The sequence below is a fragment of the Tachypleus tridentatus genome, chromosome 7 (genome assembly GCF_004210375.1).
Source record: "Tachypleus tridentatus isolate NWPU-2018 chromosome 7, ASM421037v1, whole genome shotgun sequence".
NCBI classification, from domain to species: domain Eukaryota; kingdom Metazoa; phylum Arthropoda; class Merostomata; order Xiphosura; family Limulidae; genus Tachypleus; species Tachypleus tridentatus.
Genome location: NC_134831.1, coordinates 5000330 through 6059771, shown reverse-complemented (window position 1 = coordinate 6059771; position 1059442 = coordinate 5000330). Strand labels below are relative to the sequence as shown.

The following is a 1059442-nucleotide window of genomic DNA, read 5'->3' as shown; positions in this document are numbered from 1 at the left end:
CTTCTTATACCAATTCACAATGACTGTAAGTACTTTAGTAGCTTTGACTTCAACTTCTAAATACACTACAATGACTGTATGTTAAAATAGTAGTTTTAGTAGCTTGATCTTCAACTTCTAATACACTACAATGACTGTATGTTAAAAATACAGTAGTTTAAGTAGCTTGACTTCAACTTCTTAATACACTACAATGACTGTATGTTAAAAATACAGTAGTTTTAGTAGCTTGACTTCAACTTCTAATACACTACAATGACTGTTAGTACTTTTAGTAGCTTGACTTCAACTTCTAATACACTACAATGACTGTATGTTAAAAATACAGTAGTTTTAGTAGCTTGACTTCAACTTCTATACACTACAATGACTGTATGTTAAAATACAGTAGTTTTAGTAGCTTGACTTCAACTTCTAATACACTACAATGACTGAAAGTAGTTAAAATAGTAGTTTTAGTAGCTTGACTTCAACTTCTAATATGAACTACAATGACTGTATGTTAAAAATACAGTACTTTCAGTAGCTTGACTTCAACTTCTAATACACTACAATGACTGTATGTTAAAATACAGTAGTTTAGTAACTTGACTTCAACTTCTAATACACAACAATGACTGTAAGTACTTTTAGTAGCTTGACTTCAACTTCTAATACACTACAATGACTGTATGTTAAAAAATACAGTAGTTGTAGTAGCTTGACTTCAACTTCTAATACACTACAATGACTGTATGTTAAAAATACAGTAGTTTAAGTAGCTTGACTTCAACTTCTAATACACTACAATGACTGTATGTTAAAAAATACAGTAGTTTTAGTAGCTTGACTACAACTTCTAATACACTACAATGACTGTATTTTAAAAATGACTGTAGTTTTAGTAGCTTGACTTCAACTTCTAATACACTATAATGACTGTATGTTAAAAATTACAGTAGTTATAGTAGCTTGACTTCAACTTCTAATACACTACAATGACTGTATGTTAAAAATACAGTAGTTTTAGCTGTTTGACTTCAACTTCTAATACACTACAATGACTGTAAGTTACTTTTAGTAGCTTTGACTTCAACTTCTAATACACTACAATGACTGTATGTAAAAATACGGTATTTTTTAGTAGCTTGATCAAACTTCTAATACACTACAATGACTGTATGTTAAAAATACAGTGGTTTAGTAGCTTGACTTCAACTTCTAATACACTACAATGACTGTATGTTAAAAATACAGTAGTTTTAGTAGCTTGACTTCAACTTCTAATACACTACAATGACTGTATGTTAAAAATACAGTAGTTTTAGTAGCTTGACTTCAACTTCTAATACACTACAATGACTGTATGCTTAGTACTTTTAGTAGCTTGACTTCAACTTCTAATACACTACAATGACTGTATGTTAAAAATACAGTAGTTTGTAGTAGCTTGACTTCAACTTCTAATACACTACAATGACTGTATGTTAAAAATACAGTAGTTTTAGTAGCTTGACTTCAACTTCTAATACACTACAATGACTGTATGTTAAAAATACAGTAGTTGTAGTAGCTTGACTTCAACTTCTAATACACTACAATGACTGTATGTTAAAAATACAGTAGTTTTAGTAGCTTGACTTCAACTTCTAATACACTACAATGACTGTATGTTAAAATTACAGTAGTTTTAGTAGCTTGACTTCAACTTCTAATACACTTAGAATGACTGTATGTTAAAAAATACAGTAGTTTTAGTAGTAGCTTGACTTCAACTTCTAATACACTACAATGACTGTATGTTAAAAATACAGTAGTTTAGTAGCTTGACTTCAACTTCTAATACACTACAATGACTGTATGTTAAAATACAGTAGTTTTGTAGCTTGACTTCAACTTCTAATACACTACAATGACTGTAAGTACTTTTTAGTAGCTTGACTTCAACTTCTAATACACTACAATGACTGTATGTTAAAATACAGTAGTTTTAGTAGCTTGACTTCAACTTCTAATACACTACAATGACTGTATGTTAAAAATACAGTAGTTTAGTAGCTTGACTTCAACTTCTAATACACTACAATGACTGTATGTTAAAAATACAGTAGTTTTAGTAGCTTGACTTCAACTTCTAATACACTACAATGACTGTTAGTACTTTTAGTAGCTTGACTTCAACTTCTAATACACTACAATGACTGTATGTTAAAAATACAGTAGTTGTAGTAGCTTGACTTCAACTTCTAATACACTACAATGACTGTATGTTAAAATACAGTAGTTTTCGTAGCTTGACTTCAACTTCTACTATAATGACTGTAAGTTTACTACAATGACTGTATGTTCTAAACATACAGTGACTGTAGTTTAGTAGCTTGACTTCAACTTCTAATACACTACAATGACTGTATGTTAAAAATACAGTAGTTTTAATAGCTTGACTTCAACTTCTAATACACTACAATGACTGTATGTTAAAATACAGTAGTTTCAGTAGCTTGACTTCAACTTCTAATACACTACAATGACTGTAAGTACTTTTACAGTAGTTTGACTTCAACTTCTAATACACTACAATGACTGTATGTTAAAATTACAGTAGTAAGTAGTACCTTGACTTCAACTTCTAATACACTACAATGACTGTATGTTAAAAATACAGTAGTTTTAGTAGCTTGACTTCAACTTCTAATACACTACAATGACTGTATGTTAAAATACAGTGGTTTTAGTAGCTTGACTTCAACTTCTAATACACTACAATGACTGTATTTTAAAAATACAGTAGTTTTAGTAGCTTGACTTCAACTTCTAATACACTACAATGACTGTATGTTAAAAATACAGTAGTTATAGTAGCTTGACTTCAACTTCTAATACACTACAATGACTGTATGTTAAAATACAGTAGTTTTAGTAGTTTGACTTCAACTTCTAATACACTACAATGACTGTAAGTACTTTTAGTAGCTTGACTTCAACTTCTAATACACTACAATGACTGTATGTTAAAATACAGTAGTTTTAGTAGCTTGACTTCAACTTCTAATACACTACAATGACTGTATGTTAAAATATAGTAGTTTTAGTAGCTTGACTTCAACTTCTAATACACTACAATGACTGTATGTTAAAAATACAGTAGTTTTAGTAGCTTGACTTCAACTTCTAATACACTACAATGACTGTATGTTAAAATTACAGTAGTTTTAGTAGCTTGACTTCAACTTCTAATACACTACAATGACTGTATGTTAAAAAATACAGTAGTTTAGTAGCTTGACTTCAACTTCTAATACACTACAATGACTGTAAAATACAGTAGTTAAAAGTAGCTTGACTTCAACTTCTAATACACTACAATGACTGTATGTTAAAATACAGTAGTTTAGTAGCTTGACTTCAACTTCTAATACACTACAATGACTGTATGTTAAAATACAGTAGTTGTAATAGACTAATGAGTACTTGTAGTTTGACTTCAACTTCTAATACACTACAATGACTGTATGTTAAAATTACAGTACTTTTTAGTAGCTTGACTTAACTTCTAATACACTACAATGACTGTATGTTAAAAAATACAGTAGTTGTAATAGCTTGACTTCAACTTCTAATACACTACAATGACTGTAAGTAAAAATACAGTTTAGTAGCTTGACTTCAACTTCTAATACACTACAATGACTGTATGTTAAAAATACAGTAGTTTTAGTAGCTTGACTTCAACTTCTAATACACTACAATGACTGTATGTTAAAATACAGTAGTTATAGTACCTTGACTTCAACTTCTAATACACTACAATGACTGTATGTTAAAATACAGTAGTTTTAGTAGTTTGACTTCAACTTCTAATACACTACAATGACTGTAAGTACTTTTAGTAGCTTGACTTCAACTTCTAATACACTACAATGACTGTATGTTAAAATACAGTAGTTTTAGTAGCTTGATTTAAACTTCTAATACACTACAATGACTGTATGTTAAAATATAGTAGTTTAAGTAGCTTGACTTCAACTTCTAATTCAATACAATGACTGTATGTTAAAAAATACAGTAGTTTTAGTAGCTTGACTTCAACTTCTAATACACTACAATGACTGTTAGTACTTATAGTAGCTTGACTTCAACTTCTAATACACTACAATGACTGTATGTTAAAATACAGTAGTTTTAGTAGCTTGACTTCAACTTCTAATACACTACAATGACTGTATGTTAAAAATACAGTAGTTGTAAGTAGCTTGACTTCAACTTCTAATACACTACAATGACTGTATGTTAAAATACAGTAGTTGTAATAGCTTGACTTCAACTTCTAATACACTACAATGACTGTATGTTAAAATACAGTAGTTTTAGTAGCTTGACTTCAACTTCTAATACACTACAATGACTGTATGTTAAACTTCTAATACAGTAGTTTTAGTAGTTTTAGTAGCTTGACTTCAACTCTAATACACTACAATAACTGTATGTTAAAAAATACAGACTGTAGCTTGACTTCAACTTCTAATACACTACAATGACTGTATGTTAAAATACAGTAGTTTTTCAGTAAGCTTTTAGTAGCTTGACAACTTCTAATACACTACAATGACTGTATGTTAAAAAATACAGTAGTTTTAGTAGCTTGACTTCAACTTCTAATACACTACAATGACTGTATGTTAAAAATACAGTAGTTGTAATAGCTTGACTTCAACTTCTAATACACTACAATGACTGTATGTTAAAATACAGTAGTTTTAGTAGCTTGACTACATCTTCTATACCTACAATGACTGTATGTTAAAATACAGTAGTTTTAGTAGCTTGACTTCAACTTCTAATACACTACAATGACTGTATGTTAAAAAATACAGTAGTTTTAATAGCTTGACTTCAACTTCTAATACACTACAATGACTGTATGTTAAAATACAGTAGTTTCAGTAGCTTGACTTCAACTTCTAATACACTACAATGACTGTAAGTACTTTTAGTAGTTTGACTTCAACTTCTAATACATACAATGACTGTATGTTAAAATTACAGTAGTATTAGTACCTTGACTTCAACTTCTAATACACTAGAATGACTGTATGTTAAAAATACAGTAGTTGTAACAGCTTGACTTCAACTTCTAATACACTACAATGACTGTATGTTAAAATACAGTAGTTTTAGTAGCTTGACTACAACTTCTAATACACTACAATGACTGTATTTTAAAATACAGTAGTTTTAGTAGCTTGACTTCAACTTCTAATACACTATAATGACTGTATGTTAAAATTACAGTAGTTATAGTACCTTGACTTCAACTTCTAATACACTACAATGACTGTATGTTAAAATACAGTAGTTTTAGTAGTTTGAATTCATCTTCTAATACACTACAATGACTGTAAGTACTTTTAGTAGCTTGACTTCAACTTCTAATACACTACAATGACTGTATGTTAAAATACAGTAGTTTTAGTAGCTTGACTTAAACTTCTAATACACTACAATGACTGTATGTTAAAATATAGTAGTTTAAGTAGCTTGACTTCAACTTCTAATTCAGTACAATGACTGTATGTTAAAAATACAGTAGTTTTAGTAGCTTGACTTCAACTTCTAATACACTACAATGACTGTAAGTACTTATAGTAGCTTGACTTCATCTTCTAATACACTACAATGACTGTATGTTAAAATTACAGTAGTTTTAGTACCTTGACTTCAACTTCTAATACACTAGAATGACTGTATGTTAAAAATACAGTAGTTGTAATAGCTTGACTTCAACTTCTAATACACTACAATGACTGTATGTTAAAAATACAGTAGTTGTAGTAGCTTGACTTCAACTTCTAATACACTACAATGACTGTATGTTAAAATACAGTAGTTTTCGTAGCTTGACTTCATCTTCTATACCCTACAATGGCTGTATGTTAAAAATACAGTAGTTTTAGTAGCTTGACTTCAACTTCTAATACACTACAATTACTGTATGTTAAAAATACAGTAGTTTTAATAGCTTGACTTAAACTTCTAATACACTACAATGACTGTATGTTAAAATACAGTAGTTTCAGTAGCTTGACTTCAACTTCTAATACACTACAATGACTGTAAGTACTTTTAGTAGTTTGACTTCAACTTCTAATACGATACAATGACTGTATGTTAAAATTACAGTAGTATTAGTACCTTGACTTCAACTTCTAATACACTAGAATGACTGTATGTTAAAAATACAGTAGTTGTAACAGCTTGACTTCAACTTCTAATACACTACAATGACTGTATGTTAAAATACAGTAGTTTTAGTAGCTTGACTACAACTTCTAATACACTACAATGACTGTATTTTAAAAATACAGTAGTTTTAGTAGCTTGACTTCAACTTCTAATACACTATAATGACTGTATGTTAAAATTACAGTAGTTATAGTACCTTGACTTCAACTTCTAATACACTACACTAACTGTATGTTAAAAATACAGTAGTTTTAGTAGTTTGAATTCATCTTCTTATACACTACAATGACTGTAAGTACTTTTAGTAGCTTGACTTCAACTTCTAATACACTACAATGACTGTATGTTAAAATACGGTAGTTTTAGTAGCTTGATTTAAACTTCTAATACACTACAATGACTGTATGTTAAAAATATAGTAGTTTAAGTAGCTTGACTTCAACTTCTAATACACTACAATGACTGTATGTTAAAAATACAGTAGTTTTAGTAGCTTGACTTCAACTTCTAATACACTACAATGACTGTTAGTACTTATAGTAGCTTGACTTCATCTTCTAATACACTACAATGACTGTATGCTAAAAATACAGTAGTTTTAGTAGCTTGACTTCAACTTCTAATACACTACAATGACTCTAAGTACTTTTAGTAGCTAGACTTCAACTTCTAATACACTACAATGACTGTATGTTAAAATTACAGTAGTTTTAGTACCTTGACTTCAACTTCTAATACACTAGAATGACTGTATGTTAAAATACAGTAGTTGTAATAGCTTGACTTCAACTTCTAATACACTACAATGACTGTATGTTAAAAATACAGTAGTTGTAATAGCTTGACTTCAACTTCTAATACACTACAATGACTGTATGTTAAAATACAGTAGTTTTCGTAGCTTGACTACATCTTCTATACCCTACAATGGCTGTATGTTAAAAATACAGTAGTTTTAGTAGCTTGACTTCAACTTCTAATACACTACAATTACTGTATGTTAAAAATACAGTAGTTTTAATAGCTTGACTTAAACTTCTAATACACTACAATGACTGTATGTTAAAATACAGTAGTTTCAGTAGCTTGACTTCAACTTCTAATACACTACAATGACTGTAAGTACTTTTAGTAGTTTGACTTCAACTTCTAATACGATACAATGACTGTATGTTAAAATTACAGTAGTATTAGTACCTTGACTTCAACTTCTAATACACTAGAATGACTGTATGTTAAAAATACAGTAGTTGTAACAGCTTGACTTCAACTTCTAATACACTACAATGACTGTATGTTAAAATACAGTAGTTTTAGTAGCTTGACTACAACTTCTAATACACTACAATGACTGTATTTTAAAAATACAGTAGTTTTAGTAGCTTGACTTCAACTTCTAATACACTATAATGACTGTATGTTAAAATTACAGTAGTTATAGTACCTTGACTTCAACTTCTAATACACTACAATGACTGTATGTTAAAAATACAGTAGTTTTAGTAGTTTGAATTCATCTTCTTATACACTACAATGACTGTAAGTACTTTTAGTAGCTTGACTTCAACTTCTAATACACTACAATGACTGTATGTTAAAATACGGTAGTTTTAGTAGCTTGATTTAAACTTCTAATACACTACAATGACTGTATGTTAAAAATATAGTAGTTTAAGTAGCTTGACTTGAACTTCTAATTCAGTACAATGACTGTATGTTAAAAATACAGTAGTTTTAGTAGCTTGACTTCAACTTCTAATACACTACAATGACTGTTAGTACTTATAGTAGCTTGACTTCATCTTCTAATACACTACAATGACTGTATGTTAAAAATACAGTAGTTGTAATAGCTTGACTTCAACTTCTAATACACTACAATGACTGTATGTTAAAATACAGTAGTTTTCGTAGCTTGACTACATCTTCTATACCCTACAATGGCTGTATGTTAAAAATACAGTAGTTTTAGTAGCTTGACTTCAACTTCTAATACACTACAATTACTGTATGTTAAAATACAGTAGTTTTAATAGCTTGACTTAAACTTCTAATACACTACAATGACTGTATGTTAAAATACAGTAGTTTCAGTAGCTTGACTTCAACTTCTAATACACTACAATGACTGTAAGTACTTTTAGTAGTTTGACTTCAACTTCTAATACGATACAATGACTGTATGTTAAAATTACAGTAGTATTAGTACCTTGACTTCAACTTCTAATACACTAGAATGACTGTATGTTAAAAATACAGTAGTTGTAACAGCTTGACTTCAACTTCTAATACACTACAATGACTGTATGTTAAAATACAGTAGTTTTAGTAGCTTGACTACAACTTCTAATACACTACAATGACTGTATTTTAAAAATACAGTAGTTTTAGTAGCTTGACTTCAACTTCTAATACACTATAATGACTGTATGTTAAAATTACAGTAGTTATAGTACCTTGACTTCAACTTCTAATACACTACACTAACTGTATGTTAAAAATACAGTAGTTTTAGTAGTTTGACTTCAAATACACTACAATGACTGTAAGTACTTTAGTAGCTTGACTTCAACTTCTAATACACTACAATGACTGTATGTTAAAATACGGTAGTTTTAGTAGCTTGATTTAAACTTCTAATACACTACAATGACTGTATGTTAAAAATATAGTAGTTTAAGTAGCTTGACTTGAACTTCTAATTCAGTACAATGACTGTATGTTAAAAATACAGTAGTTTTAGTAGCTTGACTTCAACTTCTAATACACTACAATGACTGTTAGTACTTATAGTAGCTTGACTTCATCTTCTAATACACTACAATGACTGTATGCTAAAAATACAGTAGTTTTAGTAGCTTGACTTCAACTTCTAATACACTACAATGACTCTAAGTACTTTTAGTAGCTAGACTTCAACTTCTAATACACTACAATGACTGTATGTTAAAATTACAGTAGTTTTAGTACCTTGACTTCAACTTCTAATACACTAGAATGACTGTATGTTAAAAATACAGTAGTTGTAATAGCTTGACTTCAACTTCTAATACACTACAATGACTGTATGTTAAAAATACAGTAGTTGTAATAGCTTGACTTCAACTTCTAATACACTACAATGACTGTATGTTAAAATACAGTAGTTTTCGTAGCTTGACTACATCTTCTATACCCTACAATGGCTGTATAATAAAAATACAGTAGTTTTAGTAGCTTGACTTCAACTTCTAATACACTACAATTACTGTATGTTAAAAATACAGTAGTTTTAATAGCTTGACTTAAACTTCTAATACACTACAATGACTGTATGTTAAAATACAGTAGTTTCAGTAGCTTGACTTCAACTTCTAATACACTACAATGACTGTAAGTACTTTTAGTAGTTTGACTTCAACTTCTAATACGATACAATGACTGTATGTTAAAATTACAGTAGTATTAGTACCTTGACTTCAACTTCTAATACACTACAATGACTGTATGTTAAAAATACAGTAGTTGTAGTAGCTTGACTTCAACTTCTAATACACTACAATGACTGTATGTTAAAATACAGTAGTTTTAGTAGCTTGACTACAACTTCTAATACACTACAATGACTGTATTTTAAAAATACAGTAGTTGTAATAGCATGACACTAACTTCTAATACACTGCAATGACTGTAAGCACTTTTAGTAGCTTGACTTCAACTTCTAATACACTACAATGACTGTATGTTAAAATACAGTAGTTTAAGTAGCTTCACTATAACTTCTATACACTACAATGACTGTATGTTAAAAATACAGTAGTTTTAGTAGCTTGACTACAACTTCTAATACACTACAATGACTGTATGTTAAAATACAGTAGTTTTGTAGCTTGACTTCAACTTCTAATACACTACAATGACTGTATGTTAAAAATACAGTAGTTGTAGTAGCTTGACTTAAACTTCTAATACACTACAATGACTGTATGTTAAAATACAGTAGTTTCAGTAGCTTGACTTCAACTTCTAATACACTACAATGACTGTAAGTACTTTTAGTAGTTTGACTTCAACTTCTAATACGATACAATGACTGTATGTTAAAAATACAGTAGTTTTAGTAGTTTGACTTCAAATCTAATACACTACAATAACTGTATGTTAAAAATACAGACTGTAGCTTGACTCCAACTTCTAATTCACTACAATGACTGTATGTTAAAATACAGTAGCTTCAGTAGCTTTACTTTAACTTCTAATACACTACAATGACTGTAAGTAGTTTTAGTAGCTTGACTTCAACTTCTAATACACTACAATGACTGTATGTTAAAAATACAGTAGTTTTAGTAGCTTGACTTCAACTTCTAATACACTAGAATAACTGTATGTTAAAAATACAGTAGTTGTAATAGCTTGACTTCAACTTCTAATACACTACAATGACTGTATGTTAAAATACAGTAGTTTTCGTAGCTTGACTACATCTTCTATACCCTACAATGGCTGTATGTTAAAAATACAGTAGTTTTAGTAGCTTGACTTCAACTTCTAATACACTACAATTACTGTATGTTAAAAATACAGTAGTTTTAATAGCTTGACCTCAACTTCTAATACACTACAATGACTGTAAGTACTATTAGTAGCTTCACTTCAAGTTCTAATGCACTACAATGACTGTATGTTAAAAATACAGATTGTAGCTTGACTTCAACTTCTAATACACTACAATGACTGTAAGTACTTTTTTTAGTAGCTTGACTTCAACTTCTAATACACTACAATGACTGTATGTTAAAAATAAAGTACTTTTAGTCGCTTGACTTCAACTTCTAATACAATACAATGACTGCATGCTAAAAATACAGTAGTTTTAGAAGCTTGACTTCAACTTCTAATACACTACAATGACTGTAAGTAGTTTTAGAAGCTTGACTTCAACTCTAATACACTACAATGACTGTATGTTAAAAATACAGATTGTAGCTTGACTTCAACTTCTAATACACTACAATGACTGTAAGTACTTTTAGTAGCTTGACTTCAACTTCTAATACACTACAATGACTGTATGTTAAAAATAAAGTACTTTTAGTCGCTTGACTTCAACTTCTAATACAATACAATGACTGCATGCTAAAAATACAGTAGTTTTAGAAGCTTGACTTCAACTTCTAATACACTACAATGACTGTATGTTAAAAATACAGTAGTTTTAGTAGCTTGACTTCAACTTCTAATACACTACAATGACTGTATGTTAAAATACAGTAGTTTTAGTAGCTTGACTTCAACTTCTAATACACTACAATGACTGTATGTACTTTTAGTAGCTTGACTTCAACTTCTAATACACTACAATGACTGTATGTTAAAATACAGTAGTTTTAGTAGCTTGACTTCAACTTCTAATACACTACAATGACTGTAAGTACTTTTAGTAGCTTGACTTCAACTTCTAATACACTACAATGACTGTATGTTAAAAATACAGTAGTTTTATAGCTTGACTTCAACTTCTAATACACTACAATGACTGTATGTTAAAATACAGTAGTTTTAGTACTTGACTTCAACTTCTAATACACTACAATGACTGTAAGAACTTTTAGTAGTTTGACCTCAACTTCTAATACACTACAATGACTGTAAGTACTTTTAGTAGCTTGACTTCAAGTTCTAATGCACTACAATGACTGTATGTTAAAAATACAGTAGTTGTAGTAGCTTGACTTCAACTTCTAATACACTACAATGACTGTATGTTAAAAATACAGTAGTTTTAGTAGCTTGACTTCAACTTCTAATACACTACAATGACTGTAAGTACTTTTAGTAGCTTGACTTCAACTTCTAATACACTACAATGACTGTATGTTAAAATACAGTAGTTTTAATAGCTTGACTTCAACTTCTAATACACTACAATGACTGTATGTTAAAAATACAGTAGTTTTAGTAGCTTGACTTCAACTTCTAATACACTACAATGACTGTAAGTACTTTTAGTAGTTTGACTTCAACTTCTAATACACTACAATGACTGTATGTTAAAATTACAGTAGTATTAGTACTTGACTTCAACTTCTAATACACTACAATGACTGTATGTTAAAAATACAGTAGTTTTAGTAGCTTGACTTCAACTTCTAATACACTACAATGACTGTAAGTACTTTTAGTAGCTTGACTTCAACTTCTAATACACTACAATGACTGTATGTTAAAATACAGTAGTTTTAGTAGCTTGACTTCAACTTCTAATACACTACAATGACTGTATGTTAAAAATACAGTAGTTTAAGTAGCTTGACTTCAACTTCTAATACACTACAATGACTGTATGTTAAAAATACAGTAGTTTTAGTAGCTTGACTTCAACTTCTAATACACTACAATGACTGTTAGTACTTATAGTAGCTTGACTTCAACTTCTAATACACTACAATGACTGTATGTTAAAATACAGTAGTTTTAGTAGCTTGACTTCAACTTCTAATACACTACAATGACTGTAAGTAAAAATACTTTTAGTAGCTTGACTTCAACTTCTAATACACTACAATGACTGTATGTTAAAATTACAGTAGTTTTAGTAGCTTGACTTCAACTTCTAATACACTACAATGACTGTATGTTAAAAATACAGTAGTTGTAGTAGCTTGACTTCAACTTCTAATACACTACAATGACTGTATGTTAAAAATACAGTAGTTTTAGTAGCTTGACTTCAACTTCTAATACACTACAATGACTGTATGTTAAAATACAGTAGTTTTAGTAGCTTGACTTCAACTTCTAATACACTACAATGACTGTATGTTAAAATACAGTAGTTTTAGTAGCTTGACTTCAACTTCTAATACACTACAATGACTGTATGTTAAAAATACAGTAGTTTTAGTAGCTTGACTTCAACTTCTAATACACTACAATGACTGTATGTTAAAATACAGTAGTTTTAGTAGCTTGACTTCAACTTCTAATACACTACAATGACTGTAAGTACTTTTTTAGTAGTTTGACTTCAACTTCTAATACATACAATGACTGTATGTTAAAATTACAGTAGTTTTAGTAGCTTGACTTCAACTTCTAATACACTACAATGACTGTATGTTAAAAAATACAGTAGTTGTAGTAGCTTGACTTCAACTTCTAATACACTACAATGACTGTATGTTAAAATACAGTAGTTTTAGTAGCTTGACTTCAACTTCTAATACACTACAATGACTGTATGTTAAAAATACAGTAGTTTTAGTAGCTTGACTTCAACTTCTAATACACTACAATGACTGTAAGTACTTTTAGTAGCTTGACTTCAACTTCTAATACACTACAATGACTGTATGTTAAAAATACAGTAGTTTAAGTAGCTTGACTTCAACTTCTAATACACTACAATGACTGTATGTTAAAAATACAGTAGTTTTAGTAGCTTGACTACAACTTCTATACACTACAATGACTGTATGTTAAAAATACAGTAGTTTTAGTAGCTTGACTTCAACTTCTAATACACTACAATGACTGTATGTTAAAAATACAGTAGTTGTAGTAGCTTGACTTCAACTTCTAATACACTACAATGACTGTATGTTAAAATACAGTAGTTTCAGTAGCTTGACTTCAACTTCTAATACACTACAATGACTGTAAGTACTTTTAGTAGTTTGACTTCAACTTCTAATACACTACAATGACTGTATGTTAAAAATACAGTAGTTTTAGTAGCTTGACTTCAACTTCTAATACACTACAATGACTGTATGTTAAAAATACAGTAGTTTTAGTAGCTTGACTTCAACTTCTAATACACTACAATGACTGTATGTTAAAATACAGTAGTTTTAGTAGCTTGACTTCAACTTCTAATACACTACAATGACTGTAAGTAAAATACAGTTTTAGTAGCTTGACTTCAACTTCTAATACACTACAATGACTGTATGTTAAAATACAGTAGTTTTAGTAGCTTGACTTCAACTTCTAATACACTACAATGACTGTATGTTAAAAATACAGTAGTTGTAGTAGCTTGACTTCAACTTCTAATACACTACAATGACTGTATGTTAAAATACAGTAGTTTTAGTAGCTTGACTTCAACTTCTAATACACTACAATGACTGTATGTTAAAAATACAGTAGTTTTAGTAGCTTGACTTCAACTTCTAATACACTACAATGACTGTATGTTAAAATACAGTAGTTTTAGTAGCTTGACTTCAACTTCTAATACACTACAATGACTGTAAGTACTATTAGTAGCTTGACTTCAACTTCTAATACACTACAATGACTGTATGTTAAAATACAGTAGTTTTAGCTTGACTTCAACTTCTAATACACTACAATGACTGTATGTAAAATACTTTTTAGTAGCTTGACTTCAACTTCTAATACACTACAATGACTGTATGTTAAAAATACAGTAGTTTTAGTAGCTTGACTTCAACTTCTAATACACTACAATGACTGTATGTTAAAAATACAGTAGTTTTAGTAGCTTGACTTCAACTTCTAATACACTACAATGACTGTAAGTAGTTTTAGTAGCTTGACTTCAACTTCTAATACACTACAATGACTGTATGTTAAAATACAGTAGTTTTAGTAGCTTGACTTCAACTTCTAATACACTACAATGACTGTAAGTACTTTTAGTAGCTTGACTTCAACTTCTAATACACTACAATGACTGTATGTTAAAAATACAGTAGTTTTAGTAGCTTGACTTCAACTTCTAATACACTACAATGACTGTATGTTAAAAATACAGTAGTTTTAGTACTTGACTTCAACTTCTAATACACTACAATGACTGTATGTTAAAAATACAGTAGTTTTAGTAGCTTGACTTCAACTTCTAATACACTACAATGACTGTATGTTAAAAATACAGTAGTTTTAGTAGCTTGACTTCAACTTCTAATACACTACAATGACTGTAAGTACTTTTAGTAGCTTGACTTCAACTTCTAATACACTACAATGACTGTATGTTAAAATACAGTAGTTTTAGTAGCTTGACTTCAACTTCTAATACACTACAATGACTGTATGTAAAATACTTTTAGTAGCTTGACTTCAACTTCTAATACACTACAATGACTGTATGTTAAAAATACAGTAGTTTTAGTAGCTTGACTTCAACTTCTAATACACTACAATGACTGTATGTTAAAAATACAGTAGTTTTAGTAGCTTGACTTCAACTTCTAATACACTACAATGACTGTAAGTTACTTTTTTAGTAGCTTGACTTCAACTTCTAATACACTACAATGACTGTAAGTACTTTTAGTAGCTTGACTTCAACTTCTAATACACTACAATGACTGTATGTTAAAAATACAGTAGTTTAGTAGTAGCTTGACTTCAACTTCTAATACACTACAATGACTGTATGTTAAAAATACAGTAGTTTTAGTAGCTTGACTTCAACTTCTAATACACTACAATGACTGTAAGTACTTTTAGTAGTTTGACTTCAACTTCTAATACACTACAATGACTGTATGTTAAAATACAGTAGTTTTAGTAGCTTGACTTCAACTTCTAATACACTACAATGACTGTATGTTAAAAATACAGTAGTTTTAGTAGCTTGACTTCAACTTCTAATACACTACAATGACTGTAAGTAAAATTTAGTTTTAGTTTGACTTCAACTTCTAATACACTACAATGACTGTCTTGTAGTAGCTTGACTTCAACTTCTAATACACTACAATGACTGTAAGTAGTTTTAGTAGCTTGACTTCAACTTCTAATACACTACAATGACTGTATGTTAAAATACAGTAGTTTTAGTAGCTTGACTTCAACTTCTAATACACTACAATGACTGTATGTTAAAAATACAGTAGTTTTAGTAGCTTGACTTCAACTTCTAATACACTACAATGACTGTAAGTACTATTAGTAGCTTCACTTCAAGTTCTAATGCACTACAATGACTGTATGTTAAAAATACAGATTGTAGCTTGACTTCAACTTCTAATACACTACAATGACTGTAAGTACTTTTAGTAGCTTGACTTCAACTTCTAATACACTACAATGACTGTATGTTAAAAATAAAGTACTTTTAGTCGCTTGACTTCAACTTCTAATACAATACAATGACTGTATGTTAAAATACAGTAGTTTTAGTAGCTTGACTTCAACTTCTAATACACTACAATGACTGTAAGTAGTTTTAGTAGCTTGACTTCAACTTCTAATACACTACAATGACTGTATGTTAAAAATACAGATTGTAGCTTGACTTCAACTTCTAATACACTACAATGACTGTAAGTACTTTTAGTAGCTTGACTTCAACTTCTAATACACTACAATGACTGTATGTTAAAAATACAGTAGTTTTAGTAGCTTGACTTAACTTCTAATACACTAGATTGACTGTATGTTAAAATTACAGTAGTTTTAGTACTTTGTATTCAACTTCTAATACACTACAATGACTGTATGTTAAAAATACAGTAGTTGTAATAGCTTGACTTCAACTTCTAATACACTACAATGACTGTATGTTAAAAATGCAGTAGTTTCAGTTGCTTGACTTCAATTTCTAATACACTACAATGACTGTAAGTACTTTTAGTAGCTTGACATCAACTTCTAATACACTAGAATGACTGTATGTTAAAATACAGTAGCTTCAGTAGTTTGACTTCAACTTCTAATACACTACAAAGACTGTAAGTACTTTTAGTAGCTTGACCTCAACTTCTAATACACTAGAATGACTGTATGTTAAAAATACAGTAGTTGTGATAGCTTGACTACAACTTCTAATACACTACAATGACTGTATGTTAAAAATGCAGTAGTTTCAGTTACTTGACTTCAACTTCTAATACACTACAATGACTCTAAGAACTTTTAGTAGTTTGACCTCAACTTCTAATACACTACAATGACTGTAAGTACTTTTAGTAGCTTGACTTCAAGTTCTAATGCACTACAATGACTGTATGTTAAAAATACAGTAGTTGTAATAGCATGACTTCAACTTCTAATACACTACAATGACTGTATGTTAAAAATACAGTAGTTTTAGTAGCTTGACCACAACTTCTAATACACTACAATGACTATAAGTACTTTTAGTAGATTGACTTCAACTTCTAATACACTACAATGACTGTATGTTAAAATACAGTAGTTTTAATAGCTTGACTTCAACTTCTAATACACTACAATGACTGTATGTTAAAAATACAGTAGTTTTAGTAGCTTGACTTCAACTTCTAATACACTACAATGACTGTAAGTACTTTTAGTAGTTTGACTTCAACTTCTAATACACTAGAATGACTGTCTTGTAGTAGCTTGACTTCAACTTCTAATACACTACAATGACTGTAAGTACTTTTAGTAGCTTGACTTCAACTTCTAATACACTACAATGACTGTATGTTAAAATACAGTAGTTTTAGTAGCTTGACTTCAACTTCTAATACACTACAATGACTGTATGTTAAAAATACAGTAGTTTTAGTAGCTTGACTTCAACTTCTAATACACTACAATGACTGTATGTTAAAAATACAGTAGTTTTAGTAGCTTGACTTCAACTTCTAATACACTACAATGACTGTAAGTACTTTTAGTAGCTTGACTTCAACTTCTAATACACTACAATGACTGTATGTTAAAATACAGTAGTTTTAGTAGCTTGACTTCAACTTCTAATACACTACAATGACTGTAAGTACTTTTAGTAGCTTGACTTCAACTTCTAATACACTACAATGACTGTATGTTAAAAATACAGTAGTTTTAGTAGCTTGACTTCAACTTCTAATACACTACAATGACTCTAAGTACTTTTAGTAGCTTGACTTCAACTTCTAATACACTACAATGACTGTATGTTAAAATTACAGTAGTTTTAGTACCTTGACTTCAACTTCTAATACACTACAATGACTGTATGTTAAAAATACAGTAGTTGTAATAGCTTGACTTCAACTTCTAATACACTACAATGACTGTATGTTAAAATACAGTAGTTTTAGTAGCTTGACTACAACTTCTAATACACTACAATGACTGTATTTTAAAAATACAGTAGTTTTAGTAGCTTGACTTCAACTTCTAATACACTATAATGACTGTATGTTAAAATTACAGTAGTTATAGTACCTTGACTTCAACTTCTAATACACTACACTAACTGTATGTTAAAAATACAGTAGTTTTAGTAGTTTGACTTCATCTTCTTATACACTACAATGACTGTAAGTACTTTTAGTAGCTTGACTTCAACTTCTAATACACTACAATGACTGTATGTTAAAATACGGTAGTTTTAGTAGCTTGACTTAAACTTCTAATACACTACAATGACTGTATGTTAAAAATATAGTAGTTTAAGTAGCTTGACTTCAACTTCTAATTCAGTACAATGACTGTATGTTAAAAATACAGTAGTTTTAGTAGCTTGACTTCAACTTCTAATACACTACAATGACTGTTAGTACTTATAGTAGCTTGACTTCAACTTCTAATACACTACAATGACTGTATGTTAAAAATACAGTAGTTTTAGTAGCTTGACTTCAACTTCTAATACACTACAATGACTGTAAGTACTTTTAGTAGCTTGACTTCAACTTCTAATACACTACAATGACTGTATGTTAAAATTACAGTAGTTTTAGTAGCTTGACTTCAACTTCTAATACACTACAATGACTGTATGTTAAAAATACAGTAGTTGTAGTAGCTTGACTTCAACTTCTAATACACTACAATGACTGTATGTTAAAATACAGTAGTTTTAGTAGCTTGACTTCAACTTCTAATACACTACAATGACTGTATTTTAAAAATACAGTAGTTTTAGTAGCTTGACTTCAACTTCTAATACACTACAATGACTGTATGTTAAAATTACAGTAGTTATAGTAGCTTGACTTCAACTTCTAATACACTACAATGACTGTATGTTAAAAATACAGTAGTTTTAGTAGCTTGACTTCAACTTCTAATACACTACAATGACTGTAAGTACTTTAGTAGCTTGACTTCAACTTCTAATACACTACAATGACTGTTAGTACTTATAGTAGCTTGACTTCAACTTCTAATACACTACAATGACTGTATGTTAAAAATACAGTAGTTTTAGTAGCTTGACTTCAACTCTAATACACTACAATGACTGCATGCTAAAAATACAGTAGTTTTAGTAGCTTGACTTCAACTTCTAATACACTTCAATGACTGTATGTTAAAAATACAGTAGTTTTAGTAGCTTGAGTCTAACTTCTAATACACTACAATGACTGTATGTTAAAAATACAGCAGTTTTAGTAGCTTCACTTCAACTTCTAAAACACTACAATGACTGTAAGTAGTTTTACTAGCTTCACTTCAACTCTAATACACTACAATGACTGTATGTTAAAAATACAGACTGTAGCTTGACTTCAACTTCTAATAAACTACAATGACTGTATGTTAAAATACAGTAGTTTTAATAACTTGACCTCAACTTCTAATACAAAACAATGACTATAAGTACTTTTAGTAGCTTGACTTCAACTTCTAATACACTACAATGACTGTATGTTAAAAATACAGTAGTTGTAGTAGCTTGACTTCAACTTCTAATAAACTACAATGACAGTATGTTAAAAATACAGTAGTTTAAGTAGCTTGACTTAACTTCTATACACTACAATGACTGTATGTTAAAAATACAGTTGCTTTAGTAGATTGACTACAACTTCTAATGCACTACAATGACTGTATGTTAAAAATACAGACTGTAGCATGACTTCAACTTCTAATACACTACAATGACTGTATGTTAAAAATACAGTAGTTTTAGTAGCTTGACTTCAACTTCTAATACACTACAATGACTGTATGTTAAAAATACAGTACTTTTAGTAGCTTGACTTCAACTTCTAATACACTACAATGACTGTAAGTACTTTTAGTAGCTTGACTTAACTTCTAATACACTACAATGACTGTATGTTAAAAATACAGTAGTTTTAGTAGCTTGACTTCAACTTCTAATACACTACAATGACTGTATGTTAAAAATACAGTAGTTTTAGTAGCTTGACTTCAACTTCTAATACACTACAATGACTGTAAGTAGTTTTAGTAGCTTGACTTCAACTTTAATACACTACAATGACTGTATGTTAAAATACAGACTGTAGCTTGACTTCAACTTCTAATACACTACAATGACTGTATGTTAAAATACAGTAGTTTTAGTAGCTTGACTTCAACTTCTAATACACAACAATGACTGTAAGTACTTTTAGTAGCTTGACTTCAACTTCTAATACACTACAATGACTGTATGTTAAAAATACAGAAGTTGTAGTAGCTTGACTTCAACTTCTAATACACTACAATGACTGTATGTTAAAATACAGTAGTTTTAGTAGCTTGACTATAACTTCTATACACTACAATGACTGTATGTTAAAAATACAGTGCTTTAGTAGCTTGACTTCAACTTCTAATACACTACAATGACTGTATGTTAAAAATACAGTAGTTTTAGTAGCTTGACTTCAACTTCTAATACACAACAATGACTGTAAGTAGTTTTAGTAGCTTGACTTCAACTCTAATACACTACAATGACTGTATGTTAAAATACAGTAGCTTTAGTAGCTTCACTTTAACTTCTAATACACTACAATGACTGTAAGTACTTTTAGTAGCTTGACCTTAACTTCTAATACACTACAATGACTGTATGTTAAAAATACAGTAGTTGTAATAGCATGACACTAACTTCTAATACACTGCAATGACTGTAAGTACTTTTAGTAGCTTGACTTCAACTTCTAATAAACAACAATGACAGTATGTTAAAAATACAGTAGTTTAAGTAGCTTCACTATAACTTCTATACACTACAATGACTGTATGTTAAAAATACAGTAGTTTTAGTAGCTTGAATACAACATCCATACACTACAATGACTGTATGTTAAAAATACAGTAGTTTTGTAGCTTGACTACAACTTCTAATACACTACAATGACTGTATGTTAAAAATACAGTAGTTGTAGTAGCTTGACTTAAACTTCTAATACACTACAATGACTGTATGTTAAAATACAGTAGTTTCAGTAGCTTGACTTCAACTTCTAATACACTACAATGACTGTAAGTACTTTTAGTAGCTTGACTTCAACTTCTAATACACTACAATGACTGTATGTTAAAATACGGTAGTTTTAGTAGCTTGACTTCAACTTCTAATACACTACAATGACTGTATGTTAAAAATACAGTAGTTGTAGCTTGACTTCAACTTCTAATACACTACAATGACTGTATGTTAAAATACAGTAGCTTCAGTAGCTTTACTTTAACTTCTAATACACTACAATGACTGTAAGTAGTTTTAGTAGCTTGACTTCAACTTCTAATACACTACAATGACTGTATGTTAAAAATACAGTAGTTTTAGTAGCTTGACTTCAACTTCTAATACACTAGAATAACTGTATGTTAAAAATACAGTAGTTTAGTAGCTTGACTTCAACTTCTAATACACTACAATGACTGTATGTTAAAATACAGTAGTTTTAGTAGCTTGACTTCAACTTCTAATACACTACAATGACTGTATGTTAAAAATACAGTAGTTTTAGTAGCTTGACTTCAACTTCTAATACACTACAATTACTGTATGTTAAAAATACAGTAGTTTTAATAGCTTGACCTCAACTTCTAATACACTACAATGACTGTAAGTACTTTTAGTAGCTTCACTTCAAGTTCTAATGCACTACAATGACTGTATGTTAAAAATACAGATTGTAGCTTGACTTCAACTTCTAATACACTACAATGACTGTAAGTACTTTTAGTAGCTTGACCTCAACTTCTAATACACTACAATGACTGTATGTTAAAAATAAAGTACTTTTAGTCGCTTGACTTCAACTTCTAATACAATACAATGACTGCATGCTAAAAATACAGTAGTTTTAGAAGCTTGACTTCAACTTCTAATACACTACAATGACTGTAAGTAGTTTTAGAAGCTTGACTTCAACTTCTAATACACTACAATGACTGTATGTTAAAAAATACAGTATTGTAGCTTGACTTCAACTTCTAATACACTACAATGACTGTAAGTACTTTTAGTAGCTTGACTTCAACTTCTAATACACTAGAATGACTGTATGTTAAAAATACAGTAGTTTTAGTAGCTTGACTTAACTTCTAATACACTAGATTGACTGTATGTTAAAATTACAGTAGTTTTAGTACTTTGTATTCAACTTCTAATACACTACAATGACTGTATGTTAAAAATACAGTAGTTTTAGTAGCTTGACTTCAACTTCTAATACACTACAATGACTGTATGTTAAAAATGCAGTAGTTTCAGTTGCTTGACTTCAATTTCTAATACACTACAATGACTGTAAGTACTTTTAGTAGCTTGACATCAACTTCTAATACACTAGAATGACTGTATGTTAAAATACAGTAGTTTTAGTAGCTTGACTTCAACTTCTAATACACTACAATGACTGTAAGTACTTTTAGTAGCTTGACTTCAACTTCTAATACACTACAATGACTGTATGTTAAAAATACAGTAGTTTGATAGCTTGACTTCAACTTCTAATACACTACAATGACTGTATGTTAAAATACAGTAGTTTAGTACTTGACTTCAACTTCTAATACACTACAATGACTCTAAGAACTTTTAGTAGTTTGACCTCAACTTCTAATACACTACAATGACTGTAAGTACTTTTAGTAGCTTGACTTCAAGTTCTAATGCACTACAATGACTGTATGTTAAAAATACAGTAGTTGTAGTAGCTTGACTTCAACTTCTACTACACTACAATGACTGTATGTTAAAAATACAGTAGTTTTAGTAGCTTGACCACAACTTCTAATACACTACAATGACTATAAGTACTTTTAGTAGCTTGACTTCAACTTCTAATACACTACAATGACTGTATGTTAAAATACAGTAGTTTTAGTAGCTTGACTTCAACTTCTAATACACTACAATGACTGTATGTTAAAATACAGTAGTTTTAGTAGCTTGACTTCAACTTCTAATACACTACAATGACTGTAAGTACTTTTAGTAGTTTGACTTCAACTTCTAATACACTATAATGACTGTATGTTAAAATTACAGTAGTTATAGTACCTTGACTTCAACTTCTAATACACTACAATGACTGTATGTTAAAAATACAGTAGTTTTAGTAGTTTGACTTCAACTTCTAATACACTACAATGACTGTAAGTACTTTTAGTAGCTTGACTTCAACTTCTAATACACTACAATGACTGTATGTTAAAATACAGTAGTTTTAGTAGCTTGACTTCAACTTCTAATACACTACAATGACTGTATGTTAAAAATACAGTAGTTTAAGTAGCTTGACTTCAACTTCTAATACACTACAATGACTGTATGTTAAAAATACAGTAGTTTTAGTAGCTTGACTTCAACTTCTAATACACTACAATGACTGTTAGTACTTATAGTAGCTTGACTTCAACTTCTAATACACTACAATGACTGTATGTTAAAAATACAGTAGTTTTAGTAGCTTGACTTCAACTTCTAATACACTACAATGACTGTAAGTACTTTTAGTAGCTTGACTTCAACTTCTAATACACTACAATGACTGTATGTTAAAATTACAGTAGTTTTAGTAGCTTGACTTCAACTTCTAATACACTACAATGACTGTATGTTAAAAATACAGTAGTTGTAGTAGCTTGACTTCAACTTCTAATACACTACAATGACTGTATGTTAAAATACAGTAGTTTTAGTAGCTTGACTTCAACTTCTAATACACTACAATGACTGTATGTTAAAAATACAGTAGTTTTAGTAGCTTGACTTCAACTTCTAATACACTACAATGACTGTATGTTAAAATACAGTAGTTATAGTAGCTTGACTTCAACTTCTAATACACTACAATGACTGTATGTTAAAAATACAGTAGTTTTAGTAGTTTGACTTCAACTTCTTATACACTACAATGACTGTAAGTACTTTTAGTAGCTTGACTTCAACTTCTAATACACTACAATGACTGTTAGTACTTATAGTAGCTTGACTTCAACTTCTAATACACTACAATGACTGTATGTTAAAAATACAGTAGTTTTAGTAGCTTGACTTCAACTTCTAATACACTACAATGACTGTATGTTAAAATACAGTAGTTTTAGTAGCTTGACTTCAACTTCTAATACACTACAATGACTGTATGTTAAAAATACAGTAGTTTTAGTAGCTTGACTTCAACTTCTAATACACTACAATGACTGTATGTTAAAAATACAGTAGTTTTAGTAGCTTGACTTCAACTTCTAATACACTACAATGACTGTAAGTAGTTTTAGTAGCTTGACTTCAACTCTAATACACTACAATGACTGTATGTTAAAAATACAGAGTTGTAGCTTGACTTCAACTTCTAATACACTACAATGACTGTATGTTAAAATACAGTAGTTTTAGTAGCTTGACTTCAACTTCTAATACACTACAATGACTATAAGTACTTTTAGTAGCTTGACTTCAACTTCTAATACACTACAATGACTGTATGTTAAAAATACAGTAGTTGTAGTAGCTTGACTTCAACTTCTAATAAACTACAATGACAGTATATTAAAAATACAGTAGTTTAAGTAGCTTGACTTAACTTCTAATACACTACAATGACTGTATGTTAAAAATACAGTAGTTTTAGTAGCTTGACTTCAACTTCTAATACACTACAATGACTGTATGTTAAAAATACAGACTGTAGCATGACTTCAACTTCTAATACACTACAATGACTGTATGTTAAAAATACAGTAGTTTTAGTAGCTTGACTTCAACTTCTAATACACTACAATGACTGTATGTTAAAAATACAGTAGTTTTAGTAGCTTGACTTCAACTTCTAATACACTACAATGACTGTAAGTACTTTTAGTAGCTTGACTTAACTTCTAATACACTACAATGACTGTATGTTAAAAATACAGTAGTTTTAGTAGCTTGACTTCAACTTCTAATACACTACAATGACTGTATGTTAAAAATACAGTAGTTTTAGTAGCTTGACTTCAACTTCTAATACACTACAATGACTATAAGTAGTTTTAGTAGCTTGACTTCAACTTCTAATACACTACAATGACTGTATGTTAAAAATACAGACTGTAGCTTGACTTCAACTTCTAATACACTACAATGACTGTATGTTAAAATACAGTAGTTTTAGTAGCTTGACTTCAACTTCTAATACACTACAATGACTGTAAGTACTTTTAGTAGCTTGACTTCAACTTCTAATACACTACAATGACTGTATGTTAAAAATACAGTAGTTTTAGTAGCTTGACTTCAACTTCTAATACACTACAATGACTGTATGTTAAAATACAGTAGTTTTAGTAGCTTGACTTAACTTCTAATACACTACAATGACTGTATGTTAAAAATACAGTGTTTTAGTAGCTTGACTTCAACTTCTAATACACTACAATGACTGTATGTTAAAAATACAGTAGTTTTAGTAGCTTGACTTCAACTTCTAATACACTACAATGACTGTAAGTAGTTTTAGTAGCTTGACTTCAACTTCTAATACACTACAATGACTGTATGTTAAAATACAGTAGTTTAGTAGCTTGACTTCAACTTCTAATACACTACAATGACTGTAAGTTCTTTTAGTAGCTTGACTTAACTTCTAATACACTACAATGACTGTATGTTAAAAATACAGTAGTTGTAGTAGCTTGACACTAACTTCTAATACACTACAATGACTGTAAGTACTTTTAGTAGCTTGACTTCAACTTCTAATACACAACAATGACTGTATGTTAAAAATACAGTAGTTTAAGTAGCTTGACTTAACTTCTAATACACTACAATGACTGTATGTTAAAAATACAGTAGTTTTAGTAGCTTGACTACAACTTCTATACACTACAATGACTGTATGTTAAAAATACAGTAGTTTTAGTAGCTTGACTTCAACTTCTAATACACTACAATGACTGTATGTTAAAAATACAGTAGTTGTAGTAGCTTGACTTCAACTTCTAATACACTACAATGACTGTATGTTAAAATACAGTAGTTTCAGTAGCTTGACTTCAACTTCTAATACACTACAATGACTGTAAGTACTTTTAGTAGCTTGACTTCAACTTCTAATACACTACAATGACTGTATGTTAAAATTACAGTAGTTATAGTAGCTTGACTTCAACTTCTAATACACTACAATGACTGTATGTTAAAAATACAGTAGTTTTAGTAGCTTGACTTCAACTTCTAATACACTACAATGACTGTAAGTACTTTTAGTAGCTTGACTTCAACTTCTAATACACTACAATGACTGTATGTTAAAATACAGTAGTTTTAGTAGCTTGACTTCAACTTCTAATACACTACAATGACTGTATGTTAAAAATACAGTAGTTTAAGTAGCTTGACTTCAACTTCTAATACACTACAATGACTGTATGTTAAAAATACAGTAGTTTTAGTAGCTTGACTTCAACTTCTAATACACTACAATGACTGTAAGTATTTATAGTAGCTTGACTTCAACTTCTAATACACTACAATGACTGTATGCTAAAAATACAGTAGTTTTAGAAGCTTGACTTCAACTTCTAATACACTACAATGACTGTAAGTAGTTTTAGTAGCTTGACTTCAACTCTAATACACTACAATGACTGTATGTTAAAAATACAGACTGTAGCTTGACTTCAACTTCTAATACACTACAATGACTGTATGTTAAAATACAGTAGTTTTAGTAGCTTGACTTCAACTTCTAATACACTACAATGACTGTAAGTACTTTTAGTAGCTTGACTTCAACTTCTAATACACTACAATGACTGTATGTTAAAAATACAGACTGTAGCTTGACTTCAACTTCTAATACACTACAATGACTGTATGTTAAAAATACAGTAGTTTTAGTAGCTTGACTTCAACTTCTAATACACTACAATGACTGTAAGTACTTTTAGTAGCTTGACTTCAACTTCTAATACACTACAATGACTGTAAGTACATTTTAGTAGCTTGACTTCAACTTCTAATACACTACAATGACTGTATGTTAAAAATACAGTAGTTTTAGTAGCTTGACTTCAACTTCTAATACACTACAATGACTGTATGTTAAAATTACAGTAGTTTTAGTAGCTTGACTTCAACTTCTAATACACTACAATGACTGTATGTTAAAAATACAGTAGTTTTAATAGCTTGACTTCAACTTCTAATACACTACAATGACTGTATGTTAAAAATACAGTAGTTTTAGTAGCTTGACTACAACTTCTAATACACTACAATGACTGTATTTTAAAAATACAGTAGTTTTAGTAGCTTGACTTCAACTTCTAATACACTACAATGACTGTATGTTAAAATTACAGTAGTTATAGTACTTGACTTCAACTTCTAATACACTACAATGACTGTATGTTAAAAATACAGTAGTTTTAGTAGTTTGACTTCAACTTCTAATACACTACAATGACTGTAAGTACTTTTAGTAGCTTGACTTCAACTTCTAATACACTACAATGACTGTATGTTAAAATACAGTAGTTTTAGTAGCTTGACTTCAACTTCTAATACACTACAATGACTGCATGCTAAAAATACAGTAGTTTTAGTAGCTTGACTTCAACTTCTAATACACTACAATGACTGTATGTTAAAAATACAGTAGTTTTAGTAGCTTGACTTCAACTTCTAAAACACTACAATGACTGTAAGTAGTTTTAGTAGCTTGACTTCAACTTCTAATACACTACAATGACTGTATGTTAAAATACAGTAGTTTTAGTAGCTTGACTTCAACTTCTAATACACTACAATGACTGTAAGTTACTTTTAGTAGCTTGACTTCAACTTCTAATACACTACAATGACTGTATGTTAAAAATACAGTAGTTTTAGTAGCTTGACTTCAACTTCTAATACACTACAATGACTGTAAGTACTTTTAGTAGCTTGACTTCAACTTCTAATACACTACAATGACTGTATGTTAAAAATACAGTAGTTTAAGTAGCTTGACTTAACTTCTAATACACTACAATGACTGTATGTTAAAAATACAGTAGTTTTAGTAGCTTGACTTCAACTTCTAATACACTACAATGACTGTATGTTAAAATACAGTAGTTTTTTAGCTTGACTTCAACTTCTAATACACTACAATGACTGTATGTTAAAAATACAGTAGTTGTAGTAGCTTGACTTCAACTTCTAATACACTACAATGACTGTATGTTAAAATACAGTAGTTTTAGTAGCTTGACTTCAACTTCTAATACACTACAATGACTGTAAGTACTTTTAGTAGCTTGACTTCAACTTCTAATACACTACAATGACTGTATGTTAAAATTACAGTAGTTTTAGTAGCTTGACTTCAACTTCTAATACACTACAATGACTGTATGTTAAAAATACAGTAGTTTTAGTAGTTTGACTTCAACTTCTAATACACTACAATGACTGTAAGTACTTTTAGTAGCTTGACTTCAACTTCTAATACACTACAATGACTGTATGTTAAAATACAGTAGTTTTAGTAGCTTGACTTCAACTTCTAATACACTACAATGACTGTATGTTAAAAATACAGTAGTTTAAGTAGCTTGACTTCAACTTCTAATACACTACAATGACTGTATGTTAAAAATACAGTAGTTTTAGTAGCTTGACTTCAACTTCTAATACACTACAATGACTGTAAGTATTTTAGTAGCTTGACTTCAACTTCTAATACACTACAATGACTGTATGTTAAAAATACAGTAGTTTTAGTAGCTTGACTTCAACTTCTAATACACTACAATGACTGTAAGTAGTTTTAGTAGCTTGACTTCAACTTCTAATACACTACAATGACTGTATGTTAAAAATACAGACTGTAGCTTGACTTCAACTTCTAATACACTACAATGACTGTATGTTAAAATACAGTAGTTTTAGTAGCTTGACTTCAACTTCTAATACACTACAATGACTGTAAGTACTTTTAGTAGCTTGACTTCAACTTCTAATACACTACAATGACTGTATGTTAAAAATACAGTACTGTAGCTTGACTTCAACTTCTAATACACTACAATGACTGTATGTTAAAAATACAGTAGTTTTAGTAGCTTGACTTCAACTTCTAATACACTACAATGACTGTAAGTACTTTTAGTAGCTTGACTTCAACTTCTAATACACTACAATGACTGTAAGTACATTTAGTAGCTTGACTTCAACTTCTAATACACTACAATGACTGTATGTTAAAATTACAGTAGTTTTAGTACTTGACTTCAACTTCTAATACACTACAATGACTGTATGTTAAAAATACAGTAGTTTTAGTAGCTTGACTTCAACTTCTAATACACTACAATGACTGTAAGTACTTTTAGTAGCTTGACTTCAACTTCTAATACACTACAATGACTGTATGTTAAAATACAGTAGTTTTAGTAGCTTGACTTAACTTCTAATACACTACAATGACTGTATGTTAAAAATACAGTAGTTTTAGTAGCTTGACTTCAACTTCTAATACACTACAATGACTGTATGTTAAAAATACAGTAGTTTTAGTAGCTTGACTTCAACTTCTAATACACTACAATGACTGTAAGTAGTTTTAGTAGCTTGACTTCAACTTCTAATACACTACAATGACTGTATGTTAAAATACAGTAGTTTTAGTAGCTTGACTTCAACTTCTAATACACTACAATGACTGTAAGTTACTTTTAGTAGCTTGACTTCAACTTCTAATACACTACAATGACTGTATGTTAAAAATACAGTAGTTGTAATAGCTTGACACTAACTTCTAATACACTACAATGACTGTAAGTACTTTTAGTAGCTTGACTTCAACTTCTAATACACAACAATGACTGTATGTTAAAAATACAGTAGTTTAAGTAGCTTGACTATAACTTCTATACACTACAATGACTGTATGTTAAAAATACAGTAGTTTTAGTAGCTTGAATACAACATCCATACACTACAATGACTGTATGTTAAAAATACAGTAGTTTTTTAGCTTGACTACAACTTCTTATACACTACAATGACTGTATGTTAAAAATACAGTAGTTGTAGTAGCTTGACTTCAACTTCTAATACACTACAATGACTGTATGTTAAAATACAGTAGTTTCAGTAGCTTGACTTCAACTTCTAATACACTACAATGACTGTAAGTACTTTTAGTAGCTTGACTTCAACTTCTAATACACTATAATGACTGTATGTTAAAATTACAGTAGTTATAGTACCTTGACTTCAACGTCTAATACACTACAATGACTGTATGTTAAAAATACAGTAGTTTCAGTAGCTTGACTTCAACTTCTAATACACTACAATGACTGTAAGTACTTTTAGTAGCTTGACTTCAACTTCTAATACACTACAATGACTGTATGTTAAAATACGGTAGTTTTAGTAGCTTGACTTAAACTTCTAATACACTACAATGACTGTATGTTAAAAATACAGTAGTTTAAGTAGCTTGACTTCAACTTCTAATACACTACAATGACTGTATGTTAAAAATACAGTAGTTTTAGAAGCTTGACTTCAACTTCTAATACACTACAATGACTGTAAGTATTTATAGTAGCTTGACTTCAACTTCTAATACACTACAATGACTGTATGCTAAAAATACAGTAGTTTTAGTAGCTTGACTTCAACTTCTATTAGACTACAATGACTGTAAGTAGTTTTAGTAGCTTGATTTCAACTCTAATACACAACAATGACTGTATGTTAAGAATACAGACTGTAGCTTGACTTCAACTTGTAATACACTACAATGAGTGTATGCTAAAACACAGTAGTTGTAGTAGCTTGACTTCAATTTCTAATACACTACAATGACTGTAAGTACTTTTAGAAGAATGACTTCAACTTCTAACAGACTACAATGACTGTATGTTAAAAATACAGACTGTAGCTTGACTTCAACTTCTAATACACTACAATGACTGTATGTTAAAAATACAGTAGTTTTAGTAGCTTGACTTCAACTTCTAATACACTACAATGACTCTAAGTACTTTTAGTAGCTTGACTTCAACTTCTAATACACTACAACGACTGTAAGTACATTTAGTAGCTTGACTTCAACTTCTAATACACTAGAATGACTGTATGTTAAAAATACAGTAGTTTTAGTAGCTTGACTTCAACTTCTAATACACTACAATGACTGTATGTTAAAATTACAGTGGTTTTAGTACCTTGACTTCAACTTCTAATACACTACAATGACTGTTTGTTAAAAATACAGTAGTTATAATAGCTTGACGTCAACTTTTAATACACTACAATGGCTGTATGTTAAAAATACAGTAGTTTTAGTAGCTTGACTACATCTTCTAATACACTTCAATAACTTAATTTTAAAAATACAGTTGTTTTAGTAGCTTGACTTCAACTTCTAATACACTCTAATGACTGTATGTTAAAATTACAATAGTTATAGTACATTGACTTCAACTTCTAATACACTACACTAACTGTATGTTAAAAATACAGTAGTTTTAGTAGTTTGACTTCATCTTCTTATACACTACAATGACTGTAAGTACTTTTAGTAGCTTGACCCTTAACTTCTAATACACTACAATGACTGTATGTTAAAATACGGTAGTTTTAGTAGCTTGACTTCAACTTCTAATACACTACAATGACTGTAAGTACTTATAGTAGCTTGACTTCATCTTCTAATACACTACAATGACTGTATGCTAAAAATACAGTAGTTTTAGTAGCTTGACTTCAACTTCTACTAGACTACAATGACTGTAAGTAGTTTTAGTAGCTTGATTTCAACTCTAATACACAACAATGACTGTATGTTAAAAATACAGACTGTAGCTTGACTTGAACTTCTAATACACTACAATGACTGTTTGTTAAAACACAGTAGTTTCAGTAGCTTGTCTTCAACTTCTAATACACTACAATGACTGTATTTTAAAAATACAGTAGTTTTAGTAGCTTCACTTCAACTTCTAATACACTACAATGACTAAGTACTTTTGGTAGCTTGACTTCAACTTCTAATACACTACAATGACTGTATGTTAAAAATACAGTAGTTTTATTACCTTGACCTTAACTTCTAATACACTACAATGACTGTATGTTAAAAATACAGTAGTTGTAATAGCTTGACTTCAACTTCTAATACACTACAATTACTGTATGTTAAAAATGCAGTAGTTTCAGTTGCTTGACTTCAACTTCTAATACACTACAATGAGTGTAATTACTTTTAGTAGCTTGACTTCAACTTCTAATACACTACAATGACTGTAAGTAGTTTTAGTAGCTTGACTTCAACTCTAATACACTACAATGACTGTATGTTAAAATACAGTAGTTTTAGTAGCTTGACTTCAACTTCTAATACACTACAATGACTGTAAGTACTTTTAGTAGCTTGACTTCAACTTCTAATACACTACAATGACTGTATGTTAAAAATACAGTAGTTTTAGTAGCTTGACTTCAACTTCTAATACACTACAATGACTGTAAGTACTTTTAGTAGCTTGACTTCAACTTCTAATACACTACAATGACTGTATGTTAAAAATACAGTAGTTTAAGTAGCTTGACTTCAACTTCTAATACACTACAATGACTGTATGTTAAAAATACAGTAGTTTTAGTAGCTTGACTTCAACTTCTAATACACTACAATGACTGTATGTTAAAAATACAGTAGTTTTGTAGCTTGACTTCAACTTCTAATACACTACAATGACTGTATGTTAAAAATACAGTAGTTTTAGTAGCTTGACTTCAACTTCTAATACACTACAATGACTGTATGTTAAAATACAGTAGTTTTAGTAGCTTGACTTCAACTTCTAATACACTACAATGACTGTAGGTACTTTTAGTAGCTTGACTTCAAGTTCTAAGACACTACAATGACTTTATGTTAATATACGGTAGTTTTAGTAGCTTGACTTCAACTTCTAATACACTACAATGACTGTATGTTAAAAATACAGTAGTTTTAGTAGCTTGACTTCAACTTCTAATACACTACAATGACTGTAAAATACTTTTAGTAGCTTGACTTCAACTTCTAATACACTACAATGACTGTATGTTAAAAATACAGTAGTTTTAGTAGCTTGACTTCAACTTCTAATACACTACAATGACTGTATGTTAAAAATACAGTAGTTTTAGTAGCTTGACTTCAACTTCTAATACACTACAATGACTGTAAGTACTTTTAGTAGCTTGACTTCATCTTCTAATACACTACAATGACTGTATGCTAAAAATACAGTAGTTTTAGTAGCTTGACTTCAACTTCTATTACACTACAATGACTGTAAGTGGTTTTAGTAGCTTGATTTCAACTCTAATACACAACAATGACTGTATGTTAAAAATACAGACTGTAGCTTGACTTGAACTTCTAATACACTACAATGACTGTATGTTAAAAATACAGTAGTTTCAGTAGCTTGACTTCAACTTCTAATACACTACAATGACTGTATTTTAAAAATACAGTAGTTTTAGTAGCTTCACTTCAACTTCTAATACACTACAATGACTAAGTACTTTTGGTAGCTTGACTTCAACTTCTAATACACTACAATGACTGTATGTTAAAAATACAGTAGTTTTAGTAGCTTGACTTAACTTCTAATACACTACAATGACTGTATGTTAAAAATACAGTAGTTGTAATAGCTTGACTTCAACTTCTAATACACTACAATGACTGTATGTTAAAATGCAGTAGTTTCAGTTGCTTGACTTCAACTTCTAATACACTACAATGAGTGTAATTACTTTTAGTAGCTTGACTTCAACTTCTAATACACTACAATGACTGTAAGTAGTTTTAGTAGCTTGACTTCAACTTCTAATACACTACAATGACTGTATGTTAAAATACAGTAGTTTTAGTAGCTTGACTTCAACTTCTAATACACTACAATGACTGTAAGTACTTTTAGTAGCTTGACTTAACTTCTAATACACTACAATGACTGTATGTTAAAAATACAGTAGTTTTAGTAGCTTGACTTCAACTTCTAATACACTACAATGACTGTAAGTACTTTTAGTAGCTTGACTTCAACTTCTAATACACTACAATGACTGTATGTTAAAAATACAGTAGTTTAAGTAGCTTGACTTCAACTTCTATACACTACAATGACTGTATGTTAAAAATACAGTAGTTTTAGTAGCTTGACTTCAACTTCTAATACACTACAATGACTGTATGTTAAAAATACAGTAGTTTTAGTAGCTTGACTTCAACTTCTAATACACTACAATGACTGTATGTTAAAAATACAGTAGTTTTAGTAGCTTGACTTCAACTTCTAATACACTACAATGACTGTATGTTAAAATACAGTAGTTTTAGTAGCTTGACTTCAACTTCTAATACACTACAATGACTGTAAGTACTTTTAGTAGCTTGACTTCAACTTCTAATACACTACAATGACTGTATGTTAAAATACAGTAGTTTTAGTAGCTTGACTTCAACTTCTAATACACTACAATGACTGTATGTTAAAAATACAGTAGTTTTAGTAGCTTGACTTCAACTTCTAATACACTACAATGACTGTAAGTACTTTTAGTAGCTTGACTTCAACTTCTAATACACTACAATGACTGTATGTTAAAATACAGTAGTTTTAGTAGCTTGACTTCAACTTCTAATACACTACAATGACTGTATGTTAAAAATACAGTAGTTTAAGTAGCTTGACTTCAACTTCTAATACACTACAATGACTGTATGTTAAAAATACAGTAGTTTTAGTAGCTTGACTTCAACTTCTAATACACTACAATGACTGTAAGTATTTATAGTAGCTTGACTTCAACTTCTAATACACTACAATGACTGTATGTTAAAAATACAGTAGTTTTAGTAGCTTGACTTCAACTTCTAATACACTACAATGACTGTAAGTAGTTTTAGTAGCTTGACTTCAACTTCTAATACACTACAATGACTGTATGTTAAAAATACAGACTGTAGCTTGACTTCAACTTCTAATACACTACAATGACTGTATGTTAAAAATACAGTAGTTGTAGTAGCTTGACTTCAACTTCTAATACACTACAATGACTGTAAGTACTTTTAGTAGCTTGACTTCAACTTCTAATACACAACAATGACTGTATGTTAAAAATACAGTAGTTTAAGTAGCTTGACTTCAACTTCTAATACACTACAATGACTGTATGTTAAAAATACAGTAGTTTTAGTAGCTTGACTTCAACTTCTAATACACTACAATGACTGTATGTTAAAAATACAGTAGTTTTAGTAGCTTGACTTCAACTTCTATACACTACAATGACTGTATGTTAAAAATACAGTAGTTGTAGTAGCTTGACTTCAACTTCTAATACACTACAATGACTGTATGTTAAAATACAGTAGTTTTAGTAGCTTGACTTCAACTTCTAATACACTACAATGACTGTAAGTACTTTTAGTAGCTTGACTTCAACTTCTAATACACTACAATGACTGTATGTTAAAATTACAGTAGTTATAGTAGCTTGACTTCAACTTCTAATACACTACAATGACTGTATGTTAAAAATACAGTAGTTTTAGTAGCTTGACTTCAACTTCTAATACACTACAATGACTGTAAGTACTTTTAGTAGCTTGACTTCAACTTCTAATACACTACAATGACTGTATGTTAAAATACAGTAGTTTTAGTAGCTTGACTTAAACTTCTAATACACTACAATGACTGTATGTTAAAAATACAGTAGTTTAAGTAGCTTGACTTCAACTTCTAATACACTACAATGACTGTATGTTAAAAATACAGTAGTTTTAGTAGCTTGACTTCAACTTCTAATACACTACAATGACTGTAAGTATTTATAGTAGCTTGACTTCAACTTCTAATACACTACAATGACTGTATGTTAAAAATACAGTAGTTTTAGTAGCTTGACTTCAACTTCTAATACACTACAATGACTGTAAGTAGTTTTAGTAGCTTGACTTCAACTTCTAATACACAACAATGACTGTATGTTAAAATACAGACTGTAGCTTGACTTCAACTTCTAATACACTACAATGACTGTATGTTAAAATACAGTAGTTTTAGTAGCTTGACTTCAACTTCTAATACACTACAATGACTGTAAGTACTTTTAGAAGTAGCTTGACTTCAACTTCTAATACACTACAATGACTGTATGTTAAAAATACAGACTGTAGCTTGACTTCAACTTCTAATACACTACAATGACTGTATGTTAAAAATACAGTAGTTTTAGTAGCTTGACTTCAACTTCTAATACACTACAATGACTGTAAGTACTTTTAGTAGCTTGACTTCAACTTCTAATACACTACAATGACTGTAAGTACATTTAGTAGCTTGACTTCAACTTCTAATACACTACAATGACTGTATGTTAAAAATACAGTAGTTTTAGTAGCTTGACTTCAAATCTAATACACTACAATGACTGTATGTTAAAATTACAGTAGTTTTAGTACCTTGACTTCAACTTCTAATACACTACAATGACTGTATGTTAAAAATACAGTAGTTATAGTAGCTTGACTTCAACTTCTAATACACTACAATGACTGTATGTTAAAAATACAGTAGTTTTAGTAGCTTGACTTCAACTTCTAATACACTACAATGACTGTATTTTAAAAATACAGTTGTTTTAGTAGCTTGACTTCAACTTCTAATACACTACAATGACTGTATGTTAAAATTACAGTAGTTATAGTACTTGACTTCAACTTCTAATACACTACAATGACTGTATGTTAAAAATACAGTAGTTTTAGTAGCTTGACTTCAACTTCTAATACACTACAATGACTGTAAGTACTTTTAGTAGCTTGACTTAACTTCTAATACACTACAATGACTGTATGTTAAAATACAGTAGTTTTAGTAGCTTGACTTCAACTTCTAATACACTACAATGACTAAGTACTTTTGGTAGCTTGACTTCAACTTCTAATACACTACAATGACTGTATGTTAAAAATACAGTAGTTTTATTACCTTGACCTTAACTTCTAATACACTACAATGACTGTATGTTAAAAATACAGTAATTGTAATAGCTTGACTTCAACTTCTAATACACTACAATTACTGTATGTTAAAAATGCAGTAGTTTCAGTTGCTTGACTTCAACTTCTAATACACTACAATGAGTGTAATTACTTTTAGTAGCTTGACTTCAACTTCTAATACACTACAATGACTGTAAGTACTTTTAGTAGCTTGACTTCATCTTCTAATACGCTACAGTAACTGCATGTTAAAAATACAGTACTTTTAGTAGTTTGACATCAAATCTAATACACTACAATAACTGTATGTTAAAAATACAGACTGTAGCTTGACTCATACTTTTAATACACTACAATGACTGTATGTTAAAATACAGTAGCTTCAGTAGCTTGACTCCAACTTCTAATACACTACAATGACTGTATGTTAAAATACAGTAGCTTCAGTAGCTTGACTTCAACTTCTAATACACTACAATGAATGTAAATACTTTTAGTAGCTTGACATCAACTTCTATTACACTAGAATGACTGTATGTTAAAAATACAGTAATTTTAGTAGCTTGACTACAACTTTTAATACACAACAATGACTGTATTTTAAAAATACAGTAGTTTTAGTAGCTTCACTTCAACTTCTAATACACAAAAATGACTGTATTTTAAAAATACAGTAGTTTTAGTATCTTGACTTCAACTTCTAATACACTAGAATGACTGTATGTTAAAATTACAGTAGTTTTAGTACTTTGACTTCAACTTCTAATACACTACAATGACTGTATGTTAAAAATACCGTAGTTGTAATAGCTTGACTTCAACTTATAATACACTACAATGACTGTATGTTAAAAATGAAGTAGTTTCAGTTGCTTGACTTCAATTTCTAATACACTACAATAACTGTATGTTAAAAATACAGTAGTTTAAGTAGCTTGACTTGAACTTCTAATACACTACAATGACTGTAGGTACTTTTAGTAGCTTGACTTCAAGTTCTAAGACACTACAATGACTTTATGTTAATATACGGTAGTTTTAGTAGCTTGACTTCAACTTCTAATACACTACAATGACTGTATGTTAAAAATACCATAGTTTTAGTAGCTTGACTTCTGCTTCTAATACACTACAATGACTGTATGTTAAAAATACAGTAGTTTTAGTAGCTTGACTTCAACTTCTAATACACTACAATGACTGTAAGTACTTTTAGTAGCTTGACTTCAACTTCTAATACACTACACTGACAGTAAGTACTTTTAGTAGCTTGACTTCATCTTCTAATACGATACAATGACTGTATGTTAAAAATACAGTAGTTTTAGTAGTTTGACTTCAAATCTAATACACTACAATAACTGTATGTTAAAAATACAGTAGTTTTAGTAGTTTGATTTCATCTTCTTATACACTACAAAGACTGTAAGTACTTTTAGTAGCTTGACTTCATCTTCTAATACACTACAATGACTGTATGTTAAAATACGGTAGTTTTAGTAGCTTGACTTCAACTTCTAATACACTACAATGACTGTATGTTAAAAATACAGTAGTTTTAGTAGCTTGAATTCAACTTCTAATACACTACAATGACTGTAAGTACTTTTAGTAGCTTGACTTCAACTTCTAATACACTACAACGACTGTAAGTACTTTTAGTAGCTTGACTTCAACTTCTAATACACTAGAATGACTGTATGTTAAAAATACAGTAGTTTTAGTAGCTTGACTACAACTTCTAATACACAACAATGACTGTATTTTAAAAATACAATAGTTTTAGTAGCTTGACTTCAACTTCTAATACACTAGAATGACTGTATGTTAAAATTACAGTGGTTTTAGTACCTTGACTTCAACTCTAACACACTACAATGACTGTTTGTTAAAAATACAGTAGTTGTAATAGCTTGACGTCAACTTCTAATACACTATAATGACTGCATGTTAAAATTACAGTAGTTATAGTACCTTGACTTCAACTTCTAATACACTACACTAACTGTATGTTAAAAATACAGTAGTTTTAGTAGTTTGACTTCATCTTCTTATACACTACAATGACTGTAAGTACTTTTAGTAGCTTGACCTTAACTTCTAATACACTACAATGACTGTATGTTAAAATACGGTAGTTTTAGTAGCTTGACTTCAACTTCTAATACACTACAATGAACGTATGATAAAAAAACAGTAGTTTAAGTAGCTTGACTTGAACTTCTAATTCAGTGCAATGACTGTATGTTAAAAATACAGTAGTTTTAGTAGCTTGACTTCAACTTCTAATACACTACAATGACTGTATGCTAAAAATACAGTAGTTTTAGTAGCTTGACTTCAACTTCTAATACACTACAATGACTGTAAGTGGTTTTAGTAGCTTGATTTCAACTCTAATACACAACAATGACTGTATGTTAAAAATACAGACTGTAGCTTGACTTCAACTTCTAATACACTACAATGACTGTATGTTAAAACACAGTAGTTTCAGTAGCTTGACTTCAACTTCTAATACACTACAATGACTGTAAGTTCTTTTAGTAGCTTGACCATAACTTCTAATACACTACAATGACTGTATGTTAAAAATACAGTAGTTTTAGTAGCTTGACTTCAACTTCTAATACACTACAATGACTGTAAGTACTTTTAGTAGCTTGACTTCAACTTCTAATACACTACAATGACTGTATGTTAAAAATACAGTAGTTGTAATAGCTTGACTTCAACTTCTAATACACTACAATGACTGTATGTTAAAAATGCAGTAGTTTCAGTTGCTTGACTTCAACTTCTAATACACTACAATGAGTGTAAGTACTTTTAGTAGCTTGACTTCAACTTCTAATACACTACAATGACTGTAAGTACTTTTAGTAGCTTGACTTCATCTTCTAATACGCTACAGTAACTGCATGTTAAAAATACAGTAGTTTTAGTAGTTTGACATCAAATCTAATACACTACAATAACTGTATGTTAAAAATACAGAGTGTAGCTTGACACTTTTTCTAATACACTACAATGACTGTATGTTAAAATACAGTAGCTTCAGTAGCTTGACTCCAACTTCTAATACACTACAATGACTGTATGTTAAAATACAGTAGCTTCAGTAGCTTCACTTCAAATTCTAATACACAAAAATGACTGTATTTTAAAAATACAGTAGTTTTAGTAGCTTGACTTCAACTTCTAATACACTACAATGACTGTATGTTAAAAATACAGTAGTTTTAGTAGCTTGACTTCAACTTCTAATACACTACAATGACTGTAAGTACTTTTAGTAGCTTGACATCAACTTCTAATACACTATAATGACTGTATGTTAAAAATACAGTAGTTTTAGTAGCTTGACCACAACTTCTAATACAGTACAATGACTGTAAGTACTTTTAGTAGATTGACTTCAAGTTCTAAGACACTACAATGACTGTATGTTAATATACGGTAGTTTTAGTAGCCTGACTTCAACTTCTAATACACTACAATGACTGTATGTTAAAAATACAGTAGTTTTAGTAGCTTGACTTCAAATTCTAATACACTACAATGACTCTAAGTACTTTTAGTAGCTTGACTTCAACTTCTAATACACTACACTGACTGTAAGTACTTTTAGTAGCTTGATTTCAACTTCTAATACACTACAATGACTGTATGTTAAAAATACAGTAGTTTTAGTAGTTTGACTTCAAATCTAATACACTACAATGACTGTATGTTAAAAATACAGACTGTAGCTTGACTCCAACTTTTAATTCACTACAATGACTGTATGTTAAAATACAGTAGCTTCAGTAGCTTGACTTTAACTTCTAATACACTACAATGACTGTAAGTTCTTTTAGTAGCTTAACTTCAACTTCTAATACACTACAATGACTGTAACTACTTGTAGTAGCTGAACTTCAACTTCTAATACACTACAATGACTGTAATTATTTTTAGTAGCTTGACTTCAACTTCTAATACACTACAATGACTGTAACTACTTTTAGTAGCTTGACTTCAACTTCTAATACACTACAATGACTGTAAGTACGTTTAGTAGCTTGACTTCAACTTCTAATACACAACAATGACTTTATGTTAAAATACAGTAGTTTTCGTAACTTGACTTCAACTTCTAATACACTACAATGGCTGTATGTTAAAAATACAGTAGTTTTAGTAGCTTGACTACAACTTCTAATATACTACAATGACTGTATATTAAAATACGGTTGTTTTAGTAGCTTGACTTCAACTTCTAATACACTACAATGACTGTATGTTAAAAACACAGTAGTTGTAATAGCTTGACTTCAACTTCTAATACACTACAATGACTGTAAGTACTTTTTGTAGCTTGACTTCAACTTCTAATACACTACAATGACTGTAACTACTTGTTGTAGCTGGACTTCAACTTCTAATACACTACAATGACTGTAAGTATTTTTAGTAGCTTGACTTCAACTTCTAATACACTACAATGACTGTAACTACTTGTAGTAGCTGGACTTCAACTTCTAATACACAACAATGACTTTATGTTAAAATACAGTAGTTTTAGTAGCTTGACTTCAACTTCTAATACACTACAATGACTGTATGTTAAAAATACAGTAGTTTAAGTAGCTTGACTTCAACTTCTAATTCACTACAATGACTGTATGTTAAAAATACAGTAGTTTTAGTAGCTTGACTTCAACTACTAATACACTATAATGACTGTATGTTAAAATTACAGTAGTTATAGTACTTGACTTCAACTTCTAATACACTACAATGACTGTATGTTAAAAATACAGTAGTTTTAGTAGTTTGACTTCAACTTCTAATACACTACAATGACTGTAAGTACTTTAGTAGCTTGACTTCAACTTCTAATATACTACAATGACTGTATGTTAAAATACGGTAGTTTTAGTAGCTTGACTTCAACTTCTAATACACTACAATGACTGTATGTTAAAAATACAGTAGTTTAAGTAGCTTGACTTGAACTTCTAATTCAGTACAATGACTGTATGTTAAAAATACAGTAGTTTTAGTAGCTTGACTTCAACTTCTAATACACTACAATGACTGTAAATACTTGTTGTAGCTTGACTTCAACTTCTAATACACTACAATGACTGTAAGTAGTTTTAGTAGCTTGACTTCAACTTCTAATACACTACAATGACTGTATGTTAAAAATACAGATTGTAGCTTGACTACAACTTCTAATACACTACAATGACTGTATGTTAAAACACAGTAGTTTCAGTAGCTTGACTTCAACTTCTAATACACTACAATGACTGTAAGTTTTTTTGAGTAGCTTGACTTCAACTTCTAATACACTACAATGACTGTATGTTAAAATACAGTAGTTTTAGTAGCTTGACTTCAACTTCTAATACACTACAATGACTGTAAATACTTTTAGTAGATTGACTTCAACTTCTAATACACTAGAATGACTGTATGTTAAAATCACAGTAGTTTTTGTACCTTGACTTCAACTTCTAATACACTACAATGACTGTATGTTAAAAATACAGTAGTTTTAGTAGCTTGACTTCAACTTCTAATACACTACAATGACTGTATGTTAAAAATACAGTAGTTTTAGTAGCTTGACTTCAACTTCTAATACACTACAATGACTGTAAGTACTTTTAGTAGCTTGACTTCAACTTCTAATACACTACAATGACTGTATGTTAATATACGGTAGTTTTAGTAGCCTGACTTCAACTTCTAATACACTACAATGACTGTATGTTAAAAATACAGTAGTTTTAGTAGCTTGACTTCAACTTCTAATACACTACAATGACTGTATGTTAAAAATACAGTAGTGTAAGTAGCTTGACTTGAACTTCTAATTCAGTACAATGACTGTATGTTAAAAATACAGTAGTTTTAGTAGCTTGACTTCAACTTCTAATACACTACAATGACTGTAAGTACTTTTAGTAGCTTGACTTCAACTTCTAATACACTACACTGACTGTAAGTACTTTTAGTAGCTTGACTTCATCTTCTAATACACTACAATGACTGTATGTTAAAAATACAGTAGTTTTAGTAGTTTGACTTCAACTTCTAATACACTACAATGACTGTATGTTAAAATACAGACTTTTAGTAGCTTGACTTCAACTTCTAATACACTACAATGACTGTATGTTAAAATACAGTAGTTTCAGTAGCTTGACTTCAACTTCTAATACACTACAATGACTGTAATTAATTTTAGTAGCTTCACTTCAACTTCTAATACACTACAATGACTGTATGTTAAAAATACAGTAGTTTTAATAGCTTGACTTAAACTTCTAATACACTACAATGACTCTAAGTACTATTAGTAGCTTGACTTCAACTTCTAATACACTACAATGACTGTAAGTACTTTTAGTAGCTTGACTTCAACTTCTAATATACTACAATGACTGTATATTAAAATACGGTTGTTTTAGTAGCTTGACTTCAACTTCTAATACACTACAATGACTGTATGTTAAAAATACAGTAGTTGTAATAGCTTGACTTCAACTTCTAATACACTACAATGACTGTAACTACTTGTTGTAGCTTGACTTCAACTTCTAATACACTACAATGACTGTAAGTATTTTTAGTAGCTTGACTTCAACTTCTAATACACTACAATGACTGTAACTACTTGTAGTAGCTTGACTTCAACTTCTAATACACAACAATGACTTTATGTTAAAATACAGTAGTTTTCGTAGCTTGACTACATCTTCTATACACTACAATGGCTGTATGTTAAAAATACAGTAGTTTTAGTAGCTTGACTACAACTTCTAATACACTACAATGACTGTATTTTAAAAATACAGTAGTTTTAGTAGCTTGACTTCAACTACTAATACACTATAATGACTGTATGTTAAAATTACAGTAGTTATAGTACGTTGACTTCAACTTCTAATACACTACAATGACTGTATGTTAAAAATACAGTAGTTTTAGTAGCTTGACTTCAACTTCTATTACACTACAATGACTGTAAGTTCTTTTAGTAGCTTGACTTCAACTTCTAATACACTACAATGACTGTATGTTAAAATACGGTAGTTTTAGTAGCTTGACTTCAACTTCTAATACACTACAATGACTGTATGTTAAAAATACAGTAGTTTAAGTAGCTTGACTTCAACTTCTAATTCACTACAATGACTGTATGTTAAAAATACAGTAGTTTTAGTAGCTTGACTTCAACTTCTAATACACTACAATGACTGTAACTACTTGTTGTAGCTGGACTTCAACTTCTAATACACTACAATGACTGTAAGTATTTTTAGTAGCTTGACTTCAACTTCTAATACACTACAATGACTGTAACTACTTGTAGTAGCTGGACTTCAACTTCTAATACACAACAATGACTTTATGTTAAAATACAGTAGTTTTCGTAGCTTGACTTCAACTTCTAATACACTACAATGACTGTATGTTAAAATACAGTAGTTTTAGTAGCTTGACTTCAACTTCTAATACACTACAATGACTGTATACTTTAAAATAATACAGTAGTTTTAGTAGCTTGACTTCAACTTCTAATACACTACAATGACTGTATGTTAAAATACAGTAGTTATAGTACTTGACTTCAACTTCTAATACACAACAATGACTTTATGTTAAAATACAGTAGTTTTCGTAGCTTGACTACATCTTCTATACACTACAATGGTTGTATGTTAAAAATACAGTAGTTTTAGTAGCTTGACTACAACTTCTAATACACTACAATGACTGTATTTTAAAAATACAATAGTTTTAGTAGCTTGACTTCAACTACTAATACACTATAATGACTGTATGTTAAAATTACAGTAGTTATAGTACGTTGACTTCAACTTCTAATACACTACAATGACTGTATGTTAAAAATACAGTAGTTTTAGTAGTTTGACTTCATCTTCTTAAACACTACAATGACTGTAAGTACTTTAGTAGCTTGACTTCAACATCTAATATACTACAATGACTGTATGTTAAAATACGGTAGTTTTAGTAGCTTGACTTCAATTTCTAATACACTACAATAACTGTATGTTAAAAATACAGTTGTTTAAGTAGCTTGACTTGAACTTCTAATTCAGTACAATGACTGTATGTTAAAAATATAGTAGTTTTAGTAGCTTGACTTCAACTTCTAATACACTACAATGACTGTAACTACTTGTTGTAGCTTGACTTCAACTTCTATTACACTACAATGACTGTAAGTAGTTTTAGTAGCTTGATTTCAACTATAATACACAAAAATAACTGTATGTTAAGAACACAGATTGTAGCTTCACTACAACTTCTAATACACTACAATGACTGTATGTTAAAACACAGTAGTTTTAGTAGCTTGACTTCAACTTCTAATACACTACAATGACTGTAAGTTTTTTTAGTAGCTTGACTTCAACTTTTAATACACTACAATGACTGTATGTTAAAAATACAGTAGTTTTAGTAGCTTGACCACAACTTCTAATACACTACAATGACTGTAAATACTTTTAGTAGATTGACTTCAACTTCTAATACACTAGAATGACTGTATGTTAAAATCACAGTAGTTTTTGTACCTTGACTTCAACTTCTAATACACTACAATGACTGTATGTTAAAAATACAGTAGTTTTAGTACCTTGACTTCAACTTCTAATACACAACAATGACTTTATGTTAAATACAGTAGTTTTCGTAGCTTGACTACATCTTCTATACACTACAATGGCTGTATGTTAAAAATACAGTAGTTTTAGTAGCTTGACTTCAACTTCTAATATACTACAATGACTGTATGTTAAAATACGGTAGTTTTAGTAGATTGACCTCAACTTCTAATACACTGCAATGACTGTATGTTAATATACGGTAGTTTTAGTAGCTTGACTTCAACTTCTAATACACTACAATGACTGTATGTTAAAACACAGTAGTTTTAGTAGCTTGACTTCACCTTCTAATACACTACAATGACTGTAAGTTCTTTTAGTAGCTTGACTTCAACTTCAAATACAGTACAATGACTGTAAGTAATTTTAGAAGATTGACTTCAACTTCTAATTCACTACAATGACTGTATGTTAATATACGGTAGTTTTAGTAGCTTGACTTCAAATTCTAATACACTACAATGACTGTATGTTAAAAATACAGTAGTTTTAGTAGCTTGATTTCAACTTCTAATACACTACATTGACTCTAAGTACTTTTAGTAGCTTGACTTCAACTTCTAATACACTACAATGACTGTAAGTACTTTTAGTAGCTTGACTTCATCTTCTAATACGCTACAATGAATGTATGTTAAAAATACAGTAGCTTCAGTAGCTTGACTTTAACTTCTAATACACTTCAATGACTGTAAGTATAGCTTGACTTCAACTTCTAATACACTACAATGACTGTATGTTAAAAATACAGTAGTTTTAGTAGCTTGACTACAACTTCTAATATACAACAATGACTGTATTTTAAAAATACAGTAGTTTTAGTAGCTTAAATTCAACTTCTAATACACTAGAATGACTGTATGTTTAAATTACAGAAGTTTTAGTACCTTGACTTCAACTTCTAATACACTACAATGACTGTATGTTAAAAATACAGTAGTTTTAGTAACATGACTTCAACTTCTAATACACTACAATGACTGTATGTAAAAAATACAGTAGTTGTAATAGCTTGACCTCAACTTCTAATACACTACAATGACTGTATGTTAAAAATGCAGTATTTTCAGTTGCTTGACTTCAACTTCTAATACACTAAAATGACTGGAAGTACTTTTAGTAGCTTGACTTCAGCTTCTCATACACTACAATGACTGTAACTACTTGTAGTAGCTGGACTTCAACTTCTAATACACTACTATGACTGTAATACTTTTAGTAGCTTGGCTTCAACTTCTAATACACAAAAATGACTTTATGTTAAAATACAGTAGTTTTCGTAGCTTGACTACATCTTTTATACACTACAATGGCTGTATATTAAAAATACAGTAGTTTTAGTAGCTTGACTACAACTTCTAATACACTACAATGACTGTATTTTTAAAATACAATAGTTATAGTAGCTTGACTTCAACTTCTAATACACTATAATGACTGTATGTTAAAAATACAGTAGTTGTAATAGCATGACTTCAACTTCTAATACACTGCAATGACTGTAAGTACTTTTAGTAGCTTGACTTCATCTTCTAATTCACTACAATGACTGTATGTTAAAAATACAGCAGTTTTAGTAGCTTGACTGCAACTCTAATACACAACAATGACTGTATGTTAAGAATACATATTGTAGCTTGACTTCAACTTCTAATACACTACAATGACTGTAAGTACTTTTAGTAGATTGACCTCAACTTCTAATACACTGCAATGACTGTATGTTAATATACGGTAGTTTTAGTAGCTTGACTTCAACTTCTAATACACTACAATGACTGTATGTTAATATACGGTAGTTTTAGTAGCTTGACTTCATTTTTTAATACGCTACAATGACTGTATGTTAAAAATACAGTAGTTTTAGTCGCTTGACTTTAACATCTAATACACTACAATTACTGTATGTTAAAAATACAGTAGTTTTAGTAGCTTGACCTCAACTTCTAATACACTACAATGACTGTAAGTACTTTTAGTAGCTTCACTTCAAGTTCTAATGCACTACAATGACTGTATGTTAAAAATACAGTAGTTGTAATAGCATGACTTCAACTTCTAATACACTGCAATGAATGTAAGAACTTTTAGTAGCTTGACTTCAACTTCTAATACACTTCAATGACTGTAATTACTTTTAGTAGCTTGACTCCAGCTTCTAATACACAACAATGACTGTATGTTTAAAATACAGTAGTTTTAGTAGCTTGAATACAACATCTATACACTACAATGACTGTATGTTAAAAATGCAGTAGTTTTTGTAGCTTGACTACAACTTCTTATTCACTACAATGACTGTATGTTAAAATTAAAGTAGTTATAGTACCTTGACTTCAACTTCTAATACACTACAATGACTGTATGTTAAAAATACAGTAGTTTAGTAGTTTGACTTCATCTTCTTATACACTACAATGACTGGTAAGTACTTTTAGTAGCTTGACTTCAACTTCTAATACACTACAATGACTGTATGTTAAAATACGGTAGTTTTAGTAGCTTGACTTAACTTCTAATACACTACAATGACTGTATGTTAAAAATACAGTAGTTTAAGTAGCTTTACTTGAACTTCTAATTCAGTACAATGACTGTATGTTAAAAATACAGTAGTTTTAGTAGCTTGACTTCAACTTCTAATACACTACAATGATTGTAAGTACTTTTAGTAGTTTGACTTCATCTTCTAATACACTACAATGACTGTATGTTAAAAATACAGTAGTTTTAGTAGCTTGACTTCAACTTCTATTACTTTATAATGACTCTAAGTAGTTTTAGTAGCTTGATTTCAACTCTAATACACAACAATGACTGTATGTTAAGAATACAGATTGTAGCTTGACTTCAACTTCTAATACACTACAATGACTGTATGTTAAAAATACAGTAGTTTTAGTAGCTTGACTTCAACTTCTAATACACTACAATGACTCTAAGTACTTTTAGTAGCTTGACTTCATCTTCTAATATGCTACAATGACTGTATGTTAAAAATACAGTAGTTTTTGTAGTTTGTCTTTAAATCTAATACACTACAATAACTGTATGTTAAAAATACAGACTGTAGCTTGACTCCAACTTCTAATACACTACAATGACTGTATGTTAAAATACAGTAGCTTCAGTAGCTTGACTTTAACTTCTATTACACTTGAATGACTGTAATTACTTTTGGTAGCTTCACTTCAACTTCTAATACACTACAATGACTCTGTTAAAAATACAGTAGTTTTAGTCGCTTGACTTCAATTTCTAATACACTACAATTACTGTATGTTAAAAATACAGTAGTTTTAGTAGCTTGACCTCAACTTCTAATACACTAAAATGACTGTAAGTACTTTTAATAGCTTGACTTCAACTTCTAATACAGAACAATGACTGTATGTTAAAAATACAGTAGTTTTAGTAGCTTGACTACATCATCTATACACTACAATGACTGTATGTTAAAAATGCAATAGTTTTTGTAGCTTGACTACATTTTCTTATTCACTACAATGACTGTATGTTAAAAATACAGTAGTTGTTGTAGCTTGACTTCAACTTCTGATACACTACAATGACTGTATGTTAAAATACAGTAGTTTCAGTAGCTTGACTTCAACTTCTAATACACTACAATGACTGTATGTTAAAAATACAGTAATTGTTGTAGCTTGACTTCAACTTCTAATACACTACAATGACTGTATGTTAAAATACAGTAGTTTCAGTAGCTTGACTTCAACTTCTAATACACTACAATGACTGTATGTTAAAAATACAGTAATTGTAGTTGCTTGACTTCAACTTCTAATACACAACAATGACTGTATGTTAAAAATACAGTAGTTTTAATAGCTTGACTACAACTTTTAATACACTACAATGACTGTATGTTAAAAATACAGTGGTTTTACTTGCTTGAGTTTAACTTCTAATACACTACAATGACTGTGTGTTAAAAATACAGTACTTTTAGTAGCTTCACTTCATCTTCTAATACGCTACAATGATTGTATGTTAAAAATACAGTAGTTTTTGTAGTTTGACTTCAAATCTAATACACTACAATAACTGTATGTTAAAAATACAGACTGTAGCTTGACTCCAACTTGTAATACACTACATTGACTGTATGTTAAAATACAGTAGCTTCAGTAGCTTGACTTTAACTTCTATTACACTTGAATGACTGTAAGTACTTTTAGTAGCTTCACTTCAACTTCTAATACACTACAATGACTCTATGTTAAAAATACAGTAGTTTTAGTCGCTTGACTTCAATTTCTAATACACTACAATTACTGTATGTTAAAAATACAGTAGTTTTAGTAGCTTGACCTCAACTTCTAATACACTAAAATGACTGTAAGTACTTTTAATAGCTTCACTTCAAGTTCTAATGCACTACAATGACTGTATGTTAAAAATACAGTAGTTGTTGTAGCTTGACTTCAACTTCTGATACACTACAATGACTGTATGTTAAAATACAGTAGTTTCAGTAGCTTGACTTCAACTTCTAATACACTACAATGACTGTATGTTAAAAATACAGTAATTGTAGTTGCTTGACTTCAACTTCTAATACACAACAATGACTGTATGTTAAAAATACAGTAGTTTAAGTAGCTTTACTTGAACTTCTAATAAACTACAATGACTGTATGTTAAAAATACAGTAGTTTTAGTAGTTTGACTTCATCTTCTTATACACTACAATGACTGGTAATTACTTTTAGTAGCTTGACTTCAACTTCTAATACACTACAATGACTGTATGTTAAAATACGGTAGTTTTAGTAGCTTGACTTCACTTCTAATACACTACAATGACTGTATGTTAAAAATACAGTAGTTTAAGTAGCTTTACTTGAACTTCTAATTCAGTACAATGACTGTATGTTAAAAATACAGTAGTTTTAGTAGCTTGACTTCAACTTCTAATACACTACAATGATTGTAAGTACTTTTAGTAGTTTGACTTCATCTTCTAATACACTACAATCACTGTATGTTAAAAATACAGTAGTTTTAGTAGCTTGACTTCAACTTCTATTACTTTATAATGACTCTAAGTAGTTTTAGTAGCTTGATTTCAACTCTAATACACAACAATGACTGTATGTTAAGAATACAGATTGTAGCTGGACTTCAACTTCTAATACACTACAATGACTGTATGTTAAAAATACAGTAGTTTTAGTAGCTTGACTTCAACTTCTAATACACTACAATGACTCTAAGTACTTTTAGTAGCTTGACTTCATCTTCTAATATGCTACAATGACTGTATGTTAAAAATAAAGTAGTTTTTGTAGTTTGACTTCAAATCTAATACACTACAATAACTGTATGTTAAAAATACAGACTGTAGCTTGACTCCAACTTCTAATACACTACAATGACTGTATGTTAAAATACAGTAGCTTCAGTAGCTTGACTTTAACTTCTATTACACTTGAATGACTGTAAGTACTTTTAGTAGCTTCACTTCAACTTCTAATACACTACAATGACTCTATGTTGAAAATACAGTAGTTTTAGTCGCTTGACTTCAATTTCTAATACACTACAATTACTGTATGTTAAAAATACAGTAGTTTTAGTAGCTTGACTACAACATCTATACACTACAATGACTGTATGTTAAAAATGCAGTAGTTTTTGTAGCTTGACTACATTTTCTTATTCACTACAATGACTGTATGTTAAAAATACAGTAGTTGTTGTAGCTTGACTTCAACTTCTAATACACTACAATGACTGTATGTTAAAATACAGTAGTTTCAGTAGCTTGACTTCAACTTCTAATACACTACAATGACTGTATGTTAAAAATACAGTAATTGTAGTTGCTTGACTTCAACTTCTAATACACAACAATGACTGTGTGTTAAAAATACAGTACTTTTAGTAGCTTCACTTCATCTTCTAATACGCTACAATGATTGTATGTTAAAAATACAGTAGTTTTTGTAGTTTGACTTCAAATCTAATACACTACAATAACTGTATGTTAAAAATACAGACTGTAGCTTGACTCCAACTTGTAATACACTACAATGACTGTATGTTAAAATACAGTAGCTTCAGTAGCTTGACTTTAACTTCTATTACACTTCAATGACTGTAAGTACTTTTAGTAGCTTCACTTCAACTTCTAATACACTACAATGACTGTATGTTAAAAAGACAGTAGTTTTAGTCGCTTTACTTCAATTTCTAATACACTACAATGACTGTGTGTTAAAAATACAGTAGTTTTAGTAGCTTGACTACATTTTCTTATTCACTACAATGACTGTATGTTAAAAATACAGTAGTTGTTGTAGCTTGACTTCAACTTCTAATACACTACAATGAGTGTATGTTAAAAATACAGTAGTTTTAATAGCTTGACTACAACTTTTAATACACTACAATGACTGTATGTTAAAAATACAGTAATTGTAGTTGCTTGACTTCAACTTCTAATACACAACAATGACTGTATGTTAAAAATACAGTAGTTTTAATAGCTTGACTACAACTTTTAATACACTACAATGACTGTATGTTAAAAATACAGTGGTTTTAGTTGCTTGAGTTTAACTTCTAATACACTACAATGACTGTGTGTTAAAAATACAGTACTTTTAGTAGCTTCACTTCATCTTCTAATACGCTACAATGATTGTATGTTAAAAATACGGTAGTTTTTGTAGTTTGACTTCAAATCTAATACACTACAATAACTGTATGTTAAAAATACACACTGTAGCTTGACTCCAACTTGTAATACACTACAATGACTGTATGTTAAAATACAGTAGCTTCAGTAGCTTGACTTTAACTTCTATTACACTTCAATGACTGTAAGTACTTTTAGTAGCTTCACTTCAACTTCTAATACACTACAATGACTGTATGTTAAAAAGACAGTAGTTTTAGTCGCTTGACTTCAATTTCTAATACACTACAATTACTGTATGTTAATAATACAGTAGTTTTAGTAGCTTGATCTCAACTTCTAATACACTACAATGACTGTAAGTACTTTTAGTAGCTTCACTTCAAGTTCTAATGCACTACAATGACTGTATGTTAAAAATACAGTAGTTGTAATAGCATGACTTCAACTTCTAATACACTGCAATGACTGTAAGTACTTTTAGTAGCTTGACTTCAACTTCTAATACACTACAATGACTGTAAGTACTTTTAGTAGCTTGACTCCAGCTTCTAATACACAACAATGACTGTATGTTAAAAATACAGTAGTTTTAGTAGCTTGACTACAGCATCTATACACTACAATGACTGTATGTTAAAAATGCACTAGTTTTTGTAGCTTGACTACAACTTCTTATTCACTACAATGACTGTATGTTAAAAATACAGTAGTTGTAGTAGCTCAACTTCAACTTCTAATACACTACAATGACTGTATGTTAAAATACAGTAGTTTCAGTAGCTTGACTTCAACTTCTAATACACTACAATGACTGTATGTTAAAAATACAGTAATTGTAGTTGCTTGACTTCAACTTCTAATACACAACAATGACTGTATGTTAAAAATACAGTAGTTTTAATAGCTTGACTACAACTTTTAATACACTACAATGACTGTATGTTAAAAATACAGTGGTTTTAGTTGCTTGAGTTCAACTTCTAATACACTACAATGACTGTGTGTTAAAAATACAGTAGTTTTAGTAGCTTGACTTTAACTTCTAATACACTACAATGACTGTATGTTAAAAATACAGTAGTTTTAGTAGCTTGACTTCAACTTCTAATACACTACAATGAGTGTATGTTAAAAATGCAGTAGTTTTAGTATAATTTATTATCTTCTTTAGATTGACTATAAGTTAAAAATAAGCTAATTTCATTATAATTATAAAAAATACACTACACGGACATTAGGTTAAAGAACACTAGATTTATCTCATGTTTAAAATTTATAGATAGAATAACTGAGTGCTATAGAAGTTAAAGATGTCTCTGCACTGACCAAATAAATATTAACACAAATATCTACAATACCAAAACAGATTTAGTAAATACTAAGTTGACGAATACATTAAACCGACTAAATACTTATTAACTAAGTGAATGTAATGTAAGCCATCAAGGAATAATTCAATATTATTACACTGGCCCAGCCCGGTATGGCTAGGTGGTTAAGCCATTTGATTCGTAATCCGAGGGTCGCGGTTTCGAATCCTCGTCACACCAAACATGCTCGCCCTTTTACCCGTGGAGTCGTTATAAAGTGACTGTCAATTTCACTATTCGTCGGTAAATAGTATCCCAAGTGCTGGCGGTTGGTGGTAATGACTAGCCGCCTTGCCTCTAGTCTTAAAGTAGAAACTGCTAGCGGAGATAGCCCTTCTGTACCTTTGCGCGAAATTCCCCATGGTATAAAGGTAAAAATGCAACTAGAATGAAAGAAGCAACATACAACAAATACATTTATCAAACTAAAACCAGAATGAATATAAAATAAAATATTTATTTATCAAACTTCAACTATAATGAATACAATTTAAAATATTTATTATCAAACTACAATGAACACAAGTCATCCCTTAAGTAATATCTGATTTTAGGTTTAGGAAAAGAGAAAGGATTTCAATCGTTTTTAATGTTATTTAATCAATAATGTTTGTCCCATTATTATTAATTACTTCCTGCTAACGATTCACAAGCTTCTGAATACCACTTCTATAAAATTCTTGGGGTTTGGAGGAAAAGAATGTGGAGAGGGCAGTGTTGACATCTTCATGTGTTCCTTCAAGATAGTTCTGCAAACTTCAGAATAGATGATAATCAGATGGATCAAGGTCTGGAGAATAAGGAGGATGTAGAAGTTTTTCCCAGTCTAGCTCTTCAATCTTTACAGATGTGATCCTTGCAGTATAGGGCCGTGCATTATCCTGGTGTAACACAACCTTTACGATTGATCAAAGCAGGTCTCTTTTCTTTCAGTGCAACATTCAAGCACTCTAACTGCTGAAAATAGAAGTCTGATGTAATCGCGACATTGTGTGTCAGCAACCAAAAGTGGATCACGCCAACAATATCCCACCAAACGTTTAACAAGACTTTCCCAGAATGAAGTTCCATTCTGGGTTGTGTTTTAGCCAGTTTACCTACACTAAGCCATTGTCTGCACACTTGACATTTTTATAAAATATCCATTTTTCATCTCCAGTCACTATCCTGTTCAAAAAAAGGTGAGTTAGTTCAGTGCAGAGAAGTGCAAATGTCCACTCTTGCTCTAAGGTTGGTTTCGATCAGATCATGGGAGACACATTTTCCAAGTTTTGACATCTTTCCAAGCTGTTGCAGATGGTGATGAACTGTTGAATGGGTTGAATTAAGTTTCTGTGCTAGTTCCTCAACTGTTACAGCACAATCTTCATCAAGTCCAGCCAGCAGCAAGTTATCATTAAACTCAAAAGGACGACCTGTACGTGGCACATCGCTTAAGCTGTAGTCACCTGATGTGAACTTCTGAAACCACCTTCGACATTTTCTTTCATTGAGAGACTCCGCACCATAAACATCTTGAATGTTTCGTATAGTTTCTGCTACACTATTGTCTTTTTTTAAATTCATAAAGCATTATATACCTAATGTGCCCCTCAGACACATCCATCTTCATAAGGGTTTAATTGATTAATGGTTTAAAAAAGTGGAGTTGGGTTAGTTTATTTTATTTGTCTGAACATTTTTGTACCCGTTTTACTACATATTTTAGTCATTAAGACCTTCAACAGAGACAGAAATGATGATGCACTTTATGTATTAAATTTTCGGACATTACTTATGGGATGAACTGATACATAATCCAACTAATAAAATATGTACGTGTCTTCTAATAACTGGAGGTCTCTTATAAGACTCCGTGATTTTAAATGATTTCCCGTGAAACTTTATCGAGGGGGGAGCCACAAATGGGCAATGCTCAATTGTTTTTAATTCTGAATAAACATTAGCTTACAAAACTTATCTTGCATTTAATAAAAAAATAGAATATATGGAAAGAAAATGTTGATTAGTTTTACTAGGGCAATATTTTTTAATCACTATACTAAAGTTATAGGTTGGTGGACCTCAGACTAAGAGAGTTTGCTCTAAAGCATGACCAACCTTTTTTACCTTATACACTAAAGACATTAGTTCGCTACTTAGACAACTCGTACACATGGCTTTTGTTTAACAATCTTGTCGATTCCTAAAACAATGACTGGTTATGTCTTCACATACATCATGGAGTGTTTCAGCTAATAAAATATTAATTTGAATACGCTTATTGGGTGTTAGATATGACTTATTTGAGTACTTAAGCATTTAATTATTAAGGAAATTAAGTTGAATGTCTGGGATTCTTTAAGGCTTTATCAAAAAAACTCAAGAATCGTTTTGTAATGGAACTCTTGCTTATATGATACTGGAAAAAAGTTTATATTACACAATATGCAACTCCCAGCGTCGCGAATTTTTTATCCTGTGTGCATATAAATTTACAATAGTGGTCACGTTTTTTACCCGTTTCGCCTTGTTACTTGTCACGGAAAACTGTATTTTTCTCCTTTTTCAAGATGCAGATATGAGTTCATGAATACGTCACACGCACTGGTGTCACGGGCAATTGGCTAGTATCTATAATATGAATAAAGATATCATATAACATAAATTTGTGTTACCTACTGCTTTAATAAATTAACGTATACAAAGTACAATGAGACACTTGTTGGATTAATTTTCTAAGCCAATATTTTTATATTAATTAATATACTTTGTCTCAAAATTCAAGATAACGTGTAATGCAAGATATATATATATTAAACGATGAAATATTAAAAGAAGAGTTCATTGTTTTAGGGAAAGGAATGTACTCAAACTGTGAAACAAAATAAACAATTATTACAGCTGTTCTTGTGATTTTTTAAACAACACGCAACTGTTTAAACAAGCACCAACATATGTGAAGTCCGAGGTTGATGTTTCTCAACGGATCTCGTATCTGTTACAACTTATTATTGGAGTATTTCGTGACCTGTTTCAACTTATGATTAAAGTAATCCATGATCAAGTATCTGTTGCAGCTTATGATTAAAGTAATTCATGATCCAGTATCTGTTACAAATCATGATTAAAGTAATCCATGATCCAGTATCTGTTAAAACTTATGATTAAAGTAGTCCATGATCCCGTATCTGTTACAATTCATGATTAAAGTAAACCATTATCCAGTATCAGTTACAAGTTATGATTAAAGTAATCCATGATCCAGTATCTGTTACAATTCATAACTAAAGTAATCCAGTATCCAGTACCTATTACAACTTATGATTAAAGTAGTCAATGATCCAGTATTTGTTACAATTCATGATTAAAGTAATCCATTATCCAGTATCTGTTACAACTTATGATTAAAGTAATCCATTATCCGGCAACTGTTACAACTTATGATAAAAGTAATCCATGACCGAGTATCTGTTACAATTCATGATTAAAGTAATCCGTGATCCAGTATCTGTTACAATTCATGATTAAAGTAATCCATGATCCAGTATCTGTTACAATTCATGATTAAAGTAATCCATGATCCAGTATCTGTTACAATTCATGATTAAAGTAATCCATTATCCGGCAACTGTTACAACTTATGATAAAAGTAATCCATGACCGAGTATCAGTTATAATTCATGATTAAAGTAATCCGTGATCCAGTATCTGTTACAATTCATGATTAAAGTAATCCATGATCCAGTATCTGTTACAATTCATGATTAAAGTAATCCATGATCCAGTATCTGTTACAATTCATGATTAAAGTAATCCATTATCCAGTATATGTTACAATTCATGATTAAAGTAAACCATTATCCAGTATCTGTTACAAGTTATGATTAAACTAATCCATGATCCAGTATCTGTTACAATTCATAATTAAAGTAATCCATGATCCGGTATCTGTTACAACTTATGATAAAAGTAATCCATGACCGAGTATCTGTTATAATTCATGATTAAAGTAATCCGTTATCCAGTATCTGTTACAAGTTATGATTAAAGTAATCCATGATCCAGTATCTGTTACAATTCATAATTAAAGTAATCCAGTATCCAGTATCTATTACAACTTATGATTAAAGTAGTCCATGATCCAATATCTGTTGCAGCTTATGATTAAAGTAATTCATGATCCAGTATCTGTTACAAATCATGATTAAAGTAATCCATGATCCAGTATCTGTTACAATTCATGATTAAAGTAATCCATGATCCAGTATATGTTACAATTCATGATTAAAGTAATCCATTATCCGGCAACTGTTACAACTTATGATAAAAGTAATCCATGACCGAGTATCTGTTACAATTCATGATGAAAGTAATCCGTGATCCAGTATCTGTTACAATTCATGATTAAAGTAATCCATGATCCAGTATCTGTTACAATTCATGATTAAAGTAAACCATTATCCAGTATCTGTTACAACTTATGATAAAAGTAATCCATTATCCTGTATCTGTTACAATTCATGATTAAAGTAATCCGTGATCCAGTATCTGTTACAATTCATGATTAAAGTAATCCATGATCCAGTATCTGTCACAACGTATGGTTAAAGTAATTCAGGATGTAGTGGTTATGATTGCCCCACAAAAAAACGAAAGGAAAATAAAAAGTGTGTGTATGTGTATCTTCTTACAGCAAAACAACAATGGGCTATCTGCTGAATTCATTGAAGGGATTCGAACCCCCGATTTGAGCGTTGTAACTCCTTAGAATTATTGTTGTACCAGCGGGAGACAATAAAAACGGCTAGAACCTGCAAGTAAAACAAATACTGGAGTTACTGTTTCAACCTCAACTGAGAAAGTAAAATAATATACTTATGTGACGACAATGATTGTCAACCATGTTTTTATTTGCTATATACAGTGCCGGTCAAGTGTTTCGGACTCAACGGGCCAGCTGAGATATACGATGCATAATTGCGGTTGAAAGGTTATTTATATTATCAAATTTTAAGAATAACAGCTGTTAATGGTGCAAACTAGATTAAGCTGGGAAAGTGTAATTTTTTATTACTTTTAGTAAATGCATTTACAAGTCAGAATTATAGAAGAACAAATAACATATTATTATTTATTCATTTTAACACCAATTACACAGGCCTGTAACAGTAACCACAAAACTCCCCAAAAAACTGATTGATGAATTAATTACTTATTAACACAGATCTGAGATAGTTTTATTGTTTGGATTTCTACAGGTATTCCTGTACTCTGAATCCGAAAATAATATCCATTTTTTTTTCTCATCACGTATAGATTTTTCACTAAACATTATATCTAGTTTTACATAGTGAATCGTTTTCATTAAGATCAGGTCACATTTTGTTATGTGTAAAATGTTGACGACCACTGGCTATAGACGTGTCTTATCGATCGGTTCTAGAACCCACGAGAAACACATCGCTAGTAGTTAAACGTTTAGCAGACTTCATGATATGTCATTTCTGGACTGTATTTGTTTGTGTTGCACTCTGAAATAATTTTCTTTTGAATATCATTCATTCAACGCCATGGTAACAAGATGTTGTGTAAATGAACCAACCATATTCTATTATACATTGCAGTGCAAAAGTATTAGGACAAAGTTAAAAATTATATTTCAGGCTACTTTCAAATGACAATGGAAGATAAATCACAGATGAAACATTAAATGTTATTAATCTTCATATTTAGTACAAGAGAAACTCGGTGGAAGTGATTTAGTTCATAAAATAGTTAATATTTTGTGTGGCCGTTTTGCTTTAATAACTTTAGCCACTCTTTCAGGCATTGTTACAACATGTTTAATCAATGTGTTCTTTGGTATTTTACTTCAGATGTCTCTTATGTACTCCCACAAAGTTTCTGTAGAAGTAACTTTTGATCTGTCAAGTTTTTAATCTATAGAATCTCACATCTCTTCAATTGAGTTGAGATCATATTTCTGTTGGTAACCATTGTATCATTTAAATGACTCCAGCAACTTCTTTCTTAGTTAAGTAATTTTTGCATAGGTTGGATGAATGTTTCGGGTCATCATCTGCTTGGTAGTGGAATCCTTTGCCAATAATACACAAACCACTGAGTATACCATGATACCACTGGATATACCATGATGGATCAGTAGCTGATGGTATTTGAGCTGGTCCACTATTTCATCTATTTTGCAAATATCTCTTGCCAGCTCAGGAAAAAAACAACAACCCAAATTTCAGTCTCTTGACAATATTTGGAGGTCGAAGTAAAGGTGTTATTTTCAACTGCTACACAACAAAATATTCTATTCTTGTTGAGTCTTTTTGATAATGTAGATCTGGACACTTTTCTGTCATTTGGTTCATGGTTGTTTATCTCATGCTTGAGATCAGTGGCTGTCTTCCTTATGTTCTGGGGGCTACATAAACAAAAATACTTAACATAAGTATCATTAAGTTCAAGTGTTCTATCTCTTCCTTTTCTATTTTAAAATTTACGTGTCTTGGTCTCACGATCAAGGGTGTACTTGACAGTGTTTGAGGAGCAATTGAGGTCTGCAGCAGTTTGTCAGAGTCCAACCAGCATCATGTAAAGCTTTTATGTGAACTCTCTACCCTACTAACAATTCTCTACGTTTTCTGGACCATAGCATGACAACAAAACTTATTGTTTAGTGTTAAACACTGTTTTTATCAAGATTTATTTGTTGCGCGCTTTTAAATTGATTTATTATAGCACAACTAGATACAATATGCTAGCTTCTTTTTATATAGGTAAAAACACTGTATGGGTTACCATGATAGTTATTTCAGACCCTATCTTTGATAAATGTGTTATTTTTGCAGAACCCTTATGACATGAACTCGGTATAAATACGAGAATATAAGAATTCTAAAGAATGATAAGTATTCTCACCCCGGTTCATTCAGTTGACAACACGAACCAATGATAAACTACCATAGTGTTGGAATTTACATTCTGTATTGGTATGGAAGAATTAGCCACATAAAATGGAAAGAATGACAAATTTTTCTTTTGTCCTAACATATTTTCACAGTTGTGGTAAATTTGTTTTAAAGAAACAAAGGCAAAACATTATAGAATTCATAAAAAAACGTATCTCGAGTATTTTAGAATAAATCTTGAGGACCAAGACAAATCATTGATTCTGCACACAATTTGTACCGTTTGTGTCAAAGAGTTGACACAATAGACTAAAGAAAAGAAAAAGTATTTGCCTTTTGGAATTCCAGTGGCCTACGTGATCCTAGAAACCACAGATATAACTAAAATTCTTGCTCATGTAACATGCAAGGCTACGACACTGAAAATAAAAAGTAAATGTCTCATCCGAACCTTCAATCTGCTATAAGACCTGTAGCTCATGGACCTGATGTACCTGTAATTCTCCACCAGAGACTTGTCAGCTTCATCTTGTTCTGAATCTGATGTAAATAGAAATGGTGATGAGGATTGTTGTCAACATCAAACATCTGGTAAACCATAACTTTTCACACAAGGTAAGCTTAATTATTTGTTGAGATATTTGGTTCTACCAAAGGATTCTTCAGAGATTTAAAGATCTTGACTTCTGGCTAAGGATTTATTTTCTCCAGGAAGATCCATATCTTTTTACTTGTACAAAAATCGTCAGAAAGAGCTTGTTTCATACTTTTCGCAAGAAGGTCTACTGATTTATTGCAAAAATATTGCTGAATTAATGTCAATGTTAGGATCTTCAGCCTATGAGCCAAGCGAGTGGTAATTAATTGTTGATTGCCTCCTTCAAAAGAACTCTAAAAGGTGCTCTTGTTCATAACGCTAACATCTGTGCATCTTTTCCAATTGCTCATTCGATTCCCTTGAAGGAAACGTACGAAATTCTCGAACTTTTTAATAAGATCAAATGCAAAAAACATGGTTGGCTACTTTGTAAAGACATAAAAGTCTTTTGTATGTTGCTGGGTCAACAATCCAGTTATACTAAGTTTCCATGATTTTTGTGTTGGTGGGACAACAAAGCACGGCATCAACACTAAATAAAAAAACAATAGAACGGAGTCAACCTGATATCAGAATCGAAAAAGTCTTGAAAGTTTGGTTAACACAAAGAAAGTCCTATTACATCCACTTCACATAAAACTTAGTTTCATGAAGTAATTTGTTAAGGCCTTAGACAAAGATGGCAACTGTTTCAAGTATCTATGTTGGAAATCCCCAGTTATTTAAGAAGTGAAACTTAAAGAAGGGATTTTTGTTGAGCCTCAGTTCAGGATATCGACATTAGATGAACAGTTCAAAAGTTTGAGTTATTATTTATTAATCGCCATGGTATCAAAAGGTTATGTAAATGAGATAACCATATTCTGTTATACATCACGGTGATTAACAGTTCAAAAGTATGGATTACCTTTAAAGATGTTATTAAGAGATGCTTAGGAAACAGCAAAGACCCAAATTACGAAAATATTGACAATAACATATTCGACAAATTCAAATACTTGGTTTGTAATATAATTTTGAAAGTTTATTTCTTACACCCACATATCGACTATTTTCCTGAAAACCTTGGTGCCGTCAGCGAAGAACAAGGGAAAAGGTTTCATCAAAACATCAAGGAAATAGAGAGGAGACACCAGGGAAAGTGAATATTATTACGATGGTTGATTACTGCTGGTCATTAAAACGAGATGCTCCAGACACAATACATAAGATCACAACGAGATGCTCCAGACACATAAGATCACAAAAAGATGCTCAGACACAATACATAAGATCACAACAAGATGCTCCAGACACAATACATAAGATCACAACATACACTTCATTCTTAGAAGATGTAGATGAATGAGGATACAGATTTGTTTGACATCAACGTTCTTCACTTTTTTTCAATCTGTTTGTATTTTTGTTAACAAGCATAACAATAAAAATTGTTCATTGTGGTAAATGTAATAATAATTTAGTCTAAGCAGGATTTTTTTGGGTGGGAGTTCCCGATTTGTAAAAACATTTCTTACGTGATAGAAAAAGAATATTTTCGAAATCTGTGTATCTGAATTAAGTAGGATCCATTAATTAAACCAAAAGAACTTTTATTAATTTTAATTTAACCAGTTTTGTTTATCATTATTATTAATTTTTGGTTTTTAATGAGCTTTAGTTATCATTCAATAGAACTGGTGAACTAACAAGCTAGTCCTCTTCTGCTTGGGGAGAGTCAAGCAGCCCCAGCGTCACGGGTTGAGATTATATTAGTAATTCCATGAACTTATCATTGAAACTAAAGAACAGTCCATAAGAATATGCTAACTGTGATTTATCTGGTCTCAAGTTCAAATGAGTTTGAAGTAGAACTTCGTACATAACGACATAATGGGACGTCCTCTTAGAAAGGCTCGGCATGGCCAGGTGGTTAAGGTACTCGACTTGTAATCTGATGATCGCGGGTTCGAATCCCTGTCACACAAAACATGCTTGCCCTTTCAGCCGTAGAGGTAAATCCCACTGTTCGTTGGTAAAAGAATAGCCCAAGAGTTAGCGGTGGGTGGTGATAACTAGCTGCCTTTCCTCTAGTCTTACACTGCTAAATTAGGGACGGCTAGCGCAGATAACCCTCGTGTAGTTTGCGCGAAATGCAAAACCAAACCAAAACAAACAAACCTCTAAAGCAGTTGTGCACAAAGTCCGGCCCCTCACAAGTCGTCGAGTGGATGGCGATGTCCAACGGGAAAGTCAAACATAGAGAATTGGCGCGCTTAGAGTTTGCGCTTGCGCGAAGATTAAGCGCTATAGAAGAATATGCATTAGATTAGATACTGGATGGTTCCATATTTGTGTCAAGCAATAAAGAAAATTTAATAAGCAAATCTCGTTAATGCATAGGCATTTAATTATTGGCGCAATGACGTAATATTTCTGTAATTACGAAATCTCACGCGTTCCAATTGTTCTTCGAGATTTACTTACGAGCCCTATTTTGATATTATTTCGTAACAAAAATGGAAGCTAATCTTAAAAGAAAAGTTGACGACGAAAACCAACAGTTTCATGATGATTGGACTGCATAATACTGTTTTGTTCAACAACAGAAGAACGTGATTTGTCTGCTGTGTCATTCGACAGTAACAGTGGCGAAGGTATCCAATAAAAAGCGTCATTATGAGTTGAAGCATAAAGATTTCCACAACGTTGTTGGTGATGAACGAACAGCTCGAATTGAATCTTTGCGGCGGTCGCTGAATCACCAGCAGAACGTTTTCTCAAAGCAGTTAACAGATTTAGGTGCAGCATGTGAGGTCAGTTACCACATTTCATTGATGATAACGAAATCTGGCCGACCGTTCACTGATGGTGATTTTGTCAAACAATGTATGATTACTGCATCGGAAAAGTTGTGTCCGGAAGCAGTTTGCAAGCTACAGACGGTGGCTTCAACGATTAATTTCACACCTCTCAGCAGATGTGACAAGGCAGCTTACAAATAAAGCAGCCAACTTTGTCTACTTCTCTTTGGCAGCAGACGAGTCGACTCACATCAGTTCAACAGCACAGCTACTAGTTTTTGTTCGTGGTGTGTCGTCATTGTTTGATATCACAGAAGAACTAATCGGCATGGGTTCCATCAAGGGTCAGACAACTGGGTCTGCTCTATTCGAGGAGACAGTATTGGATTTCACGAAACTGGTAAGTGTGACAACTGATGGAGCACCAGCCATGACCAGAGAAAGTAGCGGGCTGGCAGCACTGTTGATGAAGCATCGAGGAAAGCAGAACAGACAGTTGGTGATGTTGCACTGTATTATTCACCAACAGAACTTGTGCAGTAAAAAACTTGGTTTTCAGGCACTGATGGCATTAGTGACGCAAACCATTTATTTTATCAAATCACGAGGCTCAATCACCGTCAGTTTTGAAGTCTTCTTGAAGTGTAGTCGTTATTTGTGTCTTCTTGAATGCGATGTCCATCTTGTGTGAAACAACTGTGGGACGATTTTAATCTTCACTTTTTTGTGGCCCCCAACGGTTACGAGAAGTCTGTTTGTGGCCCCTGACTCAAAACGTTTGTACACCACTGCTCTAAAGAAATGACTCGTTCAATACCAAAGCAAAAATTGTAATAAGAGCCCTTAAACAAGGATAATTTAAATGTCTAATCTTGCATTTTTATAATTTAATATTGTTTGTTTGCTTTAAAGTAAGCGCAAAGCTACACAACTAACTAACACGGTTTCTAGCGTTCTAAGTCCTCAGACGTGCCACTGTGCCTCTGGAGGGCAACTTAATACTGATAGTTCTAACTTTAAAAAGGTGTAAAGTGAATAGCTATTGTACCGGGATCGTAAATCCGATAATTTATGGTTCGCATCCCGTTGATACAAAAATGCCTTCTGCACTTTAGGATCGTGAGTGTACATTAAGACTTAGGGTTAAGTTCTGTTTTCGGTTACATAATAGTGACTCAAGAATTGACTACTGTTGACCAGCTGTCTTCCCTTTTTATTATAAACAAGGGACAGTCATAAGCAGATTTTAACTAGTTATCCTCCCTCATCCTATGAATTAGATAGCCCTCATAAATCTTAGCGCGGAATATCTAGAAAACCTAATTTTCAAGAAATCTCGCTGAAGCTCCGCCAGACCCACACCGTCTACCTTTATTTAGCCATGCGCTTTATGGTAAGTTTCCAGTCACTGACTGTCAGCGAGGTTCCGCAACACAGTATTTAGTCACACTCCTATGTGCTCACGAGCCTGACGTTGGTTCGTGTAAATTAATTTACTTACATTTTCCACCTTCTCATACCAGTTAATGTAATTTATTAGTGTGTGCACATGAAGGTTGAAAAGTGTGTTCACATGAAACATGTGTGGAAATGTCTTTTATGCTGTCCGGGTTTATTAACCATATCGTTTTTCGAGCATCGAAGATGCTACCGGAATATGTTTACAAGTTGTTCATAGTTTGTATGAAACAAATTCTACCTCATTTATGTTCTGTGTTTATAACGTAGTAACAAGAAATAGGGATTTTGCTATTGTTATTTTATTAACAAAATTAGATTCGATTCCTCTCGGTGGACACAGCTGATAGCCCGATGTGGCTTTGTTAAAAGAAAAAAAACACACAAAACTAGAAAACATAAAAAAACACTGTTTGTTAACTTAGTCAGTTGTAACTTAGTCATTGTTAAATCTAATTATTTTATAAAGTTTTACAAATTAGTCATACAGAAACGTGAACACTTATTATGGTGAATTTTAGAAAAGAAAACAAGTAATGACAAGCTATATAAATCAACTTCCGGAATTACAGGAAATGCGTTTTATGACATCATTTTATTACAATTTTTTTCTTTATTCAAGTATACGAATTAAAATGGGGATTCTATTAGATCATAATTACCGGATAACGTTCATAAAACGTGGGAAGTTATGTTCGCTTAAAAATATCACCCAGAATTAATAATAATTAGATTATTAAATGTGATGCAAAAGTGATATTAATTGTTGGGCATTTTCTACCCTGTTTAGGACTTCTTTTTGGTATGGTATGCATATTTTTTCTTTATGTTCATCGGCCTTAAGATTTTGGCCATCAGTGTATACATGTATAATTCAAAACTATTAATATTAAGTTAGAGTGCAAGGAAGAATACAGATTTTATATAGATCAGAATGATATATATATATATACAACAGAGAAAATATAAAATTATTATGTTAATATTACATATAATATTAGGCCCGGCATGGCCAGGTGGTTAGGGCACTCGACTCGTAATCTGATGGTCGCGTATTCGCATCCCCGTCGCGCCAAACATGTTCGCCCTTTCAGCTGTGGGGGCGTTATAATGTTACGATCAATCCCACTATTCGTTGGTAAAAGAATAGCCCAAGAGTTGGCGGTGGGTGGTGATGACTAGCTGCCTTCCCTCTAGTCTTACACTGCTAAGTTAGGGACGGCTAGCACAGATAGCCCTCGAATAACTTTGTGCGAAATTCAAAAACAAACAAACAATATAATATTAATAATAAATTAATGTTAAAACTTAAACAGAGTTAAAACTAAATTGAAATGCTAGATATGATACGTAGCTAATATTAAATTAGAATGGTATATATGACACAGAGTTATTATTGTTTTAGATATCATAAATAAAAACTATAGTTATAAATTCCGAAACAGCGTCAATAATTTCATTGTTATAAAGAACAAAAATGAATTATGGGATATCTGTGCTATGCTCACCGTGAATATGGAAACCTCAGTGTTAGCGTTATAAGCTCTAATTCTTACCTCTGACTCCCTTGAGGGGGAGTACACCAAGAGTAACTCTGGAGTTCAAATAATAAACGAAGGTACATATTTATACACCACTGGATATTAAAGCAGAATGTCCAAATAAGATACGGATGTGCAGATACCAGAGTAGTTGAATGTTGTTTATCTGTTTGTTTTACACACATTATGTTTGTTTGTCTGTTTTGAATTTTGCGCAAAGCTACTCGAGGGCTATCTGGGCCAGGCGTTCTTAATTTGGCAGTGTAAGACTAGAAAGGCCAAAAGGGCGAGCATGTTTGGTGCGACCGGGATTCGAACACGCGACCCTCGGATTACGAGTCAAACGCCTTAACACGCTTGGCCATGCCAGGCCTGTATACATTATGTTCTTTTATACGGCACGAGGTGAAAAGAATCTACAAGGTGTCACTCGGGTCCAACTAAATGAAACTAGACTGAAATGAACCAGCAGCTGTTCCTTCACTCAGTGTTAGGCTAGGCATAGTCAGGTGGGTTAAGACGTTCGACTCATAATCTCAAGGTCGCGAGTTCGAATTCCTGTCACATCAAACATGCTTGCTTCCGTACGGACATTCTAATGTTACGGTCAATCTCAATATTCGTTGGTAAAAGATTAGCCCAAGAGTTTGTGGTTGGTGGTGACGACTAGCTGCCTCCCCTCTACTCTTACACTGCAAAATTAGCGACAGATAGCTCTCGTGTAGCTTTGCGCGAAATTAAAAATCAAACAAACAACATCCTTCAGTGCTGCATGTTTATTTAAAGTAGAAAAACTCCAAAGAGTTAGTTTCCAAGCAGGGCGGCCCGGCATGGCCAGGTGGTTGAGACACTCGACTCGTAATCCGAGGGTCACGATTCTAATCTAATCCCTGCCACACCAAAACATGCTCGCCCTTTCAGCCGTGGGGGGTAATAATGTGACAGTCAATCCCACTATTCGTTTGTAAAAGAGTAGCCCAAGAGTTGGCGGTGGGTGGTGATGACTAGCTGCCTTCCCTCTCGTCTTACACTGCTAAATTAGGGACGGCTAGCACAGATAGCCCTTGTGTATCTTTGCGCGAAATTTAAAGCAAACGATCCAATTACCAGGCAGATCTACTAGTTGCCAGGAAACCAAGCTTAACATGAATGTCAGAAATTGTTCAGGATCGAAAATCAATACCAGAAGAACAACAAAATGACTTTTAACACATCAAATACGCTTGCGCGAATCACTCAAATTAATCAATAGTTAGATACAAATCTGTATTTAGTTGTAACTAAAAATGCCTTCGGTAAGTAATGTTATCGTAAGCCTAAAAATTAGCGTTGCGTTTAATTTTATATCAAAGTTTCTTTTAATGTATTTTTGTTGGTTTTTTTTTTTGGAAAGTCAGTGATATAAGTCATTCATCACACGTCTCTTTAGCATTGAAATAACCATAAACTGTACACGAAACATTTCATTTTTGGCAATTTATTACTATAGAAATACGTAACGAGAACGTGCCATCTCATGTCTAAAACTTTGCATTTTTAAAACCTGTTAAAGTATAGAAAAAAAAGGTTGTTATGAACAATAACAACCAAAAAAGCGATTTTGTGTTATCATCCTGTCAAAAGTCTAAACCTGGAAATGGCGACTTTGGACAGAAACTCTCTTGAAGAAAGTATGAGTAATTTATGTGCAGAAAAAATGTCTATTACTTCTAATCCGCTTTAATAATTCTTCATTAATTTAAAATGAGTAACAACACACACGAGGTGCTACTTAGAAGTTTCCGTTTCTAGCAGATTGGACATAGAAGGAAGTCTAGAGTAAAGGCATACAAAGATAGATCGATTGTTTCCTAAAAAAAACTGTTATAAGGGAATAAAAGGAAGATTCGTGATTTGTTGGAGTGCTGGCAGGAAAAAATACCGAACAGAATATGAAAAGAAAACAAAAATTGAACTTTTTCTTAATCCCAACAAATTGAATGTCAGATTGACGGACAAAAATCTTGAAAGATATATATAAAAAAACAAATGTTTCCCATTAAATTTTGATACATAAGAGTACCTTTATGAATGAATTTTTTACTTAACGAGTTCTTATAGTATTTCAGTTCAGTAACTGGTTATTCTGCAGGTACCATATATGTAAAATTAATGTTGGATTCATAATCTATCCTTTTTATTTTTATTGAATTTCACGAAGAACAACCCGAGATCTACCGGCCCTAGATGGTTTGGTTTATTTTCAATTTCGCGCAAAGCTACACGAGGGCTATCTGCGCCAGCCGTCCCTAATTTATACAGTGTAAGACTAGAGAGAGGACAGATAGTTATCACCACTCACCGCCAACTCTTGAACTACTCTTTTCCCAACGAATAGTGGGATTGACCGTCACATTATAACGCCCCCACGGCTGAAAGGGCAAGCATGTTTTGGTGTGACAGGGATTAGATTAAAATCGTGACCCTCGGATTACGATTCGAGTGCCTCAACCATCTGGCTATGCCGGGGTGCCCTGCTTGGAAACTAACTCTTTGGAGTTTTTCTACTTTGAATGAACATGCAGCACTGAAGGATGTTGTTTGTTTGTTTTTATTTCGCGCAAACCTACACGAAGGCTATTTGTCGCTAATTTTGCAGTGTAAGAGTAGAGGGGAGGCAGCTAGTCGTCACCACCAACCACAAACTCTTAGGCTACTCTTTTACCAACGAATAGTGAGATTGATCGTAACGTTAGAACGCCCTCACGGCTGAAAGGGCGAACATGTTTGGTGTGACGGGGGCTCAAACCCGTGATCCTCGGATTATAAGTCGAGTGCCTTAACCACCTGGCCTTGCCGGGCCTTGTTTCAGTGACAAAGTTACCGAAATACAAGACAGGTGAACCTTTTCTACCCTCCAAAAATATAGATCAGAAAATCACAATAACTGTGTAATTTTGTTTTTCACATTTAAAAAGACTTAATACGCTGTGGTGAATGATTAAACCTAAAAGTTTCTGAAATTTTGTGGTTTTATAAATATTGTCAATGTACGCCCTTAAAAAAGGTACACTAACCATAAGTCTACGAACTTACAATGTTAAAATCTGTGGTTTGATTGACGCAGTAGACAGAGAGCAGATGGTTCAATGTGTTGCAATGCGCTGGAACGTGCCAACAGTTTAAGACTCTATTTTTGTGTTTATTACATTCTCTGCACATCTTTCTACAATTCAAATGGATTATACGTCCTTGGAACCTTCTTACTACTGGCTATGCCCTTAGTGGAATGAGCTATTCCTCCTAAGTGTTGGTAATTTCAGGTAAAAGCAATATAAAAAGTTACTTTGTTATTCTCTTGCTTATATTATTCAACTTGAAGTTTCCATTTTTAAGCCAGTTGGATAAAATTTAGTTATTATTGATGCTTATATATTCAACAACTTTATGACGCCTTCAATTATTTAATATTAATGTTGCAAAAGCCATAAATACCCTATTACAGATACTATGGCTTAAGCTAAGCTTACTGATGTATTTTTACTTGTTTACTCTAAGTTGATCGTTCAAGATGGTTCATTTGGGAATTACTCAGAATTTGTGGTCTGAGCAGGCAATAACAAATTATCCCGAAACTAAGCCCACGAGGCGTTTTATTCTGTACAAGCTTAAATAACTAAGTTGTCATTATACCATCAATTACAATATAAAACAAATGCATAATGTCTCAATGGTAACTTGAAACGTGTTTAAATATGTGGAAATGGTTATGATTGTACTTAAAAAAATTTTTATTTAAGTAATTATCACGCAGTTTTCAAATTAATGGATACAAGTCTTACTACTGAGAACAATGATTTTTAACTTCACGTACGCTTGAAAAACATTGCTGAGCTAAAAGATATTATATATATCTTTAAACAGCCATTACCTTCATGGCCTTTGAAGGCCTTTTATGCTCCATTTAACTAATATCATGATAAATAGCGAGTTAAGAAGAGAAGCTGCTTTAAAAATGTTAGGAATTATGGAAATGAAAATTTCAATAAAAACCAATGGAAACTTCGATGTCCCTTTAACAGTTCTTATATATGATTTATTTGCAATTTAAGGTGAGGAAGGGAGATTATTCAGATAGGAGCTTCTTCTCTGAGCTAAGATGACTTAAGAAAATTTTCATTTTACTATTAACATATGAAAGTAAATCACAACCTCACCATCTTAGCTCTCATTTTGGCTTTATTTGCTGTTAAATAAACTAGGAATATGTAGAAACCAATTCCGCGAATTAACATAATAAGCTCTGACCTATATCGTTAAATTGTTTAAGTCAAGACACTTCTCGTCAAAGTCACATTGTAATAGTTTGTTTGTTTTGAATTTTGCGCAAAACTACTCGAGGGCTATCTGCTCTAGCCGTCCTAATTTAGCAGTGTAAGAGTAAAGTGAAGGCAGCTAGTCATCAGCACCCACCGCCAACTCTTGGACTACTCTTTTACCAACGAATAGTGGGATTGACCGTAACATTATAACGCTCCCACGGCTGGGAGGGCGAGCATGTGTGGTGCGACCGGGATTCGAACCTGCGATCCCTCGGATTACGAGTTGAACGCCTTAACACACTTGGCCATGCCGGGCCACAAATTGTAATAGACGCTGCTACTTTTCTTGTTTGATAAAGAAAGTGAAACCGCCTGGTAGATGTTTTTATATTACATTTTTTATATTTTTTAAATACACATTAGAAGTTTTTTTTTAAACACTTAACGAAAATGTCGCACCTGAAATGGTGCCATGACTTCCAGTTTAAATTAGCTGAACGATATTTGCAGTTGAACTGGTGACAAAAAGAAGGTCAACCAATCACAAATACGGATTCTCTGATTGGCTGTCACAATTATAGCGTTGTTATAGTTTAAGGTCCAGAGCAATCTTCAGAGACATATTTTGGTTTTGAGCTTTGGATCTTCCTGTCTAGAGCCCTGCACGCGCTCATCACTGTTCCAAGACCGCAATATTTCCACTAACTATTAAATATTTAACGCATTTGATAGAAACTTACTTTCTTCGCAACGAATCCGTCCTCATGGTGGGTCAATAATAAGTTTACTGGCTTGCAACAGTGCGATCCGAGGTTCGATTTCTCATGGTGAACAAAGAGCAGACAGCCCACTACGCAGCTTTGTGATAAAACAAAGAGTCAGATATATCCAATGATAATAAACATTTTGATTCTTTTTTCACCAAAGGTAAAATTGAAAATACAATCTGTGGCAGATGGTTAAGGCACTCGACTCGTAATCCGAGGGTCACAGGTTTGGACCTCCGCCACATCGAACACGTTCGGTCTTTCAGCTGTGAGGGCGTTAATAATGTGACGGTCAATCCCACTATTCGTTGGTAAAAGAGTAGCCCAGGAGTTGGTGGTGGATAGGGGTAACTAGCTGCCTTTCCTCTTGTCTTACACTGCTAAATTAGGGGCGACTAGCACAGATAACCCTCATGTAGCTTTGCGCGAAATACAAACCAAAAAAAACTATAGTATTTCTATAGAAAACGAACTGCGGTTTCCCACAGTTAAACTGAAGCGTGATGGTGGGTAAATCAAAATGCAAGGCTCAGCTAACTAATGAATGGATACTGGATGTAAACTACTTATCAATACTGTAAGTGTAGCTAGTAGTTTAGCCGCCAATTTTTATTTCATTTCTTTAAATTGCACGCTCAATCCTTTCTAAGTTATACCTATCCTTTCACACGTAAGTCGTTTCTGATTGGGTTTGTAATTAAGCGGAAGATACACAAAGGAATACCCGCTTTTCCTCCCACTCACCCACTCCCCCGGTTGTTAAATTCTGAATGTTAGCATTGAAAACCCGACCGCAGTAATTAAAAGGATTAACCTGTTGACTGCCAAGTATTTCAGCTGCTACAATACAACTCTAATGCTTCTTCATTTTGTAACTTTTTTCGTGACATCATTTTGGATCGAAAGTGAAATAATTTGTAAATAGGTCAAATGTATGGATTTTGCTGACGTCTAGCGTTGAAGTTAGGTGTTATTGAGAACAAATTAACTTGTCCGTGGCACTGTGTTTCCGATCGGCTTGGACGTGTTATCTCCTCTACGGCACTGAACAGGTTAAACAAAATCAGTGAACTAAAAAGTGAAATCCACCGAAATTAATTAGAAATTAAATCAATTTTCTTTATTTATTTGTTATTAATTTTTAACGCTATAAGTCTCAGTCTTACAAGGAAAAAACAAGTTTAGCACTCGGATCATTCACACAATAAATCACAATAAGATTTGAAAAGGAAAAGTTTGATTACAGAGAAGGAATTATTTACTGAGAGAAACGATGTTGTTGTTTTGGAATTTCGCACAAAGCTACTCGAGGGCTATCTGTGCTAGCCGTCCCTAATTTAGCAGTGTAAGACTAGAAGGAAGGCAGCTAGTCATCATCACCCACCGCCAACTCTTGGGCTACTCTTTTACCAACGAATAGGTAAATTGGTGGGAATAGGTGGGATTGACCGTCACAATTATACGCCCCCACGGCTGGGAGGGTGAGCATGTTTAGCGCGACGCGGGCGCGAACCCGCGGATTACGAGTCGCACGCCTTACGCGCTTGGCCATGCCAGGCCTTGAGAGAAACGAACCAGAAAATATTAATTAATTGTTTCATTTTCTGTGAATAATCTCTTATCTTTTTTGCAACCCGGCATGGCCTGGTGGTTAAGGCACTCGACTCGTAATCTGAGGGTCACGGGTTCAAATCCCCGTCGCACCAAACATGCTCGCCCTTTCAGCCGTGGGGGCGTTATAACGTGCGGTCAATCCCATTATTCGTTGGTAAAATAGTAGCCCAAGAATTGGCGATGGGTAACAATGATTAGCTGCTTTCCCTCTAGTCTTACACTGCTAAATTAGGTACGGCCAGCGCAGATAGCCTTTGTGTAGGTTTGCGCTAAATTCCAAAACAAATAAAAATCATTGTTGTTTCTCAAGTTTATTATACAATACGTTTCACATTTTGGTTATTCTAGTCTGAGGTTTTTATGCTCTTCGATAGTTCTTGTTTACGTAAAACGTGGAAGAGAACCAAAAAAAAAAGTTACACTTTTGTTTGACTTCAGTGATCATTAAAATAGAAGATAAATGTTATGTTTTTGTTTTCGGTTTCTCCCACTACAGATTGGTCCTCGATCTCGACAGACGTGGTTCCGATGTTCCACTTTGAATGCCATTGATTCGTTCGAATAATAAAGGAAAACAATAACAAAAGATCTGTATGCGTGTCTTCATGGGTCGACAAGGGTGCCTTGACTGGGGCTCACAAGTCGAGTTCCTATACTTATCAGATAAGGTAGGAAAGGTAAAACAAACAAAACCAATGACGTCTCGCTTTTCAAAAGCGCGAGTGCTTATTAAGTGAGAGTAGCTGACAAGAGCCGCACTCTACAGTATTGCAACGAGTTATTCTTTCTATTGTATCTCAGGACGGTTGGTATGAGTATTAACAATTTTACTGTTAAAGCAGAGAACAATGTTTCGACCTCTTAGGTCATATTCAGGTTAATAGAGAATGTTGTTCTCTGGTTTATTAGTAAAAGTTTTAATACCCATACCAGCTGTCCTGGAATACATTTTCACTTCAAATGGGTTTCTCGTCATCACGAATTATTCATTCTATTATTCAGTAATTAACATTACCACAATGACGCTAGGGGCGTTACAATTAGATCTACATTATACAGTATTGTAATGAGTAGAACTAAATACTGCCTGGGAACTGGTATTTGGAAGTCTCAATTCCAAAAGACTTGTTCCTGCCTGGAACTTGTAAAAAACTTACAGAAACGAGAATCTCAGCTGAATTTGATATTCGAGATGTCAAGAGATGCAAATTGTTGGACATAATAGAAATGTAAAGAAAATCAAAACAGTCGCTTATAAATAACCATCTTTTAATAGAAACAAATTAACAGGTGTTTATGTTATAATCATTGTTTCTGTTAATAGTCGGATGATATTGGTAAACAATGAATGAAACATGTACAATTAATTTTGAAGATAATTGAATACATGTATCTAAACAAGTACTTTCCATTTCCGTCGAACGTTCTACTTGGACACAAAATTAAAACAAACACACTTATAGATATATATATAGGATACATCTGTATGTTACTGGAAGTTGAATTACAGAAGTAACTATCTCGATAGCCGTTGTCATGCTAACCGTGTCTTTTCATTGTTAGTACAGTTAAGTGAAACTACAAATCAATTAGAATTTCAAATTTACATCTGCCTTTGGAATATTGTAAATTGGAATTAATAAATCGAACAGTTCGTTAGCTATGGTCCAGGTGTCTTAATCTTGAATGAAACGTTGCTGTTAAAAACTTAAATAAACATGGATACCAGTTTACCAGATATAAAGTTCAATACAAGCTCTTGAAAACCGTCCTGTTCTTGTGATAATGAGATGAAGTAATGCGTAACGGATTACAAAAGAAAACAAAACGACAGAGAATATAGCTCACTTGCTTTTCTGCCAACAAGACGGCATCGCCAATTTTACGTTAATATATTAGGCTCACAGATTCGTTGTCACATAACAGAGTCGATGTCACATAACTAGTAACATTTACCTTATTGTCAATTCCGTCATTAAAATATTTATGGTTGCTATTCTACGTTGTTAGTTTTTTAATATGCTCTTGATAGTTGGTTTATGACTTTTATGTTGATCTATTCAGAGCATTATAAATGCTTTTAATTTTAGTTCAAACCTTTACGATTAGTTTATTTAACTCCAATGAATTAAAAATAATAATAACAACATTTGTATAGATGTTTTGCTATTTTACAGCTCTGTGTCCACAAGTTTCACAATAATTCCGCCACCTAGCCTTTCGGAAATTGACTGGTATCTCATTTGCCTTATTGGCACCGTACAAAGTGTTGTCTTATTGGCACCGTACAAAGTGATGTATGTGGAGAATCTTTCTTACTCTCTGAGCCACCAAAAGGCGCTAACTCACAAGCTTTTTTTTTGTTTTTTTAATTTCGCGCAAAGCTACACGAGGGATATCTGCGCTAGGCGTCTCAAATTTTGCAGTATAAGACTAGAGGAGAAAGTAGTTGGTCATCACCGCCCTCTGTCAAATGTTGGGCCACTCTTTTAGTAAAGATAATGGAATTGACCGTAACATTAAAACGCACCTCAGATTACGAGTTGAGTGCCCTCTCCATCTGGCCATAATAAACTCTCAAGACAAAGACAGTTTAAGTTTATGAAATCAACTAATATAAGAAGGACAATATCTTAAATTAAAGCAATGAATCCTCTATTATAATGGGATATATAGGTAATAGCTTTAATTATGGAGAATATAAAATAGGAAACTGTGAGCTTGTTAGTTTTTAAACGCACACACACACATACAAACTTATGTAACTTTCTTCATTCCCAAAGGCTATTCGATTTTTCTGTTAAATTTACCACTAGAAGTTTTCCTTAGCTCTGGGAGCTTCTAGCTGTAAAGTTTGTTTGTCTGTTTGTTTTTAAATCTTGCCATCCATATAAGAGGAAAATTCGAACGACTGAATGCAAGGAATTATAATAGCTTGCCTACGGCTACCCAACCATATTATCTTCTTTAATATTCGAAACCTTGCTAGTTTGAACTCGCGTGGGAAGCTACATCATCTCTGCTATTAACAAACATGGACAGTTTGTTTACTTGTTTTTGAATTTCGCGCACACCTACACGAGGGTTATCTGTGCTAGTCGTCCCTAATTTAGCAGTGTAAGACTAGAGAGTAGGCAGCTAGTCATCATCACCCACCACCAGCTCTTGGGCTACTCTTTTACCAACGAATAGTGGGATTGATCGTAACATTATAATACCCCCATGACTGAAAGTGCGAGCATGTTTGGTGTGGCGAGGATTCGAACCCGCGACTCTCAGATTAAGAATCAAGTGTCTTAACCACCTGGCCATGCTGGGCCTGTCAGAAATAATAATGTTACCATGTCAAGGTTAGTGATAGTATGTATCTGAGATGAAACACTTCGATCAAATCACTAGGCTAATAACGGCTTTAACCAATGCGCTTATAAACCAGGGCTAATAACAGATTTAACCAGTGCGCTTATAAACCAGGGCTAATAACGCGCTTATAAACCAGGGCTAATAACGGCTTTAACCAGTGCGCTTATAAAGCAGGGCTAATAACGGCTTTAACCAGTGCGCTTATAAACCAGGGCTAATAACAGCTTTAACCAGTGCGCTTATAAACTATGGCTAATAACGGCTTTAACCAGTGCGTTTATAAACCAGGGCTAATAACGGCTTTAACCAGTGCGCTTATAAACCAGTAACAGAAATGGAAAATCTGTACAGAATACAAAAAAAAAAAAAAAATACTTGCACGTGAGAATATCCAAAATATAAATACATTTCCTGAGATTTGATGGATTTATTTTTGGTTTGACTTGTTTAAGATATAATACTTTAAACTGACACAGTGTATTTTTCACCCACGTGCTGTGGGAAATAAAATATTACATTACATTGCTAAATAAATCTTTAAACTACATGCAGTATGAATATGAAACATTTATAGTCAGAGTACACTGGAACTGACTTGTGGAACATATTCAAATATTTGTTTAGCGTGCTAATTACAACGTATTATCGTTCTTGGTCTGATTAGAGAGATGTTTAGGTGAACAAACAACGTACTTTTATCTTTTCAGTCTGACTCAGAAAGTTGAATGCAGTTTACTGTATCATGTACAGTACAGCATTACCCTTGTCTCATCCTGTTCTAGTGTATTTGATAAAGATGGATTAACACAGATGTTTGGTTTTTAAATTTTTAACATGTGTAAATTCACTACAATAAAAAAGTTCCAGATAAATCTACCTTTTAGAATACATGAAAACACATCATTTCTTTACAATAAATATGGGTCGTAATGAAAATACGCACAGGTTTTTAAAAATAAATTTGGTTCGTAATGAAAACATACACTGTTTTACCATACATTTACCCTATTATGAAATCACGTTTTGTGTTTTTTTTTACAGTACATTTAGCTGCTAATGAAAACACGCACCGTTTTCTAACAACGCATTTAGTCCATAATGAAAACACGCCGTCTTTTTACAATAGATTTGGCCCCGAATGAAAATATGCACAGGTTTTATTAAAATAAATTTGGTTCTTGATAAAAACACGCACTGTTTTAATAATACCTGTCTCCTAATGAAAGCACGCACCATTTTTACACTACTATTAGTTCAAAATTAAAACACACAGGATAGTTACGTTGAAAAATAAAATCGGTTTTTGTTACAAAGAATAATAAAAGTTTTGCTATTTTTCACATTGTTCTGTTGAAACAGATAAGTGTTTTGTTAAATGTAGTATTAAATATGATACTTCAGTCTGAGTTGTAAATACATATATATATATATATAAGGACCCCAGAGGCACAGTGGAATGTCTGCGGACTAACACCACTAAAAATGCCTGGTTTCGATGCCCGTGGGGGGCAAAGCACCTTTAGCACGTCATGTAGCTTTGGACTGAATTGTAAACAAACTTGTATTTAAATGTGATTTCAGAAAGATACGCGAACGTTGTTTGTAAACTAAAGTTTGTAATTTAGAGAAAATCTTCTTGTGTTATTTTTTTATGTTGGTATTGTCGCAAAGCACAAAGAAAAGGTTAATATAAAAACCCATTTTACAGAATTTTTGATTTGCTGTTAAGCCACTAGGTAGGGGCCAACAGTACACGAATTAATAACGTCACTGAACACTTCTCATAAGTTTGTTTGTTTGTTTTTTGAATTTCGCGCAAAGCTACACGAGGGATATCTTCGCTAGCCGTCCCTAATTTGGTAGCTTAAGACTAGAGGGAAGACAGCTAGTCATCATCACCCACCGCCAACTCTTGGGCTACTCTTTTATCAGCGAATAGTGGGATTGACCGCTATGTTATAACGCCCCTACGGCTGAAAGGGCGAGCATGTTCGGTGCGACGAAGATTCGAACCCTCGACCATCGAATTACGAGTCGAACGCTTTAATACATCTCATATGTACTAAGACAAATGAAAACTTTAACTTTACAATTCTCAGTTTAATAGGAATACAATCAGAGAAAAACAATTGTTATTAGGAGGAAATGTTTATTTTTGTCTAAAGGAAAATATTGATGGTCAAGTGTCTGAAAGGAATTTGAACTATTTAACCAGTAGTAGTCCCCTGAACATGACAAGATAAATAACCTTCGTAGTTTCTCTGTAATTAATATGTATCTTTTGAGGCACTCATGTGCACCCTTTCAGCCGTAGGAGCGTAATAATGTGCGGTCAATCTGACTATTCGTTGATACAAGAGTAGCCCAAGAGATGGCGGTGGGTGGCGATGACTAACAGCCTTCCCTCTAGTCTTACACTGCGAAATTAGGGACGGCTAGCGCAGATAGCCCTCAAGTAGCTTTGCGCGAAATTCAAAACCAAACAACAAACAATGTATCTTTCGAGTCTTTAAAAACAAGTATTCAAAAATATTAGTAGAATATATTATTCGAAAAAAGACAAACGAATATTTATTCTACGTCCACAAATGACGATATTGCGAGTGATATGAACAAAACAAAAAACATTGAACCACGTAGGATGAAACGTCATCATTGCCAAGTAAAATACGATATCAGATATTTTTAGCACGCGTAAGTCCGTAATTTTAAGATTAGAATATGAAAAATTTAGAAATGTAATAAAGAGTTGTTTTTTTTTTAATTACAATTTGCAATGAAGTAACCTAACAAACAGGTGTTTATGTAAAAGATTAATCCATTGTGAAATCGTCTGTGAGTCTAATATGATCTAGTTGCTAGAGCGCTGGACTCGACCTCTGATGGTCACGGGATCGAAATCTGTCGTCGAGTACGATTACCTTTTTTAGACATGAGATGTTATTATGTGGCGGTCAAATACACTATTTGATACTAAAGAATGGCCGAAGAGTTGGTGGTGAATTGTGTCGATTATCTGTCTTTCATCTAGTTTATTGTTTTCAAATGTTTGTATTAGTCTTTCTTTACATTCAGTTAATAATGTATTGAAATGTTGTTCCAAATCAAATTCTGAGGATCACAGCGCTGATGAATCTGAAGGCACATAACGCTGTAAATCATGTTTAGATGGTGAACACAACACAGATACCAACCACATTGTGTAGTTTAGTGATCAACTAAAACAAATAAATCATTGAAAAATATATTTAATTTATCCAACACTGCTGTGTGCACAAACATCAGTCTACAGGGGTTAGTCTACTGATTTATAACGCTAAAATCAGAAGTTCGATTCCCCTTGGTGAACTCAGAGGATAGCCCAATGTGGTTTTACCATATGAGAACACACAGAGACACGTAAGCCTGCCAGTAATAATTAAATAAGTGCTAGACGATGGTAGTTGTAGCAATGTAACTATTGTAGCAATAATAGTACATGTTATATGTGGTGATTAGAGCTCTAGGCTTACAATATAGAGTTCGGGAGCTCGAATCTCCGTCAAAGAACATACTCGGTCTTTTACCCGTGGAAGATGTTATAACGTAATGGTCAATCACATCATTTATTGGTGAAAAAGTAGTGTAAAATTGGAGGTGGATAATGCTAACTAGCTGCGTTCCCTCTAATCTATCACTACAAAATCAGGGACGGCCAGTGCAGTCAGCCCTTGAGTAGCTTTGCAGTAAATTCAAACCTCACACAAGTTAATATACATATATATATATATATAAATCATAATTTCTTATGCAAAAGAGTATTTCTGACATATTGAGGCAGAAAGAAATTACGATAGAATTTTAAAAGCCGAATCATAAAAAAACAACAGATTAAGAAATAATTAATTAAGCTTAGAGTGTCAAAATAAAGACGCAGAAGAAAGCTTAGATCACCGAAATTAAAATAAGGAAAAACATTTTAGAATGTTAAAATTGAAGGAAAAGTCAATTTTATATTCACACTATACAAGTCACAGAGTAATACTGATATTTCTGCTTTTTACCACGGAAAGACAGCAGAAACAAATCTGTTGCTGTTGACATCTCGTTCTCTGCTTTTTATCGATACTAGTTTAAAACTACGAACAAGTCACTTATGACGCTGAAGAGTAAACATTTTGTGGACCAGAAAAGAATATGTCTTCTTAAAGGTTGTTCTAAACTAAGTGAACCAACCTGTGTGGATTTTGACAAAAGGCAGACGATTATTGGAAGTTCGGGATACAACTGTGGTAATTCACGTGACAACATAAGTGAATTATACGCATATTTGATTGCGATGAAATTACAGAAAAATAGTTCGGCTTGCTATAAGGTCATGTTACATTGATATAATGTTTACTGTTTGCTTGATATTTGCCTTGTCTGTTTCAGACGCTGCCATCACGACCCTCTATTCTTTGATAACTGGCACTCTGTAGAAGGTTTTTGTTGGTATTTATATTTTCCAATTAGTTGTTGATGCTGTTCATGTGTTTCAGCTTTTACCCTTCTCGCCTCACGAGATCTATCAGTTCAATATTTTCTTTTACCAATATATCATAAAAATTGAAGTTGTTAAACTCTGGGCTGAGCAGATAGCCCTTTGTGGCTTTGCTATAAGAAACACACACACACATGTTAAACTCTAAAGATTAGCGAAAACTATATTTAGAAAGTAACAAAAAGTGGCAACCGTTCTTTGACAAAAAAAGAAGAGAGATTTGGACATGCACAAAAGAAAACTTTTTAAATGTTACGAATATCTAGATTGTATTAAAGACACAAAAGTAGAATGTTACAGCTGACATGTTACGGCCCCAGTAAAACAAACAAAAAATAGAATTTTGTTTAAACAATGTTTTTATCAGATATAAAATACTATTTGTTTTTTATTTGTAATTCATTGATGCCAAGGATATGGACATTTCTAGAAGGCTTAAATGACAGACGTATAAATAGCTACGACCAGGCAAGCGGAAAGAGACTAAAAGTAAAATCATGTGAAAAAAGAAGTTTGGTCATGAAAAAGTTACAAAACGTAAAGTTAACCGTCGTGGGAGTGAATGGCCAAACGGTTGAGATGTTAGAGTGAGATTAATAGTTTGAAAGAGATAAGGAGAATAATTTGTCTTGTCAAAGGTCGTTCTAAACTAATTGAACCCATCTGTGTGGACTTTGACAAAAGGCAGACGATTATTGGAAGTTCGGGATACAACTGTGGTAATTTACGTGACAACATAAGTGAATTATACATGAATGTTATTGCGATAAAATTAGAGAAAATAGCTCATAGTGTATCAACTGAATTCTAAAGCAGTTGAATTGGTTTAAGTGAGCTTTTGAGAAAAGGCAGCTGTATAGTGTTTAAGTTACAGCTGTGATTTCAATAGAACTTTTTACATACATTTAACTTGTTTCAAATATATATATATTATTTTTTTAAAAATGTGGAGTGCGTACCGTTCGTTTATTTTTGAATTTATCGCCAACAAATCACAAAACCTACTCCAGAAGAATTCTTAATCCAATATAACAATATATTTTCATTACAAGTAGTTTCTGAGAGTTTCCATTGACGATAACTTTGTTAAAAAGGATTTTGTAACAACTAGTAAACTGCTGTTACGAACTACTTACTGCTGGTACTTAGAACACTTATCAAAAATGTTTGTAGTGTAGAATTAAGATATACCACGCATTTCATACCTTATTATTGTAATGTAGGAATTTCCAAAGTGTTCTGTTTATATTGAATTTATGCATCTCTTCCATAACAGGTCTGCTAGAGAACTGTTATCGAGACTTTGGTTTCAAGCTGTTTTGTTTCTTTGTTATTTTATAAAGATAATAACTGCCTCACCCGAGAGTGTATTAATGTAACGCTGTTTGTTGTGCAAGAATAAACAACAGCAGTATTCTTCAGTGGTAAGGCAGATGAAAGATAGAGGCTATAACCTTGTTAAATGTAAATTTATACTATACTGTAGAGGTTCTAAAGGGAGTTAGTTGATGGGGAACATCTTGAGAGAAAGAGGCATTAGATCAGTTCAAGGGTACAGAATACGGCTATTCATTGTCGTAACCCTAATACTCACGCTGTATTTATCCACTGATTTAAATGAAGTTGACTTTAATTTTGCATAATACGTCTTGCCTAGTGCGCTTTACTTTCCCCTCGAATTCAGTCAGTTTCGATAAATTCAATATCACTTTTTAACATATCCTGCCGAACCTCCTGTTATAGAGTGAACCTAATTAACACTCTTTGAGGAAATTAGTTTAACTTAAGAAAACCACAATGGTTGTACTTATTAATTGTAATAAGAAACATGCTCAAAATATATCAATGCTAATGTCAACGTAACTTATTATATTGTTGTTGTTGTTTTCTTAAGTACACAGTTAGATAGGTATGTACGTTACGTAAACAGTAACAGTAAAAAATAGGTGTGTGGTAGATCCCTAGATTTTAGACCAAGCGAGCCGGGTTCGAATCTGTATGCAATATCAAAATATTCTCTAGTTGTTTTTTTTTTTTTTTTTACTTAACACATAAAATAGACAGTATGCTATGTGTTGTAGTGAAACAAGACCCATATTTTAGTGTTATAAAGTTACGGCTGAGAAGCCGGAGGACTCACTTTAAACCTTGGATGTGTTATAAGAGTGACAGCTAATCCTATAACGTGGCAGTGTAAACTGATGGATTCAATATGTTTATCACAAATAAGGATATATCTCATTAATATGACAAACATGTATGATAAATAGCCGAGTTGTGTGTTAGTAATGAATTCATCAAAAGATAATTTATATTTAATTTGCTATAGATGTAACAAATAAACAATTGTGAAGAAAATTCTATTGTTACCAAGTTATTTCAATTATCTAAGAAATGTTAAATAATCAATGAGGTTATGGTAGTCAGGTTTTTAACACGGCCATTCCCCTCAAGGAGAATTTTTCAGAAAAGATAAACTATTTAAAGCGTTGTTTGTTTAAGAAATAACATCGGGGGTACTTAAACTGATTAAATATTAAAAAATTTCATCACGTTGTGAATTGGTCACAATGTCTTCACACATCTGTTTATTCCGCAGAGATAGCTAGACACTTTCTTTAACACAGTTTTAAACGTTTGTTTGTTTTTTGAATTTCGCGCAAAGCTACACGAGGGATATCTTCGCTAGCCGTCCCTAATTTGGTAGCTTAAGACTAGAGGGAAGACAGCTAGTCATCACTACCCACCGCCAACTCTTGGGCTACTCTTTTATCAGCGAATAGTGGGATTGACCGCTATATTATAACGCCCCTACGGCTGAAAGGGCAAGAATGTTTGGTATGACGGGAATTCGAACCCGCGATCCTCAGATTACGAATCGAACGCCTTAGCCCATCTGGCCATGCCGGGCAGCGTTTGTAAGTAGACACGAGATTAAACAATAGGATATCTGTGCTCTGCTTGCCACGGTATCGAAACCCAGTTTCTGGCGTTGTGATTCCACAAATACACCAGTGCCACTGAAGGGGTGGAGACAAACAAGGCCTCAGTTGTGTTTACTTCAGGTAAGAATGAAATCATTATAGACTCGCATATTAAAATACAAGTTTTGAAAAAAAAACATACGAACATCCTCACTTCTTTCCTCTGGTACAATATTTTGGTGGATCGGTGGGCTAGTGATAAGCTGAAGAACTTAAAATAAGAAATCCAGGGTTCGATTCTCCACGGAAGACAATGCGCAGTACAGCCCATCACGAGCCCTGCGCTAATACTAAAACAACAATTGTTATTTCTTCATATGTTCTAGCCCCAAATCACTCAATGGACTATCTGCGCTCCGTCATTCACAGGGAATAAAATCCCGGATTTTAGTGTTGTAAAGTCCTTAAAGTCCATGGAACTGGACAATATGAAATTGTGTATAAATATGATGTTTTGAAACGTTTCTTTTTAAATCTTTTAAAACTTATTTCAAGATCGTCCTTCATCCCTGCTCTAGAAAGTTAAACCCATAAACTTAATTTCTTCTTGAAAATGTTTATAAACAGCTGTTTCGTAACGTGATTTAGTTCATCAGGAAAAGAACTTGAAAAAAATTCTAGCAGTAAAATTCCAATTACAGTAGCAGTTAAGAATAACTCGTGACTTGAGGCCTGAGCGCCATGTCTTATTTACTTGTCACTGTTCAACCTCGTGACACGCGGTCGAGTAGGAAAGCATTTGGCACCACCGAATTTCCAAACAAATTCGTCACTCCAGTAATTTGTAGGCGGCGGATCTCAGTTTTTCGGTAAAATTGGAACTTGTGTTTGAACTTTTTCTTTTTTTTTTTGACAAATAGGCGTAAGCGAAATTAAATGTTTTCAGCGAACCAGAATCACGGCTAATTTAAGGCCATCTTCTTTTTCTGTGAGCGCGATCTACTGTTTAGCTACCATTCCACACGTTTCAAGATATTGAAAATAAAGTATATTTAATGTCTGGAACTTGATAAGAAAGTTAAATTATAATTATAGATATTTTATAGTGAAGGTAATTTAAAAGCCGTGGTAATGGTAAATAAATACATACTGTACCATCATATATAAATGTTTGGAGCGGTAATAACAGGAACTGATTGTCTGTACAATTAAAATGAATAAAACAACAGAGGTTTTTCACTTAGGATTTGTTTTGTTATTTTATTTTAAATGCATCTCCAGGTTACACTTGTCTAAATACGTGTTATGATCTGTGTCATATGAAAGGAAAACGGTGTTTTTCTATGTGCCCCATAAAATTTATGGTTTGCTTCTCTGGTTGTAGATAGGGTAAAATCCGGAGCTAGTTTCTTAGGTTATGGTAAAATTTGTGGCTCGTTTCTCCGGTTGTAGATAAGGAAAAATTCGGAGCTAGTTTCTCCGGCTGTAAATATGGTAAAACTTATAGCTTCTTTCTCCGGTTGTAGATAGGGTAAAATCCGGAGCTAATTTGGTAAAATTTATAACTTCTTTCTCCGGTTGTAGATAGGGTAAAATCCGGAGCTAATTTGGTAATATTTATAACTTCTTTCTCCGGTTGTAGATAGGGTAAAATCCGGAGGTAATTTGGTAAAATGTATAGCTTCTTTCTCCGGTTGTAAATAGGGTACAATTTGTGACTTGTTTCTCCGGTTTTAGATAGCTCATTGTGTTGCTTGCATTAAGAAACCACGGACAACTTTTGTATGTATATTCATTAGTCTCCAACACAAAAAGAAATTAAAGTTTGCTTTTCAAAGATTCCAATCCGCATCAAGTACAAGGTGTATTGCGTATTACAAAAAAAAAAAGGAGATTAATTTCCGTTTACAGTTTTGCGGAGTTAAGATGTCTTATCGTTCAAAACAAATCAATCAAACAAATTCGCTTGTGTATTCCGTTTCATGTTTATTTCATTTATATATTTGAGAGCAAGATGAAATTCTAGCCCCAAGATGAACCATCTTAACCTCGAAGATATAAACAGATCAAGTCTTACGTGCATCAAGTGATTCAACGATGAACCTTAAGTACAACCACATGAATTTAGGTAAATTTTACAGAACCACTAATCTCAAGATATTTCGGTTTAGGTAATGGCGCAAAATTTTTTTTATTAGAAACTGTTAGATGAGAAGTCAGATATTTCAAGAATTTCTATGGCTTTTCATATAGAAAATCCTTACAAACTACTCTTAGATATTCTTAAAAACTATCCTTATACCATATCTTTACATAATATCTTTATAGCATACTCTCAAAAAATGGAAATTGACTTCAGTATTCAATAATTAAAAAAAATCATCGCTTTGTGTGAATATTGAATAAATTCAAGTAGAAGGCAGACCAGCTTCTGAAAAACCTTTTTTTCTTACTACGAACAATTTCGCATCCAGGGTTTAAAAAATATCAGATCAAAGTAGCAAAATTTCAGCAGATTTTAAAAAATTTATTTTACTGGAATTCTTTGTGCATAAAAAAAGAAGAATTATCTGTAGTTTAAACCTGATGTAAGGAACATCCAGCGTCTTTGTGATAAGTAAAATAATATAATATTAACTTTCTTAGAAAGGAAGAAGAAACTCTCTGCTATTCAAGTTCTTTGATCTTGGAACAGTCACATACTATATTAGTTGATTAAGTATCCCATATATTCGCCTTTCTAATCTTTCTAGCGTTGAATACATGTCTAAAAAAAATAATATATATATATTTTTTTTTAATCAGCAGACGGACCAGTTTCATATGTTCCCAACGTTTCTTTACTGACAGCAGGGGGTGACAATTAGTGGAGACCTCTGATGGATGATAAATGTTTAATTCAAGAAAATGGATCTATAGAACGCACATGGGTATATTGGCTGATTAGGGTGAGACTAAGCTCCTCATAACTACGTTGTTCAACTATTTTATACTTTCCATGCATATAAAAGATAGCGAACAGTGGAAGAGTGATCAATCAATGGCTGGACCGTTATGAATAAGAGCAGTAATTAAAAGGCCTACCCTAGGGGTGAACTGAATCGTTACGTCATAGCTCAAAAATACCATTAAGAATGCGTGTAGTCTAGTTGGAATCGCTCGTGCTGAATTTTTCATTAATATTCCGGTGCATTTGAACTCAAATATGCCCGGCATGGTCAGGTGGTTTCGGCGCTCGACTTGTAAGACGAGGGTCGCAGGTTCGAATCTCCGTCACAGCAAAACATGATTGCCTGGGGGCATTATAATGTTACGATCAATCCCATTACTCATTGGTAAAAAAGTAATTCAAGAGTTGGCGGTGGGTAATGATGATTAGCTGCCTTTCCCTCTGGTCTTACACTTTTAAATGATGGATGGCAAGTTATAAATAGTGTTTGTAACCTTATATTAGTTCATACTGATCATTCAGTACTTTGTTAGGCCTCCTAGTATTCTAATAACTTCCGAAAAGCGATGTGACATGTTGTCAATAAGGTTATTGATGTAATAAATATGTTTGTTTGTTTGTTTTGAATTTCGCGCAAAGCTACTCGTGGGCTATCTGTGCTAGCCGTCCCTAATTTAACAGTGTAAGACTAGAGAGAAGGCAGCTAGTCATCACCACCCATCACCAACTCTTGGGCTACTATTTTCCCAACAAATATTGGGATTGACCGTAACATTATAACGGCCCCACGGCTGAAAGAGCAAGCATGTTTGGTGCGACCGGAATTCGAACCCGCGACCCTCGGATGACGAGTCGAATGCCTTAACACGCTTGATATAAGATTAAATATAGAATTATGTTCTGAAAGTGTGCAATAGTGTCATTCCATTTGACGAGGCTCTCAGTGACATAGCGGTATGTCTGCGTACTTGCATAGCTAGAAATAAGGTTTCGATACCCGTTGTAGGCAGAGCACAGAGAGCACATTGTGAAGCTTTGTGCTCAATTACAAAGAATTCTTTCAACAGCCGTGTCTCTTCAAATTTATTGAAACTTGGCTTGGATTGTGTCAAAAATGATTATATATCAAATAGATAAGTGATACGTTTACTTAAATTACAAATGTCAGTCGACTCGTTTTGCACAGAGTTTGAACTACTGACAAGAGCTCAAGCACCTGACTAGAGATACCTGTCTCCAAAGGGTGTTGGTTATCTAAATGGAACAGCGAAATTTACTGTCACTTTCATATCGTGCTCATTGTTAAAAGTGCACAATGTGATAACTTATTGTCACTTTATATCGTGCTCATGGTTGAGAGCACATAGCGTGATCACTGGGATTACATGTCGAATTCAGGGTCTGTGACTTCGCAGCGGAAAATGCTATAAGACCGCGTTGGTCGCTTAAACTTTATGAAAATACTGTTGAATAATATAACGTTTACCTTTAAGAATACAAAGTCCAGAACAACAAGTTCCAATAATATGAAGTGCTTTTTTCTACACGTGATGACTTTCACGTTAGAGTTTACTTTTGTTGCAATAAAATATTTGACAAACGAAATGTTTTGCACGCGTATTTCTATAGGCTGATTTAACGTATCGTTTCGTGCCTTTTGACAACAAAAAAGTTTAAGAAAAAGGCTTAAACAATATAGATTTTCCAAACAACTCTACCACACTATTAATTCAAACACATCTGAAAGCTATTAGGATGAAAGAAGTTACAGCTAAGAGTTAAACGACCTTTTTGTTTGATGAATGATGTTTTTAGACGCTCTTTTGTCAACAGATATTTGTGCTTTCATCGAATTACTGTGTTATACGGTACACTTACAAAATACATCTGTACTAAAGTGTCTTTACTCAGTGAAGCGTTCAAAAGATGTTCGAAAACAGGGTTAATTTGTTTCATACACTCACCAGTATCAGACAAGTCTATACGAGGACACTGATGTACCTTGCACGAACTGTCAGAAAAGTAGAAGGTACGTGCTTAATGGGCCATTAGGGCGAGTCCGTTTCGCATGAATAGTTAGTTGCATGAGCTAAAATAAGGTGTGTGTTTGTGTGTAAGACACACTGGTGCTTTGGAAAATGGGAACAATTGTTTTTAATATTTCAACGTTTCTCCTGCTTCACATAATTCCGTTCTCAATTTCTTTAAACTTTGTTTGTTTCTGGTTTATATTTCAGCGTTGACAAAGGCAATATTAAAGAAAGAAAGTGTCGTTGTGGCAGGTGTTAAAAAGAGTTCGTTAAGATAGACCAAAACTTATTTTGTTTGTTTTATTTTAATTTCGCACAAAGCTACGCGAGGGCTATTTGTGTTAGCCGTCCCTAATTTAGCAGTGTAAGACTAGAGGGAAGGCAGCTAGTTATCACCACCCACCACTAACTTTTAGGGCTACTTTTTTACCAACGAATAATGGGATTAACCGTCGCATTATAACACACCCACGGCTGAAAGGGCGAGCATGTTTGATACGACCGGGCTTCGAACCCGCGACCCTCAGATTACAAGTAGAACGCCTTAATTCACCAGGCCATGCTGGGCCAACGTATTTTAATGTTGTTGTTGTTTTGAATTAAGCACAAAGCTGTACAATGGGCTATCTGTGCTCTGCCCACTACGGGTATCGAAACCCGGTTTTTAGCGTTGCAAGTCCGCAGACATACCGCTGAGCCACTGGGGGCAACTTATTCTGAACTAACATAATCTCATACCAAAATCTTTCGTTAAGAGAGGATGAAACTTATTTTGAATTAAAAGCACAAATCAGTTATTAAAAACATTCGTGAAGACAGACGATAACGTATTTTCAACTACAAATATACGTCAGACAAGAAAAACAATTTCTGACGGACGCGATTACAACGACCGATGTACGTTTTATTTGCTACCGAGATTTTGCAAAGTCATAATTTGTTTATTCCAAAACGCTCTAAAATTATTTTAGAATTTTTGTAAGGAATCTAATATGTGATACAATCTCAAATTTATGTACAAACATCTATTCATCTTTTAAAACAACGTACAAACAATACTTGTTCTTATTGTGTTGTAACCCTAGAGGCTCGGCGTAATGTCTGCGAACTAACAAAGTTAGAAACTTGGTTTCGATACCCGTGGTGGGCAGAGTACAGATAGCCCATCGTGTAATTTTGTGCCTAACTCCAAATACATAAACAAACAAACTTATTTTGTTTATTCGATACAGAAACAAAGACATACCGTAGTGGGTATTTTTGAAGGTATAACAAGTGTTAGATACCCACTCGGTTGCTGAAGAAAATGTAACGAACCGGCATGGCCAGGTGGTTAAGGCACTCGACTCGTAATCCTAGGGTCGCGGGTTCGAATCCCCGTTCCCTTATACATGCTCGCCCTTTCAGCCGTGAGGGCATTATAAGTTTACGGTCATTTCCACTATTCGTTGGTAAAAGAGTATCTAAAGAGTTGGCGGTGGGTGGCGATGACTAGCTGCCTCCCCTTTAGTCTTACACTGCAAAATTAGGGTCAGTTAGCGCAGATAGCTCTGTGTAGCTCTGCGAAATATTCAAAAAACAAATTAAAAACCACCAATAAAAGTAAAACTAATTTTACAGGAAATGGGTTATAGAACCTTGGCAAATGAAAATATTCGCCTCAAACATCTCTGGATGAAGCAAATATTTATATAATTATGTTGGCTTGCTCTTTGTTTTTTTGTTTTTTTTGCCTCCCAGTGGTTCGGCGATAATTTAAAGGGACTCGATTCCATACGGTGACCAGATCGGAGGTACCTCCCATTGTGAATGCAATGACTTTGGTTGTAAGTTTACTATTTTTACTTTTCAGATGAGACTACAATGTTTATCTATTAAAAATATTCATAAATAGGCCTTAAGATTGATTCTGTATAATTAATTGTTGCTGCCTATAACCGACATATAGCAGATTAATAATAACATAATTAATATTAATATCAAACTTATAACAACAAAATGTTATCTTGAAGGTTTCCTCATAGATATTCTGTAGTTTGTTTTAAATGTCTCCTTACCTCCAGAGGGTGAAAATTTATAAAGCATGCATTTAAAGACATATTTGTTTCCTGAATTTGGTTTTAATACACAACTCATTTCACAGGGATTATATTTGTCTGTTCTATTTCTAAAGATTTTTTAAAAACTTATTTGTGCTAAATCTATGAAGCCCAAAATTTAAACAACTGACCAGAGAGAAGCAACCAGTTATCAACTCTCTACTACTTAGAATCATCCACTCTAAAAGATTGACTATCACTCTTATAACGCATCCACAGCCTAAAGTGTGGGGAATATTTTGTATCACATAGATTCAAGCTTGACTCGCCAGCTCCAAATTCCAGAGCGTCACTTCAGGGTCAACCTAAGCACGCATTTCGAAACATTTAACAATCCAAACTTATGTGGCCTAAAGAATAATCACCTCTTTTAGCGATTATAAATTGTCATTCATTTTGTTTTCACTTTTTATTGACAAATTATAAAAGAAAGTTGTAATTTATGTCGTTTTTTTTGCCTCTTTGTAATTGTTGAATACAACATACACACAAATGAAATACTTGGAGTGGAAAGAGTAGGGTAAATCAGATTACAAGGAACTCATCAATTCGTTTAATCAAGTGTGAACGAAAATAGAGATAGTTAGGCTTAGTCGACGATAAAATCAAAAGTATGCTTAGTTGTCTTCTTAAAACCATTTGGTTTGTAATTATACCGGGATAAATTTAAACGAAAATAAAAGTTGGTGAAAGTGAAACGACACGAAAATAAATGGAAAAATATAAATTACCGTGATTAGGAGTGACAGAGCTGATAACAGTTTTAAAAAAATTGATACAAGTTTTACAGTAGAAATGGTGATTTTCGCAATTTTTATTTGAATGAATTTTCACTACGCGAGTATTTAAGCTTTAGGTGGAAGGACTTTTCTTTTAAAGGAAAGGCAGTGTGGTCTGTTAACAGTACTATGTTATGTGAAAGTTTTACATTTATAGCAGTATGGTCAGTCAACAATACTGTAATGTGTGAAAGTTTTACGTTTAAGGTGGTATAAGCAGTCAATAATACTATGTTGTGTAAAAGTGTCACATTTGGAGCAGTGTGGGCAGACAACAATAATGTGTTGTGTTTCACTTGGATAGTGTGGGCAGTCAACAGTACAGTTTTGTGTGAAAGTTTTACATTTAAAGCAGTGTGATCAGTCAACAATACTGAGTTGTGTGAAAGTTTTACACTTAAGGTAGTGTGGTCAGTCAATAATACTGTGTCGTGTGAAAGTTTTACGTTAAAATCAATGTGGTCAGTCAACAATACTGGGTTGTGTGAAAGTTGTACACTTAAGATAGTGTGGTCAGTCAATAGTACTGTGCTATGTGAACGTTTTACACTTAATGGTATAGTGAGTCAACAATACTGTGTTTAACAAGTTTTAACTTCTGTAAATGAAACGTTATTAATCGTGTGGAAAGTCTTCTCTTCTGATAAATTTTAAGAGAATAACATTTTTTTTATTGAGGTCTTCCGTAAAACCATTAAACATTCATATATGTATATATTTATGTAAATTTAGAAGCTATAATTCTTTCACTATTATGCTTTACACTATGAGTTACAGAAAACAAAACACACAAAAATATTTGCATTCATTTCCATTTTAATAGTTATTTCTCTGTTTTTGTTTATTCGCATTTTTGTACTGTTTTCATCTCATTGAGAAATAAGTTCTCTGTTCGCTGCTGACAATTCTTTTTTAGACATAATTTTCCTTTCAAAGATTCGTCTTGTTAATATATTTGCTGCTAACAATTTATTTTGTACACATAGTTGCAAATAATTGTTATTAAACCAACACTTGCTGTTAAAGATTCACATTGTTCATATATTTGCTGCTAATAGTTCATCTTTATACTGATATAAAATATGATTCCGTTACAAATGGTTTGTTTGTTTGTTTTGGAATTTCGCACAAAGCTACTCGAGGGCTATCTGTGCTAGCCGTCCCTAATTTAGCAATGTAAGACTAGAGGGAAGGCAGCTAGTCATCACCACCCACCGCCAACTCTTGGGCTACTCTTTTACCAACGAAAAGTGGGATTAACCGTCACATTATAACGCGTCCACGGCTGAAAGGGCGAGCATGTTTGGTGTGACAGGGATTCGAACCCGGGACTCTCAGATTACAAATCGAATGCCATAATCACCTGGCCATGCCGGTGCTCGCTGCGATATATTGATTGTTTTTAATAGTTACATGCAATCGAGCATTGATTTTCGTTTTATCGATCAATTTCAATATTCACGCAAAGATTCGAGCCGTGATGTTTTTTACTTTCTCCCGTTTAGATGCACTATTTACGTATATCCGAACAACGAATTATTTTTAGGGATTGGTTATAATAATTGACAATTATTAGTTTTATGTTTCTATGTTTATTATTATTTTTTTATGTTTCGTGCCCTAAGGTTGTACAGTCTGAAGAGTTCTGTTCATTTCTTAGTGTCTGTCTTACCAATTGACTTAATCGTCTGTAAGCTGTGTGCATAATGTAAAATAATCGTTAGTAATGTGGGTGAGTATTGTAAAATAATAACCTATAAGGTGGGTGCATAATGTAAAATAAACGTCTATAAAATGGGTGCATTATTTCAAATAATCGTCTGTAACGTGGGTAAGTATTGTAAAATAATAATCTGTAAGGTGGGTGCATAATGCAAAATAATCATCTGTAAGGTTGATGTATAAACTAAAATAATAATCATTAAAGATGGTGCATAGTGTAGATTATTCGTCTGTAAGCTGGGTACATAATGTAAAATAATCGTTTTAAGGTGATACATAATGTGAGATAATCATCTGTATGGGGGCGCTTAAGGTAAAATAATAGTCTGTAAGGTGTGGGCATAATGCAAAATTATAATATTTAAGGTGGGTACATAGTGTAGAATATTGATCTATAAGGTGGGTGCATAATGAAAAATAATCGTTTTAAGGTGAGTTCATGATGTAAAATAATCGTCTGTAAGGTGGGTGTACAATGTAAAGTAATAATGAGTAAAGTGGGCGCATAATGTAAAATATTCGTCTGTATGCTGGGTACAATATGTAAAATAATAATCTTTAAGTAGGGTGCATAGTGTAGAGTATTCGTTTGTAAGCTGAGTTCATAATCTAAAATAATGGTCTGTAAGGTGGGTGCATAATGTAAAATAATCATCTGTAAGGGGGGTTACTGGGTGTATGATGTAAAATATTCGTTTGTAAGCTGGGTACATAATGTTAAATAATTGTCTGTAAGGTGATGCGTAGTGTAAAATAAACGTCTGTTGGCTATATTTTTCTGGGGAGACCATTTTAGGAAAGAAAAATATCGATCTGTAACAATCGTCACGGAAGGAATTATGTTATTTGTAATAATATAACGATAAGAGAGTAAATACGATTTATCACAAGAAGCAAAAAGAAAACAAAAGTAAAAACAACCGTGATTCTCTCGAGGTTCGAAACCACCTTTTGTTTTTCGGGTACTTCATTGTACCTATCTATCTCTTTCATTCTTTCTAAGTACTTCTGTTGGCATTCAAAGGAAAGTTTGCACCCAGAAGCAAAACTCTTTGTGTTGACAACCGTACATGGAATCTGAACTCATGTGTCACGTTTGATTTCTATGTCTTCTAAGTGGGGGTGTGAACATGGTGTTAGACTTGACGCTCAGAGGGGGTCCAGGAGCATAAACTCTAAAATTAGTGGTTCTGATAATCCATTTCTAAACATCCGTTTATTTAGACCACATTGATAAGAAGGAGGAAACGTCACTGAGATAAAGTCACCTCTAGGCTGGTTCTCTTATCGAATTCACAAACATACAAATAAACTGATATAACCTTATTCTAATGTAACGAAACTCGAATTTGGAAAAGTTACTATCCTGGACATGTATTTATTTTCATTTAAGCACAAAGGTACAAATCGAGCTATCTGTGTTCTGCCAATCACGGGTATCGAATCCGATTTCTAGCGTTGTAAATGCGGAGGCACAATACTGTGCTATTGCTGGGGCGTTTTTGTGATAATTAACCAGAAATTGATACTTCACTATCAAAAAGTACTTTAAATGTTAAATAACCATGTTAACTAACGTTAAACAACATTTGAAAATATTTGTGTTCTTTGCTAACCTACATAAACTAAAGTTATTTAAACAGGCGCTACTTACGGTGAAGTGTGTAAAAAATAATTAAATTATTCTAAAAATATACGCAATGAAATCAACGCAGAAAGTCAAATAATTGTTCAAATCACCACCACTAGGGGAATTTCTAAATTGTTTTAAAATAAACACAAAGTTTAGGTCGTTTACCGTGCCAAATTTTTCGTATTACGCAAGATTCTATTAACTGACATGTCCAAGAAAAGAGTAAAAATGGCTTCCGTTAGCAGTTCTCTATTCAGCACCTATTTATCCAGATCTTAGAAAACGAAACAAATATGTATATATACTGAAAAATAACGTTACAATCACATAACGTACAGTAGGCAAAAATATGTCTTTATGTAAACATTATATACTAACTAGATATAATTCTTTAATAAGTATCGACCAAAGCAATTGGGTAGTTGTTGTTTTGAATTAAACACAAAGTTAGACAATGGGCTATCTGTGCTCTGCCCACCACGGGTATCGAAATCAGGTTTTTAGCGTTATAAGTCCGCAGACACACCGCTGAGCCACTGGGGGGCCCGAAGCAATTGGATAATATCAAATTGTTTAGATATTTTTTTATAGATATATAAGTGTGTTTGAAATGAAAGTAAAAAAGATTATGGTGTCATTACAATCGTAGAATTTTTTGTTGTTGTCTGTGCGTGTTTTTCAATTTTCGCGGAAGGATATGCAAAGGGTTATCTGTATAACCTTTCCTTATTTTAAACTGTCACCAGCACCCACCGTCACCACTTCGGTTACTGTTGTGGAAAGGAATAGTTGGATTTCAATGGCTACAAAGGGCGAAGTGCATTTTTGTGGCAACGGGCAGCGAAACACGAACTATCATATACGCAGTATAACCGAACTAACCTCTAGGCCACACCCTTCAAGTATTCAATCAAATATTCCTTTTTTCTTCCTAACAGTAATGGTGCATTATAGTAATTTTGGGTAGAAGTCTTTGTTATTACTGCTTAATATTAAACAAATACATTTCAGATTATGCCTTTCATAGAGTGGACTATAGTGAGAGGATAAATATATAAATGTCCCCTAATGGGACAGCACTGAGTTTTCGGATTTAGAATGTTAAAATCCATGGTTCGATTCCCCTCTGTAGATACAGCAGATAGCCCGAAGTGGCTTTGCTAGAAGAAAATACACACACACAGATATAAATATATCAAGAAAACATACACAAAAATGATATAAATATATCAAGAAAACATACATAAACAAAGAAATAAATATATCAAGAAAACACACAAAGACAAAGATATATATATATCAAGAAAGCATACACAGACAGAGACATAAATATATCGAGTAAACACATAAAGATATAAATATATCAAGAAAACATACACAAACAAAGATATAAGTATATCAAGAGAGCAAAGACAAACAAAGATATAAATATATCAAGAAAACACGCAGAGACAGATATATATATCAAGAAAGCATACACAAACAGAGATATAAATATATCGAGAAAACACATAATGATATAAATATATCGAGAAAACATACACAAACAAAGATATAAGTGTATCAAGAGAACAAATACAAATAAAGATATAAATATATCAAAAAACATACAGGGACAGAGATATAAATATATCAAGAAAACATATAAATATATATATATTAAGAAACATATAAAGATATAAATATATTAAGAAAACATATAAAATATAAATATATGAAGAAAACATGCACAAACAAAGATATAAATATATGAAGAACACATAAGCAGACAAAGATATAAATATATCAAGAAAACATACAGAGACAAAGATATTCCAAGCCCCACAGTAGAACAACGGAACGGTATGTCTGTGGAATTATACTGCTAAAAACCAGGTTTCGATACCTGTGGTGGAAAGAGCACATATAGCCCTTTGTGTAACTCTGTGCTTAATGACAAACAACAACAGATATTCCAGAAAATTACTTCGTTTGCTATAAAGAACAAAACTAAACAATGGCTATCTCTGTTTTGCTAACAACGGGTATCGAAGCCTAGTTCTTAGCGTCGTTGCAGAAAGAGTGAAGAAACTTAATGGTTGGCCCAAAGGTATGAGGAATATGTAATGTTTAATATCAAGTCATGTACTACATAACACCGAGGAAGCTTTCGTTCTTTATTTTTGTTTCACTTGTCTTGTTATTGACTTTATTTAAGTTCTCAGACCATTCGTCTTGCGGATCGTGTCACGCTAGACCTCTTCAGTAAAGACATTGCGTGGAAATACTGTCAGTTTTGATATTTGGTTTCGAATTACTTCTCACTTGATCGCCTTCTATTAGTACGGTAAAAACCTAACAGTAATCATTTACCTTATTATGAATCTCCTTATAATAATAATAATAAAAGTCTCAACTTAACGGAAGACTCTTCTTTGGACAGCTGTGAAAGATGCTTAATGCAGTCACTTGCTTTCAATAGGTCGTATTGTGATCACTATGGCAAAGTTCAGTGTTTTCTCATCTCTATATGTTGTTAGCTAAACAGCCAAAGTTGCATAGCCTGATGGGTAAGGACGCTTGACTTGCACCTTGCTCATGTCGAGTTCGAATCCTCTCACGTCGTAACATTCCCTCGACTGTATTTAGGTATCTGCCTTCCGATTTAGTTTACCACAAATACTGAACGATATCTAGTTAAGAAAATATGACGAGTTACCTATAGTACATTTTTTTATTTAGTTTTCTGTAAAAAAGATTAATTAGAACATTTTTTTTGTTTTGATTTATCTGGAAACAATCAGTAAGAGAAAACTTGAAACTGTCACAAAGTTAAGGGGTTTTCTAATAATTGAAATAATAAATAAATAAAGTAAAATAATTAAAAATATGGGTAATGATGTATTTCAGTACAACTAAAGCATAATGCAAAAATTATCATAATTTGTACAAATACAACAGTACGGTCCGCTGTATGTCCATGTAACCACCTCGAAGATTTTAGTTCTAACGACATCAGCTTCAAATGAACTCAGAATAAATATAATGGTATTGTTTCTTGTATGTCCAAGTAACCACTTCGCAGGATGTAGATGGATCTTTATCAAAATCGGTGTGTGGGTTTATTAAGTCTTTGGGGAGATGTATACAAAATTTTAGTTTCAAATTTTGTGTTTTGCAGTTTTTATGATCGTTTTTGCGACTTTTTACGAGTACATATAAGGATTTGGTTTGGTTTGAATTTTGCGCAAAGCTACACGAGGGCTATTTGCGCTAGCTGTCCCTAATTAGTAATGTAAAACTAGAGGGAAGGCAGGTAGTCATCACCACCCATCGCTAACTCTTGGGCTGCTATCTTACCAACGAATAGTGGGATTAACCGTCACATTATAACGCCCCCACAGCTGAAAGAGCGAGCACGTTTAGTGTGATGGTAAATCGAACCCGCGACCTTCAAATAACGAGTCGAGTACCTTAACCACCTGGCCATGCCAGGCCCACATATCAGGGAAACAACTCTTAAGGTCCGTAGATAGCCTTTCTTTAATTATGAATTTACATAGCTTCCGTACACAGGAAAGATACTCCATCTACACTCAATAATTAAATACATTATCTGGTAAGAATACATGCCATAAGAGTAGCTATTTTTTAAATAATGTTACGAATATTATATTGTGATCACGTTAAAAGTATTATCAGAAGAGATGTTATAAATTCAACAGTGATTACAATTAACAATAAAAGTTTTTTTTTCACGAGTAAACTACAAATAAACCTTTGACCTCGGTTATCGGCTGGATACCCTCGCTTATAACGGTGTAATTAGCACTTGAGATAAGACTCCATTTCAGTATGTATGTTTGTATGCTTGCTTGTTTTGTTGGATTTAGAACAAAGGCACACCTAATTTGGAAGTGAAAGACAAGAGGTAAGAGAGTAAACACTACTGACCGTCAACTATTGGGCTGCTCCTTTACTAACTAAACGTGAAACTGACTGTCACATTGTAACGGTTGGAAAAGAAAGCATTTCTGTTTATGGGAGTCGAACCAGGCTTCAAATATGAAATCCCATCTAACATAACATGATTTCATTGAGGGTAGTAAAACGGAAAGAGAAACCTAACAACCTTGCTTCATCCAGAAACTTCCTGAGAAAATTCTAGAAAAGTGATCACGTGGTCATTAATATAAAATGTTTATTTACTGCACTTATTAGCGAATAACACTGAATATATGCCATAGTAAAGATAACCGTAAACTCGACTTAATAAACCTAAAGGCTTAAAACACATTTGCAATATGTTATTAACAATGTATTCGTCGAATAGCTTAAGGCCCGGCATGGCCAGACGGTTAAGGTGCTCGACTTGTAATATGAAGGTTGCAAATTCGAATACCTGTCACACCAAACATCCTCGCCCTTTCAGCCGTGGAAACGTTATAATGTGACGGTCAATCCTACTATTTATTTGTAAAAGAGTAGCTCAAGAGTTGGCGGTGGGTGTAACTGACTTGCTGCCTTCCCTCTAGTCTGACATTGCTAAATTAAGGATGACTAGTACAGATAGCTCTCGTGTAGCCTTGCACGAAATTCAAAAACAAACAAACAAATAATTCTTATCGCTCATAGTATTTATATATTGGCTGAAATTCCTCAAGGTTCTTTACCATGATAACAATCATAATAGAAAATTTGCAATAACACATAGCACATTATGAAATCCATTAGTTTTTAACCACAAAATCCTTCAAATGTCAAGGTTTAGCATGATCATATAATTATGAGGGAATTTCCAGTGTCACTATATTGATCTGGGGGATCCAGAGATAATTTCTCTAGCAGTCAGCTCGTTGTGTCTAGTGGTAAGTAGTATTATAACACATTGTTAACCAAAATTCAGACTTTTTATGGTTAACTTAGATGGCGTGTCAGCAAATGAGTTGCGTACCTCTGTATCTGACCACTGTTTATAAACACAGTAACGTAACTGATTTTGTTGGCCGTGTACATGACAACTGTGGATTAAAGTTAAATTATTTTAAGCTCTTTTGTAGTTGAAAATTTACAAATTGTTTTCACTTGTCCAACCAAAGTTGGTTAAGTAGTGGTAAAAATTTATTAGAGATCACAAAATGTCCACGTTTAGAAAATTTTGTCTCCGCAGATGAAGCTGCGAGGTGAAATTAGATTTTGCAGATTCTAATTGGTTGTTAACATGTTGTTTGTACGCAGCAAATACGACTACAAAATTTAATGCCGAAAAATTTAAATTGATTAGTTGTTTAGGTATGACTTTACGGTTATTAAGAAAAAAATAATGGGTGGTGATTAAAATTTTATGTCAGCACGTCGTGAGGGGGAATGCAGTATTGTAATATTGAACAACAAAAACAAACGTAATACCACATTTGGACATAATGGGCATGTTTAGGTTTGGTTTGGTTTGAATTTCGCGCAAAGCTACTCTAGAGCTAACTGCGCTAGCCGTCCCTAATTTAGCAGTGTAAGACCAGAGGGAAGGCAGCAAGTCATCGCCACCCACCGCCTACTCTTGGGCTACTCTTTTACCAACGAATAGTGGGATTGACCGTCACATTACAAACCTTCGCGGCTGAAAGGGCGAGCATATTTGGTGTAATAGGGATTCGAACCCGCGACTTTCAAATTACGAGTAGAGTGCTTAATCACCTGGCCATGCGGGGCCTTTGAAAGATGGACGTTTGTTCATCAGAGACAAACTGGAAATATTCCTGATGAAGAAAGGTTCCCCTTCTGAGAATACTCTGTTTGTTATTTATTAAGATAATGGGGTGCACCCCCAGTGGTTCAGGGATAAGTTTACGGATTCACAAAGTTAAATCTAGGGTACTATTTCCTCGCTATGGACAGAGCAGATAGCCCAACGTGGCTTTCTGCTAAAAGAATGAAACGGTGTTAATAAGGTACGCAGAAAATTAAATATTGAAGTGTGTTATTATTATTATATGAAAGAAAAGGAAGAACAAGAAATAGAAAATTAAGTTATTATTATAGAACAAAAAATACAACACAACAAAAACAACAACTGATATTTATAGATTATTTTATTAAATTGATCTCCGAATTATCTGGTAAATTTTATTTTTTTTCTTCTCACTAGGGTGCGCTTCTTATCCCGAATCTCCTGCGGATCTTCACTAGTGTCCACCGTAACGTTGGAGTCAATGACACCGACATGTGACGTTTACATTGAACCAAACCTAGCAATAAATGATGGCGAAGCCTGCTATTTGAGAAAGAAAACTGTCAGCAGATGCGCTGTATTTCTCCTGCAGCTCTCCGCAACTTTTAGCATCAAACTCCCCCTTTCTTTCAGCTTTGGTCTCGTGGAGTGAGGAAAACAACCAGTCCTAATCTCTTTAAGGTAAGCACATACTATTTTTTTTGTGTTCTTTTTCGTATCTCGATGCGACGGCAACGTATCAGTAAATATCACGCTCAGATTATGAGAAGAAAATCTCATTTATACATAATACGGGTATTCACGTCATTATAGGATGTGACGACATTGAGGTGACCGGAAGGCAAAAGCAGAGTGCATTGCTGTTCATTGAATCACAGCAAACATCGCGTGTTAAGGGTATAAAATGAAAGCTTGGCTCAAAATGTGATATAAGCTGGTTTAGGGGTAGGATATTTATTAATTTATAAATTATGAGAATATAATGCCGCATTTTAAATAATAATACAGAAACAACTTCACAGACGCGCCCACACTGTTCTATATTTCTCATTTTATAGAGTGCAGTTAACTCAGTATGTTAAATACTCCTTCAGTAAAAGGCACGAGTGAAATCAAATATATCTCTTTGTATTTTCAAAAATACCTCTTACGTTATGTAGGTTCATTCAAAGAGACAGGTCACCCCCTGCTGGTACAGCGGTAAGTCTGCGGATTTATAATGCTAAAATCAGGAGTTCAATTCCTCTCGGTGGCCTCAGCAGACAGCCCCATTAGGCTTTGCTATAAGAAAACATACACACATACTCAAAGGGACAGCTTACTGAGGACTTTTTTTTTGTAAAAATAAATAAAAAAAATAAATCATAGTAATACACTCTATATATTTTCAAGAATATAATTGGGACAAAACAATGTTACAATGAAAGTATTTATAACAATACATCGTTTCTCTCAAAAATGTCTAGTGCATATGGACGTTTTGTTGGTAAAGTTATAATAAAATACGAGTTTCGCTGATAATAATAAAACACTTTCCATATCAATCAACGTTTTGAAACTGTGACATCATTGGGGATAAAGGTAAAAGAAATATTAACCCTGACTGAGTCTCATTAGCGTGATGTTGACCGAAATAAAAACTTTTGTGTTATGTAAATAGTAAATAAAATTATTTCGTGTTTTTTTTAAAATCGTAACAGTGTAATCATTCTAAAGGCAAACAATGTTATACGTTTGTGCACTATTTAAGAGGATATCTTATATCTCGCATTTTCCTAGATTAATAGGTTAGTGAAAATGGGGAAACTCGTAAAAATGGATAATATGGGTAAAGTCGTGACTTTTGCTTACAACACTAAAACTACTTTATTGGCTTTAATAGCCGGAAAGTGGTATTTTTAGAATAAACTTTTTAAATAGCTGTGATATTTTGTTGTTATCTGTTGTGTGGTAATGCGTTGTATCTACACTTGGGCCAAGCGTCAAGCAGTTATAGAGAAAAATGTTCTTACGTACATGGTACACATATATCTGTGTTATACACTCCATATACACGAAAACATAGGGTATTCAATTAAGGTTCTCGTTATATCGTGTAATTAATGTTAACCTGCGATTTGTAACGGAATTCTGGGCATGGCATGGTTTGATTTTTAGGATTTTTTATTCGCAATCTGCAGGTCGCGGGTTCGAATCTCTTCTCCGAACATGTTCACCCTTTACGCTGTGGGAACGCTCTAATGAGACGGTCAATTACATTTTTTGTTGGTAAAAGAGTAGCCCAAGACCTGGCTATATGTGGTATTGGCTAGCTCTCTTTTCTCTAAATTAAGGACACTAATGTAGAAAGACTTTCTAGTAGTTTTTCGCGAAATTTAACAAACAAACAAAGGTCATATTAATTAAGTCACAATGGGTGCTGACATACTTAATATGCACAGTATAAGTGTGAAGGCGAATGGAATCCACTAGGCCTAAACACTAGTTGTATTAATTATCGTGTTTATTAGCACACAAGGCATGAAACTAACATCAGATATGAAAGCGTTATAACGTTATGGTCAGACCCACGGCGGGGGGTGCTCTTCACTAGCTGTTTTCCTTCTGGTCTATCACTGCTAAATTATAGATGACTAGTGCAAATAGCTCTGGTGCAGCTTTGCGTGAAATTCATGACAAGCAAACGGACAGTCAGTGCGATGCTTCATTAGTTAGTATACAAAACAACAATTGTGTTAAACAATTTCTTTTGTGTATAACTGTTTTTTGAGACTTGAAATATTTTTGTCCAGGAAAAGTAATTCATTGTCACACAGTTACATGACGTCAGGATATATATAAATACGATTAATCTAACCATGTCCTAATATGAGCCTATTTCCAACAATAGTACCCAGCATGGCCACTGGTTAAGGCACTCGGCTCGTAACTTGAGGATCGCGGGCTTGAATTGCCGTCGCACCAAACATGCTCGCCTTTTCAGCCGTGGGGGCTTTATAATGTGACGGTCAATCCTTCTCTTCGTTGGTAAAAGAGTAACCCAAGAATTGGCGGTGGATGGCAATGACTATCTGCGCTAGCCCTCGTGTAGCCTTGCGCGAAATTCAAAACGAACCAAACAAACTAAGAATAGTATCATTATTATAATTAATTTTTGACAAGTAGAGATAAATTAATCTTTTATGACTTGATGTATTATGTAAACGTTTATACGGTAAGGTTGCGGCTACCGAGTGGTCAGTTGTTGTTAGGTTAGTGGCCTGCACGACCATCTAAGCCTAATTATTAATTAGTAATTATTTTTTAGTCGCGACATAGCGGCTTTATAGAATGACTCTGAGGTTTTGTTTGTTTCTTTAAGTTCAAGCTTTTAGTTCGCTCAACATCTTATAATTTAAGTTAATATAATCATGTCAAAAAGAATTTGAATTTGAGGGTAGAATGGTAGAATTCGAGATGAGTAATAAAATGGAATCGGGTATTCGTGCGCTCCACGTTCGGTACTGTTGGTGTAGATCAATTCATTCGAGATGAAAAGAATTTCAAGTATGGAGGATGTATAGGATTCACTCTTGATTTATATTTAGACACTAAATTATTAGTTATTCTAGTTTTTATTTTCTGGCCTGTTGTCGTTTCCAGGAAAGTCCTGAAATGGAATATTTCTAAACAACATATTTGTCGAGATTCGATCCTTGGCCTTCTTGAATCATTTAACTACTTAAATGTTCTCAATAGAGGTATCCAATTTTTCTGACTTCTTTATTACGTTCACTAAATGGATTTAAAAGGTCTCTATTACGTTTATATTCCTCGCGTATGATTTATGTCCTCATGGTTAGATTTATTAGTATTGTTTTATCTTCTCTGGAATTATGAGCTGTTACAAATAATTATTACCGAGTCTTGTATGTGTTGTTATACTGCTGAAACAAGTCTTTCTTAGTTTTGTTGTAGTTGTATCTCCAAAGTGTTGGAATCCACATTCTTGATGGATGCTATAAATGGTAATTCCTTCTCTCCATTGGGTATTTAGGTGGTCTGGTATATACCAACTTTATGTTGTTTTCAGTGCATTCTTCTTGTCTTCGGAGAAGCCTCTGACCAATGGGAATATAGCTGTATGTCTGTAATTTTTTTCATGTTTATTCCCGTGTGTATCTTTTTGTCAGTTGCCCTTGGTAACCGTTGTTAAAGCGTGTTGTAGTGATGCGTTTTTCTTACGTATAACAAAACCTTCATTTATTTTGTAAGCTAGACAGTCTACGATTCCTGACTGTCGGTGTGGTTTGTCTTACGGTTCAGACATGTATGTATACCCATATACGTGGGTGTCGTATAAACTTTTGTAGTACATAAGCTGCAGTCTTGTTAAATATCAACATAAAGCAATTAGTTTATGTTGCCCTAGTTCCACTGTGAATGGTATTGTGGGGCGTTATCTGTTCACGAGTTTTAGCACTACTTACTCTGTGTATATATATTCACACAGAATACAGTCTAGTTGAACATGCTTTGGGAAATTAACAAAATAACAATATATAAGATATGCATAAGATATATTCATATATTTCTAGCGCTATCTAGTGGCAATACAGTAGTTATGATGATCTATTGGATGTAAGGATATATCTGACATTTCTAAATAGTTTTTCTTGATAAATTTCGTTTCATGTATCTAACTGTGTTGAACGTTTACAAATTTTATTCAATTTTGAACATATGTTTTCTGTTACTATTGATATTCAATGGTAGTAAACACAATGAATGTATTACATCTGCGTTAATTAAGCTCAGTTATTAAAACGTTGAACTATAAAAGAGGAATAACGATAACTTATATTGCTGAAAAAGTACACGCCCTTTCAGCCGTGGGGGCGTTATAATGTGACAATCAATCCCACTATTCGTTGGTAAAATATTAGCCCAAGAGTTGGGGGTTGGTGGTGATGACTAGCTGCCTTCCTTCTCGTCTGCAAAATCAAGGCCGGCTAGAGCAGGTAGCCTTCGTGTAGCTTTGCGCGAAGTTCAAACCAAACAAACAAAGCAAACATTCTGAGTATGAGAGGTACAGAATTGGAACACCGAGTAAAATGTCTTTGAATATAATAAATACTTAGGAATGAAGGAAAAACCTTAAAACAAGTCATTCTTTCTCCAATATCGTTTTCCATTGTCATGAATACTTTTACTGTCTGGGAGTAAACACAATATCACTTATTTGTTCCAAAATTAATCGATCGATAACGTGATCTGTAACAAACAGAGCACTTCGTGAGAGTTACACACAGTAAAAGATTAAAGAACAGACAAAAATGTCCAACAACTATTAAGATGTTGGACCAATCTAAACTTACACGCTCAAGTTGGACGTCCACACTTGGAATGAAATACGTGACACGTTAACAACATTTGTATTGGTATAAAAGGCGTTTGAATATTTTTTGTGAAGAAGAGCATATTTCTTTTGCTAGTTTTGAACTCTGTAAATGCAAATGTTTCATTGATATGCAGAGAAAACACGCATCTGTTATTGTTTTAACGCATCTTCAACAACACAATAGAATATAACGCTTCTTAAACTAACATTTCGTTGGAAAGTGTTATAAAACTTTCCACATTATGCATGCTTTAAATATTAGTATTTAATTAACGAGGTTTCGACTCCATAGAAATGGCTTAGTTGGGCTATCATGAAGTTATACAGGTTTAGAATTGGACAATGAATACACGAATTAAATAAGAACGGTAAGCACGTGAAAACTTAAACTCGAAATGGAATCAGTTTATTTTTGGGTTAAACAGTTCAATTATAATAATAATAATAATAATAAATTTATTAAGCAATAAATTAGACACAAATGGAGATTATTTCTTCTTTGGAGTTGATAAAGCTAAGGATCATTCATGAATACCTCTTTAGATGCGGTATTTTTCAGAGCTTCTACGGTTTACCATTTGTTTAAGTCAGTTTTTCTATGTATATAATTTTTAAAGTTGTTTACATATATATTACATTTTCAACTTTCATGAGATATTTGAGACGTGCGTTCAGAGTGATGTTTTGTCTTTTTTCTCTCTGGTATGACAATGTAATAAAGTTTACTTTAAAATAATTTAAGTTCTTAACTCCATTGTTGTACCTTCAGGTGAGAAACAGTTTTGTAAATAATATAATTGAATTTTTAAGATCTGGGTATAATTAAAACTTAATGCCCTAGTGACTCAACTTATAACGCTTAAAAACTAGTTAAGAAACTTATTGCAGGAACAGCAGCGGTAGTACACTTGGTCGAACTGCAAAAAAACAATTTTATATGAATATCGTGTTTTTATCAATAGTAGTTCTAAATGTTAATGTGTCTATTTTTCAATGGTGGTTTCTAAATGTGTATGTGTCTTTTACTGATTGTTTCGCAATGATAGTTTCTAAAGGTTAATTTGTCTGCTACTAATTCTTTGTCAATGGTAGGTTCTAAAGGTTTATGTGTCTCTTACTGGTCGTTTTTCAGTCGTAGGTTCTAAAGCTTTATATGTCTTTTACTGATTGTTTTTCAATGGTGGTTTCTAAAGGTTGATATCTCTTTTACTGATTGTTTGTCAATGGTAGTTCCTAAAGAGTTATGAGTTTTTACCGATTGTTTTCAATGGTAGTTTCTAAAGGTTTATGTGTCTTTTACTGGTTGTTTTTCAATGTTAGTTTCTAAAGAGTTATGAGTTTTTTACTGATTGTTTTTCAACTGTAGTTGCTAAAGATTTATGTATTTTATTGATTATGTTTTCAATGGTAGTTTCTAAAGGTTTATGTCTGTTTTACTGATTTTTTCAATGATAATTTTTAAAGGTTTTGTGTCTTGTACTGATTGTTTTTCAGTTGAAGTTTCTAAAGGTTAATGTGTCTGCTACTGATTGTTTGTCAGTGGTATTTTCTAAAGAGTTATGAGATTTTTTCCGATTGTTTTTCAATGGTATTTGCTAAATATTTATATATTTTATTGATTGTGTTTTCAATGGTAGTTTCTAAAGGTTTTTGTGTCTTTTAATGATTGTTTTTGAACGATAGTTTTTAAAAGTTTATGTGTTTTTTACTTATTATTTTATAATGGTAGTTTGAAAGGTTTATGTGACTTTTACTGATTGTTTTTCAACGGTAGATAATAAAGATTTACGTGTCTTTTATTGATTGTCTTTTCAGTGGTAGTTTCTAAAGATTTATTTGTCGTTTAGTGATTGCGTTTCAAAGGAAGTTTCTGAAGGTTTATGTGTCTCTTTCTGATTGTTTTTGAAGGGTACTTTTTTTAAGGTTTAAGTGTCTTTTATTGAATTTTAATGATAATTTCTAAAGGTTTTGTGTCTTTTACTGATTGTGTTTCAGTTGAAGTTTCTAAAGGTTAATGTGTCTGCTACTGATTGTTTGTCAATGGTAGTTTCTAAAGGTTTGAGTGTCTTTTTCTGGTCGTTTTCAAGTCTTAGGCTCTAAAGCTTTATGTGTATTTTACTGAATGATTTTAATGGTAGTGTCTTTTACTGATTGCTTTTCAATGGTAGTTTCTGAAATTTTATATGTCTTTTACTGATTGTTTGTCAATGGTAGTTTCTAAAGGGTTATGCGTTTTTACTGATTTTTTTCTGTAGTAGTTTCTAAAGATTTTGCGTCTTTTATTGATTGTTTTTGAATGGCAGTTTTTAAAGGTTTATATCTCTTTTACTGATTGTTTTTCAATGGTATTTTCTAAAGAGTTATAAGATTTTTACAGATTGTTTTCAATAGTAGTTACTAAAGATTTATGTGTTTTTATTAGTTGTTTGCCAATGGTAGTTTTCAAAGGTTTTTTGTGTCTTTTACTGATTGTTTTTCAATTGTAGTTTCTAAAGAGTTATGAGTTTTTTACTGATTGATTTTCAATGGTAGTTTCTAAAGGTTAATGTGTATTTTAGTGATTGTTTCTGAATGGCAGTTGCTAAAGGTTAATGTGTCTTTTGCTGATATTTTTTCAATAGTAATTTTTGAAGGATTTTTTTGGTTTTACTTATTGTGTTTTGAACATTAAATTTTAATAAAATAGATATGTCAAACATTCTGACAAAACTGTTAATGAAAGTAACATAAGCGAAATACAAGGCCTCTCTCGTGCTCTGCACGTGTATTATCATAAAGTTAATTTTCCCTGAAGAACTGGACAGCACTACAAGGAGAACTCCCATGACATTATGAAATGACCAATGAAATCACATTAAACTGTCGAGACAATATAATTTAAAGTATAGACTGACATCTGAGATAAATTATAAAGATACACATTTCAGTGTTCCAGAAATGTGTGGTACAATCTTTTAGATAATAGAGGAAAAAACAATGTTTATGGCAGCAGAAAATAATAAACATAAACTTATTATATATCAGGATCATACAATATGTAGAAAGGACACTGGTATTCTATTTAAAATATAATGAAGTTTGATATATTAACAAGAAGAAATATATGACATATCTTGTTGTTCAGGGACAAGCGGCCTGTTGGTCCATCTCGGATGTTCCATCCTCAAAGCGTAGCTAAAACTATTAAATATATTTAAAGCCATCTATTATCATTTATACATCTATCAAGCTTTCTTTTAAACTCGCTTGAACATACTGCACCTCAAACCTCGGAAAGTAACTCTTTCCGTTAGGCTTACCAGTTTATTAGAAATACAAAATTATCTTTGCAGAAGACAGCTTCTACCCTGCCTAAATCTGAATTTGTGTCTCCTACACAATCCTCTGTACTGTAAGTTGATGTCTAACAGAACGATTCTGACTCTTAACTATCTCCGTCACTTTAGAAGACAGGAAGCACACAAAAGGAAGTAATAAATAAAGTTGAATTGTAAGTAGACATTACGAAATTAAGGACATTTCGAGTAAGAATCCTTACATAAGCAAAACGTGAAAAGATACGAGCATCAAACGTAAAGAACACAACAAATTTTTCTGTACGTTTTTAACACCTCAAGGAAACGAAATGTGTATGAAAACGACATTGGTATTATAAAACCGATCTAAGCAGGCTGAATAATTAAACAACGAATAAACCTATGTCAAAGGTTTCATTAAGGCGAGAAAAGAGTGGCTATGTGTTTGTTAAGAGACGGTTACTACTTCTCGTGGTGAGAAGTTTAACAGTTTTCAGTTTTCAATAATAAACCTATGTCAAAGGTTTCATTAAGGCGAGAAAAGAGTGGCTATGTGTTTGTTAAGAGACGGTTACTACTTCTCGTGGTGATAAGTTTAACAGTTTTCAGTTTTCAATAAGGCTTGGCATGGCTAGGTGGCTTAAGGCGTTCAACTCGTAATCTGAGAGTCGCGGGTTCGAATCCCCGTCGCACCAAACATGCTCGCCCTTTCAGCCTTGGGGGCGTTATAATATGACGGTAAGTCCCACTATTCGTTGGCAAAAGAGTAGCCCAAGAGTTGGCGGTAGGTGGTTATGACAAGCTGCCTTCCCTCTAGTCTTACACTACTAAATTAGGGACGGCTAGCGCAGATAGCCCTTGAGTAGCTTTGCGCGAAATAAAAAGAAACAAACAGTAACAATAAAAATCGATCCGTAGCCCCTATAATAGCTGTTTGTAAATATTCAGGTGTTAATGTACTGTTGTAATTTAACTCATGTAAACATTATTTAAATTCTGTTGCTACGTACATGAAACATTAAGACTAGAAATACACGCCCACGGATAAGCAGGGACAAATGATATCACTTATAATTATAATGATTTTATTTTTTATCTTTTGTTATTTCAATGTGTAACTTAGAACGTTTAATACTAGAAATAAACGACCTAAAAAACCAAGATATTTTAATCAAAATCTAACGGATATTCATTTCAGGGTTCTATGTTCCCTTGAACGTGGAGGTTCTCTAGGATGGATAGTTTTAGTATCTGATGTAATTCTAGAAAACGTACGTTACGGAGATAAATTCTGCCTATTTCTTACCCACTATTCGTTGGTAAAGAGTAGCCCAAGAGTTGGCGGTGGGTGGTGATGACTAGCTGCCTTCCCTCTAGTCTTACACTGCTAAATTAGGGACGGCTAGCACAGATAGCCCTCGAGTAGCTTTGTGCGAAATTCCCAAAACAAACAAACAAACAAACAAACAATCTTACGTAAACTATTGGTTATTCTGTGGTCAAACGAGGATGCACTAGAACTAATAATTGGTTTTATCCTGTCAAAAATAAAAATGAGGTTACTTAATTTATTATAGGAACCAGGGGCGTAGATATTTTACACCCGATGGGGGGGATGATTTTTGCAACCACTTATGTGGACTGTTCAATTTGCAAATTGGTAATCTCTGATTACGTGAACCTGAAAGCTGTAAACATGCAGTCACAGAGTAATCTTGTTGCCACGATACTTGCATGTATACTTAGGCCTACTGACTGATACTTACGAACTATCGCTTAGATCGAAAAGCTTAGAAGCACGCCTATATTAAAGATGTACATTTCGGCTACTAAAAAAAGCCTACATCTAGGCCTAATTATGTAATTCGATTGAACAAGAACAAACACACAATTTGTAGGCCTGTGATGCAAAAAACAATTCAACAGACCAAACTGTAAGGGGGATGATTGTATGCACCATACCCCCACCTAAAATGAAGGGTGGATGTATCCCCCACTCCCAGAATCTACGCCCCTGATAGGAACTGTAGGGTAGTACTCTCATTATCTGAAACACGCAGGTTCAAGTCTCATCCCCGAACGTGCTCGCACTTTCAGCCATAGGAGCGTTGTAATATGACAGCTAATCCCACTCATCGTTGGACATAGAGTAGCGCAAGAATTGGTGATAGGTGGTGATGACTAGTCTCTTTAAGTTTCGCGCGAAGCTACACGAGGGCTATCTGCGCTATCCGTCCCTAATTTAGCAGTGTAAGACTAGAGGAAAGGCAGCTAGTCATCACCACCCACCTTCAACTCTTGGGCTACTCTTTTATCAACGAATAGTAGGACTGACCGTCACATTATAACGACCACACGGCTGAAATGGCAAACATGTTTGGTGTGATGGAGATTCAAACCCGCGACCCTCAGATCACGAGTCGAGCACCTTAACAAGGTTACCATGCCAAGCTACGCTATTGATTAGTTATGCTCTCTCTATCTCCCGTGTTGACTAGTTACGCTCTCTCTATCTCCCGTGTTAACCATTTACGCTCTCTCTGTCTCCCGATGTAACAACGCTAGATCAACGAGTCACGAGTCGAGCATTTTAACAAGGTTACCATGCCAAGCTACGCTATTGACTAGTTATGCTCTTTCTATCTCCCGTGTTGACTAGTTACGCTCTAATAATTATGCTTTAATACAGGTAGTACATCATCATTTCTGTCTTTGCTGAAGGTTTTAATGACTAATATATAAAAATGTTCAGACAGATAAAAGAAACTAACCCTAACCCAACTCCACTTTTTCAGATCATTAACCAAATAAACCCTTATGAAGATGGATGTGTCTGAGGAGCACATTAGGCATATAATGTTTTATGAGTTTAAAAAAGGCATTAGTGTAGCAGAAACTATACGAAACATTCAAGTTGTTTATGGTGCGGAGTCTCTTAATGAAAAAAAATGTCGAAGGTGGTTTCTGAAGTTCAGATGAGGTGACTAGAGTTTAAGCGATGTGCCACCTTCAGGTCATCTTGTTGAATTTAATGATTACTTGCTGTTGGCTGCATTTGATGAAGATTGTGCTGTAACAGTTGAAGAACTAGCACAGAAACTTAATTCAACCCATTCAACAGTTCATCACCATCTGCAACAGCTTGGAAAAGTGTCAAACCTTGAAAAATGGGTCCCCCATGGTTTGATCGAAGCCAACCTCAGAGCAAGAGTGGACATTTGCACTTCTTTGCACTCTCATGAACGTAACTCACCTTTTTTGGACAGGATGGTGACTGGAGATGAAAAATTGATATTTTATAAAAATGTCAAGTGCCGTAGAAAATGGCTTAGTGCAGGTAAACTGGCTAAAACACAGCCCAAAATGGACCTCCAACCTAGGAAGGTCTTGTTAAGCGTTTGGTGGGATATTGTTGGTGTAATCCACTTTGGGTTGCTGACACTCAGTGTAATGATTACATCAGACTTCTACTGTCAACAGTTAGAGTGCTTGAATGTTGCACTGAAAGAAAAGAGACCTGCTTTGATCAGTCATAAAGGTGTTGTGTTACACCAGGATAATGAGCGACCCTATACAGCAAGGATCACATCTGTAAAGATTGAAGAGCTAGACTGGGAAAAACTTTCACATCCTCCTTATTCTCCAGACCTTGCACCATATGATTATCATCTATTCCGAAGTTTGCAGAAATATTTTAATGGAAAAGAGCTTGGAACACATGAAGATGTCACCACTGCCCTCTCAACATTCTTTTCCTCCTAACTACAAAATTTTATAGAAGTGACATTCAGAAACATGTGAACTGTTGGCAGGAAGTAATTAATAATAATGGAACATACATTATTGATTAAATAACATTAAAAGCGATTGAAATCCTTTTTTTTTTAAACCTAAAATCGGACAATACTTAAGGGATGACCTTAAATTTCGGTGACTAAGAAGTGTAGTGGTTAGACGGACAGGAACGATGGTTTGTTGATCTATCTATTTAATTTGTCAATTAAAGAGGTTTTTCTTTCCTTTATTAAAATAATTGGTGATATCAAATAGATTAATTCGAAAACGATTTTAGTTTGAAATCAAGCGTGAGACGTAACGTGACACAGGGTTTCTATACAGGTTAAAATAAACGTAACGTATGATGCCGTATATAATTATCTATAACATGGTCATCATCTCGAATATATTCACGTAATAACTCAAACGAAGCCGGGTGCGTTCGCTAGTGATAAATGTTAAACACTAATGCACAATCCATGCTTAAAATCTAACCCGAGTTTTGAACACTGAATCGAGAAGCGCACTCTGACTTCTAGCGTTATCGATTCAGCGTTGTACCAGCAGTGAGACGGTGTGCCAAGTGGACGACGTAAAAAAAAACAACAAACCCAACAACAACAATCCTCTATATCCACATATTTGCATAATTGTGGTTTGTTCTGCATAATATTATTAGTTGTTTCATTAAACATTATGCGCGACGTGAAGCCATTATTTTAACAGTAGCGCTTTACTTTAGAAAAAAGAAAAAAATTGGCACAAGATGACGTCATTAATTTTCACACGGATGAGAGACAGGAAGTCTAAAGTAATTTTGGAATGAAGAGGGTGGACGCTAAATGATGTCTTCCATGGCAGCGTGAGGAAATCTTTTCTCTTGTCCTTAGGCCATTGACACTTAAAATTGATGACTATCGTTGATTCTAATGGAACAGACGTCTACCACGTGGTCGCTAGAGGGGGTTCTCCTATGATGTGTGGAAAAGATGACTTGAATATTTTTAATAATAAAATCGTCTTTAGATTCCCTAATTATTGTTGATAAAACGAATGCTTAATGCATTTTTTCGACTTCTGTATATTTCTCTGTTTATACATGCTTACAGATTCAGTTTATTAGACCGTATAAATAGGAGGTGACGTCATCTTTCCTACAATACATGCCGTATTGGACAATCTGTAACAGAGAGGAGGCTAGAATACGTTCTGCAATACATATCGGAAGAAATATCTTGAAACAATTAGTTCGATATTGATTTAACACGTCAAAGGTACAATTAAACTGTCAGCAACTCAAAGAAGAATCGTATTAAGGATATTTTAACTCGGCCACTAGCTGGAAACGTGTTAAAACAGTGTTTAAGGGAGAAGCAACAAAGCGAAATCCTTGTTTGTTAAGTAGAAGAATCTATTGTAACAAAGACTCTCTTTCTTAAGCACCAGTATCTAACGTAACAAAACACTTCTTTGTTAAGCACCAGTATCTAACGTAACAAAACACTTCTTTGTTAAGCACCAGAATCTATTGTAACAAAGCCTCTCTTTCTTAAGCACCAGTATCTAACGTAACAAAACACTTCTTTGTTAAGCACCAGAATCTATTGTAATAAAGCCTCTCTTTCTTAAGCACCAGTATCTAACGTAACAAAACACTTCTTTGTTAAGCACCAGAAGCTATTGTAACAAAGCCCTTCTATCGTAACCACACACTTCCAGAATCTATAGCAACAAACCAAAATCAATCGAGTGTGTGTGTTTTCTTATATCAAAACCACCTCGGGTTATCTGCTGAGCCCACCGAAGGGAATCAAACCCCTGCTTTTAGCGTTGTAAATCCGTAGACTTGCCGCTGTACTAGAGAGGAGCAAATAAAAAAATAAGACAGAACTGATTCTAAGTTTATCAAATATTACGAGTTATATAGTCGCTTTGACTCATCGAATTGTATGTACTGTACTGCTTTTGTTTGTTTACTGCTAAGCGCAATGCTACACAAAGTGCTATCTGTGTCGTGGTCGCCGCGGGTATCGAGACCCCGTGTTTAGCATTATAAACCTTGAGATTTACCACTGAGCTACTGATGGCAGGTGTAGTATTCCTTTGGGCTAAAATAGGAAACGTACGTATTTAGATAATGCAGATGTCGCTGTGTCTACGAATTAACAATTTTAATAGAAACAGTACGTTTAACCTTTATTAGTACACGTTAAAATATCCAACGTTCAGTACACCTGGGGTCTATACGGATCACGCATATATTTAATGATCATAATGTTAAAGCTATGATTAAGATGTTGAAAAGTTAGCATACTGGCTTCTCATAGCATTGTGTAGATAAACTGTAAGAAAGACTGTGTATCATAAGAATATAATATGTGATTTATTATTATAAATTATGAAACTTATGTCCATTTTCTCATATTTATACAAAAAAGCTGTCATAATTAGCGTATATTTTAATAGCATAGGGCCACTTCTCTAACTGTCATCTTACAATTACAACTAATAAAATACTGAATTAAGAAACAGATTTCTCGAATATGTAAAAAAACACACCAAATTGTATTAAAATGTGCTTGGGGTCCGAACGAACCCAAGAGGATCGAACTACATCAAACTTTGTTTCAGAGCTAAACTAATGCCAAATTTTGGACAACATATAAGCAAAACGTATTGTGAGTGATATTTGTCATATCTTTTACCAGTCATTTTACAAACACTCATCACACCGTACACTGGGTGTGGAGTGATCAACGCAGACATGGATGGTTTCCACATGTTGTACAGGTTTGACGGACGTTCCTGTCCGCGATTCATGGGCAAAGATAACATCGTTTTTTTTTTGTTACTGGAACACCTTGACCAGCATGCTGTCTTGTGTCAAACAATCCTAGATCTACAAAGGCAGATTTGACGCCTTTCTGCACTGCACTGGGATTCTGGAGACGTCTCTGAAGTACGTTGTGCGCATTACTTCACTTCAGGAAAGATCTAAATACATAATCACCGTTTATCACAATGGATAACCTTTGTGGGTCCATACACACAATGCCTGATGAAGACACAGAGCTCCAAATCTGTATACTGCTTGAGGTCCAAAAGGACCACAGCAACCTTTTATTCACAAATATTATTCGACAACAAAACATCTAAAGTTTTATTATTTTTGTGTCAGAGGAAGATAAAAGATAATGTGACAAGTACATAAAAATAGATAAATAACAATGATAAAATATGGACCCGGGTCCATGAAGGGTAACATGAACGAAAACATACGTAGAGACTACTGGTCATTATTGTAAAAAAAACTGTATGTACATGTACACTATACCGCTGACCAAACTCCTCTTACCCCATAAAACAACTTGGACGTTGGATGAGATACAAGAGAGAGATATAAAACGACCTTTAATTATTTAAACAGATCAAGTTAAAATAACTTTGCTTGTTTCTCTAATATACGGACCCCATAAGAGTGAATGGTACTAGAACAGGTTTCGTTCCAAGATGTAGAAATAATGATCCGAATTTATCCAACTTTCAAATACTAAACTACAGAATTAAATGTAATAATCATAGTAAAACTTGAACACAGAATATACATCAACTAGCTGAAATACTGATTGTTTTGATGTAAATTCCTGATTAATGATAGGTTATCTCAGGACGTGGAAAGTTGCTTCCTTTGTATATAATTGTAAGAAAACAACAAGAAGAAAAAGCAAAATACAAAATACGAAGCCGCAAATTTGCACGTGTCTCATCGTGGATCCAACAAAACTCCGTGTCAAGTTCTGGTGAAGATCCGTTAACAGGGGGCGAAGCAGTGTTGAAAAACACACTCAAAACGCCCATAAAAACTTCCAAACGCAAAACTGAAAACTTGTATGTACCTCGCATGAACCTATGAACCAACCTCCATATCAATTCTAGTGAAGACCCTTCCACACTCTTCGAAGCATTTACATGGACATGTGACAGATATGAGACAATACTATTATAGATATAAGTTTATTCCAGGGTATCATGTACAAACTATGGTCTGTTACAGGCGACACATATATATATCTGTGTGTATCTGATATAGAAACAAGTTACAGCAAAGACAACTTCATTGTGTACTTATTTACCATTTGTGAGAGAGCTAGAATATTTTTAGTCATCAGATAAGTTAAAATTAACTCTTTGTTTAAATGTCAGGCGACAACAAATAATAATAATAAAACTTGGTAGTCGATTGGGTTTTGAAGACCTATGAGGGGGAAAACCCCAAAGGCAAACACGGGGCACTCAGAAACTGCTGTTTCTCTTCAGCCCGACACGCGTTAAAGAGTGAGACGTGTCATGAGAAGAGAGGTAGAGAACCAAACTGAATTGTATATGTCGGAGTATAACGATAAAGTAGGGAAGTTGAGGAGTGGGAACACTGAGCTGGTATGGTGAGGACGGATTTCATCACCACCACGAGCAGGGAGACCAAAGCTGTAGCAGGTCACACATTCTTAAAGAAACCAGTAACATAGAGAGAGAAGAGAGAGAAAGAGAGAGAGAGGAGTGAAGAATGACAAGAAACGAGGGAGAGCGAAAGACAGAAGGTCCTTTCAGGCCCAGGGTGCCGGGGATCTGTAAATCCAATGGCAAGAAATTAGATGTGGGGAAGAGTACCCGGCGTAAACCCTTTTCACCGGGTGGGCGCCGAAAAATCTACCTACACAGTGCCCAACCTGAAAAGTAGGACATTAATGGCATATAAATGGGTAACACTATAAGGTCTGTCTCACCGATAATAGTTAATACGGATCAGTGTGGTTAGTAATCCACTTTAATGGTGAAGTATACTTTGCTCAGACTTGAGGTATGTCTGCCAGTCGAAATAATTGGCGAGTTTGGAGGTTACGGACTGTAGCTTAAGAGTAGTATCGTTTGGCAAGTTTGATGAATCTATTCTGAATTGATAGTAGTTGAGTTAAGGAATTAAAGTATGCTACGGGAGTGTGGTTAGGAAGGCGATAAGCGATTTTAATGGTGCGGTTTTGCAGATTTTGTAATATTTAGTATTGTCTTTCAGCCATGTTACATATTACTGCATTACCGTATTCGGAAAGAGGTCTAATGAACGCTTTGTATAAGGAAAGAATGATTTTGGGAGAGCAGCCTGTGTTAGGGCCACTAATTCGTTTGAGGAAGAAAATTCTATTGCTTGCTTGGGCAGAAATTTTCCGAAAGTGTGATGTCCAGGATAAGTTTTGGGTCATGATAAGGCCTAGAAAGGTGATAGATTTAGTGAAGATGACATCAGTGTTATTAAGGTTGAGTTTTATGCTTTGGAATTTTTTCCTGTACTTAATAACTTTCCTATGGAAAGCAATAGCTTGTGATTTCGAGGGGTTTAAGACGACACGCCATTTATTACACCATTAATCGGGCGACAACGATTTAACTTCTGAATTTAATATTGTTGTTTCAGTTTACAACGTAATCTCCATAACTTAATATAACGAACGTTTGGACTTTGAAATTGACGCTTTGATGATACTGTTGTGTAAACATTATCCTGCAAAAGTATTGGTAATATTGTATTATACATATGTATATATGTATACATAGAACAGGCTATTTCTTAAAAGAAATATATATATATATATATAAACAACTTAAAGACTTGTCAACTAGCGAGGAATGTTTAAAAAATTAAAGCAATGTAATTTTGTCAGCAATCATATATTTGGTTGAGATTAGCTCAATAGGTTTGGAGGAGTTTGGACGCAAACAAACACAAATTTCTTCTCTATAGATAGTTATAGCTTTGGGTTCCGTCTCTTCCTTAAATGTGGGTTATATAGTTACTGTTATTGAAATTTCTTTAAATACAGCTAATAATTGACTGTATTTTTAAGACAATATGTGCAAACTAATAGCTGTATTGGATATCTTCTAATATTAAATTAAATTCCCTCACATTAAAAAAACCGAAAATAATAATTCATCAATCTTCTTGGAAGCTAATATAATAAACGCCAGTTTTTCTCATTTCTCGCTTAAAACCGGCGATTTCTCAAAGTCCCTAAAGGTACACGATCAGTAAAACGTACGTCAAACACGCTTGTGTTTTCCATTAGCTACATCAAGAACTTTACCAATGTTCACGTAACGTACTAATCTAAGTGATATACTTAGTGACTTGGATCACAAAGGTGAGAGAGAAAGAGGATTACTATAGCTTCTGTCAAAACAAAAAGAAAGAATTGGGAGAGTTTAGTATCATTCCCATCACGTGAGGCCAAGTGATTCGAGCGCCCGTCTCTCAGCCGTGAGGGCGTTACATGTTACGGTCAATCCCACTAGTCGTTTCTAAAAGAGTAACTCAACAGTTGGCGGTGGGTGGTGATGAGTAGCTTCCTTCCCTCTAGTTTTATACTACTAAATTAGACGGCTATGGCAAATAGCCCTCGTGCAACTTTGCGCGAAATTTAAAACAAACGAACAAACAAATCCACCCTGCGAATTACATCTTAAAATCTCGATTCACGTGGAAAATAATCAACGTCTGTCCTTCAGAAATAACAACAAAATCACGAGATTAAATTTATGTAATTGGAATTACAAAATGTAAGCTGGCAGTTGCATATACAAAATGTTGCTATCGCGATTTTACTTTTCCAGTACATAAATATTTGAAATCCTGCTACTGTAGTTAGACAATCTTCATATCTGTTACTGTAGATAGATAATAGTTTATTGTAGTAACGTTGGTTGATTTATCCATTTTTCTTCTGTTTATGTGTACAAGTTCGAAACGTGTTATTCACGAGTACAATTAAACACCGTTAAATCGAACAGATAACTTCCTGGAATTCTCAATACTCTTGTAACATTATGGTTTAAACACGACCATTAAAGAACTCTGGAACAGAACCATCGAATATATAAGAGAAAAATCACTGGTTTAATGGTTAATAAGTGACAGAAATATTGCTGGTTTGACGGTAACTAAGTGTGCTTTTGTGGTTAGCATTAGAGTATACATTGGAGTAAAGATGGCAGATACAACACGATCGTATGTAGTAATAAAATACACTAAATAACTCTTCTCAGAAAATTAAATACATCTGTTTTATCTACTTTGATGCATCGGTTATTACAAAAATGTCATAGATATCTCTATAAAGATAAATAAATTGAATAATATACGGTTTTAGAATGAAATATTCCTGCAAGTGGATGATTTACATGCGATATCTAAAGGAAGTTGTCATAAAACTAACTGTAGAAATGAAACATATCACGCTCTGTGTTTGAAGTACCTTTCTGAAACTATTCTCTGAATGTATGAACATTTATTCTAAATAAAGTGCAAAAGCAGTTACAACCTTTTTGAGAAAGATTTGAAACAATGTGCGATTTAGATGAAACAGTTAAGGAAAATTTAAACTAAATTACGTGTGCTATAATTTTGTTGAGTGGAAATAATCATAGATAGGAAATTTCTTTTATGATTGAGTTGATTTAGTATTTATATGTATGTATTAAATCATTCGTTATAAACCAAATTAACGATGGCAAGTTGAAAGGCTGGCTATTTGAAAGTACTTGGATTTATATTAGATTTGGTTGTATAAGTTACACTGCTTTCATATGTTCATAAGATCAATGTGTATAGGTCTTATATAATACTACAACTAACTTGAGTTTGAACACATTAGAGAACCAACTGCTCGACCAAAAAGGCCATCACGATTAGGCTTAGAATACTTGCTTCATTATTAGAACAAGATGGTAAACAAGACAATATGAACAAGAATTTGTTTACAGTCAGCAATGTTTGTTTTGTTTGTTTGTTTTTGAATTTCGCGCACAGCTACTCAAGGGCTATCTGCGCTAGCCGTCCCTAATTTAGCAATGTAAGACTAAAGGAGAGTCAGCTAGACATCACCACCTACCGCCAATTCTTGAGCTACTCTTTTACCAACGAATAGTGGGATTGACCGTACCATTATAACGTCTTCATGGCTAAAAGAGCGAGCGTGTTTGGTGCGACAAGGATTTGAAACCACGACCCTCAGATTTCGAGTCGAACGCCTTTACCCATCTGGCCATGTCGGGCCTCAGTCAGGAATGAACGACTGCTTTTGTGTGAAAGACGACCAAATAAATTGGATTCACAGCAGTTCTATTCATTCACATACATGCGATACAAATCCAATGAATCTAAGGATCTGTGGAACGTTTTTCATGATACAGAGCCTAAGACTGATCTCCGGTATACTCCTGCATTGTAGAACAGTAACGTGCCATCAGAGTAAATATGATGAAAAAAACGAAACAAGGAATTCCATGATATGAAACATCTTTCTTAAAAGAGTGATTAACTCTTCGAATTTCAACCATACACGCGCCATGAAGATGACACTCATTCCAAATATTTCGTTGAAAGAGCCATAAGGATAAAATAGCGACTGCTAACCAACTGTCTTTCTTATTACCATTAGTTAAAATTAGGAAAGGCTATATGTCAACCCCAGCTTCTATAGCCTGGTCGCTTAACCCGTGTGTGCATAAGGTGTTGCTCAGGTTGAAATAAAAACAAACAAACAAAATATTATGTTATTCTTCGAGTCTATATACTGATTGGGAAGAAATTAGATTATTGCACTCGAAGGTTAAAATTGTGTGTTATACATCTGGGTGTCTGAAGAATATCTGGAAAGTTCTTAAACGATTTAAATTAGAGAATTTCCCTCCAGTGGTACAGCTGTATGTCTGAGGACTTACAACAGTTGAATTTGAGCTTCCATAACCGTGGTGGACAGAGCGCAGTGGCCTATTATGTAGCTATATGCTTAAATGCAAACAAACAAAATTAGAGAATTTCAGTTTAATTGTTGTTTTATCTTTAAAATTAAAACACTAATCAATCATTTAAACACTAAAATTTAAAACGTTTCATTAGTTGCTGTTTCTTTTAGAACAAAGCCATATTGGCTATCTTCTGTGTCCACCGCGGGGGAACGAACCTTGGATTTTAACATTGTAAATCCGTAGATTTACTGTTCTTCCGCTGGGGGTCCTTTAATTTATTCAAACAGTTCAAAGTCAGTTCAAAGCCTTACCAACGTAATACCTTGTTTTACCCTAAAGATTCTGTAAATATTAAATATTGAGTGATATATAGCAGAAAGAAAGGTTATTGTTTCTATTGTTCAGGAGTCCTCCAATGGCACAGCGGTACTCGTGGTGGGCAGAGCACAATAGCTCATGGTGTAGTTTTGTCTTAATTCCAAACAACAAACGTGACTTAGGAATCTTAACATGTTAATTGCAATGGATCCAGAATATTATTTTTTTATGTACAGGATTAAACGTATGGCCAGTTGTGAATAATTAGAAACGATATTTAAAAATTGTCCATCATAATTTATTGGAGTAGTTAGGTTTCTTTTGAATTTCGCGCATAACTACACGAGGGCTATCTGCGCTACTGGAATAAAAAATACGTAAATTTAAAACTTACAGTGAAAACTTGAAATTCCTCAAGTGCTTAGTAACAAAAACTTCTTAATGAAAGCGAGAAAAAGTATAAAATAATTTATAAACCACACTGTATCTACTATATCCAGTACCGACAAGGCCTTTCGTCAATACCGGATGGGGTTTTACAAACATAATAGTGGTTATGTACGAATTCAGTTAAGTTAGTGACACGAAATTTTTCACAAAACACGTTATTAATGCCACAACACGTTGGAATTAAAGTAAGAAGGATTCGACACAATATTCAAAGGTCATATATTAAAGATTATTAACATTTCCTTTAATCAATCTGCACGTTATTCATAAGAAGTCACGAGCCAATAAACAAGTCTTCTCAACCCAGGTGTGGATCAAGAAACAGTAGTGCCAACAGGATAAGACATATTACTAATAGACAATATACCAAGGTATTACATAATGACGTCACTAAATCTAGTAACAGTAGTGCTAACAGGATAAGACATATTACTAACAGAAAATATACCAAGGTATTACATAGTGACGTCACTAAATCTAGTACTTGAAACAGTAGTGCCAACAGGATAAGACATATTACTAACAGAAAATATACCAAGGTCACTAAATCTAATAAACAGTAGTGCCAACAGGATAAGACATATTACTAATAGAAAATATACCAAGGTATTACACAGTGACGTCACTAAATCTAGTAAACAGTAGTGCCAACAGGATAAGACATATTACTAACAGAAAATATACCAAGGTATTACATAGTGACGTCACTAAATCTAGTAAACAGTAGTGCCAACAGGATATGACATATTACTAAGAGAAAATATACCAAGGTATTACATAGTGACGTCACTAAATCTAGTAAACAGTAGTGCCAACAGGATAAGACATATTACTAACAGAAAATATACCAAGGTATTACATAGTGACGTCACTAAATCTAGTAAACAGTAGTGCCAACAGGATATGACATATTACTAACAGAAAATATACCAAGGTATTACATAGTGACGTCACTAAATCTAGTAAACAGTAGTGCCAACAGGATAAGACATATTACTAACAGAAAATATACCAATGTATTACATAGTGACGTCACTAAATCTAGTAAACAGTCGTGCCAACAGGATAAGACATATTACTAACAGAAAATAAATCAAGGTATTACATAGTGACGTCACTAAATCTGCTAAACAGTAGTGCTAACAGGATAAGACATATTACTAACAGAAAATATACCAAGGTATTACATAGTGACGTCACTAAATCTAGTACTTGAAACAGTAGTGCCAACAGGATAAGACATATTACTAACAGAAAATATACCAAGGTATTACATAGTGACGTCACTAAATCTGCTAAACAGTAGTGCTAACAGGATAAGACATATCACTAACAGAAAATATACCAAGGTATTACATAGTGACGTCACTAAATCTAGTACTTGAAACAGTAGTGCCAACAGGATAAGACATATTACTAACAGAAAATATACCAAGGTATTACATAGTGACGTCACTAAATCTGGTAAACAGTAATGCTAACAGGATATGACATATTACTAACAGAAAATATACCAAGGTATTACATAGTGACGTCACTAAATCTAGTAAACAGTAGTGCCAACAGGATAAGACATATTACTAACAGAAAATATACCAATGTATTACATAGTGACGTCACTAAATCTACTAAACAGTAGTGCCAACAGGATAAGACATATTAGTAACAGAAAATAAATCAAGGTATTACATAGTGACGTCACTAAATCTAGTAAACAGTAGTGCCAACAGGATAAGACATATTACTAACAGAAAATATACCAAGGTATTACATAGTGACGTCACTAAATCTAGTAAACAGTAGTGCCAACAGGATAAGACATATTACTAACAGAAAATATACCAAGGTATTACATAGTGACGTCACTAAATCTGGTAAACAGTAGTGCTAACAGGATAAGACATATTACTAACAGAAAATATACCAAGGTATTACATAGTGACGTCACTAAATCTGGTAAACAGTAGTGCTAACAGGATAAGACATATTACTAACAGAAAATATACCAAGGTATTACATAGTGACGTCACTAAATCTAGTACTTGAAACAGTAGTGCCAACAGGATAAGACATATTACTAATAGAAAATATACCAAGGTATTACATAGTGACGTCACTAAATCTTGTACTTAATGATTCATTTCGCGGTTATTTGTCGTATGGCGAGAAGCTATACAGAAAATAAACCAAGGTATTGCACGGTGACGTCACTAAATCTTGTACTTAATGACTCATTTCCCGGTTGTTTGTCATATGGCGAGGTTATTCAGACCTAAGCCACATGCTTCACTTTTCGAAACAAAGGTTCTCGTCAATAGAGAACAGATAGAATGGAGGAAACAAAATCTATACCAAAGATGTGTACAGTTGAATCGAGCGATTTATGCGTTTGTGATAGTAAAAAAAATTATGAGCTGACCATTAAAGGAAGCCCAACCACTCGAGAAGCTGTCATTAAAGCAATAGAAATGTTCCTAAAATCAACAACAACAAACAAATAGAGGTTGACGTAATTCATAACTTTTATGGCCTCAGTAAGAGACATAAAGCACGTGTTCAGCAGCTACTACAACGTCTGTCAAAGACAGAAGTCCATCTGCAGGAATCTCTATAAATGCAAAACTGGTAGATGACAGGTGGAAAATCATTGTTGCACCAAATCATCCACGAGTTTACTTGACAAGGAGCCATGTAGTCACCTCTGCACTCGTGTTGCCTTGCGCGAAATTGAGAATAAACAAACATACAAAGTATGTGTGTATTAGCAAAAGCACAAATAGCCAACAGTGTGGCTGTGTTTTTAACAATAAACATACTTAATAGAACTTATGTGTTTTTATTTTTATCTGATTTATCAGGGTTTTTTAATTGAATATGCCAACAGTACATTTTTATTAAATCACGTATAGTATACAAACGACCTTTAAAGAAAACTATACTAATCTGGAAAAATAAAAACACGTGAAATTAGTGAAACTATGGGAGTTCAATACAGGTGCGTTGAAAACAATGAAAAAATGAACAGTGTGGAATTCTTTCAATTTATAGAGACTAGAGGGAAGGCAGCTAGTGTGTGTGTTTTCTTATAGCAAAGCCACATCGAGGTATTTGCTGAACTTACCGAGGGGAATCGAACCCCTGATTTTAGCTTTATAAATCCATAGACTTACCGCTGTACTAGCGAGGAGCGGCAGCTAGTCATCACCACCCACCGTGAGCTCTTGGGCGCTACTCTCTAACCAACAAATAGCGGGATTGATGGCCACATTATAAAGCCCTCCATGGCTGAAAGTGCGAGCATGCTTGGAGTTCAAATTTTGTTCAAAATTTGTACTTGAAGTACAAATTACTCTTGCACTCGACTTGAGTAGCCCATGAATTGGCAGAAGTTGATGAAGATTTAACGTCGACATAAAGGCCCTGAGAACATCTTAGTTTGCGACTCGTAATCTGTGGGTCGCGGGTTCACATCCCCGTCGCGCCTAACATGCTCGCCCTTTTAGCCGTGAGGGCGTTATAATGTTACGGTCAATCCCACTATTCGTTGGTAAAAGAGTAGCCCAAGAGTTGGCGGTGGGAGATGATGACTAGCTGCCTTCCCTCTAATCTTACACTACTAAATTAGGGACGGCTAGCACAGATAGCCCTCGAGTAGCTTTGTGCGAAATTCCAAAACAAACAAACATCTTAGTACGACTTTAACAAGGAAATATTATAACAAAAAAAATTCTCGAGGTGGATAATACTCTCTCTTTCAACTGTGGGGGTCATTATAAAGTTACGGTCAATTCTACTTATCTTTGGAAAAATAGTAGCTGAAGAGCTGCCGGTTGTTGGCTAATTGCATTCCATCTAGTCTGTCTCTGCTAAATTGGAGGCCACTATTCCTCGAATAAGAAAACCATTTATTTTTTCATTTATTAGTTGGCTTATATCAAAAGTATTTATTGTACAAAATAAAAAAAAAATGTTTGGTCAACGAATGACACTAAATTTTAAAATTGGGAATGAAGTTTCTTTAAAGTTTTGAAAGTTTAGCTCTCTGGACGTATACTATAGACTATTTCCGGTTTATTAGAGAACGCGCCCAATTGCAATAATTTTTACGAAGCTGGCATAAATAGATTTTATGAATCCATCTCTAACTTACCTAAAATAGAACTTAGATAGAGATATTTTACGTGAAGCAGTTTGTCATGTAACTTTAAAAAATGTGAAACAGTGTAATGTACATAACGATAATAAAGTTACTTAATTCTAGATGAAACACTGTAAGAATGAAGACATACAATAACAAAAAAATAATAAATTCTAAAAATGCTTGTGCGTTTACCGCCAGAATACGTTTAATTTCCCGTTTGTTGAATTTCGCGCAAAGCAACATGAGGAATATCGTTTCTAGCGGTTTCTAATTTTTAATGGGTAAACCAAAGAAATATAGCTAATCAACGCCACCTGTCCGGCATGGCCAGGTGGGTTAAGGCGTAATCTGAGGGTCGCGGGTTCGAATCCCTGTCGCGCCAAACATGCTCGTCCTCTCAACCATGGCGGCGTTATAAAGTGACGATCAATCCAACTATTCGTTGGTAATAGAGTAGCCCAAGAGTTGGAGGTGGGTGGTGATGACTAGCTGCCTTCGTACACTGCTAAACTAGTGACGGCTAGCGCAGATAGCCCTCGTGTAGCTTTGCGCCAAATTCAAACAGGCAGTGTATAATTAAAAATTATAGTTTTTAAAAATTGAAAAATCTGAAAAAGATCATTTCTGCTCCATAACCTCTATTTTGAAACAGTGTTCAATATAAGCACATTCATTCGGATAATATTACTAATAAGAATAGTTCGCAGTTTATTCTTCTTTCTGTATTTTACCAGAAAATAAAATGTTTTTATTAATAAAACATGTTAGTTTCCCCGTAAGCTACCAATCAACTTCAAACACGTAATCCTGATAACTGGGTTTGCTTTTCCGTAAAATTTCCCTTAGAAACTCTCACGCGATAAAAGCCCAAAATGAAAATTCAATTTGATAATGCAGATTACAAAGCTGTAGTTCGTTTACTTCATAAATCACTTTCATAGAAAGTTCGCTGGACTGTGATTAATCAGTCCTGAAGATGGGGTGATCCATGAAAAATAATCTGTTTATAGAATTACTATATTGTTTAAACTCTCAATATAAATTAGCCCAGAAGCTAGATGCCCATGTGATGACCAATTTCTACAATTAAAAATCATACATGAAATTAGTATTTTTAAAAGAGCACATGTCATTGTCGAATAGGTTCCACAACTATTCGAACCTAATCTAAACTTTCCCGTATGTATATTTTCAGTCACGTGGCTTACTTTCTTGAAAATATAATTTTTTTTCTTATAGCAAACATTGAAAAAATCAAACAACTCTACTTAGACCTGGTGAAAACGTGTTTAATTTTCTAACTTGTACTCTAGGAACTGCATATTTGTTTGTTTTTAATTTCGCGCAAAGCTACACGAGGGCTATCTGTGCTGGCCGTCCCTAATTTAGCAGTGTAAGGCTAAAGGGAAGCCAGCTAGTCATCACCACCCCCAGCCAACACTTGGGCTACTTTTTACCAACGAATAGTGGGATTAACCGCCACATTATAACACCCCCACGGCTCAAAGGGGCGACCAAATTTTTTTTTTTTGCATGACTGGAATAGCCAGGCGGTTACAGCGCTCGACCCGCAATCTCCCATCACGCTAAATATGCTCGTCCTTTCAGCCGTGGGGGCGTTATATTGTGACGGTCAATCCTACTATTCGTTAATAAAAGAGTAGCCCAAGAGTTGGATGGTGATGACTAGCTGCTTTCTTTCTAGTCTTAAATTGCTAGCCCCCCGCTAGTACAGCAGTATGTCTACTGATTTAAAACACTAAAATCAGGGGTTCGATTCCTCTCGGTTGGCTCAGCAGATAGCCTACAAACACGTACATTGCTAAATTAGGACCGACTAACGCAGGCAGCTCTCGTGTAGCTTTGCGCGAAATTAAAAACAAACCAAATCCGTAAATTGCGGAGTATTTTTTTTTTGTTGTTGCAAGAAATTGAAACTTTGGACTCAGAAACCACTGAACCATCCCAATGAGATCCAACTTACGTATTCACAGTTTGTGTTTTGAGGGTACCTACAAGTTCCGCTTTAAAATTATGTTGTTGTCTTTCTCCTTCAGCTCTAGCAATCATAATTATTTAAAATTAAGGTTTCCTGTTTGCAAACAAATCCCTTTAGACCTATGTGAATGATCTTCAGGACGTACATAGGAAGCACATAAAAGTTATTTAATATAATCAAACTCAGGAAACAGCAAGAGCTAATTGATATTTATTGCTAAAAAACCCACCTGCGTTTGAATAATTTATTATCTCTGTTTTATAATTTATCGAGAGGCATTTTTAACATGTCAACCATCTTTTAAAGTTGTGTATATGGTTGTACTTCCTTTTTTTGGAAGGTTGATACGGTATAATATGTTGATATTGTGTCTCAGAACTGCTGGTATGGGTATTAACACTTTTATAGATAAGCAGAGAACAACGTTTCGACCTGAAGATGACCTAGGAAGGTCGAAACGTTTCTCTGCTTATTATTAAAAGTGTTAACACCCATAGCAGCCGTTCTGAGATAAGTTATATTTAAAGTGGGTTTCTCGTCATCAAGAACTGTATTTGTTTAGTAATAGCACGAAGCGTGTGCTAATTTGTAAGGCTTAACCAATTCTAATATACAAAAATATTGCATCAAAAATCGTGAAATCGTATTCACTAACTGTTAAAGACGCACACCCTTTGTCACTATGGCGAGTACGCTTCCACTCTCCTTTTTTGGTAATGCTCAATAATATAACTTGTCGCTTAACAACAAAAGTATTCTGTGATTTTTTTAAGGCTAACTATGGCGTTTATTCATGTTGATTTGTTAGAAAGTTTAAATTTTTTATTATTTATTTTTTGATAACTTTGGTGATATAAAAGCAAAATAGTTTACTTCAATAGTTTTATGACACTGAGTTAAAGCCAAAAGCCAAATAAAATTCACCAGTTATTGTTTCAGTTAAGCCTTACCTTACATTTTTGTATTAACTTAGATTACAAATAGGTCTATTATGATTAACGTTATACAAATGAAATAAAACCCCTATAACCCGGGCGCTTTCGAAAGGTGGGCTTTTCTTCTTCAGAGGCAAACTGTGAGTGTTGGTGTAATAGAAGGTGTGATATATATAGAGGACCTTTAGTAATATCATGAAGACCATCAAGTTTTCCCGGAAATATTTATTTCTCTTTGTACTATTGTACGCGTCTCACGCCAACGGACAGTGTATATGTAAAGGTGTTAGGAGTATTTTAATCTAAATATATGTAAATTTGCCCCCCAGTGGCTCAGCTGTATGTCTGCGGACTTATAACGCTAAAAACCGGGTTTCGATACCCGTGGTGGGCAGAGCACAGATAGCCCATTGTGCAGTTTTGTGCTTAATTTAAAAACAACAATAACAATATATGTAAATTTAAAGCTATACATAAGTGTTCAAGTAAACTAAAAGTGACACTTGGAAACCGATTGAAAAAGCTACGTTATTCTAATCAATTTATAAAAAGAACAGCTATGAAAAATTACCTTAAACAAATAGTAAGTTTTAGGACATTCAGGTTTCATATTACATAAAAAAATAAGTAAAGAATAAAAATTATTTTTCTGACAGAGATGAAACCAAGGAAAGTAACGTTATGGAGTTATTGTTTAAAAGTTTCAACTCCTGAATAAATGTTAATTAATAACTATTTGTATTTGGTATTTTACCAAATATACTATCTACTTCACTTTCAGAAATAAATAAAAATAAATATATTTTTTATCCCTTGTACAGACGAAAGCGTTGAAAATCTGTACTGGAATGCCCACACTATGATTTCTACTTCCTGACCAGGAATACAATATAAAGACCCAAGAGTTTTATTTAAGATTCTTTCAGAGTACACGCGTACTTTAATTCACAATAATATCATTTACTTTTTGTGCAGTTTTTACTAAAAATGTAGTGATTAAATAATTACTTCGAAATAAATGAAGATTAGGTGCATTTTGAAGGGACAGACAAAATCGTTATAGTTAAATCATTTTCTGTTAATTTGATGGACTTTTACACAAGTTTGAAACAATCACGATTCCCAGAGCTTAGGAGATTAAAACACATTTTCCGAAATAATTACTTAGAATTAAACAAGAAGGTTATTTGGAAACAAAACCCGAAATATGTTACTCATTTTGAAACTTGACCAGCTTTTTCGGCCAAATTAAAAAGTGTCCAGCGGTAGCCACGGTAAATCTCCACCCTTTTATACTGTATCTCATTAGTAATATAACTAAATATAAACTCAAAGCTATTCAGTTTAAGCTAGATCTCAGGCGCACGGGTAATTGACGTAGAATCGGAGTTGCAAGTTTCCGAAACGTGATTGGGTAGGAAGAGATTGGGTGGAGTTTTCTATGTCGCTCATATTTATTGTTCCTGTTACAATGAGCTGAAGGATTATGCCTTCAGCTAAAGTAAAATTGATTATTTTGAGTTCCCTTGGTGGCATGTTAATCAGATCAGTTGTGTGTTTCCAACAGGGGTTGCCAAGTGTGTTCGGAACGTTTTGTTTAGAAAAGCTAACACCTCGAATTTATTTATACCATAAACATTGAAGTACAGGTTCCTTTAACATAATTTAGAAAAGTTGTATTTCTGATTTGTTTTTTTTTCTTTAACTTATAACACCTAGCAGCTTGTACAAGGGATTGATCGAAGTGGATATATTTTGTGGAATGGTTGACAAAACTTGTCAGTTTGAAGTAAAAATGTCATGTACACAGATCTTTAACAAAACTAAAGTTATACCACTGTTCAAAGACACTCGCAACATGCTGTTTCTTTGTTTGTTTTTTAATTTCGCGCGCAGTTACATGGTGGATATCTGCGCTAGCCGTCCCTAATTTAAGTGTAAGACTAGGGGAAAGACAGCTAGTCATTACCATCAGCCACTGCCAACTCTTGGTCAACTCTTTTACCAACGAATAGTAGGATTGTCACATTATAACACCCCTACGGTTGAAAGGGCGAGCATGTTTGGTACGATGAGGATTCGAACCCGTGACCCGCATGTTACGAGTCGAGCACTCTAACCACTTGAGCATGCCGGGCCTGAAACTAACGATATTTAACTAATTTATGAATGTCACTCATACGTTATCTAACCTCATTTCTAATATATTGACCAATTTGAAAACTTGTTTTTTTCGTGTACTGAAACACTACCTTTATTGGTTCACCAAGCAACAGGAGGCTAACTGATATGTTCAACATGGTTTGTCGAAAAGCAGAACCAAACGCGTTCTAATTTAAAATCCTAAATCGACTTCAATTTCTGTAGAGATCCATGTTTCATCTTGTACTCGAATTTTCAAATTGGTTAAATCAAAATATAATAGCGATTCCGAGCTGAATTTCCGCATAACTGATATTGTATCTTTGAAATAAAAATATGAAACACCCACCTGACGTTGCTATGGCGACTTCTTCAATGCTCTTCTAAGACCGACAAAGGAACAGTTGATTTTACATGGCAGCTGGAAAAATATGATGAAAGAAACGGTATGAGTCTCTAAGTGTAAGTCAGTCAACAATGACGTCGTAAGTGGTAGTGATTTCTGTTCGGTAATGGCGGATGTTTGTCGAGTACAACATAACATTATTCTTTAATATGGAAGTTATACATAGTTTTTTTCAGATTTTATTTTTTATAATGCATATTGTAGTACAGACATCATTCGGATGAATTTAAATACATGATGTGTTGGTTGATTTTGTTTTCGGCTCAACGTTTTGGTTTTCATCTTCACAAAGAACATCTAACTGTGTACGTAGCTAGATTATTATAACACGTAGCTCAACTAATAAACCTGACGCGTAACCAATAAGTTCCTGCTTTCCTAAACGTCTGGTAGATAGTTTCAGATATTGGCGTTATAAGAATCCTTGCGCAAAACCGTTCCTAATTTTGGGTGGTAACACTATGTAAGTACTGAAATGTCTTATGGAATTATAGGAAAGTTCGTAAATTATTTACTCATCACATATTATCCAAATATTCTAAAACTAAGAACATTTCAATATTTCCAACAGCCCATTTTAACAAGGGTTAGTAAGAAATGCAAAAAAGTGAAGGATTGATCTGCTGCTTACATTTGACTCCGAGAAGTTGACATATGACATCAAAATTTACATTATGCAAACATCAAAATGACTTACACCTATACTTAACTTAGTATTTGAGGTGACGGCTACCTGGAATGTGAGTGTCGATGGGAGCCTGGTATCTGATTTGTTATGAACCTAATGTACTTTACTACTCACACGTTACGAGCAAATTAAACAGAAAGATGATAACCAGGTTCAGATGTTACCTCTAGTCTTGTAATCTCAGCGAATATTTATCCATTTTTCATCTTGAAGTGTTCACCATGTCATCTGAAATTTTCATTAACTGAACTAGTCTGTAGGTTTGAGAAATTCAGCATGTAGGACCATTTCTAACCAGTTAGTTGTTTACCACTTTCATTCAAACCCGAAGTTGTAATCTACTTACCTAGTTCAACATTCTAACTTTCACTGGTTTTAAACGTTTGTTTTTCTCTATTTGTTTTTATTAAATGTTGGTTACCATTGCTTCAGGCCTGGCATAACCAGGTGGTTAAGGCGCTCGACTCGTTATCTGAGGGTCGCGGGTTCGATTCTCCATCACACTAAATATGCTCGCCCTTTCAGCTTTGGGGGCGTTATAATGTGACGGTCAATCCCACTATTCGTTGGTAAAATAGCAGCCAAAGAGTTGGTGGTGAGTGGTGATGATTAGCTGCCTTCCCTCTAGTCTTACACTGCTAAATTAGGGACGACTAGCTCGGATTGACCTCGTCTAACTTTTTACGAAATTCAAACCAGACCATCGCTTTAACTGTATTATTAAGTTAGTCATTACATGAATTTTGTTACTTATTCGAATCATGAAATGGTTTCTGTTAGAAATTATAATATATATTTTTTGTCAAATAGAGATTTGATGTACAGAAAAGAAAAAAAAAACGTAACTAAGAATTCGAGGAGTTTTAATTCAGATGACTTTTACACCTTAAAACAACAAATACAAAAGTTGGATGCTTTATTGAAAGATACTGGAATGACTTTTCACTTCTCCCAGAATGTTGAAAGCACATAATTCAATGTGACATTATGATTCTAACCTAGGTTTACTACAGTAACGAAAACATAAACACGCAGAGAAAAGTTCAATTCTTTTATCTCCCTGACAGTTTTCCAACAAGAAAAATAAAATTCTTTACGGGGAGCTCTTGGGGCGTCTCTCTACCTCCTTAAAACGATTCGCTGAGCTCCAATCTCTATTAACGGGAGCATATTCTTTGATCTGCTTTCCAATATCTTTGCAGGCTAAGTTCACAGCGCACATTTCTGAGTCTACTTCGCTGGAGAAAGTTTAAATTATACTTGTAATTCACTTACTTTTTTAAGCCAAGTAAAATTCCATATGCAGTACGACTTAGACACTAATAAAAATAGGATAACATTAGCAAATATATTCAAAATTTTGGTTTGTTTTGAATTTCGCGCAAAGCAACACGAGGGCTATCTGCGCTAGCCGTCTCTAATTTAGCAGTGTAAGACTAGAGGAAAGACAGCTGGTCAACTCTTGAACTTGGTACATATTATTAGTTTTGAGGGTAGGCTGGTAGACATCCTGATGAGTAATAAAATCGAATCGGGTATATGTTTGTTTGCTCAACTCAATCTAGTTAATACGGAGTACTCCACTCTCATGGCTCAATGGTAAGAACGAGTTCTACTAACGTTAAAGTTCGGAGTTCGATCCAGGAACTATTTTCAGAGGTACCTACGACTCTGACTGGTAACTTCAAACATGAACTTTAACAACTTTTTGAAATTAATGACTGAGAAAATCAACACAACAGATATAACTCTATTATTTCGGTGATATGAAAGAGAAACTTTCGTTAATCCAGAGAGCTTAGAATACCTCCATTTCACGCTAATAAAACTCAGGTGTTTGTAACGTTCCAATAATAAATTTGTTTAAATGTACTGGAAATTTTTATTTAATTACCGTCCGAAGTCTTCACTGACATATGGGAAAGATCTCAGATCTCGCAGTGACGAGACGAATAGTTGTATTAGTATTTAAAATGAATTTCTATCAAATTTATCAACAAAACTGGTTTAATAATCCTTTCGTGAAATCGTTGTTTCAACTTAGTAAGAGAAAATCATGTAGGCTTAACGTCACGCAAGGTATGTATCCTTCGTAAACTTAAAGCGAGAATCTTTGAGAAAATTAACATCTGATCAAAACAAGCCGTCTACGTAGATTATAATTGCTAAGTTCGTAGATGATCGCGCTTTTATAATTATTTTTGGCAGTGAACTTGTAAGAATTTCGTTCATGTATATTGTAATAATCAAATGTTATGTTCCACACAATCAAACCGAAATGGAATTGGAAAGATGACACCTTGTAATATCTATGTAACTATATGGATTGCAATTATTAAGTTCAGAGACAAACACGTAGCTAAAAATTTCCCTTAACGGTAAAACCTGGCAATAAAACTGATAAAGTGGCCACGCACGCTCACAAAAGCAGTTTTATACATTTTGTTCAACAAATTTTGTGAACAGAATATTGAAATAATTCCATATATCAAAACAGAAATCCAAGTACATCAGATCAAGATTTTGGGATATGTTCATATATGTTTTTTAGAGCATGTCACAGCAGTGGGCTATCAGCGATGTTCAATCAACTCGGAGAAGGCACGACATGGTCAGGTGGTTAGGACGCTCTATTCTGATGGTCGTGGGTTCGAACCCGCGTCACACCAAAGGCGCTCGCCATTGCAATTGTCCGGACATTATAAAGTGAGATTAATCCCACTATTCATTGGTAAAAGAGTAGCCCAAGAGTTGACGGGGGGTGGTGATGATTAGCTGCCCTCCCTCTAGTCTTACGCTGCTAAATTAGAGGCAGCTAGCGCAGATAGCCCTCATATAACTCTGCTCGAAGTTATAACCGAAATTCAATCAAACAAACAAAACTCGGAGAATTAAACTCCGGACCTCAGTGTTGTAAGTGCATATATTTACCACTGTCCTGTCAGGGGGTTCGCAAGTGAATTACACAGGTGGGAAAAGTTTATTTTAAACATATTTGAACTTCAGGTTTCATTATGAGGCGAAAGTATACGGTTGTTAAATATAATAGAATGATGCACTAGTCACTATCCAGTAGACAGTAGAGTTAAAAACTCTGAAGAGTTTATTTATTTTGAATTTCGCGCAAAGCTAAACGAGGGATATCTGCGCTAGCCGTCACTAATTTAGCATTGCAAGAAAAGAGAGAAGGTATCTAGTTATCACCACCCATCGCCAACTCTTGAGCTACTTTTTTACTGAAGAATAATGGGATTGATCGTAACATAATAATGTTCCCAAGGCTGAAAAGACGAGCATGCTTAGTGTGACGGAGAGGCAATCATATGACCCTCAGATTAGGAGTCGAGTGCCCTAACCATCTGACCATGCCGACCAAATTGTGAAGAGTCGTTTATACGCTTTTTTTTGCACAATTTTTTATTCGATGTCCGTCGAGAGGTCAACGGTAAGTTAAAATCCGTGGTGGGCGTAGCAGATAGTTCAATATAACATTATTATAAAACACATTAACATAGCAAACACAATAATGTAGGTACAGAATTTTATTTTCACTGAAAACACACCGATGGGTCAGCGGTAAGTCTAAGAATGCCCAACGCTCAAATCTTGGGTTGAATTCTCCGAGGTGGGCAAAGAAGATAGTCCACTGTGGCTTTGTTTTAAAACCGACAGACAAATCTTTAGTGGAGAGCTTGTTTGTTTATTTTTAAGTTAAGCACAAAGCTACATAATGGTCTATCTTTGCTCTGCCCACCACGAGTAACGAAACCCGGATTCTCGCGTTGTTAGCCCACGTATTTACTGCTGTGCCACTAGAGGAGGAGTATTTATTGAAGAAGAAGAGCGTATTTTTAAAGTTGCATTGAAAAATGTACGGATGACGTATAGACGGACTTGTATTGAAGAAATATTAAATTATCGCAATATTCTATTTTTCGAAATATAGAAGAGTATATGTTATATGTGTATATGTTACAAGAGAAAGCACAGCTGTAAATGGCCATCAATTATCACACTACCTTCGAGGTGTGATCGGCTAAGTTTGTGATCAAATTCTACCAGAGTGATAAATCTTCCAGGTCAATATCCTGGTTAGTTTAATAACAAAAAATTGTTAAATTTACTATCATTCATCAGTTTTAATATCAATGTATGTTTAAGTTAAATTTTATGGTTAAATCTGTATCGCGAAATTCTCACATATTTACTAAAATTATAGAAGATTCTCGAGAGTAAGAATCAACAATATATGTGTTTAAGTAAACACTTGTGTATCGTCATGTATTGTTGCCAGAACTGAGGTATATACAAGCTCTCCTCACGCCAATAAATGCAACTAACGTGACCGGCCAAAAGACAGTATATATTATTGGTGTGCTACAAGTCTGGGAATCTACTACAACTGTGATTAACGCTTGTTAATCGGGAAACTTCAGATTATTTTACCAGGAACGTTGATAGATTTCGTATAATATAAACCATTTAACTTCAGTAGATTCACGTTGGATATTAGTATTTTTATTATATAACTTCAGCCTGCCCGGCATGGCCTAGCGCGTAAGGCGTGCGACTCGTAAACATGCTCGCCCTCCCAGCCGTGGGGGTGTATAATGTGACGGTCAATCCCACTATTCGTTGGTAAAGAGTAGCCCAAGAGTTGGCGGTGGGTGGTGATGACTAGCTGCCTTCCCTCTAGTCTTACACTGCTAAATTAGGGACGGCTAGCACAGATAGCCCTCGAGTAGCTTTGTGCGAAATTTCCAAAACAAACAAACAAACAATAACTTCAGCCATATATAAGTTGACCTGTAACTGTTGTGTGACCAGCAAAGAATATAGAGCTAGCTAAGTGAATTGCACCTGAGTAAACTTAAAATTAATTCGCTTATCGTGAGCCCTCGATAAGATATCAAGCAAAAGACTCCATATTGCTTGTAAGTTTGGAAAACTTTTGTACAAATATTATTATTTGTAATAACTGTTATTGTAAATTATGTTATCGTTTCTATGTTAGAATATATACTCTTCAAAACAAGAAACGCAAAAGAGATATTTTTTTTATTTTAAAGAGAAATATATGTAATAACGTTACAAGCTCAGAGTATGTGATGTTATACGTGTTAAGGCACTGATTGTCAGACCAAAATGACAATAAAAGTTGTGCACGTTGAAAACGGAGGAAAACATCGGATATTTCGCCAAAAAGCATGCGTGTCCAATTAATTTGTTTGAGAGATATGCATGTTCTGCAAGTGCAACATGTGCAAAATCCGTATAAAAGTGACGGGTTCTCGGTTTCCGTAGCTCAGTGTTAAGCCACCGATACGCAATACAGTTACGCCAAGACTGATTGAACCACAACGCAACAACGCCATTGGTCGCTTGGAAGCAGGCGAATCTCGATCAGATGTTGCCAGAGCTGTGAATGTCCACCCAAGCATCATCACAAGGCTATGGAATCATCACCAACAACATGGATCAACCCGTGACCGTCCAGGATTCTCGATCAGACCGTACGCAACCGTCTACGAGATGCAGGAATCCGACCTCGACGTCCAGTCAGAGGCGTCATCCTCACCCAGCAACATCATCAAGCACGGCTGCAGTGGACTCGGGCACATCGGGTATGGCCTCATCGACGATGGAGGCATGTTTGGTTCAGCGATGAATCACGTTTTATGCTTCGTAGGCAGGATGGAAGGACCCGTGTTTACCGTCGCCGAGGTTAACGTTTTGCAGCAAACTGTGTGCAGGATGTTGACAGATATGGTGGTGGCAGCGTCATGATGTGGGCTGCCATCGCCTACAATGCCAGAACAGACCTTTTGCACATTCGAGGGAATCTTACGGCTCAACGATACGTCGACGAGATTCGTAGGCCCCATGTGCACACCATCATGGTGAACGTCAACGACGTTTTTCAACATGACAACGCCCGTCATCACACAGCCCGACTCACCACTGTCTTCTTGAGACACCACAACATCAACGTTCTTCCCTGGCTCTCCAAACCACCAGATTTAAACCCCATCGAACATCTTTGGGACGAGTTGGACCGACGTTTGCGACGGCGACAACCTCGACCGCAGACTCTACCTCAGCTTGCAGCAGCTTTGCAGCAAGCAAAGTAAAAGCATCAAGTGAAAGCCATTCCACAGGATGTGATTCGTCATCTCATCGCTTCCATGGGCAGGAGATGCCAAGCAGTTATTGATGCTCAGGGGGGGGGGCATACAGTTATTGACGTTGAGTGACATTAAACTTCACCTAGTGAGCGTGGACTTCGCCTTTGCAGACTTTGGATGTTCAGCAGTGAATGTGCAAAGTTTCACACATGTCATACAGAACTACCCGGAATAAACTTGTTGACAATTTGTCTCATATTTTGCCTTTTGCGTTTCCTTTTCTTGAAGAGTATATTTGTATCAAGAAAAGAAAGTACGGGCATCAATCTTGTTTGCTAGAATCGGGAATTAAATACGTATCGATATTTGAATAAATACATATCGATATTTGAATTAAATACGTATCGATATTTGAATTGAATAGTATCGATATTTGAATAAATACATATCGATATTTGAATTGAATACGTATCGATATTTGAATAAATACATATCGATATTTGAATTGAATACGTATCGATATTTGAATTGAATACATGTCGATATTTGAATTAAATACGTATCGATATTTGATTTGAATACGTATCTATATTTGAATTGAATACATATCGATATTTGTTTTGAATACGTATCGATATTTGAATAAATACATATCGATATTTGAATTGAATACATATCGATATTTAAATGAAATAGGTATCGATATTTGAATTGAATACGTATCGATATTTGAATTAAATACGTATCGATATTTGAATTAAATACATATCGATATTTGAATTGAATACATATCGATATTTGAATTGAATACATATCGATATTTGAAATAATACGTATCGATATTTTATTTGAATACGTATCGATATTTGATTTGAATACGCATTGATATTTAAATTGAATACATATCGATATTTGAATTGAATACGTATCGATATTTGAATTGAATACGTATCGATATTTATATAAATTATAATTTAACCCAGTTTCAGGATATTCGAAACTGTGACACCTACAATATATAAGTTACTAAGTACATAAACATGGTCTCTATCGATATTCATAGACGATATGTACACATATTTGAACGATTTTGGAGTCTCACAGAGTCGCTACAGTCCATGTTGTCACGGTCAGTGTGTCCTTATAATACCGCTGCAATGTAGTGTTTCTATTGCAAACAAGCTCCGTCATGTCAGGAGCACGTGCACGTTTTGCATAATTCATTTTAGTTACGAGGACGACAATTTTTAATACCAGTTTTAACACTCCAATCTCACGGAAATTCAAACACGCTCTGCCCAGCGACTTGACCGGCATTCTTCGTACGGAATAGCATGAATATTCGTTTAATTCTCTACCTGTCATACTCCTCACTGACGCCTGGTACATGTAGACGGCTATTGATTCTGACAGTTCCCACCTATTACAAGACAACGCATTTTCATTACCACTAATTGTTATATCTCTCTGTGTGGCCGTTTCTGTTTCCAAAAGATGACAATCTTCTTTTCCAATGTCATGAAATACAAAGAGTTTCACTGTCTTGGAAATTCTAAGTTCCCAGTCTTTATGACTTGAGTGGATTAACATTTCACGTAAAGAAATGTTGTACATCACACTATTTACAGAAAGCCAAAATAGTCCTAAAATATAGTTCTGATACATACTGCTCCACTATAACTTTACATCAGCTGTGGTTGTCGCCTGGCATGCTTTTGCTACAGTGCACTTAATTGTAAATGAATAATTTTAAGGTGATACATGAAGGGAATAATAACTCAACTTCCATATTAGGTATCTTTATTTCTCTTGTATGTAATTGCAAAAAACAAAAGTAACATGGACCATAAAAGTAGCATAACACAAAATGAAGATATTTATTTAAATATTTTATCGTGGTTTTGACATAGATTTGAAACAAAGTCGTTCAATCAGTCCGCTTGGTCGATATTAACAGATATGAAAATTTAGTTTTTGTTTTTTTTGTTAACTACAAAGCTACACATTGGGTTATCTTGAACCCACCGCGGGTATAGAAGTCAAATGCTTAGCATTATGAGTTCTCACATTTACTGCTGAGTCACGGGAGACGCCAGGAATACAAAACAAAATATTTACAGAAGCAGGCTAAAACCGAAACGACAGTCATTTCATTTACATAAACACCAAAGGAAAAAGTCAATTTTCGTAACAAAATTGTAACATAACAGTCCACTAAATAAGAATGAACGTCATTAATATTTTAAATAAACAATAGCGCCTGTCTCACAGCAGAACGGACGCACTTTGGTAATCTAAAGAAGGCAATTACCGTCGTTAAACACATGCTAACTATCGTTTATGAAAACTCTAACACGGCGATGATCACGAAATTAGTGTTAGAGTTTCGTTAGAAATTACGATAACATAATCTTTTCTTGGTTACAGTTTATAGCTGTTGAGGACTGTAAAACTTTCCTCGCTGTACACATACGTCACCGGAACTATGCACGAGCTCCAATTTACCTGACACTGCCTTAATGTTGACATATTTCCTTTAATAAAGGCTCGCTTGATTAGCAGACCAAAGTGTACATCAAATGTATTTTGTTCTGGTCTGCTTTGGAGCGTCCATATAATGACATGTAGTGTCAGTAAAGTTTATTTGATAAGGTATCAAATTTTAAGAACAAATTAATTTGTGTAGTTTGTGCATCCTGAACCAAATCAGCGTACGAAAGATTGGATGAAGCCCAAATTGACCCTTTTCGCGAAATCTCGATTCATTACGTTTTTTAGAACAACGATTAAACTAAAGGTTGCCAGGCAACACAAAAACCAGCGTTCAGCGAGCATGATATGTATAGTCTTGAAGACTTTACACAGATAAATTAATTCCATGAAGAATGTCTAGATTATAATAATAACACATTTAAACTGAGTTTGTTCTCATTTACAATACATGCATGGAACATTAAACAAAGTTCTTGAAGGTCCAAACTATCATTAGACATCGTCGCTAAGCCTATAATGAATAACTTATGATGGTAATTATTTATTATCAGATTTCATACAACGTACGTTGAATTGTAAAATAATCACCTTTTTTATATTATAAGAATAAATAATATTTTTAACGTTTTAAAGGCTTCAAGGTGGACCTAGAGAAATATCAATAAATTCTTAAGCCTTTTTTGTTGAACTATTTTAGCAAATAAACAAATGTTTGAAACTTTTAGCTTCATTTTTAGCGCCCTCCCCGTTAGTACAGAGGTAAGTCTACGGATTTACAACGCTCAAATCAGGGGTTCAATTCCCCTCGGTGGGCTCAGCAGATAGCCCGATGTGGCTTTGTTATAAAAAAAAACACATTTTCTTAGTTTAATTTTACTGTTCAAATCAGAATGTAAACTAACTTCAAGAAACAAGAGTATTGTACATTTTTGAAAGTCAACGTTCTTATTAAATAAATTATTAACATTGAATAGTATAAAATAGTAAAAAAACTAAGTTTTTTCCTGGTCTTAAAATAAACTTGAAATTTCCAGGAGTTAAAGATGTTGCTATTTCTTACATTAGATAAATTTACCAACCATTATTTAAGTGACCGTAAATAATTATTTGTTTTGAATTAAGCACAAAGCTACACAATGGGCTATCTGTGCTCTGCCCACAAGATATAGCGCTGTGCCACTGGGAGGGGGGGCAAATAATTTTGTCTCATTCTTCCTTCTATAGATCATGGTGTTATAGTAAACCTAATCTTGTAATTTTTCCCATGAAATACATGTATTTAACATTCATTTATTTGAGGTTCAATTCATATTAAAATGGAAGATTATTTACTAGTTTCTTGGGTCAGCATTAACATATTTCCTTATTTCTTAACGAGTGCACCTCTTAGTATCTTATATTACCCCTTTCTCTTTCCAAAACGATTAAAAGTTAGAAGTACTTTTAGTACGGATACTGGTTGTCTGAATAATAACAATTATTTTATTTTCATTCTAGTTTTACCCTTAAGAAAATTGGGTTATATATCTGTTACCTAGTCGTACTTTGTACGGAGGATGTGTGTCTTTTCTTATAGCAAAGCCACAGCGTACATTCTGCTGTGTCCACCAAAGGGAATCGAACCTCCGATTTTAGTGTTGTAGGGGATGAGATGAATATCGGGAAAGCAAGGAACACGTAAGGAATGGTTAGATATTTAGTGGAAAACAAGCTTTGATATCCTCTATTTTAATATTTTATTTAAGCTATTTTCCAGTTATTAATACAAGTATTTCATAATTTTTCTTTGTTAAAACTGAATAATTAATGAATAATAAGCGAATTTAAATCCAACGGCGTCATTATTTCATTTACCATAATTTTTAATTGCATTTAATTAAAAGGTTGAGAAAACTTGAACTTTATATAATTAACTCTTAAACTATTTCAATATGTATCGCTCCGGGCAAACAAATTCACGTTTACTCGAAACGTCCTAAATGACATACGTTTTCAATTCACTCTAACATTTCTCTCTGCGAAAATTTAAAATATAAAAAGCTGTAACGATTTTGATATTTTTAACCACTCCAATTATAAAATTATAATTGTACTTTTCCTTGCTCTAAATTAACAACTTGCGTCTATGACCGTTCACCCCTTCCATACTAAATTACTGGGACTCCAAAAGGTACAGTGCTTTGTCAGTTTTCTCGTTAATCGATGTTCCTTGAAGACTGTTTATATTTCCCTAAATGTAGTGAATGACACACTTAGGACTAAAATATTTCTTCTCACTGCTTCAGGTGCAATATTTACGTCTTCGTTTCTCATTTGTGGTGTTATTAATAATTTTATGTTTAGACAACTGTTAAGTTTTGAACGCATATTTGGACTACTTGGTTTGAATTTCGCGCAAAGCTACACGAGGGCTATCTGCGCTAGCCATCCCTAATTTAGCATTGTTAGAATAAAGGGAAGGCACCCACTGCCGACTCTTGGAGTACTCTTTTGCCAACGAATAGTGGGATTGACCGTACCTTTATAACGCCCCCACGGCTGAAAGTGCAAGCATCTTTGGTGATTCGAATCTACGACCCTCGGATTACGAGTCGAGTGCCTTATCCACCTGGCCATGAAGGGCTGAACGCATATTAAAAGAGAGCGTTGCTTTCACAAATATCTATTGATATGAATTCAAAGCCTCTATCAGGACCATGTCCATTTTTGTTCGACCGTTCAACATTTACAATGGGACAATCTCACTATATAAATAGTCCATATATACCAATGTTTTTCATGTTCTTAGCTTATTCTAAGTGTTGTATTTACATGAATACCTTTTTTAATCCACAGAATGATAAATATCATAATTATGTCTAGCAACAGGTGGCTTATTAAAGATGAATTTTACAGAAAAAAGAAAACTTTGCAGTCAAAAGAACTACTCATACTGATTAATTTTGCAGGTTCATATTTTTTATAAAACGTATGTGCTAATAAATGAAACATAGAACTTGGTGCAGAAAGAGCCCTTTCCGAGCGGCAATCCTAACGTTTAGTTTTTACGTTTGCCGCTAGGAAAAGTACTGTGACGTAATATTTGCCAAACAAACCGCCAATGCTAGCGCGTTGAATGTAAATAAACATGGCCAGTGCATATAGAGAAACAGAGGCGGAGTCTGTTTTGACTTTGTGTTCTGAACAGTGTCGAGTAGCGCCATATCAATTCGAACCTACTCTGAACGAACCTAGAACAGTTACTTTTGACACAGATCTGACAAGTTCTGGTGATGAGGACAGTTCCACGAGCGAGAGTAGCGGAACTGTGAGTGATACTGAAAAAATAAGATTATATATTAAAACAACATGCTTTATGAGGTTTATGAGATTTACTTTTAATATGACAATGTCAAAGTACTGTGTTAAGATTAATTTTATTATGATGAGTTATGGAAATATGTTATAGAGTTTACATTTGATTGTTTACAAGTCTACAATGTTTTTTTTTAATACATAACATGTACATGATTACTTCAACATGTTTAAGACATAGTCTTATTTCAATTTATCTTGAAATGTTAAATTTGAAAAATGGTATTCTTCAAACTTTTTCATATGTAAAAATGATACAAAAACATCTACAGAATGATCTACCAGTTTTTAAACTTTGAATATACTCTATTTGGGATAGATTTGTCCACTGTCTAAACTAGGAAATCAAGGTTTCACTAACTTTCAGGTGCCACAAGTGCAAAATACGCTCATGAATGTGAAATGAGTATGTTTAGCTACATTCTTCAAAAACTTGTACTTTTTAAATTATTATATTATGCTAGTTATTGTTTATCACTTTATACTACACACATACCTTTAAGTTTGTTCTTTACGTGATGGCAAGGGATGACTTCAGAGGGGTGGAACCTGTACGCTGCAGGCTGAGATCAGTCCTCAGCTCTTCACGAGGAAAGATGGTGGGGACGATCCTGTCTGCTGCCGATGGTTTTTTCAGTCTCAATCTACGTGGCTTGAAACTCACGGAATCCAAAACAGTGGGATCCGACACAAAACATGAGCGTTCAAAGTGATCTTGCAAAGGTTTGCATGGTGTGAAGGAGACCAGTTCTTCCTATTGACCATCCGCACCCACTGTCGCCACCTTGCCGGTTCCTTCTCCATGCACGGAAACAAAAAGAAGCTTTTGCCCGATGCCGAACCGTTTTTACAAACATAAGCAACACTGTAAACCATATTATCATAAAACAAACACAAAGTAGCAATATCAAGACAAAAATAGTCGCACAAATTATGTAATGCGAAAAACGCACCGATAGTTTTACATAAAACACCAGCACTGAAAGGAACAAAATGGTCGGCGCACAACAAAGCGTTTTTGGCAACTATTACGTCATAGTTGTAAAATGTCACGGAAACAGCCGAACGACCGAGAGGAATTTGAGTTCGAGGACTCGCATATTTTGTTTCATTTTTTACTCAAAAACTAAAGTGTTTAAAAATATGGCAACCACACAGGAATTATACCTAACCAAAGTACAGTTTCTAAGGCAATTATTAAATTTGTTGAAAATTCACCTTTAAAAAACTTATGGTACACATTTAAGGGTGAGAGGTTCTTAGAATCATTTTCATTATGTATGACATAGCGATCTAATATAGGTAACGTTTCGTTTTAATGTAAGTTATTATTAATGTACTTGAATGATGCACTTAGAAATCTGTTATGAAGTAGTTGTATATTTGTGTATTTATTTAGGAATTTGAGAATTTTCTTTTTTCTCACCAATCTGAAAAAAGTTTGGTTTGAATTTCGCGCAAAGCTACACAAGGGATGTCTGTGCTATCCGTCCCTAATTTAGCAGTGTAAGACTTGAAGAAAGACAGCTAGTCATCGCCACCCACCGCCAACTATTGAGCCACTATTTTACTAACGAATAGTGGGATTGACCACCACATTATAACGCCCACACGGCTGAATAGGTGAGTATGTTTTGTGTGACGGGAATTCGAACCCGTGACCCTCAGATTACGAGTCCCTCGCAGTTAAGATAGGAATGTGGCTTTGCGTTGAAGCAAACAAACAAAGATATTCGTGATGACAAGAAACCCACTTGAAGTAACAATGTATTTCAAGACGGTCGGTATGGGTATCAAAACTTTAATTAAAATAAAGTAGAGAACAACGTTTCGACCTTCTGAGGTCATCTTCAGGTTAACAAAGGTGTTCTGTACTTTATTTTAATTAAAGTTTCAATGCCCATACCAGCCGTCTTGAGAAAATAAACAAACATATGGAATCATACAAGCATAAGCTTTACCCTACCTTTTTAGTTTCGTGTTCGATAGTTATCATCCCACAGGCTGTTTTGTGAATAGGCTTCAGAGAAGTTTGTTCTACAAGCTGTTTTATGCTGTAGTCACTGAAAGTGATCCATAGATGCAGGTGTTAGTAGGTGGCAAGACCACCCACCTTCCAGCCATAACACATGGACAAAGTAGGATCTTTGACAAAAGATGACAAATTACGTAAGAATACGGGAAACCATAAACACGACTGAGAAATATTCGAAAGTCAATTAGTTTCTCTCACCAAATGATATCTACACGTGTAACTTTCAAGAGACAAAACTTATGATTTGATTGACCGCTTGATGTTGGAACACAAAGCAACCAAAGTAAGAGCTTAGCATGGAAGCCCCAAAAGAGTCATTGCTTAATTTATAGGATGGAAAACAGAATAGAAATAATGGGAACCCCATTCTTGGTGAAACATAAAACGCACTTTGGGTTCTTCTGTTTACGTTAGATATCATATGATGAGAGAAACTAATTTACCTTCGAAGACTTCCCAGTTCTGTTTTTGGAAAATAATTATATATATAATTAACATTAAATCTTGTCTAATGTTAGGCTGTCTTCATTATCTTTTCCATTACACGCGACAAAATAATCGAAGTAAATAGCACCGAAACTATGAAGTTTTTAAATTACCAGTTTAAAGTTTTTGAAATTTCGTGATTAGTGAAGATATAAGTATCTATAATTTTTCATAATTAAAATGAAAACACAAAAAGTGCACAAAAAGAATAGACGTTTAAAAAAGTTAAATATGTCAGTCGTACGTCAAGACAAAAATAAAAAAATATTGAAGAAAGACGATAAGCAATAGAACTATTCAAAGACAAAGATATTCAAAAATGTTTAAAACTGTCACTAAATTTAAAAGAATGAAAACATGGTTGATTTATTTTTCGATGTGTTGAGTGATTTATTTGTTTGCTAACCTGATTAGTTTGTATTTTTCTTTCCAGGATAATATACTTTAAACAAAATTAGGCTTAGATGTGTACATGTGATAAATATTAGTTTGAGAACTCGTAATTATGTATGATTTTTTGTTTGTTTGATTTCAGCTACAATGAATGCATAATTCATTTTAATATGTCTGTTTGCAACCAGTTCAAGAATGTCAAGAATGCGGTTTTTCGAAAAATAACCCATTACTGTAGAAAAACATGAATGGTTTTTGAGATAAGGTATACGTTCCTTATTGGGCTTTTGTATATTATTACCATTTGTAATTACAAACTTTCCACACTGAGAGTATGACTGGATACAATATAGTTTTATCAAAAACAGTATTTTCAAGAAAATACAAGAATACTTCATAGCATTTTTGTTGAGTACACCAAAGCACATCACCTGTCATAAAATCGAGCTTTCTGTCTTTTTTTTTTTTTAAATCAATTCAAATTGTTTTCTAGATTCACCCAGATAATTCAGCGTAGCTCTTATAATGATATCAAATACCATCTCGAAGTTCGGGTAATTAAGTTAGTAACGGCCGAGAATCCAAAGCAATGTATACTTTCAAAGCGGTCTTTGAAAGTTTTCCCATTACAGAAATAACTTCAATACATCGGGATGCCGTCTAGTGCAGCTGCTATCTTCACTGTAAATGAATACTCAGATTTGGAACCAATCAGAGTTCATACTCCATTTACGGCTAAAATTAGCTTTAAATGGGTATGGAATTGAAAGCCGAATTTTATTGGGATTTACTTTGTAATGTTATTTAAAGCCAAACGTTGTTAATGGAACCATTTTGTGAAATTGTTATAAAGATTTGTCTATGTGTCTGATCTAGAAACATGTATACAAGTATATTGCGAATAAAAGTCGTAAATAAGCACTTTTGAGTCCAACATGACCAGATGTTTAAGAGCGCTTTACTCGTAATCTGAGAGTCGCGGGTTCGAATCCCCGTCACACCAAAAATTCTCGCCCTTTCAAGCGTGGGGGCTTTATAATGTGACGGTCAATCCCACTACACGTTGGTAAAAGAGTAGCCCAAGAGTTGGCGGTGGGTGGTCATGACTAGCTACTTTCGTTCTAGTCTTACACTGCTAAATTAAGGACAGCTAGCGCAGATAGCCCTCGTGTAGCTTTGCGCGAAATTCAAAAACAAATCAAACCAAGTAGGTTCTCAATAACACCGAGAAAATGCATCATTTATCTTAAACACTTCTGTTTTGTTGGTGTTTCTTGTTTCATAACCCTTCTTTAGAGGTCATCGTTGAAAGTTTTCCGCGTAATAACGACAACTTTTCTTTTTAACTGTACCATTAATTTACTGATTTTTTTAACCCATATCTTTTAACCTCCAGTAATGTTTACGTAAGGTTGAGAATATTATTTGTGCTTGTCAATTAAATCAAACTTGAAGCAATGTAACAAAGAGAGAGTAACACTTCAAGAAACATGAGTCATAATTAAAAATGAGGCCACCTCCCGGAGGCATCTCTAAAATAATACATACACCCTTTTAACTTTCTGTTGAAACTATGGCAAATTGCTTGTTTTTTCCTATTCTTGTAGTGACACGCAAGATGATTGGCGATACGACAAATTGAAAGATTATTGGAATTTTTAGTAAACACTTGAACAATTTTGTGTGACACTCTGCAAAAAAACAACGTATAAATATATTAATTTCTACCACTCTTTCGTTTGCTATTGGAAACTTGTAGTGCAGAACTGGTATGGTTTCCTATGTATCTATGATTCCTCAAGCACATTCTTATCGATCTATTGAAAACAGAAACGCCATTTCAATTCACATCATTTCTTTTGTTCATTTCGTGTTAAAATACATTAACGAAGTTACGTTTCGTTCCTGAATGATTTCATACACGCTCTGAAACTGTTTTCTCTTGTAAATAAAACGAAAAGTTGGGGTGGAGGGAATCTGATTGAGGTGTTTAAGATTGTTAAAGGAAACTAATAGTGTTGGTGCACCATTATTTCCTCGTTTTTAACAGTGGCATTATTAAGACTAGGGGAGGCAAGTATACATTTTTGCGGGGTACGAGTCATTCTGGGCTAAAATAGATTTATTTTTTTCACAGGGTTGTTGACTCTTGGAATGGACTACCTTCCAATATGGCGGATAGAATTAATTTGAGGAAGTTTCAAAGAAGGTTCGATAAATACTTGCTGATTTTGAAGGTTTTAATTTAGAGCTTAGTACAGAGGACGTAAAAGCATGGATGGACCAATAGGTCCCTTGTTGTCCTTAACTTGTACGTAAAAAAGAACTCGTTGTGATGACACAAGCATGAGAGATTGTCCCTCAATTCAGAGACTCGTGTTGGAAATGAATACTTTCTTACACATTTATTATCTATTAGTGCTACTGTCTCGTCAAACTGTAGGAGCTCCCCTAGTGGCACAGCGGTATGTCTGCAAACTTACAACGCTAGAAATTGGGTTTCGATCCCCATGGTTGACAGGGTACAGATGTCCCTTTGTGTAACTGTGCTTAGTTGCAAACAGACAAGATATGTGGGAATAAAAGATACCATAGTATGAAGAGAATAGTAATACAGTCACATGTCTTGTTTATTAAGCCTTTTAACATTGAATAATTAATAATAATTAATATAGTCATATGTCTCCTGTTTATCAAGCCTTTTAATATTGAATAATTAATAATAACTAATACAGTCATATGTCTCTTGTTAATCAAGCCTTTTACCATTGAATATTGAATAATTAATAATTAATACAGTTATATGTCTCTTGTTTATCGAGCCTTTTAACATTGAATATTGAATAATTAATAATAATTAATACAGTCATATGTCTCCTGTTTATCAAGCCTTTTAACATTGAATATTGAATAATTAATAATAATGAATACAGTCATATGTCTCTTGTTTATCAAGCCTTTTAACATTGAATATTCAATAATTAATAATAAATAATAGTCTCTTGTTTATCAAGCCTTTTAACATTGAATATTGAATAATTAATAATAACTAATAATTAATACAGTCATATGTCTCTTGTTTATCAAGCCTTTTTCATTGAATATTGAATAACTAATAATAATTAATACAGTCATATGTCTCTTGTTTATCAAGCCTTTTAACATTGAATATTGAATAATAAATAATTAATAATAATTAATACAATCATATGTCTCTTTTTTATCAAGCCTTTTAACATTGAATATTGAATAATTTCTGACCAAAAGTTAGCTAATTATTTGGGTCAAAAGTTAAAACTAACTAACAAATTATTGCAGAGAATTCTATACCTAAGACACTAAGTAGAAGCATCGGGTGTCGTAAATTATTATTTGGCCCGGCATGGCCAAGCGTGTTAAAGCGTGCGACTCGTAATCTGAGGGTCGCGGGTTCGCATCCCCGTCGCGCCAAACATGCTCGCCCTTTCAGCCGTTGGGGCGTTATAATGGTACGGTCAACCCCACTATTCGTTGGTAAAAAGAGTAGCCCAAGAGTTGGCGGTGGTGATGACTAGCTGCCTTCTCTCTAGTCTTACACTGCTAAATTAGGGACAACTAGCACAGATAGCCCTCGAGTAGCTTTGTGCGAAAATTCAAAAACAAACAATCATAAATTATTATATGTAAGAAAGTTAAAACCTCTAATGATTATAATACCTTAAATCATCAGATGGACATCTCGCTGTTTAAGATATTTTTGGCCATAATTCCAATAGCATCTCACGAGATTCTGCTACTTAAAATATATAGGCTAATTTTAAGATCATTTATTAAAGAAATGATTTCAGAATTATTTTAAACGTCATAACTAGTAAAAACATTAAAAAAAACATGTGTATTCTTGAGATGAACGAACCCTAAATATACTTACAAACGTTGACATTTTTGTAACAGCACAGATAGATCAGCCATCGTTGAGTAAATATATACATAAGTCTGAAAATCAAGAACAAAACAGACTAGCTACTTGCCTATTGGCTAGGACGCTCGATTCGAAATTCACGTTTAACGAAGGGGGAATTGTAATATGAGAATGAATCCCGTTATTCATTGGTGAAAAGTAACTCAAGAGTTAGCGGTCGAGAGAGGAGGGTATTTCACGATCTGTCTTCCTTCTAGTGTCCACTTCAAACTTGGAAACGTCTAGCACATATAGTTTAAATTTGTTCGAAATTCAACAAACAAAAACATCACCAACACAGTTTGTTTGTTTTTCAATTTCGCGCAAAACTGCGCGAGGGCTATCTGCGCTCACTGACCCTAATTCAGCAATATAAGACTAGAGTGAAGGCAGCTAGTCATCGCCACCCGCCGCAAAATCTTGAGGTACTCTTTTACCAACAAATAGTGAAATTGACTATCACATTATAACGCCTCACGGCTGAAAGCGAGCATGTTTGGTCTGAGAGAGATTCGAACCCGCGACCCTCGAGTTACGGCTCGAGCAACCTAACCGCGTGGCCATGTCAAGCCTCTTTTTCATAGAATTGCACTTATGTTTTCACCAAATTCCTCGAATAACGTACATGTAAATTAAATAAGATTTGAAAACGTCACTTCCGTCTGTATTTCTATGAACAATACCTTCTCTTGATTAAGTATGCCACTTTATTAAGTAATGTAACGGTAAAATACACAACGATTATATGAAGTTTCGTTGAAAATCATAACGATTTTGGCATTTGATTGAACGGTGTGCCAAATGAAACAAAAATATTAAAAAGTTGATTGCTCTAGAAGTCTTGATACGAGGTTTGAAATGATCACGTGAAAGTAGAAGTGGTTAGATGACTGGTCGTATCACATTTCTTTACTAAATTGTCTTTTAGAAACCCTTTTTTCTTTTGGAATTGGCGTAGTATCCATCCTTTAATCAGTGATTCTAATACTGACAAGCAGATTCTGTCGGCATCTTTTGGTTTTTGTTTCGGCAGAAAGCTACATAATGGATTATCTGCCCCATGTGTAATCATGAGGAATCGATCCCTGGATTTGAGCATTCTAAGTCTGTAAGCCTATCTACCGCTAGCCCATAGGTTACACTCTGGCACGAAATGAAGCAAAAAACAACAGCAACACACGACTAAATTGGATATTCGACCTTTCTCCCAAAGATAGTCAAAAATTAAAGTTTGAAAATCAAAAAAACTGCTCCATGATCTGCTTTATCTGAAAAAAACAAAACGAAAAAATTTGCTGGTGTTTATTTAGGCTTACTATCAATTAACTGAGATTTTATTAGCTGTTGTTTTTAATCGAATGACACCTTACACTGCACATGGGTTAAATAGTCTGATTGGAGACTCCAGTTTTTAAACACAACCATTTCTAAGTTAAAACTGCTAATCACAGGGGCAGTCAACAACAGCACCATATATAAAGTTACTCCTACTCGAATTCTAAAGGTTTCGAACGTATTTAAAGGCGGGATATCGAAGCTCGAACTTTGAACCTTCCGATACTCATCTCGATAAGATATCCACTAAGCCTTTACCGGCCTAACTCCTTCAGGGTGTTTGTAATAAATGATTAATCTTTTTTTGGATGACAGTTTATATTTCACTTCAACGTTTGTGTGTTTTCTTGTTAATTGTTTGTATGTAGTTGAGCGAAACCTGAACAATGGCCTGGCTATCTGTGCTACGCTCATCACAGGTATACAAACCCTGTTTCTAGCGTTTTTAATATACTAGCATAATTACTCAGTAATTGTGAGCTTACGAAAAGCAATCCTCGTCACACCAAATATGCTCGTCCTTTTAGCCGTGGGGTGTTATAAAGTTATGGTCATTCCCACTTTTCATTAATAAAAGAGTAGCCTAAAACACGTGGTAAACAGTTTCACTAACATAACGAAGTTTTAAGTGTAGTATCTGCTCTTATAAGTATTATTAATAATTAGTGGAAATTAAAAAAAAAATCATAATTCTAGTGTAAAAGATTTATCTTTACCCTTTTAAGTTTGCTTTTCTTTCAGAAATGTTGGTGTTCCTTTAAAAAGCTTAAGTGCAGGAATTATCGGCAAATAATAGATGAACAATAAATATTACAGTAGGAACCTCAGCGTGTTTGTAACTTGGTTATACGTACAGTATTCCTATGTCTATTGAAACACTGCATTAAAAACGACAAGCAAACAAGTAAAGAAAAACTTTCCTAAAAAGGAAGTTAATGTTGGGATGGCTAATATTAGTATTTCGAAAACAATATAAACAAGAGATTAGGGGTGGAATTTGCATAATGCCTACATAATATCACAGGAACACAGTGCAGTAGAATGTTAACAGACGAAAACAGAATAAATTAAACTCAGCTATGATTGAATAGTTATATTTTTGCTGTATATTCATTATTTCACATGATTTGTATCTAAAACAAAATTAACTAGTTAAAAAAGAACTTGTAACGGGAAACACGCACCTATTAAACCTAATGATTACTGTGATAAAACTGGTAAAGAGCTTGCATGAGATACAACACTGTTGGATAATTGATACCTACTGGTTACATTGGAAACATCTGTGAACTTTTTTATGTCTCGGAATTTCACACGTAAGAGAAACTAAGGATAAGATTTGTATTAACTTTAAATCTTGTCAAGATCGGAATAATCTGAAAAACAGTTGTATATTTCTCGTGGACATGGTTTTTACTTATATCATTTGGTGGTCTGTAAAGTACAGTCGTAAAATAATAGTAGAGATGAAAGGTTTGGTTTGTTTTAAATTTCGCACAAAGCTACACGAGGGCTATCTGCGCTAGCCGTCCCTAATTTAGTAGTGTAAGACAAGAAGGAATGCAGCTAGTCACCACCACCCACCGCCAACCCTTGGGCTACTATTTTACCAACGAATAGTGGGATTGATTGCACATTATAACGCCCCCATGGCTGAAAGGGCGAGCATGTTTGGTGTGACGGGGATTCGAACCCGCTACCCTCAGATTACGAGTCGAGTGCCTTTACCACCTGACCATGCCAGGCCTGGAGATAAAAGATAGTTGAAAAAAAACTATTGTATTATTTTTACATATTTTGTCACTAATTTTGATGACCATAAAGTTGAAGTATCTTCAAATCATTCTGAATGAATATGTTGATTAACTGTCCTCGATTTTTTTGATAGCTCCAGAAAAAGTAGACGGTTTTTATTTTTGTAGGATTAAACAATGTACATCAAACAGACGACAAACGTTCCATTATGTGTCTTTTAGTCATCGCTGGCAACTTTCATTCTTGTACTTCAGTTGATCCAGCATGCATAAACCATTTGGGTACTTATTTGTACTTCTCATATCTGTGATAATATGTTCGTTGTTAAGCCGGTTTAGTCACTGGCTAAGTTAATAGATGGATGCAACCTTTCAGATGTATCCCACAAGTATTCGACGCAATATTTATTAGTTTTATGATTCGAAAGGCTGTGGAAAATTTATTCACAAAACGGCATGTCACTTAACCTACTTATAGACAGAAATCTTATAGAACAAATAATGAAATTATTTGGATAAGAGTATAATTTTCATGGCCCAAACCTATCAGTAAACTTAGGATACTTTCATATACGTTTCCATTGAAATGTTATAACGTTTTTCGTGCAATGGAATAATTTACCGTCAGTCTTCGAGGATCGAAACAGAAGGATTTCTCAACGAATATAACATTGTTTTCGAAACGAACTTCTTGTTTTGGTGGCTTCCATAATGCATGAAGAAAATAAATCAAACAGGTGCAACGTGGTTAGTGAGATGGAGAAACAGAAATCAATGCATCGAAACCGAAAAAATATGCATTTTATTAGTCTGGATAAAAACATTGTATAGATTTTGACAAAGCATTTCCAACATCAAGGTCCTGCCATGACCTGGCGGTTAAGGTGCTCGACTCGAAATATGTACAAAATAATAATGTTTTCTTGGTTAAATTTTACAGTTTTCTCATTATTTAAAAACAATTTATTAAAAAAGTTTAAACCTTGCAGAATCCCCTATTTTATAACAATCATCTGATTGTCTTGTCTCTTATAGAAAGGGGCCCTGGCATGGCCAGGTGGTTAGGGCTCTTGACTCATTTTCTGAGGGTCGTGGGTTCGAATCCCCGTCACACCATACATGTTCGACCTTTCAGCCATGGGGCATTATAATGTGACGGTCAATCCTACTATTCGTTAGTAAAAGAGTAGCTCAACAGTTGGCAGTGAGTGGTGGTGACTAGCTGCCTTCCTTCTAGTCTTACACTGCTAAATTAGTGACGGCTAGAGCAGATTGCTCTCGTGTAGCTTCGCACGAATTTCAAAAACAAACTTCCAACATCCTACTTTAGGGATACATAAATTTTCGCGACTTCTTAGGAATGATTATGAAATATTCAACTTTTGTTAGACTAGAATTAGATTTACTGTTCTTCTAACTAGAAACCAGAGAAAGCCAAAAGCAGAAAAAACAATAAGATCTACACTTTCTAAAAGAATTCAATATCAGCTCTGAAACCTTACCAGTCTTTTAAAAAGCGCTTTGAACTTACTGCTGGAATTTTTTCGATAACCTACTTAGCATACATAAGTGACATTTTCTGACTCTTCGACAGTATAGAATTTCATAAGTTGAAATATCACGTGTTTGGTTTATTTGAAAGTACCAGGGGAACTGTAATTGACTACAAGTGGTGTATCGAGATGCCAAAAAGCTAGGTTTGCTCGATACGATTCACTGATAAAAATATTTCAGCATCACACTCTTGTTATTATAACGAAAAGCTCACATACAGTGGGTGTGTCTTGGAAATTTAAAAAAAGTCACTGTAGTATACAAAAAAGAAAACATTTACGCCAGGTGGCGAACAAGAACAATCTACATTGATACTAGTTATTGAAGTAGCCTTAGAGTAGTTAAGTTTACTGTAAATTTCGCGCTATTTCTGTTCGTATCGTGAAATACTACACTGGACGAAGTGAGGGTCTATTTTTACACATTAAAGCTACGAATCTTGTAAGAATGATACTGTGTTTTGAAATATCCTACGTTTCTATTCTATATCTAGATACCTTTATGTTCACTTACAAAGGAATATACAGAACTTTGTGTTTTTCACGAGACCGTAAGAATAAATAAAGAGTTGTAAGTTGCATAGGGTCATTCTAAAATCATCGCGACCTAACAATGACCATACGCTTGCCTACAGTCTGGACTGATCAAAAAAAAAACAAATATAGATGTACTTTGAAACAACACGAAAATGTCAGTCTTCGTTTATTTTAAATGTGATTATATCTCCGAGACCAGGAGATAACAACGGACCTCTCCAAGTTGCTTTAACGAAATTTGGGGAAGAAATAGAAACGATAATTTATTTTGCAACAGGGCGATGTTTAATTCGATGTAACTGATTTATACTATAAAAGGTAACCAAAGAAATTCGTGTATTATTTTAATTCCTTGCATAGTGGTACTAACGCTTTGTGTGATTTTCTATAAGGCCTCAATGCTTCAAAGGTACATTTCTGGGCTTATGACGCTGAAAACTGTAGTAAGCACTGCAAATATAGCCCATTGTGCTGCTTTGTACTTAACAAGTTTATTTGTCTTTGAATTTTGTACAAAGCTACACGAAGGCTATCTGCGCTAGCCGTCCCTAATTTAGCAGCGTAAGACTAGAGGGATGGCAGCTAGTCATCACCACCCGTCGCGAACTCTTGGACTACTCTTTTATCAACGAATAGTAGGACGGACCTGTCACATTATAACGCCCCTATGGCTCAAATAGCGAGCATGTTTGGTGCGACGGCGATTCGAACCCACAACTCTCAGGCTACGAGTCGAACGTCCTAACCCACATGGCCATGCCGGGCTCTTAACAACAAGCAAATATTTTTAAATTAGTGAGCTGCACTTGAATTTTCGTTTGTCATTGGTTAAATCACGAGTAATGTGACTTTTATAACATGATAAAAATAATTAATTGAATTTAGAACATTAAGCATTTTTGCTTCATAAACTGTTTAGACACACTGAGTTATTAAGAGTAGTCATTTGACGTCTGTGATCTTTCTCGTGTGAACCTTTTGAAATCAAGTTTTTTTGTTTCAGTTAATTATAAATATTTTTTAATATTTTGTTTGTTGAAAGTTTATCGAAGGTTATCTGCGCAAGCTGTCTCCATTTTCGATTTAATATATTAGACGGAAGGCAGCTAGGTAGCCAACACACACTCTAACTGTCAGCACTTGTGCTTTTTACTCCATTAATGGACGTACAACAGTGATATTCGATGGTTCTTGTCCTGATGGACGAATTCGTGGCCACTTCGTCAACGGACGACAACAATATTCAGTGGTTTTCATCCTGGCAGGTCAAGTCATAACTAAATCATTAATGGACGAACAACAGCGATATTTGATGGTTTCTGTCTTAGCTGACGAAGTCGCGACTAATCTGTTAATTACCGTGTCACAACGGTTTTCGATGATTTATGTCCTGGCGGGTTAACTCATCACCTGCCCGGCATGGCCAGGTGGGTTAAGGCGTGCGACTAAGGGTCTGAGTAATCTGAGAGTCGCATGTTCACATCCCCGTCGCACCAAACATGCTCGTCCTTTCAGCCGTGGGTAAAAGAGTAGCCCAAGAGTTGGCGGTGGGTGGTGATGACTAGCTGCCTTCCCTCTTGTCTTACACTGCTATATTAGGAACGGCTAGCGCAGATAGCCCTCCAATAGCTTTGCGCGTAATTCAAAAACAAACAAAACAAATAAACAACTCATAACTAACTCATTAATGAATGTGTAACAACGATATTTGATGGTTCTTGTCCTGGCGGACGAAATCGTAACTAATCCGTTAATGGACGTACGTAGTTGATAATTAACTGTTTACTTTACAGTCTTGCCTTCATTGAAATTCCTGCTTTCTGTGGGAAATTATAAGTTTATATGTAATGCCAAAACTATTCAAAATCAATAGATATTTGAATGCCAATATATTTTTATAACTTTATCATTGTTTCAAATATCTCTCTTTTTTATGAGAATAGATTTGAATAATCAGGAATATAAAATCATTTTTTATAACCTCTGTTGATCTGGAAAAACTAGCGTGAAACATAATCTGTATTATTACAATTCTCCTTTGAAAATAAATTCTTAAGGCGATAACGCCCTCTAGAAAATAGGGTTTTATGAGGCCGTAAACTTGGTTGTTATCCTGATTGTCTAGGTATCTTTCAATGTATCTTTAATGGAAAGAAAATATTTTGTTTGTGCTTACGTTAAAAACCTGGTCTCACAGAGTCATAAAGATCTAATAACTAGGAGTAAAACAAAAGGATCCGTAAAGTACTCTTGAAAGTTTGTTTTAGAAAGTTCCATAAAGCTACACGAGAGTTATCTGCGATCGCCATCCCTAATTTAGCAGTGTAAAAATAGAGGTAAAGTAGTTATCACCACCAACCGCCAATTCTTAGGCTACTATTTTATCAACGAACAGTGGGATTTAGCGTTACATTATAACACCTTCACTACAGAAAGGGCGAGCATGTTTGGTGTGACGGGGACTCGAATCCGCGATTCTCAGATTACGAATCGAGTGTCCCCTAACCACTTGGCTTCTTCCACTGGAACCTTTGATTACGTTTTCGTAGAAGCGTCACGTTTCGTTACCATGGAGCTGATATTATCAATAACCGTTTTTGAGCTGTAAATTCACTGCCTGTTTATTACAAGATTTCTTAAATGTAGTCAGAAACACTTTCCTAGCATATATACTTTGTTCTATCGATTTTATTTTTTCTGTGATAGTTCGGAAATTCTACAAATTCCCAAATAAGTATAAAAATATGTAATGTACAACGTCACTATTTAAAAAAAAAGAAAAGAAATAGTATAATGTTTTCAAACAGTCAAAGGTGATTTTAAAGTTCAGTAAGTATAATTTATTATAAAGTCAGTAAGGTACGGGGGTTCTGGTACGGCAAGGTTGATAAGGCACTCCACTCCTAACCTGAGGAATGCGGGTTTGAATTCTCGTTACACTAAATATGCTTGCCCTCTCTTATAGGGCACCCATAACCTCCAGGTACAGAATGCAATTTTGCAGCGACAGGACTCGAACCTCGGACCCTTAAATGTACAGTCTGATAAACTAAGCTTCATGTAAAATAATCTGTTCTAACCTTTTAATCGTTCCCAATCTTTAATGCATCTAATCTTTTTATGTGATCAATCTTTAACCTATTTAATTTTAGCCTGTTCCGAAGTTTATATTGAATATATATGTTTAGCCTGACCCCAAATGTTTTGTTGTTTTTTTAAATTTCTTAATGCTCTTTCGGACTTCGACAACTGGTGAGCAGTAACTTGTTGATGAAGCGTTTGTGACGCGTTAAAGGATAGTATTTATTTAACCATTAGTTGATAAGAGATCTTGATAACTTGCATTTAATTAACAGAGGTCAGAAATGTGCTCGTGCGTTATTAATTAGGCAGTGTCTTCATAATGTCCTAACAATTTCGGGCTGGCATTAACTGTAAATAACATTTGTTTTAAGTTTTCAGTTTTTCTTTATTTGTTTGTTTGTAGTTAAGCACAAAGGTACACAATTGACTATCTGTGCTCTAATTTTTTAAATTTTGTTTATGCTGAGTAATAATAAATTATTATTGTTATTTAGTAAGGTTCTAAATTATCTAGTAACATCCAAACTTTGGTAACAAGTTAATAGGATGTTTCGAGAATTATAGATGTTTTTACTAATGATGTGAATGTCATAAGTAGCAGTTGTGATGGTGGACAACTTAAGTTATGAGAAGGTTAAAATTATGAGTGTCATAAACATAGAAATTATTGAAAATATCAAGTTGTTGGGTGAAAACTATTAAGTTAGGGTTACCTAGTATGCACTGGAGTGATGTTCAGTTGAAGGAATATATCAATGTTCCTAACAGGCTATCATAATCAAAAAGGCCCCCGGTGCATACCCAGTATGTTTACTGACTTACAACTCTCTTATCTAGGGATCGATTCCCGACGGTAAATAAAGCAGATAGCCAATAATAACGTCAAAAAAATTTGTATTTATTACTAAGGATTAAGGGTTAGACGCTCGACGCTTCATTAAATACTATATCAGTGTTCAGATATAACAAAATAGTTGAAATGAATATTCTTTTTTATCGGGAATGAAAAAGCTCGAGGACAGAAGTATGTGAACCGTATTTTACTGCTGTGTTGGTGGATTGTTCTATAATAGAAGTTTTATAAAACGATTCATAGTTGAACCGTTCTAACAATGAAATTTACCATGAATATACGAGAAATCTGAGAGGTTTCTATGTTCATTCTGGGCTACCAATGTCATCGTTAGAATCTTAAAAGGGATATATAATAATAAAGAAATGATGTTTTGCGCCAGGAGAGTCACAAAGGACAATATTTATTTGATATATTTTGGTCAGTTTAAGTTGATACTTTTATGGCCTGAATGAGTTAACATCACCAGTACAGTTATTAGATAATAGTGCAAGTTGTGAAATTATTTCACGTAGCTTCACTCATGATAATAAATAAAAACTTGCACACTGAACAGTTAAATTTGAATAAATAAGAACATTTTTTCTTCGTATACTGAAGATGTTTTGTTTTTATTCACTTCTTCCACAGACTGGAAGATTAGTTCTTCAATACACTGTTTATCCTACTTTTCACTGACACGTGACGTCACGAACACCATCGATCTCACTCAAGAATGTCTGATTTTAAAACAATTTTAGTTATTTGACGTAACAATGCAACTCATGCTTGTGGTATAATACCAAAGTGGATCTTTTTTCATTCCGAAGAAGTAATTCATTTTAACCTTTAAACAGCGGCCATCATCAACTGATGCTGCAACCTACAATGTTTCCCCTCTTAAAATTAGTTATCTGTTTTCAACAAGGATACATGAATAGCAAGGGTTCCATTAAATGAGAAACAATTTTTTATATAACAACAAATTCTATCCTATTATTGTTTCAGTCAATGAAAGTTGTTTTGACGGACACTTTGTAATGTGTGTGTGTTTTTATAGCAAAGTCACATCAGGCTATCTGATATGTCCACCGACAAAAATCGAGTGTGTTTAGGTGTTTTCTTATAGCAAAGCCACAACGGGCTATCTGCTGAGCCCACCCATGGGAATGCCACATCGGACTATCTGCTAAGCCCACCGATGGGTATCGAACCCCTGATTGTAAATCCGGAGACATACCGCTGTACTAGCAGGGGTCCACGAAAATCGAGCCCTTGAATTTAGCTTTGTAAATACGTAGACTTACCGCAGTTACAGCGGGGAATATCATTTTATTATATATTGCTCATTATTCTTTGTTTGTTTTTCCCTTTAGTTTAAAATATTTCAGATTATAATAAATGTTTGACCCAATACTATTTATTAAGCCTGATATAGATATTAAGAAATGTTCAATTTTGGAATAAATGTGAACTCGTGTTACTCTTAGTGATTGTTTGATTGGCATGTGTATTTACTTTTTTTTCGATTTCTCTCTGATTTTTTCACTTATTTGCTGAATGAAATGTGTCAGACGCTAATACATAAAAATTTTGAATAGCTTCTTAAATAAACACGGTAAATATTGAACATAACTAAATGTCAATATGTTACATCAAAACGATAAATTATAATAAGAACTTAATTAGGCCCAGCATGGCCAGGGGCTTAGGGAGCTTGACTCGTCATCTGAGAGTCCCGAATTCGAATCCTTATTACACCAAAGATGCTCACCCTTTCAGCCGTGTGGATGTTATAAGGTTACGGTCAATCCCACTATTCGTTGGTAAATAAGTATCCCAAGAGTTGGCGGTTGGTGGTGGTGACTAGCTGCCTTCTTTTAGCCTTACACTGCTAAATTAGGGACGGCTAGCGCAGATAGCCCTCGAGTAGCTTTAACCAAAATTCAAAAGAAAAGAAGAACTTAAATTGAACCAATACGAGTGCGGATCGTCGGCATGTTAATTTACATTTGATGTTCGAACTGTTAATAACTTATCACCGCGGTCTGTCCGGATTTTATTATTTACACTCCAACAGACACACCCATCCTCTTACTACAGAGACTAATATTCTACGAAGGAAATCTACGAGTCCCCAGAACGTGAAAAGTTTTTTTTTCTAGTCTAAAGAGGTACTGTGATAATAACATTTACGACGGATACTCAGTTGATTATTGCTCTATGTTTGACGGTTGTGCATGTAGACGTTGATTTGTAGAAACATTAGAGCCATTTTATGATCTAAAGTAAAAGTTCAGGAAATACAAGTCATTAATTTCAATTTGGGAAACTTAAATCTTTATTAACTAGGTGCTGTAACACAGGCTTGATCAAAGAAAAAAAATTAAGTCAAGTAAAAAAGAAAAATAGCAAAGACGTGTTTCTTTTTAACCATAAGTTTTTCTTACTTTTGGTTTTCCAGTAAAATATTAATAAAAACAAAAGATCTACATCTTAAGATAACCCTAAAGAAACAGGTGAAAGTTCTTAAAAAAAACCTTAGAGGGCTTGGTTTGAATTTTGAGTAAATTTACCATTGGTAAATTAATGCTAGTTAGCACCACGTGCTGTCAACAATTGGGCTAATATTATGTTAGTGAGACTGACTTTATAATGTCCTCACGTGTGAAAGGGAGAGCATGTTTGGTGATGGGAGTTCAAACCCAAGACTTGGTGGTTACCAGTCGAGCACCATACCTACCAGTACATGCTAGGCCTGAATTTAAAAAGTTTTAGAACGGTTAGCATTATGATATGCTAACCGTTTATTTGGAATTATTATATAGATTGAAAGACGTTGTTAGACGAGCTATGAGTTATTTGTTGGTTTGAAAACTGAATAAAGTGGATTTGTTTATTATTATTATTGCGATAAAGCTTCATATAAATATATATATTTATATTTCTTAATAGTCATATGAAAGGCTAATCTTTGTATTAACTTTGCTATTAAGACTGAACTGTGTAAAACAAATACGTGAAATGAAATTTTAAAGTTCCCATAACATGTAACTACAGTCAGTAAAAGTAAAAAATACAAGCATGTTAAAGTATCTTTTGGAAGCTGAAATGACGAAGAAAGGTTTGTTTGTAATGAATCACAAAGCTACACAATTAGCTGTCAGTGCTCTGCCCACCACGGGTATCAAAACCCGGTTTCTAGCGGGGCAAGTCTGCAGATATACGTTGTGCCAGTGGGGGGAGGGAGCCAAAGAAAGGATCAAATCAAATTACATCTGTGTAAATAACACGTGTTTTGTGGTCGTCAAAATCGGGGATATTGTAGTACGCCCCTCTTTTTCAAACTTAATTTATAAAGGAATAGTAAATTGTATTATAATATTAATTTTCAGGGAGACATGCCCCCAGACTCCATCTAGATTGAGTTTTTCAACTCATGTACTTCCAAACTCTCATTGTAAGAACTAGTTTAGACAAGCGATTCCGCTTTTCAACTCCTTCCTACACCGCATTATTCTACGACCGTTCTGCATTTTCTTTCGCTTTGCTACTACAACTGCGATACATACAGTTGCTAAGTCTCAAATTAGTTTTAATGTTATAGCATGGTAAAAAGTAAGTAGTCTACGGACTTCACAATCATCCAGCTCACATATACCATCTTAATTATCTAAGTTACATAGAATGTACGTTTTTTAAGTTATTATTGTTTCAGTGATAAACTGTGATGATTTATTTGAGTCTGCACCATAATCCTATATTACAACTTGTAGTGTTCTGGTGAACATGTATCATTCATTGCTTCAATCGAATGTCAAACTGACGGTTTGAATAAACTCTAACCTTTACTAGAAGCACAGAAAGCATACCATCTGAAGACCAGTGGAAGATGCAACTTAAATATAGAACTTTTCACTTTGACCTTTCAATTAAACACAAATATTTCTTGTTTCTGTTTTTTTCGGTTTTGTCTCACTTAAGCCTAAGACATGTTGCAGTCTTTCTCATGTTTTTTACTACTGTATTATTTGTTGTTGGTTTTTAGGTTTGTTTGTTTGGCATTTCGCGCAAAACTACACGAGGGCTATCTGCGCTAGCCGTCCCTAATTTAGCAGTGTAAGACAAGAGGGAAAACAGCTAGTCATCACCACCCACCGCCAACTCTCAGTTACGACTCTCAGATTACGAAGCGAGTGCCTTAACTACCTGGCCATGCTTTTAGGACGGTTATGAGTTTTTAAACTTTGTAGTTGTTCTGCTCGTAAATATGTATGTATTTTATGGTTTTGTCTTACCTAAGCTTAAATTTAACAAAACCCACTGGCGTTTTCCCGATCTCCTAGTGTTATCTTAATGAGTCATAATCTCCTACATTTATTTCCGAATACAAAACTTAGCGGTATTAGTTATAAAACATTTCTGGAATAACTTTAAAATACTCCTAACATCAGGTAAAATATTGTAGCTACTCTTAACCACGCAGTTTTTTCATTGTTTTTGGGGAAAACCATACACCAGGCTGTTTACGCTTTGTCCACAGCGGAAATCGAATACCGTATATTAGTGTTATAAGTTCATAAACTTATCTCAGAGTCCACCACAGACTTTAACCGAATAAAGGAATTGCTTCTTAAAATTACAAAGTTTCCACGGATAAAAGTGCGGAGTGGATGAAACGACATATCGAAGCTCGAACTTTGGGCCTCTCTATTTGGTCACAGTAGAGAACTAAATAAACTATGTTAAACATATTTCTTTACTGCGGTAATGATGAAAGGTAATCAATGTTAATGCATTGAGAATTTTAATTTATCTTTAAAATAATTTGTTTTCTATTTTATTTAATACAGGTATGAAGTAAAATTAGAAACCAGCAAACTGAATTCCACATCATAATTGATATAAATGTAAATAAAAAAAATATAAAATAACAAACTAAGAAGTATTGTACCAGTAATGTAAATAGATACAGTTTGTGTACTATTCTACTAATAATGGGCCCGGCATGGCCAGGTGATTAAGGCTCGAGGGTTCGAATCCCCGTCACACCAAACATGTTCACCCGTGGAGACGTTATAATGTGACAATTATCTCACTATTCGTTGGTAAAAGAGTAGCTAAAGAGTTGGCGGTGGGAGATGATGACTAGCTGCCTTCCCTCTAGTCTTACACTGCTAAATTAGGGACGGCTAGCGCAGATAGCCCTCGAGTAGCTTTGTGCGAAATCCAAAAACAAACATAAACAAACATATATTGATAATATTTACATTTATGAAGTGGTAAAAAGTTTTAATTCGTGTGTTTACGTGGTTTTTTTTAAAGTAAACTCAAAACTACACAATAAGCAATATGTGCTGTGCTTACCACGGGTATCAAAACCCGGTTTTTTGCATTTTAAGTTTACAGATATACTGGTACATAGGTGATTATTGAAAATACTGCATTTGTGTCTTTGATAAAAAACCCAACTACAAACAGATACTGTACATTAGACGAATAAAATACAGTTAGGATAAAGAAAAACAAACAAATTAAAAATATATATTTACTATAATGGAAAGTAGGAAGCTAAGAGACACTATGTTGGTGTAAATCCCAATCTTGATTATTGAGGGCGTTCCATGTTTCTTCTACCATCCATTTTATCCTGCGGTGTAAGAGAGATTAATATGGAACTGATGGTACTGGTCAGCCATTTTTAAAGAAATGCACGTGGCTACACTATAATGATAAGTGTTTGTTTCTAGGATGGAAACTGTGAGTCACGCCCACAGAAAAGCGTAATCTTTAAAATATATATACATTTATCTTACATCCTCTTATCATCGATGCTGAGGGATATTTGGAGAATTATAATATATTCACGAGAATAGCAGAATGTCTTTGTAATTCCTTGTTTGTTTGTTTTAGCGCAAAGCGACGTTGGGCTACCTGCTATGTTATAAGTCCGCAAAATTACCGCTCGCCCACCGAAACACCTTATGCAGTTTTATCTTTTTTCTTTCTGGTGTTGTTATTTTGTTTACTACTTTTGGTGGTTCTTTTTAGTCGTTCATGCGCTTGGAAAATTTGTTAGTTTGCTTATCACAAAAGAATGAGGATGTAAAACGAAACGGACTTGCTCGTTTAAATGAGCATGTTCTGTATCATAGAGGAACTTTTACGTTGCGTTCGCTGTGGACAAATAATTATTCACGTTATTTATAAATTATGTAACTGTAATTATAGTTTTTAATATTAAACAGTAGAGTTTCTGATATGTTATAATCTGCATTTCCAGTCTACTGACAAAACCGAGTGGTCTAAATCAGATTTAGTCAGTTGCTAGTCAGTATTTAAATTTACACTACGGGCAATGAATGAAATAAATTAGGATTTGTTTGTTTTTTGAATTTCGCACAAAGCTACTCAAGGGCTATCTGCGCTAGCCATCCCTAATTTAGTAGTGTAAGACTAAAGGGAAAACAGCTAGTCAACACCACCAACCCCCAACTCTTGGGCTACTCTTTTACCAACGAATAGTGGGATTGACCGTCACATTATAATGCTCCCACGGCTAAAAAGGCGAGCATGTTTGGCACGACGGGGATGCGAACCCGCGACCCTCACATTACGAGTCGCACGCCTTAACACGCTTGGCCATGCCGGGCCTAAAATAAAGTAGGAAACAGAGAAGCATGAAAAGACGTAGTAGAGGTCCTTGAAGTCGACACAGGCATCCAGAAAAATTATATGTTTCTGACCCAGATACTGCTGTGCTCATTTTCAAGCTAAAAGTAAAATATCGCGTTGATAGTTTCGTGTGCTACGACTTTTTTGTTGAATAATTAGATTGATATGTCTCACTTTTTCTGAGACTCTTGAAGCCCACCAGTGGCTCGGCGAATTTACAACGCTAGAAACCGAGTTTTGATACCCGTGGTGAACAGAGCACGGATAACTAACTCACTGTATAAATTTTATCTAAATTACAAACAAACAGACGAGCGACACTTGATAGAGAAACTGATCATTTCTCACGCACATATCACGTGACTTAAATTCAGGTCTGATAAATAGAAATTAGGTTTTGATTTCACCCTGTGTCAGGAGTGTACTCTTCATTGCTTCAATAAGCCTATTATTCCGATGAAGACAAGTCCTCTCGACTTTTATTTGTTTCGTTTATTTAATTTGCTAACCCTAACCTTGTGTGTGTATTTTTATTACCATGAACATAACACTTTCGTTAGGTTTATCTGCCCACAAAACTCGATATTTAGATCATAAGTCACCGGACTAAGAACTAAGTCGATTATAATTTACCTTCGTGTCAAATGAAGACGGGAAACTTAACACTGATGTATTTTGGTTTTTTGTTTTTGAATTTCGCACAAAGCTACTCGAGGGCTATCTGTGCTAGCCGTCCCTAATTTAGCAGTGTAAGACTAGAGGGAAGGCAGTTAGTCATCACTACCCATCGCCAACTCTTGAGTTACTCTTTTACCAACGAATAGTGGGATTGGCCGTCACATTATAACACCCCCACGGCTGAAAGGGCGAGCATGTTTGGTGCAACTGTGATGCGAACCCGCGACCCTCAGATTACGAGTCGCACGCCTTATTTTATATAAACTATAAAGTATTTTGGTAATTTAGCTTTGTTATATCTTTACGAATTATGAAATTTTATCAGAAGTGGAATTATATCCGTTCGTCTGAAGTACTTCTAAGCCTTCTGCCCAAACTCCAAGTTTAATAAAAACATGAGTACACGTGTATCGTATTTATTTTATTTAACTGTCTTGTCGTTCTTAAGTTTTTACCAGCACGTGTTACTGTCGGTCTGTTTCACTCGCCAAGTTTTTATTCTCGACCCTTCAAGTCTACATGTTATTCTATAACCTCGTGAGAAACGAGTTTTTGTGTCACAAGAGCTCCAGAGGTTTCTTCGGGCTTTCAAAGAGAACCTATTTTATTTCAGTGTCTTTGTCTAATACTCCAAGGAATAGCACAGTTTCCTGTTACTGTAGTTTATATATTTGATTTTTTCTTTCTTTTCTACAAGGCAGATTAACGTCATACCAGAAGTTTTGTAAAGAAAAAAGTGTATTCTATTCCTAACCACCTGCGTCAACACATTGCAAGCAAAATACGTGAAACAATTTTTCAAAAGCTAAGTAAAGTTGCTAAAATAACAACAAAAAGTCGAATAGCGAATGAAGAAATCATACATAACATTACTGTAATCGAAGTTGTTTAGGATTAGAAGAATGAAAGCTGCATACCAAATATTTAATTTATCCACTGATTTAGGTTTAACCAAACAACAGTCATTAACCAACAGTATTTTGTGGCCGTGGTTAAAAGTCCAATAATCAAGATTTGAAGGTAAACTCCAACTTACACTTTTCCATCCTAGTGGCACAGTGGCATATCTGTGTAATTATACTGCTACAAAACGGGTTTCGATATCGGTGGTGGGAAGAGAACACACAGCCCTTTGTTCAGCTTTAAAACAACAGCTTCCTAACCTCTATTTTTTTTTTTTTTTGATGTCTCAGCAGAATATCGAGTGAGATAAAGAAAATGTTTCTTTTGATAATTTACGAGTCTCTGGTGATTTCGTATTGATTTTTTCATTCTCTGCACGGCTGCTAGCTGTTTGTTTGGTTTACAGGCGACTTCGCATATTCCTGTTCGCAGGTTACTAATTACTTCCTGTTCTAAAACCAGTAAAGGTGACGAGTAGTGGCTTTCCCTACTAAACATGAGAAGATCAGTGATCGTTTCTTGATCAACATTTCTTTACACATGAGATCAGTGATCGTTTCTTGATCAACATATCTTTACACATGAAATCAGTGATCGTTTCTTGATTAACCCATCTTTGCACATGAGATCAGTGATCGTTTCTTGATCAACACATCTTAACACACGAGATAAGTAATCGTTTCTTAATCAACACATCTTTGCACATGAGATCAGTGATCGTTTCTTGATCAACACATCTTTACACATGAGATCAGTGATCGTTTCTAGATAAACACAACTGTTTTTTATCTTGTTTATTCGATCTGAATATATTTGATGCTACGGTTTTTTAGAGTTCAAAGATATAATGTATTATAAACAACATAATATTAAAACGCTAATTACAGGTCAAGGAAATTAGTATAAAATAATAAAGACGGAAAACTAAAGAATGTTTTTATCTTGCAGTTAAACCTAAATTTTTTTTCAGTTGCTTGCTGTAATTTAAAATATGTTTGGGAATCTGTAAAGTCCAAGGTACTGTGCAAATGTGTTAGGATAAATTATATTTCAGGCTACTTTCAAAGAACAATGGAAGGTAAACCACAGGTAAAACATTAAAATGTTACAAATCTTTATATTTAGAGCAACAGAAACTCAGTGGAAGTGCCTGAGTTCATCAAACAGTTAATATCTTATGTGTCCTCGTTTTGTTTCAATAACTTCAGACAATATTTAAGACATTGTTGCAACGTATTTAAATTAAAGTGCCTTTTGGGATTTTACTTTAAATGTCTGTAATATTCTCCCATAAAGTTTCTGTGGAATTAACTTCTGATTTGTTAAGTTTTTTTATCTAAGAAGTCCTAGACCTGCTCAACTTGTTTGGGGTAATGCCTCTGTGGGGACCATTATATTATTTGAATGACTCCAGAAACTTCTTTCTTAGCTAAGTAATTTCTGCATAGGTTGGATGAGTGTTTGAGGTCATTATCTTCTTGGTAGTAGAATCCTTTTCCAATAATTGTTTGTTTGTTTTGAATTTTACGCAAAACTACGTGAGGGCTATCTGCGCTAGCCGTTTCTAATTTAGCAGTGTAAGACTAGAGGAACGGCAGCTAGTCATCACCACCTACCGCCAACTCTTGAACTGCTCTCTTACCAACGAACAGTGAGATTGACCGTCACATTATAACGCTCCCACGGCTGAAAGGGCGAGCATGTTTGGTGCAAAGGGGATTCGAACCCGGAACCCTCGGATTACGAGTCGAGTGCCTTAATCACCTGGCCATGCTGGACTTTGCCAGTGATATACAACCCACAGTGACGAATCAGTATCTGATGGAACTTGAGTTGGTCAGTTATTTCGTCAATGTTGCAAAATTCTCCTGTTGTCTCAGCAGAAAAACACCCCAAACCACACTGCCACCCCCGTGATTCATGGTAAATTCTATGCACTGACGTAACTATCTTTCACGTTTCTTCTGCGGGATATTCTTGTTGAGTCTTTTTGATAATGTAGATCTGGACACTTTTCTGTCATTTGGTTCATGGTTGTTTATCTCATGCTTGAGATCAGTGGCTGTCTTCCTTCTATTCTGAGGGCTACATAAACAAAGATACTTAACATAAGTATCATTAAGTTCAGGTGTTCTGTCTCTTCCTTTTCTATTTTAAAATTAACCTTTCTTGGTCTCACGATCTAAGGTGTACTTGACAGTGTTTGAGAAACGTTCAGGTCTGCAGCAGTTTGTTAGAGTCCAACCAGCATCACGTGAAGCTTTGATGTGAACTCTCTACCTTACTAACAATTCTCTACGTTTTCTGGACCATAGCATGACAACAAAAGTTAATATATAGTGTTAAACATTGTTTTTATCAAGGTTTATTTATGAAGTGCTATTAAAATGATTTCATATAGCATATACTGGTAACATATTGTAGCTTATTGCTATATGGTTAAGACACTGCATAGAGTACTATGACAGTTATTTCAAACCCTAAATTCAATCAGTATGTTCATTCATTCAGAACCCTTACTAGTAACTAGCCCTTGGTACAAGTATGTGAACATTATAATGAATGGTAAGTGTTTTCACTCTGGTTCATTCAGTTGACAACAGGGACCAGTGAAGAATTACCATAGTGTTGAAATCTACATTCTGTAATGACATAGAAGAATTAACATAAAATGTAAAAAATGATAAAATATTATCTTGTCTCAACAGATTTCCATGGTACTGTATCTGATGTTGTTTTTCGTTTTCGTTGAAAATACCTTAAACGATTTAGCAGATTATACGACACTAATTAATTTTTAGTTAATTAACTCGTGAAAGTCTTATATAATGATATCTCTAATTAAGTAAATTGTGTATAAGGATATAAATTGATTACAAAAGTATAACAGTTGGCGGAAGGTGCTGTTTACTGATGACTATGCCAGATTTCTCCTATAACTTTTTGTTTCGGGAACATTGGAAAAACTGGACAATTCTGGTTAGATATGGTGAAAACATGTGTTTAATGTTCTAACCTGTACTCCAGAAGGTGCATGTTTTTTGTTTTCGAATTTCGCGAAAACCTACAGGAGGGTTATCTACGCTAGCCGTCCCTAATTTAACAGTGTAAGACTAGAGGGAAGGCAGCTAGTCATCATCACCCACCACCAACTCTTGGGCTACTCTTTTACCAACGAATAGTGGGATTCACCGTCACATTATAACGCCTCCACGGCTGAAAGAGCGAGCATGTTTGGTGCGACCGGGATTCAAACCCGCGACCCTCAGATCACGAGTCGAACGCCTCAATACACTTGGCCATGCTGGACCATGGAGCTGCATGGTTTTTTATGTTGCATGATTAGACTTTACACACGATATTTGTAAGAAACCTCTTAATAACTAAAAACAAAACAAAACAGTAATTTATATTACGTTTGAACAGTTAAATACAGGTATGTTGGCGTATTATCTGCTTTCAAAATACTTATTTCTTAACTTTACCGAATCTAAGAATAAATGCTATATTTTTTTCAGTTAGGACTTTTTGCTGTTAATAAATAAAAAGAAGATGGAGACATTATTTTGTAACAGCAAGAATAATGAAAAGTCAATCTGGAAACATATTCCTTAAAATGTAACAAATATAAACTGGTAAAAGTTACTTTGGGATATCGTAAGATACTGATTGTTACATTCGTTACAATGTTCTTATATTTCGATTGGTTGAATTTGGAATTTAATTTACTTTTCACCAAAGGTAAAGTTGAAAATATATTGAACCTATTTTCCACAGCGGAAGATTCAGCGTATGAAAGAATCCATTAGGTCTTTACGTCACAGATTATGTTTTGAATTCATACCTTTGTTATGGTATGATCGTCAGACAGCTGGTGCTCTTTATATCAACCAGTTGGTATTACTTATCTGCAGTTTGGATTACTTAATGATGAGGCCAGATGGCTAAGGCGATCGACTCGTAATGCGAGGGTCTCGGATTCGAATCCCCGTCGCATCAAACGTCCTCGCCATTACAGACGTTAGGGCGTTATAATGTGACGGTCAATCACACTATGCGTTGTTAAAAGAATAGCCCAGCAGTTGGCGTTAAGTGGTGATGACTAGCTGTCTTCCCTCTAGTCTTAAACTGCTAATTAAGAACAGATGGCCCTGGTTTAGCTTTGCGCGAAATTCAAAAACAAACAAACTAAAGGATGAGTTGAAAAACAGAATCAAAATCAATATTCCAAAAACCCAAGTCATTTTATTCAGCAGACTGAATAAGCTGAAAAAAGATCCACCAAAACTCTATATGAATGGATCACTTTTACTGACTGCTACTTCTGCTAAATTTCTAGGTCTAACCTATGATTCAAAATTAACGTGGTTACCACATGTTAAAAATATACTGATACGAATCTAGAAAAGAGCAAACTATGTAAGAAGTCTTTCAGGTAAAATCCAAGGAACACCACCAGACAACATACGTAAAATCTACAAAACGTACATTAGACCAACAATAGAATATGCATCACCTGCCTGGATTAACATAGCACCCACACATGTATAGAAACTTCAACGTATACAAAATTCAGTACTAACTTCAGCATGTAAAGACCCACGTAGCACCTCAACCACATTCATGCACAAGTATGCAAACATAGACACAATATCTGAAAGACTCTTGCATAATTCTCTAAAATATTTCAATAAGAATTGGCATAAAAATGACTTAATGTGTGATCTCGACAGATATCACGTACATGATGTAAATGGTCCTAAATACCTCTCCCCTTTTAACATATATTTAAGAAATGTAACACAAGCTGGCCACTATGCACTAGACATTTAGTCCTTGTTTATTTTTTTATTTTTATAATTATTATTTTCTTTTTTTTAACCATTATTACTTTTTTCTCTCTTATTGAATTATTATTCAAGTATTGAATAATAATAATTATTATTACTTTCTTTTTGTGTGTGTGTGTGTTACTACAAGTAGTAGTAGCATTCTCTCTATGAAGAAAAGGGAGAAAAATACAAATATATATATATATATGAAAATACAAAAAATAAAAAAATGAAGAAAAAAACACAAGAGAAATAATAAAAGGAAAAAAAAACAAACTTCTTGTTCCTCCATACATGGACTGTGCCCTGAAATGGACCTGAGTATGATGTTATACTTTTACTCTGGCCCAAAGCTAAAAAAAAAACAAAAAAAAAACCGTAAAGACAGACGCTATAATCGTTCGGGAGGGAGGAAGAGGTCAAATGTACCTGACCCTCCTGGGTATTTAACATCAATACCCAAATACTGACACAGTGAAACTTGGAGTTAAAAAATGACTCGAAACTACCGTAAGTATTATAAAGTTTATATGTCAACCTTTTTTTTCTTCTTCCGATTTACCAATTACTGTATGAAAACATTAAAAATTAGCTCGGAATTTGATACAAAATAACAACATCTACTCGTCTTGCTAAAATTTTGAAGGTTAAAATTAATATTTTAAACCATTATGTAATGTACAAATGCAACATGTACGTTTTATATAAAAATATATTACTTTTATTATAGACGTACTCGCTAATAAATACGTGATCACACCAGCAAAACTGTAACAAAATAGTGTAATTTATACCATTTATATTTTCGATGTAAAACACCTACGGACATATTATTGGTAATTCTTCTTTTATCAGACATAACTAGAACAATAGAAACCAAGCTAAAAATAAAGCTACAGATTTAATCATGGCAGATTGGGTGATCTCTTTTGACATAAATCAAGAATGATTGATAGTATCGGACTTCTGTTTTTATGTCTAATTACCATACCTACAGCTGGCTATAAACAGTGATTAGTCATGGTATTTGGGACGATGTGGGTCCTAGCACTGATAACGTAATCCTTTGTTGAATCTATAGCTGGGTTTGTAGTTTCACATCTGCTAGTTTGATTATGTCTGTATGTACAAATATGATGGTACTAGCTGTTTTAAGACTGCTACGATACAGCTAACACTTATAAATTTAATAACGAGTGACAGGAAACGAACTTAAGTTTTACTGATCAATGGGCATTTCCCATTCGACGCTCTTCTCTGATGTCGCATTTGAAGATAAAAGTCCTTAATGTTCTTTTGTTTATATTGTATCCATCCACTAGGTGGTTAATAGTTCGCACAAAAGAACATGCAAATTTAAGCTCCACATTTTCCAATATTAAGAAGAAACGGGGGCTGAATAAAAGTAATGAGTTTATAACTATGGGATGTTTTCACACACACACACCCCTCAGCGGAAAAATGAAACTGCCTGTAAAGGAAGATCTATTGATTAAAAGGCTTAAGCTTGAAAGAAAGTAGTGCATTTCGTTCACTTTGTGAAAAATGTAGTAATACAAAAACAAATTTCAGAAGTTAAATATTTTCTATTGTTTCTGAGTTGTTTAAACGATTTATTTTCCAAAACTCTTTTTCGTGCAGAAACAATATTTTTTGCAAAGCATCTCTTAGACTTGCTGAAGACTCATAACACGAAAACTAGGTTTCGATACTCGTTGGGGACGGGTGCAGTTTAAACAACAAACAATTCGTTTAAGCATGAAACGGTCGTGATCTAGTGACTGAGGTTGCTTTACTGTAAATCCTAGGATTTAGGTCTCTCTGTCCACTGCTGCGAAAATGCGCTTCGTTCTTTGGAGTCATATATGTACTATATGAGTGACGGTCACGTTTCACTGTTCTGTCAGGCTAATGTATCCAAGAATTATTGGTGGATGTTGTTGACCAGCTGCCTTCCTGTTTATAAGTTTAAAATAATAAAAAGAAAAAAAAACATGCCAGTTTGATCATTTTACAATAAACAACAGATCCGTAGTGGACCTCTAGTCTGGTCATTTTAGAATAAACTAACAATCTAAAGTGAACTTCCACGTTGAGCACCTTGCAATACAGAACAGATCTAAATGTGAACTTCCAGTCTGGTCACTGGTCATTTTATAATATACCAAGGATCTAATATGGCCATTAAATTTGATTATTTTGCAACATAAAACAAGTTTAAAGGTGGACTTCCAGTATAAACATTTTGCAATACTGGACAGACCTAAACATGTACTTCCAGTCTAAACATTTTGCAATACCCAAAAGATGTAAACAGATCTTATGTCTTTAACACTGAATATGCAAATATATTACAGATTACGAAACACAAAACACCATGAATAGTATATTATAGAAACTGTTAAGCTAATATTGTTTGTTTGATTCGCTCAATAACACACAATGGTTATCTTCAAATAACCACCCTTAACGAGAAAGCAGCTAACTAGTCAAAATCGCGTCTTTGGCTACACTGACCGAATAGTGGGATCTGACTGTCATTCTTATGGAACACTCTTGGTCTCAAAATGAAAAACATGCATTTGTGCAACAAGAATCAAGTCAAGAGCCCTCCCCCCACCAGTTTACAATGTAGGCATGTTAGATTAGTTTTCTCTGTCTCTTGATAACAATACCTTCAATGGCGGGGATATATTGTATGTTTGCATTTAATAATTCGAAATATTTCACCTGATTTTGATAAAATATATTGCGAATGTTGATTACTCTTCATAAATGAACGTAAATCGAAGACGAAGACGAAATTTAGCATTAATTACTTTCGTTACAATTTTGAGAAGGGATCGAAACTTGACATCAAACTGAAATGGGATGTTGATATTGATGCCTAGACCTTCAATTTTAAGGAAGAAAGAATCCATTTAGTGTGTAGTTGCAGTTAGTTAGGGCAACACTATGAAATAGTTAGGGGCAAGGAGTTGTACCCCCTGAGTACCTTTTTAGTTTATTTATATTTTCCGTCTATTTGTTTTATTTTTCCACGTCTTGCTTTTAAGCCATATATATATATATATATACACACATACACACAAGTAAGAGGTGATGGAAAACTAGTTCTGTGTTTTGATAACTATTTCCTTGTCCGAGATCTGCAGTGTGTTTAAATGAAGAATACCATATGCTTTCATACGAGAGATATTATTAGCTGTCTGGTTTCATTTTCTGCTTTGTTGTGTATTTCTTTTCGCCCGCCTCAAATCACAGAGTTGATACAGAAAGATAGTTATTGCAGATATGATGGTAGAATGATTCGTTCACAAGCTGAATATATATGAACACCACTTTGTTTTTACTAGTTTCAGTAGTCAGGGCAGCAAGAAACAGAGCTACTCTCAAAGGAAAGTTTCCCCATTCGTAACGCGGCCGTCTTTTAGATTTGGCAAACTAGACTGCTTGAAATATTTTTAATACTTTAAACTTACAACTCGGAGTGAAAAAAAAAACGTTGTAAATGAATTTAGGATCATCGAGTTAGTTCTGAATGTTGGATCGACTTCACCATTCATTAACTGTGAACTGAAGAAAAGTCTTCAAGAGATGGAAAAAAATAAGCACACTATTTTTCCTGATAAACACACAGTAACTTTAGCATCGTACACCAGTGTAGTATCGGTAAATTTACGGACTTGTAACACTACACTTTGGGGTCGATTACCCTCGGAAGACACAGCAGATACTAACTGTGGCAGTGCTCTAAAACGAATAAACAAACTTCACCACAGAGTGTACCATCTGATTAATGATATTTATTAAAATAATTTTCCGTTTGTAATAATTTGTTGTCAAAGGACTGCCATAAGTTAATGGTTATCATATAACGTAGTTCCTACTCACACACACAAACATATATATATGTATATACACACACACAGATATATATATATAGATATATATACACAGATATATGTATATACAAACATATATATATACACACACAAACATATGTACAATAAATATGCCATAAAGAGTTAATTGAATTCATTTCTCAGCAAATTTGTTGAAAATATAACACAGATAAGCTATTGATATTGCCAGTCTGTCTAACTTTGTTCTGTGGGTGATCAGTACAGTAGGCTTCTATAGTTTATTCTGGATATTCAAGAAAGACCAGACAAGGGTTGTCTGTGTTAGCCGTCTCTAAATTTGGATTGGTAAACTTGATAGGAGAAGGCAGCTAATTAATACCTACTACCTACAAATACCGTACGTTATCCTAATCCAAACTGGGATTAGATCATTATTGTTGCAACACATGCGGTATTCAGATGACGAAAGCTTTGTTGCTGCAACGAAACGCGAGCCAAGAATTTCATGTTTACGTTTCGTTGTGCTAACCATTACGTCACGCACAGCCCAAGTTTGTATAAAGATATATTCCACAACTTTCACTCAGGTCCAATGTTTAACAGAAAAATGAATTAAATAGATAGGTTTGTTTGTTTTTGAATTTCGCGCAAAGCTACTCGAGGGCCATCTGTGCTAGCCGTCTCTAATTTAGCAGTGTAAGACTAGAGGGAAGGCAGTTAGTCATCACCACCCATCGCCAACTCTTGGACTACTCTTTTACCAACGAATAGTGGGATTGATTGTAACATTATAACGCCCCCACGGCTGAAAGAGCGAGCATGTTTGGTGTGACGGGGATTTGAACCCGCGACCCTCAGATTACGAGTTAACCCACCTGGCTATTAATGGATAGGAGTTTTGAGACTTGTGGAAAACATTAACCAATTATACTGTTTATTGTTTATGATGAACATTATTAAGCAATTTGACATCGACTTATGTTTGAACCTAGTTTCTTTTTTTACCTAATGAATGAAAAGCTAGTTTGTGTTGAACATTTCTATTTAGCCTAAATAATTCACAGCTTCTTATTTGTCTATAATTAGGGTAATGGAAGCATACTTGTGTTATATACGTTATTATGTAGTTTTGCGTGTTAGGATTACAGCTTTCCACCAATTTTAATTTGTTGAACCATTTCTTTCATAGCCTTCGAGAAAAATTATAAAAACCTTTCAACAATTCTAACGATAGATAGAATGAATAATATGTTAGTAACTTTAGAACCAAATGATTGCTTAATACATTGAATAAGGCTTAAACGAAACTAAAGAAAAATATCCTTTCTATGTATTTATACCAAGATAAATTTATGCAAGTACTAAAACACGATATTAATAAATAAACGTCTACTGATTTTAGAGTTTTCTTCATATCTAAAAGTAACTTCAGTTCCATGCCGTTTTAAGTGCGTTTCAAGTTATCTGACAAGAGTTGTATTAATAAAATACATGAATTCGATTAAACTACATGAAATAGTCGCGTGTCTTGTTTCAGAGTTTTTATTTCATCCGTAATTTACACCGTCCTTAGAAAAATTCTAAAATAAAGTTTAAAAGGGTTTCATTATTCGGGGAAAAATGTTGTTAGATCTTTGCTGTTAAAACTTTTAAATAGTACAGTAGTTGAGAACGACTCTACAAATGTGTAATTTACTATTAAATTACTTAATATCAGTTAGTATAGAAACACAAACAAATAACGAGCATCACAGAAATTCCCAAGTGCTCAGAAAAGTTGAGGAACATTTAGTTGGAGACGATTTCTTGCTGTCGTTTGAGAGTGACATTGTTTCATGTTACACGTTGAGCTCCAATTCAAGTTTGCCTAGTTATGGTTCCCTTCTTGACAGGTATTCAGGTTCATTATTAAAAACCAGGGGTACTTAGAAATCTCTCGCTTTCTCTATTTTTTTCATCATAGGTTTTGATAATGCTGTCAAGCACAGTCTTAGAGGAGAGATTATTCATATTCTGGTTTGTCTTATGAAAGGTTACGCAGGATATACTGCTGTTTAAAATTCATACGCGAATACATATTAAACTATAGTCCACTTTCCACCAGTCATTGGTGTGTGTGTTTTATTATAGCAAAGCCACATAGGGCTATCTGCTGACTTCACTGAAAGGAATCGAACCGCTAATTTTAGCGTTGCAAATCCGTAGACTTACTGTGGGTTACTACACAAATACTAACAGAAAAGTATAATAAACGTTTATTTGCTCCTAGTTAAGCACAAACCTGACCAAAGAGCTATCTGCTCTCTGCCCACCATGAATATCGAAACCTGGTTTCTAGCGTTGTCAGCCCACAGACATGCCGCTGTGCCACTACTGGGCAAACATTTCTTCATACTTCATTTCACAGTTTCGCTTATCTCTTCTCAAGAGGTTAAAAACAAACTTAATATACTTAATCCTCAACTAGTAGGGTAAAATCCTTCTATTACAAGTTGTAGAGTGAGTGAAAATGACCCATGTATAATAAGTTTGAAAAATGTTTGTTAGTTTGTTTTTGAATTTCGAGCAAGGCTACTTGGGGGCTATCTGCACAAGCCATCCCCAATTTAGCAATGTAAGACTAGAGGGAAGACAGCTAGTCATCACCACCCACCGCCAACTCTTCAGCTACTCTTTTACCAACGAATAGTGGAATTCACAGTAATTTTATAACTCCCCACGGTTGAGAGGGCACGTATGTTTGGTGTAACGTGAATTTGAGCCCACAACCCGATTACGAGTCGAGCACATTAACTACGTGGCCATGTTGGGCCCTTGAAAACAATTTGTATTTATAATACGGTGTGGGTTGCAATGACCCACAATCGACAAACGAATGATTTGAACAGTATGGAGTAGAGCTGAAACAGCACACTCGCTTTGCTCAACACTCAAGAACTGATTGAAAATATAGTATAGAAAATATCCGATAGAGAACAGCACTAGATCAGTTGGAGTGTCGACATGAAAAATCGACGTGGATCATTATGACCCTACCTTACCAGTCGAGAATTAAAAGTCTTAAGTGGGGAAATTTTATGTTTAATTTTGATTGACAAGTAATTATTTATTATGTTTCATATGAAATACCAGTTTGCTTATGTGAACTGTCCATTTTATAAGTATTAAATTTCAATTACTTTTGTGTTTACTTTAATGCTTGTTCTATATAAACGAGTTCTTTCGGATTTTCTCAAACTAAAAAATAAATAATTAACAAGTAATCACTTGTTTTACAAACCGAAGCCTTAGGGTTTTGTCAGACTATATAGTTTCTCAAAAAGAAAATAAAGCAGTAAGACTGTGACCGAAAACAAAATATTTGTTGGCTTTAGAACAAAGGCACAGTGAGCTAGCTATCATCTTTATTCACCGCGCGGGATCGAACACCAGATTTTAGCCATCTAAGTTCATAAATGCATTTCTGACCAGCCTGGTTTTTATCTGTGTATAGCGCAAAAAATAGTTCATGTTGTAACTTTGTTTTTTCATCCTTTTTGGCGCGAATACTGTCCACCGGTTCAATTTTGGGCTGTGGATTCGTGGTTCGCGTCCCGTGACCGCCCAAAACAGTTCACACTTCGTGTTTTGGGATATTGGATGCTTTATAAGACTGACAGTCAAATCTCACTCTTCAGTTAGGATAGACCACGAGTTGGAGGTGAGTGGTTTTCACTAGCTGCTTTTCCCCTATTCCATCATTTGAAATGGCCGGGCATGGCCAGGTGGTTAGGACTCTTAACTCACATATCTGAGGATTGCGGGTTAGGATCCCTATCCTATCAAATATGCTCACTCTTTATGCCATGAGTACATTATAATGTAACGGTCAATCCCAATATTCCTTGGTAAAAGATTAGCCCAATAGTTGATTGTGGGTATTGATGACTAGCTGCCTTCCTTCTAGTATTACATTGCTCAATTAGGGACAAGTAGTGTAGGTAGCCCTCGTGTAGATTTGCGCAAAATTCAATAAACGGAATCAACAACCCGGACTTACCACACGTTTCCTTTTAACCACAGTTTTGGTTTTTGAATGATGGTTTATGAATTTTGTTGTTTGCAAGCTATTCCAAATTTATTAATACATCTAGTTTACTGTAGATATGAATGTAAATTTTTGTGTGTGGTTAATTAAACATAAATTTATGCTATGGATTATTTGTGCTCTGTCCACCATAGCTATCAAAACCTGATTTGTAAAGCGATAAGTCTACAAACATAGCGCTGAACTACCGAGAGTGAAAGGGGGTATTATTAGGAGCTTAAGATTTAGTTCACCTGCTTTATTGTGTTTGAAAAAGAATTAGGGTCGTGCGTGATCTAGTGGTTACCATGTTGGACTGCGGTTCGTCACCTTGACTTTGAGGTCTCTCTGACCAGTGTTTATCGTTTTAAAAGGTATCGTTTTAGTTGAAAATCTTTATTACAAAGGATCTTTTCACGGTAATTAATAAAACAAAAACATATTAAATAATGTGTTCGCTTTAGTATAAATGGAAACAAATGGAGGTTAAAGTTAAACATTTTCATAAAACATGCTTTGACGTCAATAAACCATCACTGTAGACTTACATAGTAACAATTTAACTGGTGAAGGCTTCTCTTAAACAATTGTCAATAAGTAAATTCCATTATTATGTTTTTATGGGGTAATTTATTGGAAGCTAAACTATGTTGTGTACACGTTACTTCATATTTTGTATTAAGTCCAAATCATTTGAAAGTCCACTTTCTTCTCATAATCCAGTTGATATAATATTTATACCCAGTTACGAAGTGAACAAAAACTTCACCTCGGTGTGTTGTCGTTTGTTATTAAGACAAAGCTACACATAGGACTGTTTGTGCTCTGCCCATCATGGTTATTGAAACCCGATTCTTTAGCGATTTTAATCCGCAGACACACTGCTGTGCCACTGCTGGTGCAACTTACTGTGTGATCTCTGTAAGGGCCAGTTTTAGTTGGTAAAAGTACATGGATACAAATACTATTTTACAAATAAAGAATATCGTTGTCAAAAACTTGTCGCTTGCAAAAATATTTTTGCAGGTTATTAATTTTGTTCAGAATTTTTGTGAAGGGTATGACAATATAATTCAAAGGTTACGTACACTGAGATATCATAAAAAAACTCGAATGTCATTGTCACAGTTGTAGGAATGTTGAATTAATTTGAAACGTTACAATCAACGATATTAATCAATTAATCCTTGCACTTTTCTTATGGTTATTGAAGAGATACAGAATTTTCTGGTCCGGCATGGCCAAGCGCGTTAAGGCGTGCGACTCGTAATCAGAGGGTCGCGGGTTCGCATCCCCGTCGCGCCAAACATGCTCGCCCTTTCAGTCGTGGGGGCGTTATAATGTGATGGTCAATCCCACTATTTGTTGGTAAAAGAGTAGCCCAAGAGTTGGCGGTGGGAGGTGATGACTAGCTGCCTTCTCTCTAGTCTTACACTGCTAAATTAGAGACGGCTAGCACAGATAGCCCTCGAGTAGCTTTGTGTGAAATTCAAAAACAAACACAAACAAAATGCAAATATTTACTGTTATGAGTTAGATTAACAAAGAAGTAATCAAAGGAAAATTTTTATTAGTTACGTTAAATTGAAAACCAGACAAATTGACGATAACAAAAATTAGGTTATAAAAGGTCATAGGTCACATATTTTAACGTTACAAACTGTGTTAATCCGTTTCTGGGTCTCATAATTTTCAAAGTTGACTACTCGGGTTCGAGTCTGTGCGATACCACAGCTTTTTACTGCACATTTAGTTGTGTGGCTTATAAAAGTTATAGTCAATTCCCCCAAATCAGTAATAGAAAATTAGAGATGGCTGTAGAAAGCCTCAGATAGTTTTGCCATAAATATAAATCCAACAAAACACATACACTATCAAAGGTAATACTTGATTTATTTATGAGAAATCAGTTCTTATTTATCGAATTTATTTTGGGTGATTCTTTTAAACTCTACTTTTTAACGCGCATTAAATTACCTAATTAAAATGACAGTGAACTGCCCATAACTTAACCAGTTCTTCCACGTAACTTTGTACTATGCTTTATGAAATGCTGAAATATCGTATTTTCTCATAAAAGTGTCACTGTCGTATTAGTGTTCCCTTGTGGTTCAGCAATGAGTCTGTGAGCTAAGTTCAAATATCCATAGTCGGTATGTTGTCACAGCAGCAGGATGTTTATCTACATATAAAAGTAACTAAGATAGAATACTAATTTTTTACACAGTGAGGCAATTCCTCAAAACTGCAAGAATTTTTAGCGAATGAATAATTAATTACCTTTTGCGGTAAATAACAATATTATTACATCGTTTCCTTACTATATAATTTATAATTTGACCAAAAGTAACATACACAAACTCTTTAGCTTTTTTAGTTACTTTAGAAGAATGAGGAAAAACTGACTACACGTCTTTTTCAAATGTTATGCAACAAAGAAAACCAGATTATTTGCATAAACGATATGATTAGGAACCATTGGTCGGTGTCTCTTTGTAAGACTTGAAACTGAGTTAATTCTTTAAACGTATGACTTTGTAAATCAAAGCTAGTAGTTCGGAATGATAGATGTATTGCAGTATACCTTTTCACCAGGGTTATATGTAAAATTTAACTTTGGAATACTTTGGAAATATCAATAATGACAAATAATAGCTTGATATTTGTGCCACAGATTTCATGTGTTTCCAACACCTAAGAATACACCCGAATGTGTAAACTTGCCTGTTTGAAGTTGTAAGTCAAAGGTGTCTTTGAAAATAGCTGCTGGGTTCGAAACTTGTCAGATTGTTTGTTTTGAATTTTCGCGCAAAGCTACACGAGGGCAATCTCCGTTACCTGTTCCTAATTTAGCAGTGTAAGACTAGAGGGAAGGTAGTTAGTCATCACCACTGTTGAGGAGATTCGAACCCGCGACCCTCAAATTACGAGTCGAGTGCCTTAACCACCTGGCCATGAAAGAAAAAAATAGAAAATCCACCATTGTTGATAAAAAAACAACCTTTCTCTCTGAACGACAGTTAACAATAGTAGATGAAAACATTACTTGATGTTAAAATATTGAATCGGTTCTTATCTTTTAGCTCCAACTGGGGTAATAGACGAGGGTGTTATATGTAATGCCATAAAAATACAAATTCTCGCGTTCAAAGAACAACTTTATAAGTAAAACATAACGTATACATATAATGGATGTTTAAAAAAATAATTCAAAATATACATTATATAACTTTCGCTCGTTTTTTATTTAGTTGCTATTTTATAATGTTTTAGATACATTTTTGAGAGAATCGCTATCAATAGTTCCCCGATGGAACATCGGTAAGTTTAGGGATTTACAACGCTAAAATTAAGGGTTCGATTACCCCCTGTGAACACAGCAGATAGCCTGATGTGGCTTTGCTATAAGAAAACACACATATTCTTGGAGAATATATATTGTACATAACTTTTGTAATAATTTTCGAGACAACGTTTGATGTACAGTTATGTTTGAAAACATACAAAAGCAGGTGTTGTTAGCCTAAAACTACTGACAACCATCATGGGCGAAACACCCAATCAGTAACTGTGATTCGCCATATAAAGTTCAGAAATAAAACAAATATTTACTGAGATCATTTGTTCCCAATTTTTCTTTCGTGTAAACAGAACTGCTCTGGACAATAAATACGGAAATTCTAAACAGCTTAGAAAACTTTGATAAAGTTTTCTGTTCTGATTATATTATCATTGTGTACGAGAAAAAGCCACAGTGTTCGGTTTTCTAGAACGTTCCCTGAGTTCTTTTTGGTTCATTGACGATGTTTGGATTGAAACACAATTGTGCCTCAGTTAAAGTGAAACGATCCTTGTCCCTAATTTCCGAATGTGTACAAAGCCAAGGTGACACAAAGTGGTGATATGACGACTCGACACTTTCAGTCTCTCTGTTCATGCAGATCGTCCTCGTGTAGCTTTGCACGAAATTCAAACCAAACCAACCGCTTTGTTCATTGCATGAAATTACCGTGAAAAAATCCTTTGTAATTAGAATTTTCAACTAAAACGATACCTTGCGTACATGTAGGCTAAACACTCCGGTCAGAGAGATCTCTAAGTCAAGGTGACGAACCGCAGTCCAACATGGTAACCACTAGGTCACGCACGACCCTAATTTTTTTTCAAACAGAATAAAACAGGTGAACTAAATCTTAAGCTCCTAAAGCTGTTAACGACTGAATTTTGATAACAGAACGTTGTAGCTTGATATTTTTTTCTTTATCAAAATGAACCAACTTGAATAATTTTGAAGGACAAAGTTGTTAATTAGTAAAGATAAAAGTCAGATGCACGAGCAACGTTTCAGTACGGTAGAAAAATATCATTAGAATAACTGTAAACAATCCAACACTACATATCTGTAGAATACGTGGTTAAAGGTAAAAGTCTAATAAAAAGCTAATTCCTACACTTGTGTCCACGTTGATGAATCACTCAGTGATACGTAAAAATGTATATATTGAAACCAACATTATTACATATATATATAGGAAGTTTATTAGTAACACGTATTAAAACGTGCTACACATTTACCAAAGGGGTCCTTTTACATAAAGATCTTTGTATTCAATATGCAATGGTTCATAACAAACACTATTTAGTCCACGTTAATACTCCGAAGATTATGCAATTACATTCTTTCTCTGAACAAATAAATTGGCACGTGCACGGAAGTGTAAGCAAATGAATGCTGAGTGTGTGTTCTTTGTCTTATAGTCTGGAAAGTTTACAGAAATTAACTTTTTCGTAACAGTAACTTACAAAATATTTCCTCTTATTACATGTTAACTTTATAGAACAACTTTCGTGCTATGAGTAATGTTGTTAATTTGTTGTTCAATGTTTTTGAGTAAACATTAAAATATTTCCATGAATGTTTATTAAATAACAAATTCTTGCTCTGAACTGTTTAAAAATAGAAAAAACCAAAACCGAAACTCTTTAATATGGGGGATATAACTGACTCTGAAAGAAAACCTCAAACTATTTTTAAAACCTCAAAAATGAATCGAAATTCAGAGCGATTTCTCAGAATCATCTGTTCTTTGTCAGAAGTAGATGTTTAACTTTTTTAACTCTTATTAAAAATAAAACAAGCTTTAGTGTTGGGGTATTTGTTGGACTTTTATAATCACTTTAAAGTAGTCTTTATAATGGCCTGCAGTGATGTCTTTAAAGTAGCTTATAGAGATGTCTCTACAGTGGCCTGCAATAATCTCTTTAAAGTGACATGCAGCAATGTCTTTTATAGTGGCCTGTAACAATGTCTTTCTGCTTCACGAATCGAGACCGATCTCACTTTCATAATTAGACTAGCTGAAATACTTATCCGTTTCATAGTAAAATAAAAACCCGTTTGTAAAAAGGATAGAAACTTGTCCTTTTGTTTTTTTTCCATATCATAATTAACATTGAAAATACAATAAAAATGTATCAAGGTACCAATGCTGGGAAGAAAATATATTGTTTTCAAAGGTGGGGTCCGACTCCTCCTAATGTCATCCTGTATCACTTTGTCAAGTTTGGGGCTGATTGATAGAGGAATGCAGAAACGTATAACGAACAGATACACACGCATATTTACGTTTATGTATGTAGATATATCTCAGAAAAGTCGTTTTCATATGTAACAAAATAAAAACTTATTTTTTAAGCCTAAATTCCTATTTATGATAATTTTCTCTGACATCAGTTATCGATTATTCTTTAACTATTAAATAATAGATGTATTGACCCCCTCTCACTCTCGGTAGTTCAGCGCTATGTTTGAAGACTTATCGCTTTACAAATCAGGTTTTGATAGCTATGGTGGACAGAGCACAAATAATACATAGCATAAATTTGTGTTTAATTAACCACACACAAAAATTTACATTCATATCTACAGTAAACTAGATGTATTAATAAATTTGGAATAGCTTGCAAACAACAAAATTCATAAACCATCATTCAAAAAACAAAACTGTGGTTAAAAGGAAACGTGTGGTAAGTCCGGGTTGTTGATTCCGTTTATTGAATTTTGCGCAAATCTACACGAGGGCTACCTACACTACTTGTCCCTAATTGAGCAATGTAATACTAGAAGGAAGGCAGCTAGTCATCAATACCCACAATCAACTATTGGGCTACTCTTTTACCAAGGAATATTGGGATTGACCGTTACATTATAATGTACTCATGGCATAAAGAGTGAGCATGTTTGATAGGATAGGGATTCTAACCCGCAATCCTCAGATTGTGAGTTAAGAGTCCTAACCACCTGGCCATGCCCGGCCATTTCAAATGATGGAATAGGGGAAAAGCAGCTAGTGAAAACCACTCACCTCCAACTCGTGGTCTATCCTAACTGAAGAGTGAGATTTGACTGTCAGTCTTATAAAGCATCCAATATCCCAAAACACGAAGTGTGAACTGTTTTGGGCGGTCACGAGACGCGAACCACGAATCCACAGCCCAAAATTGAACCGGTGGACAGTATTTGGGCCAAAATGGATGAGAAAACAAAGTTACAACATCAACTATTTTTGCGCCATGCACAGATAAAAACCAGGCTGATCAGAAATGCATCTATGAACTTAAATGGCTAAAATCTGGAGTTGGATCCCGCGCGGTGAATAAAGATAATAGCTCACTGTGCCTTTGTTCTAAAGCTAACAAATATTTAGTTTTCGGTCACAGTTTTACTGCTTTATTTTCTTTTTGAGAAACTATGTATAGTTTCAATAACCCTAAGGCTTCGGTTTGTAAAACAAGCGATTATTTGTTAATTAATTATTTTTTAGTTTGAGAAAATCCGAAAGAACTCGTTTATATAGAACAAGCATTAAAGTAAACACAAATGTAATTCAAATTTAATACTTATATAATGGACAGTTCACATAAGCGAACTGGTATTTCATATGAAACATTAAAAATAATTACTTGTTAATCAAAATTAAACATAAACTTTTCCTACTTGAGACTTTTAACCCTCGACTGGAGTGGTGGAGCGAGTAGTCTGCCTTAATCACCTGGCTATGCCAGATCTACTTGAAATGGAGATTAAATAATTATAAATAATACAATTAAAAGTACGAAATATGTTTCTTGTCCACACAGCCTGACTTCCATCTCTGTGACGGGATTACTTTTGGACTTAGAAACCGAATATTTCAGGGAAACCTATTTTTTTGACTTCCAATATCAAATTAACGCTTTTTTTTTTTTTTAGTTTCGCGCAAAGCTTCATGTCGGCTATCTGCGCTAGCCGTTCCTAATTTAGCAGTGTAAGACCAAAGGGAAGGCAACTAATCATCACCACCCACCGCCAATTCTTGTACTACTCTTTTACCAACGAATAGTGGGATTGACCGTCACATTATAGCACCCCTATGGCTGAAAGGGCGAGCATGTGTGATGTGACGGGGATTCTAACCCACGACCCTCAGATTACGAGTCGAACGCCTTAACCCACCTGGTCATGCTGGGCCCGTTAACGCATTTAATGCCTGACAGTATGAACGTGGCTAAAAATAGAACGTTCAGATTATGCATAACCTTGACCAGTAAAGAACAACAAACAAACGTATTAGCTAAACCTTTATTTTCACATCATTAAAGGTCATTTGGCTTCATTTTTAGTTCAATACACACACAGCAGTGTCGCATTGATCGTTTACTTTAGTCTGACTAATTGTTAATAAGCAATGGAATGTCAGTAATTCCAGTTAAAAATAAATATGTTATTAGAATAATGGATTATGAAGGGAACCATGTGAATGGAATAATTCGTTCAAATAATTCCCTTTAGGTTTATTAATAATTTAACTTGCCGATCTTGTGACGAAATAAAGAGCAAATAAAAAACAAACAGCATTTCGAACATGCTTTCCGCAACGTAGCGTCGAATGACGGTGTATATATGACCAAGAAACCATAACAACTCTATTTTAATTAGGAAGTTAATACAGAGCTATTGCATTTCAGACGAGTAATTCTCTACTTTTTTAATCATTTATAGTAATTGTGTTTCTAATCCTGTTTCACCAGAGCTTCGTTCATCTATAAACACTTTATTGTTGCTCTATATTACATACTGTATAACAACTCGAGCAGTTAAAACATTCCTCGTAAAATTGAAATAACAGTTCGATTAAAAACACAAAAGCATCATTCTTTGGTCGGGAAGTAATTTTAAATAAATATCCCTTGTGATTAGGAACTTAATAATTAAACTCATGGCATCACAAACTAACCAGATATGGTTTATCTCGTTCTGTTTAACCTGTTTCTTATAAGTGCGTCATTAAAGTGCTTTCATTGGAACACCTACTTTTGTTTTGTGTCTCACACTACAGTGTTTTCAGCTTTTAAGCCTTATTTTGTTTTAATAATACTTATTTGGTTTGTTTGTGCTAGAGCAAAGAGCTGTATCCCCAGCGGGGAATAGAACCCTGGATTTTAGTGTCCTAAGTGTCCGTAAACTTACCGCTGTCTTATAGGGGGATAAAAATGTTTTTGTTTGTTTGTTGTTAAACCCAAAGCTACACGATGGGCAAACTGTGTTGTGTCAAGTACTAATATTTAAGCCCAGTTTTTATCGGTGTGGGCTCTCAGACTTACCGCTAGGCCGTATGACTAAGCACAAGAACAAATTCAGTTGGGAAATGGGTGCGAACTGACCCTGTCGAAGGGCTCTTTATTACAGAGGACCAGGTGATAAGAGAGCATTTCATTCGAAATATGAGGGTCGCGGGCTCGAATTTCGACCCAGCAAACTAGTTCGTCCTTCTAGACGTGGGGCGTTCATAAAGTAACGGTCAGTTCAACTATTCGCTAGTACTCACATAAGAAAACTACCCTAAAAGTTGACGGTGAGTGATGATGATTAGCTGCCTTTACTTCTAGTCTTTCGCTGCTAAGTTAGGGACGACTAGCGCAGATAGTTCTTGTGTAGCTTTGCACGAAATTCCAACAAAACTAAGACGATCCGGGATTGAATTAGTACGATACCAGCAAATAATTGCAGCGCTTTAAACTTCGAATGCATTATAAGTGTGGCTGTCAATTTCTGTGGTGAATGATATATTGTTTCTGAGTAAGTGTTTTCTGTTTAGTCAATAGTAAAAAAACCAAAACAACAACAACACTTTTTTGAAAGCTCTTCTACCACAATCTCTGCCCCCACCTCAAGTGGCACAGTGATATGTCTGTGAATTTATACCACTAGAGCTCGGTGGTACTGGCCCATTGTGTAGTTTTGCGATTAATTCTAAACAAACCCAGAATTTCTCATTTTTAAAGTCCTCTCCTACTTCAATGGACCAGCAGAGAGTTTGAACATTTAGGAAGGCCGAGTTACTTTAAGAGTATACGATTGACAATGGCTCTTTCAAGTCGACAATAGAACAATTAAGCAGCCTTTGTAGTGACCGAGATGATTTAAAAGAGCCTTCAATAAACATACCTGGCTCTTTTATCAATCATTAGCCCGACTGAGAGTTCGGCACGTTCATCCTTTTCCAACTTCAAAGATAGCTTGGCTTATACTCTCCAATAAATGGGTTTCGTTGAGGTGAAACGTGTGATATGGGTGGCAGAGAGTCCATAAATGATTATTTTTAAACTATTGAAATTATTTACTCACACTTCTCGAAGTAATATTTCGCAATAACGTTTACAGTTGTTGAATTTTTTTTCTTCAAAGAAACTGATCAAACTTACTATGATTAATTTTGCTTGCTTCTTTCAAAACAAAGCCACATTTGGATGTCCACAGTGAAGAATGGAATCCAGGATTTTTGCTTTAAAATCCGTAGATTTTCCGTTTGAGTGAAGGTTTGTGTTTTCTTATAGCAAAGCCACATTGAGCTATCTGTGGAGCCCACTGATGGAAATTTATTAAAGGAACGAGTTCAACGAATTAACGGCACACACGCCCATCACTTTTAGTTACTTAACGTGGCCAGGTGGATAGGGGGCGCTTGACTCGCAATCCGAGGGTCGCGAGTTCGAATCTCCGTTACACTAAATACGCTCGCCCTCTCAGCCGTGGGGGCGTTATAAAGTTATGGTCAGTCCCACTATTCGTTGGTAAAAGAGTATCCCAAGAATCGGCGGTGGGTAGTGATGACTAGTTGCCTTCTCTCTAGTCTTACACTACTAAATTAGGAACGGCTACCCTAGATCGCCCAAGTGTAGTTTTGCACGAAGTTACAAATAAACAAACAAACAGTTACTTAATATGTCGTTAAGTCTGTAGACGTATAACGCGACAAACCGAGATTAGATACCTTTGGTGAGCAAAGCACAGAGAACCCATTGCGTAACTTTGAGTTTGACAACGAACAGAGAAACCAATAATTTATCTGAAATAACATAGTTATATAATGTGTAATAGTAAATACGTTCCTATTAAAAACACCTATCTTAAAAAATTTGTACTTAACATTTTATTTTGTTTTACGAAGCTAGAAAGAAATCAATTAATCTGGGTTTTTACATGGAAACATAGCCGGTTAATCGGTTAAAAATGAGCCTATGCTTTGTCTAGAAAGGTCCATGGTCGATAGGTTAAAAATTTCCGTGGCGTCGAGAAACTCACTTGAAGTAAACATGTATATCAAGACAGCTGATACAGATATTGAAACGTTTATTAATCTGAACATGATCGAAGAAGGTCGAAACGTTTTTCTTTACTTTATTTTAAAAATGTTTAAATACCCATACCAGCCGTCTTGAGACACAGGTTAAAAATGTACTAATGTTTTCTCTGTTGACGTTCACAGTGCATAGGTCAAAAATGAGCTGATGTTTTGTCTAGAAACGTCTATGGTGCATAGGTTAAAAATGAACTATGTTTTGCAGGAAAATAATAGCGCGTGCAGATGTAGCAAAATAAATAATTCAAAATAGACAAAAAAGAAAATAACCAAGTGTAACTCCTGCTTGTTACAACCGACATTTTCGTCTGTTTACAAGTCTCTACAAGCATTTCTGATGATGGCCTCCAGGGCTGACTGAAACTAGTCATGTTTTATTTAATTAAAGCTGTATTCAGGTCATTAATTTGTTTTTTGAATACCTATAATATTGGACAAAAGGTTGACCTACTTTTTTATATTACATATTCTGATTAGTCGAACATATCCGTTCGCCTTAGGACGAACTTAGTAAAAATCCCGAAATAAGAAAGTTAGTTTATCACATAAATGTCTGCTTAAACTAAACACCCCCAGGACACAGTTGCGGTTCATATTTGATAACCATAAATCAACAAACGTTATCCACAACCATACGTGAGATTGTTAGCTTTCCGTTATGTGCAAAGCGAGTATCGGAATCCGATATCCAGTGTTACAAGCCCTCAGACTTACCATTGCGGAGAAGGATAAATAGGCTTAACAGATTGAAAATATACAGAAATATAAACTGAAGTTTAGTTGTATTCCATTTCTTGTTTTCTTTTAAATAGGCTTAACAGATTGAAAATATACAGAAATATAAACTGAAGTTTAGTTGTATTCCATTTCTTGTTTTCTTTTAAATAGGCTTAACAGATTGAAAATATACAGAAATATAAACTGAAGTTTAGTTGTATTCCATTTCTTGTTTTCTTTTAAATAGGCTTAACAGATTGAAAATATACAGAAATATAAACTGAAGTTTAGTTGTATTCCATTTCTTGTTTTCTTTCAAAACATACAGAAATATAAACTGAAGTTTAGTTGTATTCCATTTCTTGTTTTCTTTTAAATAGGCTTAACAGATTGAAAATATACAGAAATATAAACTGAAGTTTAGTTGTATTCCATTTCTTGTTTTCTTTCAAAACATACAGAAATATAAACTGAAGTTTAGTTGTGTTTCATTTCTTGTTTTCTTTTCCAGAAACGTATTTTGGTTACGATTGAATATAAATGTAAATACACACCACTTTTCTCTATCGTAACTATTTTATTTTAAAATAGATAAAAGCAAAAACAATAAAACTTTGTATAAACACGATTGTGCATAAGAAAACCGTAATACTTTCAATTTCATCTTGTTTCTCGGGCTATATTTCCCTAACCTCGTTTTCAATTCCGTTTGTCTGTTTGGCTCAGAACACCACTCGTTCGACAAAGGAGTGAACGAAATTCACTCTTTGACAAGAAATATAGATTTTGATGGTTTTACGATGTTTTTGTTTTGTTTCTCATATTTACCTAATAATCATTTCTTCTGAAGTGACACAGAAACCTAGCCTCGTTTGGAAGAACTGAAGTTATATTTGACAACGCGACTCATATTTGTACTGTACGGGACAAAACGTTACAGATCACGGAAACAAACAATCGGTAAACGGGAGTAACGTAGACACGATTACTTCTTTTATTATATGGACAAAATCAAAGTAATTTTACAAATTATTATAACATCCTAAAGTAAAATGCCTTATACCTTCCTGCTATGTATATGCTAGTCAATGTCGTAAAGAACATAAAAAATAATCCAGTTATAGAACAAAATGTCTAATTGCTAAAGATCTGGGATTGGCCTATTGGTTATTGTGTTTGATCTGTAAGTTCGTGGAATCATGTTCCGCAGTATTTTTTTAATTATTTTTTACAAAACAACACGCTGTGCACATTTAGGTCTTCGGTGTGCAACAACAATTACTGTGAAGTCCTAACATCCGATCTGACAACAGCAGACCAACAATTAACTGTGGGTGCTGTTGTCTAGCTACACTGTCTGCAATATATTAGATCAAAACTGGGGCGTCTCTGCGAGTAGGTAGGTTTTTATTCATTTTGTAAAATTATGTAATGAATAAACAATTCAAAACGCATAGGCTGATATGTGTAATTTTACTCTTGTATGCATATTCATGAAGGCCTGGAATGACCTGGTGATTAGAGCACTCGATTCGCAAATCTCCGGATATCGGGTTCGAATCCTGTCGCCGACCATGCTCGCTTCTGCAGCTAAAGGAGAGTTATCAAATGACGGTCGATCCCACTATACGTTGGTAAAGAGTATCTCAAAGTTGGCGGTGGGTGGTTTTGACTAACTGCCTTCTCTCAAGTCTATCATCTCAAAATCAGAGACGGCCCGTGAAAGTGCTTCTCGAGCCGCTCTGCGCAAATTTCAACGAATAAGACACATCTTTATACATCGAACACATCCGCAAGTAAAATGAAATTTGGTTATTATGACGCCCTCCAACAAGAGGGCAGTACAAGTCCCAGAAAACATTCTTAGAGTTCAGACGGACAACAAGTGTTCCCTGTGCTTCGAAACCTCTAGTAAGAATGACATTTTTAAATTTTTCAGCTTTCTTGGTTTAAGAGAAGGTTATACAAACGTTACTGTACGGTGCCAGTATGCGTAACGTAATTTTAATACAGCGAACAAACCTTAGCTAAGAAGAAATCTTCTACACGACCTTAATCGCGTTTCGGGAATTAGTTTCAACAAATAAAGTCGATTAAAAACCGTTTTTGTTGTTCCTGCGTTGTTTATTCTATTGATTCAATACACAGATTTTTTTACGGCTAAATATTCTCAAAGATTGGTTTCTCTGTTCGTTGTCAAACTCAGAGTTACGCAATGGGTTTTCTGTGCTTTGCTCACCAAATGTATTTAAACCCGGTTCATAGCGTTATACATCTACAGACTTAACGACGTATTAAGTAACTATTTGTTTGTTTATTTGGAACATCGCGCAAAACTACACGAGGGCTATCTGGTGTTAGTCGCCCCTAATTTAACAGTGTAAGATTACAGAGAAAGCAGCTATTCATCACCACCCACCGCCAGCTCTTGGACTACTGTTTTACGAACGAATAGGGGGATTGGTCGTTACATTATAACGCTCCCGTGGCTAAAAGGGTATGTGTGGCGTGACGGGGATTCGAACCCACGATCTTCGTATTGCTAGTCAAATGCCTTAACCACGTGGCTATGCCGGACCTGATAGGAAAAGAGGAAGATACTTTAGGGAAGAGCTTCAAGTTTTCAAAAATATAGTATTTGTAGCGCAAAATATAATAAATATATTAAAAAATAACGGAGTTGTGTGGCGTAAAAAACTTCATCATTTCTCACTATATAAATTCAATCAAACAAGCGTAAGATAGGAAAAATTATCCATTAAGTTCAATGAATTATAGAACTGTTTGTGGAAGGGAGAGGAGGGGAAGAGGAAGAAAAGAAGGAACTTCTAGACCTGGATATTTTATTTTCTATTTCTTTATTATTTTTACCGCACAACCAGTGGCACAGCGGCATCACCCTGTTTAATTACAATTAAACAAACCCTCTTTGTAAAAGTGTATTTTTTGTTACAATTTAAATGAAGTTTTACATAGTAGAACATAATGTGAGGGTCAGTTCCATTATTCATTGATAAAAGAATAGCGTAAAAGTTGACGGTAAGTGATTATGACTGGCTACCTTCCCTCTAGTCTTATATTGCTAAATTAGGGACGGCTAGCGCAGATAGCTCTCGTGTAGCTTTGCGCCAGTCCCAAATAAACGAGCGCACAAAATTATACTTATATTAAAGATATAAATCCCATAGAAATCTTTAAACCTTTGGCGTAGCTTAAGACCAGATAATTCAGGGCAAAATAAGTTTCATCGTTAAAGAGTGTATTTGAAGGACTGAAACGAGTCATGAAACAGGCATTATAGAAGACTAAGATTACATCAAGACATTTGTTTTGCGATAAAATAAACGAACATAAAAATAAACATTTATAACATATCAACCGTTATACATAAAACAATACTTTCTGGAGGGGGTCAGCATATGAGAAATTCAATTAATCTAGGTTTTAAGAGTTTGTTCTTTTGCGAGAGGGCATACGATAAATTTTGTTGTAACTTCTGAGTCGTTTCACTTTTTTTTTGAGGGGTGGAGAGCATACAACGGATTGTGGTGTAATTCCTGAATCGTTCAATTGTTTGTTGAATTTGGCTCAAAATGTTCAGATAGTTATCCTTCATTTTTCCCTGTAGGTTTATATATAAAAACAAAACACAAACAAGTCATAAATAAATCTTTATTTGCTCGTTAGGGGGCAGAATGACACCTGACAAATGCTTGATATGTTTAATAAAATATCACGTGGTCCTTTACCCGCTGTTCACTTCAAATGGTATACTGATTGTTTTGAATATTGCGCAAAGCTACACTAGGGCTACCTGCATTAGTCGTTCTTTATTTAGCAGTGAAAGGCCAGAATGAAAACAGCTAGTTATCACCACCCACCGCCAACTCTTGGGCTACTCTTTTTACCAACTAAAATTGGGGTTGATTGTTGTGGAATAAATTTTGCTACCAGATGTGAGGGTTACAAGACACATCGATTGAAATACAACTCTTGTATTTTATCTATTTTTGTGAAGGATTTTTTGTTTGACGTTTTGAATTTCACTCAAGCTGCACGAGGGCTATCTGCGCTAGTCGTTCCTAATTTAGCAGTGTAAGACTAGAGGAAAGGTAGCTAGTCATCCCCACTCACCGCCAACTATTGGGCTACTCTTTTACCAACGAATGGTGGGTTTGGCCGTCACATTATTACATACACACGACTGAAATCTGTTTGGCGTGACGGGGACTCGAAGTTGCGACCATCAAATTACGAATCGAGAGACTTAACCACCTGACCAGTAGAAAATAATACGCTTAAATATTGTGTAATGCTACCAATCAGATTGAAAAAACAGTTAGATAGTTTCTTCCTTTTAATCATGTCCTCTGCATTTTATGAAATTAATTGAAGCTTGGAGAAATGTCTGTGAATGAACCATGAACAACAAGGATAGAACAACCAACGTATGCGTTTGGTTTCCTGATTTCACAAGTATGTTATACTGTTATTAACAGTCATATGAACATGAACATGAAAATTTACTCGCAAATAACGACAGAACTAGCACTGTACTAGTGATCAAAAGTATGATTTGAGGATATTAAACCAGCAGAGTTTACAGATATTTATGAATGTGAAAATCAGGGTAAACTAGATAAAGTTTTGGATGACGCGTAGAACAACAAAACTACCAATTTTAATCATAATACAGTTTCAGAGCTTACGAGCGATAAATTCAATCTATTATGATGAACTGGCGATAATACACGAATGAAAGTGGAGTGGTGAACCGGTCCGTCAATTTCATTCTTTATTTGTTTTAAGTCATTACCGATCGTAGTGAATAAAAATGGGTGGGTGGATGGATCTTATCTTATAGCAAAGCCACATCGGATCATTTGCTGAGTCCACCGAGGGAAATCGAACCCCTGATTTTAGCGTTGTAAATACATAAACCTTCAACTGTCCCATGGGGGAACGAATAAAAATGGCTAAAACGAGTAAGATGGACGAACAGTTACTGAGCGAAAAAAATGCGTCCATTTCTTTCTCTGTGAGAACGTGACTTGTCACCATTGAAAAGCTCATAAAATTAAAAACCAAAGAAACAGTTATTGTAAGTTGTTTTATTTTTATAATTGCTTTGAATCTTCTAAACGGCTGTGATTCCTCACTACAGAATACTAATCTTCAAATACTTAAATTTTATCCGAATTTACGCTTCCTGAATAATTATATGACAGTGAGCGTGTAGCACACGTGTCTTTATAATGTGAAAGAATAGAGTTATGTGAGTGAACTGTTAATAAAACGGGATTAATGCCGTTTGGAGGCTAGGTTTAGAAGCATACTTTGGTGAGAAGCAGAGATGTTAAAAGGATGGACTGTTTTGGTAAATTCAATAAAGATAAATCCAGATAGGAATACAGATTGCTTATCAGGTAGCTTAATTTTACTTTCACAACAAAATCTAAGACATTCATTGAGCCAGGTGTTAATCACACCAAATTACTCCAACTACACCCCTTGTGACACCTCCTTCTGCTCTATTTTATTGTGACTTATGAACCAATTATTAATGATTGCTAGATAACATATTGTTAATATATTAAAAAAAAGACGTTTCTTACGTTTCTATAGCGCTTCAGACACTGAAGAAAAGACACAGTATGCAACGCAGCATGACATTCGAACTACGAAAGAAATATACACTATATATGTTGTAACACAGCATGACATTCGAACTTCGAAAGAAATATACACTATATATGTTGCAACACAGCATGACATTCGAACTTCGAAAGAAATATACACTATATATGTTGCAGCACAGCATGACATTCGAACTTCGAAAGAAATATACACTATTAATGCTGCAACACAGCATGACATTCGAACTTCGAAAGAAATATACACTATATATGTTGTAACACAGCATGACATTCGAACTTCGAAAGAAATATACACTGTATATGCTGGAACGCAGCATGATATTCGAACTTCGAAAGAAATATACACTATATATGCTGCAACACAGCATGACATTCGAACTTCGAAAGAAATATACACTATATATGTTGCAACACAGCATGACATTCGAACTTCGAAAGAAATATACACTATTTATGCTAGAACGCAGCTGCTTTAAAATTTATTTTATGTATGTCATTTCAATGCTAAGGTAAGGTTGGACATTCTACTCAGAAAACGAGGGAATTTAATGTCCCATCATGAAAGTTTCTGAAAATAGTATAAAAATGAACATCGTGTCAAAAGAAATATTCCACCTAAGTTTAATTGCTAAAAGTTGGCCATTTTAAATTTATGACATTGTTAAAATATCTATATCTTATGGTCAGAATGAGAAAAGAAATAACATTTGATGGTATATCGAAATCTTTTATTGAAATTTAGTAAGCTTGGATTATCGTGAGGTTAGTTCAAACTTGTTTTTACCACTGATGTTTTTACCGCAGGTGATTAAGGTACTCGATTTGTAATCTGAGGATCGCGGGTTCGAATCTCAGTCATACCAAACATGCTCGACCTTTCAGCCGTGGGGGCGTTATAAAGTTACAGTCAATCCCACTATTGGTTGGTAAAAGAGTAGCCCAAGAGTTGGCGGTAGGTGGTGATGACTAGCTGCCTTCCCTCTAGCCTTACACTACTAAATAAGGGACAGCTTGCGCATATAGCCCTCGTGTAGCTCTGCGCGAAATTCAAAACAAACCAAACCATTCTAAGCCTTTACAAAAATTCCCTTGCCGAGCAGCATGAAAGATTAAAAATATTATTTTATAAACAAATGATGTTTTCCTTCTACTTGTATTGATATATTTTTTTACTTAAGAAACTAAATGACTACAAACTCGATGGATAGTAAGCCTCGAATGTGTACCTTATTAATTATTCACTTCTTGACACTATTTGGAGAAGCGACTTCGTCTAAGATCCACTAATAAGCTTAAACTGTTAAGGATTATTTTATTTAAGTCTTAGAAAACAGAACAGCAGTAATGAATAAGAGTATATGAGAGGAAGAAAACTTACTTGTGATAAAATCGAATCCATAAAATCCCTTAGAAATAAAGATAGCAGACACGAAAAATATGAGAATATTAAGTGTTTTTTCTTGATTTTGATGTAATGTATTTTTATAGTAAATCACTTCACGTAGCGACAATATGTATGTCAATATATTTTGAAAACGTGATGAAATATTAAAAGGAGAAAAATGTGATGTTATGTAAGCTGTCAAAATAGACAATAACAACAACACAGTGCGATATAGTCGCTCTTCAAAATGACTAGGTAATATAAATTTGTTTGCACTTTTATAGGCTGAAGGTTAATTAATGGTTGTTTTCTTTTACGCAAGCCTGCACTACAGATTAACGTCGCTCAGTCCACAGTGGAAAATCGAATCTCAGGTCTTAGTGACATAGGTTTGGAAGTTTACCGTTGGTCAATCGACAAACAAATTGAAGAGGTATACTAATGATTAAGGAGATGGAACGTAGATATGAAAGTCAAAGGTTTAAGCCTCAACAATGTTAAACTTGCTACATAGACTTAGCTGTTTTCCCTACGTGTGGAGCCTAACTACATTCCTAATGGACTCTGTAGAGGTCGTATATACATCTGAGGGCTAACAATTGGATTTGGATAACCGCGGCTGACACAGCACTGTTACGCCTGGTATGGCCAGGTGGTTAAGGCACTCGATTTGTAATATGAGGATCCCGAGTTCAAATCCCCGTCACACCAAACATGCTCACCCTTTCAGCCGTGGGGCGTTATAAAGTACGTTCAATTCCACTATTCGTTGGTAAAAGAGTAGCCCAAGAGTTGGCGGTGGGTGGTGATGACTAGCTGCTTTACCTGTAGTCTTACAATGCTAAATTAGGGACGGCTAGTGTAGATAGCCATCGTGTAGCTTTGCACGAAATTCAAAACAAACAAACACAGCACCGACACCTCATTGTGTAACTCTGGGTTTAAGAACAAACAAACAAACATATTTAATGAAGGCTTGTCTGTTTGGATTTATCACAAGGTTATTTGCGCGAGGACAGTATGCACGGGCCGCGTGAAGTTTTAAGATTATAGACAAGTGGAAAGACCACTAGTCAACATTATCCACGACTGATATTGGGCTACTGCTGTGAGACCGAACAATGGGAATTGACGGTTGCTCTTATGACGCACTCATGGTTCGCTAGTGTTGAGCGTGATTTCTTTGGGCCTTTAACTGGGCGCAGTCAACGTCTTGCACGCTAACCACTGTACCGCGCTTCGAGGTTAGCTTAATGTGTAATATCATAAGTATTGATTATTTCATTGTATTAATATCGTAAATATAAGAAAATGTAATTGCAGGCTTAATAATTTGCTTATCTTATTTTAATCTTTGCAAGTATGAAACAAATTTAATCTAAACATTGAGAAGATGAGTTAACTTTATACATTTCAAAGAACATGATATGAAAATACCGGTTGAAAAAGTAAAAACGTCCTTCATTAAGCCTAAACTATCCCAATTGTTTTGTCGTGAAACACTTTAGAAGTGCACGAATTAAGTAATAATGCAGTATCCAAGATCTTGTGTTCCTTTATTAAGATTTGGATTTACTTGGGATCCTCTGCGTAAATACTAAGAGATCTATGGGTTTGGTTTGTTTTGAATTTCGGGCAAAGCTACACGAGGGCTATCTGCGCTAACCGTCCCTAATTTTGCACTATAAGACTAGAGGGAAGGCAGCTCACCACCCACCGCCAACTCTTGGGTTACTCTTTTACCAACCAAATAGTGGGATTGAACGTAACATTATAACACCCCCACGGCTGAAAGAGCGAGCATATTTGGAGTTATGGGAATTTGAACCCGCGACCCTCAGATTACGAGTCGAGTGCCTTAACCACCTGGCCATACCGGGCAATTCTATGGGTTAGACTTTCGTCACGATCGAAGTACTGTGGATTTTATAAAATAGTCGAAGTTCCTTAATAGAATCCATCACGAACTGTGGTTATGTGAAATATCTTTAAAAATTAATAACGTAATAATCCTTCGATCCTACAATCTAAGCAATTCACTCAGAAATTAAGTCTGTCACGGTTGGACAAAAACCAGAAATATTTTTACTTCGTTGGGTTTCGTCAGAATATAGTATTCAAATCATTTATGCAAATATCAAAACCCTTGGAGTTTTTTTTTCAACCTTAGTATTTTTTCTTTAGTTTTGCTGATTTCTTTCCATATAAATCAACCGAGTTTTAAAATTTGATAACATAAGTAGAGAATGAAATGTAATTGTTTTTTGGAAACTCGTTTGTGTTTAAACATAAATTAACGCAAACCGAGAAATATTGTTAAAGTTCCGAATCCACGTTGTCAGAATGGTTTTCTTTTCGTAATTTCGATGCTGATGGGTTTTAAGAGCATAACATAATCGTTCAATGTTAGTTGATTTTTCTTGCTTGACTGACCACCAGGTGGCGGGCTACAGGTGGATGAAAATCTTTGGTACCTTTCTTTTTAGTTTTAAGGATTTTTTATCAATGTATCTAAGGTTTAATTTTAAGTTTCTGTTCACATGTTGACTTAACCCTGCCCGTGAACTTTTAGTTTGTTGTGACACGTGGTATGTTTTGTTACGTTGACATTATCCTGGCAAAGCAAATGATCTAGGTCCTAATTAACTCTGGGCTGTAACGACCACTTTTAGGGCAACAAGTTTTGGTGAGTTGACTTTCATTTGATTCTAGTTTAATATTTTCGTTCAAGCATTGACACGAAATTCAGATAAAACCTTTTTCAAAGGAACAATAACTTTGTGGGGTTTGTTATTGTATGACAAAAGTAGCTTTAAACCCCAAACGCACCAAAAACATTTAGTCCAAAGATAGGAGTACTGAGATATAAACCTCCGAACTACAACAATACAATCTAGTCAACATACGAAGATAGGCTTTGGTGTCTATTCCACGTTCAAGACTCTACAGATATCTATATCATATTGAAAAACTTTCTTTTGGATATTTTCCACGTTCTAAGAATGTGATTTTTGTTGGTCTCCATAGGCACAGAAGCCAGTTTTATAGGCACTTCCTGGTGTTTCGGTAAGCCTTTATTTGTGGTATTCTCAACGTTTCTCTTTAGCCACTATCTCGCTCGATACCAGACTTCACAGTTGGACGAAGTGCCGTGTGTTTAGACGGTATCCACGTGTATAAGACTGTATGAACAAAAACGAAGTGACAATATAGAAAATTTGAATAATTGGGAGCGGAACATTTTGCACATTGACAATCTTGTAAATGTTTATTTCATTATTTTCACACAGTAGAGTAAATGGAGAAACATAATGTTTCTACGAGAGAGGCAGGTTACACAGTGTTACTTGTGCGTGTGTGAGGAGGGCGTGGACGTTTCTCAACTGTCGTGTGTTTTGTTTTTTGAGGGGAGGATGATCCTTTCTGAGGAGGGGGGTGTGTGATTGTATCTTAATTATCATGTGCTTTTTTATTTTGCGGGAAATGATCGTTTCTGATGAGGGTGTGTGATCGTTTCTTAATTACTATTTGTAGGTGTGTTTGGGAGGAGGTATGATAATCTCTTAATTGCAACGTGTATGTGTGTGTGAGGTAGAATAGTTATCGTGTTTTAATTACAAGCTAGTCTAGAGATTCATCTACAAAACGTTCTTCCAGTTCTGAGTAACGACTGCCGCAACACACCTATACCAAAACTAACGTTAGTGTGATTTAAATCTAGCCACCATCAGTTGATTAATCATGCCAATTTCAACCTAACCAACTAAATTCAGGCCATACCCAACTACACTTATTGAACCTGCATGAGGATAGTAGAAAAGTTTTCATTACTTGGAGAGTTACTCTCTCATTACGTGCTTCAAGACAACAGTTTTTATTACCCACGTGTAAGTAAGCTAAGGGAGTAAACTTCAAACAAGACTTGCAGCCTTTATTTATGTGTATGTATGTGTGTATGGAAATTAACCATTTCTTCATTTCACTGCATACTACGATAAAAATAACATTCTCTTTCATGAAGCGTGTAACATAATAGATGTTCTTCTACCAAAGTAACAAAATACTCTCATGTGTCTTAAGTGGCGAATACGTTGGTTGTTTTTCTCACTTTTGGTTTGGAGTTGAATAGATAGACTATCTGTGCTCAGTTCACCGCGAGGATTAAATCCCCGATTTCTAGCTTTATAAGCCATTAATTTTAAGCTCGTACGCCAGGAGACTTTATTCATGGTTGGCTAACATGAAATTACGAAGAGAGAGTTTCTTTTTGAACTTCGCGCAAAGCTATTCAAGGTGTGTGTGTGTGTGTGTTTTTTAAAAGCAAAGCCACATCAGGCTATCTGCTGAGCCCACCGAGGGGAATCGAAACCCTGATTTTAGCGTTGTAAATCCGTAAACATAACGCTGTACTAGCGGGGGGGTGCTACTCAAGGGCTATCTGCAGTAGACTAGAGGGAGGGCAGCTAGACATCACCATCCACCGCCAACTCTTGGGCTACTCTTTTACCAACGAATAGTAGGATTGACCGTCACATTATAACGCCCTTACGTCTGAAAGGACGAGCACGTTTGGTGCGACCGGGATTCGAACTCGCGACCGTCAGATTACGAGTCGAACGCCTTTACTCACCTGGCCATGTTAGGCCTACGAAGTGAGAGATGAAAATAACGACTTTCCTTATTTTCTTTGGTAAGAAATTACTTAAGCTACGTTAATAGTAAATAATATTTTTATAATAGCCTGAAATATTTAACCAGTGAATCTCTTAAGACCTGGCTTTGTTGATTAATTCAGCCCTATATGACTTTTTTCCAAAAATGATACAAATATTTAAATGTGTATTAACTCTCTTACGTTCTTTTTTTCTCTAGAAATTTAAATGGATGTTACGTTCGTCACATCAGTGATTTTCCACATAAACTCATAGTTTACTTAATACTGGATCAACGTTCCAAATAGAAAACAACCACAACAAAAAAACTGCAGAACATAACACTATCGTATCCATAATTATTTCTCATGCCTGGTGTGGCCTGATGGTTAGGGAAATCGACCCCTAACCTGTGGATCATGGGTTCGAATCTCGTCATTTGGAAATATCACTAGAGGGTAGCTCAAGAGATGGCAGTGGGTGTTGTTGACAGCTAGTTTTTCCAGAAATCCAACAACAAAAACAACAACTTATTCTCAGTCCTGTGCTCGTAGACATGATCGTATTAATTTTCACTCAGGTTGACAAATTGAATTTAAAATGTTTCAAGCGGAATATCTATGTAAAGAAGTTGTCTGTTGTCAGACTAAATGTTCACTCGAATCTAGCGTGAAGTGATCTTTGGCGTTTCACGTTCTGGTGATCACTCCAAAGAGAAAACCACCAAACTTCTTCAGTGGTTGACTTATAGTCATTTTTCACTTAGAGAAAGAAAAAATAACCCTTTCATACAGTGCTATAATTTGAAGAATATGAGTAGAGAATCCTTGTGACATGTGAACTGTAATTTCTTTATACGTGTTTTGGACCCCTAGTGACACAGTGGTATAACAAAATATTATCTTGTGAGTACTTGTTGGGTCACAGCAATGTAAAAATTACATGCAATGTCTAACATTATTTCAAGATTGTTCCGGCCAATTATAAACTGAACGCAACCTCTGAGACACCAGTTCGTAACAATGCCTTTTAGATCTGTAAAGCTAATTTTCTGTAATTGTCATACGTTGTAATATAATTTATTGGGAATGTTATTTTATTGAGATGACTCTGAAATACTTATATACCACTAAACTAAAGCTTTTTTATTATCTTAGTCATTTTTAGTGTGTTTTCTTAGAATGTTACTTATGGCAGAGGAAACGCGACCTTCTGTGTTACGACTGTCCTAATAGTGCAAAGTAAATCATGATAAGAAAGATAAATGTTTGCTTTATATTGTCTACTAGCGACCGCTATCTTGTAAACATTTTATCATTGTAGTTAGGTTTGTTACTATCTGAAACAGACTTCAATCAAAATCTAACATGTAATTTTACGCAGAGTATCGAAAATTAAAGTTAAATACAAAAAATAAATTAGTATCCATTAAACAGCTTTATTTATGTCAGAGATATTTATCTAGATACTAAGGTAATGGAAAAAAATTCACCTTAAAGGTTCATGTATCGTGTATGAGAGCAGAATAAAGAAGTGGTGTCGTTTGTGACAGCAAACTTTAGAAGTAACGTAATTTGGGTTTGTATTTCAACGCAAAGCTATACAAAGGGCTACCTGTGCTTTGCCCACCACGGGTATCGAAATCCGATTCCTAACAGTATTAGTCTACGGACATGCCGCTGTACCACGAATGGGGGCGTGTCGTTTGTGATAGCAGATCTTAGAAGGGCGAACTTTTTGGGTGTGACGGGAATTCGAACCTGCGACCTTCAGATTACGAATCCATCGCCTTAACCACCTAGCCATGCAGGGCCTCATCAAGCAAATAATTGGTCATAGTTGTTGTTGTTGTTTTGAATTAAGCACAAAGCTACACAATGGGCTATCTGTGCTCTGCCCATCACGGGTATCGAAACCCGGTTTTCAGCGTTGTAATTCCGCAGACATACCGTTGAGCCACTGGAGGGCCCTGGTCATGGCACTTGTTGTTTCCCATTTACTTGGTCAATGTGTTCGACGATCAAGGCACATTTATTTCCAATATCTGTGTGAGAAGTAGCTTAAGGAGTGCAGTCCATCTTGTACACAAAGCAATGTAGATTCTTCCTAAAGTCTCGAGCGGACAGTCAGCGTTTTAATTTCTCAGTACTTTACAAAGATCGAGTGGAACCACGAGTAATTAATCTGGTACTGAGCCAGTTTTCCGTATGGCATATGCAATGTTCTTTAATCTTTTTTCCCTTTGCCAACAGTGGTCTTAGATAAGACCAGATCAGTTTCAACATCTCGAGGATTCGTGTTACCAATGCCGTATCCAATAACCACATCTCTTCAGAGGATCGTGCTTTCCTTCTTCATTGCAACATTTTCACTTACATTTACAGCTACTGACCTCTATAAATTCTACCCAGCACTGAGTCGTTTCATTTGGTAACGTAATGAACGTTGATGTGAAAAATCGTTACATGTATACTTGATTCTTTGTGGGGTTTTTTAATTATGTGAATCGTAGGAAGAAGATGATTGCGTTGCTTATCGATTATTATGTTTGACTTGAAATACATTTATTGTGAAAAAATGAAGAATTAATAGTGTAATGTATGATTTTAGGAAGTTCACAAAGTTTCACAAAAACTTTATCCGAAATTTTAAAAGTCAACGTTCATGGTTTGTATATATGAGTCATTTCTTTAACTGTAGGGCCCGGCATGGTCAAGTGTGTTAAGGCGTTCGACTCTTAATCCGAGAGTCACGGGTTCGAATCCCCGTCACACCAAACATGCTTGCCCTTTAAGCCATGAGGGCGTTATAAAGTGACGGTCAATCCCACCATTCGTTGGTAAAAGAGTAGCCCAAGAGTTGGCGGTGGATGGTGATGACTAGCTGCCTTCCCTCTAGTCTTACACTGCTAAATTAGGGACGGCTAGCGCAGATAGCCCTCGAGTAGCTTTGCGCGAAATTCATAAAACAAATAAACTTTAACTGTGTTTAATTTAAAGGATGAAATTAACAGTAAATTTTTGACACTAAAAGAAAAAAATAACCTTTATATTTATTATTATGATTGAATTCTGAAACAAACAATATTTTCTACTTGTTGGTTAAAGCAGAATGACTTCAAACGCTAAGAGAATGTCTCTAGCTTATCATACATTCAAATAGTACCTTAGCCGTGGAAGTTAATGTTTTATACACTGTCCTAATATTAAAATGAAAACACGAATATTGAGTGTATTGAAATGGACCAATAAATAATAAATGTTCATAAAATGTTCTAATTTTATTATTAATATTATTGGATTTACGTCCAAGGTACCTTTAGCGATTAAGGTACCAAACTGACATTCGTATGTCTATAAATAGAAACGTAAGACATTTTATATATGATTACTGATAGCCAGATCTATTTTCAATTTGCTTTAAACACTTAGCTTGGTATGTTCGGAAGTGTTTCAAAAATTATTCATCTGAGGGTCGCGGGTTTGAATCCCGTCACACTGAAGATGCTTGCCTTTCAGTCTTGGGGCGTTATAATATAACTATCAATCCCGCTATTCGTTTGTAAAAAGAGTAGACCAAAAGCTGACGGTGGGTAGTAAAGACTATCTACTTTCCCTTTAAAGTTTCACGGATAGCGCAGATAGCCCACGTGTGGCATTGCGCGAAACTCAAAATGTTGTATGGTTATCCTTTAAAATAATGTAAAAACTACATCTATACTATAGTTATGGAAACAAGACAGCACAAACGCAAAGAAGATTTTAGAGATTGTCTAAAAACTGGCTTACAACACTTTGTTTTGCAGGAGTGGTAGTATTATACATTATAATGTTTCATGCACAAAGTATCCCAGATGTAAATGTAGTTAGGCCTATATTGGAACACACATCAAAACGTGTTTGTTTTTTTCATTCTGTTTGTTACACCGTGCGGCCATATTGTTGTTCATATTTTTTAGTCCTCAAATTCGAGGTTAGATTTCCGTTACGTAATGTTGTCCTAAAAGGAAGAGATAAACAAATAGAACAACGTACTTGTTATCCTTTATTCATCAAGCAACACCAGATACTTATCTCTAACCAGTATCTAACCTGGAAAATGTTACTTTAGTGTTCGGCTGTTGACAGAAACGTCTAAGGTTCGAGCTGTGAGAAAGTTGTAACTGTGGCAATCAATCTTATTGGATTAGGAATAGCCATGTTGCCGTAAGGAGCTACTGGTTTGTTTTCATTCCTCTGAGTAGTAGTTCTAAATTACAGATGGCTATCCTTGAACCACGGGATCTCTGACATGGGAGTTGACACAATCTGTCGTATACGTTGCGGTTTAAGTTAAAAATACCAACTGCATTTAGTTACTAAAGCCATTTACAATTCTCGAATACTGTGGTTTTTATTTCTTTTTTAAAAAGAAGAGAACAGTAAACAAGTTAACTGAATACCCCATTTTAAGCCTACCCCCCTCAGTGGCACAGAGGTTTCTCTGCAGACTCACACCCCCTAGGAACCGGGTTTCGACACCGGTGGTGGGCAGAACACAGACAGCCCATTTTAACTTGATAATCACTTCATTACAACCAGTAATAGAAATATCAAAGACGATGTTGATAAGGTTTGGTTAGTTTGGAATTTTGCGCAAAGCTACACGAGGGCTATGTGAGCTAGTTGTCCCTAATTTTCCAGTGTAAGACCAACTCTTGGGCTACTCTTTTACCAACGAATAATGGGAATGACCGTCACATTATAACGCACCTACGGTTTAAAGGGCGAGCATGTTTGGTGCAAGGAAGATTCGAACCCGCGACCCTCAGATGACGAGTCGAGTGCCTTATCCACCTGACCATGCCTGGCATGTTGATAAGTCAAGTGAAGTTAATTTTACAATTATTCGCTTCTTGTAATGTAATTAAAACGTTTTTCGTGATTTTTGTGGCTTTCATTTACCTTATTTACCAAAACTTACACTAACTGCAGTTAGTTAATAACACAAAAAACACAAAATGTAATATTCGCATTTAGTTAAACAAACGCATTCCATGTAAAACAATTCTAGCGTATAATTTAGTAGTAATTAGACACTCGTGAATAATTCTTAATTAAGATTAGTAAAAAAACACACAAAACAAATCGATTAAATTCGTTACCATTTATCCGCGTTATAACGGACTCAATTTACTTTTCCAATTTATCTGATTACTTAGACTATCATTAGAGAACTAACATAGAATTCCTGTCACACTAACCATGCTCGCCTTTTCAGCCGTGGGGACGTTATAAAGTTACGGTCAATCCCACTATTCGTTGATAAAAAAGTAGCCCAAGAATTGGCGGTGGGTGTTGATGAATAGCTGCCTTCCCTCTAGTCTTACACTGCTAAATTAGGGAGGGCTAGCGCAGATAGTCCTCAAGTAGCTTTACGCGAAATTCAAAACAAAACCAAATCAACTAAGATAATATTCTAGATATGTAGCAAACATTTGTTTTAACTTAAAGAAAAACGTAAATTTTGAATACTAAAATTTCGTAAAGAAAATGTAAGAAGCAAATATATCTTTCGTTTCGAACACGTGCTATTTTTGTAATGAAAAAGCACGTGGTACAAGCGTAGAAATGTTAAACTTGATACATTATTAACGTATTGTATGTTGAAAACTGTGCCATTTCTGTAGTGAAGTGTTCCCCGCTGGTACAGCGGTAAATCTACTGATTTACAACGCTAAAATCAGGGGTTCGATTCCCTTCGGTGGGCGCAGCAGATAGCCCGATGTGGCTTTGCTACAAGAAAACATATATACTGTGGTGAAGCCCCCTCCAGCGGCACAGCAGGATACCTACCGATTCCAACGCTAGAAACCGTGTCTAGATACCCGTGGTGGTCAGAGCACAGATAACCCATTGTGGTAACTTTGTGCTTAACTTCAAACAACCAAACTGTAGTGAAAAACATGACTGATACGTGGAAACATTTAATAGACCAATAAGGTACTGTATAACATGGAATCTAGTTCACTTTGCAATATTTGTGATACAAGTATGTCATACTTGCATTGTTACAATTAACGCTAATATTAAAAAGCATGAATGGGAAGTCTCGTATCAATGTTTTAAAAATATGTTAGAAAACTCTTGGTTTTCTTTGTTAGAAAGTTAGAAATTAATATGGTCCTACTTTTCTTACTTAAACATGTGTACTTGTGTTAGATTTGTTTTTCTTATTTCATTGGGTTATCTTGAAAACTAATCAATATTTACGTTTGTTTGTTTTTGAATTTCGCGCAAAGCTACTCGAGGGTTATCTGCGCTAGCCGTCCCTAATTCTGCAGTGTGAGACAAGAGGGAAGGCAGCTACTCATCACCACCCACCGCAGCCAATTCTTGGGCTACTCTTTTAATAACAAATAGTGGGATTGACGGTCATATTATAACGCCCCCACGGCTGAAAGGGCGAGCATGTTTGGTGTGACCCTCAGATTACGAGTCAAACGCTTTAACCCACCTGCTCATGCTGGGCCTATTTATGTTAAACAAAACAAAACAATTAGAATTTTGCCAGAAACAATATCATTAAAAAGAAACTAGTCAGTAATATTCTGTAATAAATTATTTGCTAATAATTTTAGGCAATCAAATTTTATACATAAGACTGTAACATTAATTACAATATCGAGATAACGAAACAGTTATACGTTGTTGTTGTTTTTTTCTGAAATTTCTTTCACGCTATAATATATTGAAACTAGATCCATGACGAAACATCTGGTAAACAAAATAACTATTGGTGGGTCACCGGTAATAAGTAAGTGGTCTCACAACTCTCAGGTCCTCAGTTCGCTTCCCTGCGGTAGACAGAATGTTGGTAACCAGTTTTGCAGCTTAGTCCTAAAACGAAGATGGCGTGATAAACAGTGAACACTGCGGTACTGTTGCAACAACAACAACAACAACAACAACAAAAAACGTTTAGTTACTTAAATGGATATCGAAGACGACATGATAATGAGCGTTAAAGGACGTTAACAGGGAAGCTATCTATATCACGTTAACTGTTGTTTGAATAATCTGCGTAGCTCTCGTGAAAATGTCTTTCCCTCACCACCATCACCAGTAGCACGGCGGTGTCTGTGGACTTACTACGTTAAAGACAGGTTTCAATACCCTTGGTGGGAAGAACATTGACATCCCCTTGTGTAGTTTTATGCTTAATTACAAAGAAACTCTTGTGAAAATAGTTTCGCTACTTATGAAGTAAGTCAATAAAACTAGAGTTTGTGATGTATTGAATTATATGATACATCTCATTCAGTTGTTGTTGGAGAGGCGTGAATACTTTTAGAGCTGTGAGAATAATGACACATAATAATAATATACACAATTATGTTAATACATTTATGTGTATTTTAATAAGTACTTCTATCAGTAAACATTTGATGTGTTCAGTTATTCGATAAAATTACGAATGATATTTTATTATTTAAACGTAAGTCATTCCGTTTGTCAGTTGGTTGTCTTTGGTCCATTAATAGATGCTTGTTATATTTTCATCTGCTAAAACCAATTATCTTATAAATGTTCCGTTGATAGAAAAACCTTTTTCTAATCATCTTGTTGACGCATGCTTGCTGTTATGATTGTATATATCTCAATGTTTTCCAGATATTCCACTAGATGACGCGCTAGCAACGGCGACGTTTGAACACACGAATATCACTAACGAAAAACAGCGTGAAGCTCGAGAAGCGCTCGTTCTGAAATTGCGAGCAGTCGCAGATCCGATACTCTGAGTGCAAAGGCGGGAAGAAGATCTCTCGAGGTAGGCTTATAATATCTGCTTTTGTTCTCAATTCAGTTTTATATTTTTCTGGTGAAAATATACCCGTAATAACAGTTTACTATTAAAGTTTCATTTGTTATATTTATAGTACACCTCACCCACTATATCAGCAGACACGTCATAATAATAACAACTTTGTCTTTTGGTGAGTTTGTGTTTCTCATTTCTGTAAGAGAGCAAATGTAATGGGCAGCTTTTTTTTTCGTGTTTCTTTACAAGAAAATGGTGTCGTGAGCTAGGCCTCATGTAGCAGTATCTATTATGTTATTAGCCCTTGCGTTACAGAGGAATTTAGGACAATTCTTTCCCAAATTCGTGTATTAATCACCACCAACAAAAAGAAATAGGATATTTCCATGTTCGTTCAAATTCCTGAGTTTTTGAGTAAATAACTTCTGTTATTTACGCTAGATGTTAGCAATTACTAAACAATCAGTCCACGTGTAATTAGAATGTAATAGAAATAAAATCACTAGATAAGGGCTTTGTTATCTTGCTCATTAGAAAAGATGTTACATTATTTAAAGTAGTTGGATTATTGTGTTCTACACTTTAAATTTGTTTAGTTTTTTTTTTATGCTTACGCATTGGAAATACAAAGTAATATTCCCATGGCGACCCAGAACGTTTTCTGCTATACTGCTATCTTGTTATAAGAACGTAGAGCTCTCTGAGTTTGATCTTACAGTGGGAATTCAATGCCTCTGATAGCATTGATTTTAAGTTACAATAATGGATAAACTCTATAAAAAACGGACTTCAATTATATGAAGCTAGGTGGCGCTCACGTTGAAAACCTTAATCACGTATTTTTCATGGATGATCTAACTCGTGTTAGCTGGACAACACTATTTGCCGTTTCAAGTCGTAAACTTCACATGAATCATAATAAATTACACAAATCTGTAAAAAAGAAACGTTTAGACATTGTTAATAACAATAACATTGCATTCTTCGTAACAGTTTGGTTTGAAACAATAGTGTTTGTCGGACATTCGTATTATAGAACGCTAAAAAGAGTTGTCTAACTTTACGTTGATGCCTTATGCTTTAAATATACATACCGGTTATTAGACAGGATTTGACTCGTTACAACAGATTTTTCTCTCAGAAATTGTGCTCATAATAACGTGAACATAATAACAATGTTCTAGTAGCTAGACTTATAGATCTATTTACGTCAAGTCAATGAGCAAACCAAACTGTGAAATATGCTTATAGCAAGGCTTAGTATATGTTTCGGGTTTTTTACCGTAAAATCTGTTTAAAATGGAACGTGAAACATAGCCTTTATATCAGTAGATAAGATAAAATATACCTTTATTATGTTGTCTTTTTTAAATTTACTTACTAGAGCCCAATACTATACATACCTAACGCAACATTCCTTGAGTATCTTGTCTTTTAAATTGGTATTCAAACAGTACGGTGACCTTTGTCACAGGTTATTTCTGTTAAGAAACATGACTTTGTAATTGTTTAGATGGATATGCTACAACATGACGATGAAACTCAAGTTTAATGGAAAAGTTTTTACATAGTTTGTAAAAAACAAACCAACAATAACCCGAGCATTATTCGAGACGAACGGCGCCTGAGAAAGATATAAAACATGCGATATTACAGATTGTCTGTTTGTAATTAAGCGCAAAACTACACAATAGGCTATCCGTGCTCTGCCCACCACGGGTATCGAAATCCAGTTTCTAACGATTTAAGTCCATAGACATGCTGTTGTGTGACTAGGGGGCACGATATTATAGAGGTAATTTTGTGAGAATAATCAGTGATGTTTGTCCCAAAACCATTATTGTATTAAGGCTTATTGTATTTTAAACACTGTAGTTTTATTCGGCCCATAAGGGATTTTAAAAACAAAACATATTGTCATTTATCGACAATATTATGTCCGCCACATCCATTGGTGACGACGCGTTTTCTAAGTACCATAGCTCATCTGGACTTCTGGAACACACACACACACAAAACGTATTACGATTACTTATATAAACCGAATGCCAGAATAACAGTTGTGAGTATCTTTAATTGGCAAGTGTGATTAATTTCGGGGAAAACTGATGGGAGGTGGTGTAAGTGCAGAATTTGTCCAGCTGGAGTGTTTTAGGGTTGCTTATAAATAAAATAAAGTGAGGTGGAGTAAAGGATACCGTACCTCACTTTCTGGAAAATAAAGTATGAAAAGGAGATATTGTAAGGAAGAAAAAGAAAGTTTTGTTTTGTTCTTGTTTCATTGACGAACGAGTGTGTGTGTTTTTCTTACAACAAAGCCACATTGGGCTATCTGCTGAATCCACCGAGGGGAATCGAACCCCTGAATTTAGCTTTGTAAATCTGTAGACTTACCGCTGTACCAGCGGGAAAACTACTACTGGAAATTTGTATCAACACATGCTACAAGAATTCTTTATTTCACAACTCCTAGCTTCTTACAGAGATCTATCTCCCAACAGGATGGAGCACCACCTCATATTGCTTGATTCGTTAAAGTGTTTTTAAACTAGATTATTCAAAAGGATTGGATTGGTAGGGGAGGACCTACCAAATGGTCCGTTTGTTCCCCTGATTTAATTAATTTAGGTTCTCTTCTCTGGGGCTTTTTGAAAACAAAAATCTAGCATAACAAACGAAGAGACCTTGAAGAACTGAAACATGGGATCCGTGATGCTATCTTATCCATCCTGACTGATTCATGATACTATCTTATCCATCTTTACTGATTCGTGATGCTATCTTCTCCATCTTTACTGATTCCTGATGCTATCTTATCCATCCTTATTGATTCGTGATACTGTTTTATCCATCCCTACTGCTGTGTTGGAAAATGCTTTATCAGAATTTGAGGCCTGGCATGGCCAGGTGATTAAGGCACTCGACTCGTAATCTGAGGGTCGCGGGTTCGAACCTTGTCGCACCAAACATGCTCACTTTTTCAGCCGTGGGGGCGTTATAATGCGACGGTCACTTACACTATTCGTTCTTAAAAAAAGAGTAGCTCAAGAGTTGACGGTGGTGGTGATGACTAGCTGCCTTCCCTCTAGTTTTACACTGCTAAATTAGGGATGGATAGCGCAGATAGTTCTCATGTAGCTTTGCGCAAAATTCAAAACAAACCAAACCAAATTATCAGAATTTTAACGCAAAATTAGTGTAATTAGAACGAATGATGCAAGACTTTTAGAAGTCCATTAGTTATTAAAACTATAACTTATAACCCGACTAATGTAATTATATTCAATGTTTGCTGTTATCTCAAATAACAATAAAGTTATTTTTCTTTATTTTTGGTGTATTCATTTTCAAACACTCTGTGTAATAGTGTATGTTGTGTATCCATCTCACTACATCACAGGGTGTAGATGGATCATTTTTCAAAATCTGTTTGGAAGTTCATTAGGTCCATGCGGGGGGTACATACAGATTTTTACTTTTGTGTTTTGTAGTTTTTATGGGCGTTTATTTTTTAACCAGTACTTCGTCCTTCTCTTGATGGGTCCTTACCAAATTCGACATGCAAGTTTGGTGGGTCAGTGCAGAGATATATACAAATTTGTGGTTTCATATTTTGTATTTTGCAGTTTTTACAATTACATATAAGGTAACAAACTTTACATATTCTAAGGTAACCTTTCATTAATTATAAATTTAACATAACTTACGACGAGGGAATGGGTACACCAGTAATGAATCAATAAAGCTGTATTATCGAGTTAATATTAGGTTGGCTAACATTGATTTATAACCATAAGGAAGAATTCTATTGATGGTGGAACATACTACATGATTCAACAGAACATTTGTGTGATCTTCCTTTGTAAAATCATTGTTTACCTTTTTATTATTATATTAGAATGTTCTCTCTTATTCAAGTACATTGTTGAGTTATAGCATGAAACAAATATTAAGTATTGTTGACAAAATAGTCATTTTCAAACCCATCTTTAACACCCAAACATTCCAATGGAAGCTTATCATTCATTAAAAAAAAGTTTGATGTTTTAAAATATGTTGCGAACTAAAATACATACACTGCTGGCCAAAATCTTAAGGCCAATGAACATAAAGAAAAAATATGCATTTTGCGTTGTTAGACTCAACCACTTATTTGAGTAGAGTTTCGAAAGATGAAAATAAGAAAAGGGAAAATAAAAAAAAAACATTTTTAACATTTAATAGGGAAAATCTGAACACTATGAAATTAGCCTAAATACTAGCTGGTCAAAAGTTGAAGACCACACTGAAACGAAGCGTTAATTGGTAAACACGTAACGAAATTTAGTCATTTGAGTTCAAGCATTAGCGTTGTCAACATCTCCCACCGACATCTTCTGTGTTACATTGGATAAAAACATGGCAAAGGCTAAAACGTTCGCAGAGTTTGAACGTGGCAGAATTGTCGAGCTGCAAAAGCAAGGTCTCTCTCAACGTGTTATCGCTGGTGAGATTGGTCGTTGTAAAACTGCTGTGGCAAATTTCTTAAAAGACCCTGAGGGATACGAAACGAGAATTTAAAGTGGTCGGCCCAAGAAACTTTCGTCAGCGTTGAGCAGGAGGATTCGAAGGGTTGTCCGGCAAGACACCAGCCGATCGTCAAACCAGATTAAGGCCCTTACAGACGCAGAATGCAGCTCAAGAACAGTAAGACGGCATCTACGAGAGAAAGGCTTTAAAAACCGTAAATGTCTTCAAAGGCCACGCCTCCTTCCACACAATGATACAGCTCGGTTAAACTTTGCTGAGAAGCACCAAACATGGGACGTAGAAAAGTGGAAGAAGGTTTTGTTCTCTGATGAGAAACAAAAATTAACCTGGATGGTCCAGATGGCTTCCAACGTTACTGGTACGATAAGGATATCCCACCGGAGACATTTTCTACACGACATAGTGGAAAAGGTTCCATCATAATCTGGGGTGCTTTCTCCTTCCATGGAACAATGGAGCTTCGGGTTATACAGGGGCATCAAACAGCAGCTGGCTACACTGACATGTTAGAGAGAGCATCCTTATTGACTGAAGGCCCTCGCTTGTGTGAAAATGACTGGATCTTTTAGCAGGACAACGCTGCAATCCACAGTGCCTGCAGGACAAAGGACTTTTTCATGGCGAATAACGTGATTCTTTTGAACCATCCAGCGTGTTCGCCCGAACTGAACCCCATTGAAAATTTTTGGGGCTGGATGGCAAAGGAAGTCTATAGAAATGGACGTCAATTCCAAACAGTGCATGATCTTCGTCAAGCCATCTTCACCATTTGGAATAATATTCCAGCCAGCCTTCTGTAAACGCTTATATCGATCATGCCAAGGCGAATGTTTGAAGTTATTCGCAATGATGGCTATGCAACTCACTACTGAAACCTCTTGTTGGGCATTTCCTACCCTGTTTAGGACTTGTTTTTGACATGGTCTTAAACTTTTGACCAGCTAGTATTTAGGCTAATTTCACAGTGTTCACATTTTCCCTATTAAATACTAAAACGTTTTTTTATTTTTATTTTCCCTTTTCTTATTTTCATTTTTCGAAACTCTACTCAAATAAGTGGTTGAGTCTAACAAAGCAAAATGCATATTTTTTCTTTATGTTCATTGGCCTTAAGATTTTGGCCAGCAGTGTATTATAATATTAATGTATTTCGCTGGCAAGTTTCCAACCTTATCTTTCGAGGAACAAAATGGAAATATTAAAAAACCAAAAAACAGTGAAGTCCCCTTTTCTATTGTTAACTTTCTTTTTTCTTTCTAAATTAAAGTTTCACTTAAATTTGAATTATGTTAAAATTATCTCAGAACACAAATAATATCAAGTATGAAAGGTGTCGTGTATCCATTGTATCTTGCGCTCGCCATAATTAAGTTGTGATATTCTACACGAAGGGTAGTTTATTTTGTGTAAAATCACGCGATTTGTCTGATGTTAATGAGTTAGCTGTATACCTATTGGCTAGCTCCTAGTGAGTTAGCTGTACACCTATTGGCCAGTCGTTAGAACGTCAGCTGCGTGCTGACAAGATGAGCTCCAACTGAGGTTATTTTCACCGAACATGACAACTGCTGTCCCTAACTTTGAAGTGATATTGTAGAGGTTAAGTAATTAATCAGAACCACTCAGTGTGTTCTTTTCAGTCAGCGAACAATGAAATTGACCGTAACATAATGGCGTCCTTACAATTCTCTTATCTTTAGTCGACTTCTTTAACCACCAAAAGTAAACTCTACGTTTCGGAATATTTGGATGCGCGACTGAAAGTTTGTTTTAAACTGTTTTCGTTTGTTTTTTGATTTTGAATTTCGCGCAAAGCTACTCGAGGGCTATCTGCGTTAGCCCTTCCCTCTTTGACGGTATAACACTAGAGGGAAGGCAGCTAGTCATCACCACTCACTGCCAACTCTTGGGCTACTCTTTTACCAACGAACAGTGCGATTAACTGTACCATTATAACGCCCCCACGGGTGAAAGGGCGAGCCCTTTTGGGATGACGTGGATTCGAACCCGCGACCCTCAGAGTACGAATCAAGAGCTGTAGTCACCTGGCCATGCCGGGCCCTAATTCAACAATGCTGATTTTCTGTAATATTTGTATTTTCAGAAGGTGTCTCGTATCTGTATTTCACTGTGCTCTTTGTATCCTTCAACAGATGTGTAGTGTCTGTTTTACTGTATTCTTTATATTTTCAGCAGGTGTCTAGTTTCTGTTTTTATTGTAATACTTGCGTTATTACCATACGTCTAGTATCCATTTCTTTGGGAAGGCATGGCCAGGTAGTTGAGGCACTCGACTCGTAATCCGAGGGTCACGGGTCCGAATCCCAGTCACACCAAACATGCTCGCCCTTTCTACCGTGGGAGCATTATAATGTGACAATTATCCCACTGTTCGTTGGTAAAAGAGTAGCTCAAGAGTTCGCGGTGGGTATTGACGACTAGCTGCATTCCCTCTAGTCTTACACTGCTAAATTATGGACGGCTAGCGCAGATAGCGCTCGTGTAGCTTTGCGCAAAGTTCAAAACAAACCAAACCATTACTTGAATCTCAGAGCGGCTGGCATGGGTATTAAACCTTTATTGATGTGGAGAGAACAACGTTTCGACCTTTCTAGTTCATCTTCAGGTTAAGAGAGAGTTTGCAAGGATAACAATCCATTTCTTCTGTAATTTTTCTATCTTCCCTATTCTAACGTTTTCACTATACACCCTAACTCATACGTCCTCTGCAGGTGTACAATAATCTAAACTGAACGTCTTTCAAATATTTTCTCTTACGTAAATCTCTGTTTCCATTATGATAGTGTTAGAAGTTTCACAGCGTTTCTTCAGCAAAAACTTGTGAGGAATACAGTTTATCCTGAACAATGTAAATAACCTATATTGAAATATTTTCTGTCTAAATGTACTTACGTCAAAACACTTGCCTATGATGCATGTAATATTTCGTGTTAACGTCTACACGCAATCAGAAAGGCTCAAATGAAAGTATTGAAAGGCAGCGTACACAAAACTAATACCTTTGGCGACGTTTTAAAAGTTTATTATTAATTTATATCGTGTCAGAACTATGATTAAAGGTTTCAGAAGTATCTTCAGACCTATACATTTTCTGAAATTACTGTAGTTCAAAGTTTACTGTTAAGTGAACTGAAAAAAGGTTGTGTGTTATATCGTGACTGATTTCTTCAACAATAGTTTCCGTGTGTCCTTAACAGATATCGAACGCCGATTATATCTTTATCAGCCCTCATGCTTACCGATGAGTGAACGGGAATCTTTTATATGACAAGTAAATACTGTTTGTTTTGAATTTCGCGCAAAGCTACACGAAGGCTATCTGCGCTAGCCGTCCCTAATTTAGCAGTGTAAGATTAGAAGGAAGGTAACTAGTCATCATCACCCACCGCCAACTCTTGAGCTTCTCGTTTATCAACGAATAATGGAATTGTTAGTCACATTATAATAACCCCACTGCTGAAAGGGCGAGCATATTTGGTGTGACGAGGATTCGAACCCCTGACCCTCGGATCACGAGTCGAGTGCCTTAACCATCTGGTCATGTCGGGCGGACAAGTAAATATATTTATTATGTCAATAAAACTACAACTATCAATACGGAAATTTGTTTGTTTTGGTTTGTTTCGATATTCTTGCAAAGGTACACGAGGACCATCTGCGCTAGCCATCCCTAATTTTGTAGCGTAAGATTAGAGGGAAGGCAGCCAGTCATCACCACCCACCGCCAAGTCTTGGGTTACTCTTTCACCAATGAATAATGGGATTGTTTGTCACATCATAATGACCCCACAACTGAAAGGATGAGCATGTTTGGTGCGACGGAGATTCGAATTCGCGACCCTCAGATTACGGGTCGAGCGCATAACTACCTGGCAATGCTATGCCCAACACAGAAATCGAAATAAAAATAACCACATGTATGAAAATTGGTAAGTATACAAAATGTTAAAAAGAAGTGAATGAAACACATGATTAATCCGAAATTTTAGAAAATTAAAAATAATTATTTTTGTTTTGAATATGATTATATTTGCATTGTAAATGGTTATATTTGTATTAAAGTGTATACTTAATGATGTAATTATCACTAATTTCTAATCAAAGCAAGTTGAATATAGAGGTGCATACATAAAATTAACCCAGTAATAAATATAATGAATTTTATGCAAAGTTGTTATTTTTACTGTTAGTTGTATTTTTGGCCGTAATCCCAATAATTACTCACGAGACTCGAACACTAGGAGATTTATGTTATCCCTAAATCCGTATACTATGTTTAGAATTGATAATAAGTCTTTCAATTAAAGTACATAATAAAAATAAAGTTTAATTTAGGAAAAAGTATGTTACATATAAATAACAAACAATAAGTTTAATAGAACTTTTAATTAAAGGAAGAATGAAGTATAACTTCCAGAAGTTGTACTATTGCATCTCTGAAGGAAGCTTTTTCTTTGGAAAATATTATTTTATCTTTTAGAAATTGTATTGTTTTGCCACCGAAAGTTGTAAATCGTGAAAAATGGCATCACTGAGGAAGGAAAACTCATCTTTCTAGAATATTCAGTTTGTTAGGTTTCAAACATTTTCAGTTGTTCGAAGAAAAACGTAATGAAATTTGTTGCTCATGCGCAGTGCAAGTCTGTTCTTTAAATGATAAAATTAAAACATAAAATTGAGATTTTTCTCTCACTCTGTCTTGTGATGCAATTAGTTGTTAAGAAATTACTTTGGGCAAGAAAGTGGTGCACAGTAATACTATTAGAGAAACTAAACGAGCACGAGCGCCATTTCAGAAAAGTTATTTACCCTAAAATACTCTTGTTTTTTTTAAGGTTAACATGTAAAAATCAGGCTACTTTGGGACCATTTTCTGTTATTATGCCCTATATTATTTAATAAGTATTTTAATAACGGAAATTATGCTTTAGCACCATTCCTTTTGCTCTATTAAAAAAACGCTTTTGTAAGCAAGCGTACTACCGCGTTTTCTGGTGGACGAGTTTGAAGAAATGATATAAACAGAATTTTTTTTTCTTTCACTGACTGTGATTTCTCTAATGCGAACGCGTAGTTAAAAACTGTGATTGCTGTTGAACTAACTTTGTTGGCCATTACTTTTAAGGTAACAAAGCTAACATATCTGGAATCCCCATTGTTTTTGTGATCAGTTAATAAGTTTGTTAATTAGTTTAAAAAAATTGCAGTTGCTATGGTTAAATTCACTAAGATCTGGAATGACCATTGTTTTTGTCAAAAATCTACATACCAGTTAAATATTATATCTTATATAGTTAAAATAGCTAAGATCTGGAATGACCATTGTATTGTAAAATACATACATACCAGTTAAATATTATGTCTTATATAGTTAAAATAATTAAGATCTGGAATGACCATTGTATTGTAAAATACATACATACCAGTTAAATATTATATCTTATATAGTTAAAATAGCTAAGATATGGAATGGCCATTGTATTGTAAAATACATACATACCAGTTAAATATTATATCTTATATAGTTAAGATAATTAAGATCTGGAATGACAATTGTATTGTAAAATACATACATACCAGTTAAATATTACATTTTATATAGTTAAAATAGCTAAGATATGGAATGACCATTGTCTTTGTCAAAAATCTACATACCAGTTAAATACTATACTCTATATAGGGTGTTCAGAAAGTCACTGTGCACTTATATATTTGTTAACAGACATGTTTCAATATAAAATACAGGAGGTAAATATGAATGACAATTATAAACAATGTTGAAAGTGACCCCCGTTGGCATCAATACAGGCCTGGATCCTTCTTATTTTGTTTCTAAGCACCGCTATCAGTTGCTGGCTTGAAATAGACTGAATAAAATATGATTACAAAACTGCACAGTGACTTTCCGAACACCCTGTATAATTAAAGTAACACAGATATGGAATGACCATTGTTTTTTGTCAAAAATCTACATCCCAGTTAAATATCATATTTATGTAGTTCAAATAAGTAGAATCTGGAATGACCATTGATTCTGTGATCATTCTCTAAGTCAGTTGAAAATAATTACAGTTTATATGGTTAAAATAATTTAGAAGTGTAGGACGAGAGGGAAGGCAGCTAGTCATCACCACCCACTGCCAAATCTTGTGCTACTCTTTTACCAACGAATAGTGGGATTGATCGCCCATTATAACGCTCCCACGGCTGAAATGGCGAGCACGTTTGGTGTGACGGGGATTCGAATCCGCAACTCTCGGATTACGAGTCGGGTTCCTTAACCACCTAGTCATGCCGGGCCTAGAAATTTTGGAAGAAGATAACTGGCTTTCCGACCTATGCGTTATCACAAACTTTAGCTACATTTTAAACAGTAGGTTTGTGACAAGAGTGATAGTGAATCCATAAGAGAGGATGGTGTGTTGTAGGTTGCTACTAATTGGCTGACTTCTTTCGATGGTTCAGCGACAATTCTCAGGGTTTATAAAGAAAAGATAGAGTTTCGATATCCGCCGTGGACAGAATATAAATGACACATTACGTAGTTTTTGTACTTAATAACAAACAAAGGGCCCTTCATGACCAGGTGAGTTAAGGCATGTAACTCGTAATCCGAGGGTCGCGGGTTCGCGTCCCCGTCGCACTAAACATGCTCGCCTTTTCAATCGTGGGGGCGTTATAATCTGAGGGTCGAGCCCACTATTCGTTGGTAAAAGAATAGCCCAAGAGTTGGCGGTGAGTGGTGATGACTAGCTGGCTTCCCTCTAGCCTTACATTGTTAAATTCGGGACAGTTAGCACAGATAGCCCTCGAGTAGCTTTGCGCGAAATTCAAAAAACAAACATACAAAGAAACATTTGGATGCTTCATTTATATATATGTAGGAAGATTTCCTAACATCAACAATTAAAGGTATAAAGAAATTCGGACATATTAGCACAAGTTAACACCCGTAAACCGGAGACAAAATTAATTTTGTATTATCTCCTCTGCTTATCATACGTTACTAAATCTGGAAACTTGAATGTTTTATCTGTTAAATAATCTTAATAACTAATCATAAATCACAAATGACCAGTGGATAAGAACAATTGCTTTTCAAGTAATTTGTAATGAGTTAGAATATTACAGTGAGTATTTCTGGATAAATTAATTATTTTTTGAGCATGAAAGGGCAAGCATGTTTGGTGCGATGGAGATTCGAATCCTCGACCCTCAGATTACGAGTCGAACTCCTTAATCCACTTGGCCATGCCGGACCGAAGTGTTATTTTAAAAATAATTAAGTGCACGCATTTGTTTCCTTTTACATTTTTTTTCTTATTCTTCCATTGAGGTTCGGAAACGTTTAACTTGTTTCAAAACAAGTTATTATAAAATAAAACATTATAATGTTATAAAATATTATATGTTAGGCATGTTATCTTTCTGAAATTTCTGTGGTTTTCGGTATTTAAACCGTAACTTTAATAGTTACGATTCGATAAAAAAAACATACATAGATTTGTGACAATCGGTTAATGGTATTTATCGTTAAATCAGTCATAATTCGAGGTATTCTAATTTATCTTTTATTGAGACAAGCACACCCATACATGTATAGTATAAGTAACAGCTTTTGCTTCGTGTACAACATTTTCTAATATCGAACATTATTTCACGGACTGAGAAAACAGAAGACGATAGTATAATACAGTACCAGCTAAGCTGTTCTTCAATTTACATTGGAAATGTTCCTACTTCTGTCTGTCCCTTAATGGAAATGCAGAGGTTAATTACTTCTTATCAGACTTTGGCAATATTTTTTTAGATAGTTTTTCCGCTTGTGAGTCTATGAAGTGAAACTCGTATCCATGAAAGTGAATGATTTTTATGCAAATTTTTATTGGAGGAATAAAACGAGAAACGCTGCCATGAATATTATGATAAATTCGAAATGTATCCCTACTTAAAAAGATATATATTTTTTTCTGTTGTTAAATGCTTAAAAGATCACGTTTTTCCCTTGCACGTCTATAGAAAACAAATGAAAGCGGAAAACATGTTTTACTAATTCCCTATTACTATTCATAAAATGCACTTGTGTAGTACAATTTAATCTTTTATAAGGTTTGTAACTGTAAAACAGAACGTGAAGTTTAAACTTTATAATTAAGCCTTAAATAACAATGAATAGAAACAACTTATTTTTAACAAAACAAATGAAATCGCCCACGAAATATATTTTTTTCTAACATTTTTATTGGACAGAAATGATGTGACCAAAGGCTAGTTCTTGGCAGTTAATCAAACCTAATGGACAAAATATATAACTTTTCAATTTTTTATTAGAAATCTCCTATGATTAAGGTACATTGGACTTCTTTTCAACCTCGCAATCAATGCTGTCGACAACAATACGCAGGCTGCCCTAAGATCTTTATAAAAGTCATGAAAAAATCTTTTTAACGTTATTTTACGAAAGACGAAAACAGCTGACTTGGAGCAAGTTTTATGGATGTCTTTTGGTTCTCGTGGATTACTGTCAATGAACTTTGACAGGAAGCTGAACAGGTTCTTAACCTTTCATTTCTTTACAAGAATTTTCTCGTCTGACCAATACCTTGACGTAGAACTTACTCAAACTACAATGGTGACAGCATCAAAACATTGCTTCCTCTTTAAGAAGCCGCAGTCACAAATTCCTTCTAAAGAACATGGTTTATGCATTTATGCATTCCAATCTGCAGCATCTGTTCGTCTTATCCTGTTTGCTTTTAAGAGCTGTTTTGTATAGCATAAAAGTAAAGATATTTACGATTTTCCCATTTGTTTTCCAAGAAGAAAGTGCAGTGACATTCACTAGGGGATCAGACAAGGTATGTGTTGGATATCAGTCAGTAAGATACTCTCTGTTGTCATTTGTTTTCCAAGAAGAAAGTGCAGTGACATTCACTAGGGGATCAGACAAGGTATGTGTTGGATATCAGTCAGTAAGATACTCTCTGTTGTCATTTGTTTTCCAAGAAGAAAGTGCAGTGACATTCACTAGGGGATCAGACAAGGTATGTGTTGGATATCAGTCAGTAAGATACTCTCTGTTGTCATTTGTTTTCCAAGAAGAAAGTGCAGTGACATTCACTAGGGATCAGACAAGGTATGTGTTGGATATCAGTCAGTAAGATACTCTCTGTTGTCATTTGTTTTCCAAGAAGAAAGTGCAGTGACATTCACTAGGGGATCAGACAAGGTATGTGTTGGATATCAGTCAGTAAGATACTCTCTGTTGTCATTTGTTTTCCAAGAAGAAAGTGCAGTGACATTCACTAGGGGATCAGACAAGGTATGTGTTGGATATCAGTCAGTAAGATACTCTCTGTTGTTGTTTCCTAAGTTTGTACGTACTTACTTCACAATATACAGAATATCCACGGTATTTCTGATAGTCATGTTATTTTGCTGTCTATTGTATTGTCTTAACTTTTAAACGCTGTTTAATATATGTCGTTCAACTCTGGCTTCTTTCATTTTATTTTATTTTATATTGCACCTAAGGGCCGTTGTTGTTACTGTTACGTAAAGACTTAAGTTTAGGTTTCGCTAGATGATGTTTTGTGTTTTAGGAGATGAGTTAAAAAACAGGTTTAATTATATTTGTGACAAAAGGCAGCGTTTAGAGTTCCTACTTTATTTTTCGTTATCTATAGTTAATATTTCTTAGCTGCTCTCTAGTGGCTGAAGGTTAAGTCTGAGAGCTATATGCTAGGTTTCAGTACCACCAGTATGTAAAGTATAGATAGTTCATTCAGTAGCTGTACGATTAACAACAAACCACCAAAATTTCTAACATAGTGAAATGATTGGACTAATCCTCTAAAGAATATTAAAAAGAAAACAGTCCTAAACATGGTTTTATTTTCGAGGTTAATCTAACAAATTTTAATGGTGGATATTTATATACAAGGAGAAAGCTGTCTACATTGCCTTGCTGAAAGAGTTTGGACATGACGATGTTAGTGGTAAGTGTACTGTTCATCTATCAGTGTTTAGGGTCTGGGTAACTAGTGTTATAATAAATATATTTGATAGGTTTGAGCATTTATCTAGTGAAATATATCTTCCTTGTTCCATCAGAAGCTCTTCAAATTGATAATGACTTAACAGTTTGTAAATGAACATTCCCTGGCGGTCACAATCTATGGTGTTATTTAGGGTTATTATCTGAGTAACTCTCGAACAATCTATGGTATTTCTAGGGTTATGATTTGAGTAACATTGTGCTATTCATACTAGAATAAAACTTTAACCTTTAGACCACAATGCATCATCATGATTCCTTAAAGATATCTGTTTAAGATCCCTCAATGTTAATGGACAATTAGATAACCATCTTTCACAAACAGTTATCAAATACGTATAATATTGAGAGTTCTGCTCAAGGTTCCGTCATGACATTGCAGAAGTTTAATTGGACAATTATTTGTTTATTTCTGTGACTCAAATTTTACTTCCTCATCAAAACTGAGCCAAACACAGCATTTTTCGCCCTTCTGACCAGTATATCACTTATGGTAATTCTATGCTGTATTTTTTGTGTGCAATATAAAATGGTTTAGAAAGAAGGAGAAATCTCTGGCGTTGCACATCAATCTGTATAATTTGCTTCGGAATCAATAACTCAATTAAAATTCTATCAAAAAATTCCAAACACACAAGATACTTTGTACTAAGTTATATCACCAACTAAGAAGATGAGACATAAATAACTGGTTATATCGAAGATAAAGCACGTTTAATAACGTTTTTAAGGATATATGTATTAAGATAGTTCTGGATTTATATCTTTAACGAAAAGACACGCTATTCTTATGATCCAAATTTTGTGTTTGATAACGAACCCCTTGTGTCTTCTAAGAAATTCCTTATAGCAATGATTGACATCTGAATAAAAGGGCGTAGTCACGTTCGAAAAGCCATTCACTAAAGGGCATTTAATATTTAATATGTTAATAAAAACAACCGTAACCCAGTATGGATTCAGTAAACCTCCTGTAATATTAGTACATTGATTGTTTTTTAACAAAGATATTGTGAAAAAAACGTCTGGGTTTGATATTCAAAGTGATTTGAATGTTATTAGAATTAGATTCAGTGAACTTAAGTAGTCTGCTAAGTTCGTTATTAAAGTTTACATTATATAACGCACTTTGCCAACACCCACTAGAGAACTGTAGCAACTCCATAATAAATGAATGAACTACCTTTCATCTTTGTCTTTGGTTTACCAAAATTTGATACCAATTCTGATTTCAAAGATTTGGCATTGCATGATGATAAATTCGGAAAGTTGGAGTCTTTTTGGTATGAATTGCCGAACTCTTGGAAATGCACGACTTAAAATTATTCATTTAACATAGAACTGTTCAACTTATAATAAAACTTTAAAATTAAAAACGTTTTTAAACAATCAGTGGTTTCTACCCAAAAGGAGAGAAGAAAATAACAACCAATGTTTCTCTTTTCTATCACCTAAAATACGTCCAATAATTGTTGGTGTTTTATTCGTGTATAGGCTATATAAATGCTCTATATGCACTGTTCATTACGCGGAATCGAATATCTAATTTTGATACTTTAAATACGTAATATTTTTACTGATGCATCCAAATGTAATAAAATTACTCTACCATAAATGCTAGATGAAGAAAAATTTAAGAAAATGTGTAAACCTTCTGAAGAGAGATTTCTTTGATAGAAATAATCATATATTTAACCAGCCAAAAGTATCCACTTGTTGTAGCTTAACGTGCACAGACTAGAAATTCTAGAGTTCATGGTTCGCAAATAGCTGTCCCAAACACGTGTTTCGCGCTTTAGGGTCATGCCTGACAAGGGTCATGGTGACACCCCCTATTTCTTCAAGTGTACCCGGCATGGCCAAATGTTTAAGGCTCTCGACTCGTAATCTAAGGGCCGTGGGCTCGAATCCCCGTCACACTAAATATGCTCGCCCTTTCAGCCGTGGGGGCATTATAGTGTGACGATCAATCCAACTATTCTTTGGTAAAAGAGTAGCCCAACAGTTTGCGGTGGGTGGTGATGACTATCTGCCTTCCTTTTAGTCGTACGCTGCTAAATTAGGGACGGCTAGTGCAGATAGCCTTTTGTTTAATTTTGCGTAAAGCATACAAAATTTGTTCCACATAAAGATTATGGAATTAACGACTGTTTGTTAATGTGTATGCTAATGGTATATATATCTCAAACGATTACTCGAAACAATAAACTTGTACGTCATGTAGTATCTTACCAAACGGTCATCGATGTTTGGGATTTTTTAAAATTTGCATTAATTCAGAAAAGACAAGTTTGACATAATTGTACCTTATAAATCCCCCTTTCTTTCACGCGGAATTTTTTTAGATCGATTAGTTCTGGCCTTTATACTCTGGTATCTTCACTTATAAGAAATCTAAAATATCCTTTATATGACAGATACCTGAATGTATTGCTATTTTCGATTTTCAGTATTTTACCGTTAAAAAGAGCACTTACTAAGTAAACCGTAAGGTTTATTGTTTACAATATAAAGAGCGCTTACGTAAGTAAAAAAAAAAAACAACAGAGAACCGTCAGTTCTGTAATATGTATACATTTTCTTTCTATGAGAATTTGCCCCTTTGTCACACGTAGCACAATGTTGTTTAATCACTGTTTTCATAGTTAGCGAAAAGAATAAGAGTACATTTTATAAACTCGGTACAACTTAAAATAATTCTGGTTTTAAATATACAGCAAAGACGCTAGTAATATACAGATTTTTTATTCAACATTAACTTTCGCTATTTCGTGGGTTTTCGTGATGGCTTAGAAATAAAAGGAACTACGAAACTAGAAGCTATGTACTAAGGCATTCAAGATAACCTCTATATGAAACAGGTGAAACACACACGAAGAGATGAAAACAGTTCTAATGATATAAAACTTACATTTTTAACTTAATGAGAACAAGTCTCAGAAGCCTGGCATGGCCAAGGTAGGTGGTTAGAGCCCTCGACTCATAATCTAAATTCCTAAACATGCTCGCCCTTCAAGACCTGGGGGGCGTTATACAGTTCGTTAGTAAAAGAGTATCTCAAGAGTTAGCAGTGGGTGGTTAAGACCTCCTTCCCTCTTGTCTCACACTGCTCAATTAGGGACTGCTAGCGCAGATAGCCCTTGTGCAGTTTGCAAGAAATTAAAAATATAAACAAACTAAGCTACAATCCTGAGATACCTTTTCACCCGAAGAAACTTAAATTCAATCTTTATTAGGTTTTATGGTTATGAGTTATTAGACACTAAACTTGTTATCGTAAAACCATTTTGCAAATTGAAACCTCGTTAAACCTCGAAGGAGACACAAATTGCGAGTCGGTTAACTCTACCATTGCACGTGGTCTGTTACAAAACGTAGACTCTCTTGCCGTACTCTTACAAATGACTTTTGAGAGTTAACTTCGTAGCTCTGTTATCAAGAGACTTAGGTCTAAAAAATAAGACAAAAAGTGAAGCAAAAACAACTGAATTTAATATTTTAAAAAATGTTAAATGAACTCAAATATGTGTAATCTATTGAATAATTCTTTGTTGTATGACTTTCATACCCATGATTTGTTTGTGTGTTTTAGAGCAAAGCCACATTGAGCTATCTGCTATGTCATTCACTGTGTATCTTGGCGGAAAAACTGCTTTCCATATCCTCTAGGGAAACGTTCATGGTGCCGCCTACAGGCATAACATGGGAACGATATTTTTGCCGTATGCTAGGGCAAGGCTTAACAATAACTTTATTTTTCAGGATGAAAATGTCACTGTCCACAGTGTGCATATTGTACAGGATTATCTCGACAAGAAGAACGTAACACGATTGTCATGGCTTCCACAAGCTCCATATTATTATCATATTGAGAACTGTTGGGCCGAACTTGGTCAGAAAATTGTTAACCACGACCGTAAACCCGCTATTGTAGCTGAGTTGCAGTGCCTTCTGGTGACAACCTCGGATGAAATCTCGGTTTATTACATCAACAACCTTACCGACAACATGTCACGTCGCCTTGCGGAAGTTATTAGAGTGTGAGACAATTTCTAACCAAGTACTGAATGTTCAGTATAAAATGATATAAGGTTACAGGCACTATTTATCGTAACTTGACGTTATATTTTGTTATTATATATGTTTTGGTAAGGTTTTATTGTAATAGATGAATTGTTGAATTACGCGTCTTTCTACAGGTGTCTCATAAAAATGCTTGCTGTTCTGATAAATCATTCATGATGTCCGTAGAACCTGTCTTATTATACAAATTACAGGTGTAGGGTTTAATATATCTGTATTCCATCTTAGTAACAATGATTTTATTTGTTACAAAATATCCGAACATTTCGTCCAAATACTGTGTTTAGTGTGTAAAACATGTTTAAACATTTGATTTGAGTAATTAACATTACCATGAAAGACCAACTTTAAAAAATGCCACTTCGCTGACGCAAATGTCGACTTGAATTACAGTCGAACATCGCTATGTGGAATACTGCAATACATCACTGTTATCGAATTCTGAATTTAGTCCTTCTGTTTCTGTAAACATTATTGTATTCTCTCTAATGGCATAATCACTTAGGGATAAAACTGAGGTCGAAGGTCCATATCTCGAACAAATTCTCGAAGTTCCTGGCACTTGAACTTACTGATGTTCGATTGTCTGGAATGAATCTCGTAGTTTAATCTAATCAAGTACCAACGCAATACGAAATAAAATTATTGAAAAAAGAAAAGAAGACAAATCGTGTAGCTTGCAAAAGTATTTCTATTACTGATTGATACTTATATTTATCAAGATGGACACAGTGCACAGAATAAAATCATAAAGGGTTTAACCCTTAGTAGGATAAATGCGGTAGTTTATCGACTAATTTCCTTGAATAGTTCAAGTTTTTCTTCTCACTGACTACGTGTCTGATGATAGAGACATGGCTGTCTCTTGTTTGTTGTTCTAAGAATTTACAATAAATATAAATTGCATACTGCTGTTTGCTAACGGAATTATTAACATATTTTATTTTCAAAGATTTTCTTCCCTGACCTTTAACTCTTTTTAAGATTTGTTTTTTTATTGTTTTTGAATTTCGCGCAAAACTACTCGAGGGCTATCTGCGTGGCTGTCCCTAATTTAGCAGTGTAAGACTAAAGGGGAAGTAGCTAGTCATCACCACCCACCGCCAACTCTTGGGCTACTCTTTTACCAACGAATAGTGGGATTGACTATCACATTATAACGCCCCCCACGGCTGAAAGGGCGAGCATGTTTGGTGCGACCGGGATTCGAACCCGTGACCCTCAGATTACGAGTCGAGTGCCTTATCCCACCTGGCCATGCCGGGCCCTTTTTAAGATAAATGTATCGTAAGAAGCCATTATAAAATTATAATATTAGAATAATATAAGTACAACAATATACGTTAGAATAATATAATTATAATAATATATATTAGGATAATAAGATTATATAATTCTTATAAGAGTTGTGAATGAAACACCGTATTACTTGTTTATTATTAACCGTGATAAATCTCTGAAATGTTGCAACTGCGTGTTAATTTGTTATACTGTTCTGGGATTTCAGTAATTCATTTGTCTTTTCTTTTGGGCCCCTGCTAGTACAGCGGTAAGTCTACGGATTTACGACGCTAAATTTAGGGGTTCGATTGCCCTGGGTGGACTCAGCAGTTAGCCCGATGGGGGTTTGCTAAAAGAAAACACACGCTTTTCCTTTTAGCATATTATCATTCTTAAGCTGGTATTATAACACTGTTGACATATTTAAACTCTTGCACCACATTAGTTGACAGCATTTAGAAATTACCGGTCGTGGCTAAGCAAATCTCAGGATTCATGGTTCGTAACCTTTTTCTACAAAAAAAGGTGCTCCGCACTTTTTGCTCCGGGTGTGCTATCAGACTGAAGATGAAATCACACTGTTCGATCAGATTAGATAAAAACAGTCCAAGAGCTGGCGATGGGCTCTGTTTGCTCTAGTTCATCGGTTCGAAATTAGGAACCGCCATTGGCGGATAACTACTGCGTAGCTAGTTTGTAATTTTTAAAACATGTGAACCCTCAGTGGCACAGCGGTATGTCTGCGGAATTACACCGCTAAAAATCGGTTTCAATACCCGTTGTGGGCAGAGCGCAGATAGCCCATTGTGTAGCTTTGTGCTAAATTCTAAACAAACAAATAATCTAAAACATGCCTTTATGTGCTACCGCCATCTATCAAACACAGGATTAGTCATTAATTCAATTAATGGTTGAGCACTATTGTCACCATTTGAAGCAGTTTCAAAACTAACTTCGAACGCACAATTTTTAACGATTATAAACGTAGCTTATAAGAACTAAGAAATTTCTTTGACTAATGTTTCACTTCAGTTAGCATGAGTTGTGTCTTCTCTGGCGTTCTTTCGTTTATAAATATTTCAAGTTTCTATTCTATTGAAATTGTTTTGTAGAGATGTCTTTCTTTACAAAATTTTTCTGTTCCTCAAAGTGGTAAATCGTTGATGAAGATAAATTTTGTTGCTTTACATTTTTATCTTGGACCTTGGGCTATCTGCGCTAGCCGTCCTTAATTTAGCAGTGTAAGACTGAAGCTCTGAGGATGTATAAATACAAATATGTATATAGCTAAGCAATCTGAAAAATTCAGAGCTTACCCACGATTATCCATGCATTAGATGCAGAAAGTGGTTTCGTATTTTTCAGTCAACATTGCAAGCCAACACATGTATCAGATATTTACCAACTACTCTTAACTTTCGGGAATAGATCTTTCAAGCATTATACGTTATATGCCAGCTTTCTGGAATCCTTTTACTTCTGTTGGGATGGACGGTGGTGTTTTAACAATTTTGTGCGGATTTACATAAGTGTGCGACTTATACTGATGCCACTGTCAGCACCATACAAGCCTAAAAATGTTGTTTTCACACAAACGGTAATGTTCTATTTTTATTATAGTCAGTTTGAGTACCTTTATTGAATTTACTGTAAAAAATATATCGTATTTTAGTATATAAGTACATAGATTAAGTACGTTACATTGAAACGATTTTGGCACTCTATAACAACGTTACAGTCAACGTCAACACATCTAGTCATGCTCTGTCTGACACCCTTGCATCATGACAATAGCTTTCAGCGTAGTTTAGATTCCTAACAGGCTTTGTCTTACAGCTACCATGCTTAAGGCATACTCCTCTTCCCTGGGCCCGACATGGCCAAGTGGGTTAAGGTATTAGAGCCGTGGGTTCGAATCCCCTTCGCACCAAATATGCTCGCCCTTTCAACCGTAGGGGCGTTATAATGTTCCAGTCAATCCCACTACTCGTTGGTAAAAGAGTAGCCCAAGAGTTAGCGATGGGTAATGATGACTAGCTGCCTTCCCTCTAGTCTTACACTGCTAAATTAGGGACGGCTAGTTCAGATAGCACTTGAGTATCTTTGCGCGAAATTCAAAAACAAACAGATTTCTTCCCTGAAGTCTTTTCATGAGCCATCTAGTGAAATAGAACATTTTTATGTGCGACTATTTCTACAGTATGGTCGTAAAGACATCCATAGTCATTGTTTCCAACGACTTAAATCAGGATTTTTTCGTGTGGATTGACATGAATATTCCTTTTTTTATCCACCTGCTTAAGGTTGAATAGTATGGACACAAACTATGCACAAGTCATATGTTTCGCTTTTCCAGACAGAAATCCTTCTTTGTTATGTTGGGTAATGCTATCAAGGACACGTGGATGATTTTCGCCACTGACCTTGGTGTTTGTGGATTCTCACTTGTTACACGGTACTGCACTTTGCTTAAGACTTGTTGCAGGTCTATTTCTCAAAACCCATGGTTCCCCAAGTTGATACACATTATTTTGTGTTCCAATGGCATTAAGTACAACGGATGGCCCTATCTTGCGTCTTCCAGTGGAACAATGGTAAGTCGACGGAATTACAACACAAAATCCGAGATTCGATTCCCCGCAGCGGTCATCACAGCAGATAACCCCATGTGGTTTTGTTCGAAAATAATGAAATATCCATATCTTACAAATTTTAAGCCTGAACACACTTGTATGATTTGAGTGTACAGCAATTTGCGTCCGAAAGCGCGATTCCATACGTTTCTCAAAATTGATCCATGTTTCGGTGATATTATGCCTCACACAAAACATGTCGAAATGTAATCCTGATGCACTTTGTTACAACTGGACTTTTACAACAGATGTTTTGTCACGTGACATGGTGATTTGCATATTCAAAATAGTTTCAATTTGAAGTAGTCAACCAAGTATATAATCTGATATTTTGTCGACACTAAGGAATAAACGACTTGAATAATAATTTCAAATTAAAAAGAAAACGGCATGTGCAGTTTCTTTCTCAAGGAGGAAACGAGGAATAAAAATGCTTTTAAACCTAGAGATAGCAACAGGACCATCCAAGAAATATTTAATTACAGAGAAGCATCATGCTTTTCAGATTTTCAAAAATATAGATATGAGACCTTCGTGTAGTTTTTATTTCGTACATGGGAGCTCTCACATCTGTCCGAAGTAAAACATTGTTATAATATGCATATGTTCTTTCTCATGAATTTAATATCCTTCTGCTTTCTTTTTTAATAATGGTAATCAAGCAAAATTAAATGATAAATAATCCCAATGGGATCAATTACAAAACTGCATTATGGACTATCTGTGTTCTGCTACTCGGGGACTTGTTTGTTTCTTTTGAAGTTAAGCACAAAACTACGCAATGGTCTATCTGTGCTCTGCCTGTCACGGTTATCGAAACCCGTTTTCTAGTCATACCGCTACGTCATTTACACGAGTTGACTTTTGATTAAACGTTCTAACGTGAATCATACTCTTAAACTATTAAACAATTCTGAAGCAAAACAGAACTCTGAATCACCAAATAGGATAGTCCATACTCAATTCAACAAATGGTTAGTTAGGGTTTTCATAATGGCTTAGCCTTTAGTTTCCAAGCGTAAACAAAACATAGCAATGATCGAACTCCGATTTTTGTTAGTTTTAATGTGGTGAGCCGGCCAAGAGCTCTTATACCGAGATAGTGGACAGCAATAAGAGAAATGAAAAATCGAAGTATTTTATATATAAACATAATATGTCTCTTGGATTCAATCGATCATAATAAACATCGTTTCTTCGTATTTGTTAAGTAAAACATAACTCGATAATCGAAGTCTTATACCGTTATAGTTCGGTATGTAGACGTAGGTTTAATAAGAAGTTAGACATAAATCACTTTTATTTTAAAATAACCGAGAATTCTGCAAAGTAGGCGACAACAAGTGCTTCAACTGTGTGTCATTTTTTTCCAACGTCATATTCCACCTTCAGTAACCACAGTTAGGCCTTCTTTGGTCTCTGGTCTACCAATCTTGTAACGATTAGTCCTTCAAATTTACACTCCAATTTATTTTTCTTTCAGTTTGTAAAATGTGGTTGTTTCTTTGGGTTGTTGAATTAAGCCCGGCATGGCCAGATGGTTAAGGCGTTAGAATCGTAACCTGAGGGTCGATGGTTCGAATCCCCGTCGCACCAAACATGCACTTTTAGCCGTGGGGGAGTTATAATGTGACGGTCAATCTCACTATTCGTTGGTAAAAGAGTAGCCCAACAGTTTGCGGTGGGTGGTGATGACTATGTGCCTTTCATATAGTCTTACACTGCTAAATTAGGGAAGACTAGCGCAGATAGCCCTCGTGTAGCTTTGTACGAAATAAAAAAAAAAAACAAATAGTGGAATTTGTTAGCTACTATTTTAATACGCAAGCGTTTCCAAAGTTTGGAGTGTAACTACTGTGAGCAAAAATGGAACATGAATTATGGAACCTGAGATCCATATGGCTGGGGAGAGAAAAACATAGCCAGCACCTTCAAAAACTATGTGTAAAAATCAACTGTGTTGCTTGGCGGTTTATAACATTAATATTCAGGTTTCGATAACTGCGGATGCAGAGCACAAATAGAACATTACATGGCTTTAGGCTTAACCGCAAATGAGCAATAGATTTTGTTAACCCGTCTTACAGTAGAACAGACGCAATGCTGATAATTTATAGGAAAGCGATTAATATCCGTTACTGATCTTTTAATTAAACACATCTCTGTTGTATTAAAAAAAAACAATAAACGAAAACAGAATTTATAATAATACGAGTACATCAAATACTGGACACAACAATACATTTACAATTAACACAATAATTCGATCAAATCAAATAATAAAGGTAGCAATATGACCAGTAAAAACAACTTATAGATTTTGCTGTCGAAGCATCATGACAACCATTTTATAGCATACAAGCTCGTTTTTCTTCAATAACATTTTCGCGCTATCGTTAAGATAAGATTGATAACTGTCTCACTTATTATTGATTTCGAAGTTTGAGGTACAAAAGTTGACTAATAATCGATTTTCGTAAATTTCCCTGGAGACCAAGTTTATTCATTGCTAACTGCATTTAAAGTAAATGCTAAAAGTTCTGAAACATTGACCGAAAAATGTAATGCTTTCGTTTAGTACTCACGATATATTTCTCCAATTAAGGTTGCTTTAGGCAAAATTCTTAAAATGCTAACAAATCAACTTGTTTATTAATATCTGAGGGACCTTAAAACTTCTAACATTCAGCACATAAAATTTAATATCCGTCTGTTTTAGACATAATGGTATTAGAACACAAAATAATGTGTATCAACTTGGGGCACCATGGATTTTGAGAAAGAGACGTGGAACAAGTCGTAAACATAGTGCAGCATCTTGTAGCAAGTGAGAATCCACGAACACAAAAGTTTGTAGCAAAAATCATCCTCGTGTTCCTGACAGCATTATCCAACATAATAAAGAGGGATTTCTGTCTAGAAAATCGAGACATATGACTTGTGCACAGCTTGTATCCATGACATATCTTTTCAACCTTAAGCAGGTGGATAATAAAAGGAATATTCATGTCAAATTGGAGCACCATGGATTTTAATACCCTTATCATTGTCAAGGTGAGGTGCTTTTTATATACAACAAGGAAAGTTAACGTGTATCATACCCTATAGTCTCTACTCAATGAAAACAGTTTTATTCAACACTGTCAACATTTTATCATTGTTAGCCTTTTCCTATCTATTTAGATAAGTTATTAATTGTTATTAAACGTATTTTTTAAAATTGTTTCTTATATTTCATTCTTTTCTTGTTTTCCCTCCTTTTGTGTAAATAAAAAATTATAAACTTACCACTGAGTCATTGAGAACCTCTTTGAAACGAATACTCCCAACCTACTTGGTCAATAATAAGTTTGTAGAAGTACAATGCTAAAATTGGCTAAAACAAGTATTTTAAAACAGTTTTATATTTATATAAAAACATAACAAAAGCAAAACGTTATATCAATTATTATTCATTCAGAAGTATAGAATTATAAAATACATTTTACTATAACTAAAAACCGAATAATCCTATTTTAAATTACAATAAACCATATATAACGGTTTCGATTGTCCGTGCAAAGCAAAGCGAGAGCTGTCGGTTGTAGCTGTCCTTAATTTAGTAGTGATGGACCAGATAGAAGGCAAGTAATAAATATCACCCAACGCCAACTCTTGGGCTCCTCTTTTCTCGACGAACAGTGGGATTGAAAGTCGCATTATATCTTCCTCAAGGTTGAAAGGACGAACATGTCTGATGACGGGAATTCGAAGCCGCGACCCCCCACAGATTTCGTGTAGATCGTCCTATCGATTAAGCCGTGCCTTACCTGGTCCTATATATATATAATGGAGTTATCAAATCACTTGGGTGTGCCCGTATGTTTTCTTACAGCAAAGCCAAGTCGGCCTATCTGCTCTGTCCATCGAGGAGAATGGGTCCACTGATTTTAGCATAGTAGAGGCCTGGCATGGCCAAGCGCGTAAGGCGTGCGACTCGTGATCCGAGGGTCGCGGGTTCGCGCCCGTGTCGCGCTAAACATGTTCGCCCTCCCAGCCGTGGGGGCATATAATGTGACGGTCAATCCCACTATTCGTTGGTAAAAGAGTAGCCCAATAGTTGGCGGTGGGTGGTGATGACTAGCTGCCTTCCCTCTGGTCTTACACTGCTAAATTAGGGACGGCTATCACAGATAGCCCTCGAGTAGCTTTGTGCGAAATTCCAAAACAAACAAGCATAGTAGATGCTTGTAGATCCGAAGACTTACCGCTATCCACCGGTGGACTTCACTTACATGTTTACCTAATTTTTGAGATCAGTAAAACAGATGGTTCTTTTTGAAAGTAGGTAAGAAAACATAAACGGTGTCCTGAACCCAAGATACACTCAGTTAAATCTCTAGTCTGAAGAGTAAATGGTTTCCGTTACTCAGACCAATGTACTGTCTGAGCCTAAAAGAGAGTAACTTTTCAATAACACGTTTATCGGACATTGATATCTGAGGGTTGCGGGTTCGAATCCCCGTAACACCAAACATGCTCGTACTTTAGCAGTGGGGGTGTTATAATGTGACAGTCAGTCCTACTATTTGCTGATAAAAGAGTAGCCTAAGAGCTGGCGGTGGGTGGTGGTGACGAGCTGCCTTCCCTCTAATCTTACATTGCAAAATTAGGGACGGTTAGCGCAGATAGCCCTCGAGTAGCTTTGCGCGAAATTCAAAACAAACAAACAAACAGACATTTGATAATGCTGGGTATTTCTGAGAAAGGGAATTTACTTTTCAAAAACATAATTCTTGGACATTTAATAAATGTGGTAAACTTGGTTATTTCAGCGAAAGATAATTTACTGTTCAATAACACATTTTCCAGATATTTAATAACTGATAAATTTTGGCATTTCTGATGAAGATGAGAAGATAGTTGTGGTATTGTACGTGATGAAGATGAGAAGATAGTTATGGTATTGTACGTGATGAAGATGAGAAGATAGTTGTTGTATTCTACGTGATGAAGATGAGAAGATAGTTGTTATATTGTACGTGATGAAGATGAGAAGATAGTTGTGGAATTGTACGTGATGAAGATGAGAAGATAGTTGTGGTATTGTACGTGATGAAGATGAGAAGATAGTTGTTGTATTCTACGTGATGAAGATGAGAAGATAGTTGTATTGTACGTGATGAAGATGAGAAGATAGTTGTTGCATTGTACGTGATGAAGATGAGAAGATAGTTGTATTCTACGTGAATTCTGATTTCATTCTGTTACAAAAAGAAACAAATTAACAATATATATTTGTTACACTAGTTTTACATAATGCGTATTCAGATGTAGATGTGTTAAAAAGGCTTAGAATTCGCAATATGTTAAGGTTTGAAATGAAAAGCGAGCATAAAACATGTAGGGGTCGCTTATCACGTTACTAATAAGCTTCACATTTTTATATGTACAGTAATGTTTGAAGAAACGTTATGCTTGTTTGTTTTTAATTTTTCGATAAGCTACACGAAGGCTATCTGCGCTAACCGTCCCTAATTTAGCAGTGTAAGACTAGAGGGAAGGCAGCTAGTCATCACTACTCACCGCCAATTCTTGGGCTACTCATTCACCAACGAATAGTGAGATTGAGCGTCACATTATAACGCCCTTACGGCTGAAAGGGTGAGCATGTTTGGCCCGACGGGGATGCCCAATACGACATAACAAGTTGTTAAACGTATTTTGCAGTAATTGCTTTAATTACAAACTTTATTTCTATTGATTTATAATACGTATCTGTGAATGTATTCCATTACAGAAGTCGAATTCTTCCAACAAATTAAGTTTACTTACTTTAGAAATTATTTGGATTTATCTGTGTGTTCGAGATCAGACTGTGTACAAACATCTATTCGGTGAGCTGAATTCTCTGTTTTCGTGTTTCATATTGCCTTTTTTCTTTTGTCATCCTCTGGTGCAGCAGAAAGTCTACGGATTTACAACGCTAAAACATCAGGGGCTCGATTCTCCTCGGTGGTCTCAGCAGATAGCCCGATGTGACTTTGCTATAAGAAAACACATACACAGGCCTTTTTTTTTTGTTAGCCAGTCGAGATTCTGGCAGATGGCGCGTAATTCGACTTTTCATTAAAATAACCCAAATAAAAATAATGAAATAACTCGTGGAGAATGTAAGCTTAATTTCGCTCACATTTTATTGATCATACGTGATCACTTATTTCTGAAAAAAAATTTCTCGAAGTAGCTTACAAACCCCAGTGTTCAGTGAGTGATGCCTAAAATGATATACGTTGGTGTGTGTGTCTCGAACTTTTCCTATTGTATTTCGCAGTCGTGAATTTGAACATATGATTAAGGCTATGTCAGATCAATTTGCCATTCCTACAGGCCATGATGGATATTTTGAATATTTCTTGGCTTTGTGGATCCGAATTCTAGATAAGTGAAATGAACTAGGTTTTCCCTATATTGTTAAAATGAACTAGATTGTTCCCTCACGTTACTCACGTAATCCCAAATGTAATTATCCAAGATCACGAGAAAGTTTTCACTTATAAGCACAACAAAAACAGGAAATTATAAAGAAATGAACGTCGCTGGAACGAAAACTTCACAACGACTATTTCTTTTTCTTACAACGGTTCGGTTTTTATTTCAGATTATATCACGCGAAAGTTGTAGCTTCCTTTGTTGTTATTTGTACTACAAGCAAGCTGAGCTCGTTCTATTCTTGGTCAGTCATTACAATGTCTTTTCTTTGTTCGTTATCAAATACTAGTAACATGACAGATTCCAAAGTTATTTAATTTGTTGGAAATTTAAGCCACTTGGCTAATGCTCCCCATATAGCGGTATGTCTCCGGATTTACAACGCTAAAATCAGGGGTTCGATTCCCCTCGGTGGGCTCAGCAGATAACCTGATGTGGCTTTGCTCTAAGAAAACACACACACATACATTTTGTGTTAAGGCGTTCGACTCGTAATCCGAGGGTCGCCGGTTCGAATCCCGGTAGCACCAAACATGCTCGCCCTTTCAACTGTGGGGGCGCTATAATGTGACGCTCAATCCCACTATTCTTTGGTAAAAGAGTAGCCCAAGAGTTGGCGGAGGGTGGTGATGACTAGCTGCCTTCCCTCTAGTCTTACACTGCTAAATTAGGGACGTCTAGCACAAATAGCCCTCGAGTAGCTTTGTGCGAAATTCGAAACAAACAAACAAACCACTTAGCTATTGAATTTTACTACTGTACTCTAATCTATATAATAAATCTATAAGTGTATATTGGTGTGTGCGGAACAGATGTTTAAAATGTACTTACACGTACTTCATGACAGGGCAAAGGTTAAGACATACGTACCAATATAAAAATAATATTGACCCATAACTCTGCAGACCGTATCATTTTTATGTTGTCCCAACTAAGAGTACAGACCTGTAACTGTATCATTTGAGGTTGTCCCGACCACAACTAGGAATGTAGGCCAATAACATTGTATCATTTCAGGTTGTTCCTACCATAACTAGAGCTGTAGGCCAATATCATTGTATCATTTCAGGTTGTTCCGATCACAACTAGAGATGTAGGCCAATAACATTGTATCATTTCAGGTTGTTCCGACCACACCTTTTCTGTGTTTTACAACACTGTTTCAAATCCTTTCTTTGAGCTCAAATATTATTTTAAAGCTATTCAAATCAAAAAGTTATTTCATGACATGATCGTGTAATAATGTGACTAATGCAATCAAGGGTGTATTAGAGTACTTGCCTACAATTGATGCTATTATTTTAGCGTATGACATAAAGTAAAATTATCAACAGCTACATTAATCCACCAAAGTTAATGCATTGTTTCGTTCATGTTCTGTTTTCTTGACAGGATACTCGTCAGCTTCATATTTGAAACTCAGAGTTTTGTTTTTATACGCCATATTTACTTCCATGGTAGAGAACCAGATATCTAACGAACATGAAATTATCTTTTCTTCAAATCAGTTATTACTTCATGGTCTTAAGAATCCCTTTAGGAAGTTAATGATTACTTCATAGCCTGAAAGATGACTTTATGGACTTAATGATTTTTTCATGGGCTTGATAAATATGATGGACTTAATGGTCATTTCATGGACTTAGGGATCAGTTCATCGAATTAAGAATGGCTTTGTGGACTTAATGATCACTTCATGGACTTGCATAAGATTACACGGACTTAAGGATCACTTCATGGAATTATGGATTAATTTAGATGAAAACAAAGTGAACATATAGTTTCAGCTGCACTTTTATTTTAGAATTCGGTGACTGGTCCTTACAAAGATCTGTTCTTTGAGCTCAAGAAAATTCATCTTTTCTGGTTCCTAAATCACAGTTTACAAATCTTGCCCTGTATATAAATATATATCTTGAAACCATTTAACCGTTTCAAAGCTGCGGCACTGTGATAAAAGAGAAACGAAACCAAACTTATCTTTTTTGCTAGATTTCTGAAGCAAATGCATGTTAGAGGTGCAATGAATTTGTAAGTTCATGAAGACAGTAATTCTGTATAATAAACTCATTGAAAATACTTACTATTCCAGATCAGTGCTTCAGAAACGGAATTCTTTAATAAATAACAATCCGTAACACCTGTTTTACACAAATTACTCTAATCTGTTAGGCAAGCGCTTCTGGGGTTAAGTGGTACTAAGTTATTATTTTGAGTAAATAAAACGTGCAATTTATGGGGTTTTGAAAATGTTTTACTGGTGGATAGAAACTACCTACAAATAGACGGGCAGAAGGGAACTATAGTGGAAAACAAAATATAAAGGATATATTTATTTTTATATATATATATGAATGTTTGTGGACATGGATGGGTAGCTTAAACTATTCATTCTATGTACTTTGTAACGCTGTCTGGCATGGCCAGGTGGTTAAAGCATTTGACTCGCAATCTACGGGTCTCGATTTCGAATCCCCGTCGCACTAAACATGCTCGCGGTGGGTGGTAATGACTCGCTTACTTCCCTCGAGCCTTACACTGCTAAATGAGGGACGACTAGCGCAGATGGCTATGGTTTAGCTTTATACGAAATTCAAAATAAACAAAAAACATGCCAAAACATTTGTAGAAGCAGACTAGGTGGTCAGTCACGAATTTTCTAGATAACAAGTACAGGTCAAATTCGTAACAAAATACTGATGTTTTATGGTTTCTTAAGGCAGAGTTACAACTACAAACTCATGTTACAAAAGCAATACTTATGATCCTTTCGAGAAACTCCAAAGTTCAACATGTCGCAAACGTTTTTGTGCTTCTTCCCGGGTGAGAAACAGTGTTTGAAAGATTGTGCAAGAGATGGCGCCCATAACTTCTGATATCTATTTTCTTCGCATTTGTATTTTTAACCCCTGCAATGGAATTTTGTAAGTTCAAACGAAAGATTACGCTGATGTCAATATTTCTACCCACTTTTTGTCTCTCATTTAATTTACAATTAAATGTTACATGTTGAGCTCCAATTCAGGTTTGCCTGTTTATCATTCCGTTCTTGACAGGTATTCAGGTTCATTATTAAAAACCAGGGGTACTTAGAGATCTCTAGCTTTCTCTTCGCTTTTTGCTCTGGACCTGTTTTTCATCATAGGGTTTTATAATGCTGTCAAGCACCATCTTAGAGGAGAGACTATTCATATTCTGGTTTGTCGTATGAAAGGTTACGCAGGATATACTGCTGTTTAAAATTCATACGCGAATACATATTAAACTATAGTCCACTTTCCACCAGTCACTGGTATGTGTGTTTTATTATAGCAAAGCCACATAGGGCTATCTGCTGACTTCATCGAAAGGAATCGAACACTTAATTTTAGCGTTGTAAATCCATAGACTTATCACTGCACCAGCGCGCGACAGCACTGAGATTGATTAGTCTTAATACTACCATAATATTTTAAAAATATAGTAGCGCTAAAGTCGACACTTGTTGTACGAACGGTGTCTACTATCGTCTGCTGAAGTTAAATCTTCGCTCGGTGAGTCAGTGATTAATCTACATATTTACAACATTTAAATCTTGAAGTTGATATTTTACGGTGGTCACAGCAGATAGCAAAATATGGCTGTGTCCACAAACACGTTGAATTAAAATTTTATGAAATAAGCGTTAGATTATTGTCATGTTTCATAAACTTACTTTTGAGAGGGGAATGAGTGTTGATAGCAAGAGCCCTCAAGCTTTTGCCTAATTTATCTTTAATTGATTTATGTTTTTCACGAACGTCTCTACAAAATTAATCGGTTATATTGCTTTGCTGTCATATATCATTTCATATAATTTTTAAGATGCTTTTTCTTAACCCTTATATATATTTTTTTCCCGTTTAATCCGTTATTAAAACGTATTCCGAAATAATACAAAGATTCTTAATTAACGATTACACGTTTTTTATTGTTAAAGTGAAGAGGATATATTATTGCTGTTATAACTACGATAAAGAGAACATTGTAAAATGTATATTTGATTGAAACATCGCTTGACTTTTATATTGTTCTTTTAAATAAACGGACGCTATTGTTGGAATTGCTTAACATATGTGAATAATGCTTAAAGATTTAATTGAACTAATTCCTATTAACACACAAACGTTTTTACATTATTTGTCTGTTTTAATATGAGACAGATGAAAGTGCCGTAACGGTTTTTTAAAATTCATTTAAAATTACTTGTAAACAAATTAATGATATAGTGCGTAGTTGAAAATTTTTAAAACGTTTTTAAGTATTTCTAGTTTCGGGTATTATCTACAAGAGAATATTATTCACAGAATAGGTCGACTGAACGCGAGTAGTTAGGTAAGTAACTAAATACTATGATTTATTTAAACACAAAACTTATGTGTGTGTCCCCTATTTAAATGTGGTGACCAAGAGGAGGACAACCAGGCAAAGGGCCGGCATGGCCAGGTGGTTACGGCACTCGACTCGTAATCTGAGAACTGAGGGCTAGAATTCCCATCACACCAAACATGCTCGTGGAGTGTTATAATGTGACGGTGAATCCCATTATTCGTTCGTAAAAGAGTAGCCTAAGAGTTGGCGGTGGGTGGTGATGACTTGTTGCCTTCCTTCTAGTCTTATACTGCTAAATTATGAACGCCTAGCACAGATAGCTGTCGTGTAGATTTGCGCGGAATTCACAAAAGACAAATAAATAACAAACAACCACACAACAGCATTCGCCGTCCACTTGTTTCCTCTTAATCAAACAGCGGAATATTCTATCACTGTTTTAACATGTCCGCATCTGAAAGTGTGAAAGGTATTCAGTAGCACTGTACGTGCTCAAACCGTAGATCATCTGTCACGTTAATCATTAGACCACGTCCATCCTGCATAGCCATGAAGTGAACTAAAATCTTTTTATTTTCCTGAAGTCTTAATTTGACAAAAAATGATGTAACAGTATTTTTTTGTATTTAAAATAAATTTTGAATAGTATAAAATATTTATTCATATACGTATAGTTTTGCCTCTTGTACAATAAAGCAATTACTGGGCTATCTACTGTGTTTACCGCGGGGAATTGAACCCAAGATTTTAAAGATAGAAGTCAGTAAACTCACCGCTGTCCAACCCGGGACTTTATCTGTGACTTAGAAAACAAAGTGAACTGGTATTCTGGTCGTTAACTGAGAAACAATTGTTACCAAATTTCTGTTTGTTTGTTTTTTAGGTGCTTTTGGAACCAGAACTTTGATCTCTGTCCAAAACATTCGCTTTTAGAAACAAAGTATTTATGTAGAATTACTTATTTAACCCTTTTCTACACGGGGTCTTCAAGATTTCATATATATGGGAGTGAAAGGAAGCTTTAAATATATATATATATACAGAGAGAGACACAAGTAGAACACACTACATTGTTTAAACTTATTTGTATAGATCATTATAACGCACTACGTTGTTTAAAATTCTCTATACGTAGATCATTTTTACGCATCAAGTTGTTTGAACTTCTATATATATGTCATTATAACGCACCACGTTGTTTAAAATTTTATACATATAGATCATTATAACGCATCATGTTGTCTAAAATTCTATATATATGGATTGTTATAACACCATATTGTTGAAACTTCTACATATATAGATCATTATAACGCAATACGTTGTCTACAATTCTATATATATTGTTCATTATAACGCACCAAGCTGTTTATAGTTCTATATATATAGAGAGATCAATATAACTCACAAAGTTGTTTAAACTTCTGTATATATAGATCATTATAACGCACCAAGCTGTTTATACTTCTATATATATATATAGATTACTATAACTCACCCAGTTGTTTAAACTTCTATATATAGAAATTATTATAACGCACCAAGCTGTTTAAACTTATATGTATATAAATCATTGTAACACACCATGTTGTTTAAACTACTATATATATATATATATATAGAGAGAGAGGTCATTATAACTCACAAAGTTGTTTATACTTCTATATATATAGATCATTATAATGCACCCAGCTGTTTAAACTTATATATATATATAGATCATTATAATGCACCCAGCTGTTTAAACTTATATATACATATATGTCATTATAACGCACCAGGTTGTTTAAACGTTTATATGTAGATCATTAGAGCAAAAAGTGATGCGTAAACTTCCATATATAGATAACTTGTGGCTATTAAAGTAAAATGAGTATATTACAAATTTATTTGTATAATTTCTATCAATGCGGCTTTAATTATTTACTTCATGTATTGTTTCTGCGTGATGTATATTGTCTATTTCAGCATACGATCCTTTGAGAAAAAAAAAATTATATCGGTCGTATCAAACTAAACTATTCCAGTATTCTACATAACACTTCACCCAAGTTTTCTAATGAGTATACTTCAATTCAAAGCACAGTTTATTGAAAGTAAAGACGGAATGTTTGGAAACAACAATCCCGTAGCTAGGCAACGCTCAACAATTCGGTAACTTAGACAACGTGTTCTAGAAATCACTGATACGTTTGCATCATTGAAGTGGTTCAGATTCGCCCATTCTTAACGTTTATCAATTAATGTTACTCGCCTTAATGAATTGTCTGTACAGTTTACATACAGCCTTTAGGCTAGTGTATACATTGTTTAATATTTTAAAAAAGAAAACTAAGAAATTTCGTTTAAAAATATAAGTATCCTGAAGATTTATTAATGTTATTTGATAAATGGTTTGTTTATTTTGGATATTCATACAAAGCTACACAAGGGTAAGCATCCCTAATTTTGAACTGACAAACTAACCAGAGGGAAAGTCACAAGAGGGATTATTCTGAATGAATAGTGATATTATATACCACTGTTATAACGCCCGAAATTCCAGATTATGGATAGCAAATTTCGCATCAAACGGACAAAAACATGGACTTTTGAATTCTTAGACCGACACGTTAACTAGTAGGCTACGCCCAGCCACATTTGATAACATAAAGAAATATACAATAGAACAACTATTTCTTAAGATCTGGCATTTCTCTCTTTAATAATATTTGATTGTTTAACTGATTTTGTTAAGTTTTCTGAATCGCTTTAAAATATTTGTTTTCTTGTCTTAATGGAATTTATCTAGTTATAAAATACAAATTCTTTGAATAAGTAATATTCTTGAAGGTTGTTCATACAAGTATTTAAGCTGTCATGTTAAATTAATGAAAAGGAAAAAGTCGTTGGGTTTTTATTGTGTTATTCGAATGTAAAACATATGGCTTATTCGATGCATCTGACAGTTAGCTTGTACGAGGACTAAAGCTGCATGCCACCCACTGGAATTATACACAAAATGTTTGAAATATTTAAATAGGAATTTGAACGTCCAGTGGTTTTGGAAATAGTGTGTGTTAGTTAGAAACAGCTTTTGAATTATAATACCAAATATTTCTGTAACGTAAGAAAAATAGAGTTATAAATATTCTGGTTTAATATTACTTTTAATGGTTTATATTGATTTGCGCCCAGAAATGGGCTGTCGAATTAAACAAAATTATTGTATTTTAGGCATGTCTCAGTTGTGATGAGTTTGTTTCTTTGAATTTCGCACAAAGCTACTCGAGGGCTATCTGTGCTAGCCGTCCCTAATTTAGCAGTGTAAGACTAGAGGGAAGGCAGCTAGTCATCACCACCCACCGCCAACTCTTGGGCTACTCTTTTACCAACGAATAGTGGGATTGACCGTCACATTATAACGGCCCCACGGCTGAAAGGGCGAGCATGTTTGGCGCGACGGGGATGCGAACCCGCGACCCTCAGATTACGAGTCGCACGCCTTAACACGCTCGACCATGCCGGGCCGCGTTGTGGTGAGTTAAAGCATTATTAAAGGCCTGGCATGGCCAGGTGGTTAGAATGCTTGACTCGTAATCTGAGAGTCCCGAGTTTGAATATCCATCACACCAAACATGTTTGCTCTTTCATCAAGGGAGCGTTATAAAGCAACGGTCAATACAAGTATTCGTTGGTAAAAGAGTAGCCCAAGAGTTGGCGGTTGGTGGTGATGATAAACTGCCTTCCCTGTAGTGTTACACTGCTGAATTAGGGATGGCTAGCGCAGATAGCCCGCGTGTAGCTTTGCGCGGAATTCAAAACAAACAATCATTCTTAACACTATGCGCCTTAGTACTCCAGTACTGCTACTGGTGTTCTTCCATGGTGAATATTTATGGAGCGAAGGAACATTCTTTGTGGTTAAAAAAATGGCAGTTAAATTGAAGCCAAAAAATGCTTTACACATAACTTACAACATAAATAAAACTGCCTGTAAAACAACTATTATATATTTTATAAGAAAGTCCAGTAAACTTGGAATTAAATTCTTAATACATAAGTTACGTAGTCACTCAAAGACAATCTCTAAAGTCAATACAACCCTGAAAGTAACTATATTTCAAAACCACGTGCGAAAAACAGACTGTCCTTTGGATCAGTATGTTCTTTTCAAGAGTTAGAGTCAGCCAGTAAGAACACATGCAATTAGTAATTTACTACATTTATACTGTCAGCAGCTTTAAAATGTCTTGTATTGTTAATTAACAAGCAAAAAATGTATAGCGACAGAATAACGTGGATTAGTAAAACATTCATTCTAGAGATAAATTATAACTTGAATTTTTAAAGACCTACGCAGGCATACCGCTGTGCCACTTGGGAGGGAGGTTACTTCAAAGCTTGAAATATGACTTTATCATATATAATTTTTTCTCTGCTTTGCAAAGTGTTCTCAAACATCACATGTCAATAACATTTTACAGTTTCATTCTAAATATCTGTATAATTTCCTTAGAAAGGCTTTTGAACTTGTAGATACTAAATTGGAAGTTTCAAATTACTTAATTAAAAACTTTTTTTCCCAATTTTTTATGGTTTAGTTGTTTTTTCAAATACCCCGAGTAAATATTACATAAAATAAGTTTTTTAATATTTTTTCTCGTGGTACGTGAAAATTTTCATCTTTCAGTTTTTTATGTCTTATTTAGAAAAAAACGATGTTTCATTTGCTCATTTCAAATGGTTAAAACACTATTTGAACCTGCCCCTAGTGGCAGAATGGTCTGCCAACACTAAGCACCGTGTTTCGAGACCCGTGATGCGCAGAGCGTATATAGCTCATTGGTGTTGCTTTATGTGTAACCACAAACAAACTATTTTGACCTATGAATACCTGGAATTTATTATTATGCCTACCAGTACTCGGTTATCAATTGATAACGGCCACGCATAACCAGGTGGTTAGGGCACTCGACTCGCAATATGTGAGTCATGAGTTCGAATCCCGTCATTAAACATGCTCCACTCTTTCATCATGTGTGACGATCAATCCCACTTTTCTTTCTTAAAGGAGTAGCATAAGAGTTGGCGGTTGGTGGTGTTAACTCCTCTTCCTCTAATCTATATCTCTTCTAAACTAAGGACAGTTAACATATCTGTTGGTGGTGTTCATTAAGTATATTCCTTCTATTCTATCTCTACAAAACTAGGGACGGTTAACATATATGTTGGTGGCGTTCATTAACTCCTTTCCCTCTATTCTATCTCTTCAAAACTAGGGTTGGTTAACACATATAAGCGGGAAGACAATTCTTCCTGTGTAAAGTTAAAGGAGTGTCGTAGTCTGGTTCAAGGAGAGGAATGTGAGTGTATTATATTGATCTGTTTTCCCTTTTTGCCATGATATACATCGGTTCCTTGGAATAGCTGTACAGTTTCACATATTTGGAAAATATGAAAACGTCTTATATAAGTCACAGTGTTTTTTTCTTTCCTTTTTCAGATAATTGCCATTTTTTAAAACTAATTAGCAGAAAATTAATCTGAGGTATCGTTTAAAAATTTCCTTTCATATTGTCAGTTACTATAATTTTCTTCAACCTCAGCGTGTTCTTCCGTTTAAATGGCTGACTTTAAAGGCTGATTAATAGTTTTCAAAGTATTTGTGCAAGAAGCGTGTGAATAATTTATTAAAACATCGATAACGTTGTTAGAAAGGAAGGAAACATTAAAATAAACAGCTGTTGTAATAAGTGAATGTGCTTAATGGCAAACCGATAAAACAATCCTGTTGAAACACTGAATCTTTTCTCCAAACACCACTTTTATAACTGTAATTACACTCTTACCTTCTTGTCAAAAAGTTCGCTCTCTTGCTTAACTCAGCGGTATGTCTGTGGACTTACAACACTAGACTCTGGGTTTCAATACCTCTGGTTGGCAGAGCACAGATAGTACATTGTGTAGCTTTGTACTTGTAACAACAACTTGTCTATCTTGTCATGATTCTAATTTTTCTTTACTTCATTTTGTTTTTTGAGAGAGGGGATACTGGGTAATTAAAAACAGGAAATCTGACCAAAAGATTATTGTTTGTTAAATTTTGACCATAGTTACTCGAGGGGTATCTTCTTCAGCGGTCCCTAATTCTGATGTGATAGTCTAGAGGGAAGATAGTTAATCAACATCACTTGCCGCCAACCATTTGGCTACTTTAGTGGAATGGTGACATTTGACCGTCACTTGCATAATGTACTTATGACCCCATATTACGGAGGCCGATTTTATTTGGGGGAGGGGCAGTAACGGGACGAATATCATGGAATATTGGACCTATAGTCCGGCACTCTAACCCTGGACTCGACTCGTAATCTGAGGGTCGCGGGTTCGAATCCCCATTACGTCAAACATGCTTGCCTTTTCAGTTGTGGGGGCATTATAATGTTCGGTCAATCTCACTATTCTTTGTTAAAAGAGTTGCTCAAGAGTTGGCGATGGGTTGTGATCACTAACTGCTTTCCCTCTAGTCTTGTACTGCTAAATTAGGAACGGCTAGCGCAGATAGCCCTGGTGTGGCTTTGCGCGAAATTCAAAAAATAAACAAACACTTTAACCCACTAATCAAGGGTTTTAAAGGATTTATTCATAAGGTAGTTGTGATAAACATCAGTTATTTATTCAAAATGAGTTCCTGTAGCCCAGTGTTAAGTCCGGGGTCACAAGCAATGAGTAATTGCAACTAGTTAGTATAATTCATTAATGCAGAAAAATATAAAGAAAAAGATAACACGTTCTACATTACATTAGTATGCTATATTTTCTTTATAATACTGTAAATTTATAAATGAAGGATTAGGAAATATTGATCCAATTATTTCTATATTATGCCCCACAATTCAGCAAAGTTCTATTGTTCACTTTGACCCTTTCATACTGGGAGTTTATACAAACCAAATCTTGGTTATGACTGTTCCATTGCTCTGTTGTTTTTGTTTGTTTGTTTTTTTTCTCTTTCAAGTGTCATTTAACCATATTTTGTATATGCTTAGGATCGTCGTGTTCCAAAAAAGTAAGTAAATGCTACAGCATTTCTTGACGAAATGACGTGATTGATAGCAATATGCCTGTAATTGTCAGCAGTCAGGGTGCCATCAATTATGCCTGGATTTCCAACATCATTAGCTGAGATGCAACCCACGCATGTATTGATCCTCCAGCACACTTCGCTATAAATATAAATAGACCGTGGTGTTGTTCTCCTCTTTGTCACCGAAAAAAACTATCGTTTATTGTTGATAAGGAACATGGAAACTTTGTTTAATCATTTAAGAAGAAAGCTTCTCAGTATTTTCTCAACTGGTTAGTTGAAGTATTATGTCCATTATAACCTTTTTTGGTTTGGTTATCTCAACTAAACAGTACTTTTAAGAAGCTCACATTCACGATAATCTATATATTATTGTTGTGGAAGTTACACTCATACCTGTATTTACTGGATTCACGTGTATGCCATTTGAAAAGGTCTGAGATTTCTACCTCGACAACATGAACATCATCATCACTGGCCATTTTCAGTGTTTTCGTACAACTTCTACATTAAATTTCATCTCAGTTTGTCGCATGAAGTATATTTTACCAACAAAGTCTGTACTGTTTCATGTAAAGTTTTCGTAAAGGGAGTCAAGAGTGCAATAATCACACTACTACTGGGAATAGTGTGACTGCATGTATATATAAAGCATTATATTGATGTGGTACTGTCTAAGATTAGATAGCAGCCAATCACAGATTAGCCTATCACATAATTTTACTCTGCTACAGTTAATTTGCATACAGTAGAGAGGAGGTTTTCCTTGATATTTTTATTTTCACATATAGGCCCAGCATGGCCAGGTGGTTAAGGTACTCGATTCGTAATCCTAGGGTCGTAATCCCGTCACACTAAACATGCTCGCCCTTTCAGCCATGGGGGCTTTATAATGTGACTGTCAATTCCACTATTCGTTAGTAAAAGAGTAGCCCAAGAGTTGGCGGTGTGTGGTGATGACTAGTTGCCTTTCCTCTAATCTTACACTGCTAAATTAGGGACGGATAGCGCAGATAGCTTTACGCGAAATTCAAAACAAACATCGTTTTCATAACCGTTTTATCCGTAATACCTAAACTATGAATTATATCCGTTGTGATGCTTGGCCATAGAATAATAAAGAATCCTCCGCGAAACAAATAGGTAGCTTCTGACCACGTGGCTCGTGGGGGCTCACATTTGCGGCGACACACACTGTGATATGTAAATCCTTCACATAACTCTCTGTAACTAAGATTTAGATAAAATTACCGTGAGATAAGATTTTACACGTTCATAAATATTGTATCATAAAAATGTTCACTTCATTAAATATTATTGGATGCTCTTCATTTTGTGATACATGTTTGGGATGTTCTCAAGTCTACGTTACTTAACAACAAAATGCTTAATCACAAAATAAAAGGCTTACAAGTAATTTTCAACTCCAATTCTACGAGATGAGCAACATTTTCTCTCTCTACCGTGTGGAATCGAACTCTAGGCTTTAGCGTTGTAAACCAGTAAACCTACTGCTGCTGCAGCAAGACAAGTTTAGGGGACTGTTAAGGGGGAACATTTGAGGTTCTAAATTATTTTTATCACACCACAAACGACCAAAAGCTATTCCACTCGAGTGAAAAAATTCGCTAATTCCAGGGTAACATGATACATGTTACAATAACCAATAGAAGTGTTTACTAGCTAACGCTATGATAATACTCTGTACGGCTATGTCATTGTGTTATGTAAACCTTCAGCTGACTAAATAACGTGAAGTTTTTTGTCGCGCAAAGTTACACGAGGGCTAGCTGCTCCAGTAGTCCATAATTTAACAATGATAGAGTGAAGGCAGTTAATCAACAATCCACCGCACATTCTGAGGCTACTCTTTTACCAATGAATAGTGGAACTTGCCGTAACATTATAACGCCCCCACGGTTGAAAGGGCCTCTTTTCTACTTAAAGAATGTTTGGTGTTGCTGACCGTTGAGTTGAATGTTTTCTCTTGTTTTCAGTTTTACATCAAACTAAGATCATATATTGTTTATCTGTCAGTCTGCTCTTAATGTGGTTTAGTGTGTCCCTAACGTAAGCCTTGATTAATTGAATACTTATGAAGGTTTTACATCGAATACGTTCTCAAAAACAGATATAATGCTGATATGATACGTGAAACTAGTATTTCTACGCATGGGTTATTTTCATAGAGTATATTTGTGACAGCTTTATAAGTGACTTAGAAGAGTCAAAGTCGTATTCAACGGCGCAGTTCATTGTCAGTCTAATAGCTCCATTATTCTTTGGACTTATAACGGTAAAATCCGCAGTTCGATTTCTCGAGATAGACACAGCAGATAGTCCGATGTGGCTTCTGTTAGTTACTCGCCATAGTTTCAGCATCGTCCAATTAGATAATGTGAAAGGATTACAAAAAACGGTAAGGTTTGACCATTTTCATTATGTGATGGCTACTCATAACAGTTCGGTTTTCATTAATTAACATCTTTTTCGTTCTCCTCTTTGCCCTTGAGGACAATTATATGTCTGTAGAAGCTCACTTATATTGATTATACTGAGTGTTTTATTCTGATGCTACTGTTAGCAATAAACGTAAAATGTCCAAAGATACATCTCTGGACATTTGACTTGTGCATTGTAACAGCATGTTAAGTATTCACGTTTGGCCTGGAGTGTTTAGAGACATTTACTTGGTTCTGAGTTATATATATTTGGTCTTTCACACTTGAAAATTACCACAAATGATCTTCTGTGTGCAACAGAAACGGAGCCCGGCATGGCCAGGTGGCTAAGGCACTCGACTCACAATTTGAGGGTTGCGAGTTCGAATCTCCGTCGCACCAAACATGCTCGCCCTTTCAGCCGTTGGGGCGTTATTTGTGACGGTCAATCCCACTATTCGTTGATAAAAGAGTAGCCCAAGAGTTGGCGATGAGTAGCTGCCTTCCCTCTAATCTTACACTGCTAAATTAGGGACGGCTAGCGCAGATAGTCCTCGTGTAGCTTTGCGCGAAATTCAAAACAAACAAAAACAAGGATACGTTTGAAATTTGTTGGTCACATTTCCTAGAGAGAACGAGACAATCCTGTCTTTTAGTAGAAGTTGTCCAGTCTTCTGGATTACCTTGTTTACCATTTGCACATTTCCTTGGTTCCTTGGTCTTCAACACGATTCCGTGTCCTCAATATTCCACAGTTGGTCGACATCCAGAGTGCCAAATATGAATATTTTGTGCGTGAATGTGCTTATGTATACCATTTACAAACTGGGTAGGACATTGGTACATCGCAACATTGTGTAACGTTTACACGACCTTCAAATTAAGACGTATATAATTTGTACAAGACTTAAAAGCAGCGAAAGTATTGGGTTTTGTACGCTAAGCAACCAGAATCGTTACCGTAAAAGTAATATGTTTTGTGTCAAACCTCAGTGTTGATGTGGTGTAATATTGTTGTAGAATAGTGTGCATTACCTTACCGCAAAGCTTTTAAATAAAATATGGACATCATAATTTCAAGGAATAGGGCTAGCAAAAACAAAGGAAAGTAAATCAGATTTCTGTTAGTCGCAAGGTACGAATGGATTAATCACATACACACAAAAAACATTATTATGTTTACGTGAATTCCAATACTTGTAAAGGTAATTTTGTAAGGTGTACATAGATTGTTGGATCTTTACCAGTGTTGGCGTTCGTTATAGTAGAGTTAAAAATGACTTCGATTTCTTTGACTACTAATGGCTCAGCTGTATGTTTGAAGGCTTATAACGCCAAAGTTGGGTTTCGATACCCGTGGTGGGAAGATCACAGATACCCCCTTGTGTAGCTTTGTGCCTAACAACACACAAGCAAAAGGTTACAGCCTGTATATTTCGACGTACTTAATGGGCTGTAATTCAAACTTTATATCTCATTTTACTTTTATCAAAAATGCACTTGCTCTTAGGTCAGTATAATAAAAAAAGTTCGTTGAGCATTTCGAGGAAAAATTGACGGAAAACGACAAAGCATATCTAGTTTTAATGTTTGAGAAATATCTCGTGTTTAAGTCTCTGTCATTTCAAAATAACAGCACTGAGTGATTAAAATCAAATAGTTTATAATACGTAATCACAAAGAGCAGCATGTTACTTCCGTTTAGTAAGAGAAATCTGAATACAACTTCTATACTTATTGTTCGAAACATTCCTGTATTGATTTTCACTAAAACTATCGAAACAGTTTGAATGTCTTCTTGACAGTTTCTACGACATGAAAAAGACTTGACTTTGTTTCCCGCCATGTACGTGATTAAACTTCACTTTATTAGTGATTATTGTTAGACTGATAACATCAAACTGCTCACATAGGAATCACATATATTTCCGTAATTAAACACGAAAGTTTAATTATAATATATATTAAGAAATTCGAAGTTTAATTAAGACGAACCTACAAGAGCGACGGATGTTCGTGAACTTACAGAAAGAGAAATTGAAGAACGTGGCTTCAGATCGTTTATTATAGACCATTAATTTGTCGTGATTTTCCTTCCGTTTCAATATTTTGTTATAAAATCGCATTGTTAACCGTAGCCAGTGGATTAACCCTGAGATGGTAAGGTACCCCCACGTAGTGCAAAGCATTCTGGGTCCGATCTCATTTTTTTGCCGCCGATGTAGGTTCGTCATGGCCAGGTGGGTTAAAGCGTTCGACTCGTAATTGAGGGTCGCGGGTTTGAATCCCCGTCGCACCAAACATGCTCGCCCTTTCATCCGTGGGGACGTTATAACGTTTCGGTCAATCCCACTATTCGTTGGTAAAAGAGTAACCCAAGAGTTGGCGGTGGGTGGTGATGACTAGCTGCCTTCCCTCTAGTCTTGCACTGCTAAATTAGGGACGGCTAGCGCAGATATCCCTCATGTAGTTTTGTGCGAAATTCAAAAAACAACGACAAAGAACAGCGGGGGATGCACACAAATTCAATTAGAAAACCATGCAGTTAAACAACATGGAATCCCGCTAACATCCAGATGAGTTCACAAGGAAACTAATGGCACGTAATTTAAATGTCAAATAAACACAAAGTACAAAACTACAGTTCTTCTAGGGAGCAGATTATGTAAAGCAACTCAGTAGGTTTAATGTTTCTTTTCAATAACCAGGTTAACGAGTAAAGATATTAGTTGTTCTTTGTCATTAGTGATGTGCAGGTTAACACATTACCAGATAAAGCTCTACTTAAATGCTAAGATGTGATGTTTCTAATATAACCTTGACAATTTTAAGAACTAAAACTACAACTATCCGCATCCTGATTAATGTACCAAATCATAGGTTTATCACAATTAAAGAAATTGTGTCCAGTTTGTGATAGTCAACTGTAATTGGATGAGCCTGTTAGAAATCGTGACATTAGACATACATTCATATGTCCTCTTGAATCTGCCATCAAGACTCCTGCCAGTTTGTTCAAATTACTGTGATTGTCCACTTACATCTACATGACGTTGTATTCTTTTATTGAAAAGCTTTATACGTATCAAGCTAGGGCAAAAAAAAAGTAAAGATACGAAAATCAGTGCTAAAGGCCCTAGTTTCTACTATGTATAGTTTAATCTAAATCAACTAATAAAGGCCCTGGTTTCTACTACCTCAGGTTTAATCTAAATCATCTGATAGAGTCACTAGTTTCTACTACCTATAGTTTTACCTAAATCAACTGATAAAGCCCCTAGTTTCTCCTACATATACTTTGATTTGATATTAACCGAGAGAGATTCAAATTATTAGTTTAGTTTAAATAGGCTTAACTGTTTGTCTCGAACAATTATATAGTGAAAAAAAAAGAAAAACATAGAAATTAGTTTTCGAAACTTCTTGGTGAACAATGTTGGTTAAAAATTAACTAAAAACGATAAATTTTAAACAATAATCATTTTTCTAACAAACTGTTTAAATTATAGTTTTCAAATTCTATATTGCTGGACTTTTTAATATACACGAAATGCCAACATATTTTAAACGCATGTGAGTTCACAGCTTTCTTTCTTGGTTTTACGGATAAAGTGCGTGGAAATTGTCTTGTATGCATCACAGTAACGTTTGTTTGTTTTTCTTTCTGGTTTAAGTTTTAACGAAATGCTGAACCAGTATTTCACGTGAACTCCTATGTTTCATTATTTCCCAGGAAAATAGCCTAAAATTGCTACACGTTCATAACTTTCACTTCCAAATATTTCTCAGGAAATATATGAATAACCCCTCAATTAGCTGTTGAAATTGGCCTTTTTAAGTTTGTTGTTATATGGCCGACCGAACAATCTGAGATAATGCACTTGGCTAACGAACATTGCAATTGTCTAAGTGTTACATGTATGGAAATATCAATAAATAATTACAAAAGAGTGATTATTAATTAATATGTAAATGAAATTCAACAGATATAATACCGTCCATTGTATGTACGTTTCAGTTCTGGTACAGAACTAATCGTTATATAGACACGGTCAATATCAGACCTTATGTACTTTTTAATCTCCACAATATAATTCACTTACATAAATTTTATGCTCGGCTTATTTTTACAATACTTGAACCATCACTTTGGTAAAAGCTCAGATTTAAACGAACACGCATACAACGAAAGTGGTCGTTAGGAACTGTCTCAGCTGAACCGAATTTGATTAACTACGTTGAAACTGTATTGTAAGGAAGGAAATTACGATCCTTAGAAGGAGAAGGAGAAAGTTTACCGGGAGAGACGTGATAAGGTTTATTTCATTTTGTTCACTTGACGACCAGTAACGTTGTTTTCTCAAGAACAAAACGTTTTTGTTTTCTGCTGCTCGGCAACTAAGGGTTGTATTGAAACCTCTTGAAGCGGCAGGTGCTGATATTTTGAAAACATACGAGACAAAAATTACTGTGTTTTAGCGTAAGTAACTGCGCTAAATTGAAGTTTGTAATACTTGCCATGTCATTTGAAGTGATTGATGCGTGAATGTCTAGTCCTCGTGAGGAAGAGTTAAACTTATACCGAATCTAGACAGTATTACCAACTGTGAATTAGTTGAATGACTCTTCGAGCATAATAACGTAAGATGCTTCAAGATATTTATTTAGTATTGTCTTATGGACGTGGAGAAATAACGTATTTGTTAGAGAAGCTACTCAAATGTGCTTAGGTTTTCTGTGCTTAGATTTAGTTGTAATGATAAACTTACGAAACTGTTCGTTATAGGACAAATTGTTTAGTCTATTTCTTCAGTCCATGTGTGAGGGGTTTTAGAAGCTTTTTTGTTTGTTGCTAGTTTCTGCACTGAATAATTTACAGCTGAAGAAAATTTAATTTTACAAAGAAAAGTAGTTTTAAGATTAATAATTTATGTTTGATTTATTGCAAGTAATATTATTTTATTAATAGTAACTAATATTAAATAATGTATATTTTTTTTAAATCTGAAATTGAAAATGACACAATAACATTTCTTTCTTGTTATTCACTGAGGACCAGAGTTGTTAATTAACCCTGAAAAAGATTTCATAAGTATAAACTTTAACAAAACCGGAGATAGGTTCCTTAAAAGGTATATACGACTCTCTTACAACATTGTGTGTGTATGTGTGTTTTTTCTTATAGGAAAGCCACATCGGGCTATCTTCTCAGTCCACCGAGGGGAATCGAACCCCTGATTTTAGCATTGTAATTCTGTAGGCCTACCGGTGTACCAGCGAGGGACCACAACATTGTACTGAATACTATGCATTGTAACCACCTTTTGCCTATTTTCTTTTATCGAATAACATTCAAAGCTACTCGAAGGCTACCTGTAATAGTTGTACCGCACAGATAGCCCTCGAGTAGCTTTGTGCGAAATTCCAAAACAAATAGTTGTACCTAACTTTGTAGCAATGAGCTAGAATGAAGATAATAAATCGAGATCATCAATCGTCAGTTCTTCGATTACATTTGACTAACGAATAGTGGTATTGAGCATCACATTATAATGCCAATAAGGTTGAAAGGGCGAGCGTACTCGGTGACGGGTTTCGATCCCGCTGTTTGCAGATTTCGAGACGATCGCCTTAGTCACTAGGCTTATTCTATTCCGCAGATAACAGTGTATGTGTGTGTTATAGCTAAGCCACATCGACTATCAGGTGTGTGCACCGATGGTAATTTTAGATAATTGATATAAGAAACTGAGCTGTGCAATTTGAGTCGAACAAAAGTTAAATCATTTCAAGTTAAGTGTCCATTAAAAACGTTAGTCACATTTTATTTTTTATGTTTATAATACATGTAATAGTTTTGAAACTAAGAATTGCAGTTTTGTATGAAGTCAGAGTGAAGCAAAACTTGCTTCACTAATTGTGTAACAGTTACACGTTTCAAAGAAAGCTTCTCAATTCCCATCTTCATGCCATAATTTGGATGTAAAATAATTAGTCCTCACGCAATCTGTGCATTTATACGGAATTCAACTATTTAGTTACAATCTAATTTGTTGAACTCGTCGAGTTGTAGTAAACTAGGATATACAGGCGTGGTTAAGGAACTATTTTCGTACCTTTTACTTTTAAAATAAATTTTCACTGCGATTATCCACTTCTTTAGTTAGTTAAGTCAGTAATTTAGTATTTTTATTAGTTCAAGACACAGCGAATTCGCATGTTATTTGTAATATCAAACAGCCATGTTCACAAGGTTTCTTTCGTTTGGTTTGTTTTCACTTTTGATCACAGCTACCTGAGGGCTATCTGCACTACCCTTGCAAAATTTAAAGTGGTAGATAACACCATCTACATTCAACTTTTTGGCTACTCTTTTGCTATTGAATAATGAGATTGACCGTTACATTATAATACCCCCTTGTCTGAAAGGGTGAGCATGTTTGGCGATGAAGATTCGAATTCGTTCCCCATTAACACAACAGTATGTCTGCAAATTTACAACGCTAGTGATCGGGTTTCGATACCCATGGTTAGCAGAGCATAGATAAACCAGTGCAGCTCTGTGCTTTATTGCAAACAATTCGAACGCTCCAACTGCGGATGTGTGAGATTCGAGCCCACTAATAACCAGGCCATGGAATTCGATTTTCAACGTCAATCATGTAAAAGCTACACCTTCACTGTGGGTATGTTCTAAAAGTGAATAAAGTTAAATTGAAAAGATAAACAACGGGTTGAAGGTCAATTATACAAACAATGGGGGCAGAGAAAGACCCGGAGAGACTTGGCATAAAACAATGGTGAAGGAAATAAAAACCTGGACAGAATAAAGGTTACAGAAAGGGCAGATGACCGACTTCAGAGTCCTCATAGTTGCCACACTAGAGATCTGTGAGGACTGAAGATACTGATGGCAATTCGATTTCAGATTTTTATTTCTTTCCATTTTTTTCAGTTTCCAAGTACTTTGCTCTGCCTGTTCACTTTAACAGCATTGCTTAATGCGAATACGTACATTTTATGTTAACCGAAACGTAAATCTCTCTGTATTGCGTGTTTATAAACATGTTTATGTACAACATGCATTCCAAAATAATCACAGGTTTCAATACCAAAACGAATTGTAGAATTTTCGCGCAAGGCTACGTGAGAACAATCTAAGCAAAGAAGTCTTTATTTTATTTATAACTTATACAGCTTTTGGAATACTCTTGTCTGATAGAATAGTGGAGTTTGGCTATCGCTCTTGTACAGCGAGCACTCACAGCTCCAAATCGTAGAACGAGCTCCAGGGAAATAGAATGCAAACTTATGTATTCTCAGAATCACACCAAACATGCTCGACCTTTCAACCATAAGGGCGTTATTATGTGCGGTCAATCCCACAATTCGTTGGTAAAAGAGTTGGCGTGGGTGGTAATGACAAGATGCTTTCCCTCTAGTCTTATATTGCTAAATTAGAGACGGCTAGCGCAGATAGTCCTCGTGTAGCATTATGGGAATTTAAAAATCAACGGTGTAACACTTTCAGATATGTTCAGATAGAAGATGAAAATAATCGTGTTAAATACACCAACTTTGAATGTAAAAATATCACTTATCATAAGATAGATTTGGGTGTAATATCGTTTATTCTCGAAACTTTCTTAGAAGATTCGATCAGTAGAACCAGAATTAAAGTAATTTCCTCGTATAAGAAATAACCAATTAGAGACAGTGTCACACGCACGAGTAAAGCATGTCCTATCGTGGCAAGCTCAACTAGTCATTCTTCGTGTTTTATGTATCTTAACATCAGCTCACGTGCGTGTTAGCCAGTCACCTCTGTCAGGAATGTAGAACCGTAATCAGGCGCGTGCGGTTTCCCGGGTGAAAGAAGATGACTGCGCTACGGTATTACTTTTAACTGTGGCATTTCTGACACCTAGTGCGAAGAGGGTATCAGTAAGGTATCAGAAAAATTGGGGTTCTATACTGTGTGGCACGGAAGAAATAACCCATTTTGTACAATGGTGTTTTATCAACAAACAACCACCTGGTGAGAGCTGAAGAATTTTTTAAGATAAAACTTTAATAGCACTAGTCATAGTACAACGGTTCTTGTGCGTTTCCTAGAGATGACGGCTAGTGATTTTTTAAGAGCTATGTTCTGTTCTTTTAATATATCTTATTGTGAAACTGTTTAATTTTGTATATATTTGTAGTATTTCCCGCATGTAAATTAATTAATTTATTTATTAATCGATTACGTCCACAAAATTGTCTTGCCCGAACTTTATTGAAACACAGTGCAGCATTAGAACATGCTTTCAAGTGGTGTTTCAGATCTTTCTTTGTGTATATGTTATGTGCTTTCAAGTGGTGTTTCAGATCTTGCTTTGTGTATATGTTATGTGCTTTCAGGTGGTGTTAAGATCTTCCTTTGTGTATATGTTATGTGCTTTTAGGTGGTGTTTCAGATCTTCCTTTGTGTATATGTTATGTGCTTTCAGGTGGTGTTAAGATCTTCCTTTATGTATATGTTATGTGCTTTTAGGTGGTGTTTCAGATCTTGCTTTGTGTATATGTTATGTGCTTTTAGGTGGTGTTTCAGATCTTGCTTTGTGTATATGTTATGTGCTTTCAAGTGGTGTTAAGATCTTCCTTTGTGTATATGTTATGTGCTTTTAGGTGGTGTTTCAGATCTTGCTTTGTGTATATGTTATGTGCTTTCAGGTGGTGTTTCAGATCTTGCTTTGTGTATATGTTATGTACTTTCAGGTGGTGTTTCATATCTTGCTTTGTGTATATGTTATGTGCTTTCAGGTGGTGTTTCAGATCTTGCTTTGTGCATATGTTATGTGCTTTCAGGTGGTGTTTCAGATCTTGCTTTGTGTATACGTTATGTACTTTCAGGTGGTGTTTCAGATCTTGCTTTGTGTATATGTTATGTGCTTTCAGGTGGTGTTTCAGATCTTGCTTTGTGTATACGTTATGTACTTTCAGGTGGTGTTTCAGATCTTGCTTTGTGCATATGTTATGTGCTTTCAGGTGGTGTTTCAGATCTTGCTTTGTGTATATGTTATGTGCTTTCAGGTGGTGTTTCAGATCTTGCTTTGTGTATACGTTATGTACTTTCAGGTGGTGTTTCAGATCTTGCTTTGTGTATATGTTATGTGCTTTCAGGTGGTGTTTCAGATCTTGCTTTGTGTATATGTTATGTTTTTTTAGGTGGTGTTTCATATCTTGCTTTGTGTATATGTTATGTTCTTTCAGGTGGTGTTTTCGATCATCGCATCGTAATACTCAACTGTGTATTTCGCTTCTTAAAAACAATGAACGTATGCTAGTTTGTTTTTGAATTTCGCGCAAAGCTACACGAGGGCTATCTGCGCTAACCGTCCCTAATTTAGCAGTGTAAGACTAGAGGGAAAGCAGCTAGTCATCACCACCTACCATCAACTGTTGGACTACTCTTTTAAGAACGAACAGTGAGATTGACCGTCACATTATAATGGCTGAAAATGTGAGCATGTCTGATGTGATATATATTCCACCCCACGACCCTCAGATAGCTAATCGAGCGCCCTAACCACTTGGCCATGCCGAGCCTGCGTAGGTTAGATTTATTAGAAACTGTAATTTGTACGTTTAATCATGACTGCAGTTGGTCTCTTTCATTATGTAATGCGAAATGCATGTTAATCAAACATATACTCTTCAAAAAAAGAAACGCAAAAGGCAAAATTTGAGACATATTGTTAACAAGTTTATTCCGGGTAGTTTTGTATGAAATGTGTGAAACTTTGCACATTCACTGCTGAACATCCAAAGTCTGCAAAGGCGAAGTCCACGCTCACTAGTTGAAGTTTAACGTCACTCAACGTCAATAACGAGTATGCCCCCCGTGAGCATCAATAACTGCTTGGCATCTCCTGCCCATGGAAGCGATGAGATGACTAATCACATCCTGTGGAATGGCTGTCCACTCAGCCTGCAAAGCTGCTGCAAGCTGAGGTAGAGTCTGCGGTTGAGGTTGTCGCCGTCGCAGACGTCGGTCCAATTCGTCCCAAAGATGTTCGATGGGGTTTAAATCTGGTGATCTGGAGGGCCAGGGAAGAACGTTGATGTTGTGGTGTCTCAAGAAGACAGTGGTGAGTCGGGCTGTGTGATGACGGGCGTTGTCCTGTTGAAAAACGTCGTTGACGTTCACCATGATGGGTTGCACATGGGGCCTAAGAATCTCGTCGACGGTTGCGTACGGTCTGATCGGAAATCCTACGCAGCCCTGGTATGGTTGAGGCAGTAGACGTCGCAGTGGTGGTCCTATCCCGAAGGTGACGTAACCGGATGAAGCGATCTTGTGCGGGCGTGGTCACACGAGGTCTGCTAGATCGTGGACGGTCACGAGTTGATCCATGTTGTTGGTGACGATTCCATAGCTTTGTGATGGTGCTTGGTTGGACATTCACAGCTCTGGCAACATCTGATCGAGATTCGCCTGCTTCCAAGCGACCAATGGCGTTGTTGCGTTGTGCTTCAGTCAGTCTTGGCGTAACTGTATTGCGTATCGGTGGCTTAACACTGAGCTATGGAAACCGAGAACCCGTCACTTTTATAGGGATTTTGCACATGTTGCACTTGCAGAACATGCAGATCTCTCAAACAAATTTATTGGACACGAATGCGTTTTGGCGAAAAATCCTATGTTTTTCTCCGTTATTCAAAGTGCACAACTTTTATTGTCATTTTGGTCTGACAATCAGTGCCTTAACACGTGTAACATCACATACTCTGAGCTTGTAACGTTATTACATATATTTCTCTTTAAAATAACAAAAATATCCCTTTTGCGTTTCTTTTTTTGAAGAGTATATTATACTTAGGGTTAGTAAGAAATGATTATATGTAAAAGAATTCCAGTAGAAGTTATTAAAATAGTTTAACTTCGCTTGTTTCCACTTTAGTATAAAACTTTTCAATATTATTTCTTCGTTATTAGTTCCTCAACTAATTGGATACTTATTCTGATACGATAAAGAAATACACTTCTAATAAAATACAGTGAGATTAAAACTTTAATTGATATCGTATTGTAGGATATTTTAATGTTCTTTCAAGTTAACAGTATTAATGTGTTTTTCTAATATTTAATCACAATACTCCTCAAAACATGAAGAAAATATAAACAGTTCGGGAATTTACTATTTGAAAAGTTTTTAGCCCAATTCACGAAAGTTTAAAAAGTAGACATTATTTGAAACAGCAGTTATAGTTGTTATTTCGTTACAACTATCTCTTACTAAGAGCTGTAGAAAAAAAATTAACTCGATTTCTCAATTTGTTAGGCGTTAACTGAATGTCTTGCCAAATTTCCCGAATATTTGAGTCAAACACAGAGATTTATTTGCTGAAGACATGTGCAGAGATCTGTGGTGGAATTGCTTTTCATCCAATATAATGGCGTTTTACATGATCGTAAAATGTTGTGTGTACGCTGGTTAAAAGCGGGGTTGGCGCTCTTAACAGCGTGCGTAGATAGGCGCGGTTTGCAGAGATTGTAGGTGCTGTTAGAAATGTTTAAAATATATTGAAAGTGCTATTGAAATCGATGTGTGTTCAGGGACATCATGGTCTGGCTTACTAGCTACCTTCCCTCTGTTGGAATGCTTTTCAACTGGACGAATGATTCACCCAGGAGTTAAAGAAATCAGAATCAGGGTTGATTAGTATTATTAAATTCAAGAGCAAACAAAAGTGAATATATTTTATTATATTATTGTAGTTTCATAAATAAATTCATTTTATGTTGTATTCATTCTAGTTGTATCTGGTCATCCCATAAGTAATGTCCGAAAATTTAATACATAAAGTGCGTCATAATTTCTGTCTGTGTTGAAGGTTTTAATGAATAAAATATATAATAGGACGTGTACAAAAATGTTCAGACAAATTTATAAACTAACCCAACTCCACTCTTTCAGATCATTAATCAAATAAACCCTTATGAAGATGGATGTGTCTGACGAGCACATTAGGCATGTAATGTTTTATGAGTTTAAAAAAGGCAATAGTGTAGCAGAAACTATACGAAACATTCAAGGTGTTTATGGTGCGGAGTTTCTCAATGAAAGAAAATGTCGAAGGTGATTTCAAAAGTTCAGATGAGGTGACTAGAGTTTAAGCGATGTGCCACCTTCAGGTCATGTTGTTGAATTTGATGATGACTTGCTGTTGGCTGCACTTGATGAAAATTGTGCTGTAACAGTTGAAGAACTAGCACAGAAACTTAATTCAACACATTCAACAGTTCATCACCATCTGCAACAGCTTGGAAAAGTGTCAAACCTTGGATCATTCATGGGTCCCATATGAGTTGACAGAAGCCAACCTTAGAGCAAGAGTGGACATTTGCACTTCTCTGCACTCTGGTGAACGTAACTCACCTTTTTTCGACAGGATGGTGACTGGAGATGAAAAATGGATATTTTATAAAAAATGTCAAGTGCCGCAGACAATGGCTTAGTGCAGGTAAACTGGCTAAAACACAGCCCAAAATGGACCTCCAACCTAGGAAGGTCTTGTTAAGCGTTTGGTGGGATATTGTTGGTGTGATTCACTTTGGGTTCCTGACACTCAATGTCACGATTACATCAGATTTCTATTGTCAACAGTTAGAGTGCTTTAATGTTGCACTGAAAGAAAAGAGGCCTACTTTGATCAGTCATAAAGGTGTTGTGTTACACCAGAATCATGTATGGCTCCATACAGTAAGGATCACATGTGTAAAAATTGAAGAGCTAGACTGGGAAAAACTTCCATATCCTCTTTATTCTCCAGACCTTGCACCATATGATTATCATCTATTCTGAAGTTTGCAGAACTATCTTGATTGAAAAGATCTTGGAACACATGAAGATGTCAAAACTACCCTCTCTACATTCTTTTCCTCCAAACTCCAAGAACGTTATAGAAGTGACATTCAGAAGCTTGTGAATCGTTAGGAGGAAGTAATCAATAATAATGGGACATACATTATTGATTAAATAACATTAAAAGCAATTGAAATCCTTTCTCTTTTCCTAAACCTAAAATCAGACATTACTTAAGGGATGACTTGATAGTTTGATATATAAACGTTTTATGTTGTATTCAATCTAGTTGTAGTTTGATAAATAAATATTTTATTTTGTATTCATTCTGGTTATAGTTTGATAAATAAATGTTTTATTATGTATTCATTGTAGTTGTAGTTTGATAAGTGAATATTTTATGTTGTATTCATTGTGGATATAGTTTGATAAATAAATATTTTGTGTTGTATTCATTCTAATTGCAGTTTCATAAATGTATTTGTTTTATGTTGTACTCATTCTAGTTGCATCTTTACCTTTATACCATGGGGATTCTTCTCCATCTTTACGTTTATACCATGGGGATTCTTCGCCATCTTTACGTTTATGCCATGGGGATTCTTCATCTTTACGTTAATACAATGGGGATTCTTCTCCATCTTTACGTTTATACCATGGGGATTCTTCGCCATCTTTACGTTTATGCCATGGGGATTCTTCATCTTTACGTTAATACAATGGGGATTCTTCTCCATCTTTACGTTAATATCATGGGTGTTCTTCTTCATCTTTACATTTATACCATGGGGATTCTTCTCCATTTTTACGTTTATACCATGGGGATTCTTCTCCATCTTTACGTTAATACCAAGGGGATTCTTCGTCATCTTTACGTTACGTTTATACCATGGGGATTCTTCGCCATTTTTACTTTTATACCACGGGGATTCTCCTCCATCTTTACTTTTATGCCATGGGGATTCTTCGTCATCTTTACGTTACGTTTATACCATGGGGATTCTTCGCCATCTTTACGTTTATGCCACGGGGATTCTTCTCCATCTTTACGGTTATACCATGGGAATTCTTCGCCATCTTTACGTTTATGCCACGGGGATTCTTCTCCATCTTTACGTTTATACCATGGGGATTCTTCGCCATCTTTACGTTAATATCATGGGGATTCTTCTTCATCTTTACGTTACGTTTATACCATAGGGATTCTTCTCCATTTTTACGTTTATACCATGGGGATTCTTCGCCATCTTTACGTTTATGCCACGGGGATTCTTCTCCATCTTTACGTTTATACCATGGGAATTCTTCGCCATCTTTACGTTTATGCCACGGGAATTCTTCTCCATCTTTACGTTAATACCGTGGGGATTCTTCTCCATCTTTACATTAATACCATGGGGATTCTTCGTCATCTTTACGTTACGTTTATACCATGGGGATTCTTCGCCATCTTTACGTTAATACCATGGGGATTCTTCTCCATCTTTACATTAATACCATGGGGATTCTTCGTCATCTTTACGTTACGTTTATACCATGGGGATTCTTCTACATCTTTACGTTTATACCATGGGGATTCTTCGCCATCTTTAGTTTATGCCACGGGGATTCTTCTCCATCTTTACGTTTATACCATAGGGATTCTTCTCCATCTTTAGGTTTATACCATGGGGATTCTTCTCCATCTTTACATTAATACCATGGGGATTCTTCTCCATCTTCACGTTAATATCATGGGGATTCTTGCCATCTTTACGTTTATGCCACGGGAATTCTTCTCCATCTTTACGTTTATAGCATGGGGATTCTTCTCCATCTTTACGTTAATACCATGGGGATTCTTCTCCATCTTTACGTTTATACCATAGGGATTTTTCTCCATCTTTACGTTTATACCATGGGGATTCTTCGCCATCTTTACGTTAATATCATGGGGATTCTTCTTCATCTTTACGTTACGTTTATACCATAGGGATTCTTCTCCATTTTTACGTTTATACCATGGGGATTCTTCGCCATCTTTACGTTTATGCCACGGGGATTCTTCTCCATTTTACGTTTATACCATGGGAATTCTTCGCCATCTTTACGTTTATGCCATGGGAATTCTTCTCTTTACGTTTATACCATGATTCTTCTACGTTTATACCATGGGGATTCTTCTTCATCTTTACGTTACGTTTATACCATGGAGATTCTTCTCCATCTTTACGTTTATACCATGGGGATTCTTCGCCATCTTTACGTTAATACCATGGGGATTCTTCTCCATCTTTACATTAATACCATGGAGATTCTTCGTCATCTTTACGTTTATACCATGGGGATTCTTCGCCATCTTTAGTTTATGCCACGGGGATTCTTCTCCATCTTTACGTTTATACCATAGGGATTCTTCTCCATCTTTAGGTTTATACCATGGGGATTCTTCTCCATCTTTACATTAATACCATGGGGATTCTTCTCCATCTTCACGTTAATATCATGGGGATTCTTGCCATCTTTACGTTTATGCCACGGGATTCTTCTCCATCTTTACGTTTATACCATGGGGATTCTTCTCCATCTTTACGTTTATACCATAGGGATTTTTCTTGATCTCTAAGTTAATATCCTATAAAATTTTAATTTTTTAATTCAAAATGAAACTATAGATAACTGAAGTGTATTTTTGGTGACGTTTATTTTGCTGAATATATTTATATAAATTAAGAATTAGATAGAAACTTGAGAAATATGTTTTTTTCATCAGAGTATGAAGGATACGTGAGGTTATATCGCCAGTGGTAAAATTAACAGTACAATAAATATAAATCACACGTGTTTGTAACAACAACATAAACCATTCTTTCTACTGTTGAACTATAATGTGCTCATTTTATTGCGTCGTTTAATATGTTTGTAATAACAATATAAAGCACCTTTATTATTGTTTTATAATGTGTTCATGTTACTACATAATTTCATGTGTTTGTAATAACAATATAAAGCATCTTTATTATTGTTTTATAATGTGTCTATGTTATTACATCATTTAATGTTTGTAATAACAATATAAAGCGTCTCTGTGATTGTTTTATAATGTCTTCATGTTATTACATCATTTAATGTGTTTGTAATAACAATATAAAGCGTCTTTTTATTGTTTTATAATGTCTTCATGTTATTACATCATTTAATGTGTTTCTAATAACAATATAAAACACCTTTATTATTGTTTTATAATGTGCTCATGTTTTTACATCATTTAATGTGTTTGTAATAAAAACATAAAGCATCTTTATTATTGTTTTACAATGTGTTCATGTTATTACATCATTTAATGACAAACCATTTGAACTACGTATATGAGACCGAATCGTTGAAAGACAGTTTGTTACAAATACCCCAATAACAAGTAAGTTGAATTTAGTGTTATACAACACACCCTAAACAAGCTAGTTTTGCTGCAGAAGTATTATTAAAACCATTCTTGAGTTTCTTGACATAAATAATGACATTAACTATTATATTATACGTTATAAAGATTATTACTATTTTTGCAACAGTTCTCGCATTTTTGAAAACCAAATAACCTTTGATTTATATATTGTTATATACGTCCTTTCAATTCCTTGTCAGTTGAATCATTTCTACTTTAGGTTTCACCTGCATTGTTTCACTGCGCGTGTTAAGCTTGAAAACAATTTTGTCTCAGTGACATTGTAACAGCTGGAAACGATTACTTAATCTTGATTGTTTTGATACATCATTTTCAGAAAGGAATTAGAGTATATTAATCTCCACATTTGCTGCACAATATATACCTTCCTCACGAGAAACAATATGTTAACCATATTTTTGCGGTTTTCTGGTAACTTGATGCCAAAATTGTTTGTGTAGCATTTTGTTTCTTCTTGTGTTTTTACAAGGAACATTTAATCATTTGAAAGCAATATTCATAAGAAAATACTGATGTATGTTCACATCTTGACGGCATATATCATGTACTTTCAAAACTACAACGTATTTTTGATTTATAATTATATTTAATTATAATTATAATTAAAAAAAACATTTTGATTCTGAGGAAGTTAGCAGTTTGTAAATGATGTCATTTCCTGAACTGTGAAATTGACAGTTTACTAAATTATAGCCAGGAAACATTATCCCGTCAAATATATATGAGTATATTTGTGTATGTGTGTGTGTTTGTTCTTATAGCTAAGCCACATTGGGCTATCCCTAGCGCGAAACCAAATATCTTCAAATCACCATGAGTAATATGGCACAGATACAAATTCTTGATAGACTATATTTACTGAAATATAATTAGGCAGTTCTTTCTTCTAAACAACTTATTTTCCTTTTTCTTCTTTCTCTCCTAAGAGAAAAAAAATATGTTAATAAAAAACACGTCAAAATTATATTTGAAGAACAACCATAAGGAATGGATGGAATCTGAGCTGTCAGTTTGTTTTTGAATTTCGCTACTCGAGTGCTATCTGCGTTAGCCGTCCCTAATTTAGTAGTGTAGGACTAGAGGGAAGGCAGCTAGTCATCACCACCCACCGCCAACTCTTGGGCTACTCTTTTACCAACGAATAGTGGGATTGACCATAACTTATAACTCCCCCGTGGCTGAAAGGGCGAGCATGTTCGGCGCGAATGGGATTCGAACCCGCGACCCTCAGATTGCGAGTCGAATGCCTTAACCCATTTGGCCATGCCGGGCCTATTGAGCTATCAAAAGTAAGTGGTTTTTTGTAATCTTACGTTCGATTCAAAGTGTAAACACTTTCTATCGTAATTTCAAAATTAACGTTTTAGTTGTTGGATAACAAGATTCATTTTTCTGGTTTTTAAACCAGTAATACACATAAAATACTTAAACCAATATGTTTAAAACATTCAAGTTTTAATGATTTTTACTAGAGGATATAACCAGTAAATAGTTTTTGGAGATTGATTTAATAAAACTTTTCTAATCTTTAGTAGCTTCTGCCGTGTAACATTTTCCAAACATTATCCTTATTTTAAGTTTTGTCGATGTTTATACACTCCTGTTTTTTATTTTAAATATTCTGTTTCGGATAAAAAAACTATAAATATATCGACATCGCAAACGCATATGTAACATCACGCGCACATGGGAGCACTGCTTCCTTCTGATAAAAGAAGGCCGAACATTTTGAAGTGGTTTCGTGACGTAATTCTGAATAAAGATCTGTAAAGTTAATAAAATCTAAATTTTGTTATTTACTCATCAAACGCAACTTCGAGAAAAAGTTGTTTTTTTTATTTTGTAATAAATTTCGTGAACGGCAGCTGTGCAATACACGTTAATTCATTTTCTTATTCTGTTTGTTTTTAATTTCACGCAAAGCTACACGAGGGCTATCTGCACTAGCCATCAATAATTTAGCAGTGTAGCACGAGAGAGAAGGCATCTAGATATCACCACTAACCGACAACTCTTGGGCTACTCTTTTACCAACAAATAGTGGGATTGACCGTCATATTATAACGCTCCCACGGCTGAAAGGGTGAGCATGTTTGGTCTGACGGGAATTCGAAACTGCGACCTTCAGATTACGAGTCGAGTACCTTAACCACCTGACCATGCCGGGGCCTTTCTTATTCTAAACTCTGAAAATGCATTTAATGTAAAGAATCAGTTTCTGTAAGAAACTTAACTGTCAAGCATTTTCATCAGCACATTTGTTGGTTCTAAGATACGGTCATCCATTGATACAGCGGTTCGATTCCCTTCGGTAGACTCAGCAAATAGCCCGAAGTGGCTTTGCTATAAGAAAACACATACACGTACACGTTTAGACATGACAATACATAACACCGCTATTTAGACAATTTAGGAATATTTAGAGAGGTTTGCTTTGTTTTAAATTTCACACAGAGCTGCATGAGGTCTTTCTGCGCTATCCATCCCTAATTTAGCAATGTAAGACTAGAGGGTAAATAGCTAGTCATCACCACCCACCGTCACTCTTGGGTCATTGTTTTACCAACGAATAGTGGAATTGACCATCATATTACAATGTCCCCACGGCTTAAAAGGCAAGGATGTTTGGTATGACGGGGATTCGAACCCACGACCCAACCACCCCTTAACCATCTGGAAATTTATAATTAAATACACTAGTAATCTTCTCCGATGCTTTAAGGTTGTAGCGTAGAAACATAAATGTGTCTCTGTGGACTGAGAGATTCCCTTCATTTTACAATGTAAACAATAACTAAGAAATTCTTTTCATTGGCTTTTAGTGTAGGAAGTTAGATTTTCTCATTCTGTGCTTTGCTTGGCTATCTGAGAAGATCTTGATAGAAAAGTTAAACAATACGAGTCACCTAACTTCAGACATGCCGTATCCCCTTGGACAGTTTTGTTTGAATATACGTGTTAAATAATAGCCGTTGACCACTACAATATCTGTTATACATTGTTTAATGCGTTTAATGGTTTAAGCTTTAGAGTGTATTACCTACTAAAATACTAAACTATTTTTATGTTATATGACATCGAGTTAAAGGAATATTCACGGAAACTCCTCTTTATGACATAGAGCTACATCAAATAAATCTGTTGAGGGAATCTTTCCTTGCGACATAAGGTTAGAACTAAAGTGGAAACTTTTTCTTGTGACATTAAGTTACTGAGTTACAGCAAAGGGAACTTTTTATGAGACTGAGTTACAACAAAGAGGGCTTTTATTTATGTTTGTTTTTTGAATTTTCGCGCAAAGCTACACGAGGGCTATCTGCGCTAGCCGTCCCTAATTTAGCAATGTAAGACAAGAGGGAAGGCAGCTAGTCATCACCACCCACCACCAACTCTTGAGCTACTCTTTTACTAACGAATAGTGGGATTGACTGAACACATTATAACGCCCCCACAGCTGAAAGGGCGAGCATGTTTGGTGCGATAGGGATTTGAACCAGCGACCCTCATTTTACGAGTTGAACGCTTTAATCCTTCTGGCCATGCCGGACCTTTTCTTTATGACATAGGATTACAGTAAATGGAATTTTGCTTTATTTCGTTTACGTTGAGTTACATGAAATGGACCTTTTCTTTACGACATTAAGTTATATCAAATGGAACTTTTCTTGCGGAAATTGAGTTACAACAAAGAGGCCATCTTAGGAATGTTTCCTAAAGTAATTTGAAACTCCTTATAAATATCTTGATATATTCATTATATTTATAATTTGTCTCGGTAGCGACTCAGTCAAAGCTTTTGACAGTTTTAACACGAATTCGTTTTTGTTGTGGTAACAGTGAAGTTAACACAATTTTTGAAAAGAATTTGCAGTGTGGTTCCTGTTGGATTAGAAGCAAGAATTGGATTATGATGTCTCACTTAATATCACCAATAAAAACTTTTCATATCATCTCTGTGATATTATTTGATAATCTCAACCAAAGAGACCCTGAAGGAAACCTAAAAGTAATTTGAAAATAACAACCCACTTCATTATATCCGTATGACAAAATTTTGAGGCCCATAATAAACCAAGCATCAGTATAAAAATGTACTGAAAACTGATATTTACACATAGTTTGTATTTGTTAACGAATTTGTTTTATTGAATAACATTGTTTTATTATCGAATAACCAATTGTATTATCGAATAACTGTTGTTTTATTGAATAACATTGTTTTATTATCGAATAACCTATTGTATTATCCAATAACCTTGTTCTATTATCGAATAACATTGTTTTATTATCGAATAACCTGTTGTATTACCGAATAACTGTTGTTTTATCGAATAATATTGTTTTATTATCGAATAACCTATTGTATTATCAAATAACCTTGTTCTGTACTTGAATAACCTGTTGTTTCATTGAACTGTTGTTGAAAACTAAACTTCCTTTAGCTTTTTTATAGTTTTCGTTCTCGAAAAAACCACAACAACAGCAAATTAATTCGTATGGCCTGAGGAAAGTAAAGGATATTTGGAAGGCAGCAAATCCATAATAAATCTACAAACTAAGTTGTTTTTATTTTCTTATGATGATTTTTAATTCGAACCTAAAGCTAAATATACCTAGAATGATTCAAAAATAAAATATTACTTTTTCAAGTTCGTTAATGATGTATAGTAAATCTTGCTTAAAATAAGTTCTACTTTTGTTTTTCAGGTAAGACAATGAAATCCCTGATGATATGAGAAGAACTTGAAAATCCTGCTAATTTCAGACACAAAACCACTGTTAATAAGGTGTTAAAAATACAAAACTACTATTAATAAGGATTTAAAAGAAATAGAGTTTTCAGAACTATTACTTTAGTTGTCTTGGTAGACGGCAAATAGTCGCCTTTTTTAAAACACTGTGAAACTCAATAACACTGAACAACTAGTCACATATACTTCTTCCTTTATAGTATAAATTACTGCAGAGCTGTCTATTACGTTCGTATAACAGCTTATGTTTAACATTTATTTTTTCGAGTATTATTTAACGTGTTAAAAGCTAAATTATTTTAATAAAATGTTTATTAGATGACGTTTGACAGTGCAAACGGAGTTTAATTTTGGGTAAGGTAATTACTCAAAACGTAAAAAACCGAAAAAAGTGCTTAGCCTTTGTATCGTGTACCAAACAGAACCGAAAATTCATGAAAAGTTGCTGCAAGAAGTGATAAAACGTTTCATGCTGAGTATAGTCAGACATTTTTTATGATATCTACGTTCTTGAGCTAACTAGAATTCTAAAAATAATCTAAGAAATTTGATATAGCTTTTTCGTTAATTTACCAATATAATTATGGCATACTTGGATTTACTGGACATCAACATGACACTTGAGGACAACGACACCTTCATCAACCTTACCAATTCTACATATGAAGGAATGGACTTAGGTCCTCCGCGAGTAATTTTCGAAATTGTTAAAATCTTATACAGTATAGTTTGTTTGGTTGGCCTGTGTGGAAACACGCTCGTTATTTATGTTGTATTGAGATTTTCTAAAATGCAGACTGTAACCAATATGTACATTCTGAATCTCGCTGTAGCTGATGAAATGTTTCTAACTGGCTTGCCATTCCTCATAGTCACGATGACCGTTAGACATTGGCCTTTCGGACGTGTGATGTGCAAATTGTATATGACCACTACTTCTATAAACCAGTTCACCAGCAGCCTGCTACTGACCGTCATGAGTGCTGATCGTTACGTGGCAGTATGCCACCCCATTTCTTCTCCCCGCTACAGGACCAGCTTTATTGCAAAATTCATTTGCCTCACGGCGTGGACCGTATCGGCTCTACTCATGGTCCCCATCTACATGTACGCTAACGTTCTAGACAAAGGAAGCTCGGTAACATGTAACATCTTCTGGCCTGAGAGCGACTTCATGAACGGACAGAAGGCGTTCACTCTGTACTCTTTAACCCTTGGATTTGCCATTCCATTGGTACTAATCCTCTGGTTCTATTTCCTCGTCATCTGCAAGCTTAGGAGAGTTGGACCCAAGAACAAATCCAAAGAGAAGAAGAGAACCCATCGCAAGGTGACCTACCTGGTTTTGACAGTGATCACAGTTTACGTCATCTGTTGGTTACCGTACTGGATCAACCAAGTCTACATTGCTCTTCTTCCTCCCATGCAGAACCAGACCAACATAGGGGTCGTCATTAATCTACTGGTGGGGTGCTTGTCATACGCTAATTCTGCTATGAACCCCGTACTGTACGCTTTCCTCAGTGACAACTTTAAGAAGAGTTTCGCCAAGGCCTTTACCTGTGCCGCTGGTAGAGACGTAAACGCACAGCTTCAGGTAGAAAACAGCGTATTTCCTAAACACACTCGTGGGGGATCAAGCAGAGCAAAGAAAGGAGAACGAAAAGAACCAGCAGAAGGAAAGACCCAACAAGAAACTGAACCTTCGACAGCCATAACACTGACATCACGTTCCAACAACATCCTGATGAAGGACAAGGGAAACACAGTTACGAACGGGTATGAAAAGAGAAGCAATGAAAATGAACCTGTAACACAGGTCTAAGAAAACGACTGACCAAACTTCAACAATTAAATGAAACAAAAAACCTTTAGTGTTCGTAAAAAAAAGAAAGACCAGAAGTCAAATGAAAAAATGTACTCTATTGCTATTACTTTATGTTTTATCTGTTTGGCAAATATTTCTGTAGTGTTAATATCTAGTGTTTATAAGAACAGATTCATAATCCCGAACATTTTTACTGGATAAAACTATGTGACCATAAGCTATGATGATATTTAGTGACGTAAAGAAAAAGAAATTTTACAGGGGTGTCATTAAAAAAGAAAAAAAAAAGAATAGCCCAAGAGTTGGCGGTGGGTGGTGATAACTATCTGCCTAAGCTCTAGTCTTACACTACTAAATTAGGAACGACTAGCGCAGATAGCCCTCATGTAGCATTGCGCGAAATCCAAAACAAACAGACATCATTACAAAATCTTCACGAGTCACTTTTTGAATACAGAGACCCAAGAACTTTGAATTGCTGTGGTATTTGAAACGGAGCCCAATCGTCGATCGACACTTCCAGAATTATGTAAAGGCATGACGTGAGATGGATTACAGTTTCTCATAAAGAGAGGATTTTTTTTAACAACCGTTTTGTGCTGGAGAACAACTAGATGCAGTTGTTTCTAAGGAGCTCTTTCTTCTAGTTCTTACATTCGCAACCAAACATCCAGTAACATCTTACAGTTTCAAACTGTTCTCTCCTTTTGCATTAAAATGAAATACAAATAAGCTAATTTCTGGTAGTAGAAAAAGTCGAAATTCATTGTCGCTAATATTAAACTGAGGTTAAATGAGATATTTATTATAATGTGTGCTCTGTTGATTATGTATAAATACATTTTCGTAGTGAGTGGGCTGTACCTGGCTATATATATGCAAAAACGGCTCGTTTGTCAGGATGACAGGTCAGGTGAACCTGACGATGACCGAAGAAGGTCGAAACGTTGTTCGCTCTTCTATGTAAAATATTTTCTCAACCCAAACGAGCCGTTTTTGCATATGTATTTCTCTACAAGTGGGTTTTCTCGACATCACTGTACCTGGCTATATTAAATTCGTGCCTAGTGCAAGTAAAGATGTAACTGCATTAAATATTTGATGTTTAAAATTTATGTATACGTATTTCAATGTAGTAAGTTTCGTCTGGATGTTAGTAAACTGGTATCTATTGTTCGGGTAAGAGGTACTTCTAATGTTATTGGATTTTGAAATCACAAACTGTGCAAACATTTGGTAAGGTAGGGATATGAATTTGAAAATCCCTAGGTCATTGTTAAGATGAATAAAAGACGTCTGCTTGAGATCTAATACAGCTTTTTTATATAAGAAACGTTAGCTGCTTTACAGCTAAGCGTATATTGTAATACACTACACGTGTAGATGTGGCACGCTGTCTTGTAAACGTTTATTGGTGGCATCAAATCACACTTTTATTATAATACATTACACGTGTAGATGTAGCACTGTTCAGTAAACATTTATTAGTGGCATCAAAGTATAGTTTGACTTTTCCACATAGGATCAAGACAGGTGTTGCAACCTTTTCTTTACGTCATCAAGAATGATAAACTTTCTCATCATTTGTTGACAAGTTCATTAAATTTCCTTTGTTCTCTTGCTTTTGTGTCGTCCCAAAATAGCTGACTTAAGCTCCAACTAACGATTCCATTAAGGGCTAACAAACTAAACGGACGTGAATATTTGGACGTTATATTTTCGTATGAAACATTGTAACCTCCTGTTAGGGTTTTTCTTAAACTTCCATGTTATTGTACTTCACTGATCTTACCAAGATTGCTATGGTTAACCACTATTGATTGATTTATTCTTTTACGTGACGAGATTGGCTTAGGTATAGTCAACCGACTCCATCACCCAAATGTTTTATTATTTATATAGTATACTGCTAAGGCTTGGTTCTGATAATACAATATATTACACACGGTTACTGTTTAGAAACTAAGTTTATGTACTTAACCACCAACAAACTTACATCCGAATTTTCAGCTTTTTTTCCAAACCATAATAGTTCTAATTTTGTGTTACTGATTGTGTTCAGTCCGTTTAGAGGACAACATTCTAAATGTTCCATGACAAGAGGTGCTACTGGGATTATATATATGTACATTATTATTCAATATATATATATATACACATTTAAAAACTTTTTGTCGGTCGAAGTAGCAACAATTTATCTATCAGTTTTATTCTATAAAAACACTTTTTCCAGTAAACATAAGTTGTTGAATTTCCGTGTATTAGGTTATAATACTTTGTACACTTAACGAAACGTGTTTAAATACATCTACCTGTACACGTATCGATTTTATTCACGTGCTACGTGTTGATTACAGCATGTTTACTTTATAGCCACAAAATGTTATAACTTGCTGTAGTCTTTGTAGGAGTTTTCTTCAATATTTGTAAATTTCAAGCACTGAGAACTGGTGGATATTTATTGACGTAACAATGTTGTCATTGTATTATTAATTCGTAAAATAATTTTAAATTCAAACGTGTTTGCTCTGTTGCCGTTAGAATGTATTAATGTATGAAGCTTACGGCAATTCGTAAAGTAAAGAAAACTAAATGAATGATTTCAAAACGGAATAAATGTTAAAATGATTTACCTTTCTGTTTTTCCAATACTGTTTGTTATAAATGAATGATATGAGCGTCCAATAATATTTATTTGAATATATATCTAAAAAAATTAAAAGATAAATAAATCATCCGAATCGCTAAGTTTCTATTCTAAAATATTTAAGTAAATATATTTAAATTTAAGACTCGTTTCGGTTATTTGTTCCTGTTTGCAGTTTATTAATATAAGATGTAAAAAGTAAATGAGTTATATTCTGACAAGATCTTAAAACCTAAAAAAAAACAATAGTATGGACTGTTTTTACATAAGTTACATTTTTTAATATCTTTGTTTAATAAACTATTTATGACCGAAATATAATCGTCACTTCTAAATATTTTCATCATTTATTTATTAATCAGTGTTAGATTAAACTATGTTATTGTTTGTTTGATAATAGATTGTGGAATGATAAATAAATATATTTCGAAATCGTGAAGTTCTCTTAGTCTCGTATTTTTTTTCGATATTCGTTTTCTTCGGACATAATTCAGTATTAATTTAAAATATTTTCTAGTTACAAAAATATTAATAAAACTTTTTCACGGACAATTATTACGGGATCAGATAAAATTTGATTAATTAAATGTTAAAGCTTGAAATCATAAACTATGGAGAACAAATATTAACGAATTAAAATCACTGACGATTTCTTATGTTACACAAATTTAGAGTATTCTTTTTAAACTGGTTATCTCTTGAAGGATTACAAAATAATCGATTGTAGCTTTGTCTGTTTATGAATTTAGCTCAAAGCTACACTAGGGCCATCTGTCCTTCGAAATAAATATTTTGTATAACTATAATAAAGCTTATTTCTTTCGACCCGGCATGGCCAGGTGAGTTAAGGCGTGCGACTCGTAATCCGAGGGTTCCCGGGTTCGCATCAAATATGCTCGCCTTTTCACCCATGGGGGCGTTATAATGTGACGGTCAATCTCACTATTTATTGGTAAAAGAGTAGCCCAAGAGTTGGCTGTGGGTTGTGATGACTAGCTGCCTTCCCTCTATTCTTACACTGCTAAATTAGGGACGGCTAGCGCAGATAGCCCTCGTGTAGCTTTGTGCGAAATTCAACAAACAAACATTTCCTTTTCTTGAAAGAAGAGGGATACATATAATTCTCTCAAGCATACGCAGTCTGTTTACACTTGTACATCTTACAGAGTACAGGGTTGATCACACTTTACAATGTTAATTTGCATAAGACAAAAGTTGTATCTTAGCCTTGGTGAGAACAACGACAATCGAAACAACTGCTTCATAATCAACTTCGAGCTTTCGACAGTATATTGTTGTTATAGGAATAATATCGCTTTATGATGTGTCACACCGATTTCCAAAACGCGATACTCGTATATTGAGCATTTTAAAGAGACATGTAGAACAATATTCTACTTATATAGTAGTATAAAGACAGATGCAGAACAACATTCTACTTATATAGTAGTATAAAGACACATGCAGAACAACATTCTACTTATATAGTAGTATAAAGACAGATGCAGAACAACATTCTACTTATATAGTAGTATAAAGACAGATGCAGAACAACATTCTACTTATATAGTAGTATAAAGACAGATGCAGAACAACATTCTACTTATATAGTAGTATAAAGACAGATGCAGAACAACATTCTACTTATATAGTAGTATAAAGACAGATGCAGAACAACATTCTACTTATATAGTAGTATAAAGACACATGCAGAACAACATTCTACTTATATAGTAGTATAAAGACACATGCAGAACAACATTCTACTTATATAGTAGTATAAAAACAGATGCAGAACAACATTCTACTTATATAGTAGTATAAAGACAGATGCAGAACAACATTCTACTTATATAGTAGTATAAAGACAGATGCAGAACAACATTCTACTTATATAGTAGTATAAAGACACATGCAGAACAACATTCTACTTATATAGTAGTATAAAGACACATGCAGAACAACATTCTACTTATATAGTAGTATAAAGACACATGCAGAACAACATTCTACTTATATAGTAGTATAAAGACACATGCAGAACAACATTCTACTTATATAGTAGTATAAAGACACATGCAGAACAACATTCTACTTATATAGTAGTATAAAGACAGATGCAGAACAACATTCTACTTATATAGTAGTATAAAGACACATGCAGAACAACATTCTACTTATATAGTAGTATAAAGACAGATGCAGAACAACATTCTACTTATATAGTAGTATAAAGACACATGCAGAACAACATTCTACTTATATAGTAGTATAAAGACAGATGCAGAACAACATTCTACTTATATAGTAGTATAAAGACACATGCAGAACAACATTCTACTTATATAGTAGTATAAAGACAGATGCAGAACAACATTCTACTTATATAGTAGTATAAAGACACATGCAGAACAACATTCTACTTATATAGTAGTATAAAGACAGATGCAGAACAACATTCTACTTATATAGTAGTATAAAGACACATGCAGAACAACATTCTACTTATATAGTAGTATAAAGACAGATGCAGAACAACATTCTACTTATATAGTAGTATAAAGACACATGCAGAACAACATTCTACTTATATAGTAGTATAAAGACACATGCAGAACAACATTCTACTTATATAGTAGTATAAAGACAGATGCAGAACAACATTCTACTTATATAGTAGTATAAAGACAGATGCAGAACAACATTCTACTTATATAGTAGTATAAAGACACATGCAGAACAACATTCTACTTATATAGTAGTATAAAGACAGATGCAGAACAACATTCTACTTATATAGTAGTATAAAGACACATGTAGAACAACATTCTACTTATATAGTAGTATAAAGACAGATGCAGAACAACATTCTACTTATATAGTAGTATAAAGACAGATGCAGAACAACATTCTACTTATATAGTAGTATAAAGACAGATGCAGAACAACATTCTACTTATATAGTAGTATAAAGACAGATGCAGAACAACATTCTACTTATATAGTAGTATAAAGACACATGCAGAACAACATTCTACTTATATAGTAGTATAAAGACAGATGCAGAACAACATTCTACTTATATAGTAGTATAAAGACACATGCAGAACAACATTCTACTTATATAGTAGTATAAAGACAGATGCAGAACAACATTCTACTTATATAGTAGTATAAAGACACATGCAGAACAACATTCTACTTATATAGTAGTATAAAGACAGATGCAGAACAACATTCTACTTATATAGTAGTATAAAGACAGATGCAGAACAACATTCTACTTATATAGTAGTATAAAGACAGATGCAGAACAACATTCTACTTATATAGTAGTATAAAGACAGATGCAGAACAACATTCTACTTATATAGTAGTATAAAGACAGATGCAGAACAACATTCTACTTATATAGTAGTATAAAGACACATGCAGAACAACATTCTACTTATATAGTAGTATAAAGACAGATGCAGAACAACATTCTACTTATATAGTAGTATAAAGACAGATGCAGAACAACATTCTACTTATATAGTAGTATAAAGACAGATGCAGAACAACATTCTACTTATATAGTAGTATAAAGACACATGCAGAACAACATTCTACTTATATAGTAGTATAAAGACAGATGCAGAACAACATTCTACTTATATAGTAGTATAAAGACACATGCAGAACAACATTCTACTTATATAGTAGTATAAAGACAGATGCAGAACAACATTCTACTTATATAGTAGTATAAAGACAGATGCAGAACAACATTCTACTTATATAGTAGTATAAAGACAGATGCAGAACAACATTCTACTTATATAGTAGTATAAAGACAGATGCAGAACAACATTCTACTTATATAGTAGTATAAAGACAGATGCAGAACAACATTCTACTTATATAGTAGTATAAAGACAGATGCAGAACAACATTCTACTTATATAGTAGTATAAAGACAGATGCAGAACAACATTCTACTTATATAGTAGTATAAAGACAGATGCAGAACAACATTCTACTTATATAGTAGTATAAAGACAGATGCAGAACAACATTCTACTTATATAGTAGTATAAAGACAGATGCAGAACAACATTCTACTTATATAGTAGTATAAAGACAGATGCAGAACAACATTCTACTTATATAGTAGTATAAAGACAGATGCAGAACAACATTCTACTTATATAGTAGTATAAAGACAGATGCAGAACAACATTCTACTTATATAGTAGTATAAAGACAGATGCAGAACAACATTCTACTTATATAGTAGTATAAAGACAGATGCAGAACAACATTCTACTTATATAGTAGTATAAAGACACATGCAGAACAACATTCTACTTATATAGTAGTATAAAGACAGATGCAGAACAACATTCTACTTATATAGTAGTATAAAGACAGATGCAGAACAACATTCTACTTATATAGTAGTATAAAGACAGATGCAGAACAACATTCTACTTATATAGTAGTATAAAGACAGATGCAGAACAACATTCTACTTATATAGTAGTATAAAGACAGATGCAGAACAACATTCTACTTATATAGTAGTATAAAGACAGATGCAGAACAACATTCTACTTATATAGTAGTATAAAGACAGATGCAGAACAACATTCTACTTATATAGTAGTATAAAGACAGATGCAGAACAACATTCTACTTATATAGTAGTATAAAGACAGATGCAGAACAACATTCTACTTATATAGTAGTATAAAGACAGATGCAGAACAACATTCTACTTATATAGTAGTATAAAGACAGATGCAGAACAACATTCTACTTATATAGTAGTATAAAGACAGATGCAGAACAACATTCTACTTATATAGTAGTATAAAGACAGATGCAGAACAACATTCTACTTATATAGTAGTATAAAGACAGATGCAGAACAACATTCTACTTATATAGTAGTATAAAGACAGATGCAGAACAACATTCTACTTATATAGTAGTATAAAGACAGATGCAGAACAACATTCTACTTATATAGTAGTATAAAGACAGATGCAGAACAACATTCTACTTATATAGTAGTATAAAGACACATGCAGAACAACATTCTACTTATATAGTAGTATAAAGACAGATGCAGAACAACATTCTACTTATATAGTAGTATAAAGACAGATGCAGAACAACATTCTACTTATATAGTAGTATAAAGACAGATGCAGAACAACATTCTACTTATATAGTAGTATAAAGACAGATGCAGAACAACATTCTACTTATATAGTAGTATAAAGACAGATGCAGAACAACATTCTACTTATATAGTAGTATAAAGACAGATGCAGAACAACATTCTACTTATATAGTAGTATAAAGACAGATGCAGAACAACATTCTACTTATATAGTAGTATAAAGACAGATGCAGAACAACATTCTACTTATATATAGTAGTATAAAGACAGATGCAGAACAACATTCTACTTATATAGTAGTATAAAGACAGATGCAGAACAACATTCTACTTATATAGTAGTATAAAGACAGATGCAGAACAACATTCTACTTATATAGTAGTATAAAGACAGATGCAGAACAACATTCTACTTATATAGTAGTATAAAGACAGATGCAGAACAACATTCTACTTATATAGTAGTATAAAGACAGATGCAGAACAACATTCTACTTATATAGTAGTATAAAGACAGATGCAGAACAACATTCTACTTATATAGTAGTATAAAGACAGATGCAGAACAACATTCTACTTATATAGTAGTATAAAGACACATGCAGAACAACATTCTACTTATATAGTAGTATAAAGACAGATGCAGAACAACATTCTACTTATATAGTAGTATAAAGACAGATGCAGAACAACATTCTACTTATATAGTAGTATAAAGACAGATGCAGAACAACATTCTACTTATATAGTAGTATAAAGACAGATGCAGAACAACATTCTACTTATATAGTAGTATAAAGACAGATGCAGAACAACATTCTACTTATATAGTAGTATAAAGACAGATGCAGAACAACATTCTACTTATATAGTAGTATAAAGACAGATGCAGAACAACATTCTACTTATATAGTAGTATAAAGACAGATGCAGAACAACATTCTACTTATATAGTAGTATAAAGACAGATGCAGAACAACATTCTACTTATATAGTAGTATAAAGACAGATGCAGAACAACATTCTACTTATATAGTAGTATAAAGACAGATGCAGAACAACATTCTACTTATATAGTAGTATAAAGACAGATGCAGAACAACATTCTACTTATATAGTAGTATAAAGACAGATGCAGAACAACATTCTACTTATATAGTAGTATAAAGACAGATGCAGAACAACATTCTACTTATATAGTAGTATAAAGACAGATGCAGAACAACATTCTACTTATATAGTAGTATAAAGACAGATGCAGAACAACATTCTACTTATATAGTAGTATAAAGACAGATGCAGAACAACATTCTACTTATATAGTAGTATAAAGACAGATGCAGAACAACATTCTACTTATATAGTAGTATAAAGACAGATGCAGAACAACATTCTACTTATATAGTAGTATAAAGACACATGCAGAACAACATTCTACTTATATAGTAGTATAAAGACAGATGCAGAACAACATTCTACTTATATAGTAGTATAAAGACAGATGCAGAACAACATTCTACTTATATAGTAGTATAAAGACAGATGCAGAACAACATTCTACTTATATAGTAGTATAAAGACAGATGCAGAACAACATTCTACTTATATAGTAGTATAAAGACAGATGCAGAACAACATTCTACTTATATAGTAGTATAAAGACAGATGCAGAACAACATTCTACTTATATAGTAGTATAAAGACAGATGCAGAACAACATTCTACTTATATAGTAGTATAAAGACAGATGCAGAACAACATTCTACTTATATAGTAGTATAAAGACAGATGCAGAACAACATTCTACTTATATAGTAGTATAAAGACAGATGCAGAACAACATTCTACTTATATAGTAGTATAAAGACAGATGCAGAACAACATTCTACTTATATAGTAGTATAAAGACAGATGCAGAACAACATTCTACTTATATAGTAGTATAAAGACAGATGCAGAACAACATTCTACTTATATAGTAGTATAAAGACAGATGCAGAACAACATTCTACTTATATAGTAGTATAAAGACAGATGCAGAACAACATTCTACTTATATAGTAGTATAAAGACAGATGCAGAACAACATTCTACTTATATAGTAGTATAAAGACAGATGCAGAACAACATTCTACTTATATAGTAGTATAAAGACAGATGCAGAACAACATTCTACTTATATAGTAGTATAAAGACAGATGCAGAACAACATTCTACTTATATAGTAGTATAAAGACAGATGCAGAACAACATTCTACTTATATAGTAGTATAAAGACAGATGCAGAACAACATTCTACTTATATAGTAGTATAAAGACAGATGCAGAACAACATTCTACTTATATAGTAGTATAAAGACAGATGCAGAACAACATTCTACTTATATAGTAGTATAAAGACAGATGCAGAACAACATTCTACTTATATAGTAGTATAAAGACAGATGCAGAACAACATTCTACTTATATAGTAGTATAAAGACAGATGCAGAACAACATTCTACTTATATAGTAGTATAAAGACAGATGCAGAACAACATTCTACTTATATAGTAGTATAAAGACAGATGCAGAACAACATTCTACTTATATAGTAGTATAAAGACAGATGCAGAACAACATTCTACTTATATAGTAGTATAAAGACACATGCAGAACAACATTCTACTTATATAGTAGTATAAAGACAGATGCAGAACAACATTCTACTTATATAGTAGTATAAAGACAGATGCAGAACAACATTCTACTTATATAGTAGTATAAAGACAGATGCAGAACAACATTCTACTTATATAGTAGTATAAAGACAGATGCAGAACAACATTCTACTTATATAGTAGTATAAAGACAGATGCAGAACAACATTCTACTTATATAGTAGTATAAAGACAGATGCAGAACAACATTCTACTTATATAGTAGTATAAAGACAGATGCAGAACAACATTCTACTTATATAGTAGTATAAAGACAGATGCAGAACAACATTCTACTTATATAGTAGTATAAAGACAGATGCAGAACAACATTCTACTTATATAGTAGTATAAAGACACATGCAGAACAACATTCTACTTATATAGTAGTATAAAGACAGATGCAGAACAACATTCTACTTATATAGTAGTATAAAGACACATGCAGAACAACATTCTACTTATATAGTAGTATAAAGACAGATGCAGAACAACATTCTACTTATATAGTAGTATAAAGACAGATGCAGAACAACATTCTACTTATATAGTAGTATAAAGACAGATGCAGAACAACATTCTACTTATATAGTAGTATAAAGACAGATGCAGAACAACATTCTACTTATATAGTAGTATAAAGACAGATGCAGAACAACATTCTACTTATATAGTAGTATAAAGACACATGCAGAACAACATTCTACTTATATAGTAGTATAAAGACAGATGCAGAACAACATTCTACTTATATAGTAGTATAAAGACAGATGCAGAACAACATTCTACTTATATAGTAGTATAAAGACAGATGCAGAACAACATTCTACTTATATAGTAGTATAAAGACAGATGCAGAACAACATTCTACTTATATAGTAGTATAAAGACAGATGCAGAACAACATTCTACTTATATAGTAGTATAAAGACAGATGCAGAACAACATTCTACTTATATAGTAGTATAAAGACAGATGCAGAACAACATTCTACTTATATAGTAGTATAAAGACAGATGCAGAACAACATTCTACTTATATAGTAGTATAAAGACAGATGCAGAACAACATTCTACTTATATAGTAGTATAAAGACACATGCAGAACAACATTCTACTTATATAGTAGTATAAAGACAGATGCAGAACAACATTCTACTTATATAGTAGTATAAAGACAGATGCAGAACAACATTCTACTTATATAGTAGTATAAAGACACATGCAGAACAACATTCTACTTATATAGTAGTATAAAGACAGATGCAGAACAACATTCTACTTATATAGTAGTATAAAGACAGATGCAGAACAACATTCTACTTATATAGTAGTATAAAGACAGATGCAGAACAACATTCTACTTATATAGTAGTATAAAGACAGATGCAGAACAACATTCTACTTATATAGTAGTATAAAGACAGATGCAGAACAACATTCTACTTATATAGTAGTATAAAGATAAAGACAGATGCAGAACAACATTCTACTTATATAGTAGTATAAAGACAGATGCAGAACAACATTCTACTTATATAGTAGTATAAAGACAGATGCAGAACAACATTCTACTTATATAGTAGTAGTATAAAGACAGATGCAGAACAACATTCTACTTATATAGTAGTATAAAGACAGATGCAGAACAACATTCTACTTATATAGTAGTATAAAGACAGATGCAGAACAACATTCTACTTATATAGTAGTATAAAGACACATGCAGAACAACATTCTACTTATATAGTAGTATAAAGACAGATGCAGAACAACATTCTACTTATATAGTAGTATAAAGACAGATGCAGAACAACATTCTACTTATATAGTAGTATAAAGACAGATGCAGAACAACATTCTACTTATATAGTAGTATAAAGACAGATGCAGAACAACATTCTACTTATATAGTAGTATAAAGACAGATGCAGAACAACATTCTACTTATATAGTAGTATAAAGACAGATGCAGAACAACATTCTACTTATATAGTAGTATAAAGACAGATGCAGAACAACATTCTACTTATATAGTAGTATAAAGACAGATGCAGAACAACATTCTACTTATATAGTAGTATAAAGACAGATGCAGAACAACATTCTACTTATATAGTAGTATAAAGACAGATGCAGAACAACATTCTACTTATATAGTAGTATAAAGACAGATGCAGAACAACATTCTACTTATATAGTAGTATAAAGACAGATGCAGAACAACATTCTACTTATATAGTAGTATAAAGACAGATGCAGAACAACATTCTACTTATATAGTAGTATAAAGACAGATGCAGAACAACATTCTACTTATATAGTAGTATAAAGACAGATGCAGAACAACATTCTACTTATATAGTAGTATAAAGACAGATGCAGAACAACATTCTACTTATATAGTAGTATAAAGACAGATGCAGAACAACATTCTACTTATATAGTAGTATAAAGACAGATGCAGAACAACATTCTACTTATATAGTAGTATAAAGACAGATGCAGAACAACATTCTACTTATATAGTAGTATAAAGACACATGCAGAACAACATTCTACTTATATAGTAGTATAAAGACAGATGCAGAACAACATTCTACTTATATAGTAGTATAAAGACAGATGCAGAACAACATTCTACTTATATAGTAGTATAAAGACAGATGCAGAACAACATTCTACTTATATAGTAGTATAAAGACAGATGCAGAACAACATTCTACTTATATAGTAGTATAAAGACAGATGCAGAACAACATTCTACTTATATAGTAGTATAAAGACAGATGCAGAACAACATTCTACTTATATAGTAGTATAAAGACAGATGCAGAACAACATTCTACTTATATAGTAGTATAAAGACAGATGCAGAACAACATTCTACTTATATAGTAGTATAAAGACAGATGCAGAACAACATTCTACTTATATAGTAGTATAAAGACAGATGCAGAACAACATTCTACTTATATAGTAGTATAAAGACAGATGCAGTAGTATAAAGACAGATGCAGAACAACATTCTACTTATATAGTAGTATAAAGACAGATGCAGAACAACATTCTACTTATATAGTAGTATAAAGACAGATGCAGAACAACATTCTACTTATATAGTAGTATAAAGACAGATGCAGAACAACATTCTACTTATATAGTAGTATAAAGACAGATGCAGAACAACATTCTACTTATATAGTAGTATAAAGACAGATGCAGAACAACATTCTACTTATATAGTAGTATAAAGACAGATGCAGAACAACATTCTACTTATATAGTAGTATAAAGACAGATGCAGAACAACATTCTACTTATATAGTAGTATAAAGACACATGCAGAACAACATTCTACTTATATAGTAGTATAAAGACAGATGCAGAACAACATTCTACTTATATAGTAGTATAAAGACAGATGCAGAACAACATTCTACTTATATAGTAGTATAAAGACAATGCAGAACAACATTCTACTATATAGTAGTATAAAGACAGATGCAGAACAACATTCTACTTATATAGTAGTATAAAGACAGATGCAGAACAACATTCTACTTATATAGTAGTATAAAGACAGATGCAGAACAACATTCTACTTATATAGTAGTATAAAGACAGATGCAGAACAACATTCTACTTATATAGTAGTATAAAGACAGATGCAGAACAACATTCTACTTATATAGTAGTATAAAGACAAAGACTTATATAGTAGTATAAAGACAGATGCAGAACAACATTCTACTTATATAGTAGTATAAAGACAGATGCAGAACAACATTCTACTTATATAGTAGTATAAAGACAGATGCAGAACAACATTCTACTTATATAGTAGTATAAAGACAGATGCAGAACAACATTCTACTTATATAGTAGTATAAAGACAGATGCAGAACAACATTCTACTTATATAGTAGTATAAAGACAGATGCAGAACAACATTCTACTTATATAGTAGTATAAAGACAGATGCAGAACAACATTCTACTTATATAGTAGTATAAAGACAGATGCAGAACAACATTCTACTTATATAGTAGTATAAAGACAGATGCAGAACAACATTCTACTTATATAGTAGTATAAAGACAGATGCAGAACAACATTCTACTTATATAGTAGTATAAAGACAGATGCAGAACAACATTCTACTTATATAGTAGTATAAAGACAGATGCAGAACAACATTCTACTTATATAGTAGTATAAAGACAGATGCAGAACAACATTCTACTTATATAGTAGTATAAAGACAGATGCAGAACAACATTCTACTTATAGTAGTATAAAGACAGATGCAGAACAACATTCTACTTATATAGTAGTATAAAGACAGATGCAGAACAACATTCTACTTATATAGTAGTATAAAGACACATGCAGAACAACATTCTATATAGTAGTATAAAGACAGATGCAGAACAACATTCTACTTATATAGTAGTATAAAGACAGATGCAGAACAACATTCTACTTATATAGTAGTATAAAGACAGATGCAGAACAACATTCTACTTATATAGTAGTATAAAGACAGATGCAGAACAACATTCTACTTATATAGTAGTATAAAGACAGATGCAGAACAACATTCTACTTATATAGTAGTATAAAGACAGATGCAGAACAACATTCTACTTATATAGTAGTATAAAGACAGATGCAGAACAACATTCTACTTATATATAGTAGTAACAACATAAAGTACAGATGCAGAACAACATTCTACTTATATAGTAGTATAAAGACAGATGCAGAACAACATTCTACTTATATAGTGAGTATAAAGACAGATGCAGAACAACATTCTACTTATATAGTAGTATAAAGACAGATGCAGAACAACATTCTACTTATATAGTAGTATAAAGACAGATGCAGAACAACATTCTACTTATATAGTAGTATAAAGACAGATGCAGAACAACATTCTACTTATATAGTAGTATAAAGACAGATGCAGAACAACATTCTACTTATATAGTAGTATAAAGACAGATGCAGAACAACATTCTACTTATATAGTAGTATAAAGACAGATGCAGAACAACATTCTACTTATATAGTAGTATAAAGACAGATGCAGAACAACATTCTACTTATATAGTAGTATAAAGACAGATGCAGAACAACATTCTACTTATATAGTAGTATAAAGACAGATGCAGAACAACATTCTACTTATATAGTAGTATAAAGACAGATGCAGAACAACATTCTACTTATATAGTAGTATAAAGACAGATGCAGAACAACATTCTACTTATATAGTAGTATAAAGACAGATGCAGAACAACATTCTACTTATATAGTAGTATAAAGACAGATGCAGAACAACATTCTACTTATATAGTAGTATAAAGACAGATGCAGAACAACATTCTACTTATATAGTAGTATAAAGACAGATGCAGAACAACATTCTACTTATATAGTAGTATAAAGACAGATGCAGAACAACATTCTACTTATATAGTAGTATAAAGACAGATGCAGAACAACATTCTACTTATATAGTAGTATAAAGACAGATGCAGAACAACATTCTACTTATATAGTAGTATAAAGACAGATGCAGAACAACATTCTACTTATATAGTAGTATAAAGACAGATGCAGAACAACATTCTACTTATATAGTAGTATAAAGACAGATGCAGAACAACATTCTACTTATATAGTAGTATAAAGACAGATGCAGAACAACATTCTACTTATATAGTAGTATAAAGACACATGCAGAACAACATTCTACTTATATATAGTAGTATAAAGACACAGATGCAGAACAACATTCTACTTATATAGTAGTATAAAGACAGATGCAGAACAACATTCTACTTATATAGTAGTATAAAGACAGATGCAGAACAACATTCTACTTATATAGTAGTATAAAGACAGATGCAGAACAACATTCTACTTATATAGTAGTATAAAGACAGATGCAGAACAACATTCTACTTATATAGTAGTATAAAGACAGATGCAGAACAACATTCTACTTATATAGTAGTATAAAGACAGATGCAGAACAACATTCTACTTATATAGTAGTATAAAGACAGATGCAGAACAACATTCTACTTATATAGTAGTATAAAGACAGATGCAGAACAACATTCTACTTATATAGTAGTATAAAGACAGATGCAGAACAACATTCTACTTATATAGTAGTATAAAGACAGATGCAGAACAACATTCTACTTATATAGTAGTATAAAGACAGATGCAGAACAACATTCTACTTATATAGTAGTATAAAGACACATGCAGAACAACATTCTACTTATATATAGTAGTATAAAGACAGATGCAGAACAACATTCTACTTATATAGTAGTATAAAGACAGATGCAGAACAACATTCTACTTATATAGTAGTATAAAGACAGATGCAGAACAACATTCTACTTATATAGTAGTATAAAGACAGATGCAGAACAACATTCTACTTATATAGTAGTATAAAGACAGATGCAGAACAACATTCTACTTATATAGTAGTATAAAGACAGATGCAGAACAACATTCTACTTATATAGTAGTATAAAGACAGATGCAGAACAACATTCTACTTATATAGTAGTATAAAGACAGATGCAGAACAACATTCTACTTATATAGTAGTATAAAGACAGATGCAGAACAACATTCTACTTATATAGTAGTATAAAGACAGATGCAGAACAACATTCTACTTATATAGTAGTATAAAGACAGATGCAGAACAACATTCTACTTATATAGTAGTAGTAAAGACAGATGCAGAACAACATTCTACTTATATAGTAGTATAAAGACACATGCAGAACAACATTCTACTTATATAGTAGTATAAAGACAGATGCAGAACAACATTCTACTTATATAGTAGTATAAAGACAGATGCAGAACAACATTCTACTTATATAGTAGTATAAAGACAGATGCAGAACAACATTCTACTTATATAGTAGTATAAAGACAGATGCAGAACAACATTCTACTTATATAGTAGTATAAAGACAGATGCAGAACAACATTCTACTTATATAGTAGTATAAAGAGACAGATGCAGAACAACATTCTACTTATATAGTAGTATAAAGACAGATGCAGAACAACATTCTACTTATATAGTAGTATAAAGACAGATGCAGAACAACATTCTACTTATATAGTAGTATAAAGACAGATGCAGAACAACATTCTACTTATATAGTAGTATAAAGACAGATGCAGAACAACATTCTACTTATATAGTAGTATAAAGACAGATGCAGAACAACATTCTACTTATATAGTAGTATAAAGACAGATGCAGAACAACATTCTACTTATATAGTAGTATAAAGACACATGCAGAACAACATTCTACTTATATAGTAGTATAAAGACAGATGCAGAACAACATTCTACTTATATAGTAGTATAAAGACAGATGCAGAACAACATTCTACTTATATAGTAGTATAAAGACAGATGCAGAACAACATTCTACTTATATAGTAGTATAAAGACAGATGCAGAACAACATTCTACTTATATAGTAGTATAAAGACAGATGCAGAACAACATTCTACTTATATAGTAGTATAAAGACAGATGCAGAACAACATTCTACTTATATAGTAGTATAAAGACAGATGCAGAACAACATTCTACTTATATAGTAGTATAAAGACAGATGCAGAACAACATTCTACTTATATAGTAGTATAAAGACAGATGCAGAACAACATTCTACTTATATATAGTAGTATAAAGACAGATGCAGAACAACATTCTACTTATATAGTAGTATAAAGACAGATGCAGAACAACATTCTACTTATATAGTAGTATAAAGACAGATGCAGAACAACATTCTACTTATATAGTAGTATAAAGACAGATGCAGAACAACATTCTACTTATATAGTAGTATAAAGACAGATGCAGAACAACATTCTACTTATATAGTAGTATAAAGACAGATGCAGAACAACATTCTACTTATATAGTAGTATAAAGACAGATGCAGAACAACATTCTACTTATATAGTAGTATAAAGACAGATGCAGAACAACATTCTACTTATATAGTAGTATAAAGACAGATGCAGAACAACATTCTACTTATATAGTAGTATAAAGACAGATGCAGAACAACATTCTACTTATATAGTAGTATAAAGACAGATGCAGAACAACATTCTACTTATATAGTAGTATAAAGACAGATGCAGAACAACATTCTACTTATATAGTAGTATAAAGACAGATGCAGAACAACATTCTACTTATATAGTAGTATAAAGACAGATGCAGAACAACATTCTACTTATATAGTAGTATAAAGACAGATGCAGAACAACATTCTACTTATATAGTAGTATAAAGACAGATGCAGAACAACATTCTACTTATATAGTAGTATAAAGACAGATGCAGAACAACATTCTACTTATATAGTAGTATAAAGACAGATGCAGAACAACATTCTACTTATATAGTAGTATAAAGACAGATGCAGAACAACATTCTACTTATATAGTAGTATAAAGACAGATGCAGAACAACATTCTACTTATATAGTAGTATAAAGACAGATGCAGAACAACATTCTACTTATATAGTAGTATAAAGACAGATGCAGAACAACATTCTACTTATATAGTAGTATAAAGACAGATGCAGAACAACATTCTACTTATATAGTAGTATAAAGACAGATGCAGAACAACATTCTACTTATATAGTAGTATAAAGACAGATGCAGAACAACATTCTACTTATATAGTAGTATAAAGACAGATGCAGAACAACATTCTACTTATATAGTAGTATAAAGACAGATGCAGAACAACATTCTACTTATATAGTAGTATAAAGACAGATGCAGAACAACATTCTACTTATATAGTAGTATAAAGACAGATGCAGAACAACATTCTACTTATATAGTAGTATAAAGACAGATGCAGAACAACATTCTACTTATATAGTAGTATAAAGACAGATGCAGAACAACATTCTACTTATATAGTAGTATAAAGACAGATGCAGAACAACATTCTACTTATATAGTAGTATAAAGACAGATGCAGAACAACATTCTACTTATATAGTAGTATAAAGACACATGCAGAACAACATTCTACTTATATAGTAGTATAAAGACAGATGCAGAACAACATTCTACTTATATAGTAGTATAAAGACAGATGCAGAACAACATTCTACTTATATAGTAGTATAAAGACAGATGCAGAACAACATTCTACTTATATAGTAGTATAAAGACAGATGCAGAACAACATTCTACTTATATAGTAGTATAAAGACAGATGCAGAACAACATTCTACTTATATAGTAGTATAAAGACAGATGCAGAACAACATTCTACTTATATAGTAGTATAAAGACAGATGCAGAACAACATTCTACTTATATAGTAGTATAAAGACACATGCAGAACAACATTCTACTTATATAGTAGTATAAAGACAGATGCAGAACAACATTCTACTTATATAGTAGTATAAAGACAGATGCAGAACAACATTCTACTTATATAGTAGTATAAAGACAGATGCAGAACAACATTCTACTTATATAGTAGTATAAAGACAGATGCAGAACAACATTCTACTTATATAGTAGTATAAAGACAGATGCAGAACAACATTCTACTTATATAGTAGTATAAAGACAGATGCAGAACAACATTCTACTTATATAGTAGTATAAAGACAGATGCAGAACAACATTCTACTTATATAGTAGTATAAAGACAGATGCAGAACAACATTCTACTTATATAGTAGTATAAAGACAGATGCAGAACAACATTCTACTTATATAGTAGTATAAAGACAGATGCAGAACAACATTCTACTTATATAGTAGTATAAAGACAGATGCAGAACAACATTCTACTTATATAGTAGTATAAAGACAGATGCAGAACAACATTCTACTTATATAGTAGTATAAAGACAGATGCAGAACAACATTCTACTTATATAGTAGTATAAAGACAGATGCAGAACAACATTCTACTTATATAGTAGTATAAAGACAGATGCAGAACAACATTCTACTTATATAGTAGTATAAAGACAGATGCAGAACAACATTCTACTTATATAGTAGTATAAAGACAGATGCAGAACAACATTCTACTTATATAGTAGTATAAAGACAGATGCAGAACAACATTCTACTTATATAGTAGTATAAAGACACATGCAGAACAACATTCTACTTATATAGTAGTATAAAGACAGATGCAGAACAACATTCTACTTATATAGTAGTATAAAGACAGATGCAGAACAACATTCTACTTATATAGTAGTATAAAGACAGATGCAGAACAACATTCTACTTATATATATAGTAGTATAAAGACAGATGCAGAACAACATTCTACTTATATATAGTAGTATAAAGACAGATGCAGAACAACATTCTACTTATATAGTAGTATAAAGACAGATGCAGAACAACATTCTACTTATATAGTAGTATAAAGACAGATGCAGAACAACATTCTACTTATATAGTAGTATAAAGACAGATGCAGAACAACATTCTACTTATATAGTAGTATAAAGACAGATGCAGAACAACATTCTACTTATATAGTAGTATAAAGACAGATGCAGAACAACATTCTACTTATATAGTAGTATAAAGACAGATGCAGAACAACATTCTACTTATATAGTAGTATAAAGACAGATGCAGAACAACATTCTACTTATATAGTAGTATAAAGACAGATGCAGAACAACATTCTACTTATATAGTAGTATAAAGACAGATGCAGAACAACATTCTACTTATATAGTAGTATAAAGACAGATGCAGAACAACATTCTACTTATATAGTAGTATAAAGACAGATGCAGAACAACATTCTACTTATATAGTAGTATAAAGACAGATGCAGAACAACATTCTACTTATATAGTAGTATAAAGACAGATGCAGAACAACATTCTACATATAGTAGTATAAAGACAGATGCAGAACAACATTCTATATATAGTAGTATAAAGACAGATGCAGAACAACATTCTACTTATATAGTAGTATAAAGACACATGCAGAACAACATTCTACTTATATAGTAGTATAAAGACAGATGCAGAACAACATTCTACTTATATAGTAGTATAAAGACAGATGCAGAACAACATGAACAACATTCTACTTATATAGTAGTATAAAGACAGATGCAGAACAACATTCTACTTATATAGTAGTAGTATAAAGACAGATGCAGAACAACATTCTACTTATATAGTAGTATAAAGACAGATGCAGAACAACATTCTACTTATATAGTAGTATAAAGACAGATGCAGAACAACATTCTACTTATATTATATAGTAGTATATAAAGACAGATGCAGAACAACATTCTACTTATATAGTAGTATAAAGACAGATGCAGAACAACATTCTACTTATATAGTAGTATAAAGACAGATGCAGAACAACATTCTACTTATATAGTAGTATAAAGACAGATGCAGAACAACATTCTACTTATATAGTAGTATAAAGACAGATGCAGAACAACATTCTACTTATATAGTAGTATAAAGACAGATGCAGAACAACATTCTACTTATATAGTAGTATAAAGACAGATGCAGAACAACATTCTACTTATATAGTAGTATAAAGACAGATGCAGAACAACATTCTACTTATATAGTAGTATAAAGACAGATGCAGAACAACATTCTACTTATATAGTAGTATAAAGACAGATGCAGAACAACATTCTACTTATATAGTAGTATAAAGACAGATGCAGAACAACATTCTACTTATATAGTAGTATAAAGACAGATGCAGAACAACATTCTACTTATATAGTAGTATAAAGACAGATGCAGAACAACATTCTACTTATATAGTAGTATAAAGACAGATGCAGAACAACATTCTACTTATATAGTAGTATAAAGACAGATGCAGAACAACATTCTACTTATATAGTAGTATAAAGACAGATGCAGAACAACATTCTACTTATATAGTAGTATAAAGACAGATGCAGAACAACATTCTACTTATATAGTAGTATAAAGACAGATGCAGAACAACATTCTACTTATATAGTAGTATAAAGACAGATGCAGAACAACATTCTACTTATATAGTAGTATAAAGACAGATGCAGAACAACATTCTACTTATATAGTAGTATAAAGACAGATGCAGAACAACATTCTACTTATATAGTAGTATAAAGACAGATGCAGAACAACATTCTACTTATATAGTAGTATAAAGACAGATGCAGAACAACATTCTACTTATATAGTAGTATAAAGACAGATGCAGAACAACATTCTACTTATATAGTAGTATAAAGACAGATGCAGAACAACATTCTACTTATATAGTAGTATAAAGACAGATGCAGAACAACATTCTACTTATATAGTAGTATAAAGACAGATGCAGAACAACATTCTACTTATATAGTAGTATAAAGACAGATGCAGAACAACATTCTACTTATATAGTAGTATAAAGACAGATGCAGAACAACATTCTACTTATATAGTAGTATAAAGACAGATGCAGAACAACATTCTACTTATATAGTAGTATAAAGACAGATGCAGAACAACATTCTACTTATATAGTAGTATAAAGACAGATGCAGAACAACATTCTACTTATATAGTAGTATAAAGACAGATGCAGAACAACATTCTACTTATATAGTAGTATAAAGACAGATGCAGAACAACATTCTACTTATATAGTAGTATAAAGACAGATGCAGAACAACATTCTACTTATATAGTAGTATAAAGACAGATGCAGAACAACATTCTACTTATATAGTAGTATAAAGACAGATGCAGAACAACATTCTACTTATATAGTAGTATAAAGACAGATGCAGAACAACATTCTACTTATATAGTAGTATAAAGACAGATGCAGAACAACATTCTACTTATATAGTAGTATAAAGACAGATGCAGAACAACATTCTACTTATATAGTAGTATAAAGACAGATGCAGAACAACATTCTACTTATATAGTAGTATAAAGACAGATGCAGAACAACATTCTACTTATATAGTAGTATAAAGACAGATGCAGAACAACATTCTACTTATATAGTAGTATAAAGACAGATGCAGAACAACATTCTACTTATATAGTAGTATAAAGACAGATGCAGAACAACATTCTACTTATATAGTAGTATAAAGACAGATGCAGAACAACATTCTACTTATATAGTAGTATAAAGACAGATGCAGAACAACATTCTACTTATATAGTAGTATAAAGACAGATGCAGAACAACATTCTACTTATATAGTAGTATAAAGACAGATGCAGAACAACATTCTACTTATATAGTAGTATAAAGACAGATGCAGAACAACATTCTACTTATATAGTAGTATAAAGACAGATGCAGAACAACATTCTACTTATATAGTAGTATAAAGACAGATGCAGAACAACATTCTACTTATATAGTAGTATAAAGACAGATGCAGAACAACATTCTACTTATATAGTAGTATAAAGACAGATGCAGAACAACATTCTACTTATATAGTAGTATAAAGACAGATGCAGAACAACATTCTACTTATATAGTAGTATAAAGACAGATGCAGAACAACATTCTACTTATATAGTAGTATAAAGACAGATGCAGAACAACATTCTACTTATATAGTAGTATAAAGACAGATGCAGAACAACATTCTACTTATATAGTAGTATAAAGACACATGCAGAACAACATTCTACTTATATAGTAGTATAAAGACAGATGCAGAACAACATTCTACTTATATAGTAGTATAAAGACAGATGCAGAACAACATTCTACTTATATAGTAGTATAAAGACAGATGCAGAACAACATTCTACTTATATAGTAGTATAAAGACAGATGCAGAACAACATTCTACTTATATAGTAGTATAAAGACAGATGCAGAACAACATTCTACTTATATAGTAGTATAAAGACAGATGCAGAACAACATTCTACTTATATAGTAGTATAAAGACAGATGCAGAACAACATTCTACTTATATAGTAGTATAAAGACAGATGCAGAACAACATTCTACTTATATAGTAGTATAAAGACAGATGCAGAACAACATTCTACTTATATAGTAGTATAAAGACAGATGCAGAACAACATTCTACTTATATAGTAGTATAAAGACAGATGCAGAACAACATTCTACTTATATAGTAGTATAAAGACAGATGCAGAACAACATTCTACTTATATAGTAGTATAAAGACAGATGCAGAACAACATTCTACTTATATAGTAGTATAAAGACAGATGCAGAACAACATTCTACTTATATATAGTAGTATAAAGACAGATGCAGAACAACATTCTACTTATATAGTAGTATAAAGACAGATGCAGAACAACATTCTACTTATATAGTAGTATAAAGACAGATGCAGAACAACATTCTACTTATATAGTAGTATAAAGACAGATGCAGAACAACATTCTACTTATATAGTAGTATAAAGACAGATGCAGAACAACATTCTACTTATATAGTAGTATAAAGACAGATGCAGAACAACATTCTACTTATATAGTAGTATAAAGACAGATGCAGAACAACATTCTACTTATATAGTAGTATAAAGACAGATGCAGAACAACATTCTACTTATATAGTAGTATAAAGACAGATGCAGAACAACATTCTACTTATATAGTAGTATAAAGACAGATGCAGAACAACATTCTACTTATATAGTAGTATAAAGACAGATGCAGAACAACATTCTACTTATATAGTAGTATAAAGACAGATGCAGAACAACATTCTACTTATATAGTAGTATAAAGACAGATGCAGAACAACATTCTACTTATATAGTAGTATAAAGACAGATGCAGAACAACATTCTACTTATATAGTAGTATAAAGACAGATGCAGAACAACATTCTACTTATATAGTAGTATAAAGACAGATGCAGAACAACATTCTACTTATATAGTAGTATAAAGACAGATGCAGAACAACATTCTACTTATATAGTAGTATAAAGAGTATAAAGATGCAGAACAACATTCTACTTATATAGTAGTATAAAGACAGATGCAGAACAACATTCTACTTATATAGTAGTATAAAGACAGATGCAGAACAACATTCTACTTATATAGTAGTATAAAGACACATGCAGAACAACATTCTACTTATATAGTAGTATAAAGACAGATGCAGAACAACATTCTACTTATATAGTAGTATAAAGACAGATGCAGAACAACATTCTACTTATATAGTAGTATAAAGACAGATGCAGAACAACATTCTACTTATATAGTAGTATAAAGACAGATGCAGAACAACATTCTACTTATATATATAGTAGTATAAAGACAGATGCAGAACAACATTCTACTTATATAGTAGTATAAAGACAGATGCAGAACAACATTCTACTTATATAGTAGTATAAAGACAGATGCAGAACAACATTCTACTTATATAGTAGTATAAAGACAGATGCAGAACAACATTCTACTTATATAGTAGTATAAAGACAGATGCAGAACAACATTCTACTTATATAGTAGTATAAAGACAGATGCAGAACAACATTCTACTTATATAGTAGTATAAAGACAGATGCAGAACAACATTCTACTTATATAGTAGTATAAAGACAGATGCAGAACAACATTCTACTTATATAGTAGTATAAAGACAGATGCAGAACAACATTCTACTTATATAGTAGTATAAAGACAGATGCAGAACAACATTCTACTTATATAGTAGTATAAAGACAGATGCAGAACAACATTCTACTTATATAGTAGTATAAAGACAGATGCAGAACAACATTCTACTTATATAGTAGTATAAAGACAGATGCAGAACAACATTCTACTTATATAGTAGTATAAAGACAGATGCAGAACAACATTCTACTTATATAGTAGTATAAAGACAGATGCAGAACAACATTCTACTTATATAGTAGTATAAAGACAGATGCAGAACAACATTCTACTTATATATAGTAGTATAAAGACAGATGCAGAACAACATTCTACTTATATAGTAGTATAAAGACAGATGCAGAACAACATTCTACTTATATAGTAGTATAAAGACAGATGCAGAACAACATTCTACTTATATAGTAGTATAAAGACAGATGCAGAACAACATTCTACTTATATAGTAGTATAAAGACAGATGCAGAACAACATTCTACTTATATAGTAGTATAAAGACAGATGCAGAACAACATTCTACTTATATAGTAGTATAAAGACAGATGCAGAACAACATTCTACTTATATAGTAGTATAAAGACAGATGCAGAACAACATTCTACTTATATAGTAGTATAAAGACAGATGCAGAACAACATTCTACTTATATAGTAGTATAAAGACAGATGCAGAACAACATTCTACTTATATAGTAGTATAAAGACAGATGCAGAACAACATTCTACTTATATAGTAGTATAAAGACAGATGCAGAACAACATTCTACTTATATAGTAGTATAAAGACAGATGCAGAACAACATTCTACTTATATAGTAGTATAAAGACAGATGCAGAACAACATTCTACTTATATAGTAGTATAAAGACAGATGCAGAACAACATTCTACTTATATAGTAGTATAAAGACAGATGCAGAACAACATTCTACTTATATAGTAGTATAAAGACAGATGCAGAACAACATTCTACTTATATAGTAGTATAAAGACAGATGCAGAACAACATTCTACTTATATAGTAGTATAAAGACAGATGCAGAACAACATTCTACTTATATAGTAGTATAAAGACAGATGCAGAACAACATTCTACTTATATAGTAGTATAAAGACAGATGCAGAACAACATTCTACTTATATAGTAGTATAAAGACAGATGCAGAACAACATTCTACTTATATAGTAGTATAAAGACAGATGCAGAACAACATTCTACTTATATAGTAGTATAAAGACAGATGCAGAACAACATTCTACTTATATAGTAGTATAAAGACAGATGCAGAACAACATTCTACTTATATAGTAGTATAAAGACAGATGCAGAACAACATTCTACTTATATAGTAGTATAAAGACAGATGCAGAACAACATTCTACTTATATAGTAGTATAAAGACAGATGCAGAACAACATTCTACTTATATAGTAGTATAAAGACAGATGCAGAACAACATTCTACTTATATAGTAGTATAAAGACAGATGCAGAACAACATTCTACTTATATAGTAGTATAAAGACAGATGCAGAACAACATTCTACTTATATAGTAGTATAAAGACAGATGCAGAACAACATTCTACTTATATAGTAGTATAAAGACAGATGCAGAACAACATTCTACTTATATAGTAGTATAAAGACAGATGCAGAACAACATTCTACTTATATAGTAGTATAAAGACAGATGCAGAACAACATTCTACTTATATAGTAGTATAAAGACAGATGCAGAACAACATTCTACTTATATAGTAGTATAAAGACAGATGCAGAACAACATTCTACTTATATAGTAGTATAAAGACAGATGCAGAACAACATTCTACTTATATAGTAGTATAAAGACAGATGCAGAACAACATTCTACTTATATAGTAGTATAAAGACACATGCAGAACAACATTCTACTTATATAGTAGTATAAAGACAGATGCAGAACAACATTCTACTTATATAGTAGTATAAAGACAGATGCAGAACAACATTCTACTTATATAGTAGTATAAAGACAGATGCAGAACAACATTCTACTTATATAGTAGTATAAAGACAGATGCAGAACAACATTCTACTTATATAGTAGTATAAAGACAGATGCAGAACAACATTCTACTTATATAGTAGTATAAAGACAGATGCAGAACAACATTCTACTTATATAGTAGTATAAAGACAGATGCAGAACAACATTCTACTTATATAGTAGTATAAAGACAGATGCAGAACAACATTCTACTTATATAGTAGTATAAAGACAGATGCAGAACAACATTCTACTTATATAGTAGTATAAAGACAGATGCAGAACAACATTCTACTTATATAGTAGTATAAAGACAGATGCAGAACAACATTCTACTTATATAGTAGTATAAAGACAGATGCAGAACAACATTCTACTTATATATAGTAGTATAAAGACAGATGCAGAACAACATTCTACTTATATAGTAGTATAAAGACAGATGCAGAACAACATTCTACTTATATAGTAGTATAAAGACAGATGCAGAACAACATTCTACTTATATAGTAGTATAAAGACAGATGCAGAACAACATTCTACTTATATAGTAGTAGTATAGAGACAGATGCAGAACAACATTCTACTTATATAGTAGTATAAAGACAGATGCAGAACAACATTCTACTTATATAGTAGTATAAAGACAGATGCAGAACAACATTCTACTTATATAGTAGTATAAAGACAGATGCAGAACAACATTCTACTTATATAGTAGTATAAAGACAGATGCAGAACAACATTCTACTTATATAGTAGTATAAAGACAGATGCAGAACAACATTCTACTTATATAGTAGTATAAAGACAGATGCAGAACAACATTCTACTTATATAGTAGTATAAAGACAGATGCAGAACAACATTCTACTTATATAGTAGTATAAAGACAGATGCAGAACAACATTCTACTTATATAGTAGTATAAAGACAGATGCAGAACAACATTCTACTTATATAGTAGTATAAAGACAGATGCAGAACAACATTCTACTTATATAGTAGTATAAAGACAGATGCAGAACAACATTCTACTTATATAGTAGTATAAAGACAGATGCAGAACAACATTCTACTTATATAGTAGTATAAAGACAGATGCAGAACAACATTCTACTTATATAGTAGTATAAAGACAGATGCAGAACAACATTCTACTTATATAGTAGTATAAAGACAGATGCAGAACAACATTCTACTTATATAGTAGTATAAAGACAGATGCAGAACAACATTCTACTTATATAGTAGTATAAAGACAGATGCAGAACAACATTCTACTTATATAGTAGTATAAAGACAGATGCAGAACAACATTCTACTTATATAGTAGTATAAAGACAGATGCAGAACAACATTCTACTTATATAGTAGTATAAAGACAGATGCAGAACAACATTCTACTTATATAGTAGTATAAAGACAGATGCAGAACAACATTCTACTTATATAGTAGTATAAAGACACATGCAGAACAACATTCTACTTATATAGTAGTATAAAGACAGATGCAGAACAACATTCTACTTATATAGTAGTATAAAGACAGATGCAGAACAACATTCTACTTATATAGTAGTATAAAGACAGATGCAGAACAACATTCTACTTATATAGTAGTATAAAGACAGATGCAGAACAATGCATTCTACTTATATAGTAGTATAAAGACAGATGCAGAACAACATTCTACTTATATAGTAGTATAAAGACAGATGCAGAACAACATTCTACTTATATAGTAGTATAAAGACAGATGCAGAACAACATTCTACTTATATAGTAGTATAAAGACAGATGCAGAACAACATTCTACTTATATAGTAGTATAAAGACAGATGCAGAACAACATTCTACTTATATAGTAGTATAAAGACAGATGCAGAACAACATTCTACTTATATAGTAGTATAAAGACAGATGCAGAACAACATTCTACTTATATAGTAGTATAAAGACAGATGCAGAACAACATTCTACTTATATATAGTAGTATAAAGACAGATGCAGAACAACATTCTACTTATATAGTAGTATAAAGACAGATGCAGAACAACATTCTACTTATATAGTAGTATAAAGACAGATGCAGAACAACATTCTACTTATATAGTAGTATAAAGACAGATGCAGAACAACATTCTACTTATATAGTAGTATAAAGACAGATGCAGAACAACATTCTACTTATATAGTAGTATAAAGACAGATGCAGAACAACATTCTACTTATATAGTAGTATAAAGACAGATGCAGAACAACATTCTACTTATATAGTAGTATAAAGACAGATGCAGAACAACATTCTACTTATATAGTAGTATAAAGACAGATGCAGAACAACATTCTACTTATATAGTAGTATAAAGACAGATGCAGAACAACATTCTACTTATATAGTAGTATAAAGACAGATGCAGAACAACATTCTACTTATATAGTAGTATAAAAAGACAGATGCAGAACAACATTCTACTTATATAGTAGTATAAAGACAGATGCAGAACAACATTCTACTTATATAGTAGTATAAAGACAGATGCAGAACAACATTTCTACTTATATAGTAGTATAAAGACAGATGCAGAACAACATTCTACTTATATAGTAGTATAAAGACAGATGCAGAACAACATTCTACTTATATAGTAGTATAAAGACACATGCAGAACAACATTCTACTTATATAGTAGTATAAAGACAGATGCAGAACAACATTCTACTTATATAGTAGTATAAAGACAGATGCAGAACAACATTCTACTTATATAGTAGTATAAAGACAGATGCAGAACAACATTCTACTTATATAGTAGTATAAAGACAGATGCAGAACAACATTCTACTTATATAGTAGTATAAAGACAGATGCAGAACAACATTCTACTTATATAGTAGTATAAAGACAGATGCAGAACAACATTCTACTTATATAGTAGTATAAAGACAGATGCAGAACAACATTCTACTTATATAGTAGTATAAAGACAGATGCAGAACAACATTCTACTTATATAGTAGTATAAAGACAGATGCAGAACAACATTCTACTTATATAGTAGTATAAAGACAGATGCAGAACAACATTCTACTTATATAGTAGTATAAAGACAGATGCAGAACAACATTCTACTTATATAGTAGTATAAAGACAGATGCAGAACAACATTCTACTTATATAGTAGTATAAAGACAGATGCAGAACAACATTCTACTTATATAGTAGTATAAAGACAGATGCAGAACAACATTCTACTTATATAGTAGTATAAAGACAGATGCAGAACAACATTCTACTTATATAGTAGTATAAAGACAGATGCAGAACAACATTCTACTTATATAGTAGTATAAAGACAGATGCAGAACAACATTCTACTTATATAGTAGTATAAAGACAGATGCAGAACAACATTCTACTTATATAGTAGTATAAAGACAGATGCAGAACAACATTCTACTTATATAGTAGTATAAAGACAGATGCAGAACAACATTCTACTTATATAGTAGTATAAAGACAGATGCAGAACAACATTCTACTTATATAGTAGTATAAAGACAGATGCAGAACAACATTCTACTTATATAGTAGTATAAAGACAGATGCAGAACAACATTCTACTTATATAGTAGTATAAAGACAGATGCAGAACAACATTCTACTTATATAGTAGTATAAAGACAGATGCAGAACAACATTCTACTTATATAGTAGTATAAAGACAGATGCAGAACAACATTCTACTTATATAGTAGTATAAAGACAGATGCAGAACAACATTCTACTTATATAGTAGTATAAAGAGACAGATGCAGAACAACATTCTACTTATATAGTAGTATAAAGACAGATGCAGAACAACATTCTACTTATATAGTAGTATAAAGACAGATGCAGAACAACATTCTACTTATATAGTAGTATAAAGACAGATGCAGAACAACATTCTACTTATATAGTAGTATAAAGACAGATGCAGAACAACATTCTACTTATATAGTAGTATAAAGACAGATGCAGAACAACATTCTACTTATATAGTAGTATAAAGACAGATGCAGAACAACATTCTACTTATATAGTAGTATAAAGACAGATGCAGAACAACATTCTACTTATATAGTAGTATAAAGACAGATGCAGAACAACATTCTACTTATATAGTAGTATAAAGACAGATGCAGAACAACATTCTACTTATATAGTAGTATAAAGACAGATGCAGAACAACATTCTACTTATATAGTAGTATAAAGACAGATGCAGAACAACATTCTACTTATATAGTAGTATAAAGACAGATGCAGAACAACATTCTACTTATATAGTAGTATAAAGACAGATGCAGAACAACATTCTACTTATATAGTAGTATAAAGACAGATGCAGAACAACATTCTACTTATATAGTAGTATAAAGACAGATGCAGAACAACATTCTACTTATATAGTAGTATAAAGACAGATGCAGAACAACATTCTACTTATATAGTAGTATAAAGACAGATGCAGAACAACATTCTACTTATATAGTAGTATAAAGACAGATGCAGAACAACATTCTACTTATATAGTAGTATAAAGACAGATGCAGAACAACATTCTACTTATATAGTAGTATAAAGACAGATGCAGAACAACATTCTACTTATATAGTAGTATAAAGACAGATGCAGAACAACATTCTACTTATATAGTAGTATAAAGACAGATGCAGAACAACATTCTACTTATATAGTAGTATAAAGACAGATGCAGAACAACATTCTACTTATATAGTAGTATAAAGACAGATGCAGAACAACATTCTACTTATATAGTAGTATAAAGACAGATGCAGAACAACATTCTACTTATATAGTAGTATAAAGACAGATGCAGAACAACATTCTACTTATATAGTAGTATAAAGACAGATGCAGAACAACATTCTACTTATATAGTAGTATAAAGACAGATGCAGAACAACATTCTACTTATATAGTAGTATAAAGACAGATGCAGAACAACATTCTACTTATATAGTAGTATAAAGACAGATGCAGAACAACATTCTACTTATATAGTAGTATAAAGACAGATGCAGAACAACATTCTACTTATATAGTAGTATAAAGACACATGCAGAACAACATTCTACTTATATAGTAGTATAAAGACAGATGCAGAACAACATTCTACTTATATAGTAGTATAAAGACAGATGCAGAACAACATTCTACTTATATAGTAGTATAAAGACAGATGCAGAACAACATTCTACTTATATAGTAGTATAAAGACAGATGCAGAACAACATTCTACTTATATAGTAGTATAAAGACAGATGCAGAACAACATTCTACTTATATAGTAGTATAAAGACAGATGCAGAACAACATTCTACTTATATAGTAGTATAAAGACACATGCAGAACAACATTCTACTTATATAGTAGTATAAAGACAGATGCAGAACAACATTCTACTTATATAGTAGTATAAAGACAGATGCAGAACAACATTCTACTTATATAGTAGTATAAAGACACATGCAGAACAACATTCTACTTATATAGTAGTATAAAGACAGATGCAGAACAACATTCTACTTATATAGTAGTATAAAGACAGATGCAGAACAACATTCTACTTATATAGTAGTATAAAGACAGATGCAGAACAACATTCTACTTATATAGTAGTATAAAGACAGATGCAGAACAACATTCTACTTATATAGTAGTATAAAGACAGATGCAGAACAACATTCTACTTATATAGTAGTATAAAGACAGATGCAGAACAACATTCTACTTATATAGTAGTATAAAGACAGATGCAGAACAACATTCTACTTATATATAGTAGTATAAAGACAGATGCAGAACAACATTCTACTTATATAGTAGTATAAAGACAGATGCAGAACAACATTCTACTTATATAGTAGTATAAAGACAGATGCAGAACAACATTCTACTTATATAGTAGTATAAAGACAGATGCAGAACAACATTCTACTTATATAGTAGTATAAAGACACATGCAGAACAACATTCTACTTATATAGTAGTATAAAGACAGATGCAGAACAACATTCTACTTATATAGTAGTATAAAGACAGATGCAGAACAACATTCTACTTATATAGTAGTATAAAGACAGATGCAGAACAACATTCTACTTATATAGTAGTATAAAGACAGATGCAGAACAACATTCTACTTATATAGTAGTATAAAGACAGATGCAGAACAACATTCTACTTATATAGTAGTATAAAGACAGATGCAGAACAACATTCTACTTATATAGTAGTATAAAGACAGATGCAGAACAACATTCTACTTATATAGTAGTATAAAGACAGATGCAGAACAACATTCTACTTATATAGTAGTATAAAGACAGATGCAGAACAACATTCTACTTATATAGTAGTATAAAGACAGATGCAGAACAACATTCTACTTATATAGTAGTATAAAGACAGATGCAGAACAACATTCTACTTATATAGTAGTATAAAGACAGATGCAGAACAACATTCTACTTATATAGTAGTATAAAGACAGATGCAGAACAACATTCTACTTATATAGTAGTATAAAGACAGATGCAGAACAACATTCTACTTATATAGTAGTATAAAGACAGATGCAGAACAACATTCTACTTATATAGTAGTATAAAGACAGATGCAGAACAACATTCTACTTATATAGTAGTATAAAGACAGATGCAGAACAACATTCTACTTATATAGTAGTATAAAGACACATGCAGAACAACATTCTACTTATATAGTAGTATAAAGACAGATGCAGAACAACATTCTACTTATATAGTAGTATAAAGACAGATGCAGAACAACATTCTACTTATATAGTAGTATAAAGACAGATGCAGAACAACATTCTACTTATATAGTAGTATAAAGACAGATGCAGAACAACATTCTACTTATATAGTAGTATAAAGACAGATGCAGAACAACATTCTACTTATATAGTAGTATAAAGACAGATGCAGAACAACATTCTACTTATATAGTAGTATAAAGACAGATGCAGAACAACATTCTACTTATATAGTAGTATAAAGACACATGCAGAACAACATTCTACTTATATAGTAGTATAAAGACAGATGCAGAACAACATTCTACTTATATAGTAGTATAAAGACACATGCAGAACAACATTCTACTTATATAGTAGTATAAAGACAGATGCAGAACAACATTCTACTTATATAGTAGTATAAAGACACATGCAGAACAACATTCTACTTATATAGTAGTATAAAGACAGATGCAGAACAACATTCTACTTATATAGTAGTATAAAGACAGATGCAGAACAACATTCTACTTATATAGTAGTATAAAGACAGATGCAGAACAACATTCTACTTATATAGTAGTATAAAGACACATGCAGAACAACATTCTACTTATATAGTAGTATAAAGACAGATGCAGAACAACATTCTACTTATATAGTAGTATAAAGACACATGCAGAACAACATTCTACTTATATAGTAGTATAAAGACACATGCAGAACAACATTCTACTTATATAGTAGTATAAAGACACATGCAGAACAACATTCTACTTATATAGTAGTATAAAGACAGATGCAGAACAACATTCTACTTATATAGTAGTATAAAGACAGATGCAGAACAACATTCTACTTATATAGTAGTATAAAGACAGATGCAGAACAACATTCTACTTATATAGTAGTATAAAGACAGATGCAGAACAACATTCTACTTATATAGTAGTATAAAGACAGATGCAGAACAACATTCTACTTATATAATAGTATAAAGACAGATGCAGAACAACATTCTACTTATATAGTAGTATAAAGACAGATGCAGAACAACATTCTACTTATATAGTAGTATAAAGACAGATGCAGAACAACATTCTACTTATATAGTAGTATAAAGACAGATGCAGAACAACATTCTACTTATATAGTAGTATAAAGACACATGCAGAACAACATTCTACTTATATAGTAGTATAAAGACAGATGCAGAACAACATTCTACTTATATAGTAGTATAAAGACAGATGCAGAACAACATTCTACTTATATAATAGTATAAAGACACATGCAGAACAACATTCTACTTATATAGTAGTATAAAGACAGATGCAGAACAACATTCTACTTATATAGTAGTATAAAGACAGATGCAGAACAACATTCTACTTATATAGTAGTATAAAGACAGATGCAGAACAACATTCTACTTATATAGTAGTATAAAGACAGATGCAGAACAACATTCTACTTATATAGTAGTATAAAGACACATGCAGAACAACATTCTACTTATATAGTAGTATAAAGACAGATGCAGAACAATATTCTACTTATATAGTAGTATAAAGACACAAGTAGAACAACATTCTACTTATATAGTAGTATAAAGACACATGCAGAACAACATTCTACTTATATAGTAGTATAAAGACAGATGCAGAACGACATTCTATCCATATAGACGTATAAATACACGTACAGAACAACACTGTCTATATAATAGTATAACTTTACATGCAGTATAACCTTCTACCTATATAATCAGTGATGTCGAGAAAACCCACTTGTAGAGAAATATATATGCAAAAACGGCTCGTTTGGGTTGAGAAAATATTTTACATAGAAGAGCGAACCTGACGATGACCGAAGAAGGTCGAAACGTTGTTCGCTCTTCTATGTAAAATATTTTCTCAACCCAATGAGCCGTTTTTGCATATATATTTCTTCTACCTATATAGTAGTATACAGACGCATGTAGAACGACATTCTCCCTATAGAGCCGTATAAGTACACATGTAGAACAATATTTTACCCATATAGTAATATAAATTCACATGTACAACATTCTACCTATATAGTACTACACAGACACACGGAGAACAACATTCTACCTATAGAGCACTATAAACATACATGTAAAACAACATTCTATCTATACAGTAGTATAAATACACGTGTAATACAACATTCTACCTATATAGTAGTATAAATACACGTGTAATACAACATTCTATCTATATAGTAGTATAAATACACGTGTAATACAACATTCTACCTAAATAGTAGTATAAATACACATATAGAACATTTTACCTGTACGGTAGTTTAAACCCACATGTAGAACAACATTTTACCTCTATAGTAGTATAAATACACATGTAGAACAACATTAAACCTATATAGTTGTATACAGACTCATACAAAAGAACATTTTATCTATATTGTTGTATAAACACATCGTAGAGCTCCCCAGTGGCTCAGCGGTATGTCTGCGGACTTACAACGCTAAAACCCGGGTTTCGACACCCGTGGTGGGCAGAGCATAGATAACCCATTGTGTAGCTCTGTGCTTAATTCAAAACAACAACAACAACACACCGTAGAACAACATTCTAATCTTACACCGCTAAATATGGGACGGCTTGCGCAGGGAGCCTTCTTGATTTCCGCGATTTTCAAACAAACTATTCAATTGTTCATAAAGTGTTTTGTTTCTTTCGTTTATTGCTAAGCGGGAAGCTACACAATCTGTGCTGTGCCTAGGTCGTGTATAGAAACTCGGTATGTTGCGTTATAATTCTTTAGTCGTTCACTGAGCCACTCGAGGAATCTTGAAGGAGAGTAAGGCTACGCTTTGTTCCTGTCTCCAAGTAAGATCTCGAATAATTGGTTAGATGTGACATTTATATCACTAAATTTTGCTCAAAATATTTTTTTGTTTTTGTAGTTAAGCACAAAAATACAGAATGAACTACCTGTGCTCTACCCACGAAAGGCAGCTATGCCCGATTCTTAGTGTTATGAGAACTTATTGCTAAGTCCTTTCTAGCTTGACAGAAACGAGAGTAAATGGAACAATTGCTCTGAGGTAAGTCTGCCTACTTATACTGCTAGAAACCGCATTTCGATACTCGTTGTGGGCAGAGCATCGATAGGTCATTGTGTAGCCTTGAGCTTATTAACAAAACAGAAACAACTGAAACTCTTAACGGGAGATATTTCTCTTTCACGAAAAGTAAACATTTCGTCTTTGAAGCAACAGGTATTTTCACGATTTCAGTAAGTTTGTTTGTTTTTGAATTTCGCACAAAGCTACTCGAGGGCTATCTGTGCTAACCGTCCCTAATTTATCAGTATAAGACTAGAGGGAAGGCAGTTAGTCATCTCCACCCACCGCCAACTCTTTGGCTACTCTTTTACCAACGAATAGTGGGATTGATCGTCACATTATAACTCCCCCACGGCTGAAAGGGCGAGCATGTTTGGTGTGACGGGGATGCGAACCCGCGACCCTCAGATTACGAGTCGCACGCCTTAACACGCTTGGCCATGCCGAGCCAATTTGAGCAAGACAAGAGGCATCAGAACGTATGAGATTTAGAAAGTCATAAAAATTTCCTTCAGAGATAAAACGTTTTTACGCGTTCTACATCATTTTCCTTAACAAACAAAAATTCATAATATCACTTGAGAAAAACAAACAAATTTCTGTTTCTTTCGTTCGCCACTTTAGTTTATATAACCAGTTAACGAGTAATTTATTTTCTTTAAATATTTTGGCACGAGGTTAAAACGCATTTTTTATTGTTCTTTTTACAAACCGATAGCGTGTTTCTTATGCAGCACAGAGACCGTTAAGTGAATATGTCACGCAGGACAAAGAAAACACAACGATACAGCCGCTCCTGCTGTTCCTCTTCCCAACCGATAACGAAAATAAAACTTCAGTCAAACAATACGCAGTGAAAGCTTAAGAGAAGGTCCCTAACATAAAGTCACTCTTTCCTTTGACCTGTCAGAGTATATCTTCTGAAGCATCCTTTTATACAACAGAATCTTGAAACATAGGGAAAAAATAACAACAACAAAACACCAGACCAACAAAATAACAAACGTGTACAAGTAGGGTAAACACCTGGTAATTGTGGCTTTTCAGAATAAAACATGAGTGCAGTTGGAGTACTTTCTTTGAATATGTTGTTCACCCATGTACTACCCATCGAATATACAAACTTCGTATTTCTTTCTCAACAAACCAAACCTAAATACTAGTACCTCCACACCCACCCACCTGATCAGTAAGCGAATGTTTCACTTATCGTATCGTTTCAATCCTGAAGAAAAATCAAACTGGAACACAACAGGCAGAAAAATTAGATGAACTGAAATGGAGTAGTGCTAATGTCTTGAAGAAATTATGTTTTTAAAGCTAAACACTTTAAGTATGATTTCTTCGATGTTGTAAGGAATATAAACGGTAGCTGATCCATTACGGTAAAATGCTAAGTGTCATCTAGACTTTAGCTGATTCATTACAGAAAGATGCTAAATGTCACCTATACTGTAGTTGATCCATTACGGAAAGATGTCAAGTGTGATCTATATTTTAGCTGATCCATCATGGTAAAGTGCCAAGTGATAAATCTCACTTACGTAAAGTTTATGATTGTAATACAATTTACAATACGTCATTAAGATAATTTTAAAAAGATAACAACCGTATGACTTGAAAAGAATCTTCTCATACAGTTTTTTATGAAACAATTCATTTTCAACTTGAAAGATTTCATGTAAAAAAAATAACATTATTAGTGCTATCAGTAGCTCATAGGCCTGACTTAGTATGACGGTATGGTGGATCGACTAGTAGTTAGTGAGGTCCAGGACCGAACTAGTTCCCATTATAATGTGACGGTCAATCCCACTATCCAATGGTAATGAGTAACACTAAAGCTGACGGCGTGTGATGTTGATTAGCTGTTTCTCTTGTTCATCTACAGCTTTAAAATTAGAGACATCTAGCGGATACAACCCTTAATTATATTTGCACAGAATTAAGTAAAAGAGAACAAAACTTGTACATAATATAAAATGGACGTGGTGCTTTTATCAAAAATAATATGCGCAAAACCGCTCTTTATCTTGTTATTATACGCATGTATTTCATTATCAAATTTTATCTATTTTCAAGTCACAATTATTTTTTTTTCTCATTTTGACATTCCTTGACAAAGACAAATGCGGTTTTTATGGATTTCCCAAGTTGTCGTTATAATAAGTTGCACTAAAACACTCAAAATCTATACCTGCCTTAGACTGTAGAGCATAAAACGTAAGTTTCTTTCAGATAATCAAAACTGGTATAAAGTAAAAAGAAATTTAAAACATCGACATTCACATAATTCATCAAATCGTCGTGTTTTGTTGTTGTTGTCGTTTTGTCGCAAATTACCTTATGAATCAGCTGGATCGATGTCATTCAAACTAATCTTTTTAAATAATATTACTTTGGTTAGTTTTCAATTGCGCGCATCTCTACACGAGTTTGCACAAGCTGTCTGTCCCTGTATGACTAGATAGTCTGTTTATTTGCTTATTATGAATTTCGCGCAAAGCTACACGAGGGCTGTCTTTGCTAGTCGTCTCTAATTTAGCAGTGTAAGAATAGCGGGGAGACAGCTAGCTATCACCATCCACTGCTGTTTCTTGAGCTACTCTTTTACTAATGAATAGTGGGATTGACCATCACATATAACGCCTTCACGGTTGAAAGGGCTAGTATGTTTGGGGACGGGGTCTCAATCCGCGACCTACAGTCAAATCGAACATCTTACCACTAGGCCAATCTGATGTTTCACTGCAATCTGACATGAACATTTCTTTGATCTGCTTTGAACATGAAATCCATTCTAGCGTAAAAATTAGTAAAGCATTGTAATATAGATGTTCACAATAACGTAATGATTAGTCAACGTTATAATGGTACTGTCCACTCTAACACAATATTTAGTTCAATATTATAATGCTACTGGTTACTCTAACACAATACGTAGTTCAATATTATACTGGTACTGCCCACTCTAGCACAATAATTATTTTAATATTATAATGGTACTGTTCACTTTAACACAATAATTAGTTCAATATTATAATGGTACTGGTTACTCTAACATAATAATTATGTACAATTTGTGAAGGTACAAGTCCTTTCTTTCATAATGATTAGTTAATTGTTGCGTTAGACAACTTGCTATACCATTGGTTTGAATTCCTGGTGAATTGTTTGAAACAATGCACTCGAACTTACATTTATTACACTGTGTTGTGGAGCAGTTGGTTTGATAAATTTGCAATAAAATCGACATGTGACTCCCAAAGCATAGAATTTCGTGTTTAAGTTATCTTTGTTTTTGAATTTCGCGCAAACCTACACGAGTGTTATTTGCGCTATCCATACCTAATTTAGTAGTGAAATACTAGAAGGATATCGGCTAGCCAACACCACCCACCGCCAGCGCTGGGTCTACTCTTTACTAACAAATAGTGAGAGTGACTGTCACATAATAATACTCCCACGACTTAAAGGAAGAGCATGTTCGGTGACGGGTATTCTAACCCTAATCTCCAGGTCATACCGTACCTGCTAGACCCACACAAAATACATTGAAATGGTTTATTCAAGTAAGCACACGTGATGACTTCAGTAAATTAGTATTCTAACTGCAGGCATTAATACTACTCCACAAATAGTTGAAGATACCTACGTATTAATCACTTGACGACCTAAAGAAAATACTTAGTTGTAATAACTAAGTGGTGACGAGCATGGCCCAGTACGAATGCGAAACTCAGATATTAGTTTATTTAAGGTCGAAGTAAAGGAAACCATACTTTTGTTTTTATTAGTACATAAATAAACTATATTTGTGATATATCAACGAAAGCAAAAAGATATATTTACAGGAACATACATATGTTTTTATAGCATGAACTATAAACTTGCAAATAAGATAGGCTTAGCTTAAGAAGACAGTATATGTAAATACATGTTAAGAGCGTTTGTCAATTTAAAACTGAACAGAGTCACAGATATTGAAGGTTTTATCCAAAACGCATTGATCAAAATTAAAAATTATTTTATTAACCACTATTTTAGCGTATCAGAATAACGAGGTGTTTCTTAAATCTGTACATGTTATGGGGTATTTTTTATACTATATGTTACTGTAGAAAAGTGTTAGGAAAAAGTAAAAAATTATATTTCAGGCAAATTTAAAGGAACAATAGAAGATAAATCACAGATGAAACATTAAATGTTATTAATTTTCATATTTGGTACAACAGAAACTCAGTGGAAGTGATTTAGTTCATCAATTGGTTAATATTTTGTGTGGCCGTTTTACTTTAATAACTTTAGCCACTCTTTCAGGCATTGTTACAACATGTTTAATCAAAGTATCCTTTGGTATTTTACTTCAAATGTTTCTAGTGTACTCCCACAAAGTTTCTGTAGAATTAACTTTTATTTGTCAATTTTTTTATCGAAGAAATCCCAGACGTGCTCAACTTGTTTGGGGTAATGCCTCTGTGGGGACCATTGTATCAATTAAATGACTCCAGCAACTTCTTTCTTAGTTAAGTAATTTTGCATAGGTTGGATGAGTGTTTTGGGGATCATTGTTTTCTTGGTAGTGGAATCCTTTACCAATAATACACAAACCACTGGGTATACCATGATGGATCAGTATCTGATGGTATTTGAACTGGTCCACTATTCTTGTCTATACTGGTCTTCTAGCAAATATCTTCTGCCAGCTCAGTAGTAAAACGCCACCAAACCATCACACCATACTTCACGTTTGGTGATATGCATTGAGGTATTTTTAACCTTTCTTCTGTGAGACATACAATCTACACTTTAAACCAAATATTTCAAACTTGGACTCATCCGTCCATCATATCCCTTTTACAATCATCAACAGTCCAGATTTTATACTTCCTAGCAAAGTTCAGTCTCTTGACAATATTTAGAGATCAAAATGAAGGTTTCATTAACTGCTACATGACTCATTGAGTCTTCTTAATAACGTAGATCTGAACACTTTTCTGTCATTTATTTCATGGTTGTTTATCTCATGCTTGAGATCACCGGCTGTCTTTCTTCTGTGAAGTTTTTTAAAGTTTCAAGAGTCAAACAAACGACGGATATTACAAAATTAAAAGCGTCAGCTTTAAAAATTTATAACAAATAACGTATCATTTAAGTTATATTGTATCACAGCCTCTACAACATATCGGTTACATAACAAGTAATTTCGAGTTTCAGGTACATTTAATAAAGTATTACACCCGAGTTATTGTGATTCGTATACAGGTTTATGGAGAAAAAAAAAGGTTATTTTTACGTTGGAATTGAAAAATATGATAACAAACCTAACAAATAATACAAGTTCAAATAAAATAATAAATCCAAGCTTAAGATTAAAAAATAATCGAGGAAAATTATTTCAGAATTACAAACATATTTTCGACTTTTTTGTGTCACTAGTCAGTGAACGTATCGACCTATAATAATCTACTTACTGGATTGTTCACTGCATTCTTAGGAAGAACAACAGTACCATTTCGGTGAAGATGGCAAATCATCCGTATTCGAAACTTGGAATGAAAAAAGGATTGAATTTCAATCAGAAGACGTTATGCGATGTGTTTTACTTCTTATAAATACGACAATATCACCGAATGTCGACAGACGTAAGCTTCTTTAAAGCCTTTTCTCTTAAGGCTTTGTCTGTTTTTAATATTAGCGCTAAGCTACACGAGAGCTATCTGCGTTAGTCGTCCATAATTTAACAGGGTGAAACTAGAGGGAAGGCAGCTAGTCATCACCACCCACCGCCAACTCTTGGGCTACTCTTTTACCAACGAATAGTGGGATTGACTGTAACATTATAACGCCCCACGACTGAAATGGCGAGCATGTTTGGTACGACCAGGATTCCAACCCGCGACCCTCGGATTACGAGTCGAATGTCTTATCCAGCTGGCCATGCTGGGCCTGGGCAGATAGCAAAATCACTAGTTAGATGGAGTAAAAGATATGTGGCTAAACTATGAAAAGTAAAGATGTGAGTATTTATTTACCTAGCGCTGTGTTTGAAGTAATAATGGTTACACATTTAAAAACTATCATAAGAAAATCAATTTTAAATTACGTTATACACTTGCCCGCCAGTGGCACAACCGCATGTCTGCGGACTTACAACGCTAAACAACAACAACAACTTGAATTAGCGGGTACACTATTATATCCGTACGTTGAAAACATTATTCCAAACATTTGTTAACATATTCATTTGTTAACCTGAAGATGACCTAAGAAGGTCGAAACGTTGTTCTGTACTTTATTTAAATTGAGCCCGGCATGGCCAATCGTGTTAAGGCGTGCGACTCGTAATCTGAGGGTCGGGGGTTTGCATCCCCGTCGCGCAAAACATGCTCGCCCTTTCAGCCGTGGGAGCGTTATAATGTGACGGTCAATCCCACTATTCGTTGGTAAAAGAGTAGCCCAAGAGTTGGTGGTGGGTGATGTAGACTAGCTGCCTTCCCTCTAGTCTTACACTGCTAAATTAGGAACGGCTAGCGCAGATAGCCCTAGAGTAGCTTTGTGCGAAATTAAAAAAAAGCAAAATTATTTAAATTAAAGTTTTAATACCCATACCAGCAATTTTGACAATACAGTTTTGGATTGTTGTTGGTTGGTTGTTGGACATAATGCTACACAATGGGCTATTTATGCTCTGTATCCATCACGGGTATGGAATTCAAAATTTAAAACTGTAAGCCCATAGTCATGCTTCTGAGTCATTGGGGCATCACATATTGTAAATTTATTAATGGTAATTTATAAACGACTGTAAATAATTGAAAAACCAATAGACAAGTGTAAGTCATTTAGAGGGAATTGTAATTAATCATTTTCATTGCTTATTTTGTACATTAATAAGTTATTTTAGTGAGTTATACCTTACCAGAGACACTGTTTTTCTTTTTTACAATGCATTTATATATAAATTTCGATAAAAAAGAGAATTCTCAAAGTTCGTGTCATATTAACAAAACAAAACCGTTTATCACTGTTCTTCCTGTCATACCATCCATCTTCATGAATAAGTTTCTTTCGGATGGAGTCTGTCACTGTTTTACTTAAAAAGAAAAATCAGAAGGGCGCATGGCGTAAAAGAGTATAGAGAAAATATTACCATCCCTTAACACATAACAGTCATTCTTTTCAATAGAAAATTCTTGTATCTTAGTAGAGTCCAATCTTATAAACTTTGAGACACTGCAGATGAATTTAACACAAGGAAACCAAAAGTCCGCTTGTTATTTTTCTAAGAGTTACTAAACACCTTATATTAGTTGCTATATTCAGCCCATACATGAAGTAATAATTAATTAATAGCAACGAAAAAATTAAATAGAAAACTACATCGATTGATGCATACGTGTTTTATAGTCATTGGTTAATCCACACGTCTCGTCGACGATTACACATTGTAGCGCCCCTCAGTGGCACAGTGGTGTATCTTCGAATTCACACAGCTAGAAATGCTATACATTGTGTAGTTTTGTGCTTAATTCTAAACAAATAAACACATTGTAGCAAAGTGAAATAAATCTTTCTTTTAAGCAGAATCAGAGAACTTTCTGGCGCGTAAAAATTTAATCCTTTCCTATAAATGAATTGTGGTCGTCGTTTGTGTGTGATAATTTGAGAAAAGTACTTTTAGTGCAATATAATTGTAATATTTCATCACAGTAGTCCAACGCGTTTAATGTCAAAATTAAATATGACATATTTTGATATTCTTGAACAAAGAACAAAGTGACGCGAATTTCAAAAGTTTTCCAAGCGATGAAATTAAAATTTCTTTAAAGCATCAAAGATGTTGATGTCATTTTTCTCCTATAATGCAATAACTTCCACTAGAATAGCTATAAAAGTACTAAAATAATTGTGCTTAATAATAAAAAAATAGCATAAATTATCAGTAAACTACAACCACCCTGTCTTCTCAATTGGATACCTTCGCCGCCAGTGGTTTATCGGCAGTTAACCCATAAACACTTGAAAATGTTGGATCTACTTCGCATAAATTACCAAGCACCGAAGCAAAACTGTAATATATAAGGCCTAGTGCTCGCGTTGATCACATCTGACCATTTAATTGTTAAGAAATTCAATGTTATACGTTGATCACAATTAATGCTGTAAATAACTAAAGCATATATTGAGTGGCTGGTTGTTGCTAAGCGTACAGCTATATAAAGAGCTAACTATGTTCCATTCACCACGATTATCAAAACCAGAATTTTACCGTTGGAAGTCTTCAGACACACCAGTGAGACAGTAGTGAGGGGACAAGTATGTCTATTAAATTATTCAAATTCATTACTGTAAGTTACAAAACTGTTTGTATTTATTATGTCAAAATATCTAGCTATATGTCTACAGAACAGTAGTACAACCTGCCTGAATATTCAACCATTAATGAATATAATTTAACTAAACCGTATTGATCCACTGTTACAGTTTTAGTGTGACTTCAAGATATAAAGGGAGGAGGGTACTGGCACTGGGCTACATGAGGTGAGAAAAAGTTATTTATAACCTATAGCGAGTGTGTTGATTTTAGGTATAGCATGATCTGGTGGTTTGGGCGCTCACTGGCAATCTGCAATTCGCAGGTTCCGCTCCTGGTCATTATACATACTCACCCTTTAAGGTTATTTTCAAAGTCAGCCACCGAATGCTAAAAACGTCTTGGCTAATATGAAATATGTGAATGGTCGACCCCAGAACTTTACGAAGGCAAAACTGAATATGTTTTGTTTTGTTTTGTTTTTGAATATCGTGCAAAGCTACTCGAGGGCTATCTGCGCTAGCCGTCCCTAATTTAGCAGTGTAAGACAAGAGGGAAGGCAGCTAGTCATGGACAAGTGGTTAAGGCAATCGACTCGTAATCTGAGAATCGCGAGTTCGAATCCCTGTCACACCAAACATGCTCGTTCCTTTACCCGTGGGAGCATTATAATGTGACGGGCAATCCCACTATTCGATGGGTAATGATGAGAAGCTGCCTTCCCTCTAGTCTTACACTGTTAAAGTAGGGACGGCTAGCGCAGATAGTCTTCGTGTAGCTTTGCGCGAAATCACAAAAACCAAACAAATCATAGTTATACGATTTAATCTAAACTAACAAAAACGCTGTGATAAACAAGTGACCAGTATAGTTTACGTTAGTGTCGAATAAAGTGACGACTTTTAAAGTTAAAACGCTTAGATTTGTATTAGATTATTAATGCCAATAATAAAGAAATTTATGTATAATCCATAGTTATTGTGTTAATTTATAAGACAAATATTCATAACATTTTTTCTTCGTATAATTGTACCTAATTTTGAACTGATAAACTATACTAAATAGTTTATAGATAGCTAATATATAGCTATTGAGTTACTTTATTTTTATCGGATAATACGTCTTCAAACTGCGGAGAGTGTTTTTGTAAAAATGATAACCAAACCGTGTATCTTCGAAGTTGCAGTTCAGGCAGGATAGCGGTTAGACCGCTTCCCACCTATTGTTTAGATGGAGTAAATTGAAAATTGTGATTGGAACCCTAAAAAGGTTTAGTTTTTATGAATCACCAATCATGTAAAGATTAGAATAAATAAAACTTTGTTATGGTGAAAACATCTTTTCTAATCTTGTGAAGCGTTATAGATAATTATACTTGCCATAAGATATTTGTATTAGGCCTATTAAATATTTGACGCTGTATACATTATTCATTCGTTTATAGTTTTTCAAAATAAAAAAAGTTTATAACAGTATTTCAACCATACTATGTCCCTCATATCCATCGTCAATGAAGATTTTCGTTCAATACAGATTTCAGAAGCAAGCAATAAATGTAATGGACACATACATTGTCCATAGTATTGTTGAAATACTATTACACACTTCGTTAGTACAGATCTTTCATCTGCATCTAGACACTTAATTCATAAAATATTAGATGAACACTTGTGGAGAGTAAGTCTAAATTAAGGAAATATTTCCACAAAAATATTAATATATGTTATATAGTTAACGAGTCAATAGGATTCTCTACCAGGGAAATTTTATTTCATGCCACTCCAATGTTTAGCATATGTTTTGGTTGTTCAACAACAACTGTTCCATTAACCTCCAGGTTTGTCTGGTACATCTTACAGCTCTTGTCTCTGGTCTGATCAAAATACCGACGTTTCTTGCTGTTTACTTTCAGTTATTGCTGTTTTCACTGGAGAAGAAATAAATCACGAAAGTGTAGCGTAAAATACATCTGTTCATTCACAAAGAAACTACGCCAGAGTGCATAAATGTTCAGATACAATATCGAGAGAAAGATCGTGAAAAAGATATCGAGAAAAGAGATAATAAAACTTAGGAAACAAACAGATTAAATACATATAAACAAAGATCAGAAGTGTAAGTTCCTTAGGCTTAACAGCCTGAAACTCAGACAGGGTTACATACTAACCACTCTACAGAAAGTAGAACATTAACATGACAGTAACACTCGTACAAATTTATGAAACGAATTTCAGATCGACCAAATATGAAAATGATACAGAGGAAGAGCTGTCAGTCCAGATACTTTGTCTGAATAAAAAAAAGTATAGTCTTTAAAAAATGAACAGTATAAAGAAATCAATAATAAAAACAAGAATATGGAAACAGATTAAACTGAGAAATGTCTCAGAAAATTAAAATCAAATACTTCACGTGAAAAAGGTGTAAACGTGAATTATGAAAGTTTGTATTAAATAATTAAAGATAACAGACCAATACAAAGGGGGAGTAATAATAAACTGGTGGTAAGTGTAATAACTATCGATATTTGAATCAGGAAAAGTGTGTAAGTTACGTGTCACACAAATCCATATTTAAGAAGCTAAATGAAACTGACAGGATTCAAAGATCGGCCTTTCAAACAAGCTACAAATATTCTGTCGAGACTGGGCAAGTGAATAATTGGTAAAGTGTTTCATAAGACGCTGTACTTCATGTACTTATCAAAAATTACCAAAGAGTGAACACGTTGAGGACAATGTTCTTTAATAAACCGTGAGAAAACAGTTTGGAATGAAGATAAAAAAAACACGTGGCTGTTTTAGATTGTGACCACATGAAAAATGTTGGTTTATCTAATCAAACCAAAAATAAATGTTTGTTTGTTTTTTAGAATTTCGCGTAAAGCTACACGAGGGCTATCTGTGCTAGCCGACCCTAGAGGGAAGGCGTCTAGTCATCACCGCCCACCGTCAACTCTTGGGCTACTCTTTTACCAACGAATAATGGGATTATCTGTCACATTATAACGTCCCCACGGCTAAAGGTCCAATGGTGAGTTAAACGCCTAAACCCTTTTGGCCATGCTGGGCTCCCGAAATAAATAAATAACACGCACACTCATGTTTCGTACAAAGCGGAACATCTGCGCTGTGTTCCGTACTGGTAAATTATCACTTACCCACCATAGGTGATTTTTTATTCAGTGTAAACTAATGGGCTATTTATTACTTTAAATTCTGGATGGTCAGTCATAGTGCAGAAATAACAGTTGAAAAAATGTAACGTAATGTATTCTTACTAAGCCTTCCAATTGATCAATGGTAATTTTACGTACTCAGAAAGCTAACATTCATGGTTCGATTATCTCTCGGGAATAGAAAAACAAGTAGCACATAGCGTATTTTGGTGCTGACAACAAATAAACGATCCTTCTAAAACAAACACAACGCGAACCACCTTCAGATATTTTGCCTTAAAGAGTTTTCCTGACATTAAGAATATTTTTCTCTTATTTTCAGATGAGTTCCTTTTATTTTACTGATCGGTCTGAGCAACAGGACTAAAGACAGCTTAAAAGTTTGTATTTGTTGGGATTCATGATTCCTACGACTCTATCAGCCAATGCTTACGAAAAATGTTCAACTAGCTATTTGTAAACGTAAGAGAAAAATTAGAAAGAAAAATAAAAAACAACCAAAGGGAAATTTGTTATTACTTACTATAAGAAAGACAGGCACGTAGATGTGACATGATAGTCCACTAAGCATAACATTCAGAAGAAAACTAATTATTATATATTATATATATATTTGCTACAACCAATAATAAAGAAAGAAAACGATTCGTAAGATATGTTTTTGATATAGCTTATTTGAACAATTAAAGATAATGTTTATTTCTTTACTTATAATCTGAGAGTCTCGGGTTCAAATCCTCCCCGCACCAAACATGCTCGCCCTTTCAACCGTGGGAGCATTATAATGTCCCACTATTCGTTGGAAAAACTTTTACATAGTAGCCGAAGAAGGTCGAAACGTTGTTCGCTCTTGTTGACTACTTGCCTTCCCTCTAGTCTTACATTGATAAATTAGGGACGGTTAGCGCAGATAACCCTCCTAGTGGGGGTGGCTTTGCCTTCCCTAAATTCTAAATTAGAGACGGTTAAAAAAAAAAAAAGCTTCGCCCTAAATTCCAAAAAAACAAAGAAAAACACAAAATTTCTTATCCATCACCCTGAAACTTATTAGAACAGCGAAAGAATAGAAGTCACGAGATACTAAAGAAATATACGAATATTATAAAATAATTATCCGTGTTTTTAAAGTGTTTTCGAGCGACCATTTTTATTTTATTACGCCACTTATTTCACAGAACGTTTAATATGTTTACACAATTCCTTTGACGAAACGTTTACTATTTTACACTATTTTTTAACGAAACGTTTACCCACCAATGGCATAGCAGTATGTCTACGGACTTTCAACGCCAGAAAGTGGGTTTCGATACCCGTGAACAAAAGAGCATAAATAGCCCATTGTGTAGCTTTGTGCTTAACTTCAAAGAAACGAAACATTCACTATTTTTACACCATTTCATTGACAGAATGTTTATTATTTTAATACTATTTATCTGATGAAGTGCTTACTGTCTTATATTTCCAGTTTTGTAGCATAGAGGAATTATTAATAGAACAATTTTTATTTCTCACCACACATCAATGGCGTAAGCTTTGTATTTGAGGCAAAACGTTTATCCACTGAAAATGCTTTCTTTCGCTTTGAAAGTTTAATTTGAGAAGTGTTGTAAAAACATCAAAGTTTAGTTTTAGAAGTGTTCTAAAATATCAATGTTTAATTTGAGAAGTTTTGTAAATGTTTGTTTTGAATTTCGCGCAAAGATACTCTAGGGCTATCTGCGCTAGCCGTCCCTAATTTAGCAGTGTAACACTAGATGGAAGGCAGTTAGTCATCACCACCCACCGCCAACTATTGGGCTACTCTTTTTACTAACGAATAGTAGGATTGTTCGTCACATTATAACGCCCCCACAGCTAAAACGGCGAGCATGTTTGGTGCGACCTGGATTCGAACTCCCGACCCTCGGATTACGAGTCAAACGCCTCAACACGCTTGGCCATGCCGGGCCGAAGTGTTGTAAAAAGCAACTTTTAATTTTAGAAGTGTTGTAAAAATATCAAGGTTAAATTTTAGAAGTGTTGTAAAAATATCAAAGTTAAATTTTAGAAGTGTTGTAAAAATATCAAGGTTAAATTTTAGAAGTGTTGTAAAAATATCAAAGTTAAATTTTAGAAGTGTTGTAAAAATATCAAAGTTAAATTTTAGAAGTGTTGTAAAAATATCAAAGTTTTACTTTTCTTAATTTCTCCGATGGGAAAGGCCCAGCATGGCCAAGTGGTTAAGACACTAGACTTATAATCGAAGGGTCGCAGATTCGAGTCAACGTCACACCAAACATGCTCGCCCTTTCAGCTGTGGGGGCGTTATAATGTTACAGTCAATCCCACTATTCTGTGGTAATATCAAAGTTTAATTTTAGAGTTGGCGGTGGGTGGTGATATCTAGCTGCCTTCCTTCTTGTCTTACACTGCTAAATTAGGGACGGCTAGCACAGATAACTCTCGTGTAGCTTTGCGCGAAATTCAAAACAAACAAACAAACCAATCGAAAAGCTGACCAGATTAAGGACTTCTGAAAAAAAAATATATATACATTATTTCAAAATAATTAATGGAATATTTAAACTTTGTTTTCCTTTTTAATGCTATTATTATTAATAATATTTTTGTAACAAACTTTTGTCTAATTTATCAACCTCCAAATATCTTATTTTATTTATTTATAATCATTGTCTTCAACTTGGATTCTTTATTACTAAAATAGAAATAGAAGCCAAAGGTTATTAGAAAATATTAATTAAGCTTTCTCTTTACGACAAATTGCTTAGAAATTGCTTAAAAGTTTTAAAAGCATTTTTCATTTCACTTTAATGTACCGTGGCGTCAGTGGTATAAGATAAACGCTTATTTTTTCTTCTGTCTTTATTATAGTAAGTCAGGAAAATCAATAGTGTATCAAAATATATTACGTTCAAAATATATATTTCTACTTTGTTTTCAAACCTACATTAATTAATAACGAACGCTGTCTCCAGTGTAGAAAGAAGCTTTAATATTTATATAACTCGTTTTGTTTGTTGTAGATATCGAAACTCAGTTTTGTTTTGTGTAAAAAGTCCTCAGATTTACCTTTGTGGGGAAAAGTTAATATGAGTTAAAGTTTATAATTTATAATAAGGAAAAAATTTAGTTTTCAACTATTTCTTTACTGTTTTTGTGTTTTGGAATTTCGCACAAAGCTACTCGAGGGCTATCTGTGCTAGCTATCACTAATTTAGCAGTGTAAGACTAGAGGGAAAGCAGCTAGTCATCACCACCCACCGCCAACTCTTGGGCTACTCTTTTACCAACGAATAGGTAAATTGGTGGGAATAGGTGGGATTGAGCGTCACATTATATCTCCCCCACGGCTGAAAGGGCAAGTATGTTTGGTACGACCGGGACGCGAACCCGCGACTCTCAGATTACGAGTCGCATGCCTTAACACGCTTGGCCATTCCGGGCCTAGTTTGTGTGTAAACAGCTATCTGTGTATAGCTGTTCCTAATTGTGAAATTAGGCCTAGCCTGGCCAGGTGGTTAACACTGTTAATGAAGTGTTACTACTGATGAACATTAGTGCGTTATGAGTTAGGTTATTAATGATTATTTTCTATAATGATATTTGTTAAACACGTGTTCAAGGTTTTAACTGACTACTTTAACATCGGTAAGTAATTTACTTTTTGTGTTAGTTTCCAAATAAGCACAAAAATTCGAAACTCCGTTTGTAGCAGTAGAAGTGCGCAGACATAGAGATTGTTTTCTTGTTCAGGACATTCGCCTGAAACTACACGAGTTTTATCGTCTCGCGCATAGCGGTAACCAATTATAAAGTGCTTGTTTGTTTTTGAATTTTGAATTTGTACGAGGGCTGTCTGCGTTAGCCGTCCTTAATTAAGCAGTGTAAGAATAGAGGAAAGGCAGCTAGTCATCAACACCCACCGCCAACTCTTGGGTTACTCTTTTACCAACGAATATTGGGATTCACCATTACTTTATAACGCCCTCGTAACTGAAAGGGCGAGCATGTTTGGTGTGACGGGGATTCGAATCTGTGACCTTCAGATTACGAGTCGAGCGCTTTAAACACCTGGCCATGCTGGGCCTATTTTAAAGTGACAGAGTAAACTGAAGAATAACTGTCAGCAGCGGCCACCGACACCTGGCCCTAATCAAATGGATGGATTAAACCGTCGTTCTCTTCACGCATCCACGTGACCAGAGTGAGAAGTGTGGTTCTGGGGCAAGAACACGCAAATTATGGATTCTCGGACTCGCGATCTTTCACGCTACGACCAGGTCACGACCAACCCAAGAGTAATGTATTAATGTAATTGGTCTATTCTTAGTGTGATCCGTGGTGCTATGAGCTATGAACTCGGTTAACCTTTTTTCTTCTTAAAATTTAGGGCAAAACATGTAAAAAGTAGATAAATAATACTCAACAATCGTTGATACAATTAGCTGTCTTGTTTTGTTTTGTTTTAATTTCGCGCAAAGCTACACGAGGGCTATCCGTGCTAGCCGTCCCTAATTTAGCAATGTAAGACTAGAGGGAAGGCAGCTAGTCATCACCACCCACCGCCAACTCTTAGGCTACTCTTTCATCAACGAATTGTGAAATTGACCGTAACATTATAACGCCCCCACGGCTGAAAGGATGAGCATGTTTGGTGCGACGGGGATTTGAACCCGCGACCCTCAGATTACAAATCTTGTGCTTTAGCCCACCTGGCCATGCCGGGCCCACACAATTAACCAAATGCCATGTGTCCTCCGTAGGAAATCGATTCCTATACTTTAGTAATGTAAATCCGTAAACTGGATGTTTACACACCAGATGACAAATTCGTTACAAAAAATAGATTACACTTACGTCAAGTAGCTTCATGTATATATTACCCACACACATATATATATCGCTGTCTAACGAGTAATATACGATGAAGCATTATTGCTACATAAATAATTAATTAGTAGCTTCAAAATCAGAGACATTTAATCATATTATAAAATATTCGATTACAAGAACACAGTAGATAAAGCTGTTTGAATATGTTCAAAGAGAACTAATTGTAATTTATGTAGTTCCTTTAACAAACGGCATTTAGATAAAGATCATTACATTAAACCTTCTTTTAGATATAAATCATATTTGCTCTTCGGTAATTAATTAATACAGCGCAAAGGAAACTCATTAATGAGGATACGCGAGACTATAATTAATTAAATTGCTAGTGTCGGCAAGTAAATCCGTGATTAATTACTGTTTGGTACAGGCATGTTTCTTCATTAAAAGTGTCTGTTTGTTAACTTATGTGGTATATAATATCGTATAATCGCGAGCCTAGAAATGAGATGTACTTGCAGAAAGACAAGGACCACTTGTATTTATTGGGTTTGTTTGGTATTTTGCGTAAGCCTAATCGATTGTTATCTTCGCTAGCCGTCCCTAATTAAGCAGTGTAAGACTAAAAAGAAGGCAGCTAGTCATCACCACCCACCGCCAACTATAGGGCTACTCTTTCATCAACGAAGAGCGGGATTGACCGTAACATTATAACACCCTCACTGCTGAAAGGGCGAGCATGTTTGGTGTTACGGGAATTCGAACCTGCGACCTTCGGATTACCAGTCGAGTGCCTTAACCACCTGACCATGCCAGGCCTACACAGATTCGAGCTTGGATAGCCAACACTATAGTTCAGAGTTCTATTATAGCCTTTACGAACACAAGATACATGTTGATTAAGACACAATTACATAAAACTTATATACAAGAAATAAAGATATTACCAAAGGTAGTTTCAATTAACACCACTGACAAATGAAACTTTGAGGAAAAGACGGACGTATTTTTGAGGGGGTTAAATATAGCTGTGAAAGGGTATGCAATATGAATGTAATAATCCACAGCTGGAATGATTTTATATTAGTCTTATGAAATTTAGTTTTAATACCAGTGTAGAAAAAACACTTAAGTTAAGGAGTGGCAATTACATCAAGATTCTGTACTGACCGATTGTGTGCTCTGCTCCAATGAGCTTAAAAGACAGAATTTTTAAACTTTTTTATAACTTCAGGCATGCAAAGAAAAAAGAAAATTAAAAAGAAAACAACTATTTAGCGACTAACTTATCAAAATAACTGACATAAACCTCATTTTATATATATTTCTATCATGAACCCTAAAGCAGAATATTCCTGTGCTTTTAAAACTGATATGGGTTTTATAGACTTGAATTAGTAACGTTCACACTAATTAATGCAGAGTGCATTAAAACTCAGTTATGAATTAATGACAAGCGAAACATCTCACCCATTCAGAATGTATACAGATAAAACACAACTTTTAAAGAAATGATTGTTATCGGTGTGTGGTGGCCCCATGGGACAACAGTCAGTTTATGTACTTACCACGCTCGAATCCTAAGCAGATGGCACAATGACAATAGTGGAAGCCTTTATAACGTTTCGGGACATCAAGTGACCTATTGGGTCATCTCGGCTGTTCCACACTCAACTAAATGAACTTAAAAACAAATTAAGCCAACCCTTATTATTCATATATTTAAAGTTCTTCTTTTCTTAAACTGATTTAAATGCATTGTCTCTATAACATTTGAAGGTAACTCATTCTGAGGGCCAATTTCCCTGTTAGAAAAATAAAACTGTCTTAGCTGAAGATGACTTTTACCCTGTTAAAATTTATATTTATGTACCCTAGACCTAATATTCTTACTGTTCAATATGAAAAAATGATGACGTAACATCACTATCAATTCTCTTCACAATCCTAAACACCTCAGTCAGACCTCCATCAACTCTTGTTTGCTCAAGAGAAAACAATGAAAGATTTCAGTCTCTCCACATATAACAACCCCTCCATCTCAGTCACCATTCTAGTAACCCTCCTCTGAACTCTTTTGTAAGGTAAAGAGCCCAAGACTGAACACAATACTCCAAAGGCAGACTAAACAATGACCTATATAATGAAATTATAACCTCTTTAGACTTGTACCCAATAGTTTTGTAGATATAACGTAAACTCTTATTTGTGCTGTTGCTAGTGGCAGTGTGTTTTTATAGACAGATCAACTATGACACCAAGATCGTGGCAGTGTGTCTTTATAGACAGATCAACTATTACACCAAGGTCGTGGCAGTGTGTCTTTATAGACAAATCAACTATTACACCAAGATCGTAGCAGTGTGTCTTTATAGACAGATCAACTATTACACCAAGATCGTGGCAGTGTGTCTTTATAGACAGATCAACTATTACACCAAGATCGTGGCAGTGTGTCTTTATAGACAGATCAACTATTACACCAAGATCGTGGCAGTGTGTCTTTATAGACAAATCAACTATTACACCAAGATCGTGGCAGTGTGTCTTTATAGACAGATCAACTATTACACCAAGATCGTGGCAGTGTGTCTTTATAGACAGATCAACTATTACACCAATATCGTGGCAGTGTGTCTTTATAGACAAATCAACTATTACACCAAGATCGTGGCAGTGTGTGTGTCTTTATAGACAGATCAACGATTACACCAAGATCGTGGCAGTGTGTCTTTATAGACAGATCAACTATTACACCAAGATCGTGGCAGTGTGTCTTTATAGACAAATCAACTATTACACCAAGAACGTGGCAGTGTGTCTTTATAGACAGATCAACGATTACACCAAGATCGTGGCAGTGTGTCTTTATAGGCAGATCAACTATTACACCAAGATCGTGGCAGTGTGTCTTTATAGACAGATCAACTATTACACCAAGATCCCTTTCTTTCTGTTGCTGTTAAGATTATTCCAATGCAGATATTAATTGAAATTATACAACTAACTTACACTATCTTGCATTTACTATAAGTAAAATCTATCTGCCTTTTATTTGCCCAGCTCAAAAAATTATCTAAACTATTTTGTAAAATAGTAGCATCCTCTTCATAGACAGTAAGATCCAAGACCAAGATATCATCAGCAGGTTTAAGTAGTTTATTTACCATTCCTTCATGAATGCCATTGATGTAAACCAAAAAGAGCAAAGGTCCTAAGACTGAGCTCTAAGGTACCTCACTTGTAACTTTAATCCAGTCTGAATAAACTCTATTTGTTACAATCCTCTCCTTTCTTACATCTAGCCACTCTTCTATCTAATATGTTTACTTATCTCTCCCTCTTATAGAGACTACTTTTTACAAGTCTTTTATGTGGCGCCTTCTCAAATCCTTTCCAAAAATCTAGATAAACCAAATCTTATTCTCCTCTAATTAAACAGTTACATGTTCAAAGAATGTAGAAAGATTTGTAAGGCAACCTTTATACCTTAGTGACACCGTGTTGACTCTCCAATGAAATTCTAAACTTTTTTAAATGACTTTGCAAACCGTCTTTGAACAGAGTTCCCAAAGCTTTTCCTACAACTGATGTAAGACTGATGGGTCTATAATTACTGGGACAATTTTCATCATCACCTCGAAAAGATGAGTTGCATTAGTTAACTTCCAATCCTCTGGTACCTGCTCAGTGTTCAAGGGCTGACAAAAATGGCTCACATACCCTATCATTAACCTCCTTCAAAACCCTTGAAAAAATATTATCTGATCTAGGAACCTTATCGTTTGTTTTTTTAATTTCCCAATTCGTTTCTAAATCAGCTCGGAAAGAATGCAGTCTTCGTGTTTCATCTCGTTTTCATCTATGAACTGTTCGAGAGGTTTAAAAACCCAGCCATCTCATAATCAGATACTAACTTTCCTTTATCATCCATGAAAAGTCCTCTACCCATTTTAATACTTCATTTACCCTTAATGTATTTAAAACAATTCTCAATGTTATTTTTTTACATCTGTCGCTATCCTTTCCTCACACATCTATTTTTATATCCTGATTTCCTATTTCATCAACTGTCTTGATCTTCTATAATCTTCTGAATATCCTATTTCACCAGCTATCACTCTATAATCTTTTAAGCCTCTTGTCATACCAGACAATTTATATTTCTTAAATTTATTATTCTTTTTTTAAATTTTATTTTTTAAACTCTTTGTGAATCAAACTGATTTTTTACTTGCAACCGTCATTTTCTTTTTATAAAGAATATGTTAGTCTTGAATATTTAAAAATATATTTAAATATTTTCCACATCTGATCAGTGTCTCTAAATAACTGAGCTACCCAATTCACAAATAATCACTGTCTCATCACTTCAAACTTTCTTTTTTGAAATTTGTAACCAACATATTATTTATTATCTTCATATGCAACAAAACATCGAACCTAATGGAACAATGACCACTCGCAACTAAATGTTTTCCAGTTTCTACCCTCTTGATTATTTCTATATTTGAAGTATTGGTTTTGGTTTGAATTTCGCGCAAATCTACACGATTGCGGGGCCTATATTTGAAGTTAACAATAGATCTAAAATAGCATTGTTTCTAATATGTTCCTTGACCAATTAATGAAGAAAGCCTGAAAAGTTTCCAAAAATCTTTCTCCCTCGTGGTTTAATTTCAGGCGTAGACAGTGGGAAATGTAGACGCCTGAAATTAAAATCACCCATAATTATGACTTTATTAACAACTTAAATCTTTATCTCATTGTTAAGTTTCTCACTAACTTCATCAATATCATTTGTGATCTGTCACAAATTCTCAACAAAAAACGTTTTCCCTTTATATCCACTAATAGAAACCCATTATGGATTCAATGTCCTTACTACAATTTTTAATATCCTCAGCTTCAAAAGGATATAACTTTAAACCAATAATACCTCCTTAATAATATATCCCTATTAAATAGCCCCTAACCCTGTATTTGAAAATTATTTCATCAAAACCTTCTTTGTTTAATCATGGTTCACTTATTGTCATTATAACAAAGTCCTTCATTCTTACTATGGTTCACTTATTGTCATTATAACAAAGTCCTCCATTCTTACCATGTTTCACTTATTGTCATTATAACAAAGTCCTCCATTCTTACCATGTTTCACTTATTGTCATTATAACAAAGTCCTCCATTCTTACCATGTTTCACTTATTGTCATTATAACAAAGTCCTCCATTCTTACCATGTTTCACTTATTGTCATTATAACAATGTCCTCCATTCTTACCATGTTTCACTTATTGTCATTATAACAATGTCCTCCATTCTTACCATGTTTCACTTATTGTCATTATAACAAAGTCCTCCATTCTTACCATGTTTCACTTATTGTCATTATAACAAAGTCCTCCATTCTTACCATGTTTCACTTATTGTCATTATAACAAAGTCCTCCATTCTTACCATGTTTCACTTATTGTCATTATAACAAAGTCCTCCATTCTTACCAGTGCTCTAAAGTCATTTAATTTATTTGTTATACCTCTAACATTACAATAATAACAATTAAGCCTATCATTATAACTACTTCTATACTCATTTCCTATGTTAAACTTTTCTATGTCTTTTACTATTTTAATATGTCGATTTTTTTGGCTCTCACCGTTATCTTGTCTTAGTTTAAAACTTCCCTCACGACTGAGTTAAAGCGTTCGCAAACAAGCCAGTCCCTAACCCATTTACATGTAAACCATCCATTCCAAAATGTTCCTTTCTCACTATGAACCGATCCTACAAATCCAAACAGCCAATCTATTCATCGTTAGATACTAACCGAAGTCTAGTATTTAGCCCCAGTGACTATAACTTTATTTCAGCAGTTAATTTTGGACAGTATCACTGATAAAATTATGTTGTGGGCTTTTCCTTTATCGACCCTTTGTACTTATTAATTAGCTTCTCTGATCTAAGTTTACCGACATAATTAGCCCTCATATACACCATAAAATCTACATCTCTGCTAGCCAACCTTTATAATATCTCCTGCTCTGTCAGTTACATCCTTCTGTGTTCCTGGGTAGCACTATCAGATTCTTTTCTACCTGTTTACCCCACATATTATTCTACCCACACCTATTTTGTTTTATCTTTAATCGTAAAAATGACGCATTTTAAAATTATAATCAAAATCAACCAATGTTTCTCTAACTATCGAGCATGAAAACGACCTCTTAATTTCAAACCATCTTAATAAAGGCAAACATCAAACTGTATTGCTTAAAGTAGATAACAGTAGTTACAGTTAACTAATGGAGATGTTATTATCTACATAATTCCCTGTTGATATGTTACGGTTTAGAGCAGTTCAGTTACTTACTATTAATTACTGAACATTTCAAGTTTATACATTTCTCAATTAGTTAAACAACCAGAAATTAATAATGTTAAGCAAACCCATTAATTCTGCGTTTCTTGAGAATACCCTTTATTATTTCAATTTATTTTGCCTGATTCTTTCAACCCTGTATGCGTTAATAGCAGGCTGGTTTATTAGCAGACAAGTAGAAGTTTTTTCAATTATATTATAATAATTACCTTGGTTTCTGACAAATAATCGTTCACTGTTCTTAACAAATAACCTTAAATAATATCAAGTTAAGAAAAGTGTTGTATTTTTCTGAGCTCTGTGAACATAATACATTTTTAGGTTTTAACTTATAATTATTTTGTTTTATACAGAGCTACCTTAAGCTATCTGCTATGCCTACCGTGGGGAATCAAAACACCGGATTTTAAAGCTATAATACCATGAACTTGATATTGTAATACCGAGTTAAGAAATATTTATTTTCGAATGCCAATAAGAAACTAGTTTGTCATTCTTTAGTATTGTAGAATTGTTTGCTCACTTTAGTATTTTCAATCGTATTAAATGAAGTTTCCTCCTAACAGTTAAATGTTCATATTTGTATTCTGTTGGTTTTTTTTTTAATTTCGTGCAAAGCTACAAAAGGGCTATCTGCGCTAGCCGTCCCTTAGCACGACGGTATGTCTGCGGACTCGCACCGGAAGAAACTGGGTTTCGATACCCGTGTTAACAGGGCACAGAAGGCCCCTTGTGTAGCTTTGTGCCTAATTCCAAACAAAACAAAAAAGTAACTTTATAAAAAGAATTTGTTCAGAACACACCAAGTATTACGCGACACATTTTAAATAAATATAACATTCCTATCACCAGTTGAGAACTTTATACGTTAGGTCAATCAAAGTAAGAGATATAATGAATAATTCGAGAGAGCTTACTATTTACAAACCTGAAATCTGCATTATATCAGAATTCATCAGCACTTCTCCTCAGAGTTAAATATGTTTGTCTTCAATTTGTTTCCAACAGTTCGCACAAAATCGGCCCCGCATGGCAAGGTGCGTTAAAGAGTTCGATTCGTAATCTGTGGGTCGTGGGTTCGAATCCCCATCGCCTCAAACATGCTTGCCCTTTCAACCGTGGGGGCGTTACAACGTAACAGTCAATCCCACTATTCGTTTGTAAAAGAGTAGCCCAATATTTGGTGGTGGGTGGTGATGACTCTTACATTGCTAAATTTGGGACAGCTAGCGCAGCTAGCCCTCGTGTAGCTTTGCGCGAAATTCAAAACAAACACACAAAAACAGTTAAGCTATAATTATGATGGTAAATGCATGCACTTATTCACAAGAAAGAACGTTTTGTCAAACTTTATTAATGTGAGGATATTCTCTTCAGTCTCGAACAGAGGTACTTGAAGATTCCGAATATGTTGGAATCACCACAAGAGGCCTCTTTAAATTCGTGATTGTCACAAACACTTCAGAACTTTTAACTCGACATAGACATATCCTTACGTTTAAATAAAGAAGATCAAAGAGAGTCTCGTGCTTAAGAGCTGAATAGAACGTAATAGAAATAAGCAGTCGTTTACTTTGAAGTAAACACGTTTTAGTCGTCCATTATTCTTTTATATACTTAAAGTCTTGTGCAAATATGAACGAAAACATGGAAGTTATTATCAATTAAACAATGGGTTTATATTCTTCAGTGTAGTAACACACTATTGAAATACTGAATTGTGGGTATTTGTATTATCTTTATAAGTCAAATCGTTTTACGACTTACGTGGCGATGCTTGATGAAAGCAAACAGTACTGTATTTATAGTTTAAAGTTAAATCTTATAAAACAGTAGTGAGAAAGGAAATAGACTTAAGGCTACAATGATTGCTAAGATAGTTGCAAAGTTGCTATAAGAAAGGGCAACAAAGGATTCTACAAATATTCTACAAAGGTCATAAGATTAGGCTAAAAGTACTGTTACAAGGATTGTGAAAAAACTGTCTCGAGGAATTTTACAAATACTGCTAAGGTTGTTACAAGTAACAAGGATTGCTTAGTATTGTTAAGAATCTTTACAATTTGTGTTAGAAATACTAAAGAGAATATGGATAGTGTTTTAACATATATATAAATTTCATGCACAGAAACTACCTGGTAGATCGATCAGTACGACACATCGCTGAACCTGGTGTTCTCTTATTACCAGTGGTTCCCAACAAGGGGTGCGAGATAACATTTGTTTTGGCCACCTTCACCTTTATTCTTAAATAAATAATTACTGTGAGGGGTGCGAGAACATATTAACATTTTTTAGGGGTGCGGGGCAAAAAGGTTGAGAACCACTGTCTTATACCAATATATTGCTGTCGTTTCTATTAAAGATACAACACAGAGCATTGACATACTATAACGAACCTTTCCACATTGTTCACAACCCTTTGCGTTTTATATTTCTAATAAGGGTAGTCACCTAGAAAGATTGAACAACAATAATTACACTTGCTTCATTCAAAAAATCCTACAAAATTATATATAAATATATATGTAATAATTAATAAGCTTGTCCCTCATTTCGGAAATCTTCGGAACCTTCAGCTTCTTTATAATAAAATTGTAAATCACGCATTAAAAATAATCACTTCAGGTACCATGGAGAAAACTAAACATTGGCACTGTAAGGTAATCACTCCAGGTACCATGGAGAAAACTGAACATTGGCACTGTAAGGTAATCACTCCAGGTACCATAGAGAAAACTGAACATTGGCACTGTAAGGTAATCACTCCAGGTACCATGGAGAAAACTGAACATTGACATTGTAAGGTAATCACTCCAGGTACCATGGAGAAAACTGAACATTGACATTGTAAGGTAATCACTCCAGGTACCATGGAGAAAACTGAACATTGGCACTGTAAGGTAATCACTCCAGGTACCATGGAGAAAACTGAACATTGGCATTGTAAGGTAATCACTCCAGGTACCATGGAGAAAATTGAATATTGGCACTGTAAGGTAATCACTCCAGGTACCATGGAGAAAACTGAACATTGACATTGTAAGGTAATCACTCCAGGTACCATGGAGAAAACTGAACATTGACACTGTAAGGTAATCACTCCAGGTACCATGGAGAAAACTGAACATTGACATTGTAAAGTAATCACTCCAGGTACCATGGAGAAAACTGAACATTGGCACTGTAAGGTAATCACTCCAGGTACCATGGGGAAAACTGAACATTGACATTGTAAGGTAATCACTCCAGGTACCATGGAGAAAACTGAACATTGGCACTGTAAGGTAATCACTCCAGGTACCATGGAGAAAACTGAACATTGACAGTGTAAAGTAATCACTCCAGGTACCATGGAGAAAACTGAACATTGACATTGTAAGGTAATCACTCCAGGTACATGTACATTGTTACCTAACATTTCTTATAAAGAATGTGATCTGAACGCTTGTGTAATATATTTCATATTGCTAGTGAAGCTGGAAACGTAGTGTAAAAGTTGAAAATGAAGTGCAGTGATAATATTTCGAAAACGATTCGTGTATTAGGTATTCTAAGATAGAGCCCATCTTTCTATTTAAACTGATTGCCGAATTCTGTGTCCAGATATTGTACAATGTATTATCTTATCTGTCCAGATATTGTATAATATATTAGCTACACGTTAAAAAAATATGTTAATACCGAATAATCTAAAACCCTGTGTAAGTCTGGGTCAGTGTTCATACGTGAACATAGGTATCTAGTGGTCATTTCTTTTATTGTGCGAAGTTTGTTTTGTTATATAAATAGATAGATATATAAACCACTTTCCGTAGGAAGCTGTTAAATTAATGAATAAAAAATATATTTATTCTTAGACCAAGCTGTTTTTTCTCCCGTGTATGTATAGGACATACATTCATGTATGTATAGGGTACAAAACAGCTTGGTGTAATAATCAAATATTATATTTACATAGAAGAAAACACTGAAAATTCAGTTCAAATTATCAATTGTTTAAAATATTGGATTCGTCGCGCTAAATAATCTATGATTTTTTTCTAAATGAAACAGTTTAAAGGTCAGTTGCAAATTAATCCCCAATTATGGGGAAATTTTATACATTTTATATGAACTGTTCCCCGCTGGTACAGCGGCAAGTCTACAGATTTACAACACTAAGCTCAAGGGTTCGATTCCCCTAGGTCGTTCGACTCGTAATCTGAAAGTCGCGGGTTCGAATCTCCGTCGCACCAAACATACTCGCCCTTTCAGCCGTGGGGGCGTTAATATGAGACAGTCAATCCTACTATTCGTTGGTAAAAGAGTAGCCCAAGAGTTGGTGGTGAGTGGTGATGATTAGCTGCCTTCCCTTTAGTCTTACATTGCTAAATTAGGAACGGCTAGCGCAGATAGTTCTCGAGTACCTTTGCGCGAAATTCCAAAAAAAAAGAAATAATCATTCTCCTCGGTGGACTCAGCAGATAGCCCAGTGTGGCTTTGCTGTAATAAAACACACACACACACACACTCATATCAATTGGTACGTTTTTATTATTACGTAAAATATTGAAACAATTTCATTACTGTGAGCAAGCAGCTATTCACATTCTGAAAAAAAAATCCTTGAAACCATTTACGAACAAGTGATAAATAAAAATACATAGGTAATTTGCTTCCATTCGCAGTCGCACTAGCGGAACCGCAGTATGTCTGTGGACTTATACCGCATAAAACCGGGTTTTGATACCAATGATTGGCAGAGTACAGGTAGCTCTTTGTATAGCTTTGTGTTTAACAACAAACAATATCCATTCGCAACTTTATAGACACGAGTATGGCGTCACGGCACTGAACTTGTTTCGTGGGCTTTTCTTTGAAGTGACACTTCGTGTGTAAACATGAATCCTAATCCTTGAATAAACAACATCACACACACACACACACAAACTACGTCATCTTCAGACGAAGACTAAAACTTCATTACATGAGGTGAACGTGTCTAGCACTTAGGGTTAACAACTTCAACCACTTTGTGCTGGATCGAAATGAAAAAGTCCGACAGTAACATAATCAGATAAAATGGTTTAAACAGATACCATGTTTCACAATGACGCCGAATAACAGTGTGGTTATATTTCACAAGCTAATCCACTCACACAATGGCCTTCATTCTAATTTATACAATGAAAATACAATTATATAGTTTTATGACTGAACCACGTGGTTGTAGCACGTGTTCAGGCCCGGCATGGCCAAGCGTGTTAAGGCGTTTGACTCGTAATCCAAGGGTCGCAGGTTCGAATCCCGGCCGTACCAAACAAGTTCGCCCTTTCAGCCGTGGGGGCGTTATAATGTGACGGTCAATCCAACTATTCGTTGATAAAAGAGTAGCCCAAGAGTTGGCGGTGAATGGTGATGATTAGCTGCCTTCCCTCTAATCTTATACTGCTAAATTAGGGACGGCTAGCGCAGATAACCCTCGAGTAGCTTTGCGCGAAAATTCAAAACAAACCAACTCCTTGTAGCTGTCATGACATTAATATATTCTATGGAAAAAAGCAATGCTGATTGTAGATATTTAAGGTTTAATTAGAAACAAATAAAATAATATATATATTTAACTATAAGATGTATATACCGTAAAATAAAGTTTGCTCAGAACATTACAGTAGCTACAGCTCATTTATATTCATACTAGGTTGCCTCCTGGTGGGACAACGGTAAGTCTTGGCGTGAAAATTAAGGGTTCAGTTATTCTCGGTGGACACAGCAGATAGCTTCATGCGGTTTTGCTCTTAAAACAGACATTAGGCCTAAGCTGACAGTTAATGAGATATTTAGATACTAGCGACAAAAAATTTTAAAAAAATTATAAACATCTCTGCTTCAAAAAAATTCGAAACTTGCGAAGTATACTTATATCAATTATATTAATCTTCCCATAAAACATCTGTAAAATCTGAACTGACCAGAAACTGCTCTATTCGCCATTCTCTTACAACAACGTAATCAATACTGATCAGTTCTCTTCTTTCAGTTGTTAAGATCTAACTTTGCGTTTTATAACCTCACATATAAATACGTCTTCCAACTTCCAGATTTCTGTGGTTTTGATTGAGCATGCGTAATATATAATATATACATTTTTAAGATGCTTAGAAGAGTGCATATTCAAACAAGATAACTCACACTCGTAATCCAGATATCACTCCCTTGACACAATAATTATAAATAACAGGCCTTCCAAGATCCATAGGGATACGTTTTAAATCAGTCTATATACATCATACGGTTTTCATAAGAATGCTTTTTATGAAATTACTAGTTTTTATTTTTCTGCACAGATGGTGCTGCAGAAGTATTGTTTGTTTGTTTTGAATTTCGCGCAAAGCTACTCGAGAGCTATCTGCGCTAGCCGTCCCTAATTTAGCAGTGTAAGACTAGAGGGAAGGCAGCTAGTCATCACCACCCACTGTCAACTCTTGGGCTACTCTTTTGGCAAAGAATAATGGGATTGACCATCAGATTATAACGCCCCCACGGCTGAAAGGGCGAACATATTTTGGTGCGACCGGGATTCGAACCCGTGACGCTCGGATGACGAGTTGAACGCCTTAACACGCTTGGTTATGCCGGGCCTCCTGCAGAAGTAACGTTATCCATTGGTTGTTTTCTTTTATGGCAATACTTTACGTAGTTTTTTCCTATACATTATTCCTAAAAATAAAAGAAATGGAAAACTTGGTTATCTGAATAATTTTCATTTTTGTTGCTGAACAGTTCCATTACTGTGAAAGATTTCTTCAAAACAAACAAAAGTAGTCATAACGGGTGTACCAAATATTTACATTCTCAGTACAACATATCTCAGATTGCTGTCTCTTATATTTCACTATAACTTGCGGGAAAGACGAAGACATTAACGAACAGTGCACTTGATTTTAAAATTAGTCCCTGTTTTATATAACAAAAAATTATATTTAGAAAAGCTGCCTTTATCTATAGACGCGAAGCTACACAAGAGACCACATTTCTTGCGGAAACTACGCGCATTAAACCCCGAATTGAAACATTAGAAACCTTCAAGTCTAACATTAAGCCGCCGAATAAGTCACAATAAGTTCAATGCTAGAGAATTTCATTCTATGAGACTTATCTTTTGAAAAGGCTTGTTTATTGTTCTAGTAATATGTAACACATTCACTACACCAACATGGATTATTCTTTATTTCTGAAAAGAAACAATATTCTTTTAATAAGTAAAAATAGTGTTGCATTCTGGAAAAGATAAAAATGAGTAATGACGTACAACGCCCTCTCAAAAGATATTATTGGCAAGAAATTTATTTTCAACCCTAATGGCCTTAGAAATATTTATTAAATCACAAAAAAGGAAAAAAAAAAAGTGTAATTTTGAGAGGTTGGGAGTGACGTGTTGTACTGTGAATGTGAAATTTCAAAATTCGCGTCCCATTGCTGTACAAATTTTGAGGCGGTGAATGAAAAATAAAAGTGAAAGTCAAATCCCACTATTCAGTCCCAAAAGAATAACTAAACACAATGCTAGTGATTAGATGTCTTCCATTTTGTGTAGGTCCCGCATGGTTATTGTGGTCAGGTCGCTCTACTCGTAATCTGAGGGTTGTGGGTTAGAACTCCTGTCCCACCAAACATGCTCTCTCTTTCACCTGTGGGGGCGTTATAATGTTACGGTCAATCCCACTATTCGTTGGTAAAAGAGTAGCTCCAGAGTTTGCGATGGGTGGTGATGACTAACTGCATTCCCTCTAATCTTACACTGGTAAATTAAGGACCGCTAGCGCAGATAGCCATTGTGTAGCTTTGTTAGAAATTCAAAAACAAACAATCTTCTATATCAGTTCAAAATTTTTAAACAAATTAACAAACAGACAACTTTGATTTCAAACAAGTTGTTAAGTGAAAGAAATAATAATGTTACATTATGTTTAATTTGTATTATATATTTTACTTGCAAAGTAGTCAACTATGCAGTGGTTAAAAGTAATACCATCTAAGAAGGGCATGGTCTGCCCCTTTCAACTATTGTGAGCCGTAGCACACGAATCGATCGTCCAATGGAAAGGTACGTACCGATGTTGCGCCTGGTATTAAAAATCACTATTTTCGTATCGGCTTCAGATATTTTGCTATCTCATCGCTCCGGCTGACCGTTCATCCGTCTCATTATGGCATTATAACGATAAAATGAAAACGCTGTTAAATTTGAACCGTTAGTCCTATCGCTAATCCATTTAAACTCGACATGTAGGGACTCCGCCTGATCCATTTAAGCCTAATCTGATACAGATAGATACGAATAACAAATATGTTTTATACAAACTATAAACCTTTAACAATGTACCTGTTTATCCTTCTTGAGGGTATATCATTCCTTCAAGTTGTTAGATGTTACAATTTTCCATTTCCATCTTTCCCAATACGTCAGATATACTGTTAATTAGTACGTTTCCAGATTCTACTTTATACCATTGGTTACATTATCATATTAAAGATTCGTAATAGTTCCTTAAAACATATAAATTGGCTTTGTTTATGGCAGTTACTAAACCTCACTAGTAATTATTTCACCCTCCATAATGGCGTTTCTGAATGTTATAAGACAGCCTTCTTTTTATAATTAGTTATCTTTGTAAACCAGTACTTAATCACATATACACAGAACAGCAGCTTTTAGAATCGATTAAGCTATCAATTTCTTGTTTAATTTTCCCTTCAAGGCTGGATATTAAACTTCAATGTCTAAGCTAGGTTGCTACTTTAACAAGGCCACTAAATAAGTTAGCAGACGAGAAATGCAAATGTCTAAGGATGTGATTCAAGTTATTGTATACTAACTAGAATCGTTAATTTAGATTTCGAAATAATGTCTTTTTGCGAATAACTAAAAATATACTTATATGTAAGGACTAATTTGCCATTCTCAGATTTTTTGAGATTCGAATATAAATTACGTAAATCAAACATGGAAACCTGGATGAAAAATATAATATCTTAACACTAACAGAAACCTGCTAAACATTTGTTATAGGACAGTAGTTCTTTAAATACAGAACATATAGAATGATATAAAAAGTTTTAATCATAGACAATGAAATTTTAATCTGAAGGTTGCGAGTTCGAGTCCCCTTCACACCAAACATGCTCGCCCTTTCAGCTGTGGGGGCATTATAATGTGACGCTCAATCCCACTATTCGTTGATAAAAGAGTAGCCCCAGAGTTGGCGGTGGGTGGTGATGACTAGCTGCTTTCTCTCTAGTCTTGCACTGCCAAATTAGAGACGGCTAGCGCAGATAGCCCTCGTGTAGCTTTGCGCGAAATTAAAAAATAAACAAACACTGAAATTTGAAAATACATTTTTATTAGGCCTAACTTTAATTAGCCCTTAAGCAGCGCGAATGTTGTATGCAGCAACATCAGTTGAAGGTTGCCGTCGTTTAAGGGTTAAGTACTGCTTATATTCGATAGTGATAAGTTAATACTGTGACTTGTGTAAGTTTTTTGTTTGGTTTAGTTCGGGACTTTTACATACTTAATACAACTATATCTACTAATAAACTTACAATGTTATTTAAGGACGAAACGTTAGACATTTTAAAATATATGACGAACACTCAGTATGTTGTTGTACAAAAGGTCTAATGAAATATATTTACATCCGCCTTTTGTTTACCTCCATTCACACAAAGCGCGCGCGCATTTTTTAGGACAGACTGTGTATTATTCTAGTAGCTAAACCATCTAAACAAATTCTTAAGAACGCTACATGTTTTTACGGTTTTTTTAGGGTACGCCAGTTTAACCATAACCTATCACTGACTTTCTGTAGTGTAGGGGTTATAAACGTAACAGTTATTTCCGCTGTTTGGTTAATAGCACTGCTATTTTTGCGGTCAGCAGTACTAAATTAGAAATGGCTGAAATTTGGGGTGGTTATAAGTATGACATTCAACTCTCACTGTACTTTCATACAAGAGAAGTCAGTAATTTATATTAATCGCTGTTTTCTCTCTTTTGTATCACTTCCAAATTACCGTAAATTCCGGCGTATAAGTCGACGTGGCGTATAAGTCGAGGTCTATAAGTTTGGCCTAAATATCATGATTTTGACATGTACCTGCCGTATAAGTCGACCCCCTTCTCTGGCTCAAATCGCTTGGTCGGAATATTTCAGTCGGCATCAGCGGCGAGGTGTAGCTAAGGAAGTGATATTCAATAATCAACTGCGTCATCAGCAGACTTTGTCAGACGGCGCCATTTTCAAGAATTCTTATTATCCGCTGTGACTAGCTACGCCTCGCCTCTGGTCGGCATAAAAATGACAGATTTGCACTTTACAATAGAGAGCAAAAGTTCTGTCACTACGTGTTCTGAGAATTCATTTTTTGCTGACTCATTCGTGCGCTTCGCCGCGCTTTCACTCACGTGACGTTTCGTTTGCCAAAGTAAAGTGAGAAATCTGCGTTGATTGGCCAACATGACATGCTTGCTCGACAAATAAGGCTTTCACTAAAAGAAGTGTCACGTTTTATGCACCTTACGGTATTCCTGTCTAGACAAATTTATTGATTTTCTTTTATCTGGTGTGTCTAACCTTGCTACGCCTAGCTAGGAAATTAGCTGACCAATCGGCTCTGAATGAATTTTTAACTGTCTATCCAGTCTCAATTTCCAGTTTCAAAATGTCAGTTACAAATTTCAGTGACAAATTTTTAAATAATTATAAATCGTTAAACAAGCAAGATGTCCAGTCAACCACGAAGAAGAATGAAATATAATGCAGCATTCAAGATAAAAGTCGTTCAAGCAGCCAAAGACAGTAGCAACAGTGTAGCAGCTCGGCACTATTGCATAAAGGAGAAATTGGTCAGAGATTGGAGGAAGGCAGAAAACACTATCAAAGAATTGCCCTTAACCAAATGTGCGAATCGTGGTCAAAATCAAGAAAAATGGCCAAGATTAGGGAAGGAAATAGCGACATGGGTGTTATCTGAACGTCAATGTGGCAGAATCGTAACAAGAGCCCTTATCCGACTGAAAGCTTTACAATGGGCAGCTAAGAATAAAGAAGACAGCATGGATTTTAAGGCAACAGTCAGTTGGTGTTCTCGTTTTATGCATCGTCATGATCTGGTCATTCGTCAAAAGACAAAAATTGCTCAACAGCTACCGAAAGATTTGGACTACAAGATCACGCAATTCCAGACCTTCGTCATCAATCAAAGAAATCGAAATGAATACGATATGGCTCACATTGGAAATATGGACGAAACGCCCATGTTTTTTGATGTCGTCGGCAACACTACAATTAACAAAAAAGGAGAAAAAACAGTTCTGGTGAAGATCACAGGGCACGAAAAACAACACTTCACCGTCGTATTGGCCTGCCTCGCCGATGGAACGAAACTGCCGCCTATGATAATATTTAAAAGAAAAACGATGCCAAAAGACAAGTTTCCGCCAGGAGTCGTGATTCATGTACAAGAAAAAGGATGGATGGAGGATAGTGGATGTGTCAAATGGATTAACGACGTGTGGGCCTGTCGGCCAGGCGCCATGCTTAAACCCAAATCGTTGTTAGTGTGGGACATGTTCAAGTCACATTTAACGGATACTACGAAAATAGCATTAAAATCGAAAAAAACAGATATGGCGGTGATTCCAGGTGGATTAACATCTGTACTGCAACCTCTGGATGTATCGTTAAATAAACCATTTAAGGATTCTATGCGCACCAAGTGGAATGAGTGGATGGCATCGGGTCAAAAAACTTACACTGCCGCCGGAAATATGCGTGCTGCATCTTTGCCTACAGTGTGTCAGTGGGTAAAAGATTCCTGGGACTCTAATGATCTAAAAATCGTTGTCAACTCATTCAAAAAATGATCAATTACCAATGCGATGGACGGTACGGAGGATGATATGTTATGGGAAGAGGATGACGATATCCCCTCATCATCAGTGGAGCAAGACATTATTCCAGAAGAGGTTCCTTACGATGACCATTTGAATGGTGAGGAATGGGACTTTGTGTTTGATCGATCTCATGTTGAGTAGGATTACTAGTATTTTACTATTTTATAAATAAATACCTATATGTCATATCATATAATTTTGATTTGCGATGGTTTTCTCGAATCTGAATTTACTAGAATTCATGTCATGAAAAACGTCACCGCCGTATAAGTCGAGGATGGATTTTTAAACTTGAAATTTGGTGTTAAATTTTCGACTTATACGCCGAAATTTACGGTAGGGACAATTAACGTAAATTGATTTTGCTTAGGCTTGGGGCGAATATAATAAAAATAGAAGCAAATAAACTCTAACCTAGCCCTCTCTAGTTGTTCATTGGTAGGTCTGAGAGTTTAAAATATTCAAAATTAAGTTTCGATATCAAGGGTTTGATACATAGCGCCTGTTAGCTCAGTTGGTTATGGCGTCGTGCTAATAACGCGAAAGTCGTGGGTTTGAACCCCATACAGATCATTTCATTTATAAGTGGTTAATTTACCGATAAAATTTCGGAGGAAGAGGTCATAGAGAACCTGACCCTGCAGAGTATGAACATTTCTTACCCAAACACCGAGAGAGAGAGGGTTGACATACTCACAGTGTACCTTTGTGTTTATCAATAAACAAATTAATTTAATTTAATTAACAAATTAATTAATTGTTCAGCTGTTTCAAGCATAAGGTGCCGTTCGGTTTAAAATTAACATGTTGTACAAGAACCAGTTTTATAAAGAGCACAATATTAGTGTTTCTTGCTACTCTCAATACTATAGGACTGACTATCTTAACAAATTTTTATTTAGATCTTTTGCTGGCTTTTAAAAATGTGTTAACTAAACAAAGATGGAAGTAGTTCAAGTAAATATATATATATATATATATGAACAAAAATAGAAATAGATAATAGCATAAATGTCTAATAAAAGGGGGTTGTTCGCTTATCACTGCACAACAAAGTTTTTGCTTCTTGAATACTGTTGGGTGTTCTGTATACATTTTTGGCTGCTGATCACAAAAATCATATCAAAATTTGCCCATCACGTACCGTTTCATCGAAATCTTCAGTTTTGCTACAACGGAAAAACGATATCAGGGCAACTGGAATCCGTCAATGCTTGCTGACTACTGTTGGACACTGCAACGTGATGCACCGAACATTGAATACAAACGAAAATTAGGAGCAAAACACTTTTAATTATGTTGAACTTAATAGCGTATTAGAAACATAAACGCAATTAAATACGTTATTCTCGGTAAGCAGTTAACTGTCTATTTCTCAGAGTTCTTACGTGATGAAGCAAAACCAAAACTATATTTGTGCATACCCACCAAGTACCTGTCACAATCAGCAAAAACTTTTCAAGAAGCAAGACTTTTCAAAAAAATTGTTGTGCAGTGTTATTTGTCTTGTGCTACAACTTGTTGTTAGTAAGTACTTAAAGACTGATTTTAAATAAACAACAAGACGAACTATTCTAGTTTGACAATTTCAAATTATCGCCTCAAAGTCACGAGGCTCACCAGAACGAGAAAGTCGGTTGCATAACACGTGAAGCCGATGCCAAACGAAAGTGAAGTATATTTCTGTGCCTAGTAAAGGTTCCTTTGCATCATAGCAACGGTTACAGCTCAAAATAGCGGATGGAACGGCCCATGCCCACGATTTGTAATAGAACATTTTAACTGTTTCTTTGTCGGGTGACTTGGTTAGAAATTAATTAATTCTTTTACTCATGATTTTCTAAACTCTGCATTAAACCTTACACCCCTGGAGGCGCGAAGAGAAAGCTGCTAGACTCCCAGAATACTCCTGCCATGTTTGCGTTCCGTTTGTTTGTTTGTTTTTTAATTTCGCGCAAAGCTACACGAGGGCTGTCCGCGATAGCCGTTCCTAACTTAGGAGTGTAAGACTAGAGGAAAGGGAACTTGTCACTAGCACCCACCGCCAACTATAGGGCTACTCTTTTATCAACGAATAATGGGATTGACCCTCACATTTTATCACCCCCACGGCTGAAAGGGCGAGCATGTTTGATGTGACGGGGATTGGAACCAGCGATCCTCAGACTACGAGTCGAGCTTCTAACCACCTAGCCATGCTGGGTCTTTGCGTTGCGTAACTCTGTCGGTCTCATATAAAATTAATTATTGGGTAATCGATATATATAATGTGTACAGTAATGTATGTACAGCAGTGTGCCAAAGGGAAACGTAATGTAGAACACAATTTAACGCTTTACGTCAAAGTTGGCGAGTTTATAAACTAGTGACAATCTGACAAAAGTGGAGATGTTTTATAATTTATTCTTTCTTTAATGGAAATTTTAATCTAGTAAGTCATGAGAGACGTCGTAACTTACAGGTAATATTGTCAATATTTACCCTTCTATTAATTTAATATTCCAAATGTATCTCAAAGGTAAACTTGTATTGTCACATATTCTGGTATAAATGCACAGCATAATCTCTGTCCATGAATATTTTAAAATCATATTCATGTTATTAAACTTGAAAAAAAAAACACTTTTTAACTTGCCTAATTAATTGGGCGTTTGTTTAGTGAGCTGAATTAGTTTACATTAATAATACTTAAATAAGGGTGATAGTTATGATTCATAAATGTCACTTCATGAGATTGAAATCGAGTTTTTAACATGTTAAATATTAGTGTTTTTATTCCTAAGTAGAAATGAAACACAACTAGAACACACGGAAACAAAATAAGGAAATATAGAGTCTTTCTAAGCCTCGGTTATCAGTCATCGGCCTATAAAACTCCAGACAAAAACTCTATAGTATCCTATAATGGAATGTAAAATACGTTTGCTATTATAGAAACATGAAAAATGATTACTACGAAAACGAAGTAAGTTCAACGTGTTTCTTTTTCATTAGATGAGCTGTCTTGTGGATACTAAGTAATCGCTAAAAACGGGCAACATTGTTGTAAACCCGGTACTGATGATGAAATTATGATTGATGAAGGGGAAATTTTCCAGCCATCTTCAGGAGTTCCCACAATATAAGTACGTTTACTTCAAGCAAATATTACAAAAAGTAAAGTTATTAGTTTCACAATAACGCAGAGGGGATTCTTTAAGATAAAGACGATTTTGTTCATAGTACAAAAAAACAATCTTTCTGCAGGTTAGATGTGCCACTTTGTTGTTGTAGGCTTTTAAGAAAATGTTTTATGAGCTGAAAATCCCATACTAAAACTGTGTTACATTTTTCTCTCGCTCACTTACAACTCGACGTAAATATAACAAACGAGTGTGACACAATATATCGTTATGACACATGATTTGCAAATGATGACGTAAAGTCGATAGAGGTTTCGTTAAAGTTCAGGGCTGAACGTTTTCGACAGATCGAAGGGTCTCAGACACGATGCGATACCACTAAAACTGCTTCACAATTTCAACACTAGGTGCATTAACAATAAATCATTCCATTTATTTAAGAGTCTTCCACTGACTGCCTTCCCTCTAGTTAGTAATTCAAAGACAAAGAAAGTTATACTATAAGACTAGGAGTGACTGGCTTGGTTATTTAGTGCATATAATATTTAACGAGGTTGGTAACCCTAATTCTAATTCTTAAAAATACACATTTGTATTCTGACTTCGTTATTTTTCACTTTACTCTTTTCCAGAATAACCTCTAGTCTTCATTCACGGACATAAAAGTAACTTATTGTCCTCTAAGCTGAAATTTAGGTAAAGTTCAGTGTACAGTTTACTAACAAAAGATCCATGTTTATTAATGCAACACCAATACCATTTGTTATGGAAAGCACCTGACGTTTCATATCATTTACTGTCACATATTTCTATTTATATGTTATCGTTGTTTAGTTCACGAATATCGACATATAATATGATAAAACTGAAACAGTCGCTAATAGATACACACATTTCGATACATTAGAACCAATCTTCGTGTGGATCCAGAGTATTTTCTGTAAATTACGTTCAACAGTACCATGTAATTACTTATTATAAATTTTTTAAACAAATATATCCATCGACTCCATTTTTATATTTTTATACAGCCCACAGTATTTTGCTGTAACCTGTGCTCATATTAATTGGGTTAAAAGATAGGATATGTCTATTTTTATTTATTTATTTATTTTGAAATGTTTGTTAAGCATAGTATGAATGAAAGATAAATAAATAATTTTTAACTTTAACATTTGAGACAGTTTTATGGTTAAATGTCTTAGCATTTAAGATATTCTGTGCCTTTATTGAATGCCATCCTTACAGAGATACATTTAGGTGTTCATTGTTAAAAGGAATACATATTTAGGTATAGAAACCGAAGTGGTATGCATCTTAAAAATAGTTACAAGATGAAAGTAGGTCAAATTCAATAATAAGTTCTATAAATATATATGACAATAGGTAACTCGAACATTTTTACTTATTGGTTTTTTTCTTTTTCATTTTAACCTCAGATCCAACTAATTAGGGGTCGATTGGTAATTGGTAAGCTAGAAATGTTCTACATCCGGGTGATTAGCCCAGTTAAGGTGAACATGTTCGGTGGTAGAGATCCGAACTCGCAACCCTCAGATTGCAAGTCGAGTCACACTTATTGGATGACAGTGTATACACAGCTCCTTATATAAAACAGAACTGGGAGAATGCCATTTTGTCTCCTGAAAACTACTATCTCTTATCATAATAACAATGGACAATACGAGCCTAGACACTATACAGACATACACATGCATATAACTTATTTCTAACACACCCAGATGTACAGACGTGATGTCATATTAATGTTTGGAAATATTGCTTGATTTATTTTCCTTAAATTACAGTGTGAACAAATGTTTTTGTTTGCTTATAAACATATCCACAATAGTCTAACAAGTGCTATAAGGCCACGGCATGGCCAGGTGGTTAGAGAGCTCGACTCGTATTCTTAGGGTCGCGGTTTCGAATCCCCATCACACTAGAATAATTTCCCTTTCAGCTCTGGGGGTATTATAATGGTACAGTCAATCCCACTATTCGTTGGTAAAAGAGTTAGCAGTATATGGTGATGATTAGCTGCCTTCCCTCTAGCCTTATACTGCTAATTTAGGAACGGTTAACGCAGATAGCCCTCGTGTAACTTTGCGCGAAATTCATAAACAAACAAGTGCTGTATTTTTTCAATCACACTACCTGTTATCAAAACGCTCTCTATTAGACGATGAAATTAATTGTATTACTTATGTCAGAAACGCAATGGGATATCTGTCCTTTTTCCACTACTGGTATCGAAGTTCGGGTTTTCGTGGAGTGATTACGCAGACGTGCCGCTGTGCCAGTTGGGATCTCCTTATTTCAGCGTTTTCCTGTTTATTAATACTTAATACATTCATTATTTTTACCTGCTTAATAATATTTCCTTACTTCATTATTTTACTATTTACTAATTTCCTAATATATTCATTAGGCCTGGCATGGCCAAGCGCGTAAGGCGTGCGACTCGTGATCCGAGGGTCGCGGGTTCGCGCCCGCGTCGCGCTAAACATGCTCGCCATTTCAGCCGTGGGGTCGTTATAATGTGACGGTTAATCCCACTATTCGTTGGCAAAATAGTAGTCTAAGAGTTGGCGGTGATGACTAGCTGTCTTCTTTCTAGTCTTACACTGCTAAATTAGGAACGGCTCGGTGCAGTGGGCTAACAACCTACTCACTTAAATACTTGTTGAAGAATCCGCAAGCGATTGTGGCCCTATGTTCCTAGATGGAATCTAATGGTGATAACTAACTAACTAATATATTCATTACGTAGTAATGACTTAAATTACCTAGTTGAATTAAATATACTGGAAATTTGATTAATTTTGTTTGCATCTTCAAATAAGCAGAAAGTTTGGTTTGTTTTGAATTTCGCGCAAAGCTACACGAGACCTATCAGCGCTAGCCGTTCCTAATTTAGCAGTGTAAGACTAGATAGAAGGCAGCTAGTCATCACCACCCACCGTCAAATCTTGGGCTACTATTTTATAAGCAAATAACGGGAATGACTATAACATCCATAACACCCCCACAACTGAAAGAGCGATTATTTTAGTGTGACGGGGATTCGAACCTGCCACCCTCAGATTACGAGTCGAGTACCTTAACCACTTCGCCATGTTTAGCCTATTCAAACAGAGACTTAAATAAAACGTTTTGCAAATTTCCAGGAGTTGTATTATATTTAAAATAAAATGACAGCGTTATTCAAAACGTTACACATTCAGCTCACAGAAAATATAACACAAAGAACATTCTGGCTAGAAGAAATATATTTACTAGAGTTTATAATTTTATAAGCAGCAGTATTGATGTGGATGACAATTCAAGGTATGTAAAAAAATATCCGTACTAATATACAATAGCTTATTTTCAAGTCCATTATTTTAAACGAATATTTTAAACATTTAATGAAAGGCTATAAACAGCGAAAGACTTCACCACGACACAAGTTTCGTTTCGTCTCGTCATATTATAACTAGCGTAAAACTCGAAATTCAATAGTCAAACTATACACCGTAATCCGAGGATCGCTGGTTCGAATCCTGGTCGCACCAAAGATGCTCGCCATTTCAGCCGTGGGGGTGTTATAATGTTACGGTCAATCCCACTATTCGTTAGCAAAAGAGTTGTCCAAGAGTTGGCGGTGAGTAGTGATGACTAGCTGCCTTCCCTCTAGTCTTACACTGCTAAATTAGGGACGGCTAGCGCAGATAGCCTCTTGTAGCTTTACCTGAAATTAAAATTCAAACAAACCCATCGCATATAACATTATTGTATTTCTCATGGGTTTTAAAATATTTCTCATTCCCCAGCTAAACTTGAATAATAAACGAATACAACAATATTTTTAACACAAATGTGAACGTTTATGGAAGTTCTAATTTATATTGCAAGAACATCACGAGGACGATGGAAGGAGTAATTGTATTATTTAAGTCACGTAACAAAGATAGTCTGGAAATTTAAAGCAGCTTTGAGATTTCGATGAATAAAACTTTGCATACAGAACACTTTTCAGCCAATATTTAATCATGTATGATTCATAAACAAAGCCTCAGTGTTCGTAGCATACAGCTAACGTTCAGCTTTCGTGATAGTGTTGCATGTTAAAGTTTACACTCGGTAAACATTTTGATATAACTCCTAAAGAGAAAGATGCCTTCAGTTTTACAATGTTGCATCCGTGTGCCTGCCTATAAGTTATGACAAAAACTACACCCGTTCGTGGCCTCATTTTTCATACAGTCTTATAACGAGCTAAAAATAAAATGTTTATTTCTTTGGCTGAGCTCTTTCGTAATATTAGTGTTGGTCCTGACCCTACTAAAGGTTTCTTTTGGTTTGTTTGTTTTTTTAGCATAGAGCTACGCAATGAGCTTTCAGTGCTCTGCCTATTACGATGAATCGAACCCCGAATTTTAGCGTTGTATCTCCGTAACTTACCGCTGACCCTCCGATGGTTCCTATTAAAGAAATTTTTGTTGTTTGAAGTTAAGCACGTATCTATAAAATGGGTTATCTGTGCTCTGTCCACCACATGTATCGAAACCCAGATTATAGCTATGTAAGTCTGCAGATATATCTCTGTGCCATTTGGGTTCATTAAAGAAATGGAGTATCTAATATTGAAAACATTATTTTGATCATATTAAACACTAATATAAACGACAATATTATGGAGAAAGATAAAATACGGAAACGGATTAATTAAAGTATTTCTTCGACATTTAATAAATATTACTATTTTATTAAATAGTGTAATTTCATAAATTAGTCGCTTTCCGTTATTTCTATATTCCCCAATTTATATTTGTATCTATGTTATCGTTACTAAAGCTGTTTGAGGTTGTACCTCATTTTGAACTATGACCAGAGAGAAGACAGCTAGTCAGCCACATTTGGCTACAACCATCCACGCTAAAAGACTGACTTTCACTCTTATAACGTACTCAAAGCTTAAATTATGGAGAACATTTTATGGTACCACGTGGATTTGAACCCAGCTTACCAGCTCTGAAATTCAGGGCTGTACCACAGGAACATCTCGGACTATAAGTTTGAGGATCTATAGCTCGTCCCCTAATTTTGGGAGTCTCTGTATGGACGACAAGAGTGAATAAATATTCCATTGTTGAGTACATGTCTTCCCTCCACTTCATCAGTGACAGTGGATGCTACTCACTAGCTGTCTTCGGTTTGGTCTGCGGGTTCGGCATGGCCAGATGGTTAAGGTACTCGACTCGTAGTTAGAGAGTCGCGAGTTCGAATCCCTGCCACTATATACATACTCACTTTTTTAGTCGTGGTGGTATTATTATGCTACGGTCAATCCCACTATCCGTTGGAAAAGATTAGCCCAAGAGTTGGCGGTAGGTGGTGTTGACTAGCCTCCTGCCTTCTAGTCTTACACTGCTAAATTAGGGACGGCTAGCGCAGATAGCTCTCATGTACCTTTGCACAAAATTCAAAACAAGCCACACCAAACCCTTTCGTTTGCCAGTTGAAAATTAGAAATGATTACAGTAGAGAGGTTTTGTAGGTTCTCTGTATTTTTGTAAAAATATCCGAAACGAACAAACATAGCCTTATTACTAAAGTATTTTCTGATACTGTCACATACAGATGCATGATTAGCAGACTTAAGAGACCTTATCTTTCCTATATCTGTCAAAATCGCGTAGTCTTTAACGAAATAGCAACGTAAGAATGCATTTCTCATTTTTAGACCGTCTTATAAAACTCTGTATGTATAAATATTCCTACAAAAATTGGATTTCAATTTCTTATTTTCCGAACACTTGAAATAATACATGGCTGTGTTTGTTTGAACACTGACAGACGGACGTTGTTTTTTGTTTTGTTTTGTTTTGTATTCTGCGTCAAGACTCACCACTTGTGCTGTTTTTTGTTGTTATTGTTGAATATTTTTATTTCTAGCGCCACCTATTATTCTCCTTCTCATTATAAAAGAAAAATTGTAAAAAAAATAATTGATTTTTATCTAATGAAAACAGACAGTGCCAGGATTAGTAATTTTATTATCGTTATGAATAAAGAATGTTTGACGACATTGCTTTGCGAACAAGTCTCTCAAAAGAGCATTATGGTAAACGGATTTATTCATTTGTTTGTTTTTTTCTATGTTTGTAGATTAAGCTGAGTAAAAAGTTCATAAGAATGAATTAATAGCATCCGAAAAAAAGGTTTTAAACATTTTGCAAGATATAAATGATTTCCTTGTATGTAGTTTTAAGAAATGGATTATTACAAAATAATTATAAGTATATTGAATAAGATAAAACATATCTTATAGTGAAGATTCTGTTGATTACTTTTTTCTAACAGCAGAAACTACAAACGTTTTTCTTTTTCAAACGCTAAAAAACGGGGTTCGATACCATCAGTGGGCAAATCATAGAGAGATTATCGCATAGCATTTTTGATTAACAACAAACACATATTGGTGTATTTATTAAAACAGAATTGTTGTTATTGTAATACAAATCATAGGTTATACAAATTAATAGTTCATTTTAAAGTAGAATATCTACTGCTATGTGGCACCATCTAGGAATATAATCATGTACTAGTAAATACTTGGTTTTTTAAAATCCAATCTCTTAATGTTGTCTCTCACAGTATATATATATATATATACACAAAAGAATTGTTTGTTTGTTTTGAATTTCGCACAAAACTTCTCGAGGGCTATCTGTGCTAACCGTCCCTAATTTAGCAGTGTGAGACTAGAGGGAAGGCAGCTAGTCATCACCACCCACCGCCAACTCTTGGGCTACTCTTTTACCAACGAATAGTGGGATTGACCGTCACATTATAACGCACCCACGGTTGAAAGGGCGAGCATGTTTGGTGCGACGGGGATTACGAGTCGAACGCCTTAACCCATCTGGACATGCTGGGTCTATAAAAAAAAAACTGTTGATGAAATATAATACTTCAAAGTACATATTGTTCAGTTGTGTAATTTAAATAAAAACTTTATCAATATATTATTCTCGACAACTGATAGCTTTACGACGAAAATAATTTGGTTCTGGTTTTGGAAAATGCTTTCCAAATACATTATTACTTATTTTGACTCGCCACTTCTGTTGCAACAAACTAGTATTGCAGAATTCATGAGTGCTTCTCAGTACTATTGGAATAAGGCCTCATGTAGCGGTGTAATTTAAGTAGTTAGCTCGATTTAGATCTATAGCGTTTTACTCATAACTAACAACTTGGAGTACCAGTTAGTCTGGATAATTAATTTTGACAGCATGTCAAGTTAGTCCGTTGAATAATAACGGATAATTAATTTTGTCACATGTAATCTTAAGCACTTAGATTATAAGTCCTAGGTAAACCATACATTTAAGCCAAACAAATGCTATACATTTCCACTTCTATCTGAGTGTTTATTGACCGAAAAAAGAACATGGTTTGGTTTAAACAGAGACCTATGGTTGTACGTATCTGAAGAGACTTTTGGGTACTTTAGACTCTAAGTTTCTTTTCATGGTTAGGACCTGGTTGTTGCCCAGTGTTTTAACTTCTTTTCCGATTGTGCATCTATATATGGGAATTATCGAGTTACTGTGAACATTTGTTATTATTTTAAATTATAATAACAAAATTGCATTCTTTGGATCCTTCAGTATTACGTTCCAGTAATGGACATTTTTTATATCAGTGTTTCTCTACTATTTTATCCACGATTTTTGGATTGTTTGTTTTGAATTTTGCGCAAAGCTACTCGAGGGCTATCTGTTCTAGCCGTCCCTAATTTAGCAGTGTAAAAGTAGAGGGAAGTCAGCTAGTCATCACCACCTACCGCCAACTCTTGGGCTACTCTTTTACCAACGAATAGTGGGATTGACCGTCACATTATAACGAACCCGCGACCCTCGGATTACGAGTCGAACACTTAAACAATATACTGTAACTGAATCCTCTTTCACTCAATGCACGTTAAAAACGAATGGAAACATAGGTTTTCTCATATTAGACTTCGGTTCAATTGTCAATATAAATACACGTATTGCTTACCGTTTCCATTATCCACAATGTTGTACTGTTTAAGATTTTGTCCTTGTTTTTGCCTGTCATTCACATACCTTACAAGAAACGTAAAGCTATACTCGTTGGAATGTACACTACTGTGTAAGTTTTGTTCGGTTCTCGTTACTTCACATTTAGTATAACATAGTCTAAATCCAATAAAAACTGGATACGTTCACAAATATTAATATAACGTTCTTCGAAACAGCGAAAAAGTTTTTTTCCCTTGTGAGTTGTTTAACTTTTATGTCAAAAACTTTATTTAACTTAAATTAATAATACAGAGTTAATAAGCTATAACTGATTCATGGAGTTTTATCTAGTGACTGAAAATTAAAGTTTAGATTACAAAATAAATATATTTTCTGTTAAAGAAGAAAAATATTCCAGTTATTGATAGTTGTCGTTTTCCGATAGGGCCCCGGCATGGGCAGGTGGTTAAGACACTCGGCTCGTAATCTGAGGGTCTCGGATTCGAATCTTTGTCACACCAAACATGCTCACCCTTTCAGCCGTGGGGGCGTTATAATGTTCGATCAATCCCAATATTTGTTGGTAAAAGAGTAATCCAAGAATTGGCGGTGGGTGGTGATGGCTAGCTGTCTTTGTTCTAGACTTACACTGTTTAATTAGGTACGGCTAGCGCAGATAGCCCTCGTGCAGCTTTGCACGAAATTCAAAACAATCCAAACCGTTTTCCGATAAAAAAAAGTACCCAGTGACATATTTTAATTAAAACAAGTTACCTTGTGAAAACAAAACAAATCAATTTGACACTTCTTAAGAGTTCTTTTTATACAAATATTATATCAAAACGAGGAATTGTTCGTTTATAAGATCGAGATAAAAAACAAGAAACAAAGGTATGTTTCGCAAAATACTTCATTTATTAACGACAATGGTTTCGCCAGGAAAAAAACAACATCATGTATCAACTGTTGATACCATGCTCTGCCCACCATTGGTATCAAAGCTGTATTACGGGCTATCCGTACTCTGCCCACCATTGGTATTACAACTTCGGTTTTAGCTTTAAAAGCCTCTAGACATATCGCTGAGCCATTGAAGGGAGAGATAAAGCAAGAAACCAATACAATTGAAACAGCCGTCTGTAATAAATGAACTCCAGCTGGTGTGTTAGTGACCATCACATGTCGCTGCACGTAACTACTACATACTGTTACCATCTTTTCTGTAATATAGATAATATCCTTTCAGTATCAATTTTATGAACAAGAGACTAAATCTCTAGAATCGAGCGGTAAATTCATCAGAAACTGAAAACAAGTTTTATGTCCCGAAACTGAGATGGAAAGATGTTTCGTTTGCAAACATTTTACTAGTGTTGTTAAACAGTAAGTATCCTAAGTTGGTGTTGGTTTTCACAGTTTGATGTTAGGTTTGGATCTCCAATGCCTCTTTGAAAGTGTCCACGTTCCATACATAATATGAAGAGATTTGGTCGGAATTAACAGAAGGGAGAAGATAATAGGTGCAGATGGACAAGCTTTAATGTCCTTACGAAGATAATGCTCTTGTTGTCGGTCTCGCCATTTGACAATGCATAAAATAAATACAAGTCATGTGAATGTTACATTATTTTAAAAAACTTTAATCGTGATTGTACGTAATTCTGTGGCTAAGTGGTAAAAGGCTGATATTCCGGATTTGCTCCCTACGAAGGGCACATCACAGAAAGAATACTGTATGACTTTTTGTTTTAAAGTTAAAGAGGTAAACAAGGCATATTTACCGATTTACTCATCTTTGATGATACGTAATCACTAACGACATCTATTGTTGTATTTTGCAACTTTGGTCTATCTGTCGTAATAGAGCAAAATAAGTGACGAAAAATACAGTGATATAAATATGTCAGTGCGTGTGTGTATGTTATGATGATAGAGTGCATTGTAAGCCATTATAAGATGATTACAAAATGTTGTTTCAGTTGTGTTCAAGCAAAACAAAAATGTTTCAATTGTGACTAGTTAGTTGTATTAAATTGGTCTCACATAAAATATTTCATTCAAGTAAAACCAAAACCTTTTTAGTTTAAAACGATTTCTAAAGAAACGAAAGGAAAACAGATAAAGAGAAAAAATCAGACAGTACGATGGATACACTTATATTCTATGTACATAAGACCTATGTCTTGTTATAGCAACCAAAATAGAACTGAAGCTATCTCTTGAACAAACAGTAGTAATGCCCTTTTCTGAAGATATATCTCCTGGTGCATCAGTGGTAAGTTTACTTATTCAAAATGCTCAAATCTGGGATTCGATTCCCAGCGGTGAGCAGAGCGTATATATTGTATAGCTCTGTGGTAAAGCAATATCTTTGTGAAGGAACAGGTAGCGATTCCAGTTGATATATGAATTCAGTGTTCTACTTAGGCAGAGAACTTCCATAAGAGAGATAAAATTTTTAGTTTGTCTATAAACATGTGTTTCTCGATGTTAAATTAAAGATACATTATATCTAGAATTGAAGCTAGTTCTACAAACACATTGAACTGGACGTTATTAAAGTCACATTGAAGTGAATAATGTTTCTATAGAGATGCCATCTCTCTTTCAATAGCCCGGCATTGCCAGGTGATTAAGGCACTGAATTCATAATCCGAGGGTCGCGGGTTCGAATCCCCGTCACACCAAACATGCTCGCCCTTTCAGCCATGGGGGCGTTATAATGTGACGGTCAATCCAGAGTTGATGTTGGGTGGTGATGACTAGCTGCTTTCCCTCTTGTCTTACATTGCTAAATTAGGGACGGCTAGCGCAGATAGTTCTCGTGTAACTTGCTTGAAATTCCAAACAAACCTCTCTTTTAATAGACTATCCAGTACTTTGATTGATTGGACGATATTGATTGATTGCTTGTTACTTATTGATACGCTTTGGAGTACTGCATGAGACAGCCAAAATATCAAAACTTCTAATCGGTCATCGTTAGAAATGTATTTAAAATACTGATGTGATACACGCAACACAATTTTAATAGCTAATGACTAGTCGTGACATCTATTGTTAAAGTCTACAACTACACATATCATTAGATAACTGTTAATCCTCACATGAATAGAAGTAGACATTTAGAGGTAACGTTAGCGTTATTTACTCTTTACAATACTTTGATTTCCCTTAAAACAACTTATGATTTAAAAAAGTCCAACTTCATACACACAGTTTATAAAAAAATAAGTTTTGAAAATGTTTGAAATATAGCCTGCTCAATCTTATTTGAAAAAGTTAAACTGACCTTAGGTTAATAATTATGAACTATGGAAACCATTCTATTAACAACAATTGAAGAATTAAACACCAGAAAATAAGGTATATCTTAGGAAACAGAGCACCATGTAAATCATAGTATGTGAAAACTCACCGATATAAATATAATAGTAGTGTCTGTTCTCTCTTCTATGTCAATGTAACTACTTTGTAGGATGTAGGTGGATCGTCAACAGAATAGGTAAGAAGATTCATTACGTTAACGAGTAGGTAAATACAGATTTTCAGTATTCTGTTTTGCAATTTTTACGAATATTTTTTTTACAATTACGTATAAGAGAAGAGACTTTTCATGTCCAAATATAACTTTTCAGTAATCATGTATTTACATAAATTCATGATTACTAATTAATAACCTAACATCCAACTGCAACGCCCCCTACAGTACTTACTCTTTCTAAGACGTGTGCCCGGTAACGGTCAGATTGCAAACTATCTCTTTGTTAACCTGAAGATGACCGAGGAAGTTCGAAACGTTGTTCTCTCCTTATCAATGATACCCATACCAGCCATTCTGAGATACATTTTTATTTCAAATGGGTTTCTCGACATCAAGAATTACATAAATTACGTCCAAGGAACCGGTACTCCAACTAGTTGTTAATAAAACCCTCACTACTCGTACAATCTAAAAAAATATACCTACACGTGAAGTACTATCATAAATATGATAATACATTTAGAATAAACTTTTCTTACCAATGGTTATCTTTTTTATTATATTTTTAACATTTTTACGAGCAACAAACGATTCACTTTGAAGACCAGCACAACCTGCTCGGCTGGTTTAGTGTGTTTCATATTAGGTTATTTTTGTGTTCCATTTCGTTTGTTACTCATCTTAACAGAAAATATCCGGACAATAAGTGCATCCAACTGTGTGTGTTTGTAAGAACTAAGCGGAGATAAAGTTGTAACAATATGAAATAAACGTTAAGGTAATACCGTGTTTCTCCGATAATAAGACCTACCCATAAAATAAGACCTAGTGTGATTTTTAGTTTTAATATAAAGGGGATAGTTTTAATATAAAGTTGTAACAATATAAAGTTGTAACAATATGAAATAAACGTTAAGGTAATACCGTGTTTCTCCGATAATAAGACCTACCCATAAAATAAGACCTAGTGTGATTTTTGGGGATAGTTTTAATATAAAGTTGTAACAATACGAAATAAACGTTAAGGTAATACCGTGTTTCTCCGATAATAAGACCTACCCATAAAATAAGACCTAGTGTGATTTTTGGGGATAGTTTTAATATAAAGTTGTAACAATATGAAATAAACGTTAAGGTAATAGTATGTATTATGAGGCTACAATGTGAGGGCTTAAGCTGAGGTAGTGCATGGTGGGATCGAACGACCCTCCTAAGATTCTTGAGTTTTTTGTAACTTAAGCCCTCATTTTATTAAAAAGGAACTCACACACACACACACACACACAAGTATACATTTTATTGGTAAAATATTTTCTAGTACTGCGTACGTCTTCCTATCACACCCATTGCATTCTGTCTCATTAAACCACATACCTTAAATAATGTCAGGTGAACTTACTTTTTAATAAAAATAACACAGACTTCCTATGATGAATAACTTAGCTGTATGTTATCATCGGTTTTCTACATAGGTAATTATAACATCTCACAGCATTTTTCTACATCAGTAATTATAACGTCTCACAGCATTTTTCTACATAAGTAATTATAACGTCTCACAGCATTTTTCTACATAAGCAATTATAACGTCTCACAGCATTTTTCGACATAAGTAATTATAACGTCTCAAAGCGTTTTTCCACATAAGTAATTATAACGTCTCACAGCATTTTTCGGCATAAGTAATTATAACTTATCACAGCATTTTTCTACATCAGTAATTATAAAGTCTCACAGCATTTTTCTACATAAGTAATTATAAAGTCTCACAGCATTTTTCTACATAAGTAATTATAACGTATCACAGCATTCGTTGTTATTATTTAAACTAAATTTAAGGAAGAAAGAAGAACAATTTTTGACACAGTTAGAAACAGAAGTTGAACGTGTAATTCTACGAATTTCAACCAAATACACGAAGATGTAGAACCTGCAATGTTTTTTGAACTTGAAATATCGACTTCTGACCATGTGCTACATTCACTGTGGTTTGTCACCAACTGCTACCTGTGACATTTTGTTATTTTATTACTAAAACATAAACACAAAGTTCCTAAAACGCTTTGCAGCTGCAGACCACACTGTCTTTTTAATTTCAGAACTCTATTACATGTTTCCTGTTAAATTTGTGTTTGTCAGTATAAAGAGACGTGAAAGCTAGTGGCACAGCCGTAAGTTCTAGGACTTACAGCGCTAGAAACCTGGTTTAGATACCTGTGATGTACAGACTGCCATTTATGCTACTGTAAACGAACCACAGCTAAAAGGCTGAGTTGTTTCACTTAGAAGGAAACGACTCTCGTCATGGTCACGAAGTTATTTATCACAATATGATGTTTGTCGATTTGTCTCATAAGTTGTTACGATCGAATAACAAACCTAACTAAAATATTTTAAGTGCATTGCCTTGCTGGTACCGAGAGTAATAAATGTCACGTGATGAGTGGCGATAATTAGAAAAACCTTTTGATGTTAACGAAATAGTAAATGCTGAGATACTTTAATATTAAAATCTCAAATGGTGAAACCAGAGGTTTCAGTGACTCATGCCACTCATTCTATAACAATGTTCGGTTTCAGTGTGTGTAAAATCTGAAGCAAAAGAATAAAAAGTATGCAACTAATCTTAGGTTCTGACGAATAGAGAACTATACAGTGTCACAAAGGAATTTACTCCGAGTATGACACAAACTGGTCCTATAAATTCAGTTTCAGCCAACAATGTTGACATTAAAAGAACACCGCACAAAACAAATATGCATTTGAGTTCCAAACTTGTGTGTTCCGAACCTTTATCGTGTTCAACAGTAGAACGTCACTATTAAATGAACATTAACTCCATAATTTATCCTTGAGTAGATTTGTTGCATTTGGGCGTCAGTGGAACGTTTTCTCAAAACTATTTTTTTTTTTTATTTTGCACAAAGCTACACGAGGACTATCTGCGCTAGCCGTCCCTAATTTAACAGTACTAAAGGGAAGTCAGCTAGTCATTACCACTTACAGGCAACACTTGGGCTACTCTTTTACCAACGAATAGTAGGATTGACCATCACATTATAATGCCACACGGCTGAAATGGCGAGCATTTTTGGTGTGACGGGGATTAGAACCCGCGACCCTCAGATTACAAATCGAATGCCTTAACCCACCTGGCCATGCCGGGCCAAAGACTAATAGAAGATTGACAACGGATTGGTTCTTGGGTTTGGTCTCAGATTAAATGTTCTGTGGAGCTTGATTTGTTGTTCATTGTTGATGGGCCCCTGCATGGTCAGGTGGTTCGTCTCGTAATCTGAGGGTTACGGGTTGGAATCCCTGACACACCAAACATGCTCGCCCTTTCAGCCATGGGGGTGTTATAATGTGCGGTCAATCCCACTATTCGTTGGTAAAAGAGTAGCCCAAGAGTTAGCGGTGGGTGGTGATGACTAGCTGCCTTCCCTTTGGTCTTACACTGGTAAATTACGGACGGCTAGCGCACATAGCCCTCGTGTAGATTTACGTGAAATTCAAAAACAAGTCATTGTTGATGGTGTACAAACACCACAGGTATTTTGTGTTTTAAAACATTTCGCTGCGTGAATGTGTTACATGAAAACAATTTAAATTAAGTTCAATTTAGTCTTTTAAAGAATTCTCGCCAGTCAAAGAATTTTGCTTTTGTCGGGCTTCTTTATTACAAACTTTAAATCGCTTTAAATGAATTATATTTCCATGGCGTCGCATCTCACGAGTTATTATTTTCAGTGATACTAAAGGTGACACTTGACCTTTGTGTAGAGTGTTTCCTTTATCACAAAAGCTGCTAATAAAGTGCGTAAGGCGTGCGACTCGTAATCTGAGGATCGCGAGTTCGCGCCCGTGTCGCGCCAAACATGCTCGCCCTCCCAGGCGTGGGGACGTTATAATGTGACGATCAATCCCACTATTCGTTGGTAAAAGAGTAGCCCAAGAGTTGGCGGTGGGTGGGGATGACTAACTGCCTTCCCTCTAGTCTTACACTGCTAAATTAGGGACGGCTAGCACAGATAGCCCTCGAGTAGCTTTGTGCGAAATTTCCCCCCAAAAAACAAAAACTCTCTATAAATAATAATTAGTTTTGTCCGTGCTGACAGCGAGTGTGCACCTTAGATATAACTGCGCATGCGTGCGAACAGCGAACGTTAACGAAAGTGGCAAGTAAATATAATTGAGTAGACACTTTGTACGACATCAAATTAAAAGCTTATCAAAATTTTATAATGCCTAATGTTAGGTCCTAGAAGAAAATTATATGCCTATTTATTGATAATATTAAGTACGGTAAAGCTTAGTCCGAATTAAACTAAAGGAAAAAAGCATACAAGTTGCAGTGTTAATTTATTTCTTTATCGAATATAGGCCGTACTTAATATAGGCTTAACTTTTGTTAGGCCTAAGACGTGTGAACTTACAAGTTTTGATGTTAGCGATAAGAAATATTTTGCATTATTTTAGTAACCTTGTATATAAAGAAGTAATGTTACAATAAACTTACTAATTTGACCACAATCGGAGTTCTGTTCGTCTTATTGTAATATTTACGATTATACCGGAAATTTACTGAAACGTTGCTGTGTTTCTAGTGTTCCTCATAAGACAAAATTAACCTACGTGACGTTTTTTAGGTTACGGTAAAACGTATGTTGAGTAACTGTAAATCAAATGGTGTCAATGAAGCTTAGAATTTCAAATCATTCGGTTTCTTGTATGCAGCTAGATTGTAAAGTAACATGATTTCACTAAGCTTGAACTCAGTAGTAAAAAGAGGATTAGTTCATATCCTGCATGCCTTCAAGCAGTTTTACTCGTTTGAAAACGAATCGTCCAGTTACAAATAAAACTAGAATTGGATTACATTATAACTGCGCTTCCGTACAACTGGAAATATCTTAGAGGGTTCTTAGATCCGGCTGAAAGACTGTAGTTACCTTGAAGGTTAAAAAGATGAAGAAATTTCTTAAGAATAAAAAATATGGTTCATTAGCTATATAAATAGGATAAGCTGTATCTACCGAAGACGAAAAAACAGCCGACACAACAATGTGTCACGAATAAATTGTACCTGTATGTTTAATTAACCAGTGTGCAGTTACAAATGTTCCAAGTACACATCAACGTTATCATCAAAATACATCTTAGGCCTAAGTATGAATAATTATTTCTTGAGTTAGAGAAGAGTTTGTTTTTCTCTTCGGTTGAGGTCCCTACACTCTTACTGAGAGAAAAAGAGTAAAACAAAAGGTTTGATTTTCATTTGCGTTCTAAGCCACTCGAGGGTGATATGCGCTAGCCTTCCCTAAATTTGAAATGATAGACTACGGGGAAAGCAACCAGTCAACACCGCCAACAATAAGGTTACTCTTAACCAACGAATAGCGCGACTGGTCATCAGTTTATAACGCCCTCATGGCTGAGAGGGCTTGCACGTTCATGGAAGGGACTTGAACCACTCCATCAGATTTCGAGTCGAGAAGTCTAACCACTAGGCCATGCCAGACCGAAACTAAACCGAGAAAAAAAAAAAACTTGCGGTGGACAATCATTATAACGCCTCTATGGCTGAAAGGGCAAGCACGTTTGTTGCGACATGGATTAAGATCCACGACCCTCAGATGAAGAATCAAGTACCCTAACCACGTGAACATGCTATATATATATATATATATATATATATGTATATATAAGTGGTTGTGGGAATAACTGCGTGGTAGTATACAGATGGCGTCGTGGATACCTCATTTTTTTTCAATTATCGACCAAGGGCGCAACCCCCAAATCAAAGTTGTTAGAACAGACAATTATTAGCGACCAGATATATCAGGTCCCAATGTTCCAAATACATCTACAAGTTCACTGTCCATTTTTAGATTAATAGGGCTCAGATATTTCAGCCCACACCGTTTCGGATCCATATACAAACTCACTGTCGTTTTAAATGTACAGTTGGCTTTTATAGGAAGAATATTTATTTCTTTAAATGCCATTATTTAGTAAAATAAAGTTATCAAAGACTCGAAAATGAAATTATTTATTCACGGCAGCGTCTGTTGAAAGGCAGACTACCTTAAAGCGATAATTTGTTATTAAAGAATTTCTGAAGCTAGCTTCTGATTATATGGTACAGGGTAATAAACAAAGGTGCAGGAAAGGTAATATTGTTTTTAACCATGTTTTTTGTTATTGTTCTTGTAGCAGGCTGGGATTTAAGTTAATTACGAAACGAAATCAACTACGAAAACTAATTCCTCTTTGTAATATTCCATTATTATTTTTTTTCAAAAATAACAACAAAAAAAAACAAAAAAACAAATACGAAACATAAAATATATGAAAAGTGTATGCAGCAGCCACCAACTGCTTGCTAATAAGATTTTATAATCTAATTTAATATACTAAGTAATGTATGTGTGTTCTCTTTAAAGTTAAGGGAGATACCTGATAGACAATTATCTTGTTAGTTTCTCCTATGCAACTGTTTTCGTCATTTTGTTTTTTGACGTTTCCTAGCAACAGGAGCACAGCAGCACTTAAATAAAATTCTAATGCAATTAAATATGCCATATATCTAATTTTTAATATAAAAATAAATATACATATAATTATTTACTAACGAAATATCTCCTGGTAGGACAACGGTAAGCCTACGAACTCACAACACGAAAATCCGGAATTCGATCTCATCCTAGTGGACATAACAAATAACCCAATACGGCTATGTTCTGAAATAAGCAAACTAGAGGGAGACACTGTAGCTACATTTTGATTCTTATGTTATTGATGCCATAAATACGTATCTCGATGTGAACGAAATCGTTAAAATATATGAACGTCACTAATTTTTAAGGTTGGGGTTGTAAAAGGAAAATTCTATAACTTTTAGCAATAACTTCAAGCTATGGTAGCCGTAATTCTATGGAAGCTGTTTTTCTCTATTTTTCTGAGCTGAAAATAACTCCAAATATATAAATCAAGTGTGTCTAAGAATAAAATCAATTGTTAGGAATTCTCACGATGACATTTAGAAGCTGAATATTGAGTAACTTATCGTTAGTTGGTTGGTTTAATCTGATGTTTGTCGCTTACAAGGTTTCTTAGTTGTCTCCTGTTTCACCTCTACTCAGAGTAAGTTTCGCAACCCCCAAGGCAGCATGGACAAGGACTTTCGTCTGATTTTCCCCAACGATTTCAAATTTGGACGAAAAGCTACCGAAACTATACGGAACAACAACCAAGTATGGATCTGTGATTGAACATACAGTTCAGCATTGGTTCCAAAGGTTTTGACATGGAGATGAATGTCGTGCATTCTGAACACAAACGTCGTGGAAGGAAGCCAACCTTAGATGAAAACATATTAAGGAAAGCAGTTGAGACAGACCCTCGCACAACAGTAGGTGAGCTTGCAGAAAAGATAGGCACAAGGAAATCAAGCATTGTCAACCACCTGAGTGAGATTGAAAAGATGAAAAAGTTGGATAAGTGAGTTCCACATGAGCTGTCTGAACATCAACAAAATCGATGATATAAGACCTGTCACTCACGATGCTCCAAAATTGGACGAATTAAGTTCTGCCTCATCCACCTTATTCCCCAGACCTTTCACCTACAGATTTTCATTTTTTCCAGCACTTTGACAACTTTTTGAACAATAAACGCTTTCAAAACCAGGAATATGCAGAAGAAGCTTTCAGGCAGTTCATTGACCACAGAAACTCTAATTTCTACAGCAGGGGCATAAACACGTTGGCAAAAGTGTGTTGAATCAAATGTGTTTATTTTGATTAAAGCATGTTTTACAACACTGGTTTATACTTTTCCAAACATCACAGTTCAAAAACGATATTTTTTTCTCGACAACTTAATATTCTGTTCTAAGGATATAACGAGGTAAGACTAAAAAATCTGCAATGCATTTATTTCTTCTTTGGGTTACTGCTTAAGGCTGATGTTTTCTTAATGCAAAGCTACATAATATATATGTATAAACGGCTCGTTTGGGTTGAGAAAATTTTTAAGTAGAGGAGCGAACAGCGCTTCGACCATGTTCGGTCATCGTCAGGTTTACAAAGAAAGAAAGATGTAACTGACCGATAGCTGACCACATGTTTGAAAGGGGTTGTGTAACTGAGTATAGGAATGTAGAGGGCGGTGTTAGATGTTTGAAAATATAATTTTATTATTATTTTATTATATTAATATAGATATAAAGGCGTTCCTTTGTATTGATTTATTTTGGGCTTGAGTTGTTGTATAAGTAAGGCTTCTTTAATTTTGCGTTTGTTTATGTTTGTTTCTTTATTTTGTATTTGGGTGTTTTCTAAGGTTATGTTGTGTTTATTTGATTTGCAGTGTCCGAAAATGTGTGAAGGTGACTTTTATGTTCTTTGAATCTGGTTTCCATTTTTCTACTTGTTTCTCCAATATAGAAGTCGTGGCAGTTATCACATTGTATTTTATAAATAATGTTGGTGTGGTGTTTGTCAGTGTAGTTTTTACATAGTATAGACCTCAGTTTTGTGCCTGGTTTTTGAATAAATTTGGTATTAACTGGAATGTCATATTTTGTTACTAGTTTTTGCCAATGTTGGTTATTTTTCGCTGATGTCGGGAATATATGGTATGCAGCCGTATATGGGTTCGTGATTTTTTGATTCGTGAGATATATTTACTTTTGTTAGTTGATTTTGCTTTTTGTCTATGTGTGTGCGTATAATGATAGGAAACGCTGCAGTCATAATGAACACGAATGAATACATAAAAAAAATGAAGAACATCCTATCAGACACAAACAAATTTAAACCAATACACACAAATCTAACAAAGACACACGAAATGCAACTAAACAAAATACTACTAAAAATGAAAAAAGCCAACACAATTTCACAAACACTTTATTCCTACCTTCGCAAGACCAACTCACGCACACCACAAATATACGGCATCCCCAAACTTTATAAACCAGATTGTCCATTACGACCAATAATGTCCACATACAATCTTGGTAAATACATAGCATGGGCATTCTCCAAATATGTAACATCAGCCAGCTCATTCATCAAAGACTCTTTTAATTTCAAGTCTAATCTAAATCAACTTAATCATAAAGCCTTAATGGCCAGTTTCAATGTTATATCCCTCTTTACAGAAGTTCCAACCACTGAAGCCTGCAAGATAGCCTTAGAACTCTACACCCGAGACCCTAACCCAACTATAGACATTCCCAGAAACCAATTAGCAAACCACCATAAAGACAAACTTCATGTTCAACAATCACAACTATATACAAACAAATGGCCTAAGCATGGGCAACCCAGTATCACCAGTTCTAGCCAATATTTTTATGACACAGGTTGAAACACAAGCAATTAACACAGCATTACATCCACCACTATACTGGTACAGATATGTAGACGACATGGTTGCGAGATTTACATATACAGAACACACATTTATTTTTTTCAATCACATTAACTCTATACATCCCAACATTAACTTCACATATGAACAGGAAGAAAGCAATCACTTCACATGTAAACAGGAAGAAAGCAATCACATATCATTTCTTAACCTCAAAATTACAAGAACCGACACACAATTCAAAACAGAAATCCACCGAGAAATCACCCATACTGGACTATACATTCCTTGGGACTCAGCACATGAAACAAAACAAAAACTCAACATACTAAGAAACCAAATAAACACAGCCATAAAACTATGCTCACCAGATAAAATTAACGGACAAATTAGACAAAATAAAACAATACTTCATCAACATCAATAAGTTTCCTCCACAAACCGTAGAAAACATTATACGCACACACATAGACAAAAAGCAAATTCAAGTAGCGAAAGTAAATATATCCCACGAATCAAAAAATCACGAGACCATATACTGCTGCATACCATTTATTCCCAACATCAGCAGAAAAATAACCAACATTTGGCAAAAAAACAAGTAACAAGATATGACATTCCAGTTAATACCAAATTTATTCAAAAACCAGGCACAAAACTGAGGTCTATACTATGTAAAAAGTAAACTGACAAACACCACACAAACATTATTTATAAAATACAATGTGATAACTTCCACGACTTCTATATTGGAGAAACAAGTAGAAAAATGGAAACCAGATTTAAAGAACATAAAAGTCACCTTCACACCTTTTCGAACAGTGCAAGTCATATAAACACAATATAACCATAGAAAACACCCAAATACTAAATAAAGAAAATAACATAAACAAACGCAAAATTAAAGAAGCCTTGCTTATATAACAAGACAAGCCCAAAATAAACCAATGCAAAGGAACATCTTTATACCTACATTAAAAATAATATAATAAATAATAATAATAAAATAAATAATATAAAATTATATATTCAAACATCTAAGCACCCCCTATAAACATGTGGTCAGCTATCGGTCAGTTATCTCTTTCTTTCTTTGTGAACCTGACGATGACTGATGTTCGCTTCTCTACATAAAAATTTTCTCAACCCAAACGAGCCGTTTTTACATACATATATTTTTTTCTACAAGTGGGTTTTCTCGTCATCACTGAAAGCTACATAATGTAGTAACTGCCCCGCATGGAGAAAGACCCCAGATTTTAGCATTTGAGTTCGTAAACTTACAACTGACCCAAAGAGCACTTTTTTTCGTGGCTTAAAAGTCTATTATAAAAATAAACTTTGCGTTAACTAAAGGCAAATAAATGCATTTCATTTAACTGGTAACAAAATGTTCATAAAATTAACCCTTTCTGGGAGAGTTATTGTCACGAAACAGTGGTTCATCATAGGAAACAGAAAAACACAAAGCTACACAACGAGCTATCTGCACCGTGCTCTCCACGAGTACGAAAACTAGATTTCCTGTGTCATAAGCCCTGAAGCTCTACCACTATTTCTTGTAACTCAGCAGAAGGTCTGAAGGCTTATAACGCTAAAAACCGAGTTTCGATACAAGCTTTCCACATATAATGTGGTGCCCTCATTGGCACAGCGGCATGTCTGCGGAATCACACACTTCTGAAAACCGGGTTTCTATCTCCGTGGTGGACAGAGCATAAATAGCTCAATGTGTAGTTTTATGCTTAGTTCTAAACAAACAAACAAACATGAACTTCAAAACAAACAGACGAGCAGACAGACTCATCCTTCAACAGCTAACGGACCGAACAAAATATCACAGATTAATTATTCTGTTTATATAATTTTCATCGGAAATGAAGTGTGATTTATTAAATTTTAAAAGAAAATAATTCATTTGCATACAAAATGGTTTCCATTAAAAGCGTTTCCGGCGAATAAAGAGAAATACGAAATTCGTTCGTTTTTTTTTCAGTCCTAGAGTAGTCATATTTACGCACGTAATTCATTGTGGTACATCATTTGTGTCTGAAAATAACAGTTTCTAAAGAGGTTAATATTTCTTTTAATTGAAAATTTTTAAGTGTATAGAGCTTCCCCCTCTCTATGATAACATTTTTCTTTTCCTTCACATTAACGAGCTGTTTTTCCCACGAAACGAACAGGGTAAATAAATATTACTTCAGTCGCCTTTCTCCCTAACAGTTTAGTGGTTGATATATTTTCTTGACTTATTCCCTCAATTTACGATAATGCTATATAGGAAAGAGTGGTATGAACTGGTGTATGAAGTACACACGTATATTTGTTTTAAAACATAATAATATAATTGAACTCAGCGATTCACGAACTTAATATATCGTGAAAAGGGCTTGTTTGTTTTGAATTTCGTGCAAAGACTGCACAAGGACTATCTGCGTTAACCGTCTCTAATTTAGCGATGTAAGACTAGCAGAAAGGCAGCTAGCTAGTCGTCACCCACCGCCAACTTTTGGGCTATTATTTTACCAACGAATAGTGGGATTGACCGTTACTTTATAACGCCCCCACACCTGAAAGGACGAGCATGTTTGGTGTGACGGAGATTCGAACTTGCCACCCTCAAATTACAGATCGAGTACCCTAGCACAAAGTCACACAAGATATTTACGTCTTTGGACTGCTTAGATTGCCAGTGTAACGATTATTTATCTAAGTTGTTGTTAAAAAATTTTATTCAAAAGTAGTTATAATATTACATGTTGTAGCTCTTTTTATGACATCAGCTCTTTGTGACCATACATGAGATCAACAATAAAAACAAAAAATTAAAGTAAAATGTTGAAGGTCAAATCAGCAAGCAGTTAACAATAGATATATATACACCATTGTCAATACAACGTTTCAGAAAATGTCCTTCAAGTGTTACTAACTCTTCACTATGCGTAATTTCCTTATAAACATATTAATCTAACCTTTTGTTCGTTTCTGATAATAAAATGCAAATTATTCACTTATATTTATTATTGTAACTCCAATAAAAGAAAAATTCACAATGCTTGTTTGATTTTCGCACAAAGCTACTCGAGGGCTATCTATACTAGCCGTCACTAATTTAGAAGTGTAAGACTAGGCAGCTATTCATCACCACCCACCGCCAACTATTGGACTACTCTTTTACCAACGAATAGTGGGATTGATCGTCACATTATAACGCCCCCACGGCTGAAAGGGCGAGCATGTTTGGTGCGACGGGGATGCGAAACTGCGACCCTTAGATTAATAGTCGCACGCCTTAACACGTTTGGCCATGCCGGACCAATTCACGTTAAAAGTCGTACAGATAATGTAAAGAAACGTTGTTATGTTGGTGTTAATACACACACACTGATTTTTTTTTAAATGCATAATTTACAAACTAAATAAGAAAGAAAATTTAAAATAATTTTGCTAACAGGTATAAATTAGTTATGGACACGGTAAGTGTGCTCACTTTAGTTTTATTTATTGGTATAATTCTATTTTTCTTTGCTCATGACCTTTTGTTCTCGAAAGTCAATATTAAAAAAAAAAGCATGAAATAAATTATTTAGTTACACATCGATACACTCCTACTGAGTACCGAAGATTTTATTCGATAAAGTTCGAGATCTTTCTCGTTTAAGTATTTATGTAAACATTCTTGTTAGGCTGTGCTATAAAGTTTAGTGTTATGTGTAATTAAATAGTCTTTTCTACCGGCCAATGAAATTAAAAGACTGTAAAAGTAATCACATGTTCGACTTTACAATCACTTCACGTGGTTCGAGTAACATCGCGTCAGGTATGCGTAATGTCATCTACAAATATGTCGTTTAATTTAATATACTTGAAGGAGCGTATTGTTAAATCTACCAAAAAGAAGATGCTTTATTCGATGAAAAATGAAATGGATGAGTGTTAGACAATATTAATACCAAAGTTTAAGGTTTTAATACAACCTTGGGTTATAATAATTACCATGAAACCATAGAAACATTTCCTTGCTCTCCGATATAGCTGCAAGTTTCCGGCCTAAAGCTTAACATTACTATAGCTCATATATAACTGTTTGTCTTTGAATTTCGCGCAAAAATACATGAGGATTATCTGTGCTAGCCGTCCCTAATTTAGAAGTGTAAGACTAGAGGGAAGGCAGCTAGTCACAACCAACCACCACCAAACTCTGAGACTGCTCTTTTATCAAAGAATAGTGCTATTGATGTCACAGTATAACGCCCTCACGGCTGAAAGGATGAGCATGTTTTATGTGACGAGGCTTCGAACCTGCGACCATCAGATTACGAGTACCCTAACTACCTGGCCACGCAGGACCACAAACCGACTGGTAGTTAATTTCCACTAAAGAACGAATTGATAAGTGGCAACCAGAAGCTTCTCTTTTTGTTTTCATAACGTTGTTTATTAAGCGCTAAAAATGGATACAGTAGTTTTCTCACACAGAACCTAAACTTCAGATATTACTTTAGAATATTGAACATTAGTAGATAAAATTGATAATGCGTGTATTTAAACTGTTATTAACAACCAGTTCTTTTAATATGTTGTAATCATTACATATTTAAAACAGTGATCAAATTATCTGAACGTATTTCTTACTTTTAAACTGGCACAGATTTTTTAACGGTACGTGCCCACGTATCCGTCTATGCAGTGTGCTCATCATCCGCCAAAACGATTCAATTTATTTGGTAAGTTGACCCACTTTAAATCTATGTTTTATTTATATAATTTTAATGTTTTAAAGCACAAAATTATACAATGGCGTAACTATACTCTGACCACTACGGATATCAAAACCAAATTTTATACCGTCGTAAAATAGAGACTTACTCTTCAGCCACTGGGGGAAACTTATATTCAGATTTCGTATTTGTGATGATTAACTATTTACAGTAAAGTTATGTGATACACTACGGAGATTGTGTTTACCTCGTGATGCACTCGTTTTAAGTAGTTAATATTTCATCTTCGTCCACTCTTACTGATGAAATTAGATAAGGTTTCCAGTAAAGAGTATTTTCAATATACTTTATTTCGCCATAGGCTATAATATATAATACGGTTATACCTACACATGTGACTTTTGGACCACATTTTGAACACTTTATTAGTAGAGAATGTTTTTGTTTTTTTTTTGAAATCGTATGCTAGGTCATAAAGAATTTGGTTTTCAAATTTTGTTTTTTAAACTCTCTTTGCCCACCCCAGTGGCATAGTGGTATATTTGTGGATTCATACCGCTACCGTTCGAAACCGAGATTCGATACCCGTGGTGGACAGAGCACAGATACAATTTTGTTCTTAATTCCTAAACAAAACAAACATCTCTGTGTTGAGGTCAGGTTGACTTATATGATATAAGTGTCTTATTACTTTAATTATTTGATCTAGAATGATCTTTGAAAAACCACTAATAAGAATTTCCTTAAGATTTTTCTTTTCTATTAACGTCGTTAAGACAACAAATGTATAGTTTTAAAAAGGATATTAGTCAAATTCATTTTCAAACAGGCCCGGCGTGGCCAGGTGGATAAAACACTCGACTCGTAATCAGAGGATCGTGGGTTCGAATCCCCGTCCCCCTAAACATGCTCGCTCTTTCAGCCGCGGAGGTGTTATAATATGATGGTCAATTCCACTATTCGTTGGTAAAAGAGTAGCTTAGCAGTTGATGGAGGGTGGTGATGACTAGCTGCCTTTCCTCTAGTCTTACACTACTAAATTAGGGACGGCTAGCGCAGATAGCCCTTGAGTAGCTTTGCGCGATATTCAAAACAAACAAACAAACCCTTTCAAAGAATTGATTAAATTGTATGTTTGTTGTTTCTTTATGAATTATTACTTCAACAATTATATATTAGCATATCTGACCCGCCTTAGGACTTATCTATTTTTTCTTATGTTACTTATGAAGAAATACGAAACCGATTTATTAAATTAAACGTGTAGCTTTCATTGTTTGATATCTCGGTTGCAGGTCAAAGCTCTAATTAAACATAAGTGGAAATGTTATCTTAACGTAAGAAAATAGTAAAATATTTTAAAAATTAAACACCAAAGATTGATGAACTATTGGAAATAAATAAACTTTAAACAAATCTTATTAACTGTAAATATATTTCATGCACAAATCGTCTTAAATATTATACTTTGATGAGTTCTGTTACCCAACGAATAGCTTCTTGGCAGCAAACTGAGGGAGACGAGAAACAGTTCTGAAATAATTTTCTTACGAATCTCTGATGTTGGACAAATTAATACCAATGTTGAAAAATAAACGGCTGCAGTAACTATGTTCCTAACAGCTACTACATTTTATCGTATTTGCTTCGCCCCTTCTCCCCCGATAAATTATATCTCTGTGCCACAGGATTCTCGACATCTTATGTACAAATTCCTTGTGTTAAACAAGTAAAAAGAGGTTACGAGACCGGTCATACAGACCGAACCCGTGTTGAAAGAGTTTAACGAGATGTTAGTCAAGTGTCTTGTGAAAATAACAGAATTTATACAGCTAAGGTATAGAACTAACGGAATGTCAATTAAGCGTTCTTGTGAAAATAACAGTATTTCTAAAACTAAAATATAGCTTTAACGGGATGTGAGAATAACAGTATTTCCATAGTTTAAGTCAGATTATAAAGATGTCTGGTCTCTGTGAACTTTGTTTTTCTGTTGCGAAAACGTTTTCTGATTCTGAACACCAAGAAACCCTTAGGGTGTTCTTGTGTGTATCGAAGAGGGATTCTAAAACCTCCACTTTTTTTCAATTTCTCATTTAAACAGTTTGGCAGCCATTTCAAGTGCCTCCTATCTTGCTTCTGTCTTTGTGCCCATTAAAAATAACGTAGCGTATTTCTTCGGAAAACTGAAAACATATGAAAAATAATTACTGTTAAATTTAGTGATCAGCTGAAGAACTACTACTTCATACTTTGACAGGGCTATCTGTGCTCTGCCCACTGCGGGTATCGAACTTCGATTTCTAGCATTCTAAGCAGACTTACTGCTGTGGCATTGGTTTGTGAGTCCCATTTTAGAAACGTACGTTTCTTAAAATAATTATATTCATTCAAAAATGAACCTAAATTTTATAAATGTGGGTATGTGGTGTGGGTATCATTTTCAATAAGTATGACGCAACATATAAATTGTTTTTAAAACAAATATATATTTTTAAAATTAACAAAATGTTCCGATCGATCGCATACTTTTACTTAAGTTATTACAAATATTTATTTCACAGTCTGTTCAACATAGCATGACTACCTTTGACATGACTGGAAGTTAAGAGCACAAATCTATAAAAGTTTAACACTACTTTTTGTTTTCACTAGAGTGAAATATTAAATTACCTATGTTTTCTGGAAAGAGTGGACATATCACTGCTACCATGGTTTCTCCAGACATGCTAGGAGAGAATCAAATATTACAAAACACGTTAAGCCAAACAGTTTTGTAACCACTGAGTTATCCTGTAAAAATATAATAATGATTTAATATAACATAAGTTGGCCTTTTGACACCTTTATTCGAAAATATTCGTCCACTGTAATACATTCTTTTTATATCCTTCTCACAAAATTTTCGTCCACTGTAATACGGTCTTTTTATATCCTTCTCACAAATTATTCGTCTACAGATGAGTTTGCGGAAACATTCTTCGAATACCAACTCTGCAATAAGGGATTCAATAACCCATTGTGAGGCATTAGAATAAAAAACACAAGCAAACACACGGAGACACATCACTGCACGAAATGTTGTGCGAAGTTTCTTATCGAAACTTTAACATTCAGTTGTAACTCGTTGGTATCTAGTTGCTATGTAGGTTTTCAGTTATCTTAGTTTCATAGCAATTGGAATTTCCAGCTATACGTAGTATGCACTAAGTAACAAATAATATTGAAAAGAGTGATTCATATGTCTCTAGAAAATATCTTTTGAATTTGATAAAATTTTCGAATTTGTTAAAGCTATTATTACTAGGCCCGGCATGGGCAAGTGGTTAGGGCGTTCGACTCGTAATACGAGGGTTGTAGGTTCGAATCCCGTCCCACTAAACATGCTCGCCCTTTCAGCCGTGAGGGCATTACAATGTGACGGTCAATCCCACTATTCGTTGGTAAAAGAGTAGCCCAAGAGTTGGCGGTGGGTGGTGATGACTAGCTGCCTTCCCTCTAGTCTTACATTGCTAAATTAGGGACGGCTAGCGCAGACAGCCCTCGTGTAGCTGTGCGCGAAATTCCAAAACAAACAAAATATTATTATTAAGCCTGAAGGTACACAATGGGCTATCTGTTTAGAAGGCTATTTTCTTAGCGTTATAAGTCCTCGATACTACTAGATCCAGTAAGAGCACGGATATGTTGAATTGAAATTTGTAATTAATTTTTTGTTACGATTTGAATTAAAACTTTCTTGAGTAATATATTTCCTGAAATTAACTGGCGTCAAGTTTTAATGCAATGACATCATAAATAAATACAAATTAATTATTTATTTAGTCTTAAACTGAGCCAGAATTGGAAAATTATCATTAAATCAAATATTTTTATAACTGCCCAATTCCCTCTCAGGAAGTATGTGTGTTTGTTTTCTTATAGCAAAGCCACATTGGGCTATCTGCTGAGTCCACCGAGAGGAGTCAAATCGCTGTTTTTAGTATGAGAATAATAGGAAATGAGTATTTTCATACACGAAATATGTATTTCTATTTTAACGGCATAGCTACTTCGTTTGTCCAAACCATAACTTTAAGGAACTGATTGTCCCTCTTATAATGGTTCGAAACCTCGTCGTACCAAATATTCTCGCCCTTTCAGCCATGGAGGCGTTAAAATGTTACGGTCAATCCCCACTATTCGTTGGTAAAAGAGTAGCCCAAGAGTTGGCGGTGGGTGGTGATGACTAGTTGCCTTCCCTCTAGTCTTACACTGCTAAATTAGGGACGATTAGCGATAGTAGTTTTGCACGAAATTCAAAACAAACCAAACCAAACAAATCCTCTTATAATGCACCCATAGCCTCAACTGCGATAGCGACAAGTAATCAATTTGTAGTTGATACTTGTTTTCAATATCTCTATGGAAAGTATTTTTCAAAATTAAACAAAGAGGAGAAATAATCATTTGAGCCACTAAGATAAAAAATATATATTACTACCAGTGGTAAAAAGCTAACACTTACTGAAAGTTTTGCTACGTGTTTATTATGTATCTTTAAGTAGCTAGCTATTACTTGTGTGGTTACTAATATAAGTACTTTTAGCCACTGGGGTTCAAGTATGAAACTATGTAGTTTTAACTGGTGATCAGAAGGTTGGTAGTTTTACAGAAATACCTGTTGCCACGTGGGCTTTTCTTATGTTTGAACCAAATAATGGGATTTTGTCATTATTATAAGGCAATCATGAGCAGCTCTAACCTATAATAATATTACTACTCAAACCTTTGACCATTTGATGACAGCCCCGCACGCTAACCACGTCCAATCTGTTTGAGTATCAAGAAGCTAATACTATTAAACGAAATTAATGTTTTTGTTTGTTTGTTTTTACTGAAGGAAAAATTATACAAACAAAAAGCTGATTTGAACAATCGTTGGAACAAACAAATAACTGAAAACAACAACCAAGGCTTTCTGGGCTTAGCCTCCTATAGATTTATAATTTGAAAATTAAATTCAGAAACGTTAAATCTGATGTGATCATTATGAAACTGTTTTCAAGTTCAAATACAGTAGAAAACGACATTAACGTCTTCGTGAAAACACTGCTAGTTAAATATGATTGGACGTTTTTTTACAGTTAGTCACTGTCTAATGAGCAATAGCGATGTAGATCCAATCTGGTAAGAGTAGTAAGTAGCACATGCATTCCAAGTTGCCGGTAAGGTTTACGTACACAAGGGAAATTAATATCCTGGCTTCTCTTTTCCAGGTTATTTACCCACTAAGAGTTCAAAACAACTAATAAATCGATATAAATGCGCCGAATTTAATTCCACGTGGCTTAAATATTCAAATATTAAATATTTCAACTGTTAGTGAAATGTGATTTTATCATCAATTATCAATATCAGTAAAATATTTTTAAAAATTCACACCACTGGGTGATTAAGAGAGCCTGAATTACGATTGTTTTGTTTGTTTATTTTTTTGAATTTCGCGCAAAGCTACACGAGGGCTATCTGCGCTAGCCGTCCCTAATTTAGCAGTGTAAGACTAGTCATCACCACCCACCGCCAACTCTTGGGCTACTCTTTTCCAATGAACAGTGGGGTTGACCGTCACATTATAACGCCCCCATGGCTGAAAGGTCGAACATGTTTCTGTGATGGGGATTCTAACCCACAACCCTCAGATTATGAGTCGGGTAGTCTAACCACTAGGCCATGCCGGACAAAAATGAAACTAAAAGAAAAAAACTGTCTGTGGATAATCTAGATCAGCACTACGAGACAATGAAAAAATAGTGGGATTGGCCGTACCATAATAACGTTTCCATAGCTGAAATGGCAAGTATGTCTGGTGGTGGAAATCGAAACTGAGGTACACAGATAAGTCGAGTACCTCAACCACCGTGCTATGATATGCCTAAGTAAGAGAATCATATACACATAACCTACTGTATACGTGATAGAAGAAACAAGAGTTGCAGATTCTATACAATAAAAGGAAGACCAGCCATGGCCAACTCTTGAACTATTATTTTACCAACGAATTGTGGGAATGACTATCACATTATAACGTCCTAATAGCTGAAGGGACGAGCACGTTCAGCGAACGGAATTCAAACCCGTAATCCACATCTTACAAGTCGAGAGCGCCATCTGGATATACGAGCAAGGGTTATTTAATATAATCTCTAATAGCCATTTTTGACCTCCAAACGTTTCATAATTTTCAGATTATATTGAATCGAAGGGCATAAATCTTTCAGTCAGCATTTGCGATGTAAAAAATCTAATAGAAACAGAACATCTGAAACATCGAAGTTTCTTTTTTAATCAGTAAATAAAGCAGTAAACTACAACTAATCAAAGGTCGAGGTATGATTTTGTAATAAAACTGGTTGTATTTTACTGTGTTTTAGTCTATGTTCCTTTTTTTTTCAAATGTACGTTTATAGAGTTACAAGATTGTGCAACAAATGGATACGGAACTTCAGTAGCATTTTGGGAGACAAGTGGGATAATTTTGGCAGACAAGTGAGGTCTTGCTAATAGCTACTGCTACACTCGTAAAACTATTTTAGTGACAACTTAGCTAAACGTTATATGAGTGGAAAAACGACGAAGTTTATAAGAAAATTGCCGAATCTCAGTTTTCTTTCACATATTTTTTTATTTAAATAGGATGAAAGAAGGATAGATAGTTCTGATTCAGTAATAATGTGTAATGATAATTACTTTGTCAGATATATCAGGAAATGTCTTCTTTTTATCACTAATAATTCGAAATATTATTTTCCGGAAAGATTAATAAAACACATCTTTCTTAGAAATGGCTTCAGTGATTTGTCAAAATGTGTTTATCATTAAACGAATAATATATTAAAAAAAACTGTATTTTGTTATTAAAATGTATATACTAATTTAGTATCTAACAAGATAAAGTGTGCATTTCTATTCTAATCTAACGGAACTGAAACGCTGCCCCCTAGCGGCACAACAGATTTACGACGCTATAAACCGGGTTTTCATACCCGTGGTAAGCATAGCACAGACAACTCATTGTGTAGCTTTGTGCTTAATTTCAACAAACCAAAAGAACAAACTTACAATGCTTAAATCGGGGTTTCATTCCTCGGCGTGGATACAGCAAATAGCCTAACGTGGCTTAGCTGTAAAACAAATAATAACTTAATCTAATTTGGCCACCAAACACGCTCGCCCTTTCAGATCAATCCCACTGTTCGTTGGTAAAAGAGTAGCCCAAGAAATGGCGGTGGGTGGTAATGACTAGCTGCTTTACCTCTAGTCTTACACTGCTAAATTAGGGACGACTAGCGCAGATAGCCCTCGTGTAGCTTTGGGCGAAATTCAAAAAACAAACCTGTTCTAATTTGGCTTTGCATGGCCTAGTAATCAAGGAACTCGACTTGCAACATGAGTGTCGTGGGTTCAACTTTCAGCACCGAAAATGCCACTCTTTTAGCCTCATGAACTTTATAATGTGACGGTTAATCCCACTATTCGTTGTAAAAGTGTATCCTCAGAGATGACGAATGGTGGTGCTGAACTAGTTGCTTTCTTTCTAGTTTATCACTTATAAATTAGAGATAACTCCCAAGCAGCTTTGGGCGAAATCGAAAAACAAACAGACAATGTAATATATTTATTTTCCCTTACCATTGGAAGCATGATTTCAAAAGTTGGCAAATGTAAAAAAAAAACTGAAATCAAAATATAATACGAAACTTTTCACGCGCCACGTTCATTAAAATGCAGTTAATAACAATTAGAATTGTTCTGTGTCAACGTTTTCAACAAATCATTTATATACGAAACGTTATCCACGTTAATTAAGGTGCATCATGAATCATCCATTCAGGATGTTACTGGATTATTCATCATGTTGGTTTAATGTTGTTTTCCCAGTCAAACTGAAGTGACATCATGTGACATAGTTCTCTATAAAAAATCACCATTACTCAATAATTTGTTGTCACGTTAGTAATTTAATACTGTTTTTGAAAAAGAAAATAAACAGAGTTTGTTAAAATCAAACATTAGAAGTCTCTTTGTTTATGAATTTCGCGCAAAGCTACACCAGGGCTACCTGCGCTATCCGTCCCTAACTTAGCAGCATAAGACTAAAGGTAAAGCAGCTAGTCATTACCACCCACCGCCATTTCTTGGGCTACTCTTTCACCAACGAACAGTAGGATTGATCGTCACATTATATATATAACGCCCCACAATTGAAAGGGCGAGCATGTTTGGTGTGATGGGGAGTCGAACCCGCGACCCTCGGATTGCGAGTCGAGTGCCTTAACCACTTGGCCATGCCAAGCCCGTAGAAGTCTGATGTAGATTAGGTCATCACATTTGTTCATGTGTGTGTTTGTGTGTATGTGTGTTCTTATAACAAAGCCACATGGGGTTTCTGCTGAGTCTACCGAGGGGAATCGAACCCCTGATTTTAGTGTTGCAAATCCGAAGACTTACCGCTGTACCAGAGGCGGACGTTTAATATTTTACCGGTCTAGAAATCCCAAAGGTAATATTTAAATAATGTATTATAATCTAGGGTACTCCACATGCTCATATTTTGTTGTTTCTCCACCGTATCATTTTATTCAAATACACATGTAGTTTGTGAATTCTGAAACTGTTGTGAATTACAATTTTTTTTCCGTGTTGATCAATGGTAAATTTACTGACTCAAAGTGCTAAACTCTAGTGTCAGATACCCGTCGGGCGACACGTTAAACAGTTCAAGCGACTTTGCTCTGAATAAAAGCAAATAAACCTGTGATAACTAATGCAATGTTCTTATTTAACGATTAGGTTATGATATATTTAGTCGCAGTATTTATTATAAGGCGACCTAGGTACTAGTGTTCTGAGTAGTGCCAGGAGGTTTGTTTGTCTTGAGGTCTGGCTTGGCCAGGTTGCTAGAGCGCTCGACTCGTAATCTGAGGCAGGTTCGAATCCTTGTCATACCCAACATGCTCGTATTTTAATCCATGAGAGCGTTATAATATCATGACCAATTCCACTGTTCGTTGGTAAAAGAGTTGTCCAAGAGTTGGTTGTGGATGTTGTTGACCTGTTGCCTTCATGGATGGTTAAACAAAGATAATGTTACTTTACCCTAAAACCATCTAAATATTTCTTGTGGCACAACAGCCAGTGTGAGAAGAAAAAAAATTTACTGAAACAGATATATATTCTAAGACTTCAGGCATTGGGATTAACTTGTTGTTTCAGTGCAAAGCTACACCACAGGGAATCAAATCCTGGATTTTTGTGTTGTAACTCTGTAGACTTACCGCCGACCCATCAGAGAACTTGGTTTAAAGTATTATAAGTCCATATTCAATCGCTGGTGAAAAACATATTTAAGTCAATCCTCAGAGCTGATGATGCAATTCACCATAAAAGAATTAACCAGACCACCCTCTATATATTTGTGTCCATTACGTAAAGCCTAAATCCATTGGAGAGTTTTTAAAAACAAACCCAGAATATTCACGCGTTACAGAAATATCTTAGGACTTGCATGGGGTAATGTTACTTTATAAATCACATCATATAACATCAATAAAATGTTAAATGATGGGTGCTCTATCATATGGATAGAATGTTGTTAAGTGATGGGTGCTCTATCACATAGATAGAATGTTGTTAAATGATGGGTGCACTATCACATAGATAGTATGTTGTTAAATGATGGGTGCTCTATCACATAGATAGAATGTTGTTAAATGATGGGTGCTCTATCACATAGATAGAATGTTGTTAAATGATGGGTGCTCTATCACATAGATAGAATGTTGTTAAATGATGGGTGCTCTTTCATATAGATAGTATGTTCTTAAATGATGGGTTCTCTATCACATAGACAGAATGTTTAGGATAACTTTTTCTGAAGGCTGTTCCCCTTCTGGAATTTTTAGTATTATTAATTCACAAAATCAAGAATTTACAACGACACTCATTCACTTTCTTAGTATAATAACTAATCTGAGTTACTAAATTCGGAAAGTATTGAGAAAGATTCGTAAACTGTCATATCATCTGTGAGAGAGACACAGCAAAAGATGATATGGTAAATTATGCACTGTTTGGTAACGTACACAAAATTGTTACTTTCAGATCGATTCACATTTTGGTTATTGAAGCTGCACAACCTGCCATAAGATGTACTCTTCCGTGTTGTGGAAAATTGTTTGTTTTTTTCACAGATGAGTCGTATGTAACCATAACGAAGTCAGTTCACTGAATAAACAAAATATAACGCGAGCTTTGGCTATAAAACTTATTACCCATTCAACATATTTGATGTCTTTTATCCAACTGTTAATTTGAAAAGTATTACAACTAATATTATGAATCTAAGGAACTCACAATTTATTTCATACTGAGCACGCTACACACTTTTAGTTGTAAGAGCATTATAAATGTGACAGTCATTCCCATCGTCCAAAAACTGCTAATAAAATACTAAACGAAATTCACTGTTTTATACATTTTCACACAGGTCAAAATTTGGTCATAATAATCTTCATTCATTACCAATGTTTCATGAACCCGAAACACTATAATTTATATACATTAAGACCCCTTACATTTGTTTATTATTTATTAATAAAAAATTAATTCTAGAATTAGTAATAGAATTAGAATTAATACGTTTCGCTTTACAGGTTCTTCAGGAACGTTTACTGAAACAGAAGTTCAAGTTGACAGTACTTCAAAATATTTCGAATTAACACATAACTATATATTTAAATGTATTACTGAGTGTCTCTTACATATGAAATTCCGAGATATAAAAATGTTCACAGATGTTTTCAATGTATCCAGCAGATATCAAGTATGCAACAGCGTTGTATTTCATGTAAACCTTTTATCACAGTGAACATTAAGTTTAATAGGTGTGTGTTTCCCGTTACAAGTTCTTTCTTAAGTTGCCAGTTTTGTTTTAGATACAAATCATCTAAAATGATTAATACACAGCAAAAAAAATATAACTATTTAATCATAACTGAGCTTAATTTATCCTATTACTGTCTATTAGCATTTTTACTACACTCTATGCTTGTGCTATTATCTAATGATGATGCAAATACCATCCCTAATTTATTGTTTCATTGTTTTTGAAGAATGATGTCAGCCATCCCTACATTCACTTCTATTTTTTAGAAGTTTCTTTCTTTCCTAAATGGGCCTGGCATGGCCAGGTGGTTAGAGCGCTCGACTCGTAATCCAACGGTCTCGGGTTCAACTCCCCGTCACACCAAACACACCCATTCTTTCAGCCGTGGGAGCGTTATAATGTGATGGTCAATCCTACTATTCTTTAGTGAAAGAGTAGCCCAAGAGTTGGCGGTGGGGGTGATGACTAGTCTTACACTGCTAAACTAGGGACTGCTAGCACAGATAGACCTCGAGTAGCTTTGTGCGAAATTCAAAACAAACCAAACTTTTCAAAATACACATGAACCTAACTAACAAAAGAGAGGGGCAGGCCTTTTTCCAAGTAAGCGTGGACTTCTGCCCAATGAACTTAGATGATTCGAACAAAATTCAAGTTTTTATTTACAAATAATAAGAGGACAGAGGACCTTTAAAGTATTTCCAGAATACTAGGTTAGACGTTCGATAAAAGACGTAATAATGGTATTATCTCTGGTAAGTCATATCTAAGAAAAAATTGAATAGGGTTTCATTTCAGGTTCAGGCAACATCTTGCGTATTTATTATTATACTTCAGATTCTGATTATAAATTGCATTAAGGCAAACAACGAATTGTGAGATTATGTTCTATGTACTTTGATTATGTTCTATATTAAAACGTAAGTAGTTCATGTATTTCAGTTTGCAAGGAACTATTTTTACCTGAGTTTCATTAATCCCTAAGTTTTGAGTTTCAAACTGATTCGATTGGAACTCAGAGTTTGAAAAGAAAATTAAATAACAGATCTTTCTGATGTCAACATTGAACTTCGATGTAGTGAATGATAGTTATATATAAAAAAGCTCATTAAATATTTTATCCGAACATTGAATTCTGACATAATCAATGTTAGCTATATATATATATATATATATACCCTAATTTTGTAAGCACTGTTATTCCTTTTGCAACATCAGCTCCTTTGATGACCTCTTTATTTTTCAGTATGGTGCAGACTGTAGACTTCACCATACCAAACTGTGTAGCAAGATCAGACACGGGAACACTACTCTCATACTTCGCTATGAGATCTTTTTTCACCTGTATTGTGGTTCTAACAACGTTTCTTTTTGGTTTGCTGCTTTCATTATCCTTCTTCGACCCCCTGGTGGCTTATACAATCAGAATATTTAGAAAAATAACAAAAAGGAAAACGAGAACGTTCACACCAGATTTTAGCGGGGGTGTGGACTGAACGACAGATGCGGGTAAAATGTTTTGGGCAAGCTTGGCGTGGGCCGAAAATTGTCGAAAGGTCGTTCGGGTTATCAGTCGGGTTATTTCGGGGGTTCGGGCCACGGCAGCTTGGTTCGGGAACCGAGTTCATGTTCGACAACCGAGACATTTTTTTCTCAAACAATATGTTCGAAAACCGAATTGTGCGAGAAGAGAGTCGTTCGAGAACCGAGGTACCACTGTATAAATCTACGTTTTCTTCGTTCGTTGGACGAGTGCGTCAGTGAGAAGCTAAATCCTTGCGACATAGACTGCAGTAATAAAGTAATATGAATTGAGCGATGTTCATAGATAACTTATGTCTGTCAAACAGAATCGCCTGAATTTTATTCGCAATGAATTGTGATGGTCAATCTAACATTCAAGTTTATTTCAAGATCTTAATGTTTATAACACTAAAAATCGGGACTCGATACTCGCACAGTACAGATAAATCATTTTGTAGTTTTGTGCTTAATAACAGGCAATCAAAGTATGACATATGAAGTCACTTATGTTCATTTAATTAAACTAGAACAAAGTGTCATTATACTTATACCATTATACAAACATACTTATACCATTGTATGTTTGTCCATCAAGATGAAAGTACAATGTTAGAAGATGGATATGATCGGTAAAAACGTTAAAATACACTCTGGGTATTATTTCTTTCTAAAGGAGTGCGTGTTTGTGTATTTTACTTATAGCATAGCCACATCGGGCTATCTGCTGAGTCTACCGATGGGAATCGGACCTCTGATTTTAGCGTTGTAAATCCGTAGACTTAAAGCTATACCAGCGGGGAACCTTTTCCAAAGGAAAGAGTCCGGTAAAGTCAGGTAGTTAAGGCGCTACACAAAAAAATTTGTGTATCTCTCTCTCTCTCTCTCTTTCTTTCTATATTTCTCCCAACCAAAATGGCCCGGCATGACCAAGCGTGTTAAGGCGTGCGATTCATAATCTGAGGGTCGCGGGTTCGAATCCCTGCTACACCAAACATGCTCGCCCTTTCAGCCTTGGAGAGCTTTATAAAGTTTCGTTCAATCCCACTATTCGTTGGTAAAAGAGTACTCCAAGAGTTGGCGGTGGATGGTGATGACTAGTTGCCTTCCCTTTAGTCTTACACTGCTATATTAGGGACCTGCCCTTTAGTTTATTTTAAGATGGTAAATAAACAATAATTAGTTCTCAAATATATAAGTTCATATATAAGATCAGATTCACAAATGTATTTGAAACTCATGTACTAACGTCGTGAAGGGCCACGAATCGTGAATTTGAGCGCCAATTAAGAACTGTATTTAAGTTTGGTATACATAACCACACATTAACCTGGAAATTTATATAGATGTTCTATAAGCTATCCAGATTTACTCGTTCCAGCAAAAAACATCAAAGGTGTGTCTTTCTAATAGCACAGCCACATCGGGGCTATCTGTTGAACCCACCGAGGGGAATCGAACCCCTGATTTTAGCGATGTAAATCCGAAGACATACCGCTGTACTAGTGGTGGGCCGTCAGAAAGACCGGGTAAAGTTTAAAACGTTTTGAAACGGGTAAGCTTATAAGAATAATGTGATAACAAACGTTTCCTATTGTGGTTTTGCTTCCCACAGATGTTATTTGAAGTTTTTATAAGAATATTTTTTACTAGCTGTTTAGTAGAACTAACAACTCTGATACAAAATTGTTTTTAATATTTCAATACTTTGCTCAGTCGACTGTTTCTTTTTTGTTCCCCGAAAAATAACCAACTTTTAGAAATATTTATTCTCTCTTTACCTGTACGGAGGTCTCGTACAAACAACTTTTAAATATTTATTCTCTCTTTACCTGTACGGAGGTCTCGTACAAACAACTTTTATTTCCCAGTAAAACAAAATTCTTCGTTTCTCCTAAACGTAAAGCTGCATAATGAACTCTTTATGTTGTCTTCACAACTGTTATCGAAACTCGATTTTTAGTGTTATAAGGCCTGAGAATTATCGCTGTGCCTGACGTATACCGCTACCTGTCATCAGTATATCTACGGATAAATTGGGGACACATAGGTAAGTCACGTTTGACGTAAGCGATTTTAATTATGTGTAATATGATGTTAATATGAGAAATACAAAACATCTAAATACATTTTGAAAAGGATACTGTTTCACGTTATATGTTCTATGTTAGATATTTAAAGCTGGAATACGACTTGTCGTTTTTCAAAATTTTATTTGATATTACTCACACACACGTTCTAATTTCTCTGTTTCTGCATTTATAACCTGCACTCGTGTCGTCAGAGATGGTCTAACGTCACGATAATGGATGAATCCCATCGATATGAGGCAACAGACACCAATCATGTCGCAAGTAATCAATAACTTCAGGGTAACGGAATTTCTATTGAACAGTATCATTGTAAGTTCCAGTCAGTTTCACAAACCGATTCATCTGTAAGCAGTGCCTTCACGTGCTACAATAGTTCTTGCTTAATGAAAATGAAATCACTCGAATAATTTTTGAATTCATCTATTTCATTAAATAACTTGTTCTTTATAAGAACAATGGGTTCTTCTCATCGCGAGTATCGAAACTCAATTTCTAGCAGTTATATGCCTGAAGACTTACCATTAGCTACCAGTGGGCATTAAACAAGTTATTTACATTCATAATTTTTTTTCAAATAATTCCAGAGTTGTAAGAACCCAGTGGTACAGTGGAGGTTTATAACGCAACAATTCGGGTTTCGATACTGGTGGTACTTTGTGTTTAAAAATATAAGTTAGCTCAAATGTGATTTTTTCAAACTGTTGAACACATCTCAAGTATTCAAGACACGACACTTGAGTGGCTCAGTGATATGTCTACAAGGTTTCTGTACTTGAGATCCACCCCAACTAAAATGCTTTGTTCTTGAACTGATGAGGAGGTATAATTAATACAGATAAATATAAATAAAAAAAGATATCACTAATAAAAAAATTATTTAATCTTCCATTTGAATTCAATTAAAAATTCGATCAGGCCCGTAATTCCTATTTCTACTGGATTGATTTGAATTTCGCACCAAACTACTCGAGGGCTATCTGCGCTAGCCGTCCCTAATTTAGCAGTGTAAGACTAGAGGAAAGGCAGCTAGTCATCATCACCCACCGCTAAATCATAGGCTACTCTTTTACCAACGAATAATGGGATTGACTGTCACATTATAACACCCCCATGGCTGAAAGAGCGAGCATGTTTGGTGTGACGGGGATTCGAACCCGCGGCCCTCAGATTACGAGTCGAGTGCCTTAGCCACCTGGCTGTGCCGGGCCAATTAAAGATAGGACGTTTTCACTTTGGCAGATTAACTATTTATTTCTGCAGTCATTAGAAGTTTTAAAACGTAAGTTTTTATTAAACTGACACTTTCTCTGCATTCTCTAGTTTTAGTGAGTAAGTGAAACTCCATATTTTACAATTAAACTTTAAATAATTTAATTTTTATTAATCGGTGGTACAGGTTTATGACGTAGAGATTAATATAAACATATTATTATTTTTTTACCTTTTCTTTTTTTCTGCTCTCCAACGTCACAAATAGGCGTAGCAAAATTCAGTCCAAAATTAAAGTCCCAGCGTTTCTCGGCTAGACGATAAGTTTTCTATTACAGTTCTCATAGACGCTGGCTGTTTGCCTCTGTCATTGCATCGGTACATTTAACACAGATGCAACGTACGTAAAAAAATAGAAAAAAGTTTTTATTAATTCTTAAAAGTTTATACCTAAAGCAAACAAAAAGGGCTAAAAGCACGTCTTTTCATGTATAATTACACTTTAGCTACCTTGTAATATAAAACAAAATCGAAGTGCTTCTGAGTTTATCATTTTATACGTGTAGCATGTCATGAGATTAATATTACGCTGTTCGTGTTTTGTTCTCGTTATCCCTTGACCGTCCTTCACTAAGTCAATCCCAAACAGCACCATGGCTTTCAACAATATTTTTACGATACTCTCTAACACAGGAAGAAAGTGTACTCCCGTCTATTAAAGCTGTCACCTACTGCTGAGCTTGCTTCTAGATGTGTCTGTTGTCGAAAGAAGCAATAAACAGGTTATTTCAACTGAGTTATAACTCATACTTAGTTCAGCTAGAGAGACAGAGAACTGAAAACAAAACCTACAAGCGTTAAGTATTGAATATTCTGTGCTTTACTATGTACCATAAAATATGTTTCAAAGTAGAAATAAACAACGAAAGATGAATGTAAACACTTTGAAGGGAACGAGTCCTTTACAAAAGGTGGAAGATGGAGTTTGAATTCTTAACATACGTTTCTGCAGTTATTGCTTTGATAATAAGCGAAAACTTTTTTTACCCCTGGTTGCACACGCAACAGCATCACACCGTTGTATGGATTCGTATTTTGTAACATATATATGATATACCAAAACTCACGTCTTACTGTTTCAAAACAGCTTTCAGATTCAAGCTTCGTTTACCAGTTACTCTTATTTCACCACTAACCGAATTCACTGTTATTCAAGATACATTTTGCTCTGACAGAATTGAAATTGGAGTTTTCAACCTGAACGCTAACTTACGCACGCACGACCTAAGCAACAAGATCAGAGGCTGCTTCATAAAGTCCAAGAACAGTCATTTCTAACTTCAAACAACTGGCCAGAGGTACGACAGCTAGCTAGAGCCAACCAACGTCATGCGACGTTACTCTACGAACCAAAGAGTATAATTGGTGGCTACTTTTAACTCGATTTGAAAGTTTGGAGAATTTCAATGGCATCGCATCTTGAACCTTGGACCTTTCAAATTGCAGCCAAACACGTAATATGTTATATAATTATCAATCTAAATCCCTTACTCATCAAAATTGATGCGAATGAAAACGAAGAGTTATGCCTTATAAAATAATGGCTGCTCTCAGAAAATTTGTACATGTCCATAGTCAGTTAACATGTTTCATGAACAGGTCAGTTATTAGGCTTAGTTATTTGATAAACAAAGTTCATGGACCAAGAGGTAATGTAACTTTTTGTTGATTTTGTAGGAATATGTGACTTTTTAACCGAAGTCTTTTTCAGACAAAGAAACATTTCTAGTTAACAGCAATGACCTTTTACTTACTTTTAAACCACGACAGTGAATGTTAATCAGACTTCTTAATTACCTGAAAAAGACATTGGTTAAGAAGTCGAAAGAATCCTTGCAATAGAAGAAAAAAGAGTTAAATACCAAATGTTCATGAAATTTGTTTGTTAGACACTGGAACTGTACTGTACTGTATTGTTATTTCTTACTCTGAATGTATCTTTTTAGTGTCACGCTGAAACAAACGTATGTTTAGAAGATTCAATAACAGAAATGTAAGGCGATACCATTTTGATATTAACAAATGTAGCTCTGCGTTAATAATTGGTCCAATATTAACAGTTTTGATCTCGCGCTTCACACGAATATTATTGTTCAGAATATTATAATACTTTAAAAAAAATATGATAAGAACCATTCTCACAAACACACGAGCTCTTTACTTGAATCTGTTAATAGCTATAAAGTCGTTAATTTTAATCAGTGATGTCGAGAAACCCACTTGTTGAGAAATTTATATGCAAAAACGGCTCGTTTGGGTTGAGAAAATATTTTACATAGACTATATTTTTACATTATGACTATAGCGTTACCTTTATCGCTACCTTTACCGGTAACGCTATAGTCATAATGAACACGAATGAATACATCCAAAAAAATGAATAACATCCTATCAGACACGAACAACTTTAAACCAATACACACAAATCCAACAAAGACACACGAGACGCAACTGAACAAATTACTACTACAAATGAAAAAAGCCAACACAATTTCACAAACACTTTATTCCTACCTACGTAAAACCGACTCACGCACACCGCAAATATACGGCATCCCCATATATTTGAAACACAAGCAATTAACACAGCATTACATCCACCACTATACTGGTACAGATATGTAGATGACACGGTTGCGGGATTCAAATCTACAGAACACATACTTAATTTTTTCAATCACATTAACTCTACACATCCCAACATTAACTTCACATGTGAACAGGAAGAAAGCAATCAAATATAATTTCTTAACCTCAAAATTACAAGAACCGATACACAATTCAAAACAGAAATCCACCGAGAAATCACCCATACTGGACTACACATTCCTTGGGACTCAGCACATGAAACAAAACAAAAACTCAACATACTAAGAAACCAAATAAACACAGCCATAAAACTATGCTCACCAGATAAAATTAACGATGAATTAGACAAAATAAAACAATACTTCATCAACATCAATAAGTTTCCTCCACAAACCGTAGAAAACATTATACGCACACACCTTGACAGAAAGCAAAATCAACCAACTAAAGTAAATACAGCTCACGAATCAAAAAACCACGAAACCATATACTGCTGTATACCATATATTCCTCACATCAGCAAACAAATAACCAACATTTGGCAAAAATTAGTAACAAAATATGACATTCCAGTTAATACCAAATTTATTCAAAAACCAGGCACAAAACTGAGGTCTATACTATGTAAAAACTACACTGACAAACACCACACCAACATTATTTATAAAATACAATGTGATAACTGCCACGACTTCTATATTGAGAAACAAGTAGAGAAATGGAAACCAGATTCAAAGAACATAAAAAGTCACCTTCACACGTTTTCGAACACTGCAAGTCAAATAAACACAACATAACCATAGAAAACACTCAAATACTAAATAAAGAAACAAACATAAACAAACGCAAAATTAAAGAAGCCTTACTTATACAACAACTTAAACCCAAAATAAACCAATATAAAGGAACGCCTTTATACCTACATTGATATAATAAAATAAATAAAATTATATAATCAAACATCTAATACCGCCCTCTACATTTCGACACACAGTTACACAACCCCTTTCAAACATGTGGTCAGCTTCCGGTCAGTTACTTCTTTCTTTGTGAACCTGACGATGACCGAAGAAGGTCGAAACGTTGTTCGCTCTTCTATGTAAAATATTTTCTCAACCCAAACGAGCCGTTTTTGCATATAAAAGTCGTTAATTTTGTTGTGCATCTACGGTAGAACCTTAATTCTATATTAGCGAGTTCGTAGGTGGTCCCTTAAAAAAACGCAATGCTTTCACGAGCTTAGTGCACGCGCAGCTAGATGCGTCGGACTCGTGCTGTTACATTTACAAACCAGCGTTTGCAAGATCCTCCATAGCGCCATCTGGTGCTTATTAAAGAGCAGTATTCATTTATAAGCGTAGCTTACTCGTCTGTCACTCACAAGGAAGCTCCTGTGTCTCGTACTTTTTTTTTGACAAAAAAAATAGAGAGTCCACCTGAAAATAGACACTCAGGACTTAGTTTCATCATCCATCTGTAGGTCGTGCTTCAATAAATGCTGAAGAAACCATGCTATTATTACATGAGTGAGATGTTGAACGTGTAGCTTGAAGACAAGTGTAACAAGTAACGCAGTTTATTCTTACCGGCAGAATAACAAAACTGAAACCATTAGCAAACACTCGACGGTGTAGAACTTTTAACGAAGAGAAGAGGAGACAGCACCGGTGGAAATTATCAAAACTACTTCCAAGTGTAAGAACAAGTGATCGTTCATAAACTTATCATTTGTTTTCTGCTCCGATGATCTTGGGAATCAGTAGAAAACATAACAATTAATTTGAGAGAAGCGTGAATGTTTTACTCTCGTATATCTGTTATTGACGAAGCAAGAAAAGAAAAAGAAAGGAAAAAAATGGAACAAAGATACCAAAAAATCACTTTAATATCATAGTTCTAGTCAAATTATAGGAAAACACTAATTGTATGGCACATATCGGGGTCCACAATAGTAAATATTATAATTTTATTAGGCCTAATCTAAATATTTTAGGATGAGTTCTCGTGGGATAACTTTGCGTGAGATCATGGCTCTGTCGCTTCTCATTCTAGTTCCCGTGCCAACCAATTCTTCAACTTTCACCATGGGGTACTTGACGGGCTCGAAACGTCGGCCAGGCAACAAGGACTACCCGAGGTATGGGCTCACAATATCCGGAGCTATAAGTTTAGCAGTCGACGAAGTTAACCGGGACCACCCTCTCCGTGACAACCACACGCTGGAAATACTGGTAGCCGAGACTTACGGCGAAGAAACAGAAAGTATTTTACAAACTGCGAAACTCTGGACCCAAAACGTTTCTGTTTACATCGGGCCTCAAGAAACTTGTGTCCACGAAGCCCGTATGGCCGCTAGTTTTGATCTTCCTATGATATCTTATGTAAGTTCAAGTTCCTAGATTATTGCTGAGATAACATATATATTAATACAAACTTCACGTTTTTATAATGTTGTTTAACATTTCTTTTATATTTGTTTCTCTTAATATTTTGGAAGTATATTTATTTCGATCTTGTTTCAATTATAATATTGAGGGTTTCGTTCACTAGGTGTCCTCTCTCTTTAAAAGTGTGAAAAGGTTCGTGTGAAAAACCTGAAATAAGAAACCAACCTTTGCATGTTAGGTCGTCAAACTGAAATAAAAGGGTCTATGAAACAGAGCGAAAAGCAAACATAAGCCATCCTTCTGTGTACTTCCATGATTCTATACCCTTATCTAACTTGATTATAAGCACTAATCCAATAACAATATATACATGTAAATATTGATACGGTTCTGTCAATAATCAGTGTTACGTGCTTTATACAATTTGCACAAAAACAGATTTAAACTCAGAAAAGTACAATTAACGTAAGATCTAGTGAAAAGACATTGCTTAGCCAATCGTCCTAAGTTTGCGAGTTGCTTTGTCGGTATCTTATCTTCATGAGTAAAATCTAACCAACGGTTTTGGTGTAAGATTGTTTGTTTCTTTGTTTGGAATTTGCGCAAAGCTACACAAGGGCTATCTGCGCTAGCCGTTTCTAACATAGAGGGAAGGCAGCTAGTTATCACCGTCCATCGCTAACTATTAGGCTACTCTTTTACCAACGAATAGTGGGATTAACCGTCACATTAAAACGCAGACAGAACGAGCAAGTTTGATGTGACGAAATTTCTAACCTGTCACCCTCAGATTGTGATATAAGAAGGATGACGCTTAACGGATTATGAGTTGTAAGAAAAAGATGGAAGATATTTATACATCATTAACGTTGTTAGAAAAGGCAAATAGTGCAAAGTCTATGGAAACGCAAGTACACATGTAGGTAAGCCTCTCAGAAAAATCTTTTCTCTGAGTAAGTATTACTTGTGTGAGATTTCCTGATCCTATTAAAGTATATAAATAGCTATTAAAATGTATCTCAATAAGACAGAAGTATATAAACCATAAACCATCGTAGAAAAATAACGATTCGTTTTGTCTGGTTAACTCATCGTGAATATATTATGTCTTTATGACGATTTTGCTTATGACATTTCATTTGTTACTCCGGGCTTATAATAGGATCATACTATATGTGTTTTACTTGTTGTTTTGTTGATGGTGTATATCTACACTACGAGTTATCTGAAACATACACCTTGTCCACTGCAGATGATCGAACCCCGGATTTTAATGTTGTAACTCCGAAAACTTACCTCTAACCAATCGTGGAATTTTCCTGGCAAAAAGAAGAGAGAGTTGAGACAGCAGTTGAAAACGCTGTGAAAAGGAGAATGAGTCTTTGTAATCATGTTTGCGGGAATTATTAAACGTGTATAGCTGCTTTCTCGTGTGGCGTTTGCTTATGTATGTGAGTCTGTTTCGTACAGTTATATTAAATCGCGCTATTTTAGTCGAAATATATACCACATGGCGAGCGATTATGTTATTGAAGCTTTGGGGTAATTGTATAAATTATTTCACTTTTTTTTTAAGTGTAATGCGGTTATTTTTTGCCTTAATATTTAATATTTCTGTTTATTGAACGAATTCGCATAAGAGCAAAAATAGTCAAATTTTCATACGTTTTTAAAATTAAAAATATACAGGCTAATCTCAGCCTACAAACACGTTTTTTAAATTGTGTATACTTGAGTAAAGAAGGACGTTATGCTAGTATAACAAGTTGACAAACAACGAGTTATAAACATATAGTTTGGTTTGCTGTTTGTTTTGAAATTTTGCGCAAGGGCTATCTGCGGTAACCGTTCATAATTTAGCAGTGTAAGACTAGATGGAAGGCAGCTAGTCATCACTACACACCGCCAATTTTTGGACTACTATTTTACCAACAAACAGTGGGATTGACCGTCACATTATAACGCCCACACGGCTGTAATGGCGAGCACGTTTGGTGTGACGGGAGTTAAACATATGGAAGAAATGTATTAATGGTTGAACATATTACATGATGTTTGAACAGAACGTTGGACTGTCTTCTTCAGGTACAATCAGTATCAACCAAGTAACACAAGGTTTATATATCGTTGCAGAAACACAAGACAGAAGGGTTAAATATGTACAAAATAATTTCAGTACTAATACACTTGACCTCTACCTATATTCGATCACCAGTTGACATCGTTTAGTGACATTTAATCCGCATGTCTCTGTATTACTTAGTAATGATAAAGCCAGAAAAAGACAGACCAATGCTCTTTCGAAAGATGCAATATGTTCCACCACCGATAAAACTTTTCCTTATATTTATAAATTATTGTCGGTCAGCCTGTTACTGTGCATTAGAAATAGACGTTTTAAATTTATCATATGACTACTGTATAAAGATGAATACTATCTGTTTGCCACTCCGACATATCGGCCGTTGCGGTATCTTTCAATGCGAAACTTGTACGAAACGATGATGCTTTCTTCTGTTGACTAGTAAATTTGCTTTTGTTATTTAAGTCTTCCAGCCATATATATACATATAAAAGAGACGATTTGCTACTTTTGGCATATAATTAGACTTGAGGGTAGGTTGGTAAAGTTTCTGTGTGTGTGTGTTTCTTATAGCAAAGCCACATCGGGCTATATGTTATATCCACAGAGCTGGGGGGAAGGGGGGCAGGCAGGTTGGACGAAATTGGAGCGAGTAATAAAATCGAATCGGGTGTACACGCGCCCCACTTGGTATTGCTGGCGCACAAAAATCATAATCGTTGACCGAAATTCCCCATTGCATTTGGTTGGTTGTCAACGTAACACATCAATGCAACATTAACAGATTTTTGTCTGATCAGAATCCTGTGCTATAACTCTTCTATATTAATTCGCATGGTTTACCCGCAGCACATTTTGAAAATAACTAAATGAAGGTGCGCTTCTTCAACTCGGCAGACCAGCAGATCCAAACTTAGCAAAACTGTTCAAAGAAAAGACCCTAAAATTCGTAATAGAATCCGCTGCTTTTACCATAATAAATAATACTTTACAAGGTCTTAGAGTTGATCATATAGGAATGTCTTTGAGAATAATTTTTTTTGCACGTTTCGGCCTATAAGGTTTTATCAATAAGGACATTTAAACCAATTTAAAAGTATACAGAAATCAAAATGTTAATGAAGCGGTACAAACGTAAAAAGAATGTTTTCATGAGGTACTGGAAACTGGAGCGTCATTTCCCCAACGTATATTGTTAATAGATTAAAATTACTTTCTAGAGAAAGTGTTTATAGAACATTTGGGACCGGCATGGCCAGGTGATTAAGGCGCTCGACTCGTAATCCGAGGGTCGCGGGTTCGAATCCCTATCATACCAAACATACTCGCCCTTTCAGCCGTGGGAGCGTCATAATGTGACGGTCAATCCCACTATTCTTTGGTGAAAGAGTAGCCCAAGAGTTGGCGGTTGGTGGTGATGACTAGCTGCCTTCCCTTTAGTCTTACACTGCAAAATTAGGGACGGCTAGCGCAGATAGCCCTCGAGTAGCTTTGCGCGAAATTCAAAAACAAACATAAAACATTTATTTGAATATAATTTTGTAAAGAAAAATTAATCATAATTTATTGACTTATGGCAGGCATTCAATTTATGTATACATACATATATATTTCTCTATATATACACAACAATTACTTAACGAAAACTTCACATACATACATATATATATATATATACGTGTGTGTGTGTGTGTGATCATCGGTAACCAGGTATTGTTGTTGGAAGATATATTTTATAATCCGATTAAGTTTGTTTGTTTTGAATTTCGCTCAAAGCTACTCGAGGGCTACCTACACTACTCGTCCCTAACTTAGCAGTGTAAGACTAGAGAGAAGGCAGCTAGTCATCACCACCCACCGCCAACTCTTGGGTTACTCTTTTACCAACGAATAGTTGGATTGACCGTCGCATTATAACGCCCCACGGCTGAAAGGGCGAGCATGTTTGGTGCGACCGGGATTCGAACACCTCGGATTAGGAATCGAACGCCTTAACACGCTTGGCCATGCCGGACCCAATCCGATTATGTACATTAGACCCAAAAAGACTGAAATGCAAGCAGAATATTTGTACTTATTTTTAGTTCCAGTATGTATACCGTAAAATAGCAATGGTTTAGTTATGTGTTTTCGCATAACAAACCTACTACGGACTCTCTGCTGTGTCCTCCGAGGGAAATCGAACCCTTGATTTTAGTGTTATCCATTAAATTAACGCTATCTTTCTTGGGGACAACAATGATTTATGTAAACTGTTTCAGCTTTCAGTATTTTTAAAATAAATCATAAAATAACATTGTCGCAACATATAGATACACAGATGGTATTCATGGCAGCCTGCTCATGAAATCTCGGAAAGGTGCGACAGTTACGTGAGTTTAATTAGGAATTATTTGTTCAAATATAAAGCGAAACGTTACAAGGCCTACGAATATATCTGAGACCAATAGTTTCTACCTTTATAAATCCTGTTTATACTTAAGGCAATAATATCACTTGTTTAATTTCTCTGTTTATCGTTAAACAAATAATTTTACTTATTACCAATTAAATACACTTTTCCTAAAACTTAAACTACCACACATAAGCACTTTATCTATTTTACCAAACATGCTTAGAGATCACGATGTCACGGGTCTGGGAAACTAATTATAACAATTATTCGATGTCAACGATGGGTTTGAAATTATTATAGTGAGGTTTACAACGTAACAACAAATACAGTGAACTCAGGTAGTAGAATTGGAAATATGTTCAATACGGGTTTAACTGTATAAAAATGCATGTTTCTGTAATACGTATCTATGCTCTTAACAACAACAAAACGTATTGCGAATGTACGACACTGAAAATTATGATGGTGGTTAAACTCGTACATGGTGACTGGTGACTACGAGGTTACATTTATCTTATTTTTCTGGAAGTATCTGTGTTTTGTGTGTTTAGAACAACGATATTCGTTCAACTGAAAACATGAAATTAATTACAGGTTTTTCATGTGTAGGCTGTTGTGACAAACAAAAACAACAGCAAAAAACATTTTCAAATATATTGTTATCTTTGATGTGCGGGTGATGTATAAATGTACGTTGAGTATTTGTGCATAAGATTGAAAATCACCGATCCAGATTAAATGTATCACGAGATACGTCACTATAAATGTTTATGTTCAAAATATACAGATGCTATGTTGATGCTTAATGAAGGATAAAACATGAAAAATTATACAGAATTCAGTATCCCCCAAAATAAATTAACGCCATATTTTAAAACGTGTTTTAAACTCAAAACAACAAGAAATGAAAACGTAGTAACTCTTTTGTTAATACAGATTTTGTACAAATTAAAATACCGAGATATTAATTATAAGATAAAGAAACTTTGTTATCCATTATCTTTGTCAAGAACGAGTGATCGATCGTGTTTTGAATCTAAATGTGTTCTTTTATTTACTATCTCAGCAGCACGGTATGATCAGTTGGTTAAGGCACGCGACTCATAATCTGAGGGTCGGAGGTTCGAATCCCTGTCACACCAAACATACTAGCCCTTTCAGCCGTGGGGGCGTTATAATGTTACGGCCAATCCCACTATTCGTTGGTAAAAGAGTAGTCCAAGAGTTGGCGGTGAGTGGTGATGACCAGCTGACTTTCCTTTAGTCTTACACTGCTAAGATAGGGATGGCTAACGCAGGTATACCTCGCGTAGCTTTGCGCGAAATTAAAAAAAAAAAAAACAGAACAGTTACGACATTAGCAAAGGATTTTGTTTGTTTGTTTTGAATTTCACGCAAAGCTATTCAAGGGCTATCTGCGCTAGCCATCCCTAATTTAGCATTGTAAGGCTAGAGGGAAGTCAGCTAGTCATTACCACCCACAGCCAACTCTTAGGCTACTCTTTTACCAACGAATAGTCGGATTGACCGTCATATTATAACGTCCTAACGGCTGAAAGGTCGAGCATGATTGGTGCGACAGGGATTCGAACCCGCGACCGTCGGATTACGAGTCGATTGTCTTATCCACCTGGCTATGCAGGGCCGTAAGTAAACGAGCACACGTCAATGAAATTTGAAAATACAACAAAAACACATTTTTTTGTTTTCATTAAAAGTTTCTATCTAAGCAACAATAGTAGTATGTATTTCTTTCAGTCATTTTAGCCTAACAGGTGAGACTCCAACCATATCACATTATTTTATTATATTTTTATCCCTGCTCAATGTCTGTTTTTGAAACTACACTGTAGTGCACTCCAATATCCTCAATATTTCTCAGCATAATTTTAGTTTTTCAAATCTGTATGTCTACTGTTTTGAAATAACAGTTATTGGTTGAATACTTCATTACGTCAACTTAAAACGTTCCTGTATAGCAGTTTTGGTTTGATCTACATATTAGAAACTGCTTTTCGTCATTGAATTAATTAAATAAACAACGCGTTTTTGTCTGTAGCAGGTTATGATTTCAATGGTTTTAAACTTAATAGTGACTCTCCTATAGGTCTCTTTTCCTTATATTTTGCCACAACAATATCTTTTGAAGTAATGTTTTTTTTCTTAGTAACGTCTGACCTTGTCCGAAGGACCGCCAGAAAGATTGGCAACTTACACTTTCCAACCACTCATCTTGGAAAACCAGAAGTTACCTTTATTGGAGCTTTTAATGTGTACTTACACTTCAATGTGTGTTATTGATTAATGAAAATTCATTCGGCTGAAATTCCCCTTGTGTGTATATCCCGCATCAAAACACGACCCTTATACCATTATTATTATCTGAAATAATGTGTACCACTAATAACACGGAAGTTGCATTGACTCAGATGGGAGACACCTGACTACCTGACACGAATAAACTCAGAGAAATCCACCGGGATTGCTACACTGATGTAATTTAGAACAGTTGTTGCTTGTAATTAAGCACAAAGCTACACAGTGGAATATCTGTGTTTTGTCCACCACGGGTATCGAAACTAGGATTCTAACGTTGGAAGTCCGCAAACATATCGCTGTGCCACTATGTGGGGTGCATAGTAGTATAGAACAGGTAAAATTAAAGTTAAACATAGTTTTCATTACAGATTAAAACTAATAAAAATAGCTCTTGGTAAATCAGACATGATGAAACTAAAACCTGTTCTGGCATTTAACTGTAAAACGTTTGACGTCAGTAAGTCCACTCTGTTTATTTGTTTTTTACTTGTAAATTTACCGTTCATATATACCACTAAGTGACTTTTACCTTAGCAAAATTCACAAACATGTATTTTATATCGGTTTCTCTTTACAAAATCACACATATCCGGTTTAAATATATTAATTACTTAACTCAGTCAGAAACAAATATTGGTGCTTTCAGCCCTAAGCCTAAAAAGGTTGTTGATTATAACAGCGTAAATCTGGATATATCGAGGTTTTTAATTCAACTGGTTCATTCCATCGGCATCATTGACTATTCCTGTATTTTATTAACGATCTTACGCTATGTTATATGACATATAGAAGGAAATAAGGTTATATATGAAAATACGTCAGTCAGTTTCGGTCTGTTTCAAATAAGCTTTCAGCAAGTTACTTCCATCCTTTATCGGTCTAACTAAATGGACGTTTGAAATATTAATTATCTGTTAGGGTAAATAACACTGCGTATTCTCTTGTGTTGTTGTTTTTTTTCGCGACTGCATTTTTACATTTCTACTTCAGAGAAAACGTATATTTTACATTTTCAATGTATTTTCTTTCAGTAAAATGTAAGTCCGGAACGGTCTTTTTTGTGACCATAATAATGATAAAAACAAGGCGTTTTACAAAGTTAATCTGGGATTATTCAGTGAACAAAAAACCTTTACTGATAATTAAATACTGCATGAAATGCATTTGGATTATATTGTTCGATAGATCCATTCCATGGAATTTAAGTAATTTTGTTTGTGATTAAGCCACATAATGAGCTATCTGCGCCATGCCCATCACGAGTATAGAAAAACTAGCTGTTAGTATAATACGTCCGCAGATATACCGCTGTGCCAGTGAGTGGCCGGAATTGAAATTCTTTGTTTCTCCATTCTAGTGACAACGTAAACAGTTTTCAGGTTAGGTGTGGTATAAGTTGAGATTGAAGTAATACTTTGTGAGATATTTTTTGTGTGGACCAGATCAACGTATTAATAAATACATCATATTATTATACACACGTTTAATCTCTTTTTGCGTTTTATTTCGTTTGTTTTTCCCCATTATAACTTAACCATGAAGATTAACAGAACAAACGTTTAGAGATTGTTTGTTTTGTTTTTTAATTTCGTGCAAAGCTACTCGAGGGCTGTCTGTGCTAGCCGTTCCTAATTTAGCAGTGTAAGACTAGAGTGAAGGCAGCTAATCGTTACCACCCATCGCCACCTCTTGGGCTACACTTTTGCGAACGAATAGTGGGATTGACTGTGACATAATAATGTCCCCACGGCTGAAAGGGCGAGCATGTTTGGTGTGAGGGGGATTCGAACCCGAGGCCCTCATATTACGTGTCAAGCGCCATAACCACCTGGCCATGCAGGAGCTTTGGTAGTAAAGTATCCAATTAGTTGGCGATTAGCCATCAGTGAAATATCAGGGAAACAAAATACTGTCAAATATTATGTAGCTTTGGGTAAATACTCGAAGGAACAGATACGGAGCACACGGGTTGGTTGTAACGAAAAAAAATGTAAGCATATTTTTTATCATGATGCACAACATTAGGGTTTTTTTCGACAGACTATAAATAAAAGTCAAGTGTAAAGTTACAAACTGGACTATTTATGTTGTCCTCATCACGGGTATCGAAACTTAGTTTTTAGGTTTTTAAGACTTCAGTCTGAGCCATTAGGAATTTATGTGTTATAATCAGTTGTTTTGTACTTATGTGTTAATGACTTCTTACATTAGACAATTTAGTCTGCAATCTTTAAAATGAACATCAAATTCCATAAAAAAAATATATGTGTATGGATAAAAAACAATTGTTTTAGAGGGTATGGGTCTGGCATGGCCAGGTGAGTTAAGGCGTGCGACTCGTAATCTGAAGATCCCGGGTTCGCATCCCGGTCGCGCCAAACATGCTCGCCCTTTCAATCGTGGGGGCGTTATAATGTGATGGTCAATCCCACTATTCGTTGGTAAAAGAGTAGCCCAAGAGTTGGCGGTGGGTGGTGATGACTAGTTGCCTTCCCTCTAGTCTTACACTGCTAAATTAGGGACGGCTAGCACAGATAGCCCTCGAGTAGCTTTGTGCGAAATTGACAAACAAACAAACAAACAAATTTAGAGGGTATAAAAATATAAAAGATATGGTGTGACTCAAGTGATACGGCAGAGCGAATTACAAGTAAGCGGCACGACTCGCCAGAAATGTCACATTTAGCAACGTGTGGCCAATTTGGCAAACTTCACTACAGAAATGAATTGAAGCGACAGACATCAGAGTTTAAAACGAAACGCACAAAGAAAAAACACTTTTATATATATATCTTAGGTCAACACGTTTTACACGGGAAAGAAAATATTTTAAATACACACGCGTATATATATATATATATATATATATATATATATGCACATTCACACAAATATAGTATATATAGACATGCATATATAGATAGATGAAAACATACATAGATAAATTAAAACATATGTATATACAGACGTATATATATAGAGACAGAGACATATATTTATAGACACACACAGATATAGATACGTATACACACACAAAATATTCAAAATAAATTATCAAAGCTAATTCAAGATTAAAATAAACTCTTTTTTTTTTCAGTAGCGAAAATTAAATTCAACTTTTCGAATAACTTTTCATAACAATTGTTTTTTAGTGTATGTCTATTTCACATTTGTTGTTAGTGTCTTAACAAATTATTGTTTTAAAAATTTATCTTGTTTCGTTTCCGTTTCAAGCATGAAACTCGATTTTTAGCGTTATTTTGAACCCTCAGACTTGTCGCTGAGCCACTGAGAAGTTATATTAAAGGGCGTTACGAGGCTGAAAGTAGATAAATCGCGGACATTGAAGAAAAATATTGTTAGAAAGTACGACATTGTTATTAAAGGTTACGATAAAGATAACCACTTTAAAACGAAAGTCTTGACTTTATTCTATAAGCACGCTTTAATATTTTTGTTTGTTCTTTTAATTTCGCGCAAAATTACACCAGGGCTATTTGCGCTAGCCTTCCCTAACTTAGTAGTATAAAATTAAATGAAAGGTAGCTTGTCATCACGACCCACCGCCAACTCTTGGGCGACTCTTTTACCAACGAATAGATGGATTGACCGTAACGTGTAACGACCCCACAGCTGAGAGGGTTTCATGGGGTTTCGAGCCCGCTACCCTTAGATTACGAGTCGAGCGCCCTGACCACCTGGCCATGTTAAAGCTTAACTGAAGGAAAACCATTTCGGCTCAAGAGTGCGATAAATGTAAGTTTACTTCAGCTTATGTGGATAATTATAGTTTTTACTCAAAATTAAATTAATTAAAAATTATGTGAATGATTTTAATAGTAGATTTAATATTTGAAAACCAAAGAAGAGAAATTTCTTTTATTGCCTATTGACTATGTCCCCTCTGGAACAGCAGTGAGTCTACTGAGCTACAACGCTAAAATCAGGGTTTAGATTCTCCTCGGTCGATACAGCAGATATCCCGATGTGGCTTTGCCATAAGAAACAACACACTGATTACAAGTGCCTGTCGAATGAAAGGGGATTACGTTTCGGCTACTGTAACGATGTCTTCTTCGAGTCTGAAGATGAACCAAAACCTTGCCTCCTTTTTCATTCAACAGGCAGTTAAAGTCTACTGAATTTCTCGAACTTAATGTGTTCACTCTGTCTTAAGTTTTACTGATACATTTAGTCTTATTAGCCTCCACATACTCAACTGTAGAACACTCAGATAGCTCAAAGTCAATCAATATATTTTTATAGTTGAAAACATGAATTTATCAGCAATTTATTTCGTTTTTATCGATAGGTAATTCTGATTTGAAACAAAGACCCCCCATTCAAATATTACTTATGCTTGATAGGAACAATTTTAATGAAACGCTTGCGACTATTACAGTGTTTCTCGTGAGGCCCGCCATGACCAAGCGTGTTACGGCGTTCGACTCGTAATCCGAGGGTCGCGGGTTCGAATCCAGGTCGCACCAAACATGCTTGCCCTTTCAGTCATGAGGGCGTTGTAATGTGACGGTCAATCCCACTATTCGTTGGTAAAAGAGTAGTTCCAGAGTTGGCGGTGGGTGGTGATGGCAAGCTGCCTTCCCTCTAGTCTTACACAACTAAATTAGGGACGGCTAGCGCAGATACCCCTCTAGTCGCTTGGCGCGAAATTCAAACAAACAAACAAAACATTTCTTGTGAACTGAAGCCCTGAAATGGGCCTGAGTATGATGTCATTCTATTACTCTGGCCCAAAGCTTAAAAAAAATAAATAAATAAAATAAAAAAAACCCCTAAAGACAGACGCTATAATCGTTCGGGAGGGAGGAAGAGGTCAAATGTACCTGACCCTCCTGGGTATTTAACAACATCAATACCCAAATACCGACACAGTGAAACTTGTGAACTGAATTAGTTATTCCAACGTAGATCTTTAACTAAATTAAAGTAAAAAAAAAACTTAGAGGAGATTTTCAAAATTAACAATACTGAAAGTTAATGTGTAAAAACACTGCTACTTATGAAATGGTTCGAAACTCACGATAAAGGTATCAGAATTGTATTTCCTTATTTACGATTATTAAATTTGAAGTTAAGCGCAAAAACACACACACATCTATCAGTGCTTTGTCCACCACGGTATCTAGCGACACACCGCTCAGATATCAAAGAATATATATTTTCTTATTTAAACGTAGATGTCGTTGGTTGTTTTTTTTATTTATTTCCTATGCTCTTTCTCGAATGATGAATTATTGTCTTTGGTTCCGCTGTACTGTGCAGATAGTCCTCGTGTAACATTTCGCGAATTTTAAAATATTACAGTACAGAATATTTGTTTGTTTTGAATTGCGACCCAAATACCTCAACCACCTAATCATGCCGGGCCAAACACTGTTCGTACTGCTCAAGTATGTCATTTAATTATTTGTGATATTAATGGAAGGAAGAATAAATTTCATTGCTGTTAATTGGGTAGCACGTGATTTTTATTTCTTGTTAGCCTCTCAGTAAACTAATTTATTATATGAAATGTCATCTAATGAACAAATCAAAAGCATTGTACATAAACAAGAATATTAAAAGCTGAATAAGTGACAGCGTCAAATAAGAAAGTCACATCTGGCCTTATGGTTAGCTTGTCTGGCTGAGTACCGGAGTTTCAAGGTTCTCCCCTTGTAGGTATGTCGTTAAATTGACAGTCAATACCGTTATTTGGCTAATGTCTGAACAAACACCCTTACTGTGGAGAGTGCTACTGCTTTGGTTTCTTTCTTCTGGTGAGTAGTTCAAAAAGAGGGTCGCCTATACCTGAAACTTGTTTGTTTGTTTTTTGGGAATTTCGCGCAAAGCTACACGAAGGTTATCTACGCTAGCCGTCCCTAATTTAGCAGTATAAGACTAGAGGGAAGGCAGCTAGTCATCACCACCCACCGCCAACTCTTGGGCTATTCTTTTATCAACGAATAGTTGGATTGACCGTCACCTTATAACGCCCCCACGGTTGAAAGGGCGAGCATGTTTGGTGCGACCGGGATTCGAATCCGCGACCCTCGGATTACGAGTCGAACGCCTTAACACGCTTGGGTATGCCGGGCCTACCTGAAACTTAAGGGTATACAATAGGTTTTTTCATGTGGAAAATATTAATGGCCGAAAAAAATCAGATTTTTGAAAAACCCAGGTGTGCTTGAATGAGAAAGTAGACTTTTGGTGTGATTTTTCACTATTTTTCAGTTCTTTGTGAAATATCTGTACCTCGCTTAAAAGTATTATTCAAAACCGTGTAATGGGTTACAAGTATGTCTTCAATATTATAAAAGGTTGGCTATTTTATATTCAAACTATTTTAGGTACCAAAATCATCAAGTTACGTGATAATTTCAGTCGATATAAAGTTGCTGTAGAATAGAATGGTAGGTATTAGAACTATATTTCGGTATTGATGGTATTTATAGGTAGTATGATGCAGCAAAAAATATTAATCGTTTTTGGAAATTTGGAAATGGAACATAATAGTCCTTTACGATGGAAAATATTCATGCACTCAAACCATAGAGATGTATCAAAATCAACTGTTTATAATTTGTAACAGAGGAGACCCTTTGGGCTTAATTAAATTGGAAAGGAAAAGAATATGGATCAGCTGGAAAACCTAGGACCATCCATAAAATCCATATCGGATTTTAATGGTTGCTGCTTCTTATAGATTCATATGAGGAAAAACAAAGTTTACTATCATAAAGTGAAAAGTACTGTTTAACAAAAGTTTATTTACATTAATGGAATATTACAAAGAACTTTGCTTGCTGGTGGATTTTGTTCATATTTTGGGATATTTATTCGTTGAATTTTGTGCAAAGCTATTCGAGGGCTATCTGCACAAGCCGTCCCTAATTTAGAAATGGTAAACTAAAGTTTTTGTTTAGAATTAAGCACAAAGCCACACAATGGGCTATCAGTATTTTGCCCACTACGGGTATCGAAACCCGGTTGTTAGCAGTGTAAATCAAATGCTCTGACCACCAGGTCATGTTTGTTGATCAAACGGGTATTTAAAAAAAAACAGAAAACATTAAAATATGTTGAATAAAACCTTTTCATTCTAATCGTTTCTGGTGGGTCAGCGGTAAGTTTAGGGTCTTGAAACAGTAACATTCGGGTTTCGGTTCCTCACGGTGACCAGATATATACCGTTTCTTTCTGTGGTATTAATATTCATTCTAAATTTAGTATTTAAGGCAGAATATGTGTAAATTCAACACAAAATCCGAGAACCAAAAATCCATTGTGGTTTCCTAAGAATCATTTTACCTCTGTGACCTGGTTATTATTCTATCATATCAGATTACAACCTCTTAGCCCCTCTGGTATCCCACTGGGGGAGATTCTCGACAAATCCTGGGGTAATTTTGGAAGTTTGCATTTCTTTTTGAAGTTAATACATGCTTATTATTCAATCTGAGTATTGTCTTATGAAGTTTAATAAATAATCTTTCAATTGTGTGTTAAACACTGTATCCAGTCTGTTTTTTATTCTCAGACTTAATCTCGCTCGATAGTAATTAAACATCGTTCTGGATAATTGTATCTTTTCGAACTTGCTCTTATTAAGGCAAAGCATTTTCACTTGAGAATACGTTAGAATAATGGTTATACCTCACAGTACATAACGTATCACCTTATATGTACATATGTGTGTATATATATACATATATAATTTGTTATTTTACCTCAAAAACAACCTGAAAAAAAGATAAATTAATCAAAAAACGCTGCATCAACTGAAATGATCCTAGGGTAAAAGCGACAATGTGGGATTATAAAATGTAGCCTAGGTTTTGGAGGTGACTGCGGAAGAGGGACCCACATAACGGTGGGGATACATTGTTTATCAGTCTTAATTTCCATTCGCCAGTCTCACATAAGATATAATGAAGAGCACTAGATATAGAATTAGAAATAGAAATTAGGAGAGCGAGATGGGGGTGCTCAAGCCCATAACATCCCACATCTTTACCACCCTGGGCCCGGCATGACCAGGTGGTTAAGGCACTCGGGTCGCGGGTTCGAATCTCTGTCACACCAAACATGCTCGCTCTTTAAGCCGTGAGGGCGTTATAATGTGACGGTCAATCACACTATTCGTTGGTAAAAGAGTAGCTCAAGAGTTGGCGGTGGGTAGTGATGAATAGCTGACTTCCCTCTAGCCTTACGCTGCTAAATTAGGGACGGCTATCGCAGATAGCCCTCGAGTAGCTTTGCGCGAAATTCAAAACAAACAAACAAAAATCGAAAGTTTGTTCAATCGAAACTTAGAATTCAGAGAAAAATAATCCCTCTTCTTAGAGTACCCAACTAAGCTTTCAAAGTATAAGATACACTGTTTATATATATATATATGTATTTTAGTCAAAATAAATTCATTTTAATGAAGTTAAATAATAACGCAATTCTTCCTTGTGACCTCACTTGTGTTATTATTATTATTAGGGATTATTTTTCTCTGAATTATAAGTTTCGATTGAACTTAGTTTAATCGAAAAATGATTTTTCTCTGTATTTCGTTTCTTCTTTGTTACACACAACTCGGTACAATACACTCAACTACTTGCGGGTATTGAACCAGATGTTTTTATTTAATAAGTTCAGATCAAAGGCTACCTCTCCTGAGGAGTATATATATACAGTTCAATATACTATATTAAATACTATACTTTATGCATACGTAACTGGTGATATATAAAATACAATATAACTAATACATAGTGTTATATAGGTGTTATCCCCCACCTATTGAATAATGTGCAGTTGTTATACTATATCTTGTACTTTACATCTACGTAATTAGTGATGCAGTATAAATGTTTTTAAACTAAAACGTTTTGAACAAAATAGGTACTCCACTTACTATAATCTCTCTTTGAATGACAAGTTCTACAAGATATTTCAAAAGAAAGAGTTATTGTCAGGTTTTATTAAACGTCTATGTTACTTCATTCTGTTGTGTTGAAAAGTTTTCTTTGCCTTTATTTGGTATATATTTTACGTCACCAGAAGAAGGGACATGATGTTCGTTAGCGAGATTAATATGAGTTACATAGTTGTTTTTTTATGGCGTACAAAATATATCGGAGTTTCGCTTCAGTTTCATTATTATCGTTTCATCTTTAAGGTGTTTTTTTTTCCGAAAATGTATTACTTACGTCCAGGAACTCCTGCGAAGCTATATGTATGTAAATTACTAATTGTCTTTCGAGTCCTAAAATAAATTACGTTTTATAACCTTGACGTAACAGGAATATAAGATAAACAACTTTATACATGAAAGTTTTTTTTTTTAAATTAGTGCAACAGATGCTTTCTAGGTTGTGTTGCTACCGTTACTAAGCGTTATTAATTACTTTTAAACACTAAACAAAAAAATCCTTATTGTAAGAACGTGGCGAAAAGAAAATGCTACAATTTGTTACCATTCACATATGTTAAGGCAAACTTTATAATAATTAATGTTAGAACATGTGGATCAATATGTTTCATTCAGTAGAGACAAAAATGGAAATTCATGTTTATTACTATTGGTATAAATATTTATATTATCAGATATTTCTAATTGGCTTTTTAATATTATTGTTACCGTAATTATCTTCGAAGTTGAAGATAATTTTTTTTAAATATACGTACAAATATATCTTATTTGGAAAATTATTTTATTTCATTACATAATTAAATTTAGGATGAAGAAATTGCATGAGGATTACTTGCGCAATTTGATTTAGAAATATTAGTTAAAACTGCATAATTCAGCTAATTGGTCATAGTATTATGGACTTAAGAGTTTCGCTTATAACCACATGGAGAGTACAAACAGCAGTCTCTAGGCGTATTATTATTATAGTGTATTCTAATTTATATGTTTGTGTGTTTTGTACAATTCATTGTACAACTTGTAATAAAGGCAGATTACGTCTCTGTTTTACGCTAATTCTAATATTTTTGAGTGAAAAAATATTTTAAAAAACGTTTCTACAAGTGGTGGTACTTGAGACTTGCTTCAAAATATTACAAAACATTCAGGACGACTAAATTCAACAAATCTGCTGATTTACCGAACACGGTATCATTAATGAAAATAAGCGTCACCTTAGCTAAATATATCTTACCCAAGGAGCGGCTGTGTTTCTGTCTTTTCTTTATTTTAAAACATCGACGAATCACAATAAGCACACGTTCTTTTTTGTTTGGAAACCTCTGCAAACTTTAAAGCTGGAAATCTGCCTTCGCGAGTGAGGAAAAGAAATGCTTTGTTGTTTAATTATCTCTCAGTTAACTAATGTTTTGAACAAAGTCAGCAAGTGAGTCTGTGATAAGTGATTCTCAAAAAAAGGGTGAGTCCAAATATTACGGGAGGAGACAGAAAATCATAAAAACTGTAGACGCGTTTTATTTTTTTACACACGAGTAACGTAGAACCAATTTATCAGGCAAGTTTGTTTCTAATTACGTTAAAAGCTACACAAAGAGTTGTCTGTGCTCTTCCCACCACGAGTATCGAAACCTGGTTTCCAGTAAGTCTGCAGACATACGGCTGTGCCAACAGAAGGCTGATTGGTTAAGATTACATATGTTAAAAATCTAATATCATCTTCACTAGTAAGTTGGGCTCGGCATGGCATGACTCATAATCCGAGAGTCGCAGGTTCGAATCCCCATCACACCAAACATACTCGCTCCTTCAGCTGTGGGGCGTTATAATGTGACGTTCAATCCTACTATTCGTTGGTTAAAAGAGTAGCCCAAGAGATGGTGGTGGGTGGTGATGACTAACTGCTTTCCTCTGGTCTTACACTACAAAACTAGGGACGGCTAGCGCAGATAGTCCTCCTGTAGCTTTGCGCGAAATTCAAAACAAACCAAACCACTAGTAAGTCAAAACGAGTTTACCCTCGTTTTACAAACTTTCTACGCAACATAAAATGATTAGCATGTCACACATACTCACATAATCATGACTATATGGTAAGGATAAATCATTGTTATGAAATAATCTTGAATCTATCTTCCTTAGATTAATCTGATATCGCTCATGCACCCGAAAACTAGGGACCTAATCTGAGGTGATGGTTAGGTTACTCGGCTCGCAACCTGCGGGTCGCGAGTTCGAATCCAGTCAATAAACATGCTCACCCTCTCAGTCGTAGAAACATTATAGTTCGATTGCTAATGGAACTCTTCCTTAATCTGAAAGTAACCCAAGAGTTGGCGGTGGGTAGTGTTGTGTATTTGCCGTCCTTCCAGTCTATCGCTTACAAATTAGGGGCGGCTACCAAAGATAGCGCTCGAAAATCTTTGTGAAAATTATCACAAACAAACAAAGAAATTGGTCATTAGTGTTGTGATATGAAATTTAAATGACTGGCCACCCAGATCACGGTCTCACATAGTCTCGTCTTCGTTATTATGTTAAAAGGTAACACAAATTTTAAACTGCTCCAAATCGTCCATGAAACAATAATACGCTTACGAGGACGTTTGCATATTTCACTCGCACGAAAAGTAATAGATGCTAACTATTACGAATTATCCCAAAACTGTCCTAAGCAAAAAATAGAACCACTTACGAATCAAAAGCACGGTTACTGGAAAAACTGGACAAGGCACGTCATCATTGAGAGCACTTTCAGAGGACTTACATCGAGACTGATTCAGATGTTACTAGCCACTAGGAGGACCAACAACACGTGCATGATAATCGCTGGTGGAAAAAAATCTTGAAGAAGAGTGAATTGATCGAATGAGCTGACACGCACGCTCACCAGAATCAAATCTCATCTAGTTCTCATACGAAATACTCCTGAGGACGTGTTGCGTTTCTCCGAAAATACTTTAGGGCCTTGTCAACACTGAAGCATAAATCACTTGGTGTCAGACTGTCTGTGATGAACCATGATCAGTTCATTAATTATCGTGAACTACAAAGAGAGAATGCAACCTATATTTTATGTTCATAGGTCGAAGCACTATTTGTATTTCACACACCAGATCGTGTTCGCAGGCCGAAGGACTATTTGGGGTTCACATACCAGATCATATCATGTTCACAGGCCGAAGGACTAGTTGCATTTCATATATCAGATTAGATCATGTTCACAGGCCAAAGGACTATTTGTATTTCATATATCAGATCAGATCATGTTCACAGGCCGAAGGACTAGTTGCATTTCATATATCAGATTAGATCATGTTCACAGGCCAAAGGACTATTTGTATTTCATATATCAGATCAGGTCAAAACACATCTTTTTCTCTCCTTTATGAATAATAGAAAAATTTGTTTTCTTTAACAATGTAAAGATAAATTACGGGTTCTCTACACTGTGCCTACAAGTATTCGACCGGTTTTTATCATTAGAAACCCTCGAATGTATTGTTGAAGTAACGGGGGGGGGAGGTATAATTATGGAATTGATTAGAATTAATTTATAACAATATTGCTCCTTCTTTCTTACTAACATAGTTTAACTGTGTTGTGCAATGGAACAATAGATAAGAATAACCGTGTTCAATAATACATATGTACTGCCTACAGAAACACTAAGAAAAACCGTGTTTAATAATACACATGTACTGCCTACAGAAACACTAAGAAAAACCGTGTTCAATAATACATATATACTGCCTACAGAAACAATACATATCAAATAATGGTTTGAATTAATACCAAATCGAATTCCAATTTTTCTTATCTTTCTGTGTTTTATTTCATATATAATTTAAAATTACAAGTCGAATTTTCATCATCATACTGTTCGTGTCACTACCTCATTATTGAAGATGTTATAACATCATAGTCTGAACTATTTTTGTTCCATTTATTAGAAAAGTGTTTGCTTGTTGTTGACACGTTTGCTGCCACGTATTGATCATAACCGACTCTTTATTTATGGAACGAATGACACATCGATGAGTCACAAACAATTATGTTTCAAACTCGAATTTCTCTTTTGACACAGAACTTTCGGACACTGTGACTGTTTCTTGACACTTCATGAATTTATAATTATTTTACACTTAATTTATTATTTGAAAGTAAACGTTTTAAACACAAAGTTTCACAATGGACTATCATTATTTTAACCAAGCACGGTCGAAACTCAAATTTTTAGGTTTGTGTGCCTTTATACTTACTATTCAGCCCACAATGAAAGTGCAGGGGTGTGGCTTACAAAGTCTTGTTGTCGTTAAACTTTTGATATTAACGAAAATCGTAGTTTAAGAAAAAAAAAGATACAATCTAACTCAAACTATGTGTTAACTTCAACTATTTCCTTACCCACTGTCTTAAAACATATTTTATGTGCTATTATATATAGTAACCGTGAAGTTTATGCATCATAGAAAAGCTAACATAGCTAGCTCTTTTTACTAAAATACTATAATATGTTATTAATTTGTCGGCCTCAGTTGCTACTAAGAACTACAAATGATGATAATCACGGCACTCTTTCTTTACTCAGTCAGATCTGACCGAATAGCCTCTAACTAAAGGTGGCACGTGCATATATGTATATATATAATATATATGTATAGGATACAAGGATGGAATAATTTGGCCCGGCATGGCCAGGTGTTTGAGACACTCGACTAGTAAGTAATTCGTGGGTTCGAATCACAGTCACAACAAACATGCCCGCCCATTCTTTAGTCATGGGGACGTTATAAAGTGACGGTCAATCTCACTATTCGTTGGTAAAAGAGTAGCCCAAGAGTTAGCGGTAGGTGGTGATGACTAGCTGCCTTCCCTTTAGTTTTACACTGCTAAATTAGGGAAGGCTAGCACAGATAGCCCTCGAGTAGCTTTGCGCGAAATTCAAAACAAACCAAACAAACAAACAAACGTAGCGAAAAGTGTGACAAGTGTAAGCGATTCATATATTTAAGTTACCTGATCAGCTGTTTACTGCCGGAAGAGGGAAACGGAACAGGTTCTCCAATGTTGTTAGATTAATTGTCCTTTGTTTATGTCGTTAAAAACGCCGGTGTAAGGCAATATATGTTATCTTAAGAGATTTGGCATTTGAAACCATTTCCTGTTACACAGCTGTTCCTAACGAGACTTCTTGCTTAAAATGAAATTGTGTCAGGTCGATTGAGTTAAAGAAAAATAATGTAAACGAATGCTTCAAAAAATAAAATATAATTCACAAGCTGCAGTAATTGAGGCATTCACCAAATCTCTACATGAATTTCAATAATAAAATTGTTTATCCTAAAATGCAAAAGTAAAATTAGATCATTCTACTTTTTCGTCGCGCATTTCAAAGTAGAGAAATTATTTGAATGGAATAAAACTCTTCGTTTGTTTTTGAATTTCGCGCAAAGCTACACGAGCGCTATCTGCGCTAGCTGTCCTTAATTTTGCAGTGTAAGACTAGAGGAAAGACAGGTAGTTATCATCACTTATCGCCAATTCTTGTCCTACTCTTTTGCCAACGAATAATGGGATTGACCGTTTTAAATGACGTCCCCACGGCTGAAAAAGCGAGCATGTTATATGTGACGGGGATTCGCACCCGCAACCCTCAGATTACGAGCAGAGCGCCCCTAACTACCTAACCAAACTGTTCCTGTACTTTATTTTCTACTGAATACCCAGAGCTTTTATATTGTTTCGGTTTCACACTTTTCAGTTAAAAAATAAAGGTTCACAGTTCTGTTGTTGTTGCAAGATTTATAACCATGTAAACAGTACTGTCTGCATGTCAATGTAAACAGACATAATCCACACTTATATCGTTAGATGAGTTTGTATTCATAAACAGTTTATTTGAAGGACAGCGCAAATTTAGACATTGCTTTCTGTCCACACAAATCTTTTTTTTTTAATTTCAAAATTAACGCAAATTTTTGATTCGACGTAAAGAACCATAAATACGAGACACAATAATTACGGTATTATCATCATAAGAAAGTGGTTTTAGTTAAACGGATTTCTATCTGTGCTAGCCGTCCCTAATTTAGCAGTAATAGGCTAGAGTGACGGTATTTAATCATCACCACTCATCACCAGCTCTGAGGCGACTCTTTTATCAATAAATAGTGGGATTGAGCGTCACATTTTAACGCCAACACAGCTGAAAGATAGAACGTATTCAGTGATGAAGACTGGCGCCCTTTGACACATCAGGTTATCTGTCGATCACCCTAACAACCAGGCCGTGCTAGTTCTAAAGTTATATGATAGGAATGAAATAAGAAAGGGGTCATAGTTAACCATAAAATAAACATTTGTTTTTGCATTATTGCTAAAATATCTTCACCAAAAGGAACACGCAATTGACAATTACGAAAAATAAACGAAATTTAATTAAAATATAATAAATGCTTAAGATAAGTATTTGAAAGTTAAATGAGGATTGTGAGGAAACCCTCCATCTGATTCTGATTTTGCCATCCATACAAGAGGAAAATTCGAACGACTGAATGCAAGGAATTATAATAGCTTGCCGACGGCTACCCAACCATATTATCTTCTTTAATATTCGAAACCTTGCTAGTTTGAACTCGCGTGGGAAGCTACATCATCTCTGCTATTAACAAACATGGACAGTTTGTTTACTTGTTTTTGAATTTCGCGCACACCTACACGAGGGTTATCTGTGCTAGCCGTCCCTAATTTAGCAGTGTAAGACTAGAGAGTAGGCAGCTAGTCATCACCATCCACCACCAGCTCTTGGGCTACTCTTTTACCAACGAATAATAGGATTGACGGTCACTTAGAAAGTCTTCACGGCTGAAAGGGCGAGTATGTTTGGTGCGCCGAGAATTCGGATTCGCGACCCTCAGATGACGAACTGAAAGCCCTAACCATCTGGCTATGCCTGTTCTATGCGCCTTTTGTCTATCGGCAAGACAGTCAGAAAAGTCTATAGTAGATGAGATAAATTATGATTTTTCTCAATATTTTATTTTCATTTTTTTTGGTATGATTTATAACAAAATATGGACTCCTTTGACGAAATATCTGGAATGTATGGTAATCACTTGGCAGGAAGCGAAACCTAATCGTGAAAATGATTTGTTTTGAACTTTGCGAAAAGCTATACGAGGTTTGTCTGTGCTAGCCGTCCCTAGCTTGAAAGTGATAGACTAGATAGAAAGTAACTAGTCACGTCACCAACCGCCAACTCTTTGGTTATTCTTTGTAACAATGAATAACGGAATTGACCTTCACATCATAACGCTCTCACAGCTCAAAGGACGAGCATGTTTGGTGAAGGGGATTTGAATTTCCGACCCTAATATTGTGAATAGCGTGCTCTAACTACCAGCCCTTATTAATATACATATAAATGTGTGTTGTGTCCAGTACCCATGAGTCGATATTTAGAACGATTTATTGAATATACGGCTGTCCCAGCTGTCTAACTGTAGGGGACATGAATCGCATTTTTTCCGTCATACATGTCTGAAAATCTAGAAGTAAGCCTCATAGGGCCTCTTTTGATATTTATATTTTTGCTACCTGTTTGTTTTACACTTATTACACTTCACTATACAATTCCTGTTTAGAGTGTCTAACGTTATGTCATCTCGGGAAGAGTACTAAAGAAGTATTTCATAGAGACATCACTATTTCCAAACATTCACTTATGATGAACATGAATAATTCAACATCTCCAAAACGACACCCTTTACGTTCTTCAAATTAGAGAGGCCCAGGTGGTTATATGTGACGGTCAATCCCACTATTCGTTGGTAAAAGAGTAGCCGAAGAGCTGGCGGTGGGTGGTGATGACTAGCTGCTTTCCCTCTAGAAATGGTGAGAATCCCAGTTGAAGTAAAATGTATTATCAAGACGGCTTGTATGGATATTAAAACTGTAATTAAAATAAAGTACAGAACAATGTTTAGACCTCTTTATTAATCTGAAGATGACCTGAGGGGGTTGAAACGTTGTCTGTACTTTATTTTAATTAAAGTCTTAATACCTATACCAGCAGTCTTGAGAAACGTTATTCTGTTTATAATAATGTAGGCTCAGCTGTAGTATCATTCCTTGTGGATGACGTAAGCGACTCAGCTGATCAAACCTTGATTCTCCCACAATTTACTATGAAAAGCTTAGAGACCAATAGCTTAAAAGTTGAATATTTATTTCGTTATTATAGCTCTATTTAACAACACAAATAAGCCTACGCCAAGATAAGATATAATCCATAAAAAACAATATTTTATCTCTTCAGTATTAATAACTCACGTCTTACAATCTAAATTATGTGGAAAAATTATATAAAAATAAAATATCGAACAATAAGGTTACTGAACTGAAAATCCATATATCTTGTCAGCATTTTGTCATATTCGGAAAACGTAATTTTACTGCGAAATGAAGAGAGAAGAATATAATTGGTTTCTCAATCTTAAAATCTTAAGGGGCCCAGCATGACCAGGTGGTTAAGACACTCGACTCGTAATCTGAATGTCGAAGGTTCGAATCTCTGTCACACCAAACGTGCTCGCTCTTTAAGCCGTGAGGCTAGCACAGATAGCCCTCGAGTAGCTTTGTGCGAAATTGACAAACAAACAAACAAACAAATTTAGAGGGTATAAAAATATAAAAGATATGGTGTGACTCAAGTGATACGGCAGAGCGAATTACAAGTAAGCGGCACGACTCGCCAGAAATGTCACATTTAGCAACGTGTGGCCAATTTGGCAAACTTCACTACAGAAATGAATTGAAGCGACAGACATCAGAGTTTAAAACGAAACGCACAAAGAAAAAACACTTTTATATATATATCTTAGGTCAACACGTTTTACACGGGAAAGAAAATATTTTAAATACACACGCGTATATATATATATATGCACATTCACACAAATATAGTATATATAGACATGCATATATAGATAGATGAAAACATACATAGATAAATTAAAACATATGTATATACAGACGTATATATATAGAGACAGAGACATATATTTATAGACACACACAGATATAGATACGTATACACACACAAAATATTCAAAATAAATTATCAAAGCTAATTCAAGATTAAAAATAAACTCTTTTTTTTTTCAGTAGCGAAAATTAAATTCAACTTTTCGAATAACTTTTCATAACAATTGTTTTTTAGTGTATGTCTATTTCACATTTGTTGTTAGTGTCTTAACAAATTATTGTTTTAAAAATTTATCTTGTTTCGTTTCCGTTTCAAGCATGAAACTCGATTTTTAGCGTTATTTTGAACCCTCAGACTTGTCGCTGAGCCACTGAGAAGTTATATTAAAGGGCGTTACGAGGCTGAAAGTAGATAAATCGCGGACATTGAAGAAAAATATTGTTAGAAAGTACGACATTGTTATTAAAGGTTACGATAAAGATAACCACTTTAAAACGAAAGTCTTGACTTTATTCTATAAGCACGCTTTAATATTTTTGTTTGTTCTTTTAATTTCGCGCAAAATTACACCAGGGCTATTTGCGCTAGCCTTCCCTAACTTAGTAGTATAAAATTAAATGAAAGGTAGCTTGTCATCACGACCCACCGCCAACTCTTGGGCGACTCTTTACCAACGAATAGATGGATTGACCGTAACGTGTAACGACCCCACAGCTGAGAGGGTTTCATGGGGTTTCGAGCCCGCTACCCTTAGATTACGAGTCGAGCGCCCTGACCACCTGGCCATGTTAAAGCTTAACTGAAGGAAAACCATTTCGGCTCAAGAGTGCGATAAATGTAAGTTTACTTCAGCTTATGTGGATAATTATAGTTTTTACTCAAAATTAAATTAATTAAAAATTATGTGAATGATTTTAATAGTAGATTTAATATTTGAAAACCAAAGAAGAGAAATTTCTTTTATTGCCTATTGACTATGTCCCCTCTGGAACAGCAGTGAGTCTACTGAGCTACAACGCTAAAATCAGGGTTTAGATTCTCCTCGGTCGATACAGCAGATATCCCGATGTGGCTTTGCCATAAGAAACAACACACTGATTACAAGTGCCTGTCGAATGAAAGGGGATTACGTTTCGGCTACTGTAACGATGTCTTCTTCGAGTCTGAAGATGAACCAAAACCTTGCCTCCTTTTTCATTCAACAGGCAGTTAAAGTCTACTGAATTTCTCGAACTTAATGTGTTCACTCTGTCTTAAGTTTTACTGATACATTTAGTCTTATTAGCCTCCACATACTCAACTGTAGAACACTCAGATAGCTCAAAGTCAATCAATATATTTTTATAGTTGAAAAACATGAATTTATCAGCAATTTATTTCGTTTTTATCGATAGGTAATTCTGATTTGAAACAAAGACCCCCCATTCAAATATTACTTATGCTTGATAGGAACAATTTTAATGAAACGCTTGCGACTATTACAGTGTTTCTCGTGAGGCCCGCCATGACCAAGCGTGTTACGGCGTTCGACTCGTAATCCGAGGGTCGCGGGTTCGAATCCAGGTCGCACCAAACATGCTTGCCCTTTCAGTCATGAGGGCGTTGTAATGTGACGGTCAATCCCACTATTCGTTGGTAAAAGAGTAGTTCCAGAGTTGGCGGTGGGTGGTGATGGCAAGCTGCCTTCCCTCTAGTCTTACACAACTAAATTAGGGACGGCTAGCGCAGATACCCCTCTAGTCGCTTGGCGCGAAATTCAAACAAACAAACAAAACATTTCTTGTGAACTGAAGCCCTGAAATGGGCCTGAGTATGATGTCATTCTATTACTCTGGCCCAAAGCTTAAAAAAATAAATAAATAAATAAAATAAAAAAAACCCCTAAAGACAGACGCTATAATCGTTCGGGAGGGAGGAAGAGGTCAAATGTACCTGACCCTCCTGGGTATTTAACAACATCAATACCCAAATACCGACACAGTGAAACTTGTGAACTGAATTAGTTATTCCAACGTAGATCTTTAACTAAATTAAAGTAAAAAAAAAACTTAGAGGAGATTTTCAAAATTAACAATACTGAAAGTTAATGTGTAAAAACACTGCTACTTATGAAATGGTTCGAAACTCACGATAAAGGTATCAGAATTGTATTTCCTTATTTACGATTATTAAATTTGAAGTTAAGCGCAAAAACACACACACATCTATCAGTGCTTTGTCCACCACGGTATCTAGCGACACACCGCTCAGATATCAAAGAATATATATTTTCTTATTTAAACGTAGATGTCGTTGGTTGTTTTTTTATTTATTTCCTATGCTCTTTCTCGAATGATGAATTATTGTCTTTGGTTCCGCTGTACTGTGCAGATAGTCCTCGTGTAACATTTCGCGAATTTTAAAATATTACAGTACAGAATATTTGTTTGTTTTGAATTGCGACCCAAATACCTCAACCACCTAATCATGCCGGGCCAAACACTGTTCGTACTGCTCAAGTATGTCATTTAATTATTTGTGATATTAATGGAAGGAAGAATAAATTTCATTGCTGTTAATTGGGTAGCACGTGATTTTTATTTCTTGTTAGCCTCTCAGTAAACTAATTTATTATATGAAATGTCATCTAATGAACAAATCAAAAGCATTGTACATAAACAAGAATATTAAAAGCTGAATAAGTGACAGCGTCAAATAAGAAAGTCACATCTGGCCTTATGGTTAGCTTGTCTGGCTGAGTACCGGAGTTTCAAGGTTCTCCCTTGTAGGTATGTCGTTAAATTGACAGTCAATACCGTTATTTGGCTAATGTCTGAACAAACACCCTTACTGTGGAGAGTGCTACTGCTTTGGTTTCTTTCTTCTGGTGAGTAGTTCAAAAAGAGGGTCGCCTATACCTGAAACTTGTTTGTTTGTTTTTGGGAATTTCGCGCAAAGCTACACGAAGGTTATCTACGCTAGCCGTCCCTAATTTAGCAGTATAAGACTAGAGGGAAGGCAGCTAGTCATCACCACCCACCGCCAACTCTTGGGCTATTCTTTTATCAACGAATAGTTGGATTGACCGTCACCTTATAACGCCCCACGGTTGAAAGGGCGAGCATGTTTGGTGCGACCGGGATTCGAATCCGCGACCCTCGGATTACGAGTCGAACGCCTTAACACGCTTGGGTATGCCGGGCCTACCTGAAACTTAAGGGTATACAATAGGTTTTTCATGTGGAAAATATTAATGGCCGAAAAAATCAGATTTTTGAAAAACCCAGGTGTGCTTGAATGAGAAAGTAGACTTTTGGTGTGATTTTTCACTATTTTTCAGTTCTTTGTGAAATATCTGTACCTCGCTTAAAAGTATTATTCAAAACCGTGTAATGGGTTACAAGTATGTCTTCAATATTATAAAAGGTTGGCTATTTTATATTCAAACTATTTTAGGTACCAAAATCATCAAGTTACGTGATAATTTCAGTCGATATAAAGTTGCTGTAGAATAGAATGGTAGGTATTAGAACTATATTTCGGTATTGATGGTATTTATAGGTAGTATGATGCAGCAAAAAATATTAATCGTTTTTGGAAATTTGGAAATGGAACATAATAGTCCTTTACGATGGAAAATATTCATGCACTCAAACCATAGAGATGTATCAAAATCAACTGTTTATAATTTGTAACAGAGGAGACCCTTTGGGCTTAATTAAATTGGAAAGGAAAAGAATATGGATCAGCTGGAAAACCCAGGACCATCCATAAAAATCCATATCGGATTTTAATGGTTGCTGCTTCTTATAGATTCATATGAGGAAAAACAAAGTTTACTATCATAAAGTGAAAAGTACTGTTTAACAAAAGTTTATTTACATTAATGGAATATTACAAAGAACTTTGCTTGCTGGTGGATTTTGTTCATATTTTGGGATATTTATTCGTTGAATTTTGTGCAAAGCTATTCGAGGGCTATCTGCACAAGCCGTCCCTAATTTAGAAATGGTAAACTAAAGTTTTTGTTTAGAATTAAGCACAAAGCCACACAATGGGCTATCAGTATTTTGCCCACTACGGGTATCGAAACCCGGTTGTTAGCAGTGTAAATCAAATGCTCTGACCACCAGGTCATGTTTGTTGATCAAACGGGTATTTAAAAAAAAACAGAAAACATTAAAATATGTTGAATAAAACCTTTTCATTCTAATCGTTTCTGGTGGGTCAGCGGTAAGTTTAGGGTCTTGAAACAGTAACATTCGGGTTTCGGTTCCTCACGGTGACCAGATATATACCGTTTCTTTCTGTGGTATTAATATTCATTCTAAATTTAGTATTTAAGGCAGAATATGTGTAAATTCAACACAAAATCCGAGAACCAAAAATCCATTGTGGTTTCCTAAGAATCATTTTACCTCTGTGACCTGGTTATTATTCTATCATATCAGATTACAACCTCTTAGCCCCTCTGGTATCCCACTGGGGGAGATTCTCGACAAATCCTGGGGTAATTTTGGAAGTTTGCATTTCTTTTTGAAGTTAATACATGCTTATTATTCAATCTGAGTATTGTCTTATGAAGTTTAATAAATAATCTTTCAATTGTGTGTTAAACACTGTATCCAGTCTGTTTTTATTCTCAGACTTAATCTCGCTCGATAGTAATTAAACATCGTTCTGGATAATTGTATCTTTTCGAACTTGCTCTTATTAAGGCAAAGCATTTTCACTTGAGAATACGTTAGAATAATGGTTATACCTCACAGTACATAACGTATCACCTTATATGTACATATGTGTGTATATATATATATATATATATAATTTGTTATTTTACCTCAAAAACAACCTGAAAAAAAGATAAATTAATCAAAAAACGCTGCATCAACTGAAATGATCCTAGGGTAAAAGCGACAATGTGGGATTATAAAATGTAGCCTAGGTTTTGGAGGTGACTGCGGAAGAGGGACCCACATAACGGTGGGGATACATTGTTTATCAGTCTTAATTTCCATTCGCCAGTCTCACATAAGATATAATGAAGAGCACTAGATATAGAATTAGAAATAGAAATTAGGAGAGCGAGATGGGGGGTGCTCAAGCCCATAACATCCCACATCTTTACCACCCTGGGCCCGGCATGACCAGGTGGTTAAGGCACTCGGGTCGCGGGTTCGAATCTCTGTCACACCAAACATGCTCGCTCTTTAAGCCGTGAGGGCGTTATAATGTGACGGTCAATCACACTATTCGTTGGTAAAAGAGTAGCTCAAGAGTTGGCGGTGGGTAGTGATGAATAGCTGACTTCCCTCTAGCCTTACGCTGCTAAATTAGGGACGGCTATCGCAGATAGCCCTCGAGTAGCTTTGCGCGAAATTCAAAACAAACAAACAAAAATCGAAAGTTTGTTCAATCGAAACTTAGAATTCAGAGAAAAATAATCCCTCTTCTTAGAGTACCCAACTAAGCTTTCAAAGTATAAGATACACTGTTTATATATATATATATGTATTTTAGTCAAAATAAATTCATTTTAATGAAGTTAAATAATAACGCAATTCTTCCTTGTGACCTCACTTGTGTTATTATTATTATTAGGGATTATTTTTCTCTGAATTATAAGTTTCGATTGAACTTAGTTTAATCGAAAAATGATTTTTCTCTGTATTTCGTTTCTTCTTTGTTACACACAACTCGGTACAATACACTCAACTACTTGCGGGTATTGAACCAGATGTTTTTTATTTAATAAGTTCAGATCAAAGGCTACCTCTCCTGAGGAGTATATATATACAGTTCAATATACTATATTAAATACTATACTTTATGCATACGTAACTGGTGATATATAAAATACAATATAACTAATACATAGTGTTATATAGGTGTTATCCCCCACCTATTGAATAATGTGCAGTTGTTATACTATATCTTGTACTTTACATCTACGTAATTAGTGATGCAGTATAAATGTTTTTAAACTAAAACGTTTTGAACAAAATAGGTACTCCACTTACTATAATCTCTCTTTGAATGACAAGTTCTACAAGATATTTCAAAAGAAAGAGTTATTGTCAGGTTTTATTAAACGTCTATGTTACTTCATTCTGTTGTGTTGAAAAGTTTTCTTTGCCTTTATTTGGTATATATTTTACGTCACCAGAAGAAGGGACATGATGTTCGTTAGCGAGATTAATATGAGTTACATAGTTGTTTTTTTATGGCGTACAAAATATATCGGAGTTTCGCTTCAGTTTCATTATTATCGTTTCATCTTTAAGGTGTTTTTTTTTCCGAAAATGTATTACTTACGTCCAGGAACTCCTGCGAAGCTATATGTATGTAAATTACTAATTGTCTTTCGAGTCCTAAAATAAATTACGTTTTATAACCTTGACGTAACAGGAATATAAGATAAACAACTTTATACATGAAAGTTTTTTTTTTTAAATTAGTGCAACAGATGCTTTCTAGGTTGTGTTGCTACCGTTACTAAGCGTTATTAATTACTTTTAAACACTAAACAAAAAAATCCTTATTGTAAGAACGTGGCGAAAAGAAAATGCTACAATTTGTTACCATTCACATATGTTAAGGCAAACTTTATAATAATTAATGTTAGAACATGTGGATCAATATGTTTCATTCAGTAGAGACAAAAATGGAAATTCATGTTTATTACTATTGGTATAAATATTTATATTATCAGATATTTCTAATTGGCTTTTTAATATTATTGTTACCGTAATTATCTTCGAAGTTGAAGATAATTTTTTTTTAAATATACGTACAAATATATCTTATTTGGAAAATTATTTTATTTCATTACATAATTAAATTTAGGATGAAGAAATTGCATGAGGATTACTTGCGCAATTTGATTTAGAAATATTAGTTAAAACTGCATAATTCAGCTAATTGGTCATAGTATTATGGACTTAAGAGTTTCGCTTATAACCACATGGAGAGTACAAACAGCAGTCTCTAGGCGTATTATTATTATAGTGTATTCTAATTTATATGTTTGTGTGTTTTGTACAATTCATTGTACAACTTGTAATAAAGGCAGATTACGTCTCTGTTTTACGCTAATTCTAATATTTTTGAGTGAAAAAATATTTTAAAAAACGTTTCTACAAGTGGTGGTACTTGAGACTTGCTTCAAAATATTACAAAACATTCAGGACGACTAAATTCAACAAATCTGCTGATTTACCGAACACGGTATCATTAATGAAAATAAGCGTCACCTTAGCTAAATATATCTTACCCAAGGAGCGGCTGTGTTTCTGTCTTTTCTTTATTTTAAAACATCGACGAATCACAATAAGCACACGTTCTTTTGTTTGGAAACCTCTGCAAACTTTAAAGCTGGAAATCTGCCTTCGCGAGTGAGGAAAAGAAATGCTTTGTTGTTTAATTATCTCTCAGTTAACTAATGTTTTGAACAAAGTCAGCAAGTGAGTCTGTGATAAGTGATTCTCAAAAAAAGGGTGAGTCCAAATATTACGGGAGGAGACAGAAAATCATAAAAACTGTAGACGCGTTTTATTTTTTTACACACGAGTAACGTAGAACCAATTTATCAGGCAAGTTTGTTTCTAATTACGTTAAAAGCTACACAAAGAGTTGTCTGTGCTCTTCCCACCACGAGTATCGAAACCTGGTTTCCAGTAAGTCTGCAGACATACGGCTGTGCCAACAGAAGGCTGATTGGTTAAGATTACATATGTTAAAAATCTAATATCATCTTCACTAGTAAGTTGGGCTCGGCATGGCATGACTCATAATCCGAGAGTCGCAGGTTCGAATCCCCATCACACCAAACATACTCGCTCCTTCAGCTGTGGGGGCGTTATAATGTGACGTTCAATCCTACTATTCGTTGGTTAAAAGAGTAGCCCAAGAGATGGTGGTGGGTGGTGATGACTAACTGCTTTCCCTCTGGTCTTACACTACAAAACTAGGGACGGCTAGCGCAGATAGTCCTCCTGTAGCTTTGCGCGAAATTCAAAACAAACCAAACCACTAGTAAGTCAAAAACGAGTTTACCCTCGTTTTACAAACTTTCTACGCAACATAAAATGATTAGCATGTCACACATACTCACATAATCATGACTATATGGTAAGGATAAATCATTGTTATGAAATAATCTTGAATCTATCTTCCTTAGATTAATCTGATATCGCTCATGCACCCGAAAACTAGGGACCTAATCTGAGGTGATGGTTAGGTTACTCGGCTCGCAACCTGCGGGTCGCGAGTTCGAATCCAGTCAATAAACATGCTCACCCTCTCAGTCGTAGAAACATTATAGTTCGATTGCTAATGGAACTCTTCCTTAATCTGAAAGTAACCCAAGAGTTGGCGGTGGGTAGTGTTGTGTATTTGCCGTCCTTCCAGTCTATCGCTTACAAATTAGGGGCGGCTACCAAAGATAGCGCTCGAAAATCTTTGTGAAAATTATCACAAACAAACAAAGAAATTGGTCATTAGTGTTGTGATATGAAATTTAAATGACTGGCCACCCAGATCACGGTCTCACATAGTCTCGTCTTCGTTATTATGTTAAAAGGTAACACAAATTTTAAACTGCTCCAAATCGTCCATGAAACAATAATACGCTTACGAGGACGTTTGCATATTTCACTCGCACGAAAAGTAATAGATGCTAACTATTACGAATTATCCCAAAACTGTCCTAAGCAAAAAATAGAACCACTTACGAATCAAAAGCACGGTTACTGGAAAAACTGGACAAGGCACGTCATCATTGAGAGCACTTTCAGAGGACTTACATCGAGACTGATTCAGATGTTACTAGCCACTAGGAGGACCAACAACACGTGCATGATAATCGCTGGTGGAAAAAAATCTTGAAGAAGAGTGAATTGATCGAATGAGCTGACACGCACGCTCACCAGAATCAAATCTCATCTAGTTCTCATACGAAATACTCCTGAGGGACGTGTTGCGTTTCTCCGAAAATACTTTAGGGCCTTGTCAACACTGAAGCATAAATCACTTGGTGTCAGACTGTCTGTGATGAACCATGATCAGTTCATTAATTATCGTGAACTACAAAGAGAGAATGCAACCTATATTTTATGTTCATAGGTCGAAGCACTATTTGTATTTCACACACCAGATCGTGTTCGCAGGCCGAAGGACTATTTGGGGTTCACATACCAGATCATATCATGTTCACAGGCCGAAGGACTAGTTGCATTTCATATATCAGATTAGATCATGTTCACAGGCCAAAGGACTATTTGTATTTCATATATCAGATCAGATCATGTTCACAGGCCGAAGGACTAGTTGCATTTCATATATCAGATTAGATCATGTTCACAGGCCAAAGGACTATTTGTATTTCATATATCAGATCAGGTCAAAACACATCTTTTTCTCTCCTTTATGAATAATAGAAAAATTTGTTTTCTTTAACAATGTAAAGATAAATTACGGGTTCTCTACACTGTGCCTACAAGTATTCGACCGGTTTTTATCATTAGAAACCCTCGAATGTATTGTTGAAGTAACGGGGGGGGGAGGTATAATTATGGAATTGATTAGAATTAATTTATAACAATATTGCTCCTTCTTTCTTACTAACATAGTTTAACTGTGTTGTGCAATGGAACAATAGATAAGAATAACCGTGTTCAATAATACATATGTACTGCCTACAGAAACACTAAGAAAAACCGTGTTTAATAATACACATGTACTGCCTACAGAAACACTAAGAAAAACCGTGTTCAATAATACATATATACTGCCTACAGAAACAATACATATCAAATAATGGTTTGAATTAATACCAAATCGAATTCCAATTTTTCTTATCTTCCTGTGTTTTATTTCATATATAATTTAAAATTATAAGTCGAATTTTCATCATCATACTGTTCGTGTCACTACCTCATTATTGAAGATGTTATAACATCATAGTCTGAACTATTTTTGTTCCATTTATTAGAAAAGTGTTTGCTTGTTGTTGACACGTTTGCTGCCACGTATTGATCATAACCGACTCTTTATTTATGGAACGAATGACACATCGATGAGTCACAAACAATTATGTTTCAAACTCGTTTGACACAGAACTTTCGGACACTGTGACTGTTTCTTGACACTTCATGAATTTATAATTCTTTTACACTTAATTTATTATTTGAAAGTAAACGTTCTAAACACAAAGTTTCACAATGGACTATCATTATTTTAACCAATCACGGTCGAAACTCAAATTTTTAGGTTTATGTGCCTTTATACTTACTATTCAGCCCACAATGAAAGTGCAGGGGTGTGGCTTACAAAGTCTTGTTGTCGTTAAACTTTTGATATTAACGAAAATCGTAGTTTAAGAAAAAAAAAGATACAATCTAACTCAAACTATGTGTTAACTTCAACTATTTCCTTACCCACTGTCTTAAAACATATTTTATGTGCTATTATATATAGTAACCGTGAAGTTTATGCATCATAGAAAAGCTAACATAGCTAGCTCTTTTTACTAAAATACTATAATATGTTATTAATTTGTCGGCCTCAGTTGCTACTAAGAACTACAAATGATGATAATCACGGCACTCTTTCTTTACTCAGTCAGATCTGACCGAATAGCCTCTAACTAAAGGTGGCACGTGCATATATGTATATATATAATATATATGTATAGGATACAAGGATGGAATAATTTGGCCCGGCATGGCCAGGTGTTTGAGACACTCGACTAGTAAGTAATTCGTGGGTTCGAATCACAGTCACAACAAACATGCTCGCCCATTCTTTAGTCATGGGGACGTTATAAAGTGACGGTCAATCTCACTATTCGTTGGTAAAAGAGTAGCCCAAGAGTTAGCGGTAGGTGGTGATGACTAGCTGCCTTCCCTTTAGTTTTACACTGCTAAATTAGGGAAGGCTAGCACAGATAGCCCTCGAGTAGCTTTGCGCGAAATTCAAAACAAACCAAACAAACAAACAAACGTAGCGAAAAGTGTGACAAGTGTAAGCGATTCATATATTTAAGTTACCTGATCAGCTGTTTACTGCCGGAAGAGGGAAACGGAACAGGTTCTCCAATGTTGTTAGATTAATTGTCCTTTGTTTATGTCGTTAAAAACGCCGGTGTAAGGCAATATATGTTATCTTAAGAGATTTGGCATTTGAAACCATTTCCTGTTACACAGCTGTTCCTAACGAGACTTCTTGCTTAAAATGAAATTGTGTCAGGTCGATTGAGTTAAAGAAAAATAATGTAAACGAATGCTTCAAAAAATAAAATATAATTCACAAGCTGCAGTAATTGAGGCATTCACCAAATCTCTACATGAATTTCAATAATAAAATTGTTTATCCTAAAATGCAAAAGTAAAATTAGATCATTCTACTTTTTCGTCGCGCATTTCAAAGTAGAGAAATTATTTGAATGGAATAAAACTCTTCGTTTGTTTTTGAATTTCGCGCAAAGCTACACGAGCGCTATCTGCGCTAGCTGTCCTTAATTTTGCAGTGTAAGACTAGAGGAAAGACAGGTAGTTATCATCACTTATCGCCAATTCTTGTCCTACTCTTTTGCCAACGAATAATGGGATTGACCGTTTTAAATGACGTCCCCACGGCTGAAAAAGCGAGCATGTTATATGTGACGGGGATTCGCACCCGCAACCCTCAGATTACGAGCAGAGCGCCCCTAACTACCTAACCAAACTGTTCCTGTACTTTATTTTCTACTGAATACCCAGAGCTTTTATATTGTTTCGGTTTCACACTTTTCAGTTAAAAATAAAGGTTCACAGTTCTGTTGTTGTTGCAAGATTTATAACCATGTAAACAGTACTGTCTGCATGTCAATGTAAACAGACATAATCCACACTTATATCGTTAGATGAGTTTGTATTCATAAACAGTTTATTTGAAGGACAGCGCAAATTTAGACATTGCTTTCTGTCCACACAAATCTTTTTTTTTTAATTTCAAAATTAACGCAAATTTTTGATTCGACGTAAAGAACCATAAATACGAGACACAATAATTACGGTATTATCATCATAAGAAAGTGGTTTTAGTTAAACGGATTTCTATCTGTGCTAGCCGTCCCTAATTTAGCAGTAATAGGCTAGAGTGACGGTATTTAATCATCACCACTCATCACCAGCTCTGAGGCGACTCTTTTATCAATAAATAGTGGGATTGAGCGTCACATTTTAACGCCAACACAGCTGAAAGATAGAACGTATTCAGTGATGAAGACTGGCGCCCTTTGACACATCAGGTTATCTGTCGATCACCCTAACAACCAGGCCGTGCTAGTTCTAAAGTTATATGATAGGAATGAAATAAGAAAGGGGTCATAGTTAACCATAAAATAAACATTTGTTTTGCATTATTGCTAAAATATCTTCACCAAAAGGAACACGCAATTGACAATTACGAAAAATAAACGAAATTTAATTAAAATATAATAAATGCTTAAGATAAGTATTTGAAAGTTAAATGAGGATTGTGAGGAAACCCTCCATCTGATTCTGATTTTGCCATCCATACAAGAGGAAAATTCGAACGACTGAATGCAAGGAATTATAATAGCTTGCCGACGGCTACCCAACCATATTATCTTCTTTAATATTCGAAACCTTGCTAGTTTGAACTCGCGTGGAAGCTACATCATCTCTGCTATTAACAAACATGGACAGTTTGTTTACTTGTTTTTGAATTTCGCGCACACCTACACGAGGGTTATCTGTGCTAGCCGTCCCTAATTTAGCAGTGTAAGACTAGAGAGTAGGCAGCTAGTCATCACCATCCACCACCAGCTCTTGGGCTACTCTTTTACCAACGAATAATAGGATTGACGGTCACTTAGAAAGTCTTCACGGCTGAAAGGGCGAGTATGTTTGGTGCGCCGAGAATTCGGATTCGCGACCCTCAGATGACGAACTGAAAGCCCTAACCATCTGGCTATGCCTGTTCTATGCGCCTTTTGTCTATCGGCAAGACAGTCAGAAAAGTCTATAGTAGATGAGATAAATTATGATTTTTCTCAATATTTTATTTTCATTTTTTTTTGGTATGATTTATAACAAAATATGGACTCCTTTGACGAAATATCTGGAATGTATGGTAATCACTTGGCAGGAAGCGAAACCTAATCGTGAAAATGATTTGTTTTGAACTTTGCGAAAAGCTATACGAGGTTTGTCTGTGCTAGCCGTCCCTAGCTTGAAAGTGATAGACTAGATAGAAAGTAACTAGTCACGTCACCAACCGCCAACTCTTTGGTTATTCTTTGTAACAATGAATAACGGAATTGACCTTCACATCATAACGCTCTCACAGCTCAAAGGACGAGCATGTTTGGTGAAGGGGATTTGAATTTCCGACCCTAATATTGTGAATAGCGTGCTCTAACTACCAGCCCTTATTAATATACATATAAATGTGTGTTGTGTCCAGTACCCATGAGTCGATATTTAGAACGATTTATTGAATATACGGCTGTCCCAGCTGTCTAACTGTAGGGGACATGAATCGCATTTTTTCCGTCATACATGTCTGAAAATCTAGAAGTAAGCCTCATAGGGGCCTCTTTTGATATTTATATTTTTGCTACCTGTTTGTTTTACACTTATTACACTTCACTATACAATTCCTGTTTAGAGTGTCTAACGTTATGTCATCTCGGGAAGAGTACTAAAGAAGTATTTCATAGAGACATCACTATTTCCAAACATTCACTTATGATGAACATGAATAATTCAACATCTCCAAAACGACACCCTTTACGTTCTTCAAATTAGAGAGGCCCAGGTGGTTATATGTGACGGTCAATCCCACTATTCGTTGGTAAAAGAGTAGCCGAAGAGCTGGCGGTGGGTGGTGATGACTAGCTGCTTTCCCTCTAGAAATGGTGAGAATCCCAGTTGAAGTAAAATGTATTATCAAGACGGCTTGTATGGATATTAAAACTGTAATTAAAATAAAGTACAGAACAATGTTTAGACCTCTTTATTAATCTGAAGATGACCTGAGGGGGTTGAAACGTTGTCTGTACTTTATTTTAATTAAAGTCTTAATACCTATACCAGCAGTCTTGAGAAACGTTATTCTGTTTATAATAATGTAGGCTCAGCTGTAGTATCATTCCTTGTGGATGACGTAAGCGACTCAGCTGATCAAACCTTGATTCTCCCACAATTTACTATGAAAAGCTTAGAGACCAATAGCTTAAAAGTTGAATATTTATTTCGTTATTATAGCTCTATTTAACAACACAAATAAGCCTACGCCAAGATAAGATATAATCCATAAAAAACAATATTTTATCTCTTCAGTATTAATAACTCACGTCTTACAATCTAAATTATGTGGAAAAATTATATAAAAATAAAATATCGAACAATAAGGTTACTGAACTGAAAATCCATATATCTTGTCAGCATTTTGTCATATTCGGAAAACGTAATTTTACTGCGAAATGAAGAGAGAAGAATATAATTGGTTTCTCAATCTTAAAATCTTAAGGGGCCCAGCATGACCAGGTGGTTAAGACACTCGACTCGTAATCTGAATGTCGAAGGTTCGAATCTCTGTCACACCAAACGTGCTCGCTCTTTAAGCCGTGAGGCCGTTATAATGTGACAGTCAATCCCACTATTCGTTGGTAAAAAATAGCCCAAGAGTTGGCGGTGGGTGGTGATAACTATCTGCCTTCCCTCTAACCTTATACTACTAAATTAGGGACGACTAGCGTAGATACCCCTTGTTTAGCTTTGCTCGAAATTTGAAACAAATCTTATTTATATTATTATTTCAGTTGCTTGGACCAATTCTATAAAATCTTCTTCAGAAACGTTTCCAGTGAATATGATATAAAAATGAAATAAACATTAAACTGAACTAAATTTTTAAGCTTTCTAATTTTGTCTAATTATTAATATTAAAATTACTAATTGTTGATAAATGTTCTGCTGATAACATCGTTCGCAGAAGTTATGAGAACGTCATCTTAAACGTTAAACCGAATTGATCGAACGTATAACTTAATTTCAAATTCACTGATGGACCTAATCAGAATAGTACGATGGTTAGTATCGAAATATTGCCTGTTTTGAGAAAGGAGAACCAGGAATACTTCGTTTACGTATTACAAGGAACCTAAACTTGAAACATTTGTCACGATTAAAACACTGGTAGTAATTTTAATTACACTAATTACCTATCAAAAGATTATGTTTCTCCAGCTTAGATTTAGAAGTTATACAATATAATACATGACGCATCTCATCTATGATTAGCTGGAGTAAACGTCTCTTGGACGGAAGTTATGTGCAATTACGATTAACGAAAGGTTATCTTAGGATATGAAAAGTTGCTTCCCTTAGATGAAATTGTAAAAACAAACAAAGAAACATACAGACACACACAAACAACCATGAAAACCGCAGAAGGCAAAATAAAAACTGAATATTTATACGTACTCCCCGCGTGGACCTCATAAATCTCCACACCAATTATGGCGAAGATTCTTCTACACCATGCGAAGTAGTTAACGGACATACAACAGACAGTGCTATAATATTTATGTAGATGTATCTGAAGCATCGTGTGTTACATTCTAGTTAACCCTACAAGCAATGGTATTGATCGACAGGCCTCATGGGCAAGAGAAGAAAACAGATAGATATAAGTGCATAACAGAAATCCTATCATATACGTGCACGTTGGAAACCTATACATTCGACCATTAAGAAGAAAATAATTAACATGACAATGATTTCATATTGCTGTGATGTAATACCTTTTACCGGTCAACAGATTAGACGTACACACCAATAACACAAATATTTCTCCAAAACTGCAACTTGTTTACATGAAAGGGAATTTGTATTACAGATTGGGTACAATTTAGGAATCGTTTCGATTAAGAGTCTAATTAGAGCATTAAAAGTTTAACACAACACGTAATAAATTATTTTTGACTTCTGTTAGTTTTTCTGCAGAATATTATTCAGTTTCCTTTCCGGGATTTAGAGAGACTCAAAGATTTCTTAAATACTTGGATACAATTGACGTCGTATTGAATAACATATAATATCGTTTTAAATTATCCTTACAAATAGTAATCCATTGAAGCTAACGTTGTGTCAACAACGAATCTTTCGATACGCAAATCTACATACTTTGGCTTTGTTTTGAATTTCATGCAAAGCTACACGAGGAATATCTGCGCTAGCCGTCCCTAATTTTGCAGTGTAAAACTAGAAGGAAGGCAGTTGGTCTTCACCACACACCGCCAACTCTTGAGCTACTCATTTACCAAGGAATAGTGGGATTGCCTGTCACATGATAACGCCCCCACGGTTGAAAGGGCGAGCGTGTTTGGTGCGACAAGGATTCGAACCCGCGATCCCCATATTACGAGTCGAATGCCTTAATCACCTGGTCATGCCGCACCGTAAGTGGAGATATTCAGGTTATGGTTAGCAGAGATCAGATGGAATATGTATAGATCACTGGCGCCTCACGTTCACGATATATGGTCGTTATTACTTGAAAAGCTTTTCACTTACGGCTGGCGCTCCATATCGATAAATAGTATTAAAACAACAAAAAGAACTATAAGTATATAGGATTAATGAAGCTAGAAAACCTGCAGTTTTCTTTCTTTTGTTGCTATCTGAACTAGTAAAGACAGGGATTCTTAAAAATGCCACGGAAAGAGCAGTGTTAAACAGGAAATCTCAGAAAACATAATTTGTTCTCAAAGTAACTACTTGAGTAATTACATAAACTGAAGCTATATATATCTATATCAGATTTTGATGGCAGTAAAAGAGTATTTTTTTAACTTATAATAATTCCAAAATACTTACCCACCAGTGGCACAGCAGTATGTCTGCGGACGTACAGCCCTAAAGACAGGCTTTCGGTACCCATGGTGGGCAGAGCACAGATAGCCCATTGTGTAGATTTGTGATTAATTCTGAACAAACTTTATTCATTTATTTTTCAACGTCATTAAAAATACTTTTATTTCTAAATTTGTTTGTTTGTTTTTAATTTTGCACAAAACTACTCGAGGGCAAGCTGTGATAGCCGTCCCTAATTTAACAGTGTAAACAAATAAATAGTGGGATTAACTGTCACATTATAACGCTCCAACGGCTGAAGAGGCAAGGATATTTGGTGCGACGAGGATTCAAACCCGTGACCCTCAGATTACGAGTAGAATGCCTTAACCACCTGACCATGCCGGGCCTTTGAATAGAGATGAAGCATTTTGAAAAATGTATTTAAATTTAGAAATGACCTTGCATGGCCATGTGGATTAAGGCGTTCGACTCGCAATCTGAGGGTCGCGGGTTCGAATCCCAGTCGCACCAACCATGCTCGCCCTTCCAGCCGTGGGGGCGTTATAAAGTGACGGTCAATGCCACGTTTCGTTGATAAAAGAGTAGCCCAACAGTTGGCGGTGGGTGGTGATGACTAGCTGCTTTCCATTTTGTCTTACAGTGCTAAATTATGGTTGGCTAATACAGATAGCCCTCGTGTAGCTTTGCGTGAAATTAAAACAAACCAAACCAATCCATTCAAGGAAAATTGTATATATGACAGGAGCTCGGCAAGGTCAAGGTCTTTAGGGCGATCTAACCAATCTACGGGACGTGGTTCGAATCCCGTCCCACCAAACATACTCGCTCTTTCACCCGTAGGAGATAATAAAAATGTTACAATTAAACCCATTATTATTTGTCAAAAGAGTAGTTAAAAGTTGGCGGTAGGTCTGATGATTAGCTGCCTTCCTTCTTGCTTTTCATTGCTAGATTAAAAATGGCTAGCGCAGGTGGCCTCTGTGTAGTGTTCCGCGAAATTCAATCCAAATCGAACCACAAACCTAGTAAATTCTCGTTTCCAAACTATAACAAAAGACATAGAGATAATTAGCTCAAAATATAACTACTTAGATTATCTTGAGCTCCTAAACTTGTTTTTAACTAGTGAGTCCATCTTTTACAATGATAAACACTGAACCAAAGAAATTACTCCATTGAGGCGTATGTATTTTAAATATTTAGATGTACACACATTGTTTCCTGTCATTTAAAGTATTCCTTCGCTGTAAAAAAAAACACACCAAAAATCTGTTTTTCTCCATCACATCTTTTATTTCGTCATGTCTGTTATATATTATTTTATCTGCGGTTTTAACCAATTAGTTTTTTCTTTGTGTGTACAATGTCTGTATAGCGTATAGAGCGGTCACACTTGTGCTACGTTAGTATCATACGCACGAGGGCAAAAATTCACATAAAAACTTCTTACTTTGTTTCCAAGCAACATTTCTGCTGCTCTTCGTGCAGTTATTTAAACGTATAATTATAGCATGATTTTATCTTTCATTATCTAATAGCATGAGCCCCTCAATGGCACAATGGTACGGTGTCTTGCCGGACAACTCGTCGAATCCTCCTGCTCAACGCCGGCGAAAATTTCTTGGGCCGACCACTTTAACTTCTCGTTCCGTATCCCTCAAGGTCTTTTAAGAAATTTGCAACAGAAGTTTTACTACACCCAATCTCACCAGCGATGGCACGTTGAGAGAGACCTTGCTTTTGCAGCTCGACAATTCTGCCACGTTCAAACTCTGTCAACTTTTTATCCTTTGCCATGTTTTTACTCAATGTAACACAGGAGATGTCAGTGGGAGATGTTGACAACGCTGATGCTTGAACTCAAATGACTAAATTTCGTTACGTGTTTACCGATTAACGCTTTGTTTCAGTATGGTCTTCAACTTTTGACCAGCTAGTATTTAGGCTAATTTCATAGTGTTCACATTTTCCCTATTAAATGCTGAAAAAAAGGTTTTATTTTTATTTTCCCTTTTCTTATTTCCATCTTTCGAAGCTCAACTCAAATAAGTGGTTGAGTCTAACAACGCAAAATACATGTTTTCTTTATATTCATTGGCCTTCAGATTTGGCCAGCAGTGTATGTATTATAAACCATATTTTTTTTATGTTAGGAACTATTGTCTAACAAAAACAGAATTAGTATTGACATCACCAAGTAGAAAAGTAGTGGCCAGCCATGTTAAAACATATATTACAGAGATAACTAAACTCGACGGCCCATAAAATAGAATATATGATGTATTCCTGATCAATCACTGTAACATAAGTAAATCATAATTGCTTACTCCAATCTGGGGAACACGTAACAGAAACAGACACATCGCAAGACTTGTTTGTTTTACGTCAACAGTCCGTACAGTATTAAGTATACAGACTTCCAAGTATCTGCGGTAATATTAGAGCTACGATTTGGACGTTTCGTAAAGTTAAGTAGATCTGTCTAATGTCATCTCGCATTAACGTTAGTCGTAGCAGATAATAACTATTCAGTGTAGTGTCTCATGTGAAGCGACGACTTTTGACATCGACAGATATGAAACAAAGAGAAGAAAAACCGGCAAGAAATGCTTTTAGCTCACGCAGTAAATTCGAGTCACCTTATATTATATAAGTATAAAGTGCTCATAGGTACGGATTTAGTGAGAGATTAGCTTGCATAGAATATTTACATCTACATGAGCACTATGGATTTACGTTTTCTACTGTCCACATGCTTCGATTATGTGCATCCTAATTTGTCCCTGTAAAATAAATACAGAAATTATATATGACAAAGAAAGGTCAGTACGTTTGACATTCAAACCAGATAAGTTCAGAACTACCAATGTGATATAATGGAGCACGTATATAGCTACATTAATACCGCTGTATTTCCGTGTGTTATGTGTTCTTCTCATAGAATGTAACTAGTGTATCATTTTGACTCTCTTTTCTTTGCGTTTTTCTCCTGTCTATATAATAGTTATGTATGAAGAACACGAAATGAGACCTCTAAGGTTCACAAATATGGTGCTTTAGGTGGCTAATTATAGACTATCAAACCAAATGCGTTGATTCAGATGGCTAAATATAGACTATCATACCAAATGCGGTGCTTTAGGTGGCTAAATATAGTCTATCATACCAAATGCGGTGCTTCAGATGGCTAAATATAGACTATCATACCAAATGCGGTGCTTCAGATGGCTAAATATAGACTATCGTACCAAATGTGGTGCTTCAGATGGCTAAATATAGACTATCATACCAAATGCGGTGCTTCAGATGGCTAAATATAGACTATCCTACCAAATACGGTGCTGATTTACTACCGTTATTCAGTTTACACCTCCTGCCCACCAATCTGCCATTTTCTTTGATAGTTTTCTATGTGTAAATATAATGTCTGTTTTCCTTGATACATTTCTCTTACGTTTAATTTTGCCTAAATGAGTGCAAGGCCCGACGATAGTTAGAGGTTCGCTGGTTCCAATTTCCGTCACACCAAACATGCTTGACCTTTCAGCCGTGGTGGTGTTATAATGTGATGGTCAATTCCATTATTCGTTGGTAAAAGAGTAACCCAAGAGTTGGCGGAGTGTGATGATGACTAACTGGCTTCTCTATAATCTTACACTACTAAATTAGGGGCGGCTAACACAGACAGCCCTAGTGTATCTTTGCGCGAAATTTATACAGCAAAAGGAAAGGTCAAATTAGTACACAGAGTTATTGTTTTTAAGCTTACAATTTTACCAGGCATGCCTAATTCCATCCTATAACTTAATAAGTTTAGACTGAGTCGTGCGGATCGAAGTAACTTTTAATTAAAACGCTAATGGAATTTCCGAAAGAAATTATAAGGACGGCACATAACGTACCTGTTGTTAGTGTCAGAAATAATCTGTCTGTATCAAATGTATACTTAGCGGCGTGTGTGGGTATAAACTTCAGAGAGTCATTTGCATTAAGAGCTTGTGATTGACAGTTGTTCAAAAAGTGTTTACAACATTCAATGTTAGGGACATTAATATTGCTGAGTGCCTATTTCTTATATTTTCAAAAATTGAATTTTTTAATTTTTTTTCATGGCAGCGTTAAAATATAACACGAGTGTAAACACTCGTTTACAGATATGTGTAGATATATATAATAAATATTTATAAAAATAAGAGAGTTAAAACAACATATAGGAAAGTACATTTAAGAGCACGTGAGCTGTAGAATATTTTATAATATTGCCGTGAATAGAAATTCACTCGTCTCGTAATCCGAGGTTTGCGGGTTCGAATCCCCATCACACCAAACATACTCGCCCTTTCAGCCGTGGAGGCATTATAATGTAACGGTCAATTCCACTATTCGTAGGTAAAAGAGTAAGCCATGGTGTTGGCGGTGGGTGGTGATGACTAGCTGCCTTCCCTCTAGTCTTACTCTGCAAAATTAGGGACGGCTAGCGCAGATCGCTCTCGTGTAGTTTTGCACGAAATTCAAAACAAATCAAACCAAACCTGAAACAAACGTTCGTCGAATTTTGACAGATTTAAAACTGAACCATAAAAAAATAAAGTGTCCACTTGAAGTCCTGACAAATAAAATTACTGTAAAAAGCCTGAAGATTTGTCCTTTCTCTCCTTGTTTTGTTATAGAAAATCAATATGACTATGGTGTGCATTTCTAATAGTGATGTATTGTTTGTTATAATAAACTAATTTATAATGTAATATAAATTCTAGAGTTTCGTAAATGCCGTTGTAATTATACTTGCTTCTTGATTTTGTTTTATTATAACAATAACAACGTCTTCTAGAGAGATGGAGGTAAGTGTACGAACTTACAAAACGGTAAAATCCAGGGTTAGATTCCTGCGAAGAACGCACCAGATAGCGTTATGTGGCTTTGCTTGGATTAAAATAAAAAGTGAATTTTTGAAAGTGTGTTATCACCGTTTAGCATTTACCTCTGTAAGTTATCCTAAAGTTATGCTGTCGAACTACTTAACCAGATTTCATTGGTCACCAGAAGCGTTTAGGGAATATTACGTTTCTGTGTATAGTGGTGACACGCTTTTCAATAAACAAAGAATCGGACACAGTGCATGAAGTAAACAACTAGTTCTCACACGTCTGTAACAAGTGCTAGTCTATTCGTTCTTTTTGTCGGGTTTATTAAGAATGTTAACTGAAATATTTAACATATATAAGGTAATTTATTTTTATCTATATATTTTATTATATAACATTATAATTCATTTGCACCCTTATCTCAGTATTTGAATTTATGACTACTTAAACCTCTAAAGACGGCCGAAACTTGTGAGCCGTTAGTTGGATTATGGCCGAAAATATCGTTAACAGCGAGTGTACGAAACTGATGAGTTCATTCATATCCATCATTGTAAAAAGTTATTTTACGACTTGGCATACACCCAGTCGAGGCGATATATTAAACTAACTAACTAACTACGTGTGTTACGCTTTTAATTTGTGGTTCTGACTTATGTGAGCAGCGTGCTTTTGTGGAATTGATTACAACATTTTAAGACATGGAAAACTGTAACTGTTACAAACATCAAAAGGAAACTGAAGTTTACCGCATGAAAATGATTCGTGAGAATTAAGAAAAGAATATGTTCTCTATTTTTACTATATCGATGTTTTCTACTTCATTAACAGAAATGTCGATCGTTAACTTTAATCTGCTCTCTTAACTTGAAACATGCTATTTAAACCTAAATCCGAAATTTGGATCGATAAATTTAATTTGTTCTTCTACCTGAATCAGATTTTTCTTGTCATTCGAGATCACACTATTTAAGCTAGTTTGTTTGTTTCTTTACTTTTGCGCAAAGCTACACGAGGGTTATCTGCAACAGTTGTCCCTAATTTAGCAGTGTAAGATTAGAATGTTTGTTTGTTTTTGAATTTCGCGCAAAGCTACTCGAGGGCTATCTGCGCTAGCCGTCCCTAATTTAGCAGTGTAAGAATAGAGGGTAGGCAGCTAGTCATCACCATCCACAGCAAACTCTTGGGCTACTCTTTTAACAATGAATAGTTGGATTGACCGTCACATTATAATGCCTTCAGCGGCTGAAAGGGCCTTTTAAACCAGAATCCGAAATTTGGATCGTTAAATTTAATTTATTTTCCAACTTGAACCAGATATTTCGTCATTCAGAATCACATTATGTAAAGCAAAATCCGAAATACCTCATGAGAAACATTAACTTACTAAAGGTAATCTAGAAAAAATTTCCAATTGAGGTATCCGGACATTCTGAGAATCATATAAGGAAATCGAAATTGGACCGGCTATAATTTAGTGGTTGGCATTCTGGTTTGAGAAGCGATAAGTTTAAGTTCGATCTGCACTTTCAGCCATGAGGGTGTTATAAGCGTGACAGGCAATCCTAATATTAATCAAGAAATGGTTCGTAAACGGAGAGTACACCCGACTGACCGTCCACTCTCCGTAAAATTATGGATACATATCTTTGGCTCTATCGTGATGTGCCTTACCTTAGGGTTTTAGGTATATGGTCGTATAAGGGGCAGTCCAAGTTTAAAATACTAAACATCCACTAGAAAAATGAAAATAAATTGTTTGATTTAACTGGTGAAACGTGAACACTACAACGAACTTTTTGAAATCAGGATTCGTTACTATGTTTTGTGCTAAACAAAATTAAAACAAGTTGCTGTGTCTTATTCTTCTCTTACGTTATCTTGAATATATTTTCGCTTCTTATGACTTTGGTTTGCCAAGCATAAAGCCATGACATGGGCTACCTCTGCTCTGTCCATCAAGTGTAACAGACACCCGTATTTTAGCGTTATAAGCACACGAACTAGGAGCAACAATATCAGTTTCAGGATCACACAAGAGCTGTGTTTTTGTCACTTTAGCCCATTTTAATCGTACTACAGCGGCCTGATGAAATAGATATAATGGTTGTTTAAACTCCTCTGTGTCCTGATGAGATATATATATATATAATGGCTTTCAATTCCTCTGTGGTCTGATGATATAGGTATAGTGGGTTATAACTCTTCTGTGGCCTGATGAGATAGCTATAATAGTTGTTTCAACTCTTCTGTGGCCTGATGAGATAAATATAATGGGTTTTAACTCTTCTGTGGCCTGATGAGATAGCTATAACGGTTATTTCAACTCTTCTGTGGCCTGATGAGATAGATGTAATGGTTGTTTCAACTCTTCTGTTGCCTGATGAGATAGATATAGTGGGCTTTAACTCTTCTGACAATTAACCAAAAGGACCACATTTGTCTCAGCAGGTTGGAACTTTTCTGCTAAGGAAAACATTCGTTTATTACACTGTAGGTGTTGCACACTTAATGTGCGCTAAGCTACTAAATCAAATGCGTGTTTTTAATAGCTGTACAAATGGCAACATTTTTAATTATAGAGAAATGGGTTTTAAATATTTCATAAGAAAAATTATAGCATTTTTATTAGTACCACAAACAACAAGAGAATGTGGTTTGGAGATATACATAAACTGTCTGCATTTCTAAGATATATCACAATTGCAAGTGTAATAATTTATATTACAGGAGGTTTTTAGACAATTACACACAACCCTTGACAAATAAAAGATTATATAAATGTTTCGAAAAAATTTAGACCATAGTCCGTGTTTATTTGTTGAGATTCGCACAAAATCTACTCGAGAGCTATCTGTGCTAGTTGACCCTAATTGAGGAGTGACAGACCAAATGAAATCCAAGTTATTCAGCACCACCTACCGCCAACCCTTAGAATACTTTTTTACTAACAGAAACCGAAAAGTAGGATTGATCGTCACATTATAATGACTCTACGGTTGAAAGAGTGAGCATGTCCAATGATGGGATTCGAACCCACAACCGCATATTATGAGTTGGTGACCCTAGCTACGGGGTCATATCTCTACAACAACCTCTAAAGTTTCATTTTGGACTCTGCATGCTGCTTACATATATCACCCATCCAAACAACGACAAGTGGGTGTCAATAATAGACGTATAAATTATGCATAGCAGACAGGTTATTATTATAATATTTTAAACGCTACTCTATCTCATCTCACATTAATTCCATAGCCCTCAGAAACTAACACATCCCATTGTAAGTCCTATAGAAATAAAAAAAAATGTCCACCTTCAAGTATGTTTAGTTCCATAGCTCCAGATCATTTCCGCATTACAGAATTACAATAATATATTTATAGGTGTATACTGTGTTGTCACTCTTTTGTAATTATTCTGATGTATACCATTGTGAAACAATAATTTCGTATACTTAGAAATATTATTGTAATTTCTCTGTGCTGTGAGTTCTTTCAAACTCTTGTTTTACAATAACATGCTGGGAAAGTAGGACTCGTGCTTGAACTTTTGGGTTTGAATGCACAGTGTTTATCAAATGTAAAGGCAGTGCTGTGTATTTAAAGAAATCAAAACACATAAGTGACCTGCCTAGACTACTCACATACGAGATTAGATGAGTAGAGCTATGAATTAATCTGGTGGCCCTGCGGGGCGTCTCCATGACTGCGAGGTTACAATTTGGGTTACTCGTACTTGGAACTAAATGGAGTGATCAAAATGACAAACCGATCCAATGTGTCTTATTAAATAACAGTGTTTAGGTGTTAGGGTGTGCATGTGAATTTCTTCGCGGTGTTGAGTATGGATGTAGAAGCAATTCACATGCACACCCTAACACCTAAACACTGCTATATGAAATGGCGCTCTAAGGGATAACTGATCCAGTCCCTGAAATTTTCCTCTTTGCAATGCATAAAACTACCTTCTCCTAACCCTTTTTTAACAACAGTAATGATGTCGTCTTTCATACTTCTATAAACCGAATATTACAGAGTTTAATAAAGTTTAAACGTTCCCCACACATTTACTTTTTAATTGTGTAGATAATGCCTTATATTCGAGAAAATACAATAACAACAATGCACTCTGCACTTTGGGGAATCGTGGATACACCATAAGAGTGACTGTCAAAGCCCACTACATGATCTGACAAGAGTAGCCAAAGATTTGGCACTGTATGGTAATGACTAGATACGCTCTCTCCAGTATATCAAAACCCCGTCGTTTCCAAACATGCTCGCCCTTCAACCGCAGGGAATTATAATGTGACGGTCAATCCCACTAGCCGTTGGTAAAAGAGTAGCGCAAGAGTTGGCGGTATGTGGTGATGGCGAACTGCCTTCCCTTTAGTCTTACACTGCAAAATTAGACACGGCTTGCGCAGATAGCCCTCGTGTAGCTTTGCGTGAAATTCAAACGAAACTAAACCAGTCTATCATTTAGAGTTAGGGACGTCTAGGGACGGATAAATCTTGTGTTACTTTGTTTATCCACGTAAAAAACAAACTGTTCTCGTATGCCACTGCTTACAAAGCCTATTGTAATTACCAGAGTTCATAATACTAAAACTTTGGTGTTAGAAAACAAAAAGTATCGTTGTCAGTGGTTGGCGTTGCTCGAAGTGTGCAATCGAGGTGTTTTATAATTTATTTCTATTGAAAACCCGTAGTGCAAAGCCAGTAAATCTGTTAAAATAATATTTATATGTATTAACACGCTTATTATAATGTTACGTCTCTCAAATTATGAACACAATATTGTTATTTGTCTCAGAAAGATACAAATTTATTCACAGAAAAACACATTTCAAAGTTTCCAAACATCTCAACGAGAAGACGTTACGATATTGTAGCTCAATATTTCTTTTTCGTTTTGGCCAGGACGTTTCATCATATGTTTTTACTTATTTCCGGTAGGAGCAACATTCATGTTACACGGATTTCTGTTTACTTATGTTCTCCACTTTGTTATATGAGATACGTTTAATCGTACTTTTGCCTCTGCTTTTTACTGCTTTGTATTAACTTTAGTGTCACTGCAGTGATATCACTATTTGTCTCTGCTGTTTACTGCTTTACATTAATTTGTGTCACTGTAGTGATATCGTTATGTGTCTCTGCTATGTACTGCTTTACATTAATTTGTGTCACTGTAGTGGTATCACAATATGTCTCTGCTTTTTAATGCTTTACATTAATTTGTGTCACTGTAGTGATATCACTGTGTGTCTGCTTTTTACGGATTTACATTAATTTGTGTCACTATAGTGATATCATTATGTGCCTCTGCTTTTTAACGCTTTACATTAATTTGTGTGTCACTGTAATGATATCGCTATATGTCTCTGCTTTTTGCTGCTTTACATTAAGTTGTATCATTGTAGTGGTACCACTATGTGTCTCTGCTATTTAATGATTTACATTAATTTGTGTCACTGTAGTGGTATCACTATATATCTCTGTTTTTAATGCTTTACATTAATTTGTGTCACTGTAGTGATATCGCTATGTGTCTGTTTTTTACTACTTTACATTAATTTGTGTCACTGTAGTGATATCACTATGTGTCTCTGCTTTTTACTGCTTTACATTAATTTGTGTCACTGTAGTGATACCACTACGTGTCTGCTTTTTACTGCTTTACATTAATTTGTGTCACTGTAATGATATCACTATGAAAGAATTGTATTTTCTGATCTTAATTCATAATCCTATAACTATGTTTCTTAATAGGCAGGATCTTTTATATTATTCATCAAAAACTAATGAAAATTCCAGTCCATTTATCGATTAAAAACAAGTGTTATTCTAACATACGGTGCACAGGTTCATTTAGCAATAGTCAAAACAACAGATAACATTAGTCACTTACCTGCTAATTTCTCCCGTGTTTCTAATACTACGTTGAAATACAAATATCAAAATTCACATGGCCTGACATTCGAATCGTAATCTGAGGGTTGTGAGTTCGAATCCCCTTCACACCAAACATGCTCGCCCTTTCAGCGTTATAAAGTGACAGTCAATCCCACTCTTCGTTGGTAAAAGAATAGTCCAAGATTGGCGGTGGCTGGTGATGACTAGCTGCCTTTTCTCTAGTCTTACTCTGCAGAATTAGGGACGGCTAGCGCAGATAGTCTTCGTGTCGCTTTGCGCGAAATTCAGAACAAGACAAACCAATCCTTAATTCCCGTAAGATAAATCCCACACTTCATAGCTCATCACATAACGTCAAAACTCCCTCTAAGAAATAATGACAATTCGTAACGTAAAATATTAAAAACATGGCCCACAGAAATAATACTTTGGTCAGGAAATGCTGGGGTCGTAACGTTACAAAGTTATACACCTATTAAATAAATGGTGAGCTTTATATTTTGGATAGGAAGCACAACTATAACAACTATTTATACATTTATTAATATTTCAAAATGGGTGCCTCCTAGTAACTAAGCAGAGAATCTGTGAAACTTGAAACACTATATAATCTTGCGTCAACATCCGTTGGCAGACACCCCAGATAGCCCATCGAATAATATAACGCTTAAAAACAACTAAACATCAAATTTAATGGATAAGTAATTTGAATTTTCTTAACTATAATTGTCACATTAATATCGGATGTTATATTTTTCTTCAGATAAAATGTCATGAAATAGGCTATTTCGTCCTTTCGAAAGGATGCTACATGATAAAATTTGAACTAGAAGTAACTGAATGAATAATGTTATATATAGTTACACAGAATACAATAAGTGGAAACATACGTACCAGTAGGATCGCCAAAAAGAAAATTAGCTTTATCGAAATAAAATATCTTGCTCATTCGATATAAACGTATATACGATGAATAGAGAATCAAGGCCATAAAATAATTGAAATGACATTTTCGTAAGGCCTTATACGACGAACATCGAGCAAGATACACAATATTCGGTGTTGACGCATAATAAATGCTCTTAAATTCGATAGAAACGAGTCTTCTTGGCTTGTGAAGGACATGATTTACCTATTAGCTACTACTATTCAGCATAACAAAAGAATGTACTGGGCATGGAAGTTTATTACTTCACGTGTAACTATTCTAAGGCCACTACTGTAGAAGCAACTACCAAAGTGAATGATCTAATTCATTGTTGGTGTGTGCTAATCTCTTGGTATCGAATACAGTGACTTTTATGTCACTTAATGTCTTTGTCGTTAGGCTGTGTTTGTTAGCGCCACTAACTAGAACGATACGATGCATTGTCGGAAAACAATAGCTTTTACCCATTGTTTTTTAAATACGTAATACTTAATAACTGGACCCTATGTGCTTTTTAAATTTCATTATGTTTGCTTGAGTAATAAATTACTTCGATTCTGTCTTTTTTTTTCTTGCACATGTTTTAGAATTGGCCTTCCCGATATAATGCTTTCATGGCTGAATGGGCGAAAATACTAGGAAACGCAATCCACAGATTATAAGTGAAGCACTTAAAACCACTAGGCCACACAGAGTTTCGTAACAGGATAAAAAACATTCATTTCAATGCTCATTACTTCACCTTAATTTTGTAGCTGCAAATATGCGCGAATTTTATTTCAAAGGGTATAAATTGTACTTTAGAAGACAAGTGGTACAATAAAATGTTTAAAGCTTATTTATTAAAGTTTTTAAAAGGGGCTAACATTATAAGTTTATTTATTGATACTGTTAAGTATGAAAAAAACAAACCGAAGTAAACTAAAGCAACAAACGTGTATAATTTACAGTATTGATTGATATCTTTGTCGAATATGAGCCGTACTTCAAATAGGCTTATCTTCTGCTAGGCCTAAGACGAGTGTACTTACAGATTTCGTCGTCAGCAGTTAGAAATATTCTTTATCGTTCAAAACATCATTATTTAAAAGTACTGTTGCAATACAATTACTTGTTTATTTGTTTCTTATTGTAGTTGTTTAGTGATATGTATGAAAATAATTTAAATAGTCGTAGGTTATTTAGATGGATTTTAATACAAGAAGAGCAGCAAGTTACGAAATAAAGTTGGACATTCTAATTATGTTAATTATTTAAATGCTAGTGAATCAGAACAGTGCATGTTCTCATTTTATAAATATTTGTATTAATTTATTTAATGGTATTTCAAAACTCAAAAGATAATTATCCGGGAAAAAGAAATGAGAGGTCGTCAATTTATCATGTATTTCAATTTTTTTTCAGGCAATAAAAATAGTATGGTTCGTAAATCGCAAACGTCTTCATCTGTATTTGATATCATGGCATGTATTTCTGTCTAGAAAAACAAAAAAAAATACACTCCGATTACGAGTCGAACGCCTTAACCACCTGGGCCTGCCGGGCCTAGGACTTTCGTTTGGTGTAAATATAAGTCGCGTTTGCAATCATATTGAACAAAAAACGTTCAATTTTAACTAAAGTTTTGCGCACGCATACACAAAAATTCGCTTAACCTATCGGTCTAAGATTTTTATTACTGCTTCGCTTAAGAGTAAAAATGAATCATTTTAAATTTTTAGTCATTCGGGTTAAAGACTTATGATTTAGAGCAGCGAAACTACAGAGTGAAAGGACGTGCAGATACATACACTGCTGGCCAAAATCTTAAGGCCAATGAATATAAAGAAAAAATATGCATTTTGCATTGTTAAACTCAACCACTTGTTTGAGTAGAGCTTCGAAAGATTAAAATAAGAAACGGAAAAATAAAAATAAAAACCTTTTTGTAGCATTTAATAGGGAAAATGTGAACACTATGAAATTAGCCTAAATACTAGCTGGTCAAAAGTTTAAGACCATACTGAAACGAAGCGTTAATCGGTAAACACGTAACGAAATTTAGTCATTTGAGTTCAAACATTAGCATTGTCAACATCTCCCACCGACATCTCCTGTGTTACATTGAGTAAAAACATGGCAAAGGATAAAAAGTTGACAGAGTTTGAACGTGGCAGAATTGTCGAGCTGCAAAAGCAAGGTCTCTCTCAACGTGCCATCGCTGGTGAGATTGGGCGTAGTAAAACTGCTGTTGCAAATTTCTTAAAAGACCCTGAGGGATACGGAACAGAATTTCAAGTGGTCGTCCCAATAAAATTTCGCCAGCGTTGAGCGGGAGGATTCGACGGGTTGTTCGGCAAGACACCAGCCGATCGTCGAACCTGATTAAGATCCTTACGGACGCAGAATGCAGCTCAAGAACAATAAGACGACATTTACGAGAAAAAGGCTTTAAAAACCATAAATGTCTTCAAAGGCTACGCCTCCTTCCACATCACGAAACAGCTCGGTTAAACATTGCTGAGAAGCACCAAAACATGGGACGTAGAAAAGTGGAAAAAGGTTTTGTTCTCTGATGAGAAAAAATTTAACCCGGACTGTCCAGATGGCTTTCAACGTTACTGGTACGATAAGGATATTCCACCGGAGACATTTTCTACACGACACAGTGGACGAGGTTCAATCATGATCTGGGGTGATTTCTCCTTCCATGGAGAAACAATGGAGCTTCAGGTCATACAGGGTCGTCAAACAGCAGCTGGCTACATTGGCATGTTGGCGAGGGCATTCTTATTGACTGAAGGCCCTCGCTTGTGTGGAAATGACTAGATCTTTTAGCAGGACAACGCTGCAATCCACAATGCCCGCAAGACAAAGGACGTTTTCATGGCGAATAACGTGATTCTTTTGGACCATCCAGCGTGTGCGCCCGAAAAGAACCCCATTGAAAATGTTTGGGGGTGGATGGCAAGGGAAATCTATAGAAATGGACGTCAATTCCAAACAGTGCATGGTCTTCATGAAGCCATCTTCACCACTTGGAATAACATTTCATCCAACCTTCTGCAAACACTTATATCGACCATGTCAAAGCGAATGTTTGAAGTTATTCGCAATGACGGCCGTGCAACTCACTACTGAGACCTCTTGTTGGGCATTTCCTACGCTGTTTAAGACTTCTTTTTGGTATGGTCTTAAACTTTTGACCAGCTAGTATTTAGGCTAATTTTATAATGTTCACATTTTCCCTATTAAATGCAACAAAAGTTTTTTTATTTTTATTATCTTTTTTCTTATTTTCATCTTTCGAAGCTCTACTCAAATAAATGGTTTAGTCTAACAACTCAAAGTGCATATTTTTTTCTTTGTGTTTATTGGCCTTAAGATTTTGGCCAGCAGTGTATGTTTTCGCTTGACAAACCAAATTAGATTAGCAGTTTCTAGCTCCAGTTTTTCAAAAGAATCATACTGGCGGTCAGTTACTACTGATTACTCATTTCCATCTTTAGAACACAAAGTTTTATGAAATTATCCTAATTAAAAATTGTTTAGCGTCGCATGATATCATATGATGCAATTAAAATAAATGATGGTTTTTGATACGGCTGTACGAATTGCATGGGGTGATTACAAGAAACTCTTAATTTAAATTCCATGGCAATAATATAGATACTGATATGAGCATTGTTTTAGAGAAGAAACTACCATCATGTATTGTAAAGAATCTGGTCGGTTCTGTAAAGTGTAGGTTTGTTCTGAATAATAAGTTTGCGATTCTCAAGCTGATGTTTGTTACTATCGAGTGTCACTTTCTTGCTTGCTGTGGTTTGTTGGTGTGTATTGACAAAAAAGTGATTACACCCAATCAGACGACCTTAGATGTAAAAAAAGGGTGCAGCCAAAAATGTGCGACTTAAAGTAATGAAAATGGCAACCAAACTGGTAGGTACACTTACAGCATTGATAATAATTTTACAACAAATATCCATTAATTAATTAATTATGACACGTATTTTGTTTTACTCACCATTATACCGCGAGTCGTTGAAGCTGATAGTAGGATTCATGCTCACAGTATACCTGGAGAGCAGATGACGGAAAACTGCCATTTCCCCTATGAAACACACAGTAGGTGGTGCAGTAAATGTTTGGGCTGCTCTTCATCATGATGGAAAACTGTTCTTCATCCCGCTATGAAAACGTCAAGGGCGTATGTCACAGGCATCAAATGGAGACGGTATTTTTGCCACATGCCAGGGCAATGTTAGCAGTAACCTTGTGTTCCAAGTGACAATAACACTGCCCATAGTGCACATATTGTACACGATTTTCTCGACCGAGAAGACCATAAAACTGTCATGGCTAGCAAATTCTTCATATTGTAATTTTATTGAGAACAATGGGGCAGAATTGTGTAGGACAACTGCTAACCATGGCCCTAAAGCAACTACTGTAGCTGAGTTGAAGCGCCTTCTACTGACAATTTGAGACGAAATCACAGTTTATTACAACAATAACTGAACTGACAGCATACCACGTCGATTTGCGAAGGTTATTAAAATAGAAGGAGGACCAATGAAATGCCAAATGTTTAATATGAACTGCTATAAGGTTACCGATGTTATTCATAATAATTTAATGTTATATTTATTCACAACATACGTTTTGGTAAGGATTTGTTGTGATAAATGAAATACTGAATCACACACCTTTCAAAAGGAGTTTTCACCATGTCCATAGAACCTGTCTTATAAAAATTACACACGTAGATGGTTAATATAAGATACATTTCTCAGTTTAACATAATTTGAACCTCAATAATAGTAATTCTATTATTTGTTACAAAATATGTAAACATTTAAACAAATACTATAAGTTGTGCAATAAATGATACAACTGTCTGCATTGAGATTAACTAACATATTAAACTCGTTATGGCGACCAAACGCTTTTATAAAATACACAACGTTTAAAATGTTTATCTATAGTGCAACACTTTTGAACAACCTGTAATGGACGACGAAACTACACCAGCAAGGTTTGAGATGCAACGTATATAGATCGATGACAGTCAAAACAACGCTGATGTTTGAATAACGTTCCGTTGCTTTTACTACTTCATAACCAGAATGAACCTCAGAAGCTTTCGAAAGAATAAACATTCCAGGTTCTTGGGTCACTGAACTACACTATAGAACCTTACTTTCCCTTTCTTGCTAACATATATATTTACCTTCCTGAAACTCAAACAAGGATCGACTGTTACACATGAAACGGCTCGCGATTTTTAGAAATAACAAGAGGCACTGCAATAACAAGGCACGATTCGAACCTTCCCTTTTGATTAAACACCTCTTCTGTAATTACCTTTTGGCTTCCTAAGTTCGCTTCAGACGCTTTTCCAGTATTTTAGTACCAAAAGTTTCGTGTAGATTTTTCCATTTTCCAATTCCAGATTTGAATAAAAAAATATGAAAATAATATCATTAAACATTGAAGTGATTTATCGGAATTGTTTTCTTTTTGTCGTTTATTTCACCTTTTTGAACGTAATAGAGTCCTGCAATTTACTTCCCCAAAAGTGTCGTAAAAAACAATATACGACTCTTCAAGTTATTAATTTTATAATAATGTACTTTATCTAGAATTGGTTGGTTTGTGTTTGTTTGTTTTGTTTTCAATTTCGCGCAAAGCTACACCAGGGATATCTGTGCTAGTCGTCCCTAATTTAGCAGTGTAAGATTAGAAGGAAGGCAGCTAGCTAGTCATCACCACCACAGCCAACTCTTGGGCTACTTTTTTACCAGTGAACAGTGGGATTGATCGTTACATTATAACGCCCCCACGGATGAAAGGGCGAGCATGTATGGTGTCACAGGGGTTCGAACCCGCAATCCTCATATTACGATTCGAGTGCGTTATCCACCTGGCCATGCCGGGCCAGAATTGGTTGGTCAGTGATAATTGTTTCTGACCATGCGATAGTGCAAACATTCATTTCTTTGGTGACGGTACTCTTTTCTGTCATGTTCGGTTTTATAATTGCCATGAAAATATAGTACTGATAAATTTTCAAGATTTAATACTCAGATGGTTATTTTATGTGATATATTTGCATGTAACAAACATTTCTAAAAATATTGTAAGCATTCTTAAATTACTTTTAGAGACTTTTTATATTAATCTCCGGCCAGAAGTGATAGTTTATTTTCTATATGAACACAGTTCTTTATAATATATATTAATATAGAGAGCAATAGTTATTGGGTTTCATCTGTCTAGAGTGTGATAAGGAATGTTATCTCTGTGAGTTTGTCTACAGCAAGTTAAGACCACAGAAATTCGTCCCCTTACAAGGACGTGATAGGAACTTTAATATAACCTGGCAGACAGAATTGTAATATTTTTTCTCTTCCCACAAATCAAAGAGCTTTATTATTCTGGAAGGTTGTTTGTTTGTTTTCTAGTCTGCGCATGCCAGGATGTTCTTTTTATGAGAGTCAGCTGTTTTTTAAATAATAATAGATGAAGGTAACAAACAAAATATATTTATGAATATGAGTTTAAAAGAAATACTTCTTTTTTTAATTCAATTTAATTAGTCTTTCTAAAATATGTCTGTTTGCTGTTATGCACAAAGCTACAAAAAGGGTTATCTGTGCTCTGCCCTACAGGGATATCGAAACCGGGTTTCTAGTAGTATAAGCCCACAAATATACCACTGTGTCAGTAGAGGGCGCTAAAGTATATATATATATATAATATATATATATTAGGATAAAAAAAACGTACAAATTACAGTCGAGCATAGCTTTTCAACGAAAGTACATAAATAAAAAATGAATTCAGTTTTCACACAATGAAAAAACATATGTATATATATTGACTATTATATTTAGCTTTGATTGTTGTTAAACGCACAGCTTCTTAATAGGTTATCCGTACTATGCTCACCACGGTATTGAAACACAATTTTATCGTCGTAATCCTTCAGTCTTGCTGTTCAGCCATTGAGAAGAGAGGATTTGGTATTTCTATCGTTTGTTTTACCCTTATTACAAAAATTCAGTGTGAGCCTGATAGCAGTACGTTCATGATAGAGCATGGAACTGTAACCAAGAGAAAGTCGAGTGAATCGGTTTTAATAATGTACGAGCAGAAAATATTACGTTCTGTCATCAACCAATAAATACTACACAAATTTACAGAAAACCTGTAAAAAAATATATAAATATATACGAATTCTCCTCTTTAGTGGGTATTTGTTCCACAATTTATTGATTTCTTACACAGTCTTAGGACTTATCACCCCTTTGACAAGATGAGTATTATTTGTGATTTAAGTCATATGAAAAACACCATTTTGAATTATTTCTGTCAGATTTTTTAATATCTTTCATACAACTTTAGCAGGTATGGGATATGTTTAAAAAATGGTTCTGCGCTTGCGTGTGCACGAAGTGATCGTCTCACTCTGTACAGTTCGTGGATGAGATGTGGATTTACGGTAGGGACAGAAGACTGACCATATGACTAGAACACTAGCAATGTGGACGTCGCGGAGCTAAAAGATTTTTCTGAATATAAACTAATACAAACTGCTTCTCGAAGGAAGTATTAATGAGTCAGGTTTTTAAACAGCATTTGAAACTGAAGTAGCGATACAAGTCTAAATGTGCCATTTATAAGTAACACAATTTGACATACTAGTAGGTAGTTATCACTATATACCATAGTAACACGTAGGTCATACTAGTACAGTGGTTCTTAACCTTTTTCATCGTCTTACCCCCTGAGACTCTCCAGGGTATTACCGTGACCCCTATAATAATTTTTGTAATGGTAAACTTTGTGTAAAGGTAGAATAAAACAAAACTATATAAAGATCCTAATTTATTGAAAATGTTATAAATAAATGACCTTGAAAAAGGCTACAAGTGCTAAACAAATACAAAATCCATGGAATAACTGAACATCATACAAAATCTACTTATTCACTCAGTGTGAGGGTTGATATAATGTATATATATATATAATGAGAAAATATGCTAAATACGATGGAAACTGATATTTAAATTTTAAGTTTGATGTATTAATATTATATAGTTAAAAATTTAGGCAATTCAAAACGTTGCAATATATGAAAATGTTTACTCAAAATTAGACAGGTGGTTGCGCAACAAGCATCTCGACGCGGTTCAACTGCCACACTTCAGCGTGTTTCTCATTGGTGGCCAGTTACAGGCACTTGCCATGAAAACTACAAACTGTTCCATGACTTCCCCAGTAATTCCCAAACCTTCCATGACCCCCCGAGAAACTCCAAACAACCCCCAAGGGGTCACGACCCCCAGGTTAAGAACCACTGTACTAGTAGGTAGTTAGCACTATATACCAGAGTAACACGTAGGTCATTAAATCCTAGTTACACACAGTAACACACAGGTCATTAATATTATATCATGGAGTAACATGTAACTCATTATACCCTAGGGTAATACATAGTTCATTATATAATAGGATAATATTCAAGTCATTATCATTATATCTTGCGGTAACACGCATATCATTATCATTACATCCTAGGGTAACACCTATATCATTATTCTTAAATCCTAGAGTACAACCTTCTATCCTAGGGTAACATGTACATCATTATCATTATATCCAAAGGTACAACTTATGTCATTATCATTATATCCTAGGGTAATACCTATATCATTATCCTTATATATCCTAAGGTAACACGTAGATTATTATCCTCGTGTCCTGGGACGATTTTTTTTATAATTTCACATGCTCATAAGCTATTTATCTACCATCATCTAACTAACGTGTGAGTTCACAATAAATGTCACTGTTAAAGTTGGATTCAGCTTTAAAATTTTATTTTATGTTACGAATTTATTGGTATTTTCTTTTATAGATCACAGGTACTCTTTTAAGTGTGTAGTGATTGCAAGTAGTGAAATAAGAGGTAATAAACTAGGCAGCTTTTAATGTTATGTAACGTCTCCGCCATAAGCTTACTTCAGGTGTTCGTTATTACGGAATGGTAGACATTAGCACCTAGTGTTAACAAACGCACTGGGTCTGAGAGTTTTCTGTGATTAAATAAGTAAATAATTTATTTTTATAACAAAAACATTAATTACAATTTTTGGCGTATAGCTTGGCTTATCGTTATCACAAAATGTGCTCTGTTTAGTCTACTATCTTGTATTAATTTCAATATATATAAAAAATACCAAATTATTTTCACATATATTTCTAAAAATAATGTTGTGCTATGGATGTCGGTGACTTTGTATACCAAAATCCACTTGACTAAATACGTTGAAATTGGCTTCAAAATACATTGATATAATTCGTCCAGTTTGTAATTAGAATTAAGGTACCTACACGTTGGGTCCGGTATGGCCAGGTGGTTAAGGCATTCGACTCCTAATCTAACGGTCGCAGGTTACCATCTATTCGGTGGTAAAAGAGTAATCCCCCCCCCGTTAGCGATGGGTGGTGATGACTAGCTACCTTTCATCCACTCTTATATTACTGAATAAAGAACAGATAGACGCGTGTAGCTTTGCGCGAAATTCAAAAAATGCTTTAACTTTACTTCCCGGGAACATAGTGTTGAAAGGTATTTTCGAAAACTGGGTAGATTTTTTTAATATTATTATTTTCGCTATTGTTGCTAAGAGTAAAGCTGTACAGTGGGCTATCTGTTTTCTGTGTTGCTAGGCCAAGATTGGGGCATTTTTTATTTGCTTAAAGCTTTTAAACCTATTTTAATAGAAGTAATATGTGTTTAAGTTATAGTGATGAAGAAGTGAAATCGTACACTAACAAGAGCAGCTCAGAAAGATTCCATACCCTCGTCCCGTCTCCTCTCCTTAAGACTGCTTGTGTTTATATTGGATTACATCAAATTTTATGTATTGTGATGAGGAATCTCCAGGTTAATGTGTCCATGAAATTTGTAAAAATATTTTACACGGTTATTAAACCACATCGGCAAAAATTTTCTATCCTGCTGTCGATCCCAAATCCAGGCCAAATTTTTGAAGGACTCTTCCATACGGATTTCCCATTTTGTGTAAAATGTTTGTTTACATCGGTATATTACTTTTGGCAGACAGACAAATCCGCACACGGATCCTATGGCAATTAATAGTTTTTAAGTTTGTAGAACACTACAAGAGTTTTATGTTCTAACAATCCAGCGATTCTTCAAGTAAGAACAAACAAATATTTATATTTAACCAGTCTTTAATTTCCATGAATAATGTACACTTCTCTGTTTTGTATTTTATAAAAATCTATTTAAAATAATGTTAATGTGATCCAGAAATGGACACGTGTTATAAACTACAAAATACGACCTGTGTTATCTTTGACAAATGGATCACCGGCTGACTTTGAGTGAAGTGTTTTTAGATAAGAGTTCTTTGGCTGGAATAAAAACACAATCGTTAAAATGTATGACATTTACGAAGTTCTGAGAGTTTTTGGTTATTTTGCATAAGTTTCTCAGAAAGTCCTAAGTGTTTCTTTGGTTTTTTTGGGTTAAGCACAATGCTACATGATGGACTATCTTTGCTCTGTACACCACGAGTATCGGAACTCGGGTTTTAGCGTTGTAAGTAAGGCCCGGCATGGCCAGGTGGATTAAGGCGTTCGAATCGTAATCCGAACCAAACATGCTAGCCCTTTCAGTCGTGGGGGCACTAAAATGTGATGGTCAATCCTACTATTCTTTGGTAAAAGCGTAGCCGAAGATTCGGCGTTGGGTGGTGATGACTAGCTGCCTTCCCTCTAGTCTTACACTGCTAAATTATGGACGGCCAGCGCAGATAGCCCTCGTGTAGCTTTGCGCGAATTTCAAAAACAAACAAACAAGCGTTGTAAGTCCGAAGACAGACCACTGTACCACGAAGAAGCGTATCTAATGGAGACCAAATTAGTTTAGTTTATCCTAATATACTTTGTAGTGTTTTTTAAAAAAAATATTTTTATATGTCAGTATTGAAATTTGATCGTTCGTCAGTATCATGGTTGAAAAATCATTGTCATATGTAATCATTATGACCAAATATGGATGTCTTTTCTTTGCAAAAACAGCCTTTAAACATATTATTAGTAGCTCCTTCAAAAGCAAACCGCTAACTTCGTTTAGCGAGTATAATATACCATTAGTGTTACGAACATCTTTCTTACTGATTATATACAAGTCTAGAAATTTCTCGTAAATAAACGACGAATGGATTTTATAAGATTAAATTAATCCGTATACGTTTAGAAAGTTCTTAACTAATAATAATAGAAACCTAATTTAGTTACTTGTTTGTTTGTTATTGGTTTGGTTTGAATTTTGCGTAAAGCTACACGAGGGCTATCTGCGCTAGCCGTCCCTAATTTACCAGTGTAAGACTAGAGGGAAGGCAGCTAGTCGTCACCTCCCACCGCCAATTCTTGGGCTATTCTTTTATCAATGAGCAGTGTGATTGACCGTAACATTAATAACGCCCCTATTGAAAAAGCCCACTAAGGGAATCGAAACCCAACTTCTAGCAGTATAAGTCCATAGACATACTAGTCTTCCAGTGTGGGGCGCCCATAGTTTGTTAATATTGTTCGTTTTTAGTCCAAAGCTACACACAATGAACTAGCTGCATGCTGACAACAGTGAGGAATCAACTCACGAATTTTATCGATGTAAAGACTGTAAACTTATCACTGATTTTATATTCACACTTTTACAGGTAGTTTCGTGTTTATCATTCTAATTAATCAATTCTACCTCAGCTTTCTCTTTCTTTTTAAACACTACTAAGATTCATTGAAACATATTTTCACTTACTTAGTAGAAAGAAAACCTATTTTTATCAAGCATAAGTAACTCATCTGGTCTCATATTTACCGAAAATTGTTACTTTTGGAAAAAGCAAAGTTTGATATCTCTTTATAGCATGCCTAATTCCTTAAAAATATATCACTTAATCACTTAAGATAAAATGTATAACAAGGTTATTTGATGTGGAATATTAATTCATTTATTTTTTACATGATTAATGGTAATCTGAAGGCGTATAATTCTAAAATATGGTTTCGATACCCGTAGTTGACAGAGATAGAACAATGTGTTTTACACGTTTCTTGAAATCGATCTAAGTATTCCTTCTAGTAATGTCTCGTTTCTTCTCTTTGTCTATGAACTTCTCTGAATGCTTAACCATTAGAAATATGGGCTTCACCTTATTCAAAGGTTTTGGAAATATATGCCAAATTGGTGGCACCCTGACTGCAAACATGTACATGTTAGATTTTTATACTCGTATATCAGTAATGTATGACATTTGAATTACTATTTTTCATTAGTTCGTTGACTAACTTTTGGCACGACATTAACATGGCATATTGCTCTGCATAAAACAAATACATGGTAAAACATGTTCGTCTTTCTTTTTTATTGCTGATGGATACAGCACAGATAACCCAATGTGTAGCCTGGTGCTTGAGAGGGAACAAAAAAAATGTATTTACCACCTAATTGTAGTTGCAATAATTACTCGTATTTTACTGATTTTCAAATTGCTATATTTTTGCGTATCTGTTTATGATGTACTTCTTGTAGCTAGTCACCTCTCTCAGTATATCTCTCCAATGATAGATATTAGCGCTATCATCTTTGGACATTCGAGAAGGCCTGGCATGGCCTAGCGTGTAAGTACTCCGAGAGTCGCGGGTTCACGCCAAACATGCTCGCCCTCCCAGCCGTGGGGGCGTTATAATGTGACGGTAAATCGTACTTGTTCATGTATTATGTTTATTTGAACATTCCATTACGTAAGGCATGTGAATTATATACATAAGCAAGCATACATTCAGAACTCAACTATTTGTTATGCATACTTCTTTCTAATTTTGGTTATTTTCTACTGAAAATGATCTTTCTGGAGGTAAAACTGGTCATCACGATATGTTTTATGGTCTTAAATTCTTCACATAAAATTACAACTAACTAATAGATATTAGTTCTCCATATAAAACAAAATCAGATATATTTGTTGTTATTTAGTTCCATGTGACGAAAACGGTTTTAAATCTATTGATAAAATGCTTAATTTGCTTTTTGTCCTCTCACGCAGAAAACTTGCAAAAGACAACACTTAGTACATTAGTTGGGTTTATTAAACTCTCATCTGGATTATCAAATTAAATGAGGGAAAATCGTTTATTTCTGATAAAATCCAAGTAGATTCTTTGGTATAGAAATGATAACGTATGTATGTTTTTATAACAGCTTCATGTAGCGTGTGTTAGGTCAGGTTAGCCTGGACATTAGTGCTCTGTTCACCATCCAGATTCGAAACGAACTAGGATTATACATGATGAAACAAGTACCGATGAAGGCAAGTAGTAAATGGTTGTCCAGGATATTGGTTTACCTCGTGGTACTGATGAAGATTCATATTATTCATATACTGGAGTTTTAGTACAAAGTACAGTTTTATACTAACACAAGTATCTAGAAACAGACTGAACTCGATATCAGTTAAACTCACTCGCATCGATGCGTACGTTTATTTTACCTTAATTAAAATCGAATGATTCATTTTGAATTTCGCGTAAAACTACGCGCGAACTATCTGCGTTAGCCGTCCCTAATTTAACTCTAAAACACTACTAAAGGGAAGGCAGCTAGTCATCACCACCCACCGCCAACTTTTGGGATACTCTTTTACCAATGAATAGTGGGATTTACGGTACATTATAACGCTCTCACGGCTGAAAGGGCGAGCATGTTTGGGGGTACGGGGATTCGAATCCGTGACCCTCGGATTACGAGTGCCTTAACCACCTGGCCATGTAGAGCCTATTTTACAAATGAATACTGAGTTTGACCCTCACGTTATAATGTCCCAACGGCTGAAATGGGGAGCATGTTTGGTAGAACGGTGACTCGAGCCCTCAACTCACACATTGCGAATCAAGATTTGAGTGATGTTTGTAACATGATTATATAGTTTTGTTCTTACTGATTATGTATTAATGTATTACAAGTTACAGGTTTTACTGTAAGGAAGATATGATTTTCGAGGACGTACGACGTTTCGATCACAATTAGATCGTTAGATGTTCATTTAAATAGTAAAACATCCTATTCCCTTGTAGTGAAACGTCGTAGATGTTCTAAAAACTCATGTTACTTAGTCTAAAAGCTGTAAGTTGTAATAAACTAATAATTATGTAGTGTTGATGGCAATGGAACATCTTACAGGACAATACTGAATTGTTAGTTTTGTACGCATGCGTCATGTTAAACAGACATATTAATTTGTCTATAATATTTAAAATTATTTTGCTCAGGTTGAAATTGTTTTGAATTTTTAAACTAATAAAAAATTCATTAAATTTGAGCTACTTAAATATTTTGAAGCCAATAACAAGGGTTGTTTCCCTGTCTTTTATCCAATTTTAAAATCTTCGGAGCGGAAGTCAAGTAAAATTAATATCGACATTGTATATAAACATTTTATTCCCCTAGCGGTTAAAACAGAAGTCTACAAGATTGGACGCTAAAAATGTGATTTCATCACCCATTTTATGGCAGTGTACAGACATTTCATTGTGTAGCTTTAAGTTAAGAAGAAACACACTAAACATTTAACTTGCTAATTATGAAACTAAGAAACTAAAAACTCAACTTGAAAGGTAAAGCTGTTAGCGAAATAAATCAAAATATGCAAAATTTGATTAAAACAACGGTTTAATGCTACCTGCATAATTTCTAAAGTGTTTGGAAAACTTACATTTCAAAAGGTAGTCTTATCAAATCTCAGTTTATGTTAAAGCTATTTCTGTTTTTCTTATTTCAATTTCTTTGTACTTTCTTTGTTATGTAAACTTGTAACAATTTACCTTTCAGCCGTGGGGGCGTTATAATGTGACGGTCAATCCCACTATTCGTTGGTAAAAGAGTACCCCAAGAGTTGTCGGTGGGTGGAGATAACTAGCTGCCTTCCCTCTAGTCTTACACTGCAAAAGTAGGGACGGCTAGCACAGATAGCCCTCGAGTAGCTTTGTGCGAAATTCAAAAAAACAAACAAACAAACAGACATTCGAGAACTAACATGAAGAAACGACCTCTATGAACAATATTTCGCGTTTTAGTTATATCACCTCTTAGATAATCTATTTGTAATTGCACTTTACCTATTGCTATTTTCATAAATACTTTTTTTCATTTTTTAGTATAAAGGTTGGCTTAACAGCATTCCCGTTCACAGTTAATTTTAACCACAACGTGTTCAATTTTAACACTTGTAATACCAAGACGGATTATTAACTATTGCTTCTCCTCGTTTTATTATAAAAACTATAGCGTATTTAAGGAATAAATACACGAGTTTTATTCCAATCAAAATATTGTTAAATATCTGAACAAAGAACATAAATTTACAATATTTCAGCATGCAACACAACTATACGAGAAACAGATCTCTGCAGTGCATATTTTGTTGTATATATTGCGCTAAGCTGCACGAGGGATATCTGTGTTAACTGTAATTTAGTTTAGTTGTGACAAACTAAAGAGAAAGCAGAAAATCAACATCATCTACTGGCAAAGAGTGAGATGTTCGATGACAGGGTTTCGAACCTACAATCCTTAGGTCTACAACGACTGTTAAATTCTGTTATTTACGAAGTTATCGTATTTCTCTCAAGTTTTCCTTAATAATTGCACATACACACTCACACCTGCATGCTTGTTTATCTGATTACGTCACAATAATACTAGTGATGAACCCATGGAACAGACACAAAAATATGTGGAGCGTGCTTTTGTTTGATGTTTGTTTTGAATTTCACGTAAAGCGACACTTAACTGCGCTAGCCGTCCCTAATTTAGCAGCGTGAAACTAGAGGTAAGGCAGCTAGTCATTACCACCTACCTCCAACTATAGGGCTACTTTTTCACCAACGAATAGTGGGATTGACCGTCACATTATAACGTCCCACGGCTGAAAAAACGAGCATGTATGATGTGATGGGGATTCGAACCCGCGACCCTCGTATTACGAGTCGAGTGCCTTATCCACCTGGCCGTGCCGGGTCTTTTCCCGTGGTAAACACAGCAGGTATCGCAGTGTGACCTTACTCTAAAAATCTATTAAAACGTTTTTGGTAACACGACTTTTAGGTTCTAAACATTAACTAGTATCTACAGTAAATGTTTAGAAAAGTTTGTTCAGAGTTTTTTTGAGTCGTAGATTCCAGGAAAGCATCAAACAGTGCAATTTTCTCTTTCACTTATAAAGTCAAGATTCTTATATCTCTTGACCGAACTGAAAGTCTTTACATCAAAACAAACAAACAAATATTAACACAAGAAATGTGTTATCGAAAATATTTATTTATCTAAATTAATTTAAAAAAAAACCCTCAAGTCTTTATTACCTACGCATCATCTTCATGCACTTAAAGATCCGCCCCTTTAAAATATTTCGAAGAAATAACATAAACAACAAAAATTGTGGTTTACTTTAATAAAATTTAGGTTAAACGTTTTCCAAGCAAAGAAGTCCTGTTTCTAAAGGGATACAGTCTAGGACCCTCTTGAAACCACGAAGCACGAGTTTCAGAAAGGAACAACTGTTTAAAGTTGTGGAAAGAGTGTTTATTTTCACTGCTAGAGCTCTCAAAGTGTTTCTGCTTATTCTACAACCGTATTCCTTACGAAGAGGGTCACTAACCTATCTAACTATCTATATGCATATAGAAATAAACAAATGATTTGCCGATTTAGTAGTTCCTTTGGATCTGCAAAAAGCCTCTGAATTTTATCAAACTAATTGATGCTTCTGTTTTATAGAAAAGTTATCGAAAAAGGAGTTTTCTGGAACATCGTTTCAGCAATGTCCACTGAAATTATACAGTTGTCCTAACTAGTAAGGTAACTTACAATGTTATTAGCCGTTAATGTGGAGTAGAAAATGGCTCTAATGGCGGCTTTTTGATTTTCTTTTATATTTTGAGAGTTTGAGTTGCGCTGTGCGAAAATGTTTTATAATAATATCCGAATATTAAGGCGTTAGATTTTTAATCCGAGGGTCGCGGGTTCGAATCCCCGTCACACCAAACATGCTCTCCCTTTCAACTGTGAGGGCGTTATAATCCCACTATTCGTTGGTAAAAGAGTAGCCCAAAATTGGCGGTGAGTGGTGATGACTAGTCGCCTTCCCTCTAGTATTACATTGCAAAATTAAGGACGGCTAGCGCATATAGCCCTGGGCGAAATTCAAACCAAATTAAACCTTTCAGAAGTTAATGAAAAACTTCAAATGGGTCATTTTAATTATGATATAATAGACTAGAGTGAGGGCAGATAACCAATAGCACATTCCGCCAACTTTTAAGCTACAATGATCAGCGAGTAAGATTTTGCTATCGCTCTTATGACACACCAACTGCTACATAAAGCATAACGCAATTTCGTAGAAACGGGGCTCAAACCGTGGACCATAAGATTCACATGTTGACAGTCTAATCACTAGATCGCACCATTTTCATAAATAATTTAATATGTTAAAAATATGTTTATATATATTTTTATCTAATGGTTTCTTTGGTGTTGTTTGATTGAAGTTTAGCACAAAGTAACACAATGGACTATCTGTGCTCTGCCCACCACAGTATTGTAAGTTTGTAGATGTACCGTTGTACCACTGGAGGGCGTATCTAATGAAGACGAAATCAACCCTGTCTTCCTAGTTCAACCTAATACACGTTGTAAATAAATATATTTTATTTGTCAATATTGAAATTTTGAATTTTATTCGTTTTAAACTACGTGATGGATATATGAGCATAACTTCATGAATAATTTGTAGACAGTTGGACATTATAAATTGTCGTTTTATTTTACTTTACGATCAGCGATTTCTAATAAAAAGTAACCTGACTTCTTTCTGTGACTAGGGAGCGCCCGACTAGTAATCTGAGGGTCGCAGGCTCGAGTTTCCGTTCCATTAAACATGCTTACCCTTTCAGCCGTTGGGACATTATAATGTTTCAGTCAAACTCACTATTCGTGTCTAAAAGAGTAGCCCAAGAGTTGACCGTGGGTGATGCTAACTAGCTGCCTTCTCTCTAGTCTTACACTGCTAAATTAGGAGTTGTTGGCGCAGATAGCCCTCGTGTAGTTTTGCGAGAAAATCGTAGAACCTCTTATACTTAAACACATACAATGTCGGCCAAGAAACAGTTTACGCGTTACAAGAGTGTGAAGTTTTTCCAAATTGTCTTTAACTCTACAACCAAATATAAATAAACATCCTATATCTTAAGTCATTCGTAGTCAGTTGAAATATACGGCCAATCGATGAAGAAGCTCTAAGAGGAAATACACTAAACTTATTGTACAGGGGGAGCCTCTGTACTACAGTTAATATCGTTACACAATAAACACCTGTCTAATGTACACGAAACAAGTATTAGTGGATTGATCACAATATATACATTTTTTTCATCTTGCCTCACTTTGCTGTTTCTTTAGTTCTCGGATGTTTATATGATTAATGTCAACGACAAATAGAGTGTTCGTTGAGAGATTAGGTTTCGTTCTTTTTTTTAGCCTCATATTTTCTTCCAGGGTTTTCCTCAGTTGTTTTTTATTAAAACGTTGTTTGTAAAACTTGCACTGGATGCTTTAAGGTGGAAAACTTTTACTGCAAAAATGCTTTCGTAAAAACAGATTATAGTGTAATGAAATTCTGTATTTTAAAAATAAAGAAGGTGCCTACTTCAAGAACGACCATTTTGTATGAATCTAAAAGAACATGTGAACACTCACTAAGAAAAACAGAAATAAGTTCTTGCGGTTCTAACAGATCTATTTTATCGAAAATAAATTGAGCATTGGATAAAAATAAATAAAATGAACAACCTTATACAGATGACTAAAAGAAAAACTTTTCTGTAACAACTGCTCGGGTCCGGCATGGTCACATGGTTAAGGTATTCGACACTTAACCCGAGGGTCGCGGGATCAAATCCCCGTCACACCAAACATGCTCTCGTTTTCAGCTGTAGTGGCGTTATAATGTGACGGTCAATCCCATTATTCGTTGGTAAAAGAGTAGCACAAGAGTTGGCAGTGGGTGGTAATGACTAGCTGCCTTCCCTCTAATCTTACTCTGCTAAATTAGGGAAGGCTAGCGCAGATAGTCCTCGTGAACCTTTGTGCGAAATTTAAAAACAAACAACTAGCCAGAATCATCCACGATTTTTATCTGGCATTTACCGTAAGTCTGTGGTGGCTGACAAGCAGTATTTTGTTACGTTTTTATTACAAGATACTAAATATTAATTAATTTATATCCAACATTTTTCACGTGTCATCCACACACCATTATGTTTCTCTTTACTTTCCCATAATTCCAGACATGATGCACTGTTGCTGATAAGTCACTCATGGGAGTGTGCTAATGTTGAAACAATATATTATCAAGACAGCTAGTATGGGTATTAAATCTTTGAATTAAAATAATGTTAAGAACAACGTTTCGACTTTTTTAGGTCATCTTCAGGCTGACGTCATCATGAATAATGTATTTAGAACGCTTCTTGTATGTTTCCCATACGTATTTCATGTTCAACTATTTCAACGTTTGGATACCAGACGGCAATACCTTGGATTGCTGATTCTAGTCCCTAGATTAAACGAGCGAAAAGGACATCTGTCTTTTTCAGAAGGAGGCCCCCAGTAGAACCCTAGATTCAGTCACGTCATACAGTCTAATTATTCTCTGGAGTGCTCTGAAAACCCCAGATGATTAGCAGTCTAAACTTAGGATGTGAAATAATTACTAATTAGAATCAATTAATAAAACTTTGTATCAGCTCACGATGATTCGTGATAATTTTGTTGAGAGACAAAATTCTAAGAAACGTAAACTCATACACACCGTAGCTATGGGCAGTCAAAATTCGTCAAAGCAGGTAAGACAGAATCATAAGTATCATTCTCGTAAATTTAGGCGTAAATATTTTTTCTGACATACAGAAACGGAAATCTGGAATTTTTTCATTGTGTAACCAGATCTGGCAATCTGTAGACTGAAACTATATTATTTTGTAACCACATCTGGCAAGTCCACAGACTCAACTATTGCTTAAATATTTCAATAAATCTAGGATTTCATCTGGACGCTATCACACATTTTATAATTCTAACTTTTGTCACTCAGTTTCTAATGATTTGAAATATTGAAGGTATTTGCATACTTACAAGCAAATCGTACTTGTTCATGTATTATGTTTATTTGAAAATTCCATTACGTAAGGCATGTGAATTATATACATAAGCAAGCATATATTCAGAAATCAACTATTTGTTATGCATACTTCTTTCTAATTTTGGTTATTTTCTACTGAAAATGAACTTTCTGGAGGTAAAACTGGTCATCACGATATGTTTTATGGTCTTAAATTCTTTACATAAAATTACAACTAACTAATAGATATTAGTTCTCCATATAAAACAAAATCAGATATATTTGTTGTTATTTAGTTCCACGTGACGAAAACTGTTTCAAATTCATTGATAAAATGCTTAATTTGTTTTTGTCCTTTCACGCAGAAAACTTGCAACAGACAAAACTTAGTACATTAGTTGGGTTTATTAAACTCTCATCTGGATTATCAAATTAAATGAAGGAAAATCGTTTATTTCTGATTAAATTCAAGTAGATTCTTTGGTATAGAAATGATAACGTATGTATGTTTTTATAACAGCTTCATGTAGCGTGTGTTAGGTCAGGTTAGCCTGGACATTAGTGCTCTGTTCACCATCCAGATTCGAAACGAACTAGGATTATACATGATGAAACAAGTATCGATGAAGGCAAGTAGTAAATGGTTGTCCAGGATATTGGTTTACCTCGTGGTACTGATGAAGATTCATATTATTCATATACTGGAGTTTTAGTACAAAGTACAGTTTTATACTAACACAAGTATCTAGAAACAGACTGAACTCGATATCAGTTAAACTCACTCGCATCGATGCGTACGTTTATTTTACCTTAATTAAAATCGAGTGATTCATTTTGAATTTCGCGTAAAACTACGCGCGAACTATCTGCGTTAGCCGTCCCTAATTTAACTCTAAAACACTACTAGTCATCACCACCCACCGTCAACTTTTGGGATACTCTTTTACCAATGAATAGTGGGATTTAGCGTAACATTATAACGCCCTCACGCCTGAAAGGGCAGCATGTTTGGGGGTACGGGGATTCGAACCCGTGACCCTCGGATTACGAGTGCCTTAACCACCTGGCCATGTAGAGCCTATTTTACAAATGAATACTGAGTTTGACCCTCACGTTATAATGTCCCAACGGCTGAAATGGGGAGCATGTTTGGTAGAACGGTGGCTCGAGCCTTCAACCCACACATTGCGAATCAAGATTTGAGTGATGTTTGTAACATGATTATATAGTTTTGTTCTGCATTTAATTACTGATTATGTATTAATTTATTACAAGTTACAGCTTTTACTGTAAGGAAGATATGATTTTCGAGGACGTACGACGTTTCGATCACAATTAGATCGTTAGATATTTATTTAAATGGTAAAACATTCTATTCCTTTGTAGTGAAACGTCGCAGATGTTCTAAAAACTCATGATACTTAGTCTAAAAGCTGTAAGTTGTAATAAACTAATAATTATGTAGTGTTGATGGCAATGGAACATCTTACAGGACAATACTGAATTGTTAGTTTTGTACGCATGCGTCATGTTAAACAGACATTAATTTGTCTATAATATTTAAAATTATTTTGCTTCTGTTTAAATTGTTTTGAATTTTTAAATTAATAAAAAATTCATTAAATTTGAGCTACTTAAATATTTTGAAGCCAATAACAAGGGTTGTTTCCCTGTCTTTTATCCAATTTTAAAATCTTCGGAGCGGAAGTCAAGTAAAATTAATATCGACATTGTATATAAACATTTTATTCCCCTAGCGGTTAAAACAGAAGTCTACAAGATTGGACGCTAAAAATGTGATTTCATCACCCATTTTATGGCAGTGTACAGACATTTCATTGTGTAGCTTTGAGTTAAGAAGAGACACACTAAACATTTAACTTGCTAATTATGAAACTAAGAAACTAAAAACTCAACTTGAAAGGTAAAACTGTTAGCGAAATAAATCAAAATATGCAAAATTTGATTAAAACAACGGTTTAATGCTACCTACATAATTTCTAAAGTGTTTGGAAAACTTACATTTCAAAAGGTAGTCTTATCAAATCTCAGTTTATGTTAAAGCTATTTCTGTTTTTCTTATTTCAATTTCTTTGTACTTTCTTTGTTATGTAAACTTGTAACAATTTACTTTTCAGCCGTGGGGGCGTTATAATGTGACGGTCAATCCCACTATTCGTTGGTAAAAGAGTAGCCCAAGAGTTAGCGGTGGATGGTGATGACTAGCTACCTTCCCTCTTGTCTTACTCTGCAAAAGTAGGGAAGGCTAGTGCAGATAGCCGTGGTGTAGCTTTGAGCGAAATTTAAAAAAAAAAAAAACAATTTACCCCTACCTCTGTAAAATTATTCATTCCCAGAGAAACAATGGTACATTTACTGACTTGAAACGTTGGAATTCGAAGTTCGATTCCAACGTGGTTTTAATCTTAAAAAACAACAATAATTATAAAACCATTCACATTGTGTAGATATTAAAAAGTAATGTTTGACTTTGTTTTGTAACCCTTGACTTTCAACAACGAAAGAAAACTCCACACCAGACAAAAGATTTTATATCACAGACAGAAACATAAATATTTATTTTAAAAAATGTAAGTTTTTTTACCAAGCGACTGGTTCATACCTAACTACAGTGTGCCTGTTTCAAAATATTTTGGCAAAGTATCAGAAGGGTCTATTTCTAAAATTTCCGTCTCCGTAGTTACGTAGGCACGAGCCTGATTTACGTGCGAGGATGGCCCAACATTAATGAATATAAGTTTTAGGAAACCAAGTAGAGCGTGTTAACCCACCCTACTTCAAATAACATTAATTTTTGAAAGTCAAGAACACAACATTAACCCAACCCTTATGTGTTCAGTCTTCATCCATTTAGAACGGAGACAAGCGAACATTGGTTGAAAGTCAAGAACACAACATTAACATAACCTTTATGTGTTCAGTATTCATCCATTTAGGTGGTGATGACTAGCTGCCTTCCCTCTAGTCTTACACTGCTAAATTAGGGACGGCTAGCACAGATAACCCTCGAGTAGCTTTGTGCTAATTTAAAAACCAACAAACAAAATACATCGCCAACAGACAGTCGTATTAATTTTTATAGAGAGACAACAGACAGTCGTATTATATTTATATAGACATGCAATAGGCAGTACTATTATATCAACATAGACAAACAACAGACACTGGTATTACGTTTATATAAATAGACAAGAAACAGTACTATTATATTTATATAAACATACAATAGGCAGTAGAATTTATACATGTATTTATATGGATACACAAAAACAGTAGTATTATATTTATATAGACATACAAGAAATGGTAGTCATACCTTTATATAGACGACAAACAGACAGTATTATTATGTTCATATAGATAGATAGCAGACAATAGTATTGCATTTATATATACTACAACAGACTGCACTGTTATGTTTATATAGATATACAACAGACAGTGCTATTACATTTATATAGATAGACAGCAGACTGTAGCATTATATTTATATCGACATAAAACAAACAATAGTATTACATTTATATAAATATCAAAATATTATTTAATATAAATGGTTTTACAGTAAGTGTAAAATGTTTCACTTAAATCCAATATAACTTCTTTTTTATTGTTAATTTGTCAGAGCTAAGTTAGTTTTTTTTATTATAATAAGTTAGATACAATAAAACTTTTTATTTTGATATTAGATTGGAAATAAATATTTCTAATGGAGATAATTGTATGTAGTCAGTTTCTCTAACATTAGTACGAAGTACTGGCATGTGTATATATTTATACATCCGTCGCTTTGTTTACCCTAAATCCTCCCAGTAATCCATGCATGTATGTATATTTTTATGAGTTAGTAATTTCATTGTTTTTCTTTATATTGTGCTGTATGTTCCTGCACAAAATATTTTGTTATATACTTTTCCCTTATTTATGACGTTTTTATGGTTCGTTAGATTTGCAGTTAACATGCACGTGCTAAAACGTATCCGTTGTTATGGTTACCAGTAGTCCTTCGTAGTTGTGGTAGAAATAGGAGTATTTTACTGCATGATACATAAAATTACTTTGGGTTTACAATGAAAAACGTATTTTTAAGTTTATTGATTTCTTCGAGGAACGACCACAACTACATTAGGTCTATTTTATTCATTATTATTTATATGGTTACATGAGATGGTGCAAAACTGAGAAGAAATGTGACCAATCGTTTAAGTTTGTTTTTGAATTTCGCATAAAGCTACTCGAGGACTATCTGTGCTAGCCGTCCCTAATTTAGACTAGATGGAAGGCAGCTAGTCATCACCACCTACCGCCAACTCTTGGGCTACTCTTTTACCAACGAATAGTGGGATTGACCGTCACATTATAACGCCCCCACGGCTGAAAGGGCGAGCATGTTTGGCGCGACGGGGATGCGAACCCGTGACCCTCAGATTACGAGTAGCACTCCCTAACACGCTTGGCCATGCTGGGCCCCAATCGTTTAAGCAACGTTACTGATGTACGGGTCTGTGCAAGATAAGCACAAGAGGTTTGTTTGTTTGTTTTAAATTTCGCGCAATGCTACACGAGGTATATCTGCGCTAGTCGTCACTAATTTAACAGTGTAAGACTAGAGGGAAAGCAGTTTGTCATCACCACCCATCGACAACTCTTGGGCTACTCTTTTACCAACGAATAGCGGGATTGACCATTACATTATAACGCTCCCGCGGCTGAAAGGGCGAGCATGTTTGGTGCTACAGAGGTTCAAACCCACTACTCTCAGATTACACGTCGAACGCTTTAACCCACCTGGCCGTTCCGAGCCTTGTTAAGTTGTTACCAATGCTTCTCGAGTTACAGAAAGTATTCTGTATGTGATGAACTAACTAAGCAAATATCAAATTGAGAGTCTTATAAAAGAGTGATTGTGTATTGGGTTGTGGTTGATTTCATGATTTTATACAGTATCTTTCTATTGTTTTATAGATCTAAACAACACAATAAGTTAACTATACTCTTTTCATCAAGGAGAACCAAACACCATTTTCTAGCTCTGTAAACTTACCACTGAGTCCTCTGATGAGACAGCGGTAACCCTGCGGACTTACAACACTAAAATTTGGGGTTCCATTCTTTACACTAGACACAGCAGAAAATATATTTTCTTATGTTCAGGTTAGTCTAAATATTACAGTTTTTATTACTATTATTTCAATTTAACTTCTTAAACCAGAGACGACGTTACCAACGCCCAGCTGAAACTCCAGATTGACCCATCGGACAGTGATGGCGTCCGATAAAATTTATGTCTCTGTGGTTGAAAACTAATCCAAACCACGGTTATTAATAATTTTCCTTTAGATAATACTGAAATTTTATAAGCTATGGTGATTAGTATTAGGAGGTCTTGAAAACAATTCTGGTTGAAGCAGTTTGAAATTATGAGTTTAAAAGGGTTAAATGGTGAATAATTCTAATCAAGAGAATTCCCCTCAGTGACATAGAGGTATGTCTGGACTTACAACGCTTAAAACCGGGTTTTGATACCTGTGGTTAGCAGATAACAGACATCCCTTTTTGTAGTTTTGTGTTTAACTACGGGCCCGGCATGGCAAACCGTGTTAAGGCGTGCGACTCGTAATCTTAGGGTCGCGGGTTCGCATCTCCATTGCGCCAAACATGCTCGTCCTTTCAGCCGTGGGGGCGTTATAATGTAACGGTCAATCCCACTATTCGTTGGTAAAAGAGTAGCCCAACAGTTGGCGGTGGGTGGTGATGGCTCGCTGCTTTCCCTCTAGTCTTACACTGCTAAATTAGGGACGGCTAGCGCAGATAGCCCTCGAGTAGCTTTGCGCGAAATTCAGAAAACCAAAAAAAAGCCGTGTTTAACTACAAACAAGCACAAAAGAATTAGTGATTTATATAGTTAAATGGTAGATAATTTCATAAAATATATGTGTTGGTTTAAAGAGTTAATAGTGATAAATTCACAAAGATCCATTTAAGAAGGTAATTTATAATATCAGTAGGTATGACTTTGTTTTTGTTACACAGTAGGCTGTATCTATGCTGTGTTCCACCACGTGCATCGAAACACTTTTTCATCGGGACTCGATCCACGTTGTGGCCCAGGGAGGGTCAGGTTCCGTCTCAGGAATTATTTTGTTTACACTGTTTCTCAACCCTAAGTAATAACCCTTGTTATGTTGTTGCTTCACTCACGGTATGTTACATTTTGTCCATTGTCCGCAGTTTTGATTAACATACCTTGTTGGTGCCATGTCCAGTTCATGAGGTAATATTAACTCGTATATTTTCACTACCTTTACTTCGGTATGATCGCATTATTAGTCCGTGTTCAGAATACCGTTTCGCTTAGCACTCATGTGTACACACACATCACCTTATTTTTACATACAAAACCCTTTTAAAATAAAGCTACGTTTGTCCTTATGGTTCAGTTAACTTAATACTGTTTGGTCTGTAAGTTACTTAGAGCTTGGTTCGTAATGTATTATGTAACTTCTAGTTTGTTCATCATTCCATTTTTATTAATATTATGCTTATAATATTGAAGTTAGTTATACAGTGATTGTAGTGGCGTGTTTGACTGTCTATGTTTTATGTATAATATAGTTTTGTATTTGCTTTAGTTTATTCATGTGCGTTTTTGATACATTTATTCATGTATTACAGACGTATTCTTTGACTGGTCTTGAGTATGTTTGGTAAATATTTAACACATTTTATGAATAAGTATGGTTTGTGACATTTAAAATCTTCAAATTTACCGTTAAGCCACGAAGAGAGTAGAAACAGTATAGTCGTATGCTAAGAATCAATACAAGTTGGTGTATACTGTTAACTTTTGTACGAAGTGCGATACATTACGATTTCATAATTTCATCACTGTCGATTTGTGTGGTGTATTCAATACAAAGCCTCCAAACTCATTGACCTTTGACATTTGTTCACGAGGATATTAAATACGACCGAATATTATGCTTTCAGACATCAATCTTGCAAGTTCTACTTTAAATTCCAAATAATTCGCTTCGTATTTCAACTTAATTTATATTTTGAATCGTTGAATTATTAACTTACAAATCTACACACCAGGACATTCGTTCTTTGCCCACCGCTGGATTGAAATCAGAAAGTGCCAACAGAGCCATATATATACCTTTATATGAAAATAGCGTGTTTTGATTAAGAGCAGCATATATTAATTTTTATGGTGCACATATTCATATATCAGGATTTCGAAACTGTAAACCTTCAGGTAAAAGTGGTGTATCTTGATTTGCGAAAAGTTTATCTTAGATTTAAGCTGGTATATCTTGATTTTAAAACAGTAGGTATCGTCTTCGTTTTACGATTATGTATTCTACCAGATGTTTATTGATACTTTGAAAGTATAATCAAAAGTAGCTAACACTTAATAATTCCTATTGAAATAAAAAAGCCACAGGTTTAGAATAATTTTATTTCATCTTGCATTTACCTGGGAATTAATGACTATGAAACTCAAAAATAAGAGGGTTTTTTTTTCATTTGTTTCTAGAATAGCTTTGAAAATATCATGAAGATATATATTTGTGTATTTGGTTTTCTTAAGTTGAGGCGTGGTGGTCAGAGCGCTCTACTCCAAATCTGTGAGTCATTGGTTCGAATCCGGTCATCGAACACGCTCGCCCTTTCATCCGTGGGTGTGTAATAATAATATGATGGGCAATCCGATTGGTGAACCGGTAGCCCTAGATTTCACACTGGGGTTTTTTCACTAGCTGTCTTTCACTTTCTAATCCATTACTTCTAAATTAGGGACGGCTAGTTTAGTTGGCCCTCGAGTAGCTTCGCGCTAACTTCAACAAAACAACCGAATAAAATATCGCAGGTTGAAGTGTCTGTGATGGATTACGCCTGCTAATTAGTGCACTAACAGTAAAGCATTTCTAGTTTAAGTTGATACACTTCCTTGCTTAAATGTGTAAAATTGGCTGTATTGTTCCGACCTTACGTACATTTGAAGACAAACAGCTGACGACTGTTAAAAGGCTTTGTTGTTCTCGTTGTAACGAAACTGATTAGTTCACGCCTTTAACAAGAACACACGTGGAGTTACTGTCACATATATTTACTACAAAGAACTTTCTTTTTTTCGTATACGTACTGTTACATTAAACACACTAGGGTGTATATTGTAACAAGATTGTTTTGTTCCATTAATCCGAATCCGGAAATAGGTATTATTTTAGTCCATATTCTTACATGCTCAATCCGTTCTCTTATAAACTTTTAGATTCGTCCGTAAATCAGAACATAATGTATTTCAAAAGCTTTTGCGCATGTGAGAAACTAATAACTTTTTTGTAATTTCTGTATGCAAGTGTCCATCATTAATATTCTTATAGTACTATTGAACTTCGCTTTAACATTTGTGTTGACAACAAAAAATATAGATTCGTTTCTAAGCGTGCTTCTATTTAAGTATTCTTACGAAATAGGCTAAGCCTAATGGAACTCTGTATTTGGAATCTTAAGACGAAACAAAATAGATTTGGTCGTTTGTTTGAATTTAAACACAAAGCAACACAATGAGCTATCAGTGTTTTGACAACCACGGGTATCGAAACCCGGATTTTATCATCGTAAATCCATAGACGTTGTTTTTAGAATTTCGCGCAAAGCTACACAACTGTAGTTTGTGTTTTCTTACAGCAAAGCCACATAGGGCTATTTGCTGAGTCCACCGACGGGAATCGAACCCCTGATTTTAGCGTTGTTAATCCGTAGACTTACAGCTGTACCAGCGGGGGACCAAATACAAAGACTATGCTAATGGGGCAAAATAGAAAAAATTAATAAATTTATGAAAACTGATGAGAGGCGTTATCAACATCTTGTCGGAATCACGAAGTAAGTGGCAGAGATGGATTTTCAAAATAATAACGCCAAGCGACACAATATGGAACTATAAGACAGCATATCGCTATTCCTAGGCATAACTGTTACCAATAGACACAACTTATATACCATAGGAGACCATAGTTAATCTACAGAAAGCGCTAAATATTTCTTATACAAACCAAGTCATCTCAACGATGTAAAAAATGATCGTCATAAACTGCCTAGCTTCTAGAATAAACGAGATTTATAACACATAAGACTCTTAAAAAGAAGAAAAGCGTAGCAATAAACACATGGTAACTAAGATACCAAGAATAAACAGGAACCATACTGGAGACACGAACTATATTTTCTCAAGTTAAAGGCCTCGTTGAAAACATGCGATACATTTTAAACAAAATAAAATCAAAACAAGTTCAAACACCTCAACAGAATATGATCACAATTATTACACATCAGACTGCCTAACGGTACAATGGAGAAAGAAAACGCCATCTACATCTCCTATAAATGAGATTCACTGTATATCCACAATACCCATCCTTTCTGACAGAAAGAGAAAGAAGCCGTAAAATACAATGAAATAATACGAAATCTGCAGGATATGAAACGCATTCAGGGAAAGAACAAAAAGATAAAAAGCATACTATATCTACCTAAGAGATAATAACAAACTTGGTCAACCTGGCATAGAAACCCTGACGACGTAACTCGAAATGATAGTACTGAGTGCGTACACTAATTTCGCTCCAACGAAGTATACTGTTGTTATAGCAACACGTTAAAGTCGTAAGGAAATTCACTGTTTCTTCAGGAGCCGTTTCTCATACAAATATAATTCTTGTTTACTCTGTGCAAACCTGCCCAATGACCTAACTGCAATCTATCCATCGCAGGAAATTAAACACCGGATTTTAGCGTTGTAAGGTTTTCAAGTTACCATAGACCCGCTAGGGGACTTTGATATAATTTTGTACCAGCTTTTCTAGCACGACTGACTGTCCTTTGATTGAAATTATTGATAATATCTGTTAGCTATAATTCTTTCATTTAGTTTATTTGAGTTTACTTTATGTCCCCTGGTAGATCAGTGTAAGGTTATGGACTTGCAACGTTAAAACCAAGGTTGAACATGCGGCGAGATTACCATACAATAAGCTTTTGTGTTGTTTGTTTGTCAATAAAGTCAATAATTGTGTTTGGTAAACTCAGGTTTTGTGTTTTATTAACGTGTTTTTTTTAACACTGCTTCTCAGCCATCCGTTACAAGTTAATAGAACACAAAACCTTAATTTACCAAATACAATTATTCACTTTAGTTTTTTCTCATATTTTAGCATAAATAATAAAAGTACTTTTTATTCAATAACAGTGATTTATCTTTAGACGATTGGGCTCAAACCTTCACCCAACCAAATGTTTGTTTGTAATTTCGCGCAAAACCACACGATGACTGTGCGCACCAACCAAATGTAAAGGACACGTTTGTTTTAATTTGTTTATCTTCTCAATAAAAGTTTGTAATTCTTCATAAAAATTTTATTGTATTCAGTATTCGAAACGTCTACTTTGGCATGTATGAATTTTGAGAGCCCTAACCGTAGTATTTACTTCAATGTCGATGCAAATTTGAATTTTCGCTATTTCTTTTAAGACCATATTTTTAACATTCCTCTCTCTTCGTCTCTTAGATATTAGATTATTGATTTTACAAACCCGTTTCGAATTCTACTTTTTCGCTGGGTTGAACCTTAACAGCTGTGAAAATCACACATTTCTTTCTTTTTCTTCTAGTTTTGTGCGCATCACGAGACGTCCAACAAACAGCTGTTTCCAACGTTCGCGAGGACAAGACCCCCAGACACCCAAATTTCTAAATCTGTGTCTTCCCTCCTTCTTTACTTCAAGTGGAAGAAGGTGGCATTTCTCTACTCTGTTATACAAGATCGAGGTTTTCGAGAGGTGGCACGAACAATACTCGAAACTATAAAAAGCGTTGGGATTGAGATACAGTACGAGGGAACATGGTCAGAAACCTACCATTATGGCTATGGAATAAACCCTTTCGACAAACTTGTAGAGGAGTCATATGGAATCGCAAGAAGTAAGAAATTTTCTTTCATTTCATTAATTTGTTTCAAGTCTCCAGTTCTCTCCAACATTCTCTATTTAGTTAATTGTTTTGTTTGTTTATTTTTGAAATCTCGCGCAAAGCTACACGAGGGCTATCTGCGCTAGCCGTCCCTAATTTAGCAGTGTAAGACAAGAGATAAGGCAGCTAGTCATCACCACCCACCGCTAACTCTTGTTCTACTCTTTTACCAACGAATTGACCGTAACATTATAAAGCCCCCACGGTTGAAAGGACGAGCATGTTTAGCGCGACGGGGATGCGAACCCGCGACCTACAGATTACGAATCACACGCCTTAACCCACCTGGTCATGCCGGGCCTGCTTCAAAATGTAACTTCATATCATTTACATCAATTCTTTCCAGCGTTGGAGGTGTTAAATACGTCAGTTGGGTAGAGAAACAAGTCAGTTTAATTAAAGGAAAAGTTATCCATCGTTTAAACCTAATTATGATCTCTTTAATAATTCGTTTGTACTTAGAAGACAAATTATTAGGAAAAATGCATTTTGTTGCAGTGAGTGGTGTATATATTTAAACACAACATCAGAACAAAAGCTAATAAAATTACCCATTTTCTAATACACAGTATTAGTGTTACATTATATTTAAAGAGAATCCAGTCTTCCTCCACGCGACTACTTATTGTAGGGTTCATTAACCGACCGTAGTTATCCTATTACTCTTTCAATAACTGAAAACATTTAATTATCAACTGGAGTATTGTTTTTCATCAAAAGGAACTATAATGTAACACTTTGAAGAAACTATAATGTAACACTTTGAAGGAACTATAATGTAACACTTTGAAGGCCACCACACTTTCATCGTGATAAAATATTTAACTGTTTCGTTTTGTAATTTTCAATCAATTACAATAATGCCGAAGTAACGTTGTCTTCAAAGTGTTGTTAAATTCACAACATTTTGTCTTGTGTTATTTTCATCAACGTAACAACGTCTGTAGAACTTCGATTATTTCATAAACCTGAGATGGAAGCCTTTATAAAAATAACATTAACATATTTTCGGTGTAACACAGGAATTCTTATTAGTATAAATGGATTTATTGTTGAGTTTTACGTTAGATAAATTTCAGTACAGGCTATCCTCCCTTCAATTATGGAATCCCTTTGAAGCACGTTTATTAATTCGTCGTCCAGCTAACGTAGAAAAGTAAAAGTCCAGGAGCAGATGTCTATATGTATATTATACTTTATTGTGAGTCGCTACTGTGTATCTTTTCTCAGTTTTTATTATCATATTCCATTTATTTTTGTTTTTGAGATCAAGTTTTAATCGAAATTATTTTGATTCTGTTATTTCTATTATTATTATTGACATCAAAAATTGGTTAGCAGACTTGGTATACGCTTTCTCCTGATTGGTGATGTCAATATTATTCTAACAATAATCACCAATTCTATTTGACTGAAGTTGTAACTGTCTTTTCCACTATTTAACATTGATAGAAACCGGGTTTCCATACCCCAGGTGGACAAAGCACTGATAGCCTATTATGTAGCTTTGAACTTAATCCAATCAATCAGTCAATCCACAACTTGAATGTCAAGGGAAATATTTGAGTCTAAACTTTCGGCTATGTCATATGCTATGCCATATAGTACAATAATCATTAGATGTCATACATTAAATCCTAAAATAGTATTATAATAAAGAATAAGGTATACTTTATGTATGAAATATTAAAATATATTAATCGCTCACAAGATCTATTTGTTTAAGTAAAGCTAAAAATGTGGAAAGTATGTTGCCAGTTAGGCCTATCTATATCTACGGTAACAAGCTCGGAAGGCCCTCGTTAGTACAGCAGTAAGTCTAAGGACTTAGAATCCTAAAATCATGCGTTCGATTCCTCTCGGTGGATTCAGCAGATAGCCTGATGTGGCTTTGCTATCAGAAAAACACGCACGTACATATACACACATACAAGCTCGGAAACCTAAAAGTAGAATATGAAGTAATATGTTGTGTTTTTTATATCACGAATTAAAGTACTTTAGATTTTAATAATGAATGAATAAGAAACGTCTGTGTTCCAATATTCATGTTTATTCATTTTGTACCTCTGGTATTAACCAGTTCACTTCTGTAAATAACTATAAATTACCTTAATACCATTCCTATTCTGTATTTTAACATACGCTGAATAAAAGAAAAACATCTGAACAGAATACACATGCCGTTCGTAGACTTATATGTATATAGGTGCGTTACTTAAATTATATATACATATATAATCAAACTTTTACTCAATAGATTCAATACTAACTTACGTATAACCTAAAAATAAAACCTATGAATAAAACTCAGACAAAGAGAAATAATAAATGATTTCTGCTGAGTATATTTATCATTTGTCCACGTGAATACATATGTACACTTTGAAAAAAAAAAAAAAGTTCAATTTTACTGTTTAATTTTTTTTCTGAAAATGCTCTTTCGAGCATCATTTTTACCATAAAACAACTCAAGTTTCGGTTTCGTTTTAAAATTTAATCAGTAATCAGCTTGACAACGGGCAATGTATCCTATTAATTTTAACTTTAAGTTGGCCCGGCATGGCCAGCTGGGTTAAGGCGTTCGACTTCTAATCTGAATGTCGCGGGTTCGGATCCCTGTCGCACCAAACATGCATGCCCCTTCTGCCATGGGGGCGTTATAATGTTACGGTCAATCCCACTATTCGTTGGTAAAAGAGTAACCCAAGAAGTAGCGGTGGGTGGTGATGACTAGCTGTCTTCCCTCTAGTCTTACACCGCAAAATTAGGGATGACTAACGCAGATAGCCCTCGTGTAGCTTTGCGTAAAATTCGAAAACAAACAAAGAAACCTTCGCCTAATATTAGGAACGCTGCAAACGTTTCTCTTTCCCACGATATTTTATTGGTGAGTAGATAACAACAGTAATGAAATACGTTTTCATTAGAAGTGTAGCTTAGAGCTATAGTAACGATATATGTGATCAAACACATATATTTCGATGTACTGCATAAAAAGAAAATGAAATTTTTGAAATATAACAATAAATAAAAATAGTAACACATTTCAGTATGCGATATTTTATCTTATTATTTTAACTTCGTTTAAAGTCTCACATAAAGACCTCTTTATACGTTAAAGAGCCCTCTTTAATTTGGCAATTTTCTAATGTTTCCTTTCAGTCTCTCGAAATAATTTGTTAAATAGAACATTGAAGGATAATTTGGAAGAAAAAAAACAAAAAACGTTTGTTTGTTTGTTTGTTTGTTTTGGAATTTTGCACAAAGCTACTCGAGGGCTATCTGTGCTAGCCGTCCCTAATTTAGCAGTGTAAGACTAGAGGGAAGGCAGCTAGTCATCACCACCCACCGCCAACTCTTGGGCTACTCTTTTACCAACGAATAGTGGGATTGACCGTCACATTATAACGCCCCCCACGGCTGGGAGGGCGAGCATGTTTGGCGCGACTCGGGCGCGACAAAAAACGAAAAAGTTACTTTGTTTCATAGGTGTCGCTACTAACGAAATTATGTTCGAATGAACTACGTTAATAATAAATATATCCCCTGATGGTATTTCACTGATAATTGGCTTGAATTTCTTTACGAAGAAAATAATTGAGGGGAAGAGAATACTTTACAAATAAAGATTCAAACCTTTTATATTCGTACCTCGTAGAAGTATGCTTGCCGGATAGCATAAAAATGGTGTTAACAGAATGATTAATATCGTCCAAAATAAATTACGAGAACAGTGAGAAACAAGGCTATTGGTTGTGCTACATTAGTAATAAGATTTTAGAAATGTGCACTATGTTACAAACTTAATAATGAATTTCAGAATATAATGAATTAGGATATTTCTTTCTTAACTTTGTTTAGCGCGAATCGGTCTAATTCTAAATTTTCTTTATTATGGAATCGAATCTACAACCTCTCAATGGTAGGTTGCGACTTTTACTATTAGCTAGTAAATCACTTTTGAAATATTGAAGATACCTGCTTATTAGATTGAAATAGTAACGAAGTGTATACATTTTTTTTGTAAGCCTCTTAAAGTAACTGAAAAGTGGGCTTGTGAGTTATGTATATCTCTTAGAAACAAGATGGAATACTCAATAGCTGCGGCAGTTGAAATTATGATAGGCAGGATTAAAGTAAATTAATCTATAATACTTTTTTTAGTTATATTCTTGTATGCCAGCAAAACCAAGTATGGGGCGTGCATATACCCGATTTAATTTTATTATTCATCAGGATCTCTTTACCCTACCCTCGAATCAAAATTAGTTTTAAACAAGATTAGAGTGTATTAATCTAATATACCTTAGGCATGTTCATATGCATCAGTCGAAAGAGTTTGCCCTCCTGAGTCCAAAACTGTAATTAGATCTCAAGTTAGTCGAGAGTGATGGAGCTATGAGCTAAACGTTTGTAACTGAAAAACTGAGATCCCTTCTACGAGCCGTTATGCCGCGGCTAAAAGTATTAATGTATGAAAATAAAAAACTTATATTGGGATAAAAATAACAAACTCGACACTAGAATCAATCAGTTCAGATTATGGTGGAAGCCTTGAAAATCCGTCATCATCTCTTTCATGTGACCAGCTATTCACACCAGCCACACGAGAAAATTTATAAATGCAATTTTATGGGTTATTTAACAATGATTAAGATGTGTATTGAATGTCAATATATTTAATTTCGTTCAAGCCTAGCGTGATGTGGTTTAGCTAAACTATATTGAATGAGGATAGACAGTGGCTGTTTTGGATATTTGCGCAAAGTCACACAAAAAGATATCTGCACCAGTCGTCCTTATTTTAAACTGACAGATTAGAGTGAGGCATCTAGTTAAAAATACGCACCGCCAACAGTTAGGCAACTATCTTCAAATAGTTGAATTTGACCGTTACTCTTATAACGCATCTACGGTTCAAAGGTGCAAGGCCATCTTTTATGTCTATTGTGGGGAATCGAACCCCGGATTTTAGCAGTTCAAGTCCGAAAACGTATCGCTGCCACACCGGAGAAACAAAGAGCAATTCTAGCTTTAATAGATTGTTTTTTGTTAAGCGCGAAGCTACACAATAAGCCGTTTATGATGCGTTTACTACAGGTATCAAAGCCCAGTTTTTAGCGTAATAAACATTCAGATTTACCGCCAAGCCAAAATAGAAACATCAAAATAGTTTTATATTTGACGAATATTACACGGAGAAGATACGGAGATAAAACACAATAAAACTATTTTAACTTATTATTAAATATAGCAATAATTCGTCTGTACATCTGTAAAAAAATCTTAAACAAGGTTTTACTTACTTAAACAAGCTAAACCTATCTGAAATGCTGCTAAGAAACGAGATTTTTCGCATTAAGAAAAGGTCGTCTAAAAAGTGTTTGTGAAAAGCTAGATAGTATTATTCACATAAACAAGCATTTAACTTCTCTTTCTTAGAGTGCTTTCTCGCTTTCGTAAGGCTTAGTTTCCTGCCATAACATTGGCAGTGTATAACTAACTATTCTTAAGAGTACAGTGTATGCACACACATATGTGGATACATATTTAATTATAATCTGGAAGTCATAAAATCAGTATATTGTAGAGATATACTTAGTTCATCCATATTTACGACCGAGATAACTTTCACAATCTCTTTCATTTAGCTAAGATCATTTCTCAGTCGCTGCACTGTGGCTCATAGAGTGGCTCTGAGTTTTTCCAAGTACAAACTTTTGCCTCATAACTCTGTCATCTCTTGACCGATTTGAGATATAATTACTGTTTTTGACTTAAAAATTGAGACTTTTTCGACTGATTTATTTAATCATGTCCACAGTATCACAGAAAAATTTACTCTAATCCAGGGTAAACTGGTAGAGATCCTGATGAGTAACATTATCAAATAAGGTATTCGTGTGCCCCATACTTGGTATTGCTGGCGCCATTAAATATAGCTAATAAAAATGGGGGTGGAGAAAGGTCTTATAGATTAATTTGATATAATCAAGCCTAAAAGAATTTCAAGTGTTGCGGCTATTTGGGATTTCAATTTGTTAATCTATATTTCTTCACCAGAAAATAGCTTGGGTTAACTATTAGAAAAAAATATTAGCAATAACAGTGTGTTTTGTTTTTTTTCCTAACCGACCTCTTAGAAGGATATGTCATGATACAAGAGGCGTTTGATCTGTTATTTTAAGTCCGCAAATTTACCGTTTTGGTAGCGTGGGATCACGTAGAACAGTACAGAAGTGTTTCATTTGTAAAACCCTGCTACAAACTGTGCAAGATATTCATACATTGAGTTTTAATAGGAATTATTGAAACAGTAATGCGTAGAAGATTAAAAAATTATGAAATAAATTCCTAGATGGAGCTGGCAATGTTATAAAAATCTAAGCAAATCCAACATGGCCATGTGGTTAGTGCCTTCGACTCGTAATATGAGGGTCGCAAGTTCGAATCCCCGTCACACTAAAGATGCTCTCCCTTTCAGCCATGAGGACGCTATAATGTGATGGTCAATCCCACCATTCGTTGATAAAAGAGTAGCCCAAGAGTTGGTGGTGGGTGATGATGACTAACTGCCTTTCCTCTAGTCTTACACTGCTAAATTAGGTACGGCTAGCGCAGATAGCCCTCGAGTAGCGTTGTGCAAAATTCAAACAAACAAAATAATTATGGGACAATTTCTTACATGGAGTTGGCAATAGTATACAAATCCAAGTCATTTTTGTACAGGAGACACGGAATATGGAATTAAAATAGATTCCGTTATTTTAAGCTGAAAACAGAATATAATCCCCGTATGTCGGATTTATGGAGTTAGCAGAAGGTGTTATTTGTTTCTACTGTATTCAACATTTCCGGACGCACGAAAGTAGTTCTTCACTGCACATTCAAAATGAAAAGTACAGTTTCATTTCCTTTATTATTGTACTGCATATTTTCCGAGCTGTAATATCCAGGTGCTTCCAGGTTTAGAATAGTTGAATGGCCCTTGAAAAAAAAAATCCTTCTGTTTCTCACATAAGTAGCTGCATAGTTGTCGTATTTATTTTGGTCACAAGTTTAACTTGGATGGAAAATCGCTTCCAGGTCTTTTAATGTTTTAAAGTGTTTACTTCTGGTAAAACCAAAAACAAAAAAGAGTAAACAGATGACTTTAAACCTGTACTGCGTCATTCTTTTTTGCCTTGGTAGCACGTTTGTTAGTTTTTCATCTTCATCATGGGATTTCATCTTTCTAAGTAACATGCTGAATGATGGACTTCCATCTGAAGATGTTTTCACAAACGAATTATTTGTTTCTTGTGGAAAACAAAGTTACACAGTAGGATGTTTGGTTCTCTGATCAATGCGCGTATCGAAACCATTTTAGGTTTTAAGCTGTTTGTTGAATACAGCGGGGGCCACCAAATAATAACATTTAGGCTTTCACACCTATGACACTAGTGAAAAATGATTTTGTTAATTTGAGAAGCAGTGGCTTTTGGTCTCCCGAAATACATTTTTGCCCAACTTTTCAATTTTCACGTCATGTAAAAATGGATATTTTTTTTAATGTTTAAATGTCAAAACTTTACGCGTTTACCATCAAAGTTAACGTTTTTGTTAAAGGAGATACGACTGGTACACTGTTATTTATTCAGGAAGTTGAAATTTAAGCCAAATTCCTTGTACTTTTGGAAAATTCACACAAAGATACGGTTTTAGCGACCGAGTAACAAAAACTTACACAGTTCGTTTTCATATTTCTTCATTTTTCTTTTCAGGCCGGCATGGCCAGGTGGTTAAGGCGTTCGACTCGTAATCTGAGAGTCGTGGGTTCGTGTCCCAGTCACACCAAACAACTATGGGAAACGTAATAACGTTCGATCAATCCCACTATTCATTGGTAAAAAAAGTAGCCTAAGAGTTGACGGTGGGTGGTAATAAATAGCCGCCTTTCCTCTAGTCTTACACTGTTAAATTAGCGATGGCTAGTGCAGATGGCCCTCGCGTTCCTTTGCGCGAAACTTAAAAACATGCATTTAAAAAAAACAAAACAGGAACAATTAATTCAATAATGCATGAACATTAAGCAGTTGTTTTATCTTATGGATTTGTTATTCGACAGTTGAAAAATAACTAAAGAACAAAGAACGCAAATCTGCTCGCCGATAGTTGGTTCTAACTGTAGATAGTGTATTCACGTTTCGGGATAAACTCTTCATATAAAGAGAATAGTTTTATTGAACACTAAATTAAGCCATTAACGTAACATTGTATATGCACTTGATCAATTTATTTGTTCTTTTTTTTTGTTACTTTTCCTTGTCCACCACGGGAAATCAAACGCCGGTTCTAAATTTAGAGTTGTAAGTTCATAAACTTACCGTTGAACCCACCTTTCACCTTGAACCCACGTGGCCAGAAAAACTTTCTTTTACTATAAACGATGTTTGATGTTATTATTCAGAAAAATGTATCAAAATTATCAAATAAGTTGCTCTACAGTGACACAGCGGTATGTCTGTAGACTTACAACGCTAAAACCGGGTTTCGATACGCTTGGTGAGCAGAGCAAAGATAGCCCATTGTGCTTAAATCGAAACAACAGTAATATGGAGGCTAGATCAATTATACTTGTCATGAGATACTAGTATTGGGCCTATTACTTTTCTAAACAGTGAATTCTATGTATAGTAGGGCCGAGCATGGGCCAGGTGGTTAGGGCGCTTGACTCGTAATTAGGTCACAGTTCCGAATGCCATTTATACCAAGCATGCTTGCCCTTTCCGTATTTGGGCGTTATAAAGTTACAGTCAATTTCACTATTCGTGGGCGGCGGATGGCGATGACTACCTACCTTCTCCCTAGTCTTACACTGCTAAATTAGGGACGGATAGCGTAGATATCCCGCTGGTGAACACAATAGATAGCTTGTTGTAGCTTTTATTTCACAAATACACACACAATATACTTTACACTTACTGATGTTAGCGTGTTTGTATTTTGCTGATATGCACAAACATTCAAAACGTGTCATTTGTGCTGTATCAACCACGGGTATCGAAAACAAATTGCTAGTGTCCGAAGTCCAAAGAATTACCGCTAAGTCTCTTGGGGGTGGATGTATTTTTCCTGAAAGTCACATTGAATTTCAAAGACCTTCCCCCCAGTCTGCTAACTTACAACGCTAGAAATCATGGTTCGATACCCGTGGTGGGCAAAACACAGATAGCTCATTGTGTAGCTTTGTGCTTAACTTCAAACAAACAAACTTAACAACTAGTTAACAATGCAATATTAGTTTATCATCTCATTTCTTAAATCAGAAGCGATTTAGTAAGCGTCATATAATGGTTCGTATCTAGTTTCATTTTTTTCTCTCACAAGAAGCTTAAACGTTCTCAAGTTATATAATGCATAATTTGCTTTCGTAGTTGATAGGTGCGTTATCGTAAAGACATATGAAAAAAATCACTATGTAATTCATCATAGTAAATAATAAAAAAACGTAATATTCTCAGCAATGATTTACTTCATATTAAGATGCAAGATATATTAACCATCTGAATGCTAAGGTACAGAAATATGCAAGAAATATCCCGCTATTAACCCTGTAGTAAACTTAGTTATATTTCAATTTGTTAGCAACGTATTTTAGAACATGTGGCATTTGAGCATCTGCATTTCGAAGACATTAAATGGGAAATAAGACGGCACTTAAAAAAAGATGTCGAACGTTAATATAAAACAACAACTATTCTAAAAGGAATTTGATACTTCGGAAAAATTTGTGATGAGGAGAAAACCACTTGAAGTAACAATGTATCTCAAGACGGTTGGTATGGGTATTAATAGTTTTACTAATGAAGTAGAAAACAACGTTTCGACCATTTTAGGTCATCTACAGGTTAACAAAGAGAGAATTTGCAACTGACCGTTGCCAGGCACATGTCAGTTCCAAACTGAGATACATTTTTACTTCAGAAAGATATTGAAGCAATTATGGGGTTAGTTCTCCACTTATTCCATGAACAATAAAACGCATGTTTAACTCGTAGTAACCAACCATCTGCGCTAGTCGTCCCTAATTTAGCAATATAAGACCAGAGGGAAGGCAGTTAGTCATCACAACTCACTGCCAACTCTTGGGCTACTCTTTTACCAACAAATAGTGGGATTTAGCGAAACTTTATAATGCCCCCAAGGCTAAAAGGGCGAGCATGTTTGGTGTGACGGGGATTCGAAATATTAGAGGAAGTAGTGAGAGTTTCGTTACGTCACAATTTCAAAATGAAAAGAAAATTTCAGTAACTTTATTAAGCATGTATTTATTCTAATAAAAAACAGCAACTCCTTCCTTTCCTTGCCTTCTGTGTAACCCTTTAATTTAGAGTGCTTTTCATAATTAATTAATTTTGATAATCAATCAAATTGAAGCTTTTGGAAGCTACTATACTTACCAGTAAAATGTCTTCTGAATTATTTTGCAAGTCTTTCTTGTCCTGGGCTATTACTTCGAACATCTGGGTTTGATGATCAGTCTTCAAGATCGAGGACTGCTTGAGAACGATGGACTTCCATCTGAAGATGTTTTCACAAACTTAACTTCAAACAAACAAACTTAACAACTAGTTAACAATGCAATATTAGTTTATCATCTCATTTCTTAAATCAGAAGCGATTTAGTAAGCGTCATATAATGGTTCGTATCTAGTTTCATTTTTTTCTCTCACAAGAAGCTTAAACGTTCTCAAGTTATATAATGCATAATTTGCTTTCGTAGTTGATAGGTGCGTTATCGTAAAGACATATGAAAAAAATCACTATGTAATTCATCATAGTAAATAATAAAAAAACGTAATATTCTCAGCAATGATTTACTTCATATTAAGATGCAAGATATATTAACCATCTGAATGCTAAGGTACAGAAATATGCAAGAAATATCTCGCTATTAACCCTGTAGTAAACTTAGTTATATTTCAATTTGTTAGCAACGTATTTTAGAACATGTGGCATTTGAGCATCTGCATTTCGAAGTCATTAAATGGGAAATAAGACGGCACTTAAAAAAAGATGTCGAACGTTAATATAAAACAACAACTATTCTAAAAGGAATTTGATACTTCGGAAAAATTTGTGATGAGGAGAAAACCACTTGAAGTAACAATGTATCTCAAGACGGTTGGTATGGGTATTAATAGTTTTACTAATGAAGTAGAAAACAACGTTTCGACCATTTTAGGTCATCTACAGGTTAAAAAAGAGAGAATTTGCAACTGACCGTTGCCAGGCACATGTCAGTTCCAAACTGAGATACATTTTTACTTCAGAAAGATATTGAAGCAATTATGGGGTTAGTTCTCCACTTATTCCATGAACAATAAAACGCATGTTTAACTCGTAGTAACCAACTATCTGCGCTAGTCGTCCCTAATTTAGCAATGTAAGACCAGAGGGAAGGCAGTTAGTCATCACAACTCACTGCCAACTCTTGGGCTACTCTTTTACCAACAAATAGTGGGATTTAGCGAAACTTTATAATGCCCCCAAGGCTAAAAGGGCGTGCATGTTTGGTGTGACGGGGATTCGAAATATTAGAAGAAGTAGTGAGAGTTTCGTTACGTCACAATTTCAAAATGAAAAGAAAATTTCAGTAACTTTATTAAGCATGTATTTATTCTAATAAAAAACAGCAACTCCTTCCTTTCCTTGCCTTCTGTGTAACCCTTTAATTTAGAGTGCTTTTCATAATTAATTAATTTTGATAATCAATCAAATTGAAGCTTTTGGAAGCTACTATACTTACCAGTAAAATGTCTTCTGAATTATTTTGCAAGTCTTTCTTGTCCTGGGCTATTACTTCGAACATCTGGGTTTGATGATCAGTCTTCAAGATCGAGGACTGCTTGAGAACGGAGAGTACTTCGTGGTCGGTGTGGACATTGAACAATACGACAATCAGGACCCAAGAAGATATCTTAAAGGTTAGATATCTTATAAGGAGTATGTTATATCTTATGAGAAGTATGTTATATGTTATTAAGAGTATGGTGCTATGTGTTATGTTGTAGTGACTAGATGAGCCTGAATGTTAGAACGTGACTCAGTGTTTTAAATATTTTAAGTTATCGGCAGAAGCTCTGAAATGTCAAAATATATTTGTATTAAAAATATGTATTGTTAGAAAATCGTTGGTACTTGTTACGTATAAGATAATACATTACGCAAAGCGATTAAAGAGTAAAGTCGTTACAGTATTGGTTATGACTGGACAACGAACGCCATTTTTCACAATTAATAAAAATCGAAATAAAAATGCTAGTTCACTGCTTGGAAACGTGATCTTCAGCCGATGAATAGTATGATATGAAATACGAATAAATGGTCACTTGACCTGAGCTGTATTTAGAAGTCCCGCACTGACCTAGTTGTCACTTTGAAGTGGGTCACGGAGAATAAAGTACACAAAGGGTTCATGATCTGTGATTGGATGTTAGATAAAACACGCGGATAATTCATTATTGTGGAACGTGATTGGACAAATAAAAAATACTTAGTGGACAAACGACTGTTACGAACTGAACAGAGGTGATTGTTTTTAATTTCGCGCAAAGCTACACGAGAGCTATCTGCACTAGCCGTCCCTAATTTAGCAGTGTAAGACTAGAGGGAAGGCAGCTAGTCATCACCACCCACCGTCAAGAGTTGGCTCATTTCATCAAATGAAATGGCAATTTCATTTAAATACAAATTTATTAGCCTAATATTAATAACCTTTCAAGTTGCTCTGGGGCCTATTAGGCCCCACTTTTGGTAGGAGTGTTAAAATTACCTCGGAAATGATTGTTCTATAAGTCTCAACAAGGATTTCAAAAGACCTTGGCCCAGCATGGTCAGGTGGATAAGGCACTCGAATCGTAATCTGAGGGTGCGGGTTCGAATTCTCGTCACACCAAACATGCTCGCCCTTTCAGCCGTGGGACGTTATAATGTGACGGTCAATCCCACTATTCGCTGGTAAAAGAGTAGCCTAAGAGTTGGCTGTGGGTGGTGATGACTAGCTGCTTTTCCTCTAGTCTTACACTGCAGAATTAAGGACGGCTGGCGCAGATAACACTGGTTTACAAAAAAATATTTTTTGTCTGAGGCAAGAATGTGAATAGGTGTTTTTACTAATTTGGGTGTGCTGAATTCAAATTTATAAACAGTTTTACTCTATCACCTCTAGTTTTCTGGCTTTTAAATAGTCTCATTTTAGTATATACAGAGTATATACGTGCTTATTTCAACAGTTGCAGCAGCTTATTACAGATAAAACAGGATAGATAAAGAACATTGACGGAATAAATATACTTGGATGACACAATGTACACAATTCATAGTACCGCAGACAGTTAGAAGTGTGTTTTCTTAGATAATCTGGTGTATTTTGCCTCCGAGATGTCACGCAAGAGCATCCAGCAGAAGTCTCCCATCATGCTGGGTTTCCACTTGCCTTGGTAGTTGCTCTCCATCTTCGTAATGTCTTGGTGGGATCTTTCTCCGTGCTCATCACTCACTGCTCCAAGGTTTGGAGGGAAGAAGTTGAGGTGGGAATGGAGAAAATGAATTTTGAGTGACATTCGGCATCCCATATCCTCATAAGTCTTTAGCAACTTCTCAATATAGGCTTGGTAATTTGGTACGCGTGTGTTACCAAGGAAGCCACTACAGACTGACTTAAATGCTTCCCATGCTCTCAGTTCCTTTAAGGTAAGAAGCTCCTCAAAATCAGTATCCTTCAGCACTTCTCGGATTTGAGGTCCGACAAAGATGCCCCCTTTGAGCTTAGCAGCACCGAGACCTGGGAAGACAGTAGACAAGTGTTGGAAGACAGCACCATTTTTGTCCATGGCCTTCACGAAATTCTTTATCAAACCAAGCTTGATGTGAAGAGGAGGAAGAAGCACCTTCTTCATGTCAACCAGAGAATTCTCCTTGACGCTGTGTTCGCCAGGAACGAAAGTGCTTCTAGACCCCAGTCTTTCTGCTTGTAATGCTGGGACACAGCTCGACTATCCCAGAGACAGAGAAAGCAACAGTACTTTGTGAAGCCCGCTTGCACACCCATAAGAAGACCAATGACCTTGAGGTCCCCACACAGACTCCACTGGTACTGGTTGTACTTAACAGCTTCGAAAAGAAGCTCCATATTGTCATAGGACTCCTTTAGATGGACAGAGTGTGCAGTGGGAATGCTGGGATATTTATTCCCGTTGTGCAGAAGCACAGCCTTGAGACTTCGCTTGGAAGAGTCTATGAAAAGATGCCAGTCTGAAGGATTATGTGGCAAACCAAGGAAAGTGAACAAGCCAGGTACATTTGTGCAGTAGCACAACTTGTTTTCCATGTCGAAAAATGAAGCAAGGTCTTTGTTCCGATTCCTGAAACTGGTGATCCTTACATCTTCCTGGACTAGGTTCCACTGTTTAAGCCGAAAAGCCAAGAGCTCTGACTGCTGTTTTGACAGATACAAATCACGAGCAAGGTCATTCAGGTCTTCTTGCGTGATCCAGTGTGGCTCGTTGCCACTTGCTCCTGAATAAGAAGAGTCAATATCTTCGGAAGAGATTGACTTGGCAGAATCTTCCCTTGGAGACATTTCTTCATCTGATGAGGAAAGAAGATCCTTATTTACTGGAGGTGTTGGGACAGGAAGATCATCTGAATGGGGAACGGGTCTCATAGCAGATGGAAGGTTGGGATATTTGATCTTTTTTCTAGAAGATGCATTGAAACCAGTTATATTTGTTAGACAAAAATAACAATCATCTGCATGGCTTCGTGGCTCTCTCCAAACCATCGGGACTGCAAAGTTGAAAACCGCTTTATTGCCATTAAACCAAGCAGTTAGTCCATTGTAGCAGGGTTTACAGCAGATGTGTGGAGCCCAAGATTTGTCCTGATCACCAATTTTACAGTCAAAATAATGAAAGTAGGCAGTTCTGAGGAGGGAAGTGATGGTTCGACGCTGTGCAACTGTCGTAAAGTCCCACACACGTAGCAGAAAGAATTGGCCTTGTTGAGGCATCCTCGGTGTTTTGACGAGCTTGAAGCCATTGGAGAATCTGAAAAAAAAAAAAGTAAAATTAAATCATATGTAAGGCAATAATAATTATGTGCGTCGTTGCAAATTGTAATACAAATATATACCCAGAAGATTGTGTAACACAATTGTCGAGGGACACCAACCTCCTGCGCTGACTGCCAGTGCACTACTGGCTGTTGATTGAGACGTGTTGGCTACGCTTAACTGCCAAAATCCGTCTTGATATATAGCTATATATATATAATGTAATGCTATCAATTACATTTATTGCATAATAACTAAAAAAGAAGACATAAGTCACACAATATTAGAAATTAACCCTGAATGCATATACGCCTTTATGTACAGTATGTGTACAAAATGTACAGTATGCATATCTAAAAAACTAGAGGTGATGAGTAAAAACGGATTTCATATCTGAATTCAGCACCCCCAAATTAGGTTAAAACAGCTATTTTTGTGCTTGCCTCAATTTCTTTGTAAACCAGTGTAATCCTCTTGTAGGTTTGAGCGAAATTCAAAACAAAACCAAAGACTTTATCAACACTGCAATAATTTCAAATATGGAGCATTGTTTACATATTACCCTTCTGTTTGTGGGAAGTCTTACTCCGTAGTGATAGAAATCATGTTGAAAAACAGAGATTTAAATCCACGCTTACCAAATACTTCACTTGCAATCGTAAGTGAGATGACCGCTTACATGCACGTGAAATCGTCAAATGTCTGTTTAAATAAAGATGAACTAAATTATTTTGATGCTTACTGTCTGTTGTCAAACTACAATAACCTTCATTATAATATTTCATTAAATTGATATACAAGTAAAACTTTTTTTTCTAGTTGTGACCTAATGATTGACGTTCCGGGCTGTTTATCTGAAGCTCGTGAGTAAATAATTTGGAATTACGAATAGATATGTCTTGCCAAGTTAAGACTACGCAGAGTTGTATTTTGTTATTTCTGTGGTTTCCATATAGCTTATGTAAAATAATAACGAACTGTTCTGGAGTTGGTGGTAAGTTTTATTGTATTATTCGTTGCTAGGTATCATGTTTCAGACCTATTCATTACGAAACTTTGGATCGACGTATATATAGTTTTTAAATATATTCATTTTTATGTGTATAAATCAGGCAATTTAATTAAAATATGACAACGTGGACTGGGAAATATGAAAATTATGTTACAAAAAAAATTAGACCACAAGAATTCCGAATGAAAATTGATGGAGGTATAATTAGTTTTTATTATAAGTCCAGAGTGAAATGGTGAAAACCGAGGTTTAGTTATATCCATCATTCCTTAATTAGTCGTCTATTTCCTGAAAAAACGTACACACGTAATAGAAGAATAATGCATATATATTTACAAATATCGAAGACGCTTAAGACAAAAGCCGTTGCAATACAGAAACAAATCAGAAAAACATATCAGTACAGATATCCCTTTGAGTAACTTTATGTTTAATTCCAAAATAATCATTCTCCTCTTTGTAGATTTTCAAACACCAATATAATCTTTGAACCTCCTATTAAACTTTTCTGTTTATGTTTGAATGAAGAAATTCGGAATAGAAATTGAAATACTTGAAAAACTTTTTTTTCTAGTTATGGTCTAATGGTTGACGTTCCGGGCTATTTATCTGAAGGTCGTGGGTTAATAATTTGGAATTAAGGATGGATATGTCTTTAAATTGAGTTTCTGACCGAACTGTTTTATCCTTAAACAGCGGGAATGTTGTAGGTAGAAGCATCAATTGATGATGGCCGCCGTTTAGGGTTAACCCTTTTGTCGTATAGTAACGTGTAGTTACTAACAGACACGTCGCATCCGGTTTGCAAGAGTACCTTTGTATTAATACATATTTTTATATCCTTTCACAGCGAAACTTGAGAATGTTTAGGCCAACACTCAGCTTTTTTATTATTCGTTGGAGTATATAACAAATGCATCTGTCCAAATTATACATGTTTGATTTCGCTTCTGAAGGATCAGTCTTTATTGTATATGGTTACGAAGTAACGTAGCAACTGCTTGATTTTACAATCAACTGTGGGATACAGGTTATATTGAACGTTTTATCATTATTATTATTGTGATTTTCTTTGCAGAAGAATATTTCATTTCAGGTTTACTCCGTGATGAAATTGAAGACAAAGCCAAAACGGCGTTCCAGTCCTATCTCGGGGTCGTTGGGTCTCCTCCTATGGGGTTTGAAAGCTTTGCTGTTAAAGTCAACCAGTACATGCAACTTCCACCTTTCAACTTTAAAAACCCTGTTGGAATCTTTGGTGGAATGAAAAGGGTAAAATATAATATTATATATCAACAATACTGTCGAGTTTCTGGTTTGTATTTTTGATTCTTTGTATCTTTGTTTCTTTAGAGTTTAGAGCAACGCCACACTAAGCTATTTGCTGTGTCCATCGCTTGGAAATTGAACCCCGAAGTTTTTCATTGTGAGCTCATAGCGTTGCCTTTGTCCTATCGGAGGACTGCATGAAAGCAGAAATATTGATTACTCCACAGTTTAATAGATTGGTGTTGTTACGTAAAGCATCTTGTGAAAATCACAGCTACATATACTGCTGCGTTGTTTATATGATAATAAACAAGAAATAGGTAAAACTAGGTCTGTTGTAGTTAAGCACAAAGTTACACAGTGGAATGTCTGTCCTCTGCCCACTAACTGGTATCGAAACTCGTTCTTTACTGTTATAAGTCTGCGGACATACTGCTATGCCACATATATTTTTTTAAACTGGCATTGAAAGACGAATATATGAAAAAGTTTTAACATCCTAATGCAACTGTGCTATGAAATTGTACGCAATATTTTCTTTGAAGAGGGTCCAAAAATCGCTTCAGGGGGTAGGATCACCTATTTTAACCAGTTGCATCACTACACTGTAGTGTGTTGTCAGTCAATAGACACTAGAATGACGTCAGATAAAGGATGCTTAGCAATGTTATTTGTATTGTTGTGACGTGCGCATGCCATGAATCACGAGAAGAATTGCGCTCTGTATGCTGCAAAACAGCATGGCTTATGAACTTCGAAACCAAAAAAGTAAAAATAATTATACTCCTAATTTTCGTTTTACTTACTCTGAAAACAGAACACTCTTTGAAATTACATCTGGATTATAAAGGGAAGAACATTAAATAACATTCGTAGATATTTTTGTCATATATTTCTCCCTAAAGAATAAAACTTAATCTAATTAGTTTTCTTTCTTATTTCCGCAGGTCCCTTGAACGAGCTTATTATATTCGTTAAAAATTATCTTTAAGATATCCTTTATATTCGATTTTCGGATGAGAAATCTCTGTAAAAGATAAAGTTTTTTTGTTTTTTTTACTTATTTCTTTTCAGGTGTGGCCTAGTAGTTGGTGACCTATGCTGCTGGACAACTGTAATATTTTCAGTTGAAAATGAGAATGACAAACTTGTGACGGCAGGTTCGATTAGTAGTTCAAAATTAAAGAAGGATGCACCTGTAACCTAAGAGTTCTTTGACACAACCGATTAGTTTGTATGCGCATAAGAATGGAAACACCAACACCCCGCTCTTTATTCTCCCGTGGTTAAAACGTGCTTGTTTGAATATGAAACCATTCATTCATTTAACTTTTGTTTTTCTGACAACCATTTGTCCTGTCATCGTGTTTTTTGTTTCATAGATGAACCATTCGTTCTTTCAACTTGTTTTTTTCTTCTTTCTCTGGTTTAGTTACCCCCCCTTCAGTGGCACAACGGTATGTCTGTAGACTTACATTGCTAGAAACCGAGTTTCGATACCCGTGAGGGCAGAGCACACATAGCCCATTACGTAGCTTTGCGCTTAATTCCAAACACACATAGGTTAAGGTAATAGAGAAATGAATACAGTAAATCAGTGGACTTCATCGTACAGAAAGTGGAATATTAAAGTAAGATTGATGTATTAGTATCAGATTGGGTGATGGAACAGCCAGAATATTCATTGCTTAAAGATTCACTCGTGATTGTGTTTTATTCAGTTTTGAACCTGGATTCAGTCGTTTATTGTAAACGATCTATCAAATGAAAACCTAAAACCCATAATTTAACTTTTTACGAACATTTATTTTCGGCTGATCAAATGTTTGACCAATGAACCAAAATCAATTAACCACTTTTTTTATTATTCAGAGTTCTGTGCAATATATACGTCATATAATATCAAAATAATCTAATTTATTACTAAGAAGATAAACCAACAACAAATGAAAAACGTTTGTTGTTCTTAGATTAGGCACATGATATTAAAATTCACCATTTGATCTTTACGATTGCTCACTAAATTATACTTATCTGTTTGGCTTAGTTTTTATAAAACAATATATATTAACTTTATAAGGAGAGTTCTATAGTGGCCACGTGATAAGAGCGCTCGACATGAAATCTACAGGTTCTAATCCCTTCGCCGATCGTGCTTGTTTCTTTGGCCTTAGAAACATTATAACGTGACGGTCAATCCCACTATTCGTTGATAAGCAGTGATAAAAAAATATCAGCGATGAATGGTATCGACTGACCGCTTACCCCCTAATCTATAATTTCTAAATTAAGGATGCCTAGCGTAGATTAATTTGGTTTGTTTTGTTTTGATTTTCGCACAAAGTTACACAAGGGCTATCTGCGCTAGCCGTCTTTAATTTAACAGTGTAAGACTAGAGAGAAGGTAACTACTCATCACCACCCACCGCCAACTTTTGGGATACTCTTTTACCAATGAATAGTGGGATTGAACGTCACATTATAACGCCCTCACGTAGCCCTCGAGTAGCTTTGCGCAAAATTAAAAAAACAAACAAATGAAACTTGGAACAGTAGTCCAACCCTATCGCTGTCGATATTTCAAGACTCACTCGCTTCGTGCATAATGGCGCGTGTATCATGTACACATCACTAGTATGTGACTTCTATTGGTACATCTCAACCGACATTTGTATGCGATATTTTGAACGAAATGTCCTCCTGTTTCATTTCTGCGATACCGGGTGTATGTTAAGTTTGATCTTTGTTCAATCTTTATGTTGGCTGTTTAATAAGAATAAAACCTTTCATTCACATAAACATACACACGCATACTGTTTCCAAACCAAGAAAGTGTGTTTCTCTTAAACACGCTTACATGAGGTTCTTCTTGCGTCAAAACAGTTTTACGTCATTAATTTTCAACAACACAATTTGATCATATTAGGCTATTAGGTTCGTATATTATTAGTTCAGGGAGTTTTATACAGTAAGTTATCGAAATCATTGTTAATATTGATTTCCTTATTATGTGTGTGAGATGATTAGAAAACCAGATAACTTAAGTGTAGGAAGCTTTGCACGATTGGCGTATATTTCAACCAATCAAAGCCAGCCCTTATCATTTAAATAATTATCAAGTTTTATCTTAAACTAACTAATTTTTACCACATTTGGATACCAAAATCTCGTTAAATTTAGATATTTAGTAGAAAGTTCGCAGTTTTCTTGCAGCTGATGTATTTCTTACCACGGTCTTTAAAAAGCACCTAGCGGTTAAATCAGGTAGCTAAAAAATTATAGCTACTAAATTTGGGACGGCTAGCGCAGATAGCCCTCGAGTAGCTTTGCGCGAAATTCAAAACAAACAAACAAACTATCTGTTTGTACCAAAAACATATTCACTGTTTTCCCTGATAGGGTCAAATCAACATTCTAACCATTCCTATCAGGTGATTGGCCACACAATTTATGTTTTACACGTTTCTTCTGCCTTCTCAAACGATTGTGGGTCACAACTTTGCTGGTTTATTAGAAATGGTTCAGCGATTCATTACAGCGTTAGACACGTTTTTATCCTTCTCTGAACTTGAACGGAGAAAAGAAAAAGAAATTATTATAACCATTCTGAATGAGTAAAATTATTATTTCTTGCTGGCCTAAAGTGGCGGAAATTCATCTTAAAAGCTACACCATAAGTTATCTTTGCTTTGCATACCACAGGTATCGAAACCCGGTTTCTTGTGTTGGTAAAACGAAAACATACTGCTGTGCCACTTGGAAGGGGAATTGTTATTTTGTATTAGTACAAAGCTACAGAAAGGGCGATCTGTAGCTATGTCAACCATGGGTATCGAAACCCGGTTTCTAGCGGTATAAATCGGCAGGCATAGCACTGTGTTCTAATTCTAATGCACTTGTATACTTTTTTGTGGAGATTTTGAAGATCACATTTGGTAAGAACCACAAAACGAGGAGAACAAACCATATGTCTTTGTGAAGTTAAAGACACGCACTGCATGCTTCAGAACAGTAAATAATAATGTTTGACATTTATATAAAATACGGCAATATATTTATGAATGTTTTGAACAAAAGTCTAGCTAATATTAAAGGGACTATAAGCGCCAAAATTTGGAGTACCAAGCAGGGGGTTAATGGTCTAAAAATACGTCGGTTTGGAGTTCGCTTTTTCAACGGAGATTTTTTTTCTTCTTTCTTGACGGAACGTAAGATCATTTGTGACCGACGTGACTAATTTCCTGTTTTCACTGTGTCAACTCTCAAGATAAACCAATTAATAATGTAACTACACGAACACAGGTAATCCGTTACTTTTTTTTTAAGTTTTGAAGCGATTAAAGGGGAAAAGAAACTGAACAGTGATCTGCACATTTACAAACGTTCCCGCTTTACAGCCGTAGATGGCACATGTTATTAGAAAAATATATACGTAAACATTCTCGAACATAATTTCCTAACGTGCTCTTCCACAGCTGTCAGCTTTCTGTAAGGTTTCTCGCCCTCTGTAATAGTGTGACTAATTTGAGAATGGTTGTGCGTTATTCCTGGTCTTAACATACCGACATACCGTTTACGTTTCACGTATTTTTACTCATGATACCTATTCACTGTCGGCCATATTTCCTTTCCCATAAAATCATCCGCAGTATGCCTGATGTGGTTCAAAATTAAGAGAATGCGTTTCCATGGCTTACATGAGCGATTATTTTTATTATCTTTTTTTTTTTTTTTTTTTTTACCGATGATCATAAATATTTCTTGCTAATTTGATCGATGCATCTAAAAAAATAATTGGCCTGGCATGTCTAGATGGTTATTGCGCTTGGCAAACACTATTTCTCGGGTTCGAATCCCCGTCACACCAAATATGCTCGCACTTTCAGTCGTGAGGACGTCATAATGTACGACCAATCCCACTATTCGTTGGTAAAAGAGTAGCCCAAGAGTTGGCGGTGGATAATGATAACTAGCAGCCTTCCCTCTAGTCTTAGACTGCTAAATTGGAGACAGCTACCGCTGATAGCCCTCGTATATCTTTGCGCGAAATTCAGAATGCAACAAATATTTAAAAAATGATGTAACACACAGACAGATGTCTTGGTCACTCCATATAACATCCCACTAAACAAACGATTTCCTCTGTTAAAATTAACCATGTCTTGCTCCAAATGATTTGTCTATTCTGTTGCTTACAGCTGTTTATGTAGTTTGTTATGCTTACTTGAATAATGTTTAGACAATGTATATTACAGACGCCTTACTGTTTGGACCGTACGTTGTAAGTGCACTAACAACATTTAGATGGTATTCTTTAAGTGAATGATGTTTGTTTTGGAATTTCGCACAAAGCTACTCGAGGGCTATCTGTGCTAGTCGTCCCTAATTTAGCAGTGTAAGACTAGAGAGAAGGCAGCTAGTCATCACCACCCACCGCCAACTCTTGGGCTACTCTTTTACCAATGAATAGTGGGATTGAACGTCACATTATAACGCCCTCACGGCTGAAAAGGTGAGCATGTGTGGTGTGACGGGGATTCGAACCCGCGATCTTCAGATTACGAGTCGAGTGCTTTATCCACCTGGCCAGGCCGAACCGCCTAGCGTAGATACCCCTTGAGTAGCTTTTACTCTTTACCAACGAATTGTGGGATTGACCGTCAAATTATAACGTGAAAGTAAACAGAAACAAATAAAAAAATTATAACGGTTCCGTCTGTTATGTGTTTTACATCATGAGAAACCGAATGGGTGATGAAATCACATTTTAGCGTCCAATCTTGTAGACTTCTGTCTTAACCGCTAAGGGAATAAAATGTTTATATACAATGTCGATATTAATTTTACTTGACTTCCGCTCTGAAGATTTTAGCATTGGATAAAAGACAGGGAAACAACCCTTGATATTGGCTTCAAAATCTTTAGGTAGCTCATATGTAATGCATTTTTTATTAGTTTAAAAATTCAAAACAATTTAAACCTAAGCAAAGTAATTTTAAATACTATAGACAAATTAATATGTTTGTTTAACATGACGCATGCGTACAAAGCTAACAATCGAGTATTGTCCTGTAAGATGTTCCATTCCCATCAACACTGTATAATTATTAGTTTATTACAACTTACAGCTTTCAGACTAAGTAACATTACTTTTTAGAACATCTACGACGTTTCACTACAAAGGAATAGGATGTTTGCTATTTAAATGAACATCTAACGATCTAATAGTGATCGAAACGTCGTACGTCCTCGAAAATCATATCTTCCTTACTGTAAAAGCTGTAACTTGTAATACATTAATACATAATCAGTAAGTAAATGCAGAACAAAACTATATAATCATGTTACAAACATCACTCAAATCTTGATTCGCAATGTGTGAGTTGAGGGCTCGAGTCACCGTTCTACCAAACATGCTCCCCATTTCAGCCGTTGGGACATTATAATGTGAGGGTCAAACTCAGTATTCATTTGTAAAATAGGCTCTACATGGCCAGGTGGTTAAGGCACTCGTAATCCGAGGGTCACGGGTTCGAATTCCCGTACCCCCAAACATGATCGCCCTTTCAGCTGTGAGGGCGTTATAATGTTACGGTAAATCCCACTATTCATTGGTAAAAGAGTATCCCAAAAGTTGGCGGTGGGTGGTGATGACTAGCTGCCTTCCCTCTAGTAGTGTTTTAGAGTTAAATTAGGGACGGCTAACGCAGATACTTCGCGCGTAGTTTTACGCGAAATTCAAAATGAATCATCCGATTTTAATTAAGGTAAAATAAACGTACGCATCGATGCGAGTGAGTTTAACTGATGTCGAGTTCAGTCTGTTTCTAGATACTTGTGTCAGCATAAAACTGTACTTTGTACTAAACCTTCAGTATATGAATAATATGAATCTTCATCAGTACCACGAGGTAAACCAATATCCTGGACAACCATTTACTCCTTGCCTTCATCGATACTTGTTTCATCATGTATAATCCTCGTTCGTCTCGAATCTGGATGGTGAACAGAGCACAAATGTCCAGGCTAACCTGACCTAACACACGCTACATGAAGCTGTTATAAAAACATACATACGTTATCATTTCTATACCAAAGAATCTACTTGAATTTAATCAGAAATAAACGATTTTCCTTCATTTAATTTGATAATCCAGATGAGAGTTTAATAAACCCAACTAATGTATTAAGTTTTGTCTTTTGCAAGTTTTCTGCGTGAGAGGACAAAAACAAATTAAGCATTTTATCAATAGATTTGAAACCGTTTTCGTCACGTGGAACTAAATAACAACAAATATATCTGATTCTGTTTCATATGGAGAAATAATATCTATTAGTTAGTTGTAATTTTATGTAAAGAATTTAAGACCATAAAACATATCGTGATGACCAGTTTTACCTCCAGAAAGATCATTTTCAGTAGAAAATAACCAAAATTAGAAAAAAGTATGCATAACAAATAGTTGATTTCTGAATGCATGCTTGCTTATGTATATAGTTCACATGCCTTACGTAATGGAATTTTCAAACAAACATAATACATGAACAAGTACGATTTGCTTGTAAGTATGCAAATACCTTCAATATTTGAAATCATTAGAAACTGAGTGACAAAAGTTAGAATTATGAAATGTGTAATAGCGTCCAGATAAAATCCTATATTCATTGAAATATTCAAGCAATCGTTGAGTCTTTTGACTTGCCAGCTGTGATTAGAAAACAATATAGCCCCAGGCTACCAGTTGCTTGATCTGGTTACAAAATAATATAGTTCCAGGCTACCAACTGCTTGATCTAATTACAAAATAATATATTTCCAGGCTACCAACTGGTTGATCTGGGTACAAAATAATATAGTTGCATGCAGCCAATTTCTTGATCTGCTTACAAACTAACTTTAATTATATACTGCTGACCAGAAAGAAAGCAACCTATCAGTATCATCCTATCACATAGACTAACGTTTTAACTGTCACTCTCATAACGCACCTATAACTTAAAGGGCGGTAAATAGTTTCTAATGTAGCACAGATTCGATCCCGGCTCGCCAGCATAGAAATAAAAAGCTTTACAGCAGCAGTAATCGTGCCATCTGAAAACAGTTTTCGTCAGAATTCTTTTATCTAAGTAGTTATAGAATGCAAATAATATAAACAATATAACACATTGCAACCAGAACAAATACGTTATACACAATGTAATCCATTGCACCTAGAACAAATACGTTATACACAATGTAATCCATTGCACCTAGAACAAATACGTTGTACACAATGTATCCCATTGCACCAAGAACAAATACGTTACACATAATGTAATCTATCGCATCTAGAACAAGCACGTTATAGACAATGTAACCCATTGTCCCTATAATAAACACGTCACAGACATTGTAAGCTATTGCTCCTAGGACAAATACATTATACACAATGTTACCCATTGTACCTACAACAAATGCATTGTACACAGTCCAACCCGTTGCATTTAGATCATGCAGGTTAGTGAGCTACGTTGAATAAATCCACTTGTAACGAAAGATGTTTTTGATAGCCTTTCATTAATGATTTTAAACAAATTCTGAACTTCGAGAAGAAAAATATCAACGACGATAAAAAAATAATTACAATTATAGATCATAAAATGTTTTTATTACTAGTGTTGATCTATTGAATAATTACTGTAAAAATGTCTAATTTACTAAACATTTTAAACACGTTTTAAGCCTCATTACTTGGTTACGGCTCCATTTCAAACCTAATTCGACTCTACCTCAGTGCCACTTCAGCATAGGTTTCATTGTTAAAGGCCAAGTCAGAAATAATCAGTGATGTCGAGAAACCCACTTGTAGAGAAAAATATATCAACCAACAAAAATAAATATATCTCACGAATCAAAAATCAGGAAACCATATACTGCTGCATACCATATATTCCCGACATCAGCAGACAAATAACCAACATTTGGCAAAAACTGGAAACAAAATATGACATTCCAGTTAATATCAATTTTTTCCAAAAACCTGGCACAAAACTGAGGTCCATACTATGTAAAAACTACATTGACAAAGATCACACCAATATTATTTATAAAATACAATGTGATAACTGCCACGACTTCTATATTGGAGAAACAAGTGGAAAAATGGAAACCAGATTTAAAGAACGTAAAAAGTCACCTTCACACGTTTTCGAACATTGCAAGTCAAATAAACACAACATAACCATAGAAAACACTCAAATACTAAATAAATAAACAAACATAAACAAACGCAAAATTAAAGAAGCCTTACTCATTTTTACAACAATACAAAGGAACACCTTCATACCTATATTAAAAATAATATAATAAATAATAATAATAAAATAAATATTATAAAATTATATATTCAAACATTTAAGCAAGCCCTCTACATTCCAACACTCAGTTACACAACCCGTTTCAAACATGTGGTCAGCTTCCGGTCAGTTACCTCTTTCTTTCTTTGTGAACCTGACGATGACCGAAGAAGGTCGAAACGTTGTTCGCTCCTCTACGTAAAACATATTCTCAACCCAAACTAGCCGTTTTTATATATATATTTTGCTCAGTCAGAAAACTGTGATGTAAAAGTCATACTATTACTCACTGCATGCTTTCTATAATTTAATGTATGAGGAAGACGGTTTCCCAGCGCCTATTTCAACAGTTCTACTGCACAGAAATTTATTATCTATGAGCGCTTCATCCGTTAAATAAATTGCCATGTCTTTTTATAAAATTGCGCGAAATATCCGTTTAACTCTCTAGCTATTTGAGGTATGCAACAGTACAACAAATACGTTAACAAAGCAGCTTGTCTACACCTGATTTGTTTCCCTTTTTCAGACGGAGATTCTTCTTGACTGTATTACGTGCTGTTACTTCGGACAAATGGACAACTTTTGTCACTGAACTTGGTGTTTTTGCTTTCTTATTTCTTACCCTGCACTTTGCCTACACAGCTGAGATACGACTTGTTGTATATTTCTTTCTGAATGGTCCCGGTGCCCCAAGTTGATCAACAATCCTTTGTTTTCCAACGCCATTAAACACAATAGATACCACCATCTCGTAAATTAAAAATACAGATCCAAACACAACTTTATATTCTAAGTATACAGTTATTTTGTATGAAAAAGGCTGTTACACACATTTCCACAAAGCAGTATAGGTTGCATCGCACTACCTACGAAACGCCAAGTAATACCAGATTGTAGTTCTGATACATTCCGGACTTCTACAGGCTGTGTTTTTCATGTCACTTGGCCCTGCATGGCCAAGCATGTTAAGGCGTGCTGACTCGTAATCTGAGTGTCACGGGTTCGCATCCCCGTCGCGCCAAACATGCTCATCCTTTCAGCCGTGGGGGCATTATAGCGTGACGGTCAATCCCACTATTCGTTGGTAAAAGAGTAGCCCAAAAGTTGGTGGTGGGTGGTGATGACTAGCTGTCTTCCTTCTAGTCTTACACTGCTAAATTAGGGACGGCTAGCACAGATAGCCCTTGAGTAGCTTTGTGCGAAATTCAAAAAACAAACAAACCAACAAATTATGTCGCTTGTTTGTATGTTGGTTTCAATATCACGTACTCAGAGACGTGTGAACACATGTTTTAAGTACTGACACGGACATAAAACGTTTATGTTTTGGAAGAAAATATTTGTTTCAAAGTATTAGCTCTTGGATAAGTCGTCTTATTTAAATACACTCGGTTCGTGTTGCTATATAAGAGCTCTAATTTGAAATGAAGCATTATATTTTCAGACATTGATATAGTTTTGCTATTTTCTAAAAAAATACAGTCTGATTATAGGCGTTTAGAAGAAAAAATACTCGTTTTGTTTTTTTTTTGGGGGAATTTCGCGCAAAGCTACACGAGAGCTATCTACGTTAGCCGTCCCTAATTTAGTGGTGTAAGACTAAAGGGAAGGCAGCTAGTCATCACCACCCAACGCGAACTCTTGGGCTACTCTTTTACCAACGAATAGTGGGAGTGACCGTCACATTATAACGCCCTAAAAGTAAGGTAATCCTACAGTCGACTATGTGGACTACAACTAATACCCTCATCTACAATTCTTTACGCCTTATCGCAGTTTCTTCTTCATTGGGTTTTTGTCTACCACTAGTAGCCATTCTTCAAGCTTCGGAGTGACTTTGACTGAGTAAGTTTATATATATATTTTATTTTCCCTTCAGGGGCTCTTCCTTCATTTCGTATCTACATAAATCTCGCTCTGTTGCGAGATGTGCCTGACAAGATATTCTTCAATTAGAAATATGCACTGTATCGCCGTGTTGACTCGCACTTTTACTTTTATGGCTTCGCAATGTTCACTGTTGAGTTAGTGTGTTCCTCAGGCTTCGTATGTAGTAAATAACCTCACAGTGTACTTGCTTCACAAACTTGTCCATTCTGGACCATACCATCATTGGACTGCATGAGTAAAGCAATAGAAGATAGCTCCCTATCGCGGCCATGCTTTGTTTTGAATAAATCGATATTCTATGTTTTTCAAAATACGGTTTCATGGTCACCTGTTGCACTGTCTCAGATGATGACGTTTCTCTGGTCTCTCCAACGTGTCCTAAACCCCTTTTCTTCAATTGAAGTATGGGAGCCCTTACCACTTTCCAGTTTTAAACTTCTGGGGTTGTCGACCACAGAGAAATCCTATTGAACGGGTTCCACACAAAATGCAAAGCAGGTTGGTGGTGTACTGCGGGTGTAGATGAGATGATATCCTCCAATGCGAGTTATATAGTCACAAAGAAGTGAGACGTCAAATTGCCTTTCACCTTTCGACTAAGAGCCCTCATCCTACCCCTTGGCAGTTGGGTGTTAGATTTCAAATGGAACCAATCAACACACGTTTATGGTTGTCTATATTATTCTCTCGACCAATCTTCATCTATATTATAGGTCACAGTGGAGTTAAAGAGGGATTTTTCCAGTTTTGTCTCCTTTGATAGCCTTCGTTGTATTTTATGCCTAGGAAGGTTTTGTTTTGTTTTAATTTCGCGCAAAGCATTTCGAGGACTATCTGCGCTAGCGGTCCCTAATTTAGCAGTGTAAGACGAGAGGAAGGTGCTAGTCATCATCACCCACCGCCAACTCTTGGACTACTCTTTTACCAACGAATAGTGGGATTGACCGTAACTTTATAATGTCTCTACGGCTGGAAGGACAAGCATGTTTAGTGTGACGGGGATTCAAACCCGCGACTTTCATATTATAAATCGAGCGCCTTTACCACATGGCCATGCTGGGCCTATATGCCGAGGAAGTTATGCTTTTAAAATATTTCCGGTCAATTTAGCTGTTCAGGAAGTAGATGTTTGTTATATGGATATCCTTTCGATACCAAATATCAAGTCCCCAGATTGATAGATCTAATATATTACATGTCTTATACTCGGGAGTCATAGTGTTTCTAGTTTCTCTCTGGTCTCTTGGACTTGAAGTGAAAACAGTATAATTCTCATCCTTCCCCTGTACGGATGACAGATTTTAGTGGCATAGGTGTACAGGTTTTGGATGTATTTGACTTACCGAGTATGATCCATTGCACGCTAGCCACTCTGCAGCTAAAGGCACATCGCAAACTAACGTGGCAGGGGTTTAGTTTAGAGAGAGAGAAATATTTCTCTCTCCAACTGGGGTGTTCAGGAACGTTGTGATTCCTCTTCGTCCCCTTTCGTGGAAGGTTATTGAATTTAGCTAGGGTTTTGTTTTTCTTTTATTTTGACTCTTTTTGGGTGAAGGAGTGAAGTTGGTCATAATTAATATTCATGAGCGAGGCAAAGGTAGCACCGGAGAAAACAGCCAGAACTCGTCCCGAAAGACAGATGGCATAGTAAATATGAACATAAACACGAAACGACCCAATTCAGGGCATGGTAATAAAGTTGCCTTGGCTGGGATCTAAAGATCCAATGCCTAAGATTTTGCTGTAAGGGGAAACGGGAGTGCCCTGAGAAAACCCACTTTCACAGAACAGGCGCCGGAATATTTACCTGTCCTGTGCCCGAGAAAAGGCACATCTCTTAATTTATCTACTTTTATACTCTGTGTGATTGAGTTCCATATATATTTTCTTGGTTGGAATCATTGGATGTGCTCCTTTCGCTTTCCGTTTTTATTTCCTTAGCATTTCATACAAAAGTGGTGTGATTGCCCTCATCACATCTTTGGATCTAACTCTCTCTAATTTCCAGGTATACCCTTTGGAGACTTTGAGAGGGTTACTTCTGGCATTCCCGTGCAATAGTCCCACTACTTCTCAATATTGCTGGTGGAGCTGAGTGCAGCATTGAAAGTTATAATTTACCTATAATGAATATGCATTTCCGATACGTACCTACCCCACTCCCTCACATTTCCCATCCTTCTTCCCAATTTTCCTCTTCTGCTAACGTCTTCTGCCAAACTTCGAACTCATAATTCGGTAGAGGTGTATAAACGAGTTACATATGTTACGTGACTATGTCACAATCCTGTTGGTGAAGAAGAGATATATTGTGATTTGCATAAAGACATGTTGGAATCATTCGATTCCAATAAGGTGGAGAAGAAAACTTGCGGCATGCGTAAAGAAAAGGTTCACATATAGAGAGCAGCACTGGACGAGAATAGCTAATCTTGTGAAGTACATACAGTCATGTGAAAAAGTTAGGACACCCTACTCCCTAATAGCTAGTGTTACTCCCTTTGGCTGAAATAACTGCAGTGAGACGCTTCTTGTAGGCATCTACCAGTCTCTGACATCGGTCTGAAGAACGTTTGCCCCACTCCTCAATGCAGAATTATTTCAGCTGTGAGATGTTTGAGGTGTTTCTTGCATGTACAGCCTGTTTCAAGTCACCCCACAGCATCTCAATGGGATTAAGATTTGGGCTTTGACTCGGCCATTCCAGGACTCTCCATTTCTTAGTTTTCAGCCAGTCCTTCGTGAATTTACTGGTATATTTTGGGTCATTGACGTGTTGCAGGGTCCAGTTCCGCTTCAGCTTTAATTTTCTGACAGATGGTCTCACATGATCCTCAAGCACCCTCTGATACACAGTAGAATTCATGGTGGATTCTATGATTGTGAGCTGTCCAGGTCCTGCTGCAGCAAAGCAGCCCCAAACAATGACACTTCCACCTTCATGCTTCACAGTTGGTATGAGGTTCTTTTCCTGGAATACTGTATTTGGTTTACGGCAAACATATCCTCTGTTCTGATGTCCAAATAATTCAATTTTGGACTCATTTGTCCAAAGAACATTATTCCAGAAGTCCTGGTCTTTGTCTACATTCTCTCTGAAATACTTAAGTCTGGCCTTGATGTTTCTCTTAGAGAGCAAAGGTTTCCTCATTGCACACCTCCCATGCAAGTTAAATTTGTGCAGTCTCTTTCTGATTGTAGAGGCATGCACTTTCACATCAACAGTAGCCAGAACCTGGTGTAGGTCCCGTGATGACATGTTACGGTGTTTGGAGACCTCTTTTAGCATCTTGTGGTCTACTCTCGGAGTGAACTTGTTTGGTAGACTACACCTGGGCATGTTGGCAGTTATTTTGAAAGCCCTCCACTTGTTGATTATTTTCCGGACAGTGGAATGGTTGATTTCAAAATCCCTTACCAGACTCATAAGCTGCTACAATTTTCTTTTTGAAGGCCTCAGGCAGCTCTTTTGCTGTTACCATGGTGCTCACTCTCACTTTAACAGTCAGGAGCACACCAAACTAAATGTTTGAGGTTTGAATAAGACAAGCCTCATTCAAAATGCTGAGTCAAAATCTTCTAATCATGTGCACCTGGTGTGATACACCTGTGTGGGAGTTGAGCCATTTTAAGTGGGAATAAATGTGAGGGTGTCCTAACTTTTTCCTCAGTTAGAATATGCATTTTTGTAGAATTAATATTTACAGTTGATCTTGAAAAGTCTTTTCTTCAGTTTTAATTGTTTAGTTATATTCCTATAATTTCTCAGTATTGTTAAAATTGAGATTAAATATCTATATATCCAAAAATGTTACAAAAATACACAGGCTTTCATAGGGTGTCCTAACTTTTTCACATGATTGTAAGTACCCATTGGAAAATTATAACTTTTATCTACTATGTAAGCTAACTGTGATAACTAATGTTACATATTATTTATTGTTTGAATTTCTACTTCTTTGACGAGTTGACTTTCTGTAACTGATTCTTTGACTCAGGAGATTGTATTTATCTCTTCTTCATATATAAATTCCCAACGGAAATGAAAAAAATATATAGTAAAATTGTGCACAATTTGGATTCTTTGACAAAAAAAATATGTTAAAAATAAATGTATGAATTAAAAACAACATTCTAATATCCTAAATAATGGGACAAATGTTACAATAACAACGTTTTTAAATGGTTCACACCAATTAGTCAAGTGGTAAGTGGCAGTTAACAGTCAACTTTTCTTAAAGTCTGAAGTTATTTCATTGAACAGGGCAATGTCTACCAGTTTATATGCAAAAACGGCTCGTTTGGGCTGAGAAAACACTTTTACATAGAAGAGCGAACAACGTTTCGAGCTTCTTCGGTCATCGTCAGGTTCACAAAGAAAGAGGTAACTGACCGGAACCTGACGATGACCGAAGAAGGTCGAAACGTTGTTCGCTCTTCTATGTAAAAGTGTTTTCTCAGCCCAAACGAGCCGTTTTTGCATATAAATTTCTCAACAAGTGGGTTCTCGTCATCACTGATTAATGTCTACCAGTCAAGCACACTAAACGAATTTCAGAAAAAGTGGATTTGTTTTACTTTTGTTTAGCTTTAAATATTTATATATATATATGTATATGTGCATTTCTGAGATATAATGTATTCTAATATTTATGGAGTTTTGAGAGACTTAACTGTTTCTCCTTGGTTTTCTGTTCCAAGCTGTGCAGGAAGAGCATTATATTGGCGAAACTCTATCTTTAACAAAAGCCATGGCAGGTAAAAAAATGCATTATGTTCTTTATAGAAAAAAATAAATTTATAGTTCTGTGTATCTACTGTTTTAGAAGTACATTGTTAGCGAAATTAAATTTCTTCAATGTATTAACAGGTTCCGGCAGAGGGTGCTTATTTATACGACGCTGTTTACGTATACGCAAGAGCACTAAATGATTGTTTAGCTGATGGCCAAGACCCTTTTGATGGGAAACTAATCTTTGACTACATGAAACGCAGAACGTACCAAAGTAAGTTTAATTACGTAAGCTTTAAGTAATTAGCGAATTGAAAATTATTCTGGATTAGATGTAATAATTAGTCTTAATTATTGTTTATTTTTAATTATATTAATCATGATTCATATATGCGTTTTAATTTAGCTGTTATATGACACATACAGATGATTTTTTTCCATATTATAAGTCACACATTAGTTCTTTCTTTTTAAGAGCATTGGATCTGAGATTGGTTTATATTTCGTATTCTCAAGAAAAACATTATATTTTTATTTTTTTATATTGTTTAGGAAGAGTATTCACGATGAAACTTAGTAGAATAGACAGCCAATAGAATACTACGAAAACTGACTATACCATACACACATTGACCTGAAAATGAAAAACCGAAAGCTTTCGAAACGTCGTCTTTTACACATGTGTTTCTACTACAGGCATTTGCCGTCCATTCAACTGAGTTTCATTATATTTAAGATATCAGAAATCAGTCCTTCAGAATAATACAGAAAAAAGTAGTTTACTTTAATTTTCAATTGAAAATATTTTCCATTTATTTTTCCTTCAGGCTTCGAATTGTACACGACACTAAATACAACACTTTAAAACCAAGTATCACTTTTATTATTTGAATAGCTTAATAAAAGTGTAAACGCAATCATTCAGCGTATACTGAAGAATAATTACTATTATAGTTGCTTTAAGTATTTTTTTTACTCTAAACGCCTATAATCAGACTGAAATTAATGTCTGAAAATATAATGCTTCATTTCAAATTAGAGTTCTCATATAACAACACGAGCCGAGTGTATTTGAATAAGACAACTTATCTAAGAGCTAATAATTTGAAACAAATATTTTCTTCAAAAACATGAAAGTTTTATGCCCGTGTCAGTACTTAAAACACGTTTTTACACATCTCTGAGTATATGATATTGAAACCAATTTACAAACAAGCAAGTGACATGAATACACAGCCTGTAGAAGTCCGCGGATAAATGTAATGTATCAAGATTACAATCTGGTATTACTTGGCGCTGCATAGGTAGTGCGATGCAACCTAAAATATAGTGCTTTGTGTAAATGTATGCAACAGCCTTTTTCACATAAAATAACTGTATACTTAGAATATAAAGTTGTGTTTGGATCTGAATTTTTAATTTACGAAATGGTGGTATCTATTGTGTTTAATGGCATTGGAAAACAAAGTATTATTGATCAACTTGGGGTACCGGGACCATTCAGAAAGAAATCTACAATAAGTCGTATCTCAGCCGTATAGACAAAGTGCAGTGTCTCGTAAGAAATAAGAAAGCAAGAACACAAAATTCAGTGACAAAAGTTGTCCATGTGTCCGAAGCAACAGTATGTAATACAGTCAAGAAGAATCTCCGTCTGAAAAAGGGAAACAAATCAGGTCTAGACAAGCTGCTTTGTTAACATATTTGTTGTACTGTTGCATACCTCAAGTAGCTAGAGAATTAAACGAATATTTCACACAATTTCACAAGAAGACATAGCGGTTTATCTAACGGATGCAGAGCTTATAGATTTCTCTATAACAGAACTGTTGAAATGGGCACTGGGAAACCATCTTCCTCATACACTAGATTATAAAAAGCATGCAGGGAGCAGTAGTATGACTTTGACATCACAGCTTTTGATTGGCCCTTTAGCAATGAAACCTACACTCAAGTGGCACTGAGGTAGAGTCGAATTAGGCTTGATATGGAGCCGTAACCAAGTAATGAGGCTTAAAACGTGTTTAAAATGTTTAGTAAATTAGACATTTTTACAGTAATTATTCAATAGATCAACACTAGTAATAAAAACATTTTATGATCTATAATTGTAATTATTTTTTATCGTCGTTGATATTTTTCTTCTCGAAGTTCAGGATTTGTTTAAAATCATTAATGAAAGGCGATCAAAAACATCGTTCGTTACAAGTGGATTATTTCAACGTAGCTCACTAACCTGCATGATCTAAATGCAACGGGTTGGACTGTGTACAATGTATTTGATCTAGGTGCAATGGGTGACATTGTGTACAATGTATTTGTTCTAGGTCCAATGTGTTACATTGTGTATAATGTATTTGCTCTAGGTCCAATGAGTTACATTACGTAAAACGTATTTGTTTTAGGTGTAATGGATTACATTGTGTATAATGTATTTGTTTTAGGTGTAATGGATTACATTGTGTATAATGTATTTGTTTTAGGTGTAATGGATTACATTGTGTATAATGTATTTGTTTTAGGTACAATGGATTACATTGTGTATAATGTATTTGTTTTAGGTACAATGGATTACATTGTGTATAATGTATTTGTTTTAGGTACAATGGATTACATTGTGTATAATGTATTTATTTTAGGTGCAATGGGTTACATTATGTAAAACTTATTTGTTCTAGGTGCAATGGGTTACATTATGTAAAACTTATTTGTTCTAGGTACAATGGATTACATGGTATATAATGTATTTGTTCCAGGTGCAATGGGTTACATGGTGTATATGGACGAAAACGGAGACGCTGAAGGAAATTACACTGTGGTTGCTAGGAAACCACTTCCTGGTGTTCCAGGAGAATTCGGGATTTTCCGTGTCGGAATGTTCATGCTTCCAGAAAATAGCAGTGGTTTTCCGGTATGTCTTCTTAATTAAACTGTAATATTTCTCACAGTTGTACGGAAGGTATTAGATTAATCGGATTCTATAACTACTTAGGTAAAATAGTTTGTAAGAAAACTGCTTCCAGATGGCACGATTACTGCTATAGTAAAGGTTTTATTTCGATGCTGGCGAGCTGGGATCGAAGCTGTGCTATACTAGAAACTATTTAGTGCCCTTTTAGCTGTAGGTGCGTTATAAGAAGTGACAGTTTAAACGTTAGTCTATGTGAAAGGATGATACTGACTGGGTGCTTTCATTCTGGTCAACAGTACAAAGTTAGGGGATGTAGTAGATAACCACAGTAGCTACGTTATATTAAAAAAAATTGTCGTCCTGAGAACTTTGAAAAACATCTCGAAATAAATAATGACTTTATACCATAATAGTTTTATGTTAAATATAACTAAATCCATACCAATGATATATTTGAAAATGTCTGAGGGAACATCATATACGTTCATTTAGAAGTTAAATGGTTGTAACTGATAAGAAAGCAAATGTTAAAATAAGGTATGTAAACCATTCTATAAGGTTTATTTAGTATTTGTTTTGAAAATACTGAAAAATACTGTTTTGAGCAAAGCGTATTTGTATTTTGAAACACTTTGTTTAGTATTGATTTGTAAAAATGAATAACATGGTAGAGTGGACTCAGTATGTAATGTCACAGTAGACTCAGTATGAAGTGTCTCAGCAACAGGGTACAGTAAACTAAGTATGTAGTAGCTCAATGACAGGGTACAGTAGACTCAGTATGTAGTAGCTCAATGGCAGGGTACAGTAGACTCAGTATGTAGTATCTCAATGGCAGGGTACAGTAGACTCAGTATGTAGTGTGTCAATGACAGGTACAGTAGACTCAGTATATACTGTCTCAATAAGAGGGTACAGGAGACTCAGTATGTAGTGTGTCAATGACAGGTACAGTAGACTCAGTATGCTAGTGTCTCAATGATAGGGTACAATAGGCTCAGTAAATAATGTCCGTCAAAACAATTAACAGTGAATAAAAAATAAAATGTTTACACATAATACAGTTAAGACGTTTGTAGCATTCATGAACACTATTCAGTAAATACCAATACCAGGTGCTCTACTTGGAAGATACAGTGGACTGGGTAGGCGATGGACCACCAAAAGACGGGCCTGAGTGTGGATTCCAAAATGAAAAGTGTATTAGTAAGTTAAGCTTTCATGTTCCTAAGTTAAATTATCATCGAATGCACATTGTATTGATTAGACCATATTGATCTGTGTTGAAATTCTAATAGTTTAACCATAAGATGGCAGTAAAACTAAATTTCAACAAACAGAAATCAGTTAGAGAAATCACGTTTGCCAAGATAAATATATTACTTGATTAAAATATTATAGGAACATTTGATTTTAAGATAACCGAATTACAAATAAGAATAGCTATAAGATGAAACGCTGTGTAAATGTTTATACTGAGTCATTCACTTTCTCTTAGCTCAAAGACTTTACCTTGTGAAATCCCAAGAAGAGACTTTTGTGTCATTTTATAACACTATTTCTGAAACAGTTTATGTATGCAAGCTTGTAATGATGAATGACCTCTTCATCTCTTTATCTTTTAATTAATTAGTTCTATCACCATCCAGTATACTTGTGTTTATACATTAATGGGTTTCCCCAGACCTAAGTAATGAGTACTATTAATTACAAACAGAAATATAGCAGTTTTCATTACCAACAATGAAGGGGGAAATCAAACCGATAATTTGTAGGTACTCAAAATATATATATATATATATATTTTTTTCATGTAACCACAAATATGTTGTCAGTATTTTGATAATTATTATTGTTCCTAATGGCTTGATATATATAATTATGTTGTTAATTATTAGGTTTTGTATGGCGAGGAGTTGCTGGAGGAACTGGAGGAGTGGCTTTGGTATTGCTCATTATTTTATGGATTGTTTATAGGTTTGTATGATACTTTACAATATCTGACAACAGTATTTTGTGCATTGTTTATTGGTTTGTATGATACTTCACAATGTCTGATAACAGTATTTTGTGCACTGTTTATAGGTTTGTACGATACTTCACAATATCTGAGAGTATTTTGTGCATTGTTTATAGGTTTGTATGATACTTCACAATATCTGAGAGTATTTTGTGCATTGTTTATAGGTTTGTATGATACTTCACAATATCTGATAACAGTATTTTGTGCATTGTTTACAGTACCATTTGAATCTTTGTTTGTAAAAATTGAAGAAAAACTTAAATTATCCATCCATCATTGTCGGTAACATACCTGTTTTATCAAAAGGTATTTGTTCTACTGTGACAACTGTAAAATATTGCTTCAAGTTGTTTCATTATAGTATGAATATAATTAATGTAATTAATAAAATGTTGAAAGTGCTGCTTGGTATAAGCTTCTACAAATTGATATCCAAATCAGTAATAAATATAAGTAATTACTGGTAGTATCTTCACCACTTCTCAGAGATTCATGAAGAAGTAGTTACTATGCAGTAAGAACTACGAATGATTTGTAAATTAATTTTAATTTTATCTTACTTGAAATAGTTACGGTATTGTCGGAAAGAACGTTTGTTTGTTGTCAAGCACGAAAGTAAACAACTGGATATAGATTTGTTTGTGTGTTCGTAGTTAAGCGCTTACAAAGCTACATTACGGATTATCTGTGCTCTGCTCACCGCGGGTATCGAACTCCGATTTCTAGATTTATAAGTTCACAGACCCATGGATATGGAAAATCCAATTTTAATAGCATAATCTTTCAGATCTACCACCGAGCCATCTAATGTTTTGAGGGGGAAATAAGTAGTTTTGTTAAGTTTGGTTGTTGTAAAGTGCAAGGCTACACAATGGACTATCTGTGATTTGCCCACCACGTCAAAAACTCATTTTTTATAAGTGAGCTATCAAAAGGGGAGACACAAAAAGAACTTATTTCTTTCTGTGTGTTTTCTATTAAGTTCTTTGAAATACTGATAAAAATAGACAATTAAACACAAACGGAAATATTGCATATATATGAAAACGTACAGTCTTATGTGAACATGGTTTTCATTTACATATATATTTTACTTTGGTGCGAACGAATTTAACGTTATTAGACAAATTTACCAGAGTCCAGCCTTTTAGTGCATGCTTTTAGAAATCCACACCTCAAGTTTTCAGGGAAGACAATAATTTTATGGAGAGAAAGAAAAAAGTTTGAACATAATGTGTAAATTTCACCCTATCCTTCTTTTAATATAATCTATTTTATAAAAAAAAATGTAATTTTCTTATACGTATTTAATGGTAAAAATAAATATATATATGTATTCCATTTAAGTTTCTCCGTCACACCAAACATGCTCGCACTTTCAGCGATGGGGGCGTTATAATGTGACGGTCAATCCCTTCTTCGTTGGTAAAAGAGTAGCCCAAGAGTTGGCGGTGGGTGATGATAACTAGCTGCCTTACTTCTAGTCTTACACGTTAAATTAGGGAGGGCTAGCGCAGATAGTCCTCGTGTAGCTTTGTGCGAAATTCGAAAACAAGCTAAACCATTTAAGTTTAACTTTGTTCAGAAAAGCAACGTATTCACCTGTGTTTTCCATCTGATGATTTAGAAGGAAGTTTATCAGGTTCAGAAGAGCACAGTAATCTTGCTTAGCCAGTGTTGTTTCTACATCATTGCACAACGTCAATGAATAGAAACTAATTCCTCCAACCAGCTTAACTGCATCAGCGCTCAACACATTTATTGAAGTCGATATAGCCCTGATTAACAATTTCTAGTCGAACGCACATATAGTGTGATGGCTGTTTACCTGTTCTTGCATCAGTTCACGTATCAATACACATAAAAAAACTTCGATTAATCTCTCCGAAAGATACGAATACGGACAAAATAAATATATGGAGAGGGTTTCTTCTATTTAGGGGTCCTTTAGGAGTTTATGCAGCTACTGTACTTTAGCATGCATAGCAAATTAGTTGAATTTTTTTTAGATTAAGCTGAAACGTGAATCTTATAGCTAGAATAATTTTTATCATAACCTCTTGTTCCGAAGAAATTTGGCCCCGTATGGCCAGTTGATTAAAGCACTCGACTCGTATTCCGAGGACCGCGGGTTCGAATCCCCGTCACACCGAACATGCTGCACTTCATCCGTGGGGAAGGGTATAATGTGACGGTCAATCCCATTATTCGTTGGTAAAATAGTAGCTCCAAGATTTGGCGGTGGATGGTGATGACTAGCTACTTTGCGCGAAATTCGAAACAAACCAAACCCAAGGAACTTACTGAGAAAGAAACAAATAAAATTTACTTAATATTTAAAAATCTAGAGCAGTAAGAATATCCTTGAAGGGTGTTGTAAATGAACTGTATTTGTCTAAGACGAGATGGTTCTTAACCGGTGGTCCATGGACGGATTTTAGGGGAACCATGAAGCGAGGGGAAAGATTTTCACCATTATATTGTGTTTATCTGCATTTTTTTGGGAGGGGCCAAAGCTTTCAAATTATATTCTCAGAGGTCCGTGACCCAAAAAAGGTTAAAAAGCACTAGTCTAGGAAGTTTGAGAAGACATTTCGCGCTAATAGCAAATATCCTCATCAAACCTGAAAAAACGTCATCCAAAACATGTGCAGTCCATTAATAACGTCTTTCAAGTTCACTCTTGTCCGTCTAAGTGGCCCGACATGGCGAGGTGGTTCGAGTGCTCGACTCATCAGCTGAGGGTCGTAAGTTTGAGTTCCCGTCACACCAAACATGTTCGTCCTTTCAGCCGTAGGTAAAAGAGTAGCCCACGAGTTGGCGGTGAGTGGTAATGACTAGTTGCCTTACCTCTAGTCTTACATTGCTAACTTAGGGACAGCTAGAACAGATAGCCCTTGTGTAGCTTTGCGTTAAAATAAAAAAAAAAAACTCTGCCTAAATCATCTCCCTCTAGCACGAAAAATTCTCACATTTTTTTCTGTTATTAAAAAAAAAAAATCAAACAATTTGCAAATTAAAGCAGCTATCGAATTTTTTCTCGCGACTTCCAAACTTAGCCTTTTTGTTACTGTGCTGGCTCATTGTAACATAATAAATATTTCTTTCTATTACAATATATTTGCTAAAATGTTGGAATTTGTTAGCTATCCCGCAAGTCAGACATCCTAAGTTGAGACAGAACTATGTATACATTTCAAAATCATGGCCAGGTAGTTAAGGTACTCGACTTGTAATCCCAGGGTCGAAGGTTCGAATCCCCCTAACAAGAAACATGCTCGCCCTTTCAGCCGTGGGAGCGTCATAATGTTCGGACAATCCCACTATTCGTTGGTAAAAGAGTAGCTCAACAATTGGCGGTGGGTGGTGATGACTAGATGCCTTCCACTGCTAAATTAGGAACGGCTAGCGCAGATAGCTTTCGTGTAGCTTTGCAAGAAATTCAAAAATAAACAAAATCATGTTTTATTTTTCTTGAATTTTTTATCAGATTGTAAACTTTGTAAAAACAAAACAAAAACGTTGAAGGGACTCTTGCTTTGTTTGTTTGTTTTGGAATTTCGCACAAAGCTACTCGAGGGCTATCTGTGCTAGCCGTCCCTAATTTAGCAGTGTAAGACTAGAGGAAAGGCAGATAGTCATCACCACCCACCGCCAACTCTTGGGCTACTCTTTTACCAACGAATAGTGGGATTGACCGTCACATTATACACCCCCACGGCTGGGAGGGCGAGCATGTTTAGCGCGACGCGGGCGCGAACCCACGACCCTCGGATTACGAGTCGCACGCCTTACGCGCTTGGCCATGCCAGGCCAGGGACTCTTGCAAACTCAAGAGTTGTCGATGAGTGATGTTGATTTCTTGCCTTCCTTTTATTTTTTTTGCTTCGAGATTACGGACAGCTAGCGCAAATAGCACTTTTTTAGCTTTCGCAAAATTAAGAGGCGACAGCAAACGTGGTACTAAACGCCAGTAATGAAATAACGGAAAATTGTAAAATACGTCATTTTATAGGAAACAAACATTTAAATATTATCATATAGCACATGAATCAAAACCAAAACCTAAAGATCGAAAATTATTTGAATATCACAGGAACTGGTCATACGAAAGAGAACTGGACAATCTGCTGTGGAAGATTGATTATAAAGATATTCAAGTGAACGAGTACACCCCGACCACAGCTTGCGGGAAAACCCCGAGGGTAAGTAAGTTCATTAGTTGGGGATCTACCACTGATCTTGAAACCACGATTAATTAAACTAGAAAAACTTTATGAGTGATTGACTTGAGTACTTTGAGTCATAATGGTTTTTTCATTGATTTAAGTATAAAAAACAATAAATATTTTACTACCATTAAAGGTAAACGCAGAAAGTTTGTTCATAACGTGAGATTAATTTAATTGGTTCTGGTTAATGTGCGTATGCATGGGGCTTTAGCGTGTGTGTGTGTGTGTGTGTGTGTGTGTTTTTTCATTTCGAACTTTCGACCTATAAAAACTTTACATAAACTAACAAACTTCTTCAAAAGTCTCCCAGGGACGGAGTGGTAAGTCTCAGGGCTCAAACCGCTAAAAAGCAGGTTTCGATATTCATAGTGGGCACAGCACAGAGATCCCATTTTGTACGTTAATGCTTAACAATAAACAATTTTTTTTTGTAAAGGGTCCTATTGAATATCTATTACTGTCAAACATAATATCTACACAATGGACTAGCCGTTCTTTGCAAGAATCGAATCTCGAACTTTAGCGTTATGACCTCTGGAGTTTACAGTTGAGCTCCCGAGGGTGGGTATCAAGGTCCTTTTGATGTGATGTCGGACCCTTACAAATCTCTTGTTATTATCTTTCACTTAATAGGAAATATCTCACTCATTTTTCGGCATCGTGTGTTGCTGTTCTTGTCAGGTAAACCTTAAAAGCAAACACAATACGTTATGCATAATATTTATTATAAAATTAAACAGTGTACACCGGCACAAACCCAACTCTGTTTTATAACTTCTAAATACATTTAACTTTATAATAAGATAATCCTGTAGTTGTTAAACGAATTTGATTTCACACACTGATTTTTTTAAAGAAACAAAATCCAGTGTCCTTGTAAGCAGATGGCTTTAATGGTTTATTTATCACCTGTCGTTTTTAATTACTTTTTACAACCTTATATCACACAAACACGTCCACAGTCTTCATAACAATTAGAATTTCACCACCCCTCTCCAAAAAAAAAGATGCACATCTCAACTTAGAAGAATAAAGATCCATGTTTACTGATAACAAGACTAATCTTGTTAAAATGTTATAAGTCGGGCATGGAAGAAAAGTAAAAAGTAGAATTCTAATGGAAGAAGTGATTTTTTCTTTCTTTCTTTTCCGTTTACTGACAGAGTCTTCATCCAGTCATCCGGACTAGCCAAGTTTCTCTCAGTTCCAATCCTGAGTCCGACTTTAGATACTCTACGATCTATACGCAGATCGGCATATACAGGGGTCGTATCTGTGCAATCAAACGCTTAAGAAAAAAATGCATCGATATAACGAGAAAAATGAAGAAAGAAATGAAAACGGTAATACTTATTGCGTTTGGTGCGCACGCGTGTGCGTTTTGTTGCGTGTGTATTATTTCAGAGATTTCCTTACAGTTATACCATTACATTACTTACATTAGAAATGCAAGTTGTGTAACGTTAAATTAAAGTTAAAGAACCGTGTATAAGATTCTAGTTCTTACACGTGTATTTAATGTAAGTTGTGCAACGTTAATCTCAGAAAGTTAAAAAACATGTACATTGATAAGGTTCTTATGTACTTATTGTTAAGTATTGCTTGTTTCTTGCATAGAGATCTGCTAGAACAAAGACGTTATTAAAAATTCTGATAATGGAGAAAATTGTGAGTAAACAGCATAACCAAAATGAGCAGATTTGATTTGTATTGTAACTAATACTATAGAAAAGTGTTACTAGGAGTTTAATTACAGAAAGTAATTATAGAAAGATATCGAGCTGGAGGAATCAGCTTGCAATATTTAAAGGCAAATGCATAGTTTTGTAGGATTTGTCATAAAAATGAGGCAAAAAACAACGATAATCGATATTTGGTAACGTCAAAGAACTACTTAAACCTTACACGCTCCATGTTGGTAACCTAAAAGATAACTATCCAATAACTGAGAACCGAGTTAATTTAAAATAGTTTCCTTTCTCTCAGTAATGTTCTTTAATGCGTAATGTGATATCAAGAAAAGTTAAAAGTTAAGTTTTGTGAGATTAATTTGTATTTTTTTATTTACGTGACTAGTCAGTACTGAAAATACGACCTTCGAAAATATTTGATCTCAGTAGATTTTATTTCACCCTTTCTTTTTCGAAATGTTTTTAAACTTCTAGAGGGCTCTGTTGTGCTGAGATTAAAAATGTATGGTAATGTTTCAATACAGATTCGAGATCTTCAATTTGATAACCTCAATCCTTTCGTCGGAGCATGCGTAGACCCACCAAATATCTGTATAATTACCGAGTACTGTTCCAGAGGTAGTCTGAAGGTACGATGAAAAGTTTGAGCTCATTTTTTAAAGTTAAATAAAAAAAGGAATTTTTATTTCAATTTTACATTGTCTAATTATTTTATTGTATTACCACATCTGATACAAACGTAATGATCTTCGTCTTTTGGTGTAAAGTTTTGAAATTAAATTTCGTTTTGTAAAACGCTCAACCTTTTACTTTGTAGTAGTTATTGTTATTCAGATTTATTTTGTTAGCATTTGAAAACCAGTCGTTTGACTATTTCAAAAATAGTCATTTTACATTTTAAAGACCCGGCAGCGCCGGATAATTATGTCGCTTCACCAGCAACCTGAGGACCACGGGTTCGAATTCCCCACCTTCCATACCCTAAACATGTTTGCCCTTTCAGCCGTGTGGCCGTTATAAATTGACAGTCAATTCCACTGTACACTGAATCATTCTCTATTTATTATGGATTCCCCAGTTCCCCAAAGATAATAAAATAGAATAAAAACAGCTAACTGGTAAATGACCACACAATTATCACTACAATCAGAACTTATCCCACGATTTTTAATTCTTTAGTCTTTACCTGACAAATCAATAAGACAAATGACTCTCTTTCTCATTCGATTAAGGGGGCTTTCTGATTCCCCCCCATGTTATTCAGGAAGTGGCGCTCTAGGAAGATAAGAAATCTCTCCTGAGATCGAAGATCATTAGTGATGATAGTTAGCTGCCTTCCCTCTAGTCTTTAACTGCTAAAATAGGGATGGCTATAGCAGATAACACAGCTGTCGTGTAGCTTTCGGCGAAATCCAAAGGTCGTTTTAAAAAGTGGTTTTTTTTTTAGACGACATTTCACATTTTCTTTTGATGCAAGAAAACACCTCTTGAAAACAAAAAAACTTATTTCAATATTTATATTTAAGATAACTCAAATGCATATAATAACATACTTCAGACGTCAGAATGGTGTACTCACATTTAATATTTTTAAGTACGAGCTCCAATATCAAGTCGGGCCGGCATGGCGAGGTTTTTAAGGTACTCGAATCATAATCTGAGGGTCGCGGGTTCGCATCCCCTTCGCGCCAAACGTGCTCGCCCTTTCAGTCGTGGGTGCGTTATAATGTTACGGTCAATCCCACTATTCGTTGGTAAAAAGAGTAGCCCAAGAGTTGGCGGTGGGTGGTGATAACTAGCTGCCTTCCCTCTAGTATTACACTGCTAAATTAGGGACGGCTAGCACAGATAGCCTTCGAGTAGCTTTGTGCGAAATCCAAAAAAACAAACAAACAAACAAATAATCCCTCTAGCCTTACACTGCTAAATTAGGTCTCAGATACGTACTAACACTAACCTTTACATGGAAACAGTATTATTTCTGTTCGGTCCGGCACGGCCAGGTGGTCAGGACGCTCGTCTCGTAATCACACCAAGGATGCTCACTCTTTCAGCTGTTGAGGGCGTTATAATGTAACGGTTAATCCCACTATTCGTCGGTAAAAGAGTACACCAAGAGTTGGCGGTGGGTGATGAATAGCTGCCTTTCTTACACTGTTAAATTAGGGACGGCTAGCGAAGATAACCCTCGTGTAGCTTTGCACAAAACTCCAAAAACAATCAAACGAATAAGTTAACTTTTATTAAAAACAATAGGTCCAAGTTATAACCTTGTCATAAGAATAATTCCTGAGAACACCAGGTTATTTAGTGTTTAGTAATCTTTATTATAAATACAAAAAAAAAAAAAAACAAAAATACATTCCAAAAGTCGTCAGTCTAGAAAGCTTAAAAAATCCATATTTCTTGGTCACTCGAAGGTTAAAACAGCTCATAACAACGATAATTACGACCTCCATGCGTCTCCTTCGCCCTAACTTTCTTCATAATGAAATACTCGACCTTTTACACACAAAACCATAAATGACGTCAGGATTTCTCGCAGAATTTAGGGTACGTTCTGCTGTTAAGTTTGTGAGTGCAGGAATTGGTGAGATATATATCCTCATTAATTCTATTCTTGTTTTAAGATGAAGCGAATTATTAGAGTCAGTAAATAAAGAAAGACGAAGACGAATTTGGAGCTTGTTTAATAGTCTCGCTAATTTTCGCGAAAAAGTTACACGATGGCTATCTTCACTGTCACCGTCCCTAATTTTGATATTTCTATTTAATAGGATATATTGGAAAACGAAGATGTTAAACTGGACAACATGTTCATTGCATCGTTAGTAGGAGATATTGTAAGGGTAAGTAAATCACCATCTTATTAAAACAATTATTTAATAACTAACTATATCCTAGCTAGACATTGCGGATTTGACGTACTAATAAATGTTTCAAATATTCATGCGCCATTGGAGACCTTGTAAAAATTTAAAAGAAACGTCCATGTGTACTTTGATCATTACTACCACTACTTTATGTAAGGGGTCCGGCATGGCCAAGCGTGTTAAGGCGTTCCACTCGTAATCCGAGGGTCGCGAGTTCGAATTCTGGTCGCACCAAACATGCTCGCCCTTTCATACGTGGGGGCGTTATTCAGTGACGGTCAATCCCACTATTCGTTGGTAAAAGAGTAGCCCAAGAGTTGGCGGTGGGTGGTGATAACTAGCTGCCTTCCCTCTAGTCTTACACTGTTAAATTAGGGACGCCTAGCGCAAATAGCCCTCGAGTAGCTTTGGGCGAAATTCAAAAACAAACAAACTTTATGTAAGATATTTTTCGTTTGTTTCTCATTTAAGTGCAAAAACACTTCAAAATGTAAAGTGTGTTTTCTTATAGCAAAGCCACATCGGGCTATCTGCTGACCCAACCGAGAAGAATCGACCTCCTGATTTTAACGTTGTAAATCCGTAGACTTACCGCTCTACCAGCACGGGGCTCAACATTTAACAATTTTTCATTGGTTAGATCGAGTAATTTCAAAGAATTAATTACTTGTTTAATTGCTTTGTAAATAAAAGATCATACATTATGTAGAAACCACAACGTGAACTGAATATATGGTGCAATTGCGAAATTGAAATGTTTTGTGACGACATATATTGTAAATTAGGGCTAGTAACAAATATAATGTACGCACTGTTTATCTAAAAATACGGTTCGGGTTCGTAACAGACATAATGTACATATTGTTTACTGTAAAAATGCGGTTCGTAACAAACATAATATACACATGGTTTACCGTAAGGCCTAATAATTAAAGAGAAATTATACATAAAAACTACACAGTTCATTTCTCACCGTTTCATATTAATTCTGTTGTTCTCCTTGGCATTTCTTTGTAATTAGTACAAATTAACTTTCACTAGCAGTTTCTATATTATTGTAGCCAACAAATTATAAATTTAGTGAAATAAATATATAAATACATTTCATATGTTCAGGATTTCGATACCCGTAGTGGGCGGAGCACAGATGGCTCTCTGTGTAGCTTTGTGCTCAATAACAAACAACAACGATACTTCGCAAAATTTTAATACAAGGCTCAAGGGAAAAAATATTACCTTCAGAATTTCAGCTGTTAAATATTACTGGAAATAAAATGTTTTATAAAGGTTATCTTTTAAATTGATTTGTTTCACATGGTTACATTTTGATTTGTTTCGCATTGTTACATTTTGATTTGTTTCGCATTGTTATATTTTTATTTGATTCGCATTGTTATATTTTTATTTGTTTCTCTTTATTATATTTTGATTTGTTTCGCATGAGGCCTGGCATGGCCAAGCGCGTAAGGCGTTCGACTCGTAATCCGAGGGTCGCGGGTTCGTGCCCGCGTCGCGCTAAAACATGCTCGCCCTCCCAGCCGTGGGGGCGTATAATGTTCGGTCAATCCCACTATTCGTTGGTAAAAGAGTAGCCCAGGAGTTGGCGGTGGGTGGTGATGACTAGCTAGCTGCCTTCCCTCTAGTCTTACACTGCTAAATTAGGGACGGCTATCACAGATAGCCCTCGAGTAGCTTTGTGCGAAATTCCAAAACAAACAAAACATGTTTCGCATGGTTATATTTTGATTTGTTTCGTATGGTTTCGTTTATTTAATGTTTTCGTGATTTGATTCATACTTTTAAGCAACTATGAATCTATTTTATTTACAACACGAGATGTTCTTTTCATTTCGGCCAAATTCTTTGAACAAAATATACCATCGTCTAATAAACTTTCCAAAATCTTTAGAATTTCATCGTTTGTAAGCTGGAGGTACAAAACAAACCTAATATTACCATTGCACTAGAATTCTGTTGTGATCTCTAATAAAATAATTAGTAAATAATTTGCGTGCAGAAGAAGAAGACAGACATAATATTTCTGGTGCAACTACCATTATGTTTGTTTTGTACCTCTAGTTTATTAGAAATGGAATTATAAAGATTCCGAAACGTCTATTAAACGCATCATGTAATTACTTATGCATTTTTCTTTGTCATTAACTTACCTTTCTCGAAAGACTAATGGGTCCATAGCGCCGTCTTTCGTTGAAATATAGTATTGTACATCTACCAAAGACAAATAATAATAATATTATGAAACACATAAACATAAAATTTTTTTTCTTCGTTATTATAGGGTATGATATTTCTTCATGACAGTTCTATCCGTTCCCATGGAAACCTGAAATCTTCTAATTGCTTAGTTGACAGCCGCTGGGTTGTGAAAATTACAGACTTTGGACTGCACGAGCTCAAGAGTGGAACTGACCTCGGAGAAGACAGCACAGATCTGGAGAAGCAATGTGAAAGTAATAAATAGTAAACCAACTTCCCACGTAGCGCACGTTTCTTGCTATCTTTTGTTTTTCTTATAAATTAAATAAAGCCCGGTTAAGTGCAGCGTAAGAAAAATATCGAGCCAAACTGAAACCCCCTCTAATGGCACAGCGGTATGTCTACGGACTCAAACCGTTAAAAACCGGGTTTCAATACCCGTGGTGAGCAGTGCACAATTAACCCATTCTGTAGCTCTATGCTTAATTTCAAACAATCAACCAAAGAAACGGAACTAATACTACTTCCGATAACATAACTTCAAGACAGGTACAATTTTATTTATAATACCTAGTGTTAACAAACCGTGTTTAGTTATAATAAGTTTTGTTATTTTTTTAAATTTCCCACTAAGTTAGACGAGGGCTAACTGCGATAACCGTCCCTAATTTAACTGTGAAAGACTAAAGGGAAGGCAGTTAGTCATCACCATCTACCGATAACTCCAGAAGTATTCTTTTACCAACATAAAGTCGGATTGGGCGTCAAATTATAACACCCTATATAGCAGAAAGAATGAGAATGTTTGGTCGAACAGGGATTGAAGTGCGCCCGCCACCCTCAGATTGCGAGTCGAACGCCCCCTAACCACCTCGTCAAATATTTTGTAACAACTTTCAGCATTAAGGCGTTTTCTAAGGTGATATTTTTTGTTCTGCCTCTCGAGATAGTCGGTAGAAAAACATCCTTCATATTACTGTTGCCCTTCTCTTTCTTAGCGTTAAATATATACTTACTTTAATGTGTATACGCCCTCTGGTGGTAAAACGTCAGAGATTACTATGTTAAATCTGGGTAATAAAAGTATATTGTGTAATATTGCACTTAACGACAAACAAACAAACCACGTACATACGTTTTTGTCTCTAAAATGTGCCCTCCAATGGTAAGCAGACAGAGCGAGCTAGCCATCTATGTAGCTCTGTAACTCTAAAATGCTGGCACTACTTAGCAAGAAATTGAAGTCACTGACACACCAGAGCCCCGACATGGCCAGGTGGTTAGGACGCTCGATTCGTAACCTGAGGATCGCTGGTGCGAATACCCGTCACACCAAACAAGTCCGCCCATTTAGCCGTGGAACTGTTATAATGTTACGGTCAATACTACTATTCATTGGTAAAAGAGTAACCCAAGAGTTGACGGTTGGTTGTAATGACTAGTTGCCTTCCCTCTACTAAATTATGAATTGCTAACGTAGATAGCCCTCGTGTAGCTTTGTGCAAAATGTATAAACCAACAAAACACACAAGTTTTTCTGTTATAAGACATTAAAAAGAACAAAAATAGCAAGATATGCCTCTAAATTCTGTATTTGGAAAGTGAAGCCTAAATGTGACCTATAATTATATACTCTTGTGAACTTTATAATGTTTTAAGTTCGTAATTCCTGTAAAATGAGTAAAAAAATGGTTTGTTAAAAACCTAACATTCTCGCACCTTAAACACAAAAAAAAAAAAATCTCTAAAACGAATGTTTCGTCCAACAGAACAAGTCAGGGAATTTTATTTCGCTTTATTACAATGTGTTTATATCATCTAACGAGATTCACGACCATAACAGTTTTGCTTAAATTAAAAAATACACTTCATTTAGAAATGAACTAAAACCTGGTTCAACGGAGGAAATCCTCAATTGCTTCGTCACCTGAAATTATTTTATATAAGAGTACAGTAAATTAACGTGAGAGACATTCCATCCCTTTATTAACTGTATTTTAGTGCACCAGCATAACCAAGCGTAAGGCGCGCGAACACGTGATTTAATTTTATTACTCATCAGGATCTCTTCTAGCCTACCCTCAAATGGAATATTTTTTGGTAAGATTAGAATAAATTAATCTGAGACCTTCTGTATGGTCAAGTGCGTCATTTGCAAGTGTTTGGCCTCCTGAGTCCAAAACTGTAATTAGATCTCACGTCAGTCAAGAGAAGCCGATTAGTTTCATTTGTTTTGAATTTCGAACAAGCGCTAGCCGTCCCTAATTTAGCAGAGTAAAAGTAGAAGACGAAGTAAAAAATTCGTCATTACCAGCCACTGCCAACTCTTGGGCGACTCTTTTGCCAAAGAAAGTATTAATTAAATTCACGTTAATAAACAATGAAGATGCTTGGGGTGATAATTATAAGGAGTCGAGCGTCATGACCACTTTGCCATGCCGAACCTCGAAAAAAACCGCATAAAGAAAAAAAATGCAGTTTCTCTTTAAAAGATATAAGGGGTAGTTATTGACCATACTGTATTTGATGAATAATAAAATACGCAAAATAAAACCATTAATCACACGGTTCATGGAAAGACGCAATTTGAAATGAACGTGCTCGTAACGAAATCATCGCCCAATAGGTCTCTTGAAAACATTAAATGAAGCGAATAATTGTGATGCTAAACTTTTTCAAAGTGAACGCAACTATAAAACGTTAGTAGAACGATTACAAAAGAAACTGGAACAGAGAGTATTTTGAAAAATTAATAACAGATGAATTATGGAGCAAGCATAAAGTTTCGAATGATAAAACAGCAACTATACCCTAAATCACAACGGTAAGTATATATTTATACATGAAGCAACGCTTTCTGTGCTTTTATTTGTTTGATGTCACAAGTTTTCTGTTTTCTGAGCAGCTGGATCCGCCATTTTTGAGATTTGGCAGAGGAAGTGAAGTGGCTCCCACCTCCCCAAAAAATAAGTTTAAATGGATGAGCAATCAGACAAACGTTTTGAAGTTGATTTTACCGTCTTGATGATGAAAAATGGAGCTGTAACACAGCGAGTAGGTCGAAAGCACAACGCATGAAGACAACACCAAATGAAAAGGCCTTTCATGTTGCATACAGCAAGGGTGCTTTTTCAGCGGTCGAACAGTTCGTGTGCTACGGCTCAAAATAGAGGAAAAGGCGGCCCGTGCCCTCTATATAGTTATATGTGGCAGAACCTAGGGTGTCTATTTTGAGTAACATGTTACAATGATATGAGAATTTTATTGAAGTCTGCAAGTATTAATATTTTTCTTAATATTGAAATAGTTGTCAAAGAATGTGGTGTCCTTTCCAATTATTATTTTAGGTTAATAATTTAATAAAATAAGTAGTAGGCTCTTACTTGAGGTTAAAGGTAACATTTCAATTCTAATACCCCTTTATCAACTAATTTCATTAATTATATATTTAATCTAGGATTTTTGTGGCGCGCTCCGGAATTGCTGAGAAATCCTGACACGCCACCTTGCGGCACGCAGAAAGGAGACGTGTATTCCTTTGCGATTATTCTTTACGAAGTTTTAGGTCGGAATGGACCTTATGGCAAAATTGACATGACACCCTCAGGTAAGTGATATTTTCAACTGTAAATTGATCCACATTAATCGGATTCTCTCTCGGCAAGAAGGTAACGGTAAACTTGATGGAAAATTCGAGTAAAGAGAATAAAATTTTTAGAAGTCTGAATTTTTGTCGCTAACAATTGTGTAAGAACCTAACGTTGTTTCCCATAAATCCAGAATCTTCTAGAATTACACATACATGTTCCCATAATGTTATCATATAACATACATACATATTTATTTATACAGTCATGTGAAAAAGTTAGGACACCCTATGAAAGTCTGTGTATTTTTGTAACATTTTTGGATATATAGATATTTAATCTCAATTTTAACAATACTGAGAGATTATAGGAATATAACTAAACAATTAAAACTGAAGAGAAGACTTTCAAGATTTTCTGTAAATGTAATTCTACAAAAATGCATATTCTAACTGAGGAAATAGTTAGGACACACCCACATTTATTCCCACTTACAATGGCTCAACTCACACACAGATGTATCACACCAGGTGCACATGATTAGAAGATCGTTATTCAGCATTTTGAATGAGGCTTACCCTATTTAAACGTCAGACATTTAGTTTGGTGTGCTCCTGACTGTTGAAGTGAGAGTGAGCACCATGGTGAGAGCAAAAGAGCTGTCTGAGGCCTTCAGAAAGAAAATTGTAGCAGCTCATGAGTCTGGTAAGGGATTTAAAAAGATCCCGAAAGATTTTGAAATCAGCCATTCCACTGTCCGGAAAATAGTTAACAAGTGGAGGACTTTCGAAACAACTGCCAACATGCCCAGGTCTGGTCGTCCAAACACTTTCACCCCGAGAGCAGACCGCAAGATGCTAAAAGAGGTCGCCAAGACCCTAACATGTCATCACGGGACCTACAGTAGACTCTGGCTATTGTTGATGTGAAAGTGCATGGCTCCACAATCAGAAAGAGACTGCACAAGTTTAACTTGCATGGGAGGTGTGCAAGGAGAAAACCTTTGCTCTCTAAGAGAAACATCAAGGCCAGACTTAAGTATTCTAGAGAGAATGTAGACAAAGACCAGGACTTCTGGAATAATGTTCTTTGGACAGATGAGTCCAAAATTGAATTATTTGGACATCAGAACAGAGGATATGTTTGGCGTAAACCAAATACAGTATTCCAGGAAAAGAACCTCATACCAACTGTGAAGCATGGAGGTGGAAGTGTCATGGTTTGGGGTTGCTTTGATGCAGCAGCACCTGGACAGCTCACAATCATAGAATCCACCATGAATTCTACTGTGTATCAGAGGGTGCTTGAGGATCATGTGAGACCATCTGTCAGAAAATTAAAGCTGAAGCGGAACTGGACCCTGCAACACGACAATGACCAAAAATATACCAGTAAATCCACCAAGAACTGGCTGGAAACTAAGAAATGGAGAGTCCTGGAATGGCCAAGTCAAAGCCCAAATCTTAATTCCATTGAGATTCTGTGTGGTGACTTGAAACGGGCTGTACATGCAAGAAACCCCTCAAACATCTCACAGCTAACTGGTAGATGCCTACAAAAAGCGTCTCACTGCAGTTATTTCATCCAAAGGGGTAACACCAGCTATTAGGGGGTAGGGTGTCCTAACTTTTTCATCAGTTAGAATATGCATTTTTGTAGAATTATATATATAATAAAAGTACATTACTTTATGTATTCATATTGTTCAGATCTCGATTGTTAAATTTTAGACACCAGTTTTAGCACAAAAACAAAATGCTTCTGAAATGCTGCATTGTAAATAAAACTCTTATTCTAGTTAAAAGTCAAATTTATTAATATTATATACACATGTATCGAAAATAGTTGGACTAGAGAGACGTAGGTGGGCCAGCATGGCCAGGAGGATAAGACACTCGACTCGTAATCTGAGGGTAGTGGGATCGAATCCTTGTCACACCAAACATGCTCGCCCTTTCAGCTGTGGGGACGTTATAATGTGTGTCGGTCAATCCCACTAATCGTTGGTAAAAGAGTAGCACAAGAGTTGGTGGTGATGATTAGTTACCTTCCGTCTGGTCTTACATTGCTAAATTAGAAACAGCTGTCGCAGATAACCCTCATGTAGCTCTGCACGAAATTCAAAACCAAATCAAACCAGAGGCTTAGACATATGCATGTAGTTGGTTATCTCCTACAAGTGCATTTATTTATTGGGTTATATAACGCTTACGTTATAGTCTTTGACATTTAAAAAAGTGATTCATATGAAACAGAGACACTTGATTACGTCAAAAGTATTATGGGGGTACTTATTTATTTATATTACTGGTTTATTGTATTTAATTTTGTGATTTATATTCGGGATATCACGACAGAAATAATCAGAACGTTAGCGCTTTTCAAGTTTCCCATTAAAAAATAACTTTGTGTTTCACTTTTTTATATTTTTCTAGCTAGAGCATCTATAGACTACCAAAAAAGCAATGGAAAATAGATTATAATACATTATTTAAATATTACCTTTGACAATTTTAAACTGGTACAATATTAAACTGACGACCAGGAAAAAAATACCACACAATCCAAATTCTCCACGTTTGGAAATTTAAGGAAACCATCGGCTTCGAGTTGTTTTGACAAATTAACACGTTTTTGTTTATTGTGCATTTTTAAATGTTTCTTAAATTCTGCGTGTAATTAATTTATTTTGCAGAAATAATAAAAAGAGTGATGCAGAGAGAAAGCATTACTCCATTTAGACCCCAGCTGGAGCTGTTAGAAAATGTTTTCGATTGTGCAAGAGACTGTATGAAGGAATGTTGGTCAGAAGATTTCAACGACAGGCCGGACTTCAAGACGATACGAGCCAAACTCAGGCCAATGAGGAAAGGAATGTACGTTCTTTTATTGGTATCGTTAGTCATTATTACATAACAAACGAGAAGAAAATGGACGTGGAATTAAATACGTGTTATCCAGATATCTTGTAGGTTATCTTATTATTTTACTTCTGTTTAATATACCATCAGCTCAGTATGTGATTCCATGATACGTACTGGCATTGATTCGTCTCTTAGTTTTCCAATGCTGTTTCTTCGTAGGTATATCGACATAGTTCTTGTATTTTTACTACACCACTATGAATAGTGTTGCATTTTACTGTATGAAAGTAGGTATTGCTAAATTGTTTCTTACTACACTGACATAATTTCATCAGTTGAGCAACAGTTGTGTCACGTACATAAAAAATGCACATTTATGATGCCAGAAAAACACATAGGTTTAAAAAATCTGGATACAAAGTGATAAAAACTTTAAACCGAACGCTTTCTAAATGTGGTCCTTCTTTCTTCAGGGATAAACCAAAAATCTTTCTTTATGCATATTACCGCACGAAGTGCTTTCAAACGTGTTTTAGCTGTTCATTGTGAGATAAAGGGATTTTGATTATTTCTGGTAGAGTAGTTATTGCTATGGTTTCTTTATGATAGAAAAAAGGATTCAAAAGAATGCTGTTTGGAGCGCCTTTTGAATTGGTGTTATTGGTAGAAAAATAATTTTTGTCATCTCGTTTAAGAAGAAATGTTTCAGCTCTCTTGGTAAATGTCTGAAGTTTTTTTTCTTCCAGTGAAGGACAGGTGATAACAGTGGGAAGTTTATCTAGAATATTGATGGTAACTTTTATTGATACTCAAGTGTTCTAAGAAGTTTCCAAAGGTATATTACCACTTGTTACAGAAATTCTAGTCATGTGGTCCTATTGTGATATGTTATTTAATTGTAAAAGATGAAGGTATTTTACGGTTTTTGTATTATAGCCTAGCAACTTGGCATTTTGATAATGTTTATGTTTCAATGCGAGTTTTCTAAATTTTTGTTTTCTGTTGTAGTTGGATGATTCGCCGTTTGGTTCACGTTGAACGTTGCCAATCATTGGTATGAAAACGTCTTTCTAATCGTGAAACAGAGGGTGAGAAAGTTTAAGGGGAGAAAGCGGGGGTAGCTGCCTTCTTCAGAGTATGTATTACACACTGACGAAGTATAAACAGTGCATTGCTGTTCATTGTGAGAGTTGATGCTAACAGATGAAGGACTAGTGTGTTCTAACATTTTATTAGGTGACTGCGGAGTAAAAGAACACAACCACATTTTATTGGGTATATTACAGGGTAAGAGAATGCAGTCACGTGGATTTATCACATTCGCAACGAAGATATTGGCCTCTTCCACATCCTTTAATGATTTGTAGTCATAGGCGACGGAAAGATGGGGTGAGGGGGCACGTGTCCCAAACCTTCAACCTAGTAATGAAGTGTCTCTTTGAATAAGGAACAGAGACTTGGTGTAGTTAAACGACTCCCAAAATTCAAATTTCTTCCGTCGCCTATGTTAGTAATTTATGGCAAAATACTGGAAATATCCGAAGATTTATTGGTTATCTGACAAAGCCTCCTCATAACAAAACTTGAATCCATGGATCTTGTAACAGAGAATATTCCCCACCCCAAACACACTATGGATCATTGAAAATATTATTCATAAGTTTCACCGATCATGTCGCTTATATGCTTACTACGAGTACACATGGCGTTATTTGCGTTTGCAAAACATAAATACATACATACCTTGCAGTTGTTCCTAAGCCTATTTAAATAAACGCTAAAGGGGAGGCCTTTTGACATTTTCAAATGGAAGGTAAGTACTGTGGCCTTTCTGTAAGTGAAGTCTTTAGTTCACGGATATTAATATTAACTCTCATCATAAGATTTAAAATCTATCTGAGTTAAAATAATTCAAGGTAAATAGATTACTACTTCCTCACAGATTACGTGTATACAAATGTATAATTAAATTCGGTAAACTTTATTACCGAGATATACGTATCATTTTCTATAACCAATCAGCGAGTTTTCGTTACAATAAGGATTACATGAAATAGAGAAGTGTTAAATAGCTGATTAAATAAACCTCAATATTTGACTGAATTAAAAAGACCATGAAAAAATTATGTAGAAACTAAACATGCATAAAGTAAACAGTATCACTAAGATAAACCAGTTCATTAGGATGTATCCGACCAACAATAAAACACTAAACATACAAATTAAGTATTTTAAGAAAAGGAATTTCAAAATCAAGCAGTAGATGGTCGATAAACTTTTCAATTATTCGAGGCACAAGTAAATTAATCCTAATATGTCAAAATGCTTATAACAGCACTTTTTTTTTTTTTTAAAAGGAAACCCAACATATTTGACAACATGCTGGTCATGATGGAGAAGTATGCCAACAACCTGGAGGCTCTTGTTGACGAGAGGACTGATCTACTAATTGAAGAGAAGAAAAAAACAGAAGCTTTGCTGTACGAAATGTTACCAAGGTAACATTGTCTAACGTCCTTCTCCTATAAAGTAACTAATAACGAGAAACACGAAATGTTACCAAGGTAACATTGTCTATCGTCCTTCTCCTATAAAGTAACTAATAACGAGAAACACGAAATGTTACCAAGGTAACATTGTCTAACCTCCTTCTCCTATAAAGTAACTAATAACGAGAAACACGAAATGTTACCAAGGTAACATTGTCTAACCTCCTTCTCCTATAAAGTAACTAATAACGAGAAACACGAAATGTTACCAAGGTAACATTGTCTTACGTCCTTCTCCTATAAAGTAACTAATAACGAGGAACACGAAATGTTACCAAGGTAACATTGTCTTACGTCCTTTCGTATAAAGTAACTAATAACGAGGAACACGAAATGTTACCAAGGTAACATTGTCTTACGTCCTTTTCGTATAAAGTAACTAATAACGAGGAACACGAAATGTTACCAAGGTAACATTGTCTAACGTCCTTCTCGTATAAAGAAACTAATAACTAGCTATACAAAATGTTATCAAGGTAATATTCACTCACACCCTTCTCGTGGAAGGCCCGGCATGGCCAAGTGGGTTAAGGCGTTCGACTCGTAATCTGAGGGTCGCTGGTTCGAGTCCCCGTCGCATCAAACATGCTCGCCTTTTCAGCCGTGAGGGTGTCATAATGTAACGTTCAATCCCACTATTTGTTGGTAAAAGAGTAGCCCAAGAGTTGGCGGTGGGCCAACCCGCGACCCTCGGATTACGAGTCGCACGCCTTACGCGCTTGGCCATGCCAGGCCCTGAAACCCACTTGAAGTAAAAATATATGTCCGTACGGCTGGTATAGGTATTAACACTTTTATTAAAATAATGTATAGAACATTTGGACCTTTTTAGATCATCATTCAACCTAAGAAGGTCGAAACGTTGTTCTGTACCTTTTATTTTAATAAAACTGTAAATACCCATAACCAGCCGTCCGGACATGCATTTCTTAACTCGAGCCCTTGTGAAATGTATTGCTTAGAATTGTAATAGGCGTAACATAATGACTCTGACAAGTATAAATAATTATAATCATGTTTCGTTAGCTTGTAAAAGACATTCGTATTATATTTTACAGTTATTATTACTTAAAGACGATCACTATAAAGCATGCTAAACGGAAGGGTTTTTCCTGGTCACAAGCTCTTTTACCACGATACGTGATTTCAGTTGGGTTTGAATGATTTTAAATCGCTTAGATATTTTCTTTTGGTGGCAGATACGTGGCTGAACAACTGAAACGAGGGAACAAAGTGAAAGCTGAGTCGTTTGACTGTGTCACGATTTACTTTAGTGATATTGTTGGATTTACGACCATGTCTGCTGAAAGCAGTCCATTACAAGTAAGTATAATTTGTTAAAATATTCTAAATATTATATCAAATATATAAACCAACATAGGTGGAGAATTACAGCATCTAGAGAAGACGCGAAAGTGTGAAAAATATTGCAAGATAATGGATGTTTATGTTTTCTGTTTAACGTACACCTTGATAACAAACAACCAGGAAATAGAATAATATTACATTTTTCGTGAATATATTTCATAACCTAATGTACAGCTATGTGAATACAAGACTTTCATCTCTGATAAATGTTTTATTTACGTGTCACTTAAAATATACTTTCCTAGCTGACAAGTAACTATCCAATCATGTGCGCTTTGTGTCTTTATCAAAACACGTGAATATTCATCCAGTGTAGTTACTATGTTACTTTAGTATAAACAAACATCTTATATCTTTTGTTACGTGAGTGAATTAATTACATTAGATAGTTGTGAGTTGAATATGTAATGCAAATATGGCTCACTCTTACATGAGTACATTATGGTATTAGATAATTTTCATCATAAGAACATAAAATTTATAGATTTTCTGTCACGATGTATGATGTTTAGTATATGTTGGACTGACCATCCAACGTATATATGTCAACAGGATTATAAGATTCTTGAACCACATAGGAATGTTCAAGTAGATAAAACTACACAGTACCAAGTTTAACCAAAAGCAAAAAAGGTACAGACTTCACCAGGCATGTGTTTGCTATCTTTCCAAACTGCTAGCTAGCTGTCAGTTGCAAAATCAACTACAATACTTATAATTATCGAAATACATTACTTCTCAACTCTGAGATCCTAAGAACAGCAAACTTAAGTCAAAGATGTATCTGACTGCTCTAGGAGAGACCTAACATCTTTACACGAGTCTTAAGAGGTTCGATCAAGTGACGAACAGTTACTATCTTGTCAGTATTAAGAAAATCTTCGCCACCATTCCACATTGTCTGCAAAAATTTATGTCTGGTTGTCAGTACGGGATATGGTTATTCTAGGCCCGATACAGTTTATACGATATTTTTAGCTGTTATAAAACCAAGAAAATTTAGTTTCACTTTGTGAGATCAGGTTACTTCCACTCATGTTCAGACGCTCTATATGTATGATCGCTACTTTTTATAGGCCGGAAAGCATATTAAAACGTCTTATTAATATTCCTCAAAATAATGAGTTTGTTCTTAATACTATACACTACACACAGTAGTAGCATTTAATAAATAATTTTTAATAATATAAGCGTTAGGCTAAGGATTCTTCTATAGTATGGGCCCGCGATATTTTTGGCGATGAAGTCATATAAACGAACAACATGCATTTATAACAACAAACGAACATATATATATATATATATATATACATATTTCAACTAGTTAAACGTATATAACACAAATTCTTTATACTATAGAGAACATATGGATATCATAAACACTGTGTGGTTCTTTTAGGCCTATTCCGTTACTTTAGAATTTCAATTCACAAGTTGAGTTATCTTTCTCTATTTCTACCGCACTAGTTTTCCCTGTATAATTCACTTACAATTGTAGCGTGCGTTATAAGAGTCGTTTACTGCTCTTCTAGTAATCGTCTCATCCTTTTGTCGAAGTGCACTCAGGCAGATTCTATTACTTCAAAACTCGCTTTGACAGAATAAATTATATTTTTTACTTTTTGTTAATTATTAGTTTTACTCTAACGCATTAATCGTTAAGCCTATATTAACTGTTAGGCCTTTCACTAAGTAATTTGAAGTTTAACTTTTCTTTGGCCGATTTTTCACACTCGTAACTTTACCTGTTCCCTCTATCTGCTGTTCTCGTGTCACACTATTTCTGTATGTGTGACTTTATCTTCTCCTCGTTTTCGAGAAATTTCTATATCCTCGGCATTAGTAAATTTCACGCGGCGTTCAGTAGTCTCAACATCAATGAATTACAAACAAATCGTATGATTTTTAACAAGATACGTAACAAAACTTGCCATAAGATTTACTTTAAAATAATTGTTTTTAATTCTCTTGTTATGAAAAACTGAACAATCATAAATATTTAAAATATTTAATCACAAAATTAATTAATTAATAATACCTACACTAAACAGTCTTTTCTATCATAAAAGTGTTCATCTATAATAACATTAAAATAATTAATATATTAGTGTACCATCTCCTGAGGATACACTTCTTTTGTAACCAACTAACACAGTATTTGATGAGTCTCAGCCTATAATAATAATAATATTAAACAAATACTCTGATAATACTGTATGCTTACTCGTAATTTTTGAGCCCATGTATTAATATTTATTCTTTAGTGTGAAATCTCATAATGACATGACTGTTTTCTTGGTTTTACAAGAGTTCTCTCAATACAATATTAACTTGACTATTTTTCGCTGATTTGCGCCAAAAGTTGAGTCTTCCTCTAATATAGATGTCGCTTCTTACATTTCTAGGTTTTTCAAAATCATATTTTATAATATTTTGTTGAAGATTAGGATGTATATGCTTTATGGACAATTTTCTTTATAAATATTAATATTCTAAATATATTATAAGATTAAAGTCACTTTCATTGGATCCTCTCGTCCCCCCTCCTACCCCCACAAAAAAAAAAAAAAAAAAAAACAGCAAGAAGCGATAGATCGCCAAAGAAAATGTAGGGGCCAACGCAAAGTGAACTCAAAAGTTTAACTTCAAAGAAATATTGTTGTTAAAAGCTTTTAAAGCCAAGTGGAACAAGAAAAATATGTTTTATATTTTATTTGTATTTTAAGAGGCAGAATTTTTATTCAAAAGTCAAAGATTGTTGCTTTTTTTCCCATTGTTCTAGTAAATACGGTATTTATACCTGAATTTAAAATATAGCTTCAATATCTAATCAGTTAGCCTTTGCGTGAAAAGGCTTTATAAATTTCAATGTTTATTTACAAATATGCAAATTATTTATTAGTAACTCATAATTCATGACATTATATCTATGAATATATGTCTATAATTTTATATGACTATTTTAGACTGGCCTGTCATGTCCAGCTGGTTAGGGTGCTTGACTCACAATTTGTAATACTAGAGGGAAGGCAGCTAGTCACCACCAACCACCGCCAGCTCTTGGGCTACTCTTTTACCAACAAATAGTGGGATTGACTGAAACGTTATAACGTCCCCACGGCTGAAAGGGCGAGCATGTTTGGTGTGACGGAGATTCAAACCCGAAACCCTCACATTACGAGTCGAGTGCCTTATCCACCTAACCATGCTGGGTCTACTTAAACCTCAAATTACATACTAGTGTATACATCACTACCAATTAAGGCCCGGCATGATCAGGTGGGTTAAGGCGTTCGACTTGGTGGTGGATGGTTATGACTAGCTGCCTTCCCTCTAGTCTTACACTGCTAAATTAGGGACGGCTAGCGCAGATAGCTCTAGTGTAGCTTTGAGCGAAATTCAAAACCAAATTGAATTAATAATGATTAAGTAATCAGCCTTAAACAACCAACCATACCACACACTAGTTTGATCATCACAACTGAAACACCCATATATTTTATATCATCTCTCTCTTCAAAGCAAACTTTCTATCTCCTAGGTTGTTGATTTTTCGAACAATATATACATATTTTTACTTCTAGATGGTTGATTTCGTGAACGATCTATATGTGTTTTTTGCTTCTACATAGGTGGCTGATTTTGTGAACGATCTATACGTGTTTTCTGCTTATAGGTGGTTGATTTCCTTAATGACCTCTACACGTGTTTCGACTCCATTATTGAAAACTACGATGTGTACAAGGTGGAGACGATAGGTGATGCCTACATGGTAGTTAGCGGACTTCCAATTAGAAACGGTGACCAGCATGCTGGAGAAATAGCTTCTATGGCTCTTCAGCTACTGGACGCTGTAAGGAAATTTACTATTCGACACAGACCAAATGAAACACTGATGCTAAGAATAGGGATCCACTCGGGTAAGGATTTCTTTTCCTTTTTCCGAAATACTAATCCTATACAACTGGAGTAACTTGGTTGGAGAAAAAAAACAACAACAATAACCAAACACGTATCGTGAATTTAGCTTCCTGATAAAGTTTTACACTTTATATCCCGCAATTTCCTTTCATTAAAAGTGTGTTTATCTTTGTTAAACACAGACATACTATGGATGTCAGATTTTAAATGTATTTTACGATGTGTTACTCACACGAAATATAACCACATTTCGAAACAAGTTATTTTGTAACTTAATAGTCAAAACAGTTGCAAAAATAACGTGGCGGCATACTGAATAAAGGTTACAATACGTTTATAAGTGAAGAACAAACACATTCTGCAACGTGTCGAGACATGATTCGGTGTCGTGTGTACAGTTTGTTTCATATAACAATTGTTAACAGTTTCACTGTACAGCTCTTCTCTACATCACGGATCCTGAAATGTGAAATGATTTTCGTTCGAGACAACCTTTTATCGTCACTTCTTTTTTTCTTTCTCTCCATCTTATCTACAGTCACTTCTCTAAGCTTTGCGAGTTTCCAACTTGCAACGAAACTGTATATTTAACGGTCGTATTTCTTCTTTCTTGTTCTTCTGGAATATCAGCTCTGTCACGTTGGCTTCGGTTCTTGTGTCACGTTTGTTTCTAATATCTTCTAATAAAGGCGTTACTATCTTTCTCTCTGTGTTTAACATCGTTTTTTATTTCCGTCTCTCCTGCACCCACTTTACAGGTATCACTTGATCATGCCATTTAATTGTTATAAATTCATACAATTTTAAAGATGTATGCATTCACACAAATATCGTATACTTTTCTACACTGCCTCGGTGTAGCTTAGTATTTACGCTAATATTGGATATTGTGTACATAATGTAGGTTAAAGATTTAATTCGAGCCATTGATTAACGATTTTAATTGCATTTTTAGGGTAATAATATTCGATCCTTCTCCATCTGTATGTTTAGATATTCATGAACGAAGTGGAAAATAAATATTTGCCATCCATAATTTAACCCTATTTACTTTACGTTTCAAGATTTTCTTTGTTAAAGATCCGTTCATGAGTGTATAATGATTCTAAAACAAAAGATTTTATGTTAAGTTCGTCTTAAAATATCTGTTGCGGTAGTTTTTAAAGAAAATTTGATAAAAATATGATAACACTGAACGAAAACTCATATTTCTAATCACTAATACATTTGCACAGCGCCATCTCTTGGCAGCTAAGTCTAGCACAGGTTAACGTTTTTTAAAAATTACTTTCTATTGATATACTCATTATAAACACTATGTGTTCCAGTTTCACTCAAATAAATTGTTTAAATCATAATAATAGTTTAAAACTTTCAGAACACAAGCATACGAAACCACATAATTGTTCGTGGGTAACATTTATTCAATTATTATTGTGTTACTTTTGTTTTAGACAAATGGTACTTTTCACTTTTTAATTGTTCGTACGAGCACACACGTGTTTTAATCTATGTATCTACGGTAGAATTTATATCAGTCCAACGTTTTTTAGAACACTTGTACACCTTCCCTCTCAGGTCCTGTTTGTGCTGGTGTCGTGGGTCTAAAGATGCCGCGTTACTGCTTGTTTGGAGATACCGTTAACACAGCATCTCGAATGGAATCTACAGGACTACGTAAGTGTTTATCACTGCAGGAAGAGGGGTGGGTTCCTGATTAAGCTATTACTAAAGACAGATGGGTGGATTCCAGACTAAATAAGCTATTACTAAAGACAAAGGGGTGGACTTCCAGACTGCTTTATTATCAAAGTTAGGGGGAGTTCCAGACTACGAAAATAATTATTACTAAAGATACTGGAGTAATTTCTACGCTTTACGTTTTAGAATGTCACTCTGACATGACATTAAACTAAAAGTCTGTTTTTGTTCTGTTCTGAATTAGAGGTTGATTGTACGATTGTTAACAGGTGCCCCAAACACTAAGAAAATAAAATCGCAAATATTTCTTCTTTCGTCTGAATTAGAATGAATATTTATTTTTTAAAACTTAATTTAAAGCACATTGAACAAACAAAGATAATCGATAAAAAACAAAGTTTTACTACAGGTTTTAAAAGTTTCCTTCCAAATTATCGATTTCTAACATTCCCAAGAAATTTAAAATATTTTTAAAAACTTTCAATATTTATAAAGGAGAAAGATAATTCAGGCCTAGAGAGCCAGTTAGATCAATATTGTAATAAATTAAAACAGGACTGTTAGATCAGTATGGTAATAAAGGAAAAGAGGGCTAGTTAGATCAATATTGTAATAAAACAGGACTGTTATATTAGTATGGTAATAAATTAAAACAGATTAATTAGATCATTATGGTAATAGAAAAAACACGCTAGTTAGATCAGTATGGTAATAAAGGTAAAAGAAAACATACTAACTTTTTAAAAAAGGTTTGTTTATGCTTGTAGTGATTTATGTTTTCGGGTCTCCAACCACGTATAAGTAGTCTCAATGTTATTTTACAATAAATTATTACACATGTTCACATGGTTGTGTTAACTGCATTCAACAGCAATAGTTAACAATGACAGATAACTCAGTCCCGTGTCAAAGTTGTGGTGAGTATTTTAACATCGCTAGACATGACGAACTAATTACATTCTAATGTATTGACCCCGAAAAATAAAAATGCATCAGAAAAATTGAGAACTGTATGCATCAACTATCCACATTTTTAAACACATCTACGAAATACATTATTATACGATGGTTAGTAATACAGACTTTTAAAGTGTAAGTGTACTTGTCAACATTGTACAACCTTCGTAAACAGCGAATTCGTAACTCTGTTGATCGAAAATACATGGAGAGTTCATGTGGACAGAAAGCATTTCGCCTTCGTCACGCTTACAACTCGATTCAAACATATCACACGAACAAACAAACAAGACTTTCTCAGTGACAATATTAAGCAAAAAGTCATGTTTAGAAGTTCCAGGTTACATGATCGTTTGTTTAAAAAAAACAACTTATCTGATACCATAGAAAAGTTGTTTTATTTTTATAAATTAAAACGTTCAGACTACTTACGATGAAAAGACAGAAGATGGGATAGAAGGAAAGAACAAAATATTCACATTGCCATGTTAACTACATAAGCATCTTTCATACAACTAATCAACTGAGGAGTCATAGTTTTACTAAAGAACAGAACTAACCAAGACCGAATAGTAAACCGAAACGCTTATCATTCGCACGTTTCATATGTTACATATACTTTTAAACATCACGCTTTTATAGAAACTAAATTTTAAACACTTAAATTTATGTGACAGTGATAAGTCTTCGGACTTACAACCTCAAAATCCTGGGTTTGATTCACAACACAGTAATGAATCGAATTTGGCTTTGGTCTGAAACAAACAGGCCATAAATTTATTTGAGAAACAGGCATTGCTTGCCTCTAGAATCTTTCTTAACCTCATAGGTTAGAGGGACAAGGAACTTACGTATTTTAAATCAGATCATACGAGTGTTTTTCTTAAGGATTTTTCAAATGGTGTAAATACAAATTCTTTAGTCAGAATATAATCATGTAAAAATACTTACTAGTGAAACTAGCTTTATTGAATGACTAATTTTTTATTGCGATTTATCTTGTTTTATCACATTACATAATATTTTATAGCTAGACTTTGCTTTAATTTTACGTTTAATGTAAATCGCGATATAATTACTAACTGTTAAAGGCATTCTTTTTGATATTCTGTGAAGAAAGTTTTCACTCGTTTTTGTTTCTTTCATCGGTGATGCTCAACAATATACGTCGTCGTATCTGAGAACGGCTGGTATTCTCTCCATATCAATAAAAGTGCTAATACTTATACCAGCCGTTCTGATATACATTTTTATTTCAAATTGGTTTCTCGTCATCAAGAATATACATTGTTGCCTAGTAACAAAACTATCGCCTCATTTTTCCAAGGCCAACTATGGTATTTATGTCGATTGCTCAATATTCATGTTGATTTGTTAGAAAAATTTGTTTTTTGTTTTATTTTTTATTATTTTCAGCAAAGTAATTTAACATATATAGTTTATGAAAATAAGATGTAGCCAAAGGCGAAATACAATTTAACAAGTAGTGTTTCAGCTAAGCCTTACGCCAGGTTTATGTATTAGGCTTAATACTTAAATTAGATCACAAATAGGCCTGCTATTACTAACGTTATAGAATCAGCGTTAAGAAGTTTTACGTGCTGAATAACTGTTATTTAATAAATATTTTTTTGGTATTTTAACGCATATATTATCTATTACTTTGGCTTTAAACATAAGGAAAAACAAACTTTCATTTCTTGCAAATATTTTTTTATCCTTTACCCAGTCGAAAGAGTTCAAAATTTGTGTTGGTATTTATAAAGTTTTAAGTGGGGAATGAATGCTAATTAATAAATATTCTTTTGGTATTTTAACTAATGTGTTAACTTCTTGGCCTTAAAAACGTGAATAAAAATAAACATTTATTATTTTCAAATATATTTTTTCCTTTGTACCGTCGAAAGAGCTAAAATTCTGTGGTGGAATGTCCACACAATGTTTTCTACTTCTTGACTAAGAATACAATACAAAGGTTTAAGAATTCTATTCGAGCCTCTTTCAGAGTACATATATACTTCAATTCATGATAAAATTTCATTTCTCTGCGCAGTTTTTACTAAAAATGTGATGATTAAATAATTAATTCGAGACTGGTGAGATAAATGAAGAGTAGTTGTAAGACAAATTTAAGTTTTTTTAATTTTCATTCAACAACAATGTTTTCCCGTCGTTTTTTACTGGCTTTTATACTAGTTGTTGTAATAGTTTTCACCAAGGCAATTTATAATATTTTTATTTCAGCTCTTAAGATTCACTGTAGTTCTGAATGCCGGGAAATTTTAGAGAAGCTTGGGGGCTACCATCTGGAGGAAAGAGGTGTAATCTGCATTAAGGTAAACTGCCTTTGATTAATTTGCATATATATATATATATGTATTAGTTTGTTATAACCTAAAAACAAGCCGAAACAAAAATAAACTAAAAATTAGTAAAGAAAACAGGCTGCACTAATTACAAAGATCCCAGGGTACAAGCTATAATGTGAAATATAAAATCTACCCTAGGTTATGGAGGTGACTCGGAAGTAGGATCCACATTACGGTGGAGACACACCGTGTATCAGTTTTAATCTCTATTCGCCAGTCTCACATAAAGAAATAGAATAAAGGAGTAGCAATAGACATAGATATAGAAATTAGGAAAGCGAGATGTGGGTGCCGAAGCCCACAACGTCGCACATCTTTATCACCCCTCACTGCCTGCAGACAGTCGTGGGAATGTGACTTACTCTCCAAAGTAAAGAAGATAAATAATTAATTGAAAAATAAGAATAAGAAAAACAAAGTTTTACTATTTGGGGGTAAATAGGTTAAAAACTTACCTCTTGAAGTTAACATTTCAGCCCCCATTACTGTAGACAGAAAGACACTAATTGATCGCTCAGTAAACAAATTAAACTTGTATGAAGAGTCCCATCCAGTTATCTAAATAAACTAATATATCACCCAACCACCACCAACTTATTAAGTCTACTGTGACAAGCCTTTATATGCGGCAAAGTGTACATCCGCATAAAGTAGTGTCAAGTTGTTAAGTGACTTTATTCATAACTAAAAGTAGTTATTAGAAAATTTTAAATAAAATTTATCTTATTTATTTCTTTATATTTGTTACAGAATAGTTAATAATTTTATTTAAATTTTCTTTATTAAATCCATTAATTATTAATTTTTCTATCAGTATTTCAACATTACTTACAAAATATTGTAATTTATTACAAATTTTATAATATCTAAATAATTGTGAAGCTATAATGTTTATAACAGAAGGGTATGATACATTACTATTAAAAGATGGTAAACCAATTATTGTAAAGGAGAAATATTTACATTGATATTCTTATTAGTTATTTTAATTTCTAAATCTAAATAATGTTCTTGTATCCTTGGATTCTTTTAAAATTCGTGCAGCGTTTCCTGTTTATAATTTTTAAATTTATTTTTGTTTCGGCTTATTTGTAGGTTATAGCAAACTAGTATAATTTGCGAAAGGTTTGGGTTTGCTGTTTTAAACGCAATCTTTTCTTTTTATTTTATTTACTTTATCAGTTTAAATTTTCTATAATATATATATATATATATATATATATATTAGTGAAATTAACTAAATACATTGAAATGAAGTTAAATAAGTAAACAAAATCATGAGGAAAGACTGCGTTAGAAACAGCAAATTCCAACCTCTGATTAATTATATTATAAACATAATTTTTATAGGCCAAATCAATCCACATTACAATTAAAACATGAAACAAAATATGCTGCATTAAAAAAAACCCTAGGGTATAAGCTACAATGTTGGATTATAAAGTGTATAAGCTACAATGTTGGATTATAAAGTGTATCCTATGTTTTGAAGGTGACTAGATATGTAGGACCCACATTGCAGTGGGGATACACCGTCTATTAGTCTTTTTTCTTATATACACTTCATAATACCACATTGTAGCTTGTACCCTAGGTTCTTTTTTTTAATACATTCTATTTTGTTTAATTTCTTAATTTTAATGTGTTTTTAAAAATTATGATTAAAATATAATTAATTAGAGGTTGAGATTTGCTGTTTATAACGCAGTCCTTCCTCATGAGTTTATTTACTTATTTTATTTCATTCAAATATTTATTTAATTACGATGATAGATGTTGTATCCCCTATGTCCTCAGTTACCTCCAAAACCTAGGATACACTTTATAAACCCATATTGTAGCTTGTACACTAGTCTTTTTTTTTTAAATGCAACGTATTTTGTTTAATTATTATATTTTGATGTGTTTTGTTTTGGCTTTTAAAAAATATGGCTATAATATAAATAAACATTATAAGTGATTACAAATATATATACACGAATACACAAACACACACATTGAAGAATTATCTTGTTAATGTGCTGCCATCTGATAGGAAGTAAATTAACTATTTTGCTTCCCCTTATTCACATAATAAAGTTTTAATATATTAACAAGAAATTGTTGGGTAATCTAATTGAAGACCGTATTGAAATATCATTACAAAAGTTAAGTGATATATAACGTACCACAGCTTTTGTACCGGTAAGAACAACCAGCTATGTGTAAAGTATTAAGTATTATCAAAATGAGTACCGGAAAGGACAACCAGCTAGCTATCTGTAAAGTATTAAGTATTATCAAAATGAGTACCGGAAAGGACAACCAGCTAGCTATCTGTAAAGTATTAAGTATTATCAAAATGAGTACCGGTAAGGACAACCAGCTAGCTATCTGTAAAGTATTAAGTATTATCAAAATGAGTACCGGTAAGGACAACCAGCTAGCTATCTGTAAAGTATTAAGTATTATCAAAATGAGTACCGGAAAGGACAACCAGCTAGCTATCTGTAAAGTATTAAGTATTATCAAAATGAGTACCGGTAAGGACAACCAGCTAGCTATCTGTAAAGTATTAAGTATTATCAAAATGAGTACCGGAAAGGACAACCAGCTAGCTATCTGTAAAGTATTAAGTATTATCAAAATGAGTACCGGTAAGGACAACCAGCTAGCTATCTGTAAAGTATTAAGTATTATCAAAATGAGTACCGGTAAGGACAACCAGCTAGCTATCTGTAAAGTATTAAGTATTATCAAAATGAGTACCGGAAGGACAAGCAGGACAACCAGCTAGCTATCTGTAAAGTATTAAGTATTATCAAAATGAGTACCGAGTACCGGTAGGACAACCAGCTAGCTATCTGTAAAGTATTAAGTATTATCAAAATGAGTACCGGTGTAAAGTATTAAGTATTATCAAAATGAGTACCGGTAAGGACAACCAGCTAGCTATCTGTAAAGTATTAAGTATTATCAAAATGAGTACCGGTAAGGACAACCAGCTAGCTATCTGTAAAGTATTAAGTATTATCAAAATGAGTACCGGAAAGGACAACCAGCTATCTGAATGAACCATTTTCACATTTTAAATTGTTCAGTATAAAGGAAGTTGAAATAAGATGCAAATTAAATTTTGGTATTTTTACATCTCAAACTCGTGCTTGTAAGAATAAGGAGAAAACAATACAGTGAGTTTCATACATATAACCTACCCTAAAGATGACGCTAGGAATAAATGAACATCAGAGTTTAGGTGTGATAATAATTAGGCTTATTTAGATTGACCTAAACTTTAACTATAATACTCGTATTAAAAGGCATAAGATTATAACCATTCTCTATACATAAAGATATATATATATATCTGTACCAATTTAATTTTTCTACAGAAAAATGATAAAATAATACGGTGGTTATGATAACAGGCAAATATGCTCGCTCTTTCAGTCGTGGGGGCGTTATAATATTTCGATCAATCCTACTACTCGTTGTTAAAAGAGTAGCCCAAGAGTTGGCGGTGGGTGGTGATGACTAGCTGCTTTCCCTCTAGTCTTACACTGCTAAACTAGGGACGGCTAGCGCAGATAGCCCTCGTGTAGCTTTGCGCGAAATTCAAAACAAACAAATATATTGTTGTTGTTATTTTTGTAGGGTAAAGGGGAGTTGAAGACATTTTGGCTTTCAGGCGAGGAGGAACATCGCCGGTGTAGGCGCCGTAGTAGCTTTAGAAGAAACGGATGTCTGAGAAGCCCCCGGAACTCTTTACGGAAGAAGCGATCCGGATGCACTTGTCAGGACCGCAGAATGTCGCTGGAGTCACCAAAGAAGTTGCGATTCGCGAACAGTGAAAGCAGACGCAAGGACGCTATGAAGAAAGAAATGAGCGTTAACTTTGACGATGTATCTTGTCCGAATTTCAACCCCTTCACGGCGTTACATCTGCACGAGAAACAACAGTCTTGCCCGTGCTTAGGACCCGGTTGTATGCGCTGTTTGGTGGGCGACAAGCAAACGAAAGACCCATATTTCTTAAACTCTCTCAAGGACGGTTCGGGTACCACTTTTCTCATTGGATCAAAACTACTTGCAAATCGTTCAATAGGAACACGCGAGATATCTTCAGGAAATAAGTTTCGCTTCCCACCGTTTGATAAGAAGAAAGCTCTATCTAGCCAATCAGAAAGCGAGCCTTTCCTTCCTAAATTGTTGGGATTAACTGGGCTGCATAGAGAGAGCTCTATGTGATAGCTTGCTTATTTAAAATAAATAATTATATTCACATACTTTTGCACCAAACGCCCTTCGGGAAACGTATAGTTTGGTCTTGTAAAACTACTTCTTACTTAACCCGAGTCTAAACATTCCTCTACTTGTGTAATATCCACCTTTTATAGTATAAATGCTTGTCTATTTTTTTTCCAAAACATACACGTGCAACATGTTTCTCTGAAACTCTGTAATTTTTTAGATGAACTTACTGTAAGTTCTTCTGTGAAACTTTATGTACTTCCGCATATCTTGTTTCCTTTCGTAGCATCAAAACGAATCTAATCAGTATTATCGGAACTTGTGTAAATTATTTATTGGTGAAGAGATATTTAATGGTTGGTGTTCTTATAAAAATAAAGTATTTTGTGTAATGTAAATGGATATTAAAAAAATTTGTGTATCTCTCTGTCTCTCTCTTTCTTTCTATATTTTTTCCAACCAAAATGGCCCGGCATGGCCAAGCGTGTTAAGGCGTGCGACTCATAATCTGAGGGTCGCGGGTTTGCATCCCCGTCGCGCCAAACATACTCGCCCTTTCAGCCGTGGGGACGTTATAATGTGACGGTCAATCTCATTATTCGTTGCTAAAAGAGTAGCCCAAGAGTTGGCGGTGAGTGGTGATGACTAGCTGCCTTCCCTCTAGACTTACACTGCTAAATTAGTGACGGCGAGCACAGATAGCGCTCGAGTAGCTTTGTGTGAAATTCAAAAACAAAACAAAAACAATCCAACCAAAATAAGAATAAACCTGTTTTTTTTCCTTTGATTAGATGTGCGAAACGTTCGTGTTCACGGAAGTACAGACATAGAAAAACGTATCAAAAAATCCGTGAAACTCGTACTTTTGTACGACTATATTAAATCTACATCACTCCTAGAAACAGGTATAATTTATGATTTTTGTTTAATTAACTAGTAAATCGCTATGATTGTTAAATAAAAAATTCAAACAAAAGTAACTAAACAACAGCCAGTTCATTCATTCAAAGTTTGTTTTGTTTTGATTGTATTTAATACAGATAGCGATGAAACGCGTTTAAGTGAGACACATAAATTATGAACAAAAAATATTAATGAAACTCACTTTTCGTAGTATTAGGTTTTATAACACATTAACCAGGCTCTAGGTGTGTCTTTACGGAGTTACAAGGCTAAAATCCGCGGTTCGATTCCTTGCGATGACCAGAATGCAGATGAACTATGGTATGTTATTTGCGGTAAAGTAACAATAACAAAAACAGCGAATTGACTGGAATGCTTTATGTCATAACAACGATGTCTAAATAATACATTAAGCCAGGTGTTATATTACCAAGTGAGTTCTGAAGCCAGTTTTTTTGCGTTTTCGTAAACTGTATTTACTTGATAAAGTTGAAACCCCATGTTCTTGTTGTTTTCGAATCGCCACAGTAGACACGTAACTGTTAATGAAGTACCTACATAAAAGTCATTCATATCTAATCAATGCTTTATTTTGATTATTGATAAAGCGATTGCTCCCTGGTTACTCCTTTTAACAAATTCTGACGTCATAACGACAGATAATATATTTTATTCTCGATTCGTACAAGGAAGGAAGCATAATTAGAAAGCTGATGTGAAAGCGCACACAGAAATGTTTGCAACTCGCTTTAGGGACTTACGCACGTACGATCATAATTTAGTAAATCTTCACTCTTGGGTCAACGTTTAAAGCTTATATTCAGTGCAAACAACATTAATGTATATATGTCAGTCAGTAAGTTTGCCCTTATTGGCGCCTACAAAAACATGTACTGTAACGCCTCACTCGTGGTAAAACTTGCAATAGCAAGAGGTTGGCAATCAGATATCATCGAACCTACCAACAGAACGTCATGCCAGATACAGGTGTTTGCCTTTATGTCTTACCTAACTAGTAATGTGTATTACCAGTTTGTAACTAGTAATATACAGAAGTAGGAGTAACTTTGTGCGCGTGCAGACAACGGGAGTGAACATCGTGTATAGGTGCACTGCACAGTTACCAGTGGTATCATTGTAGAAACGCTTCAAGGTGACAACGTCAGAAGGCCAGGCGCTGTGCCAGAGCTATCGGGACTCTAGCCCGAAAACACTCACACAAATCAAAGAGCCGAGCGAGGATAGCTGGGTCACTTTATTTACTCTCGTTCTCATTGGACTACAATCAACACTTTAGCGTTTCAGTGCGCGCACAAATCTGCAAGTTAAACTTAACCAGCAGTCGCGAAGCAAGGGAATCGTGCAATAAGTGTTTTAAAGTTCTAATTACATTAAATGGTCCAATTCCTACATGCGACGTCTTTATTACCTCCAAGACTGAGTAGGTAAGCAACGGCCAAACGATGCATCTCTTGCTTGGTGAGAAAACGTGGAATGTAACATCGTTGTTTATATTTGTGATGCTCGCTCTACCCACCAGTGTGATACAAGAAAATTTCACAGTTGGATACTTAGCAAATTTTAGAGGTTATAATAACCCAAACCGTCAAGGACTAGTCATATCTGGAGCTATTTCATATGCTCTTCAAAAAATTAACCGAGATAAACTGTTAGGGAACAACACTCTCCATCTGATTTACAATGACACTTTGGGGGAAGTGTTGACTGGAACTAAGGCAGTGTTACAGCAGTGGAACAGAGGTGTTATAGCTTTTTTTGGCCCAGAAGATTCGTGCGATAAGGAAGCTGCTGTAGCGGCTGCTGTTAATCTACCAATGATCTCATATGTAAGTTCCTAAACTATTTAATCTTGAGATGTGACAAATAACACATTAATCTACCAGTGATCTTATACATAAGTTACTAAACTATTTACTCTTCACATATGACAAATAACACGTTAATCTACCAGTGATCTTATACATAAGTTACTAAACTATTTACTCTTCACATATGACAAATAACGCGTTAATCTACCAGTGATCTTATACGTAAGTATCTAGATTTTATTATCTTGATGTACAACAAACAACACGTTGATCTTAAGATTATTTTGTGTGCACGTGTGTAAAATAATATTCATCCTTTCACATGGAGTTCTGTTATTAAATATAAACATTTATAAATCTTTATAAATCCGTACAGTGGTTTAGAAGATGGATACATATTTTGGTTTTCCGTTGTCTAATCAAAAACCACAAATTAAATTAGACGTTTTGTTGTGTATTTTTGTAATGTTTTATCCACTCTATCTTATCTTACTACCCTAAACATTTACATGTGCTCCATGACGTTTCAAATGTTTACAGTTATTACAATAAGAACAGTGTTAAATCAGTGCTTTCTTGACTTTTTCATACACTGCCCCCCGCTAGTACAGTGGTATGTCTTCGGACTTACAACGCTAAAATCAGGGGTTCGATTCCCCTTGGTGAGCTCAGCAGATAGCCCGATGTGGCTTTGCACACACACACACACACACACACACACACACACACTTAAATACTACAACTACAAGTATTAGAGTCAGTGGCCGGTTTGTCAACACACACTTCTTTACATGAAGAAAGAAATTAATCGATATAAATATGGAAAAACGTGAAACACACCTATTTATTTACGTAAGAAAATAAGAATAAATAAAAATCGATCTAGAATTTGGTAACTGGCTAACTTGCAACATGTTCTTTTTAACACAATAATTGACATAATTATTATTACTGTTTATTTAAAAAGCATACAATATCACTCTATGCCAGCAGGAAACGTTTATTTATTCTTACTTTTGTATGGATTAACTTGTCTTACAAAGTCACAGACAGAGTGTTGCTGGTTCGAATCCCTATCACACCAAACATGCTCGCACTTTCAGTCGTAGAGGCGTTATAATGTTATAGTCAATCCCACTATTCGTTGGTAAAATAGTAGCCCAAGAGTTGGCGGTGGGTGGTGATGACTAGCTGCCTTTTTTCTAGTCTTACACTGCTAAATTAGGGACAGCTAGCGCAGATAGCCCTCATGTAGCTTTGTGTGAAATTTAAAACAAAACAAACAATTCACAAACAACAAAGGTTGACTCATTCAAAGCGCCCTGGTCTTGCATTGATGATTTTCAGAGGGTTTCTGTTAGTTTATTGGACATAAATCTGACCAATTGACATAACAATAGTATTACCAGTATCTGTTTGATTAAATAAATGGGCAGGCAATAGCGTTATGATTTCATTTTTCCACTTTCTGAATTTATGTTTTAACTTATAGACACAAGAAAATGTTTTTTTGCTCGCAAGTGCAGTGAGTAGTTAACCAATACATTTATCTATCTCTGGATAGATAATTTATTAACACATAAAGTACTCGAACAATAAATAGCTCTTTAGTGTCATCTGAATGGAAAAAAAGGTATATTCATCGCTAGAATTATTATAAGCTGTTTATTTTACCATCTTTCAAAGACGAATTTCTATAAACAGAAATAAAAGTGGAATTGCTAAGAATCTACAATTTATCTTATCATCCTGTTACTGGACAAATAAATATAAAATTTTTTGTGGTGCACGTTTCGAACACTTAATTTAAAATCTACCCATTGGAATCTCGTGAACTAATTTTGTTAGTTTTCTATAATATTCTACTCGAAACCGACAGTACACGAAATTTCTTTACGCTAGTTTAAAGCGTAAATATGGAAAAAATTCAATATGAAAATGACATCCTAAATATGTCTACATGGATCACGCTTACCACGTTAAAGAATTACGAAATAAATGTAATTTAAAACAAGAAATCCATGGTACGTGATCATATCTCCAAAGTTAATATGGGGGAGGGATTCCAATCAACCTTGGAGTTTAAACTAAAGATCCGTTCACAAAAAAAGAGAAAAAAGCCAAGGAATCTTGTATTAATACTGTGTGAACAGCATGTTTTATTGAATACATGTAATGCTCTATCCATACCTTCGTTCAACAAAGTACATTTACGCATGCGTCTAAAGCGAAATTCCTGGATTTTCGAAACATGCGTTTTATATACATTTAATGTTGTATACAATTTAACAAATATACCCGAATGAACTGACATGTTTTAAACATTTGAAAACTTATAGTAAAAGTTTACAGATAAAGAATGTACTTATCATTACGTAGATAAACATGCAACGAAAAACGCGTAGACGATACGCAACGTACATCATAGCTTAATACATAGTGTGTCGTAACCATTGCTACAAACCAAAGTGTGAAACCCTGTTTACAATACTTACTGGGTGAACTATCCACATTAGGAACTTTACGAAATACACAAATTTCAACCACAACACTATAATTGTGAGACAAACAGATCACAACCACAACACTATAATTATGACAAACAGATCACATCACAACCACAACAATATAATTATGAGACACACAGATCACAACCACAACACCATAATTATGACACACACAGATCACAACCACACCATAACTATGACACACACAGATCACAACCACGACACCATACACACGGATCACAACCACAACACCATAATTATGAGACATGCGGATCACAACCACAACACCATAATTATGACACACACAGATCACAACCACAACACCATAATTATGAGACACCCAGATCACAACCACAACACCATAATTATGATACACCCAGATCAAAACCCCAACACCATAATTATGAGACACACAGATAACAACCACAACACCATAATTATGACACACAGATCACAACCACAACACCATAATTATGACACACACAGATCAAAACCACGACACCATAATTATGACACACACGGATCACAACCACAACACCATAATTATGATACACCCAGATCACAACCACAACACCATAATTATGACACACACAGATCACAACCACAACACCATAATTATGAGACACCCAGATCAAAACCCCAACACCATAATTATGAGACACACAGATCACAACCACAACACCATAATTATGAGACACACAGATCACAACCACAACACCATAATTATGACACACACAGATCACAACCACAACACCATAATTATGATCACAACCACAACACCATAATTATGAGACATACGGATCACAACCACAACACCATAATTATGACACACACGGATCACAACCACAACACCATAATTATGAGACATACGGATCACAACCACAACACCATAATTATGAGACACACAGATCACAACCACAACACCATAATTATGAGACACACTGATCTCAACAGCTCAAACTGATGGTTTCGACATTGTTTTCGTGTTTTTAGTTGTCAGATCCCAACAATCAGGATTATAAGAACTATATCACAAGGAGTTTAATAGGTCCAACTTATTAAGGTTAGAAAAACACTTGTGTAAATTGTAACTAACCCAGAAGTTAAATAAAAACTCAACGTTTAATGTCACACAATAAATATTAAACAAATAACACTGTCCTCAGTCTCAAAATGCAAGAAAATATTTACCCAAAAATAATTTACTGTATCGGGTTAAAAAAAAAAAACCGACAGAAAAATATTTAGGTCAAGAATGGCTTTCTGATGGTAAGAATGAAGACACGTTTCAGGATATTTTTTTATCGGTAAATTATTGGCTAAGTATTGTACTACATTTGGGTAAAGCGTCGTTTTTAAATAGTCACTTATGCCGCTAAACTTCATTTTTATTTTCACATGAATGCTATATAAAGTTTAAATATTTATATGTGTCAGTTTTATGAAATAAAACTGTAATCCAGTTTATTGTCCGACGGGACTTTCAGACCTTATATTAAAGGTACATGGTAATTACTATCCGTGTTACTTATATCTACGTGTCCTAACCTTGGATAAGCAACGACGGGTAACAAGGCTGATAAAATCAGATAAACAATTGCACCTACTAATTTGACACTTGAAGTACAAGAAGAAGAGTTATAATGGAAACGTCTGATCGAAGATAATCTTGTGTCACTGCAACATATCAGCGTTATGCTTGGAGTAACACCAGCAGAAAGCATGTGATTCAGAGTCACGTGCTTTTCGTGCCCTCAGATACTTTCTAAACGTTCGTGTCTACTTACTTCCGATAAGAAAAATACTTGTGCCATAATATCTTGTAAATTGGCTCAGAAGTATATTTTAACCAGAAGTCAGGCTGAGTTTAACAATATGTATACAGTTTGTTTGTTTTCTTTTTTCAGTAATGTTTGTGGAAGATTAAAAAAATGCAACTTTAGCACTTGAAGCCCACTTTTATGACACGAACAATAAGAGTGAAAAGAGGTTGAAACTTCGACGTAGTAGGCATTTGGCAACCGATTTAATGTTACTTCCGCTAAGAGCTATAATTGTACAGATGTGTTGTTTTTTCGTTGTGTTTTTTTCACGTGCATCTCTGTCTCGGTTGGAAAACGGATGTCATCATCTATTCTTATTAATATTGAATACCTCCAGTGGCACAGCGGAGTGACTGTAGACTCACACCGCTACAAATCAGGCTTCGATACTCGTGGTAGGTGAGCAAAGCACAGATAGCCCATAATGTGGCTTTTGGCTTAATTCCAAACAAACAAACAAACTTATTAGTGTTTTATTACATGACAGTGTCCACACGTACGAATGTATATATACTGATTTTCATTGCTATAGTGACGTTAATTTTATCGTATAAAGTACCTCTGTATTTAAAATTGGTGGACCCGACATGGCGAGGTGGTTTAGGCACTCGACTTGTAACCTGAGGGTCGCGGATTCGAACCCCAGTCACATCAAACATGCTCGCCCTTTCAGCTGTGGGGGCGTTATAATGTGACGGTTAATCCCACTTTTCGTTGGTAAAAGAGTAGCCCAAGAGTTGATGATGGGTTGGTGATGGCTAACTGCCTTTCCTTTTTTTCAGAGTTAAATTAGGAACGGCTAGCGCAGATAGCCCTCATGTAGCTTTGCGCAAAATTCAAAATAAACCAATCCAAACCAATTTCAAATTGGTATTCTAAATAAACCAAAAAAAATATTATAATAAGATAATTCGAAGAACTAAAATCGTCACTAAGCTTTTAACAAATAACTCAAATGGCCTTGAAATGGTTAGATGCTTTTGAAAACAATATCAAATACTTCTGTGACAGAGATCTCAGCTGTGAGACTGTTAATTATGCTCCTCTGCCAAACAGTCACGTGAAAACCACAAGTCTTGTAAATACTCAGTTACAGTAGCTTAAAAGTATCACCAGATAAGAAAAATCGTGTTTTGAAAGAGAATGTGTTCTTACTTTTTGAGCATAAAAAAACAAGTTTAGGAACACGTTAGGGTTCAGAGCTACAATTGGCTGTATTTTAATGAGTTATTGCATTCCTTTAAAACATATAATTATTTTAAGCGGCAAAAAATGTTAGGTGATGTATTTTGTCCCTCTTGTCGTTGGTGTTGTCCTTTGTTATTAAGCACAAAGCTACACAAAGAGCTATCTGTGCTCTGCCCACCTCATTCCACTGTACCACTGTGAAGGTGAAGGGTTTATTTTGAACTAATTGACGTATTCTATTGTTCAACGCACGTGGAAGACAACATAGGTAAATAAAATCCGAGAGCTACATCTGCTCTTTCTTTTTCCATCTATGTTCCTTCTAAGGTGTCTTAATGATGCATTTCTAGGGTATGATGCCATTGGATGCAGAAATTCGCAAGATATAAGCGAACATGTACGGACGTAGACTTTTGTCAGATATAATTGTTTAACATTACTCGTGACACTTCTTAGATTGTTACAGTTATAATTGTTTTTCACAACTATAATCATTTCATTACTTTGCAATATAAATATTAGCTAAGTGACAGAAAGTGTTTAAACACAGCTTGTAACCAACGTGAAACTTCTATGTGTCATTATGAATTACACGTTTTATCCAATATCACAACTGTTAAAACATTTTGCGTAAGTTATCCTTTGGTATTATGGAAACAACCGACAAATGACTGAACAGAGGTAACAAGCAAGAAAAGTTTATGGTTGATGTGGTACTCGTTCTGTGTTTAATATCAGTGATATCTTTAGCCAGGTACTTCTCAGGTATAACTACTTCCAAAACAGTAAGTAAGACTATTAAGTGTTCCGAATAATAGAACAGTTTCGTGTTATGAATGTTCCTTAAACAATATGACAACTCTTTCAGTTATAGTTACTTCAGAAATAATGACAGTGTTTTTGGAATAATGACAACGTTTTTAGTTTTTGCTAATATATGCAAATAAGAAAAACCTTTTGGACTATAAATACTTTTAAATAATATAAAAACATTATTATCATATATATGGATTTTTCTTAAATAATGCTACAAAGTTTTTAACTATGTGTAAAGTATGTGACAACATTTTTCACTACAGCAGGCCTTGTCTAACATAATACGGCCGTGTGATTAAGTATGTGTAAAGTATGTGACAACATTTTTCACTACAGCAGGCCTTGTCTAACATAATACGGCCGTGTGATTAACTATGTGTAAAGTATGTGACAACATTTTTCACTACAGCAGGCCGTGTGATTAAGTATGTGTAAAGTATGTGACAACATTTTTCACTACAGCAGGCCTTGTCTAACATAATACGGCCGTGTGATCAGTCCATTTCCTAAGCAATTTGACAAACGTTGGAGCAATGGATATTTTGTAAACAGTAGACAAAATTTTTGTTAAAATTATTCTGAAAATATTGAAATTCGTTCTTAAAAGTTGTAAATTAGTTGCATGTTTTATTACACCGGATGAACATCTGAATCAAGTAATCTGTTTGTTTGAATCATCAATTTCTTATTTACTTTGTTATGTTATCGTTTCCTATTATTAGATAGGCACAATTTTTCTATCTGATGACGAACGTTATAAAACGAAGCCTTAGAGAATGTCTTGCTGAATGTGATCTCCTTACATTCACCTTTGGACGCGTTATAAATGTAACTGGCACTACCAATACTCTGAGTAGTTTGTATTTTAAAAAACTCCGTGGTTAGGCTGTTACGTCCAATGCACACCACACTTCCCTACAACGTTTCTATATCCCCTAGTGTACGATAACCATTGTTTTTGAACAACTGTTTCAACAGTCTGATCGCACGGAAGTCCACAGACACTGCTCGGATGACTTAACCGGCATGTCGTATTTAGATGATCAATCGTTCGAATTTTTCTTTGTTTCATTCTTTAGTGGCTAAAGGTATGCGGCAGTTGAATTTATATATGACGGAAGCAGTTTATGTACACGTAATATGTATCGCTCCTACAGACATAGATGATACTTGCTCATTATGTTTCACACTGTTGTTTGTGACGCATAATCATATTTTGCCAGCGAAGTTTGTGTTTGCGGATCGTGACCTGTTACACGACGCCGTGGTTTATTTAACATGAATATTTAAAAATAATTTTATGACTTAAATGTATGAAAGTTTAGGATAGATACATACCCTTTCGTGCCCTGCTGGGACAGCGGTAAGTCTACGGATTTTCAACGCTAAAATCAGAAGTTCGAGTTCCCCCGGTGGACACAGCAGATAGCTCAATGTGGCTTTGCTATAAGAAAACACACACACATGCACACACATTCCCTTTCCAAAAGCGGCCAATTATCGTTGGCACCATACTATCTACAAAACTATATCAAAACGTAGTTCTGATACAATCTGTTTCACTGCGACTTTATGGTGGTTGTATTTATCACGTGTCTTTCTTATTCGCATGCTCAAAATTGTTTTAATACAGCTCAATCAACCCTTTGCATTCGGTTAAGAATAGCCATGTAGGCGGCGGTTGCTACTCACTAGTTGTACTTCGATTGATGAGTAGCTTCCAATTAAGGACTGATATATATCGACTTTCTTGGTCCTGGGGTTCAGTCCTTGTGTTGTGTAAGGTGATGTTCAGGTTGAAAATATGAATCACTCAGAAACTATGTACCACGATACAACTACAGAACTTTATATTTGGAAAATTTCAAATGAATATATATGTATACATATACAGAGTGGATCCAACAACCGTACCTATATTTTAAATGTTTATATGATTATAATAAATAAACGTACAAGTAAGAAAAACATTTTATTAATGCTTTATATAACAAATTAGTTATACACACTCCTGCATCTCTCGGCTTCCCCTAACTGGTCTACAACAGAAATGCCTAAGATAATGTTTAGATAATTTTTAACTCTGATTCGATGGAAAGCATGCGTGATATGTTGATTTAATTTGTCAATTGCTTTATTTTTGTTTTTAAATGTTCTCCAGTATTATCTGAAATAAAAATATAGCTTTTAGAATCAATACACAGACGTTACATAACTTAAAGAATGAGCACATTTTGTGTGTGTATCATTCAAGTCTTCGTTTAGTTTAAGATTCTAAATTGTGAGCTCTTAAAAAGTTTACTTTTAGTTTCTGCGAACTCTACGTCTTCAAAGAACAGTTTTAATACAAAGTACCTTAAGAATAGGATTAATACAAAGTAACTTGAGTATAGATTTAATATCATAAAAGCCAAGTTTGTTGACTAGATATTTAGAAACACACGAATGCTGTATAAAAGAAATATACCTTTGTGTTCCAGGTCAGCAGAATAGTACACCAAGTCTTTACGTAATATAATATGTTGCAAATTCCGCACGTGTTCATTTCAAAAGGCGATGAATATAATTATGTTATAATTTTTTTTAATCACCGTGGTGAAGGTCATTGTAAAAATACATTATTAACATGTTTCTTTTGCCGTAGTTGTTCTGGAGATAATATTTGCAAGGATAATTATTGTACATATTTTATCCTCTTTGAGTATTAAAATAAACAGAGTATCCTGTAAAAAATGTTTGTTTATTTGTAATTAAACGCAAAGCTACACAATGGGCTATTTGTGGTCTGGTATCAAAATGCGGTTTCTAGCGTTGCAAGTCCGCAGACATACTGTTGTCTCACTAGGGGACTTGTAAATACCCCAGTGATTTTAGTACCGTATATCTCTTCTTAATTGAAACGTCTTCCAGTGTAACAGTGGCAAGTTTATCAACTTTCAATTCTAACATCTGTGGTTCGATTCCTCGCGGTAGTCATAAGAGACAGCTTAAAATGGATTTACTCTGAAACTAAAATATTTGTTAAAAGAAAAAGGCTTATTTTGAGATAAATAGTACAATAAAAACAGTTTAAGATCTTCATTCTAATAAAATAGTCCGAGACCGGAGAATACGTGCAATAGAAAAGTTTAACAGTACAGTACTTATCGGAGAGAGACGTTTTCATTGCCAAAATTATCAGCACTGAAGTGGGGAAAAAATCCTTATCTATACTAGGGGGTTATTGTTTAAAGAGAAAGTCCATGGAAACTGGGAACTGTGTCTATTATATGAAGATTTCGGCGACTGTTATGCAGCCAAAAAAGACCCTCATCAGGCCTAATTTCTGTTTACGAGTAATATTGTTGAAACCGGGTCGTACTTTTTAAACACTTCAGAATTTCACTCACCAAGTTCTCAGTCACGTCCCAGTTTCAACAATATTTCACGTGCACAAGACGTGCGAGATACAATTATTCAATTATTACAACTTCTTTGCAGGTTTTCGTTATCAGTTAGTGAAATAGACAGCATGTTTTGTTGGATAAGATATTTTATTCATTCCTAAAAGAGACTCATTATTAGAGAGCACTTGTAAACATTATTGTCTTCCAATCCTGCAGTCGCATGATTTATAAGTAACATTTCCGAATCTTTACGATAACGCTTTAGTAAGTCAATTTTCCTAAGAATTTAGTTTCTTTTAGAAGATAACTTAATCCTTGTAAGTAGTTATTACATATATTAATGATTTTTAAAAGTGTATTTTAGAATTTTTTTTCTAATTTTGTTTATGTTAAGTTTTCAAGTTTTCAGAAATCTAGGCCTAAAGTTAATCCTCATGTTGGCGGTTAGGACTCAGCTTACAGATACGATGTTAAAACGAGCGGTTTAGTCTGTTGGAAATAAAGGAAAATGAATAAACGATTCAAGAGAAGAATAAGAAATAAAATATTAGGTAATAATTTGGAAATAAATGCATCTTTTCTGACCACAACTCCAATTATGACACTGGACTAGATGACGAAGACTATTTTCATACATTAAGCACGAAAGTCCAGTGATGTATCAACTAAATCTTTAAAACAACAGTTGAAGCTCATCGACCGGTTAACATTGGTTTGTTTGTTTTGAATTTCGCGCAAAGCTACACGAGGGCTATCTGCGCTAGCCGTCCCTAATTTAGCAGTGTAAGACTAGAGGGAAGGCAGCTAGTCATCACCACCCACCGCCAACTCTTGGGCTACTCTTTTACCAATGAATAGTGGGATTGACCGTGATATTATAACGCTCCCACGGCTGAGAGGGCGAGCGTGTTTGGTGCTATAAGGATTCGAACCCGTGACCCTCAGATTACGAGTCGAGTGCCTTAACCACCTGGCCATGCTGGGCCATATTTACCATCATGGGGGCCTGCTGAAGTTTATAATGAGGCCATATTAAATATAATATTAATATCCTTAAATTGTGGTGACCAAATGTGATATAGCCTTAGTGTTCTAGTTGAAGAAATTGGAGGTGAAATGTGGTTCTTAAGATTTGAAAGTAAAATAAGTAAAAGTAATCACCAATCTGCTATCATTATTAAATGTTGGCCCATACTTGAGAATTAGGCACTGAAATTGGTTAAAGCGACTTACACCTTCAATGTTTATATGGAAAAACTGAAGATTATCTAAATGGGGGCTACTCCTACCCACTTTCTTAAGTGCCAAGCCTTTGGATACAGGTGAACTAATACAGTGGCATGTATTAGGCACGAGGTTAGAAGGCTGTACGTTCTTAAGACATAAAACTAGGTGTACAAAGTGTGGAAAAAATCATCACACCAGTTTGAACGAATGCATGATGAATCAGTGGAAAAAAGACATCATTGATGTCCGAGATTTTCGGACAGACATATGAAAAAATCTTAATAGCCCAATAGTAACCTAAAAATGTTATTACCAAAAATAAAGATTGGGTCATGAAACTACTTCAGTCCTTGCGTTAATGACTCGAAGAGGTCCTAAAACTAAGAGATCAAATTGCTTAAGTGGTATGAGACCCTTATCGTGAGTAATTATAAAGTAATATTCGGATCACAACATTCTTGAAGCTTCCACCTCATGAATTTTATAAGGCTATCCAAACATTAACAATAGTCAAAGGATAATGTCTATAAGCGTTCGAGATGGCATGTTAGGTAAGTGACATGAGCGACTTCAGTACATTTAAAGTTTAGGTTTCACTGCTATATATATATATATCTTCTTCTCCCATTAATCACCCTATATGAAGACTGGGCGCTCGTGATCCTTCATCATTTAAATCTAGCGTTCACCACACTGATATCTATAAGACTACTGTCTTCTTTCTTAGAAGCGTGCCTTATTTCTATTCCCCGGTATCTCTCCCCACTGCCTGCCTTTGATTTCCCTCTGTGGTACCTACTTCACAGGCCCAGCATGGCCGGGTGCTTAGGACGTTTGACTCGCAGTTTAAAGGTCACAGATTTGAATCCCCGCCCCACCAAACATGCTTGTCCTTTGACTCGTGGAGGAGTTATAATGTAACAGTCAATTTCACTATTAGTTAGTAAAAGAGTAGTATAAAAGCTGGTGGTAAGCGAAGATGACTGTTTACCTTTCCACTAGCCTATCCTTGCTAAATTAGGGACGGCTAGCACAAATAGCCCTCGTGTAGCCGTGCACGAAACACATAATAAATTAAACAAGCCAGTTTCACCAAACTATCGTCACCTCACCTACGTATAACACCTGAATCTCGCTTCCTTCATCTACTTTAATGCTACAAATCTTCACCTCGTGGCCGGTTATCTCTTAAGGTCACACCTAATTTCTGCCACTTCCAACCTTCCCTCACTACCCATGTCTCTGCACTAAACGTCATTGGACAGTTCGCTCTTGGTTTTATACAAAATGCTCTTCATTTTCAATAGGAATCGTCTTTTTCAGTATGTGTGTGTACATATTAGATAATCGGTACAGGAAAAATAAAGAACATTAGTGTTGAAAGATATAAATAACATTTATAGAAAAGACAGAATTTGTAATAAATATACCTTGAGTCTAATAACATGCATTAGAGGTGATGTATCTGATATTGTCATGGTGAGAACGTGTTTTACAAGTTAACATAGCATAACTGCAATTTGTTATCACTAGAAACTAGTATTAGGCCTGTTATAGTGATCTTAGCGCCTTTTACAAACTCGTTAGGTATGGTAATAATTATACGAGTCATGGCACATTATTATTAGGTTGTTGTTTTTAATTAAGCACAAAGCTACACAATGGGTTATCTGTGCTCTACCTACCACGGGTATCGAAACCCGGTTTTTAGTGTTGTAAGTCTGCAGACATCTCGCTGAGCTACTGGGGGGGGGCTTATTATTGGGTCTCTTATGTTTTTAAATACCACATTCCTTATCTAGTCCCTCATAAAATAAATATGGCGGATATAATGTGGTTGTAATACCATTATAACACACTTTTCTAATTCTGGAAAATCGATAATAATGGTAAAGAATTAGTATTATAAATACCATAAGCCTAATTTGAATCTAGTGTTGTTACCAGTATTACTGAGACGTTAATTAAATGATAAAGATATTTTTATGTTAATCCCAATACATAGCCAATATATCAGCAAAAACAGCACCTGAATTTCAAATGATCGAGGATCTAGTGAACTGTAATATAAAGTTAATAAATATTGGAGATTTAAATAGAAAGCACTTTGTCTTCAGGTGAACTAACACAAACAGTAATGATTAAGTTTTGTTTAATATAGTAAATGAATACAACATTGACTTTTGCGTAATGAATGACACACCTGTGTCAGTAGATGTACTAATGAAACTGATATACTAGGTTTCAGTTTTGCTTTACAATTCCAAATTTTATTCTAGACTACAGCTATTTGGTACAGTTAGAAAAATAATCATAATATTTAAATTAGCAATATTATGTTTCAAGTTGCAGATAATTTGTATTTTGAATTTCGCGCAAAGCTACACATGGGCTATCTGCACTCGCCGTCCCTAATTTAGCAGTGTAAGACTAGAGGGAAAGCAGCTAGTCATCACCACCCACCGCCAACTTTTGGGTTATTCTTTTACTAACGAATAGTGGGATTGACTATGACATTATAACGCCCCCACGGCTGAAAGGTAAATTGTTACAAGTTTAAATTATTCCATTTGTTTGTTTTTGAATTTCGCGGAAAGTTACACAAGGGCTATCTGCACTCGCCGTCCCTAATTTAGCAGTGTAAGACTAGAGGGAAAGCAGCTAGTCATCACCACCCACCGCCAACTTTTGGGTTATTCTTTTACTAACGAATAGTGGGATTGACTATGACATTATAACGCCCCCACGACTGAAAGGTAAATTGTTACAAGTTTAAATTATTCCATTTGTTTGTTTTTGAATTTCGCAGAAAGTTACACAAGGGCTATATGCGCTAGCCGTCCCTAATTTAGCAGTGTAAGACTAGAGGGAAAGCAGCTAGTCGTCACCACCCACAGCCAAGGAATACCGAGAAACTACACGAGAAAATCAAAGAGGGCTTTTAGTAAAGAAATGCAATTATATATATGAAATATTTCTTAGACGTGTCTACAAGAAAAAAGTATATTTAATGAAATCAAAATATTGTCAAATATTTGATTAATAAGTATCAAATTAAGCATTTTGGCATTTTTAATTATGTTTGTTTAACGTAATAAAATAATTTCGAAGCCTTTTTGTGAAGAATGCAATAATAATATTAATAATTATTCATACAAATATCCTGAACTCGAAGTAAATGGGGTAATAATCTTTGGACTGTTAATCTAAAATCAGCTTACCAATCAGGAATCACCTCCTCTTAACATTTGGATGTCCTACATGAAAAGCTTATCAAAAATGTCTTCTCGGACGAAGATTCCTGTCCATCAAGTTGTTCATTCTCAATGTATTTTATAAAATAATAATAACTTAAATAAAAATATTAAATCAATATAAACTTGCAAATGTAATTTACCAATGAATTACGTCATCCACTCCTTTCTTCGAAATAAAAAAATGTATAAGTAGTTTCTCTATAATATAGCCAGTTGTTCGGTTCCTTTTACTTAGGATACCTGGTTAGTAACCAAAGAAAATGATATTTAGGATTACATGTCGGTAATTATTGATTACTGGCTGTCAATAAGGGTGATGTGAAAGATAGTTTCGTGTTTAGTTGTTTAGACAAGAACAAATTTATGTACTTATTTGAGAACGAATAGGTACTTAGAAAAAATACAAAAGAAACAATAATTGGTAAACTAGTCTCTCTCAGACTGTGCATATGCATGTTGGAGGGTAAACAGGCTTCTCAGTTTCAATCATTATGTTCCTCACGTATCCTTGGCTTGGCTGGAGACACTCTTACATCTGAGTTAGTCATAGTTATAAATAATCGTGTTACATGCTAATACAGTGGTGTTTGATCACAGCGATGAATAGTGGCGACATGAACGACATGTTAAGCTTCTATCAAATATGTGTCAAGTCCTTTCGACAACGCAATGCCACCACGGTTTATGTCCCAGCTCTTTCCATAAAAGTGATTGTTAAGTGATCTACGTTTAAAGGCCATGAAGAGATCCTCCAATAATCTCCATGAAAGCGAAACACTTGTTTAGCAGAGTGGTTTGGAGAGTAATGGCCTCTGAACCCACAGTTTTGAACAGCTGTAACTTCCAAACACATACTTTCCTACCAAAGTGTGTGGTAGAACAATAGTTTCTGAACACAAAATTGTCTAACAGAGTATTTGGTAGAACAATGATCGCTAGACGTACAATTGTCTAACAGTGTTTTGGAAAGTAATGGCCTTCAAACATACACCCCAAGCTAATCCGGAACAGTGCTTTTATCCGGAGCAGTGTTTTTATCCCCAAATTGAATGTCACGATTTTACACACTGGTAACCTTATTTAAAAATAAACAAACATTCACTGTTATTATTGTTAACAACAAAGATACAAACAAACAGTTACTGATGTTACCGCTAACAACAATGAAACAAACAGTCACTGATGTAATCATTAACAAGATAATAACGATAGTTAGAAGCTATCCAAGGTTCACATTCCTAAAACAAACTCCAAGTAATACTACTAAAGCTATCACCGCTTTCGTACGGAAGATAAGCGAAGAATCCGTGATCTCCTCAATTCGATATGACCTCATACCAGCCATGTTCCCTGATACGACTCCAATAGATTTCTGTGATTTTGTTATGCTTAAATTTGGTCTTTGAATCTGAGGTTCACGCTTAGATAAAGTTTTCGGAGTCGTTTGTTGTGTGTTTGGTATAATATCGACCTTGTTATCTTAAAAAGTTTGTAGCAGAAATTGAATTGTTGAGTAAAAGTAAGTTACGATAGTAATGGATGTGGGGTGGTTTAACTCTTTTTAAAATCTTAATATGATCTGAAACTGTCCATTTATTAAGATAAGGAATGATTCAAAATTATAAACTAACACTTTATGGTGTTGTTAACAGACAGTTTTTTTAATTATCAAATAATTGTGAAAAAAGGCTTTGAAGACAGCGAAAACAATTGTGTTTCAAATAAATAAATGTATTGTGTTGTTAATGCTTTTGATTTGTGTCTTTTAAATAATTGTTTATAACAGTTAGTTACTGACTGATATATTTTATGAAATTATTACAATAAATAACATTGAATAAAGCATCTTTATCTATTTCTATTATTCTTGTCTAACGTTTATAGATAAATATTCAAAAGTGTCATCCATGTTCGTTTCAGGATGGTTAATCTACTGAGTTACGACACTACAATTCGGGATTCGATTCCCCGCGGTGAACATAGCAAATATCTCACTGTGGTTTTGCTCTAAAATGAACACATTGTTTATAGTTTCCTTTATTAGTTCTTAGCATATGTAGAGCACTTTGTTCTTACAGCAATGTGTTATTCACAAAACTGTAGTTTGAATTAGTATATAGTAATGTTTATAAATACATTAAACATACATACATTTGAAACGTTAAATTTGTGAGGGTTTGGTTATTCATTATGCTTTATTTGCAGAAATATGTTATCACTTTGTGGTCAAGCAGTGACATTTAACTCTAAGGCTAATTAATTATTAGTTTATAAAACTTTGGATATGAGCTTCTGTATTCAGTTTTCAATTTACGGTACCATTTAACGTTCTTTGCTGTAGAAAGATTATAAGGTGTAAAAATAAATAAATAATTGAACCCGTGTTGGTGTATAATAAAGTTCTTAACAACTTTAAATGTAAATGTTTGGGTGGGTAAGGTTCTTTATTGTGATTATGTGTGTGTTGGGAGGGGGAAACGTAATAATTTTGAATAAGGGGCGTAAAGTTTGTTTGTTTTGCTTTTGAACTTCGAGCAAAAATACTCGAGGGCTATCTGCGCTGGCCGTCCCTAATTTAGCAGTGTAAGACTAGAGGGAAGGCAGCTAGTCATCACCACCAACCGCCAACTCTTGTGCTACTCTTTTACCAACAAATAGTGGGATTGACTATCACTTTATAACGTCCCCACGGCTGAAAGGACGAGCATGTTTGATACGACGGGGATTCGAACCCGCGACCCTCAGATTACGAGTCGAACGCCTTAACCCATCTGGCCATGCCTCTAGACTTATACTGCTAAATTAGGGACGGCTAACGCAGATATCCCTCGAGTAGCTTTGTGCGAAATTCAAAACAAACAAAAACAAGCATTAACCTTGGATTTTTTTTTTCTTAGATTAATAGGTAATTTATTACATGTGGATACGTACACGTGTCGAAGATTGTACGTTACGTTTTACCCAGCTATGATATTTTTCTGGATTTTTCTTTGTTTTAAAGTTCCAGTATTTATACAGATTACATTGAATATGTTGAAATAACTTGGATTACGTGTGACAATGAAATGGGTCTTCCTGTTTTCACCTTCCATATAATCTTCTATGGGTTTCTTTAGTTTATAATCGTGAAATTTTGTTGGCTATACTGGTAATTATTGAAGTACTTTGTTTCAGTAAAAATGCTTTCAATTATAGTACTTTTTTTTTCTCTGATCTCGTTTGCAGATACAAATTATTCACTCCATACTGTATAGAATCTTCCTTATTTAAGAGATGTTGATATTAATGAAAGTTGTTTGTTCTTTAATTAGGTGTCAATAGAGTTTTTTTGACAGTTTTGTTTTATTAGTGCTCCGAGAAAGTGTAGGTCATTAAAGGTAATTTCTGTTGTGGCCTTTTTGCAGAATTTAATATGTTCGTGTGTGTGCGTTTCTCATAGCAAAGCCACATTAGACTATCTCCTGAGTCCACCGAGGGGAATTGAACCCCTGATTTTAGCGTTGAATATCCGTAGACTTACCGCTGCCCAAGCGAGGGACTAAATCCATATTTAGAATCGGCGATACGATAACTTACATAAGTTTCATTTGCGCCGCCTTTCATCTGGGTAATTAAAAAAATCAAGTTACGTTAAAAAAAAGTAAATTATTTTCTTTGAAGAAGTATACCCTTTCAACAAGGTCTATTTTCAAATAACGAATCACTAAATAACCATAAAGAATAACATGAGCAAAGTCAGAGAAAAATTAATATATCAAAATAACATAAATATACTGCTAAAAGCCTTGATTTTAGTTATTTAAACAAAATAAATTATAGTGGCCCAAAACACGATGTTTTATGTATCATAAATCCTAGTAACCCAAAGTACAAATATCATGTACATTGATATCTGGATTTCACTTTATATTAGCATAATAACACACTCTACTGTTTCTTGATATATGTTATAAATGTCGAATTTACTTATTCCAACACCTGACCCAGTTTCGCTGACCCAAGAGTGATGTGTAACTTTTGACCCAACATTCTATTGTAGGTCATATGGCTAGTCTAAAAAAATTAAATTAATCTACAATTTGAGTATAACTTGTCATCTGCGAGAAACCTTATATAAGATGCTAGGCCTAAGTTGTCATTGCTGAATAAATACAGAAATCAGACTTTAATATCTCTTTTAAAATACATAAAGTGAAGTTTTTATAATATGTTAAAGGTTTTTCAAATATAAAATAATTATTAATATTAATAATAGTTTTGTGCTAGAATAAACAACATTATTTACTCAGTAATCTTTAATAATCCCTAAAGCTACGCATATGGTGTTTACTGATTTAAATAATGGATCCAAGCAAAGAAACATAACACTTCCAAACACAGGTGCCAAATTTATTGTTTAATGTTTACATATTTTGATGAGAAACGTAGCTTTATTTCTTTATTTTTTACAGATTTAATAACACTTACAATGAAAAAGTAAAACAATTATTTTACCAAGTATAGAAATAATTAAAACTTCGATGTCTTGGATATATGTTTGTCATATAGATAATATTATATGCTGTACATTAGAAACGAACAATAAATAATTGTATATAATTCAAAATTGGCGTTTAATTAATAACTTTTATGCCACTATGTATTTTATATTACATAGTTATTGCAAGAACTCTCAAATATGTTTTAACAGCACGAGAATTCGAATAATTAAATTTCAATCAAATAGTAAAATATTTTTTGTAATTTTCTTGAATGTTCTAGGTTTCGAATTATCAATTTTCAATCCAATTTTAAAATATTTCTGTAATTTTCTTCTGTGTTCTAGAAGATAGCTTACGTCCCTGTTCCGAGTTCACTTGAAATGTTTGTGCTCGTAATATCTCCGGCCTTCCTCGCGATATCACATTTCATATTTCGATGGTGAATCTTGCTGCACGAGTTATGATAAATGAGCAATTAAAAATAGTACCGAGGTCATCGTAATCTATATATACATTAGAGATCCTTAGTTAATAAAAAAAACCACCAAGAATATAATGCCATTAGCAGGCTGTGTCTACTGTGCTTAATTTTTTTGCCTGAAAAGACGATCATTCTCAAAATAAACTTGCAGTGATGATCGCTTGTCAATGATCTTCAAAAATAACTGAATCAGATAAAAGGCTGTTCTGTTAATTCAAGAATGCCCGGAGAAAAACTGTTTGAAAAATAATGTCAAGTTTGTAAAAGACGGATAATGATTCTTATATATATATATATCTTTCAACGAGAGACTTAATAATATTTATGCTGAATTGACAAAGACACTGAATGTTGGAGAGTATTACTTGTAAATATTTGTTGTATGTTGTGTATACTTACATAGCAGGAAAATCACCTATTAGCATTTCACTGTACACTCAGCTTCCATGGTTATCTAAAAACAACTTTGATCTGTTTCTCGATTACGTTTTTAACTTTAGGATTACTTTTAGGGCACGCTCTCGTCTGCTGTCACTTTTTTTTCATTTCACATAAAGTCATCATCAAGATCCAACATCTGGTATGATACGAGGTTTAGTTTCTAAAAATATACCAGATATTTTGCTCTCCTCAAACACAAGCTGAAACAAATAACCCGAGGGAATTAAAAAAGGATTATTAAGAAGTAGAAGTTAGAAGCCTTTAACGATGAGAAAATGAACTTATTTTAATATAATAATACAAGTTATCGACGTCCATGTTTTTTGTTTTCTTGAAATGTATAGCTACACAGTAGGCTTCTATACTCGTGTCTAACACGAAGTTTTTAACTCCATAATTGAACGTTATGAATCCCTAAGATCACAACTAGGGGGATTATTGGCTTCAAGGCAGATACTTATTAATATGCCAAAGCGTAAAACGTGTGTCGCAGCTTTCAACAAAGTGGAAGCGTACTGGAATGATATTAAAATATATATATTATTATTATTAAAATATGTTGTTGGTTCAATACCAAATATATAACGCGTCTGTAAATTAATGTAACTTTTTTTGTTTCCATACGTGATTTTTAACAGCTTAAAACACTAATAGATTGTGAAGAAAAAGCCTTTTATTTTAGTCAGGAACAATTAAAAAATAGTTGGAACATTTTATATCTATCGAACGTGTATTTCTGAGCAACAAAAGGGCATTTTGCAACGTTTCTTATACGTATCGACCGAAAATGTTGCTAGTTATAAATTCTACAAAATAAATCAGATATCAACCAGTTATTGTTAGACACGTATATGTAGAGATCAAACTGAGAGTTTTCTGATCCAAGCAATATTTCAGGCCCAGCATGGCCAGGTGGTTAAGGCACTTGACTCGTAATCCGAGGGTCGCGGGTTCAAATCCCTGTCACACCAAATATGCTTGCCCTTTCAGCCGTGGGGGCGTTATAATGTTACGGTCAATCCCACTATTCGTTGGTAAAAATGTAGCCCAAGAGTTGGCGGTGGATGGTGATGACTTGCTGCCTTCCCTCTAGTCTTACACTGCTAAATTAAGGACGGCTAGCGCAGATAGTCCATGAGTAGCTTTGCGCGAAATTCAAAACAAACAAACAAACCATGTAATTCTTCTCTCTTTTTATCATTATTTACCTTACAAGGCCGCAGGTCTCCTGTTGGTACAACGGTAAGTCTACGGATTTATAACGCTAAAACCAGATGTTCGATTCCCTTCGGTGGACACAGCATATAACCTTATCTGACTTTGCTATAAAGACACACGCAAGACCACGGAAATAATTTCAGTAGTTCTTTAAATTATATAAACTCAGAAAAAGATCTGCAGTGGAATCGAATAGCCATAGATGGATAATGTGTAACAAATCTCTGAGGCACTGGATAGCCATAAATGGATAACGTGTAACAAATCTCAGAGGCACTGTATAACCACAGATGGATAATGTGTAACAAACCTCGGAGGCACTGGATAGCCATAGATGGATAATATATAATAAGTGGTTGAGGTATTGAATAACCATAGATAGATACTATATAACTAGTGTTTTGGATATCGGATAACGATACACGGCTAATATGTAATAAGTGTTTGAGGTATTGGGTCGCTATAGACTGTTAATATGCATTAAATGTTAAACGTGCTGGGTAGCGGTAGCCAGATAATGTGTAACAAGTATTTGACACTCTCAAATTCATTCCTTGTATGGTATAATAGAAAATTTCCTGTTATTCAATCGATTTATAATAGTGATATGGTCTAAGTACTCAAAATAAAAATATTACGTAACTTCATGATGGATGGAAATACCTTCATTGTTAATTCCCTGTTACGGTTACTTACACATAAATTCCACTAACACTGTATGAATTACGTGTGTAAGAATACTTTATTGGAGCCAAATAATTGAATGACAGCGAGATAAAAATATCTTGGCTTAACTCCATGGAAAGAATGTCAAGGTGGGAAGATAAGAGGCTCAAAGATTAGCCTTCAGCAACACAAGTACTTGAAAATAGTGTTGTGATGTATTAAGAGCGATCAGTTCCTAACGGTGAGTGTTTGCACTTACAACGCTAAAATTCGGGGTTCGATTCATCACAATGGACAAAGCATTTGTTTGTTTGTTTATGAATTTCGCGCAAAGCTACACGAAAGCTATCTGCACTATTTGTCCCTAATTTAGCAGTGTAAGACCAGAGGGCAGGCAGCTAGTCATCACCACCAACCGCCAACTCTTGTGCTACTCTTTTACCAACGAATAGTTGGATTGACTGTCCATTCATAACAGCGAGCATGTCTGGTGCAGAGTATCAGGTACGGCTATGCTCATAAATAAATAAGAAAATCTACTGATTTATAATTTTTTATTCATAAAGTTATAACGAAGACTATTCGTCATCTGTTAGCTTTACTATGGTTGTTATAATATAAAATTAAATTAAGAGAAAATACCAGGCTCGATCTACGTATTTCATACGTCTTGTGAGATGACCACATAAATGATGAACAAGGAATATGTTGATTTACATATTTTATTAGGTAGTCACAAAAGCTTAGGTATTGACGTTGTCATATAACAGAGTTTGTGAAACCGATAAATAAATAAAGCTACATAGATAGCTTGAACCAGGGTATTAGACATATGAATTATATTCACAGTCAATGGAAGAAGGTTATATTCCATTATTTCTGGCAGTTCTTTACATAAAATGAAATAGATGCATATACAAGAACCCCAGTTTATTATCTTGACGTGCTGCCAGCTTTGTTATAACTCAGCGAATAACTAACCATCACAACTATTATTTTCAAGCCATATTTTTTAAAAACATATATTCAGTTCACTCGCTACTAATGCAGATGGCTATGACGCTAGTAGTTGGTGTAACTCTTTATAATCCAGTCTGTTTTTATTAAAACAGTTGCTTTCAAAAATGAAAATTGAAATCCAGATGTCGAATGTGGTTTGGATTTAATTTCTCTAAGCACGATGAGCTAGTACGTGTGTTTTGAATATACTGATTCTCTGCACCTGCTGTTAACTCGATCTTTGTTAATATTGAGCAGAATTGTTATAAATAAACACAAAAAATTAGAAATACTGTTGGTTAGGAAAATTCCAAAATAAACATATTATAATAACGATTTTTGTCATTGGTTGTATCCTTTTTGTAATATTTGGTAGAAATAATGTTAACCTCAATCTACCAGATAAAATTAAAGTGTTTTATCACTTTAACTACAAAATACTAGTTCTACAACTTACGTTCTTTGATAAATAAAACCCATAAATCGAACAAAGCAGTCACTTTACTGCTTATTTCGATTACTTCAATGCTTCGTTGAAAACACAAAATTTACGGCGCTGAATTGACTAACACAGACTAAATAATCAATCAACAACAATTTATCAACTAATTGATCTCCACGATACTCTGAGTAAAGTTTTTATTATTATTTTTCAAAGCATCCCAACTCTCAAGAAAGTTCAAGACATCAAGCACTTATCAAGTCACATCTAGTCACTTAGGGAGTTGCTAGGCGTCACAGATCACCACTCCGTCATGGCCATTTCAGCATACAATACAAAAAGTCTAAACTGAAATATTAAAGCATAATTCACAAAGAGTCTCTTTCCTGGAATACGAAATTCACTGTTCAGAACTAACGCTCATTGCATCTACTAAATTAAAAATTAATTGTGTTTAAAAAACAAACTAAAATTAATAGAATAATTAATTAATAGAAATCTCTATTGAATTACTTATTCTTCCTAGAATATTTTATTTTTCTTGGCCTACTGTATTGAGAAGGGACGGCCCCTTGTAGTTCATCATTTTCACGTGTTACCATCCGGATGGGAGTTATCTCGAGAGAAAACACTAATAGCTTTGGAAGTGATATTTACAAAAAATGCCGAGTTTATTCCTTCGAGATGGCAGTAGTTGGTCTTTCACTGCTAAATGTTTGAGTATGAAGTGAGTGATCCTGAATATTTAGTTAGTGACTAAAGCTAAACTATAACAACCTTCTTGCATGCCTAAGTATAAAGACAAATAGCACAGATAGTCCTCGTGTAGCTTTGCGCGAAATTCAAACTAAACCAAATTTCAGTCGACATCTTTTCAAATATGATGACGAGAGATAACTCTGTTTGGACTACCTGCTTTCCAAATATGACTACGAAAGATTACCCTTGGCTTAGACTACCTGTTATTATGGATTCCACAGTTCTCGTCAGCTATCTTTATTACCTTATGCGCTCATTTTTATTTTTACTTGAAATCTAACATCTGATGCTGTTAGTGTCGAATATCAAATGGGTATTTCCTGGCGTAAAGCTATGAAGAGTGGTATACAGTCAGAGGAGATAAGGATTGGTTGGAATTCAGCATAAAGGTATACCACGGGTATCGAAACCTCGTTTCTAGAGGTATAAGTCCGCAGACATACTGCTTTATCACTGAAGCAGAAAGTAAGTGAGGGTAGCTTATGTTTAAAGAGATAAATAAAATATTTTACGTTTTTTTATTTATTTTCTTAAATATTCATTAGCATAATTTAAAATATTCGTGTGGTCATGTTAAGTGTCAATACTTGGTACTAGTGTTACCTAGGTAATAACAACCTTTAATATATAAGTGTTTTCTGTAAAACGTGGTTATCAGAGATAATCCAGCAACTAGGTCCCTTTTCAGATTATTAGGTCACCAGCTGCCACTGAGTAAGAAGATAGTTTAACTTCGTATTCTTGTCTTAAGATAGTTTAGCTCTATATCAACGTCTCAGCATGATGTCTGTTCTGAATACGTAGAGCCCCTTGAGGGCAATAACCCACACATCACGTTATGTAAAGAAACTTCCAACAGTGAGGATGACTTCTAACTTAGGCCCAACATGGAAAGGTGGCTAGGGCGATCGGCTAGTAAATCGAGGGTCGCGGGTTTGAATCCCCGTCATACCAAACATGCTTCATTAACTCAATTTCTTGCTTTTTCTTTGGAAGCAACTTCCTGTCTTCCATCACTAAACCAGAGCGAATGATGGAAGGTACAGAGCCAACGTTAATCAAAATACGGCAAGATTCCTTCTCATTAAACTCGTGGACTAGTGGACAGGTTTATTTTTGTAAAAGTAGAGCGCTACTTATAGGGACAGATTAAATATTTTCATCGTTTAAAACATCATCTCTGTGATTTATTACCAACGACTGATTCATCACAATTTTAAATTTAGTGTCCTTGTTCTCTAAACTGGTATCAATGTCTTTTTTCTGTTATTCTTCAGGAACAGTTTCTAACAATATGTCCTTAAGTTACACTTAATACACGTCCTGTTTTGTAGTTTATTTTCTCCATCTGAGTAAACTGCTCTCTAATTAAACTTGTTTTTTGCAGTTCCTGGCAACATGCCTGCCCTTAAGAATCTCACTTGGAATACTTTCTGTTTTGTGTTTCACTTATTTCATTGAGGGTTAACAGGCGTCTGATAGATCCTTTGAGCTGTTCTATATAAGTCCGTAATTCTCCAGAAGTGATTGTAGTTGTTTGTTTGTTACTTTGATTGACTCATGCTCCATCATCAACTGGACAGGTATGTTTACGTTAGGAAAGGCATGGCTATGTGGGTAGGACGAATGACTTGTCATTTGATGGTCACAAGTTCGAATTCCCGTCCCACCAAACATGCTCGCCGTAGGGTCACTATGATGTGACCTGTCAATCCCACTATTGGAGAAGGATAGCGCAGATAACCCTCGTGTATCTGTGCGCGAAATTCAAAATAAAACTCTAATTTAATGTAATTCGCATATCCTCGTTTGTTATTATATATATGAACTCATTGCAAGCTAACAAATCTGTAATGTAATATGCAGTATTCAGGAAGCTAGTAATGCTTAAAGGATCGGCTCTCAGAAGGAAGGTTGTTTTCAATTGGCAGCAAGGTGAATTTGTTGTCATGACTACTCCACCCATTCACTTTCAAATGAAATTCTTGCTGATGTACTCCAATATATCTCATTTCTAATATGTTGATTTCTCAATTTGGCAGTGTTATTGAATTAAACAGATAAGTTCTAAAACTTTGATACCTGTGATGGCCATATCACAGAAAGGCGATTGTGAAGCTTTGTTTACTGATGTATTATTGTAGAATGTTATACCAAGTTAGTTTTATACTCTCCAACAATTCAGCCGATTATCTGATCGTCTTTATCGGTTGTTTTTTTTCATAAGCCCATAGAACCTCAAAAGTGTTTATACTGAGTCCTTCTGCAGGTTCAGTATCTCATGGGCTTCTTTACTTTCTAAATATAATTTCGTCACATTTGATATTTGCTTGGGGCCGTTGTTTTACCGAGTTTTACTGAAAGGACAGTTCTCTTCTAGATGAGTCATGTTCCTGAGAAAAACGGTACAACATAACCTGCTCGTATTTATCATCAGTTAGAGACCAATCAATTTAGTGTAGATTACTGACATCGTTGGTTGACATGCAGACCACTTGGTTTGCTGCTGTTGGCTTAACACTGACTGGGATGTCACCAAACAAACTGTCGCTGAAAAATTCGAACTCGTAATTGTACATAAAAAATATAGATGTCTGGCTTTGCTCATTTTACTGTTTGTGAGCCAATTCCCTTTTCAGATTTTCTTTTGGTTGTCTCTTCTCAGTAATATTTTACGGGTAAATCAAATCCACTAAAACCATTTCATACTGATGCATTCCTTACTGTTCTTGAGGTAACATTGGTATCTGTATTTGCAGATAGGCTCTTATCAACATCATCTGTACTCGACTGTTCTCTATTTCGTAGAGAGAGAAACAAAATCTGGGGTACTCGGCAATAAGTTTTTGAGAGTTTAGGTTTCTTACCTAAACAACGTCTACTATTATGTATAATGCCCCCTGCTGGTACAGCGGTAAATCTACGGATTTCAAACGCTAAAATCAAGGGTACGATTTCCCTCGGTGGGCTCAGCAGATAGCCCAGTGTGGCTTTGCTGTAAGAAAACAAACACACATTATGTATACCATTTTTATTTACCCCTACATTTCTGCATATATTTCTTGTAGTAACATCGATTCTTGCTGAAATTATACGCATAAAATAACACATGTAGTATCCTTAATTTCAGCCCACTCTCGTATTTGGTATCAGAGAAACATTAAAAATAATGAAATAAAAAAAATGCTGAATAGAGATGAAGGACCAGCAAGTCAGTATGATGATATATACAAGATAGATTCTCTTTATGTATGTGTATAAACCTGACCATGGAAATATGCAAATAATAGTGAAGCAATGCAACAAGAGGTAAAAGTATACATTATGATGCCTTGCAACGTTTTACAAGTAACTCCTGAAGATGGCGTTGAGAGTTGTACGTGTAGAATGTCATTTAGAAGTGAATTGTTTGTTTGTTTGTTTTCAATTTTGCCCAAAGCTACACGAGGGCTCTCTGTGCTAGCCGTTCCTAATTTAGCAGTGTAAGATTAGAGGGAAGGCAGCTAATCACCACTACCAACTGCCAACTCTTGGGCTACTCTTTTACCAACGAATAGTGAGATTGATCGTCACATTATAACGCCCCTACGTCTGAAAGGGCGAGCATGTTTGGTTCGACGGGGACTCGAACTCGCGACCCTTGGATTACGACTCGAACTTAGAAGTGAAAGACATACGGTTTCTATATAGTTTTAAAGTGTGTAAATAGGAAACGTTGGTTGTATATTAATTATTGTAATTTTAGATATTACGGAAGTGTTGGTAAGTTATATATTGTGTTATGATATCATTCAAAAAAAGATGAGTTAAATAATTACATTATAATAAAAATATATTATAAACGACATTGACTGCTTAATACCTACTAATATATTTATTTTACTAATCATTATTGTAATTCGATTGATTTTTAAACTGCTGTAAGTTTCTTAACTTACTAAAATTACGAAAAAAGTGATATAAAGTCTGAGTCCTCACCACTGTTGTAACGTAAATAATCTAACCACCTAAACTACAAGGTTCTATCCGAGTCCTCGCTTCTGCTTATAACTCATCTAACCAGCTAAATTACAGGGTTATATTTGTGTCCTAATTAATATTTCGTAGATATTTCAGTATTTAACGTCATACCACGTTACCAAAGATGGTAAAACGTGGAATGTGTGCTATTAAAGTCGATTAACAGAACCTGAGAATCTGTTTTGTTTTGTTTTTCTACTGATTAAAGGAAATTTTAAAATTTTCTTCAACTGAAATCATTTGTTTAAAGAAACTCAAAACCTGATTCACATTTAACATGCTATTGGGTGTTACTTTTATATTTAAAGTTAAACACCGTCCTAATTCCAGGTTTTGGAATTTTGGCTGAGACCAACTTAAGCTTGTTTTTGAACTATATTTAATATTTCCATTGTTCCAATATCAAGCTAGTTTTTAAATTAAGATTTCCGCAGTTTCAACTTTGGGCCTGTTTTTGAATTCTACCTAAGATTTCTTGTTAGAATTTATACACTATATTGTTAAAATATAACCTTGAATACATTGTAACATTTAACCATTATATGATCAAAGAATGTGTTTTATTTTTTAGTAGTTTTATAAATAGTTTCAGATACACTTAACTGACAAAATAGCGATGATTTATGAACATTACTCATTTTTGAAAGGTTTATAATTAATAGTGAGAATTGTGATTTAACCTATTTTAAACCAATTCATTCACAAAAAGTTCGTGTTCCGGGTCTTCTGACAGCTGTTTCCGACATCTTTTGTGAAACTTGCAATCCGACTGCTGAGAACAGCCTCAAATTAGTATCACTCAGCCAGTACTTCTCACATAATAACTAATTTATAAATATAGATGCATACAAAGTTTCGATGTGAAAAGGAAAGTAATTAGTGGAAGTGTTTTGTTTATGTAATTGTAAAAAACGTACAGGTGTAAAGGAAACAAACTAGTTGTACATAATGTAAGTGTTAAGTTTACAGATGTAACACACGTGTTTTATATTTAAACTTAATAATGTAAGAAAAAATTCATTCAAAGACAATTAATTGAATACTATTTATGTTTAATAATCATACCCTACTTAAAATTAAATATTTGTAGGCAGTTATGTGTTTTATGTATGTAAAGTACATGCTTTTATAAATTAAGTTAGATTTCATAGATAATTATAATCTGACGGCACGAGCGAAATAGTACACATCCATAATACTGTATTTGCTCGTGGCACAAAATTTTCTCACCGTATAGAAGTAGAAACATAAAATTAATTGATTTTCGAACATCGCTACATCCAGCCATTAATGTTTGACGACCACGTACCTCGCCAGTAACTTTACAGCTTAGCTTTCCTTGTAAAAGTGCGTTTTCTGAGGCAGTTACGTCCGAAACACATACTCTTCCTACATGTTTTCTATAATCCATCTAATTTACGAGGACGATTATTTAAGTGTGATTTGTGTCTCCTTTCCAGTCGGACGTCTTTCTTCAATATGTTGTCTGGGAGAAGTGGACGGTTTTACACTGACTTCTATAATCGTGGATCCCTAACTGTTATAAGACACTATATTTTGCTTGCTATGACTGTTGTACGACATATTGCAAGTCTGTTTTTATATTGTCTTGGTTCTCGGAATTCATCTATATCCTTGTTTTATAAATCTTAAGTTCTCAGTCAGAAACAAATATTTGTGATGTGTAATTTGTACTTGAAGGGCTATTACATATGCTTCCCCAAAGCGAACAGTTTTTGGATCCATTACATTTCTAGCTTACCTCCAACGTCAATATATAGTTCTGATACATGCTGTTCCACGAAGAATATATATCTGTTGTAGTATCACGTGACTTGCATATTTTCTTATTTTATTATAACATGCGCTACTCTATTTAGCGTCTAATCCAAGTTAATATCATGCATTTTATTAAATTAACTGAATCGTTCGAGTTTCTGTCATAATTTCATTTTTTGAGTTGAATTACAGTAACTGAGTACTGGCGACAGACCGACATCTCAGAATTAAACAAATACAGCTAGGCATGGTCAGGTTGGTTGAGGCGTTTGACTCGTAATCTGAGGGTCGCGGGTTCGAATCCCCGTCGCACCAAAGATGCTCGCCCTTTCAGCCGTGAGGTCGTTATAATGTTACGGTAGGTCAATCCCACTATTCTTTAGTAAAAGAGTAGACTAAGAGTTGGCGGTGGGTGGTGATGACAAGCTGCTTTCCATCTAGTCTTGCACTGCTGAATTAGGGACGACTAGCGCAGATAGCCCTCGAGTAGCTTTGCGCGAAATTCAAAGACAAACAAACAAACATTAAAAAAGTCAGTAACTACTCCGCACATTAACGATCCTATTGTGGAAGTATTAATATTAAGCGTCAATAATAATACAATTCAGCGTTTATTGCGTAATGTACTTTATAGTTCTATGTTCGAGAATGGTACGTCATAAATCACGACTAATCACAATAATTAAAGATTGAACAAGATATTAAAGTTTATATACACGGAAAATTACCTCGAAAATTAGATTATAATCTTCAACGAAGTTCAAGGCTCGGATTGAGCTTGTGGTGGATCTGTGGATTTCAGAGATGGTTTCAAACCCGTGACTACTAAACATTATTCCCTGCACTCTAAATTACGGGAGGGCCCAGCATGGTCTCGTGGTTAGGGCTTGCAATCTGAGGGTCTCGGGTTTGTATCTCCGTTACACCAAACATGCTTGCCCTTTCAGCCGTGAGAGCGTTATAAATGACGATTAAGTCCACTATTCGTTGATAGAAAAAGCAGCCCAAGGGTTGGCGGTGGGTGATGATGACTAGCTGCTTTCCCCTAGTCTTTTACTGCGAAATTAGGGACGTCTAGCGCAGATAGTCCTTGTGTAGCTGTGCACGAAATTCGAAATAAAAAAATAAATAATAAACTAAACTCCGGATACATTTTACGAGTGACAGTCAATATGTAAACGTGGATGGTAGGTGGGAAGGTGCTTTGACTATCTGTCTTACCTCTGGTCACTAGTTAAAAAGTAGAGATGACAGTCAGTAGCGTCAGTAGTATGGTATAACTGTAAACGTAAACCACTCTTTTGTATTTCGAAAATATTCAAACACGAAGACAAAACCACCGGACAGGAGTTCTCTAGTTTGGGATGGTTGATAACCCATCAGGAAGCTAGCGCTGTTTCCTCCTGCAGTGTTTGTTCTAGTTTTCAATTAATGAGTCTTCAAAGATCAATCACGCTGTCATTTCTACACGTGTAACCACCTAATGTAGTAAAGTAGACTTATCTGGTTTACTGCATTAAACATGTAATTTGTAACATGTTTGCAGAAGAATTTAATAAGTTGTTCATATACTAAAATGTGTTCAAAATGGCGTTACGTGGAACTCGTTTAAATTAAATACCATTTTTTTCTGAACTCTGCTGTTGTTTGTAAAATTATTCTGTTTCACCTAATTTACTATAAATTCATTTTTCCCTTGAGTTTATAGGTTTTGTGGGCGAAAACAAATGTTACTTTGAATTCTAGGCAGTGCAGGCAACCAAACATAGTTTTTCTTTTATGTTACAAATTAAATGAAACGGTTAAAATGCATTCCAGTCTAAATTTTAATATAATGTATATAATATAATGTAAATTATATAATATAATGTAAATTTTAATATAATAGATAAAAAGTTATAGTATTTTTGTATATAAAAGCTGGACATGGTATATTACAGGTAAAAGTATGGTTTACTAATAGATACGTACATACGTCATACCAACATGGCTACAAATATTTTATTCTCACAAGGGTGGTTTACTAATAGATTCTTAAGTCACATATCAACATGGCTACAAACATTTTGTTTTTAAACTATTACTTAACCAAGGGCCCGGCATGGCCAAGCGTGTTAAGGCGTGCGACTCGTAATCTGAGGGTCGCGGGTTCGCATCCCCGTCTCGCCAAACATGCTCGCCCGTGGGGGAGTTATAATGTTACGGTCAATCCCACTATTCGTTGGTAAAAGAGTAGCCCAAGAGTTGGCGGTGGGTGGTGATGACTAGCTGCCTTCTCTCTCGTCTTACACTGCTAAATTAGGGACGGCTAGCACAGATACCTCTCGAGTAGTTTTGTGCAAAATTCAAAAACCAAACAAACAAACTTAACCAAGTGTGTAATGGAGGTTAAAATCTCTTTTACTTGTCTGAAACAAAATTGTTCATTCGTATCAGACTTCTAGTCAGTTTGACGTGTCCATGGATTGAGCCAGAATAACAATGTGTATAATACTGGCTCAATCCATGAAACACGTATACCAGTAAGGCCAAAGTGATTAGAAGTCTGGTATGAATGAACCAGTTCGTCTCAGAAAAGTTAAAAAGAGATATTCGTTATCGTAATCCGTAATGACGAGAAATCCCACTTCTAGAGAAAATTATATATGTAAAATCGGCTGGTATGGATAGAGAAAGCACTATATAGAGGAGCAAACAACGTTTCGGTCATCATGAGGTTCACAAAGAAAGAAGGAGGTAAATGACAGATAGCTGATCACATGTTTGTAGGCGGTCGTGTAATTGAGTATAGGAATGTAGAGGGCGTGCTCAGATGTTGGATATATTTATTAATATAGGTATAAAGGTGTTATTTTATGTTGGTTTATTTTGGGCTTGAGTTGTTGTATAAGTAAGGCTTCTTTAGTTTTGCGTTTGTTTGTGTTTGTTTCTTTATTTAGTATTTGGACGTTTAATAGAGTTATGTTATGTTTATTTGATTTGCAGTATATTCGTTATCGATTTGCTTGTTAGTTTGTTTTCGAATTTTGCGCAAAGCTACACGAGAGCTATCTGCGCTAGCCGTCTCTAATTAAGGTGTAAGCCTAGAAGGAAAGCAGCTAGTCATCACCACCCTCAGCTAACTCTTGGACTACTCTCTTACCAACGAATGGTGAGACGGATCATTAAATTATAATACATCTCTGATTCATCAGCTCACTGCTGTCTCTAAGTCCATATTGATGATGGGAGAAGTGAACTGACCAGCTTTACTGAGCATATTTATGTGTGTAGCAGTTTTAACGTTTACATAGCTGGTCTTTCATGACTTGATCAAGATTGTATAGTATATATTTTGGTTTAATAAACGAATAATCTTCCTTTATGAAGATGGTTTGACTTGGTAATGGAAAAACATTTACAGAAGAAAGTTGCCTTATAATGTGTTTACAACTTTCTTATCTGAAAAAAAAAAAATTAAAACAATAATCAGAAAATTAAGACAGGATATGATAAAAACGGAAATCTAAATGTGGCTTTCCAGAGCGGTTAAAACATGCAATATGTTGCGAAACAAGTAGATATTATCCAAACAGTGATTTACATACATTAAAGGTGTTTACGATTTTTCTAGCTGATAGTATTGTGCAATGGATTGTAGAACAACAGAAAAACAAAAATTGTAATATGTTTCGAATAAATACGGTCGAAATAAGACAAACATATGCGGTTAAATTATAGTAAAAACCATTACATATATGAAGATGAACGAATCGTACAATATCATATCAAATAGGTAATTGCACTCGAACTGAAGTTAAGAAAGTAGTCCCATGTAGGATACTTAAGTACGTGTAAACGTATATGTGACAGTGGTGCAATGAGATTTCGATAGTGTCAGACTTCACAATCACTCATCCATGACATTACAAATGTTATGTCTAACATTGGTCCTTACCAGTTTAATAAGTGGCAAAGTATAATGGCTCAGAGCTTATAAATATGTACATATGCATATATACGTGAACAGAAAAAAAACTAAATGTCTAATATATGTTTCAGACATTTCTGTGTATTACCTATTTCGTGGTGGCTCTAATTTGACTTTCCATACACTTGGACGATCAAACAGTTTACATGAAAAAGAGACGAATTATTTTCAACTTGGCTCTTTATATATATATATATAGTTACATGCAATCAGGTTGCTCCCTAACATCGGTGATGCTAAGTGTAGATGGTATGCAAAAAATAAATCTAATACATTTATTTCTGTATCATTTCTATTATAAACTCTTCCACTTAAAATATTAGATAAATGGAATAAACTTGGATTCTAATACGGATAACAAGAAAAGATTGGTAAAGCTGTGTATAAAATCTATATGTTAAGGTATAAGTTTCGTCTTACCACATAGCAGGTTTGTGATAAACAGCCACTAATAACACTAATAATTTTAGATCTTATACGTATCGTAAACAGGGGCGTAGATCCTGGGGGGATGGGGGTATACATCATCCCTTCATTTTAGGTGTTTGGTATGGTGCATACAATCATCCCCCTACAGTTTGGTCAGTTGAATTGTTTTATTGCTTTACAGGCCTACAAATTGTGTGTTTGTTCTTGTGATTTTCGTGTTCTTACCAATCGAATTACATAATTAGGCCTAAATGTAGGCTTTTTCAGTAGCCGAAATGTACATCTTTAATATAGGCGTGCTTCTAAGCTTTCGATCTAAGCGATAGTTCGTAAGTATCAGTCAGTAGGCCAAAGTATACATGCAAGTATTGTGGCAACAAGATTACTCTGTGACTACATGTTTACAGCTTTCAGGTTCACGTAATCAGAGATTACCAATTTGCAAATTGAACAGTCCACATAAGTGGTTGCAAAAATCATCTCCCCCATCGGATGTAAAACATCTGCACCCCTGTTCGTGAATATAATTTAACCACTTTCCAACACTATAAAAATTCATGTAAAAAAACGTTTACTTATTTAAAACAACAACTAAACTCGTTACTAGGACACATACGAATATAGGGAGCAAATATTCAACGTTTTCCGAAGTGTTTTATTAGAACGTTTATGAACGGTTTTTGGTATTAGACACGTGTTTCCTTGATCTTAAATGCAGGATTGCTATGCCTATCACTGGTAGCTAAACCTAATCTTTAGCGTTAAAAGCCCTCTATGGTTAGGATGCTCGACTCGCAATCTGTGGGTTCCGGGCTTGAAATCTATCACCAGACATGCTCGTCATTTCAGTCATATGGACGTTATAATGTGTAAGCCAATTCCACTATTCGTTGGCAAAAAAAAAGTGGTCCAAGAGTTGGCGGTGGGTGGTGATAGTTAGCTGCATTCCCTCTAGTCTTTCACGGCTAAATTAGGGGCCGCTAGAGCAGATAGCCCTCGTGTAGCTTTTCACAACATTTAAAACAAAAATACAGTAAGCCCTCGGACATACCCTTGAGCAACCAGGGTATGATATTAGACTTAAAACTGACACCAGAAATATTTCTTAATCAACGACATCGTTTTGAATCATATTTAACAGAAATGTAGTACCTTCCTATAATAAGTAAGTCACATAAAGATGGGGGTCTTTTTTAACATTAGTTGTTAATGAGTATTATTACATATAATTAAGAATAATATAAATAAAGCATAGAGTTAAATTATATTACACTGGACACTTCGGTAACGAAACCGATTGTAAAGTTTTTCCAAAACCATTCAAATGAATCCCAGTTACTGTAAACTGGACCTTTGAGTAGGCCCGACATGGCCAGGTAGTTAAGGCACTCGACTCGTAAGCCGAGGGTCGCAAGTTCGAACCCCTTCACACCAAACATGCTCACCATTTCAACCGTGGGAGCGTTATAATGTAACAGTCAATCCCACTATTCGTTGGTAAAAGAATAGCCCAGAAATTAGTGATGGGTGGTGATGACAAGCTGCCTTTTAGTCTTACACTACTAAATTAGAGAACGCTAGCGCAGATAGCCTTCGTGTAGCTTTGCGTGAATTTCAAAAACCAACAAACAAATCCTTTTAGTAATGGATTCCATTCTAGTACTTTCATCAAACGTATTGTTTACAAGAATTATATGTACGTAATGATGGGTATTAAAGATAATTTTGTTAAAACCAGTCATAGCGAGAAATAAATAGTTTTGGTTTTTTATTACATTATTTTACTCGCATAACTACACGAGAGCTAACTGAACACAGATGTCCCAGTTTTTAACCAATATGCTAGAGAGAGACTATCTAGTGACGAAACACCCACAACCAACTCCTTGGTTACACTTGTCTGACCGAATATTAGGAGGCGGCCATTGCTCATAGAGAGCACAAATGTTCCAAAGTGCGATGTGCGTTTTACAAGCAACGAGACACAAACCGTGAACCCTTGGATTCACATTCCGGACATGCTAAGTACTGGACAATTGCTGGCCAATAAGAGCCGGTCTTGTGATACATTCTCTCTGAAAATTATTGAATTATTTTTATTAATTAAAATTAATTAACTTTATTAGTTAACAATAAATATTAATTAATTTTAATTTAAGTATTATCATTAATTATTGAAGAAGAGTTGGGAACGAGGCTACTGTTTTTAATTCATTTGAACACTCTTGGTTGCATCCCTGGCTTGAGTGCTGATCTTGTCGACCTAGCCTTGACCCCTGACAGTAGGGCCTCGTTTAGCTTTAAAAAAAAAGTTAAAAATAAACAGACAACAGGCTACGAACTAAAGAAACGCTGTTCTAAAAATCATGCTTATTTCTACAGACTGATGGTTAATGTCACATTTAAACAATAAAAAAGTAACAGGAAATTGGCAAATTTATTAAATTAATTGGTTTTAATTTCGCGCAAAGCTACTCGAGGGCTATCTGCGTTAGCCGTCCCTAACTTAGCAGTGTAAGACTAGGAAAAGGCAGCTAGTCATCACCACCCACCTCTAACTCTTGGGTAAGAATTTTACAAAGGTTTGTTTTGAATTTCGCGCAAAGCTACATGAGGGTTATCTGCGCTAGCCGTCCCTAATTTAGCAGTGTAAGAGTAGAAGGAAGACTAGTCATCGCCACCCTCCATCAACGCTTGGGCTACTTTTTTCCAACGAATAGTGGGATTGACTGTAACATTATATCGCCCCCATGGCTGAAAGTTTGGTGTGACAGGAATTCGAATCCGCGACCCTCGGATTCGGAGTTGAATGCCTTAACTCCTTGGCAATTTTGGGTCAAATTATATTAATTAAAATTCAGTAAATACTAATAACCCATTTAAAGACAGTACTTATTATCCCTCAACTATTTTCAATGTAAATCGTGAAATGAGTTATTTTTACTCATATAAGTTGCTCAGTTTATATTTTCCAGAGTAAATAAATATGCGATAGTTAGTAGAAGGGATGGCTGTATGTAGCCCAGTTTATTAAAATACCCGTTTCAGATAAAGCGCCTTTGATAATATAAATCCGCCGTAAGTTGTACCACTCATGGCCCAGTATGGCCAAGCGCGTTAAGGCGTGCGACTCGTAATCTGAGGGTCGCGGGTTCGCATCCCCATCGCGCCAAACATGCTCGCCCTTTCAGCCGTGGGGGCATTATAATGTGACGGTCAATCCTACTATTCGTTGGTAAAAGAGTAGCCCAAGAGTTGGCGGTGGGTGGTGATGACTAGCTGCCTTCCCTCTAGTCTTACACTGCTAAATTAGGGACGGCTAGCACAGATAGCCCTCGAGTAGCTTTGTGCGAAATTCAAAAACAAACAAACAATGTGCCACTTATTGTTGTGATATTGGAAAGAAGCAGAAAGGTTATAAACAACCCCAAAGTTAACTGGTTAGATACATCATTATAAAAGTGGTAAAGACATGGCAATACTAAATTATATAACATGAAACCGTAGAAGTATTATGTTGCACCTCACCTCTTGGAGACCCGGAACGGCCAGGTGGTTAGGGCGCTCAACTCGTAATCTGAGGTTCGCGGGTTCGAATCCCTATCACACCAAACGTGCTCGCTCTTTCAGCCGTCGGGCCTTTATAATGTGACGGTAAATCCAGAAAGTTTATAAACAACCCCAAAGTTAACTGGTTAGATACATCATTATAAAAGTGGTAAAGACATGGCAATACTAAATTATATAACATGAAACCGTAGAAGTATTATGTTGCACCTCACCTCTTGGAGACCCGGAACGGCCAGGTGGTTAGGGCGCTCAACTCGTAATCTGAGGTTCGCGGGTTCGAATCCCTATCACACCAAACGTGCTCGCCCTTTCAGCCGTCGGGCCTTTATAATGTGACGGTAAATCCCACTATTCGTTGGTAAAAGAGTAGCCCAAGAGTTGGCGGTGGGTGGTGATGACTAGGTGCCTTCCCTATGATCTTGCACTTCTAAATTAGAAACGACGAGCGCAGATAGCTCTCGTGTAGCTTTTGTGAGGAATGTAACAAGAAGCAAACAATCAGCTCTTAGAACTTGTGGGTTATATGCTAGAAGGTATATATGAGCGTGTTTGCACTTACACACACAGCTACAAAAGGTCTATCTGTATATTGCGGGTTTCGAAAAACCAATTAATCATGAGTACATGCCGTTTAGCAACATCTGTAGATGTTGGGGAAGGGTTGAAAAAAATTGTAAATTTTTAGTAAAATGTTGAATTTGGATAGAATGATTTTTGCGATTAGTTTATCGTTCTTAAGTGAAAATATATAAAATGGACCATTTGATCTGTGCCCATTGCAGGGATTAGATTTTGACTTTTAAAAGCTCTTATACTGTTTTGTGAAGTGACAGTAATAAATCAAGAAACCAAACCATAATTACCTCTTTAAATCGTATAAACTAAGTTAGGATTCATATTAGTTATATCCTCATGTTTCTTTCTGGTTGTCCTTCCACTTTGTAGTGTTTTTATTTGTTCAGTTGTCCTTTCACTTTGTAGTGTTTTTATTTGTTAAGTCGTCCTTCAACTTTGTAGTGTTTTTATTTGTTCAGTTGTCCTTTCACTTTGTAGTGTTTTTATTTGTTAAGTTGTCTTTCCACTTTGTAATGTTTTTATTTGTTCAGTTGTCCTTTCACTTTGTAGTGTTTTTATTTGTTAAGTTGTCCTTCCACTTTGTAATGTTTTTATTTGTTAAGTTGTCCTTCCAATTTTCAGTGTTTTTATTTGTTCAGTTGTTCTTCCACATTGTAATGTTTTTATTTGTTCAGTTGTCCTTCCACTTTGTAATGTTTTTATTTGTTAAGTTGTCCTTCCAATTTGCAGTGTTTTTATTTGTTCAGTTGTTCTTCCACATTGTAATGTTTTTATTTGTTCAGTTGTCCTTCCACTTTGTAGTGTTTTTATATGTTCAATTGTCTTTCCACTTTGTCGTGTTTCTTGTTCGTTTTGATTTATTATCTTTGTTTTATTAAAATGTGAGCACATTTTAAGCAACTTTCCAGCTATCTTCCTAAATAGTTTCACATCTGTATAACATCTCTCATTTTATATTATTAACTAAATGGGAACTGAAAAGAGCTAGAGGGAACTAAGGTTAAACACTCTCAAACTGTAACTTTAAATATGTACCATTAGCAAAGCGTTACCGGTAAAACAACACCCTGCTTGTAAACACAGATGATCGTTACCGGTAAAACAACACCCTGCTTGTAAACACAGATGATCGTTACCGGTAAAACAACACCCTGCTTGTAAACACAGATGATCTATATGACTTAAGGAATAGCCTAATAGTTTGCGGTGGGTGCTGTTTACAAGATGTCTTCCCTCTGGTCTATGAACTTAAAACTAAGAACGGCTTTGTATGTAGACAGCTGTTGTGTAGATTATTAATTTTTAGTTATGGAAGAGGAGGTCAACTGTGATAAAACTACGTAAAGTTGTTTATTTCATGTTTTTGATATAAGTCATGCTATATTGAGCTGTCTGAAGTGTTTGAAGATCATATAGAGATCTACACTGTACTGAATTTTGGTCATACCGATTACCTCGGGGTATAGGTTAGCACAGTTTTAAAAATAACTTATAAGAATTTACAAAAAGTAACTTTATAGATGTGCTTGACAATAGAGGTCACCCTAAACACCGAATCTCAACAAAATAAAGTTCGTTTTGCTCAAAATATTTATGGTTGTCTTATATTTGTTTGTTTATTTATTTTAAATTTCGTTACATTTGTTTTGATTGGCCGTTATATTATAACGTCCCCATGGCTGAAAGGATGAGAATATTTGGTAGAACGGTGATACGAACCCACTACCTCCAGGTGGCGAGGCGAGTGCCTTAACCACTTGGTCATGCACTTTCATACATAAGACCTTTTCTTCTCTGACAAATACGATATATATAATACACACGCGCGCGCGCGGTCGCTCACACGCACGCACACACATAGAGAAAGTTAATAGCGATAAACTTAAGTACCCAAATCAAAAGGAAGGACTGCATTAAAAACGGGAAACCCAAACCTTTGACTAATTATATTAGTTTTATATAATTATATTATAAAATAAAGGAGTAGCTAGATATAGAAATTGAAATTAGAAGGGCGGGATGTGTGTGCTAAAACCCACAACGTTCCTCATCTGTATCACCTTTCACTACTTGCAGACGCTCGTGGGAATGTGATTGCTCTCTAAACAAAGAAGAAAAAAAGTGAATTGAAAAATAAAGATAAGAAAAGGGAAAATAAGGAACTACCATTTGGGGGTAAATACGTTATAAACTTACCACTTGAAGTTAACATTCCAGCACCCATTATGATAGATAGGCACTAATTTGTAGCCCAGTAAACGAATTAAACTAGTATAAAGAGTCCTATCCAATTACTTAAGTAAGCTATTATAGCACCCAAACACCATCAATTTGCTAAGTCTACTGTGACTATTATGCTCTAAACAAGCCTTTATATGTGACAAAGTGTACATCCGCATAAAGTAGTGCCAAGTTGTTAAATGACCTTATTCATAACTAACATTTGGTGTTTTTAACGCGGTCCTTCCTTTTGATTGTGTTTTACTTAGCTTTATAAGAATTAATTTTCTCTAAAATATATACATATATTACTTTATTATAACCTAAAAACAAGCCGAAACAAAACTGAATTAAAAAAATAATAAACAAGAAACGCTGCACTAATTAAAAAGATCCAAGGGTAACGGATATAATGTGGGATATAATATGTACCCTTGGTTTTGGAGGTGACTGAAGAAGTGGGACCCACATTTCGGTGGGGATACACTGTCTATCAGTCTCAACCTCCATTCGCCACTCTCACGTGAAGAAATAAACTAAAGGAGTAGCAGTATTAATTTTCTCTACGTGTATATATATATATATACATAAAAGATGTAAAGAAAGCAGGTGACACGGATGATTCTCCAATATCGTGACTTGCAAGTCAGCATGCGTCATTTTGATGTTACTTATCCGAGAAACCAAGACTATTTATTAATATAAACTGAATTTATATTAATATTTCTTTACGACACTTTTCTTTAAAAAAAACTACTTGAATTTGATATATACATCATAGGTTTCCATCCACGTCGTACCAAACATGCTCACCGTTTCAACCGTGGGCGCGTTACAAAGTGACAGTCAATTCCAGTATTTGTTGGTAAAAGAATAGTCTAAGAGTTGGCGGTGGGTGGTGATGACTAGCTGCCTTCCATCTAGTCTTACATTGCTAAATTAGGGACAGCTAGCGCAGATAGCCCTCGAGTAGCTTTGCGCGAAATTCAAAACAAACAATCATAGGTTTCCAGTTGTGTTCACGTTTTTTTACAATGTACTCAACAAGAAAAAAATGTATGTATCTTAAAATTATTTTAAAATAAACACTTTTAAGTTAGATTAATAATACTACGTTTGCAGTCTTTCATATCCTAGAATTTACGTGTTAATATGAAAGTCAAACTGTCAGCAGTATTTTAAAAACAACGTTCGAATCAAATATTCTAATGCGATAAAGGAATTTCAAATGTTTCATTAAAAAATACAATGTCTTGATAACACTTATATGCACGGTGGTTTTTATTATTTACACAAGCAAACTGATGACTTGTTAGATAAACAGTACAAAATATGCGTGTTTATCATGTTACCAAACGCTGTAGTCATTGTGTGCTTAATACGCATTTTAAAGTTGATATTGCAAAACCGTGTACGGTGAAAAAGCGAAAAATAGCGCTAAAAATACCCAAATGAATTCAGAGTACAACCTAAATAAAAATATTCGCCTATTATTATAAAATAAGGTCAAAGTGAGCCACGAGGGAAAAAAACAACAGAAAGGGTATATTTTGTTTTATAATAAAACCACATTGGGCCACCTGTTATGCTCACTGCGTAGAATCGAACCCCGGATTGTAGAGTTACAGTTCCGTGGATTTGCTCCAACCGTAGGACGCAATAAGAGGAATCAGTACTCATGTTATGATAACAAGTGTGAAGACTGGTGTGAAATATTCTGTTTACACCGTATGAAAGATTATTTAGGTAATACAAATAAATAGTTTAGAAACACTGAAAGATTCGTTTGATTTGTACGAACAAGTTTTGATATAAATTATTTTTTAAACATGCTATTGCTTTGAAATTTTGTTTCAGAATTCTAGTTTCAAGCTACACAAAACTACCCTTACTTTCCGATTGGTAGACTAAAGAGAGCAAGTCAGTTGCAGTAACAGCTAACTCTTAACTGATCGAATTGTGTGTTGTTGTTTGTATTTGCACTTCACTCGAAGTGAAGTGAGGAACGCGTTTTGGTGGCAAGAAACCGCGAACAGGTTCACAGTCGAAACGCGATAACGAATCAGCCATGCTCGGCCATACATTGGAAACCTTGCAAAGGTTAATAAAAACGCTTACCCTTGCAGTTTATGCCGGATACGACACTCGTAAAAGATTAAGTTAAAAAATAAGAAACTTATTAAACGCAGTATTAACTAATGAAGTCAGAATATTGGTGTTCCTAAGCGCGTCGACTGTCTTTCGTAGAATTATTAAAATAAACACGTGAAAAGAAAACATTCTGACAGTTTCTTTTAATAAATATTACTTAGTAACAATGCCAGTATAATTCTAATAAATATGCATTTCCACTTGAGTCAGAAATTAATGGCGGTGGAAAAAAGTGCAGAGTTACTTTCTACATTTTTTATCATACAACATCGTACGAAACTCTGAGATATGGAATACATGGAGAATGGGGCAAATGAATTTAAGCCTGACATAATTGGGGTCAGTGAATGAAATACCCCATTATTTTCTATGACTGACTGATTTGATTTAGTTTTTATTGTCGTGAAAACTCTCGATTTCGTTTGTTTTTCTTTAATTTTGTGGACATAAAATTGGTATCACTGCTTACTTTCTAAACAGTCACGTGCTCGTGATTCTCATGTGGCATTTTGAAATTGTTTGTTTCGTAACGTGAAATTATTTAAACATGTGCTATCAACATATGTATTTAATTATTCATTTGTTACACGGATTCATTCTCAGTTGCTGGCCAGAATGCAATGAAATTGTTTCACTAAAAATGAACAGCTTATACTAATATGTTCTGGAGGAACCTTACACTGATCTGTAACTTTACATTACGTTATCTGTTTTATGGGTATATTTCACTTGTTTATTAGTGTTCTGTAGTCTATCTTACCTCCTGTAAAATTTCCTAAATCTATAACATTAATTCTCTGACACGTTTTCAGTTGTCACAAAAGACGTGTTTGATGAGTTCGAAATACTATTGATCCATAATCTCTCACATTCTACAATCACTGATGGTGATTTTATTTATGTATTAATTCTATTTCTGAGATCTCCTGAAGCTCTGTGTGTGTTATAAGAGTGACTGTTTAACCTCACTATTCTGTCAGATAAACGGTAGCTCAAATGTGATTGGGGCCCGGCATGGCCAAACGTAATCTGAGAGTCGCGGGTTCGAATCCCGGTCGCACCAATCATGTTCGCTTACCCAGCCGTGGGGCGTTATAATGTTAGGTCAATCCCACTATTCGTTGGTAAAAGAGTAGCCCAAGAGTTGGCGGTGGGTGGTGATGACTAGCTGCCTTCCCTCTAGTCTTACACTGCTAAATTAGGGACGGCTAGCGCAGATAGCCCTTGAGTAGCTTTGCACGAAATTCAAAAACAAACAAACAAACAAACAAAAACAAACAAGTGTAATTGTAGATGGCGATTACTAGCTGTCTTGTTCATTAGTTCAGGTAGTTCTTGTATAGATTTACATTAGTTCAGAATTAGAGATAGCTATGCTCAGGTAGTTCTTGTATAGATTTACATTAGTTCAGAATTAGAGATAGCTATGCTCAGGTAGTTCTTGTATAGATTTACATTAGTTCAGAATTAGAGATAGCTATGCTCAGGTAGTTCTTGTATAGATTTACATTAGTTCAGAATTAGAGATAGCTATGCTCAGGTAGTTCTTGTATAGATTTACATTGGTTCAGAATTAGAGATAGCTACTCAGGTAGTTCTTGTATAGATTTACATTAGTTCAGAATTAGAGATAGCTATGCTCAGGTAGTTCTTGTATAGATTTACATTAGTTCAGAATTAGAGATAGCTATGCTCAGGTAGTTCTTGTATAGATTTACATTAGTTCAGAATTAGAGATAGCTATGCTCAGGTAGTTCTTGTATAGATTTACATTAGTTCAGAATTAGAGATAGCTATGCTCAGGTAGTTCTTGTATAGATTTACATTAGTTCAGAATTAGAGATAGCTATGCTCAGGTAGTTCTTGTATAGATTTACATTAGTTCAGAATTAGAGATAGCTATGCTCAGGTAGTTCTTGTATAGATTTACATTAGTTCAGAATTAGAGATAGCTATGCTCCAGGTGGTTCTTGTATAGATTTACATTAGTTCAGAATTAGAGATAGCTATGCTCAGGTAGTTCTTGTATGGATTTACATTAGTTCAGAATTAGAGATAGCTATGCTCAGGTAGTTCTTGTATAGATTTACATTAGTTCAGAATTAGAGATAGCTATGCTCAGGTAGTTCTTGTATAGATTTACATTAGTTCAGAATTAGAGATAGCTATGCTCAGGTAGTTCTTGTATAGATTTACATTAGTTCAGAATTAGAGATAGCTATGCTCAGGTAGTTCTTGTATAGATTTACATTAGTTCAGAATTAGAGATAGCTATGCTCAGGTAGTTCTTGTATAGATTTACATTAGTTCAGAATTAGAGATAGCTATGCTCAGGTAGTTCTTGTATAGATTTACATTAGTTCAGAATTAGAGATAGCTATGCTCAGGTAGTTCTTGTATAGATTTACATTAGTTCAGAATTAGAGATAGCTATGCTCAGGTAGTTCTTGTATAGATTTACATTAGTTCAGAATTAGAGATAGCTATGCTCAGGTAGTTCTTGTATAGATTTACATTAGTTCAGAATTAGAGATAGCTATGCTCAGGTAGTTCTTGTATAGATTTACTCAAACATTCTAATGAACAATGTCGTGGCCTTACATTAAACATTAAAGTCGATATTTTCTTCGGAGTAGTTTTATATCACTTTTATAACGTTATTCTTAGAAAAATGTAATAGTCATTGAAACTTAACGTTCTATTTAAATTTCAATAACCATTGCTTTCTTTCCTTATAAATATTTCGATTTTTTATAAATTGTGCAGCTTCACATTATAAAATTATTAAATATAAAATAGACTTGAAATTTCTTAACATTTTATAATTTTGGTCATAAGGGCAGTAAACGTAAGAAATACATAAATGAATTTTAATAGTAAATAATATATTTGTATAAATAAAGAGCAACTTCTCCTAAATTATACTTAGTTTCAAAGCATCCTGTTCCGAAAATTTATCTGGTTTCTAAGAATTTTACTTAAAAATTCTATTTGATTTCAACAGCTCAGGTAATTTTAGGGACAGGTTGGTCCTGAGTTCGGATTTTTAAAATGGTGGCAAGACTCGAATCTTTGCGATACCGATGTGCTATGTAAGTGCCATTAGGTGGATGGTGTCTTCCGTTTGATTCGAACCTAAGGACGGCTGTAAATATACTTAAACGTTTCACCATAAATACAAATAAAAACTCAACATTTACGTGGGCCCTACTATTATGATTGTAGCACAGAACAAAATATGTTAAGGACTCTCTTTCACAGAGCTGCCTGGCAGGTGGCAGCACGGCCTACGTATGGATGGTTAGAGTTTTTAATCGAAATTGTATTTTAAATATCTCCTCAATAGGTCGTCAGAACTTTATAGTGACCTGTGTTTCATTTTATAACAATATCTATGTTACGACTGAGTCACAAATTCTGGTACTGTCTGTAAATATCCGAGTTAAATGTTTGAATTTCTTGTTTATTTTTCTTCTGCTTACTTTTTATTACATAATAAATGAAAAACAAAGGTATCAACCAGTTTCACTGAGGTTACATCGTTTCAAACTTTGTAAGTATTATTAACTAGTGGTAGTAAAAGAAATCATAATTCTGGTTTAAACGATTTTATCGTTACCCCTTTTAGTTAGCTTTCTTACAGATATTTTAGTTTCCTTTAAAAAGCTAAAGTACAGGACATACCAACCATGCCATTAATAGCTAAACAGTAAACATTACAGTTGGAATCTTATTGTATCCAGAATTCTGGGTAAAAATACATCCTTCCTAAAACCAGCAAGTAAACAAAAACTTTCCCAAAAAAAAAGTAAATTAAGGTTGTTAGTACCAGTCTTTGTTACTGTTCCTGTAACAGTAACCGCCGACCTTTACTACAATACTGGGGTCGGTAACTACAGATACACTAGACCTTTACTACAATGCTGGAGATGGTTACTACAGATACACTAGACCTTTACTACAATGCTGGGGACGGGTACTACAGATATAGTAGACGTTTCCTACAGATACAATAGATGTTTCCTACAGATACAATAGACGTTTCCTACAGATACAATAGACGTTTCCTACAGATACAATAGACGTTTCCTATAGATACTGTAATGACTTTTCAGAGGCTTTTGACTTTTAGAAACTCCTTATAGACATTAATGACAAGCAGAATTAAATTTTTAAACAATAAATATGTAGGTATTGTTTGTTTGTCTAAGAGCAAGGTCACTCTGGCTTATCTACTGTCTCCACCTCGAGGAATCGAACCACAGATTTTAGTATTGTAAACCCGTAGACCTACTGATGTTCTAGTGTGAAAAGTTATATAAATATTTATATAAGAAAAAAACCCTGTGATTACTTCTCACTGGCCTTACTCTATTTCTTGTAGGTTCTAAAGATGTGAGTTGTCCAAAACAGAGTACATGCTCTATGCCAGTTTAAATTAACATGGTGCGTTTAAAAAAGTGCTTTTTTAAATACGATTAGTACAAATTACAAGCGCCAGGTGACGACGTTACGGTATTCAGTCTATTTGAGAGAAGTAATTTAAAAAATTTGTTACTCTGTAATACTTGGTAAAGCTACCAAGTTTTATCTGCTGTCGACCCTAATTTTGAACTAGTGACCAGAGGTACAGTAGCCAGTTCGCAGCGCCTTACCATCCAACATCCTTACATCTACATCATATATTGAGGGGACTCAAGTTCGACTCGCTAACTCTGGCGCCCCAGTGGCACAGCGGCATGTCTGCAGATTTATACTACTAGAAATCGTGTTTCGATATCCCCGTTGTACAAGGCTTGTGGAGAGATATGGGGACCCTGACACAGTGACTGACCTGGCTCTGATAAATAAAGATGCCAGAGATTTGACCGTTTGGAGAAGGAGCTACCGAGTTGGGAGTGACCATTCCCTGTGTGAGGTACGCTTCTTTTACCAGCTCCATCAATCATGCCACTCCTTTAAGGAAGAAGGCCTTTACAGTTAGAGGAACAAAACTGGAGTTTGGGCTACTATCAAGAACAGGATCAGGAAAGAGAAACCTCCAAGGATTATAATCACACGCAAGAATACTCCAAATTGGTGTAATCCTGACGTGGATACAGCCTGGAAAGAAAGAACAGAAAGGAAAGAGAGTTTGGGCAGTGCAGGGGCACTGCTAACTTGGAAGTCTTCAAGCTAAGGATTGTACGTTACCATGCTACCTCAAGGTTCAAGAGAACTGCAGCGAAAACCACCAGGGAACAATGGAATAGATTATATAATAAGTCCACCCTCAACACCAGGGAGTTTTGGAAGTTCCATAACAAGCTGAAAGCTCGTAGGTCTTCTGGAAGAATCACTTTGTACAGCGACTCTGGACAAGTGCTACTCACAGATGATGACCAAGGAAAAGCTTTTTTTGCTAGATTCATCAACCAAAGTAGTCACAATTACCAGGATCACAGGACAATTGTCAGGAATCAAATTGAAGAGGTGGTTAAAGTGAGTCAGCCCATGCAGTGTTTCAACATGGAAACTGTGATGGATGCCATTATGACCAGCAAGGAAGAAAAATCCGGACCAGATGGTATCACTGCCAAGAATGTTAAAAACTTGCCAACACAGGTGGTCCAGAGCTTAGCAAAGGCTTATGAACAGAGCTGGAAATCAGGAGTCATCCTAGAAGTCTGGACAGATGCTTTTATAAGTGCTGTGTCAAAGCCAGAAAAAGACTACAAAAGCATCTAGGGTTATCATATCATTGTGGTACAGGACTTTGTTGGAAAGATCCCTGAGAGAGTTGTTGCTCGTTACATCAACAAACAGGTTGAGCACCTGCTTTCTGATGGTCTTGGAGGATACAGGCCTCAACGTGAAACGTGGATAAATGCCGCCAGCTTTGCAGCAGAAACGTGATCTGGTTTTGAACGAAAGGAGAACACTCCAACAGTTGCCCTTGATCTTGAAGATGCCTACAATAGGATACAACTTCTTCTCCTCGCTGACAAGATGTTGCACTTGGGACTCCCAGCTTTGTGTATCAGATGGGTTATTATGTCAGTCCTCAGCCAGCGTCGTGTCATCATGAAACATGGTGAATGGAGGTCAGACTGGTCAACCATAAGCACTGGTCTCCCACAGGGTTCACCTCTGCCACCATTCCTTTTTAACATTTACATCTTTGATTTAGCAAGGCTGGACAGACTTTACATCAGAATCAAAACCTTTGGTGATGACATCTTGGTTCATACCAGTGGGACATCTTCAGAAATGATCACAAGTAGGATTCAACGCAGGCCGGACAACATAAGCTCTTAGATAACTTGTCCGATAATCCCCTGATGTCACCACAGTTGTGTTTGCCACCGACTCCATGGCAGTGTTGCAGAGAATCCGGAGTTGCTGGCTACCTGACGGGTGGAGATGCTGTACCTTATCTCTATGATAAATCTCCAACCTCTCTGTATGTCCCAGGCCATGCTGGTGTCAAGTACAATGAGAAGGCTGAGCAACTTGTAGGAGCAGCAAAACCAACAGACTAGGTGTCACTCTTTCCTCAAGATACAACACGCTTGTACCAGCACGTCAGAGCATCAGAAAGTCTCTCATGCACTCAGAAGAAGGAAATAGAATTCTCAGCCTCAGGACCCCTTTTGACATCTCTTGTGACAGCAACAATAAAGGCCCGTACAGATGTCACAGGAATCAGTTGATCACCGGCAACATTAGCAGAAGTACACTCGACCTCCTGTTGACTGGAACTGTCAAAGCATAGAGGATTTGTGACCCGCTGGACACCAAGATGTCCGCCGGCCAATCCAAGTAACCAAGATGTGCAAAGCACATATAGCCCTTTGTGTAGCTTTGTGCTTAATAACAAACAACAACACACTCCAAGAATCCTTAAGGATACATCACGGTTTTGAGTTTCTGACACTATAATTGTCTAAACGTATTAGCATTCAGTCAGCTTTTTTATTGTTACGCTGTGTTTTAAAAATAATATATTGTTTAAATAAATCACTTAGTATACTACTATTTAGACCCTGAACACACTACATGATATTCACGTTTATGAACGTAAGCTTGTTTGAAATGTTTATCTTTTAAAAAATACCCCCAACTGGTCTTATAACGCTACCAGTCGATGAGTTTCTTTGTTCAATTGTTATCAAACTTTGCGTGAAGCAACACTTGGAATATCAGAGCTAGCCGTCCCTAACTTAGTACTAGTGGTGATTGACTGGAGGGGAAAAGGAAGATAATCAACACTGCACCCTGCCGAATCTTAGACTTGACCGTCACATTTATCACGCTTCAATGGTTGAAAGAGCGAGCATGTTCGATGATGGGGATTCAAACATTCGATCTACAGATGGCGAGTTCAGCACCTTAACCATCAGGTTCCCGTGATGAGCACAGCAGCAATAGCCCATCATGCAGAATTATATTTATCAACAAACCAATTACTGTATAAAAAGTACCCCCTATTTAAAATTGAAATAAAAGTTTTTGCATAGGTTTGGTTTGGTTTGAATTTCACGCAAAGCTATACGAGGACTATCTGCGCTAACTGTCCCTAATTTAGCAGTGTAAGACTAGAGGGAAGGCAGCTAGCTAGTCATCACCACCCACCGTCAACACCATGGCCTACTCTTTTACCAATGATTTAGCTGTGTATACTACGCAGGCTTACTTCAGTCTTATACTAGATGTTCTTGCTTCGAGTTCACCCTAAACATTCTGCTTCAAAATTAAACAAAAATGTACGAGTAGCAAATAACTTCACTTCTTGCTTTCGAAGCTCGTATGTCAGGCTATGTTGCAGTCTACAGCTTGTGTAATTCTTCTCGTGATTCATGGCATACTCACGACAATACAAATTACAACTTTAATCGTCCCTATGTATCATAATTTTTATGTCTAGTGACTGACTGACAGACAGACAGATAATACACAACTGTATAGGACGTTTTATTAAAACGATTCAGTTAATCTCATCATATTGTAAATTATGCAGTTTCACAAAAAAACGTTAGGTCTGGTAACATTTAAAATAATAATTATTACAAAATGTTTGTAATAAAGATAATCATATTTCAATATGCTAACAGTAAGAGGCTTACTAATTTATTAATACAAGTAGGTTGTTTAGCAAACACCTTACGTGTTTGAGGCTGTGATTTTGCAAGATCTGCAAGGTCTTCACAAACACGTACATGAGTTAAGGTTGTTTAAAATGTATTAAATTCGAAAACGTTCTATCTGCAAAAAATCTAGCATTGATTTAAAGTCTCAGGTAACCGTTTGTGCTAGTTCTTATGCAAACTAATTATAAATTGTCGCCTGGTGTATGGGTTAAAACAAAAAGACGAATTCATAAGCACGAGCGAGAGAATCGGAATTTAAGGAAGCGAAAAACGGCGAAGGGCTTATGAAACGTTGTGTTGTAATTACGTGTTCAAGGTTGTTTTAACATGCATACCAAACTTAAGTTATGTTGCTTCGAAGAAGATGCGCCCTATAAAACTAATGAGACATGCATCAAAACATGGGAAACTCTTATTCATCACTTCGATAAATACCTTGTGATGTCATTTCCTTTTATAATTTTTTTCTTTGGGGATTTTATACGTTTACAAATGAAAAAAAAAGAACTGACTGATAATGATGTAAGTGTATTTTCAACATTGTTGAACTTTGTCAGATAAATGAGAGACCTAACTAGACCTTGTGCACATAGTTTAATAGAGATATCTTCAGGCTAGTGTAGGAATATCGAGTCATCTAGCACTGCGTTGACTGGTGGTAAAAACGTAGTTTGACGTCCTGTTTTTTTTTTAACTCAAGTAATATTAAAAGTAGATGTATTAGTTTAAAGAATGTGTTTGTGATTCTTATTGAGTATAGAAAACGAGATGCAATTATCAACGAATGAACTTAGATGTACATATCCCCAGTTTATTGTGTGCGTAAATATATTCTGTTTTCAATTTTCATTTCGTAACGGTCGTGGTCTGATGGCTAACATACCGGATTGTGGATATGAGGGTTCATTATTCGAGTTTCGTTTAAAAAAAAAATCGTGCTTTGCACCTTGGCGCCATTGGTGTGTTATAAGTATGAGAGTCAAAACCTATTATTCAATTACACTAGCCAATGGCTGGTTTCCCTCTAGTGGAGAAATTTTAAATTAGAGACGAACAGCGCAAACAGCTCTTTGTGCAGCTTTTCGAGAAATGGTCATTTTCGATTCCCTGTCTAAAATTGCGTTGGAAATTTTCTAAATGAATTTCAGTTTTACTCATTTAACCAGCAATCACCCCTGATGATGTCCTTTAAACTTACTTCAATCTGTCACAGACCAAGAATGAACTATCTTAATCGTACAAAACATCATCCTGATGGTTTACGTATAGAAGAATCTTTTATCTTAGGACCTTTTGTCGTATCATTCTAAGATCATATAAGATAACTATATTTCCTTTCTGCACTTATTCTCAAATTTGCTCGACCAATCATCCGTCGAGGAGCTACGGACGATCAGTTCCAATGTTCGTTGGTAAACGAGCAGCCTAAAACTTGACGGCGGATGGTCTTGATTTACTACCTTCCTTCTAATCTATCACTGCTAAATTAGAGACGGCTGGCGCAACTGGCCCTTGTATAGCTTTGCGCAAAACCTCAGACAAGCTAAATTAATTACTTTCACTCAATGTGACGCAAAAACATTCTGTACAATAGGTCTAATAACATACTCTGAAATGTAAACTAAAACATACAAGCAGTTAATCCTATCCTTAAAAAAGTTTTTGATATTTATAAGATAAAGATATCTCGTTTTATTCATTCGTTGAAATATACTTGAATTTACAGAATATAAGATTGATTTTGAACAAAGAAATGAAACAATATTTCACCAACGTATATTAAGTGTTGATAGGTAATAAAATATTTCGTGATGATGAGAAACCTACCTAAGGTCACGATGTATCTCAAGATGGTTGGTATGGGTATTACAACTTTTATTATGAAATATTCCTTCTATTAAATTTCATTGAGACATTGCACATTGTTTAAAGCAATCTGTCACTTTTTAATCGAACAAACAACTATAGAAGGCGGAATTTTATTAGTAAACATATGTATAAAAATACAGGATGTATATACAATAGAATGCATAGCACATATATTTAGTTCGCTTTGCAACGGTTTCACTGAACAACAATTGCTTGTTTTTCCAGTATGTATATATCTTAATCATTTAGGCAACAAACTTTAGTCATTAGAAGGTGAAAAACTGTACAAAGTTTACTCTGTTAGTAGAATAACAATTGGTTAATTAGCCCAAAATCGAGTTAGGAAACAACAAATATTTAAATTTTAAATCAACACAATTCGTTGACTCCTTTTTTAAACTGTTATTGAGGTCAGAGCATATTACTCTATCTTCTGTATGTGTAGAAGTAACACAAGTAAATTACAATTAACTTGAAATCCTTGTGTGAATAATAAAATAATTGAATATTTCGATGCATTGAAGTAAACATACATTAAAGACAATTAAGCTACTAAGAACAAAAACAAACAACAACACTGGTTTGAATTTTGTACAAATCTACACCAGTGCTATCTGCGCTATCCGTCCCTAATTGTGCAGTGTAAGGCTAGAGGGAAGGTAGCTAGTCATCACCACCCTCCGCCAACTCTTAGACTACTATTTTACCAACGAACGGTGGGATTGACTATCACATTATAATGCCCCACGGCTTAAAGGGTGAGCATGTTTGGTATGACGGGGATTCGAATCCACGACCTTTAAATTGCGAGTCAAGTGCCCCTAACCACTTTGCTTTGCTGGGATTAAAAACAACAACACCACAACACTACAGATAAACTTTATCAAAGTCAAGTAACATTTTGTAGGATATAATGTGAAGAAACATACACAAAACATTAAACATTAAACAACATCAAATTTGATTAACGTACGTAGATTAGAGTAGTTATTTTAATTTTAAAAATTAATCCCCCTTGCTTTTGCCACACAGCGTTTATAAAAAACTATCTTTCTTTGTTTTTCATTTGACATGCAAATAGATTTGGCATGGCCTGGTGGTTTTCGAGTTATGGAATCGAAACCTGTCGTAGAAAACGCTCACAATCCCATTATTCGTTTGTTAAAAAGCAGCTAAGGTGTTGGCAGTGAATGTTGTTGACCAAATGTTTTCCCTTTAGTATATCACTAAAAAATTAGTAACGGCTAGCTTAACTTTGCGTGAAATTCAACCACAAAATAAAACACTTACAAATATACTTTACCAAAAAGGTAGAAAAACTAATTTCAGTAAAAATAAAACTAAAACACAACTGCGGAAACCTGAAACCTGAGACACGTTATGGTGAAGTTTTGTTTATACGATATTCGTCATTTCTAAAAATATCTTTACAATTTAGTAACATTATAACACGATTTTTTCCAGTTATTTACAAACACGCGCATCTAAGAAGTGCACGACTTTTATTTATGTTTGATTGTCACCACCCATGTACAAGAAAGCTTCTTGTGTTAGAAACAATTGATGAAACATTCGTAATAACTAAAGAATATTTAAGATGTGCCATTTTTTTGTGTAGTGCTTACTGGTTGGAGGAAAAGTTAGAGGTTATTGTAATTACAGTAGAGTCAACAGATAAAGTGAAGTTTGGACTGTGGGAAGTGGTAGCAGGATTTATGTAGAAACATAAACGTTTACATAAAGGATATATCAGCCAACAATGTGTTTCAGGAAGCTAGAATCAGTACTGTTAGGACTAAAAATAGTAGGTTTAATTGTAATAACTATTTTCTATTGAACAACAAATTTCAGTCCTCCTCTTCTGCAGATGAGGAACTTTTGGAAAATAGGAAACAAAATGATCAGAAGGATGTGGATGATAAGGAAGGTATAGTTATAGGTGATTCCTTGATAAAGCATGTGGATGGAATAGTATGTGGAATAAACAGAGAGAAAAGAATCCAGGGAAACAAGTGGAACATATAACTGACAGATCAGGAGATATAATAAAGGTTGCCTTGCAGAAATGTAGTTTTTATGGTGCATGTAAGGGCTAATTATGTCGGTAAACTTAGATCAGAGGAGCTAATTAATAAGTACAAAGGGTCGATAAAGACACTTAAAGGAAAAGCCCACAACATAATTTTATCAGCGAAACTGTCCAAAATTAACTGGTGAGATAAAGTTATAGTCACTGGGGCTAAATACTAGTCTAAGGATAAATACATTGGCTGGTTGGATTTGTAGGATCGGTTCATAGTGAGAAAGGAACATTTTGGAATGGATGGTTTACATGTAAATGGGTAGGGACTGGCTTGTTTGCGAACGGTATTAACTGAGTTGTAAGGGAAGTTTTTAAACTAAAACCAGATAACGGTGAGGGCCAAGAAAATCTACATTTTCAAATAGTAAGAGACATAGAAAAGTTTAACATAGGAAATGAGTATAGAAGTAGTTATAATGATAGGCTTAATTGTTATTATTGTAATAAATTAAAGGTATAACTGGTAAAATGGAGGATTATAATGAATAAGTTGGTAAGAATGGAGGACTTTGTTATAATGACAATAAGTGAAACATGGTAAGAATGGAGGACTTTGTTATAATGACAATAAGTGAAACATGGTAAGAATGGAGGACTTTGTTATAATGACAATAAGTGAAACATGGTAAGAATGGAGGACATTGTTATAATGACAATAAGTGAAACATGGTAAGAATGGAGGACTTTGTTATAATGACAATAAGTGAAACATGGTAAGAATGGAGGACTTTGTTATAAAGACAATAAGTGAAACATGATTAGACATAGATGGTTTTGATGAAACATTTTTTTAACTACAGGGTTAGAGGCTATTTAATAGGGATATATTATTAAGGAGGTATTAGTGATTTAAAGTTATATCCTGTTGAAGCTGAGGATATTAAAAATTGTAGCAAGGACATTGAATCCATAAAGGGTTTCTACTAGTGGATATAAAGGGAAAACGTTTTTTGTTGAGAATTTGTTACAGATCACAAATGATATTCATGAAATTAGTGAGAAACTTAACAATGAGATAAAAGTTTAAGTTGTTAATAAAGTCATAATTATGGGTGATTTTAATTTCAGGCGTATACATTTCCCACTGTCTACGCCTGAAATTAAACCATGAGGGAGAAAGATTTTTGGAAATTTTTCAAGCTTACTTCATTAATTGGTCAAGGAACATATTAGAAACAATGCTATTTTAGATCTATTATTAACTTCAAATATAGGCCCGGCACTCGTGTATATTTGCGCGAAATTCAAACCAAAACAAAATATCTAACTATGGAAATAATCGAAAGGATAGAAACTGAAGAACATCTGGTTATAAGTGATCATTGCTCCATTGGGTTCGATGTTTTGTTGCACAGGAAGATAAGAAATAATATTTTGGTTACAAATTTCATAAAAGAAAATATGAAGTTACAAGATAATTATTTGCTGTGAATTGGGCAGCTCTGTTATTTGGAGACACTGATCAGATGTGGAAACTTTTTATAGGTCAATTTTTAAATATTCGAGACTAACATATTCCTTGTAAAAAGAAAATGATAATTGCAAGTAAAAATCAGTTTGTTTCACAAAGAGTTTAAAATATAAAATTAAAGAAAAGCATAATAAATTTAATAAATATAAATTGTCTGGTATGACAAGATTATAGAGTATTATGATAGTTGGTGAAACAAGATATTTAGAAGATTATAGAAGATCAAGACAGTTGATAAAATAGGAAATTAGAACATAAAAATAGATGTGTGAGAAAAGGATTGTTTGTTTGTTTGTTTTGAAATTCGCGTAAAGCTACACGAGAGCTATCTGCACTAGCCGTCCCTAATTTAGCATTGTAAGACTAGAGGGAATGCAGCTAGTCATCACCACCCACTGCCAACTTTTGGGCGACTCTTATACTAACGAATATTGGGATTGATCTTCACATTATAGCGCCCCCACGACTGAGAGGGTAAACGTGTTTGGTGCGACGGGGATTCGAACCCGCAACCCTCAGATTACGAGTCGAACGCATTAACACACCTGGCTGTGCCGGGCCCGTGAAAAATGTTAGCTGGAGATGTATAAGCATAATAGTAATAATTTCTTTAAATATATTTAGGGTAAATTAAGAGTTAGAATGAGGGTAGGACCCTTAACGGATGATAAACAAGGGCTAGTATGTGATTATGGGACAGCTGGATTATTTCATTTTGCTTTTTCTTCGATTTTTACGAACGATGATTTTAGCGCTGTTGTACATCTTGAACAGTTCATTGTTTGTTTGTAATTAAGCACAAAGCTACACAAAGGGCTATCTGTGCTTTGCTCACCACGAGTATCGAAACTCGGATCCTAGCGTTGTAAGTCCGCGGACAAACTGCTGTGCCAACTGGGGGCAAGACAGTTGATAAATGGAAACTAGATGAAACAAGATGCTTACACTAATTCTGAGCTGATTAAGATAAAACTGGGAAGGCTACAAAAGTGGTAAGATTGCCGAACCAGATAATATTTCGTCAAGGGTTTTGAAGAAGGTTAATGATTAGATATGGGAACCATTTAATACTTTTAGTTTTTCAGTCATTGAATATTGAGCAGATACTAGCGGATTGGGAGTTAACTAATGTAACACCTCTTTTCAAGGTGATGATGGAAATTGTCCCACTAATTACAGACCCAACAGTCTTACATCAGTTATGGAAATGTTTTGGAAAATCTGATGAAAGATATTTTTTGCAAAGCCATTTAACAAAGTTTAGAATTTTATTGGATAGTCAACACGGTTTCACAAAGGGAAAAGCTTGTCTTACAAATCTTTTGACATTCTTTGAAAAAATTACTCCTTATGTGGATGAGAGTAATGGTGTAAATTTGGTGTATATGGTTTTTCCAAAAAGGATTTGACAACGTTCCACTTAAAAGCCTTGTAAAACATTGTCTTTATAAGTGTGAGGGGTAAGTTAACAAATTGGATAGAAGAGTGACTGGATGGAAGAAAGCAGAAGGTTGTTACAAGTAGTTCAGTCAAAGTAGATTAATTTCTCAAGTGGGGTACCTCAGGACTCAATATTTATTAATTTCTCAAGTGGGGTACCTCAGGACTCAATATTTATTAATTTCTCAAGTTGAGTACCTCAGGACTCAATATTTAGACATTTGCTCTTTTTGATTTATATCAATGATACTGGTGTAGGAATAGTCAATAAGTTGCTTAAATTTGCAAATGATACTAATGTCTTGGATACTGCTGACTGTGAGAGGATGCTGCTGCTTTACGAAAGGATAAATGAGTAGGGTAAGTAAATGGAACATGGGTTTTAATTATAATAAATGCAAGATAATGGGTTATCATAATTTGAATTATAATTCGGATTGGAATAACCTTAACATCGCCATGTAATAAAGGGATTTTGATGTAATATCACTGCATAACAGTTTTTTTTTAAAGTTTTGCTTCCTGAAAAGTTTTTGCTGATTGTGACAGGTACTTGGTGGGTATGCACAAATATAGTTTTGGTTTTGCTTCATCACGTAGGAACTCTGAGAAATAGACAGTTAACAGTTTACCGGCAATAACGTATTTATTGCGTTTATGTTTCTAATACGCTATTAAGTTCAACATAATTAAAAGTGTTTTGCTTCTGATTTTCGTTTGTATTCAATGTCTGGTGCATCACGTTGCAGTGTCCAACAGTAGTGAGCAAGCATTGACGGATTCCAGTTGCTCTGATATCGTTTTCCCTTTGTAGCAATACTGAAGATTTCGATGAAACGGTACGTGATGGACAAATTTGGATGTGATTCTCGTGATCAGCAGCCAAACATCCATAAGGGACACCCAACAGTGTTCAAGAAGCAAAAACTTTGTTGTGCAGTGTAGTCGATCAGTCTCTAAAGCCATCCAAGCGATGTACTGTTGCTAGGGTAAATAGGATTTTACGTTGTATCTACAAAAATATGGAATACAAGTTTAAAAAGGTTATAATTTAATTTATAGGTCATTGATTGGACCACATTTTGAATACTGGGTTCAGCCTTGAGCTCCTTTTCTCAGAATAAACATTGAATTGTTGGAAGAGTTTAGAGAGGGTTACTGGAGTGGTTCCTGAGTTGTCATTTGAGGAAAGGCTAAAATATTTCAAACTGTTTATCTTGAAAAAACGAGGAGTCGGGGAGGGAATATGATTGAGTTAAAGGGAATTTGTTGTGATGACGAATCATTTTGTCACATTTAACAGTGAGAATAGTAGAATTGAATTTTGACAACTAAAACTGTTTTATTTTTTTAATAAGATAAATGGCCTTTGGAATGGGTAACCTTCTGATGTTTTAGAAGCAGTAAATGTAAATGAGTTTAAGAAACACTTGATAAGCACATCAATGATAACGTATTGTTTTGGTGTGTATTTAAAGTTAATATCATTTTTAGTGAGAAACAACCTGGATAGTCGCTTATTGTCGTAAAATGTTTGTTTTATTTGTAAGCAAGCATTTTCCTTGAGATCTGTGGTGTCACATTAACACAACTGCGGTGGCAAGTTAAATATTTAAGATCACTTTAACTATCCCACAGTTACAAACGCAAATATTTTTCACGTATTACTCAACATTTAATGATACAACATAATTCGTATATAGTATCATATTTGTGACTCTATTCTAGTTTCAGAATACAGCCTTAGCTCATATCACGTATATTAAGTACAATTCTACCAGCCAATATAATCTTACCAGATGATATAATACTATTATTAAGTATAATCCTACCAGGCAATATATTCTTATTGTAAAGTATAATACTACCAACCAATATAATCCTATTATTAAGTATTATCCTACCGGTCAATATAATCCTATTATTAAATATATTTTTACCAGCCAGTATAATCCTATTATTATGTATTGTCCTACCAATCAAAATAATCTTATTATTAAACACAGTACTATGAGCCCATACAATCCTGTTATTGTGTATTATCCTACCAATAAATATAATTCCGTTATTAAATATAATCCAAACAGCCAATAAAATCGCATTATTAAGTAAAATCGTTCAAGCTAGTGTATACCTATTGTTAACTATAATCCTACCAGCCAATATAATCCTTTTGTTAACTACGATTTTACCACTCAATATATTCCTATTATTAAGTATAATACTTCCAGTCAATAGAATCATATTAAGTATAATCCTACTAGCCAATAAAATCATATTATGTATTATCCTACGAGAAAATATAATGTTTCTTTGTTTTGAATTTCGCGCAAAGCTACTCGAGGGCTATTTGCGTTAGCCGTCCCTAATTTAGCGGTGTAAGACTAGAGGGAAGGCAGCTAGTCATCACCACCCACCGCCAACCATTGGGCTACTCTTTTACTAACGAATATTGAGATTGACCGTAACATTATAACATCCTTACGGCTGATAGGGTAAGCGTGTTTGCTGCGACCGGGATTCGAACCCGCGACCCTCAGATTACGAGTGAAACGCCTTAACCCACCTAGCTCTGCCGGGCTTAGAAAATATAATTATATTATTAAGTACAATACTATCAACCAACATAATCATATTATAAATATAATCCTAACAACCAGTATAATCCTATTATTAAGTATCATTCTACCAGTTAATATAATTGTGTTATTAGGTATAATCCTATCAGTGAATCTAAATTCATTATTAAGTATAACCCTTTAATACAGTAAATACAGTAAAAATCAAAGTTGAAAATAAACATAGTAATTTTCTGTTTTCCGTTCACAAATTATGTGGTTCAGGTATAACCTTATATATGGATTTATTTGAGTTATAAAACAGGATCGTAAGTTCGTATCTTTTAGAGACACTCTGATTGGTCTGTGATTCTCAATAAAAATGACTATTTAATGTACTTTCGGATAACTGTTACCTGAAACGATAGCCTTTATAAACCCATATGAAAATAATAATATTAACAACAATGCCAAGTTAGTTTACACGTATAGAAACAACAATAACTTATCAGAATAATACATCAACAACAGTATGTTATTAAATGTATTTTGTGGTATTAAATAAAATACAGATTCTGATTAGATGTTTGAAAAATAACGGTTAATGTTTTGGTCACTAACATGAGAAGTGAAAATTAAAAACGTAGAGTATACCACGACAAAATACAGTGATAGTAGTTACAACCATAATGTGTAGAATAATACTGAATAATAGAAAATAATAATCGTAAGTGCAGAGTACTATAAACATATGATAGAGGGTCGGTAATAAATACAAGCATACGTCATAGTGGCACACAATAATGCATAACAAACATAAGTGTAATGTATAATACCACACAATAAAAAGTACGGAACAAAAGCATAACATACAATACACAAAAACATAAAAATAAAAAACATATAGTACAATACCCTTGAACTTAAAGTAACAATAGAGTACAATACACTAGAACACAAAGTAAAAATGAAAAACACACAATACAATACCTTTGAACTTAAAGTAACAATAGAGTACAATATTCTAGAACATAAATTAAAAATAAAAACATATAGTACAATACCCTTGAGTTAAAGTAACAATAAAAAGGAAAGATTACAATGCCCTGCAATGAGACGTCAGTAGCAATTACAAGTGTCCAGTATAATTCAGTTCTTAATAACAGAACGTAACTATGAGAAGTGCAGAGTACAATATCACAATATAAATTTGTAAATCGGAATTAGACGTGTAGAACACAATGAAACTCAATGCAGCGTAAAAATGAAAAGAATACAGCATATTGGCACATAATAGAAAGTAACAAAAAATTTAAAATAAAGACAACAGTATCATAAAATATCTCTAACAATAATATAATTTAGTGTTATAAATATGACTAAACTATGAAACACAATAAAGCGTAAAAATCAAAAATATACACCATATTAACACACAATAGGAAATAATAAAGAATGAAAAGCAAATACAACAATGTCATAAAATATCTCTAACAATACTATCATTTAGTGTTATAAATATGACTAAATTTATTTTACTGTGTTATTTACACTTGAACTAGTAAATGCATAAAATACGGTGAAAATAATTTATTAACAAAACTAATGAAATACTCTTGCTTTGGCCATGATGACACGCGCCCGACAACTGTCAGTTGCAAACTTTCTTTATTAACCCGAAGATAGCGTAGGAAGATCAAAACTTTGTTGGGTACTATATTTTAATTAAAGTCTATATACCCATACGAGCCATTGCTAAAATACGCATTCATTGTATCTTGACATTTTGTTCATCCCTAAAGCAGGTTTGTGTTTATTAATTTCAAATGACAGGAGAACATTTCTGAGAAATAAGATATATAATACGACTTTACCTCCATAAGGTGTCCAGCGCACTCTTGTAATAAGGGTCTGTGTAAAATACGAATTAAATATTATGTTATCTTCAGCGCACACATAAGATACAACCTTGAAATTGTGTGATGTCCGGCGCACTGGTAAATTTCAATAATGTGTGATTTTCAGATACATAATTACAAAAAAAATGCTTCCATCCAACTAGTGATGTTGCTATCTGCCCAGACCCGGCATGGCCAGGTGGATAAGACATTCGACTCGTAATCTGAGGGTCGCTGTTTCGAATCCCCATAACACCAAACATGCTCACCCTTTCAGCCATGGGGGCGATATAAAGTGGCAGTCAATCCCACTATTCGTTGGTAAAAGAGTAGCCCAAGAGTTGACGGTGAGTGGTGATGACTAGCTGTCTTCCCTCTAGTCTTACACTGCTAAATTAGGAACGTCTAGCGCAGATATTCCTCGTGTAGCTTTGCACGAAATTCAAAACAAACAAACAAAAAGCTATCTGCCATGAAGGGAAGAACAACTTGAGTCTTAGTATTTGAAATTATCAAATTTCTTTTCTTATTTTAATAAATAATGTAGATATATACGTAAAATACTGCTTTACTTGTTATATATGTTATTACGTAATTAAAAAAAATAAAAATAAAGGTTGAGTCGATATTATAAAGATGTGAGAGGATATTACAATTTTATTTTTCGGACATATTGTCCACCAACTTATTGCGTCTTTATAAAATATACATTAGATTGGTTATTCACTATATGCTTATTCTAAAATAACACAAAAGTATGTTTATTTTTTTAACGATAGTTACAATTTCTTATGCGGCCCTCGTAATCTGAGGGTCGCGGGCTCCCACCCCGTCGCGCCAAACATGCTCGTCCTTTCAGTCGTGGGGGCGTTATATTGTGACGGTCAATCCCACTATTCGTTGGTAAAAGAGTAGTCCAAGAATTGGCGGTGGGTGGTGATGACTAGCTGCCTTCCCTCTAGTCTTACACTGCTAAATTAGGGACTGCTAGCACAGGTAGCTCTCGAGTAGCTTTGTGCGAAATTAAAGAAAAACAACAAACAAACAAAAACAATTTCTTAGTATAAATTCGCGTTTAGTTTCGGGATAACTTAGTAATACCATTCATCTTGATGGTGGTTAAATTTTTATATTAATATTTAGAGTGGTTTAACTGGTTCTCTTAACCCTGAAGGTGGTTAAGTGGTTCCACTGATTTTATGAATGGTTAGCTGGCGCCATTCATCTTGAGAATAAATAACTGGCGCTGTTTGTCTTAAGAGTGTATAACTGGGACTGTTTATCATGAGTGTATAACTAGGGTTGTTTATCTTGAGATTATATAATTGGTACTGTTTATCATGATTGTAAAATTGAGGCTATTTATCTTGAAAGTTAATGATGTAGCTTATCTTGGGATTGAACGACTGGTTTTGTTTACCTTGAGAGTTAATAACTTGTGCTGTTTATCCTGAGAGACTTGATGTTACATTGGTAATATTTGTTCATATTTTCCAATGTATTTTTCATGATGTGTAATGTAAGTATTTTAAATGTTAAAAAGAAATATTCTTACAAATGTTCTCCCCCCCCTCAAGCTTCAATAATAATACTGAGGGCTTAGAGCGTAAAAATTGAGGGTTCGGTTTTTGTGGTGCACAGAGCACAATGATTGTATTATGGGACTTCACTGGTCAAGAACAGATTTATTATACACCTTTTTAAAAAGGCAACAGTGACACTTTAATTGCACATTAACAACCAGTGTTAAATATAAAATAAAAATTTCTAAAATTTAAATTAGAAATAACACATACATGCTGTAAAAAAAGATCGAGTCAGACCTAGCGATTTAAGTACCGTACTACATACCAAGTATTCTTTGAATTAGTTGGCTCTTAATAATATTGTGCTTTTCATTTCGTAAACATAAGTGCGTTATAGGAGTAACAATGAAATGACATTATTCCATCAGAGTAGTCCACAAGTTGACGGTGGGTGGTGTTGACTCGCTGTCTTTCTTCTTAGGGACAGTTAGTGTAGATATCCCTGTAGTACAGCTTAGGGACAGTTAGTGTAGATATCCCTGTAGTATAGCTTAGGGACAGTTAGTGTAAATATCCCTGTAGTACAGCTTAGGGACAGTTAGTGTAGATATCCCTGTAGTACAGCTTTGCACAAAATTCAACCCACGGAAAAATAATATACTAAAAGATTCTTTGAGTATGTTACCAATATGTTATCAATTGTATAACATGTCGTGATATGTTTCAACAGTTTATAAGCCATGTTTTAGTCGGAAGCAGATCTTCAAGGCCAACATTTCCAAACAGTTTACAACTGGTTTAGCATTACAAAAATAATACGACCCTGTACGTTGATAAAAGTTAAACATCCTAGTAAAACTTAACCATAAGTACTACTCGTTGTCAACGTTATAAGAAGCTCACGAGGTCCGGCATGGTCAGGTTAGTTGAGGCGTTTGACTCGTAATCTGAGGGTCGCGGGTTCGAATCTCCGTCGCACCAAACATGCTCGCCCTTTCAGCCGTGAGGGCGTTATAATGTGACGGTCAATCCCACTATCCGTTGGTAAAAGAGTAGCCCAAGAGTTGGCGGTGGGTGGTGATGACTAGCTGCGTTCTCTCTAGCCTTACACTCCTAAATTAGGAACGCTAGCACAGATAGCCCTTGAGTAGCTTAGCGCGAAATTCAAACAAACAAAAAGCTCACGTAAAATGACTAATCCAAAACAGGACAGTAAACATTGTCAGTGTGATCAAAAAGTCTACGTTTCACAGTCTCAGCTAGTAATAAAACCTTGAATTATCTGTCTATACAGGCCTACATACCTCAGTCTGAACCACTACATTAAAGTAACATGTTCCATGCTTACGAAGGAGTCGGTATGTCTTTGCACCATTATAACTGAGGTGATGTACGATCCGCGGTTTTTCAGGGTTAGCATAGGTGATACCTACCTGACCCACTCTAAAAATATCCACAAGCTGTTTATAGACATGACTGTAACTTCCCGTGTCTGACTCGGAGCTAAATATTGCTGGACTGTGTGTCTTAGTTAATATATGAAACCTTTAATTCAGGTTTTTATAAAATTTTCACCGGACTTTGAACAACTTTTTAATGTAATATTTTTGTAAAACAACTAAACTAAACGTTTCAGAATATCTTTGTTGCTGTTTCATAACTAGTCTGATTTGCGTATTAATGTTTTCATATTTTGTGGAGTATTTTCGCATCAGGTACTTGGTCATATGTGTAAAATATTTACTTTCTCTGCCTGGAATTCAAAAACGGTAACAAGTTGAATGGTTGCCAGTTTTATAAGTTCTATTCAAAAGAGTTATTTTGGTTTTAAAAGGAACCATTTTCCATACAGTCTGGACATTATTGTTTGCATGGTATATAACTTAATATGCCGTCTAGAAATTATACTCTACTTTGTAACACTATGTTCACTTATTAGACACATATAGAAGTCACCCGTCAACATATATTTTTGTCTTGAGGTCATGAGAAACGTGTAGCAAACATCACGTGGGCCTAACAAAAAAGTCCACTGTGTTTCACAAATACGTAGCCAGCCCGTCTTCCTGCACGTGGAAGAGTGAATGATACAGACCTCTAAGTGAAAACAAAACAAGAAGAAAGTACAAACCAAGTAGATAAGTGTTAAATGATCTTTGAAATGAATAAATTCGTTAAAATATAGGAACAGTTTTAAATAAAATAATATACTTAACTATGTTCCTGTAATTTCAATATAATAAAAACATATGTGCGAACATTAATCAAATAAAGATCACTGTGTGAAGAGGAGCTAGCGTATGAGCAAACATGTGTAAGAATTAACACAAACAGTAGTGTTATTTCAGTACGGGTCCATGAATAAAAAAAAAGAGGAGCTAGCGTATGAGCAAACATGTGTAAGAATTAACACAAAAAGTAGTGTTATTTCAGTACGGGTCCATGAATAAAAAAAATCGATAACAAGTCGTGAAAATTTTAATGTATGAAAACTACATGTTGCCACTGGTTGACATTATGTTGTTCATGTGATACCAGTGAACATAATCACTAGTACAATAGTAAAATTTGGTAAACAACGATATATAAACATAATGAAATGGTTTATTTGGGGGGTGGGATATGTCACATGTTTCGACAGAACGAGCTTGAACTATTGGTCCAAGTGAACCAAGTCTCTTTGGCGAAACTAGGGTGAGTATGTGTGAGAGTTTTTTTTATAGCAAAGCCACATCGGGCTATCTGCGGCGTCGACCAAGAAGGAATCGAACCCATGATTTTAGTGTTGTAAATCTGTAGAGTTACCGTTGTACCAGCGTGGGACAAACTAAGCTGAAATTGACATATGTTATTATGTTGTGGAACATAAAGGTCGCTTTTACTTATCTTACGTGATTGCTAAAATATCTAATAAAGTTAATTATATATCCATCAGTAACACATCAGCTCCAAGTAAGTCACAAACATCTATAGATTTGTTGGAACAGTGCACAGCTCTGGGGAATATATTGTTGGGAGTTTAAGGTAAAAACTATTTTAGTAGAATAAAGTACACACTGTTTATTAAGCACAAAAACACACACCGTAGAATAACATATATCATTCTCTGGGTGTAATATAACACACCGTACTCTGGGTAGAATAACACACATCATTGTCTGGGTGTAATATAACACACTGTACTCTGGGTAGAATAACACACATTATTTTTAAATAGCTAGTGACCGTTTTATATATATATATATACATCATAAATGTTGTGAAATATTTTATAATATGTGTGTGTATGTACGTGTATCTATAAATATTTACGCCTTTACTTCCAAGTTTGCATATCTTCCAGAAATGTGCTGACCACACGGTATCCGATAAAAGTTTTTACAAGACTTTCGCAAGAACATTTTCTACCGATAATCAAGTAAGTCTAGATCTAATTAGTAAGTATCAGAATGAAATATAAATAGTAAAAAAACCTTAACTAACTGTATTCATCTACTGCTGTGTCTAACTAACATAAAACTAATGCAACAAACAAACAAATTCTGATTTATTTTCTCAGGGGTAATATGCATAATAGGCTATCAGCTCTTTGTTCTCTACCGGTAATCGAGACCCCCACCTTTTTAGCATTGTAAGTCCGTAAACTTACCGCTAGTCCACCGAGAAGACAAATATATTTATGGTTAAAATGTGACACGACGAAGCTGAGCCTATTAAAAATTAGTCCAAAGTCGAGATTATTTTAATATAGAGTATACCTAGTTTGAGAGTAAACCATGTTAAAATTATCACCACTCCTTCGATGGTCTATCGTTATCTATCAATCTAATTTACTGTTGATTTTCCCAAGCATAAAAATGTGATTTGTTAAGACTTATGTCTGAAACTTACAATACATATCTTTATTTCAGTCTGATTTTTCCTTTTATTTCATTTATTTTTCTCTAAAATTTAAAATTATAACATTAAGATAATATTGTGCACGTGACCCTTGTAATTTGTATCATAACTGAATATGTTAAACTTCTTTAAAAATAAAAGAGCCACGTGTTTTGCTAGAGATATTTACACTAAGGTGTTTCTTAACATAGGATAATTTGTCTTTATTAAAGAAAATATGGTGATCTGTTTGTAACTGGGTGCGCTTTTACTTTATAACACAACTTTTATAGTGAGGTTAAAGGTTTTTACTTTTTATTAATTATATTTATGTTACTCTCTGATTTGTCGCTGTTTTGAAAGAATAAACCAAACTTTTCCTCGTCGTATCACTAGAAGGTTAATCCATTTTATCTACAAGTCCTAGCTAACGCTTAAAGTTAATCTATTGCTGTCCAGCTTTGGCTACACGATTAATATCTGAGATGTATTCAATCCTGGATTTTAGTGTAGTAAACCTGTAACGTCACCGCTGCCCAACTGAGGATCTTTTGTCTAGCAGAGGACACTCATTAATCATCTTAAACTCTGCTACAAATCTCGTCAACTGAATAATCTTACTTCATCATCAAGCTCAAATAAATGACCAGCATTCATCTTCAGTTTGAAAAGAAGGGTGTAGTTTCACACTTTTTTTAAGGGTGTAAAACACTGATACAGGAATTATTTAGTAATATTTTCACGTTGTCACACTTTGTACAAGTAAAATTAAATTTAAGTACATACGTTTTAAAAATTTATTAGCTTTCTTAAGTCATCATCGTCTCTTACTGATATAAGTAATTTTGTTACTAGTCTTATTGTGAAGTAAGGTTTTATTTACTACATAAGTGGCTTTCGACTTTGCTTATACATTCACACTTTTTGAAAATTACAGCAGGAGTGTGAAGATTTATTTAGCCCTATGAAAGTGTAAATTATCAACTTTTCAATACCAGGGTGTGTGTGTATTGGGTTGTTTTTGTTTTGTTTTCGAATTTCGCACAAAGCTACTGAAGGGCTATCGGTGCTAACCGTTCCTAATTTAGCAGTGTAAGACTAGAGGAAAGGCAGCTAGTCATCACCAATCACCTCCAACACCATGGCCTACTCTTTTACCATCAAATAGTGGGATTGACCGTCATATTATAACGCCCCCACGGCTGAAACGGTGAGCATGTTTGGTACGACGGGGATTCGAACCCACGACCGTCAGGTTATGAGTCGAACGCCTTAACACGCTTGGCTATGCCGGGCCCTTTATTTATCTTATATTTCTTATTTTTAATCAGAATATCATGTGTGTATTGGAGCCTTATACCTTTAAACATACAGCAGGAGTGTGAAGGTGTATTTAGCCCTACGAAAGTGTGAATTCTCACATTCGGAATATCAGTTACATTGATGTCTACAGATAGTCACGACATGTTGTTCAAATGTATTCGAACATAATAGTTAAATTCTATTATTATTAAAGTAGAAGATGTGGTACGTCTTTATTGATTTATCTAAAAATCAATAAATTGGTTTACTGATGAGCTATTATAATTATTTTCTTACCTAAATCGATGCTGAAAGATGTATGCTTGTTATCTTTTGCAAACTGATGAATTATATTCTTCCAGTATGTCACAAAATTATGAATATCAATTGTAAATAATTTCGATAAAGAAAATGTTTTAACTCTCCATTTTAAAAGAAAGAACAAAAAGAATCGTTAGCAAGAGTTTGTGTTTATATTTTTTATGTACTGATAGATGGCAGCACTAATACACACCTTCATCTCTTTCTCTTTTTTTTTGTCCAATGGTAAACATAAACCACGTGATTTCCACCACTGGGTGTGGTAACTACGTTTGTAAGGGTGTTTAAAAAATTGATAATGTCGTAATAACTTTAACGTTTGGCCATTTGTGAAAAAATAACCATTACTAAAGATAGAACATTTACTGCTCAATAGCTTATGTCCCTACAAATGACATACAACAACAAACAGTTTGAAACTTAAATTATCTTCAGTTTTAAGGGTAAGTTGTTTGGATGATCGAGCAAAAGTGGGTGACCTGAAATATGAAAATCAGTGCGTGAGATACCAGTGGATCAAGTGAGAAATAACCACTAGTTAATAAAGTACTTGAAATATTTCAAACTTAACTGTTCCGATTATTTACATCTAAAAATTATTACTACCTGCCAGTTTTTAAACAAGTCTACGATTTGTATTCAGGATTACATTAAAGTTTTTTTGTGCTGTTTTGGTTTTAGTTGTTAGTAACAATAGTGACAGTAAGTAAGAACGTTGTATTGGCTAAACGATTGGAGTAGTTCGTTCAATACTTTCTTATGTCGTAATGCATGTTGTAATGTTTTCTGTGAAGTCTCGTTTTATGATGTTTTGCTAGAACTTGTACATTAGAAACACCTTATTTGGTGTTAGCTACAAACTCACATTTTCGTATGTTCCTATTTTTACAATTTTCTTATGTTTTCCATCCACTGTAGTGCCCGAATATATGAACTATATTTGAAGATGATTTGAATTATTAAAAGTAATAGAAGTCTGTAGCACAATAACTGCTATTATTCTATCATAGTTTGCACTTAACTCATTCAACATAACGGTAATGCGGAATGTATGTAGTATGGTAACAATAATTTGCCCCCCGCTAGCGTAGCGGTAAGTCTACAGATTTGCAACGCTAAAATCAGGTGTTCGATAGACTAATGTGGCTTTGCTATAAGAAAACACACACAACAATAATTTAGAGTATACATATTATTATAAAAATAATTTGGAATATAGCATTATTTTAGCATAGGTATATTACTACAATACTGATTTGGAACGTGTGCTACATAACACAAATTTTGAGTATGTGTATTACCATATCAGCAACTTGAACCATATAGCTTATACTATGCGTATGACCATAAAAATAATCCATGATGTGTGTTTTACTAGAACACTAACTTATTCTACGTGTTTCACCATAACAATATTCTATAGTGTGTGTTTTACTAGAACACTAACTTATTCTATTGTGTATCACCATAACAATATTCTATAGTGTGTTTTATTAGAACACTAATTTATTCTATGTGTATCACCATAACAATATTCTATAGTGTGTGTTTTATTAGAACACTAACTTATTCTATGTGTATCACCATAACAATATTCTATAGTGTGTAACATGTTCCAGGTAGTACGATCAGTTATTGCTCTTCTCACCTACTATAAGTGGAGAAAGTTTTCCATCATCACTGAAGATGAACCCAGGTTTTTACGAGTTTCGGAGAAACTTGAAGAACAGTCCAAACTAAACAAGATGGTTATTAACACGAAGAGCATATTCCGACGCCATGACATTTGTTGTGAAGAAAAACTACCATGTTGTAAAAAACCATTTATGAAGATAGTTAAAAACACTTATAAGAAGACAAGAGGTAAATACCATTTTGAGATATCGGAGTTTATTATTAACGGAGTTAACTGTAAACAAAATGTAATTTTCTTCGTACGAGTTTTGCAGACATATATTAAAATAAGTGATATTTATTATTTTTTTTTAATTTCGTGCAAAGCTACACGAGGGCTATCTTCACTAGCTGTTCTTAACCTAACAGCGTAAACATAGAGGGAAGACAGCTAGTCATCACCACCCACCGCCAACTCTTGGGCTACTCTTTTTACCTAAGAATAGTGGGATGGATCGTCACATAAGAACGCCCCCACGGATGAAAGGGTGAGCATGTTTGGTGCGACGGGGATTCGAAACCTCAACCCTCAGATTACGAGTCGAGTGCCTTAACCATCTGGCCATACCGAGTCCTTTTTGTGATGTTTCTTCAAATATCAACTTTTTAACAGAATAAATCATACGAGAGATAGTTTTTAGGCATTTTGCATTTCTGTTGCTGTGTAAAAGTTCCTATGAAAGAATTAGATGATGTTGTACTTTGACAATAAATGTTTTTGTTTTATATTTACCTGGGTTTATTATACACTGGTTTATTTTCAATTAAAAGAAAAAAAACATAAAGTAGAATTATAAAATAGTTCTTTTAAATTGTGTCGACAATTATTCGAAGAAATGGTTTTTGAAAAGTTATATACATTTCAATAGTTTCACATTCGTGGAGATACCGAATGGCCCAAAAGTATATTAAGACTTTAAAGCACGTCCAGATGGAATGTATTCTCTAATAATTACTTCTTTTCAGATAACACACTGTAAACACAAATGTAACTAAGAGTAAAATAGATATTTATATCATTATATGAACTTTTACTGCCGTCATTCATGTAAGCAGAAGAAAATTTGAAAGATCAAAATTGATATATTCTAAAACTTTATCAAAATTAGTCAGTTATTTTTAAGTGAAAGTCCAGAAACAGCTTTTCGAGTGGATTATTTTATTATTTGCCAACTTCATAGCAGTGTTTTCACCAATCGTGTTGCCACCAACAAGTCAGCTTTCGTCTACTGTGTAAAATATTAGAAAGTGAATTTCATGTCCTTACAACAAGAATGTTTTTTCTTTTGTTCTTGAAATTACTGAGATTATAAATAATTTTAACATACTTCAAGCTTTAGTAAAACACTAATGCTAGGCCTAATGTGTACATACAATGTAATCAACTTTTAAAAGAATGCTCAACGGCATATAAAAGCCTGGACTAAATAAATGGACGTTTTGTTTCAGAAGTGTATCTGCTTTAAATGTGATAGTGTATTAAATAATATATATATATATTTATGTGTGAATTAAACATAATTCATCGTATTAAGAAGTTGAACGTTATGGGTATATGTAATTATTTTTGTATGTCACTATGTTTCAACTACATGGAAATTAACTATAGTTTACTACAACAAAAGGGGTTGTTTTTACTTGTTCCAAAATGAATTACTTTAATGGGTAATAAGCACATTAGTCAAAACCTTCATTACATTGGTGACTAATAGAGTACGAAATAATAGAAATGTTGAGTTAAAATATGAGGTAAATACACAATTTCATGTCAAGTGATCTCAAAATAAAGTTTAGATTCGCTGTTATAAAAAAACAACAATACCAAATTCATCCCAATACGAGTTCCGCCCCTTCACGTGTCATCTTCATTTCAATGTTTGTTTATGTGGAAAATATTAAAAACAAGATATTTAGAATGATGGGCTGGATTTATTTCAGGTTTAAGACTTTAGTGAATCGGTTTTTAGATTATAGTAAAGATTTCATCAACGCGATGGCACATCTGATTACAACCCTTCCATGCTTTCTACTTTGAATTTTGCGCAAAGCTACGCGAGGGCTATCTGCGCTAGTCGTCCCAAATTTAGCAGTGTAAGACTAGAGAGAAGGCAACTAGTCATCATCACCCACCTCCAACTCTTGGGCTACTATTTTACCAACGAATAGTGAGATTGACCGTACCATTATAATGCCCCCACGGCTGAAAGGGCGAGCATGTTTAGTGCGACAGGGATTCGAACCTGCGACCCTTAGATTACGAGTAGAACGCTTTAACCCACCTGGTCATGCTGGACGCTTTTTTGGACTGAAAAGGACACGTGAGAGTGCCAAAAATCGTATTTAAAGAAATTATAGTGGATCTAACCTTTATGTCATTTGTTATTATTATAATTAAGAAATATGTAATAACGATATTTTTGTCATATATTTTTATTTTATCTAGTTTACGTCGTTTTTGGAATAATGAAGTACTTAAGGGAATTGTTGATACTGATGAGGATGTTAAGGCTGTTTGATGAGGAATATATTGTTATATATGTTCATCTGGAGTGGTATAAACCATCCCAATCTCATACATATTTCTACAGTAAGTTTTCACTTTTTTCGTTATCTTTAAAGAAAAACGAAATACTTCTTATAATCTGATTTGAGAACAGTAAATTAATTAAATGATGAATTATTATAATCTTGTTTAGATTTTATTTCGATTATTATGGTTTATCTACATAGGCGAAACGGACTTCATCAACTTTGAGTGTGTGTTGTTTTTTATACATTTTATTTGGATTATTGCGGTTTATCTAGATAGGCGAAACGGGTTTCGTCAACTTCTTTGAATCTGTGTTCTTTTTTAAAGAGATTTTTCAACCTACCAGAGCAGATGACGAAAATGAAAATTGTCTTCAGACGAACTCAAGTCTTTTGGCCAAGATTGTTGAAGTCTAAGATTTATTACCTTATCGATTTGTTACAGATAAACGTTTTGGCATTGCTAAGACTAACCAATCTTCATATATATTACATCTTTCTTGTTTCATCTTATTAAATAAACAAGCACGGAGTGTCGAATGGTGGCTACTACTTTTTTATTTCTTCCTCACGGTTAGATCCAGTTGAAGTGAATAACGTTTTAAGCGCCACAATGGAAGCAGCCAGGTCACTTTTAGTCATAGTTCCCTCGCCAGTGACAGAAGAAGTCTATGTGGGTTTCCATGATGAGGTCCGAAAGTTCAACCAACTTCCACCGTTTAACCTCCCGAGCCTTAACACTCTTAAGAAGTTTAAAAAAGTTAGTAACGAGTGTTATTTCCTCTAACTTATTCGTGATGAAGTGTCATTAGAAACAAATTGTAAGTTCCTGCGGTTAATTGTGGGTAATATAACAAACGTCAGTCGTTGTACTGCTCTTGTCTTGTTCTCTGTTTTTATATTCTTTCCTCAAATTTTGCTTCAGCGACTTCCAAATAAACTTTTGTTGTTGTTTTTGTTTGAATTTCTGTTTACGTTCAAAAAGTATTTCACACTAATGTTGAATGGTAACATTAGTTTGCAACACTTTGAAATCCACTAAGAATAATTAAACAGACTTTTTTTTTTTTACTTTTAAGCAAATTACAGAATACGCGGCCTTGCTCTACGACGCTGTGTTTCTTTATGCTGAAGCACTTTCGGAAGTGCTAAAAGAAGACATGGATCCCAGAAATGGAACATATATCATTCAAAAAATCATCGCCAGAGGGCAGTATCGAAGTAAGTGTTTGAACTCTTAAAGTCCAACTGTTTAATTTGAATTAAATTTATTTTAGGCTTAATATTTTAACGAACCTATTTGTAAATGTATATGAGCTTTGTAAATATTCTATCAAAACGCCGGACTGAACGTAATAAAAACACGATAGTCCTATAGATACTAGTGTTAGGCGATGCATGGGTACTGAAGATCTTATTTCTTGTAAATCTTTCTTCATAATTATTCAGTAATCGTTATTTGATAATGTTTAATGTGAGTTAAGTTATTGCCTCATTTCTTCCACTTTTGTGATCTGTCACATTGAAATATGTTTTGGACAAATTACTATTACAACATAAAAACAAGTTACAGTGGTGTCTTGTTAAGACTAACATATATCAGAGTGAGTGTTTTTTACAATTTAATATTTCAATTGTGTTTGTGGACTGGGGGATCCAGTACTATCAACAGAGGTAAGAGACATTATAATGTGACGGTTTGTCCCACTATTCGTCCGTAAAGAGTACTACAACAGTTGGCGGTGGGTGGTGTTGACTAACACAGACGCATAGCGCAGTGTCGATTATTTCAGTCTATGAAAAGTTACTTTTAATTTTTTATTTATTTTTACATAAAAGGTTGTTAACGAATCTCGTTTCTCCATAACATTTATACTTTTGTTTTTCGAATGAAAATAACCAAATTTGAAAATATTTTCAACTTTGCTTATTTTGTAATCCTAGGTGTCTTCCTATTATAATAAATGCCTCATCTTTGTTAAAAACTAAACATATCTTTTTATTCAATTTAACACTACTGTTATGCGACCAAGGATAGATACATATCGAAAACGTTGCAATGGCAATTTGCAACGTTATTTTCGATAAGCCTAGCATGGCCAGGTGGTTAGGGCACTCGATTCATAATCTGAGAGTCACGGATTTGAATTCCCATCGCACAAAACATGATCATCCTCTCAGCCGTGGGGGCGTTATAATGTAATGGTCAATCCCACTATTCGTTGGTAAAGGAGTAGCCCAAGAGTTGGCGGTGGGTGGTGATGACAACTGCCTTCCCTCTAGTCTTACACTTCTAAATTAGGAACGGCTAGTGGAGATGGCCCTCGTGTAGCTTTGCGCGAAATTCAAAAAACAAACAAACAAACAAACAATTTGAACACAGACAGTAACTGTACCAGTCAAATCCAAATTTCTAAAAGCAAAAGCACGAGTGTCTTAAATGCTTGTAAATATATATGTAAAAACGGATCATTTGGGTTGAAAAAATTTATGTAGAGGAGCGAACAACGTTTCGACCTACTTCGATCATCGTCAGGTTCACAAAGAAAGAGGTAACTGACCGATAGCTAACCACATGTTTGAAGGGGGTTGTGTAACTGAGTGTAGGAATGTAGAGGGCGTGCTTAAATGTTTGAATATATATATGTATATATTTAATATAGGTATAAAATGCGTTTATTTATGTTTGTTTCTTTATTTAGTATTTGGGTGCTTTCTATGGTTATGTTGTGTTTATTTGATTTGCAGTGTTCGAAAACGTGTGAAGGTGACTTTTTTGTGTTCTTTGAATCTGGTTTCCATTTTTCTACTTGTTTCTCCAATATAGAAGTCGTGGCAGTTATTACAATGTATTTTATAAATAATGTTGGTGTGGTGTTTGTCAGTGTAGTTTTTACATTGTATAAAATGTAAAATGTCAGTTTTGTGCCTGGTTTTTGAATAAATTTGGTATCAACTGGAATGTCATATTTTTTACTAGATTCGCCAAATGTTGGTTATTTGTCTGCTGATGTCGGGAATATATGGTATGTAGCAGTATATGGTTTCGTGATTTTTTGATTCGTGGGATATATTTACTCTCACTAGTTGATTTTGCACTCAACTACACAATCCCTTTCAAACATGTGGTCAGCTATCGGTCAGTTACATCTTTCTTTCTTTGTAAACCTGACGATGACCGAAGAAGGTCGATACATTGTTCGCTCTTCAACATAAGTTTTCTCAATCCAAACGAGTCGTTTTTACATATATATTTTTCTCTACAAGTGGATTTTCTCGTCATCACTGATTATTGCTTCAAATGCTTATAAACTTCCAAATAATACATACTAATTCTATATCAGCATGTACTTACTGTCGTAAATATGTGTGACGTATATCTGACACCAAAAACTTCTTCCATAGGTATAATGGGACAAATTATGCACATTGACCAAAGTGGCGACGTAGAGGGTAATTACACCGTATTGGCGCTACAACCTAAGCCCAAAAATCTCAAATTAAAAGTGTTTTATGGCACTGATCCAGAAATACCATACACCATGCTACCTGTTGGTATGTTTTTTTCCGATCCCGACAACAAAGACAAAAGGGTAAGCTGTAAATAACTTAGTTTGAAGTGTCGGCTTTTGAACAGTTTAAAAATACTGAACCTTTTTTTCTTAATATTAATATGCTGATTTACTATGCTGGAAAAGTATCACAATAGTTGATTCAAGTGTTATCGTTTTTAAAGAAAAAACAGATAAAACGTTTTCAATACTAGTACAATCGAATAATGACCAACATGTTTAAACAAGTTTTTGTTTACTTTATTGGTGGAGTTATTGTTTCTAATTTCGTTTTTGTCGTTGAAGTGTTCAGGCAAGTTATTTGTTCAATTTGCTGAAACGTCAGTAGATAAAACAGCGTTATTATTTTTTAATTAATTTGTAGTTAGTGTTTTTAATTAAGGACGTTGTTGATATCATTGTTAACTTGATTTATTCATGTTTTAACCAATAACCCTAAAAAAAGCATAAGTTACTTCGAAAATTTAAGATTGTTTTAATTCTATAATCTTAAAATATTTTTAAAATATTTCAGTTAAATTGTCCTTCAAGATTTTCTTTAAATTATCTTAAAATAATACAACAAAGAATGTTTATCTGCATTAGATTTTCCAACCCAATGAGAGTTGCCATATCCCATGGGTGAAAGGTAGAGTACCACTTGACGAACCCCCTTGTGGATATGATGGAAGTGGTTGTAAACCGCCACCTGGTAGGCAATTGAGAACTATCTCTTATCATATATAAATGATATTTGAAGTAATCTGTGATCAATATTTACAGTATAACCAACTATATTTGTCATAAGGCTCAACCTATTTCATTATAATACATTCTTCAAAGTGGTAAAACGTAGAATAACATTTTAACTGCACTATATCCATCGAATAACAACGACGCATTTCGCTCAACGCCAGAACTCATCAGTCTGGTTGGGATACAACAAAAATAATAGTGGCCGAAGCGTTAATTAAATAAGACAGTTGTTTGAAACCATAACAATCACTAGAGTATTTTTTTCATGCTCGACTAATTGCTAAGAACCAACCTAACTACAATATTATTACCTTTAATTCTAGTCTAAGCGCAACGTTGTGCAATTTACTAAGTGCGTTGTGTCCATCTGAAAAATCAAACCCCAAATTTTAGCTTTGTAAATCGTCAAAATCATCGCTTGACTATTAGCTTTGAAGAAAATATTATGGAAATGAACTTAGAATAGGCAAAAATTCCGATCGTGTAAAGCACAAATGAAAAGTATAATCTGTAACAGTTAATTTGTTTGTTGTTTTTATTACAGAGTAAAAAGAAATTACATTTCTTAAGGCAGTGACGTTACACAACAATATTTTTATCGGATGTTCGTAAATTTTTCTGTCGATTTTAGTAACTGTCTGACTTTGCGAAAACGAACGAAGTAGATCTTAACTTAATGTTTGAAGCTAATGTAACGTTAATTAAACTGTTAGAACCCTGAAGCTTCGTTAGAGCGATTTTAAACTAAAACAGAAACGAACGATTCGATGTATTTTACAAATTTGATTGAGTAAAACTTAATGGTATCGGAAACCATGGTTTAATTTGTTGCATGTTCCTGATTGTCATTTTCACACTTCAGTATCCGTTAAACAAACGGTGCCATTTTTTTGTTGATTGATTGTTTGTTTGAAATTAAACGCAAAGCTACATAATGAACTATCTGTGCTCTGCCCACCTGGGGTATCAAAACCTGGTTTATAGCGCTGTGAGTCTGCAGCCGTACCGCTCTACCATGAGGGAACATATATTCGTGTGATTTAAACAGTGTCATAGTGTCGTGCGAGGCTTAACGGATAGAAAGCCCGGCATGGTCAGGTGGGTTAAGGCGTTCGACTCGTAATCCGAGGGTCACGGGTTCGAATCCCCATCGCACCAAACATGCTCGTCCTTTCAGCCGTGGGGAGTTTTAATGTTACGATCAATTCCACTATTCGTTGGTAAAAGAGTAACCCAACAGTTGTCAGTGGGTGGTGATGACTAGTTGCCTTCCCTTTAGTCTTACACTGATAGATTAAGGACGGCTAGTGAAGATAGCCCTCGTGTAGCTTTGCACGAAATTAAAAAAGAAACAAACAAATAAATATCACATGTTTTAATATATGTCTGCATTACGTTGTGTTCAAACTCGTACGAAGAGAATTACATTTTGTTTACAGTTAACTCTGTTAATAATAAACTCCGATATCTCAAAATGGTATTTACCTCTTGTCTTCTTATAAGTGTTTTTAACTATCTTCATAAATGGTTTTTACAACATGGTAGTTTTTCTTCACAATAAATGTCATGGCGTCGGAATATGCTCTTCGTGTTAATAACCATCTTGTTTAGTTTGAACTGTTCTTCAAGTTTCTCCGAAACTCGTAAAACCTGGGTAGTTTTGCAAGAAATTCAAAATAAACAAACACACAAACTTGTAAAATCATCCCAGTGGCTCGCTCAGCGGTTAGAATGCAGTTTTACGACGCTAAAAGTAGGGTTTCGATACCGAGGATGGGTTGAGCACAGACAACCCATTGTGTAACTTTGTACTTAACAAACATCAAATCTCTTTTATAAAAGAGACATAAATTTCCATTATAAACACACATATTTATTTATGCTCGTACTAGACTGTAGCATCTTTTTCTTATGAGCAGCATATAAAAAGGATATTGAAAGATTTTAAAAATCAACCATTTCTCTAAGAGATACGTCTTAGCTGGACGTCACATGGTTTGCAAAGTGACAGCTACAATAATTAAAGTGCTATTTCGAAGTTACAATTCCAGTTACATTCACCTTACACCCTAGTAGCAGAATATATGTTTAGACCTACTGATTAACCCTGAATTACAGATGTGGGTCTACATGGACCCCCAAGGGCTTGTTAAACACATTTTTCTAAGCTATTTATGCGCCGAACCTATCAGTTTGTTCGTACAGGGTCCCTAATAACATAAGAGCTATGCAAAAAATGTACAGTAAATATATCCGTCACTGATCCCACTAGTTACTTCTGGATTACTATACGAAGAAATGGGTGATTTTGAGGTCATTTCCGTAATAAGAAACAGTTATTCAAAGCCACGTTTTTGTAAAGAAGAAAACAAAGAAACGGTAATCTGAGAGTTGTAGGTGGGCTGTTACTCGTCAACAAATTATTGCTCATAAATTAAACGGACAATTGGTCTGAGTAAAATATTGACGTGACGTAACAGATGATACTGTTAGTAACAAAGCGAAGGCTAAGCCTATCGTGTAATCAATGGAACTTCGAATCACAGACAAGTTTGAGTCCCCAAAATGTGGAGAATTTTCAATTGGGTGCATACATAGTATATGCATACATAATTTCAGATTTTATAATACAAAAATCATGGTTCGATCCCCTCTAAGAGGAATATTAATGAAAACGATAATCGATAAAACAACACAAAAAATAAAGTATTATAGACCAAAAGGGTTATGTCATCCAAACGAACTCTCCCAGTGGCACAGAGCGATATGTCTACGTACTTACAACGCTAGAAATTGGGTTTAGATACCGTGGTGGGCAGAGCATAGATAGCCCACTGTGTAGTTTTGTGCTTAAGAAATTAGGTCCTGAGGCCATATATGTGGAAGTTCCCTTTGGCCTAACTTAATTTTTTTATATTTAACAGTAATATGTTTAGCCTGATTTAGGGTTATTAGGTATAAATACGGTTTTTTGTTAATTTCAGTAAGTGAGTGACTCATCACTCTGTGAAACTCCATGTACTTCCAGAACCATGTCACTCGCATCGGTTTTGTTCGAACAAGAGATGTTTTATATTTTGTAAATAAATAACCTAGTTGAAGAATTTAACAAAATTTTTCGACAACGATTTACAGTTCAAATATTTGTTTTGTAATATATATATGCATATAATCTCTTTTTGTATCTTTTGTCATATAATATATGTGTATACAAATAAGTGTTTTTCTGCCTAAACATTATTTTTGTTTTAAAAGCATAACAGTAGTTTGATAAGTCCTGCGAACCAGGCTCAAACAGCCCCTCACAAATTTAAAGTGCCGAGAAACATTTGCGAGACGTGGATTTCACAACACATTGTGCTTCACTCGCATGTGAGTGACGTGACGTTACCGTAAAACCACGTGACATATACATTATCGACACGGAAGCGAAAGTGTCAATAACAAAGAGTGTGTTTGTGTTTTTGGAATTCCGCACAAAGCTACTCGAAGACTATCTGTGCTAGCCGCCCCTAATTTAGCAGTGTAAGACTAGAGGGAAGGCTGCTAGTCATCACCACCCACCGCCAACCGTTGGGCTACTCTTTTACCAACGAATAGTGGGATTTACCGTCACATTATAACGCCCCCACGGCTGGGAGGGCGAGCATGCTTGGCGCGACGCAATAACAAAGAACAACATCGAATTGAAATTCTAAACACTAAGATATTAATTATTTTACAGTTCAATGTATTATTCAGGGCTATTAAAAAGCAGTGACGTTTCATCATAACAGATTATAACTGCTGTTGAAACAAACTGTTGAAATTCGCTGTTGCTAAACTTGTTGATTATCTTTGGATCCTTTTAACTGCCGCTGACGAAAAGGGCCCGGCATGGCCAAGTGGGTTAAGACGTTCGACTCGTAATCTGAGAGCCGCGGGTTCGCATCCCCGTCGCACCAAACATGCTCGCCTTTTCAGCTGTGGGGGCGTTATAATTGTACGGTCAATCCCACTATTTGTTGGTAAAATAGTAGCCCAAGATTGGCGGTGGGTTGTGATAACTAGCTGCCTTCCCTCTTGTCTTACACTGCAAAATTAGGGATGGCTAGCGCAGAGAGCCTTCGAGTAGCTTTGCACAAAATTCAAAAACAAACAAACAAACTGACGAAAAGAAAATACGATTTTTAAAGAGAGTGGTTTCAAGTTGTTTGGGTAAATAAAATTGTCGTACATATAACGAAATAAGTTTTTCGTAATAAATATAAAAACAGCATAGCTATATTTCTTCGACGACCTCTTTTTAAATGTTTGAAATATATCAAACAAATTAGCACATTTTTTTATTTCGAAATAAATAAATAAATTGGAGAAGAAAAGATCTTTACCATGAGAGAAGTCGATTGTATTAGAGACGAAAAAAATGTGTAACAAAAAAAATCCGGTCTACTTTTTAGGAAGTAATTTTTAAATGTGGTATAACGTTATACAGCGTACAATTTCAGACGTGTACAGGCCCGGCATGGCCAAGTGCGTTAAGGCGTTCAACTCGTAATCGGAGGGTCGCGGGTTCGAATCCCGGTCGCACCAAACATGCTCGCCCTTTCAGCCGTGGGGACGTTATAAAGTGATAGTCAATCCCACTATTCGTTGGTAAAAGAGTAGCCCAAGATTGGCGGTGGGTTGTGATGACTAGCTGCCTTCCCTCTAGTCTTAAACTGCTAAATTAGGGACGGCTAGCGCAGATATCCATCGAGTAGCTTTGCGCGAAATTCAAAACAAATAAACAAACAGACGTGTACAATAAATTAAAAAATAATTTTACTTTATTTCACTGAAAGTAAGTTCGGAGCCAACAGTGCGTCCTTGAGCTCTTCATTATCATTATTGTCAGAAAATATTGTGATTGGTTAAGTTATGATAAGTTAAACAATATGTACTACATTATTAATTATCGGACTTATGTATATCAGCTGTTTCCTAAAACAGTTTCACAGTGAATGTTTTGTTTCGATTTCCTTAGAAAATAGGCGAAAAATATCTGCCGGAGTAATGGGAAGTTTGTTACTCGTAGTAATTATAATATCAACAATAGTGTACAGGTGAGTTCAATAAATTTGTTTTTAATTTTAAACCACACACGAAAAAGAAAAAAATACAGATATTAATTACAAATGTTCCATGGTTATATTTGTATGGAAATTATATTATAACAGTCAAATATGACTATAGGGATATTTAAGAAAAAAGAAATGCAATTTCAAGTTAATTAATTAGTTAGACAAAACAGGTAATCGCCAAATCATGGAGGCTCGGCGTGCCCAGGTAGTTGGGGCACTCAATGCGTAATCTGAGGGTTGTGAGTTTGAATCCCTACCCTACCAAACATGTTCGCCCTTTCAGGCGTAGGGGCGTTATAATATGACGGTCAGTCCCACTATTCGTTGGTAAAAGAGTAGCCCAAGAGTTGGCGGTGGTGACTTGCTGTTTTCCCTCTAGTCTTACAGTGCTAAATTAGGGACGACTAGCTCAGTTAGCCTTCATGTAATTTTGCGCGATATTCGAAACGAACCAAACAAAAATCTCAAAATTGTATTTGTGTTTTCTTATAGCAAAGTCACAGCGGACAATCTGTGAGCCCACCGAGGGAAATCGAACCCCTGATTGTAACGTTGTAAATCCATAGACTCACCGCTGTACTAGCGGACGGCTCAAGAGTGTTTTCCTATGAAGATTTGTTTTTAGGTTGTTTGTTTTGGTTTTTTTAAGAAGCCATAAATATCTGAAACAAACTAAATCATCTATATATCTCAGGACTACTACAGATTTTGAAACTTAACAAACAGACAAGCATATTAGTTAAACATGTTTTAGAAAAAGAAAAAAAACGAATTCGTTTGTGCTCTCGAGGGTGTCGGACTATGGATCTAAGTATCTAGGTTTGCATCCCACTACTGCCAAACGAAAATCAAAACAAAACATTCTCACTTGGAAGTCGTTGGTCACTGTAAGAGTGACCATTAAATCTCATTATTGGTGTCAGACAAGTGTAACTCAAGAGTTGGCGGTGGGTGTTGTTGATTAGGTACCTTCCATCTTTTCTGTAACTACAGTCACCGATGCGCGGATAGTCCTTAGGTGTATGGTGTTTCCCGAGATTTGGCTGTCAACACAGGTAATCGAAGGTTCTGAAAATATCAACAATATATAAAACAAAGATAGCCCTTAAGTAGCTTTGGGTGAAATTCAAACCAAACCTTCTACCTCACAAAATTCACTGCTCAAAAGGCCTTCGACCCAGAACTTCTTAATTGGGCTGCACCACGAGAGACAAAAGATTATATTAAAATAATTTTTACATACGCAGTGCAGCAGACAAAAAATTATCAGAAAAGCTGTTTATAAACAATGTGTTATACAGGGTGGCTCGTAAGTCCCTACCCATCCATATGTTATTATAAACAACGTTATAATACTAATGATGAGTTGAAGGCAGCTGTTACCGCGGCATTTGGAACAATAACCCCTGCTATGTTGAGGAAAATGTCTCACAGAACATGGCGTTTCATAATATTATGCAGCGAGAATGAGGGACAGCACACAGATACACTGGATACACAAGATATATGGATGGGTAAGGACTTACGAGCCACCCTGTAGATAAAACATTATCTGAAACGTTGGTTATAAACACAGTGCTATCGACAAAAATTATCTCAAACACTGTTTATATACAAAGTTACGGTTTAAACACTGAAAGGTGACAAAACATCAGACGATAATAAGGGCCTAAAACATTACAGTAGGACAATTTAAAAAAAAAAAAAGTATGCCAAAACGTTCGTATTAACGTGATTTTTATCAAACATTTTAGGCCTAATGGTTTCGAACGTATCATAATAAATAGTTTCAAATAAATAATGATAAAAAACAGCTTAACTTTTCGGTATTTATTTTAAGTTGCGTCAACTGACTGTTAATAAAATCAAGAGTCAATACATCACACACGACCCTTGTTTATCCATGTAAATTTTTACATGATGGTTTATAGCCATCCTTGAAACACTTGTCCCTTCGTTTGCTGTCGCATGAGAGACCCCATTACTTGTCCTAGATTTTTATGGATGACGTTTCGATCACGTATTCATTATTGGTATCAATTATACTTGATAAGTTTTACATAAAAAAGTAAAACAAATACATATTGTGTCACACGTACTCTCAGATATAAACAAAAAAACAAAAACACATGAATACAATTTCTATTACATAGTGCTTTTATTATTTATATCGGTGCAATATAAAGTGTTCACACGATACTAAATATTATAACAAATCGCCGTATCACATATAATATTAATAGGAAGTTATTTATACCTAATACCTTTGGTGTGTATAACACAATTATTTTAGGTAGGGTTAATTACAAAGGCCTAGTTCCTTAGTAATCGATGTTGTTGTTTTTCTATTATTTTCTTATTTTGGCAATGCAATTACAAGCAGATTTTGAAATTCAATAAAACAAATAAGGAAACCAGTTAAACAATTTTAAGAAACAATGAAATGTGTTTGTGCTCTCTCTCTATGTATATATATGTTTATAGTATTTATTGTATGGACAGAATATTCGCGTGAGCTTTGAAATTATTTCGTCTAGAAATTGGGTATATGAGCAGAAAATTGCGGGACTTCTGTGGAAACTGGACATCAAAGATCTAGAGTTTCCTGGACTAAATGGACATGGTTGTTCCACGAGTAGTCGGGTAAGAAAAAAGCCTAAGATAATACCATATAAACAGAAATGCAGAGGGTCTTTTAACTGAGATAATACTGTATAAACAGAAATAGAGAAGGCCATTTAACTAGGGTAATACTGTATAAACAGAAATACAGAGGGTCATTTAAATAAGGTAATACTGTATAAACAGAAATACAGAGGGTAATTTAACTAAGGTGATACTGTACAAACAGAAATACAGAGAGTCATTTAACTAAAGTAATACTGTATAAACAGAAATACAGAGGGTCATTTATATATTTTGGAAGCGTGCGTTTGGATAATTCTATTACTATGTCGAGGTCATAAACAAAGTTTGTTTGTTTGTTTTTTCTCCCGCGCATACAATCCCTCACGACCTTGTTTGCGAAGTGATAAATGAGGAAATCTGGGATCATTTTTTCTGAAGAGAAATGTCTGTACGAAAGTAAAATTAAACAACGTAAAATAAATACTTTGAAGGAGGAAGTTTTCAATGTTCGCCGTGGAAACAGGAGAACTGAACATCTGAGAATTTAGGGCAGTATCAAGTTTTAAAACCACACCTCAAGCTAATTAGGACCTAATAAAGGACAGCACAAGCTATGTGAGACTTACAGACACCACACTTAAAGTTAATCAGAACCTAATTTTAACCAGGACTTACTGAAACGACACTCAAGCTAATCAGAATCTACTAAATCCACACCCCAAACTAATCAAGACGAACTGGAACCACATAAGGTTAATAAGGATTTACTGAAACCATACATCAGGACAATAAAGATCTGCTGAAATCTGTAAAAATAGCTCCTAGTCGTTAAACAATATAACCAACAAGGTAATTTATTAATAGGCTTAGGATAGAGCCATTGGGAAACAGTGTACATTAAAATTCCACCAAATATGTGAGGCCTAAAATGGCATTTGAAATTCAAAATGAAAAAGAAAATCACAGTTTCAAGCAACGTTAGAGAAACAAATTAAAAATTCATTTATATAATTATAACAGTCTATCATAATTAATATTCATTTATATAATTATAACAGTCTATCATAATTAATATTCATTTATATAATTATAACAGTCTATCATAATTAATATTCATTTATATAATTATAACAGTCTATCATAATTAATATTCATTTATATAATTATAACAGTCTATCATAATTAATATTCATTTATATAATTATAACAGTCTATCATAATTAATATTCATTCCGATCTAATTTTTAATTATAATTGGTAGAAAAAATCTTCTTGATTTTAAAAAGAAACAATTAATTACCTTTTTACAAGAGGGTTTAACTTTAATAGAAATATCTGAGCTGTTTGCAATATTTACTGTTATAATATGTCTTCCTCCTCTCTTCTACTCTGCCCGTTGCTCATTAAAAACAGTTTTAGTTCCGTTAGTGAGCACAGCAGAACTAGTTTTGTGTTAATAATAAACGAACCACAATTATTTCTCTGAAAGTCAACCTCCGGTAACCCAGCTGTGATCTGTAGAGACTTATAATGCTAGAATTCAAGGCTCGATTCTCACGGTAAGTGCGTATAGGTTTTCGTTGCAACAAAGAAACATTCTTAGTGCCCCAAATATGCTTATCTTTACGGTTTCAAGGCGATAAGTTACACCATAATTTTGTTTATTATAGATGACATATAAACATCTTCACGATGCATCGTACTGTTACATTTAATAAAGCTGGCCCGGCATGGCCAGGTAGTTAAGGCACTCGACTCATAATCTGAGGGTCGTGGGTTCGAATCCCCGTCACACCAAACATGCTCACCCTTTCAGCCCTGTGGGGGCGTTATAATTTGACGGTCAACCCCACTATTCGTTGGTAAAAGAGTTGCCCAAGAGTTGGCGGTGGGTGGTGATGACTAACTGTCTTCCCTCTAGTCTTACGCTGTTAAATTATGGACGGCTGGCGCAGTTAGCTTTAGTGTAGCTTTGCGCGAAATTTCAAACAAACCAAACAAATAAAAATCTCAAAATTGTATTTGTGTTTTCGAATAGCAAAGCCACAGCGGGCTCTCTGCTGAGCCCACTGAGGGGAATCGAACCCCTGATTTTAGCGTTGTAAGTCCGTAGACTTACCGCTGTACTAGCGGGGGGCTCAAGATTGTCTTCCTATGAAGATTTGTTTTTAGGTGTGTTTTTTGGTGTGTTTTTTTAAGAGAGAAAATCCTGTTTTGACTCTAGTACATGTTTAGACATATAGTCTCACGGGTATTTTAGGATATTTTCGTACCGTATGAGTAGCTGTAACAAACAACCTGTAGTTACTGTGTTTTAGCATTTCGCCAATGACGTTCGGAACATAATTGTTTAATAGGTAGGAAGATTCTCATAAAAACATTGTTAATACATTTCATTTTATTGATTTCGTATTACAATTTTTTTTCTTTATCAAACTAATTCAATATTTTGTATCTTGAAACTTTGTGAGAAATCTGTTTGCGTTAGGGTTACGGATTTACATATCCGGGATTCGATTCCTCTCAGATGTGTGAAACAACAAAATTACGAACGGTTTTTCCTTTTTAACGAGCCGATCGTGACCTAAAGGTTAATATTTTCAGTGAAGAAGGTAAATTCGGGGTTCGAGTCCACGAAAAATAACAAAAACGTTCTGTATTTTGAGCTTCTAATTCGTTGTAAATGTGATAGTCAGTTTCGTTATTTGGTTAAGAGTTTTCGTTTTCGCTTTTATGTTTTGTCACACATCTAGTCAACAGTTCCAGATTAAGAACGGATACATCTTAAAATCAGAGGTCTCTGACGTCATCATTTCACTATTGTGCCCCGTTAGGTGTCCTTCTTGCATACAAATATCAAATACTAAATACTTTTTTTTATTAATCAGATTAAGTTCTTAATGTAAATTTTTGGTAGGTAGTAGAGATGATTTGTTGATTCGAATCTTTAGAACAAGGCCACACTGGGCCATCTGCTATGAACTTTATGGATCTCCAGTGTTATCGTTGAAAGTCAGTAGACTTACCGTTGTTCCACCAGGGGGACAAGTAGTAGAAATAGTTGCGAAGGTTCTCCTCGCGGAACGTTGGCCATTATCAGAGATTAATTTTGCTGTTTATTTCAAGAATGTTGATATTTCTTTTACGTTTATCATTAAAAATCGGGAAACACGAAAGCAGTAAACTGGTATTATATTGTATAATGTATGAGTCAGATTAAGCTAATATTGTATACTGAAACTATAACTCTTCCATTGTTGTTTTAGCGGTCACGTGCTTGTTTTACAGGTTAGCTTACCAAGTCAAGTTTCGTTAGAATCAAGAACATACGGTCACATGTTTACTCAAACAGCTGTTTATAAAGGGAAAATAGTGGCTGTAAAACAGATGACCCTCATTAAGAAAACAGCGGACATTCCACGAGAGATAAAGAAGGAAATGAAACTGGTAGGCCTACAATACCGTGTACGAATATGTATGATTATGTTTAAATAAACAAGGAAATGAAACTGCTAAGCCTACAATACACTGTATGAATATGTATAATGATATAGCAATAAAAAAGGAAATGCAACTGGTAAGCCTACAATATACTGCATGCTTATGTAGAAATAAAGAAGGAAGTGAAACTGTTAAGCCTACAATATACTGTAAGATTATGTAGAAATAAAGAAGGAAGTGAAACTGCTAAGCCTACAAAATACAGTAAGATTATGCATATTATGTAGAAATAAAGAAGGAAGTGAAATTGGTAAGCATTCTACTTACACATTATGAATATATATGATTGATTTTGTATTGATTAAAATTAAATGAAATTGTTAAGCCTACTTTTACTACACAGTGCGAATGTTCTTGATTATCTGAAACCGTTTGAATTCATAAAATATCACAACTTTTTATCTATTACCACCTATTATATAACTACTTTTGCACCTGGAAATGTTGTTGTAATAATTATCATACGAAGTATTTATATTATATATCTTATATTATCTCATTTTCTCTTCTTTTTTTTTTTTTCAGATGCGGGAACTTTACCATGACAATATAAACTCATTCATAGGCGCATGCGTTATTCCAAACAAGCTTATCGTTATCTCAGAATATTGTCCGAGAGGAAGTTTACAGGTATAGTAATTACGTTGATAAGTTGCTCAGATAGAAATGGCTTTGAATATTCTGAGCTGTTTTGATTAAATCAACCATATTAATAGCATTATTTTCAGAAAAGGTCAAAATAATTTCTTTATGTAATTAATTTTGTTTTGATTAGAATTAATAGAACTAACAATGCAGGAAAAAATTTTAAATTTGCTAAAGCTATTTTAACCAAATCAGGACCTGGTATGTTGCTCCTGCATCTTGCACGTGCTTTGCGTGACATTTGAAGTTCCTCTCCCCAAAAAAATATCCTTAACTTTTATTGTCCTTATTTCTGTTATGTAATCAAGTCAAGTGTCGTTTGCAATGTATTCTGATTTTATTATCGTTTCATTTAATGAATAATTAATTTATCCTCTTGTCGCTGTAACACGATGTAAATGTAAGTGTGCTGACACCAAACGATTTTGTAAAACAATCGTATAGCCGATTCTTGCGAGTGAACGTAGGCAAAACAAAAGATGATTGAGATTGTCGTTTATTTGGTTCCTTGTTTCCTCAGTTTATGAATCCCTTAAACAATCTAAGTTTGTCAGTAATAATTTATTGTTTGTTGTGTATTTTGTGTTTTTTGACATTTCATATAAAGTTTTAATACAAAAAATATAACATTTCTTTTCATAGGATATTCTGGAAAACGAAGACATTCGTTTGGACAATATGTTTATAGCGTCTCTAGTTTTTGATTTGATCAAGGTACGAGATTAACCACATTTTTTCTCATAAACTTAAATATTTGTAACAAAATGTTTGAAAAAAATGAAAACTTTGAAACATTAAAATCAAATACAAATCCGCGAAATATTATAAACTTTAATAAAGTCTCGTTCTTTTGTGGATGAGATAGAAACATTTTTTGACTACATTATCATATCCAGCATACTTTGAAGCCAATGTTCCAAACAATGTAAACAAAATGTGAATTAGAGGCTACACTGTTATATCCATCATACTTTGAAGACAATGTTCCAAGCAATGTAAACAAAACAAGACGTGAATTAGTGGCTACACTGTTATATCCAGCATACTTTGAAGACAATGTTCCAAACAATGTAAACAAAATAAAACGTGAATTAGTGGCTACACTGTTATATCCATCATACTTTGAAGACAATGTTCCAAGCAATGTAAACAAAACAAGACGTGAATTAGTGGCTACACTGTTATATCCAGCATACTTTGAAGACAATGTTCTAAAGTATAATATATTTATGTTTCGAGTTTTATGTTTTTTAAATATATATATATGCACACACACACACAGAGAAAGCACAGAAAGCATTGTTTTAATGTGTATTATTAGGTAGGTAAGCCTCGTCTCGTAGTGTTTTTGACGTAATTTGTTTTTTACTTCCTCCTCAGGGTTTAAATTTTCTCCATGAAACTGAATTACGTGCTCATGGAAACCTCAAGTCTTCTAACTGTGTCGTCACCTCTAGATGGGTGTTAAATATCACCGACTTTGGGCTACACGAGTTAAGAAACAACAAGGAAAATGAATCGACTGGCGAATATGAGCATTATAGAAGTGAGTGCCTGGACTTAAGCATCATAGAAACGATTTTTATGAGCTGTTAAGATAAGCTGTCGTTGAGGAGAATTACTACAAATTTCAGCTTCCGATCTTTGTTATCTCGAACTTTCACGAGATTTCAACAACATATAATGTTATTTTGTCTTAACCCTCGTCCTGAAAAATTAGATTGTCAGTGGAGACTTAGAGGAACTACTTTCGATAATGGTGCACGTTTCTTTTCATACTTTACATTTATAGCACTTGTGTCACATATTCTATAGGAGTAGAATATCACAGGCATAACTAGGGTTTGGAATGACTATCTTTTGTTTCAGCTCCATAACGTGAGATAGTTTGCTGGAATAACACTAAATTACAGTAGTTTAAAAGCATCTGAAGTATAAATAACCCTTGGTATTAACATTTTCACACCAAATTTATGTTAATTTATACACCACATACACATGATTATTAATGAAAATCTTGTACTATATTTTATATCGATAGAATACCCAAGTGCTGTGATTCCACTACACAAGTAGTTTAGTGGTAATTCTGCAAATTTACAATGCTAAACATTGTGATTAAATACTTGTAATGGGCTGCGTAGAGATAGCTCACTGTGAAACTTTGTGCTACAAACAACGAAAACCAATTACAGTGCCAGTTGTTAATAACACCGTGTTCACAGAAGAATTAAAAAATATATATATAAAAGAGCGACTTAAATATATTGTTAAAAATACTACTTATAAAAAATTAAAATTTAATCCAGAATTATTGTTCTAGCATTTATGGCAAAACTACTAAAACTATCATATCCGCTGCTTCTGTCTATAATTTTAAGTTTCTGGCCGGAGGGAAGGTAGCGAATCAGGCTTATGTGTGTGTGTGTTTTTTCTTATAGCAAAGCCACATCGGGCTATCTGCTGAGCCCACCGAGGGAAATCGAACCTCCGATTTTAGCGTTGTATATCCGTAGACTTACCGCTGTACCAGCGTGGAACAGATATTTTGTAATCTAGCCTATATAAAGGCCAACGTGTCTCATGTCACATCACGCTTGATATCTCGAAATAAGAGTAGTTTATAAAAGCTAAAATGGATTTGTCAAAATATTATAGTTCGATTACTACATTCTCATAACGACTTTAGTAGCAGGTGTGCAAGAGAGCAATGAAGGAGATGACGTGAAGCCTTATAAGTGCAGTGAGTGCTGGTTTTATACGTTTGAAAGTAAACATAGATAACAAAAATATTAGGTTATACTTTTGTTGCTAAGCAACATGACATAAAAGCCATTGTTGGAACGTAATGTTACCAAAACACACTGGATTATTTTTTTTTACTGAAGTTGTTAATTTCAATTAACCTGATTGATTTTTATTATCATTAATTATTCTATGAATACGCTAAGAATTCATTTAATTAATTATATTAATTCTGATTGCCTCAAAAAGAAAAAAAAAGGATGTTTTACTGCTTGGCCGACACTTTTCTCTCTCTTCGTTGGTCAAGCTTGACCAGGTGTTTAGGACCGCGGGTTCAAATTCCCAAAACAACAAACTTGGGTATTACAGTCAATCCCATTATTCGTTAGTAAAAGAGTAGCCCAAGAGTTGGTAGTGAGAGGTGATGACTAGCTGCTTTCCCTCCAGTCTTGCACTGCTAAATTAGGAACGGCTAGCACAGATACCCTCGTGTAGCTCTGCGTGAGGCTTGGCATGGCCAAGCGTGTTAAGGCGTTCGACTCCTAATCCGAGGGTCGCGGGTTCGAATCCCGGTTGCACCAAACATGCTCACCGTGGGGGCGTTATAAAGTGACGGTCAATCCCACTATTCGTTGGTAAAAGAGTAGCCCAAGAGTCGGCGGTGAGTGGTGATGACTAGCTGCCTTCCCTCTAGTCTTACACTGCTAAATTAGGGACGGCTAGCACAGATAGCCCTCGAGTAGCTTTGCGCGAAATTCAAAACAAACAAGCTTTGCGTGAAATTCAAAAACAAAAAAGCTTTATTTCGCAAAATTTATTTCGGTTACCTATGAAATAAGAGGTTAGGGTACACTATGGGGTGGGGTGGTAGTACTTGCCCCCCTTAATTTTTTTGTTTCTTATTAAACTTGAGAACTACCGACATTTCTTTTCTCTTGTAAGACTGAATAATCTGATATCCAGGAACTGTGGTTATCCTATCGTATTGATATGAAACTTATATCACCTTTTATAACTCTTTAGTATACCTGACAAGAATACATTTTGTTAATATAAAACCATACACACACAAACACACACACACCTGTGTATGTGTGTTAACGGAAATCTTTTTTTTAAAACAATGCATAGGTGTTCCCTTAACATATTTTCCTGATATCTTTACATCACATGACGTTGTAAGGAGAGGAGCTAGGGGGTAGTCACACCCACCTTCCTCTAAACGATTGAAAGTACGGTTTAACTTTGTGGCAGCGATTTCAGTTTTTCTACATGAGAGCGATGCCAAACGATAATGACGTTTGATGCCGCGCGTAGCGCGTGTAAATCATGTTTTAGGCCGTGTACGTTACACCTGGATGGAGGGTATAGCTCACACACGCTGTCCCACCATCCCCACGAACCAAACAAATAAATGTAGCGTCATGCCCGAGTGCGTTTTCAATAATTTGTTCTTCAGGCTGTAATTTTTTTTTTTTTTATAATTATAAAACTGTAAATAATAAAGTTTGTCGAACCTGAAACGAAACCATCAAGTAAACCGGATGATGTTTGTATATAATTATTTTTTATACATTCTATTTTTAACATGTTTACAGATCTCTTGTGGAAGGCTCCAGAACATCTGCGAGACCCATATTTACATCCAAAAGGAACGAAGGAAGGAGACATCTATTCATTTGGCATCATTCTTCATGAAATTATTGGCCGTCAGGGACCGTATGGAGGCTCTGACTTAAGCCCAAAGGGTAGGACGTTTACAACACACTCTGAAATAATTTAATATCAGAAATCTTATTGGTTGACAGAACGACTGATACTTTTCTAGTAAGCTTACTAGGCCTACGTAATCAAACGTGATTTGTTCAAGGAATTATTGTTCCACCAATAAAAGCACTAGCTTATATAACACTGTTTTTTGCTTAGTGATAAACTTAAGGTAATAAATATTTATTAGTAAAGTATTTATAGTTTTACTTATTGTGCTTTCTCCTTTATTGGAATGTAAAATATTATATACTGTATTATATTTATCAAGAAATAAGAGTGAAATAGAAACCCTGTAATCCAAGTGTTTTCGAAAGGTGTCCAGTTTGCCTCTTAAGAAGAAAGGTTCACCTTTCGAAAACACTTGGATTATAGGGTTTCTATCAAGACTTATTGAGTTTACGTGTTTTTGTAACATCAGGAATATTAAGAAATAAATATATTCTAAGATCAAAATTGTATTTCTTCACCATAATATTGATGATTTTGTGTTTCAGAGATAATCAAGCGAGTAAAAGATATGCCAGACATTAACGAGGCGTTTCGGCCAAATCTCAGCATACTAGAATGCCAGGATTATGTGCTTCACACTATGTGTGAATGTTGGAGTGAAAGGCCCGAGAAACGACCTGATTTCAGGGAAATTCGCTCGAAGCTTGCCAGACTTCGTCAAGGAATGTAAGTAAAGTGCAATATGTACAGAGATGTATTTAAATATTTGTAACAAATTAAGTTTTTCTTTACTTTAAGAGCTAAATTCTCACTTATCCCTAGAATAACTTAGGATAAAGAACTATGATTTATAAATATGTGTATAAAATGTCAACCATTCTGCTATATTACTGTTCAAATATGTAAATATGAAACGTCAACCATTCTGCTATATTACTATTCAAATATGTAAATATGAAACGTCAACCATTATGCTATATTACTGTTGAAATATGTAAATATGAAACGTCAACCATTCTGCTATATTACTGTTCAAATATGTAAATATGAAACGTCAACCATTATGCTATATTACTGTTCAAATATGTAAATATGAAACGTCAACCATTATGCTATATTACTGTTGAAATATGTAAATATGAAACGTCAACCATTATGCTATATTACTGTTGAAATATGTAAATATGAAACGTCAACCATTCTGCTATATTACTGTTCAAATATGTAAATATGAAACGTCAACCATTATGCTATATTACTGTTGAAATATGTAAATATGAAACGTCAACCATTCTGCTATATTACTGTTCAAATATGTAAATATGAAACGTCAACCATTATGCTATATTACTGTTCAAATATGTAAATATGAAACGTCAACCATTATGCTATATTACTGTTGAAATATGTTAATATGAAACGTCAACCATTCTGCTATATTACTGTTCAAATATGTAAATATGAAACGTCAACCATTATGCTATATTACTGTTCAAATATGTAAATATGAAACGTCAACCATTCTGCTATATTACTGTTCAAATATATATATACTCTCAGCTATGAACCTTCCCTATGCATTCATATCCACTAATAATTCAATACTTTCATTTATTTGAACAATGGCTAAATCTAATTGTATTTAACTTTAGAGCGAACTTCGGCTAATTTTCACAGATGTGTCGCTAAAACTACAGGGTGTTCGGAAAGTCACTGTGCACTTATATATTTATTAAGAGACATGTTTCAATATAGAATACAGGAGGTAAATATGAATGACAATTATAAACAATGTTGAAAGTGACCCCAGTTGGCATCAATACAGGCCTGGATCCTTCTTATTTTGTTTCTAAACACCGCTATCAGTTGCTGGCTTGAAATAGACTGAATAAAATATGATTAAAATCTGCACAGTGACTTTCCAAACACCATGTATAACATCTGATAAAAATGCTTCACATTATCCAGGATATTACAATAAAATAAAACCAGAAAGGTCAACATAAAGAGAGCAGTAACAATCGTTATTCAACGATAAATCGTAGTTTAGCTTCAACCTCAAAGATGGTGGCTTCTAATACACTGCTGGCCAAAATTTTAAGGTCAATGAACATATAGAAAAAAATATGCATTTGGCGTTGTTAGACTCAACCACTTATTTGAGTAGAGCTTCGAAAAATGAAAATAAAAAAAGGGAAAATAAGAAGAAAAACCTTTATAGAATTTAATAGGGAGAATGTGAACACTATGAAATTAACTTAAATACCAGCTTGTCAAAAGTTTAAGACCATACTGAAATGAAGCATTAATCAGTAAACACATAACCATATTTAGTCATTTCTGTTCAAGCATTTGAGTTGTTAACATATCCCACTGACATCTCCTGTTGACAGAGTTTGAACGTGGCAGAATTGCCGAGCTGCAAAAGCAAGGTCTCTCTCAACGTGCCATCGCTGGTAAGATTGCTGTTGCAAATTTCTTAAAAGACCCTAAGGGATACGGAACGAGAATTTAAAGTGGTCAGCCCAAGAAAATTTGCCGGCGTTGAGCCGGAGGATTCGACGAGTCGTTCGGCAAGACACTAGCCGATCGTCGAACCTCATTAACGTCCTGACGGACGCAGAATGTAGCTCAAGAACAATAAGACGGCATCTACGAGAGAAGGGTTTTAAAAACCGTAAATCTTCAAAGGCCACTCATCCTTCCACACCACGAAACAGTTCGGTTAAACTTTGCTGAGAAGCACCAAACATGGGACGTAGAAAAGTGGACGAATGTTTTTTTCTCCGATGAGAAAAAATTTAACCTGGTTGGTCCAGATGGCTTCCAAAGTTACTGGCACGATAAGGATATCCCACCAGAGACATTTTATACACGACACAGTGGAGGAGGTTCCATCATGATCTGGGGTGCTTTCTCCTTCCATGGAACAATAGAGATTCAGGTTATACAGTGGCGTCAAATAGCAGCTGGCTACATTGGCATTTTGGAGAGAGCATCCTTATTGACTAAAGGCCCTCACTTGTGAGGAAATGACTGGATCTTTCAACAAGACAACGCTGCAAATTACAATGCCCGCAGGACAAAGGACTTTTTCATGGCGAATAACGTGATTCTTTTGGACCATTCAGCGTGTTCGCCCGAACTGACCCCATTGAAAATTTTTTGGGCTGGATGGCAAGGGAAATCTATAGAAATGGACGTCAATTCCAACCAGTGCATGATCTTTGTGAAACCATCTTCACCACTTGGGATAATATTCCAGCCAGCCTTCTGCAAACGCTTATATCGACCATGCCAAAGTGAATGTTTGCAGTTATTCGCAATGACGGCCGTGCAACTCACTACTGAGACCTCTTGTTGGGCATTTCCTACCCTGTTTAGGACTTTTTTTGATATGGTCTTAAACTTTTAACCAGCTAGTATTTAGGCTCATTTTATAATGTTCACATTTTCTCTACTAAATACTAAAAAAGTTTATTTTTTTATTTTCCCTTTTCTTATTTTCATCTTTCGAAGCTCTACTCAAACAAGTGGTTGAGTCTAACAACGCAAAATGCATATTTTTTCTTTATGTTCATTGGCCTTGAGATTTTGGCCAGCAGTGTATCATTTTGTGTTGGATTAGGTTTGTCGCTGAGCGCCGCATCTCGATTTGAAACAAACAACATGACACTCAGGGCCAGAATTAACTTTAAAGAACTGTATCTTATGGAAGGTTGCCAGAAATGAAAGATTCCAAGTGTCATGTTTTTAGTTTTTTATTGTTTCTTTGTTTCCTAGTGAAACATAAAAGTGTTAAAAATAGAATCTTATATACAATAATTATCATATAAGTATATCTTAGGTTTAAAAAATAATATATAGATAAAAATCTTTCATTATTGTAAATTACTACTATTCAACTCACCATTGGTTATACTTCCTTCTACACTTTTATTTTTCTAAATTAGAAAACTAAATATCATGGACAACATGATGGACATGATGGAAAAATATGCCAATAACTTAGAGGATTTGGTGGACGAGCGAACAGCTCTACTTCTAGAAGAGAAGAAAAAGACTGAAGCTTTGCTACACAGGATGCTTCCAAAGTAAACACGGTTGTTGTTGTAAAGACGTTATATCTTTATTGTTCTTGTAACAAGTAGTCATTGTTCAAAACGCGATACATTCTTGTTGTTTTTGTAACAAGTGATCGTAATTCTAAAGACGTTATATTTGCTGTTGTTGTACTATGTGGTCGTTCTGCTGATTTGGTAATTTTACAAAGTTATGAGGCACAGATTAAAACAGTAAACTAAATCGTGACGCACAGTTTAGTACTGTAAACTCGATCATGATGGTAAAAACTCGATCTTAACTCACATATTAAGACAATAAACTCAATCGTGACGCACACGTTAAGGGTATAAACTCGATCTTAACACAGATATCAACGTGTGTCACGATTGAGTTTACAGTATTAAAGGTATAAACTCGATCTTAACTCAGATATTAATACTGTAAACCCAATCGCGATACACGTTAAGGCTATAAACTCGATCTTGACACATATATAAAGACGGTAAACTCAATAGTGACGAACACCTTAAGGTTATAAACTCGATCTTGACTCACATATTAAAACAGTAAACTCAATCGTGAGTGTCAACTGGTGTTAAAGTTCATATTCTTCTGTAATTTTGTTTTCTTTCGTTTTGCTCATAAGATCTGTGGCGGCGCAGTTGAAACGAGGAGAGCCGGTAATACCCGAAGCTTTCAACCACGTGACTATTTACTTTAGTGACATAGTCGGTTTTACGTCCATGTCTGCTGAAAGTACACCAATGCAGGTTAGTGTTCTCATGTGATGAAAGACCATTTCAACACACACTCACCTTTGTGTTAGCTCTTTAAAATGTATCTAGGTCGAGTAACACGTGTCTACTGATAAAACTAGATTTGAGTGGGATTTTCTGCTGGGAAAAAAACACTTTTGTTTAAACACAGAACGTCTCGGTATATAAGTTCACATGTTTCATTATATAGATTAGAGATACACCAATTTACATGTATGAACTAACGTATAATCGTCTGTGATAGGCTTAAGAGATACAGTGATCCATATGTGTAAAAAACTTACACTTATTTCATGATATATTACACCGTATTTCTTAAGGATGTAAAGTTTATTGTTTCTCTACAGGTCGTGTCGTTTCTAAATGACCTATACACTGTATTTGACGCCATCATCAATTACTACGATGTGTACAAGGTGGAGACGATAGGTGATGCCTACATGGTAGTTAGCGGTCTTCCAATTAGAAACGGTGACCAGCATGCTGGAGAAATAGCATCCATGGCTCTCGAATTGTTAGAGTCTATAAAAAGTTTTAAAATTCGACATAAACCAGATCATTTGTTGAAACTACGTATTGGGATCCACACAGGTATGCCACTATTTTATACGTTGTATGTCCTATGGTTAGTACTGGATTATCTACTGTAAATCTTACTGATGGTATTGGATTTTCTGTTGTAAATCTAATTATTGGGATTGGATTATTTCTTGTATTTTGCGTGATAAGTATTTGACTTACTAGTGTCAGTTGTATGATTTATATATATATATACACACATATATATATATTGAAGTGATTCATTTTGTGGGTAGCATATTACATATTATGACAAACATAGGTCTGTTCATTTCCGGTGTATATCTATATGGGTAAGTAGCATACTTGAACAGGTCACTGCGACCAAAATTACCTTAAAATTTTAATATTTTAAAACAGAACTTTGGATGTAAAGTAAACGTTTTGTTACAAAACTTTGAAAATAGTGAAGAAAAATAATCCAACTAACAACGTATCAATCAGTTAATATTTACTACTATTAATAGACATTAATTACTAATTCGTTGTATTATTCATATTACTTTTAACCTGTTACCATCTTCAGAAAAGTCTCATAAGGGCAATTGTCTAATGCTATATAGTGTGCTACCTATGCTCTTTTCACCAGTGAAGCGAGGGAACCCAAATATCCTTTAGTGGTAGTGGTCGAAGCTAGAATGCCCTTAATAAAGAAATTGTTGTCCTGTCCGTCCATCTAGAGTCTTCCCACAATTTTGGTGGCCAATCTGAGGTCTTCCCACAGTTGAAGTGGTCATTCTCGGGCCTTATACAAAGACGTCAACAGACGAACAGCGAAATGTTTCATTTAAAAAAAAAAAAACAAACAATTTCACAATTAATTTATAGTAACACAAAAACAAGCAAGCAATTCATAATTAATCTTAGATGGTAGTATAAGCTATTACCCGTGTCGACGATCAATATCCAACAATATCTAATTGCCACTACCTAACAGTACAGTACAGTAACTCTATGATTGCCACTACCTAACAGTACAGTACAGTAACTCTATGATTGCCACTACCTAACAGTACAGTACAGTAACTCTATGATTGCCACTACCTTCGGTAACTGTACCGAATCTGTATTTCTGGATCTGTATTTTTTGAAAAAAAAAAGTCGAAATTTACATCTTCGTCTTTGAAGTATTTTGTTTGATTTTTAGCACTAAACTTCATGATGTGTTATAACCGAGGGAAATGAAACCCCGAATTTTAACTTTCATGTCCTTGAACTTACTGCTGTTCCACCGAAGGAGTTTTTTTAAAAAAACCCTGTAGAAACAAGCCCTGATAAATGTTGACTTTAATACGATTTTTTATCCTTGTTTTGTTATAGCTAATGCCATAAAGACTCACTGGTCAGTTAGTAACCCCACACCATTAGTTCAAGACACATTACTCAAACTTCTAATTGATTCTGTTATCGTATAATAAATAATCCGTGATGATGGATTTTGTTATCTGATGATGTTATGGTATAGACTAACATTAACTTAAAAATCTAAAGTGACAGTTAATTATAATTAATCTCAATTTACAGTAGCAGACAAAAAATAAGAAGGCTCTATGAACATTCTACCTCAGGTCATCACTTGGGTATCCTTGTTGTTAGAAGTATTCTCGGCCCAAAGTAATTGATATTTACCGCCATCTTTTAGTGACAAACCGACGTGTAGGGTAAATATTTCTCTGAATCATGTAGTAACCACAGGAAAAATAGCCCATTATGTGCCTTTACGCTTGACATAAAAAACAAAGTATATAATTATTTGTTTATTTTTTCCTCATCATGTAAATATCCGCCCTTTGTTCTTTCTCAGGTTTAATTACACGGATTTTCCAGGCTTCAATTTATAGCATATCGAAAACTTTTCGACCCATGTTATCTGATATTTACTGCCATCTCTTAGTGAGAAATAAAACTATATGTAAATATTTTCCTTCAGGAAACTAAGTTGTTTTTCGTTGTTTCTCAGGTTTAACTAAATTTGTTTCGCTGACATGTGTTTGTGATGTTATGAAACCATTAACAGGAACTGGAAAAATAGAATTTTAAAGTTAAAAACTGTAGCTAACAAGTTAGAATTTTTAGAATAATAAAGATTTTTCGTCATTTTTTTCCGCTTTTAAATAACATCTTAATGAAACTGAGGCTTAGCAAGTGAAACAATTGCTTTGAAAAATGTAAAAAGATGTTAGTTCTACAAGTTTGTTTGTTGTTGTTTTTCCAAATTCCTCTCAATTTGTCCATTGGAGCTCGAAATTGTAAGTGTGTAACAAACATATTTTTTTTCATGTCTATCGCTTAATATATTTAAACGGATTATGGCGTTGCAACCGTAATTACGTAACAGTCTCTTACATTGAGAGACCTTTCTTTCGAAGTCCTGTTCGTTTAACTGTAAGAAAAGTATCTTTTATCTTTAAAAACAGGTATCACTATGACTGCCATAGTCTATGAGCTCGTCGATAGACCTAATCCGACAACTTCACGTATTTGCCGATAGACCTAATCCGACAACTTCACGTATTTGCTAATTTCTTGCGTTTCACGAAACGTACGTCATACTCCTTATCACTTCACTCAGAAAACAGACTTCGTATTCCGAAACTGAACTAACTAATACCTCACTACTCAATGTAACTTAATTAATAGCAGACTTGAAAATCAGTAATTGGCTATTCTAGTCTGAAACGCGATTCATAGTACCCAAAACGTTTCATACCTTGGGATGAAAGTCCAGACGTTAAGACTTTTGCACATAATCTGACGTTTTGTTTGTTTGTTTTTTGAATTTTGCGCAAAGCTACTCGAGGGCTATCTGCGCTAGCCGTTCCTAATTTAGCAGTGTAAGGCTAGAGGGAAGGCAGCTAGTCATCACCACCAACCGCCAGCTCTTGGGCTACTCTTTTACCGACGAATAGTGAAATTGACCGTCACATTATAACGCCCCCACGGCTGAAAAGGAGAGCATGTTTGATGCGATGGGGATTCGAACCCACGATCCTCAGATTACGAGTCGCACGCCTTAACACACCTGGCCATGCCAGGCCTACTCTAACGTCAAACTATCTCTTGTGAAACAACAGTACAAAATTGTAAATAAAAAAAGACAACCTACAATAACACACCTTTATACAATGCCACGGATATTACACGGTATTTTTTTTTGCTTTGTTTCTTAAATGTAAAGGCGTTAAAATACAATATAATACTTCTAGAACCACGAAGTTCTTGTGTATTCTACTGAAATATTCCATATAAATTTTAAAATCTTTCTTGTGTTATTAGAGAAGTATGTTAATATCCAAATCACGTTGCCGAAATAGAAAATTTCCTTATTTTTTATTTCTACACTTACATACAAATATAATTTGCTAAAAATGATCAAATTATTTTTTTGTAGCAATGATTCGTGTTATGAAATATAGCTTATTAAAATACGTTTTATGATTTCAACTTTATTCGCTAGATTCGTTCAATAATGGAATAATTAAGTCATACTCTGATGGAATTGTGGGCTCAATTCTCGTCCTTTTATTTGTGGAAGCGTATAATATGGCGGTTAATCCCATTATCCGTAGACGGTTAAGAGGGGTTAACTCACTCTCTTCTTCTCAAAATTATAAAATAATAAAAATGTTTATCGCATTTACTCACAGGTCCTGTTGTAGCAGGAGTTGTAGGCCTGACTATGCCAAGGTATTGTTTGTTTGGTGATACAGTAAACATGGCTTCTCGCATGGAGTCTAACGGCGAAGGTAACTAGTTTCCTTATGTATAAATTCCACTTTCATTTTTGTTCCGTAATCCATGTTTAGTTCTTAATTCGCGAAATTTAAATATATTAGTTCATATAACGAACTGAATATTACAACTTGTACTAGGTTTTGCTTTTTTTAGAGAAAAGCCACAATCTGCTAAGTTTCCCGAGGAGAACAAAACTCCTGATTTTAGCACAGTAAGATCCTAAGACTTACCGATGTCCCATCGTGGGGATAAAACTGATTATATCTCCTTGTTAAACTGGTAATTACTACATATTTTACAGGCCTTGAAAAACCTTTACTTAGATACATAATATTTGTGTGCAATATTGTAAACCTCATAATCTATTTTTTTCAAATTATGTATTTGCTGTTTTTATTTTTATAATAAAATTGTCCAATTACAAGAGCTGGAAAATTCCATCCAGTATCTTTAAAGAAATATTTTCTGATATTTTGGAAGAATGAAAATTGTCCTACGTTAATGTTATTATTAAAGCTATTATTTTTATTATCTCGTAGCTTTAAAGATTCACGTTAGCCCAGACTGTAAGGATTATCTTGATAGACTGGGAGGTTACATTTTGGAGAAAAGAGGGGTGATACCTATAAAGGTGGGCTTGTGTGTTTCAAAACTCTTTTTGTTCTTCTTGTTTTATATGGCGGCAAAGAAGAGAAACTTTATTTTTGTTAGCATTTTTAAGAGCATAATGTTGTTTGAGTGCTGACATAAATGGTCTGACAGACACGTTTTTTGTTTTGTTTTTACAAGTTTAGATGTCGGTTGGTTGTAAGTTGCATATTTATTGGTTGTTGTTTTTTTTTCGAAAAATAAGTAATTTGATACATTCATGACATATTGAGGTTCTGTGTTACTTAGATGTAAGAATATAAAATCTTTTTTAGTTTATTATGATATTATTATATCAGAAGTATCGGTTCATAAACTCATAGCAGTTTGGCCATGCGGTGGAGTTCAGGATTTCGAAGCTCGTGAGATGACGTCGTATCTGAGTAAAAATGCGAAATGGTCCCCGCAATTTACGGTGCGATTGCGTTATGAGAGTGAAAGTTAATCTTAAGGATGGTGGGTGGTTGGGTGGGTGTAAAAATGCTTCAACTGTGTTTTGATTTTTCCTTGGTAGTTCATTTCAGAGTTAGGGACAGCGACAAACGTATCGAGTATTTAGTCGCAAATAGAAATTCGTCATTTTCGTACCTTGATAAAGCGTTTCAAAAAATGTTATAGGTTGTCGTTTACAGAGCTATCAATCAAAGAGGCGAATTATGAATACAGAATTCTTAAAGAGCTACGTTATATACAACTTCAATTAAATGTTTTATACAGTTTACAAATATATGTTTTATGTAATAATTCCAGAACGTACGAATTTGGAAAAAATAGCTGAAATTCATGTCCGTGTTTAAAATTACCTGTTCACCTGTAACAAATTTAATTTGGCTTGTGGCCACTGTTTATAAACAGAATAAGTTCATGCTATTATATATTATTGAAAGTATGATACTGTTGAGAATATAATATTATTGAAAGTATGACACTGTTGAGAATATAATATTATTGAAAGTATGACACTGTTGAGAATATATTATTGAAAGTGTGACACTGTTGAGAATGTGACAGTTTCTTTGAGAAGAAGTAATGATATAAAGTAACAGCTTTACGCCGTGATTTTAATGTTACAGGGTAAAGGAAACATCAGCACGTTCTGGTTGCTAGGTTGCAAACACTGTCGAGAACCTCTCGAAATCAGACTTCCTCAGCCGCTCTTTAACACTACCTGTGATTCCGACTTCAGACCTCGAGGCTTGAGGACGACGGGAAACGAGATTACAAGGCGGTGTTTCCACCTGAGATGCAGAGACACCAGCCCCGCCTCAAGAGTGAACGACAATGACTCTTTTCAGGGTTCGTTGAATCAGATTCCGGCTTTTCTGAAGGTGAGTGAAAACAGTCCTTGCTCAAAACGAAGTCTCAGTTCTAGCAGAGGAAGAATTTACCGAGTAAACGACGAAGCTAACAGACAGTCTTACTGCAGTAACCATGGAGACATCGAAAACAGCTCTGCGAGTGACCAATTCTCACAAATCATATCATCAGTTCCATGTTCCTCTCGTGAGGTAACGCCAAATGCTGTAGATGGCGACTCATTGAAGTCATACGTAGAACGAGAAAACAAAAAATTGCCAAACGGAATCGTCAACCTAAACGAAAGTCAGAAACCTCTGATAGAGAGTGGTAACAATTGTGGTGACGACAGGGGGTCGTTTGACGGCGAAAGGAGAACCCGATTCAAAGCGCCCTCGTGTGAAAAGCCTTCTAGAAGATGGCTCTCTTATAACGATATAATATATCCTTCAGGATCGAGTGGGACGTTAAAAGGATTTTTTGCTGGACTGTTGGGACGACGCCAGCAACTAACAGACGTTCGGCGTTTTCCAAACCCTGGCGACGAAACAAATAAACTTCGGAGTGAAAGCATTGCGGGCGAATCTGTTGTGTAACTATCCGAAATTATTAATGGCGAACGACGACACGAATAAAATTGCTAACATATGAAACAAAGCTTATCAGTTATAAACGCCCACCAATATATTATAATATTATTACTTTATGTTGAAGATGAATCTCACATAAGACTTGTTTGTTAACGTAAAGTTGAAATTAGATTTAGTCTTAACAGTAATAAAACAAGGCAAAGTACATCAATGAGGAGAAACGAAGCCAATAACAACTGTTGGATAAAGTTACCCAGGAAGAAGTTATAGCTACTAAGCGTTAAGTTGGAAAATCCAATGTACAATAATATACGGTTGTGTTGGATGAATATCCAAGTGTATTTAAAACACGGTAAAGAGCATCTGTCATGTTTAAGTTTCTGGAGTTATTACGGTCCCGTGATGAATTTCAAAGTGTTGCTGCTCTGATGGTCTGTTTCTTTATGGAATTATTTGTGTAAAAAGAAGAAAACAAAAAACGTTGTTGTTGTTCTAAAAACATTTATTAAATTAAGAAATTTTATTATAAATGAAATTTTAATATTACTGAATCAAGGAACAACTTGTAACACGTCAGATAGAAAATGGGCAGTGACTGTGTCTTCGAAGTGGGTCCAGTTTTTATTAGTTCGTTGACCACAATCGGTTATGCAACTTAAAAAAAAAAAAGAGTTGCTGGGTGGAAAAAATTTTTCGGACAAACCAAAAATTAAGTATTCTAGACAAACAAACAAACTGACAAAATAAATTAAAATATTCAGTACAAATGTTTGTCTGGAGTTATTTCTTTCTGTGATAAACAGATACATATTCTAAATAAGAAACATCTTACTATCAGCACGTGGGAAGTAGATAAACAATATTTGTATTTTAAAACATATAAAAAAATTCTTTTCGGCTCAGGTCTGACCCGAGATTATATCTGGTATAAAAAAATTCTTTTCGGCACAGGTCTGACCCGAGATTATATCTGGTATAAAAAAATCTTTTCGGCACAGGTCTGACCCGAGATTATATCTGGTGCAAAATAATCTGTTACTTTAGAACAATAAACTCACAACTGAGAAGTTTTTAACATGAATGAGCAGAAAATGTTGTATATAGAGTTTGACAGTTCTTGGAATGTCATCTTTTATTGTATAATTTCTTCTAATTTTAACCCAAATGTCAGTATTTTTCTTCCAAAGATGAATCACAAAGTGATATGTGTATTATTTAACTCGTTTTTAGCTTTTCTCTCTAGTTCCATTAACGATTATCCACCATATATCACAGTCAATAGACATTCAAATTGAAGGCCAAAAAAACAAACAAACTCATATTCGATATCCAGTGACGTAAAGAACGTCGACAAATAGATGCTGGCCAAGCATCGCCAGGTAGTTAAGGCACTCGGCTCGTAATCCGAGGGCCGTGGGTTCGAATCCCCGTCACACCAAATATTCTCGCCCTTTCAGCCTTAGGGGTGCTATAATGTGACGATCAATCTCACTATTCGTTTGTAAAAGAGTAGCCCAAGAGTTGACTGTGGGTAGTGATGACTAGCTGCCTTTCCTCTGGTCTTACACTGGTAAATTAGGGACGGCTAGCACAGATAGCGCTCGTGTAGTTTTGGGCAAAATTCAAAAACAAATAAATAAATGCTGGAACGTTCTAAAATTTGGTTTTCACACGTGATATAATAGTGTTCAAATTTTCAGATGCATCACGCGGACACTAACGGTTGTTACTCCTTATCTTTCGTAGTTTGTTTTTTTACATCTTTGTTTATCCAGATTCATAAATGCGCATATTTTTCTTTTTCTTATTTTGAGTAAAAGGAACGGAGTACATATTGTTGTAAGGCCAGTTTTTAGTTGGTAGATAATACTTGTAAATAACCGAAGGATGGCAGACAGATAATGTGTTCCCGATGTCCTTAAGTTAAATCTGAATATATATAAATAAGCAGTGAAATCATGCACGTGAGAGGGTGTTACGACGTAAGTTTGGTAACACAACTCAGTCCACAAACTTCGTTCAATTCTGCGTGTTTTTGGTCTTTAATTCAACTTTAATGATTACACTACGTAATTTTATTGAAAGGTTAAATTAGCCATCAAAAGTTCCATATACATGGTTTCCTCGTAAACTTCAAAACATTCTGAATACCAGATATATTATTTTAGAACTATTTGCGTTTCAGAATAACAAACATTAACAAACATGGAGGACTTTACATTTTGTAATAAATATGGTAAAATCTTAATCTTAAATATGTAACTTATTTTGTATAAATTGGAGTCCACATATAATTATAAGAGAACTGGTATGTTCTATCTCTTTTCGATTTATAAATATTTTATTTATGATTAAGACAAATACTAAAAATGGCAGCACAAACTTACACTGTCGTGGTTACACATAGTTTTCACTCAGCTCTCCCACTGTCGTGGCTACACATAGTTTTCACTCAGCTCTCCCACTGTCGACATAGTTTTCACTCAGCTCTCCCACTGTCGTGGCAACACATAGTTTTCACTCAGCTCTCCCACTGTCGTGGTTACACATAGTTTTCACTCAGCTCTCCCACTGTCGTGGTTACACATAGTTTTCACTCAGCTCTCCCACTGTCGTGGCAACACATAGTTTTCACTCAGCTCTCCCACTGTCGTGGCAACACATAGTTTTCACTCAGCTCTCCCACTGTCGTGGTTACACATAGTTTTCACTCAGCTCTCCCACTGTCGTGGCAACACATAGTTTTCACTCAGCTCTCCCACTGTCGTGGTTACACATAGTTTTCACTCAGCTCTCCCACTGTCGTGGCAACACATAGTTTTCACTCAGCTCTCCCACTGTCGTGGTTACACATAGTTTTCACTCAGCTCTCCACTGTCGTGGCAACACATAGTTTTCACTCAGCTCTCCCACTGTCGTGGTTACACATAGTTTTCACTCAGCTCTCCCACTGTCGTGGTTACACATAGTTTTCACTCAGCTCTCCCACTGTCGTGACAACACATAGTTTTCACTCAGCTCTCCCACTGTCGTGGCAACACATAGTTTTCACTCAGCTCTCCCACTGTCGTGGTTACACATAGTTTTCACTCAGCTCTCCCACTGTCGTGGCAACACATAGTTTTCACTCAGCTCTCCCACTGTCGTGGTTACACATAGTTTTCACTCAGCTCTCCCACTGTCGTGGTTACACATAGTTTTCACTCAGCTCTCCCACTGTCGTGGCAACACATAGTTTTCACTCAGCTCTCCCACTGTCGTGGTTACACAAATTTTCCTTAACGGAACTTTGCCAATTAAGTTTGAAGTTTTCTTACGGTATGAAGAAATGATATTCAAACCTTTTAAACTTTGTCAAATTCAAATTTTAGATAAGTAATGAAATATAAAAAAACATATTGTATATTTCTTTGTTTATGTGGAAATAGCCCTAATAGTGTAAGAAATATTTATTTATAAAAACACCGAGGAGAATCGAATCACAAATCATAGCGTTGTAACTCCGTAAACTTACCGCTGTTCCACCGGTAAGCCCGTTAGTGACAGAGCGGTATGTCTGTGAACTTACAACGCTAGAAACCGAGTTTCGATACCCTTGGTAGGTACAGTACAGATAGCTCATTGAGTAGCTTTGTGCTTGATTACAAACAAACAGCTCCAACGGTGAAAACGTAATATAGAAAGAGTTCAGTAATGTAGTTTCATCGATTGTTATTCCTTGGCCATTGAACTAGCTGGGCATAAGACAGCAGAAATAGTTTTAAACTACTGTTTTAATGTGGTCGCGTACAAATATCCTTAATTATGTTAGGTTATATGATTCATATGGCATTCTTAGTGTCAAGCGTTGCCTAGTTTACTAATTGCTGTATAATATAGTTCATATGTCAAAACCTTAGTGCCCAGCATGGCTTAGTGGCTAATAGCTGTACAATATAGATCCAAGAGTCTACGGTTCGCGTTCTTTCGCCACAAAATTGCACTCAGTGCCTGGTGACCGTGGAAGTGTTATAAGTGGGAATAATCCAAGAGTCGTTGTTGTGTGCTCTTTAGTGGTTGACTTCCCTTTAGTGTATTAGTTCAAGATTAGGGACAAACAGCACATATTAGTCCCTGTGTAGGTTTGCGCGAATATCCGAAACAAAGAACTTTGTAATTAGTAAACGTTTGTAATATTTGTTCTAAATACAAAATTAGAAATATTTTTTTGCGACATAAGCGAATAAAACTAGAAGAACGCAAATGCGTTGATTAAAATTGTCTCTATGAAATAGTTTGTTTGTTTGGTTTGGTTTGAATTTCGCGCAAGGGCTATCTGCACTAGCCGTCCCTAATTTAGCAGTGTAAGACTAGAGGGAAGACAGCTAGTCATCACCACCCACCGTCAACTTTTGGGCTATTCTTTTACCAACGAATAGTGGGATTGACTGTCCTATTATAACGCCCTCACGGCTGAAAGAGCGAGCATGTTTGGTGTGACGGGTATTCGAACTCGCGACCCTAGGATTACGAGTCGAGTGCCTTAACCACCTGGCCATGCCGGGCCCTATATGAATTAGTATAAACGTTATTTGGTGAGAGACTATGTCATTAGTGGAAACAAACATTTCAAAACTAGCATGTTTAGTTTACGTACTCTGATTAATTTCGTTATCTGAAACGTTCCCATCTCATTAGTCGTGACTTGTGTGATCCCAAATAGTTCGAAAATAATGTATTCATGTGACCAGCTTTAGTTCGTTATCTGGCTTGTTCTACTAAATTTGCAAATATGTATCGGTATCAGACAAAGCATCGTGGAAATGTTAATATCAAAGAGCGAACAAACCAGCCTGATAAACGCGGACCAACTCGATAACACTCACATATATACATAAATGAAGTAATTTCAACATTGAAAAATATCTTGGTTTATTGGTGAAACACAACTCTAAACGTCGGACGTTGTGTATCTGGAAAACACATTTACATAATGAGTTTTTTTCTTTTGAAAGTTTCCATCACACAACTTTATGTTTCGTAAGTTCTAACTACCGTCACTAATGATACTTTGATGAAAGGGGAAATTGGATGATTTCAGAACTGAACAGGTTTTAGCAGTCTTACAGAAGGAAAAGAAAAACAAACCAGAAACGATAATTTGCTGAATAAATCAAGCCTATGCTTTAACACTCAGTGGCAACGTTGTGGATTTATTATAGATAGAGAAAAATTCTAATAAAACGCTCTTTTACCCGATTTAATTACGTATCAGTTGTTCCAGAGTACATCATAACATCTCAAAACCCAGATTTTGTGAGAGCTGTAAATCTACAAGCTTACCTTTGAGCCCATGGTGGTGGGAGTGGCTACATCTCCTATAATACTGTGAGCTCGTTTACTTTGATGTTGTAATTCCAAAAACTTACCTCTGTTCTACCGGCGGACTGTGTTTTTATTTTATTTAGATACATATTACAACTGAATTATTTGGTGGCGTTCTTTCTCTTCCATCTTCTGTTTTCTAAATTTTTGAAATTGTGAAAGACTATCTTGAAATTTCGAAGGGGCTAATCTAAACTGGAAATTGATTCCCAGTGGCTCAAAGTGAAGCTTATGAGCTTTTGTTGATAACATTGGAGCTTCTATACACGCAGTGTCCACAGTGCAGATTCTCTATGTGAAACTTTACGCTTATAAAATAAATAAAATAACGAATTAAAAGCTGAAAACAAAAACATGCTTAAACTGATTTATATCTTTCTATTAAATTGTAAGGTACTCTTTTATTTGTAAATATATGTCGGCCACTATAAGTAGGCTTAAAGATATATTTTCATTTAACTTTTCATTTAGGGAAAACCTTCTAGTAGGACCTTTTCATACGTAATAAAGTATTTTAAAACGTAACAAAATACGTTTTGGGCTATCCACAAGATAAGAAATGATAAGCAAAGCTGTAGCTTTAAGAACAGAAAATGACATTACCGTAAATTGTACGGCACTAGGAACAGGAAATGACGTTGCCGTTTGTGTTTCCTCATTACAGGAAGTAAAATATCTCTCGGTCTTCAACTCAGTACATCAGAAATCAATATTACACTTCAAGTCTGTCGTGTTTTCATTTAATATTTAATGAACCTGGAGTACCGCCATCTTGTAGATTCGAAGCTTTAGTACGATATTGTTTCCAGTAGCATTACATGTACTGATTTTAAAATCTCTCACTTTGATGCACTCATATTTGATGGTGATTTACAGAAATTATTTTTAGAATATAACCCGGATTACTCTTTAATTAATTATTCTTGCTCTTTGTATCAGGAGTATGTGATGAAAATAGGAACCTTTACAGTTTCCTTCTTCTAAAACCTAACCTGATTCTCCAATCGTGCTGAACCTTTCGAATCTTGTCATGAGTTCGACTGAATTATACTCTTCAATACGAATCAACACCACGCGTATCATTGGGGAGAAAAATCCAGTTGCCAGAACTTCAACGAATTACGAAATCTGTTCGTTTGTCACAAGATATTTAATGTAATTTTCATTGGTGTAAAAGAGGCGTCTGTATAAATACTGGAAGTTAGAAATTTTTGTTGTTGTTTATTTTGGTGAATGACGTTTGCTTTCAAATACTGACCTATAATGACTAATTAGATGACTTTGACCTTTGTACAAGTTTTTCTACAATTTCGTCTGACTGTGTGAAATGTAACATTTTAGGCCCAGGACAGCTAACAGTATTATGTTTGTTTATAATATTAATATATAATGTAACAATGTTTAAGATACTTTGACAGGCAGTTTCCAACTATGATATCCATGTTCGTATACCGTTTTTATTAAATACTGTTATCCTTGTATAGATAAGACTTCTCGTCTTTGAATGATATTTCTGTTATCAATTAAAGCAGCAGTGGCATACACCAGTAGTAGGGTTTCACACCAACATTAATATAGTATTATTTCACATGCACACACATATCTATTATATAAATACGTAGTTCTTTTTTCACACATACAGTCATGTGAAAAAGTTAGGACACCCTATGAAAGCCTGTGTCTTTTTATAACATTTTTGGATATATAGATATTTAATCTCAATTTCAACAATACTGAGAGATTATAGGAATATAACTAAACAATTAAAACTGAAGAGAAGACTTTTCAAGATCTTCTGTAAAATGTAATTCTACAAAAATACATATTCTAACTGAGGAAAAAGTTAGGACACATCCACATTTATTCCCACTTAAAATGGCTCAACTCACACACAGGTGTATCACACCAGGTGCACATGATTAGAAGATCGTTACTCAGCATTTTGAATGAGGCTTGCCCCATTTAAACCACAGACATTTAGTTTGGTGTGCCCCGTGAGAGTGAGTACCATGGTGAGAGCAAAAGAGCTGTCTGAGGCCTTCAGAAAGAAAATTGCAGCAGCTCATGAGTCTGGTAAGGGATTTAAAAAGATCCCAAAAGATTTTGAAATCAGCCATTCCACTGTCCGGAAAATAGTCAACAAGTGGAGGGCTTTCAAAACAACTGCCAATATGCCCAAGGTCTGGTCATCCAAGCAAGTTCATCCCGAGAGCAGACCGCAAGATACTAAAAGAGGTCTCCAAACACCCTAACATGTCATCACGGGACCTGCAGCAGGCTCTGGCTACTGTTGATGTGAAAGTGCATGCCTCTACAATCAGAAAGAGACTGCACAAGTTTAACTTGCATGGGAGGTGTGCAAGGAGGAAACCTTTGCTCTTTAAGAGAAACATGAAGGCCAGACTGAAGTTTGCCAGAAAGAATGTAGACAAAGACCAGGACTTCTGGAATAATGTTCTTTGGACAGATGAGTCAAAAATTGAATTATTTGGACACCAGAACAGAGGACATGTTTGGCCTAACCAAATACAGCATTCCAGGAAAAGAACCTCATACCAACTGTGAAGCATGGAGGTGGAAGTGTCATGGTTTGGGGCTGCTTTGCTGCAGCAGGACCTGGACAGCTCACAATCATTGATTCCACCATGAATTCTACTGTGTATCAGAGGGTGCTTGAGGATCATGTGAGACCATCTGTACGAAAATTAAACCTGAAGCAGAGCTAGACCCTGCAACACGACAATGACCCAAAACATACCAGTAAATCCACCAAGGACTGGCTAAGAAATGGAGAGTCCTGGAATGGCTGAGTCAAAACCCAGATCTTAATCCCATTGAGATGCTGTGGGATGACTTGAAACAGACTGTACATGCAAGAAACCCCTCAAACATCTCACAGCTGAAAAAACTCTGCATTGAGGAATGGGGCAAACTTTCTTCAGACTGAGTAACTGGCTACAAGAAGCGTCTCACTGCAGTTATTTCAGCCAAAGGAGGTAACACTAGCTATTATGGGGTAGGATGTCCTAACTATTTCCTCAGTTAGAATATGCATTTTTGTAGAATTACATTTACAGAAGATCTTGAAAAGTCTTCTCTTCAGTTTTAATTGTTTAGTTATATTCCTATAATCTCTCAGTATTGTTGAAATTGAGATTAAATATCTATATATTCAAAAATTTTACATAAATACACAGGCTTTGATAGGGTGTCCTAACTTTTTCACATCACTGTATATAAACAATATAAATATGTAGTCATAATATATTTCTTACATGTTATTTAAGAAACAATAAAACTTACTTCCTCAGATAATATTACTATTATTAGCAGTTTAACATGACATGTTTTTCAGATCCTCAGCAGTAACCATTACTGAACAGTTTAAATAAAAGAAGAAAATCTTTGACTTATATTTGTGTTTTTGTTTACCACAAGAACAATATTTAGGCCTGTATGTTTTAAATATTATTTGTTTACTTAATTAAGAATAGAGGTGTAAGAAACTTTGGAACTTAATCAGAAGGTACAAACGAGAAAGACAGATGTATATGACAATGTGACTGAATTTCATTTTGTGCAACATTCCATACGACTCTGTAAACAAAGCCATTCAAATAAATGAAATATTTTAGCTGGTACAACATGACTTTGTATTAAACTTAATATAAGAAAGATGCTTGAATATGAAAAAAAATCCTATGTAACGTGGAAGAGCGATGTCCGAATAATTTTTCTAAGACTATTTATATTAAATTACAATAAAAAGAAAGTTACATACATACATTACAATAAAACACATATATAAGTAGTAGTGAACAGAGCTATTTAAAAATAATTTGCAAACTATATTAATCATAACGATCAAACGATATGATTTGTAGTCATAATAATAATTTCGTCCATAAACCCAATAACGTCACATGAGGCTCGGTCATTCTATGAGGCTTAGATTATTCTTAACCGACATGCTAAACTAATAATGAAGAAGATATATTGTAATAAAGTAATAAATATAAAATTTAATTAGAAATAATATAAAATAGAATAGATATATTAAACTATTTATTCAGCACCGCATGTTCCTACTGTTGATGCAGACCAATGTCCAAAATAACATTTCTCTGATAATTCGCTGTTGCGAAGCGAACTTAAACTTTCAAGAATCTATATAACTTCATTATATTAAGGTGATATTAATGATGCATTGTCTTTTATTGTGTCTAATGGTGAGACTGTGGGACATAAATATAAATATTGAAAGGGTAGGAGTCATTTGCAGCTAAGAAATTTTTATTTTACTAATAGGATGGTTGGTCTTCGGAACTGATGTGGCGGATAGAGTTAATTTAAGGGAGTTCAAGTAAATGCTTGATAAGTACTTAAATGATAATAGTTGGGTTTCACTGTTTTATATGAAATTTAAGCACGTGGGATAATTTTGACGTACCAACAGGTCCATTGTTGTCCTTAAATTATACGTATTATATATGACTGCTCAAACATAATGCTGAATCACGAATGGAACAATTTAGCTATCAGGACCAGCTGCTGAATTTCAACTGTCAACTATTTTGAACATTTGTTAAAGAATAGAAACACCAGAAATATATACATTTACGGAGACCAAAATACGTTTAATTTATAATTTGGTAACTGTACTATCCAACAGTTCCACTAGTTTGTTATTTTGTAGGTTAGGTTTTATGTTGTTTTTTTTTTTTTTTTTTTTTTTGTATGATACGTGCTGGCGTCGATTACATAATATATTAAGATGGGTTGAAAATACAAGCCCCCATTGTTCGGAAAATTTTCTGTTTATACTTGAAAGACACAACTGTTGTTGTTGTTATGTTCCTTTTGATGTTTAGTAGTTAGTAAAACTTACTCATAATTTCGGAATGAATAATATTAAAATAACTGAACATTCAACATTCTCATTTCTCTGTAAGTAAATTTTTGTCGTGTGTAAAGTGGCCTACAGATGACAGCACAAGTCCAGTGATTGTTAAGACTTACTATACATTTTTAAACCAGATTGTAATATTGTCTTAAGTTTCCAAGGAAAGTGTATTACAGAACAAATATGTGCAATATAGTTCTGCAATACGTAAAGACAAAGATAAGATCACTATCTTGTTGATACCTCTGGAGAATGATCTGAATCACATGCTGAGAAAGAATACCTTTGTTTCGTAAGAACTATATAAAATTAAAAAATAACTATTTTAAATATCCTTTTAACTTGTATTTAAAAAAACAACAGGTTTGTGATAATTGATATCATTTTAAAATATTAATAAATCATAATCTTAAATTATTTAAATCCTAAGTTTACCTTAGTTTCTAATCCAGTAGCCTGGGTTATGCTGTAATTGCAAGTTAGCAACGTAACCCGACTATCTGCTTTGAAAAATGACGTAATGTTTCGCATTTGTTTTCTAGGATCAAGACATACACAGTTTGGCGACACTGTTCTCAAACAGCGTATGTGCCTTAGTTTGGTGACTCTCCGCCCACGAGCTTCCGCTTAGTCAGCTGCAAGCCACGACAAAATATGATGGCATTGTGTGAGGTGTCATCTGGGAATCTGGCTGATGACAGCTGGTGGTATGTAATGTCACCGTTTCTTGTCGTATTGCATATCTCGAGCAAGACCTGCTACCTGTTTACGTCACTGACCATCTTTCCAAATAAGGCTATGTCTTCATGCGAGATCAGGTTCTTGTTCAGCACGAGAAACTAAACGACAGCTTGAAGGACAGGAAACATACAGAAAATGTGGGTCAGTTCTCAATGTTGCCCTAATAATGCAGATCAACTTCCAGTAATCCATCACATTTGTTTTTTTTTCACAAGTGGAATACAATCTCACAGGTCAGGAACTCAGATATAAAGTTGTTTTTGTCTTAAACATTCTAGAGATGAAAATGTGCTGGATGCTAGTGATAGTTTTGTATCTTTGATTTTGTAGAAGTTTATTCAATAAAACAGCATGCATTCTGATGTGGTTGTCTATTTGTTTTCTTATTAGCAGGCTATATATTTAACATATGTGGTAATATTTAGGATATTTTTAAATATCTTTATAATTCGTCTGTGGTAACCTAAACAAATTTCGTTGTGTAAGTAACACACTAGTGTGTGTCACATTTATTGATCATTATAAAACAAGTGTGGTTTTAATTAGAAAATAAAACTAATACTGATATTGAACACCTGTTTGTTTAATTTTTAGCTAGAGTTGAAACTACCAATAGAAAAATTTCATTACTTATTATCAAGGCTGAAGATGATGCCAAAGGAAATCGACGTCTTGATCCAATAAAAAAACACGTGAGTCAAAACGATGAAGCGTCGTGGAATCTTTGATGAACGTCTGTTTTAGTAAATAGGAGCTGCACAACTTTCAAAGAAACTGTTGTTAACGGGTTTCTTTCATTATAAAAATATAAAGTTTTAGTTATAAATCAAATTGTCAGTTGTGAAAATACAACAGTTTTGGAGAAGGTCTATCTATTATACAAACTATTGAAACGATATTAAATAAGTAGACTGTGAAACCGTGGTTATAGGATTGAGAGCTAAACTTAATTGAAGTAAAAATAACAAAATAAAAGGCACATTTAAAAACAAAACGTTATGCTCGAGTAGATAAATTGGCAACTGTGGAGAACGATAGCTTCTATAGAGAAAATAGTGCGTGCTACATAAAATTAATATATGTATAAAAATAATTGGTCTTGTATTTCAAGTTAACATGAAAAGTTCAAGATACAAGCTCATGCAAATCGCGATGTATTTTACCTTTAACATGTCTACATAATTATTAGTATCTTTGATTTGCTTTGAATTACGCGTAAAGCTACACGAGGTCCTAAGTTAGCAGTGAAAGATGACAGAGAAGGCAGCTAGTCGTCATCACCCACCGTCAAATGTTTAACAACTCTTTTATCAACGAAGAGTGGGGTTGACCGTCACATAATAACGCCCCCAGGGCTGAAAGGGCAAACATGTTTGGTGTGACAGGGATTCGAATCAGCGCCTTAACCAACTGGCAATGCCTAGCTCTTCTGGACTTAACCTGCTTTTAATATTAATTCGTTTCTTACATATTAGTTACCAAAACAGTGTCCTAATCATTTAAAAACGTAATTAAAACACTCTCTAAACAAATAAAAAAAAATTATCCTGTCGTAATCACATTAAACAAGTGTTAGACTAACTTCTTTAAACTCCGTAGAAGAGACAATAACACTTGATCGTCGATGTTTTTACTGTTTGCGGTTCATAAACTCTCCACGGGAAATATCTAAGAGATACCTAATGAACACGTTTGTTTAGCTCATCCATCAAACGTTGCTGAGAAGGTTTAGCGTGTGGGGCTGTGGTCATGAAGTTTCAAACTTCTAAATGGTCTATGTTGGTGCGTTAGGGTTGTGAAATTCATCCTTCCATTCACTTAAGGGGTAGAAGCATCTTAGTAGAGGTTGCTTTTTCACTAATTTTCTTGCTCTGATAAGGATGTTAATTTAGGGATGATCGTATATGATCCTTGGAAAATTTATACTTTATCGATTAGTCTAAGTGTCTCTCTCTTTGTAGTACTTCAATTCTGATATGTTCAGTTCATCATTCGTGACACTCCATATTTACTTTTTGTGTCCGACATACTTTTATCATATACGAAAAGGTAAACAAATGTTTGAACATATAAAATCTAAATTCAGAGTTATAGTAAATTTTAATTCTCCAGTAAGGACTTGGTCTAATTGACCAACCTCGTAAACGTAAGATTAATACAACTCTGTATTGTTTGTTTGTATTTTGAATTTCACACAAAGCTACAAGAGGGCTATCTGTGTTAGCCATCTTTAATTTAGCAGTGTAAGACTAGAGGGAAAGCAGCTAGTCATCATCACCCGCCACCAACTCTTGGGTTACTCTTTTACCAACGAATGGTGGAATTGACCGTCATGTTGTAACTCTCCCACGGCTAAAAGGGCGAGCATGTTTAGTGTGACGGGGATTCAAACCCGCGATCCTCAAATTGCGAGTCTGACTATGCCGGACCGGATTTCACATGCTAAGAATTACCATAAATTTGTTTTTGTTCAATATTTATAACTATTTCTTTGAATATATTCTCACTAATAGGGAATGCTTTGGATTATTTATTTACAATGAATGAATATATAAATAAAATACATTTTGTTTGAATTTTTCTCTCCGCTTCAGTTCCCATATCATAAGATTATTCAAGTAAACCTCTTATATTAAAAATAATACGTATAATTTTGTTATTTCTGTATAGGCCCCGGCATGGCCAAGCGTGTTAAGGCGTTCGACTCGTAATCCGAGGGTCGCGAGTTCGAATCCCGGTCGCACCAAACATGCTCGCCTTTCAGCCGTGGGAGCGTTATAATGTTACGATAAATCCCACTATTCGTTGGTAAAAGAGCAGCCCAAGAGTTCGCGGTATGTGGTGATGACTAGCTGCCTTCCTTTTAGTCTTACACTACTAAATTAGGGACGGCTAGCACAGATAGCCCTCGTGTAGCTTTGCGCAAAATTCAAAAAACAAAAATTCTGTATAAATAGTTTCGGCTTTATCATTCTCGGAATATCTCACCGAAAACAACAACAGCAAGTTAATGTTTTTAAATCGTCACGAGCCTTCCAGTGGCTCAGCGGTATGTCTGCAGATCGCTAAAAACCGGGTTTCGATACGGGTGGGCAGAGCATAGATAGCCCATTGTATTGCTTTGTGCTTAATTCAAAACAACAACAACTCAATGTTTTTGAATCATCTCTCCCATTAGTAACTCCCTAGGCGAACTGTTATTTGATTTTCACAATTAATAGAATGTTTAAAATATCACCTACCCGAACTTTACTTGCTATCCAGCTTCAAGTTCATTCATTGCTTCTCGTTGTGAGATGTGTATAAATTCTTAGTGAATACATGAATATCATATCCGGTAATAGTAGTGTTTGTAGTTCAGCAAGCCACAGAGTTAAATTTCATGAGAATCTTTTCGTTTATTTATCTATGTAGCAGACACCATTGTTTAGCTTTGTTAAGGACTTTTTACTAAGGACTCAGTCAAACCTGATTCTTGGGTGTGCCACTTCTGATTTAAGTATTTCTACAACACTCTGTATGTCCCTCCAGTGGCACAGCGGAATGTCTGGGGACTCACACCGCCAGAAACAGGTTTCGATACCCATAGTGGTCAGAGCACAGATAGCCTATTGTGTTACTTTGTGCTTAATTTTAATATAAAACAGTCACAGAAACCTCGAAATGACTGATTAGATACTCCCGGCAAACTGTCGATAAAACGGTTTCCATTAAACCTATTTTTGATTAACATATTATCGATGTTTCTGAGGTGGCAGTATGTTCTAATTATTATATAATTCATTATTTTAATGTTATGTTGTGTTTTTACTAACATATCACAGAAGATTTTTGTATGAATTTATGCCCTTACTAATGTATTATACATTAATTCAATATTATTTTATGTTTTTACTAACAGATTATATACGATTTTGATATAATTGTATGCTTTGCTAACATTCTGTACATTATTTTGATGTGATTTTATAGTTTGACTAACAAATTATGCCGACTTTACTGTGGCGTTTTGCAAAGTGAACTTTTCAAATCTGATGCCAACGCCACCTTCAGGAATGATACTTTTTTCTTAGCGCGTTTATAATATTCATATACAATGTTGCTGGACGAAGCTCTCATACATTTCCCTTTACTTTTTTACAATTCAGAACTTTTACTTGTCAAACAGTCAATATTAATACATACATTTTCATTCATGAGAGTCGGGCGTAGCTTATTGATTCAGTTGTCGGATTTAAGGTTCAGTGGTTCGATTCGCGATATTCTGCTGAGCACAATTTATAATAATGAGATTATCAAAAGTCTTAAGCCGCTGAGTGATTAACCTTCTTCTTGTCAAAAGCCATAAATTAATCATTTGTGTAGCTATGAATTTCAGGGGTTCTCACCCGCCCTTTAATAAAATACGTCACATACAGTATTGTTTACATTGAAAATACCAGTACCTTATGGCCCGGCATGGCAATGTGGTTGGGGCGCTCAACTCGTAATCTGAAGCTCCAGGGTTCGAATTCAAGTTACACCAAACATATTCACCCTTTCAGTCGTGTAGGTGTTATAATGTTACGGTAAATCCCACTATTCGTTGGTAAATAAGTAACTTATGAGTTGGCTGTTGGTGGTGATGACTAGTTGCCTTCTTTTAGTTTTACACTGCTAAATTAGGGACAGCTAGCCCTCGTGTAGCTTTGGGTGAAATTAAAACAACAACACCTCACGACGTAACATGTGCCGTAAATAGTAAAGTGTGTTATCAAAGATTACTTTCACAAGTCCAATGTAGTAATTATCCAAGCCTGTTATCAATGCTACCTTCATATGTTCTATATAGTAATTATCCGAGCGTATTATCAATACTATCTTCATAAGTTCCATGTTGTAGTCATCCGAGCGTGTTATCAATGTTATCTTCATAAGTTCCATGTAGTAATTATCCGAGTATGTTATCAATGTTATCTTTATAAGTTCCATGTAGTAATTATCCGAGTGTGTTATCAATGTTATCTTCATAAGTTCCATGTTGTAATTATCCGAGTATGTTATCAATGTTATCTTTATAAGTCCCATGTAGTAATTATCCGAGTATGTTATCAATGTTATCTTCATAAGTTCCATGTAGTAATTATCCGAGTATGTTATCAATGTTATCTTTATAAGTCCCATGTAGTAATTATCCGAGCGTATTATCAATACTATCTTCATAAGTTCCATGTTGTAGTCATCCGAGCGTGTTATCAATGTTATCTTCATAAGTTCCATGTAGTAATTATCCGAGTATGTTATCAATGTTATCTTTATAAGTTCCATGTAGTAATTATCCGAGCGTATTATCAATACTATCTTCATAAGTTCCATGTTGTAGTCATCCGAGCGTGTTATCAATGTTATCTTTATAAGTCCCATGTAGTAATTATCTGAGTATGTTATCAATGTTATCTTCATAAGTTCCATGTAGTAATTATCCGAGTATGTTATCAATGTTATCTTTATAAGTTCCATGTAGTAATTATCCGAGTGTGTTATCAATGTTATCTTCATAAGTTCCATGTTGTAATTATCCGAGTATGTTATCAATGTTATCTTTATAAGTCCCATGTAGTAATTATCTGAGTATGTTATCAATGTTATCTTCATAAGTTCCATGTAGTAATTATCTGAGTATGTTATCAATGTTATCTTCATAAGTTCCATGTAGTAATTATCCGAGTATGTTATCAATGTTATTTTCATAAGTTCCATGTAGTAATTATCTGAGTATGTTATCAATGTTATCTTCATAAGTTCCATGTAGTAATTATCTGAGTATGTTATCAATGTTATCTTCATAAGTTCCATGTAGTAATTATCCGAGTATGTTATCAATGTTATCTTCATAAGTTCTATGTAGTAATTATCCGAGTATGTTATCAATGTTATTTTCATAAGTTCCACGTAGTAATTATCTGAGTATGTTATCAATGTTATCTTCATAAGTTCCATGTAGTAATTATCCGAGTATGTTATCAATGTTATCTTTATAAGTCCCATGTAGTAATTATCCGAGCGTATTATCAATACTATCTTCATAAGTTCCATGTTGTAGTCATCCGAGCGTGTTATCAATGTTATCTTCATAAGTTCCATGTAGTAATTATCCGAGTATGTTATCAATGTTATCTTTATAAGTCCCATGTAGTAATTATCTGAGTATGTTATCAATGTTATCTTCATAAGTTCCATGTAGTAATTATCTGAGTATGTTATCAATGTTATCTTCATAAGTCCCATGTAGTAATTATCCGAGTATGTTATCAATGTTATTTTCATAAGTTCCATGTGGTAATTATCTGAGTATGTTATCAATGTTATCTTTATAAGTCCCATGTTGTAATTATCTGAGTATGTTATCAATGTTATCTTTATAAGTCCCATGTAGTAATTATCTGAGTATGTTATCAATGTTATCTTCATAATTCCATGTAGTAATTATCTGAGTATGTTATCAATGTTATCTTCATAAGTTCCATGTAGTAATTATCCGAGTATGTTATCAATGTTATCTTCATAAGTTCTATGTAGTAATTATCCGAGTATGTTATCAATGTTATTTTCATAAGTTCCATGTAGTAATTATCTGAGTGTGTTATCAATGTTATCTTCATAAGTCTTATGTAGTAATTATCCGAGTGTGTTTTCAATGTTACCTTCATAAGTTCCATGTAGTAATTATCCGAGTGTGTTATCCATGTTATCTCGTATGTCTTGTTTTTTAACGTCCAATTTTCAAGAATAAATGTTGTTTTTCAGTTAAGTAGTAAACTTTAAACTTATATTTGAAAATATAAAATATAAATATTAATTTAAACTAACACACACTTAAAATATGTGTTTTTTATGGCTCAGTATGTTTTTAACCTCGTTTATCCAAAATCAAAGTAATAGCAGATACCTGCAATGTATAATAATTGTCTTTGTATTCATGCAATTGACACTTAACAGGAAGATGAGTCAGAGTCCACGTGCATCAACGAAGTCATGTTTTGAGACCATCCGGTGTTTCTACAGTTCTATTCTTTGATGGGATTTATACATTTTTTTAACGATTGCTTGTTACGAAATCGTTTTAAGTCTCATAACGAACGTGTGTTTAAGTATATACCATTTAGGACTTGTTCATTAATGCCGAGCTGATTTACCAATGTTTCGTTGTATAAATAGAGAGAGTTTGAAGTTTAAACACGCAATAAGTTTTTCTTGTCTATTACCATACAACTTCTTGGCAATCGTAAATAAGCCAAGGCGAAAAATTAATCTATTTTTGTATTTCAGGAAAAAACCAAACCTATGGAAGAATGCAAGGGTGAACCAGCAAAGTTTCTTTCTTTATATAGATAGATAGATAGAGAGCCAATGTTGTCCTTCAGTGGCAAAGCAATATGTCTACGGACTCACAATGTCAGAAATCGGGTTTCGATTCACTATTTACTTTTTGTAATAAATTACTCACTTTTTAATTTAATGATGTTAATGGCTCTCAAATTCTCAGACTTTGGTATATTTCGGTTTTATGTCACAAGATGGGTCTGCTGGGTTTTGCGATAACAGACTTGTTTTCAGAACAATGAACGTAATTTATAGATGTATTAAGATGTTTTCTTTTCTTGGGTGTACATTGTTGAAAATAATTATTGAAAAGGTGAATAGTATTGTATAAAAGGCAAATATTGCGGGTGAAAAATAAGTTCCTCCAAAGTACAATTACATTTTGTAGACACACCAATACTAGTTGCAGTCCAATCATCAGAATGTGCCACATCAGTATAACGATCCAAACAATTGAACTATGCCTAGTAGTAGTAGTGCGCCTCAGGACTATAGTACTACATAACCAGCATGTAAAAATCAAAGTTTTAACTGGTCAAGCATATTCCGTGAGAAAACATTACGCTAACCCTAAGGGTTTTAGTTAGAACTCAATATGAAACGCTGAAAAGAGTAAATAAAACGGGAATTGGTTATAAAATCTAAGATCTCCAAAAACAATGAAAATTATCCCAAGATATTTATTTAGGAGACAGACAATGTTCGACCACAGATCTTAGTAAATGTCGCCCTCAAGTGGCACAGTAGTATGTTTGCAGACTCATACCACTAAAAACCGCGTTTATATACTCCTGGTGGGCAGAGCACAGATAGCCCATTGTGTAGCTTTGTGCTTAGTTCAAACAAACCAAACCTGTAAGTATTAGTGTGAATGTTACATTGAAAATAATAAGACACATCTTAATAAGAACTGGTTCTTAATCGACAAATCTAGTTAGTTACTCGAATCTGCCGCTAGGTAGAAGTTATGAAACCAAAGAGTTAAAAAATATGTCGAGAAATCAGTAATAGTAGAGGCGAGTATTTATAACATTCAACGACAACAAAAGTAGACAGAAGTAAAGCATTTGTAATAAAACATATATATATCAGTGCAATTAGGAGTTAACACTGTCTGTGATCTAAGCAAAATTAATGGCACCCTGACTGCTGGAAAGTACAGGAGGATTCTACTTCTGAGGAAATGTTACGAATGACGAGGATTCGTCTGCCAGTAAAGACAATGACCTCGGTCATACATGATGGTATGATTAAATGATATGCTGGCCACAAAGTGGTCAAGTAAAATCTCTCTTCCTCTTGCAGAAAGTGCCGGTAGAGTCTACTCTGGAGGTCAAAGGTTATCAAATAATGTGTTTGAATCATGGGGAATAACAGAAGCCATTTGTACGCAATACACCATTATCGTACATTAATAAGATGTACGGCAGTGTGCGATACTTTCTTTAAAACTAAAGACTCCTATACTACCGTACAACACAGAGACACTTTCCTATTTCATATGACAAGATGTACTTCTACCTTTAATAATTCACTATCTAATTGTCATTAACCATAGATGGTGACTCATGTGCAGGTGCGTATTTCCTATGCGTATTTCTGTGATAATTTCTTTTGTTTCATTTTACCGATCTGAAGATGATAAGTCTCCTTCCATGTTATGGATCTGATTAGGAGAACGACTTATATATATATATATACATACATAAATATTTCGCCTTCTTCTGTGTCCGTTTTCAGTAGATTGTCTTGTGTGTCAACTCATGCTCTGTGTCGCAATTTCACAGAATGCGATTCATTCTGCTCTTATCAATTTTTGACGGTTTGTCTCACGTGTTCTCAATTTTTGTTTCTATAAGCTAATGTCTGTCAACGACCATGACTAGAACACATTGTCTTACACGTGTTGTAAGATGTCAACAATTTATGGCTCTGTGTCTTTTCACATGGGTACCCCGCTGGTACAGCGGTAAGTCTACTGATTTACAACGCTAAAATTAGGAGTTCGATCCCCCTCGATTAACTCAGCAGATAGCCTGATGTAGTTTTGCTATAAGAAAACACACACACGCCTTTTTCACATGGGGTATGTGTATTTTCCTATAGCAAAGCCATATCGGGCTATCTGCTGAGTCCACCGAGGGGAATCGAGCTCCTGATTTTAGCGTTGTAAATCCGTAGAGTTACCGCTGTTCCAGCGGGCGACTTTCACATGACTCTTTGTATTTTCTCTGTTTACGATATTCCTCATTACAAGACTCAAAACTAATATGTTTTATTCCCTAAAATAAACGATTTTACTGTGTTTCTCATAGATATACCTAATTAAAAGAAATCGATCTGACAACACTATGATCACCTAACTTTAAATTTTGAGTAATATCTTTTATAAATATAATTACAGTGTGTTGTTATTGTTAAGCGCTATACATGCGTTATCAGTCTTTTATTGTGTGATGAAACTGTCATAAAACTTCAAATAGTAACATGTTTGTACGATATTTTTAGGTGCCTAACTTGTTTATGAAATTGCTTTTCTTTTACTTCTTTCTGAACTAGATATTCTTATTAAAGATAAACATTTGTTTGGGTTTTATTTCAACACGTTACAATGTATCTTGGATTTGTTTGTTTCGCATTTCACGCAAAGCTACACGAGGGCTATCTGCGCTAGCCTTCCCTAATTTAGCAGTATAAGACTAGAGGGAGGGCAGCTAGTAATCACAATCCACAGCCAATTCTTGGGCTACTCTTTTACCAACGAATATTGGGATTAACCATTACATTTTAACACCCCCACGGCTGAAAGGGCCAGCATGTTTGGTGCGACGGGGGATTCGAACCCGAGACCCTCAGATTACGAGTCGAACGCCTAACCCACCTGGCCATGCCGGGTCTGTCTATCTTGGAAATGAACAGAAATGATTAGGTATTAGATGTTATCTGAACTTGTAATTCAGCATGGTTTCGAGGGTATATGTACCCTAAGCAAATTGTTTAAACGGTGACGTAAGATTATTATTGTTTTCTTTATCTAAGAGTGGAATGATATGGCGACGGTTAATATCAAAGGTGTAAAACTAAGCCTTTACTTAGTGGTACGTTTTTCATTTTAAAGTACAAACTTTACGTTTCTCCACCGAGCAGAAGAGTGATGGATTCTTTCATAACATTCAACTTCACTCTGCATCCAAAACCCACACGTTTTCTTACATTGTGTCCGTTGAGATACATAAATTTCATTGCCAACCAGAACCGACGATAATTCTAGCTACTTCTGTATTACACATTTATTTACTTTTTTTTTAGTATAAACATTTTATAGTGAAATAAAACTGTTATAAATTTCTTCGTGTTTATCGTAGTTCCTAAAAAAAAGATTTTAAATTATTAAAACTATCGTTTTGGGAAGGTTGGATTTAATTTGTAAAGGGGTAGCAGGTAGTATAGAAAAACAAAATAGTAATTTATGGTTTTATTAGGTATTGAAAAATAACTTTTTGGTTGCTACGTCTGTTTTTTTTTTAAATTACAGATTAAACTTGGTGGACAGCATAATAAAACTTCTCAATAAACCCAACTTTATACCAAAGTTTTTTTTTTCTATTTGATTCTAAATAAATACAAAGTTAAGCAATTGGAAATCTGTACTGTGCCCATCCCCAGTACAGAAACACGATTTTTTTGCTGTATAAGCCTTTAGAGCTAACACTGAACCACGAAGGAACGTAAACGAAAAAATAAACAAACATACACATATGTTACACATATACATTAGTGATGAGCACAAGAGACCGATTTAAAATACTTAAACATAGTCCTAAACGTTAGAGTAACACAAACATCACAATATGATAGTGATGAGCAGTAGAGACCGATTTTAAATATTTACACTTCTTAGTCCTAAACGTTAATGTAACACAGACATCACAATATGATAGTGATGAGCACTAGAGACCGATTTAAAATTAAACATCTTAGTCCTAAACGTTAGAGCAACACAAGCATCCCAATGGAAATATGACAGTAGGCTAAGGCTGCTGAAGGACTACATTTCCATTAAAGAAATCTATATCTTCGATTTTATAAGTACATGAGTTAAATGTGTTTATACGAAACAAATCCCATAATAGTCAACTTTGCCAAACTGAAAGCATTCTTAGCTGCCAGCTGTTGTCTCTCATGTGACATCAGATTAGGTTAATTAATGAAGCCTGCTGAACATTATGGTTTGGTAACATTGCTTAGATACAGCAAGAAGCAAACGATATAATATAATGAAGGTTACTGTGAAAATGCTGAAAAAATAGTTTTATTACAGGAGTTTTGAAGAACACCCGAAATGTTACCACAACAATTCCAATTGAAATTTATTCTAAACCTAAATAGATAAATATATTAACTTATTATAGAGGTTTATGATTCAAAATAGAAGCTCTACCAATACAAACGAGAAGTAAAGTACTACTCAAGAAACCCCTCCCCCGATTAGTCAGCGTACGGTACTTTTAAAGACTTGCAACCTTGAAATCCGGAGTTCAATTCCTCAAAGGGACAGGGCTCAATGCTTAGCTCTACGTTAATTAATAACCACTGTTAATGAAGATCTCAGTCGATGTAATAATTATGTTATCTATGATGGTTGAAGAACAAAATGAAACTGAAAAAAATAGATCGTGCGTGCCTTGAGAAGATTGTTTGTTTTGGAATTTTGTGCAAAGCTACATGAGGACTATCTGCGCTAGCTGTCCCTAATTTATCAGTGTAAGACTAGAGGAAAGGCAGCTAGTCATCACCACCCACCGCAAATTCTTGGGCTACTCTTTTGCCAAAGAATAGTGGGATTAAGCGTCACTTTTAGCGCCCCACGGCTGAAAGGGAGAACATGTTTGGTGCGACCGGGACTCAAACCCGCGACCCTCAAATTACGAGTCGAATGTCTTAACCCACATGGCCATTCCTCGAAAAGAAGCTGACGATATCATTAGATGGACACTTTTGCTGTTAACGATGTTGTAGGCTTAGTTATACCTAAATCCACGTACTAACTAAGTTAACAGTAGAAAAAATATATATATTAGTAATATAGTAAATAAAACGATATATTTTCTTAATATTACTACTTCAAAGAATATTTCGGTACTCCTAAGACATCTGTAAAACAACCCTTTGATCTAAGTTCTATACACAATAGACGAAAACTGAATATATTTTAGCTTGAGTTCGTGTAATTAGTGTAGTGTAAATCCAAAAATAAAGAAATGATTGAACACATAAAACCAATACAAAATCATAATCAAGAAACGCTTGCTCGTACAAGTATGTATATACATTCAATCTCTAAAGATCAACATGGTATGGTTAAGACGATCGATTCGTAATTTGATGGTCGCGGGTTCGAATCCGCGTTACACCAAACATGCTCACCCTCACACACGTGGGGACGCTCTAACTTCGAGGTCAATCTCACTTATTCTTTGGTATAAAGGGGTAACCCACTAGGATGCTGCCTAAATTAGAGGCGGGTAGCGCAGATAATCCTCGTTTATCTTTGCGCGAAATTTAAAACAACCAAAGTAGAATTTACGATAAAGAACCATCAAAATTATATATATATATATATATATATATATATTGTTAAAATGACGTCTACGACACCCTTTAAAAATAACTGTATATTATGTAGCAATAATATCGAAATAAAAAGTATATTTCTGCCAGTAGACGTCACTTTTACAAAATTAATTGACGAAGGATGAAAATGGCAGCGTTTTGAAAGTGTTTATGTTTTCTTATGGCAAAACCACAGCGGGCTACCTGCTGTGTCCACCCAGGAAAATCGGACTCTTTATTTTAGTATTGAGGGTAGATGCCCGGATGTTGAGTTTAATTTAATGGCATTCACACGTGGCGAGAAATAATTCACATTATGTTAAGGTAAAGTATTGTTCTTTTCGGTAATTTTATATTATTTGTGATTAGTTCTGTTTACCACACACTTCCATACGCTGTAGAAAAAAAAAAAAAAGAGAGAGATTTGAAACTACCAGACAATTTGAAAACTTAATTTTGAATGTCACATTTCCTGTGTCGGCCCGGCACGACTGGGTGATTAAGGCACTGGACTCGTAATCTGAAGGTCATGGGTTCGAATCCCCGTCGCATCAAACATGTCTGCCCTTTCAGCCGGAGAGCGTCATAATGTAACTGTCCATTTCTCTATTCGTTGGGAATAGAGTAGCCCAAGAGTTGGCGGTGGGTGGTGATGACTAGCTGCCTTCCCTCTAGTCTTACACTACTAAATTAGGGACGGCTAGCACAGATAGCCCTCGAGTAGCTTTGTGCGAAATTCTAAAACAAACAAACCATTCCTCTATTCGTTGGGAATAGAGTAGCCCAAGAGTATGCGGTGGGTGGTGTTGACTAGTTGCCTTCCCTCTGGTCTTACACTGCTAATTAGGGTCGGCTAGCGCAGATAGCCCTCGTGTAGCTTTGCGCGAAATTCGAAAACAAACAAAAAACAAGACGGTAATATACCAATCTAAGACGAACTAATTTTTCTTATTAGTATTTCGTAAAATACTTAATAAAAGGTTCTATTGTACAATAACTCTATCATTGATCACTGTGTATTATACAAAAATAAAATATTTATATAATTCATTATTTTGTGGTGTGTTTGATGTAGTAACGATTTGATTGTTTTGTCACAAAACAAACTGTTTTAGTACTCGATCTATTGTTTATGGCCCCTCGTGGGCACAGCGATATGTCTGTGGACTTACAGTTCCAGAAACCAGGTTTCAATAGTCGTGATGGGCAGAGCACAGATAGCCCATTGTTGTAGTTTTTTGTTTAGTTACAAGCGAGTAAATAAACCATCGAAACTCAAGTTTTAGCGTTATAAACACCCAGATGTGGCTCTGAGCTATTAAATCAAGCGTGCTATTATTTAAACAGATTATTACTGACAAAACTCAAATTATTTATTTATTGTTACTGAACCGACTTGATAGTTTTGAAAATTACTAAGTTTAATTATCAACGCAAGGAATAGTTTTATTTATTCGTTTATTTCGAGGTAAATGTACTGAAAATTAGGTGTTTTCTACCTTCTGTACGACTATATATAGGTTTACACCGTTTGTATTAAACATTTTATCGTCAAAAGTGTTTCAAAAGAATAAACTTAATTAATTAAAAAAAACATTTTTCACCGAACTTTTGGATCAGAGTGGGTCAGTCAGATTAGGTATGTAAATATTTCCTAATTAGTGGTATTCTTTACATATCGCACAGTTTATAACTCCTGTAACCTTACACATAAAATGTTCCATCTGTACTTGTTATGGACTGTAAAACCTTTTTTTTTCATTATCTACGTATTTCAACAAAAAAGAATTTTTTCTATAATATATGGAATTTTCAGAGGTTTTAAATATCACTTTTGTTAGCACAGCGTTTCTCTCCTACGTACGGAAGGGATACAAGTGGATACTTATACCTAAATCCTTAAGAGTATGGATCAAACGGTTTATTTGTTTGTAGTTAAACACAAAGCTACATAAAAGGGCTATTTTTTCTATGTCCGACACGGTATCAAAATCCAGTTTCTAGTGTTATTTGTCCACAGACATACCGTTTTGCCATTGGAGTGGGGGCGGATCAAGTGGACGATTATGCCTAAATTCCTCAGTGTATGGATCAAACGAAACCTCGCTTTGGTGGAATGTTCGTCCGCTTCTAGAGTTAGCTGATTTAAACTGGATCCAGAAGATAAGTTTCTCTCTTATTTAGGAAGTACCGTCTAGCACCGAGCCAAGAGTTATTTTTACACACGACGTGGCATATTTTACACACGCTCTAAAGAAGGGTTAAAAGCAGTTTTACACGAGTCATGCAGGTTACTTACCAGCACAGTAATAATGACCCATAAGGTTAGTACTTAGAGCTACGCAACTCCCTCATTTTATCTGGTGTTCGATGTAATTTTATCTTTAAAAAATAATGTTCGTACTAGTTCCACCTGCTACATAGCTTTTCTCTACCAAATTTATCTTACAACTTAACCTGGTCACCTATCATAAAAGATGAATAAATATCTCGTTCGTTAACTTTAAGTGATAGACACATTTCATTGTAATATTATGTGTATCTTTTTTCTGTATATGGTTTTGTCCAGTAACAAGTAATTGCCATCAATTCTTATCTCGTTCTTATTCTTGGACAATCTGTAACATTGACCACATTTTCTGGTTAGATAAGACTAGATAAGAACGATTAGGTTCTGCTTTATAAAAACATGAAAACAATAAACATTTCATTTCTACATCACGCGATAATTTTGTTGTTGTTGCTGTTGTTATCAATATCGTGTTTAATATTTGCACTCCAGATTTGACACAGGTATCAGAGTGTGTCTCAGTAGACAGTAATAGTAATTTGTTACAACTCGGTCTCAGATGTTATCATGTATATGGGATAAGTAGTGGCTGCACTTGACATCTATGCAAATCAACCCAGAGAGAAAATGTAAAGACTGAGCTGAGATAAAGTAAAATGTGTCTATTAGCAGCGAGTTGAAGGCCGTGATGGACAGTAAGTTGTCATCATATTAAAAATAATGGTTCTTATACAACTGGATGGGCATTCATCGTCCTGTAGATCGGCAACATTCTACATAAAGCTAAGGGACAATTTAAGTTTCTCACAACCAGCAAGAGAAGAAGCCGAAAGTGAAAAAGAAAGCTCTAGAACTGTAAATAGACAGTGGGGACAACAACAGAAAATTCGGTCCTCATCCACAGTCAGCACTGAGTAGAATTCAGAGCTGGTCTCCAAATGTGAGGAGGAGAGGGAAACAAAGTGAGAGGGTAAAACCTGAGCGAGGAAGCTAACAAGTTTACACGTGATCAAATTCAGTACAACACTACTGGAATAATCTCGACTACTTCCGTGATCATGGAAAGTTTTCATTAGTATGTAGGGGGGTTATACTAGTGGAAAACAAAGTATAACATGGTGAAGCTGGGAAAGTAAAAGGATGAAAGGTTTAGTAAGACAGTAAGCAGTAAGAATATCTTAGTAAAGGTAGCCAGTTTCCAAAAATGAGTCAATGCTTGTTAACGTAGCCCCCTCTCCTGGACTAATATGTAGTACTCAACTCAACGTACCTCCTACAAGGCAGTCAGTTTCCTTTAAAGGAATCACCGCCTACTGACGTAACTCTTTGGATTGACACCTAGAACTTATCTTAACTCAGACACTACAATAAAGTGATTCTAAAATGAGAAATTTATTTCGAATAGTTTATCATTCATTCGTTTTAATATTTTCGTTTTGACTCGTGTCGTGATATTATTAAAATTTATATTACTATTTATTTCTAATTAGTGTTAGTTATTGTAAACTGTCAGCTGATAAAATCTATGTCTGTGCATATGTGTATGTCCGCTTATAACTGGCAAATATTGAACCGATTGTCACCAAAGCTGTCACATATACCTCTAGTCACACTTCTCCCTAACCTCATGAAGTGACGTAGGAAATCGGCGCTCGATATTTATTTGATCGCTATAATGTCCCTTCCAAGCAAAGGTCCCTATAACTGCCACGTAAGTTGAACGGTTACTTAAAATTATAGGCCCGGCATGGCTCGATGGTTGGGGCACTTGACTCGTAATCTGAGGTTCGCGAGTTCGAATCACCGTCGCCTCAGTAATCCTCGCCCTTTCAGCTGTGGGGGCGTTATAATATGACAGTCAACCCCACTATTCTTGGTAAAAGAGCAGTCCAAGAGTTGGCGGTGGGTGATGATGACAAGCTGCCTTCCCTCTAGGCTTACAGTGCTAAATGAGGGACGACTATCGCAGATAGCCCTTGTGTAGATTTACGTAAAATTAAAAACCAAACCAAACTTAAGATAATATACGTTATGTCCGATCTAGTAACGTTTCTGTGATGTCAAAATTCATGATTAAATATGTCCAACAACATTTTAAATGTAACCCTTTCTGTAAGTAGAAACGTGATACAAAAAGGTATAATTTTGTAAACTATTAAAATTGTTTATTATTTCGTCTACAAAGGAAAATTTGAAAGAGAACGTGAAATACATTTATATTTTGTTACTAACGTGAAAATTAAATTTCAATTAAAGTATCAATTTTTAAGAAATGATCAAGGACGATTTCGTTTTGCCCCTGTAAAACAGTTTTCTTTTTCTTACACAAGTGTAAGACAAAAAACCAAACACAGTAGGCGCGTGATTTATACTAAAATTAACTCGTTATTCAGACTTGCATTTAGAATTTGATACAGAAAGTACACGAGTTCGATGATGAAAGATATTCCTCTGGGATATATTAGTAGTCTATTGCATGTTAAAATTCCTGCGAAAACCCTTAATAACAAAAGATTGGTTACTAAATGTAAGGCAATTACACTTAAACATTTTGGAAAAAAACAGAGTTCCGGAAGCACTAGGTCCATAACCAACAATATTCGTCTGATTCCAAAACCTGTTTAACAAGTTTCTTTTTTAAGCAGTCACGTCAATTTTTAATGTGTTCCATTAATCATTGTGGGGAAGGTTTCTCGATTTGAAGAAGATTATGAAACCGCAATCGAAGTTGTTGTTTTTTTTATCTTAAGTGAAATGTTGAAATGTATATATAACTCATTATCTTTAGAAACATGCTTACTGAATAATTTCACATAACCTAGAAACAAATTATTTATAAAATGATCCCTATAAAAAAATACAATAGTAAGTACAAGGTACAAAGGTAAAACGAGGAATAGATATCAACCAATATGTTTTTTTAATCTTGAAAAACATTTACCTATTTAAATTCATTATTTTAAGAGAAACTATACCGTTAACTATGAAAAAGAAATTGATAAAATTTCCCAAAAAAATTCATTTTTTTATTATTTCATTTTACGGTAACGTCTGGGTTTGTTTGTTTTGAATTTCGCGCAAAGCTACGCAAGGGCTATCTGCGCTAGCCATCCCTAATTTAGCAGTATAAGACTAGACGGAAGCAGCTAGTTATCACCACCCACCGAGGGGCTACTCTTTTACCAACTAATAGTGGGATTGACCGTCACATTATAATGCCCCACACGGCTGAAATAGCAAGCATGTTTGGTATGACGGGGATTCGAACCCGCGACCCTCAGATTACGAGTCCAGTGTTTTAACCACCTAGCCATGCCGGGCCAGGTAATGTCTGTGTGATTCGAAAAAAATTAGCTAATTCAGTAATATGAAACAAAGATATATAACAAACAGAACAATGTAATTGTAGAGAAACTTGTCTACCAGAAGGAAACACCAAGCTTTTGTAAGTACAAAAACTATTCATAGACTTACTATGCCAAAATTGGTTATGGATCTAAGATTATAGTTTGGTGAAGGCATTTAAATAAGAATTAATGACTAAGCAAGTTAATGAAAAATCACTGACATTTATCGCAATTCATTTAAAAATAATGAATTAAAACCATCTCATTTTGTTAATCCATTTCACAAATCGTTATTTGGAGTTATATAAAAGGTTATATAATATAACATAAAAAGTCAAAACTATGACACGTGTATTGTAACTATAAATCAAGTTTGGTTTGACTGAAAATAACAGAATTTTCAGCTCCACCTGGTGGTACTCCCACTCTTCTCTAATTTTTGACAAAACGAAATTAATAGGATAATTTGATGACCAAATTAAATGGTTAAGGTCTGGTAGATAATATAATTTATTTTAAATCAAAATGTCTATAATTAGGAATAGTTTTTACTCCGAATTATTAATTGGGGTGTATCATATAAATTTGGATTAGATTACACCGAATTATTAATTTGGGTGTATTACATAAGTTTGGATTAGATATTGCACTGAATTATTGATTGGGATGTATTATATAAGTTTGGATTAGATATTACACTGAATTATTAATTGGAATGTATTACATAAGTTTGGATTAGATATTACACCGAATTATTAATTGGGGTATATTACATAATTTTGGATTACATAGTACACCGAATTATTAATTGGGGTGTATTATACAAATATGGATTAGATATTACACCGAATTATTAATTGATGTGTGTTAAATAAATTTGGATGAGATATTACACTGAATAATTAACTGGGGTGTATTATATAAGTATAGATTAGATATTACACTGAATTATTAATTGATGTGTATTATATAAGTATAAATTAGATATTACAATGAATTATTAATTTGGGTGTATTGTATAAGTTTGGATTAGTTTACAGATTCAAATTCCACGGTATGAAAGAGAGAAGTTTTCTTTCGTTCAACTTTAATAACTTCTTCATAACAGAACCCAAACAATGAAAAACATTGTTAAACAAACCAAATGTTAAAAGGGTGGATTTTGTTTTATACACATCTGCGGTTAAGTAGTACCAGATACTAAAAGAAGAATATAGATCACTGATTTGATGTCCACTTAGATTATTTTCTGGCTAAACTTCCAGAAACTTCATTCAGCTTAAGAGGAGCTGTACCCTAGTTCTAAGTTGTGTTAGTACTCATTTCGAATGTATACATCGACTTTCCGTTTTGTTGCACTACATATTGCGGATGTATACAGTGAATTTTCATTTTATTGTAGCACACATCGCGGATGTATATAGAGAATTCCCATTTTGGTACAACACGCATTGCTTAACTTTCTGCAACCAGATTGTCTATGCAACACTGCTTGTTGTAATGTGTAAATCCTAAACTTTAATATTTCAAAACGTGAAAGGTATATCTTTTTTTTTTCATTTAATTTTAAAATAAAATTTTGTAATTTTCACAGAGAATCTATTTTGGATACAACTTGTTTATATGTGTAATTATAACATCTACAGGAGCACAGATATTATTTACTTTAATTAACGCACTAGATTAGTGTACTATAGTGGCGTAGTAACACAATAACAAACATTATTTTATATATTAAAACCATATTTATAAGGATAGAAATCATTGTTTTTCTTATAGCAAAGCCACATCGAGCTATCTGCTCAGCCCACCGAAGGGAATCGAACTCCTGATTTTAGCGTTGTAAATCCGGAGACATACCGCTGTACTAGCTGGGGGGCGATAGAAATCATAAAAATATATAACACTGTAATCGTGTTTTACGACCTTTTAATTAGTAACGCCTTTCAAAATTGTAATTATTCGAAAGTTTTTAAGAACAAACATTTTAATTTTCACCTAATTTTTGTTAGATACTATAGAGTTATCATAGGAAAAAACACCGAAAAATTTAAACCACGTTTTATCAAATTCACGACACGAACAAAAAATCGATAATATCATTCCGCCTACCTGGTCATACGAGCTCGATTCACCTGGACATTGTGCGTCAGTCTTTTCGTCGCTTCTAGATCGAAACGCCCTCTTTCTCTTCTAAACGGAAGCAGTTCTGTATCATACAATTTCTAGACCTTTTCTTTTTAACATAACAGGCGAAAGAAAAAAAGAAAATTGTATATTAAAAGCGAAGGATTTTACCATTTAAAGAACCCGTTTAAAAACAGAGATTTAGAAAACTCCAAAAGAAGAGAACTAGAAAAGAATTATCTGCATGTGAAACACATCGTGCTCGAAAAATCTTCGCGCTATTTTTGTTAGCTCTTTTATGCACGTAGGTATGCCTTGACTAGTAACGCAGGTAACACATACACGATAAGTCTCGTGATTTCGCGCTCAGAAAGAGAGGTAAGCGAGACTGATGACACTCATTCGAGAAAACGCTGACAGCTGGTGCGTGTTTGGTTGCGTGGTCCACAGGGGTAAATGGAATTTTTCTGAATAAATCATAGCTTGAGCACGTGTACCCCTCTCCATCTTTTCACGTTGAACTGGCCCACGTCACAAACAGCGAACTTGCAGAAAATGTTTCTGCGCCACCATTAAACCATGAAACCTTCAATGTGTATTGACTTCTAACAATCCTGTGAACGCAGCGACGGTAAAGAAAGTTAATCAACTGAACGAAAGACGTGGAGTTAAAGCTAACAGAGCGCGGACAACGTCCATAAGCGAACATTTGAATGTAATGGACTAAAATAAGTTAATTTTGTAGCTCATTTCTTACTGTTCATGCATGAACAGCTCATACAAGTTCCCCTCACTTCCTCGGGCAAAAATTTCAAGTCTCCAAGTATATCTCGGGATTTCTTAAGTCATGGCTGCTGCAAGGTGCAAAAGGGTGAGTTCCGAGAGGATTGATAGCGAATTCAGTCACTCGAGAAGTTTTTCCGTTAGTAGCCGAGAATCTGACGGCGAAGAGAATACAGATTATGATGTTAATAGTGTTTCCAGTTCTGGTAATGCAAGCTTAGGGTCAGGTTATAATATTTTGTCTGGGAATCAGCATCGGAATCGAAACCGAAGCCTCAGTTTGAGTCGAGGAACAAGTCGGACACGAAACAGTAGTTCCACGGACTCCAGGTATTGCACCACTAATTCTTCAAGCACCGATGTGACTAGCAGCGTGGGAAGTGCCGAAACAGACCCAGAGGAATACCTCCCTTTCCCGGGGTTTGTTCCTGTGGCCCTCAAGTGTCTGAGACAAACGTCTTGGCCCAGAAAATGGTTTCTCATTATGATAACTAATCCATATCCTTTCTTGGAAAATTCAGTTTATAAAAAGTGGCATCGTATAAGCATGTTATAGTAACAGCTCAACAATATTTGTTATTCATAGACGTTTCTTCAAAGAAAAGGTAAGGTCGTAAAATATACATTCCAACCTTATTTTGAACGTTACTGTATTCAGATTTTAAAAAGAAAATATATCAGAATTACTTGTACCACTGAGAAAATTAAGGGTTATGTTATATCTAGTTCACAGCGTAAGTGTGTAATGCGAAAAGTGAATTAGCCTGTTTTATTGAAGTGCTTTCAGGTTGAAATTTCCTAATAATACGTACTCGTTTAATAAATATTGTTTATCTGGAAGGAGAGTGAAACGAGTTACGATTTAATATTTAGTGACAATTATCCTTAATTCTAGCTGACTGTTAAAACTGTGTCGAATAGTATTTATTGTTTCACAAACCAAATATCTCGACTCGTCTGAGCTGTTTTCGTGTACAATCACGTTCCTATGAAACTTATTACAGTTGTATACCTACTTACATATTGCATTAAAGTTTTTCACTCTTTCTTTCAAGCAAATGTTGGTTTCAGTAATATAGATTTTTGATATTTAAATAGACTTCAATTAGGCACACGAAATGGACTGTATTTGCACAGTTATGTAAATTTTGATTTATTTCTTTTTTATTTAACGTACCCTAGACGAATCGGCGGACCTAGGAGGTCTAGTAATATTTCTTCAGTTACTAATTATTCATTAACTAAATTAATTATCATAATTTGAGGCATAAGAGGGTGTTAACCTCAAATTCGAAACTCCTTACCATTGGTTCTTTGTCATCTTCACGTATCTTCTCTGAAAGTAAAATTATACATAATTAGGCTTAACTTTAACGCAAATATTAACATTCAAATAATCCATATTCTGCAAATCCAAAACAGAAAAGCTCAAAACAATTACTACAGAACAATATTTTACGTCTGTAAGCTTTTGACATTTTTAAGAAACATGGCCGACGTCGTTTAACTTCAAAGTGACAGTGTATAACTTGCTAGCCCTAACAACTGAAAATCCAAAACAGAAACTGCTAGAAATAATAAATACACCAAATAGTTTTATTGGACCTTAGCCTAACCTGAGGATGAGAGTTAAAAACAGTTATTTCCTGTTAGGATAAAGAGTGTGAAACTTCAATTGTTTTGCAGTTTGTGGATATTTTTGGCTAGAAAACTTGTAACTTGTTCAGAGAAGAGTGGACATCCTATCACGTTTCTTCTGCGAATGATTATTAATTAAGGACATACAACAAAGGCTTTCAATAAAGACGTGACCTTATTTGTTAGAGACTTTTTAAGGTCATAGAAGCAGAAAATTTGTTTATGATGTTTAATAGTTTTTAAAGATATACAGACGCTTCAAAGGAACACCACGAATATTCTCAATGTGTGAACATTTCCATAAAGAATCGAAACTGTCATTAATTTCACTCCTTTTCGTGACTTCACCAGTTCTCATGGATCGTGTTGGACATATTTCAAGTTAAATCAGTAGTTTTTTCTGTGCCTTATAATTAGTTTAATGTAATAAACAAGTTAGCAAGTGCACGATTTAGGTTTTTATAATGCTTATGATAAGTTAACAAACACCATCTTCCTAAGTTGACTAAATGTTATCACACAAATACATTTACCATTACTTTATCTGGTTTGCATATGTTCGTTTAATAATTTTGTTTTGGAACATAATAACCACTAATGTTGAGATTGCGTGAACTTCGATCAGTCTTGTTATCCATTTGAATAAAAAAAGCGAGGCCCGTTACTGTTAAACACGGTTAGATTCGAAACGTGAGTTGCTAGGGGAAATTTTGGATTGATATTTTCATTTACTTGGCTGCGTTGCCAAGTGATGTTACAGTTTAGCTCCGTGGTACGTAACTACATGTGTTTCCATGTGTACCCTCTGACAAGACGCACAAATGTACGTGGAAATATTACCCATAGTCAAAACAGCGGAAGTATTGAAAACGACAAAGAGGGCTAGATAAAGACAACACACGTGTAGAACCTAGCTTATCGTTGCTGTATTTGTTTATACACTAAATGCAGCCGAGTCTTTCAGGCGGCTTCACGTACCAAGCATTCCTGTAAAAAAGAAGTAAAACCAGCTAAACGATGGTACTAGACAAAGAATTTATTTTTTTACTGTTAAGGTTTCATAAAATGCATAATTTTACAAACCAAGATTCTTAGAACAAAATGTGTTCATAAGACCCAACTACACCGATTAGAAATTGTCGTGAAAGCACTCATGATCGACCAGTTAAAGTTATAAGGATGGTACAGTTATATAAACAATTATAACATAATTTCATTGAAAAAGAATTATTTTGTTTTGAATTTCACGCAAGGCTATACGAGGGCTATCTGCACTAGCCGTCCCTAATTTAGCAGCGTAAGACTAGAGGGAAGGCAGCTAGCCATCAACGCCCACCGCCAACTCTTGGGCTACTCTTTTACCAACGAATAGTGGGATTGATCGTCACATTATAACGCCCCTAAGGCTGAAATGACGTGCATGTTTGGTGTGATAGGGATTCGAACTCGCGACCCTCAGATTACGAGTCGAGTGCTTTAACCACCTGGCTATGCCAGGGCAGGTCGAAAGGTCCAAGGCTCGTGTCATAATATATCGCTCCTCATTTTCATCAGTGGGTCTGTTGTGGAAGTGGCGTCAAACTTATTATTCTCTTTAGAGTACTCGTGTTGGTGCTGGCATAAAATTCTCTCTTCTTCCTAGTCAGTAGTTTCTAACTAAGTGTCTTTGTAAGAGAGTCTTGATTTCCCTGACCCAAGTGTCGCCTGATGTGTCTCTCACACTGAAAAAGTAAACATTTTAACTTCTGATTTATGAACATTTGATAAATTACGGTTTCTTACTGACCATATTAATGGGTTTCAGAGTTTTGCACTCTTTATTTCTACGAAACTTCATTATATACTTGAACTCTCACCATTCTACCCAACAATAATAAAAGCTTCTTGTAGGTTTTCATATAACATTAACCATTTTCTATATAAAAACATACATTTGTTTTATGCTGTATCGATGCAGTTATATTGATTTTACAACCATAAATCTTTCTAAATTGGAACAAAGTATCTGTAAAAGACGTTATATTTCTTTAGAGAAACACCACAAGGACCACCATTACGGATTAAATACAATCATACATTTGGCTAGAGAGCTGACCGATTGCTTAGAGGCCAGCAAACAAAAACATTGCAAAACTGGTAGACTAAATGTATCACAACCAGAGAGAAAATCGGTCAGCTTTCTGAGGAAATATCTGGGCTCATTTGAAATGTTTGTAGATTTATATGAACAATTGCTTCCGATTTTCACTTCTTTAAAAAAATCCTGAACATTCTTTGACTACAAATGAAACGTGCAAGGTATATAACACAATAATAAGAACACATCATGACAACCATTTGATAAAATGAGAGTTATGACCAAAAACACTGCCCTAAACGAGTGAATATAGAAAACACTACTTATATTTTCGTAGGATTGTTCAAAAAGAAGTAGATGGCAGTAATATGGTGATTTAAGATTCTAACTAGAACGTACTGACACTTGTCAGAGCTAACCCTTTTAGTCCAAGCAACAGAAATCTTGTGGGTTAAGGCTACTGGGTTCAATACTGGACCATGAAAAGGATACATGGTTTACCATGCATTTTTTTTATTAAACACAAAGATACAAAATCTGTACCCTGTACATCATGATTATCGAAACCCGGTTTTTAGTACTGTAAATCCTAAAACATATCACTATGCCACTGTGTTCTACAATGCAAAACTGCTAATGCTATTCTTATGATACCCCGGTGCTACTGGGAGGGGTCAAAAATACACACACGTGCAGAACATCAAATGACGGAATTGTATACAGAAAATGTTCCACTTAGCGATGGTATCAAACTTATCAGGAGAGACGTTTTATTTGAGTTTCAAATTATTTGTAAATATATTTTTCCCATTTTTTAGTAGCAGCGAAACAAACGATATTCACGTTAATATGTGTATGTTTAAAATGTTTTGAGACACAATCCGAAACTTTACAGAATACTTCTCAAATACTTTAAGTAGGCTGTACGGAGGGACACTAAGCCTTTCAAGTATGTAGCTAGCTATTTTTTAACAATTGGCCAGGCATGGCCAGGTGGTTAAGGTACTTGACTTATAATCTGAGGGCCACGGGTTCGAATCCCCGTCACACCGAACATGCTCGCCCTTTCGGCCGTGGGGGCGTCATAATTTTACGATCAATCTCATTATTCCTTAGTAAAAGAATAGATCAAGAGTTGGCGGTGGCGATAGTTAGCTGGCTTTCTTCTAGTCTTGCACTGCTAAATTAGGAATGGCTAGCGCAGATAGCCTTCGAGTAGCTTTGTGCGAAATTCATAAAACAAACAAAACCAACCGAACACCCTAAAATTGAGCGAAATTCAGAAGCAAATGAACAATCTTTTACAATTAACTCTGTGCCCTCTAGTGTCTATTATCATTAATAGGCATTCTCCATTAATATCATAATCACTTTTCACATTTTCAGCTAAGGGTGCTTCATAAGTGTAACAATCAATTCCATTATGCGGGTTAAAAGTAGCCACTTCAGGTGGTGGACGCTGCTGAACGGATGATTTTCCTCTCGACTTCAGAAACGGCGGATACACATGAGCCACTGAGGTCCATGATGTGTTTGTTCAGTTTGTTGTTGTTGCATATGTTTGTTCTGCAAGTGAACAAACAAATGGTAGTTTCAAGTGGTGGCCTCATATGACTGGCAACTTTGGTGGTGGCCTCACGTGACTGGTAACTTTGCTTACTGGTAGGTCGTGGTTGCCACTAGATAGCGCGAAATCAATAGTTTTTTGTAGTTACGCACAAAACTACAAATGGGCCATCTGCGCTCTGCCCACCACGGGTATATAAATCCAGTTTCTAGGGTTGAAAGATAAGAATCTAATACTATATAACTTACGGATGAGAAATCTAACTATGTAACGTAAAGGCAAGAAAATCAACTATATAGCAGGACAAGAACAAGAAAACTAACTACATAACTTAAAGACAAGAAAACTAACTACATAACTTAAAGACAAGAAAACTAACTACATAACTTAAAGACAAGAAAACTAACTACATCGCTTAAAGACAAGAAAACTAACTACATAACTTAAAGACAAGAGAACTAACTACATAACAAGACAAGAAAACTAACAATATATCAAGACAAGAAAACTAACTATATAACATAAAGACAAGAAAACTAACTACATAGCAAGACAAGGAAACTAACTATATAACTTAAAGACCAGAAACTAATTACATAACAAGACAAGAGAACTAACTACATAATTTAAAGACAAGAGAACCAACTACATAACAAGAGAAGAAAATTAACTTTGTAACAAGAAAAGAGAACTAACAATATATCAAGACACGAAAACTAACTATATAACTTAAAGAAATAAAACTAACTATATAACTTAAAGAAATAAAACTAACTATATAACGTAAAGAAATAAAACTAACTGTATAACAAACAAGAAAACTAAGTTATAAATCGAAGAAGAGAATCCTGTTTATAACACCGACTCGAACTACACAACGTTTTGGGTGCAGTTTCGCTTTGTGGTAGAGGTTTAGGTTTCAGAACAGTGAGACACCAATTATTCCTGGCACTCTAAGTCATAGGTGCGTTATAAGTGTGATAATCATTCCTCAACGTAGATGGCACTACTAACTGGCTCCATGCTCTCTAGTAGTATTTCAAAATTGTAAATGAAGACATACAATCGAAATAACCGTGCAGTAAAAAGAAACAAAACACTTAACGACATCCATTAATGCATAGGATACTGTTACTATCAACTGTATTTTCGTCATAATTCCAAGAATATATCACGAGGTTCGGCGTAAGCCCGCGTACCAAACTAACAATGTTAAATAAACATCTCTGATGTATACTTAATAATTACACACAATAATAATATCAAAGATATGACAAATAATTATATTATTGAAACTAGCGGTGTATGTCGTTTACTTATAAATCATACTAAATTACGTCTCATTTACTCCAAACATCAACATACTTTTCCAATACACTAACACTGAAAATAATTTTTATAAGCGTTCATATACTTTAAATGGTACGCGTCCAATAAAATACTGTCGTGAAAAAGATAGATGTAACACATTATAAACCAAATAACATCAGCGGCCTACGAAAATAATCTTACCAATTCTCTTTTAATATAATGAAAATACTAATATGTGTGTATTTGTTCGTCCGTTTACATGTGTGTGTGTGTGTGTGTGTGTGTAGATTCTAGCACACCTCAACGGATTGGCAAAGCTTAGTTTAAATATACTTCAAGCTTTGACACTTTTTGCACATGGTTCGATGATCTGAGTACATTTGTTACGTTTTTTAGACACACGGATACCAAATACGTGCTTGATATATCATGAAAATCCATTAAAACCTTGTAAATATACTTAATTATTCATTAGTATATTGATCCCTGGGTATTTATACAATTTTGTAAAACTCTAATGCGACCGTCACTTTGTAATTCGTCAGTTGACTCGCCGTAAAAATCGTGACATACAAGTTAAAAGATTTCTTAAAATATAACATACAGTGTTTTTCTTAAAAGGTAAATAGAAATTATGCGCAGACGTACAGCAGTTTAGCACAAAATAAGAAAAACTCACTAATCACGGTAAAACAATGACATAATAATCTACGTGAGACAATGATACACTAAGTCACACTAATCAAGGTAAAACAATGACATAATAATCTACGTGAGACAATGATACACTAAGTCACACTAATCAAGGTAAAACAATGACATAATAATCTACGTGAGACAATGATACACTAAGTCACACTAATCAAGGTAAAACAATGACATAATAATCTACGTGAGACAATGATACACTAAGTCACACTAATCACGGTAAAACAACGACATAATAATCTACGTGAGACAATGATACACTAAGTCACACCAATCATGGTAAACCAATAACATAATAATCTACGTGAGACAATGATACACTAAGTCACACTAATCACTGTCAAACACTGACATAATAACCCACGTGAGACAATGATACACTAAGTCACACTAATCACTGTAAAACAATGACATAATCTACGTGAGACAATGATACACTAAGTCACACTAATCACTGTAAAACAATGACATAATCTACGTGAGACAATTATACACTAAATCACACTAATCACGGTAAAACAACGACATAATAATCTACGTGAGACAATGATACACTAAATCACATTAATCACGGTAAAACAACGACATAATAATCTACGCGAGACAATGATACACAAAATCACATTAATCACGGTAAAACAATGACATAATAATCTACGTGAGACAATGATACCCTAAGTCACACTAATCACTGTCAAACACTGACATAATAACCTACGTGAGACAATGATACACTAAATCACACTAATCACTGTAAAACAACGACATAATAATCTACGTGAGACAATGATACACTAAATCACACTAATCACGGTAAAACAACGACATAATAATCTACGTGAGACAATGATACACTAAATCACATTAATCAGGGTAAAACAACGACATAATAATCTACGTGAGACAATGATACACTAAATCACTAAACACGGTAAAACAATAACATAATAATCTACATGAGACAATGATACACTAAGTCACACTAATCACTGTAAAACAATGACATAATCTACGTGAGACAATGATACACTAAGTCACACTAATCACTGTAAAACAATGACATAATCTACGTGAGACAATGATACACTAAATCACACTAATCACGGTAAAACAACGACATAATAATCTACGTGAGACAATGATACACTAAATCGCATTAATCACGGTAAAACAATAATGTGTGTGCGTGCAGGAATTTCTGTATTAATATTGTCCATGTATGTTTAGATTTTTCACACCACTTGATTTAAGCAGAATTTAAAGTGTTAAAATATCAAGGAGAAAAGAAAAACATTGTGTCAGAAGACTTGAAAAATAACCTAATGTTCGCAACGATTACTATTGAAAAATAACCTAATGTTCGCAACGATTACATTTCGTTTAAAATCTCGTTTTCCGTCGTTTGTTTCAAACTTTGTCGTCCAAGGTTTTAATAGACTAAATAAATATACTTCAATTTATTCTGTTGGTTATTAAACTGGTGAAATGATAACGTGATAATAGCTAATACCATTAAATTAAGAACAGTAAAACAGCTTATTAATCTAGTTTCTGTCAAGGGTCTTTTAATTACTAGTGGTCCACAATTAGATAAACTGAATAAAAATGATCCAATTGAGTGACAAGATAATTAAACAGCAAAGTTTATAAGATATCACAACAATAATGATAAAGAAGTATAATAAACAACAGAACAGAAAAGAAATGTCTGTTTGTTGACGAGCGCACAAAGTATCCAATTAACTATTTATGCTGTGGCACTTATAGGGTTCGAGTCCCTGGAATTTTAACTTCAGTCTTAACGCTGAGCCAACAAAGAGAATTAAAAGATACCTTAAGGAAACTTATAAAGAGAAGCAACGGCGACATAGAACCTGATTAGAAGGAAAGAAAAAAATCAAAGAAACAGTCATACATATAATGAGAAAACAACTAAAACTAGAGAAAAATTATGGTTCTTAAATCTAGTTGCATGTTCGGTTGCCTTCAATATGAAATGTGATCAGAATCCATACACGTTTATTACCAAGATAACGTGTACAAATAAATATTTCTAATTAACGGACTTGTTCAACTATTCTCATGTGGTTTAGCAGTAGTGGATATTGCCACATAACATAGTGTTTTTGTGTGTACATTAGTGTGCACTTGAATATAATATTAATAACTTTGTAACGCTTGTGTAGCGAAACAAACTCTGCTAACATAATAATGACAAAGACGTGTAACGAAGTACTTTATTTGGGGGAGGGTAAGACACATTAAAGATATCAAACAAATATTGTGTTGAAACAAGTAGCATGTTACCAAAAATACAAATAAAGATACTTTGTTATAATTATAAATTATTTGTTAATTTACTGATAATAACTTTGTGAGCAGAAAATAAAAATAATTAGATTTTTCAAACCAGATTTCATGGAGCTCTCACTTTGTTTTGGTTAATTTGTTTTGTTTTGAATTTCGCCCAAAGCTACTATCTTCGCTACCCGTCCGTAATTTAGTAGCGTAAGAATAGAGGGAAGGCAGCTAGTCTTTGTCATTCACTGCCAACTCTTGGGCTAATCTTTTATCAACGAATAATGGGATTGATCGTCATATTATAACGCCTTCATTGCTGAAAGGGCGAGATGTTTGGTGTGACAGGGATTCGAACCCGTGACCCTCATATTACGAGTCGAGTGCCTTAACCACCTGACCATGCCGAGCCTTTTGGGTTATTTAAGAAGACGATTTTGTTTTCTTTTACAGAAAGTACGTCAACTTCATTGGTTGTATAAGTTATCACTGTCAGTAGAACTCTCAAATCAACGCCCTCTTTGTTTAAAAATAATATCAAACAAATAATTGTCTTTACTTCTCAGATAACAATGAAAATCTTTAATATCTCTCGCCATTACCACTTCATCAGGGTTACTAATGTAAACAGATATTTAATGTAAAACTAATTATTATAGAATGTCTCACTTCGAACTTTTCTTCAACTACTAATCCTGATGAAGGTTAAACGATAACTATAGTAAAAAAAAGTTGTTTATTATTATTTCGAGAGTGACTGTAATTTTTCTTTTGTTATCTTGTTTTATTGAAATCTTTAAATTCCCGAAGCGTGTACAGCCAATACTGAAACACAACAACCTATTTCTATCAGTCTTAATCTTCTTGGCCTGAAGATTACGCTGCATGTAAACAGGCCTGTTAGTTTCAGCTACTGAGCTGAACGTCAAATGATTTAGTTCTGCGGTTGTTTTGTATTTCTTTTTGTTTGTTTTTGTATCGAACGTAAAGTATCATAGATAATCCTACATGTTCGACACACGTGAACTTAAAAAGAGTGTTTTTTTTTGTGTAGTTATTAGTGCATTTTCTAATAACAATGACATTTCGAATTGTATTTATGAAGCTAATTCTGTTCTTACGACGTGTATAACATATTTAAACATACATTGTTTGACCCCGTATTACTTTGAAATAGTCTGTTTTATTTTTGACTTTGTTAATAAGCACAGGTCGAATCTCGCAAGTGCGGTGGGTAGAACGTAGGGAACGTCGTGAAATTTCGCACCACCTACTTACTGTTTTGTAAAGAAAAAACAATACCCACATCTCTGAAGGAAAACCCGTCTTTAAAATGTCGCCATTACAACGCGCATAAGGTTTTGTCGTTCGAGTTGAAGTGTGAAAAAGGATGTCAGTTTCAGGTTCCGGTGACGTCATTGCGGAACGTTAGATCTTAATCCTATTATTTACGTTGTATAGTTGAAAGTTTTTAGTTTCTCTAGTTTTCAAACAGTTTTTTTTTTTTTACTTAACAATAAATAAAGAATTGTTGTGGTTTGTATTATTAAATAATTCCCAGACCTTTGTTTACGAGTTCAAAGCGAGATATTTCAAAGCGAAATTCTTGGCTAACTTATAAGGAGCATTTAGAGTGATTATTAGTCCTAGGTACGGCTTTTTGTTAATCAAAATACGCGGCAAAGATCTAGATATAATGAGTTCTAAACGTTTTGAGGTACATAAAGAAAAATCGTCAATATATCTTTTGTAATTAGGAAAGTTCAAGAAGAAATAACACCCACATGCGAGCTCATATTAATAATATGCTTAACAAAGCTCTATTAATAAAATAGTTGAGAAAGACACGTGTTTGCCGATTAAGTTTGGCAAATCGTGAAGTAATACTGCGATATATTTGGTGTTTTCATTCCAGTACAAGCGTAATGCTGGATAGTTAATAGAAAGATGTAAAAAGACAGCAGAGCTAACTCATCCTTCTTTAAAATAAATAATTATTGTCATTCAGTTCCAAAGCGCTAAGTCTCTGGGTATCTAATGTTGAAGCCCCCAGTGTAGTCATTGGTTGCTATGGAAATAGGTTTAACTCTGAATAGAAACTTAGTCCTTGGTTGTCATCCAAATAGGAAGACTATTTTTGTCTTGTTTTCCTATTATAAATATGTATCAGTATGCTGTGTTTATTGTTGTTTTTATTATATTGAATAACAATTGCGATCGTATAAATGGTATAATTGTTGAATACAGACAACTTTCTTAGTCTGCGGACTAACAACGCTAGAGTCCGGGTTTTGATACTCGTGTGTAGCTTACCTTCAAAACAACAACATAACGACAACTAACGCTAAAATTCGAGTTTCAATATCTGTGATGGGCAGTGCATAGATAGCTCGGTGTATGCTTAATAACAATCAAATAGATAATTATTGTTTTTTAGACAATATTTCCTCTTTAGAGGCTGCTCTTTGGAATTAGGCCTAACAACCCAACTCTTTATCTGCATGAAGATTTTATTAGATATTATGAAGAAATTATATCTAAACACAGGACTGGTATTTGAAAGCTGATGAAGCATAATATAGTAGGCTTATTTCGATACCAATTCCACACCTTATCATTTTATATAATGTCACAAGACGAACGGTAGGCAGATATTAAATACCTTGTTTAATTATCATTCGAGTTTGACGTCACACAGCTGTATTAAGGCAGCTCCAAAAATAATTCAAAACAAGCTAGAAACACATGTCCAAAGAATATGAACTCAACTTAACAGTGACGTTTGTAGGGAAAAAAAAAAGCTTATCTCTGAATAGAAGTGTACTCGTTGGTAGCTATGGAAATGAGTTTTACTCTGAATATAAGTGTAGTCGTTGATAGCTATGGAAATACGTTTCACTCTAAATAGAAGTGTAGTCGTTGATAGCTATGGAAATAAGTTTTACTCTGAATAGAAGTGTAGTCGTTGGTAGCTATGGAAATGAGTTTTACTCTGAATAGAAGTGTAGTCGTTGGTAGCTATGGAGATAAGTTTTATTTTGAACAGAAGTGTAGTCGTTGGTAGCTATGGAAATAAGTTTTACTCTGAATAGAAGCGTAGTCGTTCGTAGCTATGGAAATAAGTTTTACTCTGAATAGAAGTGTAGTCGTTGGTAGCTATGGAAATAAGTTTTACTCTGAATAGAAGTGTAGTCGTTGGTAGCTATGGAAATAGGAAGACTATTTTTGTCTTGTTTTATAAATGAGCATCAGTTTGCTGTTTGTTATTGTATTGTTATGTTTTTTATATTGAATGATAATGCGATCGTGTAAATGGTATAACTGTTGAAATCAGACAATTCTCTTAGTTTTGATATGTCGAAAATGGCCCAACATACATAAGGAAATTTGTGAAAATGAGCTAGTTGTTGGTAAGTCATCGACACCGTGAAAAGAATAAGTAAAGAAAAACCAATGATACTATTTTACCACATAATAGCAGAATGGTATGCCAGAATCATTATCATAATATATTTAATTGTAAAACAGTGACATAAAATTGGTTATACAATGATACTTAGACCTAAAGATAGTGCATGTTAACCATGCAGATATATTATTGTGGAGATGAATGCAACAAGTTATGGATTTAGATATTATAACATAATTAATCTATAGAATAAAGATGTATCATTATTATTGAAAAAATAATAATATTGGTTAATAATATCACCAAAACAAACCTTTTAATTAACATTAAACAATTTGAAAAATGAAGATTGGGTGAAAAAAATTAAAGCATTAGCACCTTGTATTAATTATTTATTATCGAATTAAAATACGGTGATAAAAGTGACCTCCCGTTGTGTATAAAACCACACTTTATGGTTTTGAATTAACCCTAACTTGTGAGCCACACATAATGCCACATTCAAATTCTAATACTAATCTTTAAGATACTAATGTTTTGAAATATTATGTTGTCTACCAATAAGTGAGTTGTTAACATAGATAACCATCTATTTCTAACAGTCCAGTCACTATGATTCTTAACACTCAATAAAAAAGTTCAGCTTTGATTGAATTTTCCGTTTTATTGATAACACATTGTAAAGGCTTGTATAGCTAACTAGCTACCTATTATAGCGGACTGTTGGATGGACAGTAGAACATAGGGTTGTTATTAACACGTAACCAACAAAAATGAAACTGACTATTAGAGATGAATCAGTTAAAATCAATGTTTGAGAGATGGAGTGTATTTAGTCACATGTGACTATTATTCCACGTTCTGATTCAATGGACTCTTGCACTATGTAAAGAAATGAGCCCTAGATTTCACCATTATAAAAATATAAACAGGAAATATTATATATATTACCCCTAATTCGACGTTCCTTCAAGGACATGAGTTCTTGAAATCATAACAAACCAAAGGATGAAAATCAAGCTTTTAAAGAAGGGAGAATTTACATTACACAGAACATTCGGTTCTTTGTAAAAATGTTCGAAACGCTTAAGTAATTTGTGAACTGTTTATTATTATGTAACATATCAGATTATTGCTGTATTGTTTGATATTATATATTTAATCATTTTACGTTTTGTGTCGTATTGTATGTAGTTTAGAAAGCTGTCATTTTACTTGACAAAGTTGAACTGTTCTGTTATCTAAACGTCGGGATAAAGATTCATATAGCATTGTAATACTATTTAATATAAGACATAAACACCTCTCTAAGTAATATCTTTACCCAATCCAATAATATATATAATACCATAACCTGCCTTAAGCAAAGACTACATAAACATTTTTTACATACATTAACTGGTTTTGGATAAATATATATTTTCAAGAAAACGTTTTTTCACTTCTTTGGATATTTCTAGCAGTTTTCTTTTAATTTCTCAGTTGACTGTGGGCGAAATCAAATTAGCTCAAAAAGTGAAATATTTTCTTCACTCTTCAGCGTCTTCTTTAATCTTTATACCTTTAACTAAAACAGGTGCCGGTGTTTCGAAGAGAGAAAATTGTGGAACTGAAGCCAACTGTTAGATTTTGTAAGCAGAAATTAAATCGAAACACTTTTATCAGTAATCGTTGTTTTCACTAAAAGTTTAGAAGAATAGCTAACATTAGACAAACTCATTCATCAGATACGTTGAACTTTATTAAGTTCGTGGATGTTCAAGGGTGATTTTGAGGTTGCAATGTTTGTAACTTCATCAAGTTCGTGGATGTTCGAGAATAGTTTTGAGGTTGCATTGTTTATAGCTTCATTAGGTTCGTGGATGTTCAAGAATGGTTTTGAGGCTAAGTGTTTATAACATTATTAAGTTCGTGGACGTTCGAGGATGGTTTTGAGGCTGAGTGTTTAAAACATTATTAACTTCGTGGACGTTCGAGGATGGTTTTGAGGCTGAGTGTTTAAAACATTATTAACTTCGTGGACGTTCGAGGATGGTTTTGAGGTTGCATTTTTTATAACTTCATTAAGTTCGTGGATATTCAAGGATGGTTTTGAAGTTACAATATTTATCACTGACGGGAATACAAATTCATCTAGGATATTCAGAGAATGCCAACAAATATAGAACACAATTTTATAAATGAAATACCAAGATAATCGTATGTTTGAGAGGTTCTAACTGCATAAGACCTTTATTCCTGGTTCTAAAAAATAAAAATAGTAACCAAAGACAATGTTTGGTGTTTTGTAATAGGTAGTTATTGTGAACTTTGAAATACATGTGATTGATTGTTGTCGAATACTAAATGTTTTATTCTAACAAATTGTCTGTCTTAAGAGCTTTACTTTGATTTTTAAAAACTGTTTACCATAATTTATCTCAGCTAATAATAAAGGAAGTTTATGGCTCATATTTGAGCGCCGTCTTGATTTTTTACTCTTTCATAACCTCTATATACCTGACTCTCTTTTCAAGTTGGTCTCGGTTTCCAAATCGAATATATAACATTTATTTATTTAATGATATCAGGGTACAGTTTCTCAATATATATATATGTATTTATATTTTGTACAGATGCATTATGTATCTTGTTTCATAATTTGTGCGTATCTGTCTTTTCAGCAAAACTTATCTTGAAACACGTAGATAGTAATAACTGTGACTAATCATGTTTTCTCAATAGCAGTAATATTGTTTTATCACTATGCTCTCTCCCGAGCCATTCGTCACTTATTAAGATTTTAGCATTAAAGTGTAATTACCATATTACGTTATAAAATAGGCAAACAGTGTGGTTTATTACAATATAAAAATTCACACCTCATTACCCTGTAACAATATCGTACTGCTGCTCTTTTGTTCACACATTACACACCTCATTACCCTGTAACAATATCGTACTGCTTCCCTTTTATTCACACATACACATCTCATTACCCTGTAACAATATCGTACTGCTGCCCTTTTGTTCACACATTAAACACCTCATTACCCTGTAACAATATCGTACTGCTGCCCTTTTGTTCACACATTAAACACCTCATTACCCTGTAACAATATCGTACTGCTGCTCTTTTGTTCACACATTAAACACCTCATTACCCTGTAACAATATCGTACTGCTTCCCTTTTGTTCACACATTAAACACCTCATTACCCTGTAACAATATCGTACTGCTGCCCTTTTGTTCACACATTAAACACCTCATTACCCTGTAACAATATCGTACTGCTTCCCTTTTGTTCACACATTAAACACCTCATTACCCTGTAACAATATCGTACTGCTGCCCTTTTGTTCACACATTAAACACCTCATTACCCTGTAACAATATCGTACTGCTGTCCTTTTGTTCACACATTAAACACCTCATTACCCTGTAACAATATCGTACTGCTTCCCTTTTGTTCACACATTAAACACCTCATTACCCTGTAACAATATCGTACTGCTGCCCTTTTGTTCACATATTAAACACCTCATTACCCTGTAACAATATCGTACTGCTGCCCTTTTGTTCACACATTAAACACCTCATTACCCTGTAACAATATCGTACTGCTGCTCTTTTGTTCACACATTACACACCTCATTACCCTGTAACAATATCGTACTGCTTCCCTTTTGTTCACACATTAAACACCTCATTACCCTGTAAATAATATCGTACTGCTGCCCTTTTGTTCACACATTAAACACCTCATTACCCTGTAACAATATCGTACTGCTTCCCTTTTGTTCACACATTAAACACCTCATTACCCTGTAACAATATCGTACTGCTGCCCTTTTGTTCACATATTAAACACCTCATTACCCTGTAACAATATCGTACTGCTACCTTTTTGTTTACACATTACACACCTCATTACCCTGTAACAAAGACCCGGATGTTTAATCTATTTGGATCTTTAAAACCATTTATAAGTTATTCTGTCTCATACTCAAACTAATTTTCTAATTATCCAAATATTCTTCCCACCAACTGACAGAAAAACTCCACTCGCATCCGGAAATATTAGGAACTTAGAAGCGGAGACAGACGTTTATCACCTGTAAGACGGTTTAATAAAATCGTTCAATAATACGAGAGACAAGCCTTTATCACCTGTAAGACGGTTTAATAAAATCGTTCAATAATACGAGAGACAAGCCTTTATCACCTGTAAGACGGTTTAATAAAATCGTTCAATAATACGAGAGACAGGCCTTTATCACCTGTAAGACGGTTTAATAAAATCGTTCAGTAATACGAGAGACAAGCCTTTATCACCTGTAAGACGGTTTAATAAAATCGTTCAATAATACGAGAGACAAGCCTTTATCACCTGTAAGACGGTTTAATAAAATCGTTCAATAATACGAGAGACAAGCCTTTATCACCTGTAAGACGGTTTAATAAAATCGTTCAATAATACGAGAGACAGGCCTTTATCACCTGTAAGACGGTTTAATAAAATCGTTCAGTAATACGAGAGACAAGCCTTTATCACCTGTAAGACGGTTTAATAAAATCGTTCAATAATACCAGAGACAGGCCCTTATCACCTGTAAAACTGTGTGATAAAATAGTTCGGTAATACGGTTCTTTCTAACAACTAAAGCTCCAATTTTTTAACATTAATTACTCATTAGTAATTTTCTGTAACCTAGACACAGTTTTATCGATGAGAAACATGCGTTTCTAACGTAAGTTTATTAACTTTTGAGTGACTCTTCGTAAGTTCTAATTATTGTAATAAAATTGTGATTTATAAACTTTTAAAATCATTATTTACGTATTATTTTCTCTTTCTTTAATGGTTTTAAAGAAACTACACTATGGTAGTTCCTGTAAGCTACTTTTAGAATATTCAGTCATCGTCACTAGTGACGTGTCTGTCTTAACTTGCGTGTTACCTAAAATCATGTTTACTTTTTAATGCCGCAAAAAGTTTACCTCCGTTCAGATATTATTAAACCAACGAAAGCGTCAAGAACAGTAACACTGGTTTTAACATTCGCGGCTTACTACAAAGTGGGTGAAACGCAAAGCACTTCTTCCATCTACTTGTTCACGCATTTTAAATGTAAAAATCGTCGAACCAGAAATGCGGATGTCTCCCAGAACTGTTGTTTTCCCTGTTGATAGGACTCGTGAGGCTTAAAAAAAACAAACAAACTACATTGTTGGTCAGATGTTATTTTCTGTTTACTAAAAAACAAGCACAAGCCTGTTCATGCTTGAAATTTCTGAATGGTATCGTAGTTTAGCATTCAGAATATTTTCTCCTTTAAATTAATGGAAAGCATTGTTTTTCTGTCAGCCACCGAGCAGAGCAAATAGGATGTAGAACGTTCTATTGATGACTAAAGTCGGTGATTTATTTTGTTTTCTATTTGAAACATTTAGTTCGTAAAATATCCTTGAAAACTGTAAAATTCGTTTATTGACTTCGTTTTAAAAATAGTGACTAGCCGTATAGGCTTTTATAAAAGGCGAATTTACAGTTCAATAACTAGTATGGCGCGCTTATAAATAATCAATTTCCAATTCATTGACTGATTGGGCATGCTCACTAAATGATTTATTTTCGATCAAGAGAAAAAAAAAGTATACGCCCACTATATGACGAATTCCACTTCAATGACCAATAGGTTGTGCCCTTTAAATGAATAATTTACGATCTAATTAATAATACAGTAATCCTACTAAATAAATGATTCAAAATTCAACGACTAACAAGCCGTACCTGTTAAATTACTAATTTCTGATCCAATGTTTAGATGCTTTTCAATGGTGATCTATGGATACAACAGGATATGTTTCCTACTCACCAATTTTTAAAACTGGTAATCTTCTTATTTATGGAGTTCAGAAACATTGTCCACCTTCTAACTTTTTCCCTGAAAAATATAGGAGCAACAGTATAGAAATACGTCTTTGTTGATTGTAAGTCATGACGTTTAGAAACGGTATCGCGCATTGATGGTATGTTTTTTAAGATGTAGAATTTGATTTTTTAATCCAGGAACTAAAAAAAAACAAACACTTAATTTGACACTGGCCCAGAAACCTGCCCAATTAACTCACTTAGTTCTTACAATAGCCATATTTAGTTATTGTTTCAACAGTTATACACATAGGTGTGATTGTATTTTGACGTTTATTTATTATTTTAGAAGTTATATATAAAGTTGTGATTGCATTTTGAGATTTAGTTAATATTTTAAGAGTTATATAACACCCACACACGTATTTTGACATTTCCCCAAAACAAATACTGCATCTACGTGTACACATCCGTACATATATATGAATGTCTATGAATTATTTTATTCAGTTATTCAATGTACATAAATGTAACATCAGTTATATCAACACAGAGATACATTATTGTGTGAATTAGGGCTAACAAACAAAAAATTTGAGGTGAGACATCTGACATTTCCAGCAGGACTTTCTACATCTGTTAAATACAGTCACGAACTTTCTGCGAAAGGCATGAAAATAGTTCTCGAGGCAATAGCACGTGTCTCTTCCTCGTGAGGACATTAGTTGTTAAGACTACACGTACGCCCTTAGGAGCTGGTGCACAGCAAGAGGTCTCATGCAAGATTCATCGGAAATGAAAGTTTTAAAAACTCGTACCTTTCCTCAGAAACAAGTGCAAATACCAGTTGCTAAGGAACGATCATCTGTTGATGAATGTTACAAAACAAAAAATAATTTTTGAATGAAAAAAATGTTATATAATCTGTAAGCCGAAAGCTAAGTAATGATTGGCTATGTGTTCTGAGCTTCATCGCGTATGCCTATAAAACACAAATTTCTGGAGAACTCAAAATAGTGAACAGAATCGATTATGGTTTCCAACCTCCTATGATGGAGTAATAACGAAAGTAGACATATTAAAAATAAAATATTCAACAAAGTACATGCGTGATATTATTCGATAGATTGTTTGGTTTATTTTGAATTTCGCGCAAAGCAAAACGAGGGCTATCTGCGCTAGCCGTCCCTAATTTAGCAGTGTAAGACTAGACGGAAGACAACTAGTCATCGCCACCTACCGCCAAATCTTGCGCTACTCTTTTACCAACGAATAGTAGGATTAACCGTAACGTTATAACGCCCCCGCGGCTGAAAGGGCAAGCATGTTTAGTGTGACGGGGATTTGAACCTACGACCCTCGGATTATGAGTCGAGTGCCTTAATCAACTGGCCCGATAGATTGTCAAGACATAGTGTTCGTGATAAGAAATCTAGATTCGAAGACAACAAATGGCTGTTGTAAGAATATAAGTGTTTAGGACGACATTTTGAAGTGTTTCGTCTTCAGGTTGATGATGTATTGATCACTTGATTATCTTTACAATGAAGAAGTTTACAGTTTTAAAATCTGTTTTCTTTTTCCTAAATTTCACACGTGTGTCGATAGACACCTGAAAACGTTTGCTGAAATATATACAATCTCTGTTTTGTGATTCTCCGGTGGTTTATCAGTATTGTTTGTTTTTTGAATTTCGCGCAAAGCTACACGAGAGCTATCTGCGCTAGTCGTCCCTAATTTAGCACTGTAAGTGTAGGGGGAAGGCAGCTTGTCATCACCACCAACCGCCAACTCCCAATTCTGGGGCTACTCTTTTACCAATGAATAGTGGGATTGACCGTTACATTATAACGCCTCCACAGCTGAAAGGGTGAGCATGTTTGGTGCGACCGGGATTCGAACTCGCGACCCTTAGATTATTAGTCGAACGCCTTAACCCACCTGACTATGCCGTGCCTTGGGTCATCAGTAAAATTCCAGACTTATAATCCTAAAATTCTGGCTTCGATTCCCTATGGTGTGGAATGAGTACAGGGAAAATTTGCGATAGAACTACAACAATAACAAAATGAGTTGTTGTTTTCCAATACTTTATTTGTCAATTCTCTGTTTAGCGACGGAGATTAAAAATGAAATATTTACTGTTTTCATTTGAAGACCGGGGTCCTTGTTCAGTCTGTACCTGACGGAACTGCACTTTTAACCTCAAGTAGGTTAAACTGAAAATGATTTAAAGTTGCACATGTGACGCAAATCTTGTAGCAGAACAATCTCTACCCTGTTAACAGGCGCATGCGTGTAAACATTAAATGGTTTTCTTTTCGAATCCTTAAAAAAAATCAAATTTAAGCGCCTTTCTATTGAATCTGACTCTAGATTTTGAAATTTTTTAATTGAATAACAAGGTTTTAAGATTCTGAATAAGTATTTTCAATTTGTTAAAATGGAAATTGTGACCTATGGCATTTAGGTTGAATCTCGGGTTCTAAATGGCCGCATATTTATATATTCTAATAACATACTAGCACTCGTTCAACGCAAGGGGAAAATTTAATAGTGCCTGGAGTGAGATAGATCTAAGAGGCAAAAGCCAAGATCCACGAGGGGGGGGTGAGAGACCTAAAGGTACATGCCAAGTCTAGTAGCAATCACTTTAACGGTTCACTAGCTATCAGCGGACACGTACCACACATATAGACTTCTGTCATACAAAGGTTTATGAAGTTTGGAGAAGGATTGAATGGTTAGCAAAAGAAAGTAAATGATAAATGTACAACGTTTCGAGAAGCTTATGCCGAAATGTTGTACATGTGTAATAAATTATCTTTCATCACCATTTCGAACATCTTTTTCAAAAAGTTGTTTCCTTGTCATCGAATAACGGTTTGATTAAGAAACATTTCTTTCACACTGCTGTATTACAGTAGAATATACTTAACTGTAGTAAACAAAATGCAGTAGTGAGATATTAGAACCTAAAACCAACGTAAGTGCACTAATTAAAGTCTTTATCGTTTTTGAATTTTTCTAAAAATCTAACAACACACTCTTTGCCACAATACCACATGAAAGTTGTACCTTTTTAAAATCTAACAACAGACTTTGCCACAATACCACATGAAAGTTGTACCTTTTTAAAATCTAACAACAGACTTTGCCACAATACTACATGAAAGTTGTACCTTTTTAAAAATCTAACAACAGACTCTTTGCCACAATACTACATGAAAGTTGTACCTTTTTAAAAATCTAACAACAGACTCTTTGCCACAATACCACATGAAAGTTGTACCTTTTTAAAATCTAACAACAGACTCTTTGCCACAATACTACATGAAAGTTGTACCTTTTTAAAAATCTAACAACAGACTCTTTGCCACAATACTACATGAAAGTAGTACCTTTCTTTGTCAGAAACTGAATGCCATAAAATGCCATTAAACAAGGAAAACTTTTGAGTTAAGTTTGCAAAGAGCACAGGTGCAACTGAACGTACAAAACAGTATTACTTATCTGATTCATAATCGCATATGGCCAACGTAAAAAGATACTAATAGAGAATTTGTTCTTCTGACTAATAATAATCCAGGGCTCGACTCCCCGCTATGGAAAGAACACAAATGACCCATTGTGTAACTTTGTGCTAAACATAACCGCGTCAGCATTTTATGTCAGTCGCATATTGTAGGAGAGACGTGAATGGGCTACAGTACAAAAGTTAAACTACAAACAGGACTGATTCAGTAGCGAGGGTGGTGTAGGAGTTAGGAACTTAATATGGTAACTTCAAGCTTTAAACTGTCGCAGTGCAGTTGAACTAAACTATTTTTTTGTCGTTGAAACTTCCCAGAAATCACGTCTTACATGGTTTAATGGGGCGACATTTATAGCATTTTGATTTCTGTTTGTTTTGTTGTTGTTTTTTATAAGAGAGAATGGCCATAATGCGATCGCAAATAGTTGAGATTTTCATTTTTATACACCATTTGCTGTCTTTATACGAAATTATGTGCTGGATTATCTGTGCAAATATTTTTATGCACAGATATTAGCACGTATTAAAACTTAAAAAGAGTGCCACTAGTAGCTAAGTTACTTTTCAAAGTGTTTTATATAAAAGCAGCTATTTTTCTGGTACTAACCACGTGTTAGAAGGAATCCACGATGTTTCTCCACCAGTAAACAGTTTGACACTTTGACTATAGTCACTGATTATTACTTTAGGAAACAACTTAAGCCTTTTAGGAAGAGTTAGGAAAGAAGATTCACGTTACTGTGGGACGCGAGATGCAACGTGTCCTTCAGAGCGTGACATGATCACCAGACCAGCTAGAGCAAAGAATTTAAGTCTATTGAATTTTCGGTTTGTAATTCTCGGTAGTTTTTCGAACCGTGAATATTTAATTTCGGGTATTTTCCAGTGATATTCCTCAAAGAGGAAGAAAGAGAGAAAAACAAAATGAAAAATCAAAGAAGATAAAAAAAAACATTGTTAAAAATTGTATTTGTTCTTTAATGCTACTTTCACTAACAGCACTGATTAGAATGTTCAGTATATCTAATTATATAAATATTATTATTATTGAATTTTCATAATTATACCTTTATTATAGAGATTATTTTGTAATCTCGGTGGCCTCAGAGTTAGCCTTGCAGCTTACAACGTTACAATTCTGGTTTCGATACTCGTTGTTGTAGAGCACAGATAGATCATTGTATAGTTTTCTGTTTACTATCAAACAACTTATTCTGCAGTGTTAGCTAAGAATACGAAGTTGGAACTAATTCACTTCTCCTTAGCTGAACGAACCCCCTTTGATATCATTGGGTTTACGGACGAAAATGTCGTTAATAATAAAAGGTACCCAATTTCAAAAACATCCTTTATAAGTGTAGATGTAAGAAATATATATTTAATTACCTATTCTCATTACTGTGTTCATATTGGTTATTATTATCAGTTTGCTCTGAATGAATTCAAGTTTCAATTCCAACGAATTACTTAACTTCTTTGCCCCCTCTGCGGACTTACAACTCTAGAAACCAGGTTTCGAAACTTGCGATGGGCTGAGCATTGTGTAGTTTTGTACTTAACACCAACTTAATTTTATTATTCAATTTATTACAACTAAATAAAAAAATGATAATTCTGATAACGAAAGACTGATACTTAAGTCTGCTGTAATACACATTCAATTGTTATAATAAATCTTAACTTACAACAGATAACTAAAACACAGATCTAAGATATACTCCACTTTAAAAATGCGCGGTCCTTCCGGAAAGCTCTTGATTTCGAAAATGGCAGGATGGGTTTAAATACGGGGAAATTGTTCCAGTATTTAACATGCGTTACAAGAGTAAAGTAAATCTCTCTCAGTGTGGAAAATGGGGGGTATGTTGATGGTGAGTGACTGCCATCAGAATTATGAAACGAGCTTTTGTTATAAATACAAAAAAATACAAATTACCAATAAATTTTACAAAGTTATGAAACAGCTTTTGTTATAAATACAAAAAAATACAAATTACCAATAAATTTTACAAAGTTATGAAACAAGCTTTTGTCATAAATACAAACAAAATACAAATTACTCACCTATTTTACAAAATTGTGAAACAAGCTTTTGCCATAAATACAAACAATGTACATATGATCAAAATATTTTACAAAATTATGAAACAAACTCTTTGTAAAGTTAATTTCTCATTTTTTTCTAATAGGAATGTATGTGATTCACCAGCAAATATTTGGGTAGTACAACGACCCGCCTATGAAAATAGAATTCCGTTTAAACCCTTTCCACTTTTATGTGGTAAGAAAACAGACGAATTCCACTTGAACTGAGAAACTCGGACATTGCGCATATTTACATTTACTTACAAACAGATCTACTTAAAAAAAAACCTAAAGGTTAAAAAGAAGAGATATATTTTAAGACTTATTTTCATTTGTTCTCGTATATATATATATTCCACCTGAAGAATTTTTTGCAAGATACTAAATTAGTCCAACTATATATGTGTATTCATCGCTGTTCTACCAAGACATTTAGATGCAAAACCATACTACAGTCCAGCAGTTTTTTTGGAAGTTATTTCGGTTCAGTAACACTTGGCAAGGGTATGTAATAATGCCGTATCTACTGTGTATATACCTAAGGACAATGATCCAATTTTTTTTATCGCATGATATAACTTCTATTTGTTGTTTAATTATGAAATTAAGGATTGCATAGGAAACCTCGGTAGCAATGTGTCTCTGCTGACAATCGAAACTCAAAAGACTAGTTTATAAAGTTGTATTTTAAAATATATGTGTATTATATTCGTGTAATTTTATTGGGAGCAATATTTATTGTTCACCGTTCATTTAAAACCTTGTTGTTTGTTTTTAACTCCCGAAACAAGAAGTTTAAAACATACTACAAAAAATTCCACTTTTCTATCATGAAGGTATCCTGAATTACTCTGTATTATTACGTTTTACTGGGTTTTATTTATTGTATCTTAAAGGTGTATAATCGTAAGAAATTATTAATCCTATTTTATGAAAGATAGCTTTTATGTACGTTTAAAAATCGTATTTCTACGTAGAAGACTCGATGGTTAGTACATACGTTTTTATTTTTTAAAGTATCTGAGCGACGCCACAAAATAGTCCTCGCACTTGAAGCTGGTGGGTACTAAAAATGGCAGTTAGTTCCTTAGCATAGTTTGTGAGTGTTGGTGTCTTGCCGCCTTACCCTGGTGGTAGTATTTCAAACTTAGGGACGGCGGTAGGTAGCTTAGCTTTTCTATAATTACAAAACAAAAAAAAACAAATTACTAAGTTTGTTTGTTTTTACAGTGACGTCACAAAATACATTAAAATTAATATTAGAGTATCCAACTCTATATATGTAGCTGAAAATACACAGCTTTTTGGAGCTATATCGCACCAGAGGAAGACGATTGATGATTCATCTTTATACATATACTTTATGTTGCTGGGTAATCCGTTAATTCTTCTGGTTGGATTACCGAACAAGTTAAAGTCACTGAAACTGACACCGCGTCTTTTTCACCATGGGAACTACTTACGTACTCGCGAGCTTTTTTTATAACCTAACACGTATCGAGTTTCTTTACAGTGCATGGATTTAATATGTAATTAAGCAAACTTTCGTGGAGGATTGGGTAAGTTTGGTTACAAAATGAATTATAATGTTCATTGTACACCTTTACACTGCAGGTTTCTCTTATTTAATTGGTTGGTATTATTGTGATCTATGTATTAATTTAGACACATTTTACAAGTACTTTTGAGTAATATATAGAAAAGAAAAGGTTAACATAATAATACGACTGTCTTTGAAAAACAAATTATTATTTTTTATACACCTAGGGAAAATATTTAGTTTAATGTGTTCAATAGAACAGGGCCTGAACTAAACATATTTGGAAGAAAGTGCATTCACTTGTAACAGAAATAAACAGACCACCCCTATCAGAATAAAAGAGTTTACGAGCTTTGTACCTGAGGGACTTGCAATATTTTCTAAATGTAAAATATTAACGGTAGACAACATTTGTTAAAGTGTAATAGTTATGGCATTAAAATATTTTAATTGTCTTATACATATAAAGAAAAATCAGTTCTTAGTTTATAATATATCATTACTAAGTGCGGTTATCCAAACATATGAAATTCATATGTTTTAAAAAAGACATATGTGTGTATATATATATATACCATTGTTTTATAATAATTAGTGCTACTGAAGATTACTATAGTAATCTAAGCGTGTTATGTGTTAGTGTCCCTAATTTTAATGTCATGCTATAGCTTTAAGGTACGGTATTTTCTAGAACGCGCTTGGCCATATAACCTGAAATATCTGCTAATTATGTCCTTGTTATTGTCTGCTTGTGTGTTTTTTTTCATATTGCAAAGCCACATCTGGCTATCTGCTGAGACAACCGAAAGGAATCGAGCCCCTGATTTTACCGTTGTGTATCCGGAGACATACTGCTGTACTAGCGGGGGGCGTCCTTGTTCTTATTATCCCACGTACGACGGCGGTACGTTTACAGATTTACAACGTTAAGATTCGGAGCTCGATTTCCCACGGTCGACATAGACAGTCCATATGGTTTTGCACTAAAACTGACACACCCTTGTTTCTAGTTGAAAAAACTAAATCAGTTCATATATAAATCTGTTACACGGAACTGAATGAAATTGTCCTTGGACTAGATTGTTTACCTTGCTTTTGAAAAAATATATGATATGAATGTTTGTGCTTCATATATAGTGTTGGATACTCTAGTATTAACTTTAATGTATATATATATATAGTGTTGGATACTCTAGTATTAACTTTAATGTATTTTGTGACGAAAATGAAAAAAAGCTTAGTAATTTTTTTCTTTGTAATTATAGAAAAGCTACTAAGCCTACCTACAGCCGTCTCCAAATTTAAAATACTGCCACCAGGAGTAGGCAGCAGGACACTAACACTCACCAACTATGCTAAGGAACTAACTGTTATTCTTATTTGAAATATTATTTTATTATTTTCTAATAAAGAAAGCAATCAGCTAGGTTAAAAGATTCATTTCACTGATGTCGAAATAATCATGGTTATCAGTTTTATCAGTGAGAATGTAACAACAGAAATTGTATCTCTCCATCGATATTTCTAACACATGATTTGGCAGATAGTTTAAATAACACATGGTTTAACAAAGTAGTTTTTAGTTTAAATAACACATGGTTTAACAAAGTAGTTTTTAGTTTAAATAACACATGGTTTAACAAAGTAATTTTTAGTTTAAATATCACAAGGCTTAGCAGACTTTTTTAGTTTAAGTAACACATGGTTCAGTAGATTAGTTTTTAATTTTTATAATGCCATAATTTTCACTATAATGTTCAGAATATTATCCTTAACATTTAATTATACTATGAACATATAACACTATTTATTTTATGAGTCTGGATAAAATTATCAAAAGAAAAATAATTATATTGAGAAAATGTAATGACAGTAATTCTATAAATCAACTTAGTCCCTCCTAGTACAGCGGTAAGAGTTTGAATTTACAAGGCTAAAATCAAGGGTTTGATTCTCCTCAGTGGACTCCGCAGATAGCTCTATGTGACTTTGCTATATAAAAACAAACAAAACTAATTTAGATTGAATAATTTTTCAACAGCTCAGACTTTACTGAAAAAAAAAAATTAAATACCCGACATGACCTAGAGGTTATGTAGCTTCTCTCATCATTTGAAGGCCGCGGGTTCGAATCCCCGTAACACCAAACATGCTCGCCCCTTCAGCTGTGAGGGCGTTATAGTGTGATGGTCAATTCCACTATTCGTTGGTAAAAGAGTTAGCGGTGGGTAGTAATGACTAGTTGCCTTCCATCTAGTTTTACTCTGATAAATTAGGAACTGCTAGCACAAATAATCCTCGTGTAGCTTTGCGCGAAATTTAAAGAAAAATTCTCATCTAGTTATTAGAAAAAGATTAATTGTCTTTCGATGTGTCATTATTTCAATACTGCCTCTTTTGAATCTACACTGTCCGAAAGCAAGAAGTTATCGCACAGGTTGTGTTTTACTGTTCCATGTCCGCAATAATTATTATGGTGTAGGAACGCCTCTTACGAACCAGCAAATTATGATTGTGGATGTTATAAGACTAGAGTATATGGCCTTTCGTGCCTTCTAACTGTGTTTTTTATGACATATCCGTCTTGAAAAGCTCTGTATTGAGCGAAATGCATCACTGGCAATGGTTATGACGGACAAAGTGTGGTTAATATATATTATACTCACTTCTTCACTGCACGTGAGTCATATCTTAATGTGTTGAATTGAGTTTTACCAGAACTTACGCAACGGTCAATCCCACCAATCGTTGGTAAGAAAAGTACCCCAAGTTGACTGTTGGTAGCCATAACTAAGCTGCCTTCCCTCTAGTCTTACACTGCTAAATTAAGGACGGCTAGTGCAGATAACCCTCGTGTAGCTTTGTGCGAAATTCTGAAAACAAACAATCTTTTTTTCTTTCAAAATTCTTTGTTTGTTTCTTCGCTTCAGAAAAATACGAACTATCTTATGTAAAAAAAATGATTTTATCTTTTATAACTTGATTGAGTTTCAAATTGTCACTTCAGCGAATTTACTTAGCAACGGATTTACTGTTATACATTTATTTTAATGTCAATGCTTGTTTCAGCTTAACATATATTTAGAAATGCATGTTATTTATATTGTTAGATGTGTATTGCAAAAGCTACGACCGTTCTCTGAATTTGTAGAAGATTCTCAAGTGTAAAAATCAGCAATATATGCTTTACGAACGCACTAGTGTATCTTCGAATATTGTTGTCAACTGGACTTTCGAGAACCTCACTTTAAACGTTTATAAATCGACGCGCGAAGCGACAGTATACGTTGTTGGTATGCTACATTTGTACACAATTGACCTCGGAAGCTATATCTGTGATAAACACTTATTAAGTGAGAAATTAGAGACACTTGACCAACAACGAATGCAAAATGAACTGATACTTGGAGAAAGTGACCGTGTACTTAATAACATTTAAAGGAAACTCTGCTATGGAATAAATCAACAAACTCGTCGGACACTCATATATAACACGCCTTTTAAAATTGCAAGTTCTAAACAAAAAATAATAATAATACCTTTTGTTTTGTTTGTTTTTTAATTTCGCACAAAGCTACCCGAGGGCTATCTGTGCTTGTCGTCCCTAATTTAGCAGTGTAAGACTAGAGGGAAGGCAGCTAGTCATCATCACCCACTGCCAACTCTTGGGCTACTCTTTTACCAACGAATAGTGGGATTGACCGTAACATTATAACGCCCCCACGGCTGAAAGGGCGAGCATGTTTGGCGCGACGGAGTTGCGAACCCGCGACCCTCGGATTATGAGTCGCACGCCTTAACGTGCTTGGCCACGCCGGGCCCATAATAATACCTAGAAATCACAACATCTTACACCAAAAATACTATATCAGGATGGAAAAATATTTTTTCATTAAAAATATGTTGAACTAATAATTATTGTTTCGCAATTATTTAAGACAGTATAGGCCCAGTCAAATAATACCAGCAATGCTAAAATAGGCATACGATTATTTTTTTTAGATTTACTGTCGCAGTAAATACTTATAAATACTTAGAATGTTCGCGAAGGATTTTACAGAAGTGTATTGTCCAGTCAAAATTGTTTTATTTCTTCACCACTGGGCCCAGCATGGCCAGGTGGTTAAGACACTCGACTCGTAATCCGAGGGTCGCGGGTTCGAATCCCCGTCACACCAAACATACTCGCCCTTTCAGACGTGGGGGCGTTATAATTTGACGATCAATCCCACTATTCCTTGATAAAAAGAGTAGCCCAAGAGTCGGCGGTGGGTGGTGATGACTAGCTGCCTTCCCTCTAGTCTTACACTGCTAAATTAGCTACAGCTAGCGAAGTTGGACGGCGTGTAGCTTTCGCGAAATCGAAAACAAACCAAACAGATCTTCGTTATCGAAAAAAGCCCACTTTCTGAAAGCGCTCGGGCTATCGGGTTCTTTTCTGGTGATAACTAAGTTGAAAGGTTTTTTGAATGAGCACGTGCTCCTTTCTTTCCTCTGTTTCCCTCGGTGGACTCAGCAGATAGCCTGATTTGGCTTTGCCATATGAAAACACATACACATACACACACTATCCCCACTCCAACCTCATACGAAACACATTTTTAACTATCTTATTTTTAGTCTCATTAACTTACATTATTCTAACTGCATATAAAATATCTTTTTTGTGGTCTAACTTGAAAGGAAAGTCCACCATTTCTGGCCTCACCTGAACATTTTGTATAATACATCACTTTTGGTCTCACCTGAATCTTCTTCATAATAATTCACTTCTGATTTCACCTGAACCTTCTGTATAATACATCACATCTGGTCTCATTCGTATGTTGCGTAAATTATTCCATTTCTGACGTCACCTTAACTTCTTCCATGATACACCTGTTTCAATCTTGCCTCAAGCGCTTGTAGTCTTATTCAAACAGTCGGTATTAAGTTTAAACTACTAAAGCAAAAGTACATAAGGAACCAGGTAGCAATATGTTTACCAATAGGTAAATCTATACGGTTTTAATTCAGAGGTATGTGAGGAACCAGGTTCTGATACAAAAGTTAAAGAATCAACTTCTTAAGCCACATGTACACACAAACACTTTAAAAGGGAAAATTATAACAATCCATATGACCATTATAACTATCGATATAATACTGGTACCATTATAACTATCAGTATAACACTGGTATTGTTACAGGTATCAATTTTTAATACGTTACTCGGTTTAAAACTATTTTTGCCGAGTAAATCTCATAAACGCCTAAAATAAGAAATCATGTTTTCGATATTTATATTATATTTATTGCACTATATTATATTTGTATTATATGAAACACTTGAAACGTTGGCTTGTTCTCTCGTAAGTACAATCACTACAAAAATAAGGTTGAAGCAGTGCGGTGTTTACTGAAGGTTTATCTTTGATTACGTGAGTAGATGGCACCATTTGCTAAATGACCTTGCTTAAAACTAATGGATCTTAATCGTATGTCAAACTACATTTTCCAGATCAAAGATCCTAACATCTTTGATCCTAACATCCTAAAGATGATCTGAGCAGGTCAAAACGTTGTTCTCTGCTTTATTTTGGTAAAAGTGTTAATACCTATACCAGTGTTCATACCCATGTCAGTGTTAATACCCATACCAGTGTTAATACCCATATCAGTGTTAATACCCATACCAGTGTTCATACCCATGTCAGTGTTAATACCCACACCAGTGTTAATACCCATGTCAGTGTTAATACCCATACCAGCTTTCATAAGATACATTTTTTACTTCAAGTTGGTTTCTCGTCATCACGGAAAGGTTTAACTGTTACAAACTGTTACGTTGTTGTATTTTTTAAATCAAAGCCACAATGGGCCATCTACTTTGTTCGACGCGTAGAGTCAACCTCCAGATTTTATCGTTATAAGTCCGCTGTCTTTAACTTTGGATCGCTGAAGACATCTATTAATATTTCGTAATTAAAGAAAATTTGTTTTGTTTTTTTAACATCCAGTCAGTCTGAAATGTGTTTTGTGTTTTTCTTATAGCAAAGCCACATCGGACTATCAGCTGAGCCCACCGAGAGAAATCGAACTCCTGATTTTAGCGTTGTAAATCCTTAAACTTACCGTTGTACTAGCTAGGGGGCAGTTTGAAGAGAGATAAATAAATATATATTAATATACCATAAATATATATTACCGCACTAATGTCCCACGTTGATGCAGCGGTAAGTTTAGGGATTTACAACACTAAAATCAGAGATTCGATTTCCCTTGGTGGGCTCAACAGATAGCCCGATGTGGCTTTGCTATAAAAAACATACACACCCCATACTAATAAAGTAAATTAATAATGAGCTATACGTTCAGTTCATGTCCACTAAAATATTCATCACTTTAAATTAACAACAAAAAACAATATGATTCGTTACATAACAACATATTTAACTACACAATGATGGTATTATATAACCTATAAGTTACGATCTTAAATGGCTAAACCATCTTTCTTGTTATTTCAAGAGATATACCTTGTAGTAATACGATTAGTTTAGAAACAACTTGGGATATTCCTTGTTTATAATATCGTGCAAAGAGTTTGGTTTGTTTTGAATTTCGCGCAAAGCTACACGAGGGCTATCCATGCCTAATTTAGCAGTTTAGGATTAAAGTGAAGGCACCTAGTCATCACCATCCACCGCCAACTCTTTGGATACTCTTTTATCAACGAATAGTGAGATTAAATATCATATTATAACTCACTCATGGCTGAAAGGGCGTGCATGTTTGGAGTTACGGGGATTCAAATCCGCGACCCTCAAATAACGACTCGAGTGCCCTAACCACTTGGCCATGCTGGGCCTCGTCTCAAACTATGAGATATTAAATTAACGAAATGTCATTCTCAAGTAATTTATTTATTTAAATAAAACCTGGTAAAAAATTGATAAATCCTGGTTCTGTACATTTGTTCACATGAATAGTATGCTTAATTTCAAAGCTGTTAGGCCTAGTTAATCTTTGCTTTGTGTTTATCCCTAAATTAGCTGTCTTATCGACCTGGTTATCGTGTCTATCCTTCTCTTCTGACTGAACATTGGATTAGTGTCTATGTTTATTTACTCTGCCTTTCAGCATTGTCTGAAGGTAGCACTTAACAAAAACCGACTTCTTGCCAGGTTTGTCAAAGAGTTTGTCACAGCTCACGTGAGTAATTAATTTAGACGTGGAACAAGGCTCCGGTGGAGTTGAAATAAGAGCTATCGACCAGGACTTTAGCTACCTGATGTACAAAACTGTTCTCGTGGGAATTGGATTTTCTTATTTATTGTCTGTATAGATTACTTACCTTCGTACCAAGCGAACGTGCTTTTCTGGGCTTCAATTCAAACCACTAGATTATAAAAAGACAAAATCCTCCGTTTCCGTTGATCTATAAAAATATAATGAAAATGTCGATATTGCGATAACAGTTATAATAATGGTAAGAAAGAAAATAACAAGTCAATGAAATTTCCTAATGCAAAGCTTTTAAATATATATATATATGTAAGTATATTTAGAACGTATGTTACATCGGTCTCACATGGCCAGGTGGTTAGGGACGCTCGACTCGTAATCTGAGGGTTGCGGGTTCGAATCTCTATCACACTAAGCATGCTCGTCCTTTCACCTATAAGGGCGTTATTACGTAACGGTCGATGTCACTATTCTTTGATAAAAGAGTAGCCCAAGAGTTAGTGGTGGATGGTCTTACACTGCTAAATCAGGGACATATAACATTGATAGTCATCATGCAGCTTTGTGCGAAATTAAAAAAAAAAAAAGTACTACGTTTTATTCGCTGCTAACTAAATTCAACTTTTGTTATCACGTGTTTGTGCGACAAGCAATACCAGATAGCTTGTATACGTTTTTATTCATATAGAACTAAATAAATATTATCCATATGAAAATGGTTTTCTTCATCTTTTTCTTACTTCTAGAATTTAGGAGTTTTTGTCAATGACTGGCTGAGAGAAAAAAAATTCATTTCAATGTATTGTACAATAAATTTATCAAACTCTTAATAAGTGCATTAATAAATTATGTCAACAAAAAAATATCTCAGGACAATAAGTTTTCTCTTATAAAAATAGCTCAACGTATATGGGGTTAGTCGTCTCTTGATAACATCACGCAAAGTAATAATTTTTATTATTATATATTCGATAACTGCCGGTTTGCACATTATTCTATGTATATTGAAAACATTCGCTTCCTAAAATTTTTTTTCTAGTTTACATTGGTGATTAGCGTAATTATTATTATCATAAAATGACGTATAAATAACTGTTTTATTTATAACCTTGCTTTAAGCCTTTTTAAGTAGGGCCCGGCATGGCCATATGGTTAATAAGTGCACTCGACTCGTAATCTGAGGGTCGCGGGTTATAATTCCTGTCACACCAAACATGCTCGCCCTTTCAGCCGTGGGGTTGTTACAATGTTACAGTCAATCCCACTATTCGTTGGTAAAAGAGTAGCCCAAGAGTTGACGGCGGTTGGTGATAACTAGCTGCCTTCCCTCTAGTCTTACACTGCTAAATTAGGGACGGATAGCGCAGACAGCCCTCGAGTAGCTTTGCCCGAAATTCAAAAACAAAAAAAAGTTTAAATAGTTTTACTTTCAATGAAACCAAATGTAAGAAGCAAAATGTAACAATTTGCTTTACAGAGAATTAAGAAATATACATGTTTTTCCTTCTATTCTTTTGTAGATGAATAAAGATAAACCTCGTTTGCACTGTTTCAGATTTACGTCCATGATATCATCCGCTCATAAATGTTTTATCTTGGAATTACTGCTATACCCTTTACATAGGGTTATCACTCACAAAATAATAAAACCAATTCATAAAGACTATCCAACTTGTTTCTTTGCTGTTAAGCACAAAGATACACATTGGACTATCTCTGCTGTGTCTGTTTGTTTTGAACTTTATGCAAAGCTACACGAGGGGTATCGCGCTAACCGACCCTAATTTAGTAGTGTAAGACTAGAGATGAGGCGGATAGTCATCACCACCTACTATCAACGCTATACAGTTTTGGGGATCACGAATAGTGAGATTGACCGTGACTTTTTAACGCCCTCACGTCTGAAAGGGTAAGCATGTTTGATATGACGGGTATTCGAACCTGCGACTTGAAATTACACTGCTAAATTAGGAAGAGCTATCGCCGATAGTCCTCGTGTAACTTTTCGCGAAATTCAAAACAAATCAAAGAAAATAACTTTTGTTCTGAATACGTCAGTAATGTGGTGTGTTATGGGCTCTGACAGTCACGGGAAATCGAATAGAAGGAGTTAAAATGGTTCATGTTAAGCTTTTTGAATTTATTGTGTGATTCATGTCATATAGAACTGAACTCTGATGAAAAAAAACCAACCCGATGATGCGAGAAAACTCGAGTTTTAAAGTAAAAAAGGTACAGGCATACGTCATCAGAAAGTTAATATAATAACATAGTGTCTACAAATCGACGTTAAACGTAAGCTAATATAATAAGAGCGTAATTCATTAATAATTATAAGTTTTTTATCGGTGGCAGGAGTACCGTGTAATTTTCGTGATGAAATCAAATTACCTTATCCATATTAGAATGCGATTATAGTTTCACTATTATAAAATAATGTCTTGGTAGTAACCTGTCCATTAACGACTTCGGAGTGTGTGTGTGTGTTTTCTTATTGCAAAGCCACATCGGGTCATCTGCTGAGCCCACCGAGGGGAATCGAACCCCTGATTATAGCGTTGTAAATCCGTAGACTTGCCGCTGTACTAACGTGGGGCAACGACTTCGGAATTTGAAAAATGAAGTAGAAAACAGTGTTATACGTGTAATATTTACAATTACTTCACTTTATTCCAGTGTGCACACAAATATTAAATCATTACACATGTTTATTTAATGTTGAGCACAAAAACTACACAGTGGGCTACCTGTACTTTACCCACTATAGGTATTGAAACTTGGTTTCTAGCGTTATAAAGTCCACAGACTAACCGCCGCGGCCGGCATGGCCAAGCGTGTTAAGGCGTACGACTCGTAACATGAGGGTCGCGGGTTCGCATTCCCGTCTCGCCAAACATGCTCGCCCTTTCAGCCGTGGGGGCGTTATAACGTGACGATCAATCCCACTATTCGTTAATAAAAGAGTAGCCAAGAGTTGGCGGTGGGTGGTGATGACTAGCTGCCTTCCTTCTAGTCTTACACTGTTAAATTAGGGACGGCTAGCACAGATAGCTCTCGAGTAGCTTTGCCCGAAATTCAAAAAACACAACACACAAACACACTAACCGCCGTGCCAGTGAGGGGCATGCCATGAGAGAACATGTTATTTATGTTGTTAAAATTATAGTAAATCGAAAAGGAAAAATAGTTTGTTTAAAATAATCTAAAAGTTGCATGTAAAATAAAAACTTATCAAATTGACTCTTCATCTATTTCCTCTTGCGCCTGTAACTGACGTATTTTGGAAGCGACCCACTCAGTCGAGAACGGTTACCATTGAAAAGAATGAAATTTTAATATAAGAATCGTTTTATATTTGTTCACTGAATACTTTAGATATTAACTTTGATTCGGTATCTCTGTTCTTAGATTTTATTCATAAAACCTACTTAAAATAAACTGCCTTTATCAGAATGAATTTTCATTTTATGGGCGATATAAAATTTATGACTGGCTAGCTATTCCATAAAATTTGATCGCCTGATAGAACAATATAAAAGTACAGTCTTCTAAATATAACAGAGCATGCGTTGACACTACACGAGTAACCAAAGGTTAGACTAGTAATACTTTATTTTAGGAAGCAGGCAGCTTTTTGATCTATATATATATTGTAGTGTTTGTTTTTGAATTTAGTACAAAGCTACACGAGGGCTATCTGCAATAGCCGTCCCTAATTTAGCAGTGTAAAACTAGAGGGAAGGCAGCTAGTCATCACCACCTACCGCCAACTCTTGGGCTACTCCGTTGCTAACGAATAGTGGGATTGACCGTAACATTATAACGCCCCCACAGCTGAAAAGGCGAGCATGTTTGGTTGGACGGGAATTCGAACCCGCGACCCTTACGAGTCGAGCGCCCTAACCACCTGACCATGCCCGACCTATGTTATATTAAAAGATCGGATGTGGTCTCTGGTGGTCAGCATGCCGTATTATATATCAAAAGGTTCAAAATTCAAGCCATTTATATTCCTCTAATTTACACTTTCAAATGTAAACGTATAACAAAGATGACAACCAATGTCGTTATTCGCTCAGGTTACGTGTATTCAGTAGTTTTAAAACATAGTAAGTTAGAACTGAACTTGGAGGTTCAAAAAAACATTAGGCTATTGATTTTGACTTCATATCTGACAGTGTAAAGCAGGTTTGGTTTTGAATTAGTGTGACGTATGCGGTTAAAGGGATTCCTTGGTTCGAGCCGTGATGTACTGCATGTTCATGTGTATTGTATCCTTGAAAGCCAATCTCGCTTTCCATCGAGGATTAACTATTTAGTACTCCATGGATGCTGTTGATGGGTTCTCTCCTTCTGTTGAGCAGTTTAAAACAAGGACAGGTAGGCCTGAACCAAGAGGTCTATGATTTGATCTTTTATCTTATGTGTTACATAAGATCCCGATCAGGTTGCCTCTGTGCAACAGTTTCAAAACAGGGACAGCTAAGCCTTAACCAAAATGTCTCTGATTTTTCCACTTATCTTATAAAGTACTTCTCAGTGTTGAAGATACATGATATTATACTATGTTATGTCGTTGAAAATACAACCAATCTTCACTTTTGATAATTTAGTGTAATAATATTATTAACAATACATCGTTATTAGCTCTTGCTGTATTTTATTTTAATTTAAGATCTGTATGTGTCAATAATAGGCAGGCATAAAACGATTCATAAGCTTAAGGAAAAGTTTTATTGTTGGTGGAACACATTGCATGTTTATTATGAGGCAGACATACTAATGTTCTGTTAAAGCTTGTAGTTTATTACATCATCAATAAATTTCTTCGTTATGCTCTAAATCGTTGTTTACCTACCTATTATTATATTAGCATAATATGCTTCCTTACTCGAGTGCTGTAAATGTTAAATTATGCTGTGTCGCCACACGGTTTTCATTATTACGTCTTTCTAAAACTAAAGGTTCATTTTAATGTGTATCTTCAGAGTTGGTTAAACTTCTTTAAATCTCTACACTTGACTCTTTGCTTAGACCACATGGTGTACATTGATAAACATACTTCAGTCTACATAACTTGTGAGACAACAACACGGGGGTTGATTTCCAGTAGTAGACAAAGATAAGAGAGCCTATTTTTGTCTTACATCAAGATTTATTATTGTAGTATTGTTCATTTCTTAAAAACATCTATCCTTTGAAACTGACATCTCAACGTCCTCTCCCCTGTGCTAAATTTCGGGCTTTTAATACCTATGGAGTGCACAACACAAATACCCTATTTTGTAAGACTTGCACTAAACAACAAACAAACATACATCTGAATTTTATATTTGTTAAAAGTCTAAACATTTGTAATAAGAAAGAGTAGACAGCTTTCGCGAGAGAAAAAAGTGCTTTTTTTTTGGCACTTATTTACAACATTTCGTATCCATCCTCCGTTAAACTTTTGAAAAGTTAGTAACTAGATGTGCTAAAACTGAAAGAGAGAAATGAACCTTAAAGTGTCTTTGTTCAGAACTGTGGTAAATCAAAAGCATCACGTGCTAGTTTTATTGCACATCTGTTAGTAACCTCACTAATTTTCTAAGAAAAGATTCTTTCCTCCCTCCTGAGCCGGAAATGACGTATAGGGTAGCGTGCCTGGTGTGTGTGCCCAAAGTATCAAAGGGAGCGGCTTGTAAAAATTTTCTGGTAATTTCTATTCAAACTAATAATGTGTACATCTTGATAAATTAGAATGATCGAGCTATGTCTGGAGAATAATATTGTAAAAAGATTTTAACTTTAGTTTCTGAGATATGTTCATTGCAAAGACATATTCTGCTCAAAAATCAAAGGATGTTATGTTTTAAACTTAACATTAATCATCGTTAGCGAGCATGTCGTGCCATATTTCTGGTGGGTATAGCACTCGATTCGCAATATAACAGTCGAAGGTTCGAATCTCCTGACTAAGTATTCTCGCTTTTTTGACCGTGGAAGCTTATTAAAATGTGATAGTTTTTGGTTGGTAAAGAATAGTCCAAGAATTGGCGGTGAGTTGTAATTAGTTTACATTTCCTCTAGTCTGTTAGTTCTAAATTAGGGGGGTCTAGTCCATAAACAAAACAAACAAAACATAATTTGCTTGTTTGATATTATTAAACGTATGACGTTGTTTAGAATAAATTATTGACAGTTCGATATTGTAGTGAATATAAGATTGTTGAGAATACAATGTTGTGAGTAAGTTATTATTATGAATACGCTATTGTTAAGTTTGTTTGAAATTAAGCACAAAGCTACGCAATGGGCTACCTGTTCTTTGCCCATCACAGGTATCGAAACTCGCTTTCTAGCGTCATAAGTCTGCAGACATACAGCCATGTCACTGGGAAGCATAAACTCTTACATTAAATATCGTTGTCATGGTTATTCAAACTCGATCACATTTAAACACTTCTTCAAAGTCCACAGACTTGGTAGAATTAATATTCCAAAGTAGAATGGCGTTAAGTTTCAAAATGGCTGATTTAATTTCTCAAACAACTAGCTTATTATTTATTCTTCTTAAAGCAGCTTACACGAGTGTGACCAGAAATGAGCAATTTCTTCCAAAGTGCGTTCTTAATCCGAACAAATTGGCCAAGGTCTTCAACTGAGCATCATTAAAGTTGGCTTCATCGCATTGGTCGCAATCTCAGCGACACGTGACAACTTTGAAAGCTACATTTCGTACACGTATGTATCACATGAGTAATATACAGCTTAAGCAGTAAGCTACACTGTGGGGGTGGGAGAATGTAATGTCAGACAGATCTTGATTTATGAACTTGGAGACGTCACACCTCAACATGCTCATAAAACCTGGCACTCGCGTTGAGCACAACACAAATAGTCCATTGTGTAGCTTTGTGTGAATGGCTAAGAATACGAAGGGTACTAAACAGTTATACTGTAGCAAGACCTATCGCTGAATTGTCGATGACATAAAAAACCGTTTAATAACGAACTCCATCTAGTGTATTGATTTGTATCTCCTGAGCTTTCTACATGTTTGGACGTCCATGAACCAGTAGTTCACAGCTAAAATACTGACGTCATTCCAAATAGATAACTATATGATTTATTGCCTACACATTGTTTTATTTATATTTAGCTGTGAAGATAGATTAGAATAACTGTCGATCTAGCCAGAGTTTGATATTCACTATTGAAATAAACTGTTGGCACGTTTGCTTATCAGTCTAAATTGCATGTTATATGAATCCAGATATTCAGAGCAAGATATCTTAGAAATAGTGAAGCGCTACCAACCAAAGCTAGAAAGTATCAGTTTGTTGTTATTAATTGTGAAGCTTTGAAGTACTATATATATATATATATATTTCCGTTTTTTTTTTTTATCACGGAGAAATACAGGCTATAATAAAAGTGCACATCTTTGTTTAGTTGTAAAAACTGTAAAACGAGGTATAGGTATCCACACTATGCCTGTCGCAGGAATGTAGCACCAAATGTTTATGCTATAAGCCCTCCAATTTACTGCTCAGCCACTGAAAAGTGGGAATTTTTCAAGAGTAAAACCCAAATGTACGACATTTTAAAATTTAAACTGAAAGCTTCAAAAACTAGTAATTTAAAACATTTTCAACGAACATATGCCAATAATAGAAAACTCATACGTGAGAAACTTCTCGGATATATGAAATAGTAAGCTTTAAAATATGACAAAGTGTGATAGATTTAAATAAACATACAATATTTTGATGTAAATAATCACCACGGACATGAAAGTTTTCTATTCACAGTCATGACTCTGTTAACTGAATTTTAGAAAAATCTTAACTTAATTTTGTTAAAGTGTTAACTGTAAAATATTTAGTAAGTAAAGAGTGGTGTTTGTAATTAAACACAGAGCTACTTAATAGGCTACCTGTGCTCTGTCCACCATGGGTATCGAAACCCCGATTCTTGTCTTGTTAGTCTGTAGACATACCGCTGTGTCACTGGTTGGACAATGAGTGTTGAAAAAATTTGATTTCTGATCATTTCTAAGAATCAAGTTAGCAATGTATTTATGGAGAATTTGCTGTTTATCAGTAAATGAGTATGAAATAATCTTTCAAACCTGGCAAATGAGGAAATATTGAATTCTAGGCTTTTTGGTAAATAAAGTTTCAGACACTGTGAACCTACCACTGACTTCTTCAGATAAGCATAAAAAACATTCAGAAGTCATGTCATAGTTTCATTCTTTATTATACAAATTTGCATGATTTGAGCCACTTAGAATCTTAAGTTCACTCACAGTTTCTACTTAGTCAACGAGAACAATTCTTCATGAAACGTGTGAACAATTCACTTTAAACTTATGACAATATTCTTACTTCAATAGAGAACAGTGGAATAATACCAGAATGATCCAAATCGTTAGAGTTCTGGGAAAGTTTGGGATAAAATCCGATCTCCTTTAGAAGGGTAAGGTTCTCAAGGACAACACTTGGTATTCTTACAAGGCTAATACTTTCTTACAGAGTACAAAGAAATAATGTATTTAATATCCATTCTGAGGTATTGTGATCTTTATAACACAGTGTCTTAAACTAAACCAGTAGCATCTTATTATAAAAGTGATCCATTATATGAGTGTATGCGTATTAGCATTCATCATACACAGCTGGCTTTTTCAGTTACTGTACGTTTTTCTATGGTAACTGGAAAGTGTTTAGTCATCTGGGAGAGTTACTTAATTTCAAGATTTTCCCCAAAAAAACAAGGAATGAAAAAAACCCACCAAAATAAGACATATTTCCACTTTTTATGTAAACTTTTGGCTTTAAATTTAAAGGTGTAGGTAATTAACTAGTTCAATGAGTCAGTTATTACCTTCCACAAGCTGAGAATGTAATTAGCATCTAATGAGAGCATTCGGAATTTCATAAAATCAACAGTTTTGTAACCGTGTGGGCTTGTTTAACTGGTATCATCACCTAGTGTGAGATAATAGAGAACAAATAAGTTTTTTAGACTAACAGAGTGGGCTTGTTTAACTGGTACCATCAGCTAGCATAAGATAATAAAGAACAAATATGTTTTTTTAGACTAACAGTGTGGGCTTATTTAACTGGTATCGTCAGCTAGTATAAGATAATAAAGAACAAATATGTTTTTAGACTATTATTATGGTATATTTGTGCTCGTTCCATTAAAGAGGGAGTTGGATCCTGTATTTCAGCATCGTAACCTCACCAGTTATACACCGAGGATTGTGTATTATTACCTTTTATGGAACCAATACTGGTTCACTTCACTGTCTTATCATTAAATCTTAATTATACGCTGGAGTTTATTTGTACTTAAAGCTGTGTACAATAGTTCAACAATAATACGTGTGAAGGTTTATAACGTTAAAATCAGGATCTCTATACAGACAGTTCGTTGTATTTGACAAGAAACAAATACTTCTTTAAAGAACGACTACAGTCGAGTACGTTGAAGGAACAGTTGCCTGTTTCTAGTCAGTTTTGTAGCAGTTGCATAACTTTCCTTCCCACCGACCCAGTGGCACAGCGGTAACTCTACGGACTTATACTGCTAAAAACTGGGATTCTACACCTGTAGTGGATAGAGCACAGAGTGCCAGCCCTTCGTGTAGTTTCGTGCTTGAAAACAAACAGCAAGAGAATAAATAAATATAAAGATAAAGCCAGTAGTCCAGTGTGTAACGTTTTGTTTTCTATCAATAATTTGAAGACGCAATGTTTACAATACTTCAAACAAAAATGAATCTCAGATAATTTCATTTTCTAAGCGCCTAGTGTATAAAGTCCTAATGATATTAAATTGTTATGTAAAACCATTTCTGTTCAGCTTAAGATCGTTCTGAAAAACAAATAAACACGTAGTGATTCTGACTCTCCTTTGTTGTTGAACAACAAACTCACGTAAGGTCTTAATTAAATTACGTAATGTCTCTTTAAGTTCACGTTTATAAACTCGTTCGGTTAGTTTGAAGGATTCAAGAAAAATACCCCTCCCAGTGGCACAGCAGTATGCTGCGGATTTACAACGCTGGAAACCGGGTTTCAATACCCTTGGTGAAAAAGGCACATTGTGTAGCTTTATGCTTAACTGGAAACAAACCTTTTGTTTTCAAGAAAAACTGCACAGATTGGGAACTGTTGGGGGTTTTTCCTCTTCTCGTATTTCATCGTTTCTCCCCCTAAACACCTTAATATCTTAATTCACAAAAGGACTTGCGAATCTCCTCCTGAGTTCTTTGAGTAAGATTAATTACAACGGCACTAGAAATGAGTGATTGGCCATCGATTGCTCTGATTAAGGTATTATTCTCACTTAAAGAGATTTGTCACCAGTACTTTTAACCCTACATCGTCTCGTGATTACCTTAGGACATGATAAATTGTGATGACTCTTATTGATTCTCTTTTTGTTTCTTTGTTTTTTTTTGCACGGATTATAGAGCATACGTAAGATGATTAGTTTTCTAATGATCATAATGGACACGAAATGTGTATTTCTGCGCGAAAGTTTAGCAAAACACTTTCTAGTTCGAACGTGCATTTATTCGACGTTAATACTGCGAAAATTATGAGTGAAGAATCATTTATCTCAGATGTCAGAAATATTATGGATTTATAAACTCAATTAAACATTATTGTTCTGTTATTAACATTTCATGTTTTTTTTCCAAACATTAAAATCAGTACTAACTCGGAAGCCCTAAAAATAAACTGATATTAACAATTTCTCTTTCTCTGTTTTTAAAGTGCTAACGGAATATTTATGTCTATATTTCAAATAAAAATCACGATTCATAAAACTGAAGTTGTAAGAAGTCACTGAAGATTTTATAGCTAACAACTGTTAAAATATTGTCCATGAACGGACAGCAGTCACGTGGCGTTTGATGCGTTTCTCACTATATAATTATCTCCAAGCTTTATATGTTATATTCTTTTGGAAAACCCAGCATTCTGAGTCCATCGTTTCTGAATTTTGCTCTAGTGACTCCATTATGATGCAACATAAATCTGAAACATCCGACAGGCAATAAGCTATAAGATTTGAAATAGAATTGGAGAACAGAATGTGATAAGGAGGATGAGGGGGCAGTTAATTCGACGTTAACTTTAACACCCCAGTAGGCGGTGGGGGGAAGGAAGTAACGGTATTAGATAACTAGGAAGATGAGGCAGGAACAGAGAGAACATTAGCCAAAGTTTGCGTCAAGCATAACGAAAGAATCTTTGAGAACGTTCTTTTCGAATGACGTTTGTTCTGTTTTACAAGCCGTGATCAACAGCTGACTTAAAAATAAACAAAGAGTCTCTCTTTTGAGGTCCTTAAACTCAGAATACGTCTGGTGATCTGCTTCTCTGCTGGACTTTTGCTGTAACCTGAAAGGATTAATATGAGGAAATCCTTTATTTTTCAACTGCTACATAAATATAATGTTTAGTGTTGCTTAGCAAATGTAATCGGATAAAGATGCAAATGTAACGCTCAAATTATTATTAATAATAACGTCAAAAACAATTCTTGAAAAATGTTTTTATTTGTTTAAATTACAATACGCTCATTTCAAAATGTATCGGCCCGGCATGGCCAGGTGGTTAAGACACTCGGCTCATAATCTGAGGGTCGCGGGTTCGAATCCCAGTCACACCAAACTCGCCCTTTCAGCCGTGGGGGCGTTATAATGTGACGGTCAGTTCCACTATTCGTTGGTAAAAGAGTAGCCCAAGAGTTGGCGGTGGGTGATGATATCTAGTTGCCTTTACTCTAGTCTTACACTGCTAAATTAGGGACGGCTAGTGCAGATAGCCCTCGTTTAGCTTTGGGCGAAATTCAAAAAACAATAAAAATGTATCTTTGTAAGATATAGGAACAAACTGTTTATAAATCCAGGAATATTCTAAACTAATGATAGCTGAATACGACAATGATACTCTGTACTATCAATAATACCTGAATACGACAGCGATACACTGTACTAACAATACCTGAACGCGACATACTTTAACTACATAACGAATAATTGTAAGACAGGTGAAGGACCAATTAATCACTCCTACTGCAGTACAAGCAATAAATATAAACATAAATTCACTATCATAAAAACATAATGTATGTGATATTACTTGTCTTGTCTGTTTATCATAAACGTACACGTAAGTACAAGTAAATTAGTTAACGAGAAAGCAACGGACGAGCAGAACAATAGAAATGTTTAATCAGAACTTATTCCAACCAGTGATACAAAAGGTTGCACCTATTGGAAAGATAGCCTACATTAGGGACGAATTATCTAAGTCTCTTAATTAAGACAGGGAGGAGCCATCAGCGTCTTCCACACCCACGTATGAGTGTGTCCATATTTATTACGTCACGAAGATGCACACATTTTTCACATGCTCCCTTCGACAGCAGCGACATCTCCATTTGTTATCCACACAAAAAAATGCGTTTTTTTTATTCTTTATCTTGCCTGGGTCAATAAACTTGAGAGAGAGAGAGAGAGAGTTAGCTTTCGATTATACATGAAGAACTCATGGTCTCAAGTACAGTGTATTTAGTTCGCATTCACTCACTTCTATATGAGCTCACAGATTCCATGACGGCGCAGACCACATTATTACTTACGTCAGTATGATAGTGATGGAACATAGAGTGAAAATATGTACTAGCAGCCTGAGTATTGAGCTTGTATGAACACGTTTATTCGCTTTAAATCCTAAATATTAGTTATTTTTATGAATACGCTTGCATAGCTTTAGGTCCTAAGTATTAGAAACTGTTTCAATATGTTGTACCTCTTTAGGTTTATATGAAATTTGAAAAGCTGACAAACATAAATATTTAGTAAAAAACATAAACAACTATATTTAGTTTACTTAGTGCTAGGTCTACCCTGTGAATGAAATTGACAAAAGGCACATTGCTTATTGTTTGACTTTGCGCTCCAAGCATGGAAACGTTTAATTATCTGATTTATATTTCAGTTTACAAGCATTACTTTCGGTTCCTGTGAAGTAGGTGAAATGTCGAATTATCATACGTTACTTTTTAATATCCATTTCTAACTCGTGTTTAAATAAATGAATCTTTTAGAAATCGCTTAGTTTTTACCCAAATACTCGATATTTAATGCTGTAATTAGTGTGTTTTTAACTTGAAATTCCATTTTCAAATTGTACAGGTTTTCCATTTTATAATTTTTCTTAACTACGTATTTAAACAAAAATCACTAAATATACAATTTAAACTAAACACACGACAAACACACATGTTGTGTCCAATCTGCATAGTGTATATGGTTTGTACATTCCAATATTGACAACATACAGATAGTTAGAGTCAGGTGTCATTCTGTCAGGTGTCAGAAAGGGCATAATTAAAAAAAAACAACAAAATATTATTTAAAGTAATAATAGCGTTATGAGGGCCTGAGTTGTATACCCTGAAAAAATATCATTATAGAAAACCCATGTTAGGTAAATAAATACTCTTATTGGAAACCCACACCAGCCAAATAAATACTCTAATTGGAAAGCTATTTTGACCAAATAAATACTAGTATTGAAAAACTCATATCAGCCAAATAAATACTCTCATTAGGAAACCATCCTAGCCTGTCCTTCGCTGGTACAGCTGTATGTCTACGAATTTTACAACGCTAAACTCAGGAGTTCGATTCCCCTCGGTGGATTCAGCAGCTTGCCCGCTGTGGCTCTGCTGTAAGAAAAACATAAACACACGCCTATACTAACCGAATAAATACTGACATTAGAAACCTATATTAGCCATATAATTATTCTCATTGGAAACCAATACTAGCCAAGTAAATAGTCATACTTAATGAATACTGCGATATTTCTAGTATGCATCACTCACAATACCTGAGTGATACAGTAAGGTTATTTTTTCATTTTCAAATTTATTTATAATGCAGGTTGAATAAATCCCAAATTTATAACCAGTTCTGTAATAAAAACACCTTTCTGAGCTGTGTAGTAAAACCATGGCGGTAAATTTGCGCATTTAAGTAGCTCTCTACTGGTCAAATAATTTAAAAGTTAATGTCAGCTTACATGAAGCATTGCTGTTGTTTATAAGTAGGTACACATAGTGATTAGACAATCACTGATATGCTTTAAGACTAGTCATAACACACGTAGTGTATGTTTATTTCACTTCAATTATTCTGGATTTTAACTATTATTAGAACACATTGCATCATAGCAGCTGGAACAAATACGTGTAATTAAGTTACTTATCCTTGTACGTACTAGAAATTTTCACCAAAATATTTAAAGAAAAATATTTGTTTTTTTTTTTTAAAAAAAAGAATAACATAAAGTTCTTACCACCAGGTGGCGCAGAAGTAACAAAATGACTAGTGTTTGGTATGAAAAAGGTCAAAGACAGTAAGATAAACAAACAACCTAAAAATGGATACGGGGTTCGCTCGTGCTTGCTAGTGTTGCAAGCATTTACGAAACAAACTGAACTGTTACTGAATAAGTATTACGAGTAACCATAGAAACAGAATAATTTATACCAAAACCATGAAAGGTTTGCGATAAAATAGATCAAAATAATTTTTGTAACCGAAGAAGCTTATTCGCTTAGTTTGTTTTGTCTTTTAATCATTTCTTGTACTCGTTAGAGTTACATGTTTTGACAAAAATTTGAGTTTTCTAGCTAATGAAATCAATTATATTGGCTATTTGTTTGAAATCAAGCACAAAACTACATAAGAGGCTATCTGTGCGTTGTCCACCACAGATATCAAAATCTGGTGTCTAGTGTTATAAGTCCGCATACACTCTGCTGTACCACTGGTGGACAACATGCTTACCCTTTCAGCCGTGGAGGCATTACAATATGATGGTCAATCCCACTATTCATTGGTAAAAGAATAGCCCAAGAGATGGCGATGGGTGATGATGACTAGCTGCCTTCCCTCTACTCTTACACTGCTAAATTAGGGATGGCTAATGCAGATAGCCTTCGTGTAGCTTTGCGCAAAATTCAAAACAAACCAAACCAAAACTGGTGGACAAAATGTAACTGAGTAGCCACCCGTGAGAATATATTAAAGAAAAAAGTTCCATATTGAACATTCGTTTACTCAGTTATTCAATATAATTAGATCTTTTAAGAGGTAAAGGCTTTTCGGTGAACTTTTTTTTCAGTACAATGATAAAGATATGCAATTTTTCTTGCAACAGTTTTCAAGGAATTCATACGCACTACTATTTTACTGGGAAAGATCCCTTTCACATCACTCGATTTTACACTATGCTGTTGTCGTAGCTTGTATAATTTAAAATGTTTCTAGCTAAGTCAATATACTCCTTGAGGAACTGATATAACAGTTCCAAATCAATATTCAGTAATGAAATGTTTGGTGTGGGTACGCACCGTTCCCAGTTTTCATACACGTGTATTATGATATTTTTGGCTGTTCCAGGGTCTCAGTCAGCTGAACGTGTTTATTTTTGTTTCTCTCGATAACTTCTAAATATTTATCCCTTACTTGAAACTGGATGAGCTGGGATCAGGCGCATGGCGAGATTTGGTTACGTTTAGCGTAAGATCTTCGAGAACTGCGACACCTTTTTGAAATACAATTCGTGCTCGAACGTTTCATATAAAAATCAAGAGATGATCTACTTCAGAATAGCTCTGTTAAAATAATGTATCTCCTAGTCTATGCGCGAGCAGAGAGAAGGTATAATAAAGCTTTTTAGTGATTAAAAGTCAGTTTTCCCCGTTGTTTATTTTATAACACAACTACAAAATAAGTTGTCTCCGTTCTGTATATTGCAGGGAATCGAACTTCGGACTTTAACTCCGTAAACTTCACGTTTCTAATGCTTAAAAATGATTTCCACTTTCTCTATTTTTTGTATATATAGACATCTGTTTATATATAAATATTTTCTTAAGAGGTTAACTAAAGATAATAGCGAATATTTGAAATTCCGATAAGATATATGATAAGGGTAAAAACACGAATAATTTTAGATTACATAAAACGCTGGATATTTTATAGTAATTATATAAGAAGTAAACAACCTGTTTATATTTTTTACTCCACATTATTTTAGGCTTATGTGTTAGCTTACCTTCATTACAGATAGATATTAAAGACAACTGTCCAGTGAGGCTAAAACCTGCATTATCTTTATATTCACTTTCAGCCGTGGCACAAAGGCTCATAGAATGGTTCTGAATCTGTTATTTTTTGTCTTTGCTGTTGTTTACGAACTACAAACGTTTTAGCTCATCTCTTGACCTATTTGAGATCTAATTACAATTTGTTATTTTTTGTCGTTGCTGTTGTTTACGAACTACAAACTTTTTAGTTCATCTCTTGACCGATTTGAGATCTAATTACAATTTGTTATTTTTTGTCGTTGCTGTTGTTTACGAACTACAAACTTTTCAGCTCATCTCTTGGCTGATTTGAGATCTAATTACAATTTGTTATATTTTGTTGTTGCTGTTGTTTACGAAGTACAAACTTTTTAGCTCATCTCTTGGCCGATTTGAGATCTAATTACAATTTGTTATTTTTTGTCGTTGCTGTTGTTTACGAACTACAAACATTTTAGCTCATCTCTTGGCCGATTTGAGATCTAATTACAATTTGTTATTTTTTGTCGTTGCTGTTGTTTACGAAGTACAAACTTTTTAGCTCATCTCTTGGCCGATTTGAGATCTAATTACAATTTGTTATTTTTTGTCGTTGCTGCTGTTTACGAACTACAAACTTTTCAGCTCATCTCTTGGCCGATTTGAGATCTAATTACAATTTGTTATTTTTTGTCGTTGTTGTTGTTTACGAACTACAAACTTTTTAGCTCATCTCTTGGCCGATTTGAGATCTAATTACAATTTGTTATTTTTTGTCGTTGCTGCTGTTTACGAACTACAAACTTTTCAGCTCATCTCTTCGCCGATTTGAGATCTAATTACAATTTGTTATTTTTTGTCGTTGCTGTTGTTTACGAACTACAAACTTTTTAGCTCATCTTTTGGCTGATTTGAGATCTAATTACAATTTGTTATTTTTTGTTGTTGCTGTTGTTTACGAAGTACAAACTTTTTAGCTCATCTCTTGGCCGATTTGAGATCTAATTACAATTTGTTATTTTTTGTCGTTGCTGCTGTTTACGAACTACAAACTTTTCAGCTCATCTCTTGGCCGATTTGAGATCTAATTACAATTTGTTATTTTTTGTCGTTGCTGTTGTTTACGAACTACAAACTTTTTAGCTCATCTCTTGGCCGATTTGAGATCTAATTACAATTTGTTATTTTTTGTCGTTGCTGTTGTTTACGAAGTACAAACTTTTTAGCTCATCTCTTGGCCGATTTGAGATCTAATTACAATTTGTTATTTTTTGTCGTTGCTGTTGTTTACGAACTACAAACTTTTTAGCTCATCTTTTGGCTGATTTGAGATCTAATTACAATTTGTTATTTTTTGTTGTTGCTGTTGTTTACGAAGTACAAACTTTTTAGTTCATCTCTTGGCCGATTTGAGATCTAATTACAATTTGTTATTTTTTGTCGTTGCTGCTGTTTACGAACTACAAACTTTTCAGCTCATCTCTTGGCCGATTTGAGATCTAATTACAATTTGTTATTTTTTGTCGTTGCTGTTGTTTACGAACTACAAACTTTTTAGCTCATCTCTTGGCCGATTTGAGATCTAATTACAATTTGTTATTTTTTGTCGTTGCTGTTGTTTACGAAGTACAAACTTTTTAGCTCATCTCTTGGCCGATTTGAGATCTAATTACAATTTGTTATTTTTTGTCGTTGCTGCTGTTTACGAACTACAAACTTTTCAGCTCATCTCTTGGCCGATTTGAGATCTAATTACAATTTGTTATTTTTTGTCGTTGTTGTTGTTTACAAACTACAAACTTTTTAGCTCATCTCTTGGCCGATTTGAGATCTAATTACAGTTTTGGACTCAGAAGGTCAAATCATTTCAATTGGTGTATTTGATAACGTCAAAAGTTTCACAGAATAATTTATTCTGATTCTGCCTGAAATAATTTCCTTTTAAGGGTAGGCTGATATAGATTGAGAAATAATAAAATCGAATCGTGTGCAAGTGAGACCCACTCTTGTTATTCTCGACGTACAAAAATATATATAATAACAAAGAAAAAATAACTCTCTCGGATTGGTGTGCTCTAATCCTGCTTTAAGAATTTCAACTTCTGCAGCTGTTAATGATTCCCTCTTGGTTAATGTTTCAAATTTATTATTACATTTTTTTTTCCAAACGCTTGTATTTTTTGAAGAGACAAAATTAATCTTAAAATTATAAACAATGAAATGAAACGAGAAACGATAGAGAAAATCTGAAGCATTAGTTGTAACATGCATTAAGCGACCTTGTTCACAACTGCTTTACTGGTACTCATAACATTTTACGATGCACGTCCGTAACACCTGGCACCCCGCTAAGCCTGATTTCATAGAGCTCGTGTCATAAATCAGTAGATCACTGTTAGTAGTAATGAACTCGGTATTTGTCAAAACTAGCTAACGGGGAAACACTTCACTGCTTCTTATGAGTTATTGGCAGTTTTAAATATGTTTTTGACCATAAACTAATTTCAGTGATATCACGTGGCAACCAGTTAATTTTTTATCGAAGTTTGCAAGTTGTATATTAACTTCCCAGAAGTACATGATAATTCATTACATAGATTTGTAACTAATGTAAAAACACACGTGATGGGCAGAGCACAGATGATGCGTTGTGTATTTCTGTGCTTAGTTACAAACAAACAAACTCTGATCTAAAATAACAAAAACAGTGCCAAAACCATTGATTTAAAGTTTAGATTAACCTCCGATAACTCAGTGGGATGGTTGAGAATTTATAGCGCTAAAAATCTGGTTTCGATACCTGCGATGAACATAGAATAAACAGCTCATTGCAAAGCCTTCGCTTACGAACAAAATATTTGGTTTGTTTTGAATTTCGCGCAAAGCTACTCGAGGGCTATCTGCGCACGCCGTCCCTAATTTAGCAGTGTAAGACTAGAGAGAAGGCAGCTAGTCATCACCACTTACCGCCAACTTTTGGCTACTCTTTTACCAACGAATAGTGGGATTAACCGTTACATTATAATGCCCTCACGGCTGAAAGGGCGAGCATGTTTGGTGGGACGGGAATTCGAATCCGCGACCCTCGGATTACAAATCGAGTACCTTAACCACCTGGCCATATCGAGCCAACAAAATATATAAACTACACAGCATTAACACATAAAGCAAAGAAATACTAAAATGGATAATTATAGGCCAGAAAGTTCTTTAAAAATAACCTATATATATTTTCTATATTTTGACTAATTATAGGTTATTCAAGCCCAGATATTATTCTATTCGTTTAATTAACAGTATTTGTAATGTAATGAATATTGTAGATTCCTTAAAATATATTAACGAGTTGTAATAATTAGTGTTTTTTTAACCTTAAAATTCTTGATTCGTTATTGTTAAGCGCAAAACTAAACATTGAGCTATCTATGCTATGGCCATCTTTGGTATCGAAGACGATTTAAAATGTTATAAGCCCTTAACCTCATAACTGAGCAACTTAAAGGTAGCCTTAATAAAAACAACGGCATTATTTCTTTCTAAAATATTAAGAGAATCCATTACTTTTGTATTTTTTAATCTTTCAGAACTTTTTTCTACTCCCCTACTGTCGGGCTCTGCATGGCCAGGTGGTTAAGACATTCGACTCGTAATCCTAGGGTCGCGGGTTCGAATCCTTGTCACACCAAACATGCTCGTCTTTTCAGCCGTTGGAGCATTATAAAGTGATGGTCAATCCCACTATTCGTTGGTAAAAGAATAGTTCAAGCGTTGGCGGTGAGTGGTGATGACAATCTGCTTTCCCTCTTGTCTTACACTGCTAAATTAGGGGCGGCTAGCGAAGATAGCCCTGGTATAACTTTGCGCAAAAATAAAACAACAACAACAATATTTCCACTTATGGTAAGACAAAATTTGGTCTGTGACTTTCAGTGTGCTGACTAGTCTTGATTAGAAGCCACTGACAGCCAACAGAGAATGAATTACGCCTCTATGTCACGAGTTATATTTTCTACTTTACCTCTCGTGTATATAACAAAAAAATCTAAAATAGGAATAGAAATTATATTTTAAAAGTTCCAATTCAGTTACACACGACATTATTATATAGATTTATATAGAGCGCAATTCCAATGATATTTATTCATAGTAAAATGGTGTTTTGAAAAAGTAATAGAAAATGTCCAATATAAAACCTTTCGATGAATCCTGATCAGCTGCGCTTCTTTTTTTAATAACTTAACAGTCTCCCCAAAATTATCTCTTTAATACTAACCAACTAAGTTGGAACTGGCTTTTCTTAATACTATACATTCTGTATATGAAAGAACTGGAACGTTTATTCTGAAAGTTCTTTTTGTTCGTTTTGTTTCTAGTTGAACATATAGCTGCACAATGGACTACCTGTGCTTTGCCCACCACAGGTATCGAAATCTGATTTGTAATGTTTAGGTTTGTTTGTTTTTTTAATTTCGCACAAAGCTACTCGAGGGCTATCTGCACTAGCCGTACCTAATTTAGCAGTGTAAGACTAGAGGAAAGGCAACTAGCCATCACCACCCACCATCAATTCTTGGGCTAATCTTCTATCAACGAATAGTGGGATTGACCATCACATTATAACGGTGTAATGGCGATTTGAATCCACAACCCTCAAATTACGAGTCGAGTGTCTTAACTACCGGGCCATGCCGGGCTCACAGTGCTTAAATGGACAGTTTACTATGATGGTAATTGAATTCGATAAAAACAACTTAGCCAAAATTAATGTTGAAAATGGTCATCAGAGCAAACCGGATTTCGGGATGAACTTTGTTTTGTCACAATTGAACTTCATAAGTCAAACCTCGCCAAAACACCAAAGAGTTAAGATCATTCGAAATGATTTTTATTAACCTGAAAGTTAACAACAAATGACTTCAATTAAAACCTGTAACTATATACCTTTCATGTTACGTCCTACTGAAGCTATTAGTACGTGAAAGAAAGAAATAGACGTTTTGAAATTATTAGATACGTGGATGGAATGTAATTTGAATAAGGATTCTCACGTGGCGTTAATAATGGCTGACGAACATTATTCTAAGCGGGAATATTTTATATCAAATGACGTTTCTTAACTTATAACTTAATACCACTTGAGATTTTATAGTACACGGTACTTATATAAAGTTTCTCTTTACGTACTCTCGTTTATAAAACTGAAGTAATTTTAGCTCGTTATGAGACATTTGTCTTAGTTTTGTAACTGTTGAAAGATTCAAGCAATGAAATTATTTGCCCACGTTCTGTACTGTTTGAAATATTCAAACAATATATACACTTACCCCAGTTCTGTACTTAATGAAATATTAAAAAAAAACATATAATCATTTGACTTTGTTCTCTACCTCATGAAATATTCAAACAATGTAACCTGAAGATACTATTATTGTACACTTTGTTTGATAAAGCTACGGAAACAATGCTCAGGTTACTAAGTTCGTATTAAAGTTTCTGTAGTTTTTGTTTATAGATAGTTAAACAAAACGTTGTGGCAGTAACTGAGATTGGAGAACCTAGACATGATTTAGGATTACCTAAATTCTGAAAAACAAAATTTCAGTTCTGTAATAAAAAGAAAAAGATGGTTCAGTATTTTTCTGAATCATTAGAACACGAAATATAGCAAAAAATGTAGGCCTGAGAAACTTGTTACCAAGATTAGGTTGAAACGTGTTTAAGAATGCAAAAATATAAATAGTTTTCTTCCATTAAGTATCTAACACAGTTGACAGACTGCTTGCTCTGCTACAGGAAACACAAGAAGTTGTATTACGACACGACGTTTGAGTCTCAGATATCTATCTGAGCTGCACTCATCCATCGTCGGCTGTAGCTCTCCGACAGACCAGTCCAGTATTTCCTATTCTTAGCACACCGTATCCATATGATTCTTGCTTCCGCCACTACCTTATCCTTCCATCTTCTCTTTTGTCTTCCCTCAGATCTTTTCAGCTGATGGCACCCTGCAATCCTTAGATTAAGCCTAAGGGCGTTACTCATATGGAAAATGGAGGAGTGTGGTAGTTTGAGTTGTTAAAACCAATTGCCTTGTTTCACCCTGTTCATAGAATACTTGCTTGGAGCGCGAGAAATGCAAGATTTGATCCCGCGTTCCACAGAAAAATTAAATAAATAAATGTTTAACACATATGCACAACACCAGATGTTTTTTTTTTTATAATCCACTTCTGATATATTTAAATAATATCGAAACTTCAAACATTAACTTGTGAGACGCATTTAATTATGCCAGTAACTCAGAAAAACTTACAAATACTTGGGTAACCAAGGTTATGGTTCATTGTTACGGTGCTCGACTCGTAATCTGAGGCTCGCGGGTTCGAATCCTCGTCATACCAAACATGCTCGTCCTTTCAACCGTGGAAGCGTTATTATGTGACAATCAATCCCACTATTCGTTGGTAAAAGAGTAGCCCAACATTTGGAAGTAAGTGGTGATGACTATCCGCCTTCCCTCTAGCCTTACGCTACTAAATAAGGTACGGCTGGCGGAGATAGCCCTCGTAGCTTTGTGCAAAATTCAAAACAAACAAACAAATCTTAGGTGTTATTTGTAGTTTAAAATATGTCCCCTGCTAGTACAGCGGTAAGTCTACAGATTTACAATGCTAAAATTAGGGGTTTGATTCCCCGCGGTGGGCTCAGCAGATAGCCCGATGTGACTTTGCTATAAGAAAATACACAGATTAAAACATACCATTAAAGAGACTTGCTGAAACCAAGTTTGATAACGTCATATAGCACAAAGAAAAATGTGTCCAAATCACCGCTTGGAGGTTGTGTCAAATACGGATATTAGCTGAATAACCAAACTTATTATTTTTTTTACCTTTTCCTATTCATATCTGTAGAATTGATACAGTTTTTCGACGACGACTTTGGTAGAAACGTAACAGTCACGTGTTCTTCAGTCACTTGCTGATTCGAAATATTTTAATGGTTAAGAATACGTAGTTTGTTTGTTTTTTGAATTTCGCAAAATAGCTACCCGAGAGCTATCTGCGCTAGTCGTCCCTAATTTAGCAGTGTAAGACAAGAGAGAGGGCAGCTAGTCATCACCACCCACCGCCAACTCTCGGGCTACTCTTTTACCAACGAATATTGGGATTGATCGTTACATTATAACGCCCCCACGGCTAAGAGGGCAAGCATGTTTGGTGCGGCGGGGATTCGAACCTGCGACCTTCAGATTACGAGTCGAGCGCCTTAACCCATATGGCCATGCCGGGCCGTGAATACGTAGTTAATTTGGCTATATTATATTTTCAGTGTGATTATTTAGAGTTTAAAGGCATAGTGCGATACTGGCTCTTAATGATGTGACAACTACCGGCGTTTTTGTTGTTTCAGAGCAAAGCTACCCACTGGGTTCACTGCACTGTATTTACTGTGGGTATTGAACCCTAAATTTAAGAGTTATAAGCCTTCAAACTTACTGCCAAGAGACACCGATGGGTCACACCAGCTTATAAATTCCATCGATCAATTTGACACCTTTATCATAATTAATGTAATGATTTTGCACGATAACCGTTCTTTTTTCTTCTTTTGCTTAGAAATCTGACATGTTTAACTGTTTTATTGAGAAAGAGGTTCATGTAGTTATCTTTAAAACACCTATTTTGAGACTTTAACAAGAAATGTTTCCCTAATCCGACCCCCTCCAGTGCCGGACTGCGTCAGTAATATTCCGTCAGTAATTTCAAGAGCAGAATCTCCTCAAACTGTTGGATCTGTATTGTGTACAATACATCTTATAGTGTAGTTACATAGCACTGAGTTAGTAATGTGTTTTACAAGACAGGGATGTAACACACATTGAAGTTTATTCACTGATATCGTTAGCATAATCTGACTCTTTCTGATTCCAATCTTCGTCACACTAAATATGTTCGCCCTTTCAACCGTGGGAGCGTTATAATCGGAGGTTCAATCCCACTATTCGTTGATAAATGAGTAGCTCAAGAGTTGGCGGTGGGTGGTGATGACTAGCTGCTTTCCCTCTAGTCTTACACTTCTAGATTAGAGATGACTTGCGCAGATAGCCCTTTTTCGCGAAATTCGAAAAACAAACAAACATTTCGTAAGTTGTTCGCGCCACGAAATTTCGCAATTTGGCGACGAAACACTCATAAGTACCTTATGTTGCATAGAAATTTACACAAGATACGTGACGTGTCTGTACACTCGAGCAATTTATGTTTTATTGTATCTATCAGTAAATGAAAGACTAATGAAACCTGTATGTTTTGAACAAACCTTACCTGTTCTGCCTCATGTAAACAATATATTAACATGACACGAACGTAAATTGAAAGCAGTTCACCATTCATAAGTGTACCTTAAGCAGCCAGTTCAGTAAACAAGTGGTTGCTATGGTAACTAAGAAGCGACTAACTATGACAACCCTCCAACACAAGTAATAAATGTTTGTGACACACTTGTTGACAAAGCTGTAGCGGAGATTTTCTGAATAACATAAAATTAATATTAAAAAAACAACCCTCTCTGTTATTGGCTAAAGTAATATGAACGAGGCGGTGATTGGTTGTGATCATTGGCTATTACAAATAGTTATATGTCGTGGATACAGTAAATTTCACTATTTTAAAAGTTGTTGTTGTTTCTGCTGTTCAAGTTTGCTGAGAAAATTTCCACGAGGACGTTACTTGTTAAAATAATAGAAACAAAACTTATGCACTAAACAGCATTTGTTTTTTTAGGATAATAAGTCTATGCTTTTAAGCCCTGACGTTATAATAACTTTTACTCTTTCGAAAGGCTTTCATTGATTGTTTTCACTTTGGTGAAAGCTTATTTCGACATGGTTACGACATGCTAAGAGAGAGAGAGAGAGAGACAGGGGTTGGAGGCTAGATAGCTTTATTAGATTTTAGAAGCTTTTGATAAAATTTAGAGTAGTGGGCTCAGTATATTTGCTGTCGTCATGTATTTAGCGATTTGAAGACAGGCACAGTTGGTATAAAAACATTAAATAAAGAACGGAGCTCTAAATTCAATGTACACGAGTAAAAACTTGAGTCCATCATGGACGATACTGGCTTTAAATATGTCGTTCTTCGACCATCTTTCATCACATATGTAAGTGGAAGACGTTTAATGATAAATTCAATGAAAAAGAAATCAAGTGATTTGGGGGCAGACCATGAAAAGAAAGATTTATATCTGTCTGTCTGTTATTGGCCTTAATCATAATTCGAAGGAACATAATAAATTAGATAATTTTACTTTACGTACTTTTATGATTTTAACACATTACTAAGGTGTGTCAGTAATCTCTAACTCGAGTTAAGCCTAAGTTTCTTTAAGGGAAAAAACAGAATGTGTCTCGAATTATCGAGTATTTGACTAGAAAACTTATATTCGGAACAGAAAGGATTTCAACACTCAACGACTATTACAATTATTTATCATCGTAGTTCCTTTAGTTCGTTTGTTTTGAATTTTGCGCAAAGCTACTCGAGGGCTATCTACACTAGCTGTCCCTGATTTAGCAGTGTAAGACTAGAGGGAAGACAGCTAGTCATCACCGCCCACCGCCAACTCTTAGGCTACTCTTTTACCAACGAATAGTGGGATTGATCGTAATTTTATAACGCCCTTACGGCTGAAAGGGCGAGCATGTTTTGCGTGACCGGTATTCGAACCCGCAACACTTAGATTACGAGTTGAACGCTTTAACCCACCTGGGCATGGCGGGCTGTAATTCTTTTAAAGCACGTTAACAGTATTTTGCAGTTACAGTACGTGTCAGAACCCGAATCTGGTTTTCAAAGTCGAGCTCAATTTTGACTTGATTGTTGACTGCTGTTAAAATAAAAACTATGTGACACACGCAAACACAGAGATGAAGAGTTTTCATTAAAAATGTACAACGAATTTTTTATTAGCCTATCGATTCGTATTTTAACGTCTTTTGGTCTCCATTTTTGCTGTTGTGTAACTTTATCTTCGTTTTATAGTGTTTGTTTAAAAGTCTACAGGCGTACTTTTGTATCGGATGGAATATTGATATACATTTGTTGAAATATAAAAGAACTATAATGAACGAATATTTAAATATATAATTTCCTCCCAAAATAAAATGAGATAAACCCACATGGTGTAATAATACATGTGTGAATTATCATAATATGTATACTTTTACCCATAATAATGTAATATACCCATTATGATAATGTTTATATACATTGATATACCATTAGGATTTTCACGTCTTATTTCTGGAAGTAAATTATATATACACGTGTATACGTATTAAAGTATGCATATAAATGATGGAACTAGAGATATACTCGTTATATACTTGCATAAAGCATTTTCAAAATGATGAACAAGTGTCAATATAAAACTCAGAACCACGTTTTCTTTTTCACAAATGAGATATTTGAACGGATATTTGTTTGATTTGATGGACACATAACTTTCTATATAGCTGTCTTGAAACTAAGTACTCTTTGTGTGATTGAGGAAGACGTGCAGTTCGAAACGATTTTTATATGTTGTTGGATGTAACATGGTAATATACCTTCTGAAATTGATCATAAGGCGGAAGAATAAATCGCACGTTCTTTCCAAGCATTGCTGTCCATATGCATACGTTAAAAAGCTTAAACTGAACGCAGTTATCTTGTATCGAACAAAGAATGTCAAGAAACACATTCTTATTAATTCTAAACTGAACGTGAAAATAGAGAAGCATTACCTTTAACATATTCTTTATCTGAGGTAATCTCCGAGATAATTATTTCGGTATAATCCTTAAGTCCAATGCAATAAATGTTCTACTACGTCTATCCTATTGTAACAGATATTGTGAATAGTTTCATTCCATGTAAGCCCTCCATCGCTCATAATTCGTTTTCCTGTTTCAATGGTCTTTATTTACCCATTCCATTTTCAATATTATTGTTCTGAATGTTAGCAATAGCTTTCTTATTAAGCTTTGAAAAGGCGTTCACGCCATAACAATTGTTGTTACAACAAATGGCTTATATAAATTATAACCGCTACCGTATTTGTTGTGCCTTTATCTGCTTGATGAGTTCTGTATTGAACGAAACGCGTTTTCGTTAATGGATATGGCAAACGTACTGTGGTTGAATAACTATTATCATACACTCCTCCTTTTGTCCGAAATTCCAAGGGAACTGAATTTGGACAACAACGTTAAAAATGATAACAGGCCTGATACAATGTCTTGTGAGAAGTATAATAGTCAGGTTACTAATTATTGGGGCCCGGCATGGCCAGGTGGTTAAGACACTCTACTCATAATCCGAGGGTCTCGTGTTCGAATCCCCGTCACACCAAACAAACTCGCCCTTTCAGACGTGGGGGCGTTATAATGTGCTGGCCAAACTCACTATTCGTTGATAAAAGAGTAGTCCAAGAGATGGTGGTGATGACGAATTGTCTTCCTTCTAGTCTTACACTGCTGAATTAGGGACGGCTAGCGCAGATAGCCCTCGTGTAGTTTTGCGCGAAATTCAAATCAAACCAAACTCTCCTTGTTATGTTTTTTTTATTTACTTCATTCTCCTAAAGACCTACAAGTTATTGTTTCTCAACAGGTTTATACGTAACATTCAACTGAATAATACTTTTTTCGTGGCATTCATGAAAGACGATTGTTATTTATATTCTATTGTCATGTCGAAATGTGTCTTAAGAAACAGTTGCCAAGGAATTTAACTGTTCATGTGTGTGTAAGCCAAGATAGGCGAGTTACCGAGTTACTTGACTCATTGCTACCCTATTGGGTGGTTTGAAAATGTAATATTGTAATAGGAAATAAATCTTAAAAGAATGTTTGTTGTCATGGCAAAGTGCAGTCTGAATGACATTCCCTCTTCAATAGAAGGGTTTTTGTAGGTCTTTTATTTTTTGTTACAGCTTTAAGAAGAGTACACTTAGAAACATGCTTTTCAACTTAAAAAATTAAAAAGTTTATTTTTGGGTTGAGTAGAGGAAAATTTTAGTTTGAGATGAAGGTCACAGAATTTTTAGTATTATTGTCATTAATTCTTTCCAGAACTTAAATAGAAAAATATTTAAATGGTCAATCTATTCCTTTTATTATTCAATTTTTATATTACAAAAACTGTTGTGCGTTGGTATCTTTGTATATGAATTTAAGACTAGCCTAAATCGCCTGAGCTAGCCAAATTTGGTGAGATTATTTAATATGTTTGTTGTTAAACGCAAATTACTAGAAGAGCTAACTCTGCTCTACCAATCGCACGTATTGAAACCTAAGTTTTAGCGTTCTAAGTTCTCAGACATGTTGCTGAGCCACCGGATGAGACGTTATTGGGTTTACGGCCGAAATAACGTTAACAACAAAAACACCCAACTAACGAAACAACGCACTCTATTATTTATTAAGAGCAAGAAATTATATAAAACTGCCTTTTTTTGTTTCTTTGGAATTAAGCATAAAGCTACACGATGGGCTATCTGTGCTTTGCCCACAACGGGTATCGAAACCCGGTTTTTAGCGGTGTAAGTCCGCAAACATATCGCTGTGCTACTGGGGAGGCATTTGATTAACTAAACTCATTATACATTTGTGTTTAATCTAAGAATGTAGCTTGCCGGGATCGAACATTAATATCAATTTATCAGGTTATGATCATGACTGCAGAAGAATCGTCAACCAGAGAAATATAGACCAACAAGTAATTACTGAATCCATAGAAAAACACTACTTTTGATCTGTGATTGTTGCATTGTTGTTGTTATTTTTAGAGTGAAACAAAATAACAACTTCAACAATATTTTTCAAACATATCAAGTCTGTGATGGAGAGTTTTAAACCTAACAATAAATCAGTGCTTACAGTTCTTATGACAAAACCTTTATAGTTTAAATAATTGTGTAGCTTTATACCTAACTACAAACAAACAAACAAAATAGAACTGGCGACCTGCAGATTCCAAATCGAGCTTCCAAAACCACCTGGGCATGTTTTTGTTGCTTTTAGGTATAACCTAAATTATCATATATGAGTTTCAGATATTTACATCCTCAGGTTCCAAATAACTGGAACCTTGACATAAATGAAGATTTTTATCTGCTTTAAGAATTATCTCAAAATGTTTATTTCTCTGTGAGGTTTTAGTTTCGATTCAACAACAGTTGTTACGCAATGCTTCAGTTTCTAGAGTCTTATATTATTTAATGTTAGTATCTTTGGGTTAATATTCGAGTAATGAGCCTCACTAATATTATGTGTATAATCTCGACAGTTACTTAAGTTACTGAGATCCGTATAATCAGTACGTACGTTAGTACATATTGTCGTAAAGAAAAGATATAAAAATTATATAATAGAGGTTTCCAATACACTAAAAGTGTTTTTTTTGGAAAGAAAGTTACAGGTTTCACTGTACTGGATAAATAAATGTGTAAAATATGATAATGTTTCAGTTTATCTTTAAAATGTCATTTCACCTTTTAATTCTTCTAGTTCTTCTAATGTATGGTTAGGAAATGTTTATACATGTTACTTTAAAAGTGACATCTAAGCAAAAGTTAAACATGCTTTAACTTTGTATTTATAACAAGCTACTAAGACTATGTGGACTTGGAAGTGAAATGTTTTTATTGTAGAGACAATACCTTTGTTTAGAGCAATAATATTAGTCTTAGAATGACATCTGGACTTAGGACAAAAATTGTTTTTATTACAGACTCAACACGTGGGTTTAGAGCTGTAATACTAATATCTGAACGACAACATCTGGACTTGGAAGTGAAATGTTTTATTACAGAGACAACATGTGGGTTTAGAGCTGTAATGTTAGTTTTAGAACGATAACATATGGAGTTTGAAGTGAAATGTTTTTATTACAGAGACAACACGTGGGTTTACAGCTGTAATGTTAGTTTTAGAACGATAACATATGGAGTTTGAAGTTAAATGTTTTTATTATAGAGACAACACGTGGTCTTATAGTTGTAATATTAGCCCTAAAACGACGACATTTGTATTTGGAAGTGAAATGTTTTTTATTACAGATACAATTAACGTGTGATGTTAAAAACATGTTAAATAATGTCTTGTTATCAAAGTCTAGATATCGCCCTAACAATAATCTCAAACTCCTAAAGCATTATATTGTAAAATATTTAATGGTTTATTTGTATGAGATTTAGTTAGAAAGTGGCGCGTGCGTGACACGTGTCGTTGAGTGTTTATGTAATTTTCCAGTTGGTGTTTTGCACGATCTTCAGGTTAATATAACTTTTGGCATTTCTATTCTGTTGATCATATTTCCGTAATTACGAACCCGGATACTGTGGCCCTGTGCGAATGAAACTAATTGAGATAGGTTTATAAAAGTGAACCAATATTTTATAACCTCGAACATCTTTAACTAAAGGATAATTATTTCACTAACGTATCTAATTTCTACATAGGTCCTTTCCAGTGTTTTGAATATTTTATAATAACGTTCAAACGTTTTCTTTACCTTGTGAAGGTAAGGGGTAAATGACTTGTTTAAACAACACTTCTGAATGAACTTAATTCGCCACTGTTATCACCTCTCGTGCCAGATATTATATAATTTTCTTAACCTGTCATTTTGGGTAATGAAGATAAACGGACATGTTTTTACAGGTATTACTCATACATTTGTTACGTGAAATACGCTCTCCAATGGCACAGCGGTGTGTCTGCAGACTCACACCGCTAGAAACGAGATTTCGATACCCGTGGTGGGCAGAGCACAGATAGCCCGTTGTGTAGCTTTATGGCTAATTTGAAAAACGAACAAACAAACGAGGAATATTTTGATCTATTTCGGATTATTTCCCTAAACTACACAAGAACAACAAGGCTAACCATCTCTAATTATGAAATGATAGGTCGAGACAGAAGGAAGGCGGTTAGCTAGTCAACAGCACCCGCCGCCAACTCCTAGCCTACTGTGATTAGAGAGTCTTGAACGCCACTTGTCTAACACACCAATGTCTTCAAAGTGCAGAGTGCATTATTTGTGTGTTTTTTTTTCTGTGCAGTAAGAAAGCTAAACCATGGATACTCGAAGTTACAAGTTGACACGCTAACTAATAAGCCACACCCAGTTCTCATGAAAATATAAGAGAAAGTATGTTTCAAAACACGTGTTATGAATGGTTTTAGTTAAATAAAATATCGTTTTTTTTCTTGGAATGTTCGCGCAAACCTACACAAAAAGCTATGTGAGAATAGTCATTTTTAATTGTGAACTGATACATCAGAGGGAAGGCAGCCAGTTAACATTGCTCACCCCATTAAAATCAGTTTCTTTTATCTCGCCGAATAGTGAAATTAGGTCACCATTCTTGTAGCACCTTCATGGCACCCTAGTACAGAGTGCATTTTTGCTATCACGGATTAGAAACCACTAACTCTCCGAACAAAGACCGGGTACGCTAACCATCTCTTAAGAAATAAAAACAAATTTATATGTATGTGTGTATATATATATATTCCGTAATCCCAACTAGAGTTCCTCCCCTCTAGATACACAATGGTCCAGAATGGCCAAGTAACTAGGGCACTTGACTCGTAATCCGAGGGTCGCGGGCTCTAATCTCTGTCGCGCCAAACATGCTTGCCCTATCAGCAGTGGAGGCGTTATAAGTGACGGTCAATCCCACTATTCGTTGGTAAAAAAGTAGTCCAAGAATTGGCGGCGGGTGGTGATGACTAGCTGCCTTCCCTCTGATCTTACACTGAGGGACAGCTAGTGCAGATATCCCTTGTGTAGCTTTGCGCGAAATTCAAAGAACAAGCAAAAAAAAAAAAAACGAACTCTAGATACATGAATCTTGTTTGGATAACATTGTATTCACGTAATAATAGCTTGGGTAGGATATATGAATCTTGTTTGGATAACATTGTATTCACGTAATAATAGCTTGGGTAGAATATATGAAACTTATTTGGATAACATTTGGCCAACACAACAAGTTTTGTTAACATCTCAATACATTTTCTATGGCTACATCAACCATCATCAGACACTTGGATGGTTGTGTCACATAAAATGTTATTTAAACAACACTTGTTTGTCTTTATCTGTTAGGCACACCTTTTTGTAAACGTATCTATAAGTTAAAGTTAATTATCTTTAATTATTTCAGAAAGATGAGAAAGAAACATTTTAAACCCTATACTTAACTCTTAGGTTCTTCTTATAAGCTGTTTATAAAAAAAATCGTTTGAAATTTCGGGTGATTTTAATTATTTTAAGTTAAAAGTTCAAACCAAAAATATTCACTTACAAAAAAAAAAAAATAAGTTGGACTTACTGCCTCCAAAAATAATAAGTTGGACTTAGTGCCTCTAAGCTTAATAAGCAAACACGGCAAGTAAATCGGACATAATTTTAGCATTAATATCTATGTCGAGGCCTGGTTTTTTTATCTTATTCCCATCTGCTTGGTTTCTCTCTCTATTGAGAATAGTGTATAGAGATTGTTGGGAACCATGATTTGTCTGAAGAGTTTGTTCACTCAAACAGGGGATCCGTAGCATTCAGTTAATCCGACATAGATTACTTCTTTTCTTTCTTTTTTGAATGTTGCGCAAAGCTACTCGAGGGCTATCTGCGCTAGCCGTCTCTAATTTAGCAGTGTAGGACTAGAGGGAAGGCAGCTAGTCATCACCACCCACCGCCAACTGTTGGACTACTCTTTTACCAACGAATAGTGGGATTGACCGTCGCATTATAACGCCCCCATGGCTGAAAGGACAAGCATGTTTGGCGCGACCGGGATTCGAACCCGCGACCCTCGGATTACGAGTCGAACGCCTTAACACGCTTGGCCATGCCGGGCCCCATAGATTGCTATTATTTGGTTATCGTAACCGGATTAACATTAGTTGTGAGACAGTTCTTCGTCACTGCAGTAAACATGTTGCTTGGTAACGCTTTCTCTTATTCACTTCCTCTCACAAGCGGGTTGGTTAAAGTGTAACAGTAAATTTTGTCGGTGTATTTCTTTGCATCCCAAAACAAGTAGCGAACACACAGACTCTCGTCTGTCAACCCATATGTTCTCCCCCTGTGATTCAACAGTAAATATTTAGGCTTTCGACGCTAAAAATCAGACTTAGATACCCGTGGTTGGTGTGACACTGTTAGTCAGTAATGGAGTTTTGTGTTTTACAACATCCAAACCAAATCGAACACGTGCACTTCTTAGATATTTTTTGTGAAATATTCGAAGACTTATTCCTTACTTCGCGATATAATGGTCAACCTACTTCGCTGAATTTTGTTTTAGCTGTTCGGAAAACTTCTCTGACATTATAGAGAGATCGCACACAACAGACCAAGAAAGCTACTAATGATCAAAAAGTACAGTAATGTCAGTTTCTGCTCGTTCGAACAACAACAACAAAATTAAAACGTAATTCTAACTAGGTATTTAATTATAACCTCTACAAATGTTAAAAAAAAAAAAATAGTATCAAGTACACCAGGGATGGAAGAACCCTCGTGAAAATATTGAACTGAAAGAAAATGTGAGAAAATGCACACGTTCATATAGATGAATAACAGTCTGGTACAGAAACTTGAGAAATATCACTAGTTCGGTTCAAATGATTTGAAAAACTAAGAAAAACTACTTTTCTTTGAACAGCTTATATATTTCTGAATATATAAGGTTGTCCTTATTTCGCTCATTCCTAGCTTCAATTTTTTTCTTTATTTATTAAAATATGCAAGTTGTTATATCAGGTTGTTCTACTCGAACTCTTAATCATGTTACCTCCTAAATGGCACAATGGTTGTTTGTTTGTACTCTTAATTAGAAAAGGTATAGGTATGGTGAGGTACTACGAATCTAGCTGCTGATCGAAAGGTCCAAAGTATGTGCCGTGATGTAGCTAAACGCACTCCATACAAAGGTGCTACTACTGACCGGGTGTCTTCACTTGATCAAAAGTTCCAAATTAGAAATTACTATGCCTGAATGTCATTCATCAAGCCCCTTCGAGGTTTTAAGTTAGATTTCCAATAACTCCTAAATTGTTCGAAAACCTTATATCCTAGAAATGGTTATGAGTGACTTTATTGACATACGGAGCTAAAATACGAGGTTCACTTCTTTGCGGTGGATAAATCACATTTTGTAGATTCGCATGGACACGACAGCCACAGAGAGAAACTTAATTCTGAAATAATATTTGCTGCCAAACCTCAGTTATTAAAAAATAAAATATGTTTGTAAAGGAGACGAGAACGTTAAAACTAATTCTATAATGTGTTGAAAATTCATATAAAAATACGACAATTTTCATAATTAAGATTACTTTCAAGTAAGAGAAAAGTCAATACATTAATATTGAACTTCATATTAATTTATAATATACTGAAACTTAATGAGGAATGACCCACGTTATCTCTATTTGACAAAAAATACACAAAGAAAACCAACAACACATAACGAAATTAGTGAAATTGGTAGCCAATAGTCGATGCTTCGTTTACGTCTTTCTTATGTCTTACTGACGCCGACAATTTAAATCGAAATGGCACTTGTACTTCTATTTATGTTCATTTCAGACGTCATTAGCTCACTCAGAGTTGTTTAACGACTACCATTCAACGATTACACAGTTCTTTGCATCGAATTACGCTGGACTGTAAATAATCTAAAAATTAGTGCAATCGAACAATGGATAATTTTCTAAAGGAAAAAAGTACTGAAACGTTATCTCTATGAAATAACTGTGATTTTCCTCTATGACTTTTATATAAGTAATTAAAACAGAAAATAAACATTAGGGTTATCTTTCTTTTTTTCCCAATTAGAGCCTGTAGTCTGTATAAACAGCGGCAAGTCTAGGATTTACAATGCTTAAATCACAGGTTCGATTCCTCTTGGTGGACACAGCAGATAACTCGATGGGACTTTGCTATAAGAAATATACATACGCACCCTCCTTTTATTCCCAGTTGTAGCCTAAATTCTACACAGCGATTTGTTTTCTTATTATTTAAAACACGCATTAAAATACTTCGTGTATTTCTTAAGATCAGTATGTCTTTGGCCGCCGTTACTACAACGAGTAAACTCCTTTTCTTTATCCAGTTTCTTGTTTGTTTTGTTTTTGAGTTTCGCGCAAAGCTATACGAGGGCTATCTGCGCTAGCCGTCCCTAATTTAGCAGTGCAAGGCTAGAGGGAAGGCAGCTAGTCATCACCACCCACCGCCAACTCTTGGGCTACTCTTACCAACGAAGAGTGGGATTGACCGTAACTTTATAACGCCGTCACGGCTGAAAGGACGAGCATGTTTGGTGCGACCGAGATTCGAACCCGCGACCCTCAGATTACGAGTCGATCACCACAACCACAGGGCCATTCCGGGCCTCACAAGGAATTGAAAAATACAAGATGTGTAAACACACTGTGATCCATTTAATGATGTTGTAAAAACAGTATACTACTCTTTAACGAGTCTGCTAGCAAACTAGTTCAGTAATCAAATCGTCTTAAAAATAAGAATTATTACAGATGGGTGTATATTCCTATAAATACTTTTCTTTTCAATGAATTTCTTCATTTTTAAATAGATCGGAGAATTTGGGATGATTTAAGCTTCTGATAATGTTATCGATACATGCTTCACAAAATCAATAACGTTTCATAAAACTGTCTTCGATGCACCTGTATGATCGCAAATCATTTTATTTTTTTGAACTCAAAATCCCGATGTGATATACAACTGATTAGACAATCTCTTAATGAAATGATTTGATTTTATACTAGTGTACTGCATGTATTATTTAAGGTGTGTTTCTATAAATCTTAGCTTTAACTAAAATTGTTGGTTTGAAATGTAAGAGAGTCCACACAGTGTTGTTTTAAAATATAAGTGGTTTCTCTGTTTGTTTTTGAATTTCGAGCAAAGCTACACGAGAACTATCTGCTCTAGCTGTCCCTTGGAGGCCCGGCATGGCCAAGCGTGTTAAGGCGTTCGACTCGTAATCTGAGGGTCGCGGGTTCGCATCCCCGTCGCGCCAAACATGCTCGCCCTTTCAGCCGTGGGGGCGTTATAATGTGTCTCTCAATCCCACTATTCGTTGGTAAAAGAGTAGCCCAAGAGTTGGCGATGGATGGTGATCACTAGCTGCCTTCCCTCTAGTCTTACACTGCTAAATTAGGGACGGGTAGCACAGATAGCCCTCTAGTAGCTTTGTGCGAAATTCAAAACAAAAAACAAACTAGCTGTCCCTTATTTAGCAGTTTAAGACTAGAAGGAAGGAGGATAGTCATCCCTACCCTCGTCAACTCGTGAGCTACTTTTTTACCAACGAATAGTGGGATTGACCCTCAATTATAATGCCCCCATGGTTGGAAGATTGAGCATGTTTAATAAGTTGTTTTTTTTTTTTGTGTGTATTGGAAAACCACCGCGGACTATCTGCTGAGTCCACTGAGGCAAATCCAACCCCTGATTTTAGCGTTGTAAATCCGTAGACTTACTGCTGTACTAGCAAGGGACAGCATCTTTAGTGTGCCGGAAATTCGGAAATACAAGTGTTGCTTTGAAATGTAAGGGGTCCATAAAGTGTAGCTTTAATATAGAAAAGTTTGCGTAAATTTTTGCTTTGAATTAAGATTTGTTGTTAAAGAGTCACTTTAAGATTCAAAAGGTTCCACCTTTATTACTAGTAAAATAACTTTGTCCTCCACTTTATGACGTCATTTTAACTTCTTAAGGGATTGTACTTTAATTTGCGCTTTACTTTCCTCAGCGACGAGTGACGTTATTGTAAGTTGAAGGTGAAGTTGATAACATTCACAACCATGTTGTATTGGTCAAAGAAATCTTGTAATGCATTAACATCTACATCCGGGAATTTTCTGACAATCTGATCTGTCTATATGTATGAGTTAATTTTAATAAAAAAAACAGCAAAAATGAAATAATTCACTGTGATCAATGCATTACTCACAGATTTCTGAACTTAAATAACTTTGTTGAGCATTCCTATACATCATAGAATTATACAAAATAATGTTTAACTTTCCTCAGAACTAGTATATTATTCGTTAAAGTTTCCAGTATATGACTGACGTATTTTTCTACCTCATTTCAAGAAAAATAATTATTTTAATAGTTGGTTTAATAAAGTCTGAAGTTGGTGTGATATTTTGGTGGTTTTTACAACTTGGACACGAATCGCTTCCGATAGTTTTATATCTCTTCGTTTATGAGAGACAGATAGTAAAATTATCCAATTTGTCTTCCATCGTCACAAAATAGCAAATTTTGGGTTTAAAAAAAAAGCTGTTTAAACACGAAATGGTTCCTTCTTAGTCTGTATCTCAAAGAAGTTGATTTCCTAACCCGAGTTTCCAAGAAGCTTGTGGTTTATACAATATCTGTAAGTATTGTGCATGTGGTGAATTACATAGTTTCGCCCTTAAATACAAACAAACAATCTAAACTTGGCTATCGTTCCTGCTCAAATTAACTAATCGAGAACAGTGTTACATAAATTGATATTGCTTTAGAACACGCAATACTTGATTTTATAACACAGTAGAACCTGTCTGAGACGGAATTGTACGAGACCGAATAAATTTCCGGCTTAAGCAGGTTTCTCGACCAAGACAGTGAACATGCATTTCCTTAATTATATAAAATTTTTTAGCAGAACGTTATACTTGCTTGATTCAAGTGAAGTAAGATGTTTATGAATAAAGTTTTTATACTGTTTGTGCTATATTTATTAGAATAAGAACAAAAATAGATATTCAAAATATACATAAGTACACAAAATTTTAAATTTATTTGAAGAAAGTGTCCAATTTCAACTGTTTCGATTTTTAATGGGCTTTCTCATGCAGTTAAATGAGAATGCTAATTCTACCGCCTTTTCATGAAGTTCATTTTCCCCTTCATTTCTTCATACAATTTCATAGTGTTAATATAACTTAAAACTTGCGATGAAGTATGAATTTCTATTTCCTCACTATATTTATTCTGAATCTCTCACACTGTTGCCATCTTGTAATTCTATTATAGATTTTAAATCATTTTCACCAGTTTCTGTTAAAACATTCTTGTCAACGTTCACAAACTTTCTGCGTTCACAGAATCATTTGCATCAATCTTTTGAAGCAGAGTTTGGATTTCACTAGAAGCGTCATAACAAACAACCTCACTACAGTCGCCGCCATTATAAAGAATAAATCCACAGTTTTGAAAGCACTTTGTTACGCATTCATCTTTTACCCATTTGATTGAATGACTTAAAAATGCAATTGCATCTAACACATCAATTTTCATGGTCATTTCAGATGTTCTCTTACAGTCTTTGTTTGTTTCGAATTTCGCACAAAGTTACTCGAGGGCTATCTGTGCTACCCGTCCCTAATTTAGCAGTGTAATACTAGAGGGAAGGCAGCTAGTCATCACCACCCACCGCCAACTCTTGGGCTACTCTTTTACCAACGAATAGTGGGATTGACCGTAACATTACAACGCCCTCACGGCTGAAAGAGCGAGCATGTTTGGCGCGATGGGGCGCGAACCCGCGACCCTCGGATTACGAGTCGCACGCCTTAACGCGCTTGGCCATGCCGGGCCCCTCTGACAGTCGTCCATGTTTGGAATAATATGTTGAAGCATCAATTTTATACACTGTATTATTCCATTATCTAGTGGCTGTAGAACTGATGTTGTACATAGAGGTAGAAAGACTAAACGAATATTTCAAAGTTGAACTTTTGTGTGATAAATTACATTATCTAAGAAAAGTAGAATGTTCCTATTTTCTTGTTCCATTCTTTTGTTTAATTTGTTCAAAAATTCCTCGAATATAGAACTTGTGATCCACACTTTATTATTTGCTTTCCATTCCACAGGAAGTTGATTCTTCCTTAAATTTTTGAAACAGCACAGATTTTCACTTTTACCTGTTACCCATGGGTTCTCTAGTTTTCCATCAGCAAATGTCACCAAAAGTACAGTCAATCGTTATTTTAAATAGCGACCTCTGGAATAATGATGGCAGAAAAAAATAAACAGAATATATTTAACCAATAGTTACTGTAACAAAATGTCCGATAATTTATTAATATTTAAAAAATTATTCATTAAATAAGAAATCAATATTTAATCAAAATATTCTTTCCACCTTACTCAGGTTCTAATCCCACTTGTTGATAGATGAGGAAGGTGAAAGATAGTTTTCCGTCTACGTTACTCAGGTTCCACTATATAGAGGGCCTTTTATAAGAGAAATCTTAAGATAATGCTGCGAAATTTTAATATTTCCGGCTTTTACAGGTTTTACTGTATAAGTGTTTTAAAGCATGTGTCTCTTTACTTTTTATTATAAGTGTTTTATAATGTGTCACTTAAAATAAGTGTTTCCGAATGTGTGCCACTTAATTTAATATTATAAGTATTTTAGAATATGTGCCACTTAATTTAATATTACAAGTGTTTCAGAATATGTGCCACTTGATTTAATATTATAAGTGTTTCAAAATATGTGCCACTTAATTTAATATTATAAGTGTTTCAGAATATGTGCTACTTAATTTAATATTATAAGTGTTTCAGAATATGGGTCACTTAATATTATGAGTGTTTCAGAATATGGGTCGCTTAATTTGAGATTTCAAGTGCTTTAGAACATGTGTCACTTAATTTATTAACTTGTATCAAAGACTCGAAATTAGTATATAGAGTGTACTTAGTATATCGGTCATCCATTTGAATCAGTTTAAGCACACAAAGTATTGCAAATTCCGTATGTCATGATAAAGAACATGACCGCCTCGGTTTCTACACTTCACGTTATAACCCATAAATCTGTATAACTTATTTTAATATTTCCAACGTGATTGGTACCTTATCCGACGCACGGGTTAATAACCACTTCAAAAGATTCATGCATAGCCACTGCCCCTAACTAAGTTCGAAGTTAGCCAGCCCAAGAGTAACTTATTATATAACAGCTTCTCATAACCAAATAGCTGGACTGAATGCTGGCTTTCCCTTTATCATAGAACACTAGATTTTGATAACAACCGCTTGTGACAAGCTGTGAAAATTTTTTGTCACTTAACTACCGTTGACACAACTAATCAAGAACAGGTGGCACTATTTGAATAATACTCATCAGTTATCCGATAGAAAAAGTAAAATCAAGGCTTTAGAAAAGGCTTAAGGGACGATAGTTTTTATTCATTTATTAATTAAAAGGAACACTTGCTAAACAGCCATTAGTTTGACACGTGCTTTTCTGGAAATTATACAAAGCCTTGTCACTGGTAGCACTTTTACACCTTTAACACTTGAAAACAATTAATAACAAAGCTATAATTGTGGTCAGCCATATATTATTGGTACAATATTACTAATGTTTTCTACGCAAAACATTTCGAATTCTTCTTTATTAAAAAATGTAAAATAAATAAATAAATGCGTGTTCTTATCACATTTCTATTGGTGATTACACCGATGAAAAAATAGAGACAATTTTATAAGACGTATTTACATGTGATCGTAATCGAAGCTAACTTCACTTCCTCTAAAGAATTGTATCAAAAAGAAATAAGTTAGTCTGTTCGTTGAAGAATAAATATTGTGGTAAATAACTGTGTTTCTGTGTATCGTAAGAATAAAAAGCTATTAACAACTGTACAAGTTGATATCGATGTAACTATATTTTCCAGCGTTAAACTGATTTAAAAGTTCCAGTCTTCCAACGCCATTTTGAGTAGCTTATTTTCAACAAGAATATTTTTTTTCAGTCCTTCATTGGCTTTTTGTTCGCTCGAGCGTATGGCTCGGCGTGGCCAAGCGTGTTAAGGCGTTCGACTCCTAATGCGAGGAGCGCGGGTTCGAATCCCGGTAGCACCAAATATGCTCGCCCTTTCAACCGTGGGGCCGTTATAATGCGACGATTAATCCCATTATTCGTTGGTAAAAGAGTAGCTCAAGAGTTGACGGTGGGTGGTGATGACTAGCTAGCTGCCTTCCCTCTAGTCTTACACTGCTGAATTAGAGACGGCTAGTGCAGATATCCCTCGAGTAGCTTTGCGCGAAATTCAAAACAAACATCTATCGATCGTTCAACTATTTATTTTCTGACCCACGTTGCAGTCTGTGACCATTTCATCGTGATGTCTTGGAAACATAACAAGGTTTTTAATAATTACGGCTCTTCAACTGAGATTTATTTGTTATTTCACTGCCATGCTAGTCACGAATATAACAATAGTAACAGAGGAACACTGTCGAAGTTTCTTTTTATTTCTCTAGCGTATTGGATTCAAAAGCGCTGGCCAGAATTGAATTAAATTTTGGGTTCGAACTCTTCTATCTAGGAAATTTAAAGTATTAAAACGTAAATTTGAGGTGGACATTTTTGTTCATTGCCCATGTCATAAATAAGAACGATTCGTTTCTTTTAACCAATAAAAATATTTGAAATTCATCATTTAGTGATATAGCTTTGGTGTCAAGTGCTCGAAATAACTGATTGCATTGTATTAACTGGTAGTGGGCCATTTCAAAAACCCAACCTACTTTCTAGTGTTGGGTATATTATCAAAACATAGACATTCGTGAAAACTGAAAATGCCAGTTAAATGTTTCATGAAGTAGCATATTCGTTCGGACAGTAAGTAATAAAATGAAATACGTGATTGAATAGCAGTAAGTGGGAAGAGCATGTAATGTATTAATATATTATCACCAACACTGGTATTTAATGAAACGTGTCTTCAGTAAGTGAGGTACTGAAAGTCAACGTAATGCATATTAAGTGTGCCCTAGCGCCATATTTAAAGAAGGCATCATGTAACGTTAATATTTTATCATCTGATATAACTCTCCGTTTATTTTAAAATATAACAAGAAATGCCAAGATAATGATGACCTCTTCAAATATCTATCGATTTTTCATCATTAAACTACACAACACGACTTGTTTTAACGTTCATCTTTTAATTCACGTAAATTGCACGCGGTATTTCCGCGAATAGAATCTAGCTAACCAGTTAGGTTTGGTTTGTTTTGGAATTTCGCACAAAGCTACTCGAGGGCTATCTGTGCTAGTCGTCCCGAATTTAGCAGTGTAAGACTAGAGGGAAGGCAGCTAGTCATCATCATCCACCGTCAACTCTTCGGATACTCTTTTACCAATGAATAGTGGGATTGACCGTCACATATAACGCTTCCACGGATGAAAGGGTGAGCATGTTTTTTTGACGAGGATTCAAACTCGCGACCCTCGAGCGTTCAACCACATGACTATGACTCGCCTTTTTCCTGCATGGTTGATAAACAGTACTTAGGTCTGTTGGCTTGTGTGCTGAGCAAAGAGCACATACTTCATACCTATCTAACTTGCAGTTCTTCAGTTAATGATGAGTTACTTTCAAAACATTTTAAGCTGATTCATAATTATATCTGGTTTTTACTGCGCACCGAAAACCCATGGTTGCCACAAAAATTTGTCAAAAGCCATACGAGAGCTATCTCCACTCTTCGCTAGCTGTTTCTAATGTTGAACTGTTTTATTAAAGGAAGGTCAGCTAGCTAATCATCATCACCAATCGCTTATTCTTGAGGTACTCCTATAAAGTACTCACGTATTGCGGTTTGATGACAACGGGATTTGAACCATGGACTCTCATGTATATGCACTGGCACGCTAACCATAGGCTACGCCCGGCATATGGAAAGCAATTACAAAATAATTTATCAAACTATTTATATTGGTTTAGATTTGATCTAATGCCAGCTGGTTAACATGCTCGACTGGCAATCTAAGAGTCGCGAGTTCGAATCCCCGTTCCACTAAATATGCTCCCCTTTTAGCCCCGGGGACGTTATAATGTGACGGTGAATCTCACTATTAGTTGGTAAAAGAGTAGCCCAAGAGTTGGCAGTGGGCGGTGATGACTAACTGCCATCCCTCTAGTCTCACACTGCAAAATTGGGGACGGCTAGCACAGATAGCTCCCGTGTAGCTTTGCGCGAAATTAATAAAAAAGAAAAGCAAACATTTACAAACATGTTAACAAATTCCATTTCAAACCAAACAGTTCGTTGGTAAAACAAGTGAGATATTTTCTAATTTTAATGAGATGTTCGTTGTTTATTGGATATTAACAATAGATATATATAATTTCACAAATATAATATGAACTCATCTTGTATGGAAGTTTGTAGTGTTTATATATATATTATGGCAGGTAACACAACACTATTTATACCTATTTTTGTAATGGTAATCTATCATTCACTTGGTTAAGAAAGCCTCAACGTGTACACATGTAAACATGTGAGCAATTATTCATGTATTTAATTTTCCTCTTTCCTCGTGAGATACATGACGAGGACTAAGGTATTATGAGCAGTAATGTCGTCGCTCATTAAAATGACTCAGTGATGAGCCTGTGTTTTGCCTATCAACTGTCATCATAAAAACCGAGGACGTCTTTTTTTTCCACTGCCATGTTCTTCCTTCTCTGCTTCGTTGTTAGCCTGTGATTCTATATTTAGACAAAATACCACGAATACGATTAATGATAACGTTACAGAAATGTCACACATTTAGGCTTAGTGACTACTCTCTACTGAAAGTAAGCACTAGCTATCTCTAAGCGCAGCATCCTCTCTCTCTCCTGGTTATTCAATTTTCAGATAGCTTAAGGTTCTTTCCGTATTATTATTATTCTGCACAGAACGTGACCCTAAAAAAATATAAACCGTTTACTCCTGAAATAATTATTTCACTGATAATTAACATTTACCAGGGAATAAAGTACTTAGCTCCGAATAACGCTTTATCTAGTTTTCTAGTTTATTCATGTATATGTGTAGAATACGTGTAATTAAAGAATTTCATCGTTATTTTTCATTTCGTCGTGTTGTCTTTCATGTAAGTTCGAGTTGTTCTATTATGTGTAATCAATTATGATTTTAAGAAAATGAACAAATACGGGAAATCTACCCGTTTTCCGGTTAATTACGTGCTTAGATGATGCATTATTTAATAATTATTTTTAAGTTTTATTTCTTAGTGAATTATTCCAATTTTGATTATTTAAAGCTACCAAATTAATAAAAAGAATATTTAATTTACCGTACTTGTAAATAGAAGTGAGTTAACTCACAAGAAACTTAGCAGGCTCAGTGGATAAAATAGATACAAGAAACGTTTGCTTAGAGTAAGACGCCATTTTGGAGTCCTCAACATGAGTATGTTTATTTGTCACTTTTATTGCCCACAAATCACGGTTCACAAATGAGACTTTTAGAAACACTAAACCATTTCTTTTTAATATTATTTTTATTATTTTATTATATTATTTTAATATTATTAAGCTAGTGATATAAAACGGTCATCACACCTCTAAAACCGGATCATTCGTTTGTTTGTCACCTGTCTAAAGCACCTTAAATATCAAATACCAGTGTGACGTCACATTTCCGTTGCGTGAAAATTTATCTTGTCGTACTCATCACGTTGCTGTAGCTAATTATGAGTTGTAAAAGTGAGCAAATCTTTCCATCAGTTATTACGCTCCTTCGTCTAAGAAAGTTAGTTAAACGAAAAGTAAAGGGAATAAATGATAATTGTTGTTGCTATGGTAAACATCTGATTGACATGTTTTTAGTTTATTATCCAATGCAATTTACTGTCTTGAAACAAGGTACGGAACTACAACGCCAAAATCCAGGATTCAGTTTCTTGTGGAAGACGCCATATATATCCCCATGTTGCTTTATTCTGGCAAACAGAACAAAAAATAAAACAAGGTTGGTTTATAAGCTAGTAGTTCATGAATACCTCTTGGTTGTTAGTCCAGAATAAGCCATTGACACTCGTAGTTTTCACTATGATATATGATATGCGTCCAGAAAGAAAGAGATATTAAAACTGAAAATCCAGTAATATGTTTTTCGTTTTCTTTAGCAGTGATTTTTGACACTCTGGACAAATAAAATGATGTAACACAAAACGTAACGTATCTTTACCCTTGATATGTGGCTAAATATAACAAACGCACTGAAGAAAGGACACCTTTGTCGCTTTAAAAAAACTAAAGGTAGTTATTAACCACTTCAGATAAAAAGGTTTAAAATGTACTTCCGTTTATAAAGGAAAGTTTTTTGTGGGTTTTTTTCAGATAATTTCTTTTATCGTAAAGCTTTTAATAAACCTCTATCTGATCATGTTTTTTTAGATGTTGTTTTTATGTACTCTAAGAAACGTTTATAAAGTTCCATTTTGGTAACTATAATCTACGTTAAAAGTGACTAGAGTAATTATAACAATAATCTACACTAAATATGACTAAAGTCAAGGTAACAATAATCTACGCTAAAAGTGACTAGAATAATTGCAACAATAATCTAGGCTAAAAGTGACTGGAGTTGTGACACGTTTGATCTGTTTTATTTGTTCGGTACTCCGTGTTTGATCATAAAGACACACTATGCACTGTTCTGTCTGCGTTATATCACTGCAGGTATCAAACTCCGATTGCCGACATCAGTTTTCTTTACGTTTACGGATGATTTGCTGGGAGATACAATAGTTTGATGCTTTGTAAATGTAAAGAGTAAATCCAGAAGGTTCATGTAATCTTAAAATCGGAGCTACTAGCGTTTGTCTAGAAATAGTTTCTATTCCGAAGGAAGTTGATGGACACATCAGTTGTTTTAGAATGACAAAATATTTATCAGTATTTCAAACTAAACAGAGAACTGCACAAACTGACGCGTTTTTTTCATACTAGCTCTTATTTTAATTATTCAGTAAACAGGTAAAGAAAGACATCGAATTAAAACACAAACGAAGCAAACACTATTAATCAAATTTCAAACTGAACAGAAGTGTAACCAACATTTCGATGTTTAACTAAGACTTGAAACACACTTAAAACTGTTTCGACTTTACTTTAGATTTCTGTTTCACGAACTTGGGTCGGGTGAAGACGTGAGTAAAGTGTTTGCATTAAGTTTAGTATTAAGAAAATAAAAGTAGTAAAGTACGGTCTACATTCAACGTTGTATACATATATACATATAACGTTGACTGTAGACCGTATTTTAAATCTTTATTACTTATATATGTATACAACGTTGACTGTAGACCGTAGTTTACTACTTTTATTGTCTTAATATTAAACTTAATGAAAAAAGATTTAAAATACGGTCTACACTCAACGTTGTACACATATATAAGAAGTAAAGATTTGAAATTCGATCGAAAATCAACTTCTTTTTTTTGGTTTGACAAAACTCCTACGAGAAACCATTTGCAGGATTATTTCTGTTTCTCACCAGCACCTGTTACGTTTCCTTAACTTGGTTGGATATTCCACATCAATTGGATGATATTGCATGAAACATAGAAGCTCTTGAGACGTTCCACGTTTAAGTTTTCTTAAATCTGTTATTATACATAGGGTGAAATGGTTAGATTTTCAGAATGCTCACACGTACGATATAGCAATAGAATCTTGTGATGGAAGATTTGAGCACGTCACTGTACTTCACTGTTTCTCAAGTGAATGATTATCATTGGTGTAGCCATTGGAGTACAGCGATGTAGAATGAAAACGCTTTGTTTTGTGGTATATTTTTGTTTGTTTCTTTGGAATTTTGCACAAAGCTATCTGATCTAGCCGTTCATAATTTAGCGGTGTAAGACTAGAGGGTCTGATTGATTGATTGTTTGGAGTTAAGCACAAAGCTACATAATGTGCTATTTGTGCTCTGTTCAACGTCGAAACCAGATTTGTATCGGTATGAGTCCGCAGACATACCTCTGTGCTACCTCTGAGCAAGACTAGAGGGAAGGCAGCTAGTCATCACCACCCACCGTCAACTCTTGGGGTACTCTTTTACTAATGAATAGTGGGGTTGACTGTTATATTATAACGCCTCCATGACTATAAGGGCGATCATTTTTTTATGTGAAGAGGATTCGAACCCGCGACTCTCAATTTGCGAGTCGAGCACCTAAACTCCCTGGCCATGCCAGGGCCTATATCTTATAGATATTTTTGTGTAACATCGTATTTGGATCAAAACACCTATTAAATTCTTCCACCTTTCAGTTAAGTGAAAGGTTAATATATCTATCTACACATTCCATCTAGTGTTATGAACACCAACTACGTCTTAAGCAACTAAGTGTAATACTGACTGAACAAAATGAAATATTTTATTCGAATTTCGCTAAATCTTAGATACTGGTATTGTTTTTTACCTTGTGATAAAAAAGTTTTATTTTATTATTTAGTAACCCTAAGATTTTGCATTGACTGGTCTTCACTAAAATGCAGTTTCACAACATTTGTGGAAATAAATTAATCATTTCATTATACGTCATTACGCTTCAAGCATTCTCATCATGCAGCGGGGATTGGATGACGTAATGAAAGCAATGAAAAGGTAGTTACTATAAAGTACAGGTTTTTGACATTGCACTAGAAAAAACACTGAGCTAGATTCGCGTTGGAGTAAGATGGTTTAAAACACCCCCTAGTAATAAGAAACTAAAATAACTTTAATATAGTTTGAATATCGCGCAAAGCTACACAAGGGTTATCTGCGCTAGCCGTCCCTAATTTAGCAGTGTAAGACTAGGGGGAAGGCAGCTAGTCATAATCACTCACCGCTAACTCTTGGGCCACTCTTTTACCAACGAATAGTGTGATTTACTGTTACTTTATAACGACCCCACGGCTGAAAGTTCGATCATGTTTGGTGCAACGCGGATTGGAACCCGCGACCTTCAGATTACGAGTCGAACGCCTCAACCTACCTGACCATGCCGGGCCTAACTTTAATATAAGCTATACTAAATAAATAATTATTAGTGCACCTGCACCTAATAATAGCCATAGTATTTAATTATTTAGCATGTACTGTTACTATTTATAACTATGGTAACAGTTTATTAAAACGATCACGTATAAGATGTAATCTCACGTGAACGTTTTTTGTGTTTGACTAAACTAAACAGTGTCTGTTTAAGGTGCTGAAAATCGTAATAAAAGAAAAGTAAGTAATCGAAACACTTCCTAAGCCACTTTGATCAAGACTTGAAATAAAGAACATGCAATCATTATAAAGAAACAGTAGCCAATTATTCCATTTTTAAATACGTCACACTATGAATGCATGCTTCCTATCTGTGTCTTGTATGAGGTAATACTCAACGTGCCGGGCTGTGGATCGAAACCTCCAGAATTCTTGAGGCAAGGATGTCGCTTAACAGGTCAGCATTTTCAGCTGAAGATGTGTTATAAGAGAGACATTTAATCCCATTAATCAATTCAGGGCCAAGCAACCCCTTGTGAAAACGGAACCAATTGATTGCCCTCCCTTCTCTAGTTAGTAGTCCAAAGTTAGGGACAGTTACACCTGGACGGTAGGAACCATTGACCTGACCAGTTAGCTCGAGTGTCGTTCAGGTGAAAAGTACACATGCCAATATCTTTTTTTGTTTGTCGACAATTACTAAAACTACGTTGTTGCTAAAACATTTGCAAAAGCTTTATTGCTACTCAAATATTTGATCTTATAATGCTTACATAAGAGGAAATAATCTTACTTACTTTCAAATTACAAAATTACCCTTTCTGGGTAAAGAAGTCTTAAGGAAGTAGCACCAAACATGCTTGCCCTTTCAGCCGTGGGAATGTTATAATGTGATGGTCAATCTCGCTATTCGTTGGTAAAAGAGTAGCCCAAGAGTTGGAAGTGGGTGGTGATGACTAGCTGCCTTCCCTTTAGTCTTACACTGCTAAATTAGGGACGATTAGCGCCCTCGTGTAGTTTTGCGTTAAATTAAAAAAACACAACAAAACCAAACTTAATTAAGTGAACTACGATTAGAGCATTGGTTATAAAATACAATATGGAAAACGGTTTACGTTTTAACGTTCTGCTGGTGACAGTCATAAGTAACCAGATGCAATTTTTATACTAAACAAGATGTTTTCTGAAAAACAAAACTAAGTCTCAATTTGTTGTTGTTTTTTGATGATATAATAAATTAATTCATAAAGAAATATATATGTTTGATGAATTCATTTAATATTTTATTGTTTTTAACAGAAATATAAAAAAATGTATCGTTTTCTTTCGGCTTGTATTTGTTGTTGTAAAGCGCAAACCTACGCAATAAGCTGTCTATGCCGTCTCCACTACAGGTATCGAAATCTGGATTTTAGCGTTAGGCGTCTTCAAACTTATTGGTATCGAATTTATTTCTTGCACTTTTGATTCGTACCAAAAAGAGCCTCGAAGATTTTTGGTAAGTAATTCAACCAAATATATTGCTTACGTACAAAATAACAACAACAAAAATAAACAACGCTGTCATAACAACGTATAATCTGAGGTACAAGTTTCACCTGTCAATTTTTACTAAGCTCTGATTTCTGACGTCCAACTTCATCGCTGTATTACAGCTATCAGGGTAAACTATTTGTAGTCTGTCTACTTTTACTATAGCTTTAATTATTTGACGTGTGTGATATACTACATACGATATCCGATCTTTACAGTATTTAATTTTAAGAAGAAAAACATACCCTAACTTAACCCTAACTTCAGACATCACATAGCATATGCGACTTGATCATTTCATTCTTATTTTGCGTGTATTGGAATATTCAGTGTCTAAACGTAGCTGTTGTGTGTCTTTATCTGGTAATTTACTCTTGCATTTTGTGTTCATTTACCACTGAAAGAAAAGTACTTAATTATATATTAGTTTATGCAGAATAAATCATACATTATTATTGGATATATATATATATATATATATATTTTAATTGTCAGGTTATTCATAAACGTTTTTCTTTTTCTCAATCTGTCTCCCGCTGGTACAGCAGTATCTCTAGAGACTTACAACGCTAAAATCACGGTTTCGATTCCCCTCGGTGGACTCAGAAGATAACTTGATGTAGCTATAAGAAAACACATGCAGAATGTATTATTGCATTATATTTATGTTTATGCGTTTGTTTATCTCAGTAAATGGCAGAGTGTGCTGTACCTGGACTATCGATCCAAGGATTAATGATTCGTGTCCCGTTTCCTGCATAAACGCACTCTACAGTTTGGAGTTGTGAATACATTTTTAGAGTCACGGTAAAATCCTTCTGCACACCCCGTTCCATCACAAAATATGTCAGCCCTTACAGCCGTAGGGACCCCCCAGTGTGGCATAGAAGCAAGTCTTTGGACTTACAACACTAAAAACCAGGCTTTGATACCCGTGGTGGGCAGAGCACAGACAGTCCATTGGGTTGGTTTATGTATACTTCTAAACAATCAGTCAATTAGCCAAAGAGAAAGTTTTTGTCCCTCAGTGGCATTGCGGTATGTCTTCGGGTTTACGACATTAGAAACCGGGCTTTGATACCCGTGGTGGGCAGAGCACATATAACCCATTGTGTAACTTTGTGCTTCATTTAAAACATACAAACACCTTACTACTCGATCAGATACGGGTAGCTTTAGACTTGGCGGTAAGTCCTGTTGACTAGTTGCCTTCTCTCTAGCATATCAGCTCAAAATTAAAAACGGCTGTATGAACTAGTCGTGTAGCTCAGAAAATCTGAGGCAAAAAACAAACAAAATAACTCTTAGTCAGTGAAATATAATTGCATACAATTACGAGATAAACACTGTCGCGAGTCCAAGAACTTCCCATGTAAAACAAGAATGCACAGGACTCAGAAGAATAGCAGAATAAACCTGTCACCACCGGTTCTTTCTTATTATTTTCTCAAATGTCACGGTAAACGCGATGTTGAAGATTAATTCCTAGATTAGAAGGTGTCTCATCAAAAGCCAACTCTCCCAGTTCTGGAATGTTGGATACACCCCAAACCTCGAAGAGACAATGCCAATAAAAGAACAATGCGAAATGCGTTTCTTTTTATTTGCTCAAGATAAAAAAAACCAAACAACATTTAAATATTCTTACTCGTACCTCTTTCCGTTTATTAATAACAAAATTTAACTCCACTGTTTAATGTAACCGAAAACGCATACCCCGTGTAATTAAATAATGGAAGCTATTTTGGAATTACTAATTTAACAGATTGATCATCGGCGATTTGTTTTCTACACTTAGAAGGTCTAATCTAACAGTCAGACAAACAACTACACATGGGTGTTAATTTGTGGGGACGATTGATACCTGTACTACAGATTCTTATCTTTGACGGATTTCACCCTTTGCTCTGATCTGTTATAAAATACACATGCTTTCACTCAGTCTCAGATAATTCTAATAACAGTAACCTGTACAGTGGCTGAAATGAAACGCTTTTTTATCTCTTCTATTACATGGATTATACTACCGTAAATAACACGAATGCACCGTTTCTGTGTGCTTGTGTTTGAATGCAAAGTTTACTATACTTTTCACGGGTATCAAACCATGGATTCTAGCGTATAAGCCCTCTATCTCACCCCCTAAATCACTTTGGGAAAGTATTAAGAATACTTATCAGACAAGCTCATTAAAGTAAATGTTTTATTGTATTTTCTCTTATGGACGTAAAACACAAGCTGTATTCGTATAATCTTCTGTTATAATTACGTATTTACTACTGTATGAATACAATCTCAATAACAAAGACAATTAATGGATGCGTAAAGATACTAGTGTAACGGTTGTTGAAAATAGCCTGCATAAATATGTTGACATAATGATAGAAACAAGGAGAATGTTACACATATCATGCTAATAACGTGCTTAAAGATACTAGTATAGCGATAATAACTATGGGAGAGTTATACATAGGGTATAAAACCCCTTTAAGCCTGCTTAAAGATACTAGTATAACAATAGTAGTTAGGGAAGTGTTATACATATCATGGTAATAGCCTGCTTAAAGATACTAGTATAACTGTGGTAGTTAGGGAAGTGTTATACATATCACGGTAATAGCCTGCTTAAAGATACTAGTATAACAATAGTAGTTAGGGAGGTGTTACAAACATCATGGTAATAGCTTGCTTAAATTTAATAAGAGTAGTTGCAAACATTTAATGATGATGACCGATAAATAAATGTTTCTCTTGGAATATCTCTCCTCTTTCAAACTTCAAATCGTATTTAATCGCACAGTATTCTCTTAAAATTTCTGTATCCTTCAGAAATTCTTTTCTCTAACACAAACTAAGACAACTAAAAGGTATGGTGTATCTATTATTTATTCTTTTCCTGTCATTATGTAGATTTAAATACGACAAGCCGTGTTTTACTGTTTGGTTACTTACAAAAACAAGCTAGTGTGATCTGACAGGAAAACTAGTTTGATTTTTTTTTTTTTAGATTTCTATGTGTCTTTTATCATCCTACCAAAAAACTGACTAATGATAGATGTGGACAGAAAACATACTATAAAGTACTGGCGATCAATAAACGTCATATGTCCTCGTGCGTCAGCGGTGGAAATGCCACCATTATTTAAATAACTCTATGCACAGCGCATGCTCAAAGAAAATAATAATAAAAAAACGAGCTTTATAAGCTCATAATTGTCGTTAAGGTTTTATCCTGTTTAACTACATTAATAAATGACTTCAAGAAGGAAACTAATTGTAAATCATTTAAAACTAATAGCGTTAATCTTTTTGTGTTACGTATTTCGTGATGTTCGAAAGTAAATGTGTTGTATTTTTGTATCATTGTTTCAAATTTTCATTTCGTAATCTCTCTCTATATATACATATATATATATATTTCTACCTTGTTGTTGCTAGGATTTTTGTCGCAAAACTTCCTGCCGTTGTTAAGAAAAAGCTACACAACGACCTATGTGTGCTGTTCTCACCAGGAATATCAAAACCTGGCTTGTAAGCCTTTCTACTGAGTCAGTTGAGGTGCCATCTGAAAGACAAATAATACATTATTATATTTGCATTTTTCACCTACAGCTAAACACGTGTATTATGAACTGACTATGTTAATAAACAGTACGTGTTAGCCAAAAATAGTCAAAGCAGTTGCTCTTGTTATTAATTTACTGTTGTATAACTACTTTGTCCATTGTACCAAAAAATTTGAATATATTATTATAAATGTAGTTTGATACGTTCTACAAAATCTACGAGAAAGATTTTTGCACAATAATGTATTAGTTTGGTTATTGTTAAGCGCAAAGCTGCACTGCTATGCCTACTACGGGTATCGAAATCCAATCTTCAGAGTCGTAAGTCTGCTGATTTACTACTGGGGTATTGTAGTAATGGTGTTCTTTAGAATTTTCGTACAAAGATGTGTAGCCTTAATTTTAAACCGATCCAACTGTTGAGCTACTCTTTTATGGAACATAAACGACACTTATATATCGCCTCCCACCGCTCTAGTGTGACAAGCACGTTTTTGGACAACCGTATGTTAAGTTGAATCGCGAGGTTCACAGTCCGTGCACGCTAACCACTAACCACGCACGCTCACCCTACTTAAAAATGTAGCTGAATGGTAACAAGGGAATTTATCGTCAAATATTAATTAAATGAGTTGTCGAGTGTAGTGTGTGTCACTATTAGTTACTGTGTATGCATAGCAACTAAATACTAAAAATAAAAAAGTGTTTCATTTTACTTTTAAAGTAAATTAACTTTGAATTACAAACAACAATACGTAATGTTGCAAAACTTGGCTTTAATATTCATAAAGCCGACAATTTTCTATACATACGTGACAACAATAAAAACCTCAGATTAACTTAACTTTGAATTACAAACAACAATACGTAATGTTGCAAGACTTGGCTTTAATATTCATAAAACTGACAATTTTCTATATATACGTGACGACAATAAAAACCTCAGATTAACTTAACTTAGAATTACAAACAACAATACGTAATGTTGCAAGACTTGGGTTTAATATTCATAAAGGCGACAATTTTCTATATATACGTGACAACAATAAAAACCTCAGATTAACTTAACTTTGAATTACAAGCAACAATACGTAATGTTGCAAGACTTGGCTTTAATAATCATAAAGCCGACAATTTTCTATATATATGTGATAATACTATAAAGTTCAAAACAATATAAGTTTTGTCCTCACACTCCTGGTTTCTGGAAACAAACATACATATCTTACGTAGATATTGGATGAAGTTATATGCGCTCTGGCCATCGTGGTAAATGGAACTCCTGATTTAAGTATTGTAAGCTCGTAGATTATCCGTTGACCTACCAAGGTACAACTTTAGCAGCTGTTCATCATTCTTTTAAAGATATTTAAATAAATCTCTGTGTGTAAGTTATTCAGAGTCTCTGGTAGACTGACTCATATGAATTTTTTTGTTAAACAGTGAACTGAACCTATTTCAACACTTTCCATGTGTTCGTCACGTTGAGAATGTTTTCAAGTGTCTGTAGTGATGTTTTTGCTTTTTTTACTTGTTAGTTTCTTCGTAATTGGCTTTTAATTTAACGAAAACGACGCATTTATAAGTAGATATTTATATTTTAGCTCTCAAGCATAACAGAATATTCACACATATACCTTTTACGAAGACTATTATTCTTAATTCACCGCCTACTGAACAGTGTTTATATAGCTTCATAGGTTATTTTTATCTTCTCGTTTAATTTTTGTTTACTATATGTTGTTGGTTTTTTGCATGTTAAATTTCGACGTCTGTAATTTCTTTTGAGCAATTAATACGAATAATGATTTGGGGTGGGGGGATATTAAGTAATTTAATAAGATAGAATTTGAGCTAGCTATAAATTTAGATTAAGCGGAAAAGGCCGAAAACATTTTGAATACAAAAGTCGAGATGAACGCAGCATTCCTACTTGACCTCCACTGGCACTGCTAAAAACCGGGTTTCCACACCCGTGGTGAGCAAAGTACAAATAGCTCATTGTGTAGCTTTATCCTTAATTTTAAACAAACAAACATTCCTAATTATACCGAAGAATTCATTTTTATACGAGATATTTTAACACCTTATTCCCTGTCACGTTTCCACGTGTTTTCTATACTTTTTAGCCCTCATCACATTAATTCAATATTACCGTTAGAGAAAGCACACGAATGATGAAACCTTTCTAGCCTTTATAAGTACGAAGTGTTTATTTAATTAGCTGCCCTCGATACCTATTTTAGTACCTTGCTTTGATCAGATGTTAGTACTCGTAAGTGAAGAGTACTGCCATAAAAGCAAGAACAAACTAACTCAGTGGTTTCTTAAAAACAAACAAACTTCAGCAGTCTTAGAAAACTATTGACTGTGGCTGTACACTCAAGTTGAGTCTTAAACTTCATATTTAATATTAAACTAAACACCAAGTCGTTCCCGTCAGTCTTTTGCCCGACATGATGTAAACCTGCATGTACATATATTTACTCACATGATTATTGTTTCCTTGTTCCGAATTTCGCGCAAAGCTACACGAGGGCTATCTGCTCTAGTCGTCCCTACTTTAGCAGTGTTCAGACTAGACGGAAGACAACTAGTTGTCACTAATCGCCGCCAACTCTTGGGATACTCTTTTACCAACGAATAGATTGACCTTCACATTATAACGCCCCCATGGCTGAAAGGGCGAGCATCTTATGTGTGATAGAGATTTGAATCCGCGACACTAAGGTTACGATTCGAGCTTTGCTGACTACATGGTCACGCCGGGTCCATTCACGTGATTATAACAGTGGGTTTCTCTTACTGAGTATGTGATCAATTTCAATGTAGATGCAGAATTAGTGTATTTATTTTAACTGGACTCTTTGAGGTCTGATGTTTTAGACCTTCAACATTAGATCGTATACAGGTAGGCAAATCAGGAATACCAAGTGCTTGGTATTATAATCCCTCGAGGGACGAACTTATGTTCTAGCTGTCGCGGGTTAAGACAAGTTTGTCATGTATTTAACTACTGCTGTCCTTTCCTTATTCATGGCCAGGTGGTTAAGGCACTCGACTCGTAATCCGAGGGTCGAGGGTTCGAATCCCCGTCACACCAAATATGCTTGCCGTTTCAGCCGTGGGGCGTTATAATGCGACGATTAATCCCACTATTCGTTGGTAAGAAAGTATCCCAAGAGTTGGCGGTAGATGGTGATGACTAACTGCCTTCCCTTTAGTCTTACACTGCTAAATTAGGGACGGCTAGTGCAGATAGCCCTCGTGTACGTTCGCGCGAAATTACAAAAAAAAAATCCAAACTTTGTTCATTGGCCATCACGTGATGAAATTAACCAAAAAGTAAAAGCAGTGTTGGCTCCAGAAATAAATATTAGTACATATACCCAAACTTTCAGACTTCATTACGTTTTTTTTTTACCTCCTCTTTGTTCGGTCGTGATAATAAACCGAGGATATAATCGTTAAGAGGAACCCTAAGATGATATAGCTCTTTGAAAATAATATACTAATGTGAAAATTTTGAAATGCAATTAAACTACAGACCCAGATGTAAGTAGGCATCACACGCTTATTAAACGTTCATCTCTCTCACTTGCTAACACTTAATAACCATCGCTGACAACTTGCCAAAATTACTCTCAGTAACGAGGCGGCCGACTGATAAACTGGCGTGAACAAGGCGCCTTAATCATCTCATAAACCTCATTTCATTGTGAAGGCATTCATCAGTGATTAGCCAGAATCGGAATTATTTTTGTTTATAGAATATACGTAACAATTATATCAATATTTAGGTTTCTTTAATCTACTTTATTACAAAATTAACATACAAAATTTCATTTAACAAATAAAATTTTAAAATTCCACAAAAATAACGACCTTTGACCTTTAACTTGCTCGAAAACATAGATTCGTATATTTTACTTTAAAATAATTGTGTTAATAGTGTCATGTATGTTACAAAGTTGGATTTATTTTTCTCTGCGGTTTTTTACTACAACGTATGTGCGTAATAAACTCCCCAGTGAACATAAATTTAAAAATATAACGTGCATTTAAGTCAATAAAACGTTATATTTATTAATTTAAGAAGGTTGATTTTCATCACTTTTGTTTTTTCTTGGTACAACAAGTTCGTTGGTTTGAGGAATGTAAACAGAAAAGGAGTGGATAAATTATAGTGCATTATATCAAAACGATTTTACAGTCTCTTCATTTCTCCATATTGGTCATGCTCTATCTTGATCGTAACCCTGTTGCGTTGTCCCCATTTGAAAAAAAAAAAAATGTCTCAAGCTTTCCACCCTCCTGTCTGCTTTCCACGAACCATCCAATGGAAGGCAATTTCAATAAATAATTGTAGAGAAATCCATAGGCGCTGCGTCCGGTTACTTGATTGGTATATCTTATCATGGAATAGCGTGAATATTCTTTTTATTCGTGTTTGAAGAAGGTTGAAGTTTAACAGATATGACCTAAAGCAGCTTTTGTACACTTGCCGCTATTACGGACTTCTTGATTGCATTACGTAATGTTGTCTTGGACAAGCAGGCGGCTTTTGCTGTTGAACTTTGTGTTGTTTGACAGGAGCTGGAATCTTGAAATATGCATGTCGTGATGATGTGTTTGGCTATCGTCGGGAGATGGGTTTTTATAGGGTTCATTCAAAAATTAACTTGGTCGGTTGTTTCAATAGGAAAGTCTTATTAGCACTTGCTAAAGTGTCGTATTTTCAGCTAATTTGGAAAAAGTTTTAAATACTCAATCCGTCCTGATACCATATAATACAAAATAACGTTGCATAACCTATTAAACAAGCGTGCAAAACTTTGAAGATACTAATCGCCAGTTTGAGTAATTCTTGTCCAAGAATTGTGTCTGACCTTTGACCCCTCACTAAATGTTCATTAGTACTTCCTTAATTATTTGTATGCGCGTGCTTATACATATATATAGTCTGTCATAACCAAAAACAAGCTGAAACAAAAAAATCGATACACCAATTGAAAGGATCCTAGAATACAGGAATATAGAATGTACCCTAGGTTTTGGAGGTGACTACGGAAGTAGGAACCCCATTGCGGTGGGGATACACCTACTATGTAATTCTTTAGTATTTATATTCTCTTTATATACATATATATAGACATGAACGAGATTTTTTCTGCATGCAGCCTATTTCCAGATTATCTAGCTTATGAAACTGCGCATGCAAAAACGAACAGTTGTTTCGTTTCTTTCGTACTAAAGAGGTTAAAATACTTTCTAAATACCATTTTGGTCACTGCACAAATCATTCTGTTGCTTAAACACTTTCTGCGAAGCCACCAGAAGGTACTTGTCTGCCTTCTAAAAAAACAAAAAAACAAATTAAAAACGCAAACACTAACTACTGAAAACAGGGTGTAATATTAGTTATTATTTTCGTAATAACTTATTTGTCACTAGCGGCGGGAAACAAACTAATCGAGCTACTAATGGAAACGCTTAATCTGCTACAGGCGACAATAATACAGGAACCATGCAAGGCTTCGATGTAAACAAAGTATAGAAAGTTATTAACGTTGTCATGGAGATTAGTTCTCATGAAAACTCACATCAGCTCTTATCGCCAGAAGTCAGCCATTGTAACTAAAGGTTTCCTAAACAAAACCCCAAAACGCTTTCTTTTGAGATATTGTTTTAGAACTCGTGTCTTTGGTTTAATAACACGTGCATTATCAGGTAGCAATGTAATTCAACAGATACAGTAACTTTAACTTATTGAAATTTTTAAGCTTCAGTTTTTAGAAATTATACAAGCATTTTTCTACCTCTTTTGTTTTGTTTTTACCCTTAGATTAAAATTAATTTTAAAAAATAGCTTTGGTTTTTTAATATGGTTACCATATATAAACAGTAAGCTGATTTACTTTAAACGTGCCAGATTTTGGGATAATAATATCCCAAGGTTTTTCAGTTATGAACATAGATAGAAACTTCGAGGCAAACACAGTACGTTGTGCAAACGATCATAGCTGGACAAGGTCTAGTGATTAGCGTTTCGGGCTGCGTATCAAAAAGTCTAAGGTTCAATATCGTGATGCTACTGTCAATCCTGTAATTTTTGTGCATATTGTAAAGTGATCACCTTCCCTTTGGTCACTGGCTCAAAATTTAAGGAGGATCTCTGACCAAGACGCTAAGCTTATTTTCACCTAAGGTACCTGGTTTGGTTTGGTTTAGAATTTCGCACAAAGCTACTCGAGGGCTATCTGTGCTAGCCGTCCCTAATTTAGCAGCGTAAGACTAGAGGGAAGGCAGCTAGTCATCACCACCCACCGCCAACTTTTGGGCTACTCTTTTACCAACGAATAGTGGGATTGACCGTCACATTATACACCTCCACGGCTGGAAGGGCGAGCATGTTTAGCGCAACGCGGGCGCGAACCCGCGACCCTCAGATTACGAGTCGCACGCCTTACGCGCTTGGCCATGCCAGGCCCCCTAAGGTACCATCTTGGATGACAATTCGTCATTTTTTTTTCTTTTTCACATTTCATCTTGCTTATGTCATTACACTATGTAACACAAATTTTGTTCCTGGATAGTATGTGTTATTTCTTAATTGCTTATGTTGTAAAAGTATAAAAAATGGCCATTATTCCCTTCAAACTTTGCTTTTGTGACCTAGATACTGAAATTTAGAAATTAACCTATTTTCTATGTAAAAACCGGGCAAATTTGCACATTTTCATTTATGTAAGGTCTGAATAAAACAACATATGACTCAAGATTTACATGTATTTATACTAACGTTATACAAAAATGAATAAAAATGTTTAGAAGTGAGAAGTTTTTCTAGATTTGCGACTGTAATGTTAATCACTTTCACGTATCAGCCTCCAAATATAGTCTCAGCATTTGACTTTGTTAAACCAAGATCTCTGATCAAGTCATTGAGGTCTCTTTGGTTGGGGTAGTATGGGTTTCTATCACCAGTTGCACCTCTGAAATTGTAATTTGGATGTTCAACGTCTATCTCCTCTTCTGATTTGCTGCTCTCTTCTGAGAATGGCTGCTTTCTCTCTGGCGGAGTGGGTACAGGGAGCTCAGGGCAGTGTGGAAGTGGGGCGATGAATGATGGAAGTTCCGGAGACATGATAGCAGATGCATTCTTGCTGAAAGCATTGTTTTAGGACTCATATGAGGTTAAATAACAAAATGAGGTTAAAATTTTGAGTAATATACAGGTTGTTTCTAAAGAGGTTAAATGAGATAATTGTTAGACAAATAAATATACCCGTTGTGGAGTTCATATAAGCGTACATGTAGTTTTTAATAATAAATAAAACTGCTCCACGTTAAATGTTCTGTTAAGAAAATTGTTTGTTTGTTTTTGAATTTCGTGCAAAGCTACACTAGAGCTATCTGCGTTAGCCGTCCCGAATATAACAGTGTAAAACTAGAGGGAAGGCAGCTGTTCATCACCACTCACTACCAACTGTTGGACTACTCTTTTACCAACAAATAGAAGAAGGATTGACCGTCACATAATAACCTCCCCATGACTAAAAGGAGAAGCATGTTTGGTGTGACAAGGATTTGAACTTACGACCCTCGGATTACGAGTCGAGCACCTCAATCACCTGGCCATACCCGGCCACCCACAGTTGCCAATTAAAAGGAATCCTCGTTTTAATAACCTCTTTCGTTCTCTCTATCCCACGGAACAAACAGTATCAAAGAAATGCTTCCTATTCTGTGGCAATGTTTTATATATATATAAGACACCATTTGCTGAAAGCTTTGTTTTGGGGCTCAAATAAAATGCAAAATGAGGTTAAATTTTAGAGTAATATACAGGTTGTTTTTAAAGATGCTAAATAAGACAATTGTTAGATAAATATACCCGTTGTGGGGTTTACAGAGATTCTAATGTGGCAGTTTTACCCCTTCCCCCATCCCTAGTAGCGCAGCGGAATGTCTGTGAACCCACAGGTAGCCCATTGTGTAGCTCAGTGCTTAATTACAAACACACTATTATCCTCAATCATGTCTATAACTATCCCAAGGAGGAGGTCAAAACTCGAAAACAAAACCCTTGGAGTCACCCATCCACAAATGTCACGTTTGGTTGTGATAGCTTGTTTGATAGTAGAGATGTGAACACACAGTTTCGTAAGTAGTATCGTTGGATTCCATGATGTAAAATATAACCTCCAATACCAGATTCGGGTTTTCAAGCGACTATGAAAACTTATTTCTATACTTCAGTCATTCCTGTCTGATCCTCCAGGCGCATTTTAGACCCTTTTCTAACTCCTTAAGAGAGGACAGAGTTATATAATATAGATAAGGAAATATCGTAGTACTCCAAGACCCAAAACTGTTGGATTGGTTCGTGGACAAACACATAAGAAACGCGATTTAATATGGGAGAAAAGAAACGTTTCTCTAATTGCTAATCAAAATTTCCTGTATGCGTCTCAAAATGGCAAATAGGTAGGAGAGAGGGTTTCCTTTGGTGAAATAAAATTGGAAATAACAGAATTATATATCTCTAGGCCATTTTTGTTGCTTACAGTTTTAACATCAAATCTTATTCTGCTCCACTTGATGTGGAATCAAAAAATAACGAAAGAAGACATGAAAATTCTTGAGTGATTTGTCATCAGACGAAGTCCTTCAAATGTAGCAAGCAGGAAAAGTCTAGTCACAAGAACTGTTTACGCGGCAGTTTTTTTGTGGGTTTTTTTCATACTCTTATCAAAGCTCCGTTCATTGAGTTCGTATAATAAGATCGGTAGAAGCTGTTTCCTTCTTAAATCTCTCAAGGTCTGCAGTGACGTCAAACAGGGTGTATTGTAATTCGGTGTTCGTTGTCAATTATTGTATCATCAGCCAACATTCTTACGAGGCCCGTGTACTCATTGAGAACCATATATGTATATATATTGCTCACATTTTATTATGTGTATTCACGCTGTATGAACATTGAACAGTGACCATTAACTCTGTTTCTTTCTTTCTTTGTTTAATATTAAGCACTATGGTACGCAGTGGGATATCTGTGCTGTGTCCACCACGGGTATCGAAACCCGAATTTTAGCGCTTCAAGTCTTCACTTATACACTGTGTGTATACGCTTCCGTATTTGTGCGTGTACTCTATATATATGTACTGTCTGTATTCTGTGTATAGACACCGTATATGTGCTGTTTATGTGTCATGCATATACAATATGTATGAACAATGTTTATATATTGCATTACCTATGAATTATATACACTGTCTATAGGTATGACGTGTATAAATATACGAACTCTCTATACACTCACTACATACACAACAGGTATGTACTATTTACACATATTGATACAGTGCTAGTAACTAAATACCATCTGAAATCTAATATCTAACGATAAATAAATGCACAAATGGCGACCTTGTCAATAAATTGAATCACCTTCATAAGACAGAGAGTGGGCGCGTGATGTGGTAGGTAGACAATTATTGCTGAGGTGGGCAGTTTCCTCTGATAAGAACTAAGTACAGAAAATCAAAGTTTTAGCTTTGAAACGATATTTTATAAACGCCTCTGTCGGTGCAAATGACATTAAATATTTCGGATTCACCAAAGACACTTTATTTTTATTCTATTTTACTTTTGTAAGTGCCAGACCCGAATGTTCGTAAAGTAATATACACTAATTTTCACTTTGTTTCGTAGGCTAGTGAAATAAATAATTTAGTTTATATATTATATATATATATATAAACAACATAAATTATATTCTTTTATATAGATAGCATTGAGAGTAGATTACTTGGTTTAACCGATAAATTAACGTAGTTTTTGAAATGAACTCTTGAGAAGGTAGCTTTAGTTACACTTTGTTTCTGCCTCATTAGATCGACCAAATTAGCTCAGTTAAGAGCATTTAGTTTTATACTAGCCATTGACTTTAGGCTCAACTGTCTGTTATTGACTGATATGAATGACAAATTCTGTTTGTCGCAAGATGTCCCTTCTTCTATCACCTTTAATCTTTTACGATTCTGTCAACTTCTATCAGATTCATAGTTGTTTGTTGTTTTCTTATGAATAATAGTGACTAATATCAACATCTTATTAGCTGACTTTGAAGTCTGAGCTCACTACGAAAGGACGAACAGGTTTTGAAGAGATTAACTTACTTTAAATATCTATATTTACTTCATTCAAAACCAACAGTCAATACATATACATATTAAAGAAAATTCAAAGATATCCGCCTTCAATAACGGGGTTTTAGACACCCGAGATACAGCACGTGCTCGTGTCTAGACACTACTGATGTCCTTCAAAGAGATTATTACTTCAACTTGAAGAAAATTCATGTCATGCAAAAGAAAAAAAAAACAAAAAAAACTGAACGACAACGAAGTGCGAGACCTGATTGGAGATTTCTGTATCCTCTCCTACTCCTTTTCTGTATCCTCTCCTACTCCTTTTCTCATGAATTGTTAATAACACACTTACCAAAGTGCTCTATTTTATATTGTACCTAATCTGCACTCGAGGGCCCTTTTGGAAGAAAAGTATAACTAATTAGTAGGACTTTGGATTTGATGAATATCATATCTGACGTAGTAAGTCATCATACAACACATGCATAAAGTATTATTAGAAAAATACCAGGTTTAACAGAAGAACGTCCATTTCTGGTAAGATTTTCATTAAAATTCAAATAGCTATAAGACATTTTCCTCTCCTGTAAAGCGCCATTTTGTATAAGTCCAGTTTCTTCAAGTCTGTGTAAACTAAACTTGACGGCCCGGCTTGGCCAGGTGGTTAAAGTGTTCGACTCGTAATCTGAGGGTCGCTGGTTCGAATCACAGTCGCACCAAACATGCTCGCCCTTTCAACCGTGGGTCATTATAACGTTACGGTCAATCCCACTATTCGTTGATAAGTGAGTAGTCCAAGATTGGGTGGTGATGGCAAGCTGCCTTCCCTCTAGTCTTACAGCGCTAAATTAGGGACGGCGAATGCAGATAGCCCTCGTGTAGCTTTGCGCAAAATTTAAAACCAAACTTGAATATTACGTTTTACTGGTTTACACAGTTGAGATTCCGTTTTCCAAATTACCCTAGTGAATGTATCAAAAACTATCTCTGATAAATACATAATATTCGAAATGTCTTTATTATTGTTTCCTTAATGCAAAGCTACGCAATAGGCTATCTGCACTCTGTTCACTGCGAGAAATCAAACCCCGGAGGTAAAAATCAAAAGCCCGTAAATGTAAAGCTGACTTAACGACAGACATATTGGAAAATCAAAAAATTAGGAATATTTGTATTTAATTTTAAAATGCTGTAATATCTTTGAAACGCTATCAGGCATCAAGGATATCTTTTATTTCGCCATTAAGAAATTGTTATATAATCTAATAAGGATATTACTATTGTTGGATAGTCCAATAAGCATATTATTATTGTAGTCCAATGAGGATATTACTACTATTTAATTACTCGATGTTTTTCTTTAATTCAATAATTATGTTCTACGGTTTGTTTGTTTTGAATTTCATGCAAAGCTACTCAAGGGCTATCTGCGCTAGCCGTCCCTAATTTAGCAGTGTAAAACTAGAGGGAAGGCAGCTAGTAATCACCACCCACCGCCAACTCTTGGGCTACTCTTTTACCAACGAATAGTGGGATTGACCGTCACATTATAACGCCCTCATGGCTGAAAGGGTGATCATGTTATGCATGATAGAGATTCGAACCTACGACCCTCAAATTACGAGTTGAGTGGCCTAACTACCTGGCCATGCTGGGTCATGACCTACGGAGAGATTTCCCAAACATCGCAGTAATCAGTAACTTAAATAAATGTTGTTCTGTGACATTCAAGAATAAACAAAAACTTTTATTTACGATAATACAGAATAAACTGCCTCTAAGCGAAAATGTTTCTTCTGTTATTTATTTAGTGCGACTGCCCCACATAGAACGTTTCCCCGAAACCTTGTACAAAATAAAAATAGAAGAACTTTTCCTTCAGACGTCTCAGTTTATCCATTTATTATCGTTAATCAAAACCAACAGAAATATCATATGTATTATCTTATGGCTAACGTCTCTAATTTATTATGATAAATCGTTCAATAAAATATCAAACATTTTGAAAACACCAGTCTTTTATTTCTATGAACTATGATCTTTTAATAGCTGGTCACTGCACTTCATTGTTATTCAATAACATTTTGGCAACGTATTTGTAACCTAAACGCTGTTTTTATACTGTTGCTGAACGGAATAATTCTTTGTTACCTACAAGTGATGTCATACGTTTAGCATGTTTCCTCTATTTTTAACATCTTGGGATTCATTTTCAGTACGTCTCTTCTTCTCGAGTTTATTAAATATATGTTTATAAGAACAACGCGAAGATTTTGTTAATTTTTACAACTAAAGCAAACGAGGGAATTGAAAAAGAAATGAATAGCTGTCTTTCGGGTCTAATTGTTTAGATAGATAAATAGAGACAATAATTTTATCTTTCAGACTGCAAAACAGTATTCTGACCTGTTAATTTCTGTTAGGCTTAGTAATCTGATAAGGTAATACTTATCGCGTTGCAGTAATTATTAGGTTTAGTGTTAAGTGTAAAATTACTATTAGTAATCAGGTTTTACATTAATTCTAACCTGTTTTTTTTTATATTATTTGTGACAAAGCTACTAAACTAATCTCTCTTTGTCTTTAATCTTAAACTACTGAACTAAAGTAAAGCACCCAGTCAAAAGCACCCTTCCGCTAATCGTCCACGTTAAGGTATTGACACTCACTCTTGTAACGCACTCAAGAATGAATTTACGGGAATAATTTATGATATCACATGGGTCCGACATTCAGAGCTCTAGCTGATGGTTTATGTATATTGCATGGTGGTATACGTGCAGTTTAGTGTCAGGTAAAATTATTTGTTACCTGGTTGTACACGTTAAGTTTAGAGTTCTGATACTATACTATCTCTTCCCGCCAGATACGATATCATGCCTAGTATAAAACGTTAGACCTAGTAGTGGGGTGCGATATTGTCTCTCGTTTGGTGATATACATTTAGGCTTAGTAGCCAGGTTTAATATTATCTCTCCCTCAGTGATGTACATTTAGGCTTAGTAGATAGGTTTGACATAATCTTTCCCTCGGTGATATAAATTTAGGTTTAGTAGCCAGGTTTAATACTATCGCTTTCTCGATTATATATCTTTTGGCTTAGTAGCCAAGATTAATATTATCTCTCTCCTGGTGATACGGATATATGCTTAGTAGTCAAGTTTGATATTATGTCTTGCCTGGTAATATAACTTAGGTTTAGTGGTTAGATAAAATATTTTTTGACATTCGTTTTATTAAAATTTATGGAAATTTATGTTAATCGCTTCACTTACAAAGAGAATTACGATTATTCAATCAAAACGTTTTAAAAATAAAACAGAGGTATATACAAAGTCATAATTACTTTAAAAGAGTTCGCAAACACTCGCGTTTTGCGGTGAACTAACTACTGTCACTATGGTACCAGAAGAAGAGATTAAACACAATATTAAAATCACACATACGTTTTACTTTTACTGTGTGAATTACTTACGTATTTATAAAAATGTTTAGGGTTTATTTATACATAACAAATATATTTCTTGCTGTTGTTGATCCAGTTTCTTATGTTTTGTGAGTCAGTCATAAGTTACGAAATAATAATAAAATTATTTATTTATTATTCTAATGGAAATACTTTCTCAATTTAAAGATTAATCTACTGATAGGATCAATATAACATAAGTGTTCCTAGTTTTTATGAATGCTTATACGTTTTTACAAGTGCGAAGCAACGTCTGGTCTGTTAACATAACTTTTATTGTAAGATTGTAGTAAATTACTGTATGGCATGTAGCCTAACGACCATTCACGTAAATTAACAAGCGGTTTCAAAATTTATAAAAAAGAAAAACAAACATATCTTAGTCTGAGTGTGAGAAATAAAATATGTAACACTGAATCAATATGATAAATAAGTAAGATAGTGGAGTCTAAAAAAGGATGTTTTAACCGATAAATATGAGCCTAATAAGATATATTCAAACGATTTTGGAACTCCTAAACGTCGTTACAGATAACGTAGCCCAGTCTGGATGATGACACTGAAGTGTAGTTTCTATTGCAAAGTGCACCATTGTAAGAATAATATTTCCAAAGCACACCGTTCTTCCTTGCAGACTTTCTAATAATCCCTTTAGTGAAAAAAGACTTTGGCTTTTCATCGCTCATTTCAATAGTTCTATCGCATAGAAATCTATAATCGTTGTATCTAACGTCTCAACCGGTTTGGTTTGAATTTCACGCAAAACTACTCGAGGGCCACCTCAGCTAGCCGTCCTTACTTTAGCAGTGTAAGACTAGAGGGAAGGCTGTTAGTCATCACCACTCACCGCCAACTCTTGAGCTACTCTTTTGCCGACGAATAGTGGAATTGACCGTTACATTATAACGCCCCCATGGCTGAAAGGGAGAGCATATTTGGTGCGACCGGATTATAACCCGCGACCCTCGAATTACGAGTCAACGCTTTAACACGCTTGGCCATGCCGGAGCCTTTTCTATTATAATTTAATGGTAATAATAAGGATTGGTAATAGACATTTTTTCCTTTTTTTTTTTGTCTAAGTCGTATTGTGAACGCCTAGGTTTTAGTAGGTGTATATACGTATATATATTTATATCATCAATTAGTTAGCTGGATCCATTTTAAAATTTATTATCCAGTTTCGATCAAGTATTACAAGATCCATTCTATAACACACTTGAACTTTTATGACTTTCTGATAGTATTCGAGACGTAAATTCATAAGCCAATCACAGAGGAGAAATCTGTCTCTCGCAGAGTTGCTGAATAATTAAAAAAAAAACATTATTAGAGTGTGTGTAGAAGAATGCTATTATTACCGTAGGTTACAGTAAATTATTACTACTTGCAGAGGTGAGTGGTGTTTACCACAGTCTCTACACTGCTGTACCAGAAATATTTACTATAACGTGTCACGGATTTTTTCAAAGAGCTCCAAATACGAATTTTTAATGTAATGTGTCACAGATTTTTTTCCAATACCTGTAAAAATAGATTTTTAATGTAATGTGTCACATATATTTCCCAAGAATTGTAAAGATAGATTTATAATATTATATGTCACAGATTTTTCGCAAGAGTTATAAAGATGTATTTTTAATATAACGTGTTACGTATTTTCCTCAAGAGCTCTAAAGTTTGTTTGTTTGTTTTTGAATTTCGCGCAAAGCTACACGAGGGTTATCTGTGCAAGCCGTCCCTAATTTAGCAGTGTAAGACTAGAGGGAAGGCAGCTAGTTATCACCACCCACCGCCAACTTTGGGGCTACTCTTTTACCAACAAATAGTGGGATTGACCGTCACATTATAATGCCCTCACGGCTGAAAGGGCGAGCATGTTTGGCGCAACGGGGATGCGAACCCGCGACCCTCTGATTACGAGTCGCACGATTTAACACTCTTGGCCAAGAGCTATAAAGATGGGTTTGAATATAATATGTCACAGATTTTTCCCCAAGAGTTGTAATGATAGAATTTGAATGTAATATGCCACAGATTTTTATTTCCAAGAGTTGTAAAGATAGATTTCATACCACAAGTTTTTGCCGTACAAATGACAGTTTACGAATCTTCAGAGAGCCGGTGGTAACAATACAAATTTTAGTTGAAATCATAGAAACAAATCATTAAATCATACAGGATATTCTAAAACATACATGTGTATGTGTGTCACAATGAATTATACAGACGTCATTATTGTGAGTGTAGTCGTACAATATGTGGACTAACAACGCTATAAACCCGGTATTGATACCCGTGTTGGGCAGATCACAGATAGCCCATTGTGTAGCCATGCGCTTAACTACACAGAAATCTTTTTGTTTGTGGTTTGCTTTGAATTTCTTTCGAAGCAACACGAGGGTTATTTGCGGTGTAAGACTAAATAGAAGGCAGATAGTCATCACCACCCACCGCCAACTCTTGAGTTTTTCTTTTACCAACGCATGGAGAGATTGACCGTCAGTTTATAACGCCCCCACAGCTGAAAGTGCGAGCATGTTTGATGGGACAGGGATTCGCACTGTGACCCTTAGATTGCAAGTCAAGCGCCCTAACTATCTGGCCATGCTGGGATTTCTTGTAATATGCAAGCATATTATGTCAAAACAAGAGTAAATTAACAAATAAAATGGCTTATACTCTCAATAAAATGGTTTATTTTCGGGGGAACATGTTGCAACAAAATATTGATCTACTGTCTTCAAGTATGTCTTGTTGAAACATATAGCATGTTTTCCTACCCCCCCCAAAAAAAAAAACAACAACAACAACAAACAAACAACAACAACAACAAAACAAACAACAACAACCCAAAGACAAAAACAAAACAAACAAACAACAACAACACTTTATTATGTTTATAAATCGTTGTTTGACAATTTCTTATCTTTAGCTTTTTTGTTGTAGTTGTTCGGAATGAATTATATAGGTTACATCATAATCAACATAGCTACATAATTATGTTGTAAGTTATAACAGGTATTCGTACGCTTGACTAACATGAGCTGAATATAAACCTAGATTCGAATTTTATGTTTCTTTTTAACTTGATTTCGGTTTGGCTTGTTGGACAACTAGGAGTTTGATGGTTTCTCGTACGTGCCTATTCGTGCGATAGAAGAAAGAAGACTTCTATTTAAATCCACCAAATGTTCTAACTCGTTAATCACGACTACCCACTAACTTAACGCCTTTTAATGTTTATCGTGATATACAATTCTCTTTTTCGTCTTCGTGACTTTCGAGCTTTTAATACCCAAAAGCGATAGAGCACGTCAGCTTCAGTGGAATTTTCATTTTCTTATCCATTCTCGTCAGGTTTATCACCACAGAATCGTTTGCTCTCCCGTTAGTAGGCCTATTTTACAGCAGTAACTCAGGTATAGCCAGCGGTAAGATTTTACTACTGTTACTATGGCAACAAGAATAACGCCCATACACTTTGGTCACAGACTGTCAATTGTACAATGCTACTCAAACGCTCCATATGTGATGAAACCATGGTGATGCAGCCACCTAAGTAATGTTGATGGCGCCGAAGCTCTTGTTTCGGTTAGTTTGATATTCGAAGACGTACAACGTCTCGTAATATAGTTGTTGACGTTCCATTTCTGACATTAACTTAGACTAGACAAACACTTGTAAGTGTAAAATTTATTTCGTTAATTATTGACTCAGAATATTAATTAAGCTTGCTTTGACATTTATATCCACTGGGCTTCAGTTAAACGACAAAACGGTACTCGTGTTGCAGTCAAACGTAATACAACATACATAAGTAAAATACAAGTGCAAATCCAGTAAAATATGATTGGAGTTTCACACAACCGCTTTGCTTCACCGCTAACATGTCATACGTAAAACGAATTATTGATATGTATTTATATAATAGCACACAAAACTGTAATTTCATCATCTTGTCGGCACAATCACTTCTATTTTCGGAAAATGCCAGTAAAGGGAGAAAAAAAATGTCTCAAAACAACTGTGATCAATATAAAAATGACTTAGCTGTAGATGCTGCTTGTTTCCCCGTTTAGTTTTACTTTTTGAAGGCATCGTGTGTGTATGAATAGATTTTTTTAAAATTTTATATGTTTCCACAACTTGGACCCATTTTTGAACTGATAGGCTATAGATATAAGGCAGGAAGTCACCATATAGTGGGGTTTGTTTGGAAGTAAGCACAAAGCTATGCAATGGGCTATCTCTGCTATGCTCAACACGAGAATCGAAACCCGCTTTCTAGCGATGTGAGTCCACAGACACACCGATGTGTCACTGGGGCAGAGTAGGATTTGAATGTCACTCTTATAACTCACTCACGGCCTTAAACTATAGAACGCATTTTTTTTCCAACGGGACGCAAACCATGAACACTAAAATTCATAGTCCGGCACGTTAACCCTAGGTTACCAGGATTATTGTTTGTGTTAAAATTATGAGTATGTTTGTATATATATATCAAGACATGTGTTTCGTGAGTAGGCGTAATTTATACAGCATTTTCGCTTTCTATGCAAATTACTGTTAATGTTTTATATTATTGTAGTGTAATAAATATATATTAAGCTCCTTTTATTGCTTAGACAATGCTGTAATGGTAAATGTGTTTTGCTAATTACCCGCTATTTAAAAGTAAACCAAGCGTAGTCGGTTCTGTTTCAGCCTTACGTACTAGACATATTAAAGCCTAATTAAAATAAAAAAAATCTTCGAAAATATGAAAATACTTGTATAAAGCATTTCATTACACTTTTGTCTTAGATATTGTTTAGTTGGTTCGAGTTCTATTCTAACCGAATAACAGTTAGTGATATAAGAAGGCTTACGATAACATTTACGAAAAATGCATAGTTTCAGATAGCATTTACTAGAAACCTAATGGAATACTTTTCATCCAATCGATATTTGATACATAACACAGTTGTAGTTATTCTTATATGTTCGTGCCCCCCTGGTACAGCGGTAAGTCTAGAGATGTGCAACGCTAAAATGAGGGATTCGATTCCTCTCGGGGGACTCAGCAGATAGCCTTATGTGGCTTTGTTATAAGAAAACACATACAAACATATACTCTTATATGTTCCTCATTCCTTATCTTTAACCCTACTAATACATGACCCCCCCAAAAAAAAGAAATAAATCTCTGTATTAAAATACATTTATAAACACGTCTCTCTGTGGCAATATTTTTAAGATTTTTCTTTATTTTCTGGTTCGTCTGAAGTAAGATTACAATTATTTCGTTCAAATGAATGTCGAACCTTTAAAGATCTATGGATTGTATTTGGATCAAAATCCGATTCGAAAAATCATTTTTTTTACAGAGTGTGGTCTTTCTTGTTAATAACATGGTTTGTGGTTTAAATATTTGTGGATTGTTTTTTTATTCTTCAACCGCGATCCACAAAATTAATACGTAACCATGTATGTAATTTAAATAGCAGTCTTATTATTTCAATACATTTTGGAGATTAACTAATTTGGATAACATGGTGGCACATCGATAACTCTGTTTAAAGGGATTTTCATACCCACGATGAGCACAGCACAGATAACCCATTGTCTAGCTTTGCACTTAACTACAAGCATAAACATGGTAGTGATTGTGACGTAATAGTGACGTAATTAAGCATCATTCAAAAAACAGGAGATTCGAATTTTAAAAAAAGCATTGACAGTGCATCAGTGACAATTTTAGGAAACATATAACTCTTCCAGTGAAACATATAATTCTTCAAGTGAAACATATAACTCTTCCAGTGAAACATATAACTCCTCCAGTGAAACATATAACTCTTCCAGTGAAACATATAACTCCTCCAGTGAAACATATAACTCTTCCAGTGAAACATATAACTCCTCCAGTGAAACATATAACTCTTCCATTGAAAGGTTCCTAAATTTCTTCTCATTTTATTGAGGAAACATCTTAATTATTCTAACAAATATTCGATCGTGTCATATTGTATTTTATACATGTGACACACTTTAGCATTGAGTGTTCTTACGAGCATCGTCACCGGTAAAATTTAATGTAATATTTCAAAATTCGAAATATTCCAATAGCAAATATTGGACTGAAGCCAATTCTTCCTTTTCCTCACCTAAAACTATTTCACACTCTCACACCACGTTTCTTTCTTTGGCCTAAATCTGAAGATAAAAATTCGCTAAATATTTATTTTGTGACATCTCCTTTTGAAAATAATATATCTGTGTTGTAATTTTAACGCATTTTTGTATGCAAAGAGCTGTTAAAATAGTCAAAGATGCGATAGAAAAATAACACAGACAAAACAATAATGCCACTGTGTGGCACCAAAGTCGTCGGTATTGTCACAAATTGTTACGTGGGGCCTTAGCAGGGTTGCAGTAGGGTCTTAACTCTTTAGCTAATATAAAAGAACATTCTAATCGTTTGGCGTGAACGAGGTACAAAGTTCGATCCAATAAAACAAGATAAAAAGCCCTATGGAAACAGTTGTTTTTCTAAAGTCAGGACCATTTGTTGATACGGAAGTTATCCGAGGCCTATGAATTTTACTCCAGTGTAATATGCACAGTGATCACCTGTGAAGTTAAATTTAATAATGTCCTTTATATTAACCTTTTATCTTTAAAATATAGTTCTAAGTATTTCTAGACAATTTTCTAAAATCCCAGAGTTTTATGTTGCACACCATAAGTAATTATTAATATTTTGGCATGGCTCCCTGAATGCGTTTAATGTCTTAAGTTGTTTTTTCAGCGACGTTTATCAGAAGTAAACAATGTTACTATAGGTGCGAAACTATAAAAGGATTAGACTAGCTTTGATGGAAATTTGTGTTAAGTAGGAGTGTCTGTCACCAGTAATGTACTTTCTTATAGAACTAGTGTATAGCCCATCAAAAATGGCACGAGAAATTCGATCTACCACCTCCACCCCATAGTACAACCTAACCTCGTATTTCATAACTAACTGAAATAAATGTATTTTGGCAGATCAAGCTAGACCAACAAAGAGGCAGAAAAGTGCAGTCGAAACAGTCAAACGTCGGTAAATTACTTTCTGAGCCAATCAAAATTAAGATCATTCACGGAAAAAAATCCGTGGCGTATTCGTACGAAAATCAGTGTGTTTTCGTAACGCTACGTTCCAACAATGGCTTTTATGTCATGTTGCTTAGCAACAAAAGTATAACCTTATATTGTTGTTAGTCCATGTACTGAAAGTACAAAATGAAACGAATAGACAACAAAATTGGAAAGACATCTGACCGTTTCTTAATTTATAGACTCAGTTCATTAAATATGTATTTTTGTATCTAAACTTTTGGTGAAATAACTGAAAATAGGTTAATTAGAAACAATTTAAAGTTTATTATTGAATCGATATTTTTACTTTAATGATGAATTTCATGCACGTTATCCGACACCACGTCTTTACCTTAGACATATTATATCAACACTCACTACACTTACAAGGTTTCACAGCACAATCTTCATAGATCCCTTGCGCCCCATCACTAAAGTCATAATGGGCAAACAGTAATCGAATTATTCACTCCGGATAAACACATTTCGTCTTTTATGACATTCCATATCTCTAGAAATCAAATGTGATGTGACGTGAAATACACCGGTTTTAAATAGATTAGATATCGTCTTTACAGCGACCAAAACAATAAATAATCACATATAACATTGAGAAATCATATGTGTTATTAAATTACAATAACTACGGATTGCAGTTTCGAACCATGTCTCCGAACATGCTCGCCCTTTCAGTCGTAGAGGTGATAAAAAGTTATGATCAATTCCACTTTTCTTTCATAAAAGAGTAGACTTTCAAAATTCCTACTGTTCAGGGTCTTACCAATATCTGACATACACTTACAGTGAAAGAAATTAGTCTGTGCAAAATAACATTATTTTAACTCAATCATTTAATGCAGCCACTGATACATTTTTCGATTTTATGCTGAAGGCCAGATGGTTAGGGAGCTCGACTCGTAATCTGAGGGTAACGGGTTCGAATCTCCCTCATACCAAACATGTTCGCCCTTTCAGCTGTGGAGCATTACAATGTGACGATTAATTTCAATATTTGTTGGTGAAAGAGTGGCCCAAGAGTTGGCAGTGGGTGGTGATAACTAGCTGCTTTCCCTCTTGTCTTACACCGTTAAATTAGGGACCGTTAAAACAGGAAGAGTCCTGTTTATTTGAGATGTATATCGCGGGTCTTACGTCACACACTTAATAGCAAGTTAGACTCTGACGTGCTTTTTATCGGAATCGCACATACTCAGACGAAAATAAGTCACATATTTAGTATATAGGATAAGAGAATACGTGTTGACGACTAGAATAGAATATCTTATGCTATTTGAAAAAAATACACAGGCTTATATGAAATGTTTGAAACGATCAAATGGCGTAAAGATTAAAAATTAATTAGAACAAATATTCTAATCGTTCACAGATAACTAAACTGCGTTGAGCTGTCGGGTAAAGTTATATTTAACACTTGTTGTTAAAACGAGCATTTAAGATTCACTTTACCAAAATAAGTTACGTAATTGTATTATATACATATATATTTTACTGGTATTTAAATAGGTGTATATACACATTTATGTATATATATATGTTTTTGTTCTTGTTAAGTGGTGTTTATATCTACGACAAAGCTACTAAGAATATCTACTCATTTTGAACTACTCGTAAATGGAAATGCAGACAGCCAGTACCATCCTACTACCCACCATCCATGCTAAGAGATTGAATGTCACTCTTATAACACACCCACGATGAAAGAAATCAACGTGTGCAAAATTTCATTATATCTAACCCAAACATTTATTATAGTGATTGACTCAATTTTCGATTTTATGCTGAACCGAATGGTCCGCTTGGCTATGACACCATTTTACCATCTACGCTGGCCCGGCATGGTCAGGTGGGGTAAGACGTGCGACTCGTAATCTGAGGGTCGTGGGCTCGAATCCCCATCACACCAAACATCCTCGCCCTTTCAGCCGTGGGGGCGTTATAACGTAACAGTCAATCCCATTAATCGTTGGTGAAAGAGCAGCCGAAGAGTTGGCGGTGGGTGGTGATGACTAGCTGGCTTCCCTTTAGTCTTACACTACTAAATGAGGGACGGCTAGCGCAGATTGCCCTCGAGTAGCTTTGAGCGAAATTCAAAAAAACAAAACAAAAAAACCATGCACGCTAAGGGATTTGCTGTCACTCTTATGACGCATCCACAGCTTAAAATGCGGGAAATATTTTGTGGTGTAGCTAGCTCTGAAAACTACAGGTCTACCAGAAGGCCATCCCACCTCTTCTTTTTGATTGGTTCTTAAACCAAAAAGGAAGTTGCTTAGTCCTTTTTTTTAAGGAAAAAAACACTGAATACTTGAACAATCTTCAACCATATTATTAGTGTTCTTATGTTTATCGCATGAGTTTGTACGGGAATTATTTAAAAATATTTCAAGACCAGTATAGAACGAAATTCTAAAAGATATGAAAAATAACTCATGACAAAGGGGACTGGTTAAATATGTCTTGGGATCGGTGTGCAAATAATGGATGAACACCAGCAAGAGAATTCATTCGTCTTCCGACTGACATCCATGGTGGAGAAGATAAAAATTTTCTCTTCCAAAGTAATCGCTGTTATAACTTAAATAATGGTCAAACAGTGAGGTATTGATTCTATAAATATATGTTGTTCTTGGTGAAAGGAATGGTAAATTTGGGGTAAAGATTTCTTTAATAACATTTGTAATGCGCATGTTATATATGCGGAAATTTAAGCCTGACCTACACGTGTTTTAAATTTGTGAAAATTATAATCAGCTGAGGAATCCGTTCTGTTTACCCACAATAATAGGCCTGGCATTGCCCAGCGCGTTAAGGCGTGCGCTTCGCAATCCGAAGGTCGCGGGTTCGCGCCCGAGTCGCGCCAAACATGCTCGCCCTCCCAGCCGTGGGAGAGACTGTGTAGAGACTGTGGTAAACACCACTCACCTCTGCAAGTAGTAATAATTTACTGTAACCTACGGTAATAATAGCATTCTTCTACACACACTCTAATAATGTTTTTTTTTTAATTATTCAGCAACTCTGCGAGAGACAGATTTCTCCTCTGTGATTGGCTTATGAATTTACGTCTCGAATACTATCAGAAAGTCATAAAAGTTCAAGTGTGTTATAGAATGGATCTTGTAATACTTGATCGAAACTGGATAATAAATTTTAAAATGGATCCAGCTAACTAATTGATGATATAAATATATATACGTATATACACCTACTAAAACCTAGGCGTTCACAATACGACTTAGACAAAAAAAAAAAAAAAAAAATGTCTATTACCAATCCTTATTATTACCATTAAATTATAATAGAAAAGGCTCCGGCATGGCCAAGCGTGTTAAAGCGTTGACTCGTAATTCGAGGGTCGCGGGTTATAATCCGGTCGCACCAAATATGCTCTCCCTTTCAGCCATGGGGGCGTTATAATGTAACAGTCAATTCCACTATTCGTCGGCAAAAGAGTAGCTCAAGAGTTGGCGGTGGGTGGTGATGACTAGCTGCCTTCCCTCTAGTCTTACACTGCTAAATTAGGGACGGCTAGCACAGATAGCCCTCGAGTAGCTTTGTGCGAAATTCCAAAAACAAACAAACAAACCTACAATAATCCATCGGAAAATGATTGATTCATTTTCGTTTGTACAACATCACATCTTTATTTCGCAAATTCCCAAAGAGAACCAATATGACATCAATTTGCTCAGGCATTGTAACAAATAAACAAAATCTAGAAATTGCCATATATGTTACACTTGTGCAAGGTTGTGTGTAAAAACTGGAGAAATGAATATATTACTATGAGATAATTAATCAATAGAGGTCGCTTTATCTTGATGAAGCCTGTGACTGATACAAATTTGTTTTACAAAAATTTGTTACTGATAATGTCTTTGAATCCTCATTAACTCTGCTGTCTGACCTGTTACCTTGTACTTTTGCCCCTCTTCTTTTCTAATTGTCTGTCCAAACCAAATAACGTCTGTTTTCAGTCATGTTTTCAATGGAATTTAATTACTTTAGGTGTTTTATGATATGGACACTTCCCAATGACTCAGGGTTAAACATGAGGGTTTATATCGCTGAAGTTTAGAGTTCAATATCTGGGTGGCGATAGCTCATTTAATCTACTTAAATCTGACTATATTAAGAAGAATCAAGTTTTTATTGGAGAAAGTTGACTAAATATCCAGGAAAATTAAATCTTCATTTTAGAAGGTTGAATAAATATCCAGGAAACTTAAATCTTCATTTAAGAAGGTTGAGTAAATATTCAGGAAAATTAAACCTTTACTGAAAAAAATTGAATAAATATCCAGAAAGTTCTTTATGTTTATTTTAAAATGTCGTAAACATAAAATTTACTGTGTGATTCAAGAGGAAACTATGTTGATACAGGTGTATCACAAATGTCAGGTAGCATCTGATAGATACATAATAAATTTCTAATTACATCCACATTAAATTAGGTCATTATCAGATGTGTGTTATTAATAACACTGATATGGGTGTGATCACCTAATTATAATGTGGATGTAATTAGGTATCTATTATATAACTATCAGATGCTTACCTGATTGGTACTTAATTACATTCACATTATAATTAGCTAATTAGTCCCGCATGATAGCTACCTAAATCATTAGTGGCGATAAATCGTGAAATATATATTTGTTAAAACATTTGTTTCAATAAATTTAACTTATCCTGTGCTATATATAGATATATAATCTAAATACTGGTAAAACAATATAAACGAAAGAACAGTCTGATTTAGCGTGAGAAACAAAACACAATTTGGCACAAATAAAGATCAAATATTTATTATAGTTTACAACCAGTTAATTTTGGTAACACAGTTATCATCATCAAAGACTACTATCTACTGTAGTGATGCTGTGTTAACAAAACCAGTCAGCTATACATAATGGTATAGATTTTACCTTTCATTGTATCAAAGAACATTGTTTTTCATTTTTATTTATAGTAACACAATAAGCCGGCATGACCAGGTAGTTAAGGCACTTGACTCATCATCCGAAAGTCGCGAGTTCGAATCCCCGTCGCACCCAACATGTTCGCCCATTCAGTTGTGGGGGTGTTATAATGTTACAGTCAATACTCCGTTGGGAAAAGAGTAGCCTGGGAGTTAGCGGTGAATGATGATGACTAGTTGCTTTCCCTCTAGTCTTACATTGCTAAATTACGGACGGCTAGCGCAGATAGCCATCTTGTAGCTTTGCGCAAAACTCAAAACAAAACCAGTAACACAATATACCTGAAGAAAAATTATAACGTCCTGGTTGTTTGAGGAACTCAACTTAAAATTTTTGACCATAGAATCGAATCTGCTTAATTTCTAAGTACTTTTCCATGGTTTAGTTTGCGATTCGTGATGACGAGAAAACCTCTTGAACTAAAAATGAATTCTCGAAACGGCTGGTATGGTATTAAAACTTTAATTAAAATAAATTTTATTACCCATACCAGCCATCTTGAGAATAGATTTCGTTTAGCTTATTTAAGGGACTTAACATTGGGTTAGGTTATATTTGATAATTTCTTGCCTATTAATAGGCAAAAATTCTTTTTTCTCCATTTTTTCGTTGTTAAGATTCATACCACACGTTTTAAATAATTTTTCGTATCATTTTGGTCTTATGACTCTTTATAAATTCCCTCATAAGACAGATACAGAATACGTTTATTGTAAAACCTTTCTGCCTACCAAACTAAGCTGGCAATCTCAAAAAAACTTATTTTTTCATTTGTTTCCGTTCTACTTTGTGTTCGATTACAACAGAGTTATCCATTAATGTTAACAAACTATAGTTTAAGATAATACATCTGCAAGCATTGAAATGGGTGAAGCAGCTTCCATCACCCAATCTCTCAATTGGCAAAGAAATTTTTTGAATATTGGAATTGATAGCAAATAGTATGAAATAAAAGTGATGTTTTAATGTAGGGTGACAACATAACATCTGCTCCAGGATCTCTTGAGAACTAACTATTGTATTGTGCACAATTCAGATATGTTTTCGTTAGGTCTTTATATTAAATACATTCCATACACAAGTTTAATTTTTTCGTGTACCCATGTTTTGAAGTTAGCGCAAAGCTACACGAGAGCTACCTGCGCTAGCCGTCCCTAACTTAGCAGTGTAGGACCAGAGGGAAAGCAGTTAGCCATCACCGCCAACTCTTTTACCAATGAATAGTGGGAATGACTGTGACATTATAACGCTCCTAAGGCTGAAAGGACGAGCATATGTGATCGGACGAGGATTCAAACCCACGATCCATGACGCCTCCCTCTCACCACAACGGCATAACGGTATGTATGTGGACTTATAATGCTAAAATTGGATTTCGATACACTCAAAATATAATTTCAATTTACTAAACTTCGCGATACTCTTATATTTTTATGTTTTAGGGCTAATTTGGCTTAGAATTATCCTGTCGGGATTATAAATCCGAAAGTTCATGGTTTCTGTCTCTTTGTCGCACAAACATTCAGAACTTTGAGTTCGAGTGTGCGCTGTACCAGTGACAACGCTATAAACCGGCGTTCGATCCCCTTCGTGGGCCATGCACAAGTAACCCATTGTTTAGCTCTGCGCTTAACTTCAAAACAAACAGAATTAGGCCAAGTGTTGGCGATAAAAGTCTTTTGAGTAACTGCTTTTCATCTGTAATAAATTAATGCAAAATTATCCCCCGATGGGACAGTGTGTCTTCAGTTTTTCAATGCTAAAATCAGAGATTCGACTTTTCTCGGTGGACGTAGCAGATAGCCCGATGTGGGTTTTTAATTAGAAATAACACATATACAATCCAACATTAGAGATATGTTTTTTTATTATTAAGCAAATTCCTCATTTCTGGCATAAAGAAATATATTTTAGCTTAATAAAAGTATCAACTGGCTTTATTATAATTATACATTTCTATCTAAATTCTTTCACCGACGTAATTTTAATTTCACACTCCTTAAGCCTTCTTTTTTCAGTTTATTCTAAATCTGAACTTAAAATCTAAAATAACGCAAGAAGACCCGCGATTTTTAGGTAATCACATGAAGAAACAAAATACAAGTTCATATTTTAACAGCTTGCTCGCCGTCTTCATGCAATCTGGATTCAGGTGGGACACATGGATACTTCTGTGTATTTTAGCATCATTTTGAAGTATTCTCAAGCTTAAGGTTTATTTTCGTTGCCTTTTAGAGGTGCAAATATTTAGTTCTTATCTGTTATTTCTATTTCTAAAGGTTCAGGGGGAGCTTCTTATGTGAAACGGTTGATAAAAAACAGAATAATTTTCGCAATTTAAATAAAGAAGATAAACGTGTTCTTATGTTTTATTTGGCTCGAGCCATTTATCTGTCTTATTGCAGTTTCTTCTTGTACTTACTTTTTCTCTCTCTTATATGTTTCTATTTTATGATCACTGAAACTGACTCATCTCAGTCGTTTCTCATTTTCGAAAATTAACGAACGTTTCAGACAAAAATAATCGTCATAGAAAGAAGAAATAATTCCGAGTTAAATCAGGCAATAGCTTTATCGAATTCCATCATGCATTCAAGTGGCACAGGTGTAAAATATTATAATTAATCTTATTCTGGGAATAGTTATGTTGTGGAACATTTTTTATTTATCGAAGAAGGCGAAAGATCTACCCGTGGCTGCTGATAGGGGGCGATTTTGTAAGTTTATGGCTATCTTTCTTTAATAAATTTGATCACGTTTTCAGTGTTGTAAATTATTTACTTCTGAGAATTTTCTGACTGAATGTGTGTGTTCGTGTGTGTTTTTATACGAAAGCCACATAGAGCTATCAACTGAGTCCACGAAAGGTAATCAAACGCCTGATTTGAGCGTTGTATCAACGGGGGACAACTGAAAGGGCACTTGGGGTTCTCTTTTGATAATCCTCTCTGATTTTGTTACGTATAAAAGCTAAAGTTGTTTAACTTAAAAGTTATTTTTTTAAAAAAAAGATACGTTTTACACGAAAAGTTGTAACCTGTGTAATGCTTATAATGAACCTCGTTTTCAAAGTCGCTCGAAATGATTTAAATAAATTTGTTAAATGTTTCAGCCGTAAAACAGTGCACGAAGAAAACGTACTCATGTAACCGCTTGGAAAAAATATATACTGCAAATGTTTAAAAATGAAAGATACAAGTTTTTTTTTCTCGTTCGTATAAAACGATTTATACTTTGACATTTTCGAAGCAGCACAAAAGTTAGTGAATGAAATATTGATTAATGAAGGTAACTATTATAGATATAGTAAATATTGGTAAATGTCCAGTAAGAATTGATGAATAAAAAAACACCATGTTTTGAACTTTCGTATACATATCATTGTTACCATTCTGTGATACAGTGTATATATATATACATATTTATACATATGTACCGACATTACCATCTGTTGGGGCTAGTTGACATCAAAACATTTTGTAACACACGAATTAACTACTCGTGTAATATGAAGAATAAACGAAACACGTTCTAAGCAACTGTATTTTGAGAATGTTAATAATATACGTATACGAATGGTACACAAATTAAACAGTAGAAGCTTTCCATACACATGGCCGTTTAATGCTAAAAATTAGGTTTTGATACCTACAGTGGGCAGAGCACCTACACCCCATTGTTTAGTTTTGTGCTCAATGAGAAACAAGCTTCTAATACTGACGTATTTAAATACATTAGTAAATAGATAGTTATAAGAACTACGACTTCTTCTTTTGAATGACTCCTAAAAAGAAATTAAACCAGTATGTGAAGTCATTTAATAAACTCATACCCAGAGAATTATCGTTGTTGGGTTTGTTTGTTGTTGTTTTTTCAAGAGCCATGATACTTGAGAAACTGATTGCAAAACCAAGTTACTATAAAAATTAAAATCTCACTCAGTTGACTTTCGTTATCTTACTTTTTATATTGTCCCTTACTGACTGTTTCATGAAACGTCACGTTCTAGATATCGAATTTAACTCGTTTCGTTGACAGAGTGAGTGATCTGGCAAGCAACCTCATTTGTCTGTGACATCAAAAAGAAATTTTTCAATGTTTTTTTTTTAGATTCAAATAATTTTATAGTTTAATAAACACCGTTTTTGTTTTCCGTATCCTGATTTATCTTTATGTTCCAATGAATTCGTAATCCTTCTGAGAAATACGTCATTGTTTTCGTTTGAACTCGACATGTGTTCCAAATTACGTCCAATATTCAAACCATCATCAACTTTCAAATCAATCAATTGAACGCCTGAGGGGAAAGAAAATGTCGAATTAAAGGAAAAATAACTGTAATCAACTAAGGATAAAAATTACAAACGTTTCTTTTAGAAATTTTCTAATATTGCTTTTAGGAAGTATTTAAAATATCATTGTTTTTTTCTTTTTGCTGTGCTCCCTCCCTCAAGTGGCAGAGTGGTATGTCTGCGGACTTATACTGCTAGAAACCGAATTTCGATACCCATGGTGGGTAAGAACACAGATAGCTTTTTGTGTAGCTTTGTCCATAACAAACGAGGCACAAGACAACAAGAGACGTCTACTTTTTCAACTCTTATAGAAGGTTTTAAAATCACCAAAAGCTTGTTTGTTTTTGAATTTCGCGCAAAGCTACACGAGAGTTATCTGTGCAAGCCGTCCCTAATTCAGCAGTGTAAGACTAGAGGGAATGCAGCTAGTTATCACCACCCACCGCCAAGTCTTGGGCTATTCTTTTACCAACGAATAATTGGATTAACCGTCACATTATAACGCCTCCACGGCTGAAAGGCGAGCATGTTTGGTGCGACCGGGATTCGAACCCGCGACTCTCAGATTACGAGTCGAGTGCCTTAACCCACCTGGCCATGCCGAGCTCACCAAAAACTATTAACTACAATGAATGGATGAAATAAACACGTCAAGCAAATTTGTAATCCACAAAAATATATATCGTATCAACCAACCACTTCCGGATTCGAGCTAACCGTGAAAAGACTTATTTACACCTACAGGAAAAATCTAATAATCTAAATCTAATCACAAAAGGTATATAGCATGGGCCTCGCATTGTTCTTGTAGAGCTTCAGTTTTGTTTAAAGAAATCCAGTAAGGGAGGCGCTTATAAGATGAGTGGAAAGGCTTAGTCTTCCTTAACAGGTAGAGAAAGATGGTTTATTTCTAACCGCCCACAGGTCAACTCCCCACTGCACATCTGCCGCAGGCAAACAAACAGTTTCCTCAAATATAATGTTCTCTACACAGCATTATTATTTTCACCAACTCAGAAATGTTGGTACGTGACTGATTCCCCAACATGAACAAAAGACTCAAGCGCCATCTATGACTTTCAGTTTTTATTCATTTACTGGATTAATTTATAATTTCATTCAAACACCCGCCCCTCACTCTTAATAATTACAAGTAATCTACTTTCTATTTATGGACCTATTGCTTAGGGTGCTCAACTCTCAATCTACAGGTCATGGGTTAGATTCCCGTCATTTCATATGCTAGTTCTCTCAGCCGTGGAAACGTTGTAACGTTTCGATCAATTCATTTTTCTTTGGTAAATGAGTAACCCAAGAACTGGCGGTAGGTGGTGATGACTAGTTACCTTCCCTCTAGTTTATCTCTTCTGAATAAGGGACAGCTAGCGGAGATAGTACTCGTGTAGCTTTGTGCGAAATTCAGAAAATAAATAAACAGTACTATATCTTCGTATTTTTGTAATTTGCTTCTGAAGATTCGACTTGTGGTAGATGTATTCCCTTGAAAGGTTTCAGTTGAATCTCTCAAATATCTGTAACCAACTAGTTTTGTTTTTCTGCTTAATATACATAACTGAAAATGTGTGCCGACAAGAAAAGGCCCAGACATTGCCAGGTGGTTTAGGCGCTCGACTCGTAATCCGAAGGTTGCGGGTTCGAATCCCCGTCACACCCAAACATGCTCGCCCTTTCAGCCGTAGGGGCGTTATAATTTAACGGTCAATCGCACTATTGGTTGGTAAAAGTTTGTTTGTTTTGGAATTTCTCACAAAGCTACTCGAGGGCTATCTGTGCTAGCCGTCCCTAATTTAGCAGTGTAAGACTAGAGGGAAGGCAGCTAGTCATCACCACCCACCGCCAACTCTTGGGTTACTCTTTTACCAACGAATAGTAGGATTGATCGTAACATTATAACGCCCCCACGGCTGGGAGGACGAGCATGTTTGGCGCGACTCGGGCGCGAACCCGCGACCCTCAGATTACGAAGCACACGCATTAACGCGCTAGGCCATGCCAGGCCCAGTTAGTAAAAGAATAGTCTAAGAGTTGACGGTGGGTGGTGACGACTAGCTACCTTCCCTCTAGCTTTACACTGCTAGATTAGAAGCACAGATAGCCCTTGTTTGGCTTTACGCGAAATTCAAAATAAAACAAACCAAAAGTATTTGTTGAAGGCATTTGTAAACATTATTCACTTAAGTCAATGGTGGAGCGGTTTGTTTTTTTAAACGTCTAACAACAAACACGCACGACTTTTAATTTTGAATATAACACGATTAGCCCATTCAACTTATTTGAGTAAATAAAGACCTACAACTGAAAAGTTCTCAAGCTGCATCTCGAAACCAACGTCTGTTTTCACGAGAAGGATGTTAGAAGAAATTAGAATCACAGCAATTCGATCACATACCAGTCAAATACTTTCGTCTGCTTAAGTATGTTCTTGGGAACCCGACGTCCACGAGAAGTGGATAATTTGTCAAGATACGTGGTCAACGATTGTAATAAGTTTCCGCGAAAGTATACAATGTCAGTGGAAATTGTAGTGCAAGGCAATAGTAGTTAACCATGATTGTCCAACCGAGCACGTTCTGTGAGAGAGAGAAGGAAAAAAGTGCACTATAGGACGTGGAACATTCCTATTTAAGAGTATGATTGCACATTGCACAGTAAAGTGCATTGCGCAAAATTCCAGTTCTTGTTTTTCGGCAAAAACGTTTACATTTTTGTTGAGGAATTTCTGTTATCTTGCTAAAGGTACCAGAAGATAACTGTGACTTCATCTCAATATATTTGGGATCAAAAGGTTCTCTTTCATAACCACTAGTTTGTAAAACCTATTGCTGTTCTAAACTATGTGCGATTTTTTTCTGCGTCTACAGAGAACAATGAAATATTGTTTTCTTTAATTGCACAACTTTAAGAAATCTGTAGTGTGAAGCTTTTTATATCTGTCGAATCACAAGATTTTCAGTGGCAGTTGTGCAGTTATTAAGGGTTCATTGTGAACTAAATATACTAAGGTACTGAGCCTATCATTCAAGGTACTTAGAAACCGAGCATCAATACTCGTGGTGGGCAGAGCACAGATAGCCCTTTGTGTAGCTTTGTATTTAATAACAAAGGCACTTCAACTAATACCTATAGCGACATTCACTCACATAACTAGGTAACTCTTTTTGTCGATGTTTATGGATTAATTTATTAACTTGGAACCAACGACTAAAGTTAAACAAATATATTTTTCTTGAAGTTTAATATTATGATTATATGGATATTAAATAATGGACACTTTCAAAATTTTTCAACAACGTGTTCCTTTGCTAGACAAATTTGAAATAAGTCCCCATGAGAAACCATTATTAAAGATGTGTTCCTCAGAACATAACAATAAGTCTTAGTTAGTTAGTACCACGTTCAACTACTAAATTGATGTTGATGTTTCAGACGCTCCGTACTATACGGGTCTTAGTTCTGTTGAAAGTAGTGTGACTATCAAAATGGAAAATTCAAAATTAACTCAAAGTCCACGTGTATTGTATGATTGTATTGTCCTCTTTCCTTTGCAGGGTTAGTGTTTAAACGTTGTTTGTTTGTTTCAGAATGAAGCCGCATTGAGTTATCCGTTGTGTCCACCGCGGGACTCGAACCTAGAATTTTAGCATTGCAAGTACATAGACTAACTGCTGTGCCATCGGAACACTGTTTAAACTTTTTAAACAGTCGCAAAGTATTTAAGGACTGTGGCATATCAGGACTAGTCTTTAGAGCCTAAAGACTAGAAGAAAGACAGTTAATAAAAATCACTCCTTGCCGATTATTGTTTTACTCAATAGCGGGTTTGACTGTTTAAGCGCGAATACCGCCATAAAGCGAGGATCGAGTTTTTGCTTCAACGGGTCACGAACTATAAATTTTCGGGTTCATCCCAAAACAAGCTAACCGCTATATCATGCTCAGCCGCAACATAATTACTTATAATATAAACAAAAGGCATAGTGGCCGGGGGGTTAGGGTGCTGGATTCGCAGTCTAAAAGTCACGTGTTCGAATCCTCTTCACACTAAACATTGTCGCCCTTACAGCCGTGGGGGCATTATAATGTGACTGTCAATCCCTATATTCGTTAGTGATGTGGTAACTCAAGAGATGGCGGTGCATGGTGATAAGAAACAGCTTTCCCTTTATTCATTCACTGCTAAATTAGGGATTGCTATTAAAAGTAGTCCTGTAACTTTGCGCGAAATTTAAACCAATTAATGTAATTAAACTTATATATATATATACTCTCGATTCTTTCATCAGAAGCTCATTTCTCACAAATCTGTGTCGTATTTTTAACCCTTACTTCGTATTATTATTCTATTCACCAATACTAGCATTCATTTGAATTGTATGAACTTTCCCTTCGGATAATATAAAGGAATACTTTCTTGCTACCGTTTTATTTTGACAAGCACGACATGTTCAAAGTGTTATAAAAAATTATGTGGAGAAAAAAATGGCCCAAGGATACATATAAAGTAAACGGTTTAAAAAAAAAGTCGAAGAACGTTATAGGCCTGGTAATCAATCAGAGTCTGTATTGCGTCGCTTTCTTACACATTAAACCTTATTCATATCTTCCGCCTTGTATGTCCATAAATTTGTAGATTTCCTTCGATAGATGGAGCTGTTCTAAAATACGACGAAACGCTTTATCAGGATGATTTGTACATTCTCTGTTAGTTGCATACGATAAATAATAGTGGTGTAGCGATACAGCGATAAGACACGGATATCATATCGTGAAGCCGTAACACAAAAATATCGATACATCGTCCAGTACGATACGATTTATGTATCTTCACGAAATTTGGCAAATTTGTAGTAAACATTATAAGCCTTTTGTCTGGAAAAAATCCGAATTTCCAATAAAGTATTTTCACTTAATATATGGCGTTAAGATAGTCACTGCTTTGAGTTAAAAGTGATTTTCATGTTAAGATTAAAAAACCTTTCTCCATCTCAGAATTAACAAGTATCTTTTGTGTAAATCTTTGAGCAATTTGAAATAAATTGTCTACCTTTTCTTCGATAAATCGTCACATTATACTTGTTATATTCCCTATACTAACTTTATGCGAGGTCGATCGGTTCGACCAGCTTCGTAACCACCATAAAAATGCAAGATAAATCAAAATTATCTTCATTTTTTCTTTATAGAATTACTTCAAATTAGCAGAAAACTAAATATGCTTACACTAAATAACGTAAAACTCTTAACATTATATATCTATTAAATAGATTATTTAAATTAAATTTTATTGTCAAAACGGTTGGTAAAACATCTGTATATAGACACGTATTGTGTCGCAGCATCAATTTTTAGATACGGATATTGTAACGTGTTAGTCCTAATAAATATACACAACTGATGCAACTGTTTCGTGCGCACAAATCAGTTGTTCCCTTTTAGTTAAGCCCTCTAACTGTCGTTTGTGTAAAAAGAAACCTCTGAATATTAAAGAAAATTCACCTTTTGTATATCTGTTTTACACGATAATTATCAGATTTACCCACCGAGAAAATTCAATCATTGATTTAAATGCTCATAATTTATTATAATTTCGAAATCGAGTGCATGTTTCATAGCAGAGCCACATCGGGCTATCTGCTGTGGCCACCGAGGGAAATCGAACTCCCTCATTTTATAGTTCTCAATCGATAGACTGCGAAACTAAACAAGTATAGGAGTTGTTTGATACAGATGATGATAGAAAACCTGCGTTTGTTTTTAATTTCTTAAATATCAGTTATAAATATCACTTCTAGTTAATTATTTGAGGGTTTTAAATATTTGTGCTCTTTAAGTACGAAAAGCGCCTCCTAGTAGCAAAACGCTATGTCTACGGGCTTACAACGCTAGAATCCGAATTCCTATAACGGTGGTGGGCAAACTACACATAGCCCATTGTGTAGCTTTGTGTATAATTATAAACAAAGGAACATATTAATAATTATATAACAAAACTTTATACATCGTTTGATTGTCTAAAGAAAGGTGTTGTACCTGGTTACGAATACAGATGTGTACGGTGTGAAGAGTAAAAGTAGTATATATATATATATATATATACGGTGTGAAGAGTAAAGGTAGTATATATATATATATATGGTGTGTAGAGTAAAGGTAGTATATATATATATACGGTGTGAAGAGTAAAGGTAGTATATATATATATATACGGTGTGTAGAGTAAAGGTAGTATATATATATATACGGTGTGTAGAGTAAAGGCAGTATATATATATATACAGTGTGTAGAGTAAAGGTAGTATATATATATATATACGGTGTGTAGAGTAAAGGTAGTATATATATATATACGGTGTGTAGAGTAAAGGTAGTATATATGTATATACGGTGTGTAGAGTAAAGGTAGTATATATGTATATACGGTGTGTAGAGTAAAGGTAGTATATATATATATACGGTGTGAAGAGTAAAGGCAGTATACATATACATACGGTGTGAAGAGTAAAGGTAGTATATATATATATATACGGTGTGTAGAGTAAAGGTAGTATATATATATATATACGATGTGAAGAGTAAAGGTAGTATATATATATATACGGTGTGAAGATAGTAAAGGTAGTATATATATATATATACGGTGTGAAGAAGAAAATAAGTATATATATATATATACGGTGTGAAGATAAAGTAGTATATATATATATACAGTGTGTAGAGTAAAGGTAGTGTATATATATACATACGGTGTGAAGAGTAAAGGTAGTATATATATATATATACGGTGTGAAGATAAAGGTAGTATATATATATATATACGGCGCGTAGAAATAAAAGGTAGTATATATACATATACGGTGTGTAGAGTAAAGGTAGTATATATATATACGGTGTGTAGAGTAAAGGTAGTATATATATATATACGGTGTGAAGAGTAAAGGTAGTATATATATATATATATATGTGTGTGAAGAGTAAAAGGTAGTATATATATATATATAAGAGTAAAGGTAGTATATATATATATATACGGTGTGTAGAGTAAAGGTGTAGTATATATATATATACGGTGTGTGAAGTAAAAGCAGTATACATATACATACGGTGTGAAGAGTAAAATAGTATATATATATATATACGGTGTGTAGAGTAAAGGTAGTATATATATATATATACGGTGTGTAGAGTAAAGGTAGTATATATATATACGGTGTGTAGAGTAAAGGTAGTATATATATATATACGGTGTGAAGAGTAAAGGTAGTATATATATATATGTACGGTGTGAAGAGTAAAGGTAGTATATATATATATACGGTGTGAAGAGTAAAGGTAGTATATATATACGGTGTGAAGAGTAAAGGTAGTATATATATATATACGGTGTGAAGAGTAAAGGTAGTATATATATATATACATACGGTGTGTAGAGTAAAGGTAGTATATATATATATATATATACGGTGTGTAGAGTAAAGGCTGCGCGCATACGGTGTGAAGTATACGGGTTGTGTATATATGGTGTGAAGAGTTGTGTATATACGATGTGTAGAATACACATTCAACTGTTTTTTTACGTCATTTTCGGAATGCTTAGTTTTATGGAGCAATGAATAAGATACTAGGCTTTACGTACACAACATGATTGTCTGTTTGTAATTAAACACAAAACTACAAAATGGGCTAACTATGCTCACCACGGGTATTGAAACGCAGTCTCCAGCAATGTAAGTCCGCAGACATACCACTGTGTCACTTGGTGGCAATAGAACTTCACATAAAAGATTTGGTTCGGTTTGTTTCGAATTTTGTGCAAAGCTACTCGAGGACTATCTGCGCTAACCATCCATAATTTAGCAGTGTAAGACTAAATGAAAGGCAGTTAGTTATCACCAACCACCGCCAACTCTTGGGCCACTCTTTTACCAAAGAATAGTAGAATTGATCGTCACAATATAACACCCCCACGGCTGAAAGGGCGAGCATGTTTGGTGTGACTGGGATTCGAACCCGCGACCATCGGATAACAAGTCAAGTGCCTTAACCACCTGGCCATGTCAGGCCGTGACATAAGAGAACCAACATAGCAATCCATGTTCCAAAACTAGATTCTTGGTCTGATTCTCTACGAAATAAGTCCCATTTTACTTTAGTCCATCTAGAGTGTCTACAAAATTATCTAACTCACCAGTGCACTTTCCAAAACTATGTTCGTGTTCTGTTTTTCTGGGAATAAATCCTCTTAAGTCGACCTAGGGTATCAACTAAAATATCTATCTCAATGACCCAGGTTTCAAAATCAGGGGTCTGTTCCGGTTTTATAACATTTCCACGTGACCTCTGTCAAATTAAGGGTAATTCAGCAGCTTTATTGTCAGTGTATTGAACATCGTAACAAGCACGTGATCTGGAGGTGTAGAGATGATCTCACCAATCAGTCCTTGCAATAACCAGACGTGAGGTTTAGGCCACACAAACGACGTATGTAAACGGACCAAAGTTCTGAAGCTTTAAACCTGGAGATTACAGCGTCCATTCCAGCAGTTCAGTAGAACACTGAGACTTCACAAAACCAGAACTCAAAATGGGGCGGTGCTTCGCCCTGTTGAAAGACGTACGTACCAATAACCATCAGCTTTCAATTATGGAAAAGAGCACTATTTTTCATCATACTTACGTGTGTTAGTCTAGTGGCTTAATTACCATGGCCATAATGAGATAGAGAACAACACAAGGACTTTTAGATTGTCAAGAGGTTTGTCTTGAATGTTAGTACGTTTTACAATAAGTACAACTACGTATACATTCTGTACTTAATGAGCAGTTAAAATTAATCTCTGTAAAAATTCTATGAAAGATAAGATGGTCCAGTTAACAGATGTTACAGGAGAAAAAAAAGGAAGACATACCTTCCAATCTTGGTTCCATTATCCGACACAGTTCTACACACTTTTTATTAAGATGAAGTTACCCTTTTTATAACATCCCATACTTTTTTATATATTTGGAAATGAATATTTATTGGTTTGATACTGTTATCTTCAGTGTCGAGTGAGGATTTATAATGTTATCCAAAAGAAAACAATGAAAAGGGATTATCCAGACATTTCCAGTGTTATATAGTTAGCACGTGCCTTCAAAAGGGGCTTCTATTGCTTGTTGTACCAGTTAATAAGTTGAACTTGCACATTTGTTGTTATATGCGCGTCATATTTACTGTTACATTGTGTGGTTCCACCTGGTGCTTTTAACACTGAATCAGAAAATTGTACAACCTTAAGTTTTAGTATTTAAGTACATTCATTAACTTACGCATATAATTAACTGTTGAGTCAAGATGTGACCTGTTAATTAGAGCGCTCGGTTCGTTGCTGAAGAAAAAAGATAGAAGACTCTGTTTATTGTGTGTTTGTGTTTTCTTATAGCAAAGCCACATCGGACTATCTGTTGAGTCCACCGAGGAATATCTAACCCCTGATTTTAGAGTTGTAAATCCGTAGAATTACCGCTGTACCAGCGGGGAACTGTTTATTGAACTTCTAGCAAAGATGTTCGCCATTTTTAATTTTGAAATGATATACTAGAGGAAACAATCAGCCAACACCCCCTCCCTCTTATTCATGGGGTTATTCCTTATCAACAAAAATTGTGATTGGTCTTTGCATTATAACACTTCCACGGCTGAAAGGAAGGGCATGTTCAACGATGAGTTTTGATCCCACAATTCACGTGTAGAGCGAGCGAGTCGACTGTCCTAATCATCAGGCAGTCCACAGAAAACGTGTTTCACACATACATTGTCGCCGAGGCTGCGTTACAAGAGTGACAATCAAATTCCGTAGCTCGTTCAGGCAACAGCAGTTCGAGTATTGGCAGTAAATACTGTTGACTGCCTTCCATCTAGCCTAACTTTACAAATTATGAGACAGATATGGACAGAAATCCTTTTGTGAAACTTCAACAGAGATTCCAAGACGAACAAACAAATTATTATTTCTAACAATATTTAAGAAAATCGTTAATTACGTTGTTAGTTAAATAATTTACTTAGCAACACAATGGTAACTACATTATTACATTGCGATGCATTCATACCAGTATTCATACCCTATACTTTATATCTGTAGCTCATATCCAGAAGTTTTGTGCACCTTAATCTAAAATTAACACTTAACGCACGAAAAAAAATCAGAACAACAAGAGTAGAAACTCTGCGAATAATTATGCAACTCTACTGCTAAATACAAATTCATCAACGTTGAACTATTAATTACATAATATCATAATTTCTCAGTTTCAATTTCTTTCATTGTTGATTTCTTAACAGTTTGGTTGGGTTTTTTTCAAATTCTTTGGCTGACAATAATCTAGAAATCTTGTAGGTCTATAAGTCGTCACGGGTAGAGAAAATCATTGATTAAGAAAGAAAAACATTGTTCTTTCTGTTTTTTTAATGGGTGTTTTTCCATCAAGAAATCGCGTGCATTTTTAGATACCACCCTCGAACACTCATTTATAGTTGATTTAAATCGCTGTGGGAAGCTCTGTCTTAATACACAGATACTTGAGAACCTGTCACGTGCTTGACTTGAATGATGAAACGAGACTCTTAATTACGTGAATCAGGAAATAAAAACTGACCAATCAACGAGTGCCTTAAAGTTCACACAGACAGAATATTTATGATAACTGGGAAGGAACTGGAACCGGCATTTACCAATTAGCCTTAATAAAGTGGAAACTAAAAAAAGAGAAAATTTGCTCTGTTGATTTTGAAGAAATTCAAATAAAATCTTCACCACTGACGAATACCTTGTAATATAGTCTGTACTGGTAAAGAAATTTAACAAAATAACTATATATAATATAGTATCAAGTTATGTTCAGTAAATTATTAACCGCTAAACATTTGAAATTACAGTATTCCCAATTTCACGCCCTCTCGTGGCTCACAATACTAAAAGTCGGGTTCCAATAATCGTGGTGGATAGCGTGCACAGATAGTTTTTGTGTTGCTATGTGTTTAATAACAACCAAGTCAACACCAATTGTGTTGTAGTAGTTCTTTATATATTAATATATAGAGTTTATATATCGGATATTTCTATATTTCTCGTGCAGACTTTGGATTATTATTATTATTAACTCCGCTTTCAAAGCTTATGCCTGCAATCTTGAAGTTTCTAAAACAAAGCAAACCCCCTCAGTGGCAAGTCTGCTGATTTATAATGGGAAAAATCGGGGTTCGTTACCAGTGGAAGGTGTAGTATGAATAACCCTTTGGACACCGTTTCCCTTTACTACAAACAATCTGAATAAATATTAACATTTATATGTATTGATAATTGACGTGTAAGGAACTTCTCAGCTGTTATTGTAATTTTAACATAGGTGTTTGCTCGTTTGTTTCAAGTTAAATACAAAACTACACAACGAGCTATTTGTGCTCTGCCCATCACGATTATCGAAACACCAGATTTCTAGCGTTGTAAGTCCGCAGACGTACCACTGAGGGACGTACGCACGTAAGAAACTTATGAAATTATGCGCTAATATCGTTATTGTGGTTATCTAAGTTATACCTATTTTTCTAATATTTGTTAGGTTTATAATTCATTGAAAGTTAGGTTTTAAATGAACAACGAATTCAATAAGAACATCGATAAACTATCTATAAAAACAAGTACGTGACATAGACAAGATTTACAAAGTCTACGAGGTAGCAATTTGTTTTTACTTTTCTGAGTTTACGAAGGCTTACTATGGCTGTGACAAAGTTTGAAAACTGCTGATGTTAACAATAGTCCTGAGCGCATTTTCTATTGCAAAAGACTTCGTCGTAAGACTGTCATGTCCAAAGCATACCATTCTCTCTCATGACTTTCCATAAGACTTCTCGTGTACAAGATCAACAGTTTTCTAACTCACGTTTCAACCTGATTACACAGAAATCTATAGACGCTGCGTCCGGCGGCTTACCAGTACGCCTTCGTGTAGAATACCGTTTCATTATCCAGCTTCTTGAAGTGTGCGACGGTTTAACAAATATGTCGTTGTGGAAGCAACTTGTATGGCTTTTCTAGACCGAATCTTTATTGATTATATTGTGTACTGCAGTTAAATACGTAGACGGCTTTTTACCACTGGCTTTCATGTTCGTGAATTTTTATCTCTTACAAAGTACCGCACTTTACCACGACTGGGGTACGACTTATTGCAAATCTTTTTGTGATTGGTCCAGAAACCCCAAGTTGATCCATATATTCTCTTTTATTTTTCTAATGCCATTGAGTATAAGAAATATCCCAGTCTAAAATATTGATCTGAACAAATATTACATTACTTACAAAACTCCAAGCTACATCAAAATGTAGTTTTAATACACGAAATTCTATCGCGACTTTATGTTAGTTATGGTTGTCACACGGCTTACTTACACGCTTATTCAAAATCGTTTCAATATAACTACTCAACCACGGATAAAACGAAATAAAGAGTTTAATTGTCATCTACATTTAATACACGAACACGCTTATTTGCTAACTAACTTGCCAATTTACAAACAGTAGTAACATTTTAAAATGACAATTCAACTTATGATCGCTTTGGTTAACAGAAATGAAACGACCAAGAAATATACCATCTATAAACTACACATACAATATAGTTTAAACTTCATAGTGCCTAAGAAAGAATTTTATCGACAAATTTATTGTTGTCTGTGGACAAAACCCATAAAACCGGTCACATCTCTTTACGATCTAGGCAGAAATAAAAGACGATTTAGTAGCATATATTACAAAAATCTCTATAGATAGATAGATCTTTATATACATTATAGCATGAAGTCAACAGAATTAAATAGAGAGGGAAAGAATCTGTGTTTTTATCTGTCTACACACGTGTTGAAATTGTATTAATTTTTATGTATGATATAAACAACGGATGTCCTATCGAACTATTATTTTATTCATTTATTTGTCACGTTTTTGTATTCGTTTCAAACTTTTCTTTCGTTTTTTTTCGCTGCCGAACCAAAAAGGTAGGTTCGAAAACAGTTAACTTGACTGATAGAATTCTTACTTAGATACTGAGTTTTATTGCGTGTGATTTTAAAAAGTATATTATACTGTGCACAACGAAACAATATATGATTTGTTCTAAACCTTGTCTTCGATACCTTTCACAAACGAACCAATCCTGGAGTTTGTGGTGTTTCGTATACAAATATTAATTATAGCCCTACTTGCTTCAGTGCACCCATCTGTATGATTGGTGCCAGCCAATAGCTGGGGTTCAACCCACAATGGAGTGGCTTCTCCTCCAGGGAGGATTGTGTCAACATTCTAATATACTTGTACCAAGTAAGTCGAAGTTCAGTAAAGTATCCTATGTGCCTTCACAGCATGGGATAAATTTGACCTTTGATCTCTGACCTACAGGTGCATTACTAAAGTAACTGAGTCAAGAAAATATAAACCTAATTACTCATCTAAAGACTAGATTAAGATAGCTGAAAGAAACTTCAGTGTGTGTGTGTCTATATATATATATGTTATATATCTCAAGAAAACTAACAGATAACTTTAAAAGTAATTTCAGTTAATTAGGTTTGTTTGGTGTGGAATTAACCACAAAGTTACACATCGGCTATCTGTACTCTGCCCACCACGGGTATCAAACTCCTGTTTCTAGCGGTGTGAGTCCGCACACATATTGCTGTGCCACTGGAGGGCAGTGGGATTTGAATACCAGTCTTATAACTCACTCACGGCCTCAAAAAGGTTGGCCTGGCATGGCCAAGCGTGTTAAGGCGTGCGACTCGTAATCTGAGGGTCGCGGGTTCGCATCCCGGTCGCACCAAACATGCTCGCCCTTTCAGCCGTGGGGGCGTTATAATGTTACGGTCAATCCCACTATTCGTTGGTAAAAGAGTTGGCGGTGGGTGGTGATGACTAGCTGCCTTCCCTCTAGTCTTACACTGCTAAATTAGGGACGGCTAGCGCAGATAGCCCTCGTGTAGCTTTGTGCGAAATTCCAAAACAAACAAACAATCAAAAAGGTTAAAATAGGTTAAAATGAAATGCAATGTCCTTAACCTACACAGAAAAACATAGCTATATACTAATATATAAAGAAAGGCTTGTGTAAAATGTACATTCAGAATAGGTAGCAAAATATTCGAGAAAGAGTATAATAAGATGTTAGAAATTCCACAACCGAATCTCTACTACCGATACTTTTAGTAAATTTACAAACACGACCAGCAGTGCTAGATCTATATACTTTAATCTAACTATTCTTTTTCCTAATAAAGTTAAGGCTTTTCATCATAGTTTTATGGTATTCATTTTTTGTTACTATAGGTTGATCACGTCGTTCGAATAGAACGGGAAAATGCAAAAAAAAACCCAACAACAGTGGTTTAATTTTCTTTTTTCCCGCCAGATCACGAGAAAATGCATTTCTCTCCATTACTAGAGTATGACTAAACCTGTTTCATTGATGAGTTGTTTGAAATAAATCAAACATTTTTTTTGACATTTTTACCTGTCAATCACAGTACTGCTAAATGACTTCATTATACATAATTTATTATTACATATACTTTTATCATTCCGTGTTCCATTTTATCTTATAGTTAAATGATCATTGCAATTTCTTATCTCTAAGAATATAATAATAATGATATGTTACTTGTTAAAAAATTTAAAAAATAGTATGTTTTCGAAATTTAAAATTTCCTATATGCAATTATAATAATGCAAAAAGACCTCATATCTACATTTCAAAGAACATTTACAGCTTGATAAAAGCTGTGGCAGTTTTAGTTTTATAATTAGATGCTGAATGTATTAAAGATATGAAATATCATATCATAAAACACAAAAAGAGTGAACACCTTGTTTAGTATGCTAGTATTTTGAAAACGAACTCTTTACTTTACACAGAACAATATATTTTGTTCTCGAACGTTCGTACAATTTATTAATGTTCGTTTGTTGAATAATGTTTCAAACGTCCTGTGTTATTATACACAGTTCACCCAAATTCTTTAGTCTGATTTTTGTTTTTATACTTTGCTCCAAAAAGTCTGAAGAACAATTATTTTAGAGCTTTGAGGCAAGCCGTGATTATATCAATATTTCATTGTTTTTTTTTAGGTTTGTTTTACTGTCAAGTTATTATTTCACATTATTTTTACGTATACTTAAGAGTATTCATTTGTTAGAAATGAATCTCCTCGCCTGACTAGTCGTGTTCCCAAGGGAATGATAATGGCACAACGAATCAAATTTGCCAGTACCTCCTAGTAGACAGGGTGCCATCAACTATGTGTAAATTACCAACATCGTTGGCTAAGAAGCAACCCTAAACTTGTTTTGAGCCTCTATAATACAGCACTGGTATATGATGTACACTCATCATTTTCTTCTTCTCCGTCTAACAAGCTGTTATCGAATAGTTCGAATTTGGAATCATCTGCACAGAATACACATCTCCAGTTTTAACCCAAAATCTGTTTCATCCTCTTCATTTGGTAACTTCTTCTCAATAATACCATTCAACCAACTTCATGACCACTGAGACTACTATGTAGTAACGTGTAAACTATTGTCCTCTAGATAACACTCACATCTATATTTACAGCAATGTCTTTTTTCTTCAAACAGTCATTTATGTCCTGGATAAGATGTTCTGAGATCCTTAACGTCATGTTTAGAGATTATTAGGTTTTCTACCTATACAATTCCTATTACTAGCATTGCCACTCCCACTTCAAAATCAATTGTGCACAATTGCTACTGAAGTGTGGATTTTGTCTTCAAAATCCTTTGTTTATTATGCAGTATTTTCAATCACAGGAATCATAATTGAAGACAAGCTATTACTACTACAACTACTGGATGTAGTATAACTACCTATGCTTTTTATGATCATCCTATAAGTATAGAACTTTCTGATTGGTTAGATAACAACCAATCACAACGTAAACTGTAATTGCACTTTGGTGAAGTTCATTTGGAAAAAATAAAGGAAGTATTTTCCAGTATTTGCCTCTTTATTCACCGTTTCCATAATTCGTTCAGTTTTTTTTAACGAACCTTTTGTATGTAATTCCGATAAGTATTTACATGGTATTGCTAAAGTTCTTGTGGATTTCTAAAATTAAAGTAGAAGTGAAAGATAGCATTCAGGATTGATCAGACAAAGTTATTTAATTTATATCTAATATATTGTTATACAATTATTAAATTTTCACTTAATATATTGTTATACAGTCATTTACTGTATACTTAATATGATGTTATAGTTGTTCAAAAATGTTTGCTTTTGTTTGCGTATCTTTGCATTGATTCTAGATTCTCAGGTTGGCAAATTAAGATTTTTTTCAGGTTATAAACTGTGTTCAGTGAAATTTCTGAAAGGGTATGATACTATATTGTTGTGAAAAACTATAAATAGCTTTGAGAAGAACCTAGTAGTTATATTTTCTTCTTTTCAGAACACTATATATATAGTCATTTCAGCTACAGATTCATTAAAGTTAAGACCGTACGAAACACAACGTTTCTTGTCTTTGAGAATCTGCCTTTAGGGATAATAAGAAATTAGCTATAAAGTAATGTAAGCACGTAAGGCGTGACTAACAGTGGTTTAGTCAAAAATGTTAATAATTACGAAGAAAAAAAATTAGCTCGTGAGCTGCCAGATCCATACGAAGTATAACTTGGAATGAAAATTAATATATTAATAATTTACTCATCAGTTAAATCTTGAGATTTAAAGCTGTGAACAACTAGAAGGTTTCTATTCCGTGTATTTGTACTAAAAGTAATATAATAGTGAATAAATAAACAAGTGAAAATAAAACAAGCTTTGCTAACAAGTTAGTAAAACACTATTAATTCGAGGCCTAGTGATACGTGAAACTTTTACGAAAATAATTTTAATGCTTGGCATTGTTATATATGTATAAGTCCAATCATGGTACTATATATTCATAAATATTCATTTTCATTACAAAAAAAAAGATATTCCACAATTTTTAGCTTTAATTTTTCACACATAAATTTTACTCAATCCGTATTTTTTTATTCACACTCTTCGTGTATAATAATTCCGAGATTTCAACATTTAGAATACTTGAAGATGACTTCTGCTCTAATGTTTTTATTTGTATCAGAATGATTCTACACCGATCATCCCTCGTAATCTGAGGGTCGCAGGTTCGAATTCCCGTCATACCAAATATGTTCGCCCATTCAGCTGCGGGGGCGTTATAATTTGACGGTCAATCCCACTATTCGTTGGTAAAATAGTAGCCTAAGAGTTTACGGTTGGTGGTAATGACTAGTTGCCTTCCTTTTATTCTTATATGTTTCATTAGGGACGGCCAACATAGATGGCTCTAGTGTAGCTTTGCGTGAAAGTCGAAGAAAAATTCTACCATAAGGATGTATCGCATTTCACATTAAAAATATTGTTTGTATTTCAGGAAATCCGTGCAAGGCTACACAATGGGTAGTGAAAATAGCTAGCCAATGGCACTCATATCTAGCTATTGAGCTACTCTTGTCGGAGAAAATAGTTGAATTTCATGATCATTCTTATATCGCCCCCACAAACCAAAAGTTCATAGGTTGGCTTTGAGGTAAACTGTGGGCCCGAGGCATCACTCTCCAACAAGCTAACTAGTAGTCCACGCTCGGCCCCAAGTAAAAATAGATTTTCAGTTTAGGAGTGCGTATCTCATAAGAGTAGACGTTATGTTACGTATCTAAATACAGAGGTTTCTACCAAAGGTTTGTCACAAAGTTTGACACTCTTGTCTGTAATTCATTATCTATATTACTGACGTTGCCTTATTTAAGTACTTCACATTTTACAGTTTTTATCCAAGTTCTCAGGTTTGATTAACTAAACGATAGTTGTCAAGAGAAGAAAAATTAGAAAACTAATATCTATGTTGTTATTGTTAATTTGTTAAGCTACTTTACATGTAAAGTTTTGGACAAAATAAATAAAGACAACACGTAGTAATCAATACTGTTCTTCCCTTACTGATATGTGCTTGTGTTTTCTGTTGTTGTTTTTTTGTATTTTGCGCAAAGCTACTCGAGGGTTATCTGCGCTAGCCGTCCCTAATTTAGCAGTGTAAGACTAGAGGGAAGGCAGCTAGTCATCACCACCAACCGCCAACTGTTGGGCTACTCTTTTACCAACGAATAGTGGGATTGACCGTCACGTTATAACACCCCCACGGCTGAAAGGGCGAGCACGTTTGGCGCGACGGTGATGCGAACCCACGACCCTCAAATTACGAGTCACACGCCTTAACACGCTTGGCTATGCCGGAACCTTGTGTTTTCTTATAGCAAAACCACATCGGGTTATCTGCTGAGTCTATCGAGGGGGAATCGAGCCTCTGATTTTAGCGTTGTAAGTCCGTAGACTTACCGCTGTACTAGAGTGGGGTATTTTTCCTTATTGAATCATTAATTTTTAACTAAAATATTTTATTATAAATTCTGATTTTTTTTCTGTACAAAAAGACTCCGAGTGTTTAGTGAAAGCTTGCGAAATTTTATTTCGAGAATGTTCAAAAGAATAGATAAGAAAGACACTTAGTCATGAATTTGGCAAACAGCATATACTCCCTGAAGGCTGTTGAATATTTATGGTCGAAATGTGAACCTCATTTTATATGACAAAAGTCACTTGGCTCAATTCGCTGACAACCTGTTTTTGAAATCGCAAACATCAATTTTAATTACGTTTTTTATCTACGCTGTAACGTAGTCGTTTTTTTTATTTGAAGTCCTTGTAGGATATTGGGGTTTTAATAGTGAAATGACGCTATATAGACAGAAACTCTGGTCATTTAAATACATTAGTTCACGACCTTACGGAAATAAAATCACCGAACTCATTTAAGTCTGATTTAGGCCTTGATTTTTGAAAAAAGGAATTTGAAATGTGTTTCCAGTTGGATGTATGATGTATCATCTGTTTATTATCAGTTCCCTTTACGAACTTCAGTTGGATGTATGATGTATCATCTGTTTATTATCAGTTCCCTTTACGAACTTTTGTTGAATGTATGATGTATCATCTGTTTATTATCAGTTCCCTTTACCAACTTCAGTTGGATGTATGATGTATCATCTGTTTATTATCAGTTCCCTTTACGAACTTTTGTTGGATGTATGATGTATCATCTGTTTATTACCAGTTCCCTTTACGAACTTCAGTTGGATGTATGATGTATCATCTGTTTATTATCAGTTCCCTTTACGAACTTTTGTTGAATGTATGATGTATCATCTGTTTATTATCAGTTCCCTTTACGAACTTCAGTTGGATGTATGATGTATCATCTGTTTATTATCAGTTCCCTTTACGAACTTCAGTTGGATGTATGATGTATCATCTGTTTATTATCAGTTCCCTTTACGAACTTTTGTTGAATGTATGATGTATCATCTGTTTATTATCAGTTCCCTTTACGAACTTTTGTTGAATGTATGATGTATCATCTGTTTATTATCAGTTCCCTTTACGAACTTCAGTTGGATGTATGATGTATCATCTGTTTATTATCAGTTCCCTTTACGAACTTTTGTTTTGTTATTCTTGGTAAGCGCCCTGGTCATGAAAATGGGTTTTCTTGGGATACTGCCGTTCCTCTCAAAGACCCCCAGTGGCACAGTCTGCGGAGTTATAGGGCTCTAAATCGGGGTTCAATACCCGTGGTGGGTAAGAGCACAGATAAAGTTTTGTGTAGTTTTGTGCTCATTAACAAGCAACAACAAACCAACATTCTCTCAAAGCAACATCTTCCTAACTAGGACTTGATCTATATATCCCAGTCCTGGAAAGGACCGCGTCTCAGCATGCTTAAACCAACAACAGCAACATAATTCTGATTTTCTTCAATGATAATTCATGGTGTCTAAACGAATTTCAGTTATTTAAGCAGTAGATTAAATTGATTAAATCTGTCACGCGCAACCTGTTGACCTTGGAACAACCTTGTTCATTCGTCATTCATCGAGATATATTCTCGTTCCTGTATTCAACAGTCTCAAGGTTTGGTTTGTTTTTAATTTCGTTCAAAGATACACAAGAGCTATCTGCGATAGCTGTCCCCAATTTAGCAGTGTAAGACTAGAGGGAAGGCAGCTAGTCATCACCACCCATTGCCAACTCTTGGGCTACTCTTTTTACCAACGAATAGTGGGACTGACCGTGATATTATAACGCTCCACGGCTGAAAGGGCGAGCATGTTTGGTGTGACTGGGATTCGAAATCGACCAAATTTAGGCTTACAATTCATTGTGCATCTATAGCCAGTTGTCCTAAAGAAATTACTTCACTCTATTCACACACTCCACTGGCACCACTGTAAGTCTGTCGACTTATAGCGCTAGCAACTGGGTTTCGATATCCTTGGTAGGTCCAGCATAGGTAACCCATTGCGTAGGTTTGTGCTTAACTACAAACAAACAAACCTATAGAAATGATCTATTCAATATGACAATCATTTCCTTGAGTGTGGACTTTTTTTGGGGGAGGGCGAAGAGGAAAGACCATCGATTACGAGTTAAAGGATGTTACTTGTATAGATTATGTCGGGGTATCTCTGTTGCTGCTCCTATAGAACAGACGCGTCGTTATTTTATGACCAGACAAGACTATTGGGAAATATAATGCGCTCAGATGTCACTGATGCGTTTAAGAGATGATACGATAGGACACAGTCACAGGAAATAGAAATGACAGCAAAGAAATCTCACAGTAGACATTAAATAACGACTGTGCACTCATTTTCTGTTTATAAACGTTGTGCGCATGCGTTATTTTGTGCACGACGCTAGGCGTTTTAGTAATGATAATTACGTGAAGTACCAATCTGCTCGCTTCACGAACACGCATTTCTAACGGATGCCAAGTTCTGGGTATTGGAATACTCCAGACAGTTGTTAGCTTCAAGAATTTTCATCTTGTATGACTTCGTTTATTTACAACTAGTGCTGAAAATAACACTTAAAACAGTACGAGTACTCACTCACCTTGATTAAGAACTGGCCTTAGTTTTATACAAGCTCGCGCAGTATTTAAATTCAAAAATAACGGAAACCAGTTTCAGAAAAGGGAAAAAATTAAAAAATGTATATATATATCCGAGAGAATTTCAGTCCTTTTGGCAACATATAATATATTTGCGTTGATTGAAAGGTATTTAAAAATGTGCTGTTTGTGTGTCTTTCAATAGAATATTTTAGGCAGAATGTTTGAAGAGGGAGTATAATTTGTAAGATCAAAAGCCACCACGGATTGGACAAAACACACGTAAATAATATCAGCGCTACGGGAATCTGGAGACATGAGATTATTTAAAGTGGTAATGCTTTATCAGAAGAATATAGATTATACAGAAAGTGTTTCACCCATCGGCAGCATAATGTGTTTTATATCACAAATATAGGGGGTTAAATCGAAGACCCCTTCTTACGTGCGTGTATGTATCGTAAATGTTAAAATGTTAACAATTGTTTTTGTGACTATCATTTAACATTGTTTCTATAAGCAAGTCTTTTCTCGTTCACAACAATTTAAAATAATGGTCCATACAAGACATTTCCCGTCATTTTATTATCTTAACTAGTAAAACAATTCCCTGTAAGCTGAAACTAGCGACCATATCAGTTATTGTAACGCTACAGATTTGCGACATAAAGATATGTTATATGGTATACGAATCGATAGTAAATAACATTATACAATAATCGATAAACTTACACATCAGAAAGTGTAATGCATGATTATACCATGTAGCAACATGTTTTATAAAGTAAACATATTTTAATTCTACTGAGAACGTTAAGGATATAAATAATTTATTCTTTATAACAGTACGAAACAAATATTTTCTTTGAATTTCTTACTATAGTTTTACGGTAAATAATTAAATTTTTATTTCTGGAAAAAAAAATTCATGTCTCTACCTTCACTCAGTTATTGTTGCGCGCTGGCTATGTGAGGACATGAGAATGTATTAATGTTCGAAAACTTATAAATCATTTGTGTGTGTGTTTCTCTTACAACAAAAATACATCGGACTATTTGCTGTGTCCACCGAGAGGTATCAAACCTCTGATTTTGTGTTGCAAATTCAAAGATTTACCGATGTCCTAAGTGACGGGGAACTATAAATTATTTTAAGTTTTCTTACAAACGAACAGATGATTAATGTTTTAATATGAAACAAACAAGAATGCACGTGCTTCTAAGCCTAAATACATGTAGTTCTGTATGTGCTTGTAACTTCATATATAAGTTATACATGCGCGTTTGGGCCCTTAACGACATATACTCTAACCAGATCAAGTTTCTATTTTATTTTATCATGTCAGTGCCAAAGCTACTAGAGAGCTATCTGCGCTAGCCGTCCCTAATTTTGCAGTGTAATACTAGAGGGAAGGCAGCTAGTCATCACCACCACAGCCAACCCGAATCCCCGTCACACCAAACATGATCGCCCTTTCAGCCATGGAGGCGTTATAAAGTGACGGTCAATCCCACTATTCGTTGATAAAAGAGTATCCCAAGAGCTTGATTTCCACAAGTAATAAGTCCATTAATCATTGTAAGATTTTCCTTTGTTTTGGTGTTTAATTGTTTTTGCGTTTGAATACTAAACGTTATTGGCATACACCTTCCATGTGTGTCCCCCATTGGGTCAGCGGCAAGTTTACGGACTTAAAGACAATAGATTCGATTACACGTGGTCGAATTAACAATTTGTATAGCTTTATGCGAAAAATAGATAAGCGAAACATATCTTATGTAGTTGTTATAAATTTTCTGGAAAGCTGTAAATTAAAAAGAACTTGCTAGTGATTACAGTAAAACCAAAAGTGATTATTGTAACATGAAATGTGAACAAATTAATTGTATAAAACACTAATCCTTCAGACAGGAATACCGAATTGAATCTCACTCAGTCTTAGTTCAAACGTATTAGTGTGAGAATAGTTAATTTGCATTTGTTATTGGAGTAAATAATTAAATAATTTCAGTTAACAAAATAATATATGCTACTTCTTTTTTTCCTTTTCGTTTTTACATAAATATATAATTGAACAAACGTGTTCAGGGCTGTTGATCCTACGTTCGAATTTGGTTAGAGACTGTATTTAACCCAAAGGAAGAAATATCGAGGCTCAGTAGGGCCAGATGGTTAGGGGCACTTGACTCGTAATCTGCGAATCGCGAGTTCAAATCCGTATCACACCAAACGTGTTCACCCTTGTAGGCAAGGGGTCGTTATAATGATACGATCAGTTCCACTATTCATGGGTAAAAGAGTCACTCAAAAAATGGTGGTAGGTGGTGATGACTAGTTGCCTTCCCTCTCGTCTTACACTGCTAAATTAGGGACAACTAGTGCAGATATCCCTCGTGTAGTTTTGCGCGAAATTCTTTAACAAACAAAAGCACGCAGTACTAAATTTTTATTAATCACCGTATATCATCTCCTTTTAGTTAAATATCTTAACTTTTGTTGTTTTTAGGCACACGAATCACCACCTCTAACTTATTTATTCATTTGCTTTGGTTAAGCACAAAGCTACACAATGGGCCATTTGGAATATATATTTATAATTATTCATAATAATAATTGATACATATAAATGGTTTCACTTCCCTTATACTTCACATTTCTTCACTGTGTATGAATGTCTGATGACGTAAGCAGTAAAGAAATGTGTACCTGAAATGAAATAATTGGTTTCTGTTGATACACGGTGGTCATTACTCCCCTAAATTTTCAGTTTGTTTTTGAATATCGAGCAAAGCTACACGAGGGTTATCTTCGCTAGGAGTCCCTAATTTTACTGTGTAAGATTAGAGGAAAGGCAGCTAGTCTTCACCACCAACCGCCAACTCTTGGACTACTCTTTTTACCAACAAATAGTGGGATTGTCCGTTACATTATAACACCCCCACAGCTGAAAGAGCGATCATGTTTGGTGCGACGGGGATTCGAACTCGCGACCCTCAAATTACGAGTCGAATGCCTTACCCGACTTGGCAATGCCGGGCCAATTGTTACGAAACCAGTGTGACTATTTGGACGATTGTAGATCAAGCGTGCAGTAGAAAATAAGTATAGGTAAGTGTTGCTTAATTTTTCTCGAGTAAGTAGTATTCAAATTTCATCAGTTACCATGTAATCAGTTTCAGATGTGCGTTCCTTAACTCTTTTTCCACGTGGTTCGAGAGAATCAGTATGGTAATTATCCTTCTCAACTGCGTCACATTAGGGATGTACCAGCCATGCGCAGACGAAGTGTGTACGTCTACTCGCTGTCAGACTCTTCAGTTATTCGACCACCTAATTTATGTTTTCTTTTCTGCGGAAATGATCATTAAGGTTGTGGCAATGGGGCTGATAGGCAAAACCACCTACCTGGCAGACACCTGGAACCGACTGGATATGTTCATTGTAACAGCTGGGTAAGTAGCATCCGGCTAATGCTGGATTACAGCGCCATCTAATGACGGTGTAAGTTAATAACAGTGATTGTTTTCTGAAGTATATTTGGTGTTGTTCTACTACTTGTCGATGTTGATTAATAATTATTATGTATTGATTAAAAAAATAGAAATCGTAATGTTTTGAAACCATTTTGAACAATCGTTTTTGTTGAGTACCATATTTACTATGTTTGTTAAAACAACGATACAGAAACTTCCAAATTACGATTCTAGGTGTGAAAATTGGGAAAGTAATGTGAATCAATAGGCCTGATGTTCGTGACAAAAATAATGTTAGACAATGGATATGTTTTTATCGCTTTCCGACACATTATATTCTTTAAATGTATGAACATTATTTTTCACATCTGTGTTTTAAAATCCGTAACACTGCCGTAAGGAGTAATTTTGGAGTGGTCAGGCGTTTTACACTGTATTACTTCTAGGGGGTTTGGGAAAAATTTAAGCTTTATTGCTATGAGATTTAATCTTAACCATTTTAATTAAAAATACTGCGTATACACAACGTAATGTACTAAATAAAAAGAAACGAGTTTAATACACAACTTTTAGTTTCATATGCCATGAAAAAGGGGTTAGGCCTTGCCGCTTCCTACGCCTTTCGTAACGGGTTGATAGAGCAGTTTTTCACGGTGTGCCGTAATGAGCAAAATCGTAAAATTAGTCTATGTGAAGCAACACGTGAAACTCAGCGGTAGTGGTAATTCTAGGGTTAAGATATTTACACAGATTAGGCTAAATTACTACATATAGATAGAGGTTACGTTCTTCATGTTACTTTCATTATTATTTCTAAATAAAAAGTTGTTTGTTATTAGAATATATTCACAACCATTATGCAATCATGTAAAAAAATTATAAGGGTTAGAGAACGTCTGTTGATCGAACCTTTTTTAAAGTTAAGTAAGTTAAAAAGTGAGAACAATGTTGATACAAGTTCATGAATATGCTGCATTACTTACGGTGTTTAGTTAAACAATATGCATTACTTACAATGCTTAATTAAACAGTATGCACAAAACAAGACGCATTACTTACGGTGTTAATTAAACAATGTGCGTTACGTACAATGCTTAATTAAACAGTATGCACAAGACAAGACGCATTACTTACGGTGTTAATTAAACAATGTGCATTACGTACAATGCTTAATTAAACAGTATGCACAAAACAAGACGCATTACTTACGATGTTTAGTTAAACAATATGCACAAGACAAGATGCATTACTTACGGTGTTTAATTAAACAATATGCACAAGACAAGACGCATTACTTACGGTGTTTAATTAAATAATATGCGTTACGTACAATGCTTACTTGAACGATATGTAAAGACAAGACGCATTTCTTACGATGTTTAATTAAACAATGTGCACAAGACAAGACGTATTACTTACGATGTTTAATTAAATAATATGCGTTACGTGCAATGCTTAATTAAACAATATGCACAAGACAAGACGCATTACTTACGATGTTTAATTAAACAATATGCAAAAACCAAGTTAGTTTATCATAGTTTCTACGCAAGACTAAAAAAACGCTGTTAAAATCAAAGAAATTTTCACCACAATTTGAAAGACTGAGAGTCAACACAAAATTATATAATGAAATATAAAAATATATTTATTGTAGATTGTGTCGACGTTCTTCAGACACGTAAACTCAGAGAACGCTTATATTAAAGGTTTGTCTAAAAATATAATTTGCTCTAATTCTGATCGAGTTTTCTTAAAGATACATTTTTTAATTAAAAAAAAAAAGAAATCTTGTTTTTGGACATTTCCTGCCCCCTTGCATTGCACCAAATGAAATTCCTATCTGCGCAGTTGCGCGTTTTGATTGTTAGCTCACACGTACGTTTTCTGTTATGAGTTGATAAATTTCATAAACATACAATTATTACAGAACAGATATTAATAAAACGCAAGCAGGATCAAAAGTATTTGGTTCAATAGATTACGATGTTTATGTCTATAAAACAAAACCCAATAACTCTTATCTTTACGAACAGTTACAAGCATCCAAATAAATTTAATTAATATGGCGAATGTTCTGTTGCTTGTTTCTTCAGTGACAAAACGTAGCCGTATTTAGAAAAACAAACAAAAATAAGAACGGTGGGATTTTCGTGGATGTTCATAAAAGATGCATGAATTGCCAGTATAAAAGTATTTAAATTATAATTGAAATTTATCTACCATCCAATTATCCTAGAATCACCATTAAGGTAGATAAATATCGATCGATTTATCGGACTATATTTTTCTAAACTTTTGAAGAACCTAACTGCTTTTGTCCATTACTCTTTCTAATACCAATATTGCAATTATTCTCGTTAATTGGTTCTTTAAATTCCACTTGCCTTTTAGACAAAAGCTGAGTTGTTTTACACAGTTTTAGTGATGAAATTTTTACATTGAAATTTTCAACAGACGTAAACAACGAAACATTAGTAATCTGGCGATTAAAGCAGCGGAAAATGTTAATACAGGAGCTATTACAGCTATGTTTGTAACTTAACTCGTCTGTCCTTCGTTGTCTTCTACCTGACACTAATCACATATGCATCACTGAATAGCAAAGATATTTTTGTTGTGTAAACCTATAAATGTGTGTGTATGTGTATGTAAAAGTTAAGGGTTAAACGAGACGAAACGTTAGAATCCGTTACATGTAAAAGCTTATATTGTACATATGAATGGAGTTTCGCAGAATATTTGTCTCATCATCCAGTCCAATTGACGAGGTCTAGCAGTTTGTGTTAGGCCTCTTGGGAAGTAGCATACGAAAGATAAAAAAGTAGATAAGAAATTGTACACATTTCTGTTTTCGAATCCAAAATAGACAAGTGATGAAAGAGGAAAAACGATACCAACAAAAAACACATACAAATAATGCTATTTTCATCACAAATATTAGGCCTAAACTGAAATATATTGATTAATTGAATCGTCTCTGATATGATATAGTGGGGTGCATATCAGTAGAAATTGTGCAAGGTTGTTTAGAAAAAAATAACCTTGTTATATAATCGGTCTTTTGCTAAAAATCATTTAAAGTCGTGATTATTTAAGACTGATTTTCTGGCTATTTCTAAATTTTAAACAATAAAATTGCCAAAACATTCATATCAAGAAATAAGGCAAAGTTCAGTTTTTGTGATGTGGGAATAAACTATGAAAACATATAATAATAATACAGTGTTTAAAATATAATTTTTAAAATTACAATCAGTGTCTTAGTTACGTAATTTTAATTTCACCTTTTTTAAACAGCACTGTTTTTTTACAATTACATTAAAGAGCATTTGTCCTCACTTTCTAACATATTTTTTTTATCTGATTTAGGCCACTCGATGTCTTGTGATATTGACAAGTAATTTCCAAATGAAGTTGTATTTAAATATTACAAGCACCTTATAATTACTTTTGTTAACTTTTCATTTTCAATGGTACTGGATAAAACACGAGATGGCGGGAAAATTGCTCGTTGTAAAAGTAGAATGTTACCGTTACTGTATGACCGATTAATCTCAGTTTTGAACTTGATAACTCCAGTTCAATAAAGGACAAAGAAAGAAAACTATTTGAAATAACCAGTTGAAATAGGATTGTGGAGTCAGGGCTCCTATGAAAACAATGTAGGAAAGGCTAGTACAGTAAATTTAAATTCGATATTTTTCGTGACAACAGCCCAGTGGCGGCGCCAGGATATTTTTGTTAGGAGGGGGGGGGCTGAGGGAAACTGTGGAGGGGCTTCCCAAAATGCCATCAATATGAAGTATAGATAGTAAATTATAATAATGTAAATACCAAGGTACATTTCAGAAAGGTGTGCTATTTTGAACTGCGTTTTTAATGCAGTTTTCATTGGATGTTAATTGTTAAGCAACAACGACGATTGTGTTTTCCATATTTTACGAATATATGTAGGTAACAATATTGGGGGGCTGATGGGGGGCTTGGCTCTTGGGGGGTTCAAGCCCCCCTTGGCGCCGCCACTGCAACAGCCAGACTGTTGATTTTGTTTACTTACGACAAAGGGAAACTGAAAAAATTACGTTCTCAAATACGGGTGTTAAAGCTAAACTATGTTGTTGTTTTTTATCATTTTCTTCTCTGTTACATGTTATGATATACTTTGTCATTAATATATTTGAACTTTAGAATATGGCCTGAACAGTAGCCTAGAATATTTATCTTGTTTTTTCCCAGGAAATTATAGTATTTAACGACGTATTGGTTATGTTAGGTTAGGTATTTGTGAGCACTTGGTAAACGTGTTTTTTTTAATGCTCTGATTTATTTAGAAGTTTGAAACGATAATAAGATGCTTCACGAGTTATGGTTTCAAAACTGAAACTTGGTTAGCAAATATTCGAATCATCATTTTAAAAATTCTAAATTCTGAAGGAATTTTATGTGGTCATTTTTACCCCATACAACTGCTCATATTTTATGGGTAACAATGTTTTTCTAGTTAACAAATGGCAGACCTAAATAATTAACACTAACAGTGATTTCCCAAAGTCCGAAACTCTGTATGTGTACGTTATCTTGAATGCTTTTTAAAACTTTTTAAAATAAATTATTTTCCAATACCTTTTTTTTGCAACTTCTTTGATAGGACTCTTGAATATTGTTTGGATGTTGGAAGTATTAATTTATCTGCCATCAGGACTATTCGTGTTCTACGACCTCTGAGAGCCATTAACAGAATTCCAAGTAGGTCAAATATCGACTATTTTTATTATATCTTCACTGGTTTTGTTCATTTGTTTGTCTGTGTGTTTGATTTTTCATTAATTTCGTACATCTAATTTCAAAGATTTTTAAGAATGCCAAAAGATAAAATGTATATTTTATTGTTACTAAGATCATAGAAGGGTCAATTAATGGCTACAAATTGGTAGAGAAATTATTTTGTTATTAATTACGTATCTTGGTTCGTTATTTTTGTATGGGGGGATAAGAGTTAAAAAGTTATTAAAGTGTGATTTCTATGCTAAACATGTATTTGTTTATCGTATGATAACAGAAAATAAAGCTAAAATAAACATGTATTTATTTATCTTAGAGTAATAGAAAATATAAGCAAAACAAATATATACCTACTTATCATACAACAAAAGAAAATACAATAGAATATTGAAGAATAGAAAATGCAGATGAACGATATTCTTAACAAATTAAATTACATGAAGTTATTTAATATGAAAGTTAATACAGTTGAAATAGTAACTTATTTAACATCGATTATTTATGTAATGCCTAAAGGAAACACAGTATCAGCAAATTTGTTTGTTTTTTTAATACTGAATATTGAGACACACTACAAATAAGTTTATATTTGATATGTTTAAATTTAAGAACTAAATTAATGACTTTTTATCAGTTAGTCTGTGAATTATAGTTCAAAACGTTTTACTTTGCAAACCTAAAAGCTATTTCAGTTTTTTTGTCCTGTTACAGAATACTTTAAAAATTAGTTTCACAAATTCGAAGTTAAGTTTATAAATATAGCGTGTATAACAATCATTGTACAAATTATTTTCACGTCTGGCAATCGTATCCTATTGTACTGTCATACAATGTATGTCAGAAAGTTGTTTTGGCGCCATATTGTTATAAATATCGTTGTGTTTAGGAAGAAAATTATCATTGAAAAGATACGTTATTCTTTTTGTTTTTATCCATTAAGTCAATTATAAAATATTTACTAAATTTCGATGGTAAAATGTGGAATTTTGTGATGCAGTTTCATAGCAACTTACAAGAAGACAAATATATGTTTCTGATTCACTTCCTTTTTATCTTCTAGGTATGCGAATCCTGGTGATGCTATTATTGGACACCCTCCCCATGTTAGGCAATGTTCTTCTTTTGTGTTTCTTTGTCTTCTTTATATTTGGTATTGTAGGGGTTCAACTGTGGTCAGGCCTTCTGAGGCAGCGATGTTTTATGGGACAGCTACCTCTGAATATCAATCGTCCAGGGTAAAGAAAAAGATGAAGCATGATTTTTTTTTGCCTTTGTTACACAGTTCTTAAATTTTTCAAATATATCATTTGTATTTACATTGACAAACTGTCGAAAACTTAGAATGAATATTACAAACTTAGTTTTAATCCAGTGCATGCCATATCGAGAAACATTTATATTGTACGTGTTTTAATATTATCGGATTTCACATTCTATTGCATTATATTAGCGATTATATTAAAGAATGCATTAACACAAAGTCGCTAAGATCGGATAAAAGCGAGCTTAAGTAATATATATTTAATTTTAATGTATTTCAATTGGTTATCCAAATTACAAGTATTTGATTCCCAGGGTTCCATTTTTCACGTGACTTTCGCTGGTACAGCGGTAAGTCTACGGATTTACAACTTTAAAATCAGCGGTTCGATTCAACTCGGTGGGTTCAGCCTCATGTGGCTTTGCTATAAGAAAGACACAAACAAACACACAATTTTTCCGCAACTCCAGTTTATAATATTATTTTAACTCCATAACAATAAAAATGGCAGAAAAAAATAGACACACGTTTTATATTTTAGTACAATTAATATTTTTATATATTATGTGGCCAGGTGGGTTAAGGCGTTCGACTCGTAATCTGAGGGTCGCGGGTTCGAATCAGGTCGCACCAAACACACTCGCCCTTTCAGCCGTGGGGGCGTTATAAAGTGATGGTCAATCCCACTATTGGTTGGTAAAAGAGTAACCCAGGAGTTAGTGGTGGGTGGTGATGACTAGCTGCCTTCCCTCTAGTTTTATACTGCTAAATTAGGGACGGCTAGCGCAGATAGCCCTCGAGTAGCTTTTGGCGAAATTAAAAAAAACAAACAAACTTTATACTATATATCTACAAAAGATTGCACACTACACTTAAATAGAATAAGTCAGTCATTTTCGAATTAAATGAAATACGGAAAATAAAAAATGGGTAATTTTATATTAAATCCTAAATCAAAACGTAATTTATTCGTCTGGTCCCAAAGTTAATATATGGCGATTAAATGACGTCATATGTGTAATTGCATTTGCTAACGCAATTTATTTAAATTAAGGTTTTTAGTATTAAAAACTAAGTGCCCACAGATTTCTGTTCAAACTTTCCTTTCTGCATCGACTTAGCCTAGACATTTCTTCATCAATGTTTATATACATATATATATATATATATATATATATAATTACCACAGGCACTTATTAATGAATTACCACTGTGCAACAGACTCGCCAATTACTTATTTATTGCATAAAAACGAAAAATAAAATGTGGAAGGCAGTGTTTTTATATTTTTAAAGTTAACTAGAAAATAAGTTGAATTATTTTGTTTAAGAAAATGTTTGTTTCTTTCTTGAATTGTGTGAAAAAATATTCAAGAGCTATCTTCTCTAGTTGTCCTTAACCCCTAACGGCGGCCATCATCGAGTGATGCTGCTCTCTATAACATTCCCGCGCTGTTCAAGGGGTAATTAAGAAGTGATCGATTACTGTTAAGATAATGTAATCGAATCATTGAATTGATTGACATATTATAATACCACTACATTTAAAAGGGCAAACACATTCGATGATAGGGTTCGAACCCACAGTTTGCGAGCCAAACTATCAAGCCATGGCAGGCTTGTTGAATCTATACATGTTGGTCGAAAGTACATGTAATCAAATACAGTTTTAGATTGGGCTATACAGTTTTAGCCCGTTGGTACTCCTTTTTAGGGGGCTTCACCATATAGATAAGGACCCCCCCAGCCCAACTTAAAAATGTCTGCCAAGTTTGGCTGTGAGAAGAGTTTGTAGACAAATAAACATGCGAAATCAACTAACATAGGACACACATTAAAAGCATCGAATAAAGAATATGTGCAAAGGACTTTTGGAAAGATCAGATTTATATATTTTTTCGCTTTTATATTTTTCTGAACAACTATATCTTATCATCATCACCATTAACTATAATAAATTTATTTTTTTCATTTTTTTCTCTCCGGTTTTTGGAACAATCATACACAAGTGTCCACATCCATCTTGGGCACATAATAAGAAGCCCTCCAAGAATTATTAGCAAGAGGGGCCAGTATAATACAGTTGTGTCAGTCCAGTACTTTTAACAATTAAATCATCACCTTAATAGCGGTATTGTGAACATAATCAATCCTTTGGATTGATTGATAAGTCTTACACTTTGCACATGAGTTGCACTTGGATGTATAAAAGAACAACAACAAAAATAGTTATGATACCTAAAGGAAAGACCACCCGTTAGTACAGCGGTAAGTCTACGGAGTTACAACGCTAAAATAAGAGGTTTGATTTCCCTCGGTGGACTCAGCAGATAGCACTATGTGGCTTTGCTATAGGAAAACACATACCAAAAGGAAAACTGTTTCCAGTCAAGAGATCATTATACGGTCCTGTAGATTTAGGGCTCATAAGCAGTTTACACAAAGTTGCTTTGAAATCTTTGGAAATTGACAGAACACAATTAAAAAAAAACCCGTCCCTATTGGCTGAGATCGTTTTTAAAACAGTAACTCTACTGCATCCCTTGTGAAAGGGCAACACCTAAGAGGTTTGTTTACTCTTTTCTCCATTAATGGGGATGATCTGATAGATAACCAGGGTAATCAAACGGCAAATCTTCCTAATGGTGTTTGCTTTGAGTAAAGCCTCCATGTGCTGGAAACTTTTATAATTAGTGACTTATGTGGAGTGGTAGAAAATAAATCAAACCATGCTGTGGTCATCTAGTTTCAAGATGATAATCAAACATACGTCAGGAAGTAAGTAAATGGACAGTGTTGTACCGACAATGAAAAATTTGGAAAGAAAGGGGAGGGCAGAGCCTTATCTCCACCTTAAGCCTTGGATGCACGATGGGTTATTTATCATTAATCTTCATTTCCAAATTCCTGTGGATATAAAGGGATTTCATGTGCAAATTATTTCAAGGACCTTGGTGCAATAGCCACTTCTTGGAATTATCCACTTAACTTTATGTATTCTGGTATTAGAGTGCTTAACATGTAATATGCGGGTTCGAATTCCCATATCCGAGCCCTTTCATTATAAAATGTGAAGGCCTTTCAAATGAAGGCGTTATAACGTCACGGTAAATCCCATTATTTGTTCGTAAACTAGTAGCCCAAAAATTGGCGGTGGATGATGTTAATTAGTTACCTTCCATCTAGTCTATCACTGATAAATTAGGAGCGGCTAGCGCAGATAGATCTCGAAATTCAAAAGACACCAAACCAAATATAATCTTATTGACAATTCTGAGAACATTTGAAACGATTGTTAGAAAGGTTAAGCGTTAGACGTTGGTTATTCATCAATTTTTGTTTTAGTTTTCTTAGCTCAAAAATGAAATTAACAAAGTTTCCATATGCAATGAATAAAATCGTTCAGGAGACAGAACTGTTACGTGTGTTTGTTTTGTTTGAATTTCGCGCAAAGCTACACAAGAGCTATTTGCGCCAGCCGTCTCTAATTTAGCAGTGTAATACTAAAGGGAAGGCAGCTAGTCATCACCACTTACCGCTAACTCTTGGGCTATTCTTTTACCAACGAACAGTAGGATTAACCATCACATTATAACGCCCCCACGGCTGCCTTCCCTTTAGTATTACACTGCTAAATTAGAGACGGCTAGCGCAGATAGCTCTTGTGTAGCTTTGCGCAAAATTCAAACAAAACAAACACACGTAACAGTTCTGTCTCCTGAACGATTTTATTCATTGCATATGGAAACTTTGTTAATTTCATTTTTTGAGCTATAAAACAACAACTTCTGTTAAGCTTCAAGAACTTTTCAAATCATTTAGTTTTACGTTTTAAAATTCTTGTTTTTATACTAATTATAAATCAATGGATAGATATAATATGTTTATCTCCAATGAATGCAATGTTAAGTGCACTAGTTTGAAACATAAATTAGGCTGTTTTGTTTGTTTTTTGGAATTTCGCACAAAGCTACTCGAGGGCTATCTGTGCTAGCCGTCCCTAATTTAGCAGTGGAAGACTAGAGGGAAGGCAGCTGGTCATCACCACCCACCGCCAACTCTTGGGCTACTCTTTTACCAACGAATAGTGGGATTGACCGTCACATTATACGCCCCCACGGCTGGGAGGGCGAGCATGTTTAGCGCGACTCGGGCGCGAACCCGCGACCCTCGGATTACGAGTCGCACGCCTTACGCGTTTGGCCATGCCAAGCCCATAAATTAGGCCTGAGTTATCTTAATAAAATTTGCAGCCTTCAGTGTTACTGATAATGTGATTTAGCGTATAAATATGCACAGTTTTAAGTATTTTTTATGTATTTTTTAAATTTTGTTTTCGAATTTAATGTTGTTGCATTTTATTTGTCAAGTTCGATTATTTTTCTAAAACATTTGCTACGTTAATATAGTTGAATGACACTTTTGGCTATAAAATTATTATTTATAAATGCGTAGAAAGAGTGATTTTTAAAAATTTGATATTAAACTTTATCTTTACGATCACAATGAATTGATTAGTTTATTTCAATAAGCCTCAATGGCGTATCGCATTTTTTTTGTTTAATAACCCGAGTGTTGTTGTTTGTTTGAACTATCAAGCGTTTTCCACAAAAGAATGAAATATCAAACAAGGTTCAGACGATAAATTTTGACGATGTATTTTGTTTTGCAGGTATATTTCTACGTATTATGTTGAAAAAGTGAAAATTGTAAAGTAAGAAGTGATTCTTTTTAATATCTTCGTAGCGCATGCATATGCTTAGTAAACTATTCAATAAACAAGTTTCAAAATGCACCTAGTGTTTAGATTTTAAATAAAAAGTTGTTGCTACACAAATGTGGTGCTAAAATTAAAACTTGAAACTGTTTTTTGGAAAAGTTTATGCATATATGAAAGTGCAAGTGTTAAGCATGCTGAACGTTCCGGTAAATGTTTTATATCTCCTGGTGTTAGCATGCAGTAGTGCTGCTACCTAGTGTTATTTTTAGTGATGCCTTGAGTTGTGGAAATATTGGTAGTTCTGCATGGTACGGTAGTTGATAGTATTTGAGGAATGTTCATGGTAATCTAACTGTTGTGAATAAATGTGTTATTATATTTATTTGTGTAGTTAAGAAAAGTTATGATAATGAATGTTTTGAACAACAGTGTGTGTCAAAGGTAATCGACGTGTAATTTAACTTGTGGTCTGCTGTACTCGAAGCAGTTTGTACTCTTAACGTATTATGATAGGGGCTACAATAACAAAACTTATGAAGGCTCGTCTTTTTATTTATTTGTGGAAACTAAATTTAGAAATTTTTATCAAAGTCTTGTAACCTCGTTCACGGTTTTGTTAACATTAACAGTTTTGCTCTTCAAGTCAAATTTTGTTTTGTTTTTATTAAAATGTGCTAACCCAATTAATACAAGTGTGTTTGAAGTTGATTCATTTCAATATATACAAAAATATATTTGATAATATTATTGCTTCATAGAAATAAGTGATAATGTAAACCATAGTTTTTTGAAACAGGCTTGTTTGATTATCTGATTAGTGATAGAACCAGAAGGATACCATTGGTAGTATAAAATTTATAATGAAACTTGGTGAGATAAACTTTTTTCACATTATTTTTAACTTGGTAACATAGCCACAAGAAAAATATCTAAACCAAAGTTTAATATTTAAAAATAAGTGCATAATCGATGATTTCATTAAACAGATAAATAACATGTAATAATATACATTTTTCGTTCATTTTACGCAACAAAGCTGGAATGTTGCGAACATTTTCGAAAATTTTAGTTTAAGAAAGTATATCACAAAGATTAGTTTTATTGCTTTATATTATAATGGTTAAGTCAATGGTAGGTTTATGGACTTGCAACACTGAACTCCGGGGCTCGATTCCCCAATGTGGACAGATCGCAGATAGAAGTCGCGCTTGAAACCAACAATATGTTCATATAAACATACGTTCAAAATATCGCTAATGGTGCAGTTTCAATAACCTTATTCCAAAAGTTGTGGTGTAAAAAATATTATTTAACTTATTGCTATATTTTCCCAACATTTTATTTTAGTAGGAGTATTTTGAAAACATTCAGTGTTGCATATAATTGGTGAGCGTAGGAATTGTTTGTTCTACGTTATACTAATTAGTTATTATTTATATAACATACAAAGTGTTTTAGGTTTCTATTTACTTTTGTTAGAAGATAAAAACTGAGTTTTGATTTTTTTAGTTTGTAGAAAAGAATGTGAGATATAAATAAATTACATTTTGTTTTGTTTTGCCAATTTTAGAAAATAACATTTTTTTCCCCATAATTGTTTACTTTTTCAGTCCAGTATCTTCTTATTACCAAAGCCAACTGGCCCAGAAAGACTACGTGTGTAGCATGGAAGAAGACAATGGAATGCACACCTGTGACAAGCTGCCTCCATATCGATATCAAGACATGATATGTAATGCTTCTATTCAATCTAAAAGCAGTAACACTCCCACAAACTCATCATGTGTGAACTGGAATCAGTACTATACAATTTGTCGTGCAGGTGATAAAAATCCATTTCGGGGAGCCATATCATTTGATAATATAGGATTAGCATGGGTAGCTATATTTTTGGTAGGTGTTTTATACAGTGGTGCACTGATAATTTATTATGAAATTGTAACGTGTTTTGACCTAAGCAGATATATTTGTCTTTAAGTTTACTAATATTTTAAATTAACCAGGTATGTATATCTTCTGTTTTGAAGTATTGTTAATATTTTGAACAGTATTGATACTATAAAGTAAGCCTACAAGGTAATATCTGTGTAGAAGAAGGTCAAATATTCTTTAGATGACAGTTGGTCATTCAGCATAAAATCTATAATAACTTGCAAAAAAAACACAACTAAAGTAGACCTGAAGAAGTCACTATGGTACTCATTATAATTATTGAGGATGGTAGTAAATATTCCATGCTGGTAGGGTTCACTCAATGAAACAAAACACCCTTGAGTCCCCAACCCAGTATCATTAACCAACAACCTACCTTCAGGCTAGCATCACAGACACAAACACATCATATCAGACTAACCACTCAGTCAAGCATATATAGAACTATATTTGATTCTGTATGTGCTTCATGGGTGGAGTGGCTTTTACAGTCAATTGTATACCAGTATAATTAAACTGATGTTTAAAATAAGAAAAAAGCTGTCCTGCTCAAGGCTTGAACCCAGGATTCATGATTCATACTGGTGTTTTGATACCAAAGTTGTAGCAAGTGACCCACCAGATTTAACCTCAATTCTATTACATGTTATTATAGATATTTAGCTGTTACTTTGTATGTGTTATCCAGCAGAAATGTGGTTATCCCTTACGTTAAAAGCATAGAAATCTTGTGTTAGATAGACTGAGTACTCTTGATATTTAATTATGATGTGACTGGTCAAGAGCTAGATTTGACATTTAGGCTACCATCTCTTGTTTGTTTTGTTTACATCATTCACCACCAGGGGAAGGGTTTTTTTATTGCACTACATTCAGTAGGTTTAGGTTTTTGTTTTTAGTAACACCTAATGTTAATGAACTATTGCAAAATCAGTGATTTACCATATAAAATACATATGGATCTCCATATAATTCATGCTATTTGTGACTGTTTAAGGAAAACAATTTATGGACCCACAAGTATTTTAGGACATAAATAGCTTAGAAAAATGTTTATATGGCTGATACTCCATTGGTTGTTTTAAGTTAAATCATGCTTCAGTGTTGTTAATATTTTCAGGTAAAGCAGAGAAATGAAGTATCCAAGCACAATTAGTGAAATCAGTGTCTTTTTCCCTTTGTCTGTCTTGCATTCTTTGAACCCTTTAACTATCAATTTTTTTTAAACAAGGTTTGTTTGTGTTTTTACAGGGAATGTTGGAAACATTTCTAAAATCTTTCCTTAAAATTGCTTAACTTGTATCAAACCATAAATATAAATCTGAATTATTATTAATTATTTTGTGTGATTAGATTGTTGCTTTAATTTTTACATATTGCAATCTAATCTGGCACTGAAGAAAACATCTGTATTTGTTTCAATAACTACAATGTTCCTTCTCCTTGACTACTGTAGGTAATTAGCTTAGAAGGCTGGACAGATATAATGTATTATGTTCAAGATGCTCACTCATTTTGGGATTGGATATACTTTATGTTACTTATTGTGGTAAGCTGTTTTTCATGTTGTTCTATTACATGAATAACTTTGGTTAGATTTTTGAAAAGATCAAGTAAAACTGTTTAACTGTTTAACAATTTGTCTAGTTATAACAGAGAATTTCTGGGATCCTTCATTTACAGTTTAAATTAATCTCAGACTTCAACATAGACACTGTTTTAAAGTGTGCACGTACTGATGTAATATGCATAATTGAGTTAAACTATTAGTTGAAAAAACTGGTAAGTGAAAAGAGACTGAGATTAGGACTTGAACCCCAATATTGTGACTAATAAGGACATATCTCTGTTGCTGAGCCAGCCAAGAGTACAAGCCTGTTCACCCATAAGGCTTCTTACTGGGAGTTTAATTACCATATTATCTTGTGATCAAGTGGTTAGTTAGAAGGAGATCCTGGGTTCAAGTCCCAGTCCAGAAGTCTATTTTTCACTTATTGGCTTTCTCATGTAAGGATTTTATGTTCCAAATTGCCCTTTTAGGGCATTAAACTAATGAATTTGAACATTTTTTTTCTTCCACCAAATGCATTTCATGAACTACATTTTTTACCTTTGGCATCATAGATCAGTTTGAACCATTTAGTTTTTCCATTACTTTTGTGCTCTAGTGTACATGAGGCATTTATTCTGATGTTCATCTAAGTACTTGTTATAACAGTTTCAAGTTTCAGAGGAATCTGTGAACTCTATACTTAAAGTAACATTATTAACACAGGATGATTTAAGTGTTAATATTACATGTTTGAACAGTAAAAAAATTGTTGAATGTTCTATAACAGAAAGTTTTGTGTTAGCTATTTGAAATTTTCTTTACATTAATACAGATGTTACATTTTTAGGTTGGATCATTTTTCATGATCAATCTCTGTCTTGTTGTGATTGCAACACAATTTTCCGAAACAAAAAAAAGAGAATTGAAGAGAATGAAACAGGAACGTGCTCGCTTTCAATCAACTAGTACTCTTGCTAATACTAGTGCATCAGAACAACCACTTAGCTGCTACACAGAAATGGTAAAATATCTAGCTCATCTTGGACGTCGTGCCAGACGGAGATTTCTACAGTGGTACAAGCAGATGCGTCGGAAACACGGTAAAGAAGAATTGCCTCATTTGACTTCATTACAGAGAAGGCATCAAAGGCCTCCTTTACAACCAGTACAGAGTTTGCTGAAGCATCGTGAATCCTGTTACAATATTTCAAATAATAATACTTTTGATTCTAATAATTCCAATTCTAACTCTTGTGTGCACATGCCCCAAACACCTGAAAATTCTGTTGTGTGGTCTCCCTGTGAATCATCTGTGGCTCCATGTGCCAGTCCAGAGGTCTCAGACATTGATCCCACATCATCACCAAGAAGACCAAGCATGCTCAAAGTACCAAGCAATCTTTGCAGTCCAGAAAATTCCTCCATAAGTGAAATTCCCATTTCTATTGAGTGCCAAGGTAAAGTTATTGTAAACAAGTTTTTTCTATTTTTCAAAAATTTTCATTGATTCCTCCTCATAATGGTTTTTTACTTTTATGAATTGAAGTGCAGTTATTCCTTGTTGAAAAAAAACGACAGTATCTTATATTTGAAGTGATTACTACAATCTATGCTTAAAGTTCAACTTTTACATTGGTAGGATGGTTCCTGTTTGTAGTAAAACAAGTTATTGGAGACTTGTGATTATGCCCACTTACTACTGTTGAAATATAAGTATGAAGCCCAAGCTTTTATTTCAAATATCACTTCAACTTGCCACTGACTTGTACCACTTTTGGGAAATTCCATTTGTCATAAGCTACCTTGGAGACTGTACGAGGAAAATCAAAGGAAAAGACTGAGGTGCTTATTGTTATCAGGAGTTCATTATCAGTATGGTGTCCTCAATTGTTCTTTGCACACCACGTTGAACCTGTGTTCAACTAATTAAGGCTGCAACATAGTAACAATTGGGAAATCGAATGATAAATTAGGTTTCATATATTCCTCTTGTACTTCAAACAGTTTGTCTGCCGAATAATTAAAACCCAGTTACTAGTATCAGTGCTACATATTTATCAAATTCTGTATAAATATAGATTTACTATGATGAGTAAATGACCAGTAAAAACCCATAAATATATTTTATCTAACCTTTTTTGTGTTTTAATATCTAATTCTTTTCCCCTGCTGTTTAAACCCTTCATGAATGAAGGTAATAAACCTGTTGTGAAGATGCCATGTCTTGAAACCTCAAACTTAAGTTATTTTACACTCATGATCCCATACTGCAGCAGCATATTGGCTATAATTGTGAATTTACTATTCATATCTATGCAAAATGTGGCAAGCTTCTAGTAAGATGCACAAGTCTTGTTACACAGAAAAATTGGATATGTTACAAGAGTATTTGAACTCAAGAAATGTCTCTGACATGTAGGAGTGCAAGGTGGTGGTCATTTGAAGAAAAAAATATACTCCTGTCCATCTTACAGTTTGCATATTGCATATGCATAACCTATAGGACCTCCATAATGCAAACTGCAGTTGTTTTTTTTTTAGCTCTCCTGTGTATCATATTTGATGTTTACTCTCTCCAGTCTGTGGGGTAGAATATATAATTGATAGTTTTGATATCAGATTCATAATACTATGTTGAATGGTGCTCTGTAAAAAGTCTTGATATGGGCACTTTGATTCCCACCTGTGTTCATAGTGATAAAATATTTAAAACTATTTTTATTATGGAGCAAACATAATGTAGTTAAACTTGGAAAAATTGTAGATACTAATCCAAGCAAGATTTATTTAAACCTTGAAGTAGAGAAGCAAAACGTTAGAGAACTTAGTTGTTATTTTGAAAGTCTTTTAACAGAGAGCAAAGTTCTGACAATTATATAACATTTATTCTACAATTTATGGTTTATAAAAACAAGGATTTGAGGAAGGATTTATAAGTAAGAATCTGCATGTCAATTAGTTTGACTTCTGTTTGTAGCAAGGTAGAAGTCATTTGGAAAAGCATTTGAGAAACTATTATGTCTCTTTCATCTAACATGGTTTTAAAAAAAGCTTTGTTTTAATCCAACAACATGTTGAAGATTTTTTTTTTTCTGGACAGAAGTACTTATCCCAGATGCAGGGGTGTAGACAGCACTGTCGAGTGGGAGTGGGGTGTTTTTTGTTGTTTTCTTTCAAAAACATTTAAATCTCTCTCATGTATAAAGCATTTAAGAGACTTATGTGATTGCCAAGTGTTTATTTAAAAAAAACAACAACATAACAACAACAAAGGATAGTGGACCATTTAGTTGTTTTAGATGCCTCTGGTTATGACTCAGAAATGTGTTATGTGACTTCCAAGAACCTATTGATGAGGTGCCTAACAGGAGGTTAATTTGGTATACAGTGCTTATGGTGTTCATGGAAAAGTTAAGAATTGTATGTAAGATATCTTTAATAGTTGAGTGTTTTCTAACTAAGGAAATTGGACTAGTGGGTGCACTCCCAGGTTCCAGAACCTTTAATTTTAATTCACAATGTCAAAGATTTGAATAGGCCCTTGTACAATAACATTTACAAAAAGTCTCATTATAATTAGATATTGGGAAGAGCTAATTGTGTACAAAATTCTTTTACAGTAAAGAAACTGGTTACAGTTCTAGACATGTAGGTCCATAGGTAGTACTTTGCATGGTGAGGTAATTATTTCAGTATTTTTATTGTTTGAGAATATACATGCTGTTGCTGTGTTTTAAGTGCTCTGTCCTCTTGGGGAAATGAACCCTAACTTTTAGTGTTGTAAGTCCATAAACTCATCACCAGCCCACAGAGGATAAGTGTGTGTGTGTGTAATTATGTTTGTTTGTATGCTTGCAGAACCTGTACTGTCAGTTAAGAAGCAACAGTCTCTTCCTAAACAAGTGAGTCTACAAGTTACCAAGGAATCTTCCAACCCTTCTTGTGGCATGTCTCCCCTCACGTGTGCTGAACTGCTTGTTTTCACAGGAGCTCAGAGTGCTGCACTAGCAGCTAGTCTGGCCAGTAATTATGCTATGCAGAGGTTCTACTCAACTTTAAGAAAGGGTAAACAATATACTTGTTAGTATAGAAAGTTTTTTTTAATGTTATGAAGGCTGCAGATTATAACACAATTTTCAGTTTAATAGTTGGTTGATATAATACTTATTTCTCTGTATTTTATTCCAACACTAAAACATGCATATACCATCCAGATTATTCCCACATTATCATAATTATGTGATTATATTGTCACAAAAAGAAACTTCAGATGTATTCTATGTAATTGTATATATAGTTTACCTTCAACAGAAATAAGACAATTAGATTTCCCCATGTATATTTCAACTTAAATTTTCTAACTTGTAACCCAGAAGGTAATTCCACAAAAGAACTAGTCACTTCTAGTTCATAGCTGTTACTAGGAGCAGTGATGGCTATAACCCTAACAGCATTAACCCTAAATCCATTCTTTTTTAACCTAAGTTACTAAAATACAACCAATAATTTCTAAAAAGATTAATCATATATCTTAATAATTTATTTATAATTAACATTTATTAATAATTTGGCTATAAAATATAATTAAACAAGATCAAAAGTATACATATATAAAGTATAGAAATGTAATTACGGCATACAAAGCAACTGTGTTATCTTTCTTTGTTATGCAGACCTTTAAAATTTTCATTATGGCTGAAAATATTATCAACAGTGAGAATACTAAAATGATAAATCAGCACATTTTAACCAATCTAAGTTTTTGTTTTTTGCACAGAATTTGAATAATATATTATTAATATTCACTGTTGGGTTAATTTTTTTCTATGTAAATAGTTTGTTTTTCATCATAAGTTAAAGATAATTCTGGATTATTTTGCAACCTAACACAACAAAATAAAGCAGTTTTGATGTACTAAGCTTGTAGAACAATTTGTAATTGTTTTACCACTGAAACTTACATATATATATCACGTGATTGTTTCAGTCAAAGCAACTTGATGACTTTTTCTCTGACTGTGTATACATGGTATGGTTTTTATACAATAAGTTGACATATGTTGCTTTCTCTTCCCAGGAGAAAATCATCATTCAGCCCCTGTAATTCTTTGTGAACCGGAGATGGAGAAAGGAGGTCAGGTTAGTCATTCTGATTGTGTTTGGTCTGAGTCAGAAGAAGAATGTGATGATGCAGCATTGCAACATCGAAGAACTAAGAGCTTCTGTTACTGGTGGAAACCTCATCAGACTAAACTAAAGTGTTTTGTTGACCACAAGTACTTTCAAAGAGGAATTCTCACAGCAATTTTGATAAATACTCTGAGTATGGGTATTGAATATCACAACCAGGTAAATGTAATTTTAATTTTTTTTCATTCGTCTATTTGTTTATTTTGAATGTGAATTTTCTGTTTATTCAATGTATTAAGAAATAAATTTGAAACTTTGAAGTGTTGTCAAAGCTCAGCCATAGACGGGATTACAGAGAAGGTCGGAAAGAACAGTTGTTCTGTCCACTTTTTTGTGTGGGACGTACTACACGCACGATAATTGCAATGGTCAGTCTTAATTAAACAAAATAATATACATAAGTGTTGTTATTATTATAAGCATGCACAAAGTCTTTCTCCTATAATTTGAAGTGAGCTTTGAATCAACGAGTTAAAGCATTTTTTAACTTTGGAATTTTGCTCTCCTAATGCCCCTTGGTATTATATAAGTAGCTTGAGTCTTCTGAGCTCCACATGTGTGTTCTGCAGGATATAATTTGCTTTAGGCTTAAAAGTTCAGTTAATATGAGTTTAAACTTTGAAGTTATTGTTAAACAACAAATAATAAATGACAATTGGAAAATTCCATCGTAGCAATGGGACATAAAACATTCAATCTGTTCTTTTCCATACTGCTTTCTGAACTTATCGGTTTCTTTCTTATTTGTACTTTATTATGCATAAGATTATATTATTAACTAGTTATAGCTCCCAGTGAATTTAGAACAGGTTCTTTGTTATCCATTATAAGCACATCATGTGCTGACATTTATTTGTTTTCTTTTTTTATTCATCTTGCTAGTGATTGTGTTATGTACGCAAGTTTATTATAGTCTCTTATTGTTCCAAAGGCACAGTTGCTTATAAAAGCAATTCTTTAGCATTATGCATGGTCAAACTTTATAGTTGGACTTCTAGAATCATCTTCATAGTTGAAAATCAAAGAAACTAAAAAACAGTTTAATAAATGTCACAGTGTATTATAAGGAGCTACATAAATTTGTTTCAATTTACAGAAATGTTTGAATGATACGTAAGTAAGTGTAAGCACATTTTTCAGTGGAATCTGAGAGAGAGAGAGAATTAGAAAGTTTAGTAAATCAGTGCATAATCTAGAGATAAATATTTTATAAATCTATTTTAAATATCAAAATAGTAATGGACCCTCAGAAAATCTGTCTGTGTATTCTTATGATGTTTCACCAAATTAATATTTTTGTGCAATTCATGAATAATTAATTAAGATCGTAGAATACAGATATGTTTGAGCTTTTGTGTGTTGTTGTTCATGGTCTGATGTGCTTTAAAAATTAGTACAGTGAAAAATTATATGTATTAATGAATCTAATTTATCACTTCTTATTTTGATTTTGTTTTTTTTTCAGCCAGAAGAACTAACATTAGCAGTGGAAGTGTGTAATTTGATTCTTACTGGCATCTTTGGCTTTGAAATGTTGTTTAAAGTCCTAGCTGAAGGCTTTTTTGGTTACATTAGTAATGGCTTCAATGTTTTTGATGGTGTAATTGTGATTCTGAGGTAAGCACGTTTATATACAAATAACTGAATATAGTGTGAAATATCATACTTTGTAAGTACAATTGTACAATATTGTAGGGCACTGATAAATAATGGCTCAATAAGAAATGATTTAAAAGTTAATTTCTTCTGATATTAACTTCTGATCAGAGTAAGCTACAAGGACAACAAGGGACCTGTTGGTCTATCTAACCTCTGTCTCATCTGCTAAACTTTAAATAGAAATAAAACACTAAAAACTAGCATTTATTAATCAAATATTTAAGTCATTCCCTTAAAGCCTTAAGTGACTGCACATCTGAAGGCAACCCATTTCATATTTCAACCACCCTGTTGGAAAAATAAATTTGTCTTAGATGAAGATGGTACTTATCCTGGCAAGATTTGTATTTCTGTACCTTAGTCCTGTCACTTTCGCCATTAAATATGAAAAACAACATAATGCATCAGCACTGTCAATTAGATTCAAGATTAAATGTAACTTTATGTTTGTAGCCTAACTAGTGACCTCTACAATGAATGTATAAATTGTTTAGACTTGTAGTTAGTAATTCTTTAGTTACAACCCAACCTATCCAAACATCACAAACTGAAAAAGCTTAAAGTTACATTAAGCCATTGGACTTACCCCATATTAGAAAAGTAATATTGACCATAATATTCAATTTACTGAGGTAACTATGTGGCAAACTGCTGTATAACAGAAAATCAGATTAGCTACAAAAGTTATCTGTACTCAGGATATGTCTACAAAGTGATTATGTCTGTCTGATTCAAATTGTGACCAGATGTTTTTCACGTGAAAGGTTAAAGGTATTTTTCCCCATTGTATAGTTTGCATATTCTCTGGAAATAGAAACTTCAAAATGTATATCTGTGGTTATTTTTTTTTTCGGTATCTCTTTATGATGCATCTGATATTTATAACCTTCTACAGAAAATTTTGCTCGGTGAGTAATATTGTATAAAATATATAGTTGACAACCCTGCAATCAAATAAATAATTCCATATTAAATGAAATTCAATAAAAGGTTGTATTTTGCACACACTGACTGCTGCCCATATCATAGGGCTAATGTAACCTATCAAACATCACAAACTGAAAAAGCTTAAAGTTACATTAAGCCATTGGACTTACCCCATATTAGAAAAGTAATATTGACCATAATATTCAATTTACTGAGGTAACTATGTGGCAAACTGCTGTATAACAGAAAATCAGATTAGCTACAAAAGTTATCTGTACTCAGGATATGTCTACAAAGTGATTATGTCTGTCTGATTCAAATTGTGACCAGATGTTTTTCACGTGAAAGGTTAAAGGTATTTTTCCCCATTGTATAGTTTGCATATTCTCTGGAAATAGAAACTTCAAAATGTATATCTGTGGTTATTTTGTTTTCGTATCTCTTTATGATGCATCTGATATTTATAACCTTCTACAGAAATTTTGCTCGGTGAGTAATATTGTATAAAATATATAGTTGACAACCCTGCAATCAAATAAATAATTCCATATTAAATGAAATTCAATAAAAGGTTGTATTTTGCACACACTGACTGCTGCCCATATCATAGGGCTAATGTAACCTATCCAAACATCACAAACTGAAAAAGCTTAAAGTTACATTAAGCCATTGGACTTACCCCATATTAGAAAAGTAATATTGACCATAATATTCAATTTACTGAGGTAACTATGTGGCAAACTGCTGTATAACAGAAAATCAGATTAGCTACAAAAGTTATCTGTACTCAGGATATGTCTACAAAGTGATTATGTCTGTCTGATTCAAATTGTGACCAGATGTTTTTCATGTGAAAGGTTAAAGGTATTTTTCCCCATTGTATAGTTTGCATATTCTCTGGAAATAGAAACTTCAAAATGTATATCTGTGGTTATTTTTGTTTTCGGTATCTCTTTATGATGCATCTGATATTTATAACCTTCTACAGAAATTTTGCTAGGTGAGTAATATTGTATAAAATATATAGTTGACAACCCTGCAATCAAATAAATAATTCCATATTAAATGAAATTCAATAAAAGGTTGTATTTTGCACACACTGACTGCTGCCCATATCATAGGGCTAATGTAACATTTTATATTTTTAATACTTTTATAAAGAACATTAAATATAAGAGATTCAAAAATGAAAAAAAAAAAAAAAAAGATTGAAAGTTTCCAGTTAATTCTAGGGCAAGTTATTTCAAAAAGAAATATTTCAATGGGCTTTCCTTTTAAATTATGCATGTTGAATCTAAAAATGACTACTTACGTATTTTAGAATTATAGTGAAATATTATGTATTTTGACTTTTTCTTTCATATTTGCCTTTAATTTATTAAGTAGTTTCTTTGTACTCGTATCAATTTTTTTTCAGAATTTCATAGCTGTCTATGAAAGAAAGCATATACAAGTCTTTCTAGTGTTGGGTTGATAGCATAAATTTTATCTTTCTGAATTTTTCTTGCTGTATAAAAATATAATTTTAATCTTATTTAAAAAAAGTCACTTAAGTTGTTTTTCTTTCTCACATTTCTCTTAATTTTCCCATTACAAATTTCAAACCACAATTAATTTTAGATAATATATTAACAACTTTAGGCCTATTTTAGGTAGCCTGATAAGCTACACTTAGTCATTTTAGGAAAATATTTCACTGTTATGAAAATTCATGTAAAAGATTAAAAGGTTAGCAATAACATATTTAGCATAACTGTATTAAAAATAGTAGATATCAAGTCAGTGAACTTGGCATATGTTAATAATCCAGTGGTCATACTGACCTTGTAAAATGGTCAGAATTTAATATTTAAGAGTTGGCTGTTAAAATACTTTTTTATCATTTCAAAATTATTATTGTTGAATTATGAACTGATTGAAGAGACTCAAGTAGCATCCAAGTAAGTAATGAATAAAAAACTGAATTATGTACTGGTTGCCTTACACATTTGTTGTGAGAGTTAATGTATTACAGCTGTAAGGAAACATGTTAAACATCAGTTTTTTTTCATGTAATTGAATCCATCATAGTCATTTATTTATCAGTAGGTTATCGTATTTATTTACAGTATCGTAGAGGTTTGGCAGAGTAGTGGCAGTGGACTATCAGTTTTAAGAACCTTCCGGCTTCTCAGGATATTAAAGTTGGTTCGCTTCATGCCAGCACCCCGAAGACAACTTGTGATCATGCTGCGGACCCTGGATAATGTTGCAGTTTTCTTTGCTCTCCTAATTTTATTTATATTTATTTTCAGGTTAGTTTGACTATTTTTACACTGGATGTCAATACATTTAGTGAAACCTCAAAAACTTGGTACTTGATCTGAAGAAATTCAAATCTTTTTGGAACAGTAGAAACATTTTAATATTGTCAATTCAATTGGCAAATGTATAAAAGATTTAATTTCCTTTTTCTTATGAAAGGGCATAGGTAAATGAATCGGTATTATTGATGGTATTATGTGTTTGAGGTAAAAATGTAATTTGTTCTTTACAACTGCATTGACTTGAATTACGTTATGTGAATATAACATTCTTAGTTGACATAGAAGAAAATATAGTTAAATATGCAATTAAACTACTTTTAATTCTTAGTTCAATATACTTTTATGAATGATAATGCCTATTATTTACACATAGGCATTTGATTTTGAATTAATTTTGGATTATTAAATTTATCCAATTATTTATTTACAACTAGGACTACCTGTAATGAAGTTAAAAGTAATTAAAAAAACCAAAAAAAAGAACAATCTAAACTCCTGCATTATAAATGTTCAATCCATCTAACATTCATGCTTGTCTATAAAATAACATGAAACACATCATTCTCACATTAACACTTGGCTCATGTGGTAATTGCATGCATGAATTACTTAAACAAATACACATGTCAGTGTACTATGGAAAACTATAAATATATAGTGTTCAATAGAAAGCGTCTAAATTCAACTAGTGTTGCACTTTCACAGTTTAAATATCCCTTGTGTGGACTCCAGGCCATCATCATGGCACGACATCACCTCAATTTGCGGTCGATTTAGGGTATACAAAGCGCAACAAGCTATTTCAGCTGAAACCTGTTCAAGTTATTTGGCTTTCTAGTTTCAATAAGAATTGGAGAGAGGAACTTGTCTTGAATAGGCTTCCTAATGGCCACTGTTTTTTTTTTCATCATTTGCTTTTAAAGGGATTGATTTGTAGCCTTTGTGATATTCAAGTCATAATTGCTAATTTTATTTTTAAGCTATCTCTAGGATTGCCAGCAGTAGCACCATTATAGACATATTTTGTTTTATGATTTACCTTTTATTTTGGACAGTGTCATTGTATGCAGTAGCATTCTTCAGGTTGCTCAAATTTTTAGTTTTTATGGGCTGTTGACCTTTTGAGTTGTATTTAATCTTTTAACCTTTTTCATAACTAAACAACAAATATGGTTCTTATTTATGTATTTGTATTTTCTACTTCTTGTACACATCTTACATTCCTTTTTTTCATTTCTGTGATACTCTAATGCTTGGCATAGATGGCACTAGTGCTTTACACCAAATACTCTAATGCTTGGCATAAATGGCACTAGTGCTTTGTGTCATGAAACACCTGAATAAATAGCCAATCAATGGAAACATCTTTCTAATTCATGTATGAATCTATATAAAATAACAATAAGATTGTAAACCAGTTTGGAAGATGACTATGTATATGAGGGAATAATTATGGATACTTTCACAAAGGAAAAGCTGTTACAAAGTACCTGTAAGTTGGTCAAACTCTTTCTCCGTTCATAAGACTAGCATTAGCAAGGAAGTCAGAATTTTTATATGTTAGATAATACTTAAACTATATATACGAAAAATCTATGAAAAACATTTGATTACAATCATTGAAAGCACCTTAATGTATACATATGATTTGTAATCAATTTTATACAGTGTAATACTGACATTAAAATCATTTACAGATCAACAAGTACATACAATAGAAACAAACTACTTATGCATGTACACGTAAGTAAACTACAGTCATAATGTATGTGTTTAATATCTTTGCTTTCATAATTTTAAGCCCGGCATGGTAAGGTGGTTAAGGCACTTGACTCATAATCTGAAGGCCATGGGTTTGAATCCCCATTACACTAAACATGCTTGCTCTTTCAGCCATGGAGGCATTATAATGTGATGGTCAATACCATTATTCATTGGTAAAAGAGTAGCCCAAGAGTTGGCAGTGGGTGGTGATGACAAGCTGCCTTCCCTCTAGTCTTACATTGCTAAATTAGGGATGGCTAGCACCCTCACGTAGCTTTGCACAAAATTCAAAAACAAACAAAACATAATTTTAATCTCCTATTTTCTACAATTGTTGTGTATTTGCTACATCCTTCTTATTTTAGCTATTTCTTCTATTTTTACAGAATTGCATGCTAACTTGGATAAGTAGTTTCAGTGTAGGGCTGCTGTCCTTTTTTTTCAGTCTGGCTGACTGTTCAGTTATTGACATCTTTTTCTGTTGTGTACATGTACATGTCAAGTTGTAACAAACAGTTTTTTTTTTCCTCTTTTGTTTTATAAATTAAGTAAGAGTTAATAATTAAACTGTAGGTGTATACAAGATATTTTGCATTCATCTAAAGAGTGTGGTGTATTTTGTAATACGATGTCATTTTTAGGCAGGAGGAGTGATCGAGAAGATGCATGTTTTCCAGTTATTTTGGTTTTTGCCATCTTTGTATTTTGTTTGAGAGTTTGAGTTTAGTAATGAATTGAAGCCTGTTTGTGATATTCAATGTCCTATGTTGCAGCTGTTCTACAAGAAAAAAAAAGTTAAAAGGTCATAGCAGTTGGTGATTTAATCTTTGTTTCTTCTTGTCCATTTTAAATAGCTCGCAGTGAAGCAACCAAAGCTCAGTAATGTTTGTACCTCGTACTGTTTATTGCAAATAAAGTGTTGATATTTAATTAATGTTTTACAAATGTATTTCAAGATATCTGATGTTATCCTAAAATGCTTTGGTACATGCATCATTCTTTTACATGAAATTATCAGTTAATATTAGATTATTCATAGAAATTTTCATTCAAGCCTGGGTCAGTAAACCAAAGAAATAGTTAGGCCTTTTATAATGATGATGTATATATAATATTTATAAATTTTTAACTGTTTTTTAATTTTACATTTAGTAACCTAATTACATGAGGTATATGAATAATATTATGATATTATGTTTAATTTATTATTAATATATGGTAATCTAACGTTTTAATGGTTATATTACAGATTTATTTCCTTTTCAGTAAAAGTAATATAAAAAATTTGTAACACACACTGTGCTGATGAGTCAAAACTACAGTTCACAGAGAAAGCTATGACCAATTAAAGAATACATTAAGGCTTTATGTAACATATTCTCTTTTCAATTGTATCTTTGGCTAGAAAGAATAAAAATCTATAACATAAATAATCATTAAACAGTTGGTGTGCAATAGAATATGGAATAATGAATTAGGTCCAATATCATAACAATTCATGTACCAAAGTTAATTTAGGTTATTGTATGGTGTATTGAAAAGGATTAAAATCCCCATAAATATAATAGAGTTTGTTATACTTGTTTAAAGTTATCTTATCAAGGACACTTCATTAATTTGTTGTTTTTTTTTCATTCACTGAAAGACTGCATTGACAGAAAAAGAAACATGAAAGTTTTCTGTTAAATGAACTTTAATACTATCATGTTAATTTAATATAATATTTAGGAACAACAAGGGACAAATTGATTCATCTCAGCTTTCTTTTAAACTCACTTAACTTTACTGCTTCTACATTATCTGAAGGCAACCAATTCCAGAGACCAACCACCCTATGAGGAAAATACAGCTATCTTAACTGAAGATGACTCCTACCTTGTCAAAATTTATATTTGTGTCTGCTAGTCCTACTATTCTTGCATTTAAGTATGAAAAGAAAAATGATGTACCAACACTTTCAATTTTCTTTACAATCTTAAACACCTCAATAAGGTATTCTTTAACTCTTTCTCTTTTTTCAAGAGAAGACAATTTAAGAGATTTCAGCCTCTCCTCTTTTGATAATTCCTCCATCTGAGGCACCATTCTGTTAGGTTGTTCAGAAATAAATGTTGGAAGTCTCGTGATGACATTTAGAAGCTGAATATTGAGTAACTTATTGTTGGTTGGTTGGTCGGTTTAATCCAACATTTGTCGCTTACAAAGTATCTTAATTGTCTGCTGTTTCCACTCTACTCAGATTAAGTTTTGCAACCCCCAAGGCAGCATGGACAAGAAGGACTTTCATCTGATTTTTCTCTACAACTTCAAACTTGGACGAAAAGCCACTGAAACTACACAGAATATCAACCATGCATTTAGCCAAGCATCTATTACTGAACATACAATTCAGCATTGGTTCTAAAGGTTTTGACATGGAGATCAATGTCTTACAATCAGAACACAAAGGTCATGGAAGGTTAGATGAAAACACATTAAAGGAAGCAGTTGAGACATGCTCTCGCACAACAGTACGGAACTGGCAGAAAAGCTAGACACAAGCAAATCAAGCATTGCCAACCACCTGAGTACAATTGGAAATACAAAAAGTTGGATAAGTGAGTTCCACATGAGCTGAATGAAGATCAACAAAATCAGCTTTATGAGACCTGTCAAGGAAGATGCTCCAAAAATTGAACAAATTGGGAATCAAGGTTCTGCTTCATCAACCTTATTCCCCAGACCTTTCACCTATTGATTTTCATTTTTCAAGTACTTTGAGAGCTTTTTGTACAATCAATAAATGTTTCAAAACCAGGCAGCTGCAGAAGAAGCTTTCAGGGAGCTCGTTGACCATAGAAACTCTAATTTCTACAGCAGGGGCATAAACAGCATTGATACACATTGGCAAAAGTGTGTTGAAGCAAATGGTGCTTACTTTGATTATAGCATGTTTTACAACACTGGTTTATACTTTTGCAATTTTTGCAAAAATTGCAAAAATGACATTTATTTCTGGACAACTTAATAGTAACCTTCTTCTGAACTCTTTCCAATAATTCAGTGCCCTTTCTAATATAAGGGCCCCCAAGTGGCATGGCTGTATGTATGTGGACTTGCAACACTATAAATTGGGTTTTGATGCCCATGGTGAGAAGAGCAGAGAGAGCCCTTTGTGTAGTTTTGTGATTTACTACAAACACACAAATCTTAAGGTAAGGAGCCCAAGACTTAATACAGTACTCCAAATGTGGCCTAACCTGTGGCTTATACAATAGAATTATAACCACTTTAGACTTGTATTCAGTATTTCAGTGGATACAATCTAAACTCCTATTTGCCTTATCACGAGCTACAGCACACTACTTGAATGGTTTAAGAGACTAATTAACCATCACACCAAGATTTCTTTCATAACACTGTTAAGGCTAATGCCATCCAAATTATAATTTAAATTATGATAACACACATGCATTATTTTGCATTTATCATAATTAAAACTCATTTGCCATTTATTTGCCTGACTCCCTAAATTATCTAACTTCTTTAGTAAATCAGCAGCATCCTCATCAGAGGTAGCAACACCACATACAGTAGTATCATCAGCACATTGAAGTAATTTACAGTAGTATCGTCAGCACATTGAAGTAATTTACAGTAGTATCATCAGCACATTGAAGTAATTTATTGCTTATTCCATCATCTATCTCACTGATGTAAATATAAACAAAAAAGCAAAGATCCTAAGACTGAGCTCTGAGGTGTTTCACTTGTAACATTAATCCAGTTTAACTGAAATCCATTTATAACAACCCTTTGCTTTCTTTCATCCAATTACTGTGCTATCCACTTTGCTAACATATCTTCCACATTTAAAGGTATCTTTTTACAACCCCAGTTTGCTAACATATCCTCCACATTTAAAGGTATCTTTTCATAAGCCTTTTATGTGGCACTTTCTCAAAGGCTTTCAAAAAATCCAGATACACCAAACCTACACACTTACCTTCATCTGCATAAGCAGTAACCTTCTCAAAGAATGTCAAAAAATTTGTAAGGCTAGTGGAATGTTTAATAATTACATTCTAGAGAGTCTGCTTTTTTCCTTCTCATCAATAAAAATTAAAATACATTCATTCTGTGTTATTGTGTTATAATATTAATCAATAACAATGATTAATGATAAAGAAAAGTGGTGTATAAGGTATGTAGTTAGTTTTAGGCCTAAAAACATACATTTACATATAGAATTTCCTCTGGCTGTACATTTTATTACAGTGTTACTGATCTTTCTTATATGCTAAGATAAACAAAAGAATACAGTAGTTAGGCTTCTTGTCTCTTTTTGTAACCTAAGATGAATAAAATTGCAGTGTAATGAAAGAAAAACTGTAACAAGTTAATTTATGATGATGTTTAATTTTTAAACGTGAAAACTGTTGTGATATCAAACAATATTAGGGAAATGTGTGTATATACGTGTGTGTATGTGTGTGTTTGTGTATCATATTATGTTAGAAGATTACAAAGATTTATGTACATATAGAAACTTGCAGTTAATATTAGATCATATATTTTGCTATACATTGTTATGTATGTTATGCAATAAGGTGTAATTGTTTGTGCTTAAACACAAAAATCAAGTGATACATGTAATTCATTTGCTGTCACTTGATTAACTAAAAGAGAGATTCAGTTGTAATTTTTAAGGTACCAAAAATCATGAAACCTGAACATTTTTTATGATCCAGATATTATACTCTCAGTACTTTTGATACCTATACCTGAAAAGGCACATTTGTACATCATTGGAGGGTAGGAAAAAACAAAACAAACAGTATTTCTGTACCATCTTTACATTAGCACCGTGTCTGTCTTTTTCTGGTACCTTTGTTTCTATTTCCTTCTTTAGAATCAACAATTAATAACTTACAGTAGCTGGTAAAAATATCTTAATCAGCCTCTAAACAAATGGTAACTCTTTAGAAGAGCTCATAGGACTAAAACCTCCCTCAAGATACAATTTTTATAGTGGTAATCATAATAATCATGTACTAATTACTAAAATGTCTTGGAAAGCTGCAGAATTTATATACATAAGTGTGTTCACTTTAGAACAAAAAAATTAAGTGTAGGTTTTTAACCAGTGCTTATTCTGTGCTGTATTTGTTTTTACCATTCAGTTTAAGTAATATTTACCCGTAAAACAGAGTAGAGATAAAATAACACATAACTTACAAATGAAACAAACATTGGTATTGTTTGATGTGTAAACAATAATGCATGTATTAAACATATCTTTTATACTAATATACATTCCTAAGCTTGAGTCGTGCAGAGCTGATATAAAATGTGTCATGTATGTGTGTAGTTAGAATCACCAACTAATAACTTACAGGAGCTTGTAGAAATATCTTAATCAGTCTGAACAAATGGTAACTGTTTAGAAGAGCTCAAAGGATTAAAAACCTACCATTTCCAGCTGTTTGTATTTAGGAATGGAATTATCACTTAAATATTCATGTACTGTGACATTCTAAGTTGAATTGTAATATTATTTCCCTCAAAATATGTTCAAAGTGTGAATGCACAAATTTCATATATGTAGTTACTGTACTTACCATATTCACTGCTATTTGAAACTTTCCTAGAACTTAGAAAGGATGAAAAATATTAAAGTGAGTGTATAATGATAGTAGGTTTCTGCTTTCTGTCTTGTACTGAATGGTTGCAACTATATATAATATTAACAATATAGGCTTGGATGATTCCTGTCTCACAAGAACTTTTACTTATGAGGTATTCTGAATAAAGTTGACCTTATTAGTTGGCTTGGCTTTACTCTTGTGTTAGCTTGTCTAGTATTTCACTACCAAATTCCATTCAGTATTCTAGGTATGAACCTTTTTGGGTGTAAATTTTGTGAAAAAGATGAAGATGGCATGGTGCAGTGTGATCGGAAGAACTTTGATTCCCTTCTTTGGGCTATAGTGACAGTGTTTCAGGTATACAAGTTTCTCATTTCTTGAAATGTACATGTACTAAAAATTTGATGTGCTTGTAGTAGTAGTAGTAGGACAGTCATAAGGGGAAGCAGCCCTACACACGGTCTATAGGTTGTTGTTTTCAATGCAGGGAATGGTAGTCTGTAGGTTTGTTTTCTATCTTGCTTGATTATCACCCCTTTTGAAATAATGGTCTATTTTTTACAGGATGTCACTGTAGTGTGCTTTTTACGCAGTAGTCAGAAAGTAACACAGAATTTTTTCAAAGAAGAGCTATTAGAGAATGAATACTTGTATAGTTTGTTGTAGACATATTCAAAAATTAGTCACCGACAAATAAAGCATTTTAAATTTGTTTTTACTTCCAGTTCATTAATAGAGCTTAAGTCTCTTTCTTTCAGAAAGTAGTGTAACTGCATGAAGTAAAGTCTGTGTTTAATACTCTTAATTTAGAGTATGTGTATGTTTTCCTTTATATGTTAGTGGTGTTCATCTAAAGCAAATGTAGCATTTAGTTCGTTCGATTTTGGGTACTTTGTTTCCAGCTGTTTGGGCATGCATTTGTTTGGTGGTAAGTTCTGCCACCGAGCTGATGGTGGGGGGCCTTGCTCGTGTGTGGAGCTGCTTAACCCCAATATCACCTGTGTGTGTCATCGTAATCACTTCAACAACTTTTTATGGGCCACTGTTACAGCTTTTCAGGTAAGCAGTGTTACGTTTGTTTTCATAAATTGTGTTAAAAATGTACAGAAAATATGAGAGAGATGTAGGTATTTTGTGTTGTTACTTGTGTGTGTGTTTGTTTTTTAAATAAAGTTTCTTTAGAGTTATTTATTTTATTTAATGCTACACCTAAATCATGTACAAATGAAGAGTAAATGCAGCTTATTTTGCTCTTTTACCTTGGTCAAGAAAATTCACTCCAATTGTTTCATTGTACCTAACTTTGAAGTAGACACCTAACGACACAAGGGTTATCCCTTGACAGACCCCTATCCATTTTAAAGTAAAGTTGTCACCATTATTGTCCCCTTGTTCCACTGAAACTGGATTTGAGAATCAACTACTTTTATTCCTTCTAGGCATGGGGTAGATTTAAATTTTAAACTAAACAGATCATTTTCAAAATGTTTTTGAGTGTAGTTGATCATTTTTAGGAATTATTTTTGATGAGAATGTATATATAACTTATTTAATTTTTCTTGGAACTAAATGTTTTTTTAATATTATGTAGAACTGAGTCATTTTTTATCACTAGCATAAAATAAGATAAACTAATTTTCTCCCTCATTAGGAAATACAGGGCCTGGCATGGCTCTCAACTCGCAATCTGAGTGCTGGACGTTTGAATCCCCATCACACCAAATGTGCTCATCCTTTTAGCCATGAGGGCATTATAATGTTCTGATTAATCCCACTATTTATTGGTAAAAGAGTAGCCCAAGAGCTCATTGTGGGTGGTGATGACGTGTTGGCTTCCCTCTAATCTGACACTGCTAAATTGGGGATAGCTAGTGCAGATAGCCATTCATATAGCTTTGTACAAAATTCAAAAAACAAACAACTGTCCAAAAATGTGATTACAACAGAAGTCTACAACACATTCCTAGCAAAAGTTTGACGAAAATAACACATATGTCTTTATTCTTTTAAACTCAACAAGTTTGTAACCTGTAGATCCTGTTTCAGCAATAATTTTAAAACAAGTACCATTTCGAAGCCTGAAGTGACATATTAAAACTTGATAAATAAGCATTATCATTTTGAAAATACTGATACACCATCTTTCCAGCACACACAGAATGGTAGGTGATAGTTAAATAAATTAATATTTGTGACCAGGTTAAAGAAAGCATTTGCAATGGGTTTGGAATCCAAGTAGTCACATTGATAAACTAGGAGTTTGAGGTCCAAATGAGCCCACTGATGGCCAGAGGGGGAGGCTGTAATTTAAGTAGATCCAATGAAGAACTGAGCTGGGGGAAGTAATTCGTTTGATATAAATTTCGTGCAAAGCTACACGAGGGCTATCTGCACTAGCCGACACTAATTTAGCAGTGTAAGACTAGAAGGAAGGCAGTTAGTCATCACCACCCACTGCCAACTCTTGGGCTACTCTTTTACTAAGGAATAGTGGGATTAATTGCTACATTATAATGTCCCCATGGCTGAAAGAGCAAAAATGTTTGATATGAAGGAGATTCGAATCTGCAACCCTTGGACTACAAGTTGAGTGCCTTAACTGCCTGGACATGCCAAGTTGGGGGGGACTAATAAAATGAAAGTTGTTTGTAGTTTAAATCCCAAATATTTAATAAAATTGTTTTTTTTAAATGAAAAGTGTAACATTTTGTAAATGAGTATAAAATTCAGTCATGAATAAGACAAATATAGAAGTTTTATTTGTAAGCTGATCTTTGAATACATTTTAAAGCAAGAATTAATTTCCATAATCTGCTTTCTTCACTTAATTAAGTACATTACCTTAGATTGCTAGTTTCTAGTTTAAAAACAGTTACAAGTACATATACTATGTTTAATCTTTTGAAGTACAATACAATTTGTATGCAAATGAGTGAAATATAAATAGAAATATGTTTTAATGATTATTTTATTTTAAATACATTTTTAAAAAATACCTTACATCTGTGTTGTACAAGTAATTAGTCAGATACAATACTTCAACGTTTTTGTTTTTAATTTAATATCAGATCAAACTGCAGAACATGATTTCATTTGCTTCATAAAAAATGTAAACTTTCAGATTCTTACTCAAGAAGACTGGAATGTTGTCCTTTTTAATGGCATGGAAAAAACTTCCCATTGGGCTGCCCTGTATTTTGTGGCTTTGATGACATTTGGAAACTATGTCTCTTCAACCTTCTTGTAGCAATTTTGGTTGAAGGATTTTCTACTGAGGTAAGTTCCTAATCACTTTATTTTTGCAAGCTGTACTTGTAAATATGGGAGTAAGGTTGCATTTTAGATAAAAACTCTTAATTATGTTTTCTGATAATAGACTGCTTGAGAAAGTAGCAGCATACCTCCATTACAAGTTCATTAACTGAAGACATTTGTAAGACTTTGAGTAGAAAAAAGTGTGGGATATGGTTGTGAGTTTTGACCAGAATATTTTTATATTAGTTTATTGTGTAGCAATTACTTAGTCTTTCAAGTAATCTTATGGCCTGACATGGCCAGGTGGATAAGGTACTCAACTTGTTATCATAGGGTTGCGGGTTTGAATCTCCATCATTCCAAACATGCTTGCTCTTTCAGCCATGGGGGTATTATAATGTGATGGTCAATCCCACTATTCATTAGTGAAAGAGTAGTCCAGAGTTGGCAGTGGGTGGTGGTAACTAGCTGCCTTCCCTCTGGTCTTACACTGCTAAATTAGGGATGGCTAGAGTAGATAGCCCTCGTGTAGCTTTCTATGAAATTCAAAACAAACCAATCAAGTAATCCCTCAATAAGTCAGATAAAAGGTGAGATAAAAAAATCCATAAAAAAACTAATAAAGAACATTTCTTTATGAAAGTTATTTCCTTTCAACTTTTTGAGCAGGTGTTCGGCATGTTTTTTGGGACAACCTTGTAAAGTGACTATAGGAAATTCATAAGCTCGTGTTGAGTTACATACCACAGTAATTTTTTTTCCACAGAGTTTATACTTGCTCAGACCTCTTTGTCTCTCATATCCTACTGGTTTGTGGGCATACACACTTCAAAGATAGTACAGGCTTGTACAAGCTACTATGAGTTGGGGGTTTATCTCTCGTGACTATGTATAATGGGTATGATCATTGTTGTAAGTAACTTAGGGATTGTGAGATACCACACTAGGACTGTAGTGTAATTTAACAGTGTGGTGTTATCATTACACTTGTTTTGTTTTTAATCTTGTGTGTAAGTACTTCTAACTGGTAATAAATAAGATCCAACATACTTTTATCCATAAATAAGTAACTTGTTCATTTGTGCATGGTTTATTTTGTGCTTTTTTTCTATGTCAGTTTTATTATCTGCATAACATCTCTGTACTTTTATTAGACATTGATGTGCTTGAACATCACAGTTCTGTAGCAGTACATTACATATGTTGTTTTATTGTGTCATGTTTATGGTTACCACTGTTTAGAAGTTCACCTGAAAGGGAAGGGGGGGTAACCTACTATCTAAATCTTCCACTGGAAGCAGTAAGTGAGGGGATCTTGTATCATATGCAATATGATTGTGATAATGGAGTGATGAGATCTTGTATCATATGCAATATGATTGTGATAATGGAGTGATGAGATCTTGTATCATATGCAATATGATTGTGATAATGGAAGTTTCAGCTTTTTAACTGATTTATTATCTAAGTAATGTTACTTTTATGAGAAACAAAATTCATTATGGGCTGGTGTGTATCTTTTTGTACATAGGTGTGTTATTCAGTTTTCCTTTATAGAGATTATTCTAATACATTTTTGGTTAGAAGCAGTTCAATTAATTTTGCCAACACATCACAAATTCTATTTCTGCTTCCACTATATGTAAAGCTCATGTAATTCTGCAGTTTAATGTACTGATTTATTCAAAGGTCATATGGGATTTGTAAGTACAATGTAGTGCATCCTGGTAAACAGACTGAAGAAAAGTACATGTATTTTAGTAATGATTTTAAGTGTGATGTTACTTTAAAAACAGTGTTTATTTATATAATGTTTTGTAGATTTTTATGAGATAGTTTTAAATTTTGAAGTTGTGTATTTAGTGTCCATTGTCTCACTAATTTTTGTATGATGATATACGGCCAAATTTGATTTATTTTAAATAACATTCATATCTACAGTAATTTCCAAAAGGAATAACGTACATACAAATCCCTGTCACACCAAGCATACTCAGCCTTTTGGCCATAGGGGTGTTATAATGTGATGGTCAATCCCACTATTTGTTGGTAAAAGAATAGTCCAAGAGTTGGCAGCGAGTGGTGATGACTATCTACTTTCTCTCTAGTCTTACACTGCGAAATTAGGGATGGCCAGTGCAGATAGCTCTCATGTAGCTTTGAATGAAGTTCAAACCAAACCATACTTTTATCAAATTTTTTAATGTGTCTTACAAACATAAAGATTTAAGTTTAAACATTGCATATCACAAGCAGTGTGAGTGTGTACGTGTTTGTAGCTTTGGATATGTATGCTTTAGTTTTGAAATCATTAACTTTGTCCAAATAGACCAGTGACATCTGACCACTAGAGTGAGTAGATATAAAGTAAGTTTTGTGGTAAAAATAATTTTTTTTTTGGTTTTTAGGATGATAAAAAAAAAAGTTGTGAAAAACTTTCCAATGCCAGTGAAATAGATTACAATGAAGATGACAAATCAGAGCATGACAGTTCAGAGTCAGGTGGTAAAGTGGAGAGTTCCGTTCATGACATTTACCCGAAGGATAACATTGAAAAAGGTAACATTGTTTTAATGTTTATTTACTTGTGCTTGGAATTATTTAGTTAATAGATTACACTTTTAGAAGATATCTTGACTTCACAAGATTTATATGAATGTGATGTGATTTATTAGACACATTATCTTCATGATGTAATTAAATTTATATGAATGTGGTGTGAGGTACTTGACACACTACCTTCTTTGACTTCAGTAAGTTGATATTTATATGATACGAGTTATTTTCACCTTCTTTGACTTAGTAAGCTGATATTTATATGATGTGAGTTACTTTCACATTCTTTGACTTCAGTAAGTTGATATTTATATGATGTGAGTTACTTTCGCATTCTTTGACTTAGTAAGTTGATATTTATATGATGTGAGTTACTTTCACATTCTTTGACTTAGTAAGCTGATATTTATATGATGTGAGTTACTTTCACATTCTTTGACTTCAGTAAGTTGATATTTATATGATGTGAGTTACTTTCACATTCTTTGACTTCAGTAAGTTGATATTTACATGATGTGAGTTACTTTCACATTCTTTGACTTCAGTAAGTTGATATTTATATGGTATGAGTTACTTTCACATTCTTTGATTTCAATAAATCCCAATTGAGGTGTTCAAGAATTTTAAAGGAAGTGATAGTTTTGATGAGCCATCTTTTTCCCTATTAACTGTGAAGACCAGGGGACACAAAGTATAAATTTTGGTAGAGTAAGAATCATATTCAGCTGTACTTTTCTAACAGGATATTTGGCCTTTGGAATAGGCTGCCTTCAGATATTGTAAATGCACTTGTTAGACCAAGATGAAACCAAGTTCCTTATTCTTAATATATATAGGTTTAAGTGTCTGGTGCAGTTTACTAGACATATTGATAAACTTAAACAGTTTGTTTGGTTGTGATATCAATAAGTGAGCCTTTTGATTTAATTTTCAATCATTTTAATATTCTAATTTCAACATTCTAATATATTCTAATATTCTAAGATTAATGTTGGTTGTTTTTAGTTAGTGTTTTTTTGATGAACACATGCACCATGCAAATCTAAATGTAATTTTTCTGCATCTTGTGTAGACTTTTTACTTGGTCTACAGGATATTAATATTACTTACATTGATTTGTTGTTATGCAGAGACAAGAATGTTGTCTAATCTACCAGTACTTGATGTCCCAAAATCTGACAAGTTTGATCCTACACCTGGTGAACTGTTATGCTTTCCACCAATCATCACTCATACAGCAGCGACACCACAAGGATCACCAAATACTACTTTGGAACCATTAGTGCGGGATTTTAATAATAAATATTCTCATTTTACAGCTCTTAACATAAGCAGTTCCTCAATTGACTCAATTGATAAGTCTCCAGTGAGTATTTGTTTCTCCAGTTACAGATATAGGTTCACATATATAATGCAATTCAAATATTTAAATTATTTATAAATTTCCTTCCTCATGTTTAAAATCCTAAGACTGTCTCGTATTCTCTTTTATTTGTATGCACATTGCATATTTCTTATCCATCCTGTAACCCTAATAATCAAACTATTTATAATCTATCTTCTTCATATTTAGAGACCACAGAAATATCTTATAGCTGTTTGGTAATTTTAATGTTTAAATTGTTCACGAATTATCTTATTCAATTTTCAGACTCCAAGTTTGTCTTGCCTTCCTAGTAACTACAGTAAAAACAGTATGACTTTGGCTGTGCCATCTGGTGAAGTTAACAGACTTTTTGCAGGCTCTGACCAAAAGGGTCTTAATTCTCCTGTTCTTCCACTTCGTCGTAATAGCCTGTCCCCCTCTGTTCTCAGTAGAAATGTAAGGGTTAATACTTGGAATTTTTTTCTTGAGAATTTTGTAAATAATTAGCACATGTAGATGCTATACGTTCATTGATAATACTAGAAGTGGGAAGAAATTTTGTTTAAATGCTGGAGCTTTATTTAGTTTTTCCCAACAAAGAAGACAACATACATAACAAAAAGAGTTTGTTATTACTGTGATCGTAAAGTCTGTATAGGCTTAGGAATTTTTGTATTATATATATATATATAAATATATGTATTCAAAAACATTGTTTTAAACGTAAAAATATATAATAAAAAACTCATTCATTATAATTTTTTCATTAATTAACTTTTTCAAGACTATCTGAAGTTTCATAAGTTTTCTTTTGTCTTTAAATGAACTTAAATATTTTAAACCATAAATTAGGTACTTACAAGTATACTATCAGGTGTTTTATGAAGCTGAATAACAAATATTTACATTTGGTAATATTTCTCTCAGTTTGCCTTCATCATTAAAGCAAACAGCACTTAAGTTTGTATTAAAACTTTGAGTTACAGCCAAACGTTGTTAATTTAGTATAAAGTCCATTATTAAATGTGTTCCTAACATTCCTTCTATATACACGTGGTTCTAAGTGAATGCTTTTTGGGTGTATGTTTTAGGACCTCCTAATATATTTTGGGGAATGTTGTAATATTTTGAAACAAGACTTAAAACTCAAGCACTTTTGAATAGTTGACTATTCTTCTTCAGGAGAATAAAGGTTATATTTAATGAGTGAAATTATATTGAATATCTGTTTTACATGATGTAAAATATGCTTGATATATATTTCATTGCACTCATTAAACATCACCCTTTGTTTTCCTGAAGAAGAATAGTGAACTATTAAAAAACACTCGAGTTTTGGGTCTCGTTTTGAAAACAGTACAACTTTTGTAGGTGATCCTCTGTGCTAACTTGTTAATCAGAATTTGGGGATTGTTTATGTATTTAGATTAAATTTACTTCAAAAAATCTGAAAATCATGTTTAACAGTTTACCATCAAAAGTAATAACAAAAATGAAAACGAATCAATACAAGGTGTTTTATAAATGTTGTACAAATTTTTATTTTCTCAAGGATTCCATATCTCATTCACCTACGCTTAATAGTAATGCTGGGTCTTTAAAGTTGCGAAGACGGGGCAGTATGTGTAGTTGGAGAGCTTGGCAGAAATGGAAGAAAGACAAGGAAAGCTTGGTTAATTCTGATAGTGGCTCAATAATTGATGGAGAAGAAATGTTGCTGAACAATAAAGCCATAGTCTGTCGTAATAAGTAAGAATTTATACTAGTTTTATAATGTAACTTAACCCTTTCCTGTCTAATGTAATATCTGTAAAGCATGCACTTCAAACATAAAACACGATAATTATTAGACATTTTGAAACTGAAGTTAACTTGTTTTGGATAAATTTGCAACTTATTATTGAAATAAAAAGAAAACTGTGAGACTTAGTTGTCTACTCTCATATTATACAATATGCTCTTGTCTTTAATGTTAGGATTGTATTAATAATAACACAACTGTAGGCTTCAGGTGCTCATCTTATTTTGCTAAAAGTGCTTTTTGCAATAAATTACTTTGTGTATCATTAACAATTCTATATATGGGTAGTGTTTATCTTGCTATTTCTTACTCGCAAAAGTACTTTTAAAAATTATATACTGTTGTTTTACAAGAGACTTTGCGAATAATCTAAACTCATACTGTAGGCAAAATTCACTTTAAGACTGTACTAAGAGTTTAAAAATTAAGGTCTGTTAGGAGGAAAAGATCAGGGTATAGGAAAAATTACATGCAATATGGAAAATAATCTGTGCTTTTAGTAGGTGATTTTAGTAGCTATTGAAACTAAGGAGTTTTAAGACAGGAAGTGCAATTTGGCTTTTTTCACACCATTATTTTAAAATTTTATAATTTCTAAACTATTTAAATTAGAAATAAATATATATAAAGACAACTGATTTATAGCCGTCTTTTGTATGTTCACAAGTGTTATCCATACCAGTGTGAAGTTTAATATTTATATTTTTCAAATGAAATTTACAACTGGGCAAAATCAAAAATCAAAATTAGGAAAAGAATTTTTTTTTTTTTTTTTGCTAATTAATCCAAAACAAATCTGGGTGAAGGTTATATCATAACAAGCTTCTAAATCTGACGTTTCAGATTTCAGATGATAATTTGAGGGGTAAGATTAGTCAAAAACTTATGAAACATATTTATATCATTAATCTACACAGATTTAGTTGCAAACAGCATTCCAAAAATAGGTCTGTGTGTTATGTAATTGAATCATGCCTTAAGTTATTAATGTACAAAGATATTTGAGGATTTTGTTATCAAATAGTGTGGAAACAAATTCTTATTTTGTGTGTTTGAATAAACAAATATTTAATTCCTGTACTATTTATACTCTTGTTGTTGAAAGTAAATTATGGTTATTTGCTTGCTGTTGGTTAAGAATTATTGGTAAAATTGTTAAACATTTGCACTTGATATTCAATATAAATTTCTAGAGCTGTCATTAATATATTGTAAAATTTTTTTATGAAATATGTATTGATACTTTTGTTTTCTTCACATTTTAACAACAGTTTAAACTATGGTTATATGAATCTGTTTACCTGTTTTAAGATAAAGACATAAAAGTTACTGTAATTATTTTTAAGTTATTACTTTGTTTCTTACTGGGTAATATGACTTTTCAGTCCTGCAGTTGATCACACCCATTGTAATGGAGGACTTCCAACTTTAAGCAACACTCCAAATAACAAACGACCTTTGTTATCAAAACAAAACAGCATCAGTAGCCATAAAACTCTCACTCCACAAAACTCATTAAACAGCCATTCTTCTCTGTTCCCAAGTGGAGTTCATTTGGAAGCCCTCTACAGTCACATCCCTTGCAGTCGTCAGGCTTCCATTATCACGAGCGTGGTAAGTCACAATACCCTGAGTCCTCAGCAATCCCTCAACAGCCACAGTTTCATTCCCAGTAGACAAAACTCCCTAACAGGTTCCTCACTAAAAGATGACTTCAAACCAAACAACCTTGGTGAAATACCATCAATGAAAATTGAGAATGGAAGCCATCCAATTGACAAGCATTTCAGTGGAAAGGTAAAAGCAGTTTAATGTTTTATATAGTATTTCATGGTGTTGGCACATATTCTCTATCTGATTGAAGAACACTAAAGTACTCGGTGTTACTGACCATAAAGTCACTCTGATAACAAAATTCTTCTGAAAACAAAGTTTTAATGAAAAGAAAGAAAGCCATCACTTCATATTTAGAAGTAGATTGATAATAGTCTAAATCTGGTGAAAAAAATTTCCTTAAACTAAAAACTATTATTCTGCTCTTAGCAATAGTTGATGTTGATTTAGATAAATTTCTGTGATTGGCTGTTTGTGGTAATATTTTTTTTATCAAAAACTTTGACTTAGCTAGTTTTATGCATAATAAAATTGGGATGTTCATTTCTGATGCACACAGAATAAACACTTTTAAAATTCAGACAGAATTCCAGTGTGTGACACCCTGTCTGTAGGCCTCAGTGTTTCTTTGTTGAAAAAAACTTACTAGTAGATAAGATGGTAATACTATGAACATTAGATAAAACTTCATGCTACATTGATATATCTATCCTGCTATGTAGACGTATCTGATAGTGACTTGTTCTTTCAGTGTTTTTGCTGAGTAGGGGCTTAGGCAAAAAACCAGCATTGTTAAAATTTTGTCGTGTTTTAAGATTGTTTTTTTAACAACAAAGTAGTTTTGTAATGATAGCATGCTATTTCAAATTTTTAATTTTTTTGTTGAAAATTGTTTAATTAAGATTTATAGCTAAGCTATTCACTTTAAAGTTATCAATCAATGCATGTGTACGTATAAATATATGGTTTCTGCAACAAAACACTTTAAAAATTTGTCACAAGTGAAATAAGACAAGTATTTTGTAATATTAATAACTGTAATGTCAATACTTAATGCACAATAAAGATAATAAGGACACTGATTGTTGCATTTCATAAAATTTGTCTATATCAGGATATCTCTATTATTAATTGTACACATTGAATTTTGTAGTCAGACTGATTCGGTGGTCATGCTACTATAGATCATTGTGAAGAAAGGTTTGTTATAATGTTACTCGTAGTGTAACTTCCCTCTGTTAGGAGTTTGTTTTGATCCACCCTGCATATTAATGTTAGTTTGTTGTAGTGTTATTTGTAGTTTCACTTTCCTCTATTAGGAGTTTGTTTTGGTCCACCCTGTATATTGATGTTAGTTTGTTGTAGTGTTTTTTGTTATTTCACTTTCCTCTATTAGGAGTTTGTTTTGGTCCACCCTGTATATTGATGTTAGTTTGTTGTAGTGTTATTTGTTATTTCACTTTCCTCTATTAGGAGTTTGTTTTGGTCCACCCTGTATATTGATGTTAGTTTATTTTTGCAATACTTGTAATTTTGCTTTCCTTTGTTAGAAAGTTGCTGTGGTCCACCCTGTATTGAAAGTAAAGATTGAGGAACATAAATGTGCAGTAAAAAATGGACAAGTAATAAAACCTGATCTTACTGAATGTGTACAGTGCTGTACAAAAGTGTCAGGACAAGAGAATATTTTATCATTCTTTCCATTTTATGTTAATTCTCCTATGTCATTACAGAATGTAGATTTCAACACTTTGTTAGTTGTTCACTGATACCTGTGTGAGAATTGTTATCATTTTTTTAGAATTTCCAAATATTTGTACTAAGTACATGTCAACTGCAATGGTACCTATTACTGTCTTAACTATATAGAAAGAAGTTAGTGAGTGAGGAACTAACATATGGTACCACTATGTACAATAAGAAATAAATTTAATAGCACTACACAAATATGCCTTGATAAAAACAATGTTTAACATTATATATTAAGTTTTGTTGTCATGCCATGGTCCAAAAAATGTAGAGAATTGTTCACGTAATCTCAAAGGACATTTGGATTAAATATGATGCACTGATGCCTGGAAGTCTGTTCGAAGTTATTAAAGCAAAAGGAAGACACATAAAATTACCTGTTTACTGAACTTGAGCACTTCCACCAAGTTTCTGTTGTACTAAGTTAGAAGATTAATAAAACGTTGATGTTTCACCTGTGATTTACCTTCCATTGTTCTTTAAATGTAGCCTGAAATTTGGTGTTTGATTGTCCTAACACTTGCAGAGTACTGTATCATTAACCGAACCATTAGATATTGAATATTGAACGAATAGGGTAGGAGCATTTTAAAAGGATATGGCATATATTGCTTGAGTAGGTCCACATTTGATAAATAAGGTTACAGGTGTCAAATGGTGTAACATAGATATTAAATACTAACTTAGATGTAGATGTCTGATCATTCAAAAAGATTTCTGTTGGAAGTCAAAACATTAGGCCTTTATGTTGTAATTCATAGTTTGTACAATTGTGGTTTGTTTGAGATATTTGAGGAATTTTGGATTCAATAAATAAGTAATAATTGTTCATTATGTCAGTCAACAATGAAGTACTTTAATATTATTTGAATGATATTGACACATTGTAACTAATGTTTTGATATTGTTTTTATTTGTTATCCATAGCTCTGTTGGCTGATCGAACCTCAGGGCTGTTTGAAAGAACGTAAAGAATATTCTATATTTCTTTTTTCCCCAGCAAACAGGTATGTATGCATAGTAGCAGAAGTAAAAAATTCTATCATATAAAACTTGTCAATAGACAGACAAAGTGAAAACTTGACAAACTTTTGTTGCAATTTGGCTTTATCTAGCAATAGATTATAAAGGCATACTAACTGGATAACTAGCACTGTAATATAGAATAATTGTTAAGAAAAAAATGATGTATATACATCTGCACAGTTAAAGTTTGTTCATTAGTCAGAGTGCTGCACGTAAGAATGTTTCCACCATACATATTAATATTTTTGTTTTAATAAACATATGGAAAAGATTGCAAATTATAGTTCTGACATTTGTTTTGTACTTGACCCACTAGCACAGCATATTAACTGTAATAATTGTTTACATTTTAGTTTTTTTTTCATCCTATTCATCATCAGTTTGTGGCCAACTTGCAGATAGTTAGTGATTTATCTTTTGAACCATTATCCTTCATAACTTTTAACTGCATTATCTTGCTAAGATGTTTGTTCATGCTTTTTGTTCACATTCTAGACTTCGTCAGCTTTGCGACCTACTTGCAGACAATAAAAATTTTGATTATGGAGTGTTGTTTTTTATCACTCTAAACTGTATTACTTTGGCAATGGAGAGGCCCAACATCCCACCAGAAAGCCTCGAAAGAGAGATTTTGACAGCATCCAACTACATTTTTACAGCTGTATTTGCTGTGGAAATGGCAGTTAAAGTAAGTTAATCAAGTTTACTCCATGTTTGTGCAATTTAAATATTTTTACATAAGGCACCTATCAGAGAATTATAATGTGATAAATTTAAGTATTGTTGATTTATTAAGAGCATATAAATAGTTCAATACTTTTATCATTATACAAGTTGATTTTCAGTGTTAGCATAGTATATACATACAATTAGGATTAAACTAAATCACCTAGGGTGGTCAAAGCTTATGAAAGATAATTGCAATTACACCAAGGATGTTCAATTAATGAAACATGCATTCTAATCTTTATAAGTGAGAACTTAAGAAACCTATATTTAATTAGCTCTACTCATTTTTAGTTTGATGTAATTTCCCTCTTAAGTAGGTAGCTTGCTACATAGACTGTAATTAAGTTAGTATCAATTACGGTCATCTGATTATTAGTAATATTGGGCCTGGCATGGCCAGGTGGTTAAGATGTTCGACTCATAATCTGAAGGCCACACCAAACATGCTCGAACTTTAAGCTGTGGGGTGTTATAATGTGACAGTCAATCCAACTATTCATTGGTAAAATAGTAGCCTAAGAAGTGGCTGTAGGTGGTGATGACTAGTTGCCTTTCCTCTAGTCTTACATTGCTAAATTAGGGACGGCTAGCGCAGATAGCCTTTGTGTAATGAGAATTTCAAAACAAACAAACAAATTATTATTAATAAAGAATGCAAAGAAATAGATATAAGTATGTCTAAATTAATTCTCTCTCTGAGTGAAATGTTTTACTATGTATAGTATTATTAAATGTTCTTAAACAAGAATGTGAAGTGTTATATTTTTATTACAATGTGTTAATTATATTATTCTTTTCATTTAGGAGTGAGATCTTAAGGGTATATTGTTCTGTGTTGTGGTTTAATATAAAGCTTAAAAATGAACTCTCTGCACTCTGTACACCTTGTGGAGTCAAGTCCAGGAATTATGCTTTGTAACTCCATATGTTACTGCTGATCCATCACTCCAAGGGGGTCTTAAGGATACGTGTTTGTACAAAACGTGTACTTGTACTGTTATTGACAGTTTTGGCCATAATCCCAGTGTGTGTTACATCTTCACAATAGTTCAAGAGCACTTAATATTTTGTATTTTGTTTAATTTAAATAGTATATGAACTTTTATAAGAATCAAGTTAATAATAATTATGAGGCTAAATGTAAGCTGGAATTTGCAACAAAATTCTATTCATTTTTTTTTCTTTTCTATTTACCAGTTTTTGTTTTGGTTATTCCAATCTTTAGCTGTATTATGATTGACTAAAACAAAACAACAGTAGAAGAATATTCTAAACCAGAGATTGTATACGTATAGCCTAAGGTTCTGTTGTATACATACTTTTATTTTCATCTGTAAGTGTAATCAGATGATTAACTGTTTTTTTTTTTTATTCAGGTAATAGCTAAAGGCCTGTGGTATGGAGAGAATGCTTACCTAAAATGTGGTTGGAATGTTATGGATGGCATCTTGGTTTCAATTTCTTTGTTGGATTTTGTTTTGTCTTTTGTGGCACATGGTAGTCCCAGGATATTTGGAATCTTACGAGTGTTTCGGCTTCTTCGTTCACTTCGTCCACTGAGGTTAGTTTTGAAGGACATAATTTGAAAATCATCAAAATTTTACATTTCAGAATCTTAACTAGTTTTCATGAGAGTTTAAACTTTGTAGCACAAACTGGAGAGTTGTATTCATTGTTAAAAAGACAAATGAAATATGACCTATTATTCCAGAAAAAAGAGTTTTTATTTAAGCCAACATTTTAATGAAGTTTTAATTACAAAATGTTGACTTAAACACAGCTATATTTGCTGAAGAAATAGGTTGTGTTTTATTTATTTTTGTTAATGATGGATATGATTTTACTTTGAAAAACACTGTGCTTGACTTGTATCTCAGAATGGCTGGTATGGGTATTAAAACTTATACTGATAAGGAGAGAACAATGTTTCGACCTTCATAGGTCATCTTGAGGTTAAGAAAGAGAGAGTTTGAATGTGACTGTTGATGGGACACATCTTGGGAACATGAGTATAAATGGGTAAGAGATTGTTCTGAGATACATTTTTATTTCTAGTGGGTTTATCATCATCAAGAATTGTGCTAGGTTTATATCATGTAGTTTTTTTTGTCTTATTTTTGTAATATTCAGTATATAAATTTATTTTTGCTTAATAACATTTTTATTAGTTACATTTAAGTTTCACGCTTTAGTTTTTTGTGGAAATGATATGATTACTGCCATTGATACTGAAGTAAGTTTTGATAAAATTTTTCAGGGTGATAAACAGAGCTCCTGGACTAAAGCTAGTTGTCCAAACTCTGCTGTCTTCCCTTCGTCCAATTGGCAATATTGTTCTCATCTGTTGTACTTTCTTTATCATCTTTGGGATACTAGGAGTTCAAGTAAGACCAATAGCATTCCTTTTGTGCAGTGGAGAAACTGTAAAAACCAAATCTTTATTAAATGATGGAACAAGTCTGTCACACATGCATTACATTAGAGATAACCAGAAGTGAGAATTTTTTTTTTTAAGCTGTGTGTGTATGCATTGAAAACTGTTGATTTTTACCCTTAATTTTAGCACTTTGATAAATGTTTAATCATCAGTAGAAGACTTGATTTACTTTAGGAATGATTTAAATTAAAATTAATTTGATTTAATAATACATAAAAAATATATTTAAGCTGCATATTATATAATACTTTGTACACTTTTGAATTTGAGTATTTCATTGATTAGAATTAGTACATCTTTGTAGTAAATTAAACCATTTTCAAGTAACTAGGATTTTTCAAAACAAAGTCGAGTAAATTAGCTAGTATGTATAATTTTAGGTGATTATAAAGGATGTGTTAATTGCAGAAAACTCCAATTACTGACAGGTACTTTTCAAGATTTTTCTGTTTGATATAGTTGTTCAAAGGGAAGCTTTACTACTGTGATGGACCAACTTTGAAAAATGTAAATAACAAAACCCAGTGTTTAGCAGCAGATCCTCGTAATGAATGGGTGAATCGAAAGTATAATTTTGACAATCTAGGGCAGGTACAGTATGTTTTTATAGTACTAACATCTGTACATATTTCAGCTTCCAGTACTTAATCACAGCACGGATTATTAATAAAAAAATATATTTTATCTGGCAAACTAAAGAAATTTACCTAGTATGTGATGGTATCTATTTATGAGTTTGTATAATAATATAAATAATTATTATAAACTATCCAAACAGAATAAACTGTGCCATTATCTTCAGTATTCATCAATTATACAAATAATGTGCATGTTATACCTTCATTCAGTAAAGTTTACATTGTATATTTCATAAATGTTCACACTGTAATTCTGTCTAGAGGCCTCTTGATTAGGGCACTCAGCTAGCAATCTGAGGATTGTGAGTTTGAATCCCCATCACTAAATGTGCTTGTCCTGTATGGATGTCAACTGGACCAACCACTTAGGTATAAAAATTCTTGGCTTAAAAAGATATTGGCTGACCCCAAGCAATTTGGGATTAAGATTCTAAAGAAAAGTAAAAGTTCCATCTACTAAGATCAAGTTATTTGCTGTAAGGTCTTATAGTACCTGCAGGACTTTAGAATACCTGCATCTCTTTCATTTGAGAGATTTCTAGAATTTTGTGAATTTTCATAATTTAATCATTAAAAATTATTTTAAGGATAATAGTACACATCTTTAATAAAATGTCATAAGTAGAGACAGAAAGCAATAATTTTAATATTCAAATAACTTGAACTTGCTTTTACCATGAGTTACATTTCTGTTATTTCACTGATTGATCATAACTTGGGTGTAATTCTTTATATAAACTTGAAGACAAAGTAATGCAATGTTACATTGTGTAAGTACATTGTGTATCTAGGTAATCCTAAAATTCCAATTATGTATGTTTTATTGGATGTAAAATGAAGACTTACAAAAGGTAAGAATCAAATGATATGTAATCAGAAGAAAAGATCTGTTTTGAAGTTTTGGAAAAATACAGAATCAGATTTTGGATTTTAATGATTTCTTTTGTTGCATTTGTTTTCTGTCCTTAGGCTCTCATGTCGTTGTTTGTTTTGTCCTCGAAAGACGGCTGGGTTAATATTATGTATACGGGGCTGGATGCTGTTGGTGTAGATCAGCAGGTATGTACACATACTGTATAATTAATGTACACTCAGACATCAGTATGAAATGCTTGTTATAGTTTGAGGCGTAAAAATAGTCAACAATTACTGACAACAAACTTTCTTTCTCTGTGACTGAAAATGCGTCATAAAGCAAAACGTGAACAGAGATACCTATAATGGTTCTGTCACTACCTAGTTATCTTAATAGTTATTTTAGTTAGAAATGAAGCCTGGATTATGTATCATTTACAAAGAAAAACAAACTCAGAATGTTTCACTAAAGAATGCAGAGTTTGCCATGTCATAGCTCAATATTTATCTCAAATAAATTGGGGACAAAGTGCAAAAATCTTACCATAAAAAATTATTCTTTTAAATATGTATGAAAAAATAAATTGTCCTCTAACAAAGTATTATTTTATTGTATTAGTATTGCTTAGATTTCATTTATTATAAATAAACAATATATATTTTACCAAAAGCAAATAATTGGTCAGGCAGAGCTCTACTGTTTATATGAAACCATAGGAAAACATTTTGCTATTTTATAAAGATTTATCACTGAAAATTACATTTATTTTATTGAAATATTATGGTTCCCTGAGGCTACACCTCTTCTGAATATTTATTGTATCTACAATTGTATCTATTTTATTATTACCTGATTAAGCAAAAACCATCATTATGTTACTTATAACTCAAAATGAGTAAAATAATATAATAATAATGTTAATATATTGTACTTTAATTGTAACAGAGATAGTGTGGTATGTAAGTATTGATTTTGTATCTTTTATGTATTTCATATCATACAGTAGAACCCCAATTAAAAGACATTTTGAAAAACAGGCACTGTACCATCAAAGGAGGACTTCTTTGGTCTCTTTTTCTATTTTCTACAATTTCTAACCAAAATATGTATTGTAATAATGAGCACTTTAGTATTCTGGATTGAGGTCAGTGTTTTTAGTCTGATTTTCTGTACAGGCAATCAATAAACCAGGCAGTTATCTAAGTATGCCTTTATGGTGTACTGCTAAATTACAAAACATCCCAGTATTCAGACACTTGTGATATTTATTCATTTGGCTCTGAACCATATATTTTAATAAATGTTTTCATAGATTCAAAGTACAGTCTTATAACCCTGGGGAATTTTTGTTGTAAATTCTGTAGGATACACAGGCTGATAAAGTTCACATTGTGTTTGAAAAGGAGTCACATAAGCTTAATTATGTGCACATACTTTATTGCCCTCAAGAGTATTATATTACAGTGTTACGTAGCAGTGATTCCTTGCTCTGTTTTCAGTGGATTTCTACACCAGCTGTTGGCAGTGAAATAAACACAGAAAATAAATGAAAAACGTTTAGCAGTTTAAACTCTATAGAGAAGTATTTTAAGACTTTGAGACCAATAATAAAAAAAAAAGACAGCTAATCTACCCCCTGAGACCTCTGTTGACACTACATGTCATGAAAATGTGCAACTCAGAAACAAAATGGAGGGATTTGAAATTCAGAAGGTTAATATAGTCTGTATGGAACCCGGCATTGTGTGGCTCATTTATTATATTAAAGGCATCTTTTCATAGAGGGCATTTTGATGTAGCTGAAAGGGTGCCCTTGATGTTGAGGTTCTACTCTACAATTTTATCAGTTCATGGAAGATTAAAAAAAGTTGAAATAAAAGAAATATGTTAATTGAAAAATCACTTTATCTAAAGATCTCATGATGTTCCATGACCTTACAGTTTTAAATTTGTGATATTTTTTAAATGCTTTCAGTGTTAAAAAAGCAAATGTAATTAAGTAATATAATTTTTTTTGGGACAATATGGGACCTATTTATCCATCTTGGCTATTCCATCCTTTAAACTTAAACTAATAGTAAATAAGTTAAAGTGTAAAATCCAGCCCTTATCATTTATTTACTTGTTGAGCTTTCTCTTAAACTCACTTAAATTTACTACCTCTACAACAACCCATCCCAAAGGCCAACCACCATGTTAGAAAAGTACAACTGTCTTAGTAAAGATGGCTCTTATTCTGCTAAGATTTGTGTGTGTCCTGTAGTTGTAATATTCTCATTGTTAAATATGAAAAAAAAAAAAATTAATGCTATAAATTCTCTTTACAGTCTGAAACACCTCAATCAGATTCCCTTTAACTCTTCTTTTTTCCAGAGAAAACAACTTGAGATATTTCAATTTCTCCTTATTTGACAACCCCTCCACCCCACACACAATTCTAGTAACCTTCCTCTGAACCTTTTCCAACAATTCACTGTCTTTCCTATGGTAAGAAGTCCAAGACTGAATACAGTGCTCCAAACATGGCCTAACCAGTGACCTATACAATGAAATTATAACATCTTTAGACTTGTATTCAATATTTCTGTAGATTGAATCTGAAATCCCATTTACCCTACTACTGGCAAAAAACACGTTGCTTGAATGGCTTTAAAGTCTGATTGGTTACACCAAGATCCTCTTCTTTCATGACACTGCTAAGGTTATTCTAATCCAGATTATAATTCATATTATCACAACCCACTTATATTATCTTATGTTTATTATAATTAAAAACCATTTGACATTTATTTGTCCAACTCACTAAGTGAACTAAATTCTCTTTTTAAACAGCAGCATTCTCATCACAGCTGGCAACACCAAAGATCTTAATGTCATCAGCATATTTGAGTAATATATTGACCATTCCTTCATATTTGTCATTGTTGTAAACCAAAAAAGAGCAAAGGTCCTAAGACTGGGCCCTAAGGTACCCCACTTTTGACATTAATCCAGTTTGACTAAACTCCATTTTTAACAACTCTCTGCTTTCTTCTATCCAGTTTGCCAACTTATCCCTTACCCCTGTAGAGATAATTTATTTAAAAGTATTTTGTGTGGAACTTTGTTGAAGCTTCCCAAAAATCCAGATATACCAAATCTACACCCCTACCCTCTTCTATGTAAGCAGTAACCTTTTTGAAGAATATGAAAATATTTGTAAGGCAAGATTTTCCTTTAGTGAAACCATGTTGACTATCTGATAAAATTCTAAACATTCTTAAATAACTTTGCAAAAAATATCTTTTATTGTACTTTCCAAAAATTCCCATAACTGATGTAAGACTATTGGGTCTATAATTACTGGGACAATTTTTTATCACCTCCCTTGAAAAGAGAAGTTAGATTAGCTAACTTCCAATTTTCTGGTACCTGCCCACTATTCAAGAACATACAAAAAGTAAATGCAAATGGCTCACATTTACAATCCTTAACCTTCTTGAAAGCCCTTGAGGAAATATTACCTGGCCCAGTTGACCTATCTTTTTTTAAGCTTCCCAACTTTTTTTAACAAACTCAGAATTAATGCAGTCATCTTGTTTGAGTTGTTTTCCATTTATCAACTGTTTAAGATATATAATACTCTAGAAATCTCCATTAATAGAAACGTGAAGAAAGGAGAAAATTTAATAACCCAGCCATCTCATAATCATCATTTACAACCCTTTATCATTCCTCAAGGGTTCTACCTCACCCTAACAGTTTGTTTACCCTTAATGTATTTAAAGACATTGTTACTGTTAATTTTTACATCTTCAGTTAACATTTTCTCATGCATCCTTTTTGGTATCTTAATGTTCTGTTTCACTAACTTTTTCAATATTCTATTATCTTCTTAATTTTTCCTTCATGTCAGTCAGTTTAGATTTCTTAAATTTATGACTATTTTCTTTAATTCTATCTTTTATACTCTTTGTAACAACCTGGTTTTTTTACTTGTATCTACCATTTTTTCTATAAGGAATATGTTTATCTTTAAAAAATTTCTACATTTTCAAATAATCTTCACAACAGATAATTCTTGTTTTATTACTTAAAATCTGTAACCAAAATAGTATTATTTCTTATCTCCATATGCAGCAAAACATTGAACTTAATAGAGCAATGATCATTTGCCCAAGATATTCCTGAATTTACACCCAACCAATTATTTCTACATTTTATGTCAACAATAAATGTAAAATGACATTATTGTTAATCAGTTGGTTCCCTTTGGTGAAGAGATTCATATTGACCAGTTTCTCCTTCATGGTGGTTTGACTCTAACATTTTTTATTCTATGTGCCTGAAATTAAAATCATTCATAATTATGTCTTCATTGACAGATGAAAAATCGAAAAAAAAGTGTTCATTGAAATTAATTCTTTCAAGAACTTGTGATGTTCCATGACCTAATAGTATAAAATATGTAAGATTTTGTAAACTGTTGTCAATAGGTTTTCATAAATGTGCTGTTTCATCCACACTGATACATTTTTATTTTTTTTATATCCATTCATTATCAAAAGAGCCTTTCTGTGTCTAATTGAAACATGCTGAAAATAAACTAAGTGAAGCATATACCAAGAAATATGCTGCTTGATCTATTTTTCCAGCTGTTTTACTTATGTTTTTCTTATGGAGTTTGACAAATTCATGCATTGTAATTATCATTTCTATAAACCTGAATAATGTGCTATACACCGTTTGCTAATTTTTAACTTCCATATCTTTTCTACAGCCCATTGAAAACTACAATGAATGGCGACTAGTGTATTTCATATCATTCCTCCTTCTAGTTGCCTTCTTTGTTCTGAACATGTTTGTGGGTGTTGTAGTTGAAAATTTTCATCGCTGCCGAGAGGAACAAGAGAAAGAAGAGAAGGCTCGTCGAGCTGCAAAACGTGCTTGGAAGTTGGAAAAGAAACGGCGAAGTATGGACAATAAACTAAATGGTCGGTAGTCTACGTTTCGACTTGAGCCTGGCTGGGCATGGCAAGGCTGAGAGATTATTTGTATTCATTTTTACTGTGTTTTTTTAACCAAGTTTCAAGCTGCTAATACAGTTTCATCATTTCACACTAATATTTTTCTATGCTGTGAAATGGAATGCTTATCTTGCATATTAAAAAAAATAGTTTTTAATCTTTATATATACACACACACGTATATATGACTTACCAATATTTAAACAAAGGGTATGCATAATATTCATAAGGAAGCACATCCTCAGCCTTGCCGCACATCTTATTAAAAAATGTATTTTTAATAACTTTTGTTATTTTTCTTCTTTCTAAAATTGCCTTTTTTTCACAGTTTTCAAACATTTCATTGCTTTTATGTTTTCAACACTTGTGTGTGCTTGTACTTCACTAGTTAATTTTTACGTTTTATCAAAACAAATATGATTGTTTTGTTCTTTTCTACATGTATATTTTTTCCATAACATTAATTCTTCTCCTACTAACTATTGATAATCATTTTTTGTTTTATATTTTCTTACAGGAGAAGTTTGACCTTTCTATCTGTTTGACACTAACCACAAAGATAGACTACATTTTGTTATGAAAGCCCAAAAAAGCCAGGCTCAGTCTTGGTGCAGTTTGAGACTCCTGGCTGGCTGCTCCTCAGTCAGCTTTCTTTCTTAACTTGTTTCCTTCAGTGCACCAATTTAATTATGAAGACTCCAAACCTTGAATAAAACTGAAATGTTTTACAGTGGTTTTGTGTGCACTGAAGGCAAATTAATGGTGGACAGTTACGTCATCCACATCTTTTTATACAACAATGTTTAATTTATTTATTATGTATAAAGATAATTTATGATTTATTTCTTTAGTACAATGTTTGTGAAGAAAATGAAAGAAAACTGGTTTAATTCATAATTTTATTTATTTTTTATATGTGTATTCTAAGTCTCTTTCTTATTATGCAAAAATTGTTATTCTCATAAGTAGTTTGATTTATCAGATAAAGGTAATATAGAGTGCCTAAATAACAGGATAGAAATCATCTGTGAATATTTTACTTTTACCTCTGATATGATTCTATGCTAACTGGGGATTCATTTTTATATTATGGACAAAATATAGTTTTATCTAATTCTGACAGTGTGAAATATAACTTGGTTAAGTGGCTTAAATGCTGAAATATAAGCTTTGTTAGATATTTGGACATAATGATAAAAATAAGACCATATTGTTTTAAGATGTAATCAGTTATTTTAAAATATACAAATTCTATGTTATTTGATAATCATAAACATCTGAAAGCTTTGACACCTTGTAACTGAAAGTCTATTCATACATGGGAATTTTGTTTACTTATACTGAACTGTTGTTACAGGTGATTATTATACATTTCAAAATCTATCTAGCTACATTTTTGGATACTGTGTTTTCATAATTACAATCAGTGGTATAAATATATATGTATATTTTATTTCAAATATAAATTTCATTAGAAACACTAAGTAATGTATTAAATATCAAATTGTGATTAACCTTAAGATTGTCTTAATAATTATTTTCTTAAGTTAAAATTATGTAATAGTAACAATCCCGTGAAATATACTGACTGAGGTAGCCAGCCATAAGTCACATTGTACCTAAGGTAATGTACATTTAGGTAACTAAATATCTAACTACCCAAAGTTTTATGTTCATACATTGTATATCATGATAATGATTTATTCTGTTGTAGTTCATTAGATGTATGTTTTTAACTTAGAATGGTTTGATGTAGTTTTTTTTTTTTTCCTTTCTACTGCTGTTTTGTTCTGTTGGATTTAGAAAATGTTAGAACATGTTGGATTGTTCTCTCAGGTTCTCTAGTTTGGCCTCTGGCATGACTGGGTTTTGTATAGATCATTAGAATGCAGTGATTTTCTTTTATTACTTATTGGAATGAGAAAATGAATTGATTGGGTGGATGCATATAGCAGAACTAATGCACTGTAGATTGCCTGATGCCATCAGACATAACACGCACTTTTGATGAATTATCTCTGCAAGTTAGTTGGAGCCACTCTTTTTGTTTTACATGTATTTATAAGATAGCATTAGAAAAATAAAGGACTAATTAGACCTGATATGTGTGAATGTATGTGTGACTGCTTCCTGTATATGCTGTAAATATGCCATTCTATTTCACTGCAGTTAAGATGTACTTCGGACAATTTGAGAAACAAATTAACCCGTTAATTGCTGAGTTTTGATTCAGTAGTACATGCTTATATAAATATGTTTCTAGTATACAGTAACTCTGCTAAAATATTTATCTCTAAGGAATTACAAATAGTTAGAGAGGAGTTAGAGATATTTTGTAGTAACTCGATCTGTTAGCCATTCGAAAGTTGTCTATCATGAAGTAAAAAACACAACTGTAAAAAAAGGTTTTTATATAATACAAAAAATGCCATTCATTTACCTGTATAAAAAATTAAAGTCAAATTCGTTGTACGTGGGTGGTGTGAAAAAGACACATCTGTATGATATGTCAGGTCCTTCTCTTCCTAATCTTTCTCAAAATATCTTAAATTTAACACTGAGTGTATCTATATAATATGAGTAGCATGGGTGATTTGTTAATACTATTGAGTGCATACTCATTTTATTTGTACAAGTCTGGTATTTTAAGACTGTTAAGATGAAAATTTTGATTTGTGTGAAAGAAGTACACTGTTAGTTTTATGTAGTTAAATATTATCAAATTTAGTTTATTAATTATTGTTCTTATGTTTTCAAGACTCGGTGCTAGATGTTACTTTTAAATGTTTGTGAACTGTTGATTATGAATGGCTTCTTTAATGTTTGGTTTGTTCATTTTTTTGTTTTTGAAATTTGATATTTTTAAGACTTCAGCACAAATGTTTTAAGGTATTTATTCTGTATAGATTGCATATTTGAAGAAGGAAACCCAAAAAATGATTGTATAAATTATGTTTTTCATTTTAGAAATAAGAGAACCCCCATACTATATCAACTTCTCCAAACCACGACTTTTCATTCATAATATTATAACCAGCAAGTACTTTGATCTGGCAATAGCAGCTGTGATTGGTCTGAATGTGGTTACTATGGCCATGGAATTCTATATGATGCCTGTGGTAAGTTCTGGAGTTGCTGATAATTATAGCAAAATGTTTTTAAGAAAGACATACATATTGTGATGCAACTTACATAGTTTTAATGGTTTTATGTCATGTCTGATTATTTTCATATTATTTCTGATAAATTAAAATACAGTTATCAGAATTGTAAGTACATAAAAAAGTAGAATAAATGTAATAAAAAATAAAATCTGTTTTAAAAGCACTGTACCAGTTTAATTGTAACTTGTAAGTACGTAGTTACAATATACCAAGCGTCTTCTGGTTAGGCTTAAGAATTATTATCGTGAAAACTGTCGAGTTGCTTGTGTTTCATTAAGTTTAGTAAAGAAAATGAATAGTTCTAGAAATTGTTGTGTGTTGATGCTGTTATTTTCATGAAAATGTTTTATCAGCATATCAATATTTCTGGGTGTGTAGAATATTTATGTATTAAACCATACTCCGTACATGCATGTAAATATTTGTCAGTAATAATGCACGTCTGTCTATTAATAATTTCTTTAGATATTACACACACTTTTTACTACAAGTTACTATTTTATTATGATTACTACTTGAAGAAGAGTTAATTCATGTAACTTGATTAATATTCTCTCTTTCATCTTTTTCTTGTTTTTAAGTATGTAACAGTGTATCTCCTATAAGTAAGGGGAACCCTCAAGCACCAACTGAAGTAATAAATTAACTTGCAAACTACTCTAATTTAAACATGTTTTCACAACTAAAACTATGACATGTTGCTAATGTGATTGAAATTTGTAATAATCTTATGAATTGTTTTTTTTCTTCTAGGAACTTATTTATGCCCTTAAAATTTTCAATTACTTCTTCACTGCTGTATTTATCTTGGAAGCTGTCATGAAGATAGTTGCCCTTGGAGTCAGGAGATATCTTCATGATAAGTTAGTGTGCTAACTAGTGGTTTACATGTAGCTTTAACAGTTGGTAACCTCTGATAAAAGCAAGCTATCTACATGAATCGTAATAAAAATATTAACTTAAATAATAATAATATAGCAACGTAATAAAAAGTTTGTTATGTGAAAAAAACTGTAATTTATTATTATAACATATCGTGTTGTAGATACCAATACTTGTGCTGTTGTCTTAAAGTTTAGTTCCAAAAATATTAACTTAAATAATAATAATATAGCAACATAATAAAAAGTTTGTTATGTGAAAAAAACTGTAATTTATTATTATAACGTATCGTGTTGTAGATACCAATACTTGTGCTGTTGTCTTAAAGTTTAGTTCCAATAATACCTCAAAGATTCGAGCAACTTAAGAGATTTAGAAATAACCCTAAATTTGTGTGGTAAGGCAATAATATGAAATAATATTCAGTAAGTAAAACATGTTTGTAATACATTAAAAAGAAAGAAATATACCTTTCTTACAAGGCACAAAATCTAATTGTTTACTTCTCTCACATTTAATAATATTCTGTTTCTTGAAAAATTATTCTTTTTACGTACTGTAATGGAAACAGTGTAATACTGTTTTTATTTATTCAGAACTTATCTTTCTACACATGTGATTGTAGTAATCTTTTTATTTTGAAGATTTAAATTGTAAGTCACTTTAGTTCACAAATTATTGAATTACTTATTTTTCACTTAGATCTGGAATCTCTAAACCTGCTGCTTGAAAAAAAAAACAATTGTATGTTTGTTGTGAATTAAGAGTTTTATCTTATAGCTGATTTTTAATAACTTCTAAATTTTACTGTAGTTTATGAATCATTTAATAGTCATACACAAAGTTTGAACCATATGTTACACATCTCTATGTAGTTCATCTGGAAAATTTATTGCTCTGAAAAAATCAAAATGCTTGAGCTTCTAATTGCAGTGATTACATTAAAAGTTCTGCAGATATTTGTACATACATAAAGCTGTTTTTTTAACCTCCTGCTTTATTATTAAAATATTGAAGTTATATATATATATAAGGTTGTGTAGTCCTTGTTGAGTAACACAGACTTGAAGTGTAACCAGTAATAATGCTTCCTATTATAAGTGTAATTTACTTAATGTTATGCTAACTTTCTCTGTTGTGGATATAATCTGTTATTGGGTCGGCATGGTCAGGTGGTCTGGGTACTCAACTCATAATCTGAGAGTTGTAGGTTCAAATCCTTGTTGTACAACACCTGTTTGTCCTTTTTGCCGTGGGGACATTATAATGTTACACACAATCCCACTATTCATTGGTAAAAGAGTAGCCCAAGAGTTGGTGGTGATGAGTGATTAGCACAGATAGCCTTCTTGTAACTTTGTGGAAAATTCAAAACTGTCAAACAAATAATCCATTGTTAAATAACACAGGCTAAGAACGATGTTTTATATTGTAGGTGGAACCAGCTTGATGTTCTTATTGTAATACTGTCTGTTGTGGGAATATTTTTGGAAGAAATGGAGTCAAAGATCATCCCCATCAACCCCACTATAATTCGTGTTATGCGAGTACTGAGGATAGCAAGAGGTACTGTATGCTCTCTACATGATTAGTGTGTTTTATTAATGATGTATTTCCTGTTGTTGAAAAGAGAAAAATGAAAGAAATGCTTATGGTGTAAATTTCAGGTCTAATGTTTGTGTTATTTGTAAACCAAACTAGATGAATTTTAATAATTACTATTTTAGAAGTTACATTAAGCAATTGGAAGTTACACAAATCAATAAAAATGTACATTCAACAAGGTTTTTATACGTACATGTGTATAATTGCTGATAGAAATCATGTAAAAATGAAAACATATATGGATAATTTAACAGTGGAACCAATTATGATTCGAAATGTAAGTTTAAAGTCTCGTTTTATAGTGAAAATTGTCGTTTTCTGTGGCAAAGTACTCTTCAGAGAAATATCACAATAGTGCACTTAACAACAGCCTGTTCATTTAGTAATATCATAACATTTCAGGACAACATCATATTATACTGAATTAAGCATGTATTGTTTAACATAGTTTTAAGGTAAAGTAACTCAAAGAAGTAATCTTAAATCCAGCCCTTATCATTCATATACTTATCAAGCTCTTTCTTAAACTCACTTATGTTTACTGCCTCTACAACATCTAAGGGTGACCCATTCCAAACACCAGCCACTCTTAGAAAAACAAAACTGTCTTAGTTGAAGACGATTTCTACTTTCCGAAATTTGTGTTTGTGTCACTTAGTCCTACTATTCTCACTGTTAAATTTGAAAAAAAAATGATGTATCAACATTATTAATTCTTTATTTAATTAATTTATTTAATTCTTTTAACACTATCAATTCTTTACAAGCTTAAACACCTCAATCAGATCCCCCCTACCCTGTAACTTTTTTTTTTTTAAAGAGAAAACAGTATGAGAGACTTCAGCCTCTCCTTTTATGATAACCCCTCTATTGCAGTCATCATTCTAGTGACCCTTCTCTGAACCTTTTCCAATAGTTCAATGTTTTTCCTTAGGTAAGGAGCCCAAGACTGAACACAATATTTTAAATATGGCCAAACCAGTGACCTATACAATAAAATTATAACCTTTTTAGACTTTCATTCACTATTTCTGTAGATAAAACCTAAAATCCTACTTGCCCTACCACCAGCAACAGCACACCACTTCGATGGCTTTAGAGACTGATTGACTATTACACAAAGATCCCTTTCTTTCATAACATTTTTAAACTTATTCCATCCAAATTATACATATAATTCAAGTTATGGTAACCCACATGCTCAAGTTGAACTTATTATAAGCTTTCATTTCTTATTTAGAAAAAACTTGGTAACTTTAAATATTCTATATTCATTTTAGTGTTATCTTTTTTATCTTTTAGTGATGATAATTTTGTTTGTTTTTCATATATGTATGGGAGAAGTAATATGTATGTCCAGAGTTCTCAAAGTTTGAAATATGTTTGCAAAGAAAAATAGTTCATCAGTACTGGCAGTTCTTGAAATCATCAGATATGGATGCTAGACAGTAGAAGTTACTAGATGGCAAATTATATAAAATTTTATATTTATACATACCACAGGACTTCAGTTGGCTCTGTGGTAATTCTGAGGGCTCATAGTCCTAAAAATTAAGTTTCAACACCTGGAGTTGGTAGAGTACAGATGAGTTCATACTTCAACAGTGAACAGACATGCATAACACAAGAGTATAGGTCTAACTATTTCTATTTGCTGTCAATAAAACTGTTGCTTTGTAATATTAAATCTATATATGGTATCATCACAGTAGTTGATTTCTTTATATTTACTGTATGTGAATAGTTTAACCTCATAGCCATGTAAACTAAACATACACTGGTGGTTTATTTCAGTGTTGAAATTATTGAAGATGGCTAAAGGCATAAGGGCTTTGTTGGATACAGTGATGCAGGCTCTACCACAAGTGGGCAACTTGGGTCTCCTGTTTTTTCTTCTCTTTTTCATTTTTGCAGCTCTTGGAGTTGAATTATTTGGTCGACTTGGTAAGTGAAACATATTTCTGCAGTAAAATAGTTGACGTATTACAGTTGGTTGTTGAACATAATTAACTATCAATAAAGGGACTGATGCATATCTGTTAATTTGCATATGGTTATTGACAGTAATTGACACGAGCGTATATTTTGTTTTATTTCACAGCAGCTCGGATTGCATTTCAAAAAGATGAATGTTTAATATTTTCAGTGTCTCAGTTTGAGTTTTATTTTGTTTTATATTATACTAGGATATGAAATGAATGTACATAAAATATTTAAAAACGTAGTTTTTGTTGGATGTTCATAGTATTAAAATATTCCACGTCTTGTTTTAATACCATAGTCTTTGTTAATACATATGACAAAATTTTATTTGATATGATATAATATACCAAAGTAAAATCTGTTTATGTAATTTTTAATTGTTGGCTTATGAGAAAATAAGCTTTACAAATGAGATGATATATTTATTATAAACTATCGCATACTAATTAAAAGAAATATTTGGAAGAAATAAATAAAATAATTTTGTTTTTTAATATTATGTGTTATTATTTTTCAATTTTAAAATGTTTTATTTTCTTGTTAAAGAGTCATCTCTCTATTTTTTGTTGCTGTCCTATAAAATGCAATGATAACTTTCCATGCCAAGGTTTATTATAAACTATCGCATACAAATTTAAAGAAATATTTGGAAGAAATGAATAAAATAATTTTGTTTTTTAATATTATGTGTTATTATTTTTCAATTTTAAAATGTTTTATTTTCTTGTTAAAGAGTCATCTCTCTATTTTTTGTTGCTGTCCTATAGAATGCAATGATAACTTTCCATGCCAAGGTTTAGGAGAACATGCACATTTCCACAACTTTGGAATGGCTTTTCTGACATTGTTTCGCGTTGCAACAGGTGATAACTGGAACGGGATTATGAAGGTATACTGATTCTATGAGCACAGTTTGTGTTATGTGGATCTGTTTATTTCTATGAAGTAATACTTACTTTATGTTTCCAACACTTGTTGTTAGAGTAAATAAAGGAGATCTTGCACTGGTTTCAGTTGGAGTCTGATTGTGTAAATTGAATGTATAATTTGAGATGCTAAATATCTGTAGTTATTTCTTCATTATCTGTCACTCATGGTGTGCATTGTTAGGGTGCTTTTCTTGTGATCTGAGGGTCTCAGGTTTGAATCCCTATTACACAAAACATCCTTGCCCTTGCATCTGTGGTGGTGTTATAATGTTATGGCCAATCTCACTACTCATTGGTAAAAGAGTAGCCCAAGAGATGGTGGTGGGTAGTGATGACTATCTGTTTTTCCCTCTAGTCTTATGTTGATAAATTAAAAATGGCTAGCGCAGATAACTCTTGTGCAGCTTTGTGCAAAATTCAAAACACAAACAACAGACACACTGTCACTTATTCTTGTATCTTTCATATTTGGATGAAACAGGACTTGTATTCCATTGCTGTTAGCAGCTGTGTTGCACTATATTGATAATTCTTTTTATAGTTATCCATTTCAAATTGTCAAAGAGTAAACTTTGATTTTGTAACAAAGTAGGTTTGAATACATCTGCGCTGTCTGAGACTTGAATGTTGCTAACACTAATACATTGAGAATAAGCTTCAATGTCTGATGCATAAAGTCACGTGCAAGTAACTTTTCATTTAGTTTCTCAGAATGATTATAAAACAGATAGCTTATGCCATAATATAACAGAGAAAGTAACAACCATATGCAGGTAACTTAAAGATATTCTCTGATTTCATTGAATAATCTCTAGTAGTAAAAACTTTAAAGAAGGTACCCATAGTTTTCAAGAGGTACTCTTGCAGATTAAAAGCTGGATGTAACTTCTTGAATGTAAGATACTCCTTATATATAGGATTTGTTCAGTCAAAGCCAAAAACATATTTCAATTTTTTTTTGGTAGAATATCAGATGAATTTTATACATGTGTCAAAATTCGTTGTGATGAGGAACCTGGTTGTTGATTAATTATTTGTTACTGGAATAATAACTATAACAATAATAATGGTAATAGTTCCAGCATATCCTGGCTATTAATATACAGGAATCCTTATGTCATATTTACTGAGACTTAAAAAAGAAAATCAGTAATTGTTTTAATCTGTGTTAATAATAAAATCTTTCTTCTTTATTCAGTCCCTTGGTGGGATGCTACAAAGTTCTCAGACATATAATGCTAAATTCTGGGCTCAGTTTACTGAGATGGACACAACAGATAGTCCAGTATGGTTTTACAGTAAAAAAATAACATTCATGGAGTAACTGCATTATTAGTAATACTATGAAAATACATGTAGAAATTATAATGTCTCATAGACCTCAATATGCTACTATTATATATAAAAATTAAAGTTTTTGAACAAAAAGTAAATTAACATTTTCAATGGCACCACCATCTTGAGATGCTGGTTGTGGCTGATGTTATCATAGTGTTATAACCATCCTGTAGCACAGTTATTTATCATAAAGAAATTTTTAATCATTCAGGGCAGTGCAAGTACCATTATAATATAAATATCCTGACCTCAAAATATATTTGTAGCTTCTGTTAGTTAATTTGTATATTTTCTTCTAAACTATTCTATCCAGCATTTTCCATCTTCATCTGATCATTCTGATATTCAGGTCATGTTAAAAGGCTTTCTTTGGACACTTAGTAATATTACTTGAATTTAGGAGAGAATACACACACACACACACAAAACACACAAAATATGTGAACTTTTCTATTTCTTCTCTTCTTAGAAAAGTTTGACTTTTTATGACACGAACTGATTTAAATTTAACCAGTTTCTTCATTTCGTAGGTCACTTCTCAAAATGTAATTTTAAAGAGCATTTATTAAAAAACTTTCAGATACAATTTAACTAAAATCACCTGAATTCAGTATGTATTTTTTAAATACATTATATACAATCTTTATATACATTAAAGTGTATTCAAGAATTACTTATTTGAGCATGTAAAACTTTCTTTCACCTCCTTTCTATTCTTTTGTAATTTTTTTTTATATTAAAAAATTATCTCAATAAATCTCTCTTCTGTTATTGTATAAAAGTAGTTAACTTCCATAATATTTAACAGTTTAATGAAAAATATCTCTTACTGATAATAAAAAATGTCTCTTTTTCATAATGAAAAATGTTTTTTACTTGTGCACTTGTTATAGTTTCATAGCAATATACATAATTGTTGCACATTTCCAACTAACCTTCACTCAACTATTATATTTTTCACCTTTTTTTAGTCACTCCTGCCTATTTAAAGTGGTGCCAAAAACCTTTATGAAATATTTTATTTAAAAAGTAATATTTTGTTTTATATTACATTTTCAGAAACGACCAGTGGTGGCACCAGGATATTTTCGTTGGGGGGCTGAGATAAACTGTGGAGGGGCTTCCCAAAATGCCATCAATATGAAGTATAAATGGTAAATTATAACAATGTAAATACCAAGGTACATTTCACAAAGGTGTGCTATTTTGAACTGTGTTTTCAATGCAGTTTGGCTCATTTGGGGAGGCTCAACCCCCCTGCTGCTGCCACTGGAAATGGGAACATTTGAAAATGTTTTTTTTTTTCAGAATTTCATAATACCTTTTGCTGACATGCAATTGGCTTTTGACAGGATATATCTAATGTGGAATGTATATAAATTTGTTCTCAATCTCAAATTATCTGTTTCACCAACTTAGAATCCACCATTATTTACAAATTCTAAAAGATGTACCAAGTTTATGAAATTATGAATTATTAATGAAAACAAATTTTTTTTTCCTTGTTTTTGAAACTTTTATAGAATTTAAATGGTATAAATTTTCCTCTGTTTCGGATTTATTCAATAATCTGTACAAGCTTTTATCTGCTGGTTGTTTTAAACCTTTTGTCGGTAACTGAAACTGTGGCGATGACTCTTGCATATGCATAGGTAAACATTTTTAATTCTAGGACACTCTTCGAGACAACTGTGATGCTGCTAGTGACTGTGTGACCAACTGCTGTGTATCTCCACTCATTGCTCCTCTCTATTTTGTGGTATTTGTTTTGATGGCTCAATTTGTTCTGGTGAATGTGGTGGTAGCTGTTCTTATGAAACATTTAGAAGAATCTCACAAACAGATGGATGATGATGACGACGATCATGACCTAGATGTGGAAATTGAACAGGAGCTAGCAGCTGAAGTGAGAGCAGCACAGAGACTCAACAAACTTGGACAGGTAATCTACTCTGATAGACTGCATGAGCATTATATGGATGTACGATTTTGTAAAAGTCTTGGACTGATATTGCATGGCATTTTTATATAACAAATAATTGTTTAAAGACATTTTATTTGTTAATAATACAGAGTGTCCATTAATTATTCACCCCATTATAACCCTTTACAAATTCTCTATTCTGTGATGACGAGAAAACCCACTTATAGAGAAAAAGTGTATGTAAAAATGGCTGGTATGGGTAGAGAAACCTCTATGTAGAGGAACAAACAACATTTCACCTGACGATGACCGAAGAAGGTCGAAACGTTGTTTGCTCCTTTACGTAGAGTTTTCTCTACCAATACCAACCATTTTTACATATATAAATTCTCTATTACATGAGCCATCATAAAACGGTCTGTGACAGTTAATAACACAACTCAAAATTTTTGTATTAATTGAATAAACTACTATAGTTCAGTCAATAATTCAGTAAACTTCTGTGCAAGTCCTATTGGTAGCATGCAGAACATCAAGGCAGAAGATGATTTTGTTCCAAACATTAAGAAGCGTGTCTTGCGTAGGTGTTCTGCAAAATAAAGGAAACATTTTCTTGAGTTGTGTTATTAATTGCTAATCAGTGACCTAAATAATAACCCCCTCGGTGTGGATTCCTGTACGTGGTGAGGGGACCTCCCAGGGAAGGTTCTGTTCTATCTGGTTACCTTCTCTGGGATCTAAACATCCACCCACGTGTTTGCCGTGTGTGGCGACCCGTGAAGGGGAGGAGAGGACCCTGGTGGTTGAGGGGTCCAACCCTAACACACCACTTTGGCCTCGAATTCCTGTAGACGGGGCGGCCTTTGGGTGGCTCCCCTTGGGTCAATCGGCTTGTCCACTTGGGCTAGAGTCAACCAAGTACCAGTGTTGGAAGTTCTCAACGGGTGTTGTGGACATTGTGCCTGATGCTGGTGTTTGGGTATAGTGCTCACGAAACCCTGGCGTTGCTGCATTGTCCTTGCATGACTTTGTAGTGCGTCCCCTTGTAGGGCTCCATGGTGGGTGGGGTCAGTGGGTACCGAAATTTTTTCTTTTTCCTATGGATCCTCTAAAAAATTTAAATAAAATTGTAAAAAAAACAGTCAATGGGTAAGCGACCATTTCTTGAATACTCAGAACAGCAATCTTCAACATCAGTAACACACGTACCTCATTTTCTTATATTACATTCTCTTTCGGAAAAATCTTTAGGGCAAATGTCCCCTTTTTTTATTCAAAAGGGACTAGAGGGACTTGCTGGCTCTCCAAAGTCAGTAAAGAAACTTCGATCTGGTGACATATTGGTTGAAACATCCACATCCCAACACAGTGAACTCCTCTTGAATTCAAAGGCAATTGGGGATATACCTATTGAGGTTACACCCCATGCTACCTTGAATTCTTCACGAGGAGTTATTGTTGAAAGGGATTTGAAGAACGTTCCCGAGTCAGAGATTCTCGCTGGTCTCTCCACTCAAGGAGTTTCTTCAGTGAGGCGCATCTCCACTCGCAAAGATGGAGTTACACTGCCAACAAATACCCTCATTTTAACATTTACTTCACCACGTGCACCTGCCACCATCAAGGCAGGTTATCTCATTTGCAGGGTTCGGCCATACATACCAAACCCTCTTCGATGTTTCCAATGTCAGAGATTTGGCCACTCAAAGACATCTTGTCGTGGTTCCCTGACATGTGCTCGTTGTGGAGGCAAGGACCACGATGCCTATGATTGTGACATGAACCCACATTGCGTGAACTGCAATGGTTCTCACCCCTCTTACTTTCATTCTTGCCCAAAATGGTTGGAGGAAAAGAGGTGCAGCATTTGAAAACGACACATAACATTAGTTATCCTGAGGCTCGAAATTGCTGTCCACAACTCCATCTCGGACATATGCTGCTGCACTTCATTCCACAACTACAGTGGGAGTGCAGACAGATCTCTCTGTGCCTCCAAGAGAATCGTTTTCAAAACAAATGAAAAGCCTTTTGACCTCCGTGGTTAAAAAGGTTGATGAATCGACTTCCACACCCATCTCTGTTCCTCCCATACCTTCCAACAAACCTCAAGATCCACGTCCTTCAGTTTCAAATACAGGCATTTCTTCTGATACATCTTTTTCTCCCACCACAAGAGACAAAACAATTATTCGTTCGCATCCTCAGTCACTGGATTCCCTTCCAATAACAAAACCTGCCCACCCGACCCAGAGCAGGATCCATGGAGGTTGATAGACCTCCTCCGACTAAAGACAGTAAAGAAAAAAACGTGGTCGTAAACCGAAGGGTTCTCCAGCCACTTCACCTACCCGTTCTTAAAAATGGCCACCTTGATACAATGGAACTGTCGAGGTTTACGTTCTAATCTGGATGATATCAAAACGCTGATTGCTTCCTACCATCCTGTTTGTCTTTCTTTACAAGAAACATTTCTCAAAACTGCTGATACTGTCTCCATTCGGCAGTTTTCTCTGTACAGAAATGACAGGTTGTGTGATTTTCGAGTACATGGAGGGGTGGCACTGTTGGTTGATCAACATGTGCCCACCCTGTCTTTGTCACTCAACACACCCTTGGATGCTGTAGCCATCCGTGTTTCCTTGGGTCATACCATCACTGTTTGTTCTCTGTACCTGTCCCTGGAGAGACATATGATCAATCAGATCTTGATGCTCTCGTTGAACAATTGCCATCTCCATTTCTAATCCTAGGGGATTTTAATGGACATCATCCCTCTGGGAAGTGCTATTATTGATGGGAGGGGCCGATCTGTAGAGCGGATGCTCTCTGATCACAATCTTTCTCTTTTCAATACTGGTTCTTCCACTTACTTTCATGCACCTAGTCATCACTGTTTGTTCTCTGTACCTGTCCCCTGGAGAGACATATGATCAATCAGATCTTGATGCTCTCGTTGAACAATTGCCATCTCCATTTCTAATCCTAGGGATTTTAATGGACATCATCCCCTCTGGGAAGTGCTATTATTGATGGGAGGGGCCGATCTGTAGAGCGGATGCTCTCTGATCACAATCTCTCTCTTTTCAATACTGGTTCTTCCACTTACTTTCATGCACCTAGTCAGTCCTTTACCGCTAGTGATCTCTCAGTTTGCTCCCCTTCATTATTCTCCCATTTTTCATGGAGGGTTGACAGTAATCCACTAGGCAGTGATCATTTTCCGATCCTTTTGAGAGAGACTGGCCGTGGTTGATGCCACCCTACCCGCATGCCCCGGTGGAAGCTGGATCAGGCAGACTGGTCCACTTTCACTGCTCTCGCAGAACTTGATCCTGCCATCGTAAATCAGCCATCAATAGACGACTGTGTAGCAGCGGTAACTGACTGTATTACACATGCAGCTGCTCAGTGTATTCCTAAAACCTCGACACGTTTTCCACGATATCCTCGTCCGTGGTGGAATCCGGCTTGCAACTTAGCACGGAAGGCTCAAAAGCGGGCCTGGGATACTTTTCGTAGATATCCCACACTTTCAAATCGGGTTGCTTTCTAACGGGCCCGTGCACATGCTAGGTGGGTAAGACGTCAAAGCCAGAAGGAATCTTGGATTAAGTTCACAACCAGCATATCTTCTACCACCAGTTCCAAGATCATATGGGACAGGATTCGAAAGGTTAATGGACACTACAATTCTATCCCCCTCTCGATCTTACTCTCTGATGGTCAGGAGGTGACTGATGTTCGAACATCGCTAACACTCTAGGTGAAAGCTTTTGCCGGGTATCTAGCACTTCTGCTTGTTCCTCCACCTTCCTCGCCATCAAGACTCGGGCAGAGCGATCACCTCTTTTCTTTCGAACTGACTGTTTCTTTGACTATAATTGTCCCTTTACCCTGGTGGAACTAAAAATGGCCCTTCATCGGTCTGCCAGTACATCTGTTGGACCTGATGATATTCATTATGACATGCTGCACCATCTATCTCCTGCTTCTCTTGATGTCCTTCTGATTGTTTTCAACCGGATCTGGCAGGAGAATGTTTTTCCTGATGCCTGGCGCCAGGCTATTATTTTACCTTTCTCTAAGCCAGGGAAAGATCCCAAGATTCCTTCAAACTACCATCCAATTGCTTTGACGAGCTGTCTCTGTAAGACATTAGAAAGGATGGTTAATGCTCGTCTTGTTTGGTTCCTTGAATCAAACAACCTCCTCTCTCCCACCCAGTGTGGGTTCCGTCAACAGCATTCCACCACAGACCACCTAATTCATCTTGAAACATCTATCAGAGAAGCATTTCTCAACCACCAACATCTTGTATCAATATTCTTTGACATAGAGAAGGCTTACGACACAACATGGAGGTATTGCGTTTTGCGAGACCTCCATACATATGGGTTATGTGGCCATCTACCCATGTTTATTAAAAATTTTTAATGGACAGGAGATTCCAAGTTCGTGTGGGTTCGACACTTTCCCGTTCTTTTGTACAGGAACTTGGAGTCCCTCAAGGCTGTGTATTGAGTGTTACACTCTTCAGTATAAAGATAAATGCCATCACTGAACAACTCCCTCTCACTGTTGCGAATGGGCTGTATGTAGACGACTTTCACATCTCATGTCAGTCATCAAACATGAGATATATTGAGTAGCAACTACAAACCGCCCTCAATTGTGTACGAAAGTGGACTCTGGCGAACGGCTTTAATTTCTCTCTCTCCAAAACTGTATGCATGTACTTTTGCCGTCGACGAGGTATTCACCCTGATCCTGAACTTCATATCGGTGAAGTTTTGCTGCCAGTGGTCCCGGAGACCAAGTTCTTGGGGCTTATCTTTGATTGTAAACTGACCTTTATACCACACTTAAAGCAGCTTTGGGTCAAATGCACAAGAGCACTGAACATCCTCCATGTTCTCTCTTCTACCAGTTGGGGGGCAGATCGCTGTTCACTGTTAAAGGTATATCGTGCTCTTATTAGATCGAAACTCGATTATGGATCAATGGTCTATGGCTCTGCCAGACCCTTGGCCTTAAAGATGCTGGACCCCATTCATCACCAAGGACTTCGACTCTGCACTGGGGCTTTCCGTACCTCTCCAGTTCAAAGTATATACATTGAATCTCGTGAACCTTCTCTACACCTTCGCCGTTTGCAACTATCTTTACAATATACTTCGAAACTTCATTCCTTACCAAAGCATCCCACCTGGAAATGTGTTTTCCTTCCTCGGTGGGCAGTACTTTTTCAGAACAGACGATCTGTCATTGCTCCGTTTGGCCTTTGCATCCGGGCGCAATTGGATGAATTGGGTCTGTCCTTGGATAACATTGCAGATTCCACAGGTCGGCCCATCCCACCATGGCTTATTACAGCCCCCAAATGTGACCTTTCTTTCAGTCACCTAAAAAAGGCAGATACTCCAGATTGGAAGTACCGTCTTTTATTCAATGAATATCTTTCAAACAGTCATTCAGTTCCCATTTCTACAGATGGTTCTAAATCAGGTAATTCAGTGGGCTCTGCTATGGTTTGCTATGGGTCAGTAGTTGCACGCAGAATCCCTTCTACAGCTTCTGTGTTCACTGCTGAACTGTATGCCATATCTCTTGCCCTGGATCATATTGCAGCTGAGCAGTACTGCAACTGCACTATTTATACTGATTCGCTTAGTTCTATACTTGCCTTGGAATCGCTACACGTTAGCTCACATCCTATTCTCACTGATATTTGAAACCGACTGGCCCATTTCTCATTAGCAGCTACTTCAATCCAGTTTTTCTGGATACCAGGCCATGTTGGTATTCACGGGAATGAGTTTGCAGACATGGCAGCTAAATATGTCTGCTTCAGCACCATCACTCCTATGCCTATTCCGTACATGGACTATGGTGTTGTCTTCAAGGCTCGGCTCCGTGCCAGCTGGCAGTCCACTTGGAGTGAGCAATGTGACAACAAACTTTTCAAATCAAACCCAAAATTGGACTTTGGCCATCTAGCTTCCGTAAAGTTCGGAAGGAGGAAGTTGTTCTCACTAGGCTACGCATTGGTCACAGTTTTTTAACTCATCATTTTCTTTTATCTGGAACTGATGCACCAATGTATAGTTTGTGTAACACTCAAATCACTATCAGCCACGTTTTACTTTCTTGCCATTGTTACAATTCTCAACGATGGCAATATTTTAAACATATTTTTTCCCAGGGTCAGTCTGTAACATTGGACAGAGTTATTGGTGATGGTGACTCTGTCCACCTTGATAATGTTTTTAATTTTTAATGGCCATTAATCTTTTTAATCTCATTTAAGTGTTGCATATTTATTCATTACACCTTTTAATTGTGGTTCCTTTTTTACAGTTTTAATCTCTCTCCTTCAATTTGACATTGGACAATGGCCAGAACATTAAATAACTTCGACACCAGGACTGGAAAGGCCAACTTCAGGTGACTAACGCTACTGTTTGAACTATCCGTTTGAACTACTCGTTAGTCGTCCTGGCAGTTGTTATTATACTTTTGCTGCATATCATTTCACACTTTTACTACTTAACTTTTAGTACTGGCCATATTGACTCATAACCCAGAACCAGGACTGGAAAGACCAACTTCAGGTGACTGATGGTGGTTTTATACTTACCTGTTAGTCTTCCTGGCGGGTTATGATCATTACCATTCTGCTACAGGTAGTTCTTTACAACTTTGTTGACTGGATGTCAACATTGGTTTTTACGCCATTTTCTGTTTTAATATGCCGTTTTGCTTTTATCTTCAATTACTTTTACAAATTTTACTCCATTTACTTGACTTTTATCTTTTTACTGGACATTTGGCTACTCATTATTACGATTTTGCGGAGTGTCTTTTAAAACTTTTATTCTTTTACATTTTGATAATAGCTGCTATGACACATAACCCGAACCAGGACTGGAAAGGCCAACTTCAGGTGATTGACGGTGGTTCTTGAACTTACCTGTTAGTCTTCCTGGTGGGTTATGATCATTACCATTTTGCTAGAGTAAATATTTTACAACTTTGAAGACTGGATGTCACCATTGGTTTTTACACCATTTTCTGTTTTAATTGCTGTTTTGTGTTTACCTTCATTTACTTTTACAAATTTTACTCCATTTACTTGACTTTATCTTTTTACTGGACATTTGGCTACTCATTGTTACAATTTTGCTATGTATCTTTTAAAACTTCTATTCTTTTACATTTTGATACTGGTTGCTATGACACATAACCCGGAACCAGGACTGGAAAGACCAACTTCAGGTGACTGACGGTGGTTCTTGAACTTACCTGTTAGTCTTCCTGGCGGGTTATGATTATTACCTTTTTGCTAGAGTAAATACCTTACAACTTCTTATACTCTGCCTTCTATCTTAACATTGTAGACTAGGTGTCAACATTGGTTTCATACTTTTTTGTTTTACCTTCATTTCCATTTATGTCTATTACTACATTTATTTTTTTTTTTTTACATTTTTACCGAATGTCTGGCACAGATAGCCTCACTGCTTTGTGCCATAAAACACTAAATCAATCAATCAATCAAATAATAACCTCTTTAGTCTTATATTAAATATTTCAGCCCTACCACTAGCAACAGCACATTGCTTGGATGGCTTAAGAGATTGATCAGCCATTACACCAAGATCCCTTTCTTTCATGACACTCTTAAAGTTATTCCTATCCAAATTATACTTACAATTTAAATTATGATAACCCTCATGCAATATCTTGCATTTATTATAATTAAAACCCATTGACATTTATTTGTCCAACTCACCAAATGAACTACATCCTTTTTTAAAACAGCAGCATCCTCATCACAGCTGGCAACACCAAAGATCTTAATGTCATCAGCATATTTGAGTAATTTATTGACCATTCTTTCATCTTTGTCATTGGTGTAAACCAAAAAAGAGCAAAGGTCCTAAGACTGGGCCCTAAGGTACCCCACTTTTGACATTAATCCAGTTTGACTAAACTCCATTTTTAACAACTCTCTGCTTTCTTCTATCCAGTTTTCCAACTTATCCCTTACCCTTGTACAGATAATTTCTTTACAAGTCTTTTATGTGGAACTTTGTTAAAGGCTTTCCAAAAATCCAGATATACCAAATCTACACCCTTACCTTCATCTATGTAAACAGTATGATTTTGAAAGAATATCAAAATATTTGTATTGCAAGATATTCCCTTGGTGAATCCATGTTGACTATTCAATAAAATTCTAAACTTTACCACATGACTTTGCAAAAAATATCTTTTGTCAAACTTTCCAAAACGTTTCTCACAAATGATGCAAGACTAATAGGCTTACAGTTACTGGGACAATTTCTATTACCTTCATTCAAGATAGGAGTAACATTAGCTAATTACCATTCTGTTGGTTTTTGTAACAGAAAGGTTGTTTGTTTTATTCTGGAAATCTAAAACCTGATTTTTAAATCTTTTTTTTTATCAAAAATGCAATTAATTTATGTCATGAATTCATTGTATTTAGACAAAACACGATTATTGTAAATCACTTATTGAACTAAAGGAAACTTGATTTGGAAATTTATGTCAATACAGACGAAAATAAACAGGTTTATAAACTAAGATTTCAAATTAATTTGCATTCTTACAAATCTTTGATTGCAGCATTATGTTTTTACATAAAATGAAATGTACATCATGCACACACAATCACACTGATATATATTTATTTACTTGTTATATTTCATGTACAAATACTTCAGTTGATGTAGTTAAATTAAAATGATTTAGTAAAGAAAATAAACTTTAATAATAGGTATTCATAAACTGTGCTGGATTTGTGTGTTGAACAGCATTGGAAAGGTATAAATATATAAAAATATTTTAATATTTTTTAATATATTATGTAGACCTATTTCATGCTATGGAATATTTATATTACTATAGTAATCACAACAAAGGGATATAAACGGTCATGTTTAGGTAAATAATCTATCTTATTTCAGTTTTTTTTCCTTATCTGTATATTTTAATTAATAAAAATAGAGTAGAATTAAATAGAAAATAAAAACATTTTTAAATCAGCAAAATTTATTTATTTATTTTGTTATTGTAGTGTTGTGACACGAATAAAATCAATGTAATATTTTTCATTACGTATTCACCTCATTTGTTAAATGAAATTCTCTAAAGCTGTTGTGTTTCTTTCTCAGAATTCATTTTAAAACTTTTTTCTCATCTTCTAGATACGTTTCAAAACACTCTCTCTCTCTCTCTCTCTCTTTCCCCATTTGGGTTGTGACTTTGTGTGTTGTTGGAAAACAGCCATGAGTAACTACATGAAATTGTATATGAATGCTCTTTATTGCCAACAAAAACAATGAAAAATAATTTGAGTTTGTGTACTATTGTGGTGCTGTTCTCCTTAGAGTACTGTCTTGAACACATTTTTAGGAAACTTAACTTGCACTTTTAATATTAAAGTGAATTATATTTTGCTTTCTTATTTTATTCATACACAAGTATGTGTATATGTGTGAATATTTTTTTATAAGGATCCTTTTAATGAAGAACCCAAGATTAAAGAACGTGTTACGGTTTTTCCAAGGTCTCTGGTCAGAGTTTCTTCTCTACCAGCTAACTTTATTTTTACTTTTGGAACTCCTAATGAAACCACTGAGAAAGGTAACTCTATGTTGTTGTTTTTTAAATTACTTGCATCATGTAGTAAGCGTAGTACATTAACTGTTATATGTGGATTTAACTCATAAACTTTTATCCTTGGAACCTGTAACAACATTTAATAATTTCAACAGTTGCAACCTGTAAAAATACTGTAATAAAAAATAAAGGCAAAGAAATATGAGTCATACATTATGCATTATGCAAATAAAAAAGTAATAGCTGAGATCCATATTAGCAATTTAAACTAATTATTTCTGGCTCATACCATTGTTAAAAAACAAAAAAATACAGGAATGTCCAAATAAGTTGTACAAGATTTTGTATTGCAGAGAGTAACATTTAAGTAAACTGAACTTTCTCTGGTAAAGTACATTAGACTTTGCATTATATTCTGACACACTAGCTACAGACCTGAGACCAAAGAATAAGTATGTTACGTTTCTATACATTTAAAATTTCAAATAAGGACCATTATTTTGGACCCGGTGTGGCCAGGTTGTTAAGGTCCTCAACTTGTAATCTGAAGGTGACAGATTCAAATCCCATCCCACTAAACATGCTCACCCTTTAAGCCATGGGGACATTATAACGATACAACCAACCTAACTATTCATTGGTAAAAGAATACTCCTAAAGTTGATGGTAAATGGTGAGGACCTTGCCATATTCCCTCTATAGTCTTTTTCTGTTAAGTTATGGATGGCTAGCGTGGATAGTTCTCATGTAGCTTTGTGGAAAATTCAAAACAAGCAAACAATATTTTATTGACTATAATTATGATTTTGTAACCAATAGCAATTGAAGAACTGCTCATATTAACCCAGTTTTTTGCATTTTAGCAGTTTCTTCAAAAATGAATTTTAGCTAATTTTGCTCTTGTTTCACTTGATACACTTCTGCTGCTAAAATTGAAAGAAAAATTAATGACTCAGTTAGACTAGTAGCAGCTACAAGACACTGTAGAACATCAAATGATAGAAAACCTTAGCCTCTCCCCTCAGTGTGGATTCCTGTACATGGTGAAGGTGACCTCCCAGGGAAGGTTCTGCTCTTTCAGTTTACCTCCTCTGGGGTCTAAACATCCACACACGTATTTGCCATGCACAGTGACCCATGAAGGGGAGGAGAGGATCCTGGTGGTTTAGGGGTCCAACCCTAACACACCACTTTGGTCTTGAACTCCTGTAGACTGGCAACCTTGGGGTGGCCTTTCTTGGGTCAAGTGGCTTGTTCACTTGGGCTAGGGTCAACCAAGTATCAGTGTTGTGGACATTGTATCTGATGCTGGTGTTTGGGTATAGTGCTAACAAAATCCTGTCGTTGTTGCAGTGTCCTTGTTTGGCATTGTAGTGTGTTCTCTTGTAAGGTTCCATGGTGGGTGAGGTCAGTGGGTATCGAAATATTATTTTTTTATTATGGAACTCCAAATAAAAACTTAAATAAAATAGTGAAAAATGGTCCATAGGTAAATGACCATGTTTTGAAAATTTTGAGCAGCAATCTTCAACATCTGAAATACCTGTATCTCATATTTTTATTCTACATTATCTTTCAGACAAACCTTTAGGGCAGATGTCTCCCTTTTTCATTCAGAAGGGACTAGAGGGACTTGTTGGCTCTCCAAAGTCAGTAAAGAAGTTTTGCTCTGGTGACATATTGGTGGAAACATCCACATCTTAACACAATGAACTCCTCTTGTATTTAAAGATGATTGGGGATACAGCTATTGAGATGACGCCTCATGCTACTTTGAATTCATCACAAGGAGTTATTGTTGAGAGGGATTTGAAGAACATCCCTGAGTCAGAGATTCTCGTTGGTTTTTCCACCCAAGGAGTTTCTGCAGTGAGCCGTATCTCTTATCTCCACTCACAAAGATGGAATTATGGTGCCGACTAATGTCCTCATTCTGACATTTACACCACCACATCCACCTGCCACCATCAAGGGTACTGCCATACATTTCAAACCCTCTCAGATGTTTCCCTTTTCAGATGTTTGTCAGCAGTTCAGTCACTCAAAGACATCATGTTGTGGTTCCTTGACATGTGTTCATTGCTGTGGCAAGGACCACAATGCCTGTGAGTGTGAAACAGACCTTCATTGTGTCAATTGCAATGGCTCTCACCCATCCTACTTTTGTTCTTGCCCTAAATGGCTGGAAGAAAAAGAAGTACAGCATTTGAAAATGATTCAAAACATTACTTACCATGAGGCTTGAAAGTTGTTGTCCACCACTTCACCTCATATGTATGCTGCTGCACTTCATTCCACTACTACAATGAGAGTGCAGACGGATCTCTCTGTGCCTCCAAAAGAATTGTTCTCAAACCAAATTAAATTTTTTTTACCTCCATGGTTAAAAAAGCTGATGAGTCAACTTCAACACTCATATCTGTCCCTAACACACATTCCAGCAAACCCCAAAATCCACTTCTTTTGGTTCTGTGTATGGGAATTTCCTTGGGTACATCTTTTTCTCCCACCCCAAGATGCAAAACGATCATTCGTTCACGTCCTCAGTTGCTGGAATCCTCTTCCTCTTGGGCAAAGACCTGCCCAATTGACCCAGAGCAGGATCTATGGAGGTTGACAGACCTCCCTTGAATAAAGACAATAAAGAAAAAAGACATGGTCGTAAATAGGAGGGCTCTCCACCCAATTTGCCTAACATAAATAAAAATGGCCACTTTGATACAATGGAACTGTTGAGGTTCACGTTTTAATTTGGATGACATCAAAGCACTGATTGCTTCCTACCGTCCTGTGTGTCTTTCCTTACAGGAAACATTTCTGAAACCTGCCGATGCAGTCACCTTTTGGCAGTTTTCATTGTACAAGAATGACAAGCTGTGTGATGGAGGGGTAGCACTGTTAGTTGATCAGCATGTGCCCACCCTGTCTTTGCCACTCGACACACCCTTGGAGGCCGTAGCCATCTGTGTTTCCTTGGATCATTCCATCACTGTTTGTTCTCTCTACCTGTCACCTAGAGAGACATATGATCAATCAGACCTTGATGCTTTCATCGAATAGTTGCTGTCTCCCTTTTTAATTTTGTGGGACTTTAATGGACATCATCTCCTCTGGGGAAGTGTTGATATTGATGGGGAGGGTTTACTCCATAGAGCGTGTGCTTTCTGATCACAACCTTTCTCTTTTCAATACTGGTCCTTATACTAATTTTCATGTGCCTAGTCTGTTCTTTACTGCTACTGATCTCTCAGTTTGCTTCCCTTCACTATTCTCCCACTTTTCATGGAGGATTTACAATAATCCACGAGGCAGTGATAATTTTTCCTATAGTTTTGAGAGAAGCTGGCTGTGGTTGATGTCACCCAACCCATGTGCCCTGGTGGAAGCTGGATCAAGCAAACTGGCCTTCTTTTACTGCTCACACAGAACTTGATCCTATCATCATCTGTAAGCCATCAATAGACAACTGTGTGTACAGCAGTAACTGACTGTATTATACAGTCAGCTGCTCAATGTATTCCTAAAACCTCAACACGTTTGCTAAGATATTCTCCTCCATGGTGGAATCCTGCCTGTCACATAGCATAGAAGGCTTATAAATGGGCCTGGGATACTTTTTACCAGTATCTCACATTCTTACACTGCATCACTTTCCAGCAGGCCTATGCACATGCTCAGTGAGGGTCTGGCAATAGATCGGTTGGACCTGATGATGTACACTATGAAATGCTGCACCATCTATCTCCTGCTTTTCTTGCTATTCTTTTGATTGTTTTTAACCAGATTTGGCAGAAGAATGTTTTGCCTGATGCCTAGTGCCATACTATTGTTCTATCTTTCTCTAAGCCTGGGAAGGATCCCAAGATTGCTTCAAACTACCATCCAGTTGCTTTGATGAGCTGTCCTTAGAGAGGATGGTTAATGCTCGTCTTGTTTGGTTCCTCGAATCAAACAACCTCCTCTCACCCACCCAGTGTGGGTTCTGATGACAGCTCTCCACCTTGGACCACCTGATTCGAATTGAAACATCAGTCAGAGAAGCCTTTTTCAAATGACAACATCTTGTGTCAATATTCTTTGACATTGAGAAGGTTTATGATACAACATGGAAGTATGGCATTTTGCGAGTCCTCCATATATTTGGGCTACGGGACCATTTGCCCATTTTTATTAAAGAGTTTTTAATGAACAGGCAATTCCAAGTTCATGTGGGTTCGACACTTTCCCGTTCTTTTCTACAGGAACTTGGAGTCATTCAGGGATGTGTCTTGAGTGTCACACTTTTCAGTATAAAGATTAATTACATCACTGAACAACTTCCTCTTACTGTCACAAACGGACTCTATGTCGATGACTTTCACATCTCATGTCAGTTGTCAAACATGAGTTATATTGAGCAGCAGCGATAGACTGCTCTCAGTTGTTTACTGAAGTGGACCACAGCAAACAGCTTTAACTTCTCTCTCTCTAAAACCATTTGCATGCTCTGTGGCTGCAAACAGGGTATTCACCCTGATCATGAACTCTGTATCGGTAAAGTTGTGCTGCCGGTGGTCCTTGAGACAAAGTTCTTGGGCTTATCTTTCACCATAAGCTGACCTTTATACAACACATCAAGCAGCTGTGGGTCAAATATACAAGAGCACTGAACATTCTCCATGTCCTTTCTTTCATCACTTGGGGAATTGACCAATGTTCTATGCTAAAGATATATCGTGCTCATGTTTAATTGAAACTAGACTATAGATTACTGGTCTATGGCTCTGCCAGAACTCCAGCTTTAAAGATGCTGGACCCTGTTCATCATTTATGACTTTGGCTCTGCACCAGGGCTTTCCACACTTCACCAGTTTAGAGCTTATGCACAGAGTCTCATGAACCTTCTTTGCACCTCTGCCATTTGCAACTGTTTTTACTGTATACTTCAAAACTTTGTTCCTTACCAAAGCATCCCACCTGGGGTTGTGTTTTCCTTCCTTGGTGGTCCATACTTTTTCAGAACAGATGATCTGCCATTGCTCCTTTTGGCTTTCATATCCAGGCGCAGTTGGATGAATTGGATCTGTCCTTGGACAACATTACTGTATACACTGGTCAGCCCTTTCCACCATGGCTTATTACAGTCCCCAAATGTGACCTATCTTTAAGTCATCTGAGAAAAGCAGACACTCCTGATTGGAAATACTATCTGTTATTTGCTAAACATTTTTTGAGCCATCCTTCCATTCCTCTTTATACAGATTTATCAATATCAGGTGGCTCTGCCATGGTTTGTTGTGGTTGTTGGTTGTGTGCAGAATCCCCTCTATAGCTTCTGTGTTCACTGCTGAACTGTATGCCATTTCTTTTGCCCTGGATCACATAGAAGCTAAGCAGTACTCCAACTACACAATTTATACTGGCTCACTTGGTTCTATACTAGCCCTGGAATTGCTTCATGTTAGTTCACACCCTGTTCTCACTGATATTCAAAACTGACTGGCCCATTTCCCTTTTAACATCCACTTCTATCCAGTTTGTCTGGATACCAGGACCACTTTGGTATTGGTAAGAATGAGCTTGCCAACACTGCAACTAAATATGTCTGCTCTGGCACTATTACCGCTGTGCCTGTCCCATACATGGACTGTGGTCCTCTATTGAAGGCTTGGTTTTGTGCCAGTTGGCATTCAACTTGGAGTGAGCAATGTGAAAACAAGCTTTTCCAAATAAAACCCTCTATTAGACTTTGGCCATCTTGCTTCCATAAGAATCAGAAAGTGGAAGTTGTTCTAACTAGACTATGCATTGATCACAGTTTTTTAACTTATTGTTTTTTGTTTTTTTTATCTGAGACTGATGCACCAATGTGTTGTCTGTGTAACATTCAGGTCACCATTTTAAACGTGTTCTGTCACAAGGTTTATCCGTAACATTAGACATTGTTATTGGTGATGATGACACAGTCCACCTTAGAAATGTTTTTAGTTTTTTAAAGGCCATTAATCTTTTAATGCCGTTTAAGTTTTTAATTTATACATTAGACTTTTCTTAATGTGATTCTCTTTTAAGAATCAAAGTACATCTAGTTTGATTTGAAATTAGAAAATAGCCGTAACATCAAATAACTTGAAACAAGGATTGGAAAGGCCAACTTCAGGTGACTAATGGTGGTTTTTGAACTTACCTGTTAGTCTTCCTGGTGAGTTATGATAGATAATGACAATTATACTACAGAAAGTCCTTTACAACTTGTATTACTGTAGTTTTTCTCTTACCTCTGTAGACTAGATATAAAAATTGGTTTTAATTTGCAGTGAGAACTTTATCAACACAATGTTGTACATGTTCAGTACTTCATAAAATATTACAAACAAAAGAAATAATTGTTTCCCATTGGCTGCACTTGTATCTAGTAGTGACCCGGCATGGCTAGGTGGTTTAGGCACTAGACTTGTAATCCAATGGTCATGGGTTCAAATCCCTGTGAAACCAAACATGCTCACTCCTTTCAGTCATGGGGGTGTTATAATGTTACAGTCTTTCTCACTATTCGTTGGTAAAAGAGTAGCTCAAGAGTTGGCAGTGGGTGGTGATGACTAGCAGCCTTTTCTCTAGTCTCGCACTGCTAAATTAGGGACAGCTAGTGCAGATAGCCCTTGATTACCTTTGCGAGAAATTCAAAATAAACCAAACCAAGGCACTCAACTCATAATCTGAGGGTTGCAGGTTTGAATTCCTGTAACACAAAACCTGCTCCTCCCTTTCAGTCATGGGGGTATTATAAGTGATGGTCAATCCCACTATTTGTTGGTAAAAGAGTAGCCCAAGAGTTGGTCGTGGGTGGTGATAACTAGCTGCCTTCCCTCTAATCTCACACTGCTAAATTAGGGATGTCTATCACGATAGCCCTCATGTAGCTTTGCATGAAATTCAAAACAAACCAAACCAAATATCTAGTGGATTTGTAAATTATATATTCTATACTTTAAGTAAGAAAATGTTTTTAAGAAAAACCTGACAATATGAGACCTAAACATTACCATTTGTTCATGAAGCAAAGATATAACAGCTCACTTTTATTTCAGTGCTATTCTTAACAAAACATAAATGTAGAAGTTCTATAATAGCATACAAGTTCTTTGATAACTAAGTAACAATGCAGAAATTATAGGGTTTTTGAGTGAGTTTTGTGCTTTGTTTGGCATAACTCATCTAATGCTACATTTTCCACTTTGCATGACTCTTGAATAACTGTTCATCATAAAAGTACTTCCTGCATTAGTAGCAGTGTAAATTTGGTTGTTTTTTTTCATTAATATTGGGACCTCTTTTGTTGTGCAATTGTGGGTAATTGTTTTATATTAATATGTTTAAAAACAATTTATAAAGAAGATTAAAGATAACTAATTTCTCAGTCAAGTAGAAGTTGCAATTTGCTGAACAACTTATGTATTTTAGAGTTACTTTTCTGTAATTGTAAAAATACTAGTTTACATAATAAATTAATTTCATTTCACATTTCATGTAAATAACAAAGATGTCAACCATCATGTGCTCTTGATTTTTATGTCACCTACAGAATATTGTAATTGGTTATTATATTCATTTAAAAAATTACTGTACGAGGAAGAATATTATAGTTAATTGGTAATAAATTGAATTATCAAATACTGTGATAGTTTTAATTTATAAATAACTACACAAATTTTATGAGATACATAAAAAGTTACTTTATAAATGTGCTTGAAACTGAAAAGTGTACATTGAAAAATTTCTTTATAATTATATGTATGAAACATTTTTGTTTGACAATTTATATGGTTTTTACCAATAATATATGTAAACATTTAGTTTTTTGTTTCTCTCCTTGCCTATAACATGCATTTGTATAATTTCTTAATATTTCCATCTGTTGTGTCTTGTGTTTTAGGTTCCAACTTGTCACCTGTGACTATAACCATAGAGTTTTCTGAGTTTTCGTCTGTTAATTCTCCCGATGGAAGAAGCCACGATTCAGAAAATTTGGAAGAAACAACTCGTTTTTTGGGTGAGGAATTGAATGTTCCTGCTAAGCAAAAAACAGGTTTCAAGGATCTGTTGGGGAAGTACAGTAATTTGACTGCTGTACATGAAAGCCAAAAACAGGGAGAAAGAAGACATCATTCTCATGAGTTGGGTTTTCCTTTAGTATTTACGTCAAACGGTGATACTAAACATGTGGACAAAACTGACCATAGGAATGCAGTATCTGTGTATAATGAACGTCATTCCATGACACCTAAACTCAAATTATCACCCACTCTTTCTTCACCATCTGTATTGCTCAGTTCATCTGGCAGTGGTGCCCTGTTACTCAGTGATGATGAATTTTCCAACTATTGCATTCTTCAGAGGCGTGATGGCAGTGTAACTTCATTACCTGTTGAAAACAGAAAGGATAACGACTTTTCCACAGAAGAGGAGTTACCAACTTCAACCCAAAGTTTGTTGCATAATTATCCTGTTGAACGTGAGGAAGAGAGTCCTAATCCCACATCTCTAACAGACTCGGGACTCCATCTGGTATCAAAAAGCGAAGACATACTGCAAGAAGGAGGCTGTACAAGTTCAAATGTCACAGGTTGTGCCAGTCCACCCCTGGCTACCTCGCATTATCCTTGTGAGGAGCAGTGGCCTTTTCTGTCACATGTGGTGTCACAGTTAGGGGTGAGAAACGCTCTGGATAAGAAACGAGGTTCTGTTACCCATCACACAGAATCTTCTCACTTCTGCTAGCAGTGGGGTTTACCTCCAGTAGAAGCATTTCGGGGGGTTTCGCAAAACTTAGGACAATTATAACGTGTAACTTATGTAATGTTTATCTTGTAAAATAATATATATTATATATATATATATATATATATACACATATATATATATAAAAGATAATTGATATATATTTCTGTAAATACTGTATTTAGAACAATGATATAGGTGAAAGTAAATACTGGATTTTAGAACAGAAAGTGCTACATATTAGAAAATTTCCATTCGTGAATGTCACGTTTCTTAATTGTGCATCACCTTAACAAAGTGTTTAATATAAATTGCTAGCTGGTTTAAAGTTGTCAGTGTACAGGGTAATGTATGGATTCTGTTGTGTTACGCTAGTTTAATGACGTACTGTTCATAGTTAAAATTAAAATATTTATCACACAGAAACAAGTATATAAGAAATATTGTTTGTTTCAAAGCTCTGCTCTGCAAATTAATTTAACTTTTGTTACGTGTGTGTCGTGGTGACAGCTGTTGTATTAAGAGCTTTCGCTGCAGTGAGTCAAGAATTTAAATTATGTTGATGTAGACATTGAAATAATAAAATATCAGTAGTGATTCACTTGTCAGTTATTCTGTAACCTTCTACTTTATATCTTATTTAAGCAATTTGATTAAGAAATATCTGATGTTGTCCTAAAGTCAAAGTAACCGAACTGAATGGACATATAAATCTAACGACTTCAAACAGTAGGCAGTTCGTTAGCCCATTATTGATGTTGAACCCTAGTTAAAGGCTTAGATAGCTGTCACAGAGCCACTGGGGTGGGGAGGTTAATAACTATCAGTGTTGTAACATATTTATTTCTCAATAACAGCAGATACTGATTTTCAATTCAAAGTGACCAACGGAAATTAAATGAACGGTTCAACCTTTATAAGGTTTACTGCGTCAAGGTAATCGTTCTTCATCATGTTGTTTGTTTATGAATATCAACGTTTCGTGGGTTTGGAAATCTGACTGCTTGCCTTAGCCATGCCCTAGTCTGAGTAAAACTTGGGTTCCACGTTCATAAATAATTGTAAGAAAATTTGTTAAAAGTTTAAAGAAGAATAAATTACTGTATTACTACATATGATTTTTCTAAATATTAGTGTACAAGGGATTTTGTCTATTTGTTATGTTAGGTACGAAAAATACTTGTCCCTCCAACCCCAGTTAAGTGTAAAAGACCAATGGCTCTTAAAAATGTAAAAACATGAGTGAGATGGGCAGTATCACCTATAACATAGGCCAAAGTCAAGGGCAACCTACCTTACAAATATCTTTAAAATGGTGTCGTCGTTCTAGGTTGTAATGATGGCATGATAACAAAATGTGGATGATTGTGATCTGAGTGCCGCATAGACCACACATTGGTGCAGCAGTTCCAGATAAAAGGAAGTAGTGGGTTCAAAAACTGTGACCACTGCGTAGTCTTGCCAAGACAATCTCCTCTTTTCGATCTTTACAGAAGCAAGAGGGTCAAAGACCAAGAGAAGGTTTGATTTGAAAAAGCTTGTTATTGTGTTGCTCATTTCAGGTTGCCTGCCATCTGGTGTACAGTCTGTATTTGATAACTGGGTTTCGCCATCCGCAGTGGGCAAAGAACAAATAGCACATTGTGTGGTATAGTGCTTTACGAAATCTAATCATGCTCTTTCAAAACTATATTGCAAAGTTAGAAGAAAAATTTCACGTGTGTTTGAAATTTGTTAATAGGAGAGATTAGTTTTGTACCATATCTTATATGGTTTACGATAAAAAATTGAAAGGAATATACTGTCTCCACACGTTGGAATACGTTTCAAAAGTTTTAATTAAGGGCGAAATATTGGGACTATAAATTGGTTAACGGCCCTCATGGTCACGTGGTTAAGGCACTCGACTCGTAATCTGAGGATCGCGGGTTCGAACCCTGTCACTCCAAACATGCTTGCCCTTTTTCAATCGTGGGGGAGTTATAATGTGACGGTCAATCCCACTACCCGTTGGTAAAAAAAAGTAGCCCAAGAGTTGGTGGTGAGTGGTGATGACTAGTTACATTCATGTAGCTTTGTGTGAAATTCAAACCAAACCCTCTAGTCTTATACTACGAAGTTATAGACGGCTCGTACAGCTTTGCGCGAAACTCAAGAAGCGAACAAACGAAAGGTTAACAACAACGTGTTCCCACGCGTGAATATTATCATTAAGTCTTTGCATTTCGTTCAAATCTATTAATATTTGCTTTGTTTGGATCCCACGGCGTTGAAAGATAAATTATTTTATTTTCACCACATTGACTTGTTCGTATTAAGGTTTGTTAGTGTTTTTAGATCTATAGCTATATAACTAAAAGCACTTTTCTTTTGGTCTATTATTGGACAGTCAAGAAAGTGACGGCAACTCCAAACACACAAACTGAGCTATAACTCTGTTGTTGAGACGTTTCATAGATTTTCAATGGTCAGCTGAAAACTTACCTGCCTTGTAAAACTTTCAATTTACCATCAACATTAAAGGCTGTAAAATTACACTATGCCACAAAATGTTTACTTTTTCTTGTTCCTGTGCAGAAAGTGTTATTTCCCAATTGCTTATGTCTAAAGAAAAAGGAAAAGACTTATTTTTCACTTCAAACTTTGCTTTTGTGACGTGGGAGCGTATAACAAAAACATGATGGGAGACTATTTGGGAGTTGATACGTGAAAGTGATTTACATTACAGTCGCAAATCTCGAAAAACTACTCGCTTTTAAACATTTTTGCATAACTTTAGTATAAATAGATGTAAATCTTGATTCATATGTTGTTTTATTCAGACCTTATATAAATGAAAATGTGCAAGTTTGTCCGTTTTTACATAGAAAATAGGTTAATTTCTAAATTTTATTATCCAGGTCACAAAGCAAAGTTTGAAGGGAATAATGGCCATTTTCTATACTCTTACAACATAAGCAATTAAGAAATAACACATACCATCCAGGAAAAAAATTTGTGTTACATAGTGTTATAACGTTTTTTTTTTTTTTATTTGCGCACAAAATGTCGTAGAACGTCTGTAGTATATTAGAACCCTAGCGGAAAAAATCTTGAACCAATTTGATAAAGCCGCAAAGGCGAAATGTTAGATAAAATAAAATTTGAAAAAAATGTGTAATAGATACAAGTTATTAACTACTTTTATTATACATTTTTTTTTTTTTTTATTTCGCACAAAGCTGCACGAGGGCTATCTGGACTAGCCGTCCAATTTGAAGTGATTGGCTAGAGGAAAGACAGCTGGTCGTTACCCTTCACTCCTCATTTCTTGGTGTACTTTTTACCAACGAATAGTGGATTTATCGTTACTTATAACGCCCCCATGACTGGAAGTGCAGGCTTGAGTGGTGATGGGCTTTGACCAACGGATTGCAAGTCGAACACCCCAACCACGAGGCCATACCATTAGTTTCTGTGTAGACCAAGGCATTTTCAAGAACATTAATTTTTGAATGATCATATTCATAACACAGAGAAAACACGTGAAGTAAAGAACAAAGAATGATAAATGACTAATACAAAAGTCTCAATAATCCAGATTCTTTCGAAAAGTGACTTTTCAAATGTGTTCTTTCTGAATGTCTTTAAAATTTTCACATAGCTTTAGGCTATGATTTTTAGTCGACTAATGATATTTGGTTGTCATTCATAAAGCCCTTCCATGACCGCAAAGTGTAGAGAGCATTAACTCTTAACCTTTGCATTCACAGTCCAAGCATGCTGACCACTCTTCCCGGAAATTACTTGGGTTATTGAACTTCATATATTTTGAATGAAGAATGAAATAGGGTACTTTAGATGCATCCCTAACCCCACCGCTTCTGCTGTATTGTATAATAAATGTTTATATATGTGCAGGAATCTTATGAAATGACACCTAGTAAGCTCTACCGTAATTACCACTTTTAATTTAAAAGTTCAATGTACTTATCTCTGTCCAGCTGATGTTTTTTTAAAGCAAATGACGAAAAAACGTTTTTTCGTGTCATACGATTAGGCATCAAATAAACAAGTTTGTTTTGTTAACCTTTTACGCATATTCTCCATTTATAAGTGTTAATTAATAAAATGTAGGCTTAAGAGACATTAATTCGGTCGAAAAGAAACACTTATTGGTGTTTTTTATTTCTTCTTATTTAATGTTAATTATCATTAGTAGCAGAAATTCCGCTCTTGTGGCGACTGTTTGCCTAATCGTAATATTCAAACCTCTTTGAAAAAACGTTTAGAAAAAGTAATTTAAAAAACAAACATCTTTTTTTCTGGGAAAAATATTGGATTTGCTTTCTTGTAATATACAACTCAGTGCATCAAAATGATTCAACATTTCAAAATTTTAATGAATTTTACTACTTCGTTTTTGCACATTAAATGTGCTACCGAGCGATGATAATTTTAAAAACTCCAAGTTTCTCAGTACTACATTTACAAGTTAGATTAATAAAGATATAATCAAACTCTCATATGCAATCTTACTGAAGATCGTGTTCTTCTTGATAGAATATAACTTTCATTTAAAGTTGTGCTCTGTTATAAAGAAATGGTTGTTTCATAATTGTCTGAATCTTGATTACATCAAGTGTGGTAATCCGAGGGTCGCAGGTTCGAGTCCCCGTCACACCAAACATACTCCCCCTTTCAATCGCGACAGTCAATCCCACTATTCATTGGCAAAAGAGTAGCCCAAGAGTTGGCGGTGGATGGTGATGACTAGCTGCCTTCCCTCTAGTCTTACACTGCTAAGTTATAGACAGGTTGCGCAACATTCAAAACAAACCAAACTCCAAGTGTGAATTAATTTTCCTATGGAATTTTGTTTGTGGTTTCATTCAATAGATGGTGCAGGAATTTTGGTTACACATACGTAGATACTGAGATGATGATTAGAAACCTTCTTGAAGTAAAAATGTATTCTCAAGACAACTGGTGTTAAAACATTAATTAAAATAAAGTACAAAACAACGTTTCGTTCTTATTAACTCTCTGTTGGCCTTAAGATGACTTATGACCTACTAATATAAAAGTAATTTATGGTTAGAAGACTCAACACGATTTCTTTGAGACACATGTAAAAGCAACCTATGTTTTTGTGCTTGTTCACATTTTCGACAAAGCTAACTTTTATGTTGTTATTTCACATATTTTCGAGGTTCAGCAGTGACGTATTGTGATACGCCTTGTTGTATTATTAATAGAATGTGTAAACATTTATAGGGGACTATTTCTTCTGGAATGTTCTCAAAGTTCATTATAAATAGAGTGGTACAAGTATGATTGATTAATTCGCTTCTGGTATTCATGCGGACGGAAATGGTAACAGAGAAAATAATATACCATTTTCTTCCGAACTTGTTACCACGAACCAAGCATATAAACAGTATACATTGTTGTTTTTGGTGTTAAAGGCCACATCTGTAGCACAAAACCACTGTACAGACGTTCTGACCTTTTTGTTAATAGCTCTTAGAAATCGATCAGATAAAGCACATGTTCTCTCCTCCCTCACTTGCACTTGTGTCCTTTTACTGAAAATCGTGGACTGACAAGAAGGGTTTTGTTATAAACGCACTATTTTTAGCTGACTATATTTAAAACTGATGTAATTATTACCGTCTATTCATGCTTACAAAAATACTTGTTTTATGTGTATAGAAATTAGCTTTTAAAATAACATTTAATGAGACTACCAGAGTTGTTATTGTTCAGTGTAAGAGATATTTTTATTACAAACTGTTCAAATTAATTACGATAAATATTTATAAAGTTATAATTGTTACACTATTTATAAAGTAAATTAATGCTTTTCAGCCGCGGAAAAGTGGCTCATGGAAGTGCTGTGATATTTTTACCAAGTACAAACTTTAGGCTTACAGCTCTGTCATCTCTTGACCGATTTGAGATCTAGTTACAGTTTTCGATTAAGGAGGTCAAACCCTTTCGACTGGAGTATTTGACTCATTACATATAATAAATCACAGCTTTTAAGAAATAAAAACATTTGCCAACAGCTTCAATCAACGACGTAGTTTTAGTTCAAAAAAAGATCTTCGCCAGAATTCAGTTTATTTCCCATACTCGTGTTTGTTTGTTTGTTTGTTGAATTTTGCGCAAAGCTACACGAGGGCTATCTTCGCTAGCCGTTCCTAATTTAGTAGTGTAAGACTAGAGGGAAGGCAGCTAGTCATCACCACCCACCGCCAACTCTGGAGCTACTCTTTTACCAACGTATAGTGGGATTGACACATTATAACGCCCCCACGGCTGAAAGGACAAGCATGTTTGGTGAATGTTTGGCCTATATCATAGATAGCTAATTATGTATATTTCTGCTTCATAAATATCCCTGGCCCGGCATGGACAGGTGGTTAAGGCGCTCGACTCGTATTATTAGGATCGAGGGTTCGAATTCCCGTTGCACCAAATATGCTCGTCCTTTCACCGGTGGGGGCGTTATAAAATGACGGCCAATCCAACTATTCGTTGGTAAAAGAGTAGCTCCAGAGTTGGCGGTGGGTGGTGATGACTAGCTGCCTTCCCTCTAGTCTTACACTACTAAATGAACGGCTAGCGAATAGCCCTCGTGTAACTTTGCGCAAAATTCAACAAACAAACAAACAAACAAACACGAGTATGGGAAATAAACTTAATTCTGGCGAAGATCTTTTTTTGAACTAAAACTACGTCGTTGATTGAAGCTGTTGGCAAATGTTTTTATTTCTTAAAAGCTGTGATTTATTATATGTAATGAGTCAAATACTCCAGTCGAAAGGGTTTGACCTCATCAGTTGGTGATGACTAGCTGTCTTCCCTCTAGTCTTACACTGCTAAATTAGGAACGACTAGCGCAGATAGCCTTCGTGTAACTTTGCGTGAAATTCATAACTTAAACAAACAATAAAGAAAACCACAATCAAACCCTTTTCGTACCAGTCTTAAACGTATAAATAGGTAAATAAACCATTTAACATATGCACGATTAACCTTTAGTCTTTAATTATGTGAATAAGCGAGCTTTAAATTAATATAGTAATATATCAGGATAATCGTAATCAAATTTGCAGAAGAACAACGCGCATGATCAGTAAAACAAAAATTATAAATTCTAATATATCCTCCATTTTAATTTTCCTACGCCTAAGATTCATATATATGTGTCAAAAATGGACAATTTTATGTTTTTAATTCTATTTTTGCTAAATATCTTTAACGTGAAAGGCTTAGAACCCTGCACATAGTCGCACGTGTAACACTTAGTAGAAATAGACTTATTGCTCAATTTGTTATATGTATGAATACTTTCATTGCCTTGTTACACCTATGGTGTAAATACATTTGAATTCTGACATACAAAGTTGTTCATTTCTACGTACGCTTTCTTCTACAACAACTTCAAAGTGAAATTTTCAATATTTTTAAACGATAGCATTATCATTTACAATATAGATTTAAACAGGAGCTTTATATCTGTTATATTATAAACAGATGTACTATAAACAGTGTCGTATTTTATTATTCTATAAACAGCCATAAACAGGAATAAAATCATGTTTTGTTTCTTATAAACAGATATAAACACGAGTAAAAACGTCACAGACGTGAAAATCAGATAAATAAAAATAACTGTTTATAAAACTGCTTAAATTCTCTCTGATGTGTGTTTATGCTTGTGATTAATCTAAAATATGAGAACAGAAATAGGTCACAGAGCAAAACGTAATGAAAGTGGCCATCACTTCTTGTCGAGCCCTATTGAATCTTTGAGACGGATCTCATTGGATGCTGCAATTTTATTCGACACTCTTCTAATGGTACCAAATTAAACTTGATCTATTTTATCCCATGACGTCTCCACTTTAAACGATCTGCGTTTATGTAAATATTTACGCAAACAAGAACCAAACGTTGTTTTTCGTTTGTCCCCCTACCCGCCATCTACAGTAACTATAAAATAAACAGTTTCTAACCGTGCATGTACAAGGTGATTCTTTTAAGTTAGTGCTACAGAAATGTTTTTAAATAACAGGGAAAATTCAAATATTTATTAGTTTTATCTTGACCTAAATAACTTACTTCGTATCCAATATTAAGCGCTCAATAAAAAGTATGTGTATATTTTCCTATAGCAGAGCCACATAAGGCTATCTGCTGTGTCCACCAAGGGGAATTGAACTACTGATTTTAGCGTTGTAAATCCGTAGACTTACCGCAGTACCAGTGGAGAAACATACAGATTATGACTTCTGTTTGTTTTTTCAGAGCAAAGCTTATCTAGACTATTTGTTGTCTCCACAGACGAAAATCAGACTCCGGAATTTGAAGTTGCAATCCCGTGGGCTTACCACTGTTTCATAGAGGAACACAACGTATCAAAATGATTTGCTAAATTAGCTATGGTTAGCTGAAGGAACCTGATCAATTGCTCATTGGTTGTGTATATCTTGATGAAACATGTCACTAAATATGAGGTTATTAGATGTTTCTCCCCTCCCACGGTGACTCAGCTGCAAACTTGATAATTTACAACTCTAAAAATCGGGTTTCTATACCTTTGTGGAAAAAGTATTAATGCGAGTTAACATAAAACTCCTTATAGATAAAACCAAATCACGATTGTACTTATTTAAACAGACATTATGAAGTCCAAAAGAACTTTTAGTGAATAATTCATGCAAATTTACAGAATGCAAATGTCACGTCTCTTTCATAATGTTTTGGTACTTGAATGATTCTTTTATACGAGATAAAACTGTTAATTATTTGACTATAATCATACAAGTAGTTCAGTCACTTCGTGGAAACAATATCAAGTAATTTAATTAACGTGGTAATTTTTGAATAATATTCTGGTTATTTTTCAAATACATAAGTTCATTGCCTTTACACACAAAACACCAGTGCGCACAACCATTGTACGCTCGTAAGTAAAAACTGAATCCTTAAATTACGAATGGGTACATATTAAACAAGGATGACCGAATTTTTAAATACCATTGTTGAGGAATGACAGACACGTGGTTTCCATTTATAAAATTAGAATTTCCAAAATACTTTAAAATACTCTAAACATTCAGAAAATTAGCACTAAAATTTGGAGTTATACAAAAGTTCCATCCAGTTATTTATCCTGTTTTCTAGTGACTTAAAATGTGACTGGAAGCCATGTTCAGAAAATAACTACTTCTTTACATACTAAACGTTATAAAAACAAGTTATAATAATCCGACCCCTTGCCTAATTAATTCTTTAAACCCAACAAAATTATAACATTTATTTCAAGTTCTGTTCAAATAAAACTTACTAATTCTTGAAACCCAACAATATGATGACATTCATTTCAAGTGTGGTCAAATAAAACTCACTAATTCTTGAAACCCAACAATATGATGACATTCATTTCAAGTTCTGCTCAAATAAAACTCACTGATTCTTGAAACCCAACAATATGATGACATTCATTTCAAGTTCTGCTCAAATAAAACTCACTGATTCTTGAAACCCTACGTTATGATGACATTCATTTCAAGTTCTGCTCAAATAAAACTCACTAATTTTTGAAACCCAACAATATGATGACATTCATTTCAAGTTCTGCTCAAATAAAATTTACTTCATATCTGACAAAATTATGACATTCAAGTTCTATTGAAACAAAACTCACTAATTTTTATGACGATCTTCTTTGTTTCATGAACGTATGTTATATAAATATTTAAATGAAACTTTCGTGTTTCAATAGTTTCTAATAAGATTCGCAAACACCTTTTTTTAACCTCTCACTGGTGCTTTTTGGTGTTTTTATATTTGTTCTGCTTTATTATGTTTTAACTTTTCTTTTACTGTTTTTACGTTTGTTTTGCTGTTTTCCTGTGAGTTTTTTCACACTCGTTTTACTGTTTTTACATTTATTTTATGTCCAAATACATAATGATTGAGTACAGTTATGAACGACTAGCGCAGATCGCTCTCGTGCAGCTTTACGCGAAATTCAAAAACAAACAAACAAATAAATATAAAACACACATAAGCTACATTAAGTTTTCATAGAAAGGAATAAAAACTGTTTTACAAAATTAAACTAACTGGTGTTACTAACACCAGACATTCGTGACCTATTGAAAAACATTGTTAAAGTTTGTGCTATTTCTCTTGTTTTACACCATTCTAATCCCTCAATATTTTGTTCGTTTGTTCTTAAGCACAAAACTACATAATTGGCTATCTCTGCTGTGCTCATTAAGGGCATTATTATGTAGTATAATTTATTTAGGACGAGTCTCCCAATTATTATGTTATGTACGTTACGTATTACGATTTCAAATAACCCCAAATTTTAATTTTCATTTAGGAGTTAATTAAACGTTTATATGTATCAAATTTATAATATTTGCTAAGAAAATTAATAAACACTATTTTCTTTCTTAAAACAAATATATTTTAATACATAAACAATAATACGATTGATATTAACCGTCATTACAAATAATGATTTCTATACAACAGTTTTACAAACTTACAGACAATACTGGGTGTTATATCTGGTCTAGAACTGAATATTTTATCGACAATCCAGGTCCATGATGAGTGAATTAATTCTAAGTGGATATTGTCACACCTAACTAGCTTGGTTGGCCTCACGCCACTGATGTTTTGCAGACAAAGATATTTAATGTTGGTCCGCGAAAAATATTCACTTCCGAAGTTCACTGAAGTTGAACGGTTTGTGATGTTCGAAGTTTATAAATGTTCCTGGTCAAATTCTGTAGTTTTCCGATTAATAGACGCTAATCAGAGTTATAACTTCCGAGGCCTATAGCACACTGACTGTAGCTGAATAATAATACTAGTATGCTATTACTGTCTCTCAACTAGTTCTTTTATACGAATCACACATGATTCTAGAACGTTCAACAAAGTTTGAGCACATAAGCGTTTTCAAAAAACAAATATACTTGGACTTTAATCTCAAGAATCTCAAATTCAGAGCACAGGCAGGACTTGTGCAATCCACATCTAACAATACAAGCCACACATATCAAACTGAAACACACTTAAGTATTAAAACAGACGTGTAATGGTAAATCTGTTACAGTATCGAAACCCGGTTTTCAGCTTTATTTGGCTTTTAAACTTACCACTTGGGAGTTGGGAGGCTTCATCAAGATTTTTCCTCTGAGGATTGAACAGGATATGAACCCAGATGTCAGTTCCTTTTTTTTGTTTTTAAAATTCTCGTTAAATGAGTGTAATTTCATATATTTAGATATAAATATATTTAATTTAATTTGTGATTACATTATTTCTTTTTAAACCTCAATATAAATATACTTATTTTATATTAAAACTACATTAAAACTATGCATTTATAATAATTCTCCTCACTAGTTTCTTCACTTCGATAGTCCGGCATAGCCACGTGGTTAAGGCTCTCGACTTGCAATCCGAAAGTCGCAGGTTAGAATCACAACATTATACATACTCGCCCTTTAAGCCGTGGGGGAGTTACAACATGACGGTCAATTCCATTTTTCGTTGGTAAAAGAGTAGTCTAAGAGTTGGCGGTGGGTGGTGATAACTAGCTGTCTTCCCTCTAGTCTTACACTGCTAAGTTAGGGATAGCTAGGGTAGATAGCCCTCGTGTAGCATTGCACGAAATTAAAAAACAAACAAACAAACAAATAGTTCTGAGCTTCGTCTTTTAACGTTGCTCTTTAAGTGTTGAATTGTTCGGCTGTTAATTTATTTATATCGCTAACCAGATGACGTAAGTGAACAGGTATAAATAAATAAATATGTATACGCTATTCAGTAGCTGAACCACATTAGTGAATCCTTAAGGAGATTGTGAACGCGACTGTGTGTTGTCCACCATTTCTTCAAAAATACGTTTTAAAAACATATACCACCATCGACCTTTAAGGCCTGTGTAGGATCATACGTTTGGCAGCTCCTTTGTCTAGACCTAAGAAATATGGCGTTCGTTAAGCACTTACGATGAGGTTGTAGTAAGTAATTGTAGTTATAATTAGTAACCTTTGCGATCGATCATGACTAATGATCAATTAAACATCAGTTTAAAGCCAGTGTTTTGACTGTTAATTTGCTTTCATTTCCAGAAGAGTTATAACGAGATCTACGGTACATTTCTGAGAAATACAAATGTCATCCATTGACCATGTCGTGTTAATCTGGAGTGAAAACTGAGAAAATCTAGATATCCATCTATAAACAATTAAATCTCTGGTTCAAGATGGACATTTAGGTTTTATTAATTTTTTTACAGAAAAATAAACGTTTTGATTTCCCAGTTTTGAAAGATTTCCAAGAATTTATTATAATGATCAGATTATTTTCTTGAGCTTGAACAGTTCTGGTTGTTTTATTTTAAAACTAGCTATTTAGTCTATCTACTGAAAAAAATAGTTTTAAAATCAGGGTTCAATTCTTTACGGTGGAAAGAACACAAAATAATCCATTGGATAGAAAAATTAAAACATTCGTATGTTGGGTACTTTTTTATATATTAATATCCACGTATCATAGAATATAATATTACATTAAACATCATTATTTCTTGTTAGATACAAAAACCGAATTCTTGGTATTTTAAACATCTTACTTATCACAACCACTTACGTAAAGTTATAACTTAAAAACAACAACAATTATTTAAACAAAATAACAGGTGTTTAAACTTCAACAAATGTCAAGATATTTTAACCATTAAACAATCAATTTTCTCAATTAAATTAAGGTTGGATAAAAAAATTATGTTTCTTGTGTGTTTTGAAGTACAAAGTTACACCAATTCTCTTTATTGTGTGTTTGTTTGTTTTGAAGTACAAAATTCTACCACTTCTGTTTCTTGTGTGTTCTGAAGTACATAGTTACACAAGTTCTGTTTCTTGTGTGTTTCGAAGTACAAAGTTAGACCAGTTCAGTTTCTTGTATGTTTGTTGTTGTTAAGTACAAAGTTACACCAGTTCTGTTTCTTGTGTGTTTTGAAGTACAACGTTACACCAGTTCTGTTTCTTGTGTGTTTTGAAGTACAAAGTTACTCCAGTTCTGTTTCTTGTGTGTTTGTTTGTTGTGAAGTACAAAGTTACACCACTTCTGTTTCTTGTGTGTTCGTTTGTTGTGAAGTACAAAGTTATACCAATTCTGTTTCTTGTGTGTTTATAAGTACAAAGTTGCATCAGTTCAGTTTCTTGTGTGTTTGTTTGTTGTTAAGTACAAAGTTACACTAGTTCTGTTTCTTGTGTGTTTTGAAGTACAACGTTACACCAGTTCTGTTTCTTATGTGTTTTGAAGTACAAAGTTACTCCAGTTCTGTTTCTTGTGTGTTTGTTTGTTGTGAAGTACAAAGTTACACCAGTTGTTTCTTGTGTGTTTTGTTGTGAAGTACAAAGTTATACCAATTCTGTTTCTTGTGTGTTGTTAAGTACAAAGTTACACCAGTTCTGTTTCTTGTGTGTTTTGAAGTACAACGTTACACCAGTTCTGTTTCTTGTGTGTTTTGAAGTACAAAGTTACTCCAGTTCTGTTTCTTGTGTGTTTGTTTGTTGTGAAGTACAAAGTTACACCACTTCTGTTTCTTGTGTGTTCGTTTGTTGTGAAGTACAAAGTTATACCAATTCTGTTTCTTGTGTTTTAAGTACAAAGTTGCATCAGTTCAGTTTCTTGTGTGTTTGTTTGTTGTTATACAAAGTTACACTAGTTCTGTTTCTTGTGTGTTTTGAAGTACAACGTTACACCAGTTCTGTTTCTTATGTGTTTTGAAGTACAAAGTTACATCAGTTCTGTTTCTTGTGTGTTTTGAAGTACAAAGTTACACCACTTCTGTTTCTTGTGTGTTCGTTTGTTGTGAAGTACAAAGTTATACCAATTCTGTTTCTTGTGTGTTTTGAAGTACAAAGTTGCATCAGTTCAGTTTCTTGTGTGTTTGTTTGTTGTTAAGTACAAAGTTACACTAGTTCTGTTTCTTGTGTGTTTTGACGTACAACGTTACATCAGTTCTGTTTCTTGTGTGTTTTGAAGTACAAAGTTACTCCAGTTCTGTTTTTTGTGTGTTTGTTTGTTGTGAAGTAAAAAGTTACGGCAGTTCTGTTTCTTGTGTGTTTGTTGTGAAGTACAAAGTTACACCAGTTCTGTTTCTTCTGTGTTCGTTTGTTGTGAAGTACAACGTTACACCAATTCTGATTCTTGTGTGTTTGTTTGTTGTGAAGTACAAAGTTGCATCAGTTCTGTTTCTTGTGTGTTTTGAAGTACAAAGTTACACCAGTTCTGTTTCTTGTGTGTTTTGAAGTACAAATTACACCAGTTCTGTGTCTTGTGTGTTTTGAAGTACAAAGTTACTCCAGTTCTGTTTTTTGTGTGTTTGTTTGTTGTTAAGTACAAAGTTACACCAGTTCTGTTTCTTGTGTGTTTTGAAGTACAAAGTTACACTAGTTCTGTTTCTTGTGTGTTTTGAAGTACAAAGTTACTCCAGTTCTGTTTCTTGTGTGTTTGTTTGTTGTGAAGTAAAAAGTTACACCAGTTCTGTTTCTTCTGTGTTCGTTTGTTGTGAAGGACAAAGTTACACAAGTTCTATTTCTTGTGTGTTTTGAAGTACAAAGTTACACCAGATCTGTTACTTATGTTTGTTTATGTTCTTCTTCTCGGCATCTGAACCACCGTTAAGCATTTGGTACAATATCGAATTTAAGTTCGGTGTGGTTTGTTTCAACTCTGAGCACTAAGCTACTCGAGGGATATCTGCAATAGTTATCCCTAATTTAAAAGTATTTAAAGGAAGACATCTATTCGTCACCATCCAACGTCAACTCTTGCTGTATTCTATTACTAACGAATAGTGGGATTGGTCTTGAAGGACAAACTCGTTCGGTGACAGGGATTTGAATCCTCGACCGGAAGACTGCGAGACGAGCGCCATTATCTCCTTGTTCTCTTTCTTTGAGAGTGATCAACTCATTACCCAATAATTACACGTGCTAAAATCATAAACATATAATTATATAAAATATCAGTTTGTACAGATTTTAATAAATAGCGTTATCAATACTGGATGTATTTTTAGACGAATTAACGCATCTCTTTTAGCCATTACAGTTCTTTGTGCTTTCATTAATAAGGAAGTTTCGATACGAAAACAATAATAAATAATTCATCCTGCAGTAATTTTTGTTGTTGTTGGAGTCTACTTGTGTGATTACGATAATAGTACAGCTGCGTGCCATCCATAAATAAATCTCACTACATGTCGATCGTGAAACCACACGTCCTAAATGGACAGAATCTATAAATAAAAGACGAGACGAACTACTTTATTGTGACAAGTCACGGAGATGTACCAGTGAAACTACTAAAGTTTAGGTTCAGGTAGAAAAAACTTCGTTCAAATTTTGCAAGGGAAGTCTACCTAGTAATGCTTATGTCACTTATAAAAGTCACCCGCTTGAACTGCGATAAGTCTGCATATTTATTTCGCTTAAAATCAGGGATTTGATCCCATTCAGTACTCAGAGAAGCTTGTCCAACGTGGCTTTGCTTAGGACAAACACACAAGCTGATGAATATTCAAAAACACTGCGGTGAAATAATTTTATTTATATGAAGACTGTAGTTATATATTATTCACTTTTTTATGTAAATAGAGATTCTGGTTTATATATGTGCTATAATTTTATTACTGTTATTTAATGCTGGAAAAACTCGTTATTCGAGTACGAAACAATTTTTGGTTGTGGTATTTTGTGTTTGAATGCACAATGTGTATCAAATGTAAAGGCTGTGCTGTGTATTAAAAGTGTTTAAAACAGTTAAATGATTTGTTTGGACTACTCCCGCAAGAGGTCAGGTAAGTAGAATTATAAACGAATCTAATGGTCATGGTGGGCGTCTCAATGACGGCGAAGTTAAACCTAAATGAGTGGAGACCGTAATGTCTATTTCACAACACGTGATACCTACCAAACACCTATGTAGTGTAAAAGACGCTTTGAAATGAATGGTGCGATAAAAAGATTACAAACCAATTAATTTATCTAGTAAGAAACTACGGATATGCATATCTTTTATGTCCACCAGAAGGAATCGAAACACAGGTTTTAGTTTTGTAAGACGGTAAACTTACCACTGTTACATAGGAAGACCCAGAATATCTTAAGCAATGTAACAGTAAAAAGATCTCTGCCTGTGTTTCCATTACCTGTAGTATACACAATTTGAAGAAAAAGACGTAGATGTTCTATTAATTCAGTAATAAGTTTTTGTTTCTTCGTTAGGATTTTTCGCGCAAAGCCGCAGAAGAACTATCACCTCATTGGCTTCTCTAATCTTGAACTGACTGATTAAATGGAAGTCAACTATTCATCAGCACCCACCACCAACACTTGGGCTACTCCTGTTTAACTGGATAAAAAAATGTTTGATCGTCACTGTTGCAACCCATAAAGCGTTTCCATACAGTCCGATTATGAGACATTGTTAAGTTTATAATGAGTTTTTATACACTTCGATGATGAGACACCTAAATATACACAGATGACAAGGCCTTACGTGGACTCACTTAGAGTGAAAATTGACATGTGGATCTGTACATAAAATACTTGGTATGAAGTTTACACTCGAGCCTCACTTTATAAACCGCCATTGTTACTGAATACAACATTGGTACTTTCAACATGGAGACATTCGAAGAATAATTTATTTTTCTAAGGTGACTTCATCTGATATCATAAAATGGCACTAAATGATTCTTTTTTCTCCTGGTAAATAACATTTATTATTTCGTGAAATAGAAGCGTCAAAAATAAAAAAATATAAGCCCCACACAGAACGCATTCTTAATAACAAAGTAACTGAAAAAAAAAAGTGTGGGTGGGTTTTCTTATAGCACAGATACATCGGACCATCTGCTGAGTCCACTGAGGGGAACTGAACCCCTAATTTTAGCGTTGTAAATCCGTAGACTCACCGCTGTACCAGCAGCGGACAAAAGGTAATGAAGCGAAACGTTCATTTAGGGTTAGGACACAATTACCGGTAATTTAGTCTCTCTTTGAGAAATAATGGAATTACTATTATATTTAGTTTTCCAAGCGAATAAAAATATTGCATATTATCGATAGAATAGCTTTATTTAATGACACCTGTTGTTATCGTCATTAAGCCGTTTAGTTTGTTCTGAATTTCGCGTAAATATATGCGACGGCTAGCTCTCCATAATTTAGCAGTGAAAGATTAGAGGGGAAACAGCTAGTCAGTCATCACTATCCACTGCCAACTGTTGGGCTACTGTTGAATTATGGGAATGATAGTGAATTTATAACGCCCCCACGGCTGAAAGGACGAGCATGTTTGACCGGACGAGTATTCGACCCCGCGATCCGCTGATTACGAGTCAAGTGCCTTAACCATCCGGCTATGCTCGACCTCCAAAAATGGATTAACACAAAAATGTCACAACCGAATCGCTTTATTTTTTTCCAAAATGGCACAGCGGTATGTCTACAGACTTACACTGCTAGAAACTGGGTTTCAGTAATCTGTCATTATCAGTTGAGTTCACTAATCTTTATAATAATATTATGTTTTAGGGATAATTTGGCAATACACATTTAGTAGTATCTAACACTACGTGTATATTTAACTAAAAGAAACATCGATATAAAAATAAATGGCCCGGCATGGCCACGTGGTTAAGGCACTCGACTAGTAATCCGAAGGTCGTGGGTTCGAATCCCCTTCAAACGAAATATGATCGCCCTTTCAGCCGTGAAGGCGTTATAATGTAACGGTCAATCACATTATTTGTTGGTAAAAGAGTAGTCTAAGAGTTGGCGGTGGGTGTTGCCTTCCCTCTAGTCTTACACTGCTAAATTCGGGACGGCTAGCGCAGATAGCCCTCGTGTAGCTTTGCGCGAAATTCTACACAAACAAATCAAAATAAATATATGTTAGTAAATTCGTTACAATACACATATCTGTGTGTGTGTGTGTGAATGAAAGATTGACAGAGACTGATCTTGTCGTGAGGATGCGTGGATTATAAATCAGAGGATTTGCAATTCGAGGACAGTTGTCGCATAAATTCAATTCGCACTTCAGAGTCGTGATTTCAGTAAATTAGATTGACTGTCATATATCACCTCTCTGAGAGAGAAGCATAGCCTAACAGTTGGCGTTGAGTGTTGTTGACTAGTTTCCTTCAATTTAGTCTAGCTTAATACAGCTTTATGTAAGAGCTTAATGAAAGGTGATTTATTTGTACAAATAATTTCAATAAGTGCATAAGTCGAGTTTATTCTCGTAAAAATAAAGAAAAATGTAACTCATATCTTACAGTTTAAGACTTTCACACCTCGTAAGTTATTAGAAAGTTAATTAGATTCAACCATTTTAATCACTGTCGTTTCTAATTACTGTTTTATAATTATTAATTGGAAAATTGAAATTATGACCGTTTTAAAGATAAACGTACAGTAACTAACCATATAAAGCGTGTAATAATTAATTTATTTCTTAAGGCGTTCGACTCGCGGGTTCGAATCTCCGTCGCACCAAACATGCTGGCCCTTTCAGCCGTGGGGGTGTTAAAATGTAATGGTCAATCCAAATATTCATCGGTAAAAGAGTAGCCCAATAGTTGGCGGTGGGTGGTGATGACTAGCTGCCTTCTCTCTAGCCTTACACTGCTAAATTAAGAATGGCTAGCGCAGATAGCTCTCGTGTAGCTTTGCGCGAAATTCCAAAACAAACAAACAATCATTATTCTTTAGTACTTGATATTTTCAACTTTAATGATTTCTTGTGCTATGCGTGAACTGAACCGCCTGATCAGGAGATTCTAAAGTTTAATTTACGTCTCTAATTGAAAACTGCTGATTCCAAAATCCACCAACACTTACGCCACCTCGACTGTTCTTAATTTCATATTAAATTTAACTCCTACAGTCATACATTCTGTATAGCTGAAATTGCAAAGCGTGATCAGTGGAATATCATGGCTTGATCACTAGTCTATGTTGGGCCAGTGTTGTTTAGCATTTACTGTGATTTTATTCTGTTAGCTGGTCATGGCCAAGCGTGTAAGGCGCGCGACTCGTAATCCGAGGGTCGCGGGTTCGCGCCCGCGTCGCGCTAAACATGCTCGCCCTCCCAGCCGTGGGGGTGTATAATGTGACGGTCAATCCCACTATTCGTTGGTAAAAGAGTAGCCCAAGAGTTGGCGGTGGGTGGTGATGACTAGCTGCCTTCCCTCTAGTCTTACACTGCTAAATTAGGGACGGCTAGCACCGATAGCCCTCGAGTAGCTTTGTGAGAAATTCCAAAACAAACAAACAAACTGTTAGCTGGTTAAAGCGAAACCTTATACTTCCAGTCACTTTCTGTAATACAAAGGTTTAAATCCATTTTTATTCACATCTTCTAAAGCTCTGTTTAACGTGTTGTCGTGTATTAACGCTGTAATTTTGAGGTGAGACAGATTAAAGATTATTTAATACAATTAAAGAATATATTATAGAGAGGTATGCCAAGCATGACCACGTGGTTAGGGCTCTCAACTCGTAATCTGTGGGTCTATGTTGTGATTCTCCGTCCCAGCGAACACGCTCGCCGTTTCAGCCGTGGGGGAGTTGTATGTTTCAGCCAATCCCACTCTTTGTTGGTAAATGTGTGGTCTAAGAGTGAGCGATGGGTGGTGATAAGTAGCTGCCTTCCCTCTAGTTTTACACTAAATTTAGGACGGCTAGCGTAGATAGTCCTCGTGTAGTTTTGCACGAAACTTTACAAATGAACAAAGAAAGATTGATGCGCTAGTTTCGTATTTGTGGAGCTAAAATCGATCTTTATCTTCTAATTATAACCCTCTTCCCCACCTTTTAGAAACATCTAATATATCGTCTTAATTTATAATTCCAAAATGATGTACAGGACAAGATTTATGTAATGAAATGGCAACGTAATTTAAGTCTGTATCTTAGCTTTCTCGGAGGATTAATTATTTCTGCATGCCGTAAACGTCATCTTGTCAACAGCGCCATCTCCCATCAGTCTAATTTAGTCAACCGAAGCTGTAAATATATTCTAAAAATATCGTCATAAATTTAATTTTGTAAAAACCATTGGTGAATTTTTTTTTAAAACAAAGCTCTCACGGGTAATTGAATGTTAGATTTCAGAACATGTATTAAAAATGTTCTAGTATTCCGAAATTCATTAATTTTGTCAGGCATGCCTGAAAAAACCCCAAAAATACTAAGCCTTTTCATTAACAAATAGATCTTGCCGCTACGGCATAATAAGGTTTGGTTTGTTTTGAATTTCGCGCAAAGCTACACCAGGGCTATCTGCGCTAGCCGTCCCCAATTTAGTGGTATAAGACTAGAGGGAGGACAGCTGGTGGTCACCACCCGCCGCCAACTTTTGGACTACTCTTTTACTAACGAATAGTGGGATTGACCGTCACATTATAACGCTCCCACGGCTGGGAGGGCGAGCATGTTTGGCGTGACCGAGATTCGAACCCGCAATCCTCAGATTAGGAGTCGAACGCCTTAATACGCTTGGACATGCCGGGCCTCTTAAGCGTTTTTTCAGGTAAAAAAAGAGATACGTATGTAATGCACTATAAAAACGTAACGAATTTATATATTACTTCCTCAGATATTTAGTTCTTGAAATGATTTCACTGATAAAATAATGAGTTCATTTAAATACAGTTCAGAATAACACATCTCTTAACTTTTCTAATATTCGTTTCTTGAATATTATTTTTGAACCATATAATTTTACTTTCCTTTGAAACGGGAATAAACACGAACCTAAAACGTGTTTTTTGTTAATCTTATATTTATTTTATGTTTATAGCTGAACTAAAGAGGCCGTTTCTAATTTTGAACTACCGGTCAGAAGGAACTCAGCTACTTAACAACACCCTATTTTCCATCACAGGGGGTTCACTGTCTCAAATAACGCACGCGCTTTCTTTAAATTGAGGGAAATATTTTTAGTATTGCACAAATTTGAACCAAATTGACCAGTGCAGAAGTCCAGAGATCCACGCTTTTCTTTTTAAGTGATGTGTTAATGAAATAAAAATGATGTTTGTTTAAACTCAGGTCGGATTCGAATCCAGGGTCATTGAAAAGACGCTATTCATAAGAGCAAAGTTTCCTTTCAAATAAAACTTAAACCTCCTTGCTATCTTTATTACAGTGTGTAATCTGCATCAGGGATAGGTCTAATACGCCAATCAAACAGCTCCAACCGCTAAATTCTTTGTTTCGATACTCGTGGTGTCCCCAGCACAGATAGCCATGCGCTAAACAACTTTAAAAACGGGCGTAATATGTGTGATCCCTAAGTGTGTGGTATATATCGGTGGTTAACTACAAAAATGAAAGTTGCTGATTGACCACGTTAAAGTAATTAAGTTATTGTGTTGAGAGTAACGGCCACAGCCGAGTTTCTGGACATCATGAACGCTTCGATAAGTTATACGCCTGAATTTTGTTTTTGCTTTTCGTAACTTAAAACCTACATAAATAATTCAGAATACTTTGTAAAAACTGAGTAGTTAAACAGGATTCTGCTTCGTCATAATTGATGTTTTCTTAAGGGAAAGTCTAATAATTTACGCAAAGCATACCTTCAATAGTTTCTCGCCACACATCACAACCAGAAGCTTTCCCTGACGTCGCCAACGGAAACGTATTGCACCTGCGCTGGCAGGAGGCGGCTTTTCCTACTTTGAGCATGGCACATGTTCAACGTATGGAGTGTACTGTGTTTGCAACCGCTGACGAAAAGACAGGGCTACTACACACGTATTTTTATTACCTAGAGAACTAGAACGCATTAGTTATTGTGTTTTAGTAGCAATGTAGGACTCTAGCACGTGCGTCGTTTAGCTCATAGCAACAAGCGGACGGGGTAAACTGATTAGGACGAATAGAAGCTAAGAATTCCAGGTTTATCTGAGCGACAAATCTGAACGTTGAGGTTGGTATAAGTAATATATAAGGATATATATTTCGAGAGTTTTAGAGAGAGATTTCTTGTCTTTGTTTTCAAGTGTGGTACAAGTATTTTACACCGACAGTTAATACAACATATGATATAAAAATTTAATATCCTAAAAATATTTGTGATCAATAAGTGAGGAGAGTAAACTAAAAATTTAACAAAATACGTGTTTGTTCGTGCGCCAAACTCAGCAAACTCATTACAACTAACTTTTAGCTTTAGCACGTCCAGGTAACAGCCAGTAGGTTCTCATTTGTTTTTCTTGTCTTTGGTTATGTACGGCTGCAATGGTAAAGTATTCAATTCTAACGTCTAAAGTGGACGTAAAACGCAACGCTCTTTTAAGCCCTCGTAATAACAAGCATTTGAGATGAAAACAGAGCATACTGTGCGAAATGATTTCCAGGCAGGTCACAACATCCGCTACGGGTAGAAGAGCTAGACGATTTCCGTCATAATCCGTCAAAACTCAAACAACTTGTATTCAAATAATGTCATATATGCATCTGACTGGTTGCTCTGTTATATGAGATGAAATGAGCCGATGACCAAGGAAGGTTGAAACGTTGTTCTCTGCTTATCAATAATAGTGTTAATACCCATACTAGCTGTTCTGAGATACATTTTTATTTCAAGTTGGTTTTTCGACATCAACAAAAAAAAAGGCTTAAGTGTATAAAGAGGACGGAAACTAAAAAAAAAACATTTACCTAATCTTTTGTTATTCAAGGAAATTCAGTTAATGTTTATATAATCATCAGTGGATGTATTATTATTATTTAATATAATACTGGATGATATAAACATTCTTAGAGGGGAAAATGTTATATTAAACCATCAAGTCAAAAAGTGAATCCGAAGTTGTACTTTTTTTCGAACCGCAAGTAACCGAAAATATCCTTTATTTAAATTAAAAGTGACGAAATACATATTTAAAAAATTAGCCACGTGACATACTAATAAAAGAAATGTTTGTTTCTGTACAAATGTCGCTTTTCTCGTACCTGATATCCTTAATATTTTAATATTGTTCACCAAAAATTAGGAAAACTGCAAATAACTAAGAAGTAGTTCGAAAATCATGTGTTATTTATTTTGTTACCAATATACAATTACGAGTACTTTTATGTTTCTAACCAGTTCTTCGTTCATTTAAATTAAATGATCTAATGATTGGGAAACTCAATTCACAGTCTGTAGGTGGCGGGATTGAAATCCGTCACTGAGCATGCTCGTCCTTTCGGTCATGGGAGCTTGTTATATGACGGTCAATTCCATTATTCGTTGGTAAAAGGGTAGCCCAAGAATTGGCGGTGGATGGTGTTTACTGTCTGTCTTCCTTCTAGTCTATCTCTTTAAAATTAGGAACAGCTAGCGCAGACAGTCCTCAAGCAGCTTTGAGCGAAATTCAAAACCAACTAACAAACAAAACTTTCAGTTATTGTTTTTGACGATAGGTTGATCTCAATATTTAATTTTTATTTATTTATTTCGCAGTCGAGCCCAGTGTTATACAATACGCCATCTGTGGTGTACCAATCACAGTTACTCAAACCTAGCTTTTAGCGTTATACGTCTTCAGATTTACTGCTTTGCCACTGGAAAGCCGTTAAACCCTTGAACCTAAGTGGATCAACAGTAACACAACACATGTTAAACCATATTACGCAGTATTTCATAGATAAATAACAAAATACAGTTTAATAAAAGAAATGGCATGCCGGAATTTGTAGAGTAAGTGCATAAATTACTTAGAATACGACAATTCGTCAGATTGGAATATCAGTGAAAAAACAGTTATTTTCGACAGTATTTACTAAAACAACTTAATCTACAACCTCTTTGTTAACATGTTTAAAACAGCAAGTCTTATCGGTACTGTAACTTAATAAAACCGAATTAATTTTTCTAAATGCTAGCATATTGGTTTCAACTTAATTAAAAGAGTCGCCATTTCTTTTCAAAAGAGTAAAGAACTGACAAAAACAATCAACTACAGTAACAACAATAACCACAATGAAACATAAGTAGTTACCTACATGGTGGTAGATTTCAAAGGCTAATCATTTAAGTCACACGGTCGGTGAGCAGTAATTTTATGGACTTACAGTGCTAACACCTGGGAGGACTCGATTCCCCGTTGAGAGCCTAAGAAACTTGCAAACAATAATTCTATGACATATGTTTTGGTTCACATTGGTTTTCTATGTTTTGAACTTATCTAAATGTTTTATATTTTTTACCCTCTATTGCTGTGAAACTACAATTAGAGTTGCGCACCTAGAGCACAAATTTAGATTGTACTTTATAGTTTGAGTACATTAGAACTATACAAAGTCAGAATGTACTCTATAGTTTAAGGGTATTAGAACAACACAAATTTAGATTGCACTCTATAGTTTGAGTATCTTAGAACTCCACAAACTCACACTGTACTCTGTAGTTTGAGTATATTGGAACTACACAAACTCAGACTGTACTCTATAGTTTAAGTATATTACAACTACACAAACTCAGACTGTACTCTATAGTTTGAGTATATTAGAACTACACAAACTCAGACTGTACTCTATAGTTTGAGTATATTAGAATTACACGAACTAAGACTGTACTCTGTAGTTTGAGTATATTAAAATTACACAAACTAAGACCGTACTCTGTAGTTTGAGTATATTAGAACTAATTTGCTAAGGAATTATAAGGCTTATCACAATTCTACTTTTGCTCCGCTGATTTTATAAATGTTTTAGAAAATGTTTAAGAATCACTTGAGTGAAGATTGTTCTTGTTTACAGTATTTACTAAATGTTTTTAATTAGTTGAAATGAAGTTTGTTCGTTCGTTTGTAGTTAAGCACAAAGCTGGACAATTAACAATCTGTACTCTGCCCATCAGGGATATCGGAACGCGACTTCTAGAGTTGTAAGTCCACAGACCTGGAAATGAAGTAACCTAGAAAAAAATATGACTTTTGGATGTGTTTGAAAATAACTGTACTTTTTACAAATAGTATACAGTTGTTAAAATGCTTTCTATATAAATTATAAATATCACTGTTTGATACAATAGCAGGTCTGACTTAAATCTTGCACAAGCTAAAAAATTCATCCCTGTCTGGTAATTTTAAGCTCAGCAAACACTGATAGAAACTGTTAAAGTAGTAATAATCAATGCTGCCAAAGATATTTTTCTGTCCCTTTATCAAGTTTGGTGAAACGTATTTGATTACTTAATAAAAACTTATAAAGTAACGCAAATAATAAACAAATGCATTTACATATTCTGAAAGGTTAACCTCATAGCTTTTCCTTCCGCCCCTCAGAGCAACTATTCTTACTCTCAGAGGTTTTAAAAGAACATGTTCTACAGAAATAGGTTGAATAATGAAACAATGCATCTAGAAAGATTTATACACCCAACTTGATTTAACACTAATGGACAAGAATGAGTTATGTCCCTCGAGTGGTTGTTTGGCTTGGTTATCGCTCTTAACCACTCGAGAGCTATCTATACTAAGCCGTCCATAATTTTGAAGTGTTTGAGTAAAGGGAAGGCAGTTAGTCGACCTCACCAACCTCCAGCTCTTTAACAGTAAAAGGTGGGATAGACCATCACATTATAACACTTCCACTACAAAAAAGGGCTAGCAAGTTCTGAAACGGGATTCGATCCCACGACCTCCAGACTGCGAGTCGAATGTCTCATCCACCAGATCATGCCGAGCCTCATGTGGCAATACTTTATACCATGTGTTTACAATCGTTCTCAGTACAAGGCCTCCTAGAATAATTTGCATCCTGACTGAGACCCAACACCCAATTAATCACTTTATATTAAGTATCTTAACAGTAGTGTACATTTGTCAATCTTCCTGACACTTGCGACCCTTTGGTTAGTGGTTCTTCATTTTGAAATTCCTCATCTACATCTAGAAACAAGCTATGAACAGTAAGCAACAACTTTCGTTTGACACAAAGCTAAGACAGTTACACGCTCCATTGTCCCTGGCACTTTATCAAAATTATTTCTACAATTATAGAATTAAATAAAACCACCTTACTGATGGGTCAGCCTAATTCTTCATCTCTTCAGTAAAACACATGGTAATCCATAGATGGGACAAGGTACAAAGCTCATAAGAAACAATATCTCTATTCTGCAGTATAATTATGTTAGTCACAAAAAATCTATTGCAGGAGCTAAATTAGTAGTGGTCTGGCATGGCCAGGTGGTTAGGGCTTCGGCTCGTAATTTGAGGGTCGCGGGATCGAATCCCTGTTACACCAAACATGCTCGCCATTTCTACCGTGGGTTCTTTATTATCTGACGGTCAATGCTACTATTTGCTTGTAAAAAAGTAGCCCAAGAGCTGTCGGTTGGTGGTAAAAACTAGCTGCCTTCCATCTAGTCTTACGCTATTAAATTAGGTACGGCTAGTTCAGATAACCGTCGTATAGCTTTACGCGAAATTTAAAGAAGAAACCACCAAAAACTATGTTAATCTAAAGACGATCTAAGAAGGTCGATACATTGTTCTGTACATTATTTTAATTAAAGTTTTAATACCCATACTAGCCGTCTTGATAATACATTTCTACTTCAAGTGGGTTTCTCGTCATCATAAGTTAATACTAACAGTTGTAAATTATTGTCTTAAAAAACCAATCAATATAGAAGTGTCTGGAAATATCTAAAGTTTGTGAACTTCACACCTTACGTCAGTGAAGCCTGAGCTATAAATCGTGATTTGTGTGAAGTCACATCGTAGTTAGACTGATAATAATTTTCAACATATCTTGCTTTACTGGAAAGCATTATCGTAGTATCATATCACACGAAACATCTAACTGATAGTAAAAAGTAGTCTGAACATAAAACTAAGCATTTACACTGGATGATCCAAAACTAATTGGAAGCCAGATTCATCGAGAATAATAATAATAAAAAACTCCCACCATTGCAACTCATAAAACCACAATATATCCATAACAAAAACCCCCAGTGGCTCGGCGGTATATCTGCGGACTTACAACTCTAAAATCCGGGTTTCGATACCAGTGGTGGGCAGAGCACAGATAGCCCATTGTGTAGGTTTCTGATTAACTCATAAAACAACCTAAAAACACAACCTGTAATTTTCAACAAAGAAACTAACATGAGTAAACTATCTTAACTGGAGAAAACAATTCATCTGAAATCAGCACTTCGGGATACCAGAATATCTGTATTAGACTGTGACGTAATACCTGGTCATGTGATATCTGTTTTCTACTACTTACATGTACTTGTGTCTCTCTTTGTGCCTGAATATAACAAAATCTTGTTTAAATGTCGTACATCTATAATAAAGCTTTTTCATATATGGTGCTAGTGTTCAGAAACTACCTTAATTTTGGCCATCATCTCTGATGCTAGTGGTTAGAAACTTCTTTTTCACTTGACCATCATATCTGATGCTAGTGTTTAGAAACTATTTTTCTTTTGGCCATCATCTCTGATGCTAGCGTTTAGAAACTTCTTTTTCACTTGGCCATAATCTCTGATGCTAGTGTTTAGACACTATTTTTCTTTTGGCCATCATCTCTGATGTTAGCGTTTAGAAACTACTCCTTCGCTTGGCCATCATTACTGATGCTAGTGTTTAGAAACTATTTTTCTTTTGGCCATCATCCCTGATGCTAGTGTTTAGAAACTACTTCTTCGCTTGGCCATCATTACTGATGCTAGTGTTTAGAAACTATTTTTCTTTTGGCCATTATCTCTGATGCTAGTGTTTAGAAACTATTTTTCTTTTGGCCATCATCTCTGATGCTAGTGTTTAGAAAATATTTTTCGCCATAGTGATTTCCCATTGTAACCATTTCTTTAAAGCACAGCAACACAATTGGTAAGAAATCGAACCCTAGATTTTAGCATTTTAAATTTCATAATGAGAACACCTTTTAGTAAAACTATCAGTTTTATTTTGTTTCAACTTGCAAGATACGTAGTTTTAAGTTTTTGGTTGGGGTACACCTTGCAACTGACAAATGGAGGAGAACTGCTTACCAGTTTCGGTGTATGCTTTCTGATTGGTCAGCTGTTAGAGAGCAAGCACAGTCCTGGCTTCAAATAGGTTCAGTCAGTCTTTCCATTTACTTAATTTTTGACCAATCAGAAGACAAGCTGTATTTGTTTCATTTTCGAGAAATAAAGTTCTCTATTCTTATTTTGTTTTAACCACTGTATTTTTCCTTGCCGCCCACTCCCACCCCAGTGGCACAGCAGTATGTCTGCGAACTTACAACACCAAAACCGGGTTTTAATCCCCGTAGTGTGCAGAACACAGATAGCACATTGGGCAGCTTTATGTTTAAGTTAAAAAAGTTTTGTCCTTTTAAATTCTACCTCTCTTTCTGCATGTTACATTCCCGAATCTCTTCATTTGTGAAGATCGACTGTGTCTTAGGTATCTCGTTCAATTACCACACAATTATTACCTACGTTTCCAACCATTTTGTGCAAAGCTACATAAATGTTTTCTGTACACAGCAGTCTTTAATTTTCAACTGATAGACTAGAGTCTATCAGTCGCTCTTGTTTGAACGAATAGAGTGGTTTATCTGTCACGAGCCATGTATGAACTCAGATTAATAGTCGAAGCAAGCTATTCAGCAGGCCACGCCTGACACATAAGATTTGCTGTAAAAGATCTTACACGCAGCATCAAACAACACGCTATTATCTCCATACATTTGTCAGTTTTAAGTTGCAGTTTAGGTAAACGGTTCAAGCTGTCTATAGAATACTAGGAAAATTACACTTTGGAACCATTCCATTATTACCATGAATTTATTCTACACATTTTCTCTACTCAAGTGCAAACTTAAAATTTACCATCTAGGTGGGTTGTTTCGTCGAAATTAGCTTAGGGTAACTATGTGCACCCGTGTTTAGAAGTTCAGTTTCGTATTCAGATAAAGAGTTAGGTTTCTAACCTTCTAACAGTTTCTTGAGAATTTGTTAACGCAGATAAGTCACTTTCATATACGTTTTGATGTTTTTATCCTCTGCCAAAATATTATTAGCAGCCTCATAATGTCATTTTTTTGTATACAAATGTTTCTTGCTCCATAAAACTCATTTCACTGAAAGCTTTCAACTGGAAACGAGAGCCTTACGAAGACAGATGGTCCGGCATGGCCAGGTGGTTAAGGCTCTCAACTCGTAATTCGAGGGTCGCGGGTTCGAATTCCTGTCGCACCAAACATACTCGCCCTTCCCGCCGTGGTGGCATTATAATGTAACGGTCAATCCCACTATTCGTTGGTAAAAGAATAGCCCAAGAGTTAACGGTGAGTGGTGATGACTAGCTGCCTTCTATCTAGTCTTACACTGCTAAATTAGGGACGGCTAACGCGAATAACCCTCGTGTAGCTTTGCGCAAAATTCAAAACAAACCAAACCTAACGAAGACACAGGAAATATCTCAGATATGCTCAGACGAGTCATAATCATTTTGATGAAATAATTCTGCCTGGTGGAAATCTAGAAAAAAAACTTGCATAATTAACTAGAACACTGATATTAAATTTTAAAATTTTACACTTTGTAAATAACATTCAAGTGCTATATTAAGCACGAGCTGAAACAACCAATTCCACGTCCAGTCAGTCATTCAGTCAGTTCAAAGCGATCCCTAGCGATGATACTCGATAGTTGCACATGAGGTTAGTTTAAATTTCTTAACAAATATTTCTGGCAGAAAAATGGCGTACTAGATGCGTTTTAACTCAGATCTCCATCAGTGTTAAGAATATTCCTTCAGGCCTGATGACACTTTAATGTCTCTACCAATTTATTTACTTTCAGTGACAAGCTCCACAAAATGGATAAATGTTGCTGTATTACTCGTGGTGTTTTTGCCTTATCATTCGGCTCTTTGTACACATTAGAGCACGTGGTAGATCACATACGTTTTTCTTTTGGTTTATGATGTTTTTCGATTGGCCATTCTCCATTAGTATGATAAAAAAAGAACAAAAGTATAAATTTTGCACTACAGTGTATTAAATATATTTGAAATCTGAGCGAGAGTTTTTCCTTTCCAAAACATCCAAGTAATTTTTCTTATGCGGCGTACCATTAAAAACTGGTTCGACATAACAGTTTAAATTGTTTGTAAGTTACTTATCCTGTGTTGCTGCTGTAGGACAGAAAAAATGTTTCATGGAACATGTATTTTTGTGCGTTTATTTAGTTTCTTTAGAGCCCGAAAATTTTAATGCGAATTTCTTTAATATATTATCACGTTTATTACAATGCGTTACTTTAATTTCCAGTAGGTGGAGGTAGTCTGTGAAATTTGAAGAAATAATACTTTGTGTCGTTCTGACTGTTTTGTTTTCAACTGGAATTCCCTCGTCTTTATAACTTTGATTATCGACTTATCAACTTAAAGTTTCTCCATTTCTCAACAAGATGTTTAGCTCTTAACTTAAAAAACGGGATTGTTGTAGGTAGCAACATCAATTGAATATGGTTGTCGATTAAGGGTTAAGTAAGTGTTGTTTACAGATAGAAATTAATCAATATCTCATTGTAATGGCTTTACGTGTATAGTATCCGTTATATGTAATTATTTGAGGGATTAATTGATGTTTAGCAGCATGTGAAGTAAATAAATGTAAACTTTGAAATGTAAGTAAAAAATACACAAGATAAAAAATTCTGTCATCAATATAATATCATTCTTTTCTTGAAACAAATTACCATAATATAAACTATATTAGAACAATACGAATTAGGATAGAACAACGACAGGCCTAAAATAAACTTTACAGAATCATAAGGTGAGATAACAACGTGATAATTATAGTATATTTATAATAGACCTCAAATAAACTTTACAGAATTATAAGGAGAAATAACACAACGTAATAATTATAGTATATTTATAATAGATCTAAAATAAACTTTACAGAATCATATGGTGAGATAACACAACGTAATAATAACAGTATATTTATAATAGACCTAAAATAAACTTACCAGAATCATAAGGTGAGATTACACAGCGTAATAATTATAGTAAATCTTTGGTATAAGGAAACATACACACATATATTAGATACCATAATATGGTATATTTCACTACCTCAGGAAACGTGTTATTTACTTGGTTGTATGAAATTAGTGTACAATTACAGGGAGTTGCTTCATATGCTAATTTGGTATATATTTCTAATATCTCAAGCAACATGTTACTTGCGCGGTTGTATGAAATTAAAACAATAATTGAAACGTACCCACAATATTTACTAATGTTATAGAAGACACAAGTCTACGATTTTCATCTTCTTTTGATCAGAATAACCGGGAATTCGTATAAATACAAGACTATTAAGTAGACAAAACTTTCATTTTATTAAATTATTCTTAGTGGAACCATTCCAAATGTTCTTGACTTTCATTTGATTTATACCTACCTTAAACCTTGTATTTTAAAAGTCCGTAAACTCTTTTTATTGAAGCTCTAAAATCAATCTGATGTAAGAAACACGTATAATTAGTCCTTTTGTTAATATAAGCAAAGAAGAAGCAAACACAGACACTTTCCATACAACAAATAAAATGTTGACCATTTGGGGTGTAAGTAGCACGAGAGGAAGGCGTGGTTTCACACAGGAGTGTTTGTTCTATTGTTTCAAGAGATATTTATGGAAATTCAGGAGAAAAATAATGATTCAAGATCAACAACGTGTTCTCCGGTTTCCAGAAAATAGCAAGCAAAGTTCGTGCTGTCGGGATCTGTATTCTCTAGGACGAAGCATGAACGAAACGTCACCAACTGATGACTGACTATTTTTTCACGCAATTAAGCCTAAAAATAACCTCTTATAGTGGTGTATGGACCTGAGCTTTTCGAGTGTAAAACCAGTTCTACATATTAGATTTCTGTTCGGCATCCAGCCAGTCTAACTTCAAGCATATATATATATACAATTTTATTATTTTGTTTGTTTGTTTTTTAAATTTTACGTAAGACTACATTATGGCTGTCTGCACTAGTCGTCAATAATTTAGCAGTGTAAGACTAGAGAGAAGGTAGCAAGTTATCATCCCTCGCCGCCAACTCTTGGGCTGCTATTTACCAAGGAATATTGGGATTGACCGTCACATTATAACAACCTCACAATTGAAAGGGTGAGCATGCTTTGTGTGACTGGGATTCGGTACCGTGACCCTCAGAATACGAGTACATCGAGTTCATTACGTTTTCTTAGTTTCCAAAACTTGTCTGGCCAATTTTTATAAAATGGATTAAACATTTTCATACAATAAGTGAGTTAGTTAGCTAGTTTGTGCACAGCTACGCATTAGAGCCTCGAATTTTAGCGTTTTAAGTCCGTAACATACCACTGGCTCACCGGGATAAGTTATTTTAAGAGTTTTACAAACATAGATTTATCTTTGTAATTACATTTTATAAGCTATTTGATGGTTTTGGAACAGCTGTGAGATAAGAAGTTTACTTAAGTTTCATCGGTTCAGCGCACACGTCACAAAGTTTCAATTGCTTGGGTATTTTAAGAAATGGAGTGAAACGTTTTCTAGCAATAAAATATCGTTGTTGTTTTGTTATAAAGTACAAACCTACACCACGGGTATCGAAGCTTGTTTCTAGAAGTAGAATTCAGCAGACATACCATTGTACTACTAGGGGGCGCAATAATAGAAACTGCGTCATACAAAAATACGCTGATTAAAGATACATGTATATGTTTACTGCGTATTTTATGAATTACTTCTGTGTCATTACTATTACATCGAAACGACAGTCACATTTATGGACATCACAAAAGATATTGAGAAGTATCGAATATTGTGGTTTCAGTTGGTTTGTTTTGAATTTCGTGCAAAGCTACTCAAGGGCTATCTGCGTTATCCGTCCCTAATTTAGTAGTACAAGACTGGATGAAAGGCAGTTAGTCATCACCACCCACCGTCAACTCTTGGGCTGCTCTTTTACCAACGAATAGTGGGGTTAACCGTCACATTATAATGGTCCACAGCAATGTTTGGTGTAACGGGGATTCGAACCCGCGACCCTTGAATTACGATTCTAGCGCCTTAGCCACCTTCATTTGTGGAAACACGTCTATATACCTACAGGTTCTAAATCACATATATATTGTATTCATTCTCTTCATGGTAAGCATGGTCAGGTGTTTAGGGGGATCGACTCTGAGGGTAATTCGAGGGTCGCGGGTTTGAATTATCGTTACACCAGACATGCTCGTCCTTTTAGCCGTGGGGTTGTTATAATGTGACGGTCAATCCCACCATTTGTTTAAAAGATAATTGTTTTACACTGCTAAATTAGTAATGGCTAGCGCAGATAGTCCTCGTGTAGCTTTGCTCGAAATTCTAGCAAACCAAACTTTGGCAACGAAGATGATCAATGATCGCACTGCTTTTATCGATCATGCATATCAGATAGGTCAGATCTTGGAGATTTGTAATTCTGATGAATCATTGAAGTTTGATTTTATCTTCCATTAATTCGGAGATAATGTCCTGTTTAGATGATCAAATCCACTATTAAAATTCGAAAACAACAGGGGTCTTTTACGTGGTGATTGTTTTTTGAGAGGCAGAGAACTCCTTTTCTAATTGGTGTTACTTCAACCCAGCTTAAATAGGAATATCTGATGATAAAAAAATATCAGAAAGTCGATTATTGTAAGTCGTGAATATTACTCCATTAAGGGCTGGCATTCTTTTATAAATATCAGATCGGAGGCAGCTACTAATTAAAATATGCGGATATATTAGATTAAGAATCCATTCAGGAAAGGAGAAACCCACAAACTGGTGAAATAGAATCTAAATTTAGAGAATGATTTATGTGCCTTCTTTTCGCAAGACCATATCGAACCCCTTCTTTCTAGAATTGTAAATCCGAAGACTTACTGCTGTCCCACAGTGGACTCGAGAATGGCCTAGTGTGGAAGAAACAGAATAATTTACTGTTGAAATAGGACACGAAGTGGACTAGAAGAAACAACAACATCAAGAAAGAGATAGGAAGTGGTGCGGGGAAAGAAGTACAGACATAAGGCAACACACTGAGAACAAGATAAATGACTATTTTCAAGCGTGGGAGTCACACCTGTTATTCGACTTGGCACAATGACGACTTCAACACTTAGGACAAACCAAACCAAACATACAGAAAGTGAAAACTATCCCCATAAAGTCATCACGAGTAAATAATAAAAAATTCGAAAAGTTTCAAAACGTAACTCGCCAATGGAATATTGAAATCTGAAAAAATACAGATATCGGTATTAACAACTTATGATCTGATCGATATGCTTTCAATTTAAACCAAATAGAGGTTTTGCGTGAACCTATTAGTGTCAGGTGACCACAACGAGGTTTGTAAACATACCGCCATATTGGGTGGCAAGTGTCCCGCATGACTGAACGAGTTAACAACTGCTGTATTCAGTACTATTTACATGTAAATGGATGCCGCTGGCTTTTCATCACTTGTAGCACACCTGACAGGTGCTGATAAGGCCAGGTATGAGGAAAAAGTGAAGGAACTGGGTGTAGGAGACCCGTATATGCTCCCACCACGTGTATTTACGCCAGTAATATCCAGCCAAGACAACGTTGCTCAGAGTCAGACTGTTGCCGGAGTAGATCTGCCAAATATTACATATGGTGACATTTATATATATTTGATAAACAGGACTTCCACCTATACAAATGAAAGTCTAAAAGGTTACAAAAGCCTTGATGCGTACAAGTACTTTGTGGCAGGATTTGTACAGAATGTCCAGATAACCAGGGCAACGTCGGATAAAGTCATCATTACAGCAAAGGTTTGTACATCATGTTATATTACATACATGTATCATGTACTCTGTATGATAGATTTAACTACATTTTAGACGAAGACTAGATACTGAAGTAAAGTAGGGCCCCCATTTTAATAAATGGTTCAATATTATTGTACTACATGTGTACTGACTGTTGTCAAAGCTCTAGCCCAGGAGCACTTCTATACATGTTTGTATAATGATATTAAGACACCTAATTGTCTAGGTTGTTTCAAGTTCATCAGCAGAATCAGTACAGCTGCTATCAGTGGCAGCAGTGCCAGCAGATTCTATGAAAGCAAGGTCAAGCAGCCCAGCAGCAGCTTCATGTCTCTTTTGTTGTTCTTTTCTCCTTTTGGTCACTTCTCTCCTGTTTTCATGTTTACACAATTCAGCAGCTTTCCTTCTCTTCAGGGGAGAACGTGTAAAATGAAATATGGAAGGTACATAGTCAGGTGATAGGGGATCATCACTCTTCGTCCCTGAAACAGAGTACAATAATTTAGTTAAGATATAGATCCACAGGCATCATCAGATAATATTTATATATACAACAGATACACTGTACACTTTTAACTAAATATATATATATATAACTGAATATGCTGAACATTGTTTAACAACTGAATGTACAGCCAACAAAGTAATTATCTGCACACTTTTTAATCTTGTGCCAGTTGTGGTTTTCTGATGAATCACTTAAATTGGTCCTTTAAGAGATATTAACATTTTGTCTTAATGTACAAATTGCTATATAACCTATTCATCATGAATGATATTGTTCCTTCAGTAAATTTACTATTCAGTTATTTAAAAGTAAAAGAAAAGTGTGCAAAATCATTTCTTTGACTGGTGCTGCAGTGTGTTCTGCTATACATATATCATGCGTGTAAGTTTCAATTTATTCAGCCTGGCTATAGATGAATTATACATACCTGACACAAAATGTTTACTACAAAGTCTGGTGTGCTCTGGGGATGTCCAGTTTTTCCTATTGACAGCTGCAATCCATCGTCTTCTTCGGTCGGGATCTTTAGGAAATCTGTAGTATGACACATTTTCCACCTGTCCATGTCGATTTGAACAGTTAAATGCACAACACGAGTGTACCATCGCGCACTTTTGACTATGTATCACCCTTGTGTTGGAATATAAACACGCCGAGCATGCCACCCATCATAGCGGTCAGCAGTAACTAGGTCAAGAGTGACGTCACACGCAAAACCTCTATAGGTATGTTTTATATAGTGGAAAAGGGTGTGTTATGTTCCGGTGTTTTAAGTCGTCTTTCACTCCCTACACTAGGTCAAGATGTAGGAAATGATTTCAATAATATGCTTCATTGATGCTGTTAATTTATTGTTACGAATTATTCAGCCCGTAATATGTTTGGGATATAAAACATAAAGGCGAATTCCAATTATCTTCCAATTTACTATTTGCCAATCAGTTTTACCGTTACTAAGGGATTCTTCCCCTTAACGAGTCTGATAACGACTTTGTTATCAGTTTATCACTTGTCAATGAATTCTACAGTTACTGGGGGATCCTTCCCCTCAAGTTCCTTTGTTATCGATTTATCACTTGTCAATGACTTTTACCGTTACTGGGGGATCCTTCCCCTTAACAGTGACCTCTATTATCAAGTTATCACTTGTTAATGAGTTTTACCGTTACTGGGGGATCCTTCCCCTTAACAGTGACCTCTGTTATCAATTTATCATTTGTTAATGAGTTTTACTGTTACTGGGGAAACCTTCCCCTTATTAGTAACCCTTGTTAGTTTGACTCAACATTTATAGGAAGTTATAACCAGCAATAATACTGCCAGCTAGCAGAACCACCAATAACATTATTAATTGTTTGTTTTATATTTACAGTATATTGTCACCGACAGTTGAGTGCAGTGTGAATATATAATGTTATAACATATGACTAATTTTATATGCTTTTTTCTTTTATCTTCGCCTTCTTAATCATGTTTATAAAAACGGATAAAAGGTTAGTAAAGAGTAGGGCTTGTGGTTACGTTTTTTATACGATGAGCATTGAATTTTAAATTTGTGACGGTAGTTGTTTCTAATCTACTTATTCAAACTGTGCTCATTAAAGGCATATTTCAGTGAAGACATTAACATCTTATATATCAAATATATTGACGGTTCACAATTCGATCGTATCCTGGAGAAACGCGTGAGTTAATATCTCTAAACTCATTATTCTGACTTTCAGACTCAGTTCTGGCATCAATGGAACTGTTTATATTGGTTAAAATCGTTATTATGACAATGTTGTCGTTCCGCGTTAATCGAATGAGCTCGTATGGCCTAATACGATTATATACTAGAATGATTGCTTTCGTTTAGCTGAGACTGTCAAGATATCGAATCCACTTGAATTTAATACTTACCCGCACAAATACATTCATGTTTACCAACAGTGAGAGTCTTGTTTGACGTACTAAGTGGTTTAAGTGGGTTTGCCCTTGTATTAGGCCTAGTGATTTGAGTTGTTTGCTCTCGTATTAGGCCTAGCTGCGTCAGACGATCTGTTGAAAGTACAGAGAGACTGAAACAAAAGAAGTAAAGGAATATGAGTTTCAGTCACGTGAAGTGAAGGTAACAGAACGTTATCACAGTTAATAAGATGTCAGCTAACTCAAATCTGAGTTTAATGTTTAACAAGATTAGAAAGGCTAACTGATGCGCACAAAAGGATTGTGTTGAAATATATCTAGAATTGAAGCTTGTTTGTTTGTTGTAAACCACAAAGATACACAGCAGGTTATCATCTATACACTGCCTACCGTTGGTATCGAAACCCGATTTTTAGTGTTATAAGCCCACTGGCTGAGTTACAAAATATTGGGTTGAGGAATAATTCGTGAGCGTTTTTTCAAATTAAAAAAATATATTCATAAATGAAACGCTTTCGCAAAATATTTCATGTCATTTGGTAGATAATTTTTTGCTCTAATAGATGGTGTGTTTGATTTTCATATGTCTTTAATTTTTGCTTTCATTTTCAGCTCATTAAATGGAATGTCAAGTGGACAAAATCGAGAATTTTCGACACCATCTGCTTTTCGCATTTAATTTCTTGCAGTTTCGTTTAAAACAATGCCTACTATATACCTAGGTATTACATGAAATAAAGTATCATAATAAATGTTTTGGGTGTAATATGCTCATGCATTGAAGTATTGTATAGTCTTGCATGTAATGCTTGAATGAAATTATTTAAAAACGCTCACGAATTATTCCTCAACCTAATATATTACAATAAATCATAAATTTCTTCTTTCATGATGGCCCGGCATGGCCAGGTGGGGTAAGGCGTTCGATTCGTAATCTGAGGGTCGCGGGTTCGAATCTCGGTCGCACCAAACATGCTCACCCTTTCAGCTGTGGGGTGGATATAATGTGTGGTCAATCCCACTATTCGTTGGTAAAAGAGGAGCTCAAGAGTTGGCGGTGGTTGATGATGACTAGCTGCCTTCCCTCGCGCAAAGTTACACGAAGGCTATCTGTGCTATCCGTCCCTAATTTAGTAGCATAAGACTATAAGAAATGCAGCTAATCATCATCACCCACCTCCAACTTTAGTAGGATTGACCATAGCATTATAACGTCCCCACGGCTGAAAGGGCGAGCATGTTTGAAACCATAAACCATTGGCTAAATTTCGTTAGACATGAGAAAGTGCTTTAAGAACTCGATCACCGTCATTATTATCCCCCATCCTCTAAACATCAACATTTATAATTTAATCATGGATATGAAGTGGAGTTGACGTTACATGAGAAAAACATGAATTGTTTTACAGTTTGTAACGCTTCGTAATGTCAAGTAGTGAAGCTCAGGTTTGGTGTATAAGTCGGAGAATTTATGTTAATTCATAATTGTAGATTTTTTCTCAAACAAAAGATAGAAAAATAACGTTCCTCAATAAACGTATTAGTTATTCACTTCTTTTCTAAAAATAATTAGAATTTGATTTTTCTATATTTGAAGATAACTTTGTACACTTTAACGTATTTATAGTTCGGTTTGATTGCTGTTAAGCGTAAAATTGCATGAGGGCTTATTTATATGCATCCAACCTCTGTAATTAAAACCGATTTTTAGTGCTGTAAACCTGCAGATTTACCACTGAGGTTTCATAGTTTAACACGCCTTCTAGAATAAGTTCTGATGTGTTTAGTGTTTAAGAATGTCTAAGAAAATTTAAGATTGCATATAGTGGCCCCACATGACCTGGTTGTTTGGGAATTTGACTCTCAATATGAATATCGCGAAAGGCCCAGCATGGCCAGGTGGTTAAGGTAATCGACTCGTAATCTGAGGGTTGCGAGTTCGAATCCCCGTCACACCAAATATGCTCGCCCTTTCAGCCGTGGGAGCATTATAATGTGATGGTCAATTCAATTATTCGTTGGTAAATGAGTAGCCCAAGAGTTAGCGGTGGGTGATGATGACTAGCTGCTTTCCCTTTAGCCTCACACTGCTATATTAGGGACTGCTAGCGCAAATAACCCTCGTGTAGCTTTGCGCGAAATTCAAAGCAACCACCTAAACTCTCAGTAGGTCAGCGATAAATTTGTGGATCTAAAACGCTAAAATCTGGGGTTGGATTCCACGTAGTAGAAGGAGGGAAGATAATTATTGTTGAAAATAATTTTAAATATTATTGTTTTGTTTTCCTGCTTGTTATGATTATTCGGTATAAGGCTCAGTACCTGCTCTTAATTCAAGTTACGAAGTTTAAAAAAAGGTTGATGCTATGATAAATAACACATAAACCACAAGTTTCATACAACTTAATGAAAATATAAAATATTACTACTGTAGTCATTACTGCTTCACCAAATGTTTAGCATAAACTTTAAACATTTAATATGAATGCAATTAAACGTGGTATAAATATATGATTGTCAGGATGACTTCGTAGGAAGAGGTATCGAAGAAAGTTGTGGCTGTAAGGGGGTCCATTATATTACCCGTTTTCAACACTCAGCTGTTAATAACTTTCTATGCTGTTTCTCGTTATCGATTGGCCCGGCATGGCCAGGGTGCTCGACTCGTAATCTGAAGGTTGCGGGCTCAAATCCCCGTCGTACTAATCATACGCACCCTTTTAGCCGTGGGGGCGTTATAATGTGAAAGTCAATCCAATTATTTGTTGGTAATGGTGATAACTAGCTGTCTTTCCTCTAGTCTTATACTGCTAAATTAGGGACGACTAGCGCAGATAGCCCTTGTGTAGCTTTACGCGAAATTTAAAACAAATAAACAAACGTTATTAATTAATTGACTGTCATTGAATGCAGCATTGTCTAATGGGTCGAAATTATAAGGTCACAGATCAAAGTGGGTATAACTTAAGAAGCGGGTTTTCCTATCAGCTACTGAAGTAGAAACTTCACCTGAGTAAGTGTATTAGTGCAACAGTGACGGCCATTTTCTCATTGCACTCCTCTATAAAGAGTGCTAGTGCAGTCTTTGAGATGTACAAGACGTTTGTGTGACCTTTGTTCATACTATTTGTATGTTGTGCTATAGAAAATTTAATGTTTGTGTGGATTCCCTTTCTTCCACCAAAAGGAATCGAACCCCAGATTTTAGCGTTGTAAATCTGAAGTATAAATCACGGTACCCTGAAAGTTCTTTCTCATATATATGTATATATAAAGTAGAAGAGTTTTATCTGTCTGTCTTTCTGCTTTTCACTCCTACACTGTACTCAATCTTTACATGAACCATCAGGATCATTGTTGTGGTGGTGTTATCGGAAGACATTCCTCAGATCTGGTCTCTACGTCATTTACCAAGGGCGTCTCTATATTTCCTGTACTATTAAATCTATCTCTGCCATACTTTGAAGACATCCTGATGGCACCCCATAGAGTGACTCGGGGGGATTAGTTTTGGGATCTGTTCCATTATTTATGTTATTCCCGGGAGGCTCCTATGTTTTCTTGCGTTGGATGGTTAGACAGCTAATTAACTGTTACAAGCTTACAGTGGATTTACGAACAGAAAAAAAAACAACTCGCATAAATAACACGCAGCTAGAGAGTGGTGTATATTTTGTATGTTCCAATTAAAGCAGAAATTCCTTATCTATTCCTATGTATATTAGCTGGCGTACACGTTCAACCCCAGGGAAAAATACACCAATAAAATTGGCAAAGGAACTATAAAAGTATATTTGTTTAAAACGATAGAATTTATTTCCAATGGAATAAATTATTGTGAATTTTCTATCGATACACAATTAAAGGTCAGCGTTTAGTTTGACCGGATTTTATAATGCTCATTCACGAATACTAACTGTTCAAACCCAGTAAACAATGAGATGTAATTCAGCACGTGGTTTAAATGTTCTTACCATTAAACAAATCAGTTATTTTACTAAACAAATTTCGATCAGAGTTGATAATACGTACAGATCAGATATTAGTTTTGTTTCTTTAATGTTACGCGCAAAGCTACACAGTAAACTATCTGTGCTACGCCAACCATGGCTATTGAAATGTGGTTTTTAGTGTTACAACCCTAAAGCTTGTCGTTGTGCCACATGATATCATTCACCCTGTTCGAATAAATGCACTTTGTCAGTTCAGATGCGTGTATTATTGTATTCTCTACTGTTCAGATTTAGTTTTGTTATTAACCACAAATATACAAAATAGTCTAGCTGTGCTCTGTTCACCAAGGATACGGAAACTCACAGTTTATTGTCGTTAGTCTACAGACTTAAGGCTGAACCACTATGGGGCAGGGTGGCTACTATTTAGAATGAAATTACATTTTTACGTATTCCTCCTTTTAGTGGTGGTTCTATTTATTTATGAACACTTATAAATAAATCTTTGACAACGATTAGATGAACTTGTCTAAGAAACATCTTGTCTTTCGGATTTTCTCGTAAAGTTGGATAACTTTTAGCTGGAGGCTTGGCACGGCAAAGTGTTTAGGGCGTCTAGCTTGCAGTCTACCGGTCGAGGTTTGTATTCCCTGTCCCATCAAATACGCTCGCCTTTTGATCTTGGGGGGTTGGGGGGGTTACACTGTGATTTTCATTCCCACTATTCGTTCTTAAAAGAGCAGCGCCAAGAGCTGGCGCTGGGTGGTAATAACTAGCTCAAGAAAAGCTCTAGTCTACCACTGCCAAATCAGGGAATTCTAGCGCAGATAGCCCTTGTGTAGCTTTGCGCGTTATTCCAAATTAACTTAGCCAATCTTTAAGTTGGGGGTAACCTAGTAGTTATCGTGTTCGGATTGTATATCCAAGAGCTAAAGTTCGCGTCCCGTTGCACTAAAAAACGCGCTCCATTCTTTGGGATCATGGGTGACGAGCAATTCTCAATTTCAGTTGGGTGCTGCTGACTAGCTGCCTTGAGCGATAATAGTGAATCAAACAAACACGTATGATATTATTCTAAAAATAAGAATAGTATAAATCGTGTTGTCGTAGAAACTTGGCGTCATGTGTAAATGTACAATAATCAAACTTGACGTCATGTGTAGATGTACAATAATCAAACTTGACGTCATGTTTAATTGTTGTACACTAAAGATGAATAGTATTATATTTGTTGTCCATTTTGTTTGGGGAATAATACTGAAACTTCCAAGCGGTTACGGTATTTTTCTACAGGCACCTATAATTTGTAACTTATTATGTCCAAAGGCATAAGTAATCTATAACTTATTCTACCTAAAGACACCAATAATCTATACCTTATTCTGTCGAAAGGCACTTATAATCTATAATTTGTTCTACCTAAAGACACCTGTGGACCATAATACATTCTGTCGAAAGGCACCTATAATCTATAACTTATTCTGTCTCAAACATTATCAATAATTTATTTCGCGGGTTCGAATCCCGGTCGCAGAAAAACATGCTCGCCCTTTCAGCCGTGGGGGCGTTATAATGTTACGGTCAATCCCACTATTCGTTGGTAAAAGAGTAGCCCAATAGTTGGCGGTGGGTGGTGATGACTAGCTGCCTTCCCTCTAGTCTTACACTGCTAAATTAGGGACGGCTAGCACAGATAGACCTCGAGTAGCTTTGTGCGAAATTCAAAAATCAAACAAACAATAATTTATTTCTCAATATCATGCAGATTCAAATTCCTGAAAACAAACTCCATTAAAGTATATAAGTTTTAACATGTATGACATAGATGTACAGCTAATAATCATTGGGAAATCCCACGGATTCTTTTACATCTAATTATATGTTGAGCCTGAATCTCCAAAATGTCTGTCTCCTGATGTATAATTGTTTACATACTTGTTATGCTAGAATCTGGGGTTTGTTCCCAGACGTGGGACAGAGGGATAATAACTGGTCATGTACTTTAAACCAACAACGAGACCCGAAAAACAAAGACATTTAAGTAACGTTCAAGAAATTTATTTATTTTTATTGCAACGAACAAGCTATACAACCTTTCTATATTGTTTCGTCGAAGATATTTCTCTATATGCTGTTTTTCTTATGACAATGCACTGTTTGAATATACTTACCAAGACGAATTTTGACCAGATAGGCACCGTTGCAGATAAATGCATTATTGCCAATATTTATATATGCACACACACATAAAACTTCTCCCGGCATGGCGAGCTGGTTAGGGCGTTCGATTCGTAATTTAAGGGTCGCTGGTTCAAATCCCCGTCACACCAGGTTTGCCTTTGGGGTTTCCCCTCAATGGTCTTTAAAACCTAAACGACTACCAAGTATAAAAAAAATTAAAAATCCCCGTCATACCGAACATACTCGCCCTCCCAGCCGTGGGGGCGTTATAAGGTGTCGATCAATCCCACTATTCGTTGGTAAAAGAGTAGCCCAAGAGTTGGCGGTGGGTGGTAATGACTAGCTGTCTTTTTTTTTAGTCATGCACTGCTAAATATAGTTCCTAAATTAGTAATGGCAAAATAAAAGAAAATTAAAAACTAGTAAACACCACCAACCACTATCTTTTGGACTACTCTTTTACCAACTAATATCAGGTCATTTTACGTGTATGTCTCTTGTTGAAACACTCAATGTACATAAACAAGATGGATGAAATCCTTTATTTTTTTTCTAAAATACATAGCAGTTAAAGGTAGTATTTAAAGTCATTGGTGATCAACAATTTGGTACGTAAATAATTAATAAAAGAGTATGTTTTAGAATTCAGTGATGTCTATTGGCAATAATGGGTTCAAAAACGTTTCAGAAAAACAAAACGTGGGCATTTCTTCAGAGTATTGTGCTAACTGATTCCCTGGAACGAGACGGGTTAGAGGTTTTAATTAAAATGCTGTCCAAGCATTTCAATTTACATATAGCTGAGCATTCGAGCTTCGCCTTTATTGGAAAAAAAAAAGGTTTAACTCTAACCTTGGTTATACTATACACAGCAGTATTATTTTTCAGTAGATGTAACTTCTTTATCATATAAGTCATATAAATGTAATTTCTCTATCATAAAATTGATATAAATGTATCTTCTTTCGTGTTTTACGACTCGTCTTTTGTCTGTAACTGTGTGCCATGAATGGAAATATGGTAAACGGAAAAGTGGAAAATTTAAAGAGATTAGGTTCGAAATGGGACCGAACATTGCAACAAATGTATTTAAAAGAGAACAATCAATTTTACAGGCAATCTCTTTACCGCAAAGCTCTTGTTCTAACGCTAGAGTTTTTAAATTTTTTTTAAACAGGGACTGTTTATTACATTTGAATGTTCTGTGAGATGAATATTTTCAAGGACCCAGCTGGCGTCATATTTTGCGGTCGATATTAGTCTTTTATAAATGGAACACAGAAAAACTTACAGAACGTCTAAATTGAGAGAAGAAATATGTTAATTTTAGCACGCCTACATATGTTTATTGGGAAATATGTTAATTTAAACACGCCTACAAAAGTTTATTAGGAAATATGTTAATTTAAACACGCCTACATAGGGTTTAAATGAACCTATAAAATATTATTTAAATTTAAACTCGATTAACGATTCCTATTAAAAAAAAGTCATCCATTTTATCAAACGAAATGTTAATCTTCAGCAGTTTTTGTTCTTGTGTGCTAATAACAGCTGTGCGCGTTAGTGAGACGCCGCTATGACGCCCTTGATCAACTAGTCTATTATACAGAGAGGGCATAAAAATACAATACTCAAGGATTTCAATATTATGACATTTTAAACTTTACGTTTGTAAAGTAACGAGGCCTAACAATGCTAACATTTTATTGGATACATTTATTAGGTCTTATATATATGTATATAAGTATTTCTCAGGATAATTTAAATAAAACCATTTTTTGTTGTTCTTTTTCTGAGAAAGGTGAACTTTGTTATTAAATGCTTTTTGTAGCAACATGAACAGCTTGAGAATAAGTTATATAATATCCACCGTTTGATCCTCTCCGGTGGTCCAGCAGTAAATGTACGAACCTACAACGCAAAAATTAGGGGTTCGATTTCTCGCGATGGGCACAGTAAATAGTACAACGTGACTTTTCAGTAAAACAGACACTTTAAATGTGATGTTTTTATTTATGTGCCAAATGGTCAGGTTAGAGAACCCCGAGATACAATATTAACCATCTTTAACTTTGAGCTATTGACCAGAGGAACACAAACTCGATCAAAAGAACCTACAACAAACTCTTACTGACAGAATATCACAGGACTGACCGTCATGGTCATAATCTTCTCGTATCTAAATTCGATCGTGTTAAGCACGCATTGCGACCTGAGTTTAGATCTTTCGATCTGCAAGTTAGAATGATAACCTTTCAGATAGTCCCGAAATGTAAAAATAAACAGAAGAACGTTGATATATGAAAGACCCGAACTATAATGTTCATTATTATTTCCTTTCTGTTAGGACCCGGCATGGCCTGGTGATTAGAGCACTTGACTCGCAATCTGAGGGTTGCGGGTTCGAATCCCTCTCACACCAAACACGTTTGCCTTTTCAGCCGTGCGGAATTGTAATGGGACTATCAATCCCGCTATTCGTTGGTAAAAGAGTAATCCAAGAGTTTGCGAGCAAGTAGTGATGAGTAGGTAGGCATCTTCCATCTAGTATTTTTAACTGCTAAATGAAGAACGGCTAGCGCAGATAACCCTCTTTCCCCGCTGGTATAGCAGTAAGTTTACAGATTTATAACGCTAAAATCAGTGGTTCGATTCTCCTCGGTGGACTCAGCAGATAGCTTAATGTGGCTTTGCTATAACAAAACACACACACACTTATTTTACTGAAAAAGATAGCCTTCGTGTAACTTTGCATGGTATTTCAAAAACCTTACGTTAGTAACCTGATTTTTGCACTGAGACAAAGTGACTGACATGAGGTCGTGCTGAAGGACTTGTTACAGTATCTACAGTACATAACTGTATGTAAATAAGTTTGTCGCAGTAGGTAAACGTATTGATTGGATACTTTACCAACAGGGTATGTTAAATAAACTAAAACTGCTCACGTCCAGAAGTTACACATTACTCCAATAGAATATCGTAAGTTATACCGATGTAGTTTTTAGTCAGTTCTTCTTGTGATAAATTTCAAATTTATTTCTTTTTTTTGTGATTTGTTCTATGACTTTTCCCATACAAAATTTATAATAATATATCTTTAGTGAAGGTTATTTTTTGGGGTAAGTCTCAGATGTACTCTTTATGAAAAGATTGGACACTATATTATTACTGGATTCAAAGTGTATTCTGTTTATTTATGATGGTTTTAACAAATTACGCTTGTTAATAATCGTCGTAGTAACGTTTTATTTGTCCCTGACTGTAATAAAAACCACGTGAAATGCACGTTTCATGAGTAGATCAAATATGTAATATCTGTAGCAGTTCCAATCAGAGCACTGATTAAGGTATGTCACTTAACAATGCTAACAAATCGTTTAATAATTACTTTTAGGTATCGATAGAATACACACTCGTTTCGTTCTTCTTTTCTTAAATCGCAAATTGGGTGTTCCGGAGTCGAAACACGTCGCCAAGCATGTTATTTCTTTACTTCATAGGGGCTTATAATGAGACGGTCAATTCCATCGTTCATTGGAAGAGAGTAGTTCAAAATTTGATGGCGGATGGTTTTTGACAAAGTGCTTTTTCCTCTAGTTTATCACTTTAAAATTAGGGACGACAAGAATAGCTAACCCTCGAGTAACTCCAACAAACAGAGACAATCCATTTTTATTTAAGAACGTAAAATTAGTATGATAAGTAAGTTACCACTTTATAAAAGTTTTCAATGCTTCTTTTAATTCTACAGTTGTCGATGTTATCTACGTGACAATCCACGTAAATTTCTAGGGAATATAAATGTTTCCCAGAAGGCATCAAATGAATAATATGTTACCCATTGTTGTAAAAATCAAATGAACAATATGTTCCCCTTTGTTGTAAAAATCAGATGAGCAGTATGCTTCTCATTGTTGTAAAAATCAAATGAACAATATGTTCCCCATTGTTGTAAAAATCAAATGAATAGTATGTTTCTCATTGTTGTAAAAATCAAATGAACAATATATTCCCCATTGTAAATTCGCTTAGACAACTAGTTTTTTTAATTGTTTGAAAACTTAAAAACTCATTTTCTTAATATTTATTGACTAACGTTTAATCCTGTTATGGTTAAAATCAGAATATTAAAATGATAAACTAACATTGAGGGCGTTATCACATAGCACATAATTCTGTTTCAAAAATAGTTTTGTTTGTGTGAATATCCCGCAAAACTACACAAGGGCTATCTGCGCTTAGCCGTCCCTAATTTAGGCAGCTAGTCATCACTACCCATTTCCAACTGTTGGACAACCTTTTTTTACAAATGAATAGTGGGATTGACCGTCACATTATAACGCTCCAACAGCAGAAAGGATAAGCATATTTAGTGTGACTGAGATTCAAACTCGCGACCATCAGATTGAAAGTCGAGCGCCCTAACCACCCGGCCATTCTGGACTTTCAGAAATGAATTAACACATAAATTTCATTTCTTCCAAAATTCGCAATTAATTGTAATACATTTTTAAAGTACCAAATATTAAAATATTACTTTTAACTGTGGTCGCGTTATAAGAATGGCAGTTAATCCAATTTGTGGGGCAGCTGGTGTTTAACTGCAACATTCTCTTTGATCAGAAATGGAAAATTATAGACGGCTACACCTAATCTCTAAAGACCTTCTGCCTGTTTGTATAGCCCCCTTTTATGTAAATAAGTGATCGTTTAAAATTAAGGATTATAATGCTACAATTCAAGGTCAGAGTTTTGAAACGAATAAAGGAGCAGATAGCCCAAGCTCAATGACTAGCTTTAAGTTATAACAAATTTTAAAATATTCGAATATCTCTTTCACTGTTTTCATAAACATAGTGAAATCTCCTGCTGGTGAAATTCCATTCAAAATATACAGTCTAAAAGATCTGGCGTGGTCCAGTGATTATGTGCCTGGGCTGTGAATCTTAAGTTCCTTAATCCTCTCCCCGTAATCGTCAAAACTTAGAAACAAATTTTGCATTTTGCAGTCGCCGATGCATTTAAGAAGTAACTGGTTTGTTTGTATTTCGTGCAAAACTTCTCTAGGGCTATCTACGTTACCCGTCCTTAATTTAGTAGTGTAAGACTAGAGAGAAGGCAGCTAGTCATCATCACTCACTGTCAACCCTTAGGCTACTCTTTTACCAGCGAATAGTGGGATTGGCTAGCACATTATAACGCTCTTATGGCTGAAAGGGTGAACATGTTTGGTGTGATGGGGATTCGAACCCGTGACCCTCAGATTACTTACTAGTCGATTGCCTTAACCACCTGGCCATGCTGGGCCAAGAGTAATTGTCAAATCCAATTAAGCGATAAGAGTACCCTAATAGTTAGGGGTAGGTGGTGTTGACTAGCAGCTTTTCCCGTAGTCTGTCAGTTAAAAATTATGGACCAGATAGCGAAGATAACTTTCCGAGTATATTTACGAAACATTCAAAAACAAATATTATTCTAGAGTTAATACTCGATATGTTACTTTTTCTGAATATAACTCCACCTACAGCAAAGAGGCCTTTTTTTCCAGAAATAACCTCGATTTTTTTTTTTTTTTACAAGACAGCTACAGCTTCTGAAAAATCGGTTTTTAGCCTTTAGATTTAACTTAAACCGGTGGGGAAAAACGCTTTTGTGCAACAAAAACATTCTATCTTCAATGTCTAAATATAGTTTCAAATACATATTGCAACAAAAATAAATTTGTTTCTAACACATATATGTGTGTTTTCTTATAGCAAAGCAGCATCGGGCTGAGTCCACCGAGGGAAATCGAACCGCTGATATTTTAGGGTTGTAGACTTACCGCTGTTCCAGTAGGGAACTTAACACACATCATCGACGTCGCCGTATAAGGGCATAGTACCTGTGATCTTTTTAAAATTCAAAACAATTTGGTTGTTTACATTAGAGTTTCAAAAAACTGCTAAACAGTTTTTTTCTAGATAATCTTTCCCACTCGTTTCAAGTTAATGAAACAAAAAAAGACAATTATTTTTTTTAATCCTAGAAGTTTGATTATTCGTTGTTTACAGTAACAAAACCTTTTTTCTCGGTTGTCCTATTTCTCCTTGAAGTTACAAGAGTATGTAGTGATTATTTTTAGAGGTAGCTGTCTTCAGTAAAAACTAAAGACTGTTTGTTAACATGACTGGCTAAATTTACCTGTACTATAAAAGCTTCCTTTGTTCTATCTGGGCTTTCTATGTTCATATTTTACTATGCTATCTGCCTTTCGGGACGAGTTCTGGCTGTTTTTTCCGGTGCTACCTTTTCCTCGCTCACGAATATTAATTATGACCAACTTCACTCCTTCACCCAAAGAGAGTCAAAATAAAAAAAAACAACAAAAAAAAACCCAGCTAAATTCAATAACCTTCCACTAAAGGGGACGAAGAGGAACCACAACGTTCCTGAACACTCCAGTTGGAGAGAGAATTCTTCTGATTTCTTTCTCTCTAAACTAAACCCCTGCCACGTTAGTTTGCGTTTGCGTTCTGGGCTTTCTGAAGTTGACCTTAACGGGCCCTGCATGGCCAAGCGTGTTAAGGCGTGCGACTCGTAATCTGAGGGTCGCGGGTTAGCATCCCCGTTGCGCCAAACATACTCGCCCTCCCAGCCGTGGGGGCGTTATAAGGTGTCGATCAATCCCACTATTCGTTGGTAAAAGAGTAGCCCAAGAGTTGGCGGTGGGTGGTAATGACTAGCTGCCATTCTTCTAGTCTTACACTACTAAATTAGGGACGGCTAGCACAGACAGCCCTCGAGTAGCTTTGTGCGAAATTCAAAAACAAACAAATAAACAAACAGACTTATAACGAGAAATATAATTATAATAGAGAGAATGTAACATTTGGTAAGTAAGTGAAATGGACACTGGTGGCTAATGTGTTTTGTTTTAATGGTGCATTTGTTTTAGTTTTGCCCCTCTCTGAAAAAAAACCCACAAAAATATCCAATGGATTCTTCTGGTTAATAAAGGCTGAAAAACAGTGGATTATTCTGGTCTACAAAGATTGAAAACCAGTGGATTGTTTTGGTTAATAAAGGCTGAGAACCAGTAGATAGTTTTGGTCAAAGATGTAGCAGATGTAAAAAGATAAAAAAATCTTAACCCTTGTATTACTGAGAAATCAAACGAAGGATATCTATATTTTACTTGTCGTATAACCAAGGTATCGACCAGGGGATATCATTGTTAACCCTCGTATTACCGAGGTATCAATTTGGAGTTATCTACATTTTCATTAACCAATAGAAAAAAATTAATGTGTTGTAATTCAGTTCGTAACTTAGACAATATTAATTATATCTTTCACCTGGAAACAAACAACGCAAAAATTTTATCTCTGTTGTCAAAACAAGGAAAAGTGACAGAAACAAACAATTCCCTTCAAGCTCCGTGTCTCAGTTCAGACCTAATTCTTTGCCGGGGCTCGGCATAGCCAACTGGTTAAGGCACTCGACTCGTAATCTGACGGTCGCGGGTTCGAATCCCCGTCACAACAAATATGCTCACCCTTTCAGCTGTGGGGGCGTTATAATGTTACGGTTAATCCCACTCTTCGTTGGTAAAAGAGTTGCCCAAGAATTGGCGGTGAGTGGTGATGACTAGCTGCCTTCCCTCTGGTTTTACACTGTTAAATTAGGGACGGCTAGCGCAAACCAAACTTACAGTTTAAAACGTATGTATATGTGTGTGTGTTTTTTTAACAGTAAAACAAAATGGTGAATTTATTTCTAGGAAAGGATTTTCAACATTAAATCATCGACAATTAATTATGTTTTGATCGTTATTCATAAAATTTCTCTGTTGGTATTTAAATCGAATATAAATATGTTTAATGTTAACTCTCCAAACCCATGAAAAAAATTCTTATTGCTTTAACCAAAACACTAGACTGCTAGCAGCAAGTGGCAGAGATTACCTGTTAGGTTTTTCGGGATATAAAGAAGGTTTCTTAAGAAGTTGGAGCTAATCTCCGTAAAATGTAGCTGTTGACATTGCCACTCAGAATTAGGGTTTTTAAACGTTCATCTCGCTTATCACCTAAGGCCATCAAGTTTATTGGCAAAGTTTCTTGTTGCAAATTACTCTTAACGTGTGGTGTGTTTGTGAATGCTCGTTTGTTAACCGCAACACTGAAAGTCGTATTTAATAATATTTTTAGGGTTAAATCTGATGACTTATAAAGCTAAAAACTGGGTTTCGATACTCGTGGTGGGTAGAGCAGAGATAGCCCACTGTCTAGTTCTGTGTGTAACAACAGGAAAATAATGTTATTAATAAAATATCTTTTGTGCTGTCACGTGCTGACCTGAAAAGGTGGGGGGGATTCTGCAAATAATCACACATAGTCGCCTTCCTGAATTCAAAGTGACGTGAAAGTAAAAATATATCGTGATCTATAAATGAAGATGGATAAAGGGACATACTAAACAAAAGAAAAAGAACGAAGAATATTATGCTAAAACGAATCCATTTATGAACACTTTCTGAACATAAATAAATGGAAAAATCAAGGGTAGATGTGACTGAATGTGCGTATTGTACTTTATAATCAGACGTACATTTTCCAAGTGAACATACAATGTGTTACTTCTCGTATAAAATTAATGACAATTAAACAGTTACGATTCCAGTAGAACTCGAGATATGATCGCAGATGGTAACCTAGTAATACCCAAAAGTCAGTTTTTTTAGATATACACAGTGTAATGACAATTAATATTTAATGGACGGGTTGAATTATAGTGAAAAGTTACGATTTGTGGTCAATTCATTTTTCAGTTTATTCTTGCCTTGTTTAGGACTGTGGTGTTTAGTAGCAGACTATTATATAATCTAAAAATGTACTATTAAGTTATTAATTCAAGTCAGTTTCATAATATATAATGGAAGATTGTATATAAACTTTGGTGTATGATTATTTAATAAGCTTTGCAATATTATAAAGTTCCCCATTTCAACGTTTCTCACTGTTATGCCCATCCTCCCAGTGGCCCAGCAGTATGCCTGAGGACTCACACCGCTAGAAATCGGGTTTCGATACCTGTGATGGGCAGAAGACAGATATCCCATTGTTCAGCTCCATGCTTAATTAAAAAAAAACCTTACTGTTTTATTGTCTTATTTAAACGGACACCATAAACCATTGGGATATTTAATATTTAGATTATATATAAGACGTTTTCTCAGAATGAGACATGCAAGCCCTCTGTCTAGCTTGGTACAAATTTGTTACTTCTATCCTCCTAGTGGACAAAGTACAAATGGCCCAGTCTCTATTCTTCCGCTAAAATAAACAGAAAAAATAAATGAAGGTCAAATTTAACGTATTAGTTATGCAGTTTACCCAGAGGAGATGAGTTTGGTTACAACGATACTGTGGTATAAAAAAACATCTGTAGCACATATAATGTTTTGAGACAACATGGGACCTACTGGTTCGTCTCGACTGTCCAATACTCTAAACTCAACTAAAAATATTTATAAATAAAATTTTAATAAAATCTTAAATCCAGCCCTCATAATTCATGTAGTCATCAAGCTTTCACTTAAACTTACTTAAATTTACTACATCCATAACACCTGAAGGTAGCCCATTCAAAGGCTAACAACTCTGTTAGAAAAATAAAACAGTCTCAGTTGAAGATGACTCCACTCTGCCAAAATTTATACTTGTGTCCATTAGTTCTACTGTTCTCATTGTTAAATATGATAAAAGATGGTGCATTGATACTACCAATTCCATTAAGGATCGTAAACACTTCAATCAGATGCCCCCAACTCTTCTCTTTCAAGATAAAACATTTTGAGGTATTTCAGTTCTGATCGTATGACGACCCTCTATCTAAGGCATCATTCTAATAGCCATCCTCTGAACCATTTCCATTAATGTCCTACCTGTGTTAAGAAATCGAATCCAACACTGAACACATTACTCCAAATGTCGCTTAACCACTGGCTTATATAATAAAATTATATCCATTTTAGACTTGTATTCAATATTTCTGGAAATGCAACTTAAAATCATATTGCCTATACAGCTAGCAGCAGCACACAGCTTTAATTGTTGTAGAAACTAATCACCTATTACACCAGGATAAATTTCTTTCATGACACTGTCAAGATTATTTCCATCCAAACTATATTCATTGTTTGTTTGTTTTTTTAATTTCGCGCAATTCTACACGAGGGCTATCTGCGCTAGTCGTTCCTAATTGAGCAGTGTAAGACTAGAGGGAAGGCAGCTAGTCATCACTACTCACCGTCAACTCTTAAGCTACTCTTTTACAAACGAACAGTGGAATTTACCGTAACATTATAACGCACCCACGGCTGAAAGAGCGAGTATGTTTGGTGTGATGGGGATTCGAATCCGCGACTCTCAAATTACGTGCCAGACCAATTGTGTTCATAATTCAAATCTTACAGTAATGAACGTAGTGTATATGTCAGTATTTATGTATGGAACCCAAATTCCTTTGTCATCTACTGAATAACACAATAAACAGAAATCCATGAAAACATTTCACATTTCGTTTATAATAAGTTCAGGAAATTAGAAAAATATCACGATTTCTTTATAATAGAACATAATTTTAAATAAAACTCTCTCTTCACAACAAGAACACGACTTTCACTAGAACTGCAGTGAGAGTTTGATTGTATCTTTATTGATGTAATTTTAAAATCTAATACTGATAAACTGGAGTTCTTACAAAACTGTTATCTTATCAATAAGAGTACTATTTTTAATATAAGAAAATATTACATTTTATATGAATAAAATTTATGAACATTTTGAACTCTCTAAATTCTGTTGTATGTGTCATAGATCTAAATCAAACAAAGCAAAAGTCCTAAGACCGAGCCCTAACCTAAGATGCCCATCTCTCTTGCAACGTTAATCCAGTTTGACTGAATTCAATTTGTAAAAACCCTCTGATTTCTTCCATCCAGCCAATTTTCGTCTAATTTATTTACTTATTCCTTCCCACACCTACAGAGATAAGTTTCTTTACAAGCCTTTTTCGTGGAACTTTGTCAAATGCTTTCTAAAAATCGAGATACACCAAATCTACACCTTTACCCTCTATTCAGTAACTCTTCCAAGAATGTCAAAAGATGATTAAGGTAAGATTTTCCCTCAGTGAAACCATGTCGACTATTCAATAAAATTGTAAACTTTATCAAAAGACTTTATGAAGCATCTTATATCAAACATTTTATAACGTTTCCCACAACTGATGTAAGGCATTAATGGGCCTATAGTTTATAACCTCATTGGAAAAGAGGGGTGGTATTTGGTAGGTCATGCTCATGAACTCTTAAAATGGTATAATTATTCATGTGCATAATATTCATTCACCACACATTGTTGGACATGTGATATTTGTTCAGGTGATCCTGGCCTTCGATTAGAATCCTAGACTTGTCATATTCCGGACGAGTGTCTCAAATAACTGAGCTAAAGGGCAAGCCTCATAAAACCTCCAAGCAAGGCAGTTTTCCTCACTCTTTTTCCCTGCTACACATTTCCTCTCTCACAAACAAGACACGTTCTCGAGCCTAGCTTCAGGATTGTAGGACAACATACATGTAATTTTACCTCACACACCAGTTGTCGTTCCAACTGAGTCAATAGGCTAGCCTCCTGGCACTCGCTATTTACTTTAACAACTCAAACTACTTCAGACATATTAAGTACAACCCGGGTAGGTGGTGCTGATTGATAACAAAAACGCGTTTTTTCGAATGTAATTATGTAGTCATAGAAATATCATCGACAATGTCGTATAAATCCAGATAAAACAATTCACAGAATTCGATTTTTATCCTACCTTTCCAGAAATTTGATTTAAATGTTTAGCAAGGGCTCTATTTGTGGCAATTGTTTAAACGAAACCAGTGATATTCCGTGTCGCCACCACCGAGGTGGTAGATCTACTTGACAAAGTAAGACATAAATTTATATGTTGATCTTTTTAGAAGAATAACACATAATTCAAACTTATTTGGTATATAACTTTTATTTTTAGTTTGTAATGTACCAGTTTGATCTTATCTTTACTAGAGTTTAATACATTGTAAGTATTCGAAAGTGTTCTTTTTTTCATTTTCTTCAACGAGAGGACACTACAAATCCTTTCTTTTTTGGTATATATTTATATATATATATATACACAAACACACACACACAAAGAGAAAAATTGTGTGATAGGTAGTTATTAAGCTATACAGGACGCTAGTAAGTTGATTCTTTCTGTATACACAATGGTATGTCTGCAGACTTACAATGCTAGAAACAAGGTTTCGATACTCGTGGTGAGCAGGGAAAAATAGCTCTTTGTGTAGATCTGTGTCTAATTAAAAATGCTTGCTATAAAGTAAGATTAATTTCCTTATCGATAATTTATACTAATTACCTTCCCCTTCGTGCAGTGAACTTTATCTGTTCTTCGCTCGTGCAAACGTGTTTAGAAGTTACTAGCAATTGAATAAAGAGAAATAAAATGGATTACAACAACTAAACTGAAATAAAAAACATTCTCTCTTTTATCCACAGGGAAGACCATAAGGATGAGAAAAAATGGCTCTGGGGGGTAATCGTCTTACTGCTGCTGCGAGATGCGAACATCTCCTACTGATATGTTTTACCTTCAGCTCAGCCATAGCAGTTATCTTATGGGTTGTAGCCATGAGTACGGACTACTGGTTCACAGTTTCTGCACCCAACAATGGCGGCCTCTACATGAACAATACAAGGAAGATTTTTTTATACAGTCACTCAGGTCTTTGGCGGATTTGTAGAACGAGTCTAATAAATGTGACATCAGAAAATGATGAAATCACTTCATGTAAGTATTGGTTTTTCAAAACACGTTTATGGGGATGATAATTTGAGTTAAAAATTTATCAAATAAAATCATTCTTTCTTTAAATAAAATAAATACCCATGCAAAGTTTTAAGTCTTTTTAATTGTATTTTCATAAGATAATTCAGTTTTAAACAAATACGTTATAATTGCTGCCTTTTTTGGTTTTGGTAGATTATCAAAACCGAAGCTATTAATATTTTGCAAAACATTTTTTGGTTAGGTTTACGAAACTTCTTCTGTTTATTAGTTTGATTTTTGGAACGTAAAACATTAGAAGTAAATTGAAGTCCATCAAGTGTGAAACTAACTCAGTAATTAAAGAATGACTTGGGCACATTTTTAAAGCCAAATAGAGACTAGTATTTATGGTAGCTTCATTAACAATGGACAATGACTGACCTTTTGGACATACGAAATTACGAATTGTTTAGGGCAGGATCTGGGGTAATGTTTGTTGTTTGAGGCAGGACTTTGGATAATTGTTCATGCCCCGAAATGTGAATTTGATTATCAATAGTTTGCGTCCCGTTACTAAGAGAGTATCGTGCTTTGCAATTTGGGGCCATAGGTGTGTTAAAAGAGTAAGGGTCAAATCCCACTATTGGACTATAATAGTCCAACTGTTGGCGATATGTGTATGTGTGCTGTTGACTAACTTCCTCCTCTTTAGTCTACAGTTCAAACCCCTCGATGAGGATTCCTGTACGTGGTGAGGGGACTTCCCAGAGAAGATTCTGTACATTCAGTTTACATCCTCTGGGGTCTAAACGTCCACCAGCGTGTTTGCTGTGCGTGGTGACCTGTGAAGGGGAGGAGATGATCCTGGTTATTGAGAGGTTCATCTTCAACGCACCACTTTGGCCTTCAATTCTTGTAGACAGGCGGTCTTAGGGTGCCCCCCACAAGATCATTCGGCTAGCCCATATGGGCAAGAGTCATCTAAGTGCCAGCGTAGGACGTCCTCAACAGGTGTAGTGGACATTATGTCTGATTCTGGTGTTCGGGTGTAGTGGTCATGAAACTCTGGCGTCGCTGCAGTGACCTTATTTGGCACTGTAGGTCGTTCTTTCGTAGAGCTCCATGGTGGGTGGGGTCAGTGGGCACCAAAATATTTTTTTTTTATTATGAATATCTCTCAAATAAAAAAAAACATAAACAAGCATGACAGCATAGAGAGAAATCTGACTACTGGCAAACGACCGCACATTGATGACTCTGTACGGTCGAACTCACAACTTGAATCTGTCCCACGATTTTTAATTATACATTCGTTAACTGAGAAATCCTTAGGGCAGATGTCTGCATTTTTTTATTCAGAAGGGTTTAGTAGGGCTTCTTGGCTCTCCTAAATCGGTCAAAAATTTACTGTCTGGGGACATTTTAGTGGAAACAGCTTCATTACAACATTCCAAACTCCTCTTTAAGTCAAACGCCATTGGAGATATACTCATTGTGGTTACTTCTCATTCTACTTTGAATTCTTCCAGAGGAGTTACAGTTGAGAATGGTTTAAAGACCATTCCAAAGTAAGAGATCATCACAGGTTTCACCAGCCAAGGTGTTACAGCCGTGCGCCGTATTTTTACTCGTAGAGACGGTATTATGGAGCCTACAAATGTTCTAATATTAACATCTACAACATCATGTCCTCCTACCACAATCATGGCAGGATATCTGAATTGTAAGGTACGGCCTTATATTCCTAACCCTGTTAGATGTTTTCATTGTCAACGATTTGGTCATTGGAAAACATCTTGCCGTGGTCCCTTAACATCAGCCCGTTGTGATGGTAAAGACCATGATGCTTTTAAATACCAACTAGAACCACATTGTATTAACTCTAATGGTCCATATCCTTCCTGAAGAGAAAGAAAGCAGAAGAAAGAAAGTAGAAGAGAAAGCAGTACAATGTCTAAAGACAGTTCACAATATTACTTACCCATCTCGGACTTATGCTGTTCCACATGTATCCATCCACTACTACAGCAGGAGTCCAGACAGACCTTTCCATGCCTTCTACAGAATACTTAACAACACATCTTAATCTAGTACCCTCCAAAATCAACAAAGTTAACGAATCAGTATCTACTTCTATCTCTGTCCCTACCACATTTTCCAGTCATTGCTCAGCTTTACCTTATTTAAGCCCAGATGTCTTCATGGGTTTTTTCTCTTGACACCACAAAAATTAAACCATTCGTTCATGTCCTCAATCAATGGAACATATGTATACAAAATCCTACCTGCCAACTCGATCCAGAGCAGAATCACTAAAGAGTGACCGACTCACATCCAGTAAAGAAAAAATGCGCATTTGCAAGCAGAAGGTCTCCTTGCCATATTCTTCTGCAAAATAAATAAAAATGGTCACATTAATCCAATGGAACTGTCGAGGTTTTCAATCAAGTGTGAATGACATCAAAGATTTGATTGACTTTTATCATCCCAAATGTCTTTTTTTACAGGAAACATTTTTAAAACCTACTAATATAGTCACAATTCGACAATACTCCTTATACTGAAATGACAGGTCATGTGTGGGACAACGACATGGGGGAGTAGCACTGCTGGTTGATCAACATGTGCCCATCCGGTCCTTGACATTGAATACGCCCTTGAAGACTGTAGCCATCCGTATCTCCTTGGGTCGTACCATCACTATTTGCTCTCTGTACCTTACCCCTGGAAAAAAATTATCATCTATCAGACATTAATGCCCTCATTGAGCAACTGCCAACTCCCTTTTTAATTTTGGGGAATCTTAATAGGCATAATTCCCTCTGGGGTGGTTCTAGTATTGATGTGAGGGGTCGTGATATAGAGCATATGCTCCTGAATCACAACTTGTCTCTCTTCAATACTAGCTCTCACATTTATTTTCATGCATCCAGTCAGTCATTTACTGCTATAGATCTTTCAATTTGCTCCACTTTGCTTTTCACTTGCTTTTTTTTGGAAGGTTGACATCAGTTCTCAAGGTAGTGATCATTTTCCTATCTTATTAAGAGGGATTGATCATGGTCAGTGCCACCTGACCCGTGTATCTCATTGGAAGTTGGACCAGGCCAACTGGCTCTCTTTCACTGCTCTCTCGGAACTTGATCCTGCCATCTTATGTAAATCATCGATAAATGATTGTGTAGCAGCAGTAACTAACTGTATTATCCTAGCAGCTGCTCAGTGCATTTCTAAAACCTCGACATCTTTCCCATGCCATCCCCGCCATTGGTGGAATTCTGCTTGTTCTATAACACGAAAGGCTCAGAAACGTGCTAGGGATAAATTTCATAAATATCCTACGCTTACAAAACGCATTGCATTTCAGCAAGCCCGTGCACAGGCTCGGCGAGTTAGACGTCAAGGCCAGAAGGAATCTTGGATTAAATATACCACCAGCATTTCTTCAACCACCAATTCAAAAGTCATATGGGACAAGATACAGAAGGTGAGTGGACTGTATATGCTCTCAATGCTGAGAGCATTGCCAATACTTTTGGTGAATGTTTCTCTCATGTATCTAGCTCTTCAAACTCATCTCCTTCCTTCTTAGCTATTAAAACATGAGTTGAACATCTGCCTCTTTCCTTTTCGACTGAGCATCTCTATGATTACAATCGCCCTCTTACACTGTTGGAACTCAAACTTGTGTTTCATTGGTCTGGCAATACATCAGTTTGACCTGATGATATACATTATGAGATGCTACGCCACCTTTCTTCTGCCTCTCTTACTATTCTTCTGGCTGTTTTTAACCGGATACGGTAGGAGAATGTCTTTCCTGATGCTTGGTGCCAAGATATTCTTAAACTTGTGAAGAATCCAAAGATTCCTTCTAATTACTATCCAGTTGCTTTGACAAGTTGTTTCAGTAAGACCTTAGAGAGGATGATTAATGCTTGTCTTGTTTGGTTCCTTGAATCAAACAACCTTCTCTCACCCACTCAGTGTGGGTTCCGAAGACAACGCTCCATGATAGACCACTTAATTCGCCTTGAAAAATAAGTCAGAGAAGTCTATTTGAAGCAACAACATATTGTTTCTATTTTTTTTTATTTAGAGAAAGTTTATGATACAACATGGAGATATGGCACCTTGCGAGACCTTCACTCATAAGGATTGTGTGAGAGTTTGCCACTTTTTATTAAGCATTTTTTAATAAACCGCCGATTCCAGGTCCGTGTGATGACTGAACACTTTCCCGTTTTTTCCCACAGGAACTTGGAGTCCCTCAGAGCTGTGTTTTGAGTGTCACACTTTTCATTATAAAGATTAATGCCATCAGTGAATAACTACCCGCTACAGTCAAACAGTTTTTTCGTTGATGACTTTCACATTTCATGTCAGTCATCAAATTTGAGGTTTATTGAGCGGCAGCTACAACCTGCAATCAATCATATACTTAAGTGGATCACAGCAAATGGTTTTCAACTTTCACTCAAACTGTTTGTGTACATTTTTGCCGCCAACGAGGTGTTTATCCAGATCCAAAACTTCGTATTGATCATGCTCTACTTCTTGTTGTCCCTGAGACAAAGTTCTTAGGTCTTATATTTGAGTGTAAATTAAATTTTTTTCCCATATCAAGCACCTTCGTGTCAAATGTATAAGAGCACTGAACATCATCCGTGTCCTCTCTTCCACGTCTTGGGAGTGGATCGATACTCCATGCTTAATATTTATCGTGCCTTTATCTCATCCAATCTTGACTATGGGTCTATGGTTTATGGTTCTGCCAGAACATCAGCACTGAAAATGCTGGATCATATCCACCATCAGGGACTTCGGCTTTGCACTGGAGCCTTTCGTACTTCTCCAATCCAAAGTTTGTATGTGGAGTCCCATGAACTCCCTCTGCATATTTGCCGTTTGTAACTGTCTCTTATGTATGCCAAACTTCGATCTTTACCACAGCATTCTACTTGGTATTGTGTTTTACATCCTCAGTGAGCCACATTTTTTATAATAGAAAAATATGCCATCGTTTTTGTTAGCCTTCGTATCCGGGCACAATCAAAGAAATCTATCTTTGAATAGCATAGCAGTATCAACAGATTGGCCTGTTCCACCATGGTTAATTACTACCCTCCAACTGTGACTTATCTTTGAGTCAGCTGAGGAAGGCTGGTACTCCTGATTGGAAATATTGCTCTTTATTTGCTGAACATCTTTCAAACGATTCATCCATTTACATATATGCAGATGGCTCAAAATCAGATGACTCTGTAGGCTCTTCCATGGTTTGTTACAGTTCGGTTGTAGCTCACAGAATCCCCTCTACAATTTTTACATTTCTCTTGCCCTGAATAGTGATGAAACTATGCAATATGCGAATTATACGGTCTATACTGATTCACTCAACTATCTATTGGCCCTGACATCATTCCATGTTAGTTACCATCCTATTCTTATCAATATCCAAAACAAACTGGTCCATCTTTTTATAATCTATCTTTGTCCAGTTTTTTTTGGATACCAGGTCATGTTGGTATTCATGGGAATGAGCTAGCTCTATCACCACCGTCTCTGTTCCATACATAGACTGTGGTCCAGTAATCAAAACCCGACTACAAACCAGTTGACAGTCGACCTGGAGTGAGCAATGAAATAATAAGCTTTTTCCAATCAAGCCTTCTTTAACTTTTTGGCCATCTTGTTTCTGTAAAGATAGAAGAGAGGAAGTTGTTTTGGCTAGGCTATGCATTGGTCACAGTTTTTTAATTCACCACTTCCATTCATCTGGTACTGATGCACCAACGTGTGGTCTGTGTGGTACTCAGGTCACAATCATACATGTTTTATTATCATGCCATCGTTACAACCAAGAACGACTACGCCATTTTAAACATATTTTTAAGGTAGGTTTGCCCTTGAGCTTAGTCGTAGGTTATACTGGCTGCCTCACTTGTGTTTTTACATTTTTAAGAGCCGTTGGTCTTTTTAACTTAATTTAAGGTTTTTATTGGACTATATACTGTTTTACCATGATTTATTTTACACATTTTACTTTTATTTTGACCTGAACCCAGGACTGGAAAGACCAACTTCAGGTGATTGACAGCAAGTTTGAACTTAATGCTTGAGTCTTCTGACAGGTCTTAATTTTACATATTTTACGTATTTTTACCTTCATTTCCATATACCATTATAGTGTATTACATCTTGTTTGGCACAGATAGCCTAGTAGCTTTGTGCCAATAAACATGAAATGCCTACCTATCTACAGTTCAAATTTATGGTGAGCTAACGCTGGTAATCCTTGTTTAGCTCTATGTAAACACCGAATCAAACAAGATCAAACGATCTAGCTAAGTCTAATTGATCACATTTTGTTTTTGTTAATCAAACTTGCTAACGTCCTGTTTTCCGGAAACTTTCGGTTTCAACTGCTATATTAATTTCTGTTTGGATAACTACATCAATATTCCTTCAAGCATCCTTCGTCGTTTTGTATTATGGTTGAGCAATCAAGACACCTTTGGGATCTTTAATACTTAGGACATAGATAGTTTGAAAGTTTCGCTCATATTTAGAATTTTGGCGATTTGAATGCACTATCTGAGCAAAAAATTATTTTATTTACTATCATATTTTACGGATTATGATACTTAGTATCATATTTTACGGATTACGATATTTTATATCTTATTTTACGGATTATGATATTCAGTATCATATTTTACGGATTACGATATTTAGTATCATATTTTACGGATTACGATATTTAGTATCATATTTTACGGATTATATCATATTTTACGGATTATGATATTTAGTATCATATTTTCATATTTTATGGATTATGATCAAACGTAATCCACTCTATATAAATTTTATTGATGTTTCTATTTTCACAATTATCCATTTTCCTAATTACTACGTCAGAGTTTGTTTTTCATATTTATGTGTACATTGTATTGTATTTGGAACGTTTTTCGTTTATCGGAGGCGCTTAAACTCTCGTTAAGATTGGTTGACTTTAAGTCAGCTAGGTGGCATCCTATTCAGGTAATTCAAGTTTTGAAAACTTTGAGTATGCTAGGTAGCATCCTATTCAGATAATTCAAGTTTTGAGGAGTTTGAATCTGTTAGGTAGCATCTTATTCACGTAATTCAAGTTTTGATGAGTTGCAGTCTGCTACTAGCGGGGGGCGCTATCTGAATATTTTGCACGTGCAATAATGTAAAGCTGCACAAATATATAATGTAATTGGTGTTAAACTATAGGTTTAAATTAGTAAGAAAGGCAGCACATTATCCTTGTGTAGTACTCCCCTTGTGCATTGCATAAACCAAAACCCCCATACTTTTTCTTGACACTACACTGTTTACTTATTTTCTTAAGCCCCTTTTTTAAAATATTTTGTGCTGCTTCTATTTTTTTATTTAAAATAATTTCAATTACAGTGTATAATAAGATTTACCTTTCATATACTAAATTTATTTTTTGAAACAATCAAATCATAATGTTTGAGAAAGTGTTTAACAGACTTTGATATGGTTTCCTTGAAAGGACTGTTGCCCTTTGCCATTAACCCTGAGATTAGAGAGTAAGCAGATGTTGATAATCTGTGTCAGTTTTATTAAAAAAAAATAAATAATTGAAAAATTGCAAAGAAAAAGAAATGCGTGAAAAAGTATAAATAATAATTTCTATTAATTCAGTTTTCTTAATCTTATTGAATGTGAATTCTCATATTAATGTTTCTGATGTCTCCTAAACCCCAGACACTACTTAGTAGGAGTTTTATTATTCTACCTCAGTAGCTTCTGCTAAGGGAAAATTCTTTCCACAGCCTACCCTTGCTTCTGGTTCTTCTAGGCCTGACAAAGAATCAGATAACCCTACTTTTGTTCTTTGCTATTCTGACAACTCAAATGTATGAAAATTTGTTATTTTACTCTAGCTGGTTTTGTTAGTTTGTGGGTGAACTTATTGTATGTACATTAAAATTAGGATCACCCCCAATTTTTATTGTTACTCCATCAGTTGATTTTTTGGATTAATGTGGGTTCTTTCCTTCCAAAGCTTTCTGTTAACTTCCAACATCCTGACTTTAGGACCCCTCTGTGATCTATGGTTAGGATTCTTCTTTCATAGAGCTCTCATCCCTTGCATACATTTTTCTCCTTTAGATAATATGTTCTCCTACTTTCACTTTCCATCCCCTTTAGTCTATCTATATTGATCTTTTATTTGCTTAAATTCTTATCTTTTTGAAGCTCTGCATGTGACTGCCAACAACTTAACTGAAGAATGTTACACCTACCTGTTCTCAATGGTGTCTAAATTTCTTCTTCATCTATTGCTTAATTATCTTAGTTTAAGAAAGTTGTTCAGTCAGGACGTCTCACATTCTGAAGGTAGACTTACTTTCATCTTATTTCAATGAACAACATTTGGTGCACTTCGTTCTAGATGTTTATACTGAGAGTTCCTAGTCCTGGTTGCAGCTAATCACTTGTTTTTGCTCACTTTAGTTCCCACTTATATAGGGCCAGGAAAATCCAACAGGTTTCTCATTCTTGTGAGGGTTTTGGGGTCCCCCCTTATTCTGCTCCTCATCTTGAAAGCCATGAAAGCACTTGGTATAACTCATTCCTGGAGCTGTTTCCAGGATATGATTCTTTGAGAGCTTGGCTTTTACATTTTGTACACCTAAGGGCTTGCCTTGCAAAAGATCTTTGAGTCTCACATGTCCTCTGAGGAGTTTTACCCTGAAGCCATTCACACCTCTAATATAAGTAATTTGTGGTTTCCAATGCTCTTGCATCTTCTATTCTTCCATTGCAAAAGGTTCTTACTCTTTTACCAACGAATAGTGGAATTCACCGTTACATTGTAACATCCCAACGGCTGAAAGGGCAAGCATGTTTGGTGTGACGAGATTCGAACTCACCACCCTCAGACTACTAGTTGAACGCCATAATCACCTGGCCATGCCGAGCCAGCATATACATACACATGTATTTCTGTTCTCCGTTTGCTGAGAAAATAAACAGTTAGACGTTTTATTACGTTCATGAGAATTTAAAAGCCCCCAAGGTGACGGTTACATGAAACGACAGTTGTTTATTCCAAGTAATCAGCATCATAGTCTATAAGGCTGCAAAGGCTACGCTTCAGGGAACTGGATTAATGTTTTCAGAAGCTGACAAAGTAGTCCTTTCAATGGCGTTTCGAGCTAAAACAAGCGGGCCTTTTTTCTTAATATTATATTTTATTTTAAGATGTTTATTTTCTTCAGACGTCAGCACGTGCTCGTACAACACATTGGAGTAAATGAATTCAGTCTGCATGCAGTTAATTCACATGTATAAATCAGACTCGTCTTAGCTTAATTTTTAAAATATCATAGGTAGCGCTGCTTTTGCACAGTTTCAAGAAATTAGAGTAATATTTATAATACCCATTTATTAGTTTTCTATGATGAACCCCTATAACCTCTTCAATTATTTCTAGCACATATAACTATGACCAACAAAGATGTGTTTGTAACTCGGGTAATGGAACAACTTAATGAGACAAAAGCAATAAAATAGCCTCATTGTATTCTTGTAAACACGAATAAATGCCGATGCGCCATTGGATTACAGACTGTAATACGTAAAATTAAACATGGGCGTATATGTCCTGAAAATCAATATTTTTTTATTAAATATTGTTTAGCATAAGCAATAAATGAAAACCAGTTATATAATAACATTGTTCACCTGTCTAATATTTGTCTACATAATTATCTAATAATGTTGTTAAGTTTTCCCTTCACTGTCTTCATAATGTCTAATAATGTCGTTCACGCTTTATGTTTCATTCTAGTGAAATTATTTTACACAGATAACACGTTGTACTTCAATCAGACAACATGGTTTCATGCAGATAAGACGTGACGTATTTCACTTAAGTAACACTGTTTCACTCAGATAACACATGTTTTGGTTCATTTAAGTAACACTGTTTCACATAAATAACACAGGTATTTTATTCAAGTAATATTGTTCCATACAGATAATACATGTACACTACATGGCCAAAAGTATGTGGACACCCGACCATCACACCCACATGTGCTTGTTGAACATCTCATTCCAAAACCATGGGCATTAATACAGAGTTGGTCATCCCGTTGCTGCCATAATAGCTTCCACTCTTTTGGGAAGGCGTTTCACTAGATTTTGGAACATGGATGCGGGGATTTGCTCCTGTTCAGTCACAAGAGCATCAGTGAGGTCGAGCACTGATGTCAGGCGAGAAAACCTGGCTCGCAGCTTGCGGTTGAGTTCATCCCAAAGGTGTTCAATGAGGTTGAGGTCAGGGCTCGGTGCAGGCCAGTCAAGTTCTTCCACACCAACCTCAGCAAACCATGTTTTTATGGCCTCGCTATGTGCAAGGGGACATTGTCATGCTGAAACAAAAAAGGGCCTTACCCAAACTGTTGTCACAAAGTTGGAAGCACACAATTTTCTAGAATGTTATTGTATGTTGTAGCATTAACATTTCCCTTCACTTTAACTACAGAACCTAGCCCAAACCATGAAAAACAGCCCCAAACCATTATTTCTCCTCCACAAAACTTTACAGTTGGCACGATGTATTCAGCCAGGTAGCGTTCTACTGGCATCTGCCAAACCCAGGTTCGTTTATCAGACTGACAGATAGTGAAGCGTGATTCACTACTCCAGAGAACGCGTTTTCACTGCTCCAGTGTCCAATGGTGGTGTGCTTTACACCACTCCAGCCGAAGCTTGTCATTGCGCTTGGTGATCTTAAGCTTGTGTGCGACTGCTCAGCCATGGAAACTCATTTCATAAAGCTCCTGACGAACAGTTCTTGTGTTGAAGTTGCTTCTAGAGGAAGGTTGGAACTCGGTAGCGAGTTTTGCAATTGTGGACGGACGACTTTTACAAGCTACGCGCTTCAGCACTTGGCAGTCCCGTTCTGTGAGCTTGTGTAGCCTATTGATTCGTGGCTGAGGTGTGCTGCTCCTAGACGTTTTCACTTCACAATAACAGCACTTACAGTTGACCGGGGCAGCTCTAGCAGGGCAAAACTTTGACGAACTGACTTGTTAAAAAGGTGGCGTCCTATGGCGTTGCCACGTTGAAAGTCACTGAGCTCTTCAGTACGACCCATTCTACTGCTAATGTTTGTCTATAGAGACTGCATATGCTTGATTTTATGCACCTATTAGCAATGGGTGTGGCTGAAATAGCCGAACCTACTAATTTGAAGAGGTGTCCACATACATTTAGTCATGTAGTGCATTTCATTCAAGTAACATTGTTCCGTATAGATAACGCATGCATTTCCTTTAAGTAATATTGTTACATACAGGTAATACATATATTTCACTCAAGTAACATTGTTTAACCCAGCAACACATTTTTTGTTTCATTCAAATAACATTCTTTTACGCAGATAAGACATGTATTTTCACTAAAAGAATATTGTCCCATGTCGATAATACATGTATGTCACTCATATAGCATTGTTTCATATAGATAATACACGTATGCTACTCAAATAACATTGTTTCATATAGATAATCCGTGAATTTCACTCAAATGACATTGTTTTATATAGATAATCCGTGAATTTCACTCAAATAACATTGTTTTATATAGATAATATATATATGCTACTCAAATAACATTGTTTCATAGAGATAATACTTGTACGTTACTCAAATGACATTGTTTTATATAGATAATACGTGAATTTCAGTCAAATAACATTGTTTTATATAGATAATACATGCATGTTACTCAAATGACATTGTTTTACATGCATATGACGACTCGATACAATCGTCGAATACGTTACGAGTATTAAAATTAAAGCTGACTTACCATAAAAAGAATTCTTGAATTAATTATTTAGTTCAGTTGTTTCCTTACTGACAGAATGCACCGAGCATAGCGTAGCTAACTAGTTAGGCATACTTGTAGTTTCTAGAGCGTATGAACAGAAATAAACACCTAGAGAGGGCTTAATTAATTGTTGTTGCTTTAAGACACTTAATAATTCACAGATGGTTTGATTAGCAAGTAAATTTTTGATAAGTTTTATCTCAATCATTGTATCAGAAACGTCTCTCCCAAAGCTGTTTTGAAGTATTAGATAGGAAGTGGAAACTTAAAAAAAACAAGAGTTGTGTTGCTATCGAACGGGTAAAAGTGGAATTTCTAGTTTTGTTAGTACTAACTAAAGTTAACGATATTCCTATTTCATTTCAAACATCCCTAAAGATTTCTATTTCTGTCTCAAATAATAAATCACATCAAGCTAAATCACATATCTCTCTTTTTTTTTCGTTTGTTTAAGTACGTATTTACAGCATAACTACTATATACATGAAGTATTTGTAGATGGTGGCGAGAAGACGGTGTAGAAGCGCTCGAATCTTCGGGTTGTGGGTTTGAGTCCCGTCATCGTCTATGTTCGTCTTTTCAGCCGTGGGGTCGTTATAACATAACGGTCAATCTTACTTTTCACTAAAAAATATGTCTCAAGAGTTGGCGGTGGATGCTGTCTATCACTTCAAAATTAGGGACGACGACTTCGTAATAGCACTGCATGAAATCCAACAAACAAACAAACCTTTCAAGTTTCGGGTGATTCGTCTATGAAGATGAATATAGCTACATTAATTGTTAAGTTTTTTAATGTTTTAATTTCGCGTAGCAAAGTTACACGTGGGCTATTCGCTGGTAAAAGAGTAGCCTAAGAGTTGGCAGTGAGTAGTAATAACTAGCTGCCTTCACTCTAGCCTTACATTGCTAAATTATGGACGGCTGGCGCAGATAGCCCTTGTATAGTTTTACGCGACAAATGGTTTAGAGACGACAAGATCGGGCTGTTAAAAGTCGGGTTTTTTGTATGTTTTTTTAATTATTTAATCGTTTGTGCATTATTACTGTGTAGTGTGTCAATACTCTTTCTCAGAACTTCTTAGACTGTACTAATGAAATTAATATCGATATATTTAAGACTTGAGTTATAAGTGAATTGCTACCATTCGCCTCCTACACATAGTGCTGATTGCCATCTATCGGCTATCCATTAAACATAGATAACACTTTTTTTTTTAAATACATATTTTCTCCTTTCGAATGTATGAATTTAAGTTCGTATGTTCATGAAATTATTCATTATTAGCTAGTTATAGCTTTCACAGAATTAAAATATTTATGGCGTTTTACTTAGATATATATATTTGTTTCGTTGGTGAATTTATAATTCAACGATATTTTGGTTATTTGGAATTAAGCAAAAGGTTACATAATGGCCTATCTATGCTCTGGCTATCACAGGTACCGAAACTCGGATTCTAGCGGTCTGAATCCGCAGACGTACTGCTGTGCCACTGCGGGTCATTATTTAATGAACTCCATGTTTGTCTAACTATTTTTTAAAGAAAAAATTGCTTTAACCTTTTACTTTGAAAGACAAAAAAACCTTCCAACGGAATTATTTTCCAAGTTTAATTTTTCAAGTTTTGATTAATTTTCAATTAAGTAATAATTATTCTCACTATACTTAGTAAACTTGCAGGCTAATTAAAAAGTAAATAACAATTAATTATGAATATAAGAGAAGGAAAAGAGATATGAAAGTGAAAAAAAATAGCTACAAGTTTAAGACGTTTATTTACTATTATGAGGAATAAAACATTAAAATAATTAAACAATGAATAGTTATTTAATATAGAGACTTGCTCTGAAATAGACTCTACATATGCTTCAGCGTTTTTATACACCATCTTCAGAAGGCACGGTTTATTAGCTGTATTAGATTATAGCTGTATAATCATTTATATATCAGTAGCGCCATCTAGGCTTAATATATCCAAAGATACAAAATATCTGTCCAGTACTTTATTGTATGTAGACGTGGACCAACTTCCTTGTTTAATATATTTTACGTTACTCCTGAAGGCATATGACACTGACACACATGTAAAGTCTTTTTAGGGCGAGTCCTTGTTCTTCACAAGTACTTACTGTGTTACGATTTTAACGTGGTATACCTTTGACTTGTATTTGTTTGTTTGTTTTGAATTTCGCACTAAGATACACGAGGGCTATCTGCGCTAGTTTCTCTAATTTAGCAGTATAAGACTAGAGGGAAGGCAGCTAGTCATCACCATCCACCATCAACTCTTGGGCTACTCTTTTACTAACGAATAGTGGGATTGACCATCACCTCATAACGTCCCACGGTTGAAAAGAGAAACATGTTTGGTTTGACGGGGATTCGAATCCGTGACACTCGGATTACGAGTCAAACAGCCCTAACCAATTTAAGTGAATGTTTTTATATAGGTGTCGCTGTTAAATCATTCCTTGCTGAAACAACGGTAAGTATTTGGAGTTACAATGCTAAAATCAGGGATTCGACTCATTTCGGTAAAAACAGCAGATAGCCCGGCCTGGCTTTTCCATATGAAATCATATACACACACTCGTTTATAAGTCATTTATAAAACATTTTCCAGAAAAATCATATACTTCAATTTAAAAACCAATAAAAATTAGGCGATTGAAAATCGATATGCAATACAATAAATTAGTCAAAATGATTAACCAGTTAACTGGTAAAATGAGTAAATAATTAATACAATGAATTTTTTTTGTTGGATTGATACCGAGTGAAAAGAAACGTTTAAGTATAGATACATATGAACAGTTGTTTTCGTTAATCCTCACATTTTTAAATAAAAATAATTGTGAAAAAATCCAATAAAATTGAAGTGAAAACAACAGCAACATAAAAGATTATAATCAAACATGTCCCTGACTATTTTTTGTAGAATTATAATTTCGTCCTTCCCTGTAAGGCAGTATTTCCAATAGCTGTTGAGTTACGCAAGAGAAACACATCTACAGGGGTCATATCGCCAGTTAGGCTTAGCTTGGTTGTTATATACTATACAAAGTTCAGCGACTCAAATCACTGATTAGATTGACTTTTTTATTCATAATACGTCGACCTTGAGTCTTCTATCTCCCTTTCTTCCACTCTTTTTTCATCACTGGAAGTATTTATACCAATACATTGATATCGTTATTTATGATAACAGGAGTATTCTGTAGTTGGAATCATGTGAACGTCAATCATTTTTGGCTTTCCAGTGGCGTCTGTAGAACTTCTCTGCCAAACACTTTCTCAACGACACACTTGAAGCCACAAGTACTTAAAGCTATGGATCAACAGATCTTTGTACTTGTATTCGCGTGTTTAATTAAACTCGTCAGTAAAACTATCCAACCTCTAATCAAGTTCACTGTATTATTACCAGTGTTACTTCGATGCCAGCACGAAAAGCAGTTCTAGCAATTTCTTGAAACTGATTTTTACAAACCAGTTAATTCGTTCAAAATCTTTTAAACGTCTATGGTATATTTTATTAGACACTGACGTAACTCAAAATATTTGTACTGACACTTCAGAAGAACTTAGCAAGAGCTCTCCTCCATCCAAATGCGGAATCCCATCGCAGCAATTAATAAAAAGATGAATGAGCAAAGCTTTGGATTACTAAGACAACAACACATTATTAGGTTTAACTGTCGCCATTTTTGAACCCTTTATACCATGATAAATCTTGCAATATTTTTATATAGGTAGAAGGTATACCTATATAAATAAGAAAAATAACCTTTTGCTAGCTGCGGTACGTAATCGTCAGTTAACGTTTCAAATAACTTTAACAAAAGTAAAGTTATTAATTACTAATGTTTTATTTAGGCGCTTTCACCTCCTAGAACATAAACAAGAGAATAATTAGAATTGGGTTTTAATGAATAGAGGTTCTAAAGGAACCAGATGCTTGGGTAATACCACTGAATCATTTTAAAACCATACAGTAAGGCAGTCCAATAAACATGCACAAAGATATTTACGATGTCGTGTGAAATTAAAATCTACAAGTGGATAAATATAAAGCGTAACTCGTAAATTATATCTAATTTCCTTAACATGTGATTTTTCTTTGTTCCAGATAAGGTATACAGGCCCGGCATGGCTAGATGTTCAGGGCGCTCGACTCGTAATAAGGACGTTATAATGTGACGGTCAATCCCACTATTCGTTGGTAAACGAGTAACCCAAGAGTTGACAGTGGATGGCGATGACAAGCTGCTTTCTTAAACTGCTAAATTAGGGACGGCTAGCGCAGATAGCCCTTGGATAGCATTGCGCGAAATTCGCTTCCCATCTTTTTGTCATTCCTTGCTCAGTCAGACAGGATCAAACGAAACAAATGTTTTCAAGAAGTGAGTGAGTGAATATGAAATCAGATTAAAAGCGAAGTTGTAAATTTAAGTGTTGAAATAACGCTTCATTATAATCAAATATAGTGTTCTCCTAAGAGTAGAATTCATTAACAAAATTAAGCAGTGGAAAGAAGTGGATGAAATTGATTTATTCACTTGTACGAAATAAGTTTATTTTGCAACGTTTAGGCCTCAGGCTTGCTTCAGGCAAAGAACAAATTATAAAAAATTCAAAATACCGTTTAATTTTATTATTAATTATTTGTTTTACTGCAGCGAAATCTTTCCGTGAAAGTTTTCAAAACCCATACCTTTAAATATACAGAGTTTGAGTGAGTTGTATTGAAACGATTTTGAAACCTCATACAAATATTGTGTTAATCATGCTCAGATAATCAGTAACAGTGTTATATTAATACATACGATGTATTAATACATTAACCTTGAATACATTAACATAAACATGAACCAAATAAAATAATACATATTTGCTACATATTTCGTAAACTTATTTCTGTAAACGTCAAACGTTAATGAGTTAAAAACTTTACAAATGGGTTTGTTATATCGGTCTGACATGGCCAAGTGGTTAAGGCACTTGATTCGTGACCTGAGGGTCGCAAGTTCAAATCCCTGTCACATCAAACATGCTCGCCCTTTCAGCCGTGGGGGCGTTATAATGTGACGGTCAATCCCACTATTGGTTGGTAAAAGAGTAGCCCAAGATTTGGCAGTGGATGGTGATGACTAGCTGCTTTCCTTCTAGTCTTACACTGCTAAATAAGGGACGGCTAGCGCAGATAGCTCTCGTGTAGTTTTGCGCGAAATTCAAAAACAAACAAATAATTTTTATAAGAAGAATGCTAATCAAAAGGAATGGCTTTTCATATGTTACACTTTCCTTGGTCATCTCTCTAGTAAGTCTACACATGCCACCAATACGTTTAGGCCACAAAATGTGACGTTTATACACGACATTTCCAATGTACAACTTCGTGTAGTGTAGTTATTACATAAACGTCGAATCAGGGTTAAGAGTTCACTTAAAAATAATTACGTAAATATATGACTGAATTATTTTTGCCTTTTTGAAGTATGACTTTTTCACGGTAATAAAGATAAGTATGTAATTCATACGTTTTGTGTGAAACATCTCCAGAAGATTACAATTAAAAATCGTATGTATATATATATATATATTTACACACTCACAACTGAGAATTTCTGAAAACAGAAAATTTGTCAAAGTTCTCTTCTTTTGAGTAAATCGAAGGAAAAATAACTTAAAGTACATTTGTAATTATAAAAGTTAATGCGATATTTTTATCTCAAAATTGGAAATTTATGGTTAAAACCGTGAAAGGGCTACGATATTTCTATTTTCAGGATAAACAGAGAAACAGAATAAATTACAATAATAACCATCATGATATAGGGATTTTCACTGATGAAAAAAATGTTTGATTGTATATTATTATTTTGCGAAAACTGTTAAAAATACTTTTCTCTTCATCATTTAAGATTATCAGTACTGTACAAAAACAAGTAGTTTTAACTGAGTCCGTCAGTTGTTTTATTTAAACTGATTGTGTCTTTAAAAGCTTCCTATATGAATTTGTTTGTAAAACAGGTAATGACTATTGTACAACCAGGGCCTTCTGGAAGTAATCGTGATACGTATATATCCATTGTCTGTACCGGATTAGGACGATCCTAGGGCCTAGGTACCTTTTGTTTGTGGACCCTACCAACTGTATAATTTAAACCCAAAGTTATATAAATTATAAATTCTGGCTTGAAATGAAATAATTATATGCGTACAATGTATACTTGCTGTTCATGTGTGTTAATACACTGTAGTTAAATATCGGCTGTATATTTATGTGAATATGAGTGTACAAATTAATGCGTACATATGAAAATATATTACAATACTTAAAGATGAAATATAATAAGTTTTTACAGTAAAACGTGTTTTTCATGTATTTATGTGTATTATTTTTTTGCCCTCTAAGGTTAATTTTTAAGGAAAATTTTCGTGGACCCATAGTTTTCGTAGGCTCTAGGCACAGTGTCTATTGTGCCTAATAAACAATCCGGTCCTGACTATCAATGCAGTTTCCTTATAATAATCCCAGGTTTCCCCTGTTGAAACAACATATCGTTTCATTACTATTAGAATTTAAAATATCCTTATTGGCGTCATTTAAGGAAAATGAAAATGGTTTCCATGCCAATGTGGATTTTAGCTTCTTTTTGGTTATTTTAGAAGATTAACCAAGACAAGATATAATAAATTCTCTTTACAAGACATTTCCATAATATTTTTCTCGCACTATTAGAACGTAATCATAATAATGACTGTAATTCCCTGCAGACACTTTGGAGTAAGATGAAATGGACCTAAATGGTTTGGATATTAGTTTAGTTTTGTCTCGTTTCTCACTAGCTGTTCATGAACTGGCAAAATGAAGTATGTGAAAATTACGGAAAGTAATAAGTTAATCAAGTGCCGGATACAATTTACATCTCTAGTAACTGGTGAGCTAATCAGAATAATAAGATACCGGATACAACTGACGTCTTCAGTAAGTAGTTAGTTAATAAGGTGGCGGATACAACTTACATAATAAGTAAGTTGTGAGTTAATAAGATGCTGGATACATCTTACATCGTAGTGCCACACACTACTGTGATAGTGCCACACATGACAACGAAATATAAAAAGTAATATTTCGTCGTTAGCAATTGTAACCTTAAAAACCATCACTGTCCCCTTGTGTTAATCAGGTTAAGCAACCATAAGTTTAAGTTTCTGGTTTGGTTTGTTTCGAATTTTGCGCAAAGCTACAGGAGAGCTCTCTGCTCTAGTCCGTCTCTGATTTAGCAGTTTAAGAATAGAGAGAAGGCAGCTAGTCATCACCACCCACCGCCAACTCTTGGGCTACTCTTTTACCAACGAATAGTGGGATTGACCCTCACATTATATCGCCCATACGGCTGAAGGAGCAAGAATGTTTGGTGTAACTGGGATTCGAATCCACGACCCTCGGATTAGGAGTCGAATGCCTTAACCACCTGGCCATGTCGGGCCTGTTTAGGTTTCTAATGATACTCAGTAATAAATCCACTGATCTAACCCACCTCAGGTGGGGTCTGAGATGTGAGACACGTAAGATAGGCTTGCAATAATACAGTTATCATCCGTATAGACAGACATGTTGAAAATTACTATTTACAAATCTCTTATTAATAACTTTCAGTTTGAATGTCTTTTAACTTTTATATTGATATTGGAAATGTATAATGATGAACCTTCTGTTTCCTATACATTTGTTGCTTTTAGTTTTATAAATATCAAGCCCTAGCGCTGCCCAGTGGTCAGGGTGTAGGATTGTATACATGACGTTCCATGATTAGCGTTCAACAGGAAATACCTATACTTCAAATATGGGACTATACGAGCTTTATAAGAGTGACTGTCAAAGCCAGTTACTGGGTCTGACAAGAGAAATCCAAGAGTTTGTGGTGACTGGTGACGACCAGCTGTCCTCCCTCTAGTCTTACACTGCTAAATTAGGTATGGCTATCGCAGACAACCCTTGTGTGGCTTTGCGCAAAATTCAAAACAAAAAACATTTCACGAACCTACTATATGTTTGGGCCCGGCAGAGCTAGGTGAGTTAAGGCGTTTGACTCGTAATCTGAGGGTCGCGGGTTCGAATCCCCGTCGCACCAAACATCCTCGCCCTTTCAGCCGTGAGGGCGTTATAATGTTGGTTTATATTCGTTGGTAAAAGAGTAGCCCAAGAGTTAGCGGTGGGTGGTGATGAATAGTTAGCTGTCTTCCCTCTAATCTTACACTACTAAATTAGGGACGGGTAGCGAAGATAGCCCTGGAGTAGCTTTGCGCGAAATTTAAAAACAAACAAACAAACTAAATGTTTGAAATTATAGAAGGATATTTAATGTACATTGGTAGAAATAGCTAAAAGGCTGTGTTATGCCTTTTATGGTCAATAAACCAATTTATTGTTGTAGTATGCAACTAACGTATCTTCACGTCTTTGTATGAAATAGAAGAAATACTCGCCTTTCGGGCAGGCGTAACTGCTTGTTCTTGCTAAAAGATATTGAGCCTATGGCTCAAAGACAGACCTGCGATCTTTTCTAAGGTAATCTTATAGTTCTATTTGTACGTGACGTTTAATAGTACTCACCATCCCTGAGAAAAGATATTATATTAAAATTTTATTTTCAAGAAGAGCTATGGAAACACAGCACAGCAGATTCTATTTAAGTATTTTTTTGTAGACGTAGATATCAATGAAAGTGCTTTGCTTTTCTGTTGTAACACTCATGAGGTTTTCACTAAGAAAAAACAAACATTCCTTTAAATTTGTTTTTGGTTGTTTTATCTTTGAAAGTTACTCTGTTTTATAACTTTTAATAGTTACATCTGAAAGATATAATTTTTGTGGAAACTTCAATTGTTTTATTTATTGCTTAGATATAAAAAAGCTGCCTTGTTATAAAAGTGTTACCCAGTTATGACTGTTGATGAGATTCGAGTTAGGGATGTGTTCATCGCAAGCTCCATTTGAACAACATAGTCTTTATAAACACTAATCGACCCCAACATCGTACTTTACTTAGAACTTTAATCTTTGGAAGCTTAATATGACAGCTTGGACAGTGTTGTTTAATCACGTGTAAACGTGTTTTTGAGATCACCTTGTTAATTATTTATTAACATAACATTTCGGACTACACTGTTTAATAATGTGCCAATGTAGTATTGTGGATTATGTGGTTTAATCACTTGTCAATAGTGTACTGTTTAACCAAGAGTCAATATCATTTTTTAAGTATTATAATGTCGGTAAATTAATATAATTAATATATTATACGTGGACTTGTCTTAACGTTCAAATACTTTTTGTTCATTTGTAAGCTTTCGATTCTTTTCTGGAGTCTGCATCGGGCAACAATGTAGCGTTTTAACGAAGAAAATATAATGTGTATTATTATATTTACGTACGAATATGTTATTATGAACCATATTGTTGAATTACACGTATATATAGGGTGTTGCGAGTTGTTTTGTGGCTGTACACGAGGCAAGCAATTGCGAAGTTATAGCTAGAATGAATGAAATCTTTACAATAAACTTTCTAAAGTTACCCGTGTTTTCTTTCTATTGAGCAACAAACATCGAACGTCCTTAAAAGAAGTAATAAATATTCACTGAGTTTTTGTACCCCTGCGTAACCGCTTCACCACACACACTTAATGAACAAACACTATGGTTGTGGTAACTGGTATAGATCTGTGGTTAAAGAATACCCTGAAAACCATGACACGTGTTTGCCTAGAGACAGCAGTACTCGCTTGTTCCTCTCATTCTATTCTTTCCAAGGAGATATAAAAAAATTTCGTTTGTTATAAGACAGAAAAGGAAGGGATAAATTGCTTGGCGGTGTGCCGAAACGTTTTCTAAATTTTTAATTTTTGGATTCAAATCCTGCTATTAAACGTGTAGAGTGTACAGTCTAAACACTCATAATAAAAGCTTCTTCTCTAAATAGTTTGTCTGTTTTGAATTTGCGCGAAATTCCAAACCAAACTTCAACCAATACAATACTTTATATTTTTCCCTCACAATACTCTTTATTTCTCTTACCCTCCTTGAAGTTTCATTCATCACTCCTGACATCTAGTAGCGTCTCACGAAGACATGAATCACGATAGTACAAACTCGTGTATTGCTGTTTGACAGGCAGATCTCTGAAAGTCTAGGTGTGTTATTTGGTAAGAATAAAGGGTGAAATGATAATTTTATTTTGTTGAGACAGGATACAAAATGCAAATACTATTACAATCACGTCTTTAATGTCACTTATTGTGAAAAAATGGAGAGGCAACAGCCAAACGATTTATTAGAAAACTGTTTTATAAATACAAAGCTGTCTGCAATCAGTGAATGGTGAAATAGTCGTGGAACGTTGTGGGTTTGTGCACCCACATCTTGTTCTCCTAACGTTTTTTTATATTTATTTTACGCATGATTATTCTTCTTTCTATAACAAGCGAAACTATCGAACGAAGATTACGGCTGGTAGGCGGTATGTCCCCACCGCAATGTGGGTCCTAATTTTACATTCACCTCCACGTCACAGTGCACATTTAATATATTACATTATATATAGCCTGTGCTTTGGTGATTCTTTTCAACATATGCAACGTTTTTGTCGTAATTGTTAAAGCTTGTTTTGATGTTCAAATTGTTTTTCACCACAGGTTCTGTCTCGCTGTTTTTTAACGGAAACCTTCCTTTTGATGTTAATATTTAGTTAACCGTTAAAATCATATTTTAAATATACATTTATGGGACAGATATATATATAGAAATCATCCAGTTTCGAATTGTACAAATCTGACATATACTTTCATCTTCTTTCTTATAGGCCCAACATGGCCAGGTGGTTAAGGCACTCGACTCGTAACCTGAGGATCACGGGTTCGAGTCCCTGTCACACCAAACATGCTCGCCCTTTCAACCGTGGGACGTTATGAGGTGACGGTCGATCCCACAATTCGTTGATAAAAGAGTAGTACAAGTGTTGGCGGTGGGTGGTGATGACTAGCTGCCTTCCCTTTAGTCTTATCTGTTAAATTAGGGACGGCTAGCGTATATATCCCTCGTGTAGCTTTGCGCGAAATTCAAAACAAACAAACAAACAATCTTTCTTTTTAATCCCTCAAAGTTACTGTAACCAAAGCCAGGCCTGGCCGGTCAGTTTCCTGCCAATACTCGAACGAGAAATGATAGATTCGCGCCATTTGCGTCATAATAGGAAAGAAATGAAGGGGAATTGAAGAGGGGTAACTAACACACATAATCAAAGAAGTGACGAAGTCCAGCGTTATAACGTAATTAAGTGCATAATTTAGTTTCTGAGAATAGGTGATTCCAGTGCTAATTGTTTCGGAAATACCGTTGTTTTGATGTGATTGCATACGATCCAATCAATGCCAGAATATATTACTCATTTCTCTGATTGCAGACTCAAGCACGGTCTGCTTACGTAATGTATACAAAGGGACTACATTCGAGTTGTATTCGGGCAATATTTAAAGCTTGCCTACGATACTTGACTTTATAAATAACAAAAATAAATAAATAAATAAATTGCAGTTTCTAATTCTAAGTATCCATTAAAATAAGTTACCGTATTTTACACCTTGAAAGACACATGTTTTCTTTAAAAATATGTTTAAAAATCCTCATGCGTCTTCCAAGACAGAAGTGAAAGACAAGAGGTAAGCTTAGGGTTTACTCAAAACGGTCTCTCATACAGATCATAATCTTATTACTTACTAATTACAAGTATTTTCAATGGTATAAATCATTTGCTTTAACTAATATTATCGGTATAGTGTGAAGAATATGATGTATTTGGCTGTATTTACTCAAGAGGTTGAAAAAGTCAAGGTTACAACAAGATGTTGGTTGGTGAGTCAAAATATTTTTTACTAGAATTGTCTTTCAAAATTACGTTGCGTCTTCCACAATGTAGCATCTCACAAGGCCTAAAATATGGTAATTTTATAGAGGTCGCCTTTAATATTAAATTTTTTTAAATATTTATTTAGATGATGAACTGAAAGCGTTATTGACAAAATGTGACCAGTATTTCGCTTATTCTTATATCAAAGTAATCTTAAGGAAAAGTCTTATAAGTCTTAAGTTTCTTTATAATATATATTTTACTATTATTATATTACAAAATAATTAGTAATTTTTATCATAGGGTCCAACTCATCGTCAGCATTAGTGAAGTTTACAAATGGGTAAAGTTTATTTTCCAAAATGGCGCTTCGAGCAACTTCCCCTTTTCAGAGATGTATATAAAATGAAAGAAATAGAAAAGAATCCAAGACCTCTTGCTTAGCAATAAGCCAGATATAAGATACTTTATGAAGTTACTGAATAAAAGTAAAACGATGTGACCAAAAAAGAGAAACAAAACTGTTTGTATTCAGGATTGGATTTCGTGGAAAAGATTGTTTGTTTGCTTTTGAATTTCGCACAAAGCTACTCGAGGGCTATCTGTGCTCGCCGTCCCTAATTTAGCAGTGTAAGACTAGAGGGAAGGCAGCTAGTCATCACCACCCACCGCCAACTCTTGGACTACTCTTTTACCAACGAATAGTAGGATTGACCGTCACATTATAATGCCCCCACGGCTGAAAGGGCGAGCTTGTTTGGCGCGACGGGGATGCGAACCCGCGACCCACAGATTACGAGTCGCACGCCTTAACACGCTTGGCTATACCGGGCCCTCGTGGAAAAGAAAATACACAATTGATTATAAGTTTATAAAATATCAGACTGATTTTTGTAACACATATTTTAAACTACAAGTTGTGCCTTATTTTGTGACGTCGTTAAACGCATGATGTCGTGCTTATCGTCGTGCATACCCTCTAATATTATATTTTTTATTTTACTTTCTATTTGTTTCATTTTTTATACAGATTTGACGAACAGTAGTTGGTCGAAGTGACATTTTCGAAAATAATTTTTTGTCGATTTACGGTATTATCATAAATATATGTTTCTCGTATCTGTATGAGGTTTGCTCTGGTGGCGTATATTGACAACACACAAACAGACTCTATGCAATTTTTTTATTGTATTTTCAGAATCGCCTTTAAGACTAAGATTGTTATTACGTCTTTTCCTATTTCGTACACGTACTTTATTCTTCTATGGTGTAGTTTCAGTTGATTTTTGCCTTCACTTGCTCTATGTGTTTTGGTTTGATCACAGTTTTGCGACAGAACATTTTCTATTCTCTATGACACATTCCTCCCCGTCAATATTTTGATATATAAGAGCTCGAAAAAAAGAACATAAATAATAATATTATTGTATAAAAGTAACCCTCATGTTTTAATTAATGTTTTAGTTTTGCTGAGAGAAATGTAAAACAAGAATCATAATATAGAATGACCCAAAATTGTCTTTCGTATTTTAAATTTTAATAATTAAATAACTGAGGAAACACACCACGCCGTTTTCAACATCTTGTAGCCCAACAGTTTGTGTTGTTTTTTTCTCTTTTCTTCAATAAGTAAAATTCCAACCGCGCAAGAAAAGGCTCAATGCATCGTTTGGCTTGCAGAGATTAGGTCTATAACTGTGGTATTGTGTAATTATAGACGCCAGTATAGGAAAGACATATGGGGGTATGTTAAGGGTATTATGAATTGCACACTTCTAGCAAATATCAAGGAGCTAAAGACCAGGATGACGCTATCGCTACTGTAATTATGAACATGTTGCTTTGAACGTAGACTGAAATCGAATAGTGATCAAACTTGCACATTTACATGTCCGTAGACACGTAAATAAAAACTGTTTGAACTGGGCTACAAAATGTTGAAGACCATGTGATTCTGTTTCCTTAGTTAGTTAATTACTAAATTTTAAAATAGGAAATATAATTTTGGACCTAATTATAAAATATTTCTTCAGTAAACTAATTAATCCAACAATATAAAATATTAAATTATTCCTTTAGTAAAATAATTAATCTGGCAATACAAAAGTTTAAGTTATTTCTTCGGTAAAATAAGTAATTCGACAATAAAAAAGTGTAAATTATTTCTTTAGTAAAATAATTAATTACAATAAATCTTCTGCCCACTGTAAGTTTCATGCAGAAGGTTGCCAAATGAATTTTATAAATAATCATATAAATTATTAAAATCCATTAACCTCTACTGTTATAAAATATTACATTGAGATAACACTCATATATAACAACTAATACTCTTCGATGGCCTTATTGTACATGTTAATTTTGAACCTTATGAAGGCTTAACTCAAAATCCTGTATTGATTATGAAGTTTATAACTGTTCCGCATTTTGTTGCTCTTATCCTGTGATTATCCTAATTGCCCCAAATGCAAAAAGGAAAAAAAAACTGATACTTAATTAATGTCTAAAACCTTTCTCTTCTAACATTCTAAATTAAATCTGAAATAACTAATGATGAAATTAATTGAAAGCCTTAATAAGGAATTCGGTGACAAACACAAATCGAATAAGGAAACTTAAGACGTGGATAGTTTCAAGTGTTTGTGTGAGAGGACTGAAGTCCTTCAGACAAGTGTGTTACTACGAAGATAATAAGTTTTTTTGTGTTTTTTTCGCAGATAAATGTCATTATCACACTCTCTTCCCGAGCGATATGGAAATCCAAAGAAATCCGGAGCTTGATCGTACAATTATAGGTAAGTTACGGAACGGAACCATACAATTATGGGTAAGTTTTAAAGCTGAATCTACAATTATGGGTACGTTTTGGAGTCTGATCGTACAGTTATGGGTAAACTATGGAACTGGATCGTAAAATTATGGGTAATTTGCTATCAGGTTCATGTTTGTCTGTTTATTTTGAATTAAGCACAAAGCTACACAATGGGCTATCTGTACTCTGCCCACCACGGGTATCGAAACCCGGTTTTTAGAGGTGAAGGTCCGCAAACATACTGCTGTGCCACTTCAGAGGCATCAGGTTTATAAAAACGTTTTTTTTTTTCTGTTGCAAAGAGCAAAGTTACGCTAAGAGCTATCTATGCTACGCCCACCACGAGTATCAAAACCAGGAATTTAGCAGTGTGAGCTCTCAGCCATGTCGCTGAGCCACCAGGGATGGGGAGATTTCCATGTTTCATTCTTAACTGTAAGCAAGGGCAATTACTGGTCGAATTACCTAAAACTTACATTGCCGACATAAACGTAAACTTTTAGTGGTTACATAAAGCAGTAAGTAACCAAATGTAGCACAAAATAACAATTTTATGTTTAATAATCTTGGTTACATGGTTACTTTTCTATTTACAGAATGACATTATAAATGTATTTAACTTTAAGAAAGACGTGACTTCAAACGTAGCATAATATAATAATTTATTTTCAAATGGAAGTAATCAAATTGTTCATAGACACATTTGGATTATATTAATTACTCTTTGAAAAGGCAATCAAACAGAGTACACGACATTATAACTCCCAGTGAGAGCGGAAGAACAGGTACATACTTATACACACAATTCATGTAATAACTGACAAGGTCCTTTCAGTATTCAAATAAACCCCAGTGTGAACCATTTCCAGTTAAATTACACATAAAATTCGTTTTAGGTTAGACTAATAGTAATACAATACATTGTTTCAAAGTACGTTACACTCTTTCTTTAACCGTATTGGTTAGAATATATGATTTTTTTTTCATTTTTAAAGATTTATTTGAATTCGTAGTTGAGTATATAGATTTAGAACCAAACTAAGGCTTTTAAAATGGCTAAAACTCATGAGGTATATTTGGGACTAGGGCCGAAAATGTCGCTGTTACCGAGTGTACCTAGTTGATGAAATAACGTGTTTATTTAAACAGAGCATTAGTGGCTATGTTCTTCCGCAGGTGTCTTGTATTTACCGTATCCAAAAAAGGACTCTGGTCACCATAGTTTTCTACAAATGTCTTCTATATACTGTATCCAAACATGATGTTGGTGACCATGGTCTTCTTCGGATTTCCACCCTTTGAGGCACAAATAATTTCTAATGTCGATATATTCATCCATTTTGATAGACTCTTGACATCAGTCAACCACTGTCTTCCACGGCCTGTCTTTAATTTTTTCTTTTCTCATAACTTGTTCAAGAAACTCTCCAACTGTCTGTGTCTAATGTTAGTCAGTAACCTTCTCCTGCAACTTTCTCGTGACAAAATATCTTCATCTAAGACGTTTGTCCAACATAACCTTCAAGATGTGTCTTAGGAACCACAACTCAGTTGCCTCAATTCTCTTTTTCGTACTCGGCGGTATTATCCAACACTCTGGCACATGCATCAGAATTGGTATGACATAACAATCCAAAACCATTAGCTTCGTCCCCATAGACATTTTACTATCTGCTGGTATCTTTTTTTCACTTCGAGCAATGTATCTTTTGCCACTCCTTGTCTTCAGTTTTATCTAATTGTAATGTTGTACATGTAATGTTATCCAGCGTTTCGGGTAGTTGAATTTATTGACCTGCCCATTACATCACATTAAAGAATAAAAAAAGCAACGTAACTTTCAAGAACACAAGATTAAATCATTATGATTTACAAGAACACAAGATTAAATCATTATGATTTACAAGAACACAAGATTAAATCATTATAACTTACAAGAACACAAGATTAAATCATTATGATTTACAAGAACACAAGATTAAATCATTATGATTTTAAGAACACAAGATTAAATCATTATGATTTACAAGAACACAAGGTTAAATCATTATGATTTACAAGAACACAAGATTAAATCATTATGATTTACAAGAACACAAGATTAAATCATTATGATTTTAAGAACACAAGATTAAATCATTATGATTTACAAGAACACAACATTAAATCATTATGATTTACAAGAACATAACATTAAATCATTATGATTTACAAGAACACAACATTAAATCATTATGATTTACAAGAACACAAGATTAAATCATTATGATTTACAAGACATTTGGATTTCAAAATTTTCTTTTGTTTACTTTTCACCAAAGTATTATAAAGAAATGGAACTACATTTCTATCGTTTCAAAACATACATTAATACAAATAGAATATGAGTTGGGAATTTCAGACACTGATGAACAGACACTTTTCTCAACTTATATTGTATACGATCTTCAGGCTAACACACGCTTTCAAATACATCCTGATTTATCATAGTCACTGTTGAAAGAGCTCTGCTCCTAATTCTTGAAATACAATAATAACGAGTCTCCTCGACATCAATAATATCTATATGACAGATAAATGGTGTGAAAATTATCTAAACTAATTCAAAGCTCGCTTATATTGAGAAGGCAGGTAAATTGATATCCTTTTCTTCTATTTTTGTTCCCCTAGCTTCTAGTTCTTTCAATTACAAACTCTTTTAACAAATTACACGACAAACGTAACTTATTTTAAGCTCGTTTGCCATTATGTATATATTCTCAGAATAGTATTAAATTAAGAAGGTTTCCGATCCGCTCTGACGTCACTTCACAGATAATTGTTCTTAAGGGATTTCTCTTGTCTAATGTAACGTAGTTTTATTTCCTTAAAAAAAACAACGTCCTCTATTCCCAAGCATTTGGTTTATTGGTGAAAATAATTCTACTGCCATAACAATCTCGAGATTATCCGCCTGGAAACGACGTTTTTAAGCCAAACTAATGGATATACCCAATGAAGCATTCTGAGTTAGAGACACTACTGTAGTAATGTTCTACTATAAAAGCTGAGTTGTTTCATGTCATCACGAATTAAACCCTAAACACGTGCACTCGAATTCAGTGAGTTTAAACAAATACTCTTCAAAAAAATACGGTGACTGGTAAATAATGCCGAACCACAAAATAATATTTGGATTTTACTTATTATTGTTCGCTCTTCTTTCGCCCCTAGTGGCACAATGATATATTTGGGAGCTTGCGACGTCCGTGGTGAGCAGAACCTTTTTTTCGATCATTAGATACTTTTTTACAGGAAATTGTTTCAGCGATTCAGTATATATATATGTGTGTGTGTGTGTGTGTTAGGGTTAGCGAAACAAATGCAATAAATAACTGAAAATGTAATATAAAAGTTCAGAAAACCAGGTGGTTAAGGCATTCGACTCGCATTTTGAGGGTTGCGGGTTTGAGTCCCTGTCACACCAAACATGCTCATCCTTTCAGCCGTGGGGAAGCTATAAAGGGTCGGTCAATCCCATTGTTCGTTGGTAAAAGAGTATCCCAAGATTTGGCTGTGGGTAGTGATGACTAGCTGCCTTTTCTCTGGTCTTAAACTTCTAAATTAAAGATGCTTAGCGCAGATAAAAAGTGAAACAATTCGTGTTAGTATAAGAGGTCTGAAGGTTTTAATGTTCTGTTAGTTATTTACATAAGGCATAATGTAATCTTAAGTGACATGCAGCTCTCTTATATTTCATTTTGTTAGTTGTTTACATAAGGCTCAATAGGGCAACCTTAAGTGACCTGCAGGTCTTTTATATTTCATAATGCTAGTTGTTTACATGAGGCTTAATGGTTAAATGGAAGCAACATGTGGCTCTAACATATTTCATGTTGGTTGCTGTTTATATAAAGCTCAAAGTCGCAACGCTATGGGTCCTATACTCTCATCCTTTTAATGTTATTAGTTTTCTATAGATTATTACTACCTATAACATCATGTGTTTGGTAATTTATAAGGAACTGATCATATACACATAAGGCTTATTTTGTTAGTTGCCTGTTTGGAAATATCATGTGTTTTATTTTCCCTCATCGTACGTTACACTCTGACAACTAGAGAGTGTTGGATCTAGACATCTGCAGAGGTCGCCTCTAGGACCCTTAATTGACAGACTACCCAACGACAGCACTCGCTGTCTGAACACAAAGTAATTGTTGTAATTATTATGTAGATTTACTTATTTTCAAGTATGTTGACGTATAAGTTATGTCCTGTACTTCTGTGATGTCTCACTGCAACATTCACATCATACTCATATGCTCACACGTCAGAGCAGAAAATTAACACACACGCGCGCGCTCCGAGCCAGAGGAAAACGTTCTTTTCTTGCGAAGTTTCGGACTTATGTCCTTCGTAGGCACTCGACTCATAATCAGACGGTCGCAGATTCGATTCCCCTTCCCAACAACATGCTCGCTCTATTAGCCGTGGAGGCATTAGTATGCAACGATCAATCCTACTGTTCGTTGGTACAAGAGTAGCCCAAGAAGTGACGGTGGGTGTTGATAACCAGCTGCCTTTCCTCTAGTCTTAAATTGGTAAATTATGGACCATTAGCGCAGACAGCTCTGGTTTAGCTTTGCGCAAAATTAAAAAAAACAACAACAAACTTTCGCAAGGCTCTTCGTCACTATTTTTAGGTGTATACTACCCGATCAAATATGACTGTTCGAAACGTTGCAAAAAATAAAAATTATAACTTTCATTATGATCCACAACGGTTTTTCTCAGCCTTTCACACATCAAGAGCTGGCTCACTGCCTCTCTAAACAGCCGGGGATCACAGAAATGCAAGCACAACGATTCACACATGAATATTTTGTCAGTTTTTATTTCTTTGTTTTCATGAAACATAAAGATTATACGAAAATTGTGTCAGTTTTTCTTTCTTTCTTTGTTTTTATGAAATCCAAAGATCAACAAAGTGGTTATGAAAGAACGTCGTCAGTACACTGATCGTAGTTGAGAAACATTATCTTAAATACGTGTTACTGTTTAATTTAATCAGATATTTTGTTTTATTCACCTTTGCCAACTTAACTAGTATCATGTATCCTAAGCCATATAACGCTTCGACACATTCACCAATATCTTGTGTTCTAACCTACATGACGTATCGTTCCTTACCTTCACCAACATCTTATTGTCCTCTAAATTAGGGCGAGCATGTTCGTTGTGACGGGCATTCGAAGCCAAGGCCTTTAGATCACTAGTAGAGCGCCCCCTAACCACAATGTGAAAGCTTATCTTGAGAAAAATAACCTAAATACTAGATTCATCTTATAAGTATTATGTTGCTACAAACAGTCCTAAGACTTATAGTTATAAACCGTAGTGAGAAATAACTATTTTCCAACAGCTAATGACGATTCAATTTTCTTTCATTGCTACTGCTTTATTTGGCTATTCAACACGACCAATCCAATTTGGCCACGTCATTCTCTTAATCAAGGTATTAAACGCCTATTAGAAACACTTTCAAGCTACTTGTTTTTCATTTATCATAAGCATCAAACTGGCTTTTATGTTGTTTTTGTTGCTGTTTTCAATCAAGCACAAAGCTACACAATTGGCTATTTGTGCTCTGCCCACCATGGGTGTAGAAACCCGGTTTTTAGCGTTGTTAGTTCGCAGACATACCGCTGAGCTACTGGGGGGCTGTGACTTTTATGTATATTGAACGTGGCGAGGTTTCGTTATTAATTTTAACATCGCTTGCATTACCTTTCTGTACACTCTCCTCTCATAAATAAATCGAAGTGTTTTCATCTTAAGCCATTACTTCCGAATTTGAAGAACCACGACTTTTCCACAATATTAATTGAAAGACAAAGATTAATTCTGATTTTTGATGTTTAATAAGAATTGTTTTCTTGTGTAATAAATGATACAGAAACTTCAAAAAATGTAAGGTGTTAACGTGATGAGATCTCTCATTTGCGTAATCTGTTTCATTAGTGGGAAATTACACACGTAGGAAAATTTACGACGTGTCGTTTGAGTTATAAAAATGGTTAACCCACAAGTACATTTAATCATAGTACTACCACTACGAGCGTGCATATATTAAGGCAAAGTCATTACAAGGAAATAGTTAGAGCCATAAAAGGGCATTATAAAGTTAATTACCTACTGGGATAGAAACTCAGCAAATGAAGTCGAGTTGTTGTTGTTTTTTTTCCTTCGTGGCTTTCGATAAGTTCTGTGATGCGCTTCAATATTCTGTGAACAAATTTGACTTTAACTTATGATAGAATTGTTAATTAAGTGACACTATCCTGATGACGTGAAATGTAAACTAAACTTTATGTGAAAAATGTTAAACTTGCACGGTACTTTCGTTGCTTTTGCAAGTGTTAGTGACGAAATAGACAGCTCATTAAACATAACGTAATGAATAATATTATATGCTTTGCGTAATTCGTGTCAAAAATTACAATTATTGAAAGTAGATAAATAAGTATTAAAGAAAAACGAAGTCAATACAAGAACTGAACGAAGTTGTTTTTAAAGTTACAAGAACAGCAACCAACATATTTTAAAGGCAAAGATGCTTTTAAAGTAAAAACAAAACAAAACCGGAAAACATGAAAGTATTTGAATTGTAGACGTTGAAAGTGGAACGGCGACAAGGAATATCTTTTAAAAGTACAACAATAAAAATAAACCATTTTAAAAGTTATATAGCAATAATAACGATTAAACCGTTTTACATGTTACAATAATAGTACTTGAACCTTTTTGAATGTATAACAATTAAAACTAATCGCTTTTTAGACAAAAATATATAGAGAAAAACTCTTTAAAATTTTCAATTAAAAATAAGTTCAACAACAACACAAAGAAACTGATTTTATAAAACAACAAATAAGAAATTTTTGAGTAGTTTAAAAACCAATAAATATAAAAAATAATTTCTAGAGTTTCAAAAATAACAAAAATGATAAATTGTTTAAAGAGTTTTAAACACATCAAAACATAACAAATCGTTTATAGAGTTTGAAAAATGAAACATTAAATCGTTTGTAAAGTTCAATAAACAACAAAAATAATAAATCATTTGTAGAGTTTCAAAAACAATAAATCATTTGTAGAGTTTCATAAACAATAAGTTATTTGTAGAGTTTCAAAAACAAGAAAAGCAATAAGTCATTTGTAGAGTTTCTAACACAACAAAAGTAATAAATCATTTGTAGAGATTCAAAAACAACAAAAACAACAAATCATTTGAATAGAGTTTCAAAAACAACAAAACAACAAATCATTTGTAGAGTTTCAAAAACAACAAAAACAATAAGTCATTTGTAGAATTTAATAAACAACACAAAAAATAATATATCATTTGTAGAGTTCCAAATTCAAAAACAACAAAAACAATAAATCCTTTGTAGAATTTAATGAACAACACAAAAAATAATAAATCATTTGTAGAGTTTCAAAAACAACAAAACAACAAATCATTTGCAGAGTTTCAAACGTAACAATAATTGATCTTAGAATTTCAACAAAACAAACGTATTATCGAGTTAAAAATCAACATGATTTTATTGTCTTTCTCGAAGTTAAAAAGAAGAAGAAATGTCCTTGAGTTTACGAGCTCTCAACATGTCACTCTAATTCTCTTTCAACAAAAATAACTCAATTTGTTTTTACTTTTTACATATATCAATAATTGAAATTACGATTCCCTTTTTGTTTCTCGTCACCTTTATTCTCACGTCTTGTAACTGAATATACGAACACCAAATTGTTTGAAAATGACAATCTGTATTAGAAAGAGACATGAATAAAGAAGAGAAGCCAATCTTCTGAAGGCGTTTCTTGTTTTGTCATTTACCTCTTTTGTCCAATAACTTCTCAGTAACATGTTTATGACATTGTCATGCGCATATTTTTAATTACATAATTTGTTGTGGTGTCTTCCAAGAATGTTTATTATAAACTTTTTTTTCGGTGGAGAGCTCCTTTAGTATAATTAGCAATTTCTTGGGCCTCGATGATTCACTGGTAAGCTTAAGGGCTTCTAACATGATTTTTTGGGTTGGATACCAGGTGGTCAAATTTGCAGCTAGCTAATTATGCAGTTTTGCGTTCAACAACAAACAAAAAGACAAAATTTTGGTTTTATTACGAGTATTTAACCCGTTTCTCACTCTAGCTGTAAGAAACATTTGTCTAACTATTTTACTGAAAATGTCTCCCAGTGTGTGCGGACTCACACTGCTAGAAACCGGGTTTCGATACCAATAATGAGCAGAGTACAGATAGCTCATTGTGAAGCTTTGTGCTTAATTCCAAACAAATAATTACCGTAAGTATATCTTTGTAATTAAGCACATAGCTATCTGTGCTCTGCCCACCACAGGTATTGAAACTGGAACTGTATACATCGTATATCTTTCTGTCTGTATGTCTTACTTCGCTGTTTGGCTAGAACCAAATAAATGTGCGTCAGTTTCATCATCAAAAGTGAGAAAGAGTACAATGTATTTAAAAAACCTTCAAAAGTGGTTTCATTGATAAACCAAAACCAAGTTTTCTGAACGTTGAATGTTTCTTGAGATTTCTAAAACACGAAGAGAAATGTATCGCAGAATCGCGTCCATGTTGGAAGCTTTATATGGATCATAGCTTTTGTTTTTAATACTCGAGAACAGAAGTTTTTCAATAATCTCCGTCCTAGTTTTGGGTCTGCTTTATTAACATTTAATGTTGAGCTTTGAATACTCCGATTTTGGTCGTCAGCTCTTGTTCTTTAGAAACAACTAATAAAACAAAACGAATTCGTAGCGACAAATCATACGTTCAAGAGATTGGTTGTATCTGATATATATTCAATTAAAAAAAACTAATTTTGTGAAAAAAATAATAATAAAATACAAATTTATAGTGCATGAGCGTTAACGTCACCTTAGTCTGTAATCTACTGCAAAGTCATCTTCCGGATAAACAATATAAAAGCAATATTCAGAAAGGGCTTTTGAAACAGTTATCTAATAAATTGAATACATATCTCTTACAAATAGTGTTTTGTATTGAAACTTGTAGACGTTTCTAACAACGTTTCATATTGTTGGATTTTCATTTATTGTTAAATTTGATTATTTACCCTATGTTTTTGATTTGCAAGGGCTGTTGATTATACATTTAATACGCTTTCTTGGCATGGCATGGCCAGGCGGGTTAAGGCATTTGACTCATAATCTGAGGGTCGCGGGTTCGAATCCCCGTCGCACAAGACACGCTCGCCATTTCAGCTGTGGGTACGTTATAATGTAACGGTAAATCCCACTTTCGTTGGTAAAGGAGTAGCCCAAGAGTTGGCGGTGGGTGGTGATGACTAGCTGCCTTCCATCTAGTCTTACACTGCTAAGTTCGGGACGGCTAGCGCCGATAACCCTCGTGTAGCTTTGGTGGTCATTTTACTATGAGAATGTTTTTTTTTTGTTTTTTTTTCTGGAGTTTGACAATGGAACAAACCATTTTTCATTGTTGCTTAAAACAATAACTAAATATAAACGGTTCTCTATAATAAAGTGCAGTAGGCATTCTATCTGATATATTTTTCATACTGTAAACTCAGTATTAGAGAATGGACAGATGATATTAATAACATTGTTACTATTTTTACCTACTGTGTTCTGTGCTTTTCGTAAGCGTTACATTGCTTTTTATAACATAATGCCAAAAATGGACTCACGTATGAAATGTTCAATGACATCTACACCTGAATTTATAGGGGGCGTAAGTATAATACCGTTGATTTTGTAAAGTGATATCAAACCCAATTACTTCCGGTCGAGTTTGTCATAATTAAATACTTGAACCACGAAATTTCGTAAACATATTTCCATGGATATGTTGGTATTTCTTTAACGTTTATTGAGCACTCTACATTAGTATGTCTATTTCGTTTCTTTTCAGATTACACAAGAACTGAAACAGCTTTTGCCATTATCAGCTTATGTCTCATGATTATGGGCGTTGGATTTTCTGTCTACACTTTAAAAGAGCCAAGATACATGTTCAAGAGACTGGCTGGAGGTGTTCATTTCATGACAGGTAGCTTGTTTACGGTAAAAACTTTCCAACACAGTTGATTACATCAAAGAGAAACTAATATTTAGTGTAAATATTGATTGTTAACAGTGATGGCAGCCTGAGACATTACGTGATTTAATTAATTAAGGGCTATAAAATTCGTGACATGAATTTCAATTAACTTCTTACGGTAGATTCTACCATTAATCCTTGCAATGGTAAATACAGTTAGGTTATAGTGTGTTATAAAAACATATTGTAATAAAGTAAATGATATGTTACAAAGAAACTATGACGAACAGTGTTGTCTATGTGCGTATATATATATATATTTCATATAGTTCTCATATATAAGTTAATTTGAATATCAAATCAAACTCATGGAGAAGTTTAATAAGATTTTATATACACATGAGTTAGGCTTAGAGATGACCTAAATAAAATGTGTATACTTACCATTATTGCTTATAATGTTTAAAGAACGTGACAGCGAAAACGCAACTTTCACCTTTATGACTTGTCACTAGTAATTCTTCAACCATTTTTCGTTCCCAGTATATAATTACTAATACTTTTAAAGATTTATCAAAGTAAAATTTAGAGAATAAAAAGCAACAGGTCTTTAATGGTCGGGTGATGATTTGAGCTATGATAAAGTGATACCAAATCCAGTTAGTTCACATGACCTTGTTAGAATGGAATACATAACGTACAAAACATTACTAAGATTTGAAAATAATTTTGTTTTTGGTTAAAATATTCAGTTAGTTTAAATTTGATTAAGAGCCCGGTATGGCAAAGTGGGTTAGGGTGTTCGACTCTTAATCTGAGGGTCGCGGGTTGGAATTCCCGTCACACCAAACATGCTCGCCCTTTCAGCCGTGGGAGCGTTATAAGTGACGGTCAATCCCACTATTCGTTGGTAAAAGAGTAGCCCAAGAGTTGGCGGTGGGTGGTGATGACTAGCTGCCTTCCCTCTAGTCTTACACTGCTAAATTAGGGACGGCTAGTGCAGATAGCCCTCGTGTAGCTTTGCGCGAAATTCAAAAACAAACAAACAATTCTTGAAAACCTTTAATATAATTTCACCTGACCTGCTAGTGGCTGAGTAGTAAGTTTGCAAGCTTAAGATGCTGAAAATCGAGTTTCGATACCCGTGGTGGGTATAAAGTAATAAATATGATTTGAAAAAAAAGAAGAAACCTCATAAACTATCTGACTAACTAGTAATGTGAAACTAATTCATGTGTAAAAATATATTTGCCAAAAACGTCTATGTAATATCTGTATACGAAACGTATCGCGACATTAGATATTTTATCTTTTGGGCAAGATGATCTTTGTTTATTTGTCTTTCAGTAAATCTTATCATAAAAACGACTTCCTGGATCAATGGAGTAACGGCCTTGATGAACAAAATGGGAGACTAAGACATCAACAAGAGTATATATCGATATATACATACATAGGGCTTATTGCTACGTTAATGTCATTTCTCAAAGTATGAAGTAATAAACGAACTACTTTTGTCTTTTTTGTCCGTCATTTCCTCTTTGTGTTACAGTTGATAATGTTGACAGAATGAACGGACATACTTTATCATTAACGTTAAGCTATAAGTGTGTCTGGGGTGGGGGTGAGGGAGTACATAGTCGGTATTGCTGCCTGGTAACCGATATGGCAAGATAACCTTGACACACAAACAGAATCGAACGAGATACATTTTGGTTCTCATGATATCCACTGCATAAAATGTAATTAGTAAAGTCACCACCAGAGCCTTTCGTTCGTTCCATAAACAAAAGCACACGTTTAATAGGCTTGATTAGGTTCTTTGAAGTAAATAAAGCCCACCGAAACTCAGTTCAATCTGCTAAAACATTTATGAGCTAAAGTATTCACCCCTACAGTTAATGTCATCATTTGAAGAAGTACAAATAACGTAAACAATTTTTTTCATCAATTTGTTTTTACTGAAAACCCTAACGATCAAACTTAACAATTCAATGTGTGAAGGACATAAGATTAGCATCAAAACGTGCAAAGAAATATATAAACTGAAATTGTGCTGATTGCATAAGTATTCAGTGCCCTAAGTCAGTACTTGGTGGAAGCACCTTTGGCAGCAATTACTGCTGTGAGTCTTTTTAGACAGGTTTACCCCATCTTTGCAGAATAGGATGGTGTAATTTATGGCCAAATTGGTCCAATTCTGACAAGTTTGATTGGGATCGTTGATGGCCTACAATCTTCAAGTCTCACCATAAATTTTCTATTGGATTGAAGTATGGACTTTGACTAGATCACATTCAGAAGATTCCCTTTCTTTTTTTGAAACCACTTCAGTGTGGCTTTGGCTATGTGCTTCTTGTCATTGTTCTGCTGCAATGTGAATTTTTGAACCAGTTTTAGATTTTTGGCTAATTAAAGCAAGTTTTCTTTTGAGATCCGCCATTACTTCGCAACATCTATCTTCCTCTGAGTCCTGATGAGCTTCGCAGTCCCTGATGATGAGAAACATCCCCATAACATGATGCTACCGCCACCATTTTTGACAGTTTGGATTGCGTTGACTGGATGATGTGCTGTGTTTTGCTTTCGCTAGATCTAACACTTTAAAGTTAGACCAAAAAAGGTCAATTTGTCTCTTATTTGACCACACATTCTTTTGCCACTTGTCTGTAGTATCATTTGCATGCTTATTTTCAGACTTCACACAAGATTTAAGATGATTCTTTTTCAGTAATGGCTTTTTTCTTGCCATTCGTCCATACAATCCAGCTATGTATAAAGGCCGCAGTATCGTTGATGTATGAACACTGACTCATGTCTGAGACACGGAATTTTGCAAATCTTTTAAAGTCGCTGTTGGCTTCACAGTAGCATCCCTAGCCAGTTTTCTGCTTGACTGACTGATTAGATTAAAGAGATGGCCTGATCTTGGTAGTGTCTGGACGGTATGAAGTACATTGCACTTGTAAACGATGGACTTTACTCTATTCAAAGGGATAATCTATGACTTCGAAATTTCTTGTAACCTTCTAATGTGTTCTTTATAATTTTACACCTGACTTGTTTGGAAAGTTCCTTGGTCTTAATGGCTGGTTTGTCGTATCACTGTGTGAGTTGTGGCTTGAACAGATGCATTTACTCTAAAGTCAAGTTAAACCACTTTGACTACACACATACAGAAACAAGTACACTAGTTTTGTGACCATTTAAGTTAGCCTTTTACATCTGAACTAACTTTGAGTTCCCGTAGCAAAGACGTTGAATGTTTAATGCAATTAAGAATGTTATAATTATCTCTGAAAATATAACTTACTTACATAATATCAGGGTGTTTTTTTTAACTTTCCGGTTTGGACTAGACTGTGCAGATTCTAAATATAAAGTCTTATTTGAAAGTTTCATGATTTTAAACTCAGGAGGCAACAATATGTGGGAACTTTGTACGAGTGAATCATTTTGCAAGGCACTACAAACTTAATTAAAGTAATTTCAGAGAACTCAGCAATTTTGATGGTCATGCACACCGAAAAATATTTTGTTTGTTTGTTGCTAAGCGCAAAGCTAAAGAATAGGCTATTTGTGACGTGTTCGTTGCGTATATTGAAACTCGACTTTAGGGTCATAAGTGCTCAGAAGTATCGCTGAACTACTGAGGGACTTGATCAAATGAAACATAGATAACTGGTTCATTTAATCTCAGGCATAACGCTGTCAGTTTAAAAGCTATTTCTACACCGTTATTGTTAGTTTTCAGTTAGTTATTGTTTTAAATTATTTTATTCAGTTTATTTGTTTTGAATTTCGCGCAAAGCTACACAAGGGTTATCTGCGCTAGCCGTCCATAACTTAGCAGTGTAAAACTAGAGGGAAGGCAGTTAGTCATCACCACCCACCGTCAACTCTTGGGGTACTCTTTTATCAACGAATAGTGGGATTGATAGACACTTTATAACGCCCCCACAGCTGAAAGGACGAGCATGTTTGGTGCGACGGGGATTCGAACCCGCAACCCTCAGACTACGAGTCGAACGCTTTAACCCACCTGACCATGCCGGGCTAAGACTAGAGAGAAAGCGGATAGCCATCACCACCTACCGTCAACTCTTGAGCTACTCTTTTACCAACTAATAGAGAGAGAGACTAGCAGCAACTTTATATTGCCCCCACGGCTGAAAGGGCGAGCATGTTTGGTTGAACGGGGATTCGAACCCGCGACCCTCAGATTACGAGTCAAGCGCCTTAATCACCTGGGCATGTCGCGCCTTTTTATTCAGACCGCGCCAGTTATATTTCTTTAGTTTTGCCCAATCGGATACAATGTTGTTTACACAGACAGAGTTCCAATGTGTTACATTATTCATAATAAGTTTGTGTTTTGTTCCAATGTGTCACAGTACCATAAAAACCTTGCCTTTTATTCTGGGGTGTCACAGTATTCGCCGAAGGTACCATATATATAAAAAAAATGTTAATAACAAGTATTCGCTAAACCTAATTTGTCTGCTATGCAGTCAAATTCTATCCTTACATAATGCCATTATGGGCAAATTTATATCCTGTTTTACTAGTGCTAGTGTTTGTAGTTAAGCACAAAGCTATGCAATGACCTAACTGTGCTCTGCCTACCACGGGTATCGAAACCCGGTTTTCAGTGTTATACGTCAGTAAACATACCGTTGTGCCCCATGGGGAGAGTGTTTTAACTAACTTTAAGCACAACAGCATTGAAGTAAATTGATATATCGAATTGGATTAAATATTACCAGCAATATAAGTTTCCTTTATGTGAAATTTCGGGCCACCAGTTTCTTCACACCCAAAAGTGTCCTATTGAAACTTTGAAAACTATAAGAAGATATACATAAAAAATGCTGTGAGTACCGATATTGTTGAGCTGACGATAACAGCAGGTTGAAACTTCATTAGCTGGAAGTAGTTTAAGGCGTTTTATTGCAAGCTTAGGCTTGAAGAAGGACGTTACTTCGAAACGCCACCTAATAAACACGGACTTTAATGGCAATATTTCACCTTTTGTTTATTCAAGTTTTACCAAGTGCTATTCCCAAGAAAATTTTGTAAAAAATTTAAAATAATCTTTGACTTGGTCAGAGTAAAAAAATCAAATATGAATATATGCGCTACCTTATTCTGTATTTGACCCTAACCACATCTGGTGCTGTGATTCGCCTCTCGGGTAAGCTGTATGAACCAAGAATTTTTTCACTCGAGTAGCTAGCCCTGACTACATCCTTAATGGGCAAATATATTTGGTGACAGGGATTCGAACTAATGGCTTGGAAATTGTAGGTCGAACGTCCAACCACTACGCCTAATTCAGAACATGTATTATATTTCTGTGTTATTCTTATCGAAGACTAAACATTACTTCTTTTCGCCACGCGCATGTGCAATGCTGTCAAGGGAATAACATTCTCAAAGGATCGAATTTATTTGTTTTAACATGCGAAATATTATTCTAAAGATGAAAAATAAAATCTACATAATCGAGGCTCTCATAAACAAATTGTTATTCGAATCAAAATAAGTTACAGCTTATCTCTTAATTTTAGCATAATGCTACACGATAGGCTGTTTGCATTCTGTCCAACAGGTTGAACTATAATCTGGACTTTGTAAGTCCGTAAACATAACGCTGATCCATTGGGGATTGGGGAAGAAGCAACAAATAGAAAACGAACTATTGTTATATAAAATAAATAGCAATTTGTTAGCAGTTATTTTCTTTCCTTTACAAAGCCCTTCCAGTAGTTAATTGGTTTTCAATAACTGCACTGGACAGAGCACAGAAAGTTCATTGCGACGTCAGGTACTTAACCACAAAGAAATAGACACTTTATGGTCTTATGATTTTAAATTATTATGTAAATGTGACTAAAACATTTTGAGCAATTAAATACTTTGCATTAAAATAGTTGAGAATTAATATAATAAAAATTAATAAATAACTTAATCAGTTGAGATTCGAAAGTTTAGTAGGTAAGTAAGACAGAATAATTTAAAAGAACACACTGGTGAACACAGCACAGCTAACCTGTCGTGCAGTATTGCGCTTAACGGCAATGAAACAGAGTAAACAGAATAATTTCTTAAGATACAGAATCACGGACTAATTGTTATCCTTCGGAAACAGAAGATACGACACAAGCTCGATAGTATTTTGTTATAAACATTAAACACTCGATTAGTGCACTATAAAAATAAAACCAACACTCAGGGAGTTTGTTTACATGAGAAATAAATCTAATAGTTTGTTAGTGGCCGGAGAAGACAACATAATAATACTACGACTTAATAAGGTAGTTTGTACTTAATTACTGAGTATTTATATGATCAAATGATACAACAAGGCCATTAGCACTTATTTAATAAATCAGGCCCGGCGTGGTCAGGTGGCGCTCGACTCGTAATCCGAGGGTCACGGGTTTCAATCACCGTCACACCAAATATGTTTGTTCTTTCAGCCGTGGGGCGTTATGATGTGACCGTCAATCTCACTATTCGTCAATAAAAGAGTAGCCCAAGAGTTGGCGGTGGGTGCTGGTAACCAGCTGCCTTCCCTCTAGTCCAGGGGTTCCCAACCTTTTGACACTCGCGACCCCTTACCTAAAAGTTTGAAACCCATGTGACCCCCTACTTAGGGCTTACTATCAGCAGCTTAATTTTTCTTTTATTTTCTGTGAAGGAGAGGGAAAGAAACATCTGAAAAAAATATTTAAAAATTCTGTAATTATTTATTAGCAAATTAAATCACATTGGTCCAACCTGAATTCACAAAAAGAACATATATTTCTCAAAATAATATTAACATAGGTTTGAAGAGCTATCCAACCCAGCTAGTGAGATGCCTGATGTTGCATTTCAGCAGCAAGCTTTGGAATTCGTGGCCGAGCGTTTGTTAGAGCCAGTCTCATGTCATCTCCAACATCCAATCTGTTCCTATTCTTTGTTTTTATATTGACAAGAGTGGAAAATCCTGCCTTACACAAGTAGGTAGAAGCAAATGGAAAGGACACGTAAAGCTATCATGCTGACTTTGGAGTATGACTGATACACAGCGCACCAGAACTGAGTTACGGATTTCACCTTGAAGAGATCACGAGCTGAAGAGTTGTTCTTTAGATCCAGAAATTCATCTTGGATATCATCTGGGATGCTGGATACATCAAGTTCAGTACAAAATGGGTTCCTTACCAGGGCCTCCTGTTCCTGTGATAGCTCATGAAAGTAACGCTCGACTTCCTTTTCTAGAGACTGAAGATGTTCGGTAATCTCATCCTTGAGGAACTGATCCAGTTGCATCTGAGACTCATCCGTCACTCCACAAAGTTTTTCAAACATAGCGATGTTTCCAAGATTGGTTTTCCGACGCCAGTTCTGCAGTTTGGAAACAAAGGCCCGAAGACTATCTTGAAAAAGGAGAACATGTGTTTCCCTTCCTTGAAGCTTCAAATTGAGCTTGTTCAGCTGGTCAAAAATGTCGGCTAGGTACGCAACCCTTTTATTCCATGCTTCATCTTCGAAGTGAGCTACAAGATCTTTCCTTTCTTGAGTCTCCAGGAATAGCTTTATTTCATCTTTCATTTCAAAGACACGATTAATAACCTTTCCTTTCGACAACCAACGTACTGCTGTGTAGAAGAGAAGGACTTCGTGGTCAGCATTCATATCTTTGCATAGTTCTTTGAATAGGCGAGTGTTGAGTGCTTGAGTCTTCACATAATTTACAATTTTGATTACAGATTCAAGCACTTCCTGCAGAGAGGCAGGGAGAGTCTTACTGGCGAGAGCATATCGGTGAATCATGCAGTGGATGCCCTTTGCTTGAGGTGCTAGCTTCTTCACTCTCGACTGGAATCCTGATTTCAATCCCCGCATAGCCGATGCCCCATCCATACAAACCCCACACACGTTTTCCCATTGAAGATCTTCGTCTTGAAAAAAAGTTGAAACGTTTTCCATGACATCATCAGCTTTTGTTGTGGTTTCAAGTGCACTGCAGAATAAGAATTCGTCTTTGATGTCATTTGAATTAATGTATCTCACAAAGACAAGCAACTGAGAACATGAACTTACATCTGTTGACTCGTCGAGCTGAAAGGAGAACAAAGGGGAACCCTTGATTTCAGTCGAAACCTGTTCCTTCACATCCACAGATATTTTAGAAATGCGCCTCTGTATAGTATTATTTGACAGGGATACTTGCTGCATCTTCTTTGCACTGATTTCTCCAAGAATAAGATTTACTGCTTTCATCATGCAACTCGCTACTCACTAGTACACACATACATACAGTTGCAGACACATACCCATTCACACAGGCACATTCACTCACAGGCACGCATACATACGCCCATAATATCACCTAATGATATTGAACTAACGTAGCACACGTTTTGCTTTGCACCGAAACAAAAAAAATGTAAGAGCATGAAAATGTAATTGATGAAATAAAATTAATGTTATCCAAAGCTACTTCTAACAAGGCTACGCGACTCCCCTGCCAAGGCTTGCTAAACTGGGAATGGCTAACGCAGATAGCTCTCGTGTAGCTTCGGGCGAAATTCGAAACACACAAACAAACGTATTTAATAAATCGGGCCAGGCATGGTCAGGTGGCACTCTATTCATAATCCGAGGATTGCGGGTTTGAAGAGTAGTCCAAGAGTCGGCGTTGGAGTGATGACATTTCCCTCTAGCCTTTTACTTGCACGAAATTAAAACGCAAACAAACTTATGATTTCATACAGCAGTTTGTATTTAATTACTAAATGTTTATACAATCAAATGACTTAATACGGTCGGTTTGTATTTAACTACTGTCACGAGACATAACATGCGCAGAAGTATTAGTGAACTAACACTTAAATACATTAAGGACCACGAATTATCATCCTACAACATGGACTGTATTAGTCCATAAATATGATCTCTTCGTGTAGGGTAGACGTATTGGTTTTGAAATAATTGTGGTTATATTAACGAATATCTAACCATTTTTTTATATGGTTAGTGGCGTCACGAGTGGTCTAATTAGGTAGCCGCTTTTTCTAATCTATAACAAATAAAAAAACGAACCTATTAAAAGACAGCCGTGATTTTTACCTAATAAAGATAATAATCATTATACATCAGTTTTTATTATTATATCTTCAGTCACACGTTTAGATGAACTGACGAAACTTCCCCATCTACTACCTAACGAAGTTAAATCATAAAACACGAGGTTCGTGTTTGGATGAGGGAAAGAGACAACACAGAAAGGGCGAACAAAAGAAACAAAAGCGTGTTTTCCAGTTAAGGAAGTTTTTTTTATTATTAAATCTATTAAGAAGGAAGTTATTCTGGTTCTGCCCCGAATGATTTTTTTTCTTGGGGGTGTGTGTGAAATATACAATTAACATCTGTCTACGTTATCAAGTTAAATCATTTTCTGACACACACATGCTTCAGTCCAAACACTATTCGAATTACACATTAAGTTACATAGTTTTTAATATTTTGAAAGGTCATCCATCAGTTTCAATGTGAAGTGTTTAGCCAGGAAATGACAATAATTGAACGTTACTCACTTTTTAATAATTATCTGTTATTTGGAAGCAATGTTAATGTCAATTTCCTCTCATAGCTGCAACAACCCTGGTCGTGATCGAGGTTCTTATAAGCTCCGTTCACTACGAAGAAAAGTTTTTGATGGCACGTCACCCACAAGGATCAGTGTGGGGGTACGGGTATTCGTTTGGCTTAGCGTGGGTGGTGTTCTCCGTTTATCTCTCATCTGGTTGCGCGTTCATTATTTTTTCCAAAAAACGAAAAGGAGATGAAGCAGCCAATGAGCACCAGGCTCGTGAAAACGAGCCCAACATACTAGGTCGCGTATGAATGAGCCACGAGAGTTCGAGGGACACGTGCGATGATGGGGAGAGGGGAGGTTATGACATACCAATATTACGAGACTCGATTGTATCTGTAACCGTTAAAATTTGTCACCCACAAAACACGAGAATTTTAGTTGCACTAAAGGAGTGGTGTTTTTTTTGTTTGTTTTTTTGCAGGAAACGAAAAATAGAAACTTAACAAAATTAAATGGAGTGAGTTACGTGTTGAAACCCACGTAAGAAGTGTGAAAATAAAATAAAATGTATGTAAGAAATGTGAAAATAAAATAAATAAGTGGAGGGAGGAAGTGTGAAAATAAAATAAATAAGTGGAGGGAGGAAGTGTGAAAATAAAATAAAGTTTGGAAAGAAAGTGTGAAGATAAAATGAAATGTACGTAGGAAGTGTTTGTTTGTGTTTCTTACAGCAAAGCCACATAGGGCTATCTGCTCACCCCACCGAGGGGAATCTAACTCCTGATTTTAGCGTTGTAAATCCGAAGACATACCGCTGTACCAGCGGGGGGCACATAGGAAATGTGAAAATAAAATGAAGTGTGCGTCGGAAGTCAGAAAACAAAATCAAATGTACGAGGGCTGTTCAAAAAATACGCGGACTGTTTGAATTGTGCAGCTCCAGTTGGTTCCAGGGAATCCGCTTGGTGTCGCTAGGTTCGCACAGATCAGCTGATTACGATGCCATTTCCCGATTGAAGATATCATCATTTGTGTATTAGCTACGCGGTTTTAAGTGAAGTGCGATTTTTTCGTTTAGCAGATTTCAGAATGAATGACCTGAAGGAGCAACGATTTGCTGTGACATTTTGTGTTAAACTTGGAAAATCTGCGACTGAAACTTTTGTTATGCTTAACACGGCTTACGGTGTTGTTGCTATAAAGCGTACGGCATGTTTCAAGTGGCATGAACGTTTTAAGGATGGTCGACAGTCCATTGAAGATGATGAGCGTCCTGGACGTCCTTCCACGTCAACTGACGACCCACACGTCGACAAAATCAACACCTTGGTGCGGGCAAATCAACGTCTGACTGTCAGGGAGCTTGCTGAAGAGTGTGGGATATCAGTTGGATCTTGTTACGAGATTTTGACCGAAAAATTGAAGATGCACCGCGTTGCTGCGAAATTCAGCCCTCAGAACTCGTGAGTTTTTGGCCAAACACTCGATCACTGTTCTTCCCCACCCACCCTACTCACCTGACCTTGCTCCTTGCGATTTCTTTTTGTTCCCCAAACTCAAAAGATCCTTGAAAGGAAGAAGATTTGAGACGATTCCCAAGATTAAGGCAAATGCGACGAAGGAACTGGAGGACATTACAAAAGAAGCGTACCAGGACTGTTTCAACAAGTGGAAACACCGTTGGGATAAGTGTGTGCGTTGGGGAGGAGAGTACTTTGAAGGGGTCTCAGACCTGTAACTTCTAAATAAAGTACATTTTGTTTTATGACGTCAGTCCGCGTATTTTTTGAACAGCCCTCGTATGTAGGAAGTGTAAAAATAAAGTGAAGTGTAGGGAGAAAGTGTGTAAATAAAATTTAGGAAGGAAGTGTGAAAATCTTGCCAGTATTTGCAACGTACTTTCAACATGTACACAAAGCACAAACATTTTTTTGAGCTACGTATTGGACTTGAAACGTTAAGACAGATTTGCATCAATAAATAAGCATGATGCTGAGGTAACATTTTTCATCTTATGTTTCTGTTATTATTTGTTTTTAAAAATATGAGCGTGGAGATTAAAAATGTTTAAGTTAGTTACAAAGAGTTACGGTATCAGTAAATATTAGGCCTAATATATAAAGTGGCTAACAGTAAACGCGTTACATAGTAAAATAGTAAAGCTATTTATTAACTGTTAAGACATTAACGTCTGAAAAGACAGCAAAACGGAACAAGAGATAAGAAACGTTCTTCACATTTAGCTAGGCCTTTATAAGCTTGTTCTTAACTGTGACATTTCGAAATATTACTCTAATTTCACATAAACAAACGCAAAATTAAAGGGAACACCTTCATACCTATATTAATAAATGTCTAAGCACGACCTCTACATTTCTACACTCAATTACACAACCGCTTTCAAACATGTGGTCAGCTACCGATCAGTAACCCTTTCTTTCTTTGTGAACCTGACGATGACCGAAGAAGGTCGAAACGTTGTTCGCTCCTCTACTAGTGCTTTCTCTACCCATACCAGCCGTTTTTAAATATATAATCACTCTACATTTCGTGAAAGTATTCTAATTAATTTAGGGTTATTTTGAGAGTACAATACTTAGCTTGGATAATTTGTTTCGTTTGTGGAATTATACGCCACGATATATGAAAAGCAAGATTGTGTTTTTTACCTTGTTACAGTACTGTTAATTTCCGATTTGCAGTCCTGACCTTCCCTTTTTAAAATTAAAAACACAATCCCCTCCTATTTAAATTGGGAACTTTATGCAAAAATATTACACATAATATTAAATCAAGTAAGATAAATCAATAACTAATGTCAAAAATAGCACTATATTGCTACCGAACAATTCGAAATTAATTGACTGCGCAAGGGAAACGTGTTACGATAGAACTTCATATTGGGAGGGAGGACAGCCTGTACTTTGGCAGGTGCTTATAGCTTCTCTGGCGAGTAACCATAGCAATGATCGATTTTCTTGAATAATGGCACTAAAGTTTGTTGTATTGTTTTCAAAGCTATCCATTTTATTTTCGATATCAATTAAAGTCACTCTATTTTGATCCTAATACTTCTTCGATAAATTACAGTAAATGTAGAGAGTATTGTTTCTTGGCATAGCCAAGCGTGTTTAGGCGTGCGACTCGTAATCTGAGGGTCGCGGGTTCGCATCCCGGCGCGCCAAATATGCTCGCACTTTCAGGCGTAGGGGAGTTATAATGTGATGGTCAATCCCACTATTCGTTGGTAAAAGAGTAGCCCAAGATTTGGCGGTGGATGGTGATGACTAGCTGCCTTCTCTCTAGTCTTGCACTGCTAAATTAGGGACGGCTAGCATAGATATCCCTCGAGTAGCTTTGCGCGAAATTCAAAAACAAACAAAACAACGTTTCTTTACTTTCTTATCAAAAAAGGTTTCTGAAAAATGGCTTCTCAAGCTTATATTTTTCTCTGTTCAAATATCGACAGATGAATAAATAATAAACACGAAAGTAATATTAATATGTTCAAGACACCTAACAACAAATATTAATGAATCCATAATTACGTTAATTCTTGTTTCACAGATTAAATTTTATGAGATCCCAAAGATTTTATTTATTTTTAATCCAGTTTTTAAATCACCTTTTCTTTCAGAGGAATTATTCCTAGATCATAGACCATATTGAATCATTAGACCGTTTTGCAAGGTTACCGGACGGTTATTTGGGCTTTAGGCCTATTTTTTTTTTCAGTGACATTAATATTATTTTGATAAAAACTACTTCCTAGAATCTAGTGTGAGTAAAACTGATATTAAAATACCTAATTACGAAGTCGTTTTCTATTCTAAGAAGTTTGTATGCAACAATTATTTGATTTATTTTAACGCGAGGAAGGTGCAGTTTTGTGGTTGTAGCATCTTCAACTGTAACGCAATACAGTAATTTCATGTTAAGTGTTCTCTCTAACTGTACACTATTCACGTAATCCACATTCTAAACATTTAAAGGATGATTTAATTCGCTATAATAATCTGTAGTTACTAATATAGGAGTATAATGATAATATTTGACTTTTTGAATATATATATATTTTTTTCAAACTCATCATTGTATAAATGCATTAAATTAACCATCATCTATAGGATGGCTTATACCTGGAAAATTCAGGGAAAATCTCAGGGAAAGTTAAACAGAAATATACATATATATATATATTACCAAACTCTGCACGAGCACTCAACCATGCCGCTTATTTCTATCAATTATTGGAACGTTCTAACATTTTATTTAGTGACGATTAGCTAAGTTATTGTGTTCAGTTGTTTGTTTGTGATAAACCACAAAGTTACACTGCTCATCAGAGGTATTGAAACTCGGTTTTTCTAACGATGTACTACTAAGGAGGTTATTGTGTTTTATCACAGACCTGATTAACTATTATTTTATAATTAAAGAGCCAACATTTTATTGTTTATCGTTAAACTACAATATCCTGACGACTTGTTCTGTGTTACTGCAGTCTGAATAAATCTTTTGTGGAAACCTTTACCATTTGTAACAACATTACAACAAAAATTTGCCAATGCCATGTAGACTTACGAGAGAAAAATTTAAATAACCTCGTGTATATACACAGATAAAAAAAAAAATTGACATTTTGACTGGGAATTATAATAAAGGTCAGAGAACAAATCATGTAGCTATTTTGACCTTGCTTTCCACGAGCCAAGAGTAGTATCGTTGTTATAAAGATATTAACATGCACGTGCAGAGAATTATGATATGTTTACATAATTCCTTAAATCACATTATAATAAGATGTGAACAGGAGCTATCACAAATTAATCTGAATTTGTTTTGAAAACCTATATATATATATATATATATACAGAAGCAAGAGAGATTGATTAGTTCGATTAGAATAGAGATCATAGTGAATTAAAATACAAAAATTCTGTTCTTCTAAATGCTGGAGTATTGGTTTCCAGTGTTAAGGGAACATCAAATAAGTAATAAGTAACTTGTCTTTACAGCTGTATGTTTTATATAAACAGTGAAATTTAACAATATTCAATATATTTAACTACATTTTTATTTATTTTCTTCTTAAGATAATTTTTTAGCTTTTTGAACTTTCAATTTAATATGGCTCGGCATGGCCAGGTGGTTAAAGCACTCGTCTCGGGTTCGAATCCCCATCACACCAAACCCTTAAGTCGTAAGGGCGTGATAATGTGTATGGTCAGTCCCCCTTTTCGTTATTAAAAGAGTAGTCCAACAGTTGGCGGAGGGTGATGATGACTAGCTGCCTTCCCTCTAGTCTTACACTGCTCAATTGGGGGCGGCTAACGCAGATAGCCCTAAAGTAGCTTTAGACGATATTCAAACTATTTGAATACTACATTATGATTTTTTAGGCGAAACTGGCTAGGTTATTCAACTATATAAGTCATTTAATAAATTTATTTTTGAATAGGTTGATTTATATTTTTGGAATATTGAAGGGTTGTTTAGTTTTATGGTTTTTTTTAGTGTGCTTTTTGTCCCACATTAAATAAATGAATGTGTTCACATTGTTGTGTTTCATTTGCTATTTCTGATCAAAGATACTTCTGAACTGTAATACACATAAGCACACACTTAAATTTATGAAAAATAAATTTTCGTTTCATTTTACGCTAATGTTATTTTTTGTGTGCTATATTTAACTTTCAAGTTACGAGAGTAACGGGTACAAGGGATTAAAAAAATGTTTGTTTACACCTGCAGTTACATCAACCATTTAAGATCTTTATAATTAAAATGATTTTAACTTGGTACTAATATTCATTTTAATAACATGTAATATTTAATGGACGGACTTATTTATGGAAATTAAATGTCCGACATATAACAAACAAATTATTGTACCGTACGGATATCAGGCACACTTTATATTACTGTCTTAGTTTCCATACAACCATTAGATGGCGACACATTACAATAGATAGAGAGAAAACACTACCGACATAATAATTCTGTTTCAATCTCAGGTTTCTCTTGTTCAGATCTAAAAAACAAATTTTCATCGCACGACAGATTTTACAGGATTGTTATTTTCAGAACCAAAATTTAAATAATCATTTTAGTACGAAGTTTCTGAACACATTTAGTTCTCTTAAAATGACGCAATAATGTAAAGTATTTATTACTAAACACGGAATAGTATGAAGCAGTTTTAGTAAACACATTTAGTTCTCCAAAGAATGACGTAATGCTATAAAGTTTTAATAAACACATTCAGTTCTCTAGAGAATGACTGAATAATATGAAGTATTACTAAACACATATTGTTATCTAAAGAATGACGGATATTATGTAGTTCAACTAAACACTTATTGTTCTCTAAATAACAACGGAATAGTGTAAATTTTACTAAAGATATTTTGTTCATTAAAGAATGACGGAATAATATGAAGTTTTCCTTAAAATTTTGTTCTCTAAAAAATGACGGAATAATATGAAGGTTTACTAAACAGACTTTGTTCTATAAAGAATGACAGAATAGTATGAAGTTCAACTAAAACATTTAGTTTTCTAAACAATGACAGAAAAGTACAAAGTTTTACTAAACATATTTTGTTCTCTAAAAAATGACGGAATAATATGAAGTATTACTAAACACATATTATTATCTAAAGAATGACGGATAGTATGTAGTTCAACTAAACAATTATTGTTTTTAAAGAGAGACGGAATAGTATAAAGATTTACTAAACAAATTTTCTTGTATATTTAAAGAATGACGGAATAAGATGAATACTAAACACATTTCTCTCTTTAACAATGACGAAATTACATGAAATAGTTTTACTAAAACAATTGTATTCTCTAAATAATGACAGAATAGCATGCAGTATTACTAAACATATATAGTTCTCTAAAGAATAACGTAATAATATGAAATTTTACTAAACACATTTTGTTTTCTAAAGAATGACGAAAGAATATGAAGTTTTACTAAACACGTTTTGCTCTCTAAAAAAAGACAGAATAGTATGAACATTTACTAAACATATTTTGTTCTCTAAAGAATGACAGAATAGTATAAAGTTTTACAAAACAAATTTTGTTCTCTAAAGAATGAAGGAATAGTGTGAAGTTTTACTAAAAACATTTAGTTCGCTAATAAATGACGAAATAGGTCGAACGTTTATTACACATAGTTTGTTCTCTAAAAATGACGGAATAAAATGAGGTATTACTAAACACACTTACATCCTCTAAAGAATGACGGAATAGTAGAAAGGTTTACTAAACACATTTGTTATCTAAAGAATGACTGATTGTATCTAGCTTTACTAAACACATTTTGTTCTCAGAATGGCGCAATGATGTCAAGTAGATTTACTGGACACGTTTAGTTCTTTAAAGTATAACGGAAAAGTAAGAAGTTATACTAAACACATTTTTTTGTGTCTCTAAATAATTATGGAATAATTTGAACTTTTAATAAACACATTTATTTGTATCTCTAAAGAATGACGAAATAGTATGAAGTTTTACCAAACATATTTTGTTGAATCTCTAAAAAATGATGGAAAATCATGAAGTTTTACTAAACAAATTTTATTCGGTAAAGAATGATGGAATAGCAAGAAGTATTATTAAACACAGTTTCTTCTATAAAAAAACGGATTCATATGATGTTGTTTTACTACACACATTTTATTCTCTTAAGAAAGACGGCACAGTATGAAGCTTTAGAAAAAAAACATTGTTTCTTTAAAGAATGACCGAATGATGTGAAGTTGTCTTACTAGACACTTTTAGTTCTCTAAAGATTGACGAAATAATATGAAGTATTACTAAACACATTTTGTTCTCCAATGAATGACGGATTTTTTTAAGTTTTAATCAAAAATCACGGAATGATATCAAGTAGATTTACTAGACACGTTTAGTAGTTTAAAGTGTAATGAACTAGTAAAAAAGTTATACTAAACACATTCTGTTCTCTAAAGAATGACCGAATAGTATGAAGTTTTAATAAACAAATTTTGTTGTGTCTCTAAATAATTATGGAATAATTTGAACTTTTACTAAACGTATTTATTTGTATCTCTAAAAGAATGAAGGAATAGTATGAAGTTTTACTAAATACATTTCTCTCTTTAGGAATGACGAAATGATACGAAGTAGTTTTACTAACTCAATTTTGTTATCTAAATAATTATGGAATAGTATGCACGTTTCTAAACACATTTAGTTCTCTAAAGAATGATGGAACAGTTTGTAGTTTTACTAAACCATTTAGTTCTCTAAAGAATGAAGGAATAGTTCGAAGTATTACTAATCACATTTTGTTCTATGAAGAATGATTGAATGATATGAAATAGTTTTACTAAACACATACAGTTCGCTAAAGAATAACGAAATAGAGTGAGGGTTAATTCCACACATTTTGTTCTCTAAAGAATGACGGAATAACACGAACTATCACCAAACACATTTTGTTCTCTAAAGAATGACGGAATAACACGAACTATCACTAAACACATTTTGTTCTCTAAAGAATTACGGAATAACACGAACTATCACCAAACACATTTTGTTCTCTAAAGAATGACGGAATAGTATCAAGGTTTATTAAACACACTTTGTTCTCCAAAATTGACGGAATAGTATAATCTTTTAAAAAACATATTTTGTTCTCTAAAGAATTACGGAATAGCATGACGTTTTACTAAACACATTTTAATCTTTAAAGAATGAACGAATAGTAGGAAGATTTACTAAACAAATTTGTTTGATAAAGAATGACTGAATGATGTGACAGGGTTTTACTAAACCCATTTTGTTCCGTAAAAAAGACGAATTGTTATGAAGTAGTTTTACTAAACTTATTATGTTTTCTAAAGAATGACGGAATAGTATGACGTTTTACCAATGGGGCAAAAAATGAAAACTATATTCTGATTTTATTCAATACTTATTCTATTGTTCAGTTATCTGTCAAGTAGATTGTATATTTCGTGTTCTGTAATTAGTAGATAATGTGAAATGTAAATTGATGGTGATTTATTTCTATACCTAAGCTTTTTAAGAAAGTTTTCTCAAATCTTTGGAAACAAATAACAAAGAGTTTTGGTTAGTTCTTCAGATGTCTTCCATAAACTGTACTAATGATATCTCTATGATATAGTGGCCTCCCCAGTTTGTCAGCATTTAATCTCTCGAATTATGTCGTTTATAAATCGTTCTTTATACCTATGGTGGTCACATCAAAAACGGTACGTTGTGTAGTTTTACGCTCAACGCCTAACAAACAAACAAATGACGCACTAAATAACTTTGGCAAGTGGATTACATTCTAAATGTATGTGTTCACGACTCACCTGGGCTTCTTATATTGATGGCAGTGTTACATTTCTCGCTTCACCTCACGTCTCTTTGCTCTTTTACACGTAATGCTTGAACCTGTCTTTTACGTATCCAATCTTCATTCCCTGTTTTACGTATGAAGCTACTTTCAGAAACTTGTGTCTCTCACCGAGTTCTCAATCGATAATCTGTCAACATCAACTCAGTTTCACGTTATTTCCTGACAGAACGGTTGGTTCGTAATGATTACAGCGTTGCTACAAATCTACTGTCTCATTACTAGGAGGAGAGACACCTATAAGCACATCTCATCAGACCAGTGGAAAAACTGGAAAATTTACTGCAATCCATTCATGTTCACGAGAGATATCTGAAACTACACACATGCCGTGAACACGAAAACATAAGGACATCTGAGTCCTCTCAGGTTTGCCCTTAAACCTCCCTAAGAAAATGTATTATTCTGCTATCTTTTTATTTATTCAGTACACCAGAAGTACATAGCATTATTAACAGTCTCTTTTTAATGTAACTATTAAAACTTTGTGTATAAAAATAAGATGATAACTTGAGGATATAATGAATAGAGGAACTCGGAGTGGAGAAAAAAAAGTTACATTTTTTATTAGATCAGTAGATGCTTTCCATTGGAACTGAATACTTTTATCACAATGAAAACACATGAAGGGTAAGTTATGGCAAGATTTGTTGTTACATGTGAGAGAAACATGGGGACGTGAGTTATGACATTATTTGTTGTCACATGGGAGAGAAACATTCACTTTAATCACAAAGCTATAGACACATAATATGCTATAATGCAACGTATCATGTTCTATACCTGGTCGTTTCTCTAGATCATGTACCCTTTTGCTTCAGGTTTACTGATTGGTTATTTGTCTAGAACATGTGACTTCGTTAAATAGTTGCACAATAATAGAAAGTCTTTGATAAAAAATGCAATTTTTTAGGTTTTGTCCTGTTTTTAATAAATCTTATTTACTATGCAATTATTTAACATTGTATATATTTTCAGTATTTTTTCTATGAATAAGTGTCGTTTAGTTTATTTCATATATTGTAGTATTTCAATTTCAATAATTAGATGCTGATATAATATTGTTATTGCAAAGATTTCAACATTGTTCATATAATAGAAGATACACTCAGGCCACATAAACACATACATATACAATTACAAAGCGTCACCAGAATTGATTATAAGTTAATGGTGGTCATTCACATCTCGTGTCATTGCACAATAAACCAAACAATCAATGATTATCAAATTGCGAAATTTCATAGTACGAGCACTTTCGAATGGTGGACCTTTCTTTTCGGTTTCTCTCTGATAAGATAGAGCAACCTTTCGAAGTCCTTCCTGAACACAAATCCACACCTAGTGTTGAATATGGATCCTTTTCACTTTTGAACAAGTCCAGAAAATGTGAAAAATATATTTGTTCGGCTATTGCTGAAAAACATTCAGAGGGGTGGAGAAAGGAGAAATCAACCAAACTGTAACAGTGAATCTATAGTATTTGATTGTTAATTGAGCTAATGTAAAAAATCTTCTTTATTCTGAAAATCTGGCGTCCAATGATGTGATTATATTCCACACCAAACATTTTATTGAAACACCAGACAAATAAAACAATATGTTGTGATAATATTTGCCACCAAACATTTTATTGAAACACCAGACAAATAAAGCAGCATGATGTAATAACATTTAATACCAAACATTTTCTTGAAACACCAGACAAATAAAGCAGCATCATATGAAAATATTTGACATCAAACATGTCATTAAAACATCAGACAAGTAAAGCAGCATGATGTGATAATATTTGACACCAAACATTTTATTGAAACACCAGACAAATAAAACAGCATGATGTGATAATATTTGACACAAAACATTTTATTGAAACACCAGACATATAAAACAGCATGATGTAATAATTTAACACCAAACATGTTATTAAGACACCAGACATATAAGAAGCATGATATGATAATATTTGACACCAAACATTTTATTGAAAAACCAGACATATAAAACAACATGATATAATAATTTAACACAGAACATTTTATTAAAACACCAGAAAAATAAAGCTGCATGATGTGATAATATTTTATACCAAACATTTTATTAAAACACCAGAAAAATAAAGCAGCATGATGTGATAATATTTGACACCAAACATTTTATTGAAACACCAGACAAATAAAACAGCAGAATGTGATAATATTTGACACCAAACATTTTATTGAAACACCAGACAGATAAAGCAGCATCATGTGATAATATTTGACACCAAACATTTTATTAAAACACCAGACAAATAAAACAGCATGATGTGATAATATTTGACACCAAACATTATATTGAAACACCATACATATAAAACAGCATGATATAATAATTCAACAACAAACATTTTATTAAGACATAAAACAAATAAAACATCATGATGTAATAATTTAACACAAAACATGTCATTAAAACACCAAACATATAAAGCAGCATGATGTGATAATATTTTACACAAAACATTTTATTAAAACACCAGAAAAATAAAGCAGCATGATGTGATAATATTTGACATCAAACATTTTATTGAAACACCAGACAAATAAAGAAGCAGGATGTGATAATATTTTACACCAAATATTTTATTAAAACACCAGAGAAATAAAGAACCATGATGTGGTAATATTTTACACCAAATATTTTATTAAAACACCAGACAAATAAAGAACAATGATGTGGTAATATTTTACACCAAATATTTTATTAAAACACCAGACAAATAAAGAACCATGATGTGATAATATTTTACACCAAATATTTTATTAAAACACCAGACAAATAAAGCAGCGTGACGTGATAATATTTGACACCAAAAATTTATTGAAACACCAGACAAATAAAGCAGCATGATGTGATAATACTTGACACCAAACATTTTATTACAACACTAGACAAGTAAAGAAGAATGATGTGATAATATTTGACACCAATCATTTTATTGAAACACCAGACATATAAATCAGCATTATATAATAATTTAACAACAAACATGTTATTTAGACACCAAACAATAAAGCAGCATGATTTAATAATTTAACACCAAACATGTCATTAAAACACCAGAGATATAAAGCAACATGATGTGATAATATTTGACACCAAACATTTTATTGAAACACCAGACAGATAAAGCAGAATGATGTGATAATATTTGACACAAAACATTTTATTGAAACACCAGACAAATAAAACAGCATGATATGATAATATTTGACACCAAACATTTTATTGAAACACCAGACAAATAAAACAGCATGATGTGATAATATTTGACACAAACTATTTTATTGAAACACCAGGCATATAAAACAGGATGATGTAATAATATAACACCAAACATGTTATTAAGACACCAGACATATAAGGCAGCATGATATGATAATATTTGACACCAAACATGTTATTAAGACACCAGACATATAAAGCAGCATGATATGATAATATTTGACACCAAACATGTTATTGAAAAACCAGACATATAAAACAACATGATATAATAATTTAACACAGAACATTTTATTAAAACACCAGAAAAATAAAGCAGCATGATGTGACAATATTTGACACCAAACATGTTATTGAAAAACCAGACATATAAAACAACATGATATAATAATTTAACACAGAACATTTTATTAAAACACCAAAAAAATAATGCTGCATGATGTGATAATATTTGAAACCAAACATTTTATTGAAACACCAGACAAATAAAGCAGCATGATGTTTTTTAATATTTGACACCAAACATTTTATTAAAAAATCAGACAAATAAAGCAGCATGATGTGATAATATTTGACACCAAACATTTTATTGAAACACCAGACAAATAAAACAGCATGATGTGATAATATTTGACACCAAACATTTTATTGAAACACCATACATATAAAACAGCATGATATAATAATTCAACAATAACATTTTATTAAGACATAAAACAAATAAAACATCATGATGTAATAATTTAACACAAAACATGTCATTAAAACACCAGACATATAAAGCAGCATGATGTGATAATATTTTACACAAAACATTTTAATAAAACACCAGAAAAATAAAGCAGCATGATGTGATAATATTTGACATCAAACATTTTATTGAAACACCAGACAAATAAAGAAGCAGGATGTGATAATATTTGACACCAAACATTTTATTTAAACAACAGACAAAGAAAGCAGAATGATGTGATAATATTTGACACCAAACATTTTATTGAAACATCAGACAAATAAAATATCAACATATAATAATTTAACACCGAACATTTTATTAAAACACCAGACAAATAAAGAACCATGCTGTGGTAATATTTTACACCAAATATTTTATTAAAACACCAGACAAATAAAGAAACATGATGTGATAATATTTTACACCAAATATTTTATTAAAACACCAGACAAATAAAGCAGCATGACGTGATAATATTTGACACCAAAAATTTTATTGAAACACCAGACAAATAAAGCAGCATGATGTGATAATACTTGACACCAAACATTTTATGAAAACACTAGACAAGTAAAGAAGTATGATGTGATAATATTTGACACCAAACATTTTATTGAAACACCAGACAAATAAAACAGCATGATGTGATAATATTTGACACCACAGATTTTATTGGTACAACAGAAAAAAAAAACAGTATGATGTAATAATTTAACACCAAACATGTCATTAAAACACCAGACATATAAAGCAGCATGATGTGATAATATTTGAAACCAAATATGTTATTAAAACACCATACAAATAAAGCAGCATGATGTGATAATATCTGACACCAAAAAGTTATTGAAACACGAGACAAATAAAGCAGCATGATGTGATAATACTTGACACCAAACATTTTATGAAAACACTAGACAAGTAAAGAAGTATGATGTGATAATATATGACAACAAACATTGCATTGAAACTCCAGACAAATAAAGGAGTGATGTGATAATATTTGACACCAAACATTTTATTGAAACACCAGACAAAAAAACAACATGATGTGATAATATTTGACACCAAACATTTTATTGAAATACCAGACATATAAAACAGCATGATGTTATAATTTAACACCAAACATGTTATTAAAACACCAGACATATAAAGCAGCATGATGTGATAATATTTGACACCAAACATTTTATTGAAACACCAGACAAATAAAGCAGCATAATGTAATAATATTTGACACCAAACATTCTATTGAAACATCAGAAAAATAAAACAGCATCATATAATAATTTAACACCAAACATTTTATTAAAACACCAGACAAATAAAGAACTATGATGTGGTAATATTTTACACCAAATATTTTATTAAAACACCAGACAAAAAAAGCAGCATGATGTGATTATTTTTGACCCCAAACTTTTTAATGAAACACTAGATAAATAAAGCAGCATGATGTGATAATATTTGACATCAAACATTTTATTGAAACACCAGACAAATAAAACAGCATGATGTAATAATTTAACACCAAACATTTTTTTAAAACACCAGACAAATAAAGCAGCATGATGTGATAATATTTGAACTAAACATTTTATTGAAACACCAGACAAATAAAGCAGCATGATGTGATAATATTTGACACAAAACATTTTATTCAAACACCAAACAAATAAAACAGCATGATGTGATAATATTTGACACCACATATTTTATTGATACAAAAGAAAATAAAACAGTATGATGTAATAATTTAACACCAAACATGTCATTAAAACACCAGACATATAAAGCAGCATGATGTGATAATATTTGAAACCAAATATGTTATTAAAACACCATACAAATAAAGCAGCGTGACGTGATAATATCTGACACCGAAAAGTTATTGAAACACCAGACAAATAAAGCAGCATGATGTGATAATACTTGACACCAAACATTTTATGAAAACACTAGACAAGTAAAGAAGTAAGATGTGATAATATATGACAACAAACATTGCATTGAAACGCCAGACAAATAAAGGAGCATGAAGTGATAATATTTGACACCAAACATTTTATTGAAACACCAGACCATCAAAAAAAGCATGATGTTATAATATTTGACAATAAAATTTTATTGAAACTCCAGACAAATAAAGAAGAGTGATGTGATAATTTAACACCAAACATATTATTAAAACACCAGACATATAAAGCAGCATGATGTGATAATATTTGACACCAAACATGCAAATAAAACACCATACAAGTAAAGCAGCATGATGTGTTAATATTTGACACCAAACATTTTATTTAAACGTCAGAGAAATAAAGGGGCATAATGTAATAATATTTGACACCAAACATTTTATTGAAACATTAGACAAATAAAACAGCAACATATAATAATTTATCACCGAACATTTTATTAAAACACCAGACAAATAAAGCAGCATGATGTGATAATATTTAACACCAAACATTTTATTGAAACAACAGACAAATAAAGAAGCATGATGTGATAATATTTGACACCAAACATTTTATTGAAACACCAGACATATAAAATAGCATGATGTAATAATTTAACACCAAATATGTTATTAAGACACCAAATAAATAAAACAGCATGATATAATTATTTAACACCAAACATGTGATTAAAACACCAGACATATAAAGCAGCATGATATGATAATATTTGACACCAAACATTTTATTGAAACACCAGACATATAAAGCAACATGATGTGATAATATTTGACACGAAACATGCAATTAAAACACCATACAAGTAAAGCAGCATGATGTAATAATATTTGACACCAAACATATTATTGAAACTTCTGACAAATAAAGCAGCATGATGTGATAATATTTGACACCAAACATTTTATTTAAACAACAGACAAATAAAGCAGCATAATGTAATAATATTTGACACCAAACATTTTATTGAAACATCAGACAAATAAAACAGCAACATATAATAATTTAACACCGAACATTTTATTAAAACACCAGACAAATAAAGAACCACGATGTGGTAATATTTTACACCAAATATTTTATTAAAACACCAGTGAAAAAAAAGCAGCATGATGTGATAATATTTGACACGTAACATTTTATTAAAACACCAGACAAATAAAGCAGCATGATGTGATAATATTTAACACCAAACATTTTATTGAAACACCAAACAGATAAAGCAGCATGATGTGAAAATATTTGACACCAAACATTTTATTGAAACACCAGACAAATAAAGCAGCATGATGTGATAATATTTGACACCAAACATTTTATTGAAACATTAGACAAATAAAAAGCATGATGTGATAATATTTGACACCAAACATTTTATTAAAACACCAGACATATAAAGCAACATGATGTGATAATATTTGACACCAAACATTTTATTGAAACACCAGACAAATAAAGCAGCATGATGATGATAATATTTGACACCAAACATTTTATTAAAACACCTGACAAATAAAGCAGCATGATGTGATAATATTTGACAACAAACATTTTATTGAAAACCAGACAAATAAAGCAGCATGATGTGATAATATTTGACAACAAACATTTTATTTAAACAACAGACAAATAAAGCAGCATGATGTGATAATATTTGACACCAAACATTTTATTGAAACACCAGAAAAATAAAGAACCATGATGTGGTAATATTTTACACCAAACTTTTTATTGAAAAACTAGACAAATAAAGCAGCATGATGTGATAATTTAACACCAAACATGTTATTAAGACACTAAACAAATAAAACAGCATGATGTAGAATTTAACACCAAACATTTTATTGAAACACCAGACATATAAAACAGCATGATGTAATAATTTAACACCAAACATGTCATTAAAACAACAGATATATAAAGCAGCATGATGTGATAATATTTAACACCAAACATTTTATTGAAACAACAGACAAATATAGATGCATGATGTGATAATATTTGACACGAAACATTTTATTGAAACACCAGACATATAAAACAGCATGATGTAATAATTTAACACCAAATATGTTATTAAGACACCAAACAAATAAAACAGCATGATATAATAATTTAACACCAAACATGTCATTAAAACACCAGACATATAAAGCAGCATGATATAATAATATTTGACACCAAACATGTTATTGAAACACCAGACATATAAAACAGCATGATATAATAATTTAACACCGAACATTTTATTAAAACACCAGACAAATAAAGCAGCATGATGTGATAATATTTTACACCAAACATTTTATTAAAACACCAGACAAAAAAAGCAGCATGATGTGATAATATTTGACATCAAACATTTTATTGAAACACCAGACATATAAAGCAACATGATGTGATAATATTTGACACCAAACATTTTATTTAAACAACAGACAAATAAAGCAGCATAATGTAATAATATTTGACACCAAACATTTTATTGAAACATTATAAAAATAAAACAGCATCATATAATAATTTAACACCAAACATTTTATTAAAACACCAGACAAATAAAGAATCATGATGTGGTAATATTTTACACCAAATATTTTATTAAAACACCAGACAAAAAAAGCAGCATGATGTGATAATATTTGACACCAAAAGAAATAAAGCATCATGATGTGATAATATTGGACACCAACATTTTATTTAAACAACAGACAAATAAAGCAGCATGATGTGATAATATTTGACACCAAACATTTTATTGAAACACCAGACAAATAAAGCAGCATGATGTAATAATATTTGACACCAAACATTTTATTGAAACATTATAAAAATAAAACAGCATGATATAATAATTTAACACCAAACATTTTATTAAAACACCAGACAAATAAAGAACCATGATGTGGTAATATTTTACACCAAATATTTTATTAAAACACCAGACAAAAAAAGCAGCATGATGTGATTATATTTGACCCCAAACTTTTTAATGAAACACTAGATAAATAAAGCAGCATGATGTTTAAATATTTGACATCAAACTTATTATTGAAACACCAGACAAATAAAACAGCATGATGTAATAATTTTACAACGAACACTTTTTTAATACACCAAACAAATAAAGCAGCATGATGAGATAATATTTGGCACCAAACATTTTATTGAAACACCAGACAAATAAAGCAGCATGATGTGATAATATTTGACACAAAACATTTTATTTAAACAACAGACATATAAAACAGCATGATATAATAATTTAAAACCGAACATTTTATTAAAACACCAGACAAATAAAGAACCATGATGTGGTAATATTTTACACCAAATATTTTATTAAAACACCAGTGAAATAAAGCAGCATGATGTGATAATATTTGACACGTAACATTTTATTAAAACACCAGACAAATAAAGCAGCATGATGTGATAATATTTAACACCAAACATTTTATTGAAACACCGTAGGAATAAAGCAGCATGATGTGATAATATTTGACACCAAACATTTTATTGAAACACGAGATAAATAAAGAAGCATGATGTGATAATATTTGACAACAAACATTTTATTGAAACACCAGACATATAAAACAGCATGATGTATTAATTTAACACCAAACATGTTATTAAGACACCAAACAAATAAAACAGCATGATATGATAATATTTGACACGAAACATGTTATTGAAACACCAGACATATAAAACAGTATGATATAAGAATTTAACACCGAAGATTTTATTAAAACACCAGAGATATAAAGCAACATGATGTGATAATATTTGACACCAAACATTTTATTGAAAAACCAGACAAATAAAGCAGCATGATGTTTTAATATTTGACAACAAACATTTTATTTAAACAACAGACAAATAAAGCAGCATGATGTGATAATATTTGACACCAAACATTTTATTGAAACACCAGACATATAAAGCAACATGATGTGATAATATTTGACACCAAACATGCAATTAAAACACCATAAAAGTAAAGCAGCATGATGTGTTAATATTTGACACCAAACATTTTATTGAAACACCAGACAAATAAAGCAGCATGATGATATAATAATTGACACCAACATTTTATTTAAACAACAGACAAATAAAGCAGCATGATGTGATAATATTTGACACCAAACATTTTATTGAAACACCAGAAAAATAAAGAACCATGATGTGGTAATATTTTACATCAAACTTTTTATTGAAACACTAGACAAATAAAGCAGCATGATGTGATAATATAACACCAAACATGTTATTAAGACACTAAACAAATATAACAGCATGATGTAGAATTTAACAACAAACATTTTATTGAAACACCAGACATATAAAACAGCATGATGTAATAATTTAACACCAAACATGTCATTAAAGCAACAGATATATAAAGCAGCATGATGTGATAATATTTGACACCAAACATTTTTTTGAAACAAAATACATATAAAACAGCATGATATGATAATTTAACAACAAACATTTTATTAAAACACCAGACATATAAAGCAGCATGATATGATAATAATTTAACACCAAACATTTTATTAAAACACCAGACAAATAAAGAAACATGATGTGGTAATATTTTACACCAAACATTTTATTAAAACACCAGAAAAAAAAGCAGCATGATGTGATAATATTTGACACCAAACATTTTAATGAAACACTAGACAAATAAAGCAGCATGATGTGATAATATTTGACACCAAACATTTTATTGAAACACCAGACAAATAAAACAGCATGATGTGATAATTTAACACCAAACATTTTTTAAAACACCAAACAAATAAAGCAGCATGATGAGATAATATTTGGCACCAAACATTTTATTGAAACACCAGACAAATAAAGCATCATGATGTGATAATATTTGACAGAAAACATTTTATTTAAACAACAGACAAATAAAGGAGCATGAAGTTATAATATTTGACACCAAACATTTTATTGAAACACCAGACAAACAAAAAAGCATGTTGTTATAATATTTGACAATAAAAATTTTATCGAAACTCCAGACAAATAAAGAAGAGTGATGTGATAATTTAACACCAAACATATTATTAAAACACCAGACATATAAAGCAGCATGATGTGATAATATTTGACACCAAACATTTTATTAAAACACCAGACAAATAAAGCAGCATGATGTGATAATATTTGACACCAAACATTTTATTTAAACGACAGAGAAATAAAGCAGCATAATGTAATAATATTTGACATCAAACATTTTATTGAAACATCAGACAAATAAAGCAGCAACATATAATAATTTATCACCGAACATTTTATTAAAACACCAGACAAATAAAGCAGCATGATGTGATAATATTTAACACAAAACATTTTATTGAAACAACAGACAAATAAAGAAGCATGATGTGTTAATATTTGACACCAAACATTTTATTGAAACACCAGACATATAAAACAGCATGATGTAATAATTTAACACCAAATATGTTATTAAGACACCAAACTAATAAAACAGCATGATATAATAATTTAACACCAAACATGTCATTAAAACACCAGACATATAAAGCAGCATGATATGATAATTTGACAACAAACATGTTATTAAGACACCAAACAAACAAAATATCATGATGTAATAATTTAACACCAAACATGTCATTAAAACACCAGACATATAAAGCAACATGATGTGATAATATTTGACACCAAACATTTTATTGAAACACCAGACAAATAAAACAGCATGTTGTGATAATATTTGACAATAAACATTTTATTGAAACTCCAGACAAATAAAGTAGCGTGATGTGATAATATTTGACACCAAACATTTTATTGAAAAACCAGAGAAATAAAACAGCATGATGTGATAATATTGGACACCAAACATTTTATTTAAACAACAGACAAATAAAGCAGCATGATGTGATAATATTTGACACCAAACATTTTATTGAAACACCAGACAAATAAAGCAGCATAATGTAATAATATTTGACACCAAACATTCTATTGAAACATCAGAAAAATAAAACAGCATCATATAATAATTTAACACCAAACATTTTATTAAACCACCAGAATAATAAAGAACCATGATGTTGTAATATTTTACACCAAACATTTTATTAAAACACCAGACAAATAAAGCAGCATGATATGATAATTTAACACCAAACATGTTATTAAAACACCAGACATATAAAGCAGCATGATATGATAATATTTGACACCAAACATGTTATTGAATCACCAGACATATAAAACAGCATGATATAATAATTTAAAACCGAACATTTTATTTAAACACCAGACAAATAAAGCAGCATGATGTGATAATATTTTACACCAAACATTTTATTAAAACACCAGACATATAAAACAGCATGATGTAATAATTTAACACCAAACATGTCATTAAAGCAACAGACATATAAAGCAGCATGATGTGATAATATTTGACACCAAACATTTTTTTGAAACACAATACATATAAAACAGCATGATATAATAATTTAACAACAAACATATCATTAAAACACCAGACATATAAAGCAGCATGATATGATAATATTTGACACCAAACATTTTATTGAAACACCAGACATATAAAACAGCATGATATAATAATTTAACAACAAACATGTTATTAAGACACTAAACAAACAAAACATCATGATGTAATAATTTAACACCAAACATGTCATTAAAACACCAGACATATAAAGCAATATGATGTGATAATATTTGACACCAATCATTTTATTGAAACACCAGACAAATAAAATAGCATGTTGTGATAATATTTGACACTAATAATTTTATTGAAACTCCATACAAATAAAGTAGCGTGATGTGATAATTTAACACCAAACATGTTATTAAAACACCAGACATATAAAGGAGCATGATGTGATAATATTTGACACAAACATTTTATTTAAACAACAGACAAATAAAGCAGCATAATGTAATAATATTTGACACCAAACATTTTTTGAAAAACCATAAAAATAAAGCAGCAACAAATAATATTTAACACCGAACATTTTATTAAAACACCAGACAAATAAAGTACCATGATGTGGTAATATTTTACACCAAACATTTTATTAAACACCAGACAAATAAAGCAGCATGATGTGATAATATTTGAAACGTAACATTTTATTGAAACACCAGACAAATAAAGAAGGATGATGTGATAATATTTAACACCAAACATTTTATTGAAACACCAGATATATAAAACAGCATGATGTAATAATTTAACACAAAACATGTTATTAAGACACCAAACAAATAAAACAGCATGATGTAATAATTTAACACCAAACATGTCATTAAAACACCAGACATATAAAGCAACATGATGTGATAATATTTGACACCAAACATTTTATTGAAACACCAGACAAATAAAACAGCATGTTGTGATAATATTTGACAGTAAAATTTTATTGAAACTCCAGACAAATAAAGGAGCGTGATGTGATAATTTAACACCAAACATGTTATTAAAACACCAGACATATAAAGGAGCATGATGTGATAATATTTGACACCAAACATTTTATTTAAACAACAGACAAATAACGCAGCATAATGTAATAATATTTGACACCAAACATTTTTGAAAAACCATAAAAATAAAGCAGCAACAAATAATATTTAACACCAAACATTTTATTAAAACACCAGACAAATAAAGAACCATGATGTGGTAATATTTTATACCAAATATTTTATTAAACACCAGATATATAAAACAGCATGATGTAATAATTTAATACAAAACATGTTATTAAGACACCAAACAAATAAAACAGCATGATGTAATAATTTAACACCAAACATTTTATTGAAACATCAGACAAATAAAACAGCAACATATAATAATTTAACACCGAACATTTTATTAAAACACCAGACAAATAAAGAACCACGATGTGGTAATATTTTATTAAAACACCAGTCAAATAAAGCAGCATGATGTGATAAAATTTGAAACGTAACATTTTATTAAAACACCAGACAAATAAACCAGCATTATGTGATAATACTTAACACCAAACATTTTATTGAAACACCAGACAAATAAAGAAGCATGTTGTTATAATATTTGACACCAAACATTTTATTTAAACGACAGAGAAATAAAGCAGCATAATGTAATAATATTTGACATCAAACATTTTATTGAAACATTAGACAAATAAAACAGCAACATATAATAATTTATCACCGAACATTTTATTAAAACACCAGTCAAATAAAGCAGCATGATGTGATAATATTTAAAACAAAACATTTTATTGAAACAACAGACAAATAAAGAAGCATTATGTGTTAATATTTGACACGAAACATTTTATCGAAACACCAGACATATAAAACAGCATGATGTGATAATATATGACAACAAACATTGCATTGAAAGTCCAATCAAATAAAGGAGCGTGATGTGATCATATTTGACACGACAGATTTTATTGATAAAACAAACAAATAAAACAGTATGATGTTATAATTTAGCAAGAAACATGTTATTAAGACACCAAACAAATAAAACAGTATGATGTAATAATTTAACACCAAACATGTCATTAAAACACTAGACAAGTAAAGCACCATGATGTGATAATATTTGAAACCAAATATATTATTAAAACACCATACAAATAAAGCAGCATGTTGTGATAATATATGACAACAAACATTGCATTGAAAGTCCAATCAAATAAAGGAGCGTGATGTGATCATATTTGACACTAAACATTTTATTGAAACACCAGACAAAAAAACAACAACAACATGATTTGATAATATTTGACACCAAACATTTTATTGAAACACCAGACAAATAAAACAGCATGATGTTATAATATTTGACACCAAACATTTTATTGAAACACCAAACAGATAAAGCAGCATGATGTGAAAATATTTGACACCAAACATTTTATTGAAACACTAGACAAATAAAGCAGCATGATGTGATAATATTTGACACGAAACATTTTATTGAAATATTAGACAAATAAAACAGCATGATGTGATAATACTTGACACCAAATATTTTATTAAAACACCAGAGATATAAAGCAACATGATGTAATAATATTTGACACCAAACATTTTATTGAAATACCAGACAAATAAAGCAGCATGATGTGATAATATTTGACACCAAACATTTTATTGAAAAACCAGACAAAAAAAGCAGCATGATGTGATAATATTTGACAACAAACATTTTATTTAAACAACAGACAAATAAAGCAGCATGATGTGATAATATTTGACACCAAACATTTTATTGAAACACCAGACAAATAAAGCAACATGATGTGATAATATTTGATACCAAACATGCAATTAAAACACCATAAAAGTAAAGCAGCATGATGTGTTAATATTTGACACCAATCATTTTATTGAAAAACCAGACAAAAAAAGCAGCATGATGATAAAATATTTGACACCAAACATTTTATTTAAACAACAGAAAAAATAAAGCAGTATGATGTGATAATATTTTACACCAAACATTTTATTGAAACACCAGAAAAATAAAGTACCATGATGTGGTAATATTTTACACCAAACTTTTTATTGAAACATTAGACAAATATAACAACAACATATAATAATCTAACACCGAACATTTTATTAAAACACCAGTCAAATAAAGCATCATGATGTGATAATATTTAACACCAAACATTTTATTGAAACAACAGACAAATAAAGAAGCATGATGTGATAATATTTGACACCAAACATTTTATTGAAACACCAGACATATAAAACAGCATGATGTAATAATTTAACACCAAACATGTTATTAAGACACCAAACAAATAAAACAGCATAATATAATAATTTAACACCAAACATTTTATTAAAACACCAGACAAATAAAACAGCATGATGTGATAATATTTGACACGACAGATTTTATTGATACAACAGACAAATAAAACAGTATGATGTTATAATTTAGCAAGAAACATGTTATTAAGACACCAAACAAATAAAACAGTATGATGTAATAATTTAACACCAAACATGTCATTAAAACACTAGACAAATAAAGCAGCATGATGTGATAATATTTGAAACCAAATATTTTATTAAAACACCAGACAAATAAAGCAGCATGTTGTGATAATATATGACAACAAACATTGCATTGAAAGTCCAATCAAATAAAGGAGCGTGATGTGATCATATTTGACACTAAACATTTTATTGAAACACCAGACAAAAAAAAACAACAACATGATTTGATAATATTTGACACCAAACATTTTATTGAAACACCAGACAAACAAAACAGCATGTTGTTATAATATTTGACACCAAACATTTTATTGAAACAACAAACAGATAAAGCAGCATGATGTGAAAATATTTGACACCAAACATTTTATTGAAACACTAGACGAATAAAGCAGAATGATGTGATAATATTTGACACGAAACATTTTATTGAAATATTAGACAAATAAAACAGCATGATGTGATAATACTTGACACCAAATATTTTATTAAAACACCAGAGATATAAAGCAACATGATGTGATAATATTTGATACCAAACATGCAATTAAAACACCATAAAAGTAAAGCAGCATGATGTGTTAATATTTGACACCAATCATTTTATTGAAAAACCAGACAAAAAAGCAGCATGATGATATAATATTTGACACCAAACATTTTATTTAAACAACAGACAAATAAAGCAGCATGATGTGATAATATTTTACACCAAACATTTTATTGAAACACCAGAAAAATAAAGTACCATGATGTGGTAATATTTTACACCAAACTTTTTATTGAAACATTAGACAAATATAACAACATATAATAATCTAACACCGAACATTTTATTAAAACACCAGTCAAATAAAGCATCATGATGTGATAATATTTAACACCAAACATTTTATTGAAACAACAGACAAATATAGAAGCATTATGTGATAATATTTGACACCAAATATTTTATTGAAACACCAGACATATAAAACAGCATGATGTAATAATTTAACACCAAACATGTTATTAAGACACCAAACAAATAAAACAGCATGATGTAATAATTTAACACCAAACATGTCATTAAAACACCAGACATATAAAGCAGCATGATGTGATAATATTTGACACCAAACATTTTATTGAAACACCAGACATAAAACAGCATGATAAAATAATTTAACACCGAATATTTTATTAAAACACCAGATAAATAAAGCAGCATGATGTGATAAAATTTACCACAAACATTTTATTAAAACAGCAGACAAAAAAGCAGCATGATGTTATAATATTTGACACCAAACATTTTATTGAAACACCAGAATTATAAAGCAACATGATGTGATAATATTTCACACCAAACATGCAATTAAAACACCATACAAGTAAAGCAGCATGATGTAATAATATTTGACATCAAACATTTTATTGAAACACTAGACAAATAAAGCAGCATGATGTGATATTATTTGACACCAAACATTTCATTTAAACAACAGACAAATAAAGCAGCATAATGTAATAATATTTGACATCAAACATTTTATTGAAACATCAGACAAATAAAACAGCAACATATAATAATTTAACACCGAACATTTTATCAAAACACCAGACAAATAAAAAATCACGATGTGGTAATTTTTTACACCAAATATTTTATTAAAACACCAGACAAATAAAGCAGCATGATGTGATAATATTTAACACCAAACATTTTATTGAAACACCAAACAGATAAAGCAGCATGATCTGAAAATATTTGACCCCAAACATTTTATTGAAACACCAGACAAATAAAGCAGCATGATGTGATAATATTTAACTCCAAACATTTTATTAAAACACCAAACAGATAAAGCAGCATGATCTGAAAATATTTGACACCAAACATTTTATTGAAACACCAGACGTATAAAGCAGCATGATGTGATAATATTTGACACCAAACATTTTATTGAAATATTAGACAAATAAAACAGCATGATGTGATAATATTTGACACCAAACATTTTATTGAAACAACAGACATATAAAACAGCATGATGTTATAATTTAACAAGAAACATGTTATTAAGACAACAAACAAATAAAACAGTATGATGTAATAATTTAACACCAAACATGTCATTAAAACACTAGACTATAAAGCAGCATGTTGTGATAATATTTGAAACCAAATATGTTATTAAAACACCATACCAATAAAGTAGGATGTTGTGATAATATATGACAACAAACATTTCTTTGAAACTCCAGACAAATAAAGGAGCGTTATGTGATAATATTTGACACCAAACATTTTATTGAAACACTAGACAAAAAAAAACAACATGATTTGATAATATTTGACATCAAATATTTCATTGAAACACCAGACATATAAAACAGCATGATGTTATAATTTAACACCAAACATGTCATTAAAACACCACACATATAAAGCAGCATGATGTGATAATATTTGAAACCAAATATGTTTTTAAAACACCATACAAATAAAGCAGCATGATGTGATAATATTTGACACCAAACATTTTATTGAAACACCAGAATTATAAAGCAACATGATGTGATAATATTTCACACCAAACATGCAATTAAAACACCATAGATGTAAAGCAGCATGATGTAATAATATTTGACACCAAACATTTTATTGAAACATCAGACAAATAAAACAGCAACATATAATAATTTAACACCAAACATTTTATTAAAACACAAGAAAAATAAATCAGCATGATGTGATAATATTTGACACCAAACATTTTATTGAAAAAACAGACAAATAAAGCAGCATGATGTGATAATATTTGACAACAAACATTTTATTTAAACAACAGACAAATAAAGCAGCATGATGTGATAATATTTTACACCAAACATTTTATTGAAACACCAGAAAAATAAAGTACCATGATGTGGTAATATTTTACACCAAACTTTTTATTGAAAGACTAGACAAATAAAGAAGCAGGATGTGATAATTTAACACCAAACATGTTATTAAGACACCAAACAAATAAAACAGCATGATGTAGAATTTAATAACAAACATTTTATTGAAACACCAGACATATAAAACAGCATGATGTAATAATTTAACACCAAACATGTCATTAAAACACCAGACATATAAAGCAACATGATGTGATAATATTTGACACCAATCATTTTATTGAAACACCAGACAAAAAAAACAGGATGTTGTTATATTATTTGACATCAAAATTTTATTGAAACTCCAGACAAATAAAAAGGCGTGATGTGATAATTTAACAAACATGTTATTAAAACACCAGACATATAAAGCAGCATGATGTGATAATATTTGACACTAAACATTTTATTGAAACAACAGACAAATAAAGAAGCATTATGTGATAATATTTGACACCAAACATTTTATTAAAACACCAGACAAATAAAGAACCATGATGTGGTAATATTTTACACCAAACATTTTATTAAAACACCAGACAAATAAAGCAGCATGATGTGATAATATTTGAAACGTAACATTTTATTGAAACACCAGACAAATAAACCAGCATGATGTGATTATATTTGACACCAAACATTTTATTGAAACATTAGACAAATATAACAGCAACATATAATAATTTAACACCAAACATTTTATTAAAACACCGGACAAATAAAGCAGCATGATGTGATAATATTTGACACCAAACATTTTATTGAAACACCAGACATATAAAACAGCATGATGTAATAATTTAACAGAAAATATGTTATTAAGACACCAAACAAATAAAACAGCATATTATAATAATTTAACACCAAACATGTTATTAAAACACCAGACATATAAAGCAGCATGATGTGATAATATTTGACACCAAACATTTTATTGAAACACCAGACATAAAACAGCATGATATAATAATTTAACACCAAACATTTTATTAAAACACCAGACAAATAAAGCAACATGATGTGATAAAATTTACCACAAACATTTTATTAAAACAGCAGACAAAAAAGCAGCATGATGTTATAATATTTGACACCAAACATTTTATTGAAACACCAGAATTATAAAGCAACATGATGTGATAATATTTCACAACAAACATGCAATTAAAACACCATACAAGTAAAGCAGCATGATGTAATAATATTTGACATCAAAATTTTATAGAAACTCTAGACAAATAAAGCAGCATGATGTGATAATATTTGACACCAAACATTTTATTTAAACATCAGACAAATAAAGCAGCATGATGTAATAATATTTGACACCAAACATTTTATTGAAACATCAGACAAATAAAACAGCAACATATAATAATTTAACACCAAACATTTTATTAAAACAACAGACAAATAAAGAACCATGATATGGTAATTTTTTACACCAAATATTTTATTAAAACACCAGACAAATAAAGCAGCATGATGTGATAATATTTAACACCAAACATTTTATTGAAACACCAAACAGATAAAGCAGCATGATCTGAAAATATTTGACACCAAACATTTTATTGAAACACCAGACAAATAAAGCAGCATGATGTGATAATATTTAACACCAAACATTTTATTGAAACACCAAAGAGATAAAGCAACATGATCTGAAAATATTTGACACCAAACATTTTATTGAAACACCAGACGTATAAAGCAGTATTTTGTGATAATATTTGACACCAAATATTTTATTGAAATATTAGACAAATAAAACAGCATGATGTGATAATATTTGACACCAAATATTTTATTGAAACACCAGACAAATAAAGCAGCATGATGTTTTTTAATATTTGACACCAAACATTTTATTAAAACACCAGACAAATAAAGCAGCATGATGTGATAATATTTGACACCAAACATATTATTAAAA

At 34.5% G+C, this 1059442-nt stretch overlaps 6 protein-coding genes and 2 long non-coding RNA genes across 17 annotated transcripts; 5 read left to right on the top strand and 3 right to left on the bottom strand.

Annotated features, from left to right (window-relative positions):
- The first annotated feature begins 102301 nt into the window (after positions 1-102301).
- On the top strand, positions 102302-282899 carry LOC143255038 (somatostatin receptor type 5-like). 5 transcript variants are annotated; one of them, XM_076510058.1, is made up of 5 exons: positions 102302-102519; positions 213858-214014; positions 228500-228554; positions 232376-232653; positions 277942-282899. In XM_076510058.1, the coding sequence occupies exon 5, from the start codon at positions 278569-278571 to the stop codon at positions 279808-279810; it is 1242 nt and encodes a 413-aa protein (XP_076366173.1). In that variant the 5' UTR covers positions 102302-102519; positions 213858-214014; positions 228500-228554; positions 232376-232653; positions 277942-278568; the 3' UTR covers positions 279811-282899. The 5 variants fall into 5 exon arrangements, with proteins under 5 accessions (XP_076366173.1, XP_076366171.1, XP_076366174.1 ...); XM_076510056.1 differs by lacking the exon at positions 228500-228554; XM_076510059.1 differs by lacking the exon at positions 232376-232653.
- A 118343-nt stretch (positions 282900-401242) lies between these two features.
- On the top strand, positions 401243-560155 carry LOC143255037 (guanylate cyclase 32E-like). The gene is made up of 21 exons (XM_076510055.1): positions 401243-402265; positions 486531-486840; positions 498714-498860; positions 504097-504272; positions 520369-520504; positions 522987-523141; positions 524257-524347; positions 525040-525118; positions 529261-529369; positions 530560-530739; positions 531612-531716; positions 533865-533936; positions 536260-536431; positions 539635-539784; positions 542460-542640; positions 544986-545126; positions 546377-546500; positions 550222-550465; positions 552045-552143; positions 555369-555460; positions 559127-560155. The coding sequence occupies exons 1-21, from the start codon at positions 401879-401881 to the stop codon at positions 559718-559720; spliced, it is 3744 nt and encodes a 1247-aa protein (XP_076366170.1). The 5' UTR covers positions 401243-401878; the 3' UTR covers positions 559721-560155.
- A 1213-nt stretch (positions 560156-561368) lies between these two features.
- On the top strand, positions 561369-679643 carry LOC143255034 (receptor-type guanylate cyclase Gyc76C-like). 6 transcript variants are annotated; one of them, XM_076510048.1, is made up of 22 exons: positions 561376-562473; positions 629179-629253; positions 632957-633200; positions 635455-635598; positions 636119-636300; positions 636620-636761; positions 638946-639133; positions 639698-639803; positions 644853-644931; positions 647487-647592; positions 650866-651024; positions 651604-651708; positions 652366-652437; positions 653104-653269; positions 656067-656216; positions 656733-656913; positions 660141-660281; positions 660899-661022; positions 661376-661619; positions 665255-665353; positions 665882-665973; positions 667064-668643. In XM_076510048.1, the coding sequence occupies exons 1-22, from the start codon at positions 562090-562092 to the stop codon at positions 667880-667882; spliced, it is 4002 nt and encodes a 1333-aa protein (XP_076366163.1). In that variant the 5' UTR covers positions 561376-562089; the 3' UTR covers positions 667883-668643. The 6 variants fall into 6 exon arrangements, 5 of the variants coding, with proteins under 5 accessions (XP_076366167.1, XP_076366164.1, XP_076366163.1 ...); XR_013030416.1 differs by lacking the exons at positions 665255-665353; positions 665882-665973; positions 667064-668643 and adding exons at positions 678686-679025; positions 679479-679643 and having other exon boundaries at positions 561369-562473; XM_076510049.1 differs by lacking the exon at positions 665255-665353 and having other exon boundaries at positions 561375-562473.
- On the bottom strand, positions 644639-700802 carry LOC143255036 (uncharacterized). Its single transcript, XR_013030417.1, has 2 exons — positions 699609-700802; positions 644639-646017 (listed from the first exon to the last, which is right to left on the bottom strand). It is a non-coding gene; the product is annotated as an uncharacterized LOC143255036 (long non-coding RNA).
- Positions 700471-927014, top strand: LOC143255033 (voltage-dependent T-type calcium channel subunit alpha-1G-like). The gene is given in 35 exon segments (XM_076510047.1): positions 700471-700904; positions 841163-841408; positions 846081-846178; positions 847275-847449; positions 852147-852188; positions 853805-854087; positions 855583-855675; positions 856526-857135; positions 859537-859743; positions 860756-861027; positions 862334-862485; positions 865563-865748; positions 874054-874210; positions 876273-876375; positions 876378-876427; positions 878815-878965; positions 880093-880328; positions 880614-880784; positions 881881-882077; positions 883515-883926; positions 886420-886499; positions 887014-887206; positions 888624-888808; positions 889505-889631; positions 890144-890275; positions 891292-891381; positions 895938-896151; positions 899152-899303; positions 900102-900211; positions 901666-901796; positions 903630-903779; positions 904586-904707; positions 907758-908027; positions 917555-917684; positions 925573-927014. Coding segments are annotated over 35 exon segments (7206 nt in total). The 3' UTR covers positions 926418-927014.
- Positions 778170-788200, bottom strand: LOC143257933 (uncharacterized). Its single transcript, XR_013032033.1, has 3 exons — positions 788044-788200; positions 786673-786813; positions 778170-778668 (listed from the first exon to the last, which is right to left on the bottom strand). It is a non-coding gene; the product is annotated as an uncharacterized LOC143257933 (long non-coding RNA).
- Positions 927015-948166: 21152 nt separating the features above from the next.
- LOC143255035 (transmembrane protein 114-like) lies at positions 948167-1029802 on the top strand. The gene is made up of 5 exons (XM_076510054.1): positions 948167-948461; positions 982504-982795; positions 1009320-1009397; positions 1019384-1019521; positions 1029159-1029802. Exons 2-5 carry the CDS (start codon positions 982528-982530, stop codon positions 1029410-1029412), a joined length of 738 nt encoding a protein of 245 aa, XP_076366169.1. The 5' UTR covers positions 948167-948461; positions 982504-982527; the 3' UTR covers positions 1029413-1029802.
- Positions 960919-962771, bottom strand: LOC143257932 (THAP domain-containing protein 2-like). The gene is made up of 2 exons (XM_076517006.1): positions 962293-962771; positions 960919-961839 (listed from the first exon to the last, which is right to left on the bottom strand). The coding sequence occupies exons 1-2, from the start codon at positions 962468-962470 to the stop codon at positions 961580-961582; spliced, it is 438 nt and encodes a 145-aa protein (XP_076373121.1). The 5' UTR covers positions 962471-962771; the 3' UTR covers positions 960919-961579.
- Positions 1029803-1059442: the final 29640 nt, after the last annotated feature.

Bases quoted from the DNA above. Each gene is read 5' to 3' on its own strand.
- LOC143255038 (XM_076510057.1), top strand. From the start codon at position 278,569: ATGGCATACTTGGATTTACTGGACATCAACATGACACTTGAGGACAAC.
- LOC143255037 (XM_076510055.1), top strand. From the start codon at position 401,879: ATGAGTTCTCGTGGGATAACTTTGCGTGAGATCATGGCTCTGTCGCTT. The intron at 536,432-539,634 runs GTAATAAATAGT...TATTTAATCTAG, and splicing joins TCTGGAGAAGCAATGTGAAA to GATTTTTGTGGCGCGCTCCG. The intron at 552,144-555,368 runs GTAAGTGTTTAT...TTTTTATTTCAG, and splicing joins AATGGAATCTACAGGACTAC to CTCTTAAGATTCACTGTAGT.
- LOC143255034 (XM_076510048.1), top strand. From the start codon at position 562,090: ATGCATCTCTTGCTTGGTGAGAAAACGTGGAATGTAACATCGTTGTTT. The intron at 661,023-661,375 runs GTTAGTGTTCTC...GTTTCTCTACAG, and splicing joins CTGAAAGTACACCAATGCAG to GTCGTGTCGTTTCTAAATGA. The intron at 661,620-665,254 runs GTATGCCACTAT...ATTTACTCACAG, and splicing joins ACGTATTGGGATCCACACAG to GTCCTGTTGTAGCAGGAGTT.
- LOC143257932 (XM_076517006.1), bottom strand. From the start codon at position 962,470: ATGGTACACTCGTGTTGTGCATTTAACTGTTCAAATCGACATGGACAG. The intron at 961,840-962,292 runs GTATGTATAATT...ACTCTGTTTCAG, and splicing joins TAGTAAACATTTTGTGTCAG to GGACGAAGAGTGATGATCCC.
- LOC143255035 (XM_076510054.1), top strand. From the start codon at position 982,528: ATGGCTCTGGGGGGTAATCGTCTTACTGCTGCTGCGAGATGCGAACAT. The intron at 982,796-1,009,319 runs GTAAGTATTGGT...TTTTTTTCGCAG, and splicing joins AAATGATGAAATCACTTCAT to ATAAATGTCATTATCACACT. The intron at 1,009,398-1,019,383 runs GTAAGTTACGGA...GTTTCTTTTCAG, and splicing joins GCTTGATCGTACAATTATAG to ATTACACAAGAACTGAAACA.